A 1,022,179-nucleotide genomic window follows, 5' to 3' on the forward strand; every position below is an offset into this window, starting at 1 on the left:
TATCCAACATATACTTCAGGACAAAATGCCCATCGTAGCCCCGAAAATTGTGCGCGATAATGGTAAACCCACGATGCTTCTCTTGAAGCAACCAACGACCAAAAGCATCACCAACTTCCGTGTTCATCGGCTGACCGTCTTCTGGAAAGCGGACTTCGGAACCGTCAGCGTACTGCGCCACAATACACGAGGGTACGTGTCCGTTCACAGGATCATTGTAGGTTTCGTAGTCAAAGAAAATATATTTCATATCTTCTTCGCCCAGCCAGGGTGTTGTTGGTGCCTTCAGCGGTTTTATATAGCAGAAATGATTGGCTTGGAGGAAATAGCCGTAGCATGTGTTGCAGTAAATTTCACCGCACTGATGCTTTGCGTCCTTACCACGAGTGGAAAGATTCACAAACACTCCGCATTTCTGGCAGATGAACATGGTCTGGCAGTAGGTTTTCCCGTTTTTCCTTGTTCTTTTATGGATGTCGAAACACTGCTGGTTGAGAAAGCGGCGGTGACAGTCAGTGCAGTTGACGGGATTATCCACCAGGCAATTGCTCTTGGCACGGTAACACAATCTACACTTGCCTCCACAGCGGTGACGTTCTTTATGATGGTACGGTCGATCGCAATCATTGCAGAAGTAGGGAGAACAGTAGAACCCAGTAGCCGTGGTGACAAGGTTAAAATGGTCATTGTCCAGCAACAAAAAAATTTCCTGCATATCATGGGTTTTACGCTCTGGTACCCGTGCAATAATCATATCACCCTGGTTGGCTGAAATGACTTTGATTTGGAACTCTGGGAAGGCTTCCTTCTGCAACACTTCGAGGTCATCAAGGTCACAGTAACGACCCGAGGGTAGAAGGCACTCTTCCATTATCTTTACAGCTTCGTATTCCAGATTGGCTGTGCGGTCAGCGCGTATATAATTGCTCCATTTATATATATGCTGTGGCACTTGTAAATCATGCGTCAGGCGAAATTTTCCCAGAAACAGAGCGGCGGGTAAGCATAGGTTATTGTTTACGCGGACGGATACAATGGAAGACTTGAAACGATTCTTGTCGTGCTTAACGTACTGATGTCTGAGAAACCAGGATCCACCAGCCGGCATAAGAGAGCGCCAGATACGTATGTTGAACGAATCGTCAATGACCAACTTCTGCCCAGAGTTCAACAGCTCAATACGAAGCAAAAACGCGGGTATGCTGAAATCAGAGAGCTTCCGCATGGTTAAGTAGAACGCTCTTTTGAGACCGTCGGATTTCAGAGCCACAACAACACGATCCGTAGGAGCGAACTCTTTGAAACACATGTCCATTATGACGCGTAAGATTTCTGGCATAATGAGCATGGTCTCTTCTTTTTGGAAAATTCGAGGCAGGGGGGCAATTTCGACGCGGTACTTCTGTTCGGTGCTGTTGAAAGTTTTGAAAACGCGCTCCGATTCTTTGACAAGTTGGAAGAGGCCTGTAAAATCCGGGAGCGACTCATCCCTAGCTACGCTACCGCCAGCTTGTGGTGGATCCTCATACTGCCAGTCATCCATGTGTGCAAGAGCAAGGGCGGCAGCTAGGGAATCTGGACTTAACTGATTAACCTCGTCGTGATGTAGTAAGGCGGTTACGAGAGTCTGCTCATCATGTTCATTGAATTCATTGGGATTAGCCAGCATATGGTTAATGGCGGCCTGATCCTCAGTGGTTAAGCGATACGTATTAGCATGATCATCATCAACATCCATCCACGGATCGTTAAGCATAGCCGCGATAGCCTCATGATCAGAAGCGGACAACTGGTAAGCCATTTTCGACAGAATGAAGAGAAAAACACGTGCCGCGTGGCTTTTATAGATGAGATGAGAAAGCGTAGATTGTGCTCATTGGTTTGTCGTTTTCTGCAATGTGACGTAATTGGTCAGCAGTGTTTCTAGGCCCCACCTTTGGGCGTTCCAGTGGGCGCGAGTGGATACTTACCGGCGCTAGCAGCGCCGGTAAGTAACCACTCCCCCTTTCATGTTTAAACGTGAAAAATGTATGACGGTAATTGTATGTTTTTGATAAGTTACCTATTAAACACACCGAAAAAAGCGCAGCGTTGTATTATTCAGCTACATCATTACGGCCCGGGTAATATGATTCCGTCACCCCATCATAATAATACATATCATAAAACACAGTTGAATGGAAACGCTGATAACAGATACAGCAAACAAATGAGACTGCATTATCGAAAAAAAACACGTTTTGTACTAATAAGCTAAATTCAACCAGCAAATATGGGCCATAAAAAACAATCGTTACAAACAGCATTCAAAAAAACAATACGGGCCGAGAAAAAATGCACTGATGGAACCATTTTTTAATCAATAGTAATCACCTCGATCTCCTGCTTCTTCGTTGGCGGTTCGTTGTTGTCGCCTTCGTCGTCGTCGTCGTCGCTGTCCACCTCCGAATGACCACGCTTCTCGCCACTGACGTACGCAATCAGCTCCTCTCGTTCAGCCAAGTCAAGTTCCTCCAGCAGCAAAGTAGCCTCCAGCTCGTCCTCAGTTTCCGGCACGAATTCGCTCTCCACGTCTGATGGTGGATCGTCAAAAGTGTCGTCAGCTAGGACGGCCACACCTCCTTCGTCGTTCTCGTCGCCAACGTCACTGTCAGCTTCGTCTGAATCGTGCTCCAAGAAACCAGAGTCCATAGAGTTGTCAGGATCAGCCTTTATACGATTATTGTAGAAGTCGACAAGGTCGATCTACCAAAAAATATTCAAATAAACGATGTGCGACAACTAATATCGAAAAAACCAAACGTATTATTGCTGTACTGTTTACTGGAGTGAGAACCATTACACTACATACAATCGCAATAAAACTTTTTACAATGGCTTTGAATCTTTGATATTTAAAAACTCTAATTGCTTATTAAAAACTATCACATTTTTGATTTATTTACTAACTGCTAAAAAAACCGATGGCGCTTACCTTAAACCAAGACACCCGATAAAACGCAGCAAGTCCTCCTTCACAACAGACCAACCACGAGAGTTCATTCCACAGAAGGACAGCTTCAATGTATGAGTGGAAGTACGTCAGGATTTTCTCGGCAAGAGTATAACCTTTCCATTCCGCAATGAGGTTATCCGCTTTCTCTACGGAAAAAACTTTTCTAGTCTCGATGAATTGTTAAGAAACTTCTTGAATTTTATCGAAATACAGAATAATAGGTTATAACATGCATTGCACTACCGTATATAAAACGCTACGGCAAGACTAAATTGAAAAAAAGTAGTATTTAAAGGTGCGAAAATAGATTAAAAAATAATCATGATCCAAAAAATTGTCATTGACTTACCAATCAATCCCGGAAGCTCCTCTGAAGTTGTGGGCATAGGATCCGGCAAAGCCATGAGTACACTCACAATCACACGATAATCAAACACAAACTATTCTGACCAAAATGATGTAACAGCAGAAAATGATGGATCTGCTTGAAAAACATGGGTTTATATTCACCGCGTGCAACTTGGAAGATTTTTTCGAATAACTCCTATTGGCTAGAACGATCCACGTGCCGTTTTTCTCTAGTGCAGTCGTGCTGCCCTGAAGGTTGTATGAATAAAGACAACCCCAGTCCTTTACTAGACCAAGAAATACCAGTAAAGGGGTTGCTCGGTCTCGTAGGCAGCCATTCCCTTTAGTAGGAGGTGGAAACATACGGTGGGTGGAGGGTACGATGGAAAATTCTTACTTATCAAAGAGCCAAGGGAGAACCATTGTTAGAACCCGGAAAAACCGTGCTCCATTAGGTTTTCTTGGACAATGGAAACTAGACTAATGTCGCGACAAAGTCCGGATTCCAGAGACTGAGAAAAGACCAAATGAATGGGAGTTTGACCCAGAAAAACAAGTTCTAATTAGTTTTACTCACAAAAGAATCTAGACACTGTCGCGACTAATCTCGGATACATGATACGTAACAGGGTACCTCAATAAGACGCTTAAAACAAAGACGAGCCAGTTTTGAATAATAGAATCTAGTCTGCTGTCGCGACAGGATCCAAGATTAACGGTGAATCAACAAGTCGCTTGACCCAGAAAAACAAGACACAATGGATGTTTTTCCTCAGAACTCTGACAATTGTTCTGACAAAGCCTCTCGTACCTTGTTCATCTTGTGGAATCTCCCGACATCATAAGCAGGAGGCGTGAGTTTGCAACGTTGGTTAGGAGCAAGGCAGGACCCGAGTAACGCCCACTTGGTTTCTCTCTGATATTAGCGCGTTCCAGTCACTTATTGTTCTGAATTGGATTTGTTCTGAATTGGATTTTGGTTGGTTCTTGGTCTAAACACTAAAAATCAGTCTAGTCAACGGCGCTCTGTTAACATTACGTCAGCGTACAATGAATTCAGACAATAGATCGTACGGTTCGTGGACATCAAAAGATGAAACTCCATGTTATTTCGGGTTATATAAGCAGCGCGCCCAAGCATTTTTCCTTCATTCCAACAGTTTTCTTATTCCTTCTGGACTATTACCGCCTGGATCAGTTGGATTCGTTAGTTTGTTGGATCGTTCACAGTTACTTTTACCGTACGTTCTTTACCAGTTCAGTTTTACTAGCTTTCAGTTAGTTCTGTGACCTTTCACGATGTCTACCCGATCCGAATCCGCTTCTTCCAATTCCTCCTGGGAGTCCGTGTCCGTTGATGATGTTGCCATTGCTGATGTTGCCGATGTTGTTGATGTTATGGAGGATTATCCCGGGTTGGAGTTGGAGGATCCGTTGAGTCAGTTTGCTGAAGAGGCCATGGAGGTGGATAGGTTCGTTTGGTTGTGGAACCAAGGGACTTATGAAGAGCGGGTTGCGTATGCTGATCAAGCTGCTGGTAAGTAGGATTTGTAAAAGATTGAATAAAGAAATATTTAAAAAGGTTGCAAAAAACAAGAGATAAAACGTTTCAATTTTTGATAGAAATTATACAGAGAATTCGCCGGGATTTGCTTAACAGTCCGGCCGTTCGGAATCAAGCGTGGTATTCGGCTATTAACGGGACATGCCAGCTTTTGGTAAGTTTATCAATTCTTACGATAAGTAAAATTAATTGACATACCATAAACCAGTAAACTGAAATAAAAACATTTTTTCTATATAAGTTACATTATTTGTTTTCTGTAGGGTGCCTTGCAATTTCTTCGTGATGCCAATGCCATCGTCTTCATTGACCCTCCCCCCACGTATGCTCAGCTCTTCCCATTTGTTGCTGAAGCCCCGCCGCCCTACCAGTTGCAGCCCACGTATCCAACCAACTACTCACCCCCACCACCGTTCCCGAACAGCCCTGCATTACCTTCCCCAGGCGACGTCATATTCACTAACATGGATGACGATGTGGAGGAGGAACTAGCCTTTTCCGTGTCACGGGGACCTGCTACCCCACTGCCGGAGGTAGCTCCCATGGTGTACACCCCTCGCTCTCCATCCCCAACCCCATCGCTGCCACAACTCGTAGGGTACAGCCCTCGCTCCCCTTCTCCATCGCTGTCACCTGTGTCGATGAATTTGGAGCGACGCCTTTCTAGCCCAGCGCCTCAAAATCGTTGGGCTGTGGATCGTGTGGTTAGAATGCGGGTGCCTCCACCATCTCCGCGACAGCCTTCCACTTCCAACCTGATTCGCCTAACTACTCCTGACCTGTCTCCACTTCGCAGCCGCCCGTCGGTAGCCCGTCACCCACGCCCCGACGCCGTTCTCCACGCCAGCCTTCCACTGATACGCTCCACCGTCGACGCCGCCGCCCATCAACTCCACACCGTCGACGCCGCCGCCCATCAACTCCCCACCATTCGGCGCACGCTGTCTCGCCTGCGACCATTTCGCGGTTGGTTGTCGACGACATCAGTCTGTGTCGCTACATCCTTGACCCCGATTCGCCAACTGTTTTCGATCGAATCCAGCGCATCCAGGACTCGCCAACCGACCACTTCTACGAAGAAATCTACGCTCCGAAGCGTTCGGCTGATCCAGGTAACGATTCGGCTCCTCGCCGCTTCCGCCGCCACTAAACCTTGTCGGATCATTTCACTTTTTTAAAAAAAATTCGCCGCATTGTTTTTTTTTTTTTTTTGGTTATTTGTTTTGTAAGTTCGCCGCAATGTTTTGTCAGTTATTAATTTTTTGTTGTTTGCATGGTACAGTATGTACTTTGACACTGGGGCTCTCTGTTTAGTGTCTTTATCGTACAGGTTTAGCCTGAAACTGTATAAATGAACCGTGTTTGCTTTGTACTAGTACGAATGTTGTGTGTAATCAACTGTGCATGCTTGAGTGTATTGGGATTAGCATTAAACTGTGTTTGTCATCAGTTCTGAGTAAGTTCTGTCTAATTTGTGTCTAGTACAATAGTTTAGCCTGTTTTCAGTGTATGAGCTTATTCAGTGATAGAGTCCGAAACAATTAGGTAAAGTTATTTTTCCTTAGAAATTATTCTGCATTGAGTAAAGGTAGAATGTCGTTGAGTGTTTCAACCATCTTTTGTTATCCACTGGGTACAAAAGAAGAGCCAGATATTAATCCTGGTTTACTAGGTCAAACATTCTTTGGATTTTTGTTTCGTAGATAATGTCATCCTGGTTCGTCGCGACAGTGTTAGCCCGGGTTTTTGTTTTCGTCTAGACACATTAGTCTGGGTTCTATTGTCTGTCGAGAAATACAATACTTGTTTTTCTAGGTCAACATATAATAAGGTATTATATCAACATTTCTTTCAATTGGTAATCATTCAGGACGATTTTTATTGGTAGTTGCTTGCCTAGATACGCCTACCTCGGTTTCTGTCTGATATTAGCGCGTTTCAGTCTTTCATTGTTTTCGAGATGGTTTTTGGTTGGTTCTTGGTCTGCACGCTAAAAGTTAATCTAGTTAACTGTATTCAGTTAACATAACGTCATCATACAACGATATCAGACAATAGATAGTACGATTTTCTGGATATCGAAAGTTGAAACTTCGTTTGGTTTCGGGTTATATAAACGCCGCGACCGGGCATTTTTACTTCATTCCAACAGTTTACTTTTCTCCATTGGATTACCACCATTGCCTGGATTATTCAACCGCTTTGCCTGCTTTTTTCAGTTAGTCTTTTAGTTGTTTAGCAGTTCCTCGGATCCTTTACCATGCCTCGTCTCAGTTATGCCAAGCGTGCAGCCCTTTTGGCCCACCCCATGCCTCCTCACATGTTCCTATTTGTCAACCGGCAGCACTACGTCAACTGGTCCATCAAGCAAGCTGGTAAGTTGACCTTTAATCTAATTCTTCTTTTGAAATAAATTTAAAAAAATAAAAATTAAAAATATTTATTTTCTTAGATGAAATTATGCAATACCTTAAGATATGGCAGTCGAGATCGGATGAAGAAAATGTTAAACAGATGAAGAGAATGTCTCCGCCTGGCCTCGCTCCGCTCGGCCGCGGCTTCGACTTGGCGCGCGCGCGCCTCGTCTTAAACTTTTCCTTTTTTTCCTTTTTTTTTTTTTTTTTTTTTTTGCTCTCTCTCTTTTTCTTTAACTTTTCTCTCTAACCTGACTACTATATCAAAGACATAATAGCTATTTTTTCAACGACATTTATTCCCATGTAAAATCCCATAAGAACACAGAAAAGTCCATCACAAAAAACAAACAGTTTTTTATCATACAATGTTCTAAAAAAGTCCATCACACAAAACAAACAGTTTTTTATCATACAATGTTCTAAAAAAAAGTCCATCACACAAAACGAAAACACAGTTTTATTGTTGAACTCAGCTTAAAGAAGCAGAAAAACATACGCAATAACCACACGTACATTCTAATTGAACTTAAAGTTAACAGATGGCATCCAAGTGTCATTGAAATCAAAAGAATGCAGTGAGACAGGTCCGTCATCCAGTACCATCTCCTCCAACTCCGCAGTCAACTGTTGAACAGGCGTATGCTTACCCCAAATGCTGCTGAAGTCCATGGTGTGCTCACCCTCCGCAATAGAGTCGTCCAGTGTGATGACCTCGGAGCAGCTAGGGAAGACGAGGCGAGGCGTAGGCGGGTCAAGGGTGATGACTTCGGAGCAGCTGGGGAAAGTGAGGCGAGGCATGGGTGGAATCACAGGCTTAGCCTTCGGCTTCACCAAAGGCTTAGCCTTCGGCTTCACCAACGACTTAGCCTTCGGCTTAGACACGGGCTTAGCCTTCGGCTTAACCACGCGCTTCACCTGAGGCTTGGCCTTTGGTTGAGCCTTACGCTGAGCCTTTGGTTTAGCCTTACGATACGACAGGGGTGGTTCTGGTAACTCAGCAACGTAATTCCAGGCACGCACGTTAACAAACAAACCAGGGCACAAAGCGTCAATCAGATTCTAAAGATAAAAAATCTATAATAGGTTTTCAAAAAATGTTTATCTAATTTATTAAATATTACCTCTAGCAGCTGCAACCAATCCATCAGGTCACGGTGATCCTGACCAATGCCCTTAACCCACGTGTACTCAGCCTTCAACGCCACACGAAGTACAGTGCTTACAATATCTAATGAAAATAAAATAAAAATTAGAAATATAATCAAACTTAAAAAACAATAATTAAAACATACCCTTGAAATGCTGAGCTTGTTTAACATTCTCTTCATCCGATCTCGACTGCCATATCTTAAGGTATTGCATAATTTCATCTAAGAAAATAAATATTTTTAATTTTTATTTTTTTAAATTTATTTCAAAAGAAGAATTAGATTAAAGGTCAACTTACCAGCTTGCTTGATGGACCAGTTGACGTAGTGCTGCCGGTTGACAAATAGGAACATGTGAGGAGGCATGGGGTGGGCCAAAAGGGCTGCACGCTTGGCATAACTGAGACGAGGCATGGTAAAGGATCCGAGGAACTGCTAAACAACTAAAAGACTAACTGAAAAAAGCAGGCAAAGCGGTTGAATAATCCAGGCAATGGTGGTAATCCAATGGAGAAAAGTAAACTGTTGGAATGAAGTAAAAATGCCCGGTCGCGGCGTTTATATAACCCGAAACCAAACGAAGTTTCAACTTTCGATATCCAGAAAATCGTACTATCTATTGTCTGATATCGTTGTATGATGACGTTATGTTAACTGAATACAGTTAACTAGATTAACTTTTAGCGTGCAGACCAAGAACCAACCAAAAACCATCTCGAAAACAATGAAAGACTGAAACGCGCTAATATCAGACAGAAACCGAGGTAGGCGTATCTAGGCAAGCAACTACCAATAAAAATCGTCCCGAAGACAATGATTGACCGAAACGCGCTAATATCAGACAGAAATCCAAACTACCAATAAAAATCAAGCCGAAAACAATGAAAGACTGAAACGAGCTAATATCAGACAGAAACCAAATGGGCATTACTAGATACCTCCTCCTCCCTATGCGACTGTATCTAACTCCCTCCCACATACGCCCTAACTACACTTACTCAGCCTGGCCTCACTCCGCTCGGCCACGGCAGGAGACCTCCCGCGCACACGCCGAGAGAACAGTGACATAGGGGCGGTCCTCGCTACGCTCGGACCGCTGCCTTGTTTAGTTAGCTAACTGAATTGCATAGTAGTGATTGTTCTACCAATTGAAAGTTTTGTTGATATAATACCTTATTATATGTTGACCTAGAAAAACAAGTATTGTATTTCTCGACAGACAATAGAACCCAGACTAATGTGTCTAGACGAAAACAAAAACCCGGGCTAACACTGTCGCGACGAACCAGGATGACATTATCTACGAAACAAAAATCCAAAGAATGTTTGACCTAGTAAACCAGGATTAATATCTGGCTCTTCTTTTGTACCCAGTGGATAACAAAAGATGGTTGAAACACTCAACGACATTCTACCTTTACTCAATGCAGAATAATTTCTAAGGAAAAATAACTTTACCTAATTGTTTCGGACTCTATCACTGAATAAGCTCATACACTGAAAACAGGCTAAACTATTGTCATCCATAAAGGTTTGTATAAATCTAAATACATAAGTACAAATAAAATAAACCTCAGTGATTGAGAGTTTTGATTCTTTTGCGGAGAAAAAGAGAGGAGATCAGCGTTAAAGGTCATTGCTTTTAAATACACCGGTGTTCACAGAAATTTAATGACGTGGCCTTGCCCTCACCAGAATTGCGTATAATAGGTAACTTTCAACACGGTAAGCATTATGGTGAAATTCCCCGTTTTTGAAACGACTCTTACCAAAATTCACAAATGTTTAAGACTTTCATAAATTAATGTCGACATATTTTTTTGAAAATTACGCGATTCATGAACTTTATTGTAGACCAAAGATTCTGGCAAGCTTAGTCAAATCAACATCCAAGCACTAAAACACTTTTGCACCAGGTGGAGTTGAGTTAGTACGTCAAGACCAAAAACGACATTGGATTGCTAACCATTGTTTTATGCCTGAAACGGTCACTAGGTTTTCAACACCATGGTAAGTAAATATGAGTTACTCGACCGTTTTGTTCCAGAATAAAATCAACCGAATTAAACTGAAAGACATAAAAAAACATGGTACCCTTTACCCAAGAAAGTGATCCAGTTGGGAATCGTTACTGCGTTATTGTTACCTACGAGCTACTGCCCCAGACATCGAATAAGCTCTTGAAACGATAAATCGTTTGCGTAATAAATCAAGCCAAACCAAGCTTTACGAAAAACATTTTCGTCTCTAAAACAGAAATCTGCGCCGGCGCTTCTCAGATCCTGTGTGGTTACATCGGCATACGCGGTTTGTGTAAATAAGTGTGCCAATTTATTCGCAGCTAAGACAATCTTTCCGTAAATTTGAAAATACTGAAATTTAAATGGCTTCCATGCGCCTAACAACTTGAAAGCAATGACCGGCATCCTAAAGTAAAGAATTTGGTGCGAAATTGGCGGCAATGTGCGGTATGGTATTTATATTAGTAGTGCCGCGTCGCAGTTGCTTGCTTGGTCACATCTGATCATATAGCAGTCCATTTGTATCACCGGCGGGGTCGTTATTATCATTTATATCAGTATTATCATCATTGTCACGGAATGAGATGTCCCGAGGTGGCGGCATGCTCGTATCGCGTTGCGCCGCGTGCGGGAGTATGGAGAGACTACCGCTATCCACCAGTCTGCTAAACTCGTGCCAGTCAATCACGCCGAATTTCCACTCAGCATTAAACTATTATAAGTAACCGCTTAAGCTGCTTATCGGCCAAAAAATCGGCTCTACAATGTCGAGCGTAACCGCAAACAATATTTTGGCCAATACACAGATCAGTAATTCCTTAGGCTTAGTTAGCTCATGGTTAGCCATCGTTTATTTTTTTTCACGCAATTTTCAGCCAACAATAAACCATTTCATCTTACAAAATTCTGAATATAGTTTCTTGGAGCGCATGCACCAGCACGAAGCTCAAATAATATTATACTTTTTTTAACGGAATCAAAAATAGAAAACATTCAAAAATATATTGTATCGGCATAATTCCGAAAAACGGCATAAAACTAATGATATCATATCGGCATCGTAGCGGTGGCAAAACTGATTTGAGCAGCTCTGCTCATAAGCCTTCCCAACGCGGTTCTCTAGGGGCTGTATTGTATTTCATACAATACAGACTACAGGCGGGGCCCCATCGTCCAGGTCTGATTTTGGAAGGAGTCTGCGTTGAAAGAGAACAGAGAGAACGTCTATGTTAAAGCGCCGTAGGCATCTCGATACTTCATCTTTTTTGGCTTGCAGTTTGAAAAGTTGAGGCAATCATCAACATTCTGAGCCGACAGTTTTGTTGTAAATTCAATTCTCTTTTGAATGGTATAAAAAGCGGCTTCATGTTACAAAGAAAAACAGAATCTGTTGCGAGTTGACTGAGGCGAGGTGAACATCTGTCGACTGGGCTGGTCAGGGCACTAATGGTTGCCACTTGTTCAGAGCGCCCATTGACTGAGCTGGTCAACCCATTCATGGTTGCCGCTTGGTTAAAGCACAGAGACCGCATGCCTATTTTAAACCACTAGCCCATTTCCGCTGGTCATGTGGTTGATTTCTTTAAACGGCTCTGTAAACCTCCTAGTAACACGTTTTTGAAGAGAGAGACACCAGTCTGTCGGCACAAACGTTCTCTACACAATGGGATAGGGTTCAATGCAACCGAAGTAGCACAGGTTCGTTTAAGGGACAGAAAGGAGTTTTGTCTCGTAGACTTCTATGTTAACAAACTCCTTCCATTTGCACGCACACCGAACCTTTTATGATGTTTAGCCTGGCCTGTATCTTCACTGTATACAATACAGTGAAGCCCCTTGAGTAGGGCAGTGGTCTTCCACAGCATATGAAACAGCTACAAAAAGCGTTTAGACTCTCAACTACTACTGTTGCAGTCTTACCCAACCGCGTCTTTACAAGAAAAAAGTTTACACGCTCGCTCGCTTGCACTAAGGGCGGTTACGACCTTTATACTAGTATATAATATAATACAATACTACAATACAGCACCCACCAGTATTAATTTCTACTAGTTAACTGTAAAACTTGTCATTTTCCCCGCACGCCCGGTCTGATTGGTGCCGCCATAATAAGGGTTGCATACATATGCAGGTACGCATTCATTCTGTTATCGATTCAAGGAGCTCATACAGAAATTTATTTTTCTTCGTCTGTCTATTCTTTTGAATACAAATTATTGTAATACTAGCATAACCATTTTCTGAACATTTACTCGTACTTACCATTAGGTATAGTATAGTATGTACATGACGTCTCGCATAAACTTCAATCGATTATCAATCATTTAACCATCGACTGGAGACGAAGCGTTGTAAGACGGTAAAGCATTGTCATGGGACTGCTCGAAAAAACTCGAAGTACTGCACGGCGCACGCCCAAAGTACCATACATATACAGACCATCAGTTTGACGTTCCAAAGAAATAATACAATTATTAAAAGCCAATTGCATATACGGCAAAGAAAAATAAATGGTAATGCTAAAGTTGACTCGATTAGCATAAGAATTTTCGATTGACCTATAGCGGCTATAGGTTGACTTGGTTTATTGATTTAATGCAGAAGAGTGATGCTGATTTGCTAAACGAATATATTGGGTTGCAACGCAGAAAAGTGCAATAATGATGAATCAAAATGCACGTACGGCTACATAACTGCGTGCTTATCAACTAAAAATATGATCGACTTATTTTTTATAAGGTTGCGGTAGATCATTTGCACCTTCATCCAGCTGTTCGGCTTCGTCATGAATGTCCATCTTTTGTATGATCAAACGCAAAAGATTGCTCTGTTGATCCAATTTGCCATGGACATCCCGCAGTCTGTTGAAAAACCGAAAAAGGTAGTCTCTAATCTAATATAAATAAACGCGTGAAGTCTGATCAAAGCAGTTCCTGACACCAGCTTTAAATTATTTATTGGCAAAGGCTCGTGAAGGTCACGATACGTAATCTCCATGGCTTACTTGCGTCGCTGTTTCTCCAGTTCGCACTGCATTCGCTTCTCGCATGGCGTGGGTGTGTTGAAGCCGGTGTAGTTAGCAACCGGATTGCTACCGGAAATGCAGAAGAGCTGTAAAAATAATGGAAGTTTATTGTCCTTGCACGGAGCTAGCAGTTAAACTATCAGCCATTGCGACGTCTGCCGTTGCGCTTACTGTCCTGTGTAGTCACGAAAAAGTGATACTACTGGAAACACTGACTCATTATTGCTTTTAATCGTATGATTTCTTTTACGTTAGATACATTTGCCAGGAGTATTACAGAGTACAGACACATAACGGTGTTCCTGTACAGTGACCTTTTGCATTATTCCCTTGGTGCAACCATTAGGGTAGTAGGTGTTTTCTTTAAAGGTAACCCGTTTCAAAAACTATTTCGGTAAGTTCTCCTCCAGTCCAGTATGGAGATCAACCTGCATGGCCATGCGCTGTAGCGTAGCACTGCGCTGAACCGATTCGATGTCACCAACCGCTAAACCAATCTACAGCATATGATAGACCGGTTTGTACGCATTTTTGCAGAGTTGAGCAGATCGTTAATCATAATATCTTTTGGAATATGCAACTCAAAAAGGTTGACGGTTTTACCAAACGTCATTTAATGGCAGTTTGCTACATTATTTATTGCTTAATTATCTATTAGGAATATTTGCACTGTTGGAATTTCGAATCGCATATTACCAGTAAATTCATAACAAGCACGAACAGTCCAATGAATGCAACGATGAAGATAAAGGTCAAGTGAGGGAACTGCACCATGCCCTCCTGCATCGGAGTGATGTAATTGGCCACAGCATCAATCTCTCCTGAAGGAACATAGTTTTTTTGCAAAGTTGTGCAAAAGCACAAATTCACTCATGCTTCGCAGAACCGTAAGAAACATTTGGGCTTTCAGCTTAAATCAGTCGAAACGACTGGCCAAGGAATAGCTGCTGCTGGAGAGTGCAGGCAACCAAACAAAGGTTTATATAAGTATGCAAAAATGCTTTATTAAGTTGGCCTTACCCAAAAGCATATTTATAATTCGCAAAACTGAGTATCCGAATTTCCGATGCGGTGTCGTCAAAGTGCTTACGTCGATGACAAGACCGGGTTTCTGTAATTCCCGAATTAACATTATCACTAGAAGAATACAGTGATGTATCAGTCAATTTGAAACAGCACGGTGCCCTTTACCAAGTAATAATCCTGGTCGTTTGGAAATATGAACGACGGCAGCAGAATCTGGAATGCCAGCACGAACCCCACAAGCAAAAATGCGAAGACGAAGAAAGCGCGTAAAAGTGAACGGAGTATATGCAGAAACATAACCACGTAGACACCAATATGTAGTACCGAACCTGTAAATCGTGCCGTTGAATCGATGCGTGAGGTCACTATTTGAATATAACATATTTGACAGTATGAATAATAGTTAAGGTATGAGTTATGATTAAATAAAAATATGATGACCGGTAGTACGAAAGTATGATTATGAATATGAGAGCCATTAATATTATAAGTATGAATTGTGAATTAGGAGTAGGATTATGAGTATGAGGTCCGTTATGAGTATTAGGTACATACCTAGCCGATGCGGCATGAATGGCAGTCAGTTTGCTAAAGCAGCCAAAATTAATTTTGGCTCCATAAGCCACTAGCAGTTTAAAGCATTCCAGATAATCCTGTACAGCCGCAATATGGAGTGGCGTACGTCCGTGCCAGCCAGGGATGTTGATGTCACGAGTACTGGTACGAAGAAGCGCCTACGAAAAACAAATACTGTATTTACAATAATTTTCCAGTATCATTTATAGTTTCTGCATACATAGAGCAAACATACTGTATACACTTTTAAAATTTGCATTACAGATCGGCTGTGCAGTACCTCCAAGGCGTCCAATGCATCGAAGCGAACGGCTTCATGTAACGGCGTTTCCAACATGGCGTTTTTGGCGTAAAGGTCAGCGTTGAGGGCAATTAGCGTTTCCACTACTTTCATGTTATTATTCATGGCCGCCATGTGGAGGCTAGTTTCACCTTCACCATCTTTCACATCCACAGCTAAATACGAGTAATATTCGAGCAAAAAATTACGGTTACGGTAATACAACTTCTTTTAATATGTTCCTTTAACTGTTATTTGGTATGACTCTGTTATTTGGTATTTGGTTATTTAGTATTATAAAATGTTATTTGATATTACTCCTTTTTGGGATAATTTTTTCGTTGTTTATGAATCCGTTACTGCCGTTAGTACTGTTGCAGGTAACACGCGGAATGCCACCCGTATGGCTCAACATCCATTCCCGATTCAAGCGGCTAACACAACCTTTTGTGGCACAACGTTAACTGTACCGACAAATGAAAACGAATTTTCGAACCGGACCGCCAAACTATGGAATGAGCTCAACTTGGATGAAAGCGCTTATCGGTCGTTACCGACGTTTGATAAGGCACTGGACACTGAGTGGACAGGTTTCATGGGAGCATATTCCTTGGATCAAAGAGCTGTTACCTTGTTAATATACATGCATTCCTTCTTTCTCGTCTCTGTTTTTAATCAGCGACATATTTCATTGGAGAATATGTGTTTTGAATTTCATTGTTTCTGATTTGGTTGTCTGTAGATCTCGATAAGGAGCGATTCCTTGTCTCTAGAGACGTTAAGCAATAAACCTAAACCTAAACTCACTTTTGAGTTCTATACTCTTACTACGTACATATATACATAGTAATGGTGCTTACGAAGTACATATCGTTTACATAGTAATGGTACTTACGAATTCCTTTCTGAACTAGCAAATCGATCACCAGCGGCTTTCCATGCTCTGCAGCTACGTGCAGGAGGCTTTTGCCGGCCTCGTTTTTGATGTACACCAAATTTCGTTGTTTATTAAAAATTTGCTCCAGTTGTTCGACATTGTCTGTCACTGCAAGCTGGAAAAAATACCAAATAAGTAATAACAACATTTAATTCAAATAATAATCTATTCAAGACCACATTTGTTGACTTTTCTCGGTTGTGCTGCAGAAATTAATCTTTGCAAGCATGAGTGGTGCTTGCACACTCTACGGTGCCTTGTGTATACTTTACGGCTATATCCTAATCGACAATCCCCAGCTTGTACTTGTAGCGTATCACATTGCAGTAAAGGTTGTCTTTACAAATCATCGACAAAAATTTGGGCAAATCTTTCGTCTGTCGATCATGCCGCTCAGAATGAATTAACAAAAAATATGTATAAGTTATTAACTAGAATAAGATATTAGAATAGGTTAAAGGTTTAGGTTTAGGAATAGGTTTAGAATAAGTTAACAGGAAATGCACTTCTTGTTGAAGTGTATCCTAATTCAGATCTATATTGCCACGAATGGGATACACCAGAGCCGACAAACCAGAAAAGACTGACCAAAACCAGTATTATATTCTGAAAGCCCGTAGTAGAAAACCCGGCCAGATAGCATTCATTCCTTTCAAAACCTCTCCCGCTTTGAACGCCAAAGCGGAAGAGTTTTGACAACCTCTACCAAATGCAACTAAATTATTGAAATAATACGAACATTTTCGAGTATATAATACGAGTATTCATCGTGGTATTTTTAACCCGGCAATGTTGCCACGTTGACCAACTAAAATATAGATAAAAAATGAAAGTCATTTCTACTATTTAAATTATCAGAATGAATTTAATTAGAAAACCGTTATTACGACAAGAATGACTACGTGATATGTCATCGAGTCAAGAACGACTACGTTGTCATCGAGGACAATTTCTGCACGAGTGCCGGCCGACCAAGTTACCGGTACTGCCCAGCGCAAATAACCCGTTAGGCAAACCAGCTAGCGGGTGACCGATCTAGCGCGTGCACAGAGCCCATTATGGGAACGGGTAAGCAAGCTGGCGTTACTGTTCAGTGTGCCGGACCCGTTAGGTGAGCGGGTGACCGAGCTACCGGTACTGTCCAGTGCACAGATCCCGTTAGGCGAACGAGTGACCAATCTCCCTCTTCAGTCCAGCTAGTTTGCGGGACCCGTTAGGTGAGCGGGTAACCCAGCTCTCGGTATTATCCAGTGTACGGGCCCCGTTAGGCGAACGAGTGGCCAAGATACCGAGCTATAGGTACGGAGCGGGTGACTGAGCTATAGGTACTGTTCACTGCACAAAGCCCGTTAGGTGAGCGGTGACCGAGCAACCGGTACTGTCCAGGGTACGGGACCCTTTAGGTGAGTGGGTGACCGAGCTACGGGTACTGTTCACTGCACAAAGCCCGTTAAGTGAGCGCGTTTTCTTACAGATCGTCTTAGTGGAAGGGGACCGAGAAGCTTCCCGTTTATCGGCAACCGCATACCGAGTAACGTTGGAATCATCCGACTGAACGCTGGATACGACGGATGATGCACGGGAAGCCGACTCCGACTGAGCCGACTCCGACTGAGCAGATGGAGATGAGCGTGTAGCACGAGGCATATTGCACGCAACTCACAGATAATTATGGTACCGACCGTAAGCAAACGCCAGTACCAAAGGTCACCCAACAAAATCACTATACGAAGATACAATTTAGATACGATTTGACATTACGCTCAGGAAACCACAGAAATCACTAGACATTGAACTGACATGTGCATCCATGCGAACAGTTTGCTTTATATGCAGCGGCAACTAAGCCCGCGCTTGCGGGGCGCTTGTCCTGTTGACCACTGTCCAACGGGAGACATCGTACCGCCTCTTCTTCCTCTGCTGCCTTAACTGGAATTAGCTCCGCTAATTCTATTTAGCGTAAAATCCGCTTTTTTGAGCTAATACGATGTACCGATTATGCTTCGACGAAATATGTTATTTTAATAAATATTCATTGAAAACTAAATAAAGTGGCCGTTGACCACAAGAAACGCGGAGGCGAAGCCGAGGCTGTTTCTTGTATCTAATAAGAGAGCATTTAAAACGTTATGCGTATAAAAAGTTAAAAACCAGCGCGAAACTTTATGTATACAATAAAAATGTATAGATATATTACCATTGTTTATCGTTAGTTTAATATACCAGTGCAAGAAACAGTTTAAATAAACTTTAATCTACCGGGTGGCCCAACAAAATGGCGGTCTCAGTTTTTTGTTTGCTGTTCGTGAACCAGTCGTCGTACAGCAATGGTTTTAGATTCATTAAATTACAAATTTTGTTAGCTACTGAACGTACAAAAATTTTTTTGGAAAAGCTGTGACACGCTCGCGAAAAGCTGCGCCGACTGAAATCGTGCAGAAGCGTATTGTGACCCAGCTTTTGAACCATAAAATTTTGTGTCATTTATTATCCATATGAACTATTTTAATTTTTTAAACTGTTTCATGTAAAGAATGACGTACTCTATCAGCATACAAAAATTGGTTTCCATAGTGCTCGCAATAGAGGAGCAATGCACTCGACTCACTTTTGGAAAAAATGCCGATTTTTTTATTAATTTTTGAGCATTTGTAATAATATTTTTATGTTCCATGGCAGGCTGCAACAAAAAAGGCTAATTTAGCTGTTATGTGTAGCTGAGATATTGCTCTTATAAAAGCAAGATTGATTTAGATCCACTTTTGCAGCGTTGGTGAGAAACTGATTTTTGAAAATGCTGGTGGAGGATTGCACGAAAATCAGATGTCCGGCGCTCCAGCTCATCAGTGTCTGGACCGAACGCGGTGACCGGAATATCGTATCTCTTTACAGTAAAACAACAAGAACCAATCCCTCTACCCGAAATGACAAAGCGACAGATTTTAATCTACCAAGCTGAATAATAGCCAATTTTAATTTGCTAAGAGGGAAATTCAAATTATCGATTCTGGGTCACCGTCAAATTCTACCTATTTTATTAAAATAATTCGCTAAAAAGTTAAATGTTTGTTTACGGTTAATATGATTAAGCAGTTCTATGTTTGAAAAACTGCTCTTTCGAATGAAATTAATATGAAGTCAATCGGACGTTGGGCGGGGCCAGTTCACAATTAAAAGCTAGCCCGCCATTTTGTTGAGCCACCCGGTACATGGGAGGCAACATTTAATAAGTACGAGTACCACGAAACCAGTAAAAACTAAGTACCATGCAGAACAAATTCATACCAGAAAAAGTTCCTCTATGCTATCCTGCTCGGAAATTGTACCCATCACACAAATTGCAGTAATCTACAGTGAACAGACGTACCTTGAACAAGCGCTTGGGACTATGTTCAGTTGCGCAAACCTCTTCATTATTGACGACTTCTGTGCCTGTAAAGGACTCAATTCGCAGCATCGTTGGGGCGTACTTATCCAAGGGATAGCCGCGCCGCTGTTCTTTAAATCTGTATGAAAGCAAAACCTACTTATCCCACCATTCTGTTTTAACTACTTTGCTGCTTAGTTTGTATAATCGAAGGCTGTGCACAATTGCACATTATCTTCATTCCTGCACAGATTGCACCGCTTACTGATAACGTACGCGACTTACGGTCACTTACCGGCTAATTACATTGGTTAACAGTCCGCGGCTGCGCGGCGTCAACACTGGCGATGACCTTTCTACGGTCAAATCCATATGTACAGGCAAATATGAATTGAGTAATGTAATACTAATATCAGTCGAAATGCTATGCGCAATTTGCATATACCGTAATTATCGAATTTGTGGCCCTGGGGTACAAATTGTTCGAAGGCTATGGCGGAGGGGGGCTTATTTCGGGGAGGGGGCGCAATTTCGGGGGGTGGCATTATTTTTCGAACGGTATTTTTTGGGATGGGGCATTATATTTCAAACAACTTCACATCCAGTTCTAGTGGAACTGAACGCAATAGTTACCGGTATACGCAACAGCGCAACCTTCCCTGCAACATTTTCGAGCGTATACTGAGGTCCCCGTACACCTTTTTGCCGACGAATACCGCATTATATAGATGTGCGTTTAATGCTTGCTCATAAGCACAACATTTTTTAAAAAAACATTTGCGGTACACCGATCATTTTGCAGCGCTAGACATGTAATAACGGCCCCCTGGGGCGTAATTTCGGGGGGTGGCCTTATTTTTCAAACAGGGTCGGGGAGGGGGGCTTATTACAGGGGGGGGGGCTCTTATTGCGGGGGGAGCCACAAATTCGATAATTACGGTAGTTCTCAGTTTATATGTAATTTATCCCTACCGTTAATAGACTAATATGCTGCGTTCAAATAACGATCAAACATACAAAAACGTGAGCAAAGTGTTACACTTCTCAGCAAACCACTCCAACATGTCCCCGTGCTCCTAAACTGAAAAGGTCAACAGGATTGGTAAACATGACACTCAGCGGGCTGATGACGACCAGGTCGACCAAATAATGTATGGCTTCGGTGCTGCTACTCAATATTTCCCGGGAAGAGGAACAATATGCTGCGTCCGGATTCAGCAAAGTGATCAAGCACTTCCTGTCCTTGTGTGTTAATGGTGAACTCATAATGAAAATGAGATTCTGGTACGCCAGTCGAGGACTGTTCAGCAATTCAGCAATACCTCTCCAGGAATTGTAGCCCTTTAATAATTCAAAATATTACGCGGCACAGTATACTAGATCATCATACGAGTGCATGCAGTTTGATAGGAAAACACCAGCTAGGTTGTCTCACACGGGTTGATTAATAATACTAGTCGAACTTAAAGCACATTAGCTAATTGTAAGGGCTAAACCTTCTGGATGTCAGACGTTTTGAAAGTTATTTAATCGTCAAAAACAATCAGCATCGTTAATCGTCAAAAACAATCAATCGTCAAAAACATCAGCATTTTTACAACATCAAAATTTCATTAAGCTTTGCTATTCCTTTCATCGTTCCCATGACTGATGCCGCGTTACCGCGCTGTATCTCCAGTATCAGTAATTAAATTTACCACAACTTCGTCAATGAAAAAAAAGTCCACGTTGTTTGGAGCGGTAAGTTGACAAACAATGCTTTAGGATTAATGTTGTCGACTTAACAACCGTTGAAATCGGTTTTCTGCACTAGCCAATTATTTTGCATAAATCAACATAGTAAAAGAAGAAAAACTTGTGTAATAGATTTCGAAAATGTCGAATTCGAAAAAGTGTTTGATGGGATCATAAAAAACAACACGCCACGTAGTCATCGTACCGGCGAATATAAAAATATCTAATGCTGCATTGTTATGTACTGCGAAAATGTACAGAGTACGAACGGCCACCGAAGGATTACTTACATGCACATACTGTCATACAGTAGTATCGCAAAACGTGGCCTTGCCAATAAAACATCAATTATTTATATCGGTTAAAAATGTCGTGCCGCTAGCGAGAATACTGATAATAATTTTAAGTTCTGTAGTATACAGTCTGTAGTATTGTAGAAGATTTGTACGTACGAGGTACGTATCGTACATATCAAACTCGTATTAATAAGTACATTGTGGAATTTGTAGTCCAGTAAAGTACCGTACTTGTTACTAAACTTAAAAACAAAACTACTGTAAGTAAATCCATAACCCATTTTTAGTAAATACAATCATGATCCCTACAAATTCATACGATCAGAAGCGCAGTAATTAATTAGATTGTGCAGGTAAGTAATGTTTGTTAAACTTAATTAGACGTCTATGTTTCATTAACTTATTCTGTTTATTCATTTAGAAAATGATTCAGGCAAATAAATGAAGTACGGTTATTGTTGAAAATCTACCCATAGTAATATCTATATGAACAAGATGCATGCGAATGATAACTAAATGCTTCCTTACTTTTACATCCTTAATTTTCCTTCCCTTCCCTTATTTTTAATCTAATTATTTTGATATCCTCTTTTATTCGACACCATCAATTTTATTCAACCGATCCAAACGCTGACTGTTCTGCTCACTGCATTGGAGGGTTTTATTCTTAAAGTAAATTTCACTTTATAATTCGCCGTGCGCATGAGCGGGCACAACCAGAACCCGTGGCTAATCTCAAGTTAATCGCGAAAGAGGCACTGAAACAGCGAAAAACAGATGAAACCGGTTAAAACAAGCTCCAAAATGAAGGCTCCTTCTGCTGCAGGAGAACGGGTGAGCGGCGGTAGAGTCAACTCGGTTGATAATAATAAAGCGCTGGCTGATTCGATGAGTTTCTTGGCCTTGAAGAAGCGGCGCACGTATTGCCGGTTGTGCTTAAAAACACCTTGAACGCTAAATTATTATTGTATGCCTTAGCGCTTTTGTTGATGGCTTTCTTATGTAAATGCGCCATTGAGGGCCTGACATGAAAATTTCGCCCGATTTTACCACAGTTTCTGCCGTCAAAACAACCGTTGTAAGAGCAGCGTGCATGCACTTATTCAAAAATACGAAAGGTGTACTTTTGAATAAGCGGGACACCTTCTCACGTACAAATTAAACAAAAGCATTTCTGCAAATAATTAATACACTTAAAATACTAGAATAATTTTGTCGAATTTAGATACTAGAGCTATTTACTATCACGGCGACGAAAAGGTGGCAGTGAAGGTTATAGGACCGGGCACCATCACATGTTACGCAATAACTGTTTGGCTAATTATAACGACAGCATTCTTAATTTAAGTTAAAACACTTCCCACCAACAGTAGGCAACCATAAATAAACAGGACAATTTTACACAAATAATTTGCGACCGAAACCGCGTTTGTCATATACGTAGTGCCTTGTATGGTGTAGTTGTTATTTTCTGACATTCCAACAACGGTGATGTAAACTTCCACTAATGGTAAGTCGCTGCTGCTTCCTGCTGAATCCAATCTGGATGCTGACGTAGTTCTAGCTTTATGATAAGGAATCACAGTGATCCCGTCGATTTTCCCATCATTTACCGCATCCGAGGGGTTCGTCTCCGTATAGGAATAATAAGCAGCTATTTTACCGGCAGTGGTCGAAATTCTTATGTGGATACCTTCTTCTCTCACGGGATACCTGCAGAAAAGTTGCATTTCTTATTATGCATTATTGGCGACTAGCTTAACTATGTAAAATCTGTACCGAAAATATCGTCTTTCTGCTCGGATAAGAGAATCACTGATTGTATCGTTAATTCGCGGAGTCTGTGGTATTTCGCACGTTTCCCGGTTCAGTTGTCGGAAAAATTCGGCAAGATCCTGGAAATTATCCAGGTAATGTACACGATCTCGATTATTGTCGGTTATTTGCAGCAGCTCCGACAGTACCACTTCCGAACCCACACCGACAGCAAAAGATGTTATACCGACAGCCGCCGCCAAGGGTGCTGTATTTGCCACTGTGTCGTCGGTAATAACCAGGTTAATTTTGGGTACTCCAGGAATGGAGGGCGTGCTGTTGAACATGTCGATACAATATTTAATAGCAGCGGCCGTGTGTGTGTTATCCCGTAAGTGCGGTGTGAGTTTTGTATCGAGCGCCGCTAGCCGTTTCTCGCTCCACGTCATGTTGGTGTCCAGTGGAAAGGTCAAGTGGACTGTACTGGAAAATACCACTAACGCTGCTCGCGCCTAAAAATTGTACGGATTCGCAATATGTTCTAGTAAAGAATATTGTTGTTCTAGTAAAAAATATCGGAGAAATTAGGTATTGGTAAGGATTGTCGGATGGAGATGTGAATTAAAATTTTGCAGGTTCAAACGTTTGTGCTAACACAGTTTTATTTTGCCTACCGATCCTCCTTCAAATGAACCAAGCAGATCCTTGAGAAACACACGAGCTAGGAAGAAATTCAGGAAACCAATACTCCCCGATGAGTCCATCATAATACAGATGTCCAGACGTCCTAGACATTGAGATTCGCAAGCGTTCGATGTGGCGGCCGTCTGGAACGCGGGCAATGAACCCAGTGGATTGTAGTATGCCTGCCAATAACCGGCCTGAGCAGATATCAGTACCGGGATCGGCTTGTTCTCAGCAATTTCTGTCAGTGTGAGCACTAGACGGGCTACTAATCCCGAGTAAAAAGGTTTCAGCAGGTCACGGCGGTCGAGACTATTCCATTGTATATTCCATAGAGTTTTTATGTTGTCGTGTAAATGCACGAGGTGAGGATATCGTCCCGTATTTTGCGTCCTCTCGAAGTCTGCGGCAGTTACCTACAGCGCAAAAAAAGTTGTACCAATATTTCTCTTGTAATGCTCACTATCTGAAACCTAATCATTTCATAAAACGCATTATACTTTTCAGTCTAAATATATAGCAATAGCTGTGAACATGTTTTTATAACTTGTAATGTAAACGTGAATAATCACTTTTCGCACCTGCCAGATGCCGCCCCAGTTGCTCTCGGTGAAAGTTATAGCGTTTTGTCCATATTGCGTTTCCGCACAAGCAATTCGGCGCAGAATGTTCCTGTCGTCTGGAAAAATACTGGCGCGATCAAGGCATTTTATGACGGCGTCCACTACAGATTTCCCGGCTGCACGATTGTCCATCGTTGCATCTTGTTGAGCAAAGTTAGTAGGTGAGTGCACCACGAATAATAACAGCATTAGCACAGACTGAGCTGCTTCCATCATGGTTGTACAATCTGCAGATGCGGTTGTCGCTCAACAATTAAGAACACGAATAACCGTTCGTTAGAGGCAATAACGCCAAATTTCGAGCGACGGGTCGAGATGTAAATTCTCTGTTCGTCAATAACTCCTTTATGGTATTAAAAAAACGATTGCTGTAGTATGTGATAAATGTGCGATCGGTAGTACTCGTAATATTTTAGTCAATATACTCCTGGTTGTCGAAAACAGGAAATTCTCTGCGAAACCAAAATCCATTATTATTACTATGGCATTGAAGTACAGTCTGCTGTCGGTCATATTCATTGTTGCTGGAATCCTTGTAAAGTATAAAGTTCGGACAATAAACCAAATTTCATCTTATGATTCATTTAATTTGTAGATCAAATATGCGTCTAGTGCGCCGGTAGTGTATGCATAATGCAGCAATATGCAGGAGGCATCGCTGGTGGTAGTGCACTTTACGAAGCGGCTAAACTTATCATATCTTGAAGTAAGTGATAAAACAGAAAAATGAGTGATTCGAACATACGCTAATTTTGTGAATCACTGGACAAAAATGCGGATCTTAAATAATACAATGGCATGGCCAATATACGTATATTGATGAGCATATAGTTCTTTGCAAGTCAACACCGGCCGATCAACGCTTCTTTGTAATCAAAATTACTTCAAGCTTAAAATACGATAATTTTAATTCTAAAACTCGGAAACCTTGATTAGTAGCAAAGCTGCCTACAGTATAGCGAACATTAATTCCACAGAATATTTGACCATGGATGATATGATTATGGTTGTTGGATGGCTTTTATCGAATAAGCAGCAGAAGGAAACAAAGGATGATATACATAATATAACGTGAACATTTGCTGTGTAGCTGCTAATAAAAGCAGACGCTAATTGCTAACATCTCGTTCCCACAAAACGGACCAATATTAATGCCATGCGGCAACCACAATACAGTATCACTAAACCTTCTGGTTCACATTGTTTTGCTTAATGAGAGGTGGTCCCACATTGGATTCCTGCTGCGTAGGCGCTGTTGGTCCAGCTGATGGAGTCAGCACAACATACACCGGCTGTCCGTCTTGACCGCAGAATAGGGCCTGTACTCCGGGACAAGTGCTTGATGGACGGACGATGATCTGTTGCGGTCCTTTCAATGTCGTGGTCAACTTGCACAGATTGATCCCCGCCACGGTCGACTGTCCCAGGTTAGCCAGAAACATGACGATATGCAGACCGAACTGCACTGAAGGTCCCAGTGTAACAACCGACAGCGCAATCAACACCACTGAGCCTACCGCACCCAGGATGCTCATAACGATATCGATAGACGCAATCAGAAGGGCCATTCGGGATGACGGCGGAGTGCCGACCGGCAAGCGCTCACCGGCCTTGATGCCTAACATTCCGATGATAACGAAGAAGCTGCCCATGACTAAGAACACCGAGCCCACGGCGCTGTATGGCAAGGATCCCTGGCTGATGAGGCGACTCGTAATACGAGTAACCGAGCTTGACTGAGAGCTTCCGGTTTCACGGTGGGAGACGCTCTCCCACTGGTTGTACGACGGAAAAATGATGAACCCTAAGTTTGACAATGTGGTACAAGAGCACTACCTAGCTGTTGGTCATGAAACGCTGCGCCCCGTAAACTTAAATCAACCATACCGGAAAAACACTACTGCGTCCCATAATTACCGATAATGTCGTTGATCATCAGCGCCAGTCCGACCAAAATCTGGATGATCCCGAAAACCACCATGGGAATGCGGTTCCACAGGCGAGTGGGCTTTGGAGACGATGTAACGACCAGTTCCGGCTTTATGATCAGCTAACTATAAAAGTATATTAGAATTAGAACATTTCCGTTAACAAAGCTCTCCTTACATTAGCAAACACTGTTTGTGGAGACACAACGCGGCTGCAATCGACTGGGTCAAACAATCAGAGTTCACGCGGTTACGATCGGGTGACCTTTAAGGTATAGCATGTAAGCGCTGGCGAAGTCGTTTAATATCATAAAATATTGGTTTGTAAATGCAGAATAATTTTCCGAAGCATATTGCCAGAAGCAAAGTATGAAAATATCACCATGTATCCGTTTGCTAGTGCGTACTCTTTCACAATCTCCGCCAACATTTTTTTGTTATCAGCACTACTCTCAAGCATTCCATTTCCACCAAGACTTTCGGCAGACTTCTCTTGACTTCGATTGTTTATGAAAGTTAGTGGTATACATATATACTCACATGAATATGCTGCATGATCCACAGCTACAGCTACAAGATTCACAGTTTCCCACGTTGAGAGCGCGGCCAAAGGCACTCAGTCCGCCGGCATTACTCTGTACTGCAACATGAATCTGACAGCATCTTGAAAATGGCTGTTCCAGTCATGTGAACGCGAGCGATTACCGCAGCGATCGAAATCAACATCCCCGCCAGTATAAAGTTTATCAGAAAGACAATGTTAAATAATAACTGTTACTCTCTGTAACACGCACAATGACGATGAATTTTGATAAAGAGCTGCGCTCCCCGGCATTCTTTGCGCCAAATATGAACCGGTGTGTCGGATCGCAGGACAATTGGCTGAACAACCTGTGCGCACAGTTACCTAGAGGATATTTTGGTTAATACTGGTCAGACGTAAATGATTACGCAGCGACGCTTTATACGTGGCGGCTCTTTATTGTTTTTTTCTAAAATAGGAAGCTGGTCGGGGTCACGATATGTCGATGATTTGCCATATATATTAGCTGGTCCAACAAAAGCTTTGCTGCAGATACCACGAAAGCCTAACAAATTCACGGCAATGAAGTGTGCGCTGTTTTTGTAATTTCCTCACGTAGTCAACCACAGCACAGGTTGTCAGGAATCGAAAATAACAGTTGCTAGAATAAATCTCTTGAAAATCTTATTTATCACTTTGTACGAATTTGTACGACCTATGAATTAGAAGTGTGTTTTTTGTTTATCTACAGGCACAGATCAGTCAACATATAGACATACGGAAATCATCAAAAACATGATAATCGTAAAATCCATACAATATGTCCAGCATTTTTAACAGTCAACTTCGGTTCAGATTAAGCTGACAACCGACGGATGATAAGATTTGTTAGGCAAACGAGCAATGCGACAAACACTGCATTTCTGTGCGGATTATTACAATCGATGCACCATTGCCGGGCAAGAATATCCTGGCCTCGATCGTGTAATTATTCCGGTCGGAGAGACCAGTAACACTTAGATAAACCTCCAATTCGGGATCAGTGCTGTTTCCGGTCCGGAAAAGGTCACCGCGGACCGACTCTGTGGGAGGCGGCGCAGTAGTTGTGGTGGGTAAACGGTACGGAATGACTCCTGACCCTTCAATTTTCCCATCGTACAACGCCGCCGACGGGGTTGTTTCCGTGTACGAATAGTACACCGCGGTCTGTCCGGCAGTAGTGGAAACGGTTATTTGCAGACCTTCTACGCCAAGTGTGTATCTACGAGGAAAACTTCGTAATACTACTGGTAAAAACTGGAAATTACAATACAAAATTATCTTAGAAAAATTAATGTGGATATGCGATGGCACATTAAGCCGTCTAATGATATAACGTTGCTAAATGTATACGTCATCAATATCCTACATATAAATGGCAACATATATTTTGATCTACATTCTGGGTATGTATTCATCTTGGATTATTACCGCAATACACTTATAGCTGGAAATTTCACCGTTACGATTCTGCTTACTTAAAGTAGCGCCGTTCGCCTTTGATGAGCGAATCCGTGGTGGTATCATTGACACGGGGCGTTTGTGGTATTTCGCACGTTTCCTGGTTGAGCTGCTGGAAAAACTGTGCCAGTTCCGCAAAATTAGATAAGTCGTGTACGCGATCCCGATTATTATTGGCAATGGTCAGTAATTCCGAATATACACAGCTCCCGACCCGATACCAACGGCGAAGGACGTAATACCGGCAGCCTCCGCGAGCGGTGCCACCATCGGCACCTTAAGGGGTCCTGGATCATTGGATTTCCCATCGGTCAGGATCACATTGATTTTCGGAATGCCTTCCACTACCGCAGGCGTACTGTTGAACATATCGATACAATACTTGATGGCCTCAGCTGTGTGCGTGTTGTGCTGAAAGTGAGGGGTCTGTACAGGATCGAGAACCGCTTGCTTCTTCTGCGCCCAGGTCATATTCGTATCCAGAGCAAAGGTCACGTGGAGGCGGTTGGAGTACACTACCAAAGCTGCACGAGACTAAAAGCAAAAACAGAACATCTAAAATTATTTTGTCTAGCTGTAATTAAGCGATCACGCTTACGGAGCCGGTTTCGAATGACGTCAGTAGCTGGTGCACGAAGTAACGTGAGATGTTAAAGTCCGTAGCGATTACACTAGCGGAGGCATCCAAAGCGATGCAAATGTCCAGCCGTCCCGGACAGTTTGTTTCGCACGTCTCCGATGTGGCGGCCGCCTCGAATGCCTGCAGCGAGCCGGCAGGATTATAAAAATTTTTCCAGTAATTAGCCTGCTCAACGATAATTCCCGGGATAGGTCGGCGACTTCCGACTTCGGTCAGGCTCAGTAAAAGACGAGCGGCCAATCCGGAGTAAAATGGCTTCAGAAGCTCAGAGTGTCCCAGAGTTTTCCATCGAACTCCCCACATTTTCTGTTGCTCTGTTACATAACTTTGCACTTTCGGCCGCCGAAAATGCGGCAAGTTCGTATAAAGCGTTAACTATATTCATATTGTCAGATGGTGCGTACTATGAATTAGCAGAATGTCCGTTAATAATTTTATGTAGAAAGTTGTGTGAAAACGCAATCAAAACGGTATCAACAACAATGTGAAATACGAGTATTGGAATTTAATGACTTAATGAGAACGTCCGGTTTCAAATTATGTGGAAATGGGTTACGGGCCAATTCGGAGCCATTAATTACAGTGATTGTTTGGAATGTTTTCTATTGTAAAAGTCTTCAGATTAACACGAAATGAACACTAAATAGGAACCTCAAGTGGTTCCTATACGTCTTTAACTATTGTGTCTACGGAGCCGACCAAAAGGTACCTTTTGATAGCAAAACCGGCAAAACACTGTTCAGGCTGCATTGTGCTATCTATCAATTAAGTGCTAGGTACAATTAACGTTAGCATAGGTGTACTGCGTGAATTTTGGAACTTAATGCAATTAGGTGGTTGTCCCCGGTTGAACTCAAATCTTGCTAAGCAACTAAGATAGATAGGTGTATGCCAGAACGGGGCCATATGACTCCAGGACGCGCTTCTAGGGAAATGCACGGCGGAACGGGAGGAAAAGCATGGCAGCAAGGAGCAGCATAAACCCCGCAATGTCATGATCAATCACAAACACTGACAGCAGATAAATACTCCTACAGAACAGATGCTGCCAGACAACACTAATTGTATAAGATGCAAATTGAAACTGGGTAACAGCGAAACGCTTTTTGCAGTTCACTGCCTTTTTGCAATTTTGCTGGCATTGCAACGGGTACATCGAACATGACATTGTGATGATGTGTTGGGCTGTCGCCTCGGGGCGGTACCGGTTCTCGGACATTGGAGAACGATTATGTAACGTGGAAAATTATCAAAATGACAACACAATTTTTAACGAGTATTTCAATGTTTCGAATACTTTTTTTAAATTAATTTATGAAACAACTATTTGAAAATATGTTTTAAACTTTATCCGGCCGTTTTAAAGTTACAGTAATAGGATTAGGATTCAAAGACATACGTAATTATAGTAATTTTTGGAATGGTCGACAAAATTTTAAGCAATATATGCATTATGCACATCTACGATTAATTACAACAAGGAGCTGCCGTTGGCGCCGGGACTGAAGTTTGATTTTTAGAGTTTTATTATTATTCTTGCCGGAAATTTACGTACACTTTTTTCCGATTCACAGTAGCAATTGCAATTCCATTGCTTTGCTGGAAGCGGAGCCGGAAGTAATTCTGCAGTATATTACAGTATTCAGCAATGCTAATTCCATTCCATTTAGTGACTGATAAGTGTAAACTGTAAACGTAAATGCTGTAAAACCGCGTCATCTAGCTGCTTATCAAAGCAGTGAAAACACCGCAGTCAGATAGATTTTTAAAAAATTTTCCTTCCTACTTCAGCTCCTTTGGTTAAATCCTGTGATTTTTACCTACGTATTTGGAGTGTGAGGAACGAAGAGTTAACGTTTTCCTGGTTTTGCAGTCTACAGTAGAAGAGCAGCCGGAATTGCCGCCAGTCTGTCGCAAGCGCCTGCCATCCACCGGCTGGCAATGCAGTGGCTACACGACTTCTTCATAAACTAAACTGAGTAAACTGTAAACTCATAATAATTTATTTTATGCATTTCCATTTTCCAGCGGATTTATACAGAACTGTGATAATCTGCAATAATCAGTACTCGTAATTCTAGACTTAAATGTTAAATCACTCAATAGTCAATACTAATTTTTCAACATGTTCAAAGCATTTTTAAGGGACGGTCAGAGCTGTAGTATTGAGTATTGTAAGTACTTGTAATTGCAAACAGCTATCGTCATCGCTATTCAATTCAGCATCGTTGTTACTGTACTTTGTAAGATCTGTTTGTTATTTTTTGCGTTAGCCAGTGTTCTGCGGCTGTCTTGATCAGAGTTGCAGTTGCTTACAGTTTAGGAGGAATAGACTGGCAGTGGATAATGTGGATTAATATTTAAGAAGGTTTAGTGAAGTTCAGTCGTGTTTAAGTTAAACGTCGTTGTGGAGTAACTGGTACCAGTATACGTAGTACGTAACTACAGTACGAGTACGGAGTAGCTGATGTCAGCCAGTCAGCCGATGATGTTGGAACTGGAGAACCAGCGTAATTACGTGGCAGGCAGCGGGAATGGTGTGCAGTTTGCAGTTTGCCTGGATCAGGGCGGCCAGAAGACGATGGAGGACTGCCACAGTGCCGTGACGGCCCTGGATGAGCCCTTCAGCTGCTGGTCCTTCTTCGCCGTGTACGATGGGCACGAGGGGAATGCGGTCAGTCAGTGGTCCGCTGTGCAGCTGCCGCGCTTTTTCCTGGCCAGTCACGAGATGTCTCAGCTGTACAAGGAGCACCTGCCTGCCTCGGAGAGAGATGGCTTGATTAGGCGAGGACTGCTCAAAGGCTTTCTGCAAGTAAGACTAAGTTAGCGGACCGTACGGCGTACGCGCGCGTATAAGACGTACGGACGGTACGGTCTACAGATATTTAATATGCCTGGAAAATTAATATAGTATACATAGGTAAGTTACTTAAGTTACCGTAAGTACTGTAAATATAATTATATACGGTAGCGGGTAGCTACAGTGCACACTGACACTGTGACTGTGCAATAAAAACACGTACTTACAACGTTGTCAAAACCGCTGGGCTTCGAGACATAGGGAACATTGCACTTGAATCCACCCGGATGGTAAACGTACACATACTAGGAAGTAGGAAGGATGATCCAGCAGGTAACAGGAGAAGTACGAGCAACCGTGTTTCTGAGTCAAAGGATCAGCATCATCGAAACCCAGCGAAGACACGCAGCTTGTGTAATGGGAACAGGCGAACAGCACCACCGGCGGCGAATTTAGAAGAAAACTATTTTCTGTTATTCGACCGTTTTTCTTACATGTGACTGTGTAGCAGTCGCTGTGTTCGTTTTTAATGATGAGATAAGTACTTCGAAAAATTTGTTACCGAAAATTCACAGTAACGTCAGTCAGTCAGTTGCCAAAAGGGGCTGTACACTGTACAGTACAGTGAGTACAGTACGCTGCGTTGGTTGGATCGTAAGGCGGCATCCATAAATTACGTCACGCAGGTTGGGGGAGGGGGGAGGTCCTGAAAGCGTTACTATTGTTACAAAGGGGGAGGGGGGTATTGGAAACTTTGTTACGATTCTGACGTCACCGACACCATGCTATATCTATGGAGGGGTTCTAAATTTATTACGTAGCGCTCAGGGGAGGGGATCTGAGTTTGTTAGCACTGGTGACATAGGGGGAGGGGGGTATCAAAATGTCGAATTTTTGCGTTACGTAATTTATGGATGCCGCCTAATGTCTTTATACAATACGATCCAACTTCAACGCAGCGTATCTTTATATGTAAATTATGTAATAATCATTATAAGCTCGCTGTCTGTACATCCCGTTTTGAGTCATGAATTACGTACATAAGGTACTTACCAGTTACCATAAATCCATAAATTGCATACGTATAAGTCTTGTTAATCCTGCAAAATTACGTACGCAACGATCAGGATTGAGGGAGGGGATAAACATATGTGACACGCTGGCGTACCGTACCCAAGGGGAGGGGGTGGTCAGGTCCATGTATTACGCGTGGGCGAACCAGGTGGAAGTGTCAAGCAAACGTGACGGACCGCTACGAAGGGGGAGGGAGGGGTGAAAAAAATGGTCTTCTTTCTTCATTCATGCCTATGTCAAGAGCAGGCAACCCGGTTAGCGGGACTTCATTGTCTGGTCGGTAACAGAAGGTTAAATGTTAACAAAAAGAGATTATTCAAACAGATCAACCGTTTTCAGAGCAGACTTAGAAAAGTCAACACCGCTAACACAGTAACACTGAGTATCTCCATAGTTCATAACTTCATATTAACGTTTGGAATCCGCTCGAAAACGTTCTTCAGAACTTCCGCGCACTCCCAGACGCTTTTTTGCTTTTATAATGACATTCTACATAAATCAAGATGATTTGTATACAGTGGCGTGAAGACTGTCTGTGCGCGCAACATCCTGTTCGGATCTACAAATATTAATGCAAAAAAATTATGAAGAAATTCAGTGGGCTGTGTGCATGTTCATCATGTGCATTTTCATTGTACAGATGGACGAGGAGCTGCGAGGACTGCCGGAAATGCAGGCTGATGGCGGCAGTGGTCCGCGTGGCGGATCTACGGCCAGCTGCGCGCTGATAACACCGGAATGGATCTACTTGGTCAACTGCGGCGACAGCCGCGGTGTGTTGGTGTCCCGGCGCACCGTGGTCTTGGCCAGTCGCGACCACAAGCCCAGTCTGCCGGCTGAACGGCAGCGGATTGAGCGGGCCGGTTTCTGCGTGCAGCGTCAGCGGCTGGACGGTCGTCTGGCCATGTCACGGAGTCTGGGCGATTTCCGCTACAAAGCCGTCGCCACGCTGGACGCGCTGCAACAGGCCGTCAGTCCCGAGCCGGACATTTTCCGCTGGGAGCGGACCGTGCAGGATGAGTTCATCCTGCTGGCCAGCGACGGAATCTGGGACGTGATGGAGACGGAGGCGCTGTGCGAGGATGTGGGCCAGTGGTTGGAGCACACCAATGATCTGCAGAGTGTCTGCGCCAGGGCCATCGATGAGGCCGTTATGCGAGTAAGCACTGCGGCACAGCCGATACTGTACTGTACACAGGGGATACCGCAACTAACAATTGTAAGCTAATGCATTTTTTTCGCATACTCGTATGTCGTATGTATGTTATACTCATACGTCTTCTGTATTAACAAATACCTTGGTTATCGAATTTGCTGTCCCTGGGCTACCAGTTATTTCATTGCTACGGAGAAGGGGCATTAATTTCGGGGTGTGTCACTGTCATTCAGGACCGCGCTGGCGTGGGTGCGGCCGTGCTGTGATAAAAAAGTGCTGCAGCCGCACAGGCGTGCTGGTAACCACTGCTATTTTCGTATAGTACACTAGCTCGCGCGGCGTGGTTAAATTTTGCCGCAAGTTTCTTTAGAACATCAATAACTTGATAAGGTTCAACCGATTTCAAAGTTTTCAAGTACAGTACTTTGTAACGCAGTAATTGAGCTTTAATTCGGGTGTGGGGGATGACGTTTTTCAAACACGATGGGGGATCCGGAGCGGCCCTTACTTCAATGGTGCCTTCAATCTAAACGGCAGATCGCGAGTAATAGTTTTCTTGAGTTTTTCTTCTATGTGGTGTATTGTAGTACCTACTAAACAACTTCTACGTTACACTAGTTGCCGTATACATGTATGTATGTGCTAATGCAGTCTTCTAAGTGGCAGGCTCGGCAGGGAAGCAAAACTTGCAAGCTCAGTTAATGACACTGTCATTTCTACATGTACAAGCCTGTCCGGATGATGAGCACGATAGAGAACAGTGAAAATGTAAATTCATGGGTTACGCCAAACAACATGCTAAGCCCCGCCACGCCACGCTGTTTATACACGTAGCATGCGTTTGGCTGACTGGTGGATTGGTGCCCGTCATATTTTTTATTGAGTATAATCGTAACTGCCTGGTGAAAAGTGGTTAGAAAACGGTTGGTGCAGTAAGGGGCAATCTAACCGCGAAAGCCATTTACGCACTGTGATAAACGTAGTGTAGTGGCCATCGTGCTAAGCGGGCATATTATGCATTAGTATAAGGGTTTTATTTGGCAAAGGCCATCAATATGGCAAAATATGCATTCGCGTGATACTACTTAAAATGATCCAAATTTAAACGTTAAAGAAACAACCAAAATCGTTATTGCCATCAGACATTCTAGGACGCATATTCATAATTTCATAGTGCCCAACACAGCAGCGGCGTTTCCTTTCACCACAGCTAGACTTAATCTGCTTCAAAAACGCAGTAGAACGAGGTTCACCTGTCACGTCGCGAATCTTTCTGCCAGCGAAACGAATGAGCTCCATAAAATCCGAACCGAATGTGCCAAAAGTTTCGACTGGCAGGGCGTAAAACAGGTAACCCATCCTTTCTACGTAGGCGTATTTACGGCGTTTAACGTCTTCGGCCATATGCGCAACACTACCAGATGCGCTCGCACTTGCCCGGACATGCGATGCGGCTACCGTGTCCCAGCATGTAGCGTCCCATACCAGCGCCTTACCATCCCGTACCGGCACTAGGGTCATGCCGTCTGGCCGCGTGTTATCTTTGCCTGACAGTCCGAGTGGCTCGCTTTGACATGGATACCCAGCATGTTCCAAAGCCCGCTTTGTTTCGGCATTTAGTTCGGTATGTCTAGACCATCTGCCTCTGCTGCTGGAACAAGAAAGGCCGTGGTGGCCGTTCGTTTCTGCATGGCTTAGCTTTAGTTGTTCTACATGGTTATGCATTAGTAATTTAGTTGTACCTTTACGTGCTCATTATCCGGACAGGCTTGTATTTACATACTTCGCTTGGTCCAATATTTTAATCAGTACCGCTTTAGGGATCAATATATTAATCACTTCTACTGCATAGATGCATTGCTGGTCTTTACTGCATAGATTGCACACTGATAAGCGCGTAGGCTGCATAGACTGAATGGTGATATGCATGCATAGACTGCATTTCAGTCAGCCGTGGTTGTTCATGTGGCCGCCCGCCACAGAGGCTCTCGATTCGGTAAAGTGATTAATATATTGATCCCTAAAGCGGTACTGATTGAAATAATGGGCAAGGCGAAGTATGTACGATGCTGTTTATATTCTGTGTCCTCCGGTAGCGGTTTCACTTAATAGGCCTACCATACACGTACGTACTTGTTCCGGTATATAGATATGAAGATGAGCTTGTGCTGGTTTTGTGCAGGATTCGCGGGACAACGCAACGGTGGCCATGATTGCCTTCCCGGCGTCTGTTCGAATGTCACCTGAGAAACTGCAGATGGAGACGGCCCTGGACAAAATCATAGAATTGGTCGTAACCGGTTAGTGCTACCCGTATGATCGCTCGGTAACACTCACAATCCGCACTCGTGAATTACACTTCCCACAAACCGATTTCCTTCCGGTTAAAGTACATGAACCTGCGGTATTACTACTTTCAAAATCAAGAAATTTTCGGAAATTGAATACGTCTAGTTTAGACGGCTGACCCTGGCAGTCTAGTTTAAAACAATTAACGAATGAAATCGAAATACAGAATCTGATAAAAATCACCAGCGTGATGGTGGTCCGTTATTACTAATGCTGATGTCTTGGGTAGATGTCGTGCACTGGTTAGAAAACAAGTCTGATGAAGATGATGTGCATGTGCCGGATTTACAAGAGCTGCTGTGCTGTACGCGGACGATAATGGACGAGAACGGAGTGTCGGTCCCTAACAACAGCGGTATTGGTGGCAAGTGCGTTGCATGCATTGAGCTTAAACACTGAAACCAGCATCCCGAGTACCCGACTACTGAATTGGCGGCCTTCTGCTTGTTCTGCAGGCGCCACCTGATCGAGCGCACATGGAACCGAATGCGCTCCGAGCGCCTTAGCGTGCGTTGCGCCATGCCCAGCTGGTGTCTGAGCCTAATGTCGCGTATCAAGCCCAGGCTGGCGGGCCGGCCACCCTTGCCGCGCACCATCGATGCCGACGCACTGGCCGCTTACGTGCAGGCACGCGACGCTGACGCAGACCGGCAGCGCGGCGGTTAGCGTCTGGCAAAGGGCGATTTCTACCTTGTGTGTCCTGCCGCTGCGCATCCGTATCCTGAATTTGTTCCGAAAGAAAGAAGCGAAGCGCTACGGCCTACGATCAGTCAGCCGCGGATGGATGATCGTTGGTCATGAGCAGTTTGCCATATATTTCCTTCACACGGCAACGTCTACTTGATGGAGAAACCACCAGTAAAGTTGGCCAGTTTTTACAGCGTCAGGACTGTCGTTATAATTGGAATAACATATATACTTTATAGTTTATACATTAAACAGTGCGAAGATGCCGTAACTCTTTGCACAGTGCTTTTTTGTTTTTCGGTCAAGCACGCCATAACAACGACAAACTGCTTAAAAACAGTGAAAAAATAAAGTGGATTTCTACGTAGTGTATGTACATATATCGGCTGTTAGAACAGAAATCTGGGATATATTAATGATAACTTCATGTGAGTACGTACTGTACGTATCTATATCTCACAGTTTCAGCATTATAAAAAATTGTACAGCTCTTCTGTGAATTTTTAAAACTGGAATTTTGAAAACAGCTGGTGAAATTCTACCGTTTGGGCGTTGAATGGCGTAGAACACCATCGTGCTGCCTGAACAGGCAGAGTGATCAGAGGCCAGAGCTACCCATCTGACCGGCAGCGAGGGTCACAGGATCACGGTGACCTGCGGGATCCGGCTGCCCCTCCCGGAAGGCGTCTTCACCAACTGGCTGAACCACGGTCCACCTCATGTGGCGCCACAACGGCCGCGTCGTCTTCGGCCCCTCATTGCCGCCAAGGGCACCGTCCAGGCCAGCGTGAGGCCCACCCATCCCAACGACACCCGCCCCACCAACCGTTCCGGACAGCTGACCGATGATTCATACACTTGTGGGCCGGTCACGCTGGCCAAAACATGCCCGGTGGAGTGCTGGTTCCGGCCGCACCAATGTGTCCACGAGTGGATCTTGCACAGCACGACGCTGACGGTGTTCGCCAAGAATTAACCATTAACTAGGAGACCCCGCGCAAATTGCGCGGAATAATTAATGATAGTTAAATCACTAAAATTAAACTCAAGCCTGCAGGTAAAGTGTAGATTTTATGGGCGAAACGTACACCTGAATGCATTTGGTACACCTGAATGCATTTAAACTTTTTGGAATTTTCTAACAGCCATAACTTTCGAACCGGATGTTACGCGCGCAAACGGTTTTCACGCCAGTGTATACAAATCTTCTGGCTACAGGATGTCATGAACCGCAACAAAAATGTGTTGGGAGTGCGCGAAAGTGAAAGATTTCGTGCATGTACACGAATTTGGTACCATGTACCGGGCCACTTCCCTTAAGGGAAGTGGCCCTTAAGGGAAGTGGTTCCATGTACCGGGCCACTTCCTATAAGGGAAGTGGTTCCATGTACCGGGCCACTTCCTATAAGGGAAGTGGCCCTTAAGGGAAGTGGTACCATGTACCGGGCCACTTCCCTTAAGGGAAGTGGCCCTTAAGGGAAGTGGTTCCATGTACCGGGCCACTTCCTATAAGGGAAGTGGCCCTTAAGGGAAGTGGTTCCATGTACCGGGCCACTTCCTATAAGGAAGTGGCCCTTAAAAATGGTACCATGTACACGTGGCCAAACTTTCACTTTTAAAGTGGCCTATACATGGTACCATACACTTCGTGTATATGCAGAAATTTTCAGGTTTAAAAGTCATTATGGACCGATCTTTTTCAGATTTTCCACGTAATTGCACATGGCCATGAAGATCGTTTTTACACCGATCCAGACTTCCATGATTTTTTTCAAATTTTAAAATGAACTTTTAAATTTTTAAAATTCATTTTAAAATTTGAAAAACATGCTGGAACAGTGTATCGGTGTAAAAACGATCTTCTTGGCCATGTGCAATTACGTGCAAAATTTGAAGGAGATCGGTCCATAATGAGACTTTTGGTACACCGGAATGCAGTTAAACTTTTTGGAATTTTCTAACAGCCATAACTCTTGAACCGGATGTTACGCGCACAAATGGTTTTCACGCCAGTGTATACGACTCATTTGGCTGCCCGCGGCCATTTTTGTTTTGTTTTATTTTCTTTCTCAAAACTAACTTTTCCTTCTCAATTTTGGAGAGAAACATACATTAAAACGATGGAATATTATCTGTTATGGAACGTACAGTTCCATCCAGGTGCAGCGAAATTCAAAAAAAGCGAGTTGGCTGTTGAGACAGTGATGTAGTGGTCGGTTTAACACTGGTGGGTTCTTAGATTTTACCATAGACTTTGTATGTTAACGTCTTTGAAAGTTTTCTTTCAAACTGATTTTTTTCTTTGAAAACTGATTTGTGATGGCAAATCTAAACTATAAGGGCTATCGAATGATCTATAAGGGCTATCGAATGATACATAGTCATAGCAGTTCGATTCACTGCGTCGAGCCGACGGACTCAACAAAGATTAAGGCTTACGCGATTATTATATAGTGATACTAGGAGACACCGCGCAAATTGCGCGGAATAAATAAGAAATGAATAATTCAATGCAAAAAATTAACTTTTTTTAACTACTTCTAAAACTATAAACATGAGGAAATCATAGAATTTACTATAATGTCAGTGGACTCCCAGGAAAACCCTATATAGAGGGGGCTCGTGAGAATATGGGAAATTTTCAGTTTTTCTTCCCGGAAATGAACCGGCTTTCGACTTAGCTCTACAGAACTAATCCTTCGCACCATAACAGTAAACAACTAATTAACTCGTATCCTTCAAAAATTTCAGATTATTTGCCCAGTTGCAAAATAGTAGCTCTGTAATTTAGATACGGCTTACCTATCTGCTCATTTTTACCATCGCGATTCGCGCGCTTAGAATTTCAAAGTAAGTAAAGTAATGTAAAGTAGTAGTCACGTTGCGCAAACGCGCTTCTGGTGGCAGTTGCTGGTTGCTCGTAGCTTTTAACGCCTTTTATCCTTTCTGTGCTCTATCTACGATAAACAGAGGATAGACAGGATTAAGGGCATTAAAAGCTACGAGCTACAAGCAACTGCCACCCGAAGCGCGTTTGCGCAACGTGACTAGTATGTAGGTTGCCTCGTTTGCTGCTCCGCGAGCTCCGCGTGTACAGATATACTACCAGTGCACCACATCATGATTGCGCAATAAAATTCGTGACGGTGAAGATTTGACTCTGGCCCATAGACACATATGCTATAACTTAAATTTTCAAAAATTCATAACTTTGTAAAATTTCACGTTAGTTTTTTGTGAATATGCTTGAAAAATACGAATAATATCTACTATTAGGCAAAACAATTTTTTTTCTGTTTCCGTCTTAAGGTTTGGCACTGAGAGCATACGTGGTTATCATAGCCGCCTACGAGAAATCTTTAAATCAAATTAAATGACTTCTCCATAGACAGCCATGCTAATTACATAGGCACATAGTGCGCAACCGTAAACGAAAATCGAAAAAACATTTGTTATGCCTACTAGTATATATTATTCTGTATTTTTCAAGCATATTCACAAAAAACTAACGCGAAAATCAACAAAGTTATGAATTTTTGAAAATTTAAGTTATAGCATATGTGTCTATGGGCCAGCGTCAAATCTTAACCGTCACGAATTTTATTGCGCAATCATGATGTGGTGCACTGGTAGTAGTCACGTTGCGCAAACGCGCTTCTGGTGGCAGTTGCTGGTTGCTCGTAGCTTTTACGCCTTTTATCCTTTCTGTGCTCTATCTACGATAAACAGAGGATATATTTCTGTACACGCTCCGCTCGCGCCGCAGCTCGGCGTCGCCTGCGGCACCGCCTTCCATAAGAAACCGACGAAATCAATTCTGGTTTCGCAAAATCTGTCGCTCTCAAGAATGTAGCATTCCACCCAGGATGATGCGCGTAACGACCGCTAAGCAATCACTCAACAAAAATTTGTTAGGTGTAAAGCTCTGCTGCAGTTAATATAAAACTAACTTTAGCTCAAGTGGGATATGTTGCTGCCAGCTTGCTGTCCCTAAACCCTAAACATGCAATGCCACCTTTCTCGGACATAATTTTCCACAGAAAACAAATTAACTCGCAACTTGCTCAAGTCGTCGCAAATTTTTGCGACGAATATCAGTTCCAATGGCAACCGCCGGTGGAAACGATGCAACTTCAAACTGGTCAAACAATTGCAATTCACAACTCCTTTAGAAACAGCTTTGAGCGGTTCCATACTTACTCGTAGACAGGTCTTCCTTTGTCAGGTCTTCTTTCCAAATCTTACCATTTCTGATGCCATTTGCCGATGGAAAATTTATAATTTCATTCAAGAATTAAAACTATGGAATCGTACGTGGGCACGATTCAAGAACGTCCCAGCAAAGCTGGCCAAAACGCGTTTCAGCTGTCGAAACAGTGGTGGGGTGGTCAGTTTTGCAGTGGTGGATTCTCAACTTTTCTCATTGGCTTTCTACGTTAAGTTTTTTTTAAGTTTGCTTTCAACTGTTTGCTTTTCAATAAAAAGTGAGTTGCGATGGCAAATCTACCTAATTTGGGCTATCGAATGAGACTTAGACATGAACGTTTGATTCAGTGGATCTGGCTGGCGAACTCGACAGAGTGGGAATTTCGTTAAGGCTTACGCGATTATTATATAGTGATGATGATGATGATAATGATATAACCACCGCCTACGTATTCAATTCCTCTACGGAGGAATTGTCACGAATGTGTTTTGACTCCAGCCTCCAGGTAAAAGGCATAAGACTGAAACCGAAATGTAAAAAACTGGGCAGAGGGTAACCGTGCAATTACCCAGCAATTTGCATTAATAATTGCTACTGAATGTTAGAATGTCGCTCAATGAAGCGTTGAATAGTGTTATAAAAACATATCGTTCACGCGTCGATCGATAAGTATCCTTAATTACTAGTATTTGCACTCCCTAACAAAAAAGCTACACACTTTGCAACTGATAGCCAATAACAGATAGTAATGACCGCAGGGCATTTGGGCACCGATGCATGTTAACGAGGTTTGCATAACTGCAAACCGGTATACAAAAATTATTAATGCAATTGTTTGTAATCCCCATTTCGATAGGTCTAGGTGCAGAAGTATGCAGACTAGAAAAGGATTTCCTCATCCGTTTATAAACCTTTGCGTTGATGGCAGTTATTGTTGTTGATAGTCGTTTTAATTTTTGTTGGCAGTTTTTGATTGGCAATCTGTATATACCCACAATTTTCTAAGTATTTTATGTTCTGAAAAAAACTGTGCTGCACACTTGCACGTTAATGCGCATCATCGATATTACGCAGTTATTGTGCAACTATAAATTTGTAGCTACTATGTCTTCACGTTAAAATAATTGGGAGGCTCTTCGGAATCTGCCGAATTTATTATTTTTGCAGTCCTCCCGAGCTGAATGCCTAGTTATGTGGTTGCAGTATATTTTTTATTTTCTGTGAAACGTTAAAACTACCGACAGGGCCTCTTTAGTTGTATGTTAGTGGCAACAAACTATCATGTTACCGATCACGGTCAACGTTTCCATTTTGTGGTCAACATTACAATCCGGGGTTATGCTTTTCTGTTTCTTTATTGTGATTCCAAGGATCCATTCGGCTCCTTGTGAGACTGCACAACTTAATGTTCCTAGTCAATCAGGTACCCAGAAACAACAGAGCTGTTTCTATAAAGTACGGTACAGTCCTAAAACTGCAACATATATTTTAAATAATTATACGTCTTTAGTTTGTATAATTATAAAAATAGCGGTATAACAAATTTTTTCACCATTTTGATGTTCAATTAAACTGAGCGTAGCAGCACTCATTGTAAATGACTTTTCAGTACATAATTAATTTGACTTTTTTCAGTACATAACATACTACATATAACACACGATCTGCAAAAATCTACCACGCCCAAGTGTTATAAATAAACCGCATGCTTATCATTCACATCTGTAGAACAAGAATCGCGGTAAATCCTTAATGTCGAAAAATGTAAATTTTTAATAAGTACTGATATCAGATACGCATTTTGTAACTGTAATATACTGTTGGAACATCAGTTCTTTCAGCACAAGTATTGTTTTAATAAACGGATCCACCGCAGTATAAACTACTGCAACGTGTGCGCATTTGTATAGTACATTTTTATTTGTTAACTGACAGAAGTGCAAGAATATATGAAAGCCAATCCACCAAATCCCAATGACCGGGCCTTCTTTTCTAAAGGACTGTTCCAGGAGATATTACCAAATACCGATACAACAATTTCATCAAAGAGAAGGAACAAATAAACACGGTAATTATGGGGCCGGCGCGCGCATGCATGAAAGTACTTACAAGCATGATTAGGGGGGATCCATAAATTACGTACGCAGCGAACCAGGGAGGGACGGGTCAGAAAAACGTGACAAACTGTGACGGCCCCGGCGAACCCAGGGGGGAGGGGGTGGTCAGCTCCATGTATTACGACTGAGCGAACCAGGGGGGAGGGGTCAAGCAGACGTGACGGACCGCTACGAAGGGGGAGGGAGGGGTGAAAAAACCGTGGTTTTCTGCGTACGTAATTTATGGATGCCCCCTTAGCGAAATGTGCACGGTCATTTCCGTCACGTACGCATGCAAGATCTTGGCGAGATTTGACCTTACGGTTGGTAAACTCATATTTACCGTGTTTTGTGAATTAAATTCGTAGAGTGAAACCGTTAACGCTGAAGCAATTCGATGGCCAAATAAATTGATTCCGTACAAGTTTTACGAGAGAACAGGTTGGTAAGTGTATACTTCTACATAAAAATTAATAAAGTACGCATCCAACTTGTCACTGAAATCGCGACTTGTGTGCGATCGGAAGTTTAACATGAACAATTCTAATTACTGAACTGATTAGATCCCATTACCAAGAAATTCGCCGAAGATGCGATGGAGGACATTGAATCCAAGACCTGTGTGCGCTTCGTACCGCTCACCTACGAAGAAGACTACATTAAAATTTCCCCGGGCGCTTCGTTAGTCTGCTAATTATTGTGATTTATACCTACATTTACCAGTAACCATAATTTTTTCTGCTTAATTAAGGTGTGCTGCATCCGTTGGTTATCAAAAGGGTGAACAGATTGTCTCTCTGAATCCCGGATGTCAGGATGATATCGGTGCCACACAACACGAATTCCTGCACGCACTGGGCATGATCCACGAGCAAGCCCGACCTGACCGGAATTCTTACGTTTACATCAATTACAGCAACATGCTCCCAGGTGATTAATTATTTATTCAAATTTTTTTATTGTATTCAGTAGTGTTTTTAAAACGGTTGTTTTATCTGTAATTGGCGATTTGATCATGTACACATATAGATACTTGCAATTGTAACTAAAACGAAAATATTTCAGTGCTAGAGACACGGAAAAACATTATCTGTGATAAATATTCAGGATAATTTTGTCTTGTAATATTTTAGTTACAGTATACAGCCTGTACAAACCCGATCATTTTGACCATTTGTGGATTCTTAATTAATTTTGTAGAAGCGGGTATCCGCGAGCAGTTTTACATTTTCTCCAACGCTGAGGTCACCGATCTCGGTATCCCGTACGATTATGACTCGGTGATGCATTACCCCGTTAACGCCTTCGCCATTGACAACAACCATCCCACCGTGATCCCCCGACAGCGCGACAAGAGGATCGGCAACCGTGTGAAACTCAGCAAACTGGACATCCGCCGGATAAATAGACTGTACCGGTGCGACGATAATCCCTTGGATTATCAGGAAAAGCCGATACCCCCGGAGGTGGATGCCAAGTACCGGGCGACTTTTAAGAACTACAGTAAGCTGTGTGATGGTGTCAAGGATACTCCGGAAGGCTGGGATGAGCGACCAGGTGTGTGTTTGCGCATGTGCAGCCGCTTGGATGCGGTCACGCTGGGCCCGGATGGGAGAAATTTGTTTAACATGCAAGGAACAAAACGATGCCGCGCGAAGAATACGCTATGTACCGGTAAAGATGATACATCGCAACCGGATTGTGCAAGGTGAGCTTAATTTCGTTGCTTCGTTTCGGTTTCCTGCGTATATGAAACTGCAATCGTTAGCTGCATATATAGAAGTATAGATACTTATAGGTAGATAATAACATACAGCCCTGCCAAGCCAAGTTGGGGCAGTTAAAAAAATTCCTCCACTTCTACCAGTGAAGTGGAAAATTTTTATCAAATTTTTGCACGATTGTTCTTGGTCTATAGCACCTACAGTGATTTTGTTTCCATGCAAAAAACCGAGGGTCAGGGAATGGGATCCAAATTTATAATTTAATTTTTGGTGCAAAAATGGCAATGTTTACTAAGAAATAATCAAGTTTATTCGACAACTATTTAAAAATTGGAGGAGGCTGAGGAGTTTTAGTGGATAGCGTAGTTGCCTAACGGAACCTTCCTAGCATTTGTTTAAGCATTGACATCTTGTCTAGAAGGATCAGTGCTCTAGGCAATCACATTTTCCTAAAGGTTTTTTTTAACATACAAGTCTATGGGAGATGGAACTTGTTTCGAGGTTACCTCGAGCAATGATGGCATAACGTCCCTATTTTGACGCCTCACGGACACCTCCTGGGTCACTCAACAGGTTTCAAACATGTTCAAAAAAAAGTATCTGTTGGCGTATTTTCCAGAGGTGCAGTTATAAACCTCCGAAAAATGACCACTCCCCATTCCCATAATTCCTAGTCTCGCCCTTTACTGTCACGGCACGGTCACGTCACGGTCTGTCACGGCAAACGATTTTAACTTTGACACTGCTGGATTTCAAGAAAAAGTTTAGCTAGAAAAATGCATAAATAAAAACAGAACTGCGTACGGCAAATTTTTAAATTTAATTTTACGCAACTGCCCCAACTTGGCTTGGCACCCCTTGGCACCCCGTATTAACACTTATATATTACTGATACATTACTATGTTCTGCGAAGAACTAGAATTTTACATAGTCGGACTTCCTGTTAATATTTTTACATGGTATCATGGTATTGGTATTAGGTACTGAGTTTTGTATTAATAGTCAGTCTTACGATCGATTCGATTACATTATTATGCGGTAATTCATTGAATTTTATAAAGACCTGCAATTTTACGTAGTTGCTTTTACTCTTTATACATGTCGCGTCATTTTGTGTTTCAACTGCTTTAGTAATTTTACGAGATTGATTCAACTTAACTGCGGTAACTGATCGAATTTAATAATGCCAAAAATGGAATTTTGCACTTGAAGGTACTGCCGGCTTGGTGGTTATTTTACAATGCCGGACACTGGGCAGTGCTTGCATGTGTCCAAGTTATGTGATGGAAAGAATGATACGAAAAACGGCATGGATGAAAATGCAACGTTATGCCGTGATCTATGCCTGTCAAAAAGTACCGGTTTAAGTGGAGATTTATTTTCCTTCCCTGAAGACGGCAACCGGTGCATGTCTAAAACGAAGCTGTGCAACGCGTTATATCCGGGACCGTTATCCAATACAACTAACTGCGCAAAATACTGCAAAGGAAACGGCTACGCTCCGGTCGGGAAAACAATGCAGTGTTTACACTGGAGTAAGTCAGTTAATGAAGCCTTTCTGGTTTTTATCTAAGAAATCTTTCCATATTTGCATTCTTTAAAGAAACATTCTAAATTAATCATGAAGCCTTCAGGTATAAGATTGTCTATAGTAACCCTGTAAGTAAGACCATATGCAGAAAAAAGTGTCTGTGAACTCGTATGCCACTTTTCACGTTACTTTGTAGACCAGCTTTGCGATGGTCACGTCGATATTCCCACAGCGGAAGACGAAGATCCAGCCATTTGTAAATCTGATTGTGAGGCTGCCATGAAAGAAAGCGATGGTGAACTGTATATTGCTCCAAAAACTTCCCGGTGCATGAGCAAAAGGTCACTGTGCGATGGGGAGCAATTTGATGCGCAAGATACATCGGAAGAAACAGAAACGTGCCTGGCACAGTGTCACGGTTCTGGTTACATTAATACGGTAGACACTGATCAGTGCATCCGCTTGACCGATCTCTGCGATGGGAAAATGGATAGTCGCACTGGATGGGATGAGCGCAGTGATAATTGCCGGGAGTACTGTAAAAATGCACCGGATTGGCCTCCGGAAGGACAGACGTTGCAGGTCAATCCGGACACGTGGCGGTGTGAACTGGTTAACGGAAGCAGAAATGCCGGTAAATTTTAAAGGCTTCTTTCTAGTACCTAAGTTTATTTTTTCTACTACTAAGTTCGTACTTGTTCCGTGATACTTGTTAAAGGTATTTTTCTTTTTATAGATAGGTAATATTAATGATGGAAAAATGATAGAAAAATTATTTTTAGAGGTTACACCGGCCCCGGCTACGACTGATCCTAACAAGGACAAACGGATCACAATTTTATCGCGGGGGCATAAAATTATGGGTTGTTCGGAAGACACTCAGAGGATAAAAATTGTTTCGGCGAAATATACTGCGGATGAACCGGATCCGGCGTGTCCCGACACCGACGAGTTCCGGCAAGTGGCGGATAAATGTGACCAGATGCAGTTGTGCGGATTCGATCCGCTCGATCCATCGAAAACGCCGGGCTGCATGGAACGCGCCATGGAAGTTGTTTACCGCTGTACAGGTAATTCAATTTTATTTGAAGAACGGGGTTATAAATAACTATTCGTACTAAGATACGGAAATATGCAGTAAGAAATGTTGTTTTACAGCTTTTTTAATGTGCTCTTATTAAAATATTTTGCTTTATACCTCGTAATTGCAGAGGCGAAATTCACCTTCGAAATTGATCCAGGAACAGCCAAATTAACCGGAGGCGGTCCGGACAAGTAAACCCGAATTGTGCAGAAAAGTATCTGCCTAATACACGCGGATATAGTTATCAAGTTGTCAGTTTTCAGTTTTGACAGAAATGAATTTCCAGGCCGTTTCTTAAGCATGTGTATTGCGAGTAATTTGTACGTTCATAATAAAGTGTTTGTAAATTATACATTCTTGACTGCGTTTTGTCCCCCTAAACCACTTTATAAGTTTGCGTCACCTCTTTCACAACAAGAACGAAGAATTTTAGATACATAATTTGCAACAGTTTAATTACGTAACCTCATCAATCCAACCATAGTACGAACCTGCCGAACCATAGTTTGCCAGATTTCTTGCAGAAATGGTAAAACTACATGTACTCTTGTAGGAATTTTTAGTCCATGGCAGCGCGGCACTAACTGAGAAACAAATTTTTGATTTGTACCAGTTGTGCATACAAATACGTATTTTTACGTTACCGAATACAAGAGCTAAAATTTAAAGCCCTTTGCAATAACTGATGTAAACTAAAATGACAACTAAAATGACAACTGATGTAAACTAAACTAAACTGCCGGTCTGGCAATGGATGCCGATGTTTTTGGATGCAGATGACGATGGGCCAACTACCTTGGAAGAAGTTGCATTTTGTGCCGTATGAATAGTCGTTCCGTTCTCCACTGTGGTGCCCTTCCCGGTTATTAGCGACGGGGATTTGATACCAGTCGTTGCATTTTTTGCTGATCTTGTAAAGCCACGGTGATAAGAAGTATAACACACTGCGGAGTATGAAACATCATCCTATCTCCTGGCACTACCGGTTAAATATTAAAGCCGATTTTTCTGCAGCTGATAAGGTTAACTTAATATCAAAAGTATTCGCCTATAGGTTTTGCCACGATCGCACCGAATGTTACTGGGAACGCAATGGTGGCAGTGCCGACTACCAATTACCATGCAAGATGGGAGATATTCGTTCCTTGCGCAGTCGTGGTATTTTGCCATGAGCATTGAACATGTAATATTTCAATAGCCATTATAAATGCATAGCGCATTAAAAGACTGAGTAAGTCTTTTAATGCGATCCGATGATTCATATAATACAGTGCAGTAATTAATGCGTTTAGATTTGTACTACACTTGCACAATACAAGTGCGAGTACTTACGAGCTCTACACGTGCATATCTGTCCTCGGGGATTTAAGAAACGTGGCTCAATGATTTGAGGTGACCCGAACTTTTACCACGTGAGGATTATATATGTGCCAAATTATTGTTAAGTATTTCAACTAATTTAACTAATACGCCGGCCGAATGCCGCAGTGCATGAAAATGAAATGCGCAGAAAAATTATCCAGCACCGTCTAATGCGTCCGAGCTAGAATAACTTTCGGTTACCTTGCAAATTGGGTGCTACCAGCTGGAAATGTCTAAATCGGCGGGCCATATACAGTCTGTACATATATCTGTATTATAACTGAGTCAAGGAAAACAGTGCCTATCTTCTGAGCTTGTCCTATGTTATATCAGCGACCGGGCACCAGTTACGCTGCGCTACCGACACGGGGCCGTTAAAAAGCAACAGCCGCAAAGGTCACTCATTTACACTGTATGTATTTCTAGCATACCAGTAAAACCATGATATTGTTATAAGTTATTTTGTGTACACTGTTGCAACACGGCAACCCTAATTATGCAGTCCGTAAGATCCGGGTTGGACATCAATGCGACGGTGGTACGTCGGGCTTTGATTCAAAAACAAAAACCAGGCAACTGTAGACAGACAAAAACATTTGCAATATTATCAATCTGCCACTTTAATACACGTTAGTCCGCCGTACACGTGATATACTACAAAAACACAGCCGTATTTTGCGATTGCTTTGTTCGCCTACGAGTAGTTGTTTCGAAACGATCCCGTGCAGTACATGTGCAGTGCAGGTGATAGTGCGTTTACCCATAAATAATTACTCGTAACATTCCCAGGCACGCAGTTGTGGGAGCTCAGTACAAGGAGAAGTACGAGTACGTACCCGCTTGCAGCACATCCGGCTGAGTTGTCTGTCACAAACACCCTACAAAAACAGCATTTAACGCTGTACAGTGGAGAAGAGGTGATAGCCAGACGTGGTAATCGCCATTTCGTTGCGGCGTGTTTGCAAATACTGCATTGTATACCGTTGCCACAATGCTGAGCGTCAGTGTGTTTTTAGGGAGTGCAGCTTTCTTTGCGGTAATTATGTACATACTGCAACGCTGGAGCAAATCGCATCCGGGTCATGCCATCAGACGGCCGGGAAGAACAGGAGTATTGCCGCCGCAGCCAGCGGGATGGCCGCTATTGGGTCATCTGATGCTGCTTCTGAAAGGTCACCGACACCGACGCATACAAAGCGTTGGCCGGGAGATGGGCGGGTGTATGACCCTTAAACTCGGGCCCAGGTAAACCATCCGTGCAAGGGTTTCTTTAGAATTTATTTCACAATTCCATAGAATTAATTCTGTCTTATTCTACACTGTGTTTATGCAGTTCGTGTACGAGGATAGGTATTTAATCGAGCCGGTAGCGGATCCGTTGCATCAAGCTAGACAAGCTGGCTATAGCGTACCCATCGTAGCAGTCTACCGTGGACGGTTGCACTAACCCACAGTGTGTAACCAACCGAGGATGGGTGTAGCGTGCATGCACTAAACAATCGCACATGTTAGATAGCGCAACCAACCATGGTTAACCGTCAAGTTACTGCTAACCATCTACATTCTACAGTAATTTGGATTTGCTAACCAGCTTGACATACAGATACGCAAGAAATTCGCTACCGGCTTGATTGTACTCCACCTCGTAGCGACATTAATGAGGTGACAGATTCAACATAATGACCCTGAAGATCAGCTGAATTTCACTGCAGCTTTTTCTCGAACACGCTACGGGCACCTTAATTTCGTTAGGAAAAGTAACGATGATCACGTGTTATGCGTATTTCGGGTAGTGGCAAAATTGCTGAAGGCTTATTTATCCACGCCTTTCAGCAATCAACACAACATGCACATTATACAGAAATCATTTATTTTCATCGAATCACAACTGGTCACGAAGCCAGAGAAATACGGAGTACACGTGCAACTGTCTCTGTAGGAAATCGGTATGGATTACATCGTACGGGTACTTTCGAGATGCAGTGATCAACCATGCCTGGGAGTTTGCCGGTCGACCACCGGAGGTGACTAACTCGGACTTCAGCAGTGAACACGGTACCTGGAAATTGTATTAAACAGTCAGTAACTGTGCAATCAGTACTGCAACACGGCTGCGGTACGTAATATCTATATTTAATATTGCTGGCAATTTTGGCCATATGCCGGATTATCGGTACGTTTACAACTACCTGTTTGTTATATTTTACTCATGAGCTGTAATTATTTTGTGTAACGTCTGAAATGCGCAGGAATCGCGGCCAGCGGCGTTAGTGAGCCGGAGCGGGAAATCCGGAAATTCACACTGATCAGCCTGCGCAGCTTCGGATTCGGCAAATCCACAATGCAGGACACGATGCTGCATGAGGTTAACGAGTTGGTCAAGACCTTTCGGCAGCACTGCCCCACCCACGACCGGCCGCTTCCGTTACCTTTCAATCCTCGCAACAGTCTGGCTAACGCCGCCGCCAACGTCATCTCTTCGGTACTGATGGGAAAAAGATTTCAGCCGGACGACCCCAACTTCATCCGGTTGAGCGACGACCTAACGGAAGCCATAAAAAAGGTGATGATATCACAGCAGGCGCGTTCGTTTCCCCTTCTACGGCTGCTCTTCCTCAACCGGGGCATCAAATCCGCGCATGATGCATTTCGCCGCGCCCATGACTTTGTCACTGAAATCGTGCAGGAACATGTGCACCAGAACCAGCCGCGGATGCCACGGGATTTTGCCGATGACTGGCTGGACAAGGCGGCCGACGAAGCAGCCAAGGGGAAAACGACCTTTGCTGTCGAACATCTGCCGGCTAAATTATTGGACCTGTTTATCGGCGGCTTCGAGACCACCGCGACCGCCATTCAGTGGTAAGCGCGCCGGTGACCTTAGAGATACCAGTAATATTTGCAGTGTGTTACAGGATCTTGCTCATGCTGCTGCACCATCCACACGTTCAGATCAATGTACACGACGAGATAGACCGCGTCATCGGACCATGCTGCGACGGCCAACAGATCACTCTGGAGCACCGCGAGCATTTGGTATATACCGAAGCAGTCATTTTGGAAACGCTGCGCAAGTACCCATTAGCACCTTATGCAGTGCCACACATGTGCGTCAAGGAGACACAACTGGGTGATTACATTATTCCCGAAGGTATGCATTACTAGTACTATTGTTTAGCTGTCGGATTCGTGGACTTCATTTGTTAGTTAGCGATGATACGTCATATGGCATGGAATTTCATTAAATCTCTCACTACAGATACAGTAGGATAGCACAGCGAGCGGCATTAACGTTACCGTCGAGCCGGGTGACGGCAGGTTACCTTAATACGTTGACCCAGCTAACAATATTTAGGCCGCCCATTTCCGCTGCCGGCTGAAGCTGCGTATTACAGCGACGATGTTATGTAAATTATTTCCCTTGATGTAAATTACGATCCACCACTTCATGCTGCGCTCTGGTCTACTACCAGTGCACGCAGTAGAGAATTTTCCTAGTGTTTAAAAAGTCAGTTTTATAAAGGTGGTAATGGTTCCACCCACAGCCGGTAGCGCCTTGCAAACGGATGGGTATGTGTTACCACCGGCACCACCTTCAAGAAGTCCTCTGTAGAATACAGTCAGTATATAAATATATGCAATACTAACGATCGTACTAGTACTGTACCTACGCTACTGGTACTGTACTTTTTGCCCACACTGACGAAACAGTTAGTTGAAGCGCTTACATAGAAGTACAGTACAGATACCGTAAATGGGCAAATATTTGATGAAGACTACTTCGTATATTTAATGACCGTGCTTAAAGATTATGTTGACTGCGCAGGCACGCAGGTAATGCTGCATCTGTACTCTATCCTCCACGATCCGCAAATTTTCCCTGAGCCAGAGAATTTCCGTCCCGAACGCTTCATCAGCCCCGAGGGTCGACTAAGCATACCGGAACAGTTCGTGCCCTTTTCGGCCGGCCGGCGTGCCTGCATCGGCGAACAGCTGGCCCGCAAGGAGCTCTTTGTCTTCTTTGCCAACATTATGCACAGTTTCACGGTATCTGCACGTGATCCCGCTCAGCTGCCTTCGCTGAACGAGAACGAGGGCTCGGTCATGTATCCAGATCCATATGAAATCATCTTGCATGAACGCTGATTTCTTCGCTGATCTTGAATCACAATCACGAGTGGCAAACAACAATTTACGAGTTGTTCCTCCAAAATAACGGAAGACTGTCCGAACACCACATTGGTGTCGCAGGCTATTGAGAAAGATTGCATTCTGTGTATTTTCGACCGAATGTTATCCAGCCTTTTTCAGTTTTTCAGGGCATCTTATTTTACTGTATTATCTATGTAGAATACTGAAGGACATAATCGTTTTTATTACGCCATGGGCCCCATTACTTCAGTTCTGATAGAACACCAGTCATGATATGAAACAAATGAGCCTGAATTCGTATCCTGATGAAACGATTTCAATCCGTGTTCGTATTCGGTTCCGTATTCGTAGTGTTCAGATTACTTCCTGTTTGTAGTTAGTTATGAGCAGCCGATTTGTAATTTATAGTATCTCATAACAGCCTGCAAAGTGCAAACAAAAGCGCATAAATACACACATTTTAATAACAGAAATTAACAAAACTGAAAACACGTTTAGGGTTAAGTTAGCTTCACAGTGTTACTCTGCATAAGGTAATATATAAGGTAAAATAAAAATAACCGCACCAAAACGAATAATTTATGCTTGTAATTTGGTGTACAATCCGATGTAAGGCTGCAGACTGCAGTAGCAATTGCAACCAAACTGAATAAAGGTCAAATCGTACAGAATAACGGATGGTCACCATGGCCACCATGCCTTCTTCGTTTTAATCCCCTTGGCCCCATGGTGTAGCGTTATGTTGGTCGCCGGTTTGTCTTTTAATGCCGAGATTTTGGGTGCTGACGGTAACGGCGATGGTGTAGATACCTGGGATGAAGTTGAGTTTTGTGCCGTATAAATTGTCGTGCCGTTCACTACTGCAGCGTTCTTTCCGGGCACTAGCGACGGGGATTTTATAACAGCCGGAGCATTTGTCGCCGTTATTGTACAGCTGCGTGTTATAAGCATACACAATACGGCAAAGTAAGGGAAAATCATTTTATCGTTTATCAAGAGACGTTAATGAATATCAAAACTAAACTTTTCTAATTACAGGCAATAAACAGTTAATCTAAATATCAAAGCGCAGGATTCTCGCGCAGTCAGGGTGCAAAATCGCAGATGCTCCGTTATCGCCTTTTCGGTGCAGTTTTATGGTAAATATTTTAGCCATGGGCGTCCCATACATATAAACTTGATATTTAGTGATGGTTCAATAGCTCCAGTTAATTGTTAAACACAGCGTAACGCATGATGCTATAATGGTTTTATGACAGACAACTAAGGCGCATGTGCTGCAAGCGTATCTGCAGTTCTCCTTATACAAGTTTCCCGTTTCCGTTTTACTGCCAAGTTTCCAGCTTTCCTCAGCTGAAATATTGCGAGTAAGCAAGATTTTACAGGTAAATGCACTACTCGTATCCTGGTACCTAGATTGCGCATGTGCCGCTCTTGTCAAATTAACGATCTCATTCATTGACTGTCAAAAACAGCAATAGCAGAGTAAACCTGCGTTTTTTCAGCTCGCTTGTGAGCAGTCCATACCGCGAACTCGGAAGTAATTGTGGCAGATTGGTAGAACAGTTTTTAAGCAATTATGGAATTCGGTGCATCAGTTACTCACCATAAATTAGCAGAAAACCACATCGTTATAATAATAACTACACCTCATGTTGTAGCCAGTCCTGTAGCATCATTCGCGCTTGTTGGTATAGTTTCCATATGTTTGTACTATGTAGGGATAGTTACGATAATACCGACATATACATAATCGTACAATGCCGGGAGAAGAGCGGTTGTATATCCCTCAAACTCGAACCCAGGCAAGGCAGCTGCATAAACGCTACTCGAGTAGCGGTTCTCAGTACATCCTTGCAACTGGCGCAATGAAATTATGTCAGACTCAGCATAATATACATAACCACGGGGACCAGCAGTCGCCAACGAAGCTACCAAGATAAAAGTGGCCTTGGTTGTCGAACATTTGCCGGCTGATTTTTCGAACCTGTTGTCGGCGGCTTCGAGACCATCACGACCGCATTTCAGTAATAAGCGCGCCTGTGACCTTAGTGATACAAAATATTTTTGCAGTATTTACAGGATCTTCCTCATGCTGCTGCACCATCCACACGTTCAAATAAATATGCCCGCAGAGATAAACCGTGTCGTCGGACCATGTTGCGATGGCCGAAAAATCATTCTGGAACACCGCGAACATTTGGTGTACGATAAACTTAGATCCCGTTCGCAAGCCAAGCTTATGCTTAGCACCCCGTACCGTGACGTAGGCTATAGCGTGTTTTTACGGTAACAGAAGACCGTCTCGAACTTGGTAAAATGAACAGTCAAAACTGCGCTGCATCCTGTATAGTTCCATTTCATTTTGGACGAAACATTTCCTGATTTTATTCTAGTATGGTAATTTTTAAGATATTGTTATTCTGTGGTGTTAAATTGGCACCGCACAGCATTATGGTGTTGTTACTGCTGCGTATTGTCACTGTCACCGTGACACGTCGGAAGCGAAACGCAAATTTTGCAAACAGCAGAACTACTCGGAAGGCGAATAATCTACAATCGCCTTCATGACCTAATAATCTCATAGATCATTTACTTCCACGAGTTTCACTTTTAAATTAATGCCACACATCGTAAAAAAGACCCTTAAGATTCGCTGTTAGTGGCCGATCTGTATAACGTCGCACTTGTACATAAACTCAAATACTCTGTAAAGTATTTAACGATGTATTCGAGAAACGCCGACATGGGTTTTTTGGGGCATATGGCCAGCCTCGGCTCGGCCTCGGAGTCTCGTGGAAAACGTCAGAACATGCTCGGCCACCGGAAGGAGCGTATACGTGTTATCGCGAGCAGTGCCACCTGGTGCGTGGCCAGGTGACCCCTGATTCGTGCCAGGGGGTCGAAGACACCTGATTCGTGGCCAGGGAGTGAGATGGATCCTGATACGAGGTCAGGATGTTGCGGCTGCCTTCCGGTGCGGTTCTGTGCGTACCATAGCGAGAGAGCAGCGCGAGTGAGGAATGACCTTTAATGAGTTACACAACAGTGCTCATATAACTGACGAAGCCAGCAAAAACAAAACTTGATTGCTTAAGGGTTGGGAAGGCGGGTAACAGGAAAATTACCAACGTCAACTTTCAATGATCAACATCCAATTCTGACAACACAAAAAATGAGGATAACATGCAAAAAGCTCGCACATACCGAAAAACACAAATTCGATAAATGCAAGTAGGCTAGCATGAGATGGAACTGACGGTTAGGTAGTCCGTAGGTGAAATGGCAGTTTGCACACCGTACGCAAACAGGAAAGGCAGGCGATTCGCTGGCAGACATGCCGGTGGTATATTCCAGGAAGGAGGAGAAAGCATCCGTCGGCTCGCTCAAAGTCCGGCGGCTAATCATTGAAATCCTGTGCAGAAAGAGAGAGCAGCTCTTCCCGGCGTTTCTCTCGCATCGTTAAAACAAGTTAGCGAGTAAACGCAAACTTCAATTATTAAGCAAAATATAAATTTATGAGTAGAGTATTCGTAAACGAATCTCTAAAGTCTTTTTCACTTTTTTAAATGTCATTACTTTTCTTTAAATCTCAGTGAATCCGGTTCCGGATATGGGGGACAGAAATATGGGCAGTATCTGACTGAATCCGAAGGCCACCATGTGTCGTTCTTCGCTTGGATGACACGGGCTTCCTGGTGCATTACAATTGTGCGGACCACCGGTGTACTGCTGGATAGCCTTGCACTGGACGCATTCATTACCGTCGTGTTCGGTTTGGAACCCATCGTTGTTGCCGATAACAATGGCTTCGATGTGGTCAGATTCGCTGGTGCAATTTGCGCTGCTGTCACAGATAGGGTAGCGTTTGATACAGCTGCGATAAACGCTTGTCTCTGTGCTTTTGCTGAGGTTCCCTTTGTCTTGTCCGTTTTGTTGCCGGTCTCTGTTCTGTGGAACGCAGGCACCGATGATTTGGTGGTATTAGAGGTTATGCTCATAGTGGTAGCTGTTGTGGGGCACTCGCCGATAATCGACCAACAGAAAATAGCAAAACATAATATGCGGAACATTCTGATGATATACGCAACAATACCTGTAGCCTGTAGGTATGAATTTTGTCGGAAACAAAAACCATGCAAAACGCAAAAACTACCCACAATATCTGTACATTATTGTTCTAATAAATACACGAGAAGCAAAAACCCTGTCACTAACAGCTACAGCAGCCACTAGTCAGACGTATTATTTAAGTACTATTCGAGTAGGTAATGATGCGAACGCACCTGATATAAACATATTAAATATTTCTTTCTCTGAGATGATAATTATGTTGCATTCATGTTGTATTTATGCACCGCTTTTATCTATGGGCGGTAAATTATCATTTTATCGCCATTGATGTTGGGCTTTACTTTTGCCACTCCGAGTATTACTCATGTGATTAATGTACTACTGTATTTTATGTGCATCGCAGGTTATGTAATACAAATGTTTCTCTAAAGATATATAGTTAATTAAGTATACGATTATATTATTCAACCGCCTACCTGAAGCCTGAAGGTCATCCGTTATATAACTGTTTCATTATAGAAGGACCAACAAGGGCATCCTAATATATGTATATATTTATATGTAAAAAATAAATGAAAAGGACACGCTCCACTACACTTGCAGTCGAGCACTCCCGCTAAGTTTTAAAAGATTTAACTCCCAACGAATCGAGATTTAAAAATACCTAGTGTTTGTCCTTTAATTTTAGCCAGTTTACTGCAGATGCAGTGTTATTTGCGGCTCTGGCAGTTTACTTCCGCAACGTTTGTTATAAAATCCATTATGCATTTGAAAGTGTCCATGGTTTTGATATGCTGTACACTCCATGTACATAGATATGCCGTTTTTTTATGATTCACTCAATTTTATTGTTACTTTTAGCACAAGTACTATTTAAAGTGCATGCTCGAACCGCAAACAGAAAGTGTGCCGGTGTTTGTTGTACCTAACTATTAGCTGTCTGCCCAAGCGCACTAACTTATACTCTTCGTGTGCGCCATCAAATAATTAAACTAAGGCATCGACCGATATGGCATCTTGTAAATCTTTTATGCCTTGTTGCTTTTTTTCATCTTTCATAATACAACTTACCTCACTTTCGGAAAAGTGTCAAGAGACAAGTCGACATGGACAAAGGATGTACGACATTCACTGTCACACATGTTGGCTAATTCTGCGTTCAGATGTTTGTTCGATAAACGGTTTGCACAGCAACAACGTTATGCAGAAATGTTTCCGGAAATTACGCTATGGATCACTCGTTTTTATGTATTGGTAACCGCTGTCTCGGGAGTTCTGGGTCGACCGCAGGATAATGGATTCGGTTACAGTGACCGGGATGGTGGACAGTACGAAGGGAATATTTACCACGGGAATTCCTACACTAGTAATGTGCAAGCCGCAGAGGTAGATCCAACACAAGTTAGCAAACGGACGACGAGTAGTCCATTCGATCTGAAGCAGTTTGATAAAACCTGCGATCTGCCAAAAGAACAAGAGGTTACAGAAAGAGGTAAGTGCACGCTGGACCTACACGATCTGAAATGCAGCGGATCTGTAGACAAATTAAAGCATTCAAGTTTAAGTACTTTATTGTTCAATCACTTTAGCGAGACAGTCGTACCGTCGATATTTATACTCAACTTACTTGTGTGATAAACTGATAATTAATTCCGTTTCGCACCTAACCAGTAAGCCGATACTAATTATCCAAGCACAAGGTCGTATTATGTTAAGTGATTAACTACTGCATTCAGTCGCGCATTTCAGTTATGGATTACTTTACTGTGATCAATATCCTACGAGTAGTGCACCGACGTTGATGTGCATAAAAATGAAGGCTCTTAAATTAACCAGGTTTTGCTATGAACAGGGATAAATCTGAAAAAAATTTACTTTTTTTAATACCGAATGTTGCGCAAAGGCGCCATCCGGCAACAATGTATTTATACTGTAGACAGACTGTATTATTGCTTCGACTTGCTGCATAGGTATCTATACTTGATTTAATTTCCAGCAGAAAATTCATGAGTGTACATTTACTCCTACTTGTAATTTCCTTCACTTGTGATTAATGAATTACGATGAGGATTCGTTATAACCCGATAATAATTGTAATTTACAGACATAAGAGAATTTCTGGATTTAAATCCACCTGTTCCCTTGAAACCTGACACCACAGAATCGAAAGGGATATTCGAAGGAGATATGACCGCTATGAATGTTCTCGCTGATTCAGCCAATAAACATATTATTACGGTAGGTACTAACCACCCTAAATATCATCTATAAACTACGAGTATATTTGCACGTTTGAGTTGTGGTTTTTTTGCAACCGGCATAATCTATCGCTGTTTACAGTAATTAAATTTATTACACAATAATTGTTCAGTGGAATTTGCATGCTATGGCTGGTCGCAGAAATTTTTGTGCTAGTTAATTAATCAAGAAACGTTACACATGTTTTCCGTCTCTTTTAGCCGACGGCACTCGTCGCAGAGGCCATGCGTTGGCCGAATAAGATCATTCCTTATGCATTTTATGAAAAGACTGGTAAGTGTGCGGATCAGCACAATCTGTCAAACGTTGACTAATTTTTGTAATCAGTCATTGTACATGACAAGAGGACCTAATAATATGTCAGAACAGCTTTATGTCGAATCCGATCACCTTTTTGAACTTGAGGATCCCCGCACGGTTTCGGCAATTTTTCAATAGAATCATTACATAGCATAATAATTGGCTGTTTGCTACTCCTATCAGTCCTATGCATTTGCACAACAGATACGACAGTTCGGACTTCGTTTACACCCACCAACGGGACGATTCCGACATTTCATAATATGCAGAAAAAATCCACTATCTCGAGACTGCAGCTTGAAAACACTGTAACCCACTCTTTTGCACGAATTTTCAACCACAAACTACGGAAAAATGATCTTTTATGAAAAGATTAGTTGGACTCTGTAGCGGGAGTCAACAAAGAACAAACCCGACGAAATCCAGCTGCCGCCACGGTTGGGGGTCGTCCATCAACAAACTCTTCAAATTCTTCATCTTCTACAAAATGCGCATGAACATGGCATTGCTAGGTGCAGCGATCGTCTATGTGGCGCGACTCAGTGGCTTTACTGCCTGGCTCTGACCACCGGTGGCGGACGGTGGTTACCCAGGCGCGATATATTGTCGAAATGTAAAGCGTCAAAAAAATTGCACCAGCCCTCATCGGGCATAAGAAACAAAAGAAAGGGGGATATTTCGGGGTGGTCGGGAGCTCGAAGTTGTGCATCGCGGAAACAGTATTGTGGTGAAACAGTAAATTTCTGTTGTCCTACTGTTATGTAAACTATTCCTGTAGTATTCCTGTAGTACTTATATGCCGATAAGTTGTCCAAAGCTTTATTACTAATAAGTATTAAGAAGTAACAACCTAATGGTACGAATTTATACGTAAGCCTGACATGAATCGAAAAACTCGTATCCAGGACAGGATTAAAAGTTTATTTAGGCGAATGCGTATTATTACAAGGAAAGTAGATGCCTTTAATTACATGTTCCAGATAGAAAGACCATCCTGATTGTGATGGACGCCATGGCGGATCTGGAACGCAAAACCTGCATCCGCTTCTTACCGCGGACACACGAGGAGGACTATTTGAAGATTTCGCCGGGAAAAGCGTAAGCGGAAAATCGTTTCAATCTATTGCGCGGAGGCAACAGTACTGCATTGTGCAGACCGGATACGTTTACACAGGTGTGCATCGGATGTTGGATACCGGAAAGGACAACACTTGCTATCCGTAAATCCGGGATGTTTAGACGACTTGGGCGCTATTCAGCACGAAATTCTCCATGCACTGGGATTTATCCACGAACAGTCTCGACTAGATCGGGATGAATATGTTTTTATCAACTTCAAAAACGTCAAACCAGGTAACACATAAAAGCTTTTCATTTAGTCAGTTGTATGAAGCATATTCTGATGACTAAATTGTCATTTTTAGAAATAGTTTTTGAAAACTGGACTCAAATAATGAATAGTATTCATTCTGTAATACTACTTCTAGCAATGCCGCTCTTAACAAATCCAGTAATCAGGTTTTGTGAAAATATATTTATGTGCAAATGAATCACATTATAATTTTATTTTACAACGTGGCGGATAAATTTGTCAAATAATTCTGGATGTCGCCGCATAATTCGTGGTTCGTGTTTCCGACAACGCGTTTTATGTAATTTGTTGTCAGGTAATTTTGGTAATAAGTTCTAATTCTAATTTACCCGACAGATCCGGTTAGTCAAGCGCAGTTTTACATCTTCAAAAATCCCGAAATCACGGATCTGGGCATTCCCTACGACTACCTCTCCGTGATGCACTACCCCATGAACGCTTTCGCAATTGACCGCGACCACCCATCCATCGTGCCGCGTCAAAAAGACAAATACATCGGCAACCGGGTGGAGCTGAGCCCGCTGGACATTCGCCGGCTGAACCGTTTGTACCGCTGCGACGACAATCCGCTCGACGAGAAACGCAACTCGATTCCGCGCGCCGCTGCCGAGACGTACACCCGCACCTTCAAAGACTGGACCAAATTGTGCGATTTGAATAAGGACACCCCGGAAGCCTGGGATGAGGATGCGGATGTGTGCATCAAGATGTGCCGGAAGTTGGATACGCGTGCTATGGGACCGGATGGGGATAATCTGTTTAATCGCGCGGCTAGCAAACAGTGCATGCACAAGCGGCAGTTGTGTGCCGGTCAGTGGGATGCCAGTTATGAAAAGATGGAACAGCCGGGATACTGTCGCAAGTACTGCCGGTTGGGCGGGTATGTGGCCATGCCGGGTAGTGCGCAGTGTGTGCATTATTCCAAGCTGTGCAACGGGAAGAGCGATACCAATAGTGGAGAAGATGAGGATCAACAGATTTGCCAGGTTTGCAGACTTTCTTACTGTCGAATAACATTTGTGACGTGTCCTGTTTAGTGTTTGAATAATTCCTCCATAATTTGCTTCCCTGATAACTGCAGCAGCACATATGCAAGCACACCTGTTGGTGCAGCAGCACATAGTTACTTCTGGAACTACAGCTAGTACAATACACCATCAGTTGCATGATGCGTAGCCAAACGCATGTGACAGTTTACTGATTCTTGAAATAACTAACCTGTATTTTAGATTAAAATAATTTGTTATCCAAAATCATGAATTTTTGAATGTTCCAAGACCCTGCAAATTTTCACTTCACAAGAAATTACCGTAGACAGCAACATGGAAATGAAAATTTGGCACTGATCTTCGGAGCAGTGTCAGGTTGTAGTGAGTTTGAACTTTGTTTGTAGTAGGATGGCACTTTAGCTGACAATTCGAGTCTACATAATTGCTGAAGTACAGTACATTGCTGAAGATGGCAGTTTCTGCGGTTGAAATGTTATTCATCTTTTCCCTTTCCCAAATAGAAAAGTGCCTAACATGTGAATGACCCCTTCAAAATCTTGCAAATTTTTTTGCGAACAAAAGTCTTGCTGGAAAACAGTGTAAAACAATGTACGACAAAAAGAGGTTGAACCGATCAGTCGGTCCGCGGTTCAAAATAACCTCGCAACGACACGCCACCACTAAAACTTGGACGCTTACTCACTACTTTCAGAGTTCAGACGCTCGCGCTCCGTGAATATCAAAGTGCAGCTATACTAGTTGCATATCAAAAGGTGTAGAAAAAAATTTTAAAAAAAAATTTTGTTTTCCCATAGACTTAAGCATTGATGGCAAGCCAAACGGTTATGCGATTGCGCACAGATCCTATGCTGTGCATACGAGAAAGCAAAATGGCTAGAATTTGTGCTGTTCGCCATAAACAGCCACAGTTTTAGTATCAAAAAGTTTAAAATTTTTTTCTACACCTTTTGATATGCAACTAGTATAGCTGCACTTTGATATTCACGGAGCGCGAGCGTCTGAAAGTAGTGAGTAAGCGTCCAAGTTTTAGTGGTGGCGTGTCGTTGCGAGGTTATTTCAAACCGCGGACCGACTGATCGGTTCAACCTCTTTTTGTCGTACATTGTACTTCTATCTGTTCACTAAATTTGCAAGACTAGCAAAGACTCACCAAGCAGTTCTGGTCTGCTGTAAAACGGTTTGCGGCCTTAAAGCATACATATCTGTAGCTGTATAGCCACAGGCCTAAAACCCTAAAATTTAATAAACTGTTGAACTATAAAAATTTGTCCCTGTTGCAGTTGTAGCATTTTAAAAATTAATGTTATGTAACAACTTACCATAGTCGTAATGTGTTTTTTTCAGGACCTATGCCAGTCCGAGTCAAGCGGTTTTGCCGGTCAGCTGTTCAGCTCCGAAGAAGCGGGAATGCGTTGTTTTAAGAAGGAATGGCTGTGTGACGGACAGCACAGCGGTCCAATGGGTGACCCCGACTACTGTGTCAAATACTGCAAAGGCGGTGGCTACTTCCCGGTCGGTGACGAAAAACGCTGCCTGCATTGGCGGAAATTGTGCGACGGCTACAAGGACACGGTTAGCGGTGACGACGAATCACCAGCCGTCTGCCAAGCGATTTGCGCCCTGGCCAGTGACGAAGCCAGTGGACAGCTGTTCCAACTGCCGTCTGGACAGTGTGTCGATAAGCGCTGGTTGTGTGACGGGGCGCAGCACGACAGTGCGGATCTCATGGAGAACATGACGTTCTGTCGGGAGCAGTGCCAGGGCAATGGGTTTATTACCACGACGAATAGTGCGCAGTGCCTGCATGTGACGGATTTGTGTGATGGGAAGTTTGATACACGGAACGGATGGGATGAGAGTGTGATTAATTGTCAGAATTTCTGCCAGAATACCAAGGACTGGCCGCCCCAGGGGGTGAGATTGGAGACTGAAGCCAAGACTAATCGGTGTGTGCTGGTGGATGGACCGCGACGCCGTCGGAAGGGCGGACGGAAAAAGAGCCAGATAGGTACTACCGTTCTAGTACTAATTAAATGTCGCAGTCAGTCGTTTGGATATGGATGAGAGCATGAACAGCTGCAGTTGGCGAACAGTACGACTGGTATTTTGATTCCTTGCATTTTTACAAAATTATTAATGACATATGTAACGAAGTATGTACTGGATTTTTTATAAGATCGAGAAATATTTCTAATAGTCATGTCTGGAAAGAACAGATACGCATATACAAACCGAATGCTTAGATATTATTGTTCAACATTTTTTCGCCGCTTCGTTCATGCGTTCATATATTTGCGTACTTATGCTTTATTTACGTGCAACAGCAAAGTGTGGCTTGTACCTTTTCTTCTATAATGCGGCTATGCTGCACGCATAATGTAGTTGATTTTCGTTTTAAAGGCTCGTAAGTTTTCAGTTTGGTGCTTTTGTTATAGCATATGGTCGCATTATTTTAGTGCAATTACCGATGTGCATTACTCTATTCCAGTTGGTGATGATACTGGTTCTGCTCTGTTCGACATAACCCTTGGTGGACAAGTATCGGACAACAACATACTACTGCAAGGCATGTCCAACTTCGCCGCCAACCAGACCAACGAGACCATACCGGGTTTGCGTTCGCCTCCGTCAACGTCACTGGACTTCGTATTTGGCAACGCAACTCCTCATCAGGTAGCCGGAACGGCCAACCAATGGGAAATTACAATACCCCATAAGACGCATCTGCTGCTTACTTGCTCGGGAGAGGATGTGATGACTGTCGAATCAGCCATGTACACGGCCGAGGGCGGTGCGCAGAACTGCCCGGCCTTGTCGAATAAGCGAGGGGTGGCCAGAAAATGTGACCAGTTACCGGCTTGTGGGTTTATTGCCCGTGATCCTTCGAAAGTGGAGGGATGTAGGGAAAGGTCACTTATAGTGAGATACTCATGCGGAGGTAAGTGGTGTTTCATGATTTTTGCAACCTAGAAGTTTCACTTATCTGAAGAGCTTGGTTGTTGACCGTCGTGTTGTTAGAAATTTGGTGATTAATTGCCATTCGGCATACACCGTAGAGTTTCCAAATCATTACATAATATCATTCACTGAAGTGTACAATACATACTTTGTATTACGCATGTACAACACATGTGCTAGAATAGTTCTGTTTTGAAGATTATATAATGTGTTATGAATAGTTGTATTGTGATGATTATCTATTGATAACCGATTAAAATTATCATTGTACAATTTGCTAGTCATTTTAATTTTGTTGTCGACTACGTAATATTTTTTCTGCATATTTTGATATCTCTTGCAGCACCCGTTGAAGTGTTCCGCACGGATCCAACCGCTGATAAACTGTGTAACCAGAACTCGACCGACGATGCGGATGAAACGGTCCAGTGTAACATGTCAGCAATATCTTTGATTCCGTAGCCAAAAATTTTTTATACATTTTTATGTTTAAGTTCCGACTATTGCGGTAGCTGTTTGTGGTCAACTGGAAGGGAAGCATATCCTCGCAGGAAACGGGATAAGAACGCAATGACTTTGAATTGTTTTACCTACCTGTGTCAGTGTAATGTATCGTAATAGTCTCATTCAAAGTTCCTGACAGTGAGTGGGGCATGAAGCACCTCAAATTCATATTTTGTATCAGTCTGCAATGCAATAGGCATCCGGTGCCCTTCGTATACAGAAATCGGCACTGCTCTTGTAGGTCTTGGTGGCAGTTGAACTAACAACAGCCGGAATTCTCAGTATACTGCATTGAAAGCTGAAACATATAGGAAGCACTTATCGAGTCTTATTTGATGCCATCAGGTGTCACTAAACACATACAGATACTGCTTAAAATGCACTTGTAGAAAAAGCAGCGCCGCACATCTTTAGTCCCTATCCCATCGTATCATCACGGTCCCGAGAATTTTCAGACATTATTATATTGCAGGCTGCACAGCGTTACGATGCATAATTCTTCTGAAGATTTAAAAATTTACCTGGCCAATATATCGTTTGCCCTTATAGACAGAGGAGACTACCTCAAAGCATCCTTTTCTATAATTCTGTCCGTGATTCCTTTAATCCTTAACACTGGTCTGCTGTCAGTTTATATTATTCATCGTGACCTTTGGGTGCCGTATGATATGTACTTTCTCTCCCTGCTCATCGCCAACATTCTTTTCCATGGGATCGAGGCTCCGTTCAACGTTCTCATGGACATACACCCGGGTTACCCGTTGGGTGTCACCGGGTGTATGGTGTTCATCTACGGAGTGTGTGGTATTGCCGCCGTGCAGATGCTGACGCACGCTGCGATCGCTCTCAACCGCATATGGGCACTCTGGATGCCAATATCATTCCATCGCCAGCACAGCTTCAAAACCGCCATCATCATCAACGGTGTCGTTTGGTTTATAGCGCATGCCATTGACTTGCCGGCAGCAGTTATGGACATTGTGTTTTATCGACGTCCGCTGGAGATTATTGACTGCTTCTGGTTTGAAGCGGGAGCAGCGCACGCGGCTGAGAAAATCTCCATGGCGATTAATGAGATTCTGGCTTCGATATGTTTTTTAATTACGCTGTTGTCTTTTCCGCTGATACTGTGGAAACAACGCGAAAGGTCACTGTGGCGGAAACAAATCGGTGTGCGGGCCACTTTACAGAAAGGTCACGGAGTGGCTGTGCGGAAGGCCAGCAGCGATTCTATGGAAAGGCATTCGTGCATCTTCATGGCGGCTTTGACGCTAAGTTTATCGGTGTTTTGGGGACCTTTTATCATCTATCTGGCCTTTGCGATTTCACATGGTCATGAATATCCAGAAGTCGAAGAGATAGCAGCAAGGATTTTTAATTGTCAGTCGATCGCCGATCCGGTGCTCATTATATATGCACTGCCTAATTGGAGAAAGCGTGTAAAAGAAACTTTCTGTAAACGTTTTGGATAGTGCAGCTACTCTACTTTGTATACTGTATACTCTCCACAATATGAAAGGGGAATATTATAGTTTGGATTACAAATCCCTGTCCGGCTCCGTGCACACACGAAGTGGAGTATTACAAGTGATGTAACTCTAATCTGAAGCAAGTTCTAGAGTCAACGAGATTTTTTTCATTAAGAAAGTACTAACCATAAATAATGTGGTTTGTATGATCGTTCGAGATATTCCGATTCAGCACTGATTTCTTCACCGAGTTGAGCAACAACACATACCTTTACGACTATTCTTACTACTGCAAACGCTTTAATAAGGCTAAGAAATATACAGATCTGTATAGTCATAATTGCGTAGTATTTTAAGCTGTATCCTTAAATATTGAATTTTATATACATGTATTTCTCGCGCCATATTCATAGTACTTTGGATTTTTGCTTACCGGATCAGTGAAAAGGTCACAAGGGATATGTCTACATCTCCATTTCTGGCTTCACAATTTTCAACGCTCCTCGTTAGACAACATTTCCAGATATTGCAAATTACGTTTAACGTCTTGAAATTCTCGTGAAATTTGGATGAGTCCGTAGTAAAACCCCAAACAATTAAATTCGCACCTTCAAAGTGTACAAAAGGACATGGTCAACTGTCGAAAGGGAGTTTTTTTCTATAAAAACTGTGCGAGTACTGTGCTGACTAGTTTCTGTCGGTTTGTATTTGCATAGGGCATAAATTTACCAGCAAAACTTTAGATGACATCTATTCTGTAAATACGGCAGACATTTACAAAACCAGTTCAAGATTCCACATTGAAGAAATACTACAGCCAGAAATTCTTACAGTGGAAACTAATCTCTGCTGCCTTACTAAATTGTGATCAAAAGCGTAATTCGTAATTCTGAAACCTTGCAGACCTCGTTACTGCGGTCATCGAGATTTACCCATAGGGTCTCCGGTTTTTACACGTGGTCGGTCAAAAACTGGGCGCAGCTAGTGAACACAGCTGCATGTCTATTGAACTTTACTATTCTGCAAGCGCGTTTCCGGTAATTTTTGGTGCTCTTGGACAAACGTTTCCCCGGAGTTATCTTTAATGTTTCGGTTATTACCGAAGATTCGTTTTATGTAATACTGGAAGCAAACAAAAACAAATGTTTTATGTAATGTTTTATGTAATTACTGTAATTATTGAATTCTATTTACGGAAGCAAACAAAAACAACAAGCAGTCTGTAATTTTTGGTTCTAGGAGAGCAAAGTTAGAGATGTAAAATTCCGTTGCGACATGTGGAAAAATTATCGTACTTATAACACACAAAAATTGCTGAAAACATAGTGATTATAAAAGAAGAGCGCCGTTTTAACGCGTAATACATATGTGTTTTGCTATACATTTACAGATAAATAAACATGATTACATCGAAAAATAGCTTCCTTAATTCGAAGAATTGCCGTTACTCTACCCTAGGAGTGCGAGACGAATGAATGAACATAGTTTTCTTTTGGTAATCCAGTCGTTTCTACTAACATCTCCAATTATTCACACAGCCCACATCAAAACAAACTGCGGCCATAAAAGCCGAAATATTAATATGATATGTGTTAATTATTTCACTGTAATGCTGAAATTCAAAAGGCCGTTTCACATTTCGTGAGAAAGCGCATTACGGGCATTCAGTACTGTGGCGGATATAATCAAAACCACAACAGGCTGTATCTATGTATATTGAACTTATTATTTATGCGACTGTCCAGATTCGTTGTCCTGAATGACTCCAGCCGGCATAAATGTCGTTTACAGCATTAAATATTTTTTCCGTCCATCAAGGTGGGAATCATGGCCATAAACCTGACAATAAGAACGTGTTTAGGAGCTGCATAGTGGTGAAAGTTAAAGCTCTTTAAGACCGTTAATGGGCGTCGGTTATGTGAAATAAAATGGTAATATGTGCATCTACCGTTGCAAGGGACCGCACACAAACAGCCCCGCGCAAAACAAAGCATAATTTTTTAATATATTGCGATCGTTTGGATTACAACCCGGCGGCAAGACAAAATTTAAGAAGTGTACAAAAATGCAGCTGTGCATGCGTTGAGGTCGGAAATGCTATCTGAGCGCATATCGAACTGGAATATTGTGCTCATGTATAATAAAGTAAAGTGAAGTTTTAATTACGGATTCGCAGTTAATCGGCGGTTTCTTAAGGTTTTTTTCAAAATGAGTTGAAAAATCTGTCCAGGATGTTCTTTACAATATTGTAATATGTCCAATGATTTTCCAGAGGATGATATTACCCATTTTGAATTTAAACTGATACGAGTGATGAAATTTCGCTTTTTAGCGTATCTGTACATTAGTTAACATGTTTAACCGGTGGATTACACGCAGCTGGGATGCGTTTTTCTGTACTTTAGTACTGTTATTTTTATTATGTGGAATTGCTGTGTATGTTGAATCTGCCGGTTTTGACCCGTCCGATCGGACATTCTATCAGCCGAAAGCCCAGCCGACGACAACAAAAGCACCGGCGCCGAAAGAGAAATGGTCCAAAGATGACTTTGGTGATCTCACGTTTTATCGACGAAATACCAAACGACCAACAGTGGACACAACGACGATTACCACAGTCGCTCCCACAACAAAAAGGACACCAAAACCAAAGATATCTTGCGATAAGAAGCCAAAACCGCCATCACCAGAAGGTATACCATTACACGAGTACGATAACTATAAAATCGTAAGTTAAGTCACAATCGTATTAATTATAAAGCTTTAAAAATACAGCACATAAAATCCTTTGGTAGGTTTTACGTATTAGCGTAGCAAGTGAGCAACTACAGAGTAGGCTGCACTACGAGTCTACGCGTTAATTTATACATACATTTTTCTTTCTCACGTAGGAGCAGCTATTTTATATACCACTGCCATTCATAATTTCCATGTTCAAAATTCTGAGATGTATATTTATAAGGAATACTTATAAAGTGCAAGCAAAGTACTGTACTCAAATTTAGAGGTGCCTACACTTTAAAAGAGCGATAATACGCAAGTTCTACGGATAACGATTACGCATGCGAACACAGCAGCCAGCATTACCATTAGCAGCAAGATTTGTTTACATAGCATTCGATACAATGCCATTATGTGGTTACTTTATGATTGTACATGATGACTGAATGCTTTCGACACTTGCGCGCTATTTTCCGGCAATATGATTGATTTCACTTCAACTAGTGCTCTTCCGACGCAACAGAAAAAAATTGCATGCGTATATGTGTATTGTATTCATATACCCAATTCCCAAATACTCTCTTCGTGAGATTATTTATTTGAGATTTAAATTTATTCAAAATTTTCTGGTAAAAATCGTAAAATGTCAAGTTGTCAACAATAAAAGTGGTAAATATGCAGGTTTAATTAAACAGATTGCACCGATTTCCACCTGATCATATATGTAAAACCAATAATCACTTCTTTTTGTACAGATATCCAAGAGTTTTTGAAGCTTAACCCTCCTGCTGCCAAAGACGTGTATGAATCCAATGGAATTTTTGAAGGCGATATGACTGGGATGAAAGTAAACGTGGATGTGGGCGCACAAAAAATTTTGACGGTAACAAAAGAAACATGACAAGACATGTAAATTACAAGTTGTAAGATTTGTAGTTGCTGCTTTGTCACAGCTACATATGCCATTCGTATGTGCACGTGCATTTTTTCACTGTCCGCTTTGTTTCGCTGCTGAAAATTAGCATGTAACAATTACCTAGGCAATTACTACGGTAACTAAAGCCATTGTTAATTCTGTTTTTAGCCTAAAGAAATCGATCAGGAGACGCTACGTTGGCCTAACAAGGTTATTCCGTATGCGTTTTACGAAAAGATTCGTAAGTTTCACATCTCTGCATTAAAATACAGTAGTTTTTGCAAAATACAGTAGTCTGTATCTGTAGTTTTTGCAAAACTATGCAAATTCATGGTTAAGATGTGTCACAAATATATACCAGCTGTGGTGTTTTATTAAGCTAACCTTTCCGACAGTCGTGTCCGGTACTGGCGAAGAGATACAGAGTGTTCTGTTTGTGCGGAACTACATACACGGTTTTAATTACTAGTAACTCTTATTAAGCTTATCGAGCGAACGAACAGACGCACTCCTACTGGTAGCTGGTTAAGCCTTTACATAACCTTGGAATATTAAAACTTTTAACAATGACCTCTTTGATTTATTAACTGATAGTCTAGTTAAGACGTTTGATTGAGTGTGAAATGGTAACAAACACTGTCGACCTTGCGCTCCGCGGACCATGCGAATTTTGCCGCTGCGTTGCATAGTAGTTTAATATGGTAAAAAGCACGCCTTTCTACTTCTGAATTTATAATCTCCAACAAATCGCCGCCGGGCGTGCCGTTTGATTGCACAAGGGTGTCGATGTTAAATATTGTCTTACTAAAAAATAATTATTAATTTTGTTGTCTGCAGTCCTGTCAGCAAGAGCACTCACAATGTGATTATCCGATTACAATGGCTGTCCTTACCATTAGTCTGACCATAATAATAGCGTACAAGAAATAAAATTACTAATTATAAAGATAGCTCAATAAACACGTAAATAAAGAGACAGCGAATCGAAGGAGGCATGTACCCATACAGCACACGTAAAACTACATGAAATGCCCTGATGTACACTGTTTTTAATAATAAATCATTTTCATAATACTAATAAATGCATGCTTCCAACAATTTTTAATAAGAGATGATTGCCAGGAAAAGAATGCGATATTAATTTTATTATCAAGAAACTTTGTAAATATTTCAACAAATGCATCTGGAATATCTTTACTGACAGCACGAAAAGTTATGATGACGGTTATGGACGCCATGGCTGACATGGAAATGAAGACCTGTATCCGTTTTACACCGTGGACATTTGAGGACAGTTATCTGAAAATATCACCTGGAAGAGCGTAAGTCCTTTGAGCTCTCGGAAAACATTGTGTGGCGCCATACATAGTTTCTTCAATCCTCAGTAACGTGGCGTCTTGCGTCCGTAATGCTGACTGCTAAGAACTACGAGAACATGCACGCGTTAGGCACACGTAATACAAATTTCCGGTCAATTTTAATTACTGGTAATGATTGATTTTCACCGATAGAAAATGGCTGCAAGGTTAACGTTCCTATAAATCGTGAAGCCTAAGTATTCACTATACATATACTGTAATATATCACGTTTTTATATGCAAGTGCAGTGGCGTCTTACGTAATCATGTTTTCGCCAGCGTTAGTAGTGATTAATGCACACATCTACCGGTTATTTTACCGGTTAATGCAGCTCATTTTATGCGTTAATTTAATTACCTCTGGCTATGTATCATTACAAACAGATGCGCTTCCGATGTCGGTTACTCCAAAGGCGAGCACATCTTGTCCGTTAATCCTGGCTGCTTGGATGACCTCGGCGCCATCCAGCATGAAATCATGCACGCACTGGGCATTATCCATGAACAATCCCGTCCTGATCGAGACCAGTATGTTTTTGTCAACTTCGCCAATATTCAGCCAGGTATACATGGATGTATTTTATTATTTACTATGGTCAAATTTTACACCATATTTGCCAGCAATATGCTTTGAGACAATATGCAAAAGGAAAAATAAAAGTTAGATTCACCACTCGAAAATGTGACCTTTTCCAGACAGAGCAAGTCAAGCACAGTTTTACACCTTTTCCAACCCAATGGTCATCGACCTGGGCGTACCCTACGACTATTTATCTGTGATGCATTATCCAATGAACGCTTTTGCCGTTGACAAGAATACGCCCTCCATTATGCCAATCAAGAAAGACGTCATCATCGGCAACCGCGTGGAAATGAGTTCGCTGGACATTAAGCGCATCAACCGTTTATACCGCTGTAGTGACAATCCGCTAGATGACCAGCGGGATCCCATTCCCAAAAATATTGCTCAGGGATACGTCAAGAATTTCAAAGACTGGAAGAAACTGTGTGACGGTAACCGCGACACACCGGAAGGGTGGGACGAGGATCCCGATGTGTGCCTGCGCATGTGTCGCCGCCTGGATAGTCCTGAGCTGGGACCGGATGGGAATAATCTGTTTAATAAAGGGTTTAGTAAACAGTGTCTGCATAAGAATCAGCTGTGCGATGGACAGAGTGCGCTGAGTGCGGATGTCCTACAGCAGCCAGACACGTGCCGCCGATACTGCCGTTTGGGTGGGTATGTGGCGATGCCGGCCTCAGCACAGTGTATTCACTATTCGTTGTTGTGCGACGGGCAAGTGGATACCGTTTCTGGGGAAGATGAAGATCCGGGGGTCTGTCAGAAACTCTGCCAATCGAATTCGACCGGCTTCCAGGGTAAATCAAGCTTTTCAGATTGCAGCACATAAGCACACAAAGACTGTATCATCCCTGTTATGAATAATAATGTTTCGACTTGTCTGATGATGCGACGCTTAATTTGGCGTTAATGTTTACTGCTTAGCAGTTTGGGACACAGTTTCGACTGCAACAGAATTACCTGCACAGATTTGACTTCATAGATTTCATTTTATAAATTTACGTTACGTTTTGACTTCACAATGTACGAGTATATTTCCTATTTCGTGTTCTATGTTTTTCATGGATGTACTTAATACAAACTGTTTATCTTTTGTGTTCCAGGGCAACTTTTTAATTCCGAAGAAGCCGGGATGATGTGCTTACGAAAAGACTGGTTGTGCGATGGTAAGCACAAAGGTCCGCTCGGCGAACCGGCTTATTGTGCTAAATACTGTAAGGATGGCGGTTATATCCCCGTCGGTGATGAATACCAGTGCATTCATTGGCGGAAGCTATGCGATGGACGTGTTGACACGGTCACCAAGCTGGACGAGGACACAACGACGTGCCAGCTGCTATGCGAAAAGGCCAATGATGACACAGGTGGCGAACTATTCAACCTGCCGGGCAATATGCAGTGCGTCAGTAAACGCTGGTTATGCGACGGTACACAGCATGATCCCGATGGGGTCATGGAACAGGAGGATTTCTGCCGTGGACACTGTACGGGCGGTGGATTTATTCCGACCGAAAACAACGGACAGTGTCTGCAAATGACAAATCTGTGCAATGGGAAGTTCGATGTACGCAACGGATGGGATGAGAATCAAGCTAACTGTGTGCGCTTTTGTAAGCCGACTGCGGATTATCCGCCCAGAGGGTTTAGACTGCAGATTAATAATGTCACGAAGCAGTGCACGGTTGTGGAAGCTGAAACGGACACCGCCCAAAGTGTCACCAGTGAAAGGTCAGATGTGGACTGGAATGACCTTTCAGTTTCACCTAACAGCCTTAAAGCTGCTGGTAAGTGTAACTCTGAGAAATCTGTACATGGAGCGTATAGGCAAACGCTGCTGGTAAACCGCGGTGAGGGTTGTGGTGTTTAAAGGCTAAGGGACGGGGCGAGCCATGCAAATTGTGATCGTGATGACTGACAGTAATTAATAAGATGGAACTGTATCGCCAAACGCAAGTAACATGCAAACGGGATCGCGGCTAGCTTCTGTAATTATTTTTCATCGTACAGTACTTGATCTTTTTAACGCCGCTGATCTTTGAAGCTTAGAGCTTATTTGTATGATCTTCTTTAACGTGATGGATGCATATCAAGTATTTCGCTTATCAAGTATTTCGTATTATGCATTCAACAAGTTGTTGTTGGTGCATTTTTGCCTTTCTTCCGAATAGTTGCACGAGCATCGCGCGATCCCGTTTGCTCTCCCGATCACAAGGGAACAAATGGGTGCAGCTGTCCTGCTGGATGGCAGAAAGCCGGCATGCCAGCACGTTGTGTAGACATTGATGAATGCAGCATGAGCAATCCTTGTAAAACTGGGCAGTGCGTCAACACAAAGGGGAGTTACACGTGCAAGTGCCCCCAAGGGTATTTGCTTGCTAATGGCCGTTGCATTGGTTCAGGGAAAACCGTTTGTAAGTCTTATTCAATTAATATCCTGGCGTTATAGGTATGCGGTTTCGAAGGTCAAATGTGAGATAATATAATAATAATAATAAAATCAGGCATGTAACTACGGCAGGAGCGGCATGTAACTACGGCAGGAGCGGCATGTAAACACCCATACTAGGAACCGGCAGAGGTCACGCTTTAATGGATTTAATATCGTTGCAGCACAAAGCGCATGCGTCGGGCCCAAACAGCCGTGCGCACCGGGCATGTGTTTGAGTCGCGACACCGGATACGAATGTTTCTGCCCATCTGGATATCAGTCCAAATCCGGAGGATGCGTTAGCGTTGGTAAGTTGTGGCGAAGATTGCTACCAGTCGTATTATGTCACATTTGTGTGTACTGCGTGTAAATTAACTTACAGGGTCACCTTCGTCTAACGGCAAACCACAGCCTCTTCAAATATCCAAACAGTTTTCCGATACATTGTCGAAAATCGGCATTTCAGGTACAGTAACACGTTGTTCATCTTTATGTAAAATAAAAGGCACCATTAAAAACTTTTTAGCAAACATAAGAATTAAGTGCTGTAAAAAAAATTTAGGGTTACTGTTATTCGTTTTCCTTCGAGAGTTGGCAAGGAAGCGACAATACATTTTTTGCAAATTTATTCTGTATAACATTACATTTTAAGGTAAAAACTTTCTGTGATGAACACATTTTATCAGGAAATAACTTTCTATTTTCAACAGTCGGCAATCAGCCAGCGCAGTCCCAGTCATCCGTTTCGCGATCTGGCAAAGCCGTTGATGTCGCTGGATCGGCATCCAGTTCGTCCTCGAACACTTCTTCCAGTTCATCGCCAAAATCCGGCATGAATGAGAACATACGTACGGAATTCGGTTACGTCTTGGGTACGGCGGAGCCGCGTTCCACCGGCAACCGCAACACCTTCGAACTGCACATACCCGATCGCACCCACTTGCTCTTATACTGCAAGGACAACCAGGTCATCACCACTCTGTCGGCGGAATATGCGGGCAAGGGTGCGGGATGTTCCGCCCTTTCGCAGTCCAGCGTTGTCGCGCGCAAATGCGACGACCTACCGGTATGTGGTTTCATTGCCCGGGATCCGTCGCATATGCCGGGATGTGGAGAACGAGAACTGGTTATTCGGTATTCCTGTGCCGGTAATTAATCATACAAAACTTATTTTTGTGCAGAGTAACAGAATATATGACTACCAATTTGAACGCTTGCAGCGCCCGCTAATTCCTTCAATATTGACCTGAAGACCGAAAACATGTGCAATCCCAATTCGACATCGGACGATGTGAAAGAGACAGTGCAGTGCAATATGTCGGCTATATCGTTGATTCCGTAGTCGTTTTTTAATTTGGTGAGCATTACCTGAATGGACAATTTTCATATTATTTTGACTTGAAACTTTAATAAAATCACCCGGGAACTGGTGGAGAGCACGAAAAACGCCTGAATAATAACTTAGGTTAGAAAACAATTATAGTTATGCATTGTTAGTGATATCTGCGCAGGCGTAATAATGTGTGTACAGATTACCTCTATATAGCTGAATAAAATATCGTTGGGTACAATACCACAATCCTAGCATCACCAGGCGATCCATTTATAAAAAACCGGCCATAAACAAACTTACAGCACAATCAGTTGTTTATCTTGCTTGCTTTTGAGTGTGCCCCACATCCCCGACCCAGAAAAGAGCAAAAATTAATATATATACCACTTGCACTGAAATCAACATGGTTTTCTTACGGCATCGTATGCTGTCGACAAAAACTGGAGTTATTGATGGACAAACAGTTACACTGTATTCCGTACAATATTAAACCACATTTTTACGAGTAATATAAACGGATCACACTGTATCTATGTACAGATATACATTATCTATATTGAGTACATCAGAACTGCATGCACGGACACAGTAATCGTGAATACGTACTTTTGTATACTTATAGTTTATACAGTACGAAGTGCATTAACGATAAATATTTTTAGCTAAACCACGAGAGAAAGACAGCACGTGTTTACGTTCAACAAATCGATAAGCTTACGGAAACGCTGTTACTGACTGTTACTATGGGTGGTCAAAATCTCTGTGTATTCTTTACGCGGCAGTTTGCGCGGCAGTTGGGTAAAAAGCGTGAGTCAACGGCGCGTAAACAAGCAAACGTGCTCATTCGTAAACAAGAATTCTGGGATGGGTTATCAGCTTACTCTTCCATGTAAGCGTTGCGCTTCGATATCGAAGCGCAACCATTACTTACCCAGACTTACACACGTATATGTCAGCCAGCAGAGTTCTTTGTTGTCAACATTTTGCCAACCATTGTATACAATGGAGTTGTATAATTTCATATGTAATGATCTGATATGTCGCTTGCGTGATTAATTACGGAATTACCAGCATATTTTGCATTTTAGTCTGTTTGACTTTCACTTTGCATTTGTTGCCGGCTTAAATAACGACGGCTCTGGAGACACACTTTAAATTTCAACATGAACTCAACACCGTCGTCTTCTGATTCAAGCGCATCAAAATCGCTATCGCTGGTGCTTTCGGAATCGCTTTCTAACAAGGCTTGCTCCGTTTCATCATTGATTAACTCTTCGATCTTTAAACTGATAATCTTTTTGTCGCATAGATTAAGAAATTTCTGCCTTTTAGATGGTGGTGCCATTACAGAAATCACAACAGTTATTGCCACTACTGTAATTTATACACGTGTAATTAATTTTTGAACGCCTCGCAAATAAAGAATAGCTGCAGCGTGACAGGCGCAGCGATGTCTTCGTTATGCCGGGACATGATGCAGACTACTTCATGTGGCGCCGCATTTTGCATTAAAAGTAACTTTTGTTTTCACTTTGGTGGTCAGTTTCTTTCCTGGCACGCAGACATACTCGTCTTATCATTTGTTGACAGCTTTTTGGCTGATTCATCGGGTTGTTTTTACTTGTTCTGGCCTTTACGCTACATGCATCGATTACACAGAAGATTTTGACCACCCATACTGTACATGAATGGATTTGGCGGATGCATGGTTGTACCGTATGAGTGTTTACAAGTTAACCACACTCGCGACTCATCTCATCGTCAGCTGTTCCGCAGACATTCGGAAGCCGCACGACAGTGCACAGTCCGCACTGTAGTCGCGAGCGCTTTGCTCTAGCAGACTCTGCCATATGTAGAACTACAGATTTGTACAGATTGTAGAGGTTCGCATGATGATCTGCTCCTGAGAAAATTCATGAAAAGTTTCCGGTGAGACAAGTTTAGGTATCTCCATTTGCTTTGTACCTGCCTTGAAGAGTTTATATATAATTATAAACGCCACCGCCGTCAGTTAACGCACGCGCTTGAATAGTGTGCATCAGCGTATTCTTATCGTTAAAAGTCAGATCAAAATATAGTTCTCCTAAAGTCATTCTTCCCGAAGTATTAAACCATGTCGACACAAACTGAAATTCCGGAAGAGGATAAGCATCGATATGTGTCTCCTGGTGTATCGCTACCCAAGTTGTCGCTTACAGCGCGATCTTTTCTCCGTGTAATTTCGTGCGCAGCGCTGTATTTTCCGGTGACATATTACTTTCCCGCATGGTACCATAAAACCATTTTTCTTTACATTTGTTGGTATTTTTGTTACGATACTGCAAAAACAGGCGGTCGTGCCAGTCCCTGGGTTCGCCAGTGGACGATCTTCCGCCGCATCGCCGGATATTTTCCGGCTCTGCTGGAGAAAACGTGCGACCTGGACCCGAATGAGAAGTACGTTCTTGGGTGTCACCCGCATGGAATTTGCATTGGAGCGGCACTTAATTTTGCAACCGAAGCCACAGGATTTTCGCAGATATTCCCCGACATTAAACCACATCTGGTCACGCTCAGCGGCAATCACCGGATGCCCGGTGCCCGCGAGTTGCTGCGCTATTTCGGTACATCGGATGCCAGTCCCGAAAATATCGACTATATTTTACAAAACAGAGGGAATATGGTAATAATTGTGGTCGGTGGTACAAAAGAGACCTTTTTTATGGGTAAGTGTTTTCTGAGCAGCTCTTAATTGACCTTTTGATTACAATGCAACAACGACCCGTTTTGCTGCACAGACCACAAGGCTGTGAATTTGGTGCTTAACAAGCGCAAAGGATTCGTCAGGATGGCAATCAAACACGGGTATGCAACGCTAGAAAAGCTTAACACGCATTTTCCCAACAAAAAAGTTGGTTTCCTATAAATTCGCCGTTTGCGGTTTAGTGCGCATCTCGTTCCATGTTTTACGTTTGGAGAAACCTTCGTGTACAAAGTGCATCATGACGTATTCCCAGGTTGGTTTAGTCGTTGGTTTAAGCGGATATCGGGACACACGCCGAAGGTCTTCTCTGGCCTTTATGGGTTCATACCATTCAAAACACCTCTGAACACTGTGGGCAAGTTACAGCATTATTAGTCGTGTGAAGGCAGTATACTGTTTGAACAAAGGTGAATGTCTTATGTATGTATTCCCATGCAAACTGGTATCCTACTTGTAGTTGGAAGACCAATAAGCGTAGTTCAAGATTCCAATCCATCACGGGAGAAAATCGACGCTCTGCATGCGGTGTATGTGGAACAGTTACGTGACCTTTACGACAAACATAAAGAACGATTTGGGATGGAAAATATTCCGTTGACACTGGTTGATTAATTTAGTAAAATATTTCCTTACTTCAATGCTTTCTGTATGATCTAAAATTAACCTTATGGTTTTGCATTGAAATATTCTGATCAAGCCAGAATTAGTAGAGACGTTTGTTTTCAGAGACGAGAATAATAAATCACCATTAATTCTGGCGTACTGTACGATACCACGGTAGTGCGTCACTGCGCCACTAAAAACAAATGAATGCACATAAATTGTTTTTTTGTAGACTGGTTAAGATTATGCATGAGTGTTTTACACTAGAATAATTATGCTCATAATTATGTATTGTACAAGACCACAAGTACGTACATTGTACATATTCTGTGGATATCCGGCCACCAATTGTTTGTATGTACCTATATTTTGACACTTTTACAATTTGATAACGGTTTAAAACTGATATCGACATTCACCCGCGTTCCAAAGTTTTACATCCGGTTCACTCTTACAATGGCAAATCGCTCAGTAAAGTTGTCAAAAACTGGAGAAAAGACGATGTCTAATAATCCTGGCAAATAGTTGCGATGAGAGATGGTTATTGTTGTAATAACTTCGGTTTAGGTTTAAATTAAGGGCCAAGGCTGATTCAATCATAAGCTGATTGAATCATAACAAAAATTTATGCGCAATACGTTTATGTAGTACCGTTTTGTGGTTAGCGTGATCTGTAACATTACCAATACGTATGCATGCAACCGCAGTATTATTATTATGCTGGAAACAACAACCGTATCTTTATTTTCTTATGCTATATTAAAGCAGAGACAATTGTGACCATATACCTCGTACCATATTTTAATATTATTGTACGGAAGCACTCTTCCATACAAAGATTTAATAATTTACCTGTTGACCACGATTACGACATAAATGCGCAAACATGAAAGAAGCGTGTTCACGTGCAATAAATCGATAAGCGTATGGAAGCACTGTCACCGGCTGTTGAACATCACGGCATGAGGGGCTGTCAGATAACACGCTCACAGATTCACCACCGTCAGCTGTTCGGAGAACATCCGGAAGCCGCACAACACTGCTTGCAACGGTAGTCGCGTGCATTCTCGTTTCTAGTCTCCGCCGTGCGCAGCAGATCAAAGTCATCAAACAACGTGTCCACAGTTTACATTTTACACGAAGACCCATTCACAAAAGTTTCAACAGAACATCTCAACCGCAAAGTGCGTATATCGTACTTATTCACTTGTCACGACACGGCCGTTTAGTGTGCCTGATCACTGTCTGTCAACGAATCCCTGGAACATAAGCGGTTTCTTGAACTACACAGTCTTTAATTTAGCAAATATGTCGCCACAAACAGAAGTTGCTGGAGACAACGAGCAGCAAAATATATCTCCCAGTGTATCCAGATTTTCGCCTACTGCACGATCTCTTCTCCGTGTAATCCCGTACGCGGTGCTGTATTTCCTGGTTACATCGTATTTTTCCGCATGGTACTATAAAATAACTTTTCTCTATATTTGTTGGTACTTCTGTTACGACACTGCGAAAACAGGCGGTCGTGCCAGTTCCTGGGTTCGTCATTGGACAATCTTCCGACGCATCGCCGGATATTTTCCTACTCAACTTGAAAAAACTTGCGACCTGGATCCCAATGAGAAGTACGTTCTCGGATGTCACCCGCACGGTATTTGCATTGGAGCGGCTCTCAATTTCGCTACGGAAGCTACAGGATTTTCGCAGATATTCCTCGGCATTAAACCACATCTTCTGACTTTGCGCGGTTGTCACTGGACGCCGATTTACCGCGAGTTGCTTCGCTATTGTGGTGCATCGGATGCCAGTCCGGAGAATATCGCTTATATTTTACAGAAGAAGGGGAATATGGTGATCCTTGTGGTCGGTGGCTCTAAAGAATCGTTCCATACGGGTGCGACTTTAACTTTGAATAAAATACCCAGACTGTAAAAAAAAACAGCTTTGTTGCGCAGATCCTGAATCGGTAAATCTGGTGCTCCGAAATCGTAAAGGGTTCGTCCGGATGGCGCTTAAACACGGGTACAATGCAACAATATTCACTCATACAAAGAAGTCAGTTTTGGATAAGCCTGCAGAATTTATTTCTTTGGTTTAGGGCGCACCTCGTTCCATGCTTCACTTTTGGAGAAAGTTGTCTATTCAAAGTTCATCACGATGCTCTGCCAGATTGGTTTTGCCGTTGGTTCAAGAACAAAACTGGACATATACCAAAACTTTTTTCTGGCCGTTATGGTCTAATGCCACTCAAAATCCCTTTACATGCTGTAGGCAAGTCAGGCATTGGTTGTACAAAGGGGATGGCAAATTGCCGCAAATTTTCTGAATTTCCACTGACCTGCTCTTAATCTGTTTCTAGTTGGAAAGCCAATACCCGTAACCCAAGATCCCAACCCATCACCGGAGAAAATCGACGCCCTCCATGCGGTGTACGTGGAACAGTTGCGTGACCTTTACGACCAACATAAGAAACGATTTGGAATGGAAAATATTCCGCTGACGCTGGTTGATTAGCGTCGGACATGCACTCCAGTATTAAATTTTGTTGGTTTTGTTTTCGTACGAGTATGATTTCCGTACTTTACCTCGTGTCAATCGCATTGCAGTCAGGAAATGTGTTGTTAGAATTAATTTATTAAAAAATCTAGTCAGTCCCGCTTGTTTTTTTCTGATTACGATACCGCTGTGTCAGAATCACTACATTTTTTATCAAAAGAACAGGAAGAGGTTTATTTTAGTTTTTTTCGAATTCAGCTACATATTCAGTACTACACAATCGGGTTTTCATGCAAACCCTTAACCAATCACCCTGCAAGATATTACAACTGATTTGATTTTTCAGCGTCTTTCGGTTATTAGGTAAGTCTGCTATGTCTGTATAAGTACGGTATTTTTCTAAAATAAGAAAACAAGATCTCGGCCCAGGGCTTTTTCAGTCTCTGCTCAAGCCACCCATGCCCCGTAACTGTGGCTATTATTATGTTAAGTGCTCATAAAAATTTACTACGCGCATGTGATTGTAGCGAAACTCTTTTCGAATTTGAAACGCGTTATCGACGACAGGGTATTGTTATGCTTCTCGCACCACCTTTACTATTAATTTTTGCAGCGGTACCCCGCGCCTCTATGTGTTGCCGGACAGTGCATACGACAACCGCAAACGCGACGACCTTGCACATTTTTCCATTTACACAGAAACCCCACCTGTTCGTCTTTGTTGTGAATATTTTAAACTTAACAAACGTACGTGTACGCGTACGTGCGCTAGGCATCTAGAAGTACTTGCGTTTCACAAGTCAGTATAATATCGTATATGCCGGCTTCTTTTGGTGTTATGTACTCTATTTTTGCATTCGCTTTAAATAGTCCGCCGCTTGCCGTACCTGTACTAACTGAAAGTTTTATTACCAACGTGTCCGGATGCAAAAATTTCTTCAGAATGCCAAAGTTCGGTTGTCCTTATCGGAAGTGCAAAGGCGCAAAAGCAAACACTGGCAGTCCTGGACTCCTTGCATACAAACAAAAGCACTATGATCTTTGTGATGCTGTATTGAAATTTCGCATAATCCATACAGTGTTTTCTTCTTCGATACTTGGGAGGTGGATCGAAAAGTGTGCTCGTACACAAATTAACCACTGTCCACTCGCTGGCGTATTGTTCCTGTAAATATTATACGTAGTATTTCATGCAGCTGCATTTACGTAAGACCGATTTTCGCCTCTTTCTGCTGCGGGAGTTTAGCGGAATAGACAACACGGTTTCGGAATAGGTGCTTCCGCAATACAAATGCCATATACTGCTGCTCGTAATGGTACGTAATAATTTTTAGTTTTGTCTAAGTTTGTTCTAAATGTTGAGCCGCTAACTTGTTCAGGTACATTTTTAATATCAGTGTGTTCTTCGAAAGGTGTGCCATGGCAGCTGCGCTCTGTCAAATATTAATTTCTGCGTCAATCGATGTACATGTTGCAAACTTTCTAATGTAATCGTAATTCACAGAATTTGCATTAATATGTAGGATCATTACGCCGTTCTGTCAATTAGTAATCATACATCACACCGCAACAACAAAAGCTGCGCTGACATTTCCATATAATCCGCGGAGAGTGTAGCATTTCCCATGCATGAAATTATGGAGAGAAACCGGCAGGTCTTCATTATTCTGTTGGCAACCGGAACTAAACAGATATCCCGCTGTTGTAAATCACAGCTTTCACCACCGTTTTGCAGGGATTCATTGTTACTTAATTTTATTGTTCGGGTCCATGATAGCGAATACGAAGAAAATTTTTGGTTATAAAACTGTCATACAGCCTAGTCGACCAGTAAAACCGGCGTTAGAGGTTTCTTGAGCGTGACGGCTATTGTTTGTCTATGCGGTAATTGTGAAAATATGTCATGAGTTTTTTACGAATAATCATTATCGAATATACCGCATTGGAATTACGAATTGAACAGGTTTTATTGCGCCATTGCCCGTGAATAATGAGGCTCAACAAAATCAAATGTCCACGATACAACATAGTTAAGGATGAAAAGAAACAACCGCCATTAGTCATATTGCAATTCATGACACATACTTAATATTCAGTACCATAATTGCAAATTTTTCTTATGTGCAACGATACTGCATACTTAGTACGTTTAACGATAAACAAGACGTATCAGTATCAGTTACAGTATACACGATGCCACTTTATGTTTTTATAACAGTGACACAGTTCTATAATTAAAGAAAACATAAATCGATAAACGGTTTACTAGCGTGTTTTCTTTTCTGTGTGTAATTCGACAAGCTCACGTATACGAAATTCCGGGCCTATTGTACGTACAACTTACGAGTATCATAATGGCAAGTTGTCAATGCAGTATTAATGCGTATGCATATTAATAATTGCTGTCCGGTTATGAAAATACAAAAATCAAACTTAGAATTCTATGGCAATATGGTTTATGTATCATGCCGGTGGTACGTACGTCTGGAAAACATTAATCGTAAGTGTATACCGTACATACGTGCCAAAGAAATGCACGCGCATAGTCATACTCATTTTTCTCCTGAAGCTATTTTTTTGCAGTCAATGGATGCAAGTTCTACCGTTGAAAATCATCAGGTAATAAGAAAATTATGTTTTTCAAGACGATTTTCTCGTACGACACGAGTGGATATCCTACATTCACACCCAAAATTTTGCCATTTTGTCGCAGCTGACCCTTGCGGCTATCGAACTAGATTATCATTATTTCGGTTTTCGTGGCTTTGTTTACAACTTTACTGAGTTTACTTGGTACGTATACACGCGCTGCCGGTGATTGACGATTGTATATCCACTGGCGTTTAATAAATTGTGCATATTCTGACTATTAATGGCTCTCTAAATATAGCCTTTGCGATTCTGCCTGCAACTTTTTAATTATTGTGTTGTGTCCTTAACTTTCTACGTGTAGCCCGGTTTATTCCGTCACACCGCTGTTGCATGTTGCTGCAAGTGGCGTAGAACTAATCGAAGTAACGTAGCAATTAATGGTTTAATTATATATATCTGCAACACGAACATTTGACTGGACAATTGATATATATTTACAAACCTATTGGTATACGTATACATTTCATCTGCATGTTGTTTGCCGTATAGTCTGACCGTGTGAGGTTATAAACTTCGGATAAAGGGATGTACGATATGGCAGCGGAACTGCTCAACAGTACACTTTCATCGTTGCTGGCGGACAACAATTCTCTGGATGCTAATGCAACTGCAGCGTCCGTGGCAGCAGCTCCCGTAAATGACGGTGGACTGAGTGTTTACTATCCCTACACGGTGGCGCAAGTCCGGAAAGCGTATTATGTCATATATATTTGCTATCCCTTTCTGTTGGCGTTGTGTACGGTGGGAAATGTTCTCACGATATTTGTACTTGCTCACACCAAACACAAAGGTAGCACCAACACATATATGATGGCGGTTGCTGTGGCCAATTTATTTATCTTGTAAGTCGATGCGTACATAACGAATAAGACAACAAAGCGCCCAAAAGTTAATTTTTTGACGCTGAAAGTTTGAGCTTAAGCTTTTTGCGCATATTTTTAATTTAAATGGCTATTAAAATATTTTAGACGTAAGTTGGTTTTTTTGTTTCGTTTAATATAAGATGATGATACATAATCGAACGTTTGGCTATATGGCTTCCTTTGCTGAAGCAGTGGAAGCAGTCCGGCCTTTGATTATAGTATCTTCGGCTTATTCAATAAAAAGCTAAGCGTGCGACTAACAACAGATTCTTCCAAGCTGAATATTTTGGAATTCAAAATTATAACTTACGCTTAAACATTTTAGGTTTTTAACTGGCTTTCGAGTGGCGCGTATCTGTACTTATGAATAACTTTATAGAAGATTTGTTATTGTTTGGTTTACAGATGGCTCTACATGCCCACCTATATTTATAATATTGTCAAAAATCTCCCGTACCCATGGGTGGCAAATTTTTTGTTTCACTTTTTCCAATTTTTCGGACTTGAAAACTGGTGGAACGACATCTTCGTTCATTTATCGGATTGGTAAGGATATAATATTGTGCACAATAAGTATTTCACATATTATTTCCCCATATTATTATGATATTGTTTTACCGCAGCCTACTCTTCCTCATTAACATTATTACAATAGGCACAGAATATCTATACAAGTATTATGATAATCATGGCCTGCAGCAAGCTCTGCTACATGTGCTAATATTAAAGTAGAATGGGAATCCACAGCCAAAATTTACCGGCATATCCCGAGATAGAAGCAAGTTTGCAACGTAAAATTAATCAATATCGACAGTATTACGCTTATTGTACTATCGGTACACCGCATTTCACCAATCTAACAAATTGACCAGTTGATAACCAGTATAGTGTACAGAGTACTAGTACTTCTACTAGAAGTACATAAATATCGCTTATACTGTAGTTAGACGGTGTACTCGGAAACTGGCGGAAACTGCCTTTACAAAAAAAAATAAAAATAATTGTTTTTTTCTAGGACTTTAATAATATTTTCCCTGGAGCGTTTACTGGCCGTCACCAATCCATTTCTCTTCCAAAAGCTGAAAGGCAATGTTTATCCTAGAGTGATTGTCGTGATTCTGTTCATACTGTCCGCCACGGCATCCATCTACGTTGTTTACGATTACTATGCCTTTTATTATCCCAATAAGGAGTGGGATCGGACAAGTGTGCCGATCTATAAGCGCTCGTCGAGTTACATGGAATGGAACAGGGTCCAGAAAACATCGGAGGTGTGCGATCATACATTTGTATTTTACGGCACAAATTTAATAAAAATAATTTCACATAAAAAACAAATTCTTCAAACAAATTTTTATGGAAAAAGTGTACATGTACTCGTACTGTCGTACAGTGAATGCGCCGCAATTACAGACCGGTCGTGAAGGACATTAACTAACGCTAATATTCAAGCGTGATCGCTCGCTTTCTCGATTTAGCACTACAGTCAAATTTGCCTTGAGTTTTTGAATACTTCTTATTTATAATTATTTCTTATATCTTAGGTTTCGATTTTTATTGGTCAGTTTTTCGCCCTGTTGATCATCAACTCCTTTATCGCTGTGGTGGTAGTGCGCATCTCCCGTGGTGTGCACGTGGGCAACGACAAACTGACCGTTGTCGCCAAGTCTGGTGACAAGAAGCGCGCCGCTCAGAAGCAGCGCAACAGTGTCTACCTTCTCCTGGGCAGTGTCGTCCTGTATCTTATAACGCAATTCCCGACACTGATCCACAACATCTTGGCCATTGCCGACGATCAATTCCAGACTTATGATTATAAACTCGGCGCGCGCTTAGTCGCCCAGCCATGCGTATTGATGGCGCAGTATATCAACTACGCGGCCAATTTCCTCATTTACATGACAGTCAGTCAGCAGTTTCGCGCGCAAGTCGCCGACGTCTTCGGACAGTACCGATGTGGACGCTGGATGCAAACGCAGAAAAAGAGATTTTTCCCACCCAAACCACCGGTTCCCAAACCCATAAAATCCCAAACGACAATGAAGACGATGACGTTGTCGGAGCGACTGAGTGGACTGAAACGCGCTGAGAAGCATGATGAAGGACGTCGCGGCAGTATCGACAGCCTGGAATCGACAATCTCCGACGTGGACATGGCGTCGCGGCCCGCCTCTGTCCTCCCCTCGCGGCGTGGGACCAATACGGTGAAGAAGCGCCCCAATGACGTCACAGCCGTTGTGTTGACGGAGAGCGCTCGTAAACTAGAAACGGGCGAAGCATCCGCGATCCAGATGCAAACCCTGGCTCCAGGAAATTTCCAGTTGAAGAAGACCATGTCGGCGCCCCGTCCCGATTACGGCCACAGCACAGCCCCCACCTCACCCACCACCAAGTCACCGGCCAAACTCGGCGCACTGCTGCGCTCGTTCTCATTAACCGATCAGACACCACCCGCGGGATTCATCGTGGAGAGACCGGATTCGCGGCGCGGCAGTGTGGACAGCGCCGAATCCGATCGCACCAACGTGGACATGCTGTCGCAGCCGGCATCCGCGTCAAATTCCCGTCGTGGGACCAACACTATGAAAGTCAGTCCGCAGACGACGGTTATCGGGCTAGCGGAGTATGTGCGCCGCCTGGAGGAGCAGCGTGTATCGTCGGAATCGACGGCGAGCACCGTATCGGGTGCTGAAATGGAGATGGAAGAGAATATGGCGTATGGGGAAATGCCGCATAAATCAGACATTCGCATTACACTGTCGGAAGATCGCGGTGAAAATGACATACGCCGAGCAAGCATTCCTCCAGGCGAGTTCACTTTTAATTGTTGTAATATTACACATAGACGGTACAACCGTACTCACTGGTCAGTTGAACCATGACTTCAAAATTTTTAAAAATAATTCTGCATTCTGATTTAATTAATTCATTTAACTCTGTAACACATTATTGACCTTTCTAAGTAATGGATCACGTTATACGTAATATGAGTGTGGAATCATCCGAACGTATAAAATACTTCTAGTACCTGTTGTTATATCTATATTTGAACTTTGTTTGTACTTGTAAAATCGTAATTAATTATAAAGTAGTTAATCAAGGAATATTAATAAGTGGTCGATTTGGGTTTATAGATGTCGTTGTATTGCAAGATACAGTTAACAGTGGTGATCATGATCCGGAAAGGCCACCAAGACCGGATGTAGTGCGCAACATCGAAAACCTCGTGACCGACGACAAAAATTCTTTAAAGGAAGTTCGACGACTACCCGCCGACTCCGTCGCTATAGTCAATGAAAATTATGAACCGGACCATGTGAAGAGGCCGCTACATCAAATCCCGTCCAATCACAAACGGCGGGATTCCCACGTGACCTTTAACACACAGGCCCACATTAAAGATGAGACGCTCGACCCGGAACACCGCGTAACTGTGGTGGATATCAGCCACAATTCTGCAAACGCTGATTTGAATTCCCATGTAAGGAAAGAAAATGTACCGCCGCGAGACTCCAAAGCGTTAAATTTTCGTCCGGTTTCTTCTGGCGAAATGATCACGCAGTTGTGAATAGGCATTATATTGTACATGTGCTGGTTGTGAACCAAGTGAAGAGTGGATAACGATTCCGTTTTGAAGATTATTCCTAGAAGTAAATGTGGTGTTTACATAAATTTTATATAGCAAGCATGAATCGACGATTTTTCCTGGGAAAAGCTATGTTTTTATATTTGTACGCGCACGCAAGTTCTTCTGCAGTGCCAGGAATTAATACTCTGTGGTCTGTACTAGTCTGTAGTTCCGAAAAATACGATAGTTAGGTACGGTACAATCATGATAAATTGACAACGCCACTGGTGTACCTGTGACATTTTAAATCTTATCATTGTCAGCTTAAGGAGTGTGGGGCTACATAAGTACTACATAAGCGCTACATAAATACGCACTCGATTTTTTGAGCTCTACAACTCCATGTTTATGCTTTCGAGTTTCGGGATTTACTAGGCCTCACAATACCGAGTACCGGACGTGCTGACTGCTGAGTGCCTTTTTTGACTTGTCCTCAGTGACTCCTCACATGCCGGATTGGGGCTTAAAGATTCGAAAGTACAGTTTACAAATATAAATTTAATAATGCACCTCTATGCCGGTTCATACACACTTTTGTCACTGCTATAAATATAACAATCGCACCTGAGTTTGTTATAAAACTATCTCAAAAGCAAATATTATAATCACTACAAACGGTTGCAATTAATAATAAATGGTAAAGTAAAGCTGTCAGAGCTCGGTAAACACTTAAAACTTCGATAATGCTTGGCCGACGGCATATGTATTATACCCGTAAATACTGAGCATCTTATCGAAAACAGTTTATGTCAAATTTGTTATGCCAACATCCAAATAACCGACTTTCATAGACTGCGGCAATTCACTAAAACGGCTAACAGCTATAAAAAGTAACAATTTCACCAAGCTCATTAGCAAAGAGAGACGAACCGACTCAATTAACAATACAAAAATTTACTTAGCCAACAGCACCAAAAAACGGGTCCAAAACGCATTAAGCAGGAGCAAAACCAGCCGCTCCTCCACTTTACGGTGTCAATCGTTTCGGATCACGCGGGAACATCGACGTCTTACGAATATTATCCAACCCCAGATAGAGCATCACCACCCGCTCCATACCGATTCCGCCGCCACCGTGCGGGAAACATCCAAATTTAAAGGCATCAATGTACGACTGGATGGTGTCCAGTTTGATGCCATGGTGCTTCGATCGTTCCACCAGCAGCTCTGGATCGTGGATGCGCTGCGCACCCGATAGAATCTCCTCACCGCGGATGAACATATCGTATGAATTGGAGTAGCGCGGGTTGTTGGGGTCAGGCATGGTGTAGAAGGGCCGTACCGCCAAGGGATACTTGTCCAGGATGAAGAAATCGGTGTCGTATTTCGCCCGCACCAGTTTCCCGAGGAGTTTCTCACTGGGGGTGCTCAAATCGTCCTCATCGCCCATCTCCACACCGTTCTCGCGCAGCAGTTGGACGGCTTCGCGGTATTCCAGACGAAGGGACGGTTCCAAGAATTTAAACGGTTCCGCGGGGTACTGCTGATTGACTGTGGCGATTTCGTCTGCGTAGTGATCACGTAAACCCTGAAACCATTATACCGAGCTTGAGACTCATTTAAACGGTAGTTAATCGTAATTTGTTCAACGCAAACATGCTATCGAACAGACTTGGTGAAATCATAAACCAGTTTATATGAGACACTGTAGAGTAATGGCGCTACCTGGCTCAAAATACAGGGAATAACAGAAGACTTCTAAAATTGGTTTAAGAAAATCTGGTGCAAAGTGTAAACCATCTGCGAACGTTTTTTGTCATTTGACATTCCAAGTTCACATTTTATCTGTCGGAACTCATTAATACGAGTAAAAAGAAGGATGAGATCTATGCTCATTATGCATACAAATCGCTACGGTAATGGATGAAAATTATCGCAGAGGTTAAATTCGTTTTGGCTGCCGCACTTATCAAAATCTACCGGCCTACTGCTTTATATTTCTATTCATTTGAAAATTTTTTACTGAAATTTTAGTTTACCAAAGTTCAAGGCGGCAAGTTTATTCACAAAGACAGATGATATTGTTGGCTAGTTAAGATAACTGAACAGCCCTACCTTGAAAATCTCCACAAAGAGATTCCCAATCGTATCAGTGACTTCGTGATAGTGATAATTAAATGCCATCTCCAAATCCAACCCAATAAATTCCGTCAGATGGCGGTGTGTGTTGGAGTCTTCCGCACGAAAGACCGATCCGACCGTGTAGACCCGGTTGAAATCGGAAGCGATGGCCATTTGCTTGTAGAATTGCGGACTCTGCGCCAGGTAGGCGCTGTTCTTGAAATAGCTAACCGCGAACACATTGGCACCGCCCTCGCTGGCCGCCGAGATAATCTTGGGCGTATGGATTTCCACAAAACCGAATTTGTCCAGAGTATCACGGAAGAGCTTGCACACACCGGCTTCCAAGCGGAACACCGCCTGATTGGTCGTGGTACGGAGATCCAGGACACGGTTGTTTAATCGCGTATCCTACAAAAAAAACAAACCTGCATTAGAATTAATCATATACAGCCGCAGGCGCCATTCTGTCAACATTTAATATTTTTGTGGCGACTGTTTACTGTCAATGCCGAACAAAAAAACTACGATACATAAACCACCATTTTCTGAATGAAACGGTAAGTTCGTAGTAGTTCATACTGACTTAACTTTTGTACTACATTGTGGCACACACTGCAGTGTAAGTAATTGAGAGTTGAGACAAAGCGAAACAATCGTCGACAGTCAAATAAAAAAAAACAGCTTATGAAACGATGTTAAAGAATCGCAGTAATTTAGGATTTAATTTAGAATCGCAACAATTTAGGGTTTAATAATTATTTATTAAATATTTTGAGTAATTACCTTTTGTAACGAATAAAACGTAAAGTACTAGTATTTCAAAGAAAACTGATGATTTTTAACAAAAATTAAGATTATTTTCGAATTTCGAATAATTATTCGTACAGGTATCTCCTCCAACAAAATGTCAAGTGTTTTGGCTTTACCTGATTAACAGTAATCTGCGGACCGTCCTCAGCATTCTCACTGCGCATCGCGTCCTCAATCAGTAGCGGCAACTGCGGCTCAGCCGCCGACACCACATACAGCTCCTCCACGTGGACCTCCACGTCCTGCTGCGAGCAGCTCTCGATTTTCGGATCGGCCTTCTTAACTATTCCCTTAATATCTACAATCGACTCCTTACTGATTCCCGCGGCAAATTTCACCATCTGTTTACTGATTTTCTCCCCTACGGCCAGATAGGCTTGCACGGTGAACTGCTGCTGACGTAGGACGAAGAAACACTGCTTTCCTTTGGCACGACTGGTTTGGACGCGCGCACGAACCCATAAGGACTGATCGGCCAAGGCCACGCCGAGATCTTTCAGTTTCGTGAGGGTGCGATCCGGTTTGGATGTCGACTGGATCAGGGGGAGTTTACCGTAGAGATCTTTGGAGATGTCTTCGCCGTCGGGGCCGTCCGTGGCGGCCGCATTATCGCCGGCGGCTTGTTTCTTCTCCTGGATCAGTTCGGCTTTTTTGGCTGCCTTCTCGGCCTTCTTCTGGGCCTTCTTCGAGGGCTGCTGGTTTTCCGCGTTCTGTGCGTCAGACATTTTCAGGCGTGAGATAAACAAACTGTAAAACTGGGACAAATGCGCAGTTTTAAATCAGAATGCCTTATCGCACGGTTCCGCTTTGCTGTCAAATCCGGTACGTGACGATTAATCATGACCGTAAAAATTTGAACTGGTTTTGCGAAATTGGGCAGCATCAACATTGCATCAGCCACGCATTCGCTGATATTTGGCCAAAGCCTGGCTCGCATATTTGGCAGACGTATTGTGTGATGTGATTTCCATTAATTTATATAGCTTACCGTATCTATCATTGTTGAAACCACAGACTTTTTTAATTGTTCTTCTGTTTTTTTTAACAGTTAGCTTTTCCTTCAAGAATTATTTATTTCTACGAAAACGATGCTCTAGTCTCTAGACTTTAAATAAACATAAACAGGATTATTATACTGTATACAAGTTATAATTAGTTACTAGCATGGCCTACAGGCGGGCATACAGCTTTGTATGTTAGAGCGATTTATTATCACTGGAAGTGCAGATTGTCGAAGTGAAGATGCCAATACAAATTAATGCTTCCGGTGGTCTGCCGGAAGTCGGACAAGAACTTGGAAACAGCAAAATCTTGCATTGCAGTTATCTGTGTTTGAATTTTTTTTGATAAAAATTGGCAGTCACTGAATGTCAGAACTTGCAATCTGAAAGAGTTTTACAGTTCGCTTTTACGTCTACCACAATTCGTCAGAATGCGGATTGTCCGATCGCGGGACTAATAATCAAGGACAAAGTTGGAGTGCGAGCACCAAGTTGGAGTGCGAGCACGGGATTGCCTGTTCCAATAAACTTAATCACCGCATAACCGCCATTGCGACACTCTCCGGAATCCGATTGACGCAACTGTTCGCCAGCAATTAGGCTCTAACAACGCGCACTGTTGTCTTCCTGTGTTTCCATCGACAACTGATTATCACTTAAATGGCTGTAATGGAAACGAAAAGCTCGAAATCGCGCAGAAGATCAAAATCCCGTAGACTAGGTATGATTTCTTTGTCATTCTGATTTTGCACATCGCTAGTTTGGAACACCCTTGGTTGTACAGATCCTAGCATTGCTGAGTTACTGGAGAGCTTCATTGGAAATCTCCGAATGGAGGTGCAGTCCATAACCGAGGAGGGAATGCAGATGGAGTTTGATTTGATTGGCACGGTCCCTTCGATTGCTAATGCAGTTCGCCGCGTTCTTCTGGTCGAGGTAATTGGTTCTATCTTTAACAAACTGTTATACATCCCGCTTTTTGCTGACTTCAAGCCAGCTTTTTGCATTTTAATGTCTGATTTATGTTGCTTGTACAGTACAACGTAATTATCGATAAAACGTTGCGAGCCTGGAGCAATGATATAATTTTTGTTTTGATTTTTTAATCGGACTCCCTGTACGATGCTCGTACTTGGCAGGGGGTGCTATAATAATTTTGCACAATTTGCGACGTAAATTAAATTTTTCCTTTTTTGTTACAGTATTGCTTAATGCCTTGCTGATTGATAAGTGCATCGTTGTGTAAACGAAGATGGTTTCATCTGTTTTTGTTCCCGCTTGTTTATATTTGTGTTATTTTATCAGATCCCCTCAATGGCGCCGGAAACCGTCCTCCTAGAGCAGAACAACACCGCCATGCAGGACGAGGTGCTGGGCCACCGTATCGGCCTGATCCCTTTCCGCGCCGATCCCCGCAAATTCAAATTCCGCGAACTGAAATCCCGCTCCGATCATCCGGACTACGCCCTGATCTTCGGCCTGAAAGTGACAGCCCCCAAGCAGCCCCTCGACACGGACAAGCGCTTCATCAGCACCAAAGTGTACTCCAAAGACTTCTTCTGGATTCGTGATTCCCTGCTACACGATCCCTCCGAGAGTGATGAGCACCGTCGGCCGGTGCATGACGATATTCTGATCAATGTGTTGAGGCCGAATCAGGAGATGGATCTGAAAATCCATGTGGTGAAGGGCATCGGGAAGGATCACATTAAATTCTCACCGGTCTCCTTGGCTTCCTACAGGCATTTGCCGGTGATCAAGTTGAAGGACAAGACTGTTGTGGACGGAGAGGATGCGGAATTGCTACAACAGTGTTTTTCCAAAGGTGTGATTGATATTGTGGAAGACAGAAAGGGTGAGTTAGATTGCGCTGAAGCGGTGTATTGGAATCAGTAAGAGATTTGATTGGGATATTGAGCGATTGTTTATCTGCTGATAGTTGCGTCTCTTTTTAATGTCGTCTCTTGAATTTCATCCCAGTTTGGCTAAAGCCAAACCGGAAACTCACATTTTTACTATCTTAAATCTGATTTGTATTTTGTTTTCTATCTCGATACAGGCACGTTCTTTCGCTATAGTCTACTGATTTCTTTCGCCCGTCCGATTTTTATGCGTTGATAAATTGTTAAATAGATTGAATGAAAATGAGAATTCAGAGCAAACTATTGAATCGTTCTAATTAGCTGCAGTAAAGTGAATTTTTTTAATACTTTATCTACTGAAGTTTTAACGGGTTTTTAAGCCAGAGCGCAAGCGAATTCCATCTTATGGCGACGGTGTGATTAATAAGTTTTTGTGGTGCAGGTAGGAGAAAGGCGAAAGTGATTAATCCGCGGTTGGATTGTGGAAGTCGCAATGTGCTGCGGTATCCGGAAATCTGCAAAAATTTGGAACTGGGTTCCGCTAAGGATCATTTTATTTTCTCCGTGGAATCTATTGGTGCCTTGCCGGCTGCTGTTTTAGTTAAGGAAGCTTGTCGGATTCTTAGAGAACGCTGTGAATATCATTTTCTTAGCATTGGCTGTGGTCAGCAAGACGCAGATGCTTAGCGGCAGAAATTATTTTCCAAAGGCCACAATAAAAGCGACAAAAACCTACATACGAGTACAGTTTGTATGAGCAACGAGCATACATGTTTCCAGTTTTGTGGGCCGTGAACGTAAACGCGTTTTTTACGTATGTAAATTCAGTATGACTGTTTCTGCAGTTTTCACTCCGCACAACTCACTGTCATTTAATTTTGTTGTTATGAGAACCTAAAAGTGATAGATCCAGACACATCTGTAAACTGACAAAATTTACCCAGAAGAGATAAAAAACGCAACCGCTTTCGTTAGACAAGAATTACACAAAATGTTACGAGTGTAATCGTTCCGCACCGGAAAACGTTCTCTTACATGCGCTTGACATGTTGGTCTTTACGTTTTATCTACACAGCAAAACTGGACGCAAAAAAATGAAAATAATATGGTTAATTTGCTGAAATTGCCAGTCAATGTTCTCGACATTGAGCCACACCATTATCCAGCGAAAATGAAAAGTGCAGCAACTGCTTTCTGCCGAATCAGTTTTTACTGACGGGTGAGCTGTCGGCACGTGCCAATCAACAAGCGTTCTAACCGAATAAATTAACAATAAATACCGGCAGACAAGGGTCGGTTGTGATAAAAAAATGGAGTAGCTTGCTGGCACACATTCTCCTGCTTTAGCAACGTCCTCGTCTACGGCACAATTTATGTCAGTCGATATATGAAGAGATGCCGTGTTAATTTATGACAGTTCCTGGCCAAGAGGTGCCCCAAGGAATTATAAAAGGAGCACAGACGTCGTATAAAGTTATGCAACTATGGCAGTTTATTCTCAGCTGCTGTACTAGTACTGTAATTAAAAGCGGTCCACGCAGAATTACTGTTTCCAGTCGACATAGAGAATGATTAAGCCCATTGCTGTACTATGCGTGGTGTTAAGCGCTCAGTGTCAAGCCCAGCAATATGTGTGGGATTTGCTGAAACCACCGCTCACCGCCGGCGAAGTGCGAGCCATCGCGTTTAACGCTTATGCAGCAGACACCTTTCCCATGTATGCCAGCATTCCCCAGACAAACTTCCGGTGTAAAAAAAAGAAACAGCCGGGATTCTACGCCGACACGGAAGCCCAGTGTCAAGTCTTCCACCGATGCGATGTCAACGGAAACCAGACTAGTTACCTGTGCGTCAACAGCACGGTGTTCAATCAGGTCACTCTCGTGTGCGACTACTTTTACAATGTCGACTGCGAAAAGTAAGTAATATTAATATAATATTATTCATAATATCGAGTAATATGTACAGCTTTTTTTGTCATTACAATCTTTTTATTTGGTTGAATTTGTCGCAATCCAATATATTCCGATGTAGATTTGCCACATACGAAGACTTCGCCAATTCCCGTCTGTACACTGACCGACCACTGTTCGATACGCCGCCTTCTAATTATGTACCACCCGGTGCACGGCTTCCGGGATTCAGTTTCGCATCCAGCGAGAGGCCCGCGAAACAGCGCTCAACGCCCATCACAACCATCGAGCGACTGAAAATGCTGCAAAACACACCATTCGGCAACAAAATGGCGTAGATTGCGCACACCTACAGTGGATTGTGGTCCCCACTACGCTGCGTAGCCGGCGTAAGAATAGATCAAATCAATACGTCATTAACACGTACCAAATCCAGTTGACGCGTCATTTTGTACAAAATAAACAGTGTGTGCTATCTTGGATCATGCTTGTTCGGAATCTGCATGGAAATGAATATTTTGTAAGCACTTGCAGGATTTGGGGCTAATCGAAGAGTAACTAAGAGTCGGCGAGAAACCAGCTAAATTACTGTGTACCGCAAGTGCGGTTGGTCAAGCACATCTTTTTATGGTTTTACTAGAAAATTCAGATTGTGCCCTCGACTGGGTAGTGTGCCGGTACATAGCAATAAATTCATAAAAATTCGTGTAAAAACGATATCATACATAAGTACTTTAACGTGCAAAACTACAAGACGTTCGGCCCATAACAGAACATTTGCGCACCTGTTTGTATTGGAAACCGCTTGGAATTTTTTTCACCAGTTACCCGACAACCGGATGCTAAGCGCACAAACGGGTTCACACCAATGTACGTAATCCTTTTCGCTACAAGATACCATAAATCAATAGATCTTAACATAGTTTCCGAGGGCTTCTTAAATATACAGTAGAGAGTGACGCATTCTATGTAATTCGTATTAGTTTTTGTGTCAAATCCAATTGTATACAATCCCCGAACAGGATAGCGTAGAGGAAGTGTTTTTGTTATGAATTCTATTTTTGTACTCAGTTTGTACTTGTATGTGTTACTTATTTAAATTACCACCCTCGTTTTTTACATGCACTTGACAGTTTTTAAAAAAACTGACCTTTCTTTTATATAGCGTCGTATTCAGTCAGAGAAATCGAAATAATTATCGTTGCTTTTAAAATCAAGCCAAAGAAAAAACTGTAAGCATACCTTGACGTACACATTCTGGAAGTTAAAGGAAATGATAGCCACCATATGCAATAGACATAATAATACCTAATAATTCTTAAGATCCAGGGGAAATCATTCTGTTTATGCGTGTTTATGGGTTGTCGTTCGCCTGTACCGATTCAAATATGTACAGTACATGCGCAAACGGTACGGGAATGTCGACGATACAAAAAATTTACTGTATTCACAATAATATTATGCATTCATACCTTATGGTCTAACAATGGTACTCGCAGTAATCATAGCAAAAAAGAGTTATTGCGCATAAAAAATGGAAACTACGACGTACTGTATTTCTTTGCATATTCAAAAGCTTCCTGTTCGTTAAAGAAAGCAATATCTACCTCGTATCATAGTTTGGCAATAAAGGTTAGGTAATATTATATTCTTTTCAACCAAATCATTCTTCAGTCAGGAAGTCAAGCACTTGTAAGAGTCCATTAAACCATTGCCAACACATGATCATGACGATATTTACTACGTCTTATGTCAACCAAATAAATCAGATTTAATTAGATCGAACTGATAAAATAATTGTTTCGGAATGTTTAAATCGAAAGACATACTCGCAGATCGGCTGGAAATAGCAATATAATAAAGGTTAAAAAATGGCTCCGTAATTTGGATGTGTACTCAGTATAAAACACAACACGGGAATTTCAAATACGCACAGTACAACCGCAAATGCAGCAATATTTATATCTAAAAAAAGGTAGACTGTAAAACTATATGAGCAAACTAATTTCCACAACATGTCTGTTAAACAATAAATAACATTTAAAAGCAAAGTTAAGCTCGTGTAAAAAAATAACTGCGGTGAAAAATGCGATCTGCAGCTTGGAGTGCAGTTACCATTGTTTCGCATTGGGAAATCACAAGCAAAAATGTAATATCATCCATTATTTATGTACATAAACCAAAACTTTATACGAGCAATTTGATTTTCCGACGCAAGAACAATTTCGAAAGAACATGGACGGATAGCTCACATAAGTGACATAACTGATACATAAGATCGGAATGTTGCCCTCGAAAACTGAGCTGCCACACCTGGCTGTTACACATTTTACGTGCTCACAAAATTAATATCAGAATATATTCTAGCATATTGATTAATGCGTACGTACAGCATTATCATCTAGCGCCAACGCAATCGTTCATTTCCTACCTTGTTCCTACTCTATTCAACCGGCGCTTCGGGCAGTCGATCATGGTTATTAGAACGAACGGAAATTAGTATAAAAGAAACTGCAGCTAATTAAGAAGATTTATCATTAACTCTATCTAATACATATACACAGGACCTATCATAACCCTGTTTTATTCCCTAGTTGAAAACATGTTAAAAGCCGTCGTCCTACTTTGTTTGGTCGGGGTCAGTGTCGCGCAGACGCAATATGTGTGGGATTTACTGAAACCGGCTCTGAATGTGGCGGAAGTGCAGGCCATCTTAGCCAACAGGGATGCCAATCAGTTTCCCACATATGCCAGCGTCCCGCAAACCGGCTTCCGGTGTGACAGCAAGAAACAGCCAGGATTCTACGCCGACACGGAAGCCCAGTGTCAGGTCTTCCACCGATGCGATTTCAACGGAAACCAGACTAGTTATCTGTGCGTCAACAGCACGGTGTTCAATCAGGTCACTCTCGTGTGCGACTATTTTTACAACGTCGACTGCCAAAAGTAAGTTTTATGAGAGGAAATCATAAGCATTTTCGAATTCCGCCAATACCGTACACATCGTTTGCACTTTGCACATTAAATAAGTGCATATTATGCATGTAATAATCCGAAGTTGTGGTGGTGCTTTTATAATTAATTTTTATTAACATGCCCTGCAAAATGTGTGTGGCCTTACGTCGCGCAAATTATGGCTACGTATATACCGTCGGCATCTTGTCGAACCCCTTCTTTTATACAGATTCGCCTCGTACGAAAACTTTGCCAATTCCCGTCTGTATACTGACCAACCGCTCTTCGATACTCCCCCTTCCAGCTACGTACAGCCCGGAGCTGGAGCTGCTCAGATTCTCACAAATGACAAACCATCAAAAAACCGATCCTTCAAGCCGAGTCAGCGCCTAAAGGTTTTACAGAATACTCCATTCGGGAATAAGATGAAATAAGATGTGGAGACGTCATGCCGACAGCGATGACCAATATCGGACTTGGGAAAGCTGGAAATAACAGGATGATTTTTTATACAGTTCGCATGTCTGCTGATGTTCTTGCGGTCGCACTTATTACGTTTATTGTATGTGTGCATATGCAAAACGTTTTTCGTTGTACAGCGACACGACAGAGTTTCGATATATTAACTTCTACAGATGGTTTGTGAAATTAAAGTCGGTTATAGATGTACTATTGTTTTATTCCACATCGCGCAATGATAAAAGGACGCGGTTTTTATTTTTTAGTAACAACGCAAGATGATATAGGATCTGTTGTAAAATTTATGTATTGCCACCTACGATAACTTTGTTTTGCGATATTTGAAGTAAACATAAAAGGGCAATAAAGTAAAGCTTTTACTATCTTAAACAGTAGGCCAACCTGTTGCTTTATGTCGTTGTTACGAAGAATAAAAAATGTTCTCTACCTTTACAGCGGTAAATTATCTATATGTACAAGTACACTACTCGTACAAAAATGCACCTTTGCGTGCTTTAGCAGACCGAAGAGAAGCGGCTCAGCGTGCAAACGAGATTATCTAAGCATACAAAACGAATTTTCTCTATTTTGTGCTGTCAGTGCGGATACTCTCCTGTAATGTCACAGAAAGGTTTCCGCAACGGACAGACACCCGTACTACAGAGTACATACACTGCTGTCTGTACAGAGTGTAAAGAGCTAGATGACGTCACGTGGGATACGCTGGATGACGTCGCCGGCGCACTTCCGTAAAAGACAGGCATCTAAGATTGCGTTTTGGCAGAGTCGAAGTAGACCTTCGCCGCACTCCGGTCAATTGTTTTAATAATAATTTAAATTTGTCGAGAATGAACTACCTATTAATGACAATCATGAGACCGTATAACCACAGTGGTATAACGTACACACTACAGTACATGGCAAGCATTGTTCGGTGCAATAAGTATATACATCCTTTCGATCGAAGCTATGTTCTGGTGATAAATTTCAGACTGTTATGTTGTACGAGTAAGTGCTCCAGCGCTCGACTAGGCTGCATGTATGTAATTCTTTTAATAACGTCGGGTAATTGGCAACTTTTACACAGCCACGAGATATTTTGTTACTCGACTGTTTCTTAACCTCACTTCCTTTCCTGCAGTATGCGTCGCGGCACATTTTCGTCGGAATTTATGGTGATTTTCTGCATTATTAATTAGTCTAACCATCCGCCACCCGATCATAAAGCCAATGCTGAAGTATGGTATTGCGGCTTGTTGGGAACAAAATCTCCGTTTGGTTCGTAATATTCGCAATTTTGCATTACTGTTAGCGGTCATGTCTCGTAAAACCCGGCATTATATAGCACTGCGCGGTTTTGGCGCCGAAACCTTTATTCATTTGATTGCGAGAAATTTGGAGACCTAGGTTAAGAAAATTAGAATAATGAGGTTGTGACAATTAAGGGGAAAAGGTCACCGGAAATTCTGTGCGGTTTGCATGACGAAGATGCTGTCATCGGTGTCTTGCATTATGTCATCTTGGGAAAATCAACGTTTTCCAAACAGATTTGGGTGGTTCTTAATGCAGACATTCACGAGTTACGATTATTAAAGACGCTTGGTAATCGCAGCAAACGGTCATTGCAAAATCGTAAAATCTCAGATTTAGAGCACTGTTTTTGACGTCTGTCTAACGACTTCTGTACAACTCTTCGTCGGTTAAAAATAGCTAACAACAACTGCTAATACAGTGACAAAGCTAACCGCAGAATGAGCTTTGTCTAGAGCTAGGTTCCGGTGTTCCGGTGTCGCTAAAAGGCACATGCAGCAATTAATCTGATTAGCAAATGGTAGACCACAGTAATTCGGCAAGTGTCAATGGCAACAAGCGGCTAAATCAGTAAACGAACGGATTAACGAACGATATTTTATAAACGAAGGTTTCCGACAATTAGCGCACAACGAAAAGAAAGCATAAGTATATCTAACACAAATAACACGCAACCGATCACGCTTTTAATTAATACACCGGTTACCCAGGTTAATCCACAAAATTTGCTTTTAAAATAAGGGAGCCTTAGAATAATTTATCTGTGTACTAAGGGATTAAAAACAAAGCAAAACGATATGTCAGTATTACTGTTAATGTTAACTAGTGTGAGTGAAAACGTTTATAATAAGCTGCGATAAACGGTTGTTGTGTAAATATTAATTATGTTAGGTTTTTCAGTTTTTTGGTTAGTACAACTTCAAAATTTAATGGCTCGAGCTAAATCTTCACATAAACCAGCATTTTACATATACTGGTAACTCCCCATGTGCAATTAAAAACGAACATACACGCACGCCCCAGATTTTATGTAGCAGTTTATCCTAATCAATAACATTAGAATAATACTCTGGTCACACCAAATACGCCCTAGTTTTCGAACGTGCGATCGTGTAACTATGTCGGAGCAGTTATTTCCTGCCAAAAACCGATTAAATAACTGATGCCTCGAGGATTAATATAGATCTGCACAATTAAACGGAAGAAATTAGAATCCAACATAGCGATACAGTATAAGATTAGACATTCTTTAACTTCGTTGGCTGTTAACCACACCCAGTCGAAATTCGGCATTGTTCAGCATCGGCTTTGATTTTTTTCAAAGTATCGATTTAGCTGCGGCAGTAAACTATCCCAATGATAAAGGTCATCACTATTGTCTGCCTTATAGGCACCAGCGTCGCACAGACGCAGTATGTATGGGATTTATTGAAGCCGGCTCTGAATGCAGCGGAAGTGCAAGCCATTTTAGCCAATAAAGATGCTGGTCAGTTTCCTACGTATGATACCATCCCACAGACCAGTTTTAATTGTGCTAGCAAAAAGCAGCCGGGATTTTACGCGGACACAGAAGCTCAGTGTCAGGTCTTCCATCGATGCGATATCAACGGAAATCAGACTAGCTATATGTGTGTGAACAGCACTCTCTTCAATCAAGTGACCCTTGTTTGTGATTATTTCTTCAACGTTGATTGCGCTAGGTAGGTCGATGCCCATCTTTTAAAAGCCACGGTCAACACAGTTAAGCATGCAACACGCTAATCAAACTTCTTAAAGAAGGATATAAGATTGAGATTCATCCATGACTTTATTTAGCCAAACTTTTTTACCAAAAACCTGAGTTACCATTAATGGATTCACTAAGCACTTTGGGGGTAAACGTGCATATTTTTTATTGCAGTGACCTTTTTGTCAATTTGCACCGCGTAAACAAATGTGTTACGGTTGTGTGTTTTGCTGTTATCAGGGTCAATAGTCGATGAGTGCGTCAAAAATTCTGACTTCGGCAGTTTAGTTACTTTCAAAACATTGATGAATTATTACTACTCTTTTTATTCCTCTCGGAAAGCTGTTATTGATATGCGTCTGTTACAGCAACATCACGCTTGTTTCTGATATGCATCTGATTTTCTTTATAACCAAAAAAATCCTTAAAAAAATATGGCAGAATGTCGTCATTGCGTTGACTGACTTTTAGGTTTGCCGGGTACGAAGATTTCGCCAATTCCCGACTCTACACCGATCAGCCTCTGTTCGATACTCCGCCCGATTCGTACGTACCACCCGGTGTCGGAGCTGCCCAAATCCTGACCGCTAAGCCCGTCGTACCTGCCGTACCAAAGCCGGCGCCCAAACCCGCCGCGAAGCCAAAACCGGTCGCCCCAGTGGTGCCGGCGAAACCACAGCCCGCCGCCGTCGCACCGAAGCTGTCCGCCCGCTACACCAACGTAGCACCGGAACCACGTCTGGCGTTGCCAAGCTTCCCTGTACCGGCTAAGTCAGGAAGTAAACCCCTGGGGCGAGCCGACACGGCTGGTAAAGTGACAGCCGGTGTGGTTAAATCCAGGTTTACTAATGCCCAAAGCGAGCCGCGATTGATTATGCCGAGACCGTTTATACCCAGTGCCGATAATCGAGCGGGAAAAGTTTTGTCCGGTAAAGGCAAAGCCTTGCCAAGAAAGAGTGCAAGAAAATTGCGTTTTGATAAGCTCTAATCTTAGCCGACTGATCCATTTTTTATATGGACGAAAAAGGGAAAACTTTCTTCCTAATCCCGTGCGGAAAGATTATAATTGTAAATGTAAAATGCTGATTTTTATTTATGAGGACGATACGTCTAACGGATGATTAAGTGTCTGATGTACATTATCGTTTAAATATAACGCATCTGGTCAATTGTAGCCGGAAGGCAGCGATGATGTGTCGTATTAAGAATTGTAAAACTATGAGAATTAAAGTAGAAGTGGTCTGTAATTAAATCACCCACTTGAAAAGCAAGCCTTAAACAAAATTAATACGTTATACGACGGATAGTTTTAAGTGAACAGATTTTGTAAAAAACCGCATTGTATTGTAATCGTATTTGGCGGTTAATAAATTTAACTGCACAGCATTATCACTATGGCTGTACAGCAATAATAATAATAACATAAGTCAGCATAATCATTTCTCTCATTAATGGTGCAAAGAAGCAAAAAGCTTGAAGTATAATTACGTTATTTCTACGATTTTTTTGTTTAAATCTGGCAGTACGCACCAGAATTTATTACCGGCCCTCGTATTGGATAATTGTTTTCGTCATAAGCCATTCAAAACTTGCTGCTGAACGAAAAGTGTTTCTCATAAAACTACGCATAAATATCAATAACTGATAAGCTAATGTGCTAGTTACCATTTGAAACGGACTGTTGCACTGTCGGATGGAGACTTGTACCTGCCGGGCAACAAGTTCGGAATTTTTCTAATAAGAGCGATATCACTGCAAAACATCATTTTTAATTTACTACTACAGTTTTAATCAGTTCAACTTCCAATCTAAGACAGGAAATACCATCCACAACCGGAAATACCGTAACAAAGATTCCAGATTCAACTGTTTATCAGTGCCATAGCCATTCTTTAGTTCTTATCATAGTATTATGAGACAGATAGTATATTTCTGACCCCCGTAATCTTACCAGTGCATACGCGAAGAGCGTGATCCACAACTACTCTCCGGTATTTGCTCCGTACGAGTATATATATACGGCATTGCTTAATCAAAATTTTTGGTTTGTTGGGTGTATCGAAAAATTTTATTAGCGTACGACAATCAGGCGCGTTGTGAGATTTCCGTTCACAGATATTTTGAGTTACGGTACATACCTAAATAAACTGCAGCAAAATGTCGACCAATGTTGAATATTCCTCAAAAACCACCTTGATCGAAAAAGATCATCATCACAAGTAAGTTTATTTGTTAAGACGTTTGGATCATATGTCGACTACGTTTTTAATCAAATAATTTATAACCGGCATTCGTTGTTAAAGGTCACAGAATGCATTCTGGTGCAAGATCTGTGGAGTTGTGGCCGTCCTGATGACGATTCTGGCTGTTGTTTTCATTGCTTTATATGCCGTGGAAGCTACCAGAAGTAAGTTAAAATAGTATTGCTTTGCAATTCACTTACCTAAAAAATATTGACTTAAAGTACTTGAAGAAACCTTCAGTGCCTCTTAACGATTCCCGATAAAACCAAGAGTCACATTTTGCAAAAGCAAAAGCGTTGCATTTTAATTTTTTGTATTAATAATTTATTATGTACAATTTTATAAGCTACCCTAATTCGTCAGCAAATACGAGTCGTATCTCTAAACATCCTTATAAAATGATATTTCCTTCTTTGTCATTTTAAAATTAACTGGTATTGGTTATTTCCAGAACATCATCACCATACAACACCGATCTTCATCCCTACCACAATGAACCCCAACGAGACGACCACTCTCAGTCCTAACATGACCACTCCCTTCTTTAATACCACCTTCAACCCCAATATCACCACCTCCTTGCCGTTTAACACGACATTCAATCCCAACATGACCACACCCTTCAATACCACATTCAATCCTAATGTGACCACTTCCATGCCGCTCAACACCACGTTTAACCCCAACATGACCACAGCTGAGCCCATGAACATGACCACAACGCATTTTCTACCCAACGTTACTACAGTAACACCCAACGTTACCATGCCCGCGCGCGTTACGACTGAAACGCCAATGGTACCAAGCGTAACCACTGGCGCCACCACGAAACGCATCGAAGTGGAAGTAACCGAGCCCGTCGTCGAGACCAACCCGACACTGGATCCCAACCAGTGGCCCACGCTGCCCCATGGCACCCATGGTCCTTTGGTTTCGTTACGGCCACATCGCCGAACGACCACAGATGGTCCCTGGAATCACGGGATTGCTAAGCGGTCGCTAAAACTCAAGGAGAAGGTGCCCAAGAAAGAGCACGAACATAAGCCTGAATCTGTTCTTCTGGGAGCCAAATTCTAAAGGTCACCTTATATGTTTTTTTCAATACACCATTGGATCTGTCAAATTGTGGCGTTAGCCTGCTTGTAAAGCTAAGCTTTTCGCACAGTTTATCGTTTTGTTTTGTAATACCGCACGGTGCGGCTTGAAGTTTTTATGGTTGATAACTACCGTGCCGTATGAAGATTGCCTAACAATGCAAAGGTCAATACATAGCGTGTTATCGAGAAATTCCCTTTAATAACTGGATAACATATCAATCAATAAACCGGCATAATACTCAACAATCTCTGCTTGCGAGTGAAACTTCCGCTCTTTGACAATATACTCGTATTACACGATCATAATTTTATCACCAGATAATCAAGCTTAATTGTTAGCCGCTGCATTCGTTGGTAAAACGATAAACTATATTCTGCGAAATATCGCAGGAAATATGGAATGTTCGATTTCGCGCTGATGTTATATGTTGGTATTATCCATAATTCTAGTTACTACCTACGATTACATTTGTCCACACAGTATACTCGTATTGTATCTGTACGGTAAATTAATTTTATATACAACAATGTATCCGAGTCATCCCTTTAAGGGTTTGCTGTGCTTAAAATTATACTCATATAATCGCGTTCACATTATTTACAATTAGAATTATACATACATGGTCCAATTACGTATTTTTTGCGTTGTATTAGCAACTTAAAATACATGCGCTAAATGCGTCAAAAAAAGAACTTCATAAAGCCAAGGTAGCACACTATGAATAAATTATTAGGGGAGAGCATTGTCTGAAAATATGTAGATGTATGCTATGCAAGAAAAAGCAGCCACAGAAGCTATCGACCGAAGGATGGGTTACACAGCCACCTTTTGTTATGCTCTTCTTAAAGAATTGCCAAAATGGCAAAAATATCCTAGCGCAAAGGAGCGTAAATCATTTGCAGTACCATAAAGAATGTCAGAGCAGACACATTTACGTATAATTTCATTCCAGTGTAAAACTGTATATAACATAAGAAAATAAAAATCAGCGTTTGCACAACTTTCGACAACAAACACCGTTTAATTCCATGTCACGATGATTATCCCCGCCCGGGTTGTTTTAGCGTATTTTTGTTTTGCCTCGTTCTGTCACCGCAACGCCTACTCATATCGTCGAGCAACAAAAAAACCGGAAACTCAAATCCAGCCACTGACAATGTGCATCATGATGGAGAGGAATACAACGGGACTGATTTATGATTATGATCGCATGCAGGCTGCGGTAGACATGGCCGTGCAGTACGTTAACGAAGTGGTGGTGGCACCCTATTTCTATATCCAGATAGTCTACGTTGACCTTGGGCCAGTGTGTCTGCCGGCTAGCCTAAGCAGTGCTCCAGCTTACGCGTTGCGCTTATGGGAGAAACAAATTCAATGCAAAGTATATCTTGGACCAGGTAAAAACATTATATATTATATATCTTATCCGTGGCTTCAAAATAGATTGATTTTTTTAAATAAACACTGACGTGTAAGTTTTCAGTACCTGTACTGATATGCAACAGCGTTTCATGCGAGTTGTCCGCACGTCAATATATTAAATTAGGCGATTGCAAATTTGCAATGTACAGAGTACAACTAAGTTTTACAACAAATTAGGTACAGTATACATATATGAAATGGACTGGAGGTTTTTAAATAATATTTTAAGGTCTTGCAGTTTTCATGAGCACCTTTTTTGCTTTAGTTACTTCATCTTTCTTAGCAGAATAATAGTTTTTTCGAGATATGGTGTTCGCCACTGATTTAACCCTTTGCAACCAACTGTACGCGTGGTCAAGCTAATATTAAGGCGCACTTATATGTAAGATCTCTTCACTCGGTAAGATGCTTTTCGAGAGAACACAGGAGAAACGGTGCACCCAATTTCTGAAGCAGCGAATCAGTGTTGCTTTAATGCGAGGTATAACGCTGTTTGTGTTCAGGAAACATTTTGTATCGGAAAAAGACTGGATGAAGTGTATTATGTGCTGAAATGATAAACTGCGTAATTTTGCTGTTAACCTATGTTAATGTGAATGATATAAAATAATAAACTGATATTCATGCGCTAATACGAGTAAAATGAAAGGTTGCGGCTACGCTGCTGAGGCGCTTAGTGATATCGCGGAGCCACTGGACATTGCCATCATCGGTCTGCCAGCCGCCACCGTGGGAATAACTGCTGATGTGTCGCAGTTCGAGGTGCTGACGAGAATGTCCATCACATTCCCCACCGTGCAAGTGGCCCTAGTGAAGTTTCTGAAATATTTCCGCTACACTAGCGTGGCCTTTTTTATTGACGCGGATCTTATATTCTACAAAGAAATGGGCGCGTTAATCGAAGCAGCGATGCGCGACGGACAAAACCGACTATCGTCGTCATTTGACGAATTTCATAGCCGCGAATACGATGAACCGTTGATCCGGAGCTTTCTTGAACGCGTGTCGACAGCTGCCACGGGTAAGTACGTAAGCGGAACATTGTTTTAAATCAAAAAGTATCTGGTTCGTTTTGTTAGTTATTGTCGTTCTTACGGACTCGATTGGACTGCGGACATTTATGGTTGGTCTCGTCTATTGATAGTGCAAGTTTTGCCACAATAATCGTATATGTAGTTTTAACACAATAAGTTTGTAATGAATGCAGCTCACGGCCCACGAAATGCATCTCACACGTGGAAGGCATGTACGTATATCGCGATATGTAATGCCGAGTTGACCTTTCGCAGAACTGTGATTTCTAGCACATAAATAGTTAGTTCTGATGCACAGATATTTATTGCGGTGGAGTTATACGATAGCCAGATATGGGGAAAGTTCACGTGGAAAACAGGACAACCGGATGACGAAGTGCGAGTTTATGCGTATGGCTAAGTCGATAATTAAGGTATAGCCATTTCGACCTTTAAATCGTTTCACAGGTGATCCGCGAAGCATACCGAGCGGTTTTCCTGTTAAGTTTACAACTGGAAGACAGTGGAACGAAAGAAAAAGATTTAGTCCTTTTCTGGAAGGAGGTTATACGACGATCGAAAATGATATTTGGGTACAACGGATTCACCCAGTTCGATCAAGTAAGTACATATGTACAGTAGACTGGTGATCATTATCCGTGGACTATATGCAACCTCCTTTTAAAACTGATACACATGTAAAAGCAGTTAATACCTAAATACCTAAAAACAAACCTATGAGTTTTGTTTTTAGAAAAATGTCGATCCAGTTGTGGTGCATGCATACGAAGCAGTTCTAATGTAAGTAAACATCATTACTACTACGTTTTGCACGTGAAGGTCCGAATTGCGGTTTTCAGTTTGCATAATGGTGTAGTGATTTTCTAAATTTCAATATCGCAGGTATGGCCTACTCGTGGCACAAATGCACAGGGAAGGTGCCGATTATTCTAGCGGAGCACTGCTCTCGAATTACACTATGAACTTTACCTTCGAGAGCCCCATAACCGGAAAAGTGTATCTGGATGATAATAGTGATCGTGAAATACCTTATATCATGCGGGCGTTTAGCGAGCAGTCTCAAAAACACGAGGTGATTTTACTAGCATACATTTCTCGTATTCTTTTGCTATTAAATATCATGCGCTGCAGTAGACCACCAATTCCAAAATTCTAAATATCAAAATATTTGACTTTTATTCTGGTGCTTAAAATAGTTTATAATAATGTTTTGCCTGTTTCAGACATTATTAGGATTTCCGCTGGATCAATCCACCTTAGTGCAACTGGGAACGATACGCTTCGTTAACCGTCCATCGTTACCGCCCAACATCGTTCTCTGTCTGGACCGGGCACATTGTACTACAACTGCAAATTCTAGCACCAAAGACATTGTCATAGCTATTGTCGTTACTTTTGTCTGCGTACTGGCTCTCGGCGCGTTTGTGGCTGCCTGGTATCTTAAAAGGCACGTCACTCTTTCCGGCTGTAGCATTATTTATAAATGCGTATAACTGTGTTAATAAGGGCCGCTTTCATCCTACAGGAAGCACAGGAGTGACCTTGACCCGTACTGGTGGCGTATATTGATTACCGACTTGCAGCCGTATATGCATCACTCATCCGATGATTTGCAGCCTGTGTCCAGTCAGGTATTGTACTCGATTGTGTCACATTCAGTTTTCGTGCTTACCGGGTTCCTAAACGAACAATCATTGTTAGCATGTTGATGTGAATAACATTGTTAGTAAGTACGTTTATGCAGATCAAAATAGTAACTGGTGTTCAGCTGCACACATAAACGCATCATCTAAATTCTTTCAGATAACCGATATAGGTAGCCAAACTGGAAACAAGGTCAGCTTCGAATTTTGGGATAGTGCTTATGCGTTTTTTGTGTCTCGCTGCAAATCGATAAAAAATTGTGGCATTGTGCGTACTACCGTTGATGTTTTGATTACATGATAGGACTCGGAAGTCACCAAGCAGAAACATGACACAGCAAATGACAAGAACACAGGGAACGGTGGGATGAACCGTACGATGTCGTTCCACGGTCAACCTATTACTTTGTTAGAATGTGCTCCGCCTCACAAGCGAGTACCATTCCAGATGATCAAGGAGGCTTTTGATGTAAGAGCACAGATTACAATTTATGCAACATACTCGTATTTGTCGGGATAATTAAAAATCTAACATTTATTTCCACTGAGTCGTTGCAAAGTAGGCGCATTCTCATTGCCCACCTCGCAAAGATTTCATACAAGATGGAACTGTACGAATAAGTGTTTGACAGGTTAAAAATCTACTCCACCCGAATGTGCAAAAATTTAGCGGGGTCGTGGTTAACGATGACAACATTTGTGACTATGTGGCTATGGAATACTGCCAGCGAGGTAGTCTGGGAAAATTAATTGCGGAGGACACCTTAGATTTGGACTGGCAGTTCAAACAGTCCTTAATCATGGATCTTATTCAGGTCAGCGAGTTAGTCTTGCACTCGTAAAATAGGTAAAATAAATTCGCTGACACACATAATTTACCCACTAAGTATTTCATCACCTTAAAAAATTAATCCTAGGGTGATTGTTGCAGGGCTTGGCGTACTTGCACACCACCGTATTGGCGTCCCATGGCTTTCTTAGCGATACTGCATGCCAAGTCGACAGCCGTTTTGTCCTTAAAATATCCGACTACGGCTTACCTTCTCTTCGACATGAATTCGACCTGCAACCTGTCACATTTGAAGAGGAATACGAAGATCCGCGCCGAAACTACAGAATGCTGTTGTGGCGTGCGCCTGAACTTTTAAGAAGAAGAATGCCGGAAAATGGAACACAAAAAGGTCACATCTAGCTTGAACGTGTGCACAAAAACGAATTTTTGCCGGTCACGGTATTTTTGGGTTTAGGAGACGTATACAGTTTTGCCATCCTTCTTCAGCAGATAATCCTGCAAAGTCTGCCCTTTCAGCTGGGAAAATACGGCAAAGCACGTGTACGAGAGGAACACAGCCTGAAAGACATCATCCTTGAAGTGCGTTCCAAAAATAAATTCACAAGCGGTTTATTAGCACCTAAATGTTTGTCTTTCATAAGGTCAAAAGAGGTCTTCAGCCGCCGTTGCGGCCGCCCGTGCCCACATCAGCTTGCGTACGGGAGCTCCATGACCTTTTGGAAGAGTGCTGGGAGGAGGATCCATCGCTTCGATGGACTTTTATCAGAATAAGACAGGCCGTGGGAAAAATCTTTGGAAAATCAGAGAGAAACCTAGTTGGTCATTTGATTAACCGAATGGAACAGTACGCTTCCAGTCTGGAGCATCAGGTGGAGCAGAAAACCAAGCAGTTCATGGAGGAACGCCAACGCTCGGCTGATGTGCTTGAGCACATTTTACCACCGTACGTTGAACCACTTGAAAAAAAATGTTTAAAAAATCAGTCAGTTTGCGAAAGTGAGTGGTGTGTTACGTTTGGAGAATGGTAATGTGTCATCTCGCGCCATTGCACTACGCCTATTGAGTATTGTACCGGTAGTCCAGTACTTTGGAAGGACTACCGGTACCTTTGGAAGGTTATTAAACATGATCCCGTTTTGCACAATCGATACCGGTAGCGCTTGCATATCTGTCCTTTAGCAGACACTAAAAAGAATAATTGATCCAGGTCATTGGATAATATTATGTATTTTTGTAGCTCCATTGCTCAAGCTCTTAGCAGAGGGATTCACATACAACCGGAAACATTTAGCGAGACAACCGTGTATTTTGGCGATGTGACCGGATATGCGGAAGCCGTAGAGAAATGCAATTCTCCTTTGGAAACCGTCTCGTTGCTAAACGACCTGTACAATGTCTGTGATAGCGTAGTGTTTGAGTACGACGTCTACAAGGTCGAAGCCGTCAATGATGCCTACCTGGTAATATTCTCAAAAAAGCTAACGTGGATTTTCAAATGTAGAAAAGTGTTGTAGGTTGTCAGCGGATTACCGGTTCGGAATGGAAAAAAGCACGTAGAGCAGATTGCTAATATGGCACTCACCTTGCGGAAAAGGATCAGTGATATGAAACTGACATCTGAACGAACAAAGAATTTTAAATTAAGAGCGGGAATTCACTCTGGTAATTTTTAAAGGCGTCCGTAGTGTCGTCGTCTTGCAGTAATTATTTAATAAGCTGATTTGCTAATTTTACGTGGAACTGTTATGCTAGTTGCTTGTTTACAGGACCGTGCGTAGCCGGAATAATTGGCAGTAAACTACCGAGATACTGTTTGTAAGTACAAAAAATGAGCGCTTGTACAAATACTCATGCATGTAATTTGCTGCCAGCTGGTACGTGGAAATTGTAGTGTAACAAAAAAACATTAGAAAACATATTGGCCGGGCCGTTTTTTTTTGGATTCTAAAGCCAGTCGTGGAACTGGCCATGGATGCATTGATGTTTTGTATATTACTATCTATTATTATAATTTTAAATTATTTTGCTTTTGTGTTTTAAATTGCCAGATTTGGGGATACTGTCAATACAGCCAGTCGAATGGAATCTCACGGAGAAGGTAGCAGCTGGAATATAACCGTTAACCACCCTGGATTCCCTAACCGGCTCTTTTCCAGGCGGGAAGCTTCATTGTAGTGAAGCAGCCAGAAATCTGTTGAAGGAATTTCCGGAATTTATCCTCGTAGAGCGGGGAGTAATTCCCATCAAGGTAAAGAAACCTGACAGCGTGGCTTAAATTTAAACACGTCAGAGCTATTAAGACCAATGCATGTCTTTTAGGGAAAAGGACCAATGCAAACGTTTTGGTTGATTGGGAATTGATTTACAATAATTATTCAAAACCAACTGTATCTTTAATACTATGCATGCGCAACGCAAAATATGGTTTACTGTTTACAGCACATACTCGGCTAGTGGCTTGCTTCCCTGGATACCAGCAAGTTATTTGTTAGGAACCCAAGATGACCTGTACAATTAGGAGTGTAACTGCATAGTGTAGTGTTTAATTTGCTTAGGATAATAGATTAATTTTATAGATATTATGAATAGATAATAGATGTATTTCATAATACTTGTATTATTGTAAAACCTTGTTGTAACTGTACTTTTAAATCCGTGCATGCACAATGGAATCATGGCGCCTAAATTAGCGTCGCGCTTTTTTGACTTGCGTTTATTATAACAGATGGTTTTTATTTAAGAAACGTGATGCGTCATTTTATTGCAGTAGTTTCTGTCTTGAATAAAATACAGGTGTGTCAGTTTTATCGACAGCCCATCTTTGTTCGTTGCCGGTTAACAAAAACTTCAATACATTATTTCAGCGATATCTGCCATAGGGCGATATTCAGCGGTCAAAGCGCGTTCGTTCGTCACTTTAGCGTTCGATATCATAATACGACTAGGTTTTATGGTTTAAAGAGACAATGGTATGCAAAAGCACAAATGTGAGTTTCTTTTATTGACCGACTCCACTACACAAAAAATCACTATCCTCTAATCAATGGGGATGTAAACCTACAATACGTATACTGAGCAGTCGGAGCCTCGAAGGTGCGCTACGCTTCTATCATTGGTTTGGATGTCCATTCAAAGAATTGCCGACTAATAAGCGTGATTCAGATGGGTTTAAAAGCAAATTGCGTTTGGTCGAAAATATCGCTCAATAAAACACATACAATAAGACGGAACTGGATCTACCAAGAGCAAAACCAAGTGATTTGTACAGTAGATGTGGTGGGAACATTTCTCAAAAATAACAGCAAGAACTGGTCTTAATTTGATAATAATTATTTGAAAGTTTATACCGAAGTTAATTATTATTAATTAATTGGGTAAATTAGTTTAGTAGTATTATCGTCTCAAGTGAATATTTTCGCGCTGTTAATATCAAAGACTATATTGTTTTCAAGGATGCTCTCTGCAGCGATTGCATACTACAATTACGTAAGTCCCCGTTTTGAATCCCAAGTGTCCTGTTTCCTTATAAACACACGGGAGAGTTCACAATTACGTTGTGCCTGCTCGTGGGTTAATTTAAAATCAATAACAATCATCTTGCATGTCCGCATAAATTATTTAAAAAAATTATAACTTTTGGTGGGAAATCAGCATATGCAAGTACTTAAATGGGAAATGTACGTCGAGAATAGCGAGTGGTTCGTGACGTAACGACTATCTGTAGCTTGCCTTTATAGCTTCCCTCGGAACAAGAAATGGTGTGGTCGTAAATTCTGGCACACGCATAACAGCTGTTGACATTTTACTGCCACTACCAGTGTCGCAAGCAAATGCAGTCCAGTAATTAAAATAATCAACACAATGCACGGAATTTGCTAAATACTAAACCAACAGGTGTTGTTTTCGTTTTGACGGTTTCATGAAAATCTTGCTTCTTTTGGTTCCAGGGGAATCGTATGGCCAAGCCTCTTTTTGTTGCAATTGTTTTTTGCTCGATAATGTCTGCTGCCCAATATCCTCTGGATCAGACAATAAATGTCACAATCTGCGTCATGTATGAACGAAACACTGTCGGCCTGCTGTATGACTTCAATCGAGCACAACCGGCTTTGGACATGGCGCTGACCTATGTGAACGAAGCGGTGGTGGCACCGGACATGTACGTTAATGCCATCTACCGGGACATCGGACCCTATTGCACCGATCCCGGTCTGACAAATGCGGCCCAGCATGCATTGTATCTCCATGATCAAGGAATTCACTGTGATGTCTATTTGGGGCCAGGTTGGTACAGGTCACCGGGTTTTACATCTGTTTGCTTCGGTACGATACAATACAGTCTGTCATTAATCGATAATAATAATAATAGTATTATCGACGGTAAATTAATTAAAGAAGCAACAAAATCCGGCAAATTTTCTGTTATCAGGACCATTCAATGTCCGCAAAATATTCAAAATACTGTACATTATCTTTGATTTTGGGCCGAGGGCAGGGATTTTTGTATGGCTTAGATCTGCACAACTGCGCGTTGGATATATCTGTTTCTCCCGAAATTGTGGTCATTTTCAGGGTGCGGTTCTGCAGCCGAACCATTGTATGATCTGGCAGTAACGTGGGACAAACCCGTGATTGGTTTACCGTCAGCCAGTGTCGGACTGCTGATAACACCGTATTATTATGACCATCTGACCAGGATGTCATTTGCTTTTCCTACATTGAATGCCGCCATTGTGTCGTTCTTGAACTATTTCAACTACACAACTCCAGCCTTCTTCTACGATACCTCGCTGAATTTCTTTTCGGAAGCTGGCCAACTGATTATGGCATCGCTACAGCAAAATTACACTAAATTATATTTGGCCAGTAAAGTGTTTCCCTTTAACAGCTCGTTAGCTACGGATGCTTCCCTGACTGAATTGTTACAAACCGCATCCAGAACATCACGAGGTGCGCCATTGTACCATTTTTAAAGTTCCCATCTTCCAACACCATACATTACTGTACTTGTGTACATTACTGATTATGGGGTATTTTGGTGTTCAATTGCAGTTTTTTTCATCTTGATGGATGCCGGAGACACGCGGAAGCTTATGGTAAAAGGTTTAGTCTGAACCGCCAGCGAACGACAATTTTAACCTAATTTTGCGAAAACTGCTCTATTTATTTGATCATCCATTTGAACGTTAACTAACACCTGTTGGTGTGTTGCATAAATTGTTAAATACAAATTCCGTATAATTATCGATCTTGTCGGGTTTCTTATTTTCATTCTCAGTCTCAGATCTATGCAAGATCGTGAACCCAGGTTTCAATAATAGATGTTGGCGCGTCAGCTGGGCATGGTCGGAGGCGATTATGTAAGTACGATGTTTGAAACTTAACATTATTTCTGTAAAGCTTTACTACACACGTATCAGATCGAGGACGGGGCAAATACCAACTGTTGTACATAATCAGTATACAAAGTAAATTTGTTGTCGGAAAAAGATTGGTAATTTTAACTTACCCGGGAATCGCTCGACATGCATACTGCTGACTGTTTCAACATCAGTAGCTAACTATAGCCCCTGTACTACGAATACTTAATATTAAAGTGTTCACACATTGGTTGCGGTGGTACAATGGGTGCTGTATTCTGGACACGATTCCGTCTAATAGTGCGAACAGGAAATAATTTTCCAGTTAGACTGTTGTCACTTCATATCGATGCGGACCGTGCCTACTGTCCTTAACGCTGCAGTTATGAAAGTTATGGCGATCGAATATTATGGTGAATGGTCATCGGTTTATGTTTCGTGCAGGTATTCATTGCGGTTGAGTTATTTGACAGCGAGGTATGGGGAACTTTTACTTGGAGAAATAACGACGCAAATGATCAGGTGCGTATTACTGAATGGAGTAATAAATTAAAAATAGACATGATAACCCTGGAAATAATTACTCGTTGATTGTAGTCCAGAGCCAAACCTAGAAAAAAATAATTTTGTGTATTGTAATGCTTTTCTTATTTGCTTCGTCTTATAGGCTGCACGGGAAGCATACCGAGCTCTTTTAATAATATCACTTGACATAAACAACAAAAACGATGAAAGTGCCGATAATCTCCGGACATTTTGGAAAGAAGTAGTCAATTTATCGAAGACGAAGTACAACTATACCTTCCCGCAGATATATACAGTGAGTTAAAATACTAATACAGTAAAAAAATTTATTATTACTGTGGCAAATAAATTCAACTTTTCTCCTAGATAAAATAACGGAAATCCTAATAAAACTTCAATAAAAGTACCAAATGGTTTGAATATTTTTGCATTTTTAGTCCCGTGTTGATCCGGTCGTAGCTCACTTCTACGAAGCTGTGGTGATGTACGCGTCGCAAGCGTACGTAATGCATCAGCAGAATATGTCCTACCAAAGCGGCGAGGCTTTCTGCTCGTTCGTGTCTTATAAACAATTCTCAAGCCCTCTGACTGGAACATACTCGTTGGACGAAAACAGCGAACGGCGCAGTCCTTACGTGGTGAAGATCATGGATGACCAGACAGGCCAATATGTGGTGAGAGTACAAATTAAACCGCTGGTGTAGTTGCGCTCCATTTGTATCCCAGTGTACTGTTTCTTTGCAGATAATGGTGCAAATTGATCCGGACGCTGTTCTGACGGTAGTAGGGGCGTTCTCCTTCGTCGGCCACCCTAAGCTACCACCTAATGAGCCGCGATGTGGTTTCCGAGACGATAATCCAATCTGTATTGCTGAAAGGTCAGCGCTGCCGAAGGGAACCATTGAATCATCCGTCAGCGTGCCGCTTTTGGTGTTTTTCGGTGCGGCTCTCGGTGTAGCGTACGCCATAAGACGGTATGTAAAAAATATTTTGCTAAGAAAATATCGGCAAAATTTTGATGCAATTGTTATATGTATGTTCATATAGTTCGTTGCAAGATGATTCCGATCCGTTCTGGTGGCGCATAATATTGGCGGACATTGATATTTCGAACACGTCCACTACCTCGCATCGCTCGTCAGTAAGTCCAGAAACTTGTGATTTCGGGTTTTAGAGGTTAACAAAACCTTAAAATTCACACCAGATGCGAAGTACTATTCAAGGACAAACAGCTGAACTTCCAGAGGAAGACGAGGTTTATAATATTCTTTTTAATGACGGAGAGGTACGCTAACGTCACTTTGTAAATTTGTCGCAGGACCTCCCTGAAAAAGATCTCACCCATATTCACCAGCAAAAGCAGATGATTCGTTCCGCTAATGTTGCCGGTGTCAGCGTTACGCTAGTGGAACTTCCACCGCCCAAACATCGCGTACCCAGCGATACTTTCAAAGCAGCCGGTTTGGTCAGCATATAATTAAATTGCACAAGGAAAACAGTTTCGTTTACCTGAGAAAGTCATTCTTCAGGCAAAAACTTTAACGCATCGCAACATACAAAAGTTCATTGGCATCGCCGTTAACGAAGACAACCAGTGTGACTCCATTGTTGGCGAGGTTTGCCAAAAGGGCACACTGCGAGACCTTATTAATGATGGAGCGATCAACTTGGACTGGGAATTTAAAAGCGCCTTAATGAAAGATTTAGTCAATGTAGGTATTATGTACTATGTAATATTCATATTAATTCAACTAAACAAACTTCCCTTTTTGCAAGAGCCATTCGTAAATTGCAGGGCATGGCTTACCTGCATTTATCACGACTTCGCTCGCATGGCTTTCTCAACGATCAGGCCTGTCTGATTGATAACCGCTTCATATTGAAAATTTGTTCGTACGGGTTTCCTACGCTGCGCAACGACGACGACTTACAAGCGGTTACCGTAGCAGCCCAAGATCGCAATTATAATCTACTCCTGTGGCGATCACCGGAGTTATTACGACGAAACGTGCCGCCAAATGGCACGCAGCCTGGTAAAACGAATCTTACCGCTTCCAATCCAAATAATCAGGATTTAACGAAATTCACCACGCAAATTACATACATGACCTTTTGCATGGCAGGAGACGTTTACAGTGTTGGCATCTTGCTGCAGCAAATTATTCTCCGCTGTGCGCCATACCAAATCGGAGATGGCGGGCACATAAAGACAAAGAGAAGATCAGATCGCGAACAGACCAGTGATCGTGATATCGTACAAGATGTTCGACGCGGATTGGTCCCGCCAATGCGGCCGGCAGTGCCCCTTTCTGCATGCAAAACGGAGCTTTATGAGCTGATGACGTTGTGCTGGGACGAAGAGCCGCTTCTTCGACCGCCCTTTGTGAGAATAAAGGCGGTTGTGGCAAAAGTAGTTGGCAGAGCGGGTGAAAATATAGTGGATCATTTGATCAAACGGTAATGCAATATTCAGCCAATACTTCAATCCTAAATCTTAGGATTGATTATTTGGCAGAATGGAGCAATACGCGGCGGGATTGGAACACGAAGTGGAAGTAAAAATGAAGCAGTTCATGGAAGAACGCCAACGCTCAGCCGCTTTTCTGGCACAGCTTTTACCTAAGTAAGCAAAATTAATAGCCTTTGTGGAAAAAAATACTGCGCTTGATCCATACGCGACCAGTTACGCTTTTCATTAGATCTGTCGCGGACGCCCTCGGCCGCGGCATCCACGTGGTCCCCGAAACCTTTGAGCATACAACAGTATATTTTGGTGATGTACCCGGTTTTACCGAAGCTATTGAAGAGTGCGAGAGTGCCTTAGATACAGTGGAATTGCTGAACAAACTGTATGGTGTTTGTGATGCTGTGGTGGCTGCGCACGATGTATATAAAGTGGAAACGGTTATTGATGCATACCTGGTAAGTGAGTAACTGTTGTCGATACGGATGGTGGTGACAATAGCTCGCACGACACATCATTCGCCGCGTGATGTGCGTAAAGGTGGCCAGTGGAGTTCCAGTCCGGAATGGCAATAAACATGCTGAGCAAGTGGCCTCTATGGCTCTGGGCATCAGAAGAGAGATCAGTAATTTGCGTGCAACGATGGACAAGGCCAAAAACTTTAAACTCCGAGCTGGACTGCACTCAGGTACGCAGTTATATTGTAGCTACCGCATCGTTAACGGTGACAAACCTGCAATGTTTACAAAAACATTAAAGGGAATGCCCTTATATCATAAAATCGGGGTGATATTAAACAATGTGGGTACAGTACCAAAATTGGTAATTGGTTGTTAAAACTGGTATAACCAAATGTTAGCCTAATTGTTAATCGTTTAAATTTTTAATAAGCATTGAGCAGACCTAATAAAGCTAATGCCTTTCAGGATCTTGTGTGGCGGGTGTAGTTGGACTAAAAATGCCGAAATATTGCTTGTACGTATAAGCACCAAGGTACCACTGTTTATTAGATATATAACTGGCTTCTAGTAATCTGGTCCACCCATTCGCGTAAAATATTGCAAATAGGTAATAAACTATGAAACGCCGTATGATAACAAAGTTGACAGCTCCGTTAATGCAGGTTTGGGGATACTGTAAACACTGCCAGCCGAATGGAATCTCACGGCGAAGGTGCGAATGAATTTCGATCTAAGCATACATCAGCGGCATTTCCATTGTACTTACATTACACTATCATTACAGCTGGAAAAATTCACATTAGCGCCTCCACTAAGCTGATTTTAGACAGATTCGATGACTTTATCGTAAGCGAACGGGGAACCATCGACATAAAGGTACCAAAAAAACCATAATACAATACAAGTACCTATATTTGGGGTCAGCCAATGAACGTACTTAATACTTTAGGGCAAAGGTCCCATGCTGACCTACTGGCTTATCGGACGCAACTGATTGTGAATGCGCAATTAATAAAATTCGCCATGGATTCATACTTGTAGTACCTGCACGCTGTGCTGTACCGACAAATCTGGATCTGCTGGAGCGCTCGTGTTATATGTACAAGCATTTTTTGCTACGTCGTGTTACTCCCAATCAGCAGCATGGTTGTCGTCATGTAGGAATGTTACAGTAGTTATTCTGACGGTTTGCACCAGCATTAATCCTTCACGGTTTGTTAGCACGTTAATTAGCACTATCTTGTGATGTACACCCGCATTGACAAGCCATGTCTACTATACCGATTCAACAATTAAACCCAAATGTAATAATCATTGTGTATAGAAGTACGCATCCTGGCTGATTTTAAAACGAGACCGTACCTGCGGGTTAACTCGAGGTAAACCGATACCAGATGGAGTGTTAAAGTTATTCAATTAAAAAAATTCCTATCATACTTTACAGAAAAACAAATCAAATACAATATTGATCAGATTGGGTAATAAAGCAAAGTGAGCCTGTGCAATGAGCCGGACAGTGTACTATATCATAAAAGTGGGAAACCTCAATGGAAAACCGATACCCACATTACATGAGCGAATGCTGCCGGCCGGGAGAAATTATGACATTGTACGAAAGCCAGTTTTGCTAGGAAAATCCTAGTTGCAACCTTTCAACCCGCGTCTGGAATAAAGTTTTGATTGTTGCGAGAGTGTACGTAGAATGTGCATTAAGCTTGTATGGCACAATGTATTTATTGACTGACTACCCTTTTCGAAACTTTGAAAAACGGAAAAGCGCTATAAAGCTTTTTTGTTGTTATGATAATATCAAATCGAACAACCAAACAATAACAAGGCCATAACAATAGCTACAGGCTTAATAAAGTCCAAAGGATGGATATGGCGCAATTTATTGCTAAAAGCTTTGGATTTAATTTACGGACTCTATAGCCCTCAATAGTATTTTGATGGTAAAATGCAAATGATTTTATTCATGTATTTTCCTCATAGCGTTATTTGCTGCTTTCGGTTTCGGCTGTCTTCGATTGCCATGCCAAATGATTATGACAATATCCTCCACTGCTATGATGGTGAGCCACGTAAGTTAAAATTCTTTAGCTTCTTGAAGTTTTATTTACATTGTATACAATTTTTGCGGTTGCCGCTCATCTGACTTAAAGTTTTGCCTATAACACTACTCGCTAATGGAAATAATGTGGTGGTTCAGTATATATTGCTCAAAAGCTTGCGATCAGGCATGCACATTGGATTGTTTTTTAATAACGATTACTGTATATTGGCCGCTTCCGTATTCTATAATTAGGCGAAATACGGAAAATTTTAATTCCAATTGCGTATTAAATATGAATTATTGTGTGTATCGTGTATAGGGTGATCTAGTACAAAGTTACATATTGTACGAATCGTACGAAACATCTAATACATTATTAAGAATGCTTATTAAATGTGTCTGTTTTTGTAATGCTTACGTTTTGTAGTGCGGAAACGATTTATAAAAATCAGTTTGAACAATGGAGAGCTAAGCAAAACGCAATAATTACAACTTTCTTATCTGCATTTTTACTCTCCTATCTTATAGTAGCAAATATAAAACTGATATGTACATCTGTGTTTGAAAATTTTCATAATGCATTATGAAAATTTTTAAATACAGATGCACAAGTATCACATTTTATCTAACGGCTGACAATACTGACATGTGAGGGGCTGAAATTGATACCATGGCGTAAACACGTCAATATATTTTGTATGTACAATACTAGTACCGGTTTCAAATGCAGAAATCTAGCAACCCGCTATCACAAGCGATATAAATATTCCTTTACTCAGTACAAAATTAATGGTAAACTGCCCATGGCCAGTCAGGTTCTTCATGGCGAAATATTAATCGGTTTGATTAAATTAAGTAAGAGTATGTACTGAATTTTCTGGCGAAGAACTTGAGACATGTTGCGTGATAATGGAAGTGGCACAAGTTGTACACAATTAATTTACTGTCTCGGCGTCCGGATGCTACTCGTATGTCGTGCACGCGAGCCACAGATCACTGCACTCATCGGAACGGGAAGTATGTGATTGTGAGGCAGCCAAATTGTCAGGGCGTTAACGTTTAGCTGCTTCTGTTGCCACAACAAACATCTCAAGGCACTGCAACATTTCAGCACAAAACTATATTTAGCAGAATCAGGAGCAGGAAACTAGCGTTGATCTTTGGTTGTTTAGGAACAGCTTATGGCCCAGACGCTTCTTATGGCGACAATGTTTTGGACAATATCTGCACAGATATCCCAGTCTGATGATAGGGTCAACGTGACCATGTGCGTCATGTATGAGCGGGACACGGTCGGTCTGCTGTATGACTTCAATCGAGCACAGCCTGCCTTGGACCTGGCGTTGACCTATGTCAACGAAGCGGTGGTGGCGCCGGACATGTTCATTCGTGCTATCTACCGAAATATTGGAACCAGTTGCACTGATCCCGGTTTGACCTATGCGGCCCAACATGCGCTATACCTACATGATCAGGGGATCAACTGTGACGTCTATTTAGGACCGGGTTCGTCTTACACTAACAGCACGTCTGCTATCATAACTGCAAACCATCTTTAATAAGAATTTCATGAAGAGTGTGCTTGTTTTAAAAGAATATTTGGTAACACGTTAGCACACTTCAAAGTTTTGGTACACTACAAATAGTTGACAGTTAACGATTCTGTCGTGGGTTATTTACTGGCTTTTATAATTTGACCTGACACTCATTGGCAACATCATTATAATTGCTCATTATGTCATCATTATAAGCATTCATTATAATTTCAGGATGCGGCTCTGCTGCCGATGCATTGTACGATTTGGCATTAACATGGCACAAACCCGTGATTGGATTACCGTCAGCCAGTGTCGGACTGCTGATAACACCGTATTATTACGATCACTTGACCAGAATGTCGTTTACCTTTCCTACATTAAACGCCGCTGTTGTGTCGTTTTTAAACTACTTCAATTACACGTCACCGGCATTTTTTTATGACAACTCCCAGAATTTCTTTTCGGAAGCCGGTCGCCTAATTCTAGCATCGCTGCAGCAGAATTACACAAAGCTGTTTGCGGCTAGCAAACTGACTCCTTTCGACAGCGATTTGGCAACCGATGACAGCTTGGTTGGACTCTTACAAAGCGCATCGAAAGTATCAAGAGGTATTGTTTCTGTGCTTTCTGCGAGATTACTTGTACGTGTTTTCGTTAATGTTTATTTTGTCTTCTTGTTCTTTTGGCAGTATTTTTTATTCTTACGGATGCTGAAAACACCAGGAGAATCATGGTAATAATAATATTGATATGGTGGTTATTCGGCATATTACAGCGCATCAGGGCCGTCGCGAGCTCGGAGGGTAGACGACAGACCGCGCACCGGGCCGGGCGCGCGGCCTAAAAAATGGCCCAAAATTTAGGAAAAATCCTAAAAAAGAGGCTTTTTTGAGCCACGTTTTTATAATTTTTCTGTTGTTCTTGCCGATTGTGCGCCGGCGTGTCATTTTCCATTTTCTCCTTCGGAAATGGCGAAAAGACGCTGGCGCACCTCGCGACGGCCCTGCAGAGCACTAGCATAAGTAATACTTATTGCTGCTGCGGAATGAATATCCCGATATTTTACATTACCCAAAATCGTCACATGTTAACCACTGCCGTGCTTCAGTAATACAGAATGAATTTTACATAATCTGTGGGAATGAATTAACAATTCATTCTGTACTACTGGAGCCCCGTATTGGACAAACTATGGTACTGGCTTCAACCCTTCGAAGGAACGGCGCAGGTAAATACTTTATCTGCGCCGCAAGTACGGTATTTCAAAGGGACCTTGTTATTTGCATATGCAGTACTATTTGAATATTTTCGACGTATACGAATACTTATTGCACTACAAGCTCCTTTCAACCTTTCAACAAAATACGAGTAATGTGGCATTTGCTTCCAGTTACTGGCGCGTCAACTCGGCATGGTCGGAGGGGATTACGTGAGTACTTTAAGCCTTTAACGTCGCTCAGACCAAAGTACAATATTATACTAAAAGAGGGACAAATAACGTTCTGGTCATACCATGTGAAAAATATGGCATCGAAGACAAAAACTAAATACTCTGTTTTTTGCATTAAGTTTTAGTGTTGCATTAATGGGCACTGGAGCCCCGGCTGCTGGGAGGCTGGTGCTCTCTGTGATCGGCTGTGTGCGGTGACCGTGGGTCAGCGAGAAGCCGGCCGACCGGGGGTCGGCGGAAGAGAGCGACCAGTGCCCTGCGCAACCGAAGGCCCCTTTATTGAGCAAGTGCGAAATAACAGCAGAAGAAAACAGCAGGGTGTGGCGGGTGGTAAAAGAACAGAGATCACTCGCGCGCACACGATATCGAAGGAGCAAAGACAGACAGCAGTGAGAACTGCAGAACCATGCAATGCGAGCACACGAACAGTACCAAGTGCAAACAGCATGCCCGTGCATGACGGCGGCCGCTTTGATCTAAGCGCCACGGCGACGCGCAGCGCCACCAACAGACTCACGTAACTCGCAACACACGGCGAAAGGAGACAGAGCGGAAGCGCATGTCCTCCAGCTAACATTAACATCAATTAACTCGTTAATTGTCATTTTATGCATAAAAAAACGTTAACAGCTAATACTGGTTAATACGCTTACAGATAATAATTATGCTCTGTTCAGTTATACTAACCATGGTGCTATGTATAAAGATGAGCACCAACAATTTGCAAAGGTCAAATTAATGTGTTCATGTGCAGGTATTCATCGCTATAGAGCTGTATAGCAGCGATGTCTGGGGAACGTTTACGTGGCAAAGTAATGACGCCAATGATGCGGTAGGTATACAAATGGCGAAATTAGTAATAAGTGCAGTCGTATTAGTCTTCAGTCGTAACCGTCATGTACGTAGTAATGGGTAGTAATCCTGTGTGCGAACTGCGAACTCGAAGTGTAAAACACCAATAAAAATATAGACGTAATAAGTGCAGCATTTGCGTTTGTACAGCACATTGGAGAACTTCTTGGTTTTATTTGGTTACAGGCAGCACGGGAAGCTTATCGAGCTCTTCTGATCTTTTCGCTTGATATTAACAATAAGAATGACGAAAGTGCGGACAATCTTCGAACATTTTGGAAAGAGATCATCGAGATATCCAAAACCAAATTCAATTACACCTTTCCTAAGATATATACCGTAAGCAAACAGCAGAACTTGCCACCAGGCAGACCCGTATTTCGGAGAACTGGGTTTCGTGATCGTCGGAGGCGATTACAAACATACATTAAAATAATGCATTGTGGTATTTTTACCTCCTGATTAGGACCGAGTCGACCCTATAATAGCTCACTTTTACGAGGCAGTCGTCTTATATGCATCGCAAGCCTATGCAATGTACCAACAAAACTTGACCTATCAAAACGGTGCGGCGTTTACATCATATGTGGCTCAGAAACTATTTCCCAGTCCTCTTACGGGATCATTCTATTTGGACGAGAATAGCGAACGCCGAAGTCCTTATGTAATGAAAATCATGGACGATCACACAGGCCAATACGGGGTTAAAGATACTCGATCTGTTGTGCATCATCATAATACTAGCGCGAAAAACACCTATTTTGCAGATCATGGTCCAAATTGATGCAAGCGCCCATTTAACCGTAGTTGGAGCATTTACATTTGTTGGTCAACCTGGCTTGCCACCGAATGAGCCACGTTGCGGCTTCAAAGACGACAATCCGGTATGCATTGCCGAAAGGTCAGCGCTGCCAAAGGGAACCATCGAAGCTGCGGTCAGCGTGCCGCTTATTGTCTTCTTTGCATTGGTTGCGGGCGCTGCATATGTCCTAAAACGGTATGGCATTACCGGTATACTTAAAATACTGAAATGTTGATGCAGTCTGAATCGTAGCGCATTATCAGACGATTCGGATCCTTTCTGGTGGCGCATTATATTAGCAGACATCGATATCGCGACGGCGACCACGACATCTTATCGCTCCTCAGTAAATTTTCTCAACATTCTTTTCGCTGTCCTCCATTCGTTCTAACGATAAGTTCTGCCATAGATGCGAAGCTCGTTAACACACCACACCGCCCACGCCGATGAGGTCAAGAACGTCAACACATGAACATATCCTGCCCACGATGATAAATTCAGTATTGCAGGAGAAAGAAGATCTAAAGAAGGAACAAGAAGTGAAAGCGACTCGCACAGCTAATATATCGGGGGTTAGCGTTACTCTGGTGGAACTTCCATCGCCCAAACATCGCGTGCCCAGCGATACATTCAAAGCAGCCGGTTTGGTCAGTAACTACCCACGCAAACGTTTATTTGTTACTAAAATTGAAATCATCAACTGCAAATGTGCCTAGGACTGTGCTAAGAACTATTTTCTTTTCTAGGCCAAGACCTTAGTTCATCGGAATATTCAAAAGTTCATCGGAATCGCCGTCAACGAAGATAATCAGTGCGATTCCATTGTTGGTGAAGTTTGTCAAAAGGGCACACTGCGAGATCTCGTTAGCGATGCAGCGATCAACTTGGACTGGGAATTCAAAAGCGCCATAATGAAAGATCTAGTTAATGTAAGTACTGAATTCTGCTTCTCCAAATGCTTGAAAATTTCACCTCGGCGCACCACGCTGCTATAGGGTATGGTGTACCTGCATACGTCGAAACTTCGTTCACACGGCTTCCTCAACGACCAAAACTGTCTGATCGATAACCGCTTTATACTGAAAATTTGTTCATATGGATTCCCTTCGCTTCGCAGTGAAGATGACTTGCAGGCCGTCAGTGTTGCACCCGAAGAGCGCAATTACAACATATTACTATGGAGAGCGCCGGAGTTGTTGCGGAGAACAATGCCTCCCAATGGCACGCAACAAGGTACATACTCATACGTAATGCGAAATGGCTCGGATTTAGTTCGTGTATTTTTTTTTAAAAGCATCACCGACGTGTGTAAAATTGTAAATGCTTTTTTCCAGGGGACATCTACAGCTTTGGCATTCTTCTCCAGCAAATTATACTCCGTAGTGCACCGTACCAGATCGGTGACAGCGGACAAGGGAAGAATGCAGTCAAAAGACGATCCGACCGAGAGCAAATCAGTGATCGTGATATCGTACAAGATGTTCGACGCGGATTGGTCCCACCACTGCGGCCTGCAGTGCCAATCTCTGCATGCCCTATGGAGTTGTATGAACTGATGACGATGTGCTGGGATGAAGACCCGCTACTCCGCCAACCTTTTGTCCGAGTGAAAGCTGTCGTGGCTAAAGTAGTTGGCAGGGCGGGAGAGAACATTGTTGACCATCTAATCAAACGGTACGACAATCAACTGCCAAAGTCCCACTTTTGATATTAATAAAATGGCAACAAACCGTTGCATAGCAATGTGCGCATTCCATAGAATGGAGCAATATGCCGCTGGATTGGAGCATGAAGTGGAAGTAAAGATGAAGCAGTTCATGGAGGAACGACAGCGTTCAGCAGCTTTTCTTGGCCAGCTTTTACCAAAGTATTGCAATATTTACTTTTTTTATACGGATACTCTTATCAGGGCAGTATTTCCGCCTCCAAATTCAAACAAAATCTCATTTTTTTTAAAAAAGGTAGTAGACTACCTAGGTATATTTAAAAAAATATTTTCATCTGCAAAGGTCGATTGGGCGTGGTCTAATATAAATTAAATGAGTACATAGTACTGCATACTATTATTATGCAGTACTGGCATTTACCATAATAATATTAGACTAATTCTGCGGCCACTGGACCAGATCTAATAGTATGTGTACTCGGTACTCATTCAATTCATGTTAGACCATGCCCAAGTGACCTTTGCAGATGAAACTATTTTTTTAAATATACCACTACCTTGTAGTCTACTACCTTTTTACAAAAAAAAAGAGATTTGTTTGAATTTGGAGGCGGAAATACTGCCCTGGTTAGTAACGTGTGCATGACTGCAGTTTAAGAAGTGGCGTCTTGTAGCGGATGACCGCTAGATCGTGTTCGTTGTAGGCCTGTCGCGGACGCTCTTGGTCGGGGTATTCAAGTTGTTCCGGAGACATTCGAGCACACAACAGTGTACTTCGGAGACGTGCCCGGTTTTGCCGAAGCCATCGAGCAATGCGAGAGCGCTTTGGACACCGTGGAGCTGCTTAATAAGCTGTACAGTGTATGCGATGCTGTGGTGGCTTCGCATGATGTGTATAAAGTGGAAACAATAACTGATGCCTACTTGGTAAGTACGGTAAATTATACCATAATACCGTGTCCGCTGATCGTCTTGAACCATGGGATAAAGGTGGCAAGCGGAGTACCAGTTCGAAACGGCAATAAACATGCCGAACAAGTAGCGTCCATGGCTCTGGGTATCCGAAGAGAAATTAGCAGTTTGCGAGCAACAATGGATAAGGCCAAGAATTTCAAACTGCGAGCTGGCTTGCATTCGGGTAAAACTGAATAACTGACTTTAATTGACCTTTCCTTACTTTACTTACCTCACTTTAATGATGGCTTAATCGATCTTTTATCACACAATTTTAAAGAGCTAATGTGAGTTATTGTCTAGGGAGAAAACAGTATTGTATTACACAGATTTAGATCTTATCAGCGTTCAGGCAACAAGCTTTGCTTGCAACTTAATATTTTTGCAGATTTGTTGTTTACTATTTATGATTTTTAACGATTGATATTGGTGGAACATTTGTAGGCTCTTGCGTCGCTGGCGTAATTGGACTGAAAATGCCAAAATATTGCCTGTAAGTACGAGTTAAGCGGGCAGGAAAGCACAATGCGCAGTTGCGCACGTAGATATGAACATATTTTCATATATAAATTACTGAACGCTTTCAATTGTTAGTATGTATACCCCGTGCGCCAAACGCCATGGCAGTTTTGTTTTGCATTGTCACAGGTTCGGGGATACAGTTAATACTGCAAGCAGAATGGAATCGCACGGTGAAGGTGTGTGTTATTAGAGTCCATACAATGCATTTCACTCTGCATTATAGGATATCTTTTGCACAGCTGGAAAAATTCACATCAGCGCAGCAACCAAAACCATTCTGGACAGATTCGATGACTTCATAGTGAGCGAAAGAGGCATCATTGACATCAAGGTAAACCGGACACAACTGCACAAGGTGCACAAGTTGCCAAAAACAAAAAATCGCCATACTAAAAAGAATGGTCCGTACGAGAAGTTATTTTATTAGGGCAAAGGTCCCATGCAGACATACTGGCTTATCGGTCGCAACTGACCGAGATGTTTCAAGAATACTCCGTCTCCTCCAAAGCACCACAACGTCAACTGCATTAAACAGCATCACGACATCGTCTGTTGCTGAAATGCTTTTCTCTAGCTGCGAAATGTACGGGGTCTTATGCCTGATTCTCTGTGCACAAGTGTATCTCCGAGATTCCGACTAATACTGTGGAATCCTGTGAGCGGCTTTTGCGCACAATCTTTTCAATTGGTGATGTAGCCGTCATGTACCTCGTACATTACGCTCCTACCCGTTAACCTAAAGTTTCCATGCCTACGAGCGGTCTTCGTAAGTTAAATTCATGTTAATCATTTTACTGTAGGACCTCGCGGTCAGTCATCTCGCGACCCAGAGTACCAGTGTACATATTGTAACGAGTATCTAAGAAGGCTTGCAGCAAGTACGTACCATGGTAGAATTATGGCGCTCTGACATGAAAAGCAATGCAAAGGCATACCTAACGTATGTAATTACTAATTTTATAGTAATTTACTACGACAATACCACAATTTACAGCCATAATTTATTGTTTTTGTTTTGCTGTAATTTGGCAGGTCGGTTGCGTGATGTGCACTGGGGCAAAGCAGCCTTAACAATGTTGGAAAGCGTACAAACTACAAAATTAATGTAGAAACATTATTATTAGAAATGCGTGACCTTCATTTGTTACTTGATCTGGGATTAGGGCTGATCCGTTTTCTCCGCTTTCCGCTGACAAGTGCCACATTCCGTTCACCCTGCAGCGCTAATCCCACCTAATAAAGTAGTCACACATGCAATATTTCTGCATCTTGCGATATAGAATTACGAGTACAATAATATGTGTGTCAGGTTCCGGCGTACGCAGCTTTTACTTTTGCACAGATACGGCTATTACTGCCGGTATCGATGTGATTACTTCAATTTACTGGTATCCGATCCATTTGCAAATGGGCTGTCTGGTGGAAAATGATTGAACGCGTTCTTGGCGAGTCAGTACTGCGGCGCCTGCACAGTTTCCCAGACTCTCCACACCAGTTGGGGAAAGTTTACCTGAACTATACCCTCGGGAGTATTGACACTGAATGCGGAAAAAGTCAAACAGTCTGTGAGTTATACCCAAAAAACTTCGATTATTTGATGATCCCAATGGGCGTGCGTGCCATTTTCCCTGGATGCTCTTGATAGCGATTATACAAATTCCATATTTCCATTAATGTCATGGTCTCGGTACTGGTAAACCGGGCTAATGATTTATTTAATCAATCCATTTATTCGATAATGGGACTGATATGACGCGGTATGGCTTGATTAACGCTGGAGTGCCCCGCGTCAAAATGCACGAAGTATCTTTGGCCGATACTAGAAATTCAGCGCTTTAATACGAGTATGAGTACAATAATGCCGCATGGTATTGCTAATGTCGGGATATCCTGTAAGCTTTTCCGTTTATGCTGGAGTTTTGCTGCGTTGTTGTTACATGACTAAATGACGCCGCATAAAAATCCTCGAAATGCGCTGGTCCAATCTGAACATAACTTTTGTGTGTTGACCATTCATTAACTCACAATGTCAGCTGGACACACGTGTATTTCATCGTTGGTCGAAAGCACCATGCGACACATCGGAGTCATGCTGAGTATTGTCACGTTGCTTAGCACGATGCGGTCGGTCGTATCGGCTATCGAAGTAGTCCAAATGTGTACGCTCTTGGAGCGAAATACCGGCGGTCAGCTGCTGTACGATTACAACCGCGCCGAGGCGGCTATCATCATGGCCGTCGATTATGTCAACGAGGTCATCCTGGCACCGACACACCGGATTAATATTACGTACCGGAATATTGGCCGGACGTGTCCCGCAGAGGGAGGATTAACTCTGGCCACGCAACAAGCGTTGGCGCTGAACGATGCCGGGATAAACTGCGATGCATACCTTGGACCAGGTAAATTTAATCTGGCCACACGCGACAGACGTCTGTAGAGTGTTAAGACGCAAAGTAGTGTTTCCGATTGTGGCGTGGGTGTGTCTTGATGCATTTAAATGCATTAGTACCATTGTGCGCATGGGGGTTGACTGTAAATATCACGGGACACGGAAGTGTGCAAGACAAATATAAATCTACAATAACCTCAGTTACCGGTGTTACTGACTCTGCGCGTCGCATTTATTTTGTTATTAGGTGGTAATGTTATTTTATTTGCTGTATATCTGCTCTGCTGTTTTGCTCTTACGTAAGTAAATTTGGCGACAGCATAATCCCTTCGCATTACGAAGCTTGTTCTTTCAGTTTATAAAATATATTGTTTCACCCTCTCGGGATTCGAAAAACAATCATATCAATAAAATAAAGAATTGACTTAAGAATTTATAACTACCTTTGGGAACCATTGGTTAATTTACTCACTGTTACTGTCTTAGTTGTCAGTAGAAGTATTTATGGTCTGACTAACGAAAAGAATTAACTGCTGACGACTTACAAGTGGATAAAATTAATACTGTATCATTTTTTGCTCGCATTGTTAGCACATTCTAAGATTAATCACGCTCAATCAGCAACAGTATTCTAACTTTACAAAAATTCTTATAAAGTCTAATCTTTGAAATACACATAACACACATTTAGCGAACGTGAACAGGGTTGGCAAAAATCGATGTTTTAATTATACGCAACCTTGTCAAGCTAGTACACATCCTGACGAGCGATCGTGTCACGCGAACGAAACGGTTATTTATTATTTATACGTTGGGATAAAGGTTGTACGCCTTGTCATCCCTTATTTCTGAAATAGTTGTAAATTTGTAATACAATCTACACGCTGGCTCGTTGCAATGACTGATTTCGTAAACTAGAAAGCCAGCAGTCCCGTGCAAATTCGCGAAGTACTCGTACTAATGAAACAGGCGAGCGAATGTAATTAAGGAACGGTATTACCTTACACTGCTCCAAACAAGGACGTTAAATGTGATGTTCATGTTTGTTGCCTGTCATCCGCTTGCCTACCCTAGTGGTATATGCGTGACATATTAGCGTGAAATGAGGCACAGCAGCAAAAACGAAGTTAGTTCTAAAACGAACCGGTTATAAACTATCCCAATTTGGCGTTTTTACACTATAAGAAAATTACTTGCATGTACAATACGTGAGCGCATGCATGTTAGCCGTAAAGTTTATTGGAAAATCAAGAATGGATGGGGAAAAAAGCTAATAAAAAACCTGAAAATGCTGCTAACATCAATCAAAATTCGTACCGAACACATGAACCACTACCTACTCTGCATCTGCGCTCCGGACAATAATTTGAACATATATCATTAATGCAGCGCCAAGATTTCATATAGAGTATTCATATTGGTTCATGTTTGGAACAAGCTTTTCAGTTTAATTCTTTCAGGGTGTGGCGCGGCAGCTGATTCCTTGTACGACCTGGCCGTGGCATGGGAGACTCCCGTACTTGGGTGTCCAGCGGCTAGTGTTGGCTTGTTGACATCCCCGGACTACTACAGTCGACTGACTCGCACGTCCTTCACTTATCCATCCCTAAAGGGCATCCTTATACGCTTTCTGTTAAATTTCAATTATACGACACCGGTGTTTTTTGTCGACAAAGACAATCCTTTCTTCTACGAGATGGGAACGCTTATTCGATCTGCTATGCAGTATGACAATCCTGAATACTACCAAGCTAGTAAATTTGTCGAATTCCAGAGCTCAAAGACCAATTTTGCCCGGCTAAAAGAACTGCTCAGTACGGCAGCGTTGAATTCCCGAGGTATGGTAACTGCAGAGCGAAAACTAAATACATTTCTAATTTACCTAACTTATTTGCAATGTTTGTAGTATACTTTTTATTCATGGATGCCAACTCAACCAGGCGGTTTTTGGTAACACATTGTGCTTTATATCTGTACTGTATTGAGTTTTTCCCAAGTTTTGTAAAATTTCAAGCATGAGCATGTTGACAAGTTTTTGTTTAAACGGGTAATTAATTTTTAAAAAAATAAAGAAAGACGTTTGCACAGTACTTCAATTATCATAAATGTGGAAACACGGAAATTTTTAGCGCGATGGACTTCCTCTTATTCACTCTACCATTTACTGAAGTAATTTTTATAGGAATTTGCCTGTTTTCCAAACTTATAAATAAAATTGCTATGTACTCCTTAACTGACAGTTCTGTTTTCTTTAGCTAGGGGCTCATCGATTGGGATATACTAATGGAGAATTTGTACGTAGCAGGTTCATAACTTTATACAGTGCGATTGCGAAACCCACCGTAATTGATAACGTGTATGCTTTTGAAAGACGAAAATTTGATGTTTATTTTACTCAGTTAAATATTTTCCTGGTCCTTTACTTGTTATCAAATCAGCCTTGCAACAGCGAAAACTATGCGCATGATTTTATAACTTTTCAGGTATTTATTGCTATCGAGCTATACGAAAACAGGTTGTGGGGGCATTACACATGGCAGTCAAATGATGAAAATGATGAGGTACGAGTGGTATCTGACCTTGCAACCAATAGTTTAAAGTTTATAATACAGTAGAATCTGTATGATATGCTTCTACATATCTATATAATTATATTATGATATGCTTATTTTTTGTTTTATGGCTTGATTTAATTTGCTTTCAAGACCATGCGACAAGCATTCGAAGCCCTTCTGATACTCTCACTACAACTGAGTCCTGACGCCGACAGCGAAAACAACATTTTAACATTCTGGCAAAGGGTCACCGGTCTGTCGCAGTCCGTGTATAACTACACATTCTCGCCCGACGATCTTGTGCGTAACTAAAACATAACATGACATGCTGCTTTTGTGTTTGCGAACGCTTTCGGTAGAATAGGTACCAGTATACATAATTCCGAGATTACTTGATATTGTCATTTTCCCGTATATACGTACATTGCACAGATACAAAATTAACTCTTTTCTTAAATTACGTATTTGAATTACGAACATGGCGTAATTAGCGTCTTCATTTATAATAATTTATAGAAGAGTCCGGATCCTATAGTAATCCATTTCTACGAAGCCGTGCTCCTGTATGGCACGACGGTACAGCGCATGTACAAAGCTCATCTGAATTATTCCAACGGACTCGATTTCACGGCGTTTGTGGCCAACATCAGCTTTCCGAGTCCACTGACAGGAATGGTGTATCTGGATGGCAACAGTGAACGTCAGAGTGTGTACAACATGCGCAGCTACGATGCCCATAGCGGCAAACATACAGTACGATGCTTTCGAGTCGGACGTCATCTGTTGATTGTAGTTATTTATGCTTTTCGGTCGCTGATTTTTTTCTTATGTTTATGAACTTACTATTAAGGGCGCTTTTATTTTATCCTATCTGTGTTCTTTGTAGCCATTCCTGCAGTTTCCTGTCCGCACCACGGACGTCGTGCCGACTGGCGCGATGACCTTTGTCGATAGCGACAGTCTGCCGCCTAACGAGCCGCGTTGTGGTTTCCGTAATGATAATCCGGTCTGTATTGCGGAACGACAATCCCATTTACCGCCCGGTGCGACGGAAGCGGCGGCCATTGTTCCGACCATCGTTATCATTGCAGCCATTGTGGGCGGAGCATACGCGGTGAAAAAGTACTGTTTTTCCTCTGACATTTCAATTGATTATCATATTTTATGTAATACGTTTAAATATTCTCGCATCGACTACTAAATCCGATATCGGAAGCATGTTTATTATTTACCGGATTGGTTATAGCTCAAGAAAGTTTGCGCAGCAGCAGATAATACATCGATCATTACCGTTAGCTAGGACACAAGGACACAATTTAAAAGCTTTATTACTCGTAATATTCTTTTGACCATAGTTATTGATTACCCTAAAATTCCTTCGATGTTGCAGGATATTCTACGATTTGGCTGATCCATTCTGGTGGCGGATTATTCTGCAGGATATCGAGATACGCACCAACACGACTACGGCACGTTCCTTAGCACGTTCTTCGGTGAGTAGTTTTGCATAAATGGTGAAAATTAAGCAATCCATTATTACATCCATTATTGTACGAGTAGAAGTCGTGATTAAAACTCTCAATGTATTGTACAATCCGCCCTGATTGGCAGCTGCAGTCCATCTGATTTACACTAGTATAGTCCGGCATTAACTTTCACGTGCTTTACATACAGTGCATATTTACCAGTTTTGTGACTGTTACTTTGTCTTTATTTCACGGAAACAAAACTGAAAACTTTAAGCAAATGTATGTATGGCAATATTTTTGTGAATTCTTGTGCAAATAAAATACCACGATGACTTTTGGAGAACGCAATCCACTTGAGTACCGGCACTGTCTGAACAAATTAAAAACGTTAGCAGATGTGTGTATTACTAGAAATGGCATAGACTTTGAATGCATCAGTAAAATGTTTCGCTTTGATGTGGCTACGGAGTTATTAAGCAACACAAATACATTTGGCTATTGTCAATATTTTAGGCTTTAAAAAGCTCCAAAAGTATAACCAGCATCCCAAATGGGATTACGGCTAATGGAAAAGCACCTAGCGAGGTATGTTAAATTACTCAATCAAAAATGCTGCGTTTACGGGATGGTGGCAGCGTGACCGTCACGCTGGTCATGAATTTTGCATCACAAACAACACTTATGCAACTTATTGCAATCGCGTCAGTAAAATTGCTTGCACATAGCGCTTGAAAAATTTCAATAGATATTTTGAAATTCGTATTACAGTATATGGCTACGTAGTGTTGAGGAAATCTTATTTAGTTAAGTGGTGTCATAATTATTTAAGAAAAACGGAACTGAAATTTTTCCTGTACTTGTTGCATGCATAGAAGTATATATATGTGCGTATTAAAATAATTAACCGATGTTACAAATTTTTGTTATTGCTCGATGTTGAGGGCGAGTCATCTGATACAAAGGTCAACTTTAGCGTACGGAATACGGATTAACAGAGCAATTACTATAATTATTTTGTTGTAGCCTCTCAGCACTAAAACGAACTCGGTGACTTCCCTGAAAGACGCCGCAGTCGAGAAACTGTCGACACGTCAGGGAACGTTTGCCGGTGTCAGTTGTTCATTGGTGGAGCTTCCTTCTCCCAAACGGCGCGTTCCCGGCGCTTTGCCCAAAGAGGCTGCTCTGGTGAGAAGGAGAAATAACCATGCTACTAAGTACCAGAGCACTGGGTGTCTGGTATAGCCTTGAAAAATATCATCCATAATCGGAATTATTTGCAGGCCCGGGGCTTAATACACCCAAACGTGCAGAAATTCATCGGCATTGCCGTCAATGAAGAGAACCAGTGTGATTGTGTGGTGGGAGAAGTGTGTCAAAAGGGCACTCTCAAAGACTTAATCGATGATCATAGCATGAATCTGGACTGGGAATTCAAGAATTCCTTGATTAAAGATTTAGCAAATGTACGTACTACCCTTCGGGAGCTTTTTGTGCAGCATTGTGAAATTAATTAACGTGCTGAATAGTGCTTTGTTTTCATATTTAGGGCATCGGCTATATTCATTTGTCCAAAATTCGCTCGCATGGATTTTTGAGCGACGAAAGCTGCTTGATCGACAATCGTTTTATCTTGAAAGTGGCCAATTTTGGTTTCCCAGCGCTTAAAGATGCGCGGGATTTGCAGGCATTGAATCCCGGTCAAGAAGATCGTGACTATAGGATTCTGCTTTGGCGAGCACCCGAATTGTTGCGACGTACAATGCCAGCAAGCGGAACACAGCTAGGTACAGTGTGCTGTACAGAAAAATGCAGCAAATTAGATAGAAGGAATTATTGTTCCCTTTGCCGATGTCCAAGCGAGTTGCGAGCTTATAATGTCTAGTTGATACGCGGCAAAAAAATCTGATTTAGAAAAATTAATTTTCAGAATGATACATACCAGTGATACTGATGTTTTACTCGCACACTTCAGTGCACTGAAGTTGGAAAAATTTTTACATAGTAAAGATAGATAACCGTCATGGTTTGAATTCGCCTTCCGTTAACAAATGCGGATTAAGCACTACGTCCTGCATAGCAAAAGCAATAAAATAAGTTGCTCAAATAAGTAGCGGTTTATCATTTTCAGTTTTTGGGTTCGTTTAAGGTCATTATATTTATATTGTTTCGAATACTAACTTTGTAATCTGGGTATTATGCGAAACTTCCTGTGGGCAGTTCGTTGCGTTTCGCAGGTGATGTCTACAGTTATGCCATTCTCTTGCAACAAATAGTATTACGCAGCGCTCCCTACCACATGGGCAGCGATGCCGGGAAGACGCGCCGAAAAGCGACCGAAGAAATCAGCGACCGCGACATCGTTCAGGATGTTAAACGCGGACTGGTACCGCCATTGCGGCCGGCCGTGCCGGTATCCGCCTGTCCGATGCCCTTGCACGAGTTGATGGGCAATTGCTGGGATGAGGACCCCCTGGAACGACCAAACTTCACCCGTATAAAGACTACCATAACAAAAATCATTGGGAAGTCAGGGGAGAATATCGTCGACCATCTGATAAAAAGGTATAGCACATGCTATAACAAAGTACATTGAATGCTAATCAAAGAAGCGAAAAATGTATTCGTAGTATAAAAGCCTTTAAAACATACAGGTACAGGGTATTTACCCAAACTGATTTACTTGATCCACTATACACTATAATCTACAGCAGGACTTTCCTTTATATATAAGAATTGTTGGGCGATAAAACTCTTTCACCTGAATAATCCGTTTTACTGTTCACTTCCCAGAGGTTTACTTTATTTATTTACTTCGGTTAGCTTTCAGTCCACTGCTTTTATTTTTCAAGGCTCAATTACTTACCAAGTGTACAGAATATTTTGTAAACAGTTTTCTTTCCAAACGCTTTATTTTTCCAGACACATTTTCAAAACACATACACTATACATATATACTTTAAACTACTAACACTATATACTTAAATAAACACTGTATACTTTAAATAAACACTATATACTTAAAAAAAAAAACCATATACTTTAAATATTTTACTTTTTAATTTTTTTAACGGGTATTCTGATTAATTTTGTACATTACATTGAACCATTGGTTTTAGAATGGAGCAATATGCTGCCGGTCTGGAGCACCAGGTCGATATGAAAATGAAACAGTTCATGGAAGAGCGGGCGCGTTCTGCCGGATTTTTATCAGCCATGCTGCCAAAGTACATCGCGTATTTAAAAACTGATAATGTTTGTCCCTAATTAACCACTATGTTATAAAATGCCAATTTACCACAGATCTGTTGCGGAAGCGCTGAGCAAAGGTATCGCTGTGATACCGGAAACCTATGAGAACTGTACGGTGTATTTTGGTGACGTGCCGGGTTTCACCGATGCCATCGAAGAGTGTAAAACAGCTACGGAGACAGTTGACCTTTTAAATAAATTATATACTCTGTGTGATACAACGGTGGCTTCCTTTGATGCCTTTAAAGTGGAATGCATTAACGATGCGTACTTAGTAAGTGTGCTGTTATTAATTAATGAAACATTAACCGGACGACAAGTTATAAACTGCAGTATTATTGCATTCAGCGTATTTAAGATGCATTATTTAATATTATGGGCGTTATGTAATAAAGTGCAATTTTTAACTATTAAGACATATTATCATGGTGACCACTCCGTACACACCCTTTCACACCCTTTCACTCCGTACACAACCTTTTGCACTCCCTTTCATTCCGTGCACAACCTTTTTGCGCTACCTTTCATTCCGTACACAACCTTTTAATTTTTTTAATTTTTTCACAGCCGAGTTATTTCTGGAATAAAAAAACGCGCAATCGCGACCGTTTTTTAGATTGCGCGTTTTTCTTATTTTGATCAGCAACGTTTTTCACCCTAATCTCCGCAAGACTTGCTCCGTAACACTTGTTTATTCAATCTTCACTTGCCACGTGAGTTATTTGCTGACGCTGTCATACACCAGGACGTCTTCGTCGGAACGGTCCCATGATGTTGCAAAAAAGTAGTAATATTTTTTTGTAGTTTTGCTTTTCTGTAGTAATATAGATTACAAGGATTTAAATATAATATATATAAATATATATAAAAGTTTGGTAGTGCACCGAGTGAATGGTAGTGCGCAAAAAGGTTGTGCACGGAATGAAAGGGAGTGCAAAAGGTTGTGTACGGAGTGAAAGGGTGTGAAAGAGTGTGTACGGAGTGGTCACCTATTATTATTGCTCGAATAATTGAATACTGATGATTGTTACTTGTCAGGTTGCTAGCGGCGTGCCGATCCGCAACGGCCATAAACATGCCGAACAACTTGCTTCCATGGCTTTGGTTTTGCGAAAAGACATTCTCAGCCTGAAAAGTATAACCGATAAAGCCAGGAATTTCAAATTACGTGCTGGGTTACATTCGGGTAAGTGTTACCGGAACAGCAGAAGGATAAAATAATTGTATATAATTATATTCTATTTAAAAAGCTACTCTAGACTTGCATAAAATTACTTATACGGAAACAGCACGACGAATAATATATATAACTCTTATTTTTACTAGCATCATTAATTGATACATAGGGATCCAAGTAAAAACACAAAAAGTAAAAACTACAGATAGTACTGTCTGCTTCGCTTTCAGGTTCCTGCGTCGCGGGCGTGATCGGATTGAAAATGCCACGCTACTGTTTGTACGTATATACGGCATGGAATTATTTTATCAAAGCAAACGAAAACAGTTACTACTTACTTTTTACTTTGTATCTGACATACTATGTATGCAGGTTTGGCGACACCGTTAATACCGCCAGTCGCATGGAATCGCATGGCGAAAGTAAGCAAAATTTTAAATACTTCTATGTATGGTTGTACTGGCTAGCCTCAGCTCTCATAAAAATATCGTTAACAGTTAGCAAGCTTGCAACAAACAGCTGCAACTTTTGTATGTTACTCTTTTAGCCGGTAAAATCCACCTTAGCCCAACAACCAAAGCGCTGTTAGACCGGTACGATGACTTCATCGTAATGGAGCGAGGAATTATAGATGTGAAGGTGAGGGTCATGCCAGTCCTTATATCGCTTCCGTTGCTCTTTAACCGTCATGCGCAACCCGTTTTTGTTTCTTTCTCAAGGGTAAAGGTCCCATGACTACCTACTGGCTCGTGGGCCGTGGATAATTCGGATTTCTTCAATCCCAATCCAACTGTTCCGGTCTTACCAAGTCTTTTCGGTCGCGAAACGTCTGAGTTCTTTTTGCCTTATATTAAGTCTAGTCAGTAGATACCATCAGATAAATAATTTTATGAATTAGTTCTTTTCCTGCCCTTCAATCTTCCGTTGTATGGCGTTATTAATATGCCTGTACTTCCATTTCATCGGCTACGAAATTTAATGACTTTTAAGGGCATTACAATACCAAAAAGAAATTACGAAAGCGATGTGCTATGCACACTATCTCAATGGTAACATAATTTTGCCGAATTGAATATTCCAGATATTTATTCTAGAACCCGAAAAGAACAAAACCAAAGAAAACAAATAATGAAACACCATAAAAGCATTAAAAATTTCTCCCACTAAACCATCACCCAGCCGATAATGCATCTCGTATTAGCCGCCGACATTGCATCTCGTATTTGACTGTGAAACAAGTCAACCCTTCAAGAAATCCCTCAATTAAGCATCTGAATAAATAGGTAACTGAAATAATTATCATAATTTAAAAGCATCTGCTCAAAAACACTTCCATCCGAAATTATGCCCTCTTTCCTGGAGCATTAGCATGCAAAACCGAGTTCCAATCAACCGGGACGATTTATACCGACATGTCCAGTACCAGCGAGCATCTCAATGCAATTGGCAATTAAGCCAGTCCATCCAGTTTGATGGCTAAATCACAATGAAAAAAGAAATTTTTAGTCAAGCCTGATTTTAATCACTAACCATAAGTCAACAAACTAATAAAGTACTCTTTACTCACTAACCTGGCTCCACAACCTCGCCCATTGTCACCGTGAAAATATTCATAAAACAGCACCAAATCTTTAAAATTCGGGTCTTTTGCGTACTTCTCCGACAGCCGTAAATCCGTACCTACAGCAAGGACATTCCCCAAACCTAGCTTCGAAACAAAGTAACAGGATTACTACCATGTGCAGGACGGAAGCCCTTTTCATCTGGCAAGAAAATCTTCACCAAGCGCTGACATATTTCATTTGCCGCATCCTTCAAACGCATCCAGTTTCCTGATCTGTAACAAAAATCCGAGTACAGAACCCAAAAATAAATTACTTCGAAGCAGGTGTATATTCGCTTACCGAGTCGGCACTTCAACTTTTAGGTCCTCTCCGTAGTAATAATCGAAGCGAAGCAAACTTTGAACAATCTAATCCAAACCACAGAAGAAAGATAATTAGGCCTCGTCCCGAATTCAAAGCGAATCTCGTTATGGTACGGTTGCTCAACCACACGAGGTGGCTGTTTGCAGTGGCCACGCCTACAGATACGGTACGCGAAGCCACCTCGCGAGGTGGAGTTGCTGTATCGCAACGAGATTCGCTTCGAATTCGGGACAAGGCCTTAGTTTACCATGAGTTCTTCAAATTTTGACAGTAACGCATCCTTACCAAGAAATTCATCGGAAACCAAATTGGACCGCGCCAATTACTGTTGCCACCGAACAGGTATGACGTCGATTCTCCGGGACAGTATTCGGCGCGCAGTTCCTCTCCACACAAATCATAGCTGAACGGGTTCTTCTCGTGGAATTTGGACAGAGAGCGGATTCCATATGGGCTGAGAAATTCCTCTTCATCAAAAACATACGTCAGCAAGCGCTGCAGTTGCGCTTGGGTGGGAATGGCCAAAAGAACTTTCTTCCCGTGTTTCGTGTCTTGGAGAAGAAATGACACCTGCAGAAAAATACCACGTCAAATTACGGATCAATCTTTTCAGCCTAAACAATCAAGTGCATTACGACTTGTCGCCTAACGATAATCTGGTAACCTATATTCCACGTTTCTGCACCACTGTCCCTTACATCGTCCAACTAATTTGTTTCGCTCCTCTACAGTAGCGTTCAAAAGCGAATGATGAGCGGCTCACCGTTTCTTTCAAGTCCTGTCGATTATCTAAAAACCACTTGGTCCGCTTCGCAAACCCTTTCAGCTTCGACATAGTCTCTTCCTCCAACACCAGCACACTAAACAATGGTACCAATCCCACCAACGAACGGATCCGCATCGGCACCGAATGCCCATCGGTAGTCAGATGGTCATAGTAAAACCCATCTGCCTCATGCCACAAACCACACGAACTGAAGTTATTAATCGCGTCGATAATCAGCACGCAGTGCTCGAAGAATTTACTGGCCATATCCTCATACACCGGATCCTTCATGGCCAACTCCACGGCGGCATTCAGCATGGTCACACAGTAGAAGGCCATCCACGCCGTTCCATCGGCCTGCTCCAGCTGCATCCCGGGCGGTAAAGGTTTTGACCGGTCAAACACCCCAATATTATCCAGACCCAGGAAACCGCCGGCAAAGAGGTTTTTCCCGTGGGGATCCTTCCGGTTCACCCACCAAGTGAAGTTGACAATCAGCTTGTGGAAACACGACTCCAGAAAGGCGTAGTCGGTGTCCGAGGGGGTTTTGTTCTGATGTGAGAGAAACAGACGCAGTGCGGCAAAGCAGTGAACAGGTGGATTGACGTCGCCGAAGGCGAATTCGTAGGCCGGGATCTGTCCGTTCGGGTGCATGTACCATTCGCGCAAAAACAGGCACAACTGACTCTTGGCGTATTCGTAATCCACATTGGCCAATGTCAGGGTGTGGAACGCCAAATCCCAACAGGCATACTGAAAATATTCATTCATGTTGTTACGAAACGACATAAAGGCTAATAATCATGGCATTATTGGCAAGCACAGTAATGCAGCGTAGAAGCAAACAAAGCAACAGGAGTACAGCATTTCGTTCCTTTAAAATTCTAGGGGGCGAAAAGCGGGACAGGAGTTAAAAAATTGTTAGTTTCTCATAACAATTTCCGCTAACATTCACTCTTTCGGTAATACAGTATTACATTTTAAATTTTCCCTTAAAGCATGCTGAATTAAAACACATTCCCGAATGGTAGTGCTAAATAAAATCAAATAGAACGGCTAAATAGAAATGCTAAATGATCCCTAAGATATCAAATATTCGAACAGCCTGCACGACATGAAACGACATTTACACAGATGCTGCCGTTGCATTACAATTCATCAGAACTGAAGTGGAAGAGGACTGTATGAGAAACTCGTCAAATCTACGATCATGAAACATAATCTCTAGGATCAACACTCATGTCCCATACTAACTGGAAAACAATGCAACCAAAGTTTTGTTTTACTTTTCTATTCTCAAAAGTAAAACATAAACTTAACATAGCCAAATATCCATATAATGTGTGAAACTTGTGAACTAAACCAGAATTCGCCCAAAATCGGCAAAACCCTGCAAGGTGAACACAACGCAACGCTTACCCAGGGATATTCCCACTTGTCCGGCATCGTGATGATATCCCGGTTGTAGAGATGAACCCAATCGGCGTTTCGTCCATTTAAGCGTGACGCCGGTGGCTTGGGCTGGTCCGGATCTCCATGCAGCCAGTCGGTGATAATGTAATGGTAGAACTGCCGTCCCCACAGCATTCCCGCGTAAGCTTGCCGCTGGATATTTTTCAACTCCTTATCCAACGATTGGGCTTGCACCTGCAGATTGTAAAACCGATTACGGCAATTATTTGCACACAAACCGAGAAACTGATTACCATTCCGTAAAATTCATCGGCCTCCTTTTTACGCAAATCAATCACGGCATCAAAATCCGCAAAAGCTTTGCCCTTTGGAGCATGGTCGTGTTGGTATAACCGCACTCGCACAACTTTCTTTCCACCGGCAGGCACCGTCAGAGCATAATGCGCTGTAACTTTGGTTCCGTAATGTTTCGGATTGACGGCTTCTTTCTCGCCGTCAACCACATAGCGATGGAAGGCATCCTTAACGTACGGTGTATGACTATCCACATCGTACAGTTTCTTCGTGTTGGTCTCGTTGTGCGTGAAGAGCAGTTCCGCAGAACCTGTTGAATCCGAAAGCGTCTCCCATTCGCACACGTACGGTTCCAGAGTGTCGTGTTTCGTGGTCACCTTCCATTCGCCATTCGGTGCCTGACTGATGCGGGGCATGGTAGTGCAGCCTTCGTGCTTGCATCCCCAAATCCATGTGTTGCGGAACCACAGTGTCGGCAGAACGTGGATGGTGGCTTCCTCTGAACCGCGATTGTGAAGAGTTAAACGGCACAGAATATCTTGGGAGGTATTTTTCGCGTACTCGAATTCCACGTCCCAGTAACGATTTTGATCGAAAACACCTATACAGTACACATTTATCAATCAGGCAGCGGTGACTCAAGAATAAGAAAGCTACTGAGTACATTTCCAAAATCAAATCAGTAAGTCTACCGCACACACTATTAAACAAACTAACGTCATTTGTGGTTAAAGTATTTTCAGTTTTTCAATATTACATTAAAATGCTTAGTGTTTTTAATTCCTGTGCGGCGCCATTAAACAGGAAGCACCGAAACTTAGAAAAATGCGCTTTCAGAATCTACATTATACTCGTACTGCAATCGTAATTATGCACAGCGTCAGACTATTATTAAACGGTAAACCTATCAAAACGTGCCGCATATTGGCAGGGTAAACGAAGATAGTACTAATACAAATGCAGCAAAAGAAAACAATCCATAAGCCTTCCCGCTTGCCAAAACTAACAGTCTGACAACATTCTTGTACTGATAGCTGAATCAGCATACTAATGCAAACCGATAAGCGCTTACCATTAGATTAGCCCTGGCTGCGAAGCGGAACAAAAGTTCTTTTACATTAGCGACCGGCGAAATTTTGAACAAATATTGTAACGTACCAGAATCCTCAAGCTCATACTCCAATTCGAATTTCCCACGTCTTCCTCCTTCCACATTAATTTGTTCATAAGGGAAAGCCGACTGGGGATACTTGTACAAGCCCTTCGCATAGGAGGTGGTGGGAGTAGCGTCCAAGTAATAATACAATTCCTTAACATCTTCTCCATGATTGCCCTGCAATTGCCAAAATTAAATAACTACTGAGTAAAAGAAAGCAAAAGAATAACTCAGCAAAAGCAGTAAAAGAATAACTTCATCTTTACCTAAAAACATAACCAAGTATTAACAACTAATTTAACAGCAGTTTATTGACAGATTTTTAAAAGATCAAATTTTCCAATATGTAGTGCGTAACGCTTCTTGTACAATTACTAGGGCTTAATACTGAATAGTTATTCAGAATTTAACGCATCAACGTTAACATGTCTCAAGATCAACAAGACCAATACAAGTATACTATACTCGTGCCGCACGGTACATATCTAGACTAGAGTAGTATAGTGTGGGAAAAAATTAACAACCGAAGAATCTTAGTCCTCACTTGAGATCCTGTCAAACCATACAGTCGCTCCTTGAGAATGGGATCCTTCCCATTCCACAGCGCAAAAGAGAAGCACAATCGACATTCCCGATCACAGATCCCAAGCAGCCCATCCTCGCCCCAGCGGTACGCACGCGAACGGGCTTGGTCATGGGAAAAGTAATCCCAACTATCAAGAAAAGTTGCATTAAACAATTCGTGCAACGGGGATTACTGCACAGCCTGCAGCGCAAAAAAAACACCTACACTCGGAACAATAATAATTATACGGAAATAACTAGCCGCAAGCTTCTTTCCGTCTCAGGGTGCAAATGTAACGCGAAGGTTAAAACCCAAGATAAAAAAATACTCAATTTTTTGTTCTGCTAACAACATTTCTCAAAGGAAGTTACGGAACGTCATAAAAATTAATAAAAATAATCTTAACAATTTATCAACACGACAACTGTTATCTTTTCTGAAACAAAACGCAAACGGTAAAATTTAACAGAAGTTCAACTATCGCTTATTAAAATAAATACAGGAAGCACTGAAAAGGTGCGTTCTACAAAGCTGGTGCAAAAAAACCGAAATCTGTCGCATGCTCGTACCATTCACCGTGGGGACTGTAATCTTCCCGAACAGTTCCCCATTGCCGATCCGACAAGTACGGTCCCCAACGTTTCCAGTTATCCTTACGTTGTAAATCAATCTGCAGCCGTTTCCCCTCAGCACTCTCCGTCTGCGCTGACATTGTACTCACAATCAGTAAATACTACACCAGCACGGCAAGAAAATATTAAGAACAATATCTAGAATAGTAAAACAGGATAATTTATGGGTTGCAAAAATATTTCTTTGACTTCTAATTTCACCTAAAGATTGCTCAGCTGGCTTTCAAGTTTGAAATTTGTGGAAATGTAAACAATCGTAATGCGCAGTCATCGTGCGCGTGCCCACGTGCACACCAAATACGCGCCGTTGCGCATTGCACCGCATTACCAGGCACGTGCTGTCGTCTTCTGCACCTTTAATACGTTGCAGAGCTTGTTTGTTTCCGAAATTTATAAGATATAACCGTTATAACGTCGAGGATTTCAACGAAAGCCTGGTCTATCCTATCGAGGCACTGTTCCTTCTTTGTGCTACTAATTTTAAAAGTCAGTTCTGTGGTAAAATTAACAGTATCATATTGATGCAGTCATCCGGCATATTGTTTCAGGTTCTGACTTGAGTTTCATTATTTTCGAAGTCCCTGCGACGACTGTGAGTATCTTTGAGGTATCCGCATGTGATGTTTCGTGTGCTGCTTGATTGTGGTTATAAAGTGTTGTGGTGCCCCTTTGTCACTAATCTGTGCAGTTTCCTGAATTTTTGAGCTGAGCACAAGAGAAACATGAGTAGCAGTGACTTTGCGAAAAACGCTTTCTCTCAGGTAGGAGGCTGTTCTTCCTTTTGGTGGTGGGCTTTCAAAATTGTTTGATTGTGTAATGACAGTAATGCTGTACAAAGTCCTGCTAAAGGTACTCGTATATCTCTTGAGCCGTGACAGAGGAAGGAAAGTTTTAAATTCTAAACCCTTTCTAATTGACTGTCACGACTCTTTACGACTTCTGGTAATTGGAAGTTAAACAGCAACAGTTGCAAGCAGTAAGACATAATCATTAGTCATTAATGATATAGTCACCTAAAATTTCATCTCACAATGGTTATTTCAAAAATAATTCTCCGTTTGGTGAGAATTTTGATTGGGTTTATAATTTACGGATTTACCTTAAGAAGTTGAAAGTCTACTCTTACTGAAGTATCTTGGTAAATATTCATTTTAAATTTACTTCTAAATTAAACTCAGTTGACTTTTTAATGATGTTTTCCCGTTTTAGCAGATGTATTTTTTGAAAGTTTTCTGACAGTCCAGCTTAATAAATTACTCAACAGTCAACAACATTAGTTCGGAACTTTGGAACTAGTCGCAAGTTCAAGGCTCGTGAAATAATTTTTTTATTTCTGACGTTATCTTTGCCAGGTTACTGGCTGGTTGGCTAAGCCTTCCGTGATTCGCCCAACAGCACCAGCACCTCGGGCAAGTCAGTCCAGTCCGACCACCACGGAAACAACCGCCGTTCCCCCGGGTGTCGATAAGACCGTTGTTATCGAGGAACCCACTGTCCGTCAACCATCTCCCATTCCGCCTGTTGTGGAAAACGAAGTGGCGAAAACATCCATTTCCGAGATGGGTGACAATAACTTCGAAGACATCGCTGACGATGCGGCAGCTACCGCCTTCGATGACGCGTTTTCCAATTTGCTGATGTACACACCAGGCACCGAAGAGGACATCAGTGAGACCTTGGAAGAGCTGGTCGGGACACTGAACGACTGCGTCACGAAGAAAGCCACGGTCGACGAGATGGTGTCCAGTGTTTTTGATACGGCAGCTGCGGGGAAATACGCGCACTATACAGCGGCCGGGTTTCTCGTACAGCTGTGCCTGCACTTCACCAAAGAAATCGAGAATTTCACCTTCAAAGACTCGTTACTTGTAAGTGCTATGTTTCCTTTTTCACTCTTCCAGAGATTCTGTATTCCATGCAGTTTTGAAGAATATTTCAAGGCTGATGTTGAACAGTTGGTTAGGTGTAATTTACCGCAATGTTTGTGGATGTAGTTGAATTTTTTCAATTGCAGAATCACTTACGAAGTTCCCTGGAAACTTCCGAGAACAATCTGAGGACCTTGACACGTGATGGGGACATTGATCCGTCCGTTATGGTCCGAACACGTAATGCCATCATCTTTGCTACCGAGCTGAGCCAGAAACTTTTGCATCTCCCGCAGTTCGAGAAGCGATACCCCGCGCTGATGTACGACATCACCAGTATTGTCAATATGTGCTTCGATACCCGCTCGGCTGTCCGGGTGGAGTACACCGATAACTGCGCCTGTGCCGTGCAAGTACTCAGAATCATCGGGCCGACGTTTGACGAGAAGGTTCGCAATGATCCTTCAGTTGTGACGGTAAGTAAATAGTGTTAATTGGAATCGGTAAAATAAGCAGTATCAATACGTACTACGTTACTGCGTTTCCGTTTTTATTGAGGCATTGTATACTCCCGATTTCTACTTTCTTTTGGTTTTGTTTTTTGGGGTATTTTATTGGCATGCAAATTTATCAGTTTTACCTAAGCACGGTTACCTATTCCGAGCATTAGCGGTATGTTGCTTGTAAAACTGCAATATTTGATTGTGAGTACTGACAATCAGTATTAGTGTATGTATACGATCTTATAATAGTCCTTTACCGGGACGTGTTGTAATTGGTGGGTACCTCTGAAGCTGTTGTGATATTTTGATATGCTACCTGTGATATTTTGATTTTGCTACTGATGGTGCTTTACTTTCGGGTTCTGGCATTTGTTGTCACTTGTCAGTTTGCTTGTTTTTGTTATGTGAATGGTGCTCGTGTTTTCCCTTAGCGCTTCGGTGAAGCGGTTTTGGCTGCAAGCCGAAACAATGCCGGTGATGGGTCGCCGAAAGCGAGCGATAGCGATTATGCGGTAAGGGCTGTTATCGGCTGACTGTTTTGCATTAACCAAGACTAAGAAATATTATAAGCAGAATAGTAGTATTCTGTAATAGTAATCCGTAATAGTATTTGCTTCGTATCGTAAAAATACGGTTACCGTGTGAGCTTTTGTTTTGCTGCATTATCCTGCTATTTCGTTTTTTATCCAAGGTGGATTTGAAAAGTTGTTACCTCACCTGCCTTTCGATTTTTGTTTGTTGTTGGATGTTTATGTTTGTTTGGGTTTATGGAAGTGATTGTTGTGTGCTGTGAACGGTTTCAGATAATTTAAATATTGTGCTGTTTTCCAGAAATTTCGAGGATTGATTCCGGCCGTATACGATAACATTCGTCGTATGCTGATTACGGGCAATGAGTTGACACCCCACATTCGGCAAGACATCATCAAAATCCTGGAATTCCGTGCCAGTCGCTGGGGCGACGTGCCGCCTCCGGACCAGCCGATGCAGAGTCCTGCCGAACAATTGCCCGGGGCTGTGGATGAAGTGGACGTAAACCAGGAGCTCACCAAGGAGGAACTTGAATTCTGCGATCAAGCCTTTGAAGATCTGGAATTGGATGAAATTTTGCATGATGAAGGTCTGCAGTATGGATATGCAGGGGAAGATGGTGGTCAATACCAGGATGAAAACCAGAATTACGGTCAGGAGTATGTCAGCGAGGAGACAGAAGAACCGCCACGGTTTGTATACAACCCGAACGATTTGCCGCCCGAAGTTATGTCCGAGTTTCGCCGTCGATTGAACAAGCCTGACGGATCAGGTGACCGCTCAACGGGAACGAATTGAATACCGGACGTCTCTTCATGAATCTGTTTACTGGTTATGGCATTTCTTGCTTTGTTGTTCTTGCGTATGTCTTATCTGGAATGGGCACGATGGCATGTGATGGATATTGGATATACATTCAGGTGGTTTGAAGGAATGTAGTACGGGTAGTTAATTGGTGGTTTTCTGTTAATTTGTTGCGTAACGCCAGTTTTCCAGTTGACTTGTAATTTTTCGTTGTTAAATATTAGTATGAACTATGAACCGATCAGAATTACCCGGAATAGTATTTGCACGGTTATTATTTTTCCACATTTCAAATTTCACCAGTTGCTTCTTTAATGACTTGAATTAAAAATACGGAATCGGCTGGAAATAAAACACAGAAATTGAGCTCTGACTAAAGTAAAACAAAGAAAATTTACGGCAACAAAAACTGTTAAAAAAAACCCACGCGCTTAAAATTCCACAACGTCACACCAATGTTTCGTTATACAGTCGGTTAATACCAGAAAATGCAAGAGCTATATCAAACAGCTACTCGTATTGAGTTTAATTAAGTTTAAATATGACCAGAGCCTAACGGTAGAAATGAAGGACAAATGTACAGTACTAAAGTTTATCAATAATAATCATTTCCCGAAGGCAGAACGGATGTCATGGCTTCCCAACTGGGTCGGCAAAAGCACCGGATGTACGAGGTGGTCGGACTATCGCCGCCGGTCCTACAATATAATGACAAAACTGTACCCGGCGTTCTCACGGTGTCAGGTACCATCTGCAAACAGCCACGTACAACAGCAGAACAACTGAACTAACAAACGTCAATTCCAGATGGCAAAAACCACAGATTAAGGTACATTATCCAAAAAAGGTTGACAGTTGTCACATGGGGTACTCGTACTGTACATAAAACTGACTGACAATTCAGATGGAAGAAATGCACCCACTCACCGGCAATGATCATGTGAAAACACATTCTGACGTTCGCGCATACAATCCCGCGGTCGCGCCAGAGGATCATCGACGTCTTGGTAGATTTTCTGAGGGGTGGTAGGTACACCGGTTGGCTGGTTCTGACCAGCGCCCACGACCTAAAACCAAACTGCGGCATGAACTTACGACTGGTGCATAAATGGAAAAATTGAGCGATTGAAAGAATTACGACAGACAGTACGGCGTACGCAAACGATTTACAAGAAAGTCACACAATGTTTTTATATGAAAATTTGGCCGTTATAATTATTTTTTAAGGAAAGCAGAAATACGTAACATAACAGTAGCTGCATTAACTAACTGCATTTATAAAAACGTTATTATTTTACAGTCAGTTAATCGTGTGAAGTGTAGCATCTGAATACTGTATATATTGGCGTTTCCAAAAATTTGTAATTTTAAATCTATCTTCGCAAGCCAGATTTCCACAAAAAAGCAATTATCATTTATTTACCAGATTTAAACCTATAAAACATAATAATCTACGTGTACTGCATAGTTGTGTCGATTTTAAGGTGATCCTTCATTTTATTATCAGAAGAAAGCTGATAGCGTTTTTACCGCCTATTCGTAAATAAGGCGCGATGTGCCCAAAGGCGTGGGCGCCATGATTTCCCAGTTCAACTAATATAATCGTACAGGGTTTTTGGCAGTGGCATCGAACATGAATCATTGAACTGGATTAATCAAAGTCACCTTCAAACCACTTCAGTAAATATTGCTAACCTAAAGAGTGTACAATAAGTAAATAATTAAATTTCATGAAAACTTTACCAAAATTGCAATAGAAGAAAACTTTGGTCATAACGGAAGGACACCATAACGGCTAAAACTACTGGTATGTTGTACACAGTACTAAACGGTAAACTGAAAAAGCAGCAAAACTGAAATCGAGACCGTGAAAGTTCGTTCCAATGAATGCGGCGGCATCAAAGAGGCAAGTTCATTTTACAAGAATAACCATGAATGCCAAGCAATTATTGATGAAAATCATTAAAGCATCGTATTATCCTTACCATGTGAGAGTACAAAGTGGCTGGAAGAATGGCATTGTGGCTTGATCGAAAGTCGGATTGGTGCCACTCCTGTTGCGTGCAAAGGCGCTTTGAGCTGCACCCCTGAATACACAAGATTCCTCATCAATCCCATTATCCCCGTATAAAATTAGATAAACCTGAAACCTACCGCGGTAAATTCACTGCAGTCAACATCCATAAGCGGCTCACTGGCATCAAAACTATCAGGGTTCTTTCGTTTGAAGCCACCAGCAAACGGCAGCTGGTCCCACATCTTGCGCGGAGAAACCGGCTGGATCGGCTTATCGAAATTCCCTGGCATGGCTAAATTATAGCAGATATAAGCCAATAACCACTCAAATAAATTACAACGTGAAAACGGGGAAGGAAGGATAAATATTGCAACAAAACAACAAGAAAACATGAGAAATCCGCGCCTATTTCGGATTTTGAGGCTTCTGCTTTCTAAGCTGGGATTCCAGCCACACGAAGTTCCAATGCGACTGTAGCGAAATGCCAAAATCTATCGACGGCTTAGTCAGCGCTCATAACTTCCGGTTCCAATGGAATGTGCAGTAGCTAATGGAATTGGAAAATTCGATGGCACAATGCTTTCTTTTGCTGAAATGTTACAGCTTTTCATAAGTTGACGAATAAAATCCTGTTATTCGCTTCTTATTAGTTTTAATGACAATCTCTGTTGGCAAACTATGTGACTGCTCTGAAAGTGCTCTCATAGTCTCATTATTATTTTTTTATTTATTGCTTATTGTCATTTGTCAGTCACGTCACCAAGTGGAAAGTTGAAACGGATGACGCTGCCTGCTAAAAAACCTACTACAGGTACAGAGTAGTGTTGTGGTTTTGTGTCCAACTGGTTACTGTCCATTTGACATGGAATCTGGTACGCTCCTTATGGTTAGTCATTACGCTGTACAGGGGCGTCATAGAGGGGGTGTCAACCGGCCCCCTTTTGCCGAACCCTGTAGACGCTTTTTTGATTAGTAGCAGTTATTAAGACCGTAAGATGAATATTTATTTTAAAGTTTTTAATTGATATTAAAAGGAAATCACGAATTTCGTTGTGTAGGCGCCCATCGTTAACAGCTACCCGTAGGGCCGTAGCAAATTCAGATGTTCGTTTGACTCCCTACGTAGACTCTGGAGTACAGAGTAGTCCCTATTCATCGGCTTTGCTTATTCGGTTCATATTTGGGTTGCCCAGTGCCCGTCATTCCCACTCCCTTCTTTATTATTTTAAGCGGTGATGGTAGCAATGATTTAATTCGTTAGATGCGTTTTTGTGTAAATATTTCAGTGGCGTTATTACAGTACGTGTTGACAACCCTGTGTACGTTGTACGTGGCCTGAGACGGCGAGTGAACAACAAACAGGACAAGCTGCCGGGAATAATTGGCCATACGATGGTTCCCGCCTGACGTCAAATTCAGCCTATTTCCCCCGCACGGGAACAGGGAATAATCGCAATTATTAGGGGGAAGGAAGACACTCAGATTTCACTGACATGTAAGTACACCTCTCCGATCACATCCCACGCCAGTGCGAGAGGATTTCCAGTTTTGTCGGCTGTGAACATGTGTGATCTGCCTTGTTAGCGCGCACTACACCATCGCGAGTACAGGTACATACTTACTGGTTAGTACATACATACTGTACATTCAGCAGCCGCCATAGCCCCAGTCATCATATTACGTGATCCCGGTATTGCGTGATGTCCACATTATGATCGATGCTCCTGTCGGCGCGGCACGATATTTCGGCTTTTTCTGTGCACCTCTCGGTATTTGCGAAAATTTCCATTTTGACACGCGTTTTATCCGGAGCCAGGCGGCTTTTTTATGAGTTCCGCTGCAAATCAGCACTATTTGTTGCTGGCCTGAGCGTTAATCGGAAATTTCTACCATAAACGACGTTTTATTGCAGAAATCTGAAGAGATGTGGTTTCCGTTTCCAGAGCCGTTGAGTATGAGTATTATTTGAGTATTATTGGTAAGTGTCACCCGGTCTGTCACAAGCTTCGTTCGTTTAGTCGAGTATTTATTTTCTGTTAAATCTTTTTCGTGAAGAGGTTGTGTGTTAGTCAATTGTGTCAGCGAGTACGTGTGTAACATACTCGTTTGACGTAGTTTTGTGGAATGTGTCCGCAAAATGCCGGTTGGGACTGCTGATGAGTGATGACTGCAGGGAAATGCTGGTCTGGACATTGTCAATGACTACACTTCCGTATCGTGTTAAAAGTGGCTATTGATCAATCCATGACCTGCAGACTGCAGTTAGGGATTGTTAAAAGGGTCAGGGAAGTTTGTTGTATCGATTAGTAGTTAACATTACTTTGCGGGACATTAATCGTGTCAGTTATTCCGGCTCCATGAATACGCCGGCTCCGCTGGATAAATTGCTTGCTTTACCCATCTAAAAACGCTCTCCCTGTTTAGCATGCTCGCGGACAGCTGATAAATTCGCGGACAGCTAATGATACTTATGGATGTCTTACTTACTTACTAGCTCGGACATGTACTCGTATAATATTATTATCTAAAATATTTCCTCTGACGGATTTGTGGCAATCGTGAACTTTGCTTTAATCCGTATTAGATCGTTTTTCACCATTTTTTCAAAAGCTCCTCTATCGTTCTAAACGTTAAAGACAGTGACTGCTTTGTTCCTTAATATATTATTTTTAAATTATTGATTATTTTGCCGAAGAGTTCTTTCCGCTCTTTTTAGAGAATTCTGGGATGCAAGACATTTCCAGCATTAGGCAAATGAATAGATTTATTTCCTGTGTGTTCTTAAAATATTTTCATCATCTCCATTGTCAAGATTGCCTACAGCAGTAGAAGCGCATTCGGCCTTTCTTGAGCAGCACTCTAAATGGTAACTGGTCTTGAATAGGAGAAATGCCAGACGTTTTTCTCTTGATTCCATACTATTTATTTTGCCCATTTGCGTTTCCGCTCGATTTCCCAGTGTTATCCGCTATTTAAATGTCCATGCAATCGGAACGAAAAGATTCTCAAAAGTTAACCTAATCTGCACGATCACGCTACACGGGTCAGGATGTGGCAGAGGCCCAAATTTTTCCCTTTGACATAAAAAATTGGCCTTGGCGGTGTTCGCTTTGGGCAGCGAGCGGACCATTTCCGGTAGGCCAGTCCTTTTGATGTGCATTGATCTGATAAAGGTTGTATTATGTTTTGTTTATGAAATGTGATGATACGGTATCTCTTATGTGGATATCGTTTTTCGCTCTGTGACTTGAGTAGGTGATGCTAATGCGATCGGAAGTGACTGTTTTAGTGGTCAAGAAGGTATCCGGTAAAACTTGTTTGTGGGCTTCGGAATTCGCTAACTATTATTTTTGTGCGCCTTATGTACTATTAAAATCGCTGAAAAAGAAGTTTTTCATTTAGCGATAATTGCTCTTGATCTTTGGAACTGTCGATGACATGGTCACAAATTTTCGGTGTTGCAATTAACTATAAGTAAGTATAAATACTCGTATACAAAAATATGAGTACAAATGCGGTGTTGCACACAGCTGTTCTGCCTGTTTATGAGTACCTGTTTCAAGAATACAAGTAGATTTTCTTGCAATCTAATTTGTAATAAACTTTCCAGGACTGTTTAATTTTTATAAAACTTTCGCTGTTCTATCTTTTTATTGCTTTTAATATTTTATAGTCTGTTTGCTGTGCAAACATCGATAGACTGGGTGTGGGTTATACAGGGTTTTATTTTGTTATTGTACGCGTTGAATCAACAATTGAGCGACAGATTAACGATGCAACACCATCCGGAAACTATACCTGACGTTAATGTTGCAAATGTGGAAACTGATGAAGGCTGCGCATCCATGCGGGATATTCGTTTCAACAGGGCTGCCATACATTTTGTTATAAATAGGTGATAAGCGAATTATCTGATTCAGGTCAGAGTTTCCGTTTTGCATTTTTTTGTCATCTCGTGGTGTTTCTGAATAGAAAAATTCCTGGGCTGCGCATTACCTCTTTTTTATTTTAACGCTTTTTAAATTTTCTTTGTAAATTGAATCAGTTTTTTTATAATTTTGTTTTCATACTATATTATTAGTTATTACATATACGTTTTCGCGAACACTTATAACATGTTCGAATACTTCGTAGTGATAATCGGTTAGCGTTTACTGTTGACATGGAATATGATTCATACGAGTGGGCGCTTTTTTGCGAGACAAGTTGAGGTGCAGAGTGATCTAGGTTGCGTCGTTGACTAACGTACAACTACAGACGGCGTAGAAAGTACAAGCTGTCCCGTAGTTTCAACGAATAGTTATTTTAACTCAATTTGAAAAAGCATGAACAGTCCCAGTCCAGCCGGCATGGAAAAACTGTACGGGCGGTATTGTACATGTGTTGCGCTCTTGTACAAGTGTTGCGCTCAAGTGCTGACTTGTGTTCACTGAAATTTCTCAAGCGGTGTCTTGCTCACATATTTTACAAGCTAAACCGGTTTTTGCCTTTTTGAATTGTTTGCTAAAGGGTTGATTCATTTCAACAACGCTTACTTTATTTTCTGACTATTATTTTAAAAAAACGTTTTGCAGCGTGCGCCGGAAATGACGGCACAACATAGACAACATTCGTACTAGGCAAATATACCTGGTTTGAAAGTTCGGGTGTGATTTTTTTTGTGGCGCGGGGTCGTTGAAACACGATCCACATTTCTCCGGCATAAGCAAATAGCCGGTATAGCGCTTATTACGCAAAATATATCCAACTGGCGATCGTGTAGCCGAACATTTGTCTCTTGTGTCATGTTGAAAGGTTTGAAATGTTGAGTCAGGTTATGTTTGTTTGAATTCTCGCATGTGCCGGAATAATATTCTCTAGTGCAAATTGTTTGTTTTTGCCGACTAATACAAGTATTATCCCCCGATTATACACGTTTTGGAATCATTGGAATATTGTTCTGTTTGTTTACCGTGTGTATTATTTCCTTGTAGTTTTGGATTTGATTTAGGAGTTTATTCGTTGTGAGTGCGGCGGTTTATTGTTATCGGATTTGTGTTACTGGTATCTACTGCCAAATTTTATCCGAAAATGGGATGTTTCGGATGTCTGAAATATATTCTCGTTATTTTCTCTATTTTATACATATTTATTGGTTTGGGATTACTGGCTGTGGCGTTATGGATGCGATTCGATTATCTCAAAGAAGAGGAGCAGTCATTCAATCCGGGCACGGATTACTTTGATATTGCGCTGTGAGTATGATTATTACTTTTATCGATTATCTGATGTAATTATTTTTGCATTAACGACTGTTATCCGTAGTCCAAACAGCGGAGATCATAGCCTACCGAGTAGATTAAAAGACACGGAAATATGAGCGCTCTTCCGCACAATTACGTATCATGTGCCGTATTTTGTTATCCTTTAATATTTCTTAAATTACTTATGAGTTTTCGAACGGGTTGTATGCTATGGATTAGCAAATTATTTTTTAATTACCTAGGGGTTGCTTCCTATAATTGCTTTTCAGGAGAGTGGTGTTCTCTTCCTGCAGAATTATCCTCCTGTTCGGGAAATAATTGAACACAGGAATGTTTTAAAGAATATTGCTTATTATGATGATAAACTTTGTTGTTCATCGTTTCGCTTGCGTTTTTACTCCACTTGCTTATTTTTTTGTTGATGTCCATTGGTAATTTAGCAGTGTCTTAATTATGCATTGCAGGCTGTATTTTTGCAGATACATTGCCATGTCCATTGGATGCTTCCTCGTTTTGCTGGGTATTATGGGCTGCGTGGGAGCATTACGGATTAGTTTATGTCTGCTGGGAAATTTTGCCGTGATGATTGTAGCTGCAATCGGCGGCTTAATTGCCGTTGCGGTCCTATCCTACACATATCAAGATGAAGTTATGAAAATAACGGACCGGATGATTCGCGATCTGGTTATGATGTATGGGACCACTCGTGCGGGGTATGTGTTGATAATCAACTGTAGGGTCTCGTTAATTTACCCGCCATCTCCAGACTGACCCAATACCAGTTAGGGACACTATTGGGGCTTGTGCCGCAACGATATCGGTGGCGGTAGGTCGACTAGGCGCATTGATCGAGCGTCGTGATTAACGAGAAGTCACATTATTTCCCGTTTTAATCGGGATCGATTCCTTCTCGATTGTCTGTTGTCGATATATAAGCTGCGCCGATCTGTAGCCAGTTTGGTGGCTAAATTGCAGTCGGATCTTTACATCAGTTTTGGCAGATATTAGAAATACCAAATATGTACTTTGATCCTAAAAGTTTCGGGCGAAAGCGTTCTGTTCAAAAATAAATTGAAAGGTCGTTTTATTATGTATAAACAAATTATTATAAATCGGACTTTCGGGTTTTACCAAAGTTTTCGCTTAATTTTCGGGCTGTTGCAAACGAAAAGTTTACCTAAAGGGTAAAGATTATTAAAGGTAAAATAAACTGCAGAGCTAATAAATTACTGAGCTTGGTTGGCTTGGCTTTCGCTGTGAGATAAAAGTGAGTTCCGCTTTTGCTATGCCTAATTGAAACTTTATTGCCTTGTAATTTTTTCTTAAAATTCAATTCGAAGTTCCTACTAAATGTAGCCGGAGGCCATTTATTACCGAGCCGGCGTTTTTTGGCGGTAATAGCTGACTGAACAAAACCCATGGGGTTCGCTGTGGATGAGCATGATCAAATGTGACAAAACGCCTTCGATCGACTCCATTCATCCCAGCTGTGAAAATTGAGCCGGCGGCTAGACATCGCAGATGGTATTTTGATCATGCCCATTAATGGGTTGTACATTTTCCGAGCGGATCGAATTAATTAGGGAATAGGGAAGAGGATGCCTCTTGGAGCCTCGCGTGATTTGATAAAAATTACTCCGCATGTGTTTTGGGCATCCATAAGTGCCGGCGCGCGGCTTCTATTTGGCGGGCAAATTACGGGGTTCGAATAAACTCCCTGGGCTGCTATTTGTTCGGGAATAATACACTCCTTGAAATTCGATCGCGACACTGAGGGTAATGCGTGTGCTCGAGTTTTTGCAGTGGCCGAACCGAAAAGTAATTGCAACTAATGGGACTACGCACATTGTATCTTGCTTGTGCTTGCTTTCAGCTGTGATCAAGGGTAATTTCAAATTTATTCGCTACTGCTGGATTTTTTCTCAAAAAAAAAATATTTAAAAGTGCGAGCTTTTCGATACAAAAACGTCGCTTAAAATTTTAATAATAATTTGTTTGAACACTTTATTAATCTGCGTATGAAGTCTGCCGTGGAAAATATAGAAAAGTATTGTCGATCAAAATGCTTTATTATAGTAGGAAATAATGCCATGGTTTTTCCCACGAACGTAGCAGCAGACTGGGGCAATAATGTGATTAGTCCTATTTTGTCGCATTTCTAAATTAGTACATTTGCGTCATTCCTTCCCCATCAGAGCTATGCCGTAACAGCAACTACTTCATCAACCAACCATTGCCGCACGTGTCATGTCAACTTATGCATGTAGTCTAAATATAATTTTTGGAACATGCTTTCTGTGAGATTAGATTGCCTAACGATTTCTGATCGAATTTTGCGGCATCAATTGGATAGCCGAGGTTGCCGACCGTCTCAGCCGCGTTTTGCATAATAATAACAATCGTAGCACATGTAACCGTGATATGGATCTTATTGCAGTTAAGAATTTTTCTGGCTAACCGTATAGCTTACTTAACCTGACTGTGTAATCTGTGTCATTTTTAAATTATTAGTCGCTTATTATCATTTGAATTTTTTAGACACTGCACAGCATTGTGACTGCATGGTGATACATTGCATTTAATTCTACCAATAAAATTTGATTTAAGTACAGATAGGTTCACGTGTATAAGATCGCTTATTCGGAAGTGAACAGTTGTAAAACATACCACAAAATTGAAAATACAGAATAGGTTGCGCTTTACTTAATGCGGATGAAGTGCAGATGCTTTTTAATAACCGGAAATCCAAAATAGTACGAGTACAAATGCTTCTACGGCCTTTGTTGCTTCAATTTTTTCTGTATGAAGACGCGAGTTGTTCTTTACAGTTAATCGACATTAAGAGGATACAACACACTAATTGTGGTAATTATGGTTGTCTTTTGACTTGTAGCGGTCGATCGGTCACGATGGATTTGATCCAGCAGACGATGAAGTGTTGCGGAGTGAATTCCTACATGGACTGGACGCAATTGCCAGCAGCTATAAAAGTAAAACGCTCTTCCCGTCGTAAATCCCTTGCATTAATTATTTATAAAGTGTTTTCAACGAGTGGAGTTTTATTTATTTTGCAGGCCATCCCCGTTTCCTGCTGTCGAGATATGGCAATATGCAATCCCAACTTCTTCGTACCAACCGGTACGAATTTTGGAGGGGCGACACCAAATAATTACGTTGTAAGTAGCTAACTTCTGGCTTGCTCTTTTCTGGAAATACTGTACTTGGAACATTGAATTTTGGATTGCGTTTCTTTTTGGTTTCATTTTTGCAGTTTTCAAGTATTTTTATGTACGTGCTAGATCGACTGAATAAATAAAGATTAAACGCTGACAGTCGAGATAATATGCAAAAGTGCTGCCTTACGGGTAGTGTTTTAAACTTTTTTATTGGATTGGCAGGCATACTAATGTCCCTTAATATAATGCGGATGACGATTAGTGCTCGGTATTCGATAGTGTTTGTTTATCCATGCATATCGGCTGTTTGACCTCCGCCGGGTGTAATCCCAGTAGACGGTTTATTTTTATTCTGAATGTGTTTTTCTATCGTTTTTGTAGCCAATGGAGAACCTTCAAATACTACGAGACCAGCTGTTTTCGCAAGGATGTGCCGACAAAATACGGAGTGGCTACGCTGAGGCGATGAAGGTTATCGTGGGGCTTTCAGGTCAGTTGTTGACCGTTTAACAGTCTGCTCAATGGTTTCCGTCGTCATCCTCTGATAAATGCTGCCAGCTGAAAGTGAAAATACGATCTAAGAAAATTAATGATGAGCGCGACGGCAGGGGGCTGTAATGATCAATGCTAATGAATTTGCTTTTATGTTCGTTTTAATTCTTTTCGATAAATACTTTTTGTTTAAGAGCAAATGTCTTGTTAACAGCAGAAAATTACCTGATTGGAAATGTAATGGCTTTTTTCCAACAATCCAACACTGTCACAAAACATCGAGACTTTTTAAGTTATTAATTTCAACGCATTTTGCGCTTTAACTGTATGGACGCGGTATAAAGGTTTTCGGCTTTTTCCTAATAATATTTTCGGACGATAATTTAAACATTCAGTTTGCGCTTATCCGGAAGTCTTCTCAGTTTTTGATTGTAAACATTAGCAGACGGCTAATTGTGACTGTTATTTGGCGAATTGACAGTTGCACTGTTAAATTATAGTATTAAAAATTTGGATATTGATTTAGTTGCTGATATTGATTTTGTTGCACTGTTTCTTCTGTGGTGTAAACTGAATGGTAATACTCGTATGTTGTAATTGCAGGTGGCATTGCCGGTTTCATGCTACTGGGTTTCATATTTTGTGTGGCATTTTGTTGTGTGATGTGAAGCCAATCGTGGCGGATGATCATGATGGCGTTGATTGATGTCTGCATTTGCCCGGTGCAGAATTCTCTCTGTTTCCCACGAAAGAAATCTGACACAACACAACTTTCAGCTTCGTTGGCGGTCAATGGACTGGAACGACAAATCCGAACGGTGGCAAAAGATGATTTTTCTTCTCAAACCGAACGGGACCTTCTTTTTCTTGATCCCTTGTAATTTTTTTCAGTTGTGAATCTCGGCTTCTTGTCGAGCTGTCTCCTGTTTTTTTTTCAGCAAAGTGTTCTCGGTGTTGTGAAGTTGGTCCTTTGTATTTTTTTATGTGCCCAAAGTTTTAACGGAAAATTTTTATTTTCGGGAAATCTCTAATTCACCTTGAGCTGATATATTTTCTTTTTTCTTCGTTATTGAGACAGGAATTTGTTTTATGTGCCAAATAATTTGCTAAGGCGAATATTTGGCCTTTTTGAGTGTAAACTATGCAGTACTGTACTTACTTCTGGAAATGCGCTTTTTAATCTTAACTGGCTGGTTGTAATGCGATTTCCGTCCTAATTGGCACAATTGACACCGATATTTGCCTTAGCTTGTCGAGATAAATTTTCTTATCACAATGGCAAGTGAAAGAATATGTGGCGTGCAAATAAACTGAAATAACACTCTCAGGGCTGTTATAATGGCGATCCACTCAAGAGATTGTCTCGTTGAATGAAAACGTGTGAAAGACGGCGTGTTTGATAGGTTTTTATGATCAGAAATCCACACCGCTGGACTAATCGCACCGGTCAGTGGCCTAAATTGTCTACGCTTGTTAAAAGTGGCTAACTATAGTAGTGCACGCTTGGATAAGAAAATGACAACTCAAAATTTATTGTTATTTTCTTAACAGTAATCGGAATAATCGCTCGAGTAATACCACTCGAAACGGTGAAGACTTGAAGTAGTCCCCATTCCCCAACTTCCACCACATATTATATAAGTATACTTCGAACTCAGTTCGAAGTATATCTGGCATTCTGCGTCCATGTACATCTCTGTGATTTATAGGATCGGAATCAATACCGGAAAGCCAAATAGATGAAACTCCATAAACCAAAAGGAAACAAATTCCACATTATAATATTTTATGTACATTATAATAATCAAATTTTTCAAAATTAATTACGTATTCTGTTTTCGGTTCTCGCATTTATATACTCGTACAGACAACTGATGCAGAGAACAGGCTGCCGCCAAAAAGCAAAAAATTCCAGATACATAACAAAAAAAGGGACTTCTGTGTCAAATTTTTATCAACTTGCAAACAGTTATAAAATGTCATAACGAATGGAGCTCAGTGTAGTTCAAGATGATAAAACTTTGGAAAATCAGAAATTAAAAAACGGACAATGAAATGGGAACGAAAACTCACCGGAAATGATACAGAGCGCAAAAGATCGTTACCCTGTAACGTTTTGAAACGGTGAGCGCGAATATGCGCGCTTGCATTGAGTTGGTTTCCCACTTTTCTGCTCGTTGACAACTTGAGGCTTGCCACTTGGAGTGATTTCAAGGTGGTGATTTTTTAAGTACTTTTTTGACACTTTTTCTGACCTTTCTGCTAACCCTCTTTTCATTCAATTTCTTCCATAAAATATATTGGTGTTGTTTTTATTTTATCAGTCTCTTTGGCGAATCCTGAATATCTTCGATGCACTGAACTTGCGTTGAGTCAATAATCAGTAGCCCACTGTTGAAGGGTTTTAAATTTTAAAAGTGTTTTTCGCATTTTCTGTTGTTTACTGCTCCCTTCGTGTTTCTATGAAGATCGAGGATTTTTGGAGCTGTACGTGATCATGAACACTACGTTCTCTGACCGTGTTCTGCAGGACATCACCATCCTGGGCGATGTGGAACGGACGCGTAAGCCGTGGTCCGTCGTACTGGCTGATCATCTGGAGGGCTTTTTAACTGGCGTCCAGACTCTTAACACCATCAGCTCCGTTTTTGAAAAGGATGGTCAGAACATTGGCCTAACCGATGCGGCTGTCGTCCTGAGTAATATCGGTCATGTCTGGTGTCGTCAGGTGGAAGATACAGCGCATATCGCCCAACGCACCATTGATCTACTCGACAACCTTGATTACCACAAAGAAAGTAAGTACAGTACACATCAGTCAACAGTGTCTTTAGTTAACGTGCTTATTGGTTTTTCGTAATTATATTTTAGCATCGTGTAGATGAGAGAAGTCTGGTTTGTTAATTGTTTGTAATTTGCTTCAAAATGCCGACGGTTTTAATTGTTCCGTTGCATAAGGGATAAAACAAAGAATAAAATTGAATTAGGCTACTCTACAGTGTACACCAGTGAACACCACTAATATTTCAACCAGTTAGTAATCCTCATTTACGGAGGTACCTTATTAGGTGGTTTTTAATTACTTGTAGCTTTATTTTAATCTTTTTGCTGTTACATTTAGCGCTAAATTTTACAGGCGGAATGAAAGTGACTATAAGATGAAATTGTTAATGTTAGAGTTTGAATTTCGAGTTAACCGACTTAAACAGCAGAAAATCGGAGGATTCGTAGTGTAGTGTACGCCAGCGTTTCTTCGTCTTGTTGATTCCCACATGTGGCATTCAGATTTGTGCCATACTGTAGAATCAAAAATTCAATATAATTAGTGAAAAATTTTTTAGCTTCGGTACTGCTTTCAGTTTATGTTCACAAACATGGGCGATGGCTTGATATTTTCATATTTTTTATTGCATATTTTTTGTTCGACGATTGCTGTCAATGTGTGTGACTGTCTGGCGTAGTGTTACCGTTGTTGTAGAAGAAAAAGACCCGAAGGCTTCCAAACCACGCCGCATCAACGTGCACCCTCTGACTCTGCCGATCAGCGATCTGAATTCCGACACGGAAAATGTGTTACCTTTTCATCCCGACCCCAAGATCCCTCCCCATCGTTTTCTGGTTAAAGAAATTCCTAAAATATCTCAAGAAAAGTATCTAGCTCCCAGTGATCCGTGTACGCTGCCCTTAATGGACAGCGAAAAAATCCGCTCGTACTACGATGATCGTGGAAATAAAGGCCGGGATTGGGCGGAATTCAAAGTCAACACGTTACCACTAAATCGCGAGGGATACTATCCATTGGAAAATGCTCCCGGGTGGAGTCAGATACCATTGGCCAAGCGGCGGTACACGTTCAGTGTCATGCCGGAAGTCGTACAGGATCTTGCAAAGGAAGATCTCGAAGAGGTAGTTAATGGTTATTTAAGCAAGCCAGTTTTGTATTAATGTTATTTTCACTTGGGGAATTTATTTTGGTTCACCTTTCTCACATTTCGGTTTTCCTTGGTTTTGAGGTTGCCGAATATAATTTTTGAAGGTTCAGACGCTTAGCTTTTGTGCCATCTTTTCGCACGGTCAATTCTGAATTTCGGTTTTACTTTAAGGGAATGTTTTGAATTTTACTATGCTTTATTTTGAATTGTAGACACTTCTCCAGCAACCAGAAACGCATGACATGGATGCTGATGACGCACCAGTTGATCATACACTTCCGGAGCATGATGCAGGCGTACCTGTAGTTCCTGCTCTGGGCCCCATACTTTTTAAGCAGTTAAAATCGTCCAAGTCTAGCAGTGCCGAGTTTCGACCGATCACAGACCTGCGTGCCTTAAGCAGAACCAAACAGCTGGACGGAATTCCTACGGCACCTGTTGCGTCAAATCCTCAGACACCATATAAATGTCGCAACAAGCGCAAAGCCATTCCGAAACCACTGGAAGCGAGTCAAGTTGAAGTGGAATTCTTTAAATATTTCTGGGATATTTCGACACAGCAGATGAATTTGGAGTTTATTATGCAGCGTGACAATATGCGGCTGCGCAGAGTGGAGGTGACCAAGAGGGAGCCCAGAAAAAAGGCAGTCAAAACAGTACGCTTTGAAAGCGTGACCCCGATGGAGCCAGTTGCTGAAGAAGTCGAGCAGAAAGTAGCCGGTAACGACGGAGAGATTCTGGTGAATGATGAAGCGGGCAACGAAACCCTTACCGGAAAGAATAATTCAGATAATGCGGTAGGTTAAGTGGCCGTTCGATGCCGTATTGTAGCGATTAAATTTACCATATCGTCTGAAAAGAACGAGCCGTATATGGTGCATGGAAAAAAATATGTGTGGAAATAAAAAAGTATTCGAAAACAAGTATGTAGTTTGTTTTGGATTTTGGTTGTGCAGTAGGTCGGATGTTATAATGTGCGTTTGTGAACTCATTTGTCATGCAGCCTATCTTACATTTTGATTTTTTTTTGTGGATAAGGTGGATGAAGTTGCGGAATATGTGGAGACAGCTGAACCGTGCCTGAATGTTACCGAGTTCAATCTTGATGACCTTTACCTGGTCCCCGGCGCGTCAAGAGGTGACGCCTTCAACAAGTTAAATTTTACGCTAATGGCGCGTCCTGCTCATACCACTCAGTTCCTGGAAAATCTCGACGCCAGCCTTTCGCACGAATCATCGCTTTTGGAGCAATGTGAGTTTTTGAACAATGATAATCAGAATTGGGAGGCCCGCTTAGAGGAATTCCTCGAAGAACATGAACCAGCCACGGCTAACTTCAACGTGGAAAGTGTCGGACAGCGGCTTATGGAGGATTATCAGAGAAAAGGCAAGCATTCGACACGAACAACGTTGTCGGATGTGATTAGAGGCCGCGGATCGGTGGGCGAAGTGGGACAGAGATTCTTGTCTTTTTTGGATTTGGTCAATAAGAAGATTGTGGAAGTGGAAACGAAAGAGAAAACGAAGAAAGCGGAAACAGAAATCTCGAAGCTTAGTCAGACCTTGGAACAACTTAGTATTAAAGTGGTGCATAAAGCGGGATGAACTTCTGCCGAGTTGGGGGTGAGTAAATGAAAATCGGTATTGCATTGTGAACGACTACAAGCGTGTAATTTACTCTGTAAATTCACGCTTGGGATGGATTTAGATTCTAAAAAAATGTCTTTTAAAATGTGAGTATTCTGTTCTTCATTGATGCATAAAAGCATTTATGCTTTGTTGAGTTTGTTTTGTTCTATTCGGTACTGTTGAACATATCCTAATTCCCCTAACAACTCGCTAATTGACAGTACGATTATTGTTTATCTTTTTTTGCAGAATCGTGTCGCTGGATGACGAAGGCGGTGAATTTTTCTTCTTGCTTGCATACGCGTCGTTTTTGGGATGCTCAATTGAAATTTTGAATGGGCTGGATTGGGAAGTTGTACAAAAGTTTTTGTTTTCTTTATTTATGCAGTCTGAAAAAGTACTATTTGATATTTCGTTAAGCACCTTTTAAACTTCTGATTTACTGGTATGACCTTGTAGATCCCGTTCGCTTTGACGTGCAGACTGGTGTTTAAATTTGCATACTTGTAGTTTTTTGGCTGCTGTTGTTTGCCTGTTGTGCTTTACCTTTTTCAAAGATGTGCGCGGAATCAGCGTCCTTTTTCAAAGCCGTTACATCATGCTGCACAGGCATATGCCACAGCAATAAAGTTTTGGGATTCGAAGTTGTGATGGCGACCGGCGGAACTGTTTTTAATGTCGTAAATAGTCGTTTGTTAGCCAATCGACAGAAGGCTCAAGACATTAGGGATATGAAAGACGAGATCGCGCTCCTCAATACCCGCATACAGAAGATCGAACACCGCCAGAGGGAAGACGAGGTAGAGATACGTGCGTACCCAATGAACCGACAGTTTTTCATTTTACAAACTTCATGAAAAGCTTTACATATGGACACAGTTTAGTAACTCTTTTTCATAGTATTTTGATTTCACCTATCACTACAAAACATAGTTTCCCGTGTTTCCAGGATTATTTAGGCCGTGCTGTGCCTGTAGTGCCGCACTCGTATTCTAATAATTCTAGAGTAGTGATTGCAGTGAGCGGCTTCCCGTTGAAATGCAAAAAGGCAACCGGCCGGCACGGCCACTGCCTTGCCAGCTAAGCGAACCAATCAAAATTGCGAAACAATTCAACTAACCATTGCGAAGCGGGACAGAAATGAATCGGGCCAGAAGTCCACCCATTTTTTCCTTTCTGAGTCCTGCCGTCAAAGCGTTTCCCAGCATTCGTGATTTTCAGCTTTCCTGTTTCCACATATTTTGGATTTCTAGTTCTAGGTCTGTTCGTTATTTCGTTCCCTGTTTGAATCGTTTTTTAACGTTTTCAAGTTTTTACCCTGTGTTTTACTGTTTACACTGTTGACAATGAACCGACATTCTCCTCGCGGCATCAGAGGACGGCCGTTCAATGGGCGCCTTTCCACGCACCAGGCCCAGCCGAAATCCGACGTGAGTACCTCGCAAGCGGAATACTGATGCGCATCGTGCTAAAATCCCTGTTCGTCATAAGGCAGTTTGCTCTCAAACTACTGTAAATCAATTACTTGAGTCATTATTTTCTTGGTCATTTTCTGTGAACTTTATCCACCTGTTGCCTCTATCGTAATCGGTCGTTTCATCATCCTCCTGCTCCTAGTTAATCCCCAGCACTGTTTTTACGATAGATGGAAGCTCGTCGGATGACGCAGAGCGGTCAGGCGAAACCTCCGTCGCCGTTACTTCAGCCGAACAGCGTCTTCATTGGAAGGCTGCCATCCAGTGTAAGTGAAATACCGTCCGCTCGAACTAGCACAGTAAGTACTTCTTGTCTGTTTCGCGGCCGTCGCTTACGCCTTATGGCACATGATACCTTTTTTATGTCGGTTTTGTTACGTTTGTTGAGATGGTATTATGGTGAGAATAATTGAGTCAGGTATTCATTGGGTATCAGCGATATCATATCGCCGAACATTTGGGCGCTCAGTACTTCATGCTTGGTCAAAATGATGTCATTCTCACACAAGCAGTGCAGAAGGTCAGCTCATGCTCTGAGTCTGCGTTCTTTTGGCGGTTCTCTGGGCGTTCATTTAAAAACATTTTATTGACATTTGGCATTTCAGTTTTTTTAAGCAAGAAACTCCAGCAATTGTCATGCTTAACAGCTTGAGTATGTAACTGTGTATTTTTGACAGACCACGAAGGAACACGTGGAGTCAGCAGTGCGGGAGATCGCCAGTCCCGCCATGGTTGATGTTTATGTCAACCAGCAATGCGGGTACAACGGGGTACGCCGCCGGCACGCCTTCCTGAAGTACGGGTCACCAGCGGAAGCCCAGGATGCGATGAATAAAGTGAGCACTGCAAATACTAATTTAACTGGTCACTAAAATAAAATAATTTTATAAAAATATTGTACCATCAGCGTGCTGATTAGCTGATGAAATACTTATTGGTTGCATATCAGAGAAACGTAGGTACGTAGTGAGTCCGCGCAGTTCGCCATGATACGTGGTTATCCGGGTAAAATGATTGCAGTTTAAGCTTGATGGTGGGAGCACAAAACAAGCTGCTCGATGAAACTTTCATGTCGTTCCGTTAATGCGATTTCTGCTAATTTTTTCCTCAGTGATTTCGAATTTTAATTTTTTGTACAATTTGGCACAGGCATAGTCAAAAAACTTTTAAAATATTAGAAAAGTGGTTGGAAGGCCGAAAATTAAGAGATAAATTATGATAATCGCATGCCGACAGTAGGGAAGCAGGCACGAAATGGGTTTTAAATTGACAATCTTTCATTAATGTTTCGGTGTTACCGTTAGAAATAGTTCTGTAATTAATCTAGCCATTACAGTGTAAGTTTGTCCAACTTCAGAATCTTGAATGGTACTCACGAAATTAGTGGGCGGAAATTAAGTTAGTGCACTAACGTAAAATCTCCGTAAAACTTGCTTGCTTCGTCCACTGACTGCACTCCCTCTATTTTCTAAAATTTCAGTCTTCCTCCACGCATAACCGCTTATCAAGGCGAACTTCGCAGACTCACTTTTGCAGCCGATATCGATGCTTATTGCTTAGTTTCTTAATTCTACCTGAAAAATTTACCGTTTAATTGACACCTTGTGCAGCTGTGCACTGATCACTGTACACCGAACTCCGGTTCCACTCCCCAGTGTGATCTGCCGACTATGATGTCTCATATCGGGCAGTACGGTATACGGGACATCGAAGAAAAACCCCATCATAGTGTGTACTATGACTATCTGTGTGAATGGATGAAATACTGCAGTAATCCCGCCCATGAAACCAAGGAACAGTGCGACTGCGAGTTAGATGAAGAAGACAACGAAGTGCAAGACGAAGAATCTGACGCCAGCGAAGAAATGTGAAATCATACGTAATACCACTGCAAAGAGTATTGGGACAAATTGTTGTTCACCATTTACGTCGCCGAATGCTAGTTTTGAACCCAGTTTTGTTTCAGTTTTATTGTTTTACTGCTTAGCGTATCTTATAACACAGTGAGTACGTAGTATTTGTGACTTGCGCCATATTTTCTGTTTTCGTCTGTAACTCTGAAAGTTTTGAGTTTCCTCAGTCGGGACCAACATTTTTAGATTCAGGAAGAAAAGTTACATATAAAACACTTAAAAGTAGGTCAGTAGGTCGCGCCCGGTATAATAATAGTATATCAAATTAACGCTGCTCTGCTTGCTAAAAACAGAAGTACAAATTAAGTACGATATATTATACGAATAGACGGAATAGTGGTGGCTAGGTGGCTTGTACGATAATATCATGGTTATTATGTTGGCTGATAAACCAGTAAATTCATTTTCTGTATTTTGCTTTCTAGCTGTTACGGAGTAAGCTGGTAATCAACGGAGCCGGAAACCTGCACATTGGTCCGGCCTACCGGAAGGGCGTCTCAACTGGTAAGGTTTTGTCGGTGGCAATATCTCTTAAATACCAAGTTGTATTACTGTTATGTGTACTAACTTTCATGTGAAGTAATCCCACTCTGCGTTTGGCTAACTTTGTCCAATTTTGCTAATGTATGTTTTATCGCCGATATTGAGATTCATGACATAGTTTTCTTCTAGCGGGACAAGGATTTTCCCCGGGATCGTGGTCCAGTGGACACCGCAGCAGCCCTGCTGCACCGCAGTCGCCGACGTCGACCACGCAGGGACTGGCTGGAGAATCGGGTCCGTCCAGTTCGGCGGGTTCGGATGCTGTAAGTTAATTGCCCGATACCAGGACGGCTAATTCGTAGTTATTTTTTATAAGCTCGCCATCTTAGACAAGTTCTTTTGCCCAACTCAACATTCTTGGGATACGAAATCAGTTATGACGATGACTGACATTGACTGTTGACTTTCAGGCAGCATAAGTAAAGCTATGCTTTTAACAGGGTTATTACGCATCGCCGGCTAGTTCATCCAGCGGGATTCCGACCAACTACAGCCACGGTAGCTATTCTCCGCACGCGCCTCCGCTGGTGATGACCACGATGCCCTTCCCGGTGATGGGCGCCAACGGAATGGTTAATGTTCAGCAGTTGGCGCTGAACAATTTCGGTTGCTGGGTTCCGGTCCCGGGTCTGACGGTCAGCTACGTATATGATGTACGTATTGGCGGTTTTACCTTCAAATCGTCCACGTTGAACGGTCTTGCGCGGTTGCCTACTGAGTAGAAATGCGGATTAATAATTATTTCATAACACGCACTAAACGCACGCACTATACGGTACTTAACTGCCAACGATAGCATTAACTGGCATATTGTGTTTTAATCGTATAATTTTGCAGGATTATCGCCGCAATCTGGAGCAGTACGCGCAGCCTGTGTACGCCACATCCCCACCGGTGTATCCGTACTACGGTAACCAGTGGAACCCGGCTCAACAAGTAAGTTATACAGTAGTACAGTAATTGAAGTTTCCAACTTTCCGTTGTATAATTCATGGTACCGGGTACATACATGCCAATGCATAATATTATTAAACACTTGTGGTTTCAAATTTTAAAGATTAATCAGTTGGTGTTAACGACATTTCTTTAAAATAATTCTTGCACGAAAATGTCAGTCAGCTTATAAATCAACACCAGACATTTAGTCTGTCCTGTAGAGTATACCAAAGTGTAAAAGACAGAATTCGGAGGACGCTGATGATAATTTGTTTAATTTACAGGGTGGCGGAGCTGTTCCTGGTGGCATGAGCTACGGTGGCTATTATCAACCTGCGCCTTTCCCGTGCGCTCCACCAGCTGGTTGTGGCTACAGCATGCCGGTTTACGGTGTTCCCGTTGCTGCTTGTTAATGGGTTTTGTCTTCCCCGGTCATGCTGCCGCGGTGTATACTTTTTGTATTATTTTATTGTTTCCATCCTGTGCCATATGACCCTTGCCAAAATTTTGTATTAAAATGATCAATCTACGGTCGTACGTTATCACTTATCAGCTGAGTGGTAACACTAGTAATTATCACAGCAAAACACAGAAAATAGACCAAGACAGAACGCTAAAAAGAAAGCACTAGCATTTTGTGCTTCAAAAACGGCAAACTTCGGAAGTGCGTATTTCGTTTGCCTAAATTCGTAGCTTGATTTGAGTTCTGACCATTGTAAGACGCGCGAAGTGTCGTGCTCTCCAGGTAGTGAATCGTTGCACTAACGTTACTTTGCAGTTGCAAGTGCTCGTACCGGAAATTTACTTAAGTACTAGTAATGTCAGACCGTTCTTATATACGCCATTAAAATCACAGAGCGAAGACTTTCAAGATCGCGGATACCATCGGAATCCCCATTTTTCTTTAACCCGTTGACGGGCATTGGCGTCAGGGCGCAACATGGTTTTCTGAATTTTTTCCCCAGTGATTGCGAACAGTTAATGAATATTAATTAGCATAATTAGCAATTAGAGACTTTAAAGTAGCAGTAAAAACATAATTCAAACTTGCATCTCAAGCCAATCACAAATGACCGTTGCCCGAAAATGGCTAATCTCGGACTTTCCAAGCTCTCGTACGTCTTGCTAATTAACTAATTAGTGGATGAATAATTAAACCGCAGATAAATCAACAAGGTACAATTAACAACGTTCTATCGAAAATTGACTAACACGGGTTCTGTAAGTTGAACAGTGGAAGACCACAGTCCGTCAAAACTTGTGTTGCGTGCCAACACCATTGCCCATGAAGTGTCTCAGATACACAGGCGGGTGCAATTTCGACTGCTTCTCTATATCACGTAGGCAGATCAAGTTAAGTACTGTCGGTTCGTACGCAAAACATGCGTCACGCGATTTTGTTGATCGGAAGCCTGTGAAAACGCTTTCGCGTATCAACACCACGGGCGGTCGGCGAAAACCAAAATCGCCTCTAAATTTGGCTGCTTCAGGAAAACAGAACGCTTAGGGAAACCGAACACGGTAGTCCTGATTGTAAATCTACCGTCACTGCAATAACAATAGTTGTAAAATGGCGGTACAACACCGTGCGCTTTACCGCGTTTCTACATATTGATGGATCGTTTGGACATGCGAGAGCGGCGCAGCTTTGCAGAAAAAATGAGTTTTGATCTATCTCGGGCGGTTGAAAACTACAGTAACTGTACACTGTACGTGCACGTGACGTTGGTGATTTTGACCTTTGCGGCAGCCTAACTAGTTTCTTCCGGTCGCTAATGCGTTCGAAAAGTGCTAGTGACCACTAACTCTCAGTTTACGCCAATGACCACTGCAGCTGGACTATCCGCGCCGCATTTTAGACACTGGCACTTGCGGCCACACCAAAGAAAAATGCAAGCGCGGCAGTATAAAGGCGGCTATGCGTGCCAGAAATGCAGAACAATGCTTCGTGCAGTCTTATAATTATGAGAGTATAATGAAAGTTTTGGGAGAGGAAAATTGTTAGCATTTTTATTTCCTATATTCTATCTGTAATAGTGGTCAAAATACATGGTAACGGAATCTGGAAGTTTTTAATTTTTTGCTGACCAGTGGTCACCTTGTTGACCACTACTATACTCTTGTTTTAAAGTGATTTTTTTGTTCTATTTGGTACAGTTATTGCTTTTAGGTAATTTCCGTTCGTCTAAGTATTACAAAATTAAACGTTTTTATGCTGTAGACTGTCCGTGGGCATTGGCGTTGGCAAACACCCTAGTCACCACGGCTGACCTATGGTCAGCACAAGCTTACAAAAAATTCCCTTTCTTAATTGATTTTTTTCATCGGGAAATCCCGATTTTCAAAAGGAAACCCGCACTCCGTCGGGTACCGCCCGCTGGAGGGTTAAGTGATCTTTTGTCATCACCAAGTAAAACGACAGTCTTCGTCATATAGAAATGAAGCCGTAAAAACTTACACATACGCACAAAAAACCACGCGTTCGTTGTCGTCGCTTCGGCACGCTACCCTACAGCTGTGTTGCGCAATCTTACAAAATACATTAGAGTTTACGCCTCAGTGTAGACAACGTATGTAGCGTTGCGCCTTGCCTTTCTCTACCTGTTCTCGTTTCTAATACAAATTTATCAATGTTTTATTTTTCCTTTTCAGATATCTTGCGAAATATCTCGTAAGTTCCAGATAGTCCATTTGTATCTCATTGCCACTATCGGACTGTATCACACACTGCGATATGGTTTCATTTTCAGACAAACTAGCTGATCGACGGTGATGTTGAGTGTGCTCACCTAGTTGTGAGTCCCATGGGGAACGCTGCGAACGTGACACCATGTCGGAGCAGACAATCACGGCACGGCTAACAGGCCAGTTTAGCCTGTTAGGATCTCGTAAAGTGTACAATGTATACTTAACCGATACCTCCATCAAATATGCCCCGGCGGAGGGGAATGCCAAATGGAAGGAGGTGTTGTTGGATGACGTGGTGGGAGTACACTGTATGCGCGGGAAGAGCGCGGATGATCCGCAGGTGTATCTCTCCTTCTTCGTGTACAAACGCGGACGGACTTTGATGGGCGGCGTGGATCCTGTACGGAAACGCCAGGGTCTGACGTTCGTTGTGGGCGAGGCGGCGGTCTTCGAGGAGAATTTGCTCGTGGCAGACAAATGGCGAAATGCCATATACAGGCTGATGCGGAGTGCAGGTAAGGAATGAGCCTATTACTAATAAATAGTACTTAATACATTATTAATCAGTTGAATAATCACTTGGCCACTTATTATATTTTCCCCTTAATACTGTTTTAAAATTAAAAAACAAACGTTAAAAATATTTCTAAGATGTGCAGAACTGCAGATTTGTGTGTGATAACTTCTTCTATTGATGCGCTGATTTCAGGATGATGTCGTAGTGAACTGGCTACCTAAGGCGTAAACCAATGTTTGTTCGTTGTGTAATGTACAGTTGGTGAAATTATTCCGTAACTAGTGTTTTCTTTGCCAAGATTTAATAAACATGCGCATAAATTTTTGTGTTTTTTGCAGTTTCTGGATTGCGAGATCCCCATTCGGGAGTATGGCTAGTTGTGATTAATCCTGCCGGTGGACCGGGCAAAGCGGAGAAGCTTTTCCGTGAACGCGTCGTTCCGATTTTTGCCGAAGCTGCCATACCATTCGAAGTTATCGTGAGTGGTGAGCATACAGTTTTTCTTTGCCAAAGGCGTATGATTGTAATGTGGAATGTTAGTATTAAATATTACGTCTCGCACAAATAATTGTGTTTTCAGAACGAGCTGGCCATGTCATGGAGATCATGCAGACACTGGATTTGAGTAAATATTCGGCGCTCATTGTAGTAGCAGGCGATGGTAAGTTCTGTCAGCTTCGTTTTTCCTTGGTTAATTAAATTCATATGGCATACTCTGTAAAATTGTGCCAACAGTGACGGCTACACTTTTGAAAACCGGTTTTGCGCAGTAGTTTGTTTGTTTAACAATAAAGTTTGGACTTACGTTAAGTATGTCGTTCTGTTTGGAATTGTTAGATTCATTTTCTTGGGTGAAAGTACATATACCGTATCGGTACCAAAAAAAAGTCAATGATGCAATTCAGTGATTCACCAAAAATCAAGGCGTGCGTTCTGTTGGGTTTGCCAACAGTAATCCTGCACACATCATTACTGAGTATATTGATATTAGTATATTGAGTAGAGTGTAGAAATTTATTTCAGAAAGTTATCTGCGAGATATTATTGGCAAGTGGATATAAGATATTTGATAGGAAAGAAGTTGCGTACATTCTCGATAATGGTGAAATTTTCTAAAACGGCTACGCTAAGCTGCGGTATCAGCGAACAAATGAAGCCCAGTATTGGTGCTTGAAAGAGTTGGTTTTTTGAACTGTTTTCCCATAGGTTTGGTTCACGAAGCGCTCAATGGTTTGATGATGCGCCCAGACTGGGCGGAAGCCGTACGGATACCGATTGGTCACATTCCAGGCGGATCGGGCAATGCCTTGGCCGCCAGTATACATGAGGCTTCAGGGTAAAAAGCGGTGATCTGAACAAATTTGAATAAATACCGTAGTACTTCGAATATGACTTTCTGTGAATGGCGGCACCCACGAGGCCGCAACACTTTGAATATCTTCGCTTCGCAGTGAATATTATCGGGGTGTTCCGTTTCGTGTAGATAAAAAATTTTTTTATTCGGCAATGGCCACTTCACAGAATAAAAAGCCAGCGCTGGTACATACTAATTAAAATTTAAAATGATAGAAATTTAAATGTTAAAAAATCAACCAGGATCATTGTTGTACGAAAATTTATCCCGCGCATTCAGTATTCCCAAAACCGCTGCTGCATTTCTTCTAACAACTGCCAGACATTGTTAAACGCTGTTTGTATGTCGTATAGTTGTAGTTGTTGTATAGGAGTGGTTCGAGTATAAAGTGCTCACCAATGTATGAACCAAATCGGAAAGTGCACTATAGTATCTCCATTAACGCACATGATTTAATTTTTTAGAACAAGACCTTGAACGCGGGACTTTAAGATCAGCTTGGTTTGCGCTTTTCTGGAAATCTTTCCCGTTTTATTCGATTTACTAAGGAAAACAGTTAGATGAAACTGTAGAAACAGTGTGCAGTAGTTTGTTTGATAGAAACCTTTCTCTTGTTGACAGGGAACCATTCCGAACAGAATTCGTTAAACATTCCGCATTGCTGTTAGCCAAAAGTGTTCCCACTCCATTGGATATCGTGTACTTGGAAACTCCGTGGTACAGCCGCTATGGATTTCTGTCGGTTTGTTGGGGCCTCATCGCCGATATTGACATCGAATCGGAGAAGTATCGCAATCTGGGGGAAACCCGGTTTACTGTCCAGGCGGTGCAGCGAATTACTGGTATGAAATCAGTCCATTGTTTTGTTCATACCATTAAAGGCTATAATACTAATTACTTGGAAAATTGAAGCAATACTAATTACTTGGAAAATTGAAGCGATATTTTTCCTTTCATTGGTGTTAACTTTTAATATAACATGTAGACAAGTTGTATTTTACATATTGGCGGTGTACATAGTATGGCATGAGTAAAGTTAATAAGTGCGAAATTTAGGTTTTGTAATAAATTACATCGAGAAGCAACAGCTATCCAGTGTATTTAGTAACAGCTGCTATTGTTGTTTTACTTTTCTGTTGTGAGCTGTATCACCGTACGTAGCATCTGTATTAAATGATGAACTTACAGTCTGGAGAACATGACCTATGTGGGAAACAAAATACCGTCGAAGCGTGTGCCAGGTTTGACAGCATTAAATGCTTTTTGATCTCATTTTTTTAGATCTACGAACATACTCCGGTGTCCTGTCCTATCTACCGGCCGATTCCCCAGCCAGCGGTGATGCTCCCGCCCCCCATTCCTACCTCTCCGATGCTCACCTCCCCAAACCGTCCACCGACCTGCTGGTCCCCCTGTCCGAACCCGTTTCGTCCACGTGGACCACCATTGACGGCGATTTCATCACCGTCTGCCTGGTGGTCATCAGTCGTTTAGCTGCTTCCAGCGCCGGTATTCCCTGGGCGAAGCTAAACGACGGTCTGGGTTATCTGTTCTGGATTAAAGCCGGTGCGCCCAAGATGGCGGTGACATCCTTTCTCCTAAATATGGACAGCGGCAGCCATTTGGCGAACAGTCATGTGCAGAAAGTGGCGGTGCGAGCCTTTCGGTTGGAGCCGCGGGAGAAGGATGGCATTCTGACGATTGACGGGGAGAAAGTACAGTATGGAAGTATTCAGGGACAGATGCTGCCCTCGCTGGCCACGGTGCTAACGAGGAGGAGCGTATAATACGCGTGATTTTTGAATTTAAAGAAAGGAAAATTGCGTTTTGTTTTGTAAATGAAGTTTAATAATTTTTTTTGCCGAAATTCTGTGTTACATTCCCGAAAGTTATTTAAATTGCTTTATAGTAAACTGATGACTGTGCAGCTGCACCGGTGTAGCTACCGTTTGATTCTTTTTATTTTGTTTGACAGTTGGTTAGGAAATGAAATGTTGCAGAGTTTTATTAGATTATTAGATGTGGAATTAAACAGCTGGACAACTGGGGCGTCGCGAAACGGCATTATAATGAAAACCATTTCGCAGGTCAGATATTTTTTGTTTAACTAAAAGCGTGCTTTCAAAAAGCGAACTCAGGTAGAAAAGGAACGCTTTTTAACTCTTAAAATATTTATAAGACACCTCAAAGAAAAACAACTTGGTACTTAGTACCGAGCAGGAACCAAAAAACATGATGGTTTTTCCGGTAGAACCATACGTGAAATGCATTCATAGTCTTCTCGGCGTAATGGCCAACTCGAATCTTCCCGGCACGTTGACCTGCCCAAAAATGACATCATTGGGGGAAATGTGGCAGTCTGGAGCCGCCCTCACGTCAAAATGTTTGAGGATATTAGAGAAAAACAAAAACAATTCCATTCTGGCCAAAGATTCCCCTAGGCACATTCGTTTTCCTGCAAAAAAAGAAACATGAGTGATACTAATGATTTCGCGCACAACAAATAAAATTTAAAAGACACAGTTTGTGTAATTGATTTTTGTTAATTGAGTGACACAATTACCTGAGGCAAAAGGCATAAACGCATCTGGGCGAAATATTCGTCCTTTCTCATCAATGAAACGCTCGGGTCGGAAAGTTTCCGGTTGGGGGAAATACCGCGCATCATGATGGACACCGTACATGTTGACGGCGATATGGGAGCCTTTGGGGATGAGATAGCCATCGTGGATAATGTCGTCGGTGACCCCACGACCTGTTGCCGGGACAGCCGGGGAATTTCGTTGCACTTCCATAATTGTCGCTTCCGTGTATGGGAGATTAACTATGTGAAAATGTATAGATGTTAGATTATGTATTGTAGTAGCAGCACGTAACTAATTATTAAACTTTAATTAGTACTTTATTCGTAAGGGGCTTATAACCTTATACCGTACAATACCTATCAGCTTTAATTTAATTTTCTATAATTCCCAAATGTCTTCATTTATTATTTCTAGTACATCATATTGTATACACATTTAGAGTTTTCAAACGCGCGGACCTTTGTGCTCCATTGTGACTAGCTGGCTGTTTCCCAAAAGTTGGTCAATTTCTTCTTGAACTTTACGCTGAACTTCCGGGTGCTCGATCATATATAGCAGACACCAGCACAGTGTCCCGGCTGTGGTATCCGTGCCGGCTCCAAATAGAGTTCGTACCGAAATAACCAGTTGCTCGTCTGCAATTTAAACTGGAATGTAAGAGAAATTTTCCGCATAATAATACAAAAAAGCAAGATATATGGGTAGTAATTATTTATTGTAAGGACCGTATACATACGAGTATGTACATTTACCGTCGAATGTGCTGTTTGGATTGTTCTTCTCCAACTCCTGCGTCTGCAGAAACGCCGTTACATAATCCCTGACACCATCCGATGTCTCCTTAATCCCATGTTTTTTTATCAGTACTCCAATAAACTCATGCAATTCATTGATATTTCTCATCAGCGCTAAATAGTCTCTCCGAAATTTAGAAAACGGTATTAATCTCAGTATGGGAAAGATTTGCAATGGTCGATTGAAGCCGGCGAGGATATTGTTCTCGGCAAACAATTCCATCAACCGGAGAAAATGTTTGTCGTTATGCTCGAAACGTTGACCAAAGGTCACACTGCAGATGACGTTGGCCAGGCTCTGGCCAAAGAGAATTTTCGGATTGAAGGGTTTGCCGTTGGTATCCGAGAATATCTTCAGCACTTCGGTTACTTGATCTAATATAGTGTCCTGGAGAAAGGTCTTTCCCATGCCCAGATCGCGCAGCGTACTCAATGCGAAACGACGCTGTGTCCGCCAGACATGGCCATTGGATAAACCCAATCCTGCAATTTTTTACTAAGTTCATAAACATCCCTCTAATAACTACTGCATTTGTGGATATCACTACTTATTGGTACTCGCACTGCCGTTCCAATAAGAAATTGCTGTAATAATTTATAATGTACTTTGTATGTATGTATTTATTGTAACGGTAACTTATGCCTTATGTTTTTTCTAAACGATAACGGGTTTTTTTGCATGGTAAATATCAATAATAGCACGCAATTGCATTTACGTATGTTTTGGTGGTATTCTAGAGATTTGCTATATTAAATTAAATTAATGACATATGAAAGTGGAACATTAGCAAGATAAATCTAATGGTAAGCTGTAAAGACTAAGGTATATATATTGCACGTGACTTTTATACTGCTCACGAAGATTTGTCGACGCGTTCTTGACCGGCTAGATATGACTGAACGATAACTGAAGAGCAACAGCATTATTAACCTTTGTTGTTATCGGTCGCCCGAAATAAAAACAGATCTGGTCGATCGGAAGTTCTTTCGTCTGCTAGCAAAGCCTTTATTCCGGGCACATCATTTACGACAACGGTTAAAAAGGGTCCAAAATAACACCCTAAAAGTACAATACAACATACATTGTTAGCATTTCAGACGATAAAATACTCGTATATCATGCTGCCACCCAACAAAGATAGTATGCGATTTAAACGAAATTACGTGGGTGTACTGCATTTCGCACTGACAATACGTAATTACGATTATTAATTATATACATAACCATTTCTTTTAACTCACTATAGATATCTCCATATTGTTGCCACATTTTTTGTAAATTCAGATGGAATGCCGCTTCCATCATGACAATACGTAATTACGATTATTAATTATATACATAACCATTTCTTTTAACTCACTATAGATATCTCCATATTGTTGCCACATTTTTTGTAAATTCAGATGGAATGCCGCTTCCATCATGACAATACGTAATTACGATTATTAATTATATACATAACCATTTCTTTTAACTCACTATAGATATCTCCATATTGTTGCCACATTTTTTGTAAACTCAGATGGAATGCCGCTTCCATCATGTATAAGTCTCCAATAATTGGTAAACCTAAATATTTGTACCAAGGGCAAAATAATATAATTTTTAGGTAAAGTGCAAAACAAAATGGTACGTATTGTATCGGCATAAATTCCATACTGAATGGTCCAGGCGGCAGTTTGGATTTTCCCTTTACAGACACCTGTCGTCTGTGAACCATCATCCCGGTCAAGACACATGCCAATAGTCCTGAAATCCCGGCCACAGCTAGGCTGAGGGTCGAAAAGGATAAAAATTCCAGCATCGTTGCGTAATGATCAGTAATAATGGTCGACTTGCGGCGAATGCTCGTTTACAAAATAAATCTGTTTTACAACAGTAACAAAACCATATGAAACCGTCAGTACTGCATGTAGTACAGAATAACAACCAAGGTCAAGGCTGAAATGTCGAGCCACGAAAACGTCTGGCCTGTGCAGATCTTGTTTTTGAAACGGTGTAAACAATTGCGTACACGCAATGAGCTGGCTACCGGTACCGGTGAATTTTTGATATGCGACGGTTAGAACTCAGATTCCAAACAATTCTCGGAAAGTCTTAAGAAATGGCATTTGAATTCCGCTATAAGGCATATCGAGATGCACACGTGCACGTAGACGTAGAGATGAACTGTGGTGGTATTTATCTGCCCAACGTTGGTGAGTTGTCTAAAGATTACGGCCGATGTCTGTCCTTGAGGAGGTGTGACTTAAACTCGAGGCAATGAACTTTCTTGTCAGCTGTTCACGTAAACCGCGGAATCTGCGCTTTACGTGCAGATACTGAACAAAGTGCACATAGAACTATCTATATGTTACTGCGTGACCAGCACAGGCGTGAAACGGTGGTTTCGTTATTGGATTTAACAAGGTATAACCGTATAAGACTGATTGAAAACCAATCAGATTACCGCGGTAAATGTTAATTTAAAAATTCAAGGAAAATAGACGATCCAGGCTGCAGTTTTATGCTGACTTTGGTTCACGACGAATTCCGATATGCGCATTAGCGTTGTAACATGACCTGATGCCATATATACTCGTAGTTATTATGTTCACTTAAAAAAAGTACGAGTATTGGAAGTTACTCGTTGATCGAATATTTTTACTTTAACCTCTTCTTCAGTGCTGTTTACGTTGTTTAATTTTTATTATTTTTATTATGTCTGCTCAGCTGTGTATTGTAACATTGTTGTGTTTGCTGGACTTTTAATGTATTTACTCGCACAGTTTGATAGATAGATGAACGCTGTAACACTCGCTATACCGATATATACATGCCATGTTACTAATTTAGCCACATGCGAAATATTTGTAATTTAATATGCTATAAACGATTACGGTGACAAAATTAGTGAGATCATGTATCTGTAAAGTACAACAACACGTACAAATGTCATACGCATACGAACAGTAACTTGGACTACCGGTACCGGAAGCGTTTACGCGAAAAGCTTATCAACTCTTTGCATGTTACGTTGGTTTTTCCTGGATTAATTCTAACTTCTAAACAATAAGAACAACTACGCCAACGTTTTGCGGTTTTGGACAATAAGGTGTATCAAAGGTCCACTGTCTTCCACCTGCAGCGATGTGCTGCAGTTAGGACTGAAAGCAGCAGTACACTTTCCCAGTTGCGTTTAAGATCAAATTTGCTTGTCCATGCGTTTTTGGTGTGTGCTTGACCTGCAAGGTTAGGGCAAACAACATAAATAATTACGCAGATCAAATTTACTTCCATATATTTCTGAACGTCCCTTGAGCCGCTTTACTTTCCGTCTACGTCTGCACAAAAGTGCATCCAGCGAATTATCCCGAGTACAGTAATTCTGTGTATCGTATTGCTTGACAGTCCGTACTCCGTAGTTTTTTTTTCGTACTTGAACGTGCCGCACTCATTAACGTAAGTAACGCTCATATATATAACAGCCCATGGCGGTTGATGATACAGAGCGAGTGGCGTACAGGCACATCCTGTACTGTACACCCACACGTCGGGTCAACTGCTATTAAATTTGAAAGGTAATCGATATTAACCTTTAAAGCTTACATCAGATGCTAAAAATGGTAGCTAAACTCACTGAGTGCTGATCGTACATCCAGACGACCTGTCATTTATTATTTATGGTCCAACTAACAATCTGTCTTGTTTTCATAGACCTTTTGTTTCTTACTATTTCTACCCGTAGTTTTCCTAGAATGTTTTCTATGGGAAATTGCAGCGCCTGTCGTCGGTGTAAAACACCGACACCGAAAAACAGAAAATTTCTTTTTACTGTAATATCCCAGACAAAACTGTGAAAGCGGAAGTTGCGGGACTGAATATTGTACATCGTAAACTTGTAAAACCCAGGTGCAGTATATACTTTTGTACAGAAAACAGCATACAAAAATCAAGCCAAGCTTTTCGAGACTAGCTGGAAAAAACTGCACCGTTATCTTAAGCTGCCCCGTGACCTTGTCGTGACCTTTCATTACTTGACTTTCTTCGTTAGGTTGTGCAGTTGTTTTAACTCAACGGTATTACATTCCGATGCCACTGCTTCTTTCCAACATCGTCACAAGAAGATTAACTTGGTCATGTAATCACCAATCATGTAAACGTCCGCACCGGTGTGCGTATATATGTGTACTTTATACGCATTCTCCGACGCGGGATTACTCTCACCGGTAGTGCTTATTTGCCGATAGTTAACCGACAAAGTACACAATGTCGCTTTAAACGTTTCTCTCATAAATCCTGGGAGCGCTAACAAAAGAATCATGGTCGAGGTAATCGATGATAAAACACACTACCACGGAAGCTATTTAATATTGATTTTCTTTCGTTTCTTTCCCTGTACCCAGCTAGATATAATGTACTGTGCAGGCGCAACGCGCATATCTTATTCAAAATCCTTCCAGACGCGTCTCTCTCCCTCCCTGGATAATCAAGAGTGACCGCATCTTCCACGATTCGCACACAGGGAGAAAAATCGCTTTAAGATTTTCCACGACTCATCGAGGCAGTCTTAATGGTACAATACCTGGGATTTGAAAAGGGGAAAAACGGCCTCGAACAGAGTCGGCGTTATTTACATACAGTTGCTCATTGCGCGCGCGCGTTGTCCACATATTGTTATCGAATTATCGATCACACCGGTCGGTCGCCGGGTTTAATAACGCCGGTGACGCCCGAACACCGGGGTTTTATCAAAAGCCGGCGTAATGAAGCCTAATAAATCGATATAATAACCAGAAGGTGATCCCCCGGCCCCGGCGTAACGCTTCTCAATTGGCAACTTTTAACACGTCTCTCTCCACAAAATGCCTATGCCCCGCTTTTTTATACCACCGGAAATGTCCCTCTAAGCGGCCATAACACGCAAATTTTTTCTCCTGCGCATCGTGCCATTATTCCGCCATGCCGCTTTGTATATAATTAAGGCCGTAATGTTTTTCGTCAGGAATCGTTTAAATTCTGCTGTGTCTTCTTATTATCATACTCTTTAGTTTCTTCCTGCATATGATGCCGGTGTGAAATGCTAATGCGGCGCATCGGGTGGCGGTTGATTGTTTTGATTACTGCTATACTGATGCATGGTCAAGCGGCGCGTGCGGCCTATCAGTTCAATGTGTGCCTCATCGTCGAACGCGGTACAAATGGGAAGTTGTTCTACGATTTTGACCGATCCCGTGCCGCGGTGGATCTAGCGGTGGCCTACGCCAATGATGTGATATTACCGCAGAATTTCTCACTCCAGACCATCTTTAAGGATATCGGCTCGACATGCACGCCGAAGAATCACGCCATGACCTATGTTATTCAACTAAGGGACGCCGGCATTGACTGTGATGTTTTTATTGGTCCAGGTGACGTTGTGAATTATGGAACGTGTTATGCATATTATAATTTTTATTTTATTTTTTCGTATTTTTGCATTACAGTACGACAGATTATTAAACTTTAGTTGGTTATTTCAGTTTTTTTGCATATAGCTCAGTTCATTTATTTCAGATTTTAGTACAGCACTTATAAGGTGCCCGAATCCATATAATTATATGCATTTTATACCTTATATGTAGAATACTGCGCAATGCGCATATTACATATCTGTACAGTACTTGGCGAAACAATTTTGGTTGTGTAACAAACTGCTTGGTACAACACCGAACCGAACATGTAACTACACAATTTTAGCGTATAAATATTGCTGTCTAATGTGTTTTGCTGTTTTCGGTAATTAGCTAAATGTACAATGTTGTCCTTACATGCTGTGGTATATCGAGCAGCAATTTCCCGTGGGCATAGCGCCATGACGCATTTGGAGCTTACTTTGCAAATATGTAATATCTATATGTGTAATAATAATGGTATTTGCGGATCACTGAAGTTTACTTAAAAAAGTTCTCTGCAGCTAACAGTACAATGCTAGAAAATTCCCAAGATGGATATACAGCTCGCATATAGCGCATCCCAGGTTCAGACAATCGTTTAAGCTCCACTAAAAGATAATTATTCAGAAAGTCCCTAGTATAAGTAAAAATTTATTCTGAACAAATCCATGTCAAATCAGACAACTACCTCAGTTACAACCGCTGTGCTTCGAATTCGATCTCGAGATAATTTCCCAGAAGTAGCTAATATTTTGCTATCTCAATACTTTGTAATTTGCAAACATAATGATAGTCGCAATACTGGCATGCGAGGCTTTGGTGCAAACCAGCTGATTGGAAAAGCGGAGAACTACTGTGAGGTATTTCCCAAAACTCAGTCAGTGTCCTTAAGTGTAAATTGTGTCCGGTTATTGATTACATTAAATTTTTAATAGTGTTCTCGTTACTAGCACCTTCATTATGGGAAATTTGGAGATATAACGCGAGAATTTCGTCGAATGCTCTTATAGTTAGCACATGAGCTTTCAGCACGTACGCTCCAGTTTAGGACCTTTCATCGACAACCTTCCCAGTTGCAATTAAATAACAATGCTCAACTCATTTATCGTCGTAAACTGCCGACGCAGTCGGCTTTTAACCCCGAAAATGCAGTAACAATTATGGACGCTCAGTTAGCGTACCGAACATGAAGTAAATTAATTATGCATTTTGTTAACTATACACTGCTTCCCGGAAACGGAAACGATTTAGAGTTATATCAAATAGCGGCGATTTCCCTAAATTATACCTCCGTTCGTTGTGACGCAACAATCACACCGACGAGCCTCCCGAAATCTTCAGCAACTGCATAATTACAAAAAACTTTTTCTTGAAGGCATTACTATTACTGGTCTTTTTGCTCGGGCACATACACATTATTTTCTAATTGCCGACATCCCACTAGATGATCCGACAAAATTTCAATTTTTTCCGCAGTCTATAGACGTATGTGTAAATTTAAAAAGCGGTGAAAGATGTGTGGGATCTTCAAAGTTATGCATTGAGAGCCTAATAAACAATTTTGAATGATTTTCTCTCGCATATGCAGCACACGCAAATCGTAATCATGCAGTTTTCTGCGATCATGTTTGACTGCGAATTTGTCCCGATTATTTCGGTGCTCGGCATGTGAAAAATTTACAGACTTACGTATGTAGTACACGTAACAAAGAACCATATCTTTTATCCTGTTGACATTAATAAGTTATAATTTTCATTCACAACAACCAACGTGCAGCTGCTTATAACCGTGCATTTTCTTTCACGATGTACATATGCTCGTAGGTTGTGGATCGGCTGCCGAATCAATATATGATTACGTGGCTTACTACAAAATCCTCATGATCGGCTGTCCATGTAAGTATGCTGCCAATCTTACAATTAATTGTACGATTATATTTAGTACTCCTTTCATCGCTGTCGGATACCGGCATTCGTCACGTTTCGCGAAATCTCAACTAATTATATAGGGGGCAAAACTAAACGTGTTCCACCGTTTCCGGCTACTGCTGCCGTCACCCGGATGGAGTTTTACGTTGTGGCTGAACATGGTGCTTATGTACCGCGCCAGATTTAACCATATGTATTGCCGTAACGTCACACTCCAGGCGGGTGACGGCAGCAATACAGGGGAACCGTGGAACACGCTTAGTTTTGCCCCCTATATTAGTTACGCATTACGTATCCGTACTGGATGTAGAGCACGGCGGTAGGAACGCCAGACATTTAAACTGTACAGAGTACATGTCATGTTTCGCACAGTAGTAATTAGTTTTACTCGTATATGTGGTACAAATATTATAATAATATTATTACAGGTTTTTTTATTGTAAATTGGGTACCGTATTCGCATTTATCAGTGTACGAGAGATATGTACAGAGATATGTACAAGCCTCTTGAGATTCGGCAAAGCTGTTTCGAAGATCGCAGCATTGGTGCATTTTTTTTAAAATTTTAATATTTTGCGTACCGTCAACAGTCACTGTCGAGAAGTTTTCTGGATGTAATACCGAAACCTAAAAACACTGGTAAAAAACTTAAACGAACCGGCCACCAATTTTCTTTGTCCTACTGTTTGGTAGCCTTAATTTGACCAATGCCTAGTTGCAAATTTCACCTCACAATTAGAGCCCCAGGGATATCCAGCAAACTCTAACGGTAGCCGTCACCAGATGGCGGATTCACTGCTTTTGCTGTTTTGGGCATGTGAGTCCGACTTGCGTTCTTCAAGACGAAATTCGTTTGTTATGTTTAAATATGCAATCAAGTATGCACAGTTGCACATCCGTAGGGTCATCGGTTTATGCCTCAACATGAGCCTAATCACCATCCGTTCAGTTTCAGTTGTTTTCATATTTCAGCAGTCTTGATTTGGTTGAGAGGTTTGCATTTGGTATACTATTCTAAGTTTCTAACACCAATCGAATTATCAACGTTGCCCAAAACAGACAACCGCTTTCAAGTTTGTCCTTTCATAATGAACCTCGAGTTCGCGAGGCTGCAGAACATGGCAGATTTCGTGATTCTCCAAGTGTGGTCATTCTTTTGCAGCGGCTGGCGTCGGTATCGCCGCCTCCCTGGACCAGTACCCCTACCTGGCCCGCATCTCCATCACCCACCAGAACACCGCGTCGGTCCTGATCTCCTTCCTCCGTCGGCAGAAGTACACCAGTGCCACGATTCTGGAGGATCAGGATAACAGCTTCTACCAGCAGCTGTCGGCCATCATGGACGGCCAACTGGAGAAGGCGCCGGATCTGTCGCAGAACACCAAGCAGACCGCCATCTACTCCACCACCATCACGGATGACCAGATCAACAATCTGCTCACCAGCAATATCGCCCGCTCCCGAGGTAAACGTCTAGCCGACATTTTGCTGTGTGATGGCGCGGTTATCGCTGTGTAATGATACATCGCGGTGTGAAAATCGATGCACATCGGAATTCTTGTTTATTCTGCAGTTTTCCTGCTGCTGGCGCCGTCCGTCACCGTCCGCAGAATAATGGTAAAACTAATAAACATTTTTTATGTTGCCGTTTTATCGGTAATTAAAGTAGATATCACAATTGTTTTACCAGTGCAGTAGTGTGAAAATTCAACGTAAGCCGCAAAGTGACATTTTTAAAAAAATTTTATTTTTGGTTTGACACTGTATCCGAATAATTGACGCACCGCTTCCTTGGATGACATATTCAGAAACCATTGGAACGAAAGCCGATAGTGCACAATGCTGCAGATTTGTTGACATAAACCGATGTTAAAGTGTCTCGGTAACATTAAATATGACATGTTTACACAGAGAAAATCATGAATGGTGCATAATTATTTATTACAACACAATCGTGTCATTTTTGAAAATACCCGGGATATTGGTCCTGGGTTCCGCCATGATTTGTATACTACTTGATCTTTATGGTCTGCTGCAGATTGCCGCCAGTGGACTGGGAATGACATCCGGTGATTACGTAAGTTATGCATTAAACGATTAACCGGGATTGTTGTGTTAAAAACGTTATCAGGTTTTGAAAAACATTCGAATTGTGTTCCTGTAATTCGGCTAACAGTGGATTTCTAATTTCTGCAGGTCTATCTGTGCGTGAACCTGTTCGACAGTACAACTTGGGGAAATTTTTCGTACGCAGCCGGCGATGGACTGGATGATGTAATTCACCATTCCGGTTAAACAACTGAATTATTTTAATTATTTTGTGTTATTTTTTATTGCAGGTCGCAAAAGCTGCTTTCCAGTCCATGCTGATGGTCTCGTTAGACCTGCCAACCACCGTGCAGTACGATATTTTTGCTCAACAAGTGGTGAAGTTGTCAGCGCAGAACTATGGTTACGTCTACAATTCCTCGCAAGATGTAGGTTCTTACCATAATCATGGAATTTTTTGCCTTTACGAGAATCGATTCACATGACTGTGTCTCTCGTCAAGGTGGACATTATCACCAGCCACTTCTATGATGCCGTGATTATGTATGCCAACATGATGAAATATATAATCAGGAATAATATGGATTATACCGACGGCAGTCTAGCGGCACAGCTGACGAACAACTTCAATTTCACCAGTCCCGTCAGTCAGCTTGTCAGTCTGAATTCAGCCGGTGATCGCAGCAGCAATTACGTCATCAGGAATTTTGATGTTGTCAAGCAGGATTTCGAAGTCAGTCGTCAATGCCGCATTAATAATGCCATTGCTAATTAAATCCTACGCTGTGATATTATTCCAGCTTTTCCTCTCCGTTCTCGCTAACGGTGACCTTTCGCTGCTGGGACAACTCAGCTGGCCGGATGGCCGCCCTAGTCTGCCGCCAAATACACCGTATTGTGGATTTCTGGGAGAAGAACAGAAATGCGTTTACCGTAAGTATTCGATATTTGGAATTTGTATTTGTGATTATGGTAACACTGATACTGTAATAGCAATTAACTTTTCGATCGAGAAGGTAAGATTCCCAAGTACTACTTCTTCTATTATAACCAAAACACGAGTTATTAAGACGGGAGATGGCTATTTAGCATAAGGTTTAAGGATAGCATAAGAGCAAAATTTTGCTTACAAGTAAACATAATTAATTATATACACGAGTATATGAGGAATGATTGATACATATTTTCTACATCATAATTTGTTTTTACTTGATTGTCTTATATAGATATGCCAAAAAGCGCTCTCGCCGCTGCCGTTGCCATTCCCGTCGTGCTGGTACTTGTCGGCAGCATCGCGGGAACCATCCTCGTCCGACGGTAACACTTAAGCAATTGAGAACACGTTAATTTGACTAATTTTCGCTATCTCATTGCTTACCTACAGCTTGTTATTAACCTGGAGTGCGTTGTTTACTTACGTTTTCAGTTAAAGGAGTGTCTCATCTTATATCCAATTTTCTTTTTGAAGTATGGGTTTGCTCAAACGGGAGATTAACGAATCAGTGTTCGCTGCAGGTACCTCAACTCCACTCAAGATCCCTTCTGGTGGAGAATCTTCGAGCACGAGATAACGATTGTCGGTGTGGGCCTGAAATCGGGAGCTAGCAGCCAGTTTGCATCGAACATGCAAAGCAAACCATCGTTAGGCGTAAGTTTCCCAGAAGTACAGGAAGACGTGATGCAGCCAAAACCGTACCCATTGTTTTCAAATGCTGAATATAAAGTCATAAAAATAAACCTATAGCAATTAGCTAATTGCTGATTAGCATACCCATTAGTTTTTGATTTCGTTAACTTAAAACTGTACCTTCTCAAGATTGTTGCGTAATCGGAAGGATAAAATCAAACTATGCACACACCTTCGCATCTTGGGCACGTAACAGTAATTGTGAATTGATGTGATTGTATGCGCAGGCCAATCAAGACGCCGAAACGAAGAGTGTTGATGAGAAAAAGGAAGACGCAATGTCCGTTGCCTCTAATGCTGTGGTCAAACGGGCAACGTACAATGGATCAACGGTGGGATTACGGGAACTACCGGAGCCGAAACAACGTGTTAGCGGAGCACTGGGGAAGAGCCTTTTACCGGTACGCTGCCGTTAAACTTGTCCTTGCGCAGTTTGATGCTTAAATGGTAATTACATCTAAATGTTTTACAGATTAAGCGCATACAACACAACAACGTTCTCAAGTTTTATGGGATCGTTATCAGTGATGACAATACATGCGAAAGCGTCGTCGGAGACTTGTGTTCCAAAGGATCTCTGACGAAACTGCTGTATCGCGACCGGATGCAGTTAGACTGGAATTTCAATTGTGCCTTATTTAAAGATCTTACTGCAGTGAGTGACGATGATTAACGGAAACCTTGTTAGAGACTTTGGCGCTTTCATCACCTTAATTAGTTCGTTGTAAATCACACTGCTTTTCGAACACAAGCTGCTTCTTTATTGGAAGGACCATAGTACGCGTTGAGAAAACTTTTCGCGTTAATGTTGGAAAAAAAGTGTGGGGATATTCAGTTGTGCCCTTTTTATGTAACTGGTACGATAGCATACAGAGTTGGCCAAGTAAAAATTATGTGGCATGTGACCCATTGTAAACCTTGTATGAACTTGGATAACCGATAAATTTTTTTCTGTATTTCATAACGGGCGTTTCCGTTCGTGCTACAAGGTCACATTTATCGGCCGTGCTATAACCAGATCGATATTTTTAACCGCTTATTCAAATACATTAAATCAATTTAAATCTACGGTAGGTCAGAAAACGCTTTGTGTCTCACCATAAAAATGCACCTTGTTTGCTTGAAAAAATCCATCCTTGGTGAATCACGGAGAAGATTAGGACATCTTATTATTTTCATTTCGCACTTGGTTTCGTGCAACTGCAGCACGGTGCTGAGCAGTTGAGTCCGACTAGGTAGATTCTTTATCTTGTATCTGTTCTGTAGCGTTTTTAGTTATTGTGAATTTCTTTGTAAATCTACTCGCAAATACAGTAAAGATCAAGAAAGGGTAGCTAACACCCATAGTTCTTGCTCCGATAGTTATCCCTTTCTTTGTACAGGGTTTTGCACCTCTAGTACACTGCAATTTTATCTGTGATACGTATATATGTTTAAATTAAAGCGCTCTTATTTTTGGTAGTTTTACTTATTTTTGGGTTTCTGTGTATGTGTAAGTTTGGACATATTTTTGTACTTATTGCTTTCTTGCCCATATTGCAGGGAATGAACTATCTTCATCTGTCAAATCTGCAGACACATGGAAATTTATCGTCACATGTGTGCCTTATAGACAGTAACTTTGTTTTAAAAATTGCCGACTACGGCCTGGGGCATTTCCGGACGGACGAAGAACTTATGCCGATATTTGACAGCGATGAAAATCGCGATTTTACCAAGTTATTTTGGAGATCGCCTGAATTGCTCAGAATACGAATGCCTCCACAAGGGACACAAGTAATAAATCCTTTTTATGTTCCTTTTTGCTTGTTAATGACAAATCCGCTCTTTTATTTCCTTGCAGAAAGGTATGAAGATTCCTGCAATCCACTTTTTCTGCAAATCTGAAATTGATGACAGCGATAGTTTCGTGCATTCTTGTATCCTTCATTTGTAAAAATCTTGAAGAACTGTCGTTGCAGGAGACATATACGCTTATGCCATTATCCTGCAACAAATTGTGCTCAGAACCTTGCCATTCAGAAGTCCCGATGCCAGTAAAAACAATCTTACACCTAAAGAAATTTTACTTGAGGTTAGCGAAAACCAAACGTGCAGCCTTGTATGTCGGATTGTCGGCATTTTACATACAGGAAATCCAGTCAAACAGGAAAATTCAATGTTACAATATCTGTAATAGGAAACTGGTTATACTATGTGGCTTTTTGTGATTGGATATTGTTGAAAATATTTCTACAAAGTTTTCCTACTGGATTGTCAAAAAACCATTAATGCATTTGACCGCCCAGTACATAACCGCGCGATTTCTCGTAATTCAGTGCGACGAACACAAAACGCAGTATCGACGCTCTGGATATCATTAACAAACTTGTATCCGGAAATCTCCAGTTCTCAAGTTTAACAGCCCCTCAAGTAGGCCGCCATTGACGCTGTAGTACATAGTAAACGACTTTGGAGGAGTGATCCGCCTGTTTGATCGGGCCTGTCCTTTCTCTACGGACACAAAAGCCAAAAGGCAGAATATGTCCGGGTGTTAATTTGTTGTGTGTTGTAGGTAAAGAAAGGCACAATGCCGCCTTTACGGCCTCGAGTGCCCATCTCCTCCTGTCCGCCGGCCTTTGTCGACCTAATCGAACAGTGCTGGGATGAGAACCCTCTCAGTCGGCCGCCCTTTATCCGGATCCGCGAAACACTCTTGAAGATCCTTGGCCGCTCCGGCGACAATATCGTCGATAATCTTATCCGCTCCATGGAAAAGCATGCTGCGCAGCTGGAGTACGAGGCCGACACGAAGATGCGCGAGTTCATGGAAGAGAAGCGCCGGTCGGACGATATTCTGAGCCAGTTGTTGCCCAAGTAAGTGCTTTCTACTTGTAGCATCACATTCCTATTCTATACGAAGTTCTTACAAAATCAAAGCACGCAACTTACATTACACGCAATACGCACAAAGCTCCTTTCTTGTACATAGATTGTATTTGGTGGGATTAATGTAAACATGTAATCGCAGTTTTATAATTGCGCGGTTGCCTTTCTGATTCGGTTTTTACAATGACTACATTACAATTGTTTTCTAGGTTTGCGTATGTTAATCGTGTTCCACTTGCAGAAACGTGGCTGCTGCTCTGGCTAAAGGTCAAATCCTTCAGCCGGAAACGTTCACCAGTACAACGGTGCACTTTAGTGACGTTGATGGTTTTGGTGATCTGGTGGCTGAAGCCGTCCTACCCAAGGACACCATCGCCATTTTAAATACTTTATACTTGACCTGTGATAGTTGCGTGGAGAAGTACGATGTGTACAAAGTGGAAACCGTTAAGGATGCCTATCTGGTAAGCCTTCAATTTCTCAGACCCTCCGTTAACCTATAGCTTGTTATTAGATATACAATACTGTTAGTATTACCACTAATACCATTATTAGCGGGCTACTCTGCAGTGTTCTCCTACTCGTAGATTGTTAGTGGTCTTCCGAGCCGCAATGGTTTGAAGCATGCCGGAGAAATTGCCACACTGGGACTAGTGATGCGACGGGAAGTGTCAGCCATTAAATTTGCGGGACTGACTTTTGAACCTAAAGCCAAACTGCGCTTGCGAGTTGGTATTCATTCAGGTGAGCGATTTATTTCCAGCCCAAAAGATATACGAACTGGTAACGCAGCGAAGTGAACAGATCAAGGTTAATATGAGAGGAATACTGCTTTAAAAGCCTCACGAACTTGACATGAGCTAAAATTGGTTGCGTAATACGTAGTACATTTTTACGGTAGATGTGTACTGCACGAATTGCGATCTAAATTAGCTTCAGGTTATTGCTTGTACAAAATTGATCGAATATACTCACAGACAACCACTAGCCCTGCACCACTTCCATTTAGCCTTCGATATATTTAACAACTCCATACAACGCGGTCACTTTTGCCGCATTTGACGGGATTAAGCTCTCTCAACTACCGTTGTAGTCCAGTATAAAGCGTCAAGTTTTTTCATTTTCCCTGACACATAATATGGGTCCCAAGCGTCGGTTAAAACATAGCGAACGATATGACTGTCAGGCTAGTCTGTTTGACTTTCAAGGGTGGAAATGACGTAGAGCTGTAGAGTATTGGGAAGATAGGTCACTGTACATATGGTTGCACTTTGACAACTTAAGCATCAGTATCTACACTAAAAGATAATCCAGACGCCTTCAGATTTACTCCATAAAGGCGTACCGCCTCGAAACCGAAAAGCTTTGTTCTAACGGAATAAAGACTTTTTTCAAAAATCTAGATTTCTCGGAAACGAAGCGTAGCTAGGGTTAATTAACTAAGCATGTATTTCCGGTCTCTTATCTGGAACTTTTTTCCCAGATATTGGTGCTTTATGGGTAATACTTGCAAAATGTACAGGGAACAGTTGTTTGTCTGCCCACTGCATTGGTACATACCGATCGAGTCCTGCTCAGGTCTGAACGATTGCTTCCAGTCCTTAATTTCCGCTCGCTTTCTCCGCTTTTTATTGTAATGACAATTTCCGTGAGGTTGGGGTGCCAGGATGGGATTGTTTGATTAACTGCTTGGGAAAGTAGCGGGATTGTGCATTTCTTGTCTCCTTTCAGAAGAATTATAATATCTATATAATTACAGGCTTTACATCGTACAATAGATTTTCAAACTTCTACCGATAGATTAATATTGGTCAGCACTACCATAACAAAAAAGTGATAACCAGAAAAATGCACATTAATTTTGTGCATTGGCAGACCGAAGCGGTGCATTTTTTTAAGAACGTACGAATGCACATACAAGTATGCTGCATCTCCATGCTTATCGGTAAAGCACTGAATAAACTTATACAGTACTTTATTTATTAAGTAACAATGAATTTGTTAAATGACTTTGCAACAAACGCACGTAACCCACTTCCAGCTTTTTTTGGAAATGGCTGTAGTTACTGGGCGTAACAGACGGACATTCATTTTTGCGTTTTCGCTGAATAAGATCTTCGCTGTGCTCCGGCCGAAAATGTGGATTTTATGTGGTGCAACATAATTAAGGAAAACAGTGGTTCTTTTGTTGTTCGTTAATTATTGCAAAACAATTGATCGTCCTTAAACATTAACAACTGATTGTGGCGGCACTGAAACACGATTGGTCGATCGGAGGCTCAGTAGAAGTGTTCATATCGCAACTGATTGACCGACTGATCAATTTGAATATCTTGTTCCATTAGGACCATGTGTTGCTGCGGTCATTGGAACAAAAATGCCCCGTTATTGTCTGTAAGAAAAACCGCTGATGTGCATTTTGCTGTAGATTTTCCTAATATCGAATTGTTTTTTCAGTTTTGGTGATACTGTCAATACGTCCAGCCGAATGGAATCCCATGGAGAACGTATGTGCCGATTCATGTATTGGTGTACAGTATATTTCTGTGTTTTGTTTGGGGAAATTGCTTACCAAACGGTTGTTATCGCAGCCGGAAAAATTCAGTGCAGTTTATCAACAAAAGAAATACTGGATAAACTTGGTGGATACATCTGCTTTTCCAGAGGGGAAATTGAAGTTAAGGTAAATGCGATAATTACCCATCATGCAGTGCAGTTGTCGATTGACCGACGATTAGGTTTTTCCTTCTGGAACGTGTTATCTTATTTTGCATTTTTAATTTTTGGAAGCACTGCTTTGCTGATTTGTTGAGTTATCAGCACCAATGTGGTGCATGCAGTGAGATCTTATTACGTTTTGCCTATATGAAAATCTGATCGCTTTGGCATGGGCAAAACAGTACCCTGGACGTTTCGAACTGTTTTAATGATGCTACCATAATTGTTTTACGAGTATCAATGTTCACTTAAATCAAACTTCTGAAATTTGTTTAGTTTCGTTGATTTGATTTTTGTATTTGATTTTATTGTGTTTATTTTAAGTTTTTATCTTCAGTACGTTACTCTCCGTCGTTTTGGTTAATTTTTGAGTTTCAGTAAGACTTTACATTGCGCACCGACGGTACCGTTTTAATTTAAAATATAAAAATGAAATCTTTTCGCTTTTGCAGGGTAAAGGATTGATGGAGACGTTTTGGATTGTGGGCAAAGATAGCGATTAAAATTTTTTTCGTTCCTTTCTGCACAGTTGGAATAAGAATATCTGTGTAAAATTTTTCGTTCTCTATAAATACGGATAACGGATAATTGGTTCGTTTTACGGATAACGGTAAATGATTTCATCTGGGGTGACTGATACGATTTGATATGTGGATGCTAAATTCGGCTACGGTCAGTGTCGTTGTGGCCTTAATATTCAACCTCTCCGCGCTCTCCACAACTTAAAATCGACTCATGCTTAATGTATTTTTCATAGTGGCCTTAATTTACAATAAAAGATGATAAATTAAAAAAACGTTATGAATACCTTGATGGGAATGTCGATGCTTGAAATGTGGCACAACTTCATCGAACATTGACATTTCTGGCGGAAGGGTTTTCGAAATGTTGCTGGTTCCATTAAAAACAAGCGCGTAAATAATTAAATTTTAAATTACCGTGCCCTTCCGCATTGTAAAGCGATGAAATATGGATTCGATAATTGACCATGAATATTACGAAAGCTGCGGAATGAGTTCACTTTTGGCAAAAAGTCGCTGCGTTAGGTATCGGTGTGTACAACGATATGCAAATGCAATAATGCACTGTTTATATAGAGTGCCGGTATTTGATTATTTAATCAATACCCATGTGCGCACATGATTCCAGTCCCCAACGGGCAATTGTTTCTTTAGGAAAAACTTTGATGGTTTAATTACTTTTTTCGTAAATTTTTTTAAAGATAACCTGTAATTTGTATTTTTCAGAGAAATTGAATTCGCATTTGTATTTTTCACGTGCAAACTCAGGAATACGTATGAGTATCTGTATAAACAATCGATCACGTAAGACTTTGAATTAATTATGTGTCCGCTTTTAGAACAGGAAAGTCAAAAATGACCTAGCAAAAAAAAACTGTTGAAAAATGCAAAACAGCTTTCCCTACTTAGCACATGGTGTCCCTTTCATCTGTGGAAAGGATAATTATCCGGCAGCCCTTTTGGGCATTTGTATACTGCACGCAGCCAATACTGGTCATGCATAATGTAATGGCACTAAGCTGGTGTTGGTTTACAAAACAAACACTACATGCGCGTATAATACAAGAATAACGTTATATCCACCGACGGCTGCTGCAGCTTGTCAATGGTATTTTCATTGTCGAGTAGTCTTAACACTGACAAAGTTTTTTCTCACCCGTTCAATCCGTGGGATCGATACACTGCAGCCCGCCGACAGGTGGGGGGACGTTGTGATGCCAATAAAACGCGGCCGTTTCGTGCCCATTATCATGACAGCGTTTTGGAGTTTTAGCTGGTTACTTATCGCACAACGCGTGTGCTGTATACTTATTGCCATATACTATCCCATTAAATTAAGTGTGCACTCCAATTAAGCAGGGATGGGCCGGTGGGCCGCTAATTACAATGTCGAACACCTATATATACACCATGTCCAGAATGTTAAAGCGTCCTAGACACAATACCAAGCGTGTATTATGCCGTGCCGGTATCATGTTGCGCTGGATGGTTTTGGTATGGTCCACACTGCCACTGGTCAGCATGGAGACGCTGCTGGCGTGTTTTATGTCGGAAGGCGGTAGTGATGATCTGTTTTATAATTATCAGCGGTCCGCCGCGGCCGTGGAGTTGGCGCTGGAGTATACGAATCAGGTTCTGCTGCCGGGAAATATCACTATACAGCGGCTGCACGTGGATCTGGGTCCCACATGCCCCGATAAAGTGCATGTGGTCAGTTATGCCATGCAGCTGATGGAGAGCGGTATCAAGTGCGATGTCTATGTTGGACCGGGTAAATAAATCTAGAAACTTTTGCTGCACGAAATTACTGCTGACTGATTTATAAAAAATTATGAATTTATAAAAAAAATGAATTTAAAATGAATGAATGAATTTATAAAAAACCCGTGATTGTCAGACTTGAATTTCTTGGTGTATCATCTTCATGGAAATTTATCTAGCTGTTTTTTCTAATAATCAAATATTTTTAATATTTTAAAAATCAATCTGACTATATAAATTGCACCCGGATCCGAATGATATTGTACTTTGTATTAATACCGGCATTTAATTATTGGTCGTATGCATACACTACAATTTACAAATCTCCGCATTTCAAAAAATATTTCCTTGAATGGTTCTTTGTGGCATCACAAGTTCACAATTGTAAGGGAGTTGCATTGAACAGAAATTAATTATACCGATGGAGCTTAACGAAGCCGTGCAGTGCAACCGTGCTTTGTCAATAAAATGATTTTATCAGTGGACATATCTGTGCATATCGTGATACGAAAGCCATAACGTTTTAAAATTAATAATGTTGAGTATGCGGCTATCGCGTGGTAGAACGTAGGTCATACAAGAGCAGTGCAGTGGCTAATAGCGGAAATTCACAATAACGTACGTATGTGCATGCTGCGCATATCCCGTTAAAATGCGTCAAGAAATGTAACAAAAAAGGGTTAATTTTTTCCCTTAAAATTTTAACAGTTTTTTCTTCAGTTTATGTAGTGGAATTACGCAGCAGAAAGCTATATTGCGTCATATTATCTGCATCTTGACAAGGTAGTAAATCTGACGAGACATTTTTTCACAGGATGCAGTGCCGCAGCGGAAGCATTATACGATATTGCCACCTACTATAAAACTTTAATCATCGGCATGCCAGGTAGGATAAGTAGAGCCTATTTAGTGTGCGGTGGGGGCACTTTTCCGGCGATTAAGTAACACAAACGCAAAAACTGGCTTATTCTAACCGTTCCCTATTCAACTTCGTATCAGCCGTTTACGGAACTTTTAAAGCGGCAAAAATCAGGTTTAGGATTACTTAATCTTCTTAAATCAAAATTACATATATGACATAATATTAGCTAATTTTTGCACTTATTTTTTAAATTGCACTGACTGAAATTTTCAGCAGATGTAGCTCGAAAATTTAATTGCTCGGAAATATGTATGTTGACAATTTCGGCGCGATTTCTTTATCCTAACCCGATTGCTTAGCCGGTGGAGTGGGGACGCTGGCACCGAAAAAAGACTACTCGTATCTGACACGTATATCCCTGACACATGTCAACACCGCACAAGTCCTTCTCCGGTTTCTCCGCTGGCGCAACTACACCGACATCACCATTATTCAGGATACGGCGACCAATTTTTACCAGCAAATGGGCATGGTCTTCCAGATTATTTACGATTCCGACGCCATGGACTTAGCCGTTACCACTAAATGGCGGATGATTAATTCCAGTAATGTGGACGAGGTTGGCACGAAACAGTTTCTGGAGGAGAATCAGAACCGCTCCAGAGGTGTGGTGTTTATTTGAACGGCTACAGTAGCGTTAGTTAAGAAGTCCATATAATCCAATTTGTTGCAGTGTTTCTCTTATTGATGCCATCGGCGGCACTCCGAAAACACATGGTATACAAACGGAACTATTGATTAACTCTGTACTGCACCTTTTTTACGAATTTCACCTTTTTCTATGCATTGCAGATATGGGCGGATAAGCTGGGAATGACTAATGGGGAATATGTAAGAATAACATCGAGCGGTATTTTTGCTTAAAAGCCGACTGGAAATGGCAAATAAATTACAAAAAAATAATCGAATTAATCTATAGTTTAAAAAAGGTAAAATTAATATTTCTTTCTTTTACAGTCGTCAGTAGTTTCATTTCGAAGTCAACTGGGAATGGCAAATAAATTCCAAAAAAAAATTAATCGAATGAAATCTATAATCAAAAAAGGTTAAAATGGATATTTTCATTTCCAGCCGTAGTAATTGTTTTATGAAATTTAAGGCGGGTGTTGTTGTTTCTGCGAATCGAATATATTTATGTAGGTATACGTCGGAGTTAACATATTCCCGAGCCGGATTTGGGGAAACTTCTCATCCGAAGTCGGCGGCAAAAACGACGAGGTAATAAAATATTGTGCGCGGTTTGTTGTTCCACCTGTGCCTTGTCCAACCGTCACTGCACAAATGTGATGTTTGAAGGTGGCGAAGAATGCTTATCGATCGCTGTTAATGGTTGGCTTATCTCTCACTTCCGGCGGCTCTTACGAAATGTTTTCTTCCGCTGTCAAAAAATTATCCACCACAGTGTACAATTATACATACAAACCGGAGGATGAGGTAGGTTTTTGTTGTTGTATATTGATTTTTAACAGGGTTTTTTGTCGTATATCCAAATAGATTCATTCCATCTGTCGTCATGAATTACCGTTTTTAATGGAAGGTTTCTGTTCCCTATTCGACTTTTATTATTTACCGGCACTCCACATTATGATCATAATGACGATTTATTTGTTATATGGTTGTCTTTGTTATGGCGACAGATGGCGACAGCAAACGAAACAATTTTTTTAAATACTAGCTAGCACTTTGAATTTACGTAGAAACCGTTTTTCTTTTTTACGAGTACATAATTACTGTATTATTCTGTTCAATCACTATTTTTTAAATGTTTGCCTTACCAGGGCACATTTTCCGGGTCCAAATTCAGAAAAATCTGATCTTTGGCAGGAACATAGTATACCATCGTAGTGTATAAAAAAAAGTAATTTCAGCTGCTGACACTCAAAGGGCGTGGCCAAACAAAATTAATTAGTAAGTAATAGTCCATACTATTGCACTGCACTAGTGTAGTACTCAAACAGCTGTTTGTATCAGTGTAATAATAAGTAATAAATCAGGAACTCATCTTCTGCCGAATGACAGTGTACGACTACAGCACGCTTAAAAAATAATGAACTTTAATATTTAACAAGTTTCGGGAGCACACTGCACACAGTGAGGAAATTAGCAAAATCCAGAATCCAAATACAGTGACAGTATGAGGTACGTACTGTTGCACTACCGCAAAGAATCGCAGCCACAGAATGGTTTTTCTACTGTGTCGTCTTAACGTTCGCACATGAAATTTTCCATTAACCATAATGTGGCAAAATGTAACGTTTCTGCAAGAGGTGAAACTTTCCTGATATGCTTATTTTATAAAAATGCTACGTTTCTGCAAGAGGTGAAACTTTCCTGATATGCTTATTTTATAAAAAGCCTGTGCGGGTATTGCGCTAGTGCATTGTAGGAGCATGCAGTATTACTCACTTATTAATTTTGTTTGGCCCCGCCCTTTGGGTGTCAGCAGCTGAAATTATTTTTTTTAATATACTACGATGGTATACTATGTTTCTGCCAAAGATCAGATTTTTCTGAATTTGGACCCGGAAAATGTGCCCTGGTTAGTTTAAAAAAGTTTTGAAGACTTGAGTACTTCACTTTTACATTATTCAAATACGCACTCTAAAGTGTGGTAATTTATTTATGTAAAATGTTAACATTGTTTTATTCGGATCCAGGTGAACATCGTAACCAGCCATTTCTACGACTCAGTTATCTATTATGGATCACTCATTCGTGATGCGGTTAATGCCGGGAATGATTACCGTGTCACCGAAAACCTTATTGCACTGTATCAGGATGGAAATTATTCCTTCCAGAGCCCGGTGAACGATCTGGTCCATATTAACCAAATCGGCGACCGGCAAAGTGCCTACAAAATCCAAACTTACGATTACCTACGTGGTGACTTTGATGTAAATTATATTAATTTTGTATTGCAACTTTCCAATAAAATCTATTTAGTTTTTTTAAATATCGGCTTCGATTTATGCAAATTACAAATATACGGTAAGTGTAAATTTCTTCTGGAATCTTTTTCCCAAAACTATTCTTTCAAATTTTAATTCTTAGAATTCGTAGTCTAGATTCATAAATCTTATTATTGTTTATTTTTTTTTATTTATGTGTTTGTAACACGATTTTGCATTAATTATAAGAAAAATTTTTACGGTTGAAATATATTTTTGCAAAATAGGATTTTGTGACGGTCACACCCAACTTTGACTTCGTTATCCGCGGTGAGATTTTCTGGCCCTCGGGCAACGCATCCCTCCCGGACAACACCCCAACATGCGGCTTCAAGGGCAATAATCCAGCCTGCATCAAGCGTAAGTGTCCAACACTATAATATGACGAATAATTACCATACTTTCACTCCGTTTTATGACAAGTACCACTTTGCATGACCTTTTTGCAGCCGTACCCCCCGCTACTATCGCCGTTAGTGTGGTGATTCCTCTGGCTGTCATTCTCGCGGGAGTGATTGTGGGAATTGTCCGCTTTCGCAAGTGGGTACTTGTGATACCGTCGCAATAACATACATACACGTATTGATTGATTGTTTTAAATATTGCCGGCGATAATTATCGGCTTCACCGGTCATAGTGCGAAAAACAGTACAGATGGATTATTGATTAGAAAAATATGCGCTGCTTAATGGACGCGGAATTGTTGTTGCTCGATGACCTTCCGGGCTGTAGCGGCTGTGTTCTCTATAGATATGTGGAACGGAATTCCGATCCATTCTGGTGGCGGATATTTGTTACGGAGCTGTCGATTCAGGGAAATACGACCAAGTCTATGGCCGGAAGTCAGGTGGCCTCCACAATCAAAAGCCACGTATCCATGGTAAGTCGCCATTGCGTCATGTGTGAACGTGGATTAAAACTTGTGAATGCATGAATATTGCATGCTCAAGTCAGCACCGCATTCCAGAATAAAAAATGAATCCTCCTTCCTCAAAATTTATTTTCACATTAAAATACGGTGCTGGCGCAGTGAACGAAATCTGATGTTAACAAATTATGATGGCATTTGCGTCTCTTCTGCTGCTGCCGGCCGACAGTGCGTTTGTAGACGTCTGTTATAATTAGAAACCGTTAACGTCTGGAGCTGTTGTAGTGCGTTGGCACCTTGGCGAATCACTCGATCCCCTCAAAATTCGTTACTGTACTGAAAACTTTAGACTTGTCTGAACAAAATAAACTAGTACTACTCGTAGATTCTCTCAAATGTAAGTTTGATTTACCAATATTTTTAGAAAAATTGTCGGCATTAAGTACGAAGTTTGATATGTATCGGATGAAAGTAGACACTTAGCCACCGAACTGTGGTACGCTGATACTCGATAGTATGTACTACTACCGAAATTAAGAATTTATTTCGTAAGTAACACAATTAATACATACAATAGATATATAGAATACTGATACATAATAAATATAATATATTTATTTCTCGATATATGCTTATGTATATTTCTAATATACGTATTTTCTGATGTACTGAATAATTTTTATATTGCCGTAGGTGGACAAGCAATCGGTGAAACAGGATGACGACGCGACGACATATGTCAAAGCCGTATCAACACCTGGAGCACCCATTCGTGCTATTTACAACGGAAATGTCGTCCAGCTGAAACAGCTGCCGGAACCGCGGCTAAGAGTTACTCCCGTTCTAGGCAAAAGCCTCCATTTGGTAATTCACGTTTGGTGAAAATACAGCAGCATTCTTTTTTCTGTCTCCTTTAAAGGACAATTATATATCATTAAAAGCTTTATTATCCAAAGCACTGACTGATAAAATTTTGCTGATATCACATCATAATTTAAAAAAAAAATAAATCTGAAGTCGAACAAATATAAGTTAGAATTAACATGCCAAAAAATTAAGTCATGTACGTAATTGAAATAGCTGGTGCACAATCTCGAGCAGCAGTATTACTGTAAATTATTAATCGTTTTAATGACTGCACTGACCGATTAAATAGATTAAACGGATCCAGCATCAAAATGTGCAGAAATTTTCCGGAATTGCGGTTAATGATGACAACCACTGCGAATTCATAGTGGGGGAAATGTGTTCCAAAGGGTCGCTGACGTTCCTCTTACAAGAGAATCATATGAATCTCGACTGGGAATTTAAAGCTGCCTTGTTTAAAGATCTAACAGCGGTAAGTCGCGTTGTTCGAAAAAACAAGCAATGAGAGGAAATGTATAGTAACTAACAGGGACAAGTACCGTATTTATTTAAAAAACCTATCAGTACTACTGTATTACTCCAGTAAAATAACTTGAGATCGAGGGCTAATGTACATTGTACACATCATTGTGACATCAACGATCGTTTAATTCATCGTATTCTTAGTACGGTATTCAAAATTAATGTAATGCCACTAGGGCGGTTATAACGCTAAACTGAATACGCAACAGAATATTGGAAAACTTATTTATTTATAAGATATATTTCATAATAATTCTTAATTCCACTATAAAATGAATGTTTACATACTGTTGCTTACTAGCCTATTTGTTTTTTAATAATCTTCTGACATTTTCTTCCAACAGGGCATGAATTACCTGCATTCCAGCAGCCTGGTATCCGTGGGCAATTTAACCTCGCATACCTGTCTGGTGGATAGTAATTTTGTCCTGAAGATATCCGAATACGGCATGTACTACTTCCGCCAGGAAGAGGATCTGGCGCCGGTGACCGAGCACGATCGGGAGGGCCGCGATTACGAAACGCTCCTCTGGCGTGCACCAGAACTCATGCGCCGCCACATGCCACCGGAAGGGACACCGGTAAGCGGAAACAGCTCCCCAATATTGACAGACCGGGGTCAGATTTCACAATCTGAAGGTCAATGTTACTATGTAATAGACAAATACAAAAAAATAATGCTGTATTTTTTGTTTTTGCAGAAAGGTACAAACATCTCGTAAAAGGAATCGGCATGCATAGCAAAAGAGGATAGCAAAATTTTACATCAAAATTCATACTTTTCAGACGAGAAATATATGTCGTTCATTAACGGGTTATGTAATTGTTGTAGGTGATGTATATAGTTATTCCATAATTGTCCAACAAATATTGCTCAGAGCACCGCCGTTCCGGAATGGATTTCATGATCCCGGTTTGACCACGTTGCTGGACAGAGAAATTATTATGGAGGTTAGTAACTTAGTAGTACACATAAGAGGCATTTACTCAGTCGATTTTATATCAATTAATAATCACTACATGGCCGGATTTCGCAAGTCCTTAGTGGGTATTCAGGCTGCCCGCGAAAATGTTTGCGAATGCGCGCTGTTCACAACTTTTTTTGAATACTGTTTGGCATTCTGTGGCCAGGTGGCCACATCCCTTAATTGCATGCAGGATATACGTAATAAGAGAATCGTAGTTCGGTGACGTTGGCACTAATCAACTTGCATCAACTTGCTTTGTCCATGAAAGCGGAGGCCGCCGCATATCAACAAGCAAATAGAAGAGAATAAATTTTTCTAAAAAAATTAGCTTTAGTATCGTAACTTACTCGCACATTACCAATCGTATAGATTAAACGCGGTACCGTGCCTCCCTTGCGACCACGCATCCCGCTGACAGCCTGTCCGGCGCATTTCCGTGACCTTTTAGAGCAGTGCTGGGATGAAAATCCACTGTTGCGCCCGGCGTTCCAGCGCATCCGAGAAGTCCTGACCAAACTGCTTGGACGAGCGGGCGATAATATTGTTGATTACCTGATCCGCACCATGGAGAAATACGCGTCCAAACTGGAGGCGGAGGCCGAGGAAAAAATGCGTCAGTTTATGGAAGAGAAACGCCGATCGGAAGATATCCTCAGCCAAATATTGCCCAAGTGAGAAGAAGTTTGAATGTATCGTTAGTGAGGAAAATTTGTCAAGTTGTCTGTTGTGCGGAAACGGCAAACCATTCAAGGCTGCTCCTCATATTTATATGTATTTATATATAAATATTATCACCACTACGCATAGTACAAATGGCGATTATTGTGAGCTTCGTAGTGGAATGGATTGCAGAGCCGGATTAACCCACGGGAGTTTATAACAGAGCGTTACAAAATTTCGTTTACTAAATTTCGTTTACAAAATTTCGTTTCGTTTTGCGTTACAAAATTGGTTTCGTTTTTTTTTGTTAAACGCAGAAATTAAGGAAATTTATTTTTGGTCAGATTTTTGTAGTCGTTATTTTCCGCTATAGATCCGTAGCGGAAATAATTATTATTTATCTGTATATACAAATTGTGTACTGTCTGCGTTAAATGTAAAAAACTTCAACGGATTGTAAGTAAAGCAGGTCGAAGCATCTGCTGTTGGTTGTCATTAAATCATTAGATTGAGTACTTAATTAGGTGTTTTTTTACTGTATGTGATGCAGATCAATTGCTGAACGGTTAACCAAAGGTCAAACAGTGATCCCGGAAACGTACGGCAGCACAACGGTGTATTTCAGTGATGTGGACGGTTATTCAGAGCTGACCACTGAAGCCACCACACCTCTGGATGTTGTCCAGATTCTCAACACCTTGTATACTGTCAGCGACACGATTATCGAGAAATTTGATGTGTACAAAGTGGAAACGGTACAGTATGCATGCAGTGCATTTTGCCGAAAAATATGATCTTGCTGTCATTATGCAGGTGCAATGTTTTTTCAGGTTAAAGACTCCTATTTGGTGAGTGTAGAATCTAAGCATTAGTAATGCTTGATATCGCAGCATATTATGCCTTCAAATGTTAAGGATGTTTGAAAAATGGAAGCATGGAATACTGTGTTGCTTTACGAAATTACAGCGTATAGATAATTTATCATTGTACAGACATCTGTGAATACTGTAGGGATCGTGATACTAAATGTTAAACAGAAAACGCTGCGTAGTTGAACGCTTCCTCAAGATACCAGTAATTTTAAAATTCTCGGATATGTTTTTAATTTGTAATGTTTGTATGTTTGTAATGTTCAGTAATTGTGTAATTTGCAGGTTATAAGTGGGCTTCCAGTACGCAACGGCATAAACCATGCTTCTGAAGTGTCTTCCTTGGCTCTGACCCTACGCCGTGAAATAAATTCCCTAAAAATATCGGGTTTAAGTTTTCAGACTAAGCGAAAACTCCTTTTGCGTGTTGGCCTACATTCAGGTACGGCATACACATGCTCGATGCCTGCTCGACGTTTATTCAATTTAAATTAACAAATATTAGTAGGATTATGCTTAGTGCTTTTAATATAAAGAGATCGATAGTAGAATTTTCGTGTAATACCTGCGCTATGTTCCGTTTTGGTGTTGCTGATTAGCATGGCGAGCTTGATTTGATAAACTGCATCGAACAGCCAATCTGTTGAAATTCAACGGATTACGAACAGCTGCAAAAAAAAAATTGCAAAATTGCTGCGGTTTTGCAAATAAAATAGCACCAAATTTAAGCAGCAATATAAAACAGCCAATAATACAGTTAAACCGCCGATGCTTTATCATATTGTGCTTACAGGTCCCTGTGTAGCGGCAGTGATCGGATTAAAAATGCCAAGATATTGCTTGTATGTATGCATTCTATAATGTACGCATAATGCGCAACACCGGCCAAAAAATTTATTAATCTGGGACTTTTATTTTTGAAGATTCGGAGATACAGTGAACACCGCCAGCCGAATGGAGTCCCACGGGGAACGTATGTACCATACTAACAGACCATACTATATATACTAACAGACCATACTACCATACCATTTTCTAGTTGAAGGACAACGTAGTCCTTCAACTACTTAGAAAATGGTATGGTAGTATGGTTTGAAAATGCTACTCGTATAAGTTACGTATACGTAACTTATACGAGTAGCATTTTCAAACCAGTCTGTGTGTGTTACTTATGTTAAGCTTTTATAAACGTTTATTAGAATTTTAACTAACCATCTGTTTTTAAAATGCAGCTGGAAAAATTCAGATGAGCATATCGACAAAAGAGTTACTGGACCAAATTGGCGGCTACATTGTGGTAAGCCGGGGCGTCATTACCGTCAAAGGCAAAGGTCCTATGGAGACATTCTGGCTGGCTGGACGCGATCGGGAATAATATTTGCGATACGCATTCGGTTGTCTTTTTTAAATTGGCCTCAAATTAAAGGCTAGTTAAATTTGTTCTTGTTAAATATTGCATTGTTTCTCAGCTCCGTTCCTCTTGATATACATATTTTTGTCAGATTGGTAGTTAATAGTTATACTGCATTCTGCCGGCACTGAACGCTGTGATGCGAAGTTGTATAAATTTTTGCTATGTTTGAATGGTCATATTTATGAGAAAACAGACAGTTCACACAGATAGAGAAATATTGTATCGGAATTTAAGAAACCGTTTCGAAATGCAGTAGAAGTATGCTTTTTGTTAGTCAAACATTTCTCATCGCACATTTCAATTTAAACTTTAACACGATAAAACTTTAAAAGATTTTGGAGATAAAGAGTACTTTGTACTAAAATAACTACCAAGCACTGTCAGTCGCAGACTGAATGAGGCACGGTTTGGAATATCAAATAATTAAAACCATAAAACTTTAAACCATGAAACATGAAAACGCTCTGCAAGAGCAAAATTAGCACCATCACCCCTTGGGAAAGGGATGACAATCAGCAGTAGTAGGTCAGGACGTTCTCCTGGTTGCCGCGAATCAGCAGTGTTGGCGGCAGACCGGAGGTCATCATATCCAGAATGGCCAAGTACAGGGTAGCCGCGCGGTTCTGTTTGGGCAGCGGCATGGTCAACACGTTCAGCACAGATTCCGATGAGTGTTCCCGCAACAACTCATGCAACCTGAAAATGCAATTCATCCAGTTAAATCTCTGACAGAGAAACCCAGGCAGTTGTAGCCACCGAAAAAATGAAGTTGGAAAGTACCGCGTCGAGTGCGAAAAGTTATTACGCAAACGAAAGTATGCTCCTGTCTCGAACATGGAAAGAAATGGTTTTTGAATTTTCCTACGGTACCTGATGCTGCGTATGGTCCTCTTGCCATACTCGAGCATGTCCGATTCCATAATGGTGGCTGGGCCAGGAGCGCGCGCTCGGGCACTCATGTTCTCGTATTTGTACTTGAAAATCAATTTGTTAAAATCATCCAAGCTGAAACCACACAGCACCGTCAGCTTGACCACTCAAAATATTGCATTTAATAAGTACATGCTGCGGATTTAAGATTAGTGCACATAAAAGCAGATTATAGGAAAGAATGCTGTTCGATAAAAAAATAAATCTACAATGAGGACTTGTAGAATAAACTGAGCCCAACATCGAAAAGCGCTATAGGAAACAGCGAGATCAGTTTAGCCTAAAAAATCAGCAGTCACCTTTCTTGTGAAGGTTGTGTGTCGATATCAATAGCCACCACATCCACTACGGCAATCCGGAATTTTTCCAGCAACTGCAGCATGTTGTATCGAGCACTGTCGGCGTTGTCATCCGGTCCAATCAGGCAGAACACTTTCAATTTGCATCCTGACCACGGGCTTTTTTGTGTCATCAAATACGGAACCAGCAACGTCAAGCCTAAAAAAATGCGCAAATGCAGTATTATTCTTCCCTCACGATACTTTTATAACGGCAATTATACAGATTCACTAAAAACGTTGATAATCACTCAACCGCCGTCATACTACGATAGTCACTATGCTCTGAAATATCGCACACAAAATACGGGAACGAGTTGTTTGAAACACACCTCCATCGTCATACAGCCACCAGACATGGATTTCCCCTACAATTTTCTTCTTCTTTCCGGGCTCCAGTTTTTCGGCCAGTTCCACTCTGGCTTTGAGAATTGGATCATCAGTTGGTTTCACTTCCAGAGGAATAGCCTGAATTTTATCCGGTTCGGTATCATCACTTCCATCCGCTATTTTAAAGAAAGGACTGCCATTACAAATATGTACATAATGGTAATTCGATAGGAATAATACAAATAGAAAAGAAAGAAAAAAAGAAGAAAGGAATAGTTAGAAATAATTATTTCTAACAAAATCATTCATTAATCGAATTAAATTTTTGACACCGAAAATAAACCGGTGCTTAGAATAAAATAAACATACAAGTACCACAAACAAAGAACCAAACACAACAAATTTTACAACAACATTTTACAATAAAACAAACAATAAAGTTTTTATTTGACACAACGCAAAAGGTTTGAATGCCGCTTATGCCACATAATGATAAGTAGAGGAAAATATTAAACTCCCGTACTGGAAGACGCCGAAATGTTGTTGTCATTGACCAGCTGCTCAAAATTGACTACATCGCTTATGTCGAATCCATCACGGGCGTAGCTGAAAATTCGACAGTTATTAAAAAATAATCCGGTGCACGTGGTAGGGCAAAAAGTTCTTATATTAGCCTACAAAAGAATGACTCCGCGCCGTGAATCAAAAGCATAATGGATGACGTTGATGTATTCTTCCATGGAGTCTTCATTCCAGTTCGTCCAATTGCGGTGGTATCCCATCATCACAATATTCGGTCGCAATTTGCCCAATCCCGATGTCTGGATCAGTGCGCGAGTGCCCTCCTCAGTATCTGCCGCCGCATAGATTTCGTAGAAGGCGCGAATTTTCCGCCGGAAAAACCACTTGTAAGTTTCTTGTTCCAGTGTGGAACGATCGGCGATCGGTTCATGCTACATAAAAAGCAAAAGCATAATTTCTTCTTAGCTTACAAAACCAATGCACTACGATTTACGCTTAGACCTATCCGCTGTTCAGCCTGCAAGGAAAGGAGGCAACTACAGACGCATCAACCGTAACTCCGTGCGAGTTAGTCACTAACTCGCAACTGTAGAAGTACTCGTACTCGTACTTCTATGCCAAAGTAAAGCAGTAGAAACAGTTAATTTGCGTTTGTTACATCTGCGTTACATTTGAGTCACATTTGAGTAATTTATTACATTCGAATTTGAGTTCATTAACGCTACCGAAATGTATGATAATTACGTTTTAGCCATCAGTACTGTACTCTTCATTCCCTGAACCAGCTTCTCGGAGTGTTCTAGACGTAATGTAATATCGCTATCAATCCTTACCACCATGACGTGACCGCAAACCAGCAGTCCGGTGCCGCGTGTAATGGCGTTGGCCATGTAGACCAGCGCCGGTCGGACGCATGGCAGACCGGTGAGGACTAGGATCTGTGGACGATAGGTTTTGACGTGCTCCGGTGTTTTTTGCAGCTTATACGTGTCCGTCAGGGCGGCACGGTAGATGTTAGCTTGACCGGAGGTTCCCCAGTTCACTTGTGGTTTTTTGTAAAACACGAAGAGATACACCAGACCTAAACAACAATCGACACAAACACATGCAGCTAAAGTCCAAACGAACAGCTACGAGTAGGCTTCCAACTTCGCTTGTACAGTCTGGCTACGCCAAGTTCGGACAAGTAAAAAAATTCTCCACTGAAGCCACTTTAAAATTTTTTTAATTCTTGGATGATATTAATTTTATTGGTTTGTTAATTATTGTATTACACTTTAAGGCAGATTTACCAACAGCTCCAAGAGCGATAATTGCTGATTTCCAGTCCAGTGCGAACATAAATCCGAAACAGACGATAGCTGTGGCTAAACTTAGCCACATATTGTAATACCTGAATATTGGTCGCCATCCTAAAGTACCAAATTTAAATTTAACACAAATTGTATCGAATACAAAAAGGAAGTGAGACCGAATCCGATCGACTGTTCGTACCTGGCGCTTGAGAAAAGGAAGCATCAAAGGTGGCGTAGTTCACCAGTGCAAACGTGGCCAAATAGCAGTTTGACACCACGTTAGATATAAACTGAAAATCGGCTGCGAAAATTCACCAATTAAACTAATTACGAAGAAAAAGCCATTAAAACAATAAAAAAAGTGACGACTTACAGGGCATCAGGAAGATCACACCAATCAACATTGTCAGCACATATCCGCGGTACGGTTCGTCATGTTTGCCGTAACCTTTCCCAAAGTAATGAATACCCGGTATGATATTATCGCGGCACAATGCCTATAAACGCGGGAGATTTGTCAAAATTACCTGCAGAATTTTTGTATAGGATACCAAACAAAATGCAACACTCCTATTTATTTATTATTGGTTATTATCGTGGTGAATAACACCAGATTCATGTCGAACCTGGAAGACCTTTGGAGCAAAATGGATGCAGCCAACCGATGTGCTGATGGTAGACGCAAAGGCAGCCGCATATATAATCGGTTCCCAGTGCCCGATAACGCCCATAATCTGCATAATCGTATTATTTTATTGACAGTATAGTTGCGATTTGCATCTTTTCTCTTTGTGAGGCACAGGATGGGATCTCTCGTTACCAACCTCCATATTGTTGATCATCCCATCTTTACAGCTCATATCGAAACGGCAGTGCGTTAAATTTCCCAGTTCTAAATCGGCTACACTCCCGCTGGCATGCCGCAGTGTGACCGACGCGGACACCCAACCCAGAATCAAGTAGACAATCGCAGCGACCAATGTGGCTACAATCGTGCCTGTAATACGTTCGTTCTCAGCATAAATGTTTGACGCAAAGAAAAATATATATATTTAACAAACAGTTCCATTAAATTTAAAATAATACGCAACCAAAAATCCCTATAAATACTTCTATACAAACAAGCAAACCATATCGATTTCCTTGTTGTATAGCTAAAATATTCTGACCTTTGGGAATGGCGCCGGCTGGATCCTTCAAGTCACCGGTGATGGATGTACCAGCCAGAATACCACAGAGGGACGGAAAAAACACGGCGAATACTGTCATGAAATCCTGAGCACCGAACTGATCCGGCTGAAACGCCGGCTGGAAGTTTTCCCAGAATAACCCGCTCGAATAACCAACAAAACCCCGAGCTTCATCTTCTTTATTAGGCGGGACAATTGATCCCACTATCCTGTAAATGATACACACAACTGCGTCGCCTGAAATTCAACTGCTCGTATATTTACTATTTGAAATTCAAAATGAGCCTATCAATGCTACGGCACAATTTAGGCATCGGCAGCCGTACTCGTACGAAAAAAACGCATAAATTAAAATTATTAGCTACATAACAATATATTAACAACTATTGTATTGCTTGTTAAAAGCACTAATTTCCAAGATATCGTGCAATTTTTTCGTAGCCTTGTCAATTTTTTTCCTTTGGACTGCGCTATGCCAATAGCAATCGACAAATAACCATGTTTTTGGATCGGTGATTAACACTTCCGCATTGACAACCTGCAGACTTTTTGGAATCTCTATACCTGGCGGCTATTATTAAGATTTCGAAATCATACTGGTTCCTATAAGTAACTAACGCATACTTACACATCACCGACGCCAATCAAGAGCAGCAGCAGACAAAGCCATTTGAGCTGCAAAAGGCCAAAATTTCCCCGGTAGGTATATTAATTAATTCCAACAGGTCCCACGAAAACGGCTAGCAGCCGGATGTGTGTACGTACCCTGGAGGCAATAACCATGCCCAGCAGCGCAAATCCAGTTAACACGACAATGGCCATCACGCTGATGATCCGGGTATCGTCCAAGTGATTAATCATGTGGAGATTGGATTTCTATCAGGATGCAGAAATTACCCAAATGATTACTGCGCTGACGGGCGCCAGTTTACACGGTTATTAACGCAATTTATTTATTTTAATTTGAATTTTAATTTTCGGCTTACACTTAAAAGAGCCGTCACCAGGTCAGCAAAACCCTGCACGTTAAGCGAAACGTTGATGGTGTTGGCCAAAGTGATGATGACTCCTGCAAGGAAATAAATAAATGAAATACTATTTTGCACGAAAAGCAAACCAAACATATCTAGAAAAATAACAGCTAAAACCCCGAGAATCGAGGCAATAAGTACACTTTTCCCAATTTAAGACTTTCAGATCAGCACCATCATACTACTGTCACAACAGTAGTTGGCAGAAAGTACAGTGTGCATAAATTCTGTAACGATGCTTTCCAAAACATAACTGTTTTACGGTACTATTGATTACTGAAGAAGAGTTTATCTTAATTTGTCATTTTACATTTAATTCACCTCACCTATAGCAGCGCCAAATTGCGGCCCCAGACTCCGTGCCATCATATAGTATGTTCCACCAACTAAAAAGAACAATGTTCTTATTTCCACCGTCTTATAAAGCAAACGTCAAAGGCTTGAAGACTTTTTCAGTTTTCATATCTTGTAGAAGCTTCACTGATTACATCGGAAAAAAACAATCTTTACAGCCTCTCTAGTACGAAATTTTCTTACAATGGGCAAATTTACAGCTTTGGTACGAGTATGACATTCATTGGTAAGTATTTTTTCATCCACACCTACCACACCTTATTTCATATTGTTGGGACATACATCCAACACAACTTTTAATTCCAAGAAAAGCAATTCCATTATAACATAAATGAAATGCAGCACAGCTTAAAAAAGGTTTACCGCCGATATCCCCGTTTGTTGTAATGGCAGACATCGATAAGGTGGTCAGCAGAGCAAGAATCAGCGTAATCAACACAATTACCGTATACAAGCCTGTGAAACAAGAAACAAATTGCATATCACTATTCGGTTATGCATCGAGTGTTTTCCTGAAGACAGGAGACCTTCTAAAATATGCAACTAACCCATTCCTGCTTGGGCATTCATCCACGCTAACCGCAAAAACAGCTGTACGGCCCACATGTCTTGCAGTGTCCATAGCTAAAGGGAGTAATTCCACGTAAATACATAAGTACTGAGGAGCACAACCACTTTTAGCAAAAATCGTTTAATATAAAACTAAGCCTTGTATAGTTATGTGGTTTACTATGAAATCAATCAAATTCAGCCAAAACTACACTTTATTTGCAATGTTTTCGACATTTAATAGTTGGCTGGTTAAATTAATTTTAATTTAAACAGCAAAATAGTCCACCACCAGAAGCCGTAGAGTCAAGGGAAGCTGGAAACTGAAAACTCTCTGGATTACTTGAATCTGGACTGGTTTACTTCAAACAAAAAAAAACAAGCAAGCTGAATTTTTTTACGTGTATTTCTTGGGAAAGTAAAGGTAACAATCTAGAAAGTGTCGAAGTTTCCCGTTTAAAAACCAACACCAATTTGCGAAAGTTAACATCCGTCCGACATTCAACGTTCATATGGTTTTACATCTACTGTCTTACTAAAGAAACATTTCATCAATAAAATGTTTAATCATCTATCCTTACCACAACTCCCTGGATCCAGCCCAACTTGCCATCCACATTAACGAAATTTTCATTTCCGGTCTGCCGAACCAGTTCATTCTCCGCGTTTTCCTACACGCATACACGCAGCATGTCATCCATCACCTGCGCGGAAGTAATTGTCAACAACAACCCCCCACCTTTTCCCGTCGTAGATCATCCAGGGTGGCCCGCTGGCCACCACCGGCTTCATCGTAATTCAAGGCCGATGGCAATGTCTCCAGCGGATCAAATCCCATGCTGAAGCGCCGTTGCATATGCGGTGGGAGGGATGCCAGGGAACCGGCACGCGCGGTCATTTGATCGAATACTGACGTCGACGGAATACGGGCTTTACTGCGACGATGGGAACGCCGCACCTGGACAGGATCGTCCATGTCAGGAGCGGGCAGTGCCGGCAAGGAACGATCTTCGTCCAATTCCTCATCCTGTTCACGATATAAGATTATAGCGTGCAAAGAAATCGAATAAACCGCTACAAGTTTAACTTTTGTAAAACTTGAATTGTTGTTACTGCAAATTGTTTATCATATCTTTTAAGCTTATCATACATTTATACGGACGGTGGCGCATTTATGGCTTATTAAAAAAGACTGCTGTCACAACAAATTATACGAAATAGTGTACTTATGCAAAAAAGTGTTGCGGTAGACTAGCGTAGCTGCACAGGTTAAACCGTTAAACCAGCGTAGATTCTGGTGTTTATCGTTTATCATCAATACGGGGAACACTGTACCTTTGTACTAAAATTGTCGATGTATTGTGCACCTATTGCAGCTAGAGTAGTTTAAAAGTGAACATTTATTACAATTATTACTAACAATTATCGTATGGCAGGAAACACTCTAGATCTTGCCTTGCATCAGTATCTACCTATATTAATGATTATGCTTCCTTAATTGATTACTCCAATAAAATCACGCGAGCTGCTGGGTGAAAATGAACAATACAGACCTACAAAAAATGCGATCGAGTCGGTACCGTAAATCATTCCTTTACCTCATCAAAAAGTTCGAAGCAGGGGAAGCTGATGCCCCTCTGCATGGCCGTAGCACGATCCGCCAGCTCATGCTGAACATCCTCCATGCTAATGTGCGACTCTACGGCGAACGAGGCCGTCTTCTTTTTACCATCCAGCCGCGGCGTAGGCGCATCGCGAAAATTAACATGGCTGGAATTGCGGCGGACCCCGTGGCTGGTAATGCTGTCCGTGGAGGTGATACGGCGCAGCGTGTTCATGACCATCTCCACCGGCTTATGCAGAGTGTCCATCATCGTCTCGCTGCCCACATGGAAACGGTGCCGAGCAGCCGGGTCGGCATTTCCATCCAGGTGATGCCGCGATGAACTGATTTTGGACGCTTGCCGGCGAATAGGCGGGAGACGGTCGTGTTCCTCATCCTCTTCCTGCTCAAGAATAAACCCAGTAATAATTACGAGGCTTATGTAACAGGTTTGCAATTTCAGTTAATGGTAAGTACATGGGTATATACACGTATTTTGGTACACAACAATTTGTTATAGTGATAACTGCTTAACAAAAACAAGCCGCAAATCAGAAAAAGAACGAAGCCTTAGCACACGTGCGGGAATTATGCAAAACAGCACAGTAAATGCTTTGCAAGTGTACACGTTGTGGCAATCAATAATTTTTGTTAAGCGAATTTTCTGCATACGAGTACGTTGATTGGAACGAGCTTCGTTTCATCTTCGCATTAGCGGAATGCATTATTTTAGCTGCATAAGGTCCATTTCAGTACGCGTACATTCAGAGGTGTCGCATTTCACTTAAAAGCATCCACATCTGACACTATTGTAAAAACTGGCACCCAAAAGGATACTACCGGCATTCGATATTTTCTGCATGCGTTCAAGTGTGCGCTTCCGATATGCGATGCACTATATATTTTGAAAGCTTACAATCTCGCACAAACTCTGTGGTGTTTCTTCTTGATAAACAAATGCAGACAAAAACAAAGCTACAAGAATGGAACATAGCAATGCTGTTTTCTAACGCTATGTTTATACGAAAGTCCCACACATAATCTATGCGCGCAGTATGCATTATTTGAAATTATGACTTCAAAATGATCTATTGATTTATTAAATTGGAAAATTAGTAAGCAAACAGACAACAAATTAAACCATTCGGCTCCTGAAAAAATGTAATCGATAATGCAGATTGAGTTATATATTTATTTAGAAAATAATCATAATCAAAGCGTAGACATGAGAACTTTACATATACCTGCGTCGAATCATCAGGAACTAGCGTCTCAACAATCTGAATCTGCATCATTCATCCACAGGAAGTAATACCGTAAAAATGCCAATCTCCCAGAATACACACATAAATGTTAATGACATCAAGCAAGCGAAACGATGCAGAAGAGTGTACAGGACTGCAGAGACAACGAATGTCACCCGTTCATTTTCGCGAGATATGGTGTCTTATAAGGAAATGTCGCAATGCGGCAGGCCGCAACAGCCGGACTGAGAAATAAAAAGGATCATCCCGATCGTGACAAATGCCTTCCGGCAGATGCAACGGGACTTCGTTTACTATGATTACGTGTCCAAGTTAGGCTAATCCTGTATCGATCAGAATAATCCACCAACTGTATATACAGTCTAACCCGATTAGAGGCATAATTTCACCGGAAGAGAGAGGAAAAAATATTGAATTATTCTTTTTATGTATTGGGTGCAGTACACCTGCCAAGACTGTCATGATCAGACACAATAGCCTAATCACAGCGTAGCATATGCAGACTTAATAATATATTCTCAATGCAAACGAATGGCACGACATACAATCGGGCGGAAGTGGTCAGCGGAAATGATTTAACATTCTGCAAGAATGTATAGGCCGGCTCATGTGAGCGCCCGGGCTGTGTTGTTGATCAAACTGCCGGAAATGATTGGAAAAAGCTAATCTTGCCTTATGAATCCTTATTGTCAGTACCGATGTACCGGAAGCAAAGTCTAATGAACAATATTTTCATAGTTAAACAATGCGATTTAATTAGTGTTGAACAAAATTAACGTTTTAAATTTTTATTGGTCATCCTTGGGGGCGAACAACCACTCGCGCACCCCAATATTAGGAGGCCAGTTTTCAGGAGTAAACATTTTATCCGACTCATGAGCATAAGAACGTTAGAAACGTTAGAAACTGTAATTATTACATATTGTACAATGTATTGCGAAGTTTTTGACCACATCAACGTTAAGACTTTCAATACAGGTGTGATGTGGTAAAATGTCAGGTAAATGAGAGTTTCGATCAAAATCAAATTTCTCTGTATCTACAGACACACTGTCGATATGTAAAGCGCATTGAAGATTACGATATGCGTCTACAGGAGCCTGCTTGAAAGAACGTTTTAAAATATAACGGCAGCAGCAAAATCTAGATTTTTAATATTCTCGGACACTAACACACATTTATCCTGTAACTGTAAGGTATCTACAACAAGCTTGATTCTGTGTACTTATGCCGCCTTTTGCTAAATCGGTATCATTACAGTCACTGTAATACATTACTGCTTTTGCATTTTGAATGCTGTCCGGTCGACTGCAGTAATGTAAAACGTACTGTTCTTTCTTACACAAAATTTAAATTTGGACCGTAAAACAATCTAGCAAAAAATAGGCCATTTGTAATGATATTATAAAAAAGACTAAATAATACTTCTATCATTAATCCTGGCGACACACCCTACAATCCCTTATTAATATCTGCAGGCATTAATCAAAGCAAACGGGACATTATGATAAATGACATCAAATTAGTAATTACCACTGCTGACTCTTACTTCAGCCATGAAATTGGGATTAACCGCACCAGTGCGCGGCGTCCGCTCCGACACGGCGTCGTCCTGATCGGAGACAATCACGCGCTTCTCCTCATCCGCCTCATCGGCGTCGCTGTGCAATGCAAAGCCCACACGGGACCGTGACCGGTTAACGTTGCCGGCCTCCTTCTTCGGGCTCAACGAATCCACCGAACCGCGATACTCCTGTTGTTGGCCAGAATGGTGCTCGTGTTCGCGGTGTGTGTTCTGCGGCGCATTATGCCCAACAACATTCACCGTAACCTGTCCGTCGTCGTTCTTACGCAGAGGATGGTCCATCGCGCGTATCCAGATTATTTATCAACTGGTTGAAAAATCGCTGACGCTGAGCAAAACGATGGTTTGGACAAACGGCGGTTAAATCAGCGGAAAACTGAAGAAAAATGTTTTCTTAAGGAGACAAGCACGTGATCGTGCTCTCACTTTTTTCACAAATCCGATAGAAAAATTTCCCTTTAGGCATAAGGCTCGCATACAGTAACCTGTCTGTATTTTGACAGGTGTAACAATAACACTTTGGTCTACGCAGAACATGTGCAAAGTGCGCTGCACCGGCGCAAAAAGTTGAAAAACACGAAAACCTGAGAAATAGTGCGAAAACCACCGCGAACCGTAATTTTTATGGGTGAGCCTGTCTACTTACTGTAGACGAAAACTGTGTTACCTACCGAAGGATAGATTTTAACATGAGGAGAGAGAAGTGGCACGGTTGTAGCCGCACAAAACCGTGGATTCAGCGCATTGTCTCCGGTGAACGTGAGGCCTCGTATTGTCTACGGAATGATCCACCCATTCAGTGTCCAGCTGATTAGGCAGCCGCCTAATGAATAACGCGGCTGACCGTGTACATATGGTAAGCTGTTAGCGCCATACACGAAATGCGGAGACAACACGATTTAAGTTATATTAATTACAAATATAAGAACATTTTATGTTTATATGGACTTAAATTTATAGAAATTTATGCATATAAATTGGAAATACCAGCTCAGTACTAGTTGCCAGTTTCGAACTGATTAGATAATTATTTCATTGAATAAAAAAAGCTGTAACAAAAAAATGAAATTGCTATTAAACTTACCACTGTGGAATCAGTGTTCAATAATAACGCACAATACGTGATGTGCGAATGCAGCGCTTGTATTGCAATAATTACAGATTTTTATTATTACGTAACTGAAGCTGGCTAGCGACTCCAACCGGATGCCCGTAAGTTCAGATGTAAAAATTAATATTGTATCGACATATAAATCTACTACTTTGTGAGTGGTGAACAACCGGCAGAAATATTTTCCTTAAATTCAGATTCACATTTGCCGCAAACCATGAAATATCGCACATTTCTCGCAAAGACATACCAAACTGACCGCTTAATCGTGTAAATGTGGTGAAACAAGGCCATTTGTCAAGCATGACTTCTTAAAAGCAAAACATTTCTACTTATTACTGTCATGAAACCATTTAATGTCTACGAAAACATTTTTATGACAACGCAAACGTTCTCATACAGATATAATGATACTAGTGCGTGCTACTCTTCAAAAAATCAAATTGTAATATTTAAAAATTACCGTAGGCGCAAACGCGCTTAATTTTACACTCAACTGGAGCTTCCTTGATTACAAACCGAAAATGTTTTGGAAACTGTGTGCATGAAATTGATCTATATATTACATTTAATGACCAATAAGATTTATGCAGTACAGCTGGGCAAGTCAGTCAAAAAGTTGCAGCCAGCAACCAGTATGCAGTGCCGGCGGCAGACCGGAAGTCATCGATTATCACATGCATATATATTCCAAATTGCTGTAATATGGACGCAAGTACTTGTACAATACATCAGGACCAGAAGACTGCCTGGTTAACGACATTGTTATCACATCCGAGACAGCTGCTGCCGAAGTTACCGGGGATGCCCCCAACATTTGAATAAGGATGAAGAAACTTTACGACCTTTGCGCAATATATGGAAAAACTATTATACATAATTATGTCGTCCAAGCGGCTCTGTTATACCAGCATGATCGCTTAAAGGTTTTCTTGGTTTTGGTGCTCTGCTTTCAGTGTAGAAGAAGTTTACTATCAGGATCAAAATTTAACCCTGAGATGTACATACTTTTTTTCAAATATACCCTCGTCAAAAAGTATTTTCTAAAGTACATCAAAATGATCGAACACCTCCGCAATCTATCACAAAATATATCCCCGGCATAGTTTTGGCAGCCGAGTAGAAATCACGTTTTACATCAACATCAAAATTTGTATCTAAGTTAGCCGTCTATGTTGGCGATAGCAAAAGCAAAATTTTATTTTCTTAACCAATATGAAATTATCACCGTTCGATGCAAATAACAATGTTAAGGTAATTAATCTAAAGCGAAAGCTTTGTCGGTCGACCGACATTGGTCGCCTCGCCACATAACCTAAAAAGCAATTTCGATCCATGTGTGGCCGTTATAGAGTATCAAAGTTTTTCTGCAAACCTTGTTACGTAATCAGTTATGAAACACATAGTTTCTGTGCAAGAACAAGAAGATCGGTCGACCGACAAGAATTATTACCTCCAAAGCTAAAGTCGCAGAAGTCGCAAAAACGAAAAAGCAAAAGTCTTTTGAAGCAAACTGCGCCAAATTAACTAGTTGGAAGCAAAGCTTTAACGACAAAGTTTAAAGAAGTACGCGAAACTGCACACGCGGTGACTGCAATACTTTTGCTGCAGACTACGCTAACTACAGGCCACTTTTATGCTGCTTCTGATTGGCTGTAAGGCAATTTCAATGTTCAACCCCAGATCACGTTCAGCGCCGTTGCGCTCAAATTGATTTCGACAGCCAGTTTTAGTAACGGCGATTTTCGACTTTCTCGCAGTCTTACCACGGTGTTTCCAGGCGATTTGTGATTTTGTTTTGATCTCTACGATTTTTTGGTTTTATGGCTGTCGACAGCCAAATTAGATTTTAAAACGTTAATGGTCAATGCAAGCACTGGAAGTATTGCTGTTTTGTGCGTGGAGCTTGTCAGGCACGGCAAGTTATGAAAGCAGGTGCAGCACTTAACCCAGTCTGCACTGATGTGAGGACCCACACCAATGTTGGAGAAGTCCTAAGGTAAGAGCTAAGCGAATAGCCTTCCATACCAAGCATCATAAAATAAAATGTTTTGAAGTATTGTGTATTTTTTATTTGCAGATCCTTATAAAGCACTGCGTCGCTGGACGATTGTGCATGACGACATGCAGTAAAGCAACAGGTAATCGACGGGTAGAATGAAGCGCTATTTTGCCTAGAAGATCACAAAACGAGTTTTAATTTATGGAAATAAGTAGTTTTGTTTTGTAACCATAACTTTTGTTTTTTCTTGTCGACTGAAAACGTCAGTAAAAAATTAGGCAACGTAAGAAACCGATCAAGTCATATTTTTAATGCAGACGATTTTTCTTTAGGTTTTATTAATGTGCAACGATGACAGATTTAACGTACTAAAATTTTGTTTTGTTAATTCTTTTGTCGTCTGATTGCATGTCGACATGCAAGTGCTTTGACGATGAGTTATTGCGTAATTAGGGATGCGTTGATGATAAGCTTATTACGTTTTTGAAATTCGTTTTGCCACGTTTCGCAAGCATTTTTCTTATTTAATTTTTAAATAATATATTTAAAAAAATAAAAGATAGTAAATCAGCGTGGTGTTTCTGCACTGTACTGATCATTGAAGTTTTATTCGTAAAAACAATTCAAAATTTTTCTTGTCGAAGTGGCGATTCTCAAATTTGTTTTGGCCAAATGATTTCGTAACAGAAACACTACTGCTTAATTTAAGATATTTTTCTTACTAACTGCATGTCAACATGCACAGCAATTTTGTGGGTGGTGTATCAAAAGTATATGCATATGGTAGCGTTTTGTTGATAACGAATGGTCTTACGTGAATAAAGGAAAATAATGTGCGACGAAACATATCATATGTACGCAAATCAGCCGTGCTGATCTTTAATGTTTTACAGGGCAGATGAATTATTGCTCTATGCAGCTCCATGGCCGGAACGCAAATTTAGCGGGAAATGCGTGGATGTCGACATCCATCATTGTACTTGTTATCCTGGTTTTAATTAGCTGTTGATGCATTTAGTAGCCGCTTTTGCTGTCCATGCTGGCATTTTGGAATTTTTAGCACTCTGTCAGTTCACCGTTTACGCTCCTGACGCATTATCCAGTTTGATTTTTTGGTCTGGATTTTTTGGTCTGGTTGGTGTTTTCATGAGAAAGTATGTCTCGGATGTTGGTTTTTTTATGTAGTACCAGTTATGTGGTATATGTCGAAATAAATACAAAATGATGTTCTATATCCATATCTAAATGTTTCATATTCGTAAGTATTATAAAACAAGGAGATCATCTGTAATATCTAAGTCTAATTCAAAAGTTACCATTAAAGTATATGGTTTTTCTGACGAGGGATACAAAAAATAGTGCTCGCATAACGAAGTGCAGGTAAGTGATAACGTACAGATAGAGTGATGCAGGATGTAAATTTTTCATCATTTGTCTTTGATTTCGCACCGTTTTATAGAATATGGTACGGTGGTCGCACACTGGAAAGACGACGAAATTTATCAGTACAGTAGCTGATATTAATCTCTTTACATCTATTTATGAAAGTGATGAGATTTTTTTAAAATTTACTTTGAAGTGCTAAGATATTTTCGGCAATATAGCGGTAATTAATGTACTGGCAAATCGCTTTAATATGTAAGGTACAGTCAAGTGCACCGAGAACAAACACCAACCGATAAAATCAAAATGTCTAAAAATCAGCTGATTACTGCGTATGGATTCCGCCATATAAAACTTGAAATAATTTGCAGATTACCGCTAGAAATCCCGGCATTAGGCTTTTGAAGTAATTAAAGCAACTATAGTGAAAGTGGCATCGTCATTGTGTACTGTGGTAATTAAAGGGCTGCATATTCTGGTAAAGCACCAAAGAAACTTAAGAAAGCATAAAATTTCCCATCTTTAGTATTCCCATTCTGCAGCACTGTGCTCGTCAGCGGAAGCTTTAAAGAGCCCGTTTTGTTCCGGAACCGCGTAACGTCCATTGGGCGCTTTCAGGGTAATCCGACCGGACTCCCGGAACTGGATGAAAAACGGTCGCGGTTCCTTTGCATCCGAGTTGATCACTTGGTCATCACCGACATTCAAGTAAAGCCCGTTTGGTCCTGCAGCATTATACAGCGTTTAATGCATTCAGGCTAATCAGTACTAGTTACATATATAGAACTAATAGAAGTATACATTTTTTTATCAGAATGTGTTTCTTCGCGCTCGCTACACGAGTATCTTTTGCTAAAACTGCGCTAGCAAATCAGACTTTCTTTTCCGTAAAAGAAAATAAGCCGGTCGATGCAGCAAAAATCAAGTATCTGTAGGTCTTCGCAATATTTGTATCAATACTGCGGTTTGAAATTGTAAGTAGAAGTACTGCTCGGAACCGGTAAAGCGATCACAGTGCTATACCTAACAAAATCGCAAATTAACTATTACTGCTTTTTTTCCGTACATACCAGATATACAGCGAACACGCACTGAGAAAAAAATGTTCAGAGTTATGATTTTTGAAAGGTCAATAAAATGTTTCCGGGGGCAAAGTTTAAGGGAACAGTCGCATAAAGCTGTATACGATACCTTCTAAATGTCATGGCGCTACTGACCATGAGTTTTACGATATCGCAAATGATGGTACATTCTGTCGATCACATACCTTGTAGATAGATTGCTCCACTGGGAGCGTTTTCTAGTCGGATAGGTTCTATGGATGACTTATTACATTCCAGTTTGGTTGATGTTGCTGTTTTTAGTCCGACGAATCCGTAGACGGATCGTAGACCGATAATGGGCCGGTTTGAAATTAAGAGTTGGAATTGCTCGGCTGTGTCAACAGAATCTGACTGAGCAAACAGGTGTCCGGTCGGACGTGCTAGCACAAATTTGCCATTCTTCACTGACTTCAGGGACACCTTCCCGTCTCCCATCCATACCAGTTCAAATCCGCTTTCATCGCTCCTAAAAAATAAATGGAATCACTTGAAAACGCATAATCAGAATGAATAATTAACATTACTGGTGCGTGATAAGGATCACATATTATAATAATAAATCCCGCTGGAAATTTCAATAGTATTTCTAGACCTTAAATGTGTCCCGTTTTCAGTGATTAATTTTCCAAAAAAAGAAAGGAAAGCTCTGAAGAAGAATACGGTATACTTCTATACAGCAAGCACCAGCATAATAAGCCATTGTGAAAATTATTGCATAAATGACAATTGTGCAGCATGTATAACGCCATGAATCGATTTCGCACTACTTGAAGTACTTGTATGCTAAAACAGTCAGAAAAAAATTTTAGAGTAGAATTAGTTGTGTTGTAGACGTACGTAGTGAACGAGTTATGTACTATAACACACCTTGGGAAATGATATAAACTAGCAAGATTGTAGTGAACGGGCTTATTCTGTATCTTATACATTTTGTTCGTTTGTAGTCGAAAGTGATTGCAAAATACTGTAGTACGACTAGTATCATGAGCGTACTCCTTCCTTTATTATTATACTCACCATTAACGTAATGTTTCTTTTTCGCTGTGTTTATTTTTTTTATGAAAGCACAGGCAACAAAATAACCAAACTGCAGTATATGAATTCGTTAAACGGTTCTGTGCCAAATCTGTGACTGACGGGTCAGCAGCAGTGTGATCTGTTTATTTATGGAAAGCACATGTGTGTGTGGATGTTTGCTAAACGGGCCTGGGTATAATCAGCTCCCAACCACCGGAACATTCAACAAACAATCCCAAATCGCACCTTCTTTCGATCGGTTACTGGTTTATCTAATAGTTCCGGTGGTGGCCCACATGGCCAATACAGTGTCAATCGATATAAGGAATTTTTGGAAGAAATTATGTCAGAGTGAACTCACCCGGCATCCCCGTTGGCTTGTATACCATGGCTGCTCCCCTGTATACACCAGTATTTATTCAAACAGGTTCGCAGACGCCAACATTTGCTTGATTTGTCGCATTCCAGTTGAAAGATCTCGTTCTCTGATACACTATCCTGGTTAGCCGAGAGGTCAACGCCTGTGGTAAACACAGCAGCACATTTTACATTCAATATCGCATAATAAATATGTATGTACGTACAGATATACGGTAGCAGTTACACCAGCACCACAAGTGTTGCAGTAGCATTTTTCCGACTACAACGGAAATGGATATTCTCGATGACTCATGGGTTACCCATGGGGAGAACGATGCACAAGTGGGCCGCGTATATCGAGCTAGATTTGTGAACGAACCTTGAAGGACACTGGACAGTATAACAGCGCTCTTTCTGATGATACAAGTGGCCTTCATTCAAGCGTTTTACGCGCGCGCGCCTGCGCCCATATTTCTGCGCAGCGATACAGGCAATTTAATTTGCCCGAAACCACCCGAAACTGATTATCCAATTATGTATTACTTTATTATTTTTTTTTCAATTAAAATCTTACAGTAATCGCGTTATTATTTCGTTTGTAAATCTGTTTTTGGATTAATGTTTCACTTTCACTGCACATTGATGGAAACCTAAAACTGAATTAAATAAAGCGTCAATGTTTCTGTAGAGCTCCTATTTTTGCGAAACACGTAACTATGCTGAGCATTAAAGTTTTCTTTAAAAGCACGGGGATTTTGGCAGCGGGCTATTAAAAGAAAAAGTTTTGAAATAAATATTCAATGCAGTGCAATATAAAGACACTACTCTAGTTCCTACTCTATCTATTGTGTCATGAAATCGTTGAATGACAGCCAAAACACCAACAAAAGCTTAATTGCTCACTGCCAACAACATCCATCATTGAAAGCACAAACATATGGTAAACAATATATGCTAATCCAATTGTGTCTGTCTGTCTGGAGACTGTCGACGATAACCGACCGGGAAAGATTATTTGTTTAAAACGCACTTAACCTAATTAATCTGACGAGTGTCTGCCACCTTGATGTATTATTCACATGCTGACTCGAAGGATACCGCTATGATCGTCACACTGTTCCGGCAGCAGCTGTACACTCACTGGAAAAGCAACCCGAACAACTAAATGGGAAACGATCTGTCATCCCGTTAACCGCTCATCATCAATCCCTACGGAAATGAGTCAGCTCACAATCCTGACCCGAGATATAAACGAATTCCTTAAAGGTGACCCGCTGGCCGCAGCTGTGACTGACTCATCATATTCTCGTAACATACAATATCTGACAAGTACTTCAGAAAAGGGAGAAAATATTCTTTTAAATTTATTATTAGTAAAAGATTTTCAAAACAAAATTCTGCCCGCAGGTTTATTGCCGGCTTCGTTGAAAAATTGCTTTTTCGCCAGTAAAACCGATGGATATACGAAATTTTCGGCAAATAACAATAAATCTGACTCTACATATGATCAATTTTAATATTTAAAAAAAGTTCGGCTTCAGTACGTATTAAATAAAATTCTATAACATGCGGTAAGCTAGACACGTGCGATCAGTCAATTTGTGCACTTTGTCTTACTTTCTTCGCCGCGCAGACGTTATTAATTAAATCTGCACGTTATCCGCCAATTAGCCCGGGCAACGATGCAGTAGACCACAGCAATAAAAGCGTGAAACGCACATTCTGTATCTGGCTGCTTTACTCCAACCACCACCCCGCACTAGTGTGTACCCGGTTAACATATTTACTCGCTAACGAAAAACACATCTCACCTTGACGCATGGAGACCACTCGACCGTTACGGGCCAGCAGCGAGCACTGGGGCTGTGCGTGTTCCAGGATAAACAGCTCCGCCTTACTGATATTGGGATTCTTACAGCGCAGAGTCGCCTCATTACCGAACGGTGACAAAAACTTCCCGCTGTTATCCCGCAGTGCCGCTTGTCCCCCATAAAACACCACGGTAAACAGCGTCGCCGGACTGATATCCGGGACCAATTTGCCGTGATTATTCAGATACAGTCCACTGTAGGTTTTAATAACATAGCGCTGCTGGATGAATTCCAGTGTTAGCAACGATTCCTGTCCCCAAGGCACATCCTGATCACACTGGATCTCATCGCCGCGGGCGCGGGCATACCGTTTCCGTCCGATATTCCGCAGTGTGCAGACGGGATGGATGCTCATGTGAATTGTCCAGAATTCGTTGGGGACCGTCAGCCGACTAGTGCCGGAGAGTTTTTCTCCGTCGCCGCTGAGAAAATACTGGCTTTTCTCATTGCGCAACGCCCACCGCCCCGAGTGGTCATCGGCCTCCAGAATGGTAAAGTATTCCCCATCGCCCGGATGTTCCGCTTCACACGTCACATTCCCGTACTGATCAATCGACAGATATTTGCCCAGATGGCTTTTCAGGGCGATGACGTTGATGTCGCGCCCGGGAATCAGCGTCCAGAACTGTTTCTTCCGCAGCGACGTGCCGGTGACATTGACCTTGTTGCCGAATGTCTCGGCCGTCAGATAATGATTCTTGGAGTTAATCAATCCCACATTCCAGGTAAAGGTCAACTTGTCGTCGGGCTGCTGCATGGGATGGCCGTTGCCGTTGACGTGCATCGTGACGCCTTTGTTGATCGAATGTCCATTTGTGGCGCTGACTGGTTTCAGGAGATGGCGAAAACCGTTGGTGGCGATGGCCGTCATGTTTGGTTAGTGGTGATATAATGGAGAACAATGCCGGTAGCGAAAGGCTGTTTGCTTATTTACAAGTTACAGACCAGAATCCCGACATTGCCGTTTGCATAAGGATGAATGACAGACAGCCACTGTAATCACTGTTGCCGGCTGGTCAATTCAGTTTTTGACTGACACTGCTGTAACCGTGTACATACACGGGATTTTATAAAGTTCAATGCGGACGGGCTCGACCCACTGCGCACGGCAGACAGCCAATCGGGGGCGGGCAGTATGGCTGCAGTGTGTAACAGGCCAACAACTGGCCAAGGCGATACGGATCATACGATATCATCTGTTGCGGATCGATTAACAGCACGTTTTTCTCATCGATTAAACTAACTATTTGCGTAAAAAAATAAGCGAGTAGTTGTAGTGTTGTACACGCAAAACATCCATTAGAATTATTGACCATTTCATGAATTAAGTTTTTGCATTTCTGATCAATGGCGAAATTATGATAAAGTGTGCCGTAAGCAAAATCCTTGAAAAACTGAGCGCGAAATATAAGATTTATAAATTAACCGTAGTCCATAAAATATAATATTCAGTGATTCACGTTTTAATTGCGCTTTTTAACTAATGTACTCCGTTAGATAATTGACGAGTGATCAATCATTCTAACGAAAGTAAGCTGCTGTGTAGGATGTGTGTACAATACGAGTGAGTTCATGTGCCAAATGCGATAGAAATATTTTTTATAGTTTACTTTTTTGAGTGTTTGCAGTTACGTTGTATAATTCGCAATAAAAGTACAATTCAGCAGTGTTTCAGGAGCAGATCAGTCCTTTTTGCGGTATAACTATCTAGCATACTGAAGTGTCAATATGTTAATGCTCTGATTAATGCAATAGATATCGACGAAACCAGCGTGCATATCCAAGGTCATACCGTGCAATATAATGCATATATTAAATTTTGGTACTTGAGCGTGAAGCAGACCCGTCCCACCCTGAAAACATGTTGACAACATACACCGATTGCCACTGTTTTAGGTGTAAACGATGCGACCTTTCAAGTGGTTAACGGCTTGTCCTTTTTGTGTGATTAATTATCAGTTAGGCAGCTACAATGGCCGTTTAATATACTACATATAGATGTGTTGCAATAAACGATGTTTTACGATTTGCAAATTATACACTGCCCAGTGCCGATACCCAGCAGTGAATACGAACGCAGCGAGACTATGTACTATATTACTGTCAGATTTTTCATCAATCACGTTATCACAGATTTGCTGTGTTTTGTTTGGAACTATGGGTTACAAAGAACGTTATCTCAGTTTTGCATGCACTGTGAATAACCCGTGCAGATGTATGTGTAATTTCGTGCTAGTCGCAGACTATCGCATATCAATAATCAATAGATTCATATATCCTTACGTCCTTATTTTTTGGAAATTATCTCCTAAACGAACATTGATTTTTTCAAGAAGTTATTAATTTCATAAAATACAGGATCACACAAACGTTCCTACCATTATCTTTAAAAAAATCACAAGTTTTGGAGAAAGTCTAAATAAAACTTTTGAAAGTTGTAGTACCTAAGGGTTTTTAGTACTTAAAAGTTGTTAGTTTTGGAAATTATCTCCTAAATCACCATTGACCTTTTCAAAAAGTTATTATTTTTATAAAATTGAGCATCACACAAACGTTCCTACCTTTATCTTTAAAAAAATTATCAGTTTTAAAGCAGTTCTTAAAAAAGTTTGAAATGTTGCAGTACAGTACTTAAAATGTTGTTAGTACTTAAAGGTACTGTACTACTAATTAAATTACTTATTTTGGCAATGCGTGAGTACTTTACAGTACTCAGTACGTAAGTTGTAGCAATTAAATGTAGTACTACTATCACTTAATCGCCAGCGTATTAATACAATAATATTAAAAGCTGTATTACAGTACTGTATACTGTACAGTATTACAGTTGTAGTACTGTACTATACCGTTGTAGTACTGTTGTAGTCTGTTTCGCAGCTTAGCAACCTAAACTACAGATCTGTGTATGTTATTTAAATTGTCAATTCCATCAAAATTATAACTTTTTTAAATTTTTGAAACCTCTAAGATGTTTTTAAAACATGTTCGAATACCTCAAAATAACTATTAATTTTTCCAAAGTCGGCTCTAAAGCTTTTACATTTCCAGAATTTCTAAACATTTCTAAATATTTGACTCATTCTTGCGCGGCCGTTACCTCTAATTTTTTGAGCCTCCAGAGTTTCGAATTTTAAAAATGTCTAGAAATGTCTGAGTACCTCAATATCTCGCGGTCTTAAGGGGTTTGGCCCGGTACTTAGCACCAAATTTGAATGTATCCACGGCCAGTGACTAAACGAGACCCCCATCGACCTCGGGACTTTTTTTAGAGCAAATCTGACCTCGGGATAATTTTCAGCGCATTTTTCTGATATTGAAACCATTTTTCAAAATTTTTTTTTGAAAGAAAAAATTTCTGACTGCCGGGCCCCCATACGCCCCCCAATAACCTTGGGCGCCTGCAATGACGCCACTAACAAAACTCTTATTTTTGCATTTTGAACACTTTTTCTAGGTGAATCGATGTCGCTGATTCTAAATATGCTGTCAGAAAAATTGTATGAGTTATCTGAAGAAAGAATTTTTCTTTTTAAAAGTTTCAGGAAAATTTTGCAAAATTTTGTTTGTATAAAAATTTTTCTTTCCTTTGGCTCAAACAATTTTTCTAACAACATATTCAGAATCAGCGACATCGATTCTCCCAGAAAAGTGTTCAAAATGCAAAATAAGAGTTTTGTTATGGCGTCATTGCAGCCGCCCAAGGTTATTGGGGGCGTATAGGCCCGTCAGAAATTTTTTCTTCAAAAAAAATTTGAAAAATGGTTTCAGTATCAGAAAATGCGCTGAAAATTATCCCGAGGTCAGATTTGCTCTAAAAAAGTCCCGAGGTCGATGGGGTCTCGTTTAGCCACTGTCCACGGCAACTTCCGCTGTCGCGCGCTCCCAAACCCTAATTCTCATAACGGTCCTCATACTCATAACCCTATTCCTAATTCAGAATTCATACTCAAAACGGCTTTCACAATCATAATCATACTTTGATCCTACCGGTTATCATATTTTTGTTCATAATCATAACTCAAACCTTTACCGCTACTCATACCAGTGCGGTACTGCGCTTATTGTTATTAGCAAAAGCATTATATTGTTTATTAATCGTAAAAACCGTATTATTGACACTAAGTAGTAATTGCTGTTGCGCAAATTGTGCACCGTTCTTGAATTTTTAAAAATTTTTTTTTAATATCTGCTTTTGTCCTGGCTAGCAACGATTAAACTGCGTTATTACTCTTCCTGTGTTCTATTGCTGTACAGTGTACACGATGCTTTTGTCGAAATTTAGTTTTGTGGAAATGAAAAGTTAACAGCCCGTTCACTTTTTGTTTGGTGGAAGCTACGTAGTAAGCCCATTAACATTTCAGGTTTTTTCATCATTAGCACTACTTCAAGTAGTTTAAAAAATGGACGAAAGTGGACAATGGTAGATTTTTTTGCTCAGGTTTATATGCAGATTAAACTACTTAGCTTTCGTTACCCAGTTCAAGTTTGCTAAAGTCATTTTGTAATGAAGCCATTTTCGAATAAATATTTTTTCGCTACTAATTATGATGAAATAATTTTTACGAGTGGACGAAAGCGGGCGGTTGAGTAGACTTACATGAACACATAGTTGTAATTGAATATTACATTTTTGACACACCAGCATGAGTAATGGTTAAGATATGAGCTATAATTATGAATAAATTAATATGATGACCGGTAGGACCAAAGTATGATTATGATTATGAGGGCCCGTTATGAGTATGAGGATTCGAAATAGAGTATGGGGATATGAGGAGGGCCGTTATGAGTATGGATTCGGAATTAGGAGTAGGGTTATGAGTATGAGTATGAGAGCCGTTATGAATATTAGGTACATACCGCGCGTGCGAATTTGGTTCCCGTGTATGTACCCGAATTTGGTGCTATGTGCCGGGGCAAATCCCTTGATTGTCTAATTTATATGTAATTTCTAAATATTAGGCCTCGTCCCCAATCTGTAGCGAATCTAGCTACGGTACAGGACACCACCGTCCCATAATAGGAGTTACGCGATACGGTATGTCGGTTCTCGCTTCGCATATCTGGTTATCAGTGCAAAGATTCGGGACGGGGTGCTGCGTATCCGAATGCGTCCCGTTTCCACAACTCTCAGATACGGTATCCTGCGAACCGCATCTCAGAACCCGTACCAAACCCGCGTCTCACATCAACCAAAAATTTTACGAGCGCTTTTTACGCATACCCTGAAATACAAAGAAAAACGATACGGTACGCAAAGCCACCTCCAGAGGTGGCTTTCCCTGGTATTTTTTTGTTGATGAGCGAGCATTTTTTAGTATTGCCATTGTGTGATGATTTCTTTTCGTGAGTTATTTACGTTTTATGAAATTCCTAATCATTTTAAAACCCAACTGAATGCACAAAAAACTGAAACAGGAAATGTGACCAGCTCAAAACAATAAAAATTCTACCAGATAACAACAATTAAGTACTACAACATCATGCGGCTACAGAGAAGCGGAATGGTTTCGAAAAACAATGGTTTCAAAAAACAATTATTCAGACCGAGTGTGTTTTGGAATACGAAATTGGTTTGTATTCTTTACCATATAAAATACTGAATAGGAGCGCTCGGACAATGAAGATCTAAATTTTCAAATTTTGATCCATATGTACTACTTATGTAGCTGCTCTAACGCTATTACTATACTGCAGCATGCTGGCTAAAATAAATAATTGCGCGGGTGGTGCGACTGATCTGACTCATCACCAGCTAAAAAGTAAGGACAATGATGCCAAAAACTTTCAATCCAGGGAACAACATCTAGCAATTCAGACTAGGAACTAACTAGAATGAGGGCATAAAAACAGCACAAGAATACGCAAATACGCAAATACAGCGATACGGAACCAAAGCTGAAGGTTCGATACAGAAAATGGAGAGCGAGCCCAGTTTCGATATGCGTAGCCTGTGCTGCATCTTGGTGATGCGCACCAAATAGTGTCCCATTTTTGAACTGTAGCGAAACTAGATACGGTGCTGTATCGCAACGAGATACGCTTTAGAAAGGGGACGAAGCCTTTAAATATCTAAAAGCCGCGCCGACGCGGACGAAGCGCTTTAAATATCTACAAGTCACTTGGGGCAGTAACCGAACCGGTTTAAGTGACTCGTGCTTGGAACCGTTAGAAAGGAAGTGACTTCGATGTCAAGTCGAACCACATACGGAACCGAACCGGTCGAACCGTTGACATCTCTACTCACATGGCGGCTCGGTGATACTGGTGGTAGCTTGGGCATTCACTAACCTCGAAATCTAATAAACATGTATTAATTTTATTTTAATAAATACTGAAGAGCTTGACTGATGGCTGAAAAAATCTTATAATTAGTATCTAAAGATGCAGCCTGCAAAGACACCTTGGGCGACCGTTAACTGTTCCCCGCAAGTTTCCATTAATTCTGCGCTAAAAAATGGTATCTTATGGGCATCGTGTGCAGATATATGACCCCATTCAATCCATTTTATCACCGTAAAAATATTTTCTGTGGTACCAAAAAAATCAAGTCTTCAGTTCGTTAGATCGGTAATATAAAGTTACATTAAAAACGCGATAAAGAACCATGAAAAAAGAAAAACTTACGGGGGCTTTCACAGTTTTCAGAAAATGGTCGAATTTAACCGGAAAGCTTGAAAAAATTCCGCATTTCCAAATGTTTAAAATATTTTCGTAGCTGGCCTCGCTGGGTTTCATATTTGAAATATTTCTCAAAATCTTTTTTAATGCTTTACGAAGTATATTTTGTATTTCTTTAATTCTTCCATACCTCAAACACAACTGGTCGCGCGCTAGCGCGACCGATACTTGTTATATGAATACTAATCATCTGTGCCAGAACTTCGGCCCCTCTCCTTTGAGGCAAAGGATCTCGGCTTCTACTTCACCAATTTTGCTACTTTAAAGTGCATAAGAATTCTCGCAGCGCAGCGGTGGATCTAAGATGGTTAACCTTTTGCCAAAATCGTTTGGCTGGTTCCAGTGGTCAGCCATAAGCTTGTTCCCATGGACGCGATAAGAAATGCATACTGTTCTAACACAAAACTTGACCCAGAACAGTAGAAATATCTGTGCTCCTACTCAACAATACTTAAAGCACAATGCAAAGTAAAAAATTCATGATAAAACGGCAGTAGCAGCCGACAGCGCAAACTGCAACTTATGTAGAGTATATGTTTCGATTAATTTCGTTTCGAGTATATGTTTCGATTAACTTATGTAAAATCACTACAGCGTGTCAAAATAATTATTGCTAAATACACGTACAGGTTTCGCAATATTTTGACAGTTTGTAAGCAACTAGAATTCAACACATCCTTGGAATTACTTAATTCTTTTAGTCATCAGCCAATATTCATCCGTGCTCGGCTTGTAATATTATTATTATGCTTCCCTCCCGCCGGCACACATTCGACAATTACTGTACCACTATTACCGTGCTGCATGAAATTTTGTTAGATCGTAATAGTATGGGACGCGATACACATTACGGCACATTTGTTCTTACAATAGAATGTAAGATAAACAGTAGACGCACATTTCGTCATATATATACTGGGAATTACGAGGGCCATTCAATATATTCGTAGCACTGTGGTTGCAAATAATTCTCAGAATTATGATCTAATTTTTTTAAAAACTGTATCATTCATAACTAAATCATAGGGCAATGGCCGAGGTGATACCGCCTACGGCTGGCGGTTGGCATCCATCTGTATAAGGCTACCCGGAGTGAAAAAAAGTTGTCTTGAAAGTGCGCATGTCAAGTTATTATTGCAAAATTTCTTAGAGAAAAACTGTAGAGTTTCTTTTCATGTTGAGTTATTTGTTCTCTTCCTTAATTCATCGCCACTACGTTGTACTATTACGGACTGGTTACTACGATGCAGCTTCGAGCACTCCGCTTTCTCAACTGAGGGACCACTTTCAGGAGTCTCGATCCTTGTCTAAAAAGTACTTGAAATAAAAGCCATGATCGAGAAGCATCTTGAATGAGCTAGAAAGAAGCAGCAAATGGGCAAAATATTCCAGTAGAGGTAGCGTTGAGTAGGGACTGCAGCACCTCGCTCCGGAGATTTGAAAACTGACTTTCACTCGAAATTATCCATATGGTTTTAACGCGCACAATCAGTCTTCCACAAGTTCATTGCTTTAGTTCTCGCCCTCAAGCTGACGTATCCTTAGAAACTCAATTCATTAGCATACCTTAACCTTTTATGAGTTTAAAAAATTTTAGAGTTTTAAGAAATCTTTCCGTAGCAAAAACTGAAAAAATCATAAAGAGCTCCAGGAAGATTGACATGAGTCGATCTCTTCTCTACCGTGTAACTTCTTTGTGGATCCATTTCAAGATTTAGTACATAAATGTTTGCAGTGTATATAGACTGTAGAAATATACTTTATGGCAATAGTGAAATAAAAAAAATTCAGTGGAAGATGGCGCGGCAGCGCTACGAATATATTGAATGGCCCTCGTATATGCAGCTTTATTTAAAACCATAATTAATGCCTTCTGTTTAAACGTAAATTTGATTGCTTCAGGCTTTATAACGTAGACTGACAACATTTTCACACTTTTTATGTGCAATGGCGCTTCACCTTTGTTTGTGATTGAATTTGCTCTGTATATGTAATTTAATCGTTTGTACATAAATTATTATTCTGATGCCACTGTTCATACATTTACTCAAGCGGTCGGCATAAAGCATTGCAGATAATTCGATTTTGGGATTAGCATTTTACCTTTATTTCCCATGTTGGTTTTCGCAGTTACAGTATTGTAGGTCCATTGTGCCCTATTCATAAAAATTTTGGTTGTAAAATTCTTGATATGGTTCATAATAATGAACGAGGTTACTGATAGGAGCTGTGACAAATCGACTGTCCGCAACCGCAATTAACGATAATCGCAATATGTTTAGAAACTGCACAAAGCTGCCATGCGGTATTGCTCATGTTATCAGCAACGGCATAATTAAAGTGAAAGCACGGATGCCCGCGCTTTCCACACACTGTACTGTCTGTACATACCATAAATTACCATTATTCAACGTGCTTTCATTACAACGACGACAAAAATCAGTTTCTACGTGCAGCGTTCAAAACGCTCATATTTTTGAATGTTGGATCCGAATACACACAATTTGGATCGCATTTATGCATTAATCTTTGAAAAATTCGAAATGCAGTGAAAATACAAAACTCAAAAACATCTTTGCTTGCAAAGACACATATACGTAAGTCGTAACTAAAGAGTATAAGAGACATTGCATAATAGAATAGCTATTCGACAGACATATCACAGAAAATTTAAGATATTTACTAGATATCGCCTTGTTCTAGAGTTTATTGGTCTTTGCAGAAATAATAATTGGTCGTTTGCTTTCTCGTTACTTCCTGGGTATCACACCAACTGTAGACTTGTTAAATCTTTATAATCGTCACGCTGAGCGCAATAACTGATTTTCATTTGCATGAACAGAACCGCATTTTGATCGCAAACTTTTATCGGAATAAATAGCAAAACTTTTACGCCAGCTAAGACTATCTTTAAATTTTAAACGATAATTCCGTCATACAAACATGGCGTGCCGGTACGGTATAACAGAATTCGAGGTAATGCAGCGGTTTCGCGATATGCGACGGGCTAGGTCAGCGGATTTGCTGATTAGAATTTGATTAGGGCACGACTATCCTACCGAATAACTGCAAAATACGTAAGCACATCCAACAAAGATGAAAGATTCTCTAAAGCTAACAATTATAAGCAGACGTGTATGGCTCATATTAATTTTCATTTTTATTCAGTACTGACATTCTCTTTACTGGAAAAAAGTGACGCTTACTGCCATATCGGGCGTGACCTTTATACTGTGACCAGTGCAGGATGATGTATGAAAGGTCAATTGCTTAACATACGTGTTCCCGCGAGAGCATCACATCAAAATTTTGTGAATACCTTTTCGGTGAATCATACAAGTACAAGGCTGCAAACAAGTTTACAATCACGTTTAATATTGCAAATATGGATAAACTCAGGGTTATACAGCCACTGACGATACTTTTTCTGGTGTTACTGGAAATTTTACCGAGACCCGGGTTCTGCATATCGCCGGTTTCCTTGCAAAATGGAAATGAGCAAGATTTGCGTGCAGATTGGATGGTCAACAGCGACGACCTCGTCTTCTCTGCAGTAGACGATCCGTTTGATTCCGGTGACATTAATGTGCAAAAAAACCGTATTACACTCGACTCAGTGCCTCCAGACGCAGTCGAAACTAATTCTCCAATCCCGGAGGAGATTATTAACACTTCCGATACTACATTTATTACCACGCAAACCACTCCTACTGATATACCTTCTTCCCCTTCCACACTCCAGCCAGTTACCGAAAGCAGCACAAACGCTCCAAATCCCACAACCGGGAGTGTCTCCAGCGACACCAGCACCACCAGCCAAGAGCTCACCACTTCGTTCAGTGACGATACTACCGCAGCCAAAACTACTTCAAACGCAAATAGTAGTTTACCGACAGCACTCACGGTAAGCAGTACCACTTCAACTGTGATCCAGACCACAGAGATTGTGAAAACTTCTAAACCTACCACACCCGCTTTCGTTTCTTCTACAATCACCAGCGGCTCCACGTCTACAGCAGCGCCTGCCGAGGAACCGACAACACCTTCTTCTGGACTACGCCCTGTCATTACCCTTGCGCTTTTTGTGGTTTCAGTGTTAATTCCATATGTGCTAATGTGAATTCCGTATTAAAATTAAAATGGTTATTAAACAGAATTGTTACGGGTATGTGAAAATATTATAGGGTCTAAAGTCTCGAGATGTTACAAGTTAATTCTGACAATGCTCCAACTAACTGAATTTTTGAATTTGGATAGAAATGACAGTAAACCTTGCATAAACACTTACTGTGCATGTTGTCTTTTCTCAATTTAATACGTACGTGAAAGGAATACCAATCCGATTTTCGGCTTTGCCAGAAACAAGTCCAATAACTGCCTAGATATTTGTGGTGTCGGGCAGAAAGCTTTAACTGTATGTCCAAATACTACCACAAAGCAATATGTACATGTATTACCCTAGAAGATGCATCTCACGACACCAGCTGGCTGCGTAACCTACTATGGGATGACCTTTGCTGCGTTTCCTTTTATGCTTTGTATCTGTATATCAACGACAGCACAAGTTTGGCTGCCGGTATTATCTCTGCACTGTCGAGCAATGTATACATCTTGAAATTCTTTGAGTTCGTAAACTTGAACTGTTTATGCGCCGTTATTTGAAAATCATATGCTGCAAGCGATAACAAATATTAGTTTTGTGGCAACTCTATATCCAGCTACTGTAAGTCCAAAAGAATGTCCATATGCTAATTGTCATTATAATACGTAATTTCATTATTGTAATTGGTTGCGTATAAGCGGGATAATTCTAGAAAACACGATACGATAAAGCGCCGCCGACAATAAACGTACAAACTTGCTCATGGTGTTATAGTCATACATAGAAGTTCCAAATTCAGTATTCTACAAAATTCTTCACTCATATTTTTCAATTTTGAAATCCTCATCACAAAATCAAATCGATGTTAGTAATACGAGGTGATGTAACTGCAACCGAAATGCAGCAAATATTTGCATAATGTCGTACAAAAGGTTCGTTGACCGTCTGTAATCATGAATGTTCACCAGTGAGGTAAACGCAGTTATACGTAGTACTTAACTGACGAAACTGATTGCGGAACTTCCTGCCTAAATATCAGGAAAGGCATTCTCTTTACAAATGGTCCTTACTCGTAAACCGAATGACTTTTGTGCGTTTCTAGAGCTTGTAAGCTCTAGAAACGCACAAAAGTAGTTATGTAGTTATTAAAACTTTTCTATAAAGTACGTTTTACATAGCTACATTTGCTAAGAACCTTATGATTGAATGCCCTACTAAAAACATGCGGAAGGTTGTAAAACGGATTTTTGAATAGCACCTTATCACTGATAACGATGATGAATCGCAATCACCATAATGAGGTCGTCAGACCGTTGACAAACAAAGCATACAGGTCGCGCCCTAAACAACTGATATCGATGAGCATTTTCTGCTAACACAAAAGTCACTATACGGTATCCCTGTTACAGCCATTTGTCGGTATAAAGCCGCTCATTTATAATTTGTTTGGTCCCATCTGCTTTATACGGGTGTCGAAGACGAAATTTTTACGGTTAAACACGTTTGTGAAGTGTTTAATGAACTGCTTTTCTCAACGGATATCTATTTTGCGTTAAGACAAGCAGTAGTTGACAATGTACTTCTCTTATGCATTCATCGCCCTTTTGATGCTGCAGTGTAAAACGGATATTAACGCAGCTGTTATCCCCCGACGTTCCCACTACGGACACAACAATGCTGTCCAACAGTCCTCACAACAAGGAAGTAGTAGGATACGAGAAGGTATAATTGATACAAAATTTTAATGTACGCAAATATTCCAAACGATTGAACTCGTTCAGATTTTGCGGGATCCAATCGCGTCTGTACATAACCTGCACACGCGACGGTTATTATTAACAAACAAGTTATGAAAGCAACAGCACGTTCGACATCGTGCGTTTTTACAGGCATACGCACTACGTTCGATGATGAAACGACTGCTGCATCCGCAACCGAAGCGACTGTGCCACCGCCAACGCAACCTACTGATCCACCGGCTACGCAACCGACCGAAGCGCCAGTGACACAACCAACTGATACACCGGCTACGCAACCGACCGAAGCACCAGTAACGCAGCCAACTGCTGCACCGGTTACACAGCCAACTGATGCACCGGTCACACAACCCACCGAAGCACCGGTAACACAGCCAACTGATGCACCGGCTACGCAACCAACCGAAGCACCGGTAACACAGCCAACTGATGCACCAGGTACAGAGCCAACTGATGCACCGGCTACGCAACTAACCGAAGCACCGGTAACACAGCCAACTGATGCACCAGGTACAGAGCCAACTGATGCACCGGCTACGCAACTAACCGAAGTACCGGTAACACAGCCAACTGATGCACCGGCTACACAACCAACTGATCCACCGGCTACGCAACCGACCGAAGCACCAGTAACACAGCCAACTGATGCACCGGCTACGCAACCAACCGAAGCACCGGTAACTCAGCCGACTGATGGACCGGTAACACATCCAACCGAAGCACCGGTAACACAGCCAACTGATGCACCAGTTACAGAGCCAACTGATGCACCAGTTACAGAGCCAACTGATGCACCAGTTACAGAGCCAACTGATGCACCAGTTACAGAGCCAACTGATGCACCAGTTACAGAGCCAACTGATGCACCAGTTACAGAGCCAACTGATGCACCAGTTACACAGCCGACTGATGCACCGGGCACACAACCAACCGAAGCACCGGTAACACAGCCAACTGATGCGCCGGCTACACAACCAACTGATGCACCGGCTACGCAACCAACCGAAGCACCGGTAACACAGCCAACTGATGCACCAGTTACACAGCCAACTGATGCACCGGTTACACAGCCGACTGATGCACCGGTCACACAACCAACCAAAGCACCGGTAACACAGCCAACTGATGCGCCGGCTACACAACCAACTGATGCACCGGCTACGCAACCAACCGAAGCACCGGTAACACAGCCAACTGATGCACCAGTTACACAGCCAACTGATGCACCGGTTACGCAGCCGACTGATGCACCGGTCACACAACCAACCGAAGCACCGGTAACACAGCCAACTGATGCACCAGTTACACAGCCAACTGCTGCACCGGCTACACAACCAACCGAAGCACCGGTAACTCAGCCAACTGATGGACCGGTCACACAACCGACCGACGCACCGGTAACTCAGCCGACTGATGGACCGGTAACACAACCAACTGATGCACCGGCTACACAACCAACCGAAGCACCGGTAACTCAGCCAACTGATGGACCGGTCACACAACCGACCGACGCACCGGTAACTCAGCCGACTGATGGACCGGTAACACAACCAACTGATGCACCGGCTACACAACCAACCGAAGCACCGGTAACTCAGCCAACTGATGGACCGGTCACACAACCGACCGACGCACCGGTAACTCAGCCGACTGATGGACCGGTAACACAACCAACTGATGCACCGGCTACACAACCAACCGAAGCACCGGTAACTCAGCCAACTGATGGACCGGTCACACAACCGACCGACGCACCGGTAACTCAGCCGACTGATGGACCGGTAACACAACCAACTGATGCACCGGCTACACAACCGACCGAAGCACCGGTAACTCCGCGTACTGATGGACCGGTAACACAGCCAACTGATGCACCAGTTACACAGCCAACTGCTACACCGGCTACACAACCGACCGAAGCACCCGTAACACAGCCAACTGATATACCAGTTACACAGCCAACTGATGCACCGGTCACACAACCAACTGATGCACCGGCTACACAACCGACCGAAGCACCGGTAACTCCGCCAACTGATGGACCGGCTACACAACCGACCGAAGCACCGGTAACTCAGCCAACTGATGGACCGGTCACACAACCAACTGATGCACCGGCTACACAACCGACCGAAGCACCAGTAACTCAGCCAACTGATGGACCGGTCACACAACCGACCGAAGCACCGGTAACTCCGCCAACTGATGGACCGGTAACACAGCCAACTGATGCACCGGTCACACAACCAACTGATGCACCGGCTACGCAACCGACCGAAGCACCGGCCACACAATCAACGGAGGCATCCTTCACTTACCCAACTGCGGTAACACTACAAACTACTAACGGTACTACCTCAACTTCTGTCCAGACTACTGCTATAACTAGAACTAGCTCAGTAACCTTTAAGCCGACATCTGAGCGGCCTACCTCAAGGCATACTTCGACAATCCCCAGCAGTACCAGTAGTACATCCGCTAGGACCACTACCAAGCTTACTACGACATCTAAGGTCACGGCAATGATAACGGAATCTGCAACCAGGTACATCTGCTTTTGTGTCATGTTTTATGCGAACCCGCCACCCAAACTGTGTTTAACACTGTACAAGTACAATGTACAATATTGTAGCCTAACATGCAATCAAAACGACCCTGAATTAATCTAATTTTAACTTTTCTGTGGCTGGCATAATTCGTTCATACGGAAAGCCGATTTGAGCCGTGCTGAATGCTTATCCGTTTCTGATAATTATCTTTTTAGCACATCGGATGTTCCTTCTTGCGCTTCTGGATTGTGGATGGCAAATATGCGTTTCCAACCTATGTTGTTCCTTTTCGGGTTTTTGATTGCGCATGCTAGATTCCATATATAACAAAAACTAGCACTACCAAATAATTTTGTTTTCTCATTTCGTGGTTTACTTTTGGCGGCAACGCTGAAGTGACCGCACGCTGATTGTTACGTATTTAACTAATATATTAGAACTGTTGCAAATTATCTCTATTCTTGGTACTGTACGTACGTACTGTACAATACATAGTTCACGATACATGTATAAATATTTGCTGTTTAACAGCAGAGAATGCCGTTCAAGCGGCAAAATGATAATAATGTGAACGGCTTTGCAAGTGCATCTCAAAAGGATGCAGAAAATTGTAGGCAATAATCAACAGCCACATATACGACGAGCCGGATGAGGTACTTTTAGACAGAGTAATTAATTATTATCCAGTAATTTCCCCAGAAGAAATAGTACACCAGGAAACACCATTTGGTTCTTTAGGGATACATGTAGTCGTCACATTCGTGCTGTCGCTGACAATCAAGCAACCTCTATTGTTCGTCAACTTCGTACGCATGGTCAGTGATTCTTTTGCTGATTTATTTTGTACTGTATCCGCATACAAGAATTGTGGAAGCAAATTCGGCAAAAATTTCTTATTAAGCATCAATCAATGGAGGCGACCTAATCACACAGAAAATTTGATCTAAATTTGCTCCTATGGCGCCGTCCCAAGGGTAGACGCCGCATGGCCACGTTGGATCTCGATGCTGATCTGCTGACGAAGAAATTCCGTAGCCCGTTTTTCCTACCTTCTATAGTCGCGTCAGAGTGTGGAAGGCCTTGTTGCCTATTTGTCCAGTCGCTCCAGTGATGGGCAAAATTATGTACATATTTCGCAAGATCAATCAAACCATAGGACACTGTTTGCCACATTTCGCTGTTTGCTACATTAATGTGTAATAGCTCTAATAGTGCCCATTCAGCAGTGCGGGAGTACTCTCCGCAACAAGTACAGCGCGGAAGTACGAGTAATTAGTAGTCGTAACCATTACTGTAGCTCGGTTTTCCTTTTTCAGAGCGATACCGTTGGGCTGCTACACGCACCCCGTTTTCTGCTGACCTCCGTGTAACACCATGTTTCGTCCGTGTAACACAATAGTCGAGCTGGTTAACTGCAACCAACACGAACAAAGAAGACTCGGGATTGCCTTATCTGTTATCACGAACCCAGTCAAAAGACCGGCCACGTGGTATTGCTTGTTCCTCGGACGCGGATATGGCGAAGCAACTTGCTTTTGTCAATTATATTGATACTCTTGCCGTCGGCAGCGATATTCACCGACTTCGCCACGTCAAAATCTTCGTTACAGAATTCGCCATCGTTCGGTTTTTCTTCCTGATATTGACTTTTAAATCCATAATTCGGCCAAAATTTGACACGGATTCTTTCCGTGAATTCAACTTCGTGCATACATAAAATCCAGCATTGCTCCCGCTCCTTCTCCTTTATTAATGCAAGCGCATTATTCAATCCGCTACCGCCCACGCACTTGTTTTTCCATATTTGCCGTAGAGACCGTAATTTTTGTATATCCTCGGCCATCTGTTTTTCTCCATACATCGCTCTCTTCTGTTGAAAGCGCATCAGAAAATGCCGGTAAAACATATTATCAGCATGATTCCAAGCCAAGATATCGCCCGTAACTTTCTGTTTTAGCATTACCGGATGTTGTTTATTTTGGCGGTTTAAATGGAACTCTATAACATCATCCCATTCCCAGCACAGCAACTGGCGAAGTAACACCAGTGATTCATCCATGTAATCACTAATCATAATCAACGCAAACTGTTTGCCGATATAATCAATGGTTTCTTGTACTGCCGTTATATTATCAAAATTCTCTTTCTCCAACCCAAAGTCCGACATCATGGGATTCCGGGCAAATTGTAGAGACCGATCATCACTTTTGTTGAAATAGTACCGTCGCGGATCCGCTACGAATTCTTCCAGAGAAACACTGAATCGTCGATTGAGAGAAAAATATGCCCACGTTGATTGGTACATCGCCGCCGGTTCGCGCAAGATGCCAATGTAAACGGTATCTTTCGGCATCATTGCCGGTATTACATCTTTGTTGAATCGCGCATGATGGGCAAAGATGTCATATTGCGTACTAAATTGTCGCGGAACGGGCAGCGCCATTTCGGGACGAAACCGTTCGAAGTTTTCAAATGTCCCGAGATTGTTGGAAAACCAAGGAATTACAAAAGTCAAGTTATGTTGATTTCCATAACGCATTAGTATATTCTGGATACTGGTGCTGCCGCATTTGTGCGTTTTGACGAACATAATGTGACTAACTGGCTGACACCCAGAACCGGAAGAAATTTCGTTTGCACCAGTGTTAATGCTGTTGTTCCGGACATTCCTAAACAGTTCCATACAATACTAATTTTTAAATTCTTATGTTTGTCTGTTTGTTACTGCTCGTGCACAGGTACCTATAGCTACCTAGTAACTTGTTTCTGCGTGTATCGCAGCACGAAGTCCTAAATAAGCCACGTGCTTCATTTTGTTATGATTGACTATTGACCTGCCGTAATTAGACTATTGACGCATTTTACCAGACGCATCATAATAACGATCACTTTGATACCTTGCATTGATTAAATTAACTGCAGTAATTACAGTATATAATAATTGTCTTATGGTCAATATATTTTAAAAGTTCTCATTATGCTGACGTTTGTCGGTGCAAAATAAGACAGCTCTACTGTATTTCCATCACCAAGCGGTCAAATGTATGTACTGTTTTGCAAGCAAGGATTATTAAGCAACAGCCTAAAAATGAAATACCTGCATGCAGCAGCGCAAGATTTATGACAGAAAAGATTACTATGAAAATTAGGAAACAAAATGCTTAAACGGTACAGTGATTGAATAGTAAATTTTACCTTCCTGTTCCCGGTGGCTGGGATGCTTCTTGAAAGCTAAATGAACGATGCTTGGCAAGGGATAGCGTGAATAGTATCAAAATCAACGATAATCCCAAGACGATCGCCTTGCGAGTTTTTTTTGCTGCGGAGGTGGCGATAGTAATGATAATGATCATAATGACAAATGTTAAGACCGCTTGATCACCAGAGATCAGACTGGCTGCAAGCAGCGCGTTTCACCAATACAATAAAACGTAATAAATTATTATTCTTATAATTAGCTAACCGTGTTGAAACTATATGTAATTAAATAAAAAATTGCAGTGGTTACGTGGGCGTACTCGATCATAGTTTCCAGCGTCCACATGCAGCTTAAATTCGCAGTAATATCGAAGTATAGATGCAAACATCGAAATAATTATGGAATATCTTTAAAGAGATTATGCTACAGCCTTTCTCCGTTCCAAGACGCTTCAGATATCTGAGTATGTTTGTCAACGCTACAAGTCTAGAATCCGTAAAAACGACCGAAATATCTTTTAAATTAGTATGCAAATATCAATTTTTTACTTGTGTTATGAAGCAGCTGATTCGAATTTCACGGTAGAGTGCCGCTTGATCAAATTAACTTAAAACCAGTGTGTGCAAAGTCAGTTTCGTCTATGCAGTGTGTTCATAATTACCGTATTATGCGGAGGCAATGCAAGAAGCAAACGCATTCAGTGCCAATTCACCTCGCGAACGACCCATATGTTCGCGTTCCTGACAAGGCACAAAACATTTTGGGTCGAAAATGCATGAGATGCTGCATCGAAATACAGCTTATAATAACATGTATCAGTTTGATTAAACTGTCAACCGCCACCTTCTGCAAAAGTATTTGTACATTCAGCCGGCACGTTGAAGTAGAACTGTAGAACGATCAACGATATGTTTCGATGAGAATAGAAATGGTCTGCCAGCGTTAACATTTATTGTAATATCATGCATTATAGTTGATACATGCAACGCACTTTGACTTCGATTTTATGATGCATAAAACGCTTCTATGCAAAGTCAAAATATCATTGCAGCAGTGATACAGGCAAAAAAAGACAAGCATACGTCGAAGGGTTGATATAACCGGCTTTCACCTAAATATTCAACTGATAAGAAATATTAAATATACACTTATTTTACTACGTCATAACTTGATAAGAATGCGATGTTGACCCGTCAGTATTTTATAAATTATAATGAGCCGCATAAAGTATGTTAGCATAGCTAAGGATATACTGTACGTGTATTCGACCGCTCACAGTATGCACTGTTTGCTCATGATCACACTATAGTTGTATGTACTGTAACTTGCTATCACTAGCTGCAACAGACATATATATAACCATAATAATTGTAAGAATCCTATAATATTTCCTAGTGGTACTATTTTTTTTGCATAATTATCATACAATTCCATGGTCTGACAGCGTTTGTCAGTACCGGTACCGTACATCAGTAGGTTTCGAAAACTTGGCGTGCCGGCTTGAAGCGAAAACCGAGACGAAGGGCAAGACATGATGGTCTTGCATTCTTGATGGGATGCACGGTTTTTTTAATAAGCATTATTACGATTTCCATTGATGCAGCTTAGGCATTTTGACATCAAAGTGACCGGAAACGCAAATTACGATTGCCCTTACTAAGGTATGCACGCATAAGCGAACCGTTCCTCCATGTGGCTTATGAGTAGGTACGCCTGCAGTCCGATACATCTTCAATATTGCATATTTTGTGCACCTGATCAATAAGTACAATATCCGCAGATTTAGCAGGACAATCCTTGAGCCTCGAAGCACTGCAGAATTTTTTGCGAAGTCACTGCGAAACCGTTGGCTACGTACCTTATTAGTGTGCTGTGCGCCTTACGATTTCTGCAGCATCATGTCGTGTTAAAGTTTGAAATGTGAAAAAATGGGTCGAAAACTTGTATTATTCTCTCTATGCAGCCGCGCCATACTTCTGACTGTAGCATAGATTCATATAATTATACCGTACAGCACTATTTTTAACCCTAGAAGACATTTATTTTTATATTGGTTATTTTTAACTATGTTACGGTAAATTACTGTGGTAATATTTTTAACTGATTGCGGTACAAAGGAAAAAGGATTTTTTATTACCCGGGAAAGCAATATATTGTATTGCTTTTATGCATTTTCGGTTTTGTTATCGATTGTCAATGTTTTTGCAAGGAGGCAGTGTAAAGTGGCCCTTCTAATAGAACGTGGTCAGCTGGCCAGTTGGATGGGGATATGCTTTTATTGTTACTTTGTCTGCCGGCAATGTTTATTGCAGTTGTCTCATCATGCAATACTCGCATTGCTGTTACTTTCAGTTTATGCTTGATTTTGCTCGTCTCTACCTTACTCCTTATGAAGGGGGATGATGTTAATTATGAAAGTATTTTTCATCCATTGGAACTAACTATAAACAGGTTTGTCTTGTTTCGAATCAAATACTTGCAAGCATTCATTGGCGACCTTTTAATTTGCTACGTATGTAATAGCAAAACAACTGTCGGTAACAATTGTTTGCACAGCACTAACTCCGTTCATATTACATACGGTATACTTAAAGTAAATTCATAAAGGTCACAGTATGGTATAATGTTTAAGCCAAACAACTGCACTCGCTTTCACTTATAATAAATATCCAACTTACCTGTGGTGCTTGAATTCAGTAGGAACAACGTGGATGACCGATCTGATTTCGACGCTGCAGACCTCCCAACAATATCTCAAAAATGCCAACCAGTAAAACATATTATGTTCGTGAAAACCCACAAATGCGCTAGTAGTAGCGTGCAGAATGTCCTTTTGCGCTACGGCAACGCTAACAATCTTACCTTTGTAATTCCACCCTTTTCCAACAATCTCGGGGATTTCACGAAATTCGAACTATTTGTTCCCAACTTGGCTTTGCCGCCTCCGCCACGTTACAGTCCGCACTACGACATATTTGCCCACCACGCGCGTTACAATCGAAAGGTCATCCCCGGTATGATGCCTAAAGATACGGTATATATCAGCATTCTGCGCGACCCGGTCGAACAGTATCGTTCAATTTGGAATTATGATTCTTTAACCAAACGTTTCAAAGTTTCGTTGGAAAATTTTGTGGCAAACCCACGACATTATTATTTTCGCAATCCGTCATCAAAACCGTGGTTCTACCGAACCGATGATGACTCCACATCGCTAATGCATGCCAGAAACCCTATGATGTCAGATTTGGGTTTGGAGAAAGAGGATTTCGATAATTTAACATCTATACAAGAGGCAATTAGTTATATCGCTAGTCAATTCTCCTTAATCATGCTTAGCGACCAGATGGATGAGTCTTTGGTTTTGCTACGGGCGTTATTATGCTGGGAATGGGATGATGTTATAGAATTTCATTTAAACCGGCAAAGCGCAAATCCCCCGGAACCGTTATCCGACAAGGTCACAGAGAATATTTTGGCGTGGAATTACGCCGATAACATGCTGTACCAACACTTTACAGTTGAATTTGACCGGAGAAAATCTTTATATGGTAAAGACAACCTCCAGAAAGATGTTAAGCAGCTACGATACAGGAGAAACAAATGGAAAGAAAAGTGCCTGAAATCGACACTTAAGGAAGAAAAGTGTAGATACTTGTGCATGGACGAGTTACAGTTTACCGATTTTTTAAGGAAGAAATTAGGGTCAGGCGGTAAAAATTTTCCAAGTGGTAATCTGGAAAATGATTTCGATGAACTTAATCAAACAAAAAGCTACTGTGATGAAGGTTTTGATTCCAGAAAGTGGTTTCCGAAATCATCTAATGCAGTCTGAATCAACGGAATACATTAAATTTTGTTTGTTCGCTATTAGTTTCAGAAGTGTACAGTAAATACTGTACAAGAATGTACAGTAGCCAGTAACGCTTATTGATTTCATGTTAGCTCAAACTTTTCGTGCGCACTCCAACTTTTTCTTTTGGTCTCTTATGACATGCGCTTTGCTCGTGTACGAGATTTTATTCTCATGCGTTTCTAGCTAACAATACAAAATATGACAACATACAAAAGAACGAAATATCAGAATAACGCTCAAAAAAGATTAGATTGGAACGTGTCCCTCGAAACAATTTGGTAACCACTCTGTTCTCAACCTTTCGCAGTATTTTTCATTTCGTGGACTACGTATGAATTACTTTTGCTGCGCTACCTTTCAATCCGTGCATAGCCATACCCGGCAGAAACCTTTCACTTTGCTTTTTCCGATTTCGAATTGAATTTCACAGTTTGACTTGTTACCTGATTCCCGTGCACAGCCCGTATGACAAAGCCAGCACTGCTGGATTCGGATAATGCCATATAGATATGCACTACTTTCTACTTGCAGTAATAAACAAGCATAAACAATGTACAATCAAGGTACAATCAAGCTACAATTAAGCTACAATCATTAAATTAAATTTGCAGTATCTCCATAACCGAACTCCCACACTTCATCACAGAAATTTTTATCAAACATCTGAGCATTTTTGCCCTTTCTACCGCGATAGTGCGGTTGTGATCCGTAATTTGGCCACAATTTTGCTCGAATGCGATCTGTAAACTCCAGTTCATCCATGCAGAAATACTGGCATTCCTCGTTTATTGTAGTACTTGAGCCCGGTTGATTAGTTTTATCAATCAGATGTCCAGCAAAGCACTTCCGTTCCCACGCTTTCCTTAATGACCGCAACTTTTGCAGATCGTCTTTCATTCTTTCTTTTCCGTATATGCTTTTCTTCTCTTCGAATTTGGCTAGAAAATGCTGGTACAACAGATTGTCGGCACTGTTCCAGGCCAAAATGTCGCTGGTGACCTTTTCTGTTAATTCCACCGGAAGGTGTTTACTTTGTCGGTTTAGATGAAACACCACGACATCATCCCATTCCCAGCATAACAATTCACGGAGTAACACTAGTGATTCGTCCATCTGATGGCTGATCATGATCAAAGAAAAGTGTTTATCAATATAGTTAATTGTTTCCTTGATTACTGTTAAATTGTCAAAGTCCTCTTTTTCCAGTCCAAAATCCGACATAATTGGATTTCTGCCGAACTGCAGAGAGCGATGATTACTCTCATTGAAATAATACAACCTTGGATTTTTCACAAACTCCTCCAAAGGAGCACTGAAGCGCAAATGGAGAGAAAAAAATGTCCAGATGGATTGGTACATCGCCGCCGGTTCGCGTAAAATGCTAATGTAAACCGAATCTTTTGGCATTATTCTGGGAATGATATCTTTATTATATCGAGCATGATGTGTAAAAATTCCATACTCATTTCCGCATTCCGACGGCAGGGGCAGCGCCAAACTAGGATGAAATTTTTCAAATTTGTCAAATTCACCGAGATTGTTGGAAAATGGTGGAATGACGAAAGTCAGGTTGTTTCGGTGGCCATAACGCAACAATACATTTTGAATGCTGGTGCTGGCGCATTTGTGCGTTTTTACAAACATAATGTGATGGACTGGCTGGCATTTTCCCGATGATGTCTTGTAATTGCCCAAACTGGATGCAGAATCGCTGTCAGTTCGAAAAAAAATATACAAATACAAATAACAGTATGTATCTGTAGATATTTTATACATGCAGTCGTAGAATTAAGTATTAAGTTAATAGTCCATACAAGATTGTAATTACCTGCAATGCCATATCAAGTGCAACACATATTGATTGTGGAACAGATGTTCTGACTCGTATAGTCACTTTGTAACAGTTTTGTCTTGCAAAACAATTTTTTGGTAGCCTAAAAAGACCTAAGTATTTTGTAATACTGTAATTTATCCTTAAAATACGCACGTCTCGTACGAAAAATGCTTCTCCGCTTGAAGTTGTCGATGGTGACCGTCGTGCACGGGAATATAGTTTCCGGTGTGATATTTGGTAAGCGACAAGGTCAAAAGAATTAAAACTAACGACAATCCCAGAATCGCCAGACTTCGAATATTATTTGGGGAGCTAATTGTTAGCAGCATAATAACTTCATAGAAGACACTTTAGAACATTATTAGTAGACACTTTAAAACATTATTGGTGTAAAATTAGGATACCGCGGTAGTCTTGCAGGCATTCATTGGGCGGCATATGGTCATGCATCACACGAATACAGCTGCTGAGCCCGTGTGACATAGGAAACCGAAAGGGAATGGCAGGAATTTGTTCAGGATTGACTACCAGCCATGCAGTCACCAATGGAACGACAACGAATGACGGCAGCATTAAGCACCTGCGTGTAGGATGTAATATTGTACGTTGTGCTCTTCTGTTAAAGATGCAGAAGCGCTCTACGTGCTGATTACGAGCGACCCGGTTCTTCTGCGACCAGAACTGAGTGTCGCATCTTGCCGGAAGCTAGTGGTGCATGTTCACCATTCATATTAAGCAATATATATAGCGTCAGCGTAAGCAAGTACGCACTTGTAAAATATTAATACTATGCATTTTAATTTATATAAACAGACACTTATACGGAATCTGAATGTATACTTGAATGTATTTACAATTCTTCCAGATTGTATTCAGGTAATAGCCATACTGCAATCTCATGACTGATTCTATGTTGACAAGCGTAACGTGAAAACGAGCAATTGTGCTTATGGTTGTACTCGTATTAGTTCTTTTATAGCAGATGATCACCATAGAATGGTTAGCTTCCAAGTTCGATATGAACACAGTTATTGGTTGCAAATATTTTTCATTATAATCGGGACTTATTCAAACAAACATAACTGGATACAGTCTACAGATGTATTCCATATATGATTTGTATACTTACTATGACAGAAACGCAACTAAAATGAAAATAAAAACTAAAACTACTGGGCAGATGTGCAAAATGTATTTATCATACATTGTGCACATTTGCTACGTTTTTGCTGACTATAACATGATTTCATCACAGAGGTTTATGTCATCCATTTCAAGGCGATGACCTTTCCCACGATATCGACTGCGAAACCCGTAATTTGGCCACAGTCTAGATCGGACTATGTTGGTGAATTCCAGTTCGTTCACACACAACAAGTGGCAGTAATCCTTATCCTTCCGCGACAGAGTAGGAAACAGTTTTGGCGAGCATCGGCGTTTCCATTTTTGCATGAGATCCCTTAGCTTTATCACATCTTTTCCCATTTTATCACTTCCATATTCGGACACCTGCTTTTCAAATTTCGCAAGAAAGTAATGATACAATAAGTTATCAGCCTTATTCCATGCACGAATATTTTGGCGATCAATCTCTGTTAATTTTGTGTAATAACTTTTCGGTTGCGAATTGAGATGGAACGCCACAACATCTTGAAAATCCCAACATAATAAACTGCGTAGTAAAATCAACGATTCCTCCATCCGACCACTTATCATAATCAAAGAGAATTTGTTACTAATCTTTTTAATAGCTTTTTCTATGGTTGATTGATTAGTAAAATCGGTTTCTTCCAGTCCCAAATCAGACATTAATGGATTCCATCCGAATTTCTTTGTGTGCTGACCTGCTGCATTAAAGTAATATTGCACAGGATTTCTTGCGAATTCCGGTAAGGAAACATTATATCGTAAATCCAATTGAAAATAGTACCAAATCGATTCATACATTTCCACCGGTTCTCGAATAATGGTAATATAAACAGTATCCCTGGGCATAATTTCAGCAATATTATTTTCCATAAAACGCGCATGATGCGCAAAAATTTGGTATTCGTTTCCGAATGTTGATGGTAGCGGAAGCGCTAAATCCGCGTGAAACGGCTCGAACTGGTCAAAGTTTCCCAAATTGTTACCGGATGGCGGCAGAACAAAGGTCAAATTGTTTCTGTGTCCATAACGCAGGATAATATTCTGCAGCGTGGTACTGGCACATTTGTGCGTCTTTAAAAACATCAAATGCTGGACTGCTTCGCACTGCGGCGAATGTGATCTAAAACATATGATGAGAAAACGCGTTAACGAAAATGATGACAAAACTGGTGTCACATTGGTGCAAACTTGGTACTGGTGTGAAACTGCTGTTTAAAACATAGATAACTTAAAATATTTTTAAATAAATAGAATACGTCAGTTATAGCACTAATACCAACATAGCTGCGTGTTTAGATTTTAAAAAAGCTCGTAGCCGACACCCATCTTAAGATTAGATTAGATAAGATAACGTTAGATAACTTAAGATTAGATAACGTTTATTCCCGTTTGATAATATTTGTACTACTGGTGTGACACTATATTTGTGCTTGCAGTGTCAGTTGTCAACACGGAAGCTGCTTATGGTCAGAGCAGGCTATGGGGCTGTGTACAATAATTTACTATTAACGGTTACGCTACATGCAGATCGTATATTCAGAGATCCTGCGAAGCTTTTTAAACTTTAAATATACTTCAAGCCATTTTGTCAAACGAGAATTGTTTAAATTTTGTTTACTACTTGCGCAGTTTACAAATTGTACTATGTGTTTATAATTTAGTTCTACTCTCACCTCTCCGAGATACTTTTCACTTCTTCATAATGGTGCACAGTTGAAGACCACGAGGGATATTTGGGAATACTCGTCAAAGAGAACACAATAAAAATTATTGCTACAAGAACGACCCCGTGTTTTCGGCCTTTTCGCCACTGGCACAAATAAAATGAAGAACATAAATATAGCATTGTACTCCCGCTTTCCCACTGTATCGTGAAGTAATCATACGTATTAAGATTGGAAAAATCTTTAAATAAATCAAGCAATAGTAATCAATACCAAAGGTGGACCGGAAGATACCGGTTGCGCGTAAAACACTGAATATAGATACTGATAACATATTTAATTAACACTGTTGTCCCCGGGTTATAGACTTATGACAATACGGCTTAGCAGGTGGATTCAACTTAATTGCCGGTTTTAATCGTACCAGAAAAATAATCCGCATTTTACCTCGAGCTTTATTACGTTACCTCACATAAATCAAACTATGTAAAATGCGCCGTAGATAAGTCATATGTCCGAGTGCCGGGTAAATTACAATATTTACCGTAAGTACCCGTAGACACGGCAACAGAATTATGTGTTTATGTTGTGTATGGGAAAGAAAGTGAGGTGAGTTAGCAGATACCATTCGTGCATTAGCGATGCCCCTAGGCCCTAGGTGCAAGCTTTCAGCGAGACCGAGTGCAATCCAAAATAATGAAGAACCAGCAATCAACAGATTTTTCAGCAGATTTTCATTAAATTCCCTACACAAACCGATTCCGAGTAGGCTTTAAGAGGAAATATTTTTAGTATGGGCCGCAATGAACCAGAATCGTAGAACACTGCCACTGTAGCTAACAGAAAAATTTCCATCGTACAGGTCAACATGTATGTACTACCTCAAATGTTACCATAAACCAGACAAAAAAGCTTTAAAACTGAATTCTGATTTCCTGTTTCCAACTTTCCTTCGGATAAGTAAAGCATATGAATAAATTGTAATGCAAGTCAGGTAATACTGTGATGTCTGAAAAATTGTAAACTCCTTACAAGTTATAAACTAATTGCAAACCGTAAACTACAAAGTACTTACAGCTTACGATTAGTAAATACTAAATACTCGTACAATTCTTAAAGAACGCCATTTCGAGCAGCCAACCGGTAGCAACACCAAACTGATCAACGTCTTTAATGCCTTTTTTTTCCATATAGTCAGCACAGCACGTTCACCTCAGCTTTCTCGCCGGGTTCACTTTCTTTTCCAACGTGCTTTTCATGTGTCAGCCTTTTTTCTTTCTTTTCCATTGCTGCACACCCAATGTCATAACAGCCTTGATTAGTGGCTCGCAAAGTTAACAAATTAATCGGGTAAATAGTGAAATATCAGATACACATCAATAAAATAAACATGGTAAAAATAAGTATAATTAGAAGAACAAATCAAACATGATACAAAAGCATAAACAACAGTTACGCAGCACACACAAAAAGATCTAATCCACAAAAAAACAACACTCAAGCGGTAATACTAAAGTTTCCAACCCCAACCAAGAGCCGCACAACAAAATCATATAAGAATAAAATCATCTACATTATCGGCTTCATTGAGCGTCCAGGAGATGTAACCACACAGCTCCCATAACCGAATTCATGGGTTTTAGCATAAATGAACTCTTTATTACAAAAAATGCTGTCGAAAATTCAGTCAATTTTAACTCGGTCACTGTCACGTTCTGGGCGAGAAATTCTGGCCAAACATTGCAATTTTCATGTACGGCGCTCACGGTCTTGTTTTGTTTTCCACATCATCAGCTCCATACAGGCTGCCGCGTCTTCCCGACTGTCATGTCCCCCCACATCCTCTTGGATGATTTTATTTAACAACTCACGCATTAAATTTCGTAATGCTAAAACACGGCAATTAAACACACTCACACGTAATCAATTTTCACATTTTTCTCAACAAATTCTCATATACTTCACTCATAATTTCTAATTTTATATAAAATCAAAAACCTTATAATTTCATTTCTCAAACCGAAAACCAATTTCATTAGCCCAATAGTAATCGTACCTATTTACCTTATAAATTACGGTTCTTTACAATTTGTGATCGGAGCTTATTCACTTGTAATAAAATTATATATTCGTACAAAGTAAATGATAAAATAAACAAATTTTTCATATACGATACCTCGCTTGAATGGTGGGCCGCGTTTATGCGGGAACACAATGGACGTATCCACAATGTTGCGATGAATCAGCTTCATGGCCAGCAGATCCGACTCCAGCGAATGCCCAATCAGGATAGTGTCTTCCGTGATCAACCCGCCTAGCAGATCTTTATGCACCTCTTCAATGCTCTTCATCCCCTTGCCCAACTCCCGGTTGAACATCTCCGGTTTCAGTCCACTGAAGCGTGTATTACAGTCGATAATGCGCTGTTTCGGCTTCACCAGCGTCTCGTACACTGTCTTCAGATGCCGATCCACCATTGTCACCCGCGCCAACTCAATCCCACCGACGGTGTAGATCATTTCGCAGTCGATGGCGAACACTTTGCATTTATCTTCGGGCCGCGTGGCAGGTACCCCCGTACTGGATACGAATCCCGATAACGAGGGGATGGTGTCGGCCACGTGACACTTAGCCACACAGCAGCCGTACGAGGATGATTCATCCGAGCAGCAGGTCCGTTTGGCCGCGATGCCTTCACCGGACACGCGCCGGGAGAAGGCCTTCCCCCAGTGATACACGCACTCTTCATCGCGGGCGTAATTGCCTTCGAAATCCACCGTAAAGTCTTTCTTACAACGACAACATATCCGGCGTGTCTGAGTAATACGGTCCGGGGTAATTTTACCCGACATGGCAATGTACAGCTGCAGTCCGTCGCGGCGATTTTCACCATCTAGTAAAACAATCTGGGTTATAATTATTTCGATACTCCTCTGCGCTTATGGAAGGAGTGCCATTCTAACTTTGCACGCAATGTATTACAACATTTTTGTATTATAAATAAACTGTTTTATACAGTTCCTAATTTTGGCAGTCCAAATATTTTTTGGAAGGGATAAAAGCAACGACTAAACTGATTTACCTTGTTTCTTAGCCTGTATCAATGGATAGCCATTGATCACAAGATGGTCTTCCGTGAGAACGGACTTTTTCATAGCGGCATAAAACTCCATATCGCTCCACATTCGCGGGTCGTTGTTAATAATTCTCTGTTGAGTATTCTTGGGCATGACGGAAAAATTCTGCTTCTGCTGCTGTGGCGTAGTGGGACTGGCTTTCGGGAACGTCATAGGCTTGTCCTTTTGGCCGGTCGTAGCGCCCACAGCGGCTGGTACAACGGGTGCGACGGCTTGCTTTAACTTTACCAACTCTTGCGTGGCCTTATTCCTACCCAAATGTAATAAATCAAGATGATTAATGTTAACATTAGCAATATTCGACGTTTCTGCGAACGAGTTTGTTTACTGTGTCTCATAAACGAGTTAGTTTAGCATGTCCATGATGAATAATCACCAAAGCAAATTACATGATCTTTTGTATAAAAACAATAAAGCATCACAAAGCATAAATCAAATTAATAATACTGTAGCACTTTACCTGTACGTTCCCATGTGAAACGAATTCACGGCAATATCTTTCTCGGTCTGCACAGCTCTGTCTACAGCTTCCTTTTGGGAAGGATAAATCTGCGACATATGTTGGATAAACTTCTCCAGCACCTGTTGCCGGAAGGGTAGCGATAGTTTACTCCCCGACACAGCCATCACGCGCGGTATTTGCGCAGCCGGTGTGCCACCAGCCACTGGCTGGTGCGCTACGCGCTTTTCACCCTTATCCACCGCAGCGGCAATCACAGGGGCAGTAATACTTTGAGATCCGGACGCGGATGCTGCCGCGGCGGCGGCCAACTGTCTCTTCTGTTCCTCAATGGCCTTCATGCGCATCTCCAGCTGCTGCTGGGGGGTGGCAATTTTCTTCCGCGGTGGCTGACTGGGACGGGGAGAAACGGGTTCGGCCGGTCGGGATGGCGGTGGAGCTTCGGGTACGGTTAAAGTTTGTAGGAGCTTTTGGGGATTTTTGGGAAAACCACGCGGAATTACCGGTTTGGCTGGCCTAAAAACCGTCCCAGAATTATCGACAGTAAACCCAGGCCTCTGCACCTAATTTCCCCGTCTCGAGGAATGCCCGCAAAAATAATTGTCACAATGCAGTCTCTATGCGGAATCATAACAGTTCGAACAAACTTTGAACATCATAGTTACTTCAGTAAGAAAGAATACAGCACTGCCATATTCAGCAGACGTACATTTCAATGGGCAGTTCAACCATAATCTCATCGTCCTCTTCGTCATCCGCGCCAAATAGACTCTTCATAACTTCTGCCTCACTGGTACCGGCGGTCTTCCCACTAGGTTGCACGGGGATCTCCATCACGTCATCATCATCCACGGCCTTCCCAAACCGCGCCTTCTTCTTCACCAACCGCGGCGGTTCCGCCGGGGATTTCTCGACGCGTTTCCGTGGTGCCGGCACCCACGAGGACGCCGGGGCAATCTTCCCGGGAACTGCCGCAGCCGGCGGACGTCCCACCGGCTTCTTTCCTAGCGCCACAACGGAATCCGTTTCGGCTATCCGGTGCCGGATGGCGGCGGCCGCTGTGAGGTTGGCAGGCGGAGCGGCGGCTGCTACCGCTGGGGGCACCGTCTCCGAGGGAGCGGGCGAAGTGGCGGTTTCGACTGCTTCCGGCTCGGTGATGGTACTGCGGAAGGGCATGCGCCAGTTGTTGATAGGATCGTACTCGAGGTCGTTGGGTTGGGTGTTCTGGGTGGAATCCACCCAGTCGAAGCTGTAGGGGTTGCGCTCGCTGGTGGACTGATCGGGTGCATCACTGTAGGTCGGGCGAGGGATATGATCGCTGTTGGCTGTAGTCAGACAAAACACAGATGCCAATCGCACGATAAGTATCAATAAGTCATACGGTATAAACATACGTCTGCCTTCGTGCGAAGGCAAAAAAGGTTATTCCAGGTCAGTAAATTGCAATTTAAACTATTTTTATCGGGAATTCTATCTCTCTGGGCCTAGACTTCCTCAATAATAATAAGTTGTCATAACAAAGCTGCAAAAGCAGGAAAACGATCAGGCAAAAGATAAACAGTAGTCCGTGTGTATAACGTTAGTTTTAAAAAAAAAACTATTTACATAATGGATCTGGCCAAACAGTTAAACGCAGAGAAATACGCAAGCTCGGAAAACAGTAATTAATAGTGTTAGGGCAAACAACAGTTGAAAGAAATATTAAAACCCTCCACTGTAAGAGTCAGCGCGTGAATTCCACTATTAAATCCCAATTTTTTCGAACTATTAACTAAAAAAATGAATCTGAGAAAAACGCCTCCGAATTCTCATCAAAATTAACTTAAATGTTATAAATTTGTTCCACCCACGTCTGCTAGAAAATTATTAAAAATTTTGTAATATTGCCCAAATGGAATACTTTTCGAAAAGCCCAACACCATTACTTACGTCTCACGATTAACCCGTCAATTTCGCTTTTTTGGAGCGTGACTTTACTGCTGTCGAGTGGCAAAGAAACCGCTGCAGCACCATTGTGCAAAGGTGCCACGACACTGACAGCATCGTCCGCGCCGCGCACCGACTCTTCCGTGGGCCAAACCGGTGGAATACTGGTCGAGGAAGATGGTGACGGTGTCTCCACCGGTGGACTCAGTCGGGAGCCGGCTGAAAATGATGACCTTTTAGTGGAATATGGATTGGAGGACGCAGTAATCCCGTTCTGTTGCTGAGAGAGCAATTCCGCAGAGTGGCTGTATCTGCAACGATTTTGAACCATGACCGTGGAGTTCTATGTGCGGGTGAGTGAGCGTCAGTGACGCAGCAATGCCACTTGCTTGCAATGCGGTCGTCCACAGGTAGCGAGACCCGAAGAACCAGCTTGGTTCTTGTTGTTGGGAGATTTCAGCTGCGGACACAGATAGCCGCGGAACGAACCGGTCCCGCCGAACATTGTGGCGGAATTTCTCCGTGATCGTTGTTGGTTATGGATAAAAAGGAATTAAAATGTATAAAAATACCCTAAAGAGGAGAAAATCATTGAGATGAAGAAGCTGATATGATTTGTTATGGGGAACTAGAGGGTAAATGTGAACCTAACATAAGGTACCACAGAAACTGCACTGGGACAACCTTGAGCTGGCTCACCATAAAGGCTCTACACTGACTACGAAGAAGTTTTTCCTCCAAGATCAAACTGGCAAAAAATTAGGAACCATCTAAAATAAGGAGGGATTAACTAGTCAATGATCTTTTTTTAGGAATTTTCTGCTGGTTAGCCATTAGTCGTTAACTCTAATAACATACAAACTTGGTCGATGAAATAAGTGCTGGGTTTGAAAACAAGACGATTTCCAGCAAAGCAGCTGTGCAGGGTTGTAGAAAATGTCACTGAACTGGCTGAACTGCACCGCCGTCAGTGGAAACCACGTGGTTGAATCGCTTGAACTGCTTGCAGAACAGGAATCATGTGTCCAGAGTTGTATTCCAAGAAGATTTTTGGGTGCTTTTTGCCCTGTCAGATACCCGTAAAACTACTCGCACGCTACGCGCTCGGAAAAATTTCTCAAAAACATCAAATTTTAATAAGCAAAAAATGAGAAGTAAACATTTGCGATGTCACAGTAAGAACTGTCACTTTTGTTCTGCTGTGAAATTGGACCCAGATTATTAAGGCACAACACCAAAGATTCCTGTATCACCGCCGATAACCGTTATCGCCATATTACAAACTTAGCGGCCAGTATTTTTATTTTGCCCAACCAAGTCCGTTGCGCAGGTTTCCATCCTTTTTCAGTTTTTCTCTTGGAATAAATAAAAATAGTAAATCTTTGTATCGTTGTCAGTTTACTGTTTATTTATGTATTTGGCAATTTTAATACCATAAGAGACATTTTCGTACGAGTGCTGCAGTGTCGATGCGATGCAATCGCACACTTGTTCTTGTCATTTCACTTTGCGTAAATTCCTGATGGTTATCTGATTATCGTTCCAAGCAGGAGCCAGGAAACATGGTAACGTCTAACTTACGTGCAATGCCACCGTAAATGCTCACGGTGGCATTGACTTGAAAAGTTCAACTTGCTGCTAGAATTTCATAATGCAGTTTTCGTGTATGTTTGCATAATAATAATGGTATTGTCCAATTTACGGAGAATTTGTGTGTTAATGCAAATCGCTTTAATAGGGCAAAACTCGCTTCTCAATCAACAGTGCAGCGTCGTCCGTGTCGAGTCAGGTCTCCAAAGCACCCACTCCGCAACGTCTCGACTTCACGGAAGCGGAGGCGGAGCCCGAGGTGGACCTTCCCAGTGTGGACGGGGGATCCGATTCTACCCTGCGGCGCTCTCCGCGGCTCCATCGGCCGCAGAGTACGTTGAGCAATCAGGAGAATCACCAGCCCATGCAGAAACGCCAACGGACTTCGTCTCCCGAAGTCGCCACCCCGAAACGGGCGCGCCTCTCTCCCCGCAACGCCCCGGCTCCGAAGTCGTCTGTTCCACAGCCAACAGACTCGCCGTTAGGGGGCGCACGCACGGACGCACCGTCTCGAGATAATTTTTGGAATTATCCCAATTTGAGTGTGGCCAGTTGGAAACTAGTCCACTACCGGTTTGCGGATGTCATACAGCGCTTCGATCAGCATGTCAAAAATTCCAACGCACTGCAAAAGGAACTGGAGCGAGTGTCTCCGCGAACTACGCGCAGTGCGGAAAAGGCGCGGCAGGATGTCGAGAGCGAATTAAAGAAGGAGCAAAACCGAGTTAATAAACTACACGCCGTGCTAAATCATGCCAGTCGTAAGTCGGTTCTTCTATAAAATAAAATTGCTTTGTCCTGTTGGAGGGTTGCATGTGATATTTCGGATTTTTTTTATACTTTTTGTACTGTTTTCTTTATAATTACAAATTATTTCTCGGTTATATTCATTTCTACCTATACACCAGTTATATTTTATTCTGTCTTCACAATGAGTCTGATAGTTTTTCCGTAACTGTCGATACTACTACGCTTATTTTCTTAGTTAATGCAGGACAACTGAATGTCAGATAAACTGATCTCTATTACTAAATAAAATAAAAATAAGTTTATGACTTTATTCATGTATTGGATTAGATAATTCTGAGTCTTATCTTTTCAGATCTTCGGGACGAGTTCAAGTTATACAACGTTGCACCGCTTTATAAACTTCTGGACGCACGGCACTCCACCTGGACACTGGCTGACTGCATGAATAAATTAAAGGATAAGATTAAAAAGAGCCTGCTACGGGTTGGTCTCAGTTGTCTTTCCTATCGGGCAACTTGCTGCGTTTGCTACAATGTCTGTATGTTGTTTCAGAGTGCGCTAGGTGATAAATATACGGATTTCCATCTGATATTTCAGCAATATCGCGGTTTTGATCCATGCAAAACGGAGTTTGACGAATCAGCGTACGAGCTGAGAATTTATGGCCAACGGAAGAACAGTCAAGAATGGAATTGGAAAAGCCTTATGATTTTTGGTTCCCTTGGACTCCGTAAAGCGGAATCCTTAATGCATATTGCGGGCGAAGATTTCGCCTTTTACCCGTTCATAATTGGAATCGGTGACTCCGCTATCATGAAAGAAGTGTACCGGCATTTGTTTCATTACCACGATGGAGCTGTCAGAGCGCAGCATTTCAGTATTAAGGACATGTGGCCGATAATAGCCTGCTGTATATTTTATACAGGTAAATACCACACGATATGGCGTTTCTTACATGATTAATTTTGTTCATCTGCATCTATAATTTTGCCGTTATTACGCATATTGTTTCTGATTGTAAATTATGCACTGAACGCGTCCTTTCTTTGTGACTCAGTTGTCAATCGCTTCTTTCCAATTTCAGCGAAGTTTAAACTGGATGCGCGAACGATCAATTTGAACATTACGATTGAAGATACCTCAATACGACGGTCCTTTGCGGACAGTGTGGTGATGATTAATGTTGCCAGTTTAGTGAGGAAGTACATCACGAAGTATGAAACATGCGACGACGCCTTTGTTCCTTCGTAATTTCTTCTGTATTGTTTTTACCATTTGTAGATTGACCGAGCCGTTGGTCGATGCCGCGGAGTTAATGAGGGAAGTTATGCCAAAGGATCAGGTTGAAGAAGTCCGCTGTTTTGTACAGAAGGAAATCGAATCCCGCCACAATTGCCGGTGGAACGAAGAGACAATGGTGATAAAGCGGGTTCAGATGAAAGAAATCTCTATCAAAAGTGATGGAACTTTAAAGGTAGATTTTGCAATACGCCGCATAAATGTTTATTTGATCCAAGCACTGAATTAATATTGCTGACGGTCTTTTCGCAGAGGGTTGTGGTAGCAGTGCATACGCTATACGAGCAGGAATCTGTTTGACCGTGTGATATAGAAGTTTATTCATCATAATCATAACCGGTGCCATGTTGGTATCTAAATTGTTCTGAAAAAATGCAAAGCAAATGGTGACGATGTGCTGTCGTATTTAACGTTAAAGATATAGTTTTACTATTCAGTACCGTGAATACCAGTACACCGGTTGTGGGTTTTATAGAAAATAATAGATGTTGCGTTATTTGTAGTTCCAAAGCCACCTCCAAGCAATATCCTTCCTCTACTTCTATAGCAAATACCGTACTCGGGCTTACCTACATCCCATCCATGGGGTGACCGAGGATGACCTTTATGAAGATCCACCCCAAAGTGATGATGCCACTATCAATTTGCCCCCGACAGACGATAGCGGTTTTAGCACTGCCAGCGCACGCGACACGAGAAAATCGCAGATAAATGGTACTCTGGTATATTAGCTGCTGTTTTTCTGAACTTTTATTTATTGTTGTTAAGGAATTCCTTGCTTGGGTTAGACTTCGCTGGTTAGATGTTCCCGTCGTATTTTCGATGGATCGAGTGATCTTTGTATTTAATATCTTGTTATGTTTTAGTACGTGTTTTTTGTTGGACACGTTTAGAAAGAGGCAAAAGTGATTGTGTCTATCCATACTTGTACTGACGTTTTAATGTGCGTTACCGTTACGAAGAAATATGTTAGTAGAAACTCTATGGGTGGGCGCCGGGCGATTAAACCAGAAAATTAAAATCTTTGGAAATTTAAATTCCTGTTTGGTAAGTTTCTCTTAGCGGAACCATTATTGTATATTATCATTATGACAGCATTATATTTTTATTGTACACCATTTGAGGATTTTTTTATCTGGTTTCAATCTGCTACTGTACAGTGTACATATAAAATTCACTAGAATTATAGCATTTGTGATCTGGGATAGCCTGCCCATGCAGGCCTACTGGCCCCTCATATCGCCCGTATAGCAGGCTGGGCGGTACAAAACAACCTATCAATTTTCATTTCCTGCGTATGTTTTCTCAGTTTGTGCCTTTCTGGAGCTACGGCACATTGTAGCGTAGCTGCACTGCTTTCTCTTTTTTATCCCGTTGTGCACCGACGACCATTCCCTCGGCAGGGTTACTCCGCATGTTGATCGATCCAATAAATCAATAATAACACTGTTTCGTTGGCAAGACGCTCCTTTGCTGCAGTGGAAACTCGGATGTTAGTAACTTCGCAAGTGTCGTTTTAAGTTGTGCTGGTTGCAGCCAGAGTTCCCAGTTGACTCCGTCGCGGGGATAATTATGCTGTGTGTGATCCTTATAAAACAGTTTTTGACGGAATTATAATTTTTTGACTTTGTTTATCGTTGCTTGTTGGATTATTTCCTCGGAATTTTATTCAAAATGTCGTTGAAGCAGACTGTGGGCAACAGTAAGTGCGAAGTTAAAACTTGACAGCGTTTTAGTGTTTATTGCGGGACTTTTATGTTTGCTAGCATAATAAGCTTATTGTTGGAGATTTTCAGGTGATTATGAGTTGCGTGTTGTATTGTAGAAATTCTGAAAGAGGTACTGCAATCAGTGAAAGAAAAAGGCAAATGGAAGGTTCTTGTGGTGGACCAGCTGAGTATGCGCATGATCAGTTCGTGTGTGAAGATGCACGACATTATGAACGAAGGAATCACAAGTAAGCGCCTGCTATGGTTTCCCTGTTATCGATGTGCATACGCCAGTACATCGTTACGGGAGGGGTGTTACGATTGCGCACTTTTTCATCCCTTTGTTTATTTTTTCAGTCGTGGAAGATCTAATGAAGCGTCGCGAGCCTTTAGTGAACATGGAGGCCATTTATTTGATCACACCAGTGGAGAAATCTCTGGAACATCTTATTAATGACTTCCAGAATCCCCTGAATCACCAGTACAAGGGAGCCCACATATTCTTCACCGAAGCGTGTTCGGATGACATGTTTTCTCATCTCTCCAAATCGATATCCTCCAAGTTTATTAAAACGCTGAAAGAAATTAATCTGGCATTCTTGCCTTACGAATCCCAGGTAAATTTATGTTTTTATAAGTGTTTCGTAAGTTCTGCATTTACCTGCCACCCAGTACTAGTATAATTATTTCTGTTTAGTGTTTATTATTTGTTAATATTCTTATTTCAGTTTTTTTGCTCGGCATATGTTTAAATTATTCGAATTTGTTGTAAGAATTTAAATTTGTTTAAGAATTTTAAAATTGTTATTGCGCACTGATTCCGTAGGAGATCGTTATAAACCTTTTTCTTAAATTTTGAACAGAAAGATAATTATGCATTTAACGTTACGAAAACACTATCATTTCGCCTTACCACGGCATTTTGACTGAGATGCTCTTAAATTTTATTGAGTTAATTTTTTAGAATTTTTATTTTGAATAAATTCGTTCATAATATTTTGCGCAGATATTTTCCTTGGATTGCCCTGAAACATTCCAGTTCTTCTACAACCCACAGAAAGCAGGTGGTCGGAATAATTTCCTGGAGCGAGTGGCTGAGCAAATTGCCACTTTGTGTGCCACTTTGGGAGAGTATCCGGCAATTCGTTATCGTAGCGATTTTGAAAAGAATTTTGAATTAGCACAACTGGTCCATCAGAAGTTGGAAGCTTATAAAGCCGATGATCCATCAATGGGCGAGGTATGAAGGGAATCTATTATTATGAATCATGTCATCGTCGTATTTGAGATACGTACTTTTTATTGTTTAATAATTGTTTAAAAGTTGTCGTTCGTAATAGTAGTTATGATTCGGTGTTTACTGGTATTGTTTTTGACCTACGTATGACTGATTATAGGAAGGTAACAGCAAATTCATAGTGTTGAAAGTGACTTGAAGCCTTCCTTGTTTTTTTATGGTTACGGTTTTTACGGTTGACTTAGGGCCCAGAAAAAGCACGATCTCAATTGATTATTGTGGACCGTGGATTTGATTGCGTCACGCCGCTGCTACATGAGTTGACGCTGCAAGCGATGGTGTATGATTTGCTACCAATTGAAAACGATGTTTACAAATACGAGACAGCCGGGAGTCACGACATGCGCGAAAAGGAGATTCTTCTGGATGAAGGCGATGATATCTGGGTTAATTATCGCCATAATCATATTGCCCATGTTACCAAGTAAGTTATAGGATAGTGATGTTCCTCATTTGAGTATGTTTAGTATTTAGTTCAATCAGCAGAGTTCGAATCCACAGTGGTTTTGTTTTAATTTGTAACCACAAGCGAAAAGTATATCGCAGCTGTAGTCGTAACTGGAGACACATTTGAGGTATACGATTTGGGTAAAACTAAGAATGAAATGAGTGCAAAAAAAGTACTGTGACTCGTCCATATCAACATTCTCGTTATATTCGTCTAGGAACATCACTGCTGGACTGAAGAAGTTCATGGAACAACACACCCAGAAAAACACAGAGAAAATGAATATCAAAGATCTTTCCTTCATGATTAAGCAAATGCCGCAGTACCAGAAGGAACTAAATAAGTATTCTACACACATTCATCTAACAGAAGATGCCATGAAGCAGTATGAAAACCATAAAATCGAAAGGCTATGTCGCGCGGAACAGGTGTGTTATATTATTACGCGTGAAATATGGTTTTTTTTCGACTGAACGTAGAACGTTTCTTACACTTTAACTTTTTTATTCTGTTTGGTTTTCCTTTCTCTTTTGCACGAAGTGTAATATTGCAGATCAACATATTTGCATTTTAGGACTTGGCCATGGGCGAGACATCCGAGGGTGAAAAAGTTAAGGATCCCATGCGCGCCATCGTACCCATTCTCCTGGATCAAAACTATACTAACTATGACAAATTGCGCATCATTCTTTTGTTTATCCTATCGAAAAACGGCATTCCTGAAGACAACCTCAACAAGCTGATTCATCATGCCCAAATGTCAAACGAAGAAAGGAACATTGTGCTGAATATGCAGAACCTCGGTGTCAATATTCTTTCGGATGTAAGTCCAGGTGATTCACACATATTTGCCAATGAAATAATCATAACGCTCGATGTTACTGCAGAGTGGGCAAAAGCGTCGACAGTGGACGCCGGCACGGAAGCAGCGCATTACGGCGGAAACTTTTGATCTGTCGCGTTGGTCACCCATTATTAAAGATCTCATGGAAGACGCTGTGGAAGGAAAGCCGGACGGCAAGTGCCTGGATTTGAAGCACTTCCCTTTCTTGCCGGGACATCAAAATATGCAGGGTGGACATGTGCCGACCAGGTGAGGGAAGCATGAACATTTTAATCGAAGCTCCGCAAATTTGCACGAACATTCCGGTAACCGAAGTATGCGTTCCTGGGAAATTGGGTTTGGTTTTTTTCCAATTGAATATGTTGAACAACGGTTATTTTTATTTATGCGGCCATTAAGCGATTATCGATAGCTGGTGGGGTTTTTTAAAACTTGACTTGTAACTGTGATTGCACTCGCAGAGGTAATGTTTTTAGCTGAACGGGCGCTTGGATAGCAGATGACACTCGGTCCATCATTGCCGGCATTGTTTAGATCGCCTTCGTATCTGTTTGTAAAGCGCCAGTCAAGTTTACGCAGTGTTGTTTGCGATTGGTTATTTTGCCGCATTGTCATGGGCTTGTTATGATTTTCAGTGCCCGTTATGGAAACTGGCATAAGGACAAGGCGGCACCGGCTATCCGTACAGGACCGCGGCTGATGTTTTTTATTGTCGGTGGCGTGACGTATTCGGAAATGCGTACTGCCTATGAAGTGACACAGTCGTCGAAGAATTGGGAAATTCTTGTTGGTAAATATTTGCTTTGTTTTCTGTGATTGAAATAGTTCATGGACCAGTATGTTCTACTTCCAAAATAATGCTGGTTGTAATATTAACTGGTGATTCGGACACTTGAGTCGCTGACCGGAAGTATTTATCACTGAGCGCGGAATCGCCGCGGAAAGGCAAACTAATTGTGTTACGTATCTGAAAGCCTCCATATCGCTGTCAGTTAAACCTGTTCCCGGTTTTGTAGGTTCAACGCATATCATCACTCCAGAAAGCTTCCTTCAGGATTTGAAAAATTTAGCTGACCAGTAGAAGGACGGAAGCTATGATACGGAATTTCATGACAATAATTTCGGAGCAACAACCCCCACATTCCTTTGTACAAAGGATCTTCGGTTAAACCGTAATTATTCTTTTGTTTCCTATACCTGTGCTGCGGGATACCGCTTGCTGAATTCCCTGGATGTTTTGATCTTTTTCTCGCTAAGTAATGTGTGGTCTAGTCAGTTTTATTATAGAGCAAATGTTGAAAATTTATCCGACAATAGTTTGTTTCCACTTTCTCTGCGCGCATTTATCCGTACGTAATGGCTATTGATTCTGCTTTAAGCTTCTGTGTTTTGCATGCTTCGGTTTTGTTTCGCTGGCATAGTTCAGGTCAGTCGTATAAGTGCAGTAATTGTGAATCTGTGATTTTTCCTCATATTGCGCATATGAAGAATTGTTAATGATTTCATTGTGGCACCAATGAAGGATAAATCTTTGGGATCCACTGAAAAAAGTCGGCGGTAATCGTAAGAGTAAAAGGCAGTCTACGCTGCGCAGTAAGAACGCGTAAAGAAGATAGAGTTGTAGAAAATTGAGAACTTGATTTATCCGATATTTTAATATGTTCACTAGCGTTCGCGATGTTTCATTCACCATTCCAAACCCGCATTAAGATATCTATCAACAGAAAAAGCTGGAAAACTGTCGCCATTTATTTCTTAGTCTTTGACTTTTCGGTCTTGGCTTCTGCAGGCTTCACTCGCTGACTGGAAAGGATCGCGCTCGCTCGACGAAGGGCCAGCTGTTTAAACACAAAAAAAGTTAGGTACGCGAATGTAATAATGAAACCAGCAATCCTAAATACAGTAATATAAACCGCACCATATCTTTCAAAATCTGTTTTATGCCGAAAAAAAATGAAAAATTTACAAAAACGAGTTTACTAAACGGGCTACATTTCGAAAAACCAGCTGTCTGTTTCACATTACTTCAATGAACAGAAGTGCCAACCAAAAAATGAAATACGATTTTTCCAAGAGTTTCCGATAACCTGACGTACCGATCGAATCTTTCGTGGGGCTCCAGCACCGCGAAGACTGTTTCGGATGGTGCGATACGATGGTCGCGCGCCACGTTTCAAGTTAGACCTTCTGTTATTCTGCTTCACTTTGCGGGAACCTAGAGTACAGAACAAGAAATAAAAAACATGTAATAAATCATAATCACTGAAACGTGAGCTGCCTACGACTAATACGAAAATTTGTGGTTATATTATAATGATCTGAAATACGAGCAAACCCTGTATGAGCTATGCGCGTACTATGATATGCTACAGAGAATCACTCTGCAATATTCCAAACGATTGGGAAACGTACCAATAGGACGGGAGGTAGTGAAAACTAATCCCTTTGTCCCTGCTGCAGCTGGCTGAATAGCGAAGACATTCCTGTTAGCTATTCCGTTCAAACGAGGGGAATTAATTCCTTTCAAATTGCCCGGTTCCTGAACAAAGCAGAATCACACATCACATTTCACGATCACTGCGTCGCGAAGAGCCACGAAGAACTTACCTTGCTGAAAGTCTTACAGACCCCACGCTGCCTTTTAAGGAAGGCATGGTTGTTGCGAATGATTTGCCAAACCAGATCAGCCGACATTTTTCCGGTGGTAAGGAGTAAATTATTATCGTTTTAAAATTAAGGGAACAGGACAAACGGCGAAAGACAACAGGAACCACGAAGCTAAATAACACCGGATTCTGGATGGCAAACGAATAGGATTTTGATTGCCGCATGGTGAGCCGTCAGTCTGAAGTGGCTTCGTGGCAGGCCGTTTGGGCAGCGGAAGCAGCTGATTGAAAAATCTCAGTTTCTGACTTTCTTGAACACGAACGAGTAATCTTTTTTGTGAAACTTTGTTATTTTCGAGATTCTTTTGTGTCATTTTGGTTTTTTTGAAGTTTTGCCCTTCCGGTCTCTTTTGCGTTGTTTCTTTAACACGTTTTGGCTCAATGTCAGATAAGAAACTATGATGGTGGATCTAGGAAGAATCCACGGACAGAGACAGAAACGGAATCTATCCTGCAGAGTGAGCAGTGTTGTATACTACGAGTTATGCGGAAACGCAAGACACCCGACAATCAACTGCACACTTTATCCCATTCACATGACACTACAGAAGCTCCCGCAGCAGAATTGCTGCGGGGCTAAAAGAACAGCAGGTTACTCAGACGACGATGGCTAGCAACTGAAGAATCTACCAGATCGAAGAGCTGGTAGATGGAGCAAAACAACTTAGCACCCGCACCAGTGCGGGTGTGCGGGGAGGCCACTCCTCCTCTCATGCCTGCGGGTGGAACACGTGAGGTCCTCCGAGCGTATCGCGCGGCGTCGCGAACTCCCCTCCACGTCTTCCCGGGTTGAAGTCCTGGGTGGCCGCTGGGGCTGTAAACCTCCGCTCACCAGTCCACATAGCCGATGCGCATCCTTCACACTGCAGACACGGCCCCGTGCCTGCGGTACTGGAAAAACTGACACATACACTTTCGTTTCACTGTTTTCGCACCTTCGCTTCGGATTCGTTTCATTTCTGTATCCGCTGACGTCACCGGTGCCTGCGGTACTGGAAAGACGTCACATACGGCTTGCTTCACATCGGTTTACGGTACACTTCGGTTCGGCTCGGTTCACGGTTCGCTTCACTTCGGCTCGGTTCGCTTCGGTTTTGGATCCAGTCCGCTCTGACCTCTTTAACCTTGTCTGGGTCAACGCACTGGCTGCGACGAAATCTACGGTCGAACCCGGAACTAGGGACATCATTCCATTTTCTTCAGTCGGGAAAGGTCACACTCTGAGTAAAATCGGGCAGGGGTTTGGGGCATTTGAACACTGGTGACCCTGCAAACACCAAAATACGCTTCCTCGGTGGGGAAATTCCGCTGCATCCGTCCAGGAAAGGTCGTCTTCCCAGCAAAATCGGGCAGGGGGTTGGGGCAAAATGACACTGGTGACCCTGCGGAGCAGCTCACTGCATCGTCTTTGGTGGCAGGGTTCACGTGGGCTTCAGTGGATGGCAGTCCTTGAGCTGCTGTGGACTGGAGTTGGCGTAGTCGTCGCTGGCTGGCTGCTGACATTCTTGTTGTGCGATATCCACGGTACACCAGTCCGTTACTGGTGGAAATCGCTGTGACGGTATCCTTATAACCGTTCCATCTTCTTTTCGCGATGACGGCATCCGTATAGCCGTTCCCTTGTTCCATCTTCTTTTCGCGATCCATCTTCTTTTCGCGATGACGGCATCCGTATAGCCGTTCCCTTTTGCTGCTGCTACTGCGGTATCCTTATAACCGCTTAAACGATTAAAAATGGTCCCAATGGATAAACGACACGCTCTGCTACCATATGATGGTGGATCTAGGAAGAATCCACGGACAGAGACAGAAACGGAATCTATCCTGCAGAGTGAGCAGTGTTGTATACTACGAGTTATGCGGAAACGCAAGACACCCGACAATCAACTGCACACTTTATCCCATTCACATGACACTACAGAAGCTCCTGCTGCGGGGCTAAAAGAACAGCAGGTTACTCAGACGACGATGGCTAGCAACTGAAGAATCTACCAGATCGAAGAGCTGGTAGATGGAGCAAAACAACTTAGCACCCGCACCAGTGCGGGTGTGCGGGGAGGCCACTCCTCCTCTCAAAACTATGCCAGATTCTTGTGCTGTGGAAGGATGTGGTAAAACGCGGTGTGCGGATTCACTTGCTGATGAAAATTTGACATTCTTCAAAATCAACAACAAACATCGAGAAGCGACAAGGGAACATTGGATCCAATTTTGCCATAAGCCACCGAACTGGCTTCCCAATACCGCCGCAAGCATATGCAGCCGCCACTTTCGACCCGAATTTGTTATTCCCGGATCGAAACGCTGTGGACTGCTTTTAAAGAATGGAGCCGTTCCAACGGAAAATAGTTATGATCCGAATACCAACAATGTCAAGCGCAGTAGAAGGACGCCTCGAAAGGGGGCTGAGGCGTGCGATGTCGAAGCCAAGAGTGGACAGCAATCCACTCCACCGATGCTTTCTAGTTACGGTTGCGAAGAAGCCAGCTTAGCGTGTCATCACGGTAGCGATGTGACCATCCGTGATGTGCAGATTGCACTGCCATTCATGGCGCTTCCCGTTGGATGGAGTACGGCGTGTCACGTTGGCGATCAGGGCAGGATCCGATTTTATTTAGTTGATCTGGAAACGGAGGAACCTATAAAAACGTTGGCGGTGTTGGGAGACGATAGCATGAAGATCCGCGTTGTTGTCCGCGGAAGACAGTACACCGGAAACCGATTCCCGAGTTTTGTGAAGAGCGTCGAACATCTGGCTGTCACGCTGAAGAGTTTGGACCAGGCGCCTATGTGCTCCGTTATGCCAGTGTACCCGAGTGCGAACTGCTGGTGCCCGCGGAATTCTCTGCACGAGCGACGTTCTGCAGGGTCTGTCGGCTGCGGCGACATGCGGAAAGTCAGCTTAGGAATCGCGAAAAGAGGCGTAGAGGTAACTGAATAAAAAATATTTTATTCGAATAGTCATTGCGGTTTTGCCTGGGATTTCGCAATGCAGAGCTTCGTATTTAATTGTTGGGTTCGATTTTTTTTCAGAGAAATTACTTGAAAAAGCCGCTGCTCGTGTACTCCGGCAACCCGCACGCAAGAAAAAGAAGGTAACAATCTTAGCGGAAAGCGAAGATGTCGCAGATAATGTGACTTGTGAAGAAAATATCACAGATAATCTGACTTGTGACGAATACATGTAATCAGTTTGCTCACTTTCGATTTTTCTCTGCTCATTCTGCGAATATCGCACATGTGGCATCTTTGCCATAATAAATGTTAGCCAATTAGTGGTCAGTTACTTACTACACTCTGTATGTCCTGGTGCTACTCCACCTATTTTCATGGATTATGATCTCTAAATCAAAACAAAGTATGTAAATAAAACCATGGGAATATGATAGCGATGCTAGTTTTTAGGTAACGTTATGAGTGAGAAATAGTGGTAAGAATGTGCACGGGTTTACTATAATCGACTCAGATTTAATAATTATATTATACAGTACTTTATTAAAAACACTAAAGTGACATTTCCTACGGAAATAGCTCCGTCAGGCCTGGATGGGAAAGGGAAATAATCGGGATAAACGGGAACTGGATACAAACCACATGGAATACTTCTATAATAATTATTAGGCTATTAGCCCAACCACATTCTAGCGACAGCTATGCTGACTATGCAGTATGCCCGTATTAACTGGCATACCGTAAACCACACCCCTAACTTGTGCCAATCACAGGGGTGTAACATTTTGGTTACAGATTTCCCCATAGACCGTGCAAGAAACAAGCCGTATACACTCTTATACAGAAAGTCTCACTTTCTGTTTTTATTATAGTGTATAGGTCCTGCAACAGTGTGCAGGCCTGACGGAAAACGTTAACCGTAGGAGTAAAGTTCTTTCTGGAAAAATAAGTACGAGTACGTTTTGCTATGAAATTGGACGCTTCCGGTCAGTTCCGCTGTAGCGTTAAACATCATTCGTTTTCGTACACGATGCAGTCGCCAGTGCCACTCGTCAGCGAACGCTTGAAAAATCACTGCCTTTTAAATTTTTTTTCTGCGTTTTGGTTGCACGAGCAATTCAGTACGAGGCAAGCGGCAACTCTTTCCCATCGCTTTAGTAAATTACCTCACTTTCCCTGCTGCATTTTACCCGTATGCAGGCGCTCACGTGATACTTGATTTCAACCGTTTCACGTCTAAACCGGTTTGCAGCTATCGTTGATTGCGCAACTGATAACGAGTACAGAGAAGAGCACGGCAGGTGAGATTTTATCGCCGGCTCAGTAAGCTAACCGGTTTAGACGTGAAACGGCTGAAATCAAGTATCACGTGAGCGCCTGCATACGGGTAAAATGCAGCAGGGAAAGTGAGGTAATTTACTAAAGCGATGGGAAAGAGTTGCCGCTTGCCTCGTACAGTGTTTCCAATACAAACACTGTCAAACAGTTGTCCGTTGCCACGATCCATTTGTTGAGCATCTTTCCATTCTGAATTCGCCACGTTAGCGTGCCACCATGCCCTAGAGGCCACCAGTCAGCGTACACTTTCTTTCGCGCTACACTATGACGTGTACGCGATAGTTCATGCACACTTTCTTTTTACCAAAGCGCCAAAGTATTGTCGCACCATCTTCCGCTTTGTATTCTTTTCTGTCTATCCCCATCCTGCCATCGACCAGATATGCCACTCATAGTCTAAAGAGCCGTACCTGATGTGGATGCAAGCCAGATCTTCGGTTTTCGGGAGTTTATGATTTATCTATGGCTGGCGACGGTATGATAACTTCACGGCGCACTCTATAGTTGTTCAATGTCTGTCTGACCCGCGTCTTTCATGCCCCATACAGTCAAACCGATCCCACATGCGGGATTGTACAAATTCGGCAGTCTAGTCACATTAACCCTGCAGAATGTGGTCATTATCCTGCTCATCAAGTACGCCAAAGCCCTGCCTGGCGCCACCTTCATCTCCAGCACGGTGGTGGTGCTCATGGAGATCTTCAAGCTTCTGGCCTCCCTGGTGATGCTGCTCATCCAGCACAAGTCCCTGCGGGTATGGGGACGCGAACTGTATGATGAGATCTACTGCAAGAAGATGGAGACGCTCAAAGTAGCCGTGCCTGCCTTCATCTACACCTTCCAGAACAATCTGACGTTTGTGGCTGTGTCGAATCTTGATGCTGCCACGTTTCAGGTATGCGAGGAAAATATTTGAGAAAAATGGTTTATTCTGTATCTTTTCTGGTACTTGAATTTTGTTCGAACGTTTGCATCGCAAAATATTTTGACGGAATGACTTTCGATGAAAACGCTTACTAATCTGTGAAATGTTAATCGTTTCGCACTGTTCTCACTCTAAAATTTAAAATACAGCACAGTACTGTATTCTTCAGAAAAGGTAAAGCCGTATTAATATTATTTATGTTACAGTACAGTACAGTAAAGATGCAGATTGTGCCGATGACAGCTAATTTTAGTGCCTTATAGTTTCAATTTCGCGCGGTTTGTTTTTAAGAATTTCGTTCTTGGAATTTTACTTGAAGTTTGTTTAATTTATATGCATAATGTGTATTAACGGTTTACTGCATCGCAACATCTCGGTATTTGTGCTTAGTTTTATGGACCGCGCCGGTGTATTAATGTAAAATGTTTTATTTTCAGCATTTTAGAAAATAGACTCTTTTGACTGACTAATGAATTAGGATGTTTGCGAGGATTTGCATCGCATAATATTTTGGAAAAATACTGAAAAAGGATAAGATTTAATACAAAGCTCACATAATACTACCGCTGAAGAAAAGCGTTGACTGAAATAGTTCTTTGCTGGTTACTTCCCAGTTATTGAGATTGCTTCTGTTTTTCTATATGTACCTTGTTGTTCATGCCAGGCGCGTTTAATTGAGTAGGCGTTTTTATAGGTGGTATCGCAGATCAAAATTCTCACAACAGCCATATTTTCCGTGGTTATGTTGAGGCGGCAACTGGGAGGATTGCAATGGGCAGCACTTTTTATCTTGTTCATAGGTGAGTTATTTTCCTTATCGTTTAATTTTGTACGGAAATCCAATTTTGGTGTTTGCACGGCACTATAACATTTCTCAAAGATTTGAAGATGGTTAGATATATCACTAGGAAATGTTGTTTTAACGTTTAAATTTTAGTTATCACATAAGTAAAAATGTGAAATACCCGCGTTTGCTAGTATGTATACGAGTCTGTAAAGGAATGTGGATATAAATACATAGTCCCTGACTCTGCCTGCAGAGCTGTTTGTGCGTTTTATTCAGCATTACTAGAGTTTGTTTTTATCAATTTAGAAATAGTTCTAAACTTTTAAAAAAAGATAAAGAACAAAGAAAGCAGTCGTGAAAGTAGCGGCTGTTGATGTCCAGAATGCTTTGCAATTTGCACTTGTTTGCGGTTAGACTCCCGTAGAAGGACTGCACTAATGCTCTACATTTTATGCTATAGGATGGTGATTCTTTTGAATTCTATTCGTAGTAGGCAAAAAAGCTTATTAATATTGTTGTACAGTATTAAAGTCTAAAAATAGCGATATTGTAGTGTGCTCACACATGCTGTAATAATTTGTGAACTTGTGTATGCCGATAAATCCGGTAATAGCTTCCGTTTATGATAACATTTTGGCATTTTTTCAGGTATCGCCGTTGTGCAGCTGGACCAACAATCTCCGCAATCGACCAAACTTTCGTACCACATTCAGAGCCCACTCCTGGGACTCGCCGCCATCATTGTCTCGTCCCTTATGTCCGGTTTTGCCGGCGTCTACTTTGAGAAGATCCTAAAGACATCCGAAGTATCGCTATGGCTGCGCAATGTCCAGTTGAGTATGTTCGCCATCCCGATGGGATTGTTGACCTGCCTTTTGTCCGACGGGGACGCTGTGATGTCCAAGGGCTTCTTCCATGCGTATAACGTCCTGACATGGACCATCGTCCTGCTGCAGGGATTCGGAGGACTGACGGTGGCCGTCGTGGTGAAATACGCGGATAATATATTGAAAGGCTTTGCCACGTCTTTTGCCATTGTCTTTTCCGCGATCGCATCCGTGTATATTTTTGCCTTCGAGATACACGGTCTGTTTGCGGTGGGTTCGGCGATGGTGATTGTGTCCATTTTTATGTATGGATACGTGCCGAAAAAGAAGGATGCAAAGCGGGCGGATCTGAATGGGGTGGAGAAAAGCGTCAAGCATGAAAGTCAGGTGCCTTTGTTGGAAATGGGAAAAGAGGAAAAATGAACTAGTAATAGTTCTTTATGGATTATGTTTAAAATTGCCCAAGTTGTCAGAGAATAGGTTATTTGAAAGAAAATATTTTAATACAGCAAGTGCCTGTTTCGTTGTATTTATTGTTGTGTGTTTCGATATTTTACTTGTTTTTTATACAAGTTGTTGATTGATCTTTGGCTTCCTTTTTCTTGTCACAAAACCTTGTTTATTCTCAATCGGAAATTTTCAGAAAGAAATACGGAGAAAAATCTCAGTCCGCTTACAGATGAGCGCAGTCAATGCTTTCTAGAACGCCAATATAATCTCATCAATATTTTTTCGTATTTTAATATTTTTAAAAAGTTTTAGGACATCAGACGATTCATAGCATTTTGGAACGGATTGTGCAACGTGCATATCAAAGGCATGAGTATCCAGAATGCTCATCAAAATTGTTAGCATAGAAATTGTGCTGTACTCAAAATTTTTATGTACGTTATTTTGTGAAAATCAATCCTGTTGCAATTTTGAAATCACGGTTTTGCTGTAAAAAATGTTGCTTAGCAGTCGTGTCCGATACTACAGTCCATTCCCACAATTAACCTTTGCTCTGGCAACGTAACGTAGTAAGACTAATCCCTGAGTATGAAATGTTTTCAACTTTTACATTAGCTTATTAAATTTAGGTACTATAAAGCAGTAGTCCAAGATCTAAACCATAAAATTTATGAATTTCTTTTACACATCTCTGTAGTATTTCTTGCACAATTGTGTTATTCCCAGAATGGCTGCTCCCGGTGCTCCCTCTCCAGCTATTTCGACGGTAAGTGAACTGAGAAGCGATAAATACAGCTAAATAGGGCTGCACCAAATAAACAGCTGGTTCAAAAGCGCCAGAGTTTCACTTACACAAAATAATTGCGAAACCTAAAAATAAAAATAGCAAAATTATATACGTAACCAGTATTAATCACAATTGTAAGTCCGTTAATAGTTTGTCAATTGTAATATCTTGATTCGTTGTTACTATAGCTCTATTTTTCCAGACCGGCGATAAGAAACCAGCAATCGCTCCTGTTGATTTTTCAGCAGTGAAGAAGGCCAATCTACCCGTCGTTGTGATCATCGGTAACTAAAACTTGCAAGCAAATTGCATATATAAGCAACTGAATAAACAAAACTGACGCTGCTGGTTACTTAACACATGGAAATTAACGTCTCAGTATAATGTTAAAGGACAACGGTCATATTGCACGAAAATATAGAAACGAAGTCATTTTAAGCAAGTTCATTAAATAAACTTGTTAATCTACTAACTTTTTTAACAGGTGGCCCAGGCTGTGGTAAAGGCACACAGTGTGTAAAAATCAAAGAAAAATATCATTTCGCCCATTTATCAACTGGTGACCTTTTACGCGATGAGGCCAAAACGGGCACTGCTCGTGGGAAACAACTAAGTGAAAAGATGGCCAAAGGAGAACTTGTTCCTGTGGTAAATTCTACACTGTATATTCTACGTTTACAGAATCACTATCACCCTATTTGAACTGAAAGGTTTATTGTGCTATACATTTCATCACGATCGCTAACAGTTAACTAAGGCTAAACTAAAAAAAAGAATAGATAAGTAAGATGCCGGTTCAAGCCTTTACCATAAGTATCATACTTGTAATTGCAAAAACTGTAAATGCGACTGGTAACTAGAAAAATGCGATACCAACATAAATTTTAAAATATTTTAGCACTAATATCGCTTTTCTGGAGAAAGTTTTTTACTGAAAAAAGCAAGCGGTCGCAAAAGCTTGAGGATATACTGTAGTTTATTTTAATAGTTTATATGTGCGCATGGTACACAAATACACTACCTACGATGGTGAGTATCCCATAACAACCCCCCTTGATCTATCTAATTTGACGATATTCTTTGATCCACAGGAAGTGGTAATGGAACTATTGAAAGAATTTATGGCTAAAGCCATCACGGATAAAAATATTCAAGGATTTTTACTCGATGGGTTCCCAAGAGAAGCGCCACAAGCGGAAGCCTTAACAAAAGAGGTAAGAAATTTTTAACCGCATAGTTTTGGACTTGGTCAACACGTTTTATTCGACTAACAATTTTACACAGTATTTTATGATGTTGTGTTGTACATGAAAATTATTTCCCAATGTAAACGAAGCATTAATGTAGCGTGCAGTCCATCTGTAAAATTTTATTAAATTGTAAAAATTTGTATTACTCTGCACGAGCGTGGGGTGACTTCCAAGGGTAAAAACTAAAAGATGGAGAGTTTCAAACTCTTAAGCTGTTTTCTCTGCAGCATAAAATCATGCGCATAGTTTAATAAGTCATTAGAAATCTGGTGCTCTTTCCAGGCTGCCACTATACTAATAACCTGCATATCGTTTACTATCGTAGAGCGTGCGCAGTAATAGGGTACGTACTTGAGTACAGAGTTTTGCGCATCTGTTGCACATAGTAATTTTTCTTTCACTGTTTAAAAAAATGAAGTGGCGAATAATTTACTTGTCATGGCGTAGTAGAGCAAAATAATTATCTACAGATATAATGTTGAATAGTCGCGCACTAACAGCATCTCACAAATTAAAGAAGAAATTTTTACTATTCATACATTTACTACACAAATAAAACAAATAACTACGTAATTCCGACAACTAAATTCGGAAATTTAAGGACTTTGTCTGGTTGTATGTTAGCTGGGATTGCCAAAAGCCGCTATTTACTTCGAATGCCCGGATGATGTTATGGCTAAACGCCTTGCTGATCGCGGCAAAACAAGTGGACGGAGGTATACAATACGCCCTGTTGGATATTACTCGTACCAATAAATAATATTTTCTAACGTAACCTACTTTAATCTCCAATTTATAATTTCTAACCGCAGCGACGATAATCCGGATACCATCAAAAAGCGTTTGGATGTTTTCAAAAAGCAAACACTTCCGGTGGTAGAATTTTACAAGGGCAAAAATCTTCTTCGTGTGGTAAGTTAACAGACTTAAAGAAGATACAGAAGATTCTGTAGTAGAAGATATGTGTGCATAATTTTTCTGCGCGGTGTAGATCGTGTAAAAGTTTCAAGTCGACCTTTATTAAAAAATTATTACACCAAACTCACATGCACAAGCACTCACTTTTACTGATTTCGCGCTGAATAAGTAAACACAAGAAAGCACTTTATATCAGAAACTTAGAACTGTTTTCTCTTCACAGGTAAATGGCAACCGGGAAGTGGAAGCGATTTTTGCGGATGTAGTTAAAATCATGGATCCACTTAAAACAGCAAAATAAGCAACTAGTCAGCTTGTGATTTTTATCTCTTTCTAATTCTTAGATTCTTAATCAATTTTTTCCGATTTTATGAACCTATCTGACAAAAACGTGGGCATTTTTCCATCCTTCTCTTCTTTTACAAACAAATCACCCGTTTACAACGCACAATTCTGTTTTCTACTTTTGCTTTTCTAAACTGTTAAGAATGCACTACAGTACTTATCTTCAAGCATTAATTCTCAATGCTTTTTTTTATTGCCAAATTCTAAACCCAACTAACTTTTCATACAGAGTAAAACCGCAAAACTGACTAATCATCCATCTTGTCATGCTCGTACCAGAATCGATGCACGGGTAAAAGTATAAAACAACAATCGGCACAGGATACAATCAAGCAACACATTAGTACTTCCACAGCACGTTCCGCTAATACTCAAGGCACACCAAACTGCACTACATCTTCAATTTTTCTTTCACTGCGCTTTCACCTCATTCCACTTTGCAGCTTGGATGTGTAAACCCGAATAACGTGGTTGTATGTGTCCGTGTAACGATCCATGCACATCGCCAAACAATTCTGCACAAAAACCAGTTTCATCAGAACAATTCCATCTCACTAGATCTATGGAGTGTCTACGAGTACTGTAAATTTAACTAAAATTAACTTGCAAGTAAATCGGATAGTCAAAATAAAATTACAGAGAAATAAAAGATAGTAAGAATACCGTTTGCACTATGCGCGGACACTAGCAACTCCATAATTTTTGGTACTTATCTTTCGACTGAAGCTGCGCACAAATTACTTCACTGCAGACCTTTAGCTATGTTTGTAACGCCGAAAACTTGGAAAACTGTTCGTACCTGTTCAGATGACGAAAGTGATGAACCGGGCTTCCCGATGCACATTTTATAACATTTATGCGTGGCTTTCTGCAATATTCACCACAGAGCATTTAAACAGCTACCAAAGAATTGTCACCTTGCTAAGGGAGAACTTACGCTGAGCAACTCTTGAAAATTCGCGACAGCCAGTTGCTGTTGGACTTGTTGCATCAGTTCATCCTTCTGGGCTCCGGTGAGCTTCTCGGCCATCTTATCATCGAAATGTATATCGACGTTCGGCGTTTTGGCGGCGGACTAGTATCGCAATATCCAGAAATATATCACCCGGCGTGATCGCTTAGCGAAGGGGAGATACGCGAAGGACGGAAATTCACTTTGGCGAACCTTCTTCACAAGGTGTTCCAGAACGAGCTTCCAAAGCTCGGCTTGGTCTTGGTTGTAACTTACTAGGCGTCGTGCGAAACCTTCGCCAACAAAAACTAGTTGTCAGCTTAATACAGATATTACTACTTACAACAAAACTTTGAATTTTTGCCGTTACCAACAGAATCTGTAGCGAGGAAAACAGAAGAAAATCTGTGCAACAAAATTAATGGTTTGCTGATAATTTTGATTTATCACAAATGACAAATCTTTGAAGTTGCAGACTGTGGGTTTGTTTTCTTTTACTGCGGCAGACTATAATGTCAACCGCCTGTAGTCGCCAGCTAGATTAATGATGGGTACAGTCTCTGGCCGGAGTCTGGCGTTCGCCCCACCGGCAAAGAAGAAAACGATACCACATTTTGTCATCATGCAGTACTTAAATTAATTTTGTAAGTCTTCTTAAAATTAAATTTGGTTAAGAGATCCTTCTGATTGGAGAAACCTCTAATTTTGAAACGCGTCTATGTCTTCTGGCGAATGTTCAAAGAAATATTTGCGCGTCTTTGCGTGAATACTCGTGCTGCATGCGCACATAATTTCTATACTACAAAATAATTTTCACATAATTTCTATTTCTATACTATTTCTATACTTTTATAGTATTTCAGTGGCGTTTTAAACGACCAACGACAGTCACAAATTCTCAAAATGCCAAATTGCAATTATTTAAATTTTGGAGAATCAAGGTCGAAAGCAGTTAAAACGGCGCTGTTATGTTGTTTAATCGTAACTAGACCTTGATATTGTTATCGAGCTATTGAAATAAAAGAAGTGTAAAAGTTAAAACGGCGCTTAATGGATAATTCGTTTGCTCCAGTGACGTCGTTATCCCGACCGGAAATGTTTATGTAAGGTATCACGTGCTTCTCAATTATTTCCATTTGGGATATTTGACCATTTTTCTGGCGGTATGTGGTAATAAAGCCCTACCAGGCGGAGGCGGAAACTGTATCCCCAAAATAAAAGAGCCTGAATAACGTTAACATTGCAACGGATGAATTTCTTCTTTGGATACGCACCATATTGATCAGAGGACATGTGGCGGTGAACGGAAGCGTCTTTAGAATTCCCAGTGGGATGGGTTGGCTGGATACCTGGTTAATGTGGCATGATATGACATATTTTGCACGGATGCGCCATAATATTCAATTTTCAGATGATTCCGGCATAACCTTTTGCAGAATGAATATTTTGTTGGTTATTAAAACTGGGACTCCGTATTGCCTTTTGCATCGCAACTATAGAAGTAGCCATCCATCATTCCGTGCACTAATTTTCACATGATTATCGATCACTATACGCTTTTGATTACGGCAAGGCGCGGCTATGCTTATTTTTAGTCTACGAACTGTTAATTGTTATGAATAATATTGTTTACAAACGACTTATAATCAGCTCAGCATTTCATAGTAGAATCATGCTCGTACTGGTGACCGCTCTGGTGTCCACCGCCACCACCGGCATTTAGAGCTTTGTAGGATGGGCAGAACTTCTGCAATCTACACCATCATATGAATAGAAGTAATGATGGATTGTACAATGGTTACCTTTATGCGGTAGATTCGGTGTGTTTTGTGTACAGATACTGTGCAACTGATGGATATCAATTTCCGCTTTTACATTGCAAAGAATTTGTCTTACTTAAAGACATCCGGCCTTACTATCACTTGTTTCTAAGTAAATGCTCATCCCGTTTTTAACTGCTGCAGTATTATATTTTGTGCAACCAGATCCGCGTCGGCATTTCCAAATACATCTCGTACGTATCTAATTTTGACGTGAATTACCCAGATGTAAATCATGGAAATATCTTGTGCAGCTTGCTTGTTACGAGTTCTCAATTCTCTCGATGAGTGTCCGAACTGTGTTTTGTTTGTTGAACTATGCTATCAAAACCGGTGTCCTCCTAATTTTACGATGTACATTTTACCAATCAACAAGAGGTACGATCCTTAACGATTTCGCGTGCCAACGCAAAGCGGGTAAAATTTACGAAGCATGAACGACAGCTTTTATTTCACTACCCTTGAAAACTCCACCTCGTCTAACTACTTCCATCCACTCGATACCGTACCCTACGGTGTAATGAGCATTCCCTTGGAACTTGTCGGTATCATTGGCTCTATCGTCTTTCTACATGAACTGCATCAGAACACCAAAAATCGCACCTCCGCCTCGGCCATGTTTGTCAATCTCTGCCTGGCCACATTATTACAAACCGCCGTGACCTCTCCTCTGCAAACCTACACTTTTTTGACAGGCGTCCCCAACGGATTGTCGCGGCCGGAGCGGGCCGGACTATGTAAAGGAGTGGCCTTTATCTATTTGGTTTCCGTCAAAGCGGTCATATTGTGTCAAGCATCCATTGCGCTCAATCGGTTATTCTTTGTCATCTTTGTCACCAGATTCCCTATTCTCCAATCCAGACCGGTCATCATTAGCCTTCTGGCGTTTCCATGGTTGATCAGTGTCCTCTCGCACTGTCTGCCGTTGTTCAACGTGGGCGGGGCGTACGGTTACAGTGTCCTGACCAATAAGTGCAGCTACATCCGCAACGAGGGTGCGGTCATGCATTTTCAGCGCAGCTTTGTCACCGTGCTGGCTTTGTTCATTATTGTTGTGTCGTACACGGCGGTGTCGGTGAAGATTTTCCACGTACAGCACCGTCTGCTGAAAATCCGTCCGCTGCACCGTGAAGAAATAGCCACAACTAATATGGCTTCCATTAATAGCACCGGAAATGGATCATTAGCAACGGTTGGTAATCCGAAGGCACTGCGTCAGATGCGGAGGGAAATTCGAGCCGCGAAGATTGCACTGCTGAGCTCTAGTGTTTTTGTGGCTTGCTATTTGCCGACCACACTGCTTAGCTTTGTGTCCGGAAATAATCGGCGGGAGCTCCTGTCGCCACTGGGAATGTCATTATTAATGGTGCAGTCGATCGGTAAGTAATTATCCTGTTATTGGTAATCGTAAATGGAGCCTGATCGCAAGAATGGCCTACCCTATAGTAGAGAGTTTTCAGTTTTTGAATCAAGCATAATGTCAAGCATCCCCGACACACTTCGCACGTGCACTAAACTGCAACAAGTATTTAATTAAAAAGTCGATAAAAAAATACTGTATCTATATACCTACGACTGCTGACAAACTTAAGCTCCTAAATAGCTAGCTGCATTTGCGTGAGACGTTCTACCTCTTATTCTTTAAAGGTTAGCCTTACAAGCGCTTGTTATTCGGTACTTAACTATAATAACTGTTATAAAATGATAATATTTATGTTACACAAGACATGTGGCAGTACAAGTACTACCATTTCCACACTGAAGCCGTTGAACTAGCGCAAACTACTATTGTAAAAATGAATGCATGAAGAGAATCCACTCTGTACGCACAATAAGCGTGAGCGCTGTAGCCTGTGCTCTGTAGGTGCATTTTTTTACTAAAATTACTTTATATAATATAGAGTACGGTACTGCATTGCAAAATAGGTAGATCTCACGCCGCTCACGTCAGTCAGCGCTTTATTAAAGTTATGTTTTTGCTAGGCATATCTATTAGTCCCTGGTTGGCCTGTTTGCTCCACGGAGAGTTTGACAATAAACTGAGCCGGGATTTCTTGAAATGGTTGGAAACCAACGCATACATCAACCATTCGCGAAACCGCCGGGACCATTCCCATAACGTGGACGGCTTTGAGATTTCCAGTGTGAATCGCTCAGCAAGCCACAGCGCGAATAAACGTCTTATTCAACTTTTGTAACTACCCATGCCAGTAGCTACGGGATGTATTGTATAATTACAGTAATTTTGTATTAATACTTACGGTTTATAAGTGTACGTTAACTCGTTATTGGCGTACGTGTATATAATATACTAATACGTCTAACACGTGCAGCTCAGAGTTGACAAACTGTATGGATTCCGATTGGATTGTATTTAATTAATTTTACAGTCACAATTCTGTATAAAGTAGTAAAACGCCATCACGAATACTGATACTAACACAACCTCAGCCGACAGCGGAAATTAGCAGTCTAATCGCACGTCGGTTTACGAATAGAACTTGCAAGGAATCTACTCGCGGCAGACGATTGATGTTGCAAATTTTTCAACCTTTTAAAGTGGATAAGTAACTAACTGGTATAAGTTGGGGTCGGTTTCGCAGTTGTTGTACTAGTGCATTGCATCTGGTAAGCAATAGTCACATCTGCAATAAAAAAGCAGACATAATCACGCGGGTTTAATAAACGATAAGTAAATAAAGTACTTGTATCTGTATGTATTCGACACAATTTGTATTGGTACTTGTAATAAAATAGGTACAAGAAGTGCCGCACTCAAAGTGGCGCAGTAAATTACCGTAAAATAAGAAGCATGGTGATAAAATTTAACACAAGCGAAGAGCGAGTGATAGTAGTGCCCCGGTACAAAATAATATCTATATGTATTGTATACTGTGGTACGGTACATAGTGCAGTTTACTGCAACATGTGCCCAGATCCAAATTTTCAGTTAAGTTTTTTATGATAAACTCACTTGCACATCCTGCCCAGCAAGGACTGAAATATGTGACGCCATCAACACCGCAAACAAATAATGGGTCACGCCCTGGGCAGCAACATCCAATTGGAATTCCTGCGAAGAACGGTAGACGCTCGCACTCAAATGGACAGGCGACGGATACATCTGCGCAATTAATGGCCATTACAAATTTTGCCCCTTCCTAGGTTCGCCGTCCAGTACTTTTATTTAATTTAATCAGAATGAAGTGCCATGAGACGGGCAACGGCACAAAAAGGACACAACTTTTAAAAACTACAGAGTTGCTCTGTATAGTTACCAACTGAATTTCCCTACTTCGTGCGATCGATCGATACAGTTATTTATACGATACTCGTATATACTTCTATCCCAGTATTAGAAAATCACTAACCATAAGAACAATGATCGAAAGTAATAATTATCAATAAAGTACCATACTTGCACAACGTGCTAGACAGGCGTTGGCATAAGTGTGATCTGTCAGCTCCGCAAATCGCACTGCTGTTGTCAGAGGCACAGTCACAATTATTAGTTGTGGTGGTGGTATTGGGAAGCGGTTGTGCGGTGCTTGTGTAACTTTGTTGAGCATCTAAGGTCACCACACCTGCAATGGTCAATGGATCAATAATCTTTGTTTGGTAGTGGATAAAGCATTATTTTATTTACGTTGACGAATACAACTGTCCTTAAGTATCAATAACATGTCATAATTCTAGCATAATTATAATGCGTACATAAGGCAGCCAAAACGGCGCTAGAAAGGAAAAACATTTTGTATGGAGGAATTGTTGTGACTTGTGAGGTCTGCCACAGAGCGCGGTATACCTGCGGTTTAAGTTCAACTCAAGCAAGCCGCACCATAAATACTACTAAAATCATTTTCGATGGTTTTGCTGCCGGAATTATGTTCGTTCGAGCGATCGTGTCGGATTGTCCGATGGTTGTATATATATCTGTCACCGTTTGTAATTGTTATGTACATCATTACTTTGCACATTAATATTCATGACAGCTGCGGCAGTGTTACGGAATGGCTGTATTGTGACGCAGGAACAAGAACGTGTGAACAAATCTTTCCACAAGGATGCAACTGCATCAACGACCAAACCTTTAACCAAACCATGTTCAGCTCGAGTGATCAGTACAATTGTACGTTGCGTTAGCCCAAAGGCCAATATTAGGGTAGGAAGTTTGTAAATGTTGTCTTACTGACATATATATGAGTAGGAGTAGAAAGAGAAACGTAAAACTACAGAGTACTATATATATAATCGTTTGCACAATTTCAACTGACCTTTTGCTGGTCTGGATGGTCAGTGTTACAGATACTACTAGTACATACTGATACTTCAAGTATTTGTACGGAATTATACCTAGACTATGTAAACTAACAAAAACGATTTCAAAACGGCTGCAAAGCGCTTTCCATGATCATGTTTTTTACTTATTTAATTTAACCAAACCTGAAAATACAATGTTCGCTTAATAATACTTATATAAACACAACAAAGGGCAATGAGAGTAAGATAATCTCTGCCTCTCATTGTTCGCATGTAAATACCTAACCATGTATACCTAACCATAAATGAGTTAAGAGAAAGATATCCATTGTGAAGCTGCATATTGCGTGGGTCGTGACTATGTCAAGTCAAAACCGATATTAGCAATTCAAGTACTAGCATTTCCGGGTTTAGTCAACAAGTTAACGACAAATTTCTCAATTTTCCCCATTGCTGGCTCTTTATTATTAGTGACTCCATGATTATCAGCTGGATATAAGACCAGTTCTTTTGGATCACTGGCCAGCCGGTACAACTGTTCACTACAGCGGGCTGGCAGGCAGGAATCGCCGGTCCCATGGATGAACAAACTCGCAACGCCTATGAAAAACATTACATTTTAGCTCTCTATTCCTCCACATGTGAAGGTAAAGAAATTTTAAAAGGTGTGTGGTAAAAGTTCAGTACGAGTACATATTGTTACAACAAAAAAGAAAGTATGTGAATGGCCCGTATACCTTGACCTCCAAGTTTCCCGATGCTGTCCGTTCCCGCCGTCTGCGACGCAACCGTGGCAATACCATTAACCATCGAATGTCGGGCCGCTGCTGATATAACAACAGCGCCGCCAAATGACCAACCAACAATAACAGCCCTCTCGCAGTTATAATCCCGTCTAAGAATATCTAGTGTTTCGATAGTATCTTCGATACAAGGCATCAGATCTCCGGGAAAGCGGTAATCACATTGTACGGTAATAATATTGGGATAAGCGGTCAGGCGTTTCGCTAGATCTGGATACATTGCTGCGGGGCCATGCAACCCCCCGCCGGCGCCAGCCACCATAACTACAGCACCCACCGGATATGTCGGCGCAGTGCTGTTGGGAATTTTCAAATTTTCCGGTAAGGTGATCCGCCGAGCGGGTCCCGCGGAAATTTCAGCTCGCCGAGACATCCTGTTATTATGGCAATGTATACATCTGCGCAATAAATTCGTGATGTAGAATTTGGATGTCGGATACGGAGCAAGTCGGATATGGATGACTCCAGAGTCCAGACTGGTGCGCCAACTGCTTCACGAAGCCACCTCGGTCGACGGGCTTATATACTAGTACGACTTTTCAGGCGACGGCAGTTCGCAAGCGGCTGTCAGCCAATCACGGTACAGGGTTCTGAGAAAACGCAACCAAAACGCATCGGATGGTAAATGTATGATGCCATAATTAAACTTAAGCGGTATGCTCCCGCTTGTTAAGCATCGACCGCAGTGCAGTAGCGTGGCGAGCTACTTGAGTTGCACAGTGCTGAGTCGCTGACAGAGTTTAAAACAGAAGAGTCTTGAGAAGACTGAAAAGTTTTATCAGAACTTGTAGTTAGTTTTGTAATCAGTATTTAGTATTTATTTTTAAATGATCTAAATTACTGTATTGTGTAAAATATTCTGCTTTTAACTGACGGGTCGATTTTGGACAGTATTTGTCTTTGTTATCTGAGCTCATCTGGACAGCGCAGAAATCGCTTCAGAATCTGCCGATATTCGTAGTGCAGTGACTAGGCGATTAGCCAATGAAATCATCTTGAAATTTTTTTTATCTCCTGCGTTCGTTTGTTGGAGAGCAACGCAGAGGACTAACCATTGCTTCCCAGCCTTTCGTGCGAGCTAGCAATGGATTGCACTGAGCTGACTCAGCGCGAGCGCAGGAAACTTGAGCAGAAGAATGCCATCTTACAGCGACAGTCTCTTCGGAAAATGCAGAAAATGGTATTACGATTGATGCGAGTGTTACGTGCTAACCATAAGTCTTGAGAATATGTTTAGCACTTTAGCTGTTCTGGTGATAATTTTTCAGTTAGAAGCATAAGCGAATTCTATTAACTTTTAAGTATTTTTGTGGCTGCATTCTGCATCTCACTACAAGACTACCTGTGATTTCCATGCAGTTGTAACTGAGTTGTTCCGTTTAAGCGCAGACCCAATTCGCACCAAGTCGGGGTATATTTGTATGATAATTCTCAAGGCTTGTGTTTTTGTAGGCGCGAAGGATCGTCAAGAAACCACTTAATCAGCGGACGCGAGAAGACACGAGATTTGCTGAGGATTATCCCGATCTTATTGTAGAAGCTGAGGAGCGACGTCAAGCCAAACTCCTGGAATACAGCAGACAGCTGGAGATTTTTGATGATGCGTCACAAATAGCCGGGAAAGCAAAGGTTAGTCTTTCGAAATTGAAGTCGCAGGTCGTCCAGATCGGAAAGGCAGCGCAGCCAGCGCTATTAGAGATGTGCAACAATTTCGCACTCACCTCGTCAGCATTTTGCTGCAATAATAATTTTATTGTTTTGCCTTTTGTTGGCGTGAACGGTGAGTGATGGTGAACTGGTCGTCTGATATTCACATCAGAGCTTATTACAGAATATTTTAGACAAAGAATACTTATAACGTAAAAATCGTAAATTGCATTAGTTTTTCTTATAATCTGGTGTGTTTCGATGTAAATTTGAACCAACATGAACATACACTGCCGCTTCACTACAGTCTTCCTGATTTCTGCAATATGTGCGTGTGCGCCGTGTGTCACGGTACGTAATTAGAAATGTCGAAATGTGTAATCCGAAATGTTGGGTTTCGAATTAAGAGATATCGAAATTGGTTCAATTTTATAAATTTTAAGGTTTCTTTTTGCGTAGCGTCAGCCAGCGGTGGACTTTGTATGTTGTGAACTGGCTTTCGCCAGATGCAAAAATCATAATCAATCTGTTACACAGAGATCTGTTACACAGAGATCTGTTACAGTTGCCTGATGCCCAAAAGTAGTTCGAAGTCACATTTTACTTTAATACAGTGAAACCTGTCTATTACATACACCGGTAAATACATACACCTGGAAATTACATACGCGGAAAGTTTAACCGGCGTGTCCCATAGACTGTAATATAGCTCTGTGTAATACATACACCTGGATAATACATACGGTTTTGCTTTAACCGAAGGTGTATTTAGTAACCAGGTTTCACTGTAACGGCTTTGTTAGGACTAAAATATAATTTTTTTTACACCCATTTGATAGGAATAGGTTTTATAGATTCTGGCGGATGCAATAAGCAAATCTCGTCATGCCATTGTGTACACCGGCGCTGGCATTAGCACGGCGGCTGACATTCCCGACTATCGTGGGCCAAACGGTTTATGGACACGCCAGCAAAATGGTCAGCCGTGTGAAGATCCAGATAATCCTTTTGATATAACGAACGCGGAGCCTACGTACACCCACATGGCTTTGGTCAAGCTGGCGGAAGTGGGGTAAGTAAAGGAAACTTTATTGTTTTATTATTTCATAATATATTTTTAGGAAATTTATTTGCTCCAGGAACATTAACAGTGTTTTATTTGTTCACAATGTTTCCTCAATATATATCTTGTTTATTATCAGTTTTTTTTGCATTAATTTGTAATCCTGGATAATTTCGCTTAAATCAGTTATGACGTTTTTGATAAATAACCAGAAGCATTGTGGGCGGTAGGTTTTTTTCGGTTGGCAACGTGTTTTCGGTTTTTTCGGAGATGTGCAACACTTGTGATTTTCTTGTTCCAGATTGATTAAATTCATCGTTTCCCAAAACTGTGATGGTCTGCACGTGCGCAGTGGTTTTCCACGTGGCATGCTCTCGGAAATCCACGGGAATATGTACTTGGAAGTCTGCCATGAATGTGATCCCGATCGGGAATACTTCCGCACCTTTGATTTGACGCACAAGACGCGTTGGCGGCGTCACCGCACCGGCCGGTCTTGCCACTATTGTCAGAGTCCTTTGCATGATACAATTGTATTGTTTGGAGAGAAATCCCGAACGGAGACACCCATGCGGTGGGCTGATGCCACCCATCACGCGGCTGTGGCTGATGTTGTCGTCTGCCTTGGGACAAGCTTGAAGGTACGAACTTCGATAGTGATCTGATCGGTTTATGGTAGCGTTTCAATTTTAATGCCACTTAACTTTTATATTACGAAAAGATTACGAAAAAATAAGATTTCATACAATTCGTCATTTTGTCTTATTTCTGCATGGTCGAATATGTATCAGTATCAGTTTTCATTCTTTCGGTGTATTGAAATTTTGTACCACTTACCAGAATTGGTGAATGGTCGAACCGCAGGCTTTGGTGTCAATTGCAGATACGTTTACGAACGAATATAGTCTATATACTAAAGATAAAATTTGAAGGAAGAAGTATCGTTGAGTAAAGGTTGCAAATGTGCTAAAACAAATCGCTAAAGACAACCTTTGGACAGCTGGCGGTGCAGAAACGAGTCACGAAGATGTATTTAATGAAAAAAAACATTTTTTTATGTTCGTAATATTTTGTCATGTCATTACTCATTAGGTTCTGAAAGATTATCCGTCCCTCTGGAACACTACCAGTAAATTGTACATTGTCAATCTCCAGTGGACTCCGAAAGATGACGAAAGCGAGCTCAAGATTAACGGGCGCTGTGATAGTGTTATGTCGGAAGTGATGCAGCATTTATCTTTGTCCGTCAATGCATATGACAAATCGGACGACCCTTTGTACAAAATGGCCGTTCCCTTGCGGGACCAAGAAAGCGCCGACAGCGGGGCTTCATGTGGACATGGATGGCTCAATCGAGGTTTATCGGCTTTGAAAAACAAAGAGGACGCACGAAAAAAGAAGTCTAAGAGGAAACTGTGACCATCCGGGATTTCAGGTTAATATTATCCCTGAAGGCTTTGTGTTCGATAGCACAGAGGCGATCTGTCGCGTTTGCGACGATGTTTTCTTTGGTAGATGTTGTGGTGTAATAGTACTACGTAGTACTGATGTAGTGATTGCGTCTGTCTGACGACGTCTGATTGCTACGGGATTTCTAACGGGAATAAAAGCGCTGATACTTAAACTACCTTTGGATAGTTGACCAAGTCAGTAACGTTTTTGGACAAATGCGGCTGTTACTAGATTTCTCAATCAGTTAAACTTATTCCTAGCTCATTTGCAGTTTTCCATACACTATACTTTGCATACAGTATAACGTTGCACCTTTGATCTTTACTTAAAAGTTGCAAATTTACTTAAAATAATGATCATGCATGGTAACCATAAAAAGTATTCTCGAAATAAAATTTAGATATGGTTTTATTGAGGGTGCGCCTAACAGATACAAGTGCTTGAAACTTTCAGTATCACATATTTATATCTTTTGTTACTGGAAACCTGTGAATCGAAGAAAAACAGGTGCGATAGATCCCGGAAAGCTAGAACCCAACAAAAGTTATAAGCAGAGCAGTAATCACACAGATGCCGACTTAAACTACATCCCTCTAGTACGTACTCTAGCCAAAAGCTTGTGCGGTGATTATCGATAACACAGCGAAATGCTGATTTATTAAAGAATCACATCTTCCTGAAATCACGACATTTCTTGCAAAGAAAATAATTCGAAAACCTCCATCCAGTTTCCATTGCGAACGTTCATCGTGGTGTGGCGATTATATGGTGATGTTGAGGCTCCAAGGTGTGGCCCATGATGGGAATTCTCGATATCCTCTCCGGATGTTCAACCCGCAAATCAAAATTACGCAGAACGCCGGTAAAGAGGGAAACAATTTCCGTTCGCGCCAGTCCTTCTCCCGGACAGCGCCGTTTTCCTGCAAAACACACCAGTGAAACGATTAATTAGCAATTTTTTATACTATATAGAATATTTTTTATACTTTTCTCTTACCAACGGAAAACGGTATCAAATAGTCAGGGCACTTCAAGGTTTTTCCATCTGACGTAAGAAATCTTTCTGGTATGAATTCGTTTGGATTTTCCCATAAAGTGTCATCGTGATGTATGTAATGCAGATTTGGCATAATCCATGTACCTGATGAATAACAAAATTATTAAGCTCGTACACAGTGACTAAACACCACAAAACCGCACCTTAAAGGTACCTAAATCCTGTTTTCAAGGACGGCACCTTGTTTGCTTTAAATATAGTGACCTCTGCCATTTAATGCGTTTCGCCCAAATAGTACGGGACAAATGACGGACAACGCATAATACAGGTACAATACATCACAATTCGGGTGACCTTGAGGAATGTCGTATCCTGCCAGGGTGGTGTCCTTCTCGGCCATGTGCATCACACCAAACGGTACAATGCTCCCGATACGACTGAGTTCGGTTAGTACCGCCTCGGTGTACGGCATGTTCAATTGATCGGAAGGAACAATAGTACTTCCGGGCGCCATGATCCCGTCCAGCTCTACTTGTACCTTCTTCTGAATATCCGGATACAGGCACATGTATAGAAGGCCCTAAGGATTCAAACGAGTGCATTTTCGTTGTCACCGGACATATTTATATTTGCCGGGTGATAAAACATTTTCCCAAGCATTATTACCCATCGCAGCGTCGTCGCTGTAGTTTCATGCCCAGCCAACATTAAGTCATCGCCCAAATATCCTAATTGTTTCTCTAAAAAAGCAACAAATTTTGGTTTTAAATTAATACGTCAGGACGTCTGCTGGTCTGCTACACTACGTATATACTTACATTCTAGTATTCCACCTCTGTACTCTGCAGTATGTATGTCGCTATTCACAATTTCACCGTTTTCATTATGGAAATGTTTTAAAAATAAATGCCGCGCCACATAAAACTAAGCAACAGCCGTTCTTGTATGGTTTTGTAGTACAATGGCAAACACTGAAGCCGGCCTGGAAAAGTGGTTATGATTACAAAAGTCACGCTTTGTTGACATACCGTCCGTGATAAATTCTCTACTTGTATGAACCGCTGGTATTTTTAATGAATTACTGTACCTCAGAAAATGGACGTCAAAAAATCAGAACACGATCATAATACTATATACTTGAAGTACCCATTTTATCGGGCCATTTACAGTCAATACATTACAATACATTAACAAACTCCAATCACAACAAATTACAGAACCTTACAGTAAAATAGTTCACCGGAAGCACTATTATATTAATACACACTGTTAAATATTTTTCGGAACATGCTACAAAAACAATACCTTCCATAGTTAACTATCGGCAATTTGAGTAAATACATTAACATTACAGCAATGCATTAACAAGTACAATGTATTAAAAAAAATCAAATTTTATCTGAAGCGAAATAAGCATGCTACCACGTAACTCACCGGAAAACGTCGCATGTTCCTTATTCTTCATCGATGTCATATACGTGTCCATCAGATCGCGTTCCTCTCCTTCACGCCATTCCTTCCGATGTTTCTGGACTTTCTTAACGAAATAATCCCGAATATACTCAAAACACCCGGTGAGAATCTTGTATTCCTTAGTAAACGGCGGAATCCACCACAACCACTCGTAGCTCTCAATCATGACACTTTCAAAGGAGATCTTAAACATCCGATCAGCTTTCTCCACCAGTTCGGCAAATTCCTTATTGGGATCATCGATCAAGTAACGGTCACTGCTGACGATGCTGGTGATGACGTTGCCCACCACCGTTTTCGCCGGCAGGGTGGTGTCCATGGGTTGACCTTGTCCGTCACGGACTATGGTCAGCAAGTAATCAGCTTCCTGCTTGATTTTATCCTCAATACTCCGCCGTCCAACACCCAAATCACGGAAAGTTCGCAGAAGGAAACGCCGGTGTTCTTTCCATAGCAAACCGTCGGCAAAAATAATTCCTGAAACGATAATCTATTTTCGTTACCGAAAACGGCATCCAAGCATTTAAAAGAAATCTCCTGGCACATTTTCATACATATGCGCATTGGAATGGAAAAAAACCACTGACGGAAAGTTTATGCTATGTATGTACAATTGTACATTCTCTATGCTAAGTATGAACTTATGATAAGCAATAGAAGTATGGTGAAAGCTGTAAAACACTGAGTTGCAATTGCAAAATAAAGGGTACAATCTTAAACCAATCAAAACCAGGATAAAAAGATCGTTTTAAAGATGCTAACATCAGTATATACGTACTTTGCCCATTTATTTTTTAAACGCACTTGCCCAGAGGTGTTCAAAGCCGCTGTTCTACGATTACAAGCATATAACAAAGTTACTTAACCGCCGGCAAACGAGATTCAGTGGAATTAATCTCACATCGCTTGCACAAACAAGTACTTCTACGTAGACGATAGTTTATGCTACACTCAAACGTACCGCATCCGCCCCCAGATTCCTTCTTTCTCTTCCGCACACCAATATGCTGCGGCCGATAATTGCACACATCACCGGAGAACGCTTCCCGAACCAGTTCGGCATCGTTCAGCATAATGACGTTGTTGGCGCCCATTTTGATGAAGTACATCTTGCCGTACTGTTTAGCCCACTGGCGGAAGGTTTCCAGGGGATTCCGGGCATCCACTAACGGCAGCGCCCCGAAGATCGGAAAGGCAAAGGGGCCGGGAGGAAGGCGTGGTCTCCGTAGAAAAAAGCGGCGGATAAACAGCCCGAGAACGAGGAGAAAAAGCCCGGTCTTGGCTGCATCGGAAACCGTCCAACCGGGTATGGGGTGTGCTTCTTCCATGATAAAAAATGCTGCAGTGCTAATACGTACAATAAAAATTATTTAAGGTGCGCAAGAATCCCGTGATGACCGCATAATTTATGCAAAATCAAAACACAGTTCTTATGGCGCGATGTCAGAGCGCCCAATCATAAGCATATCAGCCTGTGGAATGTAGAGCATATTTCCATATCGATCGGTAGATTTCTTTACTTTTAGGACTGAACACAATTCATGTTATCAGTTCAGTTGCCTTTAGGTGTTTAATCACATGGACGTGTACAGCCTTCCATACACTGTTAATCAGAATGATGTGTTGTATGTTCCCAGTACGCAGTCGAAACTTTTTTAGACGCCTGCAACTGAATAATTATTACGAGCACATACCGGTCCCGCGGTATACAGGTAAGTACAGAGTACTGTACTGTACATAAATAAACCGTAACTGAAAACAGTATCCCCATGATATGATGTCGGCTAAAGAAGAAAATCCGTAATTATTCAACAAAGCACACAAAAGCGCAAAAACAAAAAGACCTATTGTACATAGGTAATATGCTCCAGGCTAAAAGTTGCAAGAAACATTATTTCAGTTTGACGAAAGGATAGCAATTTAGTTTCTCTAGACTAAAAGTTGCAAAAACATTTATTATTCCAATTTAACTCACAAGTCAATGACAGTAACTTAATTTCTTAAGAGTGACAAGGCCAACTACAAAATCCGGATTAAGATCGTCATTGCCATTAATCTACCGTAGCTTTCCTGAAAAATCAAATTATGTTATTTCAAGTGTCAAAAGCATACAAAAAGGAGAGATCGGCTTCAATACAAATTATACCAGCTAAAGCGGAATTACTGTAGTGTAAACGCTCCGTAGTTTTTATCCAACATAATAAATTTACTGACTTATTTACAATCTCCGACAGCGTTCGTACCGAGCATTGAGAACATACAGGAGTAAGCGAGTACAAAAGATCACAAAATAAAATCTGCGAAGCATGTTCGACATTTCGCGAAACCGGTAGTACAACAATGATATTCCATATTCCGTAAAAGTTACGAATTTGCCGAATTTTCACACACCAAAGTCACTGGACCTAAACAATGCAGGCAAGTACAACGTCAAATACGCATAACGCACACAGCTAACCAAATGGATCTTTCCGGTAATGGATCGATCGATGGCCTTTGTGCATCACAGTCTTCGATAAATCTGAGATTTCCTTCCAATAACCTTTACCGGCTCAGGACAAATTCATACCACACTAAAAATCAGCACAAACTCTTCTAATCAGCAAAACGATCTGTTTTGGAGTTAGACCTAGCATAAGCGGCTTTCGTGCAGGATTTCCACCACAGTGCCGCTAGCCAGCCAACATGACCGAGCGTGTATCCGACAAAAGCCGCGTAACAACATGGAATCGGCCACTTCTGCAACAACAGACGCATGTCGAGTAATACAGTGAAAAAAATTAATTAACTAGCACTGCAGCACAAGACTACGTCATTCCCATCTCCCATCTTGGTGTCCAATCTTGGTAGAGAGTGCATCTCCTCAAAGACCGAAACCCCTACACTACGCTTAACACCGTTCATTTGAACGGACCGTCCGATCCCATCAACTCTGTAGCGACTTTTATGCTTTTACTCAGATTTATTTACTACTTATTGTATACCAACTGGAAAATAATATACTGCAATAATAATAACAGCATCAATGAAAAGATTTCAAGGAAACTGATATTTGGAAGTGAAATAAGCTTTCCTTGGATGGCTAATTGTTCTTTGAATTACGCACCTGCCAAGGACGATCCCAATCCAGCGGAATGACAACCGAGCCGCACCACGCTCCCACCACCGCCATCAATCCCGGGACGAAACACAATTTCTCCACGCTCATATCGCTTTCCATGGCCTGAAGGAATTTGAGCAGCTCCTCCACGGGCTGACCGTGTATCAGGCAAAAAGGAACGAAACCCAGCACTGACAACAGCATCGCCAAGTGCAGCGTTTCCAACCACGAACTGCAACAACAAGCACAGCCATGCGCTAACCATTTTCCGCTTGCAAGTTTGCAACATGCGCTAGTGGAGATAGGAAATTACATGGCTTACTCGAATATTGGTGCACCGAATAACACAATTCCCACAAACAACGCCGGGACCGAGGCCACCGCGAAGAGTCCCGCGTTGGGTGCGTTCCAGTTCGATAGACGCATGGAGGAGCTGCGCGCTTTGCGGGCAATCAGTTCCTCGGCAAACAGATACCGCAGCAGCGCCACATCGATTAGCAAGATGAGCGCTGTCAGGTAGCGCGTTGTATCCAGGGGACTCTCCACCAGGTTGATGTAGTTTCCCAACAAATTCGGGAAGAGCGGGAGAGCGGCGATAATCAGCTTCAGTAGACAGAATTGTGCCACCCACAGTTCCTGAATACGTCGCTTCATTGTGCAACGTGCAGGTTGTGTAAGGGATTATAACAAGGAGATAACAAATTCCTAGTGGATTTTTCCCGAAATCTAGCAGCAAGCGCGTAGAACAGCGGTTGAAGCTGCAAAAATTAAGTCATCGGAAATTTAAATTATCAGGCACCTATCTCCCGCCATGCCATCGAACAACAAGTTATTGCGCAATTCACAATCTACTATTAGGTAGGATCAGTTACATATTTACTAATTTACATGACATGATAAGAATACGTTCCACTTCCGGAGGATAAAAGTCATAAAACTCATTAAACAGCACATAAAAGTCAAAACCATTCGAAAAACCCGAAATCCTAAATATTCCGCTGCACGCGTATGTAAAGACTCAAAAGCGTACTTGCTTTTCTGAGTCCACGTGATTGACCTAGTTGGAAATCTGCTGAACGGATCACGTGTGCTGCTGTATTTCCGACTCACGGCGCAGTTTGTTTGTTGATGTTTTCATATGCGATATCCGACGAAACAAGACTGATTTGAGTTTTAACTTTATGTTTTCTGAATTTTTCCTGCCAGTATAAGCTGGGATAAGATTTCTGTTGTGGAGACTTCAAATTAGCATTGATAATGCATCCTGGTGCATCGCTTTTCAGTTGCGGACTGATATTGGCTGCAGTGTGTTCCTCTTGCAACGGCTTTCACGCAGCAGCGGACGAAGAGATCCAGAAAGTTCCCAAAAGCAGCCCGCTCACGCGATACGAACCAACATGGGATTCCATTGATTCCCGTCCGATACCGGGTAAAATTGGCATTCAGATTTTTTCTGTGCACTCTGTGGTAGCTGTTGTTGTTGTTTTCCATAGATTGGTACAATAATGCGAAATTTGGCATATTTATTCATTGGGGAGTGTTTAGCGTACCGGCGTTTGGAAGCGAGTGGTAAATGCCAGAAAACCCTCCAGTCTGGCACTGTTTATCCTAACGCAGTATTTACCTCTTGCAGGTTTTGGTGGTACTGGCAAGGAGAGAAGCGACAAAACTTCATAGATTTCGTTAAAAATAATTATGGACCGGGATTTACTTATGCTGATTTTGCGCCACAATTTCATGCTGCGTTTTATGATCCGAAAGCGTGGGCTAAACTGTTTGAAGCATCGGGAGCGCAGTAAGTCGGAGAATGATGGCTTCTTGCTGCTTTGGCTCGCAGTACTCGTTACATTGTGAAATTGCCCGTAAATTGAACTACGAGTGTACCGTTAAACTGTGCTGAACGCGAATATCTTCATTTGGAAAGTTTTTTTGCTTGTGCTTCAAAATTTTGCTGCACATACTTTCCAGTATACGCAGTGAGAAGCTATTATCGATTGCACAGTAAGATACAGTCGATGCGGAATGTAATATTCATGTTGTTCAAAATGTGAAAAATATTGCAACCACTTTCTTATAGAGTGAAACGTAATTGTTGCACTCGCCAGCGTAAAAAGCTTACAACTCTCCATTAGCCATTGTGAGACGTCTGTTGGGAGTTACCATTCACTTTCGCTAGGTATGTCGTTCTTACTTCCAAACACCACGAAGGATTCACAATGTGGCCGTCAAGTGTATCCTGGAACTGGAACGCCATGGACGTTGGACCGCGTCGGGATCTGGTGGGCGAGTTGGCGGATGCTGTGCGGAAGAATACGAAACTACATTTCGGCCTCTATCACTCCATGTTCGAATGGTTTAACCCGGTCTACAAACAGGACGTGGCTAACAATTTTACTACCAAGCAGTTTGTTACAGTAGGAAATTATTTATAGCTGAATAGTGAATACCTGTCATTACTGGAGTTGCAAATTGGTTAATGGTGTCTCGGGTTGCAGAGTAAAACACTGCCGGAGCTGTATGAAATTGTCAACCGCTACAAACCGGAAGTGATCTGGTCCGACGGCTGTCCGGGATCCTCGGACTGGTGGGGCAGTAAGGAATTCATCGCCTGGCTTTACAATGAATCGTAAGATTTTTGAATAATCAGTTATTGATGGTCCTCGTGGGTTTAAAATTTTTAGCAGTTACGCTGCATATTTATAATAACTGCACACCAGTTATTTAAATTTTCTGTTTAAGTCTCTGTATTCTACCTAGTACTTACTGTTGAAATTTTCATTTGGCTCGGGAGTCCTGTTAGAACGAACACGGATTGGTCTTTCTTTTATATTTCCTCTCTGGCAGTATTTCGTTTGGTGCAAATGTTTTACACATTGCAGACCAGTAAAGGACACGGTCGTTACAAATGACCGTTGGGGAGATGATGCCATGTGTAAACACGGAGGATTTCTGACGTGCGATGATCGTTATACTCCCAGTAAGTTGGCACAGCCGAGTAAAAAATTGCTGAGCATTTCGGTGTGACGTTCTTCAATCATACAATAGTGGTAAAATCGTAGTGTGGAGGCGGACATTTTATTCATTGGACTCATTTTGATGCGAATGATACTGTTATCTACTACTATAGTACGTAGTGGATTATCCGTAGTGCAGAGCATCATGAATCGATGACTGTTAATGTTTTGTCTTTTTAGCCCACCTTTTAACTCGGAAATGGGAAAACTGCATGACCATTGACGGATCGAGTTGGGGTTATCGCCGCAATATGGCTATTACGGATATTCTGAAAATCGAAACACTGATTGCTACTTTAGTCAGTTCTGTTAGGTAACAAAATAGTATTTTTCTGTGTCGATTAATGGGGCTGTCGCGTTACCTTTCTTCATTGTATCTCTTCCTTTTGGTAGTTATGGTGGCAATTTACTGATGAATATCGGGCCAACTTCCGACGGGATTATTGTTCCTGTATTCCAGGAGCGTCTGCTCCAGATGGGCAGTTGGCTGAGCGTCAATGGCGAAGCGATTTACAGTAGCATGGCTTGGACATCGCAGAATGACACAATTACACCCAACGTCTGGTATGTTTTCGGGAACGGTTTGTGTTATTTGTGCGTACTGAAAACTAAAAGTGTCCGTTCGGTGCTTCGCTGAAACAGTGGGAATACGTATACTGGCGAAAATTTGTTTGTCACTGGAACTGCCAGATCGGCGAGTAATTTTTGAATACTGAGGGTCTGCGACTCGTTCTGATGTAAAGAAGAATTTTTCAGATTAAGTTAAACGCCGGAAATTAAAAGTTCATTCGCTTTTGGAATTATGTGTTGCAGGACACCTGATATTCACTATGTTGTGTAGGTATACTTGCAAGAAAGAGAACGGCTCCACCACCGTCTACGCGATCGTGCTGACCGATTTGGCCAAGGACTTCATCGTCCTGGGCGCAGCCCAAGCTACCGAAGAATCAAAAATCACCATTCTGGGCTATAACGACGACGTGGACTGGGAAGTACTGAGCACAGGTGACCTTATGGTCAGTATTCCTCGGAAGCAGGATTTGCCGACGGTGGCGGTGTGGGGTTTCACGTTGCGGATGAAGCACCTGAAGAACGCGGATGTCAGTAACTATCAACGACCCCTGGAGGGGGAACGACCGCCGTTGCCGACTAAGGGAAATGTGGAACGACCCTGGCGAAAAGTGGTGGCGGCGATGGTGTGAGCAAGAAGCTGTGATCGTGGTGAGAGAGATTCTTGTTATTGTTTGGTTTCCTCTTTTTTTATTGACTGCTCTGTTACGCGGATGTGGATACTTTGTTATGATTCAGTCATTCCATTTTATCCTTTTACATCTACAAAAGCCATTTTTGACTTCTTTTCACTCTTTAATATGTTTAACAAGGAAGAATTATGGTTTTATCAGTTGTTGACAGTGTACTCGTAAATTTATAGTTGTGACGTTTTTCCGGTGTGTTTTACGTATTGTTTTGATCGCATATTATAACCTAAATAAAAAAGTTTTGCAGCGTTAAAAATTTGATAACCCAGTTGTACTGTACTAGCAGATTGCCTGGATTCAGCCCAAAACCCCAACTTCGTACGCTTTCGTGTTGATGCTTCATTTTTTGTGAACTTTTGAAGTTAGTTAACTTACGTAACATTACGTGAAAACTCGTATAGCAAATAATTTGTCAATAAACTTTTTTATTTAGTAGGATAATTATGTAAAGAATTACAAACATAAATGGTAAAATTCAAATAAAAAAAGTCTTATAAACATTTTTATGAGTTGCACGGTTTATGTCACAATCGCTTCACCATCAGCTTATGTTCCTATCAAATTCAATTCAAATTACAGCCATCACTCTACGATTTTTGCTACGTTCTTCAGGTTGGATTACAAGATGGGTTCGGCAACAAGCTGCTTCTAAGCTCTGACGCAGCCCCCCTTATGCCACTACTGGTGTTTAATATTCGATTTGTCGGTGATTTTTTGCTGTAAGTACACATCTCTTAATATTGACAAGTCGGACCGGCGTCAGCACATGCTGAGGAGGTTTGCACCTGTTGAAAAGGCGGGGTTTTCTGTCATGTCAGCAGCACTTCGTACCCGGCATCTTATTGCAAACCATCCAAGTGTACTGTGCTTGTCACCGCAACGTTTACATGCTGCAGTGTGTCGTGCGGTGTACATAGGGTATGCAGCCGCAAATCGCCGAGTGTTGCTGACAATCAACGCTGTTTTAATTTTTTCCGCACTGTCCACTTGGCGCGGACGAGTGGCATTTGCATCTCGCATCCGATTCCGCAGTCGAGACCGCTTTCGCTTTGAATTTGATTATGTAGTGCCGTATTGAAACTGACAGTTTACTGCTTTGTTTAAATGAAAAATTGCAGGTGAATATACTGCAGTCGCTGCTTGAGAATCTTCCGGTTGGATTAGCAGTTTTGAACACTGCGTGACTTATTTTTTTATCACTAACTCTGGCATCAACTTATCGGATTATGGTAGCGCTAATCAACATGCTTAAGCGTGGTAAGTTTACCACAAACGTATGGTGATTATTCCTTAGATATATGATTTACAGCTATGTGCTAGTTACACAGCCAGCGCTGTTAACCGAAAATTTACATTAATCTCCTTTTTCGAAATTTTAATTGGTGCTTTTAAAATTTTAATGCTCTGACATGTTGGGAAAAATTTGAAATTATTGGAAATGTCAAAATTGTTCGCTGTAAACACTTCCACTCTTTTCAGCAGTTAATGATATTTATAAATTATTTGGTGCATATATTAAAAAGATGTAGTTTTTGTTTAATTAAACAACATTAACTTCTAATGGTTTTTAGCAAAATTAATGTCTACTGTAATATCGTTTTAGTTCTAGCAATATTCTATTGTAGAGGTACTACTTACTGGCAGTAGTGTATGCTTATCCGTCATGCGATAGTTTCATCCGTGCAGTTTTATTACTACGTTGTTTAACCTGAATTGGCTAGTTTGAGAAAACTGTATAAACACGCATTAATAACGCAAACATTAACAGCTTGATTGTGACAGAAAGCAAGACTGCACTGCATTTTGAACTGGTTTTTCCGATGCACGATGATGATTTCCGACAATTTTTCCGTCTGAAATAATTCATTTTTAATGCGGTCAGCTGCCATCAGCGGCACTTGGCTTTTTTTCTGTTTCCGTAAATTTTCCTCCAAAAAGCGGAGCAAAGCAAAAACCATCCGAGTAGCGATTGCGCCGCTGACCAATTAAATCCCCATCAGAGAAGTGAGCATAACGGCTGTTTTTAGTCAGCCGGAAGCGGCAAAAATTAAGTGTACACACTCTCCATGTCGGCGCGAAAATGATACTTTTTTCGGCTGCAATGGACTTTTCAGCAGAGAGCAGTGATGGATTACCCTAATCCGGGTCTGATGTGGAATTAATATCATATTTTTCTTCGTGTCTTTTTCTTAACAGTTTTACCATTGTTTCGTTGGACGACGTCATGGACGTGGTGTCGTGCATTGCTTTTGGTGTTAAGATTTATCAACAACCAGCCGTCAACGAAATGCTGGTCCGTTGCCAGCCCGGATGAAATATGCCGGTACTGCCGGCGTTCCTGTTCGTTGGTCCCGGCATCAGGCTTGACACAATATGCGGGGCTTGCGTAATTCAGATTTTCTTCAAGTGTTTTAGAAGAAATATCCATCTGAAAGTCGGCAGCTTTTATGCAATGTGATTAACACGATACCGACAAAAGATGGTTTTTTTAATTATTTTACCGGCATAATGCGCATAAAATCGTTTACGAATTTCATAACCTTTTGTCAGAGCAACGTTCTTGGAAAAATGCAGCGTTACTTATTCTTGGTTTTGTATGTTTCTTTCTAGCATATAAAAAAATAATGTGATAGAAGCACATTACTTTTATATAAGAGTAAATTATATAAATTTTTTTGCCAGTGCATTGAACGCACATTGTTAATAGGCAGCAATAATTATGTTAAAAATCATATTATACACGTACGAGTACATGATGTGCCATTCTACTACGAGTACAAGTTGCTTATTCTCACAATCAGCAAAAGTCGGAATGAGCTGATTGCCATGTATTAATTTATAAGCTACTATTCAAAGTCATTTATCGCAGCGTAATATTTGAGCCGAAAATCCGATTCACATACTCGTAATATTAATACTAATGACCATAGTTGTTAATTATCAATAACTGACACCGTGTTAAAGTCAACATACAAAGTGCTACGAAACGGCGATCTTCCGTCTCGGTTTCGCGGCATGAAAGGGATCGTTTGCTATGTAATCATCGAACTAGTTCAATATACTTTCGCTGGTGAGCGATTAGTGCCGCAGCGAGCATCTGTCCAGTTAGTGTACTTGTATGGATATTAAGTGCAGATTATTTATGTTTACGTCGCTCGGTGTTGCCTGCTGATTACCTAATCTTTCGCACCAGATAACACGCGCAGACAATACCGCCGATTGTCCGATACAAAGGTGCACTGTACATATAAGCGTACATGATGTGGAATTGATGATCGTGTATCTTGTTTAATTATGAATTATATTGTGGCCGGAAACACAAAGCCGGCTTCGGCGTGTGAATCACTTTCCCCCGCGTTTTGTGTACCATATCTTGGTAAATGTTATATGTAAAGTGGGTTGTCGATTTCGTTATGAAGTCACCTTCAAGCAATGTTTGATACGGTTCATACATAATTAAGCGTTTTATTTGACGGATGGGAACGTGAAACGGCAGCGAAGGCGCGCGCCGAACCAAAAGTTTGTCTCACTAGCATAAACAATGCGCGACAATTACAACGCACCCATATAACTAATGCGAAATCGATTATTCATGTAAAGTTTTAATAACTGATTACAAATTAAGCTTAAAGTCGGAAAACAAGGTTGTCGAATCTTGTACGATTTTTTTATTAAAGTTTATCTTGAAACAAGGGAGTTTCTTCTGAAGAATGATAATGATATGTAATAAATAGTTTTGTCTTTTTGCAGAAACTTAAGAAGTTAGCTGCAAAGTAAGTAATTATACTGATCATAGTAAAAATAACAACTACTCGTAGTACTCGTAGTAAGTGCTATCATTAAAAAGTGCATAGCCTATATATAAGTACAGGATTCGCATGTGCCAAGAGTAGTTAATTTTGTGAAACAGGTAAAAGAACTTACAGATTTTTACTATGCATTACGAAGTTTCGTTTGTTTATGAGTGGGGATTGAAAATTACGGCATGATATAAAATTATTACAACCTCCGCCGCTTATTACAAGCTATTGGAAACAAAGCCCACGCAAATTACGACTCTGTCGATAAAATCTATGCGGTGGAAATGATTACACATTACATGAAGTTTTTTTTTGGTATTTTGTAATAAAATTTTACCGCCAAATGCAGTGATCCGCAGCGTGAGCAAATGTTGACAAGGGTAAATCAACGATGTTAAACATTACAGCGTCAGTATATGTGGAGCGCACGATATTTCGCATGGTACACCGTTCCCGGGGTTAATTTCCATTGGTCGGAAGTAGATCGGAAAAAAAGCGACAAAAGTTAGGCGCTTTTTTGGCATACGACGCGCGTGTGTAGTTTTATCGTTTAATTAGCCACTATACCGGCGTCCAAGCGTTTAACAGGTCTGTTTAACACGCGAAAAAATATAATACACAAGCCAAGTTAAATAACCCACTTTCACTTAAAGTATCTGTAATGTGACGCACTCGTTGCACCGTACGTGCACACAAGCCTGACGGAAAGGTTACGTGGTGTGAAAGCTGCCAGCCGCGTTTATTGTCAGTACAATATTATTAGTGCAATATTTTTATGTTATTAGCTAAAGGATTTTCTGGTTGACTGATTGAAACAAAATTCTTCATCAGCACATAAACGTAACAGAAGTGCTTTGTTTATGAACGTACTTCCAGTTTTAGGAGAATTTACACTGCGTGCGGAAGTGTAATCTGCATCACTGCGCAGACTGCAGCCAAAACTGCAAACTTCGTAAGTTGAAACTGCAACCAAATCTTGTACAAAAATTTTAGAAGCGTTTATGGATACGAAGTATTGCAATTCAAATAAATTGTTTCAGTAATGTCCATGTTAGATTCTGCTGTATATATGTGCAAACCGCAAGTATGTATGCAACAGTTATTGCAACTGCAAGTAACAATGTGACATGGTAAGATCTAATTAGCATCATATTTTTTTATGACACGTACTCGTAGACTCGTAGTAAGTTCGTATAATTATGAATTTAGTTATTTTTTATACTCGCATTGTAACTGGACGCTGATATCAAGTACAGCCAAACACGCGATTCATCCTTTTTCGGCGGTAATTCTGTTAACGATCTAGTATTTTGGTGGGAATTTGAGAAGCTTGCAAAAGATATGGTAATGATCACCTTTGACGGCCGGCATCAGATTAATTAGATTACAATGCATATTTTGGCTGCGGTCTACCGCGCTTTTTATCTCAACCCCGGCCCATATTGGAGCGGGCGTGAACCCTTGTCGCGCCGGAGCGTCTGCATTTTCGCTCTTTTAATAGGGAGCACCGCCCGATTGCCACTGAGACGACTTCTAAATGAGATCATCGCTAATTCATCGGTGAAACGTTTTTCATTTGGTACAACATTATTTTAATCACTGCAGTTTTTATAAAATAATTTCGTTGCTAGTTTTAGGCTTAAATGCTTAAATATCATCTAGCTTTGGTTTGTTTTTAGCATATTTTTCTAAACTTAACCCGGCTGGTTCGCAGCGCTTCCTCAATTTCAAACATTGCAACAAACGTTTGTTAAAATTATTTTCATATAACTTTTTTATATTTGGAAATTTCGAATTTTTTTCTGCAGATAAGGTCGACAAGCTAACTGGTCAAGAAGGAGGCGGGAGCGCTGCATGTTGCCCGGTCAGGTCAGCAGTTTTCTTTGCCGCTAGTTTTATTATGGCACAAGCACTGTACGATCAGCACTCAGACTGTTTTTTGCGCGCACGACTGCGCGGATTTTCTTTCCGTTGTCCTTCAACTGGAAACGTCAAATGGGCCAATCAGTCGTCAGCGGCGGCTAAAAATCAATTTTCGCTCAATAGATTTAACGGCAATATTGCTGCTAATTGTCACAGCCTTTTTAAGTACTTTCTATCAGAACGTTGACGTTATTTTTCACGGTCGATCGTAGAGGCCACTCGCGGCCGGAGGTCATAATATGCATTTACCGTTAACCGGTTATAACTTTTTTTGTTTCCCTAATTACACTGGGAACGAATTTTTCTGTGCGAAATGGGTTTAAAGGCTTGATTAATTTTGAGTAAAACTTCATTTTTACCTCGTTTTACTAAGAATGCATCAAAGTGGCGACACCCGAAATAATTAATTTGATAACTACAGTTTTGAGAGTTTACATGAACACAGATAACAGTTACAGCAAGCGGCACTTACAGAGTACAGCAACCTTGCATATGAATGCACCGATTTTACAGTTGTCTACAGTCTACTCGAGTAGCCGCTACATAAGGCTGCTAATTGTTGTACTTGTATTTAAACACAATCGTTAAAATTAATAGTAGTGCCGGCTCAGTCTAATTGTATGTAATATTTCCAATTTCGCATTGTATCAGTTTGTAATGAGCAAGGCTAGCTGTCTTTTTTATTAAATCCTTAAAATGTAATTAATTTTTTTAAATAATTCTGTAAATTAGTAAATACTAACCGGTAAGTAATCCACGTTAACCAATGTCTTTGCAAAAACTTTTGGGAAAATACATATATATATGGTACATTTTTTGCATACTTCTATAGTTAAAGGTTAAAATTATTTTCGGTGCCGATGCAGGAGCAGCTAAGCGCATCATACATCTGTCATTAAAACAAGTATGCGGCATCTGCCATAAATATATAAATGGCCAGATGAATATTGGGTACTTAACTTTTTGCACGGCATTATCTCCGAGCCTCTAATGTTCATGACGACGAAGTTACGATTATACGAAAGACCACGCAGTCAAATGAAGAGGATACTGCTACTTGAAGTGTCTGCTCAATGTCGAGGTCGATACAATCACGAATATTTTTGCAATACATATTTCTCCGAGATGGCATATTTTCCCGACATGCTGATCAATCAAATTTTCGTATTTCCCTGACAATATTCACCATTACTGTCGCCTTGTTTCGGGGTGGTGGCGTGGTGATGTCCTAGTAAATAAACAACATTTCACGCTGAGAAATTACAGACTATATCTAAACTGGTGTCGCAGCTGATGTTCGCTTGACCGTATCCAAACGTAAATTCGTTATTAGCCGCTGTTACCCCAATTAAAGAGCAAATTGAATAGAGATAATTTTTGAACTGTTTTTTACAATTTTACTTTCAATTTTTTTTTGTACATCTGATGTAGGAGAGTTTTACATTAAATTGCCGGTGCGCGGCGCGGAATTGTCGAAATATTTTGTAAAAATCGCTGCAAATTGTTTGACATTTTCCGCTCGTACCAATTATCTAATTTTCCTGCCAATCGCCATTTCAGTGTGCAAGCTGCGCAGAATTCTGTCAACAAATGCGGAAGTCTGATATAATTATAAGTTAATGCACTCGGTCGGAATCTGAAGGATCTCTTGATAATTGTGTGTAGATTCCTTAACTACAAATTCTGTAACTGTCACAAAGCACTGACAGTTTTTGATAAATGGAGAGTGGCCCCCATCGCGTTTTTAAAACTCCATTGCAAAACTGAGCGAGCAGGGGCTGCATTATTGAAGAAAATTGCTACGCGCCGCTCGGTAAATCTCCTTCGACTATTTTTCCTGTCCATCATAACTCGCGGCAGCACATGAATTCTTGCCGCAGCCGCAGCTATATGAAATATGATCAGTCAATGCACCAGCGCGTACCGGTAGTCTGCGTTATGTCCACACATTATACGTATGACCACTGGTCAGCGTGTTGCTTTGTAAACCGGCTCCTGAATAACAATTTTCCACATCAAGTAGTCTGCACTTGTTGCTCACTCTCTCTTCCACCTGTCCATTAGCAACTTTTCCCAGGGCTTCCTTCTCCCCGTCCATGCAACCGCCGATCACTCATCAATTATACAGATTCGGATCGTGACAGCTCAACGGTAGCCAATCGTACTGCACAGCAATTTTCAAGCAAATTTCTTGATTGGTCAAAATCGTACGGCGTTGGCTGCCATTGGTTGGCTACTCCCCTGTGCCCTTAGGGCGTCGCGCGACCGAACTAACACGGTTGTACCGTGGCCGTGTGCGGACAGTTGCTGGTGTCTTTTGTTTCCATTCTGTTAGGGGAAATAATAATTTTCATGGGGATAATTTGTAGCTTTGACATGGAAATATTGGCGCGGATATTTGAACAATGTCCAGTATAACGATTACAAGAATAACATTTTCTCCGTGAATCAGCAAGAATGGTGTGTACTTTAATTGTGAGTCAGTGATACGGCACTCGACCTGTTACGTTTTCACCTGGTTAATTCAAATTTGAAAACTCCTCCAGTTCATTTTGCACCGGATGTGCGGCGCGTATAATGCATAATGCTTCCGCTGATGCACTTCCAACTGCTGTATAAGCGGATTATTTCCGGATTATTTAATATTGCACTGTTAAGTGCCTTATCAAAACGCATCCAGCTGTAAAGGTTGGTCGTGCGCCGATATGACTGGGAAATTTGCATGGTAATACGAACCACTGAATGCCATTAATGGTTAATTACAAAAATTATGTACCTATCTAGAACCTAGGTATTAATGTAATTTTACTAAAAAATTCAATTAACTTTTTAAGGTGATCTTGAATTCTGACTAGTGTTTTAGTGATCACGAATATTAAGCGCATCCTCGTACGTACTTATATCTTTGGATATCTAATCGCAGTTTCGAATTTTCTGCCGACTGCCTCACCCAGATCACAATTTAATGCTCACTGTACCAGATTTATTTGTGATTTGTTGTGCTAATTGTAAATACCATGCCGTCATTATGCGGAATTTCTGATTGTCTTCCCAGTCGGCACGCTTGTGAAATTTGAAAACGCCCAGAATGTTTTACGTCAGAATACGTTGCGGCTCACTGATAGTACGTTTGAGTGGTGTTAGTGAATAACGTTTTAAGCTCGTACTGAATACTTGTACGTAAGTTGTATTGGTGTTGAAAGCTGTAAATTTTCATCGTACGTGTTTGTGTTTAATGTTTATTAACTTTAACAGCTGCGAGAGGCGAGCGTACAACACACCTTTATCGCTAATGGTGAAAAAATTGATGACATTTCTGTTTTACAGGCCACTCTTCTGACTGAGTTATATTGATGTAAAAATGGGATTATAGCTGACAATGGCGTGTTCATGAAACCTTATCTACAGTCTACAAACCGGAAAACCAACAGACAACCCAATCATTTTTCCAATTGTTCGTCTACGACCGATACGATCGACCGAATTATTGTACGGCGCGTGGGCACAATACGCTGTACGGAGCGTGTAATATTGGATTGTCGGTAGACAACGAAATGCGCAGCCACACCATATTCACCAGCCGGAACAGCTGTAGCCGTGGTTAGCGCTGCTGCGGCTTGGTGTTGCACTGTGCGTGTGAGCTGGATTTATTCTATCAGCCGTTTTCGCGTCGTACCTTGACCTGTGTGGTATTGTTCCATTTTGGAAAAATTGAAACAAATCTCAATTTCTATCGAACTGCCCCATTGTTGATCTTGAATCATGACGGATAACGTTACGATGGCTGTGCACTTGGTTAATAGTGCCAGCCTTCCTCATTTCTTATCAGCTGCTGCTGCTGCTGATCATCACACGCACAGAGGCGGACATCATCATCATCGTAATGCCAGGCCCTTATCTTCCTACTCCGCATCTACGTTTCATCGTCGTCCCAATAGTTTTGAATCGTTGAATTCGTCATCATCCGAATACGAGTACGACTGGAGTAATATGGATCAGATTGTACAGGAGCAGATGCAGGAGAACGGTAAGGACGCTAAAGTGTGCAAAATACTTGTTACGGTTACTTTGTCGGTCAATTGTTTCGGTAAATTAATCATCTTGAGTACGTATACGAAAATTTATGGTAGCCACTAGCCAGCAAGTGCAGCTTGCGTAATGCCTGACCAACAACTTCGTAGTATTTCATTTTATGGCGCTGATTGACCACTGCCCTGTAAAATTTCTCGCGTGTTATATCAACTTGTATACCGGGACTTTGTCAGTGTGGTAAAATCGATCAGACCGATGTGGTCCAGTGTTTTGGTGTGAATACGTTACTTTTAGACTCGAATCATTAGAATTGCAAATTTGCTTGTTCGCAATAGGACTTCCTGATTCAGCGGAAAAAATTCTTTCCCTGGAATCGAGTTTTCTGTGCACAAACAATGTGATTCATTTGCAGGGCCACTTGATGACTAACAACAATTGATGTTCTATTTCTAATTGTTCCTCTCTTCCGGTTGCGTTTTTTATCACTACGCGGCGAAAGTATGTGGCAGTGAACGTAAAATCCAGTAATTCTGACGAAGTTATTTTAAAAGTTCTGTCATGGAATTTTGTTTTCGGTAAAATAACTGCGTTACAGAATAGGATATGACAGCTGTGCGTGTGGCCAAATTGCGAAATATTCGTTTCGTATCCTGCAGGGCTGTCGATTACGGGATACGATTAATGTGGCGCCGTTGGTGATTTTTAAATTCCTATTAATGGTTACTAGCACGAATACTTACCAGTTTCTGTTCAGGAATTCAAGCAGCGATGTGAAATTAATGCACTTATCAGCAAATCTTTAACCAGAAAAAAGAATGCATGAATGATGTATTGAATAACCAGCAGGTATCGATCGATTGAAAATAGCGGAATGATTCAGTTACCACTGGTCAATTCCAGTGAGCTTTTATCCCAAGATGGTTTCAAGTAGCCGCTACAGCAGGAATAGCGAGCAAATAAAATAATGATAAAAAGAAAGAAAATAAATTGCAATTTCATTTTAAGACATGTTTTTTCAAAATTTCGAACTGGCTTTTTCCACAAACAGTTATCGGTGTTTTAATATCATTGCTAATTTCAGTGCGGTTTCGTTTCGTTAGTAAATTATGGAGCGAGCTTCATAGTTATGCAAAAGTCTGACCACGACAGACGCGCGCTCTACAATTGGAATTGCTAATTCTTGTTTTTCTTACGACGTAATTATGAAGAAACCGTTTTCGCCCATTAAATTTTGTCCGTTGAATAATATTTCTGATCTTTGCGTGGGAGTGTTACTTTTATTTTATCTTATGTTGTGAACATATTCCCTGACATGATTATGTCTTCTATGCGAAGCTGTTTGATTATCTTTTCAACAAAACGAACAAGATGTTGTCCGGTCCGGTGAAATTATGGCTAACTGCCGATAACGGCACGGAATGTGTATGTTATGATTTCGCCCATGATTACAGTCATGTCTGTAATCTTTTCTGTCAAGCAGCGGAAGCAACAAGTCTAAGCGGGGATGTGAAAAATACATAAAAATAAGGCGTTTCCTCCGCTTGGGAAGGAAACATGTTTCTTTTTCTTTGACACTTATCTCATTTTCCCAATTTCACAGACATAATCAAGCGGTCAAAATTGCCAGCCAGTCCTGCGCTGGAAAAAGATGTCGATGACGAGGAAATTGATGAAGCCGTTTCCGTCACAACCCAACAAGAAGTCGAATGGTTCAAGTCGCTTGGGCTTGATGCCGTGCTGGCCAAAGTATTCGATGGTGGGTGGATGATGGTTGCTTTTGCATTTTTTCCATCTCTCAGACATTTTTACTGATTAATAGCTGTCGCATTGCTTACCCCGGAATATTCATCGTACTTTGTATGTCATAATGTTGTTGAATTTTGTTAGGTACGAACGAAAAACCTGACGATCTTGAACTGGCCACCCACTATACCAAATCACAAGCCGATACGATACGACGGCGTTTGGCCAGTTTACAAGGCACATTATCGCGCGCATCTAGCCGGCAAATTGCTGAAGGTAATTACTATGTAATTTTCTGGTTATGGAAAAAAGCCCTAAATATAATAATATCAGTGTGCCGCAGTTTTTTGGCTTTGTATTAAAATTCGTAATTGTATATATGTGCATACCGGCTTGCGCTCAGTTAATTATTCCGATTATTAACAAAAATTTGAATCCTTTTACGGCTCGATTATTATAAATTTAATCCCGTTTTCCATTATGTTCGGATTTATTGTTTTGTTCGACTTGATTGAATAAATCGATGCTAGTGATCGAGCTAAGGTTAGAATTGATCGTGGTTAGTGTTATTTTTGCGATCCGTTTGGCATACTGACAATTTTGATGACATTTCTTCTGTTGTTAAACAATAATATTGGACTTTAGGCAGTTGCTTCTGGGTGCCTAAAATATAATGTTTGCGCTTTCCTCTGAAAACTGTTTGCCGAACGGATGCAAAACTGGTTTTGGAGGGTATATATTTGCCAGATTTTTGAATAATTAATATTTTTGTTTGCTTGAATAATAATCTTAGTATGATACCGTCTTTTGCTGGCGTTATGTAAGTGAAAGCTATCGGTAATTCGGCCTTTGTATAATTCCAATTGTCAAATAGTTTCGGTAATTATGGGATTGCCAGATGATCGCATTTTCTTCTCTAAAGAAACGTTCGGATTATCATTGACATTTTTTATACCAGTTCTGTTTTGAACGAATTCCGCTTTCCGCAGATCTTTCCGGGTTTGATTTCATTGTTGCAGTTTTTACAACCTGTTCTTATTGAATTCTAATCTTTGCAAACAACCGATGAATAGGCGTGCAGTTTAAATGATGTATGGTGTATCAATCCAGCAAATACAAGTTTCTGCTTTTTTTGGTGATGAACTTTAAAATGAAGAATTAACCAAAGTTATAAAGCCGCTTAAATCTTTAACCGAAAATTTCAGTATATGTTTTTACTTGCTTGTTTTACTAAATGGATATATGTTGAAACGAGGTCAGCCAAGAATGTTTAGTTGGTTAGCTGTTGTAGCGATATCGTGGTTGAACCCTGGCATTTCAGCGGCACTTGAAAACATGGTTGTAAGACGATACACCCGTTTCCAAAAATGGAAGCATTGAATATTTTCTGCTGACACTTGTCATATTTTCCCTTCCGATCACAATAATATAGAGTACTATATATTTTGCTTCTATCCGTCTGTGTAGTGTTGTCGCGTACGTCGAGCGACCTGGACATCGTAGCTGACGCCAGTCACGAGGTGCCCATCCGGAAAACCATTGTTAAGCCGAGCCGTGATGTACGGGATGTGTTTAAACCTAAGAATGAGGTAAGAAAGGCTCGGCAACGTGTTGTTCATTCACACGAACTGGGCCCCAACCGGTTATATGCATTTATTGTCAGACATTTGTAATTACATGCTGGCACCAGCCAGCTGTCAGTCCCATTGTTTACGCTGTTTTTCGGCGCTAAAGGGGGCCGAATGCGGGCATTTCCGACTGCCGGCGAGGTTAGTTGTATCACGGTTGTATGCAATCACTATGCATGCTTCTTTCGAAGTCGAAAGTGCTTTTTACGAGGTTGGTTAACGGTGCGTTTTTTTTTCCTCACTCAATAGAACGGGTTGATGTTGTCTTGTTAAAAAGGTGCCACGTATGACCGAGTGTCATGCTACCGGAAAAACGCTGTCAGCTGATAGGCGGATTTAAAGAAAACTGCATTACAATTATTCACGTGAACCGTTTAAAAATTTTTTAATACGGCACTTTTGTGTATCATCATGGCGTGAAAGTGACTTTCAGTTCATCGGGTGGATAGGCATAAATCAACGTGATATGAATTTGATAATTCTAATCGGGAAGTTTGGTTAATTTCACAAATAAATTCGAACGGGAAATCTAATAGTAAGTGTTTATTACATTTTGTTTCTCACTTAATAGAGCGCTCTCCATTTACGGTTAAAATTGCTGATGCACAACAATCACAAAAACAAAAAAATTACATGACACATAAATTTTACTGTATAATATTCTTGAATTTGGTGTCGTGTTGTGTTGTGCTACTAAGACTGTTAGCACGAATTTCGCTGTTAGAGCTGTTGGTCAAAGAGGCAGATTTGTTACACAGCTGTACTAAGAAGCACTCAGTCAGATGAAAGTTACAGTGGTTTTTGAATCGGCACAAAAAGGCTGAAACGGCACAACAATGATAATACTGGCTGGATTCCCCATTAATTCAATACTAATCGTTGTCGTACTTGTTTCCCACTGTTACCGGTACTGACTCACTGTTATTCCAAAACACTTCCCGTACCCCCGATCATTTGTTACCATAGTTTACGTTGGGCCCAGTCTCTGTTGACCCAACCACCGTCGTCACTGTTGCCGTTACGACCATGAACTTTACAAATCTCACCCATCGTTTTTTCATCAACAGCGGCGCTCATCGAGCAGTAGCGATGACACCGATACCGCCTCCCCGAAGCTCCACCGCTCAACAGATTCCGTGGATAGTGCGTCAGTAGAGCAGAAGCTATCGGATATCTACCCGGAAAACTACCGTCCGGGCTATTGCCTGACGCAGCCGCTGGAAGCGGTGACGAAACAACGCAGTCCGCCGCGCCGCTGGCGCACACCGCTGGGAGGACAGGCCGCCGCCGATATTGTGGGCATTGATCAGGAAACGGGAGTGAAGACGCTGAAGATCAATTATCTACCGAACAGCGGTTACGATACGAAAGTTCCGTTGGAGCAGCCGCCACCGGTTGTTTGGCCCAAAGGCACTTCCGGAGGGATGGTCAATGGAGAGAAAACCGTCGGACAGGATTTACAATTGGTAAGTGTTTTCTGAAGTTAGCCTTCGCTTGTAAATTCAACCTTTCCACAATTTCCCGTACCTTAAAGATTTGGTATTGGCGATCAGGCCTGAATGCAATGCCATTTTCGATCGTATTACGGACTGCGAAATCTCATTCTGTTTGATTTTTTATTCTTTTGCGTGTTATCGCTCGACTGCAGGAAATCTCAGTTCACTTATAACTTATAAGTAGACATAGCTAGAGTTAATTTGATCGCTACATATACGGTATGGTACACGTATCATTTGCATTTGGACCTGAATTTCAATGAGCTCACGATGCTGATAAATTGTTATAGGAATTTGCTTTCAAACTTCATCCCGCGGAAAGACCCGACACCGAATGGCCGGTGAGTTTTGTATGAAAGAAATATAGAAATTGAAATTAACATGAGTGCAGTCCGTATTTTATGTAAACCGCTACATAAAACAACCGTTTCTAATTTGTAGAATGTGATAATGCGAAATTGCCCAAGCGGGATAGCGAGCATTGATGATCTCTTGTGGGAAGCAGACATGCAGAGTGTTAAACAATTAGCGCTGATTGAGACCACTCAAATTTTTGATCGATACCATTTAATGCTCAGCAAACGTCGGCAGAAACCAAAGAAAAAAATAAAAAGTATGCCCTTTCTGCCTATGTTATAATCTGGATGAACCGGAAGCTGGAGTTGAAAGAGAAATGTTTGCTAAAGTATCCAGCTTTGTGCTGATTCTGGATTTTCTGTACAGATAGTCCGGAAACTGCCGTATTTGGTAGTTCCTTAGATCGCCTGGTGGCATTGGACAACAACCGTCATGGCCGTGCGCTGGGCTGCAGTCGACCTTCCACGCTCGACGTACCCGTCGTCTTTCAGCAGGTAATTTCACTCGGTTAACAATAAGCTTCACACGTTGGCGTTTGTTTTCTGTGCATTGTATGTAAATATTTTATGACCGTTGACGCCCGATGGTCATCGATCACTGTATGAAACATCATGCTTCGTCTTTGGGCTTAGCAGTGCCGAAATCGTTTTTCGGTTCGATTGAAACGGCGTAAAGAATTTTATTGCAGCAGTTCCTTTCGAGTAAATGAGTTGTTGATAGTGGTTAACAGTAAACCGTATTTTAGCGGTTAACAGTATTTTTTTAGCGACAGTTAATGTTGCATTTATTTAGGCAGCAAGGCAACCTATAAACTATTGTTGTAGAGTTTCTTCAAATAAGTACACACGGAAGATTATAACGCTGTTATAAATTATAAACTTCAAACGTTTGTAACAATGCTGTTAATATCTTGTGTGTTATGATCGATATTTCATATGCTTATCGACCATGCAAAAATTAATATGCAGGTGATTACGGATTTTAGCATGGATATGGATAAAATGGCAAACTTAAATTTGTCGAAAATTCATCCATGTTAATGTTACAGATGCTAAATTATTTGGAGGAAAGTGGTGGTATTGGAGAGGAGGGCATTCTTCGTCTATGTGGCGAAACCAACCGGATGCGGGTAGGTGGATAGTGCTGTCATGATCAGAACAAAGCACACTGTCTGGTTCGGAATATTGCTGAATAAATTAACTGTGTCAATAGCTGTGTATTGTGATGGTGTAATTACTGAGTTCGTTGCTCCAGGTCAGAGTGACACGTTTGTTTTTTTGCTGTTAATGATAGCGGCTACGCGGTGAATTGGACAGTTACTACAGCCGGCAGGTGGTGGCGCAGGATGAGTCCAGCGCCAGTCTGGACGAAGCCCAGTGGTTCCGCCGTATCTTCCAGACCGTTTCCGTCCACGATATTGCCTCGGTTATGAAGCAGTTTTTACGGGATTTACCACAACCGCTGCTGACCAATGAACTGGTGGATGCATTCGCACAAATTTCAGGTAAGAAGGTTTGAGTTTGTAACTAATCTCGCGCGTGATACCGATTTTTTTATGGTGTGGCGCTTTTCGTGTGCTCGATTCGTACGTAGATCATGTAAGGTCATGTAAAGGCGATATGCGATTGTTGCTGAGATTCCCGTTGTGATTGATCGAGATGTTATATTTGATAAGAATTCTTTTGCGGGTCAACTGAGGTAAATATCTTTTTGTAGACTGTCGTAAAATGTAATTTTAATCAACCAAAAAGTAACCGGTTCAATCGCTGATGTGAATATTTCCACTGGAGAATTGCCTTCTTTGATCAGCTTTTTTAAGGACTTTATCAGGCTCCGCCATAGTGTAGTTCTTCTCGCATTTCGTAATTTTGTTGTACGATGGTTTGCAACGTTCATACTGGATATCATTTACAACCGCGTCATCTTTGACTGAACGCGCCGGCGTATCATTATCGTATTGTTACAGCTAATTACAGCATTTATCACCGGTTATGCCGTAACGGCTTCTTGTAATAAAACACCGCAATAACCTACATGTTGCGTTTTACAGAGATCCCCGACCGGATAACCCAAATACAGGCACTTAATTTGCTAGTCTTGCAACTGCCGCCCGCTGAACGAGCTACCTTGAAGGTAACCGGTTAGTGTCTTTGTTTGCTGTATTGTATACCTATTAAGGTTTTCCAGGTGTTTTATTTCATTTATTAGTGAACAAAACGCGGAAGTAAATGACAGAATGACTTGGGAAGAATCTCGTATTTTAGCATCACTTAATTGATAAAATATGGATTAAAAAATAATAATAACAGATTGTTCTCCTTTCTTAGTTTTTCGTGATACTACTTTTCGTTAATTAATTTGCCTAATTTTTCCATTCTCTACAATAAAAGAAAAGTGCAAGTGAAGACGTAGTGAACCGGCAACCTTAATTCAGGTGTGTTCGTGGTTGCCAATTATAATATTATAATTTATACATACGACATTGTACAGTACAAGTAATTTTGCAGAACTTGCCTTCACTTTTGCTTCGATAACTCAGGTTTTTATGATGCCAAATTGTAAACTGGAAAGTGTATTTTTATATTTACTGATTTTTTTGTAAATTTTTTTGATTTTGACTATTCTGAAAACATTTTCGCAGTCAAGTGTCCCAAAAAGGCAGAAAAATGACTAGTTTTGTACCACTTATCAAACGCCTTTTCTGGATTCAGGCTTTGCTACGATTTCTCCGTAAAACCATGGAAGCGGAGAAATCCAACAAGATGTCCAGCGCCAATATCGCCCTGATCATTGCTCCCAATATCTTCCATCCGAAAGTGAAAACCGGTTCCCCCATTTCTAGTCAGAACTTCCCCTTACTGAATTCCAACGAACAGAAGCGCGCGGACGACGCCACCAAGCAGTTTGATCTCGTGGCCCGCCTGAGCGTGATCACGCGAATTATGATTGTGTATTCGCCATATCTGTTTGTCCTTCCGCCATCCTTCCTGCAGCAGATTCGCACCAAACACGCTACCGACCTGTCCAAAGTGGAGAAGAAGACCAAAGAGAAACGCATTAACCGCCTGGATCCGCGGAAGATCCGCTCCAAGCCCGCCAAAACGCTACCGGTTCTCCCGGAAGCCGATAAAACCGACTCCACCTTCTTCCAACAACAATTTCCCACGGAGCCGTCATCGGCGGTGATTCGTGTGCGGTTGGGGCGGAGGAATTCCGGTGACGGGGAGCATCCCAATCAGAAGGTGTCGACGGCGGTGCAGGTCACGCCGGGATTAACGGCCGGTGATGTGGTGGCCAAGTTTCTGCCGACATCTAGTCTGGCATCGTCTCCGGAGATCTCCACCTCGACGGAGCCTTTAAATCTCTCGACGTCGTCGGGTGTGAGTGGATCGGATAAGAGTTCATCGAGTTCCAACGAGAATTTACTGGAGATCGATAGTGGCCGCAGTATCGGGGGATCTATTGCGGAGAAACGCGAGCATGAGCCGCCGGTTTCTTTGCACACGCATTTCCTGGTGGAGCAAGGAGGGAATATCGGTAAATCGGCTATAACGCACATCATGAATTATTCTCTTCTACTTATCACAAAATTGTTTTCTTTCCAAATTATTTTTTCTGAATTACGTACATACATCTACATACAGTAATACAGATACTATTAGCATTTACGATAAGTATGCTTAGTGTATGGTACTGCACAGTATCGCTAATGAAATGCATAAAACTGACCAGTGAATAGAAACTGCTTTACCGTTAGTTTAAGCTTATACTCGTATATGTAGTCGTATTATACAGTGCGGTGCTGGGAGTATTAGCGCTGATCGTGGACCAGAGTATATCGAAATAGTGCAAATTTTAAAATTATTTGTGTTATTTAACGTTCCTGCAGTTCGTAATTTCTGTATCTGTCTTTTCACTATTCTTTTTTTTTAATTTTTAGACTGATGTTTTCTTGCTTTTAGGTCTGCGACGTTTAGACCACAATGTTTCCATGTTGGCAGCTTATCGTGCCAATCCAACCGCGGTGTGGATTGTCAAATATTTCGCTCATGTTTGATGAGAATTTTTTTTAGTTTTTGTTTAAATTAATTTTGAACACGTTGTGAAGAAATCCAGGGTGTGGTAATTTTGACCTGCCGGTGGTGAAAAACTGAATGCGGCAGATGCGTTGACTGTACAGAAAAAGATGATTTTCCTTGTTTTATGCTCAAATGTTAGGTGTTTTTTTGAAGTGCTGACTTTTTGTATTCTTGTGATCTGTTGATTTTATGCACGGTATTGGAGACAAATGTTATTTCATAAATAACTTACTGAACGCCGGGTTGTAATGCGATTACTGAGAACTTGAGAACGATACGTACTGACTCTGAGCAGGCGACCTCACAAGCATACGAGCACTGGCAAAAAGCTGCAGTACAGAGTATGCTGTTCTGCAGTATGTTGTATCTGAATGTCGGTTTCCACAAACATGGTTAACTAAAAGGTGTTTTGAAATCAGTTCGAATTTTGGTTTTGCTGACGATAATTCACGGTATTATGGTGATTTGTTATGGCGACCATACACGAATACATGAATCACATACCCCGATACCCGTAAGCAAGGTGTACAAGAACATCCTCCATCACAGTACCGGTACAACAAGGCAGTGTTGGCTGCAAGCAGAGATTAACTGGCTACTGCAGGGCTACGCAGTGAATTAAAAAAGTAAGTACAAGTACTATGTACATACGTATTTCGAACTTTTAATATTTGCTTAGCGGAAGTACAAAATTTGTCCTGTATTTTGCTAATGCAAGTCGGTATACCAGAAGTCTTATTTTTGTAAACGAGTACTCGTAGTCGGAAGTACGATATGTTTATTGTTTAATGTTTTGCATAAAGCGCTGCCTCAAGAAAATGGGAGATGCTTAATTGCTTTTGTCCTTTGAGCATTCTTACAAGGCGTGTGTCCCTTGCTTAGATAGAGCACATTTGTATATAACAAGTTGATTATTAAGACTTAGCCGGTTTGCAAGTCTCGCCACAGAGTTTTTCCCTTTGAGTTTTTTAAAGTAACTGCAAGACAAGGATGCGATCGCTTCTTGCTTTAATAATAGTTTTAACAGCTAACTTCATTAACTTAAATTATTTACTTACTGTACTTAACTACTGTAAATGATACGAGTAGCTGTGTAGCAACTAGCAAGTGAATGAAAATAAACGGAAACTGTCTCCCGTACCGTTCTCTAGCCGCACTACTCTCAAGCGGCAGTCAGGTGCTCATGATTACGCAGCATAGCTCGACCAATAACACCACAGCATGTGCTTTTCGTTAACTGCGAAGACCGCATTTCAACGGCATTTGCTCTGGGTTCGCCAAACAGAAACTGCAGTTATTTCGTCCGTTATTTGCCATATGCCCCTGCCATTCTCTTCCCGAGTCTCGGTAAGCTTCTGCGCCCGCTGTTTCTTCTGTTCTCGCGAAAATATCCAATTTTAAATAGCATTTTGTAATTTTGATTGTTTGAAACTTTAGAATGCTTTCGGAGTCCCAAATTGATAATTATACAATTATTTTAAAGATGGGGTTGAAGCGACGTCGGTGCGGCTTTTAGCTGCAGTATTACCGAATACCGATTACTGCGTGATTTTTTTCTGGAAAGTTTTTTTTATTTGGACAATGGTCAGACGTACAGTACAGTGCGTACTCGTATAACTGATACTATGGTTTTTCTATCGTTATTTTATGTGTCATCCGCGCAACTTCGGTCTGAATTTTCGCTGTTTTGAAACGGGTAATTTTGCAGGTTTAATATCCCTAATTTGATGAAAAACGATGTCTGTCACCCCAGACAAACCCATGGTGCTGCAGAGCAGCGACGTGGTCATCGTCCAGCTGCCGTTTGAATTCGAGAATCTCTTTCAGCAGCCCGTGCTCCCCTCCACCTCCACGAAGAAGCCCGAGACGGCGGCGGAAGCTGCGCAGGCCCTAGGCCTGGTCCCGCGCTACCGTCGCCGTCAGAAAGCCCGCAAATCTCTCATGCAGCACATCGACGAGATCGACTCGCCGCTGTTGCGCATCTCCGAGTGCGGCCGGGAGATCTACTGTATTCCCTGCGAGATGAACCTCACCGAGTTCGGCAAGGTGAAGAAATCCTCGGTGAAACTGCATCTCAAATGCAAGCGCCACCTGTTTAATCTCAAGCAGCAGGAGAAGAAACTGCGGCACAGTTTACCGCCGGAGATCAAGCGCGATGATGTGCTGGGACTGTACAAGTGTACACTGTGCGGGAAGGCCATTTCCAGTGATCCGCACGATGTGCGACGGCATTGTGCGGGGAAACGGCATCAGCGGCTGCTGGTCTCCGAGGGGGACGATGTAGAGGAGACGGAAGATGAAATCGTACCCAATACGGTGAGTGTGCTTCGTTGCAGTTTAGCATAAAAATTAAATTGCCATGAATTTGGCATTATGCTATCTATGTACATTGCAGTTTACCATAAAAAAGATTTTGCCATTAAATGTTTGAAACTTTGAATCCATCCTGCATGATTAGCTGTACTGGTACGGTAACTGGTTTACTGAAGATTGAAGCATATTTGCCTGTACCGTGTACGAATGATAATTAATTTAATAAGTACTTATCGTAATGCAGCTAGATTGTTGGTTGTGTTAATTTATGTTACTCCCTTCGGGCTTCAGTTACAGTAATGTAAGAGCTCTAATAAGTCAATATTTTCTGTGATTGTTAATAAATAACCAGTATATTTTGCACACACACTTTTTAACGTAATCATTAATTTCGACGTTTAATTGATACAGTTATTAATGTTGGTTTGAATTTTCTCAGCTGAGCTGCAGACCGATGAGCAATTTCGATGTCATTAAAAATTATAAAAATATATCGAAAGATTTTGGTATGCCTTGTATAAGCATAATGTAAAGGAAAATTTCCGTTCATGTTTTGAAAATATTGAATATCTCCAGTTCGTCGCTGTCGTTGCACTACGCCCTTGGCCGGATCTGTAGATCTTTTATGGGCTTCAATTTGTTAATATCTTGTTTTGGCAGCAGCTCCTGTACTCTGTACTTATTGTGCGAGGCGACTATAATTCTCTTCATAAGCTTGTTGTTGCTTGCAGATTTTATCCCCCAAAAATCTGAATGTTGGACGATGTTTCTTACTTGCTGTCATTTGTTTTTAGATCGAAGAAGTAATGCAGATCGAAGAGGGAGAACCGGAGATGATTCCCACCAAACAGATGTGCGCGCGCGCCTACAACAACGAATTTGTTTACGACGTGTTGGATTTTGTCATGAAGAGCAACTGCCAGTTAGGTGTGATTAAGAATCTCAAGAAACTGCTGAACAAATGGACTACGATGAAGTTACCCACGTTGGACACCATTCGCCGCAATCACTTGCCTCGTTATTTAAGTCTAAATCCTGATATTGCACAGAAACGAGAAGAAGGTATCGTTTATACATGAATTGCTCTATCCCTTCACATATCGCGTGGGGAATATCCATATTTTAAGTGGTTGATGTAGTTTATGGGCTGTGATTACCCCTTTAGGAAATTCGAATGTTCAACGCTGCAAAAGAATTCCATGTACTGATAAACACTTAATATTCGAATCTTTTATTTTTTGTACAATCATTAATGCAAAAAGTGTCTAATTTGTTCTTAAAGTATGTCGGGGTTTTTTACAGCCGCCCTGAGACGCGCAGCTAAACAGCGACAAAAGGAATCCGCGGAATTAGCTGCATTGGAAGCCGAGATGATCGACGATGGAACTGATAAATTTATCCAGGGTGAGAGCTTCCATCTGGGCGTTCCCGTGGGTTCCGTTACTACCTTGGATATTGAACAAGCCATTAAGGCGCTGGGTGCCGGTCAGGAAGGATTTTCCATCTCCGATCTGGTGCAGTCCGTGGCAGAGGATCCCATTATGAGCGACTGATGGAGTGTGGGTTTTTCGGTGATATGCATGCATGTGGATCTTGAGTCTCTGGATTTAGACATCTGTGTAGTGATATTGTCTTGCTTACCTGAACTTTCTCATAAAATGATAATGACAGTACAGTCGTTGTGCTTATTCACATTAAACCCGTTTTCGGATAATTTTTATATTTGTTTGAATGCCCGTATGCCTTTTTGACTTTTCCTTTTAGTGAAATGAACCCCTATTTGTTATAAGAAATGTTTGTCGATGGAACGAAATAAATTGCCAGTTAAATACGATGGATTTATTACCGACAAGAAATTATGACGACTTCAAGTAGCAATGTGAGAAATTAGGTAGTTTAGCCGTCAAATTTACTGTATGTAATTTGGGTCGAAAACGATTTTATATCATCGTTTTTTTCGCTTTTATTGATAATGACTAGTGACCACCGTCAGATGACCGATATGTCCGTCGTTACACTTTGCTAACCAAATCGTGTTATTCATTCGCATCCTCAGTTAAATCACTACCACATGAAAGTGTTGGAGGCTTATGCTGACCCATTACGACGACAGCTTCAGTTGCCAATTACTGGTAGTGATATTCGGCCTTACGCTATATTGATCTCCACAGAGGCTTTTCTGAGACGTTTGTAGCAATGGCGAAACAACGGATACGGAATTTTATCACTTTAATATGTTTCCCATTATTTTCCTTCACCACCGCCGCGCCTGTGGCCGATGGCACCGCCCTCGAGAATCCGGCCATGTTTGCCCGAAGTTACAGCGCCAACACCGGAAGTGGCCAGGTGCGTGATCCGTACTCTGACAATTTTGACGCCATGTACAACTCCATGGATCTGGCTAATCAGCCGGCGCGCCAGAAAGTGGCCATCAGCCTGCCAAACCCGCCCGGGCCGCCGCGGGCACCCCGCCCGCGACCCTCACCCAACTTCTCCCAGTACGAGAACGATCCGAACCGCGGTCCGCAGATGCCGCTGCCACCACGGCCGCCTAATTCATTCGGCTCCATGGATATCACGGTGAATTTTCCCAAGTATACACCGAATGTGGATGATTCGTTCTACGACTCGGACGCCGGTGCGCAGCCGATGACCTATATGGGCGGAGGCACCGTGGGAAAGGGGAACAGTTATGAGACCGGCGATACGGATAATTACGGAGGAGCGGGCGGTATCGACAAGTATGCGCGCGATCTGGAAAACAGCATGTTTAAATAAGAATTAGTTGATTGTTTAGTTTATTTGTTATTTGTACTGAATGCAAGTTACCTACTCTGTGGTCAGGATTTTTTTGTGTTGCGACTTGCGAGGCTAGTCTAATAAAGCGAAAAAGGTTCTTACAAGCAGTGCCGATCACCTCCAAGAAATTCTCACATATCACTAATAAAACCGTTTGTTACTGTACGCTTCCGCGTGAAAACGAATTATTAATGACTGATTATATTTCGTAATTTTGAAAAATATTAAGTTGTATGCTGGAAATAAGAGGACTGGAATAAACACCTATTTACCATGTACAATATGTATGTTACAGTACGACATTTCGGCGTTGATGGCTGATTGCATAGGCAAATACTTGCACTAATTATTTTTATTCTACAGCTCCGCCTTAACTTCACATACAATCTGATACAGAGTACGCTTGTATCGGCCTCCGGCGTTAAAAATACATTTCAGAACAGCATTAGTCCATTGATGTGATTTTATTATGAAGTTCCCCATACCATCTGCAGTAAGTGGATTTATCAAAGTAACAAGTAAGAGCGACCGGCGGAAGTACGAAATAAGTACTACTATGCGGCGACGTAATAAATGTCCGTTCCCCGTGGTGGGCTGGAAAGTTTGTTGGACGGTTCCGCTTTTGCCAGCAGCGTGCAGCCTTGCATGCCCATTCCGGCCGAATAATGAGCCACTTTACAGGTGGGATGGATATCGCACAAAGCTTTGCAGTCCTTGTCCGTTGTTCCATAGCTACTCTCGAGCACGGTTTTGACCTTTCTTGTTCCGCAGCGGTCCAGCACCTATGAAGATATCACTGCGCTGGGAAAATTTCTTGTAGGCGAATCCAATTAACTCGTTTTCGTTAGAGTCAGCTCGTCCGAAAGTGCAGTCAAAGTTTGCAGGAACGAGACCGCATTTTTTGTCCTTGATATTGTAAGAGGCGAAGCGGCAATTGGCATCTTTCTTGCATTTGCTGGCACAATCGTCCACCGATCTGCTGGCGGTGTATGCGATCTTGTTATCGCAGGTGACCGAGCGGGATTTGATTTCCAGCATGTTACCTTTCTATAAAAAATTATTAAAAATATGTATTTTATACGTGATGGAAACGACAATGTAACGATAAATCTAACTGCTAAATTCCTAACGTTTATTTCTGGTTTCTGTTAATTGTGGCTCTATTTCGACTGACTGCACTTCGTGGTTTCGAATTATGTTACTTAATCCGACAGTGTGTTTTGTGTCCGAATACGAACGTTGCATTTTACAGGTTACACGTGCACCTTTAACTTACGAATTATTATGAAAAAAATTGATATTACTGTGTATATATGTTTACTTACGCTATCGCCTGCTCCGTATGTGACGGTTGCTGTAATACACAATGTGCCGTAAGTACTCTGTACACTGGTCAAACTAACAATAAATCAAAACAGTAAAATGATTTGTTTGACCTTGTATTAACCACCAAAAAATTATAAAAATAGAATGGAGGACCTTACCAAAACCGGCAAGAAAAACCAAAGATAAAAAGGTTGCCATGTTCTCGTGGAGATTCAGTGGATTGTTGGATAACGTTTCTGGTACTAGTTAGTCAAACCGGAATATAGCGTATTGTACGGCTTACAGTTGTGCTTACTACACTACAAATTTGTGTGTCTGAGAAACTTTTTTGTTGCGTCCATTTATACTGAAGTATACTTTTATCTAACTGTGTAATTATTCATAACACGTGTGCTGGAACCTGTTGTTATCCTTAATAAATTTCCTAGACTGTAAACATCGAAAACATTTCACATAAACACTTACTTGGGGCGTTTTTACATCTTGAAAATCCTGTATTTTGTTGTTTGTCCCGTTGTAGGAAAACTTGATTGCTTACCGTGAACAAATGACCTAGAGTCTGGCGGCATATCAGAAAAAGTGATTCTGCTAAGAAATACTGCTAAATCATTTGCTCTGTTATGAAGTTTTGTCCTTCGTAGACCAATATATAATTTCTGATACCAACGCCAGGATGCATTGTTCATCAAATGTAAGATTTCTACCGATAATTAATTGGGAATCTGCAGAACTAGTTTCGATTTCATGACACTGTACAGAGTGCAACACATTTTTAGTCCTACCATAGAATCTTAGTCGACTGGTAGTGTGCAGATACAGCGTAATCCTTACTCCACGTGAGTATGCCAGACGTGTCCGGTCCGTCAGGTCAAATGTACATAACAGATCTAGATCGTTAATGCAGAATTCAGAAAGTGCTGAAACCAAATTTTATAAGAAGACGGCCGTTTTCTCAGAAGCATAATACTAGTATTGCAATATCCGTATACAAGTAGCTCGTTTGGTAATATATGGTATTTGTTCCTGTGACCGGAAGTCCCAGCTATCTACTATAGCTTTAGACATACGGCTGCAAGGTTGTTGTCTTCCCGAGCAGGCGTCTGTTCAACCGGAAGCGTTGTGGGAAACTGTAACATGCATGCAGCAAGGAGACAAGTAAAAAAAAACTGTTCATAAAAACTTCATATTACAATGCCCTGCATGCCACGTAAGCGCGGAGGCAAAAGGATATTGTAGATTGCGCTATGGATCTGTCTGTTTATTGTTTGTGTGATTTATCATGGTTAATGGTTACGAATTGCTCCAGTAAGTTAATTTTCTACTAACAAATAACAGCAACCGGTGTGACAAGGCCATGGGCTGTACGATGAGCCTTGACGTGGCGGGACGACACTGCCGAAACTTTACTGGCTGACCTGACCTTTACTGGCTGCAGAAACTGACCTTTATTGGCTGCTCTCTGTTGTAGCATATAACGCGCCACGCCAGCATTACATTGTTGTTAGCACTGATAGCACAACAACAAACAAACAAACTCCTCGAAGGCTAGGTTGCACAATTAATGATATTGGCAGCGCTGATGATGGAAACCACTTAACACTTCGAACTACGAAAGGATGACACAATATAGAACAGAAAATCTTCACTAGAAGCGGGAGTGCTCGCGACCTGTAAAAGTTGATGGGCATTACGCGGCGATGAACGCCGTGTTCGTTCCCGACGAGCCGGATATTTTGTTGGACGGCTGCGCCGCCGCTTTCAGCGTACAGCCATGCATGCCCATTCCCGCCGTGTAATATGCCACTTTACAGGTGGGATGGATATCGCACAGGGCCTTACAGTCGTCGTCATCGGTCCCATAACTGCTTTCTAACACCGATTGACCTTTCTTGTTCTGCAGCGATCCGGCACCGATGTAGATATTGTCGCGTTTGGTAAATTTTTTGTACGCAAATCCGATCAGTTCTTCCGTCTCGCTCCGTCTAAATGTGCAGTCGAAATTCGGTGGGACGATGCCGCATTTTCTTTCCTTGGTATTGTAAATCGCGAATCGGCAGTTAGCATCTTTTTTGCATTTGCCAGCGCAATCATCCACCGATCGGCTGGCGGTGTACGCGATCTTTTTATCGCAGTCGACCGAGCGGGATTTGATTTCCACCATCTTACCTTTCTAGAAGCACATTTTATGCATAATTAAAACAAGTAAAAATAACTTATTAATGTAAAGTACACCAACTAGAACATAATTTCCAATCGTTTGCATTTGCATCGTTTAGGACATTTTGCGGTACTTTTGTTAGAACGGAACTTCAAACTAACTGATAAGCAGATATACGAAGTATGTACTGAACTCTGTTTCACTAGTTTTTTATTTTAATTTATCGTTATTACTCATCGTTTTCCACTAGTGATATAAGAAATTAAAGTTAATACAAAATTATGCACACGTACGCTGTCTCCTGCTCCATATGCCAGGACCACTGTAAAACGCAAAGTACAATAAATGTAAGTATTGTGTATTGTACTTAATTTATGTTAGTACTTAATTGTGTATTGTACTTAATTCACACTGTTGGACATATTGCGAGCCGTGTACTCCTAAATTAATGCTGAAAGTTATTTCAAAAAAATAATTTTTTCACACCTTTTTACCTACTGTTATAAAATTAGGCAAATAGAATGGTGTGACTTACCGAATCCAGCAAGAAAAACCAACGATAAGAAGGATGCCATGTCTTCGTGCTGTCTAAGCAAACTGCGACACGATACGCAATGTACCGGTCAGTACATGTACAGAGTATCAAATTAAAACTTATCAGGACTTCTGATTCAGAAGCGGTATCAGCCGAACCGATTTATATACTTCGTCTTATAGTTACTTTTCTAATTAATGGCGTTTACTGCAATCAATCTGCGATTAACGTTAATTAACATTTTTGGCTAGCACCATGAAAAAAACTTTTCACTTTAACACTGCCCTGTGGCGGCGCGAATCTAAAAAACCTGTATCTTGTTGCTTTCCCTTTCCGGCTTAGGTAAGTAATTAATGGGGACGCCCAAAATAGAATGTAATAAGCAAAAGTAACTAACGGCCTGTCGTAAAATTAAGTCTGGTTCAAAATAGCACAGTTAAATAACGCTCTCCTGTATTTTGAGCCGTTCCAGATGCCTAAGCTATGCAGGAGTAGCTCCCGATTTGAAAACAAGCTTTAACAAATTAATACAACGTGTTCTTACAACATTTGGATACATCATACATCGGTTTGCCGACTTTTGTATGAAATTGACCGCTATAGTATTTGCAGGACCACAGAGGCGCTTAAATAAATTTGACACCACTTCAAAAACATTAATGTAAACTCAAGCGAGAAGAGTATACAAAATGGTAATGACCAGTGCGCATAGATAGCGCATTTGGGAAATGTGAAATTGTTATTAACTGGCCGGAAATACGAATACGTTCGATGAAGCTCGATTATTAACTCACAGTCAAATAATTATTTCAAAATTTGATCGGAACTTCCTTTTAGATTACACAGTTAATCAATGTGCAGTACTTTACCATGAACTCCTTATTCAGTCTTCCTAATCGTTAAAAATTAAATGCAGTGTTGCAACTGTATAAGTAGTAGTTTAGACACGTGTGCTGTAGCCGTTTCGTGCAAATACTTTTTTGGAATGCTTCATATTCAGTTTTTCCCAAACTGTGTTTATCTACAGTGACATTATACGGTATACCCAACTTCCCAGGTAGAAGTATAAACTGTACTTACAGTTACCGGTATGGTTAGTATGGGTTATACAAATTTGTATTTACGTGGTGAACTGCAAATGCCCAAGGGTAGAGAAATTCTTCCATTTGATAAAGAGGCCTTCTATCCATTTTCCATGGTGGAGAGTTATTCGCCTGACATGCACTTTACCTGAAACCTGTTTTTCTCATCCACCAAACACTACTGTTGATTAAAGTTTTCAGCTTGGATTGCGTTATTGCACTATGTACGGTATGCACTATACAGGCGCAATCCACACCTACGGCGACGTGACGTGTTTCGACCAAGCACAATAATAATTTTTACCGCGACCAGACAGTTGTGTTGTTCGATCGGTGCACACTAGAGCAGCGCCGTCGTCGGCAGAATAATAATTGTGTTCATTTGTTGGGCGGCATAACTGCACCGTTGGGAATTCTTGCGCGTCGAACGAGTTGCACGTTTACTTCCTTCCATAATAATTATTACTTGATATCCATCAGCTACCATGCCGGTTCGTCGTATCGAGGATCCCAACCGGAAGGGCGGACGCGCCAGGAGCTACATTGACAACAAACTCCGCACCAAGAATGGCGAATTGGTCCCGCTCAGCGCCGACGCATTCCAGCAGATCTACCTGCATTATGACCGAGACGGTATCTGTACTTTATACTCCTACAATTTAATTTAGCGACACAAATTCAAAAAGTTCATTGTCGTGGGCTACTGGTGGCAGCTTGTATATCAGCAGAGATAAAACATAAACTTGTTATTTTTATCAATTTGTATGGATTGATTATATGTATATATGTGTTATTGTGTCAGCTTTTTTTTAGGTCAAATGAAATATTTATTTCTACTAAACGAACAAAGCAAAACAATTCAGTGGTACTGTGCACTTTATGGATTATTAAGTTATAATCGATACTAAGGCCAGCGTTCTATTGGTTATCTGGTAGTGCGGTGCAATTCGTAATCAGCTGCAAGTAGCAAAATTTGTTTATGCAGATAATTTTTTCGAAATTCAAACGCATCGAAAACTGTATAATATAATATCTGTTTTCAGGGAATGGTTATTTGGAGCGCGATGAAATTGACAAATTTCTTAAGGACTACCTGAATTCTTCCTTAATTGGCCTCGGGGTAAGATGAAAAATGTGTCATTTTTTAGTTACTGGAGGTGTACAGCTAGAGAATACAGTACAGAGTACTCTGAGCGATTGGGTTCAGCTCAAAAAGCTTCAAAAACAACAATTATGGTATACTATAATATGGTGGCTAAAGTACAAATGTACCTAAGTAGAACATTTTCGTAGTTAAGCGGCAGTCTGTGCTCGTCATTGTTCATTGTTGGGATCAGAAAATGTCGTAGCAGAGAAATTTCCACGCTAGAACGTTACTTTTTTTGAAAATGCAAATGAAACACATGAAAACAATTCTCCACGCTGGAGTTGTATGTGGGGATTTGGGGTACCTTTTCTTGCTGACAGTTGTATTAATCTCTGTATAGGCACTAACAATTAATACAGTTTATACAATCTGTATTGCTACCGGTAAAATTACATGTTTCATTAATTTCACGAATGTGTCGCTAAAAGTATTTTTCCAGTAAACCGGTTAACTGTTGTGCAGAGCCTTGACGGCTTTTTTATGCCAAAACCTCTATACCAAAACAGTTTCCTGAATTTGTTTATGCAGCTATTTGTCTTATCATTAAATTTCGGTAAGTATTATGGGCACACGTGTTTTAAGTAAACGTGCACTGTGTTAAAAAAATTTATTTTGTTACACTTTATGAACCAAATCACTGCAGATTCCATAAGTGTACAAGTATGTATACATAAGTGCTGTATACGGTGTGATTTAGGAGCAAACCCGTGTTACGGATGAGGAAGCTCAAGAACTCCGAGGAATGTTTATGGAAGAATTCGACGAAAACAAGGATGGCCGCATTTCCCTTCGGGAGGTAAAACTTTCATCAGTAAATCAAGCTTTGCTTTATAGTTTTTTGCAGTTCAGTGAATACTTACAAGAAAAAAATTTATTAGTGATGCTGCAAATATCAAGAATCCTTTCCGCCGATTAACCAAAATTTTTTTGTGTAAACGTTAATTTACATATTCCGTTAAATGCAAACTGCAATCAAGTCAACTTAAAATAAATTGGTTCTGGTTGCAGCTGACATCGATTCTGCCGGTAGAGGAGAGCTTTTTCGTTATGTTCCGCCACGATAATAAATGGGAAAAGGGTACCGATTACATGAAGGTAACACCAAATTTGATTTCAAACTATATAGATATAAACAGTGCAGATCCTAATGCATATGGTTTAACTACTTGTACAGATTTGGAAAAAATACGACCGCGACATGAGTGGATACATCGAGATTGATGAATTGAAGGTACACCTAGTTGTACAAGGACTACACGTAGAAGCATAAAAGATTTGGAGTTTTACCTTTTGCTGAAGGTCTAACTGTCTGTTACGTTCTCTTCGAAATACCTGGTTGCGTTCCTGTAGACCTTGAAAAACTATGATATAAAAAACGTGTCTCATACAAAACATAAGATAATAATATTGTAGTACTCAATAATTTACACACAAGAAAAACTGTGGTAATAATGTGCATCCCGAATTTAACAAAAAAGGGTTTTATTTTACAGACATTCTTACGAGATGTTGTGCAAAGAGCAAATCCAAACCAGCCCGTTAAAGAAGACCGTCTTGACGAATACACCCGCATGATTGTATGTCGTGCTTGAACTACACAGTCTACACTGTACAGTAATGCATTCTGTAGAATCTTATTGCCGTACTGTATATGCAAAACCCGCAAACGATTATCATGGGATAGCAATCAGAAACTGGGAAAAATATTGTCCTTTGGCAATTTAAGCCGTGTTTTTCAATTAGCTGCAGCAAGTTTTTAGGTAAAAATTTGGATCATAAACCAAATTAGTTGTATAATGTATTGACCTTTAGGACAATTAACCCTCCGGAGCAAAAGAAATTAACTGCACACTGAAAGTGTTGTTTAACAAATGCGATAAATGCGATTCTTTGCAGATGGAAGCCTACGATACCAACAAAGATGGGAAACTCGGAATGTCGGAATTAGCAAAGTAAATAAACTGACGCACCCGTTAATTAATAATCCATAAATCGACGCATATGAGATGTCGATAATACTTTGTATATGGACAGTAATGGCCTGACTGTATTCTTATTACAGGTTACTGCCGCCGGAGGAAAACTTCGTGCAACGAGTTCTTGACAAGGTGTGGCCCACGTAAAACCACTTCCCTGTCAATAAAATTATTGCAGGGTTTTATTTAATTACATGCATTGTGTTTGCTAGGCCATATCGTTGCACAAAGTCAGCTCTTCCGATGTGGAACAAATTCTCAACAAATATGATAAAGTGAGTACCTCTGTACCTTGCATTATTATTTCACTGCACTCACCGTACATGACTGTGTTAAAGTTAATCCCATATGAAATTTACGATTAATGTCAATGCACCACGAACGTATAATTACTTTTTCTATTTATCATCGCACACAACATTTTCCAATGCCGGTATTAAGAGGCTCTGTAATTAGAACATTCAATTTCAGGACAACAGCGGCACACTGGAAGGCAATGAATTGTCCAACTTGGTGCGGGAAATTTTATCGGTGACCCAGTCGTACTACAACGCCAGCGATGTGTATGAGATGGAGCAAGCTCTTCTGAAAGGGTGTGATGTCAACAACGACGGACGCATTGACCGTCGCGAACTGGCGCTGATTATCCAGGCCATCGCCAACTCCCAGACTTCCGGTGCAAAAATTAAAAATCAAATACGAATAAAAGAAACACCTTAAACGGCAAAAATTACTCAATTACCTAATCTATATGAATATTTATTTGACACCGCTTTTCGCAGATGACCATTCGCATGAGCAGAAAACCGATTTAGCCCGCCGTGTATACCAGGGCCGCAAGAGCCAATACATACTGTCGTACGTGCCACTGGACGCCGATTACAGCCATAAACACGGACATACCCACCAAGTCCGCCACTGACTTATGTCCCACAACGGGGGCAGCGTCGCCCATTGAATAATAATTCTTTAATGACAAAATTTCATTGTTAGTTCCATCGTACAGCATGGCATGAGCGAAAGTGAATTGATACCACGACGGATAACCGCAAATGTAGCGGAATACTGTCCACGATATTTTCTGTAGCATTTGGATTTGTTCTTGTTAATTTCATAATAATGACATTATCGTTTCGATTTTTTTCTCAGCTAGGGCGGTTTTGGAAGTTTACGCTGTTTTGCCGATTCTTATTGTGAAGCATTTAGGAAGCATTTAGTAATAAAAGTACTGCCAAAAAAAGATTTCTGCACTTCCGTAGAAGCCGGTCTATGCATCGACGTAAAGTTAACTCGCCCTTATTACCCACACTGGCACAGTACTAACTTGTTGCTTGTATTATTGTACTTTTTATTATTGTTATCCCGTAATGCGTGTAAATAACATAGCAACACTGATTAACACTTGAAAGTATTTTATTCGAACTGGCTTTTGATGTCAGACGCAACAAACCGATATCCATTTCTGCCGTTTCGCAGAATTACTGTACGTGCAAAAGACCTTCACTGCGCGCTCTGATCCGTAGTAGTTTATTAAACCAGATGTGAAAATTTTATTAATTTGCTTTTTTATTGTACTATTTAACGGAGAACCGGCACTTTTCCTTTATGATTTTCGGCAAGATGTACAAATTAGGATGATGTACGGTACTGTCGGTACAATTTAAACCATATGAGTGCTCGTACAGCTATGAATTCTGAAAACAAAAAAATGTCGCTAGAAGTCAAATGCACGGATGCACGACAGTAGCCGCGCTCTCATGGACTAGGGCGTCAAGAGTAAACTCTAGGCTTATGAACTCACTGCTTTTGGACGTTTTGAAAATATTTGGTACATGTCAAATTCTTTGTTCGAGTTATTCTTACCTCACAAAATGTGATGAGAACTGTTGTAGATTTGCTGGATCGTAATTTCTTTAGTTTCCCATTTTTTGAGAAAATCACCTAGCCATTGTTTGGTTGCCTGAAAGCCTTGAACTCCCTATCAACGGTAGAGGTAAGAAATAAGCACAAACGTTTTGCAGTTATGAGTTATACAATACTTTCATGGGCCAGCAATGTGCGTTTGTTTACCTGCCTAATTACACAGACATAAGACATTAACATGGGTTTTAAAACCTTGTTTTAAGATTTTTTTTTTCCAGAGATTTTAAAATATGCACGTTTACTTTCAGTAGTTTTTGGCAGAAACTGAAGTACAACGGCTGTTGGAATTTTTCAGGTCCATAATTCTGGGCACAATCGCGAACTGTGTCCTGATTCATCTACAAGTGATTTTTTATGCAACTGACAATGTTCTCCGTCCTGCTTTCCCGACTTGTCATGTGAGTAATAATTTTGTGGCCTGGTTACTTAAAATTCTTGATGATTTATGGGGAAACAACTGGGCTGACTGGCGAACATGTTAAAATAGTTCAGCATGTGAAGTTTGATGATTTTCAGTTTACGTTACTTTTCTAAACGTGCATTCCACAGATAGGCAAAGTTAGTGAAAATCTTTCGTCGTGTCATCTGCCATCATATTACCAGGGGTTGTTTTTGATGTGGTTTTCCGTTGTTTTTAAGGGATGCGAATTTTTTTGTTGAAAGACGACAGGTGTCATCAGCTCTGCTGTGCTCTTTGGTGATTGGCTCTGTTTATGTTATTTCGGCATGAAATCCCGAACGGCTGAAATAAAGTCAGAATGATACTCGTATTTATGTATATAGATATGTTAGGCAGTAGTTTGAACACCGCCGCGTGATGCTGTCAGGATATTAGAGTGAGATCTGACGTTTTAGAGTATTCCAGTATTCGTACATCTGTAGTTTTGCACGTTAATATTTCTTTTTTTAGCACGTAAATTTGCCCTTCGTGTTAGAGGTACTTATTTCCTTTGAAAATGAATAGTTATCCAATTTTGTGAATATTTTGCTGTGCTGGTAGAAATTTTTTGACGAATGATATTATCATTATATTATAATTACATTTAATATGGTTTAATACATTGCGACGCAGCGCAAAGGAAGCTTGTGTTCTTTAGGTGTTACAGTATCTTATCCGTATTAGTGAGATCACAGATATAACATGATAATAATAAATAATTGTTGATTGTCGCTCTAGTCATTACTTACTTATCTGTATTCCTTGCAATTGTTTATTGTTGAAAAACACGTTTGTGTCAAGATTAACATGACGTTATTCATGGTGGCCCTGATTAAGTAATTTTTTTTAAACCGTGCATAATAAAATCGTAATTGAGTGGCTTTTTTATACGACTACATACATAACATAACGGTCATAACCTGCTTCAGTATTTGAACTTGAGCCCTTGGTCAGGCAGCACTTAAGTATTTTTCTTCGTGATGTATTTCAGAATCTTAAATAACGGCACGATAATGTTCAGTTTGAATTTTAATGTTTGCAATACAAAATTCTTGATATTATATCGAATACTGTTTTGAAATGAAAAACGTGCCATTTAATTCATAACGGTTTAGTCACTTTGATGACCTTAATTAAAGAAAGTGAAAATGAAAAGATGACATTTGAATTTATGCTGACCAGTGAGGAATGATGAAGTAAAGCGCGTTTAATGAACTACCAGTAAATGATTAGGTTCCATGAATTATGATCAGCGTTCAAATTAGTCACGGGATGCTGTTCGTGACGAAGAGGATCGATTTTTTACTCATCCGGTCGTCCGTGAGAAAATCGCAGGTTCTTGACTAGAGCACGCTTGAAGTTGACTCCAGATTTCTAATTGTGAGTGTTGTGTCCTTGTGTTTCTTCGTGGTTGCTTTTGTTTCGTCAGTCTCTAACTTTCTCGATCAAGTATTTTGATTTGCATTTTATCGAACCAGTTCTAGCTTATTTATCCAGACAGGTTACTCAACCCACAGCACCATAGTACTCCGCTTTTTGTGCATTGATTAGCGTATTCATCTAATTGGTTTTTCATTCTAGTTAGACTACAGTCTACGGTGTCTGTTTAAATATATGTACCTGGCAACTAAAGGGATGTTTGAGAAAAATCTGTCAACGTCATCGAATATTTTAATGGCATATTTATGCGCGGTATCCTTTGCGAGCTAATCGTATTCGTGTCGTAACACTTTATTTATTCATGTTCGGAGTTATGGAAATATGCATTCATCTCTTTTGCACGTAAATATGACGCTTATTTTTGTAATTCCCGTTTCCGCATTGACATTCCTGTGTCAGTTACAAAGTGTTTGATTTTTTGTGAAACGGATTACCAGTTCGCACACAAGCACGTTTTTGTACGACTTGGCGTGTGCTGCGCGGAGTTTTTTTGCCTCCTACATCATGAGATTGAGACGCGTCTGAATCGGATGACTTCCTCGGTGAAATTTGGTTCGCAGATGTGATTAACATTTTTGTTTTAAGAGCTGGAGGCAGTTTTGACACTTAGGGAACGATATTCAGGGTGGTTTCGTGTTTCGTTCTTATACAGAAACTCATTCCCACAGCTGATAATGGCTGCGAACGCCGCCATTCGCCGGAGGAATTAAACATGCATTTTTGCACAATTTATTTTTAGTTCCGACCGCACAGTCCCCTTCTGACTTGGCAACCGCGTGAATGTAACATCCATTTTTAATACGGTCTGCAGATGTTTTATCGGTCTATTAAAAAAAAACCCGTCCTCAGTTCCAAATGTGTGCATGTAGACGGCATTGATCTGTTTTAACGTTGCTCTCGTCAGTATATAAACCCGTCGGATGCGTTGTATCGTTTGTCCTGGTGAAGAGGACCATACTCTTCGGCGGCGACGATGGGTTTCATGATGCTGTTGTATTTTGTGGTTAGATTGTGCCTGGGGATTCTGTACCCGGCCTACGCATCGTATAAGGCCATCCGGAACAAATCGCCGAAAGACTATGTCAAATGGATGATGTACTGGGTGGTGTTCTCGCTGTTTCTGGCCTTCGAAACCTTCACGGATATTTTCCTGGCGTTCTGGTGAGTGGGATTTGCGCATTTATGCGGAACGGTAGTTATTCGAACGTTTTATTGCTTTGGGAGTAGCGAGTGAATAACTGCTTCCGGTCCACCGTTGCATGTTTTGGGGACTGCTTTTGCTCGGGCTTTATTTGATTTGGGCAATAATGATTTTATTTAGTCGCAGACGCGATTATTTTCAGGTAACTTATTTTAATTGCTACTCACGCATTTTATCATAATGCTTGTGTAATTTTACACCCTATTCAGATGTGTTGTTCAGCTTACTCCCGCTTTGATAATGTTTTTCAAAACATTTTGTAGTTTGTACTGCTTAAAATTGTTTGTTCTAAATCTGTAATATGATTGCTGACTAACCGTGTCAACATGTAGCGGCCGTCTTAATGCATTTACCGACGGGATTATTATTTTCAGTATTCGATGAAATTTACATACCACATAAGGAAAATCGCTGTGAGCTTTGATCGATAACGTTTATTACGCTGACGGTAAATTTCAACAACGGTCGCGCAGCACGTGATGGACCGTGTTAATAGTTTGCTTACCTCGTGCGATCTGCATGGCAGTTCAGCCAAAAAAGTCGTAATTACGGCGGTAACTATTGCAGCTTTGTTTTCGATTGGTACTTGTCATGGTCATCATCAGGCTTTAGCCGAACTTCGTGTCAGCCTAAATACACATAACACATTCCCTAAAAGACATAGTATTAAATTTCTTAATAATTTTCTTAATTCTTAATAAATAGTATTTCTTAATAAACGGATATTTTCTTCGGGAGCGACAGATTTTGATTTACTTGTAGGAGTTGACTCACAAGTCAGTTGAGTATCGTTCTGTTCTCTGCGTTCAGTTTTGTTACAGATTGCTGATCGCGTAATGAAATTACCAGTGTTGGGTCAGTTTCAAGATTAATATTGGGAGGATCTTAGGATTCCCAAACACGTTATGTTAATTCTTGTGGTCTCTTGTATTTCCCATAGATTATAAGTTTACGTTACATACAATCATAACTGAAGTATTTCCTGTTTTGAATACTACTATATAATGTACTCATTGGTCACTGAAATATTTTTGACACTGCTTTTATTCCTTGAACTGCGGTTTTTCAAGTTGAATTGCAGTATTGGGACTAGTACCGCTAATCCCCATACGGGATCAGTTGTTGTTGGCTAACAATAAGTTGCTAACCTTTCTGCAGAATCCGACTTTGGACCTGTTTAATACATATTGTTTCTGTCAGAGTTTTTGGTATTCACTGAAAATGCGGAAATTTTTACCTATATTATATCTCGAGCCGGAAGCCGACATTCTAGAAACAAAAGTGGTTGTTTTTATGCAGGTTTCCATTCTACTATGAAATTAAGATTCTCATTGTGCTCTGGCTGATGCTACCGGCCACTCGCGGATCCAGCATTCTCTACCGGAAGTTTGTCCACCCGATGTTGACCCAGCATGAGGAGGAACTGGACACGTACATTGAACGCGCCAAAACGGACGGCTATGCTGTGTTCCGTGAATTGTCCGGCGTCGCTCTGCAGTATCTGGCCACTTTTGTCGTTCGCGCCACTGCCATGCTGCAGACCGTCGCACACCGCAGTACCTCGAATCTCCGCCAGCCGCAGTCTGTCGCCTCCGTGAAGACCGATGTGAGTGTGACGGAAACCATCACCACCGAGGAAGTGACGACGGGGGTGCGCACACGCCGTGGTCAGCGCAATGTAAACGTGGTCAACGTCGATTGAGAGACACGGAGCAAAGGAAGACTGCAGATATTGTGCCTTGACAGTTTTGATCTGGGGACGGTTGTAACGGAGTTGGTTTCATCTGTTTTAACCTCTTCTTTTTGATATCGTTTCCGTTTGTGATGGTATTCCAGGAATGTCTGTTGGGTGGTATGTACAGAAGGCGGATTTTGGTGTCGGGGTTGACTTGTTCTGGCAGGTTATCGTTGTTACAGTGCCGAGCGACGGCGTTATGATTAATCAGCGGTTCGTTTTTTGTTCCTATTCCAGTGATTATTGTAATTACCAAAGGGATTTGTTCGCGTAATCACTGTATTTACCAGTTTTATGCCAATAAACTTCGTGCGTTCTGACTTACCATTTGTCGTTTTTTTTGTCCGAGATTTGTATAATAATCGTGTATTGGATAATTTTCAAGGAAACTTAAGGGTTAATCGCGTACAACACAAGAAAGTGCAGTTTTGCACTCACTGCACTTATTTCCCGTAAAGAGATCGAAAAAGTAGAAGAATTTTTAAAAATCCGGAAGTTTTTACAATTGAAATGTCACAGAATCACAAAAAAATGCCCATGAAATGACACAAGTGCATACAAAATAAACAAACTAGAAAGGAATTATTTCAACGGAGTCAGTTTTTCCCCGAAGGATTATTATTGTTGATCTTCAGGTTGGCCGTTCGATTGTGCAGTTCATAAGCCGACTGCAGGGTGTCGTTAATTATTCGCATATCCCTTTCCACACTCCTGGACCAATTCTCCACGTCGCCCAGCTCCTTGAGAGCACCGTTGAACTGGTCAGCGATCTGAAGCCACTGGTGCGTTTGCTGGGTAAACCGGTTAACTTTCAGCTGGAGGGATTTGGCTTCGGCATCAATTCGCCGCTGATTTACATAAGCTTGTGCAACGCTACGAAACAATTTTTCTGTAACAAATATGTTTTATAATTTATCCATAAATACAAAGTACAAAAATAATGCATTGGCAACCATTGCATTTTCCTCACTTACGATGCGTTCAAACTCTGGACAAGTGTTCTGGTTAGTTTATCAGCGGATTCCATAGCTTCTTTCCGTTTCCGTTCTACCGATCGACAAAAAAAACGCGCCAAAATCTTCTGAGATCATACTCGTTTAATTCGCTGATCGCAGTATTTTTTCATCAATAATACTTATTCGGTTATTCAAATTAAATGTGACTTTAATTCTTAAACCAAGATTGTGAATCGGGAAGAAAGAAGTCATAAAAAACAATTTCCGAAGATATTTCTGAAATTGTAATAATATCAAAGTCTTAAACATAAGCACTACTAACTCTCTGCAATTTAAGTGGTTTGAACTTTGAGTAACAAAACTAAAACAAACCACAAATCAAATGCAGGAGAACAGCTATCACTATCAGAATTCACTTACCACAAACTTCTTTGCGATGTTTCTGCCTGGCCTGGTGATCCTTCAGAATACTGCTCAGCATTTTTGCGTTCTAGGTCGTCTGACTAACGTCTTTCGTAAGACAAAACTCGTACAAAAAGAACAGAATTTCCAAATCTACAACTTTTCCGGAGAAATTGGTCTGATAATAATAAAGCAGTGGCAGTGGATACCTTTTACAAGTTCACACTTGTCACTTCGCGTTGTTCAGCAGAGTCTACCAAAGAACAGTTAACATATAAGCGGAAACTGGCAAAGAGTTTTTTAAAGCTTCGGGAATTGCAAAGAACCTGAAAGACATAACTAATTAGAATCCAAGAACAAATTTGGTAGAAATTACTCTAGGAGATGGAAGCCAGCGAAGCCAAACATAAAGTTAACATGTGTTTAGATTTGGGATCTACATGGAATCATGGTGTCACCGTCACGGCCGTGCTCACGTTCATAAGATGTGTGCCGCCGTTCGTTATCAATTTGTGGCGAAAATTGCGCATTCTCTGTATCCGGTGATCTACTACTGTCTGATTTGAAAATAAAAATATTCCAGCCAAGCAGAAAATTATTTTTATTTTTAACGTTCTGACGTTCCAGTTCGAAATGTTTTATAAAAGCAGGAGGTTTGCTCGTCCCGGTCCTACTGCTGCCTTTTGAATCGTTTTGATGTTATCCTTGTTAATATTATTATGAATTTTTCTTTTTGCAGCATTGCGTGTTCGTGCGAAAATTTGGTAGCCATTGTTCCAGGCTTTCATTTTTGATTGGGAATCCCAGATCCTGGAGCAGTGAATCGTCGATACATTCTCGAAGATTTAGATTTAGTGGAGTTTTGTCTACAGTAAATTCTGGTCTCGTGTAATCTGGCTGTGCAGACCTGGTAGTTGTTGAAGCGACTCTCGCGGTCAGCGTGGATATTCGAAAATGACGCTGATGACATTTTTCGGTTGTGCCATCACGGCATTTGGACCAGCACTGTCCTTCTTCGTCATCATCATCGCTCGGGATCCTATTAGGGTGATCATTGTCATCGCCTCGTAAGTTGGAACAACGACACAGTTCTGCCTCCTACTTGGTTTGCTAGATTCTGCAGCCGTAATAAATGATAATGTATGGCAGGAACTAGCCGTAATAATCGTGCTAGTTCCTGCCAGCCAGTGATCTATTTATTTTGTGACTGCACTGCGGCATTTTACTGTGGACTAATTTCTAACGTTGGTTGATTCTGAGTGTTTCAGGGGATTTTACTGGCTTCTGTCCCTTCTCCTGTCCTCGGGATTGTGGATGGCAGTGGTTCCTCTGCGGAACCAGCTGGCATTTGGCCTAGTTTTTTCTGTCCTGCTGCAAGAACTGTTTCGTTTTGCCTTTTACAAGACCATGAGGTAAGTAGCTCAATGTAACTTTAGCACTAGCAGCTTTAGCTGATGCGTGATGATGCGAAAAATTTTATTTGGTTGGAAATAAAGATAGAAGTATCGAATTTAGGGAAATATAACCGTCGTAGTAATTGCAGTAGTTGAGAGCTACGCCTAATTGCATAAAGCATTTGTATAAACGAACAGTTTAATATTATGTGATGCTTGAAAATGGAAAAGTAATTTTGACGTTTTTTTGAAATCAGAATTATTATTATCCACCTACGATTGCTGAAAGGCGATGTACTACCAGGCTTTGGGGATGTCTGTTTGGTTAATTTTTGCAATTTTGTACTCTTTCTGCTTTGAATTTGTTGAGATTGTCGTTGCCCATCATCCATTTGTGTTGCATAGTTTGTTTAGAGTGCCAGTCAAGTTATAAACGTATTTGATGTTTTTCTCTGCAGGAAAGCTGAAAAAGGCCTTCAAATGGTCAGTGACGATGAAATGTACAAAGACCACAATGTGGCCCAGGCGCGACTCGTCCTTGCACTGGGTAAATTAGACCTGCGCTAGGTGCTATACCTTTTTTGATTTTTTATAACGTAGCTTTAATAATTCGTTTTTCCATTGCTTGAGCGGCATAATTACAGTGTTTCGCTTTCTGCACAACACTAGATAGTATCGTATTTACGAGTTCTTGTTCGTCCCATTTGGGAAAGAGCTGAATAAACGGCACCTTTGGTTTGTTGCAGTTTCCGGTTTCGGATATGGCTTAATAAGCGGTGCGTTTGCTTTGATCAACGTGCTAGCTGATATTTGGGGTCCTGGAACGTTGGGATTGTTGGGACGTGGCGATCACTATTTCTTTTTCACATCCGGTATACAAAAATTTTTGTTCCATACGTCGGTCGATCATTGTTACGAAACGTGTTTATTATGTTTGCAGCTTATCTGACGATGTGCATAATTTTTCTCCACACCTGCTGGAGCGTGATTTTCTTCTACGCCTGTGATAAGCGAAAATATCATCTGATCCTGATGGTTGTTGTATCGCATATGTTGATCTCCTGCTTGGTGAGGTTTTAGTTTGTGGCTATATTTCAGACTCACGCTGCTATTGTACTGTGGGGAAATACGTAGTCCTTAAGGCTTTGCTTTAGCGCTTTTATCTTCTGAATCCTCATTTTACGAGTATTATTTCTGTTTTTTTACTACGTTAGGTAATGCAGTGTTTGTAGAAATTACAGTTATCCTATCTGTTTAGTCATACTGATTGTGAGCGCAGTATGTGAATACTGAATGGTTAGGAATTTCTAAAAATAGTTGTGCAAACTGTACTGTATTGTGTAAAAATCCTTTTCAAACTACCATAATAAATTTTGTTTATCCTGAGACAGTTTACGAGTACTTGGCAAGTCTCATGAATCTTAGAAGAATCTGAGTGAAATTAGAAGAATCTTAGTGTACCGGTCTATAATATTGCTTTCCCTTCCAGGAGCGAAGACAATCTAGCCTAACAGGCAGCGAGCGCTGATCAATTTCCGTGTTTTTTTTCGGATTATGTAGTAATTACTTGATTCGAGTTTATTCTATGATCGCACGTGCACAGAATTAATCATTTATCAGTTGTAAGCATTATTCCTTCTTTGCAGACATTGATCAATGCGCAAAAATTGTATGCCGCCAGCCTGGTGCCCGTAACATTGATAATGCTAGCAGTTGCCGTGACGGCTTTTTTCCTCGCTGGAGGATCCCTGCGGAACTGGCGAAGTTTATTCAAGAGATCAGCCAGTCGTTCCCTGACTGCGGGCACCGTGAACGGCGATGGAAATGCCCGTACCACGGTGATCACTTGAATACTTTCTATGTAGTAAAACTGTCAGTTAATTGTTCCGTTGTATGTTGATCTCGATTGTTACATTTTTGAAAACGTTTTATCGTTTTTTGATTTTACTTTCGGTATAATGTTTAGCATCATTTTTATATATCCCGGCGACAAGTGCAGGCACACAGCTCTTCGTCCAGTCGTTTTATTGGTTTTTCGGTTTCCTTATACTACTTTCAGCCCAGCTATTTTTGCAGTTATTTTTTTATAAAAAAATAAAACAAATTGGGTGTATATTGGGCCCACTATCGGCATTCGAACAGGAACTGAGATGGTAAGGAGGCAAAATAACTGGAGCTTATTAATACGGTATGACACTTGCACAATGCTGGAATACGAATAGTGTAAAAAGAAAAACAAGTCGAACAATTAACAATCCAGAAATCATCTGTATAACAAAGCTGGGTACAGTCTGTCACACTTGAGGCAACTGGTTGGAAACAGGATGAGGCATCACCGGATCTTCCCCCATATCTTGCAACAGACCATTCACATGGTTCAAAACGATAGGGTCATAACTGAAAAAGCAACACACGGTCTTCGAGGGAATCAAACAGTTCTGCTAGGACCGAGGACGTAATCCGCTTCGATTCCCCGCTTTGTTCAAGCAAAGCTACAAATCTGTTGAAAATTGCTTCCTGTGATTCATTTGTACTGTTTCAGTTTATCTACATGCAAGTTTAACAAATCAATTGTACTCGTACTGTAATTGTTATAAATCAAATCCAGCAGGTTGAAAGTCGAAATATTATGTATATTTCAGGTAAAAGTTAAAACCCAAAACATTTCACAACTCAAAATTTAATAATAATTTGAAATATGTTATCGAACTGCGACGGCAGCAAAAACAGTAACGAATCCCACTAAATGTGAAGGCTAACGTGTAACTGGTAAGCGGTAACTGATTAACTTTTTAGGGAATCAAGTTTGGATTAACTTTTAAGGGAAGTCACAAGTCAGTTTGCAACTCTGCATCGTACCTGCATCCGTAGAACTTCACGTTTGATAGAATCTTCGACCAACATTCCAACTGATCCGGGGTATACTGATTCTGACTGCCGTAATGCAGAAGGAACTTCTTTCGAAATATCCACTGGATCTTGGTTTCGTGCTTCGACCGGAAAGTATCCACGTTATTTTGTGTGATGCTGTCAGGAACCTCCTGATCTTGAACAAGGGCAGGATCGTAATCCATCATGCAGTTTCTGCTGCGCTTCTGTTCTCGGCATACATACTAACGCGCCATTGCCGCTGTCTCTCTCGGCCGCTTTAAATTATTGCAGCTTAATTTTTGTCGACCAGCAGTGCTTTCAAAGTCAAACAAGTTCGCAATATGACAAAGCCTCGCAAAAATCGCGAAAATTTAACGACATCAGTTCAGTGTAAACGGCTTCCAAACTTTGACCGAGGCCGGAAGTTCCATCAGAGGTTCAGAGCTTGTGCTTCTTTACCACGCCCCGAAACGTAAGGCAAAAGCTCTGAATGGTTACACATGGATAACCGCACTCTACGGCAGTCAATGAATGTGTAAAATGCGTAAATCACATAGACCGGTAGACATCCGAAAGGCGAAAACGCAAACCGTCAAACGCCAAAAAAATCAGTCTCGAATATTGCACTCGTAGTTGTAGAGAATCCTCTAGTGCTATTCTGTGCGAATACTTGATTCATAATTTTTTTGTTACCTCATAGACATTGGCGGCAAAGCCAATATTAGCAGTTGGTTCATATCCCGCAAGCAGCGATTTCCTTTGGTTATTTGTTTTTAACAAGATGCATGGAGAGCTTCCCAACGGAGGTACTAGTAATGGACTGCCTGCCAAGCGCTTGGAACACTCACGGGCACATCACGAGCCGGGCAATGATGTAATTATTGTTGGGATTGCAGGGTAACTTCGCGATTTTTCGCTATTCTATTGGTTTTCCTGGACACTCAATGTTATTTGACGCTTGATTCCGAATGAATTTCGTATAACAGAGCAACGAATGCCGGAAAAACCACTGTAGCGCGGCGGCTTTTGGAAGAATTTCCGAGATCTGCGGTCGTCCATCAGGACGATTTTTTTCGGGTACTCCGTACTTACTGTCTGTATGCGTAATCGTACTTCGTAGCTCCTGGTGGCATACGGGAAAATATGTCTTAATTGTGATGATTATTTTCCAGAGTGTTGATGATCCAGCCCATGAGCATGTTGTGGAAATTAATCATCACAACTGGGATAGTAAGTGTGCTAACACCTAATGCGAAATGAACTCTAATACTTCTATGTTTAATGGTTGCATAGTTCTTTAAAACCCGAAATATTTTTCTGTTATTAACGTGAGATTAAAATTCTGTACGAGTATATCTGTTTTTATGTTTTATGACGTTATTTTTTCGTAACTGAGCTGGGAACTGATTGAAAACAGATTATTGATAACGGCGACCAACTTTTGTTTGTGTGAAGAAATATTCGCTCAAACAGCGTGCGTTATCAGATAACACAGTCGGTAGCTTCACTCTGGCTGGTCAGTGTGATCCAACTGGATTTTGCTCTATCGTACATCGCGTTATAATAGTTTGTAAATTATTGTAAACATTGCCTATTAAATGGTGCGCAGTTTGCTCTGGCATCAGTAATGATAATAAAAATAAAAATAGCGTATTTTTTGCGGACAGTTTTATTTTTCTGATTTCGTTGCAGCCATATCAGCCGTTGATTTCGAACGAATGCTGCAGTCTGTTAAGGAAAATTACACCGTTTTACTGGAGAAAAATACTAGACCAGTCGGTGCGGATTCACGGCCGAGACTGCTAATCCTGGAAGGAATTTTGATTTTCAATGTGCCGCAGTTAGCATGCCTGCTGGACCGGAAATACCTCATTACTTTGACCAAAGAAGAATGCCGACGACGCCGGTTAACTCGCAACTACGATCCGGCTGATGTTCCCGGATATTTCGATCTTGTTGTGTGGCCGATGTACGAAAAGTTTCTAGCGCAGTTGCAGGGAACAACTGATATCGGTGAGAAAGAACTCTTCGCGAAGGTGGCAGTTTTTTCTGTCACATATGAATATTTCAAGAGTTTATTAAACGTTTTCTTTTTCCGGCGATAGCGAATCTTTACAATATAACTTCGATTTTAAACTCCATGACACATTGTTGGTCTTTTCAGAGTATTTTGACGGAAATGACGCTTCGGAGCGCACTGTGCAAGTTATCGTATCGGATTTACTTAACCTCTACCGGGAGCGGCTTCGAAATACGCCACCTTCTGAAGAATCACCCGTGTTAAAGAATTATTCAGTCGGCAAAATTCCCCGAAACCCGTCTGGTGATGCATCCGTTCCTGTTGTATAAATGTTGATAGAATTGCTGTGGTGTGTTTCCATGTTGGTTTTGGACCATTTTAGAGAATACTCTATCTCGTTATTAACTTATTTTATCCTTTATATATATGGAAATGTTTCAACAGTTTGCGAGGATGCATGTTTTACATCCGAGTTGCTTTTAATTCGATTTCCATGGGATTCTGGCTGTACCAGTCTGCTTGTGCGTTACAGCTTCCGGTTGTGGTGGGTGGCATGAAATAAAGTACAAGAATCTCATCACGATTTTCTTATCTTAACTTAATAAATCTGCTACCGTTTTATCAAAGCTGTTTACGAAAATTACAGGCCATCTTTCACAATTTTGATGGATGCAGTTTGCAAAGATAGGATACGAATAAATTTAAGATTAGAAAGCAGCTCCCAATCTGGCATTTCCGCTTATGCCCTTGTATAGGCATCCAATCAATGCCCAGCGAAATCTTAACTGCCACGCCTCCGCAAAGGTTTCAAAAATACCACAACAAACTGGAGTAGAACTTGATTTCCCATTTTAAACATTAATTTGAATTTTATGGTGTTTAACTGTTTATCATTTTAGGCAGCATTATTGTTAATTTTAAAAGATTATATTTCTTTACCGTGCCTAAAATTGTTTCCACCCTTTGATCACTTCAGTCATTGTTGATGCTATGGAAAATCTCCGCCAACAAGTTGTCGACTTGGCGAAAGGTATAGGCTTCGCTAAGTAAAGTTACCAGCTACGAATGCAGTTCGCACCGCAATTTGTTTTGCAGCGGTGGAGTTCGTCGAAGGAGTGCTCGGCACGTCTGCGGTAACGTTCTCCTCGAAAATCTCCGCATTTTCCGAGCTATACGATCGCATTGATTCATTGATCAAGCAGCAGTCAGGTAAATGCACCGGCCCATGCATCAACATAACTGATCAACGGACTTGGTATGACGTGCAAGTGTTCTGTTGAAGGACGCAAAATTCTTTCATGGAACCGCGCTGATCACTTTCCCGAACTGCTCCAGTGGATTGAAAAATTCCCGGGCGCCGATGTATCGCAGGTGGAAATCAAGGAAGCGCCTGGGCGCGGTTATGGAGTTTACCTTAAAGAATCCATTTCCCCGGAGGTATAAAATCTGCATGCACGGTTCAAATGGCAAGCAGCACGGTTTGCAGGATTTTCAGCACTAAATTGATCTTGCTTCTTAATTTTTCGGTTGATTTGGTTAGAGTGAAAGACCCGTGATAAGAGTTCCTCAGTCTGCGTGCATTACCGGTTCCTATTCCAGTTCCTTTGCAATCGGTACAGTCATCTTTTTGGACATTTATCGTTTACCTAATTACCTTTAAGCAGTTAAGTAATCGTCTCGTAATATTTTGTGCTTAGGCCGATGTTTATCCATTCTTCCTCTTCCGGAAAATCTCAAGCTGGTCGGAATTCTAATGTCAGAAGTCTGTCAGCTGAATGAATCGCAGTGGAGCTGCTATCTGAGTTAGTAATGCGGTGCTCTAAAAGAAATAATGGACAGTTAGGTCTATGGCAGGTTTTTCTAATCAGCTTTCCTAAGATTTGAGCTAGTGCATGTAGGGTCACATATGCTAGCTCGTCATGTTAACTTTTGCATATTACAGAAATGATGGCTGTAATAATTGTAATTCATAAGGATGCGTTGATTTTAGGATCTCTTCCAACCGATTTCAGCACGATTATGCACCTGGATCCCGTGTCTCTTCGTTGTCTAGAAGGATCAATTTATTTTGGCAAGTGTTAAATGTTCAGTTCTCCTGATTTTAAGTGGACACTAAATCTAATAGCCTTCACTGAATTCAGCGCTGTATTTCAGCTTTCAGCACAATCTTGCCATTATAATTTTAATTCGGCAGTGCAAATTAAATTTCCGTATTCCTATTATGTACGAGTACTCTGTAGTATGTAGTACTATGTACTATTAAAGATTTATTTTTTTTTGCTTTTTGTTATAATGTTTGCCTCATCCATTCGCGCGCTGGTTGAACTCATTAGTGGGATTTTTACAGATGATGTTGTGCGGAGATATTGCAACGTTTGTAAACATTACATGAATTCCGTGATTGCCGTCGACATTCGGGTTACCAGCAAGGTAAGAAGCATAGTACTCTGTAGTTAGGTAGTTCGCATTTTTAAGTAAGGCACACGTTATCCTGAACCGAAAAGACATATCGCAGCGCAAATGTTTGTTGCTTTTGCAGGGGGAGAAGAAGAAATTCGCTTCTTTGTTCACATTTGAGCTGTTCCGGTGAGGATGCAGAACGGTGCATTCCCGCAGTGCAGTTCATTGTAATTTTATTTATATTGCGTTTTACAGTTGGGCTTTAGATGTCGTTATGACCCGATCCAATGCTGTGCCGGTTCCTGGTTTAAATGAACCTATCATAGCTTTGATACCATTGCTGGATATCATCAATCACGGAAAGGGCAAGGTATGCTTTGTTTTGCAGCGGTAAAAGACGCGTTAAGCGAGAAAGCGTTCTGCGGCAGAGGTAAATAGAACCGTGTAATAGTGCGGTTAAAAACTGAGTGGGCATTCAGCTACTAAAAATGGTCTGTATTTAACAGGTTGCTGATTAATTCCCAATTAGCTTATTGTTGAAACGTGTTACAAGGCATGATATGTCCAAATGTTTTTAGGATAAATTTAGCTGTGTTTCGGATGAGAGTAAAACATTCTTCGCAGAGTTGCGGTCGACACAAGAACTTAATGCCGGAGAAGAGGTTCGCTCGATTATACCGTAGTATATGCATTCGCTGATAAATCAGTAGTGTTTCTTCCAGCTTCTGATGAGCTATCAGCCATTGTCTGTCAAAAACCGTTTAATTAATAACGCTTTTGTCACTGCGGACGAAGGAATTTTCCAGCTTTTTATTGGTTAGTATTATATCACATCTTGCCTAACCTACTGTCATGGTGGTCAGTTAATTTGTTGTTATTAAATCAGATTTACAATCTCAGACGGAAGAATCGGTGAAATCGATTTTGGGCGACTGCGACGCATATTTTCACAGGTATGCAATTTGAGCTATTCGGAAAACAGCTGTTTCCCTATTCCGTTTCGAATTATTTTACAGGCGCGAAAATGGCACGTGGGAAGTGCTGGGTGAATTTCTCCCATCCGGACAGGTCACCGATTTAACTTTGACCGTTTTACGTACAGCTGTGGCGCTAAGGGAACGGGATCTCTGTGTCGGTAAGCAATAAAAATTAGCAAAAAATTTCGCAGAAGTTATCTCCATTAATTTAACCCGAAACAAGAATTAAGGACCTCAGAACAGTCGGAAGTCTGTATTTCATTGGAGATCTGTTTTTATGCTACCTTGATGTGCAGCTGCATATTCCGTAGGAAAAGCCGTTCCCGAAATCTTCATCCCAACCGAACTAACTGTTGACAAGCAAGTGTACACGATAATTGTCCGCACGGCTACGGAATTGCTTAACCGGTTTCCTAAAGCATCAGCTGAAGTAAGCAAGCGCCTTTTCTGAATTCTAACGTTTTGAAAATAACACGAACTTTCCTTTCACTTTCCTTACACATTTTCAAAATGTATTCATGCTGTTTGTAGGATGGGCATAGTTCCGCTCTGAAGGACTGCACAAATGTGGGTGTTGCTCAGTTGTGTCGTGATGAGGTTGCTGTGGAAAAGGCTCGTTTGCAGTGCATCATTAGTCATAACTCAGACCAGCTGAAGTCAGTGTTGAAGCTATTAGTGATAAGCGCAAAAGACCAACGCGTGGCTGTGGATTCTGCATCTTGAAAACATAATCTATTTGCGAGGTTTTTGTATGATTTTTAACAGTTCAGCCTATGCAGTATAACCGTGTACATTAGTTTTAACTCTTTTTGCATGTCGCAACTAGTCGAATCTGTGTCCAGTTTTGAGAACGCTATCGTTTTTTTAAACAGATTGTTCAGATTTGTAGTCTCTTGATCCAGGAATGAAGTGACCACTGACTATTGTAGTATTGACTGATCGCTTACTCGACAAATAAACGCTTGATAAATAACCTCATTTTATTGAAGTTATATAAAGTTTCGATCCGACTAAGAGTGTCCATAAAGCGCAATTAATACGCTAAGCTGCTGATTTGCGAACCATTTCAAAACAGCAAATCGAAACATAGTAAACTTGAAAAAACTTGCAACAGGCATATATTTTCCAAAACAAGGCATATACTCGTATTTTCCAAAACAATACTAATTTTATGATATTGGAAATGTAGTTGTGCTTATTTTTAATCCGAATTAATATGGGAAAACGTAAATTTTTAGAGTTCTGTAGGGCATATGAATGCGGTATTGCAAATGTGGAATACTATTGCATTCTCATAACTCCTGAACGAAAGCCGGTTAACACAAAATACAGTAAGTACGAGTATATTTCTAACACCGATATACAGTCTGCATATATTACGAAGAGTCAGACATCTTTCTCTGTTGGCTGGTATACGGCCAGTGCAGCGCACCATGGTGCATAAGCTATGATTCATAGAGATAAGAACGGGTATGTTAAAAAACGGAGCTCTGCAGCGCGGTATCTCGAATACGTGCGGTATAGTTGTTTTGACCATTCAGAGCATAGATAAGCTCCGGATCGTGATGACACACGTTACCAGTCGTTTCTACTGCGCATAATGCACAAAAAACCTACATAGGCGTTGGAAGATACCCGAATGTCTGAATCTGAGCATTGTTGTGGAACGATAGCGCACCAAAGCAAGTCTGCCTTGGCGTTCCTTTAATTTTGCACTGTATACGTGTGGTGCTAACTGCTCGATTATGTCACAGAATCTACTCGTAGCTGTATAGCAAAGCTGAAAGCGGTAGGGATTTTACGGCCCTACGTCATCGCGTGTTGAATTGATTTTCCCAGTGTATGCCGCTAGCTAGCAATACCGGTCGGAAATGTCATCGCTATCAGCTGCCGCTGCTTTCTTATAACAACGTACGGTACAACCGTATACTTCACGCTGTCAGTCACAAAATGATTCCGCATGCGCTACAGTGCGGAAACAGCTGAGAGTGAACGCAGCTTTCCTCGGCAAAAATTAATATTTTCTTACATGTCTTATCCGTATCGCGCGGCCATGAAAACTGGAATCAGTGTATCGCTATCAGCACCAGACGAGGTTTCCGGTAGTCTAGCCTTTTCTTCGCTTTATCCTTTTACGTACCAACGGTTTCCTTAAAAACCACTGTTGACTGAAGTTCCATTGGCCAATGGCGCTGATACACATCTTGCTGTTTATTGTGGTGATTTTGTTCCTGTTGTACAAAGTCCAACCACAGTATGTGGCGCGCTGGCTGGACAAAGTGCGCGGCCGTCTTCCCCCCGGGCCGTTTGGCCTGCCCATTATCGGGGTAACCGGGATCAGTGGGCAGGCCCCCTGGGAGACGTTCACGGACTGGGCCGGTAAGTACGGAAGTCCGTTAATCAGCTTCTTCAACGGATCCAGCTTCACCGTCGTCATCTCCGAATCTGATCTCGTCAAAACCGCCATGAAGAATCCGGCGTTCGACGGCCGGCCAGCCAATCACGCCTCTAAAGAATATTTCGGACGAGGTACGTGGTCATCTCCGGTCAGCAAATTATTGAGCAAAAATAATAATACTAGCTTACAGTACACAATACTTATAGACAATCAAAGATTTAGCGTGCAATACAAATACGTATACAGATACATATATGCAGGTTTGTATAATTCAAGATTAGATTTTTCGGTTGTGGGTAGAAGGAACACTTACATAACTGATATTTACAAAATTTAGTGTATTAAAGAAATAATTTTCTGTTATTAATTACGAAGCCAGTTTTCATGCTTAAATCTTCGGATGATGTATTATGTTTCGTCTCATGCCGTATTTATTTAGAGTAATTTAACTGCATATAAAAATAATGCAAACATTCCCAGACAAGCGCCGTTGATATATTCAGTTCTCGTTAGACGGCAGCACACAGTGCAGATTACAGAAACTGTTGTGTTGTTGTCCAGGCACGCGCTGAGTGTGTACATAAGTGTTAACGTGGGAAGTATTTACACTTGAGCCCACTACGGCGCAGAGGCAGCTAATTTCCGGTCTGATTGACTTTACCTTGTCTCTCGTGAATGACGGGATTCTGTTTGCTTTTTGTCACAGGCATTGGATTCACGGAAGGCGACACGTGGAAAACACATCGGAAGCTGGTTGTTTCCTCCATGAGATTTCTCTGTAAGTTCATAAATGGTTTCAGTGATAATGTGTCAAGAAAGGCCAGGCCGAATATATTGCTAATATATATATGCTAATATCTGTAAGCGTAGTGCTAATATATATTGTTAACGCACTTTCCTCTATTTCCGTAGTTTCCTTAGACAGCTTTATGTGTTTTGCCGCAATACCGGCCTCTTCTGCCGCTCTAAGTTAATTCGTCCGTATCAATATTATTTGTTGCGTAAACCGAAAACAGGCAGCTCGTATCTCAAAGATAGCAATTTGCTAATTTCGTTTAACATCGCCATAATTCGCCACGTACCGGTACAATTGGAGGATGATTAATGGAGACATGTTCTCGACCACATAATCATAATCAGATTTTATAATCAATTACTTTTTTGCCGCGTTGACCATATATTTGCCGCAACCATATTTCCATTTTGGCATATTTGATTTTTTTCTTAAGATTGAATTATCTCTTTTGGGGCGCTATTCATCATCCACATGGCAATAAATTGGACCTAGCTCATTAAGATTATTATAACGGTACATTTTGGGAAAAGTTTGCCGGCTAATCATTACCGCTAATGCAAGGTCGTTTAACGCTATTTTGTCACGAGATGAGCACATTTACTCTTGCTAATGTACATTTGCAGCGGGCAGCGGTAATCCCCAGATGGAGTTTGATAATCACATGAAAAAGGGTGCCTGGAATTTAGTATGCTCCTTTCGGGATGCATCCTCAAGGGAATTTGATCCGGCTCCATTCTTAACACAGGCGGGTATGTGCATGTGTTGTTTGCATGTGCGGCAGTTCACGCTTGCGTGGCTAATTGACTGTCCGCACTGCATTCGTTCTACCGTCGACCGGAAGTCATCGGCCTTTCGAAAATTACAATGCCAAGGTTGCCTCAGGAACTTGACAAAAACTATCCCAATTGTTTTTTGAGAAAAATAAGTGTTTTCCTGATCCTAATGATATCGTAAATGGCGTAAATGCTTAAGTTTTTCTGAAAAATCACTGAGAGCGTGCAAAATTTAATGGAATCTCACCATGAAAATATGGACATAGATATAGAAATACGTTATAGATATACACAGTGTTCACTTAGTCGGTACACATACAAATATGCGTGTTGTTTATTAAGGATAATTATATTTCGATAATAAAACGTTGCATTAAGTGGTACTGTTTTTTATACAGTTGCAGATATTTTGTCATTCCTGGTGTTCAAGAATGCCCTGACTTCGGATGATCCGCGCTTTAATGCCATGATTAACTGCTGTGAACGGGTGTTCTCCATTAATCCCAACACGGATGTCATGAATCTCTTCCCATTCCTCCAAAGCCTACCGTCTTTCCAGAAGAAGCGTGCATTTTTTGCGCAGACCCATGAAGAGCTTTTCAGTATTACGAAAAGCGTGATTTCCACAAGAAAAGCCGAACTGGACAAGGATAAACAGATTCTGTCTGATGAGGCGGTAGATTTCACCGAGGCTCTACTCAAACAACAAACAGCGGCATCCACTGAAAATGCAAAATTTCTAACAGGTATTGATGGAATAAAACTCTTACGCAAAATACTTTACTTGTAATTCAGCCGTACTTTGCATTTGAAAAAATAAATCTGATTGGGTGTGCTCTCATAATTAGGCGTCCATTACTATCACTTCACGGAAATCCAAGCACAGATTTCTAAAAATGTTGAACTGTCTTCAGACTTGGCAATGCTACGATGCAGTAACATACGAGAATATCGTTGATTTATATATATAATATGTATGTTGTGCCTTTAGATGTGGACGTTATGATGATGACCACAGAACTGTACATGGGTAAGTGGACCTTACACCGCCATATCTACACTATTGCTACTTTACAAATCTGCGTACTGCACTAATCACTAGACCGCCAACTTTTCTTGTAAATTGCAATGTTGCTTAATTTTACTGTGTCTTACAGCTGGCTCTCAAGATACGAAGAATGTATTACACTGGATTCTTTTCGTGCTCATTCTGTTTCCTGAAGAACAACAACGACTGCACGAGTACATTGTTGAGGTAATTGGGAAAAGTCGAGCGCCGAGTGTTTTTGACAAAGAGGATTTGCCGTATGTGGAAGCATTTATTCTGGAGACGCAACGCTTCTCCAGTTCCATGCCTTTTCCTCTGCCACATCGCACAGTGGTAGATACCACGTTAGGGGGATATCTGATTCCAGCCGGTAAGGATTATGGTCTGCTTGCATTGTACTGCACACAGAGATTTTGCCGTTGCAGTTTTTTCATTCTAAAAGACTAGATCCGAGCTAATCCGACTAAATCTGACCTAATATGTATTAAGGGTACTTAGGTAGATGGTCTTTTCTCAGTTCTCTGGCCGTCGTTTTACGAGTTTTTGCGACCTGCGTAAGTATGTGCATACTAGCACATTATTGGTAGGCTTTGGATGACCTTTAGCAATACGGACAACACCGTATTCGATATCGATGGCATAACATTCATTTAATTTATTTCTTTGCATTTGTTACCTATAGAAATTTGGAAATTGGCATTAAAACTTACGGTGTTTTTACAGATTGTCCTTACAGTAGCTTTATGCAACTTGAATTACCGGTTGTAGTGCATCTTTCGCGAAAGGTCCAGGCATCTTTGAAGGAATTTAACCTACAAGTATATGTGTTTGTGCAAAGGGTTAACAGTTAACGCATTCATCCTTACGGGATGCTGTAAAGTCTTCTAGATACAAGCAGATTGATTGTATTTTCAGTAAATGCATTTCATATTTAAATTGCCCGGATTTACGTACTCAATGTTACGAAAAACCGTAGCTCTCTGATTACTGCGCCTGCAGGATGGCGTGAACTGCTCTGGTGTCGCAGACTAATTAGTGATTACCATTCTCATAACAGTATGATTTGCAGATACAACAGTGATAATAAATGCCTTCGCTGTTAATAATGACCGTGCCTTATGGAATGATCCAGAGATCTTCCGACCAAATCGATTTATGGGAAAAGATGGCAAATTAAACCAGCTAATCAGTAAAACAACTGGATTTGGGGAAGGTAAGTCAGCTGACGTGTCAGGAGAAGTGTACTGTGTGTAAGCCGGTAACTCATGCAATCAACTTGGGTTGTAGTCCAAGCAGTAGCAGTCCATTTTGAACTAGGTCATTTCGCAGTATGTCATTTAGTTTTTGTACAGGGCGACGCCGATGTCCAGGAGAACAAATCGCAAGAATAGTATTAATAGTTTTTCTTACGACATTGGTTCAAAATATAAAACTCGTGCATCCGGAAGGATACACGTTGCCGCCAGTGACGCGAACAAACGGAACATGTAAGTATAATACAAATATATGAAAATTTCTGTAGAAGTATCCAATTTGTCTTCGATGTTTCGCTTTTACAGCATCACAACCACCTTTCTTTGAGATTTCCGTTAACATGCGGGATGTTCAGCATTAGCAGCTTGTTCCAGCTTTACTGAAATGCCGTTATAATGCCATCGATGTGATGTGACAAGAAGCTATAATTGTACGATTACTTTGTTTATTTGTCCCTCCACATCAAACAGAAGTTGGAAATCAAATAGAAGTGTGATTTATTATTCGTTGCATATTTTCCTTTACAAATAAACAAGGCAGTCAGTACCATGATTTAGGCAATGCTTTCGATTTCGTTGTCGAATGTCTTGCGTAATGGAAAAAAGTCTGTATACAACGCCATATTAATGTGAAGACTCTATAAACAAAATAATACAACAACTCCCAAAGCAAAGCAACAGAAGTTAGTAAATGAACAACAGTTACAACACACACTACAAAACTGTTCCTGACTGGTGAGTAAGTCCTTAAACTTCAGCAGAAATTTATCAAAAACGCGCGACAACAATATCATTATAAAAGAAGATCGCTCGTTAGCAAATGCATCGGTTCCGTTAAGTACATAAGTGCTTATAAACATTTTTAATTTTATGTAACGAAATTCACAAACAGATCCTGAACAAAGGGTAGGTAAAACTCATTGTCAGTAAGATCGCACCCCGATTCATTTTTTTCCACTGCCCAGCTTCGCATGGTATAAGGCACTTGACAGCTGCACGCTAGAGGGTGGTGCTTTATTCCTGTTGCAGCAATACTCTCGTGCCAAACCTAAACCATGTGATATTTACAGCAGGAGCTATCAAATAAATAGCCTAACGCAAACGACCCATAATAAGAATTAAAACGTACAACCCTAACTCAATAATTATAAGTATTCGTGAAGTTAAACATGGGCTCTTTCTTCTAGTAAGTAAATTATGGATATGTGTTCTTCAGAAATTATACATATCTTTATAACCATTTTTATTATGTAACCAACTCTCCATTAAATTGCAAAAACTTACCCACTGCTATCTTCAAACGAGTTTGTTCCATTGTAGAAGCGGTGGCATTAGGCGCATTTAATTCCGCATAAGAAAATAGACCATACAGCGCCGCTGTGAAACACTGCCGCCAGGAACCGCATTGTTCCACTTTCTCCTGAAAGCATCCATAATTTAAGTTCAGAAAAAATATGACACTCGACGAGCTAATAAAAAATATGTTTAAAGACTTCAAACTTTTCAATTCCACCACGTCAAACATGTACAATCACCGCAATGGCGCAATATAATTTCATAACGGAACAGCTCCTTGCATGACCTTTATATAACATCCACATTTGTAAAAGAAGCACATCAGTTCAGATCACCTGCAGTGCAGCCACATTGACGGGGCCATTGCCGGTGGGGACAGTATCCCATGAGCAGACCGCTGGTATACAGGTCAGTGGAGAAAAAACAGTCCGCGCGTGACCAGATCGTTTGAAACAACGACGCGTTCTCGGAGGAGGAAAATCCTGTTAACGGTGAAAATCCGACTGTGCACACGTACGAGTTTCGTAGATGATTTACACGGTATCACGAATTACGTATCAGCGCAAATCCATTTTCTAACGCAACATCCATGCAAACGAATAAAATTACTGAGCGCGCAATATACTGTAATTTGATAGATCACTAATTAGAAACACTACCATTACAGAGCCGTTCGTCAACTAACCGGATCGGAATATACGCGGCCAATCCTAGCTCGACGCTGCGGACGCAGTGGACCGGCAGAAGGGGGCTTTGGAAAAGGAGGAGTTCGAATTGCTGTTCCAGGTAGTCCCCTTCGCCCTGAACCATCCCCGATTTCCGGCGAAAAGCGCCCCTCTTCGGCAGGAGTGGGCGCTGATAATCGCGGAAACAAATGGGATCCCGTAGCTGTACCGCCCGTAGCCGCAGACTTAAAAAAAACAGACGCATGAATAAACAACAGCACGACACTTTCGAAAAAAAAAACCCATTTGAAATTTGGCACACTGTCCATCCAATAAGAAGTGCAGCACAACTGCTCCATAGAAGAGGACACACACCCAACAAAAGTGCAAACTGATAGAAGATTTTGTTTAAAGGTTTTACCCGAAATCGTGCTGCATCTGCTTGGGCAGACGTGTGGAAAATGCGCAATGCCGCTTCGGTTTCGGCTGTCGACCGTGCTGTATCCGGTGGCTGCTCCTGGGCGACGAAGGCAAATCAATCGAAAAACACAACGCAGCATTTTTTCTCGGGTTCGGTTACAAAGACAAATTTTTTCTCGATTTGTTTCCTCAAAACAAACCTTTTTTCTCGGTTTTCGTCATAAAAATTTTTGTACTTACCTTTTCCTGTATAACCACAGTCGGAGGATCGGTACGCGGAGCTTCCTAAAAACCCACGAAGGCAGCATAGCAAGCGGTTAAATGTGATAGGCCACATAAATTAATGTCATCATTATTCACGTCGATTCGTGTATGAGTATGACCTGTTCGTTGTCTACCTTCTCGGCAGCCGCTTTCTTCGCCTGGAGAATGGCCGCCCATTTCGATCCCATTTTCTCATACGACGCCTCCATCGCGGCACTGAAATGGACACTCTTCCGCAGCTCATCCACCGATTCATCTTGGGGAGACAAAGCAATACTCTCAAATCTTGTTTATCAAGAATGAGTCAGTATTCCTGATTGTCTCACCTTCCGTCACGTACAGGACGATACAGGGCAGCGCTTTACTGCGCAGTTTTCCCAAGCACAGCGTGTGCTCTTCGATTGTCGCCGCACCGTTGATGGGCTGAAGATCCCCGAGGGAAATGGCCGACACGCGCGACCATGGACAGTCCTCGTTGACTTTCACTTCGTGAAAGAAGGCAATTGCGCTGCCTTTGGTGGCCGCCATATTTGCAAAGTACTGACAACAGAACGGGTCACTACAGGAATCTGCGACGTAGTTGCCCCTGCCCCCTCACGAGTCCAGAAGTGAAATGTGTAGTTAACTGTCAATTAACTGCACAGGATACCGAGAGAATTAAAATAAACTACGAAACGCTGCAAAAAAACAAATTATATACTGAAGTACTGGAAAACTTAAATCTGGATCTAGAACCACAGCTTGCTGTTCTAATTTCGAAAAACGATTACACGAATGCGAGACCAAGCAACAACAAAGTGCAAAATACCGCGGTACATAATGGCAGTTCGAATTAAAAAAGTACCGGGTGCATCCAGGCCAGATCCCGTGCCGGTGCGGCTGATGAGCGAATCGGAGCGCGGAAGTCATGGCAAGCTGAACTGTTCACGACTCTAGAAATCACGCAGAAATTTTTTAGTGTGTTTTTTTTACTTATCCGTAATCGTAAGAGTTACGTTAACCTTATGTACTATAAGTTAAGTTTTATTTTATTAAGCATTAGCACTACTTCAAGTACTCGTAGTCGTAACTCGTATTGTAATAGGTCCACAACACGCTGCAGGCTTTTCGGAAAAAGGTTACCTGCGAATAGGTATTACCACAGCGGATAAATGCTTAGTTGTGACCAAACTATTAATATCGAAAACGGCCCCAAAACCCAGCTACGCCAGGCGGGTAGTATGATGACGTAATCTTACGCCCTGCGCAAACGTATCTTAAGCATGAAGGCGGAGCGTGCAACTTACAGGGTCCGAGTGCGTGTGAACTACAAGGAGCGTGCAAGTTACGCTTGGATTACTCTATTAGCTATCCGAGTAGCTCAGTACAGCCAATCCGCATTGATACTTTGCTACAGCCAATTCGCATTGCCAAAGACTGCCATTGGTGGACACACGCTTTACGAATTGTTCCACCCCACGCAGATAACCTGCCGTACGCTGAGCACTTGGTTTCTCCTTAATCTGTAGCTTTCAGAAGGAAATAAAAAGGAGCAAATGAAATATCAGTTTCAAAACAAATAACAATCAAATATCAACAAAATGAACTTTCACGAGAAGATCGCCAAATTTAAAATTACGCATTTGGCATGTCAGATCGTTCAGCTCCAGTCGCAGTTCGCACTGCATGGCAGAGATAACTTCTGCAATTAGCTATGGTCAAATTAACGAGAAAATTAAACTGCACCGCAAGTTTAGATACTTTTTACAGTCTAGAGCACGAGAAATAATACTAAAATTAATATTACTTTTAAAATTAATAGAATCATTTCAACAATTATTCTTCTAATAATCAGTTATAATCTAATTCCTGTTGTTTGTATACGGAATTCCAGTTTGTTGGATTCTGAGATCGGCAGCCCAAGAGAGGTACAGAGAACCCCTGCACACAGCAAAGTTATGGTTTCGATTTTTTTCGGTTTGCATGCGTTTTGCGCTCGGCAAGGGGTACAGGGACACTCAAGCACAGCAGTTTCGGGCCTTGGGCCGTGTTTTAAAGCGCCTAACAATACAACTTTGGTCACAACTAAGCATTTATCCGCTGTGGTATTACTATTTTGTACCAGCTTCAGGAATACATAACAGTAATACCTACGTGGATATTTCCATAAAAGGGGCCAATGCTCCAAAATGATAATTGCGGAAAGGTCGACATCGGTTCAATACCGAGTCTTGCTAGTCTGAGCAACTGTTTTCTGCTCTCACTGTCAATGACTTATGCATAGCCTGTGTAGTTGTGTTGAGATCGCCGTAATGTGACCTTTATCATGCTCCACGATTAATTATGGTTAGTGGAATCAGGAATGGGTGTATCAAGAATACATTGCTCTTGAAAGTTAGCGCAGATTTGTGATAGGACTGCAAGAAAGTATAACTGGGCGGACAGCGGCACTCAATAAATTCGGGTAGCGAAAACATCCCTGACCTGTGAGCGGTCCCATTTTCAGATACTTTGTAAATGCATATCGGACAAGATTTTGTTTAAAAAAATAAAAACAATTTGATAGCGCCTTCAAATGCGGGCCAAGGCAATCTCTGTCACCTTTCGTTTCCTGATATTTATTGTGCAATAATTACGTAACCAACAGCTGCGGATACCCGCATAACGACAACTGAAAAGTGTCACACCATCAAACATTAACAGAATAGCTCCCGACCATGGCGCATAAAGCATGCACAGGTTACAGCTAATCGCCCCTACACAATCGCTCATTCTTCCGAGCCCGACTCCTTATCCCATTCACCATCCAGCTCCTCTTCCTCCCCCTCCGCATCACTCGTGTCCACATTTTCTATGTCACTGGACTCCCCCTCCTCAACATCATCCAACAAATCCTCCTCATCCATCTCCTCGCGATCACATTCCATCGGCTCCTGATCTGGATCCGGTTCGGGCTCGGCTTCCTGGTCATCCTCCAGGTCTTCCGCCATGACCACATCCGCATCAGCAATCGGAGATGGTAGCGCTTCAGGAGGTATGGCCTTCTCCGATAGAGACAGTGTTCGGCTAGTCAAACGCGGCGGTTTCGGAGGAGGCTTCCAGTCGGCCATCAACGCTTTGGAATCGACCAACAATTTCGGCTTTTGGAATTCAGCATGCAGTAGACATTCCTGCACAATCTTGGTATTAACACACAACACATGATGCCCCTTCCAGTATTTGCATAAATTCAAACTCTGCAGCGTATCAATAATGTCATTTTCGTGGAACATTGTCACCTGCGACAATTCCTTAATACTGAGATTACTAGTGGCATCTTTGAGTACTTCTAAGAGCATCCACGACCAATAGCTCCGGTAACTCAACTTTCCGAGATCGGATAAAGGCTTCTCCGGCGAGCCGACGGCATTCTCCCGACGGGATAACTCATAGCTGAATCCAATGAGAAATTTCCCATAGCCTTTGCGCTGGTATGGCGGCAGTGTCATAATACAGGCCAAATTATTTCCCTCCAGGGAGTCCTTTTCTTTGGAAAAATAGCCCACCACATGGCATCCATCCTCGTCGTTTTCCGTCAAGATGTAGAACATGAACGATTCCACATCGAAGTACAGTGTTTTATGATCGAGAAACAGTTTCGCCAGCAAACACAGACACTGGCAATACACTTTGGCTTCTTTACCGTCCACTTCGTACACGGAAACATTGTCTTTTTTGTAGATCTGCCGTCCCGGAGGATGTTTCAGAGGACACACATGGTTTTGATAACTATGGTAATGTTTCATATATTTGATGCAAAATTCACAAATGTAAAGAATTTCCCGGCGACCGTACTCCTCCGGATACGGAGAGAAATACCAGGTATCAATATCGTAGCGACCAAAGATTATCCTGTCAATGTACTTCACTTTGGTGCGCTCTTCATGTAGACGCTCCAGGGTGGCCTGAGAAAACAAAAAGCAATTTAGCACAAAGTCAAGGGAATCAATTCCCGAGATGACGGATTGTACTTGGGGATCAAAGATACTCGTATGGGATAAACGATCAAGCAATCTCAGTAATGACGAAAAAATTCTCAAACGTCTATGCATGTCAGATTTCTATAATATCAAAACTTATGTTAAACTTATATCAAAGATAAAAATCTTCTCGAAATACACTTTCATTCAGCACTGAAAAGCCAACAATCTACAGCTACAAGTTTACAACGAACGATAATCACAACGAATTTCCCATCGGCATCACAACGTACAATTTCCCAATGGACACATAATCAATCATAATTATATTCACACAAAAAATATTTTTACTTAATTCATTCGATGATTCGAGAAGCAAAACATTAAACAAAACTTTTTCATTAAAGCTGTCACACTAAAAACTTGAAAAATTCGAAATAAAACCAAACGCCACCATGTAACTCTACACTTTCATATTTCGCTCTTCACTTCCGTTTTCCTGAGAAAATGTCAATATAAACCCAGTGTTATACAGATAGACATCTCTGGAACGTGTTTAAACTTTTATCGAAAAACAACATTACAAAATCTGCAGTTTTGTACGGCAGAAATATTACTAACCTGTGACGGCAAAAGGTCTGCTAAACTAGGCTGAATGTGGTTCATCTCATCGAATTTCCTCCTGGCGCTTCTCGTGACTTTTTGCGTACTTGAATCAGCCACCACACTGACCGGCGCTAAAGCTTTGTTTCCTTCATTTTTCAATATCGCTGGCGTCTGCGGAGCAGCAGCAGCTGCAGCAACAGGGGTTACCGGATCCTCGCGAAAGCGATCCAGACTAATCCATTCGTCTAAACGTCGATTTTGTCCCTCATAATGGACGAAATATTCCGTAACTTTGGTCCGGGAATTTTGCCGTACAGCCAGCACCTCACCAGTGGCGGTCGTCCCATCCTTCTGGAAAATACTGTAGACTTTATCGATCTGAGGCTGGAAGGATCGGTTACGCAGCTGAGGCCCATTGTATGACAGAGATCGTGTGAAGTGCTCGTCCACCGAGTAGGAGTTCTTGGATTCATGATGGGAGGCTGTGCCGTTAACGTACTCGTGGATCCCGTTTTGATAATTATGGTGGCCGTTCTCCACTGGAGCACCATAATATCTGGAGTCACTGTCTCCGTTGAGACTCTCCATGGAATACGCGAGAAAAAAGAAGGATTCGCTGAAATTAAACTTTCCGTGGATGCTGTACAAGCTAATCGAATGGAAGCGATGTTGATTTGAAAAACATCGTCAAAAAGGCCGTCTCCATCCAACTAGGGAATCAAAACGTTACTGTACTGAACTGTGGCTGAGGACAAATTCTGAAACTCCAGAAAACGAAAGAAAACGATAAAAGTAGAAGCTCAAAGTCAGAAATGAAAAGTAAAAACTGAAAACAGATTTCTCAAAGATTGTTTTCAGCAATCAGTAGAAATGAGCTGCCTGATGGTGAGCAATAAGTAATAATAAGTACGTGAGTCTGTGCTCTGATCCAATCCTGCTGGAGGGTTGGGATCTGAGTTATTCACCTAATTCGGTTCATTTTGTGCACTTAGCGTCTCGTGCTCTCTACAGCAATTACACCTCCACTCTCGTATGAAATCCATTGGAAATTGTGGCTGTGGAGTCTAAGTTTGTGATCAAACAAGCTAAAATCAAAGTTTTTTACTTAGGATCTCCAAATAAAAGTCATTGCCGAATGCCGACTACCTAATCAAATTTTTAAATTGTAATTGTAAATTCGCATTTTCAGATTAGTTCTTATCCAAATGTGAGGAACTCAACAGTGATCCACAAATCTGCATTCACTATTGCACTTAGTGCACTACATATTTTACCTTGACTGTGCTAGAATTTTTCACTGAAAAAAAATCCATACAAGGCTACCAAACGGACGATGCATCAGCTCAAGCCTCACAGTATTTATAAAGTTAGTCCACGCAATCAAATTTTATAACTGTGGGTTTTTTCCAAACCAATTAAACGGACATTGCAGATCACGCCTGCACAAATAAGAACGCCAGAAACTACAAAATGGGCTTGAAAACGAAAATATAACTTACAACCTCCAGTAAATTAAAACTTTTAACGATACTAACGTGTGCACTCGGGTTAAAACTTCGATTTTGACTAACATGATCACTAAGGTTTATATTCAGTTATTAACTAATGGGACATTGCGAGATAAACTTGTGAAAACTAAAATACTATATTTGCGTCGTAGCGGGAAAATGTCAAGAGCCGGACTGCCAATTTGCCTTTTATTATCTTGAGTCTTTGATTTCACATTTATCTGTTTTTCATAATCGGACTGAATTCAGCGTGAAAGAGAAGGCATTTCAAACGTTCGACGAATTTTTGTCTTGGAAAGCTGATTTTGAAGATGTCACCGCTAGTCAGTTCAATCACGCCAATGGAGAGAAAAAAACAGGAACCGAAAGTTCTTTCAGAATGTATTCTTGTTTTCGGAATTTTAAATGTGCCGGAGACGGGATTTTGAAAAAAGAACGAAAGCTCAAATGTACCGCTTTTATTAAGGTACGTTTTAGTCTTTTAGAGCATTGTTAGTAAATCATACATCAGGTAACAGAATAAATTTTCGAAACTAGTAACAAAGGTCATGTAGAGCATAGTGCAGAGTAGACCATATTTAGCAAGTGCTAACATTAGTGCACAGCTGCCGGTATTTATCAAGTGGTAACATTAGTGCACAGGTGCTTGTAAAGCGAAGTGTAAAACACTATGCTGTTATTGATTACAACTTAGTTTATGCCGACTGTAGATGGAGGTGTAATTTTGTGCACTTAGATGGACGCTAAGTGCACAAAATGAACCTCCAGCAGGATTGGATCAGAGCACAGACTCACGTCTTTATAAATACTGTGAGGCTTGAGCTGATGCATCGTCCGTTTGGTAGCCTTGTATGGATTTTTTTTCAGTGAAAAATTCTAGCACAGTCAAGGTAAAATATGTAGTGCACTAAGTGCAATAGTGAATGCAGATTTGTGGATCACTGTTGAGTTCCTCACATTTGGATAAGAACTAATCTGAAAATGCGAATTTACAATTACAATTTAAAAATTTGATTAGGTAGTCGGCATTCGGCAATGACTTTTATTTGGAGATCCTAAGTAAAAAACTTTGATTTTAGCTTGTTTGATCACAAACTTAGACTCCACAGCCACAATTTCCAATGGATTTCATACGAGAGTGGAGGTGTAATTGCTGTAGAGAGCACGAGACGCTAAGTGCACAAAATGAACCGAATTAGGTGAATAACTCAGATCCCAACCCTCCAGCAGGATTGGATCAGAGCACAGACTCACGTACTTATTATTACTTATTGCTCACCATCAGGCAGCTCATTTCTACTGATTGCTGAAAACAATCTTTGAGAAATCTGTTTTCAGTTTTTACTTTTACGTGAGTCTGTGCTCTGATCCGATCCTGCTGGGGGGTTGGGATGTGTGATATTCGTATAATTCAGTTCATTTTATGGACTTACGTATTGCTCGGTGGCAGCGTTTTGCGCATCCATCCACTCTCTAACTCTCCCGAAATCCACTGGAAGTTGGAATTCGGAACTGTAATAGCGCTTCTGAGCGTACGAAGCACACTGCAATAAAATCATAAAAAAACGAAAAATGCACATGCGGTACTTGATAACTGCATGGGTAAATAACGATGCCATGAGATTCAGTAATCAAATTTCCTACATTTTCTTACTGCAATCTCTGAAAGAGTTATCCTAGTCTTAAATAGTGAGACATGCTCGACTCTTTAGAAATTCAAAATCATTTTGCAATGTTATCCATTGGGCCAGCGGTATTTTTTGGTTAAATATTGTCGGCTTATCTTAAATATGTCGTCTACAGATCTGCGCTGTGCTCACTGTGTTGGCGATAAATCCTTTTCGACGAAGTCAAACTTAAACCGTCACGTAAAAAAGTACCATCCAGAATTTGCGGTTCCAACAATTGGTGGGTTAAAAATAAGACTGCGAGATAAACTTGTGAAAACTATGGATAACATTGCATACCGCTGGCCCAATGGATAACATTGCAAAATGATTTTGAATTTCTAAAGAGTCGAGCATGTCTCACTATTTAAGACTAGGATAACTCTTTCAGAGATTGCAGTAAGAAAATGTAGGAAATTTGATTACTGAATCTCATGGCATCGTTATTTACCCATGCAGTTATCAAGTACCGCATGTGCATTTTTCGTTTTTTTATGATTTTATTGCAGTGTGCTTCGTACGCTCAGAAGCGCTATTACAGTTCCGAATTCCAACTTCCAGTGGATTTCGGGAGAGTTAGAGAGTGGATGGATGCGCAAAACGCTGCCACCGAGCAATACGTAAGTCCATAAAATGAACTGAATTATACGAATATCACACATCCCAACCCCCCAGCAGGATCGGATCAGAGCACAGACTCACGTGTGAATCACATATGCATGACTCATCCGTATGTGTTCAGTATAAAGGGCGGTAACATATTCGACGTTGAAATGTAGAATAGTGGCCACTGGGCGAACAAAATCCGCTGCTTGTGCTATCATTCTGCGCGGTTATTTCCACAATTTAAAGTTTTTTTCTCGATTGTATTCTCATTTCCATTGTTAGTTCCCCCAAGATTTATTTCAAGGTCTACATTTTACTACCCCTATACGAGAAAATGCCGGTCAACCAGCACTACGAGTACTGAATTCGCCTGTCAAACGCTCTTGTCGATTTGGTTCTACCGTAGTCCGTAGATAACACAATTACAGCTTCTTATCGCACAGTCATTTTATTAATTTTCAGTCACAATTCGAACATTCGCAATAAATACAAAACATATCACAAATAAAAACCGACAAAACAGTCGCACACGTACAGTCTTTAAACTCGTTGAATATGAGCACAGGTCAATGGTACATGATCACAGGAATGCGAGAAATGACAATGACACATGATCCAGGGCGATGTGGAATGGACTGACAAAAGATCCAGGGCGATGAGGAATGGACACCGTAAAAATGCTGCAACCGGGGTCAACAAACTGGAGGAAAATCAGGCGATCACTTCTTCCATCCGCCTCCCCAACCCCATCCGGATCCACCCCATCCGCCCCAGCCATCACTGCCAAAGAAGCCCGAAAAACGTGTTAACGAAATACGTATATTTCCATATTTCGAGTTGAGCGTAAATACTCACCCGCCCCATCCTCCCCAACCAGGTCCGCCCCAACTGCAATACCAACCAGGAAGTTAGAAATGCAGAATTTTAATTTTTAAGAATAAAATCAAAGGTCAATATTACGATTAAGAGCTGATTTTGCTGATAATCTGAATTAATATTCTCATTTGAAAACATTAGTGGCTTAATTTTCAAGGAAAAAAATGCATAAAATCAGCGTGACCTGACAAAGCGTTCATACAGATAAATAAATGTTCAAATACGTTTTGTACCATTGAGATCTGAACCGACGAGAGTTTCCCTAACTTTAATTATTTCAAAGGTCAACCGAAAACTTATACCTAACGTTTTCGCTTACCCTCCCCATCCGCCCCATCCACCTCCCCATCCGCCGCCCCATCCACCCCATCCTCCGCCCCATCCACCGTTACCCCATCCACCGCCAAATCCACATTCCGCAAATGACAAGAATCCGAGCAGTAGTATGAGGAAGAACCAGAGGGTGGTTGTTGTCTGCAGCAAAATACGGTAAATTAGCACCCGCACCAGGGATATCAAGACAAGTAGATGACACTCGCGAAGCCGAAGGTCAGACGTACTCTCATGGTGATGATGCCCTTTATGGCGGGGAAAACTAAAAACTTCTAGCTGAAGCAATAAAGGGCAAAACTAAATTAAAGTGGCGTGAAACACGATAAAGTCGCGACAACTAGCCAGCAAAACGCAGACTGAGGACTGCAGATTTTCTGATCACTGGTTTATAAATCCAGACGGCCCATAGCCGCATAATCCGGTAGAAGAAATCTGTGATGTGGATGCGATGATTGCGAACGGTGTATGTACGTACGTACACTTGCACAGTGACCATCGTTAACTGGCTTTTAAAATATTGTAGCTAGCTTGTAAGTACTACCGGAGGATTTTTCCAGGTGCAACATTAACAATAGAGCAGTTCAGATCGTACGGTTGTCTCAGCTTGGTACTAAAAAACCGCAACTTTCATTGGGCTCCAGGTGGAGCAGGGGACGTGCGTGTGGCATTGAGCAGGTATTAAAGATAAAAAGGTACAAGTATGTACGTAACTCCTCCTCCGCAGTTCAACTGCACTTCAAGGTCAGTGGTCAGACGATTTAATGCCGTACTCAAACAGTTTAAAGTTTTTTATGCTGTAAATTTTAATTTCGACGAGCAATACTTTAAATATTATAAGTACCTAAATCCACACAGTAAAAATTCAAAAATCCGGAAAAACAAAATGTACAAATTGATTCGGATTACAGAAAAAGTTAGGTCAGCAAGAGCGCCGCAGATCTGCCAATCGTAATCAGTCCTTGCATCAAATACACCTCCAGACGCCGGGAAAAAGAATCACAAAATGAGATCATTGACTTCCAAATCTTCGTTAGGTAAGCTGCCAATTCGGAGTGCTGACCCCACACCATTCAGTGCATTCACACAGCGCCATCAGATAAGTTGTTCATCTTTGGATACAGGGAGTGATCTTCCTGGAAAGATCCCAGTGAATCCTGAGTGGCGGCATTTTTTAGGGGCATTCCGGACTGCGAGTATTTCTTTCTGGCTTCCGACTCGCAAAATGCTTCTTTGGCAAGGAAGTTTTGTCTGAGAATTTTGGCATGCAGCCAGGAAGGCAGATCAGGTACCATGTAGGCGATTATCCTGGTAATGATGAGGATAAAATGCTGCAACAAGGAAAACAAGAGCCATACAATAAGCGTAAAACAGAGAAAACTATCAAAATCTCACTTGAGAATTATTAGAATTTACCTCTTTACATCATATATAATATAACATTTCGTTGATTGTTTTACAGGTGTATTGATGGCTCAAAGTCGGTTTCTTTTAAAACAAACTACATTTATTGTATACAAGTATATGTAACACTAGGCACCGAACTGCTGGCATCCATAGTTACGCAGGAATAACCGAATAAGCAACAAGTTGTCATGTCTGGGTGCAGAAATAACTCTCAAAATCAAAAATATTTGTATTAGTAATTCGTGGGCGTTTGAGGAATTTTTGCGAATATTTTACGCAGTTTCACCCACCTCCAGTACTAAAACCAGCACCAGTCTGGCGGCAAAAATATGCCAGAATGTCATGTTATAAAAATATCTATAATCCCCCTCCTGTGGTCCATTGCGAAAATCCCGATAGTTACAAAATGATGTTGAATTGGCAGGAGAAATGTCCGGCTGCGGTCCCACATCCGGCGGAAAATCCGCCACGGAAAACACAGACAAACTCCATGGCACATAACCGCGCATTGTCCCATCCGGTGAATAGGCCAGCTTGTAGGCAACTTTTGGCACGAATTCGGAAGTGAAGGCAATTACAAAGGCCTGTCAATATAGTTACTTAAATCAATTCCTTAAGTTATCGTGTGCCACAAGGACACTGAAAATATTTATGCACGTTTATAAGTATTGAGACATAGTAACTTACATTGGTAACAACGGAGAACTGAGCAAGATGCTGCAAGATTTTCAGCCACGCGCCTGCAAGGAAAAATACATTAAAAAACTCTAGTACCAACATTTTGCATTCACCGTCAAGTAAATTACGACGTGTAATAAACAACATAGAATACAACGAGCAGAATGAATTTATTTGTACGCTTAAAGCTGCACATAATTTCTGCATAACGAAAAATTGTAACGCACCGATATTTTTGGCGATTTGTGGAACTGGACGGCGATACAGAACCAGAATTTTGTAGGCATCAAAACGTATTTCAAAGAGGTTCATAAGTAGAACGCAGAGCGGTGCCAGTGGAAACGCCACACCAAATGTTGTCATGAATCCAAACTGCAGAACTGTAAAAAATATGTCCAAGTGACGAAAGGGGCAATTCATCTGGACTTGTTATTTCAATGGGCTTGTTATCTCAATATTGTCTTACTCATCCTAGTGTACTCTTTGAACATAATCAGAGCCGGGAAAGGTCGCAACTGAAAATCTTTTTCCCAGCGATAAAACCGTCGAACATGAGAGAAAAACTTGATGATGTCCTGATTAGACCACCAATTGTGGATGACGGGAAAGGCTGCTTCGCGTAGAATGGAGTATACTTGTTTACCCAACAGGATCACGGCTAACTGGATGCATAATTCAATCAGACATCCTGCTTGATCACACTACAAAAACGATAAATATGATAAGTACACAGGTACACTTACACAATAGTTATTTGTTACATCATAAATTAATGCATTTTAACGGTGTGCATTTCAAATCAGTGAATGTCCATAAGGTAGAAACTTATATTTTTATTTAATACTGCTAAAGTAACTGTAAGCAGATGTTTATAAATCTGAAAAAATACAGCAGTTAGAGACTGACAGTTATTAGGAATAAACTATTGGATATAGATATAATGGACAATCTGATACGTGCTCGAACTTTCAGCAACAATTAAACTTACTTGATCGACGGGAATGTTGAACCATCCTTTAGAACCCGGCGTTCCAGCAGGAACGCTAAGATATATACAATATTAGAATCAAAATGTTGTACACGTCCGATGCTACCTGTAAATTAAAGAATCAGTGCTTACCGGCCTTTGAAAAACGCCACATAAACCAGAGAACTGTAACAATTGACAAATTCAAATATGTAATATTTCCACGTGAGACTCTCTTCGTATTCGGTTTGCGTTCTTGGACACTCTAAAACACAAGGAAATCGTCATGCAAATCATTTCCAAAACAGGTCAAAATAATAATACCATTAATCTAAGGCGGGTTGTTCTTACCATTTTCGGTCAACCACTTGGCCAAACGATAATAAATCTAAAATAAACTATTTCTTATCCAAATTGTAATGACAGTGCTTAGTTATTTTCCTCACCTTTTCCAGAATAAGAATAACAATAAGGTTGAGAAGTGCCGACGTGATGGAGGTTATATACGTGGCGTACTGGCTTGCAAAGGTCTGCCGTGTGCTGCTGGTGGCGTAAAGGGCGACGACCACCAGCATTCGGTACACTACTGTACCAAAAACCGCGGCCAACACAACAAACATCTGCAACACAACTGCACATCAATTCCACATCATTCATTGCACATTATACTGTCAAAAATTAGGCATAATTGTTTTGCAATCAGGAATTTGACGCATCATGTACCATAAAGGAGATGACCGATGTGGATACGAAACAATTGCCCAGTCGCTTCCAGCGTGGCACATACGGTTCTTCCGTATTCGTTACCGGGTTCAGCCGTACTTGTTTGACCCGCATTCCCAGTTCCGGTCGAACCGGCTCCTAATGATTAAGTGGGCCTTTTTAATTCCAGGAAAATATGAAGAGTTATCCACGCGAAAGCAGTAATTAGTCAGTTAAATTTTATAACACACGCAATGTGCACGCTTTTGCGACTGTATTAAGCTGTAACTGCAGTCGTTTTTAAAACAGCTGACGGGCTTACGTATTGTTCAAAGGCATCCAATGTATCAAAATTCCACGCCAAAACAGACTGACGTCGTTGCCATAATTCCAGAAACACCATCGCCCATAGCGCCATAAACGCCGAAAAAAACATGGTGGCCGAATTGTCGAATAAATATGTAGCCTGAAAAGTGCGCCTGATTATGTAAAATCAGATAAATATAACAAATATATATCCACATTATGTACGATTAGTGTTATGTATCAAAACGCAAAACGATGTGTTTGCAGTTAATTGTTTTCTGACAAGCAGTCGACCATCTTCAACGCTACCGTACTTTAGCCAGCGCGCACGATTCCTTGAGTTTCCAGAAAGGACACCATCTGAATTCAAACATTTTGAATTTCTGATACAAATTAAAAAATCTGTTAACTTGTTTCCGAATAGCTTACTTGTCACACAGTGGACACATTGTCGTATTGCCAATGAAAGGGTCATAACAAATAGAGTTCCTGAAAAAAAAATTCATGGAAATACTTCACTGACCACGCATGACACGACACATTCTTACGAGACGGGATCATTTGACAGAGATGCCACTCCGTAGATGAAACATGCCAATCCCACAATAGACGGAGGTATGAGCATGGCGGTGTAGAATTCCATCCAAGCAAAAAAGAATGCCAGCCTCTGTAGCAAAACATGCATTCAGTGCGCGGGCATCCATGAAAAATTCTTTGTGCAGATCTACCTCGCCGAAATACACTTTTACATAATCAATAGGCTGGATTTTAAACCAATTAGTGAAGCGTCCCCACTGATCATACAGAATCTACGACAAAGTATAGAAATTTGACTTAATACGTATGATTTTGTAACAACCGCACGGTGTATTTGTACCGCTCGCATATTCGTGGGTTTTTGTTTTGGCGTCCGTTCCCATGGTCCATCATGTAGTGGGAAAGCGGCGATAAATGTGTTGTTGGCCAAGAGACGCTGAATTCCTGCAAAGAAGTTCTACCTGACACATGGGAGTTAAATACTTTTATAAATAAATAGCATTGAGGTGACTAGAATTAAAAAGCAGAAATAAATATAAAAAATGAGGTAAATTTCCATATTGTTAGGTGTTAAATACTTTTATAAATAAATCGCATTGAGGTGACTAGAATTAAAAAGCAGAAATAAATATAAAAAATGAGGTAAATTTCCATATTGTTAGGAAGCTTTATATTTTTTTCTTACCAAATTTTGTGGGGTTGCCTTCATCGTAGCGTATTCTTGACAAACATTCCCAGACAATCCGGCTTCGTTGACCGGCTGAGAAAAAGCTGTCTTCGTCGCTGATGTTGAATCTGTAATTTTAATAAAAAAAATGGCTCACACAGTTTCCCAAAGAATATAACATAATGGTGTTTCTTACTGGTCCATCCTGGCTTTGGAGAAGAACGATGTAAACTGTTCCTGCATGGGCGGAAGAAGCTCGCGGTCAACTCGAAACGGATTAGGAAAATAATGTAGCAGCTCATCGTCTTGCAGGTTCTCGTTTCCTTTCTGGAAAAAAATTACGTTCTGTAAATTTACATAATTATAGTAAAGGAAGCCAGTTTGTTACACGTACAATAAGAGGCATTTTTAATTTTAAAAAATCTGCATATTTCGTCATCATGTCCCATGTTCCGTGGATTTTAATAAAACACAGCGTTGGAGGCACATCCAGCTTCGGCTCGGCGGCTGGTCCAGCTCGCAGTCGGTCAATGTGCAGTTTGCTGTTTATGGTGTCCAGTCCGGGTATAAGATGGCCGGGTAACTAACGCATTAACAGGTTATTAGGGAAACATTAACCACAAGTACAGCAGCTTCCTTGCAAATTCACATATGAATAAATTACGCTCGGGAATACGTATCGTTATTCGTTTAGCCGTTTTAGCGATTAAACTAAAAAAAACAAATACAAACATCTGTATTCCACAATTATACGAGCGCAACTTATACGTAGTCTGAATAAAAACGGTAAATTTTCGACGATTACTAAGAAAAATAATTACGACAGACAAACATGCATGTCAAAATCGAAACAAAAAAGCCGGTGGAATTTCGGAGTATTGCGTTTAGAAATTTTTTTACAGGTTTAGTATCAATTTCCAATTCCAGTCCTTCTTTCTTCATGTGCTCCTCAAAATTGGTCCGACGCAAAGCGCGACGGCTGTCGATCGATCGCGATCCAGTTTGGTATACCAGCACAAAATCTACTCGCCGTTTTCCATCCGTGAAAAACAAGGTGTCAGCATCTTTTGGCGTTTCATCAACCTAAGGTAATGAATATTTACAGCGATCTCATTAATTTTATCAAGTGATGAATTCTGGAACCATGGATTCGCCAGATAAAGTTAAATTTGTGTAATCCACGGAGGAACATAACAGAAGAAAAACAGCAATTTCCCCAAAATATTTGGAATTACAGTATTTGTGTCATTACACTTTTACCTTTAAGGCCACATTCCCGGGGGTAACTGTCGCAGAATTTTTTGGAGACATTTCAATACCGTTTTCCATCAGTACAGATTATACAACAATGAAAATCAACGCAGCTATTCACCGCTGAAGACTTCTGCTAAGATCCATCGTGAACGTAAAATCCACTTTCATAATATTACTGATGTGCTTATTTGTGAACTTTGTCGCTGTCGATGTCTGACGCGGAATTGTAGAAACGAAAACCGTTCAGTTTTGCATCGTAACAAAAGACCGATAAACCGGTTACAACAAACCAAAATATGTGAGTAACATGATGACTGCGTAGAGTGCGCAACGACTCACCAAGACATGTTCTACCGGTGCATTCATAACGGCCTATAGTATTTTGTGGGATGGGATTGTATATCGCGGTGTGAAACTTGAATCACTTCGCCGCTATGTGGGTGGGACTAAATGCTCGTAAAGTTCCATAACCTACACGGATACATAAAGCAAACTTATCTGTCCAAAGGCCCCTTGCAAAAACTAAACCGAAACACCTCCGTAGACTTGTTAGTTTGTTAACTCAAATGAACCGCGACGGTAGACAGGCAGGAGCGATTCAATGGTGAGTCTGCGAAATTGCGAATCTGGAGCACGAGTTGAAAAGTGCGGCAGTCAGGTACGGTATGATTGCAATTATGCCGTGTAATGCGGATCCTGTGGCGTATACAGATCGATCGAGGACGATTTACCTGGTAGCTGTTTTATGCGGTTTGAAATACGGTACGCATGCATAGCACTGCGTGGTATATGTACGGATCGGAATATTTAAAAATAAATACGGTCTTCAATATTAACGTGCCGGTACAAGTTTAATAACTGCCTGCATGTGCAAGTACTGTTCCCTGTTAAAAAATAATTGTTTTCGTAATGTAAAACATACAATGATGTATCCTTCTGCATTATGGGTTAACTCAAAAATTAATGTGGGTCAGCTTTTAGAGACAATGCTTGTGAAATTACTACACAGAAAATTTGCAATTAGAAATGTGTTTTTTCTAGGCGAGAATATTTCCGCTTTCGGCATTAATTGTGGCAAACGTATTTTTCAGATGTCTGCATTTAGCTGGTAGCCGAAAGAAAACATAGAATTACTGCATGTATTGCATGCCTTTTGTTTGGTTGCTTTATTAAAGGTGACAGCTAGCTCCTTAGTATTCCATAACTGCACTTATGTGGCTACTGTGCCTAAAATTATTTTTGTTCCAAAACATATAAAGCAGCATAAGAAACCTATGTGCACATCAGAAAAAATCAAATAATTTAAAAATCATGTAACAGTAGTAAAATAAGCAAAATCCAGTTGATGCTGCGCTAAGGTGGCAGGACAGAAACTTGGAAATTCCACCGCTCACATCTGTACAGTTCTTGTCTATCGGTAGCTTCCGCATGTAGTGTGACGAGACTAGTTTAAAGACAGGCGGTACTTCGTCACAGTAAAGGGCATGATGATATGCGTGACGTAGCCGTTACATGTGATGAACACGATCGTCCGGTTGGGTCCCTTATCGCCTCGGAATGCATCCGAATCGGACACCCACCACAGAATTCCATGGAAGCGCAGTTCACACACAGTCTTCGATGTACGGCACTCAATACTGGCGTTTCCATAGCGCCCCAGATCAGATTCAAGCCCGATGCCGGTTCAGCCGACGTCTCGACCGCTAAAAGCCCGTGCACGGGATGATAGTAGGTTCCAGCATAATTTTTAACATCGACTTTCACCACAGGAGTCTTATTGGTATGTGAAACACCTACAGGTGATAAGCTGTGGTTGATGCACTTTTCAGGAATACTTGGAGGAAGTCCCATTAAATGATCGAAGATATTATAATGCACCCGCCAAAGGAGATTGCGGGTAGTGGTTGTATAAGGACCAGCCGAGCTCGTAAATATACTGATGTTCTGATCGGGAAAAACCGAGAGCAACGATAGATAATTGTAAAATCCTCCACTGTGATCCAATGAGCGATAACCTATTAAAACACGACAGGCACTTAGCACTTACACTGACGCCGTGGACAACTTCCTTAATTTTTTCAACCTCTGCACGTGTAAAATATTATTTTACTTAACTTGGGAGTACGAGCTAAAAGCAGTAGCGTATTAAGTAATCAACAGCGACCTCTGTGTTTAGATGCAATCCATCCTAACCCGTAGCCGGCATGTTCTCTGCGTTCTCTGATGTACTCGTTCATGGTGAATGATCGACTCCCGCTGACACGAAACGCCTTTAAACCTTTGTGACTAGGGAAGCATACTCTGGGTTCCCAGGTTTCTGTGATGGAGGACGGCGATACAATCGGCATTCGTTTATACAGTGAATAATTTGCGAAGGGCTTCGGAGGCAAGTAGGCACTAGAGTAACCTCTTTCGATAAGGAAATCCATCCAAATTTTCATTGCTTTTGGAGACATGCACAAAGAGCTAAACAATAAAAACAACAACAAAAGGATAAGCGTGAAAAATGTACTGCACTTATTGTTCTATAGTAGTAGTGAATCAAACCGCCGAAAAAGAAGATCACGAAAAGGCGGCAGTTATAATACTACTAAGTAAGTACTGATATATTATCGTGTGTGTCTATACGTACAAGTTTACATGCACTGCTGTAATACACATGCCGGTAGTAAATTCATTTTGATTACAGATGCATACCACACACGGTTAACTTTGTTAAATTGGTGGGGTTTGCAAAACAAAAATTCACCAAGCCTATTACAGAATACAGATACTTGGCATTTCAACATAGGAAGTTTTTTATGATGTATAGAAGTACACTTTTGCCGGCAGTCATAAAACCCACCCCGCTGGTCCGGCTGGCTCGATTAGTGTAAGCACGTTGTCATCCAATCTGTGGTACTCTCCATTTTTCGTGAGATAGGGAGTCGCCAATTTTTCCCCAGATGAAAAATTATTCCCGGCAAATTTCACCAAGGAATTAATGCGCAACGGATCAAACAAAAACTTTTGTACCAATTCCTCCCACGAAACCGGTCTGTTCAACAAAACTTCTCCTAGTATCTCCGCAACGTGTCCTACATGTAAAAAATACAGTAGTTGATTCCTATCACTCTAAATTTCGCAAAACAAAGGTTACATGACTGTGAATAGACAGATGCTGCTTTATGTTACCTGCTACAGTGAAAACATGATTGTTATAGATGTATTTCGCTCTGTTATCTGCCAGGCGAGGAAGTTTTGCAGCAATAACCGTCAAATTCTGCCTGCTGACATTCTTATGATATCCAACCCAAAACTGTCCGAAGACTTCTAAAAAAAACAACGCGCAGAGGCCTTGCTTGTTTATCTGTTTATAGTGAAAATCGTACAACACATCGATAGGTCTGCGTATGAGAAAATACAGACTGATTGGTATACAGTTGTTTTAAGATAATATTATTAAAGATCAAATTCTAAAACACACAGCGAAATATCAAAAATTCGTTACAAATAATGGTAAATCGCGCTAACCATAAGTGGTGATATACTTACGTTAATGAACAATATAATCGATTAATACAGCTTCAAAACTTTATCACTACAATCGATGCCCTCACCACACGGCAATTCCACATAGGCACATACGGTATCTATTTAATTTTAATTAATAAAACACCCGCAAACGAATCGCCTAATCAACAAAATACCTGCTATCCCAGTACGGTGTGACATGATATCCTCTAACGTTGTATTGACAAATTGTGAGCCAGAGAAATTTAGCGCCGGGTCAATTTCCGTGATGGGAGACTGTAGCGAATACCTTATCACAAAATGTAAATCTTTAGAATACCGGCCGTAAACACAGCAACGTCGTTTGTAATAATTTTTAAGCTTTTAATCAGCCACTCGACGAAAAGAATGACAGTACAGATGCTTTGCATCTTTTAGTGTTACTAAAATTAAATAGTTTAATAAATAGCGAAGCTATCCTTTACATTTATTACGAGATGCATGAGGAAAACAAGCTAAACAAATCCGTGTTTGCAAGCTGCAGAAGTGCAGACAATCTTCCTAAATCTACATACTTACCATTAGTAGCTATATTTTTACAGTACCGAACGCTGTGTAAAACTTTTAAACATGGACGCTTAATAATAAGTCTTAATTATTTTTTATCAGCATCAGGTTTTGTTTGCTAATCCTGCTTTTTCAAGTTGTCGCATGCCGAAAATGATATGCAAGTATGGTTACTTACTGGCGGTAACCTTTCTTTTGCATAAGTTCAAGCAAATGCAGGATCAGCGTTGTAGTAAAATGTTTGGTTAGCGATCCAATACAGAACATTGTATCTTCATCAGCCAGAGTCTTCTCTTCTATATTCTTGAAACCAAAGGCTTTTGTGTATGATAAATTTTGGGCAATCCCTCGTCCATTGTTGTTCCTGGATACAACCACCACTCCCAGTCCCGCCTTATGCTGACAGTTCGAAATTTCCGCCTCCACAATAGCATCGACATCCTTTTTGGAATGTATTACACACTTTGTACAATGCCAGACCATTACCAATGTAAGCAAACTGTATAAAATTCGTATAAATAAAAACATGTTTTATACGAGTAGAGGTGTGCGTGCCGCACAGGAATGAATATGGATACATAAAACATTAACAACACCTAATAATACATTACACTGAAATTTTAACAAGTGGACGCTAAAATGCGGCAATTAAGCAATGTCATTACTGCCGCGCAGCGGTGTATGTATGGTATCATGTGTGATAACGTGCAAGCAAATTTTGGAAGACAGCACCAAGACAGCCGCCACCCAAAAAGTTATTTCAAGAAACAAGTGGGAAATATTTATAATCGTCTTGTAGAAAGATTTACGGAAGTTTACTTTGACCGGACAGTACCAGCAAAGAGACGGCAGGACTACGTTGGGTTTGTTCGGCTGGGGTGTTTATTATGGCTTTCATATGGTTTTACTTAAGATCGTCTTGCATAATATACAGCAGGCAAAATAAATCGCTATGATTGCAACCTTTGACAACATGTCGATAGATGTGCAGTAGCAGCCAGGCCGATGAGAGAACATGTGTTATTCCCATCAACACGTAACAAGTCGCCCGATGGTTGCCACTTTATTAATAAAATTGTGCAGTTTGATCGTGAGAGAACGCATTGTTCTACAGCGAGGAACAGAAAATTGTATGGTATGCTGTTTTATTATCAAATAGTAGTGTTATTATCCGGCAAACGACACCATTGGTATCCAGTACTGCACTTCTACCGTACCTCACATTCTTTGCGCTTTGATCTGATTATACACAAAATTTTTAAATGATAACTTCTATAAAGTATGAAAAAAAAACATGATTTTTTAAGCAGGCAAAAGTTGATTCGCATAATTTTGCAGTATCATAAATACTAACAAATGTTTAGGTCATTACGGTGCTCCACAAAATTGCAGGCAAAATACAACAAACAAGAGTGTGCCAGTTGCGGGTCACGCAATGCTGCGTTAATTATCAGAATATTAAATCGGGGTTTACTGCGTGAATATTATAGAATCATAATCTCATTATGCTTTCTCTTTGTCTCCAGACACATAATTATTTGATGCAGTGGTGGTCGTAGTTTCTTGATGTGTTCCCGCTTCCTGTAAATCAGTATGCAACTTACACTGGTTCACTATCTTTTGGCTGTTTGACACAACTCATGCTAACAAGTTAGCGCAGTAAATAGCTAAGTATTTGTACACGTATGCATCTTACGAAAATATCTACCGAGTAGATGCAATAGAAAATTTGTTGTTTATAAATATTTTTGTTGTTGGCAGCGCTGTAGTTCAGAGTATGTGTAGAGCGACACAAGCAAGATTACTGTCGCTGTCAGGTTTGTCAAACTTGTACCCTGAATATACTTGGGCTGTATGTCACTGTGAGTCTGTGATCCTGCGGTACGTATTACATTTTGCTAGCATTTCTTACGGTATTATAATTTTTTCCGCTATCCTTGTAGCTGTCAACATTGGTCTCGGTGCGCGTGGCGTTCTGTGAAGTGGGATTTGGCACATTCTCAGTGCGAGCATGTTGATCCGCACTGCGACTTCCGGCAACCTTGCTGGCGTCATCAACTACCCGGGCATGTTCAGCTGAACGTGCGTGAGCATCTACAGCATGTTTCTCCTAATGATGAACAAAAAAATCCTGTTTACACATAAAAAAGTTTATTCGAAGCCATAAGCACAATAATGTACTGCTACATCATAAAAGTTTATTTATTATTGAAGTTCCTATTAAACATATGGTACGATCGCGAGAAGGCGTTGTTACAACACAGGCATATGGTTTTGCGATGGTAAATCGCTGATCGCCAAAGAACTGACGGCGGGTTCTCTTACATTGTAAGTCGGTTGACCTTCGCGGTAATTGGCGCGTACATCCGAGTAGGCCTCCCGCCCACCGGGTGATGTTGCCCGACCCTCGCTTCGATGCTCCAGATTAGTGGCCGGCAGCGTTCGTGTTTCTACCTCGGTATGACCTTTAGCCGCTTCCGCTGTTCGATCATAACCCTGTAGTGAACAACTCGTTTTTACTAATTCTCTTTGTTTCAGGTTGTGGTTGAGGCGTACGGTCTTATCCCGTGCGTCCGCTTCGATGCGGTGCTGATTGCTATCGGTACGGACATTCGCAATGTTTGGCCGTTCCACATGGCGTTCGTCCCGTTCGGTGTGCGTTCGGCCCTGAAATATGAAACTGTCCAATGCATACAAGTGCTATAAACTATTATTTATTTAGAAATAGATTTTCTGACTAACATAATCGGTCCTGGCATGCGTATGTTGAGCATCGGCGTTTTTATTGTATGCCGGTTCCCGCGCCCGGTCTTTGTTGGACAAATCGGCTGGTTGACCCGAAATATTGTCACGATGATAGGATGCGGGAGCGTTACGATCCGCCAGACGATCGGCAGATGGAACACGCTGAGCGTTCTAACAATCATAATGCCCTTGAAATTTTTATGATAATTTTGAATAATATATTGTAACTAGTAACTCTGACTTTACTATGTAGGCCACTGCTAGAATTACGCGACTATTAAGAATACACCGGTGAGTATACCGTGTGATGCTCCGCGGTCACCGTCTCGTTGCGAACTGGACTAGTGGCGTAATCTTTGGTTCGCGTTTGCTCGGCCCGAGCGGCATCAGTCACATTAGCAGCTCGGTTGGACGTCAGATTCGTAGTGGTATTCAGTCCGGCTGGTGTCACCGGGCTTCGCACTTCCCGGTCATTGTGACGATCAATGTCTGTACGCAGTGTGGTTCCCTAAAAGAAACACTTATACAATATTCATTTTTATAATACAATTTGGCGCTATTGTTGACAAGTACTGCTTTGAGAAAATCTTATAGCCATCACAACAACAAAATGCAAGCGCGGGCACACTACTTCACATGTACAGTTAAAATTTAAACATTAAAAAAACAACCAAAATCTCTGTCTCCCCGGGGGTTAAAAGGCAAAGTGTTTGAGAAAATTAATTATCTGTGAAATTATCGTTACATTACTGCAGTTAAGTGCACTGACCTTTACATCCCGGTTGGTATCATACTCACGCTGTTCTCGCCCCATATTTGCCGCCGTCTTGGCGGTATCCGCATTATTACGATGACCATCCTCGGGACGAAAACCGCTCCCGTCAGCACCGGTATAATGCGTTTCATTGGCCACCCGCCGCAGGATACTGCTGTTGGTCTCCGGTGGTTGTCCGTAGTCATGCCGGGCTGCAGTGGCCGCCGCCGCGGCGTGTGCCGTATCCGGGGTATTGGTTGTGCGCGCCGCATCCGTGGTGTTGCTGATAATCAAGTCGTTATCATATTTCGGTGTGGCAGTGTCCTGCGGATTGGTACGCGGTGACTGGTTGTGCAGCCGGTAGTCATCCGTCAAATTTGCGGGTTTGGTTGCCGCAGCCGACTGGTCCCGGTTGCGGGTCGTATCGCTGGATGTATTGGAGCGATGAGCGGCGTCCTGTCGCTTACGTTCCTCTTCGGCATCATACTTCGGTACCTATAACAAATTAAATTAAAATATGCACAGCACCACTGGAAAACAGCATTACTTGTAAATAAGCGGGATTGGTGAAGAAGAGGCGAGCAATGCCCGTTGTACACTGTTATAGGTACTCGCCAGTTAGAGGTGCATGTGCACACGTACACTTTGCAGAAATGTTCTTGGTCACTCAAAATGTTGAAAAAAGTTTGGTTTTTAAAGGAGTAACTAATTTTTCTACAGCGTAATCCAGGTAACACTCAGCAGGTCAATTAGACTAATCATACAGCATTTATACCCGTACATTGACACTGTGGTCACGATCGTAGGTTTCTGCATTCTTATAGCCGGCCACGTATCCATCGTTGCGCACTTGTTCCAGATCAGGTAAATTGTGCCGGCCATCCACCGCTTTCCCGTCCGCACTAAAGCGCTGCGTGCCGGTGTAACCGGCCGGATCCGTCAACCGATCCACCACATCCGATTTCACCGGCTCCTGCAATTTTCCGAGTTCCGACATTTATAATTGTAAATTTGTAGCAATTACACAGAAGTACTTCTACTCATATTCGCCACAGATGCGGAAACAAATTGCGTATCGGTATTGTTAGAGAGAACGAATACTCAGGAGTTGAGAATATTTGGTTTAACCACAACTCCAGAACTTTCAAAAACATTGTTCAAATCTTTCAATACCGTACCGTGACACTGTTTTTGCTGGGCGTGCGACGCTGGTGCAACTTGGCAACCATGTCTTTGAAGGCTGCGTCGGGATTCGATGGGTTAGCGCTGTGTGCCAGGTCGGAAATGAAGTCCTTAAACTTATCGAATGGCATCGTTCTTTGTTCGTTACTAAAAGAGCGATAAAAATTAACTCACCGCATATTAAAATTACTGTTGCGCATTACAAGAAATTAACTAAATATATATTATTTTAAAACGCTTTGTTAATCAAACGCTATCGCGAACACTTGACCACGAAGTCTTCTCACTTACTGACTGTTATGAAATTTGCGACAGGTATTACGTGGTTTAGTAATGACCAAACGTATAAATTGTGAGTCCTTTCGCAACCCGGGAAAGCAATATATATAAATTTTTGTGGTTATCAGTTAGAAATTGATTTTATGGTGTGCGCAATAGTGAGCAATAGATTAAAGGTGGTATCAAAAATATAATGTGAATTTATATATATCGAATATAATAATATGGGTACCTGAGTATGCGTTTAAACGCAATCCCCGTATCGGTAGCCGACAGTCGATCACCCAAAACCCCGGCTTCCGACAGCCATTTATCCAGATTCTTCAATGTAATATTGTCACCATGGAAGGCGTCATCCCCGAAGCGGCCGTATTTTTCGTATTCGGACCTGATTTCGTTGACAACATTGCTATCGATACTTCCCCAGTTAATAGCCATCTTTTTCACAAAAAGATTGATATCACGAATCGTCAAAAAAATTCACAGGTTAGGTAAGAATGGACGCAAAACCAGAATACCAATCACCACACTCAAATAATGCACGATGTCCCACTGACGACTATGAACGCGAGCCTTGCATTTGCGTTGCTTAGGCACATCGGTCAGATAAACAACAAAATCAATAATGATATAATTACGTACCGCATTATTTAGCATGAATACAACAGGTAGGGAGTAACCTTTAATGCCAAATCATGGAAATTTCCATTACAAACCCACTGCTGTTATTGCAGCACAAGAAAAAGATGATAACAACAACGACATCTACAGAGTACTGTACAACGCACTTAAAAAGGGCAGTTGCGTACAAACAAATCACGCTCCGTGTTCTAAAGGTGTACAAGCTCACAAATATCTGCAGCAAACTGCTCCCTTTCCCAATGCATAAAATTTTTAAAAAAAATGCTATCAATAATCACAATCATTTCGCCCACAAAACAATTGCTCGGGTATGAAAAAAATGAGATCGGAACATGAGTTGATAACACAGCGTAATTGTTGGCGATTTTAAAGTGCGCACTTCTGTAAATTCTCCTCCCAACGGCATTCTAAAGCGCCAATTTTTTTACACAATTTAGCTTTGATTTTTCCTGTAAGATTTCAGCCGGATTAACACTGCTGTCAGTTGCCTGTTCTGCCACCTGCAGGGACTTGGCCGCTTGTCGTTTGGCCAGTTGGGTTTGGAAAAAGGTCGCCTTCTTGATCTCCGTCTGCACTTTATTTAACCTACAAATCACAACCTTTGCAAATTAAACACATTACTGCACCAACAATATAAAATCGAACGGTTTACAATCCAAGCTGTACGAGCTGCTGCTGTCGTACGCTGTTTTGCAGATTCAGAAATAAACTGTAGCAAATTGCAATAAATTTGGGCATTTAAACGCTTTAATTATAATAGTCCGAACTGCTGTTTTGCTTCTGATAACACCGATTTAAAACCGAACACTAACTTACACCGCAGTTTTTTCAGCAGTGTTCGATTTAGTTGGGATCTGTGGTGGCGGTGTCGGGAGCAGAGGTTGTTTTTCTGAAACAACAAAGTTCAATAACAACACCCATTTTAATTAATACTGTGTCCGTAAGATCAATAAGATAAAGTATAATAATTATATAGATACGTAAGTAAAAATAAGTACTGTACTCGTATCTCTTTATATGGAACTGTTACTTACTGGATGGCACGCTGTCAACCGCTTTTTCCTTTGTACCTTCGGTAGACGATGATGCCGGTATTTTTTTCTTGTTGGCAACTGACCGTGTATTTACAGACTTCTTGGCGCGACTCGATCTTGTATTAATAACTGCTGGAATTTCTTCCGCCACTTCAGCTTCATCTGCTGATGTAATGGGTGAGGCTGACAACACTCTCTTCCGATTGACCGTTTTGGTCATGGCCACAACGTCCGGTGTGCTGGTTCGCAGCGGCTGCGCCCTAACGCAAAGTACAAGCACCATGTATACTGTGCTGCATGTAGAAATAAAGCTAATTGTATTGTATCATATGTATGACCTTAATAATTACTTTAAAAATGACCGATCAGTCTACTGCACTGCTAAAGAGCAGTTACGAAATAATTCGCTTTTAAGAAACTTATTTTGATATCTCACCCTTCAGTTTCGTTTGCAGCGCCAGGTGCTTCATCTCGATCTTCCTCCAGCAAATCGATTTGTTTAGCGGCAGTGACAGCGCCACCGGCCACGGACGCCGTTTTCTTTGCACCTGCCGGTATTCTGCAAAGAAAAACACTCTACAGATACCAAGAAAAGGTCACAGCGCTAGCACTATCTGACTAGCGAGTGCCTGAGGTTTTGTCTGCTCTTGAATAAACTAAGCTTTACCACAATATAAAAACGACTGAAAAACACGTCATTCAGAAAGCAATCTCTTCATTGTTTGTTTGTTACCAAAACAATATTTTGCAAAGGATCTGCAGAAATGAGTAAAGAATGTGAATAAAACAAATCATACATACATACTTTTTCTTGCGACCTCCCTTGGTTTTCGTTTTGTTTTGAGCACTCTCAGGCTGTGTAGCTTTCGCCGTCTTATGATCTTCGCCATGCTCGAGGAAATGTTCGCGATGGATTATCCGGTTGCAAAGGTCACACGTGATCATGGCTCGGGCTCGGCGAGTCTGCTCGTCTTCTTCACTCTCCGAGGCAAGTTTTTCCGCGCTTTTACGAAGTCTCTTACCACGACCATTCTGCGAACCGTTTCTTTTCCTAGTACTGAGCTTACTCTGGCTGCTGCGCTCTTCACTCTCGAATGAATTAATGATCTCCTTCCGACCATTAAACTGGACGTGGCTGTTCTTTTTTTCACCATTTTCAACTTGTATGGGAACTTTCTCGGATTCTTCAGCATAATCATTCGATTGTATATCGTTGCTTGAGGCACCGTTTGTTTTTCCGTCGGCATTGGCATTACCAATTTGGGTTTCTGATTCGTCATTCTGGACGATACTGGGTGCAATCTCGGGACTTGGGCAAAACCGCTTTCGTGGCAGTCGTCGGTGATCTCTTCTGCAGCTCTGTTTTCTTTGACTTCCTTACCAAATTGGCAAACTTTTAGATGACGATAAAGGTCTGTACTTTTCCGGAACTGCTTGGTGCATCCGGCATTTTCGCAGCGAACCTTGTAATCTTTTTTCGTTACCGCAAACCAGCGCTAAAATGCAGAAACATATCTTACAGATAGAAGTATTGAAAAGACATACAATACATATACAATACACGATATTGTTGGACTTGTAAACAATACTGCATATGGGTAAACGTGTATTGCACTGAATATACCGGTAGATACAAGATATTAGTATTGATGGAATTTCGATATACGAGTACAATAATATTTGTCATACAATATACATCAATATTTGTTATAAATCCTTTTCCCCTACAATTATTATTATTTATGTGTTAAATTTTGTCGCAGTCCTTTTTTAAAACTATTTTTATAAATCCTTAAGTTGTCCCGCAAAGCCGAAAAATTTACCGCCTTGCGCTCCTGTAGAGTAAATGTTTCCTGTTCCGATAGCAGCAATCCATTATGGCATTGGTCAAAGTGATCCATTGTGGTCGAAGATTTATTACACCGCAGGCAGCACAACGGCTCCGCAGGCGGATCGGGAGATTTCGCCGGCACTACGACACACTGCGGGGCTGACGTAACCGGTGCTGCAGCTTTATCAATGATATCCAGAACTGCCCGTGGCTCCGAATTGGCTCTTCGCTCGAACGCCCGAAACAGCTTTTTATTCGACCCAATGGAAATACTGTCGTCGGAGCGTGACGAGGACGAGGAAGAGTGCGAAGATGACCGGCTATCGTCACTGCTGTCCGATGTTGATGACATCGATGTATCCGAAACACACGCAGACCGACCATTCTCCTGAAAAAATTTTTTGATTACGGGAAATACTGTAACCAAGCCATTTTTGCAATAATTTTTCACACCAAAGACTGAAAAAACTCGGTAGGCAGAACTTCTGCAAATATAGATATTTTATTCATAACTGCGCATAATTCTGTCTCATACCATTGGCGGGGCCGGCACATCAACACTTTCGCTTTCCGGGTTTTAGGCTTAGCGGAAGGTGGTTCCGGGAGACGGTACCGTCGATTGCGCTTAATAATTTGTTGCAGCATAGCCAGTTTATTCAGAGCTGTTTCCATTCGGCGACGCAGATCGTCCGGTGGTATGGCTATTCTGTCCAGTTGAAACAAAAGGTCACGAACAAAACACAATAAAAAAAATAGCTCATCAAAAATAAACAAACAAAGCATCTTAAAGCAAAATAAATTGTATGCATACTAGTGTAACTGTGGCAGAAATGCAAAGAAAAGCCAAACTCATGCAACAACAATGACGTAACCATAATAGCCATACTTTCTGTGCATCAGTTCTATGCAATCAACATGGCGTATATATATCACTGCTGTGTTTGTTAATTAATTTTGGTAATTGGACCGTCACCCGCATTAACAATACTCTGCTTACTTCTGCAATAATATCGTACGTTATTTCAACTAACACATGTACAATACATATGTACGTGTAGACTCAGTGTAATTACCAAACCAGTACTAAAACAAAGTACGAAACTGAAATAAAGTTAATTGTACGGTATCTTTATATCTATATATATATATGCTGTTAATCTGGATCATAAAAATTATGAAGATATAAAAATTCGCGACAACTTTATAAAAATGTCGATGCGTTACAGTACATAAATGAGTAATCAGACGTAATTCACGTAATGCTCGTATCTTACATGTAAGTTTGCATAATGAAGTTATGAATCTCGTCGAAGCTGACGCCAACATCATTGGATTCCTGTGACTGGATGAGCTCATTCACTGCGCACAACACCGCATTCTGAACATCGTCCGGCCTGGTGATGGTGAAGCGGCGCTGTTTTTTGTAGTCGGCGCAATCAAAAAGGATGTCCGAATAGAATTTGTTGGTGGTTGCCGTATGATCAGGCAGTCGATAAAGATGTCCAGCCGCCACGCAAATCTCCAGATTCTTTTCAAAGATGCCAGAATCATAATTAAAATCGGCATTGGCTTGCAGTTCTTGAATAACGCGGAAAATACTGGGGCTCTTCTCCTGTTTTTTAATAGTCGAAATGGCATCTTGAATGTACTCCAAATACCACTGGTCAACTTGTACATGAGGCTGGGCACTGTCGTCGTTACCCATATTAACCGCTAAAAACTAGCGCGGCAGAGCAATTTGTAAGAAATTACGAATTCGAAGGAAAGACAGTAATACCAATTATAAGATCATCATCAACGTAGAGAACAGATACGAAGTATCGAAAGATTCCACAGTGTAAGAGCTTTCACGTAGGCTGTATATTACAGCAGCATTAAATTAAAATCAACTATTTCGCTTAAAAACATAGATTTACGATTTCTCTCGACATGTATAAAAGTTTTCGACATGTGATTGATGTGAAACGGTGCCGTACGCACACGTACTACAGGCAACATAAGAAAACGACACTGATGGTCAGAAAGGTACAGTATCTGTTTCTCTGAATCGACATCCTGTTTTACGAATTCTATCTCTGTTTAGTACGGCATTAAATCTCGTTGCACACATTCACCAATCTTCCTTTATCGGCTGATTGTACGTTGTTTGTTAAACGCGGAGTCAGAAATTTTCTAAACAATAAAAGTAACACTGCAGCTGTAGAGATCGCGGACGTCTAATGAAAAATGTCCGGCTTTGTCATTACTCATACTACGGGAATGTGCATCTTTACAGTCTACAGTTCTTTACAGCTGACAACCGCTATATATAATTCATCTCAGAATGCCATGCTTTAATTTATTAAAGAAAGCCACTGAACTTGAAGCAAATAGTATAATACTGTAAAAGGGGCCAACGGCATCTCACGGCAGCTTCCATTAATCTAAAACATTTAAAACTCTGGGACTGCCGAGCAGACAAGGTAATATAGCAATAATAATATATGTAACCCTTGAAAGATTGCGTATCACAAAGATTCAAAACTTTATAATATATTGTACAAACTTGGGGTAAGAATAACTGACTCTCACCAAAAAAAGATCACTGAAAAGATGGATTCTCATTCATCCCACTCCTCCTTGATTTTGTCACTTTTCCCCGGCTTGGCATGTTGAACCGAGCAATGACGCACAATCTTTTTCACCAGCGCCGTACTGACCACTTTCTCTCTGTCACCCCCTTCCAAGACAAACTCCTCTCCTTTCGTAATAAATTCCATGCAGGCCTTTTCCAAGGTCTCCAGTTCATACTCCTCTGCAAGCACCAGCAAACGTGCAGCACTTTTCGAATTGACCGCGTTCACCAAATGCCCCTCGCAGATATCCTTCAAATCATCAATCTCATAGTTGGCTGCCGCCACCAACAACGGCTCAGCGACCGGCTCCACCCGCTCGACACCAGAGTAATAAATGAACTCCAGCAAAATGTCCAAAACCTCCCCGTTCAAATCAGCCATCTCGCGGGTGGCGGATGCATCGGCTTCCTCCTCGTCGAAGATCAGCGCGAACATGGGTGAATGGGCGCTCAGAATGCCGCGGTGGACGGGAATCGCCTGACCATCGTTGGACAACAGGGTGAAATCGGCGAATTCCCGGGAGTGATACAGGTCACGGTAGCGTAGCAGCGCGGCTTCGTGCAGCGGATGCGGAACCATACTGCCGGGCAGATCTTTGGAAATAGTGCGAGACGGTCGTTCGATCAGGAAACGGATCTGGCAGCGAAGGATGAGGGTGCCGTTGACCAGAAGACAATGACGAGCGGCCCCGAAGAGACGAGTGTGCGGTATACCGCTGCCTTCGAAACCCCAGGTGGCACTGTTGGCAGCGAACGTGCGTCCCAGCCGCTCTTCTCCCACGGTGTAGGCACATTCCCCGGCTTTGTTCAGAACCCTTCAAAGGCAAGCAAACTAAAGCTTTAAACAGACTCGCAATAATGAAGGGTAACTGCTTCATTACCATCCTTTCATGGAACCGGACCAGGTACGTATACGCTAAAAGGTCAAGGCAGCTAGTTAATTTTGATAAATTTCCTTATTATACAAAACTGTATAGTCGGAAATCCAGTTTAATCGTAGTGCATATGAATACTGTTGTCTCCTTCATATGCACTACGGTTTAATACTTGCACTTATGAGTTGCCAAAAGCGAACTTCAAAACAGTCTTTCCATTAAAACGAACCTACCTTGTTATGATTAGCCTTTCCATAATGCATATACGTATATAACTAATTCACTTTTCGAGCAATGGTCAGAAAATATCTCTAAAAAAATTTAAAGATCCAACGTAACAGCCAACCAAATTAAACACTATTAATATACTGCCTCAAAGTACTTACTACTGCTTAATTTAAAAGGCGAGAAGTTCAGAACGGCTCCGGCTTCATATCATCTGACTTATAGCACATACTAAAAATCTGTTTACAAAAAAATGAATTTGCAAGGAAACGTAGTTACGGTATAAGTATTAAAATAAACGCAGAATGTTAAAATGCACAAACTAAAATGTAAATAAGAGTCGAATGTGAAAAAGAATCTTTTTCAATCAAAAGAATCTGATGACATTACAGTAATTGTGTCTTGCAACCAGCAGGCACAATATTACAACATTGTATCGTACTACTCGAGAAAACAATAATAATAATAAGAAAATTATAAAAGCACATTTTTATCCAGATAACTTGATAAACGCAATCCTTACATTATCGTTATTTCAGCTGGAAATTCGTCGTCACCGCTGTAGTCGTCATTAGGATTAGGGGAATTCAAAAGGGATACGTAAACGGCAGCACGATGTGATTGTAAACCGTCTTGCACCGGTGTCGTCGATTTCCTCGCGCTAGTGCTGCTCTTTCGGCCAGTCGTCTTCCCTTCGCAATTCTCACTGACAATGTGGCACGGCTTGACCATCAGAATCCAGCGAGCATCATGTCCATGCAGTCCCAATTCTGCCATGGAAATACCACGGGATGATAAGAAAGTCGTTTTACTACGCAGAAAGGGAAAGTTGTCGATGCTCCAGTCTAGACAAACATTCACCACGCTGCTGTCGGATTTGTCGTGGCACTTCGCAGAAAAACCTGGTGTTCTCCTCGACGCTCCATTTAGGATTAATTACTCTTCGGCTGGATCAATCTAACCATAAGATATATTTAAAACGCAGGGCATGACCGCAGGGCATACACACTTGAATAATTAAATTTTGTAAAGGGCGATTTAATTCATTGCAAAAGTTCCAAGATTTCCGCAATAAAGCGGCTAATTATAACCAGGCATAGGAATAAGGATGCCAGTCTAATCACCGTGAGTGAAAAGACCGAAAGCCGAAGGAAGTGAGTTGAGGATATGAGTCACTGACCAATGGACTGCCAGTCTGCTCGTCTTTGGCCCAGCGCCAGAATTCCCCAGTGACTCATCGATGACGACACCTTGCCTGTCTGCCGCCATTAGTGCAAGTGCAGAATTCTGACAACGTTTGAGTTTAATTTTTGCAGTTTTTAAGGCAGTTTATCACCGCTCGGCACTTAACACCGTTCAGAAGAACCGATAGTTCCCTTCAAGAACTGGATGATACATTTTCGCTTTGAATTATTTATCACCTCAACTTGCCCAGTATGTTATAAAGATGATCCAAAGGACAAACCGGAATTAACTATTAATTATGTACGTGATATTCACTGTTCTTCGGCTTCTAGCCACTATTCCGTTGTGATTCTGATCGTCATATTGACCGCTCGCGGTTGGCTTAGTTTACTTGTTTCAAAGTATAGTAAGTACTTTACCGCGCAGTACTGAATCTGATTACGTTATAGTACAATTTTGTTTTTTACTTGATGTGGTAGATGGTGATTGATTGTTCATTGAGTTATCCTTGGTCATAGCAGCTCGGAATGAAGTTGCATCCTGATTTTGGGTATCCGTTCATGAGCTCATCCCAGATTTTCTGTTATCTATAAACTTTACTGGGACTACACTGGATTGAATTTCGCGCAGTTGGTAAGTAAAACTTTATAAAAGAGAAATAATTACACATAAATAACGTACTTCATACGAAATTCTACATGAGATAGGTAGCATTGTGTTGACGTGTCTGTTAAAAATGGCTTTCTGGCTTGAATAATAATATCTTTTAGATTCAGTTTTCGTCGTAATACAAAAGAAACGCGTCGCTAAATATCACAAGTCATATCCTGCTCATAATCGCGCACAAAGCAAGAATACAGTTTATTCTGATTGTGCAAAATATCCAACAGAAACAAGAACGTACAAAATGAGATTGCGTACTCTGTACAGATCCCACAAAAAATCATTGGACCAATAATACGGAAACAAAGGAGTATGCTGACATTATTAATACTAGTCACAAGAATTTACTACACAAATACTTCACGTTTGATTTTTTTGTTTTGCAACGCGCAGCAATAAAATAAGGCTAACAATAAGCACGGAATATACTTACTAAATACGTATACATGTCGAAATACCAGTAAAACATTCAGCGGGCTCTTCAAAGAACCATTCGTAGTTACTGGAGCATTTTCCTTCTCGAGTATTCAATCGTCCCGCTCCGTCTGCACTGCTTCAACAAGTTACGGCGGTTAAGCCATAACAACAAGACCTTTGCCTCCCATATGCTCGCGTTCGCTGTGCACCGCAATCAGCGCAAGAATCTGAAAGGTAGCAACAAGCTCAAAATTAACAACGCCCTTGCTTTACGGTAAATGCTAGTAAGACACTCCGGCATAGCAACTTACGTTAAAGAAGATCAGTATGCCGAATACAATGATGTTCGCCAGAAACGAAGCTCGAATATCCGCTGGAACCTAATAAAAAAGGCAAACATGTACTTTATTGTTTATTCATTATTGGTTAATAACGGTGTGCTCACAAGTCAGTGCCGTGACGACAGATAGCATCACAGCTTAAAGTGCAAGAAATCGTTTTTACTGAAAGCGTGGACCGATAAGGCGCTGGCTTAATAAGAATGCTAGTTTGTCATCGCGAGAAATTAACAAACGACAGAAGCATGGATTCTGCAGATGTGACAGGTTTACCTGACTTGAGCTGGCCTCGGTCAATGTGTAGTAGTAGATGTTCCAGCACACGAAGGCGATCTGGTACAGGATATACACCAGGAAGATGATGATCCACACGCTCAGCCAGCCCGGGTTATTCTGTAAAGATCACAACCACCGTGAATGCAATACTAAATCAACATTCACGGTCTTACATCATGGTTGACACAACCAAGAGGTGATCAGTCAACGCACACTAGTATGTCACAAATGTCAATCATGTGAAAACTGAACCGGAAGTTGATACGAGCTAGGGTTCAAGTGTACTGCGCAAAAGGAAAAATCCCTATTTCTATGGGAATGCCGGCATCTGAGTAGCTTAGCTCTATGATACGAACATACAGTACTCACTCGCGAAGTCCTGACAGCACTGATAGGCAAGTCAGACCGCAAGACGAGGAAAACAGCACAACAGACACGCCTTAGCGTTGCCAGGAAACAACATCACAAGAAACCCGAAAACGTATTTGCCAAAATTGTAAACAGAACTAGTAGCTACTGCCTACCGTATCCTACTGTCATCCTATATTCAATTTAAAAGCTACTTACTCCACTTCGGAAACATTTTGGATTGAAAAATAACATAAAGCTTTACTACTCTAGTGTTACAAAATTAAATTGCGCCGCGCTAATATATTATTATTTATATTACCGAACACTGGTAATACTTACGGGTTACCGTTTACCAGTTAGACTATTCAGTGTAATTGTTAGTACTTACTTAATAACATGAAAGCTACAGCATTTCAAAAACGCAGGGATTTGCAAATTGCAGATACAAATTCAGCAATCATTTTTATACGAGCAGTCTGCAAAGTTGAGTGCAAACTAGCAGAGAAAAATTACTGATCGTAATTACCTCGTTTGCCAATGTCTATATACGGTATACGTAATTTTGCCGACATCCGTATACGGTTTAATTTCACTAAAACTACATGCACCTTCAACAATCCAATTATCAGAGCGATTGCCGCGATAAACAGGAAAACCGCTCCAATAAAGCTGATGATGCGTGACCAGGCGATGTACGTGGGAACGACCCAATAGTCATGGACATTGAACACCAACAGAAGGATGGCCAGGGCCTGAAAATGCAGAATATATTTCATATTTCTCCTTCAATAATTATTAATTTTAACACAATAAAGTCAGTTCGAGTAGTTAAATTGCATAACGATTTGCCAAACCGTATCATTTGGTTAAGTCGCGCAGTCGGTATACTTACGAAGGTGTAGAATGCTGCAAAAAAGCAGCCTGTCTTCAGAGAGCACAGCAGACAGGATTTTATCAGACCCATTTTTGCGGATTGGTTTGAGAATGAGATTATTCTTCAGGGTATCACGAATGCAGTTCTAGTGGTTCATAAAATAACGATCTCACTTTGAATTTTGCGTAGCACAACTGTTACAGTAATAATGAAAATCCCAAAAGTGAAAATTTCAAGGAAACAGGAAACAGCATTAAATTGCTACTAAATTGTAAAAGTTCGACGCGGAATAATTTGCACACTGGCCCTTGCCCCATGGCTAGCTCTGTATGGACGGGATTGTTATCGGAAACCGGATCGCTCGCCTTTGATTGGATCCGGTCATACAACTCCACCTCCCGTTCATGTGGGGATTTACCATTGTTGTACGCTTTTATGTGTCCACACGGCTCAGGGTGAGATGCAAAGTGCAGGCCGGAATGCAAATTCCTGCATGATTAAGGGGCTCCGAGCACAGTAACCATACAGTAGCTAGACTCGAAAGGCACTTTAAATGCGTTCTGTACGATACAGAGCCGGAAGTTCTGTAATTTTTCGATCACACCCCCCTACCTCTGATTGGACGGCCGAGTTAAAGTGTTCTGTATCTAAAAGGAACTCTCCTAGCTCCGTTACGATACAGAACTCGCATTTCTTGCTACGTCAAAGTTATTTTAGATGTGGGTGCACAGTCCGCTGTACGTCCAAGTCCTATTTTTAATTTTCAAGTTTTGAGGGTGTAATTAAAGGGAGTTTAATTGTTTCTATCGAATCAACATTCCAGTTCTGCTGTGTTCACTGATTTTAGCTGCCTCCGACTGTGCATGTTTGAATTTGTATCGTGGCAACAAGCAGCTTCGCCATAGCCGTCAGCGCGAGGAATACCTCAGCGTACTTTACATGCAATGGCCTTTCGCTTCTTCACCAGTCGTTTGATTTCTTAACTTAACAAAACTTCAGATCGCCAGAAAAACAGAAAGGAAACTGCCACAAAATTGTTGTGAAAATGAATAAATCGTTGACCAATTCAACTGCGGTAACTGGGCGCTTTAGAAACCGTGGTCTCGTTGCTCTGTAACGCTCTATAAGATTCAGCGCTGTACCATTGGTAGATTCACTTTTACAGAACTCCCGGCTCTGTATCTTACAGAACACATTTAAAGTCCGTTTCGAGTAGTACTAGTAGCGTTGCGAACTTCACTTGTGATTATTACAAAGGACATTCCAAAAATGATTTTCCCTACTTTGTATCTCCCTTCAAAAACGCATTCAGCTTTTATTAGCCATATTGTTAGAAAAGTCCTTCACTAAGGAACCGAAACAAAACATAACTCACCTAAACTCCACTAAAACAGAAAAAAACTGCGGAGAAAACCATGAAGGGTCTTACGCACTTTTTCCCGTGATTTCCGCGGACTAATTTTGCAATTTTTCTCAATCGCCTCGCCAACTTTTTGAGAAACACAAAATGTGGTAACGTTAGAAATTCTTTCTTCTAACAAAAGAAATTTTAAAATAAAATGATGTGGTCCATCCGCTTTTGAGGGAAAATTGAAAGTGTCTGGGAGTAGGTACCAAAAACAGAAAGCTTCTTAGCTTCCTTACGGTAAAAAAGTGACAAAATTCATTAAAAAATTTATTTGTGCCGGTGAGAAGTAAACTTCTTCTTCTTTGGTATCTTAGGTGCGCACGAGTGGCCATAAAATGCGTTTTCTTTTAATACATGGAACGATGTATTCACAGAAGCGAGAAGGCTAAAAACCGAGAACTTTGGTGTCCTACAAAAAATAAATGTTTACCTCAAACTCGGAGCTTTTCAAAGCGTTCTGCTAACTTCGTAATAACACTAACACTATTTGCAGTTGATACTTAAAAGTAATCGTCGAAATAATTTCAAAGACGAAACTGAAAATAAAAGAATGATTTCCAAAAGGACCTGAAAAACTGCAAACGTACCTCAAGGATTTCGGTTTTTCGTTTTCCCTATTCTTCACCGAAACCTTTAATTGTCGTTTCCTCGGATAGGTTACATAATGGTTTATCCAAGAAAAAACATATCATTTCTGCTGACGGAGAGGTAAAACAGGGAAAATTATTTTTGGAATGTCCTTTGTATCTACAGAAGTTTTTTTCACACTGGCTTTGCAGACCCTTCCAGACGAACTTACGCTCTGTTTTTAGACGAACTTATGCTCCCGATTTTTAAGTACTTACTTGTTAACAATAAAATGCCAGACAGTTTGAGTACAGTATTAATTGTACCACTACATTTGTAGAGTTGCACTTGAAGAATGCGGAGGCATTCACTTGCCGGCTCTGTTATAAAGCGATTAATTTCGATGTTGTTATTACAATAAACCAAAACACTCATACTTCGCCCATTTTCTTTCGGAAAAGGGCGGCATGCCAGCTTGCCAGATTTCGTTTTTACGCCAGTTTTAATTAGTACTCTTAGAAAGAAAGAAAAGAGTTTAAAAGACCTGGGGACTTTTCACTTTTTGGTACAAGTGTTAAAAAGTGATTCAACTGTTATGATGTTATCGTTATTGTTTTTACATGTATGATGTTTTTATTTAGATGTTATCGTTATTGTTTTTACATTGCCCATAAGTACTGTACGTTTATATTTGGATTCTTAAAGTTGTACGAGTACTATTACGAGTTAGTAGGTGTTACTTTATACAGTACTTAAATCAGTTAAATGAATATGGTATTCTAGGGGCATTACACCGAAACAGTTGTCACAAAATCTGATAAGGAGTTTATTGTTAACGTCCATAACTTATGTAAGTACATATCTATATTTATAATAATCATAATATTTATATTTATAACATGCTTTCTGAAACCAGACAAAGAATGAACTAAGTTAAACATTTACTGTAAAAGTTAAAAACTAACAATAAGCATGCGGCATAACTACACACAAACAGAAGAAGCTACGATTACTAACAAAAATAACAATCGACAACAACTAACGCTTTACGACCAATGACACATAAAGAACTACCGAAAAATGGACCACAGAAGTAAATACTAATTCTACCGACCACATTCCAACAGTATATGCTACTGCAACACAACTATACCATGCCAAGTCACCTAATTACCGTATTTACAGAACATTCCAGGTACTACACTTCGTTAGAACAGTTCGCCACTCCGCGCTTCCGGTAGGGGAACATTACGCAGTACTTCATCCAGTAACTGCAGGGCACGGTTTAGGTGGATCTCGATCCAGCAGGGTGTCTCCTTGATAGTCTTCCGATTGTAATCTGGGCCCCAGCCTTTGACGAAGCTCAGACGAATCATGCACAGACGACGGAGATCATCGGCACCAATCCCGCCGCCCACTGTGCGATTCCCGGCGGCATCGCTGGGCGACACAGCGGCAGTTTGAGCCTGCACCACAGCCTGGGCTAATCCCACCTTAAATCAAAACAACGATAATCATCTTTTTACCGAAAAATGTTTCGAAAATATGAGCACTCGATCAGCGTTTTCAGACAAATAATAAAATTTTTTTATTTGAAAACAATTCAGTTTCTTTATAGTGTGTGTGCCGGCGCCGTTGGGTGCTGTTACTGCGGAAAGACTGGCAGCCGTTTGCTTATGCCTCTGCGCTGCCGGTAAAACTCGGCACCAGTTCTGTCGGCACCACTGAACCGGAAGCGAGGACACCGGAGTTCAGTTTCCGCGCGTGCAGCAACAACATAGGGAGGGGTAATCTTGAAGAAGCCACTCAGTATCAAAACATAAGGCCGCATTTTAGTGATCTATTAAGTGCCAATAAGCTTCGCGCTTTTTTTTCTGCCGGTAGTGGCAGGAACAGAACTGAAAAGAGCCGCTGTTGCAAATTTATAACCAATAAATTGAAAGGTGGTGGCAGTAGCCAAAAGGGCGTGTGAAAAGGCGTGACAACAGTTAAAGGGGGTGTCTGTTTCATTGAAAAAAGGGGGTGACAACAGTCAAAAGGTCGTGTAGGGGGTGACAATAGCTATTTCCTTCATTATATACGTACTCAGTTGCAAAAAATTATACTGTAATTCTCTACTAGTAGCCGTAACAAGTTAAGCCAGAACTAGTTACACAGGAATAGCAGAATTACAGAAAACAATGTGATGGGTAAAACAATACGAGCTACCTGTTGAAGCATTTGATGATAACACTGGCGCAGATCAAACACTTTCAGTAAGGGCGCATGAGGATGTATTTTATGTACAGCATCGCCAGGAGCACGGCCAGCTTCTCGATCCAAATAGTAACTCTGTACAAAGACGCTGTAGTCCCCTAAACAGCTCAACCACACACTTCCGTCAGGTTTGGTGGCAATCTCAATTCCCCGGCCAATATGCAGGCGAGCCTTTTCCACCACTGGAGTCCGATGGACGTTTGTCAGCGGACCCAGACAGAAACGATTCTGATGGCCAGGATCAACATATCCATCAACGTATGCGGTTGTGTATGCCGATCGCACTTTGAATGTTTCTCCCACCTGAACGACGCAAATGTGAACTGTCCATATTCAGCAAAACGTTATTACGTAGTGTCACACTATTATGATCTTTTACGCATAGCAATTAGGTATGCTAATCAGATTCAAAACTGTTGCCTTGTACTTTGCAGATTTCGAACTAAACAATAAACACGTTATTTATGCCTTTTATCACTTTTTTGGGAAATTGAGAACAGTAAAAAAAAGGTGCGCAAGCTCATTTCAGCAGATTTTGAATTCGAGTAAGTAATTTACTCGGATAATGAATTTTACGTGTTGTTTATTCTTAGGTTCAAAATGAAACTCTGGAACTGTCTCAGTCCAGCCGTTGAATTCGAATTATGCTGAACGCTCGCACCGGGATATCAATGGACATCAACACAATAGAGCATATGCCCGAGCCAAAATTTTCAACAAAGGTCAGTCCTTGCCGCTGTAACTGTTCACAATTTCAAATCATTCTACAGTTAACCGTTAATGCACTATACACTAGTACAATACAACACCGCCAAACGTACCAAAATGCATACGTTTTAGCAAACCAGCACAGCAGTGAGAGCACCTTGCGACACCAACCTGTTGATCCATTTCAAAATAGGCAATCGTGCACCAGAACTCAGGCATTGACTGCGTCATGATGGCGTTCTGGAAGCGAGCATCTTCCCACATCTGCTGTTGTTGAGCACGCAAATGCGGAATCATGGGATCGGCCAATTCCAGGGCCACAGCACTGTTTTGGCTTGACACTGTCCAGTAGCCCGGTGAGAGCGGCGGCCCAACAAGGCCGGTGCCGCTCGGTGGGAACAGTTGTTCAGAGGATGTCGGCGACATGGCGTGGCTGGACTGGCCGTGTGGAGAGTGATCGTAGCGGGGCATTGAGGGGTGTGGAGCTAAATTGGCCGTTGGTTTGCGACTTTCGGACGTACTAGACTGCACCGACAGGATGGAGTTCTCCCTGCACATAAAGGATCACATGTACCGTGGTGCACTCGAGCCGCTCCAATAAAAGAGCCGCCAGTTAAAACGCTTTGGCTCTGTTGATCTGTGTTTGTCTCCTTTTGCGTTCTTTCAACTTATGTATTAAGATTGTTATCCATAGTTTTGGGGACAGATTGTCCGGCAACGCCCGTTTCTGGGCTGCAGTATATATAATAGCATAGGTTACGTTCTTACATTTTCAGCATTTTGTAAGACTGGTACAGGAAGAAAAATTCTTACGAGCTTACGCGAATTATCCAAATGCGTGCTAACGCAAGTTTGCTTTTTGAATTCATCACACAGCCAACAGAAAGGTAACCACTGCCAGCAGATTATCAGAGACACTGGAATTCGTCAGAAAACACCACCAACATTCAGTACTGACCTCGGACGCGTGGGAGACGCCAGGTCGAACAGACCCGATGATCCGGAAGCATGTGCCGACGTCGGTGGTTCATGGCTTTCATAGCCATCATCGTCACCCTGTCCCTGTTGCTGCATTCCCAAACCACCCAAGGATAAATCAATGCCGGGAGACACTACGCGTTCGTAGTGATACGGATTGACGCAGACGTTATCAAGTTTCAGGTCGAAGGCAAACTGGCAACCTTGCACATGCTTCAGTTCGTTCTTGTGCACATCAGGCCACCGCCATATCCTAACAAAATGGAAAAACTGACAAAGTCATAAAAGTTAAAACGAAAACCCCTTAAAAAAATTCACTAAAATACGAAGCATAAGTTGAGTTATAAGCTTCTACATAAGTTGAATTATACACAATGCATACGTTAGCCGCACTAACAAGTGACAACAACTCTTCCTTTCATCAAAAGGTTACGGCAACAAGCGGCAGAAAGTCCAGCCCGTTGTGAAAGAAAGCGAAATATCTGCGGTATAAGGAACGCATTTCTTCTGGAATTTTCGTTACTGCAACAGTGGCATTCGAGGTGCCTGGAAAGCGGAAACATGCACTACACGCCCGATGCGTCTAAGGCTGTCACCATGCCAAAATTTTTGGAATGTACTTTTCTCGTGAGCCTCAGTCGATATTCGTTTCGATCACAATAGTTATTTCGATTATTTTATACCACTAGTTTAACTGTGTAAGTAATAAAATAATTAACACGTATTCGAATGCTGCATCTGTAATAAGAGCCGCATTATTAAGTGTAAACTAATTGTGTTTTTATTGTCTTTTTTTGGGATGATTTTAATTACGGCAACTGTCAATCATTCTTTAAGGATTAGTCGGATTACTGATGAACAAGAATCAATGGTTGTTAAGGTATCGCTCTAGCTGCTAGCACATTTTTATTGTACGCTGCAAACGCAGTTTTGATCAGTCTTCGAAATAAATCTGAATTTTCTTTATAAAGTTTTTTGAAACACGAAACGTTGTTATAAATTACACACCGCTGATTTGTGATAATTTTGTTCATGCAGATGTCGATGATGTCAAGAGCGGAAAACGAGCTGTGGCGGTACACATATGGTCGTGTCACCCGTATGGGCCGTATGGACTCATCAGGATGAAAAAATTATTTGTTCTTCAAACATGTACAATGGACGACAAAAAGAAGTTGAAATCGACCGTTCGGTGCGCGGTCGCGCCCCATGAACTTCTTTTTGTCGTTCACTGTAAGTGCAATATTTGAATATTGTACTTCGAAGTAACTGAATAAGGTATTATTACCACGTTATCTATTCTTGAGTTACTGTACTAAACTTACTTAAACGGTAATGGTTTAATTATCCGTATATTTCACACTTTATCTGTATTCTGTAAATCACAGATCATTTTCATAAATTACCGGCACTATTAGACTATTCGAGTTGAAACAGAACGGTTCTCATCCTCATTTAAATTCTACAGATGTACATATTGGATTTGGCGCGCGTTCTGAAAACAAAATTTTGACTGATTTTCAAACCAGAACAAGTACAATATCGCGGACCAGAGCGCACGCTACAATTTATTAGCTTACTGACAAATGATTTATTAATAAATAGCTGTGCCAGGCAATTAAACCGTATTCCCAGTAGCTACTGATACTAATGCTATTTTATTGTAAAACACCTGTGCTCAAACATTTTGCAACGTAAAAATACAAGCATCATAGCACATAATTTCCACGGGAAACATCAAAATTGTCGTGAAACCATTAATGAGCATTTAAGAAACCTTGATGACCAATTGCACTTACCCAGCCTGCATCAACAAGAGAGAAAAACATCTCCAACAAGACCAAAGCTGGTGATGCTGCAGTATTATAATATAACGTCAACCCTTTGCAGACAAACCCATTTTCTGAGTTTTTTTGAGATAGCATATACAATCAGTCGATAAACTGCCTATAAGTTTCAATGTGCTGATTTGGCTAAACTCAGAAACCGGCACACTACACTTTCAAATCTCACTTCATTCTAGAAACAATCACAGAATCTATTGCCGCTACCAGAATGATACCACGAAAAGTCAACTAGACTAATGTGATAGGACGATGAGATAGATTCGTCATGGAGTACATGGTTATTTGGATAAATTCAAATTAATCATCGAACAAAAACAATTTCTACCGTACCCAATCAGCGCATTTGGTTGCACTACTGAAAAATCTGCAGAAGCATGCGATGATGTGACTAAAACTTGAGTAATCCATGAATTCTAAATAAACACTGAATCAAAAAATGTAAACCGAAAAAACTGAAGGGATGAATTTTTTTACCGAATATAAACGGCTTTCTGCAGTTGAAAAATTTCCCCCAAAAGGGTCGAGCCTCGTATTTTTCATAAGATTAATAACACGCGCGTAAATTTTCTTAAAGAAAGCTACCAAACAATACTGAAGGTCAAAAACGGTACTTCTACAAAAATATTTATATATTATATAGTCATTTGTGTACAGACTGTATAACCGATAACGTATCATTCTGACTTGCTCATACAATCCCCCTTTTTAGTTTACACAGGCATTTAAAGCGCAAGTAGTACGGCCAACACTGGTGTCAATGGTCATTACAGGGCTCCCGTAAAATAATTTCATATTTTATGATTGCTTCTCTCAAATTTGTGTTCAGTACCTTGAATAGATCACATGCGGGAAAACCTTCCGACCAGCCACCTGAAATTTGAAAAAGCAGTGGTTTAGTAAAGTTATCAAGTTGATGGTACCAAAAGAAGTCTCGAAAAATGTAAATCAACAGCTAAGTCCGGCGATTTTAATAACTTTGTGTGAAACGCATAACACTTGGTATAAATCTGATTATCGTAACTGTACTAAAACAGAGTATCCCAGCATACTGTACTCCAGATTAAATTAAAGGATGTACTGAATACTAAATTTAATCATGCAGAAACATTTCAGTTATCGCAGCGAATTCTGCCAAATGATCTCAAACAATTAAGGCTTTATCAAAAATTGAAACGATCTGAAAAACCTGCCAGATTATTGTTTCTCATTAGGCATTACTCATTTTACCTGAAGTCGTCCATCCAGCGTACGAGGAATGGTAGCGCATTTGGTAACATGATTCCCACTGCTGGTGATGGCCATAATCAGTCCGTCCAGCTCGTCTGGCTTATCTTTGAGCTTCTTAACCAGACTCTCAATGGCGCGCTTCGTGAAGCTTTCCGACTCACCACCTTGACGATGGCACATCAGATTATGCACGATACTGATGCAGGCGTCCGCCGAGGACGCTGGCGAAGTGGCGTTCGCTGATCCGGACGTCGATCCCGTCATCTTTGCTCACGTTTGCGGAATCTGAAAGGGCATCAGAAACACGGAGATGTCTGCAAAACAACAACAAAAGTACAAAACTGCTGAATTTTTCACCCGTAACGGGCTGGTAAAGCCATCAGATCGATGCTATGGGGAACGGGGATGGCTGTACTCTACCGAAACTCGATTCCTTTTATGCTACGATACACGCGCAAGCAGATCCCGAATCCCCACGATCATTCAGAGCTTCCAGATTCCGGGATCAATGAAGCGAAAAATCCATGCAAATTAAAACTACCTATACGAGTACAGTTCACGTGCAGTCGTGTATTGCGAAACTATAATAGTCACCAGGAAAAATTTAATACTTTATCTCATAAACAGACCCTTAGATACTTGATAAAATCTGTAAAAGATTATTAATAACGTTAAAAATCTTCAAAAAAATAAAAAGGAATAATCGCAAAGTCGCAAACTAATCAAAGATTACAATCCAAATAAAACAACTCCAAAATGGATCGAATGGATCAGTTCTCACGCGATGCATTCACTGCATTGACTTCCGCTATCGACGTGAGTCTGTGCTCTGATCCAATCCTGCTGGAGGGTTGGGATCTGAGTTATTCACCTAATTCGGTTCATTTTGTGCACTTAGCGTCTCGTGCTCTCTACAGCAATTACACCTCCACTCTCGTATGAAATCCATTGGAAATTGTGGCTGTGGAGTCTAAGTTTGTGATCAAACAAGCTAAAATCAAAGTTTTTTACTTAGGATCTCCAAATAAAAGTCATTGCCGAATGCCGACTACCTAATCAAATTTTTAAATTGTAATTGTAAATTCGCATTTTCAGATTAGTTCTTATCCAAATGTGAGGAACTCAACAGTGATCCACAAATCTGCATTCACTATTGCACTTAGTGCACTACATATTTTACCTTGACTGTGCTAGAATTTTCACTGAAAAAAAAATCCATACAAGGCTACCAAACGGACGATGCATCAGCTCAAGCCTCACAGTATTTATAAAGTTAGTCCACGCAATCAAATTTTATAACTGTGGGTTTTTTCCAAACCAATTAAACGGACATTGCAGATCACGCCTGCACAAATAAGAACGCCAGAAACTACAAAATGGGCTTGAAAACGAAAATATAACTTACAACCTCCAGTAAATTAAAACTTTTAACGATACTAACGTGTGCACTCGGGTTAAAACTTCGATTTTGACTAACATGATCACTAAGGTTTATATTCAGTTATTAACTAATGGTAAGAACAGCATTCTGTTAAAAGCTCTTGTTAAAAATACGGGCAGCAGACGGTCAAATTTAAACAACCGTTTTGCTTGGCTTTAGCAGATCCACGTACGAACTGACTCCAAATTTTTTCTGCAAATCTTATGCAAAACTATCACTCAAATAAACGTTCGCAACGTAAATGTTTTCAATTCATTTATATTTTCGTTATTTTTTTTAAAAACACTGAACTTAAAGGTTTGGGTGAAAATCTATTTAGTGATATCTGCGCAGGGGTAACCGCTTGATATACGTACATTTTGGCATAAGGATAAATCCGCATAAGGATAAATCGGCAAAGGTCACTTTGGTATATAGTGATTTTAGCATAGTGAAATTTGGCTTAAAATCTAAGTTTTAAAAAACTTGAGAAGTTGGAAAACGTAAGCGATTAAAAAATACATTAAACTAAAGCAAAGCAAAAAGGCTGTCTTTGTGCCGAATTTTTCTCATGCTAAAGCGTCCGCTTAATAAGTTTTTTTGATAAAGCATTTTGCAAAAAATAATTATGTGTAGCGCAATATTAACGATTCGCGAAGACAAAAAATTATTTATTAAATGATATTTGGTTGTAAAGATAAAATGTTAGTGTAAGCTTTAACGAGAGTCTTAACGCGAGTACAAATGTTAGTTTTGATCTGCGTATGAGCCCAAGTGGTCATGCTAGTTCAAAGCACAGTCTTAACCCGAGTGCTCATAATAGCATAGTACTGTTCACGGAAGTTTTAAGCCTGCAGAATAATTGCTTATAATGCGTTCCAAAACAATTTTGACATAAGTTTCATCACATTTTGAAAGCGTTGGTACTCGGCAGTGGAAGTAAAAAGTAGCGTATCGCAAACCTTTTTCTCATTTCCAAAAACAGCTAAAAACAAAAAATACATATTCATATGCATTTAATTAACTAAGAAGTGTGGTATGCTAAGATAACTTTTTAATCTCAGCTTTTTGCTTTTCAGTAATCCTTATCAACCGAAATTTATCCTTTAGATCTACGCAAATCCAGTGTTTCAAGACAGCAGGTTTTAGCAAACGTACAAGGTTAAGAAAATTGTTGTGATAAATGTCAGCAAAAAATCAGATGCAAACAAAACCAAAAACTCTTCAGGTTATAAATTCTTAAATTTAATAATGTCGTACTTTTTCTTGCCATTACGCCGTTTTTAATTTTTAGTATTTCTTAGGTCTGGCAAAAAACGACTAAGTAATACAAATAAAAATTTGCAATACCATTATTCAATACGTTCGCAACGAAAGTGGTTTGAATGTTGTTCTGTGGCCCAAACAACAGCAAAAATGGTAGCATGACAACCCTATGACCTTCTTTTTGCTGACCGACAATGTGATGACCCACTTGTTGCTGACAACCACAACTTGCTGACCGACAGTTCGCTTTTTACAAACTGGCTGACCGACATCTTGCTGAAACTAATTTGCTGAACGACAGCTTACTTGTCGGTCACCGAAATGTCGGTAATCGACAACTCGCTGACCGACAACTTGTAGAAGACGAAAACTTGCTCACCGACATTTTGCTTACCAGCTCAACGCACTTTATCCATATTTACGCGAAAACTAGAATCTTTGCTGGTTTCAGAAAAAGGAAGCAATACTATGACAGTTATAACTGAAATATAACTTTTTGCCATTTATTACGCCGTATAAAGTTCACGAGTATGTTATTGTCTCAGTCGATATTAAGTATTTATTAATAACTGTCAAAAATGTTTTAATAATTACACCGGTTCCGGTTTCTTAGGTTTCTTAACTTATTTCTTAATTATTCTTAAGTTTCTTAGATTATTCTTAGGTTTCTTAGGTTATTCTTAGGCTTCTTAGGTTTCTTAGGTTATTCTCAGGTTTCTTAGTTTTCTTAGGTTATTCTTAGGTTCCTTAGGCTGCTTAGGTTTCTTTGTTTTATTAGGTTTCTTAGGTTTGTTATGTTACTCAGGTTTCTTAGGTTTCTTAGATTTCTAAGGTTTCGTAGGTTTTTCAGGTTTCTTAGGTTTCATAGTTTTCTTCTGTTTCACAGGTTTTCTATGAAATTCACTCGTACTTGCTCGAGCAGGAAAATGGAAAAATGGACGACTGGAATTGTCAGATTGCTGCCTGAGCCGGCAGCTGCTAATAGCAGGAGAAGTGGTTGTGGTGTCCGAACATTATCACCCAAATTGAGTTCTACAAGGATTTGATGGGTAACAGACTAGATTTGTGGTCATTGAGTTGTCGCTATTTCCATAAAACGTCGGTCAGTAAAATGTCGGTCAGCAGTTTAGTAAGTAAGCAAGTTGTCGGGTAAACATTCTGTCACTCAACAAAATATCTTCAGCAAATCGTCGGTGTCAGCGAACTGTCGGTCAGCAAAAGGTCGTTCAGCGATCTGTTGTTTCAGCAAACTGTCGGGTCAACATTTCGTCGGTCAACAAAAAGTCGTCAGCAAGTTGTCGGTCAGCAAGATGACCGTCAGCGAGTTGTTGGTGTGCCTTTAAGTTTTTATTTTTGCACTGAGTTATAATTTGTCCATGGCTTTGTCTATTCCGCTCAATTTTCGCGGGCTCTGCTCGTTGTAACTTCTAAGTAAGTCACCATGCAAACGTATAGCAGGCTGCTAGCGACCGCGGAGTGGCTGGCATAATCACTCAATTGAACAAGACACAGCTACGGCTTTCCAGTGATGTTCCCGTTGTTTTTATTTACCAAATTACGTTTGATTGCTATCTTCAAGATTAACATCTCCACGGTTAGATTAATTTCTCCAAGGACCAATTTCTGTCACGGGAAAATTTTATTTGGCGTGATCTTTACATCGCTCTGTTTAAATTTTAAGCTGCGTAATATCGGCGTAACTGCAAAAATGTCAGCAGTGTCCTTTGCAACTGGGCAAGTCGTCTGGGCAAAGCTAAAAGGTATGGCTACATAAGTCTCCTAAAGGAGGTTCGCCATGCTTTCCAATTGACAATCCAATGACTACGAAAGATAACGCAGGTTACAACCGCTGGCCGGCGTGCGTGGAGACGCCACCGGAGAACGCTAGAAATCGTGGTGTCTACGTGCAGTTCTTTGAAACTGATAAACCAGGACAATTTGGTTGGGCTCCTAAATCCGGTAAATTGAAAAGCAGTAAAATGATGAAGCGCCGTAGTGTTCACTGTTCACTGATGCAAAAAACAATCTGTGAACTGCTTGATAGGGGTAAAGCCTTTTACGTTGAACAATCAGTCCCAGAAGGAACTGTCCAACGAGCAACTGCAGAAGTGCGTAAAGTTCGCAGCATTAAAGATCAACGGGAATGCTGCCGCTCCTACAGCTGCGGCTCCGATTTCACAACGGGGTACCTTTTTTGTTTAACGATTTTTGCCTGATTCTTCCGCAGTACTTTATATACTTCTATAACACTGCATGTCATGATAGTTATTCATTTATCTGCATCAGTGAAATATGATAACTCTAAGTTTTATGTAGTGGTTGAAACTGTGCAAGCAGAAGAGGATCCGGCCTCTTCAAACGAACAAGAAGCTCGTTTGGGCAACTCCGTACAGACTGGAGATGCAACCGTTATCGCATCGGGAGTCTCCCAAATTCGAGGTAAAATAAATATTTGAAAAAGGCAAAAAAAGGGAGTAATAGGTAATAGGAATAGGAGTAATAGTGTTTGCAAAGTTAGTTTGTTAGGTAGTATTTGCAAAGTATCCCTACATTAGGAGAGAATGCAAGATAAAACACATTTTCATCAAAAATTTTAAGTATTTTGTCAGTCGATAATCTTCTGAGATTTCTCTGAAAAATTTTAATATAAGAATACGCCACAGGACTGATACGAGGGCAACAACGGCCAAAACTTTGATTGATTGTACTCTGGAGTCTGGCTTACAGTACACACTCCCGTCTGCACTAAGGTTTGCACTAAGGTCACCACGTGCGTATACACTACGTTACTCACTTTTTATAACACGTACTACAGCAAGTAAATTTTTTCGGTGAGCGCTACTGTCACTACAGTCCATCATAATTTGACTAATGCCACTACAAAAAAATTATTTGAGCCTTATTGTGAAACCACACAATCCTAATGACATTTCAAGTAATCAGTTGACCATTTGCTTAGTGCTAATGCTACTATATCACATGCCTTACCTTATCCAGATTTCCAGATTCAGATATATTGCCCCGAATGGGATACACCACAGCCACCAAAAACCAGAGAAGACCGACCAAAACCAATATTACATACTGAAAGCCCGTAGTCGAAAACCCGGCCAGATAGTATTCATTTCTTTCAAAACAGCTCCTGCTTCGAAAGCCAAAGAAAAAACTGTTTCGAAATGTTGGCAGCAAATGTAGCGAAATTGCAGTTGTGATTATTATTAGTTATCTTTAACCAAGCGATGTTGCCAAAATCAACGTAAAAAAATTAAAAAAATATAAGTAGTCCAGGACTCTAAGTGGCTTTCATTACATTGAAATAATTAAGCCGACCATCGCAAAGCAACATTGCGCCATTGCGCTTCTAACAAGAGCATTGCGCAAAAAAAGAGCATTGCGCTTCTTCTACAGAAGTACCGGCCAAGCAGACGACGCTAGGATAAAATCATTTTGTATTGGACGATCACCATAAAACATGCTAGGTGAGCAGGTGACCAAGCTTTGTGCTAACCAATGCACAGAGCCCGTTAAGGAACCAGTTTTAAATTAAATCACTTTTGCCGTCGATTATCGCCGTTGCGTGCATGACACACAACCGTCAAACACTACCATTTTCGGGATATATCCACGTAACGTCGAAGTGTTTGTTGTGGGACTGTAGCTCTCCAAATTCTAGATCTTTATTACCACAAAAAATAAAAAAGGTTACACCAACCTAGCATTCCTGTACAGATTCAGCAAAAGCCGTCAGCATAATCTGAAAGCCCATATTCCAGTACCCGGCCAGACGGTTTCAGTTTTTCTAAAAACTTTATCAAACTGATCCTTTAAAACAAACAAATCCTTTCGGCAAACCTGAACCACCGAAATATCTGCCTACTTTATTAAAGTACATCAGTACTTAGCTGAAATATAGAATTTAAGTAGCTATGTTGGTAATTAAAAAATTCAATTAAAAATTAAAGACCTTTCAAACTTTACATAATACACTACCGAATACATCAGTAACATTTCTTAAAAACTACCTTTTTTGAAATTTATCATGCTGGTCGACGGAGAACAATCTTGCGATAGCCATAAAAGCATTGTGCATATCGATAACGGTCAGTTAACGGTAACGTTCGCAATACAGTAAAACTTCAAAAAAAAATTAAGTTAACTGCGACTAAAACATTAAGTTAGCGTGACTTACTTAACCTGGGCCAGCTCTCTTGCCACGTAATCCAAGCAACACAAAAAAATAACGAAGAAGTTCTTATTAGAACATTTCCGTCGGTTAGGACCAGAATTTTAAAGGACAGAATTTACGAAAGAAATTCGTTAAGAATGCTTTGTTACTTGCAAGCCTAATGCTGCTGGTTTGAAATTACCGGATTTCTTTGTTACAGCCTCGTTGGCCGCGGAAGTGAACACTCTGGATTCGTCGCACAGTCCACTCCGCGACGATGAACTTCCGCCATTGTCAGAACAGGTAAAAACTAGAGGCTTAGCAAAATAAAAATCATCAACTTTAAAATATCTTCTTGTCTTGATTTTAAAACCGATTTGGAAGGCAACAGCTGAGGCCAAGTCTTGAGCCAAATAATTGTTCATACCAGTAGCAAAAGAAACACAAAAATACCAACATAGCTCATAAAGATTAGTGGTACATGTACCATCGTTTACTGTATATTTTCGGTACTACGAGTATAAGGTGGCGTTCGGAGACGGCCGGTATGTTTATGTACATGGTGGCGCCGCAAGAACGGTGGCCCGGGACAAAGCATGGTGTGACCGTGGTGTGCGGGGCTTGATGGTGGTGAAAGATATTGGGAGGAGACTTCGGTAGTAAAACATGGTGTGCGTAAGTTTCGGAACTTCAACACATTTGTTTATTTCTGCAAAGTGTAATTTGCTGTACAGTGTACACTCAAATTTTGTGACAGTTCAATTATGTACGATTAAACAGCGCTTGTCACAACTTAGTGGTAACATGTCCACTATATACCGGCCGCTCGGAGCGTACAAAACCAAGTAAACTTTACACCATTTGTATGTGCTTTACTTTCATATTCGATACATTGATTTTAGGATGCAATGTCCGATGCGTCGGGCAGCACGACAGGACGAAGCAAGGAGACCATTCCCTTCGAAGAAGTGGATGGCTGGTAAACAAATTTGGGGCAGCTGCAAAAACCACTACAATAGTACTGTATTGTGTGCCTACTACGGCAACAGCCTTATCCCTAGTCCTTATAAGTTGTTTCCATACGTATAATAAAATTGCTGTTTTCCAGGATTAGCGATAACTTTTTGCCGAGCGCAACAGCACAACTAAAGAGCGATCTGATTTGGCAGTTCTTCGAACGGTATAACGGCTATAAAGTTTTAGCAAACAACCGATCAGTTTCTGAATACATTTTCTAAAAGTGACAACCGTGGCCACATGTGGTAGGTTACATGACTCGCTTTGCGAGTATGGAGCGCAAAATATTAGAAATTGGTAGCCTTAAATAGCGCATTACATTAAGAAGTGCTTCTTGAATAACATGGGGGGTTAAATACGAAAAGGTGTGTCCTGAAACTGAATCGGTTGTAAAGAAAAATGGAAAGCATGGGACTGTAATTACCTACTTTTGTTTCGTTGCATTGTTAAGATATTTAATATTCCAGGTTCTGCGCGAGCAAAAATTATGCCCCAATGCCAAACTTCAAGAAAAGCCTTGGCCGGCGTTTGTCAAATCGGTTCAATGTTCCAGGGGGTTACAACTGCGGGAAGAAGAGTGTTAAAGGGCAAAAGCGGTCTGGTATTCAGTTGTCCGAAGATGGCAGTGCCGCATTCGAACGTTTGACTGGTCTCAATGTGGCTAAAATTATAGTTCGCTATTAATACGCCGTTTAGTTTATATGCATTGTAAGTCATGTCAAGTAACTGCGCAAAAATTGAGCTTCTTCAGGAATGTCTTTGCATGAATAAAACGGCCGACGAGGTGTAAATCAGAGCAACTGGAATGGGAGACAAGATAATGACAGTAAAAGTTCAAAAGTTGTTAAAAAATAGTGCGCGCAAAATCAATAAACAGAAGCTGAACAGAACTTCATGCATAACGCAAACTTAGTTACTGTGGACAAAGTGAATGGCGGCCGAAATGAATGACAGCCAAATTGATCGGTAGCCCCGCAAGGTGTTATCTAGTTTTGCGTTCATTGGCAAAACAGTAACAACGGCAACCGCCCTTGAAAACGTTGCAGCTTTGAATTGGTCAAGCCACTGCGAACGAAAGCGCCTTGTGAAACAGTTTTGAGCAGTTTCGTACTCGCAGACTTGCAAGAACTCGACTCTGATTCTGAATTAAAGATATGCAAGGCAGAGGTCACACTAAATAACATGTACTTACTGTATTATTGTGGATTGTGCAGTGGTGCACACCCGGTGACAAGTTACACCGCATCATACGTTGTCACTTTACTGAACAACGTGTACGAGGCCAGTTTAAGTACTCGTATCAAATCATCCGTAAGGAGCAGTGCAAATCCCTCTCTACTAAAACAGGAGTGTAAACTGTACCATCTCCAGAAACGGTGAACAATGATTGCAATGCAGTTCATAAACTGAAGATCCCGCATCCAAAGCCGCACAGCGCTATGTATAGATATGGTGCAGCATCATTTTGATGTCCACAGATACAAGTTTTGAATAAACTTTTTAGAACAAAATTTAAAGTCCATGGATAAAAGTTTTGAACAAGTGTTTAAATTAAACTGGCCGTGTAAAAATTGTACAATAACGTTATAACGTACGATGCGGTGCATTGCCCATAGGCTACAGCATAGTGGAGAAACGTTTCTTAAAAGCGTAGGCTGAACTGCCTAAGCATAGTTTCCTCTAAAGCGGATAAAAACGGGTTACGAGTCTTACGACCATTATGATTATTATGTATTTTAGCACGCCAATTGCAGCACTATTAGTTGGAATCATTCAGCCGTACACGTCCAGGTTTCCCCAATTCACCATGAACTAAAATGTTTCATTGGCTACAATACGGATGTACAATACAAATGTTTCATTGGCTACAATACAGAGCAAAACCCGAGTAGTAGCGTTAGTACAGCCTAAAATCTACATCATAGTCCAAACCAGAGTAGTCAGTTTCGTACAACGTAGAGTCTAAATTAAAGTACACACCAAAGTAAAAAAGTTAGTACAAGCACTACAAACGCTATTAAACGTCATCCCAAATTTCAACATTATACTTGCTTGGTCTTCTTCTTGTACTTCTTAAATCGACGCGGCTGACGTTTTAGTCTAGAATTTCTCGCCTTTGCTTCTCGAATTCCGGCTGTAGAAACCTGACTCAACAAAGATTTTGTCCGGTGTTTTTGAATTAAGGCAGCGCATTTTACCGCCAGCTGAATGTTCTCTGGGCTTCTATTGTCTGCAGCGTCAACTAAAAAGTCTCGGAGCGTCTGCAAACACTGTGTATATTTTGACCCAGGCTGTTGTGGCCCTTGAGGGACAGCCGAAGTAAACGGCAGCGTGGGCATCGGAACGTCAGACTCCTGGGCGAAATTTTCAAAACGGACCGAATCAACCTACAAAAAAATGTTAATTCACTGAAAGTACCAAATTGAGCAAACAAGTGTGTTTCGTACTGATTGTGGTGAATCTTCAGAAGAAAAAGAAATCTGAAGATGTGCGTTTTCGGATAGGCAAAGCAGATGAACATGATTACAAGCCCGAAATCCTCCCACCGCAGCGGGACAGTCGCAAGAAAAACGGTGTAGACAAACCGCAACATTGCATCCGGCGCAAAAGGTTTCGCAGTTTTTGGTTGCGCAATCAGCGATAATAATGACGTGTTCATTTCCAGAATTCAAGTTCTTACAAACAAAGCGGGATTCTGCCTCCTTTTCGAACGAATACTTGGAAATTACTTTTGCGGCCTCCCGGTGATTTCGTTTGATTTCCTGCTGCCGATACGATGGTTTGGCAGTCACAGTATCAGTAAAACGTTTAATTTCCAACTGCTCGATGTAGTCCAATAAGCCCCCAAACAACTCATCGATTCGCATGCCGGTTTTTGCATTCAGATGTACACGCTTAAGAACTCTAAAATATACAAACAGCACAAACTTCATCACTGGTTCATACTTATAGATTGCAGAACATACTGATACTAGATTTAGTTAATTACAATGAGATCAGTGCTAACAGTAAGCGCCCGGAACTCAGGGCTAGAGCTTGGCATTTGAAATTATTTCCGGCTGACGCTGCGATTACAGAATGTTGTACCGTACAGTCTTCCGTTCGTGCTATCAGAGAATAATCAAGGAGTAAGGTCTATATTACAACAACTCGTAACCTCGGCATCCGAAAAACTAGAGATGACTACAGAAAATTAGGATCCACATTCGATTCAGCTAGGTTAGAAACTGTGTCACATGTTTTTTTATTCAAAAAAGATGACCTCCTAAGTGGGCTCACAGATGCCGGTACCGGTACCGGTCGAACGATAAATCTTAAGGGAAGTGGGCCGGTACATAGTACCAAATTGGTGTACAGGCACGAAAACTTTCACTTTCGCGCACTCCCAAACACATTTTTGTTTCGGTTTGTGACATTCTATAGCCAGAAGATTTGTATACACTGGCGTGAAAACCGTTTGTGCGCGCAACATCCGGTTCGGGAGTTATGGCTATTAGAAAATTCCAAAAAGTTTAAATGCGTTCAGGTGTACCAAAAGTCTCATTATGGACCGATCTCCCTCAAATTTTGCACGTAAATGCACATAACCACGAAGATCGTCTTTACACCGATCCACTGTTCTGGCATGTCTTTCATATTTTAAAATGAATTTCAAAAATTTTAAAATTCATTTTAAAATTTGAAAAAATCATGGAAGTCTGGATCGGTGTAAAAACGATCTTCATGGGCGACATTGGAAAGAATTTCCTTTCAATTCATTCGAGTCGCTAGCGGGTGTACTCAGATATAAAAATCTGTTATATAAAATACTTAGTGTTATTACTTAATTAATAAGGAAACAGCAGCTAATGTTCTACTGTGCAGTACTCGTAGTGACCTGGCTATCACTACAACACGACTTTGCTGATAGATTGGTCAAACCTACGGCACGGATCAGTACATTGATTACCGGCCTTCATGCGGCGTTTTAAATATCCTGTTATCTGATATCGTGTGTTGCAGTTTGCAACTTGCGCTTTTAATTTTTTTGTGGCATTTTAAGTGGTAATGAATATGCAAAACGCCTGACCACGGGCCGCCACAAGGTTTTAGTTTTCTCATTTTTTACGTTGACTAAGTTCTTTTAACTGACATGTTTTACGCCGATGCCGTTTTCGGTGAACTAAGAGGCCGCCTTGAGGCTTGCTGAATAAACGGAAGTCAGAAGACGCATTACTCACATTACTTTATAACTTCTAACTAGTCAAGACCAACTTGCGAACGCGATTTTAATTCTTTTAAAACGTTTAAACTTTGGTAACAGTGCGAGTCTACCCATACCACCATCCAGCAATCAATAATAACTACTAGTATGAGTACAACGTTTAACACTTTCATTTGTACTCAGCTTACAGTATCCTTCAGCACTAACGTCTACACTAAGGTCACTACTTCCTGGAGCAAGTATATGAACTAACTGTGAATTTGCGGGTATACCCGGTACTCGGCCGGTAGTTCTATACTCGTATAATACAGGAGTATTAATAATATTATTATAAACTACGATTACTTACATAAATTTCAAAATCCCACTAAGTGTGTGATTTTGAAGTATGACTACCAAAACTGCCCATACACAGACGGGAGCGGCTCGACCATGCAGTGCTTGTTTAGCGCGCGTTTAGTACGTCTACATCTGAACTATACTGCAACCCTTAAAAAAATACTACTTGTACAGTATGATCTACACTCTACAGTGTAATAAAACGAAATTTACCAGCACTCTCAAAATGGACTAACCTATGAAAGCTTTCAATGAACGCACTGGTCGAAAAGGCAGCGCCGATGCGATACGGCAGTGACCATTCGCTTATTCGTTCCAGATACTGAGATAAATAGGAAAACACCTTCCTGTCAGTGCTGACCAATCTGATAAGTTTGGCGCTTTCGGCTTCCGCTTCAGATATTCCACGTGCATACATAATGTTGCCGAACAGTTTTTTTGCATCAGTAATCGAGCGGGCGTTTCGATCGAGCCACTGATTTACATTCTTTCGGACATGCCAAGTACAAAGTATTTTTTTGGCTTCGCCTCCAATCACTTGTTGGTAAGCGTTAAAAAACGCAGGAGCATCATCAGATAAAAACCACTGCGTATGGAAATCCAAAATTTGTCGTTTCAATATTTTGAAAAAAGCCGAAACTGTCAACTCGTCTTCGTGGTTCGAAATGCAGTGACCAACTGGGAATCCACGTTCCGAAGCATCGATGCCCATGAGCGTTATGAGTTTGAATCCACGCTGACCACAAACACCATGTGTTGCATCTATGCATAGACTCTTGCGGTTGAGTCTTTCAAGCTGTGCCCTTTGAAAAGGCGTCTGAACAACAGCTATAAAATACGACTCGGGTAATTCTGGGAACTGGCCACATTTTTGTGAGATGTTCTTCAGGTATAATAAATTTCTTTCCTGTAATGGAACCGTACTCTCGTACGCCGCTTCAGCTCCCATTGACTGGTATTGACAGGTCTGTAATGGCTCCCAGTCCAACTTTAATTCGTGACGAATGTTGTATACATCTTTCAAAGTGATGTACAAAGCACGCGAGTGAACACCCTCTACAAAGTTAGTATTACATTGCAATTGGGCGCAATCAATGTAAAACACTTTAATATTCTTACAAACCTTTCTGGAGTTTTTCCCATGCCCTTTTCCGCACATCTCGCACTATCAGGCGCGGGTCTGCGCCTAAAGCCAGTCTGCTTCCGATATCGAGTCGTAATTTTTCGGAAATTTTTTGGGTATGAAGGTCAGCGTTAACATCGTGACCATAATGGTGTTCACAGTAGGACGCTACCACTCTTTCACTTGCGATTTTCACCTGAAAAATAGATCTGTTGTTGTTATCATTATATTTATTAGTATAACATCTGTATTTCGTCGAAACGTGATAAGTATATTGCAACAGCGCAAAAACACAGATTTCGTATAGAAACAGGCCATAATTCTTTCCACCTCGAAACCATTCTCTTTGGCTGTGCAGACAATTTTACCATAATCTCCATACCAGGGAACAAAACGGTTCACGTTTACACGTTACATCCGCTGACGAAGCCGTTTTGATGAAGATTATGGTCAAGCAAGATTTTAATTTGTTTACCCAAATTCTCCGCGTTATTAAGTAGCGATGAGAAAGACATTCCCTGGCGAGGTCGGTTTATTTGCATGAATAGCGAAACTCGGTTTACTTGTATGAATAGTGTAACCCGTGAATTTTCCATAACTGCACGGGTCTGGTGCGCACAATATTCTGTACTTCTACAGTCGGCATAAACTAAGTTGTAATCAATAACAGCATAGTGTTTTACACTTCGCTTTACAAGCACCTGTGCACTAATGTTACCACTTGATAAATACCGGCAGCTGTGCACTAATGTTAGCACTTGCTAAATATGGTCTACTCTGCACTATGCTCTACATGACCTTTGTTACTAGTTTCGAAAATTTATTCTGTTACCTGATGTATGATTTACTAACAATGCTCTAAAAGACTAAAACGTACCTTAATAAAAGCGGTACATTTGAGCTTTCGTTCTTTTTTCAAAATCCCGTCTCCGGCACATTTAAAATTCCGAAAACAAGAATACATTCTGAAAGAACTTTCGGTTCCTGTTTTTTTCTCTCCATTGGCGTGATTGAACTGACTAGCGGTGACATCTTCAAAATCAGCTTTCCAAGACAAAAATTCGTCGAACGTTTGAAATGCCTTCTCTTTCACGCTGAATTCAGTCCGATTATGAAAAACAGATAAATGTGAAATCAAAGACTCAAGATAATAAAAGGCAAATTGGCAGTCCGGCTCTTGACATTTTCCCGCTACGACGCAAATATAGTATTTTAGTTTTCACAAGTTTATCTCGCAGTCTTATTTTTAACCCACCAATTGTTGGAACCGCAAATTCTGGATGGTACTTTTTTACGTGACGGTTTAAGTTTGACTTCGTCGAAAAGGATTTATCGCCAACACAGTGAGCACAGCGCAGATCTGTAGACGACATATTTAAGATAAGCCGACAATATTTAACCAAAAAATACCGCTGGCCCAATGGATAACATTGCAAAATGATTTTGAATTTCTAAAGAGTCGAGCATGTCTCACTATTTAAGACTAGGATAACTCTTTCAGAGATTGCAGTAAGAAAATGTAGGAAATTTGATTACTGAATCTCATGGCATCGTTATTTACCCATGCAGTTATCAAGTACCGCATGTGCATTTTTCGTTTTTTTATGATTTTATTGCAGTGTGCTTCGTACGCTCAGAAGCGCTATTACAGTTCCGAATTCCAACTTCCAGTGGATTTCGGGAGAGTTAGAGAGTGGATGGATGCGCAAAACGCTGCCACCGAGCAATACGTAAGTCCATAAAATGAACTGAATTATACGAATATCACACATCCCAACCCCCCAGCAGGATCGGATCAGAGCACAGACTCACGTATAATACGTTTTCTGGTTTCAAAATGTCGAGCTTACTCGAAAATGTCCCTGAAGCCTTACCATGGCTGCCAAACGTGCACTGCTTCCAGCAGTACGCTTTGTAAACGCTTTCGGTTCGCTCCCTGTAACTAACATAGACTTCATAGTACTCATGGACAGAGTTTTTGGCAGAGCGTTAATTTTTGCGCTTATGCGACAGAGCGCAATATGCCCGCTGCACCTTGGCGCATACATATCCTCATCTTTATGATGGACCCGCAGGCCATTTGGCATGGTGAGTGACTTGGGTATAAAGTATTTCCCTGATGTCATCAATTTCCGTTTTTATCCGTTTCTAATGTGGTTGTTAGGCCGTAGCAGCGCTAGCAGAATTATAAACTTTCAAAAAATTTTCCGGTCCATTAGGTGGTAATTCGTTTTATGTTTTCAAATGTTCTTTTTTATTTTAACTTTTATATGATCTTGAGCCCCGTCTCGCAGATTTCAGGCTCTGTGAAACTCGCGAGGAGTCGAAAGCCACATACAGCGGGCCATTTGTGAACGAGTGCTGTGTGAACTGTGTGTTTACCATATTTCGTTTGACCACGTCCAAGTTTAACGCGTTGTTTATTTTCTCTGGGAAAATTATAATTCCTTTGGATTTATTTGTGGGAAACTTCCGAATTTTGACATCTTTTGCATTTGCTAAACTGCATCAGGAATCACCGTTGGCCGTTTGCGCGCACTTTCATTGCATTCTGCGCGACATCATGAGCAGCGCTGCGCTTTCAGCACTTGCTGTGTGAGCCTTTGATTGACACGGAGCATGAAATTCGATCTTTGTAAAAGGATAATCTTTCGTCCTCTGTGAATCGTTCGCGCAATGGTGCCTGGCGCGAAAACGGAAAATTGCAGATTACCGCGGATAATTGGATGACTATTGTTATTAATAGACTGCAAAAACTCACAGGAGACATTGTTTCTTGTATTGCAGCACACAAAAGACCCCGCATATCTTTCTTTGTTGATCATTATCGATTTTTCGCATATACCGACCACCGTGCACGGCCTACATGCTGGAGTGGAAATGACACAACGGATGCATTGCTCCTGCTCCCACCTGCCCGATAATTCATGTGATTCATGTGGATAATTGCGAAGATAAAGACGCCAGTAATCCGACCATTCTGCCTGTTAGGCCGACCATCATGGCACGAACGCGACGAGCCCGTTGCGAGTTGAGTCAATTGTTGCCGACATTTGCCGCATGGTTTCTCATTATTACCATTACATCACTGTATCTGGCCTTTCCGTAAGTGTTCAAGTAGGGAGCTCGGATTTCAAGTGGCTACTTGAGCGAGAGCATTCCTCGGGAGTTTGGGGAATTGATAATCATGGGGATTCGCTTTCCCATCTCCGGAGTGCTTTTCGCTTCCGAGTGCTAGATAACTAGATATGCCTTTTTGTTACGCCATTAAACAGAAAACGATGAAAAAAATTTTCAAGCTATTGTCACCTTTTTTGCATAAAGTGCAGTTGAATTCGAAGTGACGGCGACGATTTATTCGTTATTTTTTTTTCCAGGGCTTATCAGTTGGCGGTACAACACAGTGTTCTGATACCCATTGTCAGCGCGCTACTGCTTCTTATCATCATGTCCAATTTAGCTGTGGCGACATTTATGGATCCAGGATTTCTGCCTAGAGGTAAATATATATGTTTTTAAATTGAAGTTTTTTAATTATACAATTTTCGCGTGGAATTTTGGATAAATTTTTCTTTTTAAAAAGTATAGTTACACCTCGTTTCTACGTATTTTTGTTGTGGCTTAAATCAAAATTGAATATAGACTGTATATATGTACAGTGTACTGTGTAGTTTTGGCATTGCGTGTGGTTTTGGCTTTTTGTAGGACATTTCAGTACGGTACTTACCGACATTGTCAAATGCGGTATATTTGGTTAATTTTGTGTTATATCAAGCATTTTTATTGATTCTCGCATGGAATATGAAACACGCTTCCCTTTTCAAATTCGGGCAATTGATTTTCTGTCATTTTGATTAGTCGTGAAGTTGATGTATGATCCGGCAGGCGATGGAGTAAAGGGTATTTTGCTGTATAATTAGGTGTCGTTAATGATGTTTGGCACGTTGTGGCACTTTCGAAGACTTCTCTTATTAAAAGTAATGAATGTAAACCGCATAATTACTCTGTTGTGACCGTTTCTGTCGGCAAAACTTTTCAGCAATCTCGCTTTTTGAATTTTGTTGAGCAAAATTTTAAAGAGCGTTTTTAGGGTCCAGCTGCGTCGAAATAACGAATTAATGTGGTATGTTTTCTAACGAACTGTGATCGGTAGTAAATTAGTACGAATTGAAATTTGGGCAGGCATCTCCAGAATTTTTTTTAAACCAGTATTGGTTTGCGATAAAGTCGCGTTTAATATGCGACAGTTGGTGTACTTTACCAGCATATTTAAGATTGCCAGTTAGGTCGTGCTATTTTGATCAAATAATCCATTGCTACTGAATGGCCCCAAGAAAATTGAAAATTTATGTTCTACTTTTTGTGAAAGTGATCCGCATGTGGTTATGCTCTTGCGCTGCATGCAGCGGCGCGTGTCTGCAACTGTCATTCTGTCAAGCGCGCACTATCATCACCATCCGATTATTGTCGTTATTTTCTAAAAGATTTAACCATAAGGCGCTTACACGGCTGTCAGTGAAAGACAGACGTTTCTCACGAGGTGATTTCCTCTCTATGCCGCTTGCTGTGCAGGGGATTTTGATAAAAGTGGAGCATCTGGTTGTTGATTTAAAAACTAGTTATTTGATAACGCATTATTATGCCGCCTCCTTTATCTGCCGCCGTCTGATGATACTCGTTTGCACTAACTGTTGATTCTGCCATTGTAGCGGCTCCTGATGAACCTATACCGGAAGAGGCACCAGCCACCTACCGGATGGTTACCATTAACGATGTGCAGTTGAAGCTGAAATACTGTTCGACTTGCAATTTCTACCGACCTCCTCGTGTATCGCACTGCAGTACATGCAACCGCTGTTTGGAAGTTTTTGACCACCACTGTATGTGCGCATGTTTGTTTTGCATTATACAGTAAATAATGCGTAAGGAGGACTCATACTACTAACTACTACTAATAATAATAATACCGATTTGCTCATAAAAAAATTTGATCCAGAGTTGTTAAAGCGACTGTTTTTGAAATTAATGCACAAGATTTTAAAATTATGCTGATTTTTTTGTTGTGGCGTTTTATTTACGGTTTTACTAAAATTGAAATTTTTATTGGCTTGGTTAAGGAAATTTTTAATGAGCCAGCCAAAGAACGGAATTAAAAGTTTTTATAACAATTTGTCATGAAACAGTAGAATTAGCAAGTAGGTCGTTACTTCCATTAATTATCCGTTCTCGGTTGGTAAGACTCAGTGCTGTTTGCCGCAGCCGCGGATGACATGCTAAGAACATGCTGCTCTCGTCCCGATAGCAAATCGTTTGGAAATATCGTTAATCCACAGGAAGATTCATTCCACATGAGTAGTTGCTGTAGCGCCTGGGCTTTGGGACCTGTTTTTACGCGCCAGGCCCCAAAGGCCGTTGGCTGATTACATTATGAATAACTGTGCAACATATATTATCTGAACAGGTCCATGGGTGGCCAATTGTGTTGGCCGGCGGAATTACCGCTTCTTCTTCATCTTCCTTAACACCCTGACCATCCACATGGTGATCTGTATAAGTTTCTGCCTAATGTACATTCTCACTCATTTGGATGCACTGACAACACCCAATGTGCTCGTATCGTAAGTGATTTACATTTTTCCCTCTGTATAGTCCGAGATATATGTATGGCTTTCATTAAGCGGCGCATTTCGATGGCCCATTGAGAAACGATCGATTGAGCCTTGAGAGTAGCTGTTTGCTTTTATGGATGTAGGATTGGCATTGCCGTTGTGGTTGGATTGCTGTTGCTTCCGGTGGGTGGCCTTACCTTCTTCCATATCAGTCTAGTCAGCCGCGGCATGACCACAAATGAACAGGTATGTGCTGTTTTCTAAACTGCCATACTGAACTGTTATGCATTTTCACAGTACAGTAATTAAAGTTTTGGGTTTTGGTGCAGACTGTGCTAACCATAAGTAATAGCGGTTAGTTGTGCAGCCCTGGTCCTAAGTTTTGTTTACAAATCTAGTACTTACATACAACATTCTCTCCCTGGCTTCAATTGATATGGTTTGAAATTGGTATTGTTTTAAATTTTTTCTGCAGTATTTTTTTCAGGTATTGTTTTTTGCTTAACAAATTCTGCATTTATTGCACTTCGCAGTTGGCATTTAATTCCATTTATTATAGCCGACATTAAACAGTTTCACGAGATCAGTAATGCTAATTTATTCAGCCAGGAATGTAGAAAACAACAGAGTGTTTGTTCGTGTACGATGATTTTATGGCCGCACTTAAATTGCTATAACGCAGATCTTGGACAGTCAGCTTCTTGTCTTGGGTAATGAAGTGGTAATCATAGGAAATAATTTTTCTGAATTTCCGTACGGCACCTGCCATTTCCAGAAAGGAAATGGTAATTGTTTGGCATAAAAATATTGACAACCTTTAAAGTTATGTGAACGAAGACGTTTCGGCTGATTGTCAAATTTCCAACCGGTTTTAGTGTTTCAGGAAAATCCGTAACTTTGTCGTAGGTAGAAGAAAGCATCTGATTTTTTTTTAATACTGCTGTTAGGTTAAAACTTATTTTATTTTGTTATTTACGAGTCCACAATCAGTGTTTTTAAGGTTTTAAGGTGCCACAACATCATTGTTAAGTAGCCTGACAAATGACTGACAATAAAATATGGACAATTTTATTACGGTGCTTATTGTTTTGTGGAACAGACCGTAAAGTAACCTATAGTTGTACGTGCTACTCGGTAGGCTGTATTTGGTAGTCTCATGCATTACAATAGTCCATGCTTTATTAAAGTTTTATGATTTTGCAGGTTACAGGAAAATTCCGACACGCGACAAATCCATTTGATGATGGTTGTTGGGCCAATTGTTGTCAAGCATTGTGTGGGCCGTTGTATCCCAAGTGCGACTCATTTTGATCCGTTCTCGTGGACGAATCATTCTTTCTCGGGTTCCAGAGATTTATTTTCTTTTTTGCATAGGTTGCCTGAATCGTTAAATGATTCCCAGTCTCTTCGAGCGTCACTGTTAAATCAGCAGCTAAAAGGCCAGAATCTTGGTTTATTTTCGCCACAATCTTCGCCTAAACATATGGCCAAATTTGTAAAAACACGAACGAAAGATAGCATTGATGAGGTGAATGCACATCCTTAGCATATCCATAAGTTCGGTACCATTACTCGGGATGCCTCCCTTATTCTTTTTTTACGGATTTGCGGTTAGTCAGAGTCTGACTTGAGATAGGATTAATAACGATGGTTTGTCTAAATTAATTATGTAAAAAGCGAGTTGTACAGATAGTGTTGCATGGTACATTATATTGATTTTTTAAAACACAGGTTATCAAAACTTTACTTCGTATTCTAGATTTGCCAGATGTAAATAATCAGTAAATTTTCGTAAATGTAATTGAGTGTCATTACAACAATCTTGAATGATTAAGCTAAGTAGCTACTAGTTAGGATAAATTTTGTGATTTTCTCCGATATAATTGTAAATACCGCAAATTGAAAGATGGTGACACTTACCAGTTAGGCTGTTAGAATTTTTTGCGTGGGTGGAATTGTTAAAGAGGTAATTATCAAGGCCATGTTTCTTTACAGCACAGCAGTTTATCATCCATTGACAGCGGTGAGCCGCCTCCGCGCGTCATCGTCCGCAATGGCCGTCCCAGTCGTCAGTTGGGCCCGGGTCTGCCTATGACGACTACAACAGCGGTAATGGCATCGCCCATCTACTCACACAAGAATCTCCGGACGGTCACTCACGATCTCCCCTTTCCCGTGGACCGGCATATATCCGCCCAGCAGAGCGTACCTCTCCTTTCCCAGATGCCTCTCCATTCCGCTCCGCCGCCCACTATAACGCGGTCCACCATTGCCAGCCCGAAATTCCGTGTTATCCGCCACTCCGGCTCACCGGAATACGATAATGTCGCCAGTGCACGCGGCGATACCGCAGCGGAAAAGGCTAATCGAGACGCGGATGTTGTGGTATCCTTTAAGCACGTCAATGTGAAACGGAATAACAATCCACTGCCGAGTGATATGGCAGCAGCCGATACGCAGCAACATCAACCGGAGGAAGTGCATATTACCATGGAGACGCCGGGATATGAGCTGGCGCCCCGGCGCAAAGTGGAAAATGCACCCTCACACGTGACACCGGCTTCCGGTGCGACTTCTTATGGAAATCAGCTGAAGAAGACTATTGAAATGCGTAGGAATTTTTAGTTATGTGAGTTTGTTTTTTGTTCTTTTTGGATTTTTTATGGGGTTTGAATTGGTCTGTGATGGGAGTGCCAAGCTGCTGGGGACTGTCAGGGATTTTAGCTAGTTGTTATTGCAGCTTTTTAAGGTTTGTATTTTTCCATGTGTCAGGTGGTTGACATTCCGGTCCAAATTGTTTTTTGTAGTCTAATGTAGATGCTGTTTCTTGTTCTTTGCTCGTTTCTATAGAACTGTTTAGATTAGATTGAATGTAGATGATGTGTCATGTTCTGGTCAAGACGACCCGGTTTGGAAATCTGAAGAAATGTGAGGAATTCAACTTGAAAAGTGAACGTGACAAGCAAAGCAAGGGTTGCGAGTAAAATTTTTTCAAGAAATACGAATACAAAAGCGATTATAGGTCGCAAACAGCGCAATTTTAATTTTTTTAACCGCCGAAAAGCGCATTTGGCTTTTTTTTAGCTTCTTTTAGAAATGTACAGTCGATACATTTCCAAATCCCACAAGGCACAAGTATAAACCAAAAAAAATAAAAACAAAAAATCTAATCTTCTAAAAAACCACAAGCGGGGATATGTACATTTTGTATTCAACGCTAAAAATAAAAAATTCCGCAAATACGCCATTAAGAGCGGGTTCCAGAAACAAATTTGGCATAATTCGTCGTCATAAATTCCTCCATGAGATCAGCGGTGCAGTCCGGTAGCTCGCCAACTTCCTTACCTAAATACATTACCAAATTATAAGCTTGGGACGCTACTCTAGGAGTATTATATCATGCACAAAACCTACCAATATTGCCCGCGAAAATCGTAAAAGGCGGTATTATTGTATCAGGAGCGACGAATGTATTGTCAGCTATGGAAATACAATCTCGCAGCACGCATCCTCGGCTCTGTAAAGCAGTTAAAGTAAGGAACTGAAAAAACTATTTGTAAATCGATGTTCTGCAAACAACGAAACATCTGCCGTTAATTTAAACATCGACGTTGTTCCAGCATTGCGCCTGGAACAGCAGTACTGAAATACGAGCCGTACATCAGCCGCAAAAAAAATGCAGCACAATTCTGCAACTGGCGATACCATGGATAGCAACCAAAACATCGGCAACAGGAAAAATCACAACTTTTAACTGGCACACGTACCACAACACAGTTGTGTCCAATATAAACATGACTCCCTATGGAAGCGGCTTGCACTACACTTTTCTCGCCGATATATACAAAATCCCCAATATTCAAACTTGAATACATAAAACTTATGGGAACAGCTGCAGCCGACTGTGGAGTGCTCTGTCTGAAAACAAAACAGAATTTTTTAGTCAAGCCTGAATTTTCAAAACTTTTATACGATCTCACATGCTATGCGCCTACACAAGGATGAAGGACGCAATAGCTCGCACTAAATTTATTTCTTTGAAACACACAATTACAAGGCTCCGTCCATGTTCAGTGTTTTCATACTTCTTCTTTTTCACGTTACTCCATATAATATCTCTCGACAGCAACAAAATAACGACAAACCAATGAGACTATTAACATGCTGCGACATAATTATTTTTTTGCTTGATAACTTACACTCGCGCCAATGGTTTGTATGACGGTTTCAGGATAGCGCCATGCGATAAAACAAAATATCGTCCAATTTTTACGGTGGATAAATCAGCGCGGATAACCGAGTCGTGCTCCAGAATTGACTGCACCAATTAAAAAACGATTAGCACACCAGTAACATGACTGTTTCCTGCAACACGCATTAAATTTTTCCATTTTGTGCTACTTTACAATGTTAGTAGAACGCTAGCGGCTATATACTGACAATGTGAGTAAGTAACAATTAATTATTTAACCATTTACCGTGAAACTTGCAATCTTCGAACGATAAACCCGTACCTTGCCACTTAAAAGAATCTGCTGGCTTCCACATAAGATGGTCTTTTTCGACACCTTGTTCCCGGTGTTCTGCAACGATAATGCTTTAGCCAAAACGATATTTGCTGATTTCTTATCCATTCATATTTACCGACAATAGTAATACTGGTTTGAATAAGAATTAACTGTTTCAGCGCTATGGCACAAAAAATACGTATTTCAAATCTCGAGAATCAAAATTTAAGTCACCGTTACGGTTTACCGTTTCCACATAATCTCGGGGATTATATAAGCGTTCCGGAGGCTCCAACATTCTCCTGCAACTGAGCAAAACGCTCAAAACTGAAGGGAAATATTAGGCAATGTCTATTCCACAAAAAGATCCACAAAAACAATCAGTTCGCCCAGTTCGGGAGATACATAAGCATGGGAGATACATAAGCATGGGGATAAGCATGGGGTATTTTTCGCAGTACTTGCAGTAAGTAGCTGAACAGCAAATTATACTGCGATCGCTGACTGGGAGATGAGGATCGTCACCATCATCAGATTCATGCAGTAATTTCTGATAAGAAGAACCAATAAAACATATTTTCCTTCATATCAATCATATGCGACCTAAAATCGTAGAAGTCAAAACTAATTTATTTCTTACAAATGTAAAAAACGATTAAATAAGTAAAAAGATCCAAAACATTCCGATGAATCCAAAAAGTAAAGCAGTCCTGAGTCGCTGAGGCATCCATAGAATTTTAATTGCTGACAAATACAGGGTTTTGTTTTGAGTTTACGCTCCGCCTACCCTAACAGCGGCTGCATCGACTGCATCCGGATTTAGTTTCTGTGAGAAGCTCAAGCCTTAAACCAGCACTGTTACACAGCGCAGATTTACGTAGTCCGGTATAGCGGCTCCGGTTTTTTGCTTTAGCTTTTGTTTCACAAAGTCTTATGACCATTCATCCGCTCTCAACAATTCTGATTCTGCAAACATTCGTTTTATCCTTTTTAATAGGTTGGCATCCTATAGAAATCTATAGATAATTCAGAGTACGTATTTTGGAAAGAGGCAACTGTTCTAACCAGGTTCATTTATTGCCCAGAAATTCGCTTTTGGCGGTATCTGCATAGACTGCATTGTACCAAGATACTATTTGGCTGCATTGGTTCGTTAGCTCAGCTGATTCTGTCGAGGACACAAGGTAATAAGCCGAAGATCGTAGATTTGGGAAAGTGACGAAAGTCGCAAGTTCGGGTGATTGAAAGTTCCTTGGAGTCTTCGTCCCCAGTGCCCCGCTCACTGTTTTGATCTTTCAGCTTTTGGCGTAACTAGTGGTTCTCGCTAGTTTCCGATATCTGTAGCGTGTATGTATTATTTCGTGTTTGTAAACATACTTACAGTGTATGGCGCCTGTTGTCCAGAAAGTGTGAGGTTGGCTGAGAAGGTTTTGACTGCTGCCTAGTTCTAATTACTTATACGGATACCTGCATCGTGCATGCTGGTTGCTGCAGCACCTCTTCATGTTTAACAGGACGGCCTCGTACGCCTGATCAGAACATTTTTGCTGTGTAGATCTGACATAACCTCACGCCTACATTGCCATGGACGGCTGGGGCGTTCCGGGCGATGGGGAAAATGCTGCTGGGTGGGATGAAGTGTATCCGCTTGGATCTTCATCTGATTCGGAAGGTGAGTTACCGTAAGCGCATGAGCTCCCTGCTGTTAAAAGTGGAAGTATTGTAACTGTTGTTAATTGTAGTAAACATTTTGCTTTCCGCAGCGGTCGAGTATTTTTGTTATGCCATAAAATCGTAATACTAGTGCCACGGTGATAACGTAGTTTACCTTTGCAGACGATGAAGTGGAGCACGACCCCGGAACACTCGGGTACCGAATGGCACAGGCCACAGGTGCCTTCGCGGGCGACCGGGCACAGTCTTCTGCGCACAGTCAGCCGGTGGCTCCGATCACAGCCCCGCCAATGCCACCGCCAGCGGCTCCACTGGTATTTTTGCACATGAAGTTTTTAGGGATAATGGAATTTCATCGAAATTTTAAAAAAATAATCTACGTTTTTTCATAATCCATATGATCCAAATATAACCATACCAATAAATATCGCAGTGTGAATATTATTTTGATAAACGTTGAGTTGCTGTTTTAGCTGCCGCAACAAACACAGCCGCCTATTCCGCAGGCGGCACCGGCATCCAGCTCCCATTCCGCTTCGCGATGGAGTAATTATGTGGAAGAGACATGGGGCACGTCTGCGCCACAGCCGCCTCCTTTACCACCACCCATGCCCACCACAACTTTCGCAGCTCCCGAGCGCTATCAGCGGACAGAAGGCCGTCATTATGCCTTGGCCATGGCGCTGTCCGGCGAAGCGCCCACCGCCGGCCAAATGTCGCAGTTGCTGGCCAATCCTTTACTGCCCGAGCGGAAGATCCTGGAGACGCCGAATAACTTGCTGATGGACACGAGGCGCTTCACTCAGATGGCCCGCCGGATTCCCAGTCCGGCGCGTGTTTTGCGCCAGCAGCTGAGGGAACGACGGGAGCGCGAACTTGAGGAGGAGCTGGCCACACGTTTACGACGATTACGTGGACCTACGGCGCGTATGGGCACAGGGGCAAAGATTAACCGTCCCCGCCCGAAAACACCGCCGCATCCGGATAGCGCAGAATGGGTTCAAGATGTACCTGCAGAAGGTGAGAACATTTCTGTCATTAAACTGATATCCACTTCTCGTAATTATGAGAATGAATCGTACATACTTGCAGTAATTTGCTGGGTATTTTTTTGATACTGGTGATTCGCCGTGATGTTATGTCGCGGTTTTTGGTTTTGTAGTGCTGGCAGTAAAAGGTCATGTATGTTGCAACTCTTTCGAGGCTTCTATACTTATTGCAGATATTCTGGCAGCTATTCCAGTATCTGCGGAGCCACCTTCATCTACGGAAGCAATGGACGTCTCTGTGGAACCTGAAAAGCAGTCTGATGTCTCCAAGCGCACTACATGGCGCACTCTTCATCGCGCCCAGCCATCAGCAGCAAAATCCGCGCCGAAAAAGACGTAATTGTTGACATGTCTTCTTCTTTAAACGCATGAAGTCAAACTAATAATTCGTTCGATCGTTGTGAACTTGCAGATCACGCCCGTACGACCCTGCAGAGCTGAATTTGGTGTCATTGAAAGATTTGAGATCCCAGGATGTGCATCAGCATGTTGAAGAAACCCAGATTGTTGAAGACATGGCAGAACTGCCTCCAGCTGTGGAGGACACGGTAATAAAGCAACTGCGTATAATACGTAGCCGTTGATATGGTATGCCTTTTATGCATGCATTACCATGTTTGGGAAATAGAGTAAATGTTAGAATGCGCGAAAGGAACTGCTCAGTTATATTGTATAGATTCCGACAAAAGCAAAATCATCATCCGAGGATGAGTGGGAAGAAGAAGAACCGAAAGACTTCGTGGACCAGTTTGCTCATATGAAACTGAGAGATCGGAAAGTGCGTGTACACGACAACCAAGGCAAACTGGGCAAGTCGGCGTGTGGTTGGAAAGCAGGACGCGATGATGAAAAAGTGTGTTCTAATGCATAGAACTTCTTCCCTCATTCTGTTTTACCATGTGTACGAGTTTTTTTTAGATAAAAGCCTGGGGAGACGTTTCTTCTTCCTGTGCATGCCAGTGTAAACCGGAATCGGTAAAAGATCCTAAGTTTAAGGAAATGTTGACCCAGGATGAGTTACGCAAAGTTAGGGCACATGAAATGCGATGTTTGGCGGTTCATCGAACAAGTCGCAACGCCCTGGTCAAATGCAACCGGAAGCTGAAGCTTCAAGGTGAGGAAGCGGAGTTCTACTGGTGGCCGCAGTCTGGAACGGTGGGAGTATTCTGCCCGAAGCATCTGGCCCTATTGCGGGAACACAAGATTTGCCCCTTTTGCCGGGAATTTTTCGAGGAAGATAACGTGAGTGCTCGTTTTTACACCTCTTTTCGCTTTTGTTAGAAAAATGCACAGTCATGCTGTTGTTACTGCCCTTATTTCACGTTAATACGGTACTCGTATTTGATCGTTTCCAGCTTCTTGTGCTGTCTTTTGTTTCAACTGAGAGACTATAAAGCGTGTGTCCTCGCGAGATGTTCCCTTTTACGGTAATGCATTTTTGGTTTATTAGAAAGATTTTATGGTTTGCCACGGAGAAAAAGGAACTGATACCCATTTGTATCATTTGGATTGTCGCGCGGTTGTTAAAGTGGCTCGGATGTGTCCACATTGTCTGGCTTCCAAGGAATACGGGACGGAGACAGGATACGAGCCTAACCATGGGCCGTAAGAATCGAAAAGAATTTTCTTACTGATGTTCTTTATTCAGTATTAATTGCTTCTTAGGTTATTCGTATTAAGTTATTAACGATGTCATACTGAAAAATAATATTTGGAGTTGATAACTAAATTGCTTTTGCTTTTATAGAGAACAATTAATTACCATCCAAGATCACCGAGAAGTTTTTGGGAATCTACAGAAAACGTTAGTAAAGATTCCAGCTATGCGCGATGCAAAAGCCGAAGACTACTACGTCTACTGCACCGACAGCGAACGGCATTTATTTGAATCCTCTTTGAAGTGCACCGTTGCGGCAGATGCAGAGAGGTGAATGTATGGATCGAATGTTGTTTTTGCTGAAGCAGTTGTAACAGTTGTTAACTTTTGCTGTTTTCTTGCTTCCTTTTTGTGACTTGTTTTTAATATTTACAATATCCGGATCGCATTCTTGTTATTTTTATTCAGGCTCATGCAGTCTAAAACCGATGAAGAATTTAAAGAAGCCATTCTGAGCTTGGAATGGTGGGCTCTTTTGGAAGCTCGCAAAGACCGGAAAAAGTGGGGCGAATGTTTTGGCGTTTTGGATGAGTCTTCCGGTCGGACGCTGGTCCATCGAGCAGTGGTTGAGAAAAGCGTAATCAAAATTCTTCTTCTCTCGCAAGTAAGCATTGAGCAGTAATAAGTTCATTAAAGTCACCGACAAATTTTTAGCACTGCCGTATGAGTTTGTTTGATTTCTTCGCGGGTTTAACTTTGTCTTAAGTAATTCAATGTATTAAATCGCTTCCTTATTAATTTTAGGAAGTTTTTTTTAATTCAAAACCATATCTGCTTGATTTTTTATTTACTTTATATTTTCTGTCTTATTTACTGCGATCTGTTTATTAGTGTAATATGCCATGTATTTATTGTTTATATTGTAGTGCGGCTCCGATATTCACCGAAAAGATGCATCTGGAGAAACTCCTTTGATGCTGGCCGTTAAAACAGGAGCCGTGACCTGTGTATACGCTTTGCTAATTGTTGGTGCAGATGTTAACACTGTGGTAAGCGTTATTTGTAGTCGAGTAGACGCATTCAGTCGTCATCTGCTTCTCCTTTCAATTTTTCTGTGAATCCTTTTGTGTAGGACAAAGATCTTTATACACCGCTGCACTGGGCAGCGATCAAGAAAAGCTATGCATTGATGAGCTTCTTCTTGGATTTCAAAGCCAATGCTTCTATGAAGGTTAGTTGACTTCTTTTTAATATTCTCCGTAATACAGAATCTTGTAGCATAACACATGCTTCCAGTTGAAATACGAATATCTTTGGCAGGGATAAGATGGCGCAGTATTGTTATCTTGCGTTTGTGTGGTTGTGTAGGATAATTATTCGATGGCTGCGCCGTTGTTCCACACGCTTCTCTGGATCCGCGAGGCTTGTTTCCTGAGTTTGATCAATCGGAAGTTGGATTTGGAACTGCAGGATGCCAATGGATGGACTATTTTGCACTGGGTGGCTTTCTTTCACCGCAACGATTTAGCGAAATACTTTTTCGAAACAGTTACACCTTGGATGCGTGACAACTGGGGAGAAACGCCATTGTAAACGTTCTGTGCGTTTTGTGTGGATTTTGTGTAATATTGTCTTTGATGTTGCAGGCACGTTGCCATCCGCGTGTGCAATACCCAGTTCGTCAGAATTTTTGTTTCACGAAGGCCCGCGATTGTGGTATCGAAAAAAAGTTTCGCCGGACTTACGCCATACAAATTGGCGCGTGTGTTGCTTGGTCAGGAAAGGGATAAAGAAAAGATAAAGAAATTTCGCATCATTATCCGTTTGATGGAAAGATTTATCGACGACGAAAGTCTGGAAACTGAATGTGTGCCGAAATTGTTCGGAGATAAACCGATTGGCGAAGCTTGTGGGTAAGACAAACCGGTTCATGCTGTTACTAGAATGCTTTATATTTTTCCTGATGCTGATATTAACTTTGGCTGTTTAATTGAAGGGATTTGACGAGCGGTAGAGCTTTAGCTCCCATTCCCGTGTACAATTTCTTAACGAAAAAGTTTGATGTACATGAGCTACTGTATGTTACGGCGACCATACCTCCGCTCCTGTATCAGACGCTTCCGAGAAAACCGGAGTTTTGGCAGGTATTTGAGCAATAATTACTTGTACCAGATGTCTTTGTACTGGATGACAAGTTGTGTGTGTAGGATGCTTGCAAGTTCAAAGAACCATACGATACCTGCGTCGATGCCAAATGCCGCTGCGCTATGTCGAATAGCGCTTGTGAAACCATATGCCGCTGCGTGGCGGCGAAGGAGAAAAAAATAGAGGGGCAGTATTGTGGGCTGCACTACTGCACTGCGTACAGCAAGCACGCATATAACGTGTTCATCGATCAGTGTTACGTGCCTAAAGGTCAGCTGGATAGCGGTACTACTGCGCTCAGTCGTAACAGGCCCCCGTTCTCCGATAGCCATCGCGAGAGCCTGAAAAAGCGTTTATTGGCTAAAATGCAGCGATGTAATGCGGTAGTAGGAAATGACCTTTTACACATACTGGCGCTGGTCGAGGCATCGGGAAATGGTGGAAATGCGTGCGGTGAGCGGCGATTCCGGCGCAGTCACTCAATGGAGACCTTCCGAAACCGGACGATTGTCCGTAAGCGTTCGGAATCGGTCGGCCGGTTGCCGGTTACCAGTCGCAGCAGTCGTAAACGGGGGGTGCATCAAGTGGACAGCGAAATGGCTGATACCCGCCGATATCCGATGCGTAAAACGCGTAATCTGAACCATGTTACCGGGGCTGTACACAAGGACGAAGATGACCAATACCGAAAATTTGTTCGGTAAGTGCTGGGAATAGGTAGTTGAAAGTCAGTGCTGTTTTTTTCCAACCAAATATTGTACGAAGTACAAAGTACTACCGCTTGCAGTTGTATGTTAGCTACATGTATACTGCACGCTTATTCCAGTACATGCACCGATGGACTGTTTTTTCGGCGGCAGATAGCACTTTAGATGGGCAATAGTGAGATTGAAATTACCATGCAGTAATAAAATGAAAATTAACGTAATTGCTCTTCTTGATAGAAATCCTTTCGACTTATTTGACGAGATTCAGCAATGCGAAGTCGATGGTGTTCTGGAGAGCGCAGTGATCCGCTTCGAGCGGCGACACGAGTTTATTCGGTGGGATCTGAGTTCCAGATATCCGGCAGCTCCCGCCCGTCATCCCCTGGATAAACCTGCTGTGAACAAGAAATCTCGGTATACAAAAAATCTGAAGAAGTTGAAGTCGTACGAAGAGTTTCATTCGGATGACGTGTTGGATGAAACGCCGGTGGCCGTCACTCTCCGGGATAAAGCGAAATCATCCCTGCTTAGTTCAGGCGATGAAGACATGACGCTGTCGGAGTGCTCCATTCGATGTGATTGCGGCATGGAATGTCCAATGCGCGCTCTCCAGTGGCCAACGTTAGCCGTACGATTGGCACTTATCTATGTGGATTCGGCTGTTGGCTGGGGTCTGCTGACTCTGACTGGAGTTCTCGCTGGACAGTGCCTTGGCGAGTAAGTGTTTGCTGGATATGAATGCGAAGAGTTTTCTTTAAAACTGTATTTATCGAAATCGGGTTTGTGGAATCTGGTGTGGATGTTATTTCTCATACGTTTGTATTTTCTTTGAAGATACACTGGAGAGTTGGCATTGGGGAATTTATACTGTAACGATACGTACATGTATCAGATGTTAGACGACCGTATGCCCAGTACAGAGGATAAGCCATCCGGCAGTCAGGACAATGGAGCTGCACAAAATGTAAGTGAAAGACTACTAACTGTACTGTTCAACCTAATTATCTGGGTTTTCCATATTTTAGAGATGGTCAATTGATGCGAAACGAGCGGGAAGTATAACAAGGTATGAGGATTCCTGCCTACTCTGTTTGCTGTCACTAGCGCCTTGCAATGCTTTTGAAATATGTAATTATGTAAATCTTCACTCGGTAGATATGCCAACCATAGCTGCAACCCTAATTCGAAAACCGCAACGGTATACGGTCATGGTGTGGATATTCCCAGGCTCTGTTTGATTGCTCTCCGTGACATACCTGCTGGCGACTACATTACGTAAGAACGGTACAAGTCCTGTAAAGATGTGATGTAGGTAGAAAGGAATTTGCTTTTACGGAAAAAATATTTTCTCATATTATTTTCAGATTGGATTATTCGGAGTCGTTTTGGACAGCGAAAATGGACAACGAAGATGAAAACGACAGAATATACTGCCGTTGTGGGGATGTTGCATGTCGGTTCTCGAAGGGTGGGGAAATTGATCGCAAACTTGCGAAGAAGAGAGCGAGTTAAGTGGAACAGCAAGCGCAAGAACGTAATCGGACCAAAGTGCAGGAAAAATGCACAGATTTTTCTTTTTTTGGTTTTGTAATCTAGCCGTACTCTTGATGTTTAGTTGAACTGATCTAGAGAAAATGGGAATTGTATAGTCTTTGGGAATTGTATAAGGAAAATGGGAGTTGTGTGTTCCTGAGTTTTAGCGCACAGTGTGTTGCGAATTTTCAACATTACTTTGGATTATTAGGGCAAAGATTACCGATCATGGCAATGCACTTCGATTGGCTATTGAAATTGCTAGAGTAGATTTCTGTCTATTTCTGTGCTTACAACTAAAAAGCAACAACAGACCACCATTCATATGCAGTAACTGTAACTTTTTTTCAAGATCTGAAAGCACAAAAATGTCAAAAACATCAGAAATCACGTCACTTCTGGAGAAAAAGATTTCAAAATTGGTACAGCAAAATGAAACAAGAGACAGTAAAAATTAAAATCACTCATCACAGGATCCGTCTGCCCAGCCCGTGCTCCACCGTTCATCCACTTTGGCACAGTCAAACAGCGGTTTACCGAGTTTCCGGTTAACACGATTATGTATCCGGCACATCCACTGACTAAATCGCGACCGCGACGCGGTATCCGGCACATCATCCTTCATATCCTCCCGCAGATCCTTAGCGCAGTACCAGCAGGGATAAAATTGTGAAAAGAGATGCAGAAACGACTTCATGTCCGCTTTCTGCTGTTCTGTGGGTGTAGCGGGGTAATGCGCGGCCATCGTGTGGAGAAAGGTCCAGGTGGCTCGGCCCAACTGATCCTTATCCACCGGGCAGTCAGGGCGCGCGGGACCAGCTACTTCGGGGAGGGAACCGGAGGAGGAACTCGGCGGAGCAGCTGACTGGGTCGTGCTGCGCGGTGGAATGTTCTGCTGTTTGTCGGGCCCGGACTTGCGTGAAAACTTCATCCATGTCTTGAAATCGGTACAGGCACGGCACGGTTGGCCGTTTTCGTCCAAGGGTAGCGTTTCTTCGCTGTGACTGCCCATGGCTGTGCCAGGATTGAAATAACGACAACGATTGCATCAACACTTCAATCAGCTGATAATCGTTCCTGTTTGGCTGATGCCTCAATGCATCAAGCTGAATTGTACCGGTCTCGGTTAAACTACCTGAGGACAAAGAATCTGAGAATGCGATGAGAAAATCCAGTTATTTAACATTTAACAAACCAAAAAACATAAACGCTGCGAATTTCGCTAGAGTAGTAATCCGGATCCCTATAAAATTTGAAGTTTTCTCAGCTTTTCTCAGTTTTCTGCATTTCTTTTGTACGAGTACGAGTAGCATCTGTACTTGTAGCACTTTCTAACAGTCCGACACAAGTGCTTTGGCTGCTGTCGTGTGGCGGTTGCTGACAAACCGCTTGTTGCAGTGCTCGCCCGCCCGCTGCGGCCGCTGTTCGTTGGAACAGCGGGTTTATTTTGAAACCAGCCTAGAAAACTGAAAATCAGTCGCTTTACTTTTTACATTTATTCAAATTTTATTTATTAGGTATATTTTTGTTTTAGAACACATTAAGGCTTATTTGCAACTTGTATACTGCTGTAATGTTTGGCTGCTATCAAGTTCAGTTTATTCGTGCAACCGATAAGCGATTATCATTGCAGTGTTTACGAAAGCGATCGTCGACCTCGTCGAAATTGCAACGTTTGATAACAAACTATTTATGTGGACATTCCTGATGAAAAGCCTTATCGTGTTGTGATTTCGATAAGATCATAAGAATCTACGAGACTTCTGCTGACTTATATACTGAAGACACCGTGATCTGCCATAACATCTGCATTCACAATTTGGCATTTTGATACCTGAAGTTTTACGTCCGTCTGACTGCAAAAATGCGCGTTGCTTGTGCGTGTTTACTGCTTGTGACTGTTGTGGATCTTGTCAGCTGCAAGAAGGCAAAATCCCCGCCTGTAACCCGCTACGACCCGACATGGGACTCCATTGATTCCAGGCCGTTGCCGGATTGGTACGATGAGAGCAAGCTGGGCATTTTCATCCACTGGGGAGTGTTCAGCGTCATCGGATACCAGAGCGAATGGTCAGCGGTAGATTCTTCTTGGTTTGTGTCATGAAACACTGTGCACTGTGCTGGCTGCCAAGTCCGTCGTTTGTTTATTTGGTGGTAAATAAAATATGAAAAACATGAGAATCAGTTACTGCCTGATTAATTTTAATGGTACACAAATTATCTTTTGAACGTTGCACTAGAATTTTAATCAGAGAAAGAAACAATATTAATCGCTTGATATTCAGTTCATTAAACAATACATTAAACATGCAGTTTTGCTGTTTTCGTATCCGATGTTATTTTATTTTTTATTGATTAAATAATTTAAATTTATCGTGTTCTGTTTGACAGAATTAGTGGAGCAGACGTCCGTGTATTGTTCAGTGTGCTTTTTGTGACTGCTTATAAGTCTCGTTACTTTTGCTAATGGTAAAATGTATTGTTTTAAGTTTTATGGTTTTAATGGTGGAAACAAAAAATTGTATTAATTTTGTGATAATTTGTAGGGTATGGTGGGACTGGAAAGGTGCAAAGGATCCAAATACGGTGGCGTTCTTTGATAAAAACTATCCACCGGATATCACATATGCGGATTTTGGTCAACAATTTCACGCCACGTTTTTTAATCCTTTACAATGGTCTGCCATCTTCGCTAACTCCGGAGCCAAGTGCGTGCCAGTTTTTTTTAAGAAAAAAACAAATGTACATAAACATACACCGACGATAGCGGTATAAAAACTGCCTTATGTTGTACGATAAGGTACTGTACAGTAGTTAACTTGACTAAAAATACCGCTGTCCGGTTTTTATTGGTCGGAGATTGAGTTTGGCATCAGTGCATTAATGTTATCTAATCGTTATCATGTTTTTGTATTTATGTTTGGGATTTTTGGTGTGCAGATACATCGTGTTGACCAGCAAACATCATGAAGGTTATACGAATTGGCCGTCGAACTACTCCTGGAATTGGAATTCCATGGATGTGGGTCCGCATCGGGATCTCGTGGGCGATCTGGCCAAGGCAATCCGCAACAGCACCGATCTCCATTTCGGCTTGTATCACTCGCTGTTTGAATGGTTCCATCCCCTTTATCTTGAAGACAAGGCTAACAACTGGACGACTAGGTCTTTTCCAACTGTAAGTCAAATAAATAAATAGCATCAGTTGAATGCGTTTAGTAAGCAGTTTCCACCAGTCTGCAGAAACTAAGAAAATCAGTTTGGCTGTGTCCGTGCTTAAGATATCTGTATGGGAGTGTTGAATATGGTTTACAGCTGAATTAATAGTACTCAACTACTCATTGGTCTTTATAGGTATAGGTAATTGCTTTCTTTGAACACACTGGATGATATTAGCAGTCCCAAGGTGTACGTTTTTTAAATGCTGCTGCATTTAAAGTTGCATTTTTATTGCTGGTACAAGAGCTTTTTACAGAAGAACAGGTGACTTTTTGTTGTTTTCTGCAGTCGTAGCAGTCAAACAGTTCGTAGTCACCAAAGATAAATTAATGTGACTTTAATTTGTGAGAGCTACCTTTACGAATTTTGTGACTTTTATTCAGATTCTTTTGCTCGATGCTTGTCACAATTGTTCTTCGGATGCAGCTGCACTGGAAGGCACAGCATCATTGTTAACTGGACTGTTAATACTCATTAATACTGTTAATCTCATTAATATATGGTTCATTAATCATTTCAATTACGTAAGTTCTTATATACGGTGGTAGTACGGGGATATTCCTGTAAACATGTTTCGAGACTTTCTGGAATCTTATTAATTTGGCACACAGCAATCACGAAGCAAACTACACGGTTCGTGACAATTAATGAGTGCGGGGGAGATCAGTTCTCTGGTATATTCATGAAACATAAAACGATGTTTCTGAAAACTGTTTTTGTTGTGGAATACCGACCCATGATCAGTACTGCAGACCAGAAGATCTTAAGCACGAGAGCAACGAGTTGAGATATCCTGAGTGTCATCTGTCTTCCTGCTAATGGTGTGTTTTCTGAATTTTCTTTTCTTGTCGAACAGGTTTGTTTTCTATGTTTGAGGGTTGTGACGCAACTTCCCACGCTAGACATGTCCAGTTGATCCCTTGTTTCCGTGTGTACTGCCAGACGACCTTTGAGATTTCTTCTAATAAACCTGTATCTGCAATAGACTACATGCACTTACGTTTTTCCATTACTCGAAATCGAATTTTGGAAAGAAGAAATACAAAAATAGCTGTCTTTTGAGACTAATATTAATTTTCATCGCTGTTTTCGGAGTACTTGCCCATTACTAATGCTATTGCTTCTGACGTAATGACCTTACAGAAGTGCTGAAGTACTTACATAATAGAAAGCTCGTTGCTGTGATCTACGTTTTAATTGCTAGTAAAAATGTACGTTTTTTCTGGTCGTTTGATAAATTTTGTTGCCCATTGACAAAAATTAAATAAGAATTTTGTTAATTATGAAAAGAGCGCCACGGTGTCATTCTGAAATTCTAGGTTATAATCGGAAAAGAACTGAATAGTTTCCTTAATATATTAATGTGTAAGAGTACGCATAATACTGTAAGTAGATTCGTATACCTAATACCGCTGCTTTCTGTCGTTGCTTACTTAAACCCTGCACCTAGGACTAGACATTTATTGTTGTGTTTTGGTATCCACAGAAAAAGTCGCTTCCGGAACTGTATGAGATTGTCAACACTTACCAGCCGGATGTCATCTGGAGTGACGGCGGTATGGCAGGACAACCTAGAAGGGCACTGTTATTTTGTCGCTGTGAAGGGTTGACACGTGCATTCACTAACATATTTTCCGGTCCACAGACTGGGAAGCGCCGGATACATACTGGAACAGCACGGGGTTTATTGCGTGGCTTTATAATGACTCGTAGGTGGCTATATAATGACTTTGCAGTACTTTATGTATAGAAGCAGGTTTCACTAATTTAACGTGCCGGACAATGTATGGGATCATTTCCTGTAAATCGCTTTACGTTTAGAATAAGCGGGCTTTTGGTAATGATCTAATACTTTCTGCATAATACAGTTATACCTAATTACCTATTACCTTTTATTCAACAAAATTTGAGTGCTTGACGCGTTTAAGGTATTTTGTTACTTGTGTTAACAGTGCATTTTTGTTTCAGCTAATATAATTATTTTACCAATATAATTTAGCTTATTTTGGCAGTATTTTGTTACTTGTGTTGTCTTTTGTTAATTTCTGCTCGTTGTTGCAAGGAAGAAACGTGACGGCCTTCCTTTAATCATGTTAACGTTTTGGGTGGTGATTTGGCTAATTTAGTAACTGATGTCTGTTTGATTGCTTGTAGACCCGTAAAGGACACTGTGGTTACAAATGATCGCTGGGGTTCCGGCATCACTTGCCACCATGGTGGCTTCCTGACCTGCAGCGATAAGTATAATCCAGGTAATTGTTTTGCTGATTTGGTATATCAGTCCAGAATACGCAATCACGATTACGCGGATCACTACCAGTGCAAGTTATCGTTAAATTAAATGCGTGCATGTTATGTTTGAAAGAACATCCATATTTTCGTGACCGTTACCATAAAAAATGCATACCACTCAAGGGAATTAAAGCGATGTATATATAGGTCATAAACGCGAAAAAATAAAAATCAGTACCGCAGGAAAAATTTGTTTATTCCTTAGCCGCTTAAACGGTGTCTGGTTAACAGGAACACTTCAGCCGCGGAAATGGGAAAACTGTATGACGTTGGATTTCCGCAGTTGGGGTTATAGGCGCGACTTAACGGCCTGGGATGTTATTCCCATTGAAACGCTGATCGCCACTCTGACGGCCACCGTTAGGTAATCGTAATAATTAGCATCTGCTTTCCGGGATATTTTTCTGGCTAAGTGAATAGATTTACCGAGTTTGTCTCGGTTATCCGGAGGGTGGATTTGATTATTTGCACCCTCGGGACCGATCCCCCGACGTCTGGTGTTGTGGTGATTTTTGGATTACGTATACATTGGATACTTCTGCTTCTCATTACTTTCGTTTTGTTTCCGCATAACATGTAGATGTTTGGAATTATCTAAAGTGTCCTTATAGTATTGGAATTTAGAAACGAGAAGTTTTAAGAAGGCAATTGGACTCCCAATGTTAGGTGTTGTTTTCACAGATAGCATAGTTGTGTTCCACTGATTGCAATGCTTAGCACTATGTTTTGCGTTACTCGTAAGTTATCTTACTTAACTCTGAGGAATCCCGGTACATAGTTCATTTCTGGAATTTCAAGAAATGATCTTTTCTGAGGTGTTGCAGCAGCTATGATGTTCACAACAGAGTTTTCAGGGCGCCTAACGTTTTGTTTGAGTTGGGCCGCTCATACCGTTGACTTGAAACCGTTATGACTTGATCCAATTGTTAATCATTTTGTTACGTTCGGGCCCATTGTTCTTCAATTTTAATGTTTCAAAATAAGCAAATTCCTTTTATGTGTACGACTGATAAATTCCTACCGTAAACTTTGATTCCTTTCAAAGTTTAAACCATGAAGTGACTTTTTGAACATGAAATAACATCAAGGGAATGAATCACACACTACATAAGTTCATTTTATGTGAGGACTGTAGCGGCCGTGTCCTTCTCATAAAATACTTATGTCAGTACGATTAGGGAATGCTGCGGAGCGTTTCGTGCCGGGACGCTTCGTACTTAATTGGTATTTAATACATTATTAGTACCATTATACTGAAAAGTGGATAAGCACGGGGTCATTTGTTCGGATCAGTGGATGTTTCCGGTTAATAATTGTCAGATAATTGCCAAAATCTGGCAATAAGAGATACACAATTTTGTGCCATATGACGCATAATGTGGAGTAGATAATTGCTTAATGGCGCGTGCTCTGCAGTTGTGGTGGGAATCTGCTTGTCAACGTGGGCCCAACGGGCGATGGCACAATCCCTCCGATTTTCCAAGAGCGCTTGCTGCAGCTGGGATCCTGGATGCAGGTTAACGGCGAAGCCATATACAACACGAAGCCGTGGAGTCACCAAAATGATACACTGAATCCTAATGTCTGGTATGTACTGTAAAGCCGATAGCATTTAGCGTTTTAAAAATGACCAGTTTTCGTGCTTTGGAATTTTTTGTTTGATTGTTAATTATCAGATGGAAGACTATCGAATCGGGCGGGCAGTTAATCGTTTTGGCCTCTTGATTTGCTCAGTTTCCCAGTTTTTTCTTAGGTACAGAGTAATCAAATGGTCAACACCGAGCCGGAGTGTATGAGTGATGAAATTGTGATTCTGAAATTAGGTTAGGTATACGGCATTTTTTTACCCGATGATGCAGAAGATTGGGCTAGGTTGATGCGGCACTGCGGCTTGAGCTGAGATGGTTGCATTATTGCCGACAAGTTTATAGTAACGTGCACCGACAAGTTCATAGTTACCTGCAGATTAAAAAGGAAAACTTTATTAGGCAAATAGCCATCAAATACAGTACCATACACTGCGAATGCGGAGTAATTTATTGCGGGCACGCTACTTCGCAGTTAAAAGTTTAAACACTGAAAAAGGAAGACAATTTGCTAGCCACTGCGGTTGTGCATGGAGCAAATTTCAAATGACACAGGCGAGGATAAAATTTCAAAGTAATTTGATGAATGTCTCTCCGTCTGTTTAAGTAATTTGCGGCAGCACGGTAAGGCTGAGCTGTTAATCATATCAGGTCTAAATTTTTATTGATAAAATTGCTGTAAAGACTGGAAACGTTGCAGGTATACCAGTAAAGCTACTGGCGATGGTGTGGATGTTTATGCCGCCGTCTTGAAGTGGGACGGGAATGTGACGCTAAGTCTGGGAGCTCCCAAACCCTCCCAGAACACGATCATCACCATGCTGGGCACCGATACACCCTTGAAGTGGACGGTGTCCAATCAGGTGGTGGTGATCCGTCTGCCGGCGCTGCAGAGTCTCCCGACGCCACAAGAATGGGGCTACGTTCTGAAACTCACTCAACTGACCAACAAGCGCCGCTCCAAGCGGATCATGCCACTGCCGGCGCGCTTCCTTAAATACAGCAAAATTCGATATGTGCACTGAATAATTCCATGACATAATGTGATAATTCGCTTTTTGATATTGCTGTTGATTTTTATTGTTTTCTCTGTTGTTTTTTTAATAGAAATTCTGGTCGTTTGCGCTTTATGTGATGACGATTAATTTCCAGAAAGTTTTGTATGATATGTGGTTATCGGAAAAGCATATATTATAACAACTCAATAGCCGCTCTAAAATTACCAGGCAATGAGAGCACAAACATAGTAACAATTTTCCTTGATAATCGATCGTTTTCAGGCGGTCGGTGTTTTTAGTGCTAAAACTCGCTCTCGTGCTCATCGCGTGACCGTCTACCGGTACTTAGGCGGTAGAGTAGTAGCAGTAACAACGCTTAATTGTCAAACAAATTTGTACTGCTGAGCAAACAGTGGATTATTTGACCTTTTCAGCCAGTCTCCGCTTTTCCTTGATTAATTGTACGATTACCATAAGGAGAGAAACCGTACCATACATCATGTTATATATAGTTCCACAATAACGAAAGGGTTTGTGGACGTATAGAAAGGTCATTAATCTATTTGAGTATATTCGCTTTGGAGAACAAGAATAGCTCCTGCCTGCAGCGACAGCCTTGGTGCCTGGGTATACCTCCTCGCGCCGGCAGAATTTTCGGTTTTACAATGGGTAACAGCATGTGCATGCGGAAACGCGAGATGCGATCGCTGCCGGTGGATTTGACAACTAATTAAACGTACTATTGTGTAATACGGAGAAGAGTTGGCGTTGTTTCCGGCCTTAATACCGCGCCGTCGCCGCACTATTCATCTCACTGAAACCGTGCAATTTTTTCCACTTCCGAGAATGTAAACCTAAAGGTGGGAGATAATTAGGCGTGTTCGATGGAGCGCTTCGAGGAACGGTATTGGGGCACTCACATGATTTTCAGCGGTTATCATTTTAATTATCGAAAAACAGCAACAATCCGCTTGTTGTGAAGGAAATAACTGCCATCGATTTATTACGTAATCTTCGATCCTCAGACGTGAGGTAATGATTTGCAAGCACACCTCGTGTAGAAAAAGCATGTCAATAGATTAATATCCACTACTTGCTTTCAATATCAAAATTTCAGAATTACAGCACAAACATCACTTTATGGTAAAGTAACAGCAAGCACAGTCAAATACGCACCCGAAACAGCACTAAATAAATAATAAGAATTTCAAAAATAACTGTCCCGTGAATAGAAAACCAATAACTTTATCCACCACTGTTGGCGAACACATGAAAGCCGAGAAATCACAACGACCATGAGTTTCAATTCTTTTCCAAACATAACACAGATTGTTTTGACTAGATCCAGAAACATATAAGCCGGTATATGCCAAGGATAAACAGCTGTCTGCCACTGATTAATCCACACGGTACACACTCCTCCAACACCGTCTTCCTATAATCAGCCGTAAGTGTCCTCTTTACTGGCGCGGCCGGAAATGGATTTGGAGCGACGTGTGGTTTTCGAATGGGATTTCCGTCGTGTACCGGCGACGGGACGTTCGGTGGTCAGGCTGTGTGATTGATAGTCCGAATACGAGCATTCGGAGCGTCCGTCGTTTAGTGCCGGCGTGATGTTGGACAGGTAGCCAACGAAAAGATCCGGTGGAAGGCCGGCGATTTGGGCCGGCGGAGTGGAACTGGAGCGTTTGAGCAGGCTGAGCGGGGAGCCTTGGAATGGCTTGAAGGAATCCTCCTCTTCGCTCTCATAATCATCCTGGCGCATCTTCCGACAACATCGCTTCACGGCCGAAATAGACCGGTGCCACAACTGCCGCACATCGCTCTGTAATTATTGTTCCAAATTATAACGCAGTCTAATAATTATATAATTATAAGCTTATTTTTCCCGTTGCATTATATATAGTTGTTTATCATTAACAAATAATTTAGTATCACAAAAATACACTCACTAGTTTAGCTTAAAATTAAAGGTAGCATGACATAAATTAAATGATATGATTGGCATAATTTGCTCTCATACTTAACGAGTTAACAATATAAGAGGCTGAGCGAAAATTTAATGTCAGTTATTGCTACAGCAATAACTGTCGTTAACGTGCGATCGGAAGTTTACCGTGTTGCTATGCAGAACTTCCGATGGACGTGGCATATTAAGCTTAATTATATAAGTTGATATGTATTTTATTTAATTTCGGAATAGTTTGAAAAGAATTTGCCGTCGAAAGCGAAAAAACCCGCCCTCCACACCCTTCTATTTCTATCACACTGTTTATCGTTTATTATCATATTGTCTATGGTTTATCATTTATCCGGTTTATCAATAAAGGGGTCTGGTCGCGGACGGTTACACAAGCGGTAGACTGACCAGCTTGGCCCTTCAGTTGCCAAGTTCGGACATCGGTCTGCACTTTACCACCTCTGCTGAGCAACCCCATTTACGGCAAACTGTTCTGGTCTGAAGATCGCGAAACGTTAATATATAATTAATATTCTTTCACAGAGTCACTATTTTATTTTTCACGTACAGTTTTTCAGGTTTAGATTCAACGAATTAGCTGTGCATGAAGTATTTTCGTGGCTATGTTTAACTAACTGTAGATGTCAAACAGAAAACAAAAGGGGCATGTATTAACTATTAAGTAACAATTTAGCAGGAGACAGACTTAAATCAATAATTCAATGTTCCTGTGATATCATCATGTTAGACAACTGCGGATTGTTTGCATACCATCATGTTTACAAGTGAGTAATCGATGCGCAACAATAACATTAACTTGTAGTAAGCGACTGCATTGTACGGTGAGCCTTTCTAATTGTAAACCTATTAATTGCTTTCGTTATTCTGCGCATTGCGTGCGAATACTACTATCACAAATTATGCGCAAGCACGTTATGTTGATTTTGTTCGCAGTAAAATTGTCTTGTTTATAAAGGTGCGGCAGGATATGATTGGCATAATTGTGACGAATTATCAAATCAAATCTGGGATAGACACTCGACGTTTTTCATGAGGACTATGGGCGTTTCCAACCTCCTCCGATTAGTATGTTGATATTTGTCGGAGCGGACACATATGGAATTTTAGGGACAAAGCACCGGAACATCCGCTCGAAGGATGCGTCCAAATTTTTCATCCGCGTTTCACACCAGTGCATACTCATCGTGTATGATCGCACCACTGTACGTTCGTTAATCACTTTTGACCAAGTCCTTCAGAGTTCATCAGCACCAAATAAATCAGATTCAGTCTTTAGCATAGTACCAATCAAACGACAGTTTAGCGTCACTGAAACCTATATTGACTTCAACTAAACTATCCTTTGACAAGCGAAAGAAAAAATTCTATAACGATCCCTAAGTTGTTTTCATGATTGGGTTGGATTAAAAGTGGATTGACCTCTTTGTAGCAATTTCAAACAGTTACACTATTTTCTGCATATATGTATAAAGCCCGGTACATGCGGTGCGTGTGCGGCGCATCGGGACAACTGTCGCACGTCTTTTTGTGCATAACGAGTACAATTCGCTTATCCCGTCTGCTTACCCGGAAATTCTGGTTCATAAAGGAGTAGATGAGGGGATTGACGTAAGAGCTGCTCATGGCCAGAAAGTGGATGGCCAGGAAGGTGTATGTAAACGACAACTCATGCCGATCGCGCCATGATTTGATTAGCTCCGGGAAGAAATCAATCATAACAAAGAAGAGATGAAGTGGAAACCAGCAGATGGCAAATACCAGCACAATAACCACCAGCATTTTTACCACCTACAAACAAAATACACAACAATTAATTTCGAGTTTTAAGGTAATTAAAATACAGTTATTTTTCGTATAGGCCGATTTATGTACTAGTATTTGTTTCTGTAGTTGCTGCGTCAAGCATCAAGCGATGCGCTACAGTGCACTAAGGAATCAGTTTATTCGTAAGCGGTGTAATCAAAGTTAATTAGATGTTGTTTGCCAGTTGATTGATCGCACGTCTGCAGGCTTCGGGAAGTGTTTGACGCAGGATATTTGAAAACAGAACCCATATTAAAATGTCAGCAACTCTAAGCAACAAGTTCTCTTGCTTATTTCCCAGGAAATGTTTGTCTGGACACAAACTTTTAGGTCAAGAAAAACCGTACAAAAAATATTCAGCACTCGATGAGGATTAAGAAAGTTTGCAACCAAACATTACCATCACTCCGTAATTCAAAATTATTTAGAGTTAGCTAAAAAAAATTTTCATAAATACCTATCCATACTACAATGTGCATGTTTTATTTGTAAGAATATGCTTTTGTCATTGCTTTGCAGTGCACCACGGCATTACACCGCTTTCTCGCAAGAAAATCATTTAACCACTAGAAACTCATTAGCCGTGGAAAGTAAGTGTTCACGCACAATTGGCTAGTTTGTGGATGTATTTTTTATGTCAGGCACACTGCTAAAAGAAGGAAAACATTTCCTCGATATCCTTTAGAAACAGCATGAAGCGGTAGCAATTTCTTAATGGCCTGTTAAACGATTCATAACGGCAGTTTCTTAACAATCGAGTTGGCGAATGGATGTTTTTCTCACAATTGAACGTCAACAATATCCCAAGGAAAACGCGGGTGAATTGTTTAAGCAGTCGGCACGCAATAGGGCTCTGATTGCTTCCTCACTGGCAGTCTGTACCGTGCTGAATTCCGGCTGAAACACTGGACAATGACGCATGCGATGCAGTCAACCAGCCGCATGGGTTCGCACAGACAACCGAGTCTTGGAAAAAAATTCCCGGTACACTTGACAACCGCCGTCCAAGAAACCAGGCGCACCGAAATGTAATTTACCCTTTTCAGTTCGCGAAGTGGACGGTACAGTACGCGGTTACTAATTGGTAATTCGAAGCGATGGCTCGTTTCCCCGATTCTACGGTACGCACTTTTTTAACGTTGCTTAGGCAGCTTTTAAACGTTGAATGGCGCTGCCGGGTACATAAACAATGCACTGATGAGATGTCGCAGCTACACATAGTTTCAGTATACTTATGGAGCCGTTTTTGACATACAAAAAGACGTCTCCAACTATGGCGTTTGAACGTGCTAAACGTGTCCAGAAGCGTACCAAAAACTCGGAGAAACAACGTTCGCCATTCATTTCTTTAATTACGATATCGTACCCGGATTCCATCAGTAAAAAAAACAAACAAAAATTAACAAACTTAATACCACTTTAAAAAAATACATCAAACACGAAGAAAAATGAAACAAAAAGCCATACTCTGGGGTACAATCTAAAATCACAAATTTATTGATCACAAATTTTTTTATCCAATTTTTTTGGGCGCGCTGGTAATAAAATTCGAAAAAACACGTTTTATCAACCAAACAAGAAACGTCTGACAATATTGTCGAAAATCTAATCCTTATATTGGTAATCTGGCACCTTCGAAGGCTTTCTTCCACGCATTCATCGTACGATACAGTCGATCACCGCTTGCCACCTTGTATCTGAGCCCATCCAAATGCACTGCAAAAAGAAAATCAGGCAGATATTAAAAAAGCTAACAGTTTTTGCTATATAGCAGATATACAGAAACTCACTCTTTATCGCTCCGATGCAATCCAGTTGCACAATTTGCATCATTCCTGTTGGTTGATGTTGCTGATTACTGCCGACCCCCGCAGTTTCTTCTGCTCTTCAGTCAACGATATCGTTATTTGCTAAAAAAACAATCCAACTTTTAATGTTCCTTCATTTCCTTCTTACCTATCGTTTCAAAACTGCTGTAGAATTTTCAGTAATTTCTGAAATACTTAATCAACTGGCTATATAGCCGAAGTGCATTTTAACAATTTACCAAGCTGTTTCTGATCTAGCGATCAAGTTATCCAGCTCTAGATAAGGAATAAGCGCAAATAATATGTGAGTTTTAATCAGCAATACTGCTTTTATTTTTTCAAAGGGTAATATGACTTTTTATAGTAAACAAGCTCTAAAACTAATTTCTAATTCTTATTCGTAAACTTACTTTTGAGTAACTCTGCATCATCTGTGGTAGCGACGATATCGTCAAGAATCGGATTCACGTGTTGCGGACTTCGCAGGGCACTAGAGAGTGCGGCTATTTGTCGCAAAATACGACTTTCTTATCGTTTTTCTTGGCATCTGCTTTACGTTTTCATCCGGATACGGCCTAATAAATAAGAATGCAAAATTAATATAATGCAATTAGCAAAAACAGCTAGCTCAATTAAAACATGCGATATCGCAGATTTCCCTGTAATACAAAGCCTACAACCAATAACAACTACAGGAAGCGCAACAGAAGAAATTTGTTTTACTCGTTTACCTTCTGCATGGCAGGCTTTGCTAGGAAAACTTCTTCGTCTTTTTCATCTTCGAGGCTGGCCAAATACAGACGATTATCGTCAAACTGCGCGTTGAAACGGGGTGCCCTGGCAAGAAGAGATGGTCGTAGCGCAGATAGCGGACTAACTAAAGTTCTCCGAACAGTTTAACGAGCTAATGCCTTCGTCGATTCGCACAGGAGGACATGAGCGACAGACTGGCTTATTCAGATTGTCGTGATGTTCCGAAGCAGTCGATCGCCATGTTTGCGATATCGCAGTTGAATTTTTCCAGAAAAGCGAAAACAAAAAAATATAATTTCTCAAAACGGGATGACAATAACAAAAAGGAGCTGAAGAACCACGAGTTGAAAGACAAAAATATGGATTCACTCTGCAGCGAAGCAAACAGCCAAACACGACTGAATTTTCAGCTGCAAAAACCATGGCGGGTGCACTGACTTTGAACCAAGCACTACCACGCTACCAACATAATACACTTGCTCTGGTTTGGCTCTGCGGCTTTGGACAGATGTTCGATTTTGCCGAAACATAGATTTCGATAGAATACAGTATTAATTAACACAAAGAATGTGTAACAAGACCATATCGTCAGTGATACTAATAATTTGAATATTTTATAATGAGGGAATGAAGGATAAAGAAAATGTGGATCAATAAAAAGTACAGACTACGCATTAAGATTATTTCCTGATTTTACCCAGTGAGTGGCAGTTAGTCAGCAGATTCAGCACGGGCCTGCACGGCACATGTGCAGCACCTGCTTACTACGGTCTGCGAGCGGCTCAAAAAACAAACAGTGCTAACGCCTGCATTTCGACACACATTGCACACCACTGGACATCTACTGTACGTATAGTTTTTTACCGTGTAGAATCGGGATTCGTAATACTGCTGTTATACGGTCAACCTTCAACGACCTCGAAGGGTTGGTAAATTAGCGCCATACAAATCGCTAGGTACAGTGAAACCTGTCTATTACATACACCGGTAAATACATACACCTGGAAATTACATACGCGGAAAGTTTAACCGGCGTGTCCCATAGACTGTAACATAGCTCTGTGTAATACATACACCTGGATAATACATACGGTTTTGCTTTAACCGAAGGTGTATTTAGTAACCAGGTTTCACTGTAGTAGGTAATCCGAGTGAAGCATGCCCAAGTCGTGAGCGCGTTCACGAGTGCCAACACTGTTCCGTAATAACGTCACTGTATTTGGAATCTCTTGATATCCACAACTTATTGAACTTACCCGCTGTTTGGATTTGGTGCGCCGCTCCTCGGTACGGCTCATCGAGCTGATGGAACAGAACGAGACCGACTCGCCCGGCGGCGTCCGTAACCATAGGATACTGCCGACTCGGATGTATGTGTAGATTAGCAGGGATAAGGGAATAACGTAGGTTAACAGCGCTACCGTAACCGTATACATCTTCCGGTATTCCTCACTGGGCCAGGCTTCCTGGCAGTCCTTGTACACTTGCCCGTTATGGATGAACTTCATGCATCTCACCACAGCCAGCTGAAATTATCATTCATATTGTTATTACAATTCGGCTATTATTATTTCTCTCCCAAAACATATTTTACTAAATAATTACGTCAGACGTTCGTTTCTCCCTTGTTATAAGCCGTATGATTAAGATAATTAGATTTCTGTAATACGTATTCTACCATACCAAATATCCGGTGTATACATATCACACACATTTACTATTACACCACCATTCTACCTAACTTTAGGCTGTAATATTGGGCTTTAATTATAATTCTAATAATATATTTTAACTTAAACCGATTAGTCTGTTTCCTTGATGACACAATGACCTCATATAACAACGGTGCAAAGTAAGAGATTAATTTTGCACTTCTCCAGTGTGCTTCCGCCGACAGGCATAGTATATACCCGGGATTTTCCGCCAAAGATAGCGAAGAGTTAATCTCGATATGCGTACTATCCCTGGAATTTCGGAAAACTCTTTGGTGCATGCCCGGACAAATGACGCAAATCGCTCTTTGACTCGCATCTAATCAGATTGACTTCTCGCTAATCATCGAATAACGTCCTATTGAGCAGTTGACTATCATGGGATTTCGCTGGATATCTCCCAACCGTCGGCGAGATATTATCCGCATTATAATCTGCTTACAATGCAACTGGGGATAAGTCATTAACCTTTAGAAAACTGCAAAACTGTGGAGATAAAAAATTTATACATGTACCTCATGTCTCGTGATGCCTGCTCCACTTTTCCGTAATGAGTTTTTACAATAATATTTTTTCTATATTTCGCAACTGATCCGTGGTGTACACCTTTTATCTCTAAGGCTAAAAATAAACCGCTAGCAACCAAATTTTAGTAAATTAAAAATCACCAGGTAGAGCGCATCGTATATTTTTTTCAAGGTTCGGATACGAGACAAGTTAAAATTAGCCAAAAGTCAACAACCAGTAAATTAGTTGTCATCTAGATTGCCACTGGAAGTATTCCCACGCACCCCGCGCCCGTAATTGGCCAGACTTAGAAACAGGGAGCAGTTATCAAGCAGCGGGTGGTGTTCCTAATGTAGAGCAATACAAAACACATTGCCCTTGCAGGGACCACCTAAGGGAAGACACTACTGCCAGTAAGATACTGTCCTGGTGTCGTATGCACAAGCACACCATTAGTGCGAAAACATTCGCCACACGCGCTTAGGGTGTGGTGGTTGCGTAAAAACCACATTTACCACCATGAAACGACTTTTAAGTCGTTTTACAATTGCGCAACATAGCAGTTGTAGATCTGGGACAACCCAAATCGAAAATCCCCGTTTTCCTAGAACACTAATTAATCCTCTTGCAACCTCTGATCTCTACTCTAGAACGCGCCTACACAGCACTACTAATTCCGGCGAATTAAAATTTTTATGGTTATACCGATAAAATACATGATTAATGAAATTATTAGCAATATTAGCCGCATACCATACAAAGGATCCAATGAGCCCTACTTTGTTAAATACGTAGTACAGTAGTACTGCAAAGTAAATAGTTCGGACAACTTAATAATATTATTTTTCGGTTGCGCTTTGGAAAGCTGATCATGAAATCCGAGATACTGTACGCAATTTGTTGTATAACTGACATGGCAGTGACAAACATCAATGAATATTTATTTTTTACAAGCTAGTCTGGCAAATTTACGTAGTATACAACTACTGTCGACAGTGTACCGTAATCTTGTACTATTGTGGTTAACAAAGGTTTGTATAAAATTTTATTAGTGGTATAATTGGTGAAGGCGATTGAATGACTGCGCTTGAATCTCGTTAAACTCCTTGATGATATGCTCAACCCGCTCGCCAACAATCGGAATTACAGCCATTTTGGCTGAAGCGGAACTGAAAATGGTGCGTGACCTTTCGCGTTTTAACCAGCCGCAATGGGGAATTAAGAGGTTCCGCACGAGAGAGCACTTGTCTCTATCAAGATTTCAGCTCTGTACACCCGCTTATAACAACACGACAACAACACCCTTTGGAGGGGATTGTTATTGCATGCGGAAAATTATTGCACCTTGGAGAGTAGGCAGTGTCGGCGGGGAATTACGTGGTGGAAAACACGCAGCACGCTATCTACCATGTAGATCCGTGTGCGAATCCCCTTGGATTAGCCGTTCACCGATCGCTGATCCTAATGTGCATGTTATTTGTCGACTGCAGATTGCGCTTTTGCGCGGGTAAATGTACACAGAGACAAAAGAGCTTGTAATCATTTCCTCTATGGACCAAACATAGCTCTCATAACACACTCCTGAATAGAATTGGGACTTTTGATAGGGATGTTTCTCTATTCATAACGGTTCAAACCAAGACAATTTCCGGAAAATCCCAAAATAGCCCTGCTTTTATTCGATGAGATGTTCTCTCCTATAAATGGCAATATAGATAGCCAGTTGACCTACTCTTGCAGTTTAACACCAATTAGTAACTGCAGTTATGTTGTAATCCTATTGCTATTATGGATCATTGTGCCGGTTGTCTGTAAAAAACCGCATGTACTTAACATGCAACAGATGCGAGTGAGAGTAGTCGATATTGGCAGCGACCATTAGGATTGGAAATCAGTATTGAACGACTGAAAAATAGCAAATGGCAAATCAATAGGCACTTACGCATGTCTACATCGCAAAAGATTTTGGAAATAAACTGTTTCTCACGATTCAATGAACATGCAGTGTCTATGAGAAATAACTTCGCAACCGTCCACTGCCGTGCGCTTGTTTACTACATGTTAATTTGAGTCTTTTTCGATTTAATTAAAGTGCAGAGACGCTAACAACAAAAATCTGAAATAAAACAGCGCGAATAACTATAAACATGTTACAATGGACTTCAAAATTTTGTTACACTCACAAAACGCGCGCAACCAGCTATTTACCTGTACTCAATCAGCCAAATTCCGGGCTGGCCATCGGCCTGTTGAGTTCAAACACTTGCACCTCACGCATTTCCCAACAAAAACCATCCACCATATCTCAAACGAAAGAGAAAAAATTTTTATGAATTTTGATACCAAACAAGTTAGCTTTTATGGGATCTGACAGAAAATCGACGCATCTAAAGTTTCTCGTAGACAAAGCATAGCATTTGAATCCACGGTTTGGTTTCAGTTTTCACACAGAAAACGTATGCTCTGTCTACGAGAAACTTTAGATGCGTCGGTTTTCTGTCAGATCCCATAAAAACTAACTTGTTTCGTATCAAAATTCATAAAATTTTTTTCTCTTTCGTTTGAGATATCGGTGGATGGTTTTCGTTGGAAAATGCGCAAACAGCAAGTGTTCAATTACTGCGCGTTTCCAGTTTATTGGTCATTTGGTCTTGGCCATTTATTTCTATTGGTCATTCGGTCCCGGACCGAATGTAACAAAATTTTGAAGTCCATTGTAAGGTGCACATTTCAAAGTACTCTTACACATTGTAGATTAGTATTAACTTTAATTTACAGTACAGGCAAATTCATTAGCGCATCACGAAGATCGTTGCAACTTGCCACTACTGATATTAAAACCCGATATGCAACCGCCACATTGTCAACATCCACGATGACGCCGCAGATCATGATAAACAAAATTTGTATGTGATAAATCGCAGCGGAATTGAATCTCACGGAATTACCGAAATTATTCTCAATTTGATAGTGACGCACAGTCCTAACCGTCGCTGTGCATTGTCATCCAGCGGCCAACCCTAACGAGAGCCGGTCTTCATTTCCGGTTAGCCGGTGCGGGCGCGCGCTCATCCCACAGTTGGTATGGCTGACGGTAATTAGCCCCAGCCGGAGAGCTGCCTCTGTGCGCCTATCGTACTCTACGTTGACAGGCCCGTCACACTCGGATAATATAGTATAAAAGAAATTTGTCATTTCTTGGTAAATATGCCAATCAATTCCATGATTAATAGGGTTTTTTTACAAGAGGCGCTTTCATTAAGAATGTGCCGTTCTGCGGTTTCATTATGCGAAGATAGCATCTTAAGTAGGCAGCATATTCTTTTAGTGGAGATGCAGTCCATCACTTGAACAAATATATCGTTAGAACTGTCTGTCTGCGTTGCGTTATGCAAATATTAAAGATGGCAATCAATATTGCGATCGGATGCGAAGCGCACTTTAGAATTCCTGATGATCGGGATGGCAGATGTGCGTGCAACTGGTCATTTAAGTTATTAGTTAATGCGCGCATTATGCGCTATTTGAAATCGGATTTGGATACCTAAATATAATATTACATGAAAAAGCCATAAGCGCGCTTTTTGCCACACCTGGATTAAAAATGATTATATTTTTAATCAAAAAAGTGCCCTCCGTACACGTTGAATTATCTTATTAAATGCTTACGCGTCAGAAACGTTCGAAAAGAAGATTTAAAGTAGAAGAAAATTTCCCTACAAAATATAATCACGTCATCTCCGACCTATCAACTTTAGCGTAAAAATAGGATGTACTCATAATGCTGAAGAACATTTATGCAGATGGTATCTGCTGGTAAAGTGTAATCGCATTAACTTGTAAGATAGGAAAATCTGTCCTGACGTAGACCACAGATCTGTGAACTTTTTTTGAATGCAATAATCATTCAGTGCAAATATTTTGCGAAGGTAATTAAACCTCATAGAATGTTTTTCAAAGATAAATTTCCTGACATCCTAAGATAAATTTGAAGGATATTCATCCACTTTTTTCTTCGGGGACTGATTTGTGTGTCAATATAACCGCCCTGTTTACACTGGCATATTGCGAAAATGCACTGCTTGACTCGTGCGTAGACACTCTCACAAAACGAAAATGCAGGTATCGATTTTCGCTTCTAGCCGTATACGTATGTTTCCATCAAAAACAAAACGTATGCACGTCGAGTCATATAAAAGGGAAGAATTTCAGGCCGGGAACATGTGCGTAATTACTGCTATTCATTCACAACGAAAGCCATACGGGCGGCGTCCTGTGAGAAAGTAGCGCATTATTTAACCGTCAGAGCTCGGAACATGCAACAGCATTGTATTATTTTGTGCTTACGTCAGCTTACAAGCGGATAACATGGGATTACTTTTTACAAGCCTTAAAACTTCATTTACAAGTTAGGGACGAGTCTTTGACGACACCTACTTACGTAATTACAATAAGCATTTGGTCGTTAAGCTATTACGATATAACTATAGATACGCAATTTTCTCAAACCAAACTTGTGTTGCATATTTGTTGTACAAATTAATCCATGCCAGCAGCACATTCTTTAATAAACAAAGCACACACATATTATTGTATAACACACTGAAGTATGTACTATGTATTGCACAACGCTAAAATTGTGGCAGTTTTTGTTACTTTGAAATAGTTAATTTTATTATACGTCAAATTTTATACTGTATTAATCCTAATTCGGTGCAACTGTTTACGAGCACGCGCTGCGAATTGTTTACTGAATTGGATTAAACAGTTAATGGTATACAAAAACTTCTTCGGTTGAACGAGTGTATAAACGTCTCTTACCTGTACAGAGGAGAGTAAAAGGGCAAATATCCAGATGGATACAACGACAAATTTGCCTTTCCGCTTGGTTAACCGCGCCTTAAGTGGCCGTGTGACGAACAGGTATCTATCCACCCCGATGGCCACCAGTGTATACACCGACGTCAGAACGGAGGATAATTGCAAGAACAAGACAATCGGACACAAGGGATCCGGGAACTGCCAGTGATGTTTGACCACTTGGGACATGGTGAAGGGCATGCAGAATACGGCCAGGACAATATCCGAGAACGCTAGATTCACCAGAAAAATGGACAGATCCGATTTCCATCGCCGACCAAACAAAAACACCAGAATCACACTGAGATTGCCGGTTAAGGCCACGGCGATGGCCGCACCGTACAGTATATTGAGGAAGGTCTGCTCGGCGGGGGACATTTCCAACGGCGGCTGATTCTCCGTGGTGAGATTCTGAAAATGTTTATACTGCTCCAAGAACTGTTCAAAATCAAAGAGCGGCTCATTGGCATTGACATTTGGCGCTTGATTCGCCAGCATACTGCGCAGAAAGGCCTGCAGATCCAGCTGATCCGGGTCGGCATCGGCATCACCAGCGGGCGGCTGCAACAACTGTAGCTCATTGTCCAGCGCCGTCTTGCCCGCGCCCGTGGAGTAAACATCGTGATCCAGTTCGAAATTCATGTTGGGGTCGGAGGATCCGTGTGCGAGAGAGAGAGAAGTGTACACCAACTAGTTGTTGTGGGGAATGTGTGTCAACATTTGAACGGGGCAAATTGGGGGATGGGAAGGGTGCGATCAAATGTCGCCGTTGAGACACACCAGCCGCTTGTTCATCCTCACTCGACAAACACGTATACACATGCTCACCATCACATATACACAACGCGGCGGCACTAACCCAGCTGCTGGCGGAGGAATGGCTCTTAGGAAATCAAAATGCGCTGAGGTTGTGTATTTATTTTAAGCGGTTAAGGTTACCACTTTGCCGAATGGTCATATATTCCCGTGGCTGCTATAGCAAGTATGTGATCCAGCAAATATCAAACTAACAACGCCGGCTAACTCAGGGATTTTATCGAGCTGGTTTACCGCTGAAGCGGTATCCAGCCTGCCGGGCCCACCCACCGCCGTATCGTATTGGTTGGCTGCGCAGTAGCGTCAAACGGTGCTCCGCTTCGTGAGTCTTGAGTTTTCTAGAACAACGAAAGCATAATTCATGGAAAACTAATGCTAATTTTTTAAAAATGACATTGAACGTATCGGTAACCGGCAAGTAAATATAACTAAGTAGGAAAAGGTCACTAAAAGCCGCAACAACTACGTGCCTCCTCTAGTACGTAATTGGTCGCATGAATTTTGCAGCAATCCCTGAAGGATTATTATTGACACACGGCTGACCCTTACCGGACAATTAAGTCTGGTTAATGTGTGCATACTAAATGTACCCCATTTTCAGCAATATTTCCCAGGAGTGAGCAGCGTAATGCTTTTTCTCCGTAAAAGCACCCTAATGAGAGAGAGGATCATATGACAAAATGCAAGCACAATACAGTTACGTTTTTGCATATTTAAACTGCTTGTGGAGGACATTCGTAACGTCTAACCGGAAGCACGGGAGTCCCATTGTGCAGCTGAAGCCGTTAATTGCGAATTAGGCCACTGTGACTCCACTTACGAAATTGGTGGCATTTCCTGTACTGATAAACATTAAAGGGAAAAACTGAGCTGCAATTTACGTAAATTACGTTTTTTCTTTGGAATCTTGCATGCGGAATGAGCTTCCATTATATAACAGTTCGAACAAGTATAAATCACCTAACATGATAAACGCCTGCGTCGTGCAATTTGGGAATTTCACCGTACCAGAATCATTCATTTAAACATCTAAACGGCATACACGATGCACAAAATGTACAGGAAGCTTTTTCAAACATGCAATGTAAATTAGCCAGCAAAGTTTCCTGTTACCACAATTTTACCGGAATAGCAACAAAAATCACTTGGAAAATTCTACAGTGTATTGTGCAACGACGGATCCAACACGGTCAATACTGCGCCGACCAAGTGCAGACTTCCGGTAACCAGCACCCCCACATGCTCATCATCACCATGCGCCTGTCCTTCAATCCAACTCAGCGCATCCGCTACCGTCGCAAAACACTGGCTACATCGCTCATCCGACAGCGATTTCCATACAGATTCATGCAAAGAACATCGGGCCATCTGGTGGTCGCGATTAACTGTGAAGTTGAGCAGATCTCCTGCTCCCGCACTTCCGCCCAGAATATTCGGACAGAAGAGCGCCGCGTCAAAGCCGCAGCTTACCAGCGGACGTAGCAGATCTTCCGGTTTACGATCCGCTGTGGAATTAAATATCAGGAATTTCCGTGCACTTGTCTGTGTTTCTTGAACTTTCTTAAACCACTGTGCACAATACTCCACACTGTCTTTCGTATGGGCTCCATCCAGATAATACTGAACATTATTTCGCCGTATAGTTTGAAATCTTCCCGGCCAGACACAACTTTCTAATGCATTCACCAATATACTTGATAACTTGTATCCTTCCAGAACGTCGGGAATTTTCGCAGGTTTTTCCAATTTCGAAATGCTCACACTTCCTACAGGTTTCTCTATTTCCGCTGATTCCGCACTTTGCTTTTCGATTTCACTGTTTTCTTTACAGAGACAGACGTTTTCCTCATCGGAATCCCAGTTTTCCAGTGTCTCATTGACACTGTCAGTCTTCCTCATCAACCAGAGCTTGACCAGCTGCAGCGCCAGCGATGCATTCAGGCTTTGTATGGCGCCTTCAATTCCGAGATGGATCGGGCCTGATGGACAGCCGTAAGCCGACAGATCCGGCGACACAGACAGCGCGGCACCAATTTCCGCTGCCCGTCCCTGCAGTACTGCCATGGCTTCGGGAGGCTGTGTAACCGTGACAGCCGGGCAATTTCGCTTAAAGATGCCCGCTTTATGCCAGGCGATTTCCGCTAATGTGTTCCCCAGAATGGGCATGTGGTCATAACCCAGGGAGGTCACCCCGCAGACGACGGGATTACGGATCACGTTTGTGCAGTCGTAAGCGCCGCCGATCCCGACTTCCATTACCGCCACTTCGATCTGCAACGAACGGAAATTCCTGTAGAGAATCTCGTCAAATGAGAAAGCCGATCTGTTTCATTACAGCAAATATCAATACAGTGAATTTACTAAAATAAACGCCGACCAATATTACGAAAGCGAAGTAATTCTATCGTTTCCACCTACGGGAAAACTAATAAGGACCTGTTTATAACCTGGCGCCTGTCTCTGCTGCCTTTTAAATGACGTGCATAAGAAGTGGTTCTCTTTCAATTGTTGGTGCTTATTAATTGCATTAGCGCTCGTATGCGTTAGTAAATTAATCTGCAACATCATCGGCGTTGCTCTTTCCTAACTGAAATTCTACTGGGAATGCACAAATGTTTCACGTGCCATAATATTGCCGTTTACGTATTAGCATTAATATCTAAAGAATGAGAGCGTCATCAACATTAAGCAGCTCTCCACAGAAACGTCGTCGACAGTTTCGTGTACATTACTCTGCAGATACGACGCACTTCCGCGTGCTTCTATGCGCAGCGTCAAGTCGGAAGCGAAGAACATTAGTGCCATATCACAGTATGACCTATCGCGTAAGCAATGTTGTTCCCATGATGAGCAGGGAACAAAGAAACCTCTTCACAAAATGCGAGGATGGACGCCGCCTTGGGCAAGGTTGAATAACTACAGTCTACAGATATGTTATGCACAATTGTGCCACCTGTTGAATCGTAATTTGCTCGCAAGTACTTGTTGTTACGAAAGTTCGATAAGAAAGTGCGCTCGCTATATAAATACAACAGACCGGCCTGTCGGCACCATCTCGTAAACATTAAAGTTGTTCCAAAAATTACTAAATGTATGTGAATCACCGGTGACAGTGATTACAAAACTAACAACGAACTGCACAGTAACTTTTCACGGAAATCGATGTTTACGGCCGTTTTTTCCCAGCCGACCAATACTGGAAAACCTCGTTTCTCCTGTTTTATGGTTTAACAATATAAAATGAAAATGTACAGCAGTATACATTAGCAGTTTTCATTAAGTGACTCTTATTATTATCATTGCAGTCATAAAAAAAAAGAGGTAAAAAACCGTAGAATAAAATAAAGGATACGTACAAAACAAAATGCAATAAGAAACAAAACAAAATGCATCATAACATAAATACTACTGTAGGCTCGGGGAAAAAAGAAACAGACATGGAACCGCTGCAATTTTAAGATTAAGAATGTGGTCTCAGTGTTGCCTGTTGGACAGACAAAATATACGAGCGCAATACAGTAAAAAATACTGCTTGGTGTGAAAAGATCGGTTCTGATAAAATAAAGCGATGCGATTCGAAGATAACTTTTGATAATCAAACCTTATGACCGCTCGTTCCGAAGATATCTATTAGGTACATAAAAAATTTGCAAGGAAAAACTGACAAAACTACAGTAAAACCTGTGTAATTTGAACACCTGCGGTTCCTTCAAAAGCGTTCAATGTAAGCATCTGTTCAATATTCGCAGTAGCATTCGTAGTCTAAAAAACGCTGCCGTTCCTTGCCGAGCGTTCAAAATTTGCGGGTGTTCAGTATTCGCAGTTGTTCAATCTCACAGAGTTTACTGTATAAGATATTGAACGAAAAAAATAAAAAAAAAACCCAACAGGGCAACTTGAAAAATAAAAGGTTAAGAAAACATTTTTAAATTGTGTGGTCGTATGCATTTCGAAAAGATTTCATACCTTTTCTTTCAAGAAGACGTAGAAACACATAACCGTCAAGAACTTGAAATACGGTGGCATCTCGTCCGGTTGGCAGGCGCGAATCAACCGTCCATAGACTTCCCAAAAGTACTGCGTAAACAGTTCCTCCGAGATGGGCCGGCCATTAATCCGGATCCGCTCGCGGACCGCCACTAAATGCGGCGAACTGTAGAAGCCTGTTTTATAGCCGAGATGCCGTAGGAGACTCTCGGTGAAGGCACACGTCGAGCCCTTCCCTTTCGTCCCGCTAATGTGTATCACATTCAACCTGTCCAGATCGGAAGGCTACAACCAGTGGGCTAACGATAATTTTCCAAGCGAAATCATACAAGATAAGTGCTGCATATCTGCGTAAACTTACTTCAACATCGAGATACCGCAGCAGGTTCTCCATCCATTTGATATTGTTGGCCGCGTTGCGACTGCGTTCGCGGCGGGCTTTTTCCAGCACCTGCGCATTGCTTTGTAAGGTGTTCAAGGCGGCGATCGCCTCCTACATAGAACACCATAATGGATGATGAAATGCTCATGACCAATGGTCAAGATGAAGAGATTTTCCGCACCTGGTATGTCTTAGCCGTGGGCATGTCGAAGGCCGCTGTTTGTAAATTCCGCACCCTGAATGATAAATTCGATAAAATACTGTATAGAGAATTTCTATCCGGATGCCCGGCGTGGTTAAGAAGACGGAATAAGCAGTTGTGCGCCATTTATATGACTGGAAATGCTCCAATGAATGTTGAATATCACATGGCGACTTTTGGCAATCAGTTAAAGAAAACGTAATCAATGGCAAAATCGCGGGTTGCAAAGTTGAATGAGTACGTACCTCGTACGCTAGCTCCACCAGTCACCATGTGCTGTTCAATAGTAGTCAGCAGAAGAAAAATGAGAAAACTGGTTCAGTTTAATTCCCGCAGGCATACTGCATAGTGCATTATTGTTTTTCGATTAAGTTTACTCATTGCCATTGGAATTCTTAAATAGCCAGCACTACAAAGAAACATTTACACAAGAATAGCGCTAATAATTTTCTGTAACGATATTTGGTAGGCTAATAAGGCATTAATCCTGCACTGTGCGATGTGCACTCACTGCAGTGAGGCCTCCATTCAGTAAGATGTACTTAATCGTACAAAAATAAGAATAAAACATTCTACGAGTATAATTTGGAATTACTTATCATTTTTCATAATAATTATAAGCACTTCTAAATAGTATGTATCAAAAAGTGGCTTAAAATAAGACTAATGTAGTTGTACATATCGTATGTATTTATGGATTCCTGTGTCCAGATTTTTTCATCTTTCGTTCACCGGCGTATTAGCTAAACCGTAGCAAACATTTCCGGTCTGGAACACATTCGATTTAGCTACAGAGCAGTAGGAATTCAGAAATAAAATTGTGACAACCATAACAAGATACAAATGTATGCAATAAGTTTTTGAAATACAGCAATGCACCACTGTTGGTTTGATAAAACTTACGTTAATAACTCACAGTAGTCAAATTACGGCATACAAAGTAGGGAAAGAACCGGCAGCCGATTGATTTCCGGTTGGCGCTAACAGGAGCACAGCCGAATTGTACCCATTAGCCTGCCATCGATTGCGCTTCCGCCAGCCTGCCAGTGCCAGGCAAGCCGGAGCTGCTATCGCGTAAGATACGAAATGTCACGATTAGTCGATTTTTTTTTTTTTTATTTATGAAAGCTTTTATACATTATCATCGAGTCACAGCGTGCAATTTTAGGATAGCAAATACAGAACAACTGAATCAGATGGAATTCGATAACACATTTCGTCTAACAGTTGCCACCTTCAAAATATTTAGCGCTAACAATCCACAATAACAGCTCCCGCAGCTTTAAAAACTGAAAACGATGGCTTACTATCTGCGGTACAAGAAGACGTACGCGACTTAATGTAAAGAAAATGAGACGCTGTTCGAGTGCACTATATGGAGAAGCTTACGATTAATACTATAAAATAGGAGAAACAGAACCAAGGAAAATTTCAGAATAGCTGGGTAAACGTGTGCCCCAGGAAATCCGCGACGAAGCCATTCTTTTCACTTGTTGGCGCTGGTGTACTTGGTGACAGCTTTGGTTCCTTCCGATTAGTCGATTACGTGATATGTTTAATTTACGCTGTGACGACAGGGTCTACGCTGTTTTTCGTGCACGTGAATTTCTTTCACAGCTTGAGCGCGATGCCAATTTAGATGTCATCGTTTTCTTTTACGAGTTTGCATTTTCTCTTTATCCAGTTGGGTTGTCCGTAATTCACCATGGATCCGTAGTTAGAAGTGAGGGATTTCTGTTCGTCATATTTTCTTCGTCTACGGAGACATGGATGGCGAGGAAGGTCTGGATCTGGCAGCGAAGATTCGCGATTTGGACAAGCGAATCCAGGCTGAGAATCAGATGAGTGAAAATGGCACATTCACGCACAGTGGACAGAATGTCCAGAAGCCTCCGTTGAATTTCAATCTGTTGAGCCCGTCGGTGACGCGCAAAAAAGTCAAGCCCCGTAAGGCGCCATTATCTTGTTTGTATGGTGCGAGCTTGCGAGTTGCGACATGGCAGTGATGGCGATAATGATGATTTGCAGTTCTGATGACATCACACACCACCGTGGGACCTGCGCTGGGCCGCGCCATTACGCCTGATATGGAGAATGAAGCAGCCGAGCCGTCCCTGTTAGGATTTCGGGATTCCTTCCGCTTAACCAGGCAGCGCAGGCTGGAATTAGCCAGTTCTGCGCTTCCGCCTGGCGTATTCCAAAACGCAGCAATAAGTTCGGCCAAAACCGATGATCACCAGTAAGTGTTCCCTGTACAATAGTTTGTGTGTAGCAGTTTAGCATACAGGTAATTCATCCGTGCTATTTGGTTTTATTTAATTTTATACCATTTTAAATTTTTGATAATGATTTATTAACATTTTGCAGTTTGGCGCCGATTAAAACTTCACAAAATGTGGAATTTTAAAATTTAGTTTTATATCATTTTAAACTAATAACGTTTGTTAACGTTTTGCAGTTCGTTACGGGTTAAAACTTTACAAAGTTTGATATTTTTATGGCAGGATGTTATGTTTTTAAAGCTCATATATTTATTATGTTATAGAATCGAGTACGAAGAAAAATTGGGTGAAATTATGAAGAAGACAAATATAATAACCATACGTGGAATGAAATACGAATCCAAAATCGACGATTTGGAAAATTTGGGTGAACTGGGACACGGGTACGGTTGGCCGTGATGTCATTTCCATAAATCCATTTTTGCTTGTGGACTTTGTTGCAATTTTTGCTGGATTGTTGCAACAGGACATGTGGTACGGTGGTGCGGATGCGTTTCAAGAAAACCGGAGACATCCTGGCTGTCAAAGTATGTTGACTTAATGGATTTCAAATTGGATTACGGACTATTGATTCGTGTGGTGGTGGTTATGTGTGCGTGTGTGCTGCGCGACGGCTGATTTGTTTTTCTGGCATTAGATCATGCGTAAGTCCGGGAATCGGGAAGAAAATAAGCGCATTATTCGCGATTTGGACGTGGTGCTCAAAAGCCATGATTGCCCGCATATAGTGCAGTGCGTGGGATGTTTTGTGACTGACGTAAGTGGCATTATGTGTAAATGGTAAATCTAAGGTAATTAAAATATCGGAAATACGGTGTTGGCACAGACATATTATTGATTATTTTTTTCCCTGTGGAAGGCATTATAATGGCTTGTTACTTTTTTTGTAAAATTAAATTTGTCATCGATTTCATTTGACTTTGCCCTGGGAAATCATAGTTCCGGTTTGACTAAATGCTGCATGATTGTTTTGATGATAATATTTGTTTAGTCCATGAGTGAGCAAGTTGTATGAGCACCAATTAATCAAAAGAAAACGGTTGGTCAATATGCTATGTAAACGCAAAAGTTTTATCCCCTTTGGCTTCATGGATATGATTTTTGTACATGATGAGGCTTTTTTTAAGAGAAAACGGTAGATTGTAGATCTGGCATTGAAATTTCGAAATGTGGTATGTCCTCAGTCTCTCAGTTTTCATTTTGGCAAATGTAGCGAGTTTTTTCCCATATCAAGTGTCACTTTGTTAGAATAAGAAGGGGAATGATACTGCGATGATTTTCATGCGAAATTGACAGTTGGTGGGAGCGGTTGTGCTCGTTCCCAGCACTTTATGAACTGCACCCTACATCATTAAGCATTTTTTAATCTTGGGAACGCCTTGGCCGTGGCTCATGGTCGATAGTTGACAGCTACAGCTGCACTGGCCTGTAATGATCAACTAATTCACTTAAATGATAGAATAAGCATCTTTGACGAATGATCCTCCTTCAATGGCCAATTTTTACACAGGCGGAAGTCTGGATTTGCATGGAAATGATGACAACGTGCTTGGAAAAGCTAATACAGCGCACCCATGCCCCCGTTCCTGAGAAGATTCTGGGAAAGATGACTGTTTCGGTAAGAAGGCTAAACATTTTTTATCGCGGTCGTTTTACTGTATTTTTTGTGAATTAATTTATCTCTGTGTGCTGATTATTAGGTTTTGAAGGCCTTAGATTATTTAAAGGAAATCCATGGTGTGATACATCGCGATGTGAAACCGTCCAATATTTTGCTTGATTCCAAAGGTATAGAATGCAGTAGATGACTTTAATTATTACATTTCATCCAGCGGTTAATGTTTTATTGCGGTCATCTCGAAGTGAATCTGCAATTAATATTTTTAATGCGGAAATATTTTGTGAGCTATTGGCTAAATGTTTTATTTTCGCTGCAGGTACCTTTAAATTATGTGATTTCGGTATCAGTGGTCGTTTAGTGGATTCCAAAGCCAAAACGCGTTGTGCGGGCTGTGTGGCCTATATGGCGGTAAGTGGATGGCAGAATTACGATGCATCGTTCCTGTGACGATTGATTTTCTGAGACCGCATTCTCACTTCTCATTATGATTTGCATACATAGCCCGAGCGGATCTGTCCCGCTGATCCTAACCGGCCTGATTATGATATCCGTGCTGATGTATGGAGCTTTGGTATCTCTTTAGTGGAGCTGGCCACTGGGGAGCTTCCGTACAAGAATTGTAAAACGGATTTTGAAGTGTTGACTAGGATCATTGAAGATGCTCCGCCGTCCTTGCCGGCTCATCGAGGATATTCGATGGATTTTTGTGCCTTTGTCAAGGACTGGTAAGTGCTTCTGCCTGTGATGCTAAGTACAGCAAATGTCGGGAAGGGCCAGTTAATTGGTGCTTTTTCTTGCTGTTGTTTAATACGTATGCATTGGAGACGCATCTGTTCGTTGCTGGAAGCTGTTAAGGAAATCACGTCGCCACTTTTTTCTTTTGCGAATAGTTCTTCTTTTGGCGGATTTCTGTCTGCGAAGAATAATTTATGGGCGCTAATAAAGTTAAATTTGTTAGCACTGGCAGAGTAATTGCGTCCCTTTTTTTCTTTAAAGTACAACGCGTTTTTTAGCCGAGTAGAAAAGGTTTTCAAAGGGGCTTGCGTTTGCGTTCTGACGTGCCTGATACTGCAAAGTGGAATTAGAACACTTTAACTTTAATGGCGCATTTATGATCGCAGTATAGCATATTATTGTCATACGTACGAGTAAGTGATGGCTTATTACTCGTAGTTAGTGGTTTACGGCTGCCGTTTCGGCTATTAATTGCATCGTTTCACTAAAAGGTTCATCACCATGATATGCTACTGTATTGCTACTGTATTGTATATATCGATCAAATCAAATCGATATCTATTTTGAATCGGCTAAACATGCCCGTGTGCAAGAAGTTGTACACATTATACAAGTTGAATTGTCTTGTGCGATGTGCAAACGTCACCGCTTTTGGCTTTTGCGATATGTGTAGATCGATACTTACGTGTTTTGTTTTGACAGCCTGACCAAAGACTACAAACGCCGACCGAAATATCGCAAACTCCTGGATCATCCCTTCGTTGTGCGGTATGAACTGTTGAACGTGGATGTGGCGTCGTGGTTAAAGAATCTCCAGCCGCGGCTGCTGGTCCCGTTGGCGTTCCAGAACGCATTGCTGTCCTCGCCGTCCCCCACGGCCGCTCTGCCGCCGCACGCTCCGCCGAAACACACCACCACGACGACGCCCACCTCGGCCCATGTCGTCGCCGCCACGACGCCGCAGTCCGCACCGCAAACGCCACAAAAGTCCTGGTTTGTCAAGCAGGCCACCAAGTCCATTTTCCGATCCGCTGCCAACGTTCCATCCACTGCCCCGTTACCGCGCAAGCAATACAATATGGTCAATAATGCATTCTTCTAGTTCCGGTGAACTAGAGGGCTTTTGATGTTTTGTCTCTCAGGTGTAATGGAAGGTTGTTTTTCTTGTTTGATTTTTTTAATCGTTCCACAGAGATTTGGAGGGAATAGTCGGGTACTGAAAGTCTGAAAGATATTACTATGTATGTAGAATGTGTAGACGGTATGGTTTGTGGAATCTGTAGAGTAATTTGTCGTAGGTGTATATAGTGTTTAATTTGTTTTATTGGTTAGTCAAGTTGATCAGCGATTGCAGATTGTGCTGATAATGGTTTACTCTGGTTTTTGACAGTGATCGCTGGATCTGGTCCTTAACTCGTGATATTGAATAAGGGGTATTAAAGACCGCTTGGAAATTGATTTGATTACAATTCAGCACTTTTTATTGTTAGGTATACAGTACAGATACCACAAAATCGAGGTATATGATACTCGTAAACCGAAAGCAGTATATATAAGAACAGAGCCAAATTCATGTTAAAAAAGTGAATGTTGATTTGTTGACTTCCAATTAGCACAAAATTACAGTATACCAGCCACCAGGTAACTGTATTAGTAACTGAGCTACCGGCATTACGTAGTTTGTGAACTACGTAGTAGCAGTAACATTGCGTACAGACTGCAGTAGTTTCATTTTTTACGGAATATGATAGTTCTCTATATAACCAAGACACAAATGAAATATCCCATTGTCTGTTAAATTCAGGGAACATCGAATGCGCAAGTTCGTTGCTAAAAGATGTCATAAAGGTCACTCTGTGCTTACGGAGTACTGCTTTGATTTTTATGCAATATGCACACATATTGCGTATACGGCCATACGTACAGTAATTCCTTAAAAATGTTCCATTTCACACAGCAAGCAACTTAGCACTGTACATACAGTGTACACCGTAGTGTATTTTCATTTCTATCGGTGTTTTTGATTCGGTAAATGGATGTCCTAGCTATCTACCCTGGTGATTAGATTACCGAACCTGCGCCCGCTGAGTCCAGTCTGCTTTTGCATCAAAACAAACAAAAGCGCAGATTTTGCACGCTCATTTTGCAGTCGCTGATAGCACTAGCAGCATTCGGCAGTGCAGTCAAAATCACAAGATTTCCAGTAAAAATCTGACTTCCCAAACTGCTGTTTACAAAATCTGCTTTGGTTGTTGCTTGACAAAGTTACATTTTATGATGGAAAACTCTAACAATAATTCGTCACCGGTTGGCACAAATCCATCCGGGCTGACATTTCACGATTTCGTTCCATCGATGCGCCGAGCAGGCACGATCACGCATTGGCCGTCATTTGAGCGTTTCTCGTCTACCATAAAAAAAGCCAACGATTTCCTGACCGCGCATTCCACCCTGGAGATTGTCAACTGCGAAACCGTCACCTTCCATCTGACGCACGACGGCGTCAGGGATTTTAATAAGACCGATTTTGTCCTGTACGGCGAAATCCACAACGGTTTCGTCACCGGACTGCGCGTCTGGACACAACCCTGTACCGATACCAGCCGGACCACGGTCCAACAAATCGGCTGCTTCTCCATACTTCCCAGTATCGATAAAGACCGCGGCGCCGCGACGACACTCGATCATCTCACATACGAAGCCAACAATTGGCTGAAACGCAATCCCGTCCCGGGACGACTAATCAACGTGCAGACGGTGGAGATGCGGGGCTTGCGACAGGGCAAGGTTGATGTCGATGCGTCCAGTTGGACACAGGCCGCCTCCAGTAACTCCTCACAACCGCACACGGTCCTGCAGTTTTTCCGTGTATTTTATCTCATCGGTGAACCGTGTGGTGAGGAGATTGTGTTTATGGATATTTTCCCGACCATGCTGAAAAGTAAAGGCTTAGCGGATAGTGAGGCAGAATTCGAGCCGTTCAGTACGGTTTTCGACAAGGCCACTGATTGCTTGGCGACACTGCCGGACAAGTATCGCTTTCTCAACATGCAGACGCTACAGTGTCGATCTATCGGTGGTGTGCCGTTTCGGAATATCTACTCCACATTCTACCAGAGTTCTCCTTTTCACAAACATTATCTGCGCTTTCTACGTATAACGTGTGCCAAATCGATGAAAATCCCATCGTCCGTTAATGTCTCGACGATGCGCTGTCACCTGTTTGAACCGGAGCTGCTGCAAGATCCCGGCAAGTGGATACATTTGGCGAAATTCGAAAGTTTAACGCTGCTACAGAAGCGCATTGACCAGTGGGTGCGGAATAGCGGGGTGCATGTTGTCACCGCCGAAAGCGTCAGCTTGAAGACAAACAGCGGCGCAGAGCGGACACAAGGTCACGATGCAATGTACACGTGGAACGAGACGCGGGCTGATTCTCGGGGCGTGGAACAGGCGACGTTCGAACAGTATATTACATGCCTGCGGGTGTATTATACGGATGGCGGGAAAACAGCCGAGAAGCCGGTGTGGCCGCGGACGATTAGTGACTACCGACGGGAAAACGCAGACGACACGCACTGTGTAATAGTTTAACTTCTCCATGTATTTATTGTTTTAGTTATTCAGTATTCTAATCCACCGCTGCACACATTTTTTCTCCTCATCAGTAAATGACTGAAGTTTTTGCTACGATTGTAAAGGTGTAATCACATACCTTATTCGAACCTGTCGAAAATTTTGTACTTTATAGTTCTCCAGAACATTTCTGTGGTGAATAAAAAGTAAAGTCTTGCCTGGTGTCTCGTGACTTTGTAGTTTGTACGACGATAAAGCAAAAATAATCGGTCATTCAATAACAAAAATACGTGTAGGCTACAATATTTCCAATCGTTCTTCCTACAATTGCTACCATACATTATCACCAACTCATGCGCGACCATAGCATTCGTAGATTACCATAATTATTGTATTGTGCCATATGCATAATATAATGTACAATGTGCAGATACGCTGTCGCGTTAATTACTGTACTTCTTAGTAATACTTCGTGCAGCAGAAGATCACAATTTTCAATTTTTTCATCTGCTTTAATTATCAGTATTGCATTGCAATTTGTCAGCTGCAAGAAATCTGTAGAGTACAATTCTGTACACTTATACGTCTAAAACTGAATAGCTGTCGTTAAAAATAAAACCACACTCGAAACAAACTCATCCTTCTCGGTACAAAATAAGATCCAATACATAAAAATTTCCTGCCGAGTGATAAAATGACTAGAACGAAAGCGGCTCCAAAGCAAAGGATAACCAACCAATTATAAATCAAAACAGCAACCATCCCCACCCCAAAACCTATACATACAGACATACATACAGAATCATCCCAACCAAAGCTAATTTCCATCCCACCCCCCATCCCAAAAAAAACAACCACATAACTTATTAATCATTCTTGACAACATTGGCACTGAGAAACTGCGGCGTGGATACGAGCGTGGACGCTAAACAGAACCGCGCCGGACAATCTGGTCCGCCGGGCAGCTCAACGGGTAACGTGGCCACGGCCACCAATCCACCGTGTAAATACTCCACCGCCACCGGTGCATATTTGGCCACTTTAACCGCGTTCACGTCGCCGGTACCCGCTGCACCCGACGACGACGGATCACTGGGGTCGATGTGGTTGCGGCGCTTTTTCCGCAACTTCGGAACCATCTTCTTTACACCTTTGGACGTCGATGCTTCCTCATGGATTAGAGAGTCATCAGCTAATCCGTACATCGGCCTATCTGGCCGACCTTTATTCATCTAGAAATTCAAGGAATTTTTTTAACATTCGGATCAACGTATGATTAGTGCACATAAAGAGCGAAAATTCGCAAAAAGTCTCATTTCCAGTTTCTACGTGGTTGCATGATCTGTTCCAGTTAGTACAGTGTCAATCTGCATCAGTTTACTTTAATTATTAATTTAACCGCATCTATAATTTAACGCACTTACATTTACAGCGATTCACACTAAAGAGAAAATGCAGACAAAAAAGCAAATTTTGCTTGCATCTGGTTATTTTCCATTAACACTACAACTGCTGAATGCCACCGAACCGATAATTCCCTTGCCGTCACTGTTCTACGACAGACACAATACACTAAACAAATGCGTCTGGCAGACAGCGTCTGCCAAGGTTGGTGCCAAGGATCAATAAACAACATTTCTCAGATGTGCAAAACTTAAAATAAACAAAATATCTTACGTACTTTGCTTCAGTTTCATCGGTACTAAACCCTAATCATGGTGAGTCAGCAGCGACTTACCCTGTCAAAAACGAGAAACACCTTTCCAAACGGCCGTTTAGCCATCGTCTGTAGTTCAATGGCCACACGTTGTCGGTTCTGTCGTATTCCATATACATCCTTAAATTTCCATAATAAAATACAGATCGCAAGGAACAGGAAGAAGCATGAGAAGAACACAGAAAAGAAGACAAACAGATCAATGTGCGGCTGATCCTGCCGGAACAATATTCGGCCACGAGTTACATCCGATGTTGGCGATCCGATCCCATGTACCACAACATAGAATTTGGAATTCTTCAGATCATGTCCGTAATACGGAATCGTTAAGATCAGCCGGTGGCGCACATCCCGAACGATCACCACTCTATTCTGTTCCGATGCGGTCACGTATGATACGACATCCAGGGCGCGATGAAAGTCGACAACCTCGTCGATACCCCGTTGATTGTCGACGTAACGTTTGTCCACATTAACATAATGGAAACCGTTTTTCTTATCCACACTAATGGCAAACATATCATCCTGTAAAAAAAAGGTATAATTAGCATCCTATATATTAATAAAATAAGCCTTAGCGAATTCCATTTCTGTCACCCTTTTTTGAGCGATCCACTGAACCAAACTTTGATGTCTATAAGTCATTCAATAGCCGCGAGTTTGCAGATTTGCAGAAACCAGTTAGTTTTTTGAAAGTATGTGAAGTTTTAGAGAAAATCTTAAAAGAACTTAACATACAAAGTCTACGGGAAAAGTGCAGAACCCACCACTGCAAACCCACCCAAGCCACCACTGTCACGAACAGCACAGGAAAAGACATCTACACTTGATGGAACTTTGGTGTCCGTTAGTTATCGGACTGCCTTTAGTTCATAAGATTTTTATTAAGAGTTAGTTTTTTAAAATATGTAGGCTCGGAAAGTGATGTTTCTTAAAGACTGAACATGCAGAATCTCCTGGAAAGTGGGAGCGACCCAAATTCCAAAGATAAAGTAGTTGCCTTTCGCAACGGGTTGATTAGATGTATTATTAAAATTTAAAACTGCTTCCAAAGGGCGGTTGGCTTTTGCTGCCGTGCCAATAAAGTGGAATATTTTTCCTTTTTTCAAATCTCAAATAAACATCATTTTGTGAGAGACTGAAAGTCGATTTTGAGAATTTTGGTGTTCGACTGGAAATGATGTGGACTACTCGAGCAAAACAGCGAGTCCCAGTCCCACCGGGCGTACGCACTAGGATTCGAGTCTAACCGCCGCCCGGGGGGAGAAAGCGGCCCAAGGCAAATCTTTTCACGGCGACCTAAATGAGGAGCGCGCGAGCCTCCAGCAGGGGAAGGTAGAGAAGGTAAAAATATTTTTCAGAAGGGATATTTTTCCGCTAAGGAACGTAGACAAAAACGGTTTTATAAAAACAAAAACCGCATTTTTAGCATTCAAAAATTTAAAATAAACAGAAAATTTAAAAAGCGAAGCTTATCCGCATTCTAATCTATGTTTCCGCCAGCTATAAAGCATTCCGTCAGATCAGCTCCCATCAAAGGTCAAAACAAAAAAATTAGGGGAATACCCTCTCCGGTGCGCCTGGGTGCGACAAGCTACATTAATGAACCATCTGTGAGGACGTAAGCGTGAAGCGACAATGCGTTTAATGGGTTGGGGATGTTGTTGGCGTTAAATGGGTTGGGTTTGGGATGGGTTGGGGTTGGGATTGGGGAGGCGACAATGCGTTGGGGATGTACTATACAAATGCATAGATTTTTGCCAAACTTGAAACAAATTTTATAAGCACGTAACAGAAAGCGGAATCATAGGCGGCGCCTATCTGCAGCGGGGGTCGCAAGCAAGACACTGTGCTTAAGTTGTCGACGTTAATCAATAAAAAATTCACCAAAGAACACAACGAAATTTTGAAGTCTTCATCAGGTTTAAATTGTCTGTGTGTAAACAGTTGGAGGAAACTGGAAAGTATTTTTATTCTAAGTGGTCTAAAGGTTGACATCGGTGGTCGTACGGTCGCATCACTGGATTGTTTTGTCGGGACGCACTAACTAAAATTTAACGAAGCTCCGAATGGTATCTGAACCAGTAGAAGTACTGAAATACGGCTACAAAAATTTCAGTAATTATGGAGCTTTTTTTTATTTGTAGTTCTTGATAACTGACCGGCATATGCTGCTGATTGATTTGCGAGAAGCTTAAAAACTTTGTTTTATAATTGCAAACAAAAAGGACATATTCCTGGAAATTTTCTAATTTTTCGGGTCTAATTTCGGGTTAAGTCAGCGGAACGCGACAATGTTTTCTCAAAACGGCCTTAAACATTTAATTATTAAACTGTGATACATTCTAACTGCTACCAATCTGTCAGTCAACTATGGTCAAAGGCCCAAAATAAAGAATAATTTACGACATTAGTTATGATAAGCATAACCAAACAGGTATTGAGCAAATACCGTTTGTCTCTGCCAATGAAACTAATCAAACTATATTATTATTAATATTCTTATACGCTCCGCTCAATAAAACTAAATTTGCAGTCATGGGTTTGTACTTTGTAGCTTTCCATAAATAACAATTTATCGCCGATTTATTCCGCGCAGTTTGCGCGGGGTCTACTAGTACATTATTAAATTGAGAAATACTAAGTAAATTTTTGTCAAACGGAAATACTAAATAAATTTTTGTCCATTTTGTCAGATACGATTACATATCCAATGGACTTTATGTAAGAGGAGCCGCATGAAACAATCTAGGATCTCATTCAAATGTGCTAGCTTACTTGATCAGACAGAAACAGATCCACTCCTCCAGCGGTCACATCGACGTAAATCCTGTCGATCCACACAATATTAACATTTATAAACAAACATTTGTATTTGCAAACATTTTTAAGAGACTTATACCATAACTCGTAATCGACTTATACCATAACTCGTTATACCATCGGCATTATATAATTTTAAGAAAAATTCCTTACAAATCATACGACCGAATCTCTTCTAACGCACCTTATATCCACATTCAAATATTTGGGCTGAACAGCGAAAAACACCGAACGTCCCTGCCGCAGCGGTTTGGACGGGTCCCAGTTGGAGCACCGCCCCCGGGGCATTTCCGGATCAAAACAGTAATCCTCCCCGACAGACATCTGCCGGTAACACTGGTGCCCGCCCGTCGGTCGCCCAATGAAATACTCCTTGCATATTGCGCACTGCATCGTCCAGCAGGGCACACCACTAGGCATGTCTTTTTTATCCGTTCCATCGCACAACGGCTCCGTTGCCGTGTTGTTGGCGCATTTACAGCCTGTCCCGGAGAAGGCATTACACGAGTCATCGTGGCCATTGCATTCACAGGGACGACACGGATCCTGTGGTTTGGAATTGGGAGGCGGACGGAAAAAGCCAGGAAGGCAGCTTTCGCAGCGGTGCCCGGTGGTGTTGCCATCGCATTTGTAGCATATGGCGATATTATTACCCTGCACGTTATTCTGTCGATCACGATCTAAGACACCCTTCAACGAGAGGAAATCAATTCCCTGCAAAATTAACCATGTATCATGATACTATCATCGCACCAAGCCTGCAGCGATTTCACTGTACAACAAGCTTGAAAAAAAACTCACCTGGAACGGATTATCCGGCAGCATGGAATTATCACTGGTATTAAAGATTTGTGATAATGTCAGACAAATACTGGAATGCTCGTTGCAGTACGAGCTGCACGACTGACATCGTCCACCCGGCTTCGCATTTCCTACGTAGCCATCCACGCACCGCTCACATCGACTCCCCATCGTGTTGTTCATACACTGAATACAGGTGGTCAGTTCTGTGTCGCTAGGACAGTCGCTGTTTCCATTACACTGACAGGCTACCGAGCAGTCAGCTCCAACGTATCCGAAGTCGCATTTACAAGTGTCCGGTGCAATACAACGCCCCGAATGACATCCCGCACTGCAGATCGGGTTACATTGGACACCGTGGTCTGCCTCGCCGGTGAATGTAGTGGCAAATCCAGGTTTGCACGTACAGTTAAAACCCTGAAGCCAGGTGGGTAACTTTTATCTCATAAAATCAACAAAAAAAAGTATAAAATTTTCAAAATTAAACAAAAAAATTTTTCCAATAGCCTAAACACCAACGGAACGGTCACGTAACCTACGGTAATCTTTTCCCCATATGGCTCAACTAAATCAGCTGAGTGACTGCGAACTATAATCTGCCCGTATAACACCAAACGTAAACATAATCATACCGATGGAGAATCATGACATTCTTCGCTTTGCTCATCGCACGTGTGATGTCCGTTAGTGCATTCATCCTCCACTGGACACGTCAAAAAATGCCAAGTATGCCGCTGCGAGTCTTCCAAGAGTCCCACCGGCGCCGCCACTTTGGTGTTCTTAGCGTCAATCTCCACTGTCATCGAGATGATCGGCTTGGAGACATTGTTACTGGCGGCACAGAACCCTTGCAGCGGTCCACTAATTCCGCCTGACATACACGTTCCGATTCCATTACTCCCTTCCACCGCACACCATCCGGCCTTGGGAACTTTCAAGCATTCCCGACACACCGTGATACTCCGCGGTTCCCTGGGACAACGATCACGCGACCCTCCATACAATAACGCTCCACAGTTACCCAGTGGACAGCGCAGACTGACCATCGCCGGATTCAGACATTCCTCGCGGTCTTCGCTCCAAGCACACTGCTGAAACCCACCGGCCGATCCCCCAGAATTCAGACACTCGGAGCATGTTTCAAAACGGCCGCATGCCATCGGACAGTCACCCGGCGGAGACGCCTCGATATCTTCCGGTGGGGGACTCAATTTCTGCGATAATTCCACCGGAAAACAGTTCCAAGGAAACACCGGAGTCTTCCGAAACTTCTTCAATGTTTCGGTGTTCCGCTGAAAGTGTCGCGTCCAAAAACAACCCACTCTGGCTTCCGTGCATCTCTGGCAGTCCGCATAGTGACAGCGTTCGTCAGGGCAAGATCCGGGGTCTCTGATGACCGCATTGCTGCGATTACATGACAACGATGCCTCACATGTCTCATATCGTTCAATACATAGCCCGTTACCGCAGTTTGTACACCACTGACACCGGCTATCATCCTCCCCAACGCCAAACCATGGCGCTACACACGTTCGACATTCTTTCTGCTCCCGGCAGATCTTCACAACCGGCAAATTCTCATCACAGGATGTTCCTGGAAACATGCTACCCCTCACGCCGCAGTTGATGCCCGATAAAGAATTATCGAAACAGAAAGATCCATTCTCTGTCCCGCACATTCCGCATCCGTATGTCGCCAAACATAGTCGTGTATTTGCGTTCCGAGTGCAGAAATCATCCACCGGCTCGATACGGCTGAACTTAATGAATGTCTGGGGAACAAAGTTAAATCCCGATGCCAAATACAAGAAACTCTGCGAGTCGTTAGCAAAATGAACAAACCCAGGACTAAGAAATGCTGTAATATTCGGATGGGTTTCATCCAACCACTGGTTACATTTGAATCGGTAAATCAAAACTCCCTCATCAAAGACCCCGTCCGGCGTCCTGCCGCCGGCAACAATGATATAATTTCCCGAACGGACATACGTTGCTGCATGAAACATGCGAGGCACGAGTGGTCCCATGTTCTCCTGGGTTAATGTAGGCATCAAAATCCAGCGCCGTCGCCCAAGGTCCAGTACACTGAACATGCTAGACATACCCGACCGGTCAATATCGAAACGATAACCACCGAACACAAATATTGCATTGCGAAGAGGAAAATATGTGGCCGAGTGTCCATATACACCGGGCGGACGGGAACCGTTTAAAGGAAGGGCTCGCCATTGCGTATCGGTCATTTTATACGAGTAAACGATGTCACTGAAGGATTCTGCGCCTCCTCCAATTATGTAGATGGTATCTCGAACAACAGTCATCGTGTGCCCGGCAAGCCGCGGTAAATAACGCAACTGAAAAAAACAATGCAAGTTATAAACTTATAGCTTAAAATTATATTAACTGGAAACGGCAATAACACCATGGTGAAATTGTATTTATCTTTCGTATTCGTATACAAGGCGATCCTTCAGCTAACCGGCAAACAACCGGAAACAGTAACAGCAACAAAAGACGTTAATGTACACTTACAGTCAATTCCTGCCATGTTTTGCTCGTCACATTGAAGATCCATAAATCGTTGCCAACTTGCACCCGATCGGCATTCTCCACATATCCCCCATGCACAACCATCAAATCTCCCACAACGCATGAAGCATGGAAATATCGCGGTAATGGTCGCGGTCGCGGAATTTCGTCCAGCAACGTCCACCCCGCTTCGGTCAGCAAAGCATCATGAGAAATGGCCCACATATCGTTCACAATCCCTCGCAACTGATCCATTCCACTGAACAAATATGCTGTATTCTTGATAACTTCAATGCTATGCCCCACTCGAGGAGGCAACCGTATAACGGAGATACCACGTTTCCGTCTCGCATAACCTTCTTCCAATGCATATGTCGCATTGAACTTCTCCGATCGACTGGACCTGCGGAACAGTATCGTCATGATTCCCGACTTGCTGACCAGGGTCATGGGACTTTTTAGAGGACCGCATATGTTGCCTAACAATGAACTGGGTCGATTTACAGCTTCCCATAGATCAAATAAGCGGGTATCGTCTTCTGCGAGTTCAGTGGAGATGTCGGCGGTGACTAGCCAGTCGGGAAGGCCATCCGTCACGGCGATGGAATTGTTCGGGCACATCACTTCCATGGACTGGCCAATAGTTAAAGATAATGGTAAGCGATCTCCAAAGTAATCCTCCTTGCCAGAGACCAGAATCCACAGGCAAAATCCATCGAGAAGATCGTTCTCATTACCTAACCCACCACTAGTCGCATTCAGAATCAAAGTTCGCGAACGGCAACGGCTGTAGCAAATTCCTCCGCTTCTGTAACCACACAAGTTACATTACATACAAAATACCATTTTTGATTTTAACTAGCAAGAAGAAGTTTTTATTTGTGAACCACGGGATAACAGTGTGCTGACTAAATTACATCGTTAAGTTATTTCTTGTCCAGGAGAATAACGCTGCCAAGAAGAAAATAAGTTATGGTCTATGGTCTGAATTATTCATCCGTTTAACTAAATAATTTAACTACGAGTAATTTAATAAAACACAAAGTAAAGCACAGTAAGTATGTGACAGATACACATCATATAGATGCTATGCATCATATACGTACATTGGGTCGCCAAAGAAATCCGGAGGACACTTTTCACAATTCCGCCCAAAATACGGATACTCGCAATGGCAACGTCCCGTAACGCTATCGCATGGCTGGCTAATATCGGCATGGCCATTGCATGAGCATGGTAGGCATCCTTTATCGGCTGTGGCATTTCCGAATGTCCCGCGCACACATCGTTCGCAAAACTGGCCTTCCGTGTTACCAAAACACTGATCACATTGGCTAACATTTCGCGTGCACGTGCTGTGGAAATTACAGCCACAGTCGATTTCACACTGCGCTCCCGTCCTGCCACAAACAAGAAAATAAAATTCACGGCAGCAAACATTGTTTAAGGTTGCGGCTAAACTGACCATCCGAGATCGCATATGCATTTGAACGGTTCCAAATTCGGCATGAGAACATCGGAGCATTTGCCGTTTAAGCATTCCCGGTCACATGTTTTAATGCACGTTGTCCGACCGTCGCCTTTGTAGCTAAGCAGAATACACAGACAGATGAAACAAACAGCTTTTTGGATGATAGAAAAATCCATGTTGGTAGAGATGATTGGTGCACTGCAATGACAAAGTGACTTACCCAGGAGCGCATTCACACCGGTAGTCGCCTTTAACGTTAACGCATGTTGCATTCTCATGGCAGTCAGCAATTCCCAGAGCACACTAACAGTAAGAACAAAAATAACATATCACATAAACCCGTGATTATATAGGAAAACGGACTATCATTTAAAGCGCTTACAATACGTCTACGTCTAAATCAAAAACTGATATAACCGATTCAACAACAGATGCAGTCTTACGATACAAATTCATTCACAACATACAATCCCATATTCTCTCCGAGCATACCTCATCGACATCTGGGCATGTACTGTACGACCACACATGCCCCGCTGATCCATTGCCATTCCGTGGACACACTAAATCATCCGTCAAGTTCAAACCCACGGAATTTCCGGTTAGACATTCTCCTTGCCGGGGATCCTTCCCTGTCTTCGAACACCATCCACAGCTTGGCCGCGACAGACAGCTATCGCAATCTTTAATTTCTTTACAATCCGTACATGGATCCGTCACCTCGGCATTCTCCCAGAATCGACACTGCCCGAAAGCTGCCATTACACTCAGCGCACTTTTAGGCAAACACTGTCCCAGTGAATGACACCACAGACATTTTTCCGTCGCGTGGACACAGGTCGAACAGGAGGTGTGTTTCGTGCAGTCGGTTTCGATTGACAAGGCACGATCCTGCGATACTAAGCTGCTGCGGTAACAACCGTGAGCCACCGTATCCCATTTGCAGTGGCGTTCGTGGTTGCAGGATGACGCATCGTTCAGCATATGACAGGATGGACACTGGTGGACATCAACAGTCAGATAAATCGATTCACCATTGGGATCGTTGCACAATGAATAGGCATTCGGATCGGTGGGTTTTGGATAGCATTCCTGTGTTGTGCCACACCAACCGCAACTCATATCGGAAAGGCATTTCCAGCAGTTACTGTAACGAGTACAGCCGGAGCCGCCGGTGGTGAACGGCTCCAAATTTTTTGTCTCAAACGGCTAAAACCAACATAAAAAGGTTGTTTACAATAGTCCAAAAAACTCAACCTGGTAACACTTTTGCGTAAAGTAACGAAAACTGGTATACTACACTGAGTAATCTCACCTGGCTAACAATGGAATTTCCATTCCAAGATAGGTACAAATGAACCTCGAAATCCGGTGAAATTCTCTGTTTAATTACGGTCATTTGGTAAACAAATTTTACATAATACGTCCCATCCACATCCGGAAACAACGGCGATCCATCATGCCGACTGATTTCTGATTTGATGGGGAAGATACCGCGGGACTCGACTACCAACTCTGCATTCTTGGGATCGCTGTCTTTACTGAGCCATAACTGCGCAACGCCATCAAACCCGGCCGAATTCCCCATCCGTTCCCACATACGCAACTGCGCATCCCATGTGGATTTGGGATTAGCGCCGAGCGGATGCAGGAAGCCGCGCATTTCCACAATTAACGTGCCCATATCCCGGTCGGGTGGGAAACGAACGATAGGGTGGTATGACAGCGCGGAAGTTTCAATTAAGTTCACTTCATCGGGGATCTGGAGGTCCGGATCTGGTTGATAGAGAAGAAATGTCAGGCCGGATTTCGAGGGCGGTAGCTGGCACTGGTCAGTGTAGTCCACTGTTTGGGGACGAGTGTTTAGTGACCACGAAGCGGCATCTTTTACACGTTTATCCAGGCAATTATCGCGATTTGTTGGGACGTTAGCTACGCACTTTGAGGTCTGTAAAAATTTTAAAACGTATAGTAACTTCCTAGATATGTTAAAGGGTAATACAACTTGACCGGTCTATAAAATACCGCTGCATCTCAGAATAAGTGCATACAAATGATACAAGTAAGTACTTTCTGCAGTGCAGAATACAGAAAGTCCCTGCAATATGTATATCAGTATCAGAAAGCCAAAACTCATTTTGGTTTTTATATCAACGGCATGATTCTAATAATGCAGAAATTTCTGAGCTTCTTGCTGTGGTTATTAACAGTATTAACAAAAATAAATAACGAAACAATTTCCACAAAAGAAATCTCAAGGTTCACTCATGTTAGGTAATTCGAAATTTTATGAATACTGTACAGCTTGAAGGCTGAGACCGATCATATTTATAATTTATTCAACTGGCACAGGACTAAGAAAACTCCGCAATGCTAGCAGTAGTTTACTTTTGTGCTGCTATGAATTACCAAGCCTCATATGTAATAAATACAACGCCTAGAAGACGTTTAGTGCTTACATTTCAGTGTGAATTCAAAATTCTTTTTAAAAAAATACCGCGCATGAATGCAAATTACCCATAAACAGACTCCCACAACAGAGCACGAGTAACGCCAATATAAATCAGCCAACTAAATGTACACCAATCAGCACATCCATTAGCTGGATCGCTTACACAGTTATAACAACTCAATAATGATAAATATCAATCATAAAAGTTTTGATACTTCAGGCGTAACCTACGTTTATGATCATCAGTTAAAGAGTCACACTACACAACGATAAAACCAGTTCCTCCTCAAATCGCATCGAACAGGTCAACGCGACTGCACCACCATAACCAAGGTCAATCGGCAACAATCAACGCACAAGGCCGGATACCCGATCGAAAGTTATACACACTTAACAGAATTTTGTTGAGCAATCGTTCCCGACAGCAATGTCATTTCCTACTTACAACCGGCACTTCAGCCGCCAATCTAAACATTCTTACCTGTAAACACCATGAGCACTGTTTGGGCTGTTTGAATGCCAAACAGGAAGTGCAGGTGGAGAGTGCCGGACACAGACCGGGACAAGAGGGATTGCTAACAGCGCCGCAGATACTCTGCGCACCCTGTTGACCCACACAGACTCCGTGATCGTCTTCCTCGGATGATTTCACGCACCATACACACGAAAGATCGCCTTCACATGTCGCTCGATCAGGATAGTCTTTAACACAATGGTAGCCCGTCGAGGTAACCAAATCAGGAAGGGACAATTTTTCCAATTTATTGAGCATTATATCCGATAAGCCGCCGTAAATAATGAGATTATTATTGCTGAGTATTGTGGAATGGCCGAACCGATTGAGATCAGGAAATGCTAAAAATGCAAACATACTCTTAATGATCCGGTAACACAGATTCTTAACGAGTACTTTTAAACTGCCCTCACAACTAATAAGATAAATTAAATAACATTTAACTCTCTGTGTATCCTCCTCAGGACGGTGAAATGCAGTAACACATTATTTACGCAAGAAAAATAATTTTTTACAACTTACAGAGATTCTTTTCGGCAATCATGGTCTGCGTGACAAAAACCTGACAGTCCAAATGGTACAGATACACGCCGCTCTCCGTACAATAGCGAGTATTCCCCATATCATATCCACCCGTGATAACCATATAAGATCCCACTACATCTGCCTTATGAAATACCAAATGCGAATACAATGCCAGGGAATCCGGAGGAAAACGCTGTCCGACCGACGTCCAGATCTGTTCCCGCAGATGATACATGAACATCAACCCGTCGTCCAGTACCATACTGCGTATTCCACCAAAAACCACCAAACTCTGCAGTGGAGCGTAGAATACCGTCGAATGTCCGGCCATTTTCAAGTACGGACCTGGACCACTTTTCGGATATTCCACAGACCATTGATTAGCAGCCGGGGAAAATACAAACAACGTGTTGGATAAAGATCCGTTTTTCATATATCCACCAAAAATATATATGGTCTCTTCCACCACTGTCGCGCTGTGGCCTGCCAAACCAGGTATAAGAGGAGGTAAAGATTTCCAAACACCGTTCAGAAAGCTAAAAGCCCAAAAATCCTCCACTACCACATGCCGGGAATTTAATCCGCCCAAAACGAGCATAGTATTATTGAGTATTATGGCTGAGTGGAGATAGCGACCAGTGGGTTTCTCCGTGGAGAGGTTCGAGTACTGGAACGGTGCCCATTTATTGTCGGCGATGGAGTATGTATCCAGAGTATCCAGCACGGAAACAAAATCATATCCGCCAAAAATCCACATAGACTGGTTGAAAAATACAGCAGAATGGCCAGCTCGTCTTGCTCCCTTTTCCAGAAGGGTACTCGATAATACCGGTTTTATGTCGATTAAACGACATGATTCACTACAAAATGCAGAAATTAGACAAATACATTCACTGCTTAAAATTTTGAGCACATTAAGGTATTAATAAAGCACAATAGTCTGGCTTTGTGATAAACATAAAAAGAGCAAAGTAAACAGAAGATGATTTTCAAATGGAAGTACAGAACGAGTACAGACAATTATTGAGAAAATACAGTAATACTGATACAAATTACATATTATTACCCGAAAATCATTAAACAATACATCAAAAACAGTAACGAAACAAAACTTATTGTTAACAAAAACAAAGCATGTGTGAAAGTGTCGATCAACACGCACTGACCTGGTATCATCCGAACAGACACACCCGGGATCGTTGCTATCGCACGGGGTATCCTTGGCCGGCACTTCCGGACAAGCCATTGGACATTTATTATCACAGTCACTGTGTATCACACCAGGCGAGCAATCCCCATTGCAGCCAGTGCAATTAATCACCCGGAAGGTTGCATTAATTAGCAACAGACGCTGACAACCAGCTGCCACTTGGACGAATATCTTCGGTGTGCTGGAGACAATGCTCAGCAGTTCCCGCTTCGTCCCCTCCACAAACGGAGACAGGGAGGCCAGGGGAGGATCTTCCAGTGAGTCTCCATCGAACACCAACACGCAGCTTTGGAAGGAGCAGTCTCCGATGATCTGCGTTACGGAAAAATGGATGTTCGTACCGAATGCCGAGCCATCGATAAACCACTGGCACGGCAAATGTCCCGCACTAGACAGTCACAAAAACGTGGATAAAAATATCTGCGTAAACAATATTGCGTAACTTAACCCAAACAAAACACAGACAGATGCTCTTCAACATTATACCACAAAGACATGACAATGCAAATACTCGTAATTTAACAAACTTTCCGAATCGCAGGGATGAAAACAAATGTTCATCCAAACATGTGGCAAAAAAACCCAAGAATGCAAAAAATAAGCTTTTTATTTTAGATGTTGATATCAACCAGTCTAAAATTTACCAGTTCAACAGAATAACGTTAAATAAATAAAATCAACGTTTCTATCGGTTCTTTTGAAAGGATTTTTGTCTTCTGCGAGTTCAATTTGTTAATGCAAAAATATTTGTTCACACAATTATGCAACTCTGTTTTAGTGTAAAATTATCCGAACATAATTATGCGCTGCGTTTTTACCTTTTCAGATTCTTTTTCTCCTGGAACGTCAAATTCCCCGTGGGAACGGCAATTAAGTGACGGCTGGGACTTTCCCTCGTACATTCAAATTCCGCCTTGAACACAACATCCGCATCACCGATTACCAATGAGATGATGGTAAAAATCAGCAGAGTTTCCAGACAACCCATTCCCGCACCCCCGGTGGAAGGAATTAATTTTCACGGGAAGCCAGACATTTTCCAGTGGCGCTGCTCAGACTGGCAGCTGTGCACGACGTCGCAAAAGACGGTCAACTGTAGAACAATCAACTACCGACGTTGTCAATGCATGGTGCTTTCAAGTGGCGGACGCGCACACTGATCAAAAGCACCATAATCTTGATACTTTCAAGAGATCCTCAAAATGCATATGTAAAGAAATGCCGAGTAGGAATGATAAGTGGCGCGTGGAGCTACTTGGCGCAGACGACTGGCCTGCTGCTGCCATCAACATCGGCGGGCCGATATGGGGACGATAAATATTATGCCAGTGCCATGCAAAATTTTTCCACGCTGAACTGTACAATAATAAAAAACTTGCGTTTTCAAAACAGATCTCTAATAGACTGATACCAAATCATAAGGCACTTTCCGAAGCTCCTACGTTCTGTTGGTTGCAAAATGTACCACAAAACTGGATCCACGCAACATACACAATCCCTCCTTCTCCACCAGCTTCAAGCCCATGAGAAAAAAAGATGCCGTAAAATTTTGATGCAACCTTAACGAAAGTATTTTGCGCTCACATGGCTAGAATTAGTGAGGCAGTGAAAAAAATGTCAAAACAGACAATAAAATCCCCACCGACTTTCACTGGTTGAAATGATCGATAACAGCCCCGGGGCGAAATTGTCAAATTGATTAATTGATGCACAGGCAATTTGCTCTGACGCACGGTAACCGCTCCTAGTTGTTTGTCACTTCAGTTTTGCATTGTTACAGCGGGTGCCTTTTATCAATGCGAGGTCTTTATAATTAAGCAGAGATTTTATTTGTTTTGGTATTTGACAGTGATAGAAGGAAGACAACCTATACGCTAGTACCTAGACCACTCCACTATCTACCGTAAAATTAAACAAGATTTTGTCATAGGCGATTTGCGAGACTGCATTAAGGTCTTAATTTCCAAGTTGATAAAAGCGTACTTTTCAACTGATTCCGTCCATTTCCGGGCATCAACACACCGGCATATTTGATACCGCAACAAAACCGGCAAACCAAATAGGTAATTTTATTTACCAGTTAGAAGCATTTTCAACAAAATTCTGTAAGACAACAAAAATCGTAACAATTAATTGTCCATGTATTGATCCAATCTGCTCATGCCATTGTGTTGCATCATACATGCAAGACTCTCAGATATCACATTTTCCTTCCTCATAATGTCTATAAAAAATTGGCGAGCGCGCAACGTACAGTAAGTGCAGCCAGCTGCATGCGCCTAATATTCATACTTTGGCATCGATCTGAGATGCTTTATTGTGGGAAAGCGGAGCTGAATTAAAATTTGTCTCCATCTTGGGCTGGTCAGCGAGTTTGTTGATTGCTGTCATTGCGTAGCTATCCCAGTTGGACTCCGTAGGAATGGTCTGCCAGTACTTCCGTCGCAGATTGTCGGCATCGGTTCCGTTGAGATTGCTCAGGTAGCCAATGTGCCAGTAGCCGACTCCTCGTAGATCGTTACTCACGGTCCACAAATATTTCATCAGCAAACTGTATTCGTTATCGTAATGCACTTGTCGTATTCCTCCAGTGGCATTCTGCATAACACATAATGTAATCGTATAGTGCGACTTTTTTAATAATACTCGTATTAAACCCAGATGCAACAACGCCTATACAATTTCGATCAGCACACTGAGCACAGTTCCGTACAGTACGTATGTTTTAAAATTAGTTAACAATGTGCTAAATCTTTGGATTAACTTACAATGTAATTAAACTGAGGCGATTGACCGGGTTGATTCCATAAATTCTTGGTCGAATTCGGCTGGAGACTACCGACGATTAAATCAATACCAACTTGTGTGCCGACTAAATCACTGCAGGGTGCACCGTGGTATGTCGCTTTGGGAAGTTCACACACATTATCCTGAAAACTTGAACGTAGTTACGGAAGTGTGCCCTTGTGTTGTGAAAACGACTAACATGCTTGTAATCTGATATCGATGTAAATCTTTTTCATTACTATACGGATACCAGATAGATACATGTTTGCTTCTGCGGGATAATAAAAAAAAACTGAAATAGGACTATTTAAAAACGTTAGCGTACTTACATCTCCCAGTTTGTCACAAGGGTAATCGTAGCCGAACAATGGCAGTCCAAGTACTAGTTTGCTGGGAGGTATACCCAGGTTGAAAAATCCTCGAATGCCTGTAAGAAATCACATTGGGGAGTTATATATTTATGTACGTACGATTAAACGATCTTAATCAGTTCGTAAAATCGCTTAAAATTATGGTTTGAATTCCACATCACAAAGGTTACAACTCGATTTCAGAGAAACTACCGCCACAATATGTAAAATGTAGTCTCACTAACAATGTAGTATTAATCTGCGCTAACGAAAATATTTCGCCACAAGATAAAATTTTATGTGTCTCTTGCCTACCGTCAATTAAGCGGAAGTATGGCGCATTGGACATTGCAATACATGGTCCCCAAACCTGTCCTTGAAGGCAGTACGCCATGACGAATAAATAATCACTAGCATCTGCTAATCCCTTATAATCATAACAACGCTCCTGAAAAACAGTGGATTCTGCGCTATTTTTTTAGCTGGGCAGAACAATGAAAAACTAATCTTTGCATATAAAAAATAAAAAACTTAATGCACGATTTCTGCAATTTGCGCCACCTACATCCACGCAATAAGTCGCCCATGCGGTATCAAAAACCACCTGCAAACACAATGATTAATGCGTTAGCAAACTGCAATACTACTCTGTATGTATGAAAAAGGCGTAATGATTCTGCTTGAGTTATGTGCTTCACATATATATATGGGTAATTCGGCACAAAATGCAGAAATATCATGAAAGGATCTGCACGCTTTGTAAATAATGTTTCGCAATAAGTATTATAAATTTGCAGTTTAGTAAAATCGATGAGAGAGCTGAGAAATGAAACTACGCACAGAACACTTAAAAAGCAACGTAAATAATCTCAAATGCCGGCAATAATAACGCTGTATTTACGAACAAGAGGATCTGGTTAAAACAGTAACGTTATATACAGTACCCTGTTTTTACGTATTGTACCTGTGCGCCAGGAAGTTCTCGATTAAAGGCCATCTTGGTTTCATTAACCAGATCCACCAAAGCCTGACGCTGCGGACTGCCGGCGGCAATGGGATACTCTGGATCGAAATTGATACCATCCAAAAAATCATGTTTCAAGCGCTTGACAATGTCACTGATCCATTGCTGGCGATATGTTACATTCAGCAACTGTTCATAAGGATATTCTCCCACAATGCTGCGAAAACAAACAATCGGTCAGTAATACATAATTTTCCGGTTAATACAGCTGAATGGGAATTTATGACTGTGGACGTACTGCAGCTTAACACCATTTTCGTGTGCCAGACATATCAGTTCGTCCGTGAAATTCCACATTGCCAACTAAAACACAGTTAGCACATCTTGTAAAAACTAGTAAATGTCTATGCAAATTTTTGCAAGCATGAAGATATCTGACTGTGCGCTAGGAAAGCAGAGTAACGCAACCGCAAAGAATGCCTTATAAATTAACGTATAAAATACGTTATTTACTCGTTTTTAAATAAACATTTACTTATGCAGCAAATACTTTGCAAACACATCATTAGAAATTTAATGAATCTAATCCGAACTATACAATACACTCCTTTATCTATGCACTCGTTCCATGCTATTCATAGAGTAATGCAGGTATAGTTCGTAACATTTTACATAACCACCGAAATCAATAGAAGTACTGCAGCGTTCCAGAATCTCCAAGTTTTCTAACTACAGTGACAAAAGCTCCAGTACCTACCGTGGTCAACACTTTCCAGTCGTACAGTTTGTAAACACTAGGATTCATCCCGGTGCTATCAGCAAATCCATAAACTTCCTTTTTGTGCTTGGATGCCGGTATTCGTTCGCACCAAGCGGTATTGTTGCATGGACAAGGGCGTGTAACATTTGCTGCATCTTTCAACAAAACAAGAGACAAACATCTTAATTTGTTTGAATGATTGCATAGAATTTGTAATGCCATGAAATCTGTTATACTCTGAATAATAATAATAACTCTGTACTCCACGTGAACCACATTTATATTAATAGACCAGGTTGGAAATGTACATCTGTTTTCGGAAAGAAACCATTAAACTCATAGGAAATAACAAGTGTTAATTTTTGATAAATCTGGTATACCGATTTTTAACAGCTGCAAATATGTAACCTTTTTTGTTACCTGAAATATCAGCACCAAATGCTATAGCGGTAAGAGAAGAAAGAACCACTGTTAATGTGATTAACAATTTCGGATGATCCATTTTATCCGCTAGCATAAAAAACAACTTCCACACTACGCAAATGTACGAGCGAATAAAAAAAAACTGCTCTGCTTTGAAAGCTTAAATACGATCTCGAAGATCGAACAAATTGCGATCACGTTGAAAGATGCAGTAGTTTTCATTTTTTACTTCCAGGACTGGCTTCGCGCTATAAATTACGCCACCAGCAGTTTGTGACACATTTGTGATCACAAATGTGCCAGCGTCAAGCGATGCCAAAGTGATGCTGTAATTATTATAAATCAGTATTGGCGGTAAACATATGAACTCGGTACCGCGAACATCCTTAAATTTCTACGAATACTTTGATTAATGGTCATTTCCGGATCTCCGTACGGCCATTATCATCAACAAATGCCAGAAGCGAGAAACTCGCAAGAAAAAACACCTGTAAAAGGAGGAAGAACTCTGCTGGATTTGGCTAAGGCCAAAATTTATGTTAATACAGACTCAAAAAAACAAAAGAACAGCTGTCAGCTACAGTTATAAAGCCACCCAGCTAAGATTCATCGCAACAGAAAACTGTCACATAACCGCTACCGCTGAAACATTATGACGCTCCATACGACGTTTGACGGACGGTGGAATCCACTGCGGATCAGCGTTTTCTTTGTCATCCGACGTCTGATCCGCCTTTTCGTGCAGCTCCTGAATTCCACTTTTCAGGCCTTGGATATCGACTGATTCCTTCTTGCCCACGGTCGCAACTTTACTGGACTGAATATCAAATAATTCGGCGCTGGGAGCAACAAAGGGCGCATAGTGCCCAGCATACTGGACCGATGGCAACTGAGTCAAAATCAGTGCGTACCCGCTCAGCTGGCCACATTCAATTCGCTCCATCAAAACCGGCAAACGGGGATTTTTCTTTTTCTCCATCGCATCAAACAATGCCGACACACAGACCGAATCGTTGCGATAATCCGAAATGGCCACATCAAACGCCGGTGGGACGGGCGTCATGCTCTTCTCGCAACCATAAAATGCCATGTCGATGCCTTTCGGGAAAGGTCCAGCCATACCTTTGTTAGAATGGAAGTGGGGTTTTGGTATAGAATTGCTGGAAGTACTTGGTAAAGGCAAGCTGCTCTTGAGTGGACTATATTTGCTACTTCCAGCCACAGAAGCGGTGTTCGCACTCGCAGTTTTCATGTTCTCAGGCAAAGGTGGGAGCTGCAGCAAGTTGCGGGCTTTTTCCGTGTCGTTCCGCATCGACAGAGCAAAACCGCTGCAGCTGATAACTTCATCCGGTTTCGGTGCTGCGACGATGTCATCAAAAACATGACAGTTATTTCCACTGGGTGCCGGTTGCTGCTGGAAGAAACGTTTGGAAGACTGCGCACCGTATTGATGTAACGGTATCCACTGGCCACTGTAAAATCGCTGCTGTTCGCTGTAGCGCTTAAACTGATAACGAGTGGTGCGCTGGAGTTCGGAAAATACGGCATAACGAGAAACAAAATTATAAACGCGGTGCTCCATGAAAGCACGGACATCTTCCACACCCATTGGACAGTGTGACAAGGTCAACTGCAGTGTACCCTATCAAATAAACAAAATAACAATAAATCTCATAAGCTGACTGAGTTCGATGCAAATCAAGTGAGATAATGCCTGACATATACTTCTATATATAGACGGACATTTTTGCCTTTTATACTAAATAACTTTTTGCCCAGTCGAGAAACCAAGAAATTATGAAGTGTGCAAAAGAAGAGATTATAACAAAACATTAAGATGGAGGAAACAATAGCATCTCCGGTAACCGCAAATTAAATTTAGAAATTCGAACATACAAAAGATTTCTCTCCCACTTACACAATCTGCCAAAAAATACGATTCAAATGGATTTAGATCCAGGTATCTTGTGTGGCCACGCTCGAACGCTCTGGCAAAGAACCTGGCAAAGGCTCCCAGAGACAAATGGGCGGTTTGTGCGTGTCCATTTCGCCAGTCCAAATCAGCAGCGCACGCAACATCAATTTCTGATCCCAGTTCCGATCTATAGCGCAAAAGGTGTACTTGTATTACAAGAATAAACGCATTTTTTTCACGATACGTTTTATTTGTACAACGGTACACTGTACACAACTGGTGCACAACAACTGCATTAATGTTAATTATAAGTTTGCAACAATATCACTGTAATGGAGTTAAAAAGGTAAACTAGAGCAGTTTGCTTTAACATGACGTCAGTACTGACCTGAACAATTCCAGATAGCGAGATGCCTCAAATGCTGACATATAGCGAGCGTAAATGCGACTGAGACGACGCTCCATCTTATCATCGCTGACATCGCTCTGTGATGCTGACTTTTGACCACAACGCGGAAGTAGTTCGAATTCTTCCTTAAAATCGCGTTTGGCCAACTGGTACATATATCCACCACTGCAAAAAAATTGATAAACTAGGAAATTCTTGAAATTACGGAAACAACTGTTTTTTAATTTTTTTAATTTCTTATACAATTAAACAGAATTAATGTTAAAATGCCTTAAGTTGGCGGTTAATCAACAGATACGGAAATTTAATCATTTTTCGGAATCAGCAGTCTCAAAATTGACATGATGGGCCTAGATCAAAATGAGACTAGATCAATAACAACCAAACCCGACTGCGTGAAACATAGTTAGCTAAGCTAAGAGACTTACTGGTGAAAATGTCCATCAAGTTTGGGAAGCTGTCGAAAGTTCTGGATCTTCGCGCAGCGCTTGGAGAACGGAAAATATTTTTTTGCTTGAACTTTTACTTCCAGCACATACGGGCTCGATGGGATCGTAACCATTTTAACCGTATCCGTAGGCTCCGCAACAGATAATTCATTCTCGGCAAAGTCGGTTTGATCTAACTTTCTTTTTCCGCTCGACAACCCATCTCCGGTGGCGTCTTTCTCTTCCGAGATACTGAAAGATGATTCCATTTCAGCATCAGCGATGCCATGCACGACATCTGTTGGCCGAACAATAAGCGAATCCAACAAACTCGCCAGTTTTGAAAAAGAGATGGGAATCCAACAGAATAAAACAAAACAAAAAGATGGCGGAAAGCCGCGAAAATCAAGAAAAGCATCCGAAAATAAGCCAACAAAATAATGGCAGTTTGAAGAAACTCGTTCTCGAGACCAAACGGAAGACCAGATCAAAAGTGACCAAAGTCACCAAACCTGCCCCTTCATATCAGACTAAGAAGGAGAAAGTCGAATCACAGTGTGACATTCTACGAGCGGCAGCTACTTGGGTTTGTAGTGAGACATTGGTGTAAAAAAATCTTTGAAAATAAAGACGGACGTTGTCTCTTGTATTAATTTTGTTTGTATTTTACTTTTCACAATTCTGCCCGGCTTGTTACTTTTCTGCAAGCCATTCTCAATACTTTAATGCAGCATACTTTCCGGTCTGTCCAGTATGAGCGCTTCGGAAGCCCGGAACGACGCACTTGCAGACACCACCGACGTTCCTCCACTGCTGGTGCAAGAAGACTGCATTTTGGAGAAACCATTCGTTGATTTGGATGGTCCCGCGCCTGCGCATACCTCGAAGCGCCGCCTGGAACTCAAGTGGAATGGCTGGGGATATCAGGATAGTAAATTCCTTGTTAATAAGAAAGGCCAAGTGGAGTTCTCTGGCGATCGGTATGGCATTGCGGGACAAACTTTGCCTTCATTCCGACCATGGATGATCAGCACATTAAATATTGATCTCAATTTTCGGACGCCTTCCCAGGTTTGCAAGCCAACTTATTTATTCTGTTGACGATTTGAATAATTAAAAAGTAATTTATCTGGTACACTCCTTTTAAAGCAGTCTAAATGCTTGATTTGGTTTTAGACGTTTTGTGAAGATGTCATGTGTCAAATTTACTTTAAAAAATGCTTTCAAACAAATTTTACTCTATTTTTGATTCAGACAATTTGGTGAGCGATTTGCATATCGTAAACCGGATGATGCAAGATATTAGATCACATTTTGTAATTTTGTGTAGCCGAAGCCCGCGCCGAAAGATTGTGCTCCTCCTGTGCGGAACGACAAATTCTTGTCTGCTCTTGTTGAAACCGGGATTGCTTGGTCTGGAGATGGAGAAGATCGGTTAATTCGTGCACATGGTCACACCTTAACGGAGATCTTTCGATTGCGGGCGGGGAAATATGATCGCATTCCAGGTTAGTAATTCGGCAACAAAGTGTGACAAATGTACTTATTATAATACCTCTACTCGTACAGTTTTGTTTAGTTTTTGCACTGCATTATGCCAATGTTTTAAGTTTGCAAGTAAAGAGAATCATGTTTTTGTCGTTTGAAGTACTTACTAGAAAATTTAAAAAAAATATACAAAGGCCTTTCTGAATAATAGAATTTTGTCCGGCTGTATATCTTTGCGCACTAAAAAAGGTTTGGTAAGTTTTTATTATAAGTTATCGTACAATGCAAGAACGTAAAAATATGGTGTTATACCATCTGAAAAGTACTTTTTGTGTACTTTCTTCTCTTAGACTTGGTGGTTTGGCCAGCTTCCCATGCTGACGTCGTCAAATTGGTAGCGCTAGCCAATGAGCATAACGTCGTCATCATTCCTTTTGGCGGAGGTACCAGTGTCTCACAGGCGCTCGAATGCCTGTCCAGTGAAGCCCGGATGATAATTTCTCTGGACACATCTCAAATGAATCACATTCTCTGGATTGATGATAAAAATTGGACGGCTTGCGTGGAAGCCGGTAAAGTCGGGCAAGATTTGGAAGCGGAATTAGCTCAAAGTGGCTTTTGTACTGGTATGTGGGGACAAAAAATGATTTTGAGGAAGTCTTAGTAGTTACTGACCGTTATGTGTATGTATTATGATTTTCAAAAACTTGTAGGACATGAACCCGATTCAATGGAATTCAGTACAGTTGGTGGATGGGTGGCCACGCGGGCGTCCGGAATGAAGAAAAACGTATACGGCAATATCGAAGATTTGGTGGTGCATGTCAAGATGGTTACTGCACGCGGTGTCATTCAAAAAAATTGCCAAGTACCGCGAATGTCTGCGGGTCCGGACATTCACCAGTTTATTCTGGGTTCCGAAGGAACTCTGGGAGTCATAACGGAAGTGGTTTTGAAGATACGGCCGCTGCCAGAGGTTAAGCGATACGGTTCCATCGTCTTTCCATGTTTCGAAGATGGTGTGGCATGCTTGCGACAAGCAGCTAAAGAACGCTGCTGGTAGGTTCTTCATTAATGGAGAAAGTTTGTAAAAGACCGTGGGTAATTTCTTTGTCGTTAACCACATGGTACTCCAATTTGTCCATTCATTCTGTAACATCTTGGTAAAGGATCTTTTTTTGTAAAGGATCTTTTAACACAGATGTATGGTAAAGATGCACTGTGCAGCTGACTTCAGCCGTTACAGATGACCAGCAACTTTTTGAATATGTTTTTCTGTTAAATGTATTCTGTGATTCTTGTTATTTAACTACCGTATTATACGAATCCTACCGTATTATATTAACTACCGTATTATAGAGGGGCATAGTCCTTAAAGTTTAAGTTACCAGCATGATGTTTTAGGCCGGCTTCTATTCGTTTGATGGATAACCAGCAGTTTCGCTTCGGGCAGGCATTGAAGCCGGAAGCGGCCTCGGTGTTCCATAGTTTTTGGGATGGTTGCAAGAAGTTTTACGTTACCCGCGTGAAGGGCTATGATCCGGAAAAGATGTGTGTATGTACCTTGCTTTTCGAAGGATCAAGCCATGATGTTATGCACCTGGAAGAGAGGCTATACAGTATCGCAGCCGCACATGGCGGCATGCCGGCCGGTGAAGAGAATGGTTTGCGGGGATATACGCTGACATTCGTCATCGCGTACCTGCGCGACCTTGGATTTGAGGTAGCAGTGCAATAGCATTGTTTTATGAACACAATATATGAATATTGTGTTAATAAATATATGAATTTATGAATAGTTTTAAAACAGACTAATATAGACTGTCGCCAATGGACACCTGTACAGTGATATGCGAGATACTAAGATATACAGTAATATACAAGTTTATTGGTTGATTTGTTCGAATATTGGAAGCTGCATTTTTCGGTTTTGCTTATCGCTTTCCGAATTTTTAATTCTATGCCAAGTGCGAGCTATAGCGCCACGCAGCACGTAGACGTTGTCCAAAATGATTGAATGGCGAACGCTCGAAAGTGGAAAGCATATGGGAAGAAACGTGTATACATAATTTTTTATGCAGTTGTGTAGTAGGCTAGTATCAGACCTTGTATTCATTTGAATATGAGCGATCTGTTGTTATTATTGTGTTGCAGTACGGTGTTGTATCCGAGAGCTTTGAGACGTCGGTGCCATGGGATTCCGTGGTGGATTTATGCCGCAATGTCAAGTTTCGCGTGAAAAAGGAATGCGATCATCATGGCGTGAAACAACCACCACTTATCACCTGCCGTGTTACGCAGTCATACGATGCCGGTGCCTGCATTTATTTCTATTTTGCCTTCAACTATCGGGGTCTCAGTGGTGATCCCGTGCATGTCTATGAGGAAATTGAGACAGCCGCTAGGGATGAAATCCTGGCTAATGGCGGCAGTATATCACATCATCACGGTAGGTGTCGAGCAGTTAACCTGAATGCTAGCGTTTAATGGATTTTTTGAACTGTTGAGAGCGTAGATGTGTAATCGTAAACGAGCTGGGACACGCTTGGAGCAAAGCAGATTGTTTGTGAGATCCAGATAATGACGAGTTCTTTAATTTACTGGACTTTGACTCGTTTGTTTGTCTGGAATTGATTTTTCAAGAATTGATTAGCGAGAACCGCTTTCAGGGATTGATTAAAGCAAAGCATTCGGATTTTGTTATCATAAGTTTCATTAACGTTTTCTTCTTATTCCTCGTGCTGTAGCGAAGATCCACTGGAAAATATTGAATGTTATTTCTCATTTTGATGGCTTTCATAATATTTTGTCTGGCCATACTGCCACAATTTCTCACACACATTCCAGTTGAATTTTGCCTTTCTCGATTTTTCGAAAAGTATTATTTATTCTTTATGGCGCATTTATAACTTTACTTATCCTGTTTCTTGAAATGGTTATGTTATAGTGTGTTGTGGTTAATTTTTGAAATAACCAATTTCATTTATGGGGATTGCGAAAACACTTTTGGTTGTGCAAATTGCATGTTGGCGTTCTCTCGAAAGCATCCCTCAACTGCGAATTATCGAATGTAAACGGAAGTCTGCGTGCACTTGCGAGTACTTTCCTAAGTAAACAATACATTATATCGTTGTCCTGTTGAATATTTCACGTTACCTTGTTAGAGGCGGCTCGAATGGGAAAAAATATCGATTGTTAAAATTCGATAATGAGGGTTTGATATTTTGTCCCGGTTAGGTGTGGGAAAATTGCGCGATCGATGGTTGAAGCAGACAATCTCTCCCGGTGGACTGGGAATACTGCAGGCTGTTAAGGCGTACATTGATCCAAAGAATATCTTTGCGGCAGGGAATCTGGCTCTTACCCAAGAGGACCTGGTTTGCAAAATTTGAGTCTCTGCGGCTTGACGCGGTGGGTGATTGTCGTGTACACGTGATAGTTGAGCGTTTGTCTTATTTACCATTGTTCTTGACTGATGGTTTTAAATTGCCAAACGCACGGCAGCTAAACATATATATCGAAAATGGAATTAAACGTGAATACTGATTACTTTGTGGTTAGTCTGTAATGTAACTGGCGTTTTTTGTAATGATACTTAATATTGTGTCGTGCTCCATAAGAGTGCGCATAATTCGCCTTTTCTTTTAATAGTATTAGCATTTTCAACACGGTAAACTATCGGGATTAGTGCGTACAATTTTTAATGCAGTAAAGGTATTTAATAAACGTTTTTGGCAAAGATCGGCAGCAAAAAGGTTACGTAGAATCTTTTCCCATATCGATTATTCTGTATGCTGCCTCAATTTAATTGGAAGTTATAACTTGAGTTTTGTATGATGCAAATCCACTGAGCGGCGCGGACTGTGATCCAGGCGGCGGATCTCTTCATGAGCTCCTGCTAACCCAAGTAAGATGTTTCGGTAGTTTCCGGAAGTTTCTTGCTGTGAAATACGAGATTATGTAACGGCGAGGTCAAACAAATTCACTGCTTTTATGGAGATCAAAAAAACATTGACACATGCATTTTTACTGTATCTTACCGCAATAACGGATCCCAGAGGCTTGTGGTAAATATCTTCGAACTTATCTTTAGTCGTCTCTAAGTCAATTTCGGAACGCGATACGAGTGTTCGGATGACACGCTTATGGTTTGTCGTTAAACCTTTGAAGGCAGAGTGCAATAACTCCGCGAAATACGTATCTTTGTGCTTCGCAAAACTCACTACAAAAGTACATAAGTCTTACCACCCGGTGTAATACGTTGATGATACATAAAACAAACATTTACCTAGGCTAGCTAATAAATGTCCAACATCTCCATGGAGATCCCTTGCAATGACCTCACCGATTTCCACATCGGCCATTTCTTCGAAGGCGGCAATAGCCAGGCGCATATGCGTGTAACTGCGCCCGGTGAAAATAGAACGGAATGCTGTATCCGTTATCCAGTGCCGCGGACCGGCATCGTACATGGCCCGCGCATCCCAGCGAGCTTGCTCCGGATTAACATCCTCCTCGGCTTCGCGAGTCTCCTGACGAGAAATAAGCTTAATGCCACGTTTTTGAGAGACAAACAACACTTTATATTTTTGTCGTGCTAGAATTACACATGCATGTATATCTAAATATGACACAGTGAAGTGATTCGGAAGAAAACAATAGAAGACCATTACGGAATACAAAAAGGCGTTGAGTACAGTAGGTTTTACGTTTTTGCAGGTATTGCGCAAGTGCTGTATATGCGAAGTACACTTCCACATTACCGCTAATATGGCAAGCAGTAGTTCTTTAAAGCCATCGGATCCGTGGAGTTTTTCAATATCCTGCATCAAGTCTTTTCCATAACCTAGAATTATAAGCAATACGATCTAAGATTAAATTTTTACAATACAACCAGATGGTATATATTTCGTGAGTGAATTTTTAAGAATACATGCATTTTCCATAATAAACTCAATGAATGCGCGCATGCTGAGGAGCTAGCACACACAATCAAAAAAATTAAAATTAAATTGTATTGGAATGTGAAAATTAGCTGCCGTTTAAAAAATCTTACCGGACTGATAAGCTTTTCTAATGGCATCTAGTTCGGCATTGTTCCGAGTGGAAAAAATATCAATAAGAACACCGTCATCCGTCGTAAATCCCTAGAGTGATATGTTAATAATGTTAATAATCTATTTAATTTAATAACGTAATTAAACTTTTGACAACATAAAGGCAGTGCATTTAGAATGTTACTAATGGTAATGATGCAACTACGAGTATAATATAACTACAGGACTTACTGAAGAAAAAGCATGGTGAATTGATTCGGCGTCATATACTTCTGGTGTTTTCAGGAGTGCAAGGATCACGTCTTCGAAGTGGCCATTGATAATAATCTTCAGTTCTCCCTTAAAAGCTTTGATGATCTCCTGAAATATTATCAATTTAAATTTCCTGGACTAAAATCACTTTTAATCACCCCCTCACCCCTTAAAATATTTTCTTTTGCAGCATCAAAACGTTCGGAAAACAGGAGTGTTTTTTGAATGTTTGACAAATACCGCTAGGAACTACTTCGTTCATACATGCAGGAATAGGTACGGAGCATGTAGTTATTATTGATCAATGCGTATTAAAACAATTTATGACGCTGCTAAATTAATAAAGTATTACTAAACTCACGCGTTTATCTACGTTATTAATAAATAAGTACTATTCGCATTCTATAATACAAGAAACAATTTTTAAGGCAAGTCGTTGTACCATGGACTTAGTGATTAATAATAATTAATCATTTAACCAATAAAAGCTATATTAGTAGTTGTTTGCGCAGCTTCCAGACCATAACAGGTCACGATAAATACGTATCTACATCAAAACTACTTTGTATGTGAGTTTTAGTGAATTAAGTACCGCACATACCTTGCCATACATCTCTTTATAACTGGCAGCGATTTCCTGGCGCTGTTTATTGGTTCGCTGGGTTAGGATGTCGATAATTGCCTTCTCATGCGTTCCTGCCAATACGTCGAATAATATAGTAATCTTTGAAAAAATTCCCAAAGTCTTCAAGCGACAAATTTCTTATGGAACACTATAACGATGTTAACGCACCTAAACCTTTCATTGAATTAAACAGCACTTCCGCATCTGCTTTAGGATCGAAAGACATGAATTCCCGGATGGTGGGCAAATCCGTGTTTTTCTCCTGTTTCTGTCGGATGTGATTTAATAGATTCTGGTAATGCTGATTCGGAGTCGATGAGTTGGAGCGCGCTCGGGACTGTCTGATGGATTTCTCGTCCGCCATAACGATTATAATAAATCCAGGTGTACCGGAATACGCGAAATGTAGCCGGCGAAAAACTGGCGTCGTCGAATGACAAGAGCAAAATCAAAGTTTCAGTTATCCCCGTCAGACAACACGCTGAGTGTGGTATACAGATACATAACAGCGCTATTTAACTTGTGAAAGTGGCAATAGTGCGTAATCCACGATTTAGATAGAGTAAGCGTGACCTTTTACGCTTCAAGATGCGGTATATAATGGCCACTCGGATCTCACTAATTAGGGACAATATTCGCACTAAATTGCAGAATGGGAAGATAAACGAGTACAACGCAACATCAGGAATGAGTAAATAGAATTTAAAAAACAACCAAGATTTGTACAGTAAGTGTGCAGAGATATTTTATACGGAATTATCTTTGTGGTTGTGGCGTTAAAATGCAGCATGCATCTGTGCACTGCATACTCAAAAAATAAAGGTACCGTTTGGCACTGACAGGATAGTGGAACAAAAATGTAGCCGGCAGTAGCGCGTTGTGTTATGTTCTCTTACTTTGTAGTTACAATACCTGTTAGGCATCATATACGATAGGGATCGATAGAAGGGAGCGCTTTAACACAGTTCCGGTGAGCCTTTGATAAGTGTCTCACTTGTGCCGGGATAGTACTTAGACTATGTATGTCTGTTTGCCCAAAATATTGAACAAATCCCAAAGAAAGACGGGGTAATTATCCGCAATTCTCTTCCGTCGGCTAAGCAGCGGTGTTAGCTCATAAGTACGACAAGGGAGGAACTGCAAACCGGGCACTTATCGTGCAAGTGCACAAGTATGTTGGACGCTTTTTAAGTACAATATTAACGGGAAGCCAATAAATCTCCACGGGAACTTATATATGCTACGCTAACATAAGCAGGTAACACTTCCGGTTGTAGGCTGGTTTTTGAAGCAGAGCATATGAATAAATCGTGGGTATGTGCAACGGCGCAAGACTGCATTGCATCGTATACGTATTTCCCGCGTTTTGACATACAGAATTTTTATTTGACGTGTGAAAATTGTTTTGCACGCTATGTCAGCAACTCGAAGGTGCGGTTTGTTTGTTCTCTTTTGAGGTTTCGCCCCGTTTGATATGGGAGATTACCTGAAATGATTTTCCTGTATATGCAAATGATTGTCTGTATGTACAAGGTTTCTTTAAGAAATTGAAGTTGATAACTAGTGCAATATAGCAGTGCTATGTAGAGCCAATATGGGTGCGCGGATTTTGGTAGCAGTAAGACAAAACACTGCACAGAAAAAACCACAGAACCTAGAGTAATGGACGTAGAACCAAAGCATACTTTGCATGTAATTCCTTTGGTTCTGGAAGTCGTCTTTATTTTTTCATCCAAATGTTGCTTTACGCTATCAGGTGTGGTAGAAACCTTGTTATGACGTTTTATCACTTATCTCATCGTTTGTTTTCTTTCGTTTCATATTATCACATTCGTGCTATCACTGGCTAATCAATGATAATACAATTCGAGGAACTGCTCCCGCTTACACCGCACACTGCTGCAGTAAATGCGTGCATTTAATAACCGGCAACATTCTTGTTAAGGACGACGCAGAATAATAATGGTAGCAGAGTCAAGGAAAATATCTGACCAGTGTTTATCTGGCAAGCGCAAGTACAGTAACCTTTGGAATTCCGGATCGCGGAAGTTTCCTTTAAGTGTACAGTATGTACAGTATAAATGATAAAGCAAAACACCGCTCATAAAGAAATTGTGCACAGGTATTTACGAAGTCAGCACATTGTATTCGGATATGTGTTCGACGGATCTGCGATGTGCATACAACCAGTAGTGGGCTGATGACTGTTTTGCATTACAGTTAATTCCTATTTTTTTGCGAATGTTAACAGCATACAGTGTTCGGTTTGCAGTTTGCTCATAAGCACTCTCAGAATTTTACCCTGTGTTCCCAGTTTTGGACATTCGTTTGGCAATAATCTGAAAATGGCGCGATTACTTAAGGATTGCTTCTGTTGTTCTTTGAAAACGGCATGTGTATACATCGCTGCATATACGATGGTAAAGTGCCGTATACAAATCTATATCATTTGCCCAGTTTACTATACCTTGTCATTATTCTAATTCTGAGTGGCGTTTTCAGATGATTGCCTTACTTCTTCTTATTTTTAATATTAACGATGTGGTATTAGCTGGCGGAGTGCTTCTGTGGGGAAGGATTACCAGTTTAGTTTTTGCAGTACTGCTGATTCTTGCCAGTGTTTGTTTACTGCGCGGAACAGTGCGGGTAAGCTACATAATCAGCATACTAAACACACTGTAGTTTGGTATAATGTGTGATACTATGTTCTGTAAATCTGATGTGATATTATGCACTGTAAAGTTTATATTATGCGGTTTGTGTATCTGACAGGATCGTGGTGACCTTTTGGCAGTATGGTTAGTGGTGTTTTTCGTCTACACAATCTTTTCGCTTGTGACATTTATTTGGAACGTGCGGTATTATTATTACGGATGGGTAAGTTTCCCAAATTACTTAATTGTCATTTAGAATCCAACAGAAGTGCTTGAACTGTTCGCATTTTCAGTTTCCCGATTACATACACACATCCGTGCTGGCTAATATGATTATTTTCGGCGTTCTATTCTTTATTGACGTAAGTTAAAATCATAGTTTACATTTATGTAGACGACTTATACACAGAATTGTGAAAGCTTCCTGTTAAATCGAAAAATTATTAATCTGCTATCAAAACCTAAAGGGTAACAGACAAGCTGAGACACCAGTAAGTCAATAACATAAAACATTTCTTCTTTACAGCTATTCTGCTTGATGGCGGTGTATAGCCATCGACATCACATGGGGTTCGATTCGCTCCCTTAAACTTATTGTCAACAATGGACAATCTTCGGCTACTCGTGCTTCGGATTCTCTCTGGACAACAAGCAGCTCTCATTTTCTAATGCTCTGTGTTTTTTGTGCTACTTCTTTCACATTCTTTAAATAAATTACTCCGAACAGTTCTTGGCTATAATTTACAATAAATACAAATACTAATGCATATACGAGTATATCTCGTGCAACGGGAATCTGCGGCATGTAATACAAAACTAATAAATTATAATAACCGTAATTTCGCACCAACAAATCGAGCAGCATGCATCAGTATAAGTAACATTCCAAACGAAACACACGGGCAATATTGGCAATAACTACATCACTCAGAATGAAAAATAAAATCACCAAAATTAATCAAAGAGATGTAGCGCATCGATCTCATCTTGGGACGGCTGGAACTGATTCCTTAAAGCCACCAAATGCGGTACTTTTTTCTCTTTTGCCTTCTTTTTGGCATCTTCTTCCGAAGCTCCATGCTTGCCCATATAGTGCTGCACCGCGCGCTGAAAGCTGACAAAATGCCCTTTACATCGATTAACTGTGCAACGAAAGCGCAAGCGATGTCGATTCCTCGGACCAAAATCACAGCGCTTATGGTGCAGGATTATCTCTGGATACGAAGTGGCTAAAAATTCGCAACCACGATTATAACACAGTGCATAATTCAGCACTTCCAAGCTCTGCTTCCATATAAAATCCAACCGCGGAAATTTAGCACTGGGAAGAAATGTTTTGGGAGGTAAGACCTCTTTCTCTTCGGGATCAACATCGCAATCCTCGGCATCCTCATTGTCATTATCAGTGCCACTGTCGTCTTCAGATTCTTCGTCACTATTGCTATCGTAATGCTGATCTTCATCGCTATCATCCAATATAAAACCAGTGGCATATTTGCGCAATTTCTTTGCAGCTCTACAAAACAAACAAATCATACAGAAAATTGAAAGATAATGCTGAGTAAGAAGACCAGCAGAAAGACGTACGCAATGGCACATAAACGTCGTGGTCGCGCTTCGATACCAGCAGAGGTAGACGGTTGATTATCCTCGGAAGGCTCGATCTTAATCGCAGATTCTTCGGTATCCTTCTGATCCTTCTGAACGAATTCGGGGTGTCTAGACAAAAACTTCTTGCGCCGGAAAATTCCAAGCTCACGATCGTGCTCCAGTTCGTGCTGACGCATGCCGGTCGTGGGAATACATTTTTCACAGCGGGGACACACTATCCTTTCCACAGTTTTCCCACACATTTGTTCATGGTACACCATCGCTGTTACGGACTGCATAACCTTCCGGCAGGTGGGAACTTGACAGCGCAGTTTTTGCTTCTTTCTGCAGACCAACAAATACCGCTGCAAAAGCAATACAAAGACGTGAGGTCATAGGAAAAATAATTATCAATAACAGTTATAACACCCGACGACATTTTTCACAGGAGACACTCCTAAGACAAACATAAAATCACGGTAAACTACTACAGCTGTATGTAGCCTAGTGAAGCACTGCACCATAAGTACTACCGGTAGCTAGTATTACTTACTAATTCAATTATCAACAATAAATTTGTTATGTCGTCACAATCCTTTACTAAGCGAAAACGACATAATATTATAAATGACAAAAACGAAGGAAAAGTCATGATGTTATATTTTACAAACAACTACAGCACATGTATCATTATTAATGATTTACTCAAACATTTTATTATTGCGCTGCAAGAAATGCGAACAATTACCCAGCTTACCAGTCTCTTAGCAGGTAAATCAAAAGTTCTCTCTTCTTCTGCCAGCATCGCATTGTGCACGCGCAGAAAATGATCCATAGTCGCCTTGATACCGCCGCAGCGCGTGCAAATTCCCGGCTCTCCGTTGATATCGTTCTCCTTTAATTTCAGAATATTATGCTTATCCAATTTGGATACCCGGCCTCTCTTCTTTTGTAGAGTGCCTTCTCCATCTTTTTGTTCATCTTCGGGGGATTTTTTCGCAGTCTTTGTATAGTTTCGTTTTGGTTTCTCAGGTTCTTCCGCCTCGGAAGATTCTTCTGGTTCAATATCCTTAGATTTTTTCGGGTTATCACAGACCGGACCACGCTTACGCACTGAACAGCGCGTAGAATACTGCTCTGCTCCATCATCAGCTGGTAATTCGTTTGCCAGTCCGGATGTGGATAGTTCCCCGACATCGTCTATTTTTAATTTTTTTCTCGGTCGTCCTGGTCGCCTTTTCGGAATTACGGGCGCGTCGTCCTTATTCGTTTCGGTCTGGATTTTTTCGGGCTCTGACGACTCCGTTTCGTTATGCTGAGACTCTTCGGCCTTGAAGACTGTCGTCCTGGGACGTCCTCGCTTCTTTGGTGGCAGGGGAACAGATCTATCTGTAGGTTCCTCTTCCTTGTCATTGCTGACAAATTCATTAGTTACGCCATCTTTTACGGTTCCTCTCAAATTATTGAGACCGGCTCTGCCTAACAATTTGCGACTGGAGCGAGTGGAATGCATGGTAGTCCTCAGAATCGCATAAAAATGATGAAACAGAACCGAAAAAGTTGAAAAACTACAAAGTAGTAAACTTTTGCATCATCTGATCATCAACAAAGAACGAAGAAATGTGCACTGCTGTGCAGTGCTGGGATAACGAAATTTCCTTTGATAAGGAAAGTATGCAAACAAAACTCAAGAATGTAGCTCTGACGACAAGCTAGGTAAAACAAAATTGCTTAAGGTTCGTTGAAGCAACTTTTAATTTTGAAAACTAAAGAAGGATTTTGCTAGACCAGCCTAAAAAAATTTGAGTGTGACAGTGCGTGAGATGGCGTCAATGGCAGCAGTGACGTCTCATTCACAATTTAACTGCAAGGATGCGCCAATCGGCTTGCCACGATTATGAGTCATCCAGACGATAGCGGAAGTCAATGCAGTGAATGCATCGCGTGAGAAACTGATCCATTCGATCCATTTTGGAGTTTTTTTATTTGGATTGTAATCTTTGATTAGTTTGCGACTTTGCGATTATTCCTTTTTATTTTTTTGAAGATTTTTAACGTTATTAATAATCTTTTACAGATTTTATCAAGTATCTCAGGGTCTGTTTATGAGATAAAGTATTAAATTTTTCCTGGTGACTATTATAGTTTCGCAATACACGGCTGCACGTGAACTGTACTCGTATAGGTAGTTTTAATTTGCATGGATTTTTCGCTTCATTGATCCCGCAATCTGGAAGCTCTGAATGATCGTGGGGATTCGGGATTTGCTTGCGCGTGTATCGCAGCATAAAAGGAATCGAGTTTCGGTAGAGTACAGCCATCCCCGTTCCCCATAGCATCGATCTGATGGCTTTACCAGCCCGTTACGGGTGAAAAATTCAGCAGTTTTGTACTTTTGTTGTTGTTTTGCAGACATCTCCGTGTTTCTGATGCCCTTTCAGATTCCGCAAACGTGAGCAAAGATGACGGGATCGACGTCCGGATCAGCGAACGCCACTTCGCCAGCGTCCTCGGCGGACGCCTGCATCAGTATCGTGCATAATCTAATGTGCCATCGTCAAGGTGGTGAGTCGGAAAGCTTCACGAAGCGCGCCATTGAGAGTCTGGTTAAGAAGCTCAAAGATAAGCCAGACGAGCTGGACGGACTGATTATGGCCATCACCAGCAGTGGGAATCATGTTACCAAATGCGCTACCATTCCTCGTACGCTGGATGGACGACTTCAGGTAAAATGAGCAATGCCTAATGAGAAACAATAATCAGAATGTGGCAGGTTTTTCAGATCGTTTCAATTTTTGATAAAGCCTTAATTGTTTGAGATCATTTGACAAAATGCGCTGCGATAAATGAAATGTTTCTGCATGATTAAATTTAGTATTCAGTACATCCTATGATTTAATCTGGAGTACAGTATGCTGGGATACTCTGTTTTAGTACAGTTACAATAATCAGATTTATACCAAGTGTCATGCGTTTCACACAAAGTTATTAAAATCGCCAGACTTAGGTGTTGATTTACGTTTTTCGAGACTTCTTTTGGTACCAATTACCATCAACTTGATAACTTTACTAAAACACTGCTTTTTCAAATTTCAGGTGGCTGGTCGGAAGGTTTTCCCGCATGTGATCTATTCAAGGTACTGAACACAAATTTGAGAGAAGCAGTCATAAAATATGAAATTATTTTACGGGAGCCCTGTAATGACCATTGACACCAGTGTTGGCCGTACTACTTGCGCTTTAAATGCCTGTGTAAACTAAAAAGGGGGATTGTATGAGCAAGTCAGAATGATACCCTACTGGTTATACAGTCTGTACACAAATGACTATATATATATAATATATAAATATTTTTGTAGAAGTACCGTTTTTGACCTTCAGTATTGTTTGTTAGCTTCCTTTAAGAAAATTTACGCGCATGTTATTAATCTTATGAAAAATACGAGGCTCGACCCTTTTGGGGGAAATTTTTCAACTGCAGAAAGCCGTTTATATTCGATAAAAAAATTCATCTCTTCAATTTTTTTTCGGTTTACATTTACTAATTCAGTGTTTATTTAGAATTCATGGATTACTCAAGTTTTAGTCACACCATCGCATGCTTCTGCAGATTTTTCAGTAGTGCAACCAAATGCGCTGATCGGGTACGGTAGAAATTGTTTTTGTTCGATGATTAATTTGAATTTATCCAAATAACCATGTACTCCATGACGAATCTATCTCATCGTCCTATCACATTAGTCTAGTTGACTTTTCGTGGTATCATTCTGGTAGCGGCAATAGATTCTGTGATTGTTTCTAGAATGAAGTGAGATTTGAAAGTGTAGTGTGCCGGTTTCTGAGTTTAGCCAAATCAGCACATTGAAACTTATAGGCAGTTTATCGACTGATTGTATATGCTATCTCAAAAAAAAACTCAGAAAATGGGTTTGTCTGCAAAGGGTTGACGTTATATTATAATACTGCAGCATCACCAACTTTGGTCTTGTTGGAGATGTTTTTCTCTCTTTTTTTCTCCTTGTCTACTACTATAGTATTATCTCTTGTTGATGCAGGCTGGGTAAGTGCAATTGGTCATCAAGGTTTCTTAAATGCTCATTAATGGTTTTACGACAATTTTGATATTTCCCGTGGAAATTATGTGCTATGATGCTCGTATTTTTACGTTGTAGAATGTTCGAGCACAGGCGTTTTACAATAAAATAGCATTAGTATCAGTAGGTACTGGGAATACAGTTTAATTGCCTGGCACAGCTATTTATTAATAAATCATTTGTCAGTAAGCTAATAAATTGTAGCGTGCGCTCTAGTCCGCGATATTGTACTTGTTCTGGTTTGAAAATCAGTCAAAATTTAGATTCAGAACGCGCCCCAATATGTACATCTGTAGAATTTAAATGAGGATGAGAACCGTTCTGTTTTAACTCGAATAGTCTAATAGTGCCGGTAATTTATGAAAATGATCTGTGATTTACAGAATACAGATAAAGTGTGAAATATACGGATAATTAACCATTACCGTTTAAGCAAGTTTAGTACAGTAACTCAAGAATAGATAGCGTGGTAATAATACTTCATTCAGTTACTTCGAAGTACGATATTCAAAATTTCAAATTGCACTTAACATGTTTGCAGAACAAATAATTTTTTCATCCTGACGAGTCAATACGGCCCATACGGGTGACACGACCATATGTGTACCGCCACAGCTCGTTTTCCGCTCTTGACATCATCGACATCTGCATGAACAAAATTATCAAAAATCAGCGGTGTGTAATTTATAACAACGTTTCGTGTTTCAAAAAACTTTATAAAGAAAATTTAGATTTATTTCAAAGACTGATCAAAACTGCGTTTGCAGCGTACAATAAAAATGTGCTAGCAACTAGAGCGATAGCTTAACAACCATTGATTCTTGTTCATCAGTAATCCCTAAAGAGACAATAAAAACACGATAAGTTTACACTTAATAATGCGGCTCTTATTACAGATGCAGCATTCGAATACGTGTAAATTATTTTATTACTTACACAGTTAAACTAGTGGTATAAAATAATCGAAATAACTATTGTGATCGAAACGAATATCGACTGAGGCTCACGAGAAAAGTACATTCCAAAAATTTTGGCATGGTGACAGCTTTAGACGCATCGGGCGTGTAGTGCATGTTTCCGCTTTCCAGGCACCTCGAATGCCACTGTTGCAGTAACGAAAATTCCAGGAGAAATGCGTTCGTTGTACCGCAGATATTTCGCTTTCTTTCACAACGGGCTGGACTTTCTGCCGCTTGTTGCCGTAACCTTTTGATGAAAGGAAGAGTTGTTAGTGCGGCTAACGTATGCATTGTGTATAATTCAACTTATGTAGAAGCTTATAACTCAACTTATGCTTCGTATTTTAGTGAATTTTTTTAAGGGGTTTTCGTTTTAACTTTTATGACTTTGTCAGTTTTTCCATTTTGTTAGGATATGGCGGTGGCCTGATGTGCACAAGAACGAACTGAAGCATGTGCAAGGTTGCCAGTTTGCCTTCGACCTGAAACTTGATAACGTCTGCGTCAATCCGTATCACTACGAACGCGTAGTGTCTCCCGGCATTGATTTATCCTTGGGTGGTTTGGGAATGCAGCAACAGGGACAGGGTGACGATGATGGCTATGAAAGCCATGAACCACCGACGTCGGCACATGCTTCCGGATCATCGGGTCTGTTCGACCTGGCGTCTCCCACGCGTCCGAGGTCAGTACTGAATGTTGGTGGTGTTTTCTGACGAATTCCAGTGTCTCTGATAATCTGCTGGCAGTGGTTACCTTTCTGTTGGCTGTGTGATGAATTCAAAAAGCAAACTTGCGTTAGCACGCATTTGGATAATTCGCGTAAGCTCGTAAGAATTTTTCTTCCTGTACCAGTCTTACAAAATGCTGAAAATGTAAGAACGTAACCTATGCTATTATATATACTGCAGCCCAGAAACGGGCGTTGCCGGACAATCTGTCCCCAAAACTATGGATAACAATCTTAATACATAAGTTGAAAGAACGCAAAAGGAGACAAACACAGATCAACAGAGCCAAAGCGTTTTAACTGGCGGCTCTTTTATTGGAGCGGCTCGAGTGCACCACGGTACATGTGATCCTTTATGTGCAGGGAGAACTCCATCCTGTCGGTGCAGTCTAGTACGTCCGAAAGTCGCAAACCAACGGCCAATTTAGCTCCACACCCTCAATGCCCCGCTACGATCACTCTCCACACGGCCAGTCCAGCCACGCCATGTCGCCGACATCCTCTGAACAACTGTTCCCACCGAGCGGCACCGGCCTTGTTGGGCCGCCGCTCTCACCGGGCTACTGGACAGTGTCAAGCCAAAACAGTGCTGTGGCCCTGGAATTGGCCGATCCCATGATTCCGCATTTGCGTGCTCAACAACAGCAGATGTGGGAAGATGCTCGCTTCCAGAACGCCATCATGACGCAGTCAATGCCTGAGTTCTGGTGCACGATTGCCTATTTTGAAATGGATCAACAGGTTGGTGTCGCAAGGTGCTCTCACTGCTGTGCTGGTTTGCTAAAACGTATGCATTTTGGTACGTTTGGCGGTGTTGTATTGTACTAGTGTATAGTGCATTAACGGTTAACTGTAGAATGATTTGAAATTGTGAACAGTTACAGCGGCAAGGACTGACCTTTGTTGAAAATTTTTGGCTCGGGCATATGCTCTATTGTGTTGATGTCCATTGATATCCCGGTGCGAGCGTTCAGCATAATTCGAATTCAACGGCTGGACTGAGACAGTTCCAGAGTTTCATTTTGAACCTAAGAATAAACAACACGTAAAATTCATTATCCGAGTAAATTACTTACTCGAATTCAAAATCTGCTGAAATGAGCTTGCGCACCTTTTTTTTACTGTTCTCAATTTCCCAAAAAAGTGATAAAAGGCATAAATAACGTGTTTATTGTTTAGTTCGAAATCTGCAAAGTACAAGGCAACAGTTTTGAATCTGATTAGCATACCTAATTGCTATGCGTAAAAGATCATAATAGTGTGACACTACGTAATAACGTTTTGCTGAATATGGACAGTTCACATTTGCGTCGTTCAGGTGGGAGAAACATTCAAAGTGCGATCGGCATACACAACCGCATACGTTGATGGATATGTTGATCCTGGCCATCAGAATCGTTTCTGTCTGGGTCCGCTGACAAACGTCCATCGGACTCCAGTGGTGGAAAAGGCTCGCCTGCATATTGGCCGGGGAATTGAGATTGCCACCAAACCTGACGGAAGTGTGTGGTTGAGCTGTTTAGGGGACTACAGCGTCTTTGTACAGAGTTACTATTTGGATCGAGAAGCTGGCCGTGCTCCTGGCGATGCTGTACATAAAATACATCCTCATGCGCCCTTACTGAAAGTGTTTGATCTGCGCCAGTGTTATCATCAAATGCTTCAACAGGTAGCTCGTATTGTTTTACCCATCACATTGTTTTCTGTAATTCTGCTATTCCTGTGTAACTAGTTCTGGCTTAACTTGTTACGGCTACTAGTAGAGAATTACAGTATAATTTTTTGCAACTGAGTACGTATATAATGAAGGAAATAGCTATTGTCACCCCCTACACGACCTTTTGACTGTTGTCACCCCCTTTTTTCAATGAAACAGACACCCCCTTTAACTGTTGTCACGCCTTTTCACACGCCCTTTTGGCTACTGCCACCACCTTTCAATTTATTGGTTATAAATTTGCAACAGCGGCTCTTTTTCAGTTCTGTTCCTGCCACTACCGGCAGAAAAAAAAGCGCCAAGCGAAGCTTATTGGCACTTAATAGATCACTAAAATGCGGCCTTATGTTTTGATACTGAGTGGCTTCTTCAAGATTACCCCTCCCTATGTTGTTGCTGCACGCGCGGAAACTAAACTCCGGTGTCCTCGCTTCCGGTTCAGTGGTGCCGACAGAACTGGTGCCGAGTTTTACCGGCAGCGCAGAGGCATAAGCAAACGGCTGCCAGTCTTTCCGCAGTAACAGCACCCAACGGCGCCGGCACACACACTATAAAGAAACTGAATTGTTTTCAAATAAAAAAAATTTTATTATTTGTCTGAAAACGCTGATCGAGTGCTCATATTTTCGAAACATTTTTCGGTAAAAAGATGATTATCGTTGTTTTGATTTAAGGTGGGATTAGCCCAGGCTGTGGTGCAGGCTCAAACTGCCGCTGTGTCGCCCAGCGATGCCGCCGGGAATCGCACAGTGGGCGGCGGGATTGGTGCCGATGATCTCCGTCGTCTGTGCATGATTCGTCTGAGCTTCGTCAAAGGCTGGGGCCCAGATTACAATCGGAAGACTATCAAGGAGACACCCTGCTGGATCGAGATCCACCTAAACCGTGCCCTGCAGTTACTGGATGAAGTACTGCGTAATGTTCCCCTACCGGAAGCGCGGAGTGGCGAACTGTTCTAACGAAGTGTAGTACCTGGAATGTTCTGTAAATACGGTAATTAGGTGACTTGGCATGGTATAGTTGTGTTGCAGTAGCATATACTGTTGGAATGTGGTCGGTAGAATTAGTATTTACTTCTGTGGTCCATTTTTCGGTAGTTCTTTATGTGTCATTGGTCGTAAAGCGTTAGTTGTTGTCGATTGTTATTTTTGTTAGTAATCGTAGCTTCTTCTGTTTGTGTGTAGTTATGCCGCATGCTTATTGTTAGTTTTTAACTTTTACAGTAAATGTTTAACTTAGTTCATTCTTTGTCTGGTTTCAGAAAGCATGTTATAAATATAAATATTATGATTATTATAAATATAGATATGTACTTACATAAGTTATGGACGTTAACAATAAACTCCTTATCAGATTTTGTGACAACTGTTTCGGTGTAATGCCCCTAGAATACCATATTCATTTAACTGATTTAAGTACTGTATAAAGTAACACCTACTAACTCGTAATAGTACTCGTACAACTTTAAGAATCCAAATATAAACGTACAGTACTTATGGGCAATGTAAAAACAATAACGATAACATCTAAATAAAAACATCATACATGTAAAAACAATAACGATAACATCATAACAGTTGAATCACTTTTTAACACTTGTACCAAAAAGTGAAAAGTCCCCAGGTCTTTTAAACTCTTTTCTTTCTTTCTAAGAGTACTAATTAAAACTGGCGTAAAAACGAAATCTGGCAAGCTGGCATGCCGCCCTTTTCCGAAAGAAAATGGGCGAAGTATGAGTGTTTTGGTTTATTGTAATAACAACATCGAAATTAATCGCTTTATAACAGAGCCGGCAAGTGAATGCCTCCGCATTCTTCAAGTGCAACTCTACAAATGTAGTGGTACAATTAATACTGTACTCAAACTGTCTGGCATTTTATTGTTAACAAGTAAGTACTTAAAAATCGGGAGCATAAGTTCGTCTAAAAAACAGAGCGTAAGTTCGTCTGGAAGGGTCTGCAAAGCCAGTGTGAAAAAAACTTCTGTAGATACAAAGGACATTCCAAAAATAATTTTCCCTGTTTTACCTCTCCGTCAGCAGAAATGATATGTTTTTTCTTGGATAAACCATTATGTAACCTATCCGAGGAAACGACAATTAAAGGTTTCGGTGAAGAATAGGGAAAACGAAAAACCGAAATCCTTGAGGTACGTTTGCAGTTTTTTCAGGTCCTTTTTTGGAAATCATTCTTTTTATTTTCAGTTTCGTCTTTGAAATTATTTCGACGATTACTTTTAAGTATCAACTGCAAATAGTGTTAGTGTTATTACGAAGTTAGCAGAACGCTTTGAAAAGCTCCGAGTTTGAGGTAAACATTTATTTTTTGTAGGACACCAAAGTTCTCGGTTTTTAGCCTTCTCGCTTCTGTGAATACATCGTTCCATGTATTAAAAGAAAACGCATTTTATGGCCACTCGTGCGCACCTAAGATACCAAAGAAGAAGAAGTTTACTTCTCACCGGCACAAATAAATTTTTTAATGAATTTTGTCACTTTTTTACCGTAAGGAAGCTAAGAAGCTTTCTGTTTTTGGTACCTACTCCCAGACACTTTCAATTTTCCCTCAAAAGCGGATGGACCACATCATTTTATTTTAAAATTTCTTTTGTTAGAAGAAAGAATTTCTAACGTTACCACATTTTGTGTTTCTCAAAAAGTTGGCGAGGCGATTGAGAAAAATTGCAAAATTAGTCCGCGGAAATCACGGGAAAAAGTGCGTAAGACCCTTCATGGTTTTCTCCGCAGTTTTTTTCTGTTTTAGTGGAGTTTAGGTGAGTTATGTTTTGTTTCGGTTCCTTAGTGAAGGACTTTTCTAACAATATGGCTAATAAAAGCTGAATGCGTTTTTGAAGGGAGATACAAAGTAGGGAAAATCATTTTTGGAATGTCCTTTGTAATAATCACAAGTGAAGTTCGCAACGCTACTGTATGGTTACTGTGCTCGGAGCCCCTTAATCATGCAGGAATTTGCATTCCGGCCTGCACTTTGCATCTCACCCTGAGCCGTGTGGACACATAAAAGCGTACAACAATGGTAAATCCCCACATGAACGGGAGGTGGAGTTGTATGACCGGATCCAATCAAAGGCGAGCGATCCGGTTTCCGATAACAATCCCGTCCATACAGAGCTAGCCATGGGGCAAGGGCCAGTGTGCAAATTATTCCGCGTCGAACTTTTACAATTTAGTAGCAATTTAATGCTGTTTCCTGTTTCCTTGAAATTTTCACTTTTGGGATTTTCATTATTACTGTAACAGTTGTGCTACGCAAAATTCAAAGTGAGATCGTTATTTTATGAACCACTAGAACTGCATTCGTGATACCCTGAAGAATAATCTCATTCTCAAACCAATCCGCAAAAATGGGTCTGATAAAATCCTGTCTGCTGTGCTCTCTGAAGACAGGCTGCTTTTTTGCAGCATTCTACACCTTCGTAAGTATACCGACTGCGCGACTTAACCAAATGATACGGTTTGGCAAATCGTTATGCAATTTAACTACTCGAACTGACTTTATTGTGTTAAAATTAATAATTATTGAAGGAGAAATATGAAATATATTCTGCATTTTCAGGCCCTGGCCATCCTTCTGTTGGTGTTCAATGTCCATGACTATTGGGTCGTTCCCACGTACATCGCCTGGTCACGCATCATCAGCTTTATTGGAGCGGTTTTCCTGTTTATCGCGGCAATCGCTCTGATAATTGGATTGTTGAAGGTGCATGTAGTTTTAGTGAAATTAAACCGTATACGGATGTCGGCAAAATTACGTATACCGTATATAGACATTGGCAAACGAGGTAATTACGATCAGTAATTTTTCTCTGCTAGTTTGCACTCAACTTTGCAGACTGCTCGTATAAAAATGATTGCTGAATTTGTATCTGCAATTTGCAAATCCCTGCGTTTTTTGAAATGCTGTAGCTTTCATGTTATTAAGTAAGTACTAACAATTACACTGAATAGTCTAACTGGTAAACGGTAACCCGTAAGTATTACCAGTGTTCGGTAATATAAATAATAATATATTAGCGCGGCGCAATTTAATTTTGTAACACTAGAGTAGTAAAGCTTTATGTTATTTTTCAATCCAAAATGTTTCCGAAGTGGAGTAAGTAGCTTTTAAATTGAATATAGGATGACAGTAGGATACGGTAGGCAGTAGCTACTAGTTCTGTTTACAATTTTGGCAAATACGTTTTCGGGTTTCTTGTGATGTTGTTTCCTGGCAACGCTAAGGCGTGTCTGTTGTGCTGTTTTCCTCGTCTTGCGGTCTGACTTGCCTATCAGTGCTGTCAGGACTTCGCGAGTGAGTACTGTATGTTCGTATCATAGAGCTAAGCTACTCAGATGCCGGCATTCCCATAGAAATAGGGATTTTTCCTTTTGCGCAGTACACTTGAACCCTAGCTCGTATCAACTTCCGGTTCAGTTTTCACATGATTGACATTTGTGACATACTAGTGTGCGTTGACTGATCACCTCTTGGTTGTGTCAACCATGATGTAAGACCGTGAATGTTGATTTAGTATTGCATTCACGGTGGTTGTGATCTTTACAGAATAACCCGGGCTGGCTGAGCGTGTGGATCATCATCTTCCTGGTGTATATCCTGTACCAGATCGCCTTCGTGTGCTGGAACATCTACTACTACACATTGACCGAGGCCAGCTCAAGTCAGGTAAACCTGTCACATCTGCAGAATCCATGCTTCTGTCGTTTGTTAATTTCTCGCGATGACAAACTAGCATTCTTATTAAGCCAGCGCCTTATCGGTCCACGCTTTCAGTAAAAACGATTTCTTGCACTTTAAGCTGTGATGCTATCTGTCGTCACGGCACTGACTTGTGAGCACACCGTTATTAACCAATAATGAATAAACAATAAAGTACATGTTTGCCTTTTTTATTAGGTTCCAGCGGATATTCGAGCTTCGTTTCTGGCGAACATCATTGTATTCGGCATACTGATCTTCTTTAACGTAAGTTGCTATGCCGGAGTGTCTTACTAGCATTTACCGTAAAGCAAGGGCGTTGTTAATTTTGAGCTTGTTGCTACCTTTCAGATTCTTGCGCTGATTGCGGTGCACAGCGAACGCGAGCATATGGGAGGCAAAGGTCTTGTTGTTATGGCTTAACCGCCGTAACTTGTTGAAGCAGTGCAGACGGAGCGGGACGATTGAATACTCGAGAAGGAAAATGCTCCAGTAACTACGAATGGTTCTTTGAAGAGCCCGCTGAATGTTTTTACTGGTATTTCGACATGTATACGTATTTAGTAAGTATATTCCGTGCTTATTGTTAGCCTTATTTTATTGCTGCGCGTTACAAAACAAAAAAATCAAACGTGAAGTATTTGTGTAGTAAATTCTTGTGACTAGTATTAATAATGTCAGCATACTCCTTTGTTTCCGTATTATTGGTCCAATGATTTTTTGTGGGATCTGTACAGAGTACGCAATCTCATTTTGTACGTTCTTGTTTCTGTTGGATATTTTGCACAATCAGAATAAACTGTATTCTTGCTTTGTGCGCGATTATGAGCAGGATATGACTTGTGATATTTAGCGACGCGTTTCTTTTGTATTACGACGAAAACTGAATCTAAAAGATATTATTATTCAAGCCAGAAAGCCATTTTTAACAGACACGTCAACACAATGCTACCTATCTCATGTAGAATTTCGTATGAAGTACGTTATTTATGTGTAATTATTTCTCTTTTATAAAGTTTTACTTACCAACTGCGCGAAATTCAATCCAGTGTAGTCCCAGTAAAGTTTATAGATAACAGAAAATCTGGGATGAGCTCATGAACGGATACCCAAAATCAGGATGCAACTTCATTCCGAGCTGCTATGACCAAGGATAACTCAATGAACAATCAATCACCATCTACCACATCAAGTAAAAAACAAAATTGTACTATAACGTAATCAGATTCAGTACTGCGCGGTAAAGTACTTACTATACTTTGAAACAAGTAAACTAAGCCAACCGCGAGCGGTCAATATGACGATCAGAATCACAACGGAATAGTGGCTAGAAGCCGAAGAACAGTGAATATCACGTACATAATTAATAGTTAATTCCGGTTTGTCCTTTGGATCATCTTTATAACATACTGGGCAAGTTGAGGTGATAAATAATTCAAAGCGAAAATGTATCATCCAGTTCTTGAAGGGAACTATCGGTTCTTCTGAACGGTGTTAAGTGCCGAGCGGTGATAAACTGCCTTAAAAACTGCAGAATTCTGCACTTGCACTAATGGCGGCAGACAGGCAAGGTGTCGTCATCGATGAGTCACTGGGGAATTCTGGCGCTGGGCCAAAGACGAGCAGACTGGCAGTCCATTGGTCAGTGACTCATATCCTCAACTCACTTCCTTCGGCTTTCGGTCTTTTCACTCACGGTGATTAGACTGGCATCCTTATTCCTATGCCTGGTTATAATTAGCCGCTTTATTGCGGAAATCTTGGAACTTTTGCAATGAATTAAATCGCCCTTTACAAAATTTAATTATTCAAGTGTGTATGCCCTGCGGTCATGCCCTGCGTTTTAAATATATCTTATGGTTAGATTGATCCAGCCGAAGAGTAATTAATCCTAAATGGAGCGTCGAGGAGAACACCAGGTTTTTTCTGCGAAGTGCCACGACAAATCCGACAGCAGCGTGGTGAATGTTTGTCTAGACTGGAGCATCGACAACTTTCCCTTTCTGCGTAGTAAAACGACTTTCTTATCATCCCGTGGTATTTCCATGGCAGAATTGGGACTGCATGGACATGATGCTCGCTGGATTCTGATGGTCAAGCCGTGCCACATTGTCAGTGAGAATTGCGAAGGGAAGACGACTGGCCGAAAGAGCAGCACTAGCGCGAGGAAATCGACGACACCGGTGCAAGACGGTTTACAATCACATCGTGCTGCCGTTTACGTATCCCTTTTGAATTCCCCTAATCCTAATGACGACTACAGCGGTGACGACGAATTTCCAGCTGAAATAACGATAATGTAAGGATTGCGTTTATCAAGTTATCTGGATAAAAATGTGCTTTTATAATTTTCTTATTATTATTATTGTTTTCTCGAGTAGTACGATACAATGTTGTAATATTGTGCCTGCTGGTTGCAAGACACAATTACTGTAATGTCATCAGATTCTTTTGATTGAAAAAAGATTCTTTTTTCACATTCGACTCTTATTTACATTTTAGTTTGTGCATTTTAACATTCTGCGTTTATTTTAATACTTATACCGTAACTACGTTTCCTTGCAAATTCATTTTTTTGTAAACAGATTTTTAGTATGTGCTATAAGTCAGATGATATGAAGCCGGAGCCGTTCTGAACTTCTCGCCTTTTAAATTAAGCAGTAGTAAGTACTTTGAGGCAGTATATTAATAGTGTTTAATTTGGTTGGCTGTTACGTTGGATCTTTAAATTTTTTTAGAGATATTTTCTGACCATTGCTCGAAAAGTGAATTAGTTATATACGTATATGCATTATGGAAAGGCTAATCATAACAAGGTAGGTTCGTTTTAATGGAAAGACTGTTTTGAAGTTCGCTTTTGGCAACTCATAAGTGCAAGTATTAAACCGTAGTGCATATGAAGGAGACAACAGTATTCATATGCACTACGATTAAACTGGATTTCCGACTATACAGTTTTGTATAATAAGGAAATTTATCAAAATTAACTAGCTGCCTTGACCTTTTAGCGTATACGTACCTGGTCCGGTTCCATGAAAGGATGGTAATGAAGCAGTTACCCTTCATTATTGCGAGTCTGTTTAAAGCTTTAGTTTGCTTGCCTTTGAAGGGTTCTGAACAAAGCCGGGGAATGTGCCTACACCGTGGGAGAAGAGCGGCTGGGACGCACGTTCGCTGCCAACAGTGCCACCTGGGGTTTCGAAGGCAGCGGTATACCGCACACTCGTCTCTTCGGGGCCGCTCGTCATTGTCTTCTGGTCAACGGCACCCTCATCCTTCGCTGCCAGATCCGTTTCCTGATCGAACGACCGTCTCGCACTATTTCCAAAGATCTGCCCGGCAGTATGGTTCCGCATCCGCTGCACGAAGCCGCGCTGCTACGCTACCGTGACCTGTATCACTCCCGGGAATTCGCCGATTTCACCCTGTTGTCCAACGATGGTCAGGCGATTCCCGTCCACCGCGGCATTCTGAGCGCCCATTCACCCATGTTCGCGCTGATCTTCGACGAGGAGGAAGCCGATGCATCCGCCACCCGCGAGATGGCTGATTTGAACGGGGAGGTTTTGGACATTTTGCTGGAGTTCATTTATTACTCTGGTGTCGAGCGGGTGGAGCCGGTCGCTGAGCCGTTGTTGGTGGCGGCAGCCAACTATGAGATTGATGATTTGAAGGATATCTGCGAGGGCATTTGGTGAACGCGGTCAATTCGAAAAGTGCTGCACGTTTGCTGGTGCTTGCAGAGGAGTATGAACTGGAGACCTTGGAAAAGGCCTGCATGGAATTTATTACGAAAGGAGAGGAGTTTGTCTTGGAAGGGGGTGACAGAGAGAAAGTGGTCAGTACGGCGCTGGTGAAAAAGATTGTGCGTCATTGCTCGGTTCAACATGCCAAGCCGGGGAAAAGTGACAAAATCAAGGAGGAGTGGGATGAATGAGAATCCATCTTTTCAGTGATCTTTTTTTGGTGAGAGTCAGTTATTCTTACCCCAAGTTTGTACAATATATTATAAAGTTTTGAATCTTTGTGATACGCAATCTTTCAAGGGTTACATATATTATTATTGCTATATTACCTTGTCTGCTCGGCAGTCCCAGAGTTTTAAATGTTTTAGATTAATGGAAGCTGCCGTGAGATGCCGTTGGCCCCTTTTACAGTATTATACTATTTGCTTCAAGTTCAGTGGCTTTCTTTAATAAATTAAAGCATGGCATTCTGAGATGAATTATATATAGCGGTTGTCAGCTGTAAAGAACTGTAGACTGTAAAGATGCACATTCCCGTAGTATGAGTAATGACAAAGCCGGACATTTTTCATTAGACGTCCGCGATCTCTACAGCTGCAGTGTTACTTTTATTGTTTAGAAAATTTCTGACTCCGCGTTTAACAAACAACGTACAATCAGCCGATAAAGGAAGATTGGTGAATGTGTGTGCAACGAGATTTAATGCCGTACTAAACAGAGATAGAATTCGTAAAACAGGATGTCGATTCAGAGAAACAGATACTGTACCTTTCTGACCATCAGTGTCGTTTTCTTATGTTGACTGTAGTACGTGTGCGTACGGCACCGTTTCACATCAATCACATGTCGAAAACTTTTATACATGTCGAGAGAAATCGTAAATCTATGTTTTTAAGCGAAATAGTTGATTTTAATTTAATGCTGCTGTAATATACAGCCTACGTGAAAGCTCTTACACTGTGGAATCTTTCGATACTTCGTATCTGTTCTCTACGTTGATGATGATCTTATAATTGGTATTACTGTCTTTCCTTCGAATTCGTAATTTCTTACAAATTGCTCTGCCGCGCTAGTTTTTAGCGGTTAATATGGGTAACGACGACAGTGCCCAGCCTCATGTACAAGTTGACCAGTGGTATTTGGAGTACATTCAAGATGCCATTTCGACTATTAAAAAACAGGAGAAGAGCCCCAGTATTTTCCGCGTTATTCAAGAACTGCAAGCCAATGCCGATTTTAATTATGATTCTGGCATCTTCGAAAAGAATCTGGAGATTTGCGTGGCGGCTGGACATCTTTATCGACTGCCTGATCATACGGCAACCACCAACAAATTCTATTCGGACATCCTTTTTGATTGCGCCGACTACAAAAAACAGCGCCGCTTCACCATCACCAGGCCGGACGATGTTCAGAATGCGGTGTTGTGCGCAGTGAATGAGCTCATCCAGTCACAGGAATCCAATGATGTTGGCGTCAGCTTCGACGAGATTCATAACTTCATTATGCAAACTTACATGTAAGATACGAGCATTACGTGAATTACGTCTGATTACTCATTTATGTACTGTAACGCATCGACCTTTTTATAAAGTTGTCGCGAATTTTTATATCTTCATAATTTTTATGATCCAGATTAACAGCATATATATAGATATAAAGATACCGTACAATTAACTTTATTTCAGTTTCGTACTTTGTTTTAGTACTGGTTTGGTAATTACACTGAGTCTACACGTACATATGTATTGTACATGTGTTAGTTGAAATAACGTACGATATTATTGCAGAAGTAAGCAGAGTATTGTTAATGCGGGTGACGGTCCAATTACCAAAATTAATTAACAAACACAGCAGTGATATATTATACGCCATGTTGATTGCATAGAACTGATGCACAGAAAGTATGGCTATTATGGTTACGTCATTGTTGTTGCATAAGTTTGGCTTTTCTTTGCATTTCTGCCACAGTTACACTAGTATGCATACAATTTATTTTGCTTTAAGATGCTTTGTTTATTTATTTTTGATGAGCTATTTTTTTTATTGTGTTTTGTTCGTGACCTTTTGTTTCAACTGGACAGAATAGCCATACCACCGGACGATCTGCGTCGCCGAATGGAAACAGCTCTGAATAAACTGGCTATGCTGCAACAAATTATTAAGCGCAATCGACGGTACCGTCTCCCGGAACCACCTTCCGCTAAGCCTAAAAACCCGGAAAGCGAAAGTGTTGATGTGCCGGCCCCGCCAATGGTATGAGACAGAATTATGCGCAGTTATGAATAAAATATCTATATTTGCAGAAGTTCTGCCTACCGAGTTTTTTCAGTCTTTGGTGTGAAAAATTATTGCAAAAATGGCTTGGTTACAGTATTTCCCGTAATCAAAAAATTTTTTCAGGAGAATGGTCGGTCTGCGTGTGTTTCGGATACATCGATGTCATCAACATCGGACAGCAGTGACGATAGCCGGTCATCTTCGCACTCTTTCTCGTCCTCGTCACGCTCCGACGACAGTATTTCCATTGGGTCGAATAAAAAGCTGTTTCGGGCGTTCGAGCGAAGAGCCAATTCGGAGCCACGGGCAGTTCTGGATATCATTGATAAAGCTGCAGCACCGGTTACGTCAGCCCCGCTGTGTGTCGTAGTGCCGGCGAAATCTCCCGATCCGCCTGCGGAGCCGTTGTGCTGCCTGCGGTGTAATAAATCTTCGACCACAATGGATCACTTTGACCAATGCCATAATGGATTGCTGCTATCGGAACAGGAAACATTTACTCTACAGGAGCGCAAGGCGGTAAATTTTTCGGCTTTGCGGGACAACTTAAGGATTTATAAAAATAGTTTTAAAAAGGACTGCGACAAAATTTAACACATAAATAATAATAATTGTAGGGGAAAAGGATTTATAACAAATATTGATGTATATTGTATGACAAATATTATTGTACTCGTATATCGAAATTCCATCAATACTAATATCTTGTATCTACCGGTATATTCAGTGCAATACACGTTTACCCATATGCAGTATTGTTTACAAGTCCAACAATATCGTGTATTGTATATGTATTGTATGTCTTTTCAATACTTCTATCTGTAAGATATGTTTCTGCATTTTAGCGCTGGTTTGCGGTAACGAAAAAAGATTACAAGGTTCGCTGCGAAAATGCCGGATGCACCAAGCAGTTCCGGAAAAGTACAGACCTTTATCGTCATCTAAAAGTTTGCCAATTTGGTAAGGAAGTCAAAGAAAACAGAGCTGCAGAAGAGATCACCGACGACTGCCACGAAAGCGGTTTTTGCCCAAGTCCCGAGATTGCACCCAGTATCGTCCAGAATGACGAATCAGAAACCCAAATTGGTAATGCCAATGCCGACGGAAAAACAAACGGTGCCTCAAGCAACAATATACAATCGAATGATTATGCTGAAGAATCCGAGAAAGTTCCCATACAAGTTGAAAATGGTGAAAAAAAGAACAGCCACGTCCAGTTTAATGGTCGGAAGGAGATCATTAATTCATTCGAGAGTGAAGAGCGCAGCAGCCAGAGTAAGCTCAGTACTAGGAAAAGAAACGGTTCGCAGAATGGTCGTGGTAAGAGACTTCGTAAAAGCGCGGAAAAACTTGCCTCGGAGAGTGAAGAAGACGAGCAGACTCGCCGAGCCCGAGCCATGATCACATGTGACCTTTGCAACCGGATAATCCATCGCGAACATTTCCTCGAGCATGGCGAAGATCATAAGACGGCGAAAGTTACACAGCCTGAGAGTGCTCAAAACAAAACGAAAACCAAGGGAGGTCGCAAGAAAAAGTATGTATGATTTGTTTTATTCACATTCTTTACTCATTTCTGCAGATCCTTTGCAAAATATTGTTTTGGTAACAAACAAACAATGAAGAGATTGTTTTCTGAATGACGTGTTTTTCAGTCGTTTTTATATTGTGGTAAAGCTTAGTTTATTCAAGAGCAGACAAAACCTCAGGCACTCGCTAGTCAGATAGTGCTAGCGCTGTGACCTTTTCTTGGTATCTGTAGAGTGTTTTTCTTTGCAGAATACCGGCAGGTGCAAAGAAAACGGCGTCCGTGGCCGGTGGCGCTGTCACTGCCGCTAAACAAATCGATTTGCTGGAGGAAGATCGAGATGAAGCACCTGGCGCTGCAAACGAAACTGAAGGGTGAGATATCAAAATAAGTTTCGTTTCTTAAAAGCGAATTATTTCGTAATTGCTCTTTAGCAGTGCAGTAGACTGATCGGTCATTTTTAAAGTAATTATTAAGGTCATACATATGATACAATACAATTAGCTTTATTTCTACATGCAGCACAGTATACATGGTGCTTGTACTTTGCATTAGGGCGCAGCCGCTGCGAACCAGCACACCGGACGTTGTGGCCATGACCAAAACGGTCAATCGGAAGAGAGTGTTGTCAGCCTCACCCATTACATCAGCAGATGAAGCTGAAGTGGCGGAAGAAATTCCAGCAGTTATTAATACAAGATCGAGTCGCGCCAAGAAGTCTGTAAATACACGGTCAGTTGCCAACAAGAAAAAAATACCGGCATCATCGTCTACCGAAGGTACAAAGGAAAAAGCGGTTGACAGCGTGCCATCCAGTAAGTAACAGTTCCATATAAAGAGATACGAGTACAGTACTTATTTTTACTTACGTATCTATATAATTATTATACTTTATCTTATTGATCTTACGGACACAGTATTAATTAAAATGGGTGTTGTTATTGAACTTTGTTGTTTCAGAAAAACAACCTCTGCTCCCGACACCGCCACCACAGATCCCAACTAAATCGAACACTGCTGAAAAACTGCGGTGTAAGTTAGTGTTCGGTTTTAAATCGGTGTTATCAGAAGCAAAACAGCAGTTCGGACTATTATAATTAAAGCGTTCAAATGCCCAAATTTATTGCAATTTGCTACAGTTTATTTCTGAATCTGCAAAACAGCGTACGACAGCAGCAGCTCGTACAGCTTGGATTGTAAACCGTTCGATTTTATATTGTTGGTGCAGTAATGTGTTTAATTTGCAAAGGTTGTGATTTGTAGGTTAAATAAAGTGCAGACGGAGATCAAGAAGGCGACCTTTTTCCAAACCCAACTGGCCAAACGACAAGCGGCCAAGTCCCTGCAGGTGGCAGAACAGGCAACTGACAGCAGTGTTAATCCGGCTGAAATCTTACAGGAAAAATCAAAGCCAAATTGTGTAAAAAAATTGGCGCTTTAGAATGCCGTTGGGAGGAGAATTTACAGAAGTGCGCACTTTAAAATCGCCAACAATTACGCTGTGTTATCAGCTCATGTTCCGATCTCATTTTTTTTCATACCGAGCAAGTGTTATGTGGGCGACATGATTGTGATTATTGATAGCATTTAATCTTTTTTTTTAATTTTATGCATTGGGAAAGGGAGCATTTTGCTGCAGATATTTGTGAGCTTGTACACCTTTAGAACACGGAGCGTGATTTGTTTGACGTACGCAACTGCCATGTTTAAGTGCGACGTACAATACTCTGTAGATGTCGTTGTTGTTATCATCCTTATTCTTGTGCTGTAATAACAGCAGTTGGTTTGTAATGGAAATTTCCATGATTTGGCATTAAAGGTTACCCTACCTGTTTATACATGCTAAATAATGCGGTACGTAATTATATCGTTATTGATTTTGTTGTTTATCTGACCGATGTGCCTAAGCAACGCAATTGCAAGACTCGCGTGCATAGTCGTCAGCGAGACATCAAGCATTATTTGAGTGTGGTGATTCGTATTCTGGTTTTGCTCCATTCCTACACCTACCTGTGAATTTTTTGGCGATTCGTGAGATTAATCTTTTTTTGAAGAAAATGGCTATTAACTGGGGAAGTATCGATAGCAATGTTGTCAACGAAATCCGATCAGAGTACGAAAAATACGGCCGCTTCGGGGATGACTCCTTCCATGGTGACAATATTACACTGAAGAATCTGGATAAATGGCTGTCGGAAGCGGGGGTTTTAGGTGACCGACTGTCGGCTACCGATACGGGGATTGCGTTTAAACGCATACTTAGGTACTCATATATTACGTATAATATGGTTTGCACAAGTTTTTGATGTTACGTTTAATCTGTTGTTAATTATCACGCACATCATAAAATTAATTTATAACTGGTTACCCCAAGTATTTATTGCTTTTCCGGGTTGTTAACGAAAGGACTTTACAATTATTAATATGTTCTATCACTTACTAAACCATGCCATACCCGTCGCAAAATTCATAACGGTTAGTAAGTGAGAAGACGTCGTGGTCAAATGTTTCGTGACAGTGTTTGATGAACAAAACGTTTTAAATTAATCCACATTGAGTTAGTTTTTTGTAATGCGCAACAGTGGTTTTAATATGCGGTGAATTAATTTATATGGCTCTTTTAGTAACGAACAAAGAACGATGCCATTCGATAAGTTTAAGGACTTCATTTCCGATCTGGCACACAGCGCCAACCCATCGAATCCCGATGCAGCCTTCAAAGACATGGTTGCCAAGTTGCATCAGCGTCGCACGCCCAGCAAAAACAGTGTCACGGTACGGTACTGAAAAATTTGAAACAATATTTTTGAAATTTCTGGAGTTGCGGTTAAACCAAATATTCTCAACTCCCGAGTATTCATTTCTCTAACAATACCGATACGCAATTTGTTTCCGCATCTGTGGAGAATATGAGTACTTCTGTGTAATTGCTACAAATTTACAATTATAAATGTCGGAACTCGGAAAATTATAGGAGCCGGTGAAATCGGATGTGGTGGATCGGTTGACGGATCCGGCCGGTTACACCGGCACGCAGCGCTTTAGTGCGGATGGGAAAACAGTGGATGGCCGGCACAATTTACCTGATCTGGAACAAGTGCGCAACGATGGATACGTGGCCGGCTATAAGAACGCAGAAACCTACGATCGTGACCATAATGTCAATGTACGGGTATAAATACCGCATGATCAGTCTAATTGATCTGCTGTGTGTAACCCGGATTGCGTTGTAGAAAATTAATTACTCCTTGAAACACCAAACAATTTTAATTTTCAACCTTTTGAGTAACGAAGAACATTTTTGAAAATTGTACGCGTTTACGTATGCACCTCTGACTGGTGAGTTCATATTGTACAACAGTAGTACAACCGGCATTGTACAGTACGCTTTCGCCATTCCTGCTGATATTACTTCAAGTTGGGCTGTTTTCCTGTGGTGTTATACATAATTTTAACTTAATTTGTTGCAGGTGCCGAAATACGACGCCGAAGAGGAACGTAAGCGACAGGACGCCGCTCATCGCTACAACACATCCAGCGATACGACCCGCAACCGGGACCAGTCTGCTGCGGCAAGCAAACCCGCCAACTTGACGGATGACTACCGGCTGCACAACCAGTCACCGCGTACCAATCCGCAGGACACTGCCACACCCAAATATGATAACGACTTGATTATCAACAACACCACGGATGCGGCGCGCACAACCAATACCCCGGATACGGCACACGCCGCGGCGGCGGCCACTGCAGCCCGGCATGACTACGGGCAACCACCGGAGACCAACAGCAGTATTCTGCGGCGGGTGGCCAATGAGACGCATTATACCGGTGCCGACGGGAGCGGTTTTCGTCCGGAGGATGCTCATCGTAATAATACGGATACCGCCAAGACGGCGGGAAATATGGGGCGTGAACAGCGTGAGTATGATACCAACCGGGATGTAAAGGTCAGTGCACTCAACTGCCGTAATGCAACGATAATTTGACAGATAATTCATTTTCTCAAAGCAGTACATGTCAACAATAGCGCCAAATTGTATTATAAAAATGAGTATTGTATGAGTATTTCTTTTAGGGAACCACACTGCGTACAGACATTGATCGCCACAATGACCGGGAAGTGCGAAGCCCGGTGACACCAGCCGGACTGAATACCACTACGAATCTGACGTCCAACCGAGCTGCTAATGTGACTGATGCCGCTCGGGCCGAGCAAACGCGAACCAAAGATTACGCCACTAGTCCAGTTCGCAACGAGACGGTGACCGCGGAGCATCACACGGTATACTCACCGGTGTATTCTTAATAGTCGCGTAATTCTAGCAGTGGCCTACATAGTAAAGTCAGAGTTACTAGTTACAATATATTATTCAAAATTATCATAAAAATTTCAAGGGCATTATGATTGTTAGAACGCTCAGCGTGTTCCATCTGCCGATCGTCTGGCGGATCGTAACGCTCCCGCATCCTATCATCGTGACAATATTTCGGGTCAACCAGCCGATTTGTCCAACAAAGACCGGGCGCGGGAACCGGCATACAATAAAAACGCCGATGCTCAACATACGCATGCCAGGACCGATTATGTTAGTCAGAAAATCTATTTCTAAATAAATAATAGTTTATAGCACTTGTATGCATTGGACAGTTTCATATTTCAGGGCCGAACGCACACCGAACGGGACGAACGCCATGTGGAACGGCCAAACATTGCGAATGTCCGTACCGATAGCAATCAGCACCGCATCGAAGCGGACGCACGGGATAAGACCGTACGCCTCAACCACAACCTGAAACAAAGAGAATTAGTAAAAACGAGTTGTTCACTACAGGGTTATGATCGAACAGCGGAAGCGGCTAAAGGTCATACCGAGGTAGAAACACGAACGCTGCCGGCCACTAATCTGGAGCATCGAAGCGAGGGTCGGGCAACATCACCCGGTGGGCGGGAGGCCTACTCGGATGTACGCGCCAATTACCGCGAAGGTCAACCGACTTACAATGTAAGAGAACCCGCCGTCAGTTCTTTGGCGATCAGCGATTTACCATCGCAAAACCATATGCCTGTGTTGTAACAACGCCTTCTCGCGATCGTACCATATGTTTAATAGGAACTTCAATAATAAATAAACTTTTTATGATGTAGCAGTACATTATTGTGCTTATGGCTTCGAATAAACTTTTTTATGTGTAAACAGGATTTTTTTGTTCATCATTAGGAGAAACATGCTGTAGATGCTCACGCACGTTCAGCTGAACATGCCCGGGTAGTTGATGACGCCAGCAAGGTTGCCGGAAGTCGCAGTGCGGATCAACATGCTCGCACTGAGAATGTGCCAAATCCCACTTCACAGAACGCCACGCGCACCGAGACCAATGTTGACAGCTACAAGGATAGCGGAAAAATTATAATACCGTAAGAAATGCTAGCAAAATGTAATACGTACCGCAGGATCACAGACTCACAGTGACATACAGCCCAAGTATATTCAGGGTACAAGTTTGACAAACCTGACAGCGACAGTAATCTTGCTTGTGTCGCTCTACACATACTCTGAACTACAGCGCTGCCAACAACAAAAATATTTATAAACAACAAATTTTCTATTGCATCTACTCGGTAGATTTTTTCGTAAGATGCATACGTGTACAAATACTTAGCTATTTACTGCGCTAACTTGTTAGCATGAGTTGTGTCAAACAGCCAAAAGATAGTGAACCAGTGTAAGTTGCATACTGATTTACAGGAAGCGGGAACACATCAAGAAACTACGACCACCACTGCATCAAATAATTATGTGTCTGGAGACAAAGAGAAAGCATAATGAGATTATGATTCTATAATATTCACGCAGTAAACCCCGATTTAATATTCTGATAATTAACGCAGCATTGCGTGACCCGCAACTGGCACACTCTTGTTTGTTGTATTTTGCCTGCAATTTTGTGGAGCACCGTAATGACCTAAACATTTGTTAGTATTTATGATACTGCAAAATTATGCGAATCAACTTTTGCCTGCTTAAAAAATCATGTTTTTTTTTCATACTTTATAGAAGTTATCATTTAAAAATTTTGTGTATAATCAGATCAAAGCGCAAAGAATGTGAGGTACGGTAGAAGTGCAGTACTGGATACCAATGGTGTCGTTTGCCGGATAATAACACTACTATTTGATAATAAAACAGCATACCATACAATTTTCTGTTCCTCGCTGTAGAACAATGCGTTCTCTCACGATCAAACTGCACGATTTTATTAATAAAGTGGCAACCATCGGGCGACTTGTTACGTGTTGATGGGAATAACACATGTTCTCTCATCGGCCTGGCTGCTACTGCACATCTATCGACATGTTGTCAAAGGTTGCAATCATAGCGATTTATTTTGCCTGCTGTATATTATGCAAGACGATCTTAAGTAAAACCATATGAAAGCCATAATAAACACCCCAGCCGAACAAACCCAACGTAGTCCTGCCGTCTCTTTGCTGGTACTGTCCGGTCAAAGTAAACTTCCGTAAATCTTTCTACAAGACGATTATAAATATTTCCCACTTGTTTCTTGAAATAACTTTTTGGGTGGCGGCTGTCTTGGTGCTGTCTTCCAAAATTTGCTTGCACGTTATCACACATGATACCATACATACACCGCTGCGCGGCAGTAATGACATTGCTTAATTGCCGCATTTTAGCGTCCACTTGTTAAAATTTCAGTGTAATGTATTATTAGGTGTTGTTAATGTTTTATGTATCCATATTCATTCCTGTGCGGCACGCACACCTCTACCTCGTATAAAACATGTTTTTATTTATACGAATTTTATACAGTTTGCTTACATTGGTAATGGTCTGGCATTGTACAAAGTGTGTAATACATTCCAAAAGGATGTCGATGCTATTGTGGAGGCGGAAATTTCGAACTGTCAGCATAAGGCGGGACTGGGAGTGGTGGTTGTATCCAGGAACAACAATGGACGAGGGATTGCCCAAAATTTATCATACACAAAAGCCTTTGGTTTCAAGAATATAGAAGAGAAGACTCTGGCTGATGAAGATACAATGTTCTGTATTGGATCGCTAACCAAACATTTTACTACAACGCTGATCCTGCATTTGCTTGAACTTATGCAAAAGAAAGGTTACCGCCAGTAAGTAACCATACTTGCATATCATTTTCGGCATGCGACAACTTGAAAAAGCAGGATTAGCAAACAAAACCTGATGCTGATAAAAAATAATTAAGACTTATTATTAAGCGTCCATGTTTAAAAGTTTTACACAGCGTTCGGTACTGTAAAAATATAGCTACTAATGGTAAGTATGTAGATTTAGGAAGATTGTCTGCACTTCTGCAGCTTGCAAACACGGATTTGTTTAGCTTGTTTTCCTCATGCATCTCGTAATAAATGTAAAGGATAGCTTCGCTATTTATTAAACTATTTAATTTTAGTAACACTAAAAAGATGCAAAGCATCTGTACTGTCATTCTTTTCGTCGAGTGGCTGATTAAAAGCTTAAAAATTATTACAAACGACGTTGCTGTGTTTACGGCCGGTATTCTAAAGATTTACATTTTGTGATAAGGTATTCGCTACAGTCTCCCATCACGGAAATTGACCCGGCGCTAAATTTCTCTGGCTCACAATTTGTCAATACAACGTTAGAGGATATCATGTCACACCGTACTGGGATAGCAGGTATTTTGTTGATTAGGCGATTCGTTTGCGGGTGTTTTATTAATTAAAATTAAATAGATACCGTATGTGCCTATGTGGAATTGCCGTGTGGTGAGGGCATCGATTGTAGTGATAAAGTTTTGAAGCTGTATTAATCGATTATATTGTTCATTAACGTAAGTATATCACCACTTATGGTTAGCGCGATTTACCATTATTTGTAACGAATTTTTGATATTTCGCTGTGTGTTTTAGAATTTGATCTTTAATAATATTATCTTAAAACAACTGTATACCAATCAGTCTGTATTTTCTCATACGCAGACCTATCGATGTGTTGTACGATTTTCACTATAAACAGATAAACAAGCAAGGCCTCTGCGCGTTGTTTTTTTTAGAAGTCTTCGGACAGTTTTGGGTTGGATATCATAAGAATGTCAGCAGGCAGAATTTGACGGTTATTGCTGCAAAACTTCCTCGCCTGGCAGATAACAGAGCGAAATACATCTATAACAATCATGTTTTCACTGTAGCAGGTAACATAAAGCAGCATCTGTCTATTCACAGTCATGTAACCTTTGTTTTGCGAAATTTAGAGTGATAGGAATCAACTACTGTATTTTTTACATGTAGGACACGTTGCGGAGATACTAGGAGAAGTTTTGTTGAACAGACCGGTTTCGTGGGAGGAATTGGTACAAAAGTTTTTGTTTGATCCGTTGCGCATTAATTCCTTGGTGAAATTTGCCGGGAATAATTTTTCATCTGGGGAAAAATTGGCGACTCCCTATCTCACGAAAAATGGAGAGTACCACAGATTGGATGACAACGTGCTTACACTAATCGAGCCAGCCGGACCAGCGGGGTGGGTTTTATGACTGCCGGCAAAAGTGTACTTCTATACATCATAAAAAACTTCCTATGTTGAAATGCCAAGTATCTGTATTCTGTAATAGGCTTGGTGAATTTTTGTTTTGCAAACCCCACCAATTTAACAAAGTTAACCGTGTGTGGTATGCATCTGTAATCAAAATGAATTTACTACCGGCATGTGTATTACAGCAGTGCATGTAAACTTGTACGTATAGACACACACGATAATATATCAGTACTTACTTAGTAGTATTATAACTGCCGCCTTTTCGTGATCTTCTTTTTTCGGCGGTTTGATTCACTACTACTATAGAACAATAAGTGCAGTACATTTTTTCACGCTTATCCTTTTGTTGTTGTTTTTATTGTTTAGCTCTTTGTGCATGTCTCCAAAAGCAATGAAAATTTGGATGGATTTCCTTATCGAAAGAGGTTACTCTAGTGCCTACTTGCCTCCGAAGCCCTTCGCAAATTATTCACTGTATAAACGAATGCCGATTGTATCGCCGTCCTCCATCACAGAAACCTGGGAACCCAGAGTATGCTTCCCTAGTCACAAAGGTTTAAAGGCGTTTCGTGTCAGCGGGAGTCGATCATTCACCATGAACGAGTACATCAGAGAACGCAGAGAACATGCCGGCTACGGGTTAGGATGGATTGCATCTAAACACAGAGGTCGCTGTTGATTACTTAATACGCTACTGCTTTTAGCTCGTACTCCCAAGTTAAGTAAAATAATATTTTACACGTGCAGAGGTTGAAAAAATTAAGGAAGTTGTCCACGGCGTCAGTGTAAGTGCTAAGTGCCTGTCGTGTTTTAATAGGTTATCGCTCATTGGATCACAGTGGAGGATTTTACAATTATCTATCGTTGCTCTCGGTTTTTCCCGATCAGAACATCAGTATATTTACGAGCTCGGCTGGTCCTTATACAACCACTACCCGCAATCTCCTTTGGCGGGTGCATTATAATATCTTCGATCATTTAATGGGACTTCCTCCAAGTATTCCTGAAAAGTGCATCAACCACAGCTTATCACCTGTAGGTGTTTCACATACCAATAAGACTCCTGTGGTGAAAGTCGATGTTAAAAATTATGCTGGAACCTACTATCATCCCGTGCACGGGCTTTTAGCGGTCGAGACGTCGGCTGAACCGGCATCGGGCTTGAATCTGATCTGGGGGCGCTATGGAAACGCCAGTATTGAGTGCCGTACATCGAAGACTGTGTGTGAACTGCGCTTCCATGGAATTCTGTGGTGGGTGTCCGATTCGGATGCATTCCGAGGCGATAAGGGACCCAACCGGACGATCGTGTTCATCACATGTAACGGCTACGTCACGCATATCATCATGCCCTTTTACTGTGACGAAGTACCGCCTGTCTTTAAACTAGTCTCGTCACACTACATGCGGAAGCTACCGATAGACAAGAACTGTACAGATGTGAGCGGTGGAATTTCCAAGTTTCTGTCCTGCCACCTTAGCGCAGCATCAACTGGATTTTGCTTATTTTACTACTGTTACATGATTTTTAAATTATTTGATTTTTTCTGATGTGCACATAGGTTTCTTATGCTGCTTTATATGTTTTGGAACAAAAATAATTTTAGGCACAGTAGCCACATAAGTGCAGTTATGGAATACTAAGGAGCTAGCTGTCACCTTTAATAAAGCAACCAAACAAAAGGCATGCAATACATGCAGTAATTCTATGTTTTCTTTCGGCTACCAGCTAAATGCAGACATCTGAAAAATACGTTTGCCACAATTAATGCCGAAAGCGGAAATATTCTCGCCTAGAAAAAACACATTTCTAATTGCAAATTTTCTGTGTAGTAATTTCACAAGCATTGTCTCTAAAAGCTGACCCACATTAATTTTTGAGTTAACCCATAATGCAGAAGGATACATCATTGTATGTTTTACATTACGAAAACAATTATTTTTTAACAGGGAACAGTACTTGCACATGCAGGCAGTTATTAAACTTGTACCGGCACGTTAATATTGAAGACCGTATTTATTTTTAAATATTCCGATCCGTACATATACCACGCAGTGCTATGCATGCGTACCGTATTTCAAACCGCATAAAACAGCTACCAGGTAAATCGTCCTCGATCGATCTGTATACGCCACAGGATCCGCATTACACGGCATAATTGCAATCATACCGTACCTGACTGCCGCACTTTTCAACTCGTGCTCCAGATTCGCAATTTCGCAGACTCACCATTGAATCGCTCCTGCCTGTCTACCGTCGCGGTTCATTTGAGTTAACAAACTAACAAGTCTACGGAGGTGTTTCGGTTTAGTTTTTGCAAGGGGCCTTTGGACAGATAAGTTTGCTTTATGTATCCGTGTAGGTTATGGAACTTTACGAGCATTTAGTCCCACCCACATAGCGGCGAAGTGATTCAAGTTTCACACCGCGATATACAATCCCATCCCACAAAATACTATAGGCCGTTATGAATGCACCGGTAGAACATGTCTTGGTGAGTCGTTGCGCACTCTACGCAGTCATCATGTTACTCACATATTTTGGTTTGTTGTAACCGGTTTATCGGTCTTTTGTTACGATGCAAAACTGAACGGTTTTCGTTTCTACAATTCCGCGTCAGACATCGACAGCGACAAAGTTCACAAATAAGCACATCAGTAATATTATGAAAATGGATTTTACGTTCACGATGGATCTTAGCACGATTCACGATGGATCTCAGCGGTGAATAGCTGCGTTGATTTTCATTGTTGTATAATCTGTACTGATGGAAAACGGTATTGAAATGTCCCCAAAAAATTCTGCGACAGTTACCCCCGGGAATGTGGCCTTAAAGGTAAACGTGTAATGACACAAATACTGTAATTCCAAATATTTTGGGGAAATTGCTGTTTTTCTTCTGTTATGTTCCTCCGTGGATTACACAAATTTAACGTTATCTGGCGAATCCATGGTTCCAGAATTCATCACTTGATAAAATTAATGAGATCTGTAAATATTCATTACCTTAGGTTGATGAAACGCCAAAAGATGCTGACACCTTGTTTTTCACGGATGGAAAACGGCGAGTAGATTTTGTGCTGGTATACCAAACTGGATCGCGATCGATCGACAGCCGTCGCGCTTTGCGTCGGACCAATTTTGAGGAGCACATGAAGAAAGAAGGACTGGAATTGGAAATTGATACTAAACCTGTAAAAAAATTTCTAAACGCAATACTCCGAAATTCCACCGGCTTTTTTGTTTCGTTTTTGACATGCATGTTTGTCTATCGTAATTATTTTCTTAGTAATCGTCGAAAATTTACCGTTTTTGTTCAGACTACGTATATGTTGCGCTCGTATAATTGTGGAATACAGATGTTTGTATTTGTTTTTTTTAGTTTAATCGCTAAAACGGCTAAACGAATAACGATACGTATTCCCGAGCGTAATTTATTCATATGTGAATTTGCAAGGAAGCTGCTGTACTTGTGGACCTTGTGGTTAATGTTTCCCTAATTGCCTGTTAATGCGTTAGTTACCCGGCCATCTTATACCCGGACTGGACACCATAAACAGCAAACTGCACATTGACCGACTGCGAGCTGGACCAGCCGCCGAGCCGAAGCTGGATGTGCCTCCAACGCTGTGTTTTATTAAAATCCACGGAACATGGGACATGATGACGAAATATGCAGATTTTTTAAAATTAAAAATGCCTCTTATTGTACGTGTAACAAACTGGCTTCCTTTACTATAATTATGTAAATTTACAGAACGTAATTTTTTTCCAGAAAGGAAACGAGAACCTGCAAGACGATGAGCTGCTACATTATTTTCCTAATCCGTTTCGAGTTGATCGCGAGCTTCTTCCGCCCATGCAGGAACAGTTTACATCGTTCTTCTCCAAAGCCAGGATGGACCAGTAAGAAACACCATTATGTTATATTCTTTGGGAAACTGTGTGAGACATTTTTGATTAAAATTACAGATTCAACATCAGCGACGAAGATAGCTTTTTCTCAGCCGGTCAACGAAGCCGGATTGTCTGGGAATGTTTGTCAAGAATACGCTACGATGAAGGCAACCCCACAAAATTTGGTAAGAAAAAAATATAAAGCTTCCTAACAATATGGAAATTTACCTCATTTTTTATATTTATTTCTGCTTTTTAATTCTAGTCACCTCAATGCGATTTATTTATAAAAGTATTTAACTCCCATGTGTCAGGTTGAACTTCTTTTTTTGCAGGAATTCAGCGTCTCTTGGCCAACAACACATTTATCGCCGCTTTCCCACTACATGATGGACCATGGGAACGGACGCCAAAACAAAAACCCACGAATATGCGAGCGGTACAAATACACCGTGCGGTTGTTACAAAATCATACGTATTAAGTCAAATTTCTATACTTTGTCGTAGATTCTGTATGATCAGTGGGGACGCTTCACTAATTGGTTTAAAATCCAGCCTATTGATTATGTAAAAGTCTATTTCGGCGAGGTAGGTTTGCAAAAAAAAGTTTTCATGGATCATCGCGCACTGAACGAATGTTTTACTACAGAGACTGGCATTCTTTTTTGCTTGGATGGAATTCTACACCGCCATGCTCATACCTCCGTCTGTTGTGGGATTGGCATGTTTCATCTACGGAGTGGCATCTCTGTCAAATGATCCCGTCTCGTAAGAATGTGCCGTGTCATGCGTGGTCAGTGAAGTATTTCCATGAATTTTTTTTTCAGGAACTCTATTTGTTATGACCCTTTCATTGGCAATACGACAATGTGTCCACTGTGTGATAAGTAAGCTATTCGGAAACAAGTTAACAGATTCTTTAATTTGTAGCAGAAATTCAAAATATTTGAATTCAGATGGTGTCCTTTCTGGAAACTCAAGGAATCGTGCGCGCTGGCTAAAGTACGGTAGCGTAGAAGATGGTCGACTGCTTGCATGAAAACAGTTAACTGCAAACACATCATTTTGCATGTTGATACATAACACTAAATAATGTGGATATATATTTGTTATATTTATCTGATTATACATAGGCGCACTTTTCAGGCTACATATTTATTCGACAATTCGGCCACCATGTTTTTTTCGGCGTTTATGGCGCTATGGGCGATGGTGTTTCTGGAATTATGGCAGCGACGTCAGTCTGTTTTAGCGTGGAATTTTGATACACTGGATGCCTTTGAACAATACGTAAGCCCGTCAGCTGTTTTAAAAACGACTGCAGTTACAGCTTAATACAGTCGCAAAAGCGTGCACATTGCGTGTGTTATAAAATTGAACTGACTAATTACTGCTTTCGCGTGGATAACTCTTCATATTTTCCTGGAATTAAAAAAGGCCCACTTAATCATTAGGAGCCGGTTCGACCGGAACTGGGAATGCGGGTCAAACAAGTACGGCTGAACCCGGTAACGAATACGGAAGAACCGTATGTGCCACGCTGGAAGCGACTGGGCAATTGTTTCGTATCCACATCGGTCATCGCCTTTATGGTACACGATGCGTCAAATTCCTGATTGCAAAACAATTATGCCTAATTTTTGACAGTATAATGTGCAATGAATGATGTGGAATTGATGTGCAGTTGTGTTGCAGATGTTTGTTGTGTTGGCCGCGGTTTTTGGTACAGTAGTGTACCGAATGCTGGTGGTCGTCGCCCTTTACGCCACCAGCAGCACACGGCAGACCTTTGCAAGCCAGTACGCCACGTATATAACCTCCATCACGTCGGCACTTCTTAACCTTATTGTTATTCTTATTCTGGAAAAGGTGAGGAAAATAACTAAGCACTGTCATTACAATTTGGATAAGAAATCGTTTATTTTAGATTTATTATCGTCTGGCCAAGTGGTTGACCGAAAATGGTAAGAACAACCCGCCTTAGATTAATGGTAGTATTACTTTCACCTGTCTTGGAAATGACTTGCATGACGATTTCCTTGTGTTTCAGAGTGTCCAAGAACGCAAACCGAATACGAAGAGAGTCTGACGTGGAAATATTACATATTTGAATTTGTCAATTGTTACAGTTCTCTGGTTTATGTGGCGTTTTTCAAAGGCCGGTAAGCACTGGTTCTTTAATTTAGAGGTAGCATCAAACGTGTACAACATTTTGATTCTACTATTGTATATCTCTTAGCGTTCCTGCTGGAACGCCGGGTTCTAAAGGATGGTTTAACATTCCCGTCGATCAAGTAAGTTTAATTGTTGCTAAAAGTTCGAGCACGTATCAGGTTGTCCATTATATCAAATAGTTTATTCCTAATAATTATCAGTCTCTAACTGCTGTATTTTCTTAGATTTGTAAACATCCGCTTACAGTTACTTTAGTTATTAGTTACGGTAATAAAAGTATAATTCTACCTTGTGGACATGCATTAATTTAAAATGCATGCCGTTGACACTTGACATGCATCAATTTAACAAATTAGTATTATGTAAGTGTACCTGTGTACTTATCGTTTTAGCGTATTTATCGTTTTTGTAGTGTGATCAAGCAGGATGTCTGATTGAATTATGCATCCAATTAGCCGTGATCCTTTTGGGTAAACAAGTATACTCCATACTACGCGAAGCAGCATTTCCGGTCATCCACAATTGGTGGTCCAATCAGGACATCATCAAGTTTTTCTCTCATGTTCGACGGTTTTATCGATGGGAAAAAGATTTTCAGTTGCGACCTTTCCCGGCTCTCATTATGTTCAAAGAGTACACTAGGATGAGTAAGACAATATCAAAATAACCAGATGGATTGTCCCTTTCGTCTGTTTGACATACGTGTTTTTTACAGTTCTGCAATTTGGATTCATGACAACATTTGGTGTGGCGTTTCCACTGGCACCGCTCTGCGTTCTACTTATGAACCTGTTTGAAATACGTTTTGATGCCTACAAAATTCTGGTTCTGTATCGCCGTCCAGTTCCACAAATCGCCAAAAATATCGGTGCGTTACAATTTTTTCGTTATGCAGAAATTATGTGCAGCTTTAAGCATACAAATAAAATCATTCTGCTCGTTATATTCTATGGTGTTTATTACACGTCGTAATTTACTTAACGGTGAGTACCAGAGTTTTTTATTGTATTTTTCTTGCAGGCGCGTGGTTGAAAATCTTGCAACATCTTGCTCAGTTCTCCGTTGTTACCAATGTAAGTTACTATGTCTCAATACTTATAAACGTGCATAAATATTTTCAGTGTCCTTGTGGCACACGATAATCTAGGAAATGATTTAAGTAACTATATTGACAGGCCTTTGTAATTGCCTTCACTTCCGAATTCGTGCCAAAAGTTGCCTACAAGCTGGCCTATTCACCGGATGGGACAATGCGCGGTTATGTGCCATGGAGTTTGTCTGTGTTTTCCGTGGCGGATTTTCCGCCGGATGTGGGACCGCAGCCGGACATTTTGCCTGCCAATTCAACATCATTTTGTAGCTATCGGGATTTTCGCAATGGACCACAGGAGGGGGATTATCGATATTTTTATAACATGACATTTTGGCATATTTTTGCCGCCAGACTGGTGCTGGTTTTAGTATTGGAGGTGGGTGAAACTGCGTAAAATATTCGCAAAAATTCGTCAAGCGACCACGAGTTACTAATACAAATATTTTTTGATTTTGAGAGTTATTTCTGCACCCAGACATGACAACTTGCTGCTTATTCCTGCGTAACTATGGATGCCATCAGTTCGGTGTTTAGTGTTACTTATAGTTTGTTTTAAAAGAAACCGGCTTCAAGTCATCAATACATCTGTAAAACAATATCAATGAAATGTTATATATGATGTAAAGAGATTAATGATAATAATTCTCAAGTGAGATTTTAATGGTTTCTCCATTTTACGCTTATTGATTGGCTCTTGTTTTGCTTGTTGCAGCATTTTATCCTCATCATTACCAGGATAATCGCCTACATGGTACCTGATCTGCCTTCCTGGCTGCATGCCAAAATTCTCAGACAAAACTTCCTTGCCAAAGAAGCATTCTGCGAGTCGGAAGCCAGAAAGAAATACTCGCAACCCGGAATGCCCCTAAAAAATGCCGCCACTCAGGATTCACTGGGATCTTTCCAGGAAGATCATTCCCTGTATCCAAAGATGAACAACTTATCTGATGGCGCTGTGTGAATGCACTGAATGGTGTGGGGTCAGCACTCCGAATTGGCAGCTTACCTAACGAAGATTTGGAAGTCAATGATCTCATTTTGTGATTCTTTTTCCCGGCGTCTGGAGGTGTATTTGATGCAAGGACTGATTACGATTGGCAGATCTGCGGCGCTCTTGCTGACCTAACTTTTTCTGTAATCCGAATCAATTTGTACATTTTGTTTTTCCGGATTTTTGAATTTTTACTGTGTGGATTTAGGTACTTGAAATATTTAAAGTATTGCTCGTCGAAATTAAAATTTACAGCATAAAAAACTTTAAACTGTTTGAGGTACGGCATTAAATCGTCTGACCACTGACCTTGAAGTGCAGTTAAACTGCGGAGGAGGAGTTACGTACAAACTTGTACCTGTTCAATGCCACACGCACGTCCCCTGCTCCACCTGGAGCCCAATGAAAGTTGCGGTTTTTTAGTACCAAGCTGAGACAACCGTACGATTTGAACTGCTCTATTGTTAATGTTGCACCTGGAAAAATCCTCCGGTAGTACTTACAAGCTAGCTACAGTATTTTAAAAGCCAGTTAACGATGGTCACTGTTCAAGTGTACGTACGTACATACACCGATCGCATCCACATCACAGAATTCTTCTACCGGCTCACGTCATGGGCCGTCTGGATTTATAAACCAGTGATCAGAAAATCTGCAGTCCTCAGTCTGCGTTTTGCTGGCTAGTTGTCGCGACTTTATCGTGTTTCACGCCACTTTAATTTAGTTTTGCCCTTTATTGCTTCAGCTAGAAGTTTTTAGTTTTCCCCGCCATAAAGGGCATCATCACCATGAGAGTACGTCTGACCTTCGGCTTCGCGAGTGTCATCTACTTGTCTTGATATCCCTTCTCCCTTGTGCGGGTGCTAATTTACCGTATTTTGCTGCAGACAACAACCTCCCTCTGGTTCTTCCTCATACTACTGCTCGGGTTCTTGTCATTTGCGGAATGTGGATTCGGCGGTGGATGGGGTAACGGTGGATGGGGCGGAGGATGGGGCGGATGGGGCGGCGGATGGGGAGGTGGATGGGGCGGATGGGGAGGGTAAGCGAAAACTTTCAGGTTTCATAAGTTTTCAGTTGACCTTTGAAATAATCAAAGTTAGAGAAACTCTCGGTTCATATCTCAATGGTACAAAACGTATCTGTATTTGAACATCTATTTATCGGTATGAACGCTTTGTCAGGTCACGCTGATTTTATACATATTTTTTTCTTGAAAATTAAGCCACAAATGTTTTCACATTGAGAATTCAGATTATCAGCAAATCAGCTCTTAAACGTAGTACTGACCTTTGATTTCAATTCTTAAAAATTAAAATTCTGCATTTCTAACTTCCTGGTTGGTATTGCAGTTGGGGCGGACCTGGTTGGGGAGGATGGGGCGGGTAAGTATTTACGGTTAACTCGAAATATGGAAATAACGTATTTCGTTAACCGGTTAACACCGTTTTTCGGGCTTCTTTGGCAGTGATGGCTGGGGCGGATGGGGTGGATCCGGATGGGGTTGGGGAGGCGGATGGAAGAAGTGATCGCCTGATTTTCCTCCAGTTTGTTGACCCCGGTTGCAGCATTTTTACGGTGTCCATTCCTCATCGCCTGGGTCTTGTCAGTCCATTCCGCATCGCGCCCTGGATCATGTGTCATTGTCATTTCTCGCTGTCCTGTGATCATATACCATTGACCTGTGCTCATATTCAACGAAGTTTAAAGACTGTACGTGTGCGACTGTTTTGTCGGTTTTTATTTGTGATATGTTTTGTATTTATTGCGAATGTTCGAATTGTGACTGAAAATTAATAAAATGACTGTGCGATAAGCAGATGTAATTGTGTTATCTACGGACTACGGTAGAACCAAATGGACAAGAGCGTTTGACACACGAATTCAGTAGTGCTGGATGACAGACACCATTTCTTCTCGACGTTCTCGTATAGAGGTAGTAAAATGTAAACCTTGAAATAAATCTTGGGGGAATTAACAATGGATATGAGAATGTAATTCGAGAATTAAACTTTAAAATGTGGAAATAACCGCGCAGAATGATAGCACAAGCGGATTTGGTGTCCGCCCAGTGGTCACTATTCTACAATCAACGTCGAATATGTTACCGCCCTTACTAAACACATTACGGATGAGTCATGCATATGTGATTCACGCAGCCGCTAAGCGGCATATATGGCGTACCAAATACCTCACCCCCGTAAACCTTAAAACTTAAAACTCAGAACACTAGAACGTAAAACACTAAAACGTAAAACAATGTAAAACACTAAAACAGTAAAACACTAAAACGTAAAAAACACGTAAAACACTAAAACCGTAAAACGTAAAACACTAAAACCGTAAAACGTAAAACACGATACCGTAAAACTCAGAACTCAGAATCGTAAACCTCAGAACTCAGAATCATAGAACTTGAAACGGTAAACCCTGAAACATGTTTTCGTGGACATAGACGATTTTAAGCAAAAATAAACGGTAGTTCCACCAACGCCAATCCAATTCCAAAATCACCGCCTAACTCCAATAATAAAGTAGAATTCCATTAATATTATTGGAACTGGCATTGTGGAATTGGAACTCTGAAAAGTGAAAAATTGTCTAAGTCCACGAAAACCACGATTTCATGTTTCAGGGTTTACAGTTTCAAGTTCTATGATTCTGAGTTCTGAGGTTTACGATTCTGAGTTCTGAGTTTACGGTATTGTGTTCTACGTTTTACGGTTTTACGTTTTAGTGTTTTACGTTTTACGTTTGTGTTTTACGTTTTGTTGTTTTAGTGTTTTACATACGTTTTACGTTTTAGTGCTTTACGTTTTAGTGTTCTGAGTTTTAAGTTCTAAGGTTTACGGGGGGTGAGGTATTTGGTACGCCATAGGCATACGGTAGCGAATGATTACGATCGGACCAGTTAGCGCTGTCCATATGACGCTGAATGAACACAAACACTTCGTTCCATTCCGAGCGAGAAAGTCTGTTAAATTTCACATCGATGAAGACTTGGTTGACTTGTTGCGAATACCTTGCGAGTCGCTGCTGGATTGTGTAATCAGTTTCTCTGGCAATGTACTCATAAATGTAGTGCGGAAGTTATAATAAAATGGTTCATAAGCATTATAACCAAACCGCAACATTAGCCACGGATGAAGAAGCTGCTGTGCCATTGCGGAATCTGAAGCCGCGCAGTTCTGTTCAATATGTGAGTGGAATACCCGAGGGAACGAAATCGATGGATAATGAGTGATGCGTTGTTGATGTGGTGTTTGTGCGTAACCAGGGTGTGACGGGAGACGATGATACACTTTTCTTCCGCGATGGGCAACGGCGAATTGACTTTGTGCTGGTGTACCGTACTGGCGGCGTGAAAGCAGTGGATCACAAACGCGAGCAGCAACGAGCCGATTTCCAGGAGGAGATTGAACTGCAGGGAATTGACTTCGAACAGGAAGTGAAATCTGTAAGAATCGAGGAAGAATTTGGGCAGATTTACGGGATATTTGTAGAATGTTGACGTTGTTGTCCATCGTTGTTCTGGATGATGTCTAGATTCCTGGTCAACCGCCAGAAGTTAAACTCTGCTTCGTCAAATTGCATGCAACATGGGACTTACTCACGAGGTAAGTACACTGTATATTTAAAACCAAAAACTGGATAGAAGGCTTCGGGTTTTTTTAAAACTAACTTACTGAGCAGTTTTGAAGTGTTGGTGCTTGTTTACGACTACTAGTGGATCGGTTAGAAGGTGCGGTTTAGACTCTAGATTGGTGTTGTACAGGTATATTGTTCGAATGCTGATATTAAATTGTGAGCTTTTTATTCAGTTTTAGAAGCATGCTATTATTTTTGGTAAATTACTGAATTTTTTGCTGCTGCTATTCGCGATAATAGTTATTTTTTATTGATAGTCAAATTATACACTTACTGCACTTCTCGATTGTATTTTGCATAATTATTTTTTAATATTAGGCGGTATGCCTTCGATCTCGAATACCATAATATTAAACCATGGCATACTTCTAGACTCTAGTTCTGTTTATGGAATGCGCAGAAGTATGTTTGATTGGCGGTCAGACATCCGATGTAGGTCAGCTGCGGTTTCGGCAATAAGGCGCTCGTTTTTTGCAGTTGAAACAAGATACTTTGTAAATATGCTTTTTCTAACTGCAATTCGCTGGTTCTTTGTTTGGCGGTACTTCAAATGCGTCGTGTGTGAGTAAGAGGAGTTATTTGGTGTGTGTTCGGTTAAGAAAAGCTAGAATTTGCCGACGCCATCAGCATCTTTCGATTTGTTGTTGCGACTGCTTACTAGTGCTTACACTTTAAATTTATATAAAATTCATGCCAACGGCAATATGCGACTATTTTACGCATCACATTCACTCGCGTTTAGTTCAAGTGGATTGTAATCAGCTGTGAATCAGAGCTAAAAATAATTTTCTAGACGGAATTAGAATGTTAAGTAGAACTTTACTGTGACATTTTGCTTGTTTCCGGTGCGGAAATACCACAATGCCGATTGACATAGTTATGTTCTGTTTTTGCAGATATGCCGATATCATGAAAATTCGCATGCCTTTGAAGGTTGGCGCTTGTTTATTGCACTTTTTGCGATTGGATCTGGTGGGATTACTCAATATGCGTTCTTGACACTTAGACCGAATTGGAAACGTTTCCCGAAGATACGTTTTCTCGTTACTGCCCGAACCTGGTGGTTGACCGGACACTTCTTCCCAAGCTTCCCCATTATGTCACTACTGGTTTTTCCAAATCCAAGGAGGCACTGTAAGTAGATTACGTACTGTATGCATCGAATACATAATTTTTGTTCCCTGCATAGTCTAAGGACAAAAGTGCAAAAAATGCTGAATGATTTAACTTTGCGTTTGCCTGTTGTTCATTTGGTTTTCCTTCAGATTTCACATCGTGGACCAAGACACATTTTTTTCACCGTCGCAGCGAAGTCGGATAATTTGGGAATGTCTATCCCGAATAACAACAACGTCTGGCAAGCATCATATGGGTATGCTATACTAGCGTTGTACTTTAGGATTGTTTGTGAAATATAACAAAATTGATTGCAGGTATACAAAAACTTCTAGGAGACGGCACATTCCAAGCAGCATATCCACTGCACGATGGTCCATATGAAGAAAAATACAAGAGACCGTCGAACTTGCGAGCAGTAATGATTTCCTGTTACAACTCACGCCTTGAAGTTAATCCAAAAATGGTTCCGCTAATTTAACGTTGTGACAACTTTTTTGTAGATCTTGTACAATCAGTGGGGTAGATTTGCCAGATTTGTCAAGTTCCAGCCAGTCACCTACATCAAAAATTACTTTGGAGAAGTATGGATGGATGGTTGCTGTTGCTCTGTAATGTTAATGTTTGCTTTGTAAATTTTACAGCGGGTTGGGTATTATTTTGCTTGGATGGAATTTTACACATTGATGTTGATACCGGCGGTTATCGTGGGATGGATCTGCTTGTTGTATGGTGCGGCTAACGTAAAAGGCGACATCCCGGCACAAGAACTCTGTACTTCGAAGGATATGGGAATGACCGTCATGTGCCCGATTTGTGAAAGGTCGGTAATCGCTTGGCCTTGAATCCGTAAATTCATGGCTTACAGCCGGATTCTGATTGTAGGCGTTGTCCGTACTGGAGATTGAAGGACAAATGTCATTTTGCTCAGGTGAAGCTTTTCGGCAGCATCTTGTATTTTTCGTTTGATCGATTAATACCATTTTCGTTTTTTTTTATTTTTGTCGTAAATTTGCTAGTTACTAACTGAAATTTTTTTAATGGAAGTCTATTTTATTGAATTTAACCAACACGCGCTTTACAGCAATGGAACAGTTATAACATGGGCAGTAATTATCACAAATTTTTTTTTATCAAATTCAGTGGAAGGCAACAGAAGAATTTTTTGCAGGCAACATATTTGATTGATAATCCGGCGACGATCTGTTTTGCTACATTTATGGCATTGTGGTCATCGTTGTTTATAATGTTGTGGAGAAGGAAGCAAAATATTTTATCGTGGAATTTTGACACGTACGATGTGTTAGAACAAGAGGAGCCAGTCCGTCCAGAATTAGAGGCGCGTTTTCAGCCTGAGAACTGGAAAATAAATCCTATAACAGGCGTTAAGGAGCCATACATTTCACCCGTCCGTCAATTCTTTCAATCGGTTCTGTCCGGCACCGTGGTATTGTTCATGGTGAGCTTTATTTCCTACAAGTTTTTAAGTTTTCATTGTTTTCTAACTTTATTCTATTTTATGTTGCAGATATTTTTGGTTTTTGCTGCTACTTTTGGTACATATACTTCGTTGTATACTTGTATTGACAAAACCTCGTTATTCTTAGTTTTGTTGATTTTGTTTGTAGCAACAATTGTGTACCGTGTGACTTTAAACATCGCCATTTATTCCGCAACCCGAGCGAGTCAGGATATAAATGAGACCGCGGGAGATTCAACTACTCTAAAGTATTCCACATATATTGTCAGTATTACCGCCGCGTTCCTCAACTTGATCGTTATTTTAATCCTTAACGGGGTACGTGAACAAGTTAAATTTCTTTGAGCCATATACGTGTAAGATGTCTTGCTAGTTGATTATGGCAGTAGTTTACCAGTGTTCGTCCTTTTTCCAGGTTTATTTTTGGATTGCTAAATGGCTGACTGAAATGGGTACGCACACGCCGCTAATTACTAATATAAATTCTCCTGCTTTTGTTTTCTCCTGCTTTTGTTTGTTTGACTTTTTTGTTTTCAGAATATCCTAGAACGCAGACAGAATATGACAACCGTCTCACTATGAAATACTACATCTTCGAATTTGTCAACACGTATACATCGTTGTTTTATGTTGCATTTTTCAAAGGACGGTAAGTTTGCACAGCATTTCCTATTGCAGCTGTGGCCATTTGAACAACTCCATTCAAAATGTTCGAAAATCAGCTGTTCATAGCGAATTGTTTATTTATCCTATTGTCTGTTGCTGAGATGTAAATGTTGGCTGTTTCTAGTTTTCCCGCTGCAATCCCTAACAACAGAATTCTTGGTGATGTTCCAGTAGATCGGGTGAGAAACGTACTCGTACTCGTATTTTGTTACGGTTGCTGTACTTGTACACGCTTTACAATTTTTGCATGAACACTCACAATCAGTCTCATACATATGTTTCAGTGCGACAAAGCCGGATGCCTGATTGAGTTGACGATCCAGTTGGGTGTCCTCTTCCTTGGCAGCAGCTTAGCCAATATTATCAGTGAGATTCTGGTGCCATGGTGTATCCGCCGCTACCGCAACATCCAAAGTCCGAAGCTGAAATCGCAGTGGGAACAGGACCATGATTTGGCCAGCTTTCCGACAATGGGAATGTTTATGGAATATAGCCGAATGGGTAGGCAAATCTTGACGATGCGTATCTTAAGCAGAATTATATTCGTTAGTTGAATCTCTCATTCGGAATTTCGGGAAAAAAGATTCACAACTTACAAGTGCGGACAATTTAGCGTGAACAGAACGTGAACAGAACGAACAGAACGCGTGTGATGCTTATTTTGCAAACTTACTCGTATAATTCCAATTTTTTCGGTGTAGCTCATTTTGATAACTGTTGCCCGTGAGTGAACTGCATGTGTACATGTATTTTTCTGATGTTTAGTGACTCAGTTTGGATTCATCACCATGTTCGTGGCGGCATTTCCAGTAGCACCGATATTTGCCTTGGTCAACAATTTAATTGAAATTCGTTTGAATGCCTATAAATACTTAACGTTTTTTCAACGCCCCGTTGCCTTATGGGTGAGAAATATTGGTAAGCCTTTTTGTTCTGGAAACGCTACTTTGGATGTGCATTTGTAATGGTCTTAGTTGAATGCTTATTCCAGGCGCCTGGGGAAAAATTCTGGAAAACGTGGCAAGATTTTCCGTTATCACAAATGTGAGAAAAAATTCTTTGCTTCAAATTTCAAACCATAGTTCGCGATCGGAAAATTTTTGTTCGTTTCCAGGCATTTATAATTGCATTTACATCCGATTTCGTTCCGCGATTGACCTATATGTTGGCTTATTCCACGGATGGAACACTTATGGGATATAACAACTGGACTTTGTCAGCGTTTAACACAGAAGACTTTGCTTTCGACAGTAAGCCTGAGTTTCCTGGTCACGATGAATTTGACCCTTTGAATCCCCCTGGACTATGCTGGTAACCTTTTTATTAACCTAGTTCACTTTCAAAGGGTTTTTATTATATGATTTGTGCGTAGGTATTACGAATTCCGCACTCCTCCATGGGATATCAATTCAAAGCGATATGCTTTCTCGATGACATATTGGAATGTCTTGGCTGCCCGAGTGATTTTGGTTCTAGTTTTTGAGGTACGGCGATGTGATGGCGCTGACTTTTCAGTTAGTCAGAATTACTACAAGTGTCCTGCTAATAGTATTCGTAACATTGTTGTTTGCAGCACTTTGTTATGGTTGTGACGAAACTGATTTCAATTTTCGTTCCGGACATGCCGCGATCGTTGAAAATTAAGAAACTGCGTGATAATTTCGTTGCAAAGGAGGCCTTTTACGAAGCGGAATACCGCAAACAAGAACCAATGCGTCGCGCTGCTACGGCTAATCGCTCAAAGACACCGCAAACACAGCGCAGAACCGAGCTGTAAACTGTCCGTTTGTTGTCCGGTGATTTTTTTAAATTTGACTTTTTCACTGTCCAGTGTCCACTCTTATGCCATATCAGAGCGTATGTGCTGGTTTTATGATTTTAGAACTACTCAGGGACCGTTCTGTTTGTATTTTTCAAAGCAATACTGAAAATACTCGGGTATCGGAATCGATCCAAAACAATATTGAAAACGTTTACAAAATGCAGTGAAGCACAGTAACAGACCCAGAAGTACACAGTAAATGTTCAGCCTGCTCTTGTCTTGCCAGCGCGACGGCCAAATACATCTTGCAGAGCTTTCCAAGAATGCCACAACAGCAGCCCTGGAATAACCACCCAGACACCATTGAAAAAGACCAAGTACAACCACATATGCACTGGGCTAGCTGTGTTCAAGTTGGGACTTCCGGTCAACCATTCGGGAGCAAATGTCATCCAGCCTGTTATAAAATATGAAGAAATACTGTATATAAAATATTAAATTTAATCTCGTACTTTGATCCGACGCAACTGGAAATAATCAGCAAAACTTATGAAACACTTGATAATATTAATAAAAATTCATTTCCCAGGCACTGAGACAAATATAATGAAATACAGACAGGAAAATAAATATGTTTGCATAAAAATATGTAATAGCGGTTAAATGTAAATATATAGATATCATATAATATATGAGTATAAAAGTCACTAAACAAACGTGACAGCTGCCAGCGCCGGTATCTATTATCTGTAAACTTACCTCCATATAGTTCGCAGACGCTGAGTACAATCTGCACAAAATGCCGATATGATCGTCGCTTGATAATAGCATATGCCAGTATCAGCGCCAACAGTCCATCCACCACTACCGTCAGTACTTCCAAGGATACCACGTTGGGATCGGAGTGCAGCCAGCGCGTATCAGCCAGCCCATATTCCTTCCCTGATAACGTATACGTATAAGTATACCGGTTAGCAACTGGCATGGCATGGCATGCTAATTTTCGTTTGGCATTTTAAATTTTATCGAACCTTTAATTTTTCCACTTACAAACAATACTGAGAGGGTTCGTGGAGGTCGCGACGGTTCCCGTCAAGGAGATCCAGAGAAAAGCGCCCTCCTGTAGAAAACGCGGATAAAATACATATCCCGACTTCCAACACAAGGAGTGTAGTAGTAATTAGCGGATCCAGACGTGACTAAACAAGCAGATGCGATTCTTTGTCTAACTAACCATGCCTAAATGCGTGAAGGCATCGTAATAGCACCAGAAGAGGATCCATTTCTCCACCACCGGCTCCCGCAGTTTCCGCCACTGTCGACTGGCGATAGCGTAGCACAGCCATAGTACTGCGGCCACCACGCCCAGACAGACAACGGATGTAACGGAGAACGCTCCTGCAGCAGCGTCCATAGTATTAACGATAAAATTGCACGGCAGATACTAAACTGGTGTACGTGGCTGAAATAATACCAAAATTAATACTGGATGCACTTATAACATCAATAGAATAATAAATACGGCGCTTTTGAAGAATTATGAATACTGTATCACAGAAAAGTGCAGGCCAATGATATCTAAATAATCAATTTAGCCATGCAGAATGCACAGCTTAATGAGCAGCTCGTTAAGCATTATGCCCATATCTTTTTTCCATTAGCCTAATAATGCAAGGAATTATGACATGTTATTGATCGAGCAGTCAGCAATGCAGCATGAACCGGAAACACGGTTCTGAACAGCTGATCGTTTTCGTCCCGCGCGTCTGCCGGTATACCGCAAATTCTACTCTACTGCTACGGTGCTACTTATTCGTTATCAATTGCAACCACAGTCTGCCTTTATTAAATGTGAAAACGTGATGCCGTACGAAACTTACGATTAAAGCGATGCGACCGTGATAATGCCGATTTTAACAATCAGACTGATAATGTCACTTATAAACTCATCTATGTATGTATATCGTACTATTATAAAAGATAATCTGTATGTACTATGTACAATACTCTTGTCAGTTGTTAATTCTGTCAGTAGTGTACCTATAATATAAGCGCACTAGCAGATAATTATCATGATATTTATATATATGTGTATATATATGTGTGTATATGCTTGTATAATGTAAAAATAGTGTTCCAAGTTGTTTGATCTAGTTATGGATGCATAGATTTTTGTTTTTCGAAATAGTTCATACTGATCTCGTCTTAGCCGCTTTTAGATTTCCGGTACACATACTGCACTGCAGGCATTTTACTTTACAATTAGCTTTTCTTGAAGACTATGGACAATATCGTTTCTGTTTTAATTAATAAAGTATAACCTGTATTCAGAAGCTGCAGTTTCTGTCCGGTGTCCGCGCAGTTTAGGTTGTGTTAGGAAATGAGGTCAACATTACCGCTTGTTGTTGTCGCAGGTTGTTTTGTGTCGACCGACTTCCGGGCGTTGTCGCCGTTGTGGAATATTACTGCATGTGTGCTCGATAGTTAAGCTGTACAAGTTTGAAGAGGGACAACTGTAATCTGGCGGAGCGTGACTGCATGGGCATGTAGTAATGTTTGTAAAATGTGGATTTCGTACACACCGGGCATTCATCCCAAACGACAAACGTACACATTCCCCTGACGGAACCGACATCGTTTATGCAAGTATAATCCACAACGTCCCGGCATGTACTATGACTGCACTGTTGTACAATACACTGCACCCAGTGCCACCCGGCCGGAACAGGCGCCCAAGAAAGTGCCTTAACGCACTGATCAAAATGATCCTCGATTACATAAGATGCCTAGCTCGGGTTTGTCGCCATGGGCGTAAAGACAAGCGACAATTTCAGTAATGATCGGCTTTTCCTACAAGCTAGACAACCAATTCTAATGACAGCCATAGCCGGCCATTTCCTTACATTTTCTCTTTGTCCCAGTAAAATGTGCACTTTCCATCGATTAAGCAATTCAATGACAATTTTAAAATTCGCTCTTCCCTAATCAATACTCGGGACTTGCGTTCTTCGCGGGCCAGCCAAGGATGGCGAACAGCGCAGCACTCTTGCCATCCATCAGATTTTAAACGACCGGAAACCGCTAAACCTTGAAATTCGTCCAACCCGTACGCAAACACATTTGAAAACCAATTTCAACCACACAACGAAATAAGTACTAGTACTGAATATGAATTAGTCTCAACGAGAAAACGTCAGAAATCTGGAACATTTCACAAAACGAAAAATACCGTTACATTGTCTATTGTACATACATGTACACTTTATTATTTCTACATCACCAGATACTTGCATCTTAAATTAATGCAAGGATTCAAGTTTAATATTACGCGAATGCTTAATTAATCAATGTGTAATTTAAGCTCGTTACTGTAATTAATCGTTTGTCTTATTTGACTGAAATACTAACGGTCAAGTATGCCGGTGTGAAATATGACGAAGCAAGTACAATATCCCAAAATTACTGGTTATAAGGGTTGCTTCTAACCCAGTTTTTGATTTACGTAGTTACAACATTGAGTACTAGTGCCATATCATGATTTTAATAATTTAATAATAAATGTAACGATTTATAGGCGATGATTTTAATGTCTGCACAATGCCGAGCTTTAAGGTGCATGCGAATTCTCGCTGGCTGCGGATAATTACAACACTATCCAAAGAGTTAGTAATGTCTGTTGCATATTAAAAGTTAGTACCACGCTGGCTACGAAGTATGCACGCTTGTCTGGAAACCGGAACCGGCGACTGTTTATCCAGGCCATATAGTCGCTATATATTTGCTTACTCCCGATCATATTTGCTGTGCAGTGCATCTCATCTGACCAGGCAGCAACGCAACAGCAACATATTTGTTATCGATAATGAGCTTTTTCTCCATAAACCAACCTGGTGGCTAGCACGACCATTATCCAGGCAGCAAAATATGCTATTGTACGAAATTGTAAATCAGCACCCCATCTAGGTAGGCATTGAAAAAGCATCCTGTTTTAGTATGGTCAGTGGTGTACATATAAAAAAATCCCAAATCCTGACTGACATCGTTAAGCCATCCAAACATTCCCTTAAATCCTAATTGGCGCCCAATATCGATGTTTCCGGTGGCAAGTCACTCGACTCGATGTCGTCACTGCATCTTCGACTCCCACTCGAGTACAAGATGCGAGCCGAGGCTGCTGGCTGCCTGCACAGTGGTGTGTACGCTCAGCCCAGAACCGAAGATGCCGTTTACACTTTGCATATTTGCTGGTGTTGTGCCAGTTGAGCGCTATATACCGTGTTATTGCAGTCTTGCCACACACTGAATGGGAATTTATTTCTCCTCTATGGCATCCTGTTTCTTGTGTTTTTACACTGTAATTTGGATTACTTTCCATGCGGAGGATATGATCCAGAAAGGATTGCTGTGATTGTGCGCGGTGCGGTTCTTCAGTGTGCGCGGAGTGTGGAAAGAGAAGTGGTGGAGAAGAGCGTTGTTTTCTATCCAGTACGAGAGCCACTGTAGACCAGCATGGATGGAGAAGAACCAGCGCTTTTTGAGGAAGTTTACGAGCTGGGTGACTGTATTGGCAAGTAAGTGATGCTTGAAGGAGTCGCCGTTAAATTCTCATTAACGTCCGACATCTCGTGATAAGCGAGAAATGCAATGCGATGCGAAACTTTGTCGACCACTGGTCAGTCGTGCGTGGAATTTTTTCGTTCAGCCAACCGTGAATTTTACATTTGTTTTTATGATTTGGAAATTTAAAAATATCTGTAATATTTTGTGGGGTGAACCATAAAGTGTGCCACTACAGGAATGTGAATTTTCGAGTGTTTTTTTATTGTCTGTTTTGTGTTTTATTGTCTTTTTTGCGCAAAATAAATCCCTATACAATTATGCAGTCATAAATGTATGAAACGGAACTTGCAGTTGTATTGATTGCTCCGCTAGCTAAAAGTAAAATGTAAAACAGTATAAAAAACATTAAATTTGTTTTGTCTGTAAAAAATTAATTTCTGCTTCATCTGCTTACCATAAGATTGTGGTGTTCAAAATTATCATTGATAAATAGAACTTCATAAGTTCATATAGAAGGGTACACCTTATGTACATAATTAGAGGAACGACCAAATGATTACGTGAAATTTTTTAAATTGTATTTTTAAAATAAAAAATGCCCAAAGTAAATGCCCAAAGTAAAAATGCCCAACTGATTTGTTTGTTGATTGCTACTGATTTTGTTATTAAGTTTTTTGTAATTTATTTACACTCGAAAGGTGTTGGCACTCGTTAGGCACGATAAGCGTTACGGTTTTCAAAAGCTTTGTTTGTGTTATCTTTTTTTATTCGGTCGTTTCATTGTGGTTATCTCTGGTATGCTAATTAGTTACAGCTTTTTGAAGTTCGAGTTTATTAATAGTTGAATTGCGCTTATTTGTACCATCGAATACATTTTCGACACTGTCATGCTTGAAAGATTTGGCAGGCTGCGGCAAGATTTGATTCAGCTTGAATGTTTGGCAGGACTGGGATTCTGGTGTAGTTTTACTGGGTCGATTTGGCATTTCAGTTGACTTCATAATTAACTGGGTTGATGCATTTGAACTGATAATCCCCTGTGCTTTCATTAACTGTCTGCTTTCCTCCCAGTTATTTTGCAGTATTTCATAGTTTGACATTTTTGCTCTGGTTTCTAATCTCGCTGACTGGTAAAGATTGTTACGTATTGTGCCATTTATTATTTTTATAACTTCGCATCAGATTTATGAAAGGGAGGCACTTTACTTAATTTGTTTACCTTAAATGGGAACAAAGTCTTTACAATGGAGCTTTTAATTATTGTTGTTATATCTGTAATAGAATTTCAAAATGGGAAATAATTGTGAAAGCATGACAATAACGACAAAATCTTTGTTTCTCGGTTCTAAAATATACCCAGTAGATATCAGGGTTTAAGAGCGTAACGGGGTTTGGCAAGCGTTTGGTTTCTACAACATTAATTTTTTCATAAATACTGGCGTAGTAATATTAATTAAAGATGGAGATGAAGATTTTGGTATTCGTGCCAGCAATCCAGTTATAATCCCAGGAAATCGTAAAATTGGGCCACTGCAGATTTTCCAACCAGCCACTGCACAGTAAAAAGGCTTCATCCGATAATAAATTGTTATTCACAATGTTATTTTTCCTGCATGCTGCGCAAAATGAATGACGGCATAGGCGGCAGCGGAGCGAGTAGATTATTTTGGCTTGATTAAATTTTCAGTGCTAATCACAAGGTTTTATGTTTTGATGTCATTGGGCGGCGGAGATTGTGGGAGATGCTTGAGAGTCTGTTTTTATGATTTTCTATGGGATTGTGTCCCCACATATGTGCGTATACGCGATGGGCATGTGGCGGCGGCATCGGCGGCGGAACTGAGAATCCTTTTGCAAATCAAAGACGGCAAAAGGAGATTGCTCCCTTAACTCGCATATGTGACGTTGCTGTCTTATCTCTCCCATACAACGTTGAACTGTGTACGTTGGCTTGCTTTGAGTTGGCTTTGCCGGTTTGTTTGGCTGGTTTTGTGGACTAGTTTCCTTTAGCGGGATACAGATATGCAGTGCGTAGTAGCGCCGACTATAAAATAAAGACAAAATCGATGATGATGGGTACCAGCGGTTGGTGTTAGGGAAGAAGAAAAAAAGACGATTCCCGGCGAATAAACCAACCGGCACTCGGCGCCATGTACACAGTCAGACACACAGTCCCGGCCACAAGATATATATCCTGCCCATAGTTTCCTGCTCGTTTTAAATTTTAATTTGATACTGCTTGTCAAGCTGCGGGGATGTATTTTATTGCCGGATAATGCAGTAAAGGATCCCCGCTACACACTGCTCTAATTTTGTCAAGAGGCTGGCTGTGGCATGCGTGGAACGTTTGTAAAGATAGATGTCCTATGCGGGATCCCCTTTACACAAGTGCAAAAACCCCCTGCCCGCATCCAGCCGTTTTTCTGTTATTTTTTTCGCGCAATACGATCTTAGCGACAGTATGCAGGCTGGCAGGCAAATTGCGCGCCTGTGAGGAAAGTTATCAGTGGTTGTTGCAGCAGCTCCTAAGTATCCTTGTCACGCCAAGCTAATTTGGTGTGCCGCCGTGAAATTGATATACTTTAGAAGTGCCGTCATTACCCAGCGCTTATTTCATCCCCAATAAGTGGGATAAGCTCTGTAACAGAAAAACCCTGTCAGTCAGTTGGATATGGTCCGGTCATCAATATTGTACAGCGATGAAAAATCGGTTTTCTACACCTAGATTGTTATTTAATGACTGCCAAAACTATCTACAATGCGACTACACATGAACACCGTTTTCAGTCATCATCCCGAGTTTAGAATTACAGTACCGGTATTATTAGTTAGTACATTAGTCTGTGGACTGTAATGCCGTCACCATCAAATGCTTACTTACGCGTTCAGAACAAATGTCTGTCAGGGCCGTGTTTTCTTCCGGAAAAATTCTTATATGATGAAAAGTTTTCCTGTGGCTGTCGTATTTATTTATTTCTCAAATGTGATTCGTAATTGCGTACTGTTTAATGCTGATAATTGTTCCAGGAATTTACGATTCTGTTCGCGAATAGCGACTACGGATATATATGTTAACTTTGTGCTATTTGGCATTATGAACTTATGAAGCGGTGTTCTCTGACAGTTTTAAAAATAAGTCGCTTACTCCAGAGAAGGAAATTGTAAAAAAGTCGAATTGCTCATGAGGCCGATGTGCTGTACAGTGTCTGTACTTGTACAATAGTTCTGCGTTGTTGTGCTATTGGTGGTTCACATTAAAGTGTCGCTTATATAAGCGACACTTTAATTGACAATAGACAGACAGGATAATATTAATAGCAATCATCAGCCGTCCAATATAGGTTGACCGCCACATAAACCGAAAACGTTTTCCGGACGGCGCTTCGTAAGAGTTCGTCTTATTATAAAGTTTAACGGTGACGACAACGATAGATGGTAAACATGGGAAGAAGGGATCACGGCGTCGGCAGTGCTTGACATGGATCGTGGACGGGAGAATTGTTTCTTTACGCTGGATTAGGCTTGGAGTAGCTGACTAAATGCTTCCGAGTGTGCCACCTGGATGCATTAAATATGTTGACATTTATTACTCTGTGGTCACCTTTGCTTGTCAAACGGATAGCATACCCACTCATCCTCAATATACACAACGCAGTCTGGAGGGAACAATTGAGCACCCGAGGTCGATATCGAGTTTATCCCGATAATCACATATTAGCGGTGGCACTGTTTAGGGATTGTTGTGCTTTGCATTCGATTGGGTGGAAACGGGATATTTGTTTTCTTATATGGGTGCACTTAATAAGTAGTTGTGCTTCCACATGTGTCCGGCGTGTGTGCATCTTCAGCAAGCGATAATTACAGCCCGATGTGGTGAATTGGTGTCAGTGCCGGAGATGTGCGTTGCCGCTGCAGTTGTTTTTATTGTTGTTGTCTTTCTGCATCCATTTTTTGCAATGGTAATGCCTTTGCGCTATTGTTTGCTGTTCTAATTACCATAATAAAATTTGACAGGCGCTAGTTTTCTCCGAGTTTATAACAGTAGCGGTGCTGTAAGTGTACTCGCACTTTTTACATCTGGTTTTCGTTGCAGACTTGCAGTGAGTAATGATGGTAATTGTGTTCTCGTCCGTTAGATTAGCCGAATAAGTTTCAAATCACATAATCTTCGCAAAGTCTTTTCTTTCTCGCTCAGCACAAAAGACAGATGAGATTTTGATTTTGTACGTTCAAATTCCCTGTGGTAACTCGGGATACGCCCAGTGAGGTCCCTCCCATGGGCTCACGCTGGTGATGGTTAATCAGTCTTTATTAGTATTAGTCCGTTAATGGAAATCAAGCGCCCGTCTCGCGCAGTCCAGTTGGGAATTATTATACGTTCCCGGAAATCGCTGCAGACAGGCGTATGAAAATTTTATGATAGTGTCTTAAAGTTTTACGACATTAAGCTGATATGGAAATGGGAAGGAGTCCGAAGGACGGCATCCTGGATAATGGCATTCAAATCTAAACTGGATGTGTGTCGCTTACCTTGTTGATATTCCGCTGCAGTTGTCGGTTGGACTGTTTAATGTTGCATTAATGACGCGACATTTATTTGAGATTTACGAGTATGAGCGGCAGCTGGTGATTATTATTTGCACAGATACCTCTAATTACATAGAATAAATATCAACAGTTTCCAGTACAGGTCGGGAAATAGAATATGATATGGAACTCAAATGTTTAGTCAATCAAACGGTTGGTGAAAATGCGAACTTAGCATACATATGCCGGTTGGTGTCAAATGCGAATGCGCCATCGCTGGACCGATTTTGTGTGGGGCACTTAAGAGCTCTTTTTGAAATTTTGACAAGAAGCTAATTGTCGTTTTGTGATCAAAATATCATCTGTCTTGTCTGAGCGCACAGAATAGGAGAATCAGTGTGAAAACTTTGGTGTGATTTTGCATCGCGTAGTTTGTGTGGTTAAATGAGACAACGTTGGCCAATTTTAAAGTTTGTAAGTTATGAGTGTTTTTGCCACTCTTGTCATTTGCAACTTTTTAACGTGAACCATGATGGAAAAACCTAATATAAAATAAAAAGCTACATTATTACGTCGTTCATTTACTCATTATGTCATGCAGTTGTTTAATCATTAAAACGCTTGCTGATTTTGCTGATAGTATTAGGCCAAAACCGTTGCAGCTTGCTGTGGGCTGACCCATGAAATGTATTCCGCTATCAAACTTGATTTACTATGTATAATACTACTGATGCCGCTACTGTGGATTTTGGATGTACTTGATACAGTAGCTGAGAAATTTTAATTTTCATGTGCATGAATCTGATTTCGCATTGAGGCTGTGACACTGAAATTTTTTCTGTCACCGATTTTCCATCAAAGTAGGATGAGTGTACTGTGTAGTGTGCATGCTTGCATTGCCGGATTCTGTGCATGAGTATATATGACCGAGTGAAAAGGCGAGATCACCCAACGAAAAAAACAAATATCTGTATAAGTAATTATATTTCCGTTATAAGCAGATTCCACTGGCATAGCTGTTGTATACGATACAGCTTGAATAAACGGACATATACGGCTTCCGGCAAGATATGAAACATTGTACTGTTGCGCGAAGCAGAGTGCGCGGGTGCTAAATGCTTACAGATTCTATCCTATGTATGGAAAAGATCCTCTTGATGCAAAAAATACAGAATCAAATGTGATTCCAGCGTAGTACTTTAAGTAACGGGATTGAAAGCTTTCCTGCGTAAATCCAGAGTGTCGTCTAGATATTTCTGTCTGCTATGAATTGCTTGGTCTGCTCGTACGCATAATATACCGTACTTTCATACTGATACTTTGACTCATACAGCGTTCCCGACAATTTTATAGAATGCATCGTTCGATTATTTCCCGTTATCCATTAATTTGTTACATTTACGTGCTTAATAATGGAAATGCGGGCTAATGGAACAGAGTGAAATGCTGTACAGAAAGGGGAAAAATCGAAACTTTTAGTTGCATTTGCTGTTTAGGCTCTGTGCAGCTGGCAATTTGTGTGAAGTCATAAACCATTTAGTTTTTTGCAGTGATGGTTGTAAATGTGATTTTTGGGTGATCTTGTATGGGTCGTTTATCGGCATTTTACAAGATTTGCTTTATAATTAAAATTCTGTTTCCTGGTGATCTTTCAGTGAAGTTCCAGTTTTGGTGTTTTGGCTCTTGTTCGCGTTAGCGTTTACATTACATCTACGTATCATCATCATACCATGTACGATTGTTATGACTGGTCATTTGATTACGGTGGAAATGGGCAGCGTTGTTATTAATGTTTGTCTTCACTCTTTAGGGGTAGCCATACGGAAGTGTACAAGTGCTCTCTACGAGAGAATGGACGTAATTTTGCCGTGAAAATTGTGGATGTAGCCTTGTACACGACAACACCCGGGCTGAGCACGGAAGGTGGGTAATTTTTGTTTTGGATGATTTTCTTGTGCAGGCTGTAAGGCGAGTGGATGTTGAGTGGCTAGAAAAAGTTGACATGAGAATGGTGGTGAGTGGAAGATTGTCTAATTTGTTCATGTGGGGTTGTGGTATTGCAGATCTGAAGAGGGAAGCATCCATTTGCATCAAGCTCAAGCATCCTCATATTGTGGAACTGTATAATACCTACGCGAGTCGCGATGGAAAGTTGTACATGGTCTTCGAATAGTAAGTTGTTTCGGAATTCGTTTGCTAAACTTAGTGTAGTTTTTGCATAATTCGCTTCTGCGTAATAACAATGACTGTACATCTTACTTCTGAGGCGGTTTCTGCAGGAGAGGCGGTTTCTGGACAAAAGAAGGAAAAATTTTTGTTTATTTTAAAGATGCAGAAGCTTTGTTTTACGCTTTTTATTGCTGAACTATTAGCTGTAGCTGAACTTGTTGGCTCTTTTTAATTTTCAGTCTTTCAGGAAAAAAGGACGGAATAAAATTTTGAAACAAAGGATTTGGTGCAGGTTATATGGGAGAGGGTTCACGATAATAGTTTCTGAGATATTTTGATGAATTTGCGTAAATGCTGCACGTAAATGTGAATAGGTAGGGTTCACCATATATGTGTGAAATTGTGACCCGGTGGAACACAGGCTTTGCTAATGTTGCGAACAATGGCTGTATTTGGTAGCCGATCAGCTGTAAATTATGGAATTATTTGTATTACGAAAATAATACTTATTCCAGTGTTATCGCTGCTATCTGTACTAAAACAAACAGAGGTAAGCATAAAAAGATCGTTAAAATGCGCCTGCTTGAATGGTTAGCTGATTATCGTCTCCGTTAAAGACATGCGCTGTAGTCTTTGGTTATCGGGAAAACGGATCGTGGCTGGTCGCTTGTTCTGTTGGATATTTCATTTTGTGATAACACTCTGGGAAAACACAATGGTTTAAAAAATAGCTGTTACAAACAAATTGTTTTCTGCTGGCTTGCACTTTGAGGGCGTTCTTTATCACTTCAAAGTGGCGAAAACATTACTGGAAACAGTTCATGACTTTCATGAAGTAAAATGATCTTTACTTTGGATAGTCACGGTCTGTGGAAGCAACTGCTTTCCGGAAGATACAAGTGATTTAAGCAAAGAAGTTACCTTTTGCTTTTATCGCATAATTGCATTTCATTTTATTTTGTGAATTAGGAAACATGAGCTGTTATGGTTGTGTTTACATCTTTTGAAAAATATTATATTTGCCTTGTAACCATTCTGATGAACCCGCAGACTAAAATTCCCATAAATTTGCAGTATGGAAGGCGCTGATCTCTGTTATGAAATTGTCAAACGCGCCAGCGCCGGATTTGTGTACAGCGAAGCGGTGGGCAGCCATTACATTCGGCAAGTGCTGGATGCCTTGCATTACTGCCATATTAACAACATTGTCCACCGTGACTTGAAGCCCCACAGTATTGTCCTGGCATCCCGGGAAAATTCGGCACCGGTGAAAGTCGGCGGGTTCGGGCATGCTGTGGAGATGGATCGCTATGATCTGGCACCCATCCGCGGGCGGATAGGGTCGGCGCATTTCATGAGCCCCGAGATGCTGCAAGGCAAACCGTACGGAACGGCCACGGATATATGGAGCTGTGGAGTTTTGTTGTTTGTTATGCTCTCGGGTAATCTGCCTTTCCAGGGGACCAAAGAGCGATTGTTTGATGCCATTTGTAACGCCAGAGTTTCGGTAAGACGATTGGCACCCGGTGATTTGGTTGCTGATGTGGTCGATATTTGCTTCGAGCTGGATTAACAATAAAGGATAGCCTATTATATTGGGTAAAATACTGTAATTAAGAACGAGCGATGTGTGTTATTTGCTTGGTTACAACTGTTACAAGAGATTTCCCGCTAGAAAAATTAATAATAGAATTGTTTGGCAGTTAATTATGTTGTATTTCAATGTGAAATACTTCATAATTTTTGAAATACCAAATACTTTACGTCAGTAAAGCAGAAGTGATAAATCAATACAAGGCTAGCATTTCCTGGTGTGGCAATGTTCTTAACTGCATTCTGATTTTTTGACAGGCTTTTGAAAATTAAAGCTGTACAGTAGATCCAAGAGGTGGTAGTTGTGTTTGGTTGTAAGTATTTTGTTTACATTATGTTTGTGAATACCTTTCTGTTTTACGACAATGATTTCTGGTGTGTTAAGCAGAAAAAAGTTGAAGAAATAAGGATAATTTTAAGTAATCACTGGTCTGCTGTTCCTTCTTGGTCTCATAATGTTCGATTTTCCGCTTTCTCGAAATGTAACATTTTGGTTTTGGATATTTATTCATAAGTATCTTGTGATAATCAACACTACATAAAACCCTTGCATTATTTGGTGCGCTTGTTTAAGTGACAATGTCTCCCTAAGCGATCCGGTTGATCGTATTCTGCTACAAACTTCTCGATAATGTATTGTAAAAAGAGTTTTTGTGAGTGTTTATGTCCAGTCATAACCGTTTTCCGCAGCACTTTTCTGAGTGTTGACCGTAAATCCTCGATGGATAATTGGCGGCATTGTCCGGGAATGTTAAGTCTAATTGGTTTTTTATGGTTTCACTTGATCCACAGTGGCCGCAATCGGAGTCAAGTAACCGATCGAATCCTTGTTGGCTGACTTTGAGTCTGCGGCACTTGTCGAGATTTGGTTAAAAGTGCACGTCCCGTTTCTCATCGATACTCTTTGGGCCACATTATTGACTATAAATCACTTGCATACATAGTAGATTTGGAATAATGTGATTTGGACGGGATAAGATAGTTTGGGTCAGAATCAGCGCCGAAATGCTGTTGGATTTTGTGTAATATTCTGCGGCAATATTCATTTCAAAGGGGCTCTCTCTCTGTATGTAGATGCCAGGGAAAACATGGGATCATATATCCGATTATGCCAAGGATCTCGTATTGAAGATGCTAACGGTGGATGCAGCGGAGCGCATCACTGCGGCTGAATGTCTGGATCATCCGTGGTTGAGGGAAAGGGAAAAATGTGTCAAGCGCGTCCATCTGCCGGAAACTGTGGAGGAAATGAGGAAGTTCAATCAGAGACGAAAATTGAGGGTATGTGTCGGGGTTTTTTCGTTATTACTTTTTTCTTCGGTCGGGCCACGACTTAGTATTAGTTGGTATGGGTCGGAGCATGTGTATGGAAAAATTGTTGTCGAGTGATCGATGCGTTTGCTTTCTTGATCGTGGTATGCAAGCTCACAGTATTGTTGAATGACAGGGTTTTTGAGTTAGAATAAATAGTTCAGTTTGTGTTGTTTTTATGTTTCGCCGTTGATCTGCAAGATTGTGGATCAGGTGAGTTATAAACTTATAGTTATAAAAAATGAAGAACGTTTTCCTCGAAGCAAAAACAATGCTTTCTTTTGTAATGCGTTTTAGTTCTACTGAACTGGCTTACTTACCGTACCGAAATGCTTTCGTAGTATCTACCGTACCAAAAGTACTTTTCAAAGTTTTTTCGTAGTTGAAAACCAGAAAATGGTTTCGGTGCCGGATTTATTGAGATTTTCACTAATAGTATTTCCATCAAGAAAATTACTTATTTTTCTGGTATTGCGATAAGTTGTTATATCTTTTTTGGATGTTTTTTTAAGGCCCTAAATGGATGAATATGATTATGCAGTATTGAGATTCTTTGTGGGTTATAAATGCGTATACATGTTTTAGCGAATCGCATCATTACAATCTTGATAGTCCGTACTGCAGGTTTTGGACGTGTAAATTTCGATTTGTAGCAGTCAGCTGTGGCTAATTTATGCGGTTTATGTTTTTCCGCTGTCAATTATCGCGCGATTTTTAAGTGTCGGTGTAACCAGTGCGCGAAGCGTGGCTAGTAATTAAAATGTGATTGACGGCTGTGTTTGCAGTTCTTGACTTGGGGTGAAAGTATGGGCAGGCGAGATTGTTTTGGCTGGGATGTGAGCATCCAAAATAGATGTTGCTGTTGCCTGTTGGGCATTCTTGTAATTACGCTCTTCGATCGTGAACTTGTGAATTTTGCGGATTAGCGCCTTTAGAAAACTTCGAATAAGCTTGCATTAAGCGCAGTGTTGTGGGCGTTCGAAAGTAACGGTTTTTTTTCGAGTAACATAATATGATAAACGTTGTTGGAAATATTAATATTTTGTTTTTTAGTTCGCTTTCGAATGAGCACAAAACGTAAATAGGGCTTTCCTGATTATACCCGCAGCTGTTTCATTCTGTAAATTATTGACGCTGGAAGCGTTGTCCTTTTAGATCGGTATATTTATGCAAACGTTGGTTTAATTCTATATGATGACGGATTTTTTGCGTATTTATGGGAGTTACTTTTATATCGTTTGCTGCTTCCGCAGATTAATGGCGACTAAGCGCTTCTGTCGTTATTAAATTAGCTATATTTTTTAAATTTGCTGCGGAGTGTGTGGATTACATATTACGTTCTCTTTCCCTTTTTTCGTGCATCGACAGAGGAATCCGAAAGCGATTTATGAACAGGAAGTGACAGGAAAACTTGCTTTCTTACGTACATACAGCTATCGTAACTGTGTACGCTCATGTCAGCATACGCGCATTTGCTTTGACGAATAGCGTCGAGTATGTGAGAAAACGCGTCAGCAGTGGGATAAAACGCCAAAGAATCCCTGTTGATATAATTCATACTTTTTCATTTTGCCGATGCACGTTTTTAAGACCGTAGTTGACACTGGAACAGGATCGGCGAGAGCGAGAGAAGGAATGCTCGTCGATTGGTGGGCGGTGCTTTCAGTGCTCGTTTAACCGCCGGAATGCGCCGATATCGTTGCAAAGAGATAGAGAAAACAGCTTGTGTATTCCAGTACCAGCCACTATGCTACAATTTTGACGTCAAATAGTACAACTAATTGGCCTGCTGTTGCTTCCCGTTGCATTGCATTAGACCGCTTACAAACTACAGCGTCATTCGTCAGATACATTACACGATCTTACCAGCAAATTGACTTTATATGTGTGTATGTTTTCCCCATATATTTTGCCGGTGATTGAACTAGGCGGGTGATTGATAGCACGGCTTCTTTTTGTATCTGGAAGCAATTTTATGTAAAGTGCCGTCACGTTGTTTGGCTGTGTGTTGGTTTGGGCGCGAGAAGCGAGGTTTGTGTCTTGTCGGCGTGTAGTTTTTCACACCCTGTCGCTGCATTATCCTTTCACCCCCGCCGCTTCATTTGGAGAGTTTGTCTATACATTTCTGGTGTTGACTTGTAGGGAGCGGTACTGGCGGCTGTGAGTAGTCCCAAATGGAATGCCTTCTATAGTGATTCCCATACGGATAGTCCCACGTCGGCCCTGACCGAGTACGGTATGGAAATGGATGATCCGGCTACTTCCTCGGCGGCTGTGAGCCTGGTGCTGGATAGCCTGGATGAAATTCAGTGTCTGACCAATTTGCGGGATATTGAGAAGGATTTCTTGCATGATATTCTGGAGGATACGACGCTCCATACTCTGCTCAACGTAAGTTTATTTTTTTTTGCGTTTAGCCTAATGGCTTACAGGTTTCAGGGAGGTTGGCGGCATATGAGCCGTGAGGGATGTGATCGTTTTGGGAGTAGGGACAGGAGAGACGGGATAGAGATGTAATTAGAGCGAATTGTTTCAAGTGGTGTGTTTTCTTTGCCGCAGGTCACGTAGGCTTTATTTGCTGTTCGGTAATCCGCTGATGTTATCGTCGTTTAAAATCAATTCGTGTTGCGTGAGCATCACCGCCATAATTTTACAAAGCTTGCGTTTATTAGGGTTTAAACGGCTGTAAGTTATTTTGCCGAAACATTCAGACATTTACATTTGTTCAACAGGTCACGGTTTTATTTGTCACAAAACTAGAGGTGGTTTTTTTAAAGCGGTTGCAATATCCAGATATTAAGATTATCACTTCGGCAAGCTCAGTTGTTTCACTAATCATTTTTGGTCTGATAATTCTTTTATAGTGCAGATATTTGGATTATCATCGTTAGGAATGCATAAAGCTATAAAAAGGGTTAATGTTGTATTAGTTAGAGTAAACCCATTGGTCCGGAAATCACTTGGTGAAAAACAGGGTTACGGAATTTTTTCAAGGGAAATAATCACCCCGGCCCTAATTAATTAATAGCTTGTTTTTCATGGGTGAACGGGTGAAGAAAAGGGGGCCAGAATAGCAATGTCCCGTCGTCTCCGAGTCCAGTGTTGATCCGAAAATGGAAATGCCGGATTTGGGAGCTAAGTTGAAGCCGTAATTAATGGTCGGGAAAGAGGGAAGAAAGGAGACTGTGTTCCTTTTCCTCTCTTATGATATTGCACTGCACATTGACCCGCAACGGAAAGAAATCATCCACATCCGCTCTTTGCACTTGGACTGATGTAGTCGTGTGGCAGTTGGATAGTGAATTATTCAACTGCCACTTCATCGTGGGGCTGCTAGTAATTTTGCTACTGGTCGATAAAATGAAATGCAATTTATTCCTCAGAGCCGCCTAGCCGCCGCTTGATGGGCTGATCATCTCGTAAATGGACTTTGTCGAAAAAATTAGTAACATTTTCGGGATATTAGGTATTGATTTAAGGATTTGTTGGGGATGGAGAATTATGTGAATTAAATATTGATATTTTCAAACAGATTATATCCACTGAGAAGCAAATTCGATCTCTGTCTTAGGGTTTTGTAAGATTGAGTGCGTAGCATTTCCATTACGCTGAATTTCGATCCGCTTCACAAAAGGGAATTTGCGTTCTCGTAGCCTATTTTGTGGATGGGGATTTGGGCATTATCCTAGTTTATGGTTTCGTCGTAATCTGTTTTATTTTACTGAACAGCATTGCGTCCGCGATTTTGGTTTCAGTTCGGTTTGTAGATATTTCCAGAGGCTGCGGTGTTATCTAATTTAAGCCGATTCGTAGAAACAGAATTTTCTTAAACCATCTTGAAATGACGGTGTAATTGTTAAAATTGACACTTGCGGTCTTTTTCCTTGTACGTTTTCTCGCTGCATAAACGAAGGTTTCGTTTTGCATTTTTTTTTATTTTCATTCAGATTTGGTAATAAAAGTGAAGTTAATACTACTTTCTGTCGGTACCGGTCAGATTTTTATTAAAAAATCTCGATATTTGCAGGAATTGCGATTCCGTTTAATATGCCTAGGCGCTCGGCTGTATTAAAGTTCGGTTTTTCGAAACACGCCATAACCATAAGGGAAATTTGTATAAAGAATTGGAAAATGTAGAGAGCTTTTAATCGATCGATGTATTTCAAAATCGCGCATTTTGGATCTTCGTTGGGTTTTTTTTATTTTGCGAAATACTTGTGTATAACAGTCGGTATATCTGCTATACTGATACATTTAGCGGTATCAATAACGGGTTTTCCCATCTTTAAATGTGTGATACGCATTTCAAAGGACGATTAGCATAGCTTTAAACATAATCACACATGTCGGCTGAACTCACAAATATGTGTTACGTCTCAGGAGAAATCATGTTTGCCGCAGAAATTAGCATGAATACTGTTATTCCCTTGAAAGATGTGTTTACTTGCTTCGTTCTGTCAATGTTATGGATCGTTTTGACCCTTACGAAAAACCGGTGTGTTGCATATGCCATTTTCCCCACAAGTGTGTTTGTCGGTATTGACGGTTTGTTCGCCGTCTTTTTCCGATCCTTTCGATTTTCGTCTTGTTGACTCCCAGGCTTCCGACGGTTAAAAGTTCTGAAAAGAGGCTATCGACCGAGCCTGCCATCCTGTATTCCATAAGATAAAACTTTTAAATCTTTCCCGGTACAATTACCGAGTGGTCATTTCAGTACTCAGATTGCGCTTTTATTTTTATCTGTATCGATTTGTCTGTTTTGAATGGACAGTGGCGGCAATAATGCAGTGGACAACCAAAAGGGACAAGCCATCCAGCTTGCAGTTAGTCTATTAAAAACAGGATGCCCGGCGGAATGGGGCCGCATGAAATATAGGGAAGATATATTTGTTGTTTCGTGACTGCAGGGTGTAGATTAAATGCAATGAGATTACCATGTCCAGTCGAGTGGACTAAACGGATTTGTGCTGGTACATGCATTGGATACTGCGTATAGTCAATAGTGCTGTCCGATATACGATCGTGATGAACTCAACTAGTCCAAACATTCGACATGCTCTGTCTTCCGGTCAGCATGGAATGTTTACTGTATGCAGTGTCAAGTTTTTCGGCGTCTTGCCGTAAGATAGTTGTTAAGGCAGAGCGGTTAAAAAAGGTGTGCATGAGGCGTATTTTCGTTCATCTTGAGGAGTTAGCGTTCGACGATTTCAGTTCTCATGTTCCACAAAAAGATTTTCACTATATGCGTACTGGATAATGTTTGGTCAGATTTTGTAGCAATGAACTGCTTGGACGTAAAGTTACTGCAGCATTTGGATTTTCTCAAAACGATATGAGGGTTTAGTTTGTCGGTATTCGTATGTACTTAGTGCGTTTCCATTATTTTACTACGGCACTTTCTCTTATGCAGCGCACAAACAAGATTCCCACAGCCAAATGCGTGCTGGGATATACAGTATGTGTGGTTCTTACTTACATGCACGTTATGTTACTTTAAAATTAAATCTGGATTCATCCATAACATGTGTCGATAGTAACCCATATCACGTACCGTACATAATTACTAGCATGAAATGTTGTCAAGTTATTAAAATTTGAGCTCAGAAATTGTGCATTCGTGTTTACCCCCTATGTTTTAACTGCATCGCAGTTGCTGTTTAAGACCCTCTAAAATACGTAGCATTAGGTTTTTTGTGTTCTTTCGTGCGCACATTTTGCTTCAACTTTACAGCACTGAATCTGCCTGGAATAGCGTGGTATTTCGTTACCCGATACCATGATTATTACTTACCAGTATCTTCCTGCATCTTGTGTGTGATAATTTCGCTGTGAATTCGACACTAATCGCATGTTAAACTGTTCAGCGCTGAAATTAATTGTAAGACGTGTAAGATACTACTTGAGGGAACGAAATAATTATACGAATATCACTTTTGAATAATCATAAGCAATTTTCTGCAAGTTATCCTGGCGCTGCCGGAAACGGCCATGGAGATCCGTCCATATGCAGGGCGAATCGAGCTTTGTGCGCATTTCTGTATTTACTCATGACATTTTTGTATCATATTTCCCTGTTTATTTTACAGTAGTTCAACTGAGTGAACGATGTACGGGGATGCTAGTTTTGTCCTTTCCGGTCGTATCCGACTTGCTCGCTATAATTACATTGTGCGTCTAGCGACGGCTCCCATTTGGCCCTGGACACTTCACATGAATTGTAGCGAATCTCAGATTTTAACCGTACCCTAAATACAGACTGACAAAGTGGAATACTTAAGGCGTAGACAGTCAGCTTAAGCGGAAAAGATGACTTGAACGCGGTGTGACATTTTCTTGTTAGCACTAGTACAAGAATCCCGGCGAATCGCTTAATAATTCATAATATTTGATTGTTCCCGTTAGTGTGGGCACTTTTCTTCCCTTAACGGGACGAACGAGACGCTCAGTTGGGTTGAGATTTGGTCGAGGGCAACTGGGATATTTTCCTCTTCTTGGGGACAGTCACATCGTTGTTTAGCATAAAATGGCGCATGTTTTATGATCGGAAGATTGGTTGGGGTGGTATGAGTATATTTTCCTGGGAGAGGAAAGTCATCGAGTTAATCTAGTGCAGACAATTCTCATACTCCCGGGATTTCCTTAGACGAGCCCCAGAACCGGTATCGAATTTATGCCAGGGATTGAGTTGTCAAATTGCAAATGTAATCGCTGCTACTTGGGTCCGGGTCAAAGAGTTTCACACACGGTTATGTTTGGGTTCGTATCATTTTTAACTGCCTGCACGCGCGGCCAATCTTGGTACAAGGGAAGAGCGCGAGTCGGTTGGGATGATATAAGAGTGTGTGTATGTTGTATGGTATAATCGCTGCTTGTTTCCTTATGTACACAACCACTCCAGTTCCGCAGGCGTCCCGAAAACTCCACCCTGTATGGGCTGATGTTTGTGCATGTGTGTACACTTGGGCTGGCAGGCCCGAGCTTGACAAAAAATCCCTTTTTACCCATCACGATCCATGCACCGTGAGGGAGCGTATTCTTTTCTTTTTGCGCTGTATCATCCCGTTGTTCTTGTGTGGCCGGCCCGCTGACAATCTGGCTGCATAAATGTCGGCGAAGATTCATTTATGGTTAGCTGGGGAGGAAATGCCGGGGCAAATCTGATTAAAAGAATGATGGATTTGCCGCGCTGTGCGTTGTGCGCTCATCATGTCGGATTTTGGTCGTGATTTGCGTAATTTATTGCAAAATCTCAATGTAGCATCGGCGGCTGCGCTGGCCCTTACCGGGCTGAATTATTCCGAGTACCATACCCTTGTACGGGGATTACGGCAGATTCTTGTATGTGGGTGTACGTTTTACTGAGTAGGGCTAATTGAATAAATATTTCCGGCACCCCACCAGATGTAAATAAATCGGTTCCAACTGAGTGGACATTTGCAGTCATTGTGCACCGCGGCAGGAGATGGAGTTAATCAAGCCTTTTTGATCGTTGCAGTTATACGACCGGATTGGCAGTCAAGGTCAGACGGGGACTGTGCGACCACGAAGTGGGGATGCGGTGGGATTGATTGTTGATGTAAGTGCTGTTATGGGTGTACGTGTATCTCTGTGAGTGTGCTGTTTCGGTGCATTTTAACCGGGCGAAGATACCACACGGGGTCCAAATGGAGAAACATTTGACGACTGTATTTTGGCTGTCCCAACATGCACGCGCATCGTGGATACAGTATAATGCCGTGATGTCGTCCGCTTGTTCCCGCTGGCCATCGATCGCAGAGGGGTGGTTACGTCAGTGTTTAATAGCTTATGGAATGTGTAACTGTATAGTTGCCATTCCCAGCCGGAACGCTCGACGGCGGGAAGCAGGCGTCTCTAAAAAAACATTAGATGCCGTAGACAGGACTGCCAGCGGATCAGCGTTACGCTGGACGCGTGCTCGATGCTTGTTATTTAATCATTTCACTATCCAGTCATAGCGCATGTCCCCAGAAAACCGATCGAGTGCCTGTGTAAGACATTTGCGAAAGAAACGGTTGCTTTTGAGTTATTCCTTTTTTACTGTGGAATTTGGTTATTTTCATTGATTTACTTCACATAAGATTTGGTATAACGCTAGCCGCAGCTTAGCTCAGTCAAACTTAAAATTTAGTCGCATAATGTGAGAACTGAGAACATGCTTTTAACACTGTAACTTTGTATAGTTTTGAGAATCGTATCGAATTGTATGCTGTCTGCTTATTCGTATAACTACAAGTACATAAAGTTCAAATTCATAAAAAATATAACTGTACTCATGTTAAAAACAGTAGCATTAAGGATTTTCCACCGAAAATACCAATTTAAATGCATCAGCAGACCGCAGACAATTCGATAATATCTACAGAATTGTAAAAAGTTACAACACAATAATTATTTTCTCGCATGATGCGACTAAATTTTGAGCTATGACCGAAGCGAGAATTATGACAATGCTGATGTTGGGTAAATTTGTGTTGATGAAATCAGTATGCGAAATGCATTTGGTCAAGTGTGTAATATTGTTATTCACTGTCAGATAATATCGGTCCCCGTTTGTGCTTTGAATTAACTACGTACTGTACTTAATAGTGGAATCACTGCTCAGTGCTCGCTGGCTTGCGAAGTTCGCTAAGAATCACTGGTATCGTAGTCACTGGTCACATACAGTCGGTAGAAGTTTCACGAGTTGTAATTTCCAAATACGGTTTTAATTGATTGTTGATTCGGTTTCAGCCAGCTTTTTGTCGGTTTCTTTCGTTGAAAATTCTTGTATTCCTATGCGCAGAAGCGGTGTTTTCTACTTTAGCGATACAACTGAAATTGCAAACAGCAGCTGAGCAGTAAGCTGTTAACGGTGTGCAGAACTCCTCATTTCCTGTTTACACCCGTTTTGTTTACCAGGCCGCTGACTGATCGTAGTCCGTAGCTAATATTGCAAGACTTCGGTTCCGGCAACTGGAGAAGCAAATTAAATGCGATTAAAAAACCTTACCATAGCACACATATTTTCCGGAAAATTTCTGTTAAGATTGCATGCAGTTTGCAAAAGAACGGCTACGTTTCTGGGAATGCATACACTTTGCATAACTTCTCCGTTAAGAATAAACATGACGACCGCATCCATGTCCATAACGGCTGACGGATCGGTAAAAGATGATTGTACTTTCTGTTCCTCTGTACACACGTCGAATGCGTTCGATTCTGTTAACATTCCGAACGCCGATCAGCTGCGTTGTTCGCGCTGGTGCTCCAGGAAGAGGATTGTGTAATTGAAATCCCGTTGACAGGGATCGGGAGGGAGAGCAAGGAGAGAAAGGAAGAGGAAGAGGCAGTAGTATTGGTGTTAAATGAGAAGGTCCTCTATGTCTGGAAAGAAACGATCGTCGTTTTCTGGGAGGAAAGGCAAATAGGGACACACAGCCGACACGAATATATATATCTGTATGCATGTGTCGTGGTGTTGCCGGCGGGTTTTGATTGGTGATTGTTGGCAGCACAGGGGATAGAAATTGATCTGCTATTGGCGTTTGATTCGGGGTAAAAAAGGACAGTCAGTGTGCGTGTGTGTGCGGCAGTTTAGGGAGTTGAATATAATTAGCATTAATACGCGGCGCACGCGGCACGCCATTTGATGGGCCGCAGTTTTTCGGGGTTTCCAGTTGGCTGGATTGTCTGCTTGATTGGCCAACTTGATCAGGTTTTTTTGTCGGGAGAAAATTGGTCTGCTTATCCGATGTTACGGTATTCTTCCGCAACGTATGTGGCTTGGTGGGGATTATAGAGAAAATTAGCCTGCTGAAGTGCACACTGAGATTTTATATAAATATTGACCTTATTGAAGCTTATTCTCTGATTATAGTGTATATTTTTCTGGTGATCCGTGTTTTTCTTGGCTGATTTGCTCTGCCCGGCTGGGTTGTTCCCATCCTAAGTGAATCGTGATTGTATGTTTGGACATGCTGTTTCTGGACATTTATGCGTTTGTTAGAGGTTTTTTGCACTGGGAAATGTTTTTGTCAGCCGGAGTGAAGTCGTGTTTAAACCCGGCTTAAATTACGGATAAGTGCTCCATAACGATACTCTTGACTGCTTCCCATTCCCGTGGATCCTGAAAGAAACGGGAATGTTTAACACTTGTTGTATGCCTTCAGTGTATACGTATGGATGTGTGTATGTTGGGAAAAAGATATCGATTTCCCTCGTGTACCGTCGCACAAAACGCTAGTGACACTTTCGCCAAATGTAACCAAACTGCACTTTTGGACGACGTTGTCCAAATGATTCCAAATGGCGCTACTTGATTGTCAAGCCCGTTAGCTGGAAATTGTGTTCCATTAGCATATACGGGAGGGGATGTTTAGTGTTTGGCGCCTGTTTAAAGTTGTCCAGTATGGCTGATTGTTTATGACGGCTGCCCCGGTGTGTGTATAATGGATGTGTTGCGCTGGTTGAATGTGTTTGGCCTTCTAAAGAAGATGTAAACGCAGAAAAGGGCATGATTTAGACATGGTCACACAGTAGCCATGGAGTACTCGTCATCGGCCAGTCGGAATGCGCTGTATATGAATGTGTTTACGTTGTTGGCTTTACGGGTAAGTTTATAGTTTATGGCCGCTGTTTGTATAGTGCGTATGTTTGGTAGGGTTTCCTTTTGAGCGGTTACAGCAGGCTTGAGTTTCCGCGATTATGGGCTTGGTAATCGTAAACCGGGTACCTTTTTGCAGCTGTTTCATTGTTAGTTCGAAGTGAGTGCGCGCATTACTCATGGGTCCCGGTATCATAGATGATAAGAGTACGTTTTCTTAAGGATTAAATTGCCGACGCTGTATTTTTATGTAGTGCGCCAAAATTTACCGATGATGAGATGCAATGCATGCGCGTAATTGGGGATTAGAAAAATTGGGTTTTTTCTTCGTTGTCATCTGTGGCTTATGGCCATTTCTTCAGATGTACGAATAACAGACAAGACTAACAGTAGAATTTCAACTTCTCCCTCTTTGGGAAATGACAGGATTGGTTCTTTATTGTGTTGTTAATCGGCATCTCATTAGTGTATGACGTTTGCAGTTTAGGTTTGTCTAGTTGTGATTGAGTTAGCATCTGATTAATCATAACAAGCCGGTAAAAGTAGCTAGATACAAAACGGACATTGTTCATTGCCAGTTGTCATCACTACTGAAGTTCGGATTTGGAAACGCTTTGTTATTTAAAAACGGTTCGTTATTTTTTAATAAAACATGTTTTGTCTAGGCATATATTTTGTTCTTAAATCGTAACCCTTCTACCGGAAACTTTATATTCTGCTCACTTGTAAGTGGACTATCTAGCTAGCCAGAAGTTACTCATTACGTATCGCTGACCACCAGAGTGTCGACTTCAAGTGTTTTGTGCAACATCGCCGAAGTGATGTAAGGTTGTGTTCTTCTGTCTAAACTGTTCTTAACCATTACCATCTTCATAGCTAATGATATCGTTAAGAGTACGTAGAAAACCAGTCATTTGATACAAAAAAATCCTCGAATTCAGAAACCCTAAATCAAGCCGACATGTCGTTAAGCATTAAAGCGTGGGATTCCATTTATGGACTACCGGGAGCGCATCCGATCCGCTGCAGTTCCGGTGTTTTGTTGTAATGATATGTGAAGAGATTTTTGTTGACTATATACGGGGGGATAGAAGAAAATCGTTTGTCGCGTGCCAATATCCGTTGCCGACATAAAGACAGTGGGATAAAAAAGGATCCCATTGAAAAACATATAGAGAGGAGAGTATTTGGCTTTTAAACAGTCCTCGCCCTAGTCTTTTTATTGGCTGGACCGTAAGAGCGAGTGAGAGTTTATTTGTATGCTGATGATGGTGATGAGAGTATGGACTGGATGGGATAGGCCCCAGTGTGATGTGTGTTGTATATATTTGTACGCTGCTCCTCCGAGAGCTTTAGGGGAATATTCTCTCAAACGGTTTCTGCACAAGTACTCCGGCCTCTTCTCCCGCAACTGTCGTCATATAAATCGTAATCCATCGAAATGATGATATATACACAACTCTGTGGCCTGCGCGTGTGGGGAGTTTGATATTGCATTGGCGCGCGGGAATTATATAGGCCATTACGTGTGTTGTGGGAGTTGTGTGATTAATGGGCAAGAAAATAAGTGGGAGAAAATTAATCATGATATGGAAATGAATATACATTTTCGCTGACTGCGACCGGCAATTGATTTTTGTGTGTGCATGAGCGCGGGCTTCGTCAGAAATTGCGTTAGGCTACTGAATTGGAGAGCGAAAAGTGCTGGCATATGTTGGGGCTATTTGCTGCGCGGACTTTTGTTACACTGCATTGGCGTAGAAAATGCAATCGACGTACTGTCTACATTGCCGACGCTTTCAGGTTCTGGAGACGCTAGATGAAACTTCGGAAGATGCTCAACCGGACGCTGAGGAATTACGCCGGCTTCTAAATCAGCCTCATTTGAGGGTAAGTTTTTTTCCTGGAATATGTAATGCAGTAGTTGGTCTCTGGTGAAATGGATACATATTCCGTATTGATTGAAATTTGCAAGTAAATCGAAGAAAAAACTGGATTACTGCCGGCGACGAGAGACGAATGGTTTTTTTTTCTGTCGCGGGATGTCGTATTGACTTTGGCTTGGATGGTGTGGTTAAATAGTGGCTGGTGTGTTGACCATGTCTTTGTCAGTAAACAGTTGTTAACAAAAGGAACGAGGCGGTAAAAGGGAAAGATAATCTGGGAATTCTTTTGAAAAAACGCGGAAATATTGGTTTGACATTGAAAGACCTTGGATTTTATGAAACATATTCTTCGTTTTAAAATCATATTCCATTAAAAAATTTTGGAAAATTCTTTTGGTTTAGCAACTTTTCGACCCTTCGGTTTGTTGCCTCACGGATAATTTGGTTGTGATGTTGAGAATAGTAAATTTAATTTTGACGATTATATGTGTATTATTATGTTTTTAAAAGTTGTGCAAGCAGTTCCTTTTTACAGCCAATCTTTTCACGCTACAGCTGTCTTTGATTCAAAACTAACATGATGAAAAATTCATTGGAAAGGCTCGTAGGGACACTGGGCTCAAAGAAAAATTATCGGGTTTTTGTATGGAAACTTTACAGTCTGCTAGACAGTAAATTTGTGTAATGTTCGTACATTGTAGTGAAGAAATTTTCGCAACAAGCGCTTATGCAAACACTGGCCGCGGAAGTTGTTCTCAAGTGGCCTGGTCAAGATGACTTCTCTCTTTATTACGCTTATGTGGAAGAAAGCCAATCTTTTTATGTTTTAATCTTAAAGATGCCAACAACGTCCTCGTACAATTTAGCATCTGGAATGTTTCTGTGAGCTATTTCATGCAGTTTTTGAATTGATTACAAAATTGATCCCTTGGTAATTATTACTGTTTAAAAAGGTGGTGTAATTGTAAGTTGTATTTATTTGTAAGTTGCAAGTTGTAATTTAGCTTGTCTGAAAATTGCTCTAATTTTTTTAATTTTTGATAACGGAGTATTGGGCTTAGTCTTATCGAAACTTATTTAAACTTATTTACTACTATCTGTAGCGTACTTATTCAAACTCCAAAAGTAAGTTTCCCTAAACAGTAAAACCTAAATTTTGTAAAACCACAATGTTTTTCGGGCTGATTGTGCAGCGGTCGAGTTTTTGGCTAAAAAAATTTCCTTTTTCATCTACTAGACACAGCAGCCGGTGGTTCACCGTTGTAACGCTATTTGAATTTCGCAGCAATGTTTTCGATGAAATGATGGAGCACACATGTGGACACACTTACGCATTTCCTCTGTAATCGAAATTTGATGAACTTGCGGCGGATAAGACAAAATCCTCTTTGTGTCTGATATCGTAATGATATGCAATAATTCATAGAGTCATTGATGCGGCTAACGGAGCTGGACATTTAGTATGCAAGAGTGGGAGTGTTTGAGAAATCATATTCCCGTCTCCCGCTGAATGCATAATTTGTTGTGGTATTTTCCGTTTTTGATGTATGATGTCTCAAACTCGTCCTTTTTGTTTACATCCTTCCGTGCAAACCCTTGTGAATTATTTACATTATCTGGAAGCCGTATTTATGCTTTCTGTAATGCTTGTCAGGAGACATGCTTGCTATTCTTTTTACTTCGAGAAACTGATTGGGAACATTGCGTTGTTTAGGCCTTAATACAAGCTCACGATGTGATTGCCCACGAAGTGTACAGCCCGGAGGCACGGGCCCGTTCCCTCTCACCCCAATCCTTCCCAGTGAGCGCTGCCGCTCCCGGCCAAGTCAATGGACCGGGCTCCGACGGCACCGGCAGTAGTGCGGCCAACGTCTCCTTCCACAATGTGCCCAACGCGGTCTCCCCGCCGCCTTACCATTCGGCCACCACCGGCTCCCCGCCACCTTCCTCCCATCCATCACGCTCGCATTCGGCGCACAATCATGTCACGCAGGCGCAGGCCAACACCCACGGGAGTGCGCGCAGTGTACGGGACATGGTCGACGCTCAAAGCCATATGGATGCCTACTCGCCGACGCCGTCGGGTGGGCAGAGTCTGACTAAGGTCCGACTGGTGCAGCTGTACAAGAACGCCAACGAACGCTTGGTAAGACGCTGTGTTTGAGCTTTAAAACGGATCTGAGCGTACAGGATGCGTCATTTATTTCTGGGTGTAAGCTTCCGCGGCGTTGACAAAGAAAGATCGCTTCTTTTGACGATCGAACGTGGTAGAGTGGCATTTTTGAAACATTTCTTTGATGGGTATTGAGTGCGATCTCTACTGCTCATATCGGTGGTAAATCAAATAACTTGAGTGTTGCGTAAGTTAACCTTTCTATTCCTGAAGCTCATTATTTTTGTAGGGATTCACACTCAAATTGGACGAAGCTGGGCGTTGCACAGTGGCACGGATATTACATGGAGGCCTTATTCATCGCACAGGTAAAGCAGACATCCCAGTATTGAATCACTGTTATTGCTAGCTAAGATATTTTTGTGCGTGATTGTAAACTGTATTATTTACAATTCCGTTATTTACAATTCCGTTGTTTTGTTGGTGTGAATACTAACTAATTAGTTTGGGAAATAATAATAGTATTTCTACGATTTTATCCTTAGAACAGCGGGAGTGGGAAAGTTAAGTGCTGACTGCATAAATTGTTCTATATATACTTCTATGTATAAATTTTCAAAAGGAGAAATAATTGAGGTTTTTGGGCGTACGAGATGTGTGGGAATTAATTATGGTGATGCTAGGAGAGAGTGCGAAAAGATTGCGTACGGTTAGTGCCTGCCGGCCAATCTAGCGGTTTTTGTTTGTTGAACCAATAAAACGCACGCGTAAAATGATTTTATGGATTCCCATGACGCTGGGCGTTGAATCTATTTTATGCTTTATCACCATCATCCTCGGCGCTCCTTCGGCGGCAGAGGCTTATTATAAGTCGTCCGATCTAAAGTTGGGGGTTTTTCTTTTTGGGCTACAGAGACACTGCGTGTTGGCGATGAGATTAAGGAAATCAATAACATCCCCGTGGCCAACCAGAGCGTGGATAAACTGCAGCGGATGCTGGTATGTGCGGGAATGTTTTGACAAGGGCTGGCTGTTTCTTCAGCCCAGCTGTTTGTGTATCCTGTCTGTCTGGGAAGCCAGAGAAAAGCGCGCGTGTATGCAGTCAAAGACGTCGGTATTATATGTGTGTATGTGTGTGTAGAAGGATGCGGCCGGAGCCATTTCCTTCAAAATCCTCCCCAGTCGTCGGCCTCCGCCGGCTGTTTGTGAAGTACACGTCCGGGCGCAGTACGACTATAATCCCAAGGAGGATCCCATGATCCCCTGCGTGGATGCCGGATTGGCCTTCACTGTGGGCGATATTCTGCAAGTAAGCTGCGCCAATTTGTTTTTGAACGGCCCCAGTGAACGTGCCTGTAACGGTTAGGTTCGGGGCAGTCTGCAGATGCAATCGTAGTCTATTGGCGTTTTCAAACTTTTCAAGGTGATTCGGTTAAAGGCTGCACTGAACTCAAAACAGTGCTAATAATGCTCCAATTGCTTCTGTCAATTTTTATAATGGACTAACGGTTGCAGTTTTTCTTGTTTTTCGTTTTTGAAAATTAGCTTATGAAATTCGCTGAGCCAAGTGGTGAAAAATTAAAACCAGTTGAACTTTGTTTGTAAGCAGATATGTGATTCTGCCATTATTTTGGTTTACTTTGCTTTGTACAGGTTATCAGCAAAGAGGATCCCAATTACTGGCAAGCTCGGCACGTGGAACAGCCCGATTTACCGGCTGGGCTCATTCCCAGTCCAGAGCTGCAGGAATACAAAATAGCTTGTTTAACGATAGAACGCTCCCAGCAGGACAATTGTAAGTTCCCATAATGTGATGCACTCAGTGCACTGTTACTAAATAGTCACATTAACATGTTTACTGACGGCTTGAACGGTTCTTTTTACTCTAGCACATTGCGCGTGGTTTGGGAAAAGGAGGAAAAACCGTGATAAATATTTTGTAAAGAATTGTGGCCTTCTTGACCAGCTGGAAGTTGTGACCTATGAGGAGGTGGTTAAACTGCCGTATTTCGAAAGGAAAACTCTCGTCCTACTAGGTACGTTTGTCGATTTAATTTTTGTTCTGGTGCGACCGATAAATAATTAAACAGCACATAGAGTTAACTGACAGCGAAATAAGCTTACACCGAAAAGACGGTGATTTTAGCGCAGCTTCGGTTCGGGATTTACGATTATAATTTTTTTAGAAACTGTGGATATATATTGCCATTAGGCGCTCAGTTATTTGACATTGATATAAATACTTTGCACTTCCTTGGTGTCTGTGCAGGTGCCCATGGCGTCGGTCGGCGGCACATCAAAAACACGTTAATCACGAATCATCCCGACAAATATGCCTATCCTATTCCGCACACGACACGGTCGCCCAGGAAAGATGAAATTAATGGGCGAAATTATTTGTTTGTCAGTCAAAAAGAGATGTTGGCCGATATCGCCAACAACGAATATCTGGAGTACGGTACACACGAGGAAGCGATGTATGGGACCAAACTGGAGACAATCCGGCAGATTCATCGCTCCGGCAAAGTGGCCATTCTCGATGTGGAACCGCAAGCGCTCAAAGTGCTCAGAACCTCGGAATTTGCTCCCTACGTGGTATTCATTGCCGCGCCCTCGCTCAGCAACTTTCAAGATGTAAGAGCATATATTCGCGGCTGTTTTATTTTTTAAACGCAGTAAATTAAAACCGTTCAAATTTCGACTGACTTTGTATAAATTTTTATCCTCCTTTTTTGGTAATTCATAGTTTCTTTGTTGGCTGTTGTTGAATAAATTTTACACTAAGTTTTACATTTCAGACTGACGGTAGTCTGCAACGACTAGCCAACGAATCGGTGGTATTGGAAGCGACATTTGGGCATTATTTCGACCTTGTCTTGGTTAATAATGACATCGATATGACCATTCAGCGACTGGAAACGACTATGGAGGATATTCACAGTCAAGCACAATGGGTGCCCGTCAGTTGGGTATATTAATATGGAGAGAAAGAATGGGTCGCTCCTTCCGCTAAATCTCACAGTTGGGAACATTCAGCCCGTTGCAAATCCAAGTGCCATTTGTTCTTCTTTTCGTTGCGATGGATTTCAAAAATTCGTTGTTTTTCTACTACATTAACGATTTTACTGCACAGCTACAGTTGCAAAGTTTGCCGCGGTTTGGTTTTGATGCGTAAAATATGGTGGTTTCGCTGCGTGCAAAGTGGGAAATCACGCTCAAGCAGATGTTCAGTCTCCGATTCGAAAGAAATAAATTAACGAGAATAACGTTGTAGGTTTTATATACTTAGTATAGTTTTATAATAATCAGGTACGGAACACTGTTATTCCAGACTACAATGTAAGAAAATCGCAGACAGAAAAATTTCAGGTTTGATCATCAGCGCACAACTACTGCACAACTCCTTGGAATATAATATTGTAGTAAAGGCAAGCATGCAATACCACACAATATTCCTCTTTACATTTACTCATTAAACACCAGAAAACCGTAACCAATACCAATCAACATCAGAATGAAAAACATGAAGGAAGCACATTGGTAATACCAACAGAATAAGAAATTAAAATTATTATAAAAAACGACTGTCACAAAGCCAGTGCAATTTTTTCCGGATCCTTGTCGTGCTGAACCGCGATGCGTGCTTGCAGCAGAGCAATGATCATCGGTGGATGATATTCAGTGACAGTTATAAATTTATCCGACTTGGCGGATGCGCTGATCAGCTGTTCAAATATAGCATTCCAGTTTCGGTTTCCCGAATCCACCGCTTTGTCCAATGCCTCATTTCTCGTTTCACGATCATCACTGCATGGCACTGCAAGAGACTACAATTCTCCATAAACAGCTAGGTATATCACTGTATCAAGCCACAGATACAATACGTGAAAATCAAATTAAAATAATAACATTATAAACGAGATTCGAAAGGATTTGCATTTACAGTACAATGGGCACTGGATTGAAATCCCAGTCTGATTCAACAAATTTTCAAAAAAATCCGCATCCTTTTTCTATCCTTTTCTATATTTCTGTGTTTCCGAAACCAATCCTAATACGACCATCGGATATCGGACTAAATTTTTAGCATAATATCCGATTCGATACCAAACTCGACTTTTACAATAATAAAACTCATCCTCTACAACTTACGTAACTCACTTTAAGCAGCTTTATGATTTATCTATAGTAGACTTAGAGACTACATCTTCTTAACCCTACTCAAACTGTAATTAAGCTCACTCAAAGTTTACTTGAACATCCAAAAAACCACAGCCCAACGGAGAAATACAAACATTTTGCAATGGGAAGGCTATGAAACAATAACGATTTATAATCCAACGTCACAACAAGTCACAAGTGACAACAGTCACAACATGCTTACGCTGCTCGGGTTCTTCAACACTCTGTAGACAATGATTAATGGCGTGCGAGGCAGTCTCCTTCAGCTTTTGAATGTCCAGAATCTTGTTTCCAATCTGCTCCAAAACGGCCTCGAAGCCTTGTTGGTTTGTGAACTCATCGTCTGATACCGCTCGAGTTTTGTACTCCTGATCAAAAACAGGACGCAAAAATTCATACTGTTTCTCCAGAGCAGAAATCCGATGTCGCAGCAGCGCATTATCCGCACGCTGTTGATCGCGGACGGCAATCAATCCCTCCACATCTTCCTGTTTATTAGCAAGGTATTCACGAATATCATCCATAGTGAAAATGTCAAAAACTACTTTACAAGTTTAAGAACAAGATGATTAATTTTTACAAAACAAAAAGAACTTTGTCGAGACGTCAAACAACAGAAACGTTTTCGAAGTAACTGCCAACCTTCGGTGCTGGTAATACGGACGATTAGCCTAGCCCGCCTTTTGTTTGTATGTACTCGAGTCACTCGAGTGGCGCCGTTGCCTGCCAAAGAAACTTCCGCAACAAAAATGTTCCGTTACGAACTTACGGTCACGGAAGCCTCGCAAGCCGAGAAAAAGAAATCCAGACTGTATCTCGGTTTGAATGGCCGCTACATGTTGTCCCAGTCGCTTTTGAGACACTTGGACCGTGGGGCCCATCGGCCATCGTTGTCGTTACGGAACTGGGAAAAAGGCTGCAGGTGCGCACCTGAGGGTGAGAAGCACGTTGGCACGAGATTCTGTGACAGTGTTTCCCGTAGTATAATGGGAAAACACAACGTCATGGTGCTGGACACCATGGAAGGAGCGAATAAAACTGAGCGAGATTTGTTTCTGTACTGCGTGCGCAGTTTATCGGGTGTAATCAAATATAGATGCAAGTAACTACTTACTAGTGGTACTGTGTACAAGAGTACAAGAAGCTACTTATTAGCCAACTTCCGCCTCGCTAAATTGCGAGAGTCTGCTTACTTAATTAAGTTGTAACACTAATTTTCTTGCACTTTCTGTACTTTTCTTTGCATGATTTTATCGGTACCCAGTGACCTACGTGTCCAGAAGATCAGAATTTACGGTAACAAAAACTCTACAATTCTACGGTATACAGATATGGTTAGACATTTAGAGCGCATATTAATAAAGAAAGTCACAAAATTATCTTTGTCTGGGAATAAATGCATTCTCAAACGGCTTTGGCGAAAGAACAATGGAAGTGCAGTAATCCGTGTGAGAAACTGTGTTGCCGGGGAGCAGTGTAATGTCGAAGCGTTGCATTAACCGAGCAAACATCAAGAATAACTCCATTCTGGCCAGTAGTTCTCCAGGGCAAGCGCGCCTTCCTGGAGAATACAGAATACTTTCTCAATTAATACAAGTATGTAAAATTGCCGACAGTACAGAAAGTGCCGTTCAGGTGCCTAATGCATAATTTGTCTGTACCTATTCCGAATACGACAAATGTGTGCGCCTTGTCGATCACACCGTCCTTATCAAGAAACCGGTATGGGTTAAACTCTTCTGGGCTCTCCCAGTGTTTTGGATCGTGGTGAACGGAATACAAGTTGGGCAGGATCCAGGTATCTTCCGGTACAAAATACCCATCGATCAGCATATCACGCTTCGCGCGGTGCGGTACCGCTAATGCTGCAATGGTGGTCATTCGTTGTACCTCCAGAATTGTCGCTTCGGTAAGCGGAAGCACCCCTGGAAGAACCTCGTATTCAGACATTCAGACTTGATGCAAAGCATCATAAACCACATGTGCATTACCACAAAACGTAAAAAGTCATCGTGATAGTACACAAACGCTATCTTTATTTCGAGAAGCAAAATTTCTGCAGTAATGTATTAATTAATACTTATACAGTTTCCAGTGGTTAGTCAGCTGCCACTAAAGACCTCATAACCAAGACCATTTGCTGACCTTTATCACCGAAGCGAACCTCGCGCTTTTTCTCGTCCGTAAAAAGATCGATTTCTTCCTGCACTTTCTTCTTGATATTCGGATATTCCAGCATAAATAATAGACACCATACGATCGTTGTTGACGTTGTCTCCGTACCAGTAATAAAAAGATCATACATTGCCACTTCCAGTTGTTTATCTGTACGTAGAATAAGAAGGCAGTCAGAGGATTATTATGTCTTGCAGAATCATTTAAAGTATAAATTATGAAATAACTACGTAAATATGATTTTTTTATAACATATTACACACTACATACAGACGCTGTGCTCGTAGGTCAGTGATTATACACTGACCTTTAAACATCTGCTATTTAATTGTTACTGAATAATAATTTAATGGTTATTATCCATGTACTTGTGCGCGTTATAGTACAGTTACCTTACCGGAATAAAATTCCTTTCTTTCATTGTCAAGCGAACCAGCTTTCAACAAATAAGCATCGATATAATCCCGCGCTTCATGTTGTGCAACTGTCTGTCTGTGACGCTTCACAAAGTTTTCCGTAAACTTTGCAATATTTCTATAATTCTCTTGCGCTTTTCTGCAGCGGTTGCGGAAACGGCCAGGAATATATTGCAAATAAGGACAGACAAGAAATAAGAAATCATCCGATGCTTGCTCCACTTGATCGGCAACGGTTGTGGCTAACCGGGTAAAACCTTCATCATCGTGATCAAAACGTTTGCCAAAAAGCAGAGCACAAATGATATTAGCGGCACAGTGATAGATGTGCTTGGCTGGATCCATGGCCCGGGATCCGTATGATTCTAGCACGCAGCATAGGTCATCGATTTCCTCGATGATGGCATCTTCCAGCCATGTTTTGCCCATTCCAAAGTCTTTCAAGGTGGACAGCGTGAAACGGCGGTGTTCTTGCCATAATTCCCCTTCACTGTTTACCACACCTGGTGGATTGCATCGGAAATAAAATTGATACATAGCAAGTATTCTGTGTGCAATACATCTCAAATTAAATAAACAAGATACGAGTACAGTAATGTGTGAATCAATTAGGGTATTACTGTTTCATTCTAGCTGTTAAATGCTTTTGTCGACATCACCTAGCTGTGTATATTCCTGCTCGAACACCAGTGTTTTTAAAACAGAATATCCAGTTGTAGTATTTCAAATACACCAGTGGATGTTTACAGTTTAGCGTAGTAACACATTACGGCGATGTTTTACAAAATTCGGTTCTTTATTATTAGAAACATTTACAACATCCTACCATAATGCACACCATCCTGGCTTTCTAGATCTTTTGTTCCAAAAGTGATATGCGTCCGCCCGGTAGAATCTTCATCGGCGAGCGTTTTCCTGATGGTGACCAGATCGTGCAGAATGACAATATTCTGTGAGCCAAGCCGGCAACCTACGGTATCAGATCCGTATTTTCGCCTCCATTTGTCGAAGGTTACATGTGGGTTGTTGCCGAATGACGCCAGACTTCCGATAACTGGCAGCCCTGTAGTATTGATAGTATTTAGCCATTTACAGCTTATTTTAATTAGTAATTATTATGCCATAAAAAATGTATCTAATGATAAGGCAGTTTTTGTCCTCATTAACTTGCCAATAGGTCCAGGTGGGAAATGCAGCCGCCGCCTTTTGTAATCATGATAGAAAAAGTAACCTATGCCGAACAAAAAAAAGCTTAAGACAGTTTGCAGAATCAGAATCATATCCTCAAGACCCAGGTCATATAATAATTATTATATATATGGTACTCGCAATATAGATTAATCCTTATAAGTGAACATGTACAACACATTTCTAGTTAAGTTGAGCTAAAAGCCACGACGTATGTTTGAGTCTTTCTGTGTTCTCTTTGTTTACCCTGCAAGTGACGAATTTCGTCAATACATTTTGTTTCTGGTAAGAGAATGGAAACTTCCGGTGTAACTTTTTTACTACTAGAACGATGTTAATGTAGTGCAACTTTTGTTGACTCAATTTAGCCGGTGCCCGAGGCCAAGAAAGGTCTATGCTGGTCAAACCCATCACATAAAGTATGACTTACAACTACTGTACAGCCGGTTATCAAAATGCCAACTTGTATAACTACTGAGGACTGAAGAATGACGAAAAGTTTATTTTCAATCTACTAAGCTACGTAGATACACTTTAGCTAAATTTGCAAATGAATTTATTTTAGGTCGAAGTCGTTTGCCCACTTTTGTGCTAACCAGCATCCAAAACATTCAGCCACAACAATATATAACGTATCTACAGCTTGTGATGTGGTTTCGCTGATACAACACGAGAAATACTTTTAACTGTAAGAGAAATAATTTTAACTCGTATATTAACACATTTGATTTGTGAAATAATTCGAGTCTGGAAAAAAACAATTCTGCCGCAGCAAATTGTTTTATTACGTAGTATATTTGCTAGGTCTGCTCAAGATAACAAAAACCATCCATTACGTTTGATGAACCGTACACAAGTTGGCAAGTATAATTAAAATGTTTTAAAATAGTTAAAATGTAATCAAATTTAAAAGTATAGCTGAAATATACAAATTTTTTTGGCATGACACAGACTTCAGTGAATCACTGACCCCAAAATTCTTATAGAATATCGGTGTATGTACATTTCTATTTTAGCCTTTTAGGAATGTTACTCATCGATACAACTAGCTTACTTGATTTTTGTGATTTATATCGCTAGTCTATTATTATTTTGCCAAATCAGATATGCTTTAAAGAGAAATTTACAGCATTCTGAGAACGTTCAATGTGAACCATATATATTCGGTTTTGTAAACAGCTCACATAAATCGTTCTGTTTATTTCGTTTTTGTGGTCGTTGTGCAGCTGATTTCCATACTGCAGAATTCCATTATGGCGCTAAACGGCACCATAGCCTGCATTGCTTTGGCTTGTCTTGTTGTGTTCCAGTTAGCTGGTAAAACATTTTGCAGTTGAAAAGATAATATTCCTTAACATTTACACATTGTTATAGCTGTCGGTTACGGAAAGGGAGGCGGAAGGGGAAGTGGAAGCCGCCGACCACGGGCTTTTAGCTGCGACTACTATTCTGACGGAACGCGAACGTGCCGGTACGATGATGATACGTCGGGTTCCAGTATAGACGGCGTATGGGAGAACGAAGATGGTAAAATTATTAATACTGTAACACTGTAAAAATATTTCGAGTATTCTGCTCTCATTTAATACTAATGCAATAGAAATATTATACAACATATTATACTCATTTTTCTGGGCTCTGAAACACATTTGATAACGAATTTACGATACCTTATAACAGAGAGAAAACCTTGATTTATTTTAAACGGTTACAGGAATATTTACTGGATACCTCAACAAAAATATGCCAAAGATCAAGATCGGTAGCTGCAATTTTGGGGTGGAAGGTTCAGCTGGCTGCCAAGGCATGCCAACCACAACGATCGACTCCCTAGGACGAATGAGCGGAAAGGGTGGCGGCGTGTTCGTTATTTCCCATTACACCGGAAGTATCAGAGGTACAAGCGCCAAAGCTTCGCGTTAATGTATATCTATTATGCATTAATAATACAGAAAAATCGCAATCAGCTGCATAAACCCGATTCCCTCAATGTTATAAATGTTTCTTACATTATGGAGCAATAAAGTTGTTAAGATTCTTGAACTATTTAATCGGCGTTAAGTGAATTCATAGTGTCACACCTTCCTTAACGGGAAAATCCGAGAATAATTATTGACGGGGCAGGCACCTTTTACTGTGTTTCTGAAACAACCCGAATATTTGTCAGTTATTAATTAATAACTAATAAAGACGTAGGAGTAGTATTCCTTTAAAAAGGGAATACTAATTCTACATTTAGCGTCATTCCTACCTGTAGGGTAAATATTCTGTTCTCAATTGCAGGTCGGATTCGCGTTGGCGCTAAAGTCGGCGGCCCTGCAAAGGATGAGTGAACTTCCTCTGACGGAAGTCTGAAAACTAACATTAAAAACAAACAACCTCTACACAATCTATTCTATACAGAATATTATTATTGACCTCTTAATATGCAAAAACCCGTGTACAAGCTTGCAGTTTTGTACACAGGGAAAATATCGGCACTGTGCTTCCGTGGCGCTAACTATTCACTGACTATTATGTGAAAACGCGTTCTGGAGCATCGTTTCTTCGTTGTTTGATTGTTAACAACACATCCTGAATTTTAAAATGCAAAAAATTGAAAATTCAAATTCAAAATGCAATTTGAATTTTAATAAGCTTATTAAATTCCACACGGGCACAAACCGACTTCACTGCGTTTGTAGTTAAATATCTGTACGTACAGTATGTGTTACTGTTGCACATACTTTCCGCTGCGAATTGGGCATTGCATCTATTACGTTGTTTATTCGAAGTAATTTATTTGCAAATTTATGTTCATTGTAATTGGAAGTATTGTTACTGAAATGCAAAATTAATAACGTTGATGGTGTAAAACGCTTGCATAGTATACTGACGGCGGTTTTGCTGTTTAATACACATTTTATTTTCACATTCATTCTAATATTTAATATCTATCCTAACATGCATTCCCATTGCATGTATACATATTCATACATATTTTTATGCACTGTAAATGTACGCGTGCATACGGTCGGTCATTTCGATGTCGTTTTTGGTGTTAGTTCTATGCATTCCGATGCACTGCATTCCTACAGCTACCGGTATTTTCTGTTTTTTTTTTCGGATAATCAAATTAACACTTTTATTATCTCTAACTTTCAGGATAATGTTTAATTGGTGTTAATATGAAATACTGTCCGCATTAACAGACTATTCAATGTCGCTTGCAGCGTCCATGCATGTTTTGGAAACACTCCGCAAAAACAACAAACATTAGCCAAAACTATACAATTCACAGAAAACAAAGCAGTATTTGTTTCGGCCTCGCAAGGCAGTGGAGCGCCTACAATAATTATAAGCGTACCTCTAATCAGTCTGCTGTTAGCCCTTTGACCGTTCGAAGTTTTCCCTTCTGATTAATTTTATATTATGTTTTAACTAATTTTGTATGTTTGCTTAACGATCTATGTATGGTAGCGATTTAACGCGCTGGTGTTTTACATATGCCATGCTGCAGATTGATCGAAGCATTCACTGATAACTTTAATAACAGGAAATTATCACAAAACATGCAAGAAGATTGTAGATCGGATTATGGCATTTCAATTTACCGTCGGTGAAATTATCTTCTTGATACATCTTTTTGGAAAAAGATTGTAAATCGGATTATGTCTCAATAATTCCTGTACAGTTTACGGTTGGTAGTATTTAAGCATATTTGGATGATCGAAGATTCTTTAATGTGGTATCTAGATACACCTTTGCTAATCAATCTGTATAATCACTCTCGTCGATTAGCTGCGAATCCGGCACCTCCTATTTCAAAATTAATATCATTAGCCATGACGCAAACCTGATCGGAATAAGTTGCCCATCTTTAATTTACCCGGGATAATCGTCATAAATTAAACCATATTTCTGCTGAAGTTGGATATACAGCATATATAATTATAATGGTGTCGATACTGGATATCGCAATCACATTGCTCTTTCTGATCTTGGGGCAATTTGTATATGACATATACAAGCGCAAAAGACTACAATTTCCACCAGGACCGATTGGTAAGAGTTGAATATCCAAAAAAGCGTAGACATACTGCCGCGCATTACAAGCCTGAAAAGCAATAATAATAGGATCTTACTCTACTTTGTCAGGTTTACCAATCATCGGAAGCTTAGCTTCGTTCGGCAGTTATCCCCATCTCGTCTTTGATTATTGGAGAAAAAAGTATGCATCGGATACTATCTGTTACCGGCTTGGCTTCCGGAATATAGTTGTTTTGCACAATTTTGATACTATAAAAAAAACGTTAAATGATGATGCTTCAACTGGACGGGAACATATCACGTTTGGCACAACCGACTTACAGACAAACAATGGCATTCGTTACGGTGAGCTATACGCATTTCAAAACGGTGTTACGCATTTCAAAACTGACTGATTAGACACAGTTAATCAATTATTAACAAAATAAATATCGAGAGAAATCGTAAGAGGCTACAGATAGCTTATGAAAATAATACGTAATAAAATCCAAAGCAAAATATAAAGGATATCATGAAATGTGAACTAATAAACCAGGAAATGGTAATAACTTTTAAAAATAATTTATTTAACAGTCACGTTAACTACGCTGGGTCAAGAGTACAAAGTAGATGATTGTATTGCACTCCATCCATGCTCTCTAGATCTGCACTACAATATGTAGAGGTAAGTGCGTAACTATTAAAGCGTTTATTATACCTTTTTTATGGTGTGACCGTTTCTGCGTTTTTTTCTTGAAAATCCATGCATACTGCAGATAGTTGATGATTTATGTTGATGCTATGTGATTATGTATGTATACGAGTAGTTGTAGTAAACGCATTTGTTTTACACTGTTTTTGAGACAGGTGACTTTAATTACTTACAGGTTTTACCTTTTAATTAGGATTGTTAGCAAGCGAAGGAGAACTGTGGCAAGAACATCGGCGCTTTGCGATGTCAACCTTGAAGCACTTTGGCATGGGAAAGACATGGCTGGAAGATGCCATCATTGCTGAGACGGATGACCTTTGTAAACTATTCCATAAGCATCAAGGGCGACCTTTGAACCCAGCCGAGCCTATTTACCATTGTGTTTCTAATATGATGTGCAGTTTAGCTTTTGGGAAGCGGTTTGATTATAGCGACAAAAATTTTACCAATTTGGCCGTATCCATCGCAGATCAAGTTGTGCAGACAACGGACGATCTATTATTTTCCATGTGCCCGTATTTGAAATACATTCCGGGACGCTTTCGCAATCGCTATAAAAAGGGACAAGAAAATTATAAGCGTGTGGTAGCTTTTACACAGGATATTGCCAAAGAGCATAATAAAAGCGTGGCGGAAGACGAGGCACATGATTACATCGATGCATTTACCGCAAAAGCCAATTCCTCGCAAAATGGCAGCAAAGGATTTTATAACGGTAAAATTTGATATTCATTCCATTATGTCATTACTGTTAATACCACCATAATAATTTTGTGTTTATCACACTTCTCGCTAATTTTGTGCTCATTTTACTGGATGATCTTTTCTCCTAGAAAAGCAGCTGGAAGTCATGCTGTATGACCTTTTTGCTGCCGGTACGGAAACAACGTCAACAACAAATTTATGGTGCTTAGTGTTTATGTTGGAGTATCCGGATATTATGGCAAAGGTGCAGGAGGAAATTGATCATCATGTGGGCAACCAACGTCCTGTGCGCTTTAGTGATAAAGGTGCCCATTATTATTAAAACACACATATTCGTAAAGAACTATGACACAATACTGCATACATAATTGTGACACAATACTGCATACATTTTTTAACGTTAAATTTTGCAATACTTATTTGTCGATGTCAGCTGTGCTGCCGTTTACGGAAGCGACTGTCTTGGAGATGCAGCGTCTCGCCTCTATTGCACCATTTGGGATACCACACGTAACGCAAAAGGATATGTATATTGATGGCTATTTTGTACCAGAAAATTCCATACTTTTGCCAAATTTGTATTCCGTTCAACGTGATCCGAAATACTGGGATAAGCCGGATACCTTTGATCCAACCCGATTTCTCAGCCAAAACGGCACAGTCGACAAACCGGAAACGTTTAGTGTTTTTGGAATAGGTATGAAAATATCTAATTTACCATGAACATGATAACGTTATTCTTTATAGCATTAAATCGTAATACACGTATTCTATTTAAGTTTTGTGGTAAACGTAGTTTTCACTATAGTTAATAATTTTTGAAAAGCTTCGATTAATTCGTATACTACTTTTACTGGACAGATAATTTCGGTATTTCGTTTAACGCTATTTATCCGGTGTTAATACAGGAAAGCGTGCGTGTATGGGAGAATTACTGGCTAGAATGGAGGTGTTTATCATCATAGCGAACATCGTCCAACGGTTTAATCTCACCTTGCCGCCCGGATGCACTATATCTCACAAGGATTACATGGTTTCAATTGTTCTTCATCCCAAACCGTTTGATGTCATCTTCACTCCTAGAACGGAATATTCCGATATGTTAAACAAATCCGATTATCAGTGTTTATAACTTCGCTGTACTTTGAGTCTAATGGTCATACTAACTATTCCTCGCCATCTTGATCAGGATTTTAAATAGTACGAGTATGCTGTACGTATACTCGTACTAAATTTTAGTTCTTACAGTTTCAGTATGCGTCTCACACTCTGGAGAAAAAAGTGTTCATCATGATGCTGCATTCTTTAGTTTTACTGAAGCGCGTAAATGATCTAAACAAAGGAACGGTGCATCTGCAGAAAGTTTTTTTCAGTTTGCCGCGAATTATTACAGTAATTATTATTTATTGCTGACCATCACACCACGAGACAAGTTACGGTGACTGGAGATCACAGATTGAGAAAAGCCTGTATTTTGTACTTACGCCCTTGCGTATTTAATTATGGCCCGTCACTTCATATATTCTAATACAATAACTGTACAATCGCCGTATGCTACGACACTGAATGAATAATCCTTATTACAAAGTACATACAAATGAAAATTATTGCTATCATCTGTGTGTTGGTATCAGCTGTTTACTTTTCAGTCGGCGACCGGTTTAGCCGGTTCCGGTGTACGAAGTTACGAGTACACATACAAACAAGTTGAAATAACATTTTCCAAATCGATACGTCATAGCACCTGGGCACAGTACAAATACACATGGTATTGCTGTATTTGCTACAGCTTGCGGTTTGTTGTTTGTCGGAATTTCCGATCCATTTTTATCAACAGCTCTGCCAGTTTTTGCGTTGAGCTAATTGTGTAAGTTCCCGGACTGCCATAATTTGTACTTATAATTTAGTGTTACCTCCGCCATTAACAAGAATGGGGTTCGCGGGATATGTTGCCTGGTTTGTCATTTCCGGGATCGCTTTCATAGCGATCTTGCTTTTATTATTTGTGGCATTTGCTTACTGGTATGAATCGGTACAAAAGATCATTTCACCCATCAGCAAACGAAAAAAGCGCCTTCCATATCAAGAGAAGAAATGGGTGAACTCGTCTGAGATTTCATCAACTGAAGTAAAAAATTTCAAGCTTAACGTTCCTGAGGAAGTTCTGGAAGATCTTCGTTCGCGGCTGCGGAACACGCGTTATGGGCCACCCATGGAGGGTGTTAATTTCCATTTTGGCTTTCCTGCACATTATCTCAAGAAGGTAAGCGAGAAAACGCACATGCAGACTATGCGCAAGATAAAGCAGGAGCATTACAGTTTACCGCACAGTTTTTTTTGCGACAGGATTTTTAAATTGATTTTACAATTTGCATATGCTTGATAGTTGATATCACCGCATGTCGATAAAAGTGTATCAGTATTATGTAATGCAGGTGGTATCGTACTGGTTGAACAATTATGACTGGAGAAAGCAAGAAGCCTACATCAACAGTTTTCCGCAATACACCACCAATATCGAGGGTCTGACTATTCATTTTGTGCGCGCTGTCCCACCGGAAGCGGCAGGTGGCCGCGTGAAGGTCGTTCCGATTCTGGCTGTGCATGGGTGGCCCGGATCGTTCTTTGAACTGCTGAAACTGGTGCCGCTACTCAACAAGCCTAGGGAGATTTCGCATAATACATTCGTTGCCTTCGAAGTTATTATCCCATCCATTCCCGGATACGGATTTTCCGACGCCGCTGAGAAACCGGGTTCGGGAATACATACAATTTTTTATTTGCTGTATTTATTGTAAAAAGCCAGTCGGCAGTATTTTCTTGATCTGAAATATATAAAAGTATCCTAAACCCTTTTTGTACTTTGAGTTGTAATCATTCACGCAAGAAAGGACTGTCCAAGCGTTCCATAGAAGTTGTAGATATTTATATATTGTATTGTATAAAATTTTTAGTGTTCTAACCTTGTAAATGTATGCGCGCGTGATTAACAGTGATTGTAATGCTTAGCTTAATACAGTAATAGTACGTAGTCACAAACAGTTTCCTACATGCAGGTCTGGAAACCGGTAATACCGCTCGCATATTCAATACACTGATGAATCGGCTGGGCCATGAACAATACTTCATCCATGGAGGCGATTGGGGAAGTTCAGTATGTAGTTTCCTTGCAGCGATGTATCCCGAAAGGTACAAAACATTTTTAGAAAACGCGTTCCCTTAGCCGGCTTTACATAATTATGACACTAGCGAATATTGTTGCTTCTTAGTTGTGTATGATAAGTTCTTAATTAATAAGCAACAAGCACCTTTTGGTCGCATATACAGAATTGCATGCATCATATGGCCACAGGCAGTTTATCTGGCTTCTAATTGCACCTGTGTAGAATATTTTTCTCATAGATTCTTCATTTTTTTACCAAATGAACAAAATAAACGAAATTTTCACAAAATCAACGAAATTTAGGATCCTGGGAATGAACATTACAATGTACAATATCCCAATGCCTGCCAGCGGAATGAAAGGCCTACTGGCTAAGTTCTTCCCTTCACTGATGAAAATTAGTCCGGGAGATGAGAAGAAGCTGTTCTGGAACAATTTCGGCTTCACTATGCGAGAATCAGGCTATTTCCACATCAACGCTACCAAACCGGACACAGTCGGTAAATCGAAAAGTTTTATCTCGCTGTCACTATGCATGATAGCTCATACCTGAGATTTGGAATTCGAAACAGATGTTTTCCGACGTTTGCTTCATTTTCATTAACACAGTATGCGAAATAATAATTAAATTATCATAAGTAAAATGAAGGATATTTCCTGGTGATCGGCAAATATTAGTAAATTAAAGTATTATCACATATCATTTGCTATAATACATCGGGAAACATTTAATAATGCATAGGTTAAGTGAAGTAATGATGCGGGAGCAATACCAATGGGCTAGATCTTCGACCTTAAGCGTTGTAAATTAATTACAAATGGCGGTCTATGTTTTGTCCGTTTTGAAGGATATCTGTATCTCTCTTTGTCTTTGACCTAATACAGGAAGTGCGCTGACGGACTCGCCCGCGGGACTTGCGGCCTATATTCTGGAAAAATACTCCACTTGGACTAACCCTGCCAACATTGATTATCCTGAAGGAAACATCACAAAGTACTTTACACTGGACGAACTGCTGACCAACGTGATGATCTACTGGGTATCGAACTCAATAACCTCCTCCTGCCGACTATACAAGGAAGCATTTTATTCCGGTCCTGAGATTGATCTTCCGAGGTGCGCACAGCTGTGTGCAGCAATAGTAGTACTGCTCACACAAAATAATCGAATGAAGATAAATCTTACGATTAGATGCCAAGTACTCTCAATTTTGTTCCACCTGAATGAATTACGCATCTGTATTTTTTTGCTTCGGCAGATCGATACCGGCGGAGATGCCGACTGTTTTATCCGATTTCCAGAGCGAAATTGGAGGGGCTAATCCACCGGATGCGTTTGCTAAACTTTACTTCCCTAAACTGATTACGGTGTCCAAGCATGTGACCGGAGGTCACTTTCCCTCCATGGAACGACCTGACGATGTGGCTAGTGATATTTGGCTTTTGGTTTCATCCGTATTGAAGTAGCGGATTTTTGTGCCCTTGCGTAGCGTTTTTCATCTGCGTGCAATTTTCTGGTTACTGAAATACAAAAGTCCACATAGGTTTGCAGAGGTTTTTAACAATACAATATTGTACTAAACTAACAGATTTTGCCAATAATTTTAGATAATGTACTGTGAGATGTGCAGCTTCCGATGCATTATGCTGGTGGGTAGAAAATTTTTCGTGAATGCAGTATTCTTAGCATTTTTTTGCAACACCAGGAATATTCTGCAATAAATCACTTTTTACAGCTTTTTTATGGTTAGATACGGTTACATATTCACGGATGAGTAACACAATCGGTTACCGTAAAAACGAATCTGAAAGAAATTGTTATGCAGATAATACGTTATGTTTCCCTTTCGGCTAGTTGAACCATTTAATATTGCACGCTTTGGCACAGGAAATAACTGCAGATCATGGCGAAAACTCTACAGGTTTAAAGGTTTAATCAAGCCGACACTCAACAAGCTAATTGGCTATCATTCTTTAAAAATTTATACCACTGCATTTTTACCACTAAACAACCACTGTTTGTGGAAAGTGTCTGGGCGCCTGCGGTGATTAGCAGAGAGGTTTACAAGGCCCGGCAGTACGTACTTACGTACACTTTATTAAAGCCGGTATGCAAGACAGACAGTCAGGAACCGCTTTGCAGTTTGAAAACTGATTGTAACCATTTATCTGCAGTACTACTTATTGTACAAGTTACAAGTACACGTTAAAACGTAAATAAGTTTTTGAGTTGCTCTTCAGTTTGATATATTATCGAAGCCCTTTATTCCTCGTCTAATTTTATTCTTAAGAGTTCATATTGGAATGCACTAAAACTATGGGTTTCGGATGTGTTTTATCATTTTTGTTCAGCGGGATCGTATTTGTAGCGGTATTGCTGGGTGTTTTTGTCGCTTATGTATATTTTTACGAAGTGATTAAAAAGTTTACTTTATCGCCACATAAAGTGAAAGAACGTTTCCCTTATCAAGAGAAGAAATGGGTGGATTCCTCTGAGATTCCCTCCGATGAGATTAAGTCATTCAAGTTGGATGTTCCGGAGGAAGTGCTGGACGATCTGCGCTCACGTTTGAGAAATGCTCGATATGGACCGCCCATGGACGACGTGAATTTCCACTTTGGATTCCCGTCTCACTATTTGAAAAAGGTACAGCAACCGAAAAAACGTACTTTTATTTTAATTTCCATATTTGTTTTTATCGGATGTCTGCATCGAGTAATTGTATTTATTTGTAACGCTGATAAGGAGGGAGATACCATACTGCAGTAAAGTGCAGTTACAGCCTTCTGATTATAACGAAGTTGCACTTTGATACGCGTTGAGATTCCAAAATTCATTTAATCCGTGCACTCAATGCAATGCGATACTGGACGTCTTATTAACAGTAATTAATATCGAAATATTAATTACGAAGCTTCGGTTACTGTAGCTTCTGTTTCGGTATGTTGTACAGTATCCGAAGTGTTCACGTGCAGCAGAATTTTGAAACGAATACTGATAAATGATAATGATATGTCGCGTAATCCATCGCAATAATATGAGGCACAGTTTTCGTGCAGGGTATGTTCACAGCACCCAATGGTCCTCGTATTAAAAGTATTTATTGCGGCTTCAGGTTGTATCGTATTGGTTGAACGATTACGACTGGAGAAAGCAAGAGGCCTTTATCAACAGTTTTCCGCAATACACCACCAATATTGAGGGCCTGAATATTCATTTTGTGCGCGCTGTCCCTCCGGAAGCGGCAGGTGGCCGCGTGAAGGTCGTTCCGATTCTGGCTCTGCATGGGTGGCCCGGATCGTTCTTTGAACTGCTGAAACTGGTGCCGCTGCTTCACAAACCGAGGGAGATTTCACACAACACATTCGTTGCTTTCGAAGTAATTATCCCCTCCATCCCTGGATACGGATTTTCCGATACTTCCCAAAAACCAGGTTTGTAAAAGCAGGTTTCTGTGCGGCATTCCCAAAAAACGTTACTGATGCAGTCGGTATTCGACTGCTGTATTTTTCGCTGTTGTGGTGAGTAAGTATGTGAAACTTCAAAAACCGGGAATGCCGGGTGCCACGAAATTTGAGCCCACAGAATCGTTTCTATAAAGATTTGTTGCAGGATTGGAAACTGGCAACATGGCACGTATATTCAACACGCTGATGTCACGTCTTGGTCATGAGCAGTATTTTATTCACGGAGGAGATTGGGGCAGCTCCGTGTGCCGATTCCTCTCTGTGATGTATCCCGAAAGGTAGAAGTATAATATTAGCAAATAATCAAAGTCGAGATATTGCCGTTGAATTGCGTAAGGATTAGGCGTTTTTCTGCTCTGCATGAAATCTGTAGAGTCGTGCACTTTTCAGAATCCTGGGAATGAACATTACAATGTACAATATCCCTATGTCTGCCTACTGGATGAAGAGTCTACTGGGAAAATTCTTCCCTTCCCTAATGAAACTTAGTCCAGGGGACGAAAGGAAATTGTACTGGCCAAATTTTTTCTTTATTTTACGAGAATCTGGTTATTTCCATATCAACGCCACGAAGCCGGACACAGTCGGTATTTATGCACTGTACAAGAACTTACTGTACTTGTTGTGTAGTATGGGATTGGTTGAAAACCTAAAAACATTGCGTTGGATTCTTGAACGTACTAAAAAACTGTTTTATGCATAGTTGTATAATATTTACTGTTATGTTTTTGCAATAATGACTACGAAGATCTCCTTGGTGGAACAGATATGCCGATGACCTTTGCACAGGCAGCATTATTATTACTGTATAGGCAGCATAACAAAACGTAGATTTTAATGCCATCAGAATAAAATGTTAGAGTTGCCCTCTTCATTTGCAGGGAGCAGTTTGTCGGATTCGCCAGCCGGCCTTGCGGCGTATATTCTGGAAAAGTTTTCAACCTGGACTAACAAAGCCAACATAGAGTATCCCGATGGAAATATTACAAAATACTTTACTCTGGATGATCTGCTGACCAACGTTATGATCTACTGGGTATCAAATTCTATTACATCCTCGTGCCGACTGTACAAAGAGACATTTTATTCGGCTTCCGGTGTGGATCTTGCTCGGTCAGTTTCCGGATAGCAAACGAAACAGTTAACGTTTTAGACAACCGTATTTTTATGTAGCTGTATTCGGTTTTTCAATTCTCATTAATACACTGAATATGCTTCTTTGGGTTTTTTACACCAATATCCTTCCGTTCGTTTTCCGCGGCCCTACCGTGCATTCCTATTTCCTATATATGTTTATCTATATACGTATGTATAGATATTCCTATATAGTATATGGTACTTACCGTACTTTTCATTTTTTCAGTATACTCCCCGTGGAAGTCCCGTGCGTGCTATCCGATTTTCAGAACGAGATTGGAGGAACTAATCCACCGGAAGCTTTTGTCAGGCCTTATTTCCCCCAACTCATCAAGATGACCAAGCATACGACCGGAGGTCACTTTCCTGCGTTGGAACGACCCGACGATGTGGCCAACGATATATGGCTTTTGGCATCGTCTGCATTGAAATAAAACGTTTTTTAAGCAAGTTGCGCAGCTGGCGCCTATTTTTGCGATTTAACGTCTTTCTTTCAGTTCGAAAACATTTGATTGCCGATTTTTCCCTTCGCTTTCTTTGTGCATCTAGCGACATGGCGAACGGTAGCAGAGTAGTAATTATTGGCCCATGTTTTTGGTTATCATGGTTAATTAATATTCATACTCCTGTTACTTCTAATGCGCATAATTACACTGATGGTGGTTTATAACTTTATCATTTATGGTTAGGTGTGTCGAAAGTTTTAATTTATGTGTTTTAAAATTAGATGTGTCGAAAATTTTAAAAACATTAAAAAATGCATATGGCTATACGGCTGCGAGTGGGAGTGGACGCCGTGGGCCTAGATGTTCTGCTTAATTTTTCGCCCTTTTTGCTGCTTTGAATGTTTGAAACCTCTATGAATGGTAAAACAAAACATAAAAGCGCCTGCACATCTTTGCCATTTTTTAAAATCCGTTTGATGAAGTAAACATTATTAAGGAAAAGTAGGTACCGGTATGCACGAAAGCAGTGATTATAATTCACTTGGCATAGCGCGTACGGCGTACATCACAGATGTGCACAGTACGTTTGTACGAGTATGTACGTACGCATTACACTTCACCATCGTCTGTTGTAAGTTTACTGGCTGTAGCGATTACCTTCCCAGTTCTCCAGTTGTAAATGCCGTCAGTTTGCAATCTGCATTCCGATGTGCAGTTGCAGCCCGTCCACTATCAGCTTCGACAACCACAATTTTCTCAGGGCTGCGGACTTTTATGTTTGCGATTTTGTAATCGTTCTCAATTCCAAATAAGGGCAGTAAGTTTTCTTTTATGAGACATTAAAGGAAGAAAAACCAAGATGGGTTCCAGTCCATGATTCCATCATCCGCCATACGAAACTGATGTGTGCGTATGTTGCTGAAAATCTTCATGGATTTTTATTTCTCTTTGCCAGCCTGTGATTGCCTGGCCGATCCAGAATCCCGAGCTTTATCTTGATCTCTCAAAGTTTATAAAAGCAGCTATTCATGTTGCTCTGATTTTATCAGATTAATATGGCTATGGATCTTCAGGATTTGGAATTACCACCAGCGCGTAAAAAGCGGAAAATAAGCCGTTATTTTCCAGCTTTTCTCGCATGGTTCCTGATTATTGGAGCCACCGTTGTATATTTTGTCTTTCCGTATGTGAAAACATAAAACCATTTGATTTTTTCGTTAAGTTAGCTGATTTCCCTGTGTGCTACTTATATATTATGGAAGGCGTATTTGATAGGAATGTGGTCTTGTACTGTATACACAGTGGAAATGGGTTGTGTTTCAGGGGAAGTGGGTTCGCGCACCGCTATGCGCTCATTGCGCCCTACATCCTATCCGTACACGCTGTGATTGTTGTCATTCTCATTGCTAATCTGGCCATCGCTACCTACATGGATCCTGGTTTTCTGCCAAAAGGTTCGTCCAATCGTCCATTAAAATTTTCACTTTTCTTTGTAAATATTTTAAAATCCTGTAAAAATTACTTACAGACAGATTTGAAATTTTTCAACATATTAAAAAAGCAGAAGCAATATATTTTTAAATTTACTTGTAAGAATGTTTCTTTTAAAGTTTACTTAATAGAATGTTGTTGGTTTGGATTTTGGAATACGCAGTAAATTATTCATAAGAAATTTTTTTGTTTGGAGCATATTCTGATCACTTCTTAATTTTTCTTGGCAGTGAACTTATTAAGGTAACTTAATTTCGATGTCTTGCACTATTTCTAAGTTTAAACTTACTACTGTACCATAAAAAAGAGAACCCGGGCAGATTGCAGATTTTTTTGATTAAATCACTTATGTGTTGTGTGCAGGCTTACTGGTGAAAATTTTATTTATCCGCTTTTTTCTGACGCCTCATGAAAAGGCAGGACCTGTTATGAATGAATGTTTTTATGTCGAATATAAATGCCCATTTTGTTTACTTTCCGTTAGCCGGAATGGTAATGCACTCCCGCTGCGCTGTGTTCTTTTGGAATGCAAGAATAGCTCACGTCATTCGGTGTTTAAAATGATTAGACAGTCAGTTCGAGCTTGTCATACGTTTAAAGCCCGGCTTTTAATCGTCATGTTAGTAGTCGGATGCCCGTTTCAGTTTTGAAGCAAGGTTTATGATAATTTAAGTAATACTCGAGGCGGTTTAATACATTCTTATCAGCGGTTTTCAGCGACTTCGTGATTTTTGGGAGCTGACAACGAGAACAGAACAGTAAAGTTCAAGTGTACAAGCATGCCAGCGCAGTTATAAGAAATTAACAAATTTAAATCTAAATTTTTGCAATACATATTTTGTATGTCTGAATCGATGGTGTAATCCGCGGTAACTCTTTGTTGGTAAGCAGAACCGCAATGCAAAACATCAAAAAAGTTTTATGAGAAAATGCAACGTACAGACTATTGTTTTAACTTTTAAGTGATTTTATTCGTGACTACTAGTAGAATAGTAAGTAATCTTGAGTTTATTCAGGATACCTTGTGTTGATAGATTATTATGTTGCCCGCCATTTGAAAATGTTTTAATAACCCGCGAATTTCTGTTTTTGACTATTCGTACAGCACAGTTTATCAGCACAGTGCCGCAGTAGTACACAAAGTTATCGCTGATGATCCTGCAGTGAACTGTTACCATGTTTGCTGAAGTTGTTTGTGCTGTGCACTTATGTATTTACCAATTCGTTTGTTTTGGTTAATGCGCTCTAATTTTCAGCTCTTCACGACGAAGTTCCTGCGGACGACTTTCGCTCACCGTTATATAAAACGGTGGACATCAAGGGTGTCCAGATTCGGTTGAAATGGTGCGTTACCTGCAATTTATACCGGCCACCCCGGACCTCGCACTGCAGCACCTGTAATCGGTGTATTGAGGTACTGGTATCTGGGTGTTCACCGCTTGTTTTCTTTTTGTAACACGACATTTTTGTTCCAGGTGTTTGACCATCACTGTAAGTGCCACTATCGTATTACACCTTGGCGGTTTTTTTCAAGTGGTACTTGCTGTTGTATAGTAGTATTGCCACCTCTTTAAATTAATCGTGTACATCACTCTCGCATTGACAGTGCAGTTTTGTTCGGATTATTTTAAATCAGCGGGACAATTGTCGACATCGCTGATAAGTGATAACCGTGATGTGGGATCATGTGTCGAAGACGCGATAATTTCTTTACTTGGTTTGGGTTGTTCTTCGTCCTGGTAAATTTCGGAACAAAATTTGTTTCGTAAAAGCAAAAGATATTTTGTAACCTATAGAAGCATAAGAAGCATATAGCATTTTATAGCATATTCCAGAAGCATTTTATAGCATATTGCAGAAGTATTTTATAGCATATTCCTGTTTCTTCTTCAGTGTTTTAGTTGATTTTTTGACCAATTTACGAATCGATTCATTGATGCATTTCTGTTGTCCGTGTTTCGCCTTCGACATTTATCTTGTTAAGCAGATTTACTGGTTTTTATGATAATTTATTGATTGGATTTACGGTTGTGATATCTTAGTACAAAAGGATTTTAATTCGAATGGCATCATCTCCGTTTTTCTAATGCGTGGCGTATATTGATTTACCTAACTTATTGAGTCAGGGTCATGTCTTTTCTCCAGGTCCTTGGGTGGCTAATTGTGTGGGTCGACGGAACTATCGGTACTTTTTGTATTTTCTGATCTCCTTGTGCTTGCACATGATGGCCGTCTTCGGTGTGAGTCTGCATCAAGTTATACGGGAAAGCGGGAATCTTGATCATCCAACACAAATCGCCTCGTACGTATCGTTTGTTCACCTTGCATGTACATGCCTGTGAGATTGAAGAGTTACAGCGAGAAAGATAGTTTCCAAGCCGCTTGGTTGTTTGATCGATTTTTGTGGTTATTTTTACAGGATAGTGCTCATGGTACTGATTGGATTGTTAATATTCCCCATTGGTGGATTAACGTGCTTTCATTTCCATCTCGTATCCAAGGCCAACACCACTAATGAACAGGTGCGGTTTGTATTTACGGCTTGAGGAAATCAGCGGTACATGTCAGGCGTAATTAAGGGCATTATCGGCATGTGTCAGCGATCAAAATGTATTCACTGTGGATCTTATTGATTCATCTGTATCTTTAGGTGACGGCAAAATTTAAGAATTCTTTGAATCCGTACGACAGGGGATGCCCAAAGAATTGTCTTTTCACATTTTGTGGTCCGCTTTACGGAAAGTATGTATTAAATCTCCTTATGAAAATGGCTCGAACCCCCAATGAGGGAGACATTGATTTGCACTAATTTTGTCCATTCTCCAGATACACGCCTGCAGCGGATCTGAATAACGTGACTGTTCAGCGGCCCAAAGAGCGTGTGCCGTTTTCGCCTTCAGCCTCACCTACACAAATACGTGTGGAGATACCGAAATTCCCAGAACCGGAAAAGACTGATAACGTCACCGTGAAGTATAAGGTATATTTAGGCTTGATGCACAGTGGGTTTGCCAGTTATCCTTTTGGGCTGTTCTGCTTGTGACCTTGCGATGCTTGCGTATTTTGCTTCCGATAACAGACTTCAGCTTTTTCACGCTCTTGACCTTAGGTGCCGGCAGCAGCTAGACCCTCGGGTGGGGCTTATGCACTAAAACCCAGTACTGCCGATTACGATAACATTCCGCCGCGCTCACCTGATGTTCCCACGGCTGTCCCGGCGGTTAGTCCACCGCTGCCGGTGGTGGATAATGCTTTTGCTAACCATAAACCGCCCGTGACCGGCACCGGCGCTCCTCCCAGTTACGCTCAATCCAGTATTAAATCGAAGATGCAGCCTGTGATTGCAGAGCTTATCGCGCGAGCGCCCTCTTCGTCTGTCAGTAGCGCAGAGGGTTACGGCAGCATCGAGGAGCCCCTCACCGCCACGCCTTCGTTCAATAGCCACACCAGTAAAGAGTCCCATATTACCCCGTCTAGCGGCGATTCCACCGCCACCAAAATGAACCATGGAATATTGCGGGCTACGTCAAGGCAGGACTCGGTGCTGACATCTAGCGCCGCTAGTACCGTCAGTACGTTGGATCGAACATCGGCGGAACTGCAGCAGAGGATCTTTCGCGCGGTCGACGGACGGCAGATAAACAGTCCCCGACATTCCACTCGCAAGAGTAAAGCGTACGGGAATATGCTGAAGGAGGATGTGGGCGGGACGATGCGCGCGGCACGGGGCGAGGACGGGATGGGGTCGTACGAACGCGGGAAAGCCGCGCTGTCTTCCAGGGCGGTTAGCACGTCCAATTTAGTCTCGCAGGAGTTGCCGCTTGTGTCGTACAAGAAGAATCCAGCACTGACGTCACAGCCGTCGTTAGTGCACATGGAGAAACCCCGAATGCAGCCGCGTCCACCGTCTTTCGTACAGGCGCTGGAAACAACAGACTCAATTGAGCAGCTGGCGTTGTTGGGGCAGGGACCCGTTAATTTTCGGGAAAGGGATGAACTGCGGAAACAGAAATTAAAGCCAAATAGCGAACATTATGGGGAAATTTCAGTATAATTTATTCTTTAACTTAAACAGTTATTTGTTGTTGAGTTGTGCATTTTTATCACTTGGCAGCTTCTCGGCTTGAGTGAGTGAGTTGACCTAATCCTGTGTTGCGATCTCCCAGTTTAGTAACGGCTGGATTTGCAGATGATGTTGCTTTTCACCTTCGAGATTTGTACCCGAATGTGGAGTTTGTGGTGGTTTTATTTTTTTATGGATTTTAAGCTTTGTGCATATGGTGATTGTGCTAACATTAACCATTTTAAATGAAGATTGAATCTGTCCATTGGTAATTCCGTAATTTGGAATACGTTTTTGTACCGAACTTGTACGCTTATTACGGTAACTCTCGCTTTTTGTTTTCCTGGACTACGTAAATATTATACAGAAAGAAACTCGTTAAGAAAATAATAGCATACCATTTAACTGCATTAATTAATGCAGTTAAATGGTATGCTATTATTTTCTTAACGAGTTTCTTTCTGTATAATATAGTCACAGATTCAAATAGTCCTCCCATTAGTGCAAATGGTCAAAACTTCTCGTTTTGTTTTCACCCGAAGGTATACTTCTATCGAAAGGTTCTGAAGGTGTTAGAATTTAGGCTATTGATAAATCCTTATAAATGATTTCTGCGGTGTACGGTGTACGCGCGAATAACTTGCAGTTCATGTCTGTTTCGAGTCTCGACAGTCGCAAGGTTCGAAACATTCATGTACACGGAAATTCATCGTCAGATCGGCGCTACAGGCTTTCGGCACACAGCGCGTCACAGCGGACAGAAGAGTGGCAAACCGCACAGAGTGGCGGTTCAACTTGTGACTTGGGTGTTGTGACTGTTGTCTGAGCCGAAGTTTGAGCTCGTATTTTGTCTACAATAATCAAGTTTAGTTCCAAGAACTTCGTGCAATTGTTGATATTTCATACCTCCGTGGCTCCGTTAGACTGTTAATAGCACATTCTGATCATTCAACCGAATTAATTTTACGATTTAATAAGAAGAGCAATACAAGATTACTGTGCCTTCGTTTTGTAATTTTTCATACCTTACTCTAGTTTTTACATACTTATGTGACAGTCGTCGACCTGCTTTCATCGCCATCTTTGGTTAGTGGAACTCGCGTAAGATGGTGCTAAGTGCTAACGTTGTAAAAAGTAAAAACGGCGCGAAACTCATAGCAGCACGTCTGAGTCTGGCGCTTTCAGAGCAGCATTGTTAAAAAGTTATATGGTTACAAAATGATCGGTTGCTTTCGGTTCGATTTGTGAACAGTCATAATAGATCATGAATTCGTGTGTGCGCTAGGGAGCGGAATCTTAAGTAGTGTTATCCCGGAATTTGATGTGAAAACATAAAAAGATCCTACAAGTTCAATAATATGGAAAACAACAACAGCAACCTCACTGATTACGATACATCTACGATCAGTTCAAGAAATTCTCCACCACCAAGCCGAAGAAGTAAGTTATGCATTTGCATCACTTGGGAAAGATACTTACTAAATTTTAAAGATACTGCTTAACGACAACATCATCAGTCTGACGGCTCTCGAATCTCGATGCTAAGTAGTACATATATGTTACGCGCAATGCGTGTATTCGGACCAGATGTTGTTCTACAGTAGTTTTTTTAAGAAATAATTTTTGTTTGGTTGGTTTTTTATCTATCTGACATTGCCGATAGGCGATAGCGATTCAAATTACAGCATAAAGTTTGTCGACTGTAACTTCTCAATGAATTTCGCACTTCCGGTCTGACGAGTCTGTGGTCTAGCGGGTGTGCGAAGCCGTGATTGGAGGGTGGGACTGTCTGGCCCAGCCTCTTTTAGTATTGTTTACATTGTTAAAAAATTTTAATAATAATGCCTGATAATTTTCTCGTTTTCTACATTGCGGCTTGAACTTTAAAGGCACTACACTTTCTTTCTAAATATTTTTGTAAACCCACTGTGACATTGTGATGGGCATTTTTCCGCTGATTTCAGCAGAATTTTCCCTTGAAACTTTCTGATCTTGATCCACGTGTACATGTATCTAATGATGGTTAGACTACTGTTGTGTGTGGGAAAACGATAACACAGCAGGATGCATCCAAAACAGCAGCAGCGTGCTCCCTGACGTTGTGCTGGCTTTTATGCTTACGCCAGACAGAAAAAAGACACCTGTTTGCTCTTGTACATGTGCTCCAAACATCCGTAGCCGAATAAAGAACATTTTCACCGTAAATCCAGTCGGCTGGTATGACTGGAGTCACCGGACAGAGATCGATTTAATTTCGGCTGATGGCTGAATGACGACTGAGCGTCAGGCATATTCGGCGCTGGCTGTGCCAAGATCACTTTTTTGTGCTGCGTCGCTCTGATTTTGCGCTACTTACCTTCACCTCCCGCAGCGTGATTACAACTGGATGGATCCGTGTCTCTGCTGTTTATAAACGTTTTCGGTGTTGAAGTTAATCGGGTTTATCCAACGCGTCAGCCTGCATTTTTCATCTATCTGCATGCCGCTGCGATTATTGTTTTTGTGGATACCTGTCGATCAGTCATCGATATCAGCTGGTTCGGCCTTTGGAGATTCTTGTGAACAGGAACGTGGTAAACGTTGCCTGGATTTAATCGTATTCTCTGGATTAATGAGTGGCGCCGGTAAGGATTCATCGTGTCTAATTTGCCATCATAATATTTTACCACATTTTTTTTTTGTTTTGCATTTCGTAAGCCGCGAAGGTTTTCAAAACGTTTGTGATTTTATTATAGTGCTTGAATATGTGATATTTTCGAAATGCTTTTTTGAAGAGATTTATTTGAGCTAGAGCTGCATTTAGGCGATTGAAATAGTTTGTTGATTATCCTGTGTTGGCTTTTCTATGCAAGTTTTTTAATTTATTGTTTGTTCATTTTTTTGTCAACTGCCATTAATAAATAGTTTTAAGCATTACAAAAACTATTAAGTAGTTGATAATTGTTTTATGTCTATGCTGGCGCTTATGATGTTTCGGACCGTCCTACTACTCGTACAACTTTCTCTTGAGAGTGTTTGAATTTTGCCAGTCAGCCAGTTCAATTTTAACTGTGACCTTGAGTCGGGACATTGCGCTGTCGATAAAACGCTGTCGATAACACACTGACAGTACAGTTTACAGTTAGTGCGCTAACTATCAGTCTTTGTTTGCGTTTTGTCTAGCCGGAAATTAGTTACAGCAGTACTTTGAGGAATATTTTGACAACTGACGGAATAACAAAGAGCGTCCCATTCCCATGTATTGATACAGTGTAGTTAGACAGCTTTAAAGCTGGACTCGTTAATAGCTCGGTATATAAATTGTGCAAATATATCGATAATCGATGCACCTTCCGTGCAGTGCGATTACACGATTTACATCGTTCCTTAATGCTTGTCAATTTGATCAGGTTGCCGGTCCCGTATAATACGATGGATTTAGGCCCTTTGGATCCGGTTTCTGGGTCAACCTCCTCGTCGGAGCTGAAGAGTCCTACTTCCAGCGATTCAGCATCCAAACTTCCGGGTGCTGCTCCCTCTTCGCAGTATTCTTCGGCGGCTAATGACAATAAAGCCGGAAGTGCCACGTTGATCGCGCGCGGGAAACGCGGTAATCTGTCGCATCTCAGTGAATCGGATCGCCGCTCAGAAGTGTCATACCGCAGTGAGCCCAGTCTGGCCATTTCCGATGCAGCACGCAGTTCTAAGTTTAAAGTGGTCAAGTTGGGCGACAAGACACCGTATGTGCGAGGACGGTTTACCTGCTTCGACTTCCATGATTTACCGGTGAAGGATCTGATTAGATCAGACTCATCGCACACTCCGCGGATACAGACGCCGACGATTGCCACAGAAGGGCCCAGTGGGACGTTGACCGCCAGTGCGTCTTTTACGTCGAGTGGTAATAACACAGCCGACAGTTCTGCATCTGTCAGTGTTCAAGGTAAAAATAAAAATTAATGCGTATGATTTCACTGCATAAAGTTTTTAAATAAAAAACTGGGTAATTTTCGAATAAAAACTAGATGCTTTTTGGATATTGTTATTTGTTACGTGTTTACAGACAAAGGTACACAACGTTGTGACAGCAACATTGTCGTCCTTTTCGTTAGTTTTAACCCGCTGTACGTGCATTATCTACTTTGAAATACTGTTTATTAAAGCGTTATTTTTCGTACTTAAAATATTGTTGGTTGTTACTAGTTACTTATTACATTGTCGTCCTTTTCGTTAGTTTTAACCCGCTGTACGTGCATTATCTACTTTTAAATACTTACTGTTTATTAAAGCGTTATTTTTCGTACTTAAAATATTGTTGGTTGTTACTAATTTGACACTTTTGGGTAAATTTCCTGTATTACTAATCATACGATTACTTTAATAGATATTCTCGTTTTAAATCAACATCTAATTGTACAGGAAGGTCGACAATCATATTCGCATCTTTGGTCAAATTCACGAAATTGTTTATTAGATGCGCAGTGGTTGATTTGGAAGTTGAATTGTAAAATGAAATGCTACCGGGGAACTTGACAGTTAGATTTCGGATTACATAACATACCCATTCAAGTGTCGTGTTCTCCGTTTATGACATTTGCCGGTCGTTCTCTTAATTGACTCGATATATTGATTTTACTCGGCGAAAACATATAATTTTGTCATGAAAAATATTGACACTGTTCTTTTGCAGTCGATGCCGGCAGTCAGGCTCCCGCTTCAACTAGTGCCTCAGCATCCAGCAGCCGAACTGGTACGCTGATCCGTTCTCCTCTCTCCGTCCAAACGCTCCATCACAAATCTCCCTCGTCTCGCTCACCTGTTCCGCCCAATACCCCGACATCCCCGAACGTGGATTTCTCCGCTTCACTGGACGGCGCTAGCACTCCGGACCGATTTATCCCCTCTCCGGCGCCGACCACGCCCATCCCGGGCCACGCAGCTCCTGACCAGCTCATCCAGGACAGCTTAGCGAAGAAGAACCCTACCCCTTACTCGGAAAGTGTGTCCCGTGTCGCCTCGATGCCGCCGTCCGGCACCATGACGCCGGGGCGGAAAATCTCCGGCGCTACTGGTCCGGATCCCTCGAAACTCCTCCGTTTAAAAGGGGAGTCGTTTTTCGCCGAAATGATCGATCGTGTCTGGGAGGTGTCGCCCGGAAAACCGGTGGGCGGGGGATTTGACCGAATAGAGGCGAAAATCCAGCAGTGTATGTCGCTGGTCACCGAGCACGTGCTGTTAGCGGTACGGTCGGACTTGGAGGACCTGAACAAACAAGTGAAAGTACTACGGGAGCGCGCGGCATCGCTGGAGTGTGAGAATCAGGTGTTGAAGATGGAGAATACACTGCTGCGGAATGTAGTTAATAACTCGACGCAGCCGGATATCACGCCCAGTCGAAGCCGAATGAAATAAGAATCTGACAGATTCTGACACGAATTTTACCATGACAGATCATTAGAATTTAAATGTTAGATTGCGTTTTTGATCGTTTTGTGTGCCTTTTGTTTCCGGAAAATGTTGTAAAACAGCAAATCAAAATTCGATGCTGATGAATACGCAGCAAAAGAAGCGAATAAATGGCTGAATATACTTGTAAGACATTTTTCATCAACTTGGTAAAGTTAGTGCAGGGTTGTAAAGAATCGAAACGTGATGCTGTACCTCATCGACGATCCAGCTTTTACCAGTGCATTTTGGCTTCGAATTTAAGTATACGAAACTTGTTAGCTGTTGTAATTTCAGCTTCTGGAGAAAAGCCGTTGTGCACCGTTTGTGGAGATGTCGCGACCGGCTACCATTATGGGTGCATGTCTTGCGAAGGATGCAAAGTACGCACCGCTTTATTCTTACGACAAATGCACTGGTTGACGTATTTTGACTTGTTTGGGTTACCAGGGATTTTTTCGACGTTCTACGCAAAAGGACCTCCAGTACACATGCCGAGGATCGAGCGACTGTGTTATTGATAAGAAAACGCGCAATCGGTGTCCACAGTGCCGTTACGCGAAATGTGTTCAACAGGGAATGACCACTGAAAGTGAATATACTTTTCTATGCTTTTGTTGCCTCTATTGTGAGATAATTAGGTTATATATGCGCTAGTGCGGTATGCGCTGTACATTTATCTTTTGAATAGAACGTTGGTTTTGCGACTGCATTTGTCTTTGTAGTAATTATACAGTTTTTCGGTTTCTTTGTGTTAATCTATGTCTTCCCTTTTTAGTGGTCCGCAACGACCACCCGCGCACCGTCGTGCGTCAACTATCCTCCGACGAGAACCGCGAACAACGACAAAGAGAAATCATGCATCATCGGACGATCTTGGAAGCGGTGGAAAGCAAGCTAAATGACCAGGAACGCCAGCTGGTTGGTAACATCGTCGAAGCGGCTCGGCAATTTCTCAGTCCAAGCTCGTCTCCAAACGGACAAGTGGTTCGTAATATACAATATTGCTTACAAATTAAATAGCGGTATTATTGTCATAGTAGTTGCATTTGTAAATGTTTTGTCCCATTCAGTACCATTTCCTGATTTTCTTTTCGCATTTACTGAAACATTAATTTGGGCTAAACCGAGGTTTTTTATTAGAGCGTTCAAGAGTATATTCATCAGATTAAAACAGAAAAGGGTGGAATGATGCACGTTAACCAAATGGGAAAAGTGGTGCAGTTTTTGGACCTGATGGCGCCGGCCATTGCCAAGCTGACGCATTTCGCCAGAAAATTGCCGGGCTTCAACGAGGTTCGTATTATCTGTAATTCAGTAACTGATAGAGAAATTTTTTTTGCTACTGTCCTGTACAGTGACCTTTACTGCAGTTAATGCCGGGTGATCATGGTGTATTGCTGAAAGCCTCCTGCGTGGAAATTATGTTGTTTCGTACCGCTCTGCGCTACGACCGGGCCAGCGGCACGTTGGTTCTCAATAACGGCTTCCGTCTGTCCATGGCCCAATTGTCTAATGCAGCGTATCTGGAATCGGAAAGTCTTTTGCGTCCGATTTTGAATTTGTCAGCCAGCTTGGCTAATCTTACGCTGGATGATGTGGAAGTTGCGCTGTTTCTAGCTGTGCTGGTATTAAGCGGTACGAAAGGTCACCGGTGCTGAACGTCTCTAAAAAGCTTTAAACGAAAGATTTTGACTTGTAGCTTCATTCTGATGGCATTTCACAATATTTTAGCCGATCTGTTTGTCTTGTGCGTTGTTCTGGTTTTTCTTGTTTTGACGTGGTTTGTGAATTTCCAGAGCGCCCTGGAACGATCGCGAGTGTCGACATGGAAGTAAAAGAAGAGCTGTTGTGGAGCTGCTTGCGCAAACACATTGCTGAGCAACATCCATTCGACGCTAACCGTTTTGCGCAGATGATGATGCGGGCGCTGGAACTGCGCACCATTTGCTCGCAGAACGCCGAAAAGATCCTCTACATCAAGCTGGACGGAAGCAGTGGCTTGCTGGAAATGCTCGTGGCTACCATGTTCGATAACTGCACTGTCCAGATTGTTAACAATTAAACTGCACCTACCGATTATTTGCTAGCAGTTTTTTTATTCGTTGTTCTCATTGTTTTAATTGAATTTTAAAACAGATTATTCGCACATGGATAAATAAGTTGATAACTCACTTGTCAATGACTGCAAGATTTATAATCTGGCGAATTCTGCCGGGTTTATTGTTAGGGAATCGCAGTTTTCTTTAGTTTATGCCGATGCTGATCGTATTGTTGTGTTACAAGTGTTTGTTTTTATCACGCTGTGGATTAGTATGATCTGAATCTGATACTATGTAAGTATTTCAAGCAATAAATCTGAAATTTCTGGTCTTGTTGGACAGTTGGAGAAAGTGCTAAAGCCAAGCTGAGTCAGTAGAATAAACAATTCACACTATTTTTCATGACAGTAGTAATCTGACCGCCACTTTAAAAAATGGTTTTAAGCCCGTAATTAAATTAAACTTCGTAGGTAGAGATAGACCGTAAGCGAAACGAACCGAAGATTTTAGACATTTGGATGAAATAATATGGGAAGTGAACTGCACAGTGCACAGTGGTTTTGACTTTGCCGGTCCGGTAGAGGAATCAATGCAGACTACATCCCGCCATAACATTTTTTTAGGCAATATGAATACTTCGTAAACATATTTTAATAATATTATTATAAGGGATCGTTAACTGAATCAGGATCGTGTTCTATGAATATCAACGGTCATATTCAGCCAGTTAAGGTCATCAGCTCGAGTCTGCAGTCGCCAAAATACCTGTTGAGTCACTCATTGGTTCGGAAAATTCACTGACCGGGTGGAAGCGTTTAATCAGATGTGCCAATCTGCATATCATTGGCGTACGGGCCAATTGTTCTGGCTCAGTTCTGTTGTTTTCGTCTGGCTCTCTGGGTGGATTCGTACGCAACGCGTACGTACGAAATCCCTCCGAAATCTCAGCCAAGTATCGGCCTTAAGAGGCTGATCTGTTGCCTGATAATAAAAAGAACCCGGATTCTTTCGCTCCGCACTCAGCGTGCACTGCTAGTTGCCACTGGCATGAAAAGGCAAATGTTTCAGGTGAAGTCCTGTTGGCTGTTACTATGCCAGTCTGGCAACTGTCCTCAACAGATTGTGCGGCTGGCGTTGTTCTTAATTTATCTTATAACATTATTATCGTAATTTATTATACCGAAAGTGATAATTAATTTAAATGCCCATCCGTCCCGTCGCCTGTTCGAATCTGATCCATGCCAGAAAATGAGCAGTTCGTCACTGAAGAAAAAACGAAGTAAGTCCGCTATGAAAAACTAAAAATGTATCCCAAAAGCTTAAATTCTGAAAGTGGCGAAAAGATATAGTTAATTTTACGCTATTACTAATGCCGGTGAGTCAAGAAAATGCAGATTGTGTTTTGACACTTTAGGCTGTCACTTCGCAGAAATTGCATATTTTTGTCTGTGTCCCTATGCTATCAGTTGCGCTGTCTGCTAGTGCAGTTCTGCCCTGCGGCCAGCGAAATTAGGACACTGTCCAGAAGAATCAAATGGCTCAGACGTCGTTTAAGCAGCCAGAGGGTGATCTTCACTTGGTGGTAAACACTTTTGTTCCGAGTCTTTGGCGCTGCGCTCAGAGCGCCTTGTCTGTTCCTTCGGTTTCTCGGAGGTGTTTTACAGCCATGCTGGGTGAGCAAATAGTATACCTTTTCATATAAGCGATGAGTTTAAGAAATCGCAGTTGGATTTCGTGCATAATTCGCCAGAATGTGCGGTAGTGATTTGCTAAATTTTATTCTTCCAGAATTGCGTCATAGCATTTTAAGAAGGTTGCGTAATCAGTGGGGCAGGCTGCAGAAAACGGATGCGAAACGTTGCTTTACGGATCAGGACTTTGTTTTAACATAAAAGATGATAAAAAAGTGTATGTTGCTTGACCTTTACAATAACCTGTTGATTCCGCTTGTGGCGATCAGTAACAATTCTGCAGTTTTGAAAATGGTATTGGCTGAATAACGTAAATAACTGCTGAGAAGCTACTGTCGGCAATAGCATTGCATTGTTTTTGAATATTCCCATTTTGAGCGTTTTATTTTTAATTGTTCGTTATTTTATATAGAAGTATATTTAGTTCGTAATCTTTGTAAGAATATTTATATCCATTTTTCCAACTGGACGTTCCAGGGTTTCTCATCGACATATGCTCGATAATGCATAGGACATCTGTAAACAAAGTTGAATTCTGACGAATAAGATAACTGATTGTATATAAATATGACGGAAACTTCTAGTAAACATTTCTGTTTCTGATGATGTAAAGAATAGAATTAGGGCTATTTAAAGTTATTGTTATTTCTATTACTGATGGGAGTTAAAGACTAATAAGATCGCACTGCGCAGACGAGATAAGGCACGTCGTGCTCTGCGCGATTAACAGCGGATCCGTTGATTGTTGGATCTCTGCTTTGTGGGTGCAGCAGCGTTTCTGCTGTCGTTGTTCTGACAGCGAGTTCGCAGGAACTTTTTGTAAATGTTGTTCATCCGCCTAAAATCTGACAGAAGCGCAGCACTTCTAAAAAAAGAATACGTATTTTTCTCCAATGCCGGCGTAATGTTGTAATTATCTGATTCTTAATATTTAAATTGTTATGATAAGATACTTCGTATTTTTGTGATTAATTTTAGCATTCCCCGTGGGCGATTTTTTATGGCCTGGCAGACTGTTGTCTAATAAACCGCTTACCGAATTGTTAGCACATTTTTGGTTATCCGCAGGTGGACCGTATATTCCCAGCTACATGGATCTGAGCAATGGGCCGGAACCGTGCGCCGTTTGCGGAGATGCTGCCACCGGATATCATTACCGCTGCATGACATGTGAAGGCTGCAAAGTAAAAATTCGGCGATACTGCCATATCTGGCACGTTCATTCACATCGTCGATAAGCTGGACATTGGTCTCTTTTAGGGCTTCTTTCGTCGTACGACCCAAAAGAACCTGAAATACATGTGTAAGGACAGTGGCCAGTGCCCCGTTGATAAGCAATCACGCAATCAGTGTCCTCAGTGCCGCTATCAGAAGTGCCTGCAACAAGGCATGGCTATCGATTGTACGTATTGTACAATGTCCTGAGCGACTCCTAGTACACACTTGAACTACAGTTTCTTTGACTTTCGGAAATTTGGTTGATTCCTGTTGTGTTCCGGTCAAAATAGAAAATTTTCCATATTAATTCAGTTTTTTTTCAAATTCAGCTTGCCTTTGGACTTTTAGTTTAATAAAATTCTGTTTTTCTGTTCTGTTAAATTTTTGCTTTAAGTAAGTATTTGTAAATTTTTCGGTACTACTGTTGTTTCGGTTGGCACACTGCAACGTACCGTACATCGTAATGGCGATATTAATGTGATTTTTCGAAATCTTGTTAGTGGTTTTAAGCGAAAATCAGCGAGTTGCCAAACGCCAGTTGATTGAAGAAAACCGGGAACGACGCGAATTGGAGTTGTTGCGCAGTAAACTTGTACAGGAAGCCACTGAGAAGATTCTCACCGATGCAGATCGTGCTCTGATTCGGGAAATCACGGAAGCGTATCGTCAAGCCCTGATGCCGCATTATGTGACTCAAATAACGGTACGAGTTCTTACAATCTTACTGTGATGAAAATTTCAAATTAATCGACCAATTCCATTTTAATCCAACCAGAACTCTGTTTGAACTGTGCTGCTTATGCAGTGTATTAAATAGTTTAAATCTGCTCGTAGTTTGCAAACACAAATTGCAACGACATGTACAATCTGAAATTTGATGAATTCTGCGACTTGTGTTTTGAAAATCTCCCTTTTCGCTGCTGCAACTGTTTAATTGTTTAACGTTGCTAAAAACTATTGCTTGCGAATAATTATCTATTTTTGTTTCGACATTACAGCATCCTTATGGACATTTGGAGTCGTTATATGGAAACGGGAAGGTTACGGTAGCGCAAAATGGTATGCCGCTGGGCATGGTGAACGGATACCCACGCAACGGAAATGTAGTGCCGGGAAAGAGCGGTCAGTTATTAGACTTGATGGCACCGGCTATTCGACGCTTGGAATCATTTTCTTTAAAAATTCCTGGATTTTCGGAGGTAAATTGCAGACACGTGTGGTGGTGCATCAGTAAATTGTGCGGCTGTGAAGGGTTTTTTTATAACGTTTGAGGCTTTGTAGTTGACGCCAGCTGATCGACAGACACTTTTGAAATCATCCTGTGTGGAGATGATGCTGTTTCGTACTGCGCTGCGTTTTGACCGCAACTGTGGGTCAATTATTCTGAATAACGGATTTCAACTGAATTCGTACTGGCTCGCCAGTAATCACGGTACTTACGATGCGCTCCTGCGTCCTCTGTATAATTTGGGACTGAGTTTGGCGGTGTTGTTCTTGGACGAAGTTGAAGTGGCTCTACTTTTGGGATTGTTGCTGTTAAGCGGTAAGTATCGATCGCTATATTAGAACTGCATTTAAAAATAATTCTAAGTATAATTATTTCGATGGATTTGACTAATTTTGTGATATGTGATGATGTTTATTCTATAGTTGTACTAGTACTCTGTAGCGTGCATAAATTTACGATGTCAACATGATTTGATGAATATGTATTATTCAGTATAACTCTTTGGCATTATTGGCGTCTTCACTATAAAGAGATTTTTTACTGTTTTGCCCATTAGGACGTCCAGGAGTGCATGCCGCTGCCGATTTGGAGCGTCAGGAAGAGATTATGTTGACCGCTTTGCGGCGCTACCTTGCTGAGAAATCTCCCAAAGACATGGAACGCTTCACTCGCCTTCTGATGAAAGTGTTGGAGCTCAGGACGATAAGCGCACAAAATGCTGACAAGATTATGTTTGCCAAATTGGAATCCCTAACGGATGTGCCGGCCATGCTGTTCGCCACAATGTTTGAAGACACTGAAACCGAGCCGAAAATCGCCGTGGCTCCATACCCGCACACGGCTGTTTATCATGGTATCATGCCGCATCCGTCCTATCCCAGCAGTGGATTGCCGCCGTTCGCTACCTTATTCTAACTGGTCGCACAATGATAGTTGAAATGAAGTTGTTGTGGTTTAAACCTTTTAGCTCTTTTAATTCGTTTGTTTGAATGTTTTCTGGGATTGGATCTGTGACTGAAGTTGCCGAGGGTTCTTTCTAAATAATGGTTGTGATGTTTTACATTCTGGGGTTTTTATTTATTTGTTTCGGTCATTAATAATTAAAACGTTACGTAAATTGACCTGATTAAAACTGTAAAATGTATAAAAATATGTTATAAACAAATAATAAATAAACCTGCTCGTGCATCATTTTGCATTTTGCTACCGGTTTTATTCCAAAGCCGTTTTCACAGTTCATTATGTACTTATCGTTAATACAAGTAAAAAGCATAGTTCGATAGTTATTCATTCAGTTTCCACTGCAGGAACTTGTATCCATACGAAAAAACTGAGTTCCGTAGACATATTCAGAGAAGCAAAATAAATTTCTTAACATGAAGCGCCCACATGACCTCCCTAAATAATTTCAGAAAGCCCGAATTTAAAATCTTTGTCTGGCCACAGCTAACAGGTCATTTTGCTACCTTGGCGGAGTAATCTTGTAAAATATCAGCAATGTGCTCGTTGTGCTTAGGAACGAATTTTCCAGTTCTGCCCCCTTGTCGACCACGCTTTTTGGCAATCATCTAAAGCAAAAAAGCCGTTAGACTGCGGTTGAATGCCGGCTGGATTTAATTTGTGCATTACAAAAAAACTGTCAAAAATTAGTACCGGCCGCTTTTGTTCGCTCTTGATGAAAGAAAAGTTATGTTGTGCCAAGTAATCCGCGATTTTCTTTTCATCCATTCCTTCCACATTGACGGAACGCCATAACTTCACAACGTCCTCCGGAATATCAATGGAAACGGCCGGATCTTTGTAGAATACCACGAATTTCTTGTCAGCTGGCCTTTTGATCACAATGATCTGATCCTTGACTTCCTGTGATGCCAGATAAAAAAACGATGGACTATGTAATGTAAAAAATCGCGATTCTAATGCAGCACACTTTTTATGTTGAGATCTAACACCCTCTGCAGAGCCCCACAGGAAGAGCTGTATGATCTATGATACTTGAAGTATATTTCTAGATACAAAAATCCCAGTAGAGAGGTGAAAAAAACAAAGCTTTCGAAAAAACTGAAAACTATACAAAAAAATTAAAAATGTTACCAATTTAAATTTAATTACAAAATTTACGCTGTTGTACAAAGGTTAACAAAACCCACTTGCTTAGAAACAACACTACAAAACACCACCGTACATACTTCTAAAACTTCCTTGGCGTTAGCCAGAGATTCTTCGATATCATCCATATAAATTCCACCCATGCCATCTTCACTGTAACGCTGCAGTAGCTGGATAAAAGACTTCTTATCGCGAATATTGAATGACGGACGGTAACGATATTTTTCATCGGCATCGATAATTATCTTTGGATTAACCGGTAAAGCCTGGCAACAATAAGTTAATAACAGTTTAATTCAAAAATAAATGTGCAGGGATATTCCGTCATGTTCAACTTCCGTGCCACTACTACCGCCATACTTCGTTTCGCAGCCAGGCGATGATTTTTGCCGGAACATCATACTGTTTCGTTTCATCCAGAATCTCATTCAAAGCCAATCCGTAATCATCACCTTGTTGATGGCGAGTCTGTGAGGAACAGCATAAAAATTCAAACCAAAATGCTGAATCAAATCGTATGTTATTACGCAAATTATGCCATTTTGCAGGTCTATCGGAAATTCGCCCGGAATCACAACCCTCATGTATCTGTAGTCGAAAACGAAACAATTCGAAATAAGAGTGCATCTACTTCTTGTCACTGGTAGCAACTTATGGTTTTTGAATATCCTTTTTATCTTCTACTTTTCATCAACGCTATAATGCTTGATAGCATAAAAAACTTAGGCCGAACATTTACTGGTTAACGTTTAATATAAGTTCAGAATTGACGATAAACAAGCAAGAAGCAAACTCACCCTCATATACTTGACGATGTTGGTTAAAACTTTAAATTTCACGCTGGAAGCTGCCGAAGCAGTCTTATAATCGAATTTCTGTCCGCCAGGTTCTGAAAGAAATAAAAGTTATGGACACCACCGCTGTCATCACAGCGCTGACTTGTTAGAAATACTCGCACTGCATACGAAAATGATGATAAGAAATTATTTCTGACAGGATCGTCACAAAACAACTACAATCAATTGGACCAAGCTAGATCGAGGACGAGCACCTACCACTCCGTTGCGGTGCAGTTTTCTGCTTCTTGGGAGGCTCTTCCGTATATGGAGAATCCGTGGGCTTTTGTTTTCGCTTCTCCACAACAGGAAGAGCCATCGCCCGCTTTTTGAAGGCATCTCGTTCGCGTAAGAGACTTGGATCCATGGTACTGGTAGCTTGCGGTCTGCGGAGATCGTCACCCAACACCGTTTAACAAAACCAAGCACGACCAGTGTGAGTCCACACCACCTGCCCAAGCTAGGTTTGACGATAAAAAAAAGGGAACGACAAGAGTCGGCTGGGATCCACCATCTGCAGGAATTTACAATTTACAATATCGTCTGATGATCCACATCAATGACATCATTCTTAGAAGGGCGGACGCCTGCGACAGGAGAACACTGCTGATTCTATAAATGAAATTTAAATATGAATTTCTGAATTTACTGAAGATACTGAAGAAATAAAAATCTGCCGATGACGGGACTCGAACCCGTGCCAGCTGCGTCTGTAGCCGTCCGTCTTACCACTGATCTACACCGGCTGCATTATTAAATCTTCTTAAGATTTTAGCGCACTGTGCGACTGCCTATCATCCCCGCTGCAAGACAGCGAAGCCCCTTGAGCGTAGTCTGATAACAACAGTGCAACAGTGCGTGATACGTACTCCTTCGTACAAGCGCCCCCTTCTCTCCCGATAACATTGCTGTTGTACTGCAGGCTGTCCACGTATTGTCCGTTTTCTTACACGGTGCTACTGCTATCCGTTTTCTTACACGGTGCGTGTGGAGCCAAGCCTATTGCTGTACTTTAAATACACCCGGAGGGGTGAACCACGCTCTGCTACCATCTTAGAAGGGCGGACGCCTGCGACAGGAGAACACTGCTGATTCTATAAATGAAATTTAAATATGAATTTCTGAATTTACTGAAGATACTGAAGAAATAAAAATCTGCCGATGACGGGACTCGAACCCGTGCCAGCTGCGTCTGTAGCCGTCCGTCTTACCACTGATCTACACCGGCTGCATTATTAAATCTTCTTAAGATTTTAGCGCACTGTGCGACTGCCTATCATCATCACAGTTTACAATCCACGGAGTAGTGATAGACGAAGTGGAGTCTCATTCATGGTCTAATCACAAACGTCCCTACAGCGTCGAATGATTGTTTCCCAGCAGCCGTTATCAACACAATAATTTGGTCATTATTGATTTTATTAATTTAAGGCAACAAATAAACAAACTGGATCCAAGCCTCGACAATTCCCTCAATATTCCATAAACTGATAAACAATCGTTTTTGCTGGCCCAAGCAACATAAGCCAGCTGCTTCCATGAGCTGGGCTCGCAACAAATGCACGATGTAAACTGCACCCGCCCTGGGATGCCGCTGTATATTTCATTTTCATTGCGCCAGTGTCCCTGCCCCATTCATGGGGTTTGTCCAAAAAAGCTGAGATTCTAAAATTTAGAAAATGTAGGCACTCGTACATTTTTGTACAATATAATAATATTTTCAAATATTTCAGAAATTACACAGAAGAGAGATTATATTTCAGAAATTAAATGCGAAACGCGAAACTCATACTGTACTTTCCCTGGCTCTTAATACAGCAGGGGACAAGTACGGTCGGTCTAGTCCTACATTACTTTTGGGAGTCACGTCATCGCAGTCACTTAACAACTCCAACTGACCCGAATTTTGTGAAAGCTGATGTTTGAGACTTTGAGTTCGTCGAAACATAAACGAACCGCGTGCATAAGGTTAAAGACCGTTTAATTTCATAATTAACAAATATATAGATTTTTATCAGGGTACATTATCCATGTGCTCTGATTCCTAAGGAATACGTTATTATCGATCATCGCATTCGCCGATTATCCGAAGAGGTAAGTCCGAGCCCTGGCATTCCCGCAAATGCGACGTGTGCTTGCTGATTTACGTTCAGTTCGTAACTATTTTTCATCCATGGCCCATGGGATCTCGGATGTGCACACCCACTGGACCTTTCATTTATGATTTATGATAACTAGATTATTTTCGTTTTTTTTTGGAATCCGAATACGAAGGATTAGTAGTTCAACTCATGGCACGTTAATTCTTTCTTCCTATTACCTTTAGGTGCTTACAGCTTACAAAATCGAACACTCGTTTTGACTGGCTTTCTGTGGGCTTTCTCCTTACTTGTTAAACTTTGACTGGGTTTTGGATTTAAGGAAACATTTGCGAAAGCATTCTTTGGCTTGAACACAATAATCATGACGACACCGAGCGATACCCAGGACGGCAAGCAGTCCCGTCGGGAAGAGGCCCACGACGGCGCGACGAGCGGAGCGCCCTCTGTCGCCGCGGCCACCGCCACGAACGGCAGCAGCGGCGGCAGTGGTGCCGTCAAGGAAAAGGAGCCGAGCAAAGCCCCACCCGAATGGGCTAAGGAGCGCGAAGATGCCGTCAATAACAGCTCCATTACCAATAGCGAAGACAGTAAACTGCTTAGGGCCCGAATCTTTGTTGGCAATCTGCCGGCTGATCTGCGTACGGAGCGGGGCGAGCTTTTTGACAAATTTCGCAAATATGGACGCATTCTCGGTCAGTCTTATCTCTTGTCTTGCCACTCTACGTACACTTACTACCTTGTCTTAGAGCTTGTTTCTTGTTTGCCGCTTTTTCTTTGTCGGTGTATTGATTCTTGTGCGGTGTTAATAACACGGGCGTCAGAGTATTTTGCTTGTGGAACGCGATGCCACGTTGGGTGGCAAAGAGGCTTTCTTAGCGGCAGAAAGGGTTTTCTTATATCCATTTTCCAGTGAGGCTTTTGCTGTTTTGCAGGATCCTTTGCATTTAATCTTTTTGCTGTGATCCATTTTTCCCGGCTGTTTACAGATTATTTTAAGGTCTTTTGGAGGTTGTGAAGAGTGCTTTTTGGCTATTTTTTCGAGTGTTTATATTTGTGGATATTTTGGTAATTTCCAGAGAAAGGATTCAGTGAGCGGAAGGCATTGAATTGATAGCTTTGACAGGTTGCGCTTTTAAAACAATTGCTTGCATCAGATTTAGGAGAGCAGTCCTTGGCCTTGCAGTTTACAACTGAGTTCGATTTTCAAGGGATTTTGATGCATGCTTTTGCTGCAGTTTTTGCATGAGCTGATTGATCTCGTACCACTTTGCGCCTCGAATACTTTTCTGGCACTTTCAGGATTGCGCTAACAAAGTCATCTTCTTCTCGGTGAAGTAATGCGCTGTAATTGCAGGTGTTTCGATCCACAATCGATTCGCATTTGTTCAGTACGAACGGGAAGACGACGCCAAAAACGCGGTTAAAGAAGAGCATCGGACCGAACTTCGGTCCGCGCGACTTGGTAAGTTAACATGTTTCGGAACGCGGATCGTCGTGTGAAATCTTTGCATTGGCTAGATGTGAAAATGTCGATGGAGGGACGCGTAAATAACCGCGACCGGGATAGAGATCGAGACCGTGAACGTGACCGGGATCGCGATCGTGACCGCCGCCGTAGCCGAAGCCGGTCGCCCATCGATCGCCGGAGAAGTCGCAGCCGCAGTCCTCCACGTAGGAGCCGCGATCGCGATTATCGGTAATTATCATCAACTGTTGTGTGTTAGATTTTGGTGTTTACCGGCATTTGCTTAGTAACTGGCTGAACTTCGTTCAGCGGTTGCAACTATGTATAGTCAAAATAGCGAATAAATAGACAATTCTTGCAGTCGCTACTCTGCTGATCGCTACCGTGAGTCCAGAGAACGTACTCCGCCTCCCTACGTACCGATTCCCGTGGAGGAACGATTCTGTCATCCTCGCACGTATGGACCGAATGACGTGGAAATGGTTATTATTCGCAAACAGCAAGGGTATGGATGTTTTGGGATTGTTAGCATCTTGGATAAATTGCTTATGGGAGCTGTGTTTTAGGCAATACGCTGATTCGATTTTGCGTCGACTGTACGATCGACGTATTGCCGCCAATATGTTGTTCCTTGCGGAACATGCTTCTCTGGAAGGTGCGGTGACCGAATTTGGCCGGACAGGATCACATTACGTGATCATCATCATGCCCAAGCACGAAGACACCCGAGCAATCACGGTCAATATCTTCGAGACAAACGAAAAGCCGCGAGGTAAGAAAAAAGTTTCTGGTCATTTTTTTGTTAATGCTGTTTGAAGTTGCAGCAACAATCCGGTCTTTTACAACACGTGTTTTCTTCGTTTGCTGTTCAAGTAATAATAGTGGTCCTGCACCTTTGTTCGGGAGTCATTTGATTAGATTTACTCGTACATGTCTGAGGTCGACTGCAGATCTAGTCCTCGTGATGGCGTCAAGGAAGGCAGTTGCGGTTGGCGTTATGGTCGTAAGCTGTCAGGTTACGGAACTGTAGGGCTTAGCGAGTATGATTCGAATAGTGGATCCTCGGTCTGTCTTGTTCTCTACTCTGCGATTTGAGTCATTTTCCTTCTTTTAAATGGATTTATGATCGATGTAAAAGTACATGATGATGATCGATGTAAAATTTGATGATGATTGAGAGGGAATGTAGAGGAATTTCTGAGCTACAATTCGGAGATGCGCTTGCCGGCATTACTATCATTCTCAAGAAGGCTTTGAAATTTTGCCGCGGTAGAGTTAATTTCTGTATTAAGACAGATCGGAGATGTTTTCGGATTTCTTTCTCACTATCTGCACCAAGCAAATGGCAGATCTGACCGTGTTTTGTACTTCAGCTTAATTTTGGTTGCGAAGGCGACATAAAATTTCTACAGCAGTCTGTTCACCAACGGTTCCTCTCTCAGCTGATACTTGCTGGATGATGCAGTCTTTTCTCTGTTTTCCTGTGAATAAGTTGGGTATTCAATATTGCATTAAGATGAACGATCATTTCTCAACAGAATATCGCAACATCAATGTGGAAGAAGGTGTCAGTCTGATCCATCGCCATTTCCGTGATCATTATCCAGCGCTGGCTCGTGAGTTGTCAAAAAGGCCCACCCTACCATACCCAGTTGAATCGCAGTTTCGAAACATCTAATCCCTACTTATAGGTCTCCGTGAGATGGAATACCAAGGAGCCGGCTTTTATCCGACAGGTCCCAGTGAGGTGATGCGCTGTTTGGCCCGTATGGTCGAAACGTGCGCAGTGCCCACGAGCAGTCTGGATCAGACCATTCGATACTTGCAAGATATGCGTGATCGTACGGCGATCGCTGAGGGCATTCCGGTTAACACTGCAGCGGCTGCACCGCCGAGCGCCGCGCTCGTGGTGCCACAGTCGGCCGCGGCGGCAGCCGCCTATCGTGCTCCAGCTGTTGACAACGGCATAGGTAAGGAAAATCATTACTTTTGCGTTGTGGGCCAAAGAGACTGACAGACAAAACGGGCAACCATTTGGCAGGCAAACTCTTGGGGCAGCTCGACGGCCGTGGTGGTGCACCGGCCGAGGAAAGTGTCCGGGAGTCGCTGCTGGGTTTGCTGAAAGCCACGGGTCTGGTGGGGAATCTAGGAGGACAAGTACAAGCCCAGCCGCCACAGCATGCAGGGTACGCTCCGGCAACAGCAGCCACCACGGAGTACTATAATCAGCCGGCGGGGTATGCCGCCTCCAGCACGTCGTCAAGCGCACCGTATTCTGCTAATCCACAATCAGGCGGGCCAGGCACGACTTACGGACAGGCAAGCGGCGGGCAGTATAGTTCCAGTACACCTGCGGCGCCGTTTTCGTCAGGTGCAGCTGCATCGCAGTACGGTGGCGGCGGCCAAGGGGATCGTACAGCCGATGGAGCCATGCATAAGATGTACGACAACCTGGTCAGTACAGGAACGCTGCGTGCCGGGTCGGCGATGAGCGCGCATACGGCGTCGAACCCCGTGTCCACCACACAGGGACAGGGCAATCGGTTGGATCGGGGTGATGAGCGGGAACGTCAGCCGCCGCAGCAGCAGCAGCAGCCGACCACGTACCGCACGACGAAAGACACGGAAAACGGGATGGATTACGGCGGGATGCATGGCGGTGGAATGCGGTATGAACCGATGTCGCAGCAGCCGACAACCGGGCAGTATGCGCCGCAGACCGGGCGAAATGGACCTGCAGGCGGCGGGCAGGATCGTGGGGGTCCAGCAGCAGGTGGAGGGGCCAGTGCGGCCGGACAGGCAGGGGGATACGCCACAGGAGCTGGGGCGTATATGCAACGGCAGCAGCAGCCTGTTGGACAGCCGGCCATGGCGCCACAAGGACAGTACGCTACCGGACGTCGTTAGGATCTGGATCTTGGTATTTGTTATTATGCAATTAGGACCGTTATATTCGGATCTAGGTATTTATTTATTTGGGCGATTTATTTACGGGAACAGCGCGGCTGTAGGCTGAAAGCTTGTGGGTATCGTTATGGATTTTGGTGCGAACCATCATCATTTCCTCCTTATCCATCATTTTCTCCTTATTCCTTGATAATGGATACCTCGACATGAAAGAAAGGACTTCCCTTCGTTTTCTGTCTGAGATTCTCTTTTTTCAGTGGCCGTATTTCCCTGCACTTTGGCTTGGTAATCATTGCGTATCATATCAGGTTTATTAGTTGGTTTTGAGTATCTGGTGTGTTTTTTCTGAGTACTTTAGTTCTGAAATTGTTCATCTTTAGTATCGTTTCAAACTGTGTGAGGTATGTTGTTGTTATGGCTTCGCTGGTGCGTGAGGTTGTAAATATCCAAACGTTTAGTTGCGAAGTTATTCTGAATTCTGAAGAACAGTTGTTACTTGTTGCGCTGGTTGGTGCTGCTTTGTCGGAAATTGTGGAATGCGGTCATAGTCGTGCATGTGCGATTAAGGCTTGTAATTAGCAGAGCGGATGTCAGCATTGAGGCTTTAATTTCGTGCCGAATCTTGATTGCAGTAACCATGGTGGCAAAATTACGATGCGTAATTTAATGGGTTACGTCAAGTGGATGGCATTAACTTAGCAATCAGAGAAGAGATCAGGAAAAATGAAATTATCGGTTTCTTGGGCGGTCGGTGCAGTGCGACTGGTTATACTTTCAGTTCGGATTTGATAGCATATAACAGAGGATACTTCACTCCACAGTTGCCGAAAAAATCGTCAAAAGTGATATCCCATACGAAAATGCCGCCGTAGCCTTTTCCGGTAACCCATCGCACCTAATGCACGAAGCGAAAGTGACCTTTTTCTCCATAAATCCGAAGGCTGCATGGTGTACTTACTTTTGTGCGAAGACTGTTCTCGTCTTCGTAACTGATCCACCATTTGCCGTTGGCGGAATGGGCGTAGGGTGTCTGGATATCGGGCGGGGTTATGGCCAAGAGCTCTCCTGAACGGATTTTTTCGCAGATTTCGTAGTAGGCCAGATAACCGGGGCTGCGCGTGTAAAAGCCCAACGGTCCATGACCGGCAGCCGGCGCTCCCAGTCCAAATGAACCGGGCGAGGTGAGGTTCCATGTGTCGCCGTACGTGGCCAGGCCCACGACGATTTTGCTCTTTGGAGCACCGGCTTTCTCCCATCCCTCCACCACATCTTTCTGCAGAAGTGCACATTGTTATATAGTCTAATTTAGAATATATAGAATTAATTTTATATATAGAATTAATTTTATCTTATGGTTATGTAGTCTAACTGTGTGTTATCGCAATTACAGTACCTAGATGCGAAAACAGTATTTTTTACGTGTTGTATGTATGCACTATTAGCACCATCTAAGCAAACCTTGCCAAAAATTGAAGTACTATTAATTTTGCAAGTTTTTACTAACAACGTTTGTGGAGGATGTATTGGATAAAGGCGGAAACAGTTGGCTGTGATGTCCGGTTTCTGTGGGTTCCATTAATGGGTTATGCAGATCATACGCCATAATGTTGATCAGATCCAGATTTCTGTGAAAGTCAATTTTTATGCACTATATTGATTTAAAAGTTTGCGGAAATACCTACTTACTTAATCATTTCTGCTACGTTGTATCCTTCTATGCTGGTGTTTGTAACAGCCGCTGTGAAAATCAGTCGCGGCTTCCCGCTGTTCTGTGCTTCGATGTTTAACTGTTCGCGGATCTCCTGCAGTGCAAAATCGTTTCAGAAATTGCAGAATTAAAATCATCCTAAAAACAGTCTTGTTGAAATACCTAGTTTTTTCCTTCACAAGACTCGGAAGTCGGAATACAACAAATCACAACGTTAAAATGATGAATCTGCATTACACGGTTTGAACTACTGGTCGTTTTAGTTTTATTAAGAATAAATGCAGTACTTACCGAAAATAACAGCGTAGCGTATTGGAGATCCTTTTTGGCTGGATATTCCCAGCTTATATCCAGTCCGTCATAACCGATCTGTCGTACGACAGAAATCATGGATGATATGAAAAATTTACGTAATTCCGAGGAAGCCGCAATGGCATTAAAAGAATTGACAGTGCCCCAGCCGCCAACGCTCAAAACGAGTTTGATATTGGGATAGCTTCGCCTAACATAACGGATCTCCATAGCGCTATCCATCACCGATAGAGATGCATTGAAATACGGCGACGCGCCGGCTTTGGTCAGGAAACCGAAAGTTGGTTTGGGAGTAGTTTGGACTAAACACCACACATAATAGCATAATTATATTATAGCACTGTACATGCGAAAAAGCAGAACTGCTTAAAATGACAGTCAAAGAACAAAAATACCTTTAAAACAGCCAAATAACCAAAACAATTTAGAAACAAGATAACCAGAACAATATAGAAACAATAATACAAATTAACAAATGGTATCATTAATGACAATACCGCTAGGAATGGCATTTGCACTTCCGACTGTGTCCAAATGAATATCACCGAATGCGTAATAGATAATTGTGCATAACGATGCATCAATATGTCGAGGAAGAAATCGGGCTTTCCCAACACGATACGTTGACCATGCCGCATAATAACAGCCGCGATGTGGTAGCGTGAATGTAGGTTCTATGTAAAAAGGTCAATATTTAAGTTCCTCTTTTACGTATGTCTTATATATTATGCCTCACCGGCTCTTATCTGGCTAGCTAGTTTTAAATTTTAGCTAGAAAAAATGCTTAAAATTTCTATCATAATTCCGTCCTTTTTACCTGTGACGCTTTGCACTCCTGATAAGCACAGGAACATTAAAAACAAGCAAATGGCATTAACCACCACAGCAGGTGCGAAATGTTTGGGGAAATGAGTTTGGTCACTTTTGTGTAGCATCATGGAAAGTGGGAAGTGGAGTTTTTGAATAATTTCAGAAACTGCGCTATACAAAAACGCAAAATGAGTGGCCAAAACAGTGCTCGTAATCGAAATGATGGTACGGCACGTTTTGCCGGTATGTCTCATGCTCCGGTAATTAAGGCGGTCATTAGCAAAATGTTATACAACTAGGAATCGGTTACATCTTGGCTCTGAAAGGTGCTTCAAGCATTTTGGCGCCAAATATAGGTTTCTTGGCTTATTCATAACCGGCGCATTTTACACGGATTACCAGCGTAAAAAACTGGAATTTTTTCCCCGGAAATTTCTACGGTATCTGCATTGGCAATATTCGGTATGTGTTAATCACATTTAATTCGTGTATGGCGGACTACTACTGCAGACGGTCTGTTAATAACAACGTATTATTTTTATTTACATAACGGCACAATTTAAATCGGTTAACGATGGAGACAACTGGCAAACGATCAAAACTTACCAACGTTTACATAAATGTAAAACTGATACTATAATTAAATAACCGCAAACAAATGATCCGTCAATAAACGGCAAGCGGTAAAGGGGAAAAAGGGTCAAACGACCCAAAAATTAATACATAATATACATTAGGGTTTAAAAGGCTAAAAACAAACAAGACCGGTATGGAAAAGTGAGAATAACATACAAACAGAGGTAACAAACGATTGAAAACCAGTGACAACACGCTGCTGACTACGTCACTGCCGCATAGGGGCGTGGGGATGCTGGGCACCAGGAGCATAATAGGCATAACCCGGATACATGGACTGGGCTTGGTTGGGACCCACCGGTCGGTATTGGCCGGGCGGCATCTGCACTTGACCGGGCATGGGCACGCCTTGTCCATGGAAGAACGACTGCGGATACGCTGCAACGGCCAGAAGCAATCGGGCTTAGTTTACAACTGACAGAAACGCTTGCAGTTTATAGTTATTTGTAATTAACTGCAGAATCCAAGTCTAGTCGAGAAAAATTTGCATTCAAAAAATTTAAGGTAGCAATGTCCTGTTAAACCAGAAACAAAATTAGATAAACAAATGAAGAACTAAAAACGAATAAAATCATAATACCTGCACCACTACTAAACAGCACAATAAATACACAAGGAATTAAATATCATCAAGGTTCAAAAAGAATATTATTTACCCACATTCAACAGATTTATGGCAAACGAATCTTGTCAGATTACCAGTAAAAGCAATACATGTATTATACAACAATGATGAAATAAACTTAAACACTGCTGATACCACACTAAACTTAAAACAGCGCGATGCATAAACATCATCAAATTACCAATGTATCATAAGACTATACTCATATTCCGGATTTTGCGTGATAGTAATACCGCGAATACAATAAAATTTTCTGACCACAAAGCGAAACTTTTATTACTGCATCTCGTAAGTAACTCAACTTACATGCCGTCATAACTGGCTGCTGGCCCGGATAGGTCTGCATGGTCTTCTGCAGATACGAATGATACTGCATGGCAGGGGCGCCGGGCATCTGCATGGGCCCAGCCGGTGCCGGCATCTGGTGTTGGGGATGCTGTGACTGGCGCGACGCCTGACTGCTCTGACCACGCTGATTGGATCCCGCCGCCATGGCAGCCGCCCCGACATTGTACGAGTGGATGCCCATGTGGGGATGCTGGGCGGCGGACAAGCCATGGGTCAGCTGGGCCAGCTTGGCGATGCTGGGCGTATCGGCCGGCGGCTGCATGCCCATACTGTAACCGGAATACTGGTCTTGCATGCCGGGAAACGGCATCATCATGCCGGACGCCGGATGCCCGTATACTGACGACGAGGGGTGGAACATGATGGGCGACTGAGGCACTTGCTGATGGTTGACCTGCAAATGATCGAATTCAAAGATATAAAAAAACTGAATCAAAAAAATATAAAAAAAATTAAACTGAAAAGTATGATAAAAAATTATCAAATTTTATTCGCTTAAATATGTAAAGGCGAAATTCGCTCAGCACCTTAACTCAAAATAAATATTTTTAATATATAAAATATAAAATAATTTCATTATATACAAATAGTAGAATACTCGTGCAAGATAAAAACATTCACTATTATTTCAGTATCGACAAGTGCGCGATCATTTTATCAACATTTAATAATAAACGTAATTTTTGTTCAACGTACCTGAGGATAATTCGTTGAAGGAGCGGGTTGTTCATTGGCTCGTTGCTTTGTTTTCCGCGACGGCTGATGGTGCGTGGTTTGCTGGCGTTGTTGTTGTTGTTGCTGCTGCTGCTGTTGTGAATGCATATGGTGCTGCATCGGCGGCTGTTGTTGCTGCTGCTGCTGCATGACCTTCTGATTATACACAGGGAACGATTCCTGCGCCTGTGCGCAATCCGGATACGCCTGTTGCTGCACCCGCCCATGTCCACTCCCGTGTACAGCGCGTGTTTGCTGCTCAAATCCCACAACCGACGCGACCGGTGTGCCGTACGGGTCCTGGTACGGCATCGGTGTCTGCAGCATGCGCGGCGGTGCATGCGGACTGCTGACGTTCTCCGTGAAGGCCACGGTGGGCCGCGGCGATGGATTCATGTACACGGACGCCGCGGCGGCGGCCACCGGGGTGGTGGGGGTGTGGGGCGGCCGCAGGATATCATGATAGGGGGTGGGCGGCTGCTGGGAGCGCGGGGATTCCTGGTAGGTGGAGACGTAGGAGGCCGGTGGCTGGGCGGCCACCGGGGAGGCCTGCTGGTGCTGATGCTGGAAGCCCTGTGGGGAAGTGGCCGACAAGCCCGGCGTGTGCTGGGGAGTGGCGTACTGGTCGTATGGGGGCTCATATTGCGGTTGACTCATGATCATTTCTGCAAAACAGTTTTTTTACGGTGACTATGCAGTATCAGTTTGCGAATAACTGTGACGCTGCGTTTACAAGACTTAAATAATTTTTCCTAAATTGTTTAATATCTGCATTTATTTTAAACTTCTTCACGAGATTTATTTTTCGTAAATTATTTTAAACCTGCATTTATCAACCTACCTTTTTGAATTTACTAATCGGATATTTTAATTAACAATGAAATTTTGTTATTACACATTTCAATAGATTTAAGGCGTATGAAGAACACTGTATTGAGTCTAACGGCAGAGTTTTGGATTCGTTTATACGAGCGTACCGGTATCTTGCATCTGGTCGTGCATACTCAGCACACTGGCCGGCTTGTTAACAGACGGTATGGATCCGACCATTGGACTGGCTTGTTGATGACGGTACGGTGTATGCGGCTGCTGCAAATGCATAGAGGGACTGAGTGGCATACTCTGTCCCATGGCCACGGTTTGTGACGCTTGTGGCATGTCTCCCGTCGGCATATGCCCCATCACCTGGCTGTTTAAGGCCTCCGACTGGATCTCCGCCACCCGGGAATATTCTGGATGGAGATGGCTTGGCGTCTCCGGGACAGTCTCCACCGGCACCGACAGGACAGGCGCCGGCATCGGAGTCAGCTCCACGGGTTCCGTCTGGATGCAGATCTCGGCGACACGGTGCTGGGGCGCCGCCGACGCTGCCGAAGCCGACAGCGGATGATGCCGGGTTGGTGGTTCAATCGCCAACGGGGGGCTATCGGTGGAGATGCCCTGGTCCATGGTGTCGACCGGCTCCGGGGGATGGGGGGCCCGGGGCGGTTGATCGAGATGCGATAGTGAACGGGATGATGATACCTCCGAAGCGGAGGATGACGATTCGTGACCTGCAACGGGACAGTGGTGGATAATGTCATGCGTACGGGAATAATGCTGGGACTGACCGGTATCTTTATGGACAAACTGCTTGGAGCCCCTCGAGAATGTACGAGTAGGTTCACTAGCCAGAGATTCATCAGCAGATGACTCGCTCGACATGCTGGAACGACGAAAGTGAGCGCCGGTATAACAGCTGGATATATCCGACTCCTGACAAAACACCAATATTTCAAAAGCACTCACACCGGTCTAATGCGGATCATAAACGAAACTGCATACAAATCAACTACTAATAATGTAAATTAGAGTGATCAATTATTATTTACAAATTATTATCGCAAAACAGGAAGTTGAATAGTAACTAACACTGACCTCTCCTGAATCATCGTGATCAGCCGGACGCCCGTGGTGTTGTTTGCGCCGCTTATCACTGCCAGCCCTCAACTCCTCCCTCCTCCCTTTATAGTTTTTTGGCTGGCTAGATGTTGCAGTGGATGATGTTGGCTAAATTAGAGAGCAAATCTCAATAAACACATGAACAGCGGAGCTACGCTACCTATAAAACTTTACCTCTCCACTTACTCTAGATCTGAATTTTCCGCGCCGTTTCCTCCGCCGTCCCCCAAAGACATCCCGCGTACGACCTCGCCGGCGTGGATAAGTGGAAGCCGCGCTAGATTTACGCCGTGTGGGACTGAGTGCACTCGGCGGAGGACTGGGTGTGGGTCGGGGTGAGCGTTCCCGGCTGGAGCTTTTGTGGGAACTCTGCTGCCGTCCGGCACGGGGAGTACGACTGCGCTGCGCCGGTTTTGGGGGTGTTTTACTCTTGCTTTTTTGTTTTGAATGTGGAGGTGGCGATGTATGTTTCGCCTGCAGCAATTGTTTGCCATTTATAAGAGTCCTTTAAATTCTCGTATTCATCTTAAATCTCTGGCTGCCTCTACCAGACTGCGTTATAATGCTCCACGTTATTTTGTTCTAACTGCAAGAACATCGTCGCTATTTGAATCCAGTCATCAGTTGCGCAGGCGCAATTACAGCCACAGATTAAAAATATATACTCAATTCTAAAGACACAATGTACTTATACGGCACCCGCGGCCGGTAGTATCTGTATTTCCTCTATTTCTCTCTTGTTTATTTTTATTCCATCTACTGGTAAAAAATGTCTCTGGAGACAACGTACGAGTATGTTGATAAAATTGCTGTGAACCGAAATTATGCACAGATAGCTAATAAATAAGCTCAAATAAACTGATCAAAAGTACAGTACGAGTGTACCATCCATCCGATTCTTTATCGTTGTTGTATTGTTTCGAAATTCAACTAACTCTCTAGTCCCTCAATAACTGACATCAGATTGACTCAATTTGGTGTAAAACGATTTTTATTGTGTATATTTAACAGCGCTCGGCAGCTCATGCAGAAGATGACGACTCACAAATTTCAGCACAAACAACAAAAGAATATGCACTTTATTTCCCTATTTCCATCAGAGTTTTGAACGGAAAAATCATAAATATCACATGCTCTGAGAGGTAAAAAGATAAAAACCAAGCATCACAGAAAGCGAGAAACCCTCAACAATATGCTGATTAAAAAAGTCACAGATAAAATTTTTTTTTAAAAAAGCCCATACTCGATCCGTAACAAACAACAACGATAAAGAACCGAACAAATCAAAAAGTTATCATACTTTCAAAAACACCACATTATCGTCAAGACCAACCTGGTCAGTTTCCTCCGACTCCGACGACGCACTGGTACGTTTATCCGCCTAAAAATCCATCCATAAATTACGAGAGTGTTTAAAATTCTTGCATTAATAAAAATTTAGTGTCAAAAAGGACAAAGTAATACGATTATATTTTAGTGCCACACGCATAAATTCTGAGTTCTTCAAAATACGAGCAACCATACGATGGACAGCAAAATTGCTTTCCATATTTTAGCTACTCAGTAGCCGAAGGAGCATCAAACTATGCTTACGAGTACTTATAGATATGTAAAAATATACTGACCTTTTGATCATCGCCGGTATCCACTAGCTGGTCAGCGTGATGACTGCCACTATGATCGCTTTCCGTGGTTGTCACGCCAGGCACGTCCCCTTTCCAGGGATCCCAACGCAACTTATCGGCATGCAGTGGAATACGCTTTTTGCCACCTGTTTTCTTCTCCTGATACGAATCCAGGACGTCTTGTACTAAATTAAACTCCCATGCTAGCGTATCTTCGTTCTTTGTGATAAAATTCAAGCCTTGCAGCGTATCGGCTACATCCTGCGGCCACATGCCCGTTGCGTCGCAAATGGCTAAAACAAGAGTAAAAGATGATTATGGAGAGCACTTCCAAGGCAAAACCATCACCACTATGGAAAAAAATGGAATGCATTGACTATACAGTTAAAATATTTTCATCAGGCGACAGACAGTCTACAGGACAACAAAATAGCAGCCGCGATAATTTTACAGAAAAAAAATATACAATAGTACTAAAATTATTCCTGAAAGAAGGAATTGTATAGCACTGTAAAACTGAATCCCTATTCGCGGACCGCAGTCATTACCTTTGCCTATTATTAGTACGTTGTACGTGCGACGAATTAAATATCTCTAACAATGTGGGAGTTGATTTTTAAAAAATCTTAAGTAAACAAAATTATGAACCAGTTAAATGCAACAAATTTGTCGGAATGCATCTATTTGTCCGCTGAGGGATCCAACAACAAAAAAAAACAGCGGAACCGACCTTTAATAGAGGTTGTCGCTGACGATTTATTGCGCTGTTCCAGAAAGAAATCCAACACAGCACTCCGCCAATAAGCATTATAACTCCACTGTCCCATTTCTGACAAAGGCTTTTCAGGTGTACCGTGCTGCGCTTCCACCCGCGACAATAAATAACCTAAGTAAAATAAATGAAATCTTTGAGGGAGCCAGAATTCGAGTTACTAAACGGATGTATACTTACTGAAATCAATTAGAAAACGTCCATAACCATCGCCTTGAAAGGGTGGAAGCACCATAATACAGCTGACGTTGTAACGTTGGGGACTGTTTTTTTCCTGCAGTAAATGTTATTTTTAGATAAAGACGATAAAGACAAACAACCAGGTGCAAATACTGCAATTACCACAACTCGTATTCAATATACCGCAAAGTTATACAGACAGCAAATTAGCAGTACTGTTCGAAAGCAGTACCAATTGTACAGATCACGGCACAAGAAAAGTACGAGACTCTTTGTACAAATTATGGAGTACCTTGGAAAAATAGCCAATAAGATGGTCTCCCAATTTATCTCGACGACACAAGACATAAAACAGGAACGGTTCGACATCATAGTACAATGTCTTATGGTCCAAGTACAATTTCGCCAACAGGCAAATATTCTGACAGTATTCTTTCCAATCATTGCCATCTGTTTCGTAGATAACCAATTCCTGGGCCGTTTCCGTGCTGCTGACATCCACCGTATCATGATAAATCTCCGCACCCGGCGGTCGATGCCAGGGACATTTCTCCTACAATTTGTACGTCTAAACACTGCGTTCCATAATGCACGAAATGTCATCTTCTTACATAGTGGCTTTTCAGCACTCCCAAGGTTTTCATGTATTGCAAACAAAATTCGCACATGTACAGACATTTACATCTGAAATGGACAATTCAAAGTCAGAAATAATGTATTCCTACGGTTTCTCCGAATGCACTCAATGAAAACGTTTCACTTTATTACCGGATATATTCTTCCGGAAACGGAGAAGTATACCATGTCTTGATTTTCTTATCACCCAGCTGAATTCGCGGTGGCAACGGTCCATCGTAGCCCTCAGCAACCGTAGGAATCTTCTACGAAATAATTCAAACATGGGAGATAAATAAATGCACTTTAAATACGTACTTCCCTATAATGGAGTGCAAGTCAAAACAATTTGGTCTCCAAATAAGTCGCCATTAATATTACTTTTAAAGCCCGATCCCGAGCTTTTCGAAAGAGTTCTTCCAAATTGGTGGGAATCACGTCTGGCACTTTAAACTTGGATGTAGTAGATCCAGTCGGCGAAATGACATCTGCAAAGAAACTCGTTTGAACAATGCACGAAGTACTACAGAAGGCAATCATACGGCAGCATACTGCATAAATGTATGAACGCGCAATACCTTCAGAACGCTGCTTCGAACGTGGCTTGCTTGGCGGACCTTTACTACTATCCGAGTGGCTTCTTTCCGATGCACCCTTACTATCAACCGCTTCCCGTCGACGTCGATACACCGGCCCCACGTAACTAGGCGGCGGACGGCGCTTCCGATCACCCGTTACCGTGAAGAATTTCGTTAACCCATCCTGAAGACTCTTCAGTTGTGTGCTACCGCATTTTTTGCCCCGCTTCTTCTCCGGTTTCATCTGAGCGGCAGATGAAGATGAGGCACGACGCGGCTTTTCCACCGGCTCTTCACTCTCCCAATCTGACGATTCTTCCACTTTCACAATTTTTTTCTCTTTTGGTCGGCTCGTAGTGGCGGTTTTCTTACTGAGTGCCGGTGGTCTGCGTGCATCGTCTTCGGTTGTTTCGCTGTCCGTTGTCTTTTTCGAACTGCGGGATCGTGCCTTGGGTGTGGTCGTACCCGCAGTACTGCTTAGAAGGGTATTGATGGCCACGCGTGATTTCCGCTTGAGACTCGGAGTGAAATATTTCGTCAAACCGTCGCGTAGTTCTTTGGGAATGGACTCTTCGAAACCGGGATCCAGAATACCGTCGGGAACTTCTTCATCACTGGATTTAATGGCCCGGCTTGATGATCGGCTTCCGCTTTTCTTGCGCGGCTCCTCTAGTGGTTTTCTGGAATTCAGAAGTACAGCCGATTCAGCATAGATACTTTTAAAAGTACCGCTAACGCTTCCCCAAATGCGCATCGAACGCTCTTCAGTTATGTAATGTAACATTATATGTATCGATTTTATATTAACACCGATCCAATTTCAGTAATTAGCGCAATGGCTATGCGTGCGTGTGTTCCGAGTCAACTTCCGACTCATACAGTTGTTATACAGACTACAGTCAGAGCTTTTATCACTGCAGGAAAAGCTTAAACCAGTGACTACCTAACACTTGTCAACACCGTTGACAACGACTTGAACAGCAACACGACAGCAGATTTGAGATTCTGAGATTCCGTACTAATGCAGTGTACCACATATCAGCGAAGACACTCAAAGCAGGTCACTAATTATTTGAATTCATTGCGCTCATGGCTTTGTGACTTTTTAACTTTTAAGCTAAAAAAACGTAAACGCAAGTGTAGAAAACGCAAAACCAAGAAATCACCTCACTTAAACGAATAGAAGTACTTAAATTTGATCGGCTGTATACCAGTATTAAACTTACTTCTTAAATGGTCGTCCGCGTTTTTTCTTTGGTGGATCATCCACCTTCTTCGCTTCCTCTTCCGTTTTCTGCACCCCCATTCCACTCGATGTTGAGGGCATAGGCTCGTCGCGGTCCATACTCAGGTTAAGCGGCTTCTGCCGAATGAGCTCGTTCAACTTCGTCGCCTTCTGGAAGCTCTTCTTTGTTCTGCTGTTTGAATTAATGGTCGATGGCGGGCCCATTGTTTTCTCTATCTTTTCCATTTCTCTGAATTCACGCTGCAAACTCAGGTCTTTGGCTTTTTCATCGGAAATACTCCGCTTCCTTATAGGACTTCTCAGTAGAACATCCGGAGAGCGAACTGCTGAACGTCGATCTTCCAGCAAAGCCACAAGTTTAGGCGTTCTTTCATCCGATCCAAACCGTAACTTTGGCGATGGTGATATCGACGTCTGTTTATCCTTTTCGCTCTTCTCAGTGGAACTTTTCTTACTCCATTTGTCATCGGAAACATTCTTCTTCGGGGTTGCACTGCGTGCGTCGACTGGTTCATCCTTGATCGGGGTTTTCATTTCCTGAACAGCTGAACCAGCCTTGGAAGAGGATTTTTTCTCGGGAGACTTCGAAGTGGAAAGTCGTCTTTCCGGTGTTTTATCGCGAACCTTCTCAGTGGAGTTCGGCTGTATTTTGGATTTCTTTTCTTTCTTTTCCTTCTTTTTCTCCACTGGTTTTACCTTGGATGTTGAGGGGAGCAGGATATCTTCCGAATTAATTGACGGGGATCCGTCGTGGACATCCATCTTTTTCTTTTTCTTCTTCTTCTTCGTTACTACGACCTCGCTAACAGATGCATCATCAGAGTTCATACTGGATCGTGCTCGAGCGTTCTGCAAATAAGCACAGATCCAGATTCACTATTCCTGCTACGCAAAGGCAGACAGAGTAATTAAACGCGCGTGCATTCATCCCCTTTACTTTCGGTGGAGCTTCCCACAGGTCAATAAAGCAGTGAATTTCTGCACCGACGCCACAAAACCAACGCATGCGCACTAATAATCGAGCACACCTTCCTCGTTAGTCCCTACGGTAATTCCAGAGCGTACAGTAAAGGCACTACCATTCAACTGAGCCATGCCAGGCGGGCATTCCGCAAGCCTCACCGTCTAATCAATTTACCAGGTCAATCAAGATGCTGCACAAAATTACTTAATGTCCTAGTGCATTTTCATTCACTCGAATGTGTGCCGTAAGCTGTCAGATGCCCGGCTTCGACAGGAGTAACCCGATGATTATCCCGTTATTGAACCGGCACAAAATACTGTATCATCAACACTGACTGTGCGGCTGCTGCAGATACTCCGTATTAACTGCTCCGCTGGCCATTAAAGATACGCGCACTCGCAGGCAATGGGGCACCTATGTATGATATTGTCGCATAAAATCTCCTACAATTTTGCCGTTGCTTCTCAGTTCTCACTACCCAGTTCTGGCTATTTTATTTAACGGGAATTTGAAGATATCGAACAATGGTCAATAAGGAAATGGATCGATTATCTCTCAGGCACGCACGCCCAGTGTTATTAAGTAATAATGTATTCAAAACAAGAAATCCAGGTACAGTATGTATTCAGAGCAGGAAGTCAAGTCATATAACCAAATGGACTATTATTAATGGACTGTAAGTCGATCAACAGTAGCCGTAAATAATACAAAAGGATTTAAGGTGCCTAGCAGCTGATAGGGGTTTGCACATTGTATTGTCTGCAAATAACTGGACAAAAATGCCAGAAACCAAATGCCGAGCGTTGCAGATGCTTATTTCAGCTGAGAACTTAACAACCGAAGGCAGTCCATACGCACTACAAGGTCCACAAATACACTGCGAGAGTACGAGTACACATAAGCTAGGAATTTCCTAATAATTTCAAGTCTGACTTCAAATATTTCGCGCAAAGGTAACAGATTCTCATCACCTGATAGCACAAATCGGACAAATGATATGCCCAACCATGTACCCACCATCGAGGGGTCACACACAATTCCTTTATCTGCTATCTCTCTACCGAAGCCAGCACAATACTCCAACGTTTTACAACATCAAGTATTCATGAAAGGAACGCTTGATAAAGCACGATGTTGCTGTTTGTTTTCTCTTCAAATGCGCCATAAATATCAACAGATGCATTTAATACTACGGCCAGCACATACTCGAGTTTGGTCGCGCTTTTCTACCCTGTCGGGAGAGATACGACGTTGTGTTTCTACTTTCTAGTCGAGATCTGACAGTTAAAGTTATGTATCCAGCACAACGAATAAACGCCTGCCCAGTGCTTGCTGGCATCAGAGCAAATGCTTATATGGAGCCATTTTTAAAACTGAGTATTCAGATGTGGCGATTTTCAAGGTTTCACTTCGACTGGAATTGGTTGCAACTTGTAAGCAATCAAATGTACTTGTCCCCATTTTAATCCAGAGAGTTGGGAATAGAGTCCCTTATTACCATTCCCGAAGCCCTGCTGCTAAATACAGCATCACGGCATCACCGGAAACTTATTCTAGGGATATACGTACCTTTTCTTTCTCATCTACCAACTCCTTTGCGAGAATATAACGGTTATTTTTCTTCTCCAGATCACTTTTGGCTAGAAGATGGTTGATAGCTTTGGTGACAGCAGCTGGAAGACCCTCGGGATTCTCAACTCTACAAATAAATTTGGGAATATAGATTACAGAGTCGAAAAGAGCTATGCCAGTAGCAGCACAAAGTACGTAGTAAACGAACGTAAATTGCATTTTATGGATAAATGCTCACAACTGAATACGCACTCCTAACGCTGAGCGACCGTATGATCCAAGCTAACCACGAATTAATTATCACGATGCTATTACTTTAAGTTTAAATTGCTTTTTAACTCTCGAAGAATTTCTTGTAAAAGATACACCGTTAATTTATGCAGTTATTTGTTGAATCTACCAAAAATGAGCAATACACAGTACTCGTGTCAAGTCAAATAACAGTCATTATGTCTTACGGTTACATTTACAGGTATTACAGAACTCACTTGAACGTGCACTCGATGTATCGTGTAATGAGTTCCTCCGTGATACCAGCTTCATTTGGAGCATCTCCCACTTCCCTGATGGCAAACTTCACCGCTCGACGCACTTCAGAATCGCTCTTAACCGTGAATTTACGCAGCTTACGGAGATTCTCCGTATCTTTGTAGGACTCTTTACCGTTACTGTACACCATGAACATGTGTCCATCCCGGATGGCATACTGCAGCTGCTGTTGGACGAAGCCAGATCTGGTCCCCTTCCGGACATGTTTGAGTGCCTGGCAGAGACGGTCGAAACTGGGCCGTTGTTTCTGGCCTTTAATCTTGCCAATGGCTTCTTTGAAGAGCGCCAGGAACTCGTGATCGACATGTCCGTCGCCTATGCCCTCCTCCGATATGACAATGGAGCTCCCCGATGCAGCTGCTGATGCAGGTGACGGAATAGGCGAGGGGGATGGTGAACGGGATGAGGATGATTCGGAAGAAGTCATCGCATTGTTCACCACATACGCGAGCAGCGCTGTGGAGCAGTCCGTATCGACATTGCCCCCGCGGATAGCTGTCTGCGCTGTCCTCACGGATTACTTTCAAGTTCACCAAAGGGATAACTACTTATTGAGTGTCTATGAAGTTTCCTCTTTTAGGGCAATCACAACATAATCAACAATCTCACGTTCAGCAGTTCGTGATTATCCTCAGTTATGTGCAAAAGAAAGACCCATCATCAAGTTGTATCTTGAATAAAGGCAAAGGCCCCGAAATAGGAATACTTCACTTTACAAATTCAACCCATTTCTATAAACGTAGAGAAACAGTTTTTTAAAAGAAAGAATCGATAATCTGTTTAAAAAACTTAAGATTCTAATAAATTTATTTAAACAAAAGTTACTAAACAAAGAATAAACTGTCTTTCAGACTCTTTCTCCATGAATTCTGGACGCCAAGTATAGCAAATTTTAGGCTTGCTGCGTCAGCGTTTCTGATTCGTGAGTTGTGAGACTCATGACGAAGTAATTTCAGAGGTGTACATAAAGAGTACTCAGTCCAGAAGCATGAGCAGCATCATGAGATCTAGAGCCAAAGGGTGTGAAAGCTTGGGTTTTGGCGTAATAACGCGAGGCGATGTCTTCACCGTCGCAAATGGAGAATTGCATCTTGAAACTGACCATCAAGTGGACGGAACGAATAATAAAATTCTTGTTATGGTTGCTTATCTTAATTTGTAATGTCCAAAAAAATTATGCGTTGCCTGTAGCTTACGCCTTACGGGCCGGGTATTCATGCTTTTCTCATTTCTTTAGCCAGAAGTAAGTGACTGACGATGAATGCTTGATGTAGTACTACATATAGAGTACCTTTATTTCTCATAGTCAAAATATGTACAAGGCGAGCTTCGCTCAACAAATATCTACTATATATGATCAAATGAAAAATTTTTCCCAGTTAAAATGGGAAGGGACTGTGGACAATACGATATCAATCATATAATTACCGTATGTGAAAGGATACAGTTACGTGGTGGTATTAATATCGATTATCAAAGAACAAGCAGTATTACTTCTGCTCTGACTAACAATAAGTTTTGTATTTTAGCTATGCCGACTAAATTCGGCTATCTGTATGTTATAACGAATGATTTGTATACAACGGCTTGCTCTGTATAACGGCGACGACTTTATAACGATCGCGACTTGCTCTGTATAATTATACAGAGCCAGTCAAACCCGGCGGAAATTCAGAGCAAACTATAGATATTTTACTTTGTGAATTGTGATAAATTTTTTGGCAGAGGCAAAGGAGAACCAAAAGCACGAATTTTTATGTGACTACTCTGCTCTGGCTTTTGAAACAATGGGCTTTTTCGGTTAATACCTTAACCGGATAGTGTAAGATCACTGCTCTCGGTAATATGCATTTTGAGAGGACCCAGGAGAAACGGTCCACTTAGTTTCTGACGGAGAGAATCAACGTTGTTGTAAATGCAGCGTACTGCTGCTTCCGGAAGCGTTCTGGCGCTTGAATAACTCAATATAATCATTCTTTTGCGTTTCATATTTTTTTGGTGGCTTATTAAACAGCAGAATTTAACGCATAGTACTTGACTTTGGTTTTCTTCGCCAACAAGAAGTTCTGAAAGGACAACAGGTCTTGCAACGAACGATGGGATATGTAGAATACCAGTAACAATGGCACTCCTAGTACTGAAGTACACCAAGCGTTGAAGCCTACTCGTATACAGTATAAACCACGCAAAATAGGTAAATACAGAGTTGATGCTATACATTAACAAACCAAATACAGCAAGATATAAAAAATTAAAACCGTTCAGTGGTTTTTGACATTAATTTTGAGTTTGACCAGCGCATGTGCCATTATCACCAGGACGCTGAACATACGCGTATCGTATATTTATACAGTGGATGCGACACCGGTGAGTAAGTAATTAAATCTGCCATTGCTGTCTAACTGCTACTTATGCACTGCCAAAATCACAACTAACAGCATTTGGCTTTATTTTCTTCACTTTCAAAATAATGCGCTTTTTTGTTGCGTCGTGTTGTGGAGCGTATAATGGAGTGGTTGGTTTTGGCAAGTTTATACTGGAATACTGTCCGTGACCAGGGGGAAGCTCGGGCGCACTTTTTTCGCTCTCTGTGACCGACGAATTCGAAGCAGGAGCGGGGCTTACAGAATCGACATGGTCGTTTATAGTCAGCCCACACGATTTATAAAACTGTAAATATATAAGCAAGTTCCGTTAAATTTGTGTTTGTTTTGCGTTTGCGCCTTGGAGAATTAACAAAGTTTTAAGCTGTATATAAATACACATAATAAAGTAGAGCGCAAATAAAGCATTAATTTTTGTTTTCTTGTAAAGTTACGTTTAGCGTACCGGCATCTCATCCGATAAATCGTCAGTTTCTGCATCTGTCTCTTTTATACTGGCTTGCTGCTTCAGTAGACGCGATGGATCCTCACCGTCGAATTGGTGATCAATTTCCAGAGGGGTTGCAGCTTGTTTCTCTAGGTTTATCCGTAAATCAGTAGCCAAAGGCAGACAACCAGCGCGTCCATTTTCGTGTTGTGTGTGAGACTGGTATTGATTCGGGAATGCGGTCGCTAATTTCTGCGAAGCTGCCGGATCAAAAAAATTCTGATAACCAGGCGCAAACAGATCAAGAAACGGACTAAAGGATGTTTCCGGAACAGGAGCTTTGCGACTGAATGACGCGGGTGGCGCTAGATAATTGCGGGTGTTGTTTCGAGGGTAATTATCGTGATTAACGGGAAAAGGCTTTTTTGGTCGTGCAGACATCGACGTCATCCTACAAAATTCGCACACTGGGGTACCACATAAGCAAATACCTACAGGCTGCACTATTTTATATAGATATCTATAATAGTATACACACCACATATATTTTCAGTAAAATCAAGTATAACTTTCTAGTAATTTTTTTCCACAGTGAAACAAGATTACTAGGGTAGCTTTGCTCTAATTCTACAAGTAAAGGTACGAGAATAGTCTGCAGGTACGGGAATAGTCTGCACAACCTCTGTTAATGCGTGAAAATTGATACTTCTATAGCAAAATATTCATCATTCACCACTATGCAATACCATTTAATATTCACCATTATGCAATAAATTTTTCGTGTGTTTTCGAGTCTAGCACCTGATTCGGTCACACTCACAGATCAGTAGACATTCCTTTACTCCAGTTTCTAGCATACTCACATTGCTCTTGCAACAGCACGTTTCTGAGCAAGAATATTTGAAAACGGTGTCGGAAATCTGAGCATTTCCGAGCTGCGACTGATTTTGGATTTGTTGGCCGGTGCACCACTAACATTGCCGATATGCTGCTGTATTCCCGAATGGTTTGTTGTAGCAGTGTTAGCAAAATATGCATTGCCGGCATTCTTTCGAATTACATCATTTACAGCAGGTATACTGAAGTAATTCTTTAGACCATCACTTCCGAGTGGGTTTTCAGGCAGGTTACGGCTCACATTTCCCATCTGTATGGGTACCGGTACTCTCTGCAACGGTGAGCCAGATGATGTTGGCCCAGTTGGCACAAACGTCGGACGTATCCCACAACTAGATGCTTCCCCTGTTCGCTTATAACCGTTAGACTGCATTGCGGATGCCGCGAATAAAGCGCTGTTGTTACCAGGAGAACTCTCATAATTTTGGGCACTTCCGTTGGCTGGTAGAGATTGTAGGCCGCCATTAAACTGTGGCACCAAATTTGTGTAGTTGTGAGAAGGAACATGTTTGGCTTTGACTGTCACTTTCTCCACCTGACGCATAAAAGCAAAAAAAGACACTAAAAATAAGTAACAACACAACTTGACTGTTACTTTAACGTTATCCTGTTAATTCAACTTAATTGTCAGAAGTTTGAAAAGATTTTACTTGGTTGACAAATTTTACAGTCAATCGAGAAACTTTGTATGCTAATGTACAACAGCATGTACCAATATGCATGCATATTGCAATCATAATAATAATAACACCTGTTAACGTAACAGTTATTAATTTCCCCGTTCGATTTTCTTATGCAGGCATGCGATCGATTTAGAGTCACCAGTTTTACTGTTACCGGCAATTCCGTATATTTTTGTGGTTTGGTAAAGGCGGTCGCAGGGGCATTACCACAGGGAACAGCAAGTGTGTACAGTCCTTCAGGTGTTGTGCGAGCGATTCCAGTCGTAACAAATTCCTCTAAAACTCTCCCAACGGAATTGAGTAAGCCGGCGGTAGTAGTTTCCAGAAATCTGCATACGGGATATGTTAGCTTAAAATGGCAATATTATAAAGAAACTTCCTGATAAAACGCTGGCTCTTAATACGGCCTTATTCCGGTAAGTACTTTCAAAACTAGTAACACTACTGCTCTTCATGATCGGCATCGTTAATTTTAACTGCCTAAAAGTATTGCCATTTTTCCATAAACGCATAAAAAATGTACGTACACTTAAGAATTACTTAAAAATGTACATGTATAACATTTACGAGTATTTTGCACTGGATACAACAATGTATAATTTAATGGTAGAACAAGACCGGAACCGAGTTATGATGGATTAGCTTTTGAATCCACTAAAACTTAATCAGCCGAATATTGTCAGCTCGCCGTCCACAGGCTTTGCGCTGTTGTTCACGATTGGCATCCGTACTCGTATTTTATATTATTTCAGTTTATATTATCAATTATGCAACGCAGCCAATGATATTAACTTAATATCTCTATCAAAAAGCAATCGTGGCCGCATGATTTGCGATTTACGTAGTTGTCATGCATATGTACGCCGCTTCATGCATAATAATAATAATTATTATCCTACTTTGCAGTTATAGTGAGCCTGTCTAAAATTAAACTGGAAATACACATACTTCTATAGATATAAGTTACATACGTCGGCAAGACGAGAACGTCAGCCTTTAATTATGGTTTAATATGTATGTCACACAGTATGTGTACCCGCATGTTTCGTAATTATGTATACCTTACTTGCATTTGACACGGACAAAGCTGACCATTGTATGTCCACCCAGTGGCTGTTTCACGTCGCGCAAGACAACGTAAATGGCTTCATATAGCAACCGCTTTTGAGGAGGAAAATTGCAGATCAAATTGGCCAGCAAGGCTTCGCTGAGATCCTGGTATTGATTGGAGTCTGCTCCCGACTGTTCGCTTCCGCCGCTTTTATCGCTACGTGCATGCGGAGTATCAGCTTTCTCAGACGATGTATTACTAGAATACTGCTGTTCGCGAACATCAGAAGAGTACTGCAATCCAGGGGTCCCGTTGTTGTGGTATTCTGTACTTGGGAAAATTGCCGGCTGACCATCTTGCACATGCATCGGTGAAACAATGTTGCCGTTAATAAACCCGTTTACATTACTCACGCTTTGGTTGTTTTGAGGCGACAAACAATTAGTCTGTAACTGATTAGTAGTGAAATTACAAAACGTATTCTGTGTATTGCTAAATCCCGTTCTGGATGCTGTGAAGTCTAAAAGGTCTCCTAATTTAACGTTCGACGAATAAATATTCTGATCGAAGTGGTTGTTATCAGGCGCAGGGAAATGCTGATCGTAATTAAACTGAGTAGCAGGATTATAAGAGACTGGCGAAGACTTCGGTTCGGTTTTGATGCCAGTATTTTCCACAGCATCGTCACGAAGCATATTGTACTGATTAAGCAGTCCAAAATAGTCAATATTTTCCTTTTCCTGCTTGACCACTGATGAGTGTTGGGATATATCATGATCCAACGTGTTTAGGGCATCCATGACAATATTATCGTTAAATGCGAAGGGGTTATACTGTGAGCTTATATCCACTTCATGATCACCAGGAGCCAAATAAGTATCATAATTAAATTCACAAGTTGCGGTTGACGACACTGCAAAGAAGGATTCAGCACCACTGACAACATCACCGCCATATTGCAGCGCCATTTCGGGAACAGGTGCACCCGTGTAATCCGCAGCGCCCTGACAGGCTAACACACCACCGGAAGTAGTAGAATAAAACGTCTCCGTTTGCGGAGGAGTCTTAGGTGTCAGACGCGCGATTAAATCATCCAGCTGTTCAACCGCAGTATTATTACCGGGACTGGGAGTCGATCGGCATAATGAGGATGGACTACTAAATGCCAAGTGTGTTTCGCGCTGATTAGCGGCATCATCACTATTGACGGCTTCGATGATTTGCTGTACGAGATAACCATCACGTACGGCTGCGTAGAGGCTGGCGCGTACCGATTTGAAAAACACCGTCTCCGCCGATTGATGGGATGCCAATAAGGCATGATAGATGTTGGTAAGTGTCGGCAGTGTACCGTTGGTTTTCAGCACGCCGATGATGTTTTTTATTACATCAATCGGGCACAGTGCATCATCGGAGCTGGTGCGTTCCACATCCTCATCCACTGCAGTGTCGATGTTATCGAAGGGAACATCGAGGAGCATCGTGTTACAATATTATATGGATATGCACCAATGTAGTCAACGGGATGCTTTGCAAATGCGATTCGTGTTCGGATCATCACATGAGCGAGCACATGAAATTATATGACTCAACGATCCCGTTTTTGGTAAAAACCACATGCCCATTCCGCAATATGGCCACTTCGGTGTTGAAGTCGCAGAATCTGTTAGTCCGTTTGCGTGCGCGATTAACAGATATATTGCATGAGCTGAGATCCATGAATGCGTAGATCTGACAAGAGATTAATAATATGCCTAATAGGGAAATGATCTCACAGTTTTGAGCTGGCTAGCAAATGTCATCCCGCACGGCATATTATAGGGTCATTTGCACGACTTGATATTGTCGTTAATCAACAATAATGCTGGCATGATACGCAGCCGTATTATTTATTATCTAACCGGAAACTGGTCCACAGCCCTGACCTTTACAAAAATCCCGTATTAATTACATATAGATATAACGGAAGATGATCGATTAGCTGTACGTATGCACTAGAAGTGCTACAGTCGAAAAGATAAAGTATTATATATATAACAAAAATTCACAATACCATGCCGTTAACGGTTCAACGCATTAGCAGTTAGCACGATACTTAATTAAATTAATACCACTATATAATTAACGGATCAGATACATTGAAGCAGAGGTTGCAAGTAGGAATCTACAATTTTGATTACGCAGATCCATCGTAACTTAGAGCACTAACTTTCATAAAGGTGCTTTAAGACTGTGCACATTGCAGCGCACATGCATGTAGTACACAACCAGTGCATGCTTCTGTGTGGATTGTAAAACTGGATCCTTGGGGAGTACGTAGGCGACTTGCGCCGCGTAGTCTCTGCAGTCCACTGCACGAGCCTTCCTGTAATATTGTGGGATAAGCTGCTCATTGATAAACAGCGGACTGTTGAAAGGCGCACTGCGCGCGGCATCACCACTGAACGACCCTGAATATACTGGGTATGGGAAGAAACCGGAAGATTGCGCAACTAAAGTGTTCGTATTACGATATTTATCAGCTGCAGCATAGCTGTGCAGTAAGTACAACATCTGTGACATGAGAATCCTGATGGGGCAACGTTTGGCGAACTGAGTGTACGTACAGAACGCAGATACATATACAGTACAACCCTTGCATTAATTTTACAAGTAGTCCGTAGAATGTAGATGCACCACAATAAAATACGCGGCACATCACTCTGTTTTCCAGTCCGTGCACGAACTTAGGTTAAAATTTGATCGATAAATCAAAGAGCCGGCCGGCAACTACAGCGCAGACGCTCCCATCCTACTCGTAGATCGATTTTTTACTTTTTTGTGTTGCGAATGTACGAATGCACCGTGGCAAATAATTGCCCAATAAAAAAATTACAAATTTTTTCAGTCCGCGTTAATTGTGACGGTGTAGATGTTGCATCAGATTTAATTTGATAACGGTTACAAAGAAACTTTACTTTTTCTTCGGATGGCGATGAATCAGATTTACCTCTTTCTGGGCCCCGTACGTTGAAGACTCAGGCACTTTCAGCGAACTTCTCGCATAACGCATCAATCTCAATCGTCTACCGTCCGGAACCGTCTAAATGGGCCGGCGATTCATGTCATTCCATATTACGGGTCACTTCCGCGTGGAATTCAGAAATTTCAACGTTCGGCTTCGAAACAGCAAGAATGATTACGCAGAGCTTTAGCGACTGTAGTGTGCCGATCGGTAGTTATTCAGCACTGTGCTTTTGTACATTTTTGTATTCATAAAATTAATGCAGGTGACTGAGTACTAATTCTACAACATCGATAATGATCTCCGTAGAAACACGCGGGCAGGTTCTTATCGCGACATCATAATGGACACATACCAAAACGGTGGCAGGAACGTGGTATACCTTCCATGGTGAGATAAGTTGGCGAAACGGTGGTTCATGTCATTCAGACCGTTACCCCACAAGCCAGATCCGATTTCCGCCATTGCAATGTGAACAAGACCAAGTAACGTAACTGATCAGGTATAAAAAAATCTAGGTACTGTATAGTGTATAAGTATAGATAGAGAGCGGATGCCGCTCTGACAGTACTCTCCAAATTGCCTTCGGATTCTAAACCAAAATTTACCATATATTACGTTTGATAACTTTGATTTTGTGGTCTCTACGGAATGGCATCATGAAAAAGCACAGCATTGGCAAGTGTCTGGATCACATATCTACAGTTCGACGGGTCAACAATTTTCGACACAATTATTTTTAGAACGCTACCAGAAATTAGAAATATCTATACCAAAAAGTTTTAGTGCAACGACCAAATCATAGCTTTTCAAATACGAGTACAACAAATTAGCCATTTTGTTTGCCACCTTTCTGCCTATCAAGCCTTTTACACACGGCCTTCTTAATCCGTTTCTGCGCCGAATTTTTCTTCTCTTCCAGTAAAGCCATTTCTCTCTTGTACGCTTCCTTCTTTTGCTGTGCATCCAAACGATGTTTTCTGGCTTTGTCTTTATGGATTGCTTCCATGTCTCGCAGCATCTGTCCAATCGAACGTTCCTTTGGTTCCAGAATGACTGCCACACGTTGCATATCTGGATGCTTCCTCTTTGCGCCCTTGTTCTTCGGTTTATCTTTGTAAGGTAAACTTTCTTGTAAATCTTTCGGTATTACCAGCGGCTTAAGCCGACGCTCTCTCCGTACGATAGGCTTATACAGAGAATCAGGATTCAACGGTGCTATATCACCCATTTCCTTTCGGATTTCACCAACTCTCCGCATACCCTGCCATTCCAGCTTTTCTCCCCTCGGCAACAGTAAGTTCGGCAACGGATTGTACAGCTGAGGAACGTCTATTTTGAACCAAGTCCGCACAAAAACAATATCACTGGGCAGGATTTTATCTTCGAAAGTCGCACGGAAAGCACCTTCCGGTTCTTTTAGAGCGCGCTTAATCTGACCACGAATACCACTAACGGTGCGGATGGCAGCACCTTCAAATCGACTGACTTCCAAGGTGGAATTGAACATTCCTTTGATAAAAGCTGTTTTTCGGAAAATTTTCAATGGTTCACCAATCAGTTTGAGCTTTTTCACAATGTCCACAGATTTATTCAAGTCCAAAACAACTCCTGTCGAAGTGATTCGGAAAGATGTATCCTGACCTGCGGTTTTCACACTTTCGACGGACAGCATGCCTATAATAATAAAAAATGAACGAAAATAAGTAACAAATAAACTACAGTGCTTCATAGTTAAACTGGTGAGAGAAGAATTGACAACCTAGCGAATGTCAAGCAGAAACGCAATTCCGGCCAAAATTTTACCTACATATTCACTGTGATCTGCTAAAGCAATGGTACAATGGCAAAGCACCTGTCAATTCTTACCGGTTCCCTGTGGCGTAATCGGACCCCAAAATGTGGCTAAACAGTGCAGATGTTGAGGCGTATATTTGAGCATACGATTTCGCATGTTGTGGTCCTGGGTAGAGAATACCGGGCGCGTTTGGAATCTTCTCCATCCCAATGAGACGATGATCGGGTCCAAATTCTTCAAGATTTTCGGATACCATCTGTGTTTTTTAATGCGCACCTGCACGTAACCGATATTCTGCTCTTGACTCAACAATCCGCCAACAAGGTAGGGGTAGGAAGGATCGAAATTCGTCACCACTTCACACGGCACTTTGGTAAACTGCATTCGGACATACAGACCAGGACGATATCCTTCGTACTGAATACGCTGGGCTTCGTCCAGACCGGCGAATTCCGTACGATTCAACTGAGCTTGCTGCTCTAATTCTTCTTTCAAAGAATCATAATGCGTCTTCTTGCCCACGGTTTTCTCTTCGTCGAATTCGGTATCAAAAGCTTCTTTCAGTTTCCGTTTCTTTTCCAGCAGACGGTCTGCTTCATCCTTCTCATCTATCGGCTCTTTAGTACTTTCACCCATTTCATCGTCGTCGTCATCGTCGCCGAAGTCTCCATCAACCTAAATCCAAAGCCTTCTAATTATAATAGAGCAATAAATAATTAGTATATCGAATTTTACATCATCGTCCTCCTCATCTCCTTCAGGCTCAGAACTCTTGAAGATTTCACCCTTTTCGAGATCTTCGTAATCTCCGAATACTTCCTCATCACCATCAACAGTCTTCGTTCCTTTACCGGTGTCACTGGTTTTCTTCTCGACAAAATGACCTCGTAACTTGTTCCGTAATTCCTCTTCCGTCCAGTTCCGATTTTCGTTTGGTATATATTTCGTAGACTCCACAACGTTAATCCTCTTTTTAGTCGGAGCGCCTTCGTTATACTTCTGTACCGTTCTAAACAACCCCCCAACTGTCTCTTCGTCGCTCTCATCCACGTCATCCGACTGGTTATAGATAAGACGTTTCAAGTTCGTCACTGTTGATAATTTTCCGAAATACATGTCAGAGGCTTTTTCGGCGAGATTAGACTTCCATTTCATGCTGCCATCGGGAAAATTGTCAGTGGATACATCATCGTCATCGTCGAAAGCCAACTCCTCTTCACCATCAGCGTCAGAGTCTAAAAGAAAACCTTGGTATAGTTGAGAAAAATGCTACACAAAATCCCAAACAGCTTTATCGGTAGCTCAGGCTGTCAGGCAATAAACAATACAGCATCTCAGATACAGTTAAGTGATCCAAACAATACGCATGCACTTCAAACAGTAAGACAAAGAAAATGAAATGATTTTCAAAACAGTTCAGCACTTTTTATGTTCAGCATAATAAATCAGGTAGGATGCAATCACTGACGTAATTTCATTTCGTACTTACCATTTTCTAGCATTCGACCAACTCGTGCTTCTTCCATATCAGAACCAGATTCGTCTTGCTCATCGTCGTCACTACCCACATCATTCATCGCAAGCGGTTCTTCATCGAATAAAACCTTGCGACGACTCCGTCCAGAATCCTGAACCACTTCGTGACGCTTCCCCATATTTTTCTTCCCGGCTTCGTACTCTTTACCGGTCACTCCTTTGGCGCCAGAAATCAGAGTGAATTCGGCATTCTGTAGCTTTTCATCAATCATCTCATTGGACTCTTTAAAAGTATTTAGCAGCTGCTCGAAAGCCGTAGGTTTTCGATCGCGCTGTACGGATTGATCAACAGGTCGGTGTGAGTGACTTCCGCCGATGTCGATATAAACCGCATCTTTATCGTACAGGACACCTCCCATTCCCGAAAGCGGCGCATACACAAGCTTTTCTTTTTCGTTAAGTGAACGCTTCCGTTCTTTATCAGGCAGTGCACACGGATCAGGAAGGACGGAAACTTCAGCAATTTCAAAGTCACCGCAACCTACAAAGAATATGGCCCAAAATTATTTAAACGTGGTGCAGCGCGCAAACTTTTGTCACAAGAAGCAGACACGTAGAAGGACCAAATAATGTTACAATGAAACCAATGAATGTGACAATGCCAAAAATTTTTTTAAGCGCAGCAAGAACAGCTAATTCAATCAGAAAAATCAAACACCGGCACTTATGTGTTTAATTCGCTGTGACAATCACCACCCTTAACAATGCACTGTTTACTAAAACAACTCTGATCCACACTGACTCAAGAATGACCAAGCTAAGGCCACTTTTCTGTACTTATTACTTTTTACTTCAAACATTTTTTGATACACGTATACTGTGTATTCATAAAGAAATAATACGCAAATGCAATAACTGAACAAGTTTTTTTAGTAATTAAAACAATCAGCATATGTAAACTAAGGATCAGGCGTATATCAAAAACAGATGCAGCAAGACAAAAAATTAACAAGTCAAAGTTATCAAAAATTGAACTTACCAGCAATATGTGCCCACGATTTGCTCCTGAGATGCGTTCCGCGAACATAACCGTAAAGGCACACCGTCCGATCCTCTTTCGGGGTGGTCCGAATTACCTCCGGATCCGTAATATCCTCCATTCTATCCACCAGCACATAGGGATGCGAACTCCGCCACTGCAGCGGTCGGAATTTCTGAATACTGATAAACCGACCAAGATTCTTCACGTCCCTGCGCATGTACTCGCCATTTTTCAATCCGGATATGTAAAACAGCTTTGCACCCTGATAAATCTCCGTCCAGAAACGCTGCTTCAGGCGCTTCTTCGTCTTCTGCATGGCCTTACTTTCCCGAAACATATCCAAATGTGTCAACACACCCATGATCTTCGGGAATCCATGCACCTGACAAATATTCAGGAATTCAAAGGTTTCCATTTCAAAGCCAAATTTAGCGTCGATCAGGAGCAAAACCAAATCAGCGACTTTTGCCACATCAATCATGGCATTAATATCGTTGTTGCATTCAATCAATGTGATTCTGCGCTTCTTTCCCGAGACGATGGTAACGGGTCCTTGAATGTTGTTGATATTATTGCGCGTAAAGCTCTTGATCAAACACTGCATCAGTGTGGTTTTCCCGACTTTCGGCGGCCCCACGATGGCGACAATATATGGAGGCGGCAGCTGCGGAGTGCGGTCGATTTCCGGGATACGCGTGCGTTTCTCGCTGATATCAGCCGTCCGGCGGAATGTACGCTCGGCACGGACCACTGACTGAAAGGCGAAGGCCTTGGGATTCCTTTGCTTGGCCGATTCGGCTTTCTTCTGCTTTTGAAGTGGAATATCATCTTTCAGCTTGCTTTCTTTCTTCTTCGCGAGTTTTCGTCCAGCATGCGTTTTACGATGCGTTTTATGGCTTTCGATAGACTCCATCGGACTCGGAATTTAAAAAAAATGCACTATCAATAATCTAAAACTTCCGAACTAAAAATCAATAGAAGTGCACTGTGGAAGACTTGTTGTCACTTCGTCATTCACCGGCAGGTAGGCGCTTACCTAAACAGTAGAATTGAGCACCTGGTAAATCGCAATCTTGAAATTAATCTCTTTCTATTTCAATTTCAAGAATAACATAATATTGTACTATCGAAATCCGTTTTTTCGTTACTTATTATTCTGCTTTAAAGCCGCTAAGTTACCGCAATGACCGCAACATTATCGCAGGAAAAACCATTACTCAGTAATTTTAGGAGTGAGGATTTTTATTTTTTTTTCGAAATATCGATCGATGCGTCTCGCTCTGCAATTTAATACGCACTTAAAAAAATAATATCACTAGTTTTATTTCATGTAGCCGTCATGGAAAAGAACCAAAAAAGAAAAACACGCATTTCTGCATACATACGTCTGGCAGCTTGCCCATTTAAACTTCAAAGAAATTTATTACCGACTTTCAGGTTTCCAAAAATATATCCAACAGCTGAAAAAGCATGTTCACAGCAAGTTGAAACCAAAAATACGCTTGAAGCCTTCACCGCATTTCTCCAGATGACTACGTTCAAAATTTCAAAACCGGTCACGTACCCAAGTAAACAACAAAAAGTTTACTAAACACACAAAAAAGAACTACTCGTGGCTCTCACAGAAACCGAACAAAGAACGATATACAGAAAACGTCTAACAATTGGAATCAACAAACGTACAAAGCACAAACAAACTCCTTTAACTACAGTGAGTCCTCCTCAGGCATTAGTATACGGCTGCGGGCACTGCAAACGGCACTGATCCATATCCGTGAGCCATCGCGGCACAAGACAATCCACCGGCCATCCCAGCCGGGCCACACACCGAAGGACCGTAGCCGGATCCAACACCCGGATAATACCCAGCGCCAGGATATCCAGGATTAGGATGATATGCATACCCCGGCATCTACAGAGCAAAATTGTGGTCGCGAGCGAACTGTCTAATATAAAGAAAACTCGTAAAATTAAATAACCTGAAATTACTCATAATAGCCAACTAAGAGAGGTAGCGTCAAAAACATGAATCTTGCGTAAAGCTTGCTGCTACCGAGACAACTGCTGTAACTTTCAAGTTTCGACATTTTCAATGCAGCGTCCAATGTGCTGAGTACCTTATAGGTAATCTGGCATACTCTACTGTAAACCGGAGCAGATTAAATCCATTTCCTCTTGCAGTAACTCGAGCAAAATTGATAAAGTACTGTATTTCGTTTATTAAAAGCAAGTACTGGTCAAAAAACACAGCCGTACTTTGCGATTGCTTTATTCGGCTACCCGCAGTGCTTTCGAAAACGGCTCGGTTTACATACTCAGCAAATTATTAATGTAAGTAATCAGATGACACTACGGATGATAAGCTGATTAAGCTCAACCGTTTACTGAAGGTTAGCTCTACAGTTTACTGACCGGCTGGTAGAATCCGCCGTAGTATACCGGTGCTCCATGCCCATACATCAGAGGGATAGGAAATGCCGCTGTCCACATGCCGTAGTTCTAAACAAATATAGCGGTTCTATAGTTATCCGCCACGGCGGATGTGTATTACATTTTAAAATGTCATCAGAACGTGAGATGCATACCTGAAAAGCATGCACAGGCGGAGACGAAAAGCAACTAGCCGCAACTGGACTCGGTCCCATCACGTACGGCACACCATCCGTTCCGTAGGCTACCTGAATCAGTTCGGGCTTTCCCTTCGCAGGGTAATTTGAATGAGCGATGCTTATGGTTTTCTCCAAAGCGAATGCCGGCTTCTCGGAGTGAGAGCGTGGCGTTTCGGCCCTTTCGGGGAGCGTTGCCTTTTCAATACGGGCTGATTCATTTGACACGTTCAATGCTGTTACCAAACATGCATACAATTGATAGGGTAATCAAATATTCAAAAACTTTACGATCAATTCCTAATTCCTAATTGGTACGTCACCATCTCGTACCTATTCTGGAGTGTATATGTATCCTGGCCGCAAGTACAAATTACTTTACAATACAATCTCGTTTTTATTGTGCATAAAACATACCAGAGAACAAATATTGGTATACAGAATATTCTAAACCCGTGAATACAAAGATCAGCTATAAATTTGTTATCGATACCGACAGGTTACTGCGCATTCTCTGCTTTTCAAGATAGAGGCAAACTAATAATAATTTGCAAAAACAAGTTATTTCAATAGACATACCAGCGCTAAATGGCTTTTTATAAGCGGGGCCGATGTTCAGATGACGAGCTCCGTTAATCAGGAGATCCACACGAGACGTCTGCATGAAAACGTAACACAAAATGGTAAGACCCAACACAAAATGGTAACATTTTAACGTTACACAAAATGGTAACAAATTTTACCGACCTTACTATTAGCACACATTTTAACGACCTTACTATTACTAGGGTAGCTATCTTATATGGACACCTACATACAGTACTTCCCGAACATGCTCATTATGGCAGCTCGCTACTTACATGTAGTTAATCTTATGAGTCAGTAAGCGTGGAAATGTAAAAGAAAATGTAAAATCGTACAATAATACTACTAATAAGTATCAGGGTAGTAAATTCTAAAATTTAGTACTGGTTGACGTGCCCGGCGAATAGACCGGAAGCATTGCAGCAGTGCAGCTACACGTTTTCTTAAACAGATGATAATCTAACCAATGAGCATGCTGGATAACAGAAAAAAAACAAAAGCAACAGTCAAAAATGCGACGAATCGCACGATAGAGCGCGCGAAAAAACCAAAATTATGCCAATGATTAACATAATAAAAATTAAGTAGATAATTACAACCATCCGCATTTCAGGTCACTGGCAAAGCTATAATGCGCAATTGCGCATATGGTATTCAGTATCTACGTTGCATAGCTGTACTTTCGTCGTGGTTTGCCGTCGGCTTTAATTTAGCATAAAACGCTACCGTACTACTCATACGTAGCATAAATATGTAGCACAATCACATCCGCACTTACCGTTTTCAACAAATCCTGGGTTTCTTTCTCGGAGGCTAATTTCACAACAGCATGGCGCAGATAAACTGAATTCTTTCGATCTTTTGGCATCACGTTCCGGAAGATGCTCACGTTTACCGGCTCCACATACGGACGGAGAGCATCGATTACATCCTGCTTTAATGTCTAAAGAAAAATTAAAATCAATGTTTGTAAATTACTGGCTTGCAACATTCTGAAAACCTGGAATTTCACTGACTGCTCTACCGTATTGGCGTATTCTTTGACGTGCTGGCGTTATAGAGCAAAAAGCGTACGCCAACCTTGGCAATAATCAACCTGTCTAAAGCCGCAAAGATACTGTATTCCATCCAAATCCTTACTCTATTGTAACCATCAGTTTTAATAATCAGCCTAACGCCTGCAATATATTTTGTAGCAACTTTTTACAGCAGCATTCAGATTTTTAACGTCGAATAAGATCGGAATAGTTAGAGTTACCGCGTCGGTGATGTGCGATATGGTTCTCACCGGTGCGGTGCCGGTGTCCTATGCAGCGTACTGAAAGAACCCGCAGATCTCACTGACCTCATCACAGAATGACGTCATACTGACAAGCAATCATCTCGCGATGTACTGTACAACAACCTCGCTAGGCGATATCTATTCTGTAGCGGCTAACAGCGTCTTTTAATACCAATGTTCTTCGATCATCATACTGTACTATTCTGGTAATTTGGCGAAACTGAAACGATCGTTCTCATGGTCAGAGTAACGCAAAGCCACTTACGTCATGTGGAAGGCCTCCAATGAAGATGCTCGTAGGCATCAGAGTGCCCTGGAAGGGACGCCTGGATTCTTCCTCGTGGATAGTCCGCAAATACTTTTCTTTCGTCCACATCACCGACATCGCCGCATTTGAAGAATACCCCTGAAAAGAACCCGAAATGAGAAGCAACAAGTGGATAAGTTCACTGACTTGAAAAAAATATCGCCAAGAAGTTCCTGTAGCAGACACTGCTTTAGTTTTAAGACTGAACAGAGAATTACCCATCGCGCTCAAGTTACATGTACCTGCGTTAAGGGACGTGTAATGCAGCGCAAGCGCTTAGAACAACTGTCACACGACAGATACGAAGCCATCTGGTACAAGAAAACTCGCAGCAGCGCTCCATTTAGTACTTACATATCGAAGGTTTGTGATCGGACCCAGTTCTTCTGGATTAGACTGGCACGAATACGAGCTCTGTCCTTTCGACTGCTCTGTGCAAACCATTTTAGTACTGTACTGTATTAACAAGATTGAACTTAAATACAACAAAATTTAAGAAAATTAAAAACTTAAAAGACAAAATGTAAGATTGTAAGACGACTGAAATTAACAGAACCAAACAAAGATGATCGAAAACCAAAAATTTAGTGAAAAAGTGTCATGCGCTGTGAAATAAAAATGCTGGACAGAGAAAGTGGCCGACTCGCGAACTGTGGATAAGCAGAAGGGCGGAGTTGATGCAGTTTGCGCTTGTTTGATTATTGGTAAAAGAAAATGTGCATTATTTTGTTATTCGCCGTGCCATGTGCGAGTTTTTATAATGGAAGTAATCGTAAGTACAGTATATAATATAAAAGTACACCAATGAAGTTGGTGCTGTAAAATTTCTTCGGCGGAATTTCCGCAGTTCATTTGTTTTGAATCTACAGTAACGTGCCTCTTCATACCACTACAGTGTCTTACGGGAATAAAATCCCGTGAGTAACTGGCAGCGAATTCTACTGTTTAACTGAAAGTGATTTTCATTTTTTTCTTTTAGCATTTCCAAGGTGTTTCACGACTATACTGAATAAGTTGTAGCCAGTCGCAAACTTTTGTTATTTACAGTGGTAGATGGTGAAGATGAATAGCCTTACGGGACTGACCATATCATAATGGATATCTCATTACCTTTATTATTTGCACACCATAAAGGCATAAACATAACAACTGAATTAAAGAAGCATAAAATTTGATTTTTACACGCTGTATCCAGACACAAAACATACTTCCTTATCGCTTTCCGCGTCAAGGATGTGATCCAGGAAACGCAGGAGTGCAGCAAGAACAAAACACATATTACAGTAATATTGCGCTATATCGAACAGCTACTAGCCTACTGCACTCGCAATTCTGTTTCATTCGCATTCGACCTTCGGTTGTTACTGCTCCCCGTCCCCTTTTACTATTCAGGCTTGTTCTTTTTCAGAAGGCCATCAAACATCAATTTCATTATCGTCCAGAATTGCTTCTTTGTCCGACGCTCTCCTAGCGGTTTTGCGTCTGTATACATAGGCTGTGGAACAGAAGGCGCCTAACGGCAGCAGCAACACGACGGACTGGATGGCAAAAATAAAACCTGGCCACCAAGCAGCCGTCGCCCCGAAAACTTTGACAAATGCACCGGAACTCAACACTAGACAAACGGCTTGAATTATTCCAACCAGTGAGCCCATCTTGCCGGTTTCTGACTGAGTGACCAATCCCAGCAGAGCGGACTGGAGGTAAATTGTCATTAAGGGGCGAAAAACGCCGACACCCAGAGCCAGAAACATTATCCAACTGTACACCGCCTGGGAGTAACAGAGGGCGCAGCCAGCAGCGGACACCGATGCGATAATCCCGATTGTTGTCTCTTTGAACTTAACAACGTGCTTCAGTACCGGGATGGCTGCGGTTAAAATTATGCACATCACGATGCCCTGAATTGTTTGGAAATTCCCATACTGCTGCACGCTCCAGCTCAACGGTGGAAAGGTCACAAATAGTTGAAGAATTGTGCCTTCCGCTGCAAACAATTAGAAAGCGTCCTTTAAACAAAATGGCTACTTATTTCTGTAGTAGTATTATTGTACTGTTATTATTACGTAGTAGTATTACTATTAGTAGTATTACAGCACACCTTGCAGATGTGTTAAACCAACATTTCCATATCATGTGCCACACTGAACTTTCAGATTGCACTGTAATTGCACCTTTCGGAATAGTATGCTTAAAAAGTTAATTTTCTCTAAACGTGCTCCAAATATACTACCGATTATGTTTCTTCCAATACCTGTTAAAAATTGTCATATACAGATATGCAGCACACGGCAGCGCAAAATTCGTGTGTACTTCGTATTCCAAAAGTCTCTATGTCTCGATTAGCATTTACGGCATTGTTATATAACATCGCTGCCGGTATGATGATGAGTCTCCAAATTAATGTATTTTATATTATATCTATTAACGATAAGTTTGCATGAATACTCGTTTTATTTTGTTATACGGCACGTAGTACGTACTATCAAGGCACATTGTTGCGGCACTGTATCCGACAAGCGTGACAATAATCAGCAGTCGTCCTCGGTTTGGCCGATTTTGCCGCAACATATGCCAAACATCCACTAATCCTTGGATATCAAATACTCGCATGAGCCGCTTGGATAATTTGTTTTCTGATGATCCCGGATCATTATTGGTCTTGCTTACAAAATTTTCATGATCCTTTACTCGAAAATATGTGAAAACTAATCCGGTAAGATGAACAGCCAGAAAAACATAGAATGGGGCAGAAAAACCATAGACGAGCAGATTCGTGCCAATCATCGGTCCCAGAGCATTTCCTAATCCCATGAATCCCGCGGAGATGGCAATCAGTATTGCTCTCGTATGAACGGAAGTGAGTAGTAGAGGCGTTTATTCGTATACAGGTTTGTGAGTGATAGGCTAACCTAGCCAAGTTTTTAATGAGGAGGGTAACCTTTACACTTTAATTGAGAGGAGTCTAAGTGGAACGAGTTTGCTTAATATATGGGTGTAGCGTATGGGAACAGCTAGATAGCTGTGATAGTGCTAACCGCCTAATGGTGGCAGTTGCTAGGTGGTGTAAAAAAATGTAACCTTGCGGTATAATATTGCAGGTAGTAAAATGCAACTGCAAGTATTTCAAAATACCGAATATAATAGCAGTCTGATTTGTACTTTACAAAAATTTTATCGCTAAAATGAATACAGACGATTTAACGTGTACTTTATGTAAAACCGTTTATAAACGCAAAGACGACCGCGACCGCCATGTATTGGAAACCCATTACAAGGTACGCAATTCTGTATGTCCGCATTGCTTCTTATCTATTCGTCAGCGATCTCTGCCGCGGCACCTACGGACAGCATGCCCAGTATTACATCCACGAGCACCGAAGCCAGTCAAGCCAACCACAACCAAGCCGGCTAAGAAAATTCCTAAGCCACCCGTCGAGCCCGTGAAAACGACGTATACGAATTACTCAAGAATTTTAAAATGTGGTTGCGGGAAAACCGCCGATGTTGTTGTTTCTGTTGCCAGTAAAAGTAAAAATGCAATTTTCTGGGAGTGTTCTGACTGCCGCCACACTGCGGCGGAGCTGTTGCTCGACATGAGTGAGTTCCAATTCCAATAAAATTAGCTGACTGTGGAATGGGGGGGTTTGTTCGACTTAATCATAGTACAGAGACGACACGAGACAAAGAAATTCACACGGCACACAAGCACATATTCACGCAAACAACGGTTGTTGATTTGATCATTTTTAATTTTAATGTTTGTTTGGTTTTGTTTTCTTTTGATTATAGCCTGATACAAAGTAAGTACATCTAAATTTTAGTAAAAATAGTTATTTAATTAGAAAATTAATTCAGTAATATCTCTAGATGAATTTACTGATGCGTTACTTTCGCCTGCGATGGCAGAACCGTGCGCTGGAGGAGAAACTCGACGAGCGCGACGAGCTCATCCATTCTTTGGAGCAGCAGCTCCAGGTAAAATCGTTGTGATTTTTTAAGTACCGATACACAGTTTCGTAAAAACTAAAATCTTGTTGTAACGCATATGTGCAGCTAAATGTGTTCGAACCCAGTGCTTGTGTTTTATGCTTAACAAAACTGTTTGTTAGCAATTACGGGTCGCTGATTTTGTTATTCGATTTATGGGCAGCGACTCGTACTTATATATTTCTGTTTGCCACTGTTTGTTGATTTTATTATTCAACTTTTGAAAAATCGGGGAGAGGTTGGCCGATTTCCTTTTTATTCCAGTATGAAGGATTTGTTTTTGTTTAAGATGCGTGAACGGGAAACGGATGCACTGCGGGCTGATGCGGAGGCCTTCCGCAATGGAGAAATTAATCCCCACCCGTGGTGAGCGCTAATTGAAAAAAAAAATGCATATTAATATTAACGTTTCATTTAAAATAAATAAAATAATTCCACACTTTTCAAAAAGAATTGTTGTTAATTTAGGGGGCACTGGCACGTGCCGGACATCGTGGGCGCGCACGGAGCTGTTGCAGGAAAAGCCTAACTTACTTTTCATCGAGAAATACAGTGTTGTTTCTCAGTACATTTAACGACATGGTTGAGAAGGAGAATGTGAATGTTGCTTCCAAGTGAGTTGAACGTAAGCGATGTCATTATGAATTAATTTCCGTTTATAATTACATCAATAAAGCTGCGTGTCGCACTGTGCACAGTAAAGAAGTGACAAGTACGATAGAAATAATAACGTAACGAGTAACATCAATCCTACCGACCTCTGATATCTCATTGTGGTAGAACTAAATAATATGCCTAAATTGCGAACTACGTGAAGCAAAAAAAAATACGACTGCATTTCGACGGTAAACTTAGTGGTAAACTCCGACGCTGCCAAAATTCAGAATGCCAGAGCTATGGCAAAAATACTGCAATCCATGGATTTATATAGGCGCGAAGTGCATCCGGTGTTCAAAACCAAAACTAAATCGAAAACAAACGAAAAACTGCTAGAAAACTCAAAGTACCAGTATCTAAGTAAAAACGCATACACAACCGCGATCCTGAGCGGTTGCCGATTAAAAGCATCTTTTAATCGGAAAAACCCAACCGCGATCCTGGGCGGTTGCCGATTAAAAGCAGCTTTAATCAGATAAACACAACCGCGATCCTGGGCGGTTGCCGATTAAAAGCAGCTTTTAATCGGAAAAACACAACCGCGATCCTGTGCGGTTGCCGATTAAAAGCAGCTTTTATTCGGAAAAACGCTATACTGCCCTCGTACGGCTGCCACATTTCGTCAATGGGGTGGTGGTGATCACCTCTTGTAAAACCATACTGTATGACTAATCCACCCTCTTAACAAGCATGTCTCGCTACTGGTACTGAAAACCTACCGAGCCATCGCAAAATTCAATCATGTCCGCTGCGATCTCTTAGATTGCTTGCGACATATAGAACGACTTAATTTTTTTTATTTTACGTGATGGGTTTTTGCGGATGATAGATTTAAAATGTGTACGTAGTCTGAGCAGTAGTCGTGGTTGATGTGCTGTTGTACCATGGTTGATGTGCTGGGGGTGTTGACATTGTGTACTCGTTAATCTGCATTGAAAAGGAAAGTAAAAACCCTGGCTGGGTGCCCGTGAATGGGTAGAATGGTGCAGAAAACCCTGGAGTCTAATTACCACATCGGACGACTCGGAGTTCCAGTGTGACGTAGCTAAGCTTAAAAAACTATGTAAACGGGAATCCAGTTCACAAAAACTGTCCAGTTCAAAGGTAAATGAAAAATGAATCCAGTTCAAAGGTAAATGAAAAAACAAAGCAGAAACTGACAAAAAGCACAAAGTTTAAGTATAAAAGTAAAAGTACACACACAACCGCAGCCTTGAGCGGATGGCGATTAAAAGCAGCTTTTAATCGAAAATGTGCTAGACCGCCCTCATACGGCAACCATATACCGTCACCACCCTGTAAAAGGCAAAAGTAGCGTAATGACTGATCGACACAAGCAGCTGCGTTTTCAGCGTGAGGTAATTGACAGATTACGTTGCATTGTGAGTTTAAAACGTAATTTAGCGCAAATTTTTTATAGTTAAATTTTTGGTGGCGATGATGAACCGGCGATTTCCGATAACACTTGATATTAGGATACTGTTTTGGTAAATTCGAAGGAACCTGGCTGCTACTTTTTTTTCTCTTTTAATTTGTTTGCTGAAGGGAAGGGTGGTTCGCTCGCACTCGGATATCGCAGTGTAAAATTATAGTTTCTTTTTGCATCGTTTAAATGTTGAAAATTTTAAGCCAGAAGCACAGGTATAATATTTACACTAGTACGTACATACACCACATCAATAGTGCAGATCGTTCAGTCTAATTGCACAGTTGCTTGGTGAAACTGGTTGGATGCAAAAAGTAAAGATTTTATCTCCTATTCTAATTATGCTGCTGGTTTGATACCAGTTTATTGATTGATTGTGTCATTCATTCATTCATTTGTTGCGTACTGTTTGAATCCACTAAGGGCGGAACCAAGGCATAGCTCTCTCAATTAATAAAAGTTCACTAAAAATATAAATAATAAAACAAATTTTTCTATTGGTCTAGCAAATAAATAATGAATTATATACCTATAATCGGGTTGAAAAATCGAACACCATCCACACGGCTCGCTTCGGGAATCGCGTGGATGGTTGATCCAGGGATAATTTAATTAAACGATCATCGAAATCGAATTTGATTTTTATTTTCCATTAATATAAAGTCGCTTTAAACCTTAACCATGGACTCTCTCGCTTCGGTCAACGACGTCACCGCACCGATCCCCGTCGCCGCTGCCGTTCACCATGACGCCGCTGCCGTCCACCATGCCGCCGCTGCTGTCCATCACGCCGCCGCGGCCGTCCACCACGCTGTCGCTCCACTACCCGACGTCGCTGCCGTCCAGCACGCCCACGCCGCTGCTGCCGTCCATCACGACGCCGCTGCCGTTCACCACGCTGCCGCTGCCGTTCATCACGCCGCCGCTGCAGCCCAGCAGGCAGCCGCTCCGGTTCTTGACGCCGACGATGCTGTGGAGGAGTTTCCAGCCGACGCTGTCATCGCGGCCAAGGTGGACGCGTACCTGCTGACCAAGTCGACGGATGCGGCGATCCTGGAATTCGATGGGATCAAGATGCCGGCAATCCCCATTACCGAACTGCTGCTGCAGTTCACCAACATCCGGTAAGATTTTTAGCTAATTATTTTATTAATAATGCAATACTAAATTGTACTATTTATTGTACGGATTCAGAAATGAATATCAATATTAAAATGCTTATAAATTGAAAATTTAATTAAAATAAATTACCACTGTCTTTAGTTCGATTTCCGCCGAGAACTGCGGCCTGCGCTCGTTGGATACGTTGCCGTGCAAGGACCTCCTGGAAACCTTGCACCTGGATGACAACGAGCTCGCCGGCAACGCCCTCCTGGCGCTGCATCCGTGTATCAAGTTGACGGAAATCCATCTGAAGGGGAACGGCTTTACCAGCGCGGAGCAATTCGCTCCTGTGCGCAAGTTGCCGCTGGAGTAGGTCGACGTCAGCTTTAATCCGGTGACTCACTGCTCCTCGCTGCAGGAGGCGATGGAGCTACTGTTCCCCCGGGCCCACACCGTAGTCGTCACCAGTATCCTGGACCTGATGGCAGACGAGAGCGCACTGGAGGAAAGCGACGACGAGGACGAAGAAGAAATGGATACCGACAGCGGTATATTTTTTCTGTATTTTGTCTATTGTTTGTGTGATAGTAGTATGAACGGTAAAGTTTTTGTAGAAGAAAGCGACTTCGAGGAGGAAAGCGAGAAGGATTCGGTGGAAATGGCGGCAGCAGTGCGTGCACTGGAAGAAGGTAAATTAAACCAAATAAAAAAAAATAATAAAATCATTGGAAATTTAAAAATCATTCAAAAATTGGAAGCTAAATTTAAAAATAAATTCCGGAATATTTCAGGACAAAATTCAATAATAAATTTTAAAATTGTTTCGAAAAATTCTACAACTGTAAAATAAATTCAGTTGTTTGCAGATCTAGACTGGGAGCTAGGATCGGAAGCGGGATCCGACAGCGAGGTGGAGACGTTTTCCGATTCGGATATAGACGATAGCTTTGAATAAATGGTTTTTTTTCTTTAAAAGTGTCTGAGTTTATGTGGTTTGGTGCGACAGAATAAAATGACACGCGTTCTGCGCTTTACATTTATTATTATCATTGTAGTTTCATACGAACAATCGTAACAAATAATATCATATCAGCTTTTCTTCTTTCAAAAATTCAAAATATTTAAATAAATTCTGGGATTCTTTCCCGGCGGCTCGTGCTGCGTCTGCATGATAGCGGTACGCTCGGTGTGCAATTCAACCTGCATAAAAAAATCAGGAACCATTGATAAAATAAAAAGTTAAATTAAATCGAAGAGAACTCACCTTTGATTAACTGAAAATGAACGGAAGCATCGATAGCAGCACATTGCAAATAGTTATTAAGCTCACGTAAAATTGCAAGCAGTTCCGACTCAAAAGCAGCATACGTCTGCTGCGTGCTGCTCTCTACTGGCATTGGGGTTCGTGACTGCTGCGCAGTTTCCCACGGGAAACGGGAAGAGCGTCCGCATACATCCCCATTATGCTGTGTGGATGTCTGCAACGAACAATTTTATTTTCTGGAGGTTGCCACGGCAACTCTTAGCCAATCGGCACTGGTGTAACATTTTGCTACCTTAATAAAGTGTAACATTTCTCAAAACAATTTTGTTAATTAGTCTTAACTTTTACGAGTGATTAGCAGCAATATTTTTTAAAATGTCGGATAACGTTGACACTTTTGACTGGGAGGCCTGGTTGCGAAACGAAGCTGACGGTTCTGACTTTTTTCTGAACCACAGCGATCCTAATCTGGACTTCCTGTCCGAATTTTTTCCCGATCCTAATGCGCCGACAGCTGGACCTGCTTACGCGGATCCCGACACGCCGATCGAACCGGAGTATTGCCCACGCTTTGAGTCCGTGTCACCACCCGCTTCGGAACCGCCGGCCATCCATGTCCATCTCCCAGAATTGCCTGGCTTGAATGACCTGCCTCCCGATTTCCTCCCACAACCGCTCACCGACGATGAGCAAGCGGCACTGCTGGAGTTTCTCCAACCAGGACCTGTCTCACGACCCATCGGTTTCGTCAACCTAGAGGTCGCCACCTTGGTCCGTGCCGGCACCCTGACTGTCAAGCTGCTTTTGGAGAACCAGATGCCGCAGTACGGCACGGTGGTTGCGCACCGTGGACGGAAGGGACCACGCTGCGACATGGCCATGAGCGAGCTGCGGGCGCTCTTGCGGTTCTTGCTGTTGACGGAATGCGATGCCATGTATCGTCACAACACTTCACCCAACGTCAAGAAGTGTCAGCTCGTGGACCAGCAATACCGCCGGGAGTTTTCGCCATCCTTGCATGCCGCATGGGTGCGTCAGGAAGAGGACTGCAAACGCCTGCTGCGTGTTTGCCGCGTAGGGGACGCCAACATCAGCGTTTCGACGACCAGGATTAGCATGGACGCTGTCCGAAAATTGCGAAAGATGGACTTGTATCCAGTGCTGTTGCAGCTCTTCCCGGGATATTCCCAAGGGACACGAGGTAAGGTCACCGTTTCGTTCAATATTCAACCAGTTCAAAGTTCAATTGATTCAGTTCAGTGTTCATAAAGTTCAATGTTCATAACGTTCAATGTTCAATAAATTCAGTTCAATGTTCATAAAGTTCAATGTTCATTAAATTCAGTTCAATGTTCACTGAACCTTATAAATTTAGTTCAGTGTTCAGTGAATCTTAATTTTTGCATTGAATTTGTTCTGCATGTCGGATTGCAAACTAAATTTCTGATAAACTATTTTTCAGATTTGCCTGTCGGATTCTGGAACGATTACCGCTCGTACCTGGTCATGGAGTGCGTCCATCTGGCCAAGGTGAAGGATATCTATCCGTCGGAGGACAATATACGATGGCTGGTTTATAGTCAGCTGGATACCGCTAGCTTTTATAGCATTATAATTGAGTTATTACCAAACTATGCTGACTGCTCTTTTGCTGCTTTTGCGAACAATGACGAAGTGCGCAAGTACTTTTGCGATCAAGCGTTTAAAATGTTGTAAGCATATTGGGTTTCCATTTTTCTACGGTGTGTATCGTGGTTATCGGTTTCCATTTTGTACTTGCCAAGATATAGTGGTACATGAATAGTGTTAATAAATATTAGTCGCACTTTTATGGTGCTTTACTGAACTAGTTGCTACAATGGACTATATGTTATCAGATGTAGACATGGCTGCTTTATTGGCCGATGGTGAATGGAATGATGACCCTGTAGAGTTAGATGCCGAAACATTAAACGCTGCCGCGCTTCTAGCTGCTGAAGACGACTGGGTTTATGAAGATCCTGTGCCTCAATGGGGTGGTAATACCAGCGTTGTAGACAATGTCGATATTCAGTGTATTGGTCGCAAGTATTCTCCAAAATTTCGTGTCCACCTGAATACTTTTAACATTAAATTTTCGAATCTCGAAGATGTTGATGTTAGTGATGTCCCTGAGACTATCGTTTCTATTCTTGAGTACATATTATTTGTTGTTTTGAACGGTGTTAAGGATACGGATCGCGTGCGTTTACGGATTGATTCTCGGCATTTTAATCGCCCTTTGTACACTTCGCTGACGCTTCGTTCGGAGCTCAGCGTTAAACGCTGGATGACGGATATACAGCGCGTGCTGAATCGCCACGAAGAGTTGATGTTATTGATGACTCCTTCCAAATCACCGCTCAACATACGCAGCTGCCCTCCGGTCGCTGTGTGAAAGATGTTCCTATCCTTTTGAGGCGCCGCCTCATGAAGATGCAGTCCGTGGTTATTGTTAATGGTGATGATGACCTTTGCATGGCCCGAGCACTGGTGATGGGAAAAGCTTTGGCCGACAAGAATTCCAAACGTTTTCGAAGCCTGCGGAGGGGTAAGCGAGAAATCACCAAGCTAGCTAAGCTTTTGATATTGCGAGCGGGTTTACCGGAGCGGTCATTCAGTCTAAGCGACATTCCAGCATTTGAGAAAGTTCTCAAAGGTTACCGTATTATTGTTGTCAGCATTGATCATGCGAACGCTATTGTGCATAAAGGTCATAAGCATAAAAAGCATACGAGGACATTTGGGTGCTGTGAACATACCCTTCACGATTAGGGTGCGATGAACACCCGGGAACTAACTTTACAGAAAATTTTATTTTGATAAAATTGTTATACTCAAATATTTTTACTGTCTATTTTGACAAATTGCGGCCCACCAAAAATTATTGTGCCTTCAAACCACATTTTGGAAGATCATAGTGCTTCACAATTTTTAGTCACAGAACAAAATAATAACCTGAACGAGTATAGCACAAAATTCTCTATTTAATACGCACTCGTATTCATTTAACTTTCGCGTTTCTTGAAAGACCGTTTTGTAACTTTTGTTGGCGTATTCGTAAGATTGCCCAACACAGCACGGTGGTTAGATTTCTGTGGAACTTTCTGGCGTTTTTGCTGATGTTCGGCTCGCGCTTTCTGAAACTCTGAGCTCGTGATAATCGCTCCGCTATCCATCCGCAAACGTTGATCAGTAGGTCTTTTTTCCTTTCGAGGGTGGATCTGTGTCAGACGGTCGAAAAACCCTTGGGCAATGTTACCAGGTGCCACAGTCGGCTTAAACCCTTCCATCTTATCAACAAGGATTCCCGCAATTTCTTCGGCAGTAGAATTAGGCGCATGAAATTTCACGCGAACAAACTGCTTGAGTTCTGCCAATTCACTTGCATAAACTTCGCGAAAGGTTAACAAGTCAGCTTGTTCCTGCGGCAGTGTTGCGTCGTTTAAATCATCGTTGGGCCCATCCACAGCACGACAAACGTTCTCCGGATTATAAGGAAAAATGCCCGATGCTTTAAAACCGGAAATGATATTTGACGGCATGTTGAAATCGTTCCATTTTGCCATCAAGTGTTTCGCAAAATTCTGCTTGGATATCTGTATTTTAAACCAAAATTCAACTTACGGGCAAAATCACAGTTAAATATTAAAGTTCCTACCGCTTCGTCCAATAGGAGTGGCTGCAAACGCAAATAATCCCGCCAGTACTTTTGACAGGTCCGAAAACTTTAATGTCCATGGGCTGCAATTTATCAGTCTGTCCAGAGGGCAAAATCACTACGGTAATATCTTTTTCCGACATCAAACACTCGTGAATGAACTCATCGTTCAGCATGTGGGAACTATGACCATCCAAGAAGATAACATTCTACAAAAGATGATTACAATATAGATGTATTTATTTGCACAGAGCTGTTGGCTACACAGAAATCAAAAATAATTAGGTTTAATTTACTGGTCTTGTGACAATAATTAGCGTCATTAATATTGCTTTTATAATAATTTTATGCTCGTGAATTTTTTTTGCTACTGATATGTTTTTGAATTACCTTTTCTGCTGTCATGGCAGGAATGATTACGCGTCGGAGGTAATTAACAAATGTTTCCGTGTCCATAATTCCAGAATTGTTTACCCCGACATAACACCGATCATCGGTTCCGTCCAGTCGAGAAGCCATCATCACCTTGCCATCGAACAGGATTAACGGTCTCATAATTTCACCCGCAGCGTTTCCGCCAGCCAAAACCGTAACCAGCTCTCTGTCGTTACCATCGGAATATGAGAGTACATCCTTTGTCCCTTTTTCTGCATAAACCGAAGTAACTCGCTCTGCCACTTGAAATGCGGACTCATCAAAGTTCCAGATACCACGAGGGTCGCTCAGATATCCGCTCATGTGCAGCTCGCTTAGCTTCTTAAGCCATCCCTGGCGGTTTTTTACGGTCCATTCCCGAGATTTCTTCCGGTTTGCACTGTGAGAGATGCGCTTCTTAATTTCTGGGTGACGCTTTAAAAAGCCATAGTGCCAGTCCTCCGTAAAACGTTGTTTCTCGACTGAAAAACCTACAAACATTTGATGTGTGAACAAGAGCCAAATAATGAAAAAAATTTCTATATGCTACTGCAATTTTATCGGCGCCAAAAGCATTATCTTAAAGCGTTTTACCTTTTCTTTCAACAGTGCAGGAATAATTCGTTCTAACATCGGTTTATTTAGAGGCACTCCAAGTCTTGCACAGCGCAGCATGGTGTCTGCAATAAAGTTCTCCTCAAGATCAGTAAATATCCGCTGCCATTGCCCATTCTGTTGAGGCACAATTCCCTTCAGCCGTCTTCCTAGTGTCGTGCGATTAACTCTGTAGACCTTTGCGGCGGAAGGCTGCGATAAAATTCCCTCCTGACATGACTTGACTGCTGCGTCCATAGCATCATTATGACAAGCTCTGGCGACTAGATCCATACTCGTAGAGTCGTAGTTGATATTTGTGAACAGTTGGATTCAGTACACGTAGCAAATCAGATTAATTAGTAAAAACAGTAAAACAAACAGTCACTATAACAAATCTAGAATATAAGATAACAAGATATGGAAATAAACAAATATGTACGAGTACTCGTACTGGATGCTGTGCGTTTTAAAATTTGAATTTAATTTTAAAATTTCGACCGTAAGGCCAGTAGCGTTGCGAGCTGCAGACTGGCCGGGTGTTCATCGCACCCTAATCGTGAAGGGTATGTTCACAGCACCCAAATGTCCTCGTATCATTTTACTTCATCATGACGGTCATTTTGATCTTTTGAAATCTCTTCCCGCCTTTTTTAAACGCAGTTATTGGTGCTTTGACTGTATGAAAGGATACAGTAGTCAGGTCAAACACCGTTGTAAAGGAAAGTGTGCCCTGTGTTTGCGAGTTGATTGCCCTGAAGATACGGTTAATTTTATCACGTGTATGGACTGCAACCGACAGTTTCCTGGTCAGAACTGCTTTGATCACCACAAGCTCGGTAGTGGCAAAGGTCGCCATAAGAAACGGATAGCCCTGTGTGATACGCTAAAAGTGTGTGGCCAGTGCCGTTGTATATATTCGAACGCTCAGCGCAAACCGGACAATCCACATCGCTGTGGTGAAACCAAATGCAAAGTGTGTAGCATTTTTGATTTACCCTCCGAGCATCGTTGTTATATGCGTCCGAAGCCCTTTACATCTGATCGAAAAGCCCGCTGCAGCTCTGCTCAGTTTCTTTACTTTGATTTTGAGACGTACGTGTCAGCATCCGGTGAATTGGTGCCCAATTTAGCGGTGAGTTTCGACCGACCTAATTGTTCTTGCAGTGTTTCATGCTGTTTTTATCAAACAGGTTGTCCAGGACAGTGATGGCGAAGAATGGACATTTCCTGATTCCTCTACTCCTATCGGACACGACGTTACCAATGACCTTTGCGAATTCCTCTTCCAGGAAGACCACAAGAAATTTTACGTTATCGCGCATAATTTCAAGGTGAGATTGCGTAGCGTTGGTGACCTTTCCAACGGATGACCTTTCTCTTCGGTGACCTTTCCAGTTATCCGTTGACCTTTGCAATTAGTGACCTTTATTATGTGACCTTAAGTCGGTGACCTTTACAGGGTTTTGATGGATATTTCATCCTCAACTGGTTACTACGCAATGGGATTGTACCTAAAGTTATCATGAACGGAGGCAAGCTGTTGATGCTGGACGTGCCCGCACCGTACGACATACACTTTCGTGATAGCTATAGCTATAACCCACAAAGTCTCTCGAAATGGCCAGCAACGTTCGGTTTGGAAGACACGAGTAAAGGCACCTTTCCGCACAAGTTTAACCGTGAAGAAAACTGGAACAAGATTGTGCCTTTCCCGTCAAAGGACGAGTACGGTTATACCAGCATGAAACAGAAAGACCGGATTGCCTTTGATCACTGGTACGAAGCTGAAGTGGTTGAGAAAAATGGATTGTTCGATTTCCGCCGTGAGTTCGAGGGCTATTGTCGTAACGACGTCACGGTTCTTCGCAAGTGTTGCCAGCAGTTTTGTCAACTATTCATGGACATAAGCGATGGACTTAACCCTTTCGTCTCAGCTCTCACCATCGCCGGTGTTTGCAGTAATTACTGGCGGACATTCTTACTCCAGCCAGAGCAGATTGGATTAATTCCGAATCATGGATATAACCGCAACCGTCCCCAGTCTAGCAAGGCCTTACGATGGTTACAGTGGACAGAAGCCGAGAACATGTGCGTATTGCAGACCAAACTATCCGGAGCAGAGTACAAGATTGGTACATACTTTGTTGACAGATATTGCGCGAAACTAAAACTGTTTACGAATTTCATGGTTGTTGGTTCCACGGCTGTCCTCAATGCGTCGCTGCTGATACAGTACATCCGTACCGTGGAATGAAGATGTCGGACATCTACAAGGAAACGCTGGATAGAGATCAGTATTTTAGAGATTTGGGATTTCAGGTGGTCGTTATCTGGGAGCACGAGTACGATAGATTATGCGCAGACGAGCCAGAATTCAATGAATTTATCCGAATGGTCAAGATCCGGGCCGGAATTAACCCGCGCGACGCCTTCCACGGAGGACGGACGAATGCCACTCGGCTTCATTATAAAATCAACGGCAATGAAAAAATCTGCTATTATGACGTCTGCAGCGAGTATCCTTTTGTCAACAAGACCAAGCGCTATCCCACCAGCCATCCTCGGGTGATTGCTAGCAATTTTACAGACCCACGCAGCTACTTCGGTTTGATGTCTTGCGATATACTTCCGCCTGCAGATCTCTATTTGCCAGTACTACCGTACCGCAGCCAAGACAAATTAACGTTCCCGTTGTGTCGTACATGTGCCGACCACCGCATCAATGCTCCCTGCCAGCATACTGATGAAGAGCGGATGCTTACTGGGACCTGGTGCACACCAGAAATTATTGCTGCATTGGATCGTGGTTACATAATGAGTTCGATTCACGAAGTTTGGCAGTTTGATCAATACGAAGATCGTCTTTTTGAGGGATATATCAACAAATTTCTCAAGATTAAAACCGAATCCAGCGGATGGCCTGTGGATGTGACGACGGAAGCCCAGAAATCTCAGTATATTACCGAGTACAAGAGTAAAGAGGGTATTGAACTGGAACGGGAAAAGATCAAAGAGAATCCTGGATTACGCTCACTGGCCAAATTGATGCTAAACAGGTAGGCCAGCTTATTGAAAAAAAAATAAAAAAAAATATACAATTTTTTTTGTTAGTTTTTGGGGGCGTTTGGGAATGCAGAGTGATAGGTTGATCACGGAGTACGTTAGCAAGCCAGCACGCTTTTATGAATTGCTACTCTCCGGTCAGTACCACGTTCATTCGTGGGACATGTTTGGGGAGGAAGTGCTGCAGGTGATGTTTACGAAGGAAGAAGGGTTTCTCGAAGAAGATCCGAGTAGAAATGTGGTCCTTGCAGCGTATGTATATTTCTTTTTTAATTGAACCGCAAAAAGTTCAACTCTGGAATTTAGGTTTACCACATGTTGGGCTCGCCTTCATTTACTGCAGTTTATGGAACACGTACAAGATCGCCTCTTATATTTTGATACAGGTGGGTTCGTACTGCGTGCGCTGTAGAACATAGAAAAACTGCAGTAATATCTGTTTAGATTCCATAATTTTCGTGGATCAGCCGGGCAAACCGAAACCGGCAACGGGCAAATTTCTGGGCGACCTAACGGACGAACTAAAACCGGGCCAGTACATTACCGAATTTGTCAGCTTGGGCCCGAAGACGTACGCCTATGTGACGAACGACAACGCTAATACGGTAAAGGTCAAAGGATTCACGCTGAATGGACAAACCAGTGAAGTAATAAATTTTGAGAAGATGTTGTTAATGTTAGATAATTGTGAAGAGCTTTCCGTGAATTATCCTGATTTAATCAAGCGTGATAAACCTACTTTGACTTTACAACAGTACGATATGTCCAAAACACTTCGTATGACTTACGATAAGCGGCGAATAGTGGAAAACTGGAACACGCTACCGTTTGGTTATGTACCGAAATAAATAGCATGACATTTGTTGGTTCTGAATTTTTAATAAACAAATTGAGAAACTCTGACACTTGCTAACAGGCGGTAAAGCAAACAAAAAGTTGTTACATTTCCATACGTTTTTGTTCTGATAACAGTGTCACAAAACTAGCGAGTTAATCATTTAAGTCGAGTTAATAAAAGTTCCCAGCATTCCGACTGCCCCATCTCCCACTGGTTGGAAGGAGAACTGCCATGTAAGCTCTAACACTTCGCTCTCCCAACAGCACTTTGTAGTTAGTAGCATCTACTTGCAGATTTCGTATGTGGATGCCACGGGAGGTCAAACTGATGAAGATCAAGAAGGTAAGTCATGCAGTAGTGTTGTTGGCGACGAAAACACTGCAGGCGGTATCGTTGACGCAAAGGTCAACCAGGCGAGGTCGGTGAGCGATAACTTTGATAATATTCTCGGCACAAATAAATGTAATTAAAATAAGAACTAAAATTAACCATAAAATACCAATGCAAAATTTTCCCAGACGGTTGTCGATCCGCTCGGCAAGGTCCAGTCTGGGAATCATTCCCTGTACGTTGGCCATTTTGTTTTATGTTCAACAACACAAAAACCTGCTTAAATAGTTGGAGTTAATATATCAGTGCTTTTTTTGCTAATATTATGGTTTCCATTTAGCACCGTTACATTTTGAACCCGGTACAATTATGCAACCCTTTTAAGGGTTCCGAACTGCTCAAAATAAACTACCGACATCTCAAAATTATTTCTACACTTTCTTTTGTTGTGGTTGTTAAAACCTGTTTTTATAAGGTTTTTTGAGCACTTAAATAAACACAAAAATGAGTTTTATGGAAAGTTTTCGTATGGGTGACGGAGTATTCTCGACGTATGAATCTAGGCTAGCTACATACGATTTTTGGAAGTCTCCTTGCAAGCAAAACTTGTCACGCCAATTAGCGGAAGCCGGTTTTGTGTACATGGGGGATTGGTCTGCAACCTGCGTTCACTGCCAGTGTCAACTGGATCTAGATGACCGGGTCAGCATCGATGCATGGAGAAAGCATGTCACCCTCAACCCTTTGTGCAAGTACCTTCTGGAAATGCGTGGGAGTGCTTGGGTCGATGAGGTACACAACAGACTTTCGGGAGGAGCGCAACCTTTGGAATGGTGGACATAAGTATTTAAGTGTTGCGTTGCATTTGTATCAGCTATATGTATTGCAATGCTTTTGGCGCGTTAACAATCTGGTATAATCATGTATTCAGTGTTAGACAGCGATCCGCGGTTCAAAGCATGTTTTGGTTGTTGTGTGTGCGGTCCGACCATGTCCGGCAAAAGTGAATTTGTGTTTAATTTAATAAAAAACAGGGAAAAAATGATTGACCGTCCGCCTGATCGTATTGTGTACTGCTCCGGTGAATACCAAAAAGGATTTGATGTACTATTGGAAGCCGTGCCGACCGTAGAGTTTATTCAAGGTGTCGAAGAAGTACTAGGCAAAGACGATTTTTTTAACACAAATCAGCATACGCTACTTATTATTGATGACCTTTCACATGTAATTAGCAAAGATTTGCGTTGTACTAAGCTTTTTACACAAGGCATACATCATAAGAACGTTTCCGTTGTCTTGATACTGCAAATCCTCTACAAACAAGGAAAGGCAATGCGCGATATTATGCTAAATTGTCAGTACCTAGTATTATTTAAAAATGTCCGTGATGTAAATCAGATAAGTACCTTGGCCCGTCAGATGGGCTTATCGCATTTGGTGGATGCGTATCGCAAAGTGACCTCTGAACCGTACCAGCCAATTATTCTAGACTTAAGAAGTACCTGCCCCGACTATTTAAGGGTTCGCTCACACGTAATGCCTGAACAGTTTATGCGAATCTATTTAAGCAAAAACGATTGTTGTTTACCGGAACCATGTCGGACAGAGTAAAAGCCCTTGCGCCATATATTATGACGCTACGGAGCCTTAAACCGAAACAGCGAAAGGTGTTATCAGAGTATTTCAACCGGAATCAGCTCAAGGCTATTGAAGAGATTGCTGTGGATATTATTAAAAACACCATTACTTTACCGGCGGAACATTTAGATACCTGTAAAAGACACCGCAAGTCACTGAGACTGCTCGCGCTACGGCGATATCCCTCCAAACAAAAGCGTCAGATTTTACAGCAAGGTGGTTTTATCGGTGCGTTGCTACCCGTCTTTGCTGGCGTTTTAAGCAGCCTTATAGGTAATGGATGAATTTTTAATTGTACCCAAGCGAGTCATGGATGACCGATTGGCAACAAAAATCCAGCTGAACAAACAACCACCGGAAGCTGCCGAAGTAATTTCGCTAGAGAATTTGGTGGCCCATATCATTCAACGCAAAGATATAAGTGAATATGAGAAAGCCAATCAGCTATCGTCCACTCTAGAACGTTTTCTAGCTTTGAAACCGCGTGCCATTCCTGAAGAAAATCCAGTGCAAATACCCAAATACGTTACTCCTAAAGCGCCCGAGCCGACAAAAGAACCGAAACGTAGAGCTCCTAAGCGTCAACTAAGTCCACCCGCAACGCCTGTGGATCAGGTTTCAGAATAGCTTTTCTACACACCACCGGCTCATCGCACTCGTCGAAAAAGGAGCACAGAGAGGTGGTGGTAATCCACGGATAAAGTGGATTACTTTACCGTGATATGTCTGCCTTCTTACCATCGGTGCTACGCCTCTGTCGCATTTTTAAAATTAACTGTGTATCAACGTGTTGTAATGAATCAGCTCCTGAAGAAGTATCTCGACGCCAAAAACCCCGGAAGCTTTGGAGGCATAGAAAGATTTTATCAAGCGATCAAGCAACCCAAACTGAACCGTGCGAAAGCCAAGGAGCTGCTGGATGAGTATACGGTAACAAAAGATAGACCTAAGCGCTTTAAACGCAACCAGATAATAGTGACAGATCTGCAGATGCAATACCAGATTGATTTAGCGGATTTTTCCAAGTATTATAAAGAAAATGATGGTATTAAATATTTATTGTTTGCCATTGATTGCTTCTCGAAAAAGCTCTGTGTAATTCAAATGAAGAGTAAAAATGCGACAGAAACTCGCAGCGCCTTGGAAAAAGTGTTTGATGAGCTCGGAGAGCCAATGCGAGTGCAAACTGACAAAGGTCGTGAATTTGTCAATGATGTCGTTCAACAATTCCTAAAAGCTAAAAGAATTGAATTTTTTACTTCTGAAAACGATGATATTAAATGTGCCATGGTAGAAAGAGTTATTCGAACGATAAAGTCCCGACTGGTGCGGCTATTCCGACACAGGGTATCTACGCGGTACACAGACAAATTAGCAGATCTAATAGACTCGTACAACCATTCTGTGCATCGTGCGCACGGAATGCGCCCAGTCGATGTCATGCCAGAAAATTCGTTGAACGTTTTCAATAAATTATATAAAGATTCCACTCTACAGAAACCCAAGTTCAAGATCGGTGATACAGTTCGACTAGCCGTTAATAAAGGAAAACTGGAGAAAGGATATAACAATAATTTCAAAGAAGAAATATTTACCATTACCAAAATTGTTCGGCATCCTGTTCCAGTGTACCGATTAAAAGATGAACGCGGCGCAATTATTAAAGGCCAATTTTACGAGCAAGAATTATCGCGTGTACGGAATGCTGAGAATAAGGAACATACTATAGATTTTGTTATTAAACGTAGTAAGGGAAAAGCATTAGTAAGGTGGTTAGGATACGGACCAGAGCACGACTCGTGGATCAACGAAAAATGTTTGAAGGTTCGCCATTCTACTTAACATTGCCTAGCGATGTTAATAGTTTCTCGGAAAATACGGCATCGGACTGGACAACGCGGCTAAAGCACCCCATCACTCTTAAAGGCCGCTGGGAAATGGCTTTGGTGGAATTTCAGTGCAATAATTCTCTATACACACTGAGCCATGACCAGCATATTATTTTGGAAACCATATACGATCTGTGTTACACCAGGGTATGGAATAGAGAGAAACAAGCAAACAGATAATTTAGCGGAAGCAATTGGACGGCTTACCGAAACGACCGATATCATTATCCCTGCGGGTAATTACAAAAATGTGGGAGCGATATTGGATGTTATGAATAAAAACACACCAATTATGAGTAATAATGACGATACATTTTTTCGTGTTAACGGGGCCTACCTTAAGAACTTGAGCATTCTGCCAGAAAGAAAATATCTGGATGCAAGTTTCGACAATAGAAAAAATCTGCGGGTCAAACTGACCGTGGGAACGCCTCGAACCACTGTGCACTTTCCTCCCGAGTCCTTGGCACTACAGAAAATATTAAGATTCCGAAAATCCCATTTAACAACAGATTTTTGGGATCTCACAAAAGAAGGCGAGCAGTTCCTAGCGCTTGATGGTATTGCTGAAAAGTTTATGGAGAAGTGCAAAGATGAAAATTATTCTGAAACTCGTCAATTTATTGCTGAACAAACGGCAAATGCACACCTGCAAAATCAGAATGTATTTGTGTACTGTAACGTGGCTGACTACAGCCTAATTGGTGATACGGCAGCGCAGTTTTTGCGAAATGTACCTATTAGAGGCGGTACAGATCCTCTCGTGGAAGCAAGATTTGATAAAGCGCACTATGTCCCTGTTATTGCTCAACACTTTGAAACAGTACACCTTACTCTAGCTGATGACTTGGGAGAGAACGCCAAATTCGAAAACGGTAAATCGTTAGTAAAACTGCATTTTCGCCCTCAGAAATTATTTTAGGATGCCTCTGGTACCTTACGTGCCTGATCCCCGGCGTTATGACGATGTTTTTGTGGCGCAAACTGGTGGTAGCCCTCTTCTGCGTTATCGTGGTACTCTGCAGAATGGTTCTGGTTTTGCGCAAGTATTAAAGAACATTATTGCCAAGATAACTTCATTTGCTAAACCTATTATACGAAAAGCAGCACCTCACGCTAAAGCAGCACTCGAAGCAGCCACACCACACTTGCAAGAAGCAGCGACCGGAGCTATTAAAGACGTAGCGGCCAAAGCTAGCGAAGCCCTTAATAAGCAGATACAGCAAGGCGAAGGTGTTCGGAAAAAACGTTCCCGTAAACCCCGTAAATCTGTTAAACGCACTCGAAGAATTCCCCCGACCGATATTCCTGATTTTCTATAATCATGGCGATGATGATGATGCCCAACTCGGAGCCAGCAATGCAGTTAGAAAACCAACTGTTTGCATTGCCGGCCACGTTGACGGATCGTTGGCGTACTGAACATGAGAAACTGAATCCCACCACTATTTTTACGGAAGACGGTACCGCTGGAGATATTAACTTTTATATCCCCCCCTAGTACAGCGGGTCTGCTGAGTTTAGGCGACATGGTTTTGGAACTAGAAGTAGCCATCAAAGTCAAGAAAAATAATCAGAATAATTTCGAAGTAATAACTGCCGCAGAGGGAGTCGCCCCTGTCAATAACTTTCTAAATTCTCTGTTCCAATCGGTGCATGTGACTGTAGCCAACCGCCTAATCTCAGATGCTGCCACGTTTTACCCCTATCGTGCTTATTTTGAATCTTTACTATTTCATTCACCGGAAGCTCAAAGGTCACAGCTGACCTCAGCATGCTTTGCTCTGGATACCCCGGGAAAAATGGCTACAAATCCCGACAACACAGGTGAATTGTGGCGCCATGACCTTTTCGGTAAAGGTGAGTATGTCCAACTGTCCGGTAAAATATTTGCCGACTTATTCGACCAGAGTAAACCATTGTGTACTGGAATACCAGTCCAAATACGTCTGGTTATGAATCGACCGGAATTTTGTTTACGCGTGTACGATGCGGACAAAGACACTAAAACATACAAACCTTTTATCCGCAATGCTCGGTTGTCAGTCCGGCGCTATATACCTGCTCCGGACTTTATGACAGCCGTAGCGGGTCAACTGCTGAACCGGACGGTGAAATATCATATCGAACGCATCGTAATGCGTGTGGCCGATATTCCCAAGAATACACAGAGCACAGTGGTGACCAACCTGCAAATTGGACAAATACCGAAGGTGGTATTTATCGGTTTTCTAGATAGTGAGGACTTTCATGGAAATTATCAGAAAAATCCGTTTAATTTTCACCAGTTTGACGTACGTCAAATCAGTGTGGAAGTAGATGGTCAGAGTTATCCTACTAAACCCTACAATGCCGATTTTGCAAAGTCCCAATCATTACAATGCTACGATGGCTTATTGGATGCGTTGGGCGCAAAAAACCATCCTAATGGATGCTGGACAGTGGATCGTAATGGCTATAACGAAGGTTATGCTATTTTTGGTTTTGATCTAACGCCTGGTCACACAGGAAGAGGACCGCTGACTTTAATCAAGCAGGGAAATTTAAGCATATCGGTGACCTTTGCAAAATCACATACAAAATCCTTAATGATGGTTTGTATGATGGTATTTGATAGCTTTATTGAATTTAACCAGCATCGACAACTTATTGCTGATTTTTCAACATGAACTCGGAGCAAATATCGGCGGCAATGCGAGCCAATGCCATTACAAATGCTCATTTTCGTGGCGTGTTCGCTGCCGACCAAGTTCCGTTGGACCTACGACCCTATCCCGCTACGTGTATTGTTAATACCGACCCAGCCCAGCAACCCGGTGAACACTGGATTGCCGTTTACCAAGATCGACCTGACGTCTTGGAAATATTCGATTCCTACGGCAAAAACCCAGCGTACTACAGCGAAGCTCTACAGAAACGGTTTTGCAATGGCGATCGATTGATTACTCAAAGTGAAGTGTTGCAGTCTGATTACTCTACCGTTTGTGGTCAATATTGTATGTTTTTTTTATTACAACGTTGTAGTGGTCAGCCGTTCGGAGCGATTATCAGAATATTTAATGACAATAAAATTAATAATGACAAGATGGTTTGTCGATATGTTAATCATTATTTTAATTTAAATACACAAATATGTAACCGTAAATTTCTCGAGAATCAAATTTCTCGCTTAGTGAAATAAACAAATGCGAAAAGAGCCGTACTGCAAAAATTACACGTAGTCAAAATTACATCATCATTTTATCCAGCTGAGCGCGCACTTCGGTGCGAAACTGCGTCATATAACCTTCCAAATCTAATGCCAGCAGCTGTTCGTAATTAACCTGATTCAACATCAAAAGCACACCATGCACTTGTTTCTTTTCCAAAATGTCTTTCTCGGCCATAGTCCATTCTTCATCGGTGGCAATTCCTCGCATTGGTGTGCGTCCAATAGTGCTTTCCCGGTGCTCACGAATTTTACGAAACATGAACTCCGCCAGTTCCTATTACAAAGCAAAAGTTTAAACAGTATAAATGCTGCACAATAAATAATAAGGATAAAATACCCAAAAATTATACAATAATCACATTCATTGATTCACCTGTTTCAAACTGACTGAAGCGAGCCCAGGCATTGGATCCGGAGTGATGTCATGAGCTTCATTGATGTCCCGGATTTCCTTCAGTAAGGTAAAATCCACAACGAGCTCCTTCAGTCCCTCGTAGGCCTTGCGTCCAAAAGAAATCCCCATCTTGGTCGGGTACAGGTCCTTGTTAGGCGTTAGGTTGAAGCGACGCATAGTAGCCAGATCCATACCGTTGTAGCGGCTCCAGCGAAAGTACAGGTTGTCGTCCAAGCAGAAATGCGGTGACAGCTTACCATTGTCAAATGATGACGTGTTCGAGTCCAGGTCAGCTTTCCCGGTCAGGATTAAACCACTCAGGCGAAAAAAATTGTTGATCGTCATGGCGATGTACTTGTTGGCATCCGTCGGTTTAAACGTCCCATCAGGCTGCTCCTTGAACTCGGCCAGGATGACCTTCGTCTCTCCTCCCAGCCAGCGGACCAGAGCGAACTTGTCGAACCCGATCTTGTAAACCGGCAGCCCCTGTTCGGTAAAAGCGAAACGCGTGTGCTTACTGGGTGGATAGGTGGCTTCTTGCTTCACCAGCTTCTGGCGCTTGATGGGCTCCAGCTCCGTGCGGTCCTCCGGGCGGTCCTTGGGAAACTTGAAGGTCAAGTTGCGCTTGGGGTTCTTCCGGGGTGTTGATGGAATGTCAGCGAGGAACTCCATTGTAAAATGGTAACTACAGTATTTAATCGTGCAACTTGTAAGCTTGCAAAAGTAAAACTCGTCAAAGATGTAGAACAAAAATTCAAACTAACCGACTAAAGCGAGGACTAACTGAAAATGAAAGCGGTCGTTTACAAATTATCGTCAGTCGGTAAACTACCTTACCACACTTGTGCTCAAGCCGGTACCCAGTTAGACAGCGGTGTTAAAAATACCACGGGTCCATTTTGCAACCGTTGCGTTATGGTACCGTGTCCATTTTACAACCTTGTACAATTTTACTACAGCATATGAAACAGTAGTTAATTTAGTTGCTCTATTTTTTCTTTGCTGTTTTTTCGTCAGTTGACAGTGCTGAGAAAAATGGCTCCTCACCACTGTGTTGTCGATGCGCAGTATACTGAGATGCAAAACGTTAAGATCATTAAACATTTGGCCATTATTTGCCCTGAGCGAGCCAGCAGCATGTTTTCAAATGTTTTCTTTCCGTCTAAAGATTACATTGTTGAAGAGTTTGGTTTAGAAAACCTTAATAAGGGAGTACTGTTCGGTATGCAGTTGTCGGAAAACCGACGCAGTTTACGGAATACTCTGGACACCTGGTACGCTGTGACGTTTAATGGTACTGACGATGACCGGGACTACACCTACGCTGTGGAGCATGACGTAAAGTTCTATGTCAAAGGAGCCGACAAGTGTGCGCTACTCGCCCCTATCTTGCGACCGGCTGCTGTTATCAATCTGGACGATTTGGACTGCCCATCGTTCCGTTACCTGTCCAATGATCGCCCCAGCAAGTACAATAAACCTGCCGCCTACGCAAAATGGCTGACCGGAGTATATTTAAGCAAGGATCCGACGATCTGCCCCAGTTGCATGATGGCTCTGCCCGCCCGCAAAACCCAGCTGACCAAGCATGAATGCGAATGTGGAAACGATTATTGGCGCGGTAAGGACTGGTCATTGCGTACCTTTATTATAGCTGACAATTTGCTGATAAGTGTACTCGTATTATACAGACAGTCAAGGTGACGAATGTTGTGGTGACTGCGGAGTTAGGCTGCACGCTAAACCTACCGGACCTGGAGCGGAAACTACCGATGGCCCAGTATCTACCGCATAGATTTTCTGGATTGCTCCTGCGGACCAACCAACCATTCAAAGGTCACTGCCAGTTATACACCAATGGACGGATTACGGTAAACGGAGGCACCTCCAGAAGGGATGCTCGTATTCTATTACACTATTTCATTAGCTTATTGCGTACGCTTGGATACCGTTGTTTATTTCATAATTTTCGAGTGGTCAACATGATTGGCACTTTCTACTTTGGTCATAAATTAAGCTTAGAAGAAATTAGTAATCGCTTGCATTTATCTTATACTCCTGAATTATTTACTGGTCTCCCTATTCGCTTATCGACATGCACTGCTGTTCTTTTTCATTCCGGGAAATGTAATTTCTTGGGCGCTAAGTCCATTGAGAATTTAAACGCTGCATTATTGGAATTAAAAGCAAAACTGTACCTGTGGCGAAGTGTGTACGTGTGTACGAGTATGTACAACAAATACAACCACCTTAACGGCTCACGAATACTTACTACCTTCGTAATCATTAACTGTACGCTACAATCACGTGTTAAGCCAACTCCTTCCACTTAGCCTCCTCTCCATTAACGTGTACAGGTAACCCTCCTCATTAAAAACTTGGCTAGGTTAGCCTATCACTCACAAACCTGTATACGAATAAACGCCTCTACTACTGAAGTGTGATCTCCGACGTAACTCAGTGTGGCCATAACGAAGACCGTTTGCCCACCGAGTACTGCGGAATTGGCGGTCGCCACGAGAAGGACCGCCGGATGTACCACAATATGAGAAAAGAGGATAAGAAAGACCGAGGACATGATCATTCCCACGAATACCGACATCATGGGAATGCGCCGCCCAAAGTGGTCAGACCAGGCGCCCATGAACAAGGCGAAGACGATGGCCGGTACACCGGCTACAATGTTGTTGTAGAAAACGTAGTCGGTTGTTACGGTTCGCACTTGATTGGCTTCATTTCCGTGGCTTATATTTTGAAGGTCGGCGCAAAATGATGCGGAATAATTGAATATCACTTGGCACACCTGGAGAATTCAACACGCGCACTGTACAAGTATATACTAAAAGCACAACCATCGCAACATCAGCACAAATATATACTGATACTGTACTCGTATTTTTTATTTCGTTGTAATTTAATGATCGAACATTATATTGAACATATGTATATACAGTTTCGTATTCGGCCATGACAGTAGTCCGAAGTACTATCCGTTTTTCATGTGTATTAATCTTTTCTGTTGCAATGCATTTTTTTATTCAGTTCAGCGTATAAAGATAACTGGATATGATAATATTTTGTGTATGCCGTATTATACAAGTACGTACCCGATTCTTTTGCAGTTCTGTGAATACCGGCCCATATATACCGTTAGCGATCCCGAAGAGTAACGCGACAGGACACATTTGGAAGGCTTTATTTTTTAATAAGTACAGAGCTTTTTCCTTGGCAGTGAGCTTGTCTGGATCAACTGGCCCATTCATTTCTCCAAAACTCTTCTTCGACTCCGCTTCCTTGTTTTCTTCAGTGGCCAGGACCACACTTATTCCCATCATATCCTGCAACACAACATTTTCATGCGCGCAGATGTTGTCACTGGATACCGGTGTCGCATCGAAGTATCTGTTGCTGCCGTCCATCTTTTCTTTAAGTTCTTGAACGAATCCAATTGAAAAATTAACTTATCCAACTGTTATATGCAAACGCACATCGCCGGTATATGAAGCGTGCCTGTAAAAAAGTTTTGATCATATTAATATTACGTAAAACTGAGTGTATAGAAGCTTTTACTTTAATCGAGGTATGCACGTAGTACTGTAGTACATACCGTATTTTAAAATGAAACCACAGTACATCAACCAGCGTATACACTGTCCAAGAAGTGCCAACAATGGTAACGGAAGTTCTTAATTTAAATACACTTCATAGTCGCGTGCGAAAAATTATCGGCAATGAGTTTCACTTTTTAATTTTAAGATAGCATCCTGTAAGGTATTATCGTACGAATGCTTAAGAGAACGTTGTGGTTACTTGCAGCGGTGCAAATTTGCACATCTCAAGTGATAAATAATTATTATGCATATCGTTGTCAGTGGAGTACGACAAGAACTATCTAAAATGAAGTCACCGTCCCTTATGCTGCATGATTTCATTTGTTATCTTGGTTTTAGCAAGCTTTCAGCTCTTGTACGTAAAATGTCGACCGGCAATGTTTGATTTCAGATGGTATTGTTCGTATCAGCAGCATTGAGTAGATATTTTAAGTTCCTTATTGGCGAACACTCCTATTATCAACATCACAACATGCATCTTCTATAGCAGTTGATACATTTGCACACATGCAGACCACATATTGTTCTGTTACTTCTGTAAAGTACTCATAAGTCAATATAACGGCCCTGCAACTCTGCGGTAAATTTGCCAAAACTCCCTTAAAAGACACAGCTAAATCTGTCAACACGCGCCGGCACAACACTCATTTTGAAGTTTTATTAAAACGAGAAATGGTGGAACTTTTGCGGCAGGTTCATTGAACCGTGACAGGTTCTTATATGCGGTATACGACTAGAATCAGTCGTAGCATATATGAAACTGTAGTTTCGGTTTTTTGTCTTCCATATCCGTGTGTAAACAAAAGTAATTTTTGGCGCCCGTAGAGTACGGAAGGGTCCGGCCGGTTGAAGGAAGCGGTGGGGCCTAACAGTCATGTGACATGAGTCATGTGACATGCGTCGAGTAACGATGCGTGAAACTTGTAGATGGCGTTGTTAGCTCGGCATCTTTTTTAGGTTACATTATGTGCTCCTACATTATGTAGAAGCACCTTGCAATGTGCTCGTACATTATGCAGTAGCACAATGCATCGGTTTCATCGGTTCTTGGAGGAGAAAAACGGAACTGTAGTTCCCAAACAAACGTAATCCAATATGCTCCTGCAATGTGCTCCTACATATGTAGGAGCACATTGCAATGTGCCCCTATGTATATGTGCTCCTACATATGTAGGAGCACATTGCAATGTCTACATATGTAGGAGCACTTTGCAATGTGCTCCTACATAATGTAGGAGTACATTGCAGGAGCATGTTGTATGTGGAGATTATAAGGGGTAGAAATATAAAGTGCTGAATAGAGAATTTCATAATATAGTAAATTATATTAAAGGTGATATCTTTGACGAAAAGTGATAATGAAGAAAGGGTGTACTAATCCAGTGTAGCGAAGAAAGGGTCTACATTGAATTTGGGTGAAGATGAAGGGATTTTTACTGCAGTATGGTATAAATATATTTGACTTTCTGGTTTTTCGTATTTGAGTGTTTTATGAAGTGTTACAGGAAGTGAAGTGTGTTTCGGGTTGTAGATAGTGATGGATTATTGTGGAAAATTCAAAAAATTTCGAGAAAGTTGATTGCTTAATGGAGCAGACTATTATGTTTTGCTCTGATAGTCTTGGATGTGTAGGAACAGGTGGTTTGTATATGGGAAGTAGGTTGGTAGTTACATTAAAAGGTTGTTCGAGAAAATGGATAGTTTAATTGGTTTTTTGACTGGATTTTTTGAGTTCGGTGGGTATAAAAGAAGTTGAGGAATCTTGTGTTTGAGTTATTATGGAGTGAACGAAGTATATAGAGTGAGCAAAAGTTTTTCTTGTTGGTTATTTTTTGGTGGCCGGTGTGGATTTGTGGATACTTACTGATTCAGGTTGCTGTCTTTTGTTTGGCTCTGGTAAGTCTTTTTAGGTTGAGTATGGTTTAGTAAGTTTTCTTTCATACATTATTTTCGTTTAAGAATTCTTTTTTTAATAAAATAATGGAAGGTGGTTGTGATTGTAAGAAATACATGCGTGAGTATATGCGTGATTATAGAAAGAAATGCAAAATCGAAACTGATGGTAATTGTAGCAGGGAGGATAATGTGGAAAGTGGTGATGATGTTAGATATGAGAATGTAAAAGTTAAAAAACAAAAATGTAATCGGAATACTAAAGGTGGTGCGTTTTCTGGTATGTTTGGAAAAAATTATTGGACAATTTTTGTAAAGGGAACGTGCTAAACGACATTTGCGGAGTATGGTAATGTGTAATGGTTGTCCGGATCTTTTCTTAAGCATTACTTAACGATTTTGTCCTGAAGTGTTGTGTTTTGTTGACCCTGTTAAGTTTACATTTTCGTTTTTTAACTTCAAATTTTCATGTCTAACATCATCACTACTTCATTATCTTCCTTGCTACAATTACCATCAGTTTCCGTTTTGCGGTTTTTTCTCTATAATCACGCACATACTCACGCATGTATTTCGTATTTCTTGCGATCACAACCAGTTTCCATTATTTTATTAAAAAAAAAACAGTACTTAAAAGAAACTATCTATGAAAGCAAACTTACTAAACTATACTCAACCTAAAAAGACCAAAGCCAAACAAAACACAACAACCTGAATCAGTACGCTTCCGAAAATCTAAACCGGCCACCAGAAAATAACCAACAAGAAAAACATTCTCCTCACTACATATACTTCGTTAAAACCATAATAACTCAAACACAACGTTCCTCAACTTCTAATATACCCACCGAACTAAAAAAATCCAGTCAACAAACCAATCAAACCAAACATTCTCTCGAACAACCTTTTAATGTACGTCCCAACCTACATCCCATATACAAACCACCTGTTACTACACATCCAAGACTATCAGTGCAAAACATAATAGTTCGCTCCATTAAGCAATCAACTTTCTTAACTACACAAATTACTACTACACAAATTACTACCACTAAAATGACTGTGTAAACCTATGGAAAGTTACAGATTAAACGCGCAATTTTCAAGGTCTCAACTGTAGTAAAGACACACCCACAACCTCTCATGTCCTTCATACACTCACAAAATTCTTTCCCTACTATTATTATTCCTTTTATATACACAAATCCGAAATTATTTTAAATCCCAGTATTCCTCTTTCTTATCACGTACCTGCCGCTACACAATCGAGAGATTGTCCACGTAGTGTATAAAAAAGCACATCACCCGTTCGTCAGTTCTTACTTAATATTTCGCTTGTGTTTGCTTCCGAGTCTCGACAATACCGGCGGCATAAAGGAAATGTAACGAATATTTAAACAGGATTCGATTTCTCGAAAACGTGTGGTTAGAAGTACCCATTTTTATGCAGTCATGTTGTACTTCCAGCCCGGTGACCCGTATCTGACATTTCGTTAATTGTGACAGCATAACCAAGGTGTAATATGGTTAGTGTAGGGTTTATCCTTTATATTATACACCTTGGCATAGCTATCATTACAGTAATTTTGTAAACGATGCAACAACTTACAACCGATACGACCAATAGTAACCCACAGTTCTAACTAGAATAATACTAAATTGCTAATATATGTACGGTATTACAGTTACTTACTTTTGCTGCGAGGGCACTTTTATGGCATTTTTACAGAATGTCGATTTTATAGACAATTAATTTTGACATATTATACCGGTATCTCGACTATTTTCGCTTTACAAGAGACTCGATTGCAAAAAATTACTTAATGCGATTGTGTTATAATTTCGGACAATCAGGGAAGCAGAATTAAGAATTCGAAACCGATCTTCCGAATTACGGTAATTATGTACAGTAAGTGGTTGCTACTGGATAGTAGACTGCCTTTTTTCATAAAGTATATCTTTTTTATCATGTTAATCTCATTTCGCTGTGCCTGCAATTTGTAGGTAATAGAATTCCACTGCCGTAGTCTGCCGGTTTACGCAAAAAAAGTGTGAAAACTGCAAGGGTATTCGCAGTTCGAGAGGAAAAACAAACGAAGATTCCTTTGCATTCCTGTAGGTTTATGCAGTTTTGAGATTTTTGTGCTTTGCAAGTTTGCAGCAAACTTGCGCAATAGGTGACCGCAGGCTCTTGATGATCAATATTGATGAGGATTCGCGTATGCTGATGTTGCATGGGCGGGGTTTGCTGTAACTATTCCCATTGACAGTCTAGAAAATTCATTCAGCGCCTGCCCGCTTCTGATGTCGCGGTACTTATGATATATTCTGTTGAATAATCTTGCTTTTCAGCTTTTGTTTTAGATAACTTCGACCAGTCTTTTGCTGCGGGGAATTAGGAATAATAATGTTTTGCATTTGTGTCTAACTCCACGGTAAAACGAATCCTTATTGAGTTCATTAAGCCTTAAGCCCAGCACACTGGAACGGGATTGCGAATCAGTGCGCGTGTGTTCTGCGTCTAGGAATCCGTTATACTTATCGATAATCAGCTGCACTGGACTGGACTAGTTTGTTCGACTTGTCTGCGAAAATTTGGCCCTATCCATCCTCAAGTATCCGTATTTAGCTTACAGCGGGTTCATTGTATCATAGCCCAGTCTCTCTCCGGGAACAGTGGAGAGTGGGGAGAGGGAGAGAGAGAGCAAGTGAGATTCATGCACAACGGGCAACGGGGGAAGCGACTTCCTTCCATATTATCCCAGGATCAGTGCTCTGGTTAGGGAATCGGGCCATACATGCTATACAATCAGCTCTCCCTCTGTGTCGGATCCGATCCCGTTTGACAGCTGACTCATTCGTCCATTAAGTGCAATCTAAACGGATTGTATTGTGTTGTACGACACATTTTCCCCTGAGCGCGCGTCCCGGTTTGTGTACAACACCACCAATACTTTTCTATGCTACCCCCATCGATGAAACCTGGCTGGTATTTCCTCCATAAAACATGTGAGTATGATGCTTTTCATGGTGTAGTTTCATAGAGACGCTGTTGAGTGTACGGTGGAGCATGATAGAAATATGAGCGCTTTACTCTTGTCGCTGTCCTAGTTTATGCCCAGCGACCTGCAACAACGACGATGAGGGTTCTTGGCAGGCCAGGTTCATGTCAATCTGGCTATTGTACAGTGTATAGGGGATTTATGTGAATTTGTTTACACTTGACGATTAACAACGTTAAATTTGCAATGATTTGCTGTTGGCCGACGACATTAATCTTTTTCCAAGCTATGGAACTCTTGACCTGATTTTTCTTCCCATTCGATTTTTGTAAGTGCTGCTCTCTCCCTATAGCGTAACGCACTCTCCACAGCAGCATCACTCTGGTAAGAGGGGAGAATTTTCGCGTATGTTTTTCAGTATGCTCGTTGATCCAAATCGCATTTCGTTCGTGGAATGGCGTTTGGGGGTGCTCTGGCTTACGTATTCTTGATTACGCGTCGAGATGACTCTTCCCTTACGTTATGTCTAATTTGTTCTGGCATTTCATATCTGTTCGCATTTTTTATGAGTTAACTCATGTGTGGCTTCCGTAGCGCGCGGATGTCTTGCGGTATGTTCACTATTTTGCTCACTGGAGAGGTTTCGGATTTCTACCACCGCAATTGCGATGGCCATTAGTTATTTTCATAATTATGCATATGCGCTCAGCAGCTTTGCATTTGCGATGGAATATAGAAATAGATCAGACGCGAGTAATAGATTTGGCGCAGTAAATTTGCACACCGTTTTATGTTGTAATTAGTCCGAGGCGATAGATAACAGCTGGACAATTGGTTTTCTGATCTTGGGAATCGGTGAATGTCCCACTGGCCCCCAAGAAGTGATGCTTGTTTTTCTTTTTTTCCATTAATCGTTTTTCCCTAGCCTGACGTGCTTGTTGAATGAACGATTTATTGAAAAGGCAACCTCTGGGAAATCTCGTTATTCGGCCGGTATGGAGATCGTTATTCGTTATTGCGCACGTTTTCTATTGCTTTGTACAGTTGTTAATTGGTTTCTGCGTGTTACTTATGTGCCTATTCAGACGATCGGAGCATGTGCTTCCTTTTCCGGCCTTCCGCATTGGGTGAATTCATTGCGAATTCCTTTCATTAGCGGTTACGTAGGTTGCATGATTTTCCCCATGAATTATATTCTGCTTTGCTTTATAGTTGTTGAAATACATGTTGAAACACTTTTTCTGGCTGATTTAGTTTTGATTAGTTGTGTACCTTGTGTATATCAATTAAAGTAGAGGTTGCATTTGCAAACAAGGATAATGCTAATCATTAGACCTGCTTGAGTGCTCGCATTTGCTTTGAAAATGCTTGAAGTTAGTTGGGTTCTGTTTGCGACTACGACTTTTGCATTTATGTTGTAGCCAGTAGTAGTACAAACTGCGAGAAACAAAATACTTCGTATCTTGTTTTAATTAGTTTGCTGTTTAATGTTAACGATAATTCCTTGTTTCGCGTTTTGAGAAGTCTCTTTTTTATGAACCAAAGTTTGTGAAATGATAGAATTGGGTGCCACTGTGCGGTATGTACTGTAGTCGACTGGCGACGACTGCCATGTGTAAAATCTTGCGTTATGTGTAAAATCTTGAAACGCAAGATTTTACTGGTACTGTTTAGATACCTGGTACTGGATTTAGATATCAGTTGGTAGTAGTTTACAAAAACAACAACAAGAGCAGCTGCAGGAGTACAAAATTAAAATTTAGACCTTATGAAACAGAGAATTATTTTCTTTTCTGTCGAACTTTGATATCGTTGGTGATTTCCGGAGCAATAAGTGTGCTCTCTGTCTATTGTATACTGCGGTTACGATTTGTCGAATGTTTTGCAGCGGTAATAAACGTGCGAAATCTGATTCAAAAACGATTGAATGGTTTGTTATTGTTGTTGTTAAGGTCTGGAAAAGCGGAAAGCAAGTCAAGTATGGAGCTGGCCAGTAGCTTTCTGCTGAATGAAGACATTCTTCAGCAGCTTCCGGAATCGAAGAAGAGCCTATTTGTCCTGGAATGGCTGCGGCATTTGCACAGGATTCTACAAGCGGCCAACCGGTCGGATGTGAAATCCAGCCAGAAACAACTCCAAGAGCAGCTCATCAAGCAAATGCTCTTAACACCCGGCCCCCCAGTCCGCTACTATCTGGCCAAGTGTCTGGCGGCACTGTTCGCTGTGGGAGATTCAGTGGGATTATTCGATATCATCAATGTATGTAATGATCAAGTCAAACAGAAGGATGACCCAGCATTGCTCAGTCAGCGCCTGGCCGCGCTGGAGATTCTCGGGGAGATGTATGAGAAACTGGGACGCATGGTCGGCCGATCGTACGAAGAAACCGTAACGGTTTGTTTAAGAAATTTAAAAAGTGCCGAATCTCAGACCCGGATCGAAATCATGAAAACGCTGGAGAAAGTCATTACTGGCATGGGGTCGGCAGCTGCCTCCCATCACAGGTAAATATTTACTTGCTGGATGGGGTTTGTAAAAACTGCTTAGCTCATGGGAGATTTTTCTCAGATTGCAATGAGAATTGCAATTTTGAATTGTATTGTGAGTGAGGGTTAAATGCGGTATTGTAGTATGTAGAATGATGAGTTTCATAAGCTTGAAATAAGCTCGGCAGTATTTAGTTTGTCAGAGAAAAAACAATACGATTAATAATTTTTTGAAAGGTGACTGCCATTATATTGGTTACTTAATCGCTTTTTGGGTATTTAGCTGTTGATTTTTAAAACACTCTCCATAAATCCACAATAATATTATCGGCAATAATAAGTAATTTTCTTAATTTTAAAAATAATTGATTCCTATGCGTAATAACACTGAATAATATTCGTGAGTAATGTTAACTTGTAAGTTGCTTGCCGACACACGTATGTTTGGTAAATATTTGATATTGAAATTTCGTTGCATTTCGTATTTTTTGTATAATCATTTATTGATTTTTTTCCTTCTTATCAAAAATAAGAATTAACATCTGTTTCCAACGGGAATAACGATGACATTGATCTTGATTTCTTTTCTCATTAATCTGCATTGGTCGGGCTCATTTTCTGTTCGTCACTGGAATTTCCCTGCGCGCCAAATGCACACTTCAGATATTTTACGACTTTTTTCGATTACGCTTAATGTTGTTGTCGGTGAAAGTTGGGACATTAGGCTGGCAGTTTTGTTATCGAACAGCAAACATTTCCGTCTAGTAATCAGCTTTAGCTGGATATGGAAAATGATGGCTGGCTGGATTGGGATGAGTTAGACGCGGGCTGGGTGCAATTGGTTTTTTAGGTCCTTCCGGGATTTGTCTGGAGATTAGGATTATATAGGGGTAGCATTAAAATCACGTTATATGAGAACAAATCGTACTGGAAAGAGAAATCAGGAGAATATAATGAGAGAGCAAGCCAGCATCGAGATTGAAGACAGAATAAAATTTGGACTATGTTGACGGTTTGGGTGCCGCCGTATGGAGTATTGGGATGAAGTTCAAAAAAGTGTATAGCAAAATTAAACACAGTCCACGGATTTAATGTATTGCTTATTCAGATAAATAATCGATCAAATCTCCGATTATTTATCTTTTACTGAAAAACTAACTGATTCGAATTACTGCAACCATGTCCTGAATTACTGTAATCAAATTTCAACCATGTTATGAGCACCGAAGATATTGTTAGGATATCGGTTACTTACACTATCTTAAACTCGATGTGTTGTTGACGAAATAGAAAATATACTCTGTTTAGGCTTTACAATTTATTGTGTATTGTTTGGCTTATGTTTGTATGGCACTCTTAATGTTCCTCTTTTATTAAAATATAATCGGTATAGCGTCCGAATTAAGTACATCTTGTTTGGTTCGATGAACTCGGTCAGTAATTGCCGCAAAATCACGTTGATCACTGTGGGATTCGTTAACATTTAATCGCCTGTCATGATGGGGTGACTCGAGCGAGGTTACCAGTGGCTGTGGCTTTTTGGGTTAGTATACTCCATTTTCGCAGGTTTATGATATTTAGGGAAGCAGTAAATAAATGGTGTATGCGTGACCGCAGAAGATTTTAAGGATCAGAAATTATAGATGTGGGCTGCAGTTTTAGCATGACGCAATCAGAGGTGCCTAAAATTGGATGCTTCTCGTAAACAGCAACACTCACCGCTGCAACGAGGCGTGTTGGTTGTAGCGTTCTAGGGAATAATCTCGTATATCATGTGGAAAGTGATGAGCTGTTGTGGTTATTTTTTTTGCATTTGAAACGGAAATATTCCGAAGAACGGAAGAAGTATGACAAAGCACAAATTCACCGCTGCTTTATGACTAAACTTTTCTATATTTGATAAAATAATTTGCACCACCAATACGTTCAGTGATTTGAGGCATGCAGAGTTGACATGAGATTAGTACATTACAATTTTAACAAAACACACAGTTCAAATATGACGGGAGTCTTCAGTATTATTTTACTTGAAGTAAACAGTTATTTTGTTATAATTTATCACACGACTTACAGTAAACTAAACTGTAAACTGCAGATAATGCGAAGATGTCCGGTTAAATACATACTTTCTGTGCATAAGTTTGAACGTTTGCAGTTTGCACAAAGTTTATCGTTTATGTAATATGTGTAGCCAGCTTTTGGTTAGTTTACAACTTGAGGAGTGACATTGTAATTGTAGACAGTACGAATCTTGTTCTCGCGATGACCGTGAAGAATGTTCCAACAGCCAACGCACGAATTATATGACAACTGTGTTTACGTATCATGTGTGTTTGTTGCAGAGAAATCCACAAGCATCTGCGCACAGCAATGACAGACCGGATCATGGCAGTGCGGGAAGCGGCTGCTCGTTGTCTGGAAGCGCTAGCACGAGAGAGCACATTTCTGTATACGGTTGAACTGGAAAGCTGCGTCTCATTAGCGTGCCGCGCCATGGAAAACTCAACATATGACGTTCGTTGTGCTGTGGCATCGTTTGTGGCTGCCGTCTTGTCCGCTGCCCTGACAGCTTCCCATTCCGGCCCAACCGGCAAAAATGCGCCAACGCCAGCCGCAGCTAAACTGCAAAAGGTCGTTACCGTCGATGAAGTGCTCAGTCTCTTAGCGTCCATGTTTCTGCGGGGTGGAGTGGGCTTTCTGAAAACCGGCGCCAGTGAGATGATCCGCGGGACCACCGTTGTGCCCAAGGAAGTGCGCATTGGAACAGCGCACTGCTACATGGCGTTCCTGAAGCGGATGGGACCGCAGTGGCTGGAGAAGAACTTGGCCGTAGTGCTCAATAGCTTGATCGACTTGGTGGGGAATCCGCGCAGTAATACGACGCATGTTGACACGATCTATGCCCGGAAATGTGTGACGTGCATTGTGAGAGCGTCCGTGGGTGGGCTGTTGGGGGAGAAGGCCCAGCTGGTAGCCGGACGGGAGCTGGTGAATATACTGTACAAATACGCCACGGCGCCCGACGTGCTGGTGGAGAGTGGCGCAGCGGAAAGGAATGCCGACACCAGGCAGCATATTTTGGTATGATAGAGACGACAACCGAGAGTGTATGCACAAAATAGTTAGTATTGCCGGGATGAGGGGGTGATTGAAAAAGTGTGTTGACATAGGGGGAAAATTAATACCTGCCGGGCATTAGAAAATTCATTTTGACTCTGTCGGTTTATTTGGTCTTTTGTGGGGATTTGTTGACTTAATTGGCGCAAGAGAAAAGGCTATCATATTTAATCCAGCTGAGTACATGATTGATTGCCGCACGAATGGTCACAGTGGAACATTTCATCATTTTTTACCATCACAACAGAAAAATATTGAGTGTAATTAAGCGGTTGTGCATTCAGCGAAAAATTGTTCTAACAGTGATCGTAACAACACTCTTTACATAGATTTTATGCGAATAGGTTTGGGTTTTCGTTTCATATCTACATACAGATAGTCACTTTATTCGGCGTTGTAATAAATCCTACTACAGTCTTGACTGCAGGAAAATCCTACTACAGTCTTGACTGCAGGAACATCCAAACCCATGAGCTCGTGAAGATAATTAACAATGATTTATGGGAAAGTTTACCCCAATCTCTTTCTGTCCATCATCATTTGTATAGGGCATGAAAGGAAGGGATCAAATGGTTAGTTTTTTGTCTGTAGGGATATTTGTTTCGTTGTTGCTTCTGGATCATTAAGCATGTATAGACTGAGAATAAAACCCCACATTGGTTATCTGATAGTTCCAATTATTGGTATAATTTGTCCTGCTTTGACGAAATGTCGTAATCGATCTATTTTCTGTGGGTGCGATTAGAATGCGCTTGCCATGGTGCACCGCATCCTATTGCTTTGCAGTGCATTAACCAAGACATAGCGGAAATTGTGTCCTGCCCTTTGACGAACACACACAATATCGTCCCATTATGTACATTTTGACGTGCCCTTAATGTGCAGTTCCTGATCTACTTTAAATGCGCTTTCGTGCTCAATGTGGTTTCCGATGGGATTTTAGTGTGGCAGCAAAAATGTCTTGATTGACCTTTAACCATTTTAAGCAGCTTCCCATTTAGTGCATAGCGGTGGGGATAATTGATATTGCTCGCTGTATAGATCGCAAAGGCGAGAACAGCAGTTAAAATTCACAGCATTCACTGGAGGGATGCATCCTTCTTAAACATTACCAAGAAATATAAGCTTCCGCACCAATATTTGAAATGATATTCCTGCAAATGAAAAATGAATTAATGGAATTTCAAATCGTTTGTTCTTGCGATTAAGTTAATCCCTTTCCTCCTTAAATCCTTTTTCGAAATAATTCGGGTTTACTTCGCCATATCAGATTCCCGAAATTTATGTGATTTGTTTTTGGAAAACTGAATTTTTTGTACAAACGGTTTGATGCTTTTTTGTTTATTCACAATCAGTCAATTAAGCTGGTTTGGTTGCACAGCCTCTTGAACAAAAATCGTTATCTATATGTGCTATACTTGTCGGCTGGTTAGTGGTTACCGTAGTGTCGGAATCTCCTTTTGAAGAGACCATCAAATAAATATAACAAACTCGATTATGAGAAACTCTATTATTCAAATGCGACTAAAAATCAGATTTCTGAAACGTATAGGTATAGGCAATTTGACCAGGTTTTTTACCTAGTCCATCTCAAACTCTGTGGCTTCATGTATTGAAATTCATAAAATGGAGTCTAACTATAAGGAGTAAAAAGGCAGAAATAATTTGGCATTTCTTTACAATATATATATATGTTTCTCCGTAGTGATTCGAATTTTTCGATTATCTAGATTTGCGCATTGGAGCAGCTGCAAACTGTGATTATGGAGTTGGACAGTGTGACCGTGAATCTGACAGCTGACGCCGGTCACAACCTGATTGACGTCACTTTGGCGATTGTGGTGTACCCAAGTCCCAATGTCCAGCTGGCTGCCGCGTGGACGCTCCGAAATATTGTCAGTGTTCTTCCAACGCAGATGGTCCCGATTCTCAATCGCTTACTGAGTAAGATCGAAGACACGAAAACATTTCCGGAAGGTATTGTTGGCTACAGCTACGGCCTGGCCGCGGTGATCGGTGGCATATCCGACTCGCCTCTCGGCATTCCCCACCGGCTGGTGGAACGCGCCTTTAATTTAGCCGAAGAACTGCTGCGTTCCGCGGCGTCTAATTCCAGATTATCCCAGCAGCGAACGGAAGCCGCTTGGATGATCCTGGGTGCCATAACCAGTCTGGGCAGCGCCTCTATGAGGAAATATCTCCCCAAGTATCGGCATTTATGGCGGAATTCTTTTCCCCGTTCGGATAAGGAGATTGAGTCGGAGCGGAAGCGGGGTGATGCTTTTACATGGCAGGTGTCACTGCAGAATCGTGCCGGTGCCCTGGCGGCCATCCATGGATTCCTGGTTAATTGTCCGGAGTTGGTGACGGAGGATGTGCTCAGTAAGATTATGGTGTCTATTGAAGGTGCCATTGCGCTGTTGGGCAGCATTTCCGAATGGATTAAATCGTACGGGCAGCATATGAAAGTCCATCTGGCGGCGGTGAGGGTGCGATTGTATGAGATCCTGCTGGTGTTGCCGGCCAAAAATTGGCTGTGTGAACTAAAGAAACCGGAAACAGTGCCGGCAGCTGTAATTAAAGGGGTGGTGGATGAATTCACGCTCTCGGATAATGCTTCCAATACGACGACGTCGCTGCTGCGAGCGCTGTGCCGGAATGAAGATGCCCTGCTTCTGGGACACTGGTTACAGGTGCGTGCGTTTTTCGAATATCCATTTATTTGTATCCAGCTGTGTCTAACTAAATTCGAATGGTTTTTGAAACTAAAAATAAAATTATCTTTTCTGTTATTTAAAAATCCACGTCAGTGAGGAGAACAGGAATTTGAAAATAAATATTCAGTAGTATTGAATTTTTGTGCAAGTGTTCGACGCATATTAGAGTAACTGTTCGATTACGTAAGTGATACTGTTATTAACTTGACATTGTACGCTGGGATGATTGTGTTTCATGCGGGTAGTGAATGTTGGTCATTACATTCAATTTAGCGTGTAAGGGGTAGGACGCTTTATGAGCTATCCCAGGACCATAATCGAAAGTGTTGCTGGTTGGCTGTGCGGGATCATTGACATTCGTCCAGGAGGAGATGTAATTGCATTAAATTATGTATGCCTTCTTGACAAAGTACGAGCAGAGTGCTCTTGGCCGGGCTGGTTTTTTGCTGATAGATTGCGTTATCTGGAGTATGAGGGTCTGACTTGAGCAAAGGAAAACCGAGAGGGGATCGATAGCATAAAGTTATATTTTACTTTATGGAGTTTGTGCACGTTCAGGAGACATTCATGAGAGTCCTGACAGATGAAAATGGCCGGCGTGTGTATACTCTTGTACGGAAGTTGCTTAAATATTCATGAGGCATACGTTATTGACGTAGAGGGACGTCAGCGTTTTATGTCCGCTTGAGAAAGTCGGGATGTTGCTGTTGTTGAGGATAGGTTTCCACAGACAGCTGCAGCGGAGCGCACTAATGTATTTTGCACGTCTATTGAGACGGTCTTGTTGTTTGAAAGATTGCAGCTGGCGAAAAGATATTTTCTCTCCAAATAAAAAGAAAATTTTTCGACAGTGGGTTCGGCAAATACAGACACCATGCGGCAGATGCACCGCTTGGAGTCGAAATTATAGCTCCTGGGATGAAAAAGATCATAGTAGCAAAGCCGCAATTCGGCCTTGACTGTGTGATTCAATCTCTCGGCGGTAGTTGGGCGTTGTTAATTTGCTGGGGATTTGTCTGCGGAAGCCGTTAGCAGGATGGGAAGGGAGATCATTGCCTTTAATGAAAAAAGGGCTTTAAGTAACGATCATTGTCTTGTTCAATTTCCCCTCCATTTCGGCGAAAACTACCCAAAAGCTTGTGGGAAAAAGATTCTCGTTACAAATGACTAAATTTAGCGTGGACGAAATTCGCATTTCATCTGACATTAGCGGGATAAATGAGCCGCAGCATTGCTGGCCGCTTGGCAGTGATCGGTGATGTAATTTTATGTACGAGATCATTACTGAAATGAATTGATGACCTTCGTTCCGTTAGAGGCGCAGTGCGCTTATGCTGTGAGGATCTTACGTACCAACATGAGTTTCTCCAATTAGTTTTGATGTCTCTCAGCTTTAGGGTCATGCGCTTAAAGCTAGCAGCCGAAAATATTTACGGACGGTATAATGATGTTTTTCCAGTAATTTATTATCCTGTTACCGAGGGCGGCGGATCGAATTGCAGACCGCGAAGCGTTTCATTGCTTTATGGTTAGCAGCTTAGAATAGCATATGCATGTGATAGTTCTGGACTTGACAAGAAAAAAAGAATGGTCACCTAATCGTATTGAAACAGTAGATTTTTTCTTATGAAAAGTATTTCAATCATCGCGCACATCGGTTGAGGTGTTAGGTTTCTGTGATATAAGGACTCTTGTAAGGAGTGTCTCGTTAACGAGTAGAATAGCATTTTAATTGGTACGTAGAAATCAGCGCGTTTTTCGTGCCTGCAATTCTTCACCCCTCAACAAGTCCTAATGATTTCCTGGTAAAATTAATTAGGATCGCGCATTCTTTCTCGCATCGAGGGGTGTTATCCGCAGCCAAGGGTGTGTAATTGAATTTCAGTGTTTTTTTCTCGTCTTGCACACAGGACACCGATCAGAAATTGATTGAAGAGCAGCTGCAGCCCAACAGTGCCTCGGGTTCCGGCAGCCTGGAGCATGACGCCACCACGCTCTACCAGAAATCCGACGACATTCCTACACCTCTCCCCATCGGGGTGGCGGTCATCGATCTGTCCTTACAGCTATTCGGGCGGATGTTCCCCTATCTGGCCGCTAAACACCAGCAACAGATCCTGGAGCATCTGTTGACCTGTGTCCAGCAGGCGAAGACCGTCCGCCAGCAGGCGATGCTGATTAATGTCTTCACGGCGATGTTGGCGGCGTTGAAGAGTCTGGTGGAGATGAAGGCGGAGCCGCCAACCGAGCCAGTGGTGAACGGGTTCATCAATTTAATCAACACCGGGATCAGGAGTCCCAGTCCGATGCTGCGGTGTGCGGCCGGGGAGGCGTTGGGGAGACTGGCGCAGGTGGTGAATGACCGGAAGTTTGTGGCGGATACGGTGCAGCGGTCATTTGACATGCTCAGGACATCCCGGGATATCATATCGAGGACAGGACATTGTATGATCCTGGGATGCTTGCACAGGTAAAATACATGGAGCAAATAAATGAGCTGGTATTGTAACTTTAATTTTTATTGAAAAAGAATATTACGCAAAATACATACGAAACTTCGTCGCAGAGCATAGGTACTGTATTATTATTAACAGTTACTGCGCCAAGATTCGAAACGATATACTTCTCAATAATAAAAATTAAGATCTTCCTAAAGTGCGAAGAAAAATTTAAGCTTAGGTTTTCGTGGCTGCTCTGAGTGCCGAAAGAACAAAAAACAGAATTGTCCCGTCCTGGAATGCTAATTTATTTCTGCGACATTGAAAGATATGCTTTTTCGTTATGGTCACTGTTGAAAAATGCAGAGAATAATACGTAAAATATTGAATGACAGTTGCGAACCTATGGTTTGCCGAAGCGGAGAATAGTCCCCTTTTTGCTGTTTGATTACATAATACTACGTAATGCCCTGGGAAATGTATAAAGGGTAACCGTTGGACAAAAAAGCTGATTTGATAAAGAATGGTTTGTTGAGTTTGGTTGGTGATCTACTTTCCCACTTGACGAAATGAAGATCGATGGGGTAGAAGCATTCATTCCTGCGTTTGAACCCAGGAAACCGTATACGGGCTGCGGGTATGAACTTGAACAAATACAAATAACGAAGCGGCAAATAACCACTAGCGGGATAGCACAAAATGGATGCCCATTGTTGGGGATTGGGTTGCGTCGTGCAGTGGAGGACTTGAAGTGTGACGGGTAAAGTGTTTGCGCTGCACGATGCACACCCCTTGACCTCAGGTGTAGTGAGGGATAATGAAATTTTTTACACCATACTATAAATTAGTATTGTGCCTACCTGGATGAATGGCAAGTGGAACGTTGGCGAGTAACGAGGGGGATGTTGGCGTAAAAATTTTATTGATAATCAATGTTCTTTGTCAACGGAGAAACCACACAACGTATGCGTAATTGAATAAGTGGCTTTTCTTGCTAAACAGATCCCACATCCCCAGTTTCTTTCTTTTTTTTAAAATAAAAAATGTCAAAATGTAAATTTAATTCTTTTGCTACGCATAGTTCGCACATAAAATAATTCAGACATTCGCTGGTAACCTTTAAAGCTTTTTCTATGTATAAAAATTTGTTGCAATAAGAGGCCACTTTTCTTACATTATGCTTGTGTGATTCGGAGTTATTATTGTCAACATGAATTTTTGCGAATACTATTTCGCAGTTCGTATACCCGGGGTTTTTGTTTATTGTCTAAAAACTGTTCCGGTTGCACTGCAAATGTGGCGATGTTTATTATTATGTAATGCTCTGCGCCACTCACAGGAACATGTTACTTGTGTGCACTTATTTCTTGATAAATGGCAGGGGAAGGGTGTGCGTGCGGAACGCTTGCCAATTTGTGGACGGTGGTAGATTGTGGAGATGGTTAAGATTAATGTTTTTATGTGAACACGTTTTTCCTCCACTGTTCTGTGGTTTGGGCTGGATGATTAATAAAATTTCCCGATCAGAGCAGTTGGAGCGCGGTCGGTGCTCTTTTTCTTCCAGTGCTGACATTCCTCACTGATCCAGGGAATTCTTTACGCTCGAGGGGTAACAAAAGTGTATTGGTATTCACAAGAAAGACTTTAGCCGATCGGTTTTTCGCGAGACTATAATTATATGACTCTTGGAGGGACGCGTAAATAGCAACTGAGTGTTGCGCGCTGTGATTACCATGTAAACAGTGCGTGTCTCCGTCTCGTCTCAAGAAGCTACCGGTTCAATGCATACGGTGCTTGTGGGCACAGTTGTCTTAAAGGTCACTTAGGTGCACTCGGCAGCCAAATCAGTATAAGCGGTTTGATTCTGCCGTTAATGCTATAATATTAAATAAAAAAGAAAATTAAAGTGGGGCTATGCGAATAATATGACAGACATTTTATAGCAGAAACTGACTGTGTTGGTTTCGGTTGCATAATCACACAGTTAATATACTTTGCATTTTGCTTTGTAGGTATGTGGGTGCGATGGCATCTAATCAACACCTGAACTCGAGTGTTAGCATTTTGATGGCTCTCTCGGAAGACATCAACGCTTCGGTGGTGCAGACGTGGTCACTACATGCACTGTACCTTATTGCCGACTCCGGTGGTCCCATGTTCCGCAGTTACGTGGAACCGACACTGTCACTCTGTGTCAAACTCCTCTTAGTGGTTCCGCGTCATCATAACGAAGTCTTCCAGTGTATTGGCAAGTGTTTATCGGCATTGATTACGGCCGTCGGACCGGAGTTGGACGGGGCGCACGGCACAATTAGCGCTGTCCGTAACACATGCCTAATCGCCTGCGAAATGCTGCACTCATGTGCCACCACCGACTGGATTGTCCAGAGTGAAGCCGTTACATCCTTCCAGCAAATGCACATGTTTGCACCCAAACATGTCAACTTCACTCTGCTGGTGCCCCAGCTGGTTAACCATTTAAGTAGTCCCCATTTGCTACTCCGACAGTCATCCATCGACTGTCTACGGCAGTTATGCCAACGGGAAACCGGACAAGTGTGCGATATTGCCCGCAATACACAGGTAAATGTCACAACAGATGGACTCCCTACCTGCCGGCAGGCGGGTAATAATACGGTTTAATTTGGGAATTAAGCCGAGTAAATAAGGTCATCGGGGGATTAGTTACGGGTGCAGAAGCGTCCCGGGAACGCTGCAGCATTATGTGTATATTTAGACAATGCAGTGGTTTATTGTTGAATCTTCCGGCAGTGGCAGTGGGATATACAGAACAGATAATCCAGATACGTCGAAATACAAAAGCTTAAAAGAATCTTGTCAGCATTACTGAGTAGAGTCCTTAATAATCCATTGAACAGAAAATTGTTTACGGTTTCTTTTGGAGAGACATCCGTCATGTCCGTTTGACATGGCTGCGGTGCTTTTGTTTACTAAAACTGAAACATAGGTTTCTGCCGAGATTAATGAGAATTAATTATGGAAGTTTTTTTAGATTTATATGGCAGAACATGAGTAAACCACCTATGGAATTCTTTCTAAATTTATACATTGTTTTTTTTTTCTTGTAGGAATCTGTTACCGATGATGAACTGTGGTTGGCTATGCTGCTGTTTAACATGTTGGATTCGGAAAAGGATCCCAAAATTCGCAGCGGTATCCAGCTGATATTTCAGAGCATTCTTCTCTACGCCACCGAATCGCATTTATCCGCGTGGTTCGCTCTAAGCCGCGAAATCTTAACAACGAGCGATGTAGGCGGCAAATCTGGTCCTGAAGGCATTACCGAAGAAACCGACGAAAATGCCGAAGACGACGTCGAAGAGTTCCGTGCCAAAGCTCCCGGTGACAGTGAACCGAAGCGGAACAACGCTCGCTGGACAACCCGTGTCTATGCTGTCAGTTGCCTGCGCAAGCTGATTGTCTACTGCCGTGAAGCGCACACCTTCCACCTGGACGTAACACGGTCCAGGAAAGAGCACCACGATGCTCTCATTCTCCATTTGTCGGATCTGGTGCGGATGGCATTCATGGGCGCCACGTCAGAGAGTGACCAGTTGCGCATGGGCGGGTTGGAATTGCTGTTGGATATCATTGTGAATTTTGCGGCAATTGAGGAGCCGGAGTTTCCCGGGCATGGGATCCTGGAGCAGTATCAAGCCCAAGTGGGTGCCGCGCTGCGACCGGCATTCACACCGGAGACGCCGCCATATATCACCGCCAAAGCCTGTGATGTGTGCAGTCGGTGGATCGCCAGTGGGGTGGCGAGAGATATCAATGATTTGCGCCGGGTGTATCAGCTGTTGGTGCAGTCGTTGGATAAGTTAAAGATCTCCTTGAAGGACGCCAAGATCCCGTACAGTGAGGCGTCGGTGACGCTGGAGAAGCTGGCGATTTTAAAGGCTTGGGCGGAGATCTATGTGGAAGCTATAAAATGGCAGAAACAGTATGAAGAGATGTTGGCGCTCGTGCAGCCGCATGTGGCGTCACTTAGTCGGTCGTGGTTGGCGGCCATCCGGGATCAAGCATTTCTCAGTTTGCCGGCGGAGTTTTCCAATCAACTTCCCGTGGAAGGTAATTTTTTAATGGCTCACCAATTTTTGTAGCAATTTGTTGATTTTGCTAGTGTAAGGTATTATTTCATGTGTAATCGAGCAACATGGCTTATTTAGGTGGTGCCTTTTATTCCGTGGAGTCCATCGATGCAGCTCGCAAGTGTTATCAGAACTGCTGGTTACCGATCCTTTACGCCACGGTCACGTGGTGGTCCGGTGGGGGAGGTTATGAGAACGTTCTCCTAGAGAAACCGGATAGTCGTCTGGCGGTTCAAGATGGCGGGAATCTGGGCTTAGCCACACCCCGGGCGGGTGTCGCTCCCCTGCCGGCCGAAGAGATCAACCGGGCTCGCTTCAGTCTGTTCTTCGGGGCAGCCATGGAGGCCTTGTGTCAGTCACGCAGCGACGATATCAGTGATGACCAGTCGATGATTACCTGCCTGAAAGCGGCGCAGACGGTACTGGAGCTGGACTGGTCAAAAGCGGCGCTGTGTACCGATATGAACTGTCCACGTGAGACACTAAATATCATGCACCGCGTGGTGCTAACCAGGGAAAATCCGGCTGTGCAGGCGGAAGCGTTGCAGGTTGTCAAGAGTGTACTGCAGGCCGCCAGCGATTGCTTCCAACAGGAAAATCGAAAGAAGAACAAGGACGGTGGAGAAAACACTGAGAATGAAACGACCGTCGGGTTTTATGATATTGGAGAAGGTGGTAAGTATGAAAACTGAAAAATACACAGTTGATTTGTTCTACTTTTTACACCTTTTTTTGTGTTTATATTATTTTAATTACTTATGATTTATTTGTATAGGCGCATCAGGTGAAATTAATCCCGCCAAATCCACAGTCTTCGCGGCTGCCGAAGTTTTCTTCTGCATCCTCATCCGTAAATTTCCTTCGCTCAATCCCACCCTCAGATCCATCTCCCTCCACCAGAATCCCTCACAGAACCAGCCCGCCTACATTCAGCTGTCCGCCGCCACCATTTCATGCCTGCCCAATCTCCTCGGTCTGTGCTCACACCGCGGCACCCTCTCCGTCTTTCCCGTCATCCTCCACATCCTCCTCACCGCTCTGCGCCAGCTGGTGGAAGACAATGTTCCTTGCTCCGATCCGCGCTGCCTGGCCATTATCCAGTGCCTGCGCACCCTCAGTTCCTCCGCGTATCTCGATAGTCCCGTGGTGGGGCCGGAATGGGAGGGATTGCTGCGCTCCACCATTCTCCGCTTAACGGATATCGTCAAGAGTGTCTTCCGGGAGAAATCAACGACCGAAGCCAGCGTCAGCCTGATGCTGGCGGCCTCCGTCATCATCCTGACCGCGCCGGAGAGGGTCACCCGCGTGGGAAATATTTTCTATCCGTGTGTTAACATGTTCAAGCAGTTCCTGAACGTGCGGAATGTCCCGGGAATCCAGATGCAGACGCTGCAGATGTTGGGACAGATCTTTTTCCATCCGAATAAAGAACTGGCGGCGGCGTATATCCGGCATCTGGCCGGTGATATTCTGATTTCGGTAGACGGGAATGTCAATAAGGTCGATGTGAAGAATATCGAGGAGACGCTGCTGGTCACGGAACGGTTGAAATTGTTGGAGAATGTCGTGGAGGCGGCGGAACCGCGGCAGCGAGACGCCATAATTCGTTTCATCGCCCCGGTGTTTATTGCTTTCCTCCAGGAGCCCGGCGCTGTGAAGGGGCATGATTATTTGGCGAGATTACATGCTTTCTGCCTTAACCGGCTGCAGAAGATGGCGCCGGGGAATCCGGAAGGATTTCGCGCAGCCATTGCCCGCAACCCCGAACTGAAGAGCAGATTGGAGTCAGCATTGGCGGCTAGTAGTGGTGCACAGAAGAGTGCCGTCAACATGAACAGTACACCGAAGACCGCCAGGCGGATAGTGGCGGCGGGCGCGGAACAGCCCAGTATAAAATTAAAAATGGATTTCAGTAATTTTTCTTAGTTTTTAAAAAGGGCAGCTGCTGATTTTGTACCATTCAATTATGGTGTGTGCTAGAGTTTCGATTTTACTTTAATTTTCTGTGTGGTCCATTTCGAAGAGGTTTTATTTGTATTTTGAAGAAGACATTGTAAAATAATGTTATATGTACAAATTATATACGACTGACTGTTCAAACAAGCTGAAGAAGTGACCATTGATTTCCACCACTTCTGATATTTTATGCTGCTGCATTTCTTAAGAATACAGAACGTAAAACAGAGTCAAACAATGCCGTACAGTTAACCAGTCACCCTCAGAAATTAATCATTTAAAATGTTACCAAAATAAATGAAATATGCGCTTGGCACTCGTGTGGACATGTAGAAATCAGCATGAAAGTAAAACTCATTTTACGCACACAAAATTTTTGATCACACGTTGGATAAATTTAATATATTGTGAATAAAACAAATGAAAACTAACTACATTAGGCAACGGTGTTAGCTTCGAGCGATATTAATGCCAGTTCCCTTTACAATTATTAGTTCTCTCGGTTGTTTCCATTGTCCTTCCAAGCACGAATTCTAGCCGCCTCCTGGAGCCGAATGCCGGTGATCTTGATAAATCCATCGACATCGGCTGGGTTGTAATCATCTCCATCCTCAACTGCCGGACTGTACAAACATTTGAAAAACTTACTTTTAAAATCAGCATGAAACATTTAATCAAAATGTTTGAAAGTAAGCAAATGAGAAATTCTTATCTTAGCAATTATAAAAGTACGAGAAAGGTTCACCTTGCAAGTTTTTTGTTGTAATACGGAATGTGAGAATGGCGCGCGATAACGTGTGCGCCACCTTTGTATAACATTAATGTCACCGATCCGCACACTGAGTCCTGGCTTAGAGCGATACACTCCCGCGCGTACTTGCACTCCGGTGCGAACCAAAATCCTCGGTACATTTGATCCACAAATTGCTCAGCCATCATTTGCTTGAGTTTACGAACTTCCTGCATAAAATTTCAAAATCCAACCATTCGCAGGGTACATAATGCTAAATACCCGGTGTCTGGGCTGATACTGATAGTATGTAAGTATAGTATATGTATTTCTAAATTTCAGAATACATCTTAAGAATTTACTTATACGAACGCGTCAAATGCGTTCGAAAAATATAGTAGGTGTATTATAGATACATGAAATCTTGCAAAGGTCAAATATAGCGATCAAGCTCTATACCCGGTCCATTGTTAGCGTTTCCAGATCGATCTTCATGTGCGAGAAACAATATGTCGGCTCCCGGTGACTCGTAAATGCCTCGAGATTTCATCCCCATAGACCGATTCTCTACGATATCCAGTCGCCCTACCCCGTGTTCGCCCCTGTTCAGCAACCCTGTTATCGCATGGTCATTCTGACTAATTCGCTTGCTCGATATGTAAATCGAGCATACACTATTTATTATCGTTCATGACTGGGATTTTCTTACTATGTAATAGCCGTCGAAATTACCTAAACTACTTCACTGTTAAAATTTTACACATTGAAAAATAACCAGAATCTCTATCTTCCGTTTGTATAAAATTAGCGTTCATTAATCATTGTATACTTGTATTTGAGATTTGAGCATTTCAAATTGAAACGTTTAATGCGTTCAAACCAATAACAACATATATATAGAGGAGTAAGAGGACAGAGAGAGTTTAGTTCGATAAATATATGCATTGTAATTGGTTTAGTTTAGTTGTACAGTTAATAATTCTGCTAATAGAGAAACGTATAAGCTGAACCACTAAAGACATAGATGCTCATAGAAGCTGCTTTTACCGTATATGTGCCGTGACCGATCTTACCCAATCTTGTTTAAAAATTCCATAATTTCCACCGAACCTTCGTATACAACGTCAATACCCTTTCCACGTCCATTTCGGTGCAAAACTTTCACTGGGATTCCATTTTGAAAGAAAACGGTGACATGGGCTGGTTCATTGGGAGAATCTTTTGGATCAGTGGTCATCTCATACATGTGGCTGGGAGGTCGTTGAGCGGTTTCGTTTAACATGCTGCCTATTCGAAGCTTACGCTCATAATATTAGCGTCGGTGCTCCACGGTCGGTTTAAGCTGGCTGGAATAGGAAGGTCGTGTGCGGCAAGATACGCTTCGGTAGTGTTCCGATCGCTGAAAATCTCGAAGAATTCTCTGATTCTCCATGGAGCGATGACCTTTCACATAAAACACGTACAGTGCATACACATTTATTTTAATTAGAAGAATCGTGAATTTCCCTATCACAAGATTTAAAAGCGGTTCAAACTTAATTTTATTTACCTTTATATGCGGTTGTAAAGCAATGCAGCTCAGTTCGAAACGATTTTGATCGTTGCCTTTAGCACTGCATCCATGTGCCATATACTGTGCAGTGTGCACGCTCGCTGACAACAATCCTCAGAAGGTTCTCCACAATACAGTAACGGGACATTGGTGTGGCACACATGTACCGGCCCTCGTAGCGAGCACTGGATTTTAACCAAGTCCACATATAGTTCTCCACAAAGTCTTCCCGGCAATCTTGGATAATCACCTTTATAAAAATACATACGGTCTGTAAACGCTCACTGCTAAATCATATATATAAGAGCCGCTGAGCCGCTGTTTGTGTTTCAAAATCATACGACACTAACTGCGATACGTAAAGCCTGCGATAATCTGCTGAAAAATCTAATTTTGCAATTTTAAAGATGTTATAGAAATATGTAATTAACCATTTTTTCCCATCCAGTGAATTCATGTATCACGCTTCAACATATATAAATAATAACAGCCACCCACTACCGCTCGCATTTACTTTTCTATGAATCACAATAAAGTTTTTCGTATTACAATTTACAGATTTTCTGTTTCAATTTATTCAACTTCGCCAAGTGTTGACCGTACAATAAACTGGATACAACATTATAATTTTCGTGTCCCATACAATTATAACTTATTTACTTACCATAGAATGATAGAAGTAAGGTTATATGCAGTATCGATTGCGTTCAGATTCTGTATAAAATTATTTAACAGACATAAGCCTAGCACATATTACAATCTACCTTCCTTGTTAAAGCTAATATACAATATACAGCTCTCGTAATTATGCGCTTAATTAAGCAGTTTAAATATTAAAAGTAGATAAGCTCATCTGCTCCTTACCTGCACATATCTATAATTCTATAATATACGGGTGCTCGCGCGAATACGCAACTGCAATTTGTTACCACAAGCACTTACCTTGGCGGCTCCTAATCTCAAAGCTTCCTCCTCAGTATTACGAAAATCCTCTTTCTGGCCCAGATTAGCCAAAAATACAATAACGCTGTACCCTACATCCAAGAAGTCTTCAATCTGCCATTTACGGAAAGGTTGCAGAAGGGAAACTAGCCGCATGTTAAAATACAAGCTTTGCAATACTTGTTATTGTTATACTTAAGTACTGTATACAAGTACATAAGCCTCTGTATGTACAATACTGACCTTGTTCCACCAGCCATATCAATGTCCCCTTATGGATAAATGTATCGGTGATGCTGTTGCCACTGTAGGCAAGTACGACACGACGTTGTTGTTGCTCTTCTTCATCCATTGTAATTATGCACTGTATTATTGCGGTACTTGGCGCATATATAACTGCTGCTCACAGCCTCACAAATAGTCCGACCATCTTTATGTGCAATTCTACGTTTTAAGAAAGCTTTAAGAAGGCGAAAAGCGGGCCACAGAATTCCTGCGCCAGCGGATCAGCATCGAAATCCAACGAGGCAATGCGGCATCTATCCTGGGAACGGCACCGATGGGAGCAAATTTAGATCAAATGTTCTCTGTGATTAGGCCGCATGAGTCAGTTGATGCTGTGTAATAAGTGAAGCTTCTTGAGCGTTTAAAATGAAGTTTTAATTATGCAAAAAAAGAAAGCTTTTGGCTTTTGCAACAGTCATTTATATACCATAGAGTTCCGGTACGTCGTTATCTCAGTCAGTCCCAGAGTTTATATTTCGAGCTTTCTCACCAACTCACACCAGTTTTTACCATAACTATGTAGCTTTCCAATAATACGTGTTTGTGGTACACTTCCGCTTTCACAAGCAAAAAAATAGAGTACGAAGAGAGTAAGTAGTACGTGCCAGGCAAGCTTCCGTCAGTCTATAATAATATTATTATGGAAGCAATGGGATGAATCGGTACGAATTTATGGTAAGATAGGTTCAATGTTCTCGCTTGCCTAAAGTGTGTTATGGAAACCCCAGCATAATCATTCTTGTGGTAGACCTTTGGATAGACAGGTCACAGCTTTATGACTTTCAAACCGAAAACCAAGAGGAGGTTTATTATTACTAACAACTCCCAAATGTCGACACGCCTGTTTATACTTTTTGTAGCTAGAGGTTATCGGCAATGCAGTTTTTCCGAATTCCGTCTATTAGATTCAGCACATTATAATTACTCAGAAACGGCAAGTGTCGCATATTTAATCATTAACTCTGGCTACGCGGGGTTAGCGATGACCAGTTCCAGCTCTAGCGGATTCTTTCAGTCGAAGGGCGTTTATTTTAATGAACCCATCAGCATCCGCGGGCTCGTAGTTACCCTGCACGTCCATGCTGCAGCAAACAAAAGAATTTCAGCATGTTAAAATTTGATGAGATCCTGCAGCTTAATTTTACAAAGCCGGCACACGACCGCAGCAATGCGAGTGTTTACTTCTTATCAAAATGCCTACTGTACGGTACCTCACTAAATCCTTGTTGTAAATGGGGACATCGGAATGGCGAGCAAGAATCTGCACGTGACCTTTATACAGGTTTACCTTTACCCATCCGCACACACTTTTCTGACTTGCAGCAATGCACTCTTGCACATAGCGAGATTCAGGAGAATACCAGAATCCATTGTATATCATTCGGACAAACTGTTCGGCAAGCTGTTGTTTCAAATAGCGTACTTCCTGTAACACATATGTATTTTGTAACAACTATACAGGTAAACAAAATACGTTTAAAAAGTAGCACGAAAATACTTCGAATGAAGAACGGCTTACGTGAATCGTATAATATCTATATAGGTATAAGCCAATACTGCATTGCCCAAACAAAGTCGGCAATTAGAAATTCAGGGACTTTTTATTTAAACTAAGGTTGAATTTTCTGTCACCTACTCCATGATTAAAGTATCAAGTACCAATTGAATTACAGTAAGTTAAAACGAATTAAAATTACGGCAGTATTGTAACGTTAACTAAAATGCACAGCGGCATCAGCTAGCTATAGTTCCTGTATAAAATTTTCAAAACGTTATAGTCTCTGATGAAATTCGCCGCTTAATTTTAGACTAGGATTACAGTGATCAAGAAAAAGCTCCCTGTTTACTCGGTCCATTGTCAGCAGTTCTAGATCCTGGTGTGCCAGGAATAAAATTGTTGCGCCAGGAGTTTCATAAACGCCTCGGGATTTCATCCCGATAAACCGATTTTCCACGACATCAATACGCCCGATCCCATGTTGACCTCTGCAAGATTGGTACTAAAACTTATTATAAAATAATAAACATTTTTACTTATCTTATTACATAATAGTAATCCATAGATGACTTGTCAGCAAGCCCAAAGCATTTGATAAGCGGCTGTTTTAAAAAAAATGCCACTGCTATGTATTCTACGTAACGTTTACTCTTCGAGCACAGTCAATATCTTTGGTATGTTTTTTTATGATGTAGGTTCCATACCCAATTTGGTTCAAGAACTGAAACAGTTCCAATGAACCCGTGTATGTAACGTTTGTATCCTCCGCGACCACAGCCACGGGAATTCCATTACGGAACGATATCGTCAGCCTATCCGGCTTATCCGGTGCGTTTTCTGGATTAACCGTCATCTGGCACAGGTCAGGCGGTGGAGGCTGGGCCGGATCCTCCAGGACACCGGCTTCGTAGCTGATGTGCATCAGATTGGCGTCCATACTCCATGGCTGCTTGGGAGACACGGGAACGGGGATGCCGCGCTCCGCTGCGTACGCCATCAAATCCTGCCGACCGCGGAAGCGGCTATAAAATTCTTTCTGCCTCCAGGGAGCAATAACCTACAAGGCTACATATATCAATAATATATGGACATGCATCGTATAATCGGCATATTGTTTTACCTTATGGAAATCAACTTATTGTACCGATTAATGCAATCACAAACGTTCAGATTACCCACGAAAGTTGCACTCACAATGTTTGGCTTTGAAAACTATTGTACCAGACTCGTATTAAATACTTCATTTTTTTAAATGAAAACTATGTAACTTTGATGGTTACTAATTTTGAATTTACGAAACCCCTTGCAAAGTGTGCTTCCATTATGTTCCCATAAAATGCACGTAAATTACCTTCAGTTTTGGATGCAAAGCGTAACAGCAGAGTTCGAAGCGGACTTGATCATTGCCTTTACCGGTGGCACCGTGTGCGAAGTAGCTGGCGTTCTCCGCGATGGCGATTTCGACCAGTTTAGCGGAAATGCACGGTCGCGCTAACGATGTGCCCAGCATGTAACGGCCTTCATATAGTGCGCTGGACTGCAGCCATGGCCAAATGTAACTCTCCACAAAATCCTTTTTCACGTCTTCGACAATCACCTATAAACGAGGATAGATATAATTATGAGTGCAACAAATGTACAGTTCAGCATTACATAAAATTAATATAGACGCCATTGACTAATCGACGTGACTGATCATGAGCATTGTAATTACTGTACTTGGCCATGGTACCTTTTTTGCTCCAAGTTTTAGCGCTTTCGTTCGGGCAGCATCAAAGTTCTCTTCCTGTCCAATATCAGCCAGAAATGCAATAACTTCGTACCCTGTTGCAACGAGGACAATATGTAACGAGATTACTATATTGCTTGAAGCCTTGAAGAGTATAATCAAACCAAACAGTCAGGATTGTAGACAACCTTGTTCAATTAGCCACACCAGTATACAGGAAGTGTCCAGTCCGCCGCTATAGGCCAAAATCACCAGATTATCCGTGCTTCCGTTTGTACGTTCCATTTTTGACAAAAAAGTATTTTTAAGTTTCGTAAAATGATTGTGGAATAATTCTGTATGATTGAAATATTATTTGACACTGCTACCTACAATTTGACAGTACACACTACACACTGCAATACTTGAAATTTTTGTTCTATCGGGCAATCTAACTTCAGCAATCTGCAGATTCACCTGTGATAGCGGCACTCATCGACCACCGGCACAGCGCCAGACTGCTGTTTATCAGATCGATGTTGGTCAAGTACGAGTAGACTACGCCATTCGGACAATTTTTTCACAGTAAATAAATCAACAAGTAAGTTGTAATGGTGCTATTTTTCGTGGCGCACTTATGTAACAGATGTGCACGAGGAGATCACGAGTGATGCTTTATTGACAAATAAAGGGGGAACAATGCTGCGTATAGCAGGAAAGCAAGAACAATAGCAGTGATGGCTAAAAATAGCAAGTGTGTGCTAAAAGGGTTCTTGAGCGTCTTCCAAGTCGTGAAAGAAGCAACTGGCGGCAAACACGTGCTGTGTGCCATCAGCTGTGTGATGATGCGCAGACTGGACTCTATCCAACGCGAGCGTATGAACGCTGAGTCATACTGCGAGAGAGGAACGAGAGAGCAAGTGTAGCTCAGTGTATGCGCTGCGTATATCCGCTTCAGCGGATGAGTGCAGTGCAGCAGCACACGTACGTACAGCGAGAGAGGTGGTAACGGCAAGCAATGGTGCAAGTACGTCCTGTGTGGACCGTACGCACCAGGCGCAGTCGTACGCCTCTGACATGCCTCTGGGCGAAAATCCGAGCTCCCGCGAAGGATGCTCCGACTCGGTACCGCACCAGTACCACACAACTCTCCGGTCGGACCCGTGTGGGGTCGCCGGTACGCGTCCTCTAGCAGTGGGAGTCCGGTGTCTGGTCGACCGTCCCTTCTTCACTTCCGAACCCATGAGTGGAAACCACTCACGGCCGGGAAATCCGGAAGCCGCTCGGGCGTTTCGTTGGACCGGTGATGCTTCTGTTGGCTTGGCTTCTTGCGTCTGTTGGCAGCGGAGAACAATGTGAAAAGAAAATGTAATAAAAGTTTATGCAGCGCGAAAGAAAGTGAATAAAGTTTAATCACAATTCCAGTGAGCAAAGGGGTTACAAAACAGATCTGTCAAAGAGATCGAACTAGAAAAATACAATTCCATTTGTTAGGAGAAATGCTAAAAAAAATATGCAAAAATCTGTCCGGGGGTCCTATTCCGACTAGGATGACGTCCACGGGGCGATTGAGTCTCCACGGGGTCTCCTGTCCACCTTCATCCGGTAAAGTTGGGTCCGGGGCATCAGTTCCCGGGTTACCCGTCGTAACCGGTTACATTCTCCGAGGTCGGATAAGCACGGTTAAACACTTACTTCCGACTCGTATCCGTCCGTTCGGGATAGAGAGGCACTGTTGCAGATGCAAATGCCGAGGCATCCTCTCTGAATGGGGAATAGGACCAAGGTCGGTTCGACCAAGGTCGGCCTACCGGTAAGTCGACCGGCGGCTGGGGGAAATTCGGCTATGTTCCGAATTGCTAAAGTCCAGGTCGGAAAACGCTGTATGTAAGTCATGCGGCCTTTGTGGTCGTCATGTACAGCAGTTCCGTTCGAAAAGTGGTCGGTTACAACCGTTTAATCTGCTACCACGAGCCTGGTTTGGAGTAATCCGAGTCGAACTGGCTCGAAGGTCCGATCGGAAATCGTGGGTTTGTTCGATGGAAGTGTCCGGTCGACTTCCATCCGGTGTATTCCGTTGTTATCCGACCTTCTGTCGAGGTCGGTCATCCTATCCGTCGGTGGTCGACTAGGGTTAACCTGCAATAACATGCCCATGTGGGGCTAAACAAGTGCCTTCAGGTCGAATTCATCCACCGCAAACTGTGATCAATCGTCTCCGGTCATGCTGACTGGGTTTCCGACCTCCGACTTGTGGTCGGTTATGGTCGGCTTCGGAAAGTCGGATGAACTGTGTGCTCATCCGTCCGAAGGCTAGGTTTTTCCGCCAGGAGGTCGGTTCTCGACTTCCAAATGACGTTACCGACTTGTTGTCGTATCCTTCCGACTTCTGTTTGGTCACTTCCGACCTTCATTTGAGGTCGGCTAATTTCCGACTTCTTCGAGTCGGATGAACTGTGTGTTCATCCGTCGAAAAAGCAAAATTCTTCGGCTAAGAGGTCGATTTTCTACTTCCGATGGATTTTCCGACCTGTTGTCGTATACTTCCGACCTCCATCTGATGACTTCCGACTTCCGTTCGAGATCGGTTATCCATGTCGGAATCCCAAGGTCGGCTGATTTCCGACTTCTTCGAAACGGATGAACTGTGTGTTCGTCCGTCGAAGAGATAAAGTTCTTCGGCTGGGAGGTCGATTTCCGACTTACAAGTTCTGTGCCTACGGCTACAGTTGACCGGGTCTCCGTTGTTCGGACATCCTTTGGTCAGTTTTGACTGGCAGAAGGATGTTCGGCAGCCCAACTCCGTTCCTTCTGTGATTCCTGACATGAACTCTGGGTCGGATCCAAGCTACTGTTGGCTGGTTTATCCGAGTGACTTGCCTCTGGGTCGCCGAGTCCTGCGAGGTAAAAGTTTCCTTGGCGTCTGTTGGCCGAGTGACTGGCGCTTCATCATGCAAATGTGCTCGCCTACAACACGAAGGGTCTTTGTGGCCCCGGTTGTCGAGCTCTTTGGTTTGAAACTTCATGCACATGCAAGTCCCTGAGGTCATCAGATCCGGTTCTTCCGTTTTGTTTTGTCGCGAACCTGAGACGCCTAGCCGCTTCTGTTGGGGGTAGACAACTCACGTCCACGGGAGATTTTCTTTGCCGCTGACGAAGGCCGACTGGCCAGTACTGTTGCGGGCAGGTGGTCATCGTCATCGGGTGTTCGTTAAAGGGGTGCCGGCCGAGTGTTCTAACTCGGTCTGCCTAAGGTGTTCCATTGAAGACATGGGGAAGCAGGTCGCGGCGGAGTCGTTGGAGTGGCGGCCAAATCACCGTCGCTGTTCCTCTTCAGGTAATGGCAGCACGTTCGAGACGCGCGTAGTCGTGGTCACCGGTGAATCGGCTGGTTTACCCGATATCGTCCGGGGGAGACTGCGGTTGGACTCCGGGTACAGGTTCCTAGTTGAGTTCCTGTAGATCTGGGTTCAAACGGAGAATCCGGTTAAGTTACCACGTGGCTACTGCTAGCTTCCGTCCATTCTTCCTGGGCAATTTCTGTTGGCCGTTATGGTCGACCTGTGTGGTCGGCCATAATGTCGATTTCTCGTTAGTCGGCTACCATATACTTAGTCGATCTGTGTGATCGGCTGAGGTAGCGAGTCGTGGTTCGGCGATCTGCATCGTTGCGATTCCGACTTCAACTCTCTGAACAATTCGTTCCGAGTTTCCCAAAACCGATCTCTGTGATCGGCTTGCACAACCGACCTTTGTGGTCGGTTAGTGCGGCAATATCCATTATGTCTCCAAGTTATGGATGAAGTACAAAGTCGACCTTTGTGGTCGACTCACGTACATATAGTCGAATCCGAGTTTTTCTTGCACTGTTGGCAGCTCGGCCGAGGGATATCCGCTCTTACACTGGTGAAGGCTGCTCGGCTACCCGGTTCCGATGTTGGCCACGGGTGCTTGGCGAACATGGTGTCAAGAACGTGACAACGTTTTTGACACCATGTTAGCGTAATCCTCTCGGTCTATGCTCCGGAGTCGGTTGGCCGGAGTAATCTTCATAGCCGGTCGTGGTTACTGGTGTGATCTGTACCATGTAACTATCGGTCGGCTCCATGTAACGCGGATTGGGGGCTTCTGTTGGCTCCGATGGTCGCAGAACGTGGTTGGCGATCTGCTATTGTCGGCAGATGTGGTTCACGATCTGTTCATGCCATGCTGGGGAACTGACGTCGGTTTGCTCAGTTCTGTCCAGGGGATTCCTCGGAAGACGTACCGGAACGGTGGAAGAAGCCGTCTTGTCAGGTCTAACCACTCATGTCCGGGTCAAAACCGAAGAATCCGGCTGACTTGTGTAGTCAGCATTCTGGCAAAGTCATCGTTGACTTCCGCTGTATACATGGTTTGGTCGGTTTCTGGAAAAAACTAAAGAAAAATGTCCATTCCGGGGTCGTTTCTCGACGGTGCAATTTATCCGTTAGACTGGTTCTCAGTCGGGTCGGTTCTCGACCGTGCCGTTTCTCGGCGTTAAGTCCCCTCGGTTTGTTCCGAGTTGGGGATCGAGTTCCAATGTGGGAACTCGATCTTAACTGAGTGGAACTTCGACGGGTTTGTCGCCGCCGAAGTAATCTTCGTCGTCTTCGTCGTCCGGGCGAGGTCGGTTATGTGGCCGGATATTCGGGTCCTTGGGTCTACAAGTCGCTGGGCCACTACGTTGGGACGCCTCGTCGGTTTCGTCTGTTTCTTGGCCGGGGCGATCCGTTCTACCCTTCCTCGATTCCCTGGCCGCCTGTTTGCGGAGCCGCAGCGCATACGGTCGTGCGCCGGGTGCTATGTCGTCCGCCATCCAAGGTTCATAGGGCGATGAGTTGAATCCGCTAGGTAAAGTCTTCTTTTGTCGGTACCAGCTGATAAATCTGGTCGCGTCGTCGCTGGGATCTACGTGATCCTCACGAAAGGCATACTTTGTCGCATACCGTTCGTGGGTGTACAGCAAGTCGCGCATCCAGACGGCGAGGATAACACTTCTCATTGGTGTGCCGAGTTGGGCTACGAGGGTCTCCACAGCCGCTGGTATCATCTCGTTCTGGTATAAGCCGTACAGGGTGTAGTGGCAAAAGTAATTGCCGAGCCGAGCTGCGAAGATGAATCGCAGGAATGCGGTGACTCCGTCCTGGGCCATGTCGACTTCCCCTTCTGGAAGGTACTGGGTCAAGTCCAGTGCTGCCCGAGCCGCGGTTATTACAAAGGCTGGGTGGGCGTCGGTGATGACGAATTGGGCAATACTTTCCATCTCGTCATGGGGGTATTCCCGAGCTCCTAGTTGGCTCGCACGCGTTTCGTCCGGGCTGTACAACGGTACATTCAGTAAGACCGGATCGGTCATCGACGGTAACGCATTCGATCTGGTACATGGGTGTTCAACATTCGGCGCTGTGTGCGCGTCCATGTTGAAGTCAGGTTGCCACTGGTGTTGTTCCAGTAGCGTCTGGTATCCGGATCGGACGAGGAATTGGCGAAGGTTTTCTACCATGCGCCAAACTTGTGGTCGATTCCGTTCCTCGTAATTCATGACGTTCATAATGTGGTTTGTCCGTTCGGTGGGATGTAGCATGACGACCTCGATTCCCTGTTGTCGAGCACGGTCGTAACGAGGATCTTCTCGGATCGGCACTTCTACTTGTGGTAGTTGCGTCATCTGGTCGGCTACTTCGACGTCCATTTGTTCCGGTTGAGCTGCCAGTTCAGCTGGGACTTCGGCCGCCGGTTCCGCCTGATGGGCTTCCGGCTGCTGTTCGGGTGGGACAAAGTTACGTTTCGACTTATTTGTTAAGTCGACCGTGAGTCCGATTCCCGTTTCTCCAGATCCAGTCCGTTTTCCTGGTGGAGGTCTGGTCGGCTCTTTTCCGACTTGACGAATGACTGCACGTTGCTCTTCGATTCTGTCTCGAAGATCAACAGGACCAATCCTGTGTCGGAGGTCGTGTCCCGCTAAGTTTTTGCTCGGTCGGCGTTGCTGTTGTTGAGTTGCCGGTTGAGTCCGAGTTCCATGGGTTCCATGTTGGGGAATCTGCTGGGAAACAGTTGGACGAGCCTGTGTGACTACTGGCGTTGCCCTATGTGGGATTGCCATCAACTGTTCCTGAGTTGCCGGAGTAAAGGTAACCGGCTGTTGGGTTCCGTCCGGCATATTCATTATCATCGTCACCGATGCACTAGTCATTGGTCGGTGTGGATCTCCGACGAAGACATCGCGTATGGTGTGCATCAACTGCTCGGTTTCCAGGCGACCCTGTGTGGGTGCCGGTACCCGAATCTTTATTTCCGGTTCGTAGTCGGTCGGTGGTGGATGGACTCGCATTGTGGCGATCCGTTTATCGACCTCCCTAATCCTCTTCTGGTCGTCGAGTTGACGCTGCAGATCCTGCATCTGACGATACTCCAACAGCCTGTTTGTTAAGACTGGTGGTCGGGTTTCTTCCCATCTCGAGTCGTTAGCTCGTTGTCGCTGAATTGTAGCCAGGTTATCCTGTTCGTGTGACTCCAATTGGTTAATCAGGTATTCTCTGCCGGCCAGGTACCGATATGCGCCTGCTACCAGCGACAACATTAATGTAAAAGTGCCGCCGCCTGAGCTCGGTGTTGCGGTCCAGTGCCGGTAACTCGTTCGTTTGTGAAGGAAACGATGCATTGCGCGCAGGGCAATCTGTTGTTGTCCCTCGTCGCGTTATCCCCGCACTGTTGGCAGTCCACCGTATAAGCTTCCGTACGAGTCTGTCAAAAGAGAAGTAAGCAAACCGTTTCTCGGTTGCATCCTATAAATTACACCCTATAATTACTACGGTCGGGCCAGGTCGGTTCTCGAACTGGTCCAAGACGCCTTTGTGGTCGTCTAATGAGGTAAGTCGACTTCTGTTGGCCGATGACGCCTATGTGGTGTCACTGGAGGGAGGTCGATTATGCCTCTCCTCCAACGCGTTCTGCGTTTCCTCATTCCCGTGTCGGTGCTTCCGTCGACTCCGGCCGACTTGCTTGGTGCGAGTCAGCCAACTCGGTCGGTTGTGCCGAGGTGGATCGTTCCTTCGGTAAATGTCCGTGTCGGTGAGTTGATGGGTTTAATGCGATAAACCGTTGGCCGCCCTGGACTTTATCGGTGTTTGTGGCAAATCTTTGTTGATAGAGTGCCTTCGATAAGACGAATTCCAATTCGTCTTCCAGGGAATACTTCTTGCGTCCGGCGATTACGTCCGGTTTGGCCTTGTATTTTGGGTCGACCAACTGCGGTTCCGCTGCCGTCCATTCGAACTCGAAGCGTGCTGTAAGTTGGTGGAGTATTTCTCCACGGGTTAGTCCGTCGGGATGCCAGGACATTTCCATGCACGCTTCGATGGCGTGTGTCCATCCTTCGTATGTTGAAGGGGCCGGGTCCTTTTTAGCCGGTGGAAACTCGTAGTACATCCGCTTTGTGCTGGTGTACGTACGTATTATCTTCCCGGCATGATATCCGAGGTCACAGTAATGTCGCACGTTATTCTGGCTCAGTTGTCGCCAGTCGCCCGTCTCATCTACCTTCCAATGTTGGAGGAGTTTGAAGGCAATTCTTGGTGTGGCGAATTTCGGTCCACGTGTAGCCAACGCCTTCAGGGCGGCGAATGTGTACATCCATCCCGCATCGTATTCCGATACACTCGGCTTCGGTTTTGAAGCCGATTTGATGCCCGTATACTTGACCCTAACGTTGGTCAACGGAGGGATGTCGTCCGGCAACACTTCCATGGTGTCTTCATTCCATTCGGAGAGAAGTGGCCGCTCGTCAGTGTCTGGGGTTATCGGTATCCGTTTACCGTACTGACGAGGGATATATACTCCGCCATCGTCTTCATTGCCTTTGGACTCGTCGGCTTTGTCGCCGCTGTCCTTTTCTTCGGGTTGTTTGTCCGGTATCTCCGGTTCGCCCTGCTGTTGAGGTGCCGAGCTCGACGGTGGTGGAGGTTTACCATCCCCGTCGTCGTCATCGTCGTCCTCTTTTGGCGACCCGTTCCCAGGTGTTTGGAAATCGTCGTCGTCATCATCTTCGGTTTCTTCCTCGGATGACGAGATCGGTTCCGATGACTTCGGTTCCTTCTTCTTGGCCGGCTTAGTCGACTTCGTCTTGGCCGACTTCGACCTTCCTTTCTGTTGAGTCAAGTCTTCCGGTTCCGGGGAAATTTCCATAGGCGAGGACGGCGGGAGTGACTGTACGTCTCTCGGAATGAACCGTCCTTTCGCGCTCCTGGTTGGTTTTGCCAGACTTGCTCGTCCCGCCGGAGCTGCTGCCGTACCGACATATGTTGTCGGTTCGAACGGTGCTCGGGGTCGGGATAAGACTTGGACTCGTCTTTGTGACGACTGTCCAGCCGTACGAGCTATATGCAGCAAGGCAGCTGCATCCTCCGACGGTTGTTCGTTGGAGTCACTGTATTCTTCAATAGGTTCCGTGCCAGCCGGAGGCTTGTCCGTGTTGACATAAGACATCCGGAGGTTGAATTCACGCCGATGTTGTTCCGGTATGAAGTTAGGCACGGTATACCGTACCGGTACATCTCGTTCCGCATTGGTCGTCTGAAGGGTATGTTGTTCGACCAAAGACGTAATCCGGTCGCTTATCCTTTCCGTGATGATTTCATCGATGTTCCCCTTCTTGTCCATGTACATCACGTTATATACACGGGCGATCTGGACCAACGTTGATCCGCGGGGATTCCTACTGTATCCGATACACCGTGCAATTCTAGTCGGTGTATCGTCCGCGTTCCTGGCGGCTGCACTTTTGAGTGCTTTGATGAGGTCCGGTGGAAGCAGTTCGGCCATCCGTCCCCATTGTCGGTGAACGGCTACTGCTAATCCGAAATCCAAAGTCCAGGCGACAATCTGCATCATGAGGTGATGCGTCAACCATTTTCCGGTTTCACCTCCGACTTGGATGTTGTTGGACAGGTCTCGGACCAAGGACTGGTAGATGTCCACGCCGTTTTTCCTGGCGTTTTCGATGCTCCTTACAACTTCGACGTGTACTCGGACGGTACGGATTAATGTATCGACCGGGTCATCCGGCTGTTCGTCCGGAAGGCGCTCGCGCACGTCGTCTGGGGCTGGCCACTGTGATTCGTCAGTGTCCGCTCCATGGTCGAACATCTCCTTCAGGTCGCCTTTAAATCCTTCGTAAGGGTCACCCTCTCCATGGTCGGAGATTGAGTCCTTTTCCTCAATGTCCGAGATCTGATCGGATTCCACGTCAGACTGTTGCTTGGATGTGGAGGGCTGGGGTTGTTCGACCGGAGTCGGCGGTTTTGGTGGGTTCCGTAGCCGACCTCCTGAAGTCTTAGCCGGCTTTGTGCCGGTTCGCTCCATGACTTCTTTGAATTTACGCTCCACCGCCTCTTTGTCGTGCGGTTGTTGAGCCCTTTCCTTCTGCTCGGTCCTTTGTGGGCCGGCATCGGGAATATCCAAGTCGTCAGATGACTTGTGCCGCTTGGCCGGATTAGGCTTCGGCGTCTTTACCGTAGAGTCCGACTTCGGTTTGGTCGTCTCTTTGGCCTCTGATTTTACCGGTTTCTTCTGGGTTTCCGTCGGTTGCGGCTTAGCGGATTGTTTCGCTGCTTCCTTCTTGGCCTTCCGTTTATCCTTGTGGGATTTCGCGGAATTGGCCGAGTTGATGACCCGTGTGTCCGGATCATCGTCGATCTGGACGGAAGGTTGTCTAGTCGGGGGAGGGACTTTCATCTTGACGGATTGCTGTGCCGTCTTCTTGGTCGACTTGGGTTCCGGAGCGGTGACTTTATGTCGAGTCGGCGTAGCCGCTTGTAGGGCTTTAGGTCGACTCTTTTCCGCTCGGTAATGTTCTCCCATGCGTTTCATGACGTCGGCCATCTTCTTGGTAAGTCGGTCGTGGTCGCGCCGAGCTTCCGTGGTGTTTCCAACTATGCTGGCACGTCGGATTCGCAACGAGTGCCAGAGTTCCCTATCCTCCGGATATGCCATATCGATGCAGGCATCCTGTTCCGACCTTGTCAGGTCCTTCACATGTTGTAAGGCTGGGTCGTCATGGAATTCGCGCGATGAGTCCTGGGGTGGTTTCTCCTTAGCCGTACTCCGTTCGGTCGGTATATTTACCGACTCCTTTGCCGACTCGTTCGTTCGAGACTCGTCGATTGTTAGACGTGGGCCGGAGTGTACCGAGGTCGGTTCGTCCCTTTGTGGTGACGTTTCGACCGTTGTTTCGACTCGCGCTTCCGAAGGGGATGTTGTGTCCATCGCGTCTTCGGTTTTCTTCGGTTTCGTCGGAGTATTCCGTGGTGTAAACCTGAGTGGTTTCTCCATTGTCGGTTGACTTGGCAGCTTAGTCGGCTGGGATGCTGATCGGGTCGGCGAAATTTGTTTTACCGGCGATCTGCCTCGTTTCGGCGTGGATCCCTTCGGTGATGCCGCTGCCTTCTGTTGAATGGAGTCGTCGGAGTCAACGTCGTCCGCATTCTCCTCATCTTCACTACTGTCCGACATAGTTATCGGAATCTTCTCGGTTACCTCTTCTCCGGGCCGAGGTTGAATCTCCAGTGTATAGGCGCCCGGGTTGATGCTCGGATTACGGAGACGTTGGATCGTCTGGATCATGTTAGAGTCCAGCGGGAGTTGTCGTAACTCCTGCTTTCCGCATCTCAATGTCACCAACCGTCTCAAGACTTTGTCTCTGTCCTGAATTGTGGCGTGGATCTTCTGGGCCGTTTGAGTCTGTTGCTCTTCCGTCATGGTCCGATCTCGGATACCTCCTTGAAGTTGTGCTTCGTAGAGTATCCGTTGGAGATCTAATGTCTTGGCTTGGCTAACCAACTTCTTATGGATGCCGGGAGTAAATAAGGCCTTCGCTCCCATCACTTTCCGTGACGGGCTCGGCTTCTCTTCAGCCGGTGGTAGGGAAGGCGGAGTCGCCTTCAGGATTTCCAAGAGTCGTTCCTTGGTCCTGACTGGTGATGGCGACTTTGACGGGAAGAGACGCCTGCGTGGACCGTGCTCTTCAATGTTGTCCGTCAGTTTCGGCTTCCTAACGAATTTCGGTGAGTTTGATCCGCCAGGTTGGAGGACGAGTCGACCGTCGGGTGTTCGTTCACTCTGCGGTTCTCTTTGTGAGAGCCCAGGTAACGTTGTCGGTTGTTCGACGGGCTTAGGTCGGCTAGCTTCCGTTGCTGCGACTTCCTCCGACGTGTCCATCGGCTCGTCTTCGCCTTCGAGTCCTGGTACCGGTACTTCGTCCATCGGTTCGTCTTGGTGACTCGCCGGTGGGACTACCTGTGTCGGTTTGACAGGTTGTACCTTAGGCTTCTTGGCGGAGGGCGGCTTCCTCAGCTTGCGTTGCGCTTCCGCTTCCTTCCGCTTGTGGAAGTCGTCTACGAAGGACTGAATCATGGCCGTCAAAGTTTGCAGCCGTTCCTGATTCTTTACCGACCACACTGTTGTTGGTCGGAGGATAAATCGGGCTTCCTTGGCGTTGTTCTCCAAGTGTCCGAGATTGATATCGATCTGACAATATTGCGGACTCCGTTGGTCGGTTTCGTCCATCATCTTCCGAAGTTCGACGATGACAGCGTCCGCTCGCAGTAACTGTGTGTTAACTGCTTTCACCCATTCAAGGTCGGGTTTGGCTAGTGGGGCTGGAGGTGGAAGTCGAACAGAATCGAAGCTCGGTTTCCGAGCCGACTGGATCTTTGTGATCCGAGACGGTCGACCTTCAGCCATGGCGTTTGTTGCCAGGTTGGTCGATTCCTGTTCTTTGTCCCGTTCCTTCTCTTCCTCATACTCGTTTACCCTTGTTTCCAACCATGAGGTCGTTCGGATTAGGTGTTGTCGAGTCCTCATCGTTTGTGGGGCGTCCGGATGACATAGTCGTCGTATGAACCGGGCATTGTTTCCCCACGCCAAGATGTCTCGATCCAAATCGTTCGCTTCTTGGCTGTTATCTTCACAAAAGTTTCTGCGGGCCCTCATCTCTGTGATGAGTTCCGCTACTCTAGCCAATAGTTTGACTATATGTGGCGCGACCGTACTCGGCAGTTCATCCGTGTCCGGTATGGCTTCCATGATTCGGGTCGTGGCCGGAGACATGGGCCGATCGGCCATTTCCATCGGTTTCGGTTGGGCCAAGCCTGCTGTTGAGGTCGGCTGGGATTGAATCCGAGCTGTTGTCGAAGTCGGCTGACTCGAGGTGTTCGGCTGTTGCGAACCGGGTGCGTGTTGTTCCGCTTTCCGTTGTTCCTCGAGTTCTTTTCGCCGTAAGATTTCGAGGTCGGCTTGCACATCTTGGATGTGCATCCGGGAGACTTTAATTTGATCTTCGATTGCCGTCCGGATGTTGCGGATGGTCGGATCTGTTCCGTCCATGTTATCAACTTGGCGTTGCAAGCTATCGGCAATCCTTTGTGTACGAGCCAACTTGTCGTTAAGGGCTTCACGCTTTTCTGCCAATGTGGGCTCGAGCGGTTGTTGCGAAGCAGTCGGCTGCGGCTGAGTGGAAGTCGGCTGAACCCTTTGTGGGTTAGCCTCTAAAATTTTCCACAAGTCTTCGACCCGCCTTGAGCAGATGCTATACTGCTGGTCCAAGGCGTCGCGCATTTGCTTCTCCATGGCGTTATTCGGGTCGAGTTCCCGGAGTTGTCTTCCGAGCTTCTCCATGACGTCGACCGCTTCTCGGTACTGATTCTCGACTTCACCGATGTCGACTGCCTTTGGTTCGGCTGCCTCGGCGAAAGGGAGTTCGACGTCGAGTCCAGGTGATGGGACTGGAGAAGGTGTTTTCCTACGAGCTGGTACTGGCGCTCCCGCTTTGTTCGGGTTTGCCAAGTACTGCTTAACATGATCGATCACCGACTGAAGTGCTTCAATTAGCCGGTCCCGGTTCGGACCTGGCGGTGGAATTCCCCATGAGCCTAGGGTATCGGCCCAATCCAACTCGAGTCGTAGTGCTCGGTCGATTCGGGTGAGGTCGGTTTCCTCTTGTTCCGTTAGGGTTCCACTAAGTTGGTGGTAAAAGATGTCGGCCAAATCCTGTCCGGCTTGGGTGATTATGTCCAAGTTGCCGGGCAGGTTTTCCATTGGGGTCGTACCGACTAGAGTCATCACCGCTGTCGTAGTCGGTGGTGCTCGGCGAGGTGGAGACGGCGTGGCAATCCGAGTGTACTCGGGTTCCGCGTTGAGGATCTCTGTGATCCGCTCAACTACCGACCTAAGTTGTCGTTCGTCGACTTCGGTCGGTTCTTCCTTGCGGAGTAAATCGTCTGCCTTTTTCAAGTAGGCTGTCAGGTCGTTCATCATCTGCCGTGCCACTCTCAGAGTTTCGTCGTCCGTTGGCGTATTTTGTACGAACGTTCGCTGGAGGTCTTCCAGTAAGTCCCATCCATCGCTGATTATGGAGGACATCTTTTCCCTGCGGCTTTTCCGCATTGCCGAGTGCATCTCCGCCGCCGATGAGGTCGACGGTAATGCGTCCAAGGTTTCTGTGTCAGAGTCCTGTGGTCGATGTTGACCCCGTGACTCTGGTCGGCGTTGGCTTCGGCTATATTCCCGCAGTTGGTTTATGCCATTCATTACGAATTGGAAATGAACTCCCGGTTCGACCGTGCCTGGTTGTATCAGGTTCCTCACGAGTTGTATGTGAGTGGCGAACTCGGAAGTTATCCTCTGCGCGTTCGGCTCGAGTCCTCTTTCGGCGCGTTGTTGAATCCGTTTAAGGATGTCTTCCGCCTCCTGTATAGCGGATCCGCCGTAGAGGATTATCCGGTCGGATGATGGAGATTTCGCCGTTACGACCTGTGTGGTCGTCGGCGTAGGCGATGATATCGGTGAAGTCACAACGGCATCCGGTAGTAACGTCGTCGGTTGGACGTTATCCGTCAGTAAGGTCGGGAGTTTCTCCGCCGAAATAGCCGTCTTCACCTGATCCATAACTGTTCGGAGTCGGTGTTTGTCCACCTCTGTGGTTGGCAAACCATACCGAGTGAGATCTTCAGTTAGCCCTATGTGGGCTATGAGATCGTTAATTTTCCGAACCGGGTCGAATTCGGTGGAATCTCGGATTCCGTCGGCTATACGTCCGTAGATTCCTTGGAGAGCTTCTTTGCCGTCGAGGATGGTTTTCCAGACTTCTGTCGTCTGGTCATCCTGTCCGATCTGAAATGCCATCGCATGGTACCGGGGCTGGGGAACCTGTTGTTCGGCTCCTCCTGTTTGGCTCTGGATTATCTGTCGAATCCTCCGGTAATGCATGTTTAGTCGAACGGCCTGATCATCTGTGGTTATGCCGCCGTCCTGTTCGGCAAGTCTGCGGGCGATTCGTAAACTTCGGTAAAGGTCGTTTACTAACCCTGCTCTGTTGGTTACGGCGACCAAGTCTCCACCTTGCGTCATCCTCACTTCGTCGAGGATTCGATCTCCCGTTCGGATAGCGGCCTGTACCTCTGCCATTGTGGGCATTTGTACATTTTCTGACCGATGTTCGGCTGCCTCCAGGTTCTGGTCGAGCTGTGGGTACAGGTTAGCTCGGTTCTGAGCGTTCCGCATCTTGTTCCGGATTGCGTTCAGTAATTCCAGATTTGTCGGCATTCCGGTCGTTAAGTAAGACCGAAGTCCTGACATGAAGTCGCGGATGGCCCTCCTATGGCTATCGAGGTTCATTGCCTCGGTGGTTCCTGCCTGTGTATCTTCCAGTACAGTGTCCATCCGACCTGTGACTATTGTAGCCATCCGTAGGAAATCCCGTAGCTCCTGCAATGTTGGGAGCGGTTCAACGGGTGGCCCTTGTGGGGTCTGCTGTGTCGGGCTCAGTTGGAAGACCGGAACTCGAATTGGTGACAGCCCTTGGCCTACGTTCCACGTCATCATGGGTGGGGGTTGGCTCGTTGGGACGACCGCTGGTTGGGTCGTCGTCGGCTGTAGGGCTCGGATTTCGTTCTCCTTCTCCGTCAACTTCTTAGTCCAATGCTCGATCAGTCCGGTATTACCCAGAACGGTTTCAGGGTAATATTCCTTGGTCGGATCGAGTGTAGCCAGGCGCTTCTTCACTTCGTTTATTTCGTGAAGGTATTCACTGCGCTTTTGCGCTAAGGCGTCCAGCCGGGCTAGTCGGATTTCTTCATCAATCACCGCCTGTGTGGTCGGTGCTGATGTTCCCGACGAGCGCAAGTTTTGTTCTTGTGCTCGTATCCGCTTCTCCGCGTCGGCTGCGGTGTCGACTTGTTGATCCTCCTGTCGGCGTATTCTGCGGAATTCGGCCTCGTAGTTGTCCATGTTCTGAGGAAGGCGTGCCCATGACACTCTTAGCTTTACGGCCTCTTTCATGGCCTCCTCCTTCCGGAGACGTAGTTTTCCGATCTCCAGTGAGGGTGTTCGGCCAGGCGTTTGTCGGCCTGCCGAAGTCGACGGAATTGGTTGAGACGTCGGCGTGACAACCTGTGTGGTTATCGCCGGGGGCCCTGGGTCAGGGTCTCCCAGTCTCTGGCCAACATGCCGAGCTACCGCTTGTTGGCAGATTCGGAGGGTTTCCTTTTCCTCGGCATGGAGCTTTAAGTTAGCATCGTTCAGATGGTTCTCGTAGTACGACAGTTCAGCCAACAACTTCGTTCTGTATGGAGTGTGGCTCGGATCCATCTGTGAGGTCTGCGTAAGTGCTTGGCTGATCGTGTCTATGTGAGCACGAGCCAATTTTGCCTGTTGACGCAATTCCTCTTCCGTCCTGCCGTTAGTGTTGATTTCTTGGACGACCGCAAAAGGTGGAGGCATCGACGTTACGACCTGTGTGGTCGTCGTCGAAACAGGCACTTGTTGGCTCTGTCCTCCGACTTGACTTCTGTGTTGGTTCAGCCGGTTCATTAAATGGGTCGTCGCGTTCGGATCCATCCAGAGGTTCTGTTGTCCGGGTGGCCTAAGATGGGTCGGTGAGATCGGTGGCGTAAGCAATACTGGCCTTGGTGGCGAGATTGTGCCGTCCGGTCTGACCATACTGATCGTTGCGATTTGTGGGGGTGGCATTCCCGACGTTGGCGGGATTGATGCGAATCGCATTGCCGGTGGGCTGTATGGGAAACTACTCGGCGCCAATGTGGGCGTCGTGTAGATCGGGCCAGCCATGTTGGCCATTCCTGGCGCCATTGTGGGCACCATGTAAATCGTTACGGGCGTGTTCGCCATCCCCGGCGCCATTGTCGGTGTCGGGTAAGCTGCTCCGGTCATCATTGTTGATGCCGAGCTGGTCGGTCCGACTATTGTAGTCGGTACCGGCCACTGATAAGATGGCATTTGACCATGTGGGCCTGCTGCCGTTGTCGGAGTCGTCTGACTCGTTCCAGTTCCGAGGTTCCACAGACAGCCTGTGTTATCGACTGCTGTGTTCGGTGGCAGAATTTGTGGTGGTATCGTTCCACGTTGGGGCCCGACCGTAAGACCTGCTAACACATTAGCTGTTACGTTAGCTTGAGGGTTGTCTACCTGCGGTAATGGCGTCTGTGTGGCCGACCGCGAATTATCCGATCGCAATGTCGAGCGATGAGTCGGGTAGGGCTGTGATCGGTTCGATCCGTTACCACTACGTCCGCTGTTCGATCCGCTGGAAGGTGGGTCGTGTCGGCGACGACCTGACATTGTTGCTTGCTGTCAAGGAGAGGAAATACGGCGCGTTAGAATTCTACCAACTCCCGTACATTCAACTGAAGATGTTCCGGTCAACTGAAGAGATTCCATTTCGACACCAAAGGTCCATCTATACCTAGCTACTGTTAAGCTATCTAAAACTTATTCTAAGTTTTACGGCTATGGCCCTATGACTGAGTCTGTTCTGTTATGACTGCTGTTTTGGGTGTCTTGGATTTTGCTGTTTTGACTGGTTTCTCCGAGTCTGCCCGTCCTTCGGTTATTCGTTCGAGGATTTCCTTATGGGCTTCGTCTTCAGCAACTTCAGTTTCCTCCAGCATCTGTTGTGCTGTCAGCTTCGGTTTCTTAGTTGTCCCATACTTCCGTTTCGGCTTGGTCGGTTCGACTGCCTGGTCGGCTGCTACGACTTCCGTGGTCGGCGCCGATGTGCTAGGTAAGTCGACCTTCCGCTTTGTGTACTTCCTCTTAGGCTTGGTCGGTTGGACTGCCAAGTCGGCTACGGCGACCTCTGTGGTCGGTGCCGACGAGTCGGTTTTCTTAACCGTCCTCTTCTTCCGAGCTGGCTTTGTCGCCGGCTTCGGTTCCTCTGTAGGTCGGTTGGCTGGCTGAACCGGTGCTTCCGACTTGTTCTCCGACTCTTTCGGTTTCTCCGTGGTCGGCTGAGCTTTGTTCTCATTTTCGTCCAAGGTCGGTGCTGGTTCGGCAGCTATTACATCTTGCTTCTGAAGTTCTTTCAGTGCAGGTGTCTCGAAGTCGGTCGGTGGTTTCTTCCGAGGTCGACCTCGTTTCTTTTTCGCCGTCGGTTCGGTTTTGTCCGCTTCATTAGTCGGATCCGAAGGTTTCTCGACGGTTTCTTCCGGTCTCTTCTTCGGCTTCCGAGTAGCTTTCCCTTCTGTCGGGTCGGCTGCCGGGCCTGTTGACCGAGTTGCTGGTCGACTTGTCTCGACTCGGCAATGTTTGACTCGGTCGACGGCTACCGTATCTTCACGTCCGTCTTCGCATCGGAGGAGTAAATTGTTGGGGCCAACGTATTTGATGACCGTCCAAACTCCGTCGTAGCGTTCCTTCCGGGTTGGGTCCTTGGTCGGGAATTCCACCGTTACCTTATCCCTCGGTTTGAAGGTCGGATTCGACTTCTTCTTGTTATAGTGCTCGGCATTTCGTTCGAATGCTTCATCAATGTTGATGCGGGCAATCTCATGCGAGCGCTGAAGTCGTTCTTTGATCCGTCGGATGTATTGTTCTTTATCCGTAAAGGTTTCTGGTGTATTCGTTCCGGCCACTACGTCCTGTGGCATGGTCATTTCTCGACCATACATCATGTAGAACGGTGAGAACTTAGTCGCGGCATGGACGGCTCGGTTCATTCCGCAGACGACGTAATCCAAGGCTCTGTGCCATCGGTGTCCGTCTTTTACATCGCAGAACTTCCTTATTCCATCCCATATCGTTTGCATTTGCCGTTCGACTTGTCCTTGTCCTTCCGGATGATGGGCAGTTCCAAGTGTGTGTTGGATGCCGAAGATCCGTGCGACCTTAGCGAACGTCTTCGCCGTAAAGTGAGTCCCTCTGTCCGAGTGGATGAAGGTCGGCATTCCGTACTTCAATAGGACATCTTTGACGAAAAACCTTTCGAATTCTCTCGCGGTGTTCGTTTTCGTTGCCCGGGCTACGGTGAACTTCGTCAGCTGGTCGGTTACCACTGCGATATACTGGTATCCCTTCGTCTCCGTCCGAGGAAGAGGACCTTTGAAGTCCGCGTATATGCGATACCAAGCTTCACCAACTTCCGTCTTTTGGAGTTTACCCGGTGGTAGGCATCGTTGCTTGTTTGTCATAATGCACTGTCGGCATTTCTCGATGTAAGCGATAGCGTCGCTATTCATGCGAGTCCAAAAATAACGCAACTTCAGTGCCTCGATCGTTTTCTCCCTGCCGAAATGGTTTCCGGTTTTTCGGTCGTGGAGCGATCGGATGATTTGATTCCGCATAAAGAGTGGTACGACGAAGCAACGTTCCAACTTTGTGTTGATCGTCTTCAGTCTGTACAATACTCCTTGCGCCATCTGGTAGTGTTCCAGATGTTTCGACTTGTGGTCGAGTTTCTCTGGATTTTCCAGTTCATCGATGATTTTGCGTAGTTGCGGGTCTCGCAACTGCGCTTTCCGAAGTTCCGTGTTCGGTTCGGGTGGAGGTGGGAGTGTCTCTTCGACTTCCAACTCGTCATCCTCCGCCATATTGACGGTCCGAATGGTCGGTTCCGGTATCTCCGGTGCTGGGATGTTTATGACTCGGACCTCTGTGGTACTCAAGTCGTCCCAGTCGGTTATGACTTTGCATCCGGGGAGAACCGGTGGAAGGGCGATTTTTGGTGGGTTTGCCTTATCCCTCTTTTTCTTCTTGGAGGCGTTCGCCTTCAGACGTCTAAGAGTCCGTATTGTACAGACCTTAACTTCGTCCTTGAAGTCCTCGAAGTTGGGGACTTGGTCCAACTCTTCGTGTGGATCTTTGTCTTCACTACGTTCGAGTGGCCATCTCGATAGGGCGTCCGCATTGTCGCAGAAAACACCTGGCTTATACTCGATGGTTATGTCCCGTCCTTGTAAAGCCAGTGCCCATCTTGTTAGTCGAGGGTTGATGCCAGGTCGGTTCGACTCGCATCGGAGCAGGTTCTGCAATGCTCGATGATCCGTTCGTACGGTGAATGGTCCGTGGTCGATGAAGTGCTTGAATTTCTGCACGGCCCATACCACGGCCAAACATTCCCATTCGGTAACTCCATAGTTGAGTTCCGGTCCTCGTAGGACTCTGCTGGCGTAGGCGATTGGATGATCGTCTTGTGAGATCACCGCGCCTAGTCCGGCTCCGCTTGCGTCACATTCAATGACGGTCTTCTTGGTCGGGTCGAACTTCGCCAGTACGGGTGCTTCTGTTAGCGCCTTCTTGATGTCGTTGAACTCAGCCGTGTGGGCTTCCGTCCAATCGAGTTTGATATTTTTATCCTTCCGGAGGAGCTCGTACATTTTTGACGTTTTCTGAGCGTATCCTCGGATGAATTTCCGATAGTAGTTGGCCAGCCCGAGGAACGACCTAAGTTGCCGTTCAGTTCTCGGGCAGCTTTGTTCTGCGATACAGGCCACTTTCTCGTCATCGGTCTGGACTCCGTCTTTGCTGAGGACGTGTCCGAGGAACAGCAGTCTGTCCGTTCCGATCTCGCATTTGGAGGGTTTGACCGTAAATCCAGCATCGCGGAGGCATTCGAGAGTCGCTCGAAAAGCTTCAAGGAAGTCTTCGAAAGTTTTACCGAAGAAGATGATGTCGTCGATGTAGGCGAACACACCTTTCTTCCGAGCCGATGCCGTAATTTTATCCATATGCATTTGGAAAGTTGCTGGTCCGTTGCAGACTCCAAACGGCATACGGTTAAATCGCCACATGCCTTCGGGTGTTACGAAGGTCGTGTAGTCTTTGGATTGTTCGTCCATAGGAATTTGCCAAAAGCCGGACTGACAGTCTACTTTGCCGTAATATTCCATTCCGGCACATCGGTCCAGTAGCTCGTCCGGATTCGGTAGTGGGTAGTTGTTTTTCTTCGTGACGGCATTCAACTTGATATAGTTGATGCAGAAGCGTGTTCCTACCGTGCCGTCTCCGTTCCGTTTCGCGGCTAAGACGACGGGGAAGCTCCATGCAGCCGATGACGGTTCGATGACTCCTTGGTCGAGCATCTCTTGCACGTGTTTTTGGATGAATTCACGTCCCTTCCAGCTTGTCCTGGTGGGGTTCATCTTAATCGGCTGTGCACCTTGGACATCAATGGTATGTGTTACCCCTTTGACGTCTCCGTAAGGTTTCTTCGAGGTCGGAAATACAGTCCGGTAATCCCATGCAACTGCCTTCAGTTTAGCTAGTTGCTCGTCGGTTAAGTTTTTTACCGATGTTCATGGAGTCGATGATTCTCCGTCGCTCCTCCTGGGATTCCTCGTCTTCCTTTCTACCTCAGCCGTGTTGACTCGTGCTTCTTCGACCTTCTGGTCGTCCGTCATCATCGTGAATGCTTCAGCTCGACCCATCGGTGCACCTTTGCGTAAGGTGACTTCCCGATGAGTGTGGTTTGCCACCATGACGGTGAATCGTTTCCCGTCATGCTTGGTTACGCCGTCCATGAATTCGACTCCGTCTCGTTTGGGGTCGGATTCACCTAGGTACATAAGTTTTTGGTCCGTGGATACCGGTACGTCCAGGACGACTTCTACCATGGTTACGGCTCGAGGAATGAGTTTGACCTTCCGTTGAGATCGAACTCCTGTTGCCTCGAAAACTTCGAATTGGGGTTTTGGCTTTACTTCCCGAGTAGGGGGCCATGTCTTCGCCACTTTGTGTGGGAGTTCCCATTCGACGAATTCATTGTTGATTTCTGGTTCATAGACATCAGCATATTGCATGTGGCCAAGTCGTACGCCTTTCTTCAACACCTTCGTTTGGTGAGTCGTATTCTGGATGTTTATCCAGGCCGTGTCGACTTGGGGTCGGATGTCGATCTTGGCTTCGATTGGCCGAATAGGTCGGACTACCCGTTGTAGGGTAGAGAAGTAAATTCGTCTTCTCGGGTCCATTGGTTTGGCCGTCCGTACCTTGATCGAACATGTTGACCATGGTGGAAGAGAGACTCGTTCGCTGTTAAAGACAACTTGTCGGTCTAACGCTTTCGTCTCTACGTAAGGATCCAACTTCAAGTGGTGGACTTCTGGGCATTTGTTGTCCAGGTCCAGCTCGTCAATCGTCTTGACTTTGGCGACTCGTGCCTTCCATGTGTTGAAATGCTCCGACTTCTGTTGGTCGGTCAAGTTAGCCAAGGTCGGTTGTTCGGTTGACAATTGCTGAATGACGATTGTTGGAGGTCGGAAATCATCTTGTTCCGGTTTACCTCCTCCGAATTCCCACAAAGCCTTGAGTTGGTTGAGTTCCTCCTGTTGTTCGGAGTCGACCGGCTTGGGCTGTTCAGTTCGTTCCGGTTGTTCGTCTATGAATTCTGTGTGAACTATAGACCGCAATGCTGTAGTTAGCCGGACGTCGAAGGTCGGTTCTTCGTCCTCCGATGACGAATCGTCCGAGTCGTTTATGCTCGGTTTATCCGTCTTACAGTGCCGGACTGACAGATCGAATTCTTCGTCGTCATCTTCCTCGGATTCTTCCGAAGGTCGATTATCGGAGTCCGTGTCCGCCGATTCGCTCGTACTCTGTATGTCCGAGTCGTCCGACTGATAATCTTCGAATTCGACTTCCGATCCGTTTTCGGGGTCGACTTCTGGCATGTCTTCGAATCCGACCTTTGTGGTCGGTTCGAGTTGGTCGACTTTATCCGTCGGTTGGGTCGGTCGACTTGCTCCGTCCTGATTCTCAAGGTCGGCTGGCTGCTAGCCTATGTTGCTCAGCCATCGGATGCTCGACGGTTGGGGCTTCCGACAGCGGTCTACCTTCCGTTCCTGTTGCGGAGGCGACGGTGACGACGGTCTGTCGTCCGACCAAGTTAGGTCGTGATGAGCTTTTATTGCTCGTACTACCTCGTCAATATTGTCTTGACAGATAGCACACCGATAAGGTTGATCGGTTTCCTCCGGGACTACGTTTCCTTGAGGCTTCGCCGTGCTACTCGCAAACTTCACGTTGGTTGGAGTATGCGGCATAAGAGGTGGTAACGGTCTAGGAACTTGCCGCGTTATGGCGGTGTCCTCGCCGTACCGTTGCCAGAATGCAGTCGTCGACGATTCTCCGTGCAACCTTACTCGCTGCATGTAGGCAAAAAGTTGAGAGCCTAGTTCCTGGCACGGCATTTCGAGCGGGGGTGGTATAGGAAGTCCGTATTCCATATACTGTCGATGGATCGGAATTCGTTCGTCTTCCCATTCCCATGCTTCGTCCTCTATGTCGTTCATGAGGGCGATTACCGGTTCACACGTTTGTTGTGCGTCCAGTATCTGGTCGGGGGTTATTGCTCCGTTCTGTTGCAGAGTGGTCACTATCTCCGACGTCCGTTGGTCGAGGAAGTGTCGAACTCCCGAGAACCAAGTTCGGTACTTTTGTCGTACTTCCTCTCGGTTCATGGCGTCCGCGTCAGCGGATGCCTCTGGTATCGGGATAGACTTTAGTACAGTCCTCGCCGGTCGTAATGTACCGTCGCGTATCCGTTTCTGATAGTGCTCTATCACGTGTCCGATGTCAGATAGACTGCACTAGGTAGGAATCGGTGTCAGAATGAAGGTGAATTTCGAATGCAGGTAGTCGCATCCGAGTAGCACTGGGATGTCCGCTTCGGTCGGCTGGACGTGGAAAGTGTGATGGCTGGTAAAGCCCTGCATTGTGACAGGTGCCGTACAGCAATGAGACACTACAAAGGCGACTTGTCCGCCTACACCGAGTATTTTGGTGTAGTGTCCGAGAGGTTGGATTGTTAAGCCGTTCCTCTCGCAAAACCGTTGTTCGATGAGCGAGGTTTCCGCTCCGGTATCCAACATCGCCAGTGTGGGCGTGGATCCGACTTGGATTTCATGTGTCCAAGCTCGAACTGTCTTCGGTTTCTTGTGTGTTCCCTTTTCAAAGGTAACTTCCCGCACCGTTGGTTTGATGGGGATTAACGACACCGGTCCGTGGTCGGCTGGCTGTTGAATTGAACCTTGTGTAGGTTCAATTCCGACTTCAACCACTTCCTGTACCTCGGGTCGGTTCATGACTCCGTCCTTCGGTATTTCGGCGGTTCCGAACCGTTGTGCCTGTGACAATATCCGTTCCTCCATTGAGACTTCTGTTGGCCTCAATGTCGACCACATATGGTCGAGGTTGAGGAATGTCCGAGAGCCAGCTACCGTTCTGGTCGACTGCTCCTTTGACTGGAAGAGGTCCGCTTCTCCCGGCCGAGAGTAAACGGGTACCTGTGCTTCCAATGGGACGGTTTCCCATTGCTCGAATCCTTCCGGTTCTTCGGTAAGGTCGATTGCTGCCATTGTTGCAGCGTATCTATCCGTTGCGCGTCCGGATGATACATTGGGGAAGTTTCTGTTGCCCCGGTGCGTGGATCGGCGTCCCGGTCCTCCACGTCTTGGGCCTCGTCTGGGCTGCTCGGTTGAGTTTGTCCTCACCGGCAATCCGGTCCAACTTCCGTGGCCGAGCCGTACTACGTCACTTTGTGTGACGGACGGTGCAGTCGCATTGTTTGCGCTGCTTAGGTCGGGCAATTCCTGCGTTCCGACCTCCGACGTTCCAGCGCCAAGTTGATGCGCTGGGTCGGTTGCCTCGAGTGCCTGTTGCATCCCGGGCCAAGCTTCGACGGTGCCATTGTTGGCGTACACGCCGAGCTGAGCGGCTAACTTCCGAGCCGTTTCCGCCTCCTTTGTGGAGGTCGACATCGCTTTTGCGAAATCCTCCTCGGAGCTGTTTTCGTTCAGTCCGAGTAGTTGGAGGATGGTTGCTACCTGTTGATAGCCTTCCTCGATCGTCGTAGGAAAGTTCAATTCGTTCCGGTAATTAAGCGATTGGTTAGTCGGATTATCCTTGTCCGGTGGTTCGGTCGGATGTTGGAGGTCGAATGAGTCACCGGAGCTCATCGACCTTGGGCGTTTCCCGGGGAGTTACTCCGAGCTGGCCCGTTGTTGGGCGACGCCAAGCCGAAAGGCTGATGTGGCGGTAACGGTTGCCGCCGTTCCGGAGATCCCTGTTGACCTCCACCGCTATTTCTGCGGTTGCCACCCGACCCATTTCCTGGGCCGGTTTGCCGGTTTCCGTTACCGGCGCCGCCCGAACCTCCACCTTGTTGGCGTTGGCGCGGGGGCGGCACGACCAGTGCATAGTTCGGGTTGGCCGATCCCAACGGTCCTCCCGTCTGGTATCGCGTATGCCAATCCTCGAACCAACGGCGATTCGGGTTGTCCTGTACCCGAGTGCCGATGAACGCACATCGTGCTTGGTCGTGATTGCTGAACTTGCAGAAGTTGCAAGTAAAGCTGTCCGCTAGCGACCATTGGAGGAACAGTTGTTCCATCCGGTCCACGTAGGTCGTGTATTGCCGAGCACTTTGTTGTGCCTGGGGAGGTCGGTTCCCTTGTTGGTTGCCGCCCCCGCCGCGGTTAGGAAAGTTGCCGCGACCGCGTTTTCCGCCGCCACGTCCTTTTCCGCGACCGAAACCTCCGCCGCCGTATCCCTGTGTGGGAGGTGGGCCGTATGCGGAGTATCCCTGGTTCGGGTTCTGTCCGTAACCAAAACCTATGTTGTTTTGGTTACCACCCGAGCCATAACCTGGGCCTCCGTAGTTGTTAACGGGGGTTCCAATTCCAGGTGCCGGGGGATTCAGGTTTGCTGCCGCCGCGCTCGCTTAAGTCTGTTGCTGGACTGGTGCTTGTTGCACCGGTGGCGTCGGCGCCGGACTCCGTGGTCCGTACTGTGCCGTTGGAGTTTGGTATCCCGGCATCATATGCGGCTGATATCCGGTCTGTTGCGGTATCGCCGGAGGTGGAGCCGGGACAGGTGCAGGTGTTGCTGCCCGGACTCTGGCGTAGTCGCCGTCGCGTTGTCTGCGCACCTCATACATCTCTTTGCCATTGACGAAGCTCCGTAAGTAGTCGCGGAACTCGATTGGTGTCGCTGGCATCCTGATTTCCAGGGCTTCCCGTAGTTTGGGTTCGTGGACGTTCTCCTTGAGATGGTACATTATTATTTGATCGGTAATCGTGGGGACTTGGGACTTCATGAACATCATTGCGTCGTAGTATTGTTCCGGCGTTTCTTCGCCGAAACGAAATATCCGTTTGTTAATTCGGGATATCATGTTCACTTCTTTGTTTTTGTCCGCAAATCGTTGCTCGAATTTGGTCAGCCATATGTTGACTGGCCATCCGCCGAGTGGTTCTCCGGCGGCTTCGAGGGTGTGCCATTCCTCCGCTTGGCCCTCTAGTCGGGCTACCAAGTCGGACATGAAAGTCTGATCGTCCTCGTACCATTGTTGGGCTTGACGATACAGGCTTCGGATCTGTTTAAGCCACCCATGAAGTTTGGTGTGGTCTCCATCGAACGGCGGTAAGGGTTGCCGACGTCCGTGAGATATCGCTCGTACCAAAGCAATATGTGCCGGGTCCTGTGCCGGAGGAATCAGGTGTGCCCCCGGCGCAGCTTGTTGTGCGACCGGGGCGGGTGGCGGGTTGGCATATGGTACGTGACCTTGTTGGTCTTCGTATGCCCCCTGTTGATAGGCTTCTTCGTCGTAGCCGTCGTATTCGTCCTGTTGCGGATACCGAGCCTGGGCCTGGTCTTCATGACGAGGCCGTTGTGGCTGTCCTCCATACTGTTGTGGAGGGGGCGCTCGATTTTGTCTCGGCGCCTGCGGATAGAATCCACTCGGTTGGTCGTAGACTCTTCCGTGCCGGTTGGGCTGTGTTCCCTGAGCCGGCATCCGACCTTGTATTAGTCGGTGTGGGGGCACCCGACCTTGTTGGTCGGAACTGTCTTCTCCGTTCTGTCCGTCCTGCCGCTGGTCGGTCGTGTTAAATGACCGAGCCCTCGCTCGTTCAAAGTCGAACGGCGGGTTCTGGCGGAGGGAGTTCGGATTGGAGTTCGTCCTCGGTGGGCGATATGCTTCTATGCCCGGTCTCAATGGCGGGACTGGGAGACGTTCGGCGTCTATTGCTTGGTCTCCTCTCACGTTAGGTACCGGCGCGTACGTTGTTGTCCGCGTCGTGTACGAGGCGCTAGTATGCGCTCCGGCAGACGTCGTTGTCGCCACGTTCGACGTTGGCACTCGCGGTGCCGCGGTCGACGTATTGTGTTCCGGTTCCGGAGCAGCCGGAACTGTTGGTGGTTGTGGGATTGTTCCCACGCTTGGGTCGGTCGTTAAGACTCCGACGAAGTGGGAGGTGTTATTCTCCTTCTTCGCCATCTCCTGGGTCGGACTAATTCCCCACAGGATGTCACTGATTGTTCGTGACGGCTGTTGATCCTGTGCCATGGACGTCCGGTATGAAGGAGGTTCAACCCGGTTTCTTTCCCGGTATGAGGGAAGTTCGACCTGGCTTTGTTCCAGGTGTTTCTTCTCCTCCCTCAGACACCGTGTTTCCGTGTCCATCTCATCCATTTGCCGCATCAACTCTGTGAGATTGCGGGCGGCTTGTTCGCCGAAGTCGTATAGTTCGACTTCGCGAGCTTCCAGGTAAACGATGCGGCTGTGTTGCGCCTCGTTTACCTTCCGAGCTTCGTTCAGGCTGTACTCTAATTGAGCTCGGAGCTTCTGTTCCTCCTTGAGGACTTGGTTCAGTCCATGAACCTGGTCGGCTAGCTGAGCGTTTGCTTCCACCAGGTCGACATCGGCTGTCCTTTGGTTAGGAAAGCCCATGTCCCGAGCGTTCGCGTCGATGAATCGACGGCCCGTTCTGACGAGGAGGAGTTCCATTTCCGACTCGAGTTCGTCGGTTCGTTGCGTTAGACGGTCGATCTCGTTATCGGCCTTCTTGAGTTCCACCACGTATCTATCGACTTCGTTTCGATAGACCTCGGCTTCTTCATTGGCCTGGTTGAGTTGCTGGTGGAACGCTCCTGCTACCTGTTCCGACTCGACCAGTGCGGTCTGAACGTCGGCCAGGTCTTTCTGTGCTTCTTCGAGCGCTTTGTGCGCCTCGTCAAGCTCCTTTTTGATTTCGAAGACGGCTGCTGTTGACCGTTCCAACATGCCAGTAAGTATGGCAATTTGGTCGTCTTCGTATCGACACGGTAAGTCGGCTCGCTTCAATATGGCGTTGAGCCGGTCGATTTCCCGTTGTTGGGTGGCGATGCCCTTGTTGGCATCGGCCATGTCTCGTTCCCATTTCCTCCGTTCGAGCTTATGGGTGTCCTCCGAGTTTCGGAGGGATCCTTCCGCCGAGTCGACGATTTTGTCCGCCAAAACGATCTGTGTGATCAGTTTATGGCATCTCGCTCGGAGTAGGTCGAGGTCGTTGATCTTCTCGGGCGGTGTTGCCGCGATCCACTTCTTAGCCGTGTATTCGAGTGCACTGGCTTGGTATCCGAGGTTCTCCTTATCGGACTTGGGTGGTGTCGTAAAAAATCCGTCCGCACTACTTGGTCTTGACGCATTTGTTGCGTCGAAGACTTCGTTGGTCGGTGACGGAGTACTGCCAAGTTCGCTGGTTCCGAACATTGGTGGTGACAACCTTTGGTTCAGGTCGACAGGTCGACTTTGTGTCGCCTTAGTCGACTTCACCGTTTGTTGAGCTTCGGTTGCACGGGTCGACTCGCGTCCGGTTGGCGAAGGTCGGCTCAACGGTGAGATTATCCGTTCGTTCGGTGCCGGCATGTTAGTCGGCGATCCGGCTGGGTGAGGGCCGCTTTGTAGCGGTACTTCGGAATCTGTCGTTCCTGCCGGTGATTTGGTCGACTGGACGGCCGCATCCGACTTTGTGTCGGTTGGTTGCCGTTCCAGGCTAGTCGGTTGCTTGTTGCCGACTTCCTTTTCTCCAACCTCTGTGGTCGGCATTTGTTGTCCGACCTTTGGGTTTGGCGAAATCCTTCCGACCTGTGTGGTCGGTTGGACGTTACCGACTTCTGTTGTCGGTTTCTCCATTCCGTTCGAGGTCGGTTGTCCGACCTCTTTTGTTAGTGGTAGGTCGACCTTCGGTTGGTCGGCTTCCTTTGCTGAGGGCTGGTCGACCGTTTGTTGGTCGGCTTCCCTAGTCGGTGATTGTTTACCGACTTCTTTGGTCGGAGATTTTCGCTCGACCTGTGTGGTCAGCGATTTCCGCCCGACTTGGTTAGTCGGTATGTCCCTGTTGGACGAGGTCGGCTTCGGCACTTCTTCCGTCCTGTTGGGTGATTGCCGTCCGAGCTCGGTGGCTTTTGTAGCCGTTACCGAGTCGGGAGCTCTGTGTGAGCTCGACTGTTGGTCGGCATGAGACAATGTGGTCTCTGCCTGCAGCTGTTCCACATCCCCCCCGGTCGGGTGGGACGGGGCTGCTACGTCAGCTGGGGCTTCCAGGAATGTTTTATCCCTGGCGTCCTCAAAACTGTCATCCGAAGTTGGATTCGAGTCAGCGAGGAGAATCCGTTCGTTACGTCTCTCCTTTGCTTCGGCCGACTTGGTCGAGTCGGTTGAGGACGGCTGAGTTTTATCCTGACCGGCGTACCGGAGTGAGTACTTTCCGGTCATATTCGCACGCCGAGAATAGTCCGTGTTGAACTTTCTCGCGTACTCGTTTTCTCGAGGATTCGACATTGTTGTCGAATCAGGTCGGCTCTGGTGGAGCCTTAAAGGTTTTATTAGTTATAAAAGAGAAAATCGAACAATCCTCTGTGTGAGGATGTTCGATGAAATCAGGAACGTCTTTTGGTTCAGGAACTTCCGAGTGTCGGGAACGTCCGGTGAGATGTTGTTGTTGTTGTTGATGTGTCTGTTGGTGACTCAGTACACAGGGTTAATATGCAGTACTATGGTACGGTACAGTACGTTATAGTAGTACGGTGTAGTACGTCCTATACTACTGTGCTGACCAGTGTGACGTAACAGGTTAAGTGGTCTTGCACTTCTGCCTACGTCACAGAATGCGAGCCGCGTGCAAAATTTACAAAAAACGATGAATCACGCCTATGTTAGGCTATGGGAACTTTCCCCTGCACTCTGATTGGCTGCTTCTTAAGTACTGATAAGCGGTCGTTATGACGTCACAAGGAAGTTCAAGAATTTTCGCGCTATTTCCCGCGAGAAAAACAAATTATTTTTGCTCGGCTAGAAAGTTTATCTAGTCGGATTTTTGAGTTTTTAACCGTTAGAAATTAGTTTTATTAATTAAGAAAATTTCCTGGTGGTCGAAACACCGTTAGAAATCAAAAACAAGAAAGTTTCCGACCTGTTGCCGGTTAGCCTTTGTCTAACTGTCTAGACAGGTTCGTTGACCTAGCAGGTCGGTTCTCGACCAAAAGCAAAATTCCGAGTCGGTTTCTCCGTCGGAAATTACTTTTTAACCGTTAAAAAGTTAAATTTTACGGATAGAAATCGTTTTCTACCGTTAGAAAGTGAAATGCCGACCTAGTTGCGGCTAAAATCGACCTATAACCGTGACTTTACTAGTGTCGGTGTCGGTGTCGGTTCCGGTCGATTTCCTCCGTCCGAGGTCGGAAATCCGTCGTTTCCGAATGAAATTCCGCCGTTAAAGTTGCGGGTCGGTGTTCAAACCGATGGTCCCCGTATTATTGGAGTAATCCGTTCGCGCTGCAGACTCTCGTTCGAGTCTGATCCGTCAGTTGGGAGAATTCCGTGCTGTCGGGAATGTGCTCTTCAGTGTGGAAGAGACAGAGAAACTGTGCTCACCAGCTGGGTGAGAATCACTTCAGTGATCCTCGTTTTCCTCAGCTGTAAGACGGCAAGATCAGTCCGATCAAAGTCAGAGCAGAGATTACTTCAGTAATCAATCTGACAGTGACTTTCAGGTTCCTCACGAGTTCTCCGTAGATGAAGCCTTCACCGTCTCCTCAAAGGTTCCGTGGGAAGGAAAACCAGAAAAGATGCTGCTACCATGTAACAGATGTGCACGAGGAGATCACGAGTGATGCTTTATTGACAAATAAAGGGGGAACAATGCTGCGTATAGCAGGAAAGCAAGAACAATAGCAGTGATGGCTAAAAATAGCAAGTGTGTGCTAAAAGGGTTCTTGAGCGTCTTCCAAGTCGTGAAAGAAGCAACTGGCGGCAAACACGTGCTGTGTGCCATCAGCTGTGTGATGATGCGCAGACTGGACTCTATCCAACGCGAGCGTATGAACGCTGAGTCATACTGCGAGAGAGGAACGAGAGAGCAAGTGTAGCTCAGTGTATGCGCTGCGTATATCCGCTTCAGCGGATGAGTGCAGTGCAGCAGCACACGTACGTACAGCGAGAGAGGTGGTAACGGCAAGCAATGGTGCAAGTACGTCCTGTGTGGACCGTACGCACCAGGCGCAGTCGTACGCCTCTGACACTTAATTTCAAACTAAATAAACCTAATATAGCAGTGCACATCAGCACGTGTTGTGATGGAAAACCAAGGAAATTAATTTTATTATTTAGAGGATATCAGATCGCAATATTGTACACGTCGACAGCGTTAACGAATTTGCAACGCCTTCGTTATCAATTTGATTTTGCCGAATATCTTAAAATTTTTATGCATCATGTCTGAATCCATCAACTCCCATCCAGACTGCTCACGGTCAGTACAAAATGGGATGAAAATGTGGGGAGGTCGATTCGCGGCAGGACCGAGTTCCAGCATGGATGCGCTGAATAAATCCATATCTTTTGATCAGCGGTTGTGGCAGGTGGATATTGACGGGAGTGTTGCTTATGCTAAGGTACGACTATAATACATATTAATGAAATTAATTTAAGTCGTATTGCAAAAAATGCAAGTGCTGTAGACAGTACGTAATAATACATGTTTATGAACTATACTTATGCGCTTAATGTTATTTAATACATAATTATGCATAAATACACATACGTATTTTGTTTTTACCTGCACTGGCTCAGGACGTATCCCTATAAATTCTACTTTGTATGTTAATCATGACTTGTAGCGCGTTGGTTTTTTGAAACTAGAAACTTTTACATAAAATTAAATTATGCCGGTGCACAAGCATAAAAGCAGCTAAATAGTAAATTAGCATTTAATTGCACAAGCTTGCATATTTCAGGGTTTAAATCTTGCTGGGATTTTGAATTCCACCGAACTGAGTGCCATTATTACCGGTCTGAAACAAGTCAAAGAGGAATGGAAGAATGATCAGTTTGTTCTTCAGGAAACGGATGAAGACATCCACACTGCCAACGAAAGACGTTTAACAGAAATTATTGGTCCAGTCGGCGGGAAACTCCACACAGGCCGCAGCAGAAACGACCAGGTATTTACAAAAATTTTCGCCTTATACAGAATGCGAATATACTATAATGCGAATGCAATAATTCGTCGATTGTTCATCACCATTACTTTAGGTGGCTACAGATTTACGGATGTGGTTAAAAGACGAAATCGTAATTATCGAGGGACTGCTGGTAAAAATACTGGACGTTCTGTGTAACCGCGCGGAAACTGAGCTGGACATCGTTATGCCAGGTTACACGCACCTGCAACGCGCGCAGCCGGTTCGGTGGAGCCATTTTCTTATGAGCTACGCTGTGAGTTTTAAAAGCGACTATGTCCGCCTTAACAGTCTTCTACCGGAAATTGATGAGCTTCCGCTGGGCAGTGGCGCGGTTGCTGGCAATCCTTTAGGAATCAATCGTGAATATTTAGCCAGTTTATTGGCATTTTCCAACGTTGCACTGAACAGCATGCATGCCGTTTCCGACAGGTATACAACAGTGCAGTTTGCACTTCGCAGTGCATATTATTGATATTTAGGCAGTAATGCACTTTTTAATTCATGAATGGTCAAAAACTTCTAGAATCGTTTTTTTATCCGTGAATCGTACTATTCAATTGGCTTTTGTAGCAAGCGATTTTGCCATGCTTTTCTGTTTAAGCGGTACTCTTTAATTAATTTAATTAACTGGATTGATCCATCACCGACTGAATTTTGTATAAACTTTCATAAGTCAGTCGATAAAAATTGCAAGCGTACAGTATTATTTTGTTCTTTGTTCTTTTTTAAGGGATTTTGTGGCCCAGTTCCTGCAGTGGGCCGCTCTGACCGGAATACACCTGAGCCGGCTATCTGAAGATCTTATCATATACAGCACAAAAGAATTCCGTTTCATAACCATGTCGGATCAGTACAGCAGCGGAAGTAGTCTGATGCCGCAAAAGAAGAATCCCGACGTATTGGAGCTCCTGCGTGGCAAAGCTGGACGACTGATCGGAAATCATACGGGATTTATGTGTACACTGAAAGGGTTACCCAGTACATACAGCAAAGACTTACAGGTAGCGCATAATTACACCGCAAAGACGGAAGTTTCAGTGTGCTTACATATAAAATGTTCAGCCAACTATATTTACAGCATCTGCTGCTGTGAAATTATCATTTTATACATTTATGCTTATTATGCGTTTGGATACTACGCAGCGAACATCTATATATATTGTGCAGTTCAATATTTAAATATATTTGCAACACGGTGTAATTTGGTTGTAGGAAGATAAGGAACCTCTGTTTGATTCTGTGGATCAAATCAAGATAATGCTGGATGCCGCGCATGGCGTTCTTGCTACTTTAACCATTAATGCCAATGCCTGCCGATCGGCGTTGAGTTTCGATATGTTGGCTACGGATGTGGCGTACTATCTAGTACGTAAAGGTGTGCCCTTTCGCGAGGCACATCACATAGTCGGAAAATTAGTAGTCCTGGCAGAGGGAAAACAGTGCCACCTCAAAGATATCGCGCTAAAGGATCTCCAGTCCATTGATCACCGGTTCGCTGATGACTATGCTCAAATCTGGGATTTTGAAAAAAGTATGGAACAGTACAGTGCAACAGGTAGTACAGCACATGCTGCGGTGTGGCAGCAGATTGCTACAATTCGGGAATTTATTATGAATACGAAAGAGCGATTTACCATAGAACAGTAACGTATTTTGTGTTTAATATTGCTTTTTCATAACATTCAAGTTTAACAACCATTTGGAAAGTTGGTACTTGAGTACTAATAAATTGTATTATGATCGTCATGATCACATATTCGCATAATACTGTTAAATTGTGTCGGCTACTCGGTTGGTTGCGCAAGTGAGAATTTAGTCAAAATAGATCGGCACATTATTAAAACAACAGTGAATATTTCCCATACGTATCCAATATAATGTATATATATATATATATCTATATATATCCATACGTATCCAATATATGTATTAGCAGTCAATCATATCATCAGATATTCAGTGTAAGTTTAATCAAGACGTTGACACATACTAATAATAAACCAGCTAATTACCGTACAAAATAAGCACAACTCGCGAAGACAGTTGTACCCAACGCTGACGTGACGTGACATATCATGCCAAAAACCAAGTTCACAAGAAGCCAAAGACTGATGCTTGTGGAGTTGTGTGGTGATATAAATATTTTGGAAATGTTATATTCTGCCTACATACAGGACATAGCTTCATTATCGTTTCCAAGCCAGCTAAAACAGCTCAGAAGTTGTCTAAACTTAGCTAAACAGTAGTTTTAATTTGCCGGAACGTGTGATATTTCGGTCGAGTTGTGATATATATGCTGCATTGGTTGGTAATAATTACGTAACATTCAACGCAGAGTCTGTCTTCTTTACGCATTCTGAGCCTCGTAGTCTTTTTTGCAGTATGGTTTGCCTTCCACGTCGTAGAAACTTCCCTTTTCAAAAGGTTGTCGACATTCCTGCAAAAATATCAAGCACAATGGGAACGTTGTTAGAAATATTTTAAAAATAAGCTCAGCTTTGAATGTATATGAACACAGGTTTCTATAAATGCAGTGGTAATTATTGCAAAAAAATTTATGAAATATGTTTGTCAACTATCACCGTGGCAGTTTTGCAAAAATGTTCAAAAGCTCGTTTTTTATGAAAGGGTTAACAATAAGACTAGCACAGAATTGTTACAAACGTATATGACCGATTGCCCTATTAAATGGTGTACTGATGCCAGCAATTACATTGTGCTGCTTTGAAGAGTTTTAGGTACTTTTTTACCTACACCTTTTCTAAATCATACACATTTCATATATGAATTTCCATAATAGTTTTTCTTCAAGATGCTAAAGCACTGTTTGTCATATTTTTTCGTGTTGCAATTGATAGCGTTCTATACAGTAGCTTACGTGGCAGACGAAACAGGCGGCATGCCATGGTCCTTCTAATGCTGTCACATATGATCCGGAAATGGGTTTGGTACAGCCAGTGCATTTGGGAGCGAATTTATCCGCGTAGCAGGCGTCACAGTAGGGCTTATCGTCGCGTGTATGGAAGGATTTTTCAGTAAATTCCTTCCGGCAGCCATTGCATACGAAGCATTGTGGATGCCAAGACTTCTCTAGGGCGGTAAGGCAAGACTAGGGAGAAACAAACAAACATGCGCTCAGCATTTCTAATTCAAGTGCAAAAATGCCATATAAATATGAAGTGTATGTCTATCCATATCATGTAAACTATCTGAACACACGCTACTACCCGGCCAGGTGGCTTAAATCCACACATTTAAAGTATGATAAATTTCGGTCTGGGATTATTTTGGAAGTATGACAAACGAGTTGGAATATGCAAATCTTCCTCACACTTTCATCGCACGTCGAGAATGATTAACTGCCGGTTGGGGCGCATAAGCAGGACAAAATTACCAAACATTCCTGTTACTAGCACCAAACATGGAAAAATATAAAGTCCAACTTAGAAATAAAATTGCTTTGATATATACTAAAAAGGCTAGTCAAAATTTGATATCTCTTTTTAGTTTACTTTGATTTTAATAAAAGCGCCCCTAGCGTTGGAATAAACGTTTTACGCACATTCAATGTACCAAGAAATGCCACAAGTTTGAGAAAATTACTGCATTCGAAAACGATCAAAGGCGATAGTTAGATAGTTTATAATTGTACAGTTTATGCAGTTTTTTTGCAATAAGAGGTACATGCGAATCGGCCTTTAATCATATCTGCACAGCTAACGTTTTATGTACTATGTATTTCGATAGACTTTATTTTTTGCTAAAATATCGCAACACCCCATACTTACGCGTTCAGGTATGTTTAAGTTTTAACCCTTAAAAAAATGGAAAAACTGTTACACGGTACCTATTTCTTTACATAAATTTTAGTCTGCAGGCAGGTGTGAATCTTTAACGTTAATTTTTTTTCACTTACTTATACGAGTAGTAATCACGTAAACAAATTCAGCTTTAGTAACATACGAGTAAGTCGCACTTACGCGGCTATGTTTAGGATATCGCTTTAAAATATAGCGCAGCAGATCAAATACAGAGTACTTACTCCTTTAATGGGTTTAGAACATCCGGCACAGACATCCTTATCCGCCATTGTAATGCTGAAAACTGTAACCACTACGCGTCCCAATAAATCCCGAATAAATAGTACAAGTATCAGAAATCTACTTTCGGACGAAGCCTTGTAAAAGTATTTTTTGCTGTGAAGGAAAAGCTAATTTTAAAACGGCTTAATGCTCAGTATTTTTGTAAATTTTGCCGGCTGCTGTGCAATTTATGTACCAACCAGATGGGATTTCGAAAACGAATACATATGCCCTTCGCTCTATTTATATGCCTTTTTATCGCCTGGTGTACGTAAAGTCAAATTATCTCACAGTATGTGTGCGTTTCTACAGGTGGGAGGAGATGGAATTTTGCAATTGGAAAAACTCGTGAAGAGTTCTGGTTCGCTCGGGATTAGCTGAGCATAACCGTAAATGTGCAGCAAAGTGTATACATGCATACACTTCTGCTTTGTACGCAGCTGCACTGATTTATGCAACATTCAAAATGTCCAAGTGCAAGCACGCAAAATTATCATTAGTTTATTCTCCAGTACGCTGTACATTATAACCGGCAACGTTGCACAGGCAGATGTACGCCCCTATGCAATGCCGCAATACGTACATATACAAGGCTTGTAAAAAACAGGGAGGAGCCGGACTAGCACACACTTTGGATGCAGATCATAAATCTTGGCCATTTTGATTTATTGTTGCTTACACAATATCACTGGCACATGTGAGTGAAAACAAATAAATGCTTCTATGAAGAATTTGTTTTGCAGCTGAGCAGAAGTGCAAAGGTCACTTTCCTCATGTTATTCTGATCACAATAATTTGATCCGGTGCTGCACACAATATACAATGTGCCAGATTTATTGTGGAGTATAATACAGTATCGTTCATTTAAAGCATATTTAAACAGTAAAATGCATTTATATAATTACTATGAGTAGAATGGCAAATGATATTTACAACTAGCAACAGTTAAAACGAAAACTTCGTTACATCTGCTGCGTTTTTCAATTTTTATATTTAAAAAAGTTGATTCTATGCTCATATTTCACCTATTAAGTAAACCACCTAGAAAGATTGCCTATAAAGATTACCTTTCCTATTTCACGGATAAAGACTGTAAAGTGTAAACCTGTTAAGGTTGCTATCATTTGTCGAAGTTTAAATGCTTTGCTCTTTAAGTTTTTAAAATGTTCCGCTGACGTAAATAAGTAACAAACAAAGTATTAAATAATAAGTTAGTATTACTTATAACGCAGACATTTGCCCTCGACCGGCAAAACTACAGTAGTCTGCAAGGAAATCTATGCTCGACATTAAATTTTATGTCAGGGCACACTGCAACAGTACGATTAGGTTGCAGTAATCGGCGGAGTGTGTGTGATTTTGTTATCTGGCCTCGGTAACGATAGGAAATTTAATCATTTGCTAGAAAAGTCAATAAAAATTATTGTCATTAATCCTAAAACAATAGCGCCATAACATCGTGTGCTATCGACAATGCGGCATCAACATCTTTACAAACCCATTTATTTGGAATATTGGAGGTACATACGAATCGGTCTTTAATTACTAATGGTAAGTACTAACTGATAGTGTTACAGCTGACTGACTGCATTTTAGGCATCTTTCCTGTGACGGTAGGCTGCTCTTCGTTTCGGCGCCCAAGTCCTGTTGCTTTTGCTCTTATTTTTTATTTTTTCTACTTGGGCGAACAAACTGTAAATCGCTGGAAATTTGATACCAACCAGTGTGATAATAAAGCTGAATTGTATGTAAAACGGTATTGCAATAAGTACTTTAATAGCGAAAGGCCAAATAATGGCGCGCCAGTTATAAGTGAGTTTGTTGACATAGCGCTGCCGTGTACAATTGGTAGAGTACGTCGAAAAACTACCGGATATTACAAAATAGCTCATACGTTACCTTACACTTAAAGCCGTTGTTTTATCCACAAAAACCGTTGTCGCTGGTTGACCACTGGGCATCTATTGCACTTTTACAACATATGTACATCAGCCGCCTAACAACCGGCATTTTGCAATATAGTGTTGCATTATAGTGGTCTCGCACGTTGACCACTATCAAAAGAATTTCTTTGCTTTTCCGCTGCTTGTGAGCATTGTTGCTCCTTTTTAATTTCGCAGATTTTGATAAATTTTTGCCTGTATCTGAAACTTTCTGATTTATCCAGCTTCGAAATATGCCTCCACTGTTTAAATTGGCATGTTTATGCGGCAGTTGCTGCACAGCAGATTTTGTTTTTAAAATGACTGTTTACTTTCTTACTTTACCAGGCGGGTTTCTCTTCTTTCTCGTCAGAAATATTTTTTTTCACCCACGCTGAAAAGGAAGCTGCTGTTGGTGTTAGTGTTAGCGACGACATCTACCAGACCTTTGTGAAGACCACAAAGGTCTTATGACCACATTTGATGATTGGGCAGCGGAAGCCTGATCGCCATAAAACTCCGGATTCGCGCAAGTATAGCAGTTTGCCATGCAGACCCAACAAAACGTGTCTTTCATCCACAAACTGCGATTGTCAGTGCGTTCTTCAGCGGTTTTGCCAACGAGCATGCTCCAATACCATGCAACGTCCAGATTCGTATAGAGCGGCATTTTGGCTGGCACAAATGGCGGTACCGTTGGTATCAGTGGAATAGTCTGGTGTCGTCTGGCGCAATGTCAGAATTGAACTGGTTGACCAAAGCATGTAAAGGTTGTACGTACTTTACATACATCTGATCTTTTTGAAATGATGTTGTCTGCGTTCTGCTTCAACCAGAAGCGTTTTGGTAAATTCGCTGTCATTTGTACGTTTGGTTTACTTAAATATTAAGTTACTTTGTATTAACTATGACGTATAAGTATATTTTTTGTGCTGTTCAAGTTATTTGATATGTAAATGCGCGATCGTGGCATTCTAGAAGCCATATCTGTATTGACTGTACAACCAAGCGATGAACCAAGTAACAAAAAATAAAAATTTATTCGCTTCAAGGCAGAATTATTTTATCCTCGACTTGTTATAGCTAAGTTCACACTGCTGCACATACTATAGATATTAACAAGTAAACAGATCCGTGCCATAATTATCCGCGAAAAATCTCAGTGCGTCTGCACGCTCTTTGACATACTCGTACCATGGAATTTTTGTCTGGATCAGCCAGACAACAGTTAATTAACTTTGTTACATGGTCAACATGTCCATCTTCCCTGGACCGTTCTTCAATACAAGTACGAGTATATCAAATAAATAAAATCAATAAGACCTGGAATCGTTTTCTGGATATTTCATTGTGGTTCGCCATGTCTTGCACAGAAGCACGAACACAAAAAGAAGGAAAATATCGACAATTAAGGTTTTTCACTTTGGAAGAAAGACGAAAAAGCCGGAAAAAGTAGGCATCAGTTACACAACGTAAACACGTCTTATTGTAATGCAGGAGATGCTAAAAACCGTATACCTTTGGCAACATCGTCGAGTCGTTCCAGAGTGACCTCTGGTGACAGAAGAAAGTGACCTCCGGTCGTATACTTGGCCATCTTCATATAAGTCGGGGGAAATACGGCCTGACAAAAGCTTCCGGTAGGGTAGCTCCGCCGATCTCGTTCGGAAATGCGCGCGTTCGTTCGGACAGCAGGCGCGGGATCTCCAAGTGCTCCACGGGCAGCAAACTGGAAATACAGTCAGCTTATTAGAAGCACGGTAGGTAAGTACAGTAGATTAGCTATATATAGATATATGTAGCATTATACTGTAATTATACAAATACGCAATATGGTTAAGGAAAACGAATAAACAGAGCGACTGGGTTGCTGTCACACACTATAATGCCATGCTGAAAGTATATAGCGACTATAAAACGTAAAAATTACAAATATTTCGATTGAAACACCGAACATTACTGCATAAAAATACGGAACTCAAAAATGTTAATTTCTACGTCTGGTATCCAAAAGCTAACCGAGCAAGATCCACACTGGAAGCTTACTGTTAGTAAATCGGCTTTCTGTTAATAACTCTTTGTGAAGTCGGCATGAAGATGTAACAGAATTTGATAACAAGCAGATCTACACTCTGGTCAGCAGATCATCCATAGTAAAGTGTTTGTAATATTTCCATCAGGATACTTTTGGCCATATTTGATCCTACAGAAAGCAACCTCACTTCGATACTTTTCTCAAAGCCATCCTCACTACCGGCAGCGGTGTCTGTGAAGTGCTTCTGTAGCTCCGGAACAAACCTTTTCGAAAACGAAAGCATGTGTCGTAATTGCCAGATATCCTGACTCCGATGGCGTTATCAATTTTTTGTTTTATTTTTTGTTTTGTTCTATCCAAAGGTGACGAGGTGCAGTTGTAATATAGGTAGACCTTTATTCCTGGATAACATGATCCACAAAATTTTCCACAAACAAATATAACATCCAAAAATGTAAAGTAGTAAAAGATAATCGTATGGAGTTTTCATACATATAGCCGTTCGACCGTACAAACCTTACTGTTAGAAGTATAAAATAATAGTCGCAGCCCGTACTCATAGCATAGACTGTTGATGTTCAACAATGTTTCAGTTTTTCCAGAATAGTACAGATGAAAATGAAGCGCCAAGCGGATAGGTATACTCCGATTTTTCTGTTAGATGTCCGGATTTTTCCAGTGTTGTTCCCAGCAACTGAACCACGTGGATGTAAGCCGCTCTATGAGTCTGTGAGACTATATCGGCGAAGTAACCGGCACAACACAGATCATGGCCAGAATAACACTTTAAAACACTGCATTCCAGCCGGTGCACTTCCCACCAGCACCAACACGAAAGCAAGTAATGCGTTCCTTCCGTCGCAATTGTCACCAGCAGAACTCGGACAGTTAATATCTCTCGAAAAGGAGACGGCCCGATACTAGAATAATTTACCGAAAATGCACTCGCAATCATCGTTATGTGGATTAGTAAAAACAGAATACGCCCATAAAGTAATATAGATTTCAATGAGTAGCACGTCCGCCGTACTGATGCCGCCAGCAGTAAACCACTTGGTTTATCCAAAACCAAATGCTGTCTATAATACTCCTTAAACTGTAAAACAAGGTACACAGCGTTTTTTGCCAGGCCGACAATTATCGACAGATTGCCTAACGCTATCATCACGCAGAATAAAATACTCAGCGCAGAAGATAAAGCGACCACTGCGGTTAAACAGGGGTTCGTTCCGCTGGGTCCCATCTACAATCAAATAACATGGAAAAAGAAATAAGTACTCATACTGCAACAGTATACAACGTTTCATAATGAATACGGTATTAACAGTGAATGTAAATATAGTAATCATAATGTGCTATTATAATAACAAATATAATAATATGCAATTGTTTTAACGTACTATCAACTTGTAAATACTGCAGTGACAACTTCTAAGCTGTCCCTAGTGGAGTGGGTTACACACCCGTACCACGATCGGAAGTGCTGGTGGTGTTAACGAATTACTTTAAGATCGCTTATGTAATTAACTCTTAACGAAAGCCGGCAACGGAACACATTGTCAACGCGTACGCACACATTTTTATTCAGCTGAAAACATTGGAGAGGTCAAGGGCAAGGGCAAGAGCAAGAATGATTTTAGATCAGTTAGACATTTCCCAAACCAGTGTAGAAATTCATGATAAAAGTGAACATTCGTACAAGTACACATTCAGATGTTTTCCGCTTCAACTTCAACTAGCACCAATGAAATCCTCATCATCACTACTGTAACACTGCCGATCTTATTTGTACGACTACAATACTGTGTACAGTATTTATTAAATGTTGTATCTATATGCAGTATTTAATAGTGAACTAATCAATCGTAATGACTTAATGGTCAACCTAACATCATACTCATACATAAGGAATATTATATTTCCGTTATTCAAAATAAGCCCGGGCAAAAAGATAAAGTTGGAAAAGAAGTAAAGAGATAAACGGTTTAAACTTCTAGAATGACTTAATCGTACACAATTTTAGCTTGCAGCAGCAGAGCAGCTGTGATAGCTATCTGTACTCTCGCAACTAAAAATAGAGAATGTACCTCATCGAACCCCTGCCGAAATGCGGGAGCGGTAATCACTGCCGTTTTCCATACCATCGCACAAAAAATAAACACCCGAACAAGTGTAAGAACAATTTCAAGGGTTACGAGAAGACCGATTAGCGATATTCGTGTCCATTTGTTTCTGATGCACCTTGTATGGAACCTGGCTAACGAGTTTTTGACTGTGTTGGATACGGTTAACGCCGCGAAGAATGTTGTCGTGTTAGATGAATCCATAATTTAGAAGCAAGAAAATATAAGTGGTAAAGTATGTCATAACCGCAAAAAAAAACATTAGGTATGATAACAAAGGTTCTCGACTTCTCGGACCTACTTTTAAGAATGATACGCTAGGAGGTACGGTACTTTCAGTGATGGCCACTTAATGTGACTATTGCTGCCCGATCAATCGATGCACTCTGGAGTCCTGCTTTCCCAGATTTGTGTGCTCGCATCAGTCGCATGGGCTGCATATCTGAATATGGTTGCGCTCATGCTGACCATTACTTAGTATGTACACGAATGTATCTGTACACTGTTGATATCCCCACACAACCGACATGCGGCCTGCAAATCCAGACGCTTATGATCGCTAATGTGGAATACGAATGCTTGGCTACAAAACTGGGAAATGTAAGGAATCCAAGCGAAATTTACTGGTCGCTGGTCAGGCGCGCTTTTTCGAATTAACAAAGCGCTCCGCAATCGGCAACAAGCCTAGCGCCGGGCAACATTACCGTTTACTTCTAGATTTGTTGCGGTTTAGAATGTATATCCTTCAAAGCCGTATAGAAATTGTATTTAGGACTTACCATTAAATTAAACTGTGTTTACTCAGGATAAACGGACAGTAGCTTTGTTGCCAAAAATTACCCAGCGTATAAATTTGAGCTGGCCTATTACGCACGTCGATCGGACACAGTGAACTCATAAGTTCCTTCGACTACAGTGTATCTGTGTCTTCTCCAACCTGTGGCAAAGCACGCGCGTCACACGATAGGTTGATGACGCTGTAAATAGAACGTTGAACAAAAAATTATACGTTAATGGGATGTCATCCAATACTTATAAGGTGCAACTCTGCCTTACCTGGTCATTATAGGATTTTCAATAAGTCCTGCTTGAGAAACAACATCACCGGAAGTATTTAAAGCGATGCGAAAGCGAGCACTATAAAGTCACTTGAGGAAGCGTACGGATATACTCGGATATTTACATCTTCACCATGTGAACTAATAAAGTGCAATCCGGCTACGTGATCGGAACACGGCAAGATCCCTTGGTGACCTTTATAATAATGACGCCCAAGTGGGTCTGGATGGTCATTCTGCAGCTGATGGCCATGCAGTGCATGCTGTACGGCAGTAACAAAGCTGAAGCGGGCTTCACGAAATTTTATTTTGCCCAAAACAGTGCCAAACAATTCCTACCTGGTCCTGCCGGACTTCTCATGCACTCGCACTTGCCACGATGGTCCATTGTACCTAAGGTGCAAGGTAAGCGGGAAGGTAAGTTGCCTTACTTCGTATGGCTTCAAACTTTTGACCTTATTATTTATTTTTATTCTGGTTAGTTAAATTTCGGACACATGTATTTAATTTCGATTCACTTTCTTCTTTCTTTAATTTACTTTTTTCTGCAGTTAGATATGATGTACTGTTTATACAGCTTTCGAAGTGCAGGTTGTTTCTCAAAATATACCTTTTCTTTCGCCAATGAACGCTGAATAAAAAATTCTGTATATCTATATCTACGTTCTCGTACAGTATGTATTTAATGATTAACATATTATTATGTATGAGTGAAATGATACCGTTGGTCAGTTAACTGAACAATACTGTTGTCTTAAACTCGTAAGTTTCCAACCTTTATTGTAACAGTTTTTTGGCAAAGTTGGTTTTTCCAGTGGCAATGAGAAAATTGTTTAATTGATTGTGATTACGCAGCAGGTCAAACCTTCGCCTACAGCCCTGTGCCGGCGGGTGCGATAATGGGAAAGTCTGGAACTGTCATCGGAAAATGCGATACACACCAAGAATGCCGGCAGCGCCTCCTCACATACTTCAACCGGATTGTTAAAATGAAGAATAATGGATGATCACCTTACAACAAAATCTTGTCCTTTTTTGTGTCCTACACATCCAGAATAACCAGTTTGAATTACGCATGATGCATGTAACTGTGCGCCGCCGATCACCATGGAACACCACTTCAAAACCTATCAGCGAAAAATATAGATATGTTCTGATTAATAAGTCTCTGTCTTCTATTTGGAAGGATTTGTGAATATCTTTAATTTTTAAATGGGAAACTAATAATTTACCTATTTGTCAGGTAAAATGTGAGGGTGTGTGCGTAAAACATACTCGAAAGTAAACTACACTGTTACGGCACAATAACTCTACTTGTATTATCAAACGCGCTGCTGTTTATAGATATTGCTTACGGTTGAGCCCAGAAATAAAATTGCGTTTACCAGAAATAACGTTTTGTTTGTCTGTTTTTACGCTGTCGTCGTAGTAATGAAAACTGTTAATCTTTAAAACTCATCAAAAATACACAAGAGCAAAGTAATGACTCTTCGTTTTTAGAACAGCTACCCGCCTGTATGTATTGTACATTAAATTTTTGGTTATGCTGTGATAAAACCCTGCAGTGTATTACAGTCTTTTATCGGTTTATGTTGCAAAATAACGTCTTAACATCATGTCCGCATATCACACAAGCGCTGAATCACTTGATTTTTCTTTTAATGCACGCCGAGTTTGTGAATTTCCCAGGTACGAAAAGACGGTAACAAAGGCATATGCAACATGAAATAATATTGATTCATCTTAGAAAATAACATAGCTTTTTGTGATGCTGACATAGGGAATATACTAACCCAGTCAGATGTTTGCCGGAGCCGCAGTTTTTCGATCCTTGATGTTGCAGATGATTTATTCATTTTTGATCAAGCAACATTTTATTATCAGGTTTATGGTATACATATCTTTCAGTTTATATTAATAATAATTTAGCGGTGCGCTAATTTAGTGACAAAGGTAACAGCATAATACAACTGCTATTAATTTTAGTAAAATACTATCGACACTATGAGAAGGAATATCAGCGATGATACTCATCCATACGATGTTCCAATGCCGGTTAACTTGTACACCATCGGTGCTACAGCTGCCGAGATACCGGCAGCAACTTTTCGCAATGTGAATATTGGGAATCTTCAAACTGGAGCAAGACTCCAGGTTAATCGCCCTGTTTTCAATCAGGAAAGGTTAGTTATAGCCTGTAGTTACGTAAGTACTTATTTGTGTTAGACTTTAAGGATTTGTATCGAGTACTTCGTAGTTCGAGCTAATTCAGTTTTCAATTTTAAACAAATATTATGCGGGTTACCGTATACCACAGAATCCCTGCCCTCTATCTTTTGTAAATAATAATAATATCTAAAATTTGTACTGAAAAAATGTGTTATTCCGTTGATTAAATTAATCTTCCTCTCTTTGCCAGCTTTGATTCATCATACGAATTATCTGATCCCGGACTTCCGCTGAATCCGCGACAGAAGTTATACAAAAAGGGGAAATCTTGGTTCCCACCAAAGATTAAATGGGAGCAGGCATGCAGTGTCCAGTCGGCATATGCCGTGCTGGTTCGCTGGATACCTATTTTATATTGGCTTCCTAAGTATAACTGGAAAGCTAACTTGTTGGCGGATGTTACAGCAGGTGAGGTAGCATTCGAACAATTCTTTCGTTTTAAAGAAACTGCTTAATACTCCAGCAAACTTAAATAACAGTTACATGCATACCAGTATTCTCCCGCACATTACATTTACTCGATACATAGAACAATACAATAATAAGCATACAACATACAATAAAATACGAAACGAAATATTTGTATGTATTTGCAAAATATTGTGCCAGTGTAATATTTTAGGGGTGACAGTGGCATTCCTCAACACTCCGGAAGGTGTAGCGTATGCTCTTTTGGCTTCGGTCCCTGCCATAACTGGGCTGTATACTTCCTTTTTCCCTTTACTGATTTTTATCTTCCTCACCACAACGAGACATTCCACCTACGGTAACCTAAACTGAAATGTCTTGCATCTATTATACAACACTAGCTCTTATATGCAGTACGTACTGTACAAAAATTGTGAAATTTTTGTGATGATACAGGCACCAACGCTATAATAAGCGTGATGACCAGCAAGCTTGTAATGCAGCATGCTCAAGATTATTTGCTCGTCGAAGAGGTGTCCCTCGGCGAACAATACTCAAACGAAACGCTATCAGCTCTCGAGACGAGCCAAATACGGGTTGCTTCCGGTGTGGCCTTTTTAATGGGAGCGTGGCAGGTAATACACCAGATACCGCTGTAAAAGAAGTTATTATTGTAATTTTTGATCTTTTGTAACACAAAGTATACAAGATTCTTTGTTCAAGATTCGAAATGCTTAATACTATGGGATATGCCGACCGCACTTTACTTACTTCAAAGAATTCACAGGCAACAGAGAAACAGTGTTTTCAGGTTCAACAGATACAGTATCGACGAAATCTTGAAAATATATTAAGCGTCTAATTAATAGCTGTTTGGGCTGTTGAATAATCGAGATGACCTTTTGCAGCAAAAGTTAATGTTTTCAGCTCATTTTTGGCATAGTTGGAGCAGGCGGACTTGTGGTTTATTTCTCCGATCAACTAGTGCAAGGGTGAGAGAGGTGCACTATGTCCTTTGTTTTTTATCCATGCGTACCATTTTTATACCATTGCATAAAATAAATTTAGATGTTTTGTTGATTTCTAAATGTTGATAGATTTACCTGTGGAGCGGCAGTGCATGTATTCAGTAGTCAATTGCCCACAGTGTTCGGCATCCACGGTCTACCAGGATACCAAGGCGCATTCAAGTTAATACGCGTAAGGTCACCTGTTTTCGATTATGGAATTATTATGTATATAGAAGTACTTATCTCCGTCTAGACATACGTCGCTTTCTTCCAAGTAATCCACACTACTCACGGCACCACCCTCATCGTTTCCCTGTTATCATTAATCTTCCTGATAATCATCAAATACGCCATCAACGCCAACCAGCGCATCCGGGCGGTGATTCGTGTGCCCATCCCGGCGGAACTGCTCACCGTCCTCCTGGGCACATCCATCTCCTACGCCATGAATCTGCATGGTCGCTACGGCGTCACCATTGTCAACCGGATGCCCGCCGGGTTTCCGGCACCCGCCCTACCCGGCATCCACAATATCATGGGCCTAGTGGGTGACACGTTCATTATCAGCGTTATTGCGCTGTCGTTGAGTATTACGCTGGGACTGTTGTTTGCCAATAAACACGGCTACGCCATCGATCCCAATCAGGAGTTCCGGGCGCAGGGCGTGGCCAATGTGATTTCTTCATTCTTCCAGTGTTTTCCGTCCTGTGTGTCGGTGGCATGCACGGCACTACAGGACGGAGTGGGTGGTCGCACACAGGTGGTCAGTATGGTGCACTGTACCATTATTCTGATCGTTATTGTCGCGCTGGGACGCTTTTTGGAGCCGTTGCCGCATGCGTGTCTGGGAGCGATTGTCATGATTTCCGTGGTGAAATTAATCGCGCAGATTGTCCAACTGGTTGCTCTTTTGAAGGTGTCCCTTATTGACTGGGTCGGTAACACACTTATCACTTATTTTAATAACAGTGGTAACGAAAAAGTAATAATATTTACGAAAAGGTCACGAGTATATTCTTACTAAAATTTTTTTTGACAGTCGGTGTTCGTCGCGGTATTTTTTGGAGTGGTCATTCTGGATGTTGATTATGGTTTAGCCATTGGATTGGCATGGTAATTGTATCTAAGCATGCACGAAGTTACCAAAATTCTCGCAGATGCATTTAGCTAGTACGAGTATAATGATTAGTTTTAAATTACAGTTACTGTTCGGTTTTGATATTTAACCCTCATGATAGCAGTCGGCTGACGATGCGACTGATCGCATATGTATTAGTTACAATAATTCTGATGCGTAAGCAAATAATAATTTTAATTCCATAATTCTGTAGGGCAATACTGACAATTATGCTAAGAATGCAAAAACCGAAAGTGGCTCCCATGGGAAGATTACCGGGAACGGACATTTATCAACGGACAGATGAATATATCATGGTCAGTATGCTCGTGCAAAACTCTTTCATTCCATCAATGCATATAAACTGCAGATTTATTGTACTTACAATTTTACAGGCGACAGAAGTTCCAGGCGTAAAGATAATAAAGGTCAACGCACCCATCTATTACGCCAATGCAAGTATCTAGATTGTAGTTTAAAGAGATCAAGATAATTATTGAAAAATTGAATCGTACACTGTATTTTACTTGTTAATATTTTTTTGCAGTTTAATGTGTTGATACTTTGACTGATTTGTAGGCAGCATATATTAAACTCCGTTTATACGCATTTGCCGAACTCAACAGCCTGTTGCAAAAGCCGACCATTAACAATTCTCGTCGCGGAAACCGTCTGGTCAACGCATCCACTCAAAGCGGTTTTGATCCAACGGTGGCCGAAAATTATGCTTACGCAGACCGTTTAGACAATATCTCCACGATTGACCGGCAGAAAATGGAGGCAAACCGCCGGCCAAGTTATCAGTTCCGGCGCAGCTCCATAGCGTTTCGGCAGAGCGCCGGTGCGCCGGCCGTAATCAGTCTGGAAGAATTTGATGATCTACAAAATGACAGCCGCACTGCGGATCAAGCAGCGCAAACCCGGCATCTGATTGTTGACTGCTCGAGTGTGTCGTTTTTGGATGTCACCGGAGCGGGATTTCTCAAGAAAACGCAGGCGGAATGTGCCGGGATGGATGTGGAGGTCCTATTAGCCTGTGCATCTAGTGCGTACACGTACACATACATTGTACACTGAATTAACAATTTAAAAAATAACGTTGGAGTGAAAATGATGTTAAAACGATAACGAAAAAAACAGTGGTAAATATCTTACAAATTGCATGGGAGATGTACATGTACAGGTATTTACATGCCTGAACAATTCCGTTGTCGTTATAAGGTCAGGTAAACACAACCCAAAACATTCCGAATACCTAACCATTATTATTTGTTCTTGTTCTAGAATCTGTTCGGGAAATGTTATATGTGTGCGGCGCCGGTGAATATATTCTGCCGCATCAGTATTTTGTTACGATTCACGACGCAGTATTGTATGCGGTCAACACGCAGAAACAGCATCCTAACACAAGAATTCTTCATAATATTAATAATGTACGTACAACATCCTACAATACTTGGCATGTTGCGCCGAAAATTTTTGTAAATTTCTGCTTTACATCTTTTTCCTTACTTACTTTTACAGAGGGTGGTGAGATTAACTGCCGGAGTGGGCACATCTCCTCGCACAGAAGACAATAGACCGGAAGATGTTCCGGAGCGGTCGAACGATAACGGGAATGCCATCATTTGCAGCGGTCACCGGCAGCGAGCTGCTGGCTACGAAACTATGTGAAACTGCACGCGGTCGTCGTTTTTCGGTCTTATTGTTGGTTAAATTGAATAACAAACAGTGCAGCCAGTTTTCTTCGTTTGTTCAACCGACAGGCGACAAGTAGTTATTAGGTACTGATTTGTTTTCATTCAGCCGCGCAAGCAGAACCATATTATAACTTCGGAAAAATACAAATTTTATTCTCATTTCAGTAGCAAACAAACCAAACAGCGCGCGCTCAGTTTGAAATACCGTTCTCCAAATTGGCGAAATTGCAAAAGTGAAATCTACAAGTACACTCCAGATGCATTATCAACAACAAACGAATTCCCGAGCGGAAACAACGCGCATGACTACCAGCAAAGAATAACAAAAAGGATTTGATCGCTTTTACAACTGCACATAATGCCATCAGACCGTTGAGCATGTAATAACTAGAGATAGTGTTATACTAATTGTACGAAGTGCCCAAAGGTTAAAATAAAAATACATGTCACGCAAATATAATAGGAACAACACTACTACTTTGGAGTCAATTCGAAATACTGTATTTCCTGTTTACATTCTGGATTCCTCCTCGTCCGCGTCGGCTCCTTCCTCCACTTTGTCTTCACGGTGATAATGAGTCTTGGTGTAGTAAAAACACCTGTATAAGTCGCTGTTCTTGGGTAAAGCAGTGCCGTACATCTTGCAGTAATCCCGCACTAATGCTGCAAACAAAAACGGAACATGTTACAGTGCACACCGCAACCGGGCTAAATGTACGAGTACGAGGACGAGCTTAGTACATGTGATAGACAAAAAAACTAGGGAGAGAATCTGATAACCATTTGCGTGCTGTGCAACACTGTCAGCCACCTTAGGCTGGCGGTAGCCGCGCGCCGTCACGCAGCCGTTAGCTGAACACGGTCTGCTATTTACTGTAACGCACACTCGTATTGAAATTTAAATGCGAGTTTTGTTTTGGTTTTATAACTTTGTTTATAATTGGTTCTCCGCAAAATTTCCAGTAACCAGTGACTGACATTAATTAACCAATCTCTTGATAGTAATGTTATAAAATTACCATCTAAATATAAAGATTCATCTGGCGAGATGTACTACGATGAGAAATTGAGAATATCACCGACGTACGGCTACCTGCCAGTTTGTTTTCTGCACCTGCGATGGAGATTTCTTTCACGAGTATCAGCGTTGTTTCGGGCCTACCGTTGAGTGAGAATTGTGTGGAGGAACCTGCCAGCGACGTCCTCAGAAAAAGAGAAAACTTAAAGATTCTCGTCTGCGCGCCGAAGCAGGGCTTATTGCGACTGACAGTAAAGTAATCGCAGCGCTCGAGCAACGGGAAGCAGAAAAACTGATGAAGAAAAATAAGCGAAAAAGAAACACTCGTAGCGGACTTAGCGATGTGACAAATACTCCGACTAAAATTGAAAAATCTTTCAGAATGGGTAAAAAGTGAGTACTCTGAAATTTCACATGTGGTTCTACAAAGTCAAAGTTTTACTGTAAGAAATAAAGCGTGCGGTATTACTGGGGTGATTATTTGTATTAAATCATTTAAATGTGATGTATTTACCAGCACTGACAGACCTGGGTGGTTGCCCGTGTTGCACGGGCCGGGCATGGTTATCAGATTCTCTCGCTAGTTTTTTTGTCTATCATATGTACTAAGCTCGTCCTCGTATAATAATATAAATAATTATCAGATACGGGATTCCACTATTTAACACTACCAACCCAACGCGAGTTTCAATCGATTCCTGTCAACACTCTGAGTTGTTCCATCCGGTCGCAGTTCAGCAGCAGTGAACAACCTGCGTAAAATCTGTTTGAAACCGATGCGCCAATTAGCGCAGGCGTTGATGGCTTGCTGGAAAACGAAAACATCACAGGTACTAAAGACCGGCTGAACATATCAGAGAAAATTTTAAAAATGTTTTAGTGGCAATGGCAAGTAACGGTTCATGAAATCCAAAATTACCTGCAACGACGCCAGGTCAGCGCCAACAGCCGAATTACAGGTCGCGGTTGGTGGAACATGTGACAATTCGAAGACAGAAATTCGTCCCCGATGCTTTTCAACCCTTGCTCCAGAGTTCTAAACAAGAAACAAAATACTCGTAAATCGTAAAATAACATACATTCAAACATTTACGAACTGTACTGTCAATACGAATTTGTATTCTAGCCCGTTACTGTCGCAACATTCCACTGACCAATTCCGAGTAGTTCAGGCCCATCTTAGCCTTACGAATTTTCCGCATCGGTCCCCCAGATCGTGATCCAGAAGAACCCCACAGGCTGTTAAATTTGCCAATCTTGGGCTGTGTATTGATCTCCGGAGAAAAACCCCGTCCATCCACCGAGAGCGGACGTTGTTGACGAGCATTTTTTACGGCCGGAAGCACCGTCTGAGCCTGCAATGCCACATGTTACGATCGCGAAAACCATTCAAAAACAGATTCAACATCATTACAAAGCATAATAAAAAATAGAAGGAAAGTTGTCAATTGAATTTATGGAAAAGTGGAAGCGTACCCGAGGTCGGTACTTGATACTGGCTTTCAAGCACGCGCGAGGGGTGTTATTACTAACCGTCGCTGATCCCTGCACGACAACTGGACCATTGACCATACCCAACGCATTGCGAGTCTGCGTAAAATACAAAAATTCCGTAACGTATTTTTTAATATTTCCCATTAAACCAGCTGCACAATTTCAGTCTGTAGCTTACTACGCTATTAGACTTAGGAGCGTCAACCTGCACCGGCGGTTGGATCGGTGCTTCCCGTTCAGCACTCCACTGTTGTCCGATCTCGGCGTACCACTCCTCAATTTCCTCCGTGAAACGTTTCCGCAACTCTTGCCGATTTCGGACTACACAGTACATCAAATCAGAACAGGAATGTAGAACTTAAAAGTGTTTTAACAACATAATCCTAACAATTGTAAATGTTCCAAAATACCTATGTTGTTCGAATTCTGTTGTCCGTAGCCTACAGGGGGCGAATGGGACAATACACTTCCATTATTATTAATATTAGAAGTTTAATTACCATAATTTGCCTTACAAGTTTATAACAATCAACTTCGAATTGCTCACTGTGATTTTATCACTAAAGTACTTATGCTAAAGTCAGTTACTTTGCCTAACAACGTTCGCAACTCCAGAAAGCTTCCATAATTACGTATAATACTGCAACATTGTGCAGCAGTCGTTTCAATATAGCGCTCAGCAGTTAAACTTAAATGTTCCTTGATAGAAGATGGCTGTTCATTTACTTTGGACGGAGCAGTTCGAACATGACCTAGTAACAGGCAGTAACAACTACCTACAATTAACAGATCTCGTTCCAGACTGCCCGTCAATGCCGTAAACAATTTTGGAACAGTGCAAAGTGACAAGCAAATTAAGCAGTCATTTTAAAACCAAATAAAGAATATGACGGAATAAAATCTGCTTCGATTTACCTTTATCCACATGCATAACGATGCAGGGAAATTCTGTACTGTTGCTCCCATACTGGCCCATACAGTAGGTGCGCTCGATGATGACATCCTCAGCCTTAACCGGCTTCAGACTGGCCAGTGACACGACGGAAACTTGGCAAGGATGCAGGAACTCCGCTGGCAACTGCCAGAAGACCACGGCACTTCCCGCGAGCGCGTTATCCATATTCATGGAAAGGAAATCGAAACGGTAAGAACTTGATGTATGGTAAACTCCAAGAACCCAACTTCTCACAGCCACGACCTACAAACCATACTCGTATACTCGGCAACAACGCTGAACCAGTAATGCAAGAATCTCTGCAGTAAACTTAAAAACTTGTAAGGACAGGTAGCATCAGTTCAACTACCGAACACCAAAATCAACGGGAACAATGGACCAACTAACCGTGAGCTGAAAAAGTAAAAACCCAAAAAAGGTTGCAAGAAAAAATTCTAGCGAAGTTTAAACAGCAGTGCACTTCCGGACAATGCCACTTGATGCACATTACACGCACGAATGCACGCGCCCAGCGCAAGAGCGAAAGGCACCAAATGCACTGCTGCGCCCGTGACTGCAGTTAACGTTTAAAAAGTTAGGAAGTATCAAGCCAGATCTCAATACTGGAGTATTGAGATCTGCCCTGGAAGTATGAACTTATGGATTTGTCTATTGGCAATCCAACTCCAAAAATTTAAAATTGTCAAATCCATATAATTTGGACATTATTTGGTATATTATTCCGTTTTCTTGACCTGTGATTTGCATTGTTCAGTGGACAACATAACCGTCAGCGTGCTTGTATCGGATTAATTCTAAAATGTGGATTCAGGGTTGTCGTGCGCTGGTTGCATCCAGCAGGATCACTTCTGCTTATCGACTCGTTGGACCGACAACCACAACGCGTTTCCCCGTGCGATGTTTTGCAAGTGCCAAGGATTTTGAAAGTGCTAAGGAGCGTCTGAATACACTCAAAGAAGATCCTGGACCAGATGTCAAACTCAAACTGTATGGCTTGTTCAAACAGGTGCGTCTGCTGATTTTCTTTGTTTTTGGTTTGTAACGCTGTTATGGTCATAGTTCAAGGGCTCATTTGGGCTCATTTTTGTTTAATGGTTTTACGTCCGCACACATTCAGGGCAAGAACCCAGTTTTAGGTATTTGTTGCGCTGCCGCACTGAAAAGATGCTTCTTTATTGGTAATGCATGTTTTAGCTGGTCAGGAAGGTAAAATTCTGCTTAAAAATGCATGCGTGGACGGTATCTCACTTATTGTAGGCAACAGTTGGACAATGCAATGCTCCGAAACCTGGAATGCTGGATATCGTGGGAAAGGCAAAATGGTCTGCATGGAATTCTTTGGGCAGTATGTCACAAGTAAGAGTATTTTGTAGAGCGCTCACGGCTTACTATATTAACTTGAGCATTATTATGTGATTGGCTAGCAAGCTGCGAACAGAAACCGCTGCATTCCTTTTTAATTTATGTTTTTGCTCCCCTTTCACTGGATTTTTAATGTTAGTTGTCTATCAGTCGGAGTCGGATGCAACATCCCGCACCCTATAATTAATATAATACTCGAAATACTACTCACCTTACTTGTTAATAATAAGTAAAGACTAAAGCAGTTCTGAAATTTTTTACTGTTTATATTTATGCTGTGTTACTGTTACTGGTGTAATTTTCTTCATTTATTCGCATTTCCAATAGGACGATGCGAAGAAAGAGTATGTTAAAGTTGTGGAGGAGCTCGTGAAAAGCAGTGGCGGAGATAGTGAAGAATCCGCCAAATCGGATTCGCAATCGTCTTCCGGAGGAAAATTCAAAGAGCTCATTTATGAAGAAAAAGATAAAGTTACATACATCACCATGAATCGGTATGTCTTTTATAGCTAACAGTCTGTATTCATTGCGGGACAGCTTGACAGCAAACATACAGATATTAGGCTGTCTTATCTAATTTTCAGGACTTACCAATTATCAACTTGCACAATTACCGAATTGCAGTTGTTTGCTTATTTGTAAGTCGGTATTCTCCGTAGACCCAATAAGATGAACGCTATCACCTCCAACATGTATTTCGAGTTTGTCGATGCCCTTGAAATGGCGGCCAACAATAAGAATTATGCTACGGTTATCACGGGTATGCACCCTTCTGTTTCGTCATGCGACTCGTGCCACATCCCGCATGACTGATATTTTCCGTGTCAATCCGTTTGTAGGTGCTGGGAAATATTTCTCCAGTGGCAATGATTTATCCAATTTAATGAAAGTTGGTGGTGGCAGTATGAAAGACATGGCGGAAGCAGCGGCTGTCATGCTAGAGTAAGCGGATACTCTCCTTTTCCTGCATGCTTGAAATGGTATACAGTACGTCCCGTTAAATGGTTTTCAGACGAATATTCGCTTGTAGAAAATTTGTCGATGCCTTTATTGACCATCCCAAATTACTGGTCGGCTTGATTAATGGTCCCTCAATCGGTATTGCCTGCACGACTCTTGGATTATATGATGTTATTTACGCTACGGACACTGTAAGAAGTTAGAACTGAACATAGAAAATGCGGTAGATTTATCTAATCGTTCAGAAACGGATGTTCACAAAACGCTGCTTTACAAAGGCAACTTTTCATACTCCTTTTACCAATTTGGGACTCACACCAGAAGGATGTTCCAGTTACACTTTCCCCAAGCGAATGGGCGCAATGAGGGTATGAATCAATATTTTAACTTTTATTTGCTTGTATTACTTTGTATTGTTTCAGTTATTGATGGCTGTGTTGTTTTCCACGAAGTAGTTTCGTTTGAATCGATAGACCTTTGAATTTTCGTAGGCGAATGAAGTATTACTCCTGGGAAAGAAGATGTCGTCAGCCGAGGCCTTAGAGTGCGGTTTTATTACGGAAGTATTTCCGGCTGATTCTTTCCAACAAGAAACGCAGCGGCGATTGCAGAGCTTCGCTAAGCTGATGCCTATATCTTTGAAGGAATCGAAGACCTTCATTCGCTCGGTGGAGAAAGAGAAGCTCCACCAAGTTAACCATGAAGAGTGCACGAAATTAATTACTATGTGGCAAGGCGAAGAATGCATTTCAGCTGCCACTAAATTCCTGTCTCGTAAATAATGTACGCACAGAAATGAAGTGCTCAATTTGGATGAGAGAATTTGAAGTTCTAAACTTCTAATTCGTTTAACGACTTAACGTTTTTGTTGTTTTAACTTATGGTTTCAAAATGCAGTAGTCGAATAGTGTGACCAGCCACACAGCCCCATGTGAGCTATATCAAGATACAGCCTGGCGTAAACAAAATCTTTAGCCACAAAGAGAACTGAGAGAATATCAATTAGTTCTATATTTGGGCAATTGGGCATAAGTTGATAAGACCAGAATCGACAGATTTCCAGTCTTCTCTGTATCTCTTGTTATGTCGTTTTAATGTTCTTAATTGAGTGATCTAATGCTTTGCAAGTTTCCAGAAGTTTCTTAATGTGGATGTTTACCCGAATGTGGCTATATAAGCGCCAAGCTTGCAAGTGCTAGATGGTCCACTCTGGTTTAGTCCACTGGAAGTCATCTAGCAGTCACTGGAATTGTGTTTCGTAAATAAAGTCTCAAAATCCACATCGGGATTTCTACGTTAGACTTAGCTACGTACAGTGCCTGGGGCAGCACATAACGCTAGTGGAGTTTATAACGTAACAATAGAAATTTTATGAAGTGCGTCGCATTGTGGGTCGAATATTCTAGCATTTTTGCTGAATGTGTATTATTGATTATAATGACTACTGTGTTAGTAATAGAATTTTGATTTGCAACTACAAGCAGGTATCTGCAGTGGTGTTATTGTAGGTATCGCTAAATTCTAAAATATAAATGAAGGGGTTTTGTGAACCACAAGCTTCTCCACATAAAAAGTTACTGTACTTGAAGGTAAAATGAAACCGCAAAACAACGACTGAGCTCACTGGATCACTCGAGATTTTTAGGGACAGAAAAATGACAGCTACCTAATATAAAAACAGCAATTAAATACCATAATAACAATTCCACTTTAGGTGCTAATCACTCCAACCAATTTCTTCGTCCTCATCATCATCGTCCGACGGCTCAGTATCAGAAGCTAAGATCCTTTCCGCAACATGCTGGGAGCTTCGTTTCGAAGAAGGCAGTAAACCAAACACAATCGCAGCGGCTCGTGAGGTTGGTCCTTTCTGCGTAACGACGACATCTGACTCTTTGGCGATAACTGGCGGCGGCATTGATGCAAGCGGCACTCTGGGCGTTGCCGCAATAGGTTCTTGATGTTGCGACGCACCTTTTGCAGCGCGAGATTCCACTGAAGTGGCACTTTCTGCAGTTGCGGCAGGGCGGACGGGGGCTAATGTTGACTGCGGTGCGGTGAAGGGCACTTGATCCTCCACAGGAGGTGCTGCAGTCTGAGGAGCAGCGGTATTTTGTGCAAGGGCAGCACTATCCACATGCTGACTCTGAGATGCGGATTGAGTGTTCTGTGGGGTGATTTCCAGTGTCGCAATGGTAACATTCGCTTCGTACTGATTTGGCACTTCAATGCATATAAGAACCGGCCTAAAATAACGATAACAAATTAGCACTAAAATCTTGCAGTAATCCAATTTGACGCATACAGTGATACAGAGACTTTTTTCAAAAGAATAAGTATGTGTTAGTAAATGTAACATGAAGTATCACTATTTTATCAGTTAAAGTTCAAGTCCGCTAAAATTTCAACAGCGGACGCGCTGCTTTCGAATTTTTTCAAATTTCAGACAGCCTAAATTAGCCTAAAGAGGGCAGCAATTACGGACATATTAGTTGAGAAAATATTTCCCTGTTACGGTAACAGTAGCGTATCATTTGCAAACAGAAGATCGTACGTCCCGTAATACAAATAAGAAGGCATAAAACTTGAGCGAAATTCCGATTCGAATTAAAGATTTCTGGTCATAACAGTTCAACGAGCTTACGTTCCGGGCCCGGTAAAATGAATCGAAACAGGAAGACCAGTTGTGCCATGGACATCCGACTGATATGTCACACTAGAGATGAAGCTTACAACACCCTAAAATCCAGACATGAAAGCCATAATTATATCGTATTAAACTATTAACATGTACTACTGTAGTATGGAATTAATAGTAGTGCTTCGCAAACTGCACTTACAACATTTTTCAATTTGTTACCTTTAACTCTTTTAACGTAATAGTGACAGATGTTTCTTCTTGAATGGAGTAATTTTCAAACTCCTCGATATCCATTTGAATTTGCATCTGCGCAGTCTGCTTCGGATCTGCGATAACATAACAAAGTTATCACTGAACATTAAGAAACCACAGAAAATAATATAACATTTTTCATTGCGATATCGCACTTCGCATAAATGACCATCTATGTACGAGTACGTAATTCATACCTGGTGTATCTCCCATATAATTGTTCACAATAAAACTATCCTTCCGAAAACTGAAAGTGATCTCATCAATATTCGGAGGAAAGTTTTCTATTGTGTCGGTCAGGAGTTTGGCGGATGCAACAGCGTAGCTTTTGGTATGCTTTTTTGAGAAAGACGAGTACAACGGATCACAATCCATAAATTCCACGCTATGACGGTGTATTACTTCTGCAAAGATATCAAAACTCAGAAAGCACGGCATCAAACGCCAGAATACCAGCGGTGCAGCATAGCAGTACGCGAACAGTAATTAAGTTAAAATCAGTTCCATTCTATGTCGAAAGTAATATCCGAGCAATAAACTACAGAAAAAGCAAAACAAATATCTCACTATAAAAACGGCAAATAAATGAAATAATACACAAATAACGCCATTCAAGAAAGAGACTTATAAAATTTGGACGAATTTTTTATCTTCAAAAAGTAAGAAAACCGCAGAAAACTTATAAATCTAATTACACTTAATGTTAGCACCAGAAAAAATGTTGAAAGAAATTTAAACTTAATTATTTTAGTCTTTACGATACACACATACTAAAGAACCAAGGTGGTCCATGAGATCATAAGATCCCAAATAGTTAAATTCTCCTGTACTCAAGCCAGTTTTCTTACTTGATTTTCGATTGAACGAAAAGCGCACTCGGTTGCCAGCCAAATCCACTTCCAAGCCACAGCTTTCCACCTGTCGATCGCACGTGTGGGCCGATTTAAAAACGTTCAGTACGGTCTATAATCAAGATAATTACAGAGTTATTTTCGGAAAGAATTAATTCCAAATGAACCAATGCACTGTATCATCTGCACACCCGCATCTGCATTTTCAGTCGACTAATGCCGCTTCCTTTGCTTCTTCGGCCATGGGATATCGAATCCGAACGATACTCGCTGAAAAACTCATAATCAAACACAAAGGATCCATACGCAGATTTGGACTGGCTGACGGCGCGCAAAATCATCTAGAAACAGAAAACGACTCCAGGTTTAGATTCGTTTCTCTTCGGAACAGCAATTATAATCAACCTGATTTGGAGAAAATTCCAAATACAGTTCTTCCCCAATTCGTGACAAAGCCGCAATCGCTCTCGAAAACGCTGAAAAAGAGCAGAATAATGAGAATAATAATCAGAAATATTCTATACAGCGGCTTCTAGCTATAGAAGTAGCTATGGAATATTAGCTTGCAACCCAACAAAATCCAAAGCTGCAAACAGAAAAATATGCTGTAAATAAGCCGAATGAAAAATCTTTTTAATTACTATTACGAGCTTTAACGTCTGTACTATAGCTAAGAATATAAATTAATTATTAATACTAATAATTAACAGAAGCCATAAAATCAATTCAGTGATTCATCAGTTAAGTACTTTTGATACTCCGTTGTGGAATGAGGCAGTTCATGGTCAGTGGTCGCCGGATCACGTATAAATTCGAACAAAATCAGACAGACGACTGTAACACCGCACTTCGTTAAGATAATCCAGAAAATTTACAGAAAACGAAAGAAACAACAGCTGCGAGCCTGCGACAACCGATGATGCAGTTTGATTTGACTACCGAAGTTATCAATGCCAAACACGTTCCGTCATGTTGATACAGATACCCGTACGGCCGTACCCACTGAAGGCTGCGTGTAGTCCCGATGACTGCGTAACTATCGCCACTCAATATTCTGGCTTCCAGTCTCATAGGGATCTCTGGAAACAAATACTTAATTAAGGTGAATGTTTGTCTGGAAAGTCCGAAAGTGGCAGCGTACTTTTGTTTGAGTCAGGAAACTACGAAAACAAAATAAAAGAACCGTTTCAAAATCTCCAAAACATGAGTAGTAGATGTCGATAGAAATGCATTTCCGTTTCACCATTGACGAACTGCAAGGCGTAACGAACGAAGCCTTCTCTGTGAGAAACTGCTGCAAGCTGGGAAAAGGATTCCAGCTGCAGGGGTCTATACTACTGCAAATTAAAAATAAAACGAAGGCGCAAAATGATACGTGGTTTGCGGGCATGGCAGCCAATCAGCGCTTGCAGGGTACAGGCAACCAGTTTAACCCGTCCCGCCTGACTAATCCATATTCCACTGATCTTCCGGCATGCTGACAACATTTATGCGGAATGTAAACGGGCTCCTTCAATAATTTTGGAAACCCCGACAAACTGGCTTTACATTGGGTTTAGAGTTTTCGTTGCACAATCCAAAGAACTTGGAATTCATGTTATAAAATCTCTTGTTTCTTTATGTTTGCTTCTTGATCGCGTTTCTCAGTTCGTCTTTTACTTGTGCGACTTATCGCCTTATTGATCAGGTGCGTACTGGGTTAATTTATGGTTATATAATAATTATGATCTTAAATTACATACATCAAATAAATTTTGTGTTTGAAATTGCAGCATGGCCGATCAGTTAAAGAGCTCTACCGATGAAAAACCCAAGCCCAATACCCCTTCAGAGCGCCTCCAGCAGCTGCAGAAGCTGCAGGATCAAGTGCGCATAGGCGGTAAGGGTACGGCACGGCGCAAGAAGAAGGTGATGCATCATCCGGTCGTCAAGGACGATAAGCAGCTAATCAACACCCTGAAGAAACTGGGCGCCAATCCCATCCCGGGTATTGAGGAAGTTAATCTGTTTAAGGACAACAACACGGTGACGGTGATTAAGAATCCTAAGGTGCAGACAGCGCTGGCCTGCAATACATTCTCCGTGGCGGGCACCGCGGTGGAGAAGCCCGCCAGTGAAGTGGTCCCCAGCTTCAACGTCAACAGCATGCATCCAGATAATCTGATGCAGTTGCGTAATCTGGGCAACCTGCTGAATCGGGCCCGTCAGGAGGGCAAGATGGGCGGCGGAGCCAGTGCGCCGACGGCCAATGATGACGATGTGCCCGTGCCGCAGGAGAATTTTGATCAGAATGCCTGAACCGGAGTCTGACGGCTTGCAGCAAATGGCTGGCAACATTCGTGGTGTATGCGATTTTTTTACGTAAAAAAACACCTAACTAATGTTGCTCTGGGTCTAATGCGTTGCGGTTACTTTCATGTTGGATAATGAATGCTGGAGAAGATTGCGTCTCCGTTTGGATTAATAATACGCTTTTGACACTTCTTTGTAAGTCGGTGATGTCAATAAACTTTCAGTAAATTCGTACGTGGACGCTTTTGCCTCATATGATTTCCTGGTTTTTCTCATTTTTTGATAGTTGATACATTTTCATTTTTCAGTAACGCAGTTCAGTTTACAGTGTTACAATATCATTTGAGAAAACACTGATGTTCCAAAAATTCAGGTGAGGTTTTAGATTTCGAATAGAATTTCAATGGGGTTTTAATAACGTTTAAATTAATAGGGTTTCAATTTAAAGGTTAATAATAAAAATACAGTAAGCAGCCAATACTAATACACTGAGCCATTCATAGTGACTTTCATACAATAGCGGATCGACAAAAGTAGCACGCCGGCGACCGGACGGGCAAGTCTTGCGTCAGAACGGGGTAGTCGGATGCAGAATTCTTTTCCTAAAGTATGATTAAATCATAACTGTTACTTTGCAATTTGCATTAGACAATTTACGCTCGCATTAGACAAAGGTTCGGAGATACAGTCAATTGGAATTGAACTGAGTGTCGACTGGTCAATCTTCTTTTAAAGAGCTTCTTTCGAAATTTAAGCCGCTCACATACATAACCCTTTTAGTGTTCTTTTAAGTATTTGTACAAGCGCATGTTTACAGCAATAATTTGCTTAGCAGTAAATTTATCTACGAAATGACCACAGCCGTTTGAACTAATTGTAAAGCAAACCCGAATTTGTTGTTGGTCAAAGCTGTACACAACTGACCGCTGGATCGCACAGGGAGAAGCAGGTACATAGTGAGTGGCACAGGGCATGGGGTCGTAGTCTAGGCGTAGGGGAGTTCGGTAGGGGAGTACAGTACCAGAAACAGGAGGGGGAGGCTGCCTTCACTGCTTCACCAGTCAAAAATTTCAAAATGTTTTATTTTGAAATCCAAATTTGAATGCTTTGTGATTTTATTAACGTTTAAAAGTTGCTCTGTGCGACCATCAGCATGAAATTTCGTTAGTTTTTTCATTATTCTTTCGTTACATTTGGAACATGCCTTTTCGTTAACTACATATTTTGAGTTAAAGTCTTACAGACAAACTTACTATACCAGAATAGCATATGCAAGGATTTATGCCATCTGTCAATCTGTTACTGTTACGAACAGCAAACTGTCACGCACTTTTGACTTTCTGAAGCCTCTTTCGAAGCCCTGATTTCTACTTCACAATGGTAAGGTGCGCTCTGGAGCATTGCGTGGTTCGCTGCATATCTGCGTTGCAATATTGTCCCGCATTTCTCAAACGCCGTATTCAGTACTGTAATTGACAGCCGTGTACGATTGTTTCAGTTTGTTCTTTATATTTTGCAGTTGGTGTTGGTCATTGGAGATTTTCACATTCCCTTCCGATCATCGGGACTTCCGGGACAGTTTAAGAAATTACTCGTACCGGGGAAAATTCAGCATATTATCTGCACCGGAAATTTGTGCACGAAAGAGACGCTGGATTATTTGCGCAGTCTTGCTGGAGATGTTCACGTGGTGCGCGGGGACTTCGATGAGGTGAACCGTAAACTTGGGTTAGCCTAGAATTATTAAGAAAAACTAAAAAGTGTTTATTAGAAACAGCGCTTTCCGTACGTCGGGATACTAGCAGCATTGGAATTTAGGTAGATTCTCAAGCATAATATTATTGTGCAGTTTCTAATTTTACTTGTTATTTGCTCATGCCTTTTCATACAGTTTACTTTCAAGTTGGCTAATCTGCAATGATTTCTGTATATTTTTATTATTTTGTTTTCTGCATAGATCAGGGTTATCATGCTAAATTCGCTAAACTGATTATAGTTATAGAATATTTTTTGTCCTGAGAAATTTCTTGAATGGGGCATTTGTGAAATATTTCTTGCATTCAGTATTATCATTTTGTCTTTAATTATTTTAATTTAATGGTAAACGTATATAATATGCTGTATATCCTATATAGTTACTGTTAATACTTTCTTACGGTACTTTGAAGACGGTACGGTACCTTTGATATGCTTAAAATTTAACGGCTTTCGGAATCTGATTATCTGCATCGACTGCTTGGTACCTGTCATTTACCGTTCGAAATTTCCTGATGAATTATTAAATTTTAAAATGTAGTGACGTAACGTTGTGACATTCTAGCAAACAGATTGGTTTAAAATTTTTGAATGCTGATGCTTGCTTGTAGGGAATTATGGCATTTTACCTTTGTTTTCGTTTCTACCTGTACAAATTTCCGGTTTGAGCGTAAAACTGTGGAGAGTGGGTAACTGTAGAAGGATCACCGGTTGGTTAATTGTTTGTTTCAGGGTCTAAATTATCCCGAGCAAAAGGTTGTTACCGTCGGCCAGTTCCGAATTGGAGTATGCCATGGACACCAAATCATTCCTTGGGGTGATATGGAGAGCCTGGGTAGTTTACAGCGTCAGCTGGATGTTGACGTCCTGATAACTGGGCATACTCACCATTTCGAGAGTTTTAACCGCGATGGGAAACTGTTTCTAAATCCCGGTACGGCAACCGGAGCGTGGACCGGTTTGAAAGCGTAAGTCAACTTAGTGAAGTATTTCTTTAAGTTAAAGCATTGCTTTCTTACTATTGCAAAAGTTTACATATATGATATGAGTAGAAAAATACACAGATGGCGTGCACACCTGTCTGTACGGATAACACTTTTTTGCATACCTCTGAATAGCTTTTGAAAGTTATTTTAGTTAGTATCTTTGTTCGTTTTAGGGAAGTTAATCCGTCATTCGTGCTCCTTGACATTCAGTCGGCAACTATCGTGATATATATCTACCAGCTCATCGGCGATGAAGTAAAGGTAGAAAGAGAGGAATTCCGGAAAGCAGTGTGATTTTTTATTACAATTGAAGTTTAATGATTTTTTTGCACCAGTTTAATCGTGATTGGCAATCACTGATTGCCATTAAAACATTTGTACGTTTCTCCAGATTCCTATTAAATTTTGGTAATTGTGCATTGTTTTATTTTTACTTAATTTATTTAATTTTTTTTGTTAAATGTTCCGATGTTTTACGTAATGAAAACGCTTCCGCTCCAAGAGTTAGAAAACTTACTTTAACGTTACTGTGGACCAATTGCGCGTGTGGTGCTTTTCCTTGGCAGATCATCATAATTATAGCAGAACCCTTTTAAATGTCAAAAATGCAGTATGCATTATATTGTTCTCTCTTAACACGGCCACCTAAACCCGTTATCGAAATTCATTTTAATTAACATCGTGTACGCGTCGTATGATGCAGAAAAAAATCACGTTTGATAGTCAAGTTATAATCAGTAGAAAAACCTGCTAATAACAAACAGTCACTCTAGAACCGCAGCCGATCCAGCTTTACTTTGGGCGTAACATCACTGGAATCTTCGTTATCTCCACGATGTTCGCGCGCTGTATTCAGTTCCGCATTTTTCTTGGATACTTCGTCGAGTTTGTCTGACATTTCATCGGACACGGTGAACAGCGCTTCATAATCAGCTGTCCCGGTGTCAAAATCAATTCTGGCAAAGCGTTTTTCGATTTCCCGCTTTACTTCCTCCATGTCTTGATCGGGTTTGATAAAGCTGGTCTGTGGTTGTTGTTGCTGCTGCTGTTGGCGCCGTTTGCGAGATAAAAGCGAGGTGGAAGAGAAGGCCATCGATGACTGTGGGCGGGGCATGTCGGGAATAGCGTCTAGCCCTCCCGACAGAGAACGGGCCGTAGCTGGAGCAAATCCCAAGGATGATTGCGAGCGCGGAGGTGCGCCGCCTTGATCGCTGAACATCAGCTGTGAATCATCCCGCGAAAGGCTCCTTGCGGAGAAACCATTGAGGCCACCTCCGGTTAGCCCGCGAATCACAGTCTTTCGGTCAAAGTAGGTTTCCAGGTTTTTATACATTGAGCGGGTAAGGGGATCCTGTGCAAGAATTCGAGAAATCCATCAGTGAATATTACTCACAAGTGAATAGTGAATATCCATACATCGAAGTGACCCGACTGTGAACCTAATGTGCTGTTTAGTATGGCTCCGTATAAATTTCGGACACATGTCCTCTTTTCGGACATAATGTAAAACATTGAATCCTTACCAGTAGAAATCAAGCCTATGGGGCTCAGCATCCTTCTCATACTTCGTACACAAACCGAATTATCGGCTCCGCGCCTCAAAATGATTGCATAGTGTGTGCGTATTAAAAATTTTAAGTAATTTTTAGAGTACATAATATAATGATTATGACATACTGAAAAAGAGAGGGTAGAGTTCGGAGTCACGGGCAGAAACGCAGGATTTTCTGTGGAATAACATTCCATGCCGCCTAGTTTTCAAACTGCTTGGTGTACTATGTTACCACTCCATCAGTATACCACCAACCTGTAGGAAAAGCAGCTTTTTTGAACTATCCTGTGGCTCGTCCTCATCTTCTTCCACATAATTAGGCGAAACACTGCGATATCTCCGCGTATTCCGCGGTGACTCTCGCACGTGAAGAACCTCATACCTTTCGCTTAGCGATGAATCAAATAAGCGTTCTTTGAACGCCTGCCAGGCGTATGATACAGGCGTGAACATTTCCCCATACTGATTATACCGTGACACCATTGTCGTATCATTATGAATGGACGCATCATAGTATGGCGTGTTGTTAAACCCACCGCCGCGTCCGGCTGCTGACCTTCCCGGTCCCACACTGCGCGATCGCTGCCGGTAATCCTGTCGTTTGTGGCGAGCGGATGTACTGCGCAGTGAATTAACACTCTCCATACTGGCGAAGGCCGAATCGGCATCCTTCGGTCGCCGTGACCCCGCTGAATCATTCTTCCGCGAGCGATGCGTGGATGCCGAAGAAAATGACCGCAACGATGTCCGAAAACTATTGGCCACATCTTCCGGTGCGGCCAGCGGGGAAACTTGGAAGGCGCTCATAATCGACGGGAAAGTATTAATGTGTCAACAGACAATTATCATAGAATTCCACGACAAGATGTATGCGTCCGTGAATTTCATCTGCACAACGCTGTTAAGGACGTAAATAACGTTGACACACCGTTGCCCATGCAAGGTGTACCGGAAGCGTGCATTAAGCACACCTATTCACGGACAGGTGCCAAAACGCTTTCGATCGCCCTGCATAATCAAACGGAAACGATCGATTCCCATCAGTTACTCCGTCGTAATTCTGTCGTATCCTTTTCCCAAAGTAACTGCAATTTTCTCCGAACGTTCTGAAGACAGGTAAGCATGTCTGGAGTTCAACGCTCAAGCGGCGAAGATCAGGCGAAAAAAAGAATAAATCTATGCTAAGAAAGGTACGTCGCAAGGATGTCTTGTGAATCAGCAATTTATCAACGGGAAACACACAGAAAAACAATTCGCGTATCGCCGAAGTACAAACTAGTGAAGGAAGACAATATTTATAAATACAACCGAATCAATTCATCGCTCACAGCGGACGGAGTTAAAATACCCAAATCAGTGAAAAGGAGGGTAATATAACTAGGAGGAGTGTAATCGGAATATGGGTGCTCCTTGCTCAGATCTTCTTTGTGGCGCAACAATGTCGCTTGGGTGTACTGCGGCAAAAAAATCAAATTACTTACTTGTTATTAACATGACAACATTAAGAACATTAAGAAACATTCGTACAGTATAAATCCAGCAGACAGCGCAGTCGATGGCAAACAATACTGCCTGATCAAACTATTCGTACCTTAAAATGATTGGGAACATCGCGCTGATTGAGCGGGAATAATCTGACAAACTTAAAGCTCTCCGACAGAACGAACACCGGTTTGTTGTGTTCCTTGGCCGCAATGGCCACCGTGAAAGATCCGATCTGCAAAGCAGTACGTACGATGACTGACTCACTTTAAGTATAAATCAAATGCAGGCGCGAAAGTACTTTATTGATGATTCCGCCGCTTTCCACCACTCCTTCCGCACCAAGGATCACCAGATCGACTTTCTCCATGATATAACCCACCGCCGCGTCCAGTATTACAGTGGAAGGTATGCCGCACTCTGTCATGGCTTCGTGCATTTTAACGCCAGACTTGTCGGGATTGGCTTCCGTCACGTACACATGAAAGCGCTTTCGGTGCTTGAAAGCTTCCTTCAGCGCTTGCAGTACCACACGAGATTTGGAATGCACCAAGATTGTCTGTAAAAAAAACCGCTTGGTAAATCTGACAAAAAGGGGTAACCACAGACCATCAATTAATTACCGTCTGTCTCTCCCGAAACGTATAAGCATGTATAGAACTAGTAAGCCTCGTAATAATAATACGCAGGTAACAGGTTCCCTTTAAACTTTATTAACTACTCACCTCAGCAGCATTCTTAAAACTCGTGTTTAACAAGAAGCGCATTTTATTCTTTAAAATTAAACTGAGAGAGAGCTTCACAGCAATACAATCTTCGATATTCCACAATCCACATTATGCGATACTATGCCACACCTAACCGTTCTTATTGATAAAATGTAATAAAAAGTGCAATCACTGCGATGGCGTTACTTAATATCGGTACAGTGTACACAGTACACTGTATTTTCATGCCATATGCAATTTAAAAAAACCGAAGCCCGTGAAGTAATTAATCGTACTTAATTAGAAAGTAATACTCGTAGGAGAACGGTCATACGACTCATACCCAATATGTACCACTGTACGTACGTACACAAGGTACACCGGATGGTAAAAACGATGTCCATTTCAAAAATGCTTTAGAGCAGCAATCATATAAAATAAATAACTCACCGCGCCGTCCTGAATAAACGGATGGAAATATTTGGCAATTTTATCACGAGATCCTGCCACGTTCCGTAGGAAAATGTTCCCGCGCTCAATCAGTACCTCCTTACACTCGTCAAAATTCTACAGAATGAACAACAATTTAAGAACTGTAAATGCCGTCAGATATTATTGCAACTTTTTTACTATTAAAATTTCCGCGATCTGAATGTATAAGATACGCTGACTGAATTTCATGATAAGTACAGGTTTTGTGTCTGCCAGCAATCAAAATTACCCCAAAATAAAGCAAAGTCTGCATACTAAGCCCAGTTTTACCGAGTGGTCCAAGGCAGCCAAAGTGATAAATCTGAGAAACAATTCACATCCAGACGATATGGAGGTTCCCGTAATATAACTGTCGGCTGCGCATAGTCGTTCTATCGCATCCTTAAGATTCTTTCGCAGTTCCACCATAGTTTCAGCTGCAGCCCATAACGTAAAACATCAGCCAAATGACAAAGCACACATCTGATGCAATAGTCAGTACAAATAACCACTGTGCGCTACTTGGTTTCTGCCATACTCGTACCTGAATTGAGCTTGAGAAACTCGATCAAAGTCTGGATGGCCGCCACAGCTGGCGACAAATCGGGATTGTCTTTCATCGTGCTTAAGAAATACCTCTGAATTTCTGCAAGTTGAAGTAAAAGTTGAGCATAACAAGTAACGCAAATCGTGGACGACGGGAAATAAACATTACCAGACTTATCCATCTTGAGTCAGCTGCGATTAAGAAATCGAAGTCAGCCTCCCAGACACTTCAGTTTTCTCTCACGCGTTAATGATTTTCAATCGGAAAAACAGTTGTAAATAAAAGCAAACGAACAATCCGGGTGCAAGAAATTCTTATTAATGATCAAACCTGTAACGCAAACCACGATAAATAACTGTAGATGCAATATTTCCCAACGAAACGAAATGATTCTGTAAAGACTTAGCAAGCCATGGACTTAGTAACTTAAGTACTTATAACTTCATGCAAATGCACCTACACTAGTATGCGCCACTATAAACAATCAGCAAGCACAATACTAGTACTCGTATGTTCATGTGCCGGTGGCTGCGGCGTTTAACAGTGCACTACTGCAGCCGGTGATTTGTATTTTACAGTGATTTTGGACCATCAAAAATATCAGATCTTTAATAATTTGTTGACATTCATGCTTGCAAACATGTTGTGAATTCGGAGTAAACGGCACCGGCTGTAAGCAGATGTTTTGTTGCAGTTACGGTGGCTACAAGCCATTCTGATTTATTATTTATAACTGTTTATTGGCGGCTATTCATATTCTGTTTATTATGCATAACCCGTACCGGCCGGCGGCCACACTTCATAAGCAGCCCAACCAGTAAGTACTAGTACTTCTAGTTCATATCAATCCATTTTTTACGCATTCAGCGTTGTAATCGGTTACTATAACATTGAAAACAACATAAATTCCTTTGTCCGAAAGGTGAAAAAACCAAGGCCCCAAAGGGGCGGGAGATCTTCAATAGTGGCTACTGGCTAGTCACACCTGCTGGAAAGGAAATGGAGAGAAGGTGCACCTTAAACCAACCTCGTGCGTTTATAATAATATTATGATTCCCAATCATCAATTGTTGACTGCTCTTGAGCTTTCGCACCCCATGTGACAGCCTGTGCAAGATCCACTGATTGGTTTTCATTATCCTTGCTCGTTGCCAATCTTTCTCCTGTCAAAGAACAACAACTGCGCAAAGCAAGCAAAATTAAGAAATGCACACTATTGAGATTTTAGAATATCTTTTCAACAAAAGAAACGTACTCGTAAAACAAATTTCATAATTTGACCAATGCATGAATCGCTTCGTGAAAAATCAATGCTAGTATCGCTCCTATTCTAAAATACCTACACCGCTTACAATTCGATATTCAATTGACCTTATTATTCATATGCATAATTGACATCACAGTGTTTCTTTCATTTTAAAAAGTATTGTACAAGATATCATCCTACAACGCACGTATTAACTCCGCGATTGCGCGTTGTGTTCTTCTTTCCAGCTTTTCCAAACTTTTCGCAACATCACGCTTCAAATCCCAATCGGGTTTCCTAGGTGCCAGATTCAGGAGTTGCTAAAAAAAGCAAGGAAGGGCGTAAACCTGCAACAGCACTGAACCACTACGCAGAAGTACGACATACAACTGCATAAATTCCTGACGGTAGAAAAGACAGCAATTGCTTTCGCGAAAGATTTTCGAGTCTGGCTACAAAAGTGGTTTACATTTGCTTAAAAAAAGAAAAGAACAGCGGCCCCCGTCAACAATAGTATTCATTAAAAATTGATCAAAACAAGCATGCGTGTAACGGTGTACACTGTACAGTGAACGCAACGCTGGAATATGATCACAAGTTCAAAACCCAATCATGTATACCGGAGATTTAAAGGTTTAAACAGCCCATTTCAAACACTCATATCGCCGGGGTAAATTCGCGAGGTGCAAGCAATCCTTACCACATCGTCGACGTTCTGAGATTTTTCTCCTTCTCCACCTATTCCAATATTCTCCGATAGCCCTCCATCAGCAGCTGCCTCCAACTGATCGCGTACTAGTGCGTTTACTGCAACACATAATAACCAAATGAAATCCAAATGAGTTGAGGCTTTCCAAAAAATCACTCTCGTCTCACAAAACCCAAATTAGGTATTTTTCTATGTTATGCGCCATGAGTAGATGACGAAAATGATTCAAAGCCGAAGTATAATGATATTAGACTATTAGTAATCAAACTCAAATAGCGAATACTAATCTAATGCACTGCGCACTGTGCGCACTAATCCACTTACTAGTAACTAAACTCCTTAAAATACATACAACTTTTCTTATTGTTAACGCAAACACAGCTATCATCAGCTAAATGCTATTCATTTCGTTCTAAAATTTAATTCGTATTTAAAAAATTTTGCAAACTTTTATTAATAGAAGTATCATTTACGTTAGTCTATCCGTGCATTGTACTGTACATCGTACATACCATCAACAGGTACAGCCTTCGGCAGAACCGCGCCTTGAAGCTCTTCGCTTTTTGGGTTATAACTCCGAAACTTTGGCCTAAGCAAAAAACGACAAAAGTCCAAAGGTCGTACAATTTCACCGAACGCTAAAAACACAATGCCTGGAGAATTAAAGATAAAAACACAAATACCACCTCCGATTAACAAAATACCTTAATAGAGTTAATAGTAAATACCTTCAAATTTCGACTCGCTGGTATAAATGTAACTCATCTTAGTTATGATTAATGATTTGCATAAATCGCTTGTTATGTATTTCAGTGGAAATGCGTTATCGTCCATAACTGGCTTACGAATAGAGCTACCAGCTAACGATGTAAAGAGAATTCGACTCACTTTGGAAGAACAGGAGCTTCTGCCTCGTCGGCAGGCCTTTTTGAGCGGGGAGAACCAGGTATAGCTTCAGTGCAATCGGACGCTTCGTCCATCGTTTGTTTTCTCATCGCTTTCAGACGTTCCCGTCGTTTCTGAGCCTCATCTTCCAAACTTCCCACACTGTCTGCCATACTCACAGAATCGCAACCGGCAATTAAGAAGGTCCAATGTGCCAAAAGCTGAAGCTCTTGATAACACGAGTTCGTCCAATAATAACCGTCTACACTCTACAGTCTACACTCGTCTAAACTCTACACTCTACAGAGTCTACACGACACTACTCGTGCGGAATTCAGTGTTTACGAACGACAAAAGATGTCTCCAGCTCCACAATCAAACCAGCAGAACGATCGCTAACTGCTCAAAAACAGGTTCAGAATCTTTAGAGTTTATTTAAAAGTTAGAGTCTACTCAGTTTAGGCAGGCACAAAATGTTAAACATAAGGAATGCAAAATTGCTAATCCACACTCGTCGAGCTTGCAAAAAGTTTGGAAGCTGGAAGGTGTCAAAACAAGCTTGAAACCGCCACCCGGACCAATCACTTTTGTTTCGGGGTCAAACAATCAATTTATAATAATCAATTTTATTTCGAGATTTACTTTCGCGGGAAAACTTTTGCACTTGCCCTTTGCAATGAAGAGAGACAATTTTCTAGAGCATCGAAAACTCCAGATTCAAAATGAACTGGATACTGGGTAGTTCTTACTATTACAATTAGTAATTACAGACTTATACAGTACTGTAACTTCAGTATCTCTAGGCGACAATCTCATGATGGTTTCTGATGCGTTATTCTCCCAAAGCACAAACACGCGTCAAATACTCGTACATCGTTATACACATTTCCTTATGCCAGGTGTGCACTTTAAGTTTTCTCGAGATCGCAGATGCGTATTGTCCGTTCCAAAAGGTGAAAAACAACAACACAAATTATTAACCATTAAAAATACTCACAATTAAGTTATTGTACTAATAAAAACGTCAGCTGACACACAAACAGTCCTCGCGGTATTTACAGGACAACATTTACTTCAATATCACATCGTCCAGTGGTATTCAGTTTCACTTTGATTTTGCAGCCTGTGCGTACGACTTGCTTCCACTGCTCTTTGAGTTCGAGGGCGAAGATTTGGCTGCTTGAGCATAAGACTGTTTACCCGTATCACTCTTGGTCTGGGGCAAATTTTTCTTGTAGTCATCATCCTTTTTGGCCTTTCCATCCACAGCCGAGGTGGCACGCGCTGGTTTGCCTCCTTCACTCGAACCGGCAATTCTGGGTTTACCCTTGAAGATGCTGAGCAACAACAGGAGAATATTCACCACGTAGGTAGCAATGCACACTGGACACCATTCTTTCAAGTTGAAGACCAAATGGTAGGCCAAATAACATGAAACCAAGCACGAAATGAAGGCCAGATTCAATTGTACCAAGGAGGCTTTAGCGTTCCGTGCGTAACCTACAAAATTAAAAAAGTGCTCAGCGGTTACTTACTTCTAAACTCGAAAAAAAAGATAAAACCAGCAACCGCAAACTACAAACTGGTCAAAAGCAGGCATGTAGGTTCTACTTCTAAAAAAAATTATTTACGGTGATTACGTACCTAAGCAAGCCATCAATGCGTAGAACATAATCCCATACAAAGTATTTGGTTGATTCAGCATGTGGCTCTCGCCGAAAACCGATCCCAAAAATCCAAAACCCATGCCGTATCTGCAAGCAACAGCTTAATTCAACCAAGACCAAAAACTACTCTGCTAAACACAAATACAAATTAATAAATACAAATTACTCTGCTAGCTAGCTGTTTGCCAATTCAGCGCGTGAACATCGTTCGTATATTTTTGAAGCTGAAAAGCATAATTAAGACGTTCAGCTCAAGCACCTTGATGACAACGCTTTGCTGCACCGAACTTCTTTATTGAAATCGCACAGAGGTTTAAAGCTGGGATCTTGATGCAACCGGATCTCCACGTAATATCCATATGCAGAAATCCCGAGCCCGATTAGACTAACGACAACAGTCAGGTGACGAAGCCATCGCCGGTCTCCCACAATCTTTGGTTTCTGTTTGGAAGCCATAATTCTGTATTTATTCTTTCCCTTCTGAAAGAATGCCGATCAAAGTTACAACCACACTATACTGTATATTTGAGGTATAAGCAATCCTTTTTTAACAGAAAGATTCTGATGATAAGGAGCACAGATGAACTCCATTTTCAGTTGACTTACAAGTACAAAAGGAAGATTTCCGCGGCAAAATGTTACCGTGTGACGCGAGATTTACAAACGCGCTCTTGAAGTTGAATCAATAAAACAGAAATAATGGCTGATCACGAATATATTTTTGTACAAAGCGAGTGTGATCAGATTTGCCGAAGAAAGAGCGTCTTATTATGCCATGGGAATCCTTCTTTGAAATGTGATCGGGAATCTGATCAAATGCCAAACGAGGAATTTTTTGTCAATCTTTTTCGTCTTCCAACTCAATCAATGAATGACTCACGACGGAGGCGGAGTCTACCGGCGTGTCGGGCGCGAGATCGTAAGATTATGACCATACTACTAGAACATTTCTGAAAATAAAAAGTACTTAAAAACCGAAAAAACGTCGTTAAAAAAACATAAAAGTTTATACCTATCACCTATGTCCTATGTATTTAACATTTCAATGCTGTCCGCAATAAGAAGAAATATAAATTTTGTTCGAACTGAACGGCTGTGATTTCCTGTTGATCCTCATTCACGGGGGCGAGACGGCCAAAAATGGTGGCGGTTCCCCTGGATCTCCAAAATTTTGAATGTCTGTTGAAGAATCACGACAGCTTCCTCTTCGATTGCGATGGTACGAACATGGGATACGACGTGATTTGCAGTGCAGTGCTTATTTAGAAACAACCCATCTGTCTGTTTATGTCCTTTATTTGCGTATTGGCAAATGTTGTAATGGTCGCTTGAAAACTAAAATCGGTAGTCAGAGTAGTACTGTTACTTGCGTAAGCACTTTTCTACAACTTCTCATGGATTTCAGGTGTTCTGTGGCATGGAAATACCTTGATTCCCGGTGCTGCCGAGGCGCTGTCGCTTTTGAAAGCTAAGGTGAGAAGTTTGAAATTTATAAGACGTTGCGCGGCTTATTTGCGTCGCACCGCTTAATTAAACGTGAAGCGATACATTTTTCCTAAAAGATCGTATAGCCGGTGAGTCGGTGACCATCACGCGTTGAGCTGATGATTTAATGACACAAGATTTTTTAACAGGGCAAGCAAGTGTTCTACGTCACAAACAACAGTACTTCCACCAGGGAGCAGTATGCCGAAAAGTGCCGGAAACTCGGTTTACCAGCCGAAAAGGTAAATTTTGCATCCCTGCAAATTCAAATTTATGACATTACTGTACCGTCGAGGTGTAGGGTGATACCCATACCGTGTACAAACTATCGCAACCGAAATGCTCTTCAGATTTATGAACAGGAAATAATTTATCATGCTGCAATAGTTTTGCGTGTGATAATCGTGGCAACAGAAAAAATCACAGTTGGCTTTATTTTTTGCAGAAGGAGATAGTCTGTACGGCTCATTCCGCGGCACTGTACCTTCAAGACTTGCTACGCCCAACATTCACATGCCGTCCGAAAGTTTACCTTGTTGGATGCGTTTCCATTGCGGATGAACTTAATGCAGTTGGGATTGATTCCGTTGGACTGGGGGTACATTTGCTCACTCGCTATGTAGTGTGTATATTCAGTTAATCAAGAAAGCTTAGGAATATTGTACATACCAAAACGCTTGCAAACTGTAAGCGTAACCAAAAGAGTTAACCTGCTGAGCGATTACTGCTATGAATTGATGAGTAAAGGAGATCTAGACTGAATGCAAAGTTGCAGAAATTACTGAAATTATTTCCAATACCGTCAGTGTTACCTATCTGAGCTAATATACACTGGAATATTAAATGCAGAATGAAGTATAACTGAAGTATAACAAAATAACGAAGTAAGTACTGTACTATATGCGGTATAGGTAATTGAATTGTGCATGCACAAGTCGGAAGTGATGTTTTTTTTCCAGCCCGATCCAGTTGGCGAAAACTTCACGCAGGATAAATGGCGCTCTGTGGAGTTGGAGGACGACATTGACGCAGTGGTTGTGGGATTTGATCCTCACATCAGTTTTATCAAGATCCTCAAAGCTGCCAGCTATCTGAAGAAGCCTCTGGTCCATTTCGTGGCTACCAACACCGACCAGTCTTTCCCTACTACATCCAGCCGCATTGTCGTGCCCGGCACGGGATGCGTAGTAGCGCCGATTGCCATGGCGGCTGACCGGATTCCGACTGTGATGGGCAAACCGGAAACGTTGATGTTTGAGTATTTGCAAAAGGAATTTGAGTTGGATTCGGCGAAGTGTGTCTTCATCGGTGATCGCCTAAATACTGATATTTTGCTCGCTCATAAATGCGGGATGAAAAGTGTTATGGCATTAAGCGGTGTTTCTACGCTGGAGGAGGTCGAAAAATACCAAAACAGCTCTGATCCACAGGAAAAGCTGTTGGTGCCGCATTTTTTCATGAGTGATATTAATGTTTTAAAGGAACTTCTGGAACAGATCAATTAAAGGAAAACACTTGAAAACATGAATGGGATGGAGCTTGCGTTTTGTATATTCTGTTACAGAACTTTGTTAACTTGCGCATATTAAATGAAAACATCGTAATCTAGATAAATGCATATGTACTGTACTGTATTCCGTAAGTGTCACATTCAGTGACCAGTCGACGTTTCGAACTTCGAAACTTAAGTTTAAATGAATAAAATTAAGTTTAAACTATTTAAAATTTTTGAATAAATGTATTATAAACAGTAGCATTCATCTTTTTCCTCATTAACTGTATCGCTATTTGTTGCAAAACCAAATAGGGTTAGCACTGTACCTATTATTAATACGAAGTGGATGAAACGCACTGAATCTGCTGAATTTAATCGAAATTTAAGTATAAAACGGTCGATTTCGTTTAAACCAAGCAAATAAACAGGTAAGGCCCAAGGTAAACTAGAAGTATGTCTAAAACAAATGAAACTCAGAAACTGGAACTGATTTTACGAATTTTTAGGGTCAAACATATCCCAACTTGCTTAAAAAAACTGTACAAAATAGTACTTATTGAAACTTGGAAGCCTGATCGTTATCCCGTTCGGAACCTGATCAAGGATGGGAATCCGACGCTTTCTGGTTGCGATCCGTAGCGTGAGCTTCGTGTTCCTCTCGCTTTTCAGCTTTCTTCTGCTCATTTGTTTTGTGATGCTTGTGGTCCGTGTTGTCCGTAACCGCGTTGATTTCATCCACATCTTCCGGCTTTCCTTTGTTATCATGCTTTGCCAGCTTTTCAGCTTGTCGCTTGCTCTGGATTTTCTCGTCTGGAATGTTCATATCACCGGAGTCAGAGGACATGTTTCTGGTACGTTAATCCTGGTCAGTCAGCTAATTAAACAGTCAACTTCCAAACACAATAGTGACAAGACTGTAATAAGATTAAGTATAAAAGCACAAGTCCCAAACGTTCACGAATGACTGCAAACGGCGAAAAAGTTCTTAACTCAGAAGAAACTGAATAGTGGATGTGGCAGCAGCACTGAAATGAATATAAAATTATTATTGACTTAAATTGTCGAATGTCGATCGACCAATCCTTGTGTTTCGGAAAGTTCCCACCAGCGAACAGCTGATGCAGCCAAACATCTGCGGTCACAAACACAAACGCACCGGTAGTGATCTACTACATATTTTCAAGCGGGCACCTTTGTCACGATACCGTACTTTAAAGGAGTACGTATTATTGTTGCTCGTTAAATTTACATCAGTCAACTTTGGCATTTGTAGATATTACAGTACCTAAGTGAGTACTTTCTACTTACTGCTGTTAAATGTGGTATATGTGGTATATTTATATTTTCATTCTTCTGCTTTAATATGGCTAGTTGCTGCAATATTAATTTATCTTTAATAAATATTGTTGCATTATCCACACTTGATTTTTAAACAGTTACAACAGCGAACAAAAATGAAAAATACTCGCAAGAAGCCCTCACAATTCACATAGTAGTCACATCTCGTTAAATGGCAAGAGTCACATCACATCTCGTCAGCCGGCAAGAGCCATGAGCATTCAAATTTCACCAGGAAAAAATACAATAATGTCCGATACAATAATGTCCGATTCAAGAATCAAGATAGACCGTAAATGTAAGTAGTTTTCACTTTTCAGAATGGCTAATCGGATTCGAAAATGTTTTTGTCTTACTTGTTATAATCAGCACTTTACTTTGATCAGTTTGATGCTTTAGTACCCTATATATCTTGCTTTAGTTGTTTCGGTAAAGCACGGCGCGGCGATTTTTCGTATGCAATAGTATGTATGTACTGATAAGTGTCTGATAACTGAATGATATACATAATAATCAGTAAACGAACAAAGCATTTCTTATTACGGTTGAAGTAATTTCGGCACTGTAAAAAGCCTCGCACGTGCACATAAAACATGACGAAAAAGGTTTGTACTCGTACCAAAATGCCCAAAATGGCCATAATTTCAATTTTCAACTGCACTAATTCAAGCCGGATGACAAAATTTGACGCTGCTGTTGCAGATTGTGGGTTACTGCGGCACTCATCGTCTCTACATACTTACTTACTCCGATACTCGTGAGTTATGACTTACATTTAAGACTTTCTAATTTATAGTTTCTGTAATAAGTATACTAATATTGATCATGATCATGAGGTTTAATTTCCTTATTAATGTACTGTATGTAATTTCCTTAGTAATGTAGTTAATGTAATTTCCTTAGTAATGTATCTTATTGTTTTCTTAAGTATTACTGAGTAGCAACAAGTACTACCTACGGTAGGCTAACGGTGCAGTGCATAATAAGGGATTACTATTCGCATGCAGGAAGTCTTTTATATGCACCACGGTACAGCCACAGAAAACCGTAAGTTAAATGCAGCTTGAATTATCCCAGGATTTTCACACAAATTTACATACATCAAACTCTTAACGTCCGTGGAATATCACAATCGAACTTACTCATGTTCAATACAGCAGAACAAAGCAAAGAGCACACACAGGCACCGGTAAAATTAACAAAATAAAAACCTCCCTTCAACCTGCGGCTGCCCGCGTCCATCACGAAGAAGGCCTCTTTTTATCAACATCCACAACGGTGGACGACGAAGAGGGTGCTGGCAGCGGAGCTGTCGTCGGTTTAGGTCTGGCATCACTGGGCGGATCCACTTGAACACCAACCGACTCCATCTCTCTTCGAAAGTCCAGCCGAATGGGCGCCAACGGTTTGTACTCCGGAACTTTGACATTCTTGGGCTTCAGCGCCACACAAACACGTGTCAATTCACGAATCTGAGCATCTTGTTTTTCAATGGCCATTCCCAAATCCACAATACTGTTCTCCATTGCAAAGAGCCGTGCTTCGTGTGCGGCCTCCCTGGCTTGCTCTTTCCTGGAGGATCGAATGTAATCCGCAATCAAGCACAGCGCCGCAATGCTGAAAATTATCATTTCACCCAAGATCTGTGCGCCCTGCTCGATAGCCTGTTCCTCGTTGAGCTTTGCAACTTTTACGGGCTGGCCAAGATTGAGCATCCACATCTTGATTTTCACGTCCGCCCAATGATAAACTGCAAAGTCAGGAATAAAAAAAGTGTAATGCTGTAACAGACTATCGAATCTACTTATTATTAACCTTGCACGGGTTCAACTAGTCGTCAATAATTTTTATATTGCACTGTTGCAATCTGCTGCTTCGAACAGCCATGGGCCCATGCTTATATAAATTTTAACGCAAAGTTCAAAGAAAAGCCTTCGCAAAATTCTTGCAGCGTAAGCAGAACTACAGACCAATATTAAGAATTTCGTTAACAGATAAATTTTGTGCTTCCTAGTTCCTACACTGCTTCCTACACTGCAGTAAAGACATCTACATCAGTAGAGACACTTACACTGAGCAGGTGGCATGCAAATATAGGTTCTGAAGAAAGGACTGGCTTTCGCGCGCGTCTGAATGCCTTGTGCTATCGGTTTACTGATCTGACGAACTGCCAAGTAGGCCAGCTTGGCCAAGGGAAATGCAGCCGCAACCATCCTGAGAACACAGTGCTATCCAAGAGTATCTTCCGGGATATCCGTTCCACAGAGAATGAGAATGACGCAACCGTCAGGTGTTAGGCACCCACCGTGGAGGTCTTGGCAGGTGCTTAAGCGGAACCAATGATCCCACGTCTCGAAGCCATCATAACTGACCATAAGAAACGGGAGAATTCAGATATTACAGAGCTCCGAATTAAGCGCTCAATTATTAGCCCAGAGCGTCCCCACAAAGCAAAATGTTCTATAAAGATTTGGAACTGGCAAGTGAAAAGTCACAACCGTTCTTCAACAGCCTCACTGGTTGGAACAAACGGCGACTCCGTTGACACTGCGTATTTTTAAGAAAGATCACACACACCTAAGAGGTGCACTTCTCACTTCATGGTACGCTTGGTAGCATTTATATTATAGCAAACAGAAGCGGATTTAAAAAGAAAGATATTATGAATGATTTGAAAGAATTCCAAATATTCAAGCTCTCCAAAAGCAAACACGAAAAATCCAGGCAGCGGAAGCAACATTTTCGTCCTCGGGTAGTGTATGTCCATTTCTGTTGTAGGGCGGTTACGTGTTTAATAAGCGATGAATCACGTGGTACGGAAGACAAACTGGATAACAGAAAGAGGCGGGCTCAGCTGCAGAAGTTCAAGGGTGTGAGCGTTTTAGATTGTTTTCAAAATTTTGGACGTAATCCAACTTTTGATTAGAAATGAGCCTAATTTTTGATTTATTATTTATTACGTTGGATGTTAGTAATTTCTTCTGAATTTCGATAAACTATCTCGAGACGCCATTACGTAACTGCAGTATATTGCTTAGTATTCATTTATCGACACAGCAGCTGATTCCCATTTACGAATTCCCACGCTGCAGAGATCTCTGCGACCGAGATTCGAGTTCGCCCATTTTTGCCTTTACCCAAGTTTACTGAGTGAGCGCTCCATTCACCTGCGACGAGGTATGTTTATAATTTTTCTCTCGAAAAGAAAAAATGACCAAAAATTATAGCGATTTCGAGTAAGTGCGCGCCGTACGGCTTCACAAAAGACTGTTTCACTGTTTCTTGTTGCAGTCAGTGGTGTAAGCTGTTTTCTGGATGAAGTTTTTTAGTTGTTGGCAGTCTTGAATGGGTTGAGTGTGGTGGAAGGAAGTAAAACCTGGAATCTTTGTTGAATATATTTTAAGAATTGCGAACTGAAGTGCCACTTGTACATGGTTTCTAGGGAAATCCGTACAGTCGCACATGTGTTTCAGAATTTTGGCGTGTAACATTAGAAAGTTAGTGTCGTGACTGTCGTTCCTGTTGTTGCGTGTGCTCGCTGTAATATTTGTATGCCTTATCATTATGGACAGGAAAAACTGGATGTCCGTCCTGTGCAGGCTGCGTATAACTCAGTCCGAGGGAAGTGCCAGCATCTGACGTTGCTGTATCGCGGGGGGTCTCTATTTTAGTTTCTGATTGTGAGTTTGCTCACCCACCCCCAAAATGTCGCTGCTCTCGAAGTGTGGCATAAGGATTGGCCGTCCAGCAGCAAACTTTGGCGAACTATTAAAAAATGTAAGGCTTTGCTTGAGTTTGTACTTTGCAGTTAGAATATCTGTCCTGACTGTACAAATACTGGTAACATAAATTTCGTTTATCAAGCCGAAGCGTAATTAAACGACTAAGTTGTAAAACCGGATGTTTTTAGAGCTTTCCAGCGCTTGGATTTGCTGCACAGCAAGTCCGAAACCTCGCCGTACATGAATATATCTCGATGAAGATCCTTCAGGATGCAGGAGTGCCTGTACCAAAATTCGAAGTAGCTGATACTCCCAAAGCTGCTCGGTCTGCTGCAGAAAAAATAGGTTTGTGAATTTTATTGCCATATTGTTATGTATATGATTGAATTGTGCTCTATGTGTTGCATTGTTCAGGAAAGAGTGCATAAGTTTTATTTTGTTTATATTTAAATGGAGCGATGTTATGGGGGAAAAATTTTATTGAGTCTGCATTGGGGTAGGAAGCAAAGACTTGGTGATCAAAGCACAAGTTTTGGCCGGTGGGCGAGGGAAAGGATACTTCGATTCGGGCTTGCGAGCTGGTGTCAAGATGGTGTTCTCGTAAGTTGACGATTGTGATCTTATTTTTGAAACATGTTAGTTTGCATTTGGAAGACGTTTTTGTGTTCAGACCCGAGGAAGTGGAGCAAGTAGCGGAAAAGATGATTGGATATAAACTGATTACTAAACAGACGGGCGAACAGGGACGGATATGCAACCAAGTGATGATTAGCCAGCGTTTATTTACGCGACGAGAGTTTTATTTTGCGGTTGTTATGGATCGAGCTACTCAGGTAAACTGCAATGGCAGTATGTTAAACAATTCAGTCTGAGAATATTTTTATAGCAGAAGCGTAGTTTCAGCAAATAATGACATCAGTTGTTTAAAATTTTTGAAACCTTTTTTTAGAAATCATTTTGCGTCTCGGGGTGTTGTTTTGGTCTTCTGTTATTCGTAAATTTCGACAATTAAGTAATTGTAGTTTTGTGCATGAATTTCATTTGTTGTTAATGCCACAGTTTGTGGCTGTCATTGGCGTTATTCTTTTTCTCTGACCATTGACCAGCGATGTTGCCGTCTTCCAGAACGTATTCAGTTTTCGAGATGGAACAACATAGTTTGCATTTACAGGGCCCAGCATTTATCGCGAGCTCACATGGTGGAGTAAATATCGAAGAAGTTGCCCGTGATTATCCGGATGCCATTAAAACCTTTCCCATCAATATTGAAAAGGACCTTACTACAGCAGATTGCCTTGAATTCGCAAAATCGGTTGGATTTGACGATTTATCCGAAGAAGCTGCGAAGATTATGATGAAATTGTATCGAATATTTCTCGACAAGGACGCTACAACGGTTTGTTGCCATATTTGTTTTCCAGTTTTGTGCTTCTTCAGTGCTAGCAAATGTAAATTAGTAAATTACAGTAAATTAAGATAAATTATCAGTAAATTAATCACGTTTACGAAAAAATTAAACTGATCGATCATGGTCATTTTGCTTATCGATTACTCCCGTTACTGATTCTTCTTTTTACAGGTGGAGATTAATCCGTTAGCTGAAGACTCTAGTGGCAAATGTGAGCCGGTTTGTGCTAACTGATCATATTTAAGTGCTCGTCATAATTAAATTGTCTGCTTGATTGCGACAGTATATTGTGTGGACGCCAAACTGAATTTCGACGATAATGCCGAGTATCGACAAAAGGAGACCTTTGCATTGCGTGATTGGAGTCAGGAAGACGAACGGGAGACGAAGGCGGCCAAAGCTAATGTATGCATTCAGTGTTGTGTGCTTTGATTTCAGCTTCGGGGAATCAGTCTGTGCATTTCCGTTTTATTCTCCGCAGATTAATTACATTAGCCTCGATGGGAACATCGGCTGTCTCGTCAACGGAGCCGGTCTGGCCATGTCAACGTAAGGGTAACATATTACGACATTAGTATAAGCGGTAATTATTATGCACATGTTGTACGTACTTGCATATATCAGTTTCATCAAATTTATCCCTTGATTACTTACATTTTTCAACTGCGGTTTTATGATTCGTCTGGAGAGGCTTTTGTTCTGTAAATGTAGCACAAAATTTGTTATGTGGACAACTAATATGAAACTTATCGGTAAATGTTGCATTGTGAATTCTGATACGAATATAGATATTATGTACTCTGTATATCGTATTCAAGTTTTTGCTGTCAGATACTAGGTGTTTTTCCTTTGTGATAGAAACACAGCTAATTGTTTGTACTTTGCAACGTTGCAGAATGGACATTATAAAGTTGCATGGCGGATCGCCGGCTAATTTCCTTGATGTGGGAGGAGGTGCCACTGCGGAACAAGTAATGGATGCCTTCAAATTAATCACATCCGATCCCAATGTAAATTGACTGTGGACAAGCTGGTTTTGACGTAAACATTGACCGATGAATCATGGAGAATTGTATTTGCAGGTACAAGCCGTGCTAGTGAATATTTTCGGCGGCATTATGCGCTGTGATATTATCGCGAAAGGGATCATATTAGCGGCAGAGAAATTAGAATTAAAAGTTCCTATTGTCTGCCGACTGCAAGGCACCAACGTCGACGACGCTAAAGTTCTTATAGCCAGTAGTGGACTCAAAATTCTGGCTGAAGACAATCTGGACGATGCTGCGAAAATGGTATGAACCGATAATGAACCACAACTTATATTGTTTCCCAAAAAGTAATTTTTGTCTAATTAGGAAATTGTCTGAAATACTTAACAGGGTTTGAAAGATGGTAGCTTGATAACATTCCTTTACCATGGTTTTCCTGAATAAATAAGACCATGGTTTTCCTGAATAAATAATTTGAAATCGAACATTTGCTAGTGTGATGAGATGGTTAGCGTCAGAGTCAGAAATTCATAAAATTATTCTAATGCCTTGCGTCGGTTCCATTACAGGCTGTCAAGCTCGCCCAGATTGTCCGGTTAGCGAAAGAAGGTGGACTTCATGTGAAATTTGAACTGCCTATTTAAACAAAGCGTTTTATTTTGTCAACAGATGGATTGTACAATCTCGTTTTTCTGAGTAAGCTTTATTATTCTATAGTACGATATTTTGATGTCCGAGTGTGTTTAAAAAGTCCATTGGTCAGCCCCGACACTACCGGTCCTAGTCGTTGCTAACACTTTGTTTTACGATGCATGAATTCAGTTGTACTTGTGCTAAATGGTTTGACTTCGTTCACTATGTTGTGATAATAAAGATACTTTTTAGAAGTATGAACTGAGCTTTCTTGCCTGCGAAAAGCTACACCTCAATTCAAGTGAGTAATTACTATTAGTAGCTATTTATTATCACGATTCACGAAACTCAAAAAGATCACACAGAGTGAGGCTGAAGCCGCTGAACAAGTGTGCTACCCCACACTGCAGAAAGGTGATCTGGAACAAATCAAACCATATTTCCAAACGCTTTATTGGTAAATTAACATTACTAAGAATACATTCAAATTTTGTCTCAATCAGAAGGTTCGCTACTGAATTAACAAAGTGCGCAACGTCATGGAACCCGTTAACATTGTTTTTTTACAATAACTTTAACGCTATTGTATTAAGCCGCATGCAATCATCAAGTGTGCAAACGTGGATAAAACTGGCAATTGTACAACCACCACACCAGCCCCGGCAACACGTAGAATTAAAACAGAAACATTCATCCGGGTTTATCGTCAGGAAAAGAGAACAAAACCTCCTTAAAACTGTACAAAAAAACCTCACCAGCGGAATCCTTAAAGCGTGTTTGTTTATTAAGAGTGTTTGTTGACCAATTAGATTTTCGGCTTGACAATATTGACAGTGTGCAAACTACCAACGAACTCGCCGAATGTGCTGGTCACTTGATCGGCAATGGCACTGCGTCGGACTCGCTCCTCAGCCGTATTATCGGTATTAGTACTGACATCCGCATCATCGCGAGCGATTAGCCAGTAAGTCGGGAATTTTAGGCATTCGCGAGTAATGAATGGTCCAAGTACGGAGTAGTCCATCACCGGAAGTGGGTCAACATAATACGTCTGCCGAATAACCGATCCATCCAGTGTGTAACTACCATCCTACAAAACGGCCAGTCCATGTTAGAGCAATTTAAGGCATTCTCGGCAATAATTTATAGCCCTTGCTCTAATTATCCATCGATCCGCTTTGTATTTTCGGTCTTTCAACTTTCTATCCCACCACTAAAAAACACTAACAAAGACCAAAACGACGATCCTCCCGCAAACTGATAACCAGCAAATATAGAACTTTTCCCAATAATGCCAAAAAGTACTTACTTCAACTTCACGTTCAATTCAACTTTTACCAAAAGTGATTCAATGCCTCGCCAAGCAAACTATAGGCTTCTTTATCTGTACCGCAAAAATACAAAGCGTAATTTATTTTCAAAATACAATACCTTAATTTTAACGGCGTATAGTTTACAAAGTGAACTAGTAAGCTATCCGCGACAAACCACTTATTTTGTTTACTAACGAGTTACAAGCACGAAGTCATCATTATCCTGCAACCGCGGTTGACAACCGGAAAGATTGTTTGACATGAAATGACCCACGGTAAACAAATTCACAGCATAATTCGCAGTGACAGTGGCAGTATCCACACTAAAACCTTAAGTAATCGCTAAAACAATTTTCGCCCAGACGACGGACATAAGTTCAGTCCGATGTTATATCTCTGCCGTATTTGCATTCTTCAGTGCATATTACACAGTGGACCGATGGAAAATGTTATTAGTAATGGTGCTAATAACAACTACAGACTGGGAAATGCGTGCGCGTGGCAATTCCTGAATTCCGATAAACAGTTATGACCAACACCAACAGCGTTAGCCTGAAAACGAGTCCAAAGCTCAAAGACAACTGCATTTTTCATGTCCATAATATGGTCAATAGCGTAGCCTTTAACAGCTGTGTGGAGTGTGGACAGTGCACACCCTTGCTTACAATTACCGATAACGTACCTGCATGCCGCGTAAAAATTCGAATAAATCTTGAGGCGGCTTGATGACTGAACGGTTTAATGGCATGATATAGCATTCGCTGTTCTGTATGTCGTAAATGGCTGTCAAATTCTACAAAGACAACAAATCTAACAGTCAGCTAATGATAAATACGTGCACAACCTTAGTCTAAATGGTTTCGCATTATGGCCCTGGAAAATTCATAAAAGAACAAGTACGTTATATATATAGTACATAGTAAAGTATCAAGTAGTGGGTGACAGAGCTACAAAAATTGCTACAAAAAGCGCTACAATACGATAACTCGAAAATATTTACAAAAATATAATATTATCAGATCATGTATCCATCGCACTGCTCACCAGACTGAAATCATGAATGAAGCGGGATGGCTGATTTAAGCCCAGTTGCGGCACACGGGGAGTTTGCAGGATCTCCCACATTTGTCGGCGCAGATCCAGCTCGAAATCCTGTTGGAAGCTGTTGATTATCCGGCGCAGATCCAGATCCAAGTCACCGTTGACGCCGGACTCCGTGGGGGTGCTCAGTAGACGATTGCGAGCCGGTTGGAAGGGATTAACCACGTCGGCGGCCAAGGGCGAATTGGGCTGTGACTGGAATGATGCTGATGGGATGCTGTCGTCTGGCTGTGCGTTAAAGTCAAACTGCGGGTTGTTGAAGCGGATTCGACATGTGCCACGGTATCCCTGAAATCATTATCATGGTGTGCGTACACTATCTCAGTAAATGTCTGCATCAATGCAACTACAGCTGTGAATAACAAATAAGCAATTGTACAAGCAAAAAGCGCATTTCCTATTGAAAGTTATTTCCTATTGTTTCCCGGGAACAGTTAAAAGTTTAACATGTAAAAAGATGCAATTATTCTGCAGCTCGTTTTTTTAACTGTAAAGATGAACTAACCATACCTCTGGCTGAGAAAAGCGATAGTACAAATAAATGCCTCCCATGGTGGCGCATCCAATGGTCAGCACAATCAATAACCCCAGGCATATCAGGAAGCCAGTGCGGTGTTTGCGATAAGGATGCTGATAAACCGTAATCTGAGACTCTGCATCCGGTGCGTAAGGCGGTGGATCAACTGGAAAAGCCTGCAAGAGAATCCTACACATTAGCAATTATGGTAATATAGAATAGACTAATTATCACCATTCCTGTGTTAAACATCGCTTGAAACATAATTATGCGCTACAGACATAGTAAGCACTACATTACACAGATATTCAGGCACGTGTTCATCCTCCCCGAACTCACGGTTACAACTCTCTGAATCAGAATATACAGTAAGTCATAATAAAATGCTAAATTTTCTTCTTATTATGGACTTCTACCACATTTTAAATCTAATTCTTTTTTCGTATTGGTGCACCAGTACGTGCGCAGCATACCCAAGAATATAGGAACTTCCGGTATATTTAGAGTGAAAACTGAGAAATGTGGATGAATCAGAAGTACACATAACTGGAATATTATATGTCTTTAATTACAAATTACACGCGTTGTCGCTTGTCCTACTGCTGATATTTCTTTCATCGTTATACATTTTAATTACCTCACTATTTCTACAAAATAAAAAGCGCAGACATGTGTTAGTTAGGAAAAAATTGGATTTGTATGCCAAGGTCTGCTGAAATCTCACTAACGGGCAAGTGATGATGCAGAACAAAACACCAGCAATCCTGGTCAACAACTTTTTGTACGGTCTGTTACTCCGTCTAATCAAACATTTAAGCCCTCTTTAAATCAAAATCAACCAACTTTTACCGCACCACGTAAGTGTATAGGAACATTTTTATTCTGGGCACTTAGAAAACCAAGTTTTACCAAAAAGTTTTTCTTCAAAACTACCAGCATCAAATTAAAAACAAAAACTATTTCGTTTGTGTCAAATGTAGTATGTATATGCACATCAGTTTCATTCTATGTCGGCACAGAATTGTAAGAGAACACTAAATTCAGGCAGATGCATTCATTCTGGATGTCCAAACAATGGGCCAGTATATCTCAGAGAACTGAAAGCAACCCGGCTTAATCCATTTAAAACAGCTATTCTTCAACCGACATACATGAAAATGTCATTAAAAACTAAAACTGTCATAACCGATTGCATAATAGCGCCGAGCTAACTTGTTTCTTGCAATGTAAAATTTTCCGCTCGTTATCATCGAAATTCCCTACAAAGAGTCCATTTAGGTGTTGGACTCTGATTCGAAACGCGAAGAGGGAAATGTGGATTGGAAATCAATAGTCAGCTTCACTGATTATCTTGTACAAAGAGAGTCTCCCGACAAAAGCCTGCGTTCACGTCAAAGAAAAAAGCAGAGAAAAATGTATAAAGTCCTGCGCTCACTATATGCAGATCCCTATTTCGGATCGCTGCACAGCGCGCCGGAAAAATCAATAGTTCCTTTTTTCAACACCATCCGCTGGTCTACAGAGCGCCGAGGATGATGTATAGTGCGCAGGCGGCCGGAAATTTAACCAGATTCCGTGTAGGGGAATCGATTGTCTATTCCCGAGCAGTTGCTGCACGCTATATCCGGGATGTTTATGAGAAAATCACCTAAGCATTCGAGGAATTCGAAATACCGGCGCAATTCAAGGTTATGACTCGGCAAAGATACTTAATCCCTAATAAACAGCAAAAAAGCCGAACTGCAACATTATAACGATTAAATTCACAACAATTAAAAAAGCATAACATTTCATGGCACATTTCAGGACAAAAATCTTACGCAGAATTTTTGCGATTAAAACTGCGACAAATGGAAAAAGAGGTGAGATTTAGCGTTTAGCAATTCACAATTTAATTCATGCACTGCTTGCTCTAGTTCACTTCTCTTTGCTGGCACATTTAAATTTTATTCCCATTTATTTTTATTCAGAGCCAAGGAAAAAAATTTTATTAAAACCAATTATATGAATTTTTCAAGCTAAAACTACGTCAATTTGAGCACCAGTTTATTTTTCACATAAATTTCGCATCAGCCAAACCCTGATAGGAAAGCATGTAATCAAGTAAACAACATCATACCAAATGCGCATTAGCTGAATTTAACTCTACCGCGCATGTAGCGCAATGTAAACAAAAATCCTCAACTCTGCCACAGAAATTACGCGATAAAAATGAAAGATAACATGAAAGCATCACAGACTAGAACGAACGAAACACAAACGTGCAAATTACAGCATGCGATTTTATCGGAAAGTGACCTAGACCATCAGCAGAAGGCACTTCGTTTCTAAGAATTACTTCATAAAGCGACTGACCGTGCAAATATTTCATGAAAACCGTGAAATCTTGAAATTTCTAAAGCCAATGAAAATTTTATCCTGGATGGCACATTTACCGATACCGTTTGCTCCGCATGTTGACATTATTAATTATTTGCATGTTCACTTACCGCACTCTCGCTATCCACAACCAAAGGTTTGAGGTCTTTCTTCTCATCGGTTAAGGGTTTCGTTACAATCGTCATTTTGTCGTATGGCGAGGCAAGTTATTAAGCAGAAAATTATTCCAGCATTTAGTTTCGTTGTCTGCAATACAGCAGAATTTGTCGAGTTACAAATTTAGTAAACAGATTGTGCAATACATAAAGCAGTCAGCATTTGGTAGACGGTGGAAATGTTCTTGTGAATTTGTGATTATTCTTGTCCATAATTATGCACATACCTTCCTCGCACAGTTTCCACAACGATCCGTGAAAGTAATGCGATCCAGCACAGTAATAAATTACTCTAACAATAGCACCAAAATCGGAATTCTCCAGTTTTCTTGGCAATCACAGTATGCGTCTCACATTTTTTATCCAATATGCGAGTTAAAGTGAATGCAGTGACTTAAAGTGGGAACTTTTCAAGTTTACAACACGACAGCCTGACTTTTCGCATCGTCTGCCTTTGGCAGCAAATGGATGGATAAGCCACGCCCTCGGCAATCCTTTGGCTTTATCACGAGCCTTTGTGCAAGCGCAATGGATCAGACCACACACGCAGGGTCGCCGCAGACATCATACAGTACCGGGTACAATACGTATGAACATTCGTATAGAACTAAAGCTTATTATTAAAATTAATAATAATTATTGAACTATTTTTACTTGTACATATTACGTAAACTGTTAAATACGCGGGGACTCACTAGAATTTTTGGTAAAATTACGAAAGCTCACTTGTCAGCTGATTAAAAAAGCTCATGTCAGGCGTGCACGGTACCTCACAGGAGTACTCTCCGGGGTTGTCATCTTCCCGCTCCCGATACCGGAAGCAACAAAACGATGCGTTCCATGTACATTCCCCGGTTGCAAAGCGGATTCTCCTGGCTGTTAAATGGAGGAATTTTCAAATTAGCGTAAATTACAGTAAGAACGACCGCATAATTGCAACTTTGCAAGTGTTTATATCTATATTACTATACAGATATCTATATCTACATACAGTACACACAACTGATGCTAATAAGCTCACCGTTTAACCGCGAATCTAACATCAGCGTATAGCGATACGCTGATGTTAGATTCGCGGTTAAACGGTCATCCGTTGTTATACCGGAAAGATCGGTGAAACATCTGCTGGGAGTGATACTGGAGAACATCTCAGATTGGACCGATCATGTTAAAAAGATCCAAAAGCATGTTCGGTACGGTATATCATTGTTAGATCGTGTGAAAGTCGCCTACCAATATCCCAAAGCATTCTGCTTTTCTATGCTTTTGTGTCCAGTCTCATCTGGACACTGCTCCCCAGTGTGGAGCAGGGCTTCCGTGCGCTTCCACAAAAGTGGCAAGACATTGGCCATTATGCATCATAGCGGCCTCCGAGTGGCTGCAAATTGCGCGGGAGACCCACGGAATCGTTCACGAGCAAGTATGGGATCCTACCGCTTTTTACCAGATGGCAACAAACGGCAGCGATATGGTTGCACAAAATCAGGCAGCAGAAAAAATTCCATGTGCCGCAGTACATCGTCGAATTGGTGAAATTCGAACAGCACGTCAAGCCGTACAACCTTCGGAAAGGAAACCGCACCGTAATCAAGGCGAAAGCAAAGAAAAAGCCGGCGAATAACCATTGTTTAATTGGAGGTTTAAAAAAAAATGTGTACATTTTTCGCTAATCGTAATTCTTCTGATATTCTTCGGATACTCGTATTATTGGTGTGTTTCAAGAATGCTTTCAGCAGTGTCAAATTTGATTTTTCGGACTGTCTTGCAGTTCCTTACTGTTTGGCCAGGTTTAAAATCCCGTACCAGAATGTTACCCTCGCCGGATTAAATGGGTTATTTGCTCAGTGATAAATACGAGTAATAATAATAATGTGGTGATTCTGTTTTGCCGTTCTCAAGTACCGGCGGATGTTTGCCAGATGGGAACAATTCATACTAGTTTTTTCTGGTCGTTGTAATTTTATAGTTTTTATTGCATATTTGGATGTGCTTAATTTTTCAGTGCATGTTAAGCAAATCGACCTGCGAACTTCGAATTAGCTTTTAAGGCATGACAGCATATCACCGCGGCCCACCAAAACCAGAAGTAAACTAACCGTAAAGCGCACTGAAGCTGTGTACATAATTTCTCTCACGAAGCATTTAAATACTATAGTACATAGTAATATTATTGTGTACAATTCAAAATTATAGACTATACACATGACACGTCAAAACAGAAAATCTGGGATACTTTTGGCATAGGTTTCAGAATGTTAAATGCCAGCCGACACTCCAAGTAAATATTTCTTATTTCCTGCCAAATTTTGCTGGGCCCATGTACGATCGGGCAGCGGCATAAGCATTGCAGTTGAGGACACTACGTATAGGAAGAGGAAATCGACTGCGTTTCTGGAATGAGGAGAGCGATGCGTTAAAAAAATACTTTTTCGATACTGGAGAAGTGCAAGTCTTTGAAATTGTGCCTTTAATTACCGATGCGTTTAAACAGGGGAACTTCAGTGTCGTTACGCATGAGTAATCCACATCCATAAGGTACATAAGGTCACCGGAGAATACCAGCGCCACATCTACTGCATTGCCAAGCGATCCCAGTTGGAAACTGACCACGGCATCGATTGTCGACGGAATTGTGGATGCATTGCCAATAAAGAATTTGCTCTTTATTAACGGAACCTTTTTTGCACGCGTTCCAGCTTGGATAAACTGTGAATTGGGCTCGAATCCATCTACACGTTAAACAAACGTTGTAAGGTTTGTAAAGTCAATTGTTTTATTAGCGTTTTCAAAAGCGCAAAAAGCTCCTTTAAGATAATTTAACAGTATACAAGTGTCATAATAATATTACGAAACCTGGGTACAAATAATCCGGACAGTTACTGCTCACTCAGTATTCATACTTAAAACCGATCTCGGTTCCCACTTACTATAAATACGGAATTCATAGTAATTTCCCGGGTTAACCAAACTCGGGAGCGTAAAGACTGTTTGTAAATTTGGCAAAATGAGGTCATCCTCCACAATCGGCAAATAGTCCAGGAATGTAAAGTCCGTGTACATGTAGTCATTTTGCGCCTGTGTGGATCAAAAAAGGTCAAGAGCGTTCAGTAATACAGTGAGGTAGTCATTTAATATATAGGTAGCGCGCTACCGGGCGAAATTTTACCGCGATAATATGGGTGACGCGCTGGTCCTTCTCCGGCACGGTGTAAGCAGCGGTTACCGGCAACGATGATAAATCGGGGAAGTCTTTCACAATAGCTAATGGGCCATCACGGATGTATCCGGACGTAGTAATCACATAGTAATCGTTTCCTAAATGCACAACCAAAAGATACGTGAACTAGCAAAATATTTTTATTTTTATCAATAAAAAAACGAGAGAATCTGTGGCAGTTGCGGTTCACAAAACAATTATATACACATCTACAATACACTGAAAACCAACAGTAACGCTCACTGCTTAAAAATAGGTAATGTTTTCGAGTGTTTTAAGAGGGTCATATAAAACAGTCTATAGTTTCAGCTTGTCGACACCTTTTTTGGTGCACCTTTTTTTTATCCACGTGGATAGCCATACCTGAAAAAATTACTATCCTGCCATCTTGATTTTGTACCGCCGCATCCACACGGAAGCCAGGATCGCAGATGTTCCGCTTAACACTGCCGCCTTTTCGCTGTACAGCTACGTAATCCGCTTTTGTCGGATCGGCTATCAAATTCCCTTGTACATCCGGGAAATAATTTGGGAATTGTTCTTCAGCTGTCGTCGTTGATGAGGTAGTCGTAGTTGTGCTGGTCGTCGTTGTGGTGGTCGTGGGTGGAGTGGGCTTAATAGTGGTGGAAGTGGTTGGAGCAGCCATGGGAATAATTTTTGGAATGTCCGCATTGTAAATGGATATTGAAGGCCGGTTTTCCCGGTCACGTGAAGGGACGCCGGCTAACACCGTGATCGTCGGTTTGTACGCTAAAATGCTCTAGATTTCTTTTTGTACTTAAATGACTATGTAATTACTAATTACCTATGTATTAACACAGTAGTACTGATTGTACGTTGCACTATTTTCATCCATCACTTCCAGTCAGTTTTTAGACAGATGTTGAAAATTCTGCTGAAACAACTGCAGACAGAATTGTGACATAGAAAAAAAACAGAAGCGGTGACGAAGTATACTTAATACTAAAATTTTTATGTAAGTTACGTAACATTGCAAAAAATATATAATTTTTATATGAAACTACAGTTTACGCGTACTCGTATATATCATGGAAGTTTTAGATACTTACAGTCCAAATTTCGACAAAGGTCATTTTTGATAATGTCTTGACACTGATACTGGATAGCCATGGCATAACAGTCCCAGTAACTCAAACGCGGTTTATCGCCAATAGTTTTGGTTGCATCGCGCACCGTGAACACCGCTGTTCCCGGTTTAGCGTATGCTGTTGGCAGATGATGCGTCACACTATTGTAATCATAAGGAAATCCTTGATAATAGACGGTAGTATCCAGATATTTCTGGAACGGATTAAAAGGTACAAATTCTGCAATAAGAACGAATTAAACCTGAACACTTAAGCATAATCAAGATTCATAAGCGCAACCAAAACACACTAGTATATGTATTCAAACAGATATTAGACCAATGACTTATGTACGTTATATCTAACCATCTTCCAGATTTTCCAGATGCATTTCCAGATAATCATCCCGATCCGGTCGATTGTGCTCGCTTCGTTTTCCCAGAACATGAAAGAGTGTTTTCATCACCAGACGTTTATTATGCAGGCAACCGTTCTTTCCAGCAGATATTCCCAGTTTTTGACCGGCACCGTCGGTTGACAGCAGGCCAGGATATGACCAACATGTTCTATAACGTGCGTATATACTATATATTTTCAGTTTATTATCAATGCAACAGTATCAGCATATCTACTCGTAGTAATTACACACAAAACATTATATTAGCAAATATAAAATGAGAGCTATATGCAAAAAACAAAAACTGTTTTATGCTACCAGATTTACTGAAAAAATTGGCAACCGTATTAGTTCTAATTTTACGTAATCGTGGGACGTCACTAAATACAGATGTTACTCGTACAATTTGTGATAACCGGATCGAATATTGTCAGTTTTAATTTCACCCAAGTGGTTCATCAAAAGTCAATAAATTACAAATTATAAACTTATAATGATTCAAATTTGATGTTTGCCTCCACATTAACAATACCGGTATTGTCCTAGAACTAACCATATTAAGTACAAGTATACTACGCGCGGCGCCCCATAGTTTTGAGATCTCTATAACCAGAAAACTTCTGGAAAAACGGACAACGCCATTAGATCCGGGATAGTTCAGAAGTGGCCGGCATGTGTTTTTTTTATGAAAATATCAAGCCGGTATCAAGCCGGCATCAAGACCAGATTGATCCAACCCATCTTAAAGGTCACCTTGAAACTTAGAAATATTTGCCTAGATACAATACAAAATACCAATTGACATAATTATCACACTAATTAAACCGAAAACAAAATAAATTATTGTACTTATTCAAACACTCGCGTTATTCAAACATTGCTGCCGGTGTTGCCGAGCTCGAAACGTTTAAAATCAACTGGTATAAAATGTAAAAAATCAAATATAAAATCAATACGAAAAATCACTGGACGAGTGAGTGACCGAAACACTATCACCGACCACTGAGCGGAATCTCCAGATGAGTGGGTGACCGAGCTACCACCACTGACCAGTAAGAAAAATCACTAGACAAGTGAGTGACCAAAACACCATTACTGCCCACTGAGCAGAATTTCTAGGTGAGTGACTCATCGAGCGGACTTTGCTCTTGCTCACCTAACGGCTCTGTGCACTGGACAGTAGTTGTAGCAGGGTTACATCCTCACGTAACGATTTTTCTCCTTACCTAGCGATATTTCTTACTGGACAGGTTGAGCTCGGTCAGTCACTCACCTAGTGATTGAGTGCGTCAAAAATCGCTAGGTGAGTACGTGACCGAGCTACCACCACTGTCCAGTGCCCAGAACCCGTTAGGTGAAAGAGTACCGAGATACCATTACTTTCCAGTGCACAAACTCCGTTAAGTGATCTAGTGACCGAGCTACCACTACTGTCCAGTGCATAGATCCCGTTAGGTAGATGGGTGACCGAGCTACCAATACTGTCCAGTGCACAGAGCCCGTTAGGTGAACGCGTGACCGTGCTACCACTACTGTCCAGTGCACGAATTCCGTTAAGTGATCTAGTGACCGAGCTACCACTACTGTCCAGTGCATAGATCCCGTTAGGTAGATGGGTGACCAAGCTACCAATACTGTCCAGTGCACAGAGCCCGTTAGGTGAACGCGTGACCGTGCTACCACTACTGTCCAGTGCACGAATTCCGTTAAGTGATCTAGTGACCGAGCTACCACTACTGTCCAGTGCATAGATCCCGTTAGGTAGATGGGTGACCGAGCTACCAATACTGTCCAGTGCACAGAGCCCGTTAGGTGAACGCGTGACCGTGCTACCACTACTGTCCAGTGCACGAATTCCGTTAAGTGATCTAGTGACCGAGCTACCACTACTGTCCAGTGCATAGATCCCGTTAGGTAGATGGGTGACCAAGCTACCAATACTGTCCAGTGCACAGAGCCCGTTAGGTGAACGCGTGACCGAGCTACCACTACTATCCAGTGCACGAACTCCGTTAAGTGATCTAATGAGCGAGCTAGCACTACTGTCCAGCGCATAAACTCGAGACCGAGTTACCAGTACTGTCCTTTGCATAGATCCCGTTAGGTAGGTGGGTGACCGAGCTGCCAAAGCTATCCAGTGCACAGAGCCCGTTAGGTGAACGTATGACCAAACTGCAATATTACTGAGCAAAATAGAGCAGGGCCTGCTAAGTTCTTAATGAGTGACCTATCTAGCACCACTGTCCAAGTCTTAGCGTCCTTTTAGTTTGTAATGTGATACTCTCGTGGGTGATTTGATTCGGATGGTTTTTCGCTAAGAAAATTTAACAAAAAATGATCTGTAAAGTCAAAGTAATTGCGTTCGACTGCACGAAACCAAAACATCCATTTTTTTATAAAATTTTTGTTATCGGGCTCTTCAGATTTATCCGCTCTAAGTTAACAATCCGTAAACCGGCCAAGGAGTTTAGAACCCAAGAAACGCGGAGGCGAAGCCGAGGCTGTTTCTTGTATTATATATCTATATCGCATATATATCTATACCGCAAATTTGTATAAGGTGATGTGTGCTAATTCTTGCAATAGCGACACGATAGTGATCGGTTAGGTGCGATCAGTCACAACAATATGTTATTGTATTCATTTCATTCTTTCCGTATGTTTAATTACCATACAGGAAACCGCATAATTACTTGTACTAATATGTGCATGAACCGGATCCGGTGTGATGCAGTGAACAAATCATGGTCATTAATTATTTTGTTGATAATTGCAGCCTTTTAACGCATAATGTAGCAAATCGCTCGCGTAGCTTTGACGTCTTTTACTTACCCATCAACAGCGGGACTAATAATTATATAATCTTTTCCAGCATCACTGCGAGCATCGTAATCCACAAAACGAACGCAGCCTAGGCTATCGAGAAATATTTGGTCCATTGCTTCGTGAATGGTCGCCAGTTCAGTGGAAGCTATATATTTAATACATAAGAATGTGCAAATGTCAACTTAAAAAAAGAAACTTTTTCGAGTTTTACTAAGTAAGTAACTATCCTATGATAAGTTACGGAGCATTGGAAAATACGATTTACTACATAACAAGCGGTAGAAATAATGGTTTTATTTTTTTTAAAAATAGCAAAACTGACTTATACATCTTCGGAAAAACTATTACAACATATTGTGCAGCGTTAAGGAACGATTTCGAATACTGTGCAACGGTTATTGTTGAATAAGTCTCGTGTATTGTACTTGGTGTTTATAACTTGTCGAATTAAGTACGTGTGTCTTCAAATCGTTTTGATTGGTGAACTGAATTGGAAGAAGTGTTTTATGAAGTCGAATTAGTCAGATTGCTTTATAAAACCAGTGATTAGGACAAGACAGGAAAAAACTTGAAAATTTGTTGTATTTTTTGCATTACTTTTTACACCCACATTTTTTCTAAGCTTTGTATTCATCTGATTATGCATATGCTGATATGCTGTATCTGTTTGATAGGTTTAAAGAAAACACCAAAATGTATAGAAATTTAGAATGAAATGTTTTAAGAAACGTATGTAAACTTATGACAAATACACAAACTGTCAAAACGCAGCGTTTTTCATAGGAGAGCATTACTGTGTGGTAAAAACCAATTTGCTAATTGGTGGAGTAATACGCACTATATCCGTCTGAGATCAAGTAAGGAACATGGGATGGGTCCGGCCACCGTGAATAACGGGGATCGGTGTTCAGATTTAGCCTCCCGAGCTACAAAAAGGCCACGCACACTGTTAAGTATTAATTAATTAGGTTAATGCACTTGATAGTTCAAAAATTCTCCGAGTCATGCCTAATCGTAAAATAATCACAGTATGAAGTAATTATAGTAGCAGCACCTTATTGTTTTCCTTATAAAACATTCTGCGTTTTTCACGGACATGGATTTCTGCGATTACAGGCAAGTAGCGTGCATGCGTTTGGTGTTATGTACAAATAAATACCTGTGAATACTGATCACCCGTGGCCCATTTTCCGCTGACCTTCCGAAACAACACTGACGCAATCGCGGCATGTAATAATATAAACATGCCGCCTGCAAATTACACCGACATGATTCATCAAAAAATTTAATTGTTTACTGGTACATCGAATTTTTTTATAGTGGCACTCCAAACTTACACAGCGAATGATGTACGTTATTCTTCCGGGTGATCATCTCGAGTGGTTCCAGATCAGTGCTGACTGGAAAATTGAAACAGCGTTTCACAGCCGCAGAAACAGTAAAATGTATAAAAATTAAATATTTTGGATAATAAATTATTAATCCACACCACCTTTTAAACACTAAATTCCAATCAGTTTCCGGTGATGATTATATACGTTTCGGCAGTAAAGCCACTTTACGGCATCATAATACCATAAAAAAACTGTTCCAACTGCGCATTAATAAAGGCAACCGAGACACCACGCGTGCGGTGAAGATTCGTCCAAAAAACTTAACGATTTTTCTGCTACCTTTCACTTGATGACACCGTCTGAAAAATGGTTATACATAAATGACAGATTTTTAACTTGACGGATGGGAAATATCAAACTGAGAAAAAATCAAGATCAGTAGGAAAAGAGTCAAACAATTAATAGGTTATTTACCCGCATCTGTAACGTGCGCTGGGGGTTGCGACATTTGCTTGGAAATTAAAGAGGCCGGTTGTATGGTGTCGAGCCATCCAACACTATAAACATGTAGGTAGCCGGTGCGACGAAAAAAAGCGCACACGATGTGTTAAGTTACGCCTGAAGGGATGCTCATGAGGCACTTCCTATATAATCATTGTGAATGATCATCATACAAAAGTTTGATGCTTAGGTCAATGAAAGTAGACAACAACAAACTTAACGAAAGTCAAGGTAAAGGTGTCTAGATCTAATATTCCAAAGTAGCATCTTGTAAAGTGGGCGGTTGATGTAACTTCCCGTCGGCAAAGGCTTTTTTATTCTTGTATATTGAAGAAGCTTGTTATAAATCGTTTTGTGGTCACAATGAATTCTTCATCCAAGTTGCCTTATTTACTAACGCAGATATCGTACACTTTTTTAGCCATACTTCTAACTCGACCCGTTTGCTAAAAGTATTTTTTACTACTAATCAATTCTGTAATTTTCAAAGAATGATTTTTAAAAATTTGTTAGTTTAGATATACTGTTTGTGATTCAAACACTTTAGGTGCTTACTAGATGTCAGATAAAGCTATTTTGTTGCATCAATTAAGTAGTTGCGCAGCTATAGCTTCCGGATGCACATGTGGAGAAAATTACACCAATCGTAGAAGTACATATTCTAACGTACAGAAGCCTTTTCGTAGTCAACACGCCGTTCGCGTTCAAATATTTGCAAACGTTCACAAAAGCCACACGACTGTTGACGTTGTGCACGTTTTCAAGAAAATTCTAAAGTACTTATTAGATAAGCATGTAAATACGTAACGCCGTACCGGAACGTTAACATCGTTAATTAATTACACAGCCGAGTGAATCATGGGTTCCTTCCCAAATGTGCATCTCAGGATGAGGCCTTCTCACACCATCCAGTGTGTTAAATTATAAACAAACCACCACCCCCTGTTGTCTAAAAAAGAACAGGAGATCAATACAACATTCATTACTTAAGTGCTTAAGTTTAATCCGCCTTATATTACCACGAAGATTGTGGGCGAGTACATACGGTTTGTTCGACATATACATACGCAGTGCGCCAGGCGGTCTCGAGTGTCTCGCCAGGGGGGCAGTATCGTGCGTTTAACGCGTAGTACCGTGCGTCGGCTTGTTCGTGACCTTTTCATTGTTTTGCCATGATGTGCTGGGATTTGTCTTCAAGGAATTCACGCTCCAATAACCTGCTTGGATGAGTATTTAAGTTACGGTATCCAACAGGTACAACGTCAAATGTGCTGCATACATTCGATGCCACTTAGGGATTTGTATTTTATGTTCTGAATCTGTGCATATGTAAGATGTACAAAGTTGTTGCACCTTGTTGACTATACAAAGGTCACACCATTTTCTCTTCTCTTTTTTAGTTTGCGTATTAATAGATACTTGACTATTCCGCAATGGATAGCCAAACTTTTAATAGAGTTGTCGTGGGTTTGGGGATTGCTCTCGTGGCTGTTGTCTGTGCCGGGAATGCTGAACCGGCCAGCGGACTCTTAAAGCTTTCAGGTAACAGAAACAATTTCTTGTTGAACTTTAACATTAAGCTAATAATTACTATACTTGTTGTACCCTAATATTGTGCAGCTATGATAATTCTCATTAAAAAAGTACTTTGCTTCTTGTGTACTCACAAAAGATTTCAATTACCCAAATAACGATCGCATCCAAAACGTACACACAGTACTTTTCTACAATTCATAGTACTTAATTATCATGACCTTTTTGACTAATGCTGTTGCATTTGAATGCTTCGTTTTTGCGACTCGTAGTCTAGTTTGTATTCCCGGATAATACAGTATTCTGTCTTCCGCGCTTATTTGCACACGGTAACCAAGCATACATCCGAGGTAAAGCGTTATTAAAAGCCATGAAATCTGCCAACGTGTACAGAAATGGCCGAGTGGGGCCATACTTTGTGGATGTTTCCCGTTTTCGACCGTAGGAAACCGTTTTCAATAATTCTTACGAACCTGTTGATTATTAGCATATTACACGGATACAGTATTAAAGTCCGCTTATCACGTGCAACCGTAATCTGCGTGTGGCTTGCAGAGATCAGGTATGAAACATTCTTTCGTTCTACAGGTGACGCCGACGGATTACAGGTAGATAATGCCATCCCGGACAATTCCATCCGCCGATATTACATGCCCAGTTACTCCCTTCCCTGGAGTATGCTGTATCGAAAACCATTTCAGACGATTCGCCGTGCCCCCAACGACATGCCTAACACACTACTGGGCACTGACCTTTTGTTCAAGCGTACTGTCGGCTCTCCCATCGAAGTAGAGGCCAATGAAGCCCCGTGGTACTTAGGCAAACGCTCTTCCGAGCCAATAATTGCCTTCGATCAAGAAGATTAATTACCTGCAACGTATGCTAATTAATATAATTATATTATGTTAGGATTTAGTTTGTCCTATCCAATAATTTAGCGCTGTAAAGCGTTCACACCGGCGAAAGAGCACTGCACGCGATTCTCTATTTACACCTGAAACAAAATACAACTGGTTCCATGAGGATACAGAGAAAAAGAAAATGTGAAATTAATAAATAAAAAAGTACTCGTGCTACCCATCACGACTGTGTCTTTTGAACACCTGTTTCTAATTTCCAGTAAAAAAATCAACCACTTACAGTAATTATCGGCGACTGCTAAACGCGTAACAGAAAGAGTGAGAATTAGTGCCACTCCAATGTATTGGAGGTATACATGGTTTATGTAAAGCGTGGAGGATGTTTGAATCTTCGACATCTGTAATTCTCTCATCAATAACTGACTACAAAAAATGCCTAAATATTTACTAAAAAATCAATACATTTACTTATACCTACTTAACCTGCAACAATTCTGTTGTTGTTCTCCATTTTGTTTTTCAATATTTTGAGCGAGTTACAGGAAACGCACCCACGAAATTTTTAGTTTTCTACTGTACGTTTCTACGTTCACTAACAATAAGCGCCAAACAACAATAGCTATGATATATACAAAAAGGATGGAACTAATGGCTACAAAGCAGTACGACGCGGAACAGCAGTATATATTAAATGTTTCAAACACCGAAAATATTGTTGTTCGAATATATTATGCATGGTACACTCCTTCCTTTAATGGTCCTCCTTGCTGACTTTGCGCGACCGATAGTCGCGTTTTCGATCGCCCAGTACCAGATGAAAAAACAATGTAAGCATCAGCGACACCACCGCCACCGATGTCAGGACAAATCGTAGTCCTTTGTACCAGTCCGGGTAAGGTGAGTGCAGCACATCCACATAGGCCATCCCCACCAGACTGCCGGCCACGGTCAGCAGGGCCAACGGTGTCGGGAACAGCAGGCTCAGCCAGGAGGCCACCACCGGCCCGATGGCCGGCGCCAGCACCCGGTAGTCGATGGTATCCGGTGTACTGCCGCCACGCAGACCTAAGGTCACGGCGTACCGGATACCGCCCAGAAACGACAGGATGGACGCCGAGTAGGCCACCTGAGAGAAAGCCCACGATGCATCGCATGACCCACCCATCAGACACATGAACGGCACCGTGACAAACGGCAGCATACCTGGAATAAAAATTGTTGAGGGTTGTAGTGAATAAAGGCCACTGTAAAGAATGGGTGGAAATCTTGGGAAAGCTGGACCGCACACATATTAATCCTACAAGTTCTAACATTTCTAAAAGCCTTTAAGAAGTTCTGACATTTTTAAAAGTAAATAAAGGAAACAACGCATTGACTTAAGGATGGCCGAAGTATTACCAATTAAACTATAAGCAAACTGATTAATTAATTTTATTACAAAATAAATATTTGTTACATGCGCAGTCGATATACTGTAGTTAGCCGGCGCCGTGGTACAAGAGCGGTGGTACATACAAAGCGAAAAATATTTGTGAAAATACCTTATATCGTTAGACGTTATGGTACCTAATACTACCTATTAAAGTCAAAATACTATCGTAATTATGTATTAACAATTTTTCGATTATCGATGTTTTGCAGTTTGACGGCAACAAAATGATTCGAGCGGGCAATTTCTTAGGTCAAACGATTAGTATTTTAAAGCAGTGACCATGGCACAGCTGGATAAATATAAATAATGTTATAAAATTAATCAGGGACAGAAAAATAAAATAAATTAAGTACGTACTTGCGCCTCCTACTACCAGAACAGGCAGGGGTCCTTTGCCAATATTCTGAGCCTCCTGCATGGCTGCATTGAGGTCACGTTTGGCTTGGTCAACAGAATAATATTCCCTCGTGGAAATGCAGCACAAGGCAGACCCAGGAATAGGATGGGGACTTTTCAGAACAGTGCGTTCAAGAGCAGACGAATCGTTCCTGATTTTTCCGTCAGTGAGTGTACGAAAACAACGCTGTCGAACGGCGGAACTGATCCGAAACATTTTTTGTTTATCTCTAGTATGTATAGTATTAGAAATTGATGCTTTACGTCATTCACATCGAAACCAAGATTTTTTGTTCAAGGGAAAAGTTGTGTAAAAGATGACATTGCGCACCGCGATATTCAATTAGCTATTATAGATTTTCTATAAGGTGTCGATTGTTGAAAGTTCGAATTTACTGTACATTTCTGTGCTAACTACTGCGGTACTACCGTACTACTTCGTAGATTTTGTTCAACGTTCACCGTTAGCAACCGATGCAGACACAATACTAAACCAATACTACATAATACCGACAATTGCTAATCATTGGCAATCAAAATCGAATCGCGACTAAAATTCGAATCACATCAGCAGCTAATGTAATTAATTTTTAGTCATCGTCCACCAATGCCGTAAGTACAGTATCGGTACTGTATTATGTGTACATATAAAAGCGTGCGGGCGCCGCTGCTGAACTGGCATTCACCGTCAAGATGGGGAAGTACAAATCGATTACTGATCGCTGTTATTTTGTCCCCATTACATGCGAAACTTTTGGCACTTATTCTGACGACTCAATTGTTTTGTTAAAGGAGATTGGTAAGAAGCTGTTCATGAGAACAGGCGAGAGTCGTTCCACTTGCTTTTTGTTTCAGCGTTTAAGTTTGGAGATTATGCGGGGCAACGCTATGAGCATATTGTGTACAGTCCCTTCTCATGTTAACTGGGACAAATTCTTCATCTGATTGTACTATACTGAGTGGTTCTCGTTGTTGTGCATATTGAAAAATAAAATGAAAAGCGTCATTCTTACAGTGGCAGCACATTAATTGCGGCTAGTTACGTACATTAATAATACCGTATTTAAATTAGTGGCTAGACTGGCGATTAATTTCTTGATATTTTGTGGTTCTCTAACTCTGCAAATATACAACTCAGTTACTTGGTATTCAGTCAACTGAGTATAAGTAAGTCAAAGCTGGGGAAGGTTTTTATTTACGTGAACGTGAAGCCGCCGACGTGTGAGATGTTTGTCACACATCAGATTAATGGGAAAACTCTCTAGGAAACGTTTCCTCACGATTGTAACAAGCACTCCTATTTTATCGGGTGCAACAACAGGCCAAACAGATTGCAACTATAGAGTATAGCCGAGAGGTGCGGATCGGATAGAGTTAACTGTTAAGGTCATGGCAGCTGCGATATCTGGTGTCTTACTGCTGGCGTCGGCATCCCGTTTAGGTAACTATCGCAGTGTCTTCAAATGCGTCCGTTATTCCTTATAGCCTGCAGAACAAAATTTAAAAAATTGTTTATGAGATTGTGAACACCTTATCTCTCACGTGCTTCCCGGAAATAAAATTGTATTAACCTGGAATGTTTGGTAATGAGACTAATGACTGAGTTTGATCCAAAATGCGAATTCGCATTTCGACCAAATAAATGCAACTGTTTTCTTAGTTCTTTGGGTTACAGCAGTTAATGTACACTTCGTGGCAGCCGGAAACGCCACTAAGAACGGTATGAGTAAAGGTGGAAAAACACGGGCTGATTTCATAGTTCAGCATAATAATACGGCACACAATTCAAAAGTAAGGAAGGTAAGGTGTAAATGCTGTACTGTATTAACCGGTAAGTACTACGTTGGCTGTCCAGCAGTCAACAGCGGGTGCAAACATAACCAGCATCTCGGTGCGTAAAGCGCATAAAACGTGCTTATGCATAAAACGTTTTATTTAACACGGTATGGGTTTTTTTCGATGCGAATATACGGCTAAAACTAAGAGGTTCGACAGCGGACACTGTACTATTTAATCCTTCCCGTGCTAGTGGAAACTTGGTAAAACAAAATAATTATAGTACCGCAGTAAAAACCGAGTTTTTGTTGGACAATTTAAGGAGTTACTGATAAATGCAGATTTAATTTTTTGATTTCGTTACAGGATACAGCCATGGTTTTGCCTGTACTTTTGCTGACAAACGTCGATGGCGCTTGGAGGGCACACAACGCATGCATTTGTTGTTAATACTGGACAACAACAGTGCGAGTTCCATTTTCCATTTTGAAAATTGATCGCACCGCAACGTATCTACGGGGATTCATGCCGCATGTTCAAACATTTAGTATGCTTGCGCTATTTACACAAGAATCAGCTAAACAGGAAATAGAAATATCCAGCGGTTTTACTAGTATGGTCCAAATTTTTGTGCGCAGCTTTTATGTGCATATGTCTAAATTTAAGTTTGCGTTTATTATTCTTATTATTGATCACAGTTCGAATTAATAAGTTCTGTTCTGCACGCGGTCGTAAGTCAAATTTTTTCCCGGTAGACGCCGCCGTGCAATGCAATTAGTAAAGAAATAAATTAAATTTTGCATGAAAGTAAACGCACTCTAAATGTTAAAATCGTGAAGGCATTTGCTGTTTTTCACTTTTACGTATACAGGTGTATCGTTATCACATTTCGATCATACGTTCTTCAACGCAATAATTATACTGCTTCCTTGTCTACGTGCAACTTGACACTTGACAACTCGAGCGATAACTCCTACATTACTTCGTTTGGACAACCTAGGCAAATACGGTTGCGGGATCCTCGCTTCACTGCCTCACTTTTTCGCAGTGGAGTTTGAGTTTAAATGCTTTACTCATGAAGGTACAAGTACTGTACCTACATGTCGACATTGGCATAGGTACGACCTCGTCATTGCCAATAAAATTTCTGCTTGTGGAGTTGTTTCGGTTCCTTATCATAATAATACCGGTCGACATAAACAGCGCCGGTTGTGATGGCGTGTGGTGCAGTGCTGTTTGCCCGACTACTGGACAAAGCCGGGATCATTCTAAATCTAAATTAGGGGCCAGAATCTGGCACATTATTTTGGAATATCAATACTGTCAGGCAGTTTAATGGAATTAACACACGTTGCACTCATTCAGTATCATAAATAATTACGAAGGTTTGGCTTCTCGGATTTTTGTTATGATTTTGTAACATGGCTATAGCAGGAGGAGTGCTGGATTTTCAGCTGGATAGTGCTCGAGAGGTAAGTGTTACCTAATATTATTACTAATACTTGTATGATTTGATTACCACTTATATAACGGTTTATTTGCATTGCTGTATAAACTGTAAGTAAAAAGTGTAATATTGAAAAGAAGGATGTTATTAACTCAACATTTGTATACGATATTTTTAATGAGCAGCGCTCAGCCAGTGAACAGCTACAAAATCACCATGACGGCAATGTGGAGGAAAATGTCGGACTTTTATTTGTAAGTGAATTTATTTGGAATGTTGGTACGAGTATATACAACTCCAGAACTACTGAAAATAAACCGTTTTTTGACATTCAAATTAGATACAGTTTTATTACGACGATAAACAATTTTGAATTACTTGTACAAAACAGTTTCACGATGCATTTATAAAACTCCAATTTAATAATGGATTCTCACTGCATTCGAAAATTAATGAAATACCTATGTAATCTGTTCTCGTATGCGTGTATGTACAATACAACACGCTTATGAAAGTCGCACATGCCTGCAATTTTAGGCTCCATTTTCCCTTGCCAGAAACGTGTTGAAGGGGCAACTTGTTAGCGACACGGTAAGCTTCCAGCTGATAAGACAAAACTTTCGACAACAAATGCGAAAGATACGTTACGCTGTCTTAATTATTGCATTTGCATAACTGTTTACATACGTACTTGACTGCATTTAGTAGTGTGACTACATAGTGGTTGAGAAATGTCAGAGTTTATTTGTCATAATTTTATAATTTTTATTGGTTTAATTGTGCGGAAATAATTTACTGCTTTGGGAATTGGGTTCCTACAATTTATCAACCCGAGTTAAAACGATTTGCCAAAATAACGTTAGCTAAACGTTAGGAAACGGCTGAAACTGACACACATCCGGTTACGTAGCGGTAGTTTTTCCTACAAGCTGTTCTACTCGGGCAAACAACTGGATAAAAGACTTTTCGAGTGTTTTATTAAAGTATTTATCATAATTTTCTATAATTGATGAATAACCTTAAATATTGCATGGAATAGGAACGACCGTTTATACAACTGGGAAAAGAAGCGGCTATCGAGGCGGCAGTAAATGCCGTGTTCGATAAATGGAATCTGAAGAGTCCCGATATAATCATATCGTTTGTTGGAGGAACCCGTTTCTTCAAAGCATGGAACAAGGAGGATCATCGCGCTGCACTACAAAATGGGATTGTCAAGGTAGACGTTACAAGGGAACAAACCGATGTGTGCCGGTCGATTAGCTGTCGATAATGTCTTTGTGAGCTTTTCTGCATGTCGTAATATATAATTTATCGTTAACAGTTGGTAAATACCGCCAATGTCTGGATTATGACCAACGGACTACACTACGGCATAGCCAAACTGATTGGGGATGCCATACGCAATGAGCACCGACATCGGGAATCCAAGCAGAAACACGAAGTGTATACCAAAGCCCACCTAAATAAAAAGAAAACCGATCTGGTCCTTATGGGAATCGTGCCGGCTCCATTACTGAAAGACCCGGATGTCTTCGCTGCTGTTCAGGTAACCGGTATTTACACGAGTAAATTTGATTATTAATTTTGTTCCGTTTTTTATAAATGTGGTACATGTGGCAGATGGTTTTTAATCTATAGTATTACAAAGTATCTTTACATATACATGTTACGATAAAATTGGGATAAATCGCATGGTACAAATATTACTCGTACTGCTTTGCTCACATTAATCAAATGTTTTAATATGAGTGCATGTGCAGGGTGGACGAATTAAAATGAGTCGTCCTAGTGAAAAGCACAATCGGCAGCAGTATGATATGGATGCTTATCATACACACTTTTTTATCCTAAAACGCTCCTATAAAGCTGCCGCGTTATTCCGAGTGCAACTGGAAAAGGAGTTGGCGAGAGAATCTGGACTGCGGACCAAAGACAAAGTCTTCATTCCAGAATATTATCGTAATGGCGGTTTCAAATGAACAGTACTGTCTACGCATCTGCACATATTATGGCATCTATCTGTAAAGGAAAAATTTAATGCGTAATCGTAGAGAGCGATTCCGACGACGAACAAAGCCCCATTGCGGATAGCCCGCGCTCGACGGTTGCTCACCAGCAGATTCCCGTAGTAGCGGTACTGGTCCAGGGCGGACCGGTGGAGTTGGATCATGTGCTTACGTATCTAAAAAACAATGTTCCCGTTATTATTATCAAAGGCACCGGGTTCATTGCTGATATTTTGGCGGCCACATTTGAAGATTACCATTACGAACAGTAAGCCATATGCACGTGATTGTAACACCTACATGCACTTGACAGTTCATCATGTCACTGCATTTCTTCATGTGCGTTGATTCTGGTTGAAGTTTAATTAATACATGTATAGTACTCTTCTCGTGAATTTTCCATTACGAAATTGAGCACTTAATTAAATCTGCACATATAATATACCGATTGTAACAAATTTTAGTGGACGCAATATTCTCGAGTTGAACTTCCTGCGACCGGAAGTGAGCAGACGAATCAACCGGTCATTCCCAATCAGTCTGCTTGAGCACGAATCTGAGCGCATCAGCATGCGAGATAAGATTCTGGATTGTGTGGCTCTGGGATGTCCCGGTAGTGGGGGTGTACTGTTGACAGTGTTGTCTTCCAATGAAGACTTAAGCAACCTGGATGATCATATCCTTACGGCGGTTTTCGAAGGTCGACCCCAATTGACGAGTAGGTAAACTGACCAGTAAACAAATGCAATCGCAATAATAATCATCAGTAACACCATGCAATTGGTTGTCCAGAATAAGGAACAAAATGAAAAACACACTGTAATTGTTTGTTACCAACCGGCTCGTTTCGATATTAATTTTTTATGTATAAATTTTAATAGTATGCTCTCATTAAAAATATACTAATATTTAATAGTATAGTACTAATATTTAATTTAATTAAAAATATACTAAATTTTAATAGTATGCTCTCATTAAAAATATGCTCTCATTAAAAATATACTCTCATTAAAAATTAATCTCAGAACCATACAATTTTGTGACGAATGCATACAGTTTTTATTGACAAGTTGACGCGTTTAATGACGCGTTAACATTTTAGTTGAAAGAAATCATAAGAACCAATTACGCAGAATACTGCATAAGTAACTAATTTCTGTGTGCCATTCCATTACTGACTCAGAAATCAGAATACAAATGTGTTACTTATTAATTTAACTTTGTAATCATACATAACCGGCATACGTAGGTTCCAATGTGCGAGAGCAGATTCGCTCGGATTTAGTTTTGACCATGCAGTTCAATAAACCTTTCCTTGCCGAATCGAAAGTTATGGGAAGGGACGAATGGCACAGCTTAAAAGTAAGCAGCAGTTATCAGACAGCTCCCAATATCTTTTTTAAAGTTAATGCTTTGCGGACATAACAAAAGGTCATAATTGTAGATCGATAATGATCTCTACGAAAAAAGCTTACTATGGAAAAATCGCGAGCGCTTCTTGGAACATTTTATGGAACAAGATTTTGCCATTCATAAATACTTAAGCCATTCCAAACTTTTGCATCTTTTTCGCCGGGCAGAGGATGCCGAGTTTTTTGTTACGGTTGTTTGGGAGCAGCTTTTAGCGCGAATCACCGGTAGGAGCGCAATTTTTGCAAGAGTAACTTTTTATATATGAGGCACGTAGCAGAATTCTACTGTATTAGATGATGTTATGAAGGAGTCCTTCGTTACAAAGGATTTAAATCTAATTATCGAAGAGTTAACGGGGATTAAGAATTTCCTAAGCATGGCGGAATTATCGAGGAATGCCATGGGAATTATGGTGGAGAATGACATTGTCGCCGAGCGAAAGGTAAGCAAAATATTGTACACTGAACCAACATATTGCACAAGTGCGTTGTGCTGCCTTATGATCTCGGTTAACTTCGATTGCGTGCTGCCCGGCCTTTTTTTTCACGGTCTTTGAAAGTAAAACTACACCATACCGTAAATTTTTTCGGAATCAAGTTAGTATAAATTTCTGCCGCATTATTAGCCGCATTTGGGCAATATACTGTATCTGTATACTCACAATCCGTATAAAGATATAGAAATTTCTTGTAGGCCACCAATGCGCTTCTCGTATGGGCTGTTCTGATGAATCGCTCGGAAATTGCCAAAAGTCTGTGGCGTTTTTGTGATGACCCTATCCCATTGGCTCTGTTTCTTAGCGCCTTATTCCGTAATCTGCGGGAATTCTGTCCGGAATCGGAAACCGCCGTGAAGTTGCGAGATCAGAGCCGGGCCTTCAGTCAGATGGCCACCGATGTGCTGGACATAAGCTATCGTGAATCCAATGCACGGGCTTTTGAGCTGCTCAACCAGAAATTTCCAGATTTCAATGACAAAACACCCCTTAAGCTGGCATACGATTGTGAAAATCGGTAAAACTACATTAACAGATCGAATAAGATTTTGATCAATAATGCAACGTAATAATACCATATGAATTAGAATTAAGTGTTTAATTCAAAAGGTCACCGCTTAATTCAGCTTTCCAGATACTTGCCCATATATATGTCTCACCACAACAAACGAATAATAATAACATGCATTATTATGCAGCTACTTTCTTGCTCACGAATCCTGTCAGAAATGGCTAACGCACATCTGGGAAGGAGGAATCGAGGTTGCCGGATCACTTGAAGGTCACATATTTGGACTTCCAGATAGCGTAAAGTAAACACAAACAGCATCCAGATCCTCGTCATTTACTTTGGAAAAATTATTAAAAATACTGCTTTTAAGTCATGATTATATATTTCTACAGGCTGATATTGTCCGCACTGTTTTTATTTCCAATACCATTTTGGATACAGTATCCACGGAAGAATTTCGAGAAACAGTACAGCATGGATCATAATAGTACGAATCATTTTCATCGCTCAGATGAAATTATCCGCACCGACTCTGTCGAGAATGTGCATGGTAAAGATAGAGCAATTACAGCTGCTTAAACATAAAACTCGGTATAGTATTCAAGCCCGCTGTTGTAGATCCTTATGAAGTGAATATCCATAATCGAGAAGTTACCGCCAGGAGAATTAAACAACTGGAACTTATTGAAGCTGGTCAGCGAGGAGGAACAACTATACCGGCAAATCGTCGGCAGTCCGCCGTGCCGTCAGCCAGTTCCAGTGCCCTTTACATAAGAAAAGAATTACCGTTCTACCGAAAAGTCGTGTATTTATGGACAGCACCCAGAACCAAATTCTGGATGTTTCAGGTGGGTACAACAACAACATTAAATTTCTTTTATACAGAAGCCTGTAATATTCTTGTATAAAACAGCTTCCTACACTTGGCAAATCCTGTTACAATTAACAAACGAAATTTTTTATTTACAATTTAGCTAATGTATTGGGCCTATCTGGCGTTGTATTCCATAACAATCCTAATGCCGACCTGTGAAAGCATGACTATGGATATTGTTGTAATATCTTGGACATTTCTTATGGTCATCGAAATGGTTCTACGGTACGTTATACCGAATCTAGTATCAGTTACATATATGACTGCAGCAACTACGTATATACCTCGACCATACCTAATAAATTGCCAAATTTGTCCCAACAATAAGATTAAGCGAATACTATAATTTGCACGAAAAAATATATTTTATTGCATTCCAGGACGATCTATCAAGTGAGGCGGGATTTTCCGGTAGACCTTTTTGAAAGATTTGCGGAAATCTTGATATTATCAACATTTGTGATACTGGCGTTCTTCTTGCGCATTGTCGGCATACATTTTGGATTAGTGCGGCCATTTTATAGTCGCTCACTAATGTCCATCGGTAATTCCAAATCATAGAATTCTTTCTAATTTAAATACAAATTACATATTTATCTGTTGCAGGGCTTTTATACATGTATTATAGGATGATAGCAGTATTCTTTCCCATGCATCCCACGTTAGGGTGAGTGTTTATTGCTTACTCGTATCTATATATCAGCGTTGTTGACCATACGCGTACGTTTTTTTGTGTTCGTTCGCATGATAACTCAAATCTTTATGGCTCTTTGCAGACCAATGTTGTACAGAATTAAAAGGATGCTGGCGGTGGATTTTGTCAATTTTCTCAAACTTGTCTTTCCGTTTCTGGTTAGTAATATTGTGGTTTTATCCTGGAAAGCCGGTTCGCGTCGTTGGCTAAAACTGCCATGTTTTTAGTTAGCCAATATGTTCGTGCTGCAAGCGGTAATGTATCCGGATTTTCCATTTACTTCCGAAACCTGGCGGCGCGGTTTCTTCCGCGCCTTTTTCACATTATTCACGGCTTTCCTAAACGAAATCGATTAGTAAGCATTTGTATAATGATGCCTGTAATCTGCAATAAATTTCATTTTTTATTTGTTTGTGTTTGCACGCAGATCTGCATTAACAATGCAAGCTGACCGAACTATATAGAACATTATCGCTGAAACAGAATTTAACTGATGATCATATAGGTACTTATGATCACGTGTGTATGATTCTAGATAAGAAAACGTGTGTATGATTCTAGATAATTATGCTTTTACGTTTGTAGCAATGAGCGATGTGAACACGATCGGATTGTTAACCATACAAGTTACTGTTGGACTGGAGATTACACCCATCACGAATGTCCGACAATTAGTTGGACTAGTTATATCATCAACATCCAGTATATGGTCATCCTGAAATTAATCCTCGTGACCCTGTTATACGCCTTGTTTTCGTAAGCCACTATTCATTTTTCAAGTCTTGCATTATTTCTGAAAACGGTTTAATAACGTATAATTTAAAGGTTATTGGCCTTATTTAACTACTGTAATTCATTAATTTTTTGATTAACCTATACTTGTTTTAGTGGTACACTGATGAAAGTGAAGGAAGAGGCGGACTACATTTGGAAATTCCAGCGTTACGGTATTATCCTGGATTTCGCATCGCGGCCGGCATTGCCACCACCTTTTTCCGTGTTGAGTTATGCGTTCAGCTTTTTTGTAATGTGCTGCGGGAAGATAAAGGGCATGAACGATGAGCGCGTCCGCGGCCTGACAAAGCGTCGCGATATTCGCCTGAAGCATCAGAAAAGCCATAAAAATTCCGAAACAACGTACAACTACTGGATGGGACTAACTAAGGAATACTACAGAGTTAAAGCGCAAGAAGAAAAGGATAAACGAATTAGCAAAGATCAGTTCAAAATGTATGTATGGAATATGTGATGGAATAGTTCCAGTGCTAAACTGTTATAATTGTGCCATGTCGACAATACGATTTGCAACGCACTTCAGAACAGAACAAATCCTGGAAGCCCAAGCCTCAATGAAAAGCAATCAGATCCGATTTCGAGATCGTCTCAAGGAACTGGAGAAGAAAACCGATGATAATCGACTTTATCTGGAAGATATTCGGCAGACCGTGGAACGTATTGGTAAGTCAGAAAATTTTTTGGGTGATTATATTGTACGAGTACATACTGGTCTTTTCAAAATTAAACTAGGAGATCAAAATGTACAGCAGCTGAGATTCGAAAAGTAGCAATAACTGGATGTATTACGTACTTCCATCTGCAAACCTATAGCTAGGCGTAACGCAAATGGCTGAAGTTTTGGCCAAAATTAGTATACCGACATCTGTACAAAACTTTTGATTAATTGTATTTTTGGTTATTGTAAGATACATACAGACTATAACCAGTGCAGTATACCGGAGTCTGAATAAAGCCTGTTTTGCTAGATACTGATTCCGGCGCTAAAGATTCCACAATGCATCGTCTAAGTCGGGCATCACCTTATCCAGGAACAAATGTGCACCGCTTTAATGTTTTCAACAAATTTATACCGTGGGAGGTACAGAGTCTGCATGAGCTATCAAATTAATTCATGCGGGCTACTGTTGTACATATTATTATCAATATTATGCTTACTCGTCCATATTAAATTTCACAACAGTTGACGGTCACCGGCTTAATATTAAAACTGCCCTCCGTGCATTAGGTGCCATATGATATGTATGACCCGGCGGATTATTCCAGACCTATGGAAGAATTTCCAGTTCCAGAGCAGAATTATGTTGATCCCAAAATTAATTCCAAAGTGGAATACAATACAGACAATATTGTCCCTAATAACATTTTGGATTTGGATGAAGATTTTGTGCATCCACTGACGGAACCATCCCGACTGTTCTGCTGGAACGATACAGCCATGGTGGACGGCGTTTGTATTGACCGTCGAAGCTGGATTAAAGCACCATCTGGACGGTCTGGATACCAACTGAACGACCTTGGTCTACCACAGTTCGTGGAGCCTTGTTAGTGCACATAGCGCAGGAACTTGTACTGTCCACTTGTTTTGCAGAAATCCTTTAGGGCGAACAGGGTTAAGCGGAAGGGGCAATTTGCACCGATTTGGTCCCAACCACTATGTACAACTAATCGTAACACGAGGGATGGCCGATAACATGCAAGTAATCCTGAGGAAGACGTACAGTGCGGGAGGGGATAGTGGACGATTTCCAAAGGTCAGCCTGCTACGCAAGCTGACGATATCATAATTCTTTTGGACATTATCATAATATGACTGACAATATTATTATTTCGGCTAGACGCCGGCATTCTCTTCAGAGAATAATCTGCTCAAAATTGTGGCTCATGCATTGGCCAGTTTCTTTGATGATTATGAAAGTATAACAATTCCAGAAGTGCAGGAAATCAGCGTATTGCCAAAGGTAACCCTTAACTAACATTTTTCTCCCATAATTATGATTTGGCTTCGACGTTTGCCAATTTCAGATGCTAGAGCTGATCGCTTTCCATAAACATACTTCTGGGAATCTGCTGGATCTGCACGAACTTGAGCGGGGATATCTGGACGATACGGAGAATACGGATAATGCTTGGATTGAGGCAGCTACTTGGCACATTCAGCTACGATCGTACAGAGAATTTGATCGCCGTTTGAAACCTGTATGTCTCAATCTTCACTTTTGGCTTTTTTAACTGAATAACTCGCTAGGAGTGTTTTTCTAGGATCTTGCGTGGGAAGATGCTGTTGAAGGGCCTATCGGCAGGATATTACGGCGCTTAAGCGTTCGAACTTGAATAACTATAAGTACTTCTTAAAGGTCACAATGCACGCAAACAATAACAATACTTACTTTGAATGCTACTAAGCCATGGTGCAAAACGGGATACTGCGATGTTGATAAAAAAACGAGAAAATTGTGAAGGTGTAAGATGAAAGAAACTACGTAACACATATGTATACATTTTATGTCAATAAAACAATTGTGACAAAATTCTATTCGAGATACAAAGCGGTACATTGTCCAGCAGATATACTAGTCCAAATCTTTCCACAAAATTCGCTGGTATACCACGAAATCAAAAGCTGTGGTGTTGTTGATGTTGCGCACAGCCATCCAACGGTATTTCTACAGAATTACAAAAATCAATAGGGTAACTAAAGTCCAGTACAAAGCTACGTATGCAATAAACTCACCACTGAGCCATCGAGGGTCACAAGCGAAGTCCGCAGCAGCCACACCACACCTTCCACCCATGCATTGTCAGTGTTGCGGTTATCGTCGATGTATCCACGATACAGTTCCTTGGCGCTGACGGCATGGCCCGCACTATCCCGTATTCCTATTGCCTCCTGAGACACGTCGTCATGAAGTTGCGACGTAAGGGCAGCAAGCAATCGGGTTACGCCTTCGGCTTCTGATTCTCCAATTCGTATGAACGTCTGCAAATCCACATAACGTCGACATATTACAACAAAAAATCATATCAACCTTAAAACAGTACTGGATCCACCGTATTTAACAACAAGCAATTTTAACTGTGTGTTTATAAACTTTCCCCGTTCAACAAAATACAAGAAAGATTTGTGCAACCTGTGGGATAGTGGACATTCCGTGGCGGTGAATTTCCGTTGCAGTAACCAATTCACCATCATCGCTGCTGCTGACCAGCACCAAATAAATGCAGTGGTTAGGTCCATACTTATGGAGAATTCCGCGACCAGTCATACCGGTTCGGCCCAACGGATTTCTGCAGAAAAGCTTAAATTTCAGCTAAAACATGACAAGCTGACGAGGGCATCAAAGCAGCTGTAAAAGTGAACGCACAAGGGAAACCCATTTAACGCTACGGTATATGTTATTGGTGCGCCTTCACTGGTTTTAATCCACGATCGTCGGTCATTTGGCTCCTTTGCGCTTATGTCGATGGTGTTCCACTTGTAACTGGTCAGAATGGGGTTTGGTTTGGCGGTGTCAACATCATATCTCAAGGTTTCGGGGTACATTTCCAGTGGTTTTGTATACTCTTTTGGGTCATATATGCTCAATTCTGTCTGAAAAAGTTTTTACGGTAGAATGATTTCTATGCCGAATTGAACAAAAAACACTGTCGAATAACTATTACAACTGATCTGGAATATGCAAATAATTCTTGATAGTTGTTATTAGAGGTATTAGGCTTTAAATACAGTACGTTCAAGTACGGACTTTAGTGTACCTTGCAAGTGTTCGCTGTATACTTATTAGTAATAATTATTAATTATTAAAATTTAGTCCTTTTAATTAGTGTAAACTTGCGGAAGCATACCGATATGTGCACTGGCTGTTGCCTAACAAAAGTATTATTATTAATTAAATAATGTAAGACTTATGAGATGCAATAGCACAATAAGTAAAAACTCAGCTGACCTGCCAAGAACAATAGCTGTCCAGTAGGGTAAAACGAAACAAAGTCGTTTCCGGATAAGGCGATTGCCGGCTAAGGATGTGCACTTGATCACTGCTGGAAAACGGATCCATTATATCTACAAACAATCTTGAGATTAAGGTCTTAATCTAAGGTTTAAAAACTGAGAGCACAAATTGCACATGCATACTTCTGAGAGTAAACAAAGAGATTACTGAGAGATTACTGAAACAAAATTTCACATGAAAACAATTTTATACTGACAGGAAAGCACGCGGATGCGACAAACCCGGTTCGCCAAACCACAACTTACTCATGGACTTGACCTTGTGGCGAACCGATTGGGCTTCAAAAGCCGCTGTTGTAGCCATTTTGCCAACATCTCCCATTTTATCTCGCAGCTGATCCAAGAGTCGACGCTGTGCATGCAAACTGGCACCAAAGCTGCTAAAACTGCAAAAACGCATACGGTCTGGAAAGTCTTTTGGGAATCTGTTCACGCATTGCTGCAGTGCATGGCATACTTTTCCATGTGCCTTCTGGACATTTCTTGTTCTTTACCATACTGACTTGCCGCAATGAAATAGTCCTTGGTAAGATTCGTCCAGTAGTTATAATACTCCGACTGATCGTACATAAATGTATTAGCCCCGTAATCGTCACCTTCGAATGGTGTATTACGTTTTCGATGCAATATACTCTTGACCAGCCTGTACATGTAGCCAAACATGGCAAAAGGCGGTGGAAGAGTCGGTCGCGATGCAAACTGCATGATCAACAGGTAGCGCTGATACTTCCATATTGCATCGGCTTCTGCCTTGATTGCTGTTAGGGTGTTGCTGAAAAATTAATTTCATATAATACAAACAAAAAATAACTAAATGTGCAATTAAAAAGATACAGAAAATTAAACACTTGAATTATCAAGTGTTTAATCATTATTAAATGATAATCATTATTAAATGATAAAAAATAAAAATTTTTACGCATTTCCCCGCTTACTTGAACATGGCTGTGAGAATGACCAAAAGTACTAATCGCAGCACAATCATAAACTGAATGGTGAAACCATAGCTGAACAATGTCACCGTGGGACATGTAATGTCGCTGTATTGCCCAGCCATGCAGTGATCATGTGGCAGGACGGTGCCGTTTTGTTGGTAAATAGCCGTTGCCTCGCACTTATTTGTGCTGTAAATATTTGTTTGCTTAGTATGAACGAGAATAGACAATTCGCTCGGTATGACCTTTCCAATTCAGCCTGCATTGGCGCAATGAAAATACCGAAGAAAGCCCGATGGAATCCCTTTCTCCACGTATCCCCGGTCATGGGCCAATCTGGATAAATTGTAGTTTGTAAAACAATGAGATTGGCCACCTGAAAAACCATAATATATGTTAATGCCCCTTTGGCTTGAAAAATTTAAAAAGTTGTACGAAATCGTACAAAGAATGGGAACAGCAGCTTCAGGAAGATGACAAAATCTTCGGCTAACATTCGCTGGAGGCGATATAGCATCGGTCCCAGTGTTCGACTGATCGGGAAGAACAGCGTGATCACACGATAGTAAAAATATAAGACACCTTCGGAAATACAATTTATTAAGGGTTAAGGATTATTATCGGTTAACCTGCCAAGCCTTAAACTATACCACTTTCCTGTAACTTACCAAAGCACATGACAATACGTCCCGCAAATGCTCCAAAGAAGTGATTAATCATCTGTGAACCGCTAAAGTACGTCACAAAGGAGAACTTTAATTCCAGCATAATTTCGAAAATGATAAATAAACAGTTGAAGATAAAGATAAAGACAATCTCCGATATTCGATAAATCCAGGAAAATGGCATACCGTGCATGTACTCATAGGTCAACCTGAAAACATATTTTTGAAAACAAAGAATAGTTTTCTTAAGAATATACTTAACAATAAGCGGATAGTGAAGAGTCTAGTGCTCATTCGATTCGTATATTATTTAAAGTGGATTATCAAATGTACAAAACGGAAAAATTTCAAGATTTTCGCCATAAAATGCGAAAATTTTTTTTCACCTTAAAATGCACTCAATCCAATAGGACACTGTAAAAGCCAATACCACTCCATTCAGAATGGTGTTGCGGCAGTTTGGCATCATTGTGGCAATACCCAAAAGCACAAGGAATGCCCAGTAGGTCGCTTGGAAAGTCCAGAACTTTGTCACCGGCGCCATCCACATTAACCGAATCATTGTACACAGCGGCGGCCGCACCACGCGCCCTCGATGAATTAGTTTCTTAGGCGTCCTGACGTTATCCCGCCGCTGAAGCTTCCTTTCATTATCCCTCAATCGTTGAAGTTCATCGACAATATTTTTCCGATGAAGATCACAGTCCACATCCATAATCGCGTCCGCCATAACGCTAGTCGATCGCGATCTTCTAGATGAACTCCGATTTTTCACGTAACGCGGAAAGCGAATCCAAAAGTACATCGGAAATATCAGGAATGCCGACAGAATAATTTTTGCATCCACGAAGCGTTCGGAAACTTGAATTTCGCCCATGAAGAAATTATTTAACCATTCTTGGCAACTACGATGCGCCAGAAACCACCTGTAACCAAAAAATGCTATTTATACAGCAGTTTCGACATGCTGCTGTAGATAACCCGTTAATATTTAAAATACGAAGCGATCACTACATATGCATTGCCTAACCGCTTTTACCATTAAATTAAATAATTTTACTGTAATTTTGTTTTGTATAATTGTTTCGATATAAATTGCTTGCTTTAACGCATTCTGCACTTATTGTTGGAATCATATGCCATCTGTATTGGTGTCCGGTAGCCAAAGTCGGGAAAGCGCTCATTTAGGATATCCGTTAGACGATCCGCTGCCTGGTCTTTCACACTTAAATCCAGAATATCTGTCGCAAACACCGCAAAATCTTTCCGGTGGTTGGATAAACGCTGCTCCAGCTCGTAGTCCGTTTGGTGTTCAGCCAGTCCGCGGTACAATGAACTGATGAAAAGAGCAGTCGGTATAGGGTCATCGCAGTACTTGCACAGTAACTTGGCCAACGCGGCACGATTAAGTAACACCGCCCAGGAAATCAGTGCTAGGCAGGCCTAAAAATTTTGAAAACAAATGTTAACACACTTGAAAACAGTACTTGCTGCATATAGAAGAGCTGCAAAACAGAAGCAGAAACGCTTACCCTCCGTTCAGCTACTGTAGCGCTCAAGACGTAATCACCGAGAGAGTTCATCGACAGCCTGTACGCCGAAACCGCAACCGGAAACTTGGCCAGATGATTGAGTAGAGACGGTAGCATTTCCTCCACAAATGCTGGTGGGACAATATCTGCATTAAAAATCCCACCTAGTATTACATTCACACGTGATTTTGTTTCTTTGATGCCGTACGATCCAAAGCAAAATACATAATTATTATTGTATTTCGTAATATATATTGTCGAAAGTCACTGTATGGGCAGTTAATTTAATTACCGATACTTCAAAGTGGAAAACACACAGGATTACGCTTCTTACCAAGAAAAAAACAAAACTACTAGACTCACCTTCCGAGCGCTGAAGAATTCTCTGCCATACAATATCCATAAAGAATTTCCCATCAGTCGCCCGGCGAAAAATCTTCACCAGCTTCAAATGATTTAGATATCTGTGCAGAATAAAATCTTGCTGCATAAACATGTCAACAAACTCTTCGCGACCCGCAAGAATAAGTGCAGCTTCGAATGACGCATCTGGTATCTGGAAAACAGAATATATTAATTATGTAAACTTGTTCCCAAAAGCACGTTTTAGATGCCAGATCCTACCTGCATTTTTTTCCAGGGCTTTTTACTGAGAATGTCTGTCTTTGCAAATTCCGGCCGATTGCATCGTATTGTGAGCTGGAGATTGCGATCAAGAAGTGACATATTTGGAACTAAAAAATTTGCTTTAAGAACACTGCATAAGGACTTTGCGAATGAAAAATGAAATCATTTTTTACCATTGCTTTCAGATGCTAAGATGGATTTGAGCACAATTTTATCAAGGTCAGAAAACTCGCTGGCCGGTGCAGTGCAGTCCATAATCGAAATTAGTGACATCGTTCCCTGACGCGACAGTTTAACGCACTCCAGGATTTTCTCCACGTAGGCCATTCGTTCCGAATCGTGTCCGCGGAGTTCTTCAGCATAATCATCGGAAAGACGGGTGGAAATCTGATGAATAAGGGCAGCACGATCAGACCCCACAGCATCCCTAAACGAACGCAAAAGTTCACTTCTATGTTCCGGTTGTTCTATGTTCCGGTTGTCGTTTTCTGTTAATACAAGGACAGTTTTCGCTTGACTATAAAAAATTCCCTTCTTTGGCTAAATGTTAACTAAAACCTGGTTATAAAATAATCTCAATATATTGCAAAAGACTGAGAAAATTTGGCTATAAAATAAACTCTATATATTGCGAGTGCGAATTATATAACAGTGACCCTGATAAGTGAGTGTGTGACCTTTTCGAAATCATAATAGGTACTGACCTTTCCCGAACAGCCATAGCCAAAGTGTCCGCCAAGTACCCGCATCCCTCTAGCAGAATGACCGGCACGCGGTTCAGCAGATGCTGGTGAATGAGATCCAACTGTGCCAGGTCGCCCTGAAACAGCAGCACCACAAACGGAACCTTCTCATCGGATGGATTCCCGGTTGCCGGCATGGTTCCATGTGCATCTGGCAGATCTGGATCTAATGCGTTACCAAAATCGTAAACGCCCACAACACATTCATTTTCACGAAAAAGTAATATTACTGGCCACTTACTGCAAAGCAATACGTACCCGATCGTTGTTCCAGTATTTCATGCCGGATATTCTGCACGGCCAACGCCTGTTCTAGAGCGCGTTCCAGCTTCGCTCGGAATACGCAAGCAGCGGTATAGGGCTGTTCCAGCAGAACGAAATGCGTATGGTGCCAGTGCAATCCAAATCGTTGTCGCTCATCATCGTTCCCGTGCTGTGCTACCGGAACAGTTTGCTCCTAATTGCAAGGAAACATTAGAAAATCTGTGATTTTAAAGGCGGCATAAAACTTTCGGGGCTGCAGCGTACCTTGCTATGTAAAACTTGTTCGGCATCGGTCAGCAGAGAACACGGCACCATACTAATAAGAGTTACCGTTCGGGATGCTTTCCGATGGGGGGACGAATATTCAGTAGAGTTTACATCCCGGTACTGCCGGTGCTCTTCATGCTTTATTGCCGTTCCAATCAAGCGTGTGATACCATAATTCAAACCGTCCGTGATCAGCCATACATCCAACGCTTTCATAATCTACAGCAAAATTATTACAACCGATTTGAATAATCTGGAATGCTGACAACAATTACACCCGCACATTACAAGAGACAAGAAAAAAGTCATTTAAAGCGTATATTTCAATTATTCGCGCCTGATGCGGTCAGCCTAAGAAGAATATAATTTAATTACAGTAATTTGTCGTGGCCAGTTAGTAAAACATGATGCCAACTTGAGTGATATCGCAGGATATAATTGGAGGGCAGAAAACTTTTCAAACACTAGTGTTAGTATTTTAATTATTATTCCAAATTGCATACTAAAGGAAACATATTTTGTTGTTCTTATTATAGTTGTAGTTGTAAACATACAACGAAAGACACTGTCCGCTAAGCAAATGCTACAGAACCGGGCACACCTTCATAAGACCTTTCTGGAAAGCCGCGCGATGGTCTTCCCGCTTCCATAAATCGAAATATTTAGTCCCACCAACAACACTCAACAACAAATGAGGAAACGGAAGATGCCAAGTATCCAGTATCTTCTGTGCGCATGCAGTGGCCTCTTCTTGAGGCTTAATGACCATATACGGCTTCTAAAAATCCAGTTATGGATTTAAGGAACGACACACAGCGATTTGCAATATGTAGTTCTCATCAGCTATTTCGGATAGGGTGTCATTCTCATAATTGCCATGCATATGTAAAACATAAAAATTAATCTATCAGAAAGTCAGTTTTTACCTCAGGAATGGCATAAAGGAACGATAAAGGATCTTGATTATTGCGAGCACCGGTCTTACGGGATGCTGCTCCAGTTTTCTGAATACAAATTTAGTTGAAAAACGAAAATTTAGTAACTACCGAAAGCTTTAGGGAATACTTCTTACCTTCCTTATCGTTGGTCGATTTGCATTTCCATTGGTAAATCCCTGGTAAGAATGCATTTGTAAATAGTTTTCCGACATTTTTCAAAGCAGACGATTAGAGAAATATCATGCTAGCAATACATTTATAATATCATCCGGTGGAAAAAACTTCAGCATTCCACCCCGCATTGTGAGACGGAAAAAATCGTCAACCAGCAAGTTTCTGTTACCGCTTTACATGTCCATTACTCTTCGATGTATTGTTAGAAAACACAGATTTAACAGCTCGCAACAATCCGGAACGAATGGTGTACACAGTTATAAAAGCAGAACAAACTGGCATTATTCAGTCGTCTGTAATATGCCTGTAAAGCAAACACAGATATAAAATGTCAATAACAAGCATAAAATCGTGCCCTTTGAAGAGTTTCCCCGATTTTACCATCGTTTCTACCTTGCAGTTTCGAACTGTTTGATAAGAGGCCGTCTATAGAGTGTTTAAAATTGTTTGTATATATCCCGCTTGACCTTTGATGTAGTAGGAAATAAACTTTAAAAAGAAGTCCACCATTTGATTACAGAAATTTTGCAGCAAAAACCATTCAACTATCTCTGCAGAACTTACTCAAAACACTTACAGTTGTGAGAGGTTGTCCAAAAAATAATACTCGATTACTTCGTTTTTCATGCGAATGTGGCTTTCATATTGCAGCGCATGATGCGATTGACATTGTGCAAAACAAAGCTCTCACGTCACTGACGGAAGTACTCGAGAAACGACAGTGAGTACTAGTAGCGATGTCGATGCTAGTTTTTCGTAGGATCTTCACTACTCTAGACTATAGACAAACGAATAAATAGTTTTAACCGAATATCTTACCGATGCTCCAATTACCCACACGGCAACACGTGATCAATGATGCCAGTATTAAAATGATTATTTTATCAACCGCTTAAATGAAAACTTCTTCCAACATCTCTTCGCCTCAAACCGATACAGGGCACGTGTATAACAAAATCATTTGAATCTCAAGCTAAGTAAAGAAAAGAAGATATCATTCTACAGGATAAAGTTGACTAATAATTACAGAATACATTTATTTACCGTATGCAAAACCACAGCAGTAAGATGCATGGATGCTGTGGAATATAAATGTCGTACAGGTAAATGATGTGGTGCTGTGTGATATTCATACACACTGATTCGAAATTTCCCAGATACGCAATCAGGCAATTGTTAAATCAACAAATTTTATTTTACCGAATAACGTTTTTCCTTGCTGTAGAAAATTTATATGTGAAATTATGAGCCAAATTCAGATTCCTCCCCATAAAAGGATTAAATACCACAGGACGTATGACATTCGTGGCATCATAGAGAACAGATACAGTAGTTATACCATATTTAAGTGCATTCTTCTTCAATTTCAGAGCAGAATTCACAAATAATAAATAAATTACAGGTTATGCACTTTCCCATGAGTTGTTAGTTGTTACTGGTTGAGTAGCCGATAAATTTTCATGCCATTCAAAATCGTATAATTATTTGCAGTAAAAGGGTAATTTTAAAATATCTGCCATCAACAATATTAACTTGTAAGTAATGCATATACGTACAAAACAAAATTTAAAATGAGCTACGCTAATAATTTTAAGTAATAATTAATTCAATAGCAAACAGCTTTTTCAAATTAAACACTGTACAAATTACAGAACGTTACGAGACGAATAAACCTGAATTCTACGGTAAGCACTAACAAGTAAGCAAGACAAAACCAGTCGAACGAAGAACCTTTAATTCTGATTGCAGTATCCGAACGCATACGATGGATGGTAAAAGTAAGAAAAGATCACAACCAAAATTAAACTGCTCGTCGTTACAGTTTAGAATCTCAATTTAGTGAAAAACCACTTGTTCTTGCCGGTCTTGTATCTCTCCTCGAATTTTCTCCTCACTTCCGAGCGGGCTTTGCGCCTGAGAGAAGGATCTCTGAATGCGTCCTTGTTCACGACGTTCTTTTCAAAGGCGATGTCGACTGAATACCTAGGGAAATAACACGGTGTATAAAAGCATCAGCGAAGCAATTACAATCGGTTTACTACCTGGTGGGCATAACATGATTGTAATTGCAGATTTTGACGAAGGGCTTGATGCGAGATCGCTTTGCCAGCTTCTTGACTCCCATAGTCTTGGTTACTTTGCGAGGATACACATCAATTCCCGCCACCAGAGCATGACCATATTGTTTATTTGCCGCTCCTTCATCGTAATTCTGTAAAGTTTAGTCAGTCAAAAAACGTTCAAACTAAAAATCGCCAAGAGGAAGTCGGCGAACCACAAAAATTCTGCCAAATACTGCGTGGGATACCTTTATGACAATGGCTTTGCGACCAGCATATTTTCCACTGAGGAGAAGGACAACTTTACCCGGTTTCATAATCTTCCCCATGATTGCAATTTATATGATAAAAACGTTTTCAAAAATGTTTATCCAGCTATTAAACCAGGAAAGTATGGTGGAATAAAACTTTATAAAAGCTGCAAAAAAGCAGTGTAGGTTTCCGAAGATCCACAATTTTCAAACCACCGGTCTGCTCATCACGTCGGTGAGAACTACGTTGCATGGCGAGTCGTTTACATTAAAAAGGGAGGGTGGCATGGTTTTTCAGAGCGATGTTTGGGCTGTCTTTGCCTTCGTCACGCTACCAGTATCTATGGGCGGTACTAGCGCTCCTTCGGTAGTCAAAACGTTCAGTTCGAAAGAGCACTTTAAACAATAGACCGCGTGCGATGACAAAGTGCTGCTTGTGGCAAAATTCAAAATGCACCATTAATTGGATTTACGCCCATTTTTTTACTGGAATTTTCAATATTTTTAAGTTAAGCAGTTTGACATGGTAAAGGTGCTGTGCGACTGAAAAAAGGCAGTAGCAATATGCATGGAGAAACATAAATTCAAAGATTGTTATTCGTAACTGCTAGACAACGGGAGTACGGCACGACGACACAGTAGATTTGGAATTTCAGACACTCTCGGCATCTCCCCGAAGACGGGAAAATGAAAATTCCAAAAATTCGGTTTTTTGGAATTTTCAGAAGATGACAGGTTCAGCCAAAATGCTTAGCCTGGCAAATTTCCGAGCCGAGCTAAAACTCTGACCAATCACAGCTTCCTTGGCGTGACGTCAATTTCAATTTTCGGTAGCACGATCATTTTCGACTTCCGGTTGCATTTTGCTTTGGAGCAAATCGCACTAGGTACAATTTCCGATTTCCGAACCCAAGAAGACGAAAGGAGTATGTAAATTGTAAAGGACGTTTTCCTATGTTCTTTTCACAATCGTATTCTTACGAATTATGGTTATTCTCAACTTATTCTTACTGTTTTCTTACGTTTCCCATAATAATTTGTTGATGCGAAAGTAAAACACTGCCGACATCTTGCTCTTGGATTTTTAGCTTTGGTGTGGTGTCGTGATCTTGACAGTTTCCTGATTTCTTCGGATATTCCTGTCATTCTGACGTGGAATACTTCACCTGTCTGTGGAATGCCATTTTAAAGCCATGTCTCTCCGCCTTGGTTTTGCGCAACCGGTATTTCGTCTCTCCTGTCGCGGATGCAAACTCCATAACGTTTCCCGTTATTCTGACACTTTGAAGCGTTACTATGCCACGCGCGCGGTGCAGGAGAAAAATGTTTCGAGCAACGCAACTCCGCAACCCTCAACAACAACAACAACAACTCCGAGTAGTGGCTCCAGTGAACCACTATCTTCATTGTTCGTTACGGGGGCTACAGCACAGACGATTCCCTTCGCTGTGGATCCTTACACCGAATTTGCTGAATATTTTACGGAATCATATGATCTGCAAACCCAGCTGTCGGCCCGAAAGATTACCATGAATGTGCCGCAGTTAGCAGCTGCATGGCAGCATCTAAAGGAGCTGCGAATGCAAAAGAAGAAAACCGAGGCATTCATGGAAGCACATCGATTGCAGCACGCTTCTTACGCGGGAGATGAGCATGCTTATGTAGATATTTTACGATCCATTCGGGAAGAGTTGAAAGAGTTTGATAAGAAAATCAGCAGTGTGGAAACGCGTACGGTATTGGACCTGTTTAAAATTCCTACAAGACTGAGTCAGAGCGTTTTGGAAGGCAAGTCCGATCCCGTTGTTGTCCACGTCAGCGAAGTCGAACCGAAGCAATCCGCGAAAGATTTGGTCCAAGCTAATTATGTTGAGTGGACGGAAAACTCGCCTGGCGGATATTTCTTGAAAGGACCAGCTGCAGAATTAGAATGGCATTTGATCAGTACATCCCGAAGACAACTGGAGGAATACCAGTGTATACCGCTTTCAGGACCAAATTTGGTGAAGTCTGTCATACTTGAATCGCTGTGTGTGAATTTGCAGAATCCTGAAGAGGTACGAGGCGTTGTTGTTCTGAACTATTTCAGTTTTTCAAAAAGGACGCATGTGGTCACTGCTCCGCAGCCTGTATCTGCCATTGAGGCGCAGTGATGAATTTGAGTAATGTAATTAGAATAAACGATGTTCTGCTTTGCATCATTATCCAATTCGTACTCTGTAATCTAATCAGTAATCCTGATAATTTTTTTGTATATTCTGGGATTCTGTACAAATGTACAGAACTTAGTGAGCAAGACTTGGAATTGTACTTTTGTGACCAAATTCCTTGTATTTGCAGATTTACTGATTGTTGTTCCTTTTTATAGGCTTATATGCTCGGCATTAGCAAAAGGAATGGAGCGGAGTATCGTTCTCTCTTTTTGACATCGCTCCCTTTACATATTTATACGGCCTATCTGGCAAACGGTGAATACCGCGAAGGTGCTCCTTGTGTGAAGTTTCATCATTCCGGTCGAATATACAAACCGCAGACGCATCAAGGGAACGGATTGCAGAGATTATTCTATCCATCCCAGACACACTGTGTTTCTTTCTGCATTGGATATGAAGATTTCGACCGAACCGATGAATATTTTCACCAAGCTGTCGACATGTTGAAGAAATTTTACTCTGAATTGCGGCTGCCCTTCCGGATAATGGCCCAGCCGGCGCCTGCTTTAGCAGCCTTCGAAGCTGCCCGGTTTGATGTTGAAGTGTGGTCAGTCAGTCAGAATTCGTATATTCCTTGTGGATTTGTATCGGCAAATAATGATTTCATCAGTAGACGAATTCGCTGTCAAATCGGGAAATCTGATGATAAGTTCATGTACATGATCCACGGGGCACTTGTAAATTTAACTCCTCTTGTGGCGTCTTACTTGGAGCATTATTGATATTCACTTGAGTAAAGAGTTATATTTGCGCGTTGTCTTTCGATAATTTAAGCCGTTCCTTTACATTTTCTGGTGCTACGAAAGTTAAGACGGTATTAATTAGCTGCAGGTTAGACTATGTGTTGTTAATTATTTCGTTTCGTGTATACCCGGTATCGATTGAATTCTTTTTATTCCAATGTTGCCATCCATTAATGGGAGGTCATCCACTTTTCCGCTGGAATCCCAGCTGACTTGCCGCTGTTGCTTTAAAGCTTCCTTGGCTGCGTTCTCTTCCTCAAATAAATTTCTTTGTCCTGCACTTAATTCTGTAGATCGTTTTAGTTGCTGAATGGCATCTTTCTCAACGGTAGCCACAATTGCTTGACCAGCTCTAATTGTTGCCGGGTTCGTATGCAGCTCTATTTCCCGTTTTTTAAGCATGTCTGCGGCACTGGCATTCTGTGGATAACATCAGTTTGCAAGACTGTTTGGGCGGTTTGCAGTTTGGAACCTTATGGCACGAACTTGCGGTACTGTAACTTACTTCGTGGTACTTTTCTGGATCGGGTGCAATAGTATCTCTGTTGGAAGCCACTTCCGCCTCCATTTTATCGTGGAAAAACTTCATGCAGAATTCACATAATTGGTAATCTTTCGGTTGATTTTCAATGACAGCTATTAAGAGATCCTCAATGTATTCCGCGAGACGGGGTGGAATGTAAAACGATTCTTCTGGTATCGCATGCTTTTTCCAGTAAGCTGGACTATACAGAGCACTTCCGCTTCGTTGCCCTTCCACCATTTTTTAGCACACTGCAGATCTGTATACAATTTATGCTTGGAAAACATCAACTTATGCGGGTTTACAGGGATTTCCAGGATATTTATTTATCCATGTACGCATGTTCTCATTCGTTCATCTTTAAGTAAGTAGTGAAATAACAGGAATCGGGCAGGAGTAATAAAATATGGCAACATACCATTCATTTGTCGTTGAAATGTTTCCATGGAACTAAAAGCACTTCCGAAGCTAGTAAGTACTTACTACGTATTCAGCATGGGATCACTTAAACTTTTATTATTGCTTGTAAGTACTATGCAGTAAGTGCTTAAAATTTTAATTCATTAATAAATTTTTTTAATAATAATGGATAATTTACTTATTATCGTAAGATTGGTACAAGGTGCCTCTCTACATAAGTACTCGTATGTTCCGTTATTATTCCTAATTATGTTAATCATGGTATGTTATTAACATTTGATTGGATTTACTGACAACTGTAAAAGTTATTTTACTGGATCGTACTTACTTAATATAGTATTGTACTGTATTAACCGTAAGTGTTGATTTAACTAGAAAAAGCCGTAAGTACAGCCAACGCGGTTCTCTAGGGGCTGTATTGTATTTCATACAATATTGTATTTCATACAATACTATTTCATCTTCACTGTATACAATACAGTGAAGCCCCTTGAGTAGGGCTAATCAGGCGACGCGCATTAATCAGTTGTGGTCAGGGCAGGTCAAGCTGGTGGAGTATTTTATTTACGATTAGAAGGAGCCATTCAGATAGAAGCCATTGTATCGTATGCAGGTATTAATTTTGAAAACCCGACTTCTGATATACTCGCAAACTCTGCTACTTATTTTTCGTTGCAGTTTCATTACTCTTATTGACAGTTTTCTTTGTCGCTTGTCTTTGTCTGTTAGCAAGCAGATTGGTGTATTATAATTGTATGGTCGCTAGGTTTGTCAAACGCTGATGGTCTTCATATAGCAGCGGTATCACATGTACAATGGCCGATGAGAGTATTCAACAAAATGGTGACGGTGATGCAAAAAACAACATCTTTGTGCGAGGTCTTAAACAGCATCGTTCCGGAAATCGGTTTGACAGTGCTCCATGCTCCACGCCGTCCTCGAATCTGCCGAATGCTGTCAGTTCCAAGCTGTCCGTCCAAGCACGGTGCGGAGATATCACGCACGAACCGCGTGTTGTTTTATCCCCGGCCGATATCCTCAAACGACACCGTGAGCATGCCGAATATCAGGCGAAACTGCTAGCCAAGAAGAAAGCGGAAGAGGATGAGCTATCCGACAGTGATGTTAGTCTGCAGTGGGATGCCGATTACCGCGATGCGGATGTGGCCAAGCAGACGCGGAAGGCCAACACGAAATCCCAGCGAAGAAAGAACGCGGAGTTTAAGGGCAAAAGTGATCGTCAGAAAGAGGACGAGCTGAGGGAACGACAACTGAAGGGAGAAGATATTGATTTTGAAGCACTGAAGGATCCTTCAGTTCCTTACAGTCCATACTCCGGCGACTTCGGCGTGGCTCCGCATCCGAGATACATTGCATCCTATATGGATGTGTATCGTACACCAGTTGGAGAAAGGATGGCTGTGAAGATTGTTGGATACGTCGGTGGAGTACTCTCCTGCACGTGGGATGAAATTGGTAAAATACAGGTTATGACATCTTGCTGTCTGTGAGATATCAACGTTAGTCACAGACTCACAGTAACGTTGGCGCGATGTTTGTTTTGACTGGATGCAGTTGTGATATTACTGGTAATTTTAATAACATTTTATTTGCGAAATTTGGCTGTACCATTGTTTTGTGTATCTATGATTTAAGCTGTTGAATGATTTTGGCATTGCAGACGCTGAACGTACCGAGTATGAGAAATTGTCAATGGACTTGGAAGAGTTATATCCAGCGGGCGTGGATCCATGGGAAGTTTTCCCGGGCGAGATCGTGGAAGTTCAAGAAGGTAACGGTGTGGCTCCTGCATGGTAATTCTTGCCGGCATATGATCGCCAGTTGTAATTTTGTTTTTAAGGTACCGGTAAGATGTTTAAAAGAGGAATTATTTCGGAATGTTTCAAGAGAGCTCAACTACTGGATATCTTGCTGGTTGATTACGGGAGCAGAACCGTTCGCATTGGAGCGGAGTTGGTCCGACAACCACGCCAGAAGATTTTGTATGATCCGAGATGGAGGAAGTTTTATGTTTGTTTTTTCAAACCAACAGGTATGACAGTTACACGCAAGCGTTCAGAAACTTTCCAAAAAGTATAATAATCACTGTTCATTACATATTGCCTTTTTCGTACAACTTGAATTTCTTTCCCTGTGATATTGTGCCAAAACGTTTTTCGAGAGTTTCGAAATGGCCAAGTTAGTATTTTGTATTTTCCGCAGCGCCTCTGGTAGTTGAACAAGAAGAATTGCTACGGTCTGCTTCTCCGGAAACGCCGGTCCCCGCTGATGTACTGTGCCATGAACAAAAAGGAAGAATTTGTATCGGCGACATTTCGTTAAAATAACACGGTGTTCGTAAGCGTTAACGAGATCAGCTGTTTTAAAAACGTTACGTTTAATCATCTGCAAAAGTCGATGTATTGCTTATTCACTTTCGTTTGTAAGTACCTATTCGTGGTATTTGAGATCGTTACATACTTTAATTGCGTCTATAGTACGAGTATAAGCCAGATGTTTGTGTTAGCCAATAATTCGGAAGCGGTTAACTTGCATCAGAGTCATCAGACTGATTTGTACTTATATGAACACATTTATCTGTTACTGCACTTGAAATTTCGGGATCTCAGTGGTTGTGATTAAGTACGAAAATATTGGTTACCTTCCTGCTTTTAAGGGATAAAGTACAATGGACACCATAAATGTGGTTACACTAGACAATCGGTCCGAGGACCGATATTTTAACGGCAAGACCAACAGCAGACCAAAATAAGTCGGTCATGTCCATTGCGCGTAGACTCGTATGCTAAATTCAGGCACTTGGAACTTGCACATTTCTCAACGAAAACCACCAAGCGATATCTCAAAAGAATAAGAAAAAAATTCTAAGAATTTTGATACCAAACAAATTGGTTTTTATTACATCTAAGAGAAAATCGAGGCTCCTAAAGTTTCCCGTAGACAGAGCATAGGATTTGAATCCACGGTTTGGTTTGTTTTCACGCATATGCTTTGTCTACGGGAAACTTCAGGAACCTCGATTTTCTCTTAGATGAAACAAAAACGAATTTGTATGGTATCAAAATTCTTAGAATTTTTTTCTCATTCTTTTGAGATATCGTTTGATAGTTTTCGTTGGGAAGTGTGCAAGGTGCAAGTGTAAACATCAGCAGGCCGATGGCCAGCACGGAATTGGCAGTCTGAGTACAGATAAGTATCTGGTTGCGCGCGGTTTAAGTGTAACCACATTTATGGTGTCCATTGTAAGCTAACAATAAGAAATTTATGAATTTCAGCTCGATAACGAACTGCTTGACCCTTTCGAACGTGTCTGCTTATGTCTATCGTGAATACCACTACACTGTGACTACAGGCGGCACACTGCGCTCGGATACCTTGACCGCGGATTGTAATCAAATTGTAGTTTGGTCTGGCAGGCAGAGTCCATTCAACAATGGCTATCGGCGTTAGTCTGCTTCAGGGCAACAGTTTATCACGTTCAGACCTAATTATTACTTTGTCAGGGAGCTAAACTCTTGCCCAAGAGTTAAGGGAGTTTTAATTTTTAGAGTTTTACGGCAGTTTTTTTACGATACTGTGATGGCGAGCTTCAATCATATCATTATGAACAGCGTGAGTCCAGTCGTACTGCGGCTCATTTCTCCATCTTCGAAGACATCGCGTTTAGATGAAGCGAAGAAAGTTTTGACGGCTCTGCGGAATGCTGGAGCATCCCTGATTTCTCTTCAATCGCACTTGGTTACATATGTGGATTTCAAGCCTGCTTTATGCAAAAATCCGGACGATCGGCAGCGGTACTGCAACCTGTTGCTGTGGATAACAGACGCCGCTGCTACGCAAGATGGAACAGTGCCACTGCGCCAAATTGGTGGCTGTGGGGAAAATGGGCACGACGAGCTGGACTTCAGTGTACTGCGGATTGAAATCGGTCCCAGGTAGAAATCTTAAAACTTCTCGTCAGATCAGATTAAAGAAAACTAATAATTAATGTACATATCTCAAAGGCTATTGAATTGACGAGTGAATAAATGTATGTAGTGGGGTACCGCACGCGTAGTGACATTCATTCTTTAACAGAAAATTTTGGTTGAACAATGTCCATCTACACTGTTCAACGTTGCGTCCCATATTTTCGCACAATACTGTCGTAGCATCAGTTATTTTTGTACAAAATTAAACCATCTAAACATTCATATTTTAGTAGTAATTATAATATTAATTGTGACAGCATCTGTAGACCATCGCAAAACGTTTTGCCCAGTATCACCTTTAATTATGGACTGCAAATAATATGATTAACACAGCCAACTAAATTTCAGGTTGAATTTCAAGACAAGCTTTTGTACGAATGCATTGTCGATTATGGCGGCGCTGCACTTGAACGCAGTGGAACGGATCGAAAGAAGCAGGATCTATGAACTACGGTTTGACCGCCAGTTGAAGGCCGCTGCATTCAAAGAAATAAAAACTCAGGTTTGCATTACCAGTTGGCAATAATATCTCAGATTAAATTATTATTTGCCGGACAAACAGGACAGTGTACTGTGGGATCAAATAAAAACGCAGCTGTACAGCATTTTGCACTGATAATGGAAATGTCTGACCGAAATTACAGTTTCTGGAGCATTATATGGACGCGGTTCTGGAATGCGAGTACACTGCGCCTATCACGTCCTTCGCAGTTGATATTCCCCGGCAGCCGATTAAAGAAATTGATGTCATGACACAGGGGAAAGAAGCACTAATTTCGGCTAATAAGGAATTATGTATGCACGTCTACCAAGAGTTTACCTAGAGGCTCAATGTATATAGTAGAAAATGTTAACCAAACAGCCTAGTATGACTAGAAATATATGATTTCATAACTTTAAGACATAACTCCTTGGTATTGGTTGTCCATTTTCCATGATTTTTGACGGGTTAGCGCTCGGATTCGATGAAGACGATTTGGAGTATTACTTCCAACTTTTCGCATCGAAGCTACACCGTAATCCCACGAATGCCGAATGTTTGGATCTAGCGCAGTCCAACAGGTTAGGATGTCATTATAAAATTGCAGAATGTACAATAATATTAATACTAGACTCGCTCCTTGTATTGATTGAGTACTAATACTATTGGATAATTATAGATGTTGTTACCAAAATTTTTCGATTTATTGAACATTAAATTTATGTGCGGTATAGTTGCTGTTAGTTTTGCCTCACAGGTCAGTTATTTACTTATTAGTTACTATTTTTTGGGTAAAATAATGTGTGAAAATGCATGAATTGCTGTTTTTAGTGAACACAGTCGGCATTGGTTTTTCAACGGCCGCATGACCATTGATGGCAAAGAGATGCCACGATCGCTGTTTCAAATGGTCAAAGACACTCAAAATTACAGCAACCCGAATAATGTCATCAAATTTTCGGACAACAGCAGGTGAACGAAACTAGGGATAATACTCCACGCACAAAACAATTACCGAAAACTAATAAGTGAATATATATTTTAGTGCCATAAAAGGGTTTGAAATTCGCAAGTTTCAACCCGTCGTCGCAGGCGAGCCGGCACAGTTCATAGCGGCGGAAGGAGAACGGCATATTATCTTTACTGCAGAAACGCACAATTTTCCAACTGGTATGTGTAGGAATAACTGATGTGTCGGCTACACACGAGGTGTCATAATATTTTCATTTCTTGCAGCGGTGGAACCATTCAGCGGAGCTACTACTGGAACCGGAGGTCGAATTCGGGATGTGCACGCTACGGGGCGTGGTGCCCATGTCATCGCTGGTACAGCGGGATATTCGTTCGGCAACTGCCATATTCCAGGTACAAAGTTCTTACCTGTGCGGCATACTCAGTCAAAAGTTATAGTTACATATTTATAGGCTTCAGCGCCGTTTGGGAAAACGATACTGATCAGTTCCCGGGGAATTTTGCTCATCCGCTCAAAGTTATCATAGAAGCTAGCAACGGCGCTTCTGACTACGGAAATAAATTTGGAGAACCGGTTATTTGTGGATTTGCTCGGTCATTTGGTGCACGAATTAATGGCGGAGAGCGGCGCGAATGGATTAAACCGATTATGTTCAGTGGCGGCATTGGAAGCATCGATGCCGAATGGATTACCAAGTTTAAGCCTGCAACAGGTGGACAGTTTGTGTTGTAATACATTTTCCAAATATACTGCAACTCGGTTACATCGTATAAAAGAATCAGCTTCCCACACTTTAAAGCGCGTTTTGAAAAGTTAACGTTATCCAGCGGTCAGCGGCGTGTTTTGTTATACGCGCTTTCCGTCTAATACACGTATAAAACATGTTTTGCGAAGATGGATATCTTATACCGAAATTTATGTTCAGGCATGGATGTCGTAAAGATTGGCGGGCCAGTGTACCGGATCGGGTTAGGCGGTGGCGCTGCGTCTTCAACCGTAGTGCAAGGATCAAATAATGCAGCCGTTGACTTTAACGCTGTTCAACGTGGCGATGCGGAGATGGAGCAGAAGCTGAACCGAGTTATCCGCGGTTGTATTGAATCCAAAGATAATCCTATAGTTTCCATACATGACCAAGGAGCTGGCGGCAATGGTAAGGAATAATTAAGTTTATTGATCTTCTTGTAACTAGATAGGTGATACCTTTACCTAATGGTTTCGCCTGTTTTAGCAAACGTATTGAAAGAAATTGTCGAGCCAGCTGGTGCGATCATTAGGGCAGACAGTTTCACACTGGGCGATGAGACCGTGAGCATCCATGAATTATGGGTGGCTGAATATCAGGAAAGCGTTGCTGTCCTTGTACCCAAAGACCAAATTCACGCGGTAAAACAGATCGCGCAACGGGAACGATGTCCGGTTGATGTCGTTGGCGAAATTACCGGCTCAGGAAACGTAAGTACTGACACTTTAAGTTATAGTTATTTTGACAACAATACATTTGTACTCGTGAGAACCCACGCAGCAGATTGGGATGTGTGTAGTTACACAGTGACATGTGACATTTGTACAGATCATACTGGAAGATTTTGCTTCCTACGACGAAAGTGCACCGCCTTCGATTAAGCCCATCAATTTACACCTGGATTTGGTTTTGGGAAATGTTCCAAAGAAGGTAAGCGTTTGTGTGTCTTGAAATCGTGTGCACAAATGTTTCGGTTCAACTGAAAGAGTGGAGTTATAAGCTCTTCGCGAAATGCTGTAGTACTTGCATTTGCAGCATTACGAGCTGGAAAGAATGCCCGAAATTCTGTCGAGATCGGACGGAATTCCTGTGAGCAGAAGTGATTTCTTGGAAACCGTCAGACAAGTTCTACAGCTACCAAGCGTTGCTAGTAAACGATATCTGACTAACAAGGTGAGTCGGATTGGTGATTGTAAACAAATTATGAACGATGGATGGGTGAACTTTAGAGAAAAAAACCGACTGGTTATAGGTTGACCGTTCCGTGACAGGACTTGTTGCTCAACAGCAATGCGTCGGTCCCTTCCACACTCCTTTAGCTGACGTCGCTGTGATTGCTCTGTCCCATTTCGACACCGTCGGAAGTGCTACTGCTATTGGAGAGCAACCGATCAAAATGCTGTTTGACGTTAAACGTGGGGCGCGGTTGACCGTCGTGGAAGCACTGACCAATCTCATGTTTGCTAAGATTTCATCCCTAAAGGTGACATTCTTGTTTTTTTGTCGAGGCAAAAAATAATCCCGATTCCCAGGGGATGTAAATTGTGCATTGACAATAGGATGTGAAGTGTAGTGGAAACTGGATGTGGCCGGCTAAACTGCCGGGCGAAGGCGCCGCGTTGTACGACGCCTGTGAAGCCATGTGTAGCGTGATGAGAGATTTCGGGATTGCCATTGACGGTGGAAAAGATTCGTTGAGCATGGCTGCGAAATGCTATGATGAAGTGATCAAAGCGCCAGGTAATCCGAAAATTCCTGTACATCAGCACAAACTACTGTATTGTGCTCTCCGTTGCTTAAAGTTTACAATTAACGTGACTGTAGTTGTGATATGTATGAGCAGACGATTTTGTATGTTCTGTACGTGTATTATTGTAAGTTTGTATATACATGTTAGTATCAACCTTAAAGTCTAAAAAAAGTCTGGCGTCTGTGAAAGTTTTCCGAATTTTGCCAATAAAATTGTCGCGTGTGTGTATGTGTACTTCTTAGTCTTTAATATGAAAATTTCCCGTTATCGAATATTGTTTTGCAGGCACGTTGGTAATATCAGCCTACGCCCCGTGCCCTGATATCAGAAAAAAGGTCACCCCCGAGTTCAAGGCACCAAACGGAAGAGGCAAGCCATCCGTGTTTGCGTCGAAGTGGTTTTACCTAATGCAATGATAACAAAACTTTAGGGGCGATCTTATGGGTTGACTTGAGTAACGGACAGCGTCGCCTTCAAGGTTCGGCGTTTACGCAGGTCCACAATGCTTATGACATGTACGATGAAGTTCCGGATTTGGAATCAGCTGAAGATTTTGTGACGGCTTTCAATATCACGCAACAGTTAATTGACGGTGAGTGTGTATCCGTCTTTTACAGGTTTCTGCCGTTTGTAATTTGTATATACTTGCTGTTATTCTCTGCTGCTCTAATAAGTATATAATACTATGCATCTTACATATATTTACATAATTCGACTAAGACACGATATATTTCATTGTATCTGAATTGCCGACATAAGAAAGACGACATAAGAAAGACATAAGACGTAAACACCTGAACCGAACCTTGAAGGCGACGCTGTCCGTTACTCAAGTCAACCCATAAGATCTGCTTTTAAATGTACGGTTTTCTGTTAGACGAACTCTTGACAGCCGGACACGATATTAGCGATGGTGGCCTGATGGTATGCCTGCTGGAGATGGCCATTGCTGGGAATGTTGTTTTCGATGTGAAAGTCCCAGTTTCCAAAAATTACGGTATATTTCAAAATTTATTTACATGAAGGAATGGACAATTTTATAAACAGTGACTTTTAATAACTTTTTCAGAATGCGAACCGGAAAGTGTTTTGTTTTCGGAAGAAGTTGGATGGGTGTTGGAAGCCGATTTTTTGAATTCCTTGCGCATCCAGAATGCATTTCGAGCGGCAGGAATTACCTGTCAGCTAGTGGGACATACACATGCTACTCTTACCCTCGCACGGGATCTAAATGGAAAAGACGTATATCCGGTAAATACAACAGTCATAAATTACGCCGAACGATTGTACTTTGTATTATGTGCAAATGTACGAGTATGTCTTTTTTCAATTAAACACGCCTACGAATGATCTGATAACTGCGGAGGTTTTAAATTGAATACTGTTCGGTACTATCTTTCTTAACTGGGCGCGTATGTAACATGATTTTGCAGTTTTGTTCCAGTACAATACACCGTAGTTACATGTTAATTCAAATTGGTTCCCTAATCTTAAGACCTGAAATTTGGAAGTTTATCAGTGGGAATGACTGTCAGATGGTGGGATTGCCCCCTTTTATTTGTTGTAGCCTTTTGTCAGCTTGAACGAGCGCCTGGTCTATGGAGCAGACCGCCGAGGAATTGCCGGAATACGGTTACAGTGGGAAGAGTTCAGCCAGCAGATTGAAATGTTACAGTGCGATCCAGAGTGTGCCGATGCACAGAAAGAGTGGCTGGCAACTTCCGCATGCCCATCGTTCCACGTTAATTTCATGTCGGATTTCGACTTGAGCGATGTTGACTTCTTCCGAAATTTGAGTAAGCTTTCATAATTTTTTCTGACAGCAGATGTTCCTTAAGTGACCAGCCTCTTAACGCCTTAGCATTAATAACTCCCGCGCACCGAGTTGCCGTCATGCGAGAAGAAGGCAGCAACGGAGACCGCGAAATGGCCGTAGCATTTCATATTGCCGGTTTCGAAGTGTGGGACGTGACCGTGCAGGATCTACTCGATCAGCGTATTACTTTGGATATGTTCCGAGGAATTGCTTTTGTTGGGGGTTTCAGCTATGCTGATGTATTTGGATCCGCTAAAGGTACCGCCTTAGTGTTGTCCGTTAATGAACACACTGTGTTAAAGATCCAAAAATCGTTAATAAATTAGTCGATTAAGTGCTACGGTATTTAATTTATGGTTTTACTTATAATTGTGATTTTAGGATGGGCTGCTGTGTTGGCATCAAACGATATTACGCGTACACAGCTGGAGAGATTTTTTCAGCGATCGGATTCGTTTAGCTTGGGTGTGTGCAACGGATGTCAGTTGTTGGCCCTTTTAGGGATTGTCGGCAGTACTGCTCCTGTTAAATTTGGTATTGAAAACGCAAAAGCCGTTCTCAAGCATAATCGCTCTGGACGTTTTGAATCAAGATTTTCTACCGTGCGAATTGAGAACACATCCGCCATTATGCTGAAAAATATGATCGGGACCCAGATTGGTGTTTGGGTTGCACATGGAGAAGGTATGTGTTATATTGCATTTTTTTAACTTTTTGGAATAACTGCTCTAGGTAGTGGTAATTATATGAATTATCCACTCTTTTAGGTTAATTTATGCAGTTAACCCATGGTTCTACTAGTGTGACGACAATTATACAATATTATTGATGTGTTATAGTTCTACGAATGATATCATCGTGTTTCAAATGGCGTTTGCTTAGGTCGTTTTGAAGTTGAAGAGGACGTGGGGCATCTGAGCCAGCAAGGATGTATCGCTGTGCGATATGTTGATGATACCGGCAGGCCAGCGGAAACGTATCCATGGAATCCCAACGGAAGTCCGTTCGGCATAGCCGGAATGTGTTCTATCGATGGACGTCACTTGGCTATGATGCCGCATCCTGAAAGGAGCATCTTGACTTGGCAGTGGCCATGGCGCCCGGACACATATAGCTGGCCAAAAAATGCTATCTTGTCGCCATGGACCCAAATGTTTAAAACGGCTTATGACTGGTGTGAATTCGACCGTTACGGTTGAAACCTGCTAAGATGCAATTGTTTCGCACTATATTTTCGATCAGTATTATTCTATTATTTGTTTCATATTGCGCTAATATTCAAGTTCACGATTTGTTTGAACGTTTGCGGTTCGTTAATTGTTTCAAAGTTTTGCTTCGCTGTTGGAGCGGTGTTTATGTTGCTATGTATTACTGTACTGCATCTTTCAGATGGCTGGTTGCCAGTGGTTGGTGTCCAAACGCATGTTTTTTAACATAAAATTGATTGTGCGCAACGATTTCAACTTTTCTGTTTAAATCTCGATATAAGCAAAAAACATTAAAAGATAAAATTATAATGTACTCGTACATCCATGCAAAACAACGTTTAAATGCAATCAGCAGACAACACCTGTCAATTATTAAACAGCAAGCACACTAGTATCGTATCAGAAGAGAGCCCCGAAATTATTCGCGTTGTTCACTAATCTTCATCACTCCATGTATCAGCCTCGAGATTACGTGCCACCGCTAACCGCTGCGAGGATTTCTCCAGTTCTCGCCTTTTGGCTTCTTCTTGTTCTTCAAAATAGTCAGCGAAATCTGCTTCTGGTGCCCAGACCAGTATGTTTCTGTCTGTTGATCCAGTAAACACGTATTGGAAATGCGGATGATATGCACAAGTCAAAACCTGTCCAAAGTGACCCGTCAAAGTGGCGACTTTTTCCCCGCTAAACATATCGAACACCAACACCCGGTCATCGCTGGGTACAAAAATGAGATCCGGCCGGACGCGACTGGTCAGCGCTATTTGGAGACGCCGGCGAACATCATGAAAGACGAAGGGAATTCTCCCGTAGTTGACACCGGTATTTTTTCCTGTCTCAATGTTCCATAAACGCAGTTTATGATCAGCACCATATGATACCAGGTGCGCGGCATCTTCGGTAAATTCCAAACTGATCACAGCGTGGTGATGCGCCACATTAATCGTGGCCGCAGTAGCCGCTGTCGGTGGATTATTATTGTTGTCCAGGTAGCCTAACAGCGAGCGCGCTTTGCGAACGTCCCATAAAATTATTTTCCCATCCACGCCCCCCGATGCCAGAACGGAGGGAGAATGCCGCGACCAGCGCACACAGTTCACCGGGTGGTTGTGACCGGAAAATGTGTGAGCAGAGGAAACGGTACGCAGATCACAGATTCGCACAGTGTTATCGCCAAGTGCCACTGCGAAACCGGAAGCTTACAAGCAGAGTTACAATAATACGCATACCACGTCTACAGATGCAACAAGTTCGTTAATTTTAAGCGTTGTGGGGATTTTTAGAAATTTACAAAACGTCGACTCACGCTTTGCTTATCCTTGCAAGTTCCAAACTTACAGTACAACCACATTGTGAAATACGGTTACCTGTCTACACTCCACATTAACAACTTATTCATTATTCTTACTGATGATTTTCACAAAAACGAAGAAATAAAGCAGTACAGTACGAAACTTTTAATCAACGTAAATTCACACATAAATCTAAAACTGTTAAAACCGAGAGTTCTGCACTACATTGCGTATACGATCAATGCTGTTTCATTCTTAGTTTGCATGCACACCTGCTATTAATGGCCTGGCGGAAGCAAGGTACGACATGGAATGATCCGCCACTGGTTTATTGAAGGCAAACTGATGCACCTGCATCATCTTGGCTGTATCAAATACCTTCACTTTACCATCATGCCCTGAGGTGGTAAAGACGCCGGGATCGTGGGGATAAAACTGGCAAGCACTCACGGCGTACTCATGAGCAAAACGAGATCCACTGAAACAAGCCGTATGCTGAGATAATAAAACAAATACGTAAATGAATGAAAACTAAGTACTCGTACTCTGAGTACATTAAACTGTAAAAAGCCCGTGGTACTCATTGTCAGCATGAAAAACATGTAGGTCAAATTTTTGGACCAGGTTCACTGTTAAACTTACGGAATGATTTTTCCCAGAACAGGAAAAGTCTGCTGCACAGATCGACTGTCTTTGGTTAAGCCATGGATATTGATGGATCCATCTCCTCCACCAGACAACAAGCTGCGATTTTGAACACAATCAGTATTTCAACAAAAATTACTTTTATTTTTACCGACATTTAAGCGAAAATAATTTTTAAATATTATTTTTATTTTTTAACACAATCAGTGTATAAACGAAATCGATATTTGAAGGAAAATAAATTTTAAATCATAATCTGATAATCAGTCTTACAATCGTCCTCCATCCAGCGAGACGTCCAGACAACTGCAGATGGAAGCATAGCACCGTTCAGTTTCCTTCAGACGGCTCAAAACAATGGAACGCGCTCTAGTATTACGGTGTCGATCAAGGAGTCGCCGTCGATCAATTAAGGGATTCTCCAGAGCTAAAACAAATCCACAGTGTCCCAGCGGCTGCCTTTCCAGCGCCATGGTCCATGCTAAGGTCCAAACACAAGGTGGCAACCAATCCGAAATCTACAAGTTTGTGCAATAGCAGAACAAGCAAGCTGTAAGTTCGTAATATTACAACTGCACGTTTAACATTTACTGCTAATTCTGAAGAAGTATTTTTCTTCTCCCTAATTACTGCTAAATGTAATGATCGATTTTCTGGGTAATAATTTCATGTAGCAGCCTACTACAGGCAGTTGCTAGCAGAACAAGTCTGTAGAAGCTGAGGATGAGTACTGATTGTGCATGTGCAATACTTTTTCCGATTTTGTTGATTTGCGGAATGTGTTGGGAACTTGGGCAGCCCAGCTTTTTGTTCATCTGTTCGTGTAACGGAAATTTGGAACTTAACGTAGCATGTTTGCTTATGGTTTATCAGCTCTGAATTACTGAATACAAAACAAGAAAAACTTCTTGTCACTTGTGATGAGGATTACAAGGGTTGCTTCGCCAACGATCTCCGTAAAATGTTGATATATAGCTGGAAGGTGAAAAGTCCACCTCCAAGATGGAACATTTCATCGTTATGGTCCTTGTGGATATTATTGTTGCTGGCTGTTGTTGCGGCTTCAGGGGAAGGATCGGGTTTTAATAACGATACTAAAGGTATGTCAACAAATAACTTTCCACTATTATTGTCATTCTTTCAGCTGGCTACGTTTCGTTGAAGTTGTTCAGGCATCGTTCTCTCCTGACTCGCTGAAACTGGAAACATCGCAGAATTCGTCGTTCGCAATAGGTTTCAGGTTAGACAAAAAGATGTGCTTGGTTGTTACTAGTGTCATGTACTTTAGTTGTGTGGCATTCTAACGATAAATTGATTCCCTTGCAACGATGAAGATTTTCAAAGCCAGTGCAATAACCCTTGTCATGTGAGGCCGTAAATTATACGTGTAAATGTTGCGTACAGTTAACTGAAGTGGTATTTATTTATTATTGTGTTTATTAAATTTTCTTCTTCCTTGTACTTATATTTTATTATTAGTACTGCTCAATTACTTCTCTTCTGGTTTCTCTTATCGTGGTGAACTATTGTCCACTGTGGTGTATAATTTTCGTGAATTTCGGCCGATGCGGTTTTACTACAGTATCCGAGTATCGTTCTCTTTCGCATATTAATTTGTATTTATTTCCATTTTCCTGTTAAATGTCGATGAGCATCCGCAGTAATTTATGAATCTACGGAATTTCAATTATTCCATGTATTCCATGTTTTTCAATTATTCAGTTATTGTTTTTTGCCCGCATGCAGGTGAGAAATAGTGGGAACCGTCGGATGGAACGATTTAGTTTCTTCTTTGTTCACACACTTTTTACATTTCGTTTAGAAAAGCATTGTACAATTTATTGTGTACTATGTGCATTTTTGAACATGCCTTTGGATCATATTACGATGGGATCTAAAATCACGTAAATTTACTACTGCTTGCTTGAGATGGGTAATTGGGTTACCGGCCTGTAGCAGTTAGACCGTGAAAATCAGTATAATACGAGTATAATTATGTAGCCATGGCCCATGAGAATACTATACGATAACTTCGGATTCCAGTGCGTTTATGAGTGTCTCTTTACAGTTCAGCCATTGTACGATCAGACTGACTTTTTTATTTTGATTAGTAAAACGTTTAATGGAGTGAAATATAGTAGTGTGTGTTTTGTGGCATCCTGAGGACAATCGACGATTGCGTTTTGAATTGAAACATGGTTTGCAGTGGCGCTCTTTCTGATCCAATCTTCTGTTACTGGACATACGATCGGAATGACTTGATTGCGCCGCTTCCCAATTTCACCGTTACCGCCTCCGACCACGTGAATGATACCAAGCGTTTTCTCATCTACTCCCAAGGACACGCTGGAACTTTGACATTGGGTGTTGAAAGTGATTCCGAGAAAGTTGCAAAGTATGAAAATGTGGAGGACGTTGGTACAGTAGTACTGTACTGTACTAGATCTGCTAGCGCTTTGCAAAACTGCTTACATATATTTCATTTTTTGCAATTTGCAGCTCGAAACGAGTATCCCTTGTTGTACAATTTGTACATTCCATCGCCCTGGCGACGTTTAGTGATGTGGTCGGCTGGATTTATTTCGTGGCCTGGTCTATTTCTTTCTATCCTCAAGTTATTACCAACTACAGGCGAAAAAGGTGAATTACTCGGTGATAGAATGTTGCCATAAAAAATCTTGATTTTAAGAGCTCTCTCTGTAGTTAGGTCGGGCAAAAATAATTTGATGTACGTATGTACATACGTGGTACCGCATACATGTTAATGCATATTGGTAATTTGATGCTACAATACAGCAGTGACTGAAATTGTTTTGTTGGTTTGTTTTCGCTGGGTGTTTCGTTTAGGGTACGTTGTTTAAGATATCACATTGTGTCACCATGTTTTTTGTTCAACAGTGTCGCTGGACTAAGCTTTGACTTTCTGGCCTTGAATATCACCGGTTTCCTTTGTTATACAATATTTAATGTCGGATTGTTCTGGATTCCATCGATTCAGGTAATTGCATTGTTTCTCCTAGTATACATTTGTCATGCTGACAAATGAACAGGCTTTCATATTATTGTTAGCTTTGTTGAAATATTACATATATTGAAACAACTGGCAGTGCACCAAAATTTTGTAATACCTGTATTATGTAGGAGGAATATTATTCCCGACATCCTCGGGGTGTTATTCCCGTCGAAGCCAATGACGTCTTTTTCGCCCTCCATGCCGTAACGCTGACTCTTATACAGATCATCCAATGTTTTATTTACGAGGTAAATTTGCAAATTATTCTGGCAGGGAATTTTTGATCGGTCTGAAACATGAATAATCTATGCCGATAAATGCCAGTTTTATTGAAAACACTACCGTGGATTCACGTGTGTACTGCAATGTACTCTGTAGTTTGGACTTACTTTGCACGCATTGTATATAGGGATGGCAAAAACTTGGTGAAGTCGACTTTTCAAGTTAAAAACTTGAGTTATTGCGAAAAACTTGGGGGAAAAGTTAAGTTAAATACTTGGAACTTATTCTTTCAAACCAAGTTACTCAAGTCGAATTCGAACGTGAAACAGAGTCTCCAAGTTCCGTTTCAAGTCGACTTGAAAGAATTTTACAATATTTCGAAAATATTCAAAGCGGTTTAAGCAAACGGACCAGTTTAAACATTTTTCCGTTTAATTTACTACTGTTTTCCCTACGACTGCCTCATATTTTTGCCCTACTACGCTCACTTCTCCCGGCAATTACGTTGATATCTGTGTAGGCTATCAATGCTGGTTCGCGCACCAGGGTAGAAAAGTATGACCGGCTGTCAGCTATCGAGAAAACACAGTATTATCATCACATATAGTAAAGACATATTTAAGTCGATTCAAGTCGACTTGAAGTCGACTCCAAGTTAGTAACTTGGTTTGGACGTCCAAGCTAAGTATTGCAAGCTGACTTGGGTTTTTAAGTATTTAAAAAAATTTTACTTGTCGAAAAAACCGAGTCGAAAATCAAGTCGAGTAGAAAACTCAAGTTTTTGCCATCCCTAATTGTATATCAATTTGTTTGGAAAATTGCATGGTTGCCCTTATGATTTGACGTTGCTTGTTTTTCAGACCGGAAACCAGCGCTTATTCAAAGGCACGATCCTGCTGCTCGGTGCGATCTGGCTGGCGACGATTATCTTGTTGATTCTATCCGCCACTCACGTGCTGGTTTGGCTGGATTATCTGTATTATTTTTCTTATGTCAAATTAGGGATTACGCTCATCAAATACATTCCGCAGGTAACCAAAATAAGCAAATATTATTATCAATTGCATCTGTACTTTAGGTATCTCGGTTGCCATTTTAGGTATGGATGAACTTTCGCCGCAAAAGTACAGTTGGTTGGAGTGTCGGGAATGTGCTGTTGGATTTTACCGGTGGAATGCTTTCGCTTGCTCAAATGTTTATAATTGCCTACAATTTTGGTAAGTTTAACAGTTTTTGATTGAGATATCGAGTTTCAGACTTTCAGTATTTCTCTAATACCTGAATGTGTCCGTCTCCGATTTCTGTAGATGATTGGTCATCAACGCTTGGAAACCCGACGAAAATTGGTCTTGGATTGTTGTCGATATTTTTTGACGTGATATTCATTATACAACATTATTGCCTGTACAGGAGACGTCAGCATGATCTAATTAGCTCCTATGAAGAGGATGTGGTTAGCGCGCCATCCGATGATCCTCTTATAAAGAATGTCTGAGATTGTTATTCTGGACTTCAGATTGCTTAAGTTTGTGCGTGGTGTCGTATTTTAAATTTGAGTTTTTCAACTGCGATGACGCAGTACGTACCTGTTTCGACGATGTAATTATACACCTCTTGCGTCTGATTTGATTTCATTCTAACGAGATTTGTTTCGGGAGAGCCTAACCTTTCCGTAATTTTTATTTGTAATTAAATTATGGGTTTTTTTTTAGTTTAGTTACGGATACCTAAGGAACTGTGATCAAATTGTGGATTGAGGTGCACACAAATGTGACATAATACAAATATTAAGTTGTAATGGCGTGGAAAGTTAATTTTTAAATTAATTTGTAATTGAAGATGGTATACGGAAGGTGTTCAGACTTCCTGCCGACACCAATCACAGCCCCGTAAGGCCGTAACCTGGCCGTAGGCTTGGCGCGACAACAAAGTTTTGTTCGATTCGCAGAATGAGTTTACAACAGCAAGTGATCGATTTTTTAATTAAAAAAGCATATTTTAAATGATGAATGTCCCGGTTCGCTCCATATCACACCACAAGGCATTACTAGGAAGTAGTACTAGTAGGTACCTTGGATCTGGTGGACCCAAGAAATGAAAATCGATTCACCCAAAGAAAGTCTGCCATGAATCATTAATGATTAAACTTTTGTCTGACACAAGCCATGGTCTGCGTATGTACAGTTCTTACAAATTTATAGTTACTTTAGTAATATGGTGACTACCATTGGCTGGTGAGTAGCCGTCACAATACAAACGAATACTGAAAGTTAAATAAATTACGAATTGTTTTACGCTAAAATATTAGTTTTTTAATTGCTTTGTTTGTATCATTCGTGAATCACGTCAATAAAAACTACGATCCACACCGAATAAACTTGCCAAATTCGCGATCATGCACAGACTACAGATACAGTCACGCTACGACACTATCCGGCCATACGTGTGCCGGTAATGGTAATTGTAACTTTGTAAGTAAAACTTAAACGCATGTTAAAAAATTTCTTTGAATGTCGTTAGCAAAATGTTAATTGCAATTATTGGACATCAGCGTTAATCTGTGGAATAAGTTAAATGCAGGTAGCGCAAATTATCAAAATTATCAAATATGTTCAATATTATCAAATATGTTCGCAAATTATCTATATGTTCGATGACGAAACGTTCTTGTGAATGTGAATGTGAATCTTGCCTATCGACTATAAGTACTTGCAGAATCGCATCGATGGCATATCACTGTATTCAATTTCAAAAAATCCCCAAAACTGGTTAAAATTGTAAAATCGCACAGCACCAGTGATAACGTTTTCGTTGAAAATTTATTTAGAAATATATACGATACTTGTTTCTCAGTTCTCAAATAGCCAACGAAAAGGGTAAACTTCTAACAGAAAGGATAAGACCTAAACATCACGGCTGATCTAATCCTCCTGGAGGGATTGGATGGGCGCTATTCACGCAATTCGGTTCATTTTATGGACTTTAGCGTCGTGCTCAGTGGCAGCGTTTACACATCCAATCTGCCACAAAATCCATTGGAAGTTGTTGCTTTTCAGTGCCTAAGCGCAAGCCCAAACACGAAAATAATTAATATTACTGTATTTGAAATTAGAAATTTTAGCTTTTATCAAAAGGAGGGCTTAAAAGCAAAGCGCAGAGCGTATCGACCCTGATAACAGGTACCCGATTTTCTGTTATTATGGTTAAGATTTTATTATTGTTAGAATCTGACTAGCGTGTGAAACATTTTGGGAATTGTAAAAGGTACCACATATCGACATATGCCTCGTTTAAGAAGAAGAATTGAAGATGAATTTCTCTCGCTCGTACTAACTTTTATTTTGACCAAATAACAAATGAACCTTTTTTCAGATACCTCTCCATATGTTACACTTTCAGACCAGCAATGGAAGCATTACAAAACTATTTTTTGTTTAAATTGAAAAGTCAAGGACCGTTTTTGTCCTACCGAAACATGCTTACAAAGAATTCTAAAATATCAAAAAATTATCACTTCCACTTAAGGAAAGCCCTTCGACAACACTAACATGAGCACTCGGGTTAAGACTATGGTTAAAACAAAGATCAACAATCAGGTTTTCACTGTGATAAGAACTAACGTTAGCACTCGGGTTATGGCTCCGGTCAAATTAAGGAAGTGGGCCGGTACAAGGTACCAAATTCGTGTACATGCACGAAAAGTTAACTTTTGCGCACTCCCAAACACATTTTTAGTTTTATTTTATGACATTCTGTTGTTATGACATTCTGTCAGATGATTTGTATACACGTTATGGCTGTTTGAAAATTCCAAAAAGTTTACCTGCATTCCGGTGTACCAAAAGTCTCATTATGGACCGATCTATTTCAAATTTTGCACATAAATGCACACGGTCTTTCGTGTTTACAGCGATCTAGACTTTCATGATTTGCTTAAAATTTTAAAATGAATTTTAGAATTTTTGAAAGTCATTTTAAAATTCGAAAAACATGCTAGATCAGTGGATCGGTGTAAAAAACGATATTCATAGCCAGGTGCTCCCGAACCGGATGTTGCGCGCACAAACGGTTTTCACGCCCGTGTATACAAGTCATCTGGCTACAGAATGTCATAAATAAAACCAAAAATGTGTTTGGGAGTGCGCAAAAGTTAACTTTTCGTGCATGTACACGAATTTGGTACCTTGTACCGGCCCACTTCCTTAATTTGACCGGAGCCATAACCCGAGTGCTAACGTTAGTTCTGATCAAAGTGAAAACCTGATTGTTGATCTTAGTTTTAACCATAGTCTTAACCCGAGTGCTCATGTTAGTGTTGTCGAAGGGCTTTCCTTAAGTGGAAGTGATAATTTTTTGATATTTTAGAATTCTTTGTAAGCATGTTTCGGTAGGACAAAAACGGTCCTTGACTTTTCAATTTAAACAAAAAATAGTTTTGTAATGCTTCCATTGCTGGTCTGAAAGTGTAACATATGGAAAGGTATCTGTAAAAGGTTCATTTGTTATTTGGTCAAAATAAAAGTTAGTACGAGCGAGAGAAATTCATCTTCAATTCTTCTTCTTAAACGAGGCATATGTCGATATGTGGTACCTCTTACAATTCACAAAATGTTTCACACGCTAGTCAGATTCTAACAATATAATAAAATCCTAACCATAATAACAGAAAATCGGGTACCTGTTATCAGGGTCGATACGCTCTGCGCTTTGCTTTTAAGCCCTCCTTTTGATAAAAGCTAAAATTTCTAATTTCAAATACAGTAATATTAATTATTTTCGTGTTTGGGCTTGCGCTTAGGCACTGAAAAGCAACAACTTCCAATGGATTTTGTGGCAGATTGGATGTGTAAACGCTGCCACTGAGCACGACGCTCAAGTCCATAAAATGAACCGAATTGCGTGAATAGCGCCCATCCAATCCCTCCAGGAGGATTAGATCAGCCGTGATGTTTAGGTAAAGGATAAGCCCAGATGAGTAATCGCAGTGCCAGTTGGTGAAAGTGGCAGTCGGCCCGCCCACTCGCTTCAACTTGCAGATCTGCAGCACACTCACCCACCGATGATCGTGAGCTGTTCCGTTGGTCTTTGTATTCGCGATCGCTTCTCAATTTTCTAACTGCAGATCACCAACGATTTGTCCGACAAGCCGTCCGATCGTTGAAATTGAAATGTGCGGCCAAGTAAATTGATTTTGTTATTGGTATTCGTTTATGGAAACATTAGACGCCAGATGATGGAAATATAATGTTGATATTGAAATAACTTTTACGTGTTGTTGTCGCTGCTGTGATGAGCTGGCCCGTTAGGATTGCGTAAAACTAATTACATCTCCGACTTACCACAAGAAGGACGGGTGAATTATTACAATTTATAAGCATATACGGATGTCCATGTTTCCCCCGCTGACACTAACAATGCCGGAATCTCCGCATTATCATCCACGGAATAATCACAATGAATTTAATGGGTATGCTCTGCCGTCCACAGGAGGAGGTCATTTTGCCATGGGCCTCGGAGAGACCGGAGGGAAAATGAACATGTCTCATTTACCTGATGTGGAATCACCTACATCTTGTGAGATGCCGACGCGGATAAAACTCGTCTTTGTCGGTGATGGATCAGTGGGAAAGACCAGTTTATTGGTGTCCTATACGACTAATGGATATCCGACTGAGTATATTCCAACGGCCTTTGATAAATATTCCGGTATGTCCGTATGTGGGTCGCACATTATTTTATCGTTGGCTTGTAACTTGTTTGTAAACAATTGTGACTGCCATCAAGAATCTCGAGTATCAGCGTGAAAAGAGATAATCCGTAATTGTGCTTGGGTTTATTTTTTAATTTTAGTTATAAAATCGTGAAAATTTCTCTAAAGATGAAGAAATTTTCTGCACCAAGTATACAGTACTGAGTACATGAACACCGAATATGAAAAACACCTTGGTTGTACTTTTGAAGCGATACGTGAAGCTTATTCTTTTTTCTCTTAAGATGAAATTTTTTATAGGTGGATTGTTTCACAATCAGATCAGATTTTTTTGAAAATTCCAAGTTTGTTACTCTGCTGTAGAGCTGGGCGCAGGGCAGGGATCCTGTCCTGAACCTGCAGGATCCTGTCCCTGCAGGACAGTTTCAGGGTAAAATGCTGACCTGAAATTTGGCTCAGGTTCAGGTTCAGGGCAGTTGAACTCCCTGAAAGTTCAGGGACAGGGCGTACCTTAGTCCTGCAGGAACCTGAATTTTTTCAAAAAAATTAAGGTTATCGAAATTTCACAAAGTTTCGAAAGGGAAACCTGGCGCCCGTAAGTTGACAACTGCGGGTGATGGCCCCAAGAAGTGCATCACGCGCTAAAAAGCGCATAAAAACTCGCTACCTTATTACGCTACTCTAAGAAATGCGAGCTTAGCTCGTTTCGCTACTGGCTACATATCGCTTTTGAAATGTGCCGATACGGAAAAAATTATACCTAAAAAGCGCATAAAAACTCGCTACCTTATTACGCTACTCTAAGAAATGCGAGCTTAGCTCGTTTCGCTACTGGCTACATATCGCTTTTGAAATGTGCCGATACGGAAAAAATTATACAACTACAATTTAACTTATTTAACTTAAACAGGCTCAGGATTTCAGGTCAGGCTCAGGGTGAATAGTTTCAGGCTCAGGACAGGTTCAGGTAATTCAGCACGGTGAGTTTCAGGGACAGGACAGGTTCAGGGAGGGAAAAATTGAAAAATTACAGGTTCAGGGCAATCTAGCCGTCCTGTTCCCAGCCCTACTCTGCTGACTATTAGAATAATTGTTGTGGGATAATTGTGCATGAAGTGTTTTTCTTTGTAGCAAAGTGTGCTTACTGTTCCGCACGGTATACATTACTCAACTTCCGTGTTTGTATTTTCGGCGGTTTAAGATGTTAACATAAGAGAAACTGAATCATTTTGTTTTCATTACACATCGAGTATGCTTTCGTTTTGCTTACTTTGCGAATCGCCTTCGTGAATCTTATTCAGAGCATAAAATGTTAGTTCTATAATCTCAAACGTGATTTCGTGTTGCATACAGTTTTACAGGCTGATTCCTATCAAAATTTTACAACGTTATAGAGACATTATATTAGAATTTATGGTATTTTCAGCAGCCGTAATCATGTGCAATCACGAAGCAGCAACGCTGGCTGTTGGTGAAATAATTGGTTTTTTACAGTGTCAGTCAACGTGGATAACCAGCCAATCCGGGTCCAACTGTTCGATACTGCGGGCCAGGTAAGATCGTTTTATTGCTGGCACCTCGAGCACGATAAGCGTTCATATTTGCACAATAGGGTTATTATGGCTCGACAATGCAGTATTGTATGCAAAAATCACCGCATTTCGTACTCTGTAGATTAGGCCATGGTCCATGACTCCATAGTAAGTTATCATTCAGGATGTACACGGAATTTTAGACGTGTGATGTGTTGGCTTTGTTGGCAAATACTATATTCAAATTATTATTATTCAAAAATAATGATAGCAAGTAACTGGAAGGATGAAGTCGTTTTCTTAGCAATAAATATATTTGACTTGCATTGACAATCAAATTGGCATTTACTGTTATATCTTTGTGCTGCGGTGTACTGTAGTTATAACTTATAAGTCAAAATTCCCGATGTATTACCAGTATTTATCGGCAGTTCCAATCAAAAAATTTAATGTCGGTAAATTATACAGCAGTATTTTAATTACAGTAATATTTGCCGCACTCAGAAGTCTCTGAAATTTTACCTACAAAAAATAGTGTTCGGTGAATTAGCATAGCGTTTTAATAAGCGTGCGGCAGTGGTGATCCGATTGTGGGTGGACCAGTTAGTCTGAAATCTTTGAATATTGGTCGAAAGTGGGTGAAAGCTGCCTGGTGACTCAATTGTTGGACGTTTGTTTATTTGATCTTCCGTCTGGCTGTTAGAATGTTGTTTGGTATGGCTAAAAATAAAGCTTGTCAAATGTAGATGATGGAGTTACTTGAGGTCAGTCGATGAAGCGTTAAGCTGGACGACGAGTAAATCTGCACGGCATACATTCACTGATTAGCACTTGAGATACGAAAAAAATACTGTTGCCAGATGCTGTATCACTCATTAGGGTGTTATTATTTTTCGTGTTTTCCACGTCCAAAAGAGAGCGTGACAGTTTTTTAACGTATGGCGTAATGACTACTTGTACTTTATGTAATGGATAGGTTCGAATTTCACTTTTTTTCTGGAGTTATGCGTACGACGCGAGTGAAAGCATTTTGAAGCGAACATGTCAAAATCGTGCATAAATTTTTAACTACTGGCAGCGCATGCACTGATGGTTTCACGAGGGACTAGTGTGAAAAGTGAATGTAAATATGTGTATTTCGCTAAATTTTTATTGACAATTCATATTTTGTTGACTTTGCTTCTCCACACAGACACACACCCTGTTTCGTTTGTTCTGCTTGCTGTTTTATCGTTTTCCTGTGTATTCGTAAAAAGTATTTAGGAGAATAAATTAACAAATAGTGGACACAAGATTTGGTTCATATATTTTTCTAGAAAAAATTAATTTTCGTGGCGCCAGCTTACATGACAGTTATTTTATTGGGTGCTGCTGCTTAGTCTCATAAGACTCTTATTACATTACCATAATAACTGTTGGTGGACGGTGAATAATAATAGCTTCGTTGACTGAAGAGACCTGTTGGTTGATCGTGATAAACGGTGCTGTTTCGTCGCGATTCGTGACTGAATGTCTGGCATGCTTTTTTATTAGCACGTTCCCAATTAATTTCAATTTTCTACTTTCATGATTGAGGTTTCAAAGTAATTGATTTTTATGTGCAGTAATATTATACGCTGCTTTCGTCGATTTGAGAAGCTACATACACGAAAACTATTAACTTCCTTGCAATTTCTTAATGAAAGCCTGAAAAGCAAGAGGAAATGCTTAATAGACTGTGAAAATTGAACAACACGGTCGGAGGTCAGCCAGCGTCAGCGTAGTCGACACATATATTCATCTGCAGTAGTAGAAGATATTTATGATGCCTTAAAATGGCAGACAGTGTGTATTATAGTGCATTAGCGATGCCGAAAAAAAGATGATTTTATCACTTACGAGATGTCCCGAAAATTAGGTCACAGTGTCGCATATTAAAACCGAAATTCGCCACTTGGCACAGTAGGTGATTGTTTGAGTAGTTATGCTACCTACTTTAGCAACTCTGTCACTTTAGGTCGGGGTTTACGTACGATGCCGGCTAATTTCACCAGAATTTGAAGCCAGTGGATGTGGAAGGCATGCTGTGTAATATCACTAATATGTATCTGTAAATATACGTCCAAGAGTTGAACTGGAAAAGTGAATTGCAAAAGTGTTTTATGAATACCTAAATGTATCCCTTCGTAACTTATGTTTGTCCGTTTTATGAGTGTTCTGTTATTAACTGCTTGAAACGTTAGGGAATTTAAATGCAGAGATCCTCTAAATGGAATTTTGTGCGACAACAGAAGTGGAGGAAAGCTTGTTAGAAAAACTTCAATTGTAGCTGGAAATTGATAACTATGTATGTGAAAAAATGTTGATCTCTAGCGTTTCGTTTTGATTGAAAGGCACAGCTCATGCACATCCTCTGTAATTCATTTACGCATATGCAATGTGCTAGGAGAATGTGTGTTTATTTGGTTATTGGCAAAATGTGCCATGTGGCCGGGGGGATTGTCGTAATGTGATATTATCCACTGGGTTAATGATAAATGGATTTTTCATTTTGTTGGACAAGCTCGTTTGGTCAGTTGCACTCATCGCTTCCCTAAAGTACGACTGCGATCGAAACAGAGAGAGCGCGCAGTTGCTTAACGTTACGGAAACAAATAAGCACGATTGCCACGCTACTACGGTTATTTTCCGTGGAATGACATGCCTGCCGGCCGAGTCGTAATTTGTGCGACGTTCTCGTAAGTAACTGGACATAGCCGGGATATTACACTGTCATGTTTGATGTAAAGCGTAATCGTCCTCCCGCGCGCTCTGATTACGCCAAGGATTTTGAACTTTGTCAGAGAAAACTTATCTGTATTTAAACATTCCGTTCAGTCCACTGCTTCGCCGTTCTGTTCTACAGTTCGCCTGATAAGCGCTTTGCCCGGTCACTATCTGGAAGAGGATCCAATATCCGTAGCATTCTGTTGTAGAATTCTTCCATGAGATTTTCAAAAGTTCGCAACTACCCATGAAAAAAGGACCAAAAAAATTAAAGGAGGACAACTGAAAGTATTAATGTAGCGTAGCAGCCACGAAAAAATACCACTTTAAAAAATTGCAAAGATACTGCTTACTGTTTCACATTTTTATATCTGTGAAATATTTGCTACCACCACTGGAGAATCATAGCACTGCAAATTTGACTTGGATCATTAGAATCGGATTGTCTAAAGAACCTTCGCACTTCTGATTGGTTTCAGTCCGATAAAGCTGGTGTCAGCGTACTTGATTGCCGGAACGACCAGCACGATACGTAGTGCCGCCAGTGCGAACGTAGGTAATCTGAGTTGCACTTCGCCAATGGGCCAGGGTCGTTTGTTTTCATAGGATGCCGCTTTCCCGAAAAACCTCATCGTATGTGTGACATATTTGCCTAAGATCGAATTCGATAACGATAATTGACAGATTTTTCTGCTTGCTCTTCACCCAGCCTAACACCCGCTATGATGTTTATTTGGATTGCGGCAGTGAAGTGCCGTATGTGTATTGAGTTTTTACACTGTTGTGAGCGGGAAATGCCTATCCGATAACGGAGTGCTTATGGGAATTGGGTCAAGAAAACGTTACAAATTTGATAGTTGTAAACGGTGATCTCGAGAGGGTACTTCAGCTGGGAATTGTTGAAGATTCTTTAAGAAGTTCACAAAAAAACCCCATAAAATTTAAATAATAACAAGACAGTTGCAAGGCTGACAACATGGAAAAATCGCAACAGCGCCGTTATACGTTTGCACTGTCCTTTGCCGGGACAATCGGTAGCCGAAGTGACTTTCTTTTTTAGTTTATCTTTTTTTGAGCTATGAAGGAACGGTTCAGAGATTTTTTGGCGTCCAGCTTGATTTGCATGTGTATGGTTTTTTGAGTAAATGCTCCGATTAAGCAAACAGTTTGATTGTTTTGTTTAGGGTTCTTTAGCGTCATATGATGTCAGTTGATTGTGTGGGTGTTGGTTCAATTCGCTGCGAGAACGATCGTAATTGCCGCTGACATGTCGAATTGTCGATGACGGAAAGTTTGTTCAACGTTTTAGCAAATTTTTGCCTTGCTGTTGGGCATTAATTTAGTTGACATTTTACAGTACATATGTTGTACCACTTCAGTCATTCCTCATGAGATAAAAGAGTGATCGTCAATATTTTCAGGTTGCGTTCAGACGAATTACGGTTTTTTTATTCCGATTTAAAGTAAACGTAGCAAGATTTTGTGCAACGTTAATGGCGGTCATTCGCGCACCGGCTTTTCTCTGTAAATCAGATTTGCAGTCTGATTTGATAAAATCACCTGTATCTGTACTTACTGTAGTTTTTGTTCAGCATGTTATCGCTTTTGATTATATGTAATTGTATGTATGTCTGCTGATGGTATGGGAAAATCGAAAGCTGCTTGAATAATGTGCGGAGGCTATTGAATAATGGATTTCATTAAATGTGACTTGGTAATTATTCATAGCGGGTGCAAAAGGACGAAAGCCCAAGCGAAACCTGATGGAAAATGATTCACAATTACGATGATTGTGCTGGTTCAGCTGTTGTGATCTCACTGACTTCCCATGAGGTTTCAGTTGTTTACATTGGCGGATGTGACTCATCATTTTCGCTTTGGCACTTGACCAGCGGACGAGATCGACTGCAGACAAAAGGATCACGGCACATGCTTACAAATGAAATATTTTTTTACTCGAAGTATTTTACTAGAGTGAGCGATACTAATTTCTGGCATGACGGACTTAATTTGGCTAATCTCGAACAACAGGAAGCTCCTACTGTAAAATTGTTGCTCTTCGATCCCTTCGCGTTATAGGCAAAAATAAAAAGGTGGACACCGTGAGGTGGATATCGGATTGGAAAAAAAAACAGACACGGGTTATACAGTCACTACTCGTTTAGACTCATTGCACCACAATCCAATGAATCCAGTGAGAGTTTTCCACTTTGTGTTTGAAGTACGTGAAATAAGAGAAAGGCTTTCTATTAAAATTGTGATTATTGTTTGCTACACGTTGCACAAGACGATTATGTAAAACCGAGTAAGTGGTGAAATGGGTTAATTTCAGTGTGGGAAACGTAAACGCCTTTGGCAGGAAAGCTGTGTACCGTTTGAATTGTATTTGCAGATTAAACGTGTTCCCTCCTATTCATGTTGACTTTGATTTCGTAAGGCTTCTTTTATCTTGTCATGAAAATAGTACAAACAAGAACGCGCACCACCACACGTACGTTTGACGGCCACAGTAACAACGGATGTGATTTTTATTCTCTCTAGTTCGCGTTTACTGAAAGCAGCCAGTAGATCGGTTTGTTCTCCTTTTTTCTTCGGCAGCGAAAATCTTGAAACTTTTTGTGAGCGCCGTAAATGCAGCAAAATGTTGCGATGTGCCACAAATAAAACAATTGCGAAAATTATTTGTCTGTTTGCCGGACAGACATTGATCAATTTTTATTATGATAAGCTTAATCAAAATTATAAGCAAAATAATTATGATGAGTTTAATATTCACTTTGACTTTGCCCTTAGGATCTGGTAACATCATGTAAAGATAGAAAAACGAACATTGGTGGCGTATTATGCAAATAAGCTGTGCTGGATCAAAAGCGCACAGCTGTGCCGGAATCCACTGCTTGATGATCTGAAATTGATCTTGACCCAGAAGTGGAAGTGGTTTACGCTGCGCAGAGCGGAAAATATTTGCAGAATATGTCCTTCTGGTTAAAAGTAAATCCTTAAAGGATTTTGTTTAGGTCGAATTGCAATTATTCCGGAATAAACGAAGAGTCTGTTGTACGGTATAACTTGTACTAGGCAATTCTCTGATATTTCAGACTCTCGTTTGTGGAAAATCTGACAAAGTTTTAAGTAAACTCTTTCAAGGAAAGTTTCGACGCACTAATGTTCCTTATCTCTTTTCTTTTGCTGCGGATTACTTATATGATATTAATAAGTCTGGCTTGCCGTACGTAAGTTGTAGTAAATTAAACTACTCGTACATTGTTTACAGTACACAGTCTTCGAAATTATGGGATGGAACACTTTTCTAGAGCCGTATGTGATTATGTATCAATATGAAGCTGACTTTTGAAGAAAATTGTTAGTGAACCATTTTTATTCGCACTTATTGTTATTTTCCTTTTCTTTAGGATGACTTTGATTCTCTACGGCCATTGTGCTATCCTGACACAGATGTTTTCCTACTGTGCTTCAGCATCGTTAATCCCACATCGTTTCGTAATATTCGCTCGAAATGGCTGCCGGAAATTCAGCGTTATTGGGGTCCAGCTCGCAGCAGTCCATTGATCCTCGTCGGGACCCAGTGTGATCTACGGAACGATGTTTCCGTTTTACTGGAATTAGCACGCTACAATGAACACCCTGTGACCGATGCCGAAGCTCGCGATCTCGCCCACAGTATCAGTGCCGACTGTTACATTGAGAGCTCGGCTCTGACGCAATGGAACCTGAAGAAAGTTTTTGATACAGCCATCCTCGCCGCTCTGAATAAGACGATCCGACCGGAAAAAGATGCGGAATCCAACACGGTAACGTGTACACAGTTGCTGAAAAGGACGGCATCGCGGACAAAAGAAGGCGGGAAGAAAATCATCCCGCGACGCAGCTGGAAAAAATATTGCTGTATTTTTTAACGGAAATTGGAACTGCTTGGCCTTTATTCTGTGATAAGGATTTATTTGCCTGGGCGGAACTGGTCGATCACTGTTCCTGGAACCGCGTGATAAAAGGGAATTTTTTTGCCGTCGATTATGGACCGTTATGGGAAGATTTTATAATTTTTATGACCGTTTTGGGGGATTTTACGAGGCGTGAACGGTCAGTGCAGCGCAAGAAAAGGAGCGTAATTATAGACTTTGATGGCCAGATGACTCTTTTGTTCGGGACCGGTTGCAGTCAGCTGCAGCTTATGGACGGAAACTGGAGATGGATAATTGGTGGCTGTTGACCATGGTGTTGGATTGAAATGTTCGAATGTGGGCCAATGTTCAATCGATACACAACGGCGCTCTTGTCTGTTGGACGCTTGTTGGTCGCTACATGACTACATGTGCGCTTGGATCTGCTTGAGTGAGCGCGCCTCATACTAGATAGACAAGCGCGCTGGTGGTACTCTTTCTCTTTCCGTCCTTAGCATCTGGCGAAGAATTTTGAAAGTGGATGGGAGAAAGATGATCGGAGCATGGTCCAAAGATTTGGGCTTAAATTGCCGTTGCTATTGTGGATGGCCTGTTAAAACAGCGAAATTGGCCGATTGTGGAAAGTTTTGGTGTCATCTGTGTTGCTAGCGGCAAAAGTGGTTTTTGGGTAGTCTTGATTGAAGGAAATCGGATTTATTTTTGAATTTTGACAAGTGGTGCGCCTGTTTCAAGTTTTGAGCTTTGTTGGTGTTGTTAGATGAAGGTGCTACAAATGGAGTTATGAGCAGTCCAGTGTATATACGCTGATTAAATTTGAAATATGTATTCGCTTTCAGTACGATTTGCTGTGGAGCTGGTATACTGAGCTATAGCCATATTCAAAACACCGTAATAAATTTTTACATAATAAGTATGTAGAGAGTAGAGACTAGAGACACATATATCTTCATGTTATTCAGCATTATGTAGAGGAAGATAGCCAAAAATCTATTTGGATGTCTGTATTTTCACTGTAATATCGAGGCTAATTGATCAGATAAAGTACGGCTGCAGATACAATAAGTGCAATACAAAACTTGCAAATATCTGGAAGTATACTTAAAAATAAAAATTACCGGAAATAAACATTTGGTCATTTTTATAATATTTTAAATAATGACAGGAAAGGTCACCATTACCATTACAGCTCATAAGATATGAGCAGTAAATATTGTACATGTACTATAAAAATTATAAGCATTATGTTTATCACGACATCACTCATCGATGTTAAATTGAGATTTCTACATGAGTGGGTTTCTTTCAGTCTTTCACTTAGTCAAACCTTTCCAAAGTTTACGCTTGGGCAAACTGTAAGATCAACTCAAACTGAGCAAAGGAAGTGACGGTTAATTAAAATCTGAAGCAAGTAAGTCAGCAAAAAATATCAAAATTCTACGTGGCAGTGGCGGATCGGACAGCGTTGCCTAACTAATGGCATTGATGTTAATTCTGCACTTTAGCCTTTCTTCGCTAACGATGTGCCGATATAAATAAAAAAATGTCAACTGAATTTTTATAGTGCAGTGGTGCACCGCACAGCATAACCGGGCAGTAACAAAACCCACAACTAAACGAGCAATGGAAGCTTTATCCATACAATATGGCAAATGTTAACATGGAACCGATTTCTTTATTTTATTTCGGTAGCACATGTAATATGTTATAAAGAAATCAAATACGTATACTTACGTTTAAATACCGTACTTGCTCGTGCTTCGCGCGGATGACTGGGGCGTGGAACAGTCACTTCCGCTGCTTCCTGGTGACCTAGCTCTTGATCTACCCGCTGTCCCAGCACTACGTAATCATTCATTAATACAATTAATTTGCACCGATCGCAGCGAAGAACTCCAGTTAACAAGTAAAACTAATATGCCTTTATCAAAAGCATATTCGCCAAGAGAGCTACGCATACTGCATAGCTGTTATGCAGAAATATTGTTATCGGCCATTGTGCTATCGATCGACTGTGTTCCCAGCACTATCGGTGATGACCCTCCTGATAAGAACCCGGTCTCCGGACCGACTTGATCCCTGATGCAACCAGCGCGGAGCGAGCAAACTTCTGCCATCAAGGATAAGAGCCTGCTCCTGCTGGTTTACGTTCTCTGCAAAACAAAGAAACGGCTAGCGCGCCCAGGCCTGCCCAGCTATCCATTTCACAGTTTTCACTAAAAAAAACGAAAACAAAAATATAGCGTATACGTAAATCTGCAGTTACGAGGCCTTCTATCTGTACGTATTTAAAAGCAGTACGTAATATTTAAGTAGGTATTATATTTGATGTAGATTTAATTAACAGCAAGAGTTATGATACAAGGAGTGTTGAAAATCGCTGGATTTGACGAGTGAATTCTACAAACTTAACGTTAACCATCCATATATTTTTCGGTTTTCAGCAACTTCCCCGGCGTGGCGTCTCCTTGGGTTAGCGTACGACAAAAATTCACGGGTTCGTCTTTCAGGTGCAAATGAAAATCCGCACTTTAGGATAAGTAATTATTCCGCTTTCGCTCATTTTTGACGTTAAAAGTGAAAGCTTGAAGGCTGTTGAATCCTGTATTTTGAAAGGGCAAATAATTATAAAAGTACCCCTCCGTTTCTCATCCAACAAGGTCCATTAAACCCATTCTGACACGGCTGGACTGCGATTTCTTAACTATGGACGATCTGCCAGATCTGGAACCCGTTCCTATTGATGTTGATCACCCGGTTCCTGCCAATGATGCCGCTTCCACATCCACTCAGAAATCCAAACGTATTCGAAAGCGGAAGCGGCGCAATACGCAGAACTCCGCAATGGAAGTGGATGTCGAAGAGGTGCTGCCGCGAAAAAAATCCAAATGGGTAAGAGCTAAGACTGACGAGCCAAAGGCAGCTTCGAAGTCTCGGAAAATGGACTTATCGCGTTCGTGAACTTCTCCGTGATTTTAACCGACACAATGCTGATAGGAAGGCGAAACTGATGTCCGTAAAGTACCCGTTCCTGCTCATCGATACACACCGCTGAAAGACAGCTGGACGAAACTCATACAACCAGTCGTGGAGCATCTGCATCTTCAGATGCGCTTCAACCTGAAAACCCGTAATGTGGAGATCCGAGTAGGTTCTATGATTCAGATCCCTTTGCTGTATGGTCGGAATTGGGCTTTTCTTCACAATTTTGAATTGGTTTTTAGCCTAGTCCGGAAACCGAGGATATTGGTGCGCTTCAGAAAGCAGCTGATTTTGTCCGAGCGTTCGTCTTGGGCTTCGAAGTTGACGTGAGTGTTTTAAATTGCGCATGGTGGTAAATAGAGTGGTCCGAGTATACTATTCACCATGGCATGGATATTTAATTAGTAGTGTATCATTTTAATTATACAGCTTTATGTTTTATCAGTAATGAATTTTACGTGGGTGTTTCATGTCTCATGAATCGTGCGACATAAATACAATTTTCTTTGGGCCTAGTCTTATCGAGCTCACACATACATGAAATTGTTTCGTGAAACAGTCGGCTAATATTGTTTTTTTTTGTAATTATGCCAAATGGGCGAACGCTTTTACTTACTTAACAACGCGTGTGCGTCCCGCGGTTCAGTATTTTTTTTTAATTTAACAGGATGCGATGGCGTTGATTCGTCTGGATGATCTTTTCATTGAGTCGTTTGAGATTACCGATGGTATGTGTGTGTGCCACAGTTTATATCTTTGCAAGAAACTCCAGTTGCTTGTGCCCGAATTTGATTATGTACAGCATTTAACGATCTTCGGTGTTTTGTTTTACATTGCAGTTAAGCCGTTGAAAGGCGACCATCTGGGACGTGCAATTGGTCGTATTGCTGGGAAAGGTGGACGCACCAAATTTACCATTGAAAATGTGACGAAAACCCGAATAGTCTTGGCTGATAAGTAAGTTTCTTACTTTGCATCTGCGCGCAGTACTATATAGTTTAATAGGCAAGCAGTGCGAAAAGTACTGTACCAAACCTTTAGGGTGTCTGGATAGATTAAATGATTCATGTATTTCCGATCTGGTGCTGACGTACATGTGCTTTATTTGCTGCGGTACGGCTGTGAATTTGAAAACAGCGAGGAATACAAACGCGAACACGGAATTCAGTTTTCGTTTTTTATTTCCATTTTCCCTATTTTACATTTTTTTAAGCTTTTATCATTAAGAATAGGAATTACCAACATAAAGAGTACTCGTACTTCATTATAGACTACAATGAATTAATGTGAATTGTAAAATAAGCAGACACTATGATGGACAAACGCATCGCAAACTCTCAGGCAGAAGCACTCCATTTTCTTTTTTATTCCTTTTTTTCGTTTTTTTTTCTTTTTTCAATTTTTTCTCTTTTTTTATAACATTTTCTATTTTTTCTGTTTTTAGGAATATCCATATTCTTGGATCTTTCCAGAATATTCAGACCGCCCGAAACGCGGTATGCAATCTGATATTAGGCAGTCCCCCATCAAAAGTCTACGGAAACATGCGAGCCATTTCTTCTCGCACAACAGAAAGATTGTGAAATAGTTCGAATGCTACTCCAGATAAATAATACACACAGCGTGTATTCTCAATCGTAAAATGAAAAAAAAACTTTTTGGTTTTTGCAACTAACTAACGTGTGAGAATTCGTATAAAAGTAACATCTTTTTTTACAGTTTTTTGCAGATATATGGTACATACAGTATCTGAAAGCATATAGTAATTAAAAAAAACCCTCCAACCGCAACGTTACTGTACAACTGCTTCCATTTCAATGTGAAGTCTTTTCGCCAACGGTACAGTAAATTCCTCCAAACCTGTCTCTGCAGCATCCAGCGATCGTTTGCTGCCCGAACCATTCCGGTTCTCGACGACTGGTGAACTCGTGGAATCCGCTTCTCGACGCTGCGGCGACACTCCCTCCTCCGACACTATCCCATCCTGGATAGGCAGTCCCAGTCCGCTATCATCACTGCGCTGGCTTGGGGGCGTTTTTTCTCGTGTGGACGGCTCCGGACCAGGAAACAGAGGTTTTTCAAAGGTCGGTGTGCCGGGGGTGGCCGGCGCTGGCGAACCGCCATTCGCCAAAGTCGGCATGGAGGGCGATTGCGTCGCAGCTTGATTATTCAGATCGCTAGAAGAGCTGGTAGTACGCATGCGTTTCGGCGGGCGTGCTGCTCCAAAGTTCTCCGTGCTGCTGTCGCGCCGCAGGAGCCGCGGTGGTCGCGTCCCTCCTCGGCCGGTCCCGTTCTGCGGTGGTGTTATTTTACTGCCACCGCCGCTATTGCGTGGTTTCATGTTGGCGAGGAGAGTGAGGCCTTCGTTACTTTTAATGGCCGCATCAGGAACGTAGCCAGCCAACTGAGGACGTTTACAATATTTCGCGGCGACTTCCATGCCCTCTTTCCACGTGCTATGGCGCCCAAAAGAGCGCACTGATTCCAGGAATGTGTTCACGTCGTGGGTTAAATTTAGGTTTACTTTTCCGCCCTTCGGAAAGTCAAAATCCAGTCCTAAACCAAACAGTATCTCATAAGAGCAGTTCACAAAAGTCTGCTAAACTAACGAATCTAAACCAAACAGGAAGTCTTTAGAAACATGAATTCAGGATACACACATTTTTCTCGCACACTTGTATACTGCTGGTGCATTCTATGTCAGACCTTAACGAAAGCTTTCTTCGTAACAGATTTTTCAAACGAATGAAAAGATTTGAAACGACACTAACTCCACTTTATAAATTTCAAAATGAATTTTTACAGTAGTGTAATCAGCTAATCATATGCTTTTTAAGCGCACTGAGCAATTAGGTATGATGAAATGCATGCCATGACGACATCTAATGAATACGTAAGAGTAAATTAAAGCACTCCTGTTCTTTGTAGCACACTTCACACATCGACCTAAATATAATTTTAAGTTAAATGTATGCAGTACTTTGTACGATACTGTATGTGTTGTAGGCTGTAGCAAAGCATGTGGTGACTTACAGAAACATTATACGCAGTGAAAAACTTAAACAGATGACAAACAGTTAGTAGTGCCAAAAACTTTAACAGTTAGTGCCACTAACCAGCAAAAAAATTGCAGTGATACTGCAATATGTTCCCATGAAAAACAAACTCGAACCACCATCTACTGTGACTGGCTGGTTTTATTTTCCTTAGCGCACGTCTGACTCACTTACCCACAAACCACTGAATTCCCACCGCACCAGGTGCAGCGTATTCTGGTTTCATTGGCAGATCACTAGGCCAGATATGTGCCACAGTGAGAAACTCGTTATTCTCCAGCTGTGTCACCAAGGTTCGTAGTCTGGATTCCACGCAGCCCTTCCATGACTTCAAATCCTCCTTGGTCTTCGCCGACACCATCACAATAATAAAATGATTGTACAAGAAGAAAAAGTTCAACGGTTTGAACAATTCCGTCCAGATCTGTGCTTTCGACATCTCATCGGGTTTACTGTATATCGCGTTCATCTGTTGTTCACCCAGTCGAAATTCCGCTTGCATGATCTTCAGCGTACTACGGCCGACATTGTAGGTAGAATTCTGGTGAGGGAAAGACGGCGTAATAATGGGCATGGAATGGCCCCGGTCCTGGGGATAACATCGCGGATCCCACACAGTGGAGCCAACATCGATATCCGTTGGATTGTCCGGCAGCTTCAGCATGATGGGCTGCGGCCATCTCCACTTGGCGAATATTGTGAAAAACTTGCGTAATATCATGGGGGCTGCAGCATTGGGATACTTCTGACATACAAAGGCAACTAACAGGGCCCAGGACACACCGCCTATAATTAATCCCCTTGTTACCAGAAAAACACACTGACAGAAGAACACAATCGTGATCCAGTCAATTACTTACGTTGCTTACTTCCTCAATTACCACGCAAAACCATTAACAGCTGACAAGCAGACTTACCCAAAAACCCAAGGACGTTTGAATAGATTCCTCTGCGTTTAGCCCACAATTTGATCCCTTTCAACGCTTCCCGAAATGAACTGCGATCGGGGACTAGAGCCAATATCTCGTCCGTCACACGACAGCCGTTCAAACTACGAATACACTTCAAATCCATCATCCGCAGTATCTCGTGATCCGACAGATTCAACGCCTCCGGGATTTCCTTCAGCATGAGCCGGGCGAACGTCAAATCAATCTCCACCCCGTCAAAGTACATCTTAATAACCGGAACAAAGGCACCCTCCACCGCGCGCAGATCGCTCACTTTCTCGTGGCGCAGTAAGCGCTCGGCGAAGGACTTGAAGAAATCCCCGCGATCCACATACTTGGGAGCAATAAGCAGCGCGTCGATATCACCGCCCCGCGCGTGTACACCCAGCCGATACGAGCCGAACGTACACACACGGCCTCCGACGGTATCCAGTTGGGTATCGGCGACACCCTTCTGGAAGCAGATCTCGCGGATCCATGATTTGGCCAGGGCGTCCAGTTCCGTCATCACTTGGAATCGATGGGTCTCCTCACTCTCGGACTCAATGACATTCTGATCCTGCAGATGCTGACGCAGTGATTCGAGGAGTTGGAGGTCTTGGGCTGTTGGAGAACTCTTGGAGATTGGTGATGATAAACCCACCCAGCCTCGGAACGCCATCATCCAACGCAGTAGCCGTAGATCTAAGAAGGTGTTATACTGTGCCTTCATAGGAGATAAATGCAGCAGCCAACCATTCAATCTATGATCATGATGCCGTCAAGCATAATCCACACCAAATGACATCATGTCGCTGGGAGAGGCGCACAGCCCGCGGCTAAAGAATTTGAACCATCCTAAAATAAATCCACTGATAAAATGTGCACAGAAAGATGCAGCAGAAGATGATTAATGTGTGAACTAATATATAACACTGAACAGATCTGAGAAGACGGTTTTCAAGGTGAAAACCTACAAGCCCACTGAACTTTGGTAAGATATTGGTTACGAGAAAAAACTCGGGGAATTTGTAACCAAACAACTTACCGAGTAGTACGCTCCGATAACTCCCTCTTGTAATCCCAGCTAAGCATACTAGTACTCTCACTCCAGTAAATTAACAACACAGGGAAAAGGTTTCCCAATCAGATACCAACACCAGATCAGCAAAACACACGTGGAGCTATCGGCCTGATGAGGCTATGAACCACACTGTATTAATCATCAAGATAAAACCGACAGGAAACGTTACGGCGGTTGAGATGAGTAGATCTGAGAAATTTTAGCAACTGATTCGGTGGCTGTCTGTGTCATTCACTTGTCAGAATGCCAAATTCCACAGGGTTTTTACAACCTGCGCCAGATTTACTCGATGGCCCACATGGGTCGGGTGTCAGGTGTTTGGCTATGATACAGGGAAATGGGGGCATTGACCACAGAACCGTACGACGTACGCGCGGCAGATCGGAAAGAGAAAACAGGAAGAAGACCACCGCGGCGTCCCTCCTTTGCCGCCTCTTTGATCAGAGCTCATTTGCAATGTTTTTGTAAACAATAGTGTAAATCAAAAATTTTTTCTGGTCGGTGAACAAATTTCTGTAATTTGCAAGCGTTGTCTTGACGCAAGTACTTTCGTGGTCACTTAGCGTTAATTTTATTTTCGTCGTGCACCTATCATTGGCTCAAAAAAATTGTTTTTCCTTGGATGAAGCGAATCCTTACATTCGGAATACGCGGCTTTGCCGCTGTTTATGCGCATTAGCAGGATTGTTTGCTGCTGGCAACTGCAGATTCTGCACTTTGACTTGGAACTCGTTCCAGCTGGATGGGAAATCTCGACCTGATTATTTATTTCCATCTAAATATCGATAATCGGATCAAGCTAAGCTTTGATTGAGAAAGCTTCCTTCACAATGGATTTTCTAGCGGATAATAATTTGTGCGGACAGACTGTTCTCCGATTGGTGTCGCGAGGAAACGCCACCATCGCCGAACTACTTCGGTTGTCGGAATATATTCCGCCGATTTACCGACTGGACTCCCGCCAGGAACAGCTGCAATATGGAGAAATTCTCCTGGATTTTAGTTATTTCAAATCCGTTGAAATGCATGAGAGGCGGATCGAAAACACGACGGTGAGATGAGAATCCGCATCGGATTGTCTCACGCACTGACGTCAAATCTGTATTTGCATTTATATTTATTGCGAAGTGTTCATCGCACCTTTCGTGTGGGAATTTTTGGACTGCACGAAATTTTGTTTACTTTGTTATTTGGTAGGGTATGCAAGAAACGGATTTGGAACTGCGGGATAATTATTTGGATATTTTGCGGCGTTTCTATGTGGCTTTCGAAAGCGTTCATCGATACGCAACAGAACTCAACAGGTGAACATTTTTTATGAATATTTTTACAATGATGAATTGTGTTTTTGAAAGATTATAATATAGCCGTTAATGATCTTTAATTTGAATTTTCTCATGTAATAATTTGTGGCAGATTTGTTGAGGATTTGGAAGATGGCATTTTTATTCAACAAAGCATGGAAACTGTTTTCATGAATTCCGATGGTAAACAACTTATGGTAAGTCCCTCTCTGATCGTGATAACTGATAAATGATGCCGTCGGTGGTAGCCTTTTATGTTTCTGATAGTGCGAAGCTTTGTACCTTTACGGCGTCATGTTGCTGATTATGGATGTTAAATATGAGGGAACTGTGCGAGAACGACTGCTGGTGGCTTATTATCGATATTGGTACGATTGGATGCGCAATTTTTTCAAGACTTTTGTTCGTTGAAAATTGTTTTTGTGTGTTTCAGTGCGGATACTTCTCGGGAAACAAACATCGACGAAGTGTGCACTTTATTGCGGAGCACCGGCTATTCATCCGCTCCCACCGCCAAGCGTCCGCCCAATTATCCCGAAGACTATTTCCGGCGAATAAAATTCAAGCCGCAGTATATTAGCATGGTCGTGGGTCGATTACGCTCGGACGATATTTATCATCGGGTATTTTAATATTCTCATACAGTTGCATGGAGGGTTTGATGGGATGCAACGGATCTTCTTTTAGTCGTTAGCGTTTCCGCTTCCCGAACATCGCAGCACCGCTCTCAGTACTCAAGCGGCAATGTTGTATGTTGTTCTTTACTTTGAACCGGATACACTGCACAATCAGCCGGCCAAGATGCGTGAAATTGTGGATAAACACTTCGCTGACAACTGGGTTAGTCCTGGAAAAGTACTTTAATTATTTTCACTGTGTAATTGATCTTCGCAACAGCTGTTGTCGTTTGTACTGACTTTATTCGGAAACCATTCAGTTAAGTTAATTGACATTTATTATTTGGCCCACCTGCTGTTTTTTCTTTTGTTTTGGTACAGTACGTTTTGTCATGCTGTCACTAACCGGGCTGTATGATCGTGTGTGTGTTTTCGTATGCGACGCCTCAGTATGCATTTTTGGTACTTCTGTCTAATTGCGCTTTGCATTTGCAGGTAATTGGCACATACATGGGAATGCTGGTCAATCTTTTGGACGCATGGGAGCCTTACAAGGCTGCTCGAGGTGCATTAGCGAACACTATTGATGCGGCTGTGGTGCGAAATATGGTAAATAAATTCAGTTGGCGCAACTTGGTACAGTAGTACTGATGTTGGAAGGTAATGCCCGGTTGTATCTGTAGGCCGCTAGAAAAGGAGAAAAACTGCAGAAAATCAACCAGATTTTGCAGCAGTTGCTGAAAGAGGGATCCTTAACGGAGGAAAACGCCATCAATAATGTCAGCAAGCTGCTGAATTTAGTCCGAGACTGCAACGTCACCGTCCGATGGTTAATGCTCCACACTGCACCATTAACTCCGGGTATGTGTACAGTGTACCAATTCCTTTGTGTGCATCTATTGCATACAGCTGGATGCGTTTTACAAATGATTGTGTGTGATACTTCTTTTATTCTATAGCACTAGAAATCAACAAGAAATGCAAAGCAATGCGCGATTTAGTCCTTGTTGAAATGAAATGCCGGCCCGTAGACATCTTTGAACTGTTGCTGAATACGGCGCAGTTTGAATTGAAATTGAAGGAGGTGGGATCTAAATTGGAGAATCCTTATGTTTATCAAGGATGCAATGTTTTGTCTTACAGTTATACAAGCTCATTTTGGCTGCCAAAGAGAGTAAGTGGACACTGTACAAAAGCGAAGCCAAGGAACGGCTGACGGATTTGTCAGACGCTTTCACCGGCGGCAAACCGTTAACTCGGATTGAGAAAAATGGTAAGCATTGGGCAGTAATACTGTACAACGGTGAATGAATTTAAGAATTTTGAAACCTGCAAAGACGGAATGCCTGAAACTGTCCGCGAAAAATGCTTTTGAAATGAGAAGTATTGGCTTCTTGCAATGATTTGATATCTTCTCAGCAATTTGATTTTTTTCATGAAAATAAAACGAATTTTTTGGTTGCAGAAAAGCTGCAGAACTGGTTTGCGGAAATGGCTCGACAAGTTGACAACCTAAGTTTCAGCGAGCTGGGCCTGGCTGGCCCGCGGATCATCCAGTTGATCCAGGCACTGGAAGAAGTCCAAGCTTTCCATCAACTGGAGTCCAACATTCAAGTGCGTCAGTTTATCACCGAAACTCAACAGTTTCTGCATAAAATGATCAAAATGGCCAACACAAAAGAAGACATCCTTGTTAACCTGGAAATTGTGGGCGATTTATCGTACGCATGGCAGTTGATCGACAGTTACACGAAACAGATGCAAGATGGAATCAAAGAGAATCCCTCACTTGTTATTAAACTGCGCGCGACGTTTTTGAAAATGGCATCAGCTATGGATTTACCGCTGCTGCGCATCAATCAGGCCAACAGTAATGATTTGGAGTCGGTGTCCCAGTATTATTCTGGCGAATTAGTGGCCTATGTCCGAAAAGTGTTGCATATCATTCCCGAGACGCTGTTTAATTTATTGGCACAAATTGTCAATATTCAAATCAATCGGTTGAAGGAGTTGCCGACGCGGTTGGACAAAGATAAGCTGAAGGATTTCGCGCAGCTGGATGAGCGCTTTGAGGTGAGCGTTTGAAGTGTGAGCTGTAGGGTGGTTTCTGCGTGGTAAAATTGTACAAATAACACTAAAAGGCAAATTTCTTACTGCTTAGGTCGCACGGCTGACTCATGCAATTTCTGTATTCACTGAAGGGATACTGCAGATGAAAACTACCTTGGTGGGAATAATTAAGGTGAGGCGCCGATTAATTGAATCGGCTATTTTAGTATTCAAGTAAATCAAGTCCTCCATAATACTGTTATTTCTGTTTACAATTAGATTGATCCAAAACAGCTTCTGGAAGATGGCATCCGAAAAGAATTGGTGCGATTGGTAGCGCAAGCGCTGCACAACGACTGCATTTTTGCACAGAAACAAAAGGTACGGGTGTCCACCTTTATTTGCTTTCTGTAGTCTTGTGAGTAACACTAATTGCACAATATTGCTTCATCTTTATAATGAAGTCTGATATGTACAAAGCTCTTAAAATCACGCCCCGTTTGTAGTCCAATGATTTTGTGCAACGCCTTGATATTCTGGGGGTAAAGATGGATGGTTTTCGTCGATCATTTGAATATATTCAAGATTATGTGGAATTGTACGGCCTGAAAATCTGGCAGGAAGAAACATCCAGAATTATCAATTATAACGTGGAGCAGGAATGCAACACTTTCTTGCGCAATAAGGTAAAAATTAGAGCTGCTTGTGTCAGCTAGATTTATCTAAAGGTTTGATAGGAAATTTACTGCGAAGAAATATTGAAAAATTTTTGCTCATAGGTGCAAGACTGGGAAAGCATCTACCAGTCCAAAACCATACCGATACCTAGATTTCAGCCAGTGGACGTATCAGTGACATTTGTGGGACGGTTGGCTCGTGAATTAATCAGGATCACTGATCCAAAGTACGTTCGAAAATGTGTGTATCGAGTTTGTAGTACATGCTTACGCTTGTATTAATTGTAGAGTCACTGTTTATATTGACCAAATGACGGCGTGGTTTGATGTGAAGACCCGACAGGAACTTGTGAATATCACAATATTCCGAAAGCTGCAGGTAATACTATGATTTCTGGTGTGCGGCGCATCTTAAATTTTTATATTGCAGTCTTGTGAGGGGATGCGTTTTTTTATTTGACCGCCTGAATTGGTTGCATTGCTATAGGAATTTTCTCTTATACATACATACGGTTGTTTGATTTTTGTAGCATGCCCTGGGTGTACCTGGGTTAGCTGGTTTGGATCGCTTATATTCATTCATGATCGTTCGTGAGCTACAGTCATTGCAAAAGATATTGGATGATCTTTTGAAGGAGCGGACATGGGTGGCGCATTATCAGGGCTTGTCGAAAATGTTGGGAACTGGCCAGAATACTATACGTAAGTTGTCCTTGATGAAATGGGGGTGTTTCTGTGAGTTAAAATAAATTAAATTTTTTTATGCAGCCCAAGCTGTGAAATTTTACGCCCAGGCAACATCAAAAGGTGCTAAAATTTGGCCTGCCATGATAGAGACATTCCAGAAGGTAATATTTGTGAGGCGCACCTTTAATTTTTTCCACTTGACTGTAATGAGTTGACTGTAATTAGATTGGACAGCTCCAGCTTCTTCGTCGGCAGCTGGCGTACGAACTGCGCACTGTCAGCCGATTTGACTCAAAGCATCTCGTCAACGCATTGGAAATCGTTAACGAGTAGGCGCTAATTTACCTAGTCGTTCATTTGTGTATATTAAACGTTTGATTTTATATTATTTATTTCAGAGTTGTTCTGACTGATTTCAAAACTCGACGTGTGGATAGAATGAAAGACATTCCGAAAGAACAGAGTTTCTTGATGTATGAATTGTCGCAGTATCTCCAGTGGACCGGTTTGACAGAACCACTGATGCAGGTGTTTGTCAAATCTGATAGCAATTTGTCTAGTGGAAATGAAGTTGTAGTAAAGTGACTAGTAAACACTTGATGTTTTGCTCAGTGTGGGAAAAATTTCGCTGTCGGTAACAAATGTCAACCGGTATTGTAGGTGTACATTGGCACGCGACGTGATCCTTATCTGGGCTTGGCAATGTTCCTAACTTTACTGAGCACGAGCGGCATGTTCATCCCTGCCGGAAATCTAGGTGGGTAGCGAATGTGCTATTAGTTGCATTGCTTAATCTATAAATGCAAGGTTAACTTAGGTAATACATTGGTGCCTCGTCGGCGCTATGATCCGATGGATGGAACGCCGTTTTTGGTCGGCTTTATCACCGTTATGAAGCAGTTCCACGGAGATTATATGCGGCAGGTCATGCAGATGCTGGGACAGTATTTGCGATCGGTGATTGAGAACGCCAAGAATATGGGCAGCAGTGATTTTGGTCCGGATGCGGCGACACTGGTGGTATCAGTTCAGTGGATGCTGCTATTAGGCGCTGTTGATCATGAGGTATATTTTTGTATTTGTTATTTTCTCTGCCAGGCTAGAAAATACGAAATTTCTGTGTGTTTGTTTATTTCAGATGAACAGTTTTCTGCTTTGCAGATGGTGGAATCGTACATCTCTGGCTATGTTGTTCGGAGCCTGCAGACCGTATCTTAACACTGTGACAGTTCCATGGTGAAATTTTGGTGTCTGTGATTTTAGACTTGATTGTGATATACCTCTGATAATTTTACGAGTATTTTTATTGTATCTTGTTTTCATTGAAGTTCTGTTACAAATCATGGTTTTGAAATTATGCCGGATTTTGTTGTTTACTTAGTGCTTCCTGCATGTGCACAAATGTTATCTGACAATGAAGTTGATGCGATTAACTACCCGGTAGGGCCTGCTGTTCTGGCAAGTGCGTTCATTTGTGCCTCGCTGGAACCAAGCGATTGAACGTGGATGAAACAAATATAAAAAAAAGTGTTGTGTGTCTAACAAGCATCGATGGAACGGTCTCCCGGTTTAAAAGTATCGTGCAAACACTTACCATTAGCAAATGAAATCACATTGTCGAAATCGAAATCGCGTAACGTGCCATTGAATGTACATTATATTTATTCATGTCTTCGGGTTTTGATTAGTGCTGCTTTATCCCCTTTCGCTTTACAGTAAATATCACGACTGTAAAATTTTGAATATTTAAGAAAGGTTTGCTTTATATCAGTTATTGCAATTACGTAAGTACACAAGTGAACAATGTGGCCCCGTTCTAATTCAACTTGTAAGTAATATCCAAGCAGGTGTTGCAGCAATATGTATCGTAAGCGAATGTCCAAGCAGGTGTTGCAGCATTACATGTATGATGTATCGTAAGTGAGTACTTACGTTTTGCTCAGAACATTAATTGTGAGTATTATTACGTACCTTTGACATTTAACCTGGTTCACGCATCGTTTATAGAAAAACAGAGTAGTTAGTTCGATAAGCTCATAGTTATCCTCATACCCGTAGTTTCTATAGACTTTTCATACGAACCACTAAATGTTCAGTATACCATGCGTGATACGAGTAGTGAAACTTTTGTTACGATGATTGTAAAGTTCTATTACTTATCTCATTACAATATTTAAAAATTATTCACCTTATTTTGATAGTATAGACTCAAACACAGATACTGTATGTACTAGACACATGCGCGAGAAATATTTGTAACGATTTTCGACGAAATGCGAACCACCGGCGAAAGTTTCGAAGAATAAGAGACTACTGTTAGTAGAATTTATCACGAATGCAAATGGCAAGTTTTCAGGTGTTGCCGTGTTGATACTTGCACAAATGTCGACGTTCAGGCCACATTAAGACATCTGACCTCGAAAAATGATTACCATCCAAAAATTACAGGCTAGCCCTTTTGTCAAAAGCGCTAAACCCGAAAAAAATTGCAGTTTTCTTGATAGTTTTTCGAGTACCTTCAGTAGCAGACCAACTGGATACTACAAGTGCCTGTTAATTAAAAACGCTGCGAAAACGTGACTCTCCCATTGAAACATGGCTAAAAGTGCTGAAGCCGGGGAAAAATTTTATGCAAAATCAGGCTGTTATTGGCAAACCGATTCCCCATTGTGGGTAGATACACTAATGGATATATAAAACAGAAACCAATCGGCTCACTTGGACTTCAGGTAGGATCAGACAATCCATCCGCAGCAAACCCATCTGGTTACTGTTACCGACAACATGGCTCGTATCTTCCTTTTGACCGCCCTTGTGGCACTGGCTGCATTGGTCAGCTTTGCGTAAGTGATGGATTTGGCGGCTGCCATTATCATACAGCGCGTAATACTGTGTCCTTGTCAACTGCAGTGATGCCAAGCCCGGCAAAGTTATTGAGCCGAGGGGAGGTGAAATCCCACTGTCCAAGCACGAGAAGAAGAAACAACCGGGATTCCAGATCCATCACAAACATCGCGCTCCGGCCACTCTTCCCCCTTCTTTCGATGCCCGCACAAAATGGTCTCAGTGCAAGAGTATTTCCGATATCCGTGATCAAGGTCAATGCGGTACCTGCTGGGTATGTGCGCAAGTGATTAATTACTCTATCGTTGATCAGTGAGTAATGTTAACACTATAATTTTTACGGCAACGTTTAGGCTGTTTCATCTGCCAGCGTTCTGTCCGACCGTCTCTGTATCGCTGAATTGACCGCTGGCAAAACCCCATCCCAAACCTACGTCTCGGCTTTGGATATTGCCACTTGCAAGGACTCTTCTCGCACTCCTGACCAAAAGTAAGCAGGACAGGGAACCTTTGAAAAAAAGTAGCCGTATCTTGCGCAAAGGTCAATGTATACAAATGGAACTATGAGGCGATACTGACTCTGATTCCGGCATTTCTTCTCGTAGCTGCAACCAAGGTGGCAACACTGCCAATGCCTACAAATGGGCTACCATTCAGGGCTTCGTCACCGGTGGCAACCTTAACAGCAAAGTCGGATGCAAGCCGTACCCAGTTGGCAATGATGGTCCCATGCCGTTGTCCTGCTCCAAAAGCTGCACCAACAGCGGCTATGGCAAGAGTCCTGCTCAAGATACCGCATACGGTAAACTCGCTGATTCGGCAGTAAAAGGGAGTATTATGAAATAAAATTGCTGTGGATGGTAGTTGATGGTTACTGGACTAGCTATCTTGATGAAAACCCAACCCAAGCCAAGATCCAGGAAAACGTCGTCAAGATGCAGCAAGACCTTTATGCCAACGGCCCAATCACCGTTTCCATGCGCGTATGGAGCGACTTCTCTAGCTGGAAACCAGAAAACGGTAATTACCGGAGCCGACCAAAACAATATACGGATATTATAAGAATTAATTACAAGTACTTCAAATTCCAATGAAAACACGCTTTCTAATTCTTTTCATTAATCAAAGCGACATTCACCTGTGCAACATGTAACACTGATGCAATTCTCATAGGTGCCTACCGCGGACCTGGTCCCACTGCTCAACGAAAGGAAGGTCACGCTGTCCGCATCATTGGTTGGAACACTGACAAGAACGGCGTGAAATACTGGATGATTGCCAACTCGTGGGGTGTCGGTGACCAATGGAACTCGCGTGGTGACAAGGGTGTCTACTGGATCGAAATGGGCAAAAACGTCGTCGGCATCGAAGACAGCCCAACGGCTCCCATTGTCGTTATGCCCAACACCTGCACTGGCTTCTGCGATTCGCCTATCACCCAGATTGTCCATTTGGATGCCAAGAATCTGAACTCTCCCGCCTATGCTTTCTCTGGTAACTGCACCACCCAAGTGACCGTTAGTGCTGGTGGAAAGATCACCCCAGTCGGATCTCCTCAACCCATCGCTAAGGTCTTCATCGGTGGCCCTGCTGGTCCGATTACCAGCTGGATGGGTGCCAACGGCCCCACTGACCCTCTGTGGATCATCAATGTAAGTTACATGGTCGGGTGGTACTGCTTGTCATATGAACAATTTTTAGGCAAGAAATTCATTGTATGTTTACATCTGCACTTGTGTTACCGTGATGCTCGTAGTTGAAATACTAAGCAAAAAAATTTTTACAGCCTCAAGGCGAAGCCGGCAACTGCCTGCCTGTTAGCGGATCAACCAAGGTTGACTGTGGTCGCGGCACTGCCACTGCAGGAGCTGCTGCCCAGACGATGGTCGGATCAGACAAGATCGCTTACTGTAAGTGTTCTATACTTACCAGATGCTCTATCGTGAAATTACTATCAAAAGCAAACTAAATCAGCCAACACTAACAGTCATATCTACATACAGATAACGACCAGAAGGAATTCCTCTTCACCTTCAAGGGTGGCAGCACGAGCGGCAGCGGTGCCTACATTGGTGATGGCATTAAGACCAAGTTCGCCCAAGTGAACTCCATGGTGAATATTGACAACGCTAACGTGTTGCTGTGCGGTTTGGATACGGCCGGAAAGACAGCCTGTGCAACAATGAAGGTTTCCGATAAATCGGTAAGAAAAATGACGTTTTATAATGGTATCGGTACATCTGGTTGAGGATTTGCAGTAACAATGGCAATTTGTATTTCAGGTGTCTCAACCACAACCAATCCGAAGCCTGGTCACCAAATGCTAAACGGTCTCATGATCCTACACGACTGCCGTCCCTGATTACAACTGTGCTACAAAACGCTTTAAAATGTGTGTTGTTCTGCACAAGAAAAATATCCTTTTTGCCAACTTATTATCGCGGTACATCTCACTGAAGTGATGGTACTCGTATTTTACCGGGTTGTTTTTACTGACTATTGCAACCGCTAAATCGTGGTGGCGTGCTTCAACATCACGAATAAAACTGACACTGAAGTCTGGTTTACTTGGTCGCTCTTGTCGTAACACTGGTAACAGTAATTTAACAATATGTATCATGAAAAGGTCACGCGCACCATGCTCCAGTTCGTTTACCACATGAAAGTAAGTAAAACATAAAACACGTCAAGTGCAAAAGCACGGAGTAACACGAAAACATCAGTGTTGTACTGACAAAGTTTATAGAATCAATCGTTTCAAAAAACGGCTAAAATTAAGAAACATTACGTAAAGACTAATAAACCACGTGGTTTCTGAATCCTTGTTTCAATCCCTTTAACATTAAAAATTTGTCCCCTTAACATCAGAAATTTAATTTACATTTGCGTTCCACACGTGGAAACAACAAACGATATCGTAATATCCCTATCACCAGTATTGGCATTTGTTACTCCGCCCTATAGCTTGCATGTCTATTGGATGATGAATTTGGATCCACACCAGATGCCATTAAAAACCAGAGGTCATCAAAGATAATTTAAAATTCCAACCATGCCTCTAGGAGCGTCAGTCAGACGCAACTTTACCGCCAACCCAATTTAAGGTGTTCTTAAGAAATCGTATTCAGCGCCATTCGCGGCTAAAGATGTGCTTGTTGAACAATCATTTTGCAAGTTAACTCTAAACATCGAAAAGTGAACATGATTTCTTGATATTTTAATAACGCTAAAATGGAAATGATACCACATGACTTATTTGAAATATGTACTAGCTACCATCTTTTGTCCTTGTTATACATTTTGTTTATATCCCTTATCGTGCGATTTTCAACGGCAGAACTGAGGCATTACGGTAGATTTGCAAGTCGGCTGCCTTTGGATGCTTGCATTGAAATACTAACGTTGGGAATAACTTCCACTATTACAGTACTGTATATATAAACACATGAAGCAGCAGTTTAAGCAGGCAAGTTAAACTTTTATCACACGTTTGTTACATTCTTAGTGTGTTCACGTTCTTTCGAGAAATAAAATTTTGCAAACAATACTTACGGAGAACTGTGCAGTGCTGTCGCATATTTAATGCCGAAATAGCGCTGAGGACAGCTGCGCGGCTGCTGCAATTGGCGGCTGCAGCGTTCGCCACGCCTGACTAAGCACCATTGAGTTCGCACGACATTTTGATCGGTCACCCTTTAATTAAGTGGATTCCGGTAAACCGTCTGTAAAAAAAACTGTTGATCACACAGGAACAGGCTAAAATTGCTGAAGTGGGGAAGAATTTATGCGCATGTGGTTTATTATGGACAGGGTAATTTTCCCATGATAAAGCTTTGGAGGTTCACAGCAAGGTATATAAATCAGCTCGGTTCAACTGGATCTACCACAGATTCGGTTGTTTAGTTGAGGAACAGTAGCACTGCTAAAAATGACGCGGGTTTTGGTTCTTCTCGCTCTTGTAGCAGTGGCTGGTTTTGTCACCTTTGCGTAAGTGTACAGCGGTTTTGCGCACGAATGCTTAACATCTTAAATTGTAACAACATTTCCTAATTGTATAGCAACGCCAAGCCAGGGAAAGTGATAACACCCAGAGGAGGACATGTTCCCCTGTCAAAGCACGAGCAGAAGAAACAACCGAAATTCCAGATCCATCATAAGCACCGTGCGCCTGCTACCCTTCCCAAATCATTTGACGCTCGCAAAAAATGGCCGCAGTGCAAGAGTATCCTGGATATCCGAGATCAAGGCCAGTGCGGCACTTGCTGGGTAAGTATATCTATATGCACAAATCGTATTGTTTGGCTTTGGAGCGGCTAATCATAACTTCGCGGCTGTGCGGATATGATTGCAAACGGACAACATGATTCTTTAGGCCGTTTCATCTGCCAGCGTTCTATCTGACCGTCTTTGTATCGCCGAACTGACAGCCGGCAAGACACCATCCCAAATCTACGTTTCCGCTTTGGATTTGGCCACGTGCAAAGACCTTACCCGCACTCCTGATGAGAAGTGAGTTCCATATAATTTTACTCCCAAGCAATTAAAATTAGTAATTTCGTACGTACAGATGGAATCCGATCTGCGTAGTACTTAATTTTGTTTGATACAAATTGTATAGAAGTATATTATGTTGCAGTTGTGAGGTGGGAGGAGCCACAGAAAACGCATACAAATGGGCTACTCTGACTGGTTACATGACCGGTGGCAATCTTAACAGCAAAGTCGGCTGTAAACCATATCCAGTTGGCAATGACGGTCCTATGCCACTATCGTGCTCGGACAGCTGCACCAACAGTGACTACGACAAAACTCCACAAGACGATACCGCATACGGTAAGTGCGCCATTTGATGAGAAGGAGAATAACGAAGCTTTACGAATTACGCTTTTTTTCTTTCAGTTGACAGTTACTGGACCAGCTACCTTGGAGACAACCCAACGTCGGCCAAGATCCAGGACAACGTCAACAAAATGCAGCAAGACCTGTATGCCAACGGCCCCATTACCGCTTCCATCCGAATTTGGAGCGATTGGAGCGGTTGGAAAACGTCAAGCGGTAAGCCACAACGGTCATCAACTATAGACTTCGCCGGATTGACAACTGTATATCTCTGTCTTTTGTCTTCAACCCTAATACTTCAATGTTTTGCGTTACGCATCAAGTTTACCGAACGGAAATCACCGGCCAACAGTTTTAAGACCGTCGCACTGTGTAAATCTAGGTGCCTACCGTGGGCCTAGTCCGACCGCGAAGAAGCAAGAAGGTCACGCTGTTCGTATCATTGGGTGGGACGTCGATGCGAATGGCATTAAATACTGGCTAATTGCCAATTCCTGGGGTGTCGGTGATCAGTGGAATTCCCGTGGTGACAAGGGTGTCTACTGGATAGAAATGGGCAAGAACGTTGTTGGCATCGAAGGCTCTCCGACAGCTCCCGTAATTGTCATGCCGAACAACTGCGGTGCATTCTGCAGTTCGCCCATCACCCAGATCGTCCGCATGGATTCCACTGACCTGAATTCGAACAGCTATGCCTTCCAGGGTAACTGCGTCACCCAGGTGACCGTTGGCGGCGATGGCACCATCACCACAACTGGATCGCCGCAGCCAATTAGCAAACTCTTTGTGGGCGGCCCCGCTGGACCAATTACCAGCTGGATGGGTGGCAATGGTCCCAGCGATCCTCTTTGGATCATCAATGTAAGCCGTTTTCAGCGGTTTATGCAGTACATGAGATACAACTTTGTTATAACAACTACGCTACGATATTTATTGAAATTAGAAGTGAATTTAATTTGATAACCCTCCGGTGGCTTACTCACAAGAAAAGCTTTATGACATAACGACAGTATGTATGGTGCGTTTGTTGCAGCCCAGTGGCGAGGCTGGCTCTTGTTCGCCTCCAGCGAGTGGATCCACTAAAGTTTCCTGCACCGGAGGCACTGCTACATCTGGCGCATCTGCTCAAACATATGTTGGCTCAGACAAGATTGTTTTCTGTACGCACTGCACAATACTGTGGCAACTTCCGTGTCTGTCTTTAGAGCTGACTGTTTTTGCAGATAACGATCAGAAGGACTGGCTTTTTACATTTAAGAGCGGAAGCACTAGCGGCAGTGGTGCGCCGATTGATGACGCCATCAGCAGCAAGTTCAGCCAAGTGAACGCTCTATACAACATCGACAATTCGCAGGTGTTGATCTGCGGGTTGGATACGAGCGGAACGTCGGCTTGCGCCACCATGCAGATGTCCGATAATACGGTAAGGGACTGAGTGACCTTTTCCCATGAATAATTTGCAAGGATTATGCGGCCATAAGGCGACGCAAAATATTACTTTTCAGGTCAGCGATCCCAAACCGTTGAACAGTATGGTCAGCAACTGCTAAACGATTCGTTTGGATTTCAACTCTTGCGAATGGGTTGCCTCACATTCGGTCATCAGAAGAACACTTTGTTGGATTTCGCTTTTTTTAAACCTTGCTCGCGCTGAATGTTGATACGTAACTAAAAGCTGATATGGTTTCGGGTTGGTGTTTTTATGTTTATGAGTTAAAGCGCATTTTGACAAGCTACGCTACTTTCGGTTGAAAAATTTGATAAAATAAAATAATTGTTTGAAGTGGGTGTGCAAAAATCTGTTCTCCTTAACTCAAACTATGGCGGAATTAAAGCAAACTGAAAAACTCTGTTTAGGACCATGCTAACTAATAATCATATCTGTTGTACGATTTCACAGCGAGTTTATTACATTTCCATAAAACAGCGACAAGGTTTCACAAGTCAGTCAGTAACTGTTAAGAACAATATCATGCTGATTAGTTCAATGAATTATGACCATATGCAACGTTGTTCAGTTCCCGAATGACTTCCGCTCTTTCTAAAAAATACATTATCGATAAATTGTTTCCCGAATATGGTCATTTACGTAGATTCAGGGTAGAATATGCAGTTATCACTGCAAGCATATCAACAGGTCCTTAAATTGCGGTGGATTATGAAGCTTTACATTCCTGTTAGATCGCTGATATTCATAATTTTCACATATATTCTATCTATATAATTTTATATGTACTTACAATTATACTATGTATACTTGTATCATAAAATCTAAATGTGAGTGAGAAGTACTACATGGACCGTGCTGTATGGTTCATCGGTATCATCACGGTTGATTAATTGCCGGGAACGGACGTGGATTATACATACAGCTTTTGCATAAATGTTATCGCACCTACACTTCACGCTTATCTGGCCGTCCAAGATTTTGTAACCATATTCCAGTGACTTTGTAAACCAATGAAAAAATATAATTTTCGTATTTCCCCATGAATTAATAGGAACATATTCTTGATATCACTGTATCGAAAATATAAATGTAATTCTCCAATATTTTCATTCTCCTTTTATATATGTACTGTAACTGCGTACGTCTGGTATACCAGACTAAATAAATTATGTCCGGTAAAAGTAATGAGAAAACGTGAAATGTCAGCAGACATCTACAATTGTAAATCAGCAAGTTTTCGTTCTCTAGGTGGAACACGTATCGTTCAAATTTTGACTTATGATATATTTCAGTGGCACTCATATTATATCGTAATACAAATTAAATGGATATCTACTAGACTTTAATTAATTTCTTAATTTATCGATCCAAGGAAAGCGATATCCTTATTCCAATTAATTAACGATCTTTGCAGTTTAAGTTAGATAGTGGCTGTATTAGGCTTGGTTCCAATTTTTAATTAAGTGAGATAAACGTAATTGGTCACAAAATGAAGTTGATTACTGCAAAAATGCATATATAGGTCCGCTAATTTTTGTGCCCGCAGATGAGCGCAATGATCAGGTATTCCAGTTTCAGAGTTGTGTTTGTTCACTGCATCTGTTTTGGGTAAAGGTAATTTGCAGCGGTTACACGCGCAGTCACAAAACTGACCTTTTCGTACGTTATCGGAACGCACGCACGCGGCCAGCACAAGATTGGTACCACACGTTTTGGTCACCTTGAGTGCGGCACTCTCATCAAGAACGCAATGGCAGTGTTTGTCCCGTTGAAGCATGACCGAAACTGCTGAACCAGGGGAAAAATTATGCAGAATCGCATTGTTTGCAGCAGGGTGAGTTTCTGCTGCACTTACCGACACACGATCACGAAGGTTAATTCCAATAATATAAAAGTTGCATCTTTTAGTCGATATCATCTGGTTGTGATTGCGATAGCAGCTGCAGTCTATTTGAAGATTGTTTTGCATGTCATCGACAAAAATGACTCGAGCGCTTATCTGGACCGCCGTGATGGGAATATCGTTTATGGCGACCTTTGTGTAAGGCTTGACCATTATCAGTTTCCGGATAGTATAGGCCTGGTCATTAACTGCCTGCAAATAGTCAACATTGTCATTGCTATTTATAGCGACGCCAAGCCAGGCAAAGTGATTGAACCCAGAGGAGGAGAAATCTCCTTGTCCAAGCATGAGGAGAAAAAGCAGCCCAAATTCCAGATCCATCACAAACATCGCGCGCCGGCAACTCTTCCCACCTCATTTGATTGCCGCAAGAAATGGTCGCAGTGCAAGAGTATTGCTGACATCCGCGATCAAGGTCAATGCGGCACTTGCTGGGTACGACTGTACTTGTATAGTTAATTTTTAAAATGTCTCTAATCGTAAATTAATCAGAGTACTGCAGAGATTTATGGTAACGCAAGTATATCAGAACGCAGTGCTTAAAGGCCGTAACCGCAAGCGTTTTTTGACTAAGAATGGAATTATACTATTTCCAGAACTATCCTTATTCGTAGGCTGTATCCTCCGCCAGCGTTTTATCTGACCGCATTTGCATTGCTGAACTCACCGCCGGCAAAACACCATCGCAAATCTACGTCTCCGCTTTGGACCTTGCCACGTGTAAAGATGCAACCCGTACACCTGACCAAAAGTAATGTTGCAAGAAAGCTCGTATTTGCTTCTTAACGCGCTTGGAAACTTGTATTTTAAGCATTATTAATTTTGGTATCAGCATCCATTTACGAAAAACTAATTATTTTACCAGCTGCAATCAGGGTGGCAACACCGCTACTGCCTACCGATGGGCCACACTGACCGGTTACATCACCGGTGGCAATCTCAACAGTAAAGTCGGCTGTAAGCCATATCCAGTGGGCAATGACGGGCCGATGCCGCTATCTTGCTCCAAGACCTGCACAAATACCGGCTATGGGAAAACTCCCTCACAAGATACTGCATATGGTGAGAAAGGCATCCAATATGTACGTAAGATCAAATAACGACATAAGAAATCGAAGTAACGCTGCTTTCCAGTTGACGGCTTCTGGACTAGCTATTTGGATGACAATCCATCGCCAGCTAAGATCCAAGAAAATGTCGTTAAAATGCAGCAGGATATCTACGCCAACGGTCCTCTTACGGCCAATATGCGGGTGTGGAGCGATTTTGCCGGATGGAAACCGGAAAACGGTAAAATCTAATACTTAAATTATATAACAAGAACGTCTAATTATAACAAATGTAAGTAATCAAGAATTAAAAAAAAAACATGAAGACTTAAAATATAAAGACGATTTTCGTATTTTTTGCGTATATGAGCAGGCGCCTATCGTGGACCTAGCACAACAGCTAAACAAAAGGAGGGTCACGCTGTCCGTATCATCGGTTGGGACACCGACAAGAACGGCGTGAAATACTGGATGATTGCCAACTCGTGGGGTGTCGGTGACCAATGGAACTCGCGTGGTGACAAGGGTGTCTACTGGATCGAAATGGGCAAGAACGTCGTCGGCATTGAAAGCAAGCCCACCGCTCCCATCGTGGTCCTGCCCAACAACTGTGCCGGTTTCTGCGATGCACCCATTACCCAGATTGTGCATCTGGATGCACAGAACCTGAAATCGCCAGTCTACGCTTTTCAAGGCAGCTGTACTACTCAGATCACCGTGGCGGCCAATGGTAAAATCACACCAGTCGGCACTCCACAGCCAATCGGCAAGGTCTTCGTTACCGGTCCCGCTGGCCCGATCACTAGCTGGATGGGTGCCACTGGTCCTACCGATCCTTTGTGGCTTGTCAACGTAAGACCGATATGCACCAAACCTACAAAATAAAATATTTGACATTTTCTGCAGCATGATAAATTTATCATAATACGTGTACGATGTGGTATGCACCGCATCGAGCACGGATTACATTAATTTTTTTCATAGTGCATATCAGTAAATACTCTGTAGGCGTCTAGGCCTTGAACAAACATGCGTAAAGCATATAAACATATATGCAATCGAAGAATTTTGCTTGTAAAGTAGTGGGCCCGCGCTTGCATCTAATTATTATTTTGAATTGCTACTGCCTGCTAAAATTAGAACCGGAAGTTACATCCGGTGTATATAATTACTTACTTTATATTGCTCTGCCTTCTACGAGGGCATATTATTTTCCTTGTGAGAAATAATTTCGCACGAAATTATTGAAATTTTTCGCAGCCTGCCGGTGAAGCCGCATCTTGCCTTCCGGTTAGCGGATCCACCAAGATTGACTGTTCATCGGGTACTGCCACCGCCGGAGCATCGGCTGCCACGATGGTTGGCGGAGACAGGATCGTGTACTGTACGTGTCCTCCGCATAACACCATTTTACCTCTTGCTAACGTTACGACACTTTATGAGCTATAAATGCAAATTTTATACAGATAACGACAGAAATCAGTACCTCTACACCTTTAAGGGCGCCGGAACCACCGGTTCACCTTCTAAAATCGCTGACGCTATCAGCAGCAAGTTCAGTCAGGTCAACTCGCTACTAAACATCGATAATGCCAATATACTGGTCTGCGGTTTGGATACAACCGGAAAGACTTCATGTGGACTGATGAAAGTTTCGGACAAATCGGTAAAGAAGAAAAAAAAAGAAAATTTAATCGAGTATGAATCCCAGTGCTTCACTGCGGCATTTTATTACATTATAGGTTACGGCACCACAACCGATCAAGAGCCTATCAACCAAGTGCTAAAGCAATTTTTGTCATAACGTTGCGTAAACAAAGATTATATTGCAAATCTTGACTGAAAATTTCGGACTGCGGAAAAGGTGCTAAATACTGATATTTCGATGTCTTTCTTACTGTTTACGCCTCAAGCTGTACACATGCATCCGACGATCTAATGTTCTGCACTGATTTTTTTAAAGAAGCGACTGATGCAAAAAAGAAGAGAAATAAATATATTGCTGGTGTAAAGCACACGTATTCCACCACTGCCATGCACTTGTACTGCAGTGACATACTTCACTAAAATGTATTTGTTTATCTGGATGTGTATTGAAGTTCACATATACGTAGTTCTACTTCTAGAAAACGGAACCATATCCAAAACAAAACAATTACCGTTTCAGATTACAGCTACATCGAAGCTTGCATATCTTTGAATTGTTGCTGGAAGTACATCGAAAAATGCTGATATAGTATGAATTGCAAATCTCCACTTTCCATTAATCTGGCCAAACCCAGAGATAACCTTTCCCGCAGCGGAGAGCCTATCGAAAATGGAAATGCTAGATAAACTGAAGCACCGCTACTTAAAAAATTACTTTCTATTACCTGATGGTACAGCAAAGGCAAGAAATCCTGCCGGGCAGAATTTTCCTAGCTCCTGTAGCTGACCATTAGAAGATTCTACTGCCTTGCTTAAACCAAACGATTCCATGATGTAGGCATACGGTCCGGTAGACAGTTTCTCAATAGCTTCTTGATCCGTCTCCATGTAGGAATGCGGAAAATTGTTCGCAATGTTATTCCATATATCACGGTATTTAGCCACTTGGGATTTCTATTCAAAAAATATTATTTATACGAAATTTGTAAAAGTATGAGTTCCCTGCTGCTGCGAATTCGTACAACAGGAAGATTATTTTTATCAGGTTAAGCAGCTCAGAATAAAATTGTTTTATAATATTAATTTGTTTTGTACATTGAGGAACGTGGCGTCAGCCGTGTCGCGAATGATGTACGAAATATTCCCTTCTCCATAAGACGAGAAGTTTTTGTGCGCCAAAATTCCCATCGAGTAATGAGAGAACGGTGTGGTAAAGTCGACCACGGTTTCTCGGTCTGGTGTAACGGAAAGGTCAGCGGCAGCGATGTCCATTTTCTGGAGGTAAACAAAAAACAAAAAAAACTTGTGTAGTAACGATAATGTAATTCTCAACAAAGCTGGCACCAAATGGTGACAATCTTTGGATAAAAGACGGGCAAAATACGTTTTAGCACCGTATTATCGCTTACATTATAAACCAAACTGCGAATCAGCCCATTCCAACTTCCATCAGGCAGTCGTTTACCATACTGCTGGTCCGGCTGGATACTGAATTCGTAGGAGAAATTTAGCATGACGGATAGTTTGTCCAGTATATCGATAATCGCCCCTGAATACTGCGGAGCGGATCCATTGTAACTGACTTCAAGGAATCCAGCAGACTGAAAATACAACGCTAGTATTATGTATGCAATTTTGAAAGAATCCAACTAGTCCCAGTTCCCGGTTCCTGGAAGCGCCTTGCTAGATTAATGCGCCAAAACTTACATTCAACAGTAACGATGATTATACGTGTTCCATATTAATACTTACGACTCCCATTTTTACAGTAAATAAATTTAATTACAGTGTGTTCATCAGTGCATGTATGCAGATTACGTAATCTGCTTAGGCATACTAAACACAGTTGGTCAGTTTCGCATAATTTTATCTGTAATGTACTGTATATGAAAAAATGCAGATACATATGCGAACTTGACCAATTTAAAAAGCCCGCTCTAATCTGTGTAGCGTGACAGTCAGCTTGTACAGATTTACAAGGAACACTGACTGCCCGTTCAAAGTTCCATATCGTGGTAATACGGCGAATTTTTATTTCAGACACCACATACCGGTACACCGAGAATTCGATAATGGGGCGTCGTTGCAGCTTTATGAGGATCCACAATATTCCGGGCATCTGCAGCGTTAAATCTGGTCTTTTGAGGCAGGGTCTGTTGCTGAATGCCGGCAGGATGTGCTTGTCCTATTTGACTATGAGCTGGTGGGAAATAAGTCTGTGTGCGAATCGGCATCTGCGAGAAGAATTGTGCAGGCACAAGGTGTTGCAACTTGATAGTAGCTATTGGGGTGAAAGTATTAACAGATGAGGACTCTGGAGGGGCGTAATGATACTGCTGGACAGGAGGTGATTGTGGCTGCAGTTGCAACACATGCGGAATTTCGCTGGGGAAAGGCTGTAGTGCTGCCTCCCGTTGGCGGAAAGGGTCATGGGTGCCGGGACTGTCTAGTGCCGGCGGGATTTCCGGCTGAGGACGCGGTTCAGTGTGTGCAATATTTAATTTCACGTCGGATGGGTTGCCGTTATGAAGTTCGGGGTGTAGTGCCGGTGGCTGTATTAATGCAAATACAGTATAATATGCGATTTTATTTCAAAGCTTATCAGTTATCACTGCTATGTCTCGCATACAAAACGATCTTATATCATGTTTAAAGTAAAAGAACTTCCCTACAATAGAATCGAGTACTACTTCAAATTAACAGCGACAGGAGTCTTTTGTTTATTATGATAAACGTTGTGTATTCGAGCTCACTGGTAGGAGTTCCTGATGAGGTGCAGGAAGTGTATGTAGCATTTGCTCTGCTGCCGGTGGAAAATGATCGAAGCCTTGTAGTCCAAATAAATGCTGATGGTGATCCGAGACGACGGGATTGGGCACGGGTACTTGACCATAACTGCAGCCGGCGACTAAAAGGTATCGCATTAACTAATTACCTACAGTAGCCGGTTTTACAATTATAGGTAGTCTCTGAGCTACAGTTGTATAAACACCGAGATAGTGCGCCATTTACAGTACATAGCCTTTTTGTATATCAACAATTATGTTTAAATTTAATTAGCCTATAAACGGATAATTAAAACAATTCATTTCAAAACATGTGACAGGACTGACCTTGCAAAATTTTTAGGTAACACGGAATAATGAAAGAAAAATTCTATTACGGGACTTCAAAATTACAGTCTATTTTGTGCATTGTAAGAATAAATCAGCAGCCGATCAAAATGCTACATAATTTCTACTGCATATATCGGTACCAGTTTTAAAGGTGCATACAAACTATGGAGCGAGCGCAATGGAAGTACTTACGCATAAACAAACTTGTTAAAAGCATGATAAATGGTGACATTTTTGGAAACTGCAATGGCGAAGCGAACAAAAGCCCAGAATGGAAGGGTATCACTTGCAGGTATCACTGACAATTTTCAAAGTTGCAGTTGACGGAGAGTGCAGTATACTGCAATAATGCAATTTAATGGCGAAAGCGCGCGCCCATAAATCCTGAAAAACGGTAATTGTGGAGGACCTGCAGTCTGCAATTGCAAATGTGTTTTTGCAACTAACTTACGGTACTTGCGTCGTTGTTATTGCAATCTTAAGTAGTTTAATCCAGTCTGCATACGTAATAATTATGTGGTATCGTTGATCTAAACTTTTTGCATGCTGACCTTTGAGGCCTGCATGCTTGCATATACATGCAACAGATCGCAACAGTGTATTAACGGAACGTATAAAAAACAAGTCTGAAAGTCAGACTCGTCAGTTAAAATGTTTTTATCCAAATATCAGCTTGCTGTAGTTCAAGTAAAATTGTAGATCGCTGTTATAAAGCTGGAAGATTAATATGTGCGCGTGAACCAAAATTTCTAATTTCAGTTTTCTTATACAGCTAGGACGGCTACGAATACGTGTTACACGTAATTAGGTGAAAATGAGATCGCTGATAATCTCTATAATATAATGCTGCTATTTCTCGAAAAAGGAAAAAATTCGTGATTAATGTACTTTTTTGAGTATTACGTAAACAAGAAACGATAAATATGTCTCTAACACTAAGTAAAGGCAAAGTTATGGTCCATTTTAATTAGTCCACCGCTTTAATAACCAGAAAGCTGGTTAGAGCAGTATCAATCAAAATAAAAACCGGATTAGCGGGTCAAATCAACAGATTCTGACAAATGCCATCTCCCAAATCAACCTTTTACCAATTCAGGGTTCTGAATAGAAAACTGGGTGTTGCATAATTTGCCATGCATCATGCTAAAATATTTCCAGCCAATTCCAGGTGCTCTGAAGAGTACAATTTGTACTTAATGAAGTGTACTTGTACTCTCTATTACGAATTCGTGTATCGGAAATATTGAGACAGTCGGGGTTCACCATCCAGGATTCGTTTCTTTAACTGCGATGGGTAAGGAAACTGTTCGAAATATTCCCAAGGAACAATAGCGGCTGCTACGATCTGATCCTTAAACAGCAACAATAACTTAAAGAACAGTATGGTGCATTAGCTGAAACGTAAATAATATTAAATGGGATAATAGGTGCACTTACAAACGTCGAATATGCAGCCAGATCGGCGTAGGTGAGCTGTTTAACAAAAACGTTACATGTCATGTTAACAGCGTAGCGTTTACATGTCATGTGAGATGTGTGGGACATCTGTCATAGTAAATCCATAAAGTGCAAATACACATTCTAGAATCTACAGTAGATCCGTGCTTGAAAATCTGGCATATAATGCAACGTGCATAATGTACTGTATGCGCTTTGAAAATTTTTTATTTAAATTCGCTATAGCTCTTAGAATAGCAGCGTGATAAAAAAGTACACTATGAGGACTGGATAATTGTTGTTCTGGCATAAATAATATATTAATAAATTGAAAACTATTTGTGCAACCTTACATAAAAGATACTAATTTACAAATAAAATCAGCTAAAAGTTAAACTGCCAGCTTACATCATTCCCAACGATATACCCATAACCCTTTCCGTATTTGGAATGGAATTCTTCGAGTCTGTGCATTTTTGCCGGTAATGTGATAGCACCAAATTTTTTGGTCGCACGAGCCTGTAAGTTTTAAGATTTGAAGGTCACACTCGTGGATTAGCATTTTGATGAAACAAATTGTGGTATGATCCACATTAACAAAGTTTGACTTTTGTTTGTTTATAAAAAAGGTATTAAACGTATTGTTTTCGAATGGTTCCCTTACCTTAGGATTATATCTAACTTATTATTGTTAGCACTCATAATTAATTAAAATACTTTCTAGACTAGCAGTGGTATACCCTGTATCAAATGGTACATCCTATAGAAGTATTGTACATAAACAGGCACACAAAACCGAACTTAGCCGATTAGAAAACTGGCCACGGTGTTAAAAAATCGAAAGAAAACAAAGTGTTCTTCACTATGGCAGTTCGTTGTAAATTAACTGTGTTTAAATCGACTTACAGTCACAGAGAAACCTTCCATCAAATAAGATAAATTATTGTAATCATTTGCGTATGGTATTTTTTCAACTTCTTTGTGCATCCTTTTAAAAAACTTAGAAATTAACACAGTAATGCGGTTAACGTTAGGCTTAGTGCATAATTCATTAATAATTTCAAATGAAATTCAAACATTGGATGAAATATTAAATGACTAAAAATTAATAAGATACATACTTTATATTTATGTTCTCGTTCATAGATTATTTTCAGTGCATCCGATAATAACTCGTCAATTAGTTCTGCTGCGGAGTCGACAAGCGCTTTCTCCAGATTATTCCTTCCGGCCATGTCTGAAAAGGGTGTGCACAATACCGATTACAGGTTTAATAACCGCACAGTCAGTTATGAAATAAAGAGTTAAGACTATAGTAAAACAACGGCAGTAAAATACTGCACAATATCGTACCAAATATGTTAGCCAAATACCGTGCAATGCTGAGACTCTGCGATAGCTGCTGTTCACCAATTTCCAATACCGGAAGCGTATGAAATGGCATTGCTAAAAGAATGGTGCAACAAATTTTTAAAAACAATGTGAACGTCTCTTAAAACAGCTTCTGCTATTTGATTCCTTAATCGTGCTGTGCTTAACGACTTGCGCAAGAATCACTTCCGTACGTTGGTTTAAATATAGATGAAATTTGCAAACAACTGATTATGTGTTTATAAGTAGAAATCTACAAGCAAATTACCGGGTTTCAGTTTTTCCCACATTCCTTGATAAACTTTGATATCCTCGAAATCTTCGCCGGCAGCATGAAATATAAGTCGAATCAATTCCCCTCTGGCACGTGCATCAAAATAATAAAGTTTAAATCGAGAATCCATGAGAGCGATACGACAATGTGCTCCAATGCTCCAATATGAAGATGACTTAACAATCGAAAGAAAATTCTAAACACTGTAAGCAAAGATACTGTACACTTAACAGATTAGCTCACACCTTAACAGTGAACTGCAGGGACATAAAACATTCCCAATACTATGAGACAGTATGAGTTGCATAATAAATTAGACACTCGGTGCCGGTCGCTACTGTCGATTATGTTTTATTAATAGATTCTATAATAAACGGATGAATGAAGAACCGGTCATACGGCAGTTATAACTGCCGGAAGAACGGAACAAAACTTGGCAGCCGTAATAGGAAGCACCGACAATGGCTGCTCGACTTCGAAGTATACTGGTAATGCAATCGGTGCGGTGTGAGAAAAACAGAATGTGCCCAATATGCGATAGCTAAACTTATGACAATCTACTGTAGATCACTCACAATCAGACCAAGGAAGAAAGTGTATATATGCGCGTATATTACTAACAATAAGCTTGTACATAGCAACTATATAAGTTAACATATATTATGCGCCTCTGGAAGATTGTGGATTTGTGGTCCAGCTTCGTTAAAAAGGGGAAATTTTTACACAATGTCTATACCAGCTATCACAATGCTTACCTACAGTCTAGAAAGCCAGACAATTCAAAAAAGCAAACACAGTAAACGAGCATAGTTAGCCAATTTAGCTGTAGGACACCGACCTGGAGGCTATATATTGCGGCACATTTCTTACGGTACCTAGTACCTTACTACCTACTTATACCCATCAAAACCAATGTACCGCTTAAGGGCTAAAGATGGTGCTTCGTATTTGTTACGGTGTTTACTGGGATGCTCCAGTTCTGTTTTTTTACGAAAATTTTTCTTTTCTTGTCATAAAAAGAACACATAAACTCTCTTCAGGTGTAAGATTTGCTGACCGGAGCACATAAACCACACAAGTGCAAAAGGGCGTTTTCAGTTCAAAAAAGCAAAAACCAGACGCACAGAAAATGCCCGCAGATATTGACAAAAATACAAATCATCATTTGTAAATCATTACAACTTCAGGCAGTCTGAACCAGTATGCATAACCATTTATGATTTAGACAATCAGCTGGTCTTGTCGGCACTAGCTTGGCAGCACGGATGGCTTCTGCTTCTTTACAAATTTAATTTTTTGCAATCAAGTTTCACCTTCTGCCAACAAAACATTGACACGATATTAATTCTCATAGCCGCAACCGGCAGGCTACACCACAACAATAACCAATAACAAACAAATAAAACTTATCAACAAAAGTAAAGGTACGGTTTCGGTTTCCAGAATCACTTCAATCGCAATCAAATATCAACAAACCAACACATCTGAACCAACCCCCTTAGTTCCTAACAATACAGATCGGGCAAATCGCATTTTCCGTTCGTCTACAACCACGGATGCCAGGACGGATCCATCCGGCAGAGATTATCGGGACTCTTGGCGATGTTGATCAATTTGAGCGCATGACTCTCGTGTCCTTGGAACTGCACGAGTTCATTCAGATCACCCAGCACCTGACTAACACCGCGCTGCACTAAACTCTGCATATCCGGCTCGGACAGCTGCTTCTCCAGCAGTGACTTGGGCGCGGAAGAAGAGGGTGTCGGTGGGAGCGGGTCGCCTTTATCGGTGGTCTGGGAGTCAGCAAAGGCTAAGCTGTTGCTCATCTCTTTACGGAAGATCATCCAATATGTCACTTCATCGGAGAAAATCGTTTTCACGTACGCCTGCAAAAATAACTTCACCAATTCAGCTAACGAGAAACCAATAATTTTGCCACATTAAACAATTCATTTTTAAACATGTTCATCAGAGTTGTGTGAACATTAAGCTTTACCAGGATATCAACCTAGCTGAGAATGCTCGACTTATTTTCATATCAATTTAGAATTTTGTAAACTCTTCCATATTTATGGAAGTGTTCCAAAAGTTGGACAAAGAATTAAGTACCTTGAATTTCGCTTCGCTGAGTTTTAGCGCTCTGGCAGCGGCCACCATCGAATGATGAAAGGGACCTTGAACACCGTACACCGTAAAGATCTCAGTCAGATTGGGAGTTAATCGGAAAGGTACAGTCCGCTGAATTAGGCGTTCTCCTGTTCTGTCGTCCATCTCAAATGTATAGGAATAAACACCTTCCACACCGCTCTCAATGTGGATGTGCATCATATCCGGCACCAGCTTGGTCAAACGCAGCAGATGTTCTGCCATACTGAGGATGGCATGAGATCGGATAAACTACCGAAAAAATCCAGTTCAATACATTCTGAAAGAACCGTCGTCTTGCTTCAGTAATCACAACCTACCGTTCGGCGGAATAAGAAGTATTCGTCAGCATTCGGGTATAGTTTCCAAAAATAATCTCGCAACACCCGAGGCTGGACCATCGCAATCTGGGTTTCTTTTAAGCAATCACGCAACGTAGCATTGGTTAACGTCTGGTTGTTTCGGTGCATGACCTAATTGCCAAATATTTCTCATTAAAAGGTGCGTCGAATTAGACAAAAAATTCATAAACATGGTTAAAAAACAATAAAATTCTTACAGCAACGATTCGTTCGTAGAATTTCATGATCGGTCCATCTGAATCGATATTCTTCTTATCGCAGTACTTTTTATACACATCCCAAATACAGACGGAATTCTGGCTATCTTCCATCAGTCGAATAGCCGGGGCGATGGGTGTAACCTTGGGCACGTAATACTTCAGCGTTCGTTTGTTCGATTCGGGAAATTCTTCAAAAATTGGATTGACAGCTGAGAACATCTGTAATATCCGTTCCTCCTTTCTTCCCTGCAGGGTGTTGGCATTGTCGGCGATGATTAAATACGGAATCGTCTCGCCCACATTATTGACAAAATATATCCTCCGGCATATGATGTTATGCTTGAAGACAACGTCCATTCGTGGCAGGATCTGCATGACACGGTTAATGTGAGGATTCCGCTGAATGGTAAAGTCACCGGGTAGCTCCATTTCCGCCGTGAAGTTGGTGAAATTGATCAGCTGACGATGATGCATGTCCAGATACGTGTATCCGGGATGCGATTTGATCACCTTTTCGAAAGTGCGGATCCACTTCTTCAATTTGGAAATCATGGTTTGGAGTTTCAGGTTCTCCGCTTCAGTGCAGTCGAAATCCTTAACGAAATCTTTGCGAAGCTTGTTATACTCCGAGCTCGTCTACACATGCAAACGAAGATGACAGACATTTAATTTCAAGAAATTTGTACGCTCTATCTGTACCTGCAACGCTTGCGCTCGTCGTTGGATGGCTTCGGATGTGACATCGCCCAGTGTCTTCGGCACACTCCCCGCGGCGCCTCCCGGTTCCTGATACACACCTGTACCAAAACTCCTGACAATCGTATTCATACACTGGATCATCGACGGTGTCATTTTGGCCTGCATGACTTTATCCCGGTTTTCAAACTCCAGCGCATAACATTTCTTCAGGGCCTGTATGAGATGCGCCAACAGATCTTCATGCCACCGATCCGCGGCCATAGTAATCCCCATAATCTGCGTCGTGAAATTCTCCAGGGCATTGCACAGGACCGGATGTGTCTCCGAGATGATCCGGACAATATTCACGCAGTTCATGACGAAACTCGACGCCCGTACCATGGCGCCGTCGGCCACGTGGGCTGCGTCCAGATCGATTTTCTCTTCCAAGGGCAACGGAGGCAAATCGCGCTGATTACGTCGCCGCTTGTTCAACTGCTTGACTTCCACCGGCGTGGGCGCAGTGGAGGAGGAGACGCCCATAGGAGCTGTTGAATCTTTGCTGAGCTCCACCACTTTCATTAGCCGGAAATACGTGCGAACGTGCAGGAATACCGGCTGCGGGTGGCCCTTGGCTACGTGGGTTAGCAAGTTAAAAGAGGCTTGGGCGGTTTCATCGCGCATCATTAAATGGATCAACTGGGGAACCCAAAACACTAAAGTGCTGGGTGGTATTACTGAAATAAAAACCAGAGTTACATCTGCGAACAATACAACCGTAACAATGCCCAAATCATGGATACAGTGCACGATATAGGGAATATAAAACCCGAAAGACGCACACAAATATATCCATAATGTTATCAAACAATTATACACAACGGTAACAGCAAGACTAATAATAAAATAAGAGCTCTCGAATTTAACCCGCAAAACTTACTGTTTCCAGCTTCATCAATGGCAGCAGAGATAGTTCCACTGGCATCGTCGTGATTGAGCAAGGCTAACAATTTGGCGCAACATTCACGAGCTGTCGCTTCGGTGTGGCTTCTCGAGCCAAAAATGTACGCTACTACCGCCCGCTTGGCATTCGATAGATCCGCGGGATTTTTGTAGAATAGCTGTAAAAACCCGCATGCAGTCAAAATATTCTTTTGAGCACTGCAGTTAAATTACCTCTTCGTAATAATCTCCAAATTTCAGCCAACCGTCCCAGCAGTTTTCGGAAAGCTGCACGGCGCTCGACAGTAACCGCTGTCCGTCTTCCGGCCTATAAAGAAAACGCCAAACTCATCAGAAATAACGCAAAATCTACCACACAAATCCAATTCGCTTGTACCTATCACGGTTAAGAACAATTAATCTGCAAATCGCGTCTGCACTCCACACCAGGACAAAAGCAGTTTAGCAATTCATGCAGTAGAACCATCAATTACCTTAGCAGTTTCATAGCGACTTGACCACGCAGCGAGCCCAGTTCCGAGTTCATTTCTTTGGTGAAGTATGACGTCGTAACGCCTTCAATGGCTTCCAGTGCCGAGAAGAGATCATCCCGATTCCCCGTCTGACTGAAGAGATCCAAGCAGGCCATCACATGGTTGCGGACCCGTTCGAAGCAGTCCACCAGCGGAACCACCGGTAGTGTTTGAACACTGCTACGTAAAGTAAAAATGCCGTAAACTAATTAAGCAACCGATCACCCCACAGGCACAAGACGACACGGACACCCATTAACATACATACCGGCTAAGAATTTCGACTGCGAAACGCGGCAGCTGCTGCAATCTGGCAGCCTTCGAAAAATTAAACAGATTCTGTGAGATCGTATGGATGGACATGATCGGGAATGCGGTGAGGTTGTTGGTGATGTCCAAATTGTTACAGGCATGTGATACTTCGGTGGACAAGTTAATCACGTGGGTAAGGATTTGCGAGCGGAGATCTGTAATTTCTCCCCAGAAGCGCAAATCATCCCCAGAACTTGGCACACGCACTTTCCAGTTTTTCACCATATTTCGTAGCGAGCCAACGTGGTGCAGATTACACTGTTGTGCGCTGTGTAAAGCCTAAATATTGGTAAAAGAATAAAAACGCTACACCATACGATCATAGATTCATATTGAAATTATACTTACCGGTAAAATACCAAGCAACTCTTTCAGATCGCCGACACGACATGCCATCTGCAACATCGGAAACCATAAATTGTGATTATTATGATTTCCTACCATGTTATTCGACCTCATGGTCAGTATAAAGTCAAACGAGTTATGTGTAAAAAGTAACATACTTCAATAAGTGGACGATGTGCCATCGTTCCCGTTTTTGGCAGGTGACGCCACATTTTGATACACATTTGCTGCAGTACATCAATTAACTTATCGACTCCTTCATCCTTGTAGGCTGACGGTGGGCTGTTCAAGCCTTCCTTCAGTACTTTATGCATGGCATTATATGCTTTACAGAAACCGAAATTCAATTCTTCGCGAGGTGGACACTGTTTCCCAGCACTCTGCAGCAGAGCCGGTACCACGTCGAATAAATCCTGATGCCATGCGGCCTCCAGCGCCATCGATGGATTATTCAGCGCCTCGGAAACCGCGGTGTGGTACAGTGCTGGCCACATATTCAGCTGTCGCAGGATTTCCGCATAGCGTTCGGTCAGAATCTGCAGCTCACCAAAATGCGTATCCGGCGCTGACTTATCGCGGTACTCCACCAGGAACGTATCGATGGCTTTGTCATAGCTTTCTTTGGCATCATAGTACATTCCCTGGCGTTCAAAGCCCAATCCCGATCGAAAATCCGGCATCGGTCGCGGAACCTGGGGATCGGATTTCGGTGTGATTAATCCACGCAGCTGCCAGACTGCCGCCATAAAATCATCTTCACCCAATGCCGAGTACATCCGCGCCAAGGATTCATCCGTCATCCACAGGGCCCCGCGGGCCAGCTGATTCATAGCAGCGGCAGGGTCATTATCGGACGGTGACTGTTGCAGAGCTTTATTGCCGCCCTTCTGATTCGGCACCAACACGGGAGCCGGAATGGCCATCTCTTCTAACAAAAACACCGATCGATACCACAGATTTTGTCGCTCTCCCAAAAACATCACGGCCACTGGATGCAGCTTGAACTGGGCGCCTTCGCACTTGCTCATGGCATCGAACATGGCCTGGATGGGAAAATGGGCCAAGTCCCGCTGTGCCTGGTGGGTATGCTGCATCAAGTAGGCTCTAAAAAACAACCAAATCAGAACAGTTTGTAGCTCGAAATCAACTACTTCATAAAAGCTTCTAAAAATTCTCTTTCACACTTAAACCTAAACAAATTTTGTATCGCAAAAAGACGCTCAGCATATCAGTGCCTGTTTATATTAAAAAAACATAAGATTCGGACATACTTGAAAGCGCCCACAATTTCTTCTTTTTGCTCGCCCGTTAAAATCTTCCAAATTTGCGGCATCAGAGCCGTCCAAACATCATGCGCCAGTTGATTTCGGGAGTTACACAGCTGATACACTCCCTCCAATAGTGTTCGCGCCGAAGCGGCTTTGGTCATCTCGTTCAATTTGTACACCTTCTCAACCAATACACCCACCGAAAGCGACTTCATCTTCGGTGTTTCGTCCATTAGTGAATCAACAGTGCCATTGTCCGAACAACTTTCCGAGAAACTCTCATTCAAATTCGCCTTGTCGCGTTGGTTTGCCGTTCCTGTCTGCAAAGCCGACGCATCTGGTACACTGGCCGTGACAGACTGAATAGTTTTTCCATTTGCAATGGTCACACCGCTGTCGATATTGTTGGCAACGTCCAGGATGCTGTTGATGCAGAATCCGATGTAATAGGTGTAACTGCACATATCCCAGTTAAAACCATTAAACAGACAGGTCAGGCGATCGTAGAGATGCTTAGGATAATCGTTGTTGTAGATGGTGTAGAACTTTTTCCGCCACTCTGGATCCGGGTGTCGTAGGCCATACATATAGGAATTAAACAAACGCTGCTGCAGGTCCAAAATACGCTTGTCATCCGACAAAGCAATCTTGTAAATCAAGTTGGTGTACTTCGTCTGTAGATCAATTTCGTCTGGAAATTTACGCTCCAGCTGAACTTGCAGCTTCAGGATCAGTGCTGTAACATCAAATAAGCGGTCAATTAAAGCAAAATTAGCCCACATAAAAAACTTGGATGTTCCACACACGTTATTATTCACATTATTTTGATCAAATACGGTATATGAAACGTACCGGACAAGTCCTTGTGCGACAACGTCTGCACATCTTCCGGGGGAGGCGGCAAGGCCGGCGGCATAATCGGTTCGTTAACGACATCCTTCATATTTTTCTTCTTCTTTTTCTTTACATCCACGGACGACGGCTCACTTTCCGACCTTTCCTCATTCTTTTTCTTTTTGGTTTTCTTGGTCGGCACAGGCACGGGCAGAACTGGCGCAGCCTTCATGGCTGACAACGAAATGGGTTCCGGCTGTTTCTCTACTGCCGTCAACCAGTCGTCGAATATCTGAATTAACGCCCTATGCACTCTGACATCCGTACCGCGACTGATTAAGTCGTTCATAATCTGCACTATCGACTGTCGATGGGAATTTCCTGAGGTGGAATCAAAGAACTTGGGCACTTTAATGATATCCAACACAATCACCACCAATTCACCCGACGCCAACCCATCCTGGGTCTGGGCTTGTTGTCCGCTGCTTTTAATACCCAGATGCTCATCCGTGATCTTCTTGGCACAGTTGACAATCATCGTAAGAAAACGCTCGAGAATGGAAGGAACATGCTGCATGGTGGCTTTTAGCAGCATCAGGGTGCAGAAAATGTGAATCGGGTGTCCCGGTGTGGTTTTCTCGTACTCACCAAGGCCCTCGTGGATGGTCTTGATAATGTGGGAGTACAAACTTTCCAGCTGAGAAGGAAGGTTGCGTTGCGACGGGTCACCGGGCCAGGTCTCGCAGAGTTTTGATACCAACTGATTCATACACTTGGCGATGCGAGCGTTGTACTGGTGCATCACTTTCTGCAGACTGGGAGAAAGATCATGGATCACATTTAAACAATGCGAGCGCATGAGGATGGGAACGAAATAAGTTAACGTTTCCAGGGCCAAACAAATTCCCGACACATTACTCGATGCAGCCTACAATTACAAATGCAAAAAACCATAAGTCAGAAATCAGAAGTGTAAAAAAAGTTTCCTTAATAAAAATACCTGTCCTCCTTGGTCGGCGGTATTGTGTTTCGCCGCTTGATCGGGATTGAGGACTTTATCCAGCCACTGCAGCTTGACATCGGCGGTGGAATACATTTCCTTCTTCATAAAGAACTTAAGGATTCGGATACACTTCCTTCCAAACGATTCCATCGGGTTTGTCTCACCGAACATGAAGGACAATCGCAATAAAATATTGGCAATACTGTCTGCCATCTTCTGATCCAAAGGCTTATCATCTTTCGGCAAGGGGACCATACTTGGCCGCCGCTTCGGTACATTTTTGTGTGTACCACCGAAGAGGCCCTCCCCGTCTGCGCCGTCCACATCGACTCCCTTCCGTATGGCTTCCCAGTGCACAATACATTCCAACATTTCCACAGCTGTCCGCTTTAACTCGATCTGGGTGGTCGTGACCAAGCCAAACTTCTGCGAATTCTGTACCATAATCCCAATAAAATGTCCTCGATAATTATACAGCGCCAGATGATGCCGCACTATTGCGGAAAAAATCACAGAATTATTCGACAAGTTAGACATATCGTCCGTTACATATCGCCGGAGGAACCTGCAGCATAACATCGCGCCATCCGTCGTGCGGCTGATCATATTCGGCAAGAGAATGTCAATTGCAGATTTATTCGATCCCCGTTCCATCATTCCACCAGTAAACAGGCTCCGCAAAATCGTCATGTAAAAGGATTGGGGAATAGTATACCGAATGGAAATTTGGGCTAACAAATTTTGAGACTGAAAAATCGTTCCCACATCAATCTGAATATGTTCCTGCTCTCTTTTTTGAAGCAATCCACAAGCTACCAAGCAGAAGCGAGCCAGCAGCTTGTCCTTTTCCACTTTCGGTTCCGGAAAATAATTTTCTCCTTGCTCGGTGAACAGTGCAAACAGCTTTAGTATGGAGACACGCAGAATATCCGACAGTTTAAGCAAAAATTCCATATTCAGCAACGCGTCCACGGTGATACTGATAAGGTTACCTTGTGCAGCACCTGCAGTAGCCGTCTTTGAGGTGTCATTAATCATCTGATCCGCAGTGGGCTGCATAAACTGCTGCTTCAATACCGGCTGTATAATCAAATCACAGATTTCCGACAAATATTCATCACTGTACTTTCGTTGCTTCACCAACTCCAGCCATTTAAGGAACATTTCGCGGCGATGTTTCGGCGAAAGACTCAGAACAATGTGACACTCTACAAACTGCCGCCAACGACTTCCTTCCGCGATCGATCGCGACGAATGCCGTGTCATTTCGAAAAGGGCATCAAAATCTTCTCCATGCATGCGAACATTCAGCATCAGGAGTACCAGAAACTTCACAGACAACTCCCACGTGTCATGATGTTGATTGGCAGTGTTCCGCAATTTAGCATGATACGACGGATTATTCCAGACTGAGCGTAGGAGCCCAATAATTTCCTGATTCGCAATTAGCCACTGTGGATCGCGTTTGGTCAGCAAGTAGAGAATCCGGACACCAACCGATAATCGTCGCCAGTTCGCTTCATAATCATCGCCAAACGTGATCAGCCGTACAATATAGGCTAACTTTCCGCTGGTTAGCTGTTGTTTCAACTCAGCCGCGAAATCATCCTTCCCCTTTAGCAGCTTCTCAAAGAATTCAGTCCATTTTGGAGTGAGAATCCTGTCTTCCGCGAAAAATAAGTCCACCACCATCGCACCGTATCCAGTCAGGTATCCCGATAACGCATTTGTTAGCTGTCGTCCGTTCCGAGACATCAGCGTTTCTTCTGTTGTCGACACCAGGTCCACCAAATTAGAGACATACTTCTCCGGTTCCTTTGCCGTACGACGCAGTAAGGTTATCATCAGCGCACACTTCTTAACCCCATCGCAAATATGTGGTGTTTCTTTCTGTTCTTCCGATGCAATATCCAGACTGGGCTGCAGTGCTGCATACGTCATGGTAGCAAACTCATCCGTGAACAACTGCGGATATACGGTCTGCAAACGACTTAACCGGTCCGTCAGGTCCTTATTCCAGGATGCAGGATTCTTCAGCCTTTCGGAGCAAGAAGCGATATGGGCAGTCACCACATCCAGCCCGCTTTTGGAAAGCGATGCAAATTTTTTCAAACATTCTGTCGTAATGTCAAGAAGTTCTTCCGACCCTTGGGAGAGTGTATTGAAAAGCACCAGGTGCACAGCTGCAGAGATAGATGGCACCGAGGCAAAGGTCGTCAGGAACTCTATAAACAGAGTGAAACCCTTAAAATTTTCAGAACAGCCAGTGTGAAGCACCGCATTTTTCAATGCGTTACAAAGACATTAAATCGCTTAAAACACTTTTACAACCACTATAAAGACTTACTAAACGCGGCTATTCGGAAGGGCAGAAAACTGACTGGATAATACTGATTAGGATCGAAGCAAGGGTACGATTTTTGCAGCTTCTCATCTTCGCATATCACAAAATCCAACACTTCTCTGACTATTTCGTAATCTTCCGCCTTGTTCAGATCGTATGCAACAACAGGAGGGGAGAGAGTCAAGAAGAACTCATTGGCCTCCAGCAGAGCAGTTTGATGAGCCATTTGATACGATTTCAGACTAGAAATTCCCTTAGGAGGAACGAATTCTATAAGGAGCTTTTTATGAGGCTCGAGGACGTCACCAAGAGGCTTATGCAGTGCTTCCGCGATAAATTTCAGGCCGTCCATTGCCTAGACATACAAATTACTCTTAAGAACACACCACAATTCGTGTCGTGTCCGTAATACTGTCACCGAGTGCTACAATCGTTTTAGATTCTTAACTCAAATAGTACAAAAGCGATTCACCTGTTTTCGTACATCATCCACCACACATATCGTATTCGGAATAAATTCTCGGATGATTTCCTGCAGGGCATGTTGCCGGAGATTTTGAATTTCCTGTGGTAAAGCGTCCAAGCCCGGCGGTTTCAATACCGTATTCAAGATGCGCTCCAATAACTTTTTTGCCTGATCGATGATCCCGTATGTCATCTGAAACACACAAAAGTCAGACGACCAAAACATTACACCTATACTGCAACACACCTTCTGGAAACTATCCCGTAAAACAAACATAAGCGCGCGTGTAAGTAATGCAGACATTTCCATTGTCCACGTGCACGGCATGTAAACGACAAGTTTGTCCAGGCCAGACAGTCTGAAAATTCAAAAAAATTACAATGCAAACAAGATGCACTAGATAAAACATTCACACTTACGCTCCAGCTTTGCAACACCACGATTTGTCATAGCACAGTGAATGCAACTTCTCATACAGGTAACCGAGGTACGGTAATCCCACACAATTTTTCAAATCCTCATACACTGCGTTCAGCGTTTCCAGAATCAACATAATTGCAGCGTTGGCCGTTTTACTGATGGCAGGTTCTTCTTGGCCCAGTACAAAAATTAAGGCGTCCAACATCACATATGGATCGATAGCATCGCCAGGATGCGAATTTCGAGGGGACCCGGCGTCAGTTTTACTTTCTGACTTGAAATCTGATTCAAAATACACAAATTACCGTTATCAACGCTTCGCTCCGGCATACATGTTAGAATTTTGCTATGTAGCCGTAAAAATCTTACTGTGCTGCTGAACGATTGCCATTAAACAGAAATGGCGAACCAATTTCGTTTTTAAAGGTACGGCAATCGGTTGGAAGTCTTTTGTAGCGCATGCCACCATCAGACCTTGCAGGCACATCTGAACAGCAAATCGGTTTTTCTCGTCCACACATTTCGGATACGGAGTGTCCAGATTGATGTTCTGGTGGACCACATATAACATCCGCTTTTCACTGTGTCTGAAACTGTTGAAAACACCACTTTTATACAGTCAAACACGAAACCTGGAGGTAGCAGAAAGGTAACTCATTCGTCAAATGTATCTTGGATGATGCAGCAAATTACCTAGGATGATGCAGCAAATTTTCTAACATCTGCATGTTTGTATCGGGTCTAATAATCCCCAACAGGAACGACTGCACAATATTCCAGGCGGCACTTCGAATAGTGGGATCGATGGTGGGCTCCAGCAATATCTTATACGATTCTTCGATTAAACGGTACAACGGCAACTGCAGGGGTTCTTGTACTGGTTGTACCGCCTAGAGAAAAGAATATTTAAAAACAAACAAACGCGCAACTCCACAAAAAACAAATATGCGAAACTACGTTTCCTTTCATTTAATTTTCTTACAGCCTCACATTACGCAGCAAAAAGATTACGCCTTCAACAAAATCTCTTACCGGCATTTGCAGCGTTAGACAAGGTCCCAGCTCATCCTCCATCGTTTTGGGGTGCAGCGGCTGTGGTTCCCTGATAGCTTTCAAGGCGTGCCCACAAATCTTACCCAGAAACTTCAGCGCCGAAATTTGCATTTGGTTGCTACCAGTCATCATGATATTCCAAAGAGCCTTCATCAGGTCTTTTTTCACAGGCTCGAGCTGTTCATAAAGGTAGTCGCTCTGCATATTGTCGATGCTCAGTTCTAATGTACGAAGGCCCTGCGTTACGGATTGTGGTGCTCCCTGCATGGCAGTCAATATCGCCGGAGCCAGTAAACTAATGTGGGGCATCAAAGTGCTAAGCCGCACAGGTACAATTAAGCACAATTCGTTAAAGATGTCTCGGAAATTCGGTTTCTGTCGCTGACTATGGAAAGTACACAACACTTGGAGAATCATCGGGAAATTTGGCAGGAAATCTTGGTATAATACTTCGTGCCCCCCGCCACCCATGGCTCGGAAGAATGCTCGGAACATAAGGAACAAATTAATTGGATCTCGTGCTCGCATGGCCAAATAAAACCCTTGCTGGAAGATCTTCTGCACCAGAGGCTTGAAGTACTGCTCGACTTCCTTAGGATACAGCGATACCGCACCGAACAGGATTTTAAAAATCTGAAGAACGGAGGATGATACTTCCATTCCAGCTTCCGCCAGCTCCGGAAATCGAGGAATCGCCACGTCCAACATTGTGGTTGTTGTAATGCCCGAAAAGCCAGGGTACGGCAAAAGACAATTCAGCAATGCACTCAAAATTTGCTGGAGTTGATCATCCTGAAAAATACATTTTCAAGGCAACTGTCAGTCATATTGATCAAATTATTCTCACTTTAAATAACTCCAAAAAGCGCCAAAATATATGCTGAAAGATATCCCGGTAGATGTCTAGAGGAAACTGCTTCATTGCGTCAGCAACGTGCTCTGTAAATTCCTTCTCCGATGGTCGTGCAGAGATGGAGGAGTTTGATTTCGAATGCGGGGGAATACCAACAACAAACAATTCCGTTGCCTGAACACCGTATTTGCAGATTCGGGTGAATATCTTAAGATCCTCCGCTCGAATGTTGGGCTGGCCTTCCGCACCACATTCCCGGACGCACCACAAAAATGTTTTAACGGCATTAAAAATGGCCCGTAAAAATCCGCGCTGCTCATGGAGATTCTGCGAGGCGTTATCAGTTAATTCCGTCGGCTCCACGGTTGAACCTTGTGCCAGTGCACTTTTAGCTCTGAAATATAACAGCATTAATTTCACAAGCAACCCAAAATTATGCTACTTCACTGTGTCATTCCTCTAATTCTTACTTCGTTTTATATACAGGTAACGAGTATTTGACCATGACTTTTAACCGCAGACTGAGCATGCTGAAAATCTTCATAATAACACCCCGACACTCCTCCAGCTTATTTTCTTCGCGTGCTTTCTGAACCATGCTTTCGGAGAGGTTGGTGCTGACAGTCCGCAGAACGTTCATATGCAGCATTAATCCCAGTGTGCGATCCGAAAAATACGAGATACACAAATCCGTCACTTGCTCGAATGTCGCGAACGACAAATTGCTGCGTAGGTAATGCAGTGCTTCCATTGCTATCGTAATTGCTGGTGCTCTGCAAAAACAGAATACCCATAGTTATCGCTAATACTAAGCAAGAATTTATCGTTTTGATTTACTTCAGCATATCTTTCGAGCCACTGGCCGAACCGACAAGAAAGTCCACATCAACCAGCTGCGGGATGTATGGAATCAATCCAGTTCGATAATCAGATCTGTCAAAAAATTATTAACAAACTCACAGGCAGCTATTCTAAATATCAAATACAAAGCAACGCATACTGAGCGATGAGTTTCAAAGCGCCGCACACATCTCTCCGTCCCCAAATGATTTCCTTCGGACAAATTGTCAGCAGCTTGACAATGCCAGCGCCAATAATCGTAGCCTGGTCGGTTGATGGCTAATCCGAAAATAACAGTCCAACTCAAAATTTTCAAAACCTGTTGTTAATATCTGTGGACTGTGCTCACCATAAAATGTCTCACTACGTATGCGAAAAGTTGTGGCACTTTGCAGTAAGCTAACATAAATTCATGATACGCTCCCAGAACACGGGCTTGATCCAGAGATTCCGTTAACGACTGAATGTACTTCTCGATTCTGCAAAGAAAGGTTCATTTCAATATTGATTCTACTATTGCCAACACATCCCATTGCGAACATACTCTTCCGCGTTGAAATCCACTCGCAAGACAGTAACAATATCCTGTCCAAACTGGGGATACATTTCGACAATCTTCGGCCTGATATTCTGCTGCGTATACATTATAAGAAATATACTTTCGGCAAGGAACCGCAGCGAATTTGTGGCTTTTGGCAATACGAAAATCTGAAGAACAAGTTGGCGTTTTTATAGCTGAATGTTGCAGGAAGCGTCGCAATCTTCTTTGCTTACAGTATTAGGGTTGACGTTTGGTTCGTCCCGATTGGATCGTGTAATCTCCACAGAGCAAAGCAACTGCTCAGCCAGATTATTAATATCGACAACATTGTCAGCAGTCAGGGGGATTTCGATATTGCCCAAATTCTTGATCTTTTCCACCAGGACAGGCAATTTTGCCCATCGCTTCAAGAGGTCCACAATGAACGAGCACAACTGCAGAACAGTAAAATGATCATCAATAGTGAAAGGAAATGCAAGTAAGTCTTTTAATTTACCAGCGGATTGGAAAATATAGCTGTGGGTGCCTGCTGCAAAGCACTGGAACGTGCTAATTTCACAATTTCCAAAATCAGTTTCAGACAAAGAATCCCAACTTCTTCGTTGTCAGCCTACAGCAACAAACAAATACAATAAACTGAACAAAACTTCAGACATAACAAACGACTTACTGCAATCAGAGGAATAAGCTGCTTCAACAGTTCGTTATGCAGTGGTCTCGCAATTTCCAGTAGTGCCAGACGATGCACCAGACGCACAATCGTTCGTCGAAGGGCCTGCAAGCGTAGGGCAAAACATCTTTTAATGTTTCACGTTGTTGCATAAGCGACAACTCACATTCTGCTGATCCTCCTGAACAAATTTGGGCTGCAGACTGCTTAAGATCTTGAAATTGAGATGGATAATTCGTTCTACGACTTGTGTAGTCACAAACGTCCCACTGATCGCCTGAAATTCAAATGCCCATCACAACCTCACAGACATCAGATTTTTCAGTTCTCCATTACAATTTACACGCTAAATGGCAAAATTTTAATGTGATACATGAACGAAACCCTTTATCAATCACACTATCGCTGAACTGCCATACCTCAAAGCCATCCACAGCTTCGTCTGCTTCTGCCTGGCGGTCTTTGAAATCTATAGTTTACAATAACACAAGACGGGCAAATTTCGGGATTTCACAATTAACATCAACTAAGTTGTAAGTTCTTACGGCACGTAAGAACTTACAAATGCGAATCTGGCAACCCGTATCGTAAATGTGCAGCAGAAATAAGTTGTAGGTACTAACTCAGAAGCGTAAGCTGCATTACACTAACAGTACTCGTGCGTTCTTCAGTGCGAACGTCTTAACTCTTACCTCGTTTGATGTCTGCCATTGCAACGACATGCAAGAACCAGGCTTTATTCAATGGGTGCGCCTCGGTCCACTGGATTGTTGCATGGCTCGGGGCGCTTGTGTCGAAGCTCGGGATGGGAAGAGCGGGAGGAAGACCCAGACTCGGATCTTGCTCCATTTTAATTGCTTCTTTACCACCCAATCGATCGCACTTTCAACTGACAGCAGCGATTAAGCACAAAGAAAGATCACCCATCACTAATATCGGAAAAACGGCTTAACTCAACCATGAAGCTTCATTATACCATTGGCGATAAAAAATGAATTACGGTACAAGTTAAAAAAATTAAACCTAAAAGTCAAAATTGCAACAGAGCTGGCTTAAAGAAAAGAATCGCTAAAATTGCATTAACGATTTCGCAAGTGCATCTGGCGACAGACTCTTTGTCGGTCCTACAGTCGGTTCACGGGTGGACCGAGGAAGCAAAATGAAGCATTCAAGAAGTCGGACATTGCATGACTGCAAACAGCAGAGTCGAGATTTCAGTCGGACAGGCCTAACATGGTGCGGGCCATGCCGTTCGGAAACCGTGCAATGTTTTCAGCAGGCAAAAATTATCATATTCGCTGTTTACTGTTTAGCCGCTTTAGTTGAAGTTAGCATGTATTAAAGTCAAAGTAAGTTTATAACGCAGTTTGAAATTTGCTGCAGTCTTTGTTGACTCGTAGTTATTTCGTTTTGATGTTACTTTTTTGGTAAGCGATAAAAGTCTTCTAAAAATCATCTGTTCGAATTAACAGTTTGTTGTCTGTGGATGACGTTGGAGGAGTGAGTACGCGTTAAAATCCTTTTGAGCTGCTTAAGTTTTTAACAGTAAGCTGTAAGTGTAAAGCACTTCGATTCTCCCAAATTCTGAGATTTTCAATCTGCACGCTCCGAGTTGTAAAAAATTTCTCTCGTTGTGCTTGCGTGGTGAGTGTGAGTTTCGGATTATTACAGAGTACAGACTACAGACAGTTGTTCATTTATTAGTAATTAGTCTAAGTTATAACATAATGGTAAGTGCATCGAAGAGTTCATCTCGAGATCATCCGTCGCAAGGCGATCTGGAGCCGAAAGCTCGCGGACCATGGACAACTACGAAAAAGGAGAAACTGTGGAGAAAGAAAACAATCATCGAGAACCATTTCAACACGTATCCGCGCTTCGGGACGATACGCCGGTCATAACTGTGCGGGGCGGTAGCAAAATTCAGAGTTTGGTGGATGTTGCGTTGTCGAAACTCAGAGTAAGAAATGTTTTCTTTAAAACCATTACTGGAATTTAATATTATATTATGATGTATTCTTCTACAATTACAGTGCACCGTAATAATCTGAAATGTCAAATGATGTCCGAGCTTCTTGAAACTATTGTAAATCTCCCGATAAGGAATGCTGACTTAGATTATCTGTACTTTATCAATAACTGCCAGCTGAGACACGTTGTTGTTGTAGGAAAACATTCCGGAGCAGCAAAAGTTCGTAATTTTCTATGGATCAGGACCGGCCATTAACAAAACTATATCCTGTGTTGAGATATTCAAGCGGCGAGTGAAGGTAAAAGCTATTAATATTACTTAGACTATTCGTCTGACTTAAGGGATTTGGCCCGGTACATAGCACCAATTTCGTGTACATACGCGGGAATATTCGCTTTCGCGCACTTCCAAACACTTTTTTGGGTTGCTTTTTGACAATGTGTAGCCAAATGATTTGTATACATAGGCGTGAAATCCGGCAGCATCCGGTTCGGGAGTTATGGCTGTTAGAAAATTTCCAAAAAGTTTAAATGCATTCAGGTGTACCAAAAGTCTCATTATGGACCGATCCCTTTCAACTTTTGCACGTAGGTAATTGCACATTACCATGAAGATCGTTCTTACACGGATTCAGACTTCCATGATTTTTTTCGAATTTTAAAATGAATTTGAAAATTTTTTAAATTCATTTTAAAATTTAAAAAGCATGCTAGAACAGTGGATCGGTGTAAGAACGATCTTCATGGTCAAGCGCATTTACCTGCAAAATTTGAAAGGGATCGGTCCATATTGAGACTTTTGGTACACCTGAATGCATTTAAACTTTTTGGAATTTTCTAACAGCCATAACTCCCGAACCGGGTGTTGCGCGCAAAAACGGATTTCACGCCTATGTATACAAATGTTTTGGCTACAAAATACCAGAAAGCAATGCAAAAACGTGTTTGGGAGTGCGCGACAGCGAAAGTTCCCGTGAATGTACACGAATTTGGTGCTATGTACCGGGCCAAATCCCTTAAGAACAGACTAGCTACTAGCAGCTGTAAGCTTTGCGTTTCATAGTCAACATTACTGTAGTCTATTACTACCGCCCGAATACTACGGTAGGCAGTAGCAAAACGTAATAGAGTGAAATAGCACAAGTTGAAACTTCGTACGTATTTCAAAACTGTCTATCGTTTGGTAATTTGATTCCGTCGCTACCGTATTGTTTGCCTAGATAATACAGTCTGCTTGTGTTTTGATTTTATTATTCTCCTTTAGGATCTTTATCAAATAAACAAGCTTGGATTTGAGGAGTAAGTCCTTCGTACCTGATTTGGCAGAACAGTATACGGTGATATTCGTTGCTGTATTTCGGCTAAAATGTTTGTGTGTGATTTGCAGAGTGGAAGAAATTTGGAATCCGAAAATTGAAGGATTGAATGTGTATGTGGCCTACTTGTAAGATTTAGAAAGTGGTGTAGTGATTTATTTATTGTGATTATTATACATTTTGCTTCTTTTTGTTTCCGTTAGATTAAAGGTGTCTCGAAAAATTCCGGCTCTTCATGTGTTGCTGTCCAAGGTGCCCTTACCGAAAGATGAGCCAGGGTATGGTTTCGAATCATTACTTTCCAGCTTTAATTACATTTACTGTACTTCAAGTGCGTGTTTGATTCTTAATTCTTACTCTTCTCGTATTTTGAAAACAATAATCCATTTCGAGGCCAACATGCAGACAAGTTATAAATTCTAATTAATTCTTATCTTCGGTTTTTGTAGATATCAGCAATAGGGCGGGTATTCGGCATCCTTATTTTGCCATTTGGAAAGCAATAGACTGCGATTCAGCCGCAGAGGAAACTCGATTTTCCGCGTTCGCATTTCCGCTGTCGTTTGTACTAATGGGACGAGGAAAAAGTTGAAGCAGTACTTTAAGATCGTAGCTGATTGATATGCTCACAATCATTTGATTTTTTTTAATGACCTACTATTTTGTACGGAGCCCGCCGGCGCCGAGAGCGATAACAGATTCTTTGTAAGAAGTTGCGAGATCTTCACCTCTGGGTGAATACAAACGGAAAGCCGGCCTGTGTTCAGGGCAGCCTCATGAATATTCCAACACGAATGTGGGATGTGGGACCATGGTCTTCAATGAAGACCGTGGTTTTATGCAGCGCGCTGTTAAAAATAATTTTGTATTGTGCTATGTTTCATGGTTAGTGAAAGAAAACAATTAGCAGCGTGGTCAGCAACTGCATCGTTATCTTGTTATCCACCTCTCTACAACTACCATCGGTGCATGAGTTTCATACTTTATGTACGGTCGATAGTCGGAATTCTCCTCAAGTATCCTTTTAAGTTTTTTTATTGTGCTGTTAAGCAAAAACCATTAACGCAGAATCTCAAGGCTGTTTCGCGCACAGGAAAGCCAGTATCTGATTTTGTGATTCTTGGATTTCTTTCTGCGTTTCTTGAATTTCTTTCTGGACCTTTCGGATTTCTTTCTGTTCATCTTGGACCTAAAATCAGGCAAACACATCTGGCTTAACTGCGCCCCACAATCGGTACTGATTCGGTAGCTTGCAGTTGCAGTTAACTGTGAAACTGATAACTTCCAAACGATTCATTAGTGGTAAGCAAAATTACAAATTCACCCACCTCTTTCAGGCCTGCGTCGAGTGCGTCCATCTTGCCTTCCAGTCCGGTCACGCGATCTTGAACTTCGGTTATCTGATTCTGGATTCCAGTCATCTGGTTCTCCACGGCAGTCAAGCGACGAGAATGATCGGCGAAGTCCGTGAAACTGCTGATCTCGTACGTTCCGTTGTTCGCTCGATCTACGGATGTCTACAACGGTCAACGCGTTGAACGGATCTGAACGTGTTGTAAGTTGATCATGAGAAACAACACACACCTGATCCTTACTTACGCCTGTGCTTACGCTGTCCGATCCGATCGACGAAATGGTCGCATTACTCTCGCCGCCGAACCGACCTAACACTGCGCGGCTGGGGGTTGACGTGTGAAGTCCCGGTGCACCAGGAATCGACGATGCTGGCTGAGGTGGAGTGCCAGGCTCATCTTCGTGTTGGTCCAGACTTTTATTAGGCTCCATGACTGCTATTAAAAGATAAAAATTCCACAACTTGAAATAAAACTCGCCAGAGCGGGAAAATTATACGATTCAATAAAGAAATAACAACGCATAAGGATGAGCGTGAAAACTTTCTCATCATTGCAACAGCACGGACTTGAGCACTCATTCACGGTAAGATTTACTTCAAAACTTGAAAACTGAAAATGATTTTTACACACCACTCAGCACTGGGTATACTTACATCTCGCAGTATGATAACGAACAGGTAAATTATTTAGTGTCACGCTAGAGTTATTACCAAAACTGTTAATCCCGAGCTGAACGAAGAAATAAACGAAATGTATGAGAACCGCTCTGGCCCGTAAATCTAAAAATTATGCTTTACAATTTGCACGTTCGAAGTAACATTCAGTGATGTCCCGTTTTTTCACGGGCTCGGTAAATCACGGGAATTTCCCGCATCCCGCACCCGCTTTTGCTCGGAAAGCGGTGCGGGAGGCTTTCTGCTCGGATCGGGTGCGGTCGGGAATATAGCCTGATTAGTACGCCCGCCCGCTACTCGGGAAAACACGGGATTTCTTTGAATTAAAAAATTTTTTATAGAATTTCTAGCAATTTTCGCAGCCAAAAAGTGCGTCAGCTTCGCGCGAAAGTTGGTGTCTTAGGGTGGGTCTCTGATTCAAAGCGAATCCAGTTGCGATACAGCGATTTGATAAGCGGCGGCTAGCTCCGTAGCTCCTGTGACGCAAACGTCGGTTTCGAAAGAAAATATATTTACGGCAATTGTATAAGTTATAATTACGAGCCAAGTTCAGTTTTTTTGAAAAGTAAAAGTAAGATTTATCATGCAGGTCTAGTCTTCTAGAAAATGCGTATCCATTAAACTTTTCGACGAAACTTTGTCACAAAAATTTTGTAATAGATTTGTAACAATTATTAAAATTATTGATTCATTGAAAATCGGGAATCGGAGCGGGTTGCGGGACGGTCCGAGCGCTCGGGTGCGGGAGCGGGTGCGGGAAAGTTTTTGATCGTGAAAGTGCGGTCGGGACATGAAAAACTGCAAACGGGACATCACTGGTAACATTAGCGCTGGACTGGTATAATTTGCACTTCTGAGTTCTGACATCACAACTCTCCTCGATTACCATATAAGGAGAATTACTTACAGAACAATTGCGCAACTTTTCGATTGGACTGTTTAATAAACCCGATTCTTCCTGTTATCCCATTGGTGCCCGCCGGGTCGGCCGATAACTGCAACACCCACGTTTTTAAGCACTGTCAAAATTCTCCCTTCGTAAATTTTAGAATCTAGTTTACGCTGTGATACCAGAACAACGTGTCCGTTCAGCCATACCTTGAGAATTAGCGTTCTGCACTTGCGCATTCGCTCGACAGTCGTTTCCGATGCTCCTAGACCTCGGTAGCATCGTACCGATCTGGACCTCCCCATCTTTCGATGACTGGACACTACTAACTGAAAGTTGAAAATAAATTGAACGGGATCAAAAAAATAAATATGCTCAGATTCTGAATTCTTTCGAATTAGTTTAACAAAGTGTTCGTTTAGTTTGATTAACAATACGTATAATAGAATCTGAAGTTTGAACGGTATTCAGCTGCATCAGTTCCATTCTAGTTTCAACGGCGCACTCAACGTAGTGCTCGTAATAACAATGGAATACGGTATGTTGCGAATATGTTACGTTGTTATGTTACGAATTAAGATCAGGCAATACAGAGCGCGCGCGCGGTTACTTGCAAATCGCAATCCTGCATTGCTGAACAGCCTGAAGTTATTAATTTTGGCACCTTTTATGATTTATCACTTTTATGTTTTTCCAGCTTTGCTGTTTTGCGCTTTTGAATCACAGCTCCTCACTTCTGTCATGTCAACAAAATTAATTTTATATTATCAGTTATCAGATTGCCCTTATTTTCAACCGTTCAGTGGTTGCGGCATTTATGAAAAATTCGTGTAAGTTTTTTATTGTTATGAGCAATGGTAGGACATGATCCCGAGGAATTGCGCAAAATTCCCCATTATATCTACGGTCTCAGTGGAGCGCTATCAGGCTTCGTTACTCGATTTCTCACACAGCCACTAGGTAGAGTGCGCACTCGAATCGCATTAGCTTGCAGTACGCCTTAGTGCCTTTCCCCAGAACTGTAGTTCGCAGCAGGCTTGTGTTCCTTTGTGTTCTAGACGTTTGCAAGATTCGTTTCCAGCTCCAGGTGGAGCCAATAAAGCGCACATCCCTCCTGTCAAAGTACCGCAGCCTACCACAAGCATGCACCTTAATTGTGCGCGAAGAAGGACTGGCAGCACTATGGGTATTCCACAGCCCGTTTCCCTTGATGTATGGCACTGGTTCTCATCGTTCTTCTGTAGAAAGGCATTATTCCGGGGCAGGCGCTGTCAGCTGTGTATGGACTAGCCGAGGTGAAGCGATGATTAATTGCTGTGACCAACATTGTTAAGCAGATTACGGGTATATTATGTAGTTCGCCACGTTTGAATTCTTGAACAAAACCCTGTTCGCTTGGAATCTCACCTCCAATCCCAAAGATCCCTTGGTGTACTTCCTGTGCGGGAGTGTAGCAGGAATGGTTGGAACGGTGGTATCGCAGCCTTTGGATGTCGTGCGCACTCGCTTGGTTTCGCAAGGACGCGATAAGGTATGTGAAAATATATAAATGCACAGCTGCTGTCTACATGCGATTATGGATTATATCATGTTCATCGTTATTCCTTTGACTTTTGCCGATGACCAATCTCTGCTTATTCTTTTTAGGTTCGTTTTGTAGCGGTTCCTCTACTCTCAGATTTTTTTACTCTGCTCTTGAACATACAGATGCATACTCTTGATAATTCCTGACTTATTTTTGAATTCCTTAATTTGCAAACACTTTTTAGCAACAGTATAATAATAATTTATGTCTTTACTGCTGCTGGAAAGTCTTTGCGTCAGTGGTTGTGTACACAAGACAAAAGCCAGTATTATTAATACTGATACAATAGTGTATCTGTAGCATTAATTAAATTTAAAAATTCTGGATAAATGTTGTAACTGGTAAAACTCGACCGGAGTTGTTGCGTCACATGCGTGTTAATCGAGTTGTTATGGGTGGCATTGTTTGCCCTTCAGGTGTACACGAGCCTCATGGATTCCTTCCGGCAGATCAAGCGGCAGGAAGGTTATCGTGGATTTTACCGTGGGCTGCTTCCTGGACTTTTGCAGATTGCTCCTTCCAGCGGTTTGAGTTTCGCATTTTACTCGCAGTGCCAAATTCTGTATCGGAAATGGTCAGGAAAACGCATCACCGAATCTAAGAGTGGTGCGTAATTTGTTAAGCGCTACCTTATGCGTTTGCTTGAATGTTTTGTACAAAGTCGATTGTCCCTGCATCAGGCTGCATGGTTTATTTTCTGCAGATGCTATGGAAAGTTTGTTCTGTGGTTGCATAGCTGGAGCTGCCTCAAAAAGCATAGTTCATCCGCTGGATGTTCTGAAAAAGCGCCTTCAGGTCCAAGGTTTTGAGCAAGGACGTAAAGGGTTTGGATTGTTCCTGTTCGCGTCGGGAATTGTGCATTTGATCAGAGAGACATACCGACTGGAAGGACTTCATGGATTTTTGAAAGGTTTCTCGTAAGTATATTTTAATTTCCCGAAATTTGGTGGATGTGTCACTTTGTTAAACGTATGTCCTCTGTGTACGTGCGTCGTTCGACCATAACGCGTTGTATCAGCATGCGAATCTGATAATGAGGGAAAGTGACATACCTTCTGGCAGGCAGCTGTATATTTGCTGTTTATGTTTGCTATGATTGTATTTTTTGAAATGGTAGCTTTTAGATCGATGCAAATGTTTTCTTCTATTTGCCAGATTCGATTAACATAAAATGCAACGCTTATTTTGATTGCGTACTTATTTTTGGTTTTGTAGGCCTGCGTTGTTGAAAGCGACGTCGAGTACCGGATTTACATTTTTCTTTTACGAACAGTTTCTGAGGGGATTTTCTCAGCTTTTGGTGTGATAAAAGTTTTAAATCGTTTTGGTTTTTAGTGATTGTTGTGATATAAGTGCTGTTTGATGTGCTGCACAATCAGTAAATGCTTTTAATTCACCGCTTAGATATGGACAGTAATGGAATGCTAATGAATTGATGTAATGGTTGCGCTAAACGATTAAATGGTCGCTGAACATGCCGGCTTTAGTGGCAAAGTCTATTAATTATTTTCATGTCGGATGGTTCTGTTTTTAGATTTTGAAATGTTCAATCTGTTCATTACCACAGTTTTCGGTGCGGCTTCGCAAATGTCGTGCCACTGACTTGTTTTCAGTGTGTGGTTTTATTTTCTGCTGTTTGTTAACGCAGCGTCGGCAGCTGAGACTGAAAGATGCCTCTTGTCGTGGCATCGTTCTGTTTTGCACATTTGCGTCACAGTGTACAAGTCCTGCATCATTAGGCTTTGTTGAGCACTGGAAAGTTTTTTATACGCCCGCCATGAAGAGGACCGTGGTTTCGTTTCAGTACGGAGAAGCAAAATATTTTGAGTCTTCATGTGGCGGAATCTTGGCGTTTCTGTGTGTTGTTTTAAATAATATTATCGTTCTGCTCATCGTCTAAGGCCGAAAAACTCGAAATGAAACACGTAAATCTGCTTTACGTAGGCGTTTGGTATGGTGTAATGCGCACATAAATTTTCTTCGTGTCGTAAAGTGGTGCAAAATGTTAGTTTTAATATCTGTAATCTGCATTTGATGTACGTCTGTATCTGCAGCTAGTTTTTTCCTAATCCGTTTTCCCGCCGGTATAGAGACGCTGAAATTGAGCGAGTATATCAACTTGCTAGTTTTTGATATGGCAGCTGTGGATACCCGGTTAGGTAAGCCTTCATAGATTACCGCCTTGTCCAGCCCATCTGCTATCAGCCCAGTTCTGTTTCGGTCGAGTTTATTTCAGTTGCAAATTTTGTTTGTTACTAATTATTTTTATGAAAACAAGAACTGTGCAATTTTTATTGGAAAACCACTGATTGTACTATTAAATTAGGTTGCAGAACAGTTTTACTCTCTACGCATAAATGCCTACACTTCTGCTCCCATAATCAACAAATCAACAGGCGTCTCGAATTTTTCTCGAATTCGAATTTTAATTGGCAGTTTTTTGTTAAATGTACTTATTATACATATACGTACGTTCATTCATGTTCTCAACAAAAGCGCTGACTTTTTATGTAACTTTTATCTATAGGTTTTATTGAAGCTCCGTGGCCATCATGGAATACGCCTTGCCTATCGCGTAATCCTGAGGTAGGACATCGATGTAATAATTATATGGATACTGCAGTATGACTGAATTTCACAATCAGCTTTTATCAGGAATAGCATTTTGCAATTTTTTGCTAAAATTAATTCGTTTTGATTACTCATGTTGCCGTTTTTGCTATAGTAATTATGCAGATACAGGCTAATAACAATTTTTAATTAACAAGTAACATTTTACGTTAATATTGTGGTAATCATGATTTTTCACCAGAATGACATTTACCGGCGTTTTGGCTTGCAAACACTACGTGACTTCTGTCATGGTCAATTACAGCATACCGGAAAATTACCAGCTTGGATAAATAAAATTATTTCTGCATGGAGATCTAAAGGGGACAAAACCGAACAATTGCAACCGGCGCCTAAAGATCCTGCCCAGCATGAAGCTTTATTACGGAGGGGATCCGTGTTATCTATGCTGTCAACGAAATCTGGAGCGGAGATTAATAATTACACCGCCAAGTATTTCGGGAATGCTGCGGATGCAGTAACCTCGGATCGGATTAACCGAAATGCGGACGATATAACGCAAAATATTCAAATTGCTGGAACCCTAAGCAAACAGGTTAATATTATCTTCCAAGTTCTTGATATTGTTTTAAAGTGCTTATTTTTAAAATCCTAGTTTTGTACGAGTATACCTATTGTAAATGTACTTGTATACCTATGTACACTGCACTAAAAATACTGACAACGTTGTGATTTTTATACTTTTTTGCTAAGTTATTCTGGGATTTTCTATACAATATTCGCGAATTAGTGTATGCTACAAGCACAGCTCACAGCTATTTATTGTGCAGTTCTACAACATGAACAGGTTTTCACTTTAGGTACAGCTGCTGGTACGTAATACCATTCAGACCGGCTGCACACCCATTGTGTTTGCCACCGGCCGAATTCCCGCACTGGGCAGCATTGCCGGACACGGAATGGCCGCATCCGATATGGGTATTCTGGACGTCGGTGACGCGTCATCCGTATGCCTAGTTTACTTGGATTTATTTGCCAATATGGACTCAGACATTCTGGACTATACGCAATATTCAACACGCTGTCCGGCTGCGTTTTTACTAAAAGAGTCATTTGGGAACATTCCGAAAAAATTCCCCGGATTTGAATGGTTGCGACCTTGGTAAATAGCAAAGCTGATTGACTGCTTCAGTTGTATTCCGTTAATATAAGCCGTGATATGAGTGCGTATTGTAATCACAATATTTTATGTAATATTGTAAATGTAAGTTATTTGTTATTGCGTAGGTTAGGATTTCGCCGAGTGGCGGTAATCGGATTGCAAAAGCCGTCAGAATCTGAGATGTAGGTCGGTGTAGTCGTGTTACCAAACATCTCAGCATCTTAACAAGCGCTTAGTGTATTTATCACGTCTTTCCACAGAGCGTTCTTGGAGAGTAAAAAAATTCACTACTGTACATGTGATGACCTGGCCAGTCGTGGAGCAGTTGATACTATTAAAACGGCGTTGAATGCCATTAATCCGCGGTTAGTACTTAGAACGACATATGCAGCGGATTGCTTATTTTTAGAAGATTCTGGTTTTAGTGCCGCTTCTGTGTGTCTGCATATGCATCATCCACTGTGTTTGTTTGTAGAAATGATCTGCCCATCCATCTGTCAATCAATGCATTTGCAGTGGATTTTGCACTGGAAGCTCGCGTATGGCCCGAAGGTCACCGGAAGATACTCGCAGTGGAAGCTTTGGATATTGTAAAAATTATTGTAAAAACTGGTGCGTGCACTGTAGACTCATTTTTTATAGTCGGATAAAACACAGTTGAAAACAAAGGGCTTAAAAACTGGTCGATCTTGGAATACTTTGTGTATTAAAACCTGACATACCGGTAAGTGGTTCGTCTTTTCACTCTGATTTTCTTTACTACGTTTGTAATAGCAATTATACAACGTTGCATCAATACCTAATTAATTAAGGGAGTAAGTTCATCGATTTGCATTTTGCGATCAAACGATAAGAACGAATTGTTTTGTCAGTTTTGTTTTATTGAATAGGTATGCTCGGAGCGCTGGATATTTTGGAAGTGGAGCAACTACCCATTGAAGATCAAGAAAATGCCGCCTCCGTATTCAATGAAATTCTTCAGCGTGTTGCAGTACAAACAAGGATACCCTATCCACCGCGTCTACCAGCACCGGAAGCACTATCTGCAGACTTTTGAACTATGTTTTTTTGTGAAATTCGGCAAGTTGGATAACATGCCACAACATCTATCGTTGCGTACATCTATCGTACTGCATTTTACTCGTATAATACTGAGGAGACATCTGCCTGAAAGAATCAACTGTGTATTGTATTTTACGACTTTGAAGAAGATTCAAGTCGTAATTCTTTAATAATGAATATCACCTTGTCGCCTCGTCGTAGGAAACGTAAAAGTATGGTAATGCCACGCTGTTTTATACGAGTATACAGTAAATAAAAGTCCTTCATTCAAGAGAGCAATAATTTTACGGTTTTTGGTTGAAATCCATTGACTGAAGGCTGACTGCAAGTGTCTGCAAATCGGCGGATTTTTTAGCGGATCTGCTATGTATGAAGCTGAAAATTGCATAGAAAATGGAAGCAGTAAACGAAAAAACACTGTAGCCGAGCCAAGTTGCTCTTGCTCCGTATTGCTGGTAGAACAGTCCGGCAGCAATTCCTCCGATGCCTTGTCCTATAACGCATCACTCAGAAGTCCAAGAATTTAAAGTTTCAAATTAGTAACGATTTCGGTAGCTAAAATTTTTTTCAGCTTGTATGTACGTTGTATGTCTCGTATTACATGTGTACCCCACGCTCTTAACTGCGAATTATAACTATTACAATAAATTGATATTTTGTACTTATACGTTGACCAAGCGTAGTATATCAGATGCCTGAAGTAAAAACCTACAACATTGTTTTTACCTATCCCTTCGTAAGTGGATCCAAGAATCCCTTGTAACGTGGCTGTTCCTCCGACTGGCGCTTTGGCAAACGCAAAATTCGTCATAGCGGCGTACGATAATCCAAACCCCACCGAGTGCACAATATCAATTAGCAGGACGAACCAAGGATCAACAATTAATCCATACGCCAAAAATCGTATGCCAAACGATACCAGACAAAGCAACATGCATCCGTGGTACCCAATTTTCTTAATTATCCAACCGGACACTGCCATCATTGGGGCTTCGTAGCAGCACTGGACAAACACCGTTATACCCAGTAGCAGATTGGTTGCTCCCAGATCCGACTGATACCAGGCCAGATATCCATATAACAGACCCGAATTTATGCCGGCTACAAACGTCCCTGCGCTAAAACAGAAGTTCCGTAAATTCGGTTGTGCAGTCATAGTCGTACGATTACAAATTTTAGGTGACCTATAAATATATCTGTGACCTTATAATGCTTAATATGTGTCCGCATATCGCGATTGTTTAAAAAATTTACGTTACCAACGTTTAACGTTTGCCTTACCAAAACAACAGCACCTCAAAGGTGAAAACGCTTTTCGTCACGGAAAGCAGCAATTTTTCATTCTCGACCAGTATCTGTTTAGGCAAGAATAACGTCGAAGCCACACCCAGCACGGCCGCCACGGCGAAGGCAATAAACGCCGGCGTAAAATCGCGATCTTGCGGCGATGTGTCGGAAAACTCGTCGAGAAGGAATCCCACAGCCAACGCCCCGATGGCCCAGCCCATGGTACCCAGTACTCGATTGGCCCCGTACGTCGTAGGGACTGGCGCTGAATTGACGATACCAAAGGCAATGGAATCATCCAGTGTGACCACGGACGCATAACCATACCATGCGAAGATCAGCAGGAGACCACTGAGCCAGAACTGCAGCGTCCATCGGATGGAGATGCCGTCGGCGGTTGTCTCCAATGGAGGAATCCATGAGCAGTTAAGGTCACACTGATCCGCAACGTAACTGGATATGTTAGCCGTAGGAACTTGGGCAGAGAAGGTGCTGTTGTCAATCAGGTTAATGCAGGTAAAATTACCCAGATTACTGCTGTCATAATATGCTGTATTGCTCGTGTGACAGGTAATGTTGTGAATCGGGTGCAGCACGTTCATCGACGGAACAAAGTAAACGGATATAAAGAAAGCTAGTTGCATTAGGGAAAATATGCGGGCTAATGCATACGGGGCCTTAAATTTGTCGGACAGAGCGCCGGTAACCGGCTTCGCTAGCATGGACACAAACGGCAGACTGCCGAAAATAATGCCGTTCTCCGATGCATTCAAGCCCAGGTGTTTGATGTAAAGAGGAACGTATGGAACCAGACATGATTGAGCTAAAAAGTTGGAAATAGCATTGTGGTATCGTTTATGTAGCAGAAAAAGCAAGGACTATCTACAGTAATATGGTTTCAGCAGATGAGAAAACTAAGACGGTTTAGGAAAACGCTAGTTCGTGACAGTCGACATCGTGCTTTCGACTTTAGTATATATATATATATATATATATATATATATATATATATATGCTAGTATGGTCAGTGATGGTCGAAGAAGCGGGTCACCACTCAATGATGTGACGAAAATGGGTAACGCTTTGGACACAAGGTCTTCACAAGGCCTTTGCTTAATTAGCTATAAACATAAACATTAGTCAGTACAAGTATCGCGAACACAAATACATTACATTGCGGTTTTGAGTCTCAACTTCTCACTTTAGTTAACGTTAACCATAGAAATGAAAACTGAAAAATATCTAAACCGTAATCAGAAGAGCAATGTTTTTTGCACATGGACGTGGGGCGGAAGTCGGGACAGAGGAAACTTTTCTGGCCAAACTTGCACAGAATTCAACAACTGGACACTAGTCAAGAAACAAACCCAGAAATCTTAAAATTCCAAGAAATGAATTATAGAAGGAAATTTTAAGTTACGAAGACACAGGTACCCTAATATTACGGTTAAACACGCTTTACAAGTTGAAACTCGCAATGGCCCGTGTTTGGAAAAGGTCAACATGAAGAATGACTTACCGCCTAACTGGAAGAAATACAGGGTCTTAAGCGACAAGAGGTAAGGATGGAAGAATGCTTTGACGTGGTTCCGCAGACTTTCGCTCATTTTACAAAATACAAATACTTTAAAACGGAAAGTTTATACTCTGTTGCAGGGAAGAATAGCAAGATCCATACACACACCAGGAAGGAAGCAGTCAAAGATTACAAACCGTAATGAATTAAAAATACTTCAAGTATTCGGCTGCATGCTTCTGAATTAACGAAGCCAAAACTTTCTACACAGGCCTTTTAGAAACGTATCTAAAAGATCAGCTGGGCATTAATTACATATAAGCGCGAGGTCACAAACACTAGCTAGCCAAATGTTACTTCGGTTCCCCTAATATATTAATAAAACCAAATTTATTTAAATATTTATCAAAAATAAGTAGGATGCTGATGCAATACGAGTGCCGGTGAAGTAAGTATGCATGTACATAGGGGTACAGTACCAATCTTCTCAAGAAATACAGTCTAATAAGTGTATACTGCCAACTGATCTATTGATTCTTACTTGCATAAATCGGCCTGGTACTGACATAATGCGAAGTATCAGCCGCATCAAACATGTTATCGCTTACGACGGCTTTTATCAGCTAATTTAGACGGTCATGATGATAGCGTAACATTACACGCAGATATTAGCTTGCAAAATGTCTGGTTTTCAGTACAAATAAATTTTTGTTGACGTTGCTGTATAATACCAGTCTGTGTATCATTATAATATAAATATTTGTGCCATCCTTGCGGTTATACACTTCGAAAATCACTGGGAAAAAAACTCAGAAATACCGACAAAAAGTACTTTCTTTTATGTACATCTGCCCAAGACGTACCATCTTCTTGTTTTTCGTTAATTTCAAGGAAAGCGAAAATCTTGTCCCAACTTTTTATAAACTAAAGGACTGTGTACTCGCTATTTACAGTAGGTAAATTATTCCATGTGAATGCCGGTCTTGTGAAGGAATTCTCGCTTTCTTGTTGATATTAAATGCAGATTCTAAAATTTTATAGAGTAAGTATTATTGTATGAGTACTATGTACTCGTATCAAAGTGCCTACCGCCTGGCAAAACAATGAGATATGGTGCACTAACCCGCGTCTTTGGACTTCACTGCAGCTGTGCACGTGCATCGGCATAGCGTGCAGTTGCATGGCGCAAAGTGCAAGTTTTCACTATTGTGTGAAGTATGAACTTTGAAGTTTACCAACCGATCTGTCATCTGTACTAAAAATAAGATTCGAGAAATCTTTAGGAACTTTGCAAAAAAACGATACGTGTTTCGGGTTTCCCATCGGATCCCATATGCAATATTAAAAAGAGCCGCCTTCGGCATCGCTCAGATGTTATGGTTTGGCTTGGGATGACCCTGGGATCTCACAAGTTTAGAAGCATAATACCACGTTCAGCTGTCAGCTTGCGGTCGTGTGGGAAATCTGATTGGTTTTGAGTAGTGCTGTTGCGTTGTTTGTCGCACGTTGTGCTGGTGCATCCTTTTTCTATCTTTCCTGACCTTCCATACTAATTTCCTTTACAAAACCTCACTTTCCATGGTATTTCGGTCTAGTCGTGTTTCGAATATGCCTCCCAAACAGCCTTCTTCGGGCAGAACCGTGACAAAAGCACCTCGTCCAGGCAATCATCCGGGTGCCAGCCAGCCAACCAACGATGCGCTGCTTATTTCGCGTCTGGACGAGCTGGGACAGAAAGTCAATCCCATGGAGCTCCAACTTCCACAGGTTAGAGATTTTGTCGTAATCGGTACTGGAAAAGGGCTTACTTGGTTGTTAACGATTACTGTAAATCGCGAAGGCTTCGCAAGATAATGAATGAAGCCGTAAATTTTTATTGACTTTGAAGTCTTTGATTGTAAATTAATCATTTTCAATCAGAGTCACAGCTTTATTCATTATCTTGCGAATCAAGTCTTCGAACAATAATGGCCATTAAATATGAAATCCTCAAAAGTGAATCTTGAACGCTTATATTGTTTCAAAACGTATTGCTTTTTTTGCAGAAATCTCCTCGTTTGATTACCGCAGTTATCCCAGATTTGATCCAGAAAGCCACTATTACGCCGCTGGACGATGCCCTAACGAAGGTTAGTTTCCATTTTTCAAATTTAAATTATGTTAATTTACCGTACTCTAGGGAAATATTATTTAACCACTTCTTAAACTTACGTAAATAATATGCATGGATTTACTTAGAGTGTCTACGGGGTTTATTAGTCTGCAGTTTTTCTATCATGTTGCGATCTGCCATAAATTTTTTGGAAATTATTCAGATTAACGAAACGATTGACGACGTTTGTAATCATCCGCACATACATCCCAAACTGATGGAAACCATTGGCTTACCTGCACTTATGTGAGTACGATACAGTGATTCATTGGATGCAGCAAAAGATGCGTTCACCAACGTTCAGTACCGTTAACTGCAAAAATTGCTTACAAAACGATTTGTTAGTAAAACGGTAATCTTCTTTGCAGAAATTATTTCCTCTCATCTGTGTTCCATGTGGATCAGACCTCCATCTGGTTCACTGCCCGAGATGTTGCGGAACCTAGTGGGTCCATGTTTTGCATTATGGTTTGTGGAACCACCGTGTACAAATGAATGTTCCAGGTGCCAAGTCGATTCCCCGTGTGCTAACCATTTTGACCAATATTCTTGCTGTCACTTCCCAACACGACTCCGCTGTCCTGGAGCATTACCAAACGATGGCAAGAATGTACCCGGTAGTACCTACGTTGGCGCTGATTAACTACAATTTTCTTGTAGAAATCTCAGCAAGATGTGATGTCCGAATTATGGAACCGTGAAGTTAACCTGAGAGGCGTGGAGGATCAACAACTGCAGCGAGAAGAACAGGAAAAGACCGAATGCGCTCGGGTAACTGTTTTGTTTTTGCAGTGAATAAACGAATTGAGAAGGTGATATTCAAAGCTGCACGCCTTTAGCCCATTATTTATTCTGCATTATTTACACTCCCATTTACCAAAAAATTCTAGCAACTTAAGCCCGAGTTCTGTGAGAACATTTGGATTTAAATGTCCGCTTTCCTTTAGATGCGGGAACTTTTGGAAACGGTGGAAAATGATGCAACTTTGGAGAATAAATTGGTGAGGTTATAATATCCCGGTGCAAAAGTTATATCAGCATTCAAACAGTTTTTGTATATACAGTACTTATGTGGGTGTTTTGCAGCGAGATAGCGCTCTGGTCTTGGAAAAGACTGTGAAAAAGCGGGATGCTGTTCTCGTCGATGTTGTAAGTCACTGAGTTTACGGTGCTGTGCATCGAGTTTTTTACGCTATCCCCGTTTTTCAGCGTCGAGTCGATTCTGAGCTGGAACAGATGCGTCACAAACTGAAAGTGTTGCAATCACAAATAATAACACCAGCAGATGCAGAGCGAGTTGAAAAGCAGTTGGAAGAAACTAAGCTGGAAGCTGAGGCAGTGCGAGCAGATTTGGGGCGGAAAACTGAGGTGAGCGCCGTTTCTCTTTAATGCTGATCGTTCTGTTTTTACACGCTTTTAATGCCAATTAATTAAAAATTTTGCAGTGCACATTGAAGCTTTACTTATTGAGAGTTGTTCCATAACTGGCTTTTTTATAGGATTATAGTGTTCGTACTCTGAAGAACAAGACCATACAAGATACGCTTCAGGCGGCTGAATTGGAAGGGAAAAATTTCATCAACTATGTAGAAAAAGCCTGTAGTGCTTATATGTACTTGAGAATCACGCTAGCCTTTGTTATAAATATCATAATGTAAACTGAGAAACGATTGTATTGATAGTGATCTGGATTGTGAAAAACTCCTTGAAGCTAAGCGATTGTACATGGTGCGTGAAGATCTCGAAAAGGCTCGTAACCAGGCTGACCGAGCCCGTGCAGATGTGGACGAGTTAAAGCAAAAGATGGAGCTACAAAAAGCGGACCGCAAAAACAGGCAGAATCAGCAAAATTTGCATCGCAGTGAATTGCAGAAGTAAATTATAAATTACAATCATCCTGGACATGTATTATACTATTGGGGGAGCTTTGCGCTCAGAAATTTCGATTATGTCGTATTTATATTGCAGAGAAATTTCCAGCATGAAAACTAAGCTGAAGGAATGCGCTGGTAACGAGGACCGGCTCATGGACAGCATTGCACTGGAAGAAAGGGCCATACAGAATTCCGACCGTCAGATTGCGGAGATCATGGCACAGACCGCTGATTTCGTTAAAAAGCTTGATGCACAGGTAGAGAAACAAGTAATCCTTCATTCCGGCTAAATTTTATCGCGGGTTGTAAATAAAGCTGATTGTTGGATTGTTGTTCATTACAGGTGGGCCTTATGGTGCAGAACGTGGTTTCGGCTAAAGCCGAGACTGATCGACAGTTGGAGCGTATGAAATATACAGTTCAGAGTGTTTACGGAGATTTTCCGGAGACTCCGGTGAAAAAGCCAATTCCTGTCGTCGTACTTCGCCTTTCCGAGGAGACGAAGGCTTTGCAACGGGAGCTCAATGCGGACCATGGACAGAGTGCTTAGTTTTGGGCCCAAGCCTCGATCCGCTTTAGCAACAGAATGATTCGAAAAAGACGATTAAAGAGAATATTTCCATCGTTAAATAATTATCGCTTGGTGTCGGAACTATGTTCGTATTAATCAACTTGTAGCATATCTTATCTCTTTATATCAGATATTATTTGAATATAATACAAGACAGCATTGAAAATGTTGTACTTTGAATTGTTTCGTTGTGGGTTGGTGTGGTACACCCATTTAAAAGTAGCGGATGAAAGTTGATTTGTTAATTACACTAACTACATTGTCGATATTTTTCGTTCTGCAGCTGAACTTTTAAGTGTAGTTGACTCACTGACTGGAGTCTGGGTGTATTGTCGTGGCTTGTGATTAGTTGTAAACGATTTTTTTTACGATGGGTTTTACGTGTTTATATTAGTGACGGTGGCTGTTTTGTCGATGTGCCTTTTGTTGATGTCGATTGTCGACTTTTATTCTTATTTGACTGTTTGTTTCTCGTTTTTGTAAAATTAACAAAGATGCCACAAATGACAAAAGTGAAGAATGAAGACGGATAGAAGTTTAAACTTTAAAGCTGGCACTATAGGAGTACAAGGTATAGCACCAATACGAGTAGTAATTTGCATAGCATTTTAAAATATCTATAATTAAACCTGTAATGCAAATACTCGTACCTATGTACAGAGTTGAAACAAACAAATTTCGACATTTAAATATCGCGAGTTTAATATCTGCCAATGCTGCAATGTAAACTTTGCCAAAGTTTCCACTGGTGGCACTAGCTTACAGTAGTCAAACGATAAACCTATAAAGAAAAATGGCGGTTATTTTCCGATTACAGTTTCAGTTTTATCCCGGTTTCTGGACTATTCTCAAGAAAATAGCGTATATTTATATACGAGTACGTCAGTAATTTCGCGCCTTAGGATGAGGCAAAAAGGAGTGCATTTTGATGACTGTGCACTTAAAATTCACGTTTATAGATTGTAGAATTCTCATTTCAGTGAACTGAATTCACAGTTTACAGAAATTACTTTTGCGAAAGACGAGAACTGTACCTTGTGCAATACATACCTTGTGCAATAGTAAGTACACTATTGTCAGTACCGAGCCGGTACGTACAAACTCGGTATTGCAAAGTGCAACATGAAATCCTATATGCGCCTACGTTCATATATTCGTTTATGTGATTGTTAGTTTGCTGCAGTATTTCATTTAATTACGCGCTGACCTGTTTTGCGTCGTTTTTGATGACGCTTGCAAAAAGCACGGAAAAATGCGGAATTTTCTACTTGGAATTCGCATCTGCACTTTCCCCAATAGTACCACTTTTTATGAGCTAGTTTTGACCTGGTAAATTTGGCACGTGCCGTCCAGGCAAACCTTAAAACACAAACTTAAAAATTCCACTCGTGCAAGGTATGGAATAAGTACTTTACTTAAAATTATTGAAGTAGTGCCTGCTTGCAACATAACGTCACAAAAGCTGGTATAAAAACTTGTAATACAGCCGCAAGACATCGCCATTGCGAGGTACGACAAATCGGCAGCAAAATCCGCAACTGAATTCTACTATTGTTTATGATTTCAAAACTGGTCGACATGGATTTGTGTAAAATTTTGTTGTATTGCCTCACGCTTTCTTTTTCGACATTGACAGCTTCTGCAGGTACGTAAATACATGTAAACAGTCTTGTAGCATATCGTATTTACCTAAAAACGTGGCTCAAAAAGAGCGTCAAAACATGACAAAGCTAAAATATATATACAGCGTAAAGATAATAATATTATTTATCTGCCTGCATATATGTACAATATTAAATTATACAACAGTTATTCTATTGCACAGAAAAAAACAACAGTATGTGTGTATACAACAAGGAAAAGCAATTTATTTATACTAATATTTTTTGTATTTTATACTAGTATAGTAGTAACATCTTGCTTACCCATATGTACTTGTACTCCCGAGTAAAACAGTTTGTAAAAAATACGTTAGTTAAACGCTAGTTAAAGGCCAAAATTCGAACACTGTTCGAATTTTGGCCTTTAACTAGCGTTTAACTAACGTATTTTTTACAAACTGTTTTACTCGGGACTTGAAAACTTATCCATCTGCGAAATAAACTGCCTATAGAAGAAAATGTTTAACATGCAGAGAATAAACTGACTGTAAGTACTATATACACACTTACATTAAATATATTTTAATATTGCTGTTCTTTGACTAACTTGTAAAGACTCTAAACTAACTTGTAAAGACTTGTAAAGGTATTATCATTAAATTTCTAATTCGTGATGGATTTCAATGCAATACAGTATTTGCACTTGGCAGTGTTGCGGAACATTGAGTTCGTGAACAACTGCAACCAACCGATCTGGGTAGGAGCCCAGGGGAATCCTCTGCCCTTCAAAGGCGGCTTTCAACTGGACGCCAAAAAATCCGCGGTCAAGCAGATACCCGGCAACACCGAAGCCGCTCGTTTCTGGCCGCGTACCGGCTGTCGCACCGAGAATGGCAAGTTCATCTGCCAGACCGGCGACTGCGGAGCCCCGCCAAATAAATTCGGCATGGAGTGCAACGGCATCGGTGGACAACCCCCGGCCACCCTGGCCGAGTTCACCTTTCTGGAAGGCGCCAACCAACATGACTTCTACGACCTGAGCAACGTCGACGGTTACAACGTCCCCATGAAGATTGAACCGGTGGGCGGGAGCAAAGCACCCGGTGCACCGGTGGACAAATTCAACTGCGGCGCTCCTAAATGCACCATGGATCTCAATAAGTGTCCAGCGGAGTTGAAAATGAATAAAGCCGGCACAGTGGTGTGCGCGTCCATCTGCGCCGCCGTCAACAATGCCGAACAGCGCGCTAAATTCCCTGCGCTGAAGGCCATCTTTGACAATCCCGAAAAGCGGGCGTTGGTATGCTGCGAGTGTCTGTGCCCGCCGAATAGTGGAGATTGTAACTGCAAGAATCCCAAGAGTAAGTACTGCTGTTCGCCATACAATAAGCCGTCAGCATTGGAAAACGGAGGCAAGTGCCGTGTGGAGGACTGGCCGCTGTCTTCCGCGAAGGAACGCTACGATGCGGTTTTCAAGAGTGCGTGTCCGGATGCGTACAGCTGGCAGTTTGATGATCATCAGAGTACATACGTCTGTGCTAAAGCAAATTATCGCATCACTTTTTGCTAATTGTACTCCAGCATGAAAGTTTCTCCGCCACTGTATTTTTGTATACAGGTACATCGTTGTTTTGCTTGTTTCAGTGCTTTTATGCTGTTATGAAGAACGACTGCATGCTAGTTCAGTCAGATCGAGATGCACTGCAGTTAAGAATTATTGTCATTAATTAAGACCAAAAAGACCCTACGTAAAAATTAAATTGTACAAGAAGCTCCCTGTTGCACATGGCCAGTGGTACATTATTGTTGCAAATGCCGTTATTAAATAAAGGTCAAGTGCAGGTCAGTAAATGCGCATCGGGCAGTGGGCAAAAGCGTAAAAAGCAGCCGATGAATCAGCCAAAAAGTTGTTTAGCATCACCGACACACTGGCGCCATGCATACTTATGTTTACAAGATGACATAGCTTACAGTTAGAAAGCTATACCGAACGGTCACGTAGTACCGTAGTAGTAGTTAATCACTGGAGAAGTCAATCGTGGAGCCGCGAAGGCACAAAGGAAATCGCGAGACACGGTCTACTGCATAACCAATAATCAGATGGCAGTTGCAGAAACTGCAGCACTGAAATGTTTGACAACGGCATAACGACGTGACAACGCTCAAGATTTTAAAAGTACAATTAATATAGTCAGAGTCGTTTTATGAGTCCTTCTGCACTTAAATTAGCTAATTTGACAGAACTACGGTATAAACCTTGATTTTGGTACATCATGGATCAAAAGAAGGAAGCTCTGGATGCAATCGATCGGATCATCCTGATGCGTGCTTTGGAGACAGCACTGGAGTCCTCCTCGGATAGCAGTTCCTCGTCTAGTAACGATTCATGGCTGGAGGATTCCTCATCAGACGAAGATGACCTTTTACCACTGCTGTTGTTACGGTACAGTGTGGAAAACGACGGATGTACCGCCAAACGGAAAGCAATCAAAGCATCACACAAAAGCATGGGTATCGTTCCGCGCACGCTGCCGCAGCTTCCCGATCACGCTTTTCCTCAGCAGATACGGATGTCCAAGAGTTCGTTCGAGCGCATCTTGGAATTAGTTAAAAACGATGACATTTTCAACAAGCACAACAACGCAAAATGCACTCCAGCGGACCAAGGCTTTCAGCTGTACGTTGCTTTGTATAGTTTTACATCCTACGGAAATTCACCAAGTCTTAAACCTGTCGCAGCTCATTTTGGTGTCAGTGAGGGCACGGTCCGTCTATACACGTCCCGTATCATTTGTGCCTTGCTTAAGCTGGAGCCGAAATATGCAGACTGGCCAGATGAGAATGAACGCCGGGATATATCACGCCGTATCAAGGAGAAACATCGATTTCCGGATTGTGTTGGGTTCTTCGATGGGACTCTTGTTCCTTTACTTAAGAAACCGGCAGTGCAGGGGGAAGAATATTTTTCACGGAAAGGAAAATACGCCATAACTGTCGGCATGGTTTGCGATGACAAAATGCGCATTCGACACGTTATTTCGGGATACACTGGTTCAGTGCGCGCAAACCGGGTGTACGGGAACTGCAAATTAGCTAAAAACCCTTCTAATTATTTTTCCGGCGATGAATATTTGGTTGGTGACAATGCATACGGTATCTCATCAATAATGATACCGCCATACAAATGTGATCGGTCGAACGTTGAGTTTAACGTTCGTCATGCGAAACTCCGCTTACCAGCTGAAAGTACGTGTGGGATGTTGAAGGAACGTTTCCAGTCTTTGAAGGGTTTGCCAATTGATGTTAATTGTGGAAACGCACACGCGCGGTGTAATTTCTGGATTCGTGCATGTTGTGTGCTGCACAACATTGTACTGGACACCGAATCCCGAGATACCAAGGACACAGCAGTTGATGAAAAACATAGCACCCTGTTGGAGGAAGTTGACACCGTGACCAACCACTAAGGTACGACTGGCAAATGAAGATATGCAGAAGACGAATTCCTTGTGATCTCTTCAGTTACGATTGCTACTCTAGATACTTTTCTTAGCAGGAAGAAATATTACTGTAATATAAGGAATAACTACGTTGTACATCAACTTCCGTTTATATGAAGCAAACAAATTTTAATGAATTTTGCCCATGTTAGCACAATTGGAAAGCACCAGTTAAATGTAGTGATTGGGGCTTACTTGTACCAAGGCTATATTGATTGAGCACAATTAAATTATGCATGTGAGCTGTAAAAATCTTTAAATTGTTCAGATGAAGTTTTTACGGTATGGTGCGAAGTTTTTGAGCGTTTGAGCCTCTTCAGGTCACACCCGCAAAGTCGTACACCACATAACCCACCAAACCGGCGCCAATATCGTCTCCGGAGCATTGTTATTCGCGACATGGATCGAAACGTTTTCGTGCAGCCTGAATCTTTTAACTGAGCGTACGTGACGTTTATATTATTCCTTTCCGCATCGCTATTTAGAAAAATTGGCTGGAATGATAACGGCTACCCAGTACCCACTGTCAAATGCCAAGTGATTCGTTAATATTTTGCTGCTTTGTTTCATTATAACCATACAAAATGTTGTTTTCGAAATTGTTTTTACGCAAAACACCTCTTCTAATTGTGGTTTTCTCTATTAGCGCTCTCTGCCTTTCGTTTTCATTTGTTAAATCTACTGCTGCTTTAATTCTCTTCCGATTATACTCGTATAAGTGCATTATCCAATAAACCACGCAAAAATGCGAACAAAGCATCTGGCTTCTTTTTTCCGAGAGCGCCGCATGTGCACAAGTATTGTACTATATGACAGTCCGAATCCGCTTACCGATTACGTATACGGTATACTTGCAATTCAAAGCATATCAATTTGGTTCGGGATTTATATTTTGTATGGTCTAATAAATAATTTTTATTCTATATAGTAAGTTAATAGATGACAAAGACAGCTGTAATAAATGACAAATGTCGACATTTAAAATGTGGTTTTCGACAACCGACGCTGCACTCATGGAGGAATAATACAAAAAGGTCATTACATCCGGTAGCACTACCTGGATCTTTTCTATTAACAATGATGGTGCAACACGAGAACAATTTCCAGTTAATAGTTATACGAGCAGTATTTATATAAAAGCCTTGCGCTTCAGAGTAAATCAGTTGTTTTTAGCGAGCAAATTAGTATTCGGAAGGTTGTTTTATTTTCACACAGCGAAATATTGTACAGTAATAAGCAAGTTGACCATATTCACTTTGCATAATGTACGGAAAATCGAAGCAGTGCTTTTATTACGCATCCATTTTGGTTGCCTACTTGAGTTTATCCGCAGCCGCAGGTAAGAATTCGTACCTCCTACATTTTCAGATTTATTTAGTAGCGGTATGGTAAAGATAGGATTTAATTAAATAACTGTTCTTCAATAAGCTTTAGGTCTGTCAGCGGGGTCACGTAATTATCATACCATGTGAAAACGGAAGGGGGCATTAAATTTGCTTTTGTGGAGAATTCTGCATTGTGCGATATATCAGATATAGGTATAGCCCATCACAGTGCACTAATTATTCATGATGTATTTGATGTTCCCAGAGGGAAGAGGAATTGAGCTGGTGAATCGCTGCCGAGAAACCATTTGGATCGGATCCCAAGGCAAACCCGTTCCCTTTGGAGGCGGCTTCGAACTAGGTGCCGGCCAAACCAGCGTCCAAAATATTGCCGGAAACACAGTTGCAGGTCGCATTTGGGCGCGCACCGGCTGTCGCTGGACCGGCGGACGCTTCGTATGTGAAACCGGAGACTGTGGCGGTTTTAATTGTGGAGAAAGAGGCGGCCTTCCACCTGCTACGCTAGCTGAATTCACCTTTCAAGAGGGCGGAAATAAGAACGATTTCTACGATCTCAGCAACGTCGACGGCTACAACATTGGTTTGAAAATGGAGCCGATTGGCCGCAGTGTTGATGCTCAAGACCCATTCAAATGCGGCGCTCCATCCTGCACAATGGACATGTCGGCCTGCCCGGAAGAGCTGAAGATGACCAAAGGTGGATTCACCGTATGCGCGTCCATCTGTGCGGCTATCAATAACGGTGAGCAGCGCGCAAAGTTCCGCGTATTGAGCGATATTTACGCAAATCCGGAAACGCGCGCACTGGTATGCTGCGCTTGCTGGTGTCCTCAAAGCGTGATCGGAGCGTGCAACTGTGCCAATCCCAGTAGCAAGTACTGCTGCTCGCCCTATAACAAGCCGTCACCTTTGGAAAATGGAGGAAAATGCCGAGTGGAAGAGTGGCCGCGGGCGAGCAATGGCAAGGAATACCACCGCGTCTTCAAGGATGTGTGTCCGCAAGCGTACAGCTGGCAGTTCGATGACCACAAGAGCACATATCAGTGCGCCCAACCGGATTACCGCATTATCTTTTGTCCGTAAATGATAAAGTACTTCTGGACCAGGCAAAGACTAACATACTCAAGACATGTAGCATTAATATTTTTTGCAGTTGTTCGGATTTCCGAGTGTACGCTTAAGGAAGATGAACGTTCGATATCTAGCATCACGTCGATGCAGAATTTTTCTTGATCTCTGGTTTATTGTTTGGCCCTTTCATTTATGAAATCAGTGAGCTGTATTTCATTACGATGCCGATAACATTCATATTGCGCTGTCCGCATTTCGTCGTTGATTGATGAATAATAATACCGCAAAAGAATGAAAAGATATGCACCATATTACTTTAGCTTATTTGTTTAACACTAATACTTTTACAGTTCACCAAAATTTGTAACAATACGCTAAACCGCTTCTAAAGATATACGTTGCAACTGGTTATGAGTGCGCTCCTGACTGTAGTAAGTAAGTATTGGACGAGTCCATACTGCATATGCATGTGCCATAAAGTGACATTACTACGTTGTCAAAAAGAACGTCGACACGTCAATAAACGCCGACACTCGCTAATGCAAAACTGCGAAATTCAAATGCAGTAAATCGTTTTTTAATTCAAATGCAGTAAATACATACTCGGGTGTTTTTCATTTGATCGCACAATCTGTTGAGGATACGAACATTTTTAAATACCTACCTTGGCCTTCTGTCTGTGTGATGTGTTCTTTTGTTCTGTATTTGTTTTTGCGAAAACAAGGTACAGACTTTGCATTTCGCACAAATATAGTTATATGATCATGAAGGAGCACAAGCCGGTATCACTCGTCAAAAGCTTAAACTAACAGCTTCGGATAAATTTAAGTACCGTACTTAGTTTGGTATCCGGTCTGTGTACTCATGCAACACGTTAATTTTACGATGATTATACAGTAAGTATTTACGCAAGTACCGTACAAGTTCAAAGAAATGTTGCAGGTATATTACAAATAACAATAACAACTGCCGGTAGTCTGGAGACTTAAAGTACAGTACAAACTGACGTCTGTGTATCATGATTTTTTTATCTGCTTCCGGGTAGATTCCGAACTCGCACCAACTAATGATGAGAGCTCATGCACAATAAACTACAATCATACTGCTTACATCGCTAGCTGCATTGATATCGATCAAAATTGCTGTAATTTGTTGCAAATTTGAATGAGTGAAAAGAAGTTCGTTACGGCCGTAGAAACTGCAAGCCGGTTTAATTTATATGAGTACAGTACATAAGCGTCAAAGTTTATGCAATACTTATTTGTTACTTGTGAGTACATACTTCTTCTGGATCGGAAATGAGTGGCCTACGAAAAGCTAAACCTTCCGCATATTTCTCCAAAATTGTTGCACTAGCAGTCATACCCTTCTGTTTTGTTGGTAAGTCAAATGAATACAGCATCCCATGATTTTATAAGCTTTGTGTGTTTGCTGAAAGTTGAGATTGTACGAATAACACCTTTTTAGATGGAAAGGCGGTAGAGTTTCATAATCAGTGTTCGCAGACCATTTGGGTGGGAGCGCAAGGGAACCCGTTGCCCTTTCAAGGCGGTTTTCAACTATTATCCGGTGAGACGGTCAGCCAGGATGTTACCGGTACGACTACGGGTGGGCGGTTCTGGGCGAGAACCGGATGCCGGAATACCACGGACGGAAAATTCGTCTGCGACACCGGTGACTGTGGTGCTCCGGCCAACAACTTCGGCATACACTGCGGAGGCATTGGTGGACAACCGCCGGCTACGCTAATTCAGTTTAATTTTCACGAAGAAAACGTGAAAATGTTCGACATGTATGACTTGAGCAATGTGGATGGTTTCAATGTCGGCATCAAGATGGAAGCGCTCGGGAGGGATGCAGTGGGTTTTGAGTGTGGAGCGCCGTCGTGTGCGATGAATATCAGCTTGTGTCCGCCGGAGCTGAGGATTGTTAAAGGATCATCTGTCATGTGCGCTTCCATCTGCACGGCCATACATAATGCGGAACACCGGGAAAAATTTCCTAAACTAAAGAAGATCTATGCTGATAAAAATACCGGAGCGCTTGTTTGTTGCGCGTGTTTATGTCCGTCAAATACCGCAGCGGAGTGCAACTGCAATAATCCAGTTAGTAAGCACTGCTGCTCACCAAGCAGTCGAATGGCGCCGGCCGAGCAAGGCACAAAGTGCGAGGTCGCGAAATGGCCCCGTGCCAGTAACGGGCAGGAATATCCACGGGTATTTAGAGACCAGTGTCCACAGGCTTACAGCTGGCCGTTTGATGAGCCCAGTGCGTACCATTGTAAACGAGCAGAGTACCGTGTTACATTTTGCCCTCAATGATCTGATTTAATTAAGAGATTGCTACAAAAATGTACATCTACCATGAAGATGGACGTACAATGTTTGTTTAGATTTGAGCGGATTTGATTAAAACGACGCTTTACTGGTAATAAAAATATGTTTTTACAAATGCTCCATGGTAATGTGCAGGTGCATACATGTTATACTTGAAAAAGCAAACAAATAATCATCATCCAAAAAGCGTTACCATGAAAAATCTGATCATAATTTTACCAGGAAAATTTTCCGAGCCATGAATCCGTTCACGGTAGCTCATCCACTCGATCCACTGCTTCAGGACGTTCTTGCATCAATCCTATTTGCGCCTGGGCGACTCAACTATACTAACCATAGAAGTACTGTCTTTACTTTTGTTAATTTACTGTACACTGAAAAAATCGTTGAAGATCTAAAGCATTGCCGCACTTTACAGCGAAGAGTTTTCAGATATCACTTCTGATTTACAAATAGTTGAACTATAATATAAAAATTTTGATCTTTGGCTTACACATAAACGAATTTTACTAAGGCGTGGTGGTGCATTAAAGGTCACCAAAATTTGGATTCTTTGAACATTTTTCGAGCCGGGCACGGGCACACATATTCGTTTTCAAAGATTGGCAACGCCATGCAGCTTGCATGTCGGAGTGCCTTTTTCTTCTTTTCAAGTTCGAAATGCTCCAGCGTGCCAACGCAGACACGATGGTATGGTCTCGGATTTATGACGAATATTCAATATGAAACTGGCGTAAACGGGTAAACCGAATACCTGCTCCCAACGAATCAGCAAGGATAAAAGAAGATATGCGTGCCCTGGCCGGGAACATCACCCACGCGGGAGCCACGACGAATTGTTGGGTGTGATTAAACCCCGAGAGGTTTGTATGCTGTATTATGACCTAAGGTATTCGTATAGTATGAACTATGACCTATGGCATTCGTATTTTCCCAACATGGATATCGAGATGGTTTGTCGCCCAGTTAATAAATGTGAACGATTTGCAAAACGAGTGAAAATAAAGGTAACGTTTTCGCGCCCAGTTTTGATTTATTTAATTTAGCAACCAACTACGCGTAAGTATGAGTGCACTGGCAAACATATATGGATATAACTACAGTATTATTAACAATAATCGCTTTTCCTATTCTGCATTTATTTGCAAGCGTAATATGCCGTCTGCATTGCTTGCTGTGATTGTTTTTGCACCAAAACATGAAGATTCCAGAGTGATGTCTAGAAGAAGGTTCTGTATGCGAAGAGCATAGAAAATTTGTAAAAGAAATGCCGGAAATACAGGTACCTTTATTACGTTTGGCTGGTACTGTAGTTTGGTACTTTTGATTGCGGTGTACGTTGCTTAACTTGAATTAACACATTTATTATTATCCGCTACACAAAGATTGTAAATATCTGCAAGTAAAGAATGTTATCAGCTGCTTTACTCAAAGAAGAAGTATAGAAGTCAAAAGTATAGAATTAGCCGTTGATAAATTATATTTATAGTAGTATGATATACAACAGAGCACCAATATTTTGAATTTGAATTACGGATCGAACAATACCTTCAATTTGATACAATGGAAAATTCTGCTTCACTTGCCAATTGGGAAATCATATCATGAGGGTCAATTCACACAGAAAATTTCGCGAAAAAAGATAGCACTGACGACCAGCGATCCTGGTTAGACATAATTCTGTAAATGTCGTTTCCGGTACCTGGATCCTTTCCGCTAACAAAGATTTTATCCGATTACTCATGCAGATATCACAAAATGTGTAACCTTTGATACGACTTACTTATTGCTCTACCGTACAAGCTTACAAGTTAGTACTTACGACTCTATTGCACATCCTGCTTCAGCGGCAAGGGTAGGATATAATTATACGTCAAAATGCACAGCCACAAGTATTGTTGTTTGCTTTGATAAGCAGATAACACAAAATTATTATAATACTGCTCTAGGTACTATAGTATATAATACCCAACACAAATGCTGTACGGAATACACTGTGATGGCAGTTTAGCGACTATACCATAATTATAAACAAAACCGTTTAAACTTTCTTGCATGCGACTAATTAACCTTATTAACGTTGAACATCATAATATTCACAAGAATGAGCGGAAATTTAAAGCTGTGTTTATTTGCTGCTGCAATTTGGGTATTTCTGGCCCTATCCGGCGCCGGTGAGAATTCCTGCTAATATTAGATATTTAATATGTGTTTACAACGCTGATTTAGTTGTTCACGGTATTCATTATTTCAGAGGGAAGACGAATTGAAATTGTGAATCGCTGTCGAGAAACTATTTGGATCGGCTCCCAAGGCAACCCGTTGCCCTTTGGAGGTGGCTTTGAACTGGGTGCCGGACAAACCAGCGTGCAAAATATTGCCGGGAATACAAACGCCGGTCGTATATGGGCGCGCACCGGATGTCAATGGAACAACGGGCGCTTCGTCTGCCAGACCGGTGACTGCGGCGCTCCACCTAATAACTTCGGAGTACAGTGCGGCGGCATCGGCGGACAACCACCAGCATCGCTGGCCGAGTTCACCTTTCAAGAAGGCCACAACCAGAATGATTTCTACGATCTCAGCAACGTCGACGGCTACAATATTGGCATCAAAATGGAACCGATCGGTCGCAGTGCCGACGCCAACGATCAGTACCGATGCGGCGCTCCGTCATGCACAATGGACATGTCGGCCTGTCCGGAAGAGCTGAAGATGACCAAAGGCGGGTTCACTGTATGCGCATCCATTTGTGCGGCTGTGCATAATAATGAGCAGCGAGCGCGATTCCAAAAACTACGACAGCTTTACGACAATCCGGATACACGAGCGCAGGTGTGCTGCGCGTGTTTGTGCCCGCCGAATACTGGGGAATGCAACTGCAGAAATCCTAACAGCAAATACTGCTGTTCGCCGTACAATTTGCCGTCTCCGCTGGAAAATGGAGGAAAATGCCGTGTGGAAGACTGGCCGCGTGCGAGCAATGGCAAGGAGTACCACCGCGTCTTCAAGGATGTGTGTCCGCAAGCGTACAGCTGGCAGTTCGATGACCACAAGAGCACATATCAGTGCGCCCAACCAGATTACCGCATCACCTTTTGCCCATAATTGTGGTGCGCTCCATATTTATAATTGAGATAGACCTTCAATCAGAATACTGGAATACGCTTCGTGAATGGATTTGCAGGCAGTTCTCAACTGATTAATGTGAATAGTTTTCAAATATTATAAAATACCTACTCTAGTACTAGTATTTAAGACTCATAATTTCTTATTTTGCTGATCATTATTTCTCTCACTATCTCTGCAGCCTGTAAGGTAACACTTCCATTGTTTTCCTCGATATTTAGATATCCCTGATCGAAATAAACGATCTACGAAATTACGAATATCCGGCCGTAGGACCGATGTGGCTTTGGTAAATCGGAAGTAATGTGCTATTCTGTTAAACAGCGAAGCACCGACGTCAATTTTTAACCTTTGCACGAACGTTTTCTGCGCGCAAATTGTGCTTACCAAAAGGAACCAGACCATGTAGTATTGTAGTGCATAAAGAATTTCACAGCGGAAGAACGTCACCCATCACTCACAAAATGATCTTCACTAAAAACAGTGCGTTGACTAATCGTATCGTAGCCGATGTAGCGGTACCCTGCCAAGGCTGACGCTACACTACTGCAGTCAAATTAACAAAAACCCGTCCATTTTTCAAACTTTAATAATATTAGCCATTTGGGTCTTTGGTCCCATGTGCGCTTTAAAACCAGAATCAACCTAACACACGGAAGATCGAAAAAAATGACAGAAACCCCATGTTGGTGGAAGAAAACGCTAAAACGATAAAACAAAGTCACAAATATAAATACGGAAGCAAATTGGCAACTATTACCATACGATCAATACTGAGCATTTACGGGCGATTACAAATCTACAGCTGCACCACATTTGACATTTACAATCGTATTCACCACTTTGTAATTATGGTCGCACGCTACACTCCCACCATTTTTCGCACTTGTTGGAACTTATCCGTCAAGAATCCCGTAACATAATCGCACGCCTTCCACGCCCCATCCATAAAACTCTCTTCCTTCTCCATGGTCGACTTCTTGACTTTCTCGAATTTGTCCTGTGCCTGATGGAGCTTTTCGTTGGCGGCTTTCTTTACGCCTTCCGCTGTTTTGCCCACACCAGCCATCTTTTCCGAGGCGTATTCCTTAGCGCTGGCCAACTTTTCATCGGCACTTTCTTTCAGATCCCCCATTTTCTCGGTGGCAGCCTTCTTCACATCGTGTGCTTTATGCTCGGCTTGCGTCCAGCGTTCCTTAGCTGATTCCTCCATATCTTCATACATTTCTTCGGCGCCTTCTTTCCAGTCTTCCAAGGTATCTTTGGTTTTGTCGTAAGCATCGCCAGCAGCCTCCTTAGCGTCATCGTATAGTTCGGATGCGCGATCTTGGAATGAATCGCACTGGATGGTGCTGATGCAGATCAATAACGCCAGAAACAGGCTCAACACGATAAACCTTATCGAAAACATTTTTAAACAAGGAAAGAGTGTGTCTGGGAGAAGGATTACACAGATGATCCCTTTCAATGCTCTAATCTAATGATAAAAAATTCTCAAATAGTTTATGTCTGAAAAGTCAGCAGAACAATTTGGCGATGAAATGAAAGCGGAGAGCTATTTATAAGCAGCCAGTAAATTCCAGTTCGCCTGCGGAATGGACGCCTGCTCGGCAAACGGGATTTGCCCAAACACGCTGCCACAAAAGATAATCAGATTTCCATTTACAGTAATTGCAATCATCCAATTCCATTAAACCTATGAGCTATGGAATTCCAAATCCGACAGCCTCATCGATTTGGAAATCTGGAATTGGAAAACATCGTTTCTCGATTTCAAAAACATCGATTACGATTTTGCCAACCGGATGCTGGACTTAGAATTTTTTTCAGCTTTTGATTTTCCAATTCCAGATTCCATTACACGCCCTGTAATGGACTTTTCCATATAACTTACTGGTATTGGCCTTAACCTGGCGTGCTCGCCATACTGTATGTGGAAATCTGGCAGTTTGCGTTGTTGTTGACGTTAGTAGAAGTAGAAACTAGAATTTTTTTGAAGAACGAAACCCGTTTATTTCTTCGAGTTGCAGCATCTTTTTTGTTTTATTCTGATTTTGTACTTGTGCCCGCTGAGGGGCTAAAGTCCTTCAAGTGTTTATGATCGGGCCGTTGAATGATGGAGTCCTCGATGTTTACGTCTTCTGGCCCGTGCTGGGGTTCTTGCCGTTGAGTAACAGCTGTATCTTTCCGCAACCCGAAGCTACCGTTCCATGTGTTGAACAAAAGTCTAAAATTTACTTCTGCCACTGTAACTTACAGTGGGATCCATAACGGTCGACTGCGTCCCAAAATCCGAAGTTCCCCGAACACGGTACGTTTTTTACGTTACACTTTGTACAGCAGCACTGTAATAAATAATGAATTGTTCGGCTGTGTCACAGCCCAAAATAATTTTTGGAAATTTCGTGGTATTGATGTAAGTACTTGTTACTATTGGTTTCAGTTTGGTGCAGATACAATGGAAGCTTTTTTTGTGTTTGCGGATTCTGTCGTCAGGCGGGCCAATAGGCTCTTGGATACTGCAGATAGGGATCAAGACGGCATTGAAGGAGCACTGGCGCAGATTGAATATTTAACTGGGTAAGCTGTAAAAATCCCATAAAATTGCAGTTAACCTAATTTGATTCTGCCACTTTTATTTTGCTGTTTTTCAGTTACACACGGGATATATGCGAAAACTTACCTAACGAAGTGACGGGAGATGCTCAGCAGTTGTTCGACGTTTTGCGAAACTGTTCAGAGGGCTTGCATCAGCTACTGCGGGAAGACGAAAATGGGTCGGATTATTTCTATGAAATGAAAGGCGGCACTAATAAATACGGAAAAATTTGTATTCCGGATAACGAACTCTGTGAAATGCGATGCGAAGGCTTCACAGTTAGGGAAATTGCTGGGTTCTTTGGAGTTACGACACGTACGATCGAGCGCAGGCTGGCTGAATACAATTTAAATCACAAGGTAAATTTTAATGCTAGCAAATATTTTAACGGTAGCGTCTTATTTGTATTAGCATGGTCAAGTAAAATAAGCTATTGTGAGTGCAGTAATATTTCCAAATTTTATCAGCGCGGAAAAAAAGTGTTTTGCGGTTTTTATCGTAGTACAGCGATATATCCGACGATGACTTGGACATTGCCGTGCAGGAAATACTCAGTTCGTTTGTGAATGTTGGATATCGTTTCGTATGTGGTCAGTTAAAGAGTGCTGGATTGTATGTCCAGCGAGCTAGGATTCTTTCATCTCTGCGACGCTTGGACCCTTATGGTGTTGCTAATCGGTTTTTCAACTTGGTCACTCGTCGTAAATATTCCAACCCTGGTCCGAACGCGTTGTGGCACATGGATGGTAATCACAAACTGGTGCGGTGGGGATTTGTTATTCATGGAATTATCGACGGATTCTCCAGGCTGATCATTTCACTTGTGGTTGCCACGAATAACCGTGCTAGCACAGTACAAGAAGCCTTTTTGAACGGAGCGGGGGCGTGTGGAGTCCCATCTCGAGTGAGAAGCGACTGCGGAGGTAGGTTTATATACATTATTCTAAACTAGTGGACCCCGCGCAAATTGCCCGGAGTAGAGAGGGTAGTAGAGATTAGCGTAGAGATAGATAAGAGAGAGATTAGCGGAGTAGTAGAGATTAGCGGCTGATAACTGCACGAACTAAATATATTATGGAGACCTACTCAATTACAATACATATTTTCGTTAATAATACCAAGATCATAATAAATACGTGCTTATCAGTAGTCAGTGTTAATGAACAGCCAGCCGAACAACCAAAAACAATTCAAATGCTCTAAATGGCGCGGTGGCATCATTTAGAGCATTTAAAAATAAATTAATAATTTGACCGCTCCGTTCACCACTTTTTATTGCCTTCCATCGTACTCGTATATCTGTACGCAAACAATTTGGAAACTATTTGGAAACTATCTGTACTTGTACTCGTACTGCTTCTCCCTCCATTCATTACTTTTATTGACTCGTCCAACGGTCTAAGTCAAAATTCCCTTCGCTTGATATTTATTTGCTTTCGCCACACTCGCTTGTTTTCAGAATATTTCTGTACTGTACATTCACTCTCATTTCCAAGATATTTCTATAGTATATGTTTTGTAAATGTTCGGAATATGCGCTACTTTAAACAGTTGGACAAAATACCAATTATGTAGGCGCGCAGTGAATTTTTGGACAAAGAATATGGAATAATTTTTGAAATTCAGAAGAATTTATTGCTCGAACTATAAGAATAATAATTTCTGGGATTTAGGTGTGTTTACAATAATAACGCGTACATCTTTTCAAACAAAGCCAAATCATTATGCAGGAAATATACTGCAAAGTGTTTTCCCACGTCGGACCATGAGGGACGGCAAAAGGCGAAAACCGAAAAGGTATTTTACCGGGTGAATAGTACGCCATAAGTGAGTCAATAACGCAATAATTAGTGCACGGGGAGACCGTAGTGAGCCAAACGAAAGGCAGTAAAAGTTTGTAACAGAATGGTCACCTTTACTTTTAGCTTTCAGTTTTCCAGGTCTACTTGTGCTTCGTGATTCCGTGGCGCCTCGGTGAAATACTGTAGCGTAGATCCGGTGAAATTTTCACCAGCAAGTACAAAAGCCCGAATTTACACAATGTATGCGTTTAGGTTGTGCAAGTTTGGTTTTGCTGTTCCACGGAAGGACGAAGAACTACGCAGAATGTCTAACTTGTTGTTCCGCGAGCTCCGCTCGTGTCGTGTCATGGCCGTCACCTGGCGGCGAAACAATCAAATTGGGTAACATGAGGTTTAAAACCCGAACGCAACATAGCTAGCAGAAGTTTCCACTCTTACAAAAACTGAACATAACAAACACAAAATTTCCCGGCTCTTTCAGATTTAGCTTGTAGCCATTTCCAATTTCCCACAAATTCACAATGCGAAACTTATGCAGCCGCTGCACAAATTTCATAACGGGAATAGTTGTCAGATTACTATGTGCAATTTTTTACAGTACGTTTTATAAAAACCTCCAGAGATGGCAGCTGGACAGTGGACAAACTTTAAAGTTTAAACGTGTTCCTTTTAACTTCAAAAATTTAAACGCAAATTATTAATTAAACGAAACTTAACTAGAAACGGGATAATGTGTTGCTAGCTGAAGCCGTACGTTTTCGCCATAGTACGGTAAAGTCGGCAGGCTATCGAACGGTACATACTACATAGACATTCAAGTTTGGTTGGACGTGTCAATGACTTAGACCCTGACATACACAAACTTTGTGCACCTTCCTATTCTTTTATATAGATAGATAGATTAAAAAGTAATTCAGCCATGACTAATATAAAATCTTTTGTTACATTAACTGCTTTAACTCTTATGATTCTAATTAAAGTATTATTGATATACAGGTGAAAATTTTGGAGTTGCAAGATGGATGGAGCATTACATGGGGCCTGATCGAGGCAGTATTATTATGGGTCCGTCCGTCCATAATCAAAGAATTGAGAGACTCTGGAGAGATTTGGGACGTGTGGTTATAAAACTTTTCCGGTCGGTTTTCATACACATGGAGAATACAGGCATTCTGGATGTTTCCTGTGCGCGCGACATGATGATACTGCATCTTGTGTACCAGCAAAGAATTCAAGAAAAACTTGGCCAGTTTATCGAATTTTTCAATAACCATAAAATGCGAACCGAGCACGAAAAGACGCCTAGGCAGCTACTTATATTAGGATGTCGCGAGAAGGGACTGCACGGATTTTCACTGGATCAGGTTCTTTCAGCAGACAATGTTTTGCCTGAAGCAGATGTTGATGTTGCGGAAAATTTTCCGGAGTATATCAGAAATCATGCCTCGCACTCAAGAGATTCAGTACCGGTATTCGACATCATCAGCAGTTTTCCGACTGAGGCGCAGCTGATTTTGGATAGTATAGACGTTATGGCCGATGATGGCATCTATGGAATTGACGTATTTCAGGCTGCAAAAGATTTAGTGCGGTTTAGTTTTGGTTAAAGGTACGAATTCTTAAAAATCTATTTTTGAAATTCGGTACTGACACGCGTGCTTTTTAGAGATTTTATTTTTGTATTTATTGAATATATTTCTCGTTAATTTACAGCAAAAAACGGAAACTCACAGAGATTTCCCGATGGTGCCTTTGTCTGAATTCTAATCATTATTCATATTAGAGTCAGGAGTGTTAACGTGTTGTCAAGAGTCAAGAGTGTTAACGTGGCTTTTGTGCATTCCGATCTGGGCGTCGGTGGTTCGGCGTTTCGTGGTGGACGCTGCTGTGGCACTGTAGAGCGAAAGCAATTCCATCCGCTTCCTCAGTGTTGACCATGAACCCTCTCAATGTTTTCCGGAAACCCGCGACGGCACTCCGAAAATCTGTTTCGTGTGTGCCTGGCTACCGCGGTCTTTAGGCGGACGACTGAACGCGCTTTTCGCCTATCTGCGCTGGCTGCGTATGGTCGTCTCATCGGCTGCAGTGGTTGGCAGTATGATGTCATGTTCTGTGGTCAGGTGTGAACCTGCTTTTCCGTGCTGAAGTGGAGCGAAAAGCCGGTAATCTTCTACTGCCACTTCCCTGATATGCTCCTGACGCAGCGGGCTTTGTGGTTAAAGCGACTGTATCGGGCTCTCATCGACTGGCTGGAAGAGTGGACGACGGGAAAAGCCTCGATGGGAAGGCGGGAGTATCCAGGTTCACAGTAAATTCACAGGTAATTCTCAATTTCTAATTATCATCAGGTTTCTCCCTTATCTTAGATTCTGTTTTCGATGAGTGTTATACGCTACCGACTGCTCAGCGGTCGTGGAGGTTTTGACAGCCAGCCAAAACAAACGATAGTACTGGCTAATTTACTGGCTGCTGTCGTTGGTATTGGCACCGTATTTTTAAGGAAATGATCTTTTTCCTTAAGTTTAAAAACTAAATTTTTTGCCACATAATTTCACGGCAGTAAAGTTATTGAATTTAAATTGCACGTTAGCAATACACAACTAACCGTTGAACCACCAGATTTTATCTTATCAAGTATTTAAAACTAAAGTAAAGTTGGAAAGTAATACAGTACTGAATGAACTTTTTCTGTATAGAGTGAAGAGGCTGTGGTGCCGATTTTGCGGCACAACATCCGACTGTCCGATAACAAGGAAGGCGTGATTGTCCCTAGCCCACCCAGCCGTCCACGTGCCTCTTGTCGCTCCTTGCGACGAAGTCGCTCTGCCGGATATTCTCATTGCCCTGGAAGTCCTGGCGGAGCATACGCGGCGTGAGGATAAACCACAGGCCAGTTTTTTTTCCCGCGCCCATATTCTTTACGAAGGCACACTGACACACCTGGACGACAGCACGCGCACGGTGTCCCTCTATAATGGTAACCCGGAAAACGCTTTTATCCATTCGGGGATCAGTTGGCGCCTACTGTGTTGGTATACTTTGCAGTAGTGCGCTATCTTGGTGCTGATTTGCTTGAACTTTCGGTTTTGAGCTTTTTCTGTCGGCTTTGAATTTCTGATAATTATGATGCAGCTCTGGAAAGTCACTGAAAGTGAACGAAAAAAAAAATTAACCATAAAAAATATAACTGGTGTTCTCTTAAGTCGAACTCAACATTGTTTTCGTTTTTCATACTCCTGACCAGTCCATAATGTTGGGAAAACTGATTTGTAACGAAATACCGCACAACGACAATTGCTGCGATAATTTTATTGTTACCAAATAGCGGCAAACTTAGTTAAACAGTCCAAAAACCGAAAAAGTTTCATCAGTTCGTCCGCACATTTCACATGGTGCCATAACTTATCCAAAAAGGAAAAGGTAAGAAGTATCAACATTCCAGAAAAAGCCCCACAATCGAATTCGAAGCAAATTACCTCCAAAAAAGCAGCACTAAACCAAACCTGTCAGCTTTTCGCCCAGTAAGCGAAAGTGCCGAAAATCGAAACAAAACAGGGGTGCGCAAAAAGCATACACACAAACCAAAGCAACAAAATATGTACTGCCGATGCCGGCATGTTTACACACCACCATCCTACTCGCTATCCAAATCCTAGCTGGACGAAATCCAAATTCAAATGATTATTCCACCCAAATCAGGTATAAAAAGTAATCCGCAGCTTCTCCCTCCATACAGCCGTCCAGTTACAGTTACCGCATAACAAACCCTGAAAACAGCAGCGATTTACAATGACACTACTTAGTTGTTTTATTTTAAATCAAAGGTCATTTTTATACGCCCGCGTTCTATGATTTCTGGCGCGTAGTCAGGTAAAGGTTAAGTTCCATTGGTTTATGGACGTCTTGAGTTCCCATGTTAATTTTATTGTAGAAAAATTATTATTATGGATTTGATTAACAAATAAACACCCATCGCACCCCGCTAACATAATTTTCGGGCGTTTAGCAGAGTTAACTATGCGTCCGGAGTGTTTCCGGACGCATAGCATTTTCATAAATTAAGTTATGTGACTTATTGTTGAATTACAGGTGTTAAAAATCCAAATAGTTATAGATAAAAATTTAAATTCCTTTACACGTTGTTCATTTGATCTGGAAAACAGTTCTATTAATCAGCGAATCGTTTTGGCTTCTATCACGCATATACAACTGCTATGCAACTAATATTGTTTAACGCAGTCCACTTAACTCAATTTTAGCCAAGCTGGAAACTTCCTTGAAGGGGATGATCCATCGTATCCAGACACTCCCGAATCAATTCCAGCAGTTTCTCTTTGCTCGGACAGGCCAAGGGAAGAAGCAGGGTATTATTACACGTTCCGGCCGTCGGTCGTCGCAAAAAACGTCCATCGTTGCTAAAAAGGATCTGAATCTTTGGAGATGCCGGCACTGAATGCGAGCCTGTGATAAATCGGAGCAACTTTCGACGGTCGGAGCAGGAGAGGTCATCTTTGATGATATCGTCGAGCCAGGCGGCGAGCACGACCTCATCGGCCGAAGCTTCATCGTAATCCACAGCGATAAATTGCTCCAACAGGTCGTTTCCCATCAATACTGAATTGTACAGCGCATCTTCCATTATCTTCCAATTTGGCAGCAGTGTTTTCAATTCCTGAAAGATGCGACAATAAGGAAACGCTTATTCGAAAATGAATGAAAATTATTTCTCATTTTCTATTATTATTTTCTTATTTTTTATTATTTATCATTTCTCACCTTAATAAAACCACCAGCTAAGAAACCTTCGTACACGTAGCGGAGATTTCCAACTCGCTTGCCTACCAGTTCGTACTCAGCAATGTACTGACAGAACGTTTCCCGGCTGTTTTTCATCAGCTCCCTACACTGTAAAATACTCTGCGATTATATTCAGTTGCACTAACCAAAAATTCACTATTACTACCGGGAAAGTTGGATTATTTTCCGCCCATTGTTTCAGCATCGGCTCTTGACGCATAGTTAAATCTCCAGACCCCGATAAAATGCGCTCGATCATATCTCCCACGCCCTTATCGAAATGGAACACCTCATTCAGTTCAAGGGGTAAACCTAGCATGCTTCGCAGAACGCTGCTGGACAGCCAGTCGGGATACGAGGCACCACGCATCACTGCTTCGCGCAACATAAAACCAGAAGCCCTTAAGACAGCGCGCCCTTCTTCGGTAACAATGGGAACATGTGTGTACAGCACCACCAGATTTATTTCCACGAAAAGGGGCTCGTTAATATCCGGGAATTTATAATAGCGAGCATCTTGCCAATAGCGGGATCCGAATTCTTTGTAAGGGCCATCGGCATCGACCGCACTGAAAATAAAAAACCGCAATAGAAAAATATTTATTGTATGTTCATAAGCAGATACACAATACAAAATTCCATTTTTAATCTTTAACAAAAATGCCGTGCGGACTTTAAAAATTCCAGCTTACCCATCCATTCGGACTTGAAACCGTCCCGTATTAGCAAGGTCATCACCATGCGCACAGTAGAAATTGCTGAAATTTTCCACATTTTTCTCCGGAAGCCACGCGTATACGAACTGTGACTTGACCATCGGATACTCGTGTGTCATTTTAACGGAAAATTGCTCACGCATATCCTTAACCGTCAAGTACTGATTTTCAGGTTCCGGAAGATCTCGTATTGCAAATCTTTTCTTTAACGTGGGATCTGAACTTTCCGCATCGTCTTTAGTGGATAATAAAGGCAGAATTTCTTTTACGGACGGCGTTTCAAGGGGTTCTACATCACTGTCGTCTGAGAAGTTCAGTGTTACAATCTCTGATCGGTTTCGCGGGCCTTTCGCTGGGATCCGAACACCCGCAAAGCGAACTGGGCGGTGATCTCGCTCCGGTGACGACGGTGGAGTGTCCAGGTCGACAACAGTGTTACGTCGCTTGCCAACTGTGAAGCCGTGGGATCCACGGCCGCCAAAGCTGGAAAAGTCTCCTTCATCATCCGCGCGGGCAGTTGAGCGAAGGCCGGATGTACTGGCCTGCTGGTCATCTCGGCGGTTGTTTTCTCGCTGAACCGCTTCTGAAAATCAAGAAATAATGTGTCTGTGCAGTGCAGCTTCTACACTGTGGCCTTATTGACTGCATGGTATTTCATCAAGCTTCACAAATTCAGCTGATTGTACGTCTCGGATACCTTCGATATTTTCCAGTGGTAATTCCTCAACGGTCATCCCTCGAGCCTAAAACCGGAAGCAACAAATTAAAAACTAAAAATTAAAGGATAATTAATTTCATATTTTAGTGAATTATCTTTGCTGTTTTAAAAAAATTAAGATCTATACCTCAGCAAATGTTTCTGCTATATCGCGCGCTACCGTGATGACCCCGTCATTCATTGCAATGAAAATGTGACGATAAACATCGCCAACCTCCGTTTCAGAAATCCTGCAAATAAAAAAATTACCATTGTAGCATTGTGGCCCGACGTTCTTCCCGAAAAACTAAATAAATACATTTCTTGCTTTTCCCACGCCCGGTGATCAACAACATTTGCCGCGTACAGCCAGTATCCTTTCTTTTTCCCCTTTTCAGTGCGCGACAAAAGTGTCCAAGGCCGGCCTTGCAGACGATCCACAAAAAGCTGAGAAATGCTCTGCATGATGTGATCTTGCGTTAGCTTATCAAATTCAATTAACCGAATGAGTCCCATATGCTCCATCAGCTCCAGTTCAAGCTGATGTTCGCTGCAAAATTTTAAATACTTAATCGTTTTTTACTTACTAAGCTAAGCAATAAAGTTAAGCTGACAATAACTGATAATTTGTGGCGAAATCATGTTAATGCAAAACTACGGAAAAGCGTACTTTTTCGATTTTGGAGGCGGAACCACATTTTTGTTCCTTTTTCGAAACAAATACACGCGGAAATTGTATGTATTCTCGAGTTGGGGCTCTTTAATGGGATCCGGTGGCGCTTGTGCATTGAATGCTGGCGACCGATGACTGGCTAAGTTCGGGCGCTTTGCAGTACTTCGTCCACCGGTCGTCGCAGCCCATCGCCCAGCTGACCCAATAATTGGAAACGACGGAGAGCCACCCAGTGCAACACATCTGCTTCCGCTGGGAAACCGGCTCCCATATCCGACACCTCCGCTTCCGCCGGGAAACCGGACCCCATGTCCAACACCTCCGCTTCCGCCGGGAAACCGGACCCCATGCTCAACACCTCCGCTTCCGCCGAGAAACCGGAGCCCTTGTCCAACAACGCCGCTTCCACCGGGAAGCTGATTTCCTGACCCAGCACCGACCCCGGCGCGGTAATTCATCGGCCCACTATGTGGAGCATGCGCAGATGGCTGTCTGTGGGTATTGCTTAAAGCACGAAATCCAGACTCACTGCCAGCTTCTTCTGTCGCAACCAGACTACAAAGCGAAAGCTCATAAATATACAGTGCAAAATTTTATACAACAATGAATTAAAAAATTACTCGTTCATAATCACTTTAAACGAGACAATAGTAAAATCCGAGTAACCACTGCTGTACTCTCACCGGTAAATATCATGCCAAAAACCTTTGATCTAAGCCGCAGCTCTTTTACTCACTGGCAGGTTTTACAAACTAATTTTAACCACCACTGCAAGCAAATTTTAATAATTATTAATTACCGAATTTTGATATTTCACCTGTTTTCTGGCAACTGATCGATGCTTTGCGGAGATGTGACAATCGCCGGATTGCCGTTCACACATTGGTCCGGTTCATTTCTGTTGCGTCCAGAGTGGCTGTCTACATGATGCCGCAAATGATCTTCCCAGTTACTTAAATGATGTATTGCCAAGTAATGACCGCAACCGTTACGTCCAGAACAGTTCGCATTGCCCAACGCCCATGAAAAATTCAGTTCTGTAGGAGATCGAATAGTGCAATGGCAGTCAGAGAAATTACACTTATACTCATACTGCAATAGACTCGCCATTATTTTTGCTGAGAAACTTCAGTTCATCGCAAAAGCGACTAGTATAATATCTCCGCTAATAAACTGCAGAAAAATGCGTCAGTTCTAACAAATTTTAATAGCAATTGCCTGCGACTGAAATTGAAACTAACCGTCCAGACGTCCAGTGCACTCTGCTCCCATCGGCAATTAGAACAATTGTGGCAAAGACTTACCAGTTCAGCACGCTTGTTATGTAACAGACCAATCGGAAGCGGGTTGACTAAGAAGCGCGCCGTTAACGTTTTAACAATGGTGAAATCGTCAATGGCGACCGGCGCGGTGAGGAAGAAACTCGGCACCCTTTGATCCAACGTAGCGGCACTGGCTTTTTTGTGAAACTGAATGAAGATACTTCTTTACAATGCATAATCTACCTTGTGAAACCCAAATGTTAATTACAAATAAACATACAAGTTACAACATAGGACTTGTGTGTAATAATGTGTAGAAGTAGGAAACCTTTGTTTTGTAGTTGTTTTGCATTATTGCCAGTTGTTTTCCAACCAAGTTAACGGCTATTACGTTTAAATTCACTCTTTACTCAGCAGTCCGCATGTTTCGGAAGTCAAGTTATCATCTACAAATGCCATCATCTCCTCCTTACTTGCGCATCTATCTCAGTGCAAATATTTCATATAGTACTCTCCAGTCTTTACTAGGTAGTACGAACTGCAGCTGCAACCAAAATTCGATGAAATAAACTTAATTTAAAAATTTCCGGAAAATTATTGTAGTCGGCAAATCTTGATCACAGAAAAGATAATTTCGTAACCGGAAGGCAAAACACAACAAAACACAAATAACAATAAATAAAGATCCGAAATAAACAGAAAACACTTGTCTAAAGCAGAAAAAAGAGTAATATTCAATCGCACTGACCCAATCACGCCGACTCGGCAATACTAGGAATATCGTACTCCACTTCCACCGGAATCACACGTATAAACTCCACTCCATTCTCGTCTTCTTCCAACTTGGAAGGAATCAGCTCTGGCGTGGGTGCCACACCACCGACCTCCTCGGCAAATCCGATAATGGAAATTTTTTGTCCGCTAGCGGTGGCGTGTCCATGTCGGAGGACGCGCCAACTGGCCAACGCCAACCGGTGTGTCTCGGTCCGCAGCCGCTTCAGCGCAAGCACACAAAACACCCAGTCGCCTAGTTTATAGCCTACATACCACCATTAAAAGGTCAGTCAATTTCGACAATTTACAGGCCAAATGCTTTTTCAAAATGTACGTCAAGTGGAACAGCAATGTTGTCAACTTTAATTCTACCCTTCTTCCATTAGATGTTTCTACTATTCCTAAACTGTCCTCCTGTTGTGGACACCAAAATACGCACCTCGTTTTAGTGCCCCTCGTTTGTGTCGTCCTTGCTCGAATTAGCGCTGTTTTGTCGTCAAAAAATCCGTAAACTCTGTCATCAGGCGTTTTCGTTGCCCCGACACTTCCTAAATCAACATAATCACTGTTTTTGGACTTTCTTCTGCTGCAGTCACATCAACCCACCTTCGACGCCTTCGATGCCAGCAACCGTTCCTTAATTTCAAATTCGGATGAGTATTTATTCAGATTTTTCTTGACGTCGTTAAGCTTCTGTGCTGGGAGAATCGAATGGGCGGTTCTCGGTCGCCAGCTCAACATACCCAATCCATCCACTTTCTATTTTCGGATACAGCGACCTTAGAAGGAGTACAGAGTAAATCCATTATCTTTCTGTAAATTCAAAAAAATTTCTGGATGACGAAAACCAACATAATTTAAAGAACATCAGCACCGAAAACGGTATCAATCTGGAAAGGTCGCAAACAACAGCACTGTCTTGAAATACAGAAAGTATCATAATAAATTTACAACAACCAGTTACCGGTCAATAAGGTTCGATGTTTTTCACATGAAAACCAAACGAAGAAACAAAAAATCGCTGGTAGTGCTCAATTATTAAACAATAATAATCACCCTGTTTCCGGCATTCGAAGAGGACGTAACTGCCTGAGGAAGCGTCCTGTGGGATCCCACTGGACATCAAAGAGCAGAAAGTGTTAACGGTATCCACAAAAATTAAATACCCGACGCTTCCGCTGCAAAACATACACAGTCTCAATCAACACACTGTCAGGAATACGACTGTGCTTTAACTGGAAGCCGTGTGAAGAACGACGAACTGCCCCATAGGCGACCAAGAGATTTTCTCCACCTTGTGCCGCAGCGCTAATTTTTCTGTAACGCAATCAAACATAATTAGCACCAGAAAACTGTAAAAAAATGCAGCAAACAAAACAAATGCTAAACTACTAAATAAATGATACTAAATTACATCGCAGAAAAACTTCATAAAGTCAAGAAATAAAATGCACTTCGACTACTTGGCAAGAAATAAAATGCACTTCGACTCTTCAGAAATGTCCTAAATGTAATTTATGTAACTCTCTTGAATTGTCTCAAATTTCTGCTCATTACATAAATGCTACAAGCAGATACTTGTAATCAAAGATCTGAATGTTGCAAAAGACCTGCAACTTTTCCATGGACAAGGACTCTTGCTGACTAATTCCAGAATGACGCCTTGTCGTCCATCATAGAAATTAGCCAGTTTACTAAACCAGCAATAGTCAGCACTACTAATTTGTTGCCATCTGGTTCCAAGATAAATCCACGATGGAATCTGTAAACGCCAATAAAATTCATTCTAAGTTTTCCTGATAAATCACCGCATATTACTAAAATAAATTAACTTTAAAGTTTTCACTAATCAAAGGAAGATACTCTGTAGAGGCAAAAAGATCATCAACGTGGTTACAAAACAAAGCTGATCTTGTAAAATAAGCCCAATCAATCTGGTTTTCTAACAACCTGATACGAAAACTGGTAGTCTAAAATATCAAGTCACGTGTTAATTCTTATTTCAGTACTGAAAAATCTTGCAACGTATAAATTTATAACTTCTCAAACCGGTCCCATTCTACTGTACTCACCTTGAGTTTTAATGGATTCTACGGGGACTTCCGTTCGTTTAATTTGGGCGAAAACCTCCAGGTTGATAAAATATTCCACCGTAGTCAAACTTTGTTTCGCCTTTCTCTTGATATGGTTATAACGCTCCACTTTGACGGCCAGGTAATCGCCGTTTTTCTACCAGTAGAACTCGCAGTCCTCGACGCCGAACAGCTGTATAATGGGGATCTCCTCCATGGGCTCGTCTTTATCGGGTGGAATAAACAGAAGAATGACTGATGGCGACGGGGTTTTCATAGACCCTGAATCTCCAGAAACGTCCTGGAGATCCATGGAAACAACATAGTGGAGATTGAGAACTCGATGGATTCGACAAAACGGGACGACATAGCCAGGAGACACGAGATAGCAAGACGACACTTCAAAGGGATCGAAATCTACCATAATCAGAACTCAGATTTCTCTGAAATACAAATATCCGCAAATCTGAATAAATCCACTCAAACAGACTAAAAAATAAGAAAAAACAACCTTTTATCGTAGTTGTACTGTAAATTGCAACGCCAACGGCAACATCCAGACTTCACTATGGCGTAAACACCAGATTAGGGCCAATTCCAGTCATTTATATGGAAAAATCCATTACACTAAGTGTAATAGAATGTGGAATTGGAAAATCAAAATTTGAGAAAAATTCTAAGTCCAGCATCCGGGTTGGCAAAATCGTAATCGATGTTTTCAAAATCGACAATCGATGTTTTCCAATTCCAGATTTCCAAATCGGATGAGGCTGTCGGATTTGGAATTCCATAATGAGCAACTTCCAATACCATCCGTTTGGAACTGCTGCTTTGTTTTCGTTTCACCTGGCAGGTGATCCGCCAGTTGCCAAAAACCTTCGGTAAAATTTAATGTCAAAATCACTCAAAAATAAAAATCTAAAGTTTATTTTGTTTGTGTATGATTTTATCAGTATATTTGATATTTCCCTGGCGGCTGGCAGCACGATTGCCATTGTAATTTTATTCCAGCTATGCTTTGAATATAATTTAACATATGGCATCAGAACCCGTCCAACGTGCGCAATCCGCGACTCATCCTCTGATGTGTCTGGATTTTTCTGACTATGTTCCCGACGCACGTAGCGCTAATCTGGCCCCCATTGGCGGTTTGCCTTATCTGGTGCAGGAAAGCATCGTAGTACGCGAATTGCTGCTCGTTCTGGAGGGATACCAAGGCATCTACATCACAACGCCGCCGTTGCAGAATGAGGATACCACGCGCGATTTTAACGTGGATTCCTCGCTGGATCTGGCTTTGAAACACACGGTGGAGGAACTAATTCCTTGTGCCAGCATGTACTCGACATTAGCACAATTTGTCGACTCCGCTGGTGATCCTAAAATGGGGATGACGGTGCGCGCGTTCGCGCATGCCATTCGACAGTTTCTCAGAGACTATAAAAGTTTTATGGGTGAGACTTTTTTGGGATTTTTCAGGAAAATTTTTCTGAATTTTCATTTGTTGTGTTTTTTCATAAACAGTAGAAGTTGTTTAATAAAATATTTTCGGACTGATAAATTCATGCTTTCAGTTTTTGGAAAAAATTTACGAGGCAAGTGAGGAAGTGAAAGTTCGGAGATAAGTTTTTTCATCATTGAATTAATGTCGATTTTTTGCAGTTGAATTAGATGATGTTTTCCGGGATGGTCAGTTAACCATCCAGCGACTGCATTCCCAGATGATGCCCCTCTTTCCCGCCCTGGAAATGATGGCTGGTATTGTGCAGACGGTCACCGAGGGAAAGCTCCGCGGTGGCGCTCTGCTTTCCGCGCTGCACGATAGAGTTGTGCGCTTTTCTCCGAAAAAGGAAATTGAACAGCTTGTCTTGCACGTGGTAACTGCGACGGCGGTGCCGTTTCTGCGCATGCTCTCCAAATGGATCTATGAAGGTGTCGTGGAGGATCCTCATCGCGAATTTATGGTGTGCATTTATAATGTGGAAATTAAGCGGTCAAAACAGCAGTCGGACAAGGGGAATGTCAACACGGGAATTCATACTTGTGCGTATTGGGAAAACCGGTACAAACTGGTCCAGACGATGGTGCCTGATTTTATGGAGGAATACACAGAGAAGATTGTGTTGTGCGGAAAGTATTTGAATATTATTCGCCAGTGTGGTAAGCGTTCAACATCTGTCAGTTATGTTACTTTTTTATGCGAGATTGTGATCATTACTTATTTGCATTTTGCTGGGAATTTACTATTTATAGAATCGATAAGCTGAACGAATTTTCATTACCCTAGATTTTTTATGCAGTTTTGCTTGAGGCGAATTTAGCAGAAATTGCAAAATTATATGAAATTGAACTGACGCTTAATGGTTAGGTAGCATAAAACGCAACAAAAGTATGTTATTTTTTATTTTTAGGAGAAGAAATCTCGGTTGCTGATGCGTCCCCTCTAGCGTATAATCGCGATCCACGGCACCTTCAGATGCTCGTGGACGACGCCTTCACGATGGCCAGCGGACGACTACTGACGCTCATGATGGAGTCTGAAGATCTCATCACGAGATTGCGTTCAGTGAAGCACTTCTTCCTGCTGGATCACGACGACTTTATTGCGGAGTTCTTAAGCTTTGCTGCGCACGAATTAACCCTGCCGCTATCTGGTCAGGTTGTCACCGTCAACAAACCATTTGTTTATTCAGCCTTTGAGGACGCTCTTCGCTACAGCACTCTCTATCACGATCCGTACAAAAAAATGATGAAGTGAGTTGTATGCCGTGTTGACTGTTTCTCAAGCGACATCATGTGTGTATCTTTCAGGCCCACGTTTTCGAAATTTAACATACTACAAATTCACGCAAAGGATAGGAAGAATCATAACCAAATAAGTAAGGTCGTTAGGTATATGCAGAACATAACAGCATCAGCCGAAACGGAAGGATAGATATGGAGGTGACGTTGGTTTCTTTCTAGGTTCATCGTCATCATCGTCCTCCGACATACTTCTCGGTATGGATTCGTTCTCCATGAACTGCGAGATTCAGTTTCCTTTTTGTTTAATAATTTACGACGAGGTGGGTTCGGCTGGACAAAAAAGCGACGCGCGCATTTATATCCTGCTGCTGAATAATTCCCTGTGTTTCGATTTATAGGCTAAATTCCACTACCAAATGCTATTTAAATTGTTTTTCCGGCTGAAACTCATCGAGTATCATCTGAGTCGGTGCGGTGATTTTGCACATTTGCGGTTCTACAATCAATGGGTTAAATTTTACACCAGTATTGCTGTGTCGTAGGGTGCGGATGAATTGCAAAGATCCCATTTGTCGTCAGTACAAACCCTACTGTCTGCCCTTCGTACACCAGATGCGCGATTTCATCAACAGTTTGCAGCAGTATTTTTCTGCCGAAGTCATTGAACCCTTGTGGCACGCGATGATGCAACAGATTCGCACGGCTAAAACATTCGATGAAGTGTTTGTACTGCATAGGGAATTCATTAGCACATGCGCTAACGATTGCTTCCTTGGGGACCGTGACATCCTCAGTCAGCTGTACCGACTTCTCGATGGATGTCTCAAGTTGTCTGCCGATTTAATGGTGTGTAAATTATGAACTTTGGTTATTACTTGTTGCGGATATCATTAATTTTTCGCTTTGTTTAGGTAACATTAAAGATTTATTAAGCTAGTATTTATACGGAAACATATTTCCTCAATTTTTCTGTACTTTTTCTTCTACGCTATCCGTATTTGGTTAATTCCCATTTGATCAATCTCGGATACACAATTTCACCACAATTTTCGGAAGTTCGGATACAAAATTTTACCATACAAAATTTTTTTGGATGTTTTGCCTGCATTTGCAGCGTTTCCTTGTTATGTGAAACCTTTGATATCTGCGTATTCCAGTCGGTCAATAGCTAATTTTGTTTGATTCTAATTTTGTTCCTAGCCGTAATAAATTCTGCGCTAACAGGATCCACAATTTTTCGCCGGAGACGATTGCCTGGCCAAAATTGACAAGATGCGGGCGCGTTTCACTCATCGAATGGTCAGTCTGCTGGAGCACATGAGCAACACTTCCGAAACCCGTGAATTTGAAGGCCGACTGCTGAGCGCCATGCACCGTCTGGATTACAATATGTTCTACACGGTGAAACTAGCTGAGCGTGTCCGCGAGAAAGCCCAGTCCAATTCACATAGCTCGCATGCATCGACAGCAGCGGGCACTCTATCATCCCATTCCTCCCGTACTTCCTCCCATCAGGCGCCCGCCAGCCGTTCAGTGGCCTCTTTGGCCATTGGAACAATCTCCAGGAATTAAGCATATTCCCGAATTAGGGTCAGTTCTGTCGGCGTCGGTTGATGACAGCCGGGCTGACTGACCGGCGGATGTTGGATTTATGATCTACTTGTGCCTTTTACTAAATTAATTATAAGCGGCATGGCTGACCTTGCGTTTGCCCAGGGGCCAGCAGGAGAGCGGAGTGCATTTAATAGTGATCAGTTGATCGGTGGCACTAACACGATTAAACTGACCGGAAATGGCATGCAGCTGCGAAGCCATTTGGCCGAGAGTGGACAAGTGCATTGATTTCTCTGGGATATTGGTCACGATTTACTAATAAAACGTCCGTGCTGTCGGTTCAGTGAAGTCGCCCTTTAAATTGTTTACATTTCATGAGAATATGATATGCACAAACAGCATAATATGCGCCGGGGCAATCGACTTGCAAATGTGCTCAAAACAGTTCCCGGCAGTATTTATCGGGCTATGCATGCTAACGGCAGTTTATGCTGCCAAATGAAGCGATAATAGGTCCAGTTTAGAACTAAGTATTCATGCTGAGGATTACCAATATCGCGCGATTAAAATATGAGGTTCTAAAAAGCGCGGGATGTTCTGAATGCTACCAAAAAGTAAACGTTGACCGTGTCGTTAGTAACTCCAGTAATTTCCTTTCTGCGGTTTACATAAGGAAGAGAAGACTGCTCATATAAATCACAGGAATTATGAGATCGGATGGCCTAACTCGCAAGGTTGTTTTCTTCGTGATGGGAAGATCAGCTGTTAGTTGAAAAGATTTTACAGAATACAACAGTACAGCCTGATCGCTCGCTGACACTTTCATAAAACAGTTTCAGACATACATATCACTGCAATTTTATTCCAAAAAGCAAAAATTTGGTCAAAGTACACATCTATAATAGGTCATCTACCGAAATTTCCACTGTCTAAAAAATCCACCAGAAAAAAAGCAATCCAATTTCCATTCCAAACAGCGACATCAGAGCGCCAATAACGCGCGGCAATCCGATGAAAGTAATAAGCAACTTCAACAATAAATCAGATTAGCAAACCTCATCGTCGGCAAAAAAATTGCATTACCCCTTGAAAACAGACGACAGTCTACAACCAGCGAAAAATATCCAGAACATCTCTCTTCAACCTGTCAATCAAACTCTCAGGTTGCTGGTATACACACAAAAACCCAAAAAATCGATTAGGCATGTTAATTCTTAGTAAAAATTTCCATAAGCACCGCGCGGCTGGCAGATCTCCGGGGTCAATGCACAAGCGAACCACTTACGTAATCCAGTTTCCAGGCCCATTCACTGCACACCGCCACCCGCACACAACACACAAACAGTAGTCCCATTCTTCTCTTCCCCCGGTGTCACTTGCGGATAAACGGCGACGAACGATCACGACACTGATCCGGATTGACTTTCCGCAAATAGAATGCACCGTTGCGAATCTGCTCAAACAGCCCATTTCGCCCGCCATCACCACCGGCATGCACCGCCACGGCCGCTCTGGGGGGACCCCCCGCTACCGGGGCCACCACACTTGCCGGTCCGTTAGTTGTGCGTACAACAGCGCCATTGGAGTGTGGCACAGCGCCGTTCGGCGGCTGTTGCTTAACCGGCGCTTTAGCCCCCTGACGTAAGCGTTCCTGTAGGGCGTTAATCATCGTGGCGTGATTGTCCGTTGGTTTGGGACGAGATTGGTCCAGAGATTTCACTGGCGGTGTCGAGTACACCGGCCCATGGAGAGGAACATCGGCGTCCGTATCACAGATCGACTGGTGCAGACTAGGCGTACGACGGATGGGCAGGGGCGGCGGAGGAGGTCGGTTGAACGACTGCGGTACGCCATAGATTTGCTGACTGTGGCGGCGCAGTTGGCGCTCCTGAATCATCTGCTTCCGCATCACTAGAAGAATTACAACAACAACACTCGTTAATTTTTTGACGATCAATTTAGGGCGTGGTACTGGAATCATACTGACCTTCCGCTTGAGGGCCTTCACCGAAATACTCTGCTTTATCTTTCACACGTCGAATAGTCATGGACACCGTCACTTGTTGGGCATCGTCCAGGCGCTTATCACCAACCGACAGATCACCAGGTTTCAGATCATTCTGACCAATCCAGCAGTCCGGCGGTGGAGGCAGACAAGAGGTATCGTTCAGCAGATCCGAATTAGCATACACCACCGTGTCGTCCTTCAGCTGCGGATGGTTGTCGAGATTACATGATCGGCGAAATTCTGTAAAACAGAAACCATGAACTCATATCACTGATTAAAAACCTCGCGTCTACACTAAAACTGACTAAATATCAAATGATTCTGATGGACATAGTTCTGTGCAAACAACGACACTGTATCCAGTCAGGAAGAAAAGAGCTATTACTACCATTATTCCATGTAGCGTAAATTAAGATTAACACTTCCTGCCAATGTCTATTTAATCTACCAGTTATATGGGCTAACAAGCGTACAAATTACCATCTGGAAATCAATCTAAACATCAAACAAACAGCACATAAGCCCCAGTGCAATTACCTTTGGGCAATACAATCTGCGCCATGGACGGAAATCCCGCTGTTGGCACGGGTGGCGGAGGCACAAAGGTTTCCTGCGTCAAGGGAGGTCGCTTATGATTTCTGGCCACCTGTCGACAGGACGCTGCGTCCTCCCCGCGGCTTCCCATCAGATTCATCCCCCCGTTATAAGCGATGGTATGAGGTCGACCGGCATCCACCGCGTCCATACGGTGCTCGCGCAGCACTGACCCAAATGGCGGCACCGGCGGACGACGCAGACCGGCCGCATTATCGGAATCAGACGAAGAGATGCTAGTCGGTGATGACCATGTGCTCTTATCGCCGCCCTTCCCGCAGCCATTCTGCATCGTTGGGGTTAACAAAGAATCCTGAGCATCCTGTCAAATTATGGCTTTAATTCATACTGAAACATGTGTTGCCTTTATTCATTTAAGAACTATTCTTTCGTTCTCCTATACAGACCGAATGTCAGATTTTTATTAAGCAGTACTATAACAATCACTAAATACTCGTATAGCATTCCCACTGAAAAGATACGTCAACCATACGGTCAACTGTTATGCATTTCACGTTTCTAATAAGCGTCATAAGGATCGATTAAAAATTTGAATGTTATGTGCTATGTTTTTCTCCACCCGTATTGCACGAAAAGATACGGCTTTAAATGGTAATTAACAACTTGAAAACGTACTCTAGCAAATGTGCGTAAAATCGGACTACGGAATCAATCAATAAATCGGTTCCGGACCTGCAGTTACATAAACAAAATACAGGTAATTCGTGATTAATTTCGCAAAAACAGTTTATGAGAAAGTAATTTAGGTGAAAGCATACGTGACGCTGGCGTTTCCCACGGTAGTGCGAAAGTAGCCGTTACGAAACCTAATTTTTGGAACACAGCATGCCAATAATACTCTCAAAACGGGCAACTAATGCGAAAATCGATACCCGGCAAATCACGAAATTAACTACCACTACGACAGTTCCAGCGTACGTGAAAGACAATTTAAAAACCGTTAACCCTGTAGTTATTTGTAATTATTGACACTCAAACCGTCTGTTGAACTCGTCAGCTCAAATCAGAGTGTACAGATAGTATGTATAGAAGTAGTGTTTTCACACGGTAATTAACTTGTCTTCACCAACTAAATCAACAAAAAGAACCAAAAAAAAGTAAATTGAAAAATAATTACTATTTAATGCAGATTTCACGAAAAATTTTAAGGGATTTTTTTCAGTAAGACTGATGTTTATTTGATCAGTTCAAAGCTGCGTACATTTACTTGTGAGCCATCGGCGTGGTTGCCATGATTTTGGTCTGGATGAGAGATGAATCCCGAATCACCACTGGAAATACTGCTGAACCGAATGGAGCTGTAGTACTCATTCCGCACCGCCAAACTCAGCGGATGCAGTCGATTATCCGGATGCAAATCTTCCGAACGCGACACCGATGACCTCCGCTGTCTTGTGCCTCGCCGCTGCCCATTCACTTCCACACCCGCACCCATTCCCCCTTTTCCTTCCCCTGTTCCCAGCTCCACATCGTTGTCATTTTCCACAATCGATGATGCAATGGAAGACGGGTAATAATGCTGCTCATGGCCGTTATTGTCGCTGAAACAGCGGCGATAGGCTTTGGCGGCAGAGGGGGCCGGACAGAGGGTTTTATCCTGGAGATTAATTCCGCCATACGATGACAATGAGACGTCAGAGGAAGCATAGGAGGACGTGGAGGCATTGCTAATACTGCAGATGCTCCCGTGGCGACCGCTCAGGCTCGAGTAGGCATCGGCGTGATGGGTGGAAGCTGCCTCGCGAAAACTAATACCGTCATCCTGATTAGAGCTGCGCGAACTCACGGGCTCCTCTGGTAAGGGAGAATTTGGAGGGCTCTGTGCACAGTGGAGAGTATTATTACAAGCTCCGACAAGTAGCTACTAATCACATGCTTGCGCAATCTGGGTAAATTTAGTCATAATCGAATGTAGGCCGATCGCTCGCGATCACCAAACAAATCAAACCACTTTATGCGCGGTATTCCCCATGCACGAAGACAAAAATCAATGGACCAAGTTCACAAAATGATCACACTAAAATCTTAGCTATTTGTCTGCGTTCATATAGAAACAATAATAATCTGTAATACTAATTCAAAAATGAAGACAGCAATATGGTGCTGCAAAACCGAAAAGCTACCTACTATTCCAGAAATGCAGACTAGATAAAACGTTTCAGATATTCTCAACTATGAACGTGAAATCGCTTTGGATGATTACTTTATGAGGATAACGAGTTTTCTCCTAAACGTATTAAAATCAAGCACTTTCTGAAGTGATAAAAACCTCAGAAACGAAATTTTCTAATGGCCAATTTTAAAAATTAATCTTTCGCAGCCGTAATCAGGAAAGCAAGGAAACGTGTTGCATTAAAACAGCCAAAACCCATGCGTAGTTACCGTGTGCTAAAATATCTTAACCCAATTTTGGTGTAATTACCATATAGTTTCCCCATTGATTAGATCCAGAACTGCAGCTGCTACTGTAGTACGTCTCATTAGCCAAATGGTCCTGTAAGAGGATGTCCGTCGTGGAAACCGTGGACGAGCACGTGGCTTTGACATCTAGGATGGCTTGCAGACTGGCAGGCGGAAGTTGGAAGGGATCAGCGGAATGCTGCATCAGTGAGTCGGTAATCTCTTCCAAATGGACCATTTCACTCAGCATACTCAACTCTTCATCCTAAAAATCAACCGGAAACGACAAAATACATTTTAGCTGTCGTACATAAAAGCGACCAGTGCGATCACTGGTGATAGTATTGTATTTAAGGACAGAAATTAGCCAGCATACCAAAAAAGGTTTCAGACAGGAGACAAAGAGACACAAACGCGAGCGCTCCTCAATCATGGCTTGGCGGACGGCCTCAAACTCTTTCTCCTGTAGTTGTCGCTTCATTTCCACCAAGTCATTCCAGGCTTCCATGGCTTTACTTGAGCCGTTTCCTACAAAGAAAAGTCCTGGCTTAACTGATGTGGCCCAATTTGTAGCGGGAGCATTGGTGGCGCTAGGCTTCCCATGTCCCGCTGTAATATCCCATACAGATAGCGCATAATTGCTCATAGCTTTGTGTAATTATCTGCCCAGCTGTTTGAATTGCACTTCCGCAAGGAGCGAAATTGTTGCAAATCGTAACATACCCCTAACCCTCTCCAATCATAACATAAACAGCGTTACGCATCGCGGGACAGGGGTTAAACTTTAAAGCGAACTGCGCAAATCATGACGACCGAAATACCACTAACTGTTAAGTAATGTGAACGCTAAAGCAATAAAATACTGTGAAAGTTTTCAAGAATATTGTGAAATAGTGTTATTATTAAAATTCTGCAAATGAATAACCCATTTCCATTAATCGTGTAATAAACTACGCAAATAAATTCAAAACCGATAATAATTCGACCAATATCAATGCATAACAGCCTCTTCACATACCTTTCTTGGCCTTCTTCTGCAGACGTATTGTGTCGGTGCTGCGCTTTTTGATTTCCTGACGCCATTTTTTGTACTCTACAAGGACAAGCCCAGGGATGGCCTTAACATTGGGGTCAAAAAGCCGGTCAGTCCAGCGCATAATGCCGCTTGGATAATCAACACGAAACAGCGATTAGTGTAAACATTAAACACCACCAACTACGTGCCTTTGGCGTGCTCTTTATCCATGTACAAGCACGTTTTCTTCCAGTCCTCCATTTTTTCCTGCAGCGGAGTGACCAAACAGTCCATCAAGGCACTAAACAAACAGCAGACACCCGACATACAATTACCGCCATTGATACATTTGCTGAGGTCATTTCTGTCAGTTATAATATGTCGCACATGCTACCGCAGGCCGCTGACCGACGTAATTATTATTAGCGCCACATATATACCAGAGCAATTTTCTTACAATTTTGACTCTCTTTTACCTAGTAAATGTTTTCATCTTTGCTTCGATGCTCCGCTGACGAAGCACCATGCGTGTCAAACACTTGCCAATTTCCTTCGTTCCTCCTGTGCAAAAAATAAATTATTACAGTTTGAGAATATTAGAAACGTGGATTGTCGCTATTCCAGCGCATAGTTTACATACATATAATACAATGCAGTAATGCTATTTTCGGTGTGGTCAAGATTGTGAACCATAAGTGCCCCATGTGGAGTGGGTGCCAACGCGAGTACTAGCATACCAAAATTGCCAAGTGGACCCACTTTACTGTAGCATTCAACAACGATGCTACGGAAATGCACAACATACATCATCAAACGACCACTCTAAAAACCTCCGCAAATATTTGACATTTTAAAGTTATGGCTCGTTTTTCCTCAAATTCCACTTCGACATCGTTTAATTCCAGCCACGACCTCCCGCGATGTCAAAACAAAAATTCAGGATTTCGAACCAAGAAATATTTCGCAAGAACATCTGAATTTTTGACTGACGATTGGCTAGGTTCAGTCTTAAGCTTTTCCTACGAGTTGACGGCAACTAGTACAACTCTTCATTTTCTCATCTGCTTATTGTATTGTATTTATTTAAATTTTACGGAAGTTTACTTGGTCAGACCCAAATATGCGTCATCAAAATACGATCAGCCGTTTACCCTCGGAATTTGTAAATGCTTCGTTTCTATAAAAACTAGAAAAGCAAACATGGATAATGATCCAACAACATAACGCTTGTCCGTATTTACTGAGTTTAAACCGCAGAAATCAAAACCAGTTTTCTTGGCTACTTTCGACAGAAAACAAAATAAACCAAGTAAATGCAACGTAGTCACTGTGGTTGGCAGTTTTATTATGATACGCAACATCCATGACAAATAAACTGTCCATACTCGGACCAACCGGTGCGGTCACGCGAGAAGGGTACGAGGAAACCGTAATAACCATGAACGCATGAACGAAAACAGAATCCATCGCTTCTTTAACAAAATATTTCCAGTGCTTTTTAGGTCTAACTATGCAAACTTTTTCAAGCTATAAACCAATACCAAATCTCCATCCGCCGCTTTCCACAAAAGTCTAGAAATTTTCTTTTTCTTTCCTGTAAAAAACTGTCAAAAAATGACAAATTTCAGGCTGACTAGCTGCTGTAAACAGTCGTCCGAAAAATGCCGACCGTAAGGAAATCGATCTGTTAATTAAACTTGCAGTTATCCATCACAAGCTGACCCCAACTGCAGCTGGATAAGTGGCAGCGGAAAAAAATTAGGACAGCCTAAAAATTAGCACTCTTCCCCAACCGACCATATGGAAGCATTTTCCAATCGATGCATCATTAAAGAAGTGTGACTTTCATAGCGCTTTTTTCTGACGCCTTAATAGGCGCTATATAACCAAGCGTAACTCCGAAATCGGAGGGCGAATGAATATCGCCTTCCCACCACAACTGGTTTGTTGACAGACTGTTTGATCTCTCGTCATATCGTTTTTCTTTATTATCACATTTTCTCCAACTTCTACACGCATATAAAACGCACCCGTATCCAGTTTGACACAGATTTCTCCCTCATCATTCTCAATTTTCTCCAAACCGAACAAAAACATTACCATCCTATTAAACTGTGTAAGCCAAAGGCGTTTTGTTCGGCTCGTTTATTAGCTGCAGCGCGTCGGCTTCTGCCTTGCTCCTTTCCTACCATATGGTAAACTATTATTTGTCCAAAGCCAAAAAAAAGAGAAAATGCAGCCCAAGACGCTGCTGACCTAGAAAACACATTCACTGTTCCAAAAAATCTCCCATGCATACGACTAGGGATACGCCACAAGGAGAGCCAGCCACAAAACTCTTCACATGCACACGCTGCTATTGTGTGTGGGCTGCCGGCCCAGTTCAATGATCGAGTCGGGAACAAAAGTTAATCGATATGCATCTTTTCCGGCAGGGCACAGCGAAAGGGATGAAGCAGAACAATCTGCATGTAAAACCCAAGCTTTTTCTAAAAGCTTCCGATATATATCGTAAGAGAGGAAGAATAAGATGCAATTTATATTTGAGTTAATACACAATTTTGCCGCTGGTGACGCTGTACAAGTTTATCTGTACAGCCAAGCTTTCGTGATTTACAATCTTACATTAATTATTTACGTTGTAACAGTTAATAAAAACTAAAACTAGACAAAGCTATAGCAAAAAAAAAGTTCAACTGATAATTTGTAAGCGATGAAAAAAAATCCGAACCACAGCAAAATTTAATGTCCTCTCGGGAAACCGCTTTTTACTGAGCAGTCATATTTGTAGCATAATCTTCCGGCCACTTTGCGAAATGAAAAGCCGGTCGGATATAGAGCATCCCCTAATGTGTTTGCATCTGGAGTACAGAACCCCTTACAACATCCAGATGCATCTGTCAACGCTGAAGAAATCCGTGAAGATGGTAATGAAACTGCCAGTCTCACGATCATACATGCCGTGCGCTGGACAATTCTAAATACTTGTTTATACAGTCGTTCAAAAGCGGTACAAGCCCGAACCAGCTTCTTGATGATATCCCATCATCAATTCGTGCTGGACCGGCCTGCTCGCCTTCCGCTCCCTTTCATACCAATCAAATACAACATTTCGCAACACTTTTATTAGCAACTACAGCTGTGGCCAGAGGAGCGGTCATGTTGGTGTTCATGGTTAATCTTAACACGCTGACCACGCCATTGCGTGGTAGATTGCTGATTAATGCCATCTGACCACACTTGAAGGGCGTTGGAAGCGGCGAAAATAAACTGAAAATAATTAAAGCTACAAACACCGGTCCTAATAGACTGCCCGCAAACCAAGCGGAAGAATAATTCTCACAATGCGACTCGGACTGCTACCATATTTCCAGCAGAGTTGAGACGAAGTGTGTGACATTTCATTGCCGGCAACCACAACAGCACTTCGACAGCTGATTACTAGCCGAAAAATTATCAATTTTTTATTTCAGTGTAACTTTCTAGTAGGGTATAAACGCTTACAAATTATAGAATAAAAATTCTAACGACATATCAAACCCTATACACAGCTATCAATCATCATAAAACCATTTAGCAATAACCGCGAAATTTTTCATTTGGCAAAAACCATTCTGGTCCTCAGTGGAAGCGCAAAGCGTGATGCAATTAGTACTAAAAGCGCTTCCTCAGCCATCAACGCTCTAATCTGATCACGATCTACGGTAATTCAGTGCACGAGCGGCTAATCCGCTAGCAAAACCTTAATCCATATTCTTCGCTTTTACGTAACAATTTCCGGTCTGCAACGGTACGTAAAAGCCGTTTCTTTATCCCCAAGCATCCATTAAAAGATTTCTTTATGCTTCTTACCACAAAACATGTTCTTCAAGGCAGTGACAATAAAAAACCCACAATTTTAAACAATTTCCGGTCAAATCCCAGCCCAACGGGATTCCGTGCACTCCTGATGACCTAGTTTCGTCCAGGTACTGAGCTCTAAGAAAACTTGCACACAAGAATACCATATTGCATAAACTGACACCTGCAAATAAATTCTCGACCGCTTTTAAATTTTCAATACTACCTAGTGCCTGTTAAAGTTGTGTTTCACAGAAAATTTTCATACATTCCTGATCTCATTGGATCTATTTGGGTATATCTTCAAATTCACCATCCGAAAAATGCCTCACTAGAATTTTCTTCCAGTACTACCGTACTTTCATCTATAGTACTGAAGGCGCATTTAAAATGCCGACCACACATAGTGGGCCATTATGTCTTTTTACATTCTACGGGTAGCGAATTTTTCAAATAATAACTCCAAAAATCTTTTCAGTCAATAAGAAAGACTCCCTGTCATGCGGCATTGAACCTGCCACTGCCGGAAACCACAAAGGAACACACTGTCGACAAATCGCACGGAAAACGATCAAAACAAAACCCCAAACTCAAACATACAAGCCCGGGTCAATCGCCGACTGGAAAGTTTTTATACCCATAAACTCGTTAAATTCCGCCGCTCTCGTCGGCTCTCTAATCACCCCTTTTCCTTATCAATACACACAGCCAGCAATCATCGCGTCTACCCACTCCACGACCATATATCGCATAAAAACATGACGGGCGAGTTTTAATGTAACTGAACAAAATGACCAGCAGCTGGAAGACGCGTACAGTCGCTTATTTACCTCGTGCATTAGTAGCCACATCTGCCACACGCTGGAACGCGTCGAGAAAGGCCGAACTAGCCACAAGTGTCGATCTAGTTGAGTAAACAGACAGAAAAAACTCAGCATAATTTTAACAAGTGAAGGACTCTGATCAGATCTAATGATCGCCAGCCAAGATACACTTGATTTTTCTACGCTTGCTCGGCGGTGAATCAACATAACTTTGTATAATGTAGTTTACAAATTATTTAACGCCAAACGTTTATCACTTACTTGAGCGCCGTATGTAGTCGACCAGACTTCGTCAAAAAATCCTCCCAAACGAACGTACTCCCCTGCAATAAAATTATCAATGATGTTATTTGCGAACTTCTGATTACAGGCACTGACAGCGCTTTATAACGGGTTAAAATCGTAAACTGCTTAACAGCTTTGTTCAAATCGAAAAACTGATTCTCTACAGCGGTGCAGTTCGTTGAGTGTTGCTAAAATATTCAGCTCTGGGAAACATCGACGGCGATGTTACAAGTTACAACTTCCCAACATGCGTGTCCAAGTAAAGAGTTCATCAGTTTTATTTTTTTTCATTGAATTCCCAAAATTAATAACCTTAGGTTGTGAGCAGGGGACAAGCAGCTTGCAGAAGGCCCGGCATCCACAGAAACCATACCATGCCACCGACTATGTATGAACACACTACACAGTACACACAGTAGTGATATAGGCGATATTTTCGGGTAAACTTTGTTTAAATAGCAAAAATATTATTACAGGAAAAACGTAATGCTACGATTCGGTATTTTGGAAAAAACTGGATTACAGCTCACGTGCGGCTTTTTTTTGCGGAGACGTAAGAGCTCACCTAGATTGACAAGTGCTAATCTCCTGTATCAGTTTTCACACAATCGTAGTCGATTATGCAAATGAGGGGAAAACAAATCACAATCAATCAACTTCAGTAATCACATTCATCCTCTTGTCAGCAAGCCCTCCAAAACTTCAACATCTTTAAAAAAAACTGCCAACCGCAAGCATATCAAATTTATATACTACTTTTCTACATTTCTATGCACAGAGAACACGACTGAAACGAGCACAATACTAGCAACATAAAATTAAAAACTACGTATTCCAAACCAAACACTGTCCGATTCTACTACCGGGTGGCTGAACAAAATGGCTTTCTCGTTTACCATGGTGCGCTGGGTTCGCCCATTATCTGATTAACGTCGTCTTAGTTTCACTGGAAAGAGCAAAGTTTTGCAGCATACAAAAGTAAAGTTAAACTAACATTAAAGAAAATCTTATCGGTTTTATAAATTATTTTTAAAATTATGGTGGGGTTGAAAGCTGGCCCGGAATAAAAAACCCGAGTTTACTAATTTCCGACTAAAAATTCTTGTTATTGAACTGAACAATTTACTGTATGTCGCGTTGCTATTTCGGATAAAGGGGATGTTTCTTGTTTTTTTACTGTAAAAAATTGCGATATCATAGTGGCCGTGTTTGAACAAGAGGCGGTAGAACTGAGAGCCCCCACATTTTGTTCTCGTGAAATCTGTAAGCAGACGTTTTGAATGAAGTTTTCTCACCAACCCTTCACCTGTTTATCGGGCTAAAACTTGCTTCTGTTTGAGCTATGTCTTCACTACATTTATCATCAAAACAATTAATTTTTGTTGCAGCCTGTCAAGCAGCAAAAACTTCTAACGAAAACACCCAAAATGCTAGATTAAAAAACCGGCATTTTTTGGGAAAAGTACTGTGTAACTTCCCCAGCACGTTCACCATGCCAACAACTTTTTTTCTGTTGAAACATAAAGTCCTTCTCTAGACAAAACAGTTATAGAAATTCGAATGATTTGAACGGGACAGAATTGCCACTCAATTTCGTGTTTGGCAACCGGGGCCAAAATAAATTTTGACAAGACTTTACTTGTCACCTTTGTATACAAGCAGGGTTTAATTTTCTACAAAACAATTCAATGATTTTGGTAGATGACAAAATTGTCTATCGAACGATGCTAAGCTGCTTAGTGTACGATGAACGGCTCGAGAGAACCAAACAAAAAACGGAGAAGGCCATTTTCTTCAGCCACCCGGTACATAGTAGCCAGTAGATCTATGGTAAACTGCAGGAATATAAAAATTATCTAAAAGTCGATAACTTATCAAAAATAACCACACATAATTATATTACTCGCTAGTCGCTGCAGGCTTGCAGTTTTCAAAATAATACAACAGTCTGCAAACAACAAAACCGAAACACCAAGTGCAACGTTAGCTTGTGTCGTGATTAACAGAAAAATCTGTATTAAACAGAATTTCAATAAAATAAAAAACCGATCAGTGTTTTCTTGGAACAAAGTGCATTTGTATATTTGATTTGATTAAGGCGACCACCTGCCAGGAGTAATAACAGTTAAGTACCCTCGGAATACAACTCAGCATTAAATTAACTTTTACTTTCCGGCCACATTACACAACCACAACAAGCAGCTGTTCAACCGATTTATCTTTTTTATCACGTTATTATGCTTTCACAGCGGTTCCACTCATGTCGGTTACGCAAAAAAACGAGAACCAATCCGTCAATATTGTGCTCCAACAGTTAGCTTTACAGTTTTCCCGGCAGTACTAACACACGGCAAAACGCAAATCAAGTGAACGAAGCAGCAACGATTACCATAGAGCACTAAAGCAAACAATGGTGAATTTATTAAGAGCTTCTCAAATAACCTGACAAAGAATAATCACTCTCACGGCCCTATCGACTGGAACCGATGGGGATCTCCATGCGACGTCCATGTGGACATATATACTAACGTCGCTCACAGTTCTCTTTGAAAAGCGTATGGCGGAACTGAAATGTCTGGCAAGAAAGTTGCATCAGACAATCAAAACCAGCTGAACACATATGATTTCCGAATTTTTACTACGTCTTGTACATTTTTATTATTCCGACGACTAAACGAAGAACGGCATTTGCACCATAAAAATCTGCTCCTAATCTTCAAACGACTCGAAGTCGTAAAAATGGGCCAAGGTTATCGAAAATTAAAGTGCGCCGCAGCTAGCATTGATTTGGGAATCAACGAGCGAAAACAAACATTAAATTTAAAACGAGAACGAACGAGATATTAACTGTATTAAGAGCGCGCCCCCTGCGTATGAAGTGAAACAATAGCAATAAACTTTGTGTATACCAACTAATCCATAATTCACCGTCAATAAGCAACCAATAATGATTGTCTGTCAAACCTTGCAAACTATGTGCCCTGCAGGCAGGAATAAATTACTATTCAAAACCATCATAATACGTCCGAACTGGACACTAGCTGTTTCTCATGCACTTGAGTTGACTTGACAAATGAACCGGTCGGAAAAAGCTTCGCAGTGGAAAATTAAAAAAGAACTACTGTTAATTACTACCAAAGACATTTATGTGTTGATGTCTGCGGCACTTGAAGTGAAAAATCGCACCTGAGCGCTTCACAGCGTTAGATAATCATTGATTGTGTTTGTTACCTTCATGTCATTCATGATCTGCTGAAACAGTCCAGCCAAGGCCACATTGCAGTGATCTTCAGATCCATTGGCCATCGCAAAGCCCAGCGCCGTGGACGAGCACGTGGAAGCAGCGGCGCCTGTGCCAGTCGTCGTACTGCCGCTGTTCCCTCCATGATGCAGCAGGCCCGGACCGGCGTCACGCGACGGATAACCGGAAGTGGCCGTAGCCATCACTTCCAATCAACAATACTTCATAAAACCCAGCACACCGAGCTGCAATAATTTCCAATCCCTGACCAGGGCTTATAGTGATTTGGACACACGTGCCGTGTTAATTAACGCCAATATTCATCCACTCTAACCCCTGGAACATACATGTTTCGTGACAAACATCACGGCCATCGCTACAAAAGCTGGCTATTATCAAAATATGATAATTCTATGGTTTGTTACGGGTTGCATTTGCAAAAGGATCATTATCCCAGTCAGTCGTCAGCACTCACATGTACAGGTTCTAACAGAAAGTCAAAAACTCTAAAATCTACAGTAAAATCCGATTTCAAAATTCAACACCAGATGAAATGCAGCATCTTGTAATAACTCCTAACGGTTTTTATGATAACGTCTTAAATAGAATTAACACGGGAATGTCCAACTTTTGCTCACATAACAAGGAAATCGACTGGAGAGTGCCAGACAAAACATCGTTAAGCAGATCGTCTGGAAGGTGTTCAACGCTTGCCCTCTTACGATTATCTTACCAGCAATTCAATTGAGAAGGCGACAAGTAATATGAATCACACAAAAGAACGCCGATAACAACATCCTTTCCGAAAGCACGATATTAATTCCGATACGCATAAATGCGGAGTCTTTTCACAAGTCGCGGCAGCAAAATCTGATTTTAGAACCGATGATGTCGACTTGCAATTGCCAGATAGGGATCGGTATGCTTAACAATTGTAGCCAGACGCTAATAAGGATGGCAGGATCAATGCACTTGGCAGGGCCCACAAACGCATGCGCCACAGCTGGTTCACAAACAGTGCCGTCAACAAAAACTAGGCTTTCCCGCTTTTCCAGCCCTGATTCTTTGACCCAGTATATACAACACACAACCTTCCACAAACCGCACACACATGCACACGCAATTTTTACAAATGCCAGGGAAACATGTGAATTTTACGTCAAACAATCGATAAACGGGTTAGTGCTGTAAAGGGACCTTCGAATGAATGCCGAATACGAAAACTGGCACAACTGAAACTGTAGCCCTGACTGGCCGGCCTTCTCCAGTGCTATGCGTACGGCACTACGGCGTAGCTTATCTCATCCAATCAGAGCAAGAATCAACAAAGCTTCGGTCAGTTGAGCTCCACCCACCTTGTTCGCCGTTCGCCGTCATAATTATATGCGATACAAAATAATTATTATATGCAATATTTTCGGTAGTTTTGAAGTACTGTATGTGTTTTACCATGTTTATGACATTTCACAAGCAATGCATGGAAGTGATGGAACTGAAAAAATTCAAAAATTTATATTTCAAGAAAAAGTTAAAACCTTCAACTCATTTTTTATAATTTCATAGCCTACAGGCTCGTTTTCTTTATGAATTTAATCTTTTCCGGGCAGAATTTACGTACTGTATTCTGTCCCTTAATATCGTGTAAATACAGTACAATAATAATAATATCTATACGTTTTCGTAATAAAATAAATTTATCTTTTTTTAAGTGATTTATAGTACAGCTTTATTATGAAAATTAATAATATTTAATAGAAATAACGGCTTGTATAACAAAACGTTCATTTTACTAAATATGTACAGCAGATATCGGTCATGCCGAAAATCTTTGAAAAAGAACCCGTAAAACACAACAAGAGGTTTGAGCAATCAAAATTCAGAGGTGTAGTCGTGTAGACTGTAGAGTATTTTGTAGATTGTGAAAGTTTTCAAACTTCAGCAAAATTCGATCGCAGTACAGAATACTCAATGCCGCTGCATCTTTCGTCGATCTTTTTAAATGCGGTAAACGTTGCTGAAACTGCTACTCATACGTCGCGTAGTGCGTAGTGACCGTACTGCAGTCTCCAGTTGTATTTATTTTTATTGTTGACCTTATTTATTGTACGCTATCGCATCTGCCGTTTTAAGGGCCGTTAAGTGCAGTGATCCGATAAAACATAGATAACGTTATGAATAATCAACTTCTCAGTTTATGTTAATACGGCGACTGTGCAAAGTTTCAAACGGTTCACAGTCGAGTACTTTATGGCGCAGCTAGCAGTTTATGAGTTATGGGCCTTGCAACACATCCGATCCCGACTGTGGTCTTGTATACTTACGAGTGACGTAATACGAGTATAGTTATGTAGCCACGGATCTGCATTTGGGCATTTGATAATGTACGAGTAAATAGTAATGTGTAATTTTTAGTTTTTTATTGACAAAAAATAGTGGTAGTACAAAGGTGCAGCATCGTTGAAATTTCTTTCTAAACAATTAAAAGGAGGTTCTTTGATAACAAATTAACAATATTACATTATATGTAAAACAAAAGCCGAAGGAAGCTTTCGGTTCCATGACTTCGATTTGTTCAATGGGCTCTTGTGCGCATGCACTGTCAAAAGTGGACAAATGACCCCTGGTATAGACAAACAAGAACATACTGATTATTATTCAGCATTTATGCATAAACAAATTGCTGTACACCAAACACACGTTCATCGTTACTCTTACCGTTACCGGTGAGCTAAAATCGTCCCGACGATCTCACATGTCAGACACCGGTATTTTTCCATCGACAGTCACACGAATGATGCGCATTCTTGAGAACAACCGTCCTTTCCGGATGCATCCCAGCGTTGCACTGGTGGCGCTGGACGTTGTCGTCATCTTAGCGGGATTTAGTGCTTTTATCTGTGTTTTAGCAGCATTCTCTGGGAACTACATCGACGATGAAAATGTATTCCATGCGGTTGTTATGTTTTGTACTTTCTTTCTGAAATCCACATCGTCCATCTTGGACGTTTGTGGTGTTTGGCACTTTTGGCTCGATTCGAAGACCATTCACGTGATGGTGAGTGCTTTGTACTCTGTAAGTCTGCATGGATACCGCTTGCAGCGTCTTCCAGCGCGACAACAAAATAAAACATAGACTTGCTACAATATTATAAATTCATTGCTAAATTGAATTCGTAATGTTTGTGTACTCGTAATTTTAAATAAAGTTTGTATACATGTGGTTTCTGTATGAAATACAGTTCAAAAAAATATTCCAAAATATATCACGGAGCGAAGCGATTATAAATAATTAAGTGCGGCTAGAATCTTATGTAAGCAATACTTGTATCCTTTATTATGCATTTTAAGTGCATAACAATAAACGCTGACAAGACTCCTTTGATTTTAAAAGTATGAAAAATGCTGTGTATCAAGTCGAAGTCGGTTACAAGCTGCATCCAACTTTTTCGATTCATCTAATTTTGAGGGAACGCAGAGCACAGACTTGCGAGTGCGTCAGCGGTTATTTCTCCATTTTTATATATAGTATATATTTTAGCAAAAACTTTAATGTGAATCAAAATTTCAACAAAGCAGTAGAGAACCTGTCATCTTGAACACTGTACAGATTTTGCAACAATGCGTTATAACAAAGCTGTTACAGTAACAATTTAACATTATACGGTACATCGCACTCCGCACAATCGCAGTTGACAACTTGACATAATCAGCCAACTTGCCCCTACGTAATTTCATTTTAAGATACTAGAGTAGTATCTTGCGTTACTGCGGGAAGCATCGTCCTCATATCACATAAAATTCAGTTGTTACTCAATAATGATGTATTTCATTTAATTGTGGTGGGAATTACAGAATGTTGTGGAGTGTTTTACCGGCACATTCTTCGCTCTAATATCTTCCTCCGTAGCCACAGGATTTTACGTAAAACGCTGGGAGATCCCATGTGAACTTCAACGAGGACGCGGAAATTTCCAAAAATGCGACTGCTTGGTAGCCAGTATCGTGAGTCTAAAATCAGGAAAAATTAGACCTTTCTACCTTGCAGCTAAATATATGTCGTTTAAAACAACGGCTGTTACAATGGAATAACACTGCAAAATAAAAACAAGACTGCCCTGTACGTTAAAATGATGGGCACTCGTTTTTCTTGTTGCAGGTTTTGGGATTTCTGGCTGCTACCGTTCTGTTTTTAAAAGGTTACATCTGTTTTAAACGGGCCAGATCTGCAGACAGCGACTGCAACGCTGCTAGTATTTTGTTTTCTGATAAGTAGAGTCTAAATTTTAATCCTGCATTACTATGACTACTGTCGACCGAAATGAACTATAATTATTTGCGTGGCGCGTGTACCGAAAATTATTAAAATACTCCCACTGACTGAGCTGTTCGTCATGGCACTATCGAGTGCTTTTTAGACATATGTGGTCATTTGAACTCATTTCGTAGTATGTTTCGACTCGAGCGAGTAAAACCGTACTCTACAACGATAATATATATTAAACTGGACTTGTGAGAAATCTGGTACGTACGTATCTGAAATACCTGGACTTCCGTCAGCCAGTCGATCTAAGGTCATCTGTTGTAACGGTATACCAGATGAATTACGAAAGGCTGCAGCGTAAGAATTTGAACGTTGCAGACGTTTATTACAACTAACAGTACAATTTTAACATGGGTCTTGGTCAGAACAAAATTATTAAATGACTTTCCAATACCGGCAGCACGTAACTTAAATAGCTCGATTTTGTCGTAATTTATTGTATAAATGCATTTATATGCAGGTACCACGAGTCCACCACGATAACGACCACAACACCTTGCTAGTATCGACAAATCATCTAATTAAATATGTGCCGATTAGCGGATCTCTCGATCTCGTACGAAGCTTATCTGTAAAATATGTGGATTATCATTAATGTGGTTATCTTGCAATAATTAATAACCTCCGACAACTTTCTGTCAATTTACACCTCGCTGTGTCGATTATAAGCGAAGATTTGTACTCCTAATCTCTACGCTCGCGAAGTACCGAAAGCGAAATAATGGTATTTCAGAGTACTTTGTAAAACTGCCCTTCCGAATAAATGCATTCCACGCTAAATTGTTTATTTTGCTCTTAAAAATATTCAACCACAATCAACCAAGTTCATAGTTAACGCATTTCAAATGCCAACCACTGCGAAGAATCTGTACAAGGAAATAAGCCGAATCTCTTGTTGGGACACTTACGGTAGAACGAAGGTACTGATATTCCTGTTCTCCTTCAGTGCACTAGTTTCGTTTTTCATTGCATACGAAACCGATGACGAGGATGCTTCCATATCCGGCCAAGAAACATACCGCAACATCAAACGTGCCAATGGAAATCTGCTTATTGTCAGCCTTCTCATGACGTTCACTATCAATGCGATTCTGACGGGGATACATTTAGGAGAATGGTTTTTTCCTAATAAATTTCTCACTAAAGAGGGCCGCTTGATCACATCGAGCTGGACATTCCGATTTTCGGTAAGACTCCTAAAATATTTGTACCATAATGCAGTGTGACAAAGAAAATGCAACTGGTTGCAAAGCACAGCTTCCAAAGGCAAATTCAACGGTGCAGAGTACAAACATAAATACCACATAGTTGTAGACTTGTAGTTAAATTACTAATATCTATATGTATAGATATATAAAATGATTTGTGTAGTATACTACACAAATCATATAATTATAGTATTATATATATTAGTGTGATTTACAATGTATTTTATTACATAATGTAATACGTTATGAGTTTGTAATACTTACTTTATGTAGCACTTCCACTGCTGATTTAGATCACCTTTCCCAAGATCTGCTGACATTGAAATTGAAGGCTTATAATTTGACGCATATCATACAGTCAAGTGTCAACTGGCAGTTACCTAACCGCAATTTGGTGTATTGTCGAAGTGATTCCTCAAACGCTGTATAAAATAGTTTTAGTTATTTGTAAACAAAATTGAGAAAACAATTAAATAATAATCTTTATCACAGGAAGTCTCGTATGGTTTGATATCGTCCGTATTGCTCCTCGGAAGTGCTTGCAGTTTGCTTTTTACGGATAACTCATTGGTTTACCACTGCACAAAATGGTGGTTCTGCACATCGACTACTTCAGCGCTGGTAACATATTTATTTCTTGATATTTTTAAAGAGTTCTTACTAACCATTATTGTCTTTAGTTTTTCAGCTTCTTTACAGTCGTAACTACGATGGCAAACTTTCTCATCGGATTGTGCGAGACCTTAAAGGATGTGAAAACTCTAGAGTACCATTTTGGGAAATCGTACGTGGCTGTTCCCGTGGACAATGACCGGATGATCAGCGAAGTTTGAGCAGCTTTAATACCGCCATGAAAGAAAGAACGTATTCTGATCGGCTTATCACTGGATGTCTGTATCTATCTATATTAAATGTACATACATACATTGTCAGTTCAATATTTTAACGTTCGTATTGATTCTGTATACAATTACTGAGCTCCGTAGAAAAAAACCAGCCAACTGAAACTGGTACCGGTACGTAAAAATTAATACTACCTACATTTTTAGTTTTTTATTCTTACAACATCCCAAAAAAATGGTAAGAGCTGCAACATAGGAGCATAAAACGACCATATAGTGGCGTATTGTACATCGTATAATTCGATTTTCAAGGCTGTCAGTTGCACACTGCAACATATTAATATGCTATTAAATTTTATTAAACTACAGCAACGCAGTTTCGAAAAACTTGTTTTCTTGTCAATAAACTTAAACTGAGTAAATTGTGAGCTTAAAAACGTAAAACCATTGGTCCACTGCCCATTGACACAAACTTACAAACCAATTTCCAAAAGGCAACCCACAGTATCAAATTTAACATTGTTGTACTACAGTAATTTCATAAGAAGAGCATTACTTATAATATTTTGTTAAAACTTTCGGACGATCGATCATCCATTATTCGGTACAAACGGCTTGCCATAAACACAAATAAAAGCGCTAAATTTTCGCTCTCTGTTCGGTTTCCTACATCTCGGTACATGCTACGTAAGCAAGGCAGCCAATCAGCATCCATGCAGATCTGCCTTCCACCAATCACGGTAAGTTTACTTGATACCAACCATTCATTAATTTCCATACAAAAAGCCCGCCAATAAACACAAGCGTTCATATGATCCAAACCGGACAGAAGACAGCAGCCAAAATCAACTCGTAATGGACGCCATATTTGAGTTCGAAATTCGACCCCGGTATCTAACCCCCGAAAGGTGATAAGACAAAGAATGCGCTACTAATTAACTTACCGATCTCTGATATCAGATCAAACGATGCGCTACTGGTTACCGATGATAAAACATCAACTGGATAATTAAGAATCACACAGTCTCAAACCATACAGGCAAATCACTGCGGTTTAGACACCAAAGCAGGCTGTGATATGCAAAAGATGCCTTCGCCATAGAACAACAATTCTGCAATGTTCAAGCTGATAATCAGCTGACATCTACAAAAATTGATCCACAGGAAGTACATCATAAGCCGCATTTCACCAGTCTCTTTGGCGATTAAACATCGCAGCGCAGCCTTTTTACCGACGCCAGATCCGGTGCACGAGATCGCATCAATGACTTCAAATCGACGAGGATTCAGATGCTTCGGTTTGCCGGTTTAAACATATCGATCAGCCGCAATATAATAAGTAACTATTATGATGCGTTAACAGCGAGTAGCAGATATAAACAAATCAGCCGTTCAAAACATGCCTTAAATCAAGCCGATAAGATTCTCTTCAAATGCGAACAAAACCATAACCATTACCTATTATTCATAAATGTCGACGCGGTTACGGTGCCTGAGAATGCAAAACCATAACAATCTTCGTCGGAATGTGCGATCTTGAAAACAGGAGGAGAATCGAATAATTTCCGGATAGTTTCAATATCCAGCTAACTAAACAAGAACAAATAATAACAACAGGTGCTCGCTCATGAACACGACACGGAACAATGGGAGATGCATCTCGCTAGTTCCAAGGCCGAACACCACGCCTGCAAATTCATATTTCACACCCATATATAATACGATCATGCACAGTATGTAAAACAAGTCAAACAACAGCTTACAATATAACTCTTCAAAAAAGAAAAAACTATAAAGAAAACTATGGATTATTTATCAGATTCAAGCCTAAAACACAACCTCGAATTACACTGATGAGACTACGGAAGATTGAAAACTTCTGGAGGTTCAACAGCTTTGGTTACAACAATCACAAAATCAATCCGCTCTGGAACTGCTGTATCTCCACAGAAGCAAAATACGAAAACTAAAAAAACACAATTATCGAAGAATTTGAACTTATCGAAGATCTGGAAATTTCAGGAGTTTAGACTTAGAAAGTAGCTTACTGCTTACAGCTTACACTTCGGAAATGGGAAATCAAGAAAATGAATGGATGCTAGACGTTGACCATCAAGAATGAGACGCATTCCAACTGACTGGTGTGGCTGCGCTTTCTCTTTTACAGCTGTCCAACGCTGTTTATGCACGCAGCACACTTCGAAAAGATGCCATTGCACTCTGATCTCGTGAGCGGTGGGGTAGCGCAATGAGGATCGATCAGGACCGGCAGAAGGAGATACGATTCGGCTCCCGCCCAGAGAGACAGTCGATAAATAAAAAAGCTGCAGAGGGCTAGTAAATGGCTTTACCTCGTCTCTCGACGCCCAAATACAGCGCATTTTAACTACTGAACTCCGGTCTGGGGGGAGGCGCCTAAATCTGAAAGACCGGCCCAGACGGACGTGATACCTAGCCGAGACCCGAAAGATGGCGCCAGGGTCCAACGGAACAAAACGACGTCAGCCAGAACGTGGGAAATTCACATGCGTTTTCCGCTGTTTCGGCTGTTCCCGCAAACTACTCCTGGAAACCTAAACGTTCAGTAGTGACCTCAGTACATTCCCTTTAATGGTACCCCCTTTAATATAACGCTATTAATATTCCCTTTGACAGAGCGCATCGTGAGAAAAGAACTGCAGAAGAAAGACTACTCTAGAGTGTCTAGAGCATAAACATTCATAAGGTGAGAATCAGTGCATTTGCGATACTCACTGACTCACTGTCATTAATTTTCCTCTTCGCAACGACTTTGTTGCTGTGGCCTGTGGGCCGTGGCGCCTCTTTTGCACCCCTAACTCTGGGACCACAATGTCATCAACAAAATTTCGGCTTCGCTTCTGCTTTTTTTTTGCTCTGCGGCGGTCGCTGTTTGCATTCTGAGGAAACCCTACACTTGGGGTGCAGACAAATCTTGTGAAGAGGCAATTATTTCTTATTTTAATTTCGGCCACTCTCGCTGATTAAAAAGAAACAAAAAAGAAGACAAAAGGAAGCTGCCTAATGACAAAAATAGGAATAAGTTCATGAGGCGCGACCGCGGACCGACCGACCACTTTCGAATTATTTCTGTCATATACTGTAGCAATTAATTGTTGTGACAAATTTCGTCCAATATCCTTATGCTTATGGTTGGTTTTTTCTTACCGGCCATATTTTTTAGTATAGGTGTGGCGGTTTCCTACCATCAGGACGGTACAGGCCTACGCTACCCGCTCGGTACTCGGTAGTCGTTAATAATGTTATAAATCTGATAAGTACCTCTAGTGCGCTCTACTGCATATTTCCGCGGCTTTGTACTCGTAAAACTACCTGGTGGTTGTTAATCACGTCACTTGCAAGTCTACGACAACGACAAACACGCCATATCAAAGGCATAACCATAAAGGGAACAAACATACGCCGCTTCGCTCTGCTCCGTTCATACAAAGCGGAGCAAAGCGAAGCGGCGTAGGTATGTTGGTTCCCTCTATGGCATATTAAACTTGATTTGGACATTGCAACTGGGTAAAAGCTCTAGCTGCGGACACGGGTCACCTGTGCAATCTTCCCATTGTTGCTGCTAATAAGTAAAACTGCCCCCATACACACAAAACAGGGTGGACGTATTTCTCCAGCATCTCATCCCATCGACACATTCCGATGGAGTGAACACCACATCGACACCAGGGCCACCCTAATGGTTTTTGCAATTGCGGCTGGACATTGGTCACCCAAGTAGTCCAGTCTCGCAAATACCTCTCTTGTGTTTACCGGAATTAGCTTTGCTCATTCTATTTTACTGATTTGTTTTCGACCGCGAATTCACGATATTTTGTTTTCTTATCCAGCTGCAAAACAACAGTTACTGTTAATTACGCACCCAGTCTAGGTGTCGTAAAATTTCCTCTTCCGATCGATTGTGGCAAAGGAAAATGTTTTTATTGACTTTCCGGTGCCAGTTTTTCAAAACTTCGCTAAAGTAAACATAAACTGGAATAACAGTGAGTTACAGTTACACAGCAACATCTACAAACAGAGGCGGTCGGATAACAGAAAGATTTCGTTTAAATTCACCGCCGGTACGTTGGTGCTGTTCCTCGCTGGATTTCTATGCTGACCCGTTGACGAAAATATTCTTTTCTGCTGCTCGCGTTTCGCCTGTTTCCTTTCTATTGCAAATGGCGAGTAGCAACAAACACAAGTACGAGTAGCAGTTATTATAATAAGCAGGTAAGCGACAATTTCCTCTGTTCGCATTGGTTGCCCAGATTCGTTAATCGCTTATGTTCAAATAAATATTTAAGAGGACTTGTGAACTCATTAAGTCAACAAGAATTTTGTATTTTGGAGTAGAAGAATGCCACAATTTGCAAATTAAACGAAACTGAAAAAATTTCTTAGTGCCGAAAACTGATTTGTGGTTAGAAACTTCATATTCGTACTTATGGTTAGACGCTGACTTCGTAACAGATGATTATTTTATCATTTATGTATGTACTCACAGACTACAGTCAAACTTATAAATAAGTATAATGCGCGGACAATCAAAACCCGGGCAAATTTCATGCAAATTTGCTGATGGATTAATTTTTTTCGAAGCTTAAATGTAGTAATTATGTGGTATAAAAACGGAATAGGAGGCTTCTTTTTCTTTTGCATACTTTACAACACTACATATCTATATACATGTATATCCATATATGGAGTATGGAACGGTCGACGAACAGCCAGTATTACTAACAATAACATATTTATATATTCATATTATTCTAGCTTGATTTGCAGAGCTGAACTGCTTTATAATAGTATGATCACGGATTCACGGTGGTGTGATATTGAAATCATAAACCATTGTATTGTAGTAATTAATGTATTGAGAAATAAGTACTACTCGGTACGTACTGTAACTGGTTTACTAATTTTTTCCTGCTCACACGTCGGTATTCCAAGCAGCACGTAATCTAAGCAGTAAGTACTTAGTTATGGTACTTAATGTATTTAGTTATATTTCATAAAATAAGTCTGCCTGCGTATAGGTGCGATTGTAGTAGATTTTTACTGTACCAGTACGAGACCTTCACTTCAATATTTACGACAAACTTAAGATTTACTTTAACTGGAGTTGTGACACACTACTCTGTATAGTTCAAGAGCTGTTTTTTCGAAAGACTTACTAGTACTAGTACTTTCAGTTTCAGACAAAATCGGACTAGGTAAGCAAAGTATAGTTTGCAATTAATTAAACTTCTGTAGAAATGCACAAGCATTGTCTTCTCCTCTCGTAGTGCATCTGTACTCGTATAATTGTACTTGTAAACATAATAATTATGTTTATCGTAATTATTACGATTAGTAAGAACGATTATACCAGCCGTGCTTGACCCGTATGTTGCTCGAAAAGTTTTGGTACGGTTTTAAAGGTCAATGCATTGTATGCCGTCATTAAGCAGCTTTCATCGCACAAAGTAATAAGTCAAATAACGTACCATTATTGCCGAAATATTAATAAATATGTTGTATTTCATCCTGCCTTTGCAGAAAACTTATTGCGAAGCGCCGCCGGCGCATGAATCATAAGCCTCAAAGCACATTGTTGACATGAAACTGCAGACTATTGCATATCGCTCATCACTACTAGACTTCCATGCCAATATAATGTGGGTGCCGTTCGGCGAATTTCGAAGGACACCGAAAACGTAAACGTCCCAGGAAGCACGCTGCGAGAGCGTGTTCATGCGATTGTGGTAGCTCGAAGTTATCGTAAATGTCGCACATTCTGCCTTAAACCATACACCAGTTGACTTATATATAAGTAATCGGAAAATAGACATCGATCTCATTGTTTCACAGATTTCATAATACGTAATTTACACGGAGCTGCATGCCGAGCTTATCTTGCTATCTTTTCGAAAGATCATATTGCATTATTAATTCTTTGGTGAAGCGGGTGTAGAGTTTCGGTCTGTATTTCGGATTCTGGACATATCTTTCGTAAGCCAATATGCCGGTCATGGATTCCGCACGAGGACGGATACCACTAAACAGAACCGGTAGCGGTGTCGAAGAATTACAGCAGTATTCACCACAGTCCGTTTTCTATGCTATGGCGAAATTTAATTCAGCTGTGGCGGATATGGAACATAATGTTCTTGTTCCCTGCCGACTGCAGGATGTTAACGATCCCATGATGGGTGATCTGCATGCCGCATATAAACTACTGGCTAAGACAAAAGTGGATCTGCTGTTCGGCGATGACTCCAAAAAGCTGAGCATGCGCCGACCGGGGAAGGCATCACGGTTAGGAATTGTAGTAGAGAATGGTGAGGGATCCAAAACACCACTGCAGCGGTCGTTGTCGATGAACTCTAATCCGGCATCCAATGCCAGCAGTCTGCCGGAAACACCACTCGACCAGAATTCGCCACCGAATAATGATCCCGCAGTGGGAAATGTGGATCCTACTATGATGATTTTGCATGCTAGTCTCAATCAGGTAAATGCTCGAATCAAGTAAAACCTAAATTGTTATCTTTTGCTGAGTACGCATCGCAAGTTCGCAACACGAGGTACTTGCACTGACGGCAGATCTGAATTTATTTTAATCTTGTGGTTACTTGTGGCCGTATTCTAAATTTCTAATAAAACACAAACAATGTTACTGGCTCAATATAACGCCCGATAGGTTCTGTAGAAGTATACCCGTTAGAAAATATTTAAATCTTAATATTTTTATGAATGTACTATTTTTGTTATGGATGCTTTACTTCGGTATGTCTGCTCACGGTCAGATATAAGTACGTGCATGTATGTAACGAAAAATAACAAATTCTACTTGTAATTACAAAATAATAAGCAATTGCAAACCAAAATAACAATCAATTCCAGTATCAAATAATTTATTGAGTAAGCTGCAGATTTTTCTGTTTGCAGAATCTGAAAAATTTGTATTCAATCTTGGAACAAATGACCGAGGCCGCCAACCGGGTAACGACGCTGTACCTTAATGAAGTTGGCGGTAGCCAGCAGCTCTGAATATCCGGAACCAGGCCACGGCTTTGCAACATTTATTTGATCATCTGAGGATTTTTTTCTCACAAAGATGCCGCTAGTAGGAATTGAAAGCAACGTAGCATTTATCTGGAAATGAAATTATTTGTAACATCTATGGATAGCACTTCCCAAAGATGTCTTTGGTAAACCTCGCATGATTTTCTGCGGCAATTGTCGGCACAACATGCACAACAAAAGTTTCGACATTTTAAGGATCATGTTTAAATATTATTGTCGATATTGTGCATTGCCATCTTTGTATTTATGTACAATGCTATTGAAATTTAAATTAATTTAAGAGTTTTATTTCGTTTTGTTCTGTGAGTTGCTATATAAATAACATACGCAATAATGTCTTTTCTGTCTGACAGTGTATGGCTTGTCCTATATTCTCACAATATTTGATGCTGCTAAAATTCCGTGATGAACCGTGGTCTCATAAAGATTTAATGAATCAACTGTGACATGTTTCCTAATTATGGTACCGGTATTTTTCTTTCCTGTAATTATCCTGGTCTGCTTTGTAATCAATTCAGACGTTTATTTCTCCATGCGCGCTATTTTCTCTTTTTTATGTCTGCAACAATATGCATGTATTTATTACGGAACTATTTAATTAGGGAATTTTTTTTCTTTCTTTTTGGCAGTAAGTATGTAGCAAGTAAAGTAAATATTATGTACAGTAATTTGGGCAAGTACTGCACGCAAACTATAGCTAAGACTAGTAAGCTTTCAGTTATTCGATTGGGCAAATGTACTGGAGCATTAATCTATGAATAACGATTTACGGTAAAAACTGTTGGATTAGAACTATAAATATGCCACGGACACTTATAATTTGCAGTTTTGTCCAATTCGACAATTAAACTTTCAGTTCCGTCTATGATCCATGGCCATTACCCACTGGTAAACACAGAATTACTCAAACCCAGCATCAGCCATGCTCTGTAAGCGTGAAGTTTTTTTTTGCCAAAAACCGCAAATTAATATTGCCATGGGATACGTTAGTCACAAAGTCGAGCCGGCATGTTAAAAAAATTGGAACATTACACCATCAAAACCACCGCATAGCACAGAGTAGTGTTCGAAGCAGGTTTGGCAGTTGTTACTCGTTAACGTTAACGATGCACGGTGACTTATTTATATGTCGATGTATGGCGGCGGTACACCAATATCCATTAATATCAATCAGTGCCAGAATATATTGTTGTATTAGAGTAGCGCCATGAATTGTATTTAATTCATTTCCGGAGCGTAGCGTTTTTTTCTCAATGAAAAAAATTATTACAACTGCAGAAGTCCTAGCAGTTAGGATTTGGATAACATTAATGTACCCGTTACCCGTAATAAAATTAATTTCCGATGCTTCTTCATCATTATTAGCTCGACTGCTGACTCAGGCCAAATGCCGGCGACATTGGCCATGGAAGACGTTGCTTAATAGGCTTTCAGCACAATCTAGAGATTAACTGCAGTTACAGCATCTCCATTTAAAAATTAAAACAATAGCGGATTTTTCCAAACAACAATGTATTTTTAAAGGTGAAACGTTTGGTTCCCTAAAACTGTTCGATAGATGAATCAGCTGCCTTTTGGTCAAGATCTGGCTGTTTATTTTAGCCGGAAGTAGTCCGTGACCTGTACTTGACGGGTGAATCACGAATGCTGGTTATTGTTTTGAACAAAACAAACTTCTCAGTTGCCAAAATCATCGTTGATTAATGTGCAATTCGTATTTTCTGATTTTTGGTGTCTGAAAGTTGACGCATCCTGAAGTGACCGACCAGACAACTGCTACGCATTTGCTGGCAGAACCGGAAAGCGTAGAAGCGGATATTACGTTGTTTCCGGTAGAAAGCGGCTTTTATCAGGAGTACATTCACTGCCCAGAGTCCAACAAAAAATGAACCCACACATTCCTGATTACATCTCCACGCCGTACTTATTGTTAATATAGTAACAGGCATAATCGACCGGAGCGTAGCGAAGGTCCTCTTAATTCATTCAGCACCAATGCAAAAATGTGTCTGTGTCCGTTGCGAAAGGTTGTTACGAAAGGTCATTACGAAAATGTTTCTGGCTGGTTATGTTGCTAAGTTGAAATTATTGATTATGTTAATTGTAAGTTAAAATTGATTATCATTTGCACAAGCGAAAAGCTGCTTTCTGCGCTCCGGTCTGCCATTGCACGCCAACGTGCATTTTTCCTATTATAATATTAGTACTGCTAGTGACTTAAAGTACTGTACAGTACTTAGGTCTTCACTGTCTCGGTAATACCATAATTATGGCAGAGAAACCAGCTGAACACCAGTAAAGGCTCAGAGGATAATATTTTATGAACGAACAAAACTGTGGGAATACAGTTTGCCCCTGCGAAGTAAAGTCCATTTTCTTTCGATAATTTGTGCCGAAGATGGATACCTTACGGCTTACAATATTAGTAACAGCGCTACTGCCGCTAGTAACCTCGTTTCACCTTCAGGTTACCTAATCTTGGCGATAACGCATAACAATTGTAGTTTGCTCGTACGATCCAGTTTTATCGAGCTAATCAGTTCGATTGCCAAAAATGCATAATTGTACCATAATCACGTTGATCACCATCTGATCGTCGGATTTACCGTTGGAAACACGCTTGTTCGTTAACATCAAGCAAGTCACAATCGGGTATTTACAAATTAGTACAAGAATAATGCATGACCGGCTCGTGAATATTCCAGGAAAACAGTATACAGAAAGCACAACATTGCCTAACAGCGACGTTTCGATCCACTGCGTGCCTGGTAAATTTAACACAAAAACCAGAATGCCGATGAACTAACGGGGAGATTACAATTTTATGACTTCAAGTCAAAAAACACCGGAGATACACAATAAATATTTTTTTTGCATGGTACATACACACGGTAAAACTTACATTAAAGTATTTTAATTTATATCTGTTAAGTTATCACAGGAACAAACCACAACTCATTAATTAAAGACCTTCTAAACACAGAGCCCATTATCGAAAACACTAAAACCCATATTTAACGCAAACTATCGCTTGTAATACCATTTTGAATCGGCAAGCGGAAGTAGTGGGTGATCTTCGTGTACAATTTCTCCCACCAATTCATTTAACATCCGGGAAATCTGTAAAGGTACGCTCAATCACTTCCCAAACAAGGAATAAGAACACTCGACAAGGACGGGACAAAGATCAAATCAGCATGCGGCCGTCCATTCTTTGTACGGTTCCAACATTCGCATATCACGCCAAGCAGTGTTTTATTATTATGACAACGCATTCGCAAACATCATGCAAAACGGGCACATTCACGTCAGGGTCGCAGGTCGCCGATAACGCTGAGATTCGGTGCGTCCTACCTGCCACTCATGAGGCAACGCTGATCTCGCCGGATAAAACGTATGATTTAGAGAAAACGGCAATAAATTACTCAATGCCGATGTGTAAATCTGTAAAAACAAACCGTTACGAAGTAAATGATAAAATTTAATGCTTTCACCACGGTTCGCAATTAAAGTTACAAGCACAACAAAAACATCGAGAACTATTTTAGAAGCACGAAACTTCCGTCAGCCACAATAATGCCGTGTCGCTACCAATTACGAAACTGCTAATTCAAACTCACGTCTGCAAACCGAGATAATCTCCGGAAAAGATAAGTCGGATTATGGTGAGTGCGAAATAGTGAGCCGAAATATGGATTGAACATAGACTTTAGGCGCTGTCGCATGGAATCCCGTTCGTCCAACCAACCATCCAAAATGAGATTTTTTTCTCTCGAATCTGCCATCTGTTGCAACTGTTCGATCAGGAACTGCAGCGTTGATAACCACGTCAAATCCCGAACGAATTCAGATGAACTCTGAATGAGAATTTCGCGTTCCAATTCCGGAATGATCGCACCCGTCCGCCAACCGTGTTTCAGGGTCACATCCTAAAACGTGAAAATTAACAGAATACATTTTAGCAGTCGTTAACATTAGAATATATAAAAACAGTTTCTTTGTATTATATTACTGATGAAGCTACGTGTACAATAAAAGAAAGTCCCGTTTGCTCACCGCAAGATCACTGTACACATGATCACCGAAATACAAAACTTGCGACCCAACCCATCCGGTCAGTTTGAGAAAACTTGAGAGATTCCCCTCGATATAAACCTGCCCCTTTTGCAACTCCGTGACTTTGTCCCACGAGTGTGAATCGGTGGATAAATTTACCAGCCGGAACGGACGATTTGTTTGATAGAAGAATTTTGGCTTCCTAGCCTGGCACACCACAACATCGAATAAATCCTGCCAATCCGGACCAATTAGATGCTTCAAACCAGTTTCAATAAAGCGGAATCCGCTGTTTGTGATCAAAAATATTTTCTTTCCGTTGTCATGTAATCGGTTCAGAAAGTCTCGGATACCACAGTCTTGTAAGAGATACTGAGGGACATCGGACATTATCGCTTTATACATCAGTCCACTACTATGCACAGACTGTATGGCCATCTAAAAACGAAAACGGGCATTAGTCACTTTGAAAAAGTTTATCCAGGTTGCATGTAGGCACTGGATCTTAAGTCACCGTGTCACACGGTAACTTAAGACACACGGTCCGTGTGTAAAAACTGAACATAATAATACACTGCTTAAGCACCACCTAATGTTTTGATTTCCGGTTAAGCGGGAAACTACAAACTTTCCGTTACAGATCAAATTAACTGACGTCTGACGTAATTCGCTAAATAGTACTGTACTTACAAAAACATCCCAGTAAACAAATTCTGAATCGAACGGAATCTGATTCTGAGTAAAATATTCCACAGTATTGGCCAGAAGCATGGTTTCCGGAGGCGAAAACAGATCTATTAAATGCACCATTGTTGGTCCCTAGAAAGTGCGAAAAAGCACCACGGCTGTAATAATGTTGACGCAACACTCCGTGAAAACAACAAGCGAGTGACGTACAACATTTTTTCCGTAGAAATTATTCAGCATGTCTAACGGAATGTGTGTTCCACCATAAATTTCACGAACTTCATCATCCGTCACCGGGGTCAAACCTCTACAACAGCAAACCGCCAATATCGAACCGGTTATGCAAACAATTATTTCTGCAGAAGTACACCGAATCAATAGGTGTAACGGTACAACGTGAAACTCTTCCAGCATACCTGTACACAGTACCTAATTGTATGTTGTGATAGGAGTCGATCTTCATCAGCAAAGATTTTCCAACATCGAAATGCAATCCCCTAACGCTGAACGATGGATTGTACGGCATTTCAAGAATTTGGGCTGGATACTACAGAAAATTTAACAAATTTAAAATATAAAATAAAACATAAAATTTAACAAATTTATATCAGAGTAACAAAAACCGGCATATAATAATTACACAATAAAATTTGTCCTAATTAAACAATAAAATTTGTCATAAAAGGCCAAATAGAAGTAAATTGTACGTGTATTGATTATGTATGATGCAGAGCAACAGCATTATCTGCGTGTACTAGAGTTAAACATTAACTAGCTGCAAAGTACTGCAACAACTTCCTTAAAATTAAATGCACGTATTAACAGTCAAAAGAAGCTTTAACAGCTTCGACGCTGAAATTTAAAGTGACCAGTGAAAAACAACAGCTGGTACAGAAATAGCAAAATAAATCACACTGCAGAAAAATTGTCAACTCAGCTGTACATCACCTTGCAGTGATCGACGAGGTGTTGTTTGGCGAAGTTGTAGATGAGCGGATGCAAAGTGGGAGCATACGCTGCCAACGTATAGTCGTAATCAAATCCGAAAACATCCACATCCGCCAGCTCCAGCTCATTATTGGCAAAGACACCTCGAGGATTTTTGAATTTCAAATCAAATTCTCCTTGCACTACAACGGGATCTCGTGAAACCACAGGAAAAGATCACTAGCCAAATAATTTTGTAATCTATATAACCGCTCATTTAGCATAAAAACCAACCTTCAATCGCTCTCTTGGCCCGCTCGTACAATTCCAGTATGCGCCGCACCGTATCCAGAACAGGTTCTTCGGGATTAATGCTTTCCGGCACCCGAGTTGAGGCTTGCTCACGAGGAGCGTAACTGTGGGATTTTTCCAGCTTTTCAGCTGCTGGAGAGGGTCCTGATGATAGAGAGACTAGCCTATCTCGTCGTGCATTCGTGGCGCGTAAAATGCTTCCTTCAAAGATCACTGGCCCGAGCTGGAGAGATCGAAGCGCGCGAGTACAGAGCTGAGTTAAAAGCATTGTGTCAGTTCACCAAAATCCTCGAAAGAAGCGTACATCAGATCTTCCTGTTGGCTGCAGAACAAGGACTAGTCGGACCATTCGTCCGCGAATTTTTAAAAGTGATGGGAGGTCTATGCTCTATACAAATGCAATATCAATAAGCGGACATGGTGCAATATACAGTAATAAAATCGGAATCCTTGCAGCTATGACGTTAGTAAGCTTTTATCAAGAACTTCATAGCGAATCCAGATCAGCTAAAGATCTGCAAAGTTTTTCCAAATAAGATTTCCACTTTAGAAAATTAACCACTAAACTGACGAGCTTAACAATTTTAAGACCATACAACAGTCGTGACGCATTCTCTGCCGTCACGTAGTACTTCACAATTTCACAATATGAAAACATAGGTTCAAACAGCTGATCGGTCTGCTCCATTCATTTCAAATTTGCTTACGATTCGACATCTATGCATTCCACACCAACAACCAGTGACATCACTACGTGACTATTGTACACACACATACGGTCTGTGATTTTGAAGAACTCTTCTGTACTACGAATTTAATAAAACTGATACAATACATAATCTTTACAGTTTTGTTAAAATTAACTTCAAACTTATAAGTGACTTTAAGTGACTTTAATATTGTTTCTCCATGTGCTATTATCTTTTTTGGGTAGAAAAAAACTAGATTCCACTGTTTCCCGTCCCGTGACTTTTTGTGAACGAAGTTACACACGAACTTACATTACTGTAACATCAGTCATTTCTGATTATATCGTCCGCCGAAGACGTATTAAGTGTTCGTATTGGGACAGCATTTCGGGATCGGGCCTGACTACAAATCATTTATGGATCGTTTGGGACTGTTGTTTCTTCGAGGTTTCGTGATGACATCTGGACGGGTTGTCCCTACTATGTCTGTCAAGTAAGAAATGAATGCGGAACATGTTGCCGTGATGGTAAGCTCACTAAGCTGTGATTCGACTGATCCTTCCCATTGATGCTGATAGATCTGCGGCGACTAGACCCAAGTTTTACCGACATTTATCAACAAACTTGCGATGTCGGAGCATTCGCTTCTCACCAGCTCCTTGGGGAACGCTCAGTGTGCGACCTGCTACGAGCACTGTTTCAGCGGAATCAGTGCAGGATGACGAGCCCATCATCCGTCTGGCAGATAGTTGTGTTAAAGTAAGAATTGCTGGAATGCTTCATTTGTTCTTGGCATTATTTTTAGTATTGTTCTCTCATAGAGGTTGAAAAGACTGCAGAGCGAGGAGCCAGGAACGGAGTTACTGTTGAGAGTGGCCGTGGAGGGAGGCGGATGTTCTGGGTTTCAGTACAATTTCACTCTCGATCACCAGATTAATGATGACGACAAGTAAGCATGCTTTACTCAAATACTTCTATGCATCCTGGCTTATATACCGTATATATATATATATATATATATATATATATGTATATTCTGTAATAGAAATCAACTTAAAAATTTCGAAATAAGTAGATGTACCATGTGACTGGTTTTCTTAGTGTTGTTTTTTATTGGCGTCAATATTGGCTTTTTGTAACGTATGGCTGATCGTTGTTACCGTTTTGTTTTGTGTTTACACATTGTCGGTATTGTTGCAGCAGCGAAAGCTGTTTCACAGTTTTCATTCTGTTGCTTCTGTTAATTTTCTTTCTCTTTGGGTTGAAATCTTCCAAAAAACCGGAAACATATAACGTACGGCTTCAGTTTTTCTTAATAACATAGCGTACTTAGTACATACTACATACAGTAGTAAAAATGTACGGAGTCTATACACTACTGCATCTGTATTTGTTTTTTTTGGTACTGTAAAATTCAGAATAGAATTCTGTGTATAATAAGTACTCACAAAGCAGAGCCACATTCAGAAAGTTTTCTTGAGGTGTTTATGTGCTGAATATTTTACAGAGTTTTCGAAAAAGATGGAGCTAAAGTAGTAGTGGACGAAGTGTCCCTGGATTATCTCAAAGGATCCACAGTGGAATTCTCCGAAGAATTAATTCGTTCGGCATTTCGAGTGGTCAGCAACCCAAAAGCTGAGCACGGGTGTTCGTGTGGATCATCTTTTTCTGTAAAAATATGATCTCTTATTGGTCTTGTATTTATTCTAGTGTTTGCCTTTGCGATGTGCATGTTTGTAAGTGCAATATTGGACAATTTTTCTGTGATAGCGTAATGGTGAGTAACGGTCCTTCGAAAGGCTTGTGACAAATTAGTGTGCTCGAAATGTCCCAGTGGGAAGAAAGTACTCCAAAAATCCTAAAAAACTGTAAACCAGACCTCGTGGTATAGCTAACGTTGGTAGCAGAAAATTATGGTATAACACTCGCAAAATTTCGGCGATTGTGTTATACACGACATCCCACGCAAAGTAAGCAAAATGTGTTAAGAGCTGGCCATTTAAATCGATTAAATCATTTCCATATAAAATTGCTACGAGACTAATTATGACAACGCTCCAGCTGAATGTCTTGAGCCTGTATGCTGGATGAAAAAGCCAGAGAAATACAATATGATTGACAAATCCTTGTGTAATTTGCACAATCCCCATAATGACATCTAACAGCTGATCTGTCAAAGTTTTCTGCGTCTGCATGTTTTCCAAATCGGAACCGGCATCGTACAGTGCAGCATGCTGCTGGTCGAACCGCCTTAACATCGCGATGATCTTATTCTCCATTTCCAGAAATATCATATCGCGAAAATGAAAATATTCATCTAAAAATTCCTCCACCTCTTCCTTATGATCATCAATAATATTGCTGATACTTTCGAAATGCGCTTCTTTAGCCTCTTCTAAACTGACGACTTTTCGCGTAATGGACTGCACAACCAAGCTAAGGTCATGGACAATCCGTTGGACTTTGGCCAACTCGCGTTTATCATCTTTACCCTTGGATTCCGCCACTTCTTGCAGAACATCAACATCCATTTTCAGATCCGTCAGTAGGTCTTCTGCATCGCGAAACATAGCCAACAACGCCCGATACTCAGTATCCACACTAACAAATCGACTCGTCTCTTCCGGAACTTTTCGCGCAGCGTTTTCGTCCAGTTTCGCTAATGTCTCCACAACTTTTGGAATTTTACCCGTGCTCTTAGAATGTGCGCTTTTCAAGTTAGGCATCGAAATTCGAAAGAGTTTCGGCGTCTTTAGTGAGCGCAATTTAAAAGCTGAACGTGCACTTGACCTTATTCTCTTGCGAAGGCGCGAGGCCTTTTCCTTTTTGGAATGCAACCATGTCGCCGTGCGGTAACCTTTACCGTGTTCTGCGGTATGCTTGATGGCTTTCCGGGATTTTCTGTGCGGGAATATGCGCCGCAAATTGGTTTGCAGTCTGTCGCGTACATTAATCAGCGCTTTCTCCCCTTTTTCTTTCCAGTTCCAGTTAACGTCATTAATGTCGAAACTGCTGCTAGATGAACTATTGGACATTCCAACCGTATTCCTGGAGAAATGGTCCCCATTCTCCTGAATTAGAGATTTTGTTGATTTGGTCATGATCATATCTGACGTTTGTGGTTGTGTGTCGATCCGTAAAAGATTCTGGCGGATCTTTTCGATAGGTAATTCCTGGCCGATCTCGCGCGTGTACTCCGGATCCGCTGCATCCGAAACAGCGAAAGACCGCTGTGTTTCAGGAGAGCGGGTAATAACTGACATTGTGGGACCAAAATTGTTTATAAAATTAAGGATGTAAGGCAATAATTTTATGATGTCAGTAAATGTATACTACACAATGGCGCGTTTAACTTTATCTGGTTAACTCTGGTGGCGTATTTAATATAATTCTTTGATAGATCACAAAATTCATGAGCACTGGGCACTGCTAGAGTAACATACGAACTGTAAACGCTAAATTCAAAAGAATGACATAAAAAATTTTAAAAACGGATTGCTTCCCAGAGAAAATGAAAGTGTAATTTGGCTGAAGTGTATGAGCATCAAGCTACATATACCAACAGCATGTACGTCTGTAGTTGCACTTCCCATCATCTAGCAGTTAGAACGGCATTTTTCGTCACATGAGTTGCTAAGAGTGAGTTAAACGCCATTTTTATTCCTGTTTTTGTATTATGATGTATAATAAATAACCGCTCGAAGAAACCTAGTTTTCAGAACAATGC

At 41.7% G+C, this 1,022,179-nt stretch overlaps 185 protein-coding genes and 11 long non-coding RNA genes across 316 annotated transcripts; 110 read left to right on the forward strand and 86 right to left on the reverse strand.

Annotated features, from left to right (window-relative positions):
- Positions 1-8,445: 8,445 nt before the first annotated feature.
- LOC129598889 (uncharacterized) lies at positions 8,446-8,815 on the reverse strand. Its single transcript, XR_008691830.1, has 3 exons — positions 8,772-8,815; positions 8,617-8,694; positions 8,446-8,552 (listed from the first exon to the last, which is right to left on the reverse strand). It is a non-coding gene; the product is annotated as an uncharacterized LOC129598889 (long non-coding RNA).
- A 4,430-nt stretch (positions 8,816-13,245) lies between these two features.
- On the reverse strand, positions 13,246-13,947 carry LOC129598085 (uncharacterized). The gene is made up of 3 exons (XR_008691645.1): positions 13,833-13,947; positions 13,498-13,604; positions 13,246-13,354 (listed from the first exon to the last, which is right to left on the reverse strand). It is a non-coding gene; the product is annotated as an uncharacterized LOC129598085 (long non-coding RNA).
- Positions 13,948-14,534: 587 nt separating this feature from the next.
- Positions 14,535-20,101, reverse strand: LOC129593715 (serine/threonine-protein phosphatase 6 regulatory ankyrin repeat subunit B-like). Its single transcript, XM_055490163.1, has 7 exons — positions 20,000-20,101; positions 19,705-19,843; positions 16,296-16,452; positions 15,401-15,576; positions 15,100-15,278; positions 14,710-14,909; positions 14,535-14,629 (listed from the first exon to the last, which is right to left on the reverse strand). Exons 1-7 carry the CDS (start codon positions 20,074-20,076, stop codon positions 14,535-14,537), a joined length of 1,023 nt encoding a protein of 340 aa, XP_055346138.1. The 5' UTR covers positions 20,077-20,101.
- A 2,366-nt stretch (positions 20,102-22,467) lies between these two features.
- LOC129595545 (uncharacterized) lies at positions 22,468-25,335 on the reverse strand. Its single transcript, XM_055492593.1, has 4 exons — positions 24,755-25,335; positions 24,164-24,589; positions 23,514-24,001; positions 22,468-23,447 (listed from the first exon to the last, which is right to left on the reverse strand). The coding sequence occupies exons 1-4, from the start codon at positions 25,010-25,012 to the stop codon at positions 23,078-23,080; spliced, it is 1,542 nt and encodes a 513-aa protein (XP_055348568.1). The 5' UTR covers positions 25,013-25,335; the 3' UTR covers positions 22,468-23,077.
- Positions 25,336-25,692: 357 nt separating this feature from the next.
- Positions 25,693-27,118, reverse strand: LOC129596545 (uncharacterized). The gene is made up of 3 exons (XM_055493860.1): positions 26,903-27,118; positions 26,714-26,850; positions 25,693-26,600 (listed from the first exon to the last, which is right to left on the reverse strand). Exons 2-3 carry the CDS (start codon positions 26,775-26,777, stop codon positions 25,978-25,980), a joined length of 687 nt encoding a protein of 228 aa, XP_055349835.1. The 5' UTR covers positions 26,778-26,850; positions 26,903-27,118; the 3' UTR covers positions 25,693-25,977.
- Positions 27,119-31,385: 4,267 nt separating this feature from the next.
- Positions 31,386-37,820, forward strand: LOC129595631 (protein phosphatase 1A-like). Its single transcript, XM_055492693.1, has 5 exons — positions 31,386-32,199; positions 33,902-34,420; positions 36,600-36,717; positions 36,996-37,134; positions 37,222-37,820. Exons 1-5 carry the CDS (start codon positions 31,855-31,857, stop codon positions 37,430-37,432), a joined length of 1,332 nt encoding a protein of 443 aa, XP_055348668.1. The 5' UTR covers positions 31,386-31,854; the 3' UTR covers positions 37,433-37,820.
- Positions 37,821-41,755: 3,935 nt separating this feature from the next.
- LOC129593752 (low-density lipoprotein receptor-related protein 2-like) lies at positions 41,756-48,467 on the forward strand. Its single transcript, XM_055490211.1, has 10 exons — positions 41,756-41,840; positions 43,670-43,728; positions 44,125-44,197; positions 44,320-44,437; positions 44,508-44,686; positions 44,957-45,464; positions 46,694-47,016; positions 47,209-47,646; positions 47,795-48,082; positions 48,224-48,467. The coding sequence occupies exons 1-10, from the start codon at positions 41,756-41,758 to the stop codon at positions 48,289-48,291; spliced, it is 2,139 nt and encodes a 712-aa protein (XP_055346186.1). The 3' UTR covers positions 48,292-48,467.
- Positions 48,468-50,354: 1,887 nt separating this feature from the next.
- Positions 50,355-53,936, forward strand: LOC129593279 (cytochrome P450 2C42-like). The gene is made up of 5 exons (XM_055489510.1): positions 50,355-50,703; positions 51,398-51,513; positions 51,708-52,320; positions 52,374-52,609; positions 53,285-53,936. Exons 1-5 carry the CDS (start codon positions 50,450-50,452, stop codon positions 53,602-53,604), a joined length of 1,539 nt encoding a protein of 512 aa, XP_055345485.1. The 5' UTR covers positions 50,355-50,449; the 3' UTR covers positions 53,605-53,936.
- A 2,656-nt stretch (positions 53,937-56,592) lies between these two features.
- On the reverse strand, positions 56,593-59,201 carry LOC129592434 (uncharacterized). Of its 2 annotated transcripts, XM_055488476.1 has the most exons (3): positions 58,756-59,201; positions 57,190-57,561; positions 56,593-57,025 (listed from the first exon to the last, which is right to left on the reverse strand). In XM_055488476.1, exons 1-3 carry the CDS (start codon positions 58,824-58,826, stop codon positions 56,758-56,760), a joined length of 711 nt encoding a protein of 236 aa, XP_055344451.1. In that variant the 5' UTR covers positions 58,827-59,201; the 3' UTR covers positions 56,593-56,757. The 2 variants fall into 2 exon arrangements, 1 of the variants encoding a protein (XP_055344451.1); XR_008690973.1 differs by lacking the exon at positions 58,756-59,201 and adding an exon at positions 57,707-58,736 and having other exon boundaries at positions 56,593-57,561.
- LOC129592423 (uncharacterized) lies at positions 58,585-66,348 on the forward strand. Of its 2 annotated transcripts, XM_055488457.1 has the most exons (9): positions 58,585-59,176; positions 59,789-59,922; positions 60,144-60,216; positions 61,224-61,341; positions 61,418-61,596; positions 61,952-62,601; positions 63,970-64,633; positions 65,114-65,563; positions 65,927-66,348. In XM_055488457.1, the coding sequence occupies exons 1-9, from the start codon at positions 58,825-58,827 to the stop codon at positions 66,043-66,045; spliced, it is 2,739 nt and encodes a 912-aa protein (XP_055344432.1). In that variant the 5' UTR covers positions 58,585-58,824; the 3' UTR covers positions 66,046-66,348. The 2 variants fall into 2 exon arrangements, with proteins under 2 accessions (XP_055344432.1, XP_055344440.1); XM_055488465.1 differs by lacking the exons at positions 58,585-59,176; positions 59,789-59,922; positions 60,144-60,216 and adding an exon at positions 61,057-61,075.
- Positions 66,349-66,575: 227 nt separating this feature from the next.
- Positions 66,576-67,559, forward strand: LOC129593761 (melanopsin-like). Its single transcript, XM_055490221.1, has one exon. It carries the CDS (start codon positions 66,576-66,578, stop codon positions 67,557-67,559), a length of 984 nt encoding a protein of 327 aa, XP_055346196.1.
- Positions 67,560-69,632: 2,073 nt separating this feature from the next.
- LOC129592880 (low-density lipoprotein receptor-related protein 1B-like) lies at positions 69,633-77,104 on the forward strand. Of its 2 annotated transcripts, XM_055489022.1 has the most exons (12): positions 69,633-70,249; positions 71,033-71,160; positions 71,362-71,434; positions 72,398-72,515; positions 72,936-73,114; positions 73,248-73,931; positions 74,238-74,918; positions 75,303-75,545; positions 75,745-75,870; positions 75,945-76,028; positions 76,273-76,710; positions 76,783-77,104. In XM_055489022.1, exons 1-12 carry the CDS (start codon positions 69,910-69,912, stop codon positions 76,902-76,904), a joined length of 3,216 nt encoding a protein of 1,071 aa, XP_055344997.1. In that variant the 5' UTR covers positions 69,633-69,909; the 3' UTR covers positions 76,905-77,104. The 2 variants fall into 2 exon arrangements, with proteins under 2 accessions (XP_055344997.1, XP_055345006.1); XM_055489031.1 differs by lacking the exon at positions 75,303-75,545 and having other exon boundaries at positions 76,783-77,102.
- Positions 76,024-77,328, reverse strand: LOC129592894 (uncharacterized). The gene is made up of 4 exons (XR_008691020.1): positions 77,196-77,328; positions 76,765-76,930; positions 76,627-76,702; positions 76,024-76,513 (listed from the first exon to the last, which is right to left on the reverse strand). It is a non-coding gene; the product is annotated as an uncharacterized LOC129592894 (long non-coding RNA).
- Positions 77,329-77,863: 535 nt separating this feature from the next.
- Positions 77,864-80,408, forward strand: LOC129595329 (acyl-CoA wax alcohol acyltransferase 1-like). Of its 4 annotated transcripts, XM_055492330.1 has the most exons (5): positions 77,870-78,824; positions 79,226-79,600; positions 79,673-79,739; positions 79,821-79,993; positions 80,096-80,408. In XM_055492330.1, exons 2-5 carry the CDS (start codon positions 79,465-79,467, stop codon positions 80,248-80,250), a joined length of 531 nt encoding a protein of 176 aa, XP_055348305.1. In that variant the 5' UTR covers positions 77,870-78,824; positions 79,226-79,464; the 3' UTR covers positions 80,251-80,408. The 4 variants fall into 4 exon arrangements, with proteins under 4 accessions (XP_055348288.1, XP_055348298.1, XP_055348279.1 ...); XM_055492313.1 differs by having other exon boundaries at positions 77,864-79,600; positions 79,821-79,987; positions 80,090-80,408; XM_055492323.1 differs by having other exon boundaries at positions 77,865-79,600; positions 79,821-79,891.
- Positions 80,409-81,267: 859 nt separating this feature from the next.
- LOC129596391 (2-acylglycerol O-acyltransferase 3-like) lies at positions 81,268-83,054 on the forward strand. The gene is made up of 4 exons (XM_055493665.1): positions 81,268-82,135; positions 82,197-82,263; positions 82,340-82,512; positions 82,601-83,054. Exons 1-4 carry the CDS (start codon positions 81,550-81,552, stop codon positions 82,753-82,755), a joined length of 981 nt encoding a protein of 326 aa, XP_055349640.1. The 5' UTR covers positions 81,268-81,549; the 3' UTR covers positions 82,756-83,054.
- Positions 83,055-84,903: 1,849 nt separating this feature from the next.
- LOC129594108 (uncharacterized) lies at positions 84,904-90,038 on the forward strand. 3 transcript variants are annotated; one of them, XM_055490690.1, is made up of 7 exons: positions 84,904-85,237; positions 85,321-85,356; positions 85,879-86,231; positions 86,658-86,798; positions 87,268-87,523; positions 87,797-89,060; positions 89,387-90,038. In XM_055490690.1, exons 3-7 carry the CDS (start codon positions 85,915-85,917, stop codon positions 89,818-89,820), a joined length of 2,412 nt encoding a protein of 803 aa, XP_055346665.1. In that variant the 5' UTR covers positions 84,904-85,237; positions 85,321-85,356; positions 85,879-85,914; the 3' UTR covers positions 89,821-90,038. The 3 variants fall into 3 exon arrangements, with proteins under 3 accessions (XP_055346665.1, XP_055346673.1, XP_055346657.1); XM_055490698.1 differs by having other exon boundaries at positions 84,904-85,066; XM_055490682.1 differs by lacking the exons at positions 84,904-85,237; positions 85,321-85,356 and adding an exon at positions 85,363-85,530.
- A 572-nt stretch (positions 90,039-90,610) lies between these two features.
- On the reverse strand, positions 90,611-93,643 carry LOC129594432 (aspartate--tRNA ligase, cytoplasmic-like). The gene is made up of 3 exons (XM_055491127.1): positions 92,871-93,643; positions 91,936-92,352; positions 90,611-91,408 (listed from the first exon to the last, which is right to left on the reverse strand). Exons 1-3 carry the CDS (start codon positions 93,477-93,479, stop codon positions 90,848-90,850), a joined length of 1,587 nt encoding a protein of 528 aa, XP_055347102.1. The 5' UTR covers positions 93,480-93,643; the 3' UTR covers positions 90,611-90,847.
- LOC129594441 (DNA-directed RNA polymerases I and III subunit RPAC1-like) lies at positions 92,071-96,352 on the forward strand. The gene is made up of 5 exons (XM_055491141.1): positions 92,071-92,501; positions 94,156-94,476; positions 94,540-94,691; positions 95,061-95,610; positions 96,060-96,352. Exons 2-5 carry the CDS (start codon positions 94,416-94,418, stop codon positions 96,302-96,304), a joined length of 1,008 nt encoding a protein of 335 aa, XP_055347116.1. The 5' UTR covers positions 92,071-92,501; positions 94,156-94,415; the 3' UTR covers positions 96,305-96,352.
- A 761-nt stretch (positions 96,353-97,113) lies between these two features.
- On the forward strand, positions 97,114-98,224 carry LOC129594447 (uncharacterized). Its single transcript, XM_055491151.1, has 2 exons — positions 97,114-97,535; positions 97,652-98,224. Exons 1-2 carry the CDS (start codon positions 97,186-97,188, stop codon positions 97,866-97,868), a joined length of 567 nt encoding a protein of 188 aa, XP_055347126.1. The 5' UTR covers positions 97,114-97,185; the 3' UTR covers positions 97,869-98,224.
- Positions 98,225-100,077: 1,853 nt separating this feature from the next.
- Positions 100,078-101,213, forward strand: LOC129596880 (U-scoloptoxin(01)-Er1a-like). Its single transcript, XM_055494283.1, has 2 exons — positions 100,078-100,476; positions 100,715-101,213. Exons 1-2 carry the CDS (start codon positions 100,133-100,135, stop codon positions 100,917-100,919), a joined length of 549 nt encoding a protein of 182 aa, XP_055350258.1. The 5' UTR covers positions 100,078-100,132; the 3' UTR covers positions 100,920-101,213.
- Positions 101,214-103,504: 2,291 nt separating this feature from the next.
- On the forward strand, positions 103,505-105,232 carry LOC129596231 (uncharacterized). The gene is made up of 2 exons (XM_055493463.1): positions 103,505-103,955; positions 104,453-105,232. The coding sequence occupies exons 1-2, from the start codon at positions 103,612-103,614 to the stop codon at positions 104,967-104,969; spliced, it is 861 nt and encodes a 286-aa protein (XP_055349438.1). The 5' UTR covers positions 103,505-103,611; the 3' UTR covers positions 104,970-105,232.
- Positions 105,233-106,014: 782 nt separating this feature from the next.
- On the forward strand, positions 106,015-107,511 carry LOC129595492 (mucin-2-like). Its single transcript, XM_055492520.1, has 3 exons — positions 106,015-106,200; positions 106,285-106,388; positions 106,676-107,511. Exons 1-3 carry the CDS (start codon positions 106,139-106,141, stop codon positions 107,299-107,301), a joined length of 792 nt encoding a protein of 263 aa, XP_055348495.1. The 5' UTR covers positions 106,015-106,138; the 3' UTR covers positions 107,302-107,511.
- A 2,562-nt stretch (positions 107,512-110,073) lies between these two features.
- On the forward strand, positions 110,074-114,931 carry LOC129593986 (atrial natriuretic peptide receptor 1-like). The gene is made up of 18 exons (XM_055490529.1): positions 110,074-110,154; positions 110,226-110,378; positions 110,512-110,558; positions 110,661-110,850; positions 111,002-111,229; positions 111,308-111,409; positions 111,582-111,614; positions 111,726-111,890; positions 112,054-112,236; positions 112,353-112,602; positions 112,669-112,793; positions 112,856-113,157; positions 113,452-113,674; positions 113,729-113,876; positions 113,981-114,029; positions 114,263-114,312; positions 114,371-114,462; positions 114,534-114,931. The coding sequence occupies exons 2-18, from the start codon at positions 110,340-110,342 to the stop codon at positions 114,573-114,575; spliced, it is 2,268 nt and encodes a 755-aa protein (XP_055346504.1). The 5' UTR covers positions 110,074-110,154; positions 110,226-110,339; the 3' UTR covers positions 114,576-114,931.
- Positions 114,932-116,212: 1,281 nt separating this feature from the next.
- LOC129593770 (atrial natriuretic peptide receptor 1-like) lies at positions 116,213-119,273 on the forward strand. Its single transcript, XM_055490233.1, has 9 exons — positions 116,213-116,498; positions 116,787-117,164; positions 117,267-117,310; positions 117,536-117,574; positions 118,019-118,096; positions 118,242-118,394; positions 118,537-118,773; positions 118,844-119,073; positions 119,147-119,273. The coding sequence occupies exons 1-9, from the start codon at positions 116,213-116,215 to the stop codon at positions 119,271-119,273; spliced, it is 1,572 nt and encodes a 523-aa protein (XP_055346208.1).
- Positions 118,849-122,318, forward strand: LOC129593992 (atrial natriuretic peptide receptor 1-like). The gene is made up of 14 exons (XM_055490543.1): positions 118,849-119,073; positions 119,147-119,240; positions 119,304-119,354; positions 119,418-119,564; positions 119,629-119,811; positions 119,895-120,132; positions 120,223-120,556; positions 120,615-120,722; positions 120,799-121,021; positions 121,104-121,251; positions 121,490-121,538; positions 121,687-121,736; positions 121,809-121,900; positions 121,974-122,318. Exons 3-14 carry the CDS (start codon positions 119,304-119,306, stop codon positions 122,016-122,018), a joined length of 1,668 nt encoding a protein of 555 aa, XP_055346518.1. The 5' UTR covers positions 118,849-119,073; positions 119,147-119,240; the 3' UTR covers positions 122,019-122,318.
- Positions 122,319-122,993: 675 nt separating this feature from the next.
- Positions 122,994-131,742, forward strand: LOC129598739 (atrial natriuretic peptide receptor 1-like). 5 transcript variants are annotated; one of them, XM_055496779.1, is made up of 23 exons: positions 123,079-123,105; positions 124,250-124,583; positions 124,847-125,224; positions 125,305-125,348; positions 126,006-126,044; positions 126,820-126,897; positions 127,104-127,256; positions 127,384-127,620; positions 127,685-127,914; positions 127,972-128,065; positions 128,129-128,170; positions 128,229-128,366; positions 128,466-128,648; positions 128,715-128,952; positions 129,054-129,393; positions 129,479-129,680; positions 129,996-130,012; positions 130,090-130,312; positions 130,376-130,523; positions 130,784-130,832; positions 130,988-131,037; positions 131,101-131,192; positions 131,289-131,742. In XM_055496779.1, the coding sequence occupies exons 1-23, from the start codon at positions 123,091-123,093 to the stop codon at positions 131,331-131,333; spliced, it is 3,369 nt and encodes a 1,122-aa protein (XP_055352754.1). In that variant the 5' UTR covers positions 123,079-123,090; the 3' UTR covers positions 131,334-131,742. The 5 variants fall into 5 exon arrangements, with proteins under 5 accessions (XP_055352786.1, XP_055352754.1, XP_055352776.1 ...); XM_055496793.1 differs by lacking the exon at positions 123,079-123,105 and adding an exon at positions 123,846-123,932; XM_055496788.1 differs by lacking the exon at positions 123,079-123,105 and adding an exon at positions 123,863-124,094.
- Positions 131,743-131,856: 114 nt separating this feature from the next.
- LOC129598765 (atrial natriuretic peptide receptor 1-like) lies at positions 131,857-142,794 on the forward strand. The gene is made up of 21 exons (XM_055496822.1): positions 131,857-133,263; positions 134,714-135,091; positions 135,160-135,203; positions 135,509-135,547; positions 135,737-135,814; positions 135,959-136,108; positions 136,325-136,561; positions 136,695-136,930; positions 137,199-137,301; positions 137,791-137,862; positions 138,301-138,462; positions 138,558-138,740; positions 138,824-139,061; positions 139,512-139,839; positions 140,394-140,501; positions 140,578-140,800; positions 141,565-141,712; positions 141,934-141,982; positions 142,076-142,125; positions 142,251-142,342; positions 142,423-142,794. The coding sequence occupies exons 1-21, from the start codon at positions 132,888-132,890 to the stop codon at positions 142,465-142,467; spliced, it is 3,339 nt and encodes a 1,112-aa protein (XP_055352797.1). The 5' UTR covers positions 131,857-132,887; the 3' UTR covers positions 142,468-142,794.
- On the reverse strand, positions 142,772-148,683 carry LOC129598776 (uncharacterized). Its single transcript, XM_055496832.1, has 11 exons — positions 148,395-148,683; positions 147,805-147,973; positions 147,263-147,437; positions 146,104-146,705; positions 145,817-146,044; positions 144,395-145,150; positions 143,917-144,201; positions 143,608-143,675; positions 143,440-143,540; positions 143,275-143,383; positions 142,772-143,179 (listed from the first exon to the last, which is right to left on the reverse strand). Exons 1-11 carry the CDS (start codon positions 148,535-148,537, stop codon positions 143,092-143,094), a joined length of 2,724 nt encoding a protein of 907 aa, XP_055352807.1. The 5' UTR covers positions 148,538-148,683; the 3' UTR covers positions 142,772-143,091.
- Positions 148,684-148,835: 152 nt separating this feature from the next.
- LOC129591754 (uncharacterized) lies at positions 148,836-152,525 on the forward strand. Of its 4 annotated transcripts, none has more exons than XM_055487558.1 (5): positions 148,836-149,218; positions 149,810-150,325; positions 150,472-150,801; positions 151,260-151,340; positions 151,660-152,525. In XM_055487558.1, exons 1-5 carry the CDS (start codon positions 149,180-149,182, stop codon positions 152,155-152,157), a joined length of 1,464 nt encoding a protein of 487 aa, XP_055343533.1. In that variant the 5' UTR covers positions 148,836-149,179; the 3' UTR covers positions 152,158-152,525. The 4 variants fall into 4 exon arrangements, with proteins under 4 accessions (XP_055343533.1, XP_055343555.1, XP_055343548.1 ...); XM_055487580.1 differs by having other exon boundaries at positions 148,836-149,064; XM_055487573.1 differs by having other exon boundaries at positions 148,836-149,049.
- Positions 152,424-154,634, reverse strand: LOC129595765 (uncharacterized). Of its 2 annotated transcripts, none has more exons than XM_055492872.1 (4): positions 154,318-154,634; positions 154,149-154,250; positions 153,091-153,230; positions 152,424-152,861 (listed from the first exon to the last, which is right to left on the reverse strand). In XM_055492872.1, the coding sequence occupies exons 1-4, from the start codon at positions 154,570-154,572 to the stop codon at positions 152,759-152,761; spliced, it is 600 nt and encodes a 199-aa protein (XP_055348847.1). In that variant the 5' UTR covers positions 154,573-154,634; the 3' UTR covers positions 152,424-152,758. The 2 variants fall into 2 exon arrangements, with proteins under 2 accessions (XP_055348847.1, XP_055348856.1); XM_055492881.1 differs by having other exon boundaries at positions 152,424-152,914.
- A 203-nt stretch (positions 154,635-154,837) lies between these two features.
- On the forward strand, positions 154,838-164,412 carry LOC129593337 (CD63 antigen-like). 6 transcript variants are annotated; one of them, XM_055489604.1, is made up of 9 exons: positions 154,838-154,991; positions 155,481-155,675; positions 156,093-156,158; positions 159,154-159,414; positions 159,903-160,136; positions 162,317-162,413; positions 162,498-162,599; positions 162,981-163,089; positions 163,695-164,412. In XM_055489604.1, the coding sequence occupies exons 4-9, from the start codon at positions 159,251-159,253 to the stop codon at positions 163,757-163,759; spliced, it is 771 nt and encodes a 256-aa protein (XP_055345579.1). In that variant the 5' UTR covers positions 154,838-154,991; positions 155,481-155,675; positions 156,093-156,158; positions 159,154-159,250; the 3' UTR covers positions 163,760-164,412. The 6 variants fall into 6 exon arrangements, with proteins under 6 accessions (XP_055345579.1, XP_055345595.1, XP_055345570.1 ...); XM_055489620.1 differs by lacking the exons at positions 154,838-154,991; positions 155,481-155,675 and adding an exon at positions 155,756-155,790; XM_055489595.1 differs by lacking the exons at positions 154,838-154,991; positions 155,481-155,675 and having other exon boundaries at positions 155,832-156,158.
- An 872-nt stretch (positions 164,413-165,284) lies between these two features.
- Positions 165,285-169,347, forward strand: LOC129595556 (uncharacterized). The gene is made up of 5 exons (XM_055492603.1): positions 165,285-165,889; positions 166,570-166,997; positions 167,236-167,820; positions 168,062-168,646; positions 168,902-169,347. Exons 1-4 carry the CDS (start codon positions 165,589-165,591, stop codon positions 168,626-168,628), a joined length of 1,881 nt encoding a protein of 626 aa, XP_055348578.1. The 5' UTR covers positions 165,285-165,588; the 3' UTR covers positions 168,629-168,646; positions 168,902-169,347.
- Positions 169,348-169,873: 526 nt separating this feature from the next.
- Positions 169,874-174,013, forward strand: LOC129597690 (uncharacterized). The gene is made up of 8 exons (XM_055495340.1): positions 169,874-170,082; positions 170,298-170,393; positions 170,805-170,963; positions 172,466-172,544; positions 172,713-172,846; positions 173,024-173,236; positions 173,421-173,519; positions 173,804-174,013. The coding sequence occupies exons 1-8, from the start codon at positions 169,999-170,001 to the stop codon at positions 173,930-173,932; spliced, it is 993 nt and encodes a 330-aa protein (XP_055351315.1). The 5' UTR covers positions 169,874-169,998; the 3' UTR covers positions 173,933-174,013.
- Positions 174,014-176,074: 2,061 nt separating this feature from the next.
- Positions 176,075-180,124, forward strand: LOC129591797 (sphingosine kinase 2-like). The gene is made up of 7 exons (XM_055487612.1): positions 176,075-176,190; positions 176,270-176,722; positions 177,063-177,209; positions 177,305-177,385; positions 177,931-178,060; positions 178,700-178,920; positions 179,360-180,124. The coding sequence occupies exons 2-7, from the start codon at positions 176,350-176,352 to the stop codon at positions 179,863-179,865; spliced, it is 1,458 nt and encodes a 485-aa protein (XP_055343587.1). The 5' UTR covers positions 176,075-176,190; positions 176,270-176,349; the 3' UTR covers positions 179,866-180,124.
- On the reverse strand, positions 180,030-183,594 carry LOC129591781 (cytochrome P450 2C15-like). 2 transcript variants are annotated; one of them, XM_055487592.1, is made up of 7 exons: positions 183,118-183,594; positions 182,938-183,027; positions 182,389-182,517; positions 181,416-181,940; positions 181,122-181,298; positions 180,642-180,902; positions 180,030-180,533 (listed from the first exon to the last, which is right to left on the reverse strand). In XM_055487592.1, the coding sequence occupies exons 1-7, from the start codon at positions 183,260-183,262 to the stop codon at positions 180,349-180,351; spliced, it is 1,512 nt and encodes a 503-aa protein (XP_055343567.1). In that variant the 5' UTR covers positions 183,263-183,594; the 3' UTR covers positions 180,030-180,348. The 2 variants fall into 2 exon arrangements, with proteins under 2 accessions (XP_055343567.1, XP_055343575.1); XM_055487600.1 differs by lacking the exons at positions 182,938-183,027; positions 183,118-183,594 and adding an exon at positions 182,700-182,731.
- A 2,624-nt stretch (positions 183,595-186,218) lies between these two features.
- On the forward strand, positions 186,219-198,904 carry LOC129597946 (atrial natriuretic peptide receptor 1-like). The gene is made up of 22 exons (XM_055495655.1): positions 186,219-186,848; positions 188,697-188,768; positions 189,964-190,266; positions 190,375-190,418; positions 190,840-190,878; positions 190,998-191,075; positions 191,141-191,278; positions 191,353-191,583; positions 191,651-191,783; positions 192,077-192,167; positions 192,366-192,498; positions 192,765-192,938; positions 193,010-193,192; positions 194,080-194,313; positions 194,492-194,611; positions 195,092-195,393; positions 195,647-195,869; positions 195,993-196,149; positions 197,751-197,799; positions 197,863-197,912; positions 197,997-198,088; positions 198,576-198,904. Exons 1-22 carry the CDS (start codon positions 186,518-186,520, stop codon positions 198,624-198,626), a joined length of 3,228 nt encoding a protein of 1,075 aa, XP_055351630.1. The 5' UTR covers positions 186,219-186,517; the 3' UTR covers positions 198,627-198,904.
- Positions 198,905-199,851: 947 nt separating this feature from the next.
- LOC129597956 (atrial natriuretic peptide receptor 1-like) lies at positions 199,852-210,664 on the forward strand. Its single transcript, XM_055495668.1, has 23 exons — positions 199,852-200,415; positions 201,220-201,291; positions 201,627-201,932; positions 202,001-202,044; positions 202,120-202,158; positions 202,468-202,545; positions 202,624-202,761; positions 203,985-204,221; positions 204,503-204,635; positions 204,725-204,815; positions 205,026-205,155; positions 205,837-206,007; positions 206,300-206,482; positions 206,877-207,113; positions 207,234-207,237; positions 207,365-207,483; positions 207,870-208,171; positions 208,711-208,915; positions 208,991-209,008; positions 209,315-209,471; positions 209,823-209,871; positions 209,953-210,002; positions 210,262-210,664. The coding sequence occupies exons 1-23, from the start codon at positions 200,031-200,033 to the stop codon at positions 210,402-210,404; spliced, it is 3,291 nt and encodes a 1,096-aa protein (XP_055351643.1). The 5' UTR covers positions 199,852-200,030; the 3' UTR covers positions 210,405-210,664.
- Positions 210,655-222,702, reverse strand: LOC129597902 (solute carrier family 12 member 3-like). Of its 5 annotated transcripts, none has more exons than XM_055495622.1 (25): positions 222,520-222,702; positions 222,107-222,211; positions 221,400-221,811; positions 218,581-218,991; positions 217,722-218,009; positions 217,564-217,653; positions 216,982-217,057; positions 216,797-216,889; positions 216,406-216,465; positions 216,035-216,117; positions 215,814-215,924; positions 215,677-215,723; positions 215,028-215,257; positions 214,683-214,855; positions 214,485-214,592; positions 214,232-214,355; positions 214,058-214,159; positions 213,856-213,975; positions 213,397-213,644; positions 212,720-212,994; positions 212,565-212,647; positions 212,044-212,217; positions 211,673-211,871; positions 211,314-211,448; positions 210,655-211,139 (listed from the first exon to the last, which is right to left on the reverse strand). In XM_055495622.1, exons 3-25 carry the CDS (start codon positions 221,715-221,717, stop codon positions 210,956-210,958), a joined length of 3,732 nt encoding a protein of 1,243 aa, XP_055351597.1. In that variant the 5' UTR covers positions 221,718-221,811; positions 222,107-222,211; positions 222,520-222,702; the 3' UTR covers positions 210,655-210,955. The 5 variants fall into 5 exon arrangements, with proteins under 5 accessions (XP_055351597.1, XP_055351581.1, XP_055351590.1 ...); XM_055495606.1 differs by having other exon boundaries at positions 222,107-222,258; XM_055495615.1 differs by having other exon boundaries at positions 222,107-222,274.
- On the forward strand, positions 222,019-226,031 carry LOC129597965 (uncharacterized). Its single transcript, XR_008691631.1, has 5 exons — positions 222,019-222,291; positions 222,597-222,647; positions 223,140-224,545; positions 224,627-224,687; positions 225,442-226,031. It is a non-coding gene; the product is annotated as an uncharacterized LOC129597965 (long non-coding RNA).
- A 133-nt stretch (positions 226,032-226,164) lies between these two features.
- On the reverse strand, positions 226,165-231,357 carry LOC129597937 (protein singed-like). The gene is made up of 4 exons (XM_055495643.1): positions 230,223-231,357; positions 228,413-228,572; positions 227,199-227,500; positions 226,165-226,656 (listed from the first exon to the last, which is right to left on the reverse strand). Exons 1-4 carry the CDS (start codon positions 231,151-231,153, stop codon positions 226,454-226,456), a joined length of 1,596 nt encoding a protein of 531 aa, XP_055351618.1. The 5' UTR covers positions 231,154-231,357; the 3' UTR covers positions 226,165-226,453.
- An 8,703-nt stretch (positions 231,358-240,060) lies between these two features.
- Positions 240,061-241,250, forward strand: LOC129596620 (uncharacterized). Its single transcript, XM_055493955.1, has one exon. It carries the CDS (start codon positions 240,349-240,351, stop codon positions 241,081-241,083), a length of 735 nt encoding a protein of 244 aa, XP_055349930.1. The 5' UTR covers positions 240,061-240,348; the 3' UTR covers positions 241,084-241,250.
- A 1,210-nt stretch (positions 241,251-242,460) lies between these two features.
- Positions 242,461-245,899, forward strand: LOC129592280 (mucin-5AC-like). Its single transcript, XM_055488278.1, has 3 exons — positions 242,461-242,787; positions 242,955-245,367; positions 245,587-245,899. Exons 1-3 carry the CDS (start codon positions 242,640-242,642, stop codon positions 245,696-245,698), a joined length of 2,673 nt encoding a protein of 890 aa, XP_055344253.1. The 5' UTR covers positions 242,461-242,639; the 3' UTR covers positions 245,699-245,899.
- Positions 245,900-246,543: 644 nt separating this feature from the next.
- Positions 246,544-248,690, reverse strand: LOC129597339 (galactose-3-O-sulfotransferase 4-like). Its single transcript, XM_055494829.1, has 2 exons — positions 248,567-248,690; positions 246,544-248,040 (listed from the first exon to the last, which is right to left on the reverse strand). The coding sequence occupies exon 2, from the start codon at positions 247,959-247,961 to the stop codon at positions 246,843-246,845; it is 1,119 nt and encodes a 372-aa protein (XP_055350804.1). The 5' UTR covers positions 247,962-248,040; positions 248,567-248,690; the 3' UTR covers positions 246,544-246,842.
- A 2,662-nt stretch (positions 248,691-251,352) lies between these two features.
- On the forward strand, positions 251,353-252,923 carry LOC129593781 (galactosylceramide sulfotransferase-like). The gene is made up of 2 exons (XM_055490244.1): positions 251,353-252,074; positions 252,857-252,923. Exons 1-2 carry the CDS (start codon positions 251,353-251,355, stop codon positions 252,921-252,923), a joined length of 789 nt encoding a protein of 262 aa, XP_055346219.1.
- Positions 252,823-254,849, reverse strand: LOC129597451 (galactosylceramide sulfotransferase-like). Its single transcript, XM_055495001.1, has 2 exons — positions 254,414-254,849; positions 252,823-254,137 (listed from the first exon to the last, which is right to left on the reverse strand). The coding sequence occupies exons 1-2, from the start codon at positions 254,587-254,589 to the stop codon at positions 253,021-253,023; spliced, it is 1,293 nt and encodes a 430-aa protein (XP_055350976.1). The 5' UTR covers positions 254,590-254,849; the 3' UTR covers positions 252,823-253,020.
- A 431-nt stretch (positions 254,850-255,280) lies between these two features.
- On the reverse strand, positions 255,281-257,255 carry LOC129593790 (galactosylceramide sulfotransferase-like). The gene is made up of 2 exons (XM_055490255.1): positions 257,083-257,255; positions 255,281-256,529 (listed from the first exon to the last, which is right to left on the reverse strand). The coding sequence occupies exons 1-2, from the start codon at positions 257,253-257,255 to the stop codon at positions 255,494-255,496; spliced, it is 1,209 nt and encodes a 402-aa protein (XP_055346230.1). The 3' UTR covers positions 255,281-255,493.
- Positions 257,256-258,236: 981 nt separating this feature from the next.
- Positions 258,237-263,475, reverse strand: LOC129591749 (putative exonuclease GOR). The gene is made up of 8 exons (XM_055487545.1): positions 263,296-263,475; positions 262,986-263,169; positions 262,600-262,907; positions 261,380-261,995; positions 260,671-261,186; positions 260,156-260,460; positions 259,250-259,966; positions 258,237-258,962 (listed from the first exon to the last, which is right to left on the reverse strand). Exons 2-8 carry the CDS (start codon positions 263,099-263,101, stop codon positions 258,823-258,825), a joined length of 2,718 nt encoding a protein of 905 aa, XP_055343520.1. The 5' UTR covers positions 263,102-263,169; positions 263,296-263,475; the 3' UTR covers positions 258,237-258,822.
- Positions 263,476-263,919: 444 nt separating this feature from the next.
- Positions 263,920-267,239, forward strand: LOC129595945 (uncharacterized). Its single transcript, XM_055493083.1, has 7 exons — positions 263,920-264,161; positions 264,335-264,947; positions 265,289-265,419; positions 265,489-265,861; positions 266,021-266,150; positions 266,218-266,410; positions 266,739-267,239. Exons 1-7 carry the CDS (start codon positions 264,159-264,161, stop codon positions 266,964-266,966), a joined length of 1,671 nt encoding a protein of 556 aa, XP_055349058.1. The 5' UTR covers positions 263,920-264,158; the 3' UTR covers positions 266,967-267,239.
- A 342-nt stretch (positions 267,240-267,581) lies between these two features.
- Positions 267,582-272,070, forward strand: LOC129595934 (syntaxin-binding protein 1-like). The gene is made up of 10 exons (XM_055493072.1): positions 267,582-267,937; positions 268,061-268,192; positions 268,302-268,561; positions 268,951-269,184; positions 269,427-269,665; positions 269,907-270,117; positions 270,264-270,512; positions 270,577-270,782; positions 271,169-271,323; positions 271,550-272,070. Exons 1-10 carry the CDS (start codon positions 267,910-267,912, stop codon positions 271,612-271,614), a joined length of 1,779 nt encoding a protein of 592 aa, XP_055349047.1. The 5' UTR covers positions 267,582-267,909; the 3' UTR covers positions 271,615-272,070.
- A 99-nt stretch (positions 272,071-272,169) lies between these two features.
- Positions 272,170-273,358, reverse strand: LOC129595990 (60S ribosomal protein L28-like). The gene is made up of 4 exons (XM_055493134.1): positions 273,141-273,358; positions 272,946-273,072; positions 272,630-272,748; positions 272,170-272,371 (listed from the first exon to the last, which is right to left on the reverse strand). The coding sequence occupies exons 1-4, from the start codon at positions 273,225-273,227 to the stop codon at positions 272,282-272,284; spliced, it is 423 nt and encodes a 140-aa protein (XP_055349109.1). The 5' UTR covers positions 273,228-273,358; the 3' UTR covers positions 272,170-272,281.
- A 1,795-nt stretch (positions 273,359-275,153) lies between these two features.
- LOC129595972 (uncharacterized) lies at positions 275,154-276,779 on the forward strand. Its single transcript, XM_055493110.1, has 2 exons — positions 275,154-276,128; positions 276,233-276,779. The coding sequence occupies exons 1-2, from the start codon at positions 275,211-275,213 to the stop codon at positions 276,296-276,298; spliced, it is 984 nt and encodes a 327-aa protein (XP_055349085.1). The 5' UTR covers positions 275,154-275,210; the 3' UTR covers positions 276,299-276,779.
- A 233-nt stretch (positions 276,780-277,012) lies between these two features.
- LOC129595955 (UDP-N-acetylglucosamine transporter-like) lies at positions 277,013-280,690 on the forward strand. Of its 2 annotated transcripts, none has more exons than XM_055493102.1 (5): positions 277,013-277,137; positions 277,638-277,964; positions 278,038-278,384; positions 279,109-279,214; positions 279,850-280,690. In XM_055493102.1, exons 2-5 carry the CDS (start codon positions 277,952-277,954, stop codon positions 280,449-280,451), a joined length of 1,068 nt encoding a protein of 355 aa, XP_055349077.1. In that variant the 5' UTR covers positions 277,013-277,137; positions 277,638-277,951; the 3' UTR covers positions 280,452-280,690. The 2 variants fall into 2 exon arrangements, with proteins under 2 accessions (XP_055349077.1, XP_055349070.1); XM_055493095.1 differs by having other exon boundaries at positions 277,126-277,272.
- A 338-nt stretch (positions 280,691-281,028) lies between these two features.
- Positions 281,029-284,026, forward strand: LOC129595981 (adenylate kinase isoenzyme 1-like). Its single transcript, XM_055493122.1, has 7 exons — positions 281,029-281,244; positions 281,468-281,549; positions 281,750-281,913; positions 282,357-282,479; positions 283,140-283,231; positions 283,328-283,427; positions 283,657-284,026. Exons 1-7 carry the CDS (start codon positions 281,206-281,208, stop codon positions 283,732-283,734), a joined length of 678 nt encoding a protein of 225 aa, XP_055349097.1. The 5' UTR covers positions 281,029-281,205; the 3' UTR covers positions 283,735-284,026.
- On the reverse strand, positions 283,936-285,189 carry LOC129595997 (mitochondrial import inner membrane translocase subunit Tim13-like). Its single transcript, XM_055493147.1, has 3 exons — positions 284,716-285,189; positions 284,578-284,646; positions 283,936-284,293 (listed from the first exon to the last, which is right to left on the reverse strand). Exons 1-3 carry the CDS (start codon positions 284,806-284,808, stop codon positions 284,201-284,203), a joined length of 255 nt encoding a protein of 84 aa, XP_055349122.1. The 5' UTR covers positions 284,809-285,189; the 3' UTR covers positions 283,936-284,200.
- A 1,061-nt stretch (positions 285,190-286,250) lies between these two features.
- On the forward strand, positions 286,251-288,890 carry LOC129597292 (uncharacterized). Its single transcript, XM_055494778.1, has 2 exons — positions 286,251-287,929; positions 288,534-288,890. Exons 1-2 carry the CDS (start codon positions 286,984-286,986, stop codon positions 288,746-288,748), a joined length of 1,161 nt encoding a protein of 386 aa, XP_055350753.1. The 5' UTR covers positions 286,251-286,983; the 3' UTR covers positions 288,749-288,890.
- Positions 288,891-289,013: 123 nt separating this feature from the next.
- LOC129598039 (uncharacterized) lies at positions 289,014-290,359 on the reverse strand. Of its 2 annotated transcripts, none has more exons than XR_008691644.1 (4): positions 290,265-290,359; positions 289,969-290,134; positions 289,525-289,674; positions 289,014-289,195 (listed from the first exon to the last, which is right to left on the reverse strand). XR_008691644.1 is itself a non-coding variant. In XM_055495785.1 (4 exons), the coding sequence occupies exons 2-4, from the start codon at positions 290,117-290,119 to the stop codon at positions 289,190-289,192; spliced, it is 312 nt and encodes a 103-aa protein (XP_055351760.1). In that variant the 5' UTR covers positions 290,120-290,134; positions 290,265-290,359; the 3' UTR covers positions 289,014-289,189. The 2 variants fall into 2 exon arrangements, 1 of the variants encoding a protein (XP_055351760.1); XM_055495785.1 differs by having other exon boundaries at positions 289,964-290,134.
- Positions 290,360-290,989: 630 nt separating this feature from the next.
- Positions 290,990-293,485, reverse strand: LOC129598027 (uncharacterized protein YfhR-like). Its single transcript, XM_055495773.1, has 3 exons — positions 292,956-293,485; positions 291,548-292,203; positions 290,990-291,410 (listed from the first exon to the last, which is right to left on the reverse strand). The coding sequence occupies exons 2-3, from the start codon at positions 291,984-291,986 to the stop codon at positions 291,199-291,201; spliced, it is 651 nt and encodes a 216-aa protein (XP_055351748.1). The 5' UTR covers positions 291,987-292,203; positions 292,956-293,485; the 3' UTR covers positions 290,990-291,198.
- On the forward strand, positions 292,367-295,941 carry LOC129598012 (NAD-dependent protein deacetylase sirtuin-7-like). Its single transcript, XM_055495751.1, has 5 exons — positions 292,367-292,793; positions 293,066-293,242; positions 294,115-294,332; positions 294,625-294,964; positions 295,416-295,941. The coding sequence occupies exons 1-5, from the start codon at positions 292,698-292,700 to the stop codon at positions 295,740-295,742; spliced, it is 1,158 nt and encodes a 385-aa protein (XP_055351726.1). The 5' UTR covers positions 292,367-292,697; the 3' UTR covers positions 295,743-295,941.
- A 471-nt stretch (positions 295,942-296,412) lies between these two features.
- Positions 296,413-299,789, reverse strand: LOC129598004 (cytochrome P450 2J2-like). Its single transcript, XM_055495738.1, has 6 exons — positions 299,207-299,789; positions 298,207-298,722; positions 297,439-297,512; positions 297,127-297,352; positions 296,773-296,916; positions 296,413-296,695 (listed from the first exon to the last, which is right to left on the reverse strand). The coding sequence occupies exons 1-6, from the start codon at positions 299,571-299,573 to the stop codon at positions 296,520-296,522; spliced, it is 1,503 nt and encodes a 500-aa protein (XP_055351713.1). The 5' UTR covers positions 299,574-299,789; the 3' UTR covers positions 296,413-296,519.
- A 641-nt stretch (positions 299,790-300,430) lies between these two features.
- On the reverse strand, positions 300,431-302,392 carry LOC129598018 (phosphatidylinositol-glycan biosynthesis class F protein-like). The gene is made up of 4 exons (XM_055495764.1): positions 302,234-302,392; positions 301,668-302,103; positions 301,352-301,577; positions 300,431-300,984 (listed from the first exon to the last, which is right to left on the reverse strand). Exons 2-4 carry the CDS (start codon positions 301,997-301,999, stop codon positions 300,841-300,843), a joined length of 702 nt encoding a protein of 233 aa, XP_055351739.1. The 5' UTR covers positions 302,000-302,103; positions 302,234-302,392; the 3' UTR covers positions 300,431-300,840.
- On the forward strand, positions 302,312-305,797 carry LOC129598000 (plasma alpha-L-fucosidase-like). Its single transcript, XM_055495725.1, has 9 exons — positions 302,312-302,774; positions 302,839-302,914; positions 302,979-303,140; positions 303,522-303,759; positions 303,841-303,971; positions 304,225-304,322; positions 304,540-304,672; positions 304,753-304,923; positions 305,201-305,797. The coding sequence occupies exons 1-9, from the start codon at positions 302,603-302,605 to the stop codon at positions 305,559-305,561; spliced, it is 1,542 nt and encodes a 513-aa protein (XP_055351700.1). The 5' UTR covers positions 302,312-302,602; the 3' UTR covers positions 305,562-305,797.
- Positions 305,798-306,564: 767 nt separating this feature from the next.
- Positions 306,565-324,912, forward strand: LOC129594955 (rho GTPase-activating protein 40-like). 3 transcript variants are annotated; one of them, XM_055491822.1, is made up of 14 exons: positions 306,565-306,875; positions 314,669-315,368; positions 316,974-317,129; positions 317,261-317,392; positions 318,584-318,705; positions 319,812-320,210; positions 320,531-320,581; positions 320,682-320,853; positions 320,964-321,091; positions 321,646-321,726; positions 321,891-322,101; positions 322,648-322,730; positions 323,309-324,134; positions 324,560-324,912. In XM_055491822.1, exons 2-14 carry the CDS (start codon positions 315,104-315,106, stop codon positions 324,652-324,654), a joined length of 2,721 nt encoding a protein of 906 aa, XP_055347797.1. In that variant the 5' UTR covers positions 306,565-306,875; positions 314,669-315,103; the 3' UTR covers positions 324,655-324,912. The 3 variants fall into 3 exon arrangements, with proteins under 3 accessions (XP_055347797.1, XP_055347806.1, XP_055347814.1); XM_055491831.1 differs by lacking the exon at positions 306,565-306,875 and adding an exon at positions 313,690-314,066; XM_055491839.1 differs by lacking the exon at positions 306,565-306,875 and adding an exon at positions 314,351-314,465.
- A 1,498-nt stretch (positions 324,913-326,410) lies between these two features.
- LOC129593800 (uncharacterized) lies at positions 326,411-328,814 on the forward strand (the record flags this gene model as incomplete). Its single annotated transcript, XM_055490266.1, has 3 exons — positions 326,411-326,992; positions 327,784-328,051; positions 328,292-328,814. Coding segments are annotated over 3 exons (1,101 nt in total), but the record flags the coding sequence as incomplete, so codon positions are not given.
- A 1,362-nt stretch (positions 328,815-330,176) lies between these two features.
- On the reverse strand, positions 330,177-331,438 carry LOC129597223 (uncharacterized). Its single transcript, XM_055494696.1, has 3 exons — positions 331,273-331,438; positions 331,114-331,142; positions 330,177-330,835 (listed from the first exon to the last, which is right to left on the reverse strand). Exons 1-3 carry the CDS (start codon positions 331,310-331,312, stop codon positions 330,521-330,523), a joined length of 384 nt encoding a protein of 127 aa, XP_055350671.1. The 5' UTR covers positions 331,313-331,438; the 3' UTR covers positions 330,177-330,520.
- A 1,106-nt stretch (positions 331,439-332,544) lies between these two features.
- LOC129596417 (uncharacterized) lies at positions 332,545-334,038 on the reverse strand. Its single transcript, XM_055493694.1, has 3 exons — positions 333,808-334,038; positions 333,566-333,594; positions 332,545-333,284 (listed from the first exon to the last, which is right to left on the reverse strand). Exons 1-3 carry the CDS (start codon positions 333,845-333,847, stop codon positions 332,802-332,804), a joined length of 552 nt encoding a protein of 183 aa, XP_055349669.1. The 5' UTR covers positions 333,848-334,038; the 3' UTR covers positions 332,545-332,801.
- A 1,019-nt stretch (positions 334,039-335,057) lies between these two features.
- LOC129594863 (calbindin-32-like) lies at positions 335,058-339,252 on the forward strand. The gene is made up of 11 exons (XM_055491720.1): positions 335,058-335,522; positions 335,933-336,009; positions 336,734-336,832; positions 337,045-337,131; positions 337,211-337,267; positions 337,530-337,613; positions 337,933-337,988; positions 338,099-338,144; positions 338,225-338,287; positions 338,484-338,688; positions 338,795-339,252. Exons 1-11 carry the CDS (start codon positions 335,375-335,377, stop codon positions 338,932-338,934), a joined length of 1,062 nt encoding a protein of 353 aa, XP_055347695.1. The 5' UTR covers positions 335,058-335,374; the 3' UTR covers positions 338,935-339,252.
- A 588-nt stretch (positions 339,253-339,840) lies between these two features.
- LOC129594374 (receptor expression-enhancing protein 4-like) lies at positions 339,841-345,070 on the forward strand. The gene is made up of 4 exons (XM_055491052.1): positions 339,841-340,005; positions 340,231-340,333; positions 342,823-342,975; positions 344,315-345,070. The coding sequence occupies exons 2-4, from the start codon at positions 340,290-340,292 to the stop codon at positions 344,715-344,717; spliced, it is 600 nt and encodes a 199-aa protein (XP_055347027.1). The 5' UTR covers positions 339,841-340,005; positions 340,231-340,289; the 3' UTR covers positions 344,718-345,070.
- Positions 345,020-346,508, reverse strand: LOC129594382 (biogenesis of lysosome-related organelles complex 1 subunit 1-like). Its single transcript, XM_055491063.1, has 3 exons — positions 346,127-346,508; positions 345,725-345,797; positions 345,020-345,623 (listed from the first exon to the last, which is right to left on the reverse strand). Exons 1-3 carry the CDS (start codon positions 346,185-346,187, stop codon positions 345,347-345,349), a joined length of 411 nt encoding a protein of 136 aa, XP_055347038.1. The 5' UTR covers positions 346,188-346,508; the 3' UTR covers positions 345,020-345,346.
- Positions 346,509-346,703: 195 nt separating this feature from the next.
- Positions 346,704-349,617, forward strand: LOC129592742 (gamma-secretase subunit Aph-1-like). The gene is made up of 6 exons (XM_055488858.1): positions 346,704-347,175; positions 347,377-347,520; positions 347,961-348,049; positions 348,249-348,374; positions 348,443-348,570; positions 349,149-349,617. Exons 1-6 carry the CDS (start codon positions 347,063-347,065, stop codon positions 349,350-349,352), a joined length of 804 nt encoding a protein of 267 aa, XP_055344833.1. The 5' UTR covers positions 346,704-347,062; the 3' UTR covers positions 349,353-349,617.
- On the reverse strand, positions 349,511-350,791 carry LOC129592751 (uncharacterized). Its single transcript, XM_055488868.1, has 2 exons — positions 350,362-350,791; positions 349,511-349,899 (listed from the first exon to the last, which is right to left on the reverse strand). Exons 1-2 carry the CDS (start codon positions 350,577-350,579, stop codon positions 349,797-349,799), a joined length of 321 nt encoding a protein of 106 aa, XP_055344843.1. The 5' UTR covers positions 350,580-350,791; the 3' UTR covers positions 349,511-349,796.
- Positions 350,792-350,962: 171 nt separating this feature from the next.
- LOC129598236 (nicotinamide riboside kinase 2-like) lies at positions 350,963-352,951 on the forward strand. Its single transcript, XM_055496061.1, has 5 exons — positions 350,963-351,270; positions 351,360-351,450; positions 351,546-351,603; positions 352,066-352,386; positions 352,538-352,951. Exons 1-5 carry the CDS (start codon positions 351,155-351,157, stop codon positions 352,720-352,722), a joined length of 771 nt encoding a protein of 256 aa, XP_055352036.1. The 5' UTR covers positions 350,963-351,154; the 3' UTR covers positions 352,723-352,951.
- A 247-nt stretch (positions 352,952-353,198) lies between these two features.
- On the forward strand, positions 353,199-356,734 carry LOC129598193 (actin-histidine N-methyltransferase-like). Its single transcript, XM_055495978.1, has 15 exons — positions 353,199-353,423; positions 353,489-353,602; positions 353,676-353,830; positions 353,934-354,006; positions 354,091-354,195; positions 354,384-354,464; positions 354,741-354,823; positions 354,933-354,979; positions 355,049-355,163; positions 355,372-355,455; positions 355,516-355,609; positions 355,680-355,746; positions 355,810-355,928; positions 356,082-356,200; positions 356,302-356,734. Exons 1-15 carry the CDS (start codon positions 353,384-353,386, stop codon positions 356,491-356,493), a joined length of 1,488 nt encoding a protein of 495 aa, XP_055351953.1. The 5' UTR covers positions 353,199-353,383; the 3' UTR covers positions 356,494-356,734.
- An 866-nt stretch (positions 356,735-357,600) lies between these two features.
- On the forward strand, positions 357,601-362,625 carry LOC129598185 (cytochrome P450 1A1-like). The gene is made up of 9 exons (XM_055495966.1): positions 357,601-358,299; positions 358,875-358,946; positions 359,588-359,713; positions 360,136-360,483; positions 360,729-360,767; positions 360,895-361,155; positions 361,855-361,998; positions 362,138-362,272; positions 362,345-362,625. The coding sequence occupies exons 1-9, from the start codon at positions 357,957-357,959 to the stop codon at positions 362,398-362,400; spliced, it is 1,524 nt and encodes a 507-aa protein (XP_055351941.1). The 5' UTR covers positions 357,601-357,956; the 3' UTR covers positions 362,401-362,625.
- A 19-nt stretch (positions 362,626-362,644) lies between these two features.
- Positions 362,645-367,120, reverse strand: LOC129598203 (uncharacterized). Of its 8 annotated transcripts, none has more exons than XM_055496014.1 (10): positions 366,817-367,120; positions 365,528-365,615; positions 365,010-365,360; positions 364,803-364,939; positions 364,660-364,704; positions 364,421-364,516; positions 364,020-364,244; positions 363,670-363,816; positions 363,323-363,458; positions 362,645-363,086 (listed from the first exon to the last, which is right to left on the reverse strand). In XM_055496014.1, exons 3-10 carry the CDS (start codon positions 365,209-365,211, stop codon positions 362,983-362,985), a joined length of 1,092 nt encoding a protein of 363 aa, XP_055351989.1. In that variant the 5' UTR covers positions 365,212-365,360; positions 365,528-365,615; positions 366,817-367,120; the 3' UTR covers positions 362,645-362,982. The 8 variants fall into 8 exon arrangements, with proteins under 8 accessions (XP_055351989.1, XP_055352004.1, XP_055351981.1 ...); XM_055496029.1 differs by lacking the exon at positions 366,817-367,120 and adding an exon at positions 365,970-366,535 and having other exon boundaries at positions 365,010-365,319; XM_055496006.1 differs by lacking the exon at positions 366,817-367,120 and adding an exon at positions 365,970-366,535.
- A 113-nt stretch (positions 367,121-367,233) lies between these two features.
- Positions 367,234-370,079, reverse strand: LOC129598176 (histone acetyltransferase KAT8-like). Its single transcript, XM_055495954.1, has 2 exons — positions 369,243-370,079; positions 367,234-368,606 (listed from the first exon to the last, which is right to left on the reverse strand). The coding sequence occupies exons 1-2, from the start codon at positions 369,813-369,815 to the stop codon at positions 367,431-367,433; spliced, it is 1,749 nt and encodes a 582-aa protein (XP_055351929.1). The 5' UTR covers positions 369,816-370,079; the 3' UTR covers positions 367,234-367,430.
- A 3,358-nt stretch (positions 370,080-373,437) lies between these two features.
- On the reverse strand, positions 373,438-381,347 carry LOC129591833 (anoctamin-5-like). The gene is made up of 24 exons (XM_055487663.1): positions 380,739-381,347; positions 380,379-380,561; positions 379,873-380,061; positions 379,675-379,805; positions 379,497-379,606; positions 379,152-379,255; positions 379,003-379,083; positions 378,823-378,941; positions 378,704-378,763; positions 378,589-378,634; positions 378,291-378,434; positions 377,990-378,127; positions 377,713-377,886; positions 377,618-377,654; positions 377,420-377,531; positions 377,288-377,342; positions 376,766-377,000; positions 376,527-376,679; positions 376,309-376,361; positions 375,912-376,205; positions 374,445-375,545; positions 374,204-374,358; positions 373,864-373,896; positions 373,438-373,788 (listed from the first exon to the last, which is right to left on the reverse strand). The coding sequence occupies exons 1-21, from the start codon at positions 380,805-380,807 to the stop codon at positions 375,297-375,299; spliced, it is 2,736 nt and encodes a 911-aa protein (XP_055343638.1). The 5' UTR covers positions 380,808-381,347; the 3' UTR covers positions 373,438-373,788; positions 373,864-373,896; positions 374,204-374,358; positions 374,445-375,296.
- On the reverse strand, positions 373,728-374,450 carry LOC129593808 (neuropeptide-like protein 33). Its single transcript, XM_055490279.1, has 4 exons — positions 374,445-374,450; positions 374,204-374,358; positions 373,864-373,896; positions 373,728-373,788 (listed from the first exon to the last, which is right to left on the reverse strand). Exons 1-4 carry the CDS (start codon positions 374,448-374,450, stop codon positions 373,728-373,730), a joined length of 255 nt encoding a protein of 84 aa, XP_055346254.1.
- An 855-nt stretch (positions 381,348-382,202) lies between the features above and the next one.
- Positions 382,203-385,548, reverse strand: LOC129593817 (uncharacterized). The gene is made up of 6 exons (XM_055490291.1): positions 384,970-385,548; positions 384,422-384,534; positions 383,907-384,044; positions 383,578-383,809; positions 382,897-383,198; positions 382,203-382,747 (listed from the first exon to the last, which is right to left on the reverse strand). Exons 1-6 carry the CDS (start codon positions 385,317-385,319, stop codon positions 382,203-382,205), a joined length of 1,680 nt encoding a protein of 559 aa, XP_055346266.1. The 5' UTR covers positions 385,320-385,548.
- A 436-nt stretch (positions 385,549-385,984) lies between these two features.
- On the reverse strand, positions 385,985-390,333 carry LOC129593070 (dentin sialophosphoprotein-like). The gene is made up of 10 exons (XM_055489258.1): positions 389,984-390,333; positions 389,469-389,619; positions 389,072-389,263; positions 388,306-388,785; positions 387,838-388,044; positions 387,534-387,707; positions 387,348-387,458; positions 387,117-387,287; positions 386,704-386,901; positions 385,985-386,372 (listed from the first exon to the last, which is right to left on the reverse strand). Exons 1-10 carry the CDS (start codon positions 390,187-390,189, stop codon positions 386,295-386,297), a joined length of 1,968 nt encoding a protein of 655 aa, XP_055345233.1. The 5' UTR covers positions 390,190-390,333; the 3' UTR covers positions 385,985-386,294.
- A 132-nt stretch (positions 390,334-390,465) lies between these two features.
- LOC129593825 (uncharacterized) lies at positions 390,466-395,197 on the reverse strand. The gene is made up of 9 exons (XM_055490303.1): positions 394,533-395,197; positions 393,712-393,964; positions 393,251-393,646; positions 392,749-392,923; positions 392,233-392,695; positions 391,864-391,986; positions 391,428-391,687; positions 391,210-391,282; positions 390,466-390,978 (listed from the first exon to the last, which is right to left on the reverse strand). The coding sequence occupies exons 1-9, from the start codon at positions 394,961-394,963 to the stop codon at positions 390,801-390,803; spliced, it is 2,352 nt and encodes a 783-aa protein (XP_055346278.1). The 5' UTR covers positions 394,964-395,197; the 3' UTR covers positions 390,466-390,800.
- A 393-nt stretch (positions 395,198-395,590) lies between these two features.
- Positions 395,591-397,861, reverse strand: LOC129596479 (speckle-type POZ protein-like). The gene is made up of 2 exons (XM_055493777.1): positions 397,496-397,861; positions 395,591-396,687 (listed from the first exon to the last, which is right to left on the reverse strand). Exons 1-2 carry the CDS (start codon positions 397,747-397,749, stop codon positions 395,859-395,861), a joined length of 1,083 nt encoding a protein of 360 aa, XP_055349752.1. The 5' UTR covers positions 397,750-397,861; the 3' UTR covers positions 395,591-395,858.
- A 1,145-nt stretch (positions 397,862-399,006) lies between these two features.
- Positions 399,007-401,596, reverse strand: LOC129598835 (uncharacterized). Its single transcript, XM_055496918.1, has 5 exons — positions 401,095-401,596; positions 400,811-400,954; positions 399,849-399,968; positions 399,549-399,617; positions 399,007-399,464 (listed from the first exon to the last, which is right to left on the reverse strand). The coding sequence occupies exons 1-5, from the start codon at positions 401,164-401,166 to the stop codon at positions 399,393-399,395; spliced, it is 477 nt and encodes a 158-aa protein (XP_055352893.1). The 5' UTR covers positions 401,167-401,596; the 3' UTR covers positions 399,007-399,392.
- A 2,268-nt stretch (positions 401,597-403,864) lies between these two features.
- Positions 403,865-410,841, reverse strand: LOC129598829 (mothers against decapentaplegic homolog 4-like). Its single transcript, XM_055496905.1, has 7 exons — positions 410,488-410,841; positions 410,068-410,381; positions 409,670-409,710; positions 406,974-407,246; positions 406,187-406,565; positions 405,260-405,610; positions 403,865-404,544 (listed from the first exon to the last, which is right to left on the reverse strand). The coding sequence occupies exons 2-7, from the start codon at positions 410,329-410,331 to the stop codon at positions 404,260-404,262; spliced, it is 1,593 nt and encodes a 530-aa protein (XP_055352880.1). The 5' UTR covers positions 410,332-410,381; positions 410,488-410,841; the 3' UTR covers positions 403,865-404,259.
- Positions 410,842-414,351: 3,510 nt separating this feature from the next.
- LOC129598115 (cytokine-like nuclear factor N-PAC) lies at positions 414,352-418,691 on the forward strand. 2 transcript variants are annotated; one of them, XM_055495870.1, is made up of 8 exons: positions 414,352-414,513; positions 414,593-414,712; positions 414,798-414,938; positions 415,070-415,192; positions 417,139-417,221; positions 417,821-417,897; positions 418,027-418,098; positions 418,403-418,691. In XM_055495870.1, exons 1-8 carry the CDS (start codon positions 414,462-414,464, stop codon positions 418,617-418,619), a joined length of 885 nt encoding a protein of 294 aa, XP_055351845.1. In that variant the 5' UTR covers positions 414,352-414,461; the 3' UTR covers positions 418,620-418,691. The 2 variants fall into 2 exon arrangements, with proteins under 2 accessions (XP_055351845.1, XP_055351853.1); XM_055495878.1 differs by lacking the exon at positions 414,593-414,712.
- Positions 418,692-425,729: 7,038 nt separating this feature from the next.
- On the forward strand, positions 425,730-432,177 carry LOC129594916 (palmitoyltransferase ZDHHC5-B-like). Of its 2 annotated transcripts, none has more exons than XM_055491782.1 (8): positions 425,730-426,706; positions 426,979-427,100; positions 428,311-428,481; positions 429,063-429,219; positions 429,354-429,456; positions 430,414-430,505; positions 430,585-430,738; positions 431,206-432,177. In XM_055491782.1, the coding sequence occupies exons 1-8, from the start codon at positions 426,603-426,605 to the stop codon at positions 431,833-431,835; spliced, it is 1,533 nt and encodes a 510-aa protein (XP_055347757.1). In that variant the 5' UTR covers positions 425,730-426,602; the 3' UTR covers positions 431,836-432,177. The 2 variants fall into 2 exon arrangements, with proteins under 2 accessions (XP_055347757.1, XP_055347765.1); XM_055491790.1 differs by having other exon boundaries at positions 425,730-426,631.
- Positions 432,178-432,233: 56 nt separating this feature from the next.
- Positions 432,234-434,435, reverse strand: LOC129594932 (dynactin subunit 5-like). Its single transcript, XM_055491800.1, has 6 exons — positions 433,966-434,435; positions 433,725-433,793; positions 433,410-433,528; positions 432,978-433,128; positions 432,625-432,727; positions 432,234-432,555 (listed from the first exon to the last, which is right to left on the reverse strand). The coding sequence occupies exons 1-6, from the start codon at positions 434,014-434,016 to the stop codon at positions 432,458-432,460; spliced, it is 591 nt and encodes a 196-aa protein (XP_055347775.1). The 5' UTR covers positions 434,017-434,435; the 3' UTR covers positions 432,234-432,457.
- A 241-nt stretch (positions 434,436-434,676) lies between these two features.
- LOC129597048 (uncharacterized) lies at positions 434,677-442,679 on the forward strand. Of its 3 annotated transcripts, XM_055494485.1 has the most exons (23): positions 434,677-434,902; positions 435,018-435,065; positions 435,274-435,390; positions 435,555-435,706; positions 435,866-436,412; positions 436,615-436,777; positions 436,854-436,989; positions 437,118-437,294; positions 437,360-437,683; positions 437,892-438,046; positions 438,189-438,368; positions 438,507-438,702; positions 438,965-439,087; positions 439,171-439,269; positions 439,407-439,627; positions 439,685-439,951; positions 440,035-440,182; positions 440,246-440,883; positions 441,128-441,607; positions 441,725-441,854; positions 441,916-441,956; positions 442,046-442,165; positions 442,255-442,679. In XM_055494485.1, exons 3-23 carry the CDS (start codon positions 435,303-435,305, stop codon positions 442,400-442,402), a joined length of 4,533 nt encoding a protein of 1,510 aa, XP_055350460.1. In that variant the 5' UTR covers positions 434,677-434,902; positions 435,018-435,065; positions 435,274-435,302; the 3' UTR covers positions 442,403-442,679. The 3 variants fall into 3 exon arrangements, with proteins under 3 accessions (XP_055350460.1, XP_055350452.1, XP_055350468.1); XM_055494477.1 differs by lacking the exon at positions 435,018-435,065; XM_055494493.1 differs by lacking the exon at positions 435,018-435,065 and having other exon boundaries at positions 442,046-442,174; positions 442,255-442,394.
- A 72-nt stretch (positions 442,680-442,751) lies between these two features.
- Positions 442,752-443,731, reverse strand: LOC129597085 (FAD-linked sulfhydryl oxidase ALR-like). The gene has a single exon (XM_055494525.1). It carries the CDS (start codon positions 443,433-443,435, stop codon positions 442,884-442,886), a length of 552 nt encoding a protein of 183 aa, XP_055350500.1. The 5' UTR covers positions 443,436-443,731; the 3' UTR covers positions 442,752-442,883.
- Positions 443,732-443,905: 174 nt separating this feature from the next.
- On the forward strand, positions 443,906-450,741 carry LOC129597075 (alpha-L-fucosidase-like). Its single transcript, XM_055494513.1, has 9 exons — positions 443,906-444,493; positions 444,970-445,131; positions 445,364-445,601; positions 447,129-447,198; positions 447,288-447,351; positions 447,797-447,894; positions 448,166-448,298; positions 449,351-449,521; positions 450,221-450,741. The coding sequence occupies exons 1-9, from the start codon at positions 444,288-444,290 to the stop codon at positions 450,543-450,545; spliced, it is 1,467 nt and encodes a 488-aa protein (XP_055350488.1). The 5' UTR covers positions 443,906-444,287; the 3' UTR covers positions 450,546-450,741.
- LOC129597068 (RYamide receptor-like) lies at positions 449,820-464,923 on the reverse strand. The gene is made up of 6 exons (XM_055494503.1): positions 463,904-464,923; positions 458,120-458,389; positions 454,066-454,287; positions 451,439-452,343; positions 451,259-451,372; positions 449,820-449,893 (listed from the first exon to the last, which is right to left on the reverse strand). The coding sequence occupies exons 1-4, from the start codon at positions 464,582-464,584 to the stop codon at positions 451,960-451,962; spliced, it is 1,557 nt and encodes a 518-aa protein (XP_055350478.1). The 5' UTR covers positions 464,585-464,923; the 3' UTR covers positions 449,820-449,893; positions 451,259-451,372; positions 451,439-451,959.
- LOC129597092 (uncharacterized) lies at positions 452,733-454,904 on the forward strand. Of its 2 annotated transcripts, none has more exons than XR_008691512.1 (3): positions 452,733-453,263; positions 453,455-453,701; positions 454,822-454,904. It is a non-coding gene; the product is annotated as an uncharacterized LOC129597092 (long non-coding RNA). The 2 variants fall into 2 exon arrangements; XR_008691511.1 differs by lacking the exon at positions 454,822-454,904 and adding an exon at positions 454,088-454,421.
- Positions 464,924-465,644: 721 nt separating the features above from the next.
- Positions 465,645-471,483, reverse strand: LOC129598500 (folylpolyglutamate synthase, mitochondrial-like). Of its 4 annotated transcripts, XM_055496457.1 has the most exons (6): positions 470,246-471,483; positions 469,575-469,738; positions 469,309-469,363; positions 469,107-469,238; positions 468,725-469,030; positions 465,645-467,029 (listed from the first exon to the last, which is right to left on the reverse strand). In XM_055496457.1, exons 3-6 carry the CDS (start codon positions 469,330-469,332, stop codon positions 465,914-465,916), a joined length of 1,578 nt encoding a protein of 525 aa, XP_055352432.1. In that variant the 5' UTR covers positions 469,333-469,363; positions 469,575-469,738; positions 470,246-471,483; the 3' UTR covers positions 465,645-465,913. The 4 variants fall into 4 exon arrangements, with proteins under 4 accessions (XP_055352432.1, XP_055352423.1, XP_055352441.1 ...); XM_055496448.1 differs by having other exon boundaries at positions 469,575-471,483; XM_055496466.1 differs by lacking the exons at positions 469,575-469,738; positions 470,246-471,483 and having other exon boundaries at positions 468,725-469,013; positions 469,309-469,556.
- Positions 470,698-475,425, forward strand: LOC129598520 (dual specificity mitogen-activated protein kinase kinase 7-like). The gene is made up of 10 exons (XM_055496477.1): positions 470,698-471,276; positions 471,358-471,568; positions 471,875-471,994; positions 472,078-472,138; positions 472,249-472,368; positions 473,122-473,229; positions 473,312-473,399; positions 473,549-473,640; positions 473,734-473,957; positions 474,670-475,425. The coding sequence occupies exons 1-10, from the start codon at positions 471,096-471,098 to the stop codon at positions 475,067-475,069; spliced, it is 1,605 nt and encodes a 534-aa protein (XP_055352452.1). The 5' UTR covers positions 470,698-471,095; the 3' UTR covers positions 475,070-475,425.
- Positions 475,426-476,088: 663 nt separating this feature from the next.
- On the forward strand, positions 476,089-477,753 carry LOC129595913 (uncharacterized). The gene has a single exon (XM_055493049.1). The coding sequence runs from the start codon at positions 476,242-476,244 to the stop codon at positions 477,559-477,561; it is 1,320 nt and encodes a 439-aa protein (XP_055349024.1). The 5' UTR covers positions 476,089-476,241; the 3' UTR covers positions 477,562-477,753.
- Positions 477,754-478,044: 291 nt separating this feature from the next.
- LOC129598785 (multiple epidermal growth factor-like domains protein 8) lies at positions 478,045-493,225 on the reverse strand. The gene is made up of 16 exons (XM_055496842.1): positions 492,404-493,225; positions 491,542-491,973; positions 490,373-491,235; positions 489,818-490,191; positions 488,200-488,832; positions 487,377-488,093; positions 487,105-487,187; positions 486,879-487,001; positions 486,520-486,813; positions 485,417-486,221; positions 483,517-485,238; positions 482,885-483,301; positions 482,268-482,797; positions 482,039-482,090; positions 479,282-479,785; positions 478,045-478,775 (listed from the first exon to the last, which is right to left on the reverse strand). Exons 1-16 carry the CDS (start codon positions 492,571-492,573, stop codon positions 478,410-478,412), a joined length of 8,085 nt encoding a protein of 2,694 aa, XP_055352817.1. The 5' UTR covers positions 492,574-493,225; the 3' UTR covers positions 478,045-478,409.
- Positions 493,226-493,621: 396 nt separating this feature from the next.
- On the reverse strand, positions 493,622-500,107 carry LOC129592570 (di-N-acetylchitobiase-like). Of its 4 annotated transcripts, none has more exons than XM_055488662.1 (9): positions 496,867-497,484; positions 496,444-496,595; positions 495,985-496,049; positions 495,687-495,903; positions 495,288-495,326; positions 495,038-495,170; positions 494,702-494,799; positions 494,354-494,515; positions 493,622-494,183 (listed from the first exon to the last, which is right to left on the reverse strand). In XM_055488662.1, the coding sequence occupies exons 1-9, from the start codon at positions 496,961-496,963 to the stop codon at positions 493,872-493,874; spliced, it is 1,275 nt and encodes a 424-aa protein (XP_055344637.1). In that variant the 5' UTR covers positions 496,964-497,484; the 3' UTR covers positions 493,622-493,871. The 4 variants fall into 4 exon arrangements, with proteins under 4 accessions (XP_055344637.1, XP_055344629.1, XP_055344622.1 ...); XM_055488654.1 differs by having other exon boundaries at positions 493,626-494,183; positions 496,444-496,601; positions 496,867-497,087; XM_055488647.1 differs by lacking the exons at positions 493,622-494,183; positions 494,354-494,515; positions 494,702-494,799; ... (2 more) ...; positions 495,687-495,903; positions 495,985-496,049 and adding exons at positions 498,788-498,971; positions 499,173-499,358; positions 499,622-500,107 and having other exon boundaries at positions 496,458-496,595; positions 496,867-498,511.
- Positions 500,108-500,256: 149 nt separating this feature from the next.
- LOC129595693 (alkyldihydroxyacetonephosphate synthase, peroxisomal-like) lies at positions 500,257-505,775 on the forward strand. 3 transcript variants are annotated; one of them, XM_055492776.1, is made up of 8 exons: positions 500,257-500,692; positions 500,952-501,129; positions 501,460-501,735; positions 501,823-502,168; positions 502,514-502,835; positions 503,264-503,558; positions 504,347-505,016; positions 505,402-505,775. In XM_055492776.1, exons 1-7 carry the CDS (start codon positions 500,375-500,377, stop codon positions 504,499-504,501), a joined length of 1,890 nt encoding a protein of 629 aa, XP_055348751.1. In that variant the 5' UTR covers positions 500,257-500,374; the 3' UTR covers positions 504,502-505,016; positions 505,402-505,775. The 3 variants fall into 3 exon arrangements, with proteins under 3 accessions (XP_055348751.1, XP_055348767.1, XP_055348759.1); XM_055492792.1 differs by having other exon boundaries at positions 502,514-502,832; positions 505,402-505,773; XM_055492784.1 differs by lacking the exon at positions 505,402-505,775 and having other exon boundaries at positions 504,347-505,302.
- On the reverse strand, positions 504,747-508,350 carry LOC129595714 (annexin A13-like). 2 transcript variants are annotated; one of them, XM_055492801.1, is made up of 9 exons: positions 507,956-508,350; positions 507,212-507,463; positions 507,020-507,114; positions 506,398-506,526; positions 506,166-506,256; positions 505,873-505,955; positions 505,398-505,641; positions 505,150-505,331; positions 504,747-505,050 (listed from the first exon to the last, which is right to left on the reverse strand). In XM_055492801.1, the coding sequence occupies exons 2-9, from the start codon at positions 507,405-507,407 to the stop codon at positions 504,925-504,927; spliced, it is 1,146 nt and encodes a 381-aa protein (XP_055348776.1). In that variant the 5' UTR covers positions 507,408-507,463; positions 507,956-508,350; the 3' UTR covers positions 504,747-504,924. The 2 variants fall into 2 exon arrangements, with proteins under 2 accessions (XP_055348776.1, XP_055348782.1); XM_055492807.1 differs by lacking the exon at positions 507,956-508,350 and having other exon boundaries at positions 505,455-505,641; positions 507,212-507,945.
- Positions 508,351-509,139: 789 nt separating this feature from the next.
- Positions 509,140-510,536, forward strand: LOC129594064 (uncharacterized). Its single transcript, XM_055490624.1, has 5 exons — positions 509,140-509,463; positions 509,546-509,689; positions 509,816-509,920; positions 509,991-510,059; positions 510,224-510,536. The coding sequence occupies exons 1-5, from the start codon at positions 509,389-509,391 to the stop codon at positions 510,284-510,286; spliced, it is 456 nt and encodes a 151-aa protein (XP_055346599.1). The 5' UTR covers positions 509,140-509,388; the 3' UTR covers positions 510,287-510,536.
- LOC129594060 (uncharacterized) lies at positions 510,504-513,064 on the reverse strand. The gene is made up of 3 exons (XM_055490611.1): positions 512,045-513,064; positions 511,285-511,652; positions 510,504-511,213 (listed from the first exon to the last, which is right to left on the reverse strand). The coding sequence occupies exons 1-3, from the start codon at positions 512,798-512,800 to the stop codon at positions 510,652-510,654; spliced, it is 1,686 nt and encodes a 561-aa protein (XP_055346586.1). The 5' UTR covers positions 512,801-513,064; the 3' UTR covers positions 510,504-510,651.
- A 198-nt stretch (positions 513,065-513,262) lies between these two features.
- LOC129598555 (mothers against decapentaplegic homolog 4-like) lies at positions 513,263-520,141 on the forward strand. Its single transcript, XM_055496529.1, is given in 8 exon segments — positions 513,263-513,593; positions 513,700-514,013; positions 514,384-514,424; positions 516,753-517,025; positions 517,434-517,512; positions 517,515-517,811; positions 518,389-518,739; positions 519,462-520,141. Coding segments are annotated over 7 exon segments (1,590 nt in total). The 5' UTR covers positions 513,263-513,593; positions 513,700-513,749; the 3' UTR covers positions 519,747-520,141.
- Positions 517,513-525,025, reverse strand: LOC129598571 (uncharacterized). 3 transcript variants are annotated; one of them, XR_008691723.1, is made up of 4 exons: positions 524,756-525,025; positions 524,529-524,682; positions 517,969-518,098; positions 517,513-517,850 (listed from the first exon to the last, which is right to left on the reverse strand). It is a non-coding gene; the product is annotated as an uncharacterized LOC129598571 (long non-coding RNA). The 3 variants fall into 3 exon arrangements; XR_008691724.1 differs by adding an exon at positions 518,182-518,257 and having other exon boundaries at positions 524,529-525,025; XR_008691722.1 differs by having other exon boundaries at positions 524,529-525,025.
- Positions 521,760-524,312, forward strand: LOC129598565 (uncharacterized). The gene is made up of 5 exons (XM_055496537.1): positions 521,760-522,222; positions 522,363-522,506; positions 523,350-523,469; positions 523,701-523,769; positions 523,854-524,312. Exons 1-5 carry the CDS (start codon positions 522,151-522,153, stop codon positions 523,923-523,925), a joined length of 477 nt encoding a protein of 158 aa, XP_055352512.1. The 5' UTR covers positions 521,760-522,150; the 3' UTR covers positions 523,926-524,312.
- A 209-nt stretch (positions 525,026-525,234) lies between the features above and the next one.
- Positions 525,235-527,439, forward strand: LOC129593835 (speckle-type POZ protein-like). The gene is made up of 3 exons (XM_055490314.1): positions 525,235-525,801; positions 526,612-527,189; positions 527,246-527,439. Exons 1-3 carry the CDS (start codon positions 525,398-525,400, stop codon positions 527,437-527,439), a joined length of 1,176 nt encoding a protein of 391 aa, XP_055346289.1. The 5' UTR covers positions 525,235-525,397.
- Positions 527,440-528,102: 663 nt separating this feature from the next.
- LOC129593846 (uncharacterized) lies at positions 528,103-536,134 on the forward strand. Its single transcript, XM_055490325.1, has 16 exons — positions 528,103-528,767; positions 529,333-529,504; positions 529,652-530,047; positions 530,374-531,065; positions 531,308-531,430; positions 531,612-531,871; positions 532,017-532,092; positions 532,320-532,476; positions 533,111-533,319; positions 533,681-533,831; positions 534,031-534,228; positions 534,527-535,006; positions 535,135-535,341; positions 535,472-535,645; positions 535,721-535,831; positions 535,892-536,134. The coding sequence occupies exons 1-16, from the start codon at positions 528,337-528,339 to the stop codon at positions 536,132-536,134; spliced, it is 4,080 nt and encodes a 1,359-aa protein (XP_055346300.1). The 5' UTR covers positions 528,103-528,336.
- A 1,278-nt stretch (positions 536,135-537,412) lies between these two features.
- LOC129593852 (uncharacterized) lies at positions 537,413-541,282 on the forward strand. The gene is made up of 7 exons (XM_055490338.1): positions 537,413-537,424; positions 537,890-538,209; positions 538,646-538,758; positions 539,136-539,273; positions 539,371-539,602; positions 539,984-540,285; positions 540,435-541,282. The coding sequence occupies exons 1-7, from the start codon at positions 537,413-537,415 to the stop codon at positions 541,166-541,168; spliced, it is 1,851 nt and encodes a 616-aa protein (XP_055346313.1). The 3' UTR covers positions 541,169-541,282.
- Positions 541,283-541,836: 554 nt separating this feature from the next.
- LOC129593249 (anoctamin-5-like) lies at positions 541,837-548,045 on the forward strand. The gene is made up of 21 exons (XM_055489469.1): positions 541,837-542,454; positions 542,630-542,812; positions 543,138-543,326; positions 543,394-543,524; positions 543,591-543,700; positions 543,851-543,954; positions 544,023-544,103; positions 544,165-544,283; positions 544,343-544,402; positions 544,472-544,517; positions 544,662-544,805; positions 544,970-545,107; positions 545,211-545,384; positions 545,443-545,479; positions 545,566-545,677; positions 545,755-545,809; positions 546,103-546,337; positions 546,406-546,558; positions 546,711-546,763; positions 546,866-547,159; positions 547,496-548,045. Exons 1-21 carry the CDS (start codon positions 542,386-542,388, stop codon positions 547,742-547,744), a joined length of 2,736 nt encoding a protein of 911 aa, XP_055345444.1. The 5' UTR covers positions 541,837-542,385; the 3' UTR covers positions 547,745-548,045.
- Positions 548,046-548,394: 349 nt separating this feature from the next.
- Positions 548,395-549,593, forward strand: LOC129597283 (neuropeptide-like protein 33). The gene is made up of 4 exons (XM_055494768.1): positions 548,395-548,568; positions 548,662-548,816; positions 549,127-549,159; positions 549,243-549,593. The coding sequence occupies exons 1-4, from the start codon at positions 548,563-548,565 to the stop codon at positions 549,301-549,303; spliced, it is 255 nt and encodes an 84-aa protein (XP_055350743.1). The 5' UTR covers positions 548,395-548,562; the 3' UTR covers positions 549,304-549,593.
- A 1,120-nt stretch (positions 549,594-550,713) lies between these two features.
- Positions 550,714-556,635, forward strand: LOC129598335 (anoctamin-4-like). Its single transcript, XM_055496193.1, has 22 exons — positions 550,714-550,973; positions 551,052-551,231; positions 551,321-551,391; positions 552,319-552,355; positions 552,429-552,556; positions 552,688-552,794; positions 552,856-552,956; positions 553,042-553,122; positions 553,183-553,361; positions 553,424-553,469; positions 553,710-553,997; positions 554,067-554,094; positions 554,167-554,336; positions 554,434-554,470; positions 554,556-554,667; positions 554,809-554,863; positions 554,969-555,185; positions 555,450-555,602; positions 555,676-555,728; positions 555,799-555,995; positions 556,057-556,168; positions 556,258-556,635. Exons 1-22 carry the CDS (start codon positions 550,875-550,877, stop codon positions 556,459-556,461), a joined length of 2,655 nt encoding a protein of 884 aa, XP_055352168.1. The 5' UTR covers positions 550,714-550,874; the 3' UTR covers positions 556,462-556,635.
- On the reverse strand, positions 556,535-558,232 carry LOC129598342 (emopamil-binding protein-like). Its single transcript, XM_055496202.1, has 4 exons — positions 557,681-558,232; positions 557,497-557,566; positions 557,206-557,388; positions 556,535-556,903 (listed from the first exon to the last, which is right to left on the reverse strand). The coding sequence occupies exons 1-4, from the start codon at positions 557,858-557,860 to the stop codon at positions 556,710-556,712; spliced, it is 627 nt and encodes a 208-aa protein (XP_055352177.1). The 5' UTR covers positions 557,861-558,232; the 3' UTR covers positions 556,535-556,709.
- Positions 558,233-560,655: 2,423 nt separating this feature from the next.
- Positions 560,656-588,468, forward strand: LOC129592215 (peripheral plasma membrane protein CASK-like). Of its 2 annotated transcripts, none has more exons than XM_055488189.1 (16): positions 560,656-561,017; positions 567,344-567,456; positions 567,597-567,705; positions 568,777-569,209; positions 570,370-570,576; positions 572,749-572,997; positions 578,102-578,182; positions 583,013-583,099; positions 584,810-585,241; positions 585,498-585,576; positions 586,122-586,207; positions 586,350-586,517; positions 586,862-587,003; positions 587,098-587,244; positions 587,478-587,842; positions 588,007-588,468. In XM_055488189.1, exons 1-16 carry the CDS (start codon positions 560,956-560,958, stop codon positions 588,184-588,186), a joined length of 2,940 nt encoding a protein of 979 aa, XP_055344164.1. In that variant the 5' UTR covers positions 560,656-560,955; the 3' UTR covers positions 588,187-588,468. The 2 variants fall into 2 exon arrangements, with proteins under 2 accessions (XP_055344164.1, XP_055344173.1); XM_055488198.1 differs by lacking the exon at positions 560,656-561,017 and adding an exon at positions 566,685-567,265.
- Positions 588,469-588,572: 104 nt separating this feature from the next.
- Positions 588,573-589,985, reverse strand: LOC129597878 (uncharacterized). Of its 2 annotated transcripts, none has more exons than XM_055495578.1 (2): positions 589,593-589,985; positions 588,573-589,025 (listed from the first exon to the last, which is right to left on the reverse strand). In XM_055495578.1, the coding sequence occupies exons 1-2, from the start codon at positions 589,912-589,914 to the stop codon at positions 588,796-588,798; spliced, it is 552 nt and encodes a 183-aa protein (XP_055351553.1). In that variant the 5' UTR covers positions 589,915-589,985; the 3' UTR covers positions 588,573-588,795. The 2 variants fall into 2 exon arrangements, with proteins under 2 accessions (XP_055351553.1, XP_055351559.1); XM_055495584.1 differs by having other exon boundaries at positions 588,573-589,035.
- Positions 589,986-590,686: 701 nt separating this feature from the next.
- LOC129596721 (cytochrome P450 2B19-like) lies at positions 590,687-593,391 on the reverse strand. The gene is made up of 6 exons (XM_055494071.1): positions 593,153-593,391; positions 592,808-593,044; positions 591,963-592,484; positions 591,536-591,715; positions 591,052-591,315; positions 590,687-590,951 (listed from the first exon to the last, which is right to left on the reverse strand). Exons 1-6 carry the CDS (start codon positions 593,259-593,261, stop codon positions 590,767-590,769), a joined length of 1,497 nt encoding a protein of 498 aa, XP_055350046.1. The 5' UTR covers positions 593,262-593,391; the 3' UTR covers positions 590,687-590,766.
- A 934-nt stretch (positions 593,392-594,325) lies between these two features.
- On the forward strand, positions 594,326-595,832 carry LOC129596564 (uncharacterized). Its single transcript, XM_055493894.1, has 4 exons — positions 594,326-594,486; positions 594,544-594,696; positions 594,884-595,066; positions 595,453-595,832. The coding sequence occupies exons 1-4, from the start codon at positions 594,423-594,425 to the stop codon at positions 595,500-595,502; spliced, it is 450 nt and encodes a 149-aa protein (XP_055349869.1). The 5' UTR covers positions 594,326-594,422; the 3' UTR covers positions 595,503-595,832.
- An 827-nt stretch (positions 595,833-596,659) lies between these two features.
- LOC129594991 (cytochrome P450 2J6-like) lies at positions 596,660-599,946 on the forward strand. The gene is made up of 6 exons (XM_055491883.1): positions 596,660-597,213; positions 597,307-597,543; positions 598,083-598,604; positions 598,723-598,899; positions 599,028-599,291; positions 599,503-599,946. The coding sequence occupies exons 1-6, from the start codon at positions 597,105-597,107 to the stop codon at positions 599,724-599,726; spliced, it is 1,533 nt and encodes a 510-aa protein (XP_055347858.1). The 5' UTR covers positions 596,660-597,104; the 3' UTR covers positions 599,727-599,946.
- A 398-nt stretch (positions 599,947-600,344) lies between these two features.
- LOC129591709 (epoxide hydrolase 1-like) lies at positions 600,345-603,424 on the forward strand. The gene is made up of 6 exons (XM_055487467.1): positions 600,345-600,857; positions 601,030-601,348; positions 601,651-601,783; positions 602,061-602,257; positions 602,643-602,874; positions 603,017-603,424. Exons 1-6 carry the CDS (start codon positions 600,525-600,527, stop codon positions 603,222-603,224), a joined length of 1,422 nt encoding a protein of 473 aa, XP_055343442.1. The 5' UTR covers positions 600,345-600,524; the 3' UTR covers positions 603,225-603,424.
- A 202-nt stretch (positions 603,425-603,626) lies between these two features.
- Positions 603,627-607,183, forward strand: LOC129591716 (epoxide hydrolase 1-like). Its single transcript, XM_055487481.1, has 6 exons — positions 603,627-604,404; positions 604,874-605,192; positions 605,371-605,503; positions 605,616-605,812; positions 606,107-606,338; positions 606,589-607,183. Exons 1-6 carry the CDS (start codon positions 604,075-604,077, stop codon positions 606,794-606,796), a joined length of 1,419 nt encoding a protein of 472 aa, XP_055343456.1. The 5' UTR covers positions 603,627-604,074; the 3' UTR covers positions 606,797-607,183.
- A 328-nt stretch (positions 607,184-607,511) lies between these two features.
- On the forward strand, positions 607,512-612,627 carry LOC129593867 (palmitoyltransferase ZDHHC5-like). Its single transcript, XM_055490358.1, has 9 exons — positions 607,512-607,991; positions 608,132-608,262; positions 609,556-609,713; positions 609,775-609,790; positions 610,445-610,601; positions 610,719-610,821; positions 610,950-611,041; positions 611,126-611,279; positions 611,409-612,627. The coding sequence occupies exons 1-9, from the start codon at positions 607,864-607,866 to the stop codon at positions 612,351-612,353; spliced, it is 1,884 nt and encodes a 627-aa protein (XP_055346333.1). The 5' UTR covers positions 607,512-607,863; the 3' UTR covers positions 612,354-612,627.
- Positions 612,628-613,209: 582 nt separating this feature from the next.
- Positions 613,210-619,853, forward strand: LOC129596082 (thyroid hormone receptor beta-like). Of its 4 annotated transcripts, none has more exons than XM_055493282.1 (8): positions 613,210-613,463; positions 613,648-613,802; positions 618,084-618,169; positions 618,237-618,378; positions 618,565-618,773; positions 618,930-619,082; positions 619,160-619,424; positions 619,586-619,853. In XM_055493282.1, exons 2-8 carry the CDS (start codon positions 613,721-613,723, stop codon positions 619,849-619,851), a joined length of 1,203 nt encoding a protein of 400 aa, XP_055349257.1. In that variant the 5' UTR covers positions 613,210-613,463; positions 613,648-613,720; the 3' UTR covers positions 619,852-619,853. The 4 variants fall into 4 exon arrangements, with proteins under 4 accessions (XP_055349257.1, XP_055349248.1, XP_055349232.1 ...); XM_055493273.1 differs by having other exon boundaries at positions 613,210-613,448; XM_055493257.1 differs by lacking the exons at positions 613,210-613,463; positions 618,084-618,169; positions 618,237-618,378; ... (2 more) ...; positions 619,160-619,424; positions 619,586-619,853 and adding exons at positions 614,327-614,986; positions 615,752-616,284; positions 617,032-618,072 and having other exon boundaries at positions 613,687-613,802.
- A 133-nt stretch (positions 619,854-619,986) lies between these two features.
- On the forward strand, positions 619,987-625,066 carry LOC129591842 (thyroid hormone receptor beta-A-like). Of its 3 annotated transcripts, none has more exons than XM_055487694.1 (7): positions 619,987-620,122; positions 622,588-622,703; positions 622,780-622,921; positions 623,238-623,440; positions 623,736-623,936; positions 624,019-624,280; positions 624,522-625,066. In XM_055487694.1, exons 2-7 carry the CDS (start codon positions 622,611-622,613, stop codon positions 624,878-624,880), a joined length of 1,260 nt encoding a protein of 419 aa, XP_055343669.1. In that variant the 5' UTR covers positions 619,987-620,122; positions 622,588-622,610; the 3' UTR covers positions 624,881-625,066. The 3 variants fall into 3 exon arrangements, with proteins under 3 accessions (XP_055343669.1, XP_055343658.1, XP_055343650.1); XM_055487683.1 differs by lacking the exon at positions 619,987-620,122 and adding an exon at positions 620,866-621,107; XM_055487675.1 differs by lacking the exon at positions 619,987-620,122 and adding an exon at positions 621,338-621,501.
- Positions 625,067-625,156: 90 nt separating this feature from the next.
- LOC129594530 (transcription initiation factor IIE subunit beta-like) lies at positions 625,157-627,826 on the reverse strand. Of its 2 annotated transcripts, none has more exons than XM_055491254.1 (8): positions 627,780-627,826; positions 627,130-627,522; positions 626,872-626,963; positions 626,435-626,542; positions 626,155-626,340; positions 625,619-625,828; positions 625,432-625,533; positions 625,157-625,363 (listed from the first exon to the last, which is right to left on the reverse strand). In XM_055491254.1, the coding sequence occupies exons 2-8, from the start codon at positions 627,275-627,277 to the stop codon at positions 625,337-625,339; spliced, it is 873 nt and encodes a 290-aa protein (XP_055347229.1). In that variant the 5' UTR covers positions 627,278-627,522; positions 627,780-627,826; the 3' UTR covers positions 625,157-625,336. The 2 variants fall into 2 exon arrangements, with proteins under 2 accessions (XP_055347229.1, XP_055347220.1); XM_055491245.1 differs by lacking the exon at positions 627,780-627,826 and adding an exon at positions 627,640-627,779.
- A 990-nt stretch (positions 627,827-628,816) lies between these two features.
- LOC129592391 (uncharacterized) lies at positions 628,817-633,886 on the forward strand. 2 transcript variants are annotated; one of them, XM_055488421.1, is made up of 9 exons: positions 628,817-629,004; positions 629,237-629,704; positions 630,367-630,474; positions 630,531-630,708; positions 630,839-630,982; positions 631,044-631,249; positions 632,016-632,093; positions 632,169-632,447; positions 632,519-633,886. In XM_055488421.1, the coding sequence occupies exons 2-9, from the start codon at positions 629,374-629,376 to the stop codon at positions 633,382-633,384; spliced, it is 2,190 nt and encodes a 729-aa protein (XP_055344396.1). In that variant the 5' UTR covers positions 628,817-629,004; positions 629,237-629,373; the 3' UTR covers positions 633,385-633,886. The 2 variants fall into 2 exon arrangements, with proteins under 2 accessions (XP_055344396.1, XP_055344389.1); XM_055488414.1 differs by having other exon boundaries at positions 629,332-629,704.
- Positions 633,887-633,987: 101 nt separating this feature from the next.
- On the reverse strand, positions 633,988-636,415 carry LOC129592405 (chitinase-3-like protein 1). Its single transcript, XM_055488433.1, has 7 exons — positions 636,222-636,415; positions 635,902-636,078; positions 635,384-635,706; positions 635,071-635,186; positions 634,889-635,009; positions 634,343-634,657; positions 633,988-634,279 (listed from the first exon to the last, which is right to left on the reverse strand). Exons 1-7 carry the CDS (start codon positions 636,340-636,342, stop codon positions 634,151-634,153), a joined length of 1,302 nt encoding a protein of 433 aa, XP_055344408.1. The 5' UTR covers positions 636,343-636,415; the 3' UTR covers positions 633,988-634,150.
- Positions 636,416-636,736: 321 nt separating this feature from the next.
- On the reverse strand, positions 636,737-649,434 carry LOC129598725 (histone acetyltransferase lsy-12-like). Its single transcript, XM_055496760.1, has 19 exons — positions 648,519-649,434; positions 648,028-648,157; positions 645,475-646,343; positions 644,249-644,928; positions 644,052-644,158; positions 643,824-643,936; positions 643,667-643,739; positions 643,348-643,608; positions 643,056-643,149; positions 642,834-642,989; positions 642,104-642,396; positions 641,812-641,859; positions 640,665-640,952; positions 640,455-640,586; positions 640,148-640,292; positions 639,515-640,090; positions 638,520-639,202; positions 637,782-638,217; positions 636,737-637,228 (listed from the first exon to the last, which is right to left on the reverse strand). The coding sequence occupies exons 1-19, from the start codon at positions 649,004-649,006 to the stop codon at positions 637,059-637,061; spliced, it is 5,742 nt and encodes a 1,913-aa protein (XP_055352735.1). The 5' UTR covers positions 649,007-649,434; the 3' UTR covers positions 636,737-637,058.
- Positions 647,593-649,334, forward strand: LOC129598734 (uncharacterized). Its single transcript, XR_008691790.1, has 3 exons — positions 647,593-647,891; positions 648,088-648,221; positions 648,503-649,334. It is a non-coding gene; the product is annotated as an uncharacterized LOC129598734 (long non-coding RNA).
- Positions 649,435-650,618: 1,184 nt separating the features above from the next.
- LOC129592236 (uncharacterized) lies at positions 650,619-657,252 on the reverse strand. 4 transcript variants are annotated; one of them, XM_055488235.1, is made up of 6 exons: positions 657,011-657,252; positions 654,037-655,752; positions 653,125-653,299; positions 652,254-652,822; positions 651,409-651,841; positions 650,619-651,249 (listed from the first exon to the last, which is right to left on the reverse strand). In XM_055488235.1, exons 2-6 carry the CDS (start codon positions 655,500-655,502, stop codon positions 650,989-650,991), a joined length of 2,904 nt encoding a protein of 967 aa, XP_055344210.1. In that variant the 5' UTR covers positions 655,503-655,752; positions 657,011-657,252; the 3' UTR covers positions 650,619-650,988. The 4 variants fall into 4 exon arrangements, with proteins under 4 accessions (XP_055344210.1, XP_055344201.1, XP_055344219.1 ...); XM_055488226.1 differs by having other exon boundaries at positions 654,037-655,946; XM_055488244.1 differs by lacking the exon at positions 657,011-657,252 and having other exon boundaries at positions 652,254-652,632; positions 652,693-652,822; positions 654,037-657,004.
- Positions 657,253-657,676: 424 nt separating this feature from the next.
- Positions 657,677-662,377, reverse strand: LOC129591940 (ribosome biogenesis protein BMS1 homolog). The gene is made up of 5 exons (XM_055487832.1): positions 661,339-662,377; positions 660,313-660,840; positions 659,559-660,058; positions 658,895-659,498; positions 657,677-658,702 (listed from the first exon to the last, which is right to left on the reverse strand). Exons 1-5 carry the CDS (start codon positions 662,252-662,254, stop codon positions 657,855-657,857), a joined length of 3,396 nt encoding a protein of 1,131 aa, XP_055343807.1. The 5' UTR covers positions 662,255-662,377; the 3' UTR covers positions 657,677-657,854.
- A 374-nt stretch (positions 662,378-662,751) lies between these two features.
- LOC129591949 (uncharacterized) lies at positions 662,752-694,385 on the reverse strand. 2 transcript variants are annotated; one of them, XM_055487852.1, is made up of 10 exons: positions 694,223-694,385; positions 694,104-694,125; positions 693,723-693,953; positions 693,023-693,418; positions 666,080-666,220; positions 665,311-665,475; positions 664,527-664,605; positions 663,927-664,183; positions 663,754-663,840; positions 662,752-663,253 (listed from the first exon to the last, which is right to left on the reverse strand). In XM_055487852.1, the coding sequence occupies exons 3-10, from the start codon at positions 693,948-693,950 to the stop codon at positions 663,071-663,073; spliced, it is 1,536 nt and encodes a 511-aa protein (XP_055343827.1). In that variant the 5' UTR covers positions 693,951-693,953; positions 694,104-694,125; positions 694,223-694,385; the 3' UTR covers positions 662,752-663,070. The 2 variants fall into 2 exon arrangements, with proteins under 2 accessions (XP_055343827.1, XP_055343818.1); XM_055487843.1 differs by having other exon boundaries at positions 693,723-694,125.
- On the reverse strand, positions 667,074-668,893 carry LOC129591969 (solute carrier family 46 member 3-like). The gene is made up of 2 exons (XM_055487876.1): positions 668,605-668,893; positions 667,074-668,108 (listed from the first exon to the last, which is right to left on the reverse strand). The coding sequence occupies exons 1-2, from the start codon at positions 668,732-668,734 to the stop codon at positions 667,537-667,539; spliced, it is 702 nt and encodes a 233-aa protein (XP_055343851.1). The 5' UTR covers positions 668,735-668,893; the 3' UTR covers positions 667,074-667,536.
- LOC129591962 (uncharacterized) lies at positions 690,109-692,987 on the reverse strand. Its single transcript, XM_055487863.1, has 2 exons — positions 690,595-692,987; positions 690,109-690,495 (listed from the first exon to the last, which is right to left on the reverse strand). The coding sequence occupies exons 1-2, from the start codon at positions 691,285-691,287 to the stop codon at positions 690,238-690,240; spliced, it is 951 nt and encodes a 316-aa protein (XP_055343838.1). The 5' UTR covers positions 691,288-692,987; the 3' UTR covers positions 690,109-690,237.
- Positions 694,386-698,441: 4,056 nt separating the features above from the next.
- LOC129598582 (HEAT repeat-containing protein 5B-like) lies at positions 698,442-716,123 on the forward strand. Of its 5 annotated transcripts, none has more exons than XM_055496564.1 (9): positions 698,442-699,128; positions 701,074-701,625; positions 703,950-704,688; positions 706,455-707,417; positions 709,352-709,911; positions 711,892-712,462; positions 712,969-713,971; positions 714,070-714,666; positions 714,767-716,123. In XM_055496564.1, coding segments are annotated over exons 1-9 (6,138 nt in total). In that variant the 5' UTR covers positions 698,442-699,126; the 3' UTR covers positions 715,918-716,123. The 5 variants fall into 5 exon arrangements, with proteins under 5 accessions (XP_055352539.1, XP_055352566.1, XP_055352546.1 ...); XM_055496591.1 differs by lacking the exon at positions 698,442-699,128 and adding an exon at positions 699,167-699,505; XM_055496571.1 differs by lacking the exon at positions 698,442-699,128 and adding an exon at positions 699,167-699,449.
- A 10-nt stretch (positions 716,124-716,133) lies between these two features.
- On the reverse strand, positions 716,134-719,847 carry LOC129598618 (uncharacterized). 3 transcript variants are annotated; one of them, XR_008691745.1, is made up of 6 exons: positions 719,415-719,847; positions 719,172-719,263; positions 718,227-718,479; positions 717,137-718,120; positions 716,693-716,907; positions 716,134-716,570 (listed from the first exon to the last, which is right to left on the reverse strand). It is a non-coding gene; the product is annotated as an uncharacterized LOC129598618 (long non-coding RNA). The 3 variants fall into 3 exon arrangements; XR_008691740.1 differs by having other exon boundaries at positions 718,227-719,263; XR_008691739.1 differs by having other exon boundaries at positions 719,172-719,847.
- A 356-nt stretch (positions 719,848-720,203) lies between these two features.
- On the reverse strand, positions 720,204-723,125 carry LOC129592697 (argininosuccinate synthase-like). Its single transcript, XM_055488800.1, has 7 exons — positions 722,872-723,125; positions 722,687-722,778; positions 722,306-722,551; positions 721,659-722,011; positions 721,304-721,442; positions 720,668-720,882; positions 720,204-720,538 (listed from the first exon to the last, which is right to left on the reverse strand). Exons 1-7 carry the CDS (start codon positions 722,966-722,968, stop codon positions 720,433-720,435), a joined length of 1,248 nt encoding a protein of 415 aa, XP_055344775.1. The 5' UTR covers positions 722,969-723,125; the 3' UTR covers positions 720,204-720,432.
- A 40-nt stretch (positions 723,126-723,165) lies between these two features.
- LOC129592677 (argininosuccinate lyase-like) lies at positions 723,166-756,087 on the forward strand. 3 transcript variants are annotated; one of them, XM_055488779.1, is made up of 6 exons: positions 723,166-723,209; positions 753,399-753,682; positions 754,025-754,231; positions 754,323-754,681; positions 754,983-755,253; positions 755,465-756,084. In XM_055488779.1, the coding sequence occupies exons 2-6, from the start codon at positions 753,503-753,505 to the stop codon at positions 755,897-755,899; spliced, it is 1,452 nt and encodes a 483-aa protein (XP_055344754.1). In that variant the 5' UTR covers positions 723,166-723,209; positions 753,399-753,502; the 3' UTR covers positions 755,900-756,084. The 3 variants fall into 3 exon arrangements, with proteins under 3 accessions (XP_055344754.1, XP_055344763.1, XP_055344746.1); XM_055488788.1 differs by lacking the exon at positions 723,166-723,209 and having other exon boundaries at positions 753,358-753,682; positions 754,130-754,231; positions 755,465-756,087; XM_055488771.1 differs by lacking the exon at positions 723,166-723,209 and having other exon boundaries at positions 753,358-753,682; positions 755,465-756,083.
- Positions 756,088-756,205: 118 nt separating this feature from the next.
- On the reverse strand, positions 756,206-758,636 carry LOC129592706 (transforming growth factor beta-1-induced transcript 1 protein-like). The gene is made up of 3 exons (XM_055488812.1): positions 758,295-758,636; positions 757,131-757,361; positions 756,206-756,689 (listed from the first exon to the last, which is right to left on the reverse strand). Exons 1-3 carry the CDS (start codon positions 758,340-758,342, stop codon positions 756,600-756,602), a joined length of 369 nt encoding a protein of 122 aa, XP_055344787.1. The 5' UTR covers positions 758,343-758,636; the 3' UTR covers positions 756,206-756,599.
- Positions 758,637-765,573: 6,937 nt separating this feature from the next.
- LOC129597382 (uncharacterized) lies at positions 765,574-766,855 on the forward strand. 3 transcript variants are annotated; one of them, XM_055494894.1, is made up of 2 exons: positions 765,574-765,889; positions 766,328-766,855. In XM_055494894.1, the coding sequence occupies exons 1-2, from the start codon at positions 765,679-765,681 to the stop codon at positions 766,477-766,479; spliced, it is 363 nt and encodes a 120-aa protein (XP_055350869.1). In that variant the 5' UTR covers positions 765,574-765,678; the 3' UTR covers positions 766,480-766,855. The 3 variants fall into 3 exon arrangements, with proteins under 3 accessions (XP_055350869.1, XP_055350878.1, XP_055350886.1); XM_055494903.1 differs by having other exon boundaries at positions 766,331-766,855; XM_055494911.1 differs by having other exon boundaries at positions 765,574-765,877.
- A 621-nt stretch (positions 766,856-767,476) lies between these two features.
- LOC129593873 (solute carrier family 26 member 10-like) lies at positions 767,477-771,910 on the forward strand. Its single transcript, XM_055490365.1, has 13 exons — positions 767,477-767,655; positions 767,892-768,109; positions 768,324-768,467; positions 768,566-768,744; positions 769,037-769,101; positions 769,207-769,309; positions 769,373-770,053; positions 770,159-770,232; positions 770,451-770,553; positions 770,632-770,695; positions 770,820-771,281; positions 771,521-771,669; positions 771,761-771,910. The coding sequence occupies exons 1-13, from the start codon at positions 767,477-767,479 to the stop codon at positions 771,908-771,910; spliced, it is 2,571 nt and encodes an 856-aa protein (XP_055346340.1).
- Positions 771,911-772,068: 158 nt separating this feature from the next.
- LOC129595451 (uncharacterized) lies at positions 772,069-775,831 on the reverse strand. The gene is made up of 7 exons (XM_055492465.1): positions 775,364-775,831; positions 774,627-774,769; positions 774,431-774,544; positions 774,109-774,309; positions 773,874-773,990; positions 773,630-773,762; positions 772,069-772,599 (listed from the first exon to the last, which is right to left on the reverse strand). The coding sequence occupies exons 1-7, from the start codon at positions 775,572-775,574 to the stop codon at positions 772,448-772,450; spliced, it is 1,071 nt and encodes a 356-aa protein (XP_055348440.1). The 5' UTR covers positions 775,575-775,831; the 3' UTR covers positions 772,069-772,447.
- A 157-nt stretch (positions 775,832-775,988) lies between these two features.
- LOC129595441 (enoyl-CoA delta isomerase 2-like) lies at positions 775,989-778,998 on the forward strand. The gene is made up of 8 exons (XM_055492456.1): positions 775,989-776,409; positions 776,661-776,759; positions 777,093-777,259; positions 777,425-777,525; positions 777,605-777,707; positions 777,796-777,916; positions 778,004-778,093; positions 778,217-778,998. The coding sequence occupies exons 1-8, from the start codon at positions 776,203-776,205 to the stop codon at positions 778,505-778,507; spliced, it is 1,179 nt and encodes a 392-aa protein (XP_055348431.1). The 5' UTR covers positions 775,989-776,202; the 3' UTR covers positions 778,508-778,998.
- Positions 778,999-779,210: 212 nt separating this feature from the next.
- On the reverse strand, positions 779,211-782,709 carry LOC129592176 (cell cycle checkpoint control protein RAD9A-like). 4 transcript variants are annotated; one of them, XM_055488167.1, is made up of 10 exons: positions 782,611-782,709; positions 782,469-782,548; positions 782,219-782,303; positions 781,875-781,945; positions 781,661-781,810; positions 781,467-781,581; positions 780,816-781,022; positions 780,586-780,692; positions 780,370-780,464; positions 779,211-779,971 (listed from the first exon to the last, which is right to left on the reverse strand). In XM_055488167.1, exons 3-10 carry the CDS (start codon positions 782,250-782,252, stop codon positions 779,443-779,445), a joined length of 1,308 nt encoding a protein of 435 aa, XP_055344142.1. In that variant the 5' UTR covers positions 782,253-782,303; positions 782,469-782,548; positions 782,611-782,709; the 3' UTR covers positions 779,211-779,442. The 4 variants fall into 4 exon arrangements, with proteins under 4 accessions (XP_055344142.1, XP_055344134.1, XP_055344147.1 ...); XM_055488159.1 differs by having other exon boundaries at positions 782,219-782,548; XM_055488172.1 differs by having other exon boundaries at positions 782,469-782,650.
- Positions 782,710-782,949: 240 nt separating this feature from the next.
- Positions 782,950-783,995, forward strand: LOC129592206 (transcription factor BTF3 homolog 4-like). Its single transcript, XM_055488177.1, has 2 exons — positions 782,950-783,156; positions 783,242-783,995. Exon 2 carries the CDS (start codon positions 783,243-783,245, stop codon positions 783,765-783,767), a length of 525 nt encoding a protein of 174 aa, XP_055344152.1. The 5' UTR covers positions 782,950-783,156; position 783,242; the 3' UTR covers positions 783,768-783,995.
- An 835-nt stretch (positions 783,996-784,830) lies between these two features.
- On the forward strand, positions 784,831-787,005 carry LOC129594783 (vacuolar protein sorting-associated protein 29-like). Its single transcript, XM_055491584.1, has 4 exons — positions 784,831-785,141; positions 785,281-785,472; positions 786,249-786,484; positions 786,676-787,005. The coding sequence occupies exons 1-4, from the start codon at positions 785,139-785,141 to the stop codon at positions 786,794-786,796; spliced, it is 552 nt and encodes a 183-aa protein (XP_055347559.1). The 5' UTR covers positions 784,831-785,138; the 3' UTR covers positions 786,797-787,005.
- A 127-nt stretch (positions 787,006-787,132) lies between these two features.
- On the reverse strand, positions 787,133-788,878 carry LOC129594601 (uncharacterized). Its single transcript, XM_055491347.1, has 2 exons — positions 788,310-788,878; positions 787,133-787,853 (listed from the first exon to the last, which is right to left on the reverse strand). Exons 1-2 carry the CDS (start codon positions 788,859-788,861, stop codon positions 787,272-787,274), a joined length of 1,134 nt encoding a protein of 377 aa, XP_055347322.1. The 5' UTR covers positions 788,862-788,878; the 3' UTR covers positions 787,133-787,271.
- A 322-nt stretch (positions 788,879-789,200) lies between these two features.
- Positions 789,201-791,702, reverse strand: LOC129594607 (translation initiation factor eIF-2B subunit alpha-like). Its single transcript, XM_055491359.1, has 7 exons — positions 791,430-791,702; positions 791,259-791,360; positions 791,006-791,151; positions 790,694-790,810; positions 789,838-790,095; positions 789,646-789,771; positions 789,201-789,508 (listed from the first exon to the last, which is right to left on the reverse strand). The coding sequence occupies exons 1-7, from the start codon at positions 791,440-791,442 to the stop codon at positions 789,350-789,352; spliced, it is 921 nt and encodes a 306-aa protein (XP_055347334.1). The 5' UTR covers positions 791,443-791,702; the 3' UTR covers positions 789,201-789,349.
- A 307-nt stretch (positions 791,703-792,009) lies between these two features.
- LOC129595082 (coiled-coil domain-containing protein 12-like) lies at positions 792,010-794,835 on the reverse strand. Its single transcript, XM_055491997.1, has 5 exons — positions 794,105-794,835; positions 793,729-793,805; positions 793,208-793,314; positions 792,716-792,827; positions 792,010-792,424 (listed from the first exon to the last, which is right to left on the reverse strand). The coding sequence occupies exons 1-5, from the start codon at positions 794,272-794,274 to the stop codon at positions 792,309-792,311; spliced, it is 582 nt and encodes a 193-aa protein (XP_055347972.1). The 5' UTR covers positions 794,275-794,835; the 3' UTR covers positions 792,010-792,308.
- Positions 794,836-794,970: 135 nt separating this feature from the next.
- Positions 794,971-796,608, reverse strand: LOC129595072 (vitamin K epoxide reductase complex subunit 1-like protein 1). Its single transcript, XM_055491987.1, has 4 exons — positions 796,375-796,608; positions 796,028-796,248; positions 795,746-795,855; positions 794,971-795,601 (listed from the first exon to the last, which is right to left on the reverse strand). Exons 2-4 carry the CDS (start codon positions 796,222-796,224, stop codon positions 795,207-795,209), a joined length of 702 nt encoding a protein of 233 aa, XP_055347962.1. The 5' UTR covers positions 796,225-796,248; positions 796,375-796,608; the 3' UTR covers positions 794,971-795,206.
- Positions 796,609-796,703: 95 nt separating this feature from the next.
- LOC129595065 (glycerol-3-phosphate phosphatase-like) lies at positions 796,704-798,786 on the forward strand. The gene is made up of 5 exons (XM_055491976.1): positions 796,704-796,987; positions 797,174-797,241; positions 797,403-797,495; positions 797,699-797,851; positions 798,213-798,786. Exons 1-5 carry the CDS (start codon positions 796,909-796,911, stop codon positions 798,756-798,758), a joined length of 939 nt encoding a protein of 312 aa, XP_055347951.1. The 5' UTR covers positions 796,704-796,908; the 3' UTR covers positions 798,759-798,786.
- A 2,300-nt stretch (positions 798,787-801,086) lies between these two features.
- On the reverse strand, positions 801,087-802,844 carry LOC129598539 (putative OPA3-like protein CG13603). The gene is made up of 2 exons (XM_055496509.1): positions 802,158-802,844; positions 801,087-801,836 (listed from the first exon to the last, which is right to left on the reverse strand). Exons 1-2 carry the CDS (start codon positions 802,297-802,299, stop codon positions 801,328-801,330), a joined length of 651 nt encoding a protein of 216 aa, XP_055352484.1. The 5' UTR covers positions 802,300-802,844; the 3' UTR covers positions 801,087-801,327.
- Positions 802,845-802,953: 109 nt separating this feature from the next.
- On the forward strand, positions 802,954-807,073 carry LOC129598527 (succinate--CoA ligase [ADP-forming] subunit beta, mitochondrial-like). Of its 2 annotated transcripts, XM_055496499.1 has the most exons (13): positions 802,954-803,263; positions 803,378-803,583; positions 803,659-803,863; positions 803,997-804,153; positions 804,309-804,408; positions 804,479-804,641; positions 804,980-805,204; positions 805,388-805,427; positions 805,500-805,621; positions 805,698-805,765; positions 806,112-806,226; positions 806,299-806,508; positions 806,775-807,073. In XM_055496499.1, exons 3-13 carry the CDS (start codon positions 803,792-803,794, stop codon positions 806,847-806,849), a joined length of 1,347 nt encoding a protein of 448 aa, XP_055352474.1. In that variant the 5' UTR covers positions 802,954-803,263; positions 803,378-803,583; positions 803,659-803,791; the 3' UTR covers positions 806,850-807,073. The 2 variants fall into 2 exon arrangements, with proteins under 2 accessions (XP_055352474.1, XP_055352466.1); XM_055496491.1 differs by lacking the exon at positions 803,378-803,583.
- Positions 807,074-807,272: 199 nt separating this feature from the next.
- Positions 807,273-812,724, reverse strand: LOC129596320 (integral membrane protein 2B-like). Its single transcript, XM_055493562.1, has 6 exons — positions 812,531-812,724; positions 812,259-812,394; positions 809,763-809,945; positions 809,196-809,540; positions 808,834-808,944; positions 807,273-807,928 (listed from the first exon to the last, which is right to left on the reverse strand). The coding sequence occupies exons 2-6, from the start codon at positions 812,331-812,333 to the stop codon at positions 807,644-807,646; spliced, it is 999 nt and encodes a 332-aa protein (XP_055349537.1). The 5' UTR covers positions 812,334-812,394; positions 812,531-812,724; the 3' UTR covers positions 807,273-807,643.
- A 467-nt stretch (positions 812,725-813,191) lies between these two features.
- Positions 813,192-814,118, forward strand: LOC129596330 (uncharacterized). The gene is made up of 3 exons (XR_008691412.1): positions 813,192-813,218; positions 813,413-813,496; positions 813,580-814,118. It is a non-coding gene; the product is annotated as an uncharacterized LOC129596330 (long non-coding RNA).
- Positions 814,119-814,295: 177 nt separating this feature from the next.
- Positions 814,296-821,805, reverse strand: LOC129595418 (uncharacterized). 2 transcript variants are annotated; one of them, XM_055492433.1, is made up of 13 exons: positions 821,640-821,796; positions 821,324-821,524; positions 821,169-821,231; positions 820,991-821,082; positions 820,670-820,757; positions 819,838-819,976; positions 816,975-817,174; positions 816,591-816,848; positions 815,884-816,270; positions 815,470-815,618; positions 815,231-815,378; positions 814,779-815,032; positions 814,296-814,694 (listed from the first exon to the last, which is right to left on the reverse strand). In XM_055492433.1, exons 3-13 carry the CDS (start codon positions 821,203-821,205, stop codon positions 814,593-814,595), a joined length of 1,854 nt encoding a protein of 617 aa, XP_055348408.1. In that variant the 5' UTR covers positions 821,206-821,231; positions 821,324-821,524; positions 821,640-821,796; the 3' UTR covers positions 814,296-814,592. The 2 variants fall into 2 exon arrangements, with proteins under 2 accessions (XP_055348408.1, XP_055348401.1); XM_055492426.1 differs by lacking the exon at positions 821,324-821,524 and having other exon boundaries at positions 821,640-821,805.
- A 929-nt stretch (positions 821,806-822,734) lies between these two features.
- On the forward strand, positions 822,735-824,264 carry LOC129597791 (uncharacterized). Of its 2 annotated transcripts, XR_008691613.1 has the most exons (3): positions 822,735-822,920; positions 823,067-823,208; positions 823,788-824,264. XR_008691613.1 is itself a non-coding variant. In XM_055495471.1 (2 exons), the coding sequence occupies exons 1-2, from the start codon at positions 823,100-823,102 to the stop codon at positions 824,063-824,065; spliced, it is 387 nt and encodes a 128-aa protein (XP_055351446.1). In that variant the 5' UTR covers positions 822,934-823,099; the 3' UTR covers positions 824,066-824,264. The 2 variants fall into 2 exon arrangements, 1 of the variants encoding a protein (XP_055351446.1); XM_055495471.1 differs by lacking the exon at positions 822,735-822,920 and having other exon boundaries at positions 822,934-823,208.
- Positions 824,265-824,570: 306 nt separating this feature from the next.
- LOC129596796 (transmembrane protein 69-like) lies at positions 824,571-826,302 on the reverse strand. The gene is made up of 2 exons (XM_055494166.1): positions 825,849-826,302; positions 824,571-825,262 (listed from the first exon to the last, which is right to left on the reverse strand). The coding sequence occupies exons 1-2, from the start codon at positions 826,102-826,104 to the stop codon at positions 824,811-824,813; spliced, it is 708 nt and encodes a 235-aa protein (XP_055350141.1). The 5' UTR covers positions 826,105-826,302; the 3' UTR covers positions 824,571-824,810.
- Positions 826,303-828,641: 2,339 nt separating this feature from the next.
- LOC129592899 (transient receptor potential cation channel subfamily M member 2-like) lies at positions 828,642-838,423 on the forward strand. Its single transcript, XM_055489049.1, has 29 exons — positions 828,642-829,135; positions 829,296-829,364; positions 829,648-829,701; positions 830,150-830,329; positions 830,435-830,659; positions 830,874-831,072; positions 831,165-831,387; positions 831,584-831,837; positions 832,369-832,481; positions 832,564-832,756; positions 832,826-832,974; positions 833,226-833,545; positions 833,727-833,840; positions 833,932-834,089; positions 834,158-834,387; positions 834,514-834,638; positions 834,794-834,957; positions 835,020-835,080; positions 835,190-835,265; positions 835,335-835,462; positions 835,693-835,863; positions 835,996-836,337; positions 836,426-836,565; positions 836,871-836,983; positions 837,131-837,432; positions 837,494-837,656; positions 837,741-837,863; positions 837,928-838,101; positions 838,165-838,423. Exons 1-29 carry the CDS (start codon positions 829,085-829,087, stop codon positions 838,234-838,236), a joined length of 4,686 nt encoding a protein of 1,561 aa, XP_055345024.1. The 5' UTR covers positions 828,642-829,084; the 3' UTR covers positions 838,237-838,423.
- Positions 838,321-847,244, reverse strand: LOC129592905 (transient receptor potential cation channel subfamily M member-like 2). 6 transcript variants are annotated; one of them, XM_055489097.1, is made up of 25 exons: positions 846,879-847,244; positions 846,140-846,363; positions 846,020-846,061; positions 845,874-845,951; positions 845,549-845,725; positions 844,945-845,166; positions 844,675-844,873; positions 844,378-844,582; positions 843,847-844,100; positions 843,671-843,780; positions 843,410-843,602; positions 843,047-843,192; positions 842,635-842,957; positions 841,901-842,440; positions 841,518-841,723; positions 841,295-841,431; positions 841,095-841,225; positions 840,850-841,038; positions 840,372-840,686; positions 840,161-840,300; positions 839,850-839,965; positions 839,268-839,494; positions 839,034-839,190; positions 838,637-838,882; positions 838,321-838,568 (listed from the first exon to the last, which is right to left on the reverse strand). In XM_055489097.1, the coding sequence occupies exons 2-25, from the start codon at positions 846,185-846,187 to the stop codon at positions 838,476-838,478; spliced, it is 4,494 nt and encodes a 1,497-aa protein (XP_055345072.1). In that variant the 5' UTR covers positions 846,188-846,363; positions 846,879-847,244; the 3' UTR covers positions 838,321-838,475. The 6 variants fall into 6 exon arrangements, with proteins under 6 accessions (XP_055345072.1, XP_055345036.1, XP_055345064.1 ...); XM_055489061.1 differs by having other exon boundaries at positions 843,047-843,210; XM_055489089.1 differs by having other exon boundaries at positions 843,047-843,210; positions 847,104-847,241.
- Positions 847,245-847,777: 533 nt separating this feature from the next.
- Positions 847,778-848,583, reverse strand: LOC129593189 (60S ribosomal protein L27-like). Its single transcript, XM_055489399.1, has 3 exons — positions 848,368-848,583; positions 848,102-848,271; positions 847,778-848,042 (listed from the first exon to the last, which is right to left on the reverse strand). The coding sequence occupies exons 1-3, from the start codon at positions 848,446-848,448 to the stop codon at positions 847,883-847,885; spliced, it is 411 nt and encodes a 136-aa protein (XP_055345374.1). The 5' UTR covers positions 848,449-848,583; the 3' UTR covers positions 847,778-847,882.
- Positions 848,584-848,783: 200 nt separating this feature from the next.
- Positions 848,784-851,599, forward strand: LOC129593111 (serine--tRNA synthetase-like protein Slimp). Its single transcript, XM_055489302.1, has 2 exons — positions 848,784-850,427; positions 850,739-851,599. The coding sequence occupies exons 1-2, from the start codon at positions 849,564-849,566 to the stop codon at positions 851,303-851,305; spliced, it is 1,431 nt and encodes a 476-aa protein (XP_055345277.1). The 5' UTR covers positions 848,784-849,563; the 3' UTR covers positions 851,306-851,599.
- On the reverse strand, positions 850,707-852,231 carry LOC129593172 (uncharacterized). Of its 2 annotated transcripts, XM_055489389.1 has the most exons (4): positions 851,832-852,231; positions 851,455-851,746; positions 851,291-851,380; positions 850,707-851,205 (listed from the first exon to the last, which is right to left on the reverse strand). In XM_055489389.1, exons 1-3 carry the CDS (start codon positions 852,087-852,089, stop codon positions 851,325-851,327), a joined length of 606 nt encoding a protein of 201 aa, XP_055345364.1. In that variant the 5' UTR covers positions 852,090-852,231; the 3' UTR covers positions 850,707-851,205; positions 851,291-851,324. The 2 variants fall into 2 exon arrangements, with proteins under 2 accessions (XP_055345364.1, XP_055345357.1); XM_055489382.1 differs by having other exon boundaries at positions 850,707-851,380.
- LOC129593145 (uncharacterized) lies at positions 852,127-854,818 on the forward strand. 3 transcript variants are annotated; one of them, XM_055489352.1, is made up of 5 exons: positions 852,127-852,320; positions 853,036-853,745; positions 853,951-854,061; positions 854,131-854,322; positions 854,493-854,818. In XM_055489352.1, exons 2-5 carry the CDS (start codon positions 853,085-853,087, stop codon positions 854,615-854,617), a joined length of 1,089 nt encoding a protein of 362 aa, XP_055345327.1. In that variant the 5' UTR covers positions 852,127-852,320; positions 853,036-853,084; the 3' UTR covers positions 854,618-854,818. The 3 variants fall into 3 exon arrangements, with proteins under 3 accessions (XP_055345327.1, XP_055345333.1, XP_055345319.1); XM_055489358.1 differs by lacking the exon at positions 852,127-852,320 and adding an exon at positions 852,606-852,624; XM_055489344.1 differs by lacking the exon at positions 852,127-852,320 and adding an exon at positions 852,643-852,882.
- A 139-nt stretch (positions 854,819-854,957) lies between these two features.
- LOC129593100 (phosphoribosylformylglycinamidine synthase-like) lies at positions 854,958-863,514 on the forward strand. The gene is made up of 22 exons (XM_055489293.1): positions 854,958-856,225; positions 856,610-856,763; positions 856,906-857,056; positions 857,215-857,323; positions 857,574-857,714; positions 857,788-857,912; positions 857,979-858,107; positions 858,167-858,427; positions 858,641-858,868; positions 858,947-859,170; positions 859,289-859,390; positions 859,496-859,633; positions 859,713-859,943; positions 860,020-860,200; positions 860,496-860,579; positions 860,641-860,802; positions 861,088-861,207; positions 861,280-861,461; positions 861,778-862,006; positions 862,072-862,284; positions 862,408-862,710; positions 862,909-863,514. The coding sequence occupies exons 1-22, from the start codon at positions 855,870-855,872 to the stop codon at positions 863,223-863,225; spliced, it is 4,140 nt and encodes a 1,379-aa protein (XP_055345268.1). The 5' UTR covers positions 854,958-855,869; the 3' UTR covers positions 863,226-863,514.
- Positions 863,420-865,816, reverse strand: LOC129593121 (DNA excision repair protein ERCC-8-like). The gene is made up of 4 exons (XM_055489311.1): positions 865,442-865,816; positions 865,166-865,267; positions 864,796-865,001; positions 863,420-864,414 (listed from the first exon to the last, which is right to left on the reverse strand). Exons 1-4 carry the CDS (start codon positions 865,639-865,641, stop codon positions 863,669-863,671), a joined length of 1,254 nt encoding a protein of 417 aa, XP_055345286.1. The 5' UTR covers positions 865,642-865,816; the 3' UTR covers positions 863,420-863,668.
- Positions 865,817-865,922: 106 nt separating this feature from the next.
- Positions 865,923-870,195, forward strand: LOC129593130 (cystinosin-like). 2 transcript variants are annotated; one of them, XM_055489323.1, is made up of 9 exons: positions 865,923-866,268; positions 866,333-866,408; positions 867,375-867,563; positions 867,668-867,808; positions 868,067-868,166; positions 868,310-868,429; positions 869,264-869,434; positions 869,503-869,620; positions 869,711-870,194. In XM_055489323.1, exons 1-9 carry the CDS (start codon positions 866,130-866,132, stop codon positions 869,896-869,898), a joined length of 1,242 nt encoding a protein of 413 aa, XP_055345298.1. In that variant the 5' UTR covers positions 865,923-866,129; the 3' UTR covers positions 869,899-870,194. The 2 variants fall into 2 exon arrangements, with proteins under 2 accessions (XP_055345298.1, XP_055345306.1); XM_055489331.1 differs by lacking the exons at positions 865,923-866,268; positions 866,333-866,408 and adding an exon at positions 866,430-866,534 and having other exon boundaries at positions 869,711-870,195.
- Positions 870,196-873,479: 3,284 nt separating this feature from the next.
- LOC129593161 (cell division control protein 42 homolog) lies at positions 873,480-883,155 on the forward strand. The gene is made up of 3 exons (XM_055489370.1): positions 873,480-874,109; positions 875,608-875,666; positions 881,804-883,155. Exons 1-3 carry the CDS (start codon positions 873,788-873,790, stop codon positions 882,305-882,307), a joined length of 885 nt encoding a protein of 294 aa, XP_055345345.1. The 5' UTR covers positions 873,480-873,787; the 3' UTR covers positions 882,308-883,155.
- A 1,651-nt stretch (positions 883,156-884,806) lies between these two features.
- On the forward strand, positions 884,807-887,093 carry LOC129593318 (RNA-binding protein pno1-like). The gene is made up of 6 exons (XM_055489574.1): positions 884,807-885,202; positions 885,308-885,457; positions 885,535-885,618; positions 885,960-886,020; positions 886,132-886,249; positions 886,737-887,093. The coding sequence occupies exons 1-6, from the start codon at positions 885,017-885,019 to the stop codon at positions 886,873-886,875; spliced, it is 738 nt and encodes a 245-aa protein (XP_055345549.1). The 5' UTR covers positions 884,807-885,016; the 3' UTR covers positions 886,876-887,093.
- Positions 886,494-890,501, reverse strand: LOC129593308 (poly(A) polymerase type 3-like). Its single transcript, XM_055489562.1, has 4 exons — positions 890,326-890,501; positions 889,266-890,135; positions 888,523-889,134; positions 886,494-887,848 (listed from the first exon to the last, which is right to left on the reverse strand). The coding sequence occupies exons 2-4, from the start codon at positions 890,008-890,010 to the stop codon at positions 887,085-887,087; spliced, it is 2,121 nt and encodes a 706-aa protein (XP_055345537.1). The 5' UTR covers positions 890,011-890,135; positions 890,326-890,501; the 3' UTR covers positions 886,494-887,084.
- Positions 890,502-890,749: 248 nt separating this feature from the next.
- On the forward strand, positions 890,750-897,201 carry LOC129591933 (WASH complex subunit 5-like). Its single transcript, XM_055487823.1, has 23 exons — positions 890,750-891,413; positions 891,559-891,665; positions 891,778-891,862; positions 891,933-892,033; positions 892,099-892,288; positions 892,353-892,505; positions 892,778-892,891; positions 892,966-893,143; positions 893,242-893,366; positions 893,426-893,555; positions 893,748-894,355; positions 894,444-894,524; positions 894,611-894,712; positions 894,838-895,017; positions 895,111-895,235; positions 895,297-895,387; positions 895,539-895,710; positions 895,777-895,856; positions 895,921-896,024; positions 896,094-896,223; positions 896,356-896,452; positions 896,513-896,760; positions 896,857-897,201. Exons 1-23 carry the CDS (start codon positions 891,192-891,194, stop codon positions 896,911-896,913), a joined length of 3,480 nt encoding a protein of 1,159 aa, XP_055343798.1. The 5' UTR covers positions 890,750-891,191; the 3' UTR covers positions 896,914-897,201.
- A 1,177-nt stretch (positions 897,202-898,378) lies between these two features.
- LOC129594592 (uncharacterized) lies at positions 898,379-901,096 on the forward strand. Its single transcript, XM_055491335.1, has 9 exons — positions 898,379-898,538; positions 898,606-898,813; positions 898,893-899,029; positions 899,145-899,341; positions 899,404-899,559; positions 899,713-900,191; positions 900,326-900,449; positions 900,543-900,742; positions 900,822-901,096. Exons 1-9 carry the CDS (start codon positions 898,480-898,482, stop codon positions 900,864-900,866), a joined length of 1,605 nt encoding a protein of 534 aa, XP_055347310.1. The 5' UTR covers positions 898,379-898,479; the 3' UTR covers positions 900,867-901,096.
- A 1,269-nt stretch (positions 901,097-902,365) lies between these two features.
- On the forward strand, positions 902,366-905,225 carry LOC129592456 (cathepsin B-like cysteine proteinase 5). Its single transcript, XM_055488504.1, has 9 exons — positions 902,366-902,526; positions 902,598-902,805; positions 902,912-903,048; positions 903,176-903,372; positions 903,439-903,594; positions 903,761-904,239; positions 904,412-904,538; positions 904,602-904,801; positions 904,884-905,225. Exons 1-9 carry the CDS (start codon positions 902,468-902,470, stop codon positions 904,926-904,928), a joined length of 1,608 nt encoding a protein of 535 aa, XP_055344479.1. The 5' UTR covers positions 902,366-902,467; the 3' UTR covers positions 904,929-905,225.
- Positions 905,226-905,271: 46 nt separating this feature from the next.
- On the reverse strand, positions 905,272-907,559 carry LOC129592482 (uncharacterized). Its single transcript, XR_008690980.1, has 3 exons — positions 906,684-907,559; positions 906,482-906,613; positions 905,272-905,419 (listed from the first exon to the last, which is right to left on the reverse strand). It is a non-coding gene; the product is annotated as an uncharacterized LOC129592482 (long non-coding RNA).
- Positions 906,711-909,795, forward strand: LOC129592447 (cruzipain-like). Its single transcript, XM_055488492.1, has 9 exons — positions 906,711-906,869; positions 906,959-907,166; positions 907,346-907,482; positions 907,597-907,793; positions 907,866-908,021; positions 908,154-908,632; positions 909,041-909,164; positions 909,247-909,446; positions 909,523-909,795. The coding sequence occupies exons 1-9, from the start codon at positions 906,796-906,798 to the stop codon at positions 909,565-909,567; spliced, it is 1,620 nt and encodes a 539-aa protein (XP_055344467.1). The 5' UTR covers positions 906,711-906,795; the 3' UTR covers positions 909,568-909,795.
- Positions 907,629-912,989, reverse strand: LOC129592466 (uncharacterized). 2 transcript variants are annotated; one of them, XM_055488521.1, is made up of 8 exons: positions 912,736-912,989; positions 912,181-912,335; positions 911,479-911,979; positions 910,837-911,028; positions 910,523-910,702; positions 910,153-910,381; positions 909,940-910,088; positions 907,629-908,654 (listed from the first exon to the last, which is right to left on the reverse strand). In XM_055488521.1, the coding sequence occupies exons 1-7, from the start codon at positions 912,773-912,775 to the stop codon at positions 909,955-909,957; spliced, it is 1,431 nt and encodes a 476-aa protein (XP_055344496.1). In that variant the 5' UTR covers positions 912,776-912,989; the 3' UTR covers positions 907,629-908,654; positions 909,940-909,954. The 2 variants fall into 2 exon arrangements, with proteins under 2 accessions (XP_055344496.1, XP_055344489.1); XM_055488514.1 differs by lacking the exon at positions 907,629-908,654 and having other exon boundaries at positions 909,270-910,088.
- Positions 912,990-913,552: 563 nt separating this feature from the next.
- Positions 913,553-916,370, reverse strand: LOC129596856 (glutathione S-transferase 1-like). Of its 3 annotated transcripts, XM_055494245.1 has the most exons (7): positions 916,201-916,370; positions 915,620-915,800; positions 915,334-915,426; positions 915,102-915,217; positions 914,389-914,499; positions 913,981-914,016; positions 913,553-913,894 (listed from the first exon to the last, which is right to left on the reverse strand). In XM_055494245.1, exons 2-7 carry the CDS (start codon positions 915,753-915,755, stop codon positions 913,763-913,765), a joined length of 624 nt encoding a protein of 207 aa, XP_055350220.1. In that variant the 5' UTR covers positions 915,756-915,800; positions 916,201-916,370; the 3' UTR covers positions 913,553-913,762. The 3 variants fall into 3 exon arrangements, with proteins under 3 accessions (XP_055350220.1, XP_055350229.1, XP_055350217.1); XM_055494254.1 differs by having other exon boundaries at positions 913,553-913,888; positions 915,620-916,370; XM_055494242.1 differs by having other exon boundaries at positions 915,620-916,370.
- A 516-nt stretch (positions 916,371-916,886) lies between these two features.
- On the reverse strand, positions 916,887-932,476 carry LOC129598846 (transformation/transcription domain-associated protein-like). 2 transcript variants are annotated; one of them, XM_055496928.1, is made up of 33 exons: positions 932,127-932,476; positions 931,854-931,903; positions 931,601-931,711; positions 931,435-931,539; positions 931,261-931,374; positions 930,998-931,198; positions 930,768-930,931; positions 930,573-930,702; positions 930,384-930,502; positions 930,221-930,316; positions 929,854-930,156; positions 929,378-929,777; positions 928,510-929,322; positions 928,171-928,367; positions 927,847-928,070; positions 927,477-927,759; positions 927,304-927,415; positions 927,064-927,249; positions 926,595-926,946; positions 924,245-926,472; positions 923,263-924,172; positions 922,414-923,146; positions 921,301-922,246; positions 921,146-921,193; positions 920,754-921,076; positions 920,447-920,662; positions 920,187-920,280; positions 919,951-920,131; positions 919,032-919,747; positions 918,330-918,968; positions 918,091-918,243; positions 917,735-918,022; positions 916,887-917,511 (listed from the first exon to the last, which is right to left on the reverse strand). In XM_055496928.1, exons 1-33 carry the CDS (start codon positions 932,281-932,283, stop codon positions 917,170-917,172), a joined length of 11,934 nt encoding a protein of 3,977 aa, XP_055352903.1. In that variant the 5' UTR covers positions 932,284-932,476; the 3' UTR covers positions 916,887-917,169. The 2 variants fall into 2 exon arrangements, with proteins under 2 accessions (XP_055352903.1, XP_055352901.1); XM_055496926.1 differs by having other exon boundaries at positions 920,447-920,665.
- A 294-nt stretch (positions 932,477-932,770) lies between these two features.
- Positions 932,771-935,502, forward strand: LOC129592518 (ribonuclease P protein subunit p25-like protein). Of its 8 annotated transcripts, none has more exons than XM_055488577.1 (7): positions 932,771-932,934; positions 933,208-933,394; positions 933,603-933,704; positions 934,670-934,704; positions 934,793-934,849; positions 934,925-934,999; positions 935,171-935,502. In XM_055488577.1, exons 1-7 carry the CDS (start codon positions 932,921-932,923, stop codon positions 935,181-935,183), a joined length of 483 nt encoding a protein of 160 aa, XP_055344552.1. In that variant the 5' UTR covers positions 932,771-932,920; the 3' UTR covers positions 935,184-935,502. The 8 variants fall into 8 exon arrangements, with proteins under 8 accessions (XP_055344552.1, XP_055344559.1, XP_055344582.1 ...); XM_055488584.1 differs by having other exon boundaries at positions 934,793-934,834; XM_055488607.1 differs by having other exon boundaries at positions 932,773-933,078; positions 933,180-933,394.
- Positions 935,503-935,698: 196 nt separating this feature from the next.
- LOC129592489 (uncharacterized) lies at positions 935,699-938,147 on the reverse strand. Of its 6 annotated transcripts, none has more exons than XM_055488561.1 (5): positions 937,849-938,147; positions 937,658-937,745; positions 936,333-936,511; positions 936,050-936,238; positions 935,699-935,910 (listed from the first exon to the last, which is right to left on the reverse strand). In XM_055488561.1, the coding sequence occupies exons 1-5, from the start codon at positions 937,942-937,944 to the stop codon at positions 935,794-935,796; spliced, it is 669 nt and encodes a 222-aa protein (XP_055344536.1). In that variant the 5' UTR covers positions 937,945-938,147; the 3' UTR covers positions 935,699-935,793. The 6 variants fall into 6 exon arrangements, 4 of the variants coding, with proteins under 4 accessions (XP_055344536.1, XP_055344522.1, XP_055344529.1 ...); XM_055488547.1 differs by having other exon boundaries at positions 935,702-935,910; positions 936,306-936,508; XM_055488554.1 differs by having other exon boundaries at positions 935,702-935,910; positions 936,321-936,511.
- Positions 938,148-938,286: 139 nt separating this feature from the next.
- On the forward strand, positions 938,287-940,701 carry LOC129595748 (mitochondrial thiamine pyrophosphate carrier-like). Of its 2 annotated transcripts, none has more exons than XM_055492855.1 (7): positions 938,287-938,599; positions 938,698-938,825; positions 938,884-938,934; positions 938,997-939,170; positions 939,641-939,830; positions 939,928-940,141; positions 940,440-940,701. In XM_055492855.1, exons 1-7 carry the CDS (start codon positions 938,494-938,496, stop codon positions 940,528-940,530), a joined length of 954 nt encoding a protein of 317 aa, XP_055348830.1. In that variant the 5' UTR covers positions 938,287-938,493; the 3' UTR covers positions 940,531-940,701. The 2 variants fall into 2 exon arrangements, with proteins under 2 accessions (XP_055348830.1, XP_055348837.1); XM_055492862.1 differs by having other exon boundaries at positions 938,287-938,469.
- Positions 940,702-940,831: 130 nt separating this feature from the next.
- On the forward strand, positions 940,832-944,255 carry LOC129595740 (arginase-1-like). Of its 2 annotated transcripts, none has more exons than XM_055492842.1 (9): positions 940,832-941,149; positions 941,279-941,383; positions 941,752-941,810; positions 942,100-942,390; positions 942,656-942,957; positions 943,083-943,139; positions 943,218-943,322; positions 943,433-943,569; positions 943,848-944,255. In XM_055492842.1, the coding sequence occupies exons 2-9, from the start codon at positions 941,359-941,361 to the stop codon at positions 944,012-944,014; spliced, it is 1,143 nt and encodes a 380-aa protein (XP_055348817.1). In that variant the 5' UTR covers positions 940,832-941,149; positions 941,279-941,358; the 3' UTR covers positions 944,015-944,255. The 2 variants fall into 2 exon arrangements, with proteins under 2 accessions (XP_055348817.1, XP_055348807.1); XM_055492832.1 differs by having other exon boundaries at positions 941,315-941,383.
- Positions 944,181-947,327, reverse strand: LOC129595732 (major facilitator superfamily domain-containing protein 6-like). The gene is made up of 4 exons (XM_055492820.1): positions 946,826-947,327; positions 945,301-946,129; positions 944,746-945,137; positions 944,181-944,512 (listed from the first exon to the last, which is right to left on the reverse strand). Exons 1-4 carry the CDS (start codon positions 946,911-946,913, stop codon positions 944,304-944,306), a joined length of 1,518 nt encoding a protein of 505 aa, XP_055348795.1. The 5' UTR covers positions 946,914-947,327; the 3' UTR covers positions 944,181-944,303.
- A 762-nt stretch (positions 947,328-948,089) lies between these two features.
- Positions 948,090-951,942, forward strand: LOC129594972 (trichohyalin-like). Of its 2 annotated transcripts, none has more exons than XM_055491859.1 (13): positions 948,090-948,589; positions 948,868-948,951; positions 949,138-949,220; positions 949,343-949,419; positions 949,479-949,576; positions 949,644-949,745; positions 949,922-949,975; positions 950,061-950,123; positions 950,184-950,342; positions 950,474-950,586; positions 950,657-950,848; positions 950,943-951,105; positions 951,192-951,942. In XM_055491859.1, exons 1-13 carry the CDS (start codon positions 948,401-948,403, stop codon positions 951,396-951,398), a joined length of 1,584 nt encoding a protein of 527 aa, XP_055347834.1. In that variant the 5' UTR covers positions 948,090-948,400; the 3' UTR covers positions 951,399-951,942. The 2 variants fall into 2 exon arrangements, with proteins under 2 accessions (XP_055347834.1, XP_055347825.1); XM_055491850.1 differs by having other exon boundaries at positions 949,635-949,745; positions 951,192-951,941.
- Positions 951,943-952,646: 704 nt separating this feature from the next.
- On the forward strand, positions 952,647-954,856 carry LOC129595901 (uncharacterized). Its single transcript, XM_055493040.1, has 2 exons — positions 952,647-953,064; positions 953,731-954,856. Exons 1-2 carry the CDS (start codon positions 952,977-952,979, stop codon positions 954,588-954,590), a joined length of 948 nt encoding a protein of 315 aa, XP_055349015.1. The 5' UTR covers positions 952,647-952,976; the 3' UTR covers positions 954,591-954,856.
- A 281-nt stretch (positions 954,857-955,137) lies between these two features.
- LOC129597350 (uncharacterized) lies at positions 955,138-957,193 on the forward strand. The gene is made up of 2 exons (XM_055494839.1): positions 955,138-956,488; positions 956,841-957,193. The coding sequence occupies exon 1, from the start codon at positions 955,294-955,296 to the stop codon at positions 956,485-956,487; it is 1,194 nt and encodes a 397-aa protein (XP_055350814.1). The 5' UTR covers positions 955,138-955,293; the 3' UTR covers position 956,488; positions 956,841-957,193.
- A 525-nt stretch (positions 957,194-957,718) lies between these two features.
- On the forward strand, positions 957,719-958,949 carry LOC129593881 (uncharacterized). The gene is made up of 2 exons (XM_055490378.1): positions 957,719-957,859; positions 958,111-958,949. Exons 1-2 carry the CDS (start codon positions 957,784-957,786, stop codon positions 958,947-958,949), a joined length of 915 nt encoding a protein of 304 aa, XP_055346353.1. The 5' UTR covers positions 957,719-957,783.
- A 1,099-nt stretch (positions 958,950-960,048) lies between these two features.
- LOC129596749 (uncharacterized) lies at positions 960,049-961,356 on the forward strand. Its single transcript, XM_055494103.1, has 2 exons — positions 960,049-960,317; positions 960,405-961,356. The coding sequence occupies exons 1-2, from the start codon at positions 960,236-960,238 to the stop codon at positions 961,256-961,258; spliced, it is 936 nt and encodes a 311-aa protein (XP_055350078.1). The 5' UTR covers positions 960,049-960,235; the 3' UTR covers positions 961,259-961,356.
- Positions 961,357-963,190: 1,834 nt separating this feature from the next.
- Positions 963,191-964,658, forward strand: LOC129592765 (uncharacterized). The gene is made up of 2 exons (XM_055488889.1): positions 963,191-963,447; positions 963,528-964,658. Exons 1-2 carry the CDS (start codon positions 963,378-963,380, stop codon positions 964,379-964,381), a joined length of 924 nt encoding a protein of 307 aa, XP_055344864.1. The 5' UTR covers positions 963,191-963,377; the 3' UTR covers positions 964,382-964,658.
- A 317-nt stretch (positions 964,659-964,975) lies between these two features.
- On the reverse strand, positions 964,976-966,004 carry LOC129592774 (uncharacterized). Its single transcript, XM_055488899.1, has one exon. The coding sequence runs from the start codon at positions 965,811-965,813 to the stop codon at positions 965,265-965,267; it is 549 nt and encodes a 182-aa protein (XP_055344874.1). The 5' UTR covers positions 965,814-966,004; the 3' UTR covers positions 964,976-965,264.
- Positions 966,005-966,578: 574 nt separating this feature from the next.
- LOC129598392 (uncharacterized) lies at positions 966,579-972,790 on the forward strand. The gene is made up of 6 exons (XM_055496282.1): positions 966,579-966,713; positions 966,846-966,982; positions 967,057-967,360; positions 967,504-967,924; positions 969,800-971,123; positions 971,500-972,790. Exons 2-5 carry the CDS (start codon positions 966,861-966,863, stop codon positions 970,408-970,410), a joined length of 1,458 nt encoding a protein of 485 aa, XP_055352257.1. The 5' UTR covers positions 966,579-966,713; positions 966,846-966,860; the 3' UTR covers positions 970,411-971,123; positions 971,500-972,790.
- Positions 971,431-980,285, reverse strand: LOC129598350 (uncharacterized). 8 transcript variants are annotated; one of them, XM_055496231.1, is made up of 16 exons: positions 979,795-980,285; positions 979,333-979,484; positions 978,959-979,039; positions 978,779-978,900; positions 978,329-978,535; positions 978,162-978,270; positions 977,697-977,987; positions 976,504-977,155; positions 975,684-976,241; positions 975,333-975,563; positions 975,162-975,264; positions 975,014-975,059; positions 974,293-974,899; positions 973,767-974,169; positions 973,580-973,708; positions 971,431-973,475 (listed from the first exon to the last, which is right to left on the reverse strand). In XM_055496231.1, the coding sequence occupies exons 8-16, from the start codon at positions 976,794-976,796 to the stop codon at positions 973,059-973,061; spliced, it is 2,787 nt and encodes a 928-aa protein (XP_055352206.1). In that variant the 5' UTR covers positions 976,797-977,155; positions 977,697-977,987; positions 978,162-978,270; positions 978,329-978,535; positions 978,779-978,900; positions 978,959-979,039; positions 979,333-979,484; positions 979,795-980,285; the 3' UTR covers positions 971,431-973,058. The 8 variants fall into 8 exon arrangements, with proteins under 8 accessions (XP_055352206.1, XP_055352214.1, XP_055352237.1 ...); XM_055496239.1 differs by having other exon boundaries at positions 978,779-978,837; positions 978,914-979,039; XM_055496262.1 differs by having other exon boundaries at positions 976,504-976,606; positions 976,991-977,155; positions 978,779-979,039.
- Positions 980,286-980,354: 69 nt separating this feature from the next.
- On the forward strand, positions 980,355-984,440 carry LOC129594710 (gamma-tubulin complex component 2-like). 2 transcript variants are annotated; one of them, XM_055491499.1, is made up of 9 exons: positions 980,355-980,675; positions 980,841-981,248; positions 981,457-981,954; positions 982,206-982,548; positions 982,606-982,673; positions 982,759-982,859; positions 982,938-983,008; positions 983,082-983,385; positions 983,764-984,440. In XM_055491499.1, exons 2-9 carry the CDS (start codon positions 980,879-980,881, stop codon positions 984,109-984,111), a joined length of 2,103 nt encoding a protein of 700 aa, XP_055347474.1. In that variant the 5' UTR covers positions 980,355-980,675; positions 980,841-980,878; the 3' UTR covers positions 984,112-984,440. The 2 variants fall into 2 exon arrangements, with proteins under 2 accessions (XP_055347474.1, XP_055347464.1); XM_055491489.1 differs by having other exon boundaries at positions 980,355-981,248.
- A 499-nt stretch (positions 984,441-984,939) lies between these two features.
- Positions 984,940-999,543, reverse strand: LOC129591906 (uncharacterized). 3 transcript variants are annotated; one of them, XM_055487797.1, is made up of 13 exons: positions 999,055-999,543; positions 998,312-998,657; positions 995,057-995,118; positions 994,802-994,875; positions 990,608-990,692; positions 990,341-990,432; positions 990,135-990,209; positions 989,493-989,644; positions 989,139-989,381; positions 987,924-988,535; positions 986,639-987,017; positions 986,081-986,341; positions 984,940-986,004 (listed from the first exon to the last, which is right to left on the reverse strand). In XM_055487797.1, the coding sequence occupies exons 2-13, from the start codon at positions 998,522-998,524 to the stop codon at positions 985,466-985,468; spliced, it is 2,787 nt and encodes a 928-aa protein (XP_055343772.1). In that variant the 5' UTR covers positions 998,525-998,657; positions 999,055-999,543; the 3' UTR covers positions 984,940-985,465. The 3 variants fall into 3 exon arrangements, with proteins under 3 accessions (XP_055343772.1, XP_055343756.1, XP_055343764.1); XM_055487781.1 differs by having other exon boundaries at positions 987,918-988,535; XM_055487789.1 differs by lacking the exon at positions 999,055-999,543 and adding an exon at positions 998,797-998,988 and having other exon boundaries at positions 987,918-988,535.
- A 1,217-nt stretch (positions 999,544-1,000,760) lies between these two features.
- Positions 1,000,761-1,003,124, reverse strand: LOC129594488 (uncharacterized). The gene is made up of 3 exons (XR_008691201.1): positions 1,002,864-1,003,124; positions 1,001,037-1,002,329; positions 1,000,761-1,000,941 (listed from the first exon to the last, which is right to left on the reverse strand). It is a non-coding gene; the product is annotated as an uncharacterized LOC129594488 (long non-coding RNA).
- LOC129594479 (uncharacterized) lies at positions 1,001,016-1,002,615 on the forward strand. The gene is made up of 3 exons (XM_055491178.1): positions 1,001,016-1,001,376; positions 1,002,174-1,002,323; positions 1,002,478-1,002,615. The coding sequence occupies exons 1-3, from the start codon at positions 1,001,074-1,001,076 to the stop codon at positions 1,002,592-1,002,594; spliced, it is 570 nt and encodes a 189-aa protein (XP_055347153.1). The 5' UTR covers positions 1,001,016-1,001,073; the 3' UTR covers positions 1,002,595-1,002,615.
- A 185-nt stretch (positions 1,003,125-1,003,309) lies between the features above and the next one.
- LOC129594467 (uncharacterized) lies at positions 1,003,310-1,004,968 on the forward strand. Its single transcript, XM_055491169.1, has 3 exons — positions 1,003,310-1,003,829; positions 1,004,343-1,004,471; positions 1,004,531-1,004,968. The coding sequence occupies exons 1-3, from the start codon at positions 1,003,488-1,003,490 to the stop codon at positions 1,004,681-1,004,683; spliced, it is 624 nt and encodes a 207-aa protein (XP_055347144.1). The 5' UTR covers positions 1,003,310-1,003,487; the 3' UTR covers positions 1,004,684-1,004,968.
- Positions 1,004,969-1,010,424: 5,456 nt separating this feature from the next.
- On the forward strand, positions 1,010,425-1,012,227 carry LOC129595647 (uncharacterized). Its single transcript, XM_055492719.1, has 2 exons — positions 1,010,425-1,011,206; positions 1,011,644-1,012,227. The coding sequence occupies exons 1-2, from the start codon at positions 1,010,715-1,010,717 to the stop codon at positions 1,011,743-1,011,745; spliced, it is 594 nt and encodes a 197-aa protein (XP_055348694.1). The 5' UTR covers positions 1,010,425-1,010,714; the 3' UTR covers positions 1,011,746-1,012,227.
- Positions 1,012,228-1,014,389: 2,162 nt separating this feature from the next.
- Positions 1,014,390-1,018,412, reverse strand: LOC129595458 (5'-nucleotidase domain-containing protein 3-like). Its single transcript, XM_055492478.1, has 9 exons — positions 1,017,746-1,018,412; positions 1,017,473-1,017,654; positions 1,016,941-1,017,071; positions 1,016,735-1,016,831; positions 1,016,528-1,016,656; positions 1,015,838-1,016,275; positions 1,015,402-1,015,710; positions 1,015,136-1,015,225; positions 1,014,390-1,014,901 (listed from the first exon to the last, which is right to left on the reverse strand). The coding sequence occupies exons 1-9, from the start codon at positions 1,018,029-1,018,031 to the stop codon at positions 1,014,806-1,014,808; spliced, it is 1,758 nt and encodes a 585-aa protein (XP_055348453.1). The 5' UTR covers positions 1,018,032-1,018,412; the 3' UTR covers positions 1,014,390-1,014,805.
- Positions 1,018,413-1,018,484: 72 nt separating this feature from the next.
- Positions 1,018,485-1,020,449, forward strand: LOC129595464 (iron-sulfur cluster assembly 2 homolog, mitochondrial-like). Its single transcript, XM_055492489.1, has 4 exons — positions 1,018,485-1,018,945; positions 1,019,031-1,019,211; positions 1,019,274-1,019,401; positions 1,019,960-1,020,449. Exons 1-4 carry the CDS (start codon positions 1,018,869-1,018,871, stop codon positions 1,020,132-1,020,134), a joined length of 561 nt encoding a protein of 186 aa, XP_055348464.1. The 5' UTR covers positions 1,018,485-1,018,868; the 3' UTR covers positions 1,020,135-1,020,449.
- The last annotated feature ends 1,730 nt before the right edge of the window (positions 1,020,450-1,022,179 follow it).

This window comes from Paramacrobiotus metropolitanus, unplaced genomic scaffold (assembly GCF_019649055.1).
Source record: "Paramacrobiotus metropolitanus isolate TYO unplaced genomic scaffold, Prichtersi_v1.0 Parri_scaffold0000003, whole genome shotgun sequence".
Classification (NCBI taxonomy): domain Eukaryota; kingdom Metazoa; phylum Tardigrada; class Eutardigrada; order Parachela; family Macrobiotidae; genus Paramacrobiotus; species Paramacrobiotus metropolitanus.

Coding starts and splice junctions, on each gene's coding strand:
- LOC129593715 (XM_055490163.1), bottom strand. CDS start 20,076: ATGGATTTGACCGTAGAAAGGTCATCGCCAGTGTTGACGCCGCGCAGC. Junction 15,577..16,295: donor GCTAGTTCAGAAAGGAATTC/GTAAGTACCATT, acceptor ACTCGTATTTAG/CTGTGGATGTGAAAGATGGT. Junction 14,910..15,099: donor ATTCATGCCGCATCGGCTAG/GTATGTACCTAA, acceptor ATATTCAAATAG/TGACCTCACGCATCGATTCA.
- LOC129595545 (XM_055492593.1), bottom strand. CDS start 25,012: ATGATGGAAGCAGCTCAGTCTGTGCTAATGCTGTTATTATTCGTGGTG. Junction 24,002..24,163: donor GTTCATTTGAAGGAGGATCG/GTAGGCAAAATA, acceptor TACAATTTTTAG/GCGCGAGCAGCGTTAGTGGT. Junction 23,448..23,513: donor GCAGAAAGACGATATTTTCG/GTACAGATTTTA, acceptor ACTTTTCTGCAG/GTATCCCGTGAGAGAAGAAG.
- LOC129596545 (XM_055493860.1), bottom strand. CDS start 26,777: ATGGTGGTTTTCGGGATCATCCAGATTTTGGTCGGACTGGCGCTGATG. Junction 26,601..26,713: donor GATGATCAACGACATTATCG/GTAATTATGGGA, acceptor TGTCAAACTTAG/GGTTCATCATTTTTCCGTCG.
- LOC129595631 (XM_055492693.1), top strand. CDS start 31,855: ATGTCAGCCAGTCAGCCGATGATGTTGGAACTGGAGAACCAGCGTAAT. Junction 32,200..33,901: donor TGCTCAAAGGCTTTCTGCAA/GTAAGACTAAGT, acceptor TTCATTGTACAG/ATGGACGAGGAGCTGCGAGG. Junction 36,718..36,995: donor CATAGAATTGGTCGTAACCG/GTTAGTGCTACC, acceptor TGTCTTGGGTAG/ATGTCGTGCACTGGTTAGAA.
- LOC129593752 (XM_055490211.1), top strand. CDS start 41,756: ATGGAATCGTACGTGGGCACGATTCAAGAACGTCCCAGCAAAGCTGGC. Junction 41,841..43,669: donor GTCGAAACAGTGGTGGGGTG/GTCAGTTTTGCA, acceptor GGACTGTTCCAG/GAGATATTACCAAATACCGA. Junction 43,729..44,124: donor AGAAGGAACAAATAAACACG/GTAATTATGGGG, acceptor TTAAATTCGTAG/AGTGAAACCGTTAACGCTGA.
- LOC129593279 (XM_055489510.1), top strand. CDS start 50,450: ATGCTGAGCGTCAGTGTGTTTTTAGGGAGTGCAGCTTTCTTTGCGGTA. Junction 51,514..51,707: donor GGACTTCAGCAGTGAACACG/GTACCTGGAAAT, acceptor TGAAATGCGCAG/GAATCGCGGCCAGCGGCGTT. Junction 52,610..53,284: donor TGATTACATTATTCCCGAAG/GTATGCATTACT, acceptor TTGACTGCGCAG/GCACGCAGGTAATGCTGCAT.
- LOC129592423 (XM_055488457.1), top strand. CDS start 58,825: ATGTTGGCTAATTCTGCGTTCAGATGTTTGTTCGATAAACGGTTTGCA. Junction 61,597..61,951: donor CTTCAAAAACGTCAAACCAG/GTAACACATAAA, acceptor TTTACCCGACAG/ATCCGGTTAGTCAAGCGCAG. Junction 62,602..63,969: donor AGGATCAACAGATTTGCCAG/GTTTGCAGACTT, acceptor TGTTTTTTTCAG/GACCTATGCCAGTCCGAGTC.
- LOC129592434 (XM_055488476.1), bottom strand. CDS start 58,826: ATGTGTGACAGTGAATGTCGTACATCCTTTGTCCATGTCGACTTGTCT. Junction 57,562..58,755: donor GACACTTTTCCGAAAGTGAG/GTAAGTTGTATT, acceptor TGCGTTCCACAG/AACAGAGACCGGCAACAAAA. Junction 57,026..57,189: donor TCACTGAGATTTAAAGAAAA/GTAATGACATTT, acceptor CTTTCTGCACAG/GATTTCAATGATTAGCCGCC.
- LOC129593761 (XM_055490221.1), top strand. CDS start 66,576: ATGCATAATTCTTCTGAAGATTTAAAAATTTACCTGGCCAATATATCG.
- LOC129592880 (XM_055489022.1), top strand. CDS start 69,910: ATGTTTAACCGGTGGATTACACGCAGCTGGGATGCGTTTTTCTGTACT. Junction 70,250..71,032: donor AAAACCGCCATCACCAGAAG/GTATACCATTAC, acceptor CTTTTTGTACAG/ATATCCAAGAGTTTTTGAAG. Junction 76,029..76,272: donor GTCGAAAATCGGCATTTCAG/GTACAGTAACAC, acceptor TATTTTCAACAG/TCGGCAATCAGCCAGCGCAG.
- LOC129595329 (XM_055492313.1), top strand. CDS start 79,009: ATGTCGACACAAACTGAAATTCCGGAAGAGGATAAGCATCGATATGTG. Junction 79,601..79,672: donor AAAAGAGACCTTTTTTATGG/GTAAGTGTTTTC, acceptor TTTGCTGCACAG/ACCACAAGGCTGTGAATTTG. Junction 79,740..79,820: donor AGGATGGCAATCAAACACGG/GTATGCAACGCT, acceptor TTTGCGGTTTAG/TGCGCATCTCGTTCCATGTT.
- LOC129596391 (XM_055493665.1), top strand. CDS start 81,550: ATGTCGCCACAAACAGAAGTTGCTGGAGACAACGAGCAGCAAAATATA. Junction 82,136..82,196: donor TAAAGAATCGTTCCATACGG/GTGCGACTTTAA, acceptor TTTGTTGCGCAG/ATCCTGAATCGGTAAATCTG. Junction 82,513..82,600: donor AATCCCTTTACATGCTGTAG/GCAAGTCAGGCA, acceptor ATCTGTTTCTAG/TTGGAAAGCCAATACCCGTA.
- LOC129594108 (XM_055490690.1), top strand. CDS start 85,915: ATGTACGATATGGCAGCGGAACTGCTCAACAGTACACTTTCATCGTTG. Junction 87,524..87,796: donor GGGTCCAGAAAACATCGGAG/GTGTGCGATCAT, acceptor CTTATATCTTAG/GTTTCGATTTTTATTGGTCA. Junction 89,061..89,386: donor CCGAGCAAGCATTCCTCCAG/GCGAGTTCACTT, acceptor TTGGGTTTATAG/ATGTCGTTGTATTGCAAGAT.
- LOC129594432 (XM_055491127.1), bottom strand. CDS start 93,479: ATGTCTGACGCACAGAACGCGGAAAACCAGCAGCCCTCGAAGAAGGCC. Junction 92,353..92,870: donor CGCAGATTACTGTTAATCAG/GTAAAGCCAAAA, acceptor TTTTTTTTGTAG/GATACGCGATTAAACAACCG. Junction 91,409..91,935: donor TCTTTGTGGAGATTTTCAAG/GTAGGGCTGTTC, acceptor TAATGGTTTCAG/GGTTTACGTGATCACTACGC.
- LOC129594441 (XM_055491141.1), top strand. CDS start 94,416: ATGGCTGTAATGGAAACGAAAAGCTCGAAATCGCGCAGAAGATCAAAA. Junction 94,477..94,539: donor ATCAAAATCCCGTAGACTAG/GTATGATTTCTT, acceptor TTGGTTGTACAG/ATCCTAGCATTGCTGAGTTA. Junction 94,692..95,060: donor GCCGCGTTCTTCTGGTCGAG/GTAATTGGTTCT, acceptor TTATTTTATCAG/ATCCCCTCAATGGCGCCGGA.
- LOC129594447 (XM_055491151.1), top strand. CDS start 97,186: ATGATTAAGCCCATTGCTGTACTATGCGTGGTGTTAAGCGCTCAGTGT. Junction 97,536..97,651: donor TACAATGTCGACTGCGAAAA/GTAAGTAATATT, acceptor ATTCCGATGTAG/ATTTGCCACATACGAAGACT.
- LOC129596880 (XM_055494283.1), top strand. CDS start 100,133: ATGTTAAAAGCCGTCGTCCTACTTTGTTTGGTCGGGGTCAGTGTCGCG. Junction 100,477..100,714: donor TACAACGTCGACTGCCAAAA/GTAAGTTTTATG, acceptor TCTTTTATACAG/ATTCGCCTCGTACGAAAACT.
- LOC129596231 (XM_055493463.1), top strand. CDS start 103,612: ATGATAAAGGTCATCACTATTGTCTGCCTTATAGGCACCAGCGTCGCA. Junction 103,956..104,452: donor TTCAACGTTGATTGCGCTAG/GTAGGTCGATGC, acceptor ACTGACTTTTAG/GTTTGCCGGGTACGAAGATT.
- LOC129595492 (XM_055492520.1), top strand. CDS start 106,139: ATGTCGACCAATGTTGAATATTCCTCAAAAACCACCTTGATCGAAAAA. Junction 106,201..106,284: donor GAAAAAGATCATCATCACAA/GTAAGTTTATTT, acceptor TCGTTGTTAAAG/GTCACAGAATGCATTCTGGT. Junction 106,389..106,675: donor TGCCGTGGAAGCTACCAGAA/GTAAGTTAAAAT, acceptor GGTTATTTCCAG/AACATCATCACCATACAACA.
- LOC129593986 (XM_055490529.1), top strand. CDS start 110,340: ATGATATTTGGGTACAACGGATTCACCCAGTTCGATCAA. Junction 110,559..110,660: donor GCATACGAAGCAGTTCTAAT/GTAAGTAAACAT, acceptor TCAATATCGCAG/GTATGGCCTACTCGTGGCAC. Junction 114,313..114,370: donor AATGGAATCTCACGGAGAAG/GTAGCAGCTGGA, acceptor GCTCTTTTCCAG/GCGGGAAGCTTCATTGTAGT.
- LOC129593770 (XM_055490233.1), top strand. CDS start 116,213: ATGTCTGCTGCCCAATATCCTCTGGATCAGACAATAAATGTCACAATC. Junction 118,774..118,843: donor ACCAGACAGGCCAATATGTG/GTGAGAGTACAA, acceptor GTTTCTTTGCAG/ATAATGGTGCAAATTGATCC. Junction 119,074..119,146: donor GTAGCGTACGCCATAAGACG/GTATGTAAAAAA, acceptor ATGTTCATATAG/TTCGTTGCAAGATGATTCCG.
- LOC129593992 (XM_055490543.1), top strand. CDS start 119,304: ATGCGAAGTACTATTCAAGGACAAACAGCTGAACTTCCAGAGGAAGAC. Junction 120,133..120,222: donor GCCAAATGGCACGCAGCCTG/GTAAAACGAATC, acceptor TTTGCATGGCAG/GAGACGTTTACAGTGTTGGC. Junction 121,022..121,103: donor CGGTTATTGATGCATACCTG/GTAAGTGAGTAA, acceptor ATGTGCGTAAAG/GTGGCCAGTGGAGTTCCAGT.
- LOC129598739 (XM_055496779.1), top strand. Junction 125,349..126,005: donor AAAACACCAGGAGAATCATG/GTAATAATAATA, acceptor ATTTGCTTCCAG/TTACTGGCGCGTCAACTCGG. Junction 127,915..127,971: donor GCTGCATATGTCCTAAAACG/GTATGGCATTAC, acceptor TCTGAATCGTAG/CGCATTATCAGACGATTCGG.
- LOC129598765 (XM_055496822.1), top strand. CDS start 132,888: ATGTCAGCTGGACACACGTGTATTTCATCGTTGGTCGAAAGCACCATG. Junction 136,562..136,694: donor CCCATAGCGGCAAACATACA/GTACGATGCTTT, acceptor TGTTCTTTGTAG/CCATTCCTGCAGTTTCCTGT. Junction 139,062..139,511: donor AGCAAGCGGAACACAGCTAG/GTACAGTGTGCT, acceptor TGCGTTTCGCAG/GTGATGTCTACAGTTATGCC.
- LOC129598776 (XM_055496832.1), bottom strand. CDS start 148,537: ATGTCAGCGCAGACGGAGAGTGCTGAGGGGAAACGGCTGCAGATTGAT. Junction 146,045..146,103: donor CCGATGAATTTTACGGAATG/GTAATCAGTTTC, acceptor TACAATCTGCAG/GTGCAAGCCCAATCGTTGGA. Junction 143,384..143,439: donor GGGCTTCCGTCCTGCACATG/GTAGTAATCCTG, acceptor TCCTTGCTGTAG/GTACGGATTTACGGCTGTCG.
- LOC129591754 (XM_055487558.1), top strand. CDS start 149,180: ATGAGTAGCAGTGACTTTGCGAAAAACGCTTTCTCTCAG. Junction 149,219..149,809: donor CGAAAAACGCTTTCTCTCAG/GTAGGAGGCTGT, acceptor TATCTTTGCCAG/GTTACTGGCTGGTTGGCTAA. Junction 150,326..150,471: donor CCTTCAAAGACTCGTTACTT/GTAAGTGCTATG, acceptor TTTCAATTGCAG/AATCACTTACGAAGTTCCCT.
- LOC129595765 (XM_055492872.1), bottom strand. CDS start 154,572: ATGTTTTCTTGTTGTTTTGTTGCAATATTTATCCTTCCTTCCCCGTTT. Junction 153,231..154,148: donor CCACTTTGTACTCTCACATG/GTAAGGATAATA, acceptor GTTTGGTTTTAG/GTCGTGGGCGCTGGTCAGAA. Junction 152,862..153,090: donor TTTTCACATGATCATTGCCG/GTGAGTGGGTGC, acceptor ATTATATTGTAG/GACCGGCGGCGATAGTCCGA.
- LOC129593337 (XM_055489604.1), top strand. CDS start 159,251: ATGGGATGTTTCGGATGTCTGAAATATATTCTCGTTATTTTCTCTATT. Junction 162,600..162,980: donor CGACACCAAATAATTACGTT/GTAAGTAGCTAA, acceptor TCGTTTTTGTAG/CCAATGGAGAACCTTCAAAT. Junction 163,090..163,694: donor GGTTATCGTGGGGCTTTCAG/GTCAGTTGTTGA, acceptor TTGTAATTGCAG/GTGGCATTGCCGGTTTCATG.
- LOC129595556 (XM_055492603.1), top strand. CDS start 165,589: ATGAACACTACGTTCTCTGACCGTGTTCTGCAGGACATCACCATCCTG. Junction 165,890..166,569: donor CCTTGATTACCACAAAGAAA/GTAAGTACAGTA, acceptor CCGTTGTTGTAG/AAGAAAAAGACCCGAAGGCT. Junction 166,998..167,235: donor CAAAGGAAGATCTCGAAGAG/GTAGTTAATGGT, acceptor TTTGAATTGTAG/ACACTTCTCCAGCAACCAGA.
- LOC129597690 (XM_055495340.1), top strand. CDS start 169,999: ATGAACCGACATTCTCCTCGCGGCATCAGAGGACGGCCGTTCAATGGG. Junction 170,083..170,297: donor AGGCCCAGCCGAAATCCGAC/GTGAGTACCTCG, acceptor TTTTTACGATAG/ATGGAAGCTCGTCGGATGAC. Junction 173,237..173,420: donor CGGTCAGCTACGTATATGAT/GTACGTATTGGC, acceptor ATAATTTTGCAG/GATTATCGCCGCAATCTGGA.
- LOC129591797 (XM_055487612.1), top strand. CDS start 176,350: ATGTCGGAGCAGACAATCACGGCACGGCTAACAGGCCAGTTTAGCCTG. Junction 177,210..177,304: donor ATTCGAAGTTATCGTGAGTG/GTGAGCATACAG, acceptor TTGTGTTTTCAG/AACGAGCTGGCCATGTCATG. Junction 178,921..179,359: donor GGCGGTGCAGCGAATTACTG/GTATGAAATCAG, acceptor TCATTTTTTTAG/ATCTACGAACATACTCCGGT.
- LOC129591781 (XM_055487592.1), bottom strand. CDS start 183,262: ATGCTGGAATTTTTATCCTTTTCGACCCTCAGCCTAGCTGTGGCCGGG. Junction 183,028..183,117: donor ACTGCCGCCTGGACCATTCA/GTATGGAATTTA, acceptor ACAAATATTTAG/GTTTACCAATTATTGGAGAC. Junction 181,941..182,388: donor GGCGACCGATAACAACAAAG/GTTAATAATGCT, acceptor AAAAAATTGCAG/GATTGGGTTTATCCAATGGC.
- LOC129597946 (XM_055495655.1), top strand. CDS start 186,518: ATGCTAATGCGGCGCATCGGGTGGCGGTTGATTGTTTTGATTACTGCT. Junction 188,769..189,963: donor CCTCATGATCGGCTGTCCAT/GTAAGTATGCTG, acceptor ATTCTTTTGCAG/CGGCTGGCGTCGGTATCGCC. Junction 192,939..193,009: donor TGGGGAAGAGCCTTTTACCG/GTACGCTGCCGT, acceptor AATGTTTTACAG/ATTAAGCGCATACAACACAA.
- LOC129597956 (XM_055495668.1), top strand. CDS start 200,031: ATGTCGAACACCTATATATACACCATGTCCAGAATGTTAAAGCGTCCT. Junction 201,933..202,000: donor GAATCAGAACCGCTCCAGAG/GTGTGGTGTTTA, acceptor AATTTGTTGCAG/TGTTTCTCTTATTGATGCCA. Junction 202,159..202,467: donor GAATGACTAATGGGGAATAT/GTAAGAATAACA, acceptor ATATTTATGTAG/GTATACGTCGGAGTTAACAT.
- LOC129597902 (XM_055495622.1), bottom strand. CDS start 221,717: ATGGACCATCCTCTGCGTAAGAACGACGACGGACAGGTTACGGTGAAT. Junction 216,466..216,796: donor AACAAACGGGGATATCGGCG/GTAAACCTTTTT, acceptor TGTTCTTTTTAG/TTGGTGGAACATACTATATG. Junction 212,218..212,564: donor CAACATTTCGGCGTCTTCCA/GTACGGGAGTTT, acceptor TCTTTAAAATAG/CGGATGGAAGTGATGATACC.
- LOC129597937 (XM_055495643.1), bottom strand. CDS start 231,153: ATGACGGCCATCGCCACCAACGGTTTTCGCCATCTCCTGAAACCAGTC. Junction 228,573..230,222: donor AGTGGTCTCCATGCGTCAAG/GTGAGATGTGTT, acceptor TGTTTACCACAG/GCGTTGACCTCTCGGCTAAC. Junction 227,501..228,412: donor CAAGCCAACGGGGATGCCGG/GTGAGTTCACTC, acceptor TTTATTTTTTAG/GAGCGATGAAAGCGGATTTG.
- LOC129596620 (XM_055493955.1), top strand. CDS start 240,349: ATGGATAAACTCAGGGTTATACAGCCACTGACGATACTTTTTCTGGTG.
- LOC129592280 (XM_055488278.1), top strand. CDS start 242,640: ATGTACTTCTCTTATGCATTCATCGCCCTTTTGATGCTGCAGTGTAAA. Junction 242,788..242,954: donor AAGTAGTAGGATACGAGAAG/GTATAATTGATA, acceptor GCGTTTTTACAG/GCATACGCACTACGTTCGAT. Junction 245,368..245,586: donor ATAACGGAATCTGCAACCAG/GTACATCTGCTT, acceptor TTATCTTTTTAG/CACATCGGATGTTCCTTCTT.
- LOC129597339 (XM_055494829.1), bottom strand. CDS start 247,961: ATGTTCGTCAAAACGCACAAATGCGGCAGCACCAGTATCCAGAATATA.
- LOC129593781 (XM_055490244.1), top strand. CDS start 251,353: ATGTTCGTGAAAACCCACAAATGCGCTAGTAGTAGCGTGCAGAATGTC. Junction 252,075..252,856: donor AATTACGCCGATAACATGCT/GTACCAACACTT, acceptor TGAATTTCACAG/TTTGACTTGTTACCTGATTC.
- LOC129597451 (XM_055495001.1), bottom strand. CDS start 254,589: ATGCTGCTAACAATTAGCTCCCCAAATAATATTCGAAGTCTGGCGATT. Junction 254,138..254,413: donor AAGCATTTTTCGTACGAGAC/GTGCGTATTTTA, acceptor TCGAACTGACAG/CGATTCTGCATCCAGTTTGG.
- LOC129593790 (XM_055490255.1), bottom strand. CDS start 257,255: ATGCTATATTTATGTTCTTCATTTTATTTGTGCCAGTGGCGAAAAGGC. Junction 256,530..257,082: donor GTGAAAAGTATCTCGGAGAG/GTGAGAGTAGAA, acceptor CATATGTTTTAG/ATCACATTCGCCGCAGTGCG.
- LOC129591749 (XM_055487545.1), bottom strand. CDS start 263,101: ATGTTCGGCGGGACCGGTTCGTTCCGCGGCTATCTGTGTCCGCAGCTG. Junction 261,996..262,599: donor TGACGGGTTAATCGTGAGAC/GTAAGTAATGGT, acceptor GTCTGACTACAG/CCAACAGCGATCATATCCCT. Junction 260,461..260,670: donor TTTCACATGGGAACGTACAG/GTAAAGTGCTAC, acceptor ACATTTGGGTAG/GAATAAGGCCACGCAAGAGT.
- LOC129595945 (XM_055493083.1), top strand. Junction 265,862..266,020: donor CTGCTGTATATTTTATACAG/GTAAATACCACA, acceptor TTCCAATTTCAG/CGAAGTTTAAACTGGATGCG. Junction 266,411..266,738: donor AAAGTGATGGAACTTTAAAG/GTAGATTTTGCA, acceptor CGTTATTTGTAG/TTCCAAAGCCACCTCCAAGC.
- LOC129595934 (XM_055493072.1), top strand. CDS start 267,910: ATGTCGTTGAAGCAGACTGTGGGCAACA. Junction 269,185..269,426: donor ATGATCCATCAATGGGCGAG/GTATGAAGGGAA, acceptor CGGTTGACTTAG/GGCCCAGAAAAAGCACGATC. Junction 270,118..270,263: donor GGCTATGTCGCGCGGAACAG/GTGTGTTATATT, acceptor TTTGCATTTTAG/GACTTGGCCATGGGCGAGAC.
- LOC129595990 (XM_055493134.1), bottom strand. CDS start 273,227: ATGTCGGCTGATCTGGTTTGGCAAATCATTCGCAACAACCATGCCTTC. Junction 272,749..272,945: donor CACTACCTCCCGTCCTATTG/GTACGTTTCCCA, acceptor TCTGTACTCTAG/GTTCCCGCAAAGTGAAGCAG. Junction 272,372..272,629: donor CCCCACGAAAGATTCGATCG/GTACGTCAGGTT, acceptor GTGTTTAAACAG/CTGGCCCTTCGTCGAGCGAG.
- LOC129595972 (XM_055493110.1), top strand. CDS start 275,211: ATGGAGCAAAACAACTTAGCACCCGCACCAGTGCGGGTGTGCGGGGAG. Junction 276,129..276,232: donor TCGCGAAAAGAGGCGTAGAG/GTAACTGAATAA, acceptor ATTTTTTTTCAG/AGAAATTACTTGAAAAAGCC.
- LOC129595955 (XM_055493102.1), top strand. Junction 278,385..279,108: donor TTGATGCTGCCACGTTTCAG/GTATGCGAGGAA, acceptor GCGTTTTTATAG/GTGGTATCGCAGATCAAAAT. Junction 279,215..279,849: donor ACTTTTTATCTTGTTCATAG/GTGAGTTATTTT, acceptor GCATTTTTTCAG/GTATCGCCGTTGTGCAGCTG.
- LOC129595981 (XM_055493122.1), top strand. CDS start 281,206: ATGGCTGCTCCCGGTGCTCCCTCTCCAGCTATTTCGACG. Junction 281,245..281,467: donor CCTCTCCAGCTATTTCGACG/GTAAGTGAACTG, acceptor CTATTTTTCCAG/ACCGGCGATAAGAAACCAGC. Junction 283,232..283,327: donor GGCAAAACAAGTGGACGGAG/GTATACAATACG, acceptor TTCTAACCGCAG/CGACGATAATCCGGATACCA.
- LOC129595997 (XM_055493147.1), bottom strand. CDS start 284,808: ATGGCCGAGAAGCTCACCGGAGCCCAGAAGGATGAACTGATGCAACAA. Junction 284,647..284,715: donor ATTTTCAAGAGTTGCTCAGC/GTAAGTTCTCCC, acceptor TGAATATTGCAG/AAAGCCACGCATAAATGTTA. Junction 284,294..284,577: donor CACTTTCGTCATCTGAACAG/GTACGAACAGTT, acceptor GTTTTTGTGCAG/AATTGTTTGGCGATGTGCAT.
- LOC129597292 (XM_055494778.1), top strand. CDS start 286,984: ATGAACGACAGCTTTTATTTCACTACCCTTGAAAACTCCACCTCGTCT. Junction 287,930..288,533: donor ATTAATGGTGCAGTCGATCG/GTAAGTAATTAT, acceptor TGTTTTTGCTAG/GCATATCTATTAGTCCCTGG.
- LOC129598039 (XM_055495785.1), bottom strand. CDS start 290,119: ATGCTCAACAAAGTTACACAAGCACCGCACAACCGCTTCCCAATACCA. Junction 289,675..289,963: donor TAGCACGTTGTGCAAGTATG/GTACTTTATTGA, acceptor TTAATTGCGCAG/ATGTATCCGTCGCCTGTCCA.
- LOC129598027 (XM_055495773.1), bottom strand. CDS start 291,986: ATGTCTCGGCGAGCTGAAATTTCCGCGGGACCCGCTCGGCGGATCACC. Junction 291,411..291,547: donor CGGGAAACTTGGAGGTCAAG/GTATACGGGCCA, acceptor TGTTTTTCATAG/GCGTTGCGAGTTTGTTCATC.
- LOC129598012 (XM_055495751.1), top strand. CDS start 292,698: ATGGATTGCACTGAGCTGACTCAGCGCGAGCGCAGGAAACTTGAGCAG. Junction 292,794..293,065: donor TTCGGAAAATGCAGAAAATG/GTATTACGATTG, acceptor GTGTTTTTGTAG/GCGCGAAGGATCGTCAAGAA. Junction 294,333..294,624: donor GTCAAGCTGGCGGAAGTGGG/GTAAGTAAAGGA, acceptor TTCTTGTTCCAG/ATTGATTAAATTCATCGTTT.
- LOC129598004 (XM_055495738.1), bottom strand. CDS start 299,573: ATGGAAGAAGCACACCCCATACCCGGTTGGACGGTTTCCGATGCAGCC. Junction 297,353..297,438: donor CAGCGACGACGCTGCGATGG/GTAATAATGCTT, acceptor TTGAATCCTTAG/GGCCTTCTATACATGTGCCT. Junction 296,917..297,126: donor AGGATACGACATTCCTCAAG/GTCACCCGAATT, acceptor GTTATTCATCAG/GTACATGGATTATGCCAAAT.
- LOC129598018 (XM_055495764.1), bottom strand. CDS start 301,999: ATGAAGCGACGTATTCAGGAACTGTGGGTGGCACAATTCTGTCTACTG. Junction 301,578..301,667: donor TTCGGTGCACCAATATTCGA/GTAAGCCATGTA, acceptor TTGTTGTTGCAG/TTCGTGGTTGGAAACGCTGC. Junction 300,985..301,351: donor ATTGGGATCGTCCTTGGCAG/GTGCGTAATTCA, acceptor CTGTTGTTGCAG/AAGTGGCCGATTCCATGTTG.
- LOC129598000 (XM_055495725.1), top strand. CDS start 302,603: ATGCATCCTGGTGCATCGCTTTTCAGTTGCGGACTGATATTGGCTGCA. Junction 303,141..303,521: donor TTTGAAGCATCGGGAGCGCA/GTAAGTCGGAGA, acceptor CACTTTCGCTAG/GTATGTCGTTCTTACTTCCA. Junction 304,924..305,200: donor ACAATTACACCCAACGTCTG/GTATGTTTTCGG, acceptor TATGTTGTGTAG/GTATACTTGCAAGAAAGAGA.
- LOC129594955 (XM_055491822.1), top strand. CDS start 315,104: ATGACGGATAACGTTACGATGGCTGTGCACTTGGTTAATAGTGCCAGC. Junction 320,211..320,530: donor TCGGACAGGATTTACAATTG/GTAAGTGTTTTC, acceptor AAATTGTTATAG/GAATTTGCTTTCAAACTTCA. Junction 321,727..321,890: donor GCGAAACCAACCGGATGCGG/GTAGGTGGATAG, acceptor TGTTAATGATAG/CGGCTACGCGGTGAATTGGA.
- LOC129597223 (XM_055494696.1), bottom strand. CDS start 331,312: ATGGCAACCTTTTTATCTTTGGTTTTTCTTGCCGGTTTTG. Junction 331,143..331,272: donor GGTTTTTCTTGCCGGTTTTG/GTAAGGTCCTCC, acceptor TGTGTATTACAG/CAACCGTCACATACGGAGCA. Junction 330,836..331,113: donor CATACGGAGCAGGCGATAGC/GTAAGTAAACAT, acceptor AATTTTTTATAG/AAAGGTAACATGCTGGAAAT.
- LOC129596417 (XM_055493694.1), bottom strand. CDS start 333,847: ATGGCATCCTTCTTATCGTTGGTTTTTCTTGCTGGATTCG. Junction 333,595..333,807: donor GGTTTTTCTTGCTGGATTCG/GTAAGTCACACC, acceptor TGCGTTTTACAG/TGGTCCTGGCATATGGAGCA. Junction 333,285..333,565: donor CATATGGAGCAGGAGACAGC/GTACGTGTGCAT, acceptor ATGTGCTTCTAG/AAAGGTAAGATGGTGGAAAT.
- LOC129594863 (XM_055491720.1), top strand. CDS start 335,375: ATGCCGGTTCGTCGTATCGAGGATCCCAACCGGAAGGGCGGACGCGCC. Junction 335,523..335,932: donor CCTGCATTATGACCGAGACG/GTATCTGTACTT, acceptor ATCTGTTTTCAG/GGAATGGTTATTTGGAGCGC. Junction 338,288..338,483: donor TTCTCAACAAATATGATAAA/GTGAGTACCTCT, acceptor ATTCAATTTCAG/GACAACAGCGGCACACTGGA.
- LOC129594374 (XM_055491052.1), top strand. CDS start 340,290: ATGCAACTGACAATGTTCTCCGTCCTGCTTTCCCGACTTGTCAT. Junction 340,334..342,822: donor CTGCTTTCCCGACTTGTCAT/GTGAGTAATAAT, acceptor TTTTGTGGTTAG/ATTGTGCCTGGGGATTCTGT. Junction 342,976..344,314: donor GATATTTTCCTGGCGTTCTG/GTGAGTGGGATT, acceptor GTTTTTATGCAG/GTTTCCATTCTACTATGAAA.
- LOC129594382 (XM_055491063.1), bottom strand. CDS start 346,187: ATGCTGAGCAGTATTCTGAAGGATCACCAGGCCAGGCAGAAACATCGC. Junction 345,798..346,126: donor ACATCGCAAAGAAGTTTGTG/GTAAGTGAATTC, acceptor GTCGATCGGTAG/AACGGAAACGGAAAGAAGCT. Junction 345,624..345,724: donor GTCCAGAGTTTGAACGCATC/GTAAGTGAGGAA, acceptor ATTGTTTCGTAG/CGTTGCACAAGCTTATGTAA.
- LOC129592742 (XM_055488858.1), top strand. CDS start 347,063: ATGACGCTGATGACATTTTTCGGTTGTGCCATCACGGCATTTGGACCA. Junction 347,176..347,376: donor GTGATCATTGTCATCGCCTC/GTAAGTTGGAAC, acceptor TGAGTGTTTCAG/GGGATTTTACTGGCTTCTGT. Junction 348,375..348,442: donor CTATTTCTTTTTCACATCCG/GTATACAAAAAT, acceptor TTATGTTTGCAG/CTTATCTGACGATGTGCATA.
- LOC129592751 (XM_055488868.1), bottom strand. CDS start 350,579: ATGATGGATTACGATCCTGCCCTTGTTCAAGATCAGGAGGTTCCTGAC. Junction 349,900..350,361: donor GTGAAGTTCTACGGATGCAG/GTACGATGCAGA, acceptor TTGCTTTTTCAG/TTATGACCCTATCGTTTTGA.
- LOC129598236 (XM_055496061.1), top strand. CDS start 351,155: ATGCATGGAGAGCTTCCCAACGGAGGTACTAGTAATGGACTGCCTGCC. Junction 351,451..351,545: donor ATCAGGACGATTTTTTTCGG/GTACTCCGTACT, acceptor ATTATTTTCCAG/AGTGTTGATGATCCAGCCCA. Junction 351,604..352,065: donor TAATCATCACAACTGGGATA/GTAAGTGTGCTA, acceptor ATTTCGTTGCAG/CCATATCAGCCGTTGATTTC.
- LOC129598193 (XM_055495978.1), top strand. CDS start 353,384: ATGGAAAATCTCCGCCAACAAGTTGTCGACTTGGCGAAAG. Junction 353,603..353,675: donor ATTGATCAAGCAGCAGTCAG/GTAAATGCACCG, acceptor GTTCTGTTGAAG/GACGCAAAATTCTTTCATGG. Junction 354,007..354,090: donor TTCCAGTTCCTTTGCAATCG/GTACAGTCATCT, acceptor TTTTGTGCTTAG/GCCGATGTTTATCCATTCTT.
- LOC129598185 (XM_055495966.1), top strand. CDS start 357,957: ATGGCGCTGATACACATCTTGCTGTTTATTGTGGTGATTTTGTTCCTG. Junction 360,484..360,728: donor AAATGCAAAATTTCTAACAG/GTATTGATGGAA, acceptor TTGTGCCTTTAG/ATGTGGACGTTATGATGATG. Junction 361,156..361,854: donor GGGATATCTGATTCCAGCCG/GTAAGGATTATG, acceptor TATGATTTGCAG/ATACAACAGTGATAATAAAT.
- LOC129598203 (XM_055496014.1), bottom strand. CDS start 365,211: ATGGCGGCCACCAAAGGCAGCGCAATTGCCTTCTTTCACGAAGTGAAA. Junction 364,517..364,659: donor CTGTGGTTATACAGGAAAAG/GTAAGTACAAAA, acceptor TTCGTCGCCCAG/GAGCAGCCACCGGATACAGC. Junction 363,087..363,322: donor TCGTTTGAAGATAGCAGTGG/GTAAGTTTTTGC, acceptor CACATGGTTTAG/GTTTGGCACGAGAGTATTGC.
- LOC129598176 (XM_055495954.1), bottom strand. CDS start 369,815: ATGGAGAGTCTCAACGGAGACAGTGACTCCAGATATTATGGTGCTCCA. Junction 368,607..369,242: donor CAGACCTTTTGCCGTCACAG/GTTAGTAATATT, acceptor TTGTTTTCTCAG/GCCACCCTGGAGCGTCTACA.
- LOC129593808 (XM_055490279.1), bottom strand. Junction 373,897..374,203: donor GGATGGGGCGGATGGGGAGG/GTAAGCGAAAAC, acceptor TTGGTATTGCAG/TTGGGGCGGACCTGGTTGGG. Junction 373,789..373,863: donor GGTTGGGGAGGATGGGGCGG/GTGAGTATTTAC, acceptor CTTCTTTGGCAG/TGATGGCTGGGGCGGATGGG.
- LOC129591833 (XM_055487663.1), bottom strand. CDS start 380,807: ATGGAAAACGGTATTGAAATGTCTCCAAAAAATTCTGCGACAGTTACC. Junction 378,435..378,588: donor AATCGTGCGCGCTGGCTAAA/GTACGGTAGCGT, acceptor CGCACTTTTCAG/GCTACATATTTATTCGACAA. Junction 375,546..375,911: donor TGCTGGTTTTAGTACTGGAG/GTGGGTGAAACT, acceptor TCCTTGTTGCAG/CATTTTATCCTCATCATTAC.
- LOC129593817 (XM_055490291.1), bottom strand. CDS start 385,319: ATGTTTTTATTTATACGAATTTTATACAGTTTGCTTACATTGGTAATG. Junction 384,535..384,969: donor CAAAAGAAAGGTTACCGCCA/GTAAGTAACCAT, acceptor TTTTGTGATAAG/GTATTCGCTACAGTCTCCCA. Junction 383,199..383,577: donor GAGCCAGCCGGACCAGCGGG/GTGGGTTTTATG, acceptor TTTATTGTTTAG/CTCTTTGTGCATGTCTCCAA.
- LOC129593070 (XM_055489258.1), bottom strand. CDS start 390,189: ATGGCTATTAACTGGGGAAGTATCGATAGCAATGTTGTCAACGAAATC. Junction 389,620..389,983: donor GCGTTTAAACGCATACTCAG/GTACCCATATTA, acceptor TCGCTCTTTTAG/TAACGAACAAAGAACGATGC. Junction 386,902..387,116: donor AAGGTCAACCGACTTACAAT/GTAAGAGAACCC, acceptor GTTCATCATTAG/GAGAAACATGCTGTAGATGC.
- LOC129593825 (XM_055490303.1), bottom strand. CDS start 394,963: ATGGGTAACGACGACAGTGCCCAGCCTCATGTACAAGTTGACCAGTGG. Junction 393,965..394,532: donor TTCATTATGCAAACTTACAT/GTAAGATACGAG, acceptor TCAACTGGACAG/AATAGCCATACCACCGGACG. Junction 391,987..392,232: donor AAGGGAGGTCGCAAGAAAAA/GTATGTATGTAT, acceptor TTTTCTTTGCAG/AATACCGGCAGGTGCAAAGA.
- LOC129596479 (XM_055493777.1), bottom strand. CDS start 397,749: ATGGCAGAATTGGGACTGCATGGACATGATGCTCGCTGGATTCTGATG. Junction 396,688..397,495: donor CCAGCTGAAATAACGATAAT/GTAAGGATTGCG, acceptor TTGCCTTTGAAG/GGTTCTGAACAAAGCCGGGG.
- LOC129598835 (XM_055496918.1), bottom strand. CDS start 401,166: ATGGGTCTGATAAAATCCTGTCTGCTGTGCTCTCTGAAGACAGGCTGC. Junction 400,955..401,094: donor TTGCAGCATTCTACACCTTC/GTAAGTATACCG, acceptor CTGCATTTTCAG/GCCCTGGCCATCCTTCTGTT. Junction 399,465..399,548: donor GCATACTGATCTTCTTTAAC/GTAAGTTGCTAT, acceptor GCTACCTTTCAG/ATTCTTGCGCTGATTGCGGT.
- LOC129598829 (XM_055496905.1), bottom strand. CDS start 410,331: ATGACGGGATCGACGTCCGGATCAGCGAACGCCACTTCGCCAGCGTCC. Junction 406,566..406,973: donor GCGTCTCCCACGCGTCCGAG/GTCAGTACTGAA, acceptor CTTTATGTGCAG/GGAGAACTCCATCCTGTCGG. Junction 405,611..406,186: donor ATTTTGAAATGGATCAACAG/GTTGGTGTCGCA, acceptor TGCGTCGTTCAG/GTGGGAGAAACATTCAAAGT.
- LOC129598115 (XM_055495870.1), top strand. CDS start 414,462: ATGTCAGCAGTGTCCTTTGCAACTGGGCAAGTCGTCTGGGCAAAGCTA. Junction 417,898..418,026: donor TTCGAAGAAGTGGATGGCTG/GTAAACAAATTT, acceptor GCTGTTTTCCAG/GATTAGCGATAACTTTTTGC. Junction 418,099..418,402: donor ATTTGGCAGTTCTTCGAACG/GTATAACGGCTA, acceptor TTAATATTCCAG/GTTCTGCGCGAGCAAAAATT.
- LOC129594916 (XM_055491782.1), top strand. CDS start 426,603: ATGGCACGAACGCGACGAGCCCGTTGCGAGTTGAGTCAATTGTTGCCG. Junction 426,707..426,978: donor TCACTGTATCTGGCCTTTCC/GTAAGTGTTCAA, acceptor TTTTTTTTCCAG/GGCTTATCAGTTGGCGGTAC. Junction 430,739..431,205: donor CGAAAGATAGCATTGATGAG/GTGAATGCACAT, acceptor GTTTCTTTACAG/CACAGCAGTTTATCATCCAT.
- LOC129594932 (XM_055491800.1), bottom strand. CDS start 434,016: ATGTTGGAGCCTCCGGAACGCTTATATAATCCCCGAGATTATGTGGAA. Junction 433,129..433,409: donor TACAAACCATTGGCGCGAGT/GTAAGTTATCAA, acceptor TTTTGTTTTCAG/ACAGAGCACTCCACAGTCGG. Junction 432,728..432,977: donor TTGGACACAACTGTGTTGTG/GTACGTGTGCCA, acceptor ACTGCTTTACAG/AGCCGAGGATGCGTGCTGCG.
- LOC129597048 (XM_055494485.1), top strand. CDS start 435,303: ATGGACGGCTGGGGCGTTCCGGGCGATGGGGAAAATGCTGCTGGGTGG. Junction 441,608..441,724: donor GCTGGACAGTGCCTTGGCGA/GTAAGTGTTTGC, acceptor TTTTCTTTGAAG/ATACACTGGAGAGTTGGCAT. Junction 442,166..442,254: donor CCTGCTGGCGACTACATTAC/GTAAGAACGGTA, acceptor TATTATTTTCAG/ATTGGATTATTCGGAGTCGT.
- LOC129597085 (XM_055494525.1), bottom strand. CDS start 443,435: ATGGGCAGTCACAGCGAAGAAACGCTACCCTTGGACGAAAACGGCCAA.
- LOC129597075 (XM_055494513.1), top strand. CDS start 444,288: ATGCGCGTTGCTTGTGCGTGTTTACTGCTTGTGACTGTTGTGGATCTT. Junction 447,199..447,287: donor TGTCATCTGGAGTGACGGCG/GTATGGCAGGAC, acceptor TCCGGTCCACAG/ACTGGGAAGCGCCGGATACA. Junction 449,522..450,220: donor ACACTGAATCCTAATGTCTG/GTATGTACTGTA, acceptor GAAACGTTGCAG/GTATACCAGTAAAGCTACTG.
- LOC129597068 (XM_055494503.1), bottom strand. CDS start 464,584: ATGAATTTCGAACTGGATCACGATGTTTACTCCACGGGCGCGGGCAAG. Junction 454,288..458,119: donor GCACCAAATCCAAACAGCGG/GTAAGTTCAATA, acceptor TTTTGTTTGTAG/GTGGTAAAAATGCTGGTGGT. Junction 452,344..454,065: donor TTATGAACCAGAATTTCCGG/GTAAGCAGACGG, acceptor CAATAATTACAG/AGCGATGTGCGGCAGTTGTG.
- LOC129598500 (XM_055496438.1), bottom strand. CDS start 469,455: ATGGCGCACAACTGCTTATTCCGTCTTCTTAACCACGCCGGGCATCCG. Junction 469,031..469,106: donor TGCGGTATCTCGATGTTGAA/GTAAGTTTACGC, acceptor CACTGGTTGTAG/CCTTCCGATCTGGACAGGTT. Junction 467,030..468,724: donor ACGTCTTCTTGAAAGAAAAG/GTATGAAATCTT, acceptor CGTTCGTTGCAG/ATCGAAGTGGCGGTAATGGA.
- LOC129598520 (XM_055496477.1), top strand. CDS start 471,096: ATGGATGGCGAGGAAGGTCTGGATCTGGCAGCGAAGATTCGCGATTTG. Junction 471,569..471,874: donor GCCAAAACCGATGATCACCA/GTAAGTGTTCCC, acceptor ATTATGTTATAG/AATCGAGTACGAAGAAAAAT. Junction 473,958..474,669: donor TGTGCCTTTGTCAAGGACTG/GTAAGTGCTTCT, acceptor TTGTTTTGACAG/CCTGACCAAAGACTACAAAC.
- LOC129595913 (XM_055493049.1), top strand. CDS start 476,242: ATGATGGAAAACTCTAACAATAATTCGTCACCGGTTGGCACAAATCCA.
- LOC129598785 (XM_055496842.1), bottom strand. CDS start 492,573: ATGGGTTGTCTGGAAACTCTGCTGATTTTTACCATCATCTCATTGGTA. Junction 487,188..487,376: donor CATGCCCAGATGTCGATGAG/GTATGCTCGGAG, acceptor TCTTACTGTTAG/TGTGCTCTGGGAATTGCTGA. Junction 486,814..486,878: donor TGCATATGCGATCTCGGATG/GTCAGTTTAGCC, acceptor TGTTTGTGGCAG/GACGGGAGCGCAGTGTGAAA.
- LOC129592570 (XM_055488647.1), bottom strand. CDS start 499,890: ATGGAATCATCTTTCAGTATCTCGGAAGAGAAAGACGCCACCGGAGAT. Junction 498,972..499,172: donor CGCTATCTGGAATTGTTCAG/GTCAGTACTGAC, acceptor TTTGCGCTATAG/ATCGGAACTGGGATCAGAAA. Junction 498,512..498,787: donor CGTATTTTTTGGCAGATTGT/GTAAGTGGGAGA, acceptor TTTATTTGATAG/GGTACACTGCAGTTGACCTT.
- LOC129595693 (XM_055492776.1), top strand. CDS start 500,375: ATGAGCGCTTCGGAAGCCCGGAACGACGCACTTGCAGACACCACCGAC. Junction 500,693..500,951: donor ATTTTCGGACGCCTTCCCAG/GTTTGCAAGCCA, acceptor AATTTTGTGTAG/CCGAAGCCCGCGCCGAAAGA. Junction 502,836..503,263: donor GCGACCTTGGATTTGAGGTA/GCAGTGCAATAG, acceptor ATTGTGTTGCAG/TACGGTGTTGTATCCGAGAG.
- LOC129595714 (XM_055492801.1), bottom strand. CDS start 507,407: ATGGCGGACGAGAAATCCATCAGACAGTCCCGAGCGCGCTCCAACTCA. Junction 507,115..507,211: donor TAATTCAATGAAAGGTTTAG/GTGCGTTAACAT, acceptor ACGTATTGGCAG/GAACGCATGAGAAGGCAATT. Junction 505,642..505,872: donor TACTGCTTGCCATATTAGCG/GTAATGTGGAAG, acceptor ATTTCTCGTCAG/GAGACTCGCGAAGCCGAGGA.
- LOC129594064 (XM_055490624.1), top strand. CDS start 509,389: ATGGCGCGATTACTTAAGGATTGCTTCTGTTGTTCTTTGAAAACGGCA. Junction 509,690..509,815: donor TACTGCGCGGAACAGTGCGG/GTAAGCTACATA, acceptor TGTATCTGACAG/GATCGTGGTGACCTTTTGGC. Junction 509,921..509,990: donor GGTATTATTATTACGGATGG/GTAAGTTTCCCA, acceptor TCGCATTTTCAG/TTTCCCGATTACATACACAC.
- LOC129594060 (XM_055490611.1), bottom strand. CDS start 512,800: ATGCATTCCACTCGCTCCAGTCGCAAATTGTTAGGCAGAGCCGGTCTC. Junction 511,653..512,044: donor ATTTACCTGCTAAGAGACTG/GTAAGCTGGGTA, acceptor TTGCTTTTGCAG/CGGTATTTGTTGGTCTGCAG. Junction 511,214..511,284: donor CGACGTTTATGTGCCATTGC/GTACGTCTTTCT, acceptor TTTGTTTTGTAG/AGCTGCAAAGAAATTGCGCA.
- LOC129598565 (XM_055496537.1), top strand. CDS start 522,151: ATGGGTCTGATAAAATCCTGTCTGCTGTGCTCTCTGAAGACAGGCTGC. Junction 522,507..523,349: donor TGATAATTGGATTGTTGAAG/GTGCATGTAGTT, acceptor TGATCTTTACAG/AATAACCCGGGCTGGCTGAG. Junction 523,770..523,853: donor GCATACTGATCTTCTTTAAC/GTAAGTTGCTAT, acceptor GCTACCTTTCAG/ATTCTTGCGCTGATTGCGGT.
- LOC129593835 (XM_055490314.1), top strand. CDS start 525,398: ATGGAGCGTCGAGGAGAACACCAGGTTTTTTCTGCGAAGTGCCACGAC. Junction 525,802..526,611: donor CCAGCTGAAATAACGATAAT/GTAAGGATTGCG, acceptor TTGCCTTTGAAG/GGTTCTGAACAAAGCCGGGG. Junction 527,190..527,245: donor TTTGAAGGATATCTGCGAGG/GCATTTGGTGAA, acceptor TGGTGCTTGCAG/AGGAGTATGAACTGGAGACC.
- LOC129593846 (XM_055490325.1), top strand. CDS start 528,337: ATGGGTAACGACGACAGTGCCCAGCCTCATGTACAAGTTGACCAGTGG. Junction 531,872..532,016: donor GGTTGACAGCGTGCCATCCA/GTAAGTAACAGT, acceptor TTGTTGTTTCAG/AAAAACAACCTCTGCTCCCG. Junction 532,093..532,319: donor GCTGAAAAACTGCGGTGTAA/GTTAGTGTTCGG, acceptor TGTGATTTGTAG/GTTAAATAAAGTGCAGACGG.
- LOC129593852 (XM_055490338.1), top strand. Junction 538,210..538,645: donor CAAAAGAAAGGTTACCGCCA/GTAAGTAACCAT, acceptor TTTTGTGATAAG/GTATTCGCTACAGTCTCCCA. Junction 540,286..540,434: donor GATTGCATCTAAACACAGAG/GTCGCTGTTGAT, acceptor GTGTTTTAATAG/GTTATCGCTCATTGGATCAC.
- LOC129593249 (XM_055489469.1), top strand. CDS start 542,386: ATGGAAAACGGTATTGAAATGTCCCCAAAAAATTCTGCGACAGTTACC. Junction 543,327..543,393: donor AATTAAAAATGCCTCTTATT/GTACGTGTAACA, acceptor ATTTTTTTCCAG/AAAGGAAACGAGAACCTGCA. Junction 544,104..544,164: donor TAAAAGTCTATTTCGGCGAG/GTAGGTTTGCAA, acceptor GTTTTACTACAG/AGACTGGCATTCTTTTTTGC.
- LOC129597283 (XM_055494768.1), top strand. Junction 548,817..549,126: donor GGATGGGGCGGATGGGGAGG/GTAAGCGAAAAC, acceptor TTGGTATTGCAG/TTGGGGCGGACCTGGTTGGG. Junction 549,160..549,242: donor GGTTGGGGAGGATGGGGCGG/GTAAGTATTTAC, acceptor CTTCTTTGGCAG/TGATGGCTGGGGCGGATGGG.
- LOC129598335 (XM_055496193.1), top strand. CDS start 550,875: ATGGTTCATAAGCATTATAACCAAACCGCAACATTAGCCACGGATGAA. Junction 550,974..551,051: donor CGCGCAGTTCTGTTCAATAT/GTGAGTGGAATA, acceptor GTGCGTAACCAG/GGTGTGACGGGAGACGATGA. Junction 555,603..555,675: donor CTTATGGGTGAGAAATATTG/GTAAGCCTTTTT, acceptor TGCTTATTCCAG/GCGCCTGGGGAAAAATTCTG.
- LOC129598342 (XM_055496202.1), bottom strand. CDS start 557,860: ATGGACGCTGCTGCAGGAGCGTTCTCCGTTACATCCGTTGTCTGTCTG. Junction 557,567..557,680: donor CCTTCACGCATTTAGGCATG/GTTAGTTAGACA, acceptor CGTTTTCTACAG/GAGGGCGCTTTTCTCTGGAT. Junction 556,904..557,205: donor CGTCTGCGAACTATATGGAG/GTAAGTTTACAG, acceptor ATTTTATAACAG/GCTGGATGACATTTGCTCCC.
- LOC129592215 (XM_055488189.1), top strand. CDS start 560,956: ATGGATGGAGAAGAACCAGCGCTTTTTGAGGAAGTTTACGAGCTGGGT. Junction 583,100..584,809: donor TAAATCAGCCTCATTTGAGG/GTAAGTTTTTTT, acceptor TGCGTTGTTTAG/GCCTTAATACAAGCTCACGA. Junction 587,245..587,477: donor GAAAACTCTCGTCCTACTAG/GTACGTTTGTCG, acceptor GTGTCTGTGCAG/GTGCCCATGGCGTCGGTCGG.
- LOC129597878 (XM_055495578.1), bottom strand. CDS start 589,914: ATGGATGATATTCGTGAATACCTTGCTAATAAACAGGAAGATGTGGAG. Junction 589,026..589,592: donor TGTTGAAGAACCCGAGCAGC/GTAAGCATGTTG, acceptor AGTCTCTTGCAG/TGCCATGCAGTGATGATCGT.
- LOC129596721 (XM_055494071.1), bottom strand. CDS start 593,261: ATGATTCTGATTCTGCAAACTGTCTTAAGCTTTTTTTTGTTCGGCATA. Junction 593,045..593,152: donor TTTCCCACCTGGACCTATTG/GCAAGTTAATGA, acceptor TCAATACTACAG/GGCTGCCAGTTATCGGAAGT. Junction 592,485..592,807: donor CCAGGATGGTGTGCATTATG/GTAGGATGTTGT, acceptor GCAATCCACCAG/GTGTGGTAAACAGTGAAGGG.
- LOC129596564 (XM_055493894.1), top strand. CDS start 594,423: ATGGCGCTAAACGGCACCATAGCCTGCATTGCTTTGGCTTGTCTTGTT. Junction 594,697..594,883: donor CGTATGGGAGAACGAAGATG/GTAAAATTATTA, acceptor AAACGGTTACAG/GAATATTTACTGGATACCTC. Junction 595,067..595,452: donor TTACACCGGAAGTATCAGAG/GTACAAGCGCCA, acceptor TCTCAATTGCAG/GTCGGATTCGCGTTGGCGCT.
- LOC129594991 (XM_055491883.1), top strand. CDS start 597,105: ATGGTGTCGATACTGGATATCGCAATCACATTGCTCTTTCTGATCTTG. Junction 597,214..597,306: donor ATTTCCACCAGGACCGATTG/GTAAGAGTTGAA, acceptor CTACTTTGTCAG/GTTTACCAATCATCGGAAGC. Junction 599,292..599,502: donor GTTTAGTGTTTTTGGAATAG/GTATGAAAATAT, acceptor GTGTTAATACAG/GAAAGCGTGCGTGTATGGGA.
- LOC129591709 (XM_055487467.1), top strand. CDS start 600,525: ATGGGGTTCGCGGGATATGTTGCCTGGTTTGTCATTTCCGGGATCGCT. Junction 601,784..602,060: donor GCAGCGATGTATCCCGAAAG/GTACAAAACATT, acceptor AACGAAATTTAG/GATCCTGGGAATGAACATTA. Junction 602,258..602,642: donor TACCAAACCGGACACAGTCG/GTAAATCGAAAA, acceptor GACCTAATACAG/GAAGTGCGCTGACGGACTCG.
- LOC129591716 (XM_055487481.1), top strand. CDS start 604,075: ATGGGTTTCGGATGTGTTTTATCATTTTTGTTCAGCGGGATCGTATTT. Junction 605,193..605,370: donor CGATACTTCCCAAAAACCAG/GTTTGTAAAAGC, acceptor GATTTGTTGCAG/GATTGGAAACTGGCAACATG. Junction 606,339..606,588: donor TCCGGTGTGGATCTTGCTCG/GTCAGTTTCCGG, acceptor TCATTTTTTCAG/TATACTCCCCGTGGAAGTCC.
- LOC129593867 (XM_055490358.1), top strand. CDS start 607,864: ATGGCTATGGATCTTCAGGATTTGGAATTACCACCAGCGCGTAAAAAG. Junction 607,992..608,131: donor GTTGTATATTTTGTCTTTCC/GTATGTGAAAAC, acceptor GTTGTGTTTCAG/GGGAAGTGGGTTCGCGCACC. Junction 610,822..610,949: donor CCAACACCACTAATGAACAG/GTGCGGTTTGTA, acceptor CTGTATCTTTAG/GTGACGGCAAAATTTAAGAA.
- LOC129596082 (XM_055493257.1), top strand. CDS start 615,774: ATGGATTTAGGCCCTTTGGATCCGGTTTCTGGGTCAACCTCCTCGTCG. Junction 616,285..617,031: donor TGCATCTGTCAGTGTTCAAG/GTAAAAATAAAA, acceptor GTTCTTTTGCAG/TCGATGCCGGCAGTCAGGCT.
- LOC129591842 (XM_055487675.1), top strand. CDS start 621,363: ATGGCTCAGACGTCGTTTAAGCAGCCAGAGGGTGATCTTCACTTGGTG. Junction 622,922..623,237: donor ACAAGGCATGGCTATCGATT/GTACGTATTGTA, acceptor AAATCTTGTTAG/TGGTTTTAAGCGAAAATCAG. Junction 623,441..623,735: donor ATTATGTGACTCAAATAACG/GTACGAGTTCTT, acceptor TCGACATTACAG/CATCCTTATGGACATTTGGA.
- LOC129594530 (XM_055491254.1), bottom strand. CDS start 627,277: ATGGATCCAAGTCTCTTACGCGAACGAGATGCCTTCAAAAAGCGGGCG. Junction 626,964..627,129: donor AACTGCACCGCAACGGAGTG/GTAGGTGCTCGT, acceptor TATTTCTTTCAG/AACCTGGCGGACAGAAATTC. Junction 626,543..626,871: donor ACATCGTCAAGTATATGAGG/GTGAGTTTGCTT, acceptor TGTTCCTCACAG/ACTCGCCATCAACAAGGTGA.
- LOC129592391 (XM_055488421.1), top strand. CDS start 629,374: ATGACGACACCGAGCGATACCCAGGACGGCAAGCAGTCCCGTCGGGAA. Junction 630,983..631,043: donor ATTATTCGCAAACAGCAAGG/GTATGGATGTTT, acceptor GCTGTGTTTTAG/GCAATACGCTGATTCGATTT. Junction 632,094..632,168: donor TCATTATCCAGCGCTGGCTC/GTGAGTTGTCAA, acceptor CCCTACTTATAG/GTCTCCGTGAGATGGAATAC.
- LOC129592405 (XM_055488433.1), bottom strand. CDS start 636,342: ATGATGCTACACAAAAGTGACCAAACTCATTTCCCCAAACATTTCGCA. Junction 635,187..635,383: donor ACGCTACGCTGTTATTTTCG/GTAAGTACTGCA, acceptor TTTGCACTGCAG/GAGATCCGCGAACAGTTAAA. Junction 634,658..634,888: donor ATACATCCTCCACAAACGTT/GTTAGTAAAAAC, acceptor GCACTTCTGCAG/AAAGATGTGGTGGAGGGATG.
- LOC129598725 (XM_055496760.1), bottom strand. CDS start 649,006: ATGACTTCTTCCGAATCATCCTCATCCCGTTCACCATCCCCCTCGCCT. Junction 646,344..648,027: donor TGGTAGATGAGAAAGAAAAG/GTACGTATATCC, acceptor GCTTATTTGCAG/AACGCTCGAGCACGATCCAG. Junction 644,159..644,248: donor TTCGAAGCAGCGTTCTGAAG/GTATTGCGCGTT, acceptor GTTTCTTTGCAG/ATGTCATTTCGCCGACTGGA.
- LOC129592236 (XM_055488235.1), bottom strand. CDS start 655,502: ATGCTCCTCGATGTTCCCTTCGATAACATCGACACTGCAGTGGATGAG. Junction 653,300..654,036: donor TTTGTCCGTGTCAAATGCAA/GTAAGGTATACA, acceptor TCCCGTATGCAG/ATTTCTGGAAACTACTACCG. Junction 651,250..651,408: donor ATTTATCGGATGAGATGCCG/GTACGCTAAACG, acceptor ATATATTTACAG/TTTTATAAATCGTGTGGGCT.
- LOC129591940 (XM_055487832.1), bottom strand. CDS start 662,254: ATGGAGTCTATCGAAAGCCATAAAACGCATCGTAAAACGCATGCTGGA. Junction 660,059..660,312: donor TGGTCGAATGCTAGAAAATG/GTAAGTACGAAA, acceptor GTTTTCTTTTAG/ACTCTGACGCTGATGGTGAA. Junction 658,703..658,894: donor GATTACGCCACAGGGAACCG/GTAAGAATTGAC, acceptor TTATTATTATAG/GCATGCTGTCCGTCGAAAGT.
- LOC129591969 (XM_055487876.1), bottom strand. CDS start 668,734: ATGCGAGTATTTGATATCCAAGGATTAGTGGATGTTTGGCATATGTTG. Junction 668,109..668,604: donor CGCAACAATGTGCCTTGATA/GTACGTACTACG, acceptor AATTGTTTGCAG/CGGAAGGCACAATTCTTCAA.
- LOC129591962 (XM_055487863.1), bottom strand. CDS start 691,287: ATGGAGTTCCTCGCTGACATTCCATCAACACCCCGGAAGAACCCCAAG. Junction 690,496..690,594: donor CTTCAGTCAGTTTGAAACAG/GTGAATCAATGA, acceptor GCTTTGTAATAG/GAACTGGCGGAGTTCATGTT.
- LOC129591949 (XM_055487843.1), bottom strand. CDS start 694,034: ATGGACGGCAGCAACAGATACTTCGATGCGACACCGGTATCCAGTGAC. Junction 666,221..693,022: donor AGGCGTTTATTCGTATACAG/GTTTGTGAGTGA, acceptor GGTTCTTTTCAG/GGGTATTCTTCAAATGCGGC. Junction 664,184..664,526: donor TAAAAAGCCATTTAGCGCTG/GTATGTCTATTG, acceptor GTTTGGTAACAG/CATTGAACGTGTCAAATGAA.
- LOC129598582 (XM_055496564.1), top strand. Junction 707,418..709,351: donor TTCTGGGACACTGGTTACAG/GTGCGTGCGTTT, acceptor TCTTGCACACAG/GACACCGATCAGAAATTGAT. Junction 714,667..714,766: donor TTATGATATTGGAGAAGGTG/GTAAGTATGAAA, acceptor TTATTTGTATAG/GCGCATCAGGTGAAATTAAT.
- LOC129592697 (XM_055488800.1), bottom strand. CDS start 722,968: ATGGAACGTACAAACGGAAGCACGGATAATCTGGTGATTTTGGCCTAT. Junction 722,552..722,686: donor TAAAACTTGGAGCAAAAAAG/GTACCATGGCCA, acceptor CCTCGTTTATAG/GTGATTGTCGAAGACGTGAA. Junction 721,443..721,658: donor CAGTTCTTGAACCAAATTGG/GTATGGAACCTA, acceptor CCAATCTTGCAG/AGGTCAACATGGGATCGGGC.
- LOC129592677 (XM_055488779.1), top strand. CDS start 753,503: ATGTCTGAATCCATCAACTCCCATCCAGACTGCTCACGGTCAGTACAA. Junction 754,232..754,322: donor GCCGCAGCAGAAACGACCAG/GTATTTACAAAA, acceptor CCATTACTTTAG/GTGGCTACAGATTTACGGAT. Junction 754,682..754,982: donor ATGCATGCCGTTTCCGACAG/GTATACAACAGT, acceptor TTCTTTTTTAAG/GGATTTTGTGGCCCAGTTCC.
- LOC129592706 (XM_055488812.1), bottom strand. CDS start 758,342: ATGGCGGATAAGGATGTCTGTGCCGGATGTTCTAAACCCATTAAAGGA. Junction 757,362..758,294: donor GTTCTAAACCCATTAAAGGA/GTAAGTACTCTG, acceptor GTTTCTCCCTAG/TCTTGCCTTACCGCCCTAGA. Junction 756,690..757,130: donor CCGCCTGTTTCGTCTGCCAC/GTAAGCTACTGT, acceptor ATATTTTTGCAG/GAATGTCGACAACCTTTTGA.
- LOC129597382 (XM_055494894.1), top strand. CDS start 765,679: ATGACGCCCAAGTGGGTCTGGATGGTCATTCTGCAGCTGATGGCCATG. Junction 765,890..766,327: donor GGTGCAAGGTAAGCGGGAAG/GTAAGTTGCCTT, acceptor GTGATTACGCAG/CAGGTCAAACCTTCGCCTAC.
- LOC129593873 (XM_055490365.1), top strand. CDS start 767,477: ATGAGAAGGAATATCAGCGATGATACTCATCCATACGATGTTCCAATG. Junction 768,468..768,565: donor AACGAGACATTCCACCTACG/GTAACCTAAACT, acceptor GTGATGATACAG/GCACCAACGCTATAATAAGC. Junction 770,554..770,631: donor GGACAGATGAATATATCATG/GTCAGTATGCTC, acceptor ACAATTTTACAG/GCGACAGAAGTTCCAGGCGT.
- LOC129595451 (XM_055492465.1), bottom strand. CDS start 775,574: ATGAATATGGATAACGCGCTCGCGGGAAGTGCCGTGGTCTTCTGGCAG. Junction 774,545..774,626: donor CTCCTAAGTCTAATAGCGTA/GTAAGCTACAGA, acceptor TATTTTACGCAG/ACTCGCAATGCGTTGGGTAT. Junction 772,600..773,629: donor TCGATTGAAACTCGCGTTGG/GTTGGTAGTGTT, acceptor TTTTGTTTGCAG/CATTAGTGCGGGATTACTGC.
- LOC129595441 (XM_055492456.1), top strand. CDS start 776,203: ATGTGGATTCAGGGTTGTCGTGCGCTGGTTGCATCCAGCAGGATCACT. Junction 776,410..776,660: donor TGTATGGCTTGTTCAAACAG/GTGCGTCTGCTG, acceptor CACTTATTGTAG/GCAACAGTTGGACAATGCAA. Junction 778,094..778,216: donor AGCGAATGGGCGCAATGAGG/GTATGAATCAAT, acceptor GAATTTTCGTAG/GCGAATGAAGTATTACTCCT.
- LOC129592176 (XM_055488167.1), bottom strand. CDS start 782,252: ATGAACTGCCTCATTCCACAACGGAGTATCAAAA. Junction 781,582..781,660: donor GACTGAAAATGCAGATGCGG/GTGTGCAGATGA, acceptor TCTTGATTATAG/ACCGTACTGAACGTTTTTAA. Junction 780,465..780,585: donor TTACGTTAAAAGAGTTAAAG/GTAACAAATTGA, acceptor TCTGGATTTTAG/GGTGTTGTAAGCTTCATCTC.
- LOC129592206 (XM_055488177.1), top strand. CDS start 783,243: ATGGCCGATCAGTTAAAGAGCTCTACCGATGAAAAACCCAAGCCCAAT.
- LOC129594783 (XM_055491584.1), top strand. Junction 785,473..786,248: donor TGCGCGGGGACTTCGATGAG/GTGAACCGTAAA, acceptor TGTTTGTTTCAG/GGTCTAAATTATCCCGAGCA. Junction 786,485..786,675: donor GCGTGGACCGGTTTGAAAGC/GTAAGTCAACTT, acceptor TGTTCGTTTTAG/GGAAGTTAATCCGTCATTCG.
- LOC129594601 (XM_055491347.1), bottom strand. CDS start 788,861: ATGAGCGCCTTCCAAGTTTCCCCGCTGGCCGCACCGGAAGATGTGGCC. Junction 787,854..788,309: donor AAAAGCTGCTTTTCCTACAG/GTTGGTGGTATA, acceptor ATTCTTGCACAG/GATCCCCTTACCCGCTCAAT.
- LOC129594607 (XM_055491359.1), bottom strand. Junction 789,772..789,837: donor GCGGCGGAATCATCAATAAA/GTACTTTCGCGC, acceptor ACTGCTTTGCAG/ATCGGATCTTTCACGGTGGC. Junction 789,509..789,645: donor ATGTTCCCAATCATTTTAAG/GTACGAATAGTT, acceptor TTTTTGCCGCAG/TACACCCAAGCGACATTGTT.
- LOC129595082 (XM_055491997.1), bottom strand. CDS start 794,274: ATGGCAGACAGTGTGGGAAGTTTGGAAGATGAGGCTCAGAAACGACGG. Junction 793,806..794,104: donor GAAGCTCCTGTTCTTCCAAA/GTGAGTCGAATT, acceptor TTTTTTGCTTAG/GCCAAAGTTTCGGAGTTATA. Junction 792,828..793,207: donor CTCAGAACGTCGACGATGTG/GTAAGGATTGCT, acceptor TGCTTTTTTTAG/CAACTCCTGAATCTGGCACC.
- LOC129595072 (XM_055491987.1), bottom strand. CDS start 796,224: ATGGCTTCCAAACAGAAACCAAAGATTGTGGGAGACCGGCGATGGCTT. Junction 795,856..796,027: donor AGCAAAGCGTTGTCATCAAG/GTGCTTGAGCTG, acceptor TGTTGCTTGCAG/ATACGGCATGGGTTTTGGAT. Junction 795,602..795,745: donor CGCATTGATGGCTTGCTTAG/GTACGTAATCAC, acceptor TTAATTTTGTAG/GTTACGCACGGAACGCTAAA.
- LOC129595065 (XM_055491976.1), top strand. CDS start 796,909: ATGGTGGCGGTTCCCCTGGATCTCCAAAATTTTGAATGTCTGTTGAAG. Junction 797,242..797,402: donor TGTCGCTTTTGAAAGCTAAG/GTGAGAAGTTTG, acceptor ATTTTTTAACAG/GGCAAGCAAGTGTTCTACGT. Junction 797,496..797,698: donor TCGGTTTACCAGCCGAAAAG/GTAAATTTTGCA, acceptor TATTTTTTGCAG/AAGGAGATAGTCTGTACGGC.
- LOC129598539 (XM_055496509.1), bottom strand. CDS start 802,299: ATGGTTGCGGCTGCATTTCCCTTGGCCAAGCTGGCCTACTTGGCAGTT. Junction 801,837..802,157: donor TTGCATGCCACCTGCTCAGT/GTAAGTGTCTCT, acceptor CTGACTTTGCAG/TTTATCATTGGGCGGACGTG.
- LOC129598527 (XM_055496499.1), top strand. CDS start 803,792: ATGTCGCTGCTCTCGAAGTGTGGCATAAGGATTGGCCGTCCAGCAGCA. Junction 805,766..806,111: donor GCCGGTCTGGCCATGTCAAC/GTAAGGGTAACA, acceptor GCAACGTTGCAG/AATGGACATTATAAAGTTGC. Junction 806,509..806,774: donor TGGACGATGCTGCGAAAATG/GTATGAACCGAT, acceptor GTTCCATTACAG/GCTGTCAAGCTCGCCCAGAT.
- LOC129596320 (XM_055493562.1), bottom strand. CDS start 812,333: ATGACGATTGTAACGAAACCCTTAACCGATGAGAAGAAAGACCTCAAA. Junction 809,946..812,258: donor TTGTGGATAGCGAGAGTGCG/GTAAGTGAACAT, acceptor ATTCTCTTGCAG/GCTTTTCCAGTTGATCCACC. Junction 808,945..809,195: donor TCATTCATGATTTCAGTCTG/GTGAGCAGTGCG, acceptor TTGTCTTTGTAG/AATTTGACAGCCATTTACGA.
- LOC129595418 (XM_055492426.1), bottom strand. CDS start 821,673: ATGTCGCAACCCCCAGCGCACGTTACAGATGCGG. Junction 819,977..820,669: donor CTTGATCTCAGACGGATATA/GTGCGTATTACT, acceptor TTAAATATATAG/CTTCCACTGAACTGGCGACC. Junction 816,849..816,974: donor TCTGGAAAATCTGGAAGATG/GTTAGATATAAC, acceptor TTCTTATTGCAG/AATTTGTACCTTTTAATCCG.
- LOC129597791 (XM_055495471.1), top strand. CDS start 823,100: ATGGATAGCCAAACTTTTAATAGAGTTGTCGTGGGTTTGGGGATTGCT. Junction 823,209..823,787: donor CGGACTCTTAAAGCTTTCAG/GTAACAGAAACA, acceptor TTCGTTCTACAG/GTGACGCCGACGGATTACAG.
- LOC129596796 (XM_055494166.1), bottom strand. CDS start 826,104: ATGTTTCGGATCAGTTCCGCCGTTCGACAGCGTTGTTTTCGTACACTC. Junction 825,263..825,848: donor TCTGGTAGTAGGAGGCGCAA/GTACGTACTTAA, acceptor TTTTTATTCCAG/GTATGCTGCCGTTTGTCACG.
- LOC129592899 (XM_055489049.1), top strand. CDS start 829,085: ATGGCTATAGCAGGAGGAGTGCTGGATTTTCAGCTGGATAGTGCTCGA. Junction 830,330..830,434: donor TACAAAATGGGATTGTCAAG/GTAGACGTTACA, acceptor TATCGTTAACAG/TTGGTAAATACCGCCAATGT. Junction 834,090..834,157: donor CTCTGTCGAGAATGTGCATG/GTAAAGATAGAG, acceptor CCGCTGTTGTAG/ATCCTTATGAAGTGAATATC.
- LOC129592905 (XM_055489061.1), bottom strand. CDS start 846,187: ATGCGGGGTGGAATGCTGAAGTTTTTTCCACCGGATGATATTATAAAT. Junction 845,167..845,548: donor TCCAGAAAGGTCTTATGAAG/GTGTGCCCGGTT, acceptor ATTTTGCTGTAG/ATTATGAAAGCGTTGGATGT. Junction 841,432..841,517: donor ACGTATTGTCATGTGCTTTG/GTAAGTTACAGG, acceptor GTATTTCCGAAG/GTGTCTTATATTTTTACTAT.
- LOC129593189 (XM_055489399.1), bottom strand. CDS start 848,448: ATGGGGAAGATTATGAAACCGGGTAAAGTTGTCCTTCTCCTCAGTGGA. Junction 848,272..848,367: donor GCAAAGCCATTGTCATAAAG/GTATCCCACGCA, acceptor TAAACTTTACAG/AATTACGATGAAGGAGCGGC. Junction 848,043..848,101: donor AATCATGTTATGCCCACCAG/GTAGTAAACCGA, acceptor TTATTTCCCTAG/GTATTCAGTCGACATCGCCT.
- LOC129593111 (XM_055489302.1), top strand. CDS start 849,564: ATGTCTCTCCGCCTTGGTTTTGCGCAACCGGTATTTCGTCTCTCCTGT. Junction 850,428..850,738: donor ATTTGCAGAATCCTGAAGAG/GTACGAGGCGTT, acceptor TCCTTTTTATAG/GCTTATATGCTCGGCATTAG.
- LOC129593172 (XM_055489389.1), bottom strand. CDS start 852,089: ATGGTGGAAGGGCAACGAAGCGGAAGTGCTCTGTATAGTCCAGCTTAC. Junction 851,747..851,831: donor ATCCAGAAAAGTACCACGAA/GTAAGTTACAGT, acceptor TGTTATCCACAG/AATGCCAGTGCCGCAGACAT. Junction 851,381..851,454: donor AAGAATTCAATCGATACCGG/GTATACACGAAA, acceptor TAACTTTCGTAG/CACCAGAAAATGTAAAGGAA.
- LOC129593145 (XM_055489352.1), top strand. CDS start 853,085: ATGGCCGATGAGAGTATTCAACAAAATGGTGACGGTGATGCAAAAAAC. Junction 853,746..853,950: donor CTGCACGTGGGATGAAATTG/GTAAAATACAGG, acceptor TTGGCATTGCAG/ACGCTGAACGTACCGAGTAT. Junction 854,323..854,492: donor TTGTTTTTTCAAACCAACAG/GTATGACAGTTA, acceptor TATTTTCCGCAG/CGCCTCTGGTAGTTGAACAA.
- LOC129593100 (XM_055489293.1), top strand. CDS start 855,870: ATGGCGAGCTTCAATCATATCATTATGAACAGCGTGAGTCCAGTCGTA. Junction 858,108..858,166: donor CGGCAACTGCCATATTCCAG/GTACAAAGTTCT, acceptor ACATATTTATAG/GCTTCAGCGCCGTTTGGGAA. Junction 862,285..862,407: donor TGTATTTGGATCCGCTAAAG/GTACCGCCTTAG, acceptor TTGTGATTTTAG/GATGGGCTGCTGTGTTGGCA.
- LOC129593121 (XM_055489311.1), bottom strand. CDS start 865,641: ATGGCGCTGGAAAGGCAGCCGCTGGGACACTGTGGATTTGTTTTAGCT. Junction 865,268..865,441: donor TCGCTGGATGGAGGACGATT/GTAAGACTGATT, acceptor TCAAAATCGCAG/CTTGTTGTCTGGTGGAGGAG. Junction 865,002..865,165: donor GTTCTGGGAAAAATCATTCC/GTAAGTTTAACA, acceptor GGCTTGTTTCAG/TGGATCTCGTTTTGCTCATG.
- LOC129593130 (XM_055489323.1), top strand. CDS start 866,130: ATGTTGATATATAGCTGGAAGGTGAAAAGTCCACCTCCAAGATGGAAC. Junction 867,809..868,066: donor ACCAACTACAGGCGAAAAAG/GTGAATTACTCG, acceptor TTTGTTCAACAG/TGTCGCTGGACTAAGCTTTG. Junction 868,430..869,263: donor TCCAATGTTTTATTTACGAG/GTAAATTTGCAA, acceptor CTTGTTTTTCAG/ACCGGAAACCAGCGCTTATT.
- LOC129593161 (XM_055489370.1), top strand. CDS start 873,788: ATGTCCATGTTTCCCCCGCTGACACTAACAATGCCGGAATCTCCGCAT. Junction 874,110..875,607: donor GGCCTTTGATAAATATTCCG/GTATGTCCGTAT, acceptor GGTTTTTTACAG/TGTCAGTCAACGTGGATAAC. Junction 875,667..881,803: donor TGTTCGATACTGCGGGCCAG/GTAAGATCGTTT, acceptor CCTTTTCTTTAG/GATGACTTTGATTCTCTACG.
- LOC129593318 (XM_055489574.1), top strand. CDS start 885,017: ATGGACGATCTGCCAGATCTGGAACCCGTTCCTATTGATGTTGATCAC. Junction 885,203..885,307: donor CGCGAAAAAAATCCAAATGG/GTAAGAGCTAAG, acceptor CAATGCTGATAG/GAAGGCGAAACTGATGTCCG. Junction 886,250..886,736: donor CGAATAGTCTTGGCTGATAA/GTAAGTTTCTTA, acceptor TTCTGTTTTTAG/GAATATCCATATTCTTGGAT.
- LOC129593308 (XM_055489562.1), bottom strand. CDS start 890,010: ATGAAGGCACAGTATAACACCTTCTTAGATCTACGGCTACTGCGTTGG. Junction 889,135..889,265: donor AAACGTCCTTGGGTTTTTGG/GTAAGTCTGCTT, acceptor GATTAATTATAG/GCGGTGTGTCCTGGGCCCTG. Junction 887,849..888,522: donor GGGAATTCAGTGGTTTGTGG/GTAAGTGAGTCA, acceptor TGTTTGGTTTAG/GACTGGATTTTGACTTTCCG.
- LOC129591933 (XM_055487823.1), top strand. CDS start 891,192: ATGGATTTTCTAGCGGATAATAATTTGTGCGGACAGACTGTTCTCCGA. Junction 893,367..893,425: donor TTGAATTGAAATTGAAGGAG/GTGGGATCTAAA, acceptor TTTGTCTTACAG/TTATACAAGCTCATTTTGGC. Junction 894,356..894,443: donor AGCTGGATGAGCGCTTTGAG/GTGAGCGTTTGA, acceptor CTTACTGCTTAG/GTCGCACGGCTGACTCATGC.
- LOC129594592 (XM_055491335.1), top strand. CDS start 898,480: ATGGCTCGTATCTTCCTTTTGACCGCCCTTGTGGCACTGGCTGCATTG. Junction 898,814..898,892: donor GTCAATGCGGTACCTGCTGG/GTATGTGCGCAA, acceptor GGCAACGTTTAG/GCTGTTTCATCTGCCAGCGT. Junction 899,560..899,712: donor TAGCTGGAAACCAGAAAACG/GTAATTACCGGA, acceptor CAATTCTCATAG/GTGCCTACCGCGGACCTGGT.
- LOC129592456 (XM_055488504.1), top strand. CDS start 902,468: ATGACGCGGGTTTTGGTTCTTCTCGCTCTTGTAGCAGTGGCTGGTTTT. Junction 903,373..903,438: donor ACAAGACGATACCGCATACG/GTAAGTGCGCCA, acceptor TTTTTCTTTCAG/TTGACAGTTACTGGACCAGC. Junction 903,595..903,760: donor CGGTTGGAAAACGTCAAGCG/GTAAGCCACAAC, acceptor GTGTAAATCTAG/GTGCCTACCGTGGGCCTAGT.
- LOC129592447 (XM_055488492.1), top strand. CDS start 906,796: ATGTCATCGACAAAAATGACTCGAGCGCTTATCTGGACCGCCGTGATG. Junction 907,483..907,596: donor ACCCGTACACCTGACCAAAA/GTAATGTTGCAA, acceptor TTATTTTACCAG/CTGCAATCAGGGTGGCAACA. Junction 908,022..908,153: donor CGGATGGAAACCGGAAAACG/GTAAAATCTAAT, acceptor GTATATGAGCAG/GCGCCTATCGTGGACCTAGC.
- LOC129592466 (XM_055488521.1), bottom strand. CDS start 912,775: ATGTCACCATTTATCATGCTTTTAACAAGTTTGTTTATGC. Junction 912,336..912,735: donor TTTAACAAGTTTGTTTATGC/GTAAGTACTTCC, acceptor GATACCTTTTAG/TCGCCGGCTGCAGTTATGGT. Junction 911,029..911,478: donor ATCGAATTCTCGGTGTACCG/GTATGTGGTGTC, acceptor TTGTATTTTCAG/TCTGCTGGATTCCTTGAAGT.
- LOC129596856 (XM_055494245.1), bottom strand. CDS start 915,755: ATGGATTCTCGATTTAAACTTTATTATTTTGATGCACGTGCCAGAGGG. Junction 915,427..915,619: donor GTGGGAAAAACTGAAACCCG/GTAATTTGCTTG, acceptor CCATTCTTTTAG/CAATGCCATTTCATACGCTT. Junction 914,017..914,388: donor GGTATATCGTTGGGAATGAT/GTAAGCTGGCAG, acceptor TTTGTTAAACAG/CTCACCTACGCCGATCTGGC.
- LOC129598846 (XM_055496926.1), bottom strand. CDS start 932,283: ATGGAGCAAGATCCGAGTCTGGGTCTTCCTCCCGCTCTTCCCATCCCG. Junction 928,071..928,170: donor AATTTGCTGCATCATCCTAG/GTAATTTGCTGC, acceptor TGTTTTCAACAG/TTTCAGACACAGTGAAAAGC. Junction 917,512..917,734: donor TCAGCGAAGCGAAATTCAAG/GTACTTAATTCT, acceptor TTATTTTTGCAG/GCGTACGTGAAAACGATTTT.
- LOC129592518 (XM_055488577.1), top strand. Junction 933,395..933,602: donor TTGCGTTGTCGAAACTCAGA/GTAAGAAATGTT, acceptor TTGTTGTTGTAG/GAAAACATTCCGGAGCAGCA. Junction 934,705..934,792: donor AACAAGCTTGGATTTGAGGA/GTAAGTCCTTCG, acceptor TGTGATTTGCAG/AGTGGAAGAAATTTGGAATC.
- LOC129592489 (XM_055488538.1), bottom strand. CDS start 937,944: ATGGGGAGGTCCAGATCGGTACGATGCTACCGAGGTCTAGGAGCATCG. Junction 936,512..937,657: donor AAAAGTTGCGCAATTGTTCT/GTAAGTAATTCT, acceptor ATCTTTTAATAG/CAGTCATGGAGCCTAATAAA. Junction 936,239..936,305: donor CAGGCGTAAGTAAGGATCAG/GTGTGTGTTGTT, acceptor TGACCGTTGTAG/ACATCCGTAGATCGAGCGAA.
- LOC129595748 (XM_055492855.1), top strand. CDS start 938,494: ATGGTAGGACATGATCCCGAGGAATTGCGCAAAATTCCCCATTATATC. Junction 938,826..938,883: donor AAGGACTGGCAGCACTATGG/GTATTCCACAGC, acceptor GTTCTTCTGTAG/AAAGGCATTATTCCGGGGCA. Junction 938,935..938,996: donor CTGTGTATGGACTAGCCGAG/GTGAAGCGATGA, acceptor TATATTATGTAG/TTCGCCACGTTTGAATTCTT.
- LOC129595740 (XM_055492842.1), top strand. CDS start 941,359: ATGGCAGCTGTGGATACCCGGTTAG. Junction 941,811..942,099: donor GCCTATCGCGTAATCCTGAG/GTAGGACATCGA, acceptor GGTCAATTACAG/CATACCGGAAAATTACCAGC. Junction 943,323..943,432: donor TTGAATGCCATTAATCCGCG/GTTAGTACTTAG, acceptor GTTTGTTTGTAG/AAATGATCTGCCCATCCATC.
- LOC129595732 (XM_055492820.1), bottom strand. CDS start 946,913: ATGAGCGAAAGTCTGCGGAACCACGTCAAAGCATTCTTCCATCCTTAC. Junction 946,130..946,825: donor GTATTTCTTCCAGTTAGGCG/GTAAGTCATTCT, acceptor CCAACTTTTTAG/CTCAATCATGTCTGGTTCCA. Junction 945,138..945,300: donor TTTGAGGTGCTGTTGTTTTG/GTAAGGCAAACG, acceptor CTTCTGTTTTAG/CGCAGGGACGTTTGTAGCCG.
- LOC129594972 (XM_055491850.1), top strand. CDS start 948,401: ATGGTATTTCGGTCTAGTCGTGTTTCGAATATGCCTCCCAAACAGCCT. Junction 949,221..949,342: donor ATTGGCTTACCTGCACTTAT/GTGAGTACGATA, acceptor TCTTCTTTGCAG/AAATTATTTCCTCTCATCTG. Junction 950,587..950,656: donor AAAGCCTGTAGTGCTTATAT/GTACTTGAGAAT, acceptor TTGTATTGATAG/TGATCTGGATTGTGAAAAAC.
- LOC129595901 (XM_055493040.1), top strand. CDS start 952,977: ATGATTTCAAAACTGGTCGACATGGATTTGTGTAAAATTTTGTTGTAT. Junction 953,065..953,730: donor GACATTGACAGCTTCTGCAG/GTACGTAAATAC, acceptor TGCACTTGGCAG/TGTTGCGGAACATTGAGTTC.
- LOC129597350 (XM_055494839.1), top strand. CDS start 955,294: ATGGATCAAAAGAAGGAAGCTCTGGATGCAATCGATCGGATCATCCTG.
- LOC129593881 (XM_055490378.1), top strand. CDS start 957,784: ATGTACGGAAAATCGAAGCAGTGCTTTTATTACGCATCCATTTTGGTT. Junction 957,860..958,110: donor GAGTTTATCCGCAGCCGCAG/GTAAGAATTCGT, acceptor TGATGTTCCCAG/AGGGAAGAGGAATTGAGCTG.
- LOC129596749 (XM_055494103.1), top strand. CDS start 960,236: ATGAGTGGCCTACGAAAAGCTAAACCTTCCGCATATTTCTCCAAAATT. Junction 960,318..960,404: donor CATACCCTTCTGTTTTGTTG/GTAAGTCAAATG, acceptor ACACCTTTTTAG/ATGGAAAGGCGGTAGAGTTT.
- LOC129592765 (XM_055488889.1), top strand. CDS start 963,378: ATGAGCGGAAATTTAAAGCTGTGTTTATTTGCTGCTGCAATTTGGGTA. Junction 963,448..963,527: donor TCTGGCCCTATCCGGCGCCG/GTGAGAATTCCT, acceptor TCATTATTTCAG/AGGGAAGACGAATTGAAATT.
- LOC129592774 (XM_055488899.1), bottom strand. CDS start 965,813: ATGTTTTCGATAAGGTTTATCGTGTTGAGCCTGTTTCTGGCGTTATTG.
- LOC129598392 (XM_055496282.1), top strand. CDS start 966,861: ATGGAAGCTTTTTTTGTGTTTGCGGATTCTGTCGTCAGGCGGGCCAAT. Junction 967,361..967,503: donor AATACAATTTAAATCACAAG/GTAAATTTTAAT, acceptor TTTTTATCGTAG/TACAGCGATATATCCGACGA. Junction 967,925..969,799: donor AGTGAGAAGCGACTGCGGAG/GTAGGTTTATAT, acceptor ATTGATATACAG/GTGAAAATTTTGGAGTTGCA.
- LOC129598350 (XM_055496231.1), bottom strand. CDS start 976,796: ATGGCGAGTCTATTGCAGTATGAGTATAAGTGTAATTTCTCTGACTGC. Junction 974,900..975,013: donor ACCACTGGAAAATATCGAAG/GTATCCGAGACG, acceptor CTTGATTTTCAG/AAGCGGTTCAGCGAGAAAAC. Junction 973,476..973,579: donor TAGCTGGTGGTTTTATTAAG/GTGAGAAATGAT, acceptor CGCATCTTTCAG/GAATTGAAAACACTGCTGCC.
- LOC129594710 (XM_055491489.1), top strand. CDS start 980,831: ATGGCATCAGAACCCGTCCAACGTGCGCAATCCGCGACTCATCCTCTG. Junction 982,860..982,937: donor GTTTAATAATTTACGACGAG/GTGGGTTCGGCT, acceptor TTCGATTTATAG/GCTAAATTCCACTACCAAAT. Junction 983,386..983,763: donor AGTTGTCTGCCGATTTAATG/GTGTGTAAATTA, acceptor CTGCGCTAACAG/GATCCACAATTTTTCGCCGG.
- LOC129591906 (XM_055487781.1), bottom strand. CDS start 998,524: ATGGCTACGGCCACTTCCGGTTATCCGTCGCGTGACGCCGGTCCGGGC. Junction 990,693..994,801: donor TGTGGCTACTAATGCACGAG/GTAAATAAGCGA, acceptor TTTTTTGCACAG/GAGGAACGAAGGAAATTGGC. Junction 986,342..986,638: donor GCAGATTGTATTGCCCAAAG/GTAATTGCACTG, acceptor TCTGTTTTACAG/AATTTCGCCGATCATGTAAT.
- LOC129594479 (XM_055491178.1), top strand. CDS start 1,001,074: ATGTCAGACACCGGTATTTTTCCATCGACAGTCACACGAATGATGCGC. Junction 1,001,377..1,002,173: donor CGAAGACCATTCACGTGATG/GTGAGTGCTTTG, acceptor TGGGAATTACAG/AATGTTGTGGAGTGTTTTAC. Junction 1,002,324..1,002,477: donor ACTGCTTGGTAGCCAGTATC/GTGAGTCTAAAA, acceptor TTCTTGTTGCAG/GTTTTGGGATTTCTGGCTGC.
- LOC129594467 (XM_055491169.1), top strand. CDS start 1,003,488: ATGCCAACCACTGCGAAGAATCTGTACAAGGAAATAAGCCGAATCTCT. Junction 1,003,830..1,004,342: donor GCTGGACATTCCGATTTTCG/GTAAGACTCCTA, acceptor TCTTTATCACAG/GAAGTCTCGTATGGTTTGAT. Junction 1,004,472..1,004,530: donor CATCGACTACTTCAGCGCTG/GTAACATATTTA, acceptor TATTGTCTTTAG/TTTTTCAGCTTCTTTACAGT.
- LOC129595647 (XM_055492719.1), top strand. CDS start 1,010,715: ATGCCGGTCATGGATTCCGCACGAGGACGGATACCACTAAACAGAACC. Junction 1,011,207..1,011,643: donor TGCATGCTAGTCTCAATCAG/GTAAATGCTCGA, acceptor TTCTGTTTGCAG/AATCTGAAAAATTTGTATTC.
- LOC129595458 (XM_055492478.1), bottom strand. CDS start 1,018,031: ATGCTTTTAACTCAGCTCTGTACTCGCGCGCTTCGATCTCTCCAGCTC. Junction 1,017,072..1,017,472: donor ACCTCGTCGATCACTGCAAG/GTGATGTACAGC, acceptor AATTTTCTGTAG/TATCCAGCCCAAATTCTTGA. Junction 1,015,226..1,015,401: donor GATTATCTCGGTTTGCAGAC/GTGAGTTTGAAT, acceptor TTGTTTTTACAG/ATTTACACATCGGCATTGAG.
- LOC129595464 (XM_055492489.1), top strand. CDS start 1,018,869: ATGGATCGTTTGGGACTGTTGTTTCTTCGAGGTTTCGTGATGACATCT. Junction 1,019,212..1,019,273: donor TGGCAGATAGTTGTGTTAAA/GTAAGAATTGCT, acceptor GTTCTCTCATAG/AGGTTGAAAAGACTGCAGAG. Junction 1,019,402..1,019,959: donor CAGATTAATGATGACGACAA/GTAAGCATGCTT, acceptor AATATTTTACAG/AGTTTTCGAAAAAGATGGAG.